Below are 1153433 nucleotides of genomic sequence, written 5' to 3' on the forward strand. Positions count from 1 at the left end.
GTATATCTGCATATCAATAGGCATTCAGAGGTGGAAAGAAGTATGGCTTTAGTTCATTTGCATCTTTCCTCTGGAGTGGAGAAGTTCATCTCCATATCAATGGGTGATTACCTGGGCAACAGAGAGCTTATCTGTACCTGAGAGGTGAGGGGGAGGGCCCACTGCGGTTGGTGCTAGAGCAGAGAAGAAATACGGACTGGGACTGCAGTTTGTGAGAAATAAATAGGTTTTAAACTTTATTTCTCCCTTTGACTGATTTTAGTTTTTAGAGGTATTTTGCCCCAGGATTTCCTTTCTCCGGACTTAGAACATGTAACTGTAAAAAATAGCATTTATTCACTATTTTCCAGCATATAACTTTAACACCAGCAACTCAAACCTATGTGTAGACATTTTCACTTATTAGAACAATGTCCTTGAAAAGTAGACCATAGGTATCCTTGTTTTCCTATCAACATAAGGACAAATTGGTCACTGTTCAGTTCATGAAATCAAACAAACTTACTGTTCATAAGTTAGGGCTGTTAATTCAACCTGACCAGTAGACTCAATTATCTTTATAACCCAGACCTTAATCTTTTTCCTACGAGGTATGTATTCTTTTAATTTATGGTGAGTATCTTTCTACTAATTGAAAATATTGTAATCATTTTTCCCTCACTCCAAGCTTATCGCCATAAACCAAAAAGTATATCAAGTAAAACATGCTTTTTATTTCTCAAAGATTGAATTTTTTCCCATTGAGTGGTAAGAAAACACTGTCAGATGAACTCTAATTAAACAAAAAGCATAATCCAAAAGTAAGTTATCATTTTTATACCAAATTGAACACACAACAATAAAAATTCTGTGAATTACCATGCATATTTGTGTATAAAGAAATTGGAGAGAATGGGCAGTTATTCTCATACAAGTTGAAGAAATTGGTATGATTGTCATCAATATGAAAGAGAAATTTGGCTTGACTACAGTAAATGAATAAGACACCCGGAAAACAAGGTAAAAAATAGGCTAGCATAAAAAAATAGAAATAAAATAACCACCCTTAAAACACAGTATTGTTGATGAATATAAAGTAAAATCCCAAACTCTCTTTTATACAAGGTAACATTTAAAAAAACAATATTCAGAAAAGTTAGAATAAAAAAAAGCAATGGACCAAAATATATCAGGTGGTTGCATGTAGTAACAACAGGGTTTTCAATCTAATACTTGACTAGGTTTTACTGAGGCACCCTAAAGCACCTTATTACACTAAAGTCTTCAGCTCATAATGAAGCTGTCAGTTGTTAATGCCATTAATCAACTAAATCAGAAACAACTTATATTAAAGAGAGACTATAGGAGCTATAATAAGAAACAGTAGGATGATATGGGTAACTGTTGAACCACTATGTTGTATACTTGAAACAAATGAAAGACATATATAACATTGTATATCAACTTTATTTCAACTAAAAAAAGAAATACATCAATAACAAATTATTTAACGTAAGTCTTATTCTACTGAGCAAAAGTAGTAAGAATAAGAAACACTATGCACATAAACAAGAAAGTAAATTGTATAACTAATAAACTCTTAACAGAGATAATAAACAACTTCTTTTTAAGTGAAACTTGGCTATATCTAAAGCCCCAAAGGACGTATCAATTAATTCTAAACAATAGAACAAGAAGAGTCACCTAGAAATTAACAAGATTGAAAGGCTCTATCTTCTAAAATACAAACTTATTTTTAAGACAGAGGCCAAAGGAGAAGTACAAATTGTAATGTCAGCATTTATTTAAAATAAAAGTATTTAAAATACAGCATCTCATCATTTTTAGATAAATAATTATCAGAGGACAATATATTGCATCAAAAACTGACAACACAAAACAAAGGCAACAAAAAATAATGAATAAAATACCCAACACTAGAAACACAAAACAATAACTAATATAAATGGAAGGAATTAGAAAGGAACAAAGCATAAACTAATAGAGTTAAGAAATATTAAGAAACCAGGAAAAATAATAAATACAAAAAGAACAGTTAAAACACTAGATAATAAAATGCAAGTTAGAGAAAGTAGAAATACACAAAATTAGATATCACAGAGAAAATAACCACCAAACATAATTGAAAAAATACTTGTGTGAGACTTCTTTGCACAACACAGTTAAAAATGCAGTAAAAAAGAATGCATGAAATTGGAAGCTTCGTAGGAAAATACAATTACCAAATCTAATGGCAGTTGAGGAAGAAAATCTAATCAGATCAACTAGAGGAGAAGAAATGAAGAAGGGCAAATATACCTCCATCAAACAAATGTGCCAATTCAAATGGGACTTGGATGATGTTTTACCAAATGTCTAAAGATTATGTATCTTATTTATGGACATTACCCATGGACATGTGTTTAAAGACAACATAACCTCAGTGTTACCTAAACTGTCTCAGAGCAAAGGAAAAGCTGGAAAATTAACCAAATTCATTAGTGAATCAAATATAGCACTGATTTCCAAATCAACAGTTACTCACAAGAAGTAAATTATGACACATACAAACACACACACATACACACACACACACACACGTGCAACAATGTATGTGTATACATATACAAAATCTTTAATAATAGCAAAAAGTCAAGAAATTTTAATTGAAACTTGGGTTTAAGACAAGATATGAATTATCCCCATTCTGTATTATTTATAATTCATCACATTACTATACGTAAAATAAGTATATGATCATGTACAAGAAAAAAGGAAAAGAATAAACATAATTCAATAACAATTCATGTTTAAAATATGCAATAAAATTTAGATGGCAGTCTCTTATATGATTATATATAAATCCCAAAGTCTTTATTGCTTTTATCAGGAAATATGAGACTGCATTATTTGACTGAAGTCAGGAAGAACATCCAAATATCTTTCATCCTCATTACTATTTAACATTGAGTTAGAGGTACTAGCTAATTCGATTAGACAAATGAAAGAAAAAGAAGCATAAGAATTGCCAAGGATTAAAACTCTATTTAATCATTTTAAGATGCTACATAACTGGGAAACCCAAAAGAGCCATTAGAAAAATTAAAGGATTTAGTAAAGTAAGATCAACTGGTTTGAAGACAGACAAGGAACAACACAAGTGGGTGTTGGTTTGAAGAGGAAGGCAATATTTGGTACTAATGGCCTGATATATTTTGGAAATTAGAAGAAATTTTAAAAAATAACAAAAATAGTTTCTATGCTTTTATTTTCATGATAGGCTTAATTTACTGGGCATATAACTATATTCTACTTAGGACCTATTTCAGATACTGGAGTGTAGCTTTATTACAGGTGGATTTTATCTTTAAATGTTGCATTTTGATCTATTTTATTTAGTGATGTGTATTAAAATATAATGCACTAAATGTTTTGCCCTCCTGTGCTACTTTATGGTGAAGGTATTTATTGGCACTATTGTGATTAACTTATATAGATGACATAGGACATGGAAAATTTTCTATTGTTCTGCTTAATTAAATTGCTGTTTGCTAGTATTACAGCAATTTATTTTTGGTTTCCATTTCTGTATTACTAAAATAATTGTGTGACATTCATTTGATTATTGCTGCTTAAAAATTAGCTTTATTTAAAATTTTAAAAAATTAATTGAAAAATATTTTATGTAAACTCAACCAATTTTAAGGCTGCATTAATTTTTTTTTTGGTCTTTGGAACAGTGAAAGCTTCTTTAGGTTAACTCTTGTTCTTTTGCCATGACGCAAGTAATCTTTCATTCCAACCTTGCTTTCTACTACATAAGATATGACAGGCTAATAATAATGACTCATATATCCTGCTATATATACAGAAATGTACATTTGACAAGATTTCTTTTAGTAGGAAAGCATATATAGAATCTAAACTAATGGCCTGAAGCTTGATTGTTATTGCACCTTGGGCTTTTCAGTTCACATGGGTATTTTTTTAAGGTAAAATATACTGTGACTTTGTATTTACCATTTATATTTAACAATACATATATTTACATGACCAATATAGTTACATATCTGCTTTATCTTGCAACTTATATCATATGCATCACACTAGCAACAGAAGTAAAGAATATTAGTTGATGTGGTAGAAATAAATCTTCATGATATCAGAGAAATATATATACCACTCTTCCCTGAAAAATCAAAAATGTATAATAAATACAAGTTGACCGAGCAATTAGTCATGTTCTTAAAAACTGGAAGGAAAATTCTCAGATAGATTATTATATTAGAAGAGAAGTAATGTATCTTGAGTGTTTTTAATATTTATTTTGACCATTGAACATATACTGGATTTTTTAATTGTTTTATTTAGACCATGCAAACTTAGCAAAATGAACTCAATGTATTTTAAGTAATAACACCAAATGGTTTTTAATGTGCTAAAACTTCATAAGTTCATACTAATATAAATAAAAAAATTGGTTATAATAAGAAAGATATGAAAAGAATTCTTTATTTTAAAAAATAATAAATAGAAAAAAAATCAAGTATTCTTCCTGGTTCTGCTTTATAGATTGCACCTAATGGTAATACACAGGTGAATAGTAGATTATATCTTTATAAAATAATAAAAATACAAACATTAGGGGTGGAGCCAACATGGCGGCACGACTAGGACAGTGGGACTCTCCTCCCAAAAACATATATATTTTTGAAAATACAACTAATCCTAAAAGACAGACCAGAAGACACAGGACAACAGCCAGACTACATCCACTTGTGTGAGACCCCAGCGCTTGGTGAAAGGGGTAAGATACAAGCCCCGGCCTGGCGGGACCCGAGCACACCTCCCCCCAGCTCCCGGCGGGAGGAAGAGGGAGCCCAGGACTGCTACACACCCAGCCCAAGCCGCCACCCACAACAGAGCGCAGACACAGTGCATGCATGGAGGGCTGGAAACTAGGGAAATAGGGCAGCAAGATCTCTGAGTGGGTTCTGAAGCTGATGCCCCTGTGACAAAGAAAAGCGAGTGCTTTTTGAAAGTCTTAAAGAGACAGGGACATAACAGCTGGACAGAAACAACAAAGGCCACAGTCCAGTGGCTGGAAATTACACGAAAAACTGGGCGCACTAACCCCCAGGGCAACAGCTCTGAGACCCCTCACGGAGGTAAACAGCCAAACAACCCCCCCATCCATTACCCCTCCGGGCACTGCAAAAGCAGAGAAGCAGCCTGAGGATGGCCACGCCCTCAGAAAGGGAGTTTTCTCCATATCGGCCGGGCAAGACACAAAGACCCAGTCTACATGCAATTACCCAACACAAGCCACTAGGGGTCACAGTTGTCCCAGTAAAGAAAGGCCAGTAGCAAGTAAAAAGTTTGGCACTCCCAGCTGACCGTCAATAGCACCTGTCAACATGAAAAGGCAAAAAAATATGATCCAGACAAGACTAACCCAGACAGCTCCGGCATATGCTACATCTTTCCCTGAGAAGGAACCTGGGGAGATAGATTTAACCAGTCTTCCTGAAAGAGAATTCAAAACAAAAGTCATAACCATGCTTATGGACTTGCAGAGAAATATGCAAGACATAAGGAAGGAGAATACAGAAATAAAACAAGCTCTGGAAGGACTTCAAAACAGAATGGACGAGATGCAAGAGACCATTAATGGACTAGAAAACAGAGACCAGGAACGCAGAGAAGCTGATGCAGAGAGAGATAAAAGGATCTCTAGGAATGAAAGAATTCTAAGAGAGCTGAGTGACCAATCAAAAAGGAACAATATTTGCATTATAGGGGTACCAGAAGAAGAAGAGAGAGAAAAAGGGATAGAAAGTGTCTTTGAAGAAATAATTGCCGAAAACTTCCCAAACTAGAGGAAGAAATGGCCTCTCAGACCACAGAGGTACACAGAACTCCCATGAAAAGGGATCCAAGAAGGGCAACACCAAGACACATAATAATTAAAATGGCAAAGATCAAAGACAAGGACAAACTATTAAAGGCAGCCAGAGAGAAAAAAAAGGTTACCTACAAAGGAAAGCCCATCAGGCTATTATCAGACTTCTCAACAGAAACCCTACAGGCCAGAAGAGAATGGCATGATATACTTAATGCAATGAAACAGAAGGGCCTTGAACCAAGACTACTGTACCCAGCACGAATATCATTTACATATGAAGGAGGGATTAAAAATTTCCCAGACAAGCAAAAGTTGAGGGAATTTGCCTCCCACAAACCACCTCTAGAGGGCATCCTGCAGGGACTGCTCTAGATGGGAGCACTCCTAAAAAGAGCACAGAACAGAACACCCAACATACGAAGAAGGGAGGAGGAGGAATAAGAAGGGAGAGAAATAAAGAATCATCAGACCGTATTTATAATAGCTCAACAAGCTAGTTAAGTTAGACAGTAAGATAGTAAAGAAGCTAACCCTGAACCTTTGGTAACCACAAACTTAAAGCCTGCAATGGCAATAAGTTCAAACCTCTCAATAGTCAGCCTAAATGTAAATGGACTGAATGCATCAATCAAAAGACACAGAGTAATAGAATGGATAAAAAAGCAAGATCCATCCATATGCTGCTTACAAGAGACTCACCTCAAACCCAAAGACATGCACAGACTTAAAGTCAAGGGATGGAAAAAGATATTTCATGCAAACAACAGAGAGAAGAAAGCAGGTGTTGGAATTAAGGTATCAGACAAAACAGACTTCAAAATAAAGAAAGTAACAAAAGACAAAGAAGGGCATTACATAATGATAAAGGGGTCAATCCAACAAGAGGATATAACCATTATAAATATATATGCACCAAATACAGGAGCACCAACATACCTGAAACAAATACTAACAGAACTAAAGGAGGAAATAGAATGCAATGCATTCATTCTAGGAGATTTCAACACAACACTCACTCCAAAGGACAGACCCACCAGACAGAAAATAAGTAAGTACACAGAGGCACTGAACAACACACTAGAACAGATGGACCTAATAGACATCTACAGAACTCTACATCCATAAGCAACAGGATACACAATCTTCTCAAGTGCACATGGAACATTCTCCAGAATAGACCACATACTAGGCCACAAAAAGAGCCTCAGTAAATTCCAAAAGATTGAAATCCTACCAACCAACTTTTCAGACCACAAAGGCATAAAACTAGAAATAAAGTGTACAAAGAAAGCAAAAAGGCTCACAAACACATGGAGGATTATCAACACGCTCCTAAATAATCAATGGATCAATGACCAAATCAAAATGGAGATCCAGCAATATATGGAAACAAACGACAACAACAACACTAAGCCCCAACTACTGTGGGACACAGCAAAAGCAGTCTTAAGAGGAAAGTATATAGCAATCCAGGCATATTTAAAAAAGGAAGAACAATCCCAAATAAATGGTCTAATGTCACAATTATCGAAATAGGAAAAAGAAGAACAAATGAGGCCTAAGGTCAGCAGAAGGAGGGACATAATAAAGATCAGAGAAGAAACAAATAAAATTGAGAAGAATAAACAATAGAAAAAATCAATGAAACCAAGAGCTGGTTCTTCGAGAATATAAACAAAATAGATAGGGCTCTAGCCTTATTAAAAGGAAAAGAGAGTCAACACAAATCAACAGTATCAGAAATGAGAAAGGAAAAATCATGATGGACCCAACAGAAATACAAAGAATTATTAGTGAGTACTATGAAAACCTATATGCTAACAAGCTTGGCAACCTAGGAGAAATGGACAACTTCCTCGAAAAATAAAACCTTCCAAGACTGATCCAGAAAGAAACAGAAAATCTAAACAGACCAATTACCAGCAATGAAATTGAAGTGGTAATCAAAAAACTGCCAAAGAACAAAACCCCCGAGCCAGATGGATTCACCTCAGAGTTTTATCAGACATACAGGGATGACATAATACCCATTCTCCTTAAAGTTTTCCAAAAAATAGAAGAGGAGGGGATACTCCCAAACTCATTCTATGAAGCTAACATCACCCTAATACCAAAACCAGGCAAAGACCCCAGCAAAAAAGAAAATTACAGACCAATATCCCTGATGAATGTAGATGCAAAAATACTCAACAAAATATTAGCAAACCAAATTCAGAAATACATCAAAAGGATCATACACCATGACCAAGTAGGATTTATCCCAGGGATGCAAGGATAGTACAACATTCGAAAGTCCATCAACATCATCCACCACATCAACAAAAAGAAATACAAAAACCACATGATCATCTCCATAGATGCTGAAAAAGCATTTGACAAAGTTCAACATCCATTCATGATAAAAACTCTCAGCAAAATGGGAATAGAGGGCAAGTACCTCAACATAATAAAGGCCATCTATGATAAACCCACAGCCAACATTATATTGAACAGAGAGAAGCTGAAAGCTTTTCCTCTGAGATCGTGAACTAGACAGGGATGCCCAGTCTCCCCACTGTTATTTAACATAGTACTGGAGGTCCTAGCCATGGCAATCAGACAAAACAAAGAAATACAAGGAATCTAGAATGGTAAAGAAGTTAAACTGTCACTATTTGCAGATGACATGATACTATACATAAAAAACTCTAAAGACTCCACCCCAAAACTACAAGAACTGATATCGGATTACAGCAAAGTTGCAGTATACAAAATCAACACACAGAAATCTGTGGCTTTCCTATACACTAACAATGAACCAACAGAAAGAGAAATCAGGAAAACAACTCCATTCACAATTGCAGCAAAAAAATAAAATACCTAGGAATAAACCTAACCAAAGATGTGAAAGACTTATACTCTGAAAACTACAAGTCACTCTTAAGAGAAATTAAAGGGGACAGTAACAGATGGAAACTCATCCCATGCTCATGGCTAGGAAGAATTAATATAGTCAAAATGGCCATCCTGCCCAAAGCAATATACAGATTTGATGCAATCCCTATGAAACTACCAGCAATATTCTTCAATGGACTGGAACAAATAATTCAAAAATACATATGGAAACACCAAAGACCCCGAATAGCCAAAGCAATCCTGAGAAAGAAGAATAAAGTAGGGGGGATCTCACTCCCCAACTTCCAGCTCTAGTATAAAGCCATAGTAATCAAGACAATTTGGTACTGGCACAAGAACAGAGCCACAGACCTGTGGAACAGACTAGAGAATCCAGACATTAACCCAGACATACATGGTCAATTAATATTTGATAAAGGAGCCATGGACATACAATGGTGAAATGACAGTCTGTTCAACAGATGGTGCTGGCAAAACTGGATAGCTTCATGTAGGAGAATGAAACTTGACCATTGCCTAACCCCATATACAAAAGTAAACTAAAATGGATCAAAGACCTGAATGTAAGTCATGAAACCATTAAACTCTTGGAAAAATAACATAGGCAAAAACCTCTTAGACATAAACATGAGTGACCTCTTCTTGAACATATCTCCCCGGGCAAGGAAAACAACAGCAAAAATGAGCAAGTGGGACTGTATTAAGCTGAAAAGCTTCTGTACAGCAAAAGACACCATCAATAGAACATAAAGGAACCCTACAGTATGGGAGAATATATTCGAAAATGACAGATCCGATAAAGGCTTGACATCCAGAATATACAAAGAGCTCACATGCCTCAACAAACAAAAGACAAATAACCCAATTAAAAAATGGGCAGTGGAACTGAACAGTTCTCCAAAAAAGAAATACAGATGGCCAACAGACACATGAAAAGATGCTCCACATCGCTAATTATCAGAGAAATGCGAACTAAAACTACCATGAGGTATCACCTCACACCAGTAAGGATGGCTGCCATCCAAAAGACAAACAACAACAAATGTTGGTGAGGCTGTGGAGAAAGGGGAACCCTCCTACACTGCTGGTGGGAATGTAAATTAGTTCAACCATTGTGGAAAGCAGTATGGAAGTACATCAAAATGCTCAAAACAGATTTACCATTTGACCCAGGAATTCCACTCCTAGGAATTTACGCTAAGAATGCAGCAATCAAGTTTAAGAAAGACAGATGCGCCCCTATGTTTATCGCAGCACTATTTACAATAGCCAAGAATTGGAAGCAACCTAAATGTCCATCGGTAGATGAGTGGATAAAGAAGATGTGGTACATATACACAATGGAATACTACTCAGCCATAAGAAAAGGGCAAATCCTACCATTTGCAGCCACATGGATGGAGCTGGAGGGTATTATGCTCAGTGAAATAAGCCAAGTGGAGAAAGAGAAATACCAAATGATTTCACTCATATGTGGAGTATAAGAACAAAGGAAATACTGAAGGAACAAAACAGCAGCAGAATCACAGAACTCAAGAATGGACTAACAGGTACCAAAGGGAAAGGGACTGGGGAGGATGGGTGGATAGGGAGGGATAAGGGGGGGGGGTGAAGAAGAAGGGTAGTATTAAGATTAGCATGCATAGGGGAGTGGGAGAAAGGGGAGGGCTGTACAACACAGAGAGGACAAGTAGTGATTCTACAACACTTTGCTATGCTTATGGACAGTGACTGTAAAGGGGTTTATAGAGGGGACCTGGTATAGGGGAGAGCCTTGTAAACATAATATTCATCATGTAAGTGTAGATTAATGATATCAAAAAAAAAAAGCAGTTCCTGTGTGGTGACCTCCAATGAGTTCTACACAATGGTAGAAAGGGCATATAAAAGTGTAGGCAAAGGGTTTGTTTGTGTTTATACAGAGGATCAAAGCCTAATTTGGCTACCCCAACAATGAACTAAGATACGATATGAAAAAGATCTTCCAACATCAGCACTCTCTGGAAGACTCATGCCAGAAGATGATCATCAAAAAACCCCAACAAAAATTCACGCCCTGCTACAGGTGTAGATGTACTCATCCCACTGGTTCCTGGACTTGCCATGGGAATGAAGAAGGAGATATCTAAGCTGGCCTGTGCATACAGTAAAACAACAAATTTGACTGGATCTATACTGTTGGAACTCAACCAAGAATTAGGAGAAGTGCAAATTGTAGCACTCAAAATCTTACAACTACAGACTATTTACTGTTAAAAGAACATATGGGATGTGCACAGTCCCCAGGAATGGGTTGTTTCAATTTGTCTGATTTCTCTCAGACTGTTCAAGTTCAGTTTGACAATATCCACCATATCATAGATAAGTTTTCACAAATGCCTAAGGTGCCCAACTGGTTTTCTTGGTTTCACTGGAGATGGCTGGTAATTATAGGTATGCTTTGGTTATGTAACTGTACTCCTATTATGTTAATGTGTGTGCACAATTTAATTAGTAGTTTAAAACTTATACATGCTGAAGTTACTCTACAAGAAGATATGTCAAAGAAATTATCAATCTTCCCATGTTTTTCTTTCGCCTGCTACTTCTATAGCTTTTCTTCTTCCTTCCTAATTACAACCCCTAAATAGAATTCGTGCCTCATATCGAATTCACCATGTATCACAATTCTTCCAAGTGGTAAAGATACCTCAAGACAAATGCTGGGCATAGAAGCCACAGGGCATAAATATGCAAAGAAGTGAAAAACTAACCTTTTCAAACAATATGGCTTCTCTCTCACTTACCAACTTTACATTTCCCTGTATGGCCCCAGAGGATGACTGGTTAGCCAGAGACAGGTAAGATTCCTCAAGGGAAGGAACAACCTAAGACAGGCACAGTCGCAGAGGGGCCATCAGGTGAGAAAATAGGGATCAACAGAGGTGAGGCTTAGAACCTCTCCTCCCCTGTTCTGAGAGAAATCTGCTGCATCCGTGGATGTTTTATTGCTCTTGTCTAGCTTGGATTAACACATAGTCTACAGACACACACCTGATCATCTACATTTGATCTCTTACAACACTAAACTATGTTTTCTACCTTTATCTTGCATCTACCTACCACTTCAGCATTTTATTAAAGATAATATTATTAAAGAGAGAAATGTGGTATCCACATATAAATCAAGTATAAAAATCAAACGAATATTCATATTTGAACTGTTTATAGTTCATATTGCATGATCAAAACCGAAAGTTTCTGTGATGACTGCCCTTGTACTGTTCACCATGTAACTTATTCACTATGTAAGAATTTGTTCTCCATGTAAGAACTTGTTCGTTATGCTTCAGAAGATTGGAGACTGATGAAAATTAGGCTTGGGGTGGATTGATTATACATTGAGCATTGAGTCCCCTATACAGAATTTTATTGTTGTTAACAACCATTTGATCAATAAATATGAGAGATGCCCTCACACACAAAAAAAAGTACACATTTCCAATTGTAAAATCAATAAGTAACCAGGATGCAAGGTATAGCATAGGGAATATAGTCAAAATATTGTAACAACTTGGTATGGTGACAGCTGGTACCTAGAATTATCATGTATATAAATGTTCAATCACTGTGTTGTACACCTGAAACTAATGTAATACTGTGTGTCAACTACCCTTTAATAAAAAATACTTATCTAAAAAAAAATACAAACATTATTCCAGGAAACTGGACTGTTAACATTTTGAGGCCTCTTATGAAATAAAGGAATAAGGAAATAAAAATCAGTGGTATTTAATATCACAAAAAGAGGGACAGCCAGACATTAGATTGACAAAATGGAATTTCACAAAACCACCTCTGAAGAATTCTTGCCAAAATGTCAACCCTCAATTTATCTAGACATGGGATTTAACTACTAATTTACTGGCAATTCAGGAAAAGAGAAGATGTGTAAAATAATACCAATGGGATGCAAAGTTCAAGAGCCAGACTGCAGGATGTTATTAAAAGAAAACAATTTTGTGCATAAATACATGTTAGGAAAAATATGTGGATAAGGAAACCAATAGAAAACAAAATGTATTTAAGAAACCATAAACACCAATTACCTTTATAGCTTTGTTTGTTTACCAATGACTAGATACAGGATGATAGAAAGTGCTCTATGTTAAACAGTTTTAGATATAATAAGGTTATTGTTGCAATAGTTGAAAAAAGCTTCATAAAAAATACTTCCTAAAATACAATGATAGAGTGTTAAGAATTTGTTTGAAAATTATATGGGGTGGGGAGTGAATAGGCAGAGGTATAGATGAAACAAGATTACCTATATCTGGACAATTGTTGAGGCTAGGTGATTGACATATGAGGAGACATTATGCCATTTTATTTTGATATGTTTGAGATTTACCATGATTAGTGTAAAAAAGAAAGAAAAATATCTAAAAAACAAATAATTGTATACTGCTAATAAGAATCCATTCAAAGAGAAATGTACTTATATTGCTTCTCTTTCCCTGAAGTTATAAATGTATTCCTATCTACTTTAAAGTTAAGAAACATATTAATTTAATAAACTCACGTGTTACATAATCTATTAAACACTGGATTGACTTAGCAGACTAAAAAGCCAACCAAAGTGTCTATTTAACTTGGTTCTAGGTGGCCAGCTACACAGTGTTTTTGGGAAAGGGGAGAAGGTGGCTGGTTGGAAGGGTTATCGGAACAAATTTAAGGATGCTCAGTCAGGTTTAACTATTTGGCTTATGACACAATCATCCTTTAAATCTCCTGTTTTAATTTTATTTTTTCATCTATTTTCATTTTAAACCACTTCTAAGTACAATATTTGTCTTTATAAAGATATTTTCCCTATCATAGTTCCCTCAAAGTGCAATTGCTTTGACTTACACTAATTTTATAAACAGAAAAGTCACACTGTCTGTAACCACTTTTAATTTTGAAGGTCTATGCTTATTATTGAACACTATTTTCTTTAGCTTGTCTGAAGATAGTATATGGTCAACTTTCAGGGCAAGAAATTTATAATAATCTATATAAAATAATGAACTGTATGAATGGGGTGTTAGAATTCATTTGTACTTTTTAGACCATATAGATGGCATCACTTTTTTTTAGAGGAAAAACTTATTAGCAGATCTCTACAGAAAAAGATAAGCCAAGTATTAAATATTCTGCCTTATAATTCTAGCATGCTATGACTTCAATCTAGTTAAGAATATTAAATTTAACTGTCTTTAAAACTACTGAAGTTATATATTCGATATATTATTTGGCCACCTAAATGAACATTTATCTTTTATAGAGTGGAATAAAAGTCATTTTAACTTATTTGCAAGACAAAATTAAAGCTAGATCTACATGCAATTGTACCTCACAGTCTGCCTTCCCAAGAAGACTCTCATTATGTGTTCTTACATACCATGGCTATTTTGTAGTTACACCCAGATTTTGACTTCTGATCTATTTGACCCCTCTTTCAAACTCTGAAACACTCTCTCTGACTGGGTGAAACAGCACTCTTGTATTACCAACTAGTTTTTTTTTTCTTCTTTCTGGTTCTATTCCTCTGCTAAAATCTAACTGTTGTCATGTCCACAGGTATTGCCCTAGGGTCCAATACATTAACTATGTTTTCCCTATTTAAGTCATCCAGAACTAATAACTTTAAAATACCTACAACATATGCTGATGAATCCAAAATTTGTCTCTATAACTATGCCATTTCTCCAGATTTCCAAGCCAGTCTGTAGAACTGACCATATCTGAAAATTTCATACAAATGCTTTTGGAATTTCTTCCCTTTATAGCTCCTAATAATAAACATTATGTATGTGCATGTGTGTAGGCTGGTGTTTGGAGAAAGTCTACCACATCACTCTATTCCATGTGGATAGGTGGGAACAGAACCCTATCAGTGCTCTTTGAGCAAGAATGTTCATTTAAAGTTTAGTCACTTTTATAGCTGAAAGTTTCATTTCAAATGAGTATTCAAAACCAAAGGAAGATATTGCACAGATAATGATACAAAAATAATAAATTTTGACTTTCACAAAAGTTCTACCTGTGGAAATTGAGAAGTTAGCTAGAACAAAATAATTGCAACTCAAACCAAAGCAAAGAAAGTTTTACAAAGCCACAGATTCTGAGGCCAGAAACAATACAAAAGCCTAAAAAAAGGGCATAATAGAAAGAAGATCAAAAGAAAAGACATTTATGAGTATGAATTAGTTTTGTCCTGACACCATTTTTTCAAGAATGCAAAACATCGTAAAAGGAGATCCTTGGCCAGTTATCCTTTTTAAGATATGGTAAGGTTAATTCATGTATCAGGACCTAAAACAGACTGGAGGTTGCCCCCGTAGCCTGGCCCATGTCACACATCTAAACCTGTCAGTCTGCACCTCTGGGGAACGCATGTTAGGGAAACCTAAAATACACCAATCATAATCAACTAACTCAGCTTTAGCTAGCTTTATAAGGAAGTCCCCAACCTCCTAGCCAATCATGTCCTATTTCCATATTGCTACTTCTATTGCTATATAAAACTTGTTCTTCCCCAAAATCCTTTGTGAAGAGTAACTCTTTTGAGGCACTAGACTGTTTCCCCTTGAATAAAGACATCAAATGTGTTACTAAATTGTTTTAGTTTGGTCACTTGACAAACTCATCATTAAAACAGTAGATGCATTTATTTCAGAGTTTTCATCCAATCAATAGGAATATAATTCTGAACCTGGACAGCAGAACCATCAGAAGAAGAAGAGGTAGAGTTCTGGAATTAGAATATCATGAACTGAAATCCTCTCAAAGTCTCTGGTAACACCAGAATGACTGCATAGCTGAAACACAGATAACTATAAGGGCACCTAAAAGCCTTCATAAGGCTTGATATTCTGATAAATTCAAAAAAACAAATTTTAAATAGTAAGTGGATAATAAGTCCAAGTTCAAATTTCTCAAAACATTTAACAGAAGTATGGTAAAGATGGTAAAGTCACAGATAAGTGGAATTCATTTTTTTCTCTATTTTCCAAAACACAGATATGGCAAATTCATAGTATGGCTTGCCTTAAAACTGCCCATTGTGGAAAAGTTTCAAAGACAAAAGAGAATTTAAATTATTAGGTTCTACCAAAATTCTAAATTTTTTTTTTCATCTAAAAGGGAAAAGCACCAATGAGGCTACACTGTCCATTTTAACCTGAGGGAGTATTTTCTTTTGGCCAATAAGAGGCACAAAAATAAAAAGCAAATGAAGGAAATTCAAATGCAAAATGCATGTGCATTTTTACTTCTTAAAGTTTTACTTTCTATTATCACTATTAAAAGACAGTGAGAAAATGTCATTGATCATTTTTTGTTACTATTGAGCCTATTGTATTGATATTCTGATAAATAACATCCACTGTGGCTAGCATTACTTATCACTGTGATTAACTAGCATTTGCTAAGATAATCAGAAACATGATTTTGTGCTTTTTAAAAAAATCAGTTTAGGACTAAAACTACTTTTGGATTTGCATTACTTAGTTCCAAGTATTTCAACACTTATTTTGTTCATATCCATAATCACTTATTATTAACTATTGTAAATAATCTTTGAATCTTTTGATTCCTGAACATTTTAATGATATATTATGCTCTTTCTGATTAATATAAGACCTATTTATGGTTTCACATAGCCAGGTTTTGCTATATCCTATTAACCAATAGCACTTTATTTTGGGAAATAAAATTAATTTACAATCATATATATTAAAGTAAAATATAAATAATGTAAGGTAGAACATTGCACATATCTTATATTCAAGATTACTTTAACATTGTCAAAAGAAGCTCTATATTTTATATTTCTAAAAAGTCAAATGAAGTAAAGAGGTGAAGTATTAAGGAAATAAAACATTATGAAGTGAATATGTGTGTGTATGTGTGTGCATGCATGCATTTGTGTGTGTAATATTTCTCTGAATCATTTGGGAGTAAATTCCAAACACTGAGTCTTTATCCCCAAATGTTTCCATATATATTTTCCAAAGCAAGAGGATTTTTTAAATATAACAACAGTACAATTTTGAAATCAGAAGACTTAATATTTATGTAAGAGCTGTCCTTAAGTTGTATAGGACCTAGAGAAAATTCATATTGTTTTATTTTTCCCATTCCTATATACATCATTTATTTTAAAATGTATTAGAAAATATATGGGTTCATATAGTAATTTAATAATGATTTAGAATAATAGGAAGAGAAAAATAATTTATTGTCCAAATAGTGCATGTGAAGATTCTTCATAGTTCAAAGTACTGTCTCCTCTTGGTCAGTTTTAGGAACCATCTCTTTTTTTGTCAAAAGTTCAATTTCTGGCTAATTTAATATCTCCTAACATGTAAAACATGATAGTATCAGTGTTGCTACTTAAAATTTCATGGCCCTTTAGGACAAGAATATGTTGAACGAATACAATCATCTTGCCTCTGCTACTTCATAACACCATTTACTTATTGCTGGCCGCACTGTCACTCATGATACTACATCATACAACATACCACCAATGAATACTGACTTCCAGTAACTTTTGCAAATGTTTTATAATGCTCCATTGATGATAACCACAAAGGCAAGTCTTAGTAAGAATATTCAGGCAAGTGGGAACAATCATTCATTTTATGGTCACAGTAAATCTGTATTCAGATTTTCATGTGCAAACACAGAACATGTTTCCATCCGTGGATTCTCTTGAAATCTTAGGCTATAATTTTTACACTTCTGGATTGTGATTTCTTTCAGTATTAATCATACACCTATCTTCTACATACAGCACTAACAAGGAGAATAGATGAGGGGCCCTTTCTTGGGCAGAATAAAAGAGAAGTCCCTTTAATGCAAGGAATGCATTTCCCTCATGCAGTGTGGATTGAGGCTGAACTGGGAGAGCAGAATAGCACCGTATCAGTCAGAATAAGACAACACATGGATTAGGAGGGAAGAAGGTAACAGAGATTTTTACCTAGGTTCACTTGTAGATATTTTATAATTCAATATATATGTACTTAAATCAGTGCCTAATTGAATTAATTTTAGTAAGGGGTGAAAAGTTGGGTTGAGGTTCATTTTTTTGCATGTTTTCAACTTTATCAGCCATTTACTATAAAGACTTTCCTTACTCTATTGAATTACCTTGGCATTTTTGTAAAAAATTAATTGACCACAAATATGTGGGCCTATTTCTGGAATATATTATTTTGCATTGACCTATTTGTTTACCTTGACCCTAACACCACATTCTCTTCATTATTGCAGCTTTATAATAAGATTGACAAAAGACAGTATAAGTCTTATGGATCTGTTCTTTTTTCTTTTAATGTGCTTTAGCCATATTATGTCTTTTGCATTTCAATATGATTTTAAAAATATGCTTGCCTGCTTCTATAACAGAGCCTGATTATATTTTAATGTGATTTTGTTGAGACTATAGATCAATTTTGGGGGAATATACATTTTAAAATGTTGAATCTTCAAATCAATATACACAGGGCATTCATTCACATCTTATTTAATTTCCTTCAGCAATGTTTAATAGTTTGTGCTGTTACACTGGAAATGATAGAGCTTGATTGCCAAAGGAGAACCACAACACCCATAATGAGATTGGTTACAAATCTATAGCTTTTTTGATGAAAAGAACAATATACTAGTAAAAGACTAAAATAAGCATATGCATGAAAGTTGAAATCTCTTTCAGAGGATAAGACCCAGCGAAGCAAATCTTGAATTCCAATTATCTTCCCTTTATAAATGCCATATCAGGATATACATTTCTCCTGGGTCAGAAACTACTGACATGTGTACAGAATACATAAGAATCAGAAAACCCAAATGCATCTTTAGTTGAGGATTTTCATACCCTGTTACATATATAGATGTACTTTTGCTACACAAGCAGCAAAAGTTGACTGGGGAGGTATCAATAAGAGAGCATATAGATTACCAATTTCCCTGTTATCAACAAATAACCTCACACAAACCACTTCATATCCCTATTTGTTGGCTGCAAAACAACACTATTCTTCAATCAATTTTATGACTTGATGGAAATCAGAACCTTGAAGATAATTTAGCAAACTAGTTCAGTCCAATTCTAGGTTTGCTGAATTAACCACCACACCACATGTGTATATACCTTGAATTTCTTTGGTCATATATATCCTAATTATTTCATAATATTGAATTATTTTAACATTCAAATGTTTATCACCAGTATATAGAAATGTAATTATTATATTGATTTTTTATCCTCAGCTATGTTAATCATACTTACCAGTTCAAATAGCTTTTCCTGTTGTTGTTAAATCATAAAGGGATTTCCATACCAATAATTATATCATGTAACTATAAAGACTTTGTTTTTATTGTCTAAATTCACTGGCAATATACCCAAGTATATTGTTGAATAGAAGTGGTAATAGTAGATATCCTTGCCCTGTTTGTGATCTTCAGCATAAAACATAAAGCATTCATTCATCCTTTCACTGCTGAGTATGATATTACTATGTACTCATCATAGATAGCCTTTGCCAGTTTATAGAAGGTTCTTTTTTATTTCAGATTTTCAAAGGTTTTGTTGACCATGGTTGATGCTGGAAATTTTTGTATCCCTTTGTATATTATTAAGCTGTTCTGGTATATAGTTCAGTTACTTGGATTATCTTGGGTTTTGCTTTTTGTGTTTGTTATGCATAACTATATTGTTTAATCTAGGTTTAATTTTTCCCAGTACTGAGACAGGAACCTTCTTTGTAATCTTACTGGTGCCAATGTATTATGAAGGTTTCTACCTTACCTTGGGTATTGGGAACAGGTTCTGTTTCTGTGTTAGCTCTGAGCACTGACTGTTTCCTCTAATCCTTTAAGTGATTCATTTCCTTCCCTGGGACGTTTTCTCAAATGCACATGCTGATCATCTCTTCGGAATGCTTAAGGGACCCTCTGCAGATGTTCTGCCTTTGTGCAACTCTGTCCTCTCCAATAGTCTGTCCTGCAAATTCTAGCCTCCATGGTTACCCCAGATTCTTAGCCTCTTTCTTCAATTCAAGGAGACTGACAATTATGTTTAAGTTTCCCTTCCCTTTACTTCAACCTGGGAACATTCTCCAGACAGTATACTTGGGTAACTAAGTTCCATTTGGTGTGTTTCTTGTATCTCAGAGATCACTATTATTCATAATCTGATGCACAATGTCTGAGAGATATTTGTCTGAACATATTTGTCCAGATAATAGTTGTTTTAGGTAGAAAGGTATATATAACTGCTGTTGCACCAACTAGACTGGAATTAGACCTTGGAGTCTTGCTGTGTGCATGTCCAGCTCAGTATTCAGTTAAGATACTGCACAAGGACTACCAGTCTCCCCATTTGGACAATACTTCTCTAGCACTTTTTTAATTGAATTATAACCACTGCACCACTCCTCAGCCCCCTCAGTTCAGCAAGAACGTTGCCATACTTGAGATCCACCTCTCTGCACTGTGATACTAAAGCACTTCCAGGCAAATACTAGGGCAACAGTTGGGTGAATACTTGTTGACCATGAGTCTCACCTTATGATTTTCTTTCCCTCAAGGATCAAAGACTTGAACCTATGTAATCCGTGTAAACAACTGTTTCATTATTTTTTTCCAGTTTTATGGTTGCTTTTAGCAGGAAGCTAAATTCAATATCACTTAATCTGACATAACCAGGAACATAGGTCTTATGTCCACACACTCATTCATCAAACACCTCTTTCTAGCTTCCCAAACACTACCATTTCCTTCTCCATTTCCTTGTATAAATAATGGGCCATATCAGTTCTTTTGATGGTTCCTCAACAGCTAACCACTTCTAAATAATCACATGAGTCAGGGCTTACCACCAGAATGTTTTCTATTCTCTCAACATGTGCAATCCTTGAATGTCTAAACTATTTTCATAAATTTGCATTCATATACCCATTGCCCAGACATCAAATTTTAAACCTATATATGAATTACTGCACTTGACTTTACCTGTTGAATATCTAATAAACATGCAAACTGACATTAGAAATCCAGTGTTTCCCAACTACCTCTGACATAAAATAAAAACAAAAAACAAAAAACTCACAAATGACCACTCCCACTATTATCATCCATTCTTGTTCAAGCCATCCAATACCCTCCACCTAGAGAATTACAACAGTCTTCTAATTGGTATTCTTGCTTCTGTCCTGTACAAACAGCAGCAAAAGTGGGTCTTTTATAAAGTATATATCAAACTATACCAATCCTCTACATGTGCCCTTCCACTGTCTCGTAATCTTAATTAAAAAGAAAAAAACAACCCAACAACATTATTTCTTTGGGCTATAAAATGCACCATAATTTAGATCATTTTCACCTGCACTAGGCATTACCTTTACTCACTCAGCTACAGCAATACTGGAATCTTTGCTCTTCCTGAAACAGAAGTGTCTTCCCTATTGAGGTCCTTTGCTTTTCTCTGTGCCATAAATGCTTCTTCTATAAATATCTTATGGGTCATGGCCTCAGTTCCTTGATGTCAGTGCTCAAATTTCATCTTGTCAACAAATACTTCCCCAAATGCACTATGTAAACATTTCCTTGGTACACACCACAGCTTATTTACCTTTCTTAATTTTCCCCATAGCACTTTATCTCACTTGTATATTAATGTTTATTTATTTGCTTTGTGAGATTCTCTTCTAATTAGAACAGTAGACTTATGAAGGCAGCAGTCCGGACACTCACAGCGCTGCTTTGCTCATGATGGACACTTCATAAATAATGTTGAATGAATGAATAGATGAATAAATGGAAAGTAGCTATTTCACCTTCAAATCCTTCCAGCCCACAGGAAAGGGTTAACATTAGCTATTAGATATATTATTAAATCTATTAGATTAGATAGCAGCTCTGTTAGATACATTGGAAAAATCAATTTCAAGGGAACAAAAATAAATAGACAAATATATCACAAAATTTTATAGAATTGCTGATAAAGATTGAATGTCACAACAATTACATAAGGATCCTGAAATGTCTATTAAAAATAGTCATCTGTTTATAAAATAACTTGGTAAGTGTCTCAGTCTCCTCTGGCTGCCACAAAAAATGCCATGAATCGGGTGGCCTGAAGAACAAACATTTCTTTCTCACAATTCTGGGATCTGGAAGTCCAAAATCAGGGTGCCAGCACGGTTATTAGCTTTGGTGATTGCTCTATTCTTGGTTTCTCCATATGGTAGAGGGAAAGCAAGCTCTTTCCAGTCTCATTTTATAAGGGCACTAATCCTATCATGAAGACACCATCTTCATAATCTAATTCAAAATCTGAGCAATTCATATAGACAACTGTGGGAGATGAAATTAGAGTGGCAGATTTGGGCTAGGACATGGAGTACCTGAAAAGCCATAGTAAGAAGTAAAATTTTAATATGATTGGAATGGGAGGTTATTGGAATGCTTTATAGAGAGAAATTATGTTATTTGATTTATGATTTAGAAATTATTCCCAGGCTGCTATCTAGAAGTGGGATTAATTCTAGAAACTGTAGCTCTTATAATACTGAGGCATTTGGTCAGTTACTTTTGATCTAAATTGGACATCCATTCATTTGTCAGGAATGTCTTCAATAAAGAAAATGTTAATGGTAGTGATCAACCAATTAGGAAAATATCATAGTAGTCTATAGACTAGGGGATAAGAAAGATGGATTTAGATAATATATTACATAAAGATATGAACAATGTAGCTGATTGGTTGTGGGAGCATGGAAGAAAATGAGAGGAGTCAAGAATGAGTTCTGTAACTGTTGGACCATTTGCTGAGGTGATGAACAGAGGAGTACATGATGGTAGGGCATAGATTTGTGGGGATTAAAATGTTTTACTAGGCTATGTTTTACGATGAAATTTTGATATGCTTAGTTTCAAACTTAACATACACACTACAAATCAAAATACAGATATAAATATAGTAGTCTATTGTATTGGGGGTAGGGCTACAAATTCAAGTCATCAGCATATATAAACCTTTTAAAGACATTGAGCTGGATGAAATCATGGAGGAAAGGGATGAAATATGTACACAAACATATGTGCATATGTGTATATATATATAGAGAGAGTGTGGGAGGAGAGAGAGAAGTACATATATATCTATTTATATGCATATACAATAATTTGGGGTATGCTCAAAAAGGACAGAGTGCAAAATGGTAAAAAGATTCACTGCTTCTTAATGTTTTCAGAACAAAAAGCCAACTACATATGAAAAGCAAAATTTTAAAAATCAAACTTCTAATTATTGATTAAGAATGGTCACTACCATTAACATTTTCTTTATTGAAGACATACCTGACAAATGAATAGATGTCCAATTTAGATCAAAAGTAATTGCCAAAATGCCTCAGTATTAGGAGAACTACAGTTTATGAGAGAGATTCTCACAAAGGATGAAATGATACGACCATTCCATATGAAAAGTCTAGTTATGCAGATTTACAGTTTAGTTTTTATTAAGCCAATTCTCAAAATGTCAAAAATAATAAACATAAATTTCTCAAGTATACTATGGTCAAGATAAAAATTAAGTGAGAATTATACATTCAAATAATTAAAGCAGAATGACAGTGATTGAAGAGACAGACACATTTGTGAACTGAAAAGAGTAAACAGAAGCATTTCCTATGGTGTAATGATATTCATTAAATTTTATTGCAATTAAAAGATGTACTTTTAAGATAGAGATGTTTATGGCAGGTCTACATAAAAATAAATATGTATGTTCAGTTATAAGGCATTATTAAATTATAAGTGAACAGCAATTTTCCATATGCAATAAAAACTGGACGGATTTGCTGAAATTGATTTTTCCAATGTATCTAACAGAGCTGCTATCTAATCTAATAGATTTAATAATATATCTAATAGCTAATGTTAACCCTTTCCTGTGGGCTGGAATAAAAACTGGATGTAGGTTTGCTAGAAAGGTTTCATGAGCTTGTCAGTCTTGCTTGCTGGAAAAATGACTCACATAATGGCCTTGTTAGGCCCATGCATTATGACTGGACTAAGAAAATATTCCTCTTTATTTCTTTAACACTGATGTTGTTTTCAAATAAGATCCATGTAAAATTATCTGTATCTGAAATGGTTTTTTTTCCTTTCAAATGTCACATTATTAAATTTCTTTTTTATTTCTCTATGGCACAAACTGTTTTTCCATTGTGTAAAAATGTCACAGAACAGCTGTGACCTTATGTTTGGAAATGACTGGCACAAAGAAGTGTCAAAGCAAGTGAAAATACCATTCTCTGATGAAATGAGCTGCTTCTATCACATTAATCATTTGTTTATAGTGACTAACACAGTTGTAGACTGCTGGATATAAGATAACAAATACAGTTACTATTATAATGTTCCTAATAACCAGTAAATTAGAAAATAAAGATGTAGTTAGGTCAACATATGTCACACAAATGAAAGAACACATGGGTACAACTATAGGCTAATTCTAAGAATCTATTTTTATCATGCTATGGATCTTTGAAATAGTTATACTTCTTAAATTTTACATTTGTCTCTATAAGAAATAGGAGTGAACTTTTAACATCCAGATATTATTGCCCTTACAGATAAATGCACTGAAACTTTCCTTTCACTGTAATAGGAAATAGAGCACTTACAGCACTATACTAGAGTAGGTATTTAGGACATACATTGAAACATATTTCCATGAGAATTTTTTTCTTTTTTACCTCACATTCTATTGAGAAATGAACCTACTTTCAAAAGCTATATATTCAAGGTTGCCAATTTTACTTTAAAGAGTCTGTAATCCAGAGTCCCTCAGTTTTACATCATTTATAATCCCCACTATTAACAAACCTAAGAAGAAAAGAAAATGTAAACAGTAAATAAATGGATGATTATTTGAATTCTACTTTAGATATACTGTATACCTGCTTCAGAAATGGAGGTCTTACTGTGACTATTTTTCACCAAATAAATAAACTATGTCAATAACTTTATTATATCCATAATTCTTATTACTTCTGAAGAATGACAAATAACCTTCCTGTTGATGAAAATATAATGACATTAGGAAAAAGTACACATAAAGAGCATTAAGTCACACTTAAGGAATGAAAATTTGTTGTCATTATTTTAAACATATGATTAGGTAAAATAAGCAATAATAAATTGCTCTAAGATTTATTTTATTTTCATTTCTATTGTGTACAATTCATACTTCCCATTTTCCTCTCATTGGAGAGTGCAAATCTTAAAACATTGAAAAATATAGTTGTGAAAAAATGTTTCATATGAAGGTGAAATTCAATTTCAAATATTATCAAGAAAGTTTAATTAGAATGAGATCAATCATGTGTTTAGTATTCATTAATACCAATCCAATGCACATGTATGCATACACACACACACACACACACACACACACACACACACACACACACACACACACAAAGACCAATACATAAAGACACAGTCTATAAACTCATGACTACACACTCTGCAGCTTTTGCTTATAGGAAAAAAGTATCTCTCTTTGTAAATCTGTTAATTTGTGAGTTGTATAAAAATCTGTATGCAGATCATTGATTTGTGAGATTTTTTTTCCTTCTAAGATAGCATGAGCTGGAACAACTGAACATACATATGAAAAAGCTGAACCTCAACTGAATTGCTATGCCATATATAAAACAAAGAAACCAGCAAAAAAACAAAAATACACTTCAATAGGAATAACAGATTTAAATCTCTGTGTATAATGTATATGACTCTTTGACTTTAATTTTATAAAAATTAGAGAAAAATTATTTCCTTTGGGCAAAGTTTTCCAAAAGTACAACTTACAGAAAAAGAAAAATATAACAAATTCGATTTCAGCAAATTAAAAACTTTTGCTCTTCAAAAGACACTGTAAGAATATAACAGTAAGTAAAAGTCTATTTTAAAGTATTTTCAAAATAGAAAGCTAATAAAAGACTTGCATTCAGAATATATGAAGAATTCTCAAAGATCACTAAATATACAAACAACTTAAAGAACAAATGTTTAACAAAGACTTCACTAATGGACCTAAACAAATAGCAAATTAAACACTTCTTAGAATGGCTAAGATCCCAATCTTGCCAATATCACATGTTGATGGGGAAGCAGAGAAAGTAGAACTCTTATACTTTTCTGCTGGGTAGGCAAGACTGTAGAGTCAACATGGAAAACATTTGACCAAGTGAATGCATACTAACTGTAAAACCCAGCAATTTCACTAATAGGTATTTATAGAGATATTAATATTTAATTCATTCAAACATCCCTCATTTTGAATAGCAATTTTATGCAAAACTTCCAAAACCTGGAAGCAGCCTAAAACTCTGTTAGCTGGTGAATTGGTAAACAATCAATCATACAGCCATACCATAAGATACTACTCAGAATTAAAAAAAAAGAACAACAAACTACTGATCCAGGTATCTGCATGAATTAATCTCAACTTTGTAATGGTAAGTGAAGAAAGACAGACCCAAAAGACTACATGTTATCTGAGTACATTTTAATCACTTTCTGTATTAGACAAAAGTTATACTGACAGAAATAAGATCAAGGGTTTCCAGGAAATCAAATGAGAGTATATGTTGTTTAAATATAGATATGAAAGAATTTGGGGCCTTAAAGTACAATATCTTGACTGCTTGCAGTTGCACAACTCTATGTGTTATTCAAATCCTACATAACTATATACTAAAAAGGATGTCATTTAGACCTAAGTGAAAGTATAATAAAAATGTTGCTGCTTTTCAGAGATTATATGACCTCTCTGAAAAGAAATAGGGACAGTGGTAGGATGAAATGTATCTTGGTTAAAAACTGTAACTTGGAAAACTTCCATCTCAAAAATGAAGTCCTTTTCTCTATGATTACTTTCTATCCCTTACAGTATTTTTCTTTTCATTCCTGTCTTAGACAAAAAAAGGGTTTTAATAAATAGTAGAGATAAAACACAAAATCTTACAGCAGTTTGCTATTGTTTACTTATCAGAACAATACATATCCTTGCTTGTCAAAGCTCATCAATGCAAATCATTATCCTTTCTAAAAATGCATTTGACTAAGCTGCCCAAAGAAGTAACAAATTCAGAAAATGATCTACTAAGTCATACATTTTTCTCCATATCTATGCAAACTACCATCCCTTTTGTCTTTATAATTAAATTATTTAAAATTAAGTAACATTCCCATGATTGATTTTAGAACACTGCGTTCTGAGAGTGTTCTTGGCCAAGCATCATCCAAACAATAGATGAAGAAAATAATTCAACATAATAAAAATTATTTAGGATCCAACATATATAAAGAAAAACATAAACAACCTATAGAGTTTAGAACAAAGCCCATGAACAGAAATTTAGCACAGAATCAAAAAATACTAATAGCAATTAAAGATAGGAAAATAAACTCCATCTTAGAAGCAACCAGGAAATACAAACTAAAGCAATTAAAAACTTTTACTTCAATAATGGCCACTGTGGAAATCAGATTCTTTTCATCCCCTGGGGCTGTTTGTCATTGCTTAAAAACAGAAAAAAACAAAAGAAAAACAAAAAACTATTATTTCAAATCTCAACCTTGAAAGATGAAATAAAATGGAACTGGGAGGCCGTTAAGGTAATGGACATTACACAAGTCTTCACCAGGTAGAATCACAAACTTTCAAACTGGGCCAAAACTGAAACACTCTAAGGATTCTACAGGAACATTAGAAACTTGCTATAGTAAAGAACGTTTTGCTTAGTGATAACTTAGCAATCAATTACTTGCAGCTAAGATTAGTTTCTTGCCACTCAATCAAAATTCTTTGTAAACAACATATACAAGCATTCTTTTTTCTCTTTAAAAATTCCTGACTTTTGTTCCCTAGCAGAACACAATTTGGGTTGCTACCCAAATCTGTGCTGCTTGACTTGCAATTCTGAGACCCCCCAAAAATGCTTCTGTTTTATAGTTCTACCTGTGTTCTAGGTTGATATTTCAAAATTAGGAAAAATCAGTATGACAGACTCAGATATTGGCAAGAAAAAATATAAAATTTCCATTGATTCTGAAAGGGTAAATTGATCTGTTTTCAGAGAAATTTGTCAGCATCTAATTAAACTGAAAATGTGCATAACCTATGACTCAGCAGTTCTATTCTTAGTTGAATACCCTGTTGCTTTAGCAGCACAAGTCCAACAGGATACTCAGACCTAATTGTTTATTGGAGTAATTTGTTATAGTAGAGACACTGGAAACAAAACATATGTCTATAACAAGAGAACGAGTAAATTAAACTATGATGTCTATTCACAAAAGTTGAAAAACTTGCATTTGAAACATATGAAAATGAAATTAGATCATAAAAAGTAGTTGAGTGGAAAAAAAGGGAGGATGCAGATTCTCTCTATATTTTCATAATCCATATGAAATTAACATATGTACAATCCACTGTATGGCATATGGATGTCTGACATGTATGTAAGTAAAAATATTAGAAATTAGATTTAAGAAATAAGATCAGGCATATGACAGTGATTACCTCTAGAAGTGGGCCATGAAAATGGGTTTATGATCTTTAATAAAGCAAAGGTGTAGGCCAAACATATTAATATTTGGTTTCCAAAAGTAAAAAAATAAAATATATTATTAATGGTTATTTTTGATTTTGAAATTTGTATCTTTTAATAATTTGTTATATTTATTTAAGTTACACATTTCTAGAATAGGAAAAGTAGATGTTTAATGGCAATTTGATTTTTCAGTTAGAATTTTCAAACTTGGTTTCTATATGTATAATATGAGACAAGTCAAGATAATACTTTTATGCTACTGTGCCATCTCAAGTAGAAATAATCAATTCTTTGGTATGTTTATTTAACAATACGTAGCTTGGAAGTAGATTTTCTGCTTGTGCAATATAGGCCTTTTTATATCTTCTCTATAAAATTTCACCAACCACAGAGACTGGAAAAGTGTTCATCATTAGGTCTTTGTGTAAATAAAGGCTTAAAAATCCTAGTTTCTAACAAAGAACATACATTTTTGTCATCCTGCTGAAATCTACAGAGACCCTATGACAGCAACAGTAGTTACAAGCTAAAGCAACACTGCATTTTGGATAGACTAAATGAAGAATACAGTCTGCCAGTCATTAATTCTGCTTACATGTGCAGTTTTTGAGACCTTAGGACTTTAGGTTGAACACTGTTTTTAGTCATATAAAAGTAAAAGTAACTTAACCTTGAAAAAAGCAGTGAAGACAGAATATGAAATCATTAAAAATTGATAGGCTACTTTGAAACATCCAACTGAGACAAAGTCCTAGGGAAGTAAAGACTGTTATGATGTCCTACTTCTAAAGAAAGTAAGATTCACAGCCAAGAATAAGATCAGCTGAATGTCTTTTTTTTTTGTCCTCTCCAAATGAAAATACTCTTTTAAGAACTAAAATATTGCCATATTTAATAAAATCTTGAATGGTATATCTGAATTCATGATTGATTAAATGTAGGCTTATAATTATGATTCTTTCATATTTCCATGTACATGTGTAAGCACACATCCCTTTATTTACTATGAGATGTTTTAGTTCACTGAATAAAAGACTTGGATTACTTTGGTGTTCCAGCAATAAGAGTCAATTGGATTGCACAATTTCACCAAATACAGGCAGAACTGTGAAAATCCACTCAAGTACATTAAAGTTTGAAAAGTAACCTTTGACTTGCAGCATTTTAATGCACTGAATGTGATGTAATCGTATGGTCTAAATCAACAAATCTACAGACTTTGATTGGAAACCTTTCCCCTCAGAACTCTGCCAAATATCTCAGAAAGATGACTCAACTGGGAAAAAGACACAACAGGCACATTAAAGTATTGACAGAGCTAATTTACCAAAACAGATAAGAGGTATATTCCCTTAACTGATCAGAATTTCCTGTTGGTTTTTCCCTTTGATATACGAAGGAGAATTCTGTTCTCTAAGCAAGAACATGACAATGACTAGATAGGGCAACAAGGTAGCCTACCTACCAAACTTTTGTTCTCAATTTAGCACTCAGTTTTTATTTTTTTTTCCTTATCTAATTCCCTCTGTAATATATAACTACAACCAGCATGTAACAATATGATTGCATGGACTGACAGAAAATTATGTATTTTTAGAAGGCTTAGCCTCTCTTCACCTCAGGTCATAAAATACTATGACTATCAATAAATGTTTTGAATATGAAGTGGCAGGTCTTACAATAAGCTTAACTATAGGATGTGAGCAAAATAAGTTAATACAGAAGGTCTCTTAGATTTTTTGTCTGGTAACTAAGTGAAAGACCATGCCACTAACGAGTTTGGGAAACCTGGGCAATCATGAGACTAGAAGGGCAAATTAAGAAGATTATATTTTAGAACTGTTTTAGTTAGATGACTTCTGAATATTAAAGCACAGATACCAAATAAGCCATTGGACAATGGAGCACATGCAATGGGTATACCACCCAAATGCCCAAGGATCCAATTGACAGACTTGTTGCTGCCATTCACTCTGCTGCCACACGGATTGTCTGAATTACTGCCGATACCTGTTCATACACTGGCCTTGGGCTACTGGCACCATTTCACATTAAACAGTTTATTCTAGGGCAATAGCAGTGAACAAAAGCTAATAGTCCTTTCCTCTAGGTGGGACAAATTTTATGGTTCAAATTAAACCATCACCTTAAGGCTAGACTTATCTGAAAGCCAGTCTTTGCTGGGCTTCTTTCATTTCCTATTCTAGCTCCTCAGGATCTTTTAGATTATCCATGACTACATTCCTTTCTTAAATTCCTTGCACGTAAATCCTCTTTTCAAGTTCTCTTTTAAGGAATCTGACCTATTACCCAAGTCAGTGGTAAAATTAGGGTTAGAAACACAAATGTAGAAAATATAGCATAAATGACATTTAAATATGTGGGCTTGTATATCATTATTAAGATACAGAAAGTAGAAGCTGTAACCCTCAGTCCTGGGAAACTTCAACATTCAGAGGTACATAAAAGTGGAAGAGTCAACAAAGGGGACTTAGACTGACTAGTAAAATAGAATACTAATCAAGTGAAGATGTGCGTAAAATTGTAGTATTTCCAGAAGCGTCACCTGGCTGTAGTACATCTCCATATCAAAATGTGTTTACAAGGGGTGGTGAGAAGTAGCCCATCTCCATATCAACAGGTGATTACAAAGGGGGTGGAGAGAGAGCAGGCACCTGGACAGCAGAGGTTTGGTGGGATTTTTTTGCAGCTGGGTCATGAGAGACATGGGTGAGCAGAATAGATGACTGCTTGTAAGGAATAAATGGTTTTCTCCCACTTTGACTGATTTTGGCTTCAAAGGCTATTTTCCTAGACTGGGAACATATTTCCCCACCAGAGTTACAGAAGGTAATGCACCCAGAAGCTGATGTGACCAGGAACACCAAATGCTGTGCAGTAATGAAATAAAATGAAAACACTTAATTGATCATTGAAAAAAAATACTTAGAAAGAAGCAAATGTATAATCAACTTGCAATTATTTACAATGCAATTTACATTTATAGTTTAATTACTAATAAAATATTAAATTTTAATTTATTTTAATAATTTACATATGTAATTGAAATAATAATTACAATCAAAACAGTGTACCTGAAATTCTATTGTTTACATGATTTCACTCATGTTCTTGGACTCTTGATGAAATGTGTATGATGACAGAAGTACAACTTTGGATTTTTCCAAAGATCCTGCATTGAGAACATATTCCACTTACAATAAATATATACAGAATCATATCAATTGCTCCTCACTATGCAAGGGCAGAAATGCATAAAGTAATCTATTGTACCAAGTAGCAAAACTATTATAATAAATAATCAGTATAGTCAAAGCATTACTTTGACTAATTTAATTTGTAAATGACAGGAAATGATTTGGTCTCTTCAGTAAGATACAAAAGTCTGTGCCTCTAAGACTGGAACAGAAAAGAAGGCTGAAAAAGGAAATCAGAGTGTTAGAATTTTAAAAAACTGCTGTGAAACTCTAGATATAACACCAAAATTAAACTACAGACTGAAAGTGATGAAGAACATAATTTTATTCATATATTGTAGACAATAAAAATCAATGATATAAAAAAATGAGAAATCCTACTATAATGTAGAGAAAGAGAATAAAGAAATTGGTAGAAAGTGCAAAGAGAAGAAAAGATGGATCACAGAAGAAAAGATGATCAATAAATAAAAGCTAAAATATTTATATGTAATAGTAACAATAACATTATATAATAAAATCACAGATGGTTTTCACTCATCATATGTTAGCAAAACTGTGATGAGAAGTGCCTGGAAGTACACCATTACTTAAAGCTTTCTGATGGTTTATTTGCCCCTCACACATTGGGAGCCAGCAATTTCACTGGTAGTAATCAATCCTAAGGACATGTAACATATTTCTAAATTTTATATATAAGAATATTTTAATTATTATTCACTGTAGCATATTAAAGACAATGTTAAATTTCAAAATGCAAGTTATTAAATACATTTTGGTATGTTCTTAACGTGAATATAGAGGAACATTACTCTTTATTTCCTTTTTAATATTGTCTGACTAGTTTTAATGTAATTAAAATACTACTATTTGATATAAGCAAATTGAGGTATTCGTATTCAGACTGATTTAAGTTGATATGCATATATATGCCTATTATGTAAAATTAGATAACTTCCATCTCCCTCTTATCCAAGCAGGTATGGTTTCAACTACTGTTAAAGAAGCAAAGTCTCCTAAGAAGAACATGAATCGTGATGTCACATTTGTTCTGAAGTATTAGCATGTCTTGTAGACTTATGGGTGACATATGTAACATAATTTATATGCAGAATAAAAAATATTGCCTAGGAGTAAATCCAACATTGGTTAGTTGCCAAAAATTATGAAGAGAATTATGAAGAATTGGACGGGAACAATGGTTCCAAAAAGAGAGTGTGACACTGATAGTCCAGGCACAGCTACCATAGAAGCTGGAAACCACTTGATGTGGAAAGAACTGTGCAAGCCTAAAACAGCTATGTCATAAGGGCTCACATAGTTAATGGTTTTAAAACAATTGCAGAAAACAAATAGAAAAGATCAGATCTTGTTAGCAGGTTAAAATGTACAATGGGATTTTAGGGCAATGCTGATAGCAGGAATTCAAGGAATTGTGAGCCGTCTTGGCTAAACAAACTACATTATTCCTGAAAGAGTTTTGAATACATTCAAATTATACCTCTGATGACTCTGAGTGACACTAAGGAAGTAAGGAAGCCTCATTAGGATGCTGAGAATATATAGGTTTAAACCAGGGTATTTGAAACTCTACTGTCCTATGATCTCATTCATGTTCTCAGACTTCTGATGAAATGTGTATGATGGTAGAATGAATACTCCAATTTTTTTTCAAGGATCTTGCAATTAAGAACACATTTCACTTTAATAAGTATGTAAAAGAATCCTATAAATTCCTCTTCATTTCAACCCAAAACAGAAATGTATACAGTAATCTATATTACAAAGAGAATTTTTGAAGTAACAAAATATAAATGGATTTCAAAATATACTTCACCTAATTACATAAATAGCAACTGCTGTTAATAATAAAGAAATTTTTCCTGTAATGATTCTGTCTGTATTGAATATCAGCTCCTAAATGAAAGAACAGGTAGGTAAGTAAATGTTTGGAAGCTTGGTAAATCTTTTCTGAATTACCAATTGAGGCAAATTTAATTAAACTCAAATAAGTTCTGTGCACCAATGTTAATTTGTGCACTCATATGACTATTAACACAGTTTTTCTTAAAATATAAATGACTTAAAAATGCATAGCAGTCCTCTAGCTTTCCAAATTTTTCTGGATAATACTGATTTACAAAATGATTAATGGGATTAGTTGAAAATCTCTGAAAATCACTATCAGTAATAGCTTGTAAATTTCATATTGTTTTGTTCTATCATACCTAGTATTCTTCCCATAGAAATAATTATTGGTTTAATATAATATATACTTGAAATTTCCTTGAGTATTGATGTGTAGACAAGTGAAATTAAGAAGCACTATTTGTATAAATCATCTAATCTATTTGTATTTTTTGAGAAAGTAAAGAATTAACATTTGATTATGAAATTGTATATGACTTTTGTTAAACATTGTTGTTCACTCAAGATCAAGAAAACACTATGATGTAGATGAAAATAAGAAATCTCACTGTACACACTTCTATTCAACATTGTTTAGAGGTTCTATCTGGGTCAATTAGGCTATTTATACTATATATATATATCTAGTATAAGTAGCCTAATATTTTGTGTGATATATATCACACAAAATATTTTGGAAGGGTTAAAGAAAACTATATTCAAGGATGATGTGGTTTTGCAAGGATGATGTGATCTTGCATACAGAAAATCTTAGGAATTCACTAAAACTTGGAACTAACAAACTTGTTCAGCAAGTTTACAGGACATTAAATCGATAAAAAACCAATTTTATTTCTATACACTAGCATTGAAATTAATAATTTACAACAAAACTAAAATAATAAAGTTGTTAGATAAAAGTTAACAAAAGAAGTACAAGATCAGTACACTGAAAACTAGAAAGCACTACTGGGAGAAAACAACGAAAAATAAGCGGAAAGACCCATTTTCACTGAATACAAGACAACATTGTTAAGATGGCAAATCCTAAGAAATTGATCGACAGATAACATAATACCTATGAAAAACTTCCCTGTATAATTTTTTTAATAAAAAATTGTATTTCTAAAATTAATATGAAATACAATGTAACCAAATTAGTCAAACATATCTTGGAGGAAAAAAAAGAACCGTTGTAGTATTCTCGTTTCCTTATTTCAAAAGTTACTGCATAGCTATAGCTACTTTGTTATATTCTTAGGCAGTTTCTCAAAATATCAAACAGAATTATCATATGATCCAGTAATTCTAATATTTGTTATATGCCCAGGTGGAATGAAAACAGGACTCCATAAGAACATGTGCATAAACAGTCAGAGCAGCATTATTCCTAATAGCCAAAAGGTGAAAATAATTCAAATGTCCATCATGAGATAAATAGGTAAATGAAATGTTCATTGAACAATTAAATAATGTTTGGTCATAAAAATAATGAAGTACTGATACACTTTACAACATGGGTAAACACTGAAAACCTTATGCTAAGTGGCAAAAAAAACAGACATAAGGCCACAGATTTTGTGATTAAATTCATATGAAATGTACAGATTGTCAGATTCATAAAGACAGAATGTAGATTAGTTGTTGGGTACTGGGATGGGAAAGAGTAATGAATGGAGAATGACTGATAACATCTACGCATTTCTTTTTAGTTGATGAAATGTCCTAAAATCATATAAAGGTATAATACCTGTACAATTTCATGAACACACTAAAAAATACTGAATTGTTCAATGGGTGAATTTCATATATGTGAATCATGTCAATGAAGTTGCTGTTTAAAAGATAATCTTAAGAATGATCAGGAAAATAAAATAAATATATTTAATACTTGTCTTATTCTGAAGACACTAATGGTAAAATTTATAGTTTTAGTTACAACTGTTCCCATGATACTCCACATTAAGAGATCCTGCCTTTGTTATTTTTCATAACATTAGCAATGATTCAAATTTTTTACTGATAATGAATAGTTTCAATTATTATTTTGACTACAGATGAAATTGGCTTTAATAATACTAATTATAAAATACACACTTTGGCATATGTCTTTTAATCACATTTTTCAACAGAATTTCCACAGGGTCTCATTTTCTCTAGGCTATGGAAATCTTTTAATAGTTTCTTAAATTACTGAATTCACTTTTGGAGAATTAGCAGGTTCTTTGTTCCTTTTCCTTTACTACCTGTATCAAGAGGACACAAGCTTGCTATTCTTTTCACTTTAAGATTATTTTAATTATTAGATACATTCATGACACTTTCAATTCCAGTCAGGCAATTAAAAAATATATAGGGATGAAATACAGGGTTGAATATATGAGGAGAAAGTAACCTCAAAGCTTTCTTTGTTTCTTTCTTCCTGCTATTTTTTTTTTCAATAAACAGATCTAAGCAAGCATTGAAAGGAGAAATTTGTAATTTCTTAAACACTTTCTCAAGTCCTGGAAAATTCTATAAACACAATGTCAGTAACTTTCAATTTCTTTAAACTTAATTCTGCACAAATTACAGTCATCTACATAATAAGTACTTGAGAATACAATATCTTTGAAGTCTGTCAAGTTGATCTCTAAAAAGCTTTGTTACTGATTTTAGACCCTGCCATTACTGCCCATCAACTAACCTTTTTATCTTTCTTTTACTTACCTTGTATTACAAAACTAACCCAAATTTAGGTGAAAGTGTGTAGTTCAAATGGTAAATAATTAAAAAGCAAGCTGCTAGCTCATCAGCAGCAGCATATTATTTTGTCAAGGTTTTAAGAACAAATCAATTGTTTCTCTAACAAAAAATAATAACATTGTAATCAGAGGTAAGATATTCTATTAAAAGAAAATTCCACAGAAAAGCAATGGTGCCCACTCTAACTGATAAAAGAGAGAATAGTTGACATGGCAGATTTCTTAACAGTGATGCCAACAAAAAGCTTTTAGAATAAGAAGTATGTGATATAACAGTTTGTAAGCTTATGAACTACAGTGTGATTTACCTTTCCATAATGTGATGGGATACATTTATGAGCCACCTCTACCATCCGCTGATGATTCATTGAGTTAGCACATTTTCAAGCTGCTGTATACAGAAACTTCAACCATAAAGTCATGTAAATGGTGACTCACATGTCATATTTTCAAAAACAACTTTTAAAATGTGACTTAAAATTGTAAATCACCAATTACAATGGATCTCATGTTTTTGTAACTGACATTAACAGGGGAAATCCCTTTTCTGAGTGTCTTTTCAGCTGTTTATCAGACATTTGTGACCCCTCACGTCCAAATGGGTGCAATCAAATAATTAATTGATCAATGTTATCATTTTAGTTCTCAGATAGTTTGCTCCTCTTAGGCTTCATTTCTATACTTTTGTTGGCCCAAAAATGTTTATCAGAGACCACTACGATTTTCTCTAGTAGTGAACAACAAAGCTCAACAGAAGTCCATTGATTAAAATAGTAACAATAATTACTAATCTTGACCTTTTTTAGAGTTGAGAAGATTTGAAGATTAAGATTTCAACCCTATGGGTCAAGCGTCTAAGTATGTAATCAGATAAAATTAATAAAAACTGAATCATTTCATACATAAAATTCTAGTTTTCACAATCCATTTGTAGTTAGAATTAATCCCCATTTCTATGTACCTAAAACTTAAGAACATGGCATGAAATAACAGCACAGATTCAAACATTTTTGTTCATTATGTAAGTCAAAATTTTAATTTTGTCAGAACTATCAATTCCCATTAGACAGCTACATGTAAGAAAAAAATATCAAAATGATTGTTTTAATTTCACTAATGCTAAATGGCTGTTTTTAATGATTTTTCCTGACTAATAATATTGATTGATTTTTTTAAAAAGACTGCAAAACAATAACCCCATATAAACATTAAAATTACTTCAAATTCATGCATTATAGATTTCATAAGTTAACATATACATAGAAGTGTTTTAGTCTTTAGACACAATTAAGTCAAGAGGATATAGCAAGCATCAACCGATTAAATTAAATGGTCTTTGTCTTTACACAACTTGTTAACATCATACATGTGGGAATGCATGTAACGGAATCAGGTCACTAGGGATTAAAGTGATGGAGATTATCTTGAACTAATGCTAGAACTAGGAAGAAAATTATGAATTCTGCCATGTATAAAAAGTAAAAAATGACTGTGCCAATTTTCAGACATTACTAATCTAATCAAAATTTCAGAATTTAAAAAGTGAGGCAAGTACATTTTTGTGAATAATGAACACTTCTTGTTAACCCCTTTGCGTTATAAAGGTCAGTTTGTTTTGCTCCTTTTAGAACAGCCGTTCTTGTCTGGTAATATAAACCTAGTATTATATAGATGATTTATTTGTGCTTGGAAATATCTGAATTCAAATTGGGAAAAGAGCATCAAAAATGTCAAATGCTCAGAGAAGAGCAACTATAAAAACTTCAATCCATCAAGTTGTGATACTGCATTCAGTTACATTAGGCATATTGTGCCAGTTACATTTCCTTGAAATTAATCACTTTCCAGCTGAAGTTGTAAACGTCTAATTAAGATGGCTCTCCTCATATTCATTAATATCTTGTATTTACAAGATATATGATAGTTGCTAGATATCCAAATATGTAATAAGACAGTCCCTGTTTCAAGAAACTTATAATCAAAAAATGGAAACATATAAGTAGATTAACAATTGTTCTCAAGGGTCAAATGCTATGAAAAATCTAGGTATGGGATTATGGAACATTGCATGTGTATTATTAATTCACAGTGCTCTGTGAATTTGAGACTGGGAATTGAGCATAAAGTTAACATCAATATTAAAAATTAATACTATTAATGAATTCTTCTAGGGCAATTATTATTCATATTTAAATGAAGAAATCATTATTTTGTACCACAGATCCTGGAATTTTGTGAAAGCTCTGAAAGTATTTCTGCTATAAGCCTATGAGCTTTATTTCTAGTATATTAAGAAAATTCCAGCTTTTGCCCAGTTTTTACAACAGCAAACACGGAACAGGATGTTTTCAGAGCTGTTTATATACAATGCATTAGTTCAGCACTGTACAAAAAGAAACCAGGAAGTACTAAATCCATGATTTGTAATATATACACTGAATGCTTGATTTTCTCTTTTCAAAGTTTATTTAAAATTATTATTATTATTATTTTTTATTTTGGTATCATTAATCTACAATTACATGAAGAACATTATGTTTACTAGGCTCGCCCCTTCACCAAGTCCCTCCCACATACCCCTTCACAGTCACTGTCCATCAGCGTAGTATGATGCTGCAAAATTACTACTTGTCTTCTCTGTGTTGCACAGCCCTCCCCGTGCCCCACCCCACACTATACATGCTAATCGTAATGCCCCCTTTCTTTTTCCCCACCCTAATCCCTCCCTTCCCACCCATCTCCCCAGTCCCTTTCCCTTTGGTAACTGTTAGTCCATTCTTGGGTTCTGTGACTCTGCTGCTGTTTTGTTCCTTCAGTTTTGCTTTGTTCTTATACTCCACATATGAGTGAAATCATTTGGTACTTGTCTTTCTCCACCTGGCTTATTTCACTGAGCACAATACTCTCTAGCTCCAACCATGTTGTTGCAAATGGTAGGATCTGTTTTTTTCTTATGGCTGAGTAATATTCCATTATGTATATGTACCACATCTTTTTTATCCATTCATCTACTGATGGACATTTAGGTTGCTTCCATATCTTGGCTATTGTAAATAGTGCTGCAATAAACATAGAGGTGCATCTGTCTTTTTCAAACTGGACTGCTGTATTCTTAGGGTAAATTACTAGAAGTGGAATTCCTGGGTCAAATGGTATTTCTATTTTGAGCATTTTGAGGAACCTCCATACTGCTTTCCACAATGGTAGAACTAATTTATATTCCCACCAGCAGTGTAGGAGGGTTCCCCTTTCTCCACAACCTTGCCAATATTTGTTGTTGTTTGTCTTTTCAATGATGGTGATACTGGTGTGAGGTGATATGTCATTGTGGTTTTAATTTGAATTTCTCTGATGACAAGCAATGTGGAGCATCTTTTCATGTGTCTGTTGGCCATCTGAATTTCTTCTTCAGAGAACTGTCTATTCAGCTCCTCTTCCCATTTTTTAATTGGATTATTTGCTTTTTGTTTCTTGAGGTGTGCGAGTTCTTTATATATTTTGTATGTCAACCCTTTATCAAGTCTGTCATTTATGAATATATTCTCCCATACCGTAGGATACCTTTTTGTTCTATTTATGGTGTCCTTTGCTGTACAGAAACTTTTTAGCTTGATATAGTTTCACTTGTTCATTTTTGCTTTTGTTTCCCTTGCCCAGGAAGATATGTTCATGACGAAGTCACTCATGTTTATGTCCATGAGATTTCTGCCTGTTTTATTTTAAGAGTTTTATGGTTTCATGACTTACATTCAGGTATTTGATCCATTTGCAGTTTACTTTTTTGTATGGGATTAGACAGTGGTTCAGGTTCATTCTCTTACATGTAGCTGTCCAGTTTTGCCAGTACCATCTGTTGAAGAGACTGTCATTTCCCCATTGTATGTCCATGGTTCCTTTATTGTATATTAATTAGCCATATATATGTTTGGGTTAATGTTTGGAGTCTCTGTTCTGTTCCCCTGGTCTGTGGCTCTGCTCTTGTGCCAGTACCAAATTGTCTTGATTACTGTGGCTTTGTAGTAGAGCTTGAAGTTGGGGAGTGAGATCCCCACCACTTTATTCTTCCTTCTCAGGATTGCTTTTGCTATTCAGGGTCTTTGGTAGTTCCATATGAATTTTTGAACTATTTGTTCCAGTTCATTAAAGAATGCTGTTGGTAATTTGATAGGGATTGCATCGAATCTGTATAGTCCTTTGGGTCATTTGGACGATATTAATTATTCCTAGCCAGGAGCATGGGATGAGTTTCCATTTGTTAGTGTCTTCCTTATTTTCTCTTAAGAGTGTCTTATAGTTTTCAGGGTATAGGTCTTTCACTTCCTTGCTTAGGTTTATTCCTAGGTATTTTATTCTTTTTGATGCTATTGTGAATGGAATTGTTTTCCTGATTTCTCTTTCTATTAGTTCACTGTTAGTGTATAGGAAAGCCACAGATTTCTGTGTGTTAATTTTGTATCCTGCAACTTTGCTGAATTCTGACATTAGTTCTAGTAGTTTTGGAGTGGAGTCTTTAGGGTTTTTATGTACAATATCATATCATCTGCAAATAGTGACAATTTGACTTCTTCTTTACCAATCTGTATTCCTTGTATTTCTTTGTTTTGTCCCATTGCCGTGGCTAGGACCTCAGTACTATGTTGAATTACAGTGTGGAGAGTGGGCATCACTGTCTTGTTCCCGATCTCAGATGAAAAGCTTTCAGCCTCTCACTGTTCAGCATGATGTTAGCTGTGGGTTTGTCATATATAGCCTTTATTATGTTGAGGTACTTGTGCTCTATACCCATTTTGCTGAGAGTTTTTATCACGAATGGATGTTGAATTTTGTCAGATGCTTTTTCAGCATCTATGGAGATGATCATGTGGTTTTTGTCCTTCTTTTTGTTGATGCGGTGGATGATGTTGATGGATTTTCAAATGTTGTAACATCCTTGCATCCCTGGGATGAATCCCACTTGGTCATGGTGTATGATCCTTTTGATGTATTTTTGAATTCGGTTTGCTAATATTTTGTTGAGTATTTTTGCATCTACATTCATCAGGGATATTGGTCTGCAATTTTCTTTTTTGCTGGGGTCTTTGCCTGGTTTTTGTATTAGGGTGATGTTGACTTCTTAGAATGAGTTTGGGAGTATCCCCTCCTCTTCTATTTTTTGGAAAACATTAAGGAGAATGGGTGTTATGTCTTCTATGTATGTCTGATAAAATTCTGAGGTAAATCCATCTGGTCCGGGAGTTTTGTTCTTGGGTAGTTTTTTGATTACCACTTCAATTTCATTGCTGGTAATTGGTCTGTTTAGATTTTCTGTTTCTTTCTGGGTCAGTTTTGCAAGGTTGTATTTTTGTAGGAAGTTGTCCATTTCTCCTAGGTTTTCCAGCTTGTTAGCATATAGGTTTTCATAGTATTCTCTAATAATTCTTTGTATTTCTGTGGGGTCTGTCATGATTTTTCTATTCTCATTTCTGGTTCTGTTGATGTGTGTTGACTCTCTTTTTCTCTTAATAAGTCTGACTAGAGGCTTATCTATTTTGTTTATTTTCTCGAAGAACCAGCTCTTGGTTTCATTGATTTTTTCTATTGTTTTATTCTTCTCAATTTTATTTGTTTCTTCTCTGATCTTTATTATGTCTCTCCTTCTGCTGATGTTAGGCCTCATTTGTTCTTCTTTTTCCAATTTCAATAAGTTTGACATTAGACTATTCATTTGGGATTGTTCTTCCTTCTTTAAATATGCCTTGATTGCTATATACTTTCCTCTTAACGCTGCTTTTGCTGCATCCCTCAGAAGTTGGGGCTTTGTGTTGTTCTTGTCATTTGTTTCCATATATTACTGGATCTCCATTTTAATTTGGTCATTGATCCATTGATTATTTAGCAGCATGTTGTTAAGCCTCCATGTGTTTGTGAGCCTTTTTGCTTTCTTTGTACAATTAATTTCTAGTTTTATACCTTTGTGGTCTGAAATGTTGTTTGGTAGGATTTCAATCCTTTGGAATTTACTGAGACTCTTTTTGTGGCCTAGTATGTGGTCTATTCTGGAGAATGTTCCATGTGCACTTGAGAAGATTGTGTATCCTGTTGCTTTTGGATGTAGAGTTCTATAGATGTCTATTAGGTCCATCTTTTCTAGTGTGTTTTTCAGTGCCTCTGTGTCCTTACTTATTTTCTGTCTGGTGGATCTGTCCTTTGGAGTGAGTGGTGTGTTAAAGTCTCCCAAAATGAATGCATTGCATTCTATTTCCTCCTTTAATTCTGTTAGTATTTGTTTCACATATATTGGTGCTCCTGTATTGGGTGCATATATGTTTATAATGGTTATATCTTCTTTTTGAACTGAGCCGTTTATCATTATTTAATGTCCTTCTTTATCTCATGCTACTTTTTTGTTTTGAAGTTTATTTTTTCTGATACTAGTATGGCAATACCTCCTTTTTTCTTCCTGTTGTTTGCATGAAATATCTTTTTCTATCCCTTGACTTGTAATTTGTACATGTCTTTGGGTTTGAGGTGGGTCTCTTGTAAGCAGCATATAGATGGGTCTCGCTTTTTTATCCATTCTATTACTCTGTGTCTTTTGATTAGTGCATTCAGTCCATTTACATTTAGGGTGATTAGTGAAAGATATGTACTTATTGCCATTTCAGGCTTTAGATTCATGGTTACCAAAGGTTCAAGGTTAGCTTCTTTACTACCTTACTGTCTAACTTAACTCGCTTATTGATAATTGTGCTAGATACAGTATCCTTGGTTCAAGGCCATTCTGTTTCATTGCATTAAATATATCATGCCATTCTCTTCTGGCCTGTAAGGTTTCTGTTGAGAAGTTTGATGATAGCCTGATGGGTTTTCCTTTATAGGTGACCTTTTTCTCTCTTTGGCTGCCTTTAATACTCTGTCCTTGTCCTTGATTTTTGCCATTTTAATTATTATGTGTCTTGGTGTTGTCCTCTTTGGGTCCTGTTTCTCATGAGTTCTGTGTGTCTTTGTCATCTGAGCAACTACTTCCTCCCGCAGTTTGGGGAAGATCTCAGCAATTTTTTTTCAAAGACACTTTCTTTACCTTTTTCTCTCTCTTCTTCTTCTGGTACCCCTATATTGCAGATATTTTTCCTTTCGGACTGGTCACACAGTTCTCTTAATATTCTTTCATTCCTGGAGATCCTTTTATCTCTCTCTGCATCAGCTTCTATGTGTTCCTGTTCTCTGGTTTCTATTTCATCAATGGCCTCTTGCATCTTATCCATTCTGCTTATAAATTCTTCCACAGATTGTTTCAGTTCTGTAATCTCCCTCCGGACGTCATCCTTCAGCTCTTGTATATTTCTCTACAGCTCTGTCGGCATGTTTATGATTTTTATTTTGAATTCTTTTTCAGGGAGACCGGTTAGGTCTGTCTCTGCAGATCCTCTCTCAGGGGTTGTCTGGACTATTTTGGACTGGACCAAATTTTTTTGCCTTTTCATGGTGATAGTGGTGGCTGTAGGCAGGTTGCAGTTGTGTCAGCTGGGAGAACAAAGTCTTTTTCTGCTTGCTGGATGCCTTGCCCTTTTCCACTGCCTGTGTCAGTTACCCGCACTCCTGGAGCAGCCAGCGGGTTAATCCCCTAAGCTGCTGTGGGATGGGTCTCTGTCAGAGCAGTGTGGAGCACTGCGGGGAATGGCACGCAGGCCAGGTGTGCTCCTCTATGATAGTGGCGCCCCTGCCGGGCAGCTGTGTACCAGCAGCGGCCTTTGGGTCTGGCCTGGGCAGCTGTGCATCAGGCTGGGATTCTGGTATGGCTGCTGGGAGTGTGGCTGCTCTCTCTGCCACTGCTGCGGGTGCACATGGGCCTCTCCTGTGCTCCTCTGGCACTGCTGCAGCTGGCATGAGTGGGCTGCTCCTGGGCTGCTTGGTTGCCGCTGCTGTGGGCTTGCACGGACCTCTCCTGGGCTCCTCTGGTGCTACTGCTGCCGGCACGCATGGGCCACTCCCGGGCTGCTTGGTCTCCGCTGCAGCAGGCTCCCAGGGTCTGCTCCCAGTCCCCTCTGGCACCGCCGGCACACATCAGCCGCTCTTGGCCCCCTCTAGCGCTGCTGCCCCCGGTGTGCACTGCCACTCTACCACTATTGGACCAGTGTATCAGGGTCCGTGCCAGTTGGAGGAACAACTGGCAGGCCGCTTAGTGCTGTGAGGGGCTTCAGAGCTGTGATGCCACCCAGGGGATTAGGGCGCCTAAAGTTCCCTGGGATTCCCAGCTGCTGGCTATGTGCGCCGGGACAACTTTATCCAGCTGTGGGGTCCCTGTTTCTTTAAGACTTGAAAAGAGCACTCACTTTTCTTTTGTCTCAGGGTCGCCAGTTGCAGGGACCTGCCCACAGGTTTTGCTTTTCCGTTTCTCTAATATCTAGAACCCCGTGCACCTTGTGTCTGTACTCCTTGTGAGGATTTCTAGAGCTGTTTGTTTAGCAGTCCTGGGCTTTCCCTCCCTCCCCATTCTGACTCCTTTCTTCCCGCCCGTTTCTGGGGTGGTGGAGCATTCGGGTCCCTCCTGGTCGCGGCTTGTATCTTACCCCCTTTGTGTGATGTTGAGTTCTCGCAGATGTAGATGTATCCTGGCTGTTGTACTGTATCCACTGGTGTCTCTTTTAGGAATAGTCGTATTTATTGTATTTTCATAAATATACATGTTTTCGGGAAGAGATTTCCACTGAACTACTCATGCCGCCATCTTCCTGTGATCCTCTCTCTTTTCAAAGTTTTGACTTCAATTTTTGGTTGATGGGCTGGAAGCTAGGATAGCATTAGACCTTGGGGCTCTGTGATATTGTAATTTTGCAGTGTGTGTTGATGAGAAAGTGTGGGACACATAAAGGACTAGCTCAGCTTTACTGATTTGTCAGTGGAATAAGTATGCACAGAAATCATAAGGAATTGTTTTCTAAGGATGATTCATAAATCTGAAAAATGACTTTTGTAACCACCTGCCATTTCATACCACATAATATGTGTATCCTAAGTAAGGTAAAAGAAATCTATGAACAGCACTGATAATTGAATCTCTTCTATTTCTGGATTACTCAATCTTCATGGAAAAAACTGCAAAATCTTAGCAAAAAATATAAATATTTTATCTTCAAATTATGTTATTCCCATATAAATTTATCTACTGTTACATTTCATAAGATGGTTTCCTAAATTTAAACTGAGTCTCAAAATAAGTCAACAGTATCAGAATGTGAAAGCAAACAATCATTTTTGAATTGTTTTAATAATTATTGGCCAAAGGTCAGGAAAACCATTTTTATTAGGCTTAAGTTAATTGGTGTCCTCTACTAACTTTTGAGAATAAATATGTATAATTACAAGGGAACAATTACAAGTGTTTAAAAACAAATAATCAGATATTATATGGACTGAGTTATCAACATTTTTTAGTGAGATTTCTCTCTTTTGTCTTAAATATCCAAGTATATTTGACCATTAAACAACATGGGAGGTTAGGAGCACATACCACTCTGCAGCAAAAGATTCACATACAACTTTTAAACTTAAGTATCAATAGCCTCAAACTTGACTATTAATGGCCTATTGTTGACTGGAAGCTTTACTGATAACATAATCAATTAATGCATACTTTGTATGTATGTGCATTATATACAGTATTTTATTATATAATTAGCTACAGAAACTTTTATTAAGAAATTCATGAGAAAATTCATTTATAGTACTTCAGAGTATTTATTCAAGAAAATACATAAGCTCACCTGCACAGTTCAAACCCATGTTATTCAAGGATCAATTATAGTATGTAATCTACCAATTTTAACAGAGGTCTGAGGAATGCCACTGTTTGCACAATAAAACATAATCTGACTACCCACTTTATCATAGAAAATGTCATTCAACAGTACATTTGCTGTTAAGAGTAAGAGTCAAGCCTCCTCTATTTTCTGGTTAAAATAATTTAATTCCAATAATGCAAGATAAGCTCCATAAAAAATAAAAAAAAACACATCATTATATACATAATGTCGGATAAGTGCAAAAATTCACAGCTATTCTTGATAAAAACTCTCAGTTAACTAGGAATAGATTAGACCTTTCTTAATGTTAGGATAAACATCTACAAAACCTACACCTGTCCTAGTACATAATGATGAAAGTGAATGCTTTCCTCCTCAGGGCAAGAATCAGTAATGGAGCAAGGATCTGCACTCCTATTCAGCATAGTACTAGAAATTCCTAGCCAGTGCAACAGGCCAAGAAAAAAGAAAACAGACCAAGGAAGCCAAATTTGAAAGGAACCAATGAAAAATTTACCTATTCATGGAGTACATAGTTACATATGTAAATAATCTGAAGGAAACTGAAAATTCCTTTATATTGTTAACTTAATGACATTATAGAATAAAAGTCAGCATGAGAATCATCAATCCTTCTTCTTTATAAGACCAATGTAAAATTGTGAACTAATTTTCCTTCAGAAATAACTATTAATAGTGGCTCCAAAAATTTGACATGTTAGTTATACCTCTAGATGCAAAGGATATGTATGCTGAAAACTATAAAATCCTGAAAAAAAAAGGTAACAGGAAAAATTACCATGTTAAAAAGATAACATGTTTAAGATGAGAACATATGAGAAAATCTCCATGATCCAGAGTTAGCAAAGAATTCTTAGACATCATCAACAAAGCACGATTCACAAAAGAAAAAAGTTGGTAAACTGAAATTTATCAAAGTTAAAACTTTTGTTCTGTGAAAGTATATAATAAGGATGAAATGTAAGACAGATATGAGAAAAATACTTGCAACTCTCATATGTGTCAAAGGGCATGTGTCACTAATATATAAATTGTTCAATAAACTCAACATAAAAAATGATATTAAATGGTCAAGAGATTTGAACAGATGATTAAAGAAGGTATAAAGATGGCAAATAAACACTTCAAAAGCATTCAATTTAATCAGCCATTAGATAAATTAAAACCACAATAAGATACCATTACATACCTATTAAAACAGGAAAAATAAAATAAAATAAAAAAATAAAAATAAAGTGTGAAATCCTGGAGTGAGTGCAATCTAACTTGATCTCTCTTAGTTTGCTGTTGGAAAAGTAAAGTGAACTACACACTCTGGAAAAAAGTTTAAATGTCTTTTTATAAAATTAAAATCCACTTATCAGATGACCTGGCCATTGTACTCCTGGGCATTTATCCTAGAGAAAGGAAACTAAGTTCACACAAGAAGTTGAATAGAGATGTTCCAAACAGTATTATATGAAATAGCACTAACTGGAAAAAAAAAACAAACTTAAATATATTTCCTTGGGTAAAAGGATAAACAAATTTTAGTATACAGATATACTGGAATACTAAACCCCAAATAACATTTTCACAAAAAAAAGTGCCCTAGATTTTGTTTCTAAAATTTTATTGTTCTTTAGTTTACATATAGGTCTGTTAACCATGTTGATACAATTTTAGTATGAAGTATCAAGTATGAGTCAAAATTTTTTTTCATGTAGTTATTCTGTTTTACAATATCATTTGTTAAAATGTCTGTCTTTTCTTCTTTGAGCTATTGATGGCACCCATCAATTAGCCATTTTCGTGTTTGTTGATATCAGTGCTTTTTTTCCATATTCTATGGATAACTTTGTTTTCACTAACATTGCACAGCTTTAATTATTGTAACTTTATAGAAAATCTTAAAATCAGGTACAATAACTCTTCCAATTTTGTTTTTTTTGAAAACCATTTTTGCTATTCTAGTTCCTTTGTCTTCATATAAATTTTATAATTTTTATTGCTCTTACATGATTAGAAATGCACTTGATATCAATACATTTACTTTGTATCCTGAAATCTTGCTGAACTCACATTATTTATAGGAATTTTTGTGTAGTTCCCATTGGATTTTTTGCATAGAAAATTCAGTTATCTTCGGTTAGAGAAATGTTTTTCCTTCCAATCTGCAAGTATATTTTTCTTTCCTTATTGCAATGGATATTAGCTCCAGTATAATGGTCAATGGGACTGGTGAGAGTAGACATCCTTGCCTTCCTTCTGATCTTTCAGAGAAACTGTTCAGTCTTCCAGTAGTTAGTATGATAATATCTGTAGATTTTTTGTAGATTTACATTACTAGGTTAAAGGAGTTACCTCTTATTCTTAATTTGTTAAGAGATGCTGGTGGAAGGCTTTTTTAAATCAATTGAGGTGATTAAGACAATTCTGCATTATATAATATGGTGAATTACATTGAATTTTATATATTTAGTCTACTTTTATATTTTATATAAGACCTATTTATCCATGATGTCAAGTGTATATACATATCATTTGTATGCTACTTTATTGTTAAGAATTTGTGTGACTATATTCAAGGAAGACATTGTTTTGTGGTTTTCTTGTAATTTTTTAATTTTGTTTAGGTACCAAGAAATGATGACTGCATAAAATGAATTGAAAAATGTTCCTTTCTTGTTTTCCAAAACTTTAAAAAAATGATACTATGTATTCCTTTGGTATATGGAGAATTTGACAGTGAGAATCCCTGAGCATGCCATTTTCCTTACTGGAAGATTTTGACAAAGAATTTAATTTATATTAATATTTTTTGGAATATCATGTTGTATATTTCATTATTTGTGACTTTCAAGGGCTTTATTTCACCTATGTTATCAAACTTATAGTCATATAGTTTTTTATAGTATTTACTTACTATCTTTCCAATGTCTATGTGGTATACAGGGACATTCTCCCTTACATTATACTGATATGAGTAATTTGTGTTTAGGTGTTCTTTTGTGGTCAGTTTTGCTAGAGGTTTCTATTCTGAATTATCCATTATTAATGAGCTTAATTTATCTATTTTGTTAAGATACAACTTAGATTGAGACCTGTTTTGTAATACACACATTTAAAGTGGTAAGTTTCTTTTTAAGCATTGTTTTAATTGTTCTACAAATTTCAGCATGTTGCATTTTCATTTAATTAAAAATATTTTCTTGTTTCCCTTGAGATTTCCTCTTTGACCCATGAGTTATTTAGAAGTGTTTTAATGTTTTTAGTTTCTAAATATTTGGGAATTGTACATATATATGTGTATGTATATATATACACACATATATGTACATACATGTATCTAATTTTATTTATTGTTGTACATATATATGTGTATGTATATATACACATACATACACATATATATGTACATACATGTATCTAATTTTATTTATTGTTGTACATATATATGTATATTACTGTTATTGAGTTTCACATGGTGAAATGTATATTACCATTTTCTAATATTCAAATAAAAGACTAATCTGGAACTATTCATGATAAGGAGACATTCTTTGGGAATCAGGTTTTAATAAGTAAAGAGATTCAAATGATTATTTTGATACTGATGAGAGTAATGGAGATGTTATAAATTCTCATGGTGAAGTAAAGGTAGACTGTTAAGTAATGGGCAATTCCAAGTCATTTTGTATGTTAGCGACATTAGCATCATCAAGTTTTTCTGAACACTTAACGGTGCTAGCAGTAATTTCAGAAGTGAATACTCAAAGCAGAAACTGTAAATACTTAACAATTTCAAAGGGTGATTTCAAAACTTGTTCTTCCTGGCAAGCAGAGAGGAATGAGAACATCTCCAATGTTAGAATGTATCATTTGGCAAAGTTATCAAGATATAATTACTAGTCCAATCAGAGGCCAACTTTACCAATGTCATTTGAGAAGAATATGTAACAGACATTTCAAGTGGAATTAACTACTAAGTGGACTGGCAAGAGCTCATGCATTAACAGTTAGATTTTAGGAAAAAGTAAAAGGAGTATAATCACACTTTATATTCAAAGCCTGCTAAGGTGATGACTGACACATACAGTTGCTCCATACTTCACTTGATTAAGTTCTGAAAGTTTATTCAGATCTAATCAGGTTAAACTTGACTTGGAGTGCATTTATATTTATAGCTATATCACATCGAGTCAATAGACCAAGAAACGTGATATTATCTATTCAGATATTGGCATTCTCATAATCCTTTGTGTGTTTATACTTTTTAAAAGTCTTATTTTCCCCTATCATCAATAGAAGTTCTGATGAGAAAATAACAGTATACATTTAAAAAATGGCCCCTTTCCATAGACATCATGGTTTAAACATGTTTAAAAAAAGTTAGCCTTATAATAATAAAACACACACTCAAAAAAATCCCATAAAAGATTGTGATTTTATTTCATATTTAAAAATATGAAGTAAAAAGTTTTATTTTTCCTATTTTTTTTCCTCTCTCTTAAAATCTGGGTTCCAACATAAAGAAAAAAAGTTATTCTCAAAAACCTGCTTGGAAAAAACCACACTCTATGTAACAGACACAAACACACTTCTCAACAATATTTCCTCATTTGAACTCACTTACTATAATTAAAACATACATTATGTGCCAAGCTCCTTCAGTTTCAACTAATGTACTGATTCATTCCACCACCAATTACCATTCAGTTCTTTTTTACATCTTCAGTTGAGGAAACATATCTTTGGACAAGACATAAAAGGTTCCTCCTCCTTTGGAGCTTAAATCCTACTATGACATTAAAGAAAATAAATAATAAATGAATAGTAAAGCTATTGTATTATCTGAAGGAAATGTTTCCTGGGCAGAGAGAACAACTGGTACAAAGGAGAAAGCATATACAACACCAATATGATGTCGAAACTGTTGAAAATTGGGCCTAGTGTGCCATGGACCCAGTGTGGACACAGAAAGGTGGTAGCAGGTTAATTTAACATAATTGGCAAGCCCAGGAAAAACAGAGACTTCTTGAGAAAGTGAGAAAGGTTTATGGTCAGAGAATCTGAGCAAATAGTGCAGTGAAGGACAAAACCATTTTGCTTTATATATTATTTAAAAAATAGCTTCTACATATAAATCCTAAGGGAAATTAAAAAAATCCAAGATCCTCTTTGAGTCAAGAGGCTTGCTTTTCTTCTATAGAGATTATAGGTCAACATCTGCCTCATTTTTTTTAAGAGATTATTGCATCTCAGTTACTAAAGGTGTTTAAATATGGAGTAAAATAATTAAACTCTTTGCTATGTAATTACCTATTAGTCAGAATCCTAAAACTTCTCTAATTTGGCTGTATGAGAAAAAAAATTGTTTACTGGCATAGGCCTAAAATACACTTAAGTATTTTTAGACGGTAATGATTACGCTTTAATCATTTTCAGAGTTTCATTTGACCTTCTTTGACAGAGATCTCAATAAGCTCTGCCTGATAACACCTGTGATATGTAATTTCAAAGCAAGTGCCTGCATTTTTTATGCCTCATTAGAGCCATTCTGAATGGTCAATTAGTGTATATCAATTATCATTGTACATTCTAGAAAAGAAGATTTATATGGAATTTATAAATTATAACTCAATTAGCCATTAAAGAAGAGATATAACACAGAAGGTGAATGTGAACCATGACAAATTGGATAAGCTCTCAAACACATTAAATAGCCTGAACAGTCGTGCTAGGGGGAAGACTTTTGCACTTTTTCATTTTGCCTTCTCATCATTTGTGCGAATTATGTTTCTCCATAAATGAAGCCCATAAATGCTGTAAAAAACAGAGTCATCAAATGCCAGTTTCCTGTATGATAGTCATAAATATAATAAAATGATAATAAAAGTTTATTAAAATGAACTGTTACCAAACATAAAATTCATTATATTTAATACATAGCACCATCTAGTGAAACTTGAGGGAAATATTCAATATACTGAATACAATGCTGAACTTTGTTAAATATTAGAGATTAGTTCTTACACGATAATTACATTTAAGTTTCTCCTAGAAGTTTCCCAAGGATTAAATATAATGTTATTTCACACATATTATATACCTCACACTTTGAAAATTTGTTTTAGATTAATTATATAATCAGTAACATGATCTCTGTCTAGTCAAGTGTACATGCGATCACAAGCAGGAATTTATTAAGTAAGTCATTATTTAAATAAGAAAATAAAGTAAGTCGACATCAATATATAAAAGCAAAGTGATATATGTAGTATGTGTGGTGTCCTAACACCATTCACATGTTATGGAGATGAGAGTGATCAAGGAATATACAAATGTTAATACAAAAGATTTTTATTCTAAGAATTTCCCTAATAAATTCTAATAATGCCATGTGGTAGTCTTTTGTGTAAAATAGGAGCCACTGGTTTGTGAAAGTTGTTATAATAAATTTAATGTTGTATTTCATAAAATATGCCTTGGCTTGTTTTAAAATAATAAATATTAAAATATCAATGATGTTAATACAGAGAGGTGTGTGAGCATCACCTGATTCCATGTGCTGATTTCTTGTCATTATAACATACAGTTCATTTATATGTAGAGTTTTTATTTCTGTATAAACACATATTTTACACAATTAATTTGAAAGTCACCAATGATGAAAATGTATCATCCTTTCTGGGTAAATTCTTTAATTTTAATTCATTTACAACTCCATTACATGTGAAGCAACATTTTTTCTGAAGAGCAGTTCTCAGAACTAGAAAAATTTTCAGAAAGGTATAGTCATGGTTTACATTTTTGTAAGTGAATACGTTTTTTTGAAATAATAACAATATTTCAAAGAGACCCTGTCAAAACAAAACAAAACATAAAAAACTGTATAGAAGCTGGATATTTTTAACCTGAAAAGATTAAGTCACTATAAAATAAAATTATGGACTTATTTTGCATTTCATAAATGGACTTTAAAGGCAGTACTAAAGAGATAATTTCAAATATTACTTTTGTAATAATTTCAGTTAAATCAATTTTATTCAAACACTATTAACTGATTCTCTTTCATAAAATATCAAATTAATGTGTAAAAACTGTGTGATTAAGAATGCATTGTTGATAATACACTGGCCGTCTGTCCAACTGTGCCAACATAATTGACCAAAATCCCTACTTGCTCTGCTCTGAAATCCATTTCCATGTTTGCTTCAAGTCCATGTTTTCTACAATCGCCTTTCAACCAGTGGTTAAATACAGTGTGGATACAAAGCCAGGCCATTCCTGGGAGATAAAGGACTCTTCTAACAGCCGTCTTTGACTCCAACTCCTCCAGTGTTGACTTTCCTTAGATTGTGCTGCCATCTAGATGGCCTCCACCAATCTTTCTTTCTCCTTCACTGGGGTCAGATTTACAGTGCAATTCAATGGTTCTTGATTCTTCCAACTCTTAGATTTTACTTTTTTCCTTATGGGAATTTTCCCTAAAAATATTGTTGTACATTTAATCACATTTATTCCCATTTGGCATCTATTCTTGGTGGATTCAGAAGTGTGGTTCCTAAGGGCTGGAGTTTTTTCCTCAGAGTGATAGATACATATTCCAGACATTGGTGTGCTTTTTGTTGCATTCAAAGCTTCAGCCAGCACTGCCACATGGTATCTTACAGAATGCTTAAACCGTATGCTTGGAAGCCCACACAATAGCACTTGAGTAGGGGCAAAGCAAGAATCCAATGTAACCACAAGTTATGGCTTCCAACAGGTCACTTCAGAATCCATGTGTCCAGTGATCAGCACTTAGGCTTAGTGAAATAAGTCAAAGATAAATATCATATGACATCACTTATATCTGGAATCTAAAAACAAAACAAATATACAAACAAAATAGAAATAGACTCATAAACACAGAGAACAGACTTGTGTCTGCCATAGGGAAGAGGATGGGAGGATGGGTAAAAAAGGTGAAGGTGATAAAGAGATACAGAATTCCAATTATAAAATAATTTAGTCAAGGGGATGAAAGGACAGCATAGGGGGGAAAACAGCAAGATTAAAATAAAAAATTTTATCCTATGAGGTAAAATATCAAAAAGAAGACAATTTTTGTTGTTGTAAAACATACAATAGGCCAAAAAGAAAAGAAAAACTGTTTTCCAAACTACAGCCCAGAGAATTACGGGGAAAAAACCCCAAAAGAAGTTCAAATTAGGAAGACTGCTCAGAAAAGACCAGTGGTCACAGAAACAAGTTATATTTTTGTTTTGATCCTTGTAAATAAGGGGAAATTATATTCTCAACATTAAGTTTCTAGACAGTTTTCTAAAACTGCACTCATTTCTTTGAAAAATATTTATGAGTGTTAAGTAGATTTCCAAAAAGTCTAGATACCAAAATTAGTGAAGATATAAAACTGTTATTTTTAGGGTGAAAATTACAGTTTGTACTATGGAATTCTCTTTGGTAAGGTACATTTTTGTGAACAATTTAAACATGTAAGGCAAGTTCCTACTCAATGCTCTTGACATATCTAAAACCATTAAAATGCATTTGATTTAAGCTACACAGGGGCACTGGTAAAGGTGGATCTCCGTAGTTGCATGGGACCTGGGCTGCATGAGGGAGGATGTGGTTACAGGTACACCCACAGTGCAAGTTAGGATGGTTTCTTTCTGCAGCATGGTGATAGGTCTTGATAGAGAGGAAAGAGCAAAATAATTATTCCTTGTGTTGTTTTTGTTAAACACTAAAGCTTAGTAATTGCAGTAATTTAAGAACTTAAAGAGAGGATCATGTACTTCTATTTGCTCTACGTAGAATCATGAAAAAGTCAGGTAAAGACGTCAGGAAGTAATCAACAAAGGAGTGAAGCAATGATGCAGAATAAGAAATGACTTAGCGACAAACAACTTTCATGAAAAACTGATGTCACATAGAGGGATTTCTTGGTACTGCCAGAGTGTGTCCCCTCTGGTGATGTTGGGGGTTTTACTCTTTCAGAAACAATGAAGTAGAAATAAGCAATCTCCCTGTACTAAAAATTGATGTGGATAAAACCATGTATCTAGACAGTCCCCATTCTCAAGCTAGCATATTGGCTCTTATTAGTTTGGCTTTTATGAATATAGCTGATTCTATTTTTATTAACCTTGGGCAAACATAAGGTTTAATAGAGGACACTATAAAAATACTGTCACAGTCAAGAGAAATCATGACTCTTGTATCTATTGCCTGCCACTTTCATCACTAGAGAGGGTGCCAAAAACCAACCACCAAAATTCCTTAATCTGTATGGTAATTTAGACACTCAGAGATTATTAGTATGCATTTTGTTATATTCTCATAGGCAAGATGTAGGAGAAAACTGTGTTTCCCATATTTAAACAACCCTTTCCATTAGCCTAGCACCACACCTTGGAATGTAGATCAAGATACACTTTCTTAGAAAAGCCAACTATGTGGTCTTTCATTGCAATATACACCACTAGTGTTTTAATTTTGATTATATTTCTTAGGAAAGAGATACAGAAAGATATCTTGAATATGTGTTTGGAGACATTCTATATAAATATAACTTTTAGCAAGGATGCTTATTCACTTATTTTTGACTCCAGTAAATTGGCACAGTCTGTGATATAAAACAAGACATACTATCCTTTACTGATAAAATAACACAATTGCCTTAAAGTTCTTTGTTTTCTGTAAAAAAAAAATAGGTAAGAGATTATTTTATTGACATAGGTAAGAGATTATTTTATTGACTTTTTAAAATTTATTTTCTATAGTATTAAAGCAACATTTAATGCTTAATTGGTTAAAATTAAAAGTAGGAAGATAAAATAGTTAAATACCAAGAGCTAAATGATGGGAGAATTGTTGCTTCTGGAGAAGTGGTCTCAGGAGTAGCAAGATTGGGAGCATAGAAATGCTTTATTCTTTTTCTCTCAAGAGTTTGTTAGTGATTTCTGATAACTTAAAATACATCAATAATATTATAAGCTGAATTAAAATTTATATTATATCTTTACCTTTAGTCGTTTATGGAGATTAGACGTAGAGTCAGAAACTAACACTGAATTCAGCCTACAATCCCAATTATATGGCACTTGTAATATAGTCTGTTGTATGGATCTAATTCATAGATTTTTTAGAGCACTTGTAGGTTTACAGAAAAGTTGAATGAGAAGTACAGTGAATTTCTATATATGCCCACTTCATCATAAAGTATTTCCCCTAATATTAATGTCTTCCCTTAGTATAGTGAAACATTAGTTTCAATTAATGAACCAATTTTTACACATATTTTTAAAACTTTTAATTATTTTTTTATTGAGGTATAACTGACATATAACATTATAGTAGTTGCAAGTGTACAACAAAATGATTCAATGTTTGTTACACTGTGAAATGATTACACAGTAGGTCTAATTAGTATCTGTCACCTTACATACGTACAAACATGTTTTTATTCTTGTGATGAGAACTTTTAAGATCTACTTTCTTGACAACTATCAAATATGGTTACTTTTACCTATAGTCACAATGTTGTACATAATATTTGCATAATTTATTTATGTCATAACTGTAAATTTGTACCTTTTGACTTCCCTTTACCCTTTTCTCCCACCCTCTGCCTCCTGCCACTGGCAACTACAAATATGTTCTCCATATTTATGATTTAGATTCCATGCAGAAGTTAGATTATACAGTATTTGTCTTTCTCTGACTTATTTCACTTAGCATAATGCCTCAAGGTCCATACATGTTGTCCCAAATGACAAGCTTTCATTTTTTTAATGGCCAAAAATGATATGTTAGTATTAAATAAAGTCCATGATTTACCTTATGGTTCTAATTATATATGTCAACCATTACAGTATCATACAAAATGTTTCATTTTCCTAAAATTCCCCTTTGCTCCACCTTTAATTTCTCTCTCACAAATGCCTGTAACAGCTGATCTCTTTACTGTCTCCATAATTTTGCCTTTTTCAGAATGTCATATAGTTAGAACCACTAAGTATGTAGCCTTGATGTGGCTTCTTAAACTAATATAAAATTAAATTTCTTCCTTGTCTTTTTATGGCTTGAGAGTTCATTTTTTTTAATCACTGAAGAATATCCCATTGTGTGGATATACCACTGTTTGTTTATCCATTCACTTATTGAAGGGCATCTTAGTTGTTTCCCATTTTTGGCAATAAAACTGCTATAAACATTTGTGTGCAGCTTTTTAGAGTATCTAAGTATTCAACTCATTTTGGTAAATATATGGGGACATGACTGCTGGATCTTATGGTAAGAGCATGCTTAGTTTTATAAGGAAATGCCACTGTCTTCCAAAGTAGCTGTACTATTTTGCACTTCACCTGCAATGAATAAGAGATCCTGCTGCTCCACATTTTCAACAGCATTTCCTGTTGGGTGTTTTAAGTACATACTCAACAAAAATATTAGGAACCTTAATTATATAACAGATTATTGAAAAGTGCAAATCATTTAGTTAGGGTGTAGCAAAAAGCACTTTGCTTCATATATATAAACCTTTCACCTGTCAGGTTTAAGAAACAATATTCTATAAAATGACTTCAGAAACTGACAGTTATGATATAAATACCTGTGAGTAGAATAATAGAATTTTTGTTGTTGTTATTAAATTTTTTCTTCTCTGATTTTAGGATTTAACATTGTTTATTTCTAATTGTGTTTGGAATTTCATCAAGAAATTAATATATGTTCATATACATACATACACATCCTTACAAATAGTTTTATTATTTATAACTTTAATGAGTTCACTAAACTTTTAATAATAACATGAGGATCTGACATGTAACTCACCATTAATGAACTACATTTGACTCACTGACAAATGGCTAAGAGATACAAGTATGCAATTAAAGAAAAAAGTAATTACATTCTTATTTTTTCGTTATTCCACTCACCTGCAGGGTGACTTAGGGCAAGTCATTTAGCCATGGACTCAAATGAGGAACATAATTGTAAAACATTATGGGGTGTGATGAAACAACACAATAGCAATCCGTTATGTGCTTTGAAAATAAACTTTATGTGTATTGTATGTTTGTATTTATTTTGTTCATGCTTTTTAAAAATACAACTCTCTATATATCCATCAATTAGTATACTTGATAATATAGAAATCTTTCATGTTTAATAGTTTGAAAATTAAGTTTCAAATGACAAATTTTTAAGACATGGAAATGATTTTTGAAAATACATTTCTAATAAACATAAACTGCTTTTCTAAGTTATTCTTTTTGGATAAAGATACTCATCAAACATTGCAAAATATAAATAGGAATCAGAAATCAAAAGACTCAAAGATACTTTTCTACTGAGGAAAGATAAATATTCCAGTCACAACCAAAAATAATTTCACATAGCATCAGTAAATGGGATAGATATATGGGGCACTGACTTAAAAATGTCATAATATAAATTTTTATTTTTCATATTATAAATGGCATAAATACAAACAGATACAAAAATGCCATTAGATTTTTAAATCTGCCTGAGTCTAAAGTGGTCCAGGATATCTGGATTGTATGAAAATATCTATTCTCACCTGGGTCATCCTGGACCCATTTTCACAACACTTTCAAATCAGAGAAAGTAGTGAAAGCTCTCTCAAGACACAATAAAGGCTAATTTCATCAACAACATTATCTGAGATGTGAATAATGGTGGAAATGCTCACAGCTATAGCATCCCTTTTTTTTTTTGGTAAGCCCTGCTCACTAATAGGGCTGTAATTTGAACTGCTCCAAAAATTACGTAATAAAAATCTATATATTATATGTGTTTTATGTATTTCACACACACACACCTTCTTTTTCATTCATATAGGTAGTTCTGAAATGACTGGTGATGTGAACAGAAGGAACCAGGGAAAAACAGAGTTGTCCATTTATCCTGATGAAAACCTACTTACTTATTTCTGAATTTCTACTGTTGTTAGATAGATAAGAATTGATACTCTAAAAGCTTTGCCAACTCATTCTAATCAGAAAGAAAAATGACTGCAAAAGCTAGATCTGTACTTTTTCACATAGGGTAGCAGTTGAAAATTCCAGTTGCTGCATTACTTTTGAAAACCTGGTTATTAATTATATTAGTTATTTTAGGTTTGCTTCATAGAGAAAAGAATAGAATACAAAAACATGGGATTCTTGGTTTACATTTTCATATGAAAGACAATGAATGTAAATACGTTGGATAGGCTTTACCATTAGGAAAAATTAGTGTATATATATATATATATCATGATATATATATATATCATTAGATATATACATGATACATATAACATGTGTGTATGTTAATGTTTTAGGTACACACAAAACATTTATATGTGTCCATGGGTGACTCCTGCCTGAATGAAATGGTTTGAAGGAACTAAGAATCAAACTCTGGTGGAAATATTTCTCAATTCCATCTGTCACATAAGCAAATGTTAGGCTCCTATTAGAAATTAGGATATATTGTTATCTTTATATTGAGCCACATATTTCAATCACTTTCTTTTAAAATACAACTATGTTTGAGTGAAGTAGCAAATTAAGATTATGATAATGAAAAATGGTCCCCTCAGTGCAGATTATTTATTAAAAGAAATGTAATTCTGTTTGGTAAATGTGAGTAATGGCATTGCTTAAGGGTCATTGGATAGCTCACAGGATCTCCAGGAAGGCTAGAGAGGCTAGTTTGGATGCTTGGGAACCAGAGTGATTGCATCAAAGCACAGGACTGATTATTGAAAATCCTGCTACCACTGCCATTACCACCATTCACTGACCTCATCATGCTCTTGACCCAGGATCCCCCCATATGAACTGCTGCCACTGCTAATTCTGTGAACTGGATACAGATCCCACTGATGGCATGACCCTATCATAAATCCAGAATAGCTGTTGCTATTATTTGGTTCTAATTTAGTGTCTGGGAGTTGTATGTGACTGACAGGGTTGAGTTTCCAATCACACACCCCATCTGCAGGAGAGACACTGAAAGCAGAAATCTGAAACTTTCAAGTTCTGCTTTTTGCAGAAGGAATTTCTTCATAGAAGGAAAGATTCCCCAAACATATATGTGGCATTACTTAATAATGAGCAAAAAGAAATAATAAAAAATATTCAACATAAACACCTTTGGCTGTCCAGTATAATTAGTTATTCCTTTATATTCACTCCTAAATATAAAAAAAATTAACTGTTTTCCAAACGTACTATAATTATGTCTTGTATAATCAAATATATTTGACTTCCCCATCAAAAAGCTTAACTAAAATTGTGAATTATGGCAGAGACTTATGACCATAATCATTTAGTCATGTGCTTTAAAATCTTATTTTTTCAAAATTATTTTTGATGTTACCAATAACATATATGCTTTATTTAATAATAGGGAAAAAGAAATGTACAGAAGAGGAAAATCACTTACATTGTATGCATATGCATATGGTAGAGCAAGAAAGAAAATATGGTTAGATACTATTCACTTTCCAACTGTCATTAGATCATAGCTGTTTTTTATTATTTCTCTACTTCACTAATCATATTATGTATCCCATAACTTCTGCCAGCAACTCACTGTTAAGAGTTGTTGCTCTCTTATGTGATCCATATCTTCATTCTTAAGGGATCTGACTCTGTTTTGATTCTGGCTGTGTTTTTCCTTAAGATAGAGCACTTGACATCTTAATATGCATTAGCCAAGTAACAGACTCAGAGTCCAGAACTCAAGTGAAATTCTTCAGTTGTAAAATGAAATTATTAAAGAAGTAGAGGGCTGATAAGGGAGAGAATAACTATTAATAATGAGTGTGGTAGTAAGCCAGCTATCATAAAGTATGAATCAGGCTTAACATGTGAGAAAGCTCTGGGAAAGAGTACAAATGCACATTTCCATTTTACTCTACTCCTCGGATGAGCATCATTGGTTGAGGGCTACTCCTAGGTACTATAATCCCTTGGTATGTACAACTTAATGCCAACACTGTGTAGGAGGCTAGCTTTTCCAAAATCCAAGGTAGAAGGACCTTCAGGGATGCGTATATTATCTGGCAGAAATCACCTGGCACAAATAAATGGTCCAAGAAGTATGGATTAGGTGGGTGTTGTCAATGTGTGCTACACTCTGGTGTTCTCCTGGGTTTAAATTAAATTATTTACCTTCTTTCTACTGGAACACACAATACAGATTGTATCGACTCCATAAACGGCATTGATGTTGTCACTCAATTACAACTGCAGTTACAGGAATTGGACATAGCTGCTGCTGCCCCACTGTAGTCTGATTCCTCACATTATTAGTTATTAACACAAGTCTATGGTAGGTGTGTTTGGTGAAACCTAGATCATGGGCCTCACTGTATATTAAAAAAAGGCTAGAATAGCAAGCATCAGTAATTTTCACATTTTTTCAACATGATGATAGACAAAATTCATTTATTTTCAAATAAGTATAAGTGAGAAAGAAGACACTACAATTGAAACTACAAAAATACAAAGAAAGTATCACAAGACTACTAAGAAAAATTATATGCCAACAAATTGGATAACCAAGAATAAATGGACAAATTTCTAGAAGCATACATTCTACCAAGACTGAATCTGGAAGAAAATCTTTCTGGACCAAAAAAGACTTAAGAAGATTACACCAGACCTTAAAAACTATTTTCTCAAATAATTAGACAGTTCACTCATCTTCAGCCTTCTTTTTTATTTTCCTCTCATTCAGCCACAAATCATTCTTCCTATGAAACTAGAGTTTCTAAAATACAAATCTAATCAGGACTTTCCCATATATTAACTCTTCAGAGATAACATAAGTCAAATACAGTCTAGAAACTCTTCAGTGTGCCACCCAGACTGTATGGGAGAATATAGAGCCCCCAAACAGTGCCATGGCCTCCAAATATTCTACTTCCCCATTCTTTCTTCTCTCCCTCCTTGATTTTACCATCTCCCTCAATATGTCATTTATCAGAGAAAATTTTTGTGATTATGAATTTTACATTATTATCCCAGAACATATCAAATTTCTCTAACACTATAAATCATAACATGAATATTTATTTTCTATTTATTGTCTTTGAAAAATTTGAACTCTATAGCTGAGACTAATTTCTTTTTTATTCATTACTTAATCTTAAATACCTAACAGAATTCTCTTGTTTTGTTAAATATATCCTAGGAGCAATGAAAAACCTTCAAATGGATTTTAAAAAGAAACGGTATGGTACAATTTGTGTTTTGGATTTTTCCTTCACAGTAATACATACTAACTGGGAAATCCTGAGGATCCTAGGTGTTTTATGAGACTGGTGAGGTTATCTAGGTGACATAGCGGCACAGACCAGGGAAGTGACAGGTGAATTGAAAGGACTGGACAGATCCCATAAATATTTAAGTGGTAAAACTGGTAAGACAGAACAAGAGTTGATGTATGGAGTAAGGTAAAGGGAGATGGCCAGGTTGAAAAATTGAGTTTATTTGATTGATAAAATCAGTTGCACAGTTATGTTACTAAGTTATGGAATAGAGGAGAAAAGCTAGTTTGGATAATGGGATATTTTTTCTTTTTTGGCTCTGTACTGCACAAAAGTAGGTATTCTATTGAGAGTTCTAGTGCTGCATTTTATTTTTTAAATTCTAAGTATTCAAAAAGAATTTAGGACTATACAAAATAAATTTCTCACCAATTAAAGAAGATTTTTAAAGCATGTTTTAGATTTATTAAACATAATATTTGCAAATATAACTTCAATACTGAAACGATTCTGAGTAAAGTTATAATTTGAAGGGTAGCATTTTGAATTTTACTTTTCCTATATTTAAATATAATTTATAATCATAAATGAAGTTTTGTCATTATTAATAAATATTTTTCATGTAGATTTTTGTTACAACCCTAAAAAATGATTCTAAAATGGTCTGTATTCTTGTGTCTTTACCCTTTAGTTTTACCTACTTCAAAGTATAAATTGAAATTCAAATAGTAACATTCTGCTGCCACCTGCTGGAAGATATGTAAAATTGCCTGTTTAAAGGAATAGTGATGAACGTACTGCATTCAATAAGAAAACTCACGTGATGTTCAGAATATTTTTCTATTAAGAGTATCACACTGTACAAAGCTATGTGCCACTATATGTCACCAAACCCTTTAGTTTTAGTTATTATTAAATCTGTTTATATTTTCTTATCCCTTGTCCTCTTCATAACCCAACTCTTTTGTAGAAGCATGTATTTTCAGAAAATTGAAATCTGATTTAACTAATAACAGAGAAAATGTTAAATATTTACATTCAGTAAAGCAAAAAACAATCTTTACTCACGCCTAAGAATATAAAAACAGAAGCAAAAAGGAGTGTATAAGAGGAGGAGGGGAAATTAAATTTTTCAACATGGAAAAATGGGTTTGTATACAGTGTATTGATTTAGGGCAGATTTCATTTAAATTCTGTTATAACTCAGGATTAGAAAAGATGAATTTTGAAATATCACTGAAGCATCTCAGATTGTATTTAAAATAGGAATAATTTGTATCAAAGAACTTTTGCAAAGTTTAAGGGTAATATCTGATGGTTTCCTACATGAGTCATATAATGCATCCAAAAATAGTGTCTATCAATAAGATTCTTTGGATAGTAAAAACATCCACCCAAGTTTTATAATATGATGTAAACATGTTATAATAAACATAAACACCACAATCAATTGTGGACTTTCTTGGTTGACATATATTTGAAGTCATATTAATTTTTAGTATTCCGACTAGAATGTTTCACTAATAAAAATCACTTAAAAGTCAGGTGTAATAGCTATATTAAGGCCTACTTTTAAGTAGGGCCTCCTTTTGCTTATACTCCAATAACAACAGTAAATACAAGCATGATGCTTATACAGAGCTGAGTGGATTAACTCTGATATTTTTTATTTTAATAATTATCCAACTTCTATTTCATTTGGCCATGCTAAAATGGTCATTTCTAATAGTTTTGATTACTGTCAGTATTTACAGTCTATTCTGGTATTTCACAAAGTTTGTCTTTGGATCCCTGGTAATTTAGGTTTATCATATTTACTCATGTTATATTAGTTTCTGTTGCTGGAACAAACTGCTACATATTTAGTTTGCTAATGCAAAACAAATTTATTATCTTATAATTTTTATAGGCCGTAAGTCCAATGCCAGTCTCAATGGGATAAAACCAAGGTGTTTGCAGTACTTCATCTCCTCAGCTTTCATCTACAGAGGCTTTATTTAGAGTGCAATCTATTTTCTTGCCTTTTCCAGCCTTTATAGCCTGGTTGATTCCTCACTTGGTGCCTATCTTCAAAGCTAATAACACTGCATCTCTCTGACCATTCTTTTGTAGTGCATTTTGCACTCTCTCTTCTGCTCCTAAAGACCCTTGTTATTGTGTAGGGCATGCCCAGATAATCTCCTAAATTAATCTCGACTGCAAAATCCTTTGTACTGTGTAACACAGAAATCACATAAAGTCTTAATGATTACCCCAAAATTAAGTTTTAATGAAAAATGTGATGAGAAATGTATTTTATTTCTTGGTCCAAGAACAAGCTGAAAATACACAAAACAGGAACTTCATTTTTAAACATCAGTTTACAGAAATGACAATTTAAGATTGAAACATTTTTGCATAATAACACAGTCCAAAGATGAAGTGAAACAGAGCTTGGAGGTGTACAGGAAGTGTATGACAGTCAATAAAGCTTACACATGAAGAAAAATATATCAAGCAGGTATGCCTCTTTACCTTGAAAATTATGCTATACTACTATAGTCTTTTAAAAGTCAGATTACATTGGAAATTTGTCTGTTTTTCTATAATATTTCAATGCTATTTTCAAGAATTATAAAACAGTGCATTATATGAAATATATAAAGACAAAAATTAAATCCAACCAGATTGTGATGTTATGTCAAACAGTACATATCAAACATTTGTTTGACCATGCAAAATATGGGTTAATAGATAGTTTTTACTCTGGGACAATAATAAAAAGAAATAGTTGATTTGCATAGACTTCAGGGTAATACGTCCATTTAGAACAGTGCTCTCTGTGTATTCAAGACTAACTACATCAGAATTACCTGACACTCCTGAGGAGGAGTTGAATTAGAATGTGTGGACCCCAAAGTTCCTAAAAATCAGCAGTTTGGGAAACACTATTCCTTGTCACCTATTGGAATATCTCATATGATATACATTACATATATCACATGGTATAGGAGGATGATGTTGGAGATAGAGTGTGAATTGTCATCAAAATTAGAATGGCCATTAAAAATTGTGAGAATCCTTTCTGTAGTGAGAAACTTCAAAATCAGCGGGTTTTTTCTATTTTTTTTTTTATCATTTACTTCTTTCATTTTCAGTAGAATGAAAAGTTTGAGTGTAACTGAATGAGTAAATACATTATATTCCTTTAGAAATATAGAAAAGATTAAAAATTTTAAAATTAAAGAAGTCTTCCTTAAATTATTTCAAGATAAAAGCTTTCATGTATGATAGTAAAAGTAGCTTATTTTTGCATAATGCATTGATTCTGAATTTCTCTGAAGGGTGAGGAAGACATATATTCAATCTATATGACTATTAAAATTCAGTTCATAGAAATTAGAGAACACATCTGTGGACCCTGCAGATATTAAAATAATTATAAAGAAATATAATGAACAGCTTTATAACAAGCAAGACAAATTAGATAAAAATCAACAAATTCCTAGAAAGACAAAACTTACCAAAAATTGAACCAGGAACAAGCAGAATTTGTAAATAGATCAAATAATTAAAAATCTTTCCACCAAAGGAGCTGCATTAATTCTATCAAACACTTAATGTAGAAAAGATATCCCAATTCTACAACAACTTCCCAAGTCATTTTATAGGGCCAGGATTACCATGACATGTATGTAAGACAAAGACATAAAAATAAATAGAAACCATAAACCAATACCCATCATGACCATGTACAAAAAATATCCTTAAAAATGTGAATGAACTGTATCCAGCAACATATAGAAACATATATATACATATACACATATACACCATGGACAGGTAAGTGGGTTTATCCAAGGAAAACAAAAAGTTAATATCCAGAAATGAATAAAAATAATGCACTAGTTTAGTAGAATAAAGGACAAAATAAACATCATCAAGCAAAGAGCCAAAAACTTACACATAATTATCTCAATAAATGCAGGAAAGAATTCAACAAAATGCAGATGATTCCTGTGAAAAGCTTTCAGGAATCTGCCAACATAATCAAACTTCCTCAAACTATTAATAGACAGCTATGAAACTATGAAATGGCTACACCTAACATCACAGTCATTGATGAGCGAGTTTGTTCCCCCACAATGGGGAATAAGAATGTCTCTTCTTAGCACCTATATTCAGTATAGCACTGAAGGGTTTAGCCAGTCAAGTAAAATAAGAAAAAGAAAATGCATGCAGGTTTTTTTTAAAAGGAATAAAATTGTCCTTTTTTGGTAAAAAACCCAAAAGGAATCCAGAAATACAAAACAAAGCAAACCGACAACAATAAATTCAGAACAGTTGGAAGTACAGCTTTTTATAATTCCGTCCTCTATCCTATCTTAGCATATTAATTATACTTGTTTTCTTTTTTCTTTTATTAGTGGTTGCCCTCAAGTCTGTAATAGAATTTATAGCTAATGTAAATTGCCTTTAAAATAGCACTATTTCAGTTTAATGTGTAGAACATGAACCTTTTAACCAAATATTCTCAATTTTTCCCATCTGTCCTTTATAACATTGCTGTCATTTACTTCATTTATCCACATTCTAGTCACCTGATACATTGTTGCTTTTATTTAGAACAAAATCTTACCTGTTAGATGAATTAGAAAGAAAATATTTTATTTTACCTGTAATTATTTCTTCTCAGTTGCTTTCTTTCTTCTTTACATATATCCATGTTTCTGATATGCTTTTCCTTTTATATAAAGACCTTTAAACAATTCCCTCAAGACATATCTACTGGCAAAAATTTTCTTGCATTTTTACTTGCTTTAGTATTTCTTCTTCAGTTTTGAAGGGCAACTTTGCTGGGTACAGAATTTTAGGTTGGTCTTTTTTGTATTTTTCTTTTAACATTTCAAATACCTCACTACACTTTTATCTTGTTTCAAGAGTTATTATTATTAGATCAGCCATTAGATCATAAGGTTGAGTTGATAGCAAAGTAGAATAATAAAGTTTTAGTTTTAATGAATATTGAAAATGTTTACCTAACAAATAGAAATCTCAGAATTATTTAAATATAGAAAGACTTAATGTTGAATTATCTATACCAATCAATTCTAGTTTTAAGGGGGAAGAACAAAATACTGATGTTTAAAATAAATGAAAATATTTTCTACTCAAAATTAAATAAAAGCACTATAAGCAATCAGGAAAAAATACTTGGATTTGATTTTTCCAAGTGACCTATCTTTAACCAGTCATAATTATGTTCAATCATTTTCTATTCAATCTATAAAATGAAGGCTTTGCTAACTAATAGGTAATCTGCACTCTATTAAAGATGTAAAGCAATGCCCATCACTTAGTTATTCTTCACTGAAGCAAACTTTTTTTTTTGGGATTCAGTGCTTATCATATACTTAAAATGAACATTTTAGGAAATTAATTTCTTGCATGAAAGACAAGAGGCATGTATATATCTGATATGGTTACAACATAAAACAAATATGCAACTTTTATTTCTAAAGTACTAACTGTCATATTCTGGAAATCCTTTGAAATTAATGAAAGTTAGATCCTAATTTTCAATGAAGTCTATATGGAAATAGTAAGTACAAAATAACAGACAGATTTAGTAGGTATGGCTGATGCAATTTGAATGCTAATAGGACATGTTTCAGTTAGCAAAAGACAGGAGTCCACAGCAAATTTAAACTAAGGCACTGAATAATGAAGGTTTTTGAAATGCTCTATTAGAAAAAAAATACTTTTAACTCAAATTTCTTTATATCTGGAATTAAAAAAAGTTGTATACTTACATAAATGAAGGTGATTTGATGGCACAGCATTCTTTTTCTTAACAAGTCCACTGTGTGAATAAGTAATGGTCTGTGAGGAGTTGTGTGTTCTCTTTTGGAGTATAGCCCAAAGCTTCAAGTTTTTCTTTGGTGATGTTTTAACTTTATGAAAATCAGAATAAGCTTAAACTCTCAGAGCCTTTGTTTTCTTCTCTGTAAAAATGAAGATGATATTTAGCCTTGCCTCAATGTAATTGCTTTGAAGATAAATGACATATACTATGAAACAATCAATCTATTTACATATTAAATGGATAGTGTTAAGTTTCAAAACTTGTAGCTAAATAAAATACTTGTAATACTTTCATAAACAATTTTATGACAGAAAATCCTAGAATTAGCTTACCTTGAAGAGGCTCTACAAATAAGATTAGGTCAAGTAGTATATTTATTTCAGTCAAGATTTTTTCAACAATTAAGTTTTACAAATAACAATTCTAAAGGATGACTTCTTCAGTAATGTAAAAGAACAAGAAAATTTAATGCAAAGTAAAACAGTAATTTCTTATTTTGTTCAGTACTTTACTCAATTCAGTAATGAAAAACAAAAAATAAAACTACCTATTTTATGTCAAAGTAGATATTTGAACACAGGTTTTCTTAGCTCTAAAATTCATATGTGCACAGTTTGGTTTGATTTTCAGTAGACTGTACAGTTCTTCACTTTTTTTTTAAATTTTGGCATTCTTGGTAAATCTTGGAAGTCCACTTCATTTTTCAAGGAATTTGAGTTCTAGTTCTGCATTCCCCTTTTCAGAATAAATAATTTTATGCCTGCTCAGATTTTCTTTTAAGGCTATTTTGAGAATATTTAAAATTACCAGCACCTTCCTTTCTCCTTTTCCCCCAGGCCCTGATGTGTAAGCTTCAAACTGCAATTTCTAACATATTTCCTTATTATTACATATTTTTTAATTGGAAGAAATATGAAATAAAATGGGTAACTTTAAACTTTTTGGGAACACTGAGGCATCTGAAGACAGACAACATCCCCTTTACAGGTGACTTGCTACTTGACTAATTAGTTTATATGTAACATGTTCCTACTTTATAACTTAAGACTTAATTATCTTTATGTATCAAATGCTTACTTAGTTTAGAGCTTTGACTTTATCCTTGGAAATTAGGTACAAGCGCCGTGGTCTAAAATAATTCAATTTATAGATAAGATGTTGCTAAACAGATAAATTATGAACCGTTAGGTACTCCTTTATCAAGGAGAGAAATACCAAAAAGTAATTACAGTCCTGGGAAAAGTTCAAACCACACACTTAATAAAACTTTTATTATTCATGCGATCTTCAGAGTTAATATTACTCTTCCAAACAGTTTATTGTAAGAGATCTAAGTGGATCTAAGGATGAGGTCAGCTTGTCAGTGTCTTTGAGTAGCCAGCACAACATTTAAAAAATAAGCCAACATCTAAAATATTGGAGATTAAACACAGGATTGGTGATTTACTTACTTAGAATAAGAGAAAAGGGAAGGACAAAGATGGTGACACAGAGAGCACCAACTTCCCCTCTTCCAAGAACTGACTGAATGTGCAGCTTCCGGTGAAGCAGTTCCCCGAGTTAAAACCAGAAATGGGGTGCGTGACGGCTACACATCAGACCAGTGGGAAAACACCCATGAGAGCAGTGGGCAAGCCTGAGACAGGCTCTCCCCATAAACACACCGCCGTCCAGCACAGTGCCGTAGAAGAGGGAGGGGGGCCCCAAACCCCAGCTTCTCCCAGAGGGGCGACGGGCTTGCACCGCCCATCCAGCACCCCAACTTCTAAGTTTCCCACTCGAGGAACGAGCCACCGAAACGCCACGCCATGAAAACCAACAGAGCCTGCAATGGCGAGTCCCAGAGCGCTCTGGAAACGAAGAGGCAATTAGTTTGTTTTTAGAACGTATTTTCTGGAGACCTTATTTCCACTTCTTGTTTGAAGCCTGCGGAAAAAGAGCTTAAGGCCCCTCAGAGGTTGTTCTCACCGTCGGCGGCCACAGCAGGACGGGCGTCCCCTCGGCCTTCGGACCTGTCTGCGAGCTCGGGGAGAAGAGCAGTGACCTCGGGAGCCAGGGCAGCCGGCTCACCCCGCAGCGCTCCTTGGTCCCGGCCTTCTGGGCCGTGGCTGCCTCTCGCTCTCGAGTCCTGTCAGGATCTGGCAGGAGGCCCAGACCGCGACCTGCCGCGCGCGGGCGCTCACGGGAGACAGGGCCGCGCGTGCGCGCGACTTCCGCGCCTGCCTTCACCACCGCAGGCGCGCCGAGTGAGCTCCCCTGGCCCTTGGGTTGACAATGTTCACGTCGCTCAGAGGAAAGCGTGTGAGACACGGGGACTGGGAGGCGGGCTACCCGAGACGCGTGTGTGAGAGGCTGGTGGTGTTCAGCCCTGCAATAAGTAACCACCAAAAGTCACGGCTGTGGAAGGCTGACTGGCTCTGGTCCGACGAAGGTTCTAGGAGCGAAGCGGCCAGCGACAGGAGTGGCTCTGGCGTCAGCAGCAAACGAGCACACCTCACTGGCCGGGACTCCCGGAAAATACGCGCTGACAGCAGCTGGGTTTTCAAGGGCAACAATGGCACGAGGTGACAGCAGGAGCATTTCTCAGGTTCCTTTCAAATTTATGATACAGATGCTATCACTTTTTGTAGACGAATTGTTCCATTTGAAGTCAAAGTTGGTGCCACTTAAGTGGGTTCCTGCTGCAAGGAATTTGACGGCAGCCTCTTCCTTCATTTGTAGGGTGTCAAGGGCTCCACGCATTGTGGAAGTTTCCCTTTAAGTTGAGACAGGAACCCAGAACAACTCCGTTTAGACCCTGTATCTATAGGTTACTGCTTTGTGGCTACCCTGAGGCTTACATAAAACTTACATGCCAAAGTTTGCACTTAACGAACTTTTCCAGAGCATCCATACAATCCAGGAGAAGGCAAAAGTCTATTTGGGGAACTTCTGCTTTTCATAACTATTAAAATATTCTCCTGTATTTTTATATTGAAGGGCACTCCCAAGCTCTTTATTATTATCACAATATGCATGCAATGTAGGCATAGTTATTATCCCTGCTGTAGAAAGGGATATTCATAGGTTAATGATCTGTCCCAGGTGATAGATTTGATTAACTAGCAGAACAAGAAACAAGACCCGTGTCCAAGTTACAATTTGATGTTTTGTACGATGAAACCCTTACAGACACCTTTCCAAAAGCATAGGGATTCAAAGTTTACACTATAAAAACCTACCCAAGAAGTCTGCATTTATGTGTGTGTATGTGTATATGTGTAGTTTTATGGTTTCTTGAGTCCCTAAACCTCCCAGTATGTGAACTTTTTAAAATACAAAGTCAGACCCTGAAATAATTTTCAATAAACCATAAATAGCCCTATATTTTATAAAACTAATCTATGCAATATGTTTCATGTTTTGAAATACTTTTTTATTCTAATAATAGTAACATTATTATACATCTTTTCATGATGTTATTGAAAAAAAAAGTAAAATAAAGCTGTTTGAAAATCAGCTTTCTTCCTGATGAGTAAACTTCCATATACTCAAAATAGATGAAGTGAACCCCAGAATGAATTAATATGAATATGTTTTGGCTCCTGTACCCCAAATATGGTTATATTCATTATCATTATAATATTGCCTCATGCTTGATTTAATCTTATCACATTATCTTTTGCTAGCCATGTTGAAATCTTCCTGTTATACGTTATCTATTGTGAATTTGACCAAGAAAATTGTCAAACTTCCATTGCATTTCCTTTTGTATTCCTTCCACACATATTCTGTATAGCTTGTTATCTATATAGCAAAAGCTATGATGCTAATATAATAAATAATAATTTTAATATATTTTACTTACATTGAAACTTTATTTTGACTCATATATCCCTGAAGTTCTATTTAATCTGACATTTTCTACTCGAAAATTTTTATGCATCCTTACTCTTGTTTTCAAAAGAAAATGGAAATGGAAGGGCTATAATATCTGAAAATAAATGTAAGTGTCACATTCCAAGCATGGCCACAGTAGTAATTCTTTTTATTCTAGGAAGAACAGTCTGTTGTACTATTTCCAACACAATTATTTTTACAATAAGGCATCTGAATGACTTTCAGAGAAATTGTGAATTGACCAAGAAGATGGTCAAACTTCCATTGCATTTCCTTATGCATTCCTTCCACACATATTCTCTTTTACTAAATATTGAAACTTTTCAACCATTTTTTAAACGTGGATGAATTTTTTATTTGACAGTATACCTTATGATTTATCTACAGTAAAGCAATAATCATAAATTTGGATCTCAACAAAGAAATAAAAGGAATATGTAACTGCTTCAAAAATTGCTCAGATGACTGAGAAGAGTAGCAAAGCAAAAGTTACTGCAAAGGGCAATTTCCTAGATAATGAAAGATATTTGATAAGCTCACTTCTTCATTTCTGAATGTTCAATAATTTTGAAATTTTTTTGTTTTGCATTTGCAGTTGTTTGGTTCTCCTGAGGACATGTTTATGCTATCATGGTATCCCTGAAATAATGCATCAGTAAGTATTCAAGGTTACTATAATATTTAAAAATATTTTTAAAAATAATGCACTGGCCAACACCACACCGTATATATTACTGGTACACCACACTAAATGAAAGAAGATCTATCAATAAGCTTAGCTTTGCTCTGTTAAATAATTGACAGGATGACATGAGAGTCTCTCAGCATCAACACTTCTTTCATCCAGGTTATAGCTTTAACTGTAATGCTATTTCTTGCCTTTCCACACATAGTAAGAGCAGGGTGTGTAAGACTAGAGAACTCCTTATAGTCCTGCTAAGACTTCCATTTTCCTTCACTTTCACTCCAATGTCCTGCTTAAGAGTCCAGCCCCATAAAGGGAACCATAATTAGCATAGCTACCTATACTTACATGAATACTTACATGACTATCGTGACCAACTCCCTAATCTAACATGAGAGCTAGAATCAATAGTCTATATTATCTCATTCCCCATAAGCAACTCACCCTCCTCCAAATTCCTTAAAATCTAGACTCTCAGAATGACAAGCACTTTGATCTGCATACCTTCACATTATAACTTGATTCCCCATTGCAGTTATCTATTTCCTTTTATAATTCTCTTGATTCAGTGAAGATTTTAGTGTGTTTCATTGTTTTTCACCTGTTATACATTTCATCACTCCTGATCATTGAACATAAATATATCATCTATTCTCCATAAATTCTTGACTTCCTCACCTCTAATGAGGTTTTCTTCCATTCCGTCATAGGCCTTCTAGTTGGCACAGATTTTTAGTTTACAACAACTGGTCACCTCCTAAATCTCAATTTTAATTACCTCACTAATGGAGTAACTACCACCTTCTATCTTTATAGTTGAATCACTCAAATACATAGATCCCAAAACTTTTATAGACCTTTCCATGACCTACAAGCTACTGATCCTTTCACTTTTTATCAATCCTTATATCCTCACTTATCTGCATACAGGTCTTAGAAACAGTTGTCTGCATTTATATTTATCCCCTTGCATATACCCTTAAGTCCACTCTTTCTCTTGACTGAACTCCTAAGATTTAGGGTGTGTGGATGGCAACCACACCTGACGTAAAAATTCTGCATGCACTGCAGCATGTGAATATAGCTTGGCATGCACACACACACACACAGACAGACACACTCATACACACATGCAAATTCTCATCTCTCATTAATATCACTCTCAAGGGGGCACTTCTATACTTCTTGTATCAATTCATATTTCATACTTTTCTATGCAACTAATTCCTCAAGCTTTCAAGTCCTCAGTTGACAATTTTGCTTCTTATACCTCTGATTGAATTCAGACCATTAGAGAGATTTCCTATGTCTACCCAGTGCCAAATTTATCAAACTTTTTTATTCTCTATTTTCCCCTGTTAAAATGGATGCAGTAGAAATATTTTCAATACATACATGGCTAAACTCGAGTTATGCACTGAATTATGGTGCAGTTATACAAAGAATACCTATTTCTAAGTTTCCCTTTTTTCTTGAATAGCAAATCCTATCAACATTTAGAAGCACTGTAGTTTATTTCAAAACAAATGAACAAACAACACCCTTAACCCATCATCTTCTTCTAGTTACCAATCTACCCTCTGCCATGCTTCAGTTTTACAGCAGTTCATAAAACGAGTGCTCTCATCACATTGCCCTCCTTTCTCTTCTGTTGAAATCTCTTTAATCCAGACCAAACTGCCATCCCCATCACACAGTAAAAAGAAACCCAGTTGATCTCCACTTCCCCAGTTTAATGACATATTTCATTCTATGATTCATTCAGTGTATTAGCCATATTTGACATAGATTTTTCTGTGATTACCACTTTCTCCTGGATATCATTATATATATATACACACACATGGAATACACACACACACACACACACATATATGTATATATATCATCCCTGTATGTCTCTCCCAAATCTGAACTCTACAATGACCCAAGAATATTGAGTCTCTTCTTTGTATATATTCCTTCCCTACTTATTTGTTTTAATAGAATTTATACATCTTAACAGAATTTATTTTTTAAAGCAGTTTTAGGTTCACAGCAAATTGAAGAGGAAGGTGTAGAGATTTCCTGTATACACACTGCCCTCACACATGCAGTTTCCTCCATTATCAGCATCCTCAACTAGATAGGTAAACTTGTTGCAATGCAGTTTCCTCCATTATCAGCATCCTCAACTAGATAGGCAAACTTGTTGCAATCGATGAACCTATGTTGACACATCATTATTACCCCAAGTCCATTCTTGGTTTTTCACATTCTATGGATATGGACATATATATATAATGATGTGTATCCATTATTAAAGAATTAAACAATGCTTCATTTCTATAAAAATCTTCTGTACTCCATCTATTTATTGCTTATTTCTATCCAATCCCTGACAATCACTGATCTTTTTTTTACTGTCCCCATAATTTTGTCATTTTCAGAATGTCACGTAGTTAGAATCATACATTTTGTAGCCTTTTCACATTGGCTTCTCCCACTTATTAATACATATTTAAAGTTCTTGGATAACATTTCATGACTTGGTAGCTCATTTGTTTTTACTTCTGAATAATATTTCAATGTCTGGATGTGTACAATTTATTTATCTACACACCTCCTGAAGGACATCTTGGTTACTTCCAAACTTTGGCAATTATGGATAAGTCTGCTATAAATATCCAAGTACAGGTTTTTGTGTGAACATGTTTTTAACTCTTTTGGGTAAATACCAAGAAGTTCAAAAGATGAATTTCATAGTAATAGTATATTGGGTTTTTTAAGAAACCACCAAACTCCAAACCATTTTGCATTCCCAGTAGCAATGAATGAGAGTTCCTGTTGCTTCACATCCTTGTCAGCATTTAGTTTGTCAATGTTCTGGATCTTGTTATTCTAAAAGGTAATGTAGTGGTATAATGATAGCTTTAATTTGTATTTCTCTGGCCATATGATGTGGAACAGCTTTTCATATAGTTATTTGCCATTTAGTGAGGCATCTATTAAGGTCTTCGGCCCATTTTTAATCACGTTATTTTCTTCTTGTTGAGTTTTATGAGTTCTTTGTTTATTTGGAATAATAGTCCTTTATCAGATAAGGCTCTTGCAAGTATTTTCCCCAAGACTGTCACTTGTCTTTTCATTCTCTTAATAGTCTTTTGCAAAGCAGAGGTTTAAATTTAAATCAAGTCTAGCTTACCAATTCTTTCTTTCATGGATCATTTAATATTGTATCTAAATCTTTGATATTGTATCTAAAAAGTCATCACCATACCCATAGTCATCTAGATTTTCTCTTATATTATATTCTGGGAGTTTTATAGTTTTGTGTTTTTCATTTATGTCTGTGATCCATTTGGAGTCAATTTTTATGAAGGGTGTAAAGTCTATGTCGTTTCGTTTTCTTTTTCCATGTGCAGATATCCAGTCATTCAAGTAACATTTGGTTGAAATGACTCTCTCTATTCCATTGTATTGCCTTTGTTCCTTTATCAAAGATCCATTGCTTATATTGATATGGGTCTATTTCTGGACTCTCTGTCTTCTTCTATTGATTTGTTTTTCTTTTCTCTCACCACTATCACATGGTCTTGATTGCCATAACTTTATAGTAATCTTGAAGTGATGCAGTATCATCCTTAACTTTGCTTTTCAGTATTGTGTTGGATACTTTGAGTATTTTATCTTTCCATATAAACTTTAGTTTTTTAATATCATCAAAATAATTACCTGCGATTTTGAATGGGATTGCATTGAGTCTATAGATCAAGTTGGGAAGAACTGATATTGACAATAATATGTCTTTCTATACATAAATATGAAATATCTATCTGTTTATATAGTTATTCTTTGATTTCTTTCATTTTTTAGATTTCCTCATATATTGTCAGTTCTGTCCATAGGTTTTTAGGTTTATACCTAAGTACTTAATTTTTTGGAGTGCTAATATACATGATACTGAATTTTTAATTTCAAGTTCCACCTGTTTACTGTTGGTATATAGGAAACTGATGGACTTTTTATGTTAACTTTGCATCCTGCAACTTTATTGTAATCAATTAGTTCCAGGAGACTTTTTTTAGATTTGTTTTTTTATTTTCCACATAGAGTATCATGTTATCTGAAAATAAATACTACTGTATTTCTTCTTTCCTAATTCTTCCTTCTTTTCTTACTGCATTAGTTATGATTTCTATTACAGTGTTGAAAAGCAGTGGTGAGAGGGGACATCCTTACTTTGTTCCTGATTTTGGTGGGAAAGCTTCAAGTTTCTCACCATTAAGTTTGATGTTAGCTGTAGGTTTTTTATAGATAGTATTTTCTAGTTGAGAAAAGAGTTTATTGAGTATTTTTATCAAGAATAGGCATTGGATTTTGTCAAGCTGTTTTCTGCCTTACTGAGTCACAATTAGGTTTCTAATCCATATCGAATAAGAGAATTTCCTTCCAACATCAACAAAAAATGAGATGATCATCATTCCATCTTCCATTGCCCCGGCTGTACCAAAAGACTTCTTTAGCTTCTGATGAGTAATTGCATGCTCATTTGCAATGAGTTTAGTAAGCACATGCATAATGTTACTTCTGAAATATTGGCTCTCTCAGAGAGACTTGGCCATTGCCACAGCTCTGAATCATTGTGCACCAATGTTCAGTCTTACTTAGCTAAAGGAAATTAGAGCCGTCTGGAAATTTCTAACTTCCTATGCAAGAGGATAAGGAGAAAATCCAAAAAGAGTTTTAACCCAGAAGGTTCTGGCCTGTTTTGCTGGAGTCCTTTTAATTAAATGCAACAGTGTTGAATGGGACCGCTCATTTTGGAAAAAAAAGATAGCTGATAGATCAGTTTTTCTCTAGGAACAGATCCTGAGGTGGAAATTCTTGTTCAAGTATTTTGGGAATGCTTTCAGGGGATGGCAAATTGAGGAAACAGTGAAAGATAGAAGAAGAAAACTGAGCAAGAATGTATTCTCAGCTGTAGAAACACAGACAAGACCTGGAGCACACATTGGAACATTTGTAAACCATGAAGCAAGAGACAGGTCTCCGGGGTCCTCATGCTAGTCAGGCATTAGGGGTGGTGTGGACAAGGTAGCTCACATTTGACCAATCTCAATTATTAAAAGAAGGACAAAACCTAAGTTGCTTTTGGTTTCCCCATGCTAGTCAGGCATTAGGGGAGGCCTGGATAAAATAACTCACATTTAGCCATCCTCAATTCTTAAAAGAAGTAGACCTAAGTTTCTATCAGACAGCATTAACAGAGTTGGAGCATGAAAAACAGGACTAGGGAAGGAGCTGTGAACTGGAAAGAACTGATTTGTAGAGCTGACACTCATACAGCCCATTTTGTTAGTTTCCCTAGAGAGATGCCACCCAGCTTTTTCATACTGGATAAAGGCCACAAAAACCATCTTTTGCTTAGCAGTCAGTACACTTCAGTAATAGTGAGCCCAGCCAAATTAAATCCAGCAGGTTTGGAGACCTCTATTTCAAGATATTGGTAAACTCTTGAGCATCCCTCAATGTTGATAAGATAGAGGTTGCACCTTAGGAAGACAATAAATTTAGTAAGTTTCATGTCACTCCCTTGACATGAAATTAGTATCTCTAATAATTGGTTCAAACCATTATTATTCAGATTCACTGTTTCCTCTTGCTCTCATTGTACTTTTTCATAAAACACTAAGCCTTTCATACTAGATAGTATATGAACTTATATTTGCCAATAATTTTTATCCTGGAAACTAAGGGATTATGTTATTTCTCTTTATATACTCACCCCTTAAAACAGTGAAGCATTTTCCCCAACCCTATTCATCATCCTACATTTTTTCCCCTTTGGTTAATTTCCACACACTCAACTCCTCTGCCATGATTACCACCGGTCACTTCTCATTGTCTATGAGTCTATTGCTGTTTTGTTCATTTTGTTTTGTGTTTCTAGATTTCACATTTAAATGAAATCAATTTGAATATCAGCAATCTATTTGGTATCTTTCCCTATCACCTCATTTCCTGGTACTAAGCATATAGCTTCCTGTGGTAGCACGTAAGACATTGTAATATAGCTTTTATATAGCTTTTGATACTGAATCAACACATATACTCTAAGTCTATCCTATGATCCCATTCCTAGACCTCAAGATGGCCTTTCATATATCTTAAATACCCTTTCATGCCTACTCTATTTCTAATTTTTCTACTTGGCTAACCTGATCTTTTATTCACGTACCTGTCAATTATCACTGTAACTTTGGGAGGAAATCTCAGGGAAAAATAACTTTGAAACTGAAATACTGTAGTCAAAGGGAGAAATATAATGGGAGGAACATTTATTTCTTCAAGCAGTTGTCCACTTCTGATCTCCTGGGTCTCTCGCCACCTGGCTACCAAAGAAAAGGGCCCCATGCAACCTCTCTGGTCCAGATAAGCCCTCTCCACCTCTTGGAGACACCTATTGATATGGAGATGAACAACTTCTCTCCACCCCTTGGTAGTAACTATTGATATGGAGATGTACTAAGGCCAAGCGAGAAATTCTGGAAATACTGTAATTTTACCCACAGTCACACCTCCAGCAATCTCACATTACAATCTAATTACAATCTACTCATTCTCCATCTTTCTCAATGGCCTTGTGCCAAAAAACTGGAGCATTGTAACCAGACTAATGCATACAATAACAACAGCAATAAAATCGTGATAATCTTCAAGATGGAGGACTCAGCTAAATTCAAAGTCCTAGGCAGATTAAGTCCAGAGCTTGCCCATTCCACTGGTGGTCAATAGCTGAATAGGTAGAGAGTTCAAAGGAATCATAACACCACAGCTGCAGCCAGGGGTTGGGTCCAGGCCACAGGGACTATAGAATAACCTTAAGGGCAATAAGATACATTTTTAATGACACAAGCATAGGCAAATCTTATCCTTCAGGTAGGATGCATGCAAGAGAGTGGTCCTGTGAGAGGAGGATGGCAGGAATGGGATCTCATCGTAGTCTAGTATACCAGACTTTCACTGCCCTCCCTATAGGTGTTACAGATGGGTCAATATATAGGGATACAGGAGGTACATGCACTGGCCATAAAGATAAAACAAAACTTCCCATAAGATGCTCTTACCTCCCAGATGTTTTGGGTACACAACCATGATCTTTGGGGGCCATGCTGCTGTTACTCCAAGAATACACATGAGATCAGCTTCCAGGCCTTTTCCCTGAAGTACCAGAAAGGCCAGCCATCACTGGTCCATGTGTCAAAATGTCCAGGGACATGTCTATTCAACAGTGTCTCCAGAGTTTAATGCATTTGGGGCTGGCAGCAGGATGTTGCTGCGCTGGCCATATCCTGGCTTCAATACCTCCTCTTTAGTTTGCACATACAGTTGTACAGGACAAGCAGCAATACATGTTCGCATATCTACAGGGCTCATGGTTCCTTTCTGGGGCTTCTCATTCAAACGACATAGCACTGTCTGTAAGCGAACTGACAAGCCCCGTAGACTACTTGTGTCCAACTTCAGGTCAGATTTCAACAAACTGTTGTACCTCTCTATCATGCCTGCCCCAGTAGGGTTATATGGTACATGAAATGTCCACTTTATTCCTAATTGCTGTACCCATTCTTGTAACACATGTTCAATAAAGTAGGTGTTTTTATTGCTCTCAATCACCAGTGGCCAGCCATAGGCTGCAAAGAGACACTCAGCCCCTTTTGGTGGTTTGCTGATCTGCACAATGTGCAGAAAAAGCAATCAACAGTCCAGTAGCAGTGTCCACACAAGTCATGGCATACAGATATCCTTCTGATATGGGCAGAGGCCTGATATAGTCTATCTGCCACCTGACAAGGTCTATCCCTTTACTATTGTCCCATGTTGCTGTGGGATTTTGTGTAAGTCTGTCTTAGAGCAAACAAGGCACTCCTTTCTGGCCCTGCCTTTTGAAAGGTCAATGGCAAGCCCTGCCAAGGGAGGCAGCCCACACTGTCTTCCCTGCATGCAACAAACACAATGTAACCATTGGGCTACATCAGAGGAAAGCTTTCCTTCTAGCCAATGCATCTGGACCAATGTGTTGGCTTTATCATTCCCTGGAGATGCCAAAGACAAATGGCCAGTCACATGATATATGGTAACAGTCTGAGTCTGACCAGAGGCCCGTAGGTCTTGCCACAGTTCTTGCCCCCAAAGGGGCCGGTGATCAACCATCCAGCTAGCATGGTACAATGTCAGCCACAGGGTCAAGCCCTAATAGATGGCCCACCTGTCAGTGCAGAAGATACAAGGGAGTGCTCCTGGGTGATCACAAGCCATACTGCCCACAACTCAGCCTATTGGCTGCTCTTACCCTCTATATCCTACATCCATATTGACTCAGTCTTAGGATGGAAAGCCACGGCCTTCCACTTCAGGGGCTTCCCATGACTGGGGCCAACTGCATACCAAGCATCTTCAGGTTTAGGGGGTTTTCCCTCCTGATAAGGGCTCTTGGCTACCAATGGCTCAAAAGCAAGTTCTCCTGCTTTCCACTGGTATACATCACTGGCCCTAATAAGCATTGGTGTTCTCCATTTAAGGGGCTAGTAGAGAGGGTGGTACACTGCTGTGATTGTGCACCCCATTTGGCCAGTGTAGGTGTCTGTGCCACAGAACTCCTTGGCCTTTGGGTTCAGTCTCGTACCCACCCAGCAATGAAATAGGTGCTTATTACCTTGTTTGGAGCTGTTCGGGTAATGGGCTCTGTAGCCAGCAAGGCATGGTACACAGAAGCCAGTTGCTTCTCTGTCAAGGTGTACCGGACCTCTGCTCTTTTCCATAGTTGTGACCAGAATCAAACACGTTGGTGTGTCCATTCAGCCCTCTGCCAAAGGCCCCATCCATAACTAGTTTGGTTGCACGAACATCTAGCTCACAGGGCCTTGATGAGTCCATTACACTCAAGGCCTATACAGCCTTGACTGCTCACTTAGCAGCAGTAAAAGCAGCTACATATGTTTCATCTCAGTCCCATCTGATGCCCTTTCATACCAACTGGTATAAGGCACTTTAGAATTTGTGCCAAGTGCAGAATAAACACTCTCCATTGGCCCAAAGGACCCCAAAACTCTGGTAAGAAGCCACAGTGGTAGGAGTAGGGAAAGTCTGTAACTTGTCTATGACTGCTTCTGGAATAACTTTAGTTTTACCCAACCAGACAATCCCCAAGAATTTTACAGACAAACTAGGTCCCTGAACCTTGGTGCTGTTCACAGCTCATCCATTCTCCTGTAGAACTGGAACTGCCTCTTCTAAATCTTCAAGAGAATAAGACATGAGCATGATATCATCAATGTAGTAATACAACTGCGCCATTTGTGGTTTCTTCCATGTGGCCTGGTCCTGGGCTGCAAGTCCATGACAAATGGTGGAATTATGGAGGTATCCCTGTGGAAGGACAGCGAATGCCCACTGTCAGCCTTCCCACATGAAGGAAAACTGTTCCTGACTTTCCTGTTCTATGACAATAGAGAAAAAGCATTAGCAAGTTTCACAACACAATGATATGTCCCTAGTTCATGACTGAGTGTGTCCATAAGGGATGCTGTAGAGGTGATGGCAGCATGCAAAGGGGCTGTGACTTTATTCAATTCCCTGTCATCCATGGTCATATGCCAGGAGTCATCTGGCTTTATAACTGGCCACACTGGGGAATTAAAAGGACTATGAGTGGGCTCTATGATTCCCACCTTCTCAAACTCCTGTAGAGTTTCCCCAATTTCCTTGTGCCCTCAGGCAATATATACTGCTTAGTATTTGTCACTCACTGAGGTACAGGCAGAGCTACAGGTGGTTCCTTAGGATGTCCCCTCAGTACTGCCTTTAATAAATGCACCCTCAGTCTGAACTCACCTGCAGTGGCCAGTAGCCAGAGGCCTTGCTGGGTATCTGCCCCCAAAATATATTCAGGGATAAGGGAAATATACACAGTATAGTCCTTTGGGGGTAAACTCTCTATCCCCAATGGGATTTGGGCTTCCTTCACTCTAATTGCCTTACCCCAATAGCCATCTGTCACAGCAGATGTCCCAGGAAAATGCTCAAGGTTACCAGAAATCAGGAAACACTCAGCTCCTGTGTCTACCAGCACCAGAACATGCTGTGTATTCACACAGGACCAATGAGTTGCTAAGTCTATGTGTGGCCTTCAGTCCCCACCATATCCCCCAAGTTGGGGGCCTTGACCCCACTCTCAGTCAAACCACAATGCCCAATTGTCCTCCTATAGGGATGAGGGCCCAGAGGGAACCTGAGTACCATCCCCCAGGAAATCTTGCAGGGACACAGGCTGGACATGGGGTATTGCCTTTGGCTTCCATGTCCTGGACCTCAGCAGCTGAAACTGCTGCTCTGGCTTTAATTGATGCCACAGTTCTAACAAGAACCTGTTTAATTGCCCATCAAGTTTTTCTTTCACTACCACTGCCTTTATCAAATCAACACTCATTTGGGTCTGCAAGACCTTCACAGGGCCCTTTGCACTCTCCTTTCAGTTGTAGCCCACACTTCCTTCTCTGCTCTTGCAGCTCACTCTTCCAAATATGGTCCCTGAGGGTCCATATTATAGATGATATTTTTCACACCCAGCTCCCATAACACCTGCTGGAGCTTTGCATCCATTTACCAGCTAGTAGGTAAGTATGGTAAATCACCCTGATTAGGCCAAACTGCTCTGATGGCTGCTGTCAGCCAATCCAGAAGTGCCTGATTCCCTGAGGTGTGATGGGCATTTTGCAACTGCTGCCAGAGGGAAGGTGAGTTGTCAGGGAAGACAGTCTACCCATTTCAGAACCCGACATAACAATGTTTTTCACCCCCATATCCCAGAGATGAAAAAGCCATGTAGGCAGAGGTTCTGATGGCTTCTGCTGATACTGGATGCTCATGTCCACCAAGTTTATCCTGAGTATAGGGTTGGAGCATGGAATGCTCCACAACCTGGAGGGAGTGGGGCTCCTCCTTCCCTGAGGAGCCCACGGTTGTTGCATTTTTATTTTCTTAATTACAACTGGGCGGGCCATTAATACACAAGGGGCTGGTGGCTCAGGCAGTAGCCCTGGCAACAGATCAACCCTCGGCCCCACTCCATCATCCTCTCTTAACATGTCCTTTGCTATCTTGGGTAGAGGAATGGTACCATGAAGTTACTGCTCTTTCCACCCCCTTTCCCACAGCCTCCTGCAACGTGGATTCTCTTGCTGCCTACTCTCCTGCTGCTAACATATCTTTCAGGGGCAAAACCTGTCTTCTAAATAACTGTCTCTCTTTCTCAAGGGCATCCCATAGGTCATTGACTAGCTCCTCCAAGCAATGCTGAAGTGTTTCTCCTGCTGAAGTCTCTCACTCTCCTCAATAACCCTATCTCTCTCTCTTTGATAACCTCTCTCTCTCTCCTCAATAACACTTTACACTATTTTTTTTGAGCTATGATAAATTTGTTGATTTTTTTATTGAGTTTTTTTTACTATGCATATATATTTTTTATTTTGTTATCATTAATCTACAATTACATGAAGAACATTATGTTTACTAGGCTCTCCCCTACCCCAGGTCCCCCCCACAAACCCCATTACAGTCACTGTCCATCAGCATAGTAAGATGTTCTAAAATCACTACTTGTCTTCTCTGTGTTGCAAAGCACTTCCCTTTTCCCCACCCACATTATACATGCTAATTATTATACCCCCTTTCTTCTTCCCTGCCCTTATCCCTCCCTATACTCCCATTCTCCCCAGTCTCTTCCCCTTTGGTAACTGTTAGTCCATTCTTGGGTTCTGTGATTCTGCTGCTGTTCTGTTCCTTCAGTTTTTCTTTTGTTCTTATACTCCACAGATGAGTGAAATCATTTGGTATTTGTCTTTCTCCACTTGGCTTATTTCAATGAGCATAATACCCTCTAGCTCCATCCATGTTGTTGCAAATGGTAGGAATTGTTTTCTTCTTACGGCTGAATAATATTCCATTGTGTATATGTACCATATCTTCTTTATCCATTCATCTACTGATGGACACTTAAGTTGCTTCCATTTCTTGGCTATTGTAAATAGGGCTGCGATAAACGTAGGGGTGCATCTGTCTTTTTCAAACTGGAGTGCTGCATCCTTAGGGTAAATTCCTAGAAGTGGAATTCCTGGGTCAAATGGTAAGTCTATTTTGAGCATTTTGAGGAACCTCCATATTGCTGTCCACAATGGTTGAACTAATTTACATTCCCACCAGCAGTGTAGAAGGGCTCCCCTTTCTCCGCAACCTTGCCAACATTTGTTGTTGTTTGTCTTTTGGATGGTAGCAATCCTTACTGGTGTGAGGTGATATCTCATTGTGGTTTTAATTTGCATTTCTCTGATAACTAGCGATGTGGAGCGTCTTTTCATGTGTCTATTGGCCATCTGAATTTCTTCTTTGGAAAACTGTTCAGTTCCTCTGCCCATTTTTTAATTGTATTATTTGCTTTTTGTTTGTTGAGATGCATGAGCTCTTTATATATTTTGGATGTCAACCCTTTATCAGATCTGTCATTTATGAAAATATTCTCCCATACTGTAGTGTACCTTTTTGTTCTATTGATGGTGTCCTTTGCTGTACAGAAGCTTTTCAGCTTGATATAGTCCCACTTTTTCGTTTTTGCTTTTGTTTTCCCTGCCTGGGGTGATATATTCATGAAGAAGTCACTAAAGTTCATGTCCAAGACATTTTTGCCTATGTTTTTTTTTAGAGTTTTATGGTTTCATGACTTACATTCAGGTCTTTGATCCATTTTGAATTTACTTTTGTGTATGAGGTTAGACAGTGTTCCAGTTTCATTCTCTTACATGTAGCTGTTCAATTTTACCAGCACCATCTGTTGAAGAGACTGTCATTTCCCCATTGTATGTCCATGGCTCCTTTATCAAATATTAATTGACCATATATGTTTGGGTTAATGTTTAGAGTCTCTATTCGGTTCCACTGGTCTCTGGCTCTGTTCTTGTGCCAGTAACAAATTGTCTTGATTACTATGGCTTTGTAGTAGAGCTTGAAGTTGGGGAGTGAGATCCCTGCCACTTTATTCTTCTATTTCAGGATTGCGTTGGCTATTCGGGGTCTTTGGTGTTTCCATATGAATTTTTGAACTATTTGTTCCAGTTCGTTGAAGAATGTTGTTGGTAAATTAATAGGGATTGCATCAAATCTGTATATTGCTTTGGGTAAGAAGGCCATTTGACGATATTAATTCTTCCTAGCCAAGAGCATGGATCGAGTTCCCATTTGTTAGTGTCCTCTTTAATTTGTCTTAAGAGTGTCTTATAGTTTTCCGCGTATAGGTCTTTCACTTCTTTGGTTAGGTTTATTCCTAGGTATTTTATTCTTTTTGATGCTATTGTGAATGGAATTGTTTTCCAGATTTCTCTTTCTATTGGCTCATTGTAAGTGTATAGGAAAGCCACAGATTTCTGTGTGTTAATTTTGTATCCTGCAATTTTGCTGTATTCCAATATCAGTTCTAGTAGTTTTGGAGTGGAGTCTTTAGGGTTTTTTATGTACAATATGTCATCTGCAAATAGTGACAGTTTAACTTCTTCTTTACCAATCTGAATTCCTTGTATTTCTTTGTTTTGTCTAATTGCCGTGACTAGGACCTCCAGTACTATGTTAAATAACAGTGGGGAGGAGATTAAAGATGGTGGAATGAGAGGAACAACAGAGGCCTCCTCCTAAAACTGGATACAATTAGAAAATTTAATTGGTGCAACTAATCCTGAGAGAGCAACAGGAAAGAGGACACCTCAGACTGCACACACCTGGAGAAAAGAGCAGACCTCACAAACGGGGTGGGGCTGTGGTTCTGCGGGACCCGAGCCCCTCCCCCACTCCAGCTCACTGGAGGGAGGGGAAGGCTTGGGACTGCTGAATACCTAGCTCTGGGAGCACAAACCTGCATTTCACGGTGCTTTCATGATGCTCGCATGACTATCAGATTGGAAAGTTAACAGAGGCAGAGTTCCTGGGGAGACTGGGATTCTGGCTGCTTGTGGAAAGCAGGGATCCATATCTGGCTGCTCTGGGACAAAAACTTATACCTGTGTAACCGGCCCAGTGGCTCAGGCAGTGGAGACAAGCACAGGAGCCAGGAGTCGGGGAACAGCTCTTTCCTACCCCCAGTCCCACTCTCCTGCGACCCCTGACATTGCTTCAGAGCTCAGCAGCTCCAGAATAGAGCTTCTGGACACTAGAGGGCACCATATACAAACATGAAATGCCAATGGAACCTTGTCCAGAGTAAAATTGTTAATACAACTCCCGAGAAAAATTTAAATGATATGGACCTCATTACTCTTCATGAAAGGGAGTTCAAAAGAAAAATAATCAACATGCTAATGGAGAGAAGATGTTGGAAAGACATCCAAGAACTCAGGAATGAATTCAGGTCAGAGATACAATCATTAAAGACCATGATGGAGGTTATTAAAAGCAGGTTGGATACAGTGGAGGAGACAATAAATGAAATAAAACTAGAGAAGAGGAATATAAAGAAGCTGAGGCACAGAGAGATAAAAGGATCTCTAAAAATGAAAGAATATTGAGAGAACTGTGTGACCAATTCAAGCAAATCAGTATTCGCATTATAGGGATACCAGAAATAACAGTGGGGAGAGTGGACATCCCTGTCTTGTTCCCAATTTCAGAGGAAAAACTTTCAGCTTGCTGTTCAGTATGATCTTGGCTGTGGGTTTGTCGTATATGGCCTTTATTATGTTGAGGTACTTGACCTCTATACCCATTTTGCTGACAATTTTTATCATGAATGGATAATTTTGTCGAATGTTTTTTCAGATCTATGGAGATGATCATGTGGTTTTTGTCTTTCTTTTTGTTGATGTGGTGGATAATGTTGATGGATTTTCGAATGTTGTACCATCCTTGCATCCCTGGGATGAATTCCACTTGGTTGTGCTGTATGATCCCTTTGATATATTTTTGAATTCACTTTGCTAATATTTTATTGAGTATTTTTGCATCTACGTTCATCAGGGATATTGGTCTGTAATTTTCTTTTTTGGTGGGGTCTTTGTCTGGTTTTGGTATCAAGGTGATGTTGGCTTCATAGAACGAGTTTGGGAGTATTCCTTCCTCTTCTATTTTTTGGAAAACTTTAAGGAGAATGGGTATTATATCTTCTCTGTATGTCTGATGAAATTCCGAGGTAAATCCATCTGGCCCAGGGATTTTTTTCTTGGGTAATTTTTTGATTACTGCTTCAATTTCTTTGCTGGTAATTGGTTTGTTTAGATTTTGTGTTTCTTCCTTGGTGAGTCTTGGAAGGTTGTATTTTTCTAGGAAGTTGTCCATTTATTCTAAGTTTTCCATCTTCTTAGCATATAGGTTTTCATTGTAGTCTCTAATAATTCTTTCTATTTCTGTTGGATCCGTGATGATGTTTCCTTTCTCATTTCTGATTCTGTTGATGTGTGTTGATTCTCTTTTTCTCTTAATAAGTCTGGCTAGAGGCTTATCTATTTTGTTTATTTTCTCAAAGAACCAGCTCTTGGTTTCATTGATTTTTTCTATTGTTTTATTCTTCTTAATTTTGTTTATTTCTTCTCTGATCTTTATTATGTCTCTCCTTCTGCTGACTTTAGGCCTCATCTGTTCTTCTTTATCCAATTTTGATAATTGTTAGACTATTCACTTGGGTTTGTTCTTCCTTCTTTAAATATGCCTGGATTGCTATATACTTTCCTCTTAAGACTGCTTTTACTGCATCCCACAGAAGTTGGGGCTTTGTGTTGTTGTTGTCGTTAATTTCTATATATTGCTGGATCTCCATTTTAATTTGGTCATTGATCCATTGACTATTTAGAAGCGTGTTGTTAGGCCTCCATGTGTTTGTGAGCCTTTTTGCTTTCTTGATACAATTTATTTCTAGTTTTATACTTTTGTGGTCTGAAAAGCGGGTTGGTAGGATTTCAATCTTTTGGAATTTACTGAGGCTCTTTTTGTGGCCTAGTATGTGGTCTATTCTGGAGAATATTGCATGTACACTTGAGAAGAATGTGTACCCTGTTGCTTTTGGGTGTAGAGTTCTATTGATGTCTATTAGGTCCATCTGTTCTAGTGTGTTGTTCAGTGCCTGTGTGTCCTTACTTATTTTCTGTCTGGTGGATCTGTCCTTTGGAGTGAATGATGTGTTGAAGGAAATACATTGCAGTCTATTTCCTCCTTTAGTTCTGTTAGTATTTGTTTCACATATGCTGGTGCTCCTGTATTTTGTGCATATATATTTATAATGGTTATGTCCTCTTGTTGGACTGAGCCCTTTATCATTATGTAATGTCCTTCTTTATCTCTTGTTACTTTGTTTTGAAGTCTATTTTGTCTGATATTAGTGCTGCAACACCTGCTTTTTTCTTCCTTTTTTTTGCATGAAATATCTTTTTCCATCCCTTGACTTTTAGTCTGTGCATGTCTTTGGTTTGAGGTGAGTTTCTTGTAAGCAGCATATAGATGGGTCTTGTTTTTTTATCCATTCAGTGACTCTATGTCTTTTGATTGGTGCATTCAGTCCATTTACATTTAGGGTGATTATTGATAGGTATGTACTTATTGCCATTTCAGGCTTTAGATTCGTGGTTACCAAAGGTTCCAGTTTACTTTCCTTACTATCTAAGAGTATAACTTAATTCACTTAGTATGCTGTTACAAATACAATCTAAAGGTTCTTTTCTATTTCTCCTCCTTTTTCTTCCTCCTTCAGTCTTTATATATTAGGTATCAAAATCTATACTTTTTGTCTATCCTTTGATTGACTTTGGGGATAGTCAATTTAATTTTGCGTCTACCTCGCAATCAGCTGCTCCACCCTCCTTACTGTGATTTTACTACCTCTGGTGACAGCTATCCAACCCTAGGAACACTTCTATCTATAGCAGTCCCTCAAAAATAGACTACAGAGATGGTTTGTGGGAGGTAAACTCTCTCAGCTTTTGCTTATCTGGAAATTGTTTAATCCCTCCTTCAAATTTAAATGATAATCTTGCTGGATAAAGTAATCTGGTTCCAGACCCTTCTGCTTCATGGCATTAAGTACATTATGCCACTCCCTTCTGGCCTGTAAGGTTTCTGCTGAGAAGTCTGATGTTAGTCTGATGGGCTTTCCTTTGTACATGATCTTATTTCTGACTCTGGCTGCTTTTAACAGTCTGTCCTTATCCTTGATCTTTCCCATTTTAATTACTATGTGTCTTGTTGTTGTCTTCCTTGGGTCCCTTGTGTAGGGGGATCTGTAGATCTCCATGGCCTGAGAGACTCTCCTTCCTCAGATTGGGGACGTTTTCAGCAACTACCTCCTCAAAGACACTTTCTATCCCTTTCTCTCTCTTCTTCTCCTGGTATCCCTATAATGCGAATATTGTCCTGCATGGATTGGTCACACAGCTCTCTCAATATTCTTTCATTTTTTGAGATCCTTTTTTCTCTCTGTGCCTCAGCTTCTTTGTATTCTTCTACTCTAGTTTCTATTTCATTTATTGTCTCCTCCACCGTATCCAACCTACTTTTAATACCCTCCATCGTGTTGTTTAACGATTGGATCTCTGACCTGAATTCATTCCTGAGTTCTTGGATGTCTTTCCGTACCTCCATTAGGATGTTGATGATTTTTATTTTGAACTCCTTTTCAGGAAGAGACATGAGGTCCATATCATTTAAATCTTTCTCGGGAGTTGTATTAAAAATTTTACTCTGGACAAAGTTCCTTTGACGTTTCATGTTTGTATATGGTGCCCTCTAGTGTCCAGCAGCTCTGTTCTGGAGCTGCTGAGCCCCTGAAGCAATGTCAGGGGTCACAGGGGAGTGGTACTTGGGGTAGGAAAGAGCTGTTTCCCAGCTGCTGTGCCTGTCTCCACTGCCTGAGCCAGTGGACCAGTTACACGGTATAAGTTTTTGTCCCAGAGTAGCCAGATAGGATCCCTGCTTTCCACAAGCAGCCGGAATCCCAGTCTCCCCAGCAACTCTGCCTGTTAACTTTCAATCCCAATAGTCTTACGAGTCTCCAGAAAGCACCATGAAATGTAGGTTTGTGCTCCCAGAGCAGATCTCCAGAACTAGTTATTCAGCAATCCCAAGCCTTCCACTCCCTCCCTGCTCCATTTGTTTTCCTCCCACTTGTCAACTGGGGTGGGGGAGGGGCTTGGGTCCCGTGGAGCCACAGGTCTGGTAGTTACCCCATTCGCTGTGGTCTGCTCTTTTGTCCAGGTGTGTGCATTCTGATGCCGTCCTCTTTCCTTTTGCTCTCTCAGGATTAGTTGCGCCAATTAAATTCTCTAATTGTATCCAGTTTTAGGAGGAAGTCTCTGTCTCTCCTCTCATGCCACCATCTTTAATCTCTCCTTTTTATCCACTTTACACTATTTTAAGGAAAAGATGTTCCACAATCCCAGCTGGTACATGGACACTCAGGACGTCTATGTAGTTGTCTATCTCGTGGAGGGCTAATTTCACAGCTTCCCATGTCTCCACTCTTCCCCAGTTTTGGGAGAGGCCCCACCCCTCTAGGATGTTCTTTACTCTAGACCGATTCCCCAGGCTTCTTTGTTAGTAAGAGGGGCAAGCTCCCCTAGGTAACACACCATGAAATTATGCATTTGAAACTTGCCTTTTGCTTCATTTTGAGAGTTCCTTTCATATTTTTATACACTAAACTATATGTATAAGCCTATACTTGCTTATTTCACCCCCAGATTTTAGGTGTTTTTTAGCCAGAGTAATTACAGATTAACTGCTTCATTATGTTGTTAGAAACAGAAGTCCCTCTTTTTCATAATAGTGTTTTGCATACCTTTATCATTATATATTTCTATTGTTTGTTAGTTATGTTATATACTTATATTGTCCTGACACATAGTCAAAGTCAGGGAAAAGCTTAGTAATGCAATTTTATTACATAAATTAATGAGTTGAACTAAAAGGTCAACTTAATGTCCAATAATATATTTTATGCTTTTGCTTTAACCAGACTATTTATACCTTAACAGTTTATGTAGAACATAATTCTTTACCACTATCACAAATATTTTTCTTAAATAAAAAGCTAAAGAATGTTTGTTCTATATCACCTGTTCTAGCTCAAATTTGTAGGTTTGCTAGGATAAAATAAAACAACTCCAAAATCACAGTAATGTAACATACCTAAGTGCTTAATTTTCATACTACTGTTGTCAAGGACCTCTGTTCATGAGAGTCAATCAAGATGTAGGGTGATGACTTTATTCTTTCAATATGTGCTTACAATTCCTCCACGGCTGGGGGAAGGGAGCTCAGAGCTCCTCTCTAGCTTCTGTGCAGACATGACATATATCACATCTTCTCACATTCTTTGGACTGAAAAAAAAAATAAATTCCATGTGCAAGCGTTTCTTAAAGACAGGGAAAAATACATTCCTATTCAAACAAACGTAGCTTAAATGACTATCACAGTCTTCCTTTCTGGACAGTAACTATTTTTTTAATCTACTTTCTACGTAAACTACATATCCATGAGGTTCCTATGTGAGACATAATCCCTATCTCTATTCAGTTATGAGATTGACTGAGAGTCCAGAAACTCTGGTTGATCCTTTTCATCAGGAAAGGGGAGCATTTGACGGGACCTTACGTCTGCTGTGTGGAAGAAGCTTACATATCTTTTTTTCTGGGGAAGAACCTTCATTTACATTTTTTTTTTTTGGGTCTTAGCAGCTTGATTGGGAACAATGTATTCATCCTATTTCCCCCCAATGGGTGCACCCAGGTAGTTTTAAATCTCAAAATGTCTTAGTTTCTTGATTAATGTGGACTTATCAATTTAACTCTCCTTAAAACTTAGTTGGCTTTTATGTTTGTTTGATTACAGATAGCACTCTGAGGCAATGATTTTGTGATTACACAATACACTTCTCATACTTGCATTCATTTTTGCTTCCCTTTCCCTGTACCTCCCTTTATGGTTTAACCTCAGGTCCCTTGAGCCCACAGTGCTAGAATGGGACAAATGATTGGCCTCTTTATAAACCCTGAAGTATTTGTACAATTGAAAGGAAGGATTTACGGTAGACCACACTCCTAGTCCTTTAATCTGATTCCTCTTAATCCTAATAGAGGTTTGAATAAAAGTGTGATATGCATGTAATTGATTTCATGATTAGGGTAAACATGAGTTTTAAATGTAATTGTGGCCCAAGGCTTTCTTCATTTTATTTTGTAGAAACTGAGTTTGAGAAGCCCTTGCTTCTTCAAGTTGCCAGGTTTTTATACTCTTTCCCTTTTCATCCCTTTTAGCAAAACTGAAAATTAATATCTGACTTTTTTTTTAGTCAATAGCAGATCACAAACACTACCAATATTTTGTTTTCCAACTTCTTATTCAGGTGATAAAAAGTCATTATCCCCATGATCGGTATTGTCCATTACCAGAAGTAACAGTTTTATTGGTCAGCCTATTGCCTGAATCACTGTTTTTCCACACTGTAATAGCAGTTTCTCCCATTTTTACTCACTGCAGGATTTAAAAATATGTTCTACATTGTAGTTATTTGTAAGAGCCTTCTGTTACTGCCTATTACTGTTTATATCAGGATTCAGTCACTTATGCTGAAGTAGCAAACTGCTTCCAAATTCCAGTGGTTTAGTAAAATCAGTTTATTATGTGTTCACACCACTTTTCCAAATGGGTTTTTCACTCAATATTACCCTTATTGGAGGACACAGACCCAGTCCCATTTCATCTTGACTATGTTTCCAAGATCATGACATTAGGAGAAAGGAACAGGATAAGTGGTGTTTGATTTTTTGATGCTTCTGTCCAGAAGTATCTCCCATCACTTAAACTACCCACTATTGGCCAAACACATCACAGGTTCATTCCTAAATTGGAGGAGCTAGAAAAACACAGTCTTATCATATGCTTTGATGAAGAGATTACCCAGAAATTTTTGTTGAGCAGTACTAAGTCTACCGCATTCTGTATAAATAACACAAAGTATGAGGATCTATAAAGAATGAAGGAAAGTCTAAAACTTATTCAGCCTCATTTTTTTATTATACATATTTTCTTTCATTGCAAATTATTTAATAGAGTTTTTTAAATTTAATTTTGCTTTTTGCATATTTAGTCAGAAGTTGAAGATACAGGAGTTATAAATTTACAGGGGTTTCATTTTTGTTCACAGACTATAAAGATCAACACATGTCTTTAAAATTTTTTAAATAATATGAAATTATATATATATATGATTTTAAAAAATAATATGTAATTTCTCTGTCTCTGAGAGATGTAAATTTTATCTTCGTTAATTGTATTTTTTATGTTAATACTATATGATTTAATCTGTAATATAATTATCAAGCCTCTCTTTTAGAATGATCAATATGTTCCCATTTTCATGTGCATAATTTTTACTTTGAAATACACCTTATTGATATACTTTTAAACTCAAGTTTTAAAAACATCTGTAAGGAAAGCTATTTGAATGAGGGATAAATAAGGATTATTTTTATTCTTTAAAAGTTTTTTCAAGTCAGCATTACCTCACAAATCCCTCCAGGTAAATTTTATATCCTCTATTTTTTTCTGGCACTGCTGAATGAATCAATTTAAAATTCTTATTTAAAGGCTCAAAATGCTGTTGAACATGCCAAGATTTATTTCCTAGGCAGGGATTCTGCTTGCACTTTTGTTTGTTGTGTTTTTTTTTCTTCCTTCTCTATTACTTTAAAGGTAGTGAGTGCCTGGTTTCCAGGCATTTGCATTGCCATAACACTGACTGGCAAGCTGGAGGGCCCTGGCCTGGAGCCAGCAAGGCTAAGCTGCCCTGGGCTTCCTTGTGCTTTCATTACTCCTTCAATGGACCTTTGGTATTAGCTGAAAAAGGTGCAATAAATCCGGCCATTTCCTCAGTTGAAATGCTATGATTGAATTAAAGAGCATTTTAATATTTTACGGGAATCTCAGAACATCTGTTAAAATCTAGTTGAATGTGATGTGGTCTAATGGACTGGAAAAGCATTTTGTGACTGTCCACTCTAGTAATTTTCTCAGCTGCCTTTCTTGTTAATGTTTCAGCAATTGCATTTTGTGTCACTGAGTGGTCAGAGCAATTTTCGCTCACAAGTCAAAGCTAGGCAGTTATCCTCTTTTCCTTTACCTTTTTTTTTTTTTGTAGTGAATTGTGGCAAATATCTTTATCTCAAAGCTCCTGAAGGTACTAAGATATTTGACTATAGTAAAATAAAAGTATGAATTCTAAGCAAAAAATGATTACCCTAGTACTTAATCTACTTAAGAATTTATATAACACATATATAATTGTTTTCTTCTCCAGAATTGAAATCTAGAGAAAACAAAACAAAATAAAAATGCCTTTGATGTTTTCTCTCTTTCTCTCATACACACATAACAGAAAAGAAACAGCTTTTCATTGTTTCATGATTTCAAAATGAAACGTAAGATAATTCTCTACAAGCGTGGTTTCACTGGTATCACTAATGTGAATTTGTTCATCTATTTATCAATATAATAATTGCTATTTATTCTTTGTTATCTTTCAGGAGTGATACTAGATCCTATGCCTAAAATGGTTCATAACCTCTTAAATAAGAGAAACTAGTAAACAGATAATGAAATCTGAAAAGTATAAACAGAGCACACAGGGAAGTTTGACTGGGTCAACAAATCAATTTACAGCAAATGATATTGTGTTGTGTCTCAGTCTCAATTCTTATTTCCAATGAAGAAGATATCCGTTCGAATTTTAATTCATCCAGTGCCTAACATTTTATATTGCAAATATTTTTCTTCCTAGTCTTCTTGTTAATTGATAATTTATATTTTATATACTATAGTTTATGGGACTAATATTTCTCTGTTTATCTGTAATTATCCTGCAAGGCTAGGTGTGGTATAGTGTTTTATGGCAGTAATAGCTTGACGTGGAAGTATCATTCACCAACTCTGGTTCTCTTCTAATTGTGTGCATAACTTCACTGTGAAGTTGGGGATAGTAAAGTTTTTTCTTTGACTAATGAAATATGGGATAAAGTCACATTTCACCTTCTCAGTGAAGTCTCTCACGTTTAAGGTTGCAAGTCTCTCCTAGTCAACAATCCTTTTGATACTGTTTTTTTTGTGCATAGTATTTATTACCATTTAGTAAACAATGTATAATATATGTAACTATTGTATGTTTTCCCATTCTCTCAAAGGTACACAATTGAATGTAGGATCAACAAAAGCAAAGTATTTCTTTAATTTTTCTACTGATATTTTTTCTCTTCTTTTGGGTCTAGAATAGTGCTTGGAACACTGAATATACTGTGTAAATTTGCAGTTATCACTGGGAGAAAGTATGTGATTAAGCAGGACTTTTTTCAAAATACTGGACATATGTATGTATATACATATGCATATACATATATATACATGTAATATATGAATAGATATACACATATTGTATATATTATTTATATATTACCCATTAATGCATATTAAATGTATTATATATATTATTACATAGTAAACATTAAAATATAAAATATTTATATGAAAGATACATATATGTGTGTATGTAAAATACCAGAGACATATATACACAAGCATACACACACTAGTTCTTGTATGGTTGAGTTTTCATGTTATTGCTCTTTGTTTATACTATATATATGTGTATATATGGTATAAGTCACTAAAAGCATTAAAGGAGTAAGTATATTGAGGGAAAGGTTTTAAGAAATTTGGATGAGAAAGGATTAATATTAAGCTAAGTAGAATAAGATTAATATTTCTGAGGCTCTGTAAATCTGATTATGACAACATATTGGTATGGCAGTGGGGTATGAAGTTAAAGTGGAATGACATCAAAATTGCTGTAGTGCATTAGTTTAACAATTTTTGAGACCAGGTTTAATAGACGACACAGTTTTTGATATGGATGACAATAGGTTAGTCAGTTGGAATAGCAGTGTCATTCAGTAGCCCAAACGAATTTGGAGAAGTAACCATGAGTGTGGCAGAGGCATCAGATCATTGTCACTACAAAGATGTTGAAATTCAGCAATGTATCTTAATAGCCTTGAAATCAACAATTTTTCAGCTTTGTGTCATTTCTCATACTTCTATTTTTTAAAGAAGTGTAACCACAGAAGCTCATCCTGCAGGGTCTGTCCATCTTGGTTCCTAAAACAGTGTAGACATGAATGAAAGTAGTACTGAAACCGTTTTCCTCTTCTCCTCCACCATCCAGGCCTAAAGAACTCACAGCTTCTAAGGCAATCCATGTAGTTTCTGATTCTTCTAAGGGAGAAAAAAAACACATTTACATTGATCTTAGATTTGTCTTCCTATAATCATGATCCACATGTCATACATTATTTTTCCTTTGTACTGACACAAATTCAGTCTAAACCTTTCAAATTTTGATTTGCTGTAAACAATGCCACATGACTGACCAATAGATTTGTATTAATTTTTCTGCTCATCAGAGGTATCATTTGGGCAACAGAACCATTCCATGACTGTTGTTTCTCTGGTTTATTTTTAAATATGTAATTCCTTACTATCTCATTTTATAGGATTGAAATCCTGATTTGATTACCCCTTTTCCAGGATCTTGTCTAATTTCTGTATTCATTCTTACACACTTTAGAGTAAATAATTTCTATGAGGAAGCAGAAGTTTTTGTTACTAAATAATGTTTCATTATATTTGAAAACAAGCATTATATTTACATGACTTTTTCCTTTTCTGTGCTAAATCTGAGTTCTTCAAATTTTCTACTTTTGGGCCGAAATTTTGGTCTTCACTACCTTTCACACTTTACTATTGACAGACAACTCTGCACATAAACTAAAGCTGAACTCAACTAAAGTTGAACCATGATCCCCTTCATTATTTAAATGAGTGAAAAGTGAAGATTGCCTGAATTTTTGAGAGTTGCAACACAATGATGGACTTTCTGTCAGCTAAAAGGCCTGTTTTTCACATGTTAGTGTTAAACCATGTAATACTATTATAAATTTTACTTGTTCTACTCACTGGAGTATAAACATCATTTTTTTCACTGTTCTATGCAATTTACATTCAGTCTATTATTCTAGATGCTCATGTTTCTTTAGGACATGACTCAAACATGTAACTTACTCTCCATTGCCCTTGCTCTATGAAATCCATGAAGCATGTCAGTTCCTCTTGTATAACTTCAATCTAACAAACCATAAAAATACTGAATGAAACATAAATTTATTTTAATGAATAAACAATCACAGAAACCAGATAGAATTCAAATGTATACTAAAAATAAGACAAAGATGTTTAGGGAAATAAAAAAAATGTAATTAAACCAAGTAAGCTTATATAACAGGTATTGGGCATTCTTTTCAAATGTCCATAAAATTGAGAATGTAAACATATTCCATAAGAATCAGTCTAGTTGACTTGAAGTAAAAATATCATGCTGAGTGAAACACATTTTTCCAGAAATGGTAACAAAAGAGAATTTAAAAATAAAGATAAAAATTCATTCCTGCATAATTAATCAAGAGAGAAGAAAATCTAAGAATTTTGTCTCTGAGAAAATTTAAGCATGTCTTGACAGTACATAACAGCTCCAAGGGCCACAGCTCTGAGTTTAGTGGAAGAAAATGAAATGTATGAGAAGTGTAGTAGTATGTCAGTCATCATTGATATAGGTTTTTAAACTGTGATTTAGTTCTTAGCATCAGGTGATAAAAGCAAAAGTTCTGACTGATTTCCTGGGTGACTTAGTGGAATAAGTGTAGTGTAGTGGAATAAGAGAAATAGTAAGTAGAAGCTGGGTAATAGTTCCAACTGTTGAATAAAAACCTGGAAATTGATTTTAAATAAATGTTTTGGATTTGTGAAATATAGGGAAACATAATTTAGGAGATATTGAGGTGTGTATTCTATCTATACTGGATGTCCTCTCTTGGAATTTTGGCACAGAGCATTCTAATTTTCTCTAGCTTAAAGTTTAAACAATGTGATTATATTTTTTCCCAAATAAATTTAACATTGCTGGATTTTCTGGACTGTTCTCAATTCACCATTTAAATAGATGTTTCTCTTGTAAGTTTATATGCCTGAATGAAAAGAGATAGTGACCAAGCTCCACAGATTAGGTGTTCAGTGCCAAATGGACTGTAAATTAAATTATCATAGCTAGAGTACCTCCATTCCTGACTGAGTCATGGAAATATGAGCAGTGGAATTGAAAGAGGGGCCATTTTATAATTCAAACATATTGTCATTTAGTTTCAGGGCCACCTCTTTAGACTAGGCTAGGCCTATAACTTCTCTACTTTCTCCTAGGTTATTCTTGACCTGTAATTCTGGGATGTGTTTTGCTCCATGACATAGTCCTGGGATCGGCAGGATATCCACATTTACAGAGGTCAGGAATATAAGAATAGGCATGGGTTTTCATCCATCCTCATGGGTTCCAATTTCTGCTTGTGGTTTCAGCTTCTTCTTGTTTTCCTTCAGCATAAATCCATTTTTCTTTCTCTCCTTACTAGCTTATGGACTTAAGGATCCAAAACCAGATACAGAAGCAATAACATCAGAGAAAAGACTGATTAAACAGTTTCCTAAGTTGCATACAATATGTTCCTTTATGGTTTATATGTAATTCATTTATTGATATGTATAGTTATAGGCACACATCTGTAATTCAACTGTATGCCAAGAATATCATGTTTAGTAATAGATTCCTTGGTATTTTGATGTATGCCAGTAATAAATAATGAATGTTATTAATTTGTAGACATTTTATAAGCAAATACTGGTTTATCAAATGAAGAATAGATGCATATTTCATAAAAGGAATGTAAAACAGAAGATTGGAGAGGGTATAAATAACATCGAATAGTGTTACTTGGTTATTGTTAAAAATAATTCAATATATATTTATTTGGCAAATATAAAAGTGATTTATTTGGAAATACATAAATTATATTTATTTCAGCAGTTAATGAACAATCCTAAATTTTACAAACTTCCAGTTCATTTAGCAATTTGGGCACATCTCAATAAATATTATTCTGCTAATTAAGCCTTTCCTCTTTTCTCTCTGTATCAAAATCATATAGAACATTAAAACTAAGATTGAGTATTACATATGTGTGTGTGAATGTATAAATATACCAAGTGAATATTATAATTTATAAGACTTAATAATCAGGATGATATGAATATACATATGGATATACAAATAATTAAAATCACAGTAGTAAATAAAAACATATGAAAAAATTTAAAGGTAGAGATGAAAGGGGTTATCATGTATCTAGCTAATTACATGGGCCCCAAGAGAAACCAAGTGAATCAGCTTAGTTCAGAGTCTGGCATGTAGACATTAATTCAATTCTTCATCATTATTCAATTCAATTCTTCATTACCATCACAATGATCATCATATTTTTTATGAATCATAGTTATTAGCTGTGCATAAAATTTCTAATAATGACTAGTATAAAAAAGATAACTAGTGTTGGCAAGGATGTGGAGGAAGGAAGCCGCATGTACATCTTGGTATGAATGTAAATTGGTGTAGCTGCTATGAAAACAGTATGGAAGTTCCTCAACAAATTAAAAATAGAAGTACCATGTATCAGTTATTCTACTTCTGGTAATTTACCCAAATGAAAAAAAATCACTAATGAAAAGATACGTGCAGCCCTATTTTTATTGCAGTATTATTTCCAGTATCCAAGAATAGAAGAAATCTAAGTGTCTGCCAATAGGTGAATGGATAAAAAAGATCTCGTGTAGTAGATAGATTGACAGATAGATAGATAGATAGATAGATAGATAGATAGATAGATAGATATACACAATGGAGTAATTTGCACCCATAAAAATAATGAATTCTTGTCATTTGTGACTTAGTATTATGCTAAGTGAGCTATGTCAGTCAGAAAAAGACAATACCATATGATTTCACCTACATATGTGATATAAAAAATTAAACAAATGAACAAACAACAAAATAAAATAGAAATAGACTCATAATCACAGAGAACAAACTGATGGCTGCCATATGGAGGAAGATGAAGTGAGGGGTGAAACAGGTAATAAGGATTAAGAGGTACAAACTCCCAATTATAAAATAATAAATCATGAGGATGGAAAGTACACCATAGGGAATATAGTCAATAGTATTGTAATGTCTTTGTATGGTGACAGTTGGTAACTACAATTACCATGATGAGCATTTCATAATATATATGAATGTCAAATCATTACATTGTACACCTGAAACCAATGTAATACTGTATATCAACTATACTTCAGTAAAAAAATTAATATGTAAAATTCTGAAAATTGTATCATTTCAGATGACTATATAACCTGCTCTTAAATGCCTATGCCTGTAAGCTAATCTATAATTACAAAATATTTTGTCATTCTTTAATAGACAGGTAGATAAGCATATTTTAGATTTGCTTTAGACTTATTTAGAATATGAAAATAGGCTTAGGTTTTTCTCCTCAGGTAAATTTCTTGAAAAATAAATGAAAAAAATAAAAGCTATTTTAAAAATGTGAAAAGTAAGCCGTTTAAAAAATCAAGCATAATGTAATGCCAAATTATCATAAGTACTAAAATGCTTTTCTAAAGTTGAATTTCCAGTTTTTATTACAGTCTTCATTAAACTGCATTGAGGGTTTTAATGGAACAGAAGGGAAAGGAATGTCTTGTTCAGAATTGCTAACTGCCATTCAACAATCTTTCTCTTCACTATGTCTTCTGCTGTGTTGCATTCATAGAACATTAAAATATCACAATATTTCTTGTCGACAGGCAAAATGACAGCTCTGAGGATAGCTGTGCAGCCACTGAGAAGCTAATTAGCATTATTACATTGTATATATGATGATTAACAATTAAACTTAACTTTCAGAATAGAAGCTTGTCTTCCCTAGAGGAGACTCTCTGCATAGATTATTGCTGAAAGAACTTAATGAAATTTTCTTTATATGCCAGTTACATAATTATGATCCTTTGCCACAGTCATTACTGTTTAAAGGTGATATGTGCATCTGTAATTCTGAATATGCATTTCCATGTAATTAGGTATGAAATAATAGTGCAAACAATCTAAATCTTACTTAATCAGTTTCCTTGGAACTTAATATTGCAGGTCTTACATATATTTTTTATTTCTGTGAGTTTGAATATATGGGATTTCAGGGAAATTGTATCCTTTTATTCTCTAATCAGCAACATTGGATTAACAGTGTAATGAGTTGTGATTCTATTTTACACCTAACTATTTGGTATACTTGTTCATAATTAGTAATTTAAACAACAAAAAACCCCAAATGTACAGAGTATAGAACATGTTAGGCAATCAATGCTATGTTCTGAGATTTGGAATTTATGAATATTTATTATTGTTAGTGAATTTCCCAAATGTAGGTTAAGGAATCTGGAGGACTCTCTGTGTGGAGTAAGCCCAATGTTTTGTTTGTGTGTGTGTGTGTGTGTGTGTGTGTGTGTGTGTGTATGTATGTTAATTTTTGGCATCTGAAATATGATTTTACAGACTGCATCTTTTTGATATATGCTGGTTATTTTTAAAATCTAAATTTTAAAAAGAAAAACATTATTATGTTAGTTAAACTTTAAAATGTGTATTAGTATAAATACAGAAGTATTTAGTATTTTTTATGAAATTACCATGTTTCATTTAGCCAGATTCCTGAATGGCCCTAATAGTTCTGGGCTCCTGATACTCATACACTGATATAGTAATCTCCTACACACTATAAGGTTGTCCTCATATAATAAAATGCTAAAGAAATTATGTGTTAATTCTTAAGACTACACCATAAAAGGCACTATAATTTCCAACCTGATCTCTTGGATCTCTTGTCTGGAGAAAGTCAGCCACCATACAATTAAAACTAACAAACAACAAAAGTATATATCTGAAAGGACAGGTATGAATAGAGAGGAACTGAGACTACTAACCAACAGTCAACACCAGTTTGCCATCTATGTGAGTAAATCCTCCAGTCTCCATTCAAGGCTTCAAATGACTGGTCCCAGATATCATCTAATAGCAAATTCACAAGATACTCCAAGGAAAAACTGCACATCTAAGCCCTTTCCAAGCTATTAATCCCCAAAACTTAAAGATGTAATAAATTGTTACTTTGTATAAGTAATTAAATTTGGTATGATTTGTAATGCAGTCATATTAATTACAATGAATAGTAGTAGTCAACTTCTTGAAAATATAAAGTCTGATTTGAATATTATGGTTATAAAGAAATGTTAGAGTAGTCAGTGCAGATATTTATTTTTTATATCATTTTCTTACTAAACTTTATTTATTTTTGAAATCATTGTAGATGGACATGCAGTTTCAAGAAATAATATAGAGATTCCATGAACACTACCCAGTTTCATCCAGTAGTTACATCTTAACAATCTATAAAATAATATTATAACCAGAATATGGATATTGATACAGTTAAAGCAAAAAACATTTCAAACACCACAAGGATCCTTATGTTATGTTAGAATAAACTCATTTAAAGAACTAAACAGGAATTTTAGAGTTTAAAAATTAATAACTAAAATTAAAATCTTAAATGGGCTCAACAACAGAATGGTGGGGACAGAGGAAAGAAGCAGTGTACTTGAAGATAGAACCATGAAAATAAAATCTGAACAGCATAGAAAAAACAAACTGAAAAAAAAAAATGAGCAGAGCCCTGGCACTTGCTGAACTATAACAGAAGATCTAATACCAGTGCTACTGGAATCTTGAAGAGAGGAGGAAGAGGGTAGTGCGTGAAAAGTACTGGAAGAAATAGCAATTGAATTCACCCTCTAACTTTGGCAAAAGTCATACATCTATAGATACAAATAGCTGAACAAACTCCTATATGGAAAAACACACCAATACACATCATAAATAAAACTCTGAAAACTAAAGGTGATCAAAAAAATCTTAAAAGCATAGAGAAGAATGGCACTTCAGCAATGGGGGAAATCAGTTTGGACAGCGGATTTCTCATAGATACTATGGAGGCCAAAAGGCAGTGCCACAATGTTTTTTCACTGCTGAAAAAAGGACGCTCAACAAAGAATTTTACACCCAGTGAAAATACCCTTCAGGAATAAAGGGAAACACCATTCATTCACAACAGAAGGGAAACTAAGATAATTTGTGAACAATGAACCTACCTCAGAAATAATGACCAAAAAAATGTTCTATGAATTTAAGGAAATGATAAAAGAAGGGAGTTTAGAGCAGCAGGAAAGAAGAAAGACCAATGTAAAGAGTGAAAATGTGATGAAGTACAAGCCATTTTCTTTTTCCTGTTGAGTTTTCTCAGTTATGTTTGATGATTGAAACCAAAATTATAACATTGTCTGATACGGATTTAAAAATACAGAGAGGATTTTTTTTAAGTTAATTATGTTAAAATTGTGCGAAGTTAAAGGACATGAAGTGAGATATAGTTTCTACACTTCTCTCAAACTGATCAAATGTGACTGTATATCAGTAGACTGTGTTAAGTCATGTATGTACAATGTAATACCTGGAGCAACCATGGAAAGCTATAAGTGATACATGCAAACTCCCTACAGGTATATTAAAATGGAATTAAAAATTGTTCAATTGACCCACATTAATGTTGAATAAAGAAATAAATGATAGAGAAAAAACACAATACAAAATAAACTGTCAAATTTAGCCATAGCCTATCAATAATTATATATTAATTATAATAATAACATAATTTTCACAAATTATGATTATATTAATATATTGTTAAAACACACTATTACAAAACAGAAATTGGTAAATTTAAAAACATGATCTAAATTATACTATCTATAAGAAATTCACTTCAGATGTAATGATAAGGTAGGTTGCAGATAAAAGGATGGAAAAACATATATCATGCAAACAATAAAAAATCAGTATTATGTGTTATACTTATCTGTAAGCTCAAAAGAATGTAATTCTAATTTCTGTCTCAGGGCCTGCATTGAAGCTACAGCAATATGCTCAGCAGGAATACTTATCAGAAATAAAAGTCAGTTAACATCAATGGATGGGAGGAAACATCCAACAAATGAGGTATGGATTATTGATCCCACTATCATCCCCAATTTTCACAATTTAGAGTTGCAGAACTCCTGGTACATGTAAAGATGTAAAGTGCGATTGAAATAGAAGCAACTTCAATAACAGTGCTTGAATTGGATTTTTTGTCACCTGCCTCCTTCTCACATCATCCTCAGTTGATTTCCTAGGATCATGATCCATACACTAGCACACCTGGACTATTTCTCTTCTTTCAAGAGAAACACAAACTACAAATAGTTACCTCTTCTTACAGGTATTTAGCTAACTCTACTGTTACTAGTTATAGTTACAGCCTATTTATCTTCTTATTTATTAAGCTGTTTGAAAGTTCTTAATATTATAATCATAAAACTAAAAGTTTTCTTGGTTATTGTTACAAATTTTTTCTTACAATAGTAAATATATACTTATGTGTCAATTAACTGGTAACATTTCAAAATATTAAATATAGAGGAATTTTATTCTCAGACTGAACTTAGTGCTGAATCTAAAGTAGAATTTGACCACTGTGACCTAAGTCAACTTTGATCTATTCTTGGTTTACAGAAATACTCTGGTGATGTTCTGACTTGTAATTTAACAATGTGTTCAGAAAGTGTGAATTTAAACTTAGTGTAAAGATTACATTTATTTTATGCAACTGTTATTTTCATCTTTTATAACAATATGTTAGTTGTTTTTTTTTTTGAGAGGGCATCTCTCATATTTATTGATCAAATGGTTGTTAACAACAATAAAATTCTGTATAGGGGGGTCAATGCTCAATGTACAATCATTAATCCATCTCAAGCCTAATTCTCGTCAGTCTCCAATCTTCTGAAGCATAACGAACAAGTTCTTACATGCTGAACGAATTCTTACATAGTGAATAAATTCTTACATGGTGAACAGTACAAGGGCATTCATCACAGAAACTTTCGGTTTTGATCACGCATTATGAACTATAAAAAATTAGGTCAAATATGAATATTCATTTGATTTTTATACTTGATTTATATGTGGATCCCACATTTCTCCCTTTATTATTATTATTATTTTTATTTTTAATAAAATGCTGAAGTGGTAGGTAGATGCAAGATAAAGGTAGAAAACATAGTTTAGTGCTGTAAGAGGGCAAATGTAGATGATCAGGTGATCAGGTGTGTGCCTATGGACTAAGTATTAATCCAAGCTAGCCAAGCGCAACAAAACATCCACGGATGCAGAAGATTTCTCTCAAAATGGGGGGGTGAGGTTCTGAGCCTCACCTCTGTTGATCCCCAATTTCTCACCTGATGGCCCCCCTGCGACTGTGCCTGTCTTAGGTTGTTCCTCCCTTGAGGAATCTTACCCGTCTCTGGCTAACCAGTCATCTTCCAGGGCCATACAGGGAAACGTAAAGTTGTTAAGTGAGAGAGAAGCGATATTGTTTGAAAAGGTTAGCTTTTTACTTCTTTGCAGATTTATGCCCTGTGGCTTCTATGCCCAGCACTTGTCTTGAGGTATCTTTACCACCTAGAGGAATTATGATACTCGGTAAATTCGATATGAGGCACGAATTCTATTTAAGGGTTGTAATTAGGAAGGAAGAAGAAAAGCTATAAAGGTAGCATATGGAAGAAAACATGGGAGGATTGATTATTTCTTTGACATAGCTTCTTGTAGAGTACATTAAGCATGTATAGGTTTTAAACTACCAACTAACTTGCGCTCACATATTAACATAATAGGAATACGGTGACATAAACAAAGCAAATCTATAATTACCATCCATCTCCAGTGAAGCCAAGAAAACCATTTAGGCACCCTAGGCATTTGTGAAAATTTGTCTATGATATGATGGATATTGTCCAACTGTACTTGAACAGTCTGAGAGAAATCAGACAAATTAAAGCAACCCATTTCTGGGATCTGTTCACATCCCATATGTTCTTTTAACCATAGATAGTCTATAGTCATAAGATTTTGGAGTGCTACAACTTGCACCCCTCCCAACTCCTGGTTGAGTTCCAAAAGTACAGATCTGGTCAAATTCGTTGTCTCACTGTATGCACATGCCAGCCTAGACATCTCCATCCTCATTCCTATGGCAAGTCCAGGAAACGGTGGGCTGGATGCAGCCACAACCGCAGCATCGTCTGGATCACTGTGGAGGCTTTTTGATGATCATCCCCTGGCACAAATCCTCCAGAGAATGCTGATGCCGGAAGCTCCTCCTCATATCGTATCTTAGTTCATTTTCTGGGTAGCCAAGCTAGGTCTTGATCTTCTGCATAGAAACAAACAGACCCTTTGCCCACACTTTGACATGCCCTCTATACCACTGTGCAGAACTCATTGGAGGTCAGCACACAGGAACTGCTATTTTTTTTTATTAAGAGAAAGGAATATTATCAGAAAAGAGTACCTCCATAGCTGATCATCTGATACCCTTTAAGTGATCAACATTAAGGATATTTAAAGCATGCGTTGATCTTTGATTTACCAATAGTTTTATCCTATCAAGGAGTAACCCCCCTTTTCTTTCTTTCTTTCTCTTTTTTTTTTAAATCTTTAATCTACATTTACATGAAGAATACTATGTTTACTATGCTCTCCCCTATATCAGGTCCCCCCTAAAAACCACATTATGGTTACTGTCCATCAGCTTAGCAAAATGTTGTAGAATCACTACTTGTCCTCTCTGTGTTGTACAGCCCACCCTCCCCCTTCTTGTTCCCTTCCTTATCCCTCCCTGCTCACCCATCCTCCCCAGTTCCTTTCCCTTTGGTACCTGTTAGTCCATTTTTGGGTTCTGTAATTCCGCTGCTATTTTGTTCCTTCAGTTTTTCCTTTGTTCTTATACTCCTCAGATGAGTGAAATAATTTGGTATTTCTCTTTCTCTGCTTGGCTTATTTCACTGAACACAATACTCTCCAGCTCCATCCATGTTGCTGCAAATGGTTGGATTTTTCCACTTCTTATGGCTGAGTAGTATTCCATTGTGTATATGTACCACATCTTCTTTATCCATTCATCTACCGATGGACATTTAGGTTGCTTCCAATTCTTGGCTATTGTAAATAGTGCTGCGATAAACATAGGGGTGCATCTGTCTTTCTCAAACTTGATTGCTGCATTCTTAGGGTAAATTCCTATGAGTGGAATTCCTGGGTCAAATGGTAGGTCTGTTTTGAGCATTTTGATGGACCTCCATACTGCTTTCCACAATGGTTGAACTAATTTACATTCCCACCAGCAGTGTAGGAGGGTTCCCCTTTCTCCACAGCCTTACCAACATTTGTTGTTGTTTGTCTTTTGGATGGCAGTTATCCTTACTGGTGTGAGGTGATACCTCATTGTAGTTTTAATTTGCATTTCTCTGATAATTAGCAATGTGAATCATCTTTTCATGTGTCTGTTGGCCATCTGTATTTCTTTTTTAGAGAACTATCTGTTCAGTTCCTCTGCACATTTTTAAATTGGGTTATTTGTTTTTTGTTTGTTGAGGCATGTGAGCTCTTTATATATTCTGGACGTCAAGCCTTTATCGGATCTGTCATTTTCAAATATATTCTCCCATACTGTAGGGTTCCTTTTTGTTCTATTGATGGTGTCTTTCGCTTTTCAGCTTAATGTAGTCCCACTTGCTCATTTTTGCTGTTGTTTTCCTTGCCCGGGGAGATATGTTCAAGAAGAGGTCACTCATGTTTATGTCTAAGAGGTTTTTGCCTATGTTTTTTTCCAAGAATTTAATGGTTTCATGACTTACATTCAGGTCTTTGATCCATTTTGAGTTTACCTTTGTATATGGGGTTAGACAATGGTCCAGTTTCATTCTCCTACATGTAGCTGTCCAGTTTTGCCAGCACCATCTATTGAAGAGACTGTCATTTTGCCATTATATTTCCATGGCTCCTTTATCAAATATTGACCATATATTTTTGGGTTAATTTCTGGAGTCTCTAATCTGTTCCACTGGTCTGTGGCTCTGTTCTTGTGCCAGTACCAAATTGTCTTGATTACTATGGCTTTGTAGTAGAGCTTGAAGTTGGGGAGTGAGATCTCCCCCCTACTTTATTCTTCTTTTTCAGGATTGCTTTGGCTATTCGGGGTCTTTGGTGTTTCCATATGAATTTTTGAATTATTTGTTCCAATTCATTGAAGAATGTTGCTGGTAATTTGAGAGGGATTGCATCAAATCTGTATATTGCTTTGGGCAGGATGGCCATTTTGACGATATTAATTCTTCCTAGGCATGAGCATGGGATGAATTTCCATTTATTAGTGTCCCCTTTAATTTCTCTTAAGAGTGACTTGTAGTTTTCAGAGTATAAGTCTTTCACTTTTTTGGTTAGGTTTATTCCTAGGTATTTTATTCTTTTTGATGCAATGGTGAATGGAATTGTTTTCCTGATTTCTCTTTCTATTGATTCATTGTTAGTGTATAGGAAAGCTACAGATTTCTGTGTGTTAATTTTGTATCCTGCAACTTTGCTGTATTCCGATATCAGTTCTAGTAGTTTTGGAGTGGAGTCTTGTTAGTTGTTTTTGAATAAACATATATATTAGCCACTTCAGACTGAAGAAAAAAATGTGTTAAATTTTTATGTTTAGATTATAGTACAAACCAAGCAATGTGGCATATGGTATACCACTTATCTTTGGTTTCATTTTACAAGGGAAATTTGAAAAACAATACTGGAATGATGAATAACAGAGTTAAAATTCCATTTTTGTCTTCTTGCTGATTTGAAATTACACCAGTGGAAAATACTGAAGCAATAACTTAGGCTAAGGAGTCTTATAGTTCCAATTTATCTCTCCTTTACATTCCTAAAGTTACAAGATAATGGATGTACTGGTTCAGGGTAAATACGCTTTTTATTGCTATTGCAGGATAGTAAGCATTTTTGTTTCAATGATTTTCTGACTTTATGTGAGAATGATGGAGTCCATGACTCATCAAATAGTGTAGATAAAAGGTTTTATTGATACATTAAGTACCTTAGCAAACCCAATGTTCAATTTTTTCACATGAGAAGAACAGGGTTTAGTGGTACCTGTAAAACACTGCTGATCTTCATCAAATGTGGTTTGATTCCATACAGAAGAGTAGCAGAAGTATTGTTGTCCTGACTGGACAGGTTTGTTTTAGTTCTTAGAAAAAAATATTTACATCTCTGAAAGGGACTAAATGTTGGTTTATTTTTAATGAAGAGTAATTTATTTTTAATGAATAAAGAATAAAAATATTCTAGAAAATAAGATCCAATTTATTTAATCTATTTTATATGTATTTCCACAACATGAATAACAGTTTCCTACAAAAGAAATTTAATAAGCTACTTGTAAGATCCCTCATTGCTTGTTTCATTTTTTAAGGAAAATAAAATATTTAGCCTTGTTTTCCAAATTCCCATGGTATCTCAGATAAATTTTGTTTCAACAACAGTACTGAATGATAAAAATATGAAAGTAAATGATATCACTTCCTTTTTTAAATCCTAATTCTAGGATTATAGATAGATGAGATAGGGATAGATTAATAGAGCGAGATATTAAAACAGTTATATATTATTAGAGATGCTAAATAGTGTCACTATACATTTAGTATACATGGTGTCATGTACATACATTTTTAGTCATCTCACATTGATGGACATTATTGTTAATACACATTATGTCTGTCCCTAAGTCAGTCAAAAAAATTATTAAGCCAGAGCATATATCCTAACATATAGGTGCTTTTAACTCTAAAAGCAATATGGGTATAATCTTTGCATGTATTAAGATATTAATATATTAGTATTCATTACTTTAAAATATAAAATAATTCCCATGCTAATAAAAATATGTTAATATGTGCTTATTATCCATATCTGCACCAGCATCAAATATCAAATATGTAATTAGATATCTGAATATCAAATCTACTATAATTTTGTTTAAAATATCTAGGATTTATAATCAGTATTTAAAAACTGCCAAATCAAGCAAAGCACAAGAATTTGACTTTGTATAACTGAATTCCCTTTATCTTATGATTTCTGTTAAAAGTCAAGATATCAGCTACTTCAGAAACATTAAATTATATCTGTATTATGAAATATGAAATATTTTTAAAAATGCTTAATAATGTATAATATCACATTTTTATGCCTTATTGACTCTTATGCTAACCAGAAACCCTCACTTTTGAGCTGATTAGCTGGCATTCTGATTAGAAATCTCACATATCAGAGGAATTTTCTAAATGTATTTCAGTAATCTTAAACATTGCTCAACACCTGAGACTTTATACTTAGTGAACATATAAGAGAGAGGTTTCCAATGATAAGGTTATTAGCTTGATACTCATTAACAAGAGATATTAGAAATGAGATTTCAATTGACATTGGTTTTATTTATGATTATGTCCTATATTGAGTGTATATCATGAGATACTACTTGTCCAGTGTGTACAAAGTAAATATTACCTTGAACTATTTTGATCATTTAAATTCATTAAGTCCCCATTTTTTCCAATTTTTAGTTATTCTTATAATACTGAAGTACATGCAATAAAATTCACAAATCATAGTGACAGCTTAAAGAATTTTGACATATTTATACACTCATGTATCCATCACATGTATCAAGATGTCAAACATTCTTACTAATTATTTTCACCTTCACCTATTTCACACATCCACTCTTCCTCCTTTCCCTATGGCAACTACCAGTGTCTTCTCTAAATCTATGAGTTTCTGTTTGTATTTTGTTTGTTCATTTGTTTTGTTTTGTTTTGGATTCTGCATATACATGGAATTATATGCTATTTGTCTTTCTCTGTCTGACTTATTTCACTTAGATAATACCCTCTAATCCATGTTGTTGCAAATGGCAAGAATTTATTCTTTTTGTGGCTGAGTAATAGTCTGTTGTATGTGTATGTACCACATCTTTTTTATCATTTTACTCAATTTTAAGAAAATTATATATTACCAAATAAATAATTTATGTTTTTTCAATCATTGTTGCCATTAAAATGGCCTGTTGGATTCCATTCTTGAATCAAGCCAGGAAAGATCAAAGTGCAGTCAAGGTATGTCTAACAGAAACAATTCAAAACTGAAAATCTTCTATTGGTAAAACATACCAAGTCAGGAGAAAAAGCAAAGAAGGAAAGGTAGGGTAACTTAGAGACCTATGACCACAAAAAGCAGCTAGTAGCTCTAGTTCTGAGGGGGGTAGGTTTGGGGAAGAGCAAAGTTTGTATTAAAAGAGTTCAGGAATATTCCTGTGAATACCACATGAGTTGTATTACTGTCAAGAAGAGGTGGCTTAGGCTTGGCTGGAATCTTAGACAAGGGAGTTTTATTAGAATCATGAAAATCACTGCTGAAAACAGAGAAGGCTTTGGTGCTAGTGCTGGAATACCATTTGAAGGCTGCACAGTGGAGCTGAGACATGGTTTTCTGGCACTGAGACCAAGAAAAAAGGGCGGCACAGTGTAGGCTCTAGAGCTGCCCATGAGGCAATGGCCTGTATCGGTCCACTGCTGTTGGGTGGATAATTCCAATGAACATAGAAATGGAAATTGACAGACCTCTCCTCCTTTGCCGTCTAATTTTCTTCTAGGTTTTCCCATCAGTAGAACCTTATAAGAGTCCAGTTTGCAATAAAATCTGGATATTATTTCCAGTGTACCAGCCCCCCTCAATACATAGAGCATACAATGCTAGGTGTGGGACAGAAGAAAAAAGTGAATGACCTCACATTTTAATAAAAGCTTGGATTCACAGGGTTTTGATAATATTCTTAAGCTGGGGGAAGCTTTGGGTGAAAAAAAAATGTAGAGAAGGATAAAATTCCTATAGAAAAAACAAGGGAAAATATGCATATGACCTCTTGAAAATTTTTTTAATGCAAAGGAATTTAAGTCACAAAGCCAATATGAACACTCCAAATAGATAAGACTATCAGTAGCCTTATCCCACTTAGGAAATTGAAAGGCGGGGATATCACAACAATTTTGTATATATATATATATGTATATATATATATATATATATACTTATAAAATATGTAGTGTTATTCTGAAGCTATATGTATAGATAATTAAAATTCACCAAAGCAATTTTAACTGTTGTTGAACAAATGTGTTCATGATCTATAATTCATTTACTTTATTTTGAAGTTATCACAGGTTATTAAGGATTATGATGAGCAATAGCAAAACTAAACCAGTTAGCCAACTTGTTAAAGGAAACTCTAAGAAATTAGAAATAGTATTTTTGCTTCATAATATCATGGGAAAAGCTCATCTTTGCAAAATATCAGGTAATCTCATAACTTGCTCTAAATGACATTATGGTGAATAATCTAATTTAATATACTTACTGAATAAATTAGCCTAAATAGGTTTGAGCTAATATTTATAACCTGACAGTACAAAACTTAACTTTTCCTTATTGTTATTTACAATTCTTTTTTTTAAAGATCCACTGGTTTAATTTACTATTTATCACAATGCTGTGATGAGTGCTTGGGTTTAAAAAATAAAGGTCATATACCCACATTCATGAAACTTCCAGCAGCTGGAGGTGATAAAATAAGCTAGAACAACCATTAGAAAGACCTGAAGAAAAATAAATAAGAATTACTAAAATATATCTGCATATAAGCAAGGGATACACTAAGTAAAAGATAAATCATAGCTAATGGGATATTTATGGAGGGACTAGAATTGAACATAAACTAGAAGGAAGAGAAGTAAAATTTTGTAATTTCTGGGTTGACAGCAGACTAAAAATATGCATCTACTTGAGCTGCTTCTCAAAACTCCACAAAACTAAATAAAGCAAAGGATTTTTTAAAAAACCAAAACCTCAAAGATGGCAAAATCAGGGAAGAAAACAGCCACAAATTTTAGAATCTGCAAAGTAAATAAATAAGCATTCAATCACTTAGACGAAAAAGATTTCAACTTCTGAGCTATGAGTGGGAAGTGATGAGCATTTTCAGTAAAAAAAATTCTCAAAATACATAGAACTAGAAATATTTATACTTCTGGAATTAGAGGTAAAGAGAAATTTAAAAGGGTTTGGAAAACTTAGAAAATCCCATTCTGTTCCACAATGCTGAACAACTGCTGCTGCTTCTCTCTTTGCAGGCATCTAGATCTTACTGTCTGGAAAGAAAAATCCAATAGTCTTCTATGAGGGCACCAGTTAGACTTGAGGCTTTGGGTATTGTAACAAGAACAGGGAGATTCACTTATTATAGCGGTACTAGTTAATAAGTTCAGAGAGACTTCCAGACTTCTTCTCCTCTTTGGCTCCCCAAATACCAACAGTTATAACCATATATGTAACTTTATCTGCCTGGCATGAAAATAGGATAGCTGCTCTGCTGAAACTGCTAAGTTCAAGAGGAAAGATCTAAAATATTGCTATCCGAGTTTCCCCCCTAAATGCCTCACCTATTTTATCCTAGAGTGAAGTTAAAATTCAGTAAATTCATGCTTTTAACCTACTTTTAGTAAAGAATCTCAACTCTGTGAGGAAAGCCTATAATATGAATGTTAAAAAATAAACAATAGGAGGAGATTAAGTTAGGGATAAAGAAAGATTGTTCAAGAAAAAAAAACTTTACAAAAAAAAACTATCATTAATGTCATCAGAGAGATAAGAGAATTTATATCCATGAATAGAATGTTAGAAAAAGTACATAGAAGAATATTATTTTTTAATGTTTAAATAAAAACATGTCAGTAGAAATGAAAAACTCAATAGAAAAATTGGAAAAATATGTAATTATTCCAGAAAGTAAAGTATAACACCTCATACATGGAATTGATTTTTTTAAGTATAACCAATATACATTAGGTACAAAGTCCACAATTTTCTAGACCTGTATTATAAAAAGGAGTTCCAGAGAAATAATAGAAGAAACAAAAATGAGGAAATAAATAACTGAAGAAATTTTCCCATCACTCAAGTATGTGAATTTTTTAATTGAACATACCCAATGATTGTCCAGAAGAGTGGATGAAAATACATCCATACAAGGCACATCACTGCTAAATTTTAGAACACTGAGAACAGGGAAGGATTTTAACAATGTCCTTGGAACTTGTGAAGTGGTAGGGATTTAGGATGACAGAATTCATAGATGAGAACAGAAACAAAACAGTGTTAAACATCAGAAACAATAAGACAATATGTTATGAATACAATTATGAAGGGACAATAAGACAGTTATGAAGGAACATCTTATAGGAGATGATGCTACAACAAAATGGCAAATACACCCACACACCAAAAGTGGGGAGGGTGAACAAATGGACCCCTCAGCTTCACAAAGGAACCAAGAATAATAGCTATATATAGAACATAGAGATTTATCATTTCAGATTAGTATAGTTATTAAGACACAGGAATGCTAAGGAATAATACCAGCAAATCTCACTACACTCTGTACTTGTTATCTAAGATGGAACACCTAGGAGGCCTTGGTCAGGTTTTCATGTCTTTGTTTCTCTCATCTGTATATTGATGAACTTCCTCTCTGGGCTCCTTTCCCTGGTGCTTAGAATCAGCTAAGACAGTAATTTCATTAAAATTAAAATGTTTTGCTTTGATCTGCTTCTCAGAGCTGGAGGCAAGCCATGGGGGAACTTAGAAATAGAACTACAGAGGTGGCAATTCCCATGAATCATATTTCAGCTAGATATTCAAGCCTGGTCCATACTTATAAGCTACTGATGCCCAGTATATAGAAATCTTCAGGCAACCAATTCATATGAAAACTTCTTTTCATATAATGATATTGTATACCTCAGAAAATTGTTTCATTTCTAAACAAAGTAAATGTTAATGTTAAAATGAAACAAACAACTCAGTGATAGTTTGAAAATATTAGTGTAATGTAATTATGTTTCTTTTCAATAAGTGAATGCTACTTTACATATGACTGATGCAAGCATAATTGGATACTTGTAATTTAATTTATTTGGCCATTTCCAGATACCATTTAAAAGATATTCATTTTATTCATTAATCATTGTAGTTGTTAAAGTTTTAATACACCCATGATATCTATCATTTATTATATATTATATAATATGCACAGATTGTACAGTATGTTAGAAAGTAGAATGTTTTCATCTTGAAATTGAACAGTATTAGGTCTTTTCAATTTACTGATTTAACACATTAGAACTCAAGTCTTTCAGTTATATTGATAGTAGTTTAGTCTGAACTGCAAATATTTTTAAATATGTATTGCATAATTATCTATAGAAAATTTATTTAATTATAATTATTGCATGGAGTAGAAAGAGTTGTCATATGTATTGAATATATAGCACATCATTTTCATTGTGGCCTCTCAGAAGGATCTGTGACCGTGACTGTTGATCGAATTTCATTGATAGTGATCATCAGTCAATTAGTTGATATTATTACATATTTGAGGTATTCATAATATGTATTTCTAAGTTCTACTTCTATGAACTCAATTTGTGTTCACTACTTTTAATATTATCATTTTTTTAAGATACCAGGGTTTAAACTTGTTGTTGACTACTTTTGATAACATATATCACTTTTTCACCTTGTTGGAATAGAATTCATTGAGTCTACTTCAAGTCAATTATACCGTTATCTTGTCTGAAATAATACCACATTCAGTAATTATGCCTGTGATCTCTTCTCTCTGATGTGTGGTTACATGTTGATATTTTTATATTTATAGTAGCTCTGATATATAATTCACCTATTTAAAGTGCACAATTTCAGTGAGTCACAAAGTTGCACAACTATTACCACAATGAACTTTAGAACATTATCATCATCCTCCCCCAGAAAACCACATACCCACAATAACAGTCACTTCTCATTTCCTGATGACCCTCCCACCACCTGGTTTTGGGCAAAGTAATCAACTTTTTGCATTTTTGCCTCCAATTTGCCCATTTTGGACATTTCATATAAATGGAATCATATGACTGCAGTAATTTGAATCTTCTTATTTTTTTTCTTCCTTCATCTGGCCAGCTAAATGTTTATCATATTTTTCTCCTTTTTTTTTCCATAGAAACAACTTTTGGTGTCTTTGATTTAATTTTCTATGTCTTCATATATGCTTTAATCTTTATTATTTTGTTCCTCTCCCTGCCTTGAGTTTATTTTGTTCTATTTCTGGTTTCTTATAGTGTAAGGCTGGTTATTGATTTGAGATCTGTCCCTGCAAGCTTTATTGAAGTGTAATTCACAAATAATACTGTACATACTTAAAGTACACAATGTGATGATACAATGAACATATATACATTGCTAAATGATTTGCATTAACAGGTTACTTAACACATCTCTGATCTCACATATTTTTCTTTTTGTGTGTATGTTTGTGAGAATGCTTGAGATTTACTTTCTTAGTGAATTTCAAGTGTATAACACAGTATTATTAACTACACTCACCATCTTTTTTTAATTTGGGCATTTCAAACTATACATTTTTCAGTGGACATTGATTTAGCTCTATCCTTTAAGTTTTAGTATGCTGTCCTTACATTTTCATTCATCTCCAGGTATTGTAGATTCCTTGTGCTTTCTTCTTTGAGCATTGGTGGGTTACTACTTTGTGTTAATTTCTACTTATTTATGAATTTCTCAAATTTCCTTCTGTAACTGAATTCTAGTTTCACTCCATTATTATGAGAGGATATTATTGAAGGATTTCAATCCTTTTACATATACTGAAGCTTATTTTATGGTTTAGCATATAGTCTATTCTGGATATTATTAAATGTATGCTGGAGAACTGACATTCTGCCATTGTTGGGTGGAATATCCTAGAGACATCTGTAAGGTCTCACTGGTTTTTAGTATTGTCCTGATCTTCTATTACCTTGTTGGTCTGTTGCCAATTTGTTCTACTTATGTAGTTAATGTGAGATGTTGAAGTCTCAGTTATTACTCTTGGATTGTCAATTTTCCTTTTCAGTTCTTTCATTTTTTTCCCCTACATTTGTTATCTTTCTTCTAAGGTGAATATATAAACAAAATTGTATCTTTCTTGTGAATTTACTCTTTTTTCATTATATCTACAGTATAGAATATGTATATGTATATACACATTATATCTTCAGTGAATTTTTTATTTTAAAATGTTTTGCCTAATATTAATGTAGCTATTCTAAACTATTCTAATCTAGCTTTATTATGGCTGCTGTTTGTATGGTATATATTTTCTATCATTTTACTTTCAAAATATTGTTTCTTTTAATTTAAAGTGTGTTTCCAGTAAGAAAGAGAGCATATAGTTGCTACTTAAAAAAAATTATTATAATCTCTTCCATTCATTCATTCAAATTTTTAATCAATTCACATTGAATGTTATTGATATAGTTGGATTTATATCTGTCAATATTCTTTTTTATTTTGTATGCTTCATGTATTTTGATCCTCTCTCCACTTCTGTTTCTTTCTTTTGCATTAAATGAGTATTATCTGGTTCAACATTTTAATTCTCTTAAGGATTTTCTGTATATTACTGAGTTGTTTTCCTAAATGGCTGTTTTTGGTCTTGCCATGTACCTCTTAACTTCACCATAATATATTCTAGAGGTATACTGACTTTTTTCCAGTAGATAGATAAATATTATTTATATTGCTTCATTCTGTCTTAATTCTTTTCCTTGATCACTTAAAAAATATTATAACTAAATATATTACAAATCCAAAAATGCATTGCTATGATTATTTTATACAATTTCAGTGTTTAACTAAAATGAAAGAAAAAAAATAGAAAATATATATGCTATAGAATTTGTTACTAACTTCTTATTTACCATGTCTACTTCTCCAATTTGTTCCTGTGAATATGAGTTATCATCTGGTATTATTTCCTTACTCCACCATCAGCTTTGCTCCCATCTGCCTCCTTCGTGCCTCCTCTGTTATGAAAGATGTTACATTTCTACATGTTATAGGACCAAAAAATCCAGTAATATTAATATTGTTTATGAAATTGCTTTTTAACTTAGTCAACAAAAGAACAAAGTAAAAATATGAGTTTGTATTATTCTTGCGATTATGGGTTTTTCTTTACCATTGCTCTGTTTGTGTATTCATATTACTATCTGGAATCACTTACTTTCATTTGGAAGAACTTACTTTCATATTTCTTAACAGGTGGGTCTGGTAGCAACAAATAATCTTTGTTTTTATTTATCTGTGACTGTTTTTATTTTACCTTCTTTTGTGCACGATATTTTGTTGGATATAAGATTCTTGGTTTACTCTGTGTGTATTTGTCTGTGTTTTCCCCCTTTTAGCACTTTGAATATATCATCCCACTGCCTTCAGGCATCAATTATCTCTGATGAGAAATCTGCTTTTTAATCTTTGTAGGGTTCTATTGAATGTGATGAGCTACTTTTGCTGCTTAAGGATTTTCTCTGCCCTTGATAATTTAATGTAATGTGTCTGAGTGGATTTCTTTGCATTGATCTGATTTTTACAACTCTGAACTTCTTGGAGATTAGATTGATGTTGTTAATCCAATTTGGGAAACCCTCAGCAGTTCTTCAAGTGTTTTAATTGCTCCTTTCTCTCTTTTCTACTTCTGGTGCTCACTTTATTCATATGTTGGTGTGATGAACAATGTCCTTCATTTCTATGAGCATCTGTTCATTTTTTGTCATTCTTTTATCTATTTGTTATTTAGATTGCATAATTACTACCTATCATTAAGTTCATGGACTCTTCAATCTACTTTTGACATCTTTCTGGTAGTGTATTTTTTTATTTTTTATTATACTATTAAATGCCACAACTTTAATTTTTTAAAATACTTACTCTTTATTGATACTCATTATTTGATACAGACACCATACTTGACTTCTTTACACATGATTTCCTTTAGTTTTTTGAATATATTTATAATCATTGCTTTCAAGTCATTGTCTTCTGAGTCCTACATACCAACCCTTTCACAGGTAGTTTCTTTGGACTGCTTTTTCCTGTGCATGGTCATTTTTCTTTTTCTTTGCAAGTCCCAAACTTTTGTTGATGTTAAAAACTGGAATAAGTTAGATAATATAATTGATCTGGATACTGATTTTCCCTCTCTATGGGGCTTATTATTGTTTGCTTATTTATTTGTAGCCTCTATTCTTGGGTTGTCTCTTTTTGCATTGAACCTCCTGTAACCCTGGATAAGGAGCTAAGACAGGGAGAAGCAGCCACATTTTCTTAATCACGTACAGCCTGAAAAGAGGTTTAGTCATGTTGATCTGGGAGTAAGGGGTGGGCCATAACCTAAGTGCCACTGACTCTTACTGTTCCTATCAAGATTTACCATATTTGTTTTGAATAAGTGTTTCTATATTTGCTACATGTACTTAGGACAATTTCAAAAGCCTTTAAAAGATACTTTTTTAAAAAAGTAATTTCCACCAGTTGCAGTTGATTTTCTTGAGAGAGGGTCTGTGGAGTGCTTCATGCTGCCATTCAGAAAGTAATCCTCAATAGCATATCTGTATCGCTTTTTGCTGAAAATATTTAGAAATGTTTATGAAATGAAGTTAGTTAAAACTAACAAATGTTACATTGTTAAGAGTTTTGTGCTATTAAAAATTGATTTTTGGTCATTTAAAATAAATGTCTGTAATGATGTCATTCACATTATATTTCATCTTGTAACAAACAAATGTTCTAATTCACTTAAGATTACCACACTGGCAGGAAACATTAAAATACACACTCCATATAGGACAGAGAATAAAAGAGAAAAAAAGAAAATCATTCTTACCAAGGCAATTAAATATACGTTATTAAAGATATGCTCTGTTACTGTCATCTTTACACAATTTATAGGCATTTTCTTTCATCGGTTACTGCACCCTGTCAATGCAGCTGCTTGAATTCACAGTCATTTTCATTAAATAAAATTGCTTTGAAGTAAAATCTCTAGCCATTGCAATGTAATTCCATACTAATGCAAAATGTGACACTGGTTAATTGTGGGGGAAAAAACCTGCCTTTTTCTGTAATTTATTTTGAATGTGAGTTATATAATCTTCAGGCAAACATACTTATGAGAGGAAAAAGGATGTAATTGGAATAATGTACAAATAGCTAAAATGCTCCTTGGATTCTATTGTGAAAGAGGAAAAAAATATTGTTTTGGTTTCCTCCTTAGCAGGTGATTTATTCTTTTGCTAGGTTAGAGCTCCCCTATGTGGCTATTTGGTTGAGACACACCAAAAGCTTAATATAAATATATCCCAACAATTAAACATAAACAGATATCTTCCAATAAAAATATATTGAGATAATCATCTACAAATAATTTTAATATTCAAAGAAATTATCATTTTTCTCTTTTTAATAATACTGCCAAAAGATTTTAGTAGAACATCAAAGGAAATAAAGTTAAATGTTTGGTATTGATGAATGTAAACAAATTTACACCTAATCATTGTGCACGAGTTCCTCAACCTCGACAGGCCACTTAAGTTTGAAATAATTTATTTCCAAATAATTATGAATAAAGTTTAATTACTTTGTCAAAGTAATATATATACTTTTAAGTTATGAGAACATGTAAAACACAATGTTGGTCTTAGTATACTGAAATTTAAGTGGGGAATACAATTTGTGTAAGCAAAATATCAGTTCACGTGAGGATATCAACTCATGACTCAGTAAGTTTTCATGAAAGCAGTGGAATGTGAGTTGATTTTACATGGCAGGGGTATTTTAGTCCAAGAGAGCATTTCAGTTTGATTAAATGGAAAAAGTAAGAAAAAGACAGAAAATTTTCAAGTTTTGTCCAAAATAACATTCTACAGTCTGTATGGGACATTGGGTCTAGGAAGAGAACCAGTTGCACCTTGTCAATATAGTCCATATTTTACACTTACTTTTCAAAATGTCTAACATTTAAATAAAACATATGAAAGTAAAAGACATTAGGCTCAGAAATTCAGAATTATTTTATTACAATCTTAACTTTTTCTACAGTTTTGATGTCATTGTAAATTCTTGCTCAATAGTTTAATTTTTCATTAAATAATATGCTATTCCTGTACTTTGTTAAGACTGTGGAATGCTTTTTACATGTGAAATAATTATGAGGAGCTTGCAAACAAGCTGGACAAAAGTCACATGGAGCTATTAACACTGTAATCATTTAAATATCAAAGCTGAGGAGACATTACCAAAATAAAAAGAGAAGCAGACACTAAGTGATTTAGAGAATTACCAGAAAATATAGGCCTGACTCTCAGTAAATATATGGCTGTGTGACCGAATGACTGAAGTAGTTGCAAGTGTTAAGATATGTTTTATCCTGAATGCCACTTAGCACAAATCCCTAACTAGGTTATGCTTTGTGGATAATTAATTGACCGAACTATTACTACTGAAATCTATATTGACTTTATTATCAATGAATATTTCAGGACCCATGAATTTACATTCCATGAAAGTCATGCTAAAAAACTGGTGGAGAGTGAATTTTAAAATATCCTGAGTTATGTAGAAATAGGCCTAGAAAGAATGGGTTAATAAAAGAAATAGGGTCTTGTGCCCATCAAAAAGATATTCAGATAATGCACTGATTTTGCATTTTGGAATGAGTCCAAAACTTTAATCTCATTTGGCCAACAATTTTAAATAAGGTATCAGGAAATTATTTAATATATGTAAGCATTGTACGTCAGTATGTGGATTACAGAACCATTGTTTTCTTAGCAAGTTTTGATTTATGAAAAACTTAGTAGTTTTCTGTTCTAAAACCTGCACAATACCCTAAAGGCTAACTATCACTCATTCAAAAGCATCCAAATTATTCATTGCAATGGTTTGTCTGATAGCTGTAGGGAAAACAGGATGGGCACAAAATATTTTTTAAAGAATCCCAAAATGACCAAAGCTTCACATTTTTTTTACTAGTGGAAATATGTAATTACTAAGTCAGTAGGTAGTAAATATACATTGAGCAGGTGATCAATCATAAGAATAAATAAAAGACTATAAAATGTTGCAGTCACTGAAGCTGCACTGTTTATTCTTTGGTTTCTGTGAATTCAAGAGCTTTTAAGACAACAAGGCATTATGCCCTATGAAGAAAGGCATCTTATGTGAAGGCATTCTGAGTAGCTTTCAACCAAGCTGAATACAACACAAGGAAATGCTGGTATACTATATATGACTGAAATTAAAAAAAAAGAGGGTATTAGACATTAAATGTAGTTAGCTGAAGTTTGCAGATTTACCAACCACCACAGGATTGACTCATGATAAACTCTCAATAAATATATACTTGTGTAGGAATACATTAATTAAACATTTTGAAACTTGGTGTTGAAAATATATAGATATTTATAGTGCTTTGACTGGGGGAGTGATACAACCAGTTTGAAAACATTAGTAAAATGAACACTGATTATTGAATATTTGCTGTGTATCAAACACCCACAAACATTCTAATTCTTAAACAGCAGTCGACAAAATTATATAATGACGTTTTGAAGTATGGTGAGTTTAACTTTCTTCATTTGTTTGCTTTTGTTTAGTGGAACAGTAAAATCCAAAACCAAAGTATTTTGTATAACACTGTAAACTAGAACATTTTAATAGTTACCAGTAGAAATTAAGAGCTAGACATTCTTAAGCCAAGCCTTATCCTTCTAAGGGACATATTTCTAACAAATTCATGCCACAGTTTTAATGCAGGAGAAGGTAGAGGGAAAAAAGAAAAGTGGAATATTTAGGATTTTTTAATGTGAGATACTACCAATTTTAATGGTCACTCTTCTGCTTTTGCGCATCACTCCTTCTTAGAGCAAGCAGTAAGGAAAGAAAAGTAATGACAAGTATAGTTTTTAAAGTTTAATTTTTTTTGCAGGTATTCAAAATAACTCCAATCTGGAGTTCCTGAAAAATTTCATTTCTATACCATATGAAGCCTCTACCATATATATAAACATAACTTGTATGAACTTATAGGTAAATTGTTTTACATCATATAAATTTCAATAAATGAATAATTGCATTTAATGATATCACTCCTTTGGAAAATGAAAGCTTGTCAAATTATTTGTATTTTTCAAACTTTGCAAAAGTTCAGGCACCAAAAACTGCATCCAAGGAAATACCTTTTTAACATAGAAGTGAGTTATTCATCACTATGTTGCTCATCTGATATTTCTGCTAATTTTCATCCAGTAAAACTACTTCATCAAACTTTGCCAACTCATAATTTTTCCATAAGTTATTCCTCTTTCAGTGTCACACAATACAGCAATTGGAAAGGATAGAAAGGAAAAGCTAATTTCTACTACTAGTTGACTTACCAAAAGTTAGTAGATTAAATAAACACATATGCTTAGTTTTAAAATATAAATAAACATACAAATAAAAATAAGCATGCTCTCTTCAATGTTATGTTCAACCTTGCTAACAATTCAGATTCTTCTGTATAATATCTTATTTCTACAAATAATATGCATTTTATCTATAGGGCAATTTACAATTCATTTTTTACCTTATTTATATCAATTAAAATGTTAATACCATTCCTCTTCCTGCATGCATGCAGATAATGGATTTTCGGGCAACACTACCCAAACAAGGGGCTGCCAGATGGTTCTGAACTCCAGCACAGAGCATAAGGAGTATGATCATTTAAGAATAGTGGATTTTTTTTTCCTTCTCATTAGATGACAGACTTCCTGAAGTCTGTCAAAAACAGCACTGACAGATAACCAATGGGTATATTAGCTACTACTGAGCTGAAAGGAGAGGCAAGGACTTGTACCATGGAGCTACTTTCTCAGCAGACCAGCTCAAGTTAACTCTTTAATGCATGTGATAGATTTACTCTTTATGACATCACTGTAGTGAAACATACCTGTCCCTATCTTCTCCCTAGACCATACACCAACCTGTTCAGGAGTGTAATTTAAATTGTATAAAAAGAGTTCAGCACAGAACTGTCCTGTGGGAATGGATGCAGGCTGGATATTAATTCCTAATTACTGTTTACCATATTTGCATGTGTTTTTCTCATTAGAGTTTCATTACCATAAAGTGAGAGTCTTGTTATCAGGATATTTGGATGTAGTAGAGTGTATGAAGAACAACTGTAACCAAGACATTTAAATTTTTGCTCTCAGAAACTATTGTTTGAAATACAAAACATTCTCAAACGTGCTTGTGTCCAGTCTTTTGGTTTCTCATCTTTCTTCAAAAGAAAGACTGAAATGAAACTTTTGAGTTTAAGTCAACTATATCAGTTTTCTACGACTTAAAATATTGCCCTCTTATCAATAATTTTTTTTTGGTATCCCCCAATGTTTTTCATGTCTTTTCCTAGCACTATATGTTCCATATAAATGTAGTCTACTAAAAATAGTTTCTATTTCGTATTCTATTTTGTTAGTTTCCTTCCAGAAAATAATACCAAGAAAAGAACAGTAACTCTTGTAACTAAAAGTAAACATTGCAAATAAGTTAAAATAACATTGTACTGATGCCTTATTTTTGTAAAATTAAATATCATTAAAGGTGTCTAACTGCAGTAGCCGGAGATGAATGTTTTTTATTACAATACATATCTAAATTATATATTTGTCTCACAGTACTAAATAGTAATATGTTACTACCACCATTTCTCAAAAATAAGTAATACCTGTCTCCCTTGTCTAAATGTTCTTGCCATTTTGGTATCTGGGAGCATACAATCATATATTCTTGCTGCCAAATTTTTCTCAGTGCACATTGTTGCATCTACATTATGTCACATAAAAGAAGATTTAAGGTTTTATACTATTGTATTAGAAGAGAAATCACCAGAGGTTTGGATATTTTAGTTTCCTTGGCTTCTAAAATTAATTATTCACACCGATCCAATAATAGGAAGTAACATGTGATGTAGTTTAGTTTTCCTGTGGCCGTTTCTGTATTTTCTTCATTAGTGGTCACTTCAGGTTACCATGAAATTAGACTTTACATCTAGAGCACATGTATACCAGAATATATATATGTTTATAATGAATGTTTTTATTTCATATTTTACAGATTTTCCAGAGTTAATACAAACATTGCTACACATATTCATTACTCTTATTTTCTTCTCTTCAAAGGAAATCAAATCAAACTACAGATCAATACTAATTACACAGAGAATAATTTGCATCTTGTTCCTCTATCATTTTTGAGAAATTGTGCTTTCTTTATTGTAACAATATTTTGAGACAGAATTTACATATTGTAAGGTACATCCCTTTAAAGTGTATAATCCGCTGGTTTTTAATAATCTCAGAGTTGTACAATCATCATCACTATTTTATTTCAGAAGACTTCTCTCAATCCGAAAAGGTACCCCATAGTTGGTAGCAGTCACTCTCCATTCTCCCCTCACCAAGACACATAGCTTCCTCACAACCACTATTTTACTCTCTGTTTCTATGGGTTTGTCTCTTCTACATATTTCATAAAAGCAGAATTATAGATATGTTACTTTTTGTGTCTGTCTTCTCTCAATTATCATAAATTTTCAAGTTTTGCCTATTCCTTTTTTATGGCTAAATACTATTCCATTGTGCAGATATACCATTTTTATGTATCTGTTTTCCTACTGATGAATATTTGGGTTGTTTCCATGTTCTGGTTATGATGGATAATGTCACTATGAACACCTTCCCTCACCCCTCCCCTTTGGTAACCCACTAATCTCTTCCTGGAGTCTGTGAGTCTGCTGCTCTTTTGGTCTTTCAGTTTTGCTTCATTGTTTTACTCCACAAATGTGGGAAATCATTTGGTATTTATATTTCTCTGCCTGGCTCATTTCACTGAGCATAATACCCTCTAGCTCCATCCATGTTGTTGCAAATGGTAGGATTTGTTTCTCTCTTATGGCTGAATAGTATTCCATTGCATATATGTACCACATCATATTTATCCACTCATCTACTGATGGACACTTAGGTTGCTTCCAGGTCTTGACTATTGTAAATAGTGCTGTGATAAACATAGGGATGCATATGTCTTTTTGAATCTGAGGTATTGCTTCCTTTGGGTAAATTCCTAGGAGTGAAATTCCCGGGCCAAATGATATTTCTATTTTTAGTTTTTTGATGAACTTCCATATTGTTTTCCACAATGGTTGAACTAATTTGCATTCCCCCCCCAGCAGTGTAGGATGGTTCCCCTTTCTCCACATCCTCACCAGCATTTGTTGTTCCTAGTCTTGTTGAAGTTGGCCATCCTAACTGGTATGATTTTATATCTCATTGTGGTTTTAATTTCATTTCTCTGATGATTAGAGATGTGAAGCATCTTTTCATGTGCCTGTTTTCCATGTGAATTTCTTCTTTGGAAAATTGTTCATATCCTCCACTCATTTTTTAATACAGTTATTTGCTTTTTGGGTGTTGAGGAGTGTGAGTTCTTTATATATTTTGGATGTTAACCCCTTTTTGGATATGTTGTTTACAAGTATATTCTCCCATACTGTAGTATGCCTTTTGTTCTGCTGATGATGTCCTTTGCTGTACAGAAGCTTTTTAGCTTGATGTAGTTCCATTTGTTTACTTTTGTTTTTGTTTCCCTTGCTCAAGGAGATGTGTTCAGAAAAAAGTTGCGCATGTTTATATTCAAGAGAGTTTTGCCTCTGTTTTCTTCTAAGAGTTTTATGGTTTCATGACTTACATTCAGGTCTTTGATTCATTTCAAGTTTTCTTTTGTGTATGGGGGTAAACGATAATCCGGTTTCATTCTCTTATATGTAGCTGTCCAGTTTTGACAGCACCAGTTGTTGAAGAAGCTGTCATTTCCCCATTGTATGTCCATGGCTCCTTTATTGTATATTAATTGACCATATATGCTTGGATTTATTCTAGGCTAGCTGTATATTTTTAGAGCATTGAGACCATACAAAATTATAAGTTGCAGATGCATCTTGGAAGTAAGAATAGTTTAAAGGTGAATTTCTTTATACACTGAGAGAGTTAGTCTTCCTTGTTATGGAGAACTAAACAAACATATACAAGTTTCTTTTTAATTTGCCCCACTACTAATTTCTATTATATATGCCAACAAATGGATATGTACCCTATTTTAAAAAGAAAAAATACAAATTTCAGTCCCATGTTATAATTATAGATGTAAAATCTATAAAGTGAATAGTTATAAACTATATCCAATTTAGTATTAAAAAGATAAATTACATCATACATTATGCTTATTATGAAAGGTGGGTTTGTTATGAGAAACCTAACCAATGAAATTCATCAAATTAACCAAATAAAGGAAAAAAGTCATATTGTTGTTTAAATAATTACAGGTAAACAAAACTTATTATAAGATTCATTCTTGATTTATGTAATTAGACTATTCCTTAATGTGATCATGTATATCTAAAAAATTTCAGTAATATAAATATTCATTGATGAAATATTTAAAGCTTTTATTTTACAATCCAGTGAAACACAAAATTTCTTGTTACTGCTATATTCAATATTTTACTGCAGGTCATAGTCAAGAGACTAAGCCAATTAAAAATGAATACAAAGTATACAGATTGAAAACCATGAAACCAAACTCTAATTCTCCACAAATGATTTAATTATAGCCAAAAATAGTAAATATAATAAAGTAAAATATTCAGATAAAAATCAATAAAACTGACCAGTTAAAGTCAATTAAACATTTTAATTTTTGTTATTTACATTTTTTATTTATCTGTACACAGTTTTTGCATGTGTTTTACCACAAAATGGTCAAATTAATAAAACAGTGTATTTTTACAAGATCTTAATGATTAAGAGTACTGATAAGCTTTTATGTAAAATGGTTATCATTAGTCATCATTAATTTTGATTATAAATCCTGATATGTAAACACTCCTTGTGAGAAAACCAATAAGTATGGAAAGAAAATAGCAGGGATATTGGAAAAAGATAAAGAATATTTTCACAATATTTTACTCAGATTGATGTTGCATAATCACAATGACGTACTCATTAAAAGTAGTCTGAATTCTGAAGATTCTTGTGCAAGCACTGTCAGTCATATTTGCAATTAAATTAGAAAGAGAACAAAACAACTTTGACAAATAATTTTTAAAATTTAAATAATCATTGGCTAAATTGAAAGAAACCAGACCCCAGAGACAACACAATGTGTAATTTTATTTATATGCAATGTTCTGGAAAAAGTAAATCTACAGAGACAAATTACTGGTTGCTTGGGGCAGTTGAGAGAATGGGGAATATTAGTAAATCACCATGAGATATTTTAGTGAGGTGATGAAAATGGGATATGCAAAGCAAAACAGTAAATTCACTTAAAATCATTGCATCATACCCTTTAAATTATTTAATTATATGGTATGTACACTTTACCTCAATATGGTGTAAAACTATTCTGGTATATCTATAACTAACCAAAATAATCACTGTTGTGCTAAGGATTATTTATTTTGTTTAAATTTAGTTAATTAAAACTTAAATTGAGCAAATTATCTTGAAAGCATGATCTTGAAATATTTATTTACCTTTTATTTTTAATCTTACTATTATTATTACTATTTATGAATATATCTATGAGTATGGCACAAGTAAATTCACACATTTTAGGTTTTGTATTTTATTCAGAAATATATAATGCCAAACTTGTGGATACAAAAGTATATTCCATGGTAGTTAAAAGAAATATAGTGTTTTCAAAATGAGAGAACTATCCGTGAGTAAGGTAGAAAACAACATTAATGTCATTGAAGCAAAATCATTTTGCAATGCTGCCACTCACAGAAACAAATCTGTAAATTTTAGGAGTGTTAAATTTTGTCTACAACACTGTACATAAACACACACACACCATTTTCAACAGTTTTTACAAGTGTTGAAAATTTTTCTAGCATATTGTCAGTCCTTTTAATGTAGGTTTTTAGATAGATGAGAAATGTGGTTTCAAATGTATTATTGTTAAATTAGTTAAAGCTGAGTAGAAAGAAAAGTTGGAATAATGTTATAAAATTTAAGGAGTAAATGGTTGTTTAAATTTTGTGATATATATTACAATGCTGGATGTTATAGTCTTATTTATGAGCTTTTTCACTAATTTTTAGTTAAATTACAAAGGAAATTATTTATTGAAGATTATATGAGCATTGTGCTTCTAAAACTAATTGGAACACTTTTAGATGTACATATTTTAGTACAACATTTGATGAGAAAGGAAAATATATGATATGGATTTATACATTGGTCTATGATTTTTCCTGTTTATTTGTTTCCCATTTTTGTAAGAACTTCCTGTCCCTCTGCCTTTAATGAAGAAATACTGGACTTCAGAGAATTTAATCCCTGCCTTGCTAAAACCATCTTTTTTATCCAATGGAAAGTAAATTGCTCTGAATTCCTCTACAGACTCCTTTACCTCAATGCTATAATCTCAATGCAAATTAAATGTTTCAGTCTTGTGGAATGTAAAATTTGTCTAGAAAAAAAGATGTGATAAACAGACCTCTTCAGAACCACATTTTGCAGAACATGAACACCGCAAATGGTGTAGATGTAACAATCAGAAACCTCATTTTTTAGTGAATTTTGCAAGGAATCACACACAGAAGTTTCAAAATACTGTTACCCACAAATGTCTTCCTTTGATTTGCTTTGATATTTCCTCTTCAGTGTACATTGCCACTATTTTCAAAACTATTCCATCACCTACTTTTTAAGAATGCAGTATCTATAGTTAAAATACATAAGAAAATAACTTATTAAAATTATTTGTATTAGGGACATTCCTAATGTTAAACAATGGTGACATTTAATGGAAGATTCTTCACACTGCTCCATGTAGTTCAATTACTTCATGTAGTAGCCAGAGCGATTTAATAAAGGCATAACTCAAAGCCAAACCAACATAAAAATCTCCCCTCTTAGAAGACTCGATGTTTTATTATAAAATTTCAATGTGAGTCAATAATAAGAACTTTATCTTCTAAAACAAAGTATACTTACAGTAAAAATATTAGTGTAAAAAATGGTAGTACAGATATACAAAATGTGTAAAACTTGTAGTAGATATGAGAACAAATATTGTAGACCACTATTATGTTTTACAAATTTACATATAAATATCTTCCATATTATTAGATAATAATATTTTTGAGCCATTGTACTGATGAATACTCATTTAAGTTTGGTATGTTTTACTTTTTGAGGAACTGACAAACTGTTTTCCACAGTGGCTGCATTTTAAAATCCTACCAGCAGTGGAATAGGGTTACAATTTTTCCACATTCTTGTCAGAGTTTGTTATTTTCTGTATTTTTGTTTATAGCCCTAGCAAGTACCCACAACTTCAAACAGCTGCAATATTAAAAAAGCTATCTTTAATTAATTATGATCAACATCCCCAGGGAAAAGACTACATACTGAATGAGCTTTGACTAAGATCAAACAAAGGCAGTCTTCCTAGTGATAGTTGGGTCTTAGTGCCAGTTGGGTCTTTCAGGGAACCACCAGACTGATCAGATGATGACATATCTCTGGAAATGCATAAACAGAGGTAGACCCTAGTTGTCCCATCTCCAGTGGTTGCCAAGATGCTGGTTTTTACTGTAGTTGTAGCTGTTGGATTAAGGCCACCACAGATACAAAGAAAGGTAGAAGTAACTAGGGTAAAACATCATAGAGCTATTTGTTCTTACAGAGATATAGTCATTTTTTTTTTGAAAAAAAAAATTTTTGGATTGCTGCAAATCTTTAGTGACTTTCCAGGGTTTGAAGAAGTTAATTCTGATCATTTTTGCCATTTTTCTTGTTATTTTTATGGAGGAGAAAAATTTCAATGATACTCTCTCATTTTTCTGACCTTAATGGGTCATAATCTTGTTTGGAGTCTGAACTTTGTTTTCTGTCCCCTATATTCCAGAAGAAACCTACAACTAAAGTTTGCCTGACTGCCAATGCTGCTGAGGTAAAAGTGATGTTTAACTTCCTTGCTTTACATTTTCACACATCTTTTGGGCTATTGTATCCATTCTGTCTTGTCATATCTTTAATACTTTGAAGAATGTTTACTTACATGTATATTTATGGTATAGTTATTTGAATGTAACTCATATTTAGCTCAAATGTATAGAGAGCAGTCTGACAGAAATGAAAGTCTGAATAATAGCTATATAATTTAAGATGCAAAAACCTGAGCATGATTATGTTTAAGAGGGAACACCTGTGAAGAGAGAGTGATTGAAAACACTTAAAATCAGTTCTAAATGATGAAGCATTTTGACAAGTATGATTGGAATAAAAGTGGAAAAATATCTTTGGAAAGGAACAGTTAGGCCTTATCATTCTTGATTAATAATTCACAAATGTTATTTGTGAAAATCTCTTAGTAAAAGACAGAGGAGAGGTTAGTATAATACCAATCTCAGATCTCTGGTGGAAGTCCTAAATAAGTTTTTCCTTTGCGTTGTGCCTAACAAAAATGAATTTGTGTGCCATAGTAACATATTCAATGAAGAGAATTTATTTCTCCCACTTACCGGAGATACATGTCTGAGTGTCTGACAGGACTATTATAGTAAGATTGTAAACTTGGTGACTGAATTCTGTTTCCCAGCTCTGCTGTCTTTATGTAAATAAGTTGACCAGGACTCTTTAGGAGTTTTCTTTTGATTTCAAGTAACCAAACACACTTTAAAGTACTTCAAGGCAAAAAAAATGGTGGTGGTAGGGAATGAAGGAAGTAAAAAAGAGTGAAGGAAAAGGGAAGAAAACTGTAAATGAAAGGAATAGAATATTCTGGCCTTAGACATAGGAAGAGCCAGATGTTCAAGTCATATTCTGATTGTATCTCTAATTATTTTCTATCGTTTGGATCTTTTTATGTCTCCATCAATCTCTCCCCATAGGTAGGAAATACATTCTGTGAGAGCTTCACAAGATGGCCTACACCACTCATAATATCAAAGAATTCCAGATGCTCACTCCAGTATCAGAATCAATTATTTAGACAACATATAGGGGCTTACATGGGTCACATTTCATCATTTAAATAAAAATTCAAAAAAAACATATTCAGGGTATACAGCAAACTTTCTCAAAACTATAAAGAATGGGACAGGATTCAGCAGGCAACTACCAGTTGCTTTGTTATCAGCTAACCATGGTTGCGCATAAATGAATGAACTTCAGTGCACTTACCATCTTCCCTTCATCTATGTAATCATCAGTGGTTATCATATAATGCCCCATTTCCAGATACAAATAACTATAAACATTAGTGTATTAACCATAGTATATTGGTTGTAAATAACCTAAATGATCATAACTGGTGTAAGTAAAGTATACATCAATGGAAAAATAATGCCTTGAAAATATCGGAACCAAGTTTATTTGAGTAAATAGCAATGAACTGTCAATCTTTTGGGAAATTTTCAAATCTAGTATATTTGTGGACTGGAAGCAGTTGGGAAAGTCTAAAGTTCAGTTCTTGCTTCTGAGACTTTTCAGAATAATCTTCCAAATGGACCAGATTATAGACATCTGACTAGGTATACATTCTGGGAACTTTTTCAGTCCAGAATTTCCAGAAGATCACATTTATCGAGACCCAAAATTGTTGCTTTGGCACACAGTCTCAGATTGTTCCATTTTAATCTGAAATAGCAAACTTCTCTCTGAAGTCTTAATTTTTTATATGTTGCCATACTTATCTTTCCTTTCTCTTTACACAGAGCACTCCCTATCCTTGATGCTGATCAAAAGTAGGGAGATGATGTCTTGATGAGAGGCATGTGCTAGATGAGACTACATGTGCTGGAAAGAAGGGATATACATGGTTGGAAAACAGAAATTTAGAAGGCCCATGGCTGCTCCTCTTCTCTTTCAGATGCTGAAGTTTAGAGGGAATATATATGCAATCATCACCAGTCCAAAAGAGATTCTTTGTACTTCAAAATATCTGAATTTTAATATCAGTAGCACTCACTATGCTAAAAAAAACTGGGTTATTGGCAAGCTTCTATGCCTGGCAGGACCTTTGATCACACAGCAGGCAAATTATAATCTGCCAGAAAACCAAGCACTGTCTTAAGTTTGTGTTTTTCTTCCCCTTTTCCTTCTTCCTCCCTCTCTCCCTCCCATTCCTCTATTACCTCTTCTTAATTCAAGAGCACGCTCTTGGGCCAATGGTTGTACTTTCAGATGATTATATAATATACTAGCTGTAAATACCCTAAATAAAAGTGCACCTAAAAATAAGGATCAGGATGGTCATTCACTTGAAAAATAGAGCAAGTATAAATTTGTTAAAAGGAGTTTTATTAATAATTAGGCTAGCACAATGGGTTCAGTATGTCCTGGGAAAACTCAAAATATTGGTCACTTTATCAACAAACATATCAAAAGATATTTGATACATATAATCATAACAAGGCAATTAACATTAGACATATAAGAATGATAGTTCAATTTTTAATGATTTCAACATATACAGTGAGTGCTTTTTTTCCTGAGTTAAAAATGTTTTTGGACAACTCTTTTGAAAGTCAAGTTGGCTGTACTGATTTGAATTAAAGATGGGAATTTTCAAACAGCAATCCTATCCTGAGGAAGTATCCTAGAAAAATAAGAGTGTGTTTGCATATGGCAAGGGTATGGACTGCAGTATCTTCTGAAATAACAACAAAAGAAACCTAGAAATTTTAGTGTCTATATAGGACAGTCATTACAGAATTGTTTAAAATTTACATATGATATATGTGGTGAACTGGGAAGATAAGACTTTTTATTTGAAGTGAAAAAGCCAAGTTAAACACCTGCATTCTCATCATGCAGGATTTGGCCATGTGACAATGAGTTGCTCAACACCTATTCCAACTTTCTCATGTTGTTTATTGTACTGGCTAGAGAGCAAAAACTGTTTTCTCAGACTCTCTTTCAGTCAGGCTTCTGGGGGTAACTGAGATTCTTTCAGTGAGTTACACTCTGGTCTGAACTTGATTCAGGTTTGAATTGTGGTGAGGTCAGGAAATGACACAGTTCAAGGCAACCATTTTGCTAGCACTCATTGTGGAAGACATTCTGCAGTCCCACTCAGGCTGTGGTGTGAGGATTAGGCTTCTCTGATCAGGGCATATGCTGTTAGGTTCTGGAAGCAGTAACTGTAAGAGCAGCTTCCTGAGATTGCAGTTTCCAGATCCCTGTACTCACTGAGACAAAATTAGTGATGATCATGTGTGCTGGTGTGGTTTTAGAAGTTACTTGCTTCTATAAGCTTAGTTTTAAGTTATTTGATTAAGACTTTTAAAAAAATATGTGTTTATTTTAACTAGTTACGATGAGGGTTTTTTTTTTCTGCAATTTTCTGCAACCGAAATAACGTACATGCCAAAATCTTAAAAATGGCTCTCTGGGATGAAATCCACAGCCTAACTGCTTCATGCTGATTGTTTTTCTTAAAAAATTTATATTCATACATATTTTTTGTTACTATATATACAGTACTTCACAATTTAACTTGTTTTACAATTACATTTTAGAAAAATTTAGAAAATGTTGACAAGTTTTCACTTGTCTAACAGGCACTTATCTACAATCATTAGTTTTTTATAAATGTGTATTTTCACCAAAATTATATAACTATATGTTTGAAAAAGAAAGGGTTAAAAAACTCAACAGGAGGAGGGAGCCAAGATGGCAGTGTGAGTAGATCAGTGGAAATCTCCTCCCCAAAACATATATATTTATGAAAATGAAGTAAATACAACTATACCTAAAAGAGACACCAGTGGATACCGTACAACAGCAAGGATACATCTATATCTGCGAGAACTCAGCATCACACGAAGGGGGTAATATACTAGCCATGGCCAGGCGGGACCCAAATGACCCCACACTCCAGAACCTGGTGGGAAGAAAGGAGTCAGAATGGGGAGGGAATGAAAGCCCAGGACTGCTAAACAACCAGCTCTATAAATCCACACCTGGAGCGCAGACACAAGGTGCATGGGGTGCTGCATATAAGAGAAATGGAAAAGCAAAACCTGTGGGCAAGTCCCCGCAACTGGCACCCCTGAGACAAAAGAAAAGCAAGTGCTTTTTGCAAGTCTTAAAGAGACAGGGACCCCACAGCTGGACCAAGTCATCCCGGCACACTTAGCCAGCAGCTGGGAATCCTGGGGAACTTTAGGCACCCTAACCACCTGGGTGACAGAGCAGGTCTGAAGCCCCTCATGGCACTAAGCAGCCTGCCATCATTCCCCCAACTGGTGCGGACCCTGACACACCAGCCCAGTAGTGGGAGAGTGGCAGTGCACGAAGGGGGCGGCAGCGCAAGAGGGGACCAGGAGCGGTTCATGCGAGCCCGCCACAGCGGCGACCAAGCAGCCCAGGAGTGGTCCACACGTGCCAGCAGCAGTGGCGCCAGAGGGGCCTGGGAGAGGTTCGCGAGAGCCCGCGGCAGCGGCGACTGAGTGGCCCATGTGCGCTGGCAGCTGCTGCACCAGAGAAGTACAGGAGAGGTCTGCACAAGGCCGCAGCAGTGATGACGGAGCGGCCCGGGAGCGGCCCTCGCATGCCAGCAGCAGTGGCACCAGAGGGGCATGGGAGAGGCCTGCGTGCACGTGCAGTGGTGGCAGAGGGAGCAGCCACACTCCTAGCAGCTTACCGGAATCCCAGCCCGACGCACAACCACCCAGGCAGACCCAAAGGCCATTGCTGGCACACAGCTGCCTGGCAGGGGCGCTGCTATCACGGAGGAGTGCACCTGGAGTGCCTGCCACTCCCTGCAGGGCTCTGCACTGCTCTGATGGAGACCCTGCCCACAGCAGTTTAGGGGATTAACCCAGTGGCTGCTCCAGGAGTGTGGGTAACCAACACAGGCAGAGGAAAAGGGCAAGGCATCCAGAAAGAAGAGAAGGACTTTCTTCTCCCAGCTGACACACCCACAACCTGCCTACAGTCACTACTATCACCATGAAAAGGCAGAAAAATTTAGTCCAGTCCAAAATAGTCCAGACAACCCCTGAGAGAGGATCTGCAGAGACAGACCTAACCAGTCTCCCTGAAAAGCAATTCAAAATAAAAATCATAAACATGCTGATGGAGCTGCAGAGAAATATACAAATGCTAAGGGATGACGTCCAGAGGGAGATTACAGAAATGAAACAATGTGTGTAAGGATTTATAAGCAGAATGGATAAGATGCAAGAGGCCATTGATGAAATAGAAACCAGAGAACAGGAACACATAGAAGCTGACACAGAGAGAGATAAAAGGATCCCCAGGAATGAAACAATATTAAGAGAACTGTGTGACCAATCAAAAAGGAACACTATCCACATTGTTTATAATGGTTATATCCTCTTGTTGAACTCAGCCCTTTATCATTATGCAATGTCCACCAGAAGAAGAAGAGAGAGAAAAAGGGATAGAAATTGTCCTTGAAGAAATAATTGCTGACAACTTCCCCAAACTGGGGGAGGAAATAGTTGCTCAGACTACGAAGGCACACAGAACTCCCAAAAGAAGGGACACAAAGAGAACAACACCAAAACACATAATAATTAAAATGGCAAAGCTAAAGGACAAGGACGGAGTATTAAAGGCAGCCAGAGAGAGATAAAAGGTCACCTACAAAGGAAAATCCATCAGGCTATCTCAACAGAAACCTTACAGGCCAGAAGAGAATGGCATGATATATTCAATGCAATGAAACAGAAGGGCCTTGAACCAAGGATACTGTATCCAGCATGATTATCATTTAAATATGAAGGAGTGATTAAACAATTCCCAGACAAGCAAAAGTTGAGGGAATTTGCCTCCCACAAACCACCTCGACAGTGGATTTTAGAGGGACTGCTCTAGATGGGAGCACTCCTAAAAAGAGCACAGAACAAAACACCCAACATATGAAGAATGGAGGTGGAGAATAAGAAGGGAGAGAAATAAAGAATCATAAGACTGTGTTTATAATAGCTCAATAAGCAAGTTAAGTTAGACAGTAAGATACTAAAGAAGCTAACCCGGAACCTTTGGTAACAAGGAACCTAAAGCCTGCAATGGCAATAAGTACATATCTTTCAATAGTCACCCTAAATGTAAATGGACTGAATGCACCAATCAAAAGACACAGAGTAATAGAATGGACAAAAAAGCAAGACCCATCTATATGCTGCTTACAAGAGACTCATCTCAAACCCAAAGACATGCACAGGCTAAAAGTCAAGGGATGGGAAAAGATACTTCATGCAAACAACAGGGAGAAAATAGCAGGTGTTGCAGTACAAGTATCAGACAAAACAGACTTCAAAACAAAGAAAGTAACAAGAAATAAAGAAGGACATTGCATAATGATAAAGGGCTGAGTTCAACAAGAGGATATAACCATTATAAACATATATGCACCCATACAGGAGCACCAACATATGTGAAAAAAAATACTAAGCAGAACTAAGGGAGGAATTCATTTTGGGGGAATTTAACATACCACCCACTCCAAAGGACAGATCCACCAGACAGAAAATAAGTAAGGACACAGAGGCACTGAACAATACACTAGAACAGATGGACCTAGCAGTCATCTGTAGAACTCTACATCCAAAAGCAACCGGATACACATTTTTCTCAAGTACACATGGAAAATTCTGCAGAATAATAGACAACATACTAGGCCACAAAAAGAGCCTCAGTAAATTCAAAAAGATTGAAATCCTACCAACCAGCTTTTCAGACCACCAAGTTATAAAACTAGAAATAAATTGTACAAGCAAAGCAAAAAGGCTCACAAACACATGGAGGCTTCACAACATGCTCCTAAACAATCAATAGATCAATGACCAAATTAAAATGGACATCCAGCAATATATGGAAACAAATGACAACAACAACAAAGCCCCAACTTCTGTGGGATGGAGCAAAAGCAGTCTTAAGAGGAGAGTATATAGCAATCCAGGCATACTTAAAGAAGGAAGAACAATCCTAAATGAATAGCCTAATGTCACAATTATTGAAGTGGAAAAAGAAGAATAAATGAGGCCTAAGGTCAGCAGAAGGAGGGACATAATAAAGATCAGAGAAGAAATAAATAAAATTGAGAAGAATAAAACAATAGAACAAATCTATGAAAGCAAGAGCTGGTTCTTCAAGAAAATAAACAAAATAGATAAGCCTCTAGCCAGACTTATTAAGAGAAAAAGAGAGTCAACACACAACAGAATCAGAAATGAGAAAGGAAAAATCACCATGGACCCCACAGAAATACAAAGAATTATTAGAGAATACTATGAAAACCTATATGCTAAGAAGCTGGAAAACCTATAAGAAATGGACAACTTCCTAGAAAAATACAACCTTCCAAGACTGACCCAGAAAGAAACAGAAAACCTCAAGTGACCAATTACCAGCAAAGAAATTGAAGCGGTAATCAAAAAACTACCCAAGAACAAAACCCCTGGGCCAGATGGATTTACCTCGGAATTTCATCATACATACAGAGAAGACATAATAACCATTCTCCTTAAAGTTTTCCAAAAAATAGAAGAGGAAGGAATACTCCCAAACTCATTCTATGAAGCCAACATCACCCTAATAACAAAACTAGGCAAAGGCCCCACCAAAAAAGAAAACTACAGACCAATATCCCTGATGAACGTAGATGCAAAAATACTCAACAAAATATTAGCAAACCGATTTCAAAAATACATCAAAAGGATCATACACCATGACCAAGTGGGATTCATCCCAGGGATGCAAGGATGGTACAACATTCAAAAATCCATCAACATCATCCACCACCAACAGTGTAGGAGGGTTGATCTTTATCAACAAAAAGAAAGACAAAAACCGCATGATCATCTCCATAGATGCTGAAAAAGCATTTGACAAAATTCAACATCCATTCATGATAAAAACTCTCAACAAAATGGGTATAGAGGGCAAGTACTTCAACATAATAAAGGCCATGTATGATTAATCCACAGATAACATCGTACTGAACAGCAAGAGGCTGAAAGTTTTTCCTTTGAGATGGGGAACAAGACAGGAATGCCCACTCTCCCCACTGTAATTCAACATAGTACTGGAGGTCCTAGCCACAGCAATTAGACAAAACAAATAAATACAAGGAATCCAAATTGGTAAAGAAGTCAAACTGTCACAATTTCCAGATGATATGATATTGTACATAAAAAACCCTAAAGACTCAACTACAAAACTACCAGAACTAATATCAGAATTCAGCAAAGTCGCAGGATACAAAATTAACACAGAAATCTGTGGCTTTCCTGTACATTAACAATGAACTAATAGAAAGAGAAATCAGGAAAACAATTCCATTCACAATTGCATCAAAAAGAATAAAATACCTAGGAATAATCCTAACCAAGGAACTGAAAGACCTATATGCTGAAAACTATAAGACACTCTTAAGAGAAATTAAAGAGGACACTAACAAATGGAAACTCATCCCATGCTCCTGGCTAGGAAGAATTAATATCGTCAAAATGGGCATCCTGCCCAAAGGAATATACAGATTCGATGCAATCCCTATCAAATTACCAACAGCATTCTTCAATGAACTGGAACAAAGAGTTCAAAAATTCATATGGAAATACCAAAGACCCCGAATAGCTAAAGCAATCCTGAAAAGGAAGAATAAAGTGGGGGTGATCTCACTCCCCCACTTCAAACTCTACTACAAAGCCACAGTAATCAAGACAATTTGGTACTTGCACAAGAACAGAGCCAGAGACCAGCGGAACCGAATAGAGACTCCAAACATTAACCCAAACATATATGGCCAATAAATGTACGATAAAGGAGCCATGGACATACAATGGGGAAATGACAGTCTCTTCAATAGATGGTGCTGGCAAAACTGGACAGCTACATGTAAGAGAATGAAACTGGATCACTGTCTAACCCCATACACAAAAGTAAATTCGAAATGGATCAAAGACCGAATGTAAGTCATGAAACAATAAAACTCTTAGAAAAAAACATAGGCAAAAATCTCATGGACATAATCATGAGTGACATCTTCATGAACATATCTCCCTGGGCAAGGGAAACAAAAGCAAAAATGAACAAATGAGACTATATCAAGCTGAAAAGCTTCTGTACAGAAAAAAAGGACACCATCAATAGAACAAAAAGTATCCTTACAGTATGGGAGAATATATTCATAAATGACAGATCCAATAAAGGGTTGACATCCAAAATTTATAAAGAGCTTACACACCTCAACAAACAAAAAAACAAAGAATCCAATTAAAAAATGGGCAGAGGGGCTGAATAGACAGTTCTCTAGAGAAAAAATTCAGATGGCCAACAGACACATGAAAAGATGCTCCACATCGCTTGTCATCATAGAAATGCAAATTAAAACCACAATGAGATATCACCTCACACCAGTAAGGATGACCACCATCCAAAAGACAAATAACAACAAATGTTGGCGAGGTTGTGGAGAAACGGGAACCCTCCTACACTGTTGGTGGGAATGTAAATTAGTTCAACCATTGTGGAAAGCAGTAAGGAGGTTCCTCAAAATGCTTAAAATAGAAATACCATTTGACCCAGGAATTCCACTTCTAGTAATTTACCCTAAGAATGCAGCAGCCCAGTTTGAGAAAGACACATGTACCCCTATGTTTATCACAGCACTATTTACAATAGCCATGAAATGGAAGCAACCTAAATGTCCATCAGTAGATGAATGGATAAAGAAGATGTGGTACATATACACAATGGAATATTATTCATCCATAAGAAGAAAACAAATCCTACCATTTGCAACAACATGGATGGAGCTAGAAGGTATTATGCTCAGTGAAATAAGCCAGGGGAAGAAAGACAAGTACCAAATGATTTCACTCATATGTGGAGTATAACAGCAAAGAAAAACTGAAGGAACAAAACAGCAGCAGAATCACAGAACCCACGTATGTACTAACAGTTACCAAAGGGAAAGGGACTGGGGAGGATGGGTAGGAAGGGAGGGATAAGGGCAGGAAAAGAAAGGGGGCATTATAATTAGCATGTATAATGTGGAGGGGGTACGGGGCAGGCTCTACAACACAGAGAAGACAAGTAGTGATTTTACATTATCTTAGTACGCTGATGGACAGTGACTGTGAAAGGAAATGTGGGGGGGGGCCTTGGTGAAGGGGGGAACCTAGTAAACATAATGTTCTTCATGTAATTGTAGATTAATGATACCAAAATTTTAAAAAAATTAAAATCATGCAAATCTAAAAAAAAAAACTCAACTAACAAAATAACGAAAATTAACTGAAAACTTCAGTCCTCTGTACTGCTCAATTCTAACCTCATTTCCTAGAATCAACTATTTCCAGCATTTTCTCGCATTTACCATTATATTTTACAAATATAATTTCTCTTTTAATTCATAATTCCAGATATAACAATTATTTTGTAATAAATGGAATAATAATAGTTTCCTTGCAAAGTGTATTCCCTTAACTCTTGAGCATTTTGCTCCCCAAATAAAAAACTGTGCATGTTATATCATTATTCAGGTTCTAGATTCATGTAATTATGTAAATACTCATCATTAATGAACTTATAGACTAAAAATTATATTTTTCTTGTTCATCCTTTTGTTTTTTTAAAAAAATTATTAATAGTTGAGTTATTTTTATGTTTCATGTATGCCAAACTTTTTTTCCAGAACAGTTTAATAGTCTACCAATTGTTCTCCATTTGGTTGTTACATGGATTGGGTACACCCAGGTTCACTTTATTCTTTCTAGGTACATTATTGAACTTCAATGGCCCTTCACCATTATCCTAGAAATGCCATTCAACTTTGTAAGTGTTGTAGCTCATGTGTCCTAGATCTCGTACCCTCAATATTTTTGCCTTGCTCTCAGATTGTGTTGTAAGTTATTAGAACACATGTTCTAATAATTTCTGTGAAAGAAAGAACAACAGATACATTTTGGAGATCTTACATATCAGAAAACATATTCTCAACTCTTGAGGAAGTTTCTTTAGATTTAAATACCAAATTGAGAAACATTATATGTAAGAATAAGGATTGATTTGCAATGTTCTATTCTCTCAAAAAAAACTGCAGGACCACTTCTATATATGATCTCTTAAGTCTTCCTCTTTATCACTGTGTTATCATGTAAGTTCTCCTAAAATGAGTTGTAATCAAATCATCCTGTTTACAGTATGGTTAATTACAGTTCCTCCTTTTATTACATCTGCTGCCTAAAATGTCTTGTTCTTCATGGTGATGTTATGACAGAAAGTAAGCACTTCTTACTGTAAGCACTTAGGTCTCAGTTTATTGGTCTGTTATATTTGTCTTTTCTAAATTTTCTAAATTTATTAAAAACTTCAATGCTGCTATCTCCCATCCTTTTCCATTTATATTAATAGTTATACACAATTTTGTCTTTTTTCCTAAGGAAGAAGTGTACTAAATGCTTCCGTTTAACCAGAAGTCATATATGAAAGTATCATCACAATGAAAGTAAGACTACCCCAGTCCCCTATTTTTGATGCTTGTATCATCTTTATTGTGTTTTCAGCTCCTTGCATTTCATGAGGGAGAAAATATTTGTTTTTTCTTGATGATAATTCCATACTTATAAACATATTGAACATACACAATCATCTTTGTTGCCATAGTCATCAGTGGCCACATCTTGAACATTTAATATGTGCCAATAGATTTGTAAAATGTTTTAACTGGAACTTATTTGAAGCTATGTAAAACATTTATATATTACAAAGTTAAAATCATAAAATAAGATTTATTAAAGAAGTTTAGATTCTGTCCCTGTCCCTCTTCAATGCTCAGTTCCTCCAGTTACAGGCACACATTTTGTTAGTTTTTGAAAACAAAAGCATTCATTCATAGTTTCCACATTTCTAACACAGTAGTCAGCATACTATGCATACAGTTATTAGTTGTGCTTTTTATACTTAAATTATATCATACATATGTAAAACATTAATGAAAACGTACAAATATACACATATATTTGTATGTATATATAGAGATACATAATATCATATATTCATATCTTAAGTTTTGCATTTATTTACTTAATCTTAATTGCAATCCAATCCAATCCAATCCAGTGAAATAAGAACAATTTTCATTCTTACCTCATATATAGGGGAACAAGCACAAAGTTTCAGAAACTTGTACAGACTCATAAAGGTAATAATAGTGGAACTGGGAGGACACATAGCTAATCTAAATACAAAGTCAATGTTTTTAAAAGATTTGCCAGAGGTTTAGTGAATAAAGTAATAAATTTAAAAAAAATGTTTTCCTGGATTATATCGGTCAATACCTATGTACATATTTATATAAACCTGGATAACTTTGAAATTTTCCAGCTTTAGGTCTTTAAAGTGTGATTCTGATTTTTTAAGAACTTCTTGGTGATAACACATTTCTGGATAAGTTCCTTTCAAACATATGGTTGAAATCAAAGCCACAAAGCAAACAAATTGAGTGTGCTATAAACCCAAGGAGATACATATCTATTTTATGTATCTATTTATGTATTCTATATGTATATAGAGAGTAGATATAAATGATATGTAGATATAGCTATGATATATATGTATATAGAAATATATGTATATGAAATCTATATCATAACTATATTAATATGTGTATATATATGTGTATATATGTACAATATGATATATCATATTTTATATAAGTATGGCAAAGCAAGAATCTTTTAATTGGAATTGTTAGACTGTTGATGCTGAGGCACCCTATAACAAAACTAATGGTTTAAGCTTATCCTTGTGCTAATGATCTGAATAATTTCTCATTCTACATTAGTTGCATTGAAACATTATTTCTGGTACACCTCTGTGTGGAACAATACAAATAATTCTGATCTGCTTATATCCTTTTGTGCTCCTGATTTTGTGTAAATTCTCATACATCTTCATTGCCTGTTTGTTTGCAAAACTTTGAACTAAGACAAGAATCTCATCAAATTTGTATTCAACACTTCTTTTTGTCATCTGGCCTATCTCAACTCCCCACTCTCAGTAAGCAATATAAAACAAATAAAATCTTTCCTGCTATAACCACAGTTCAGAATGAGGGTTTCTGTAACTCCAGGAGGAAAATAAAGTCCCAGCCTAGGGCAATTACCTTTGAAAACGAAGTCAGTAAAAGGGAGAAATAAAGTGGGATAAACTCATTTATTGCTTACAAGCAGTCTTCCACTTCTACTCATTCATGTCTCTCTTGCAACCCCTCTGCAAAAAGGGACCCCACCAAACCTCTCTGGTATAGATGTACCCTCACTCTTCCCACCATTTAATCATCTATTGATACAGAGATGGAGTGCTTCTCTCCACCCCTTGGAAACACCTATTGAAATGGAGATGCACTAAGGCCAGGTGAGAGATTCTGGAAATACTGCAATTTTACCCACAGTTTCTTTTTAGGAGTACTACTATTTCTGACTTATTTTACATGTCCTGAAACATGCATTACCTAAGTGCTGTAGCATTTGTCATTCTGCATTTCAAGATTTATGGGATGTGCTTGGCCTTTTCTGCTTTAGCTCACTGCTCTAGAACTAAATCACTATAGACCCTGACCCAAGCTTACAGTTGAGTAGACTTGACATTTCTTCCTGGAAGCAAACCTTCCCCTCAATCTATGTCAACTGCTTGGCTAGCTTCCTCTTATTCCCATTTATTCCTTGGCATGTTAATTCTTTTATTCAAAACTTATGAATTACTGCATTGCGTACAACAATATTTTCATAGAAATATTTGGAGAAAGAAATTGGTGTTATACTCACATAATAAATCAGAATCTTAAGTCAGGAATTAGGGTTTCAAAAGCATTTTTAGAAGGAACAGTTTTTAGCAGGTACCCAGAGAAAATTTAAAATCTGATCTCTTTCTGTCTCTAGACCTTGCTGTGTTTATTAATTAGTTTGTAAAACAGAAATGCATTTTAAGCTATTTAAAGAATAGTAGGAACCTCTAAATTAATAATAATAAATATGGCAAAGAAATATAAATCAGAATAATACAACAATGCAGCTGGATCCATGGAACTTTTTCTAGTCCTCTCTTTCTTCACTTGGGAAAAAACCTCCTAAATTATCTGCATATGTGTTTATCAGTTATGTTTGTAAGTGTTTGGTGTTTTTGAGATCTTGTTGCTCATAAACCAAATTTCAGATGTTATTCCACTAATAGATGTATATTTCAATGATATGATTTCCTATCTGACTGAAAGATAATTTCCAACCACCCTGTCCCCATTCATACATAAAACAATAGGTTTGTTATAACTTGACTATACATCTCTCATCTAAAATCATAGTCTTAGAGGTTTGCTTATCTACTCATCTACAGGAATTCAAATTCTTTCATTTTCAAATAAATTTGAAAGCCTTTCTTTGTGCAGTTTTACAATTTTGTTTTCTGATGTGTTTTATATTTTCTATCAACAAAATATAAAAATAATAAAGAAGTATTACTAGTAATATGATATATGAGCAAATCAATGACTAACATAACAAGAAAGGAGAAATGAAACAAGCATAGGAAATATCTGTGATAGTAAAATATATTTTGAACACCAATAAATAGGAAATAATGAAAGAAAATTTCTCAATTCATTTGTTTGACTATTAGCTCCAAACAATGAATTCTATCAAATAATTTATAATTTTATATTAGTAAGAGTTTTTCTCAGAGTTGTAGAGAAGAATCACACATGCTTATTCCAAATTTCTAAATAAGAACTTTTGAGTTCTGTGGACTCAGGCTGAAGGTATACCAAACAATGTTACATCTAAGAAGTATCCTGAACAGCAGACTGTTAGGAAGAGTAGCTTTGTTATTAGTCAGTAGGTTCAAATCTTAGTGTCATTGCATCTTTTTTTGTAAAAGGAGGATAACAATTATTATAAGAACCAGCTTGGATAATATACATTAATCTTCTATAAAAGGTATAAATGCAATGTCTCTCATTCTCACCTAAAAAAATAAAGGAAACCATAAATTCTGTGAAATATTATTCTGAATTTTTACCAATTTCATTGTTGACAATATGTGGATTTCTAGTACCAATGTACTTCGTTGAAGAAAGGTTATTTAAGACAGCAAATGCACACTTATTCTAAATGATTATATTCCAATGAATCAGAATATATAAGTCTAGTATAGTGGCTAAAATATTGAGGTCTTATTGGCAACAATCAGGATGAGTCTTTTATTTAAACGGCCTTGCATATTTAACCTTTTTCCATCAATATTATGCTAATCTGAGGAGGATAAAAGATGGTGGCATGAAAGGTGAGACAGAGGCTTCCTCCTAAAACTGCATATAATACAAAAATATAATTAATACAACTAATCCTGAAAGAGCAACATGAAAGAGGACTGCGCCACACTGCATATACCTGTAGAAAAGAGCAGACCTTATGGAACAGGGTAAAGTACCAAAGCTGGGCCCTGTGGGACCCAAGCCCTTCCCCCACCCCAGCTCACCAGCTGGAGGAAGAGAAATGGAGAAGGGAGGGAGTGGAGGCTTGGGACTGCTGAATACCTAATGCCAGAGATTTGCTCTGTGAGCACAAACCTACATTTCATGGTGCTTTCATGATGGTGTCATGATTAGGGGATTGGAAAGCTATGACAGGCAGAATTTATGGAGAGACTGAGATTCCAGCCACTTCTGGAAAGCAGGGATCCATATCCGGCTGCTCTGAAACAAAAGAAAGGCAGGTAGTCTGAGAGACTTCCTAACAAGGAAGCCCTTAGCAAGAGGGCTGCTAAAGGGGCAAGGATTGCACAGAGCTTAGTGCTCAGGAGAAAGGAAAGGTAGACAAAATTGTCCAGGTACACTCTGCCCAGCAGGTTGGGAGTTTTCACAATTTCCAGGTGCTCCAGCTCCCTGGCTGCCTACACAGCTCCAAGGAGCCCCTCCATGACAGGTAGCCTACTGTGCCTTTCTCCTGGCCAGCCCCACCTGGCTCACAAACTGGCAAACCCTGCCCTGGCATTAGGCCAGCCAGAGGGAAGATATGTCTACAGCAACTAAAAACACAAAGCATAGAGGCTTATACCTGTGTGCTTGGCCCCCTGGTTCAGGCAGTGAAAACAGGCATAGCAGACGGGAAGCAGGAAACAGATCTTTCCATCCCCCAGGCAGCAATACCACTCCCCTGAAACCCCGACATTCCTTCAGGGACTGAGCAGCTCCAGAGAGTAGAGCTTATGGATGCTAGAGGGCACCATATACAAATATGGAATGCAAAAGGAACCTGGTTCAGAGTGAAATTAATATAACTCCTGAGAAAGATGACATGGACCTCATGACTTTTCCTGAAAGAGTGTTCAAACTCAAAATCTTTAATATGCTAATGGAGGTAAGGAAAGATATTCAAGAACTCAGAAATGAATTCTGTTCAGAATCCAATCATTGAAGAGCACAATGGAAGGTTTTAAAAGCAGATTAGACATGGTGGAGGAGACAATAAATGAAATAGAAACTAGAGAGCAGGAATACAAAGAAGCTGAGGCACAGAGAGAAAAAAGGATCTCTAAGAATGAAAGAATATTGAGAGAACTGTTTGACCAATCCAAACAGAACAGTATTTGCATTATAGGGGTACCAGAGAAGAGAGAGAGAAAGGCATAGGAAGTGTCTTTAAGGAGGAAATTGCTGAAAACATCTCCAATCTGGGGAAGGAGATAGTCTTTCAGGCCATGGAGACCCACAGATCTCCCAACAGAAGGGTTCCAAGGAAGACAACACCAAGACATATAGTAATTAAAATGGCAAAGTTCAAGGATAAGGGCAGACTGTTAAAAGCAGCCAGTGAGAGAAATAAGATCACATACCAAGAAAGTCCATCTGGCTATCATCAGACTTCTCAGCAGAAACCTTACAGGCCAGAAGGGAGTGGCATGATGTATTTAATGAAATGAAGAAGAAGGGCTTGGAACCAAGATTACTTTATCTGGCAAGATTATCATTTAAATTTGAAGAGAGGATTAAACAATTTCCAGATATGCAAAAGCTGAGAGAATTTACCTCCCACAAACCATCTCTACAGTCTATTTTGGAGGCACTGCTATAGATGGAAGTGTTTCTAAGGTTTAATAGCTGTCACCAGAGGAAACAAAACCATAGTAAAGAGTGTAGAACAGCTAATTACTAAGCAAATGCAAAATTAAATTAACTATCCCCAAAGTCAATCAAGGGATAGACAAAGAATACAGAATATGATACCTAGTATATAAAGAATAGAGGAGGAAGAAAAAGGAGGAGAAAAAGAAAAGAACCTTTAGATTGTGTTTGTAACACCATATTAAGTGAGTTAAGTTAGACTCTTAGAGAGTAAGGAAATTAACCTTGAACCTGTGGTGACCACAAATCTAAAGCCTGCAGTGTCAATTAGTACATACCTATCAATAATCACCCTAAATGTAAATGGACTGAATGCACCAATCAAAAGACATGGAGTCACTGAATGGATTAAAAAAACAAGACCCATCTATATGCTGTCTACAAGAGATTCACTTTAAACCCAAAGATATACACTAAAAGTGAAGGGATGGAAAAAGATATTTCATGCAACTAACAGAGAGAAAAAGCAGGAATTGCAGTACTTGTATCAGACTAAATAGACTTCAAAATGAAGAAAGTCACTAGAGACAACGGAGGACATTACATAATGATAAAGGGGTCAATCCAACAAGAAGATGTAATCATTATAAATATCTATGCTCCCAACACAGGAGCACCTACATATGCAAAGCAAATACTAACTGAATTAAAAGGTGAAATGGAATGCAATGCATTCATTCTAGGAGACTTCAACACTCCACTCACTCTGAAGGAAAGATCAACCAGACAGAAGATAAGTAAGGAGACTGAGGCACTGAACAACACAATAGAACAGATGGACCTAACAGACATCTATGGAACGCTACACCCAAAAGCAGCAGAATACACATTCTTCTCAAGTGTATATGGAACATTTTCAAGAATAGATCATATACTAGGCCACAAAAAAGCACCTCAGTAGATTCAAAAGATTGAAATTGTAACAACCAGTTTCTCAGACCGAAAAGGTATGAAACTAGAAATAAATTATGCAAAGAAAATGAAATATCCCACAAACACATGGAGGCTTCACCACATGCTCCTAGATAACCAATGGATCAATGACCAAATAAAAACAGAGATCATGCAATATATGGAGACAAATGACAACAATAATTCAACCCAGCAAAATCTGTGGGACACAGCCAAGGCTGTGCTAAGCAGAAAGTATATTGCAATATACGCCTACCTCAGAAAAGAACAACAATCCCAAGTGAGCAGTCTAAACTCATAATTAATGAAACTAGAAAAAGAAGAATAAAAAAGGTCCAAAGTTAGTAGGAGGAGGCACATAATAAAGATTAGAGCAGAAATAAATAAAATTGAGAAGAATAAAAGAATGGAAAGAATCAATGAAAGCAAGAGCTCATTCTTCAAGAAAATAAACAAAATAGATAAACCCCTAGCCAAACTTATCAAGAAAAGAAAAGAGGCTACATACATAAACAGAACTAGAAATTAGAAAGGAAAAATCACAGTGGATAACAAGGAAATACAAAGAATTATTAGAGAATACTATGAAAAATTAAATGCTAACAACCTGGATAACCTAGAAGAAATGGACAACTTTCCAGAAAAATACAACCTTCCAAGGCTGACCAAGGAAGAAACAGAAAATCTGAACAGAACAACTACCAACAATGAAATGAATGGTAATCAAAAAACTACCTAAGAACAAAATGCCAGTACCAGATGGCTTCACCACTGAATTTTATCAAACATTTAGTAAAGACCTATACCCGTGCTCCTTAAAGTTTTCCAAAGAATTGAAGAAGAGGGAATACTTCCAAACTCATTCTATGAGGCCAGCATCCCTCTAATACCAAAACCAGGCAGACACCAAAAAAAAAGAAAATTACAGACCAATATCCCTGATGAACATAGATTCAAAAATACTCAACAAAATATTAGCAAACTGAATTCAAAAATACATCAAAAAGATCACCTATCATGACCAAGTAGGATTTATTCCAAGGATGCAAGGATGGTACAACATTCAAAAATCCATCAACATCATCCACCACATAAATGAAAAGAAGGATAAAAAACAGATGATCATCTCCATAGATGCTGAAAAAGCATTCAACAAAATTCACCATCCATTCATGATAAAAACTCTCAACAAAATGGGTATAGAGGGCAAGTACCTCAACATAATAAAGGCCATATATGATAAACCCACAGCCAACATTATACTTAACAGCGAGAAGCTGAAAGCTTTTCCTTTAAGATCCAGAACAAGACAAGGATGCCCACTCTCCCCACTTCTAGTACTAGCCACAGCAATCAGACAACACAAAGAAATAAAAGGCATGCAGATTGGCAAGGAAGAAGTTAAACTGACTGTGTTTGCAGATGACATGATATTGTACATAAAAAATCCTAAAGAATCCACTCCAAAACTGCTAGATCTAATATCTGAATACAACAAAGTTGCAGGATACAAAATTAATACACAGAAATCTGTGGTATTCCTATACACTAACAATGAACCAGCAGAGAGAGAAATCAGGAAAGCAATTCCATTCACAATTGCATCAAAAAGAATAAAATACCTAGGAATAAACCTAACTAAGGAAGTGAAAGACCTATACTCTGAAAACTACAAGACACTCATGAGAGAAATTAAAGAAGATACCAATAAGTGAAAACATATTCTGTGCTCATAGATAGGAAGAATTAATATTGTAAAAATGGCTGTTCTGCCTAAAGCAATCTATAGATTCAATGCAATTCCTATCAAAATACCAACAGCATTTTTCAATGAACTAGAGAAAATCATCCTAAAATTCATATGGAACCACAAAAGACCCCAAATAGCCAAAACAATCCTGAGAAGGAAGAATAAAGCAGGGGGAGTTATACTCCCCAACTTTCAGCTCTACAAAAAGCCACAATAATCAAGACAATTTGGTACTGGCACAAGAACAGTCCCATAGACCAATGGAATAGACTAGAGAGCCCTGATATAAACCCAACCATATGTGGTCAATGAATATATGATAAAGGAGCCATGGACATACAATGGGGAAATGACAGCCTCTTCAACAGCTAGTGCTGGCAAATCTGGACAGCTACATGCCAGAGAATGAAACTGAGTTATTGTTTAACCCCATACACAAAAGTAAACTCAAAATGGATTAAGACTTGAATATAAGTCATTAAACCATAAAACTCTTATAACGCAACATAGGCTAACATCTCCTGAATATAAGCATGAGCAACTTCTTCCTGAACACATCTCCTCGTGCAAACAAAAGCAAAAATGAACTCATGGGAATACATAAAAAAAAAAAAGTTTCTGTACAGCAAAAGACACCATCAACAGAACAAAAAGCCATCCTACAGCATGCAAGAATATATTTGTAAATGACATATCTGACAAGGGGTTAACATCCAAAATATATGAAGAACTTATATGCCTCACCACCCAAAAAGCAAATAACCCAATTAACTAAAATGGCAGAGGATATGAAGAGACAGTTCTCCAAAGAAGAAATTCAGGTGGCCCACAGTGAAAAGATGCTCCACACCACTATTCATCAGGAAGTGCAAACTGAAACCACAGTGAGATATCACCTCACACCAGTAAGAATGGCCAGCATCAAAAGAACTAAGAACAACAAATGCTGATGAGGTTGTGGAGAAACGGGAACCCTCATACACTGCTGGTGGGAATGTAAGCTTGTTCAACCATTGTGGAAAGCAATATGGACATTCCTCAAAAAACAAAAAATAGAAATACCGTTTGACCCAGGAATCCCACTCCTTGGAATTTACCCAAAGAATACAACTTCTCAGATTCAAAAAGACATATGCACTCCTATGTTTGTCACAGCACTTTTTACAATAGCCAAGAAATGGAAGCAACATAAGTGTCCATCAGTAGATAAATGGATAAAGAAGAGGTGGTACATATACACAATGGAATACTATTCAGCTATAAGAAAGAAACAAATCTTACCTTTTGCAACAACATGGATGGAGCTGGAGGACATTGCACTCAGTGAAATAAACCAGGCGGAGAAAGAAAAATGCCAAATGATTTCCCTCATTTGTGGAATATAACAATGAAGCAAGCAAAACTAAAGGAACAAAATGGTAGCAGACTCAGAGGGTAGCCAAAGGGTAAGGGTGTGGGAAGGTGGGTGTAGAGGAAGGGAGAAGGGGATTGAGGGGTAGTATGTTTAGTACACAGGGTATGGGGGATTACGGGAAGAATAGTGTAGCACAGAGAAGGCACATAGTCAATCTGTGGCATCTTGTGTACTGATGGACAGTGACTGCATTGAGGTATGGGTGGGGACTTGATAATATGCATAAATGTAGTAACACATTATGTTTTTATGTGAAGCCTTCATAAGAGTGTATATCAATCATACCTTAATAAAAAAGTAAAAAAAATTAAGTTGTACTAATCTGTGATTCAACTCAAATGCAGAATATAGTGGTATCCTCAATGTCCTATCAATGGAATCAAATTGAATTATTTTCAAGAAAATAATTAGAATTATATAACAATCTTTATGTATACAGATACAGTATATAAATGAATCAAAAGCCCCTTTTCAACATAATGGGTATTTAATTTAAATTCTAAGAGTGTCAGTTTAAAAAAATCTTTTGCAATTCAATACACTATTATTATTTTTTTAACTAAAGATCTTTACCTCAGAATCATTCCAATATATGTTGGCGAGAAACATTTTATTCTAGAGATTAAATACTTTGAGATGAACACATTGAATTAAAAATTTGTCTTCAAATAAAACTAAAAAATAAATAGAAGAGCTCCAAATTCTAATTAAATATTAAGTCTGAAATTTTATATTTTAAAATATTTATATAACATTCTATTTGTATGACTTCAACTATCATTTAAAAACCTATGTTGACATATATTATTTAGTGAATACAGTAGACTTTATAATGAAAATCATCACTTCAGTAATATCTAAAATGGAACAGCTGTAACAAAGACATTTTTCCAAAATTAGAAAAAATAATTTTCTCTTCATTTAATCAACTATTAAAAGCAGATGTTATTTTACATAGATGATTAACATAATTTCCTCTATATATTAAATATATTTGTATCAACAATTCTCAACCAAAGAAAATCTAATTTTTCAGGAATTCTGATATTTCTCTCTGATTTTGCTTATCGTACACCATTGGAAAGATGGAATAGTGATTGCTTATTAACAATTAAATGACATTAAAAAGTATAAATACTAAAGTTAACTGATTGGAATATCAAAATATTAAAAAATCCATGAAATATTTTATATTTGCTTTATAATGGGAAATATTTGTGTCATTCAAAAGTATCTGTTAAATAATGTAAAACAAAATGATAACATGTTGTATGTTAGAACTCTCACAAATTTCCATTTATCAGGAAGAATTCTTTTTAAAGCTATTTTTATTTTAACAATAATTGCAAGAAAATAGAATGTCTTTGGTGGTTAGAGTTCAGAAGCATAATCATCAGCTTTCTATAAAAAGACCATATTTAAATAAAGTTGTGAAAAGTGTGCAAAATCAAAATCTGAGGTTGGCAATCTAAATGTACTTCACTGAACTAAAGAAAAATTTTCTCTGAATAAATATCAAATGCACTTTTTAACTGAAGTTCTTTAAAATTGGATAAGCTGCAAACATATGCATAAAATTAAACACCCACACATTTCTCATTGCTGCAATACTACTTACTCAGAAAAGATAAGGGTTAGGCAGCAGGTTCCCAGTAGAATATTTAATAATTTAATAAGCCTGTCTCTTTATAGTGTTAGTGAATACTCTGGGGACAATGGTAGTCCAAAGAAAAATTGTATGTTGATGCAGAATATACAGAGCTAATCTTAACTCTAAGTGAGTGAATCACATTTCACTGCCTTTTGTTTATTTAAATTGGTTAATTTTTATGGAAAAATGTAGAACTCAGCAGTTCTTGCAGCATGATTTTTTTTCTTTAATGTAATGAAAAGAAGCCAAGTTTCACACTCTAGAGAAAACGCCTTCATCCATAGCACAACACATTAATTAGTATTTTGAAGTTTTAACTATGTTTTGCTGAAATGTATCATCTTGGGAACCAGTATACATTGATATTGTGGCTTGGCCTTAATATCACTGTCACTAAGTATCCACTTTTTTTCTACCTTAGAATTAACACTTTTGTTGTAAATGTCCCTTGCTCTCAACATATCATCTATCAACCAGTACGGATGGCTTGTTCAAAAAACACTGGTCCTGCAATGGTTTCACCTTTTCTCTGAATTGGCAATTATTCTCATCAGCATCCAAATATGCTAGTCTCTGCCAAATTTAGTAAAGACAAAACATCTTCCCTTGCCCTCAAGTCTTCCTATTACCCCAATTCTTTACCCCATACAAAAGTTTTCAAGAGATATTTGTTTTATGATTTAAAGATTTTCATGGTAAGACAGTACAATGACACTGATGACATTGGAATAGATGAAAGGCAAACTCTTTGTTACCTCTGTGTAGCTCTAAAGGACTCAAGGCTCTCTGTCACCCAGGGCTGCAGAGGTGTTTACACCCCCCAGACAGAGACAGGGAACCAGTAAACTGGAGCTTTACATACAGTTTATGAATGACAAGCAGGTGGGATTAGGTAGGTTTCATTGGGCTCCCTGTGGGCTGGCTAATTTGAATAGTTCTGTAATTGAAACGGATTTTGATAAATTTTAAAGTCTTTTGGCTTTGTTTTAGAATAAAAATATGGGTGCTATAAGTCTTCCTCTGAGAAATTTGAGGATAAAAGTAGTATTATATTGTACACATTGATTCTAGTGAAGGACTACTAAAAAATTAAATTATATTGAGGTGTTATTTCTGAAACAAAATTTTTCAGTAAATTCAATTATTTTAGAAATATTGTTAAACTATTTGAGTAGTCTTTTCAAAACTGAGTTAGTAACAAGTACCCTGTTCACTTGACAATTTAAATATTTTAAGTAAAGTATATCAGAGAGGGTTTACTGTTTGCATTTCTTTCTTGTTTGTTTATTGCAAGTATTGGATAAGCTATTTGAAAGCTGAATCTCCAAACTTAACATCAAATTATAGGATTTTGTAAAGGTCAGACTAGAAGTAGGAAATACTGCTGAATTCAGTGACACTATCATTTTGCTACTGTGATATGTGCAGCTGTCTGTGTACTCTAAACTAAATAGTAAATGTACATGCTGTTAACAACTATATGCTAGAGTTATAAAGCTTCCTTAATCGTTTGTCACCTGGTTATGCTATCTTTCCTGACCTATTTTACTGACATTTTTTTTTCTTTCTTTAACTTGTATAGAGATTAGGTTAAACAATTATGATACACACTCAGTTATGATACACACTCTTATCCGTTGTGTTTTGTTTTATTTTTTTTTGCATTCATACATTCCATTTATTCTCTTTTCTCATTCCCATCACCACACAGACAATCCACTATGCTTAATATCTATCCTTGAATATTAAGTATCTTTTATTTTGGGGGGATGCAATTTCAAAATGCATAAATGAATTAGCGGTATAAAATCTGTTTCTTTGTATGGTTTCCATTTAAATGGTGTGCATGCACTAGTTTATTCCTTCTGACTGCTGAATTTTATTCTATTGGGTGTATCCACTATTTATCTCTTTCCTTAGAAATAAAAATTTCAACAACTTCCAAATACCATTACCACAAGAATGCTGAAATGAGATTTTGGCACACTTTATTCTTACAGAAATATGTAAGAGTTTCTCTGGGCTATATATGCTGGCAAACGATTGTAAGATTTATTTTGACTGTGTATACAAGGCACCTATCATAAGTATGCCACCCAAATTTCTACTAGCAGTGCAGTGCTCTCTTCATTTCCACCAGAAATATTGTCCAATATTTTATCTTTGAAAATGTTGTGGACATAAAGTGGTACATTTTCATATTCATTTACTAATTAGTTTTTGTGTATCTTATATAGAGTTTGAGTTTTATCCTATGTGAATTGTTTCTAATGTTCTCTATTTTTCTATTGTTCCTGATTTATCTGTTAGTGACTTACAGAAGTTCTTTATTTTAGATTTTAGTATTTTATAGGTTTTTCAATTTGAATATGTTTTTCTAAGCTTTGTGTATGATATGCACATAATTAAACCCATCAGTTTTTGTGCCTTTTTTATGCTTTAGATACACTATTTTAAAAGTCCTCTCCTAAATCCAACATGCTTTATTTATATTTTCCTATTTTTATTTCAGGATTTATTTTGTCACATTTAAGCCCCGTGAATCTGAAGTCCATTTTTTTGATGCTGTAGAGATCTCATCTTATTTTTCTATTGAATGAATCAGCTTGTTGACATGGTAGATTAGTTTATCACTTACTCCTTGATTTTTCCCCATACTTACCCTAGAATAAATATAGATAGATAAATATTAGATGGATAGATAATAGAGATGCAGATATCTAAACTTTCTCTTCATTCCCATTGGTAGATTTGCCCTTTTAAAAAATATTATAATATATCTGAATTTCTTTTAAATTTTTCCCTTTGCTCTAATGATGTAGATACACATGGGTATACATATTAAAATTTTGGGGCATCATTTTGAAATTAATTAATATCCTCATAATATTGTTTTCACCGTTGAGCAATGTGCTTTTATATTCCCATTTATTCTTACCTTCATTTATGACTTTTAGAAAAGATTTAACATTAACTTGATGCTAATGTGCATTAAATATGTTACTGTGTAATTTATAGTTTTGTTGACATCTTAAACTTTCTTATGTATCCCTGGCTTTTTTTTTATTAACTATTGCTCTTGAGAACATATTCAATTTATTTCTATGAATCAATTTTCATATTCAGAAAGTTGTTCATATTATTATTTCTAAGTTTTTTAGATTAAAATTGAATGAAATATTTTATCATATTTTCTGTACATAAAGATAATCATGTTGCCTTCATTTCTATGGTACCATCTTTCCTTTTTTGTTGTTTTATAGTTCTGGTTAGAATACATAGTGTCATGTGAAGAATGAAAGATGGTAGGCATCACTGTCTTATTTCCATTTTAGAGAACGAAGGTATGATGTCTCCATCACTTAAAATGTTTGATGTAGCTCTGTTGTTAAAATGTTTTCATGTTAAAGATGTTTTCTTCTTTCTTTAGTCCACTAAGGGATTTTTGTTTCACATCCTCTATGATGTTTTGTAATTTTACTCTTGTGTTTTTTCCCAATTCAAAGTGTCAAGGACGATATTATTGTGATTTAATTACTAATGCATTGATTGTTACTGATTACTAATATGACAACATGATTCCTATTCCTTTAAATAATCTTCTAAACTTTTGTTTATTTGCCTTATATTTGTTTTTCTTTTTTTCCCTTTATTCTTCACATATAGTTTATTGTTGTTTTGTGACGTACATCTGTTCCTCATATTGTCTATCAATCTGTGGCTTTCTTTACACACATTTTATGGCATCTTTTGAGCAACATATGTTCTTAAACTTAATAGAGTTAAAATTTTATTTTCAATCTTTAAAATCTCTTCAACTTTATATGTTTTGTTAAAGTATCAACCACCTCTACCAGGGGCATGTAGATATTCTGAATTTTCTTCACTATTTTTTATTTTATGTCTTGTACATTTTGACTTTATCTAGAAATGATTTTGTGTATTGTGTGTGATGTTGAGATAAAATATTATTCGTGATCATGTGAAGAATTTTAGCAGTGCTATTTTTTTTTAACATTCTTACACTAACTTCAATCAAGTTATCCTCACCTACATACCTACAAGCTTATCTTTTACACAGCTACACTAGAAATCAAATTCCTGTCACTTTATGACAGGCCATGTCCTTGCAAAAAATGCTTGCTTAACAGAACCACTACCTATGGGCCTGGTTAGCCTCAGGCAATGAAACTGTTCTGGTGTGAATCAAATCAAGCAGGAAATAGAGGGTAATAGGCAGATACATTCTTTCTTTTTTTCTGTTTTCAATAAACTACTCCAGGAAGTTTTTCCATGGAGTTATTTTGTATGACCATATAGAAGTATCTGCTATACAAACATCTGTTTCTTTAGGGCTTGACATGAAGCAATAGCCTGGAAAATAATGCGTCATTGCACATTTCTTCCTATCTTTTCCTGTCTCTCATATCCCTATCATATTATTCTTACTTCGGTAAAATTGCAACTTTCACATAAAGTCTTGACATTTAGACCATGTGTGGGGTTTGTTTATTTAGGAATCAAGCCCTCAGGATAGAATTTCAGAATTGAATTCACACCTGACTTAAGACAATAATGAACCTTCTGATAATGGTGTTTGAGATGACAGTAGCTTCTGGAAATTGTCACATCACAATTACTGAAGATTATACCTATTATTAATTGAAATGAAATATAGGAAGAGGGGAAAGTATTGGGGAATTAAGGCAATGTGTAATCAGTACGGGACAATGAAAATATAGTTATTGTGAAGTGAGATTGATGCTTTTGATGGTTACCAGTTACCTTGCCAAAAGAATATAATAGATCCAGAGCAATTATTTCCAACCTGGTGTATGATTTTAAACCAGAGGACATCCATGGCAACTTTAAATTATACTTCCCTCTTATAGTCACATGACTAACATTGCTGAAATCTGCCCCTGGGTTCCATAAGAACTCCAGAGAGAATATTAAGTGTATAAAATTAAATAGACTTCTATTACCTAACAAGGGACTGATAAGCAATATGCAATGAGCATCTATAGGCCACCGCCATGACAAAAGGGCCATTCTGAATTCTATTAGTGACTATAACAGGAAAATTATATACTTACATGTGAAAAAAAGGCATTAACTTAATTTACCAAGTACAGAGTTTACTTAGTAAATGGCACATATCTTTTTGGAAAAGTTAGAATGATACTTATAATAGGTACTTATTGTATCATAGTGTAGTTCTTATTCGAGGATATTGTATGAACCCATACCAGGTACAATTGATTCAGACTAGAAATTGAATCAAGGGTAGATATTTTATATTGTGATTATTCAAATTAAGGTACTGTTTACCTGGCCGATGGGGTGTTTTCTTTTTAAATTATGCATTCCTAATTGTGCACACGTACTCAGTTAATATTTGTCATAGTAATCAATGATTAATGTTACTACCAACTAGTAGAATGCAGACCGTTCTATTCTGAGTACGGACAAGACCTAGTAATGTGAAGTTTACCTCTGGTGGTTCAGTACTGGTGCTAGAATTCTGCCCCACCCATGTCTTATCCACATTAGACCAAATAGTGCATTTCATAACCAGTAATTAACAACCACAGCTCCGGTCTTAAGAAAATAGACAAAGAATATATTTTAGAAGATGCTTGCTCTGCTCTCACTAAAGACTTTCTCAATGCCTTTTAAAATGATTGAACTTTTACCTCATCTAAGAGCATATCTAAATGGTAAATGAGCACAGCAGGAAATATAAACCCACACCAGCATTTCTATCTTCAGTAGACGTGAAATTTTGCCTCTTCAGTTTGGCAAAGGATTCCAGACATCTCAACTTCATTTTGTGTGGATCCCCATTGAGTTAGGTTATTGTCAACCCTTACTGAGCAATCTGTTACTATCACATTTGTGGGAGCACACGAAAGTCAAAATCTCTGGTAAGGGAACTCATACTTATAAATTCAACATACAAAATATTATGTTTCTCATTTCCTTGTCTAGCACCACAGGGATGAAATTTGATAAGGATTCCTCAATTTTCATTATAGGTATTAATTGAAAAATTTGAATTCTGCTGTCTTGTAAGCCTCCTCATCTCAAATAGGATTTTATAATTGTTCTTGTGGAGTATGATATGGTTTTGGATTTGTTGCAATGAATGGTGGTTAGGAAGAGACCACTTTAACCATTATTAGGTGACTTTCTCAGGCAAGATAATTATAAGCTCTGTAAGCTTCAGTAACCAGAACAGAAAGTGCTTTTGTCGGTGAGGAATTTTCTGTTTGTTTGCATTATCAAAGTTTTTCCCAATTTTCTGATCATCCTAATTTGATTAATTTCTAAAATTTCACAGAAGAGATCTGGGAAGCTTAGAGATTGACCCTGTTTTGTAATTCAGGAACTTGCAGATTCAGACCATGCATTTGACTTTCATTATTATCAGCACTCCAGCTGCAGGAAGTAAGAGTGCAGAGCATCATAAAACTCTCCATTTTTTATGACTGTGTCTTGAGCTAAGAACTTAAAAACTAAGTCCTATATTTTGTTCTTAAAATTTTTGGTGCAATCTAAAGTAGTCTTTAGTTTATCAAAGACTTGTCTTCCACAGGCACTATGATCCAGGTGAGTAAATGTGAGATTTGAATAATACATTCACTCCTGGATGCACTTGACTCCCAATGTTCTGTCCTGTAAAATTGTGAAAAAATGTGGCTACAGAGCAGAATATTCATTAGAGAAACATGGAAACTGCGTTTGAAAAAAAAATGAATTTGATATTTAATGTACTTTGGCAAATATATAAAGGTTATACTAAAGGGATATCCCAGAGCTGAAGTATGCAACACAGAATGCATTTGATATAATATTTTATGGTATATTACATTACATTTTCAAAGTGACTGTCATCTTTCAGTTCTAAAATTAAATTGATTACAAATTTAAAAAAAGACTCTGATTGTACTTTGTTTTTAATTTGAATTAAAAAACTGAGCAGTCATATAATTAGGTGAGAGCAAAATTTCCTTTTCAATGAGCTCAACATTTGAATTTTTATTAGTTTGTATGACTTTAATTTTAATATCTAGTTTGCTTTGTAAATATCTCTTTTACTCTCAAGCAAACATATTTTCTGCAGCCTTTAGAGAAAATAAGCAAGCAAAAATTAAAGACTGGGACTGTCTCTTTGCAGGATTCATTTTTTTTATTCCTGCGGTTTCAACATATTATAGATCTTTGATGAATATTAAATCACTGTGATGACCAAATCCTAAACTATTTCATTCTTTAAATCACCAAACTATGAAATTTTATCATTTACACATGATGTTAAAATAGCTGAAATAAAAGAGAAAACCTTTTTATATTTCCTTAGGTCATTTTGAAAAAGCAAAACAATTGGCCTACATGACAGCCTCCCATCTATCTGTATGTTTAATAAAGCCAAATGTGATGAAGACTAATGTACCATAGTGATGTTTGCAGAATTTCATTAACATATTTCCAAGACTATCATAATTCACTCACCTCTGTTGAGTTTATGAGCCATGGGTTTTGCTCCAGCACATAAAATCAGCTTGCCTCACACAATGCAGAGACTAGTAATATCGAAGACGACACTTCCTCACATTTTGAAACAAGGTGACTCATTTATGTCCCCTTCCCCAGTGTAGTAGGACAATAGAGTCATTTGAATTAACACTGAAATTAAAAACATACAAAGTCATAAAATAATAGTAACTTGTCTTTCATAATAAAGGTCTGGTATTTTTAAATCACATAATTCAGAGTGCTACAGCAAAGCAATGCAATTTATCAGCTTAATATCCATAAAAATCTCCTTGTTATGTAAATTACTACTATCTATTCTTATGTGTGTATGGAATGCATATTTTTTAAATCCTCAAACAACTTTAATAACATGCTAGCAATAAATACTCATTTATTATATCCAAAATGATAATTTTGAAGAATTTAAGGAAGATATTTGTCAAATACATAGCATTCACTTTGTTATTATTATATTGAGTCAAATAATAGAGCTGAAAGATATTTTAATAGGCTATGTATTTGACTCTAGTCCACCACCTCTGGTGAGTCCATTAGCTTTGTATTGATGCTGTTCTCGTAAGAAAATAAAATTACCAAGTGCGTTTTTGCTGTGAACCAATTAAGTAAAGAAATAAATAAGCTAAAAAGTAATGACTACAAGATTTGCCTTCTGTCTACGTCACTGTTCTCTTATAGTAACTCTCCCCGCCATCTCCTCCCAGCATGCCATTTGCTTCTCTCCTGACTCACTGGCCTTCCTCTTTCACTTCATTATGCCAAATTTATTCTCTCTCAGATCTAATATTCTTTCTTCCCATTTTGTTTGGAAAGCTCAAATGCAGTTTTTGCATGGCTGCCTCCTTGTGAATGTATAGCTCTCAGGTTTATTTTATTTGGATGTAGGTGAGAATAAAGGACTTTCTCATTCCCTCACAAACTGTAGAAATTGGCCAGTGTATTTTCATGGATTTTAGAATACTGGAACAATTTTCTTTTTTAATTATGAGGCAGCAGTTCAAGTTTTATTTTACTACTTAAAAACTGTGCAACATTGTCATATTGGGTGAGTCACTTAGAACCTTTTATTTCATCTGTATAAAATATAATGCTTTTACTTATACTACCAAACACAAATTCTTGTACAAGTATTAATATTAAATGTATGAATTTACAGTGATGTTCCACCTAGGATTTTTTTTCTCCCTTCAATATCCTTGATGGTCTCCAAAGTTTCTCACATTGCCAGAAGGCAGAGTATAATAGATGATGCCATTCATTCCTGTAGGCAAGCAGTCTATATTCTTCCAAAATACAAAAGCAAGTAGGTATTTTTCTAAAATGTTCATATTTTAAATTTTAACTATATATTAAATGATTTAAATTTATAGATAACTATCAAACCTATAATAGATTAAAATATAATAGATGCATACATAAATAACTATTTTTTCTGTATTTTAGCCATAATCAACATGAAAAATAATATAATGAGTGCATCAGTATGAATAATACAGAAAACTGTTACAAAACTAAGTAGGATTCAGGAAAATGAAAAAAGAAAATCTAAAAACCAACAGACTAGAAATTTTCATTAGACTTATATGTATGGGTCTCTTGAATTTTCTAGTGAAGAGGTAATATAGCCACTTCTTTACAAGGTGTGTTTTGTTCTTAAATGGTTACCTTAATTGTGAAATTACACAAATACTGTTCAATATAATCCATTTGTGTTTATTTTCAAATAACTTTTTTCCTCTTTTGCTTAAGATTTGGGTTATTGGAATTCTTTTTACATTTTTGAGCCTGTCACACAACTCCAATGATTATATACAAGGAAAAGAATAAATTAAAATACATGCAATCAACAGCATAATAACAAAAAAATAGTACAGAAAGAAAAAGAAATAAATAAAAAATGGAAGAATATGGCAACACAACCCACACATAAAATACCATTTCTTAAATATATTTAGAATTTTTAAAAATCAATAAGGAAAGGAATAAAGGTTGGTCTAAAGTGGACAAAAGAAATGAACAGGTAATTAACAGAAAAAAGAGACAAAGTGGAAATATGCTCAACATACCTCATACTTTAATGAAGTATAATTTAAAGTAATAATGGAATATGTGTTTCTACTTGCCAGTTTCCATAAAAGCAAGTGGTTTTAAAATACAAAACAGATGAATTTAATGTAAAAACTGGTAGTTTGATAAAGTGGGAGTTTGCATGTTGAGCAACCGTTTTAGAAAACAGTTTGATCATATCTGATAGTTTCAGTCAAGAAACATTTTTGAATCCCTTTTTGTTCCAGGTACTTTCCTAAGCAAAGAAATTACAATAGAAAAAAAATCATAAATTTTCTAGCCTCATATATATTATATTCCAAGGATGGGAGATTAGACAATGAAAAAATTAATGGATCAAATATGCATTGCATTAGATGGTGTTATGATAAGAATAAAGTAAGAGAAAGGCTAATAATTGTTGTGTGAAAGGGTTGTCCCACTAAAGGCGGTATTTGATTAAAGATTTGGAAGAAGTAAGTAAGTCATGTGGGATATCCAGAGGAAAAGAATTAGAATTTGAAGTCAGGGACTGGGTAAAAATCTTGAATGTGGAGCTTGTCTAAAATTTGTTTTAGAAAGTATAAGAATTCCAGTGTGTTCTAAAAGACAAATAAAAAGGAGAATGATAGGAAAGAAGTAGGAAGCAAACAGGAGAGGGAAGATAAATTATGCTTACATTTGTATATCACTGTAAAGGCTTTGACATTTTCCCTGAGGAAATCCACTGTAGGTATTCAAGATAATAAGTGTCCTGATCTGATTTGTTTTGATTTGAAGCTGCTATGGCTGGGTAAAAACTATAGGAATATAAGTACTAATGTGATGCAAGACTAGTTAGGAAGTGATTGCTATAATCCACATCAGAAAAAAATGGCTACTTTGATATCTTTTTTAATGTAGTGACAACAATACATATTGATGGAATTGTTTGGGGGTGTAAGAAAAAGAGAGGGTTGATGATGAAGAAGTTTTTGGCATCAGCAACCAGAATAATAGCATAATCATTTACTACAAATGAGGTATTTCAGTGTGTCAGTTGGATAGGTAATATAGAGTCTAATGGCAAAAGGTTGAGATTGAAAAGCCTATTAGAAATCAGGGAAGATGTTGATTGCATGATTAGCTACAGACCTGATGATGAGAGGAGAGGTTCAGACTGAGATATGAATATAGGTGCCATTAGGTTTTAGGTGGTATTTAAAGAGTGAGGTTGTATGAATGAATGGAGTTTTGATGAAGAGAGGAGTATCAGAACTAAGCCATAGGGCACTAAATTACTGTCAGAAGGAGCAGACTGAGAAAAGTAACAAGCGATATAGGAAAGACACCAGGGATGAATGATGACTTGGACGCAAAATGTGAAAAGATAGTATTTCAAATACTGTCTATTGTAATTTCAAACTTGATATTATATTCAATGATGATGTCATTGTGACCTTAAGAGTAGCTTTGGTGTTTTGGTGGAAAAGAAAATATGATTGGTGTAGAATGAATTCAAGAATTACATTTAAAACTCAGAGTATGGAGTTTTGTTGTAATGGGGAGATTAATAGTAATTTTTTTGAGGTGGAGTTGCATGTAATTTAGAAGAGATGATTGGGACATATAGAAAAATCTTCTGATTCTTTCTAATTTATTAGTGAAAAAGAAAAGAAGGCATTCTTTTGAGGAGGATAGAAAATGATATGCTAGTCATTGAAGAAGGGATTAAAAATAAAGATACAGTACCATGGATGAATCTGGAAAATATATGAATATATGCTAATACTAAACTATCCATGACATATTAGCCACATATATAAAGGGAGATCGGTTAACATGGTTATATATTTCACTTCAAACAAATTTAATTACATTACCAAATATGTGGAGTAAGGGAATTTTAAATTAGCTTTTGCCCCACCTTTTCCAAGTGAGTTTTTAAAACAATAGAGGAACAAAGGATTTGAGATGTAGGCAGAAAATAGAGTATAATGATAAAATTTAAACTGAGTTGAGAAAGCGTAGAGAGTATTACAGATTTTATATATTAGCAGAGTTAACAAATTACAGATCACAAACGGGATCAATGGTTGTTAGAATTGGTGGTTAAGTCTCGCGACCTATGATTCCAAACTGAGTCTTTATGAGAAAAGAAAATATCATGGAAACCAAAATGAAGAACTATCCCTGGTCTAATGTTATGATTTGGGGGGAAAAATAAGAAAGTCATACTTAGGAACTGTAGAAGAAGCAGTGACCTCAGGGCCAAATAAGATTTTGGGTCAAGCCCACCTTGAAGGAAATGATTCAGAAAACATTGATTTAGGAAATGATTCAGATTTAGGATATTTTCTGAGTTTCAATGATGAAGAGGTGGATAGAAAGATGACCACATTTGAGAAGTTATGGGAGATGGAATTAGAAGAGTGTCATGATATTCTAGGTCTTCCTTTTGACTCTTTGAAAGGGTGTTGTGGAGACTAGGAGAGAAACGGGTTTAATCAAAGCAGGATTCCTGACAATTGATTCAGAAATTCCACCTCTAGGAAACTACATTGTCAATAAATTGACACTGTTGGCCTTAAAATTAAAAATTTATAATTTTTCAAGTAAAAATGATGTTATTTGGGAATAACAGAATTGTGATTTGGGATAAGCAAGCTACAGCAAAACCATAGGCAAGTACAAAAGACAAAGGAGAGGAAAAGGTGGAGTTGGGAAAGACTGTTACAAACAAAAAGTCCATTGGAGCAAGCTGGGAGTTGCATGTATTGAGTCATCTCATTGGCTGAGTTGCAGTAGTGTCTCACGGGCTGGTCTGCTGTTGGGGCAGGTTAAACTTCCCTTCCTCTTCTTGGGTAGTAAAGCAGTAGCTAAAACAGTATCCCCTGTTTGGCCTCCTGATGCCGTGTTAGTAAGGTTACCCGTTATTCATTTCTGTAACGCATGTGGCAAATACATATTGGCCATAAATATCAAATATGCTTATTACAAGTACTCTTTATGTACCAAAAGATCAAAAGCAACTGAAATATTCATGAAAAGTCTCCTTATTCAATAAATTAGAATCCTGGAATTCTATATAAAAATGAATACACATTAAAATAATTATACACAAGCATATAAGGAATACTTTCATGCCTAATTGTAATTGAAATATGCAAGGTTTAAACATAGTTGTTATAAAACTTTACCTTAATTAAAAAAATAGCAATTTCCTCCATAAGGGAGCCTAGGGCTCGAAGAATGAAGGGGAATATTCTTTATATGCCTATTAGTATTATTTTAATATTCTACCACATAAATATAATAATTTATAAAGGAAAATTATCATGTAATTAAAAAACAAAATACCACAAAGATCTGTGAATAAAATTATAAATATTCAAGGAAGCTTTGAACCCTACCTGAAAATTTCAGTCAAGATTCTAGAGTCCATAATGGTAGGGATCAGGTAAGCATCAGGTGAGAAGCAATTGCAACTGAAAAAGGACTGCCCTTATACTATAGCATATATATATATATATAATGTCCTTTTGATGATATAGTATACAGGCATTTTATAGATATCATCGATTGTATGTTATATATATTAGTGTACACTCTCTGTAACATATAACCTCTATTAATAACATGACATGTTATATATGCAATATATGTTATGTATATATATTAACATACATGTGTAAATATATATGAAGTATATATATTGTGTATGTGTGTGTGTATATATGTATGTGTACATGCACAAGTAATAGGGGATGAGAATTGGGTATGAACATGGTGCAATATGTTTTATGAGTAAACGAAATTTTGTCTTTCAAAAATTTCCCTCAATATGTCCCTCATATCCAATGATATACATTTTCTTTAGCTTTTGAATGCATATTTTCTTAACTTTTTAATGTATATCTTATAATTTCTCAAAATATAATATTTACCTTGAAATATATATTTCTAATTAGTGGAACCAAGTTATTGAATTTTTAAAATATTAATATACATTCTTGTTACATATGACTGATCTGATTTTAATTGAATGATACAGTATCAGTCTTCTTTTTCATATTTTACATGTGATTTTCCTGAAAAATAGCTTCTGAATTAGATTTACTGGTATCATAACTTTTAAAAGACCTGTTAAAATGAGATAAACTTGAGTTTCAAGTGCTAGTTTGTAACTTATTGAACTTCTATAAATGAATAAACTGCCAAGCCTATCTATCTCTAATTTTTTTCTTTTTTGAAAAAGTGAAAATAGGAGCCTCCTTGTACCCAAATTGAGGGGTTCCATTCACATTGCATTCATAATTTCACCCTGATAGTAGTAATACTTATGTAATGCAGATTATGAGGATCTGAGGTATAATTTATATAATTTTTAGGAGGAATAAATAAGATAATAAATAAACAAAAGATTAGCTCATCATTTGACACATAACATGTAATAAGTATATAAAAGATGTTTACTTTTCAGTTTGGTCTGAAATGAATGCTGCTCTTTTTTTATTGAGGAAGTAAGTAGATAACATGTTAAGCACATATCTCTTTAAATACAACTGGAATGTTCTGTTTTGATAGAATGGTTTATATAAAAATGATTAGAATAAATTGATTACATTGTTCCATATGTAATTTTGAAATTAAATAAATGCTCTAAATTCATTGCATCATTAATATTCTCTAAGAATTTTTACTGGAACATTTGCTCCTCAATCAACAGAGGACAGGAAAACCTGTGACTTTTCAGTTTGAATTAGGGAAAAAATCAAATTAATTTCTCTAGCTATTAACCTTCCACATGAATTTACTGAGCTTTAGTGTATCCTTGATTGGTAGCCATTAAAATAGAATATAATTAGCAGCATCCTAATTATATCTAACTCATTTCAGGAAATAAAGTTCTTATTCTTTCTGTCCCATAGAGAGAAACTAACATTACATATTTTTTAATTTGGCAATTTAAAAAACTACAAAAATAATTGAAAAGAGTACTTCCTTGTGGATTAATTAGGTAGTAGACACAATTTATTGTCTTTTATATAATGTATTGTCACTCTCATGTAGTTAATGTTTATTTTATGATTTTAATTATGGAAAACAAAAACAATTCAAACTGTGTGTGTATATATATTTACACACATATATGTACATATAATGTTATATATATACACATATGCATAAATTACTCATGGAAAAATTATGATTTAGTTGATAAGTCATAATCACACAAAGTAACAACTTGTATTGGTTTGAGTTATTAAAAATCAAATAAATTATGCAAATAAATGTTCTAGTAGCTTTGAATAGTTAGAAGCACTTCTAACTAAAGCAATGAGGTGGTTTTCTCATTCTAATTCAGATTTGAGATAGAGTTTACAGACTTAATATATGGGCAATATATATTTAGAGCTTAGAGCAAATTCAGGCATAAGAGGGAGAATATATAAAAATTATTTGAAAAATGATTTTTGAGCTAAGGTTTTTACTTGTAGAACTAAATACTAACTGTATTCATATAGCCAACAAATACTTATTGTTGCGATAAAAGTTTTTCTATGCACCTAAAATACACTATTGTACAAATAAAGATCTGACCTTGAGGAACTGACATTCTTGAAGGAAATGTTAGACAATAATTAATAAACATAATAAATAGTAAATAAAATGGTGTGCTACAGTGAGAAAGGTGACACAAAAAAATAAGGCTACTTATTCTATTCTACTCTTTACATTATTCATAAAATATTAATTTTTTTCAGTAACTTTCAATGAGAAGTTCTTGAAGGAAATGAGGAGTTAGCCTTAGAGAAAATGAGGGAAAGCATATAGACCTGAAAAAGTAGGTAGTAAAACTTTCCTAAGTTGGATGCATACCTAGTGTATTTAGAGAGCAGAAAAGAGAATAGTAGTGTGGATGAAATAGGTGGAAAGACGAGTAGAGAGTGAAGTCAGAAAATGATGGTATCAGATCTTGGAGGAATTTGGATATCATTTTAAAGAATGAACAAGGATCTTAGAGATCAATTGATCCAATCTCCTATAATGAGCTGTTTAATAAACTGAGGCCCAGAGAGAATAAATGAAATGATGTGGGTCTGAAAGAGTTTTCTCTCTGTGCAGCTCACAACAATATAATTCATTTACTAATTCAACGTGCATCAGTGGAATATCTACACTGCACTGATAGATATAATAACAGGGTGAAGAAGAAAATGGTGAAACTACACACTTACGATACACATTTGTAAGTTCTTTAATAGTAATGCATACATCTTAGTGGAAAAATAGTGGGAGGATCCATTCCAGAAGCAGTAAGGGAGAGTCTGCTGTGGAGGGAGGAAGGCCGCCGATGAACATGGAACACTTGAGAAATCCTGAAGTGCAAGGAGACAAATGTACACAAGATGAAAACATAAGAATGGAAAAACTAATATTAATCAAGGCGCAGAAATGTGCATGAGTGGAGCACAGAGGGTAGAATATTATAACTGTAAAAGTACATATAATGTCCAGTATATGGACAGCAGATGGGAAGCAAATGGAAAAAGAGGGATAAAAAAATTCTGGAGAGTTGAGAAAGGATGAGATTGTAAATGATGTTGTGTCTGTTAAAATGGTATTGGCCTTATTTGCTGGTTAATGGAGAGCCATGAAATACAAGGAAAAAGGAAGAGTGTTTAATTATTTCAGACCTATTTTATGAATTTCATTATGATAACCAAGCAGATAATCCTATAGAGGGAAGCAAACCTGAAAGAAGACAAGGTATGACATTATCAAAATGGAAGAGTTAAAACTAACCTAATGGATGGAAAGGAGGCAGTCAGATCAAGAAACCTGGCAAGTAGTAGGAGTACAGTATGGTGGATTATTAGTAGTGTGGATGAAAAAAGAGGTCGGGAAGCACAGGCTAGAGTGATGGTGGCTTCATTAAAAGAAACAATGCAATAGTAGGAAATTGACTCTGCTTCCTGCAGGTTTTGGAACCCTACCACTCCCCATTTCTTATGACCAATATGTACTCCCATTAGGTTTTACCTCTAGTGATTCTATCTGAATTTAAATTCATTTCTTGTTTTCTGTCCTGGTTATTTATTCCTTTGTTTTGATTTCAAGCTTGGTTAAGTAACTATCTAAGACATCATTCTCACCTTTGAGCCAGCATCTCTATGTGTGTGTCTGTGTGTGTGGAGGTGGGAGCTCAGTTCAACACTGACCAGAAATGCCATCCAACAAAAATATGAAAACTGCCTTTACAAAATTTTACTAAACAGATTTCTTGCAGAACACTGCCATTGTTCCAAACTGCAGTAAGAACAGTGGGAAAAAACTGGAAATAAGGAAATCAGGGAAAGTGAATAGATTCATCAATCAGTCTAGTGTATCAATGATAGGATACTATTTTACTATTTTTTCAGCTAGATGAAAGATGGAAAGCATATGACCAACTGGAAGAGGAAAATACTGTATATTTTTTGAAGTATCATCAAATTTTAATTTAAAATGGCATCAAGCTAGTAGTACTTATAGCTTCTTCAAACTTATACTAAAATCCTTATGGAGACAAAGAAAAATAGTCACACCACTCATAATGTGTTGAAGAGTCTGATCAGTACCTAAGAGCACTCTACACTAAATGTAATTTTAATGAGGTTAGGATAGATTTACCAAGCTTTTCTTCAACAGATTTCATGACATCTTTTAATTTTGAAACTGACAGGCTGTTTTTTCTCCAAGCTAAATAAATTGTTTCCATTCTGTGCTACTTATATAGATGCTTTATATTTCTTTTAGCATTTGCTTAATTCTGCTCTACAATAGAGTGGGTTTGGTTATAATCTATCTCATTAACGAACACCTTGAACTTAAGGGAGCATATGTTACTCATTAGTATTTCCTGCAGTACTCATAAGACACTTGAGAATGTTCAATTACTGAATGAAAATTTGTTATCAGAATGGCATTATAATACAAAGCAATTAAATAATTTTTTTGCATGTAACCTTAGTGATTGGAAGCTACTTTATGTAATAGAATGAAATAACATAGGCATTATTTAAAACTATATTTTAAGTTAAAAACTAATATAAATTAGACTAAGTTAAACTAATTAACTTGGTGGTTCATTATTTTGACATTTATAAGCCAGTGTTTATAAATGCTTTTTTATGGCTATCTTACCTTATCACATACTATTTTCCTATAACTTTAAATAATAAATTATTTCTCTCTGAATTTACTGCACAAAAATGTAATACATTTTTCTAGAAAACTCCTTTTCAGGTATTTCATAATCTAGTTTACCATACAAGGCATATACATGATGACTCTCCTATCAAGTATGTTATCTAGTATTCAATTATGATAATAATGCTTCTGGTTAAAATAGAAAAACCACGTATACATAACTAAAAAAAATTCTCTTGCACTTTATTTCAAAATACTTAATTTACAGTTATCTTGAAATATCTAACAGAAACACATTAGTATTTTGTAGGATTTTTTATGAATTCTAATCTAAAGTTTAATATAAATGCCTATTTAGTGTATTGATAACAGGATCTATAAAATATTTGATTGACACACTCCACTTATATCTCAGGAATCCTATCTTAAAGGTAATATAAAAAAATTTGTATTTTTAATCAAGGGATTTATTAGCAAATGACAAACTTAAATAAATGTAAGGTATTTAAATTAGGACAAATGTTTAAAGAAGCACCAAATTATGAATGGTTTTCCTCTGACAGAGTATGTGATATTGATACCAATTTTAATACTTATATATGTATATATATATATATATATATAAACATTGTTTTAGATATATAATTGTTAAAGTTTCCAAAGTGACAATTTAAATTCAATTATTTTAGAATAAGGATAATGAATAGCAATAAATTCCTTAAAACTTTTAAAATTTAGTAAGTAATTTTATATTTATGACAGATATTAAGTAAATTATATGATTGTATTATAAGACAGGTGTTGGGATTTGCATTTTCAGATACTCTAATTGAGGGTGTGTGATTTTCTCGTGGTCCTACTATACTTAAGTGGTAGAGACAGTAGCTTAATCTGAGTTATTCAAATGTCAAAATGTCATGACTATTCAACTGACTTATGAAAGACAATGTGTATTTAGAAATTAATGTAATAATTTATATCACTATACTTAAATTTCTACATTGTTTCTTCACTTTAAGAAAACAATATCAAAATTATGCATTTAATAATTTTAATTCTATTATCCTTGGTAAGGAATGAAAAAATATATATGAATGTCTACTCTGGGTTGGGATTTTTTACATAACTTGTCTAACTTAAATTTCATAACAATTCTGAAATATAGATGTTGCTATTTTTTGTTCAAAGACTTGGAAATGATGACAAATAACGCAAGAGTATGAGAGTATTAATAGGCAGCATCAATATCCTAACTTAGGTCTGACTCAAGAACAAGGTGTTCTAGTATACACATAAATAATTTTAAAATTCTAGTGATATTCTTATTTCATAAATGCAAAATCAACAAATAAAATAGTCTACTAGATTCTAGACATGTTGCAGATTAAATAGTCTTTGGAAATGTATTATCTAGACATAATGAATTATGTAGAATAAAAGAAGCTTTCATTTATCAATATTTTCTATAAGCTTTTGAAATTATTCATAATCTTTGCACTGCATCATAAATCAAACATGCATTGTGTTTGTGAGTAGTATGCATATATTTAAATTTGGTTTAGTCATTTTAATAGTTTCTTCAATTGTTCAGTTATTTCTTGAGTTATTTCTTCAATCCATTCAATTAGCCACTAAGATTTCCTTTTTCTTAATGTTAGTTTTTATGTTTTTCATTATGTAAAATAACAATGCATGTAATTTATTCAGTATGTTATTAATAGAAAATTTTCTGTAACATAAAATGGTAACAACAGAAGACTTTATGTTAAGCAATATACTAAATAGTAATATTGAGATTTTTTTCCCCAATGGCTTCAGACACATACAGATAATTTATGACTAAGGCACAGCTAACAATCTATGAAAGACTGCAAACTTTTTTTTCCTAGATACTGGCTGCAGACAGCTAGACTCTAACACAAATCTTGACTGTCCAATTATAAACAGTTCAAAAGATTACAACACAGTATTTAATGTAGTCTTATGACTTTTTATTGGAACATTTTACTGACTTATTTCTTTTTCTGGGAACATTTAAATTTTACCAATAAAGTTAAACTGGATTAGACAACATGATAATGTGCTAAACTCCACAATGAAATGTAGTAGTTTTATTAAGCTCTTTATGTTATACTAAATTATTTAATTAATAGAAAATAAATATTAAATTATATGAATTCTTGCCAACTTTGGTGAATAACTATGTAGTTCAAAACTTGTGCATTTCATTGATTAACTCAAGCTATGACTGTCCACATTTGCCTCCATTCAATCTAAATATGAAATTATTTGTTAAATGCCACTAGATGAAGAGTGGTGGGAAACACTTATTTTACCATTTTAATATTTCTTCTAACATTCTTCTTTAAACTAGCTTTCATTCATGGATATAGATCATGTGCCTTCCTTCCTAAAAATGTTTGATTTGTAATTATTCCTCTTATTTGTAATATTCTTCAGTAGGATTAAAAATTTTCTATAAAAACTTAGATAATTAATTTATCTCTGCCTCAATGTCCTTCATGCACTTTTTAATAATATTCATCAGAAGGCAATTTGTCTTTTATTTTAATATTCTGACACTATGATCTTTGTCCATAGGAACTGTGTCTCATTTAAGGATATTTTATTTTTGTATGATAATAAGCATATGGTAGAAATTCAATTAATCAGAGCATTTTGCAGGACTTTCCAGTTATCAAATATTTCATCATCCTTTCAGACCATTTGTTAGGTACTTATGATGGGTTTCAAAACTAGCTTCCAAAAATAAGATTATCTGATAATATATTCAAGTCCTGGTATATCTCAAACATGCTTCACAGTGTTTTGGTTCCATTGGTTTATTTTTGGGGAAAAAATGTAGATAAAAGGTCAGCCTTGCTAGCTGAGATAATACATACACCATTCCATTTTTAATAATTACAACTGTCAAAGTATATAGTCTACATTCTGAAGCTATATTGATTTTTGGCATTTCAAACGACTAATTGAATTAAAATGAATTTATTTATCAATACTTATTAGTCATTAGATAAACTGAAAATGGTTCAAATATAGGAAGATGTTAAGGTACTGAGTATCAGAATAAGTTCAGATGTTTTTTCTTACCTCAAGCTTTTAAAATTTTACCTACTACATTGTATACATATATATATATGTATGTATATATGCAGGGCTTAAAATTCTATACTGGTATCATTATATATTTTTAAAATCAAGAATGTTATGCAAAACATGAAACTATGATTTTAATTTAGCAGATAACAAAGGAATATTACTTTATCATTGAATCTGTATTTTACTGTATATTATTATAGTTAGAAAATTATAATGAAGTTTTAAAAGGGAAAATATATTATGATCAGGGGTTTTCAAAATGTTATTTGATTTTCAATGAAAGTGTCCAAATTAGTATTTTTTCAAGTTAGCTTCTTATTCATATTTTATTTTGATTTTTTTAGTTAGTGGCTCAGTTTTAACCATTTACATTGTATGACAAATATCCTAAATTTTAAAGCAAAATCTTCTTAGTAATAATTAGTAACTAAACCAAACAATTTTAGTATCACTGTCACTTTTGATATTTTTAAAAAGTCATTACCAAAGAGGGTTTATTTTTTTCAGAAACAAAACAATGATAAAATGACACATTCCAATTTGATAACTGTATACTTCAAAGTGGTACTTCTCCTGTTTGATATGTTTACATTAATTGGAAGCAAATATTTGTCAGGAATTTATCATACAGTCCATGTTTTGTAGCTCAATTTTTATCAAGATCAGTGAGGTACTTTAATTGTTAATGCATTTCTGCTATGGTTCATACCTATCTTTCCATCTTTTCCAATGCTTCCAAAAAAATCGCAAATCTGTTACAAGTAATTTTACAACACAATTATATTATAAAATTGAAATAAAGAAATTATTCACGCAGCATATACCAAATATAATGTGATTTCATTTCATAAAGTCAATGAGAAAGTGAAAATCTAAATTATCTCAACATCTATTCCTAGTACCCACAACTAGTGAAAACTCACTTACTCTCTTTCAGCAAAATGTAAATTTGATCCTCATCATGGTTTCTGCCAGCTTGAATGCCACCCTATGATCTCATGACTTTATGCTTTTTAAAATCTCTGAAGCAGTTGAGCTTAGAAAAGACTCACAAGGAGAAACAAGTGGCCAACATCTCCAGTGGTGACAGTGATTAGTTTCCAATTTGTACATCCCTGTTCTCAGCTCCAGCTTTTGAGTTCCCTTCTCCAAATTTAGTTTCTCTTTTTGTTCCATGTTTCCAGTATCATTTGCATTGCATCTTTATATTTATTCTATTATATTAACATATAACCATCTAATGAATAGTAATTAAATAAATGACTACCAGTGATGCAGTGTTCTCAACTTGTGGGATACAATAAATAAGACAAATAAAATTCCTACCCCATGGAGTTTATATTCTTGCCACAGCCGAATTTAATTACTCATATGTTTCAATATGGTGCAAAGCTTACTAAAATATGTAGCTACAGGTTATTTTATTCTAAACATTTAATAAAATCTGTCAAAATGTAAGCTATAGTCTAGATACTGAAAACATGCTGATTAAAAACATATTTCTTCACATTTAAATAGTAAATAATACACTAGCCAGATGACAAGATGTATAAAATGATGTAATATTTATGAATTTGGAGATTCAAGATGTTATGCTTGAACACAAGCTCCGCTACTAACCTGTTCTTGAGACAATTAACTTTTATCAGTGATCATAATATTGAAAATAATAATGTGAATAATAATAGTAATAGTTATGTTTAACTCATAGGATTGCTGTGAAGAATGGCATAATGAAAGTTTTGTAAATCATCTTGCACAGAACACTCAGTAAATATATTTTTGTAGGAATAATATTGCTAATATGCATAATATGTTATTTTAAATTGTGTGGGAGCTTGTATAAGAAATTAACTTCTGTCTGCACAAGAAAGGTAAGTTAATAATTGAATTCAGTATCAAACATTTTCCTCTCTGAACCTCAGATTTCTGACATATAAAATGGCAATAAATTTTCATAATTAGTTAAAAGAATAATAAAATGAGCCAGGTAAATGTGGAATGTAAATTCCAAATCCAATATAAGTATGCATGTTATTATTATACTATATTAAATCTATTAGGAAACAATAAAGGTCATTTGCAGGTAAGTTACCTGAAAATCTAATATTTAATGCACCACTTGCATGCTCATAATTAAATTATATTAAAAATTTTATGAGATAGCTATGAAAAAGTAGGGAAATGGAAGTATTTGCATTAGGAGCTTGAAATAAGAGAAGAGAAGGAATTTCCATACAGGAAAATATTGTATCTAATAATCTGTGCTATATGCTCATAGCATCATTCCTTATGCTCCCCTGAACCTCAAACCCCACATATAAAAGGGAATTAATATTAACTCATCCGACTGAGTTGATGAATGAGGCTTACAATGAGATGAGGTGCTTTGAACACCAAGTAAAATTCCTGCCTCATAGCAGATACTCTGTAAATGTCATTCCTTCTCTCATTTATTCTTTACTAAATCTTATTTGAGGGTAGGGGATAAAGAATGGCTGGAATAAGAAACAGGCTTCAGAGAGCCACTTGAATTGCTTTCTCAGGACAACACTGTATTTTCAATATTGAAAATGCTTTTTCTCTACAAAGAATTATTTTTCACTACAAGAAAAACTCATAAATTTTGTTCATTTTATATAAAGAGTCAAAAAGAGAGAGATATTAACTTTATATGAGAAAAGATTATCAGTGAAATAACAATTCACCAGCCAGTATTAACCGCAAGGTAAAGCCCAGATTAAGATACCTCATTTGTCTGGTGACATTGAGTTAAGTTTGTTATTTTCTGACAAACAATTAAATTTCCCTGGAATTGAGGAAGCATTATAAATATTTTATTATATAATTGAGGTTTGTTATATTACAATGTAGTCAGAAGTTGTAAATATTTATTTTCTTTGAATTTCTCTACCTTACAAATGATGATCCATATAATGTACTAATACCTTTACTGATATGTCAGGATAATATTGGCACTTGGCAAATAATATATTAGCAGAAAACTTGTGTGTACTTCCAAGAGCTTGTAATTTAGGAATGCTTTTTAGTGAAGATTTATTGTGGTATATAAATTTCTTTAAAATATATTTAAGCTAATAGATGTTTCAGCAACTAGAAGACTAAAAGGCAGTTTACTAAAGGCTTAGATTATGTTGGATGGTCTTCAAAACAACCCTCTGAGGCATATGCTATTCCCCTGTCATAAATTAGAGTTAATGTAGAAATAAAAATGTGTATAATTGTTTAAAAGCTATTTGCTCAGTAAAAACATTGAAATAAGTAGTATTTAAAAGTTAGAAGGTCAGGAGAGTTGGAGAATGTGTTCCTCTAATAAAGCAGACTGTGGGAAATTTAAAAAATGAGAGTTAAAACTGTGAAATCCATTGGTATGAAAGAAAAATGAAGACTAAAAGTCAGATCAACTAAATGTATTAGGATGTTTTTATTTATAACTAATAGACATCCCAACTGAATTGCACATAAAAGAAAATTTTTAATTCTTAAAAATCTCATTTGGGACCTCTAGTCTTTCTACATTTCCCTTTGCCTCTCCCAGTAGAATCTCCTTTTAGCCACAGGCTTGCTATTTCATTACTAAAATGGCTACTTCATCTATAGTCCAACTTTGCATCCAAAGAAAGGAAATTATTTTCCACAGGCACATCCAGCCTCACACCCCTAGTATACGATTAGCCAGAAGGGCTAACCTGCCCATCTTCTTAAACAAACTGCTGACAAAGAGGAATCGTATTTTAATACTTACTTAGTTAAACTATCATTCATCTCCTGGGCCTATGAAGGACTCCATTGTTCCTGAACATGGCACCTTAACATACCTAAACTGCCTCTAAATTATTTTGGCAAGAAAGATAGAGGAAATGGCAACTGAATGGACAACTGTGTCTGTCACTTTAGGTGTGAATGATTTGAAGATGGTATATGAATCTGAGTTAAGAGTGTGTGAGCTCCATTCTGTTGTAAACTGGGTTCAGGAACCAACACGTCGCACTATTGGGGAGTGCTATCCATATTGCAATGTATGCAAATGATAGGACATTCTACAGCCTGGATGGCCATTCCCATAAGCTCTGATAGATGCAGTATCTTGTAATGACTTTACAAGAAATTACCATGGGTTCCAAAACATTTGATATTGTCTATTAAGCCCCCAGTGTCACAATATAATAACCATTTAATATTGCTTAGATATATGTTAAACACAATGTGCCACAAACTGAGATAATCCTTTAATATGTTTTCTAATTTGATTCTCACAAAAGCCTTATGAAATAAGTAATTTTATTGTTCCCACTTACAGGTGATTAAATTGAGTGCATCATAGTTTAAGTATCTTTCCTGGTATTAGTTAGTAAGTAATAGAGATAAGGCTGGAGCTTGTAAACTGATTATATCAAATAATTGCTATCAAATCATTACTGTTTAACACTATTATATCATGTTTCAGAAATACAAGTAGGGTAAAGAGGAGTGATCAATGTGCCAGAAAAATAAGAACTGGAACATAAAGATGAATATGGAGGCCATAAAAATGAGAAATAAATAGAAAACAGTAGAAAACAGTGCAGGGCTGAAAAATTCAAAGGATGCTCCTGTAAGCAACAGCAACACTGATAATGAATATGTTGTTTCTCTAAATTTTGAAATGTGAAATGAGTCCAGAAGTAGGCAATTAAGTGTTCTCAATCCAAATGTAGTCATATTCAATATGAACAAAATGTTTATGATTTCATTGCCTTTTGTGGTCTATGTGATTACAATAGAAGTAGTGATAACCAGAGTAGACACATTTACAATTTGTGAAAAATAATAAACACAGTATATTAGGAAATGTTAAAATAACATATCTATGTTTTCATATTCAAATGATTCTAAAATTTGAAATAGGCTGCAGATGCAAACAAACTTAAGGAATGGTGCCTTTAAGGAGCATTGCTTTTGAGGCACTGTGTTTCTTAACTTGGGATCTTTTTTATGTCATTTCCTAGCTACATTATGGTGGGGGAAGTTAACCACTTGACATTTCAAATTCCCCAGCTGTTAAATTTTGATTAATAACATCTATTAGTCTTGTTCATTTTGAAGTCGAAGGTAGACAATCTATGTCAATCAGGCCTGCTATTTAGCAGCTATCAGGCATATTTTCTCCCTCTTAATAGGAAGAAAGGCTATGAAAAAGATAATTAAATTTATATTTGTGTTTAGTTTCACTTGTCTTTTATCTTACTCCACATCTAACCTATACCCAAAAATGATCTCTGTGATCCCCATCCCCTAAGCAATTATTAATTCATTAACTTTAATTAGTTTCTTTCAACGGAATGTGGTTCTTTGATACAGATACATAACTTCTTCAAAAACATCACAGTCAACACATGCACATCACAGAGTTATACACGGGTGGGTAAGAAATCTAGAAGAATAAACTCTCAGGCTGCTAGTCTGTGTCAAGATGGCACATAATGGTACCACTACTTGCAAACAATAAGAAAACCTTATCAATAGATTATATTATCTCTTGTTTTATTTTGTGTGTCTTTATATAGCTGGCTACATTATTTTGTAAGAATTATTTTTAACCTCAAGTATATTTTAAAATTCAATATTAAATGATAAACATAAAATATATTCCAAATAAGTTTTCCCCATACCTTTCAATTTTATATAAGAGAAAAGTAAAAACTGAAAAATGTAACACTAAAATATGCACTCCAACATTTATATATTTTATGCAGCAAAAAGGTTAATGGAGCAAAATAAAAAAGTGCATTCCAATAGATCTACTATACAAGCTACTGCATGAATTTGCCACTGAAGAGTAAGAAAGTCATAATCTCAGAATAAGTGAAACTCATAATCTCAAATATCTGAAGAATTTATTATCTTGTCATTGGCTTTCTCATTTAGCTTAATAAAAATAAAAATTTTAACACATTGGCAACAGTTCCTGGGTATTATTGTTTCAAAAGAATAAGCAGTACTTTATACAACAAAAGACATCTTTAAAGCTGTTGTAAATGGAACACATACTCTTTATGGTGTTTACATGTAAAAGACAATATTGACTGACAGTGACAAAATCTGGTTCATTTTAAGAAGTTTATATATGTTATGTGTGTATATATATATATATATATATATACTCTAAATGAATACTGTATTTTGATTTAAATCAGTGATTTTTTTATATAAGGATCAACATATATATGTAACATGATATATATTTATTTATCTATTTAAACCTCAAAATGGAGCAAAATTTTGTTCAAATAAAAAAAATAACCTAGTTGACTTAAGTTCACTGTTAACTAGTTGTTTTAAGGTTATTGTTAAGTTTCCAAATAGATTTAGTAATTGCCTTAGTGTAAAATATTTGCTTGTATAATCTGGAAAAGGAGCATAATGAACATAGTCATCACTATAAAAATGACAGTGGCCTCGATTTTGGAAGCAATGATTCTTTTCCACTTTTTTTTAGATCAGCATTGTGTTTTAAGAGTGAAAAGAATATACACTTTAGAGTCCTATTCTAGGGTTTCATGACTTGCAATGCTGGACAAAGGCAGTGTATTGATTCTACTCTGCTTCTATTATATAACTGAAGGAATTGGCATGTTTATAATAAGGTTCAGATTCAAAAATGAATTTTAAATTAAAAAAGAAGGTGAATCAAGATTCTCAAGAGAAAAATAAAATAACCAACAGGATAGACAGAATAGATAGATAGATAGATAGATAGATAGATAGATAGATAGATAGATAGATAGGTAGATAGATAGATAGATAGATAGATTGATAGATAGATAGAAATCCACACACACACACATTTTTCATAAAGGCTGTTTCACATGATTTTGGAAAACAGCAAATTTAGTATATGTGTTGTGGAATGGAAGTCTTGAGGTTGAGGAAGCCAATGTTCTAGTTCAATTCTGAAGGCAGTCTGCTGAAGAATTCCTTCTTACTTGGAGAGGTCATTTATTTTTTCTGTTTAGACCTTCAACTGATTGGGTAAGGCTCACTCACATTGTGGAGAGAAATGGGCTTTACTTAAAGATTACCAGTTTAAACATAAATCTCACCAAAAACTTCACCGAATTGACACATGAGATTAACCATCAGAGAAGGTAAATATTTCAAGTGGAGGTCAATAAAATGATTGTGATTTATTTAGATGTGAAAATGAATTTAAAGTTTTTGCTATAATATAATTGCATAAAAACATATTCACTTAGTTAACTTTTTTTTCAAATAAACTTTATTGTATGGCTCATGATTCAGCTTTTGGTTACAACAACAATAAAAAATGTTCTACCTTTCTATTTACATCCCCACCAGAGGATGGAGTAATAAAGTCAAAGAGGGTGAAATTTAACTCACCAACAGCCATTTTTAATGTAACTATGGATTCAGAAAAGAAAATTAGAGTAACTGATAAAAAGATTTAGATTATGTTGGATTTCATATTGATCTTATTTAAATAATTTTCGGAATCATTTGCAACAGCTATTTAATCCTTGTGTGTTTAAGTGAACTCTTTTCTTGTTTCTGGGAAGAAGGATATTATGCTAGAGGATGCACAACACCTGCTTATGACCTTAAGGGATGTTCACAAATAGTTCAAAATTTAAAAAAGGGACTCCTGGTATCCATGGATATGGGAGAAATGCAGCTGTGGAAAGCCATCACAGGTTATTATTTTGTGATGGTTGAGTTGTCTGTGATTCCCCTTTCTGGAAAATTTAAATGATAAAAACAAACACCTGTTTAAATAATTCACAGTACCTCATTTATTCAAATGACTCTGGGGAAAAGCTGTGTTCATCCTTAAGAGCTAGCTTTCCAGATGATACACAATTGATATAATAATAAAACTGAACAAGAGTAATTCAAATATCATTTCCAGCTTGTATAACCTGCAACTGTCTATTGACATCACAATAAAAAAAATGGTTCTCCAAATGTTTATCATTTTATATAAAAAAAGAAAATCTTATTCTTCTAGGTGAAGGTCAGAACCATTGAAGTGTATTTTTTAAGAAACAGTGCTATTACTTACATTTATAGTACACTTTAAAGAATACAAACTCTCTCATATGATTCTATTTTATCTGAATCTTCAAAAAAGCATTAACAATTTATACATTTAAAAAATTGCTTTTAAAAAGGTGGTGAGCTGTCCACAGATTAGATTAATGTATTTCAATGGAATTTTACATCACATGATCCACTTAAGTTTGAATCTCAATTAAATTATTATTTCTCAATTCATATAATTTAGGGAGTTTTACAGCATCAGAATCAATTTATTTGTCTCATAACAAAAAAAGCAATAATATATATATTTAATTAGAAAAATTTTTATCTAATGGTATTCTCTCAAAAATGATGTTAATAAATCTATAGACATAATTGGGGCTGAAAAAAGTGGAAATTATAATTTTTATTTGCTCAAAACATAAATGTACAATCACTTAGGAAATTTTTAATGTAGAGTCAAAGACTTCATGCATAGGTTTCCCTTCATGCATGAGTTGGGGTCCTGGGTGGTAAATTTTACATAAACCACACTCATGGAGTTCAACTTTTGTTCAAAAATTTGAGTGTGAACATGGATCAATTTTAAAGCAATCTGGACCTACAATCTTGTTTGACCCTCACTTGGTATTGTACCAATCTTCTAGTCATTTCATTCACTCACATTACCAAGAAGCTTTAGCAATTTCCCTTTAGTGTGTTTCTAAAGTTTTGGTAGACAAAATTGTGTTTGTTTCATATGGATATTTAACTTGTTTATAAAATATTTGACTAGTTTACATGATTGTGAAAACAAGCCCAGCAGAAACAGAAAAATGCAGCCACCTAACCTTAAGTATTCTGTTCAGCTGGAAGGAAAGGCAGAGCAGAAGTGTCCGATTTCCTGGGGGAAACTTCTACTACAAGTTCACCTTCCTATAAAATCAACTAGCATGTTTTCAGAGGCAATCAAAGTGGCCCAAGTTTGGTAAGGGGCCTTTTTAATACATCTTGATTTTTCATGTTTTATCAATTTAGATATTTTGATACTATGGAATCTGAGTAAAACTACCAAGCTTGGTTTACTTGCTCTTCTTTGGTGTAATGCCTACTAGGCATATTTCTTTAATTCAAGACACTGTTGATCTTGTTATTAGGCAGTTAAGACTTTTTCTAATGTGGATAAAATGAAAGGGTCACTAATTATTTGACAGTGATGTCATCATAATTACCCTTCCAAATTCCAGCTCCATCAACTTATGTGACCCACCACTCAGGCAGATATCAATGAACATTCCTTTTGTTCTCACAGCATCTCATGCATATTATCATTTAACAGAGATATCTTTGTATAAATGTCTACTTCCCACATCAGTGATGAGTAATTCCTATGAGTCCCTTGTGATTTATAATATAGCAGGTATCCAGTCATTGGTAATGTATATCACTACATAGAACTGAAGCAATTGTAATCTTCACAATGTTGTTCTGTTAATGGTAACTTCTGTATTATTACCTTCGTGGTTCAGTTAACTTTTCCAATCAACTGTGGCACAAACTAGTGCCTAAAATATGTGGATATACTAAACTTTAATTAAGTCATATTAAATAATTAAGAATTTTAATGTGTAGAATATATTATGTGGTGGGACCAAAACATGGTTCTCTTAGGTTAAATTTTCTAGTAAAATATTTTAGTTCTAATCAATATAGAAATTTAACATATTTCTGGAGAGTTTTTTTTCAATTTCTGGTGTAATAATGATAATAAATAAACTTCAAGATAAATAAAACACTGGATGTTTAACATGAAAAAACAATCGTTTTAAATATTGTGGCAAAAGCAGTCTTCCAAAAATCTGAATGATTGATTCAAAAAAATTAGTAGATATGATATTGGTACCAAAAGCATAAAATTGGGTTAAGATTTAATAGTCTTAGGTGCAGATAGTTTTGACTCGCAGATTCAAAAGTGTCCAGGCTGCCGATTCTAGAGCAGTTGGCTTTCTATAATGGTTGATTTTGCAGCCCAGGTAACTTGGCAATATTTGGATATATTTTTGTTTGTCACAGTGGTTGTGGTGAAAACAATACTATTATCTGGTAGAGTAGCTGGTAAATATTGTACAGTGTCCAGGATAGCTAGCCACACTCCCTAAAAGGAATTATTTAGGCCAAAGAGAAAATAAAAACCAAGGTTGAGAAATCCTGCTATAGAAGTGATGACAATGAAGATAATGATATGGTTTATTGTCAATTTTCCCTGAAAGACTATGGCACGAGTTTTTATTAATTATAATTATGATGTTATATAATTAAACTATAACATGTTTCTAGATAGTGAAAATTATTTCTAAAACATGAACTAATTTATTTAGTTATTTTGAAAGAAAACATTTTACATTCACTTTTGTTCTAATACCACCTTCTGAGTATGAAGGACGTGGATGAAATTATAACCAGCTATGAACTACACATATTGAAGTCATATGAATACCACTTGAATTACAGATAACAACTTATATCCTTTGGTACTCAACATTTTGAATAAATTCTGTTAAAATACTTTTAAGAGCTTTTGCTCTTCTTCTTTCAGATTTCAGTCAGATGGCTGGACAGTTGAAGGCAACCAACTGTATTTTTTTATGCCCCATTACTTGACATGACTCAACATGCTTCAGCACACATCCACCATGACATTTCTTCTCTTTTTTAATGCTACTCATTTTAACCTTGCAAATGCTAATCTATTCCTGGTATGATACCTCATTACACACTCACTCACTCACACACACACACACACACACACAAACACACACACACACTGCTGTTTGTGTAGATCTAGATCTGTGTTTATATATCCTTCGTATACCATACTTCTACATATTAGAGTACTACTCATGAAATAAAAATTAATAGTTTTAAGCTATAATTTAATAATGCTCTAACGAAACTCATTTCATATTTCTTGAATTTTAATGTTTCTTATTAAATCAGTGTTATTTTTAATAAATGAAATTAAAAGAAACAAAAGTTTGATCACATTTAGTTCTTTAGAGGGTATAGAATTTAGATACATTGTTTTAAATTTTACACTAATACAGAACATTCAAAATTATGTAAATATATTTAAATATATATATTCAGCAGTAGACTGTATTATATATTATTTTAATTTCCTGCTGCATAAAATTATAGCCTAGCTTTGTGCTAATATTTTATTCCATTTAAGAAAAATAAATTTTCTCTGAAGTACATGAAATGTTATTAGAATGAGTCACTGAAAATTGAAAAAATGTTTTTAAGTACTTTAATGTGATAAATAATGGGGATGTTATAAATCTTTTCTCAATTATCGAAGTACTGATTATCACATATATTTTGGATAGATTAACATAGACATGGGTTGAAGTGGCTAGTGAACTGGCATTTGACTTCACAATTGCGGTAACTCTTGGTAACTGCAGTGATAAAATACAACTGAAAGTGTTAGGGGTTTGGAAAAGCAGTCAGGTAGTGAGTAACAATGGCTTCATAAGGAGGCAGATGCATCTCTTACAATAGTAAAAAGAAACCTATTTTCTTATATTATCAGGATAATTTTTTTCACTTTTTAAACTGCAGTTGACTCTTGAAGAAAATGAGTTTTAACTGCATGGGTCCACTTATACATGGAATTTTTTTCAATAAATACATAGGAAATTTTTTTGGAGATGTGCAACAATTTGAAAACAAAATTCCTTTCTCTAGCTTACTTTATTATAAGACTATAGTATATAATGTATATAACATAGAAAATATGTGCTAATTGACTATGTTGTCATTAAGGCTTCTGGTCAACAGTAGGCTATCTAAAGAGTTTTGGAGAGCACCAGAAATTATACTGGGATTTTCAACTGTGCAGGAGATTGGTGCCTCTAAATCCTGAGTTGTTCAAGAGTCAACTGTATTTAATCCTTTAGGTGTACTAGTGCAGTGGAATAATATTGTCTTTTATTTATTCTAAAATAAGACATTCTTAAAGACAAAAGAAAAAAAATTCCAAGTAGTTCAACAAATTATTTTCCTCTGTAATCTCTTTTCTTTCATTTAAGAAATGTAGATATTTCAGCTGTAAATTTCTTAAACATCTTGTTTATATTGATTTCCAGGCATAATGAGAGGGGATAAAGCATACTTAATTATTACATTAATCAAGTTCTGTTATCTAGAGACAATAAATCATTGTTCAGGTGACTGAAATATTTATGTTTTTAAAAAAATCTTTAATACATACTATGTATTATATAGAATGTGAAATGCTAGATTTTAATCTTTTAAAAAACACACAGACCTTGCTCTCAAAAAGCATAATTCTAACAGGAATCACAAACTTAAAACAAGTATTTATAACAAAATAGAAAGAACATTGATGGGGTTAGATTTTAGGGAAGACATTCCCAAGGAAGTTAAGTTAGCCAGAAGAAAATTTAAATAAGAAGAGTGTTCTCTTCAGAGAAAATTGTAGGTAAATGCATAGAGGCCAAAACATCATGATCTAGTAGAGTAATAATATTTCCATAATAGTTAAATATAGAAAGATGGAAACAGGGATGGGGGAATGGGGTTGTGATTAAATGAGACATCTAGATTCATCTAGATTCAATTTTAATATCATATTTACAGTAAAATGTACTAAAATAAAAACAAAAATGTTTATAATAATGCTCAAATTTATTGAATTTTAACCTTAGGTGGGTTTTTTTTTTATTTGTAACATGTAAGCCATTTAAATATAGGAAGCTCAAACAATGGTTTTGGAACAGGGGTTTGAAACCATAGGACTCATATTAACACGCTATTAATCACTATCCAATCATTTAAGTTCCCACAGAGTTCAATTCAGATAATATCCCAATTACTGAAATGGCTTTTTGCAATTATCCTTCTATATAAAAATTTATCCATGAACTTTCTCTTGTTTCTTTCCATACAATATTAAATAGTCTTGAGTGAGTGCCTGATGTGTTAGAGATACTGGTTTAAACCTGAGAATTCATAGATGCATGACAAAATTACAACCTTTCAACAATTTACAGAAAAGCTGAAACACAGATAGTAGATCAGGCAAGTGAAAGTGGAGAAATAAGAGGAGTAGTAAAAAATTAATAGAGGAGCACCAGTTACTCTTTGTTGTTTATTAGGAGATGCTTTTTGAACGAAGTCAGTCCTGAAATGATACTTAAAGAATAAATAGCATGAACCAGGAAAATAAGATAGTGAAGGGCATTGCAGATAAGGGGAAAGGCACATGCCAAAATTTAGAACTGTGAAAAAGCATGCTAAAATCAGGGAGGATATAGAGTATTGAATTATTTGCAGGAAATAATAGGAAAACAACAACGACAAAATTATTTCATAACTGAACTGCAAAAGATGGCAAAAAGAAAAAGACTAAGAATTCCCTCATTACTGGCAGATTAGACAAATAGTGGAATAGTGCATTAGAAGTCACGGTTCCTCAGAGAAACACAACCAATACAGTGTGCAAGTTTGTGTGTATGTGTAAGAAATTGGCTCACACAGTTGTGGAAGTCTGACAAGTTCAAACTGATGGATGAGACTGGCAGACTGGAGGCTCAGGAAAGAGGTGCAGTTAAAGTCTAATGGGAGTGTGCTGGCAAAACAGGAGGAGGCAATGTGGCAGATCAAGTGTGAAGGCAATCTGTGGACTGAGTCCCTCTCGCTCAGGGAAGTCGCTCAGGGAAGTCAGTCTTTTCTTCCACTCAGTTTCAGCTGATTAAATGAGACCTCCTCACATTATGGAAGGGAAACTTGCTTTACTCAAAAGTCCATAGAATAAATATAGATCTCATCCAAAAACATTCTCACAGAAACCCTCAGACTAATGCTTGTCCAAATATCTGGACACCATGAGCCAACTAAGTTGACACTTAAATTTAACCATCACAGAGGGAAATATTTTACATCACCAATATTTTTCTTCATTTGGAAGCAGTAAAAATCACAAAAATTTCAAGTCATTTTCTGACTGGTAGGAAAACCAATATAACAGATAAAAAATCTATTTTTGCAAAATTATTCTAAGTTGGTCTTCTTAAAAAAGCAGACAAAATTTATCCTTTATAAATAATTGTCTCCCTAGCAAAAGAATGTGGTAGTGATCTTAAATTTTTCATATTACAGAATGTTTTCTTTTTAACTACAAAAATTAATTATAAAAATATATTTAAAACTGATATTACCTGAAGGTGGGTAACTTGAAAGTTTGACAGACCATCCCCCTCTGTACTCCACTTGAATTTGTCTCTAAAGAACCAATCTACAATAAATAGTGGGCTTCTTACATACTCAGATTGATAATTATGTTCACATGTCCCACAGATACGATGTCCTAATCTACTGTACTTTATCTACAAGTCCTTAATTTGATTCCTTGATCATTGAAATTCATGATCACAGGTAGAGAAATCTTTCTCGGTCATTTTCTAAAAGGAATAACTGTCCTGTATAGTCCTACTGGATATTACATATCCTACATTTAGACCAAATCCCATTCATGGTGAAAGACAAATGTCTCCTTGTCTTGGAACTTTATCCTTAATTTATCTTTACTTCTTTAAAGAACTTGAAAGCTTACTACTGCAATAGTATTACAGAAATGTTTAAAGGCTTGGTGTAGTTTCAAACCATTAATCTATTCCTATCATCTCTATTAGATCAAGTTGCACTGGGGAAGCTATTCTATCTACCTCATTTTTCATTTTTTTAATGTCTTCTAAAAGTCTCTTGCTTTAATATGTCCTACATTAAAAAAATGGTTATATGCATTAAATTCGCTGATCCAATTTTTCTTAGACCTTGCTTTAGGAGAAAAGTTTTGGCAATTGGTAGTGCAGTTAAGGAAGGAAAATCTGGATAAAAACAACAGCAAATTTCTATTACTGTAAATATGAAATTAATTAGTTTATGGCAAGACAATTCTCAACTCAGGAAAGCAACAGGTCCTTTTTATTTGATGGCAATTCTTAAAACTCCAAAAAGTTATTGATATTAATATTAAGAAGACTAAACATATATTTACAGAAATATAATACTCAGTGCCTCTCTTGTCATTGTGTTCAAATAATACTATGTAACTATTTAGTGAATAAGTATTTAAATAATTCAATGAGTTATTAGAAGTTTGTCTCTCAGTTGGATCAAAACTGACTCTTCTCTACTCCCTCATGGTAGAACTAGAATCTATGAGCTACATTTCTCTATGACCAGCTAATTTTCCATTAGTTTAGTTTCTGTCAATAGCAGGTATTATGGGGAAACTGGCAAGCAGAGTATGGAAGAAGGAATGTGCTCCATTCTTTTAGAGCTTCTCCTGGCAGCATTGTCTCAGTTTGAACTCTCTCCTCCTGCAAACAACCACTGGTTCTGTTCTCCAGCTTGTTTTTAACCTTCTCATAATTAGACTCATGGCATCTTCTCTACAATGCTAACACGAGCTGGGCAGAATCTTCCTCAGCAGTGCAGGTCTTAGCTCTGTAGGCCTCTCCTTCAAACATCTGGGGTCTGACAATAATGTCAGTCCTCTTCTGTTTCCCCAACACTAAGGGTAGGGCTCCTTCCTGTCATTCACATTTCAGTCACTTTATTTCTCTCTTGTATATTTTTGTAGTCCCCCATTATCTATATAATCAAATCCTCCCAAGGAATCCCCCTATTAAGATAATTAGCATGGTTAGTGTGGTCCGATGTCACCCAGAATAATAGGGATCACTATAGAATTCTTTGAAATGTTTCTCTTCAACGTTAGAAGCAAATGGGAACCTGGGTGGCTTTACTCATGTAAAAATTTTACAACTTTGAATTTCCTAAGAAGCATAAACACACACACATATATGTATATTTTACATAATTGAATTATACAATATCTGGGGCTTCTTTTTTTTCCCATTTAATAATATATAACAAACCATTTCTCTAGTTTACTACCTCTTGAATGGACAATACAGTGCATCAGATTAGAAAACAAAAACATGTGTTCTAAAATCAGACAGAACAAAATGTCTTTCTATTCCCAGGGTGTAATTTCTATAGACTCTTTATTATTGATTTTCACTTTATATCCTAATTACATTTTTAGATTTCTGACTCACTGGAATGTGAGCAACCTGAAGATAATTTATCTTTGTATCCTTATACCTAATACAGCACAAAACATAATGCAGCTGCTCAAAACATGCTGAGAAACATTAAATTTAATAAAATCAAACAATTATAAATTGTAAAATGGTATAAGAAACACAAACTGTTATTATTTCAATGGCACCAGAAATTCACATGATAAGGAATTTAAATGCGTTTATATTATGAAGTGATTCACTTAAGAAATTTTATATGGAGACTAAATTGTCTTCTGTCTGACAAAAATGTCTTTCAGATTTGTAAGAAAATTATTTATAGTGGATGGGGATTGGTGGCATATTCTCCATTTCTCTAATCCCTAAAATGATCTGACTGGTAGGCCAAACAATTGTCATAGATATCAATTATGATTTAATTGTCTTAATGAACTACATAGCAATGATATTATATATGACTTTCACACTGAAAAGAAAGCCAAAAAACCTGTTCTCTTACTTGTAAGTACAAAACTTTCAGTGCATTTACATTGTTTTCTACCTGCTAACTTTTCCCAGAATGTAATATCTCTCAATAGATGTTAAACAGGAAGGAAGCTTCTTTAGTTTCTGTATATCTCAACAGATATTAAAATACGAAAAAATTTTGTGTTCTTTCAGTTAAATTCTTTGCTCCCCTCTCTACTACTGCTAATAACATTAACTGGACCATCAATTGGTAATATTTTCAATTTGTCATCACTCAAAAATGCAATGGTGGCACTAATACAATGAAACATATATGTCATATACACTACAGAATTATATGGGGTAGTACACACCAGAAAATTAAACTTACTGAACAAATTCCCTCCAGAATGGAAGAAACTTTTTTTTGCCAGAGGTCTCCATCTTCTTTTCTGTTGTATTCTGTTCTTGTCATAGCTGGAAAACAACTTCTCAATTTTACTGTCATTACTACAAAATTTCTATCTCATTATTAAGCTTCTGGTCCCACTAAGAAATGCTTTCTGGTCTTGTTACATAAAAATAGAAAGGGTATCAAGAAGAACTGCTTACTCCACAAGTAAAAAGAATCAGATGATAATTCAACTGCATTCCAATAATTTAGGAACATTCCACAGTTCTCTGTGGCTTTAAAATCAACCACCTGGATCCCAACAATATAAGGTTCAAAACTTTGAATGGGGAATTGAACATTTCCATATCTTTCCCACTACTGAAGTCCTCAGACTGATGCGCTTCGCAGCATGCATTCCACTGTGTTAGGCCCCACACTGAAAACGATATGTCTATACTAAGCTGTTAGTAAAATTACCATAACATTTATCAGTATCACACCAGGTTACTATGTCCCCTACTGGAAGAGATACTACATGTCAAGAGTTTCAGTCATAAGCAGATTGTCTTTCCTTGCTTCTGACTTGGCCAGAGTTCTGGTCTAGACAGCAGTAAACCCGAGTTTTGAGTTACTTAGTACTTAACTGTGATTCAAGTCCCATATTGAATATATAGTGATCACGTTCATCTTCCTATTTAGGATATAGTACATTAACAAATGTTAGGTATGAATTTCAATCCCAGAGTTTAAAAGATGAAATTAGTTCCAACAAAATATTCTTGAACATCTATTTTGCTCCTCAATGTAGGTTAAAAAATATATACTTAGGAAATGTTCTCTTCCTTTAATCATATTTTATATTATGTTGGATTGAGGTATATTGAATTCAATAGTTGATAGATATAGAAAATAGGATTGTCATGTCAAAGAAGCCAATAATCATAATAAATGAATTCAAGAAGTGTACGTTGTCTACACATTTTCATTAAATTTAATCAAAATAGCTTATTTTTGTTTTATTTTAAATTTAGAACTAATTTGCTGTGTATGTGCACCCCCACTATACCTCCCACAGGTTTATCATACATAAAAAAATTATTTTTACAACAGCCTTGGGACATGATCTGATGATACCCCTCTGTGTACTTTGGCAGGTTCTTCTTCTACAATTTTTACTATATTCATTGTTCTCCATGTAAGGCCTCAGAGACTTTTTAATGCCAGTTGCATTCTTGCTTAAATTGCATTACACTTAATTAATCCCTCCTTGTGAAAGTTTCTTCTCTTTAATCTCTTATTCCTCAATTCTTTTCATTTGTTCACTCTAATGGGTCATACCTGGAATCCTTCCCCAATCATACATTATGAAATTTCACTACTCACCTCAGTCAACTTCCTTCCTATTATCTTGCTTTATTCCCTTTATTATTCTACTATATGAAATTCCTTCCTTTCTTCTTTCTTCTGATTTTCTACCTACCTTGTTTTCTTGGTCTATAACTCCATCACTGTCTCTGTCTCTATCATTCACTTTCACTAAAAATTTTTTATGTTTATATTGTTTTACTTATTTATAGTCTCCTTTCTTCTTTCTGAGGAGGTATTTTCATAAAAACAGAAATTATACTGGGCATTTCAGTGGAGAATTCAATATAAGGAATTATTTTCACAGGTATCAGACAACTGAAAAAGTAAAAGGATGACACCAAAATGACATAGACATTGCAACTTCAGGCACCAGCTACTACGTCTATAGCTGACAGAAAAAAAAAAAATTGGAAGAGGCTGAGAATACAAAAGCCTAAGAACTCACAGGATGGGCCTTGCAAAAGATAGGCTCAGACTTCTGAGCTGCTGTTAATGCTTTAGGAACTTGGAGAAATGGCTCCCATTTAAATGGGGCTTAGACTGCTAGCATAGGATGCTCTCTGGCTGGTGCTAAAGAAACTGGAAAGCAAACCATATGCTACAACTGAGAGAAAGTAGTTAATAATCAACATGTCTCATCCCTTTGGTATATTCTATCCATACATACATAAACTTATTAAATGAATGTCTAATGATTACAATTTTATCCTTTTTCCAAACAATATACAATTAATTTATTAGCAAAGAGAGAAATTTTTATGTTCTCTCAAAAAGAGAGCACAAGTGCTAAGATTTTATTTAACTTTCTCAGAAAACCTCATATCATGCATCTCTGTTATATTTCAATTAGTCCACTAATGGTATTTATTGAAATCCTCTACATGAATATATTGCAATCTAAAGGCTACATGTAAAGTTAACCACTAACAGATAACTTACCCTTTATACAAAAATAAAGAAAAGTAGAAGATAGAAACAAAGAAATTTGGATACTAAATTCACTTGTGTGTGTGTGTGTGTGTGTGTGTGTGTGTGTGTGAAAAGTAGAGAAGGGAATATACATACCTGCTATAATCCCTTTTTTCTCTATAAATAAGTCCATAATTGATCTTTTAAATTTCCTTTTTCAACCAGTTCATTGGTCTAAGCAGGTTGGTTTTCTTTACCTTATGGGGGTAACTCCAAGCTTCATTTCTAAAATGTCTAACACTTCAGTGGCTCTGGCTTTTATTGACTGCTATTATTTTCTATTCATGTTTATTATTAGATGTGGAAACACTGACACCTCAGAGAAACCTATGTGTTCTAAGGTTCCTCTGCCCTATCCCCAGTGTGAATCAGCAACACATTTTTGTCATAGGTATAACAAATCACAACAGCCCATAATTATCCCATTATTTGTCTATTTGTTTAATGTGAGATCAAAATGGCCAAGTGATGACTTCAACCTCTGATTTGATGGGCCATTTTTATATGCCCCAATGGAGAGAGAAGAACCAATATCTTTGGTATTCAGGGAAATATTTCTAAATGAATTTCTAAGTGTAATTGTGTAGTAAGTAGAATTATAAAATTGTTTACCTCTTCCAATATGGCCATCCCTTAGTTATTTAGCAAACATTAATCTAGGTGCTTCTGTGATGGACCTTTGCTGATGGAATTAAGGTTACTAATCAGCCAACCTTAAAATGTTATTATGTTGGATTACCCAGGTTGGTTCAGTGTATTTACATGAGTCCTAATCAGAAAATGAAGACAGAGGATCATTCGGAGAGGTGCATCTAAAGAAGAAGTAGCAGAGGAGAAAGGAATAAAAAGGGGAGGTCAGAGAGATTTGACAAATGAGAATACAATGCACCATTTCTGCTTTTGAAATGGAGAATGGATACCATGAGATAGGGTATGTGAATGACTTGTAGCAGGTGAGAAGAGTCCCTGGCTGACAGCCAGCAAGGGAATGTGGACCTTAGTCATACAACTGCGTGGAACTGAATTCTAAAAACAAAAGTCTGCATGAGCTTGGAAGTGGATTTGTCTCCAGAGCCTCTGGAAAATATTTCAACTGATGACACTTTGATTTCAGTCTTGTTTGATGCTAAGCCAAGAAATCAGGCAAGCCCATTAGATTTCTGACTGACAGAATTCTGAGATAATAAATTTGTGCTGTTTTAAGTGAATGTTTGAGTTTGTGACAATTTGTTATGGCAGTCGTAGACTGCTAAAGCAATAGTAATTTGATCCTCACTCATTTCATGCCTTGATTCCAAGATGTTGCTATAACTGTAAATAGAAGCACTATATTCTCTGGCAATGGAAAAATAGAGCCCATATTTTGATACTTGTCTTACAGCATGGATCACATTCTGTAAGATTAACAATAAACTTTCATAGTATTATTTTTCAACTGGCAATGTAATTGAGCCTTCAGGAAGTCATTTTTTTCTATGAAGCCAGCTGCTTGATATGATAGGGTATGGGGAAAAACCTGTGAATTTATGGCATATGTCCATTTCTACATTTATTTACTGCAAAATAATTTCCTGTCTGGATGTAATAAGTCCATAGATGGTAGTACTAATGAGAACATTAGGCATAGGAAAGGTAAATCCATAAGTGAAGTGTCTTTCTATACCATTAAGATCAAATCACTATTCTTCCCATGATAAGGGATCCAATGAAATCATCTATATCAGGGCCTCAGCTTTGTTTTCTGATGATGGAATGTAGGCACTCAGTAATGGAGATAACAAAATGAATCTTAGCAAATGACATTGTTTAACCCATGGAGAGTCTCTTTCTCTTCTACTATGGCCAATTGGTAAATAAACCCACTAAGCTAGCATCAAGAGGAGATGAGGCTGGAGAAAGAGGCTGATTGATATACAAAGGAAAAGTCATATCGTCCAATTGATTATTTAAAGCCTCTTCTGAATTAGATGAATTTTGTCAGGTAAGCATTCAAGGGTAGACAAATGTCTCCATACTCTTCTCATTTCAATAGGTCTATTGATATATCCCTCTGCAAATGTCACCAATTTTCTAATTGTTTTCTTCTCTTTCCAAGCCTCTGATCATACAGTCAAACCATTAGCTACTGCTCATAAGTTAATGTAGATCTGTTTCTCTCTCTCTATTTCAGACCAAAGTAAATACAAAATGCATTATATATTAGTGTTCTGTCCACTAAGATGATTTCCATTCATCATTGTTTTTCAAAGATACACTTCTGATCTTGGTCTTTTACTGCGGTAGTTTCTTTATGGTTGGATGCATTATATGGACAAAAGGCCTAAAATATTTACTCTTGTCAATTTATCATAAACTCTTCAAGAAGTGATAAAGGAATAGTGACCAATGTTTACAGAGAAATTAAAGCAATCTGAGTCACATGATCATTCAGCTTCCTTGTACCTTATTTACCTGCTTGAACCTGATCTTGTATGCATTATTTACATAGAGTGATTGAGGACTTCTGTGCACATCCTACCTTATCCAAATTGTCAAACTGCATCATCCTTTGATGTCTTGTGATCATGTTCAGTTTCTATAAGGCCCAGTAGCAAGCCAGAAAGTATTTTTCATAAGGAAATGAAAAAATGTTATGTGCAGAAGGCAAGATGTTACCTCAAAACATTCCTAGGTGTCCTCAAAGTCCTATTCTGCCCTCATGGAGCATCCTGTTTTGCCACAGACATTTTACATACCAATGGAACTACTGTGCAGAAATTTCATATGACACCATAGATTTTATTGCAGCATGGACTTCCGGAAGAGCTTTCTCTTGCTCTTGACCTCACTCACTCAACATTGACAGGCTTAATTATTACACAAAATATGTATAACATATTATCTTTGCTATAGATGATGCAAAGTGCTACAGGAGGTATTATGTATACATACTCTAGACCAGTGATACCAAAAAAATTTAATAAAGGCAATATCCTTAAATTTTGTGGGGCTTGACTCCAACCTCTGGTTTACACTTTTCTTACTAAGAATCTTATGACTATTGCTAGCACATGCACATTATATCTAATGAGCAAGGTCACATCAATATAGGTGAACAGTAAATTGTTCTGTGGTTTGTCAGTACCCTCAAGATCTGTAAAGACAAGATTACAGCAAGAGCAGGAGAACTGATTTAGCCTTGAGGAAGGACCATGAAGGTGTACTGTTGTACCTACAAGGCAACAGCAGTCGGCCTCTGGTGGACTTTCTGCAATGAAAAAAATAATAAAGCACTTGCTTCATCAATAGTTGTATAGATTTCCTCTAGTAAAATAAATTATAAAAAATGACTGAAATTTACAACTTTTTCTAAGACCCATCTGCCTTTGCACAGGCCAAATAAGTGAGTTAAATTGTGATATTATAGGTATCACCAACTCAGAATTTTCAAGTATTAAATAGTGACATTAATCTTTTTAATTCCTATTGACATTGCCTTTTACTGTCAAGTATCTTTACCAATTTGTCCTTACTGCTCATTAGGTAAATTATATCCAAGTTTCTTCTTGCCATTAAGTGCTGCCACTTAAATTCATCATTCTGAGTTGCTATCTGATGTTTTTGCAGTCCTGAAGTGCATCTTAAGGACAGCATCTCCCTCCATCATACCCACCTTCAGAGGACAGCTACCAGAAAGATTTATAGTATGCTGTCAATCTCCTCACAAATGTACTCTCCAGTGCCTTAGTGAAGGGAGTACCATGGGGCTCACTCTTGAGTGGAGAATAAAGTGAGTGAATGGATAGATGTAACATATTAAATGCACCACAATATCTCTAACTCTCTGAAGCTTTGCATCTTTTTTTTCCTATATTATACTGGGAGAGTACTGACCCCCAACCTCATTGAATGTGATCCACTGATAAATCCCAGTCTCAGTCAAAAAATCAAGTAAACTCTTAGAGCCAATCCTTCTGTGCAAACTAGCATATTAAGTTCATACCTGCTAAACGCATTTATATAAATTTGGCTCACTAAAGAGTTTTATTCCATTCATCTTGTTCTATCACTGTTAGAATTCCAAAACATATCCCCTAGTATCTTATGATATAAACCAGACTAATCTTGGAATTAGTTTGCAGGATAGCCTATCTACTCTGAATCAGGTAATATACTTATCTCCCTGAGATGTGACTCTATTTATTATATTGAAAGATATAATGAGAAGTCAGGATGGGTTTGGATAGGAATAGGTAGCCCTTTGCAAGTTAGCTGCCCAGAATGAGATTAATAAAGGGTTTTCAAGGAAAACCTTGAAGCTTATATTATTAGATACTGGTGGGCATAAGTCTCTTTGGAGCAGACATACTTCTGCTTACCAAGAACGGCTCAGGGAGATGTGGGGGATTCAGTGTTCTTAGCTTCATCTCATTCTATCCATATGCCTATAATCTTAGGGTTCTGCTCTTTCAAAAACAAATGCTTCACCTAAGAAACTGGATAAATTTATGAATTTAACATATGCTGCAATTTTGAAAACTATGTGATTACATTTTTGGGTCTAATATTCCCTGAGCTATGCCCTACAGCTAAAAGAAATAAGAGATGGCTAGGTGATTTTTCAAGTCTGCCACAGAAGCTTTCTGATTCTCTGACTTTAATGTGAACTGAGAATGTAGAATTGTAAGCTTATAATTTTCTTTACACAAGCTCTTTGGTGCATTCACAATCAGACATTCCACCTCAGATCCTGTAGTCATTATTACATCATTACAAACATAACAGTTATATACAACAGCCTTTTGTCCCCTGTGCTTGCTTCAGTAATCATTACATCACAGTCAATAACAAGTAATAGCCTAATAGAATTTTTCATTAGGGAAATCTACTAATATTCCACTTTTCATTGTCATGGAACTCATTATTGCCTTCAAGAGAAAACGTAATGAAAAAATCCTATAATTACATGTTTATGGCTCTGTTTTCTTGAGATCATTTCTAATATTAAGTACAGCTATTTCTAATTATTGTCCAATCAGGGAAAGTGAAACTATACTAAATATTTCAATAGAAAAACTTAATACAGGATATTGCTTACTTTGTTTTGGGGTATCAGAAAAAGCAAAATGAAAACACTCAAGTGAAACAAAGATAATATTTGGATTATTTGATGTTAGACACTCAAAGAGTCCCTGTCAGCCTAAAATCAGACTGAACATGTTAAATCTTATCAAAGCCAGTGATTGCCTACGACACTGTGGACAATTTACTTACTCTATTTGTCAGTTCCCCATGTAAATTAAAGATATTAAGAGCAGCTACCTTATTGGGTTATTGTAAAGATTAAGAGTTATGTTTACAAAACATTTTAACCATTACCAAAGATAAATTAATCTTTGAAAATGAGTTAAAAATTTTTTTACACATTTATTCTCCCCTCTGAATAGTAAACTCTTTGAGAACATATTTTTTTATTTAGCTTTTTGTGCTGCAGTAAACAACAGCAACTCCATCAAAATTTTTTTTGTTTTTCTTACCTTTTGAGCCTTGAAATATCCTGTTTACTTACAAAGTTATATTTATTTTCTTCACCATTCTTTTTCTGAAATTCTTTTTCATTTCCATAATTTCTAGAAGTTAAAATAAAAACTCAACATCACCATTTTTGCTATGTATTGCTTTTCAAACTGGTCACATTAAGCCTTCTTAGTTATAATTGTGTTGCCATATTATGTCTACATTATACTTTTGTGACTAAGCTCTTGACTTGAATGCTGGCATTTCAATAATATATAAGGGAACAAAATAACATGTCATTAACTTTCAGGCAATGTTCATCAGAATTGTTCTGAAAACTTTGTACCCGGGGTTATTCACTGAAACTCTGACAATCAACCTGCCTAGTCCCATTCATATTTCATCTGTGTATTTTCTCTTACTGAGAAGAATGGTCCAAATAGGGAAGTAGAGCATTTCAAAGTATAATGAGCCAGATTAAATTCCAGAAGGCTGGGGACCAGTTCTTGGCTCTGCCATTAATTACCTGTGGGAAAAAATTAAAGTGATTGAATGTCTCTTGACCCTAATAGCTTCAGGTACTAAATGAGGAGGGTTGGCTAAATCAGTGGTTTTTATTTTTTGGAACACAGATAATTGTAGAATGGGTGTTGGTAATTTTTTAAGTTAGTAAGCATTATTGAATGACCATAGAAATATAAGAATGTTCAACACAAAGTATGCTTTTGTAATACCAGATTCCAGTTTGATTTTTATTGTTATTATTGTTCACAAGATTAGAAGAAACCCAAATATAAATGTAATAATTGCTACCCCAACTATTTCTATGGTCTATTTTATCCTGAAGATCAAAGATCTTTTTAATCTTTTTAATCCTGAAGATCAAAGATCTTTTTAATCTTTTTAATCATTCAATCATTCATTTATTTACCTATTCAGTGAATCATTAATGAGAATTTATTTGTTAATGTTAAGAATATAAAAGTACAGCATGACTCCCAAATTTAAAATGCTCTGGAAATAATAAGTTAAGATGTACAATAGTGCACAGAACAGGATGTCCCTACCTTTTCTGGGGATACGTGCTAGGATGCATATTAGAATACATGTTAGAATACAAATAGAATGCTTTATATTTCAGCCCTCTTTTAAGTCCTCTAAAGCCAAGATCACAGCTATTTACCCATAAGAATTTCTGAGACCGAAAAAAAAAAGAATAATTTGCTCCAGGTTATATTAAAGCAGCTGTTGAGTTTAAAGTTTCTGCCAGACAATTATGATATAAAAATTCACCAATTTCTTGAATATATTAATGTGCCCTGCAGAAAGGAAAACTTTCTCAGATACCTTCAACACTTCATTGTACCACATGAAGCATTAAATAATTGAAAAAAGGTTGTTTTGCTTTCCAAACTTTATTATATCTAAGTTGTTTCTTTAGTTTTCTCAGGAATCAATGTCAACCTTTCCAATGAGTTGCTTATATTTTTGGGGACGAAAAGATGGGTACTTTTGAAACTGATTGAGAAGACTCAATCACATAATTTTTTCAAAATTGCACAATTTTAAAGGTATTATCTCTGTATTATATTATAGATATGGGCCATGTCATATTTTAACTTTTGTTTACCAAATTAGAAGCAAATTTGTTGTAATAAAAATTACATTTGACTGGAAGAGCTTTTATTTTGAATCCCAGTTGTCCACTTTAAATCCCCAAATCCTCTGAGACAATAGAAATGTAACATTTATGTTTCGAGCCATTACTCACTCTCTGGTTAGGGAAATAAAACACTATCCAATTGCTTTCTTTCCTTTTAAACACATTTCAAAATCTTTCTTATTTCATTAATTGTAGTAAATGGAAATTTACCAAACAATGTGGTATAGATAAATCTTTTAGCAGCAAAAGAATGTCTCTAGGGGTTCCTGTAAAGTAAGAACAAAGTGCTTCATAGCCCTATTTGAAGCTGGTTAATAAGACACAAATGTAATAGGCTCTGGATTTAACTTCAGAAACAGTGCCAATATCTTCAAATGTAAACCTCAGATTATTGCCTCTGCAATTTGTTTAGGCAGCCAATCCGCCGCAATTTATTTCCAGCCTACAAATTGCTTTTGTTAGTGGGAAACAGCACACAATAAAGCCAGATTTCCTGATGCTTTATTGACTCATGATCAAGTACATGTTGAGAATTCTTTTGTCTTCTTTCAAAGATTCTCTCAAATATTCTAAATGTTTCCAAAATAATAAGCTCTTTCAGTACTGTGAGTTTTTAAAAACCATTGTAATTGTTTGGAGTTTTTGCTTTCCTAAAACATTTTACTATTTTTTGCAAATTGCTTATATTTTTATGAATTTGAGCACTACTATAAAAATAACTAATTCTTTAAATGTGGAAGATAACACTTTAATGTCAGTACATTGATGTTGCTAAATCTCATAAGTATATTATATTTTTGGTGGAAGTAAAATATTATAAATAATTTCTCAAAAGTATTACTTTAAACCATGCCTTTATAGTATGTTTTGTCAGTTGTATTTGCTTACTTTGTAAATATTATATAGTCTGATGAGCATATCTGGTATACATGTTAATCTACACTTCAAATATAATTAATTGCCCAAGCATTCCTGGATTCTATAACGTCTTCTCATTGAATACAATTTAATATATAAAAATCCACTTTAATTGTTTTTATTTATTAAATGAAAAATAAAATGAACATAATTTCTATAGAAGTATAGCACACATGTCTTTACATCAAACTTCAAATTATAGAAATGCCTAAAATCACTTATTTTTAAAATAATATTAGTTTAAAATGTTTTTTACAAACATATGAACCATTGTTTTTATGACTATTTTTTGTTTACCTGTGAAACTATTAAAATTAATGTTACTGGACCTAAATAAATTTTGTTAAACTGATGATTATACTTTATAAACAAGCATATCACATGCACAATTTTAAAAGAGATTTTCATATTACATGACTTTGTAGTAACACTATCTGTGAGGATAACATAATGAATGGAGTTCAACGTTTTTCTGCTACTTGTGGTGTCTGAATACTTCCAGCATCTAGCTTTATCAACAACCTAGAGGCAGTGGTATCCTGATAAGGCATCAGGCTTAGCTATAGGGATCAAAACTTCTAACTCCAGTAAAATTTTACATTGGGATACAAGAGTATACTGAGGTACCAATAACAAAATTAGATCTGAAATTTAGAAGCTAGGAAGAGACTAGAAACTAGGCTAGTGTATATGTCCTTCATATGAACATCTTGTCAAAACTATTTTTCATAAATGCTTCTATACTAGAAAATTTTAATGTTCCTATGTTACTTTTTTTTGGTCCTGTGTGTTCTGACTTTCACCTGAGGTATACCCTAAGGAATAAGTATATAATTGATCATAAATTTGAAATCCTTGTTGTTAAATAAATTGCACAAAAAAATCATCAGAATTCTGAAGAATAAACCTCAGCCCACACTTCCTAAAATATTCTAATAAAGAAAATGTAACCAAACAGTAATAAAGATGATTACACAATTTGAATTATTTTATTCAAGGACATATAGTAGAAGCTTAAAATGAAACAGATATCTTATTTTAATAAGTGCAAAGCTTGGATCCTACTAACCTTTGAAGTCAAAATTTTCTGGTTGTGAACTACAGACATTCAAATCAATATATATAGCTTATACTTATATGTAACCAGAAGATGCCAAAATCAATATAAATGCCTTAAATTTATATATAGCCTAAAATTGAAAATTTAGGTAGATTTTAAATTGATGCAGAGAATAAAGGATTGATCTAAATTTGCAGATGCATTCTGTATCTGTACCAAAGTATATCTTTCTCCTGAGAAATAGTCTGCAATTGAAAATACCCTCTTTTAATCATTTTTTTTTCACACGTGGATTTGTATTTTTCTAATGAATGTATGAAAAAAGTCCATTGAATGTTTGATATATGACTTATCAACTAATAAAGGAGCACTCTATTTTATATACATATATATTTTATCTAATATATACCACTATTCATTGCATACTAACTGAGCAGCTATTGTCCAACTAGTGCAATGTAGGTAGATAATGGTAAAGAAAACACAGATATAATGCCTATGCCATGGAACATATAATCTATCGTGAGACTAACTGTAAAAGTACTTGTATGTAGTAGACTGTAGAAACATATTATTAATCAAAAGAACTGGGTCTAAAAATATTCAAATAATCGAAACAGAAAATATAAAATTGAAACAATCTTATCTCCTTCATTCTTTTTCCTCAGCTTTTTGATTATAACCTCCTACCAGCAAGAACTATGAATGACAAAAGAAAATCAGAGAGATCACCTAGAAATAATATGAACAGTATTTTATCATTTGTTATAACTGTTAAACCAAATGTTATATACATTTTGTAAAAGACCACCCTAGATTTCAGCTCAGTGAAACTAAGATTTTTGTCTTTCAGAACTATAAGGTAAAGATGAAAGAAAATATAAAGAAGTTTGCATTATTTTAAACCACTGAGTTTATGGTAATATATTTCAGAGAAGCAATAGGTAACTAATTCATATAGTTAATCTGAATAAATCCTTATATATGGAATAAAAAAATAAAAAAATGTAATTTCTATCCAGAACAAAAATAAATAAAAAATCACTATCCTGAGCAATAACTGTATTATCTAAAAATATGCATTTATTTACTTAATACTAAACAACTATATATGAGTAATGTTTAATGATGTTGACATACTGTTTTAGAATCTCAGCCACACTAAATCTGGTTATGTGACCTGAGACCAGTCATTTACCAACTATGTGCCTGAGATTCCTTTTCTACACAATGAAAAGGCTTAGGAAAAGGGTTGGCCCATTACAAACTACAAATGCTACACATCTACTTGTTTATTAGAATTATTGCTGGTTATGACTGCATTTAGTACATACCTTGAATATAAAAGCTTTTTCATAAACTACAATCAATATGAACTGTGACAAATTTTCAGATCACTGTGCAATCTTTATACACAAAACTGTAAAGTTCTATGAATATAATGAATAGAATATAATATCTAGTTATTTTATGTCACTATATTAATAATTTCATTAAAATGAGACCTATATAATTACATTATATTAATAGTAGAAAATAACATAATTCCCCGAAATTAAAAACAAATATAGATATAGAAAAGTGCATAAGCATTCTAAATAAATTGGCTTTCTAGGATACATATTGCAATATGTCAAGCCTGAATTAACAACAAAATCTAAACCACTGTTTAATGGCCTCTGAAAACATACAATCCCTTTCATCTCACAGCTTAATAGAAATCAAATGTAGACATGGTGTTAGACTATAAACTAAAAATTCAGAAACCTAAAATAGAGTAATAAATTTCCTTTTAACATACTGCTACCATCAGAATAGTCAATAATAATTCTTTGTAGAAAATTGCTTTGCCTTTCCTCATCTATGGCTTAGAAAGTAATTTGATCTGAAATTATTGTATTCTAGCTGACACTAAGGACCTGCCTTAGTGAATCCTATTAAATTCTTATGTACTGCAGAATTGTACTTCAGAGAAATTTACAAACTGTATATGTGATTGGTGATTAAAATTATCTTCAAAGACAGAGTCCTACATTGGTAACAATTTTCTGCCTATTCAAAGAGGAAATGAACAATCAGGAAGGCAATAAGGTATTCTTATATGTTCTTACACAAAGGTGCTTAGTAAATTTCTTCTCAAGATAACCATGGTCATTCAACTAATATCTATCTACATAGAGAACCTGTTAATTACAGTTTTTATTAGAATCATAATCATTACTATCATTATTATTTTACTTTATCTCAACAACAGTAATTCTGTTCCACTTTTTGTCTCTTTTTTACCAAACCCACAAAGAAATCAAATGTATTTTGGATAGTGAAGTAATTTTATATGCAGTTTTATAGTGATCCAAGGAATTAAGTTTGGCACGATAAGATATTAGTATTACAATACATACTATACTATGACAATATAATATAAATATTTAAATATAGATTATAAAAATATTATAAATACATCAGATTTTAAACATTGTAGTGTAATATTTAAGAGTACGACATCTATATTGACTCTAAGTCGATTGTTCTTTAGCTATTTGATTGTCGTAAGATATATATACTTTAATAAGCTTAGCACAGATTCCAGGAAATGAGGGTCTATACATTTCTCCCTGTCTGTTTCTGTGTCCTTCTTTTTCTAAATATTATATATATATGTATATATATATACACTAATATATACAATATGTATACATACTCATACATATATATTTACAGACATGCATATTTAATAATCATATACAATGTATCACTCTAAACTGTATCTATAATATTGTATATACATACATTAGCTCAATACATAAATGAGCTTCCAACAACATATCTTATGCCTTGTCAGTGATGGAACTTTCCTTTGTTAGCAATTTTTCTGATCCCCATCAATAAAACCACCACTATCACAATAAATATGAAGCAAACATTAATAATAATAACAAAAGTAATAGCTACCCCCAAAATGAAGCAATAAGTCATTATAGTCCCTTCAGTTCTACAATAAATTTTGGATATGACCTGGTTCAGAGCTGAAAAGCCATGGCCCAGAAATGTTTGGAGCCCTACAATGTTACAGTCAGGAAAGTGGCATCATGACTGTTAGGGTAAGTGAAGAACCAGTCCAGTGGGATTTAAAGATAGAGAAGAATTGAAAGAAAAAGTAAAGATTTTGAACTAAAATGAAGTGAGGTTTCTCTCTGTAGGAGCAGGACATTATAAGGATGGAAAGAGTCCAAGTCAAAATGAATTGTATGGTGTTGGGATAAAAAAGGTGTTCTTGGTGTGAACTAACAGTTTTCAATACATACAATTAGATATAGAAAGAACATAGGTGTATGTGTGGTGTCTGTGCATGCATGGGTGTGTGGGTATTTGCATTCAAGTGTGAAAATAGTGATGCCCTAGTAACAATGAGTAAATCTAGTGCTCAGAACTTGTATTTCTAAGTATTTAGAAATATTTCTAAATATCTTTCTTTACCATAAGGAATAAAGATTTTTCTGGAAAATGTCAAAGGCACACATGGGAAAACAAAAAATAAGATAAGCCTGGAATATTTTGCTGAGTCAGAAAATAAGCAAATTCTCAAAGAATGAAAGAGACATGCCAAAAAAGGCAGGAACCTAATTTCAACAGGCTCCCACTGTAGAAATCTGAGGCAACCAAAGCAAACACACACATACAAAATATATTAATATATTGTTATCTTTTGATTGAATAAAAATTCACAAGTCCATACCACTATAAATAAATAAATAAATGAAAATATGGAGAAAATAATACTCTTCTTTACAGTTCAGTGTCAATAAATGCAGAACAAATTATGGAATTAGAAAATCACCATTTGATAACTGTTGCGGCAGTAACTAAAATAGACAAGTTTAATGGATGCAAAACGTAATGAGTGAAAATGTGAAAAATAAAATAATTTTTAAATAGTCAAAGAGCATCTCTTCACAAAATACTCATAATTTATAAACAAAAAAAGAGTGAAGAAACTTGTCAGGTATCACCATAAATTAGTAATCAAAGTTAACATGACCAATTATAGGGCAAATTTTTATAACATACCAAGACATGATGGAATGAGAATACACATCACATCTCTGATACTACTATTAAAAGAGCCAAACAATGTAATCATGAAACCCAAACTGAAACAACATTCTATAAAGTAACTTCCTGTATTACTAAAAAAAATCAATCAAGATCATGAAAGTAATGGAAACACTACTGTTGACAGAGAACAGAGGCAGAACTGAAATAAAACAAAAGCATTTATTTTGGATCTTAGAACTGTAATTCAGGAAGCACAAATTTGGATAGCAACCCAGATTGTGTCCCACTAGGGAGGAAAAGTCAGGGGATTTTAAAGACTAAAAGGGATGCTTGCATATGTTGTTCATGAGAAGCTTTGATTGGTGTTGGCGGCAGAAAACTAATGTTGGCTAAACATAATTGGTTGCTAAGGCCATCACTAAGCAAAAGTTTGTGTAGAGTCCTTGGAGAATTTGTGCTTTCCCAGTTCAAAAGTTCATGGTGAGAACATAACGCCCACCTCTTTATGGCCTCCTGGTTCCATTTTGACACCCCTTAACATAGCATCTCCATTTTATTTCATCTTTCCCTACACTTGGCAAGTGTTTCAGACTAAATGTGACTAGAGAGAGTTGACAAGTAAATGTAATGTGTGAGGTAACACTGGAGCCTTTGCTGGGAGGACATAATTGGAACAACCGGCGAAACTTCAAAAGGATCTTGGTTGTCACTAGCAGTGCGCTGACATTAAATCTTGGTTGTAATGTTTGTACGCTTTTAATATGGGGGAAGACCTTGTTGATAGGTAGTAGACACTAATTTATCAAGACTAGTATCTCATCATATCTGCAAACAACCTTCAACAAGAGAAAAATAATATATAGGTAGACGATAAAAACTAGTGAGAGGTAGAGGTAGAAACAGACATAAAGATACATTGATATGGACAAAGTAACAGTTGGGGGGTTATGGATTAAGTATATAAGGGACTCATTTACTACTTTTGTATACCCACAAACAAGTAACTCTTCTATTCTGATCACATTATAATGCAGCTAGTTTTGTTTTTTAACTCTCCTCCACAAATCATCAGCTCTACTTTTGCCACTCTAAATTCTGGGTGATGATATTTTGTTCAGACATTTAAAGGACACATGCTTTGGGGGCCAATTCTGTAGGCTGGAGATGTTCATACTCATCTTTCTTCAATATTTTGTGACAAAGAATCTTCTCAACTATCGTAAATCCTAATTTGAAAGCTGATCAAATACTTACTGATAACTGAGTATTTTATCAAAGTATGATTCATTCTGGCTTTTCACTTACCCTCAGTCATGCTAATATTTGTCATAAAATCAATGGCTTTTCAGTCACATACAGAAAAGTGTAAGGAGAATATTTTGCATGTGAATGTCTCAAAGTTACTTTAGAATTTAGCTGTATTTGTTTAGAATAAATCATATAGATATGCATACTCTTTATCATGAAATTAAAAACACTGCATATTTTATCAACATGATTAGAAAAAGAAGTCAATAAATAAACCCAGGCACATTCAGCAAACAAAAATCAATTGTTAGACTATAAATCAAAGTACAACAATTAATATCTTAACTCTCAGTCATTGGAAACAGGATATTTATTTATCCACCTCATCAATCTGAAATAATTTCTTACACAGAAAAACATAGAAAATAACAACTCTTACCTTATGTAAATCACCAGTTTAACAGGAGCAAAAATGAAATAGATCTTGAACAAATTTCTTTTTGAAGAATAGGGTATTTTTGTAGGATGGCAATATCGGATGTGATCTCTCAATAATGTAAAGTTTGTGCAGTCTATGTGTTTCTGTAATACTACTTACGTTTTTGCTGTTTTTAACTTTTTTCTATGTTTATATTTATATGTAGACTAGCTCCTATTTGAATAAACTATTCATATCTTAACCACAGTTTAAATTTTCTTTGAGTGTGTCTCCCAGTCTCTTTGGTATAGTAAGTAACAAATAAACTTTTAAATGCAGATATTATAAAACACAGCCTGGGTGAAAACACCTCTGTACTCTAATTAATAGTGGTCTTACACATCTAAAAGGAATGTGATTTTCTTTCTGTATTCAGATAAAACCAGGGAGATAGCCAAGATATGTTAAGAGTCATAGAATTTTAGAGTGGAAATTAAATTTATAGTGAAACCCAACTATATTAGATTAAGATACATATTTGCAAAGGTTAAATAACAAGTAAAATTTAAGGTCATGAAGTAAACTGATCCCAGATTTAGGACTAAAACCCAAATTTCTAAAAAAAACTTACTCTTAAATCAACTATACATCTTTCCCTCAGATTCAAATGAAATTTGATAAGAAGCTGCTCCCACTTCATCTGAAGTTTATACAACTAAGTAAATACTTCTAAACTCTTGCTGGATAATATTATAACAAGATATTTTAGAAAAAAGTAAGACTTCCCAATGTCAAAATGTGCCAAAATTACTTTTGAAAGTAAATTAAGGAATGCTGTTTATACGTAGTGAATGACTAAAGCACCAGAGTTTAAAGAAACCAAGACAAAGGATGGTTCTATATCTGCTTCCCTGGACAGAGAAACCACACATTTGTGACAGCATTTATAAAAAATATTTTGATTGACTCCCTGACATCTAATACATTCTACCTCATTGGTCTAAAACAATACTAATTATTTTAGGATTGTGCACCTACAGAAAATGTCAACCAATAAGAGACAAGTCAAGTCTGACAAGAACTTCTGAGAATACAGCCCTTATAGTTCTTAAAGGAAATCTATAAGAATGCAATCTCACAGTTTTGCTGAATAAGAATTAATTATCATCTGGCCCCAGATGCCAATGGTAGTCATCTTGTAGGTGAGTAAGAAGCCAGCCTAGGTGTGTGGTCAATACACACTGTGGTCGACCATGCAGAGGCTAAAAGAAGCTGGGTTTTCAATTACATTGTTGATTGCTGAGTTATTGAATCACCTCCCTGAAGTCTTTACTCCTTACAACTTTCATGAGAAAAATTTATAAATAATGAAAAAACACATGTTATTTATTTACAAAAACCTAGAATATAGATTTACCTATAAGACAAAAGTAATTAGGAGAAGTAATTGGACAGTCTTTACTAAAAATTACAGTTAGATTAAAATAGATGTGTTCTTACATTGATCTACCACTCCTTACAAATAAGCACTCACTTGTAAGATTTGAAACAGGAATGCTGAAATCTTTCCTTTAATAAAAGCTCAAATAGTGCCTATTTTTCTGGAGAAAAATATATTCCTGCAGTCCATATATGGAGAGAATGGATATGTTTTATCAGTCACATGTATAGATTTCATTAGAATTGGAAGACACCTTTGAGATGTATATGTGAGCTGTATGCATGACAGAACTGAGAACTAGACCATCATGCTCAAAATATGAGTGCAGGTAAATCTTTGAGGATTAGAGTTAGGTCTTGTTGGTGGTTTAGTTTACTATACTAAATCATATTGCCACTTTCATCAAAGTAGATAATACATACAAAAGGTAATATGGGCTGGGGAAGCCCATGGAATAAATATGTTCCAGTAATATATAGATTAAACATGGATTGAAAAAATTACTGCCAGAACCATGGATTAAATATGCACGCACACACACACACACACACACACACGCGCGCCTTAAAGGAAATCAAGTGAAATTAAATATATGTTAATAGAATTACAAGAGCTGCTGTTTTGCTGTTTCCAGGCTTGCTTCTCAGAAATTCCAGAACAATTTTGAATATAGTAAAAATCAATTCAGACAAATGAACAAAATGTGAAAGAAAGCTTAAGAAAGTGAATAGCTTATGCTTGCACAGAGGAAGCTATATAGAAGACACAGTTGTTATTAATATTATTGTTCTTATTATTAATTAAATATTTAGAGACTGTCCGGAAGCTATAAAATTCCATGTGGCTTTGACAAAAATATAAGAAACTTTAAATGTCTCAGGTGTCATATATTGAGTACAGAAGGGACCACTAACTCATTTTGTTTCCTCCAATTTGTGAACATGTATCTCAGAGCCAGTTATGTGGAGAACCTATAGGCAATTCTAGCAACACCATGATCTGTCTATCCCACAGAATAGAACATACCAAAATTCAGTAAATTACAAAGAATTAGGTTAATCCAATTTGGAAAAGATCTTAATGCTTTTTCCAACTGACCTTCCACCCTTCAAAAGGATTTAAATTTTACATTTATTGATGGTTGTGAAAATATTCTCCAGACACATAAAAACAAGGTTTCATAAAAGAATTTAAGAAACTCAAGACCCACTCACTGAGTTATTTTAGATGGCAAATAACAAGATTTTTAATGAAATCTACCTTTTGAGTACCTGCTAAGCAAAATTTCTGTCTTTATATAATGCCCTAAAATTCACTACCCACACACACACACACAAAAAAAAAAATCAATGAAATCTTTTATTCCAATTATTAAGAACGCACTAATAAAGATAACTAAGGTCGATATCAGTTTGTCTGGTCTCTAAAGTTAATGATTCATCATCATAAATATAATAAAGTCCATTGCACTGTAATAATACAATATTATGGCATTGATAGGAGCTAAGTTTCTTGTACTGATATGTACCTTTTGATATTATAAAAATTAATTACATTCTTATTTTGTTTCATCATTTTTTTAAATATTCATAACCCATCTGTGAATGTGTATGCTGTAAACAAAAGTAAAAAGGTTTGAAACTCTATTTCATTAGAGATAATCATGTGTAATGTGGTACCTATTATTTAAAAAAAATAATAGCTAATGAAAAAGGAAAGATATTATCAAGACAGTTACAAATAACTGGAACATTAATATAAATAATGAACAGGCATATACTACATGCATGTGCTTATACCAATTATATAAGTGAAGATGGTTCTATCTATTGTTTTGTTCCACATCATTTCCCAGGTGATTTCAATTTGTATACACTTTTTTAAAAAAACGACAAACTTCCCAAATGATTATATGTATTTCATCTAAAATTCTAATTTAAAAAAACATTAGACGTATGAAAAGAGAAGAAAACATAAACTTGACTAGATACATAAATGATAGATCAATAGAAGTATAATAAAATAGCACAATGTATTTATAATGTTACTTTCCTAATTATTATTAAAACACATTCTATGTTTCAGTTAAGTGCAGTGGTCTTACTGTTTGTGTCCTCTCCCAAATTCATATGTTTTAATATAAACCCCCAAAGTAATGGTATTAAGGGGTGGGGACTTTTGGAGGTCATTACACCATAAGGAAGGAACTTTTATGAATAAGATTAGTGCCCTTAATAATAAAAGAGACTCTCACTATCTGGCTTGCTCTGTCCATTACTTGAGGATACAACAAAAAGAAGGCTGTCTATGAACCAGGAAATAGACTCTCACTAGATACTGTATATGCCTGGTGCCTTGATCTTGGACTTCTTAGCCTCCAGAACTATGAGAAATAAAGTTCTGTTGTTTACAAACCTCCCAGTCTATGGTATTCTTTTGTAGTACCTGTTAGAATAAGACATCAAGTAAAGTTACTTATAGGACTCAAACTTTATTTTCCTCCCAAATGTGTATCTAATTATCCTAGTGATATTTAGTTCAATTGTCCATATTATCCCATTCACTTATGTCCCTAAACCTAACTGCTTTTACTTTTAAGTGTCTTCTATTTCTTTATTTTATTATAATAATCTATCAAACTCATAATTATTTGTGTTGCTTGATATCTGGTAAGACAGGGCTCTCCATTGTTCAATATTTTATGTTTTCCTAACTATACTGTTACACATTTTTCTTAACAGAATTAAGAATCATCTAGCCCAGTCCATTAAACTGTATAAAATTCAATCATAATTATTTTAATATTTGTATTAATTAGGGAAGAAAGGCATTTAAAAATATTTATAGTATGTAGGGGGCTTAAGGGATTTGGGGATGATCAAGGAAAACTGTTTCTAGCTCAGATGGTTAAAAAGGGCAGTAGTGCCTGAGGGCTTTACAATCACATGGTTCTAGTTTATCAATGGTCAGCAGATGCTGGATGTGGCATCATGAGGTATGCAATGAAAACAGACCTTAAAAAGGTTAAAAATATGCCCATTTGAGCTATTTTTAAAACAACCAGCTATGTAAAAATTTGAAATGGGCATCAGTGGGCTGTTGGACTGACAGGTGTTACCTAGCTATGAAGAAATAAATAAGGAGCTCATAAACAGAGGCCATCTTAGACTCATTGATATAAGATAGTCTCATTGACAAAAACGCAATTTATTCAGTCTTTCACAATATCCCCTATTACAATTTTACAGAATTTTTCTTGTAGGTGTTGTACTTTTTAAAATGACTTTGTTTGCTTTATCATTTAACTAGCCATCTTTTCTTCCTTACATCCATTTTTCAGTCCACATACTATCTTGAAGTGTTTCCCAAATTTATTTGCATTAGACAGCTTAACTTCTGAAGATTTTAGCATTGATGTCTTCAACTAGAGTTGACTGTTTTTTATGGTGCTTTTTGTCCTCTTTTAAAGTCAAATCGCCAGCAATGAAAGGCAAAATCTTAAGCGTAACATTCTATGAGTTAACTAATGAATACATTTGTGTAATACAAATTCTTCAAGATGTAAGACATTGCCATCACCTCTGAGGGTTATTTCAGCTCATTCTTAGTCAACCCATTTCCCCATGGCCTCTAAGGCAGTTCATTCATGAATGGAACCAGACATTTTTATAAGTATTCTTTTATCCTGTGAAATGAAATTTTGAGATTTATTTATGTTGTTGAATGTTTCAGGAGTTTGTTTTCATTGTTTGTTATTTCATTGTATGAACATAAATGTTTAGCCATTCTCTTACTGATAAACATCTGAGCTACTTCCAACATTTAATTATTGTGAATAAAGTGATTATGGAATTCTTATAGGAATCTTTTTGTGGACATTATTTTCTTTCATATGTGTCAACAGCTACAAGTGGAATTTCTGCATGGTAGAGTAGATGCATACTTTATAAGAAATTTTGAGAATTTTTCCAAAAATGGGTGTACTATTTTATATTCCCACTGTGAATGTATCATGTGCAATAATATATAGGCATTAAAGCTGCACTACATTCTCAACATTTGGTTTTATCAATCTCTTTGATTTTGGCCATAAATGAAAGTGAGATGTGGCATCTCATTGTTTTCGGTTTGCATTTCCTTGAAGAATAATGTCTTAAGCACTTTTTTAGAAAAATTGTTTTTCTTCTCTCTCCCCATATGTATTTTGCTATATATAGATCTTTCTTTGTGAAGTTTCTGTTCTAATCTTTTGCTCATTTTTATTAGATTGTTTGTCATTTTATTATTGAGTTGTAGAAGCTTATTGTACCTCCTGAATCCAAGTCCTCTTTCAGATTTATGTGTTGCAAATATTTTCTCCAGGAATGAGACTTTCTTATTTCTTTCCTTAATGTCTTTTGATAAACAGAATTTTTTAATGACTTGCAGTATACTTTTAAGGCTATTGTATCTGGACCTATCAAAGAAAACTTACCTTCTCTGAAACTACAGAAGTATTTCTTCTGAAAAGTTGTAATTTTCAAATTTTTGTTCATATATATGACCCATCTCCAATTAATTTTTTTGCGATATGTGAGGTAAAGCTCAAAGTCCTCATTTTTCCTTATGAACAATCAATTACTCCATCTCTGGTGATTTTAAGAATTTCCTTTACTTAGTGATGGTATTGACATCTTTTGGAAAATTAAATTATCATTATTTAAAAGTCGATCTGTTTGAAAGTTCTCTCCTCTGATTTATTTGTCAGAGCTTCGATATATGAATTTTGTGGGGGCACAATTCAGTACATAGCATGTCTCATGTTTTCTTGAGACCTTTTTAGCTTTTCAAACTACTATTTTCTCTCTCTGTTCTTCAGAAAGAATTATTTCTATTGGTCAATATTTAGTTCTAAATATCTCCATTTGTTTGCTAAGTCCATCCAATGTACTTTTTCTTTTAGATTTTGTAATTTTCAATTCTAGAATTGTAGTTTTATCCTATTCTTACAATTTTTCATTCTCTTCTGTAATACCCTGACTGGGCCATCTCAGGTCAGCCATTGCAGGGTGTCTTATTTCCTAGACAATCAATGTTATGTTTTCCTATGTCTTCATTTGCTGAGGAATTTGACTTCTATCCTGGATATTATGAGTGATGGGTATTATATTTTAGATATTTGTTAGAGTTTCTACTTTAGGTTCTGTATGTCCCTTCTATGAATTTTGATTTTGTTTTTTAAGTAAGCATTCAACTTGGCTAAAGTGAAATTTTTTCTTCCGCATGGGAACAGAAGAGCAAATCTCAGTTAATTTCCTTTAGCCTAATGTATGGTGTTGAGTATGCCCCAAGAATTCACAGTTCAGGGGTCAGTCAAAAACTCTGGCAAATGTTTAAACAGACTTGGGTATCTCCCTCTCTGGCCCTCTCAGTTTTGGAAATGTCCCTCATTTTCTTCTCCTTCGATTTATTTGCTCTGGTAGTGCTGTCTTTGGTTTCTTGAAATGTTTAAGCTTGTTTTTTTCTCATAGAACTTGAACTATCCCCGATGGAGAAGACTGGGGTTGAAGCTCAAGAAAATATCTGTGAAAGAGGGAATTCTACTTAGTGCCATCATTTTTTCCAACTTTGATTTTCATTTGCAAGTATCTAAGTGCTTTTGGCTATACTTTGTACCTTCAAGTACATTTTTGTTTACCAAAATTTATAGGTTTTATCTATGGGAAAGGTGGTCTGATGAGAGTTCAACCATGGCCAGAAGCATGACTGCTGGAGTGCATGCATATATATATATATATATTAACCATGGGGAAAATGTAGTATCTCTGAAATATTATTATCATTTAAAAGTATGTACCCAGTACTCCAATCATATTATATAATGTAAATATCTCTGTATTGTAATCTTACTCTAATTAAGGTGGTTTCAGAATACATATTTATTGCCTGGCTCTAGTCTATCAGGAAAAAAAACACAGTTTTAGTTTTTACATTGTTCTTTTGTTTGTGACATGCTCCTATGTTTCTTCATTTTGCTCGATGCTCTGGGCCAGTTGCTACACATTAGATAAAATGACTACCTCTCTCAGTATTGCAAGAGTGGCCTCCTGTAGGGGATGAACTTTATTATCCTCCCACTACCTCTAGGTTGCCTAAACCCTTTATCCATGCAGCCTATTTTATTTTTAATAGCTCCCAGTAGTTTAAGGGTATGCCAAGACCTGTCAGTGTTCCAAAAGGGAGGATGTCAGTGAGTGCATAGATCTGGCTGTTTGAAGCCAGATCCTCAGGCAATAGCTTTTAAAGTATGAAAACATAAACAAACTTGTGGGGCCACAATCCTGAGTGTATAAGCTCCTTTCTGGGAGTTATCAGCAAGCTGTAGCAAGGCAGAGGGGGAGCTAGAATGTGGTGGCCTGCCTCAGCCTCTGCTGCCTCTGCATAGAGCCCAGGGGCAGGAGAGTCTCTGAGAAGCTAAGCCCTTAAAGAACCCTGTCTCAGACCTTTACAGCTTTGTGGTCTCTTAGACTTGAGCCCCTCTAGTTTTCAAAGTTAGATGTTTTGGGGGCTTATCTTTCAGGTACAGGTCTTGTAAGCAGGCATTCCCAAGGTAGGGTTCAAACCCTTCACTCCTCGAGGAGAAGCTCTGGGTTTGGAGCTCCCCTCTTGATTGTGGGTTGCTGTTCAGGGGATGGGGTTTGTGGTAAGGTTGTGTCCTAGTCTCTCCTACATTTTCATGTGGGCCTTCTCCTTAGCAATACGTATAAATTGCTCAGGTGGTTTTTGTTTAGTTTAGTTATTTTTTCCAGGGGGCGTTGTTCCATATTTAGCTGCACATTCAGTGTGTCTTGGGGAGAAGTGGGGTGTAGAGTCCTTCTAGATCACCATCTTGAACAAGAACTCTCCCCAGAAAATATCTTTAGAATGCCATTTACTTACATTCTCTTTTTTTAAAATGTATTTTAAATATTTATTTGTGTTATTTATATAACTTGGAGACAAAAAATTAAATCAACAAAAACAATTGCAAAACTACAAAGAGTAATAGAAAAATCATTAAACATTTAGGAAGTTAGTTATTTTGATACAGAGTTGAAAGTTTAGGGCAATGTTGGAAAGTTGGACTGTGGAAAACAACCATTAGAGAGCTATTACAATAATAACAGAAGGAATTATCCGTAGACTGTATGGGCATTTGTAAAAGAGGTGAATAACAAAAATGACTGAAGTTTTATTCATGATTTGTGCACATATTAGAGCCAAAGTCTAGCATGGAAGACTAAATTGGAATAAAGCCAATCAGGACACCATGATAGTAAAATGCACTGTTTTTCTTGTTGGCTTACTGAGATGGGCTGATCCAACAGTCATACATGAAGGCATAACTGTTAGAGGAGATTGGGTCTGAATCTTAGATAAGTGATGATCATGTAGAGGTGACGTCTGAAGCCATTTGCTTGGTTAAGGTCAACGAGAGGAAAAATACTAAAAAGGAGAGAAACCCATTTCTATGCATTCATTTATCATCCTTAATATAGAGGTCAGCTATATTTATATATCTTTAAAAATATATGCATACCATATGTGCCATTCTGAATAAAGTATTTAAAACCTGGATCAACTATTGGCTCTCATTGTATTTCTGAACTTTAGCTTTCCCCCCTGTTAAAGTGTTTAACTAAATTTTGGCACTTTAAAATTGCCTGCTTTTTCTATATTGCAGTGAAGAGTGGAAAGTGTTTGGGAATGGGATAGAGAGGATGATAATCAAAAGAGAGAAAAAAAGAGCCTCAGGGACATCCAGCTTTCTTACTTGGATATTTAGCTACCCCAGGAACAGTTCTGAAACCACAGGGAGTCTCACTTGCGCGTATTTGTTCTTCATTTATCAAAGGTGCTGAAGTCTCTGCAGACTTATCAGCCTTTTTGACTTTGCTTTTCTGTATCCCGTCAGGGGTCGACAAAGGAAACTGCTGTTTTCCAGATGGAGTACACAATCTATTCCCAAGCTATGCTTCTCTCAAATGTTAAGGAGTGAATCAGTCACTTAATGTTTAATTGTAGTAGTATATGTATATTCATATGTCTATTGAAAATGAAATATTTTAACAGTGCCAAGTACTATCTGAAAGTGTCGTTCAGACATATGGTACAATATGTTTGTACCTATTGCAGACCATCTGCTGTCTAGGCTCAATTGCACATTTATTTTACTTTTAATTCACAAAGAAAATGGAAAATAGAACTTGCCCACATACCATAATTTGGCTGAGCTTTAAGCAGGTGCAAATTCAATAAGAAAACATATTTAGAACTATAAAAACCTCACTTACTATGTCCCCATGTGGGTATATATTCTCTTCAAACCAATACAAATGTTTCAGCTCTTTATGCTTAGATCTGTTGCACTGACTTTGTAATGCGGTCGGGTTTGATGAAACCGATTCAGAAACCAGAGAACAATATATCTTTTTGCTCTAAATAAGTGATGTATATAGTAATACTTGCAATATAATTTTATTGGTTGCCAGCCAGGTTTTATATTTAATAGGAAATGTAACAATTATGAAAACTTTATTCATTTTAAATAATTTTGCATATATTGTTCAGAGAATGAAAATACAGGGTAAGCAGTCCATTGGCACAATCATCTTTCTTATTAAAAAATGTCTTTGTCAAAAAGCAAACCACAGATATACAGCCAGAAAGGTAGAAAGGAAGGCAGGAATGAAGGGAAGGAGGGAGGGAGGGAGGAAGGAAGGAAGAAAGGAAGAAAGGAAATGATATAATATCCTCATATAGCTTCTTAGGCTAGATAGATAGATAGATAGATAGATAGATAGATAGATAGATAGATAGAGGTAGATATTCTAACAGGATATCCAGCTACCCCAGAGACAACTTGAAACCAGAGGGAGCCTCACTTGCGTGTACTTGTTCATGGCTTATTAAAGGTGCCAAATTCTCCACATACTTATCATGCTTTTGGCTTAGATTATATACATATATTCTCTTTACATCTTCACTCTCATACAAAAGTAATTTTCAATGGTAGTTCTTTCCAAAACTGATCAGGTGTTTTCCTCCATATTAACTCTAAGTAACTTTATGATAAATAATGGTTTTGGCTGAATTTTAATATAATATAAATTTTTCGATTGAATCATTATAATTCCAAGGCTGTTTTTTTCTTTAAAAAGTTTGACTATTTGAATTTCACTCTCTTTAATATAAAATATTCTTCATTATCTGAGTTCATTAGGTAGGAATTATTGGTGACTTTCAAACAGATGCTACATTTACATCATAGGTGAAAAAGGGGAACTCATTACTCTCAAGGCTTCCTGTGTCACTCATTCAAAATAATTGAACCATATTTTCTATGAAAGCCACATGAATGACACCTGATAATATAAATGATATATATCAAGGGTTATTTGATATATAAATAAAAAATACTTATGAAATTTTTCCTTAAAACATATTATCTGTGAGGCTGTATATATATCAGTAAAGGCACATAAATGTATACATACATAAATACATACAGATACTGTCCTATAAAGAAAATATATGTACATTATGGGAACCCAAAGGAATAAATTGTTTTTAAGTTCATTGGCTGGGCAGTACTGTTGTAATAGAAGAGTAAAAATCTAAAGACCTTGCTTAAGGAAGTTCATTGTTTTGATTGAGTGGTTGGAATATGACATGTTGAAATGGGGAATATTATGCTTGGGATAAGGGATCATGCAACTAAAAGGGCTAATGTTGTTTTATATGAAATATTTAAATTAATGTTTACATTACTTTAAAATTCTTAGCACTTCTGAAATTTAAAAGAAGGAAAACAAATAAAAATGAGTGGCATTGATTTAGAAATGATGCCAAATCAAGGACCCATTAATACATTTAATAAGGATGGTAAATAGATTTAATTTCAGTCATTTTATGTCAATTGATAGTGGTCTCCAAAAGTACTATCCTGAAAATAATTTGAGGTCTTCTTTTATGTTCAATGGAAACAAATATAATGATTGATTCATTTTTCCAAGTCTTTCAAGAACATTCCAAATCTTCCAAGAACATTTAATGCTCATTTTTCAATCCCACCTTTAGTTAATGGCTCCAACCTTTCCCCCCTAGTAGTACAAGATGTCTATTTGGAGTTAACAAGCTGAATCCGCTTTCCATTATAATTTATTTGCATTCATCCCTAAGCAAAATGGACTCAAAGGGATCACAGAATAAATTATATCAAATGAATTAAATATCCTGACTTTTCGAGAGTCACTTAGTATGTCACTAGATTACTCTGCCCTTCTCCAAAGTGGCCCAGGGGAAAAGAGATTTCAGCTTAATTCTGGGTATGAGGATGTAATGATGTAACTGGGATATTTTTAGGGGCAATGTGTCTGAAATGCATTTATTGGGAAAAATTGTCTGATCTTTTGTTATTGAATCTCTATCTTTGAATTAAATCATACAGAAGTCAGCTCTGTTTTCTGCCTTTTTCCTCTGTTATACTTACCCTATATGTTTGCTCACAATATTTCTGAAAAGTGGCACACAAAATCAGAATAGAATATTATTTGGGATGCTATTTATTTACCTTCTGTGCACCAGAATCTTAACTCTACAATCTTGACATGGACCCCTATGATAAACACATACATATGTATCTAACATGATTCTTCCAACTTCCATGTTTAGAATAACAAAAAAAAAAATCAAATTTAGAATAACTAAATTCTTACTATGGAATTAAAGTTACATATAATTAAATATATATTTGAAGTCAATATAGTTATACATATGCATTTAAAATAAATCATTAAACATTATATGAAAACATACATGTGTATCTGTGTGCATGCATATGTACATACTAAATACCTTACCACTATATATATAGGGTATAGGTTTGGTCAAAAAACCTAGCAGTGACTTATAAAAAATACTTTTGGGGATTAAAAGATGGTGGCGTGAGAGGAGAGACAGAGGCTTCCTCCTAAAACTGTATACAATTAGAAAATATAGTTCGTGCAACTAATCCTGAAAGAGCAACAAGAAAGAGGATGGTGCCAGACTGTATATACCTGGAGAAAAGAGCAGACCTCACAGAACAGGGTAATGTACCAGAGCTGTGGCTCCGCAGGATCTGACCCCTTCCCTCACCCCAACTCATGGGCAGGAGGAAGAGAAATGGAGCAGGGAGGGAGTGGAAGGCATGGGACTGCTGAATACCTAGCTCCGGAGATCTGCTGTGGGAGCATAAACCTACATTTCATGGTGCTTTCATGATATTCACATGATTACGGGGTTGGAAAGCTGATACAGGCAGAATTCCTGGAGAGACTGAGACTCCAGCCACTTGCTGAAAACAGGAATACATATCTTGCTGCTCTGGGACAAAAGCTTATACCTGTGTGCTCAGCCCACTGGTTCAGGCAGTGGAGTCTGGCATAGCAACTGGGAAGCAGGAAACAGCTCTTCCCTCCTGCCAGGCACCAATACTGCTCCCCTGCAACGCCTGATACTGCTTCAGGGGCTGAGCAGCTCCAGAGTAGAGCTTCTGGACACTAGAGGGAGCCAAATACAAATATGAAATGCCAAAGGAACCTGGTCCAGAGTAAAATTAATATAACTCTGGAGAAAGATTTAAATGACATGGGCCTTATGACTCTTCCTGAAAGGGAAGTCAAAATAAAAATTATCAACATGCTAATGGGGGTACAGAAAGATATCCAAGAACTCAGGAATTAATTCAGGTTGGAGACCCAGTCGTTGAAGAGCATAATGGAGGGTATTAAAAGCAGGTTGGATACAGTGGAGGAGATGATAAATGAAATAGAAACTAGAGAAGAGGAATACAAAGAAGCTGAGGCACAGAGAGAAAAAAGGATCTCTAAGAATGAAAGAATATTGAGAGAAATGTGTGACCAATCCAAATGGAACAATATTCACATTATAGGGATACCAGAAGAAGAAGAGAGAGAGAAAGAGATAGAAAGTGTTTTTGAAGAGGTAGTTGCTGAGAACTTCCCCCAACACAAGGGACCCAAGGAAGATAACACCAAGACATATAGTAATAAAATTGGCAAAGATCAAGGATAAGGACAGACTATTAAAAGCAGCCAGAGAGAGAAATAAGATCACATACAAAGGAAAGCCCATCAGGTTAACATCAGACTTCTCAGCAGAAAACTTACCAGAAGGGAGTGGCATGATGAATTTAATGCCATGAAGCAGAAGGGCCTGGAACCAAGATAACTGTCTGGCAAGATTATCATTTCAATTTGAAGGAGGGATTAAACAATTTCCAGATAAGCAAAAGCTGATATAATTTACCTCCCACAAACCATCTCTATAGTCTATTTTGGAGGAACTGCTATAGATGGAAGTGTTCCTAAGCTTTAATAGCTGTCACTAGAGCCTCAGTAAATTCAAAAAGATTGGAATTGTACCATCCAGTTTCTCATATCAAAAAGGTATGAAACTAGAAATAAATTTTGCAAATAAAATGAAAAATCCCCCAAACACATGGAGGCTTCACAACATGCTCCTAAATAACCAATGGATCAATGACCAAATAAAAACAGAGATCAAGCAATATATGGAGACAAATGACAACAATAATTCAACACCGCAAAATCTGTGGGACACAGCCAAGGCTGTGTGAAGAAGGAAGCATCTTGTAATACAGGCCTACATCAAGAAAGAAGAACAATCTCATATAAGCAGTCTGAACTCACAATTAATGAAACTAGAAAAAGAACAAAAAATGAGGCCCAAAGTCAGTAGAAGGAGGGACATAATAAAGATTAGAGCAGACATAAATAAAATTGAGAAGAATAAAACAATAGAAAAAATCAATGAAAGCAAGAGCTGGTTCTTTGAGAAAATAAACAAAATAGATAAACCTCTAGCCAGACTTATCAATAAAAAAAGAGTGTCAACACACATAAACAGAATTGGAAATGAGAAAGGAAAAATCAGTACAGACACCATAGAAATACAAAGAATTATTAGAGAATACTATGAAAAATTATATGCTAACGAACTGGATAACCTAGAAGAAATGGACAACTTTCCAGAAAAATACAACCTTCTAAGTCTGACCAAGGAAGAAACAGAGAATCTGAACAGACCAATTACCAGGAATGAAATTGGACTGGTAATCAAAAACCTACCTAAGAACAAAATACCTGGACCAGATGGTTTCACCACTGAATTTTATCAAACATTTAGTGAAGACCTAATCCCCATTACCCTTAAAGTTTTCCAAAAAATAGAAGAAGAGGGAATACTTCCAAACTCATTCTATGAGGCTAGCATCACTCTAATACCAAAACCAGGCAAAGACACCACAAAAAAAAGAAAATTACAGACCAATATCACTGATGAACATAGATGCAAAAATACTCAACAAAATATTAGCAAACCAAATTCAAAAATACATCAAATATCATCCATCATGATCAAGTAGGATTTATTCCAGGGATGCAAGGATAGTACAACATTTGAAAATCCATCAACATCATCCACCACATAAACAAAAAGAAGGACAAAAATCACATGATCATCTCTATAGATGCTGAAAAAACATTCAACAAAATTCAACACCCATTCATGATAAAAACTCTCAATAAGTACCTCAACATAATAAAGGCCATATATGACAAACTCACAGCCAACATTATACTTAACAGCTAGAAGCTGAAAGCTTTTCCTTTAAGATTGGGAACAAGACAAGGATGCCCACTCTCCCCACTTCTATTCAACATAGTATTGGAGGTCCTAGCCACAGCAATCAGACAACACAAAGAAATAAAAGGCATCCAGATTGGCAAGGAAGAAGTTAAACTGTCACTGTTTGCAGATGACATAATATTGTACATAAAAAACCCTAAAGAATCCACTCCAGAACTATCTAATATCTGAATTCAGCAAAGTTGCAGGACACAAAATTAACATACAGAAATCTGTGGCATTTCTATACACTAACATGAACTAGCAGAGAGAAAAATCAGGAAAACAATTCCATTCACAACTGAATCAAAAAAATAAAATACCTAGGAAAGACCTGTACTCTGAAAATTACAAGACACCCATGAGAAAAATTAAAGAAGATACCAATAAATGGAAACACATCCCATGCTTATGGATAGGAAAAATCAATATTGTCAAAATGGCTATCCTACCTAAAGTAATCTATGGATTCAATGCAATTCCTATCAAAATACCAACAGCATTCTTCAAAGAACTAGAGAAAATTGTCCTAAAATTCATATGGTAGCACAAAAGACATTGAATAGCTAAAGCAATCCTGAGAAGGAAGAATAAAGCAGGGGGAATTATGCTTTCCAACTTCAAGCTCTAGTACAAAGCCAGAGTAATCAAGACAATTTGGTACTGGCACAAGAACAGACCCATAGACCAATGGAACAGACTAGAGAGCCCTGATATAAACCCAACTATATATGGTCAATTAATATATGATAAAGGAGCCATGGACATACAATGGGGAAATGACAGCCTCTTCAATAGCTGGTGTTGGCAAAACTGGAAAGCTGCATGTAAAAGAATGAAACTGGATCATTGTTTAACCTCATACACAAAAGTAAACATGGATTAAAGATTTGAAGGTAAGTCATGAAACCATAAAACTCTTAGAAGGCAACATAGGCAAACATCTCCTGAATATAGGCATGAGCAACTTCTTCATGAACCCATCTCCTTGAGAAAGGGAAACAAAAGCAAAAATGAACTCACGGGACTACATCAAACTAAAAAGTTTTTGTACGGCTAAGGACATCATCAATAAAACAAAAAGGCGTCCTACAGTATGGGAGAATATATTTGTAAATGACATATCCAACAAGGGGTTAACATCCAAAATACATAAAGAACTTACATACCTCAACACCCAAAAAGCAAATAACCCGATTAACAAATGGGCAGAGGATATGAAGAGACAGTTCTCCAAAGAAGAAATTCAGATAACCAACAGACACATGAAAAGATGCTCCACATCACTAATCATCAGAGAAATACAAATTAAAACCACAATGAGATATCACCTCACACCAGTAAGGATGGCCAGCATGGAAAAGACTAAGAACAACAAATGCTGGCAAGGATGCAGAGTAAAGGGGAATCCTCCTACACTGCTGGTGGGAATGTAAACTAGTTCAACTATTGTGGAAAGCAATATGGAGGTTCCTCAAAAACCTAAAATTAGAAATACCATTTGACCCTGGAATCCCACTCCTTGGAATATACCCAAAGAATACAACTTCTCAGATTCAAAAAAAAAATATGCACCCCTATGTTTATTGCAGCACTTTTTACAATAGCCAAGATATGGAAGCAACCTAAGTGTCCATCAGTAGATGAATGGATAAAGAAGAAGTGGTACATATACACAATGAAATACTATTCAGCCATAAGAAAGAAACAAATCCTACCATTTGCAACAACATGGATGGAGCTGGAGGACATTATGCTCAGTGAAATAAGTCAGGCAGAGAAAGACAAGTGCCAAATGATTTCTCATTTGTGGAGTATAACAATGAAGGAAAACTGAAGGAATAAAATGGTAGCAGATTCACAGACTCCAATAATGAACTAGTGGTTACCAAAGGGGAGGGGTGTGAGAGGGCAGGTGGGGAGGAAGGGAGAAGGGGACTGAGGGACTGTGACTGCATTGGGGTATGGGTGGGGACTTGATATTATGGGAAAATGTAGTAACCACATTGTTTTTTCATGTGAAACCTTCATAAGAGTATGTCAATCATACCTTAATAAAAAAGTTTAAAAAAATAGCTTTGTGAATTTACACAAAATTGAATTTTTGTGATCCAGACTTCCCATTGTCTACTTGTACATATCTTATTGCTTTTGATGGATCCTAAAACTTTATGTCATCAAATTCAGTACTGATATTAAAAATTTTTTAGGATTCCTTGCAAAATTAGCTAAAGGTTGGACTTTCTCAATGACAAGCATCATGGATATAGCTTTAGAAACCATTGCTCATAAAGTAAAAGAAAGTAAATACTTCCCTCTGTCTTCAGTATATTCTCTAATCACTTGCTTATCCAGGACATGGTATTTCTCTTGTTACACAGAAACTTCCTGTTGCAATTGTTTTTTGCTGTAATCTATTTGGCATCTTCTGTGACACAATTTCTGGGCTAGAATATCTAGAATGCTTTTAATTTTCTACTCTGACCCCTATTCAAACCCTAGTTTATGCTGTTGATTTAAAGCTTTGATTTTAGATTAATTGAAAAAAAATGTTCTCTTACATTTCTGTGTGCCAAGAATGCTATGTGTGTATCATAAATTATAAAAAATATCTACAGTCGGTGTTCATAATTGTTTCCTGCTCTAGGAAGTTATATTCCCTTTCTTGAAATTTATCTACTCTCTTTCATTAGACTTGTGTTTTGTATAACATGCCAAGTACTGTCCTCAGATCAAGAAAGTTAGTGTTGTATCATCTGTGAATTCTTGAATTTTTGTAAAGATCTTATTTTACCATTTAACATGAACAATAACTGGAATCATTTACCTTTATCTTTAAACATTGTTCCACTGATTTCTCTTTTCCATGGTTACCAATGTGACATCTAAGTAGCAAAGATTTATTATCTTTCCATACCATGCTTTAAAAAAAACAACACATAAATAACCAGGGCGTACTTCTTTTTCTTTTCCACTTTAACCTGTATATTTAGGAATTGTAAAGGACATAGTACATGTATGTGTCTTTACTTTATTGTTGCTAGTTTTGCCAGAGTCTTTGTTAATTAATCCACCAGTTACCAGATTTAAGTCTTTCTGTAGAATATTACTCCAGTTATACCTACCTGTTTTGTGAAGTTTCTTTATTTGCATGGTACATCTCAGATCTACTGTGCAAGTGATTTTTGTTTTTCTAATGACTTCCATTTCTTTGATCTCATGCTCTGGGTTTTGTAGTTGTTATAACTGTTTACTTGTTTAATTCTTTTGACAACTATTTCTTTTTCTTGGTCTTCTGGGACACAATTCATTTTATAGCACAGAACATTCCCTTTAAATAGTCTATTTTTTAAAATTAAATCATGTTCCTTCAATTCTACAGAGTTGTTTGGTATTTGCATTGCATTCATTTGATGCTTACTATGAATTTCGGAAGCTTTTCCACTAGTTCTACTTCAGCAAAAGTTATTTGTTAACAATAGATTCCCCCATATTCAGGTTATATAAATTATAATTCTTTGCTAGTTTATGATTACCCATCAGTATGAGTATTAGTCACAATTTTAAGGTTTCTTTAGTAGTTAGTATAAACTAGTGACAATTGGTTAATAGAATTATTTTTTTCTTCCTCCAGATAAAGTCATTAGTAAACAAAATGTTAACATTGTTTGGGACAAAAAATTAATTATAAATATATGAACCTAGTCTCATTTTCACTTCTTAAATAATAAAATAGCAACTGTAACAACATTAATGACCAGATTATCTACTATAGTATGCCAGGGTCTGTTTTATATTTATGTCTACCATATCAACATTTTATCTATATAATAATACATAAAACTGGCATTATTATTGTACTTTTATAGGTGACAAAATAGGTACACAAAGGTTATGTCATTTGAATTGAGCTCCATGGGCAAGTATATGATGAAGCTGGGATTCAATTTAGTGTAATGCAACTCCCAATTTCATGCTCTATCTACATATTGTATTTTGCTATTTCTTACTGCTTCTGCTACCATTATATATATTTCACTTGTTTTAATAGATAACATTCCAAATATTATTTTGTTCTAGACCAATGAAAGGGGTTGTCATAAAATGTTCACTCTATGAAGTGTTCTTTTATGTATGTTCTTTTATATATGCATATATAGACATATATATGTCCTATAATAATTGTGTAACTTTGAAAAATCTAAATAAAATTTTCATATTTCATGTGCTGATGTGTTTTATGCATATCAGTAAGGGTTTGTTTGTGCATATACTGACATTAGACAAGCCTCTTTTTCAAATGTATACCATAGGATTTTTGCAAGACTAAAAACAGATATCCACTTCACACAATGTTTGGTCTGTGATAAATGTCAGTAACTATGAAGTAAAACATTTCCCAGCAAACTGTTCCTCTAATGGCACTAAAAATTATTTGGACTAACCCTTCCATTGAAAACAACTAAAGATGCTGAATAAAATATATTTATAAATCTTACTGCAAATATCAAAGATATGACAAAATAATATGAAGTATCAGGCAAAAGCATAAGAGAAGATAAGAATACACTCTTAAGCATTATGTAGATGTTGTCCAAACCCCTCTCTCAGTCATTATATAGCATATACAGAGGCTACTTAACAGGTGCCTTATGTAAATAGGGCAGATTGGACTCAGTGCCATCAGGCAGTCCTTCCTCTGGAAACAAGAACTAGGTTCAACTAAGCATATGGAATAATTGGGGATCTTAAGTTCAATAGTTAGCTGGTAGGCTCTATTGGAGATACTATTAAACTGCTGTGCAGCACAGATGGAATTAAATTCCAACAATAGTAAAAAATTTCTTTCCAGGAATCATACTTCTTTTGTGGAAACCAAACATTAACTTGCCACCCTTCCCAAAACACAATGATTTCCATCTTACATCCAAAAGTATTTTTCCTGGGAGTTACAGATTAGGCCATTCCTTTCTATCACCAATAGACAAGTAAGACTTAAGATAAAGGTGATCAGATTGTGGTTAGTACCTCCTGAATATATAGCAGACCTAGGACTCAATTAAATTCAAAATGCTTTCAACAGTTTGGGTAGCCATGCCAGAGCATTTTCATACTGGAGGAAATCTTCAAAAAAGGTTATGAAATCAAAGTTCATTAATATTTCTCCTTCCCCCAACAAACAAATTCTATTGTGTTGCCTACCCAAGTGTCAGATTTTTCTTCCTCCATTGTCTTAAAATCTGTGTGTCACATTCCAGTAGCTAAAACTTTATTTTTTCCCCAATATAACTGCTCACAGCTAGACCTTTCACACAAAAGGGTTAGGTGTAAGAAGGACAATGATTCTTCACAGAACTTAATTAAAAGTAAGTTGAAACTGTGTTTGGCCCCTTTTAATCATATTGACACACGGTGGGTATGTCAACCAGGCTGAACTGACATTGCTGGTAATAGGAAGATGTGTCATTTCCAGGAAAAAATGGGTGTGGTAGAATTCACACATCCATCTCCAGCTGAGTGGGGATGATGTATTTCTGAAAAGAGCTGTATTTAATGACAAACTACTCTAGTTTGAGAAAATGGAAAAGGTGAAGTACAAATCTATTTAACTTAACTTATGAGGAACCTATTCCAACACTTAATACCAGACACCTGCAGATAGATGGTGGGAAGCATAAAATTACCATCGAAGAACTTGACTATCAGCTCATTGTTGAGTGATTTTTCCAATAAAAAACATAGCCTTTCATAGTGCAAGTGCTCTATAAATCCAAAAAGAGAACAGACAGAAAATCTTAGAAGAATTTTTTAAGAACTATTTTAGCTGTACCAGCTATTTTTACTTCTCTATAGCAAAAGAAGGGGAAAGAAGAGTGAAATACTTAGTGTATTGAAAGAAAATCATTGCTAAATAATATTTCTACACTATGAACAATTATCTTTTAAGAAGAGAGATGTTTGTCACTGATTGTTAATAACAACTGTGACACAAAGATATAAATCTACTTACTACCACTGAACTGTACATTTAATGGTGAGGATGGTAAATTTTATGATATATGCATTCTACCACTAAACAAATGGGGAAAAAGTACTCCATAAATCTTTAAGAAAAACACAGTCAATCCAAAAGAAAAAAGGGCAGAAGACTGAATAGGGATTTCAGAAATAAAAAAATTCCAAATTGCCAGTAAATGTACTGAAACCACATTAATAATCGGAGAAACGTAAACCAAAGCTATAAGATTTCTTAGTGTGGGAACAATTTTAAAGGACTGACAAGTCCAAGAGGCATAAGAAGTGAAAATATTTTAGTACATAGGTACTATTGGTGGGAATATATATTGGAAAACAGTTTGTCTTTATATAGGAAAGGTGAATATATGCATTCCTTAAGCCTAAGCTATTCTACCCCTCAAAGTAAATTTAGCAGTATCAAGGGTATGAGCATGCCTGTACAAGAATGATTATAACAGGATTCTCAATAGTAGAGAAAATGAAGGTCAGAGGAATGATAGATGACTTTGATTAATTCTAAACTTAAAGATAATTAAAAGCAAGAAAGCAAGAATATGTTTTAATAAAAATGAATAAAAACAACGGTAGGAGTTTAAAAAAGTCTGTTAGGTGAAAGAACAAAGAAAAAAGATTGCCCAGATTATGAATTTTATATGTAGAATGTTCAATAAGAGACAGTATTTATACTTTTTTAAGGATGTATATACATAGCTAGGAAAGCCATAAGAACAAGTAGGAAAATAAATATCACAAAAATTGATATGGTGGTGACTTTGGGATGTAGCTAAATTTGTGGTTAGAAAAAAATGAGGAGATTTGGGGAGAGGACGATGAATTGATGGTGATATTTCTTTACTCAGTGGCATTTACACAGGTATTCACATTATGCTTACTTATGAAAATATATTTTGTTATTTTGTTATGTGTATAATACATTAAAAATGTTATAGAAGTTAATATCTTGTCTTTATTTTCCTTACTCTTCTAAGTACTGATGAAACCTACATAGGACCTTTACAAAGTGCTGAGACTCGAGTTTCTCAGTGGGAGTTTTTCATGTAGAAAAACACTCATAATTAGAAAGAAGAGGCATGACCTAAATTTTCAAGTAGTCATGAAGATGGTGACTTTGAAACATACGTCAGCAATATTTCAGAAACTGAGAAAAATACAGATGGTGAATACATATGTTTAAAAGTGGTACTATCAAAATTGTGCATATAAAGATAAAACGCATCCTAAATTCATAAAAATACCTTCAAGCAAGTGAAAATTTAGGTTTATATTTAAGAAGTAGTTAGAGAAAATATTTACAGTTTTTATTTTTCTGAATATGATCAATCTGTAATTTATAATTACAGATGCAGAATATAAAATGGAATACCTTAAAGCTGAACATAGGGACTTTTCTGTTTAAAGACCACTGTATTTTCCTACATTGTTGTAAAAATGAATTATAATGAGAATAATAGGTATTTGCAAATAAACAAAAAAAGAGTTAACTATTTAACATTACCATAGCATTTGTACAAACAACTGTATATACTTTTGATAAGCATACATACATACCCAGTTGTTCCCATTTTATAAATGATGAGATAAATTCAAATAAATTATCTAATCACTTATTGTGATCTCATAGCTAGTAAATATAATCCTAGAATAAAATCTAGGGCTGAGGTTGTATAATTTATGCATGCTTTAGAAGTAGTGCTTTGATTTAAGGCCCAAATATTTCCTAAAAGCTAGTATATTAACAAATAAGCCAGATAATTTTTTCCAAACATACTATATACTACCTTAAATCATATGTGATGTCCTGAAAATAAGTTAGCATACAGGGAATTTTAAATGGGAGAAGAGAGAAGATAGAACAGATCCAAGCAAAAGATACTGGCTATGTCAGCATTGCCTGATGCTGTTAAACTTGAATAAATGAAACAAGTGAGGGGAAGGGACCAATAACCTAAAGAAGCTATCTGCACATGGTAAATTTTTTGTGGAAAGAAGTAACAACAAAGGTGATAGAAATGGGTTTGATTTTTCCAACTTTACAATTGGGTGTGTTGCAAAGAATTTCACACATACACTCAAAATGACATCTGATTCGTTGACATGATGACAGTTCTTGTACAGCATGCCACTTCTACCTCTGGATAAAAAGGTTGGCAATACACTAAATTGAGTCTGTTGTTTGTTTTGTTTTGTCTTGATGTTTTCAAATTGTTAAAGCAGTTGCCATTTGGCAGAGAAAACCTTATGACCATCCTGAAAACACACAGCAGTAGTAAAAGTATATTCACGTTCTATTGAAGGAGGCAGTTGGTTAACTGCACTTGTAAATTTCCAAGTGTGATCTTGATTGAGGCTTTGGTTCTTGCTTAAGCCTATCTTTTTGCTTCTTTGCCTGGATTATAAAATTGACAGATGGGACATATGTCAAAAACATTTTAAGCAGTTATGATTGAAATTATCCTGGGTTTAATGATTTTAAGATTTTAGCCAATGTATCTTTGTTATAGATCAAACCAAATAGTTATGTTAATAAATTATATTACTTAACTAATTTTATCAGTAAGTTATTATACTCAATGGTTAATTAGGGAGTGAGACTATGTCATAAGCAGTTTAGACATGGACAAGCCTCTAGAGAAAGTGATTTACATAAAAAAATCAAACCACAACTGACATTGTCAGGGATTGTGCTTGATGGCCAAGTATATTGACAGTTGGAACAAAAACCATTTTGTAGATACTTACTATGCAAGCCTTTCTGCTGTACATGAATGTATTTTAACCAGAGGACTTCAGTGTATCTTTTTAGGGGACACAATTCAACCCATAAGAATCCACCCTGTGCCTTCTCAAAATTCATGTCTTTCCCATGTGAAAAATATATTCACCCCATCCTGACTTTTAACCCATTCCAGTGTCTACTCCAAGTCAAAAAAATCTCATCTAAATGTAATCAACTCAAACTCATCTACTTAAGTTATGGGTGAGACTCTGGGTATTGTCCATCTGGGATCAAAATTTCTTGTTATCTATGAACTTAGGAAATTAGAAAACAAGATATATAAGCACAATGTTGGGACACTTATAGAAATAGACATTTCTATTTCAAAAGGTAGAAATTACAGGAAAAGGAGGCTCAGGTCCCAAGCAAGTCTGTCCCTAAACCAGCAGGACAAATTCCATTCAATTTCAAGGCTTGAGAATAATCCTCTGTGGCCTCTGGGCTCTGGGCCCTTTCAACCCACTTGAGTGGCAGCCATTCCCTTTCTGTCCCAGGAGATACTGTCAGCCAGGCTTCTTCACACATGTTCCACCCTAAGAGATATTCTTCATTCATTTCACTCTGTCTCATTCCCTCTCAGTCCAGGTTAGCAGTGCTTCTACTAGCAGAATTCTCAAAAACTTTGTCAGTCTCCTGAGCATTTCATGGGAGTCCAAACCATTACACAGAAAGGTTCTGTACTTATCTTTCCCAGAGAGTCACATCTCCATCCCTGGATCTGCTGAAAGAGTTGGTTAGCTCCACAAGTCACATACACAGTCTCATTAGCAAATGATTGCCTAGCCACATACTTGGTCCATTTTCCAGCGCATGATGTCTGAATAGGATGAGAATTTTCCAAATTATCCAAATCATCATGCTTCCTTTTCATGTAACAGTCCATTCTTCAATTTATCTCTGTCCTCTATCAGCTTACTGTATGCAGCAGAACCCAGGTCACATGTTCCATACTTTGCTAGGAAATATCCTCAGCTAAATATTCATGGTCATTACTTACAACATCTATATTCCACAAAAAAATGTAGAACAAATTCAGCCAAATTCTCTGTCTTTTTATAACAAGAAGCACCTTTCCTTCAGTTTCCAATAACATGCTCTTCATTTCCATCTGAGATCTCATTAAAATTGACCCTTTATATTCATATTTCTGGTAGCATTCTGTTCATGACAATATATTTATTCTCTAAGAAATAGAAGCTTTCTGAGAAGCTGCCTTCCCTTCTTTCTAATTCATCCCCAGAATTTTCTCTGGTGGTTTTATTTCTACCAACAACCTCTTTAAGACAATCTAGCTTTTCCTATCAAGAGTGTGAAAACTCTTCCCAGCCTCTTTTGGAATTACCCAATGCCAAACCACTTTCACATTTTTTTAGGTGTTTTTTTCTAGTAGCACACTAATCCTGTTATGAAAATCTGTTTTAGTTTCTTATGGTATTTTAACACAATAGAAATTCATTGTCTCTTAGTTTAGGAGTCTAGAAGTCTGACATCAAAGTGGACAAGACCATGCTCCCTTAGAAACATCTACAAGAGGATCCTTCCTTGTCTCCTCCAGCTTCTGGTAGCTTTGGATGTTCCTTGGCTTGTGACAGCCTAACTTAGTCTGTCTTCACATGGACATTTTTTCTCTGTGTCTGTGTACAAACATCTCGTTGTTGGTATGGCACCTGTAATTGGATGAAAGGCCTATTCTACTACAGTGTGATCTATTGTTAGCTAAATTAATTACAGCTACAATGACCCCATTTCCAAATAAGTTCACATTCTAAGGTACCTGACATTAGGAGTTATATCTTTTTGGAGTATTCAAGTCAACCCATCATACTCTGTTTTCTCTGAAGAGTCTGGAATTTTGAAAACCATGATGGTTGTACCAAAAATGCCTTTGTAACCAGCTTTCATATAAACTCTGGACTCTGAATTTCAACTGAGCATTCCTGAGTGGAAATTTTGTAAACATGTCACTACATTTCAGTGCTGGAGAATGGAAGACTTTTTGTGTGACTCTCCTCTCTCATCCCCAGGAGAGAAACCTTTAGAAGTCTTCCTGGATTTATCTACACTCCATCTGTTGTGGCTTCTTCCTGATGACCATCCTCTGTATGCTTCTATGATAGTAAATCATAGTCATGACTATAACTAGCTCTGAATTCTGAATACACATACACCAAATCCTTGAAGGTGAGGATGGTCATGCAAACCTTGAAAGACACAGGGATTTGGCTCATGGTCCAAATACTATGTGTAAACTCTCAGCTCTGACCATAGGCAATTACAAGGATTTATTTACCAGACCTCATGGAAAAAACTGTCCACCCCACACTAGACTGGGTGCACAACCAGTACCAGTCTTCAGAGGGACAGTAAAGGATATAGTTTATTTGCCTCCCTCCACCAACACTGCCTCCACTGGCCATGGCCTTGCACGTGTTCGTATCTTCATCCCTAGCCCAGGCATTTCCATAGGCATCTCCTTGTCTGGGGCCTTACCTGAGATGCTTTTCAGGCACATACAGTTCCACTAATATTTCCTTATGGGAGAAGAGGGTGAGGTAATTGACTAAGAGGCTTTTCCTCGACTCTGGCACAGCTCTCTACTCCCAGCTCCTTCTCTCCTGCCCCAGCCCTGTAGGACCACAGAGGTGACAGAAGCCTCCTGTTCAGTTCTCCTCAGTGAGCTGTTTCCCCATCTACACTACACATCATTTCACTGACCCTGGCCCAGTTTAATTCTGTGGGGAAAAGATGGAACATTAGAGAACCACCCCTTTTCATGTCTGCACTATTGTACTATATTCAAATAATGGCTTGATTGTTACTTTCAGTTTGGCTCATTGTCCTAATGGACCACTTGACACCTACTAACTTAACAGCTACCATAAAGTAGAGTAGTCTCACTATCAGGCTCACCCTCTATCACTTCCCTATCGCAAAAATAGGATTTCACTTCAGTGTTCTGTGAAGAGATAGAAAACAATTATGAAAGGCAGTTTAAGGAAAAAACTTCAACAAATTCTGATATCTTTAACTACATGTATTTTTCTTCAGGTTTGCCATGAAACAGTTCATCTTGTTTGCTTCATCTACCATAACGTTTGTCTTTATTTTTGTTTATTAAAATTAAGCATGGTAAAATTTTTAAAAAATTGTTGAAAAGTTGTATATTAAAGTCTGCATTACTGAATATAGCTTTCTTAGTTTCCTCTAGGTAAAATTTACTATGCTCATTTTGTTTCTCATAGGTACACTCTCAAAGTATTGAGAGAAAGGTTTACACATAATTATTTTTGGCTTTGTTTATGTGTGATATATGTGTGTATGCATGTGTGTTTGTGAGTTTATATGCATGAGAACAGGGAGAAGCCATTGACAATAAAACACTAAAAACTATATACATATAGAAATTTTCAAATATTTATTTTAAATAACATATTAATATGTTGGAAGAGGTGAGAAAAGACTAGATTGAATATTTTAAGATGGAATGGAAAATGGTCAAATATTACATGAGATATATATTAAAAAACAAGTACAGATTCTAGAATTGAAAAGCATATTTAACAAAATTGAAAACCAAATAAATAGATTTAACACCAGATTAAAATGTGAAGAGATATTGGTACATTGAAGTCAGGTAAAAAGAAGGGAAAACTAAGATAAGAGAATACCGAAGCTCTATTTAAACAGGAGTGGCAGGGAACTATGATCTTCTTTGAAAAAATAGCTACTGAGAATTCACCAAAAAAAAAAAATCATGAAACACATCAGTTATATAGATTCAAACACTCCCAAAACCTGAGAAAAATAAAAATATGTATGTTTTTCACACATATCAAAACAAATCACAAAGAGAGATCTATAAAGCAGTTAGCAAGGTCAGAGAAGAGGAATATTTTACCTTCAAAGAAGCAATAGTCATATTTTACAATTATGAATAGCAGTTGACTGTTAAGCAAAACATTTGTGAGCTGAAGGTGATACTATCTTTATAGTAACAGAATGTCATTTTCAAATGAAGGGGTTATTTTGTCCAAGTACAGGCAACAAGTGGGTTCACTGTATGTAATGAATTTAAATATGTAATATAACTGATTAGAAACAACTCTGCTTTTTATTATCATCGTGCGCTGGCATTTCCAAATATTGTCACTGATAAACCATGCCTTCCTGACATGGCTGATTATTTGGATCCTCCCCACTGCTTCAGAGTGCTGCTAAAAATGTGTTGATTTAGAATTCTATTCTCTAAAAATCCTCTTCGAATGTAAGGTGAATACCTAGGCACTTTTGTCTATTGACGTTGTTTCTTACAAACTTGCTAAACTTACATATTAGTTCTGGTAGTTCTTTTTTTTTTTTAATATAGTAGAATTTCCCACAAAGAGAATTATCTTGTCTGCAAAGAAAATAGTTCTATTAGATCATATGTCTTTTTATTTTATTTCTTTGTCTTACTGTACTGGCTTAAAACTTCTAGTAAAATGTTGAAGAGGAATAGCAGATTGACATCCTTGCCAATTTTCTGATTTTAGATGAAAACCATCCAGTCCTTTAATGGTTAAATATAATGTTAGCTGTAGGTTTTCTATAGTTGCCTTTTATCAGTTTGGAAAAATTTCCTTCCAAGAATGCCTTTTGAAACAAAATAAAACCAAACCAAGCATCTGACAATATCAAGTGTTAGTAAGGAAGTAGTGCTCACACATTTCTTAAAGAACAATGAATTTGTATAATTCCTTGGGAGATTTCTTTGGAATCATCTAGTGATGTTGTAAACAATTTCCAAACCAAATTATATACATACATGCCTAAAGATACATACAACAATATCAGTAGCAACATTATTTTTAAAAATTGAATTACCAAAATTGAAATCTCAATTCAAATTATTGATATTTGAATTAAATTTGAATTATTCACAAATTGAAATATAAATCCAAAAGTATCAACTGGAAAATATTTATTCAGTGGAAAATTTACAGAAATTAAATGGCATAACTATAGCTACAGTCAACAACATGCATGTGTCTGACAAACTTAATGTTGAGCAAAGGAAGCAGAAAATGAAATACTCCATATAGTACAATTATTTTATATAAATTTCAAACTTAAGCAAAACCACTCTATGGACTAACCTGGTAGAGATCATAATAGTGCTCAATTTGGGGCATGCAGGCAGCTTTTGACATACTGGTTTGTTACATTTTCTCACTTGGAACATTATGTATACTTAAAATATAAAAAACTCACTGCATTTGTGTTATGTTTAATTTAAAAAAGAAAAAGAAAATTTGTGCAAATGGAAGTTATAATAAAATTTGGAGGTATAAACTAAGTTTTCACTCACATATTTATTTATTCTCCTCCATCTTCCTACAATTGAATTAGCCACCTTCATTGCTTTCAAGAAGATGCAGACATGGGAGAACCAAAATGACTTAGAGAGAGCGGAATGATTAGCTTTGTGTTCCAAATTATATTTTTACACTGAAGGAAGGGACAATAACCCCAAAATGAAAGGCTTTTCATTTTCAAGAGGCTGCTATTTTAAAGAGTCAATGACTAAGGTTTGAAAGACATCAAAATATATTTACCGTTAGAAGAGATAGGAACAGGACAGAGAAAAACTGTACCTCCTAGGCCCTGACTTCTTGTTAAAGATTTCCCATGGTATGTGCCTTTCTCACAGGGCTAAGCTCAATGAAACCCATAAAGAAATCCTCCAGTTGAGAATGGTATAGCAGCTTTAATGTAGAAATGGTGATAAGAATAGTTCTCAGCATAAGGCCTAAGAATACCTCCCCAACTAAGACTCTTAGGAGCCACTCAAGAAAGAGTTTTAGAGAATTTCAGTTTGTATTATTCCCTATCTCCATCTGAATATTTGTAAAGGATTGCTGATAAATAGCAAGCAGATCTGAAAGATCCTTGATGTCAAAATCATCTAAATTAGGTAGGTGATTAGATGGTCTGAACACTACTCAGTCACTTCCTTATAACAAGGAAAACTCAAAAACCCTATGATTAATAGAGTCCAGTAGTTTTTAAAAGGAACTAAGGCTAAATTCTTACCCTACCATCATCCATTCGTTTCAAAAAGATGATCTCACTGGTTCTCTCCAGTTTCCAAGTTTTCAAGTCACTCAAGTATTTTAACTAATATACAACCCAACCTGTGTTTTTGTTCTGAGTTTTAGGCAACTGCTCATTTTATGATCATACAATGATCCTGACTTTTTTTGTCTATTCAAATCTATGGTTGACATCCCTAAGTATAAAATTTTAGAAAAGTATCCCATGTTCAAGTCTATTCAAACCATCCAAGATAACTCCTGACAGTTTCACAATTTATCTCTTAAAAACTGAATAGAAAAGGAGAAAGGAGAGTACTTACACATCAAGATGTCTGCTGTCCATGTCAAACTATTAACTGATATATCTTCAGGTCCATGCTCCATGGCTTAATGATGTCTCTATAATGCAGAGAAAAGTAAGAATGATCATTATACTTTGGTACTTCATAAATAACACACATCTTGTGGTCACTTGACAGTTTTCTATATCGAAAGCTGGCCTTGGAAAATCACAGTATTTTGAGTTATTTAACATCTCTATATGATAAAGAAGATTTTACTTGCAAATTATGGGGTAGTTTTAGTTATACCAGCATCTGACAGATAATTAATCAGTATGAAGACATTAGTTGCAGGGAGCTGACTAAGGTAAATAAAGATAGGTTTGATGCACTTATGGATAGCTGGTTGAAATAAAGTATTCTGTATCAAGCTGCTATACATTATCCAGGAATAACACAATGTAAGTTAATAATGAGGGAAAGTAACTAACAGGAATTTTAAGAGTTTCAAGCATGAATGTAGATATATAAGCAAACTAACAAATAGGAAACATAGAAAGCAATTTCAACCTTTAAATGTCAGGTTAATGATCTGTACTGACATTAGGCAGAAAATGAATGGCTTTCTTTGCAAACCGGAAGCCAACAATGTATATGTATAGGAGAAATGTCATAGGGCACTTATGGCTTTTTAAATCCTCATTTTAATTCAGGTAATAAATATTATATATGCTCTAGGAGAATGGAAAAGTTCCTATTTAATCGTTAGTCTCCAGAAATACTTATAATTTTATTATTCTTATGAGTACCTTGAATATAGCTTATAGTGTGGGGTCATATTATTTAGATTATATTTTCAGCATTTTCTAAACAGTTTTTTAAATTAAAAAAGAATACTTAATTTCATTCAGAATGATTTTTTTAAAAAGTGGCTAACTGCATAACATAGATTGGGTAATATGTGTAGAAATATTTAACTTAAAATTATATTAAACAAAATTGTGGTTATAACCAAATTAAACAGAATTAATAGTGTTTAATCCATAGGGAAAAGTGGCTACAATAAAAAGAAAAATATTTTTTTCAAGAGGAGGATGATAATATTAAGTTTAGATATTAAATTAGATCAAAAGTATGAAGTAGGTTAACTATTAAAGAATTATAGCATACATAATAATAGAGTTGATTTACAAATAGACTTATAAAGTTCCATCTTCATTTCTGAGGGTGTTTGGATGTCCAGTTTTAACTACTGGCCAAGAAAAGGGCAGTGGGATCTATGAGGTGCTGTTTCAGTTCCAAATATCCCCTGGTGATCAGTTTCATTAGTAATGGTTTGCTAGTAGCCTAATGGGTTTAATAAGCCTTGCTATATTGCATGGCCAAGGGGCTTAGACATTTCTGAGAGCTTCTACATCTTCGCCATAGTCTTCCAGTGCTTGCTTGCACTCTGTTCCCCTTGCAACAAGTCACTTTGCCCTCAGATGGAAAGCTTATGTGGGTATATTCTATGAAGTTGAGTTAGCCTGCTCAAATATCTAAACTAAAAGTTTGCAGCACGTAAGAGCAAATAATAAACTAATTGAAAGGAAGATAAAATAACAAAATATCTCGGTCATTTAAAAAGAAGGCAATCTAAGTAGTCAGAAAAAGGGCAAGGGAGAGAATGCAAAATGGTATAGAAATCCCTCCAAATATTTGGGTAATCGCAGTTGAAAAACAACACAACTAAGTACACTTTGAATTCTTGTTTTTGCATTTATCTGTTTTTAAATATTACTCAAAAATTTTTTAAATGCTTAAATTTCATCTGGAGCAAATATTTTAGAATAAAATTATTTTGTCTTCAAACTAAATTTTATTCACAATGTATTTATCTTATTGCTAGTGCTAGACTGTTGTCCTGAAAGGGGACATTTGACAATGAGTTTTCTCAACCCACATCTTCACCATCTATGATTATAGGTGCTGAAAAAGATGAATTTGACATTTCAGTGAGTGTTCTGACTCATGGAAAAACAACTAGTCCAAATAAACTGGGACAACTGTAACTAAGAAAGGAAAATATGACAAAGACCATCTTTCTCTCAGTTTTATAATACGTTTAGTCATTTTACTCGTATCTTACACCACAGACATTTTTTAATAGTATTGTCACTTAAAATGTGGCATCAGTTTGAAACCTGTCACTCTTAGTTTAAAGAAACAAAAAACTTGAAACTTTTAAAGATAGATAGAATGGCTCTCTTAAAGCTGAAAGTCATTTGAAAAAGTTATGGACTGTTACAGGGTGAATTTTTGTATTTCATTGGTTGGATAAGTTTACATGTTGGCAGAGAGATTGAAAAAGCCTTGTACAGCTGGTGAATGCCTGCAGATGAAAAGTTAGTAAAGAAATCATGTCAATATACTTTTCTATGATAGGGTAAATCTTCAAATTAATGATTTAGCTGAAAATGTGAAGAGTGATTTAGCATTCTTCAGGATTAAACTGCTACTGACTTACAGATACACTAATATAAAGATGTGGCTGTATTTGCTGTTTGCTTGTATCTGTCCAGGAAAAAAGTAAACTGACTACTATAGAAGACAATTTATGAAAATACTTGGCGATGAGCTCAAGTAGTGCTGAAATATGCTAAGTGCTGAATAACTCCTTTGAATAGTTATATTTTTGTCTTGGAATGATTGTAGTGACATTTGTACTATTGGTGTAAAAACAATAGTGAGTAATAATTCTGGTTTCTAACAACAAATGAAAATCAACTCTGAACTATATATACCCTTAGTTACTTTTCTTCATCACTACATACTTACATTAATAAAAGAGAGAGAGCAGTTTCAAGTATTAGAGTTTTAGAAACTTGTATCTATTTCCAGGAGCTTCAAATCTTACCAATAATTTAAGGTTCTTTGATATGATAAATAGATATATAAATAATTACAATTTATTACCTTAAAATTATTATTATTTCTTTTTGCTCCATTTATTTATTTTTTTTTCATTAAGGTATCATTGATATACAATCTTATGGAGGTTTCACATGAGCAACATTGTGTTTACTACATTCCACCCTATTATCAAATTCCCATCACATACCACATTACAGACACTGTACATCAGCATAGTAAGATGCTATAGAGTCACTACTTGTCTTCTCTGTGCTATGCTGCCTCCCCTATGCCCCCCCATATAATGTGTGCTAATCATAATACTCCTTAATCCCCCTTTACCTCCATTCCCACCCACACTCTCTAACCCCTTTCCCTTTAGTAACCGCTAGTCCATTCTTGGGTTCTGTGAGTCTGCTGCTGCTTTGTTGCTTCAGTTTTTGCTTTGTTGTTATGCTCCACAAATGAGTGAAATCATTTGGTACTTGTCTCTCTCTGCCTGGCTTATTTCACTGAACATAATACCCTCTAGCTCCATCCATGTTATTTCAAATGATAGGATTTTTTTCCTTCCTATGGTTGAATAAAATTCTACTGTGTATATGTACCACATCTTCTTTATCCATTCATCTACTGATGGTCACCTAGGTGGCTTCCATGTATCGGTTGCTGTAAAAAAGTGCTGCAATAAACATAGCAGTGCAAGAATCAGGGATCTTGTTTTCTTTGGGTGAATTTCTAGGAGTGGAATTCCTAGGTCGAATGGTATTGCTATTTTGAGGAACCTCCATATTGCTTTCCACAATGGTTGAACTAATTTACATTCCCACCAACAGTGTAGGAGGGTGCCCTTTGTTCTGCATCCTCGCCTGCATTTGTTGTTGCTTTTCTTTTGGATGTTGTCTTCCCTAACTGGAGTGAGGTGATATCTTGCTGTGGTTTTTATTTGCATTTTCCCTAATGCTTAGTGTTGTGGAAAATCTTTTCATGTGCCTGTTGGCCATACGAATTTCTTATTTGGAGAGGTGTCTGTTCAGATCCTCTGGCCATTTTTTAATTGGGTTATTTGCTTTTTGACTGCTGAAGCATGTGAGCTCTTTATATATTTTGGATGCTAACCCCTTATCAGATATGTCTTTTATTAATACATTCTCCCATACTGTAGAATGCCTTTTTTGTTCTATTGATGGTATCCTCTGTTGTATAGAAGTTTTTTAGTTTAATATAGTCCCATTTGTTCATTTTTGCTTTTGTTTCCCTTGCCCGAGAAGATATGTTCAGGAAAAAGTTGCACATGTTTATATCCAAGAGATTTTTGCCTATGTTTTCTTTTAAGAGTTTTATGGTTTCATAACCTACACTCAGGTCTTTGATCCAATTCAAGTTTACTTTTGTATATGGAGTTAGACAGTAATACAGATTCATTCTCTTACATGTAGCTGTCTAGTTTTGCCAATACCAGTTATTGAAGAGGCTGTCATTTCCCCACTGTATATTCATGGCTCCTTTATTGTATATTAATTGGCCATTTATGTGTGGGTTTATATCTAGACTCTATTCTATTACATTGATCTGAGGGTCTGTTCTACAGATTGGGGAAGTTTTCAGCAATTATTTCCTCAATGAGATTTTCTATCACATTTTTTCTCTGTTCTTTTCTGGTACCCCTATAATGCAAATATTTTTCTGTATGGATTGGTTGCACAGTTGTCTTATTATTCTTTCATTTCTAGAGATCCTCTTTTTCTTTCTGCTCACTCTTTCAGGATTAGTTGTATTTTTGTGTTATATGTGGTTTTGAGAGGAGATTTTTGCCTCACTTCTCATGTTGCCATCTTTTGCCCCTTTCTAAAATTATTTTTAATTTGAGTAATAAAACATGTTACTATTAGGAAGATATGTATAATTCATTAAACATGTACTATCAAAGTGACCAATATATGATGACAGAAAATCATATAGGGGTAAAATATCCATTCAAAGTTAGACTAATGGACTTTAAGTTATTAAAACATGAAAGATTTGTTGATATGGTTTCAGAGTCTATGTTACAACTAATCTTTAAGAAATTGTCACTTGTTAAGTTGGCAGACAGTGTCAAAAATGGCCATAAGTATCTGAAAAAGGCTACAAAAATACTTCCCATTTTTCACAATACCATTTTTGTACAAGGCTAGGTTTTCTTTATGTTCTTAAAAAAAAAAACCTTACTACAACAGATTGAATGCAGAAATGAAAGTAAAAATCCAACTCTTTTCACGTGAAAAGCACCAGTAGTCTTCTCACTATTTTGGGTAAATTGTTATTTTCAATAAAATGTATTAATATGTAATGGCAGTATAATTTGAATTATTACTACTATAAACTAAATTGATAGGCAAGTGTTATGAAATATCTTAAATTTACAATAGAGTAAGTATTGATAAATATAGAACATATGAATAAAATTTTTGTTGATTCTTAATTTTTAAAATTGTAAAGATGTCCTGAAATTAAAAACTTTGGTAATTTCCACTTGTCCACCAAGATCAGTAAGCAAGAATGTTCAAAAATACCATTTTTACCTTTGTAACAGCATATAAATAACTAAAAACATTTTCAATAATGAATAAAGGAATTGTTCTGTATTGATTTGTAGTATTTACTTACAGCAAAATTTAAATTTAACAAATTGTGGTAATTGTAGATGAGTAGTAATGCAAATCTTCTAACATGAATTCATTATCAAAATTTTAGCCATATATGACTACAGGAAATAATCTTTCTTGCAAAGACCTACATTTTTTTTCATTATGTTGTTTCTAGGTTATTCTGTATCTCCTCATAAGAATGAAAATCTGTTCTTTAATTTCCAGTCTTTCTGTTTGAAATTAATAAACTTTAGAGTGCAAAGACACTGTGTTCTCAGTTATTGTTGTCAAGATTTGATGCTACTGTGCTTTTACAAACCTAGGTATTGAAGAATTTGATGCTTCCCCACTGAGATTTGGGCAAAGTGCTCTTCGCAACCACTTAATACCTGAGAATGGCTTTTCTTCCTTTTCATTGCACTGGAGGAGTAAAGTAACTATAACATTTTTAAGGACTTTGAAATATGCATGTATATATGTGTATATATATATATATATAATAAAATATGTTTAAATATATTTCAAAAATATGTTTTATATCTATATCTATATCTATATCTATATATACACAACACAAAAGTAATGTTCATTACAAAAAATAAATATAACTACAATTCACCCCTCATGGTGAAACCCAAATAATTTATAATGCACATAGTTTTAGTCACAGAGTGGAAGGTTTAGCATGAATTGCTTTGGAGCTTGAACCCCTGAGTTCAAACCCTGTATTTGCCAGTCTTTAATGTGAATTATAGAACAAGGTAATTTATTTTTCAGTAATTCAGTTTCCAGGGGAATCAAATAGTACTGACCTCATAAGACTGATGTGAGATTTAAATTAATTAATTAATACTTTATTAGTAATAGTGACCTCATAAGCTTGAAGATAAGTCTAAAATTAAATTAGTTAATCAATTCTGAGGATGAAATTAGCCTGAGAATATTATTAACACCCAAAAGGCATTCACATTATCATAGCAATATAAAATAGTGTGTTCTTAGCACTTCAGTCTTATGTATGGTATTTGTCAACTGCTGTTCTGTTTAGCATGTACATTTCCTTATATCACTAAGTATCACTCTTTCTAATAAATCTCTACTATCCCATTGTATTAAGAAAGCATAATTTAATCTGTCTGATATTTGGGGATACATATGTTTCTAGCTTTAGTCTTGGAAAGATCAAATTTAGCACTCTTGCACATATACTTTATGAAAAACTGTTTCATTTATTAGTATGCTTTTATAGTATCCAAATCACTAGAATTAGGGGTATACAGCTCATTCAAAAAACACTTAATCCATGTCTCTATTGAAGCTGGTATTCCTCTCAGCTCACTGTCAGATACCTCCAGGGTTTCTATCCAAATGGAGATGAATCCCATGGAGAATAATTGACGCTTTTGATACACACTCTCCAAAAACCCTATTGACAAAGCTTGTCCCACATTGCTTTTTCAACTATGTATGAAATACTATTCCTTACACTTCACCCAATAGTGGATACTCTAAACAAGCAAGCAACAAATTCACTAAGAAGCAAACAATAGCAACAGCATCTGGTGGCTGTCACAGGGTAAGTGGTGGAGGAAAGGTTAAATATAGGTGAGGAGGTTAAAGGAGTACAAAATTCCAGTTACATAAATTAGTCATAGGGAAGAAAGCACAGCATAGGAAAAAAAAATAATCACTGAAATTTAATAAGAGATAAATAATGACACTAATGTTTTGCTTTATTTCTATTGAGATTTTTTAAGCATTCATACTTCATAGCTCCTGAATCTACCTTTATCTATCTCTGTCCCATGCCCGCTTTTCATTTGCACTATATAGCAGAGAATGGTAGCTGCCAATGTAGTCACATGGAAAAAAAAATAAGAGCAACTGATTTTAATACTACCATTTATTTGTTAACCTTGGACACATTATTTTAAATCTCTGATTTTCAAATTCTTCTTCTGTAAAATAGTGATGACAATATCTATTTCACATGATAACTGTCAAGATAAAAAACAGAAAGTGCATTTTGAATCCTGAGAATTTTGCTTCAATAACTCCCTTCATGATTCTTTTAAGATTACTATAACCATTTTCTCCTTCATGCTGTTTTGAACAAAGTCTGACCCAAAGATGTAAATGAACTGTAATCAAGTCAGACTACATAATTTGTGTAGTTCTGTTGAAGAATTTTAAAAAATTGAAATATTGCAAGTAGATGCAATTTAAGTATGACAACATCTTGCATTTTTTTTCACAATTACTGTTTACAGAGACACATAATATTGACAATTTATGGTTTATGACTTCCATTTTACAGTAAGAAAAATGGTGAGGCTAAAATACAATTTCATGAACTTTCTCAACATTATATCATTTCAAAGATTTGGACTAGCCAACCAATGCTGTGATTGCAGTATTGAAGACACATGACATAGACAACAATACATAACCCAGAGAAAGGAGACAGGTTTCAAAGTGAGAGCCTCTTGTTTTGAATTTCAATCATCTGTGATATGTGAAAATACATTTAATCTTTTAGGTTCAGTTTTCTCATTAATGAAAGTCAGACAATAAACAGTTCTCCATGGATCTTCTGTAAAAAGTAATAAGAAAAAGCTATGGAAAATGCCATTCTTGTTCTTAGTAGATGGTAGAAATGCTCATTTACAAGTTTTTCTTTGATAAATTAATCCAAACACATTTATATTAACTATTTCCCCCAGCCCAGTCTAAACACACACACACACACACACACACACACACACACACACACACAAACACTACTCATTTGATATTCTTTTAAATATTAGATGAATAATTGAGGTCTTAGAATGCTGTCTTTCATATAAATAGTTCTCAGTTTTTTTAAGGAAAACTTTCAAGCTGTTATGTCAAATGGGCATGGTGTCTAATATTTAAATAATAAATACATGTGTTTTCTTCCTTTCTAATTTAATGGATACTTAACAACTGAGAGATCTATTTTAAATACTGGAGAGTGGTTGCTCGTTTAACCCAGGTTTGAAAATGAAACTTTATATGGTTTTAGAGTAGCTCACCATCATTAAATTATTCTTAAGGGCTTCCACATGAGATTAGAATTGGCACTTTCTTCCATATCTTATGATGAAAAACACGAGTGAAAGGATGGGTAAGGAATCACTTGATAATGATTTAAGTAACTTCTTTACAAGTAGCTACTCGATGTTGCTTTTAATTTATTTCTAACACCTACTAAATGTGTTAAAAGACTGTTATCACTAGTTTAGGTTTTATCTTAAATATGTGTTTATAAATTTTATATTGTGTAGACACTCTATTGTTGACAATTTAGAGGGAATTTTTTTTTGAATGACAATGAAGTAGTGACAGCTGATGTGGGCATTATATAGCAAGTGGACAGGTTTCTAAGATCAAGGAGTGGTTAAGGTCAATATCTCAATTACCCTTTCTGTTGTAAATGATTCTTTCTCTGTATAAAGAGAAGTGTCTTGGCAGGATAACATGATAGAAGATTGTTCACTTAGTGCCTCGGATCTATTTTTCTTGGATAAACAGAGTACACCACTTTCTTTCCTTTCTGCCAATCTTCCTTTCACAAGAACCAAATTACTTAAATGGAGAGCAGGTTGTTAAATGTCTGAACTTCAAGATCCTAAAAGTACTGGCAGTTTGCCATATTGAAGATCTGACAACGACTGACCTTGTTTTCACATAAACACTCCTTTCCATTTAAATATTAACAATATAGAGAATAGGAATGCCCTGTTGTTTCCTGCCACTGTTTATGTTCAATGGGATAAAATATTTCTTCAGAAATTCTGTTTTTCATTTCTTTTATGTCTGACTTCTACTGAAGTATTCACTGGAATAGTAACTTTCACAGTTCCAGCTACTATAAAAACAGAACTCTGGAGGATTAAAAATGGCGGCATGAAAGGTTAGACGGAAACATCCTCCTAAAACCACATATAATATGAAAATATAATTAATACAACTAATCCTGGTAGAGCAACAAGAAAGAAGACTGTGCCAGACTGCATAAACCTAGAGGAAAGAAAATACCTCACAGAACAGGATAACATCCCAAAGCCATGACCTGGCGGGACCCAAGCCCTTCCCCCACCCCAGCTCACTGGTAGGGGGAAGAGAGACAGAGCAGGGAGGGAGTGGAAGCCTGGGACTGCTGAACACCTAGCCCTGGAGATCTGCTCTGGGAGCACGAACCTACATTGCATAGTGCTCTGGTGATTAGTGGGGTTGGAAAGCTAAGAGAGGCAGAATACCTGAAGAGACTGAGATTCCAGCTGCTTGTGGAAAACAGGGATCCATATCTGGCTAATCTGGGCAGGTAGTCTGAGAGATTTCCTTAAAGGGAGAGTACTACTAAAGGGACAAGGATTGCACAGAGCTTACTGCTCAGGAGAAAGGACAGGTCAACAAAATTGTCCAGGTGCATCTTCCCAGTAGGTTGGGACCTTTCACAATCTTCAGGCACTCCATCCCCTGGCTGGCAATGCAGCTTCAAAGGCCTCCCACTATGATACGCATCCTACTGCACCTTCATCCTGGCCAGCCTGCACCTAGCTTACAAAACGGCAAACCATGCCCTGGTATTAGGCCTGCCAGAGGGAAGCCCAGCCTACAGCAGCTATAAACACAAAGCATAGAGGCTTACACCTGTGTGTTCGGCCCACTGGTTCTGGCAGTGGAGATAGGCATCACATTTGGGAAGCAGGAAACATCTCTTTCCTCTCCCCAGACACCAGCACCATACCCCTGCAACCTCTGACATTGCTCCAGGGGCTGAGCAGCTACAGAGAGTTGAGCTTCTGGGCACTATAGGGTATCAAATACAAATATGAAATGTAAAAGGAACCAGGCTCAAAGCAAAATCTCAACACCAGAAAAATAATTGAGTTAGACTGAATTAATAAATCTTTCTGAAAGAGATTTAAAAAAAATCATAAATGTGCTCTTCGAGGTACAGAAAAATATTCAAACACTCAGAAAGAAATTTAGAATGGAGATGCAATCATTGAAGAACACAATGGAGAATATTAAAAGAAGATTAGATATGGTGGAGATGATAAATGATATAGTAATTAGAGAAGGGGAATACAAAGAAGCTAAAGCACAGAGAGAAAAAGGATCTCTAGAAATGAAAGACTACTGAGAGAATAGTGTGACCAATCCAAACGGAACAATATTCATATTATAGGGGAACCAGAAGAAGAAGAGAGACAGATAGGGATAGAAAGTGTCTTTGAGGAAGTAATTGATGAATACTTCCCCAATCTGGGCAAGGATATAGTCTCTCAGGCCATGGAGGTGCACAGATCTCCCAACACAAGGGACCCAAGGAGGACAACACCAAGACATATAACAAATAAAATGGCAAGATCAAGGATAAGGACAGACTATTCAAAGCAAGCAGAAAGAGAATTAAGATCACATACAAAGGAAAACCCACCAGGCTATCATCAGATTTCTCAGCAGAAACCTTACAGGACAGAAGAGAGTGTCCTGATGTATTTAATACAATGAAGCAGAAGGGCCTAGAACCAAGAATACTCTACCCAGTAAGATTATCACTTAAATTTGAAGGAGGAATTAAACAATTTCCAGAAGAGCAAAAGCTGAGAGAATTTAGCTTCCACAACCTATCTCTATAGTGTATTTTGGAAGGACTGCTATAGAAGGAAGTGTTTCTAAGGTTAAATAGCTGTCACCAGAGATAATAAAAAGGAATAGACAAAGAGTACAGAATATGATACCTAATGTATAAAGAATGGAGGAGGAAGAAAAGGAGAGAGAAAAAAAAGAACTTTTAGATTGTGTTTGTAATAGCATAGTAAGTGAGTTAAAGTACACTCTTAGATAGTAAGAAAGTTACCCTTGAACCTTTGGTAACCATAAGTCTAAAGCCTGCAATGGCAATAATTACATATATATCGATAATCACCCTAAACATAAATGTTCTGAATGCACTATCAAAAGACAGAGAGTCACTGAGTGGATAAAAAACAAGATCCAGCTATATGCTGCCTACAAGGGACTCACTTTAAACCCATAGACATACACAGTCTAAAACTGAAGGGATGGAAAAAGATATTTTATGCAACTAATAGAGAGAAAAAAACACATGTTGCAGTACTTGTATCAGACAAAATAGACTTCAAAACAAAGAAAGTCACAAGAGACAAAGATGGACATTACATAATGATAAAGGGGTCAATCCAACAAGAGGATATAAACATTATGAATATCCATGTACCCAACACAGGAACACCTACATATGTGAAACAAATACTAACAGAATTAAAAGAGGAAATAGAATGCAATGCATTCATTCTAGGAGACTTCAACACTCTACTCACTGCAAAGGACAGATCAACCAGACAGAAAATAAGTAAGGACACAAACACACTGAACAATACATTAGAACAGATGGACCTAACAGACATCTACAGAACGCTACACCCAAAAGCAGCAGGATACACATTCTTCTCAAGTGCACATGCAAGATTTTCAAGAATAGATCACATACTAGGCCACAAAAAGAGCCTCAGTAAATTCAAAAAGAGTGAAACTGTACTAACCAGCTTCTCAGACCACAAAGGTATGAACCTAGAAATAAATTATGCAAGGAAAATGAAAAAGCACACAAACACATGGAGACTTAACAACATGATCCTAAATAACCAATGGATCAAGGACCAAATAAAAACAGATCAAGCAATATATGGAGACAAATGACAACAGTAATTCAACACCACAAAATCTGTGGGATGCAGTGAAGACTGTACTATGAGGGGAGTATATTGCAAAACAGGCCTACCTCAGGAAAGAAGAACAATCCCAAATGAACAGTCTGAATTCACAATTAATAAAACTAGAAAAAGAAGAACAAATGAAGCCCAAAGTCAGTAGAAGGAGGGACATAGTAAAGATTAGAGTGGAAATAAATAAAATCAAGAAGAATTAAATAGTAGAAAGAATTAGTGATAGCATGAGCTGGTTCTTTGAGAAAATAAACAAAATAGATAAACCCCCAGTCAGATTTATCAAGAATAAAAGAGTCTACAAACATAAACAGAATCAGAAATGAGAAAGGAAAAATCACTATGGATACCACAGAAATACAAAGAATTATTGGAGAATACTATGAAAAATTATATGCTAACAAACTGGGTAACCTAGAAAAAATGGACAATTTTCTAGAAAAACACAACCTTCCAAGGCTGACCAAGAAAGAAACAGAAAATCTGAACAGAGCAAGTACTAACAATGAAATTGAATTGGGAAAAACCTACCTATGAAAGAAAACCTGGACCATGTGGCTTCACTACTGAATTTTATCAAACATTTAGTGAAGACCTAACACCCATCCTCTTTAAAGTTTTACGAAAAGTAGAAGAGGAAGGAATACTTCCAAACTCATTCTATGAGGCCAGGATCACCCTAATAGCAAAACCAGGCAAAGACACCACAAAAAAAGAAAATTACAGACCAATATCCCTGGTCTGTGCACAAGATAAATGCAAAAATACCCAACAAAATATTAGCAAACCAAATTAAAAAATACATCAAAAAGATCATCCATGTGATCATGTAGGATTTATTTCAAGGAGGTAAAAATGGTACAATATTCAAAAATCCAACATCATCCACCACATCAACAAAGAGAAGGACAAAAACCACATGATCATTTCCATAGATGCTGAAAAAGCATTCGACAAAATTCAGCATCCATTCATGATAAAAACTCTCAACAAAATGGATATAGAGGGCAAGTACCTCAACAAAATAAAGGTCATATATGAAAAATCCACAGCCAACATCATACTTAACAGTGAGATGCTGAAAGCTTTTCCTTTATGATCAGGAACAAGACAAGGATGCCTCCTCTCCCCACTTTTATTCAGCATAGTTCTGGAGGTCCTCACCACGGCAACCAGATGACACAAAGAAATAAAAGGAATCCAGGTTCATAAAGAAGTTAAACTGTCACTGTTTGCAGATGACATGATATTGTACATAAAAAACCCTAAAGAATCCACTTCAAAACTTCTAGATCTAATATCTGAATTCAGCAAAGCTGCAGGATACAAAATTAATACACAGAAACCTGTTGTATTCCTATCCACTAATGATGAACTAGCAGAAAGAGAAATCAGAAAAACAGTTCCATTCACAATTACATCCAAAAGAATAAAATACCTAGGAATAAACCTCACCATGAAAGTGAAAGACCTATATCTGAAAACTACAAGACACTCCTGAGAGATATTAAAGAAGATAACAATAAATGGAAACACATCCCGTGCTCATGGATAGGAAGAAATATTGTCAAAATGGTCATCCTGTCTAAAGCAATCTACAGATTCAATGCAATCCCTATCAAAATACCAATAGCATTATTCAATGATGCAAATAGTTCTAAAATTCGTATGGAACCACAAAGACCCCAAATAGCCAAAGCAATCCTGAGAAGGAAGAATAAACCTGGTGGGATTACCTTCTCCAACTTCAAGCTCTAATACAAAGCCACAGTAATCAAGATAATTTTGTACTGGCTTAAGAACAGACCCATAGATGAATGGAACGGTCTAGAGAGCCTAGATATAAACCTAAGCATATATGGACAATTAATATATGATAAAGGAGCCATGGACATACAATGGGGAAATGACAGCCTCTTCAACAACTGGTATTGGCAAAACTGGACAGCTACATGCAAGAGAATGAAACTGGATTATCGTTTACCCCCATACACAAAAGTAAACTCGAAATGGATCAAAGACCTGAATGTAAGTCATGAAACCATAAAACTCATAGAAGACAACATAGGCAAATATCTCCTGAAATAAACATGAGCAACTTTTTTTCTGAATGCATCTCCTCAAACAAGGGAAACAAAAGCAAAAATTAACACATGGGAGTACATCAAACTAAAAAGCTTCTGTACAGCAAAGGACACCATCAACAGAACAAAAAGTCATCCTATAGTATGAGAGAATTTATTTGTAAATGACATGTCCAACAAAGGATTAACATCCCAAATATACAAAGAACTCACACGCCTCAGTACCCAAAAAGCAAATAACCCAATTAAAAAATGGGCAAAGGATATGAACAGACAATTCTCCAAAGAAGACATTCAATGGCCAACAGAAACATGAAAAGATGCTCCACATCACCAATTATCAGGGAAATGCAAATAAAAACCACAATGAGATATCACCTCACACTTGTTAGGATGGCCTGTATCGAAAGGTCTAAGATTTGTAAATACTCGTGAGGATTTGGAGAAATGGGGACCCTCCTACACTGCTGGTGGGAATGTAAGCTAGTTCAACCATTGTGGAAATCAATATAAAGGCTCCTCAAAAAACTAAAAATTGAAAAATCATTTGACCCAGGAATTCCTCTCCTAGGAATTTACCCAAAGAATAGAATTTCTCCGATTCAAAAAGACCTATGCACCACTGTGTTTCTTGAAGCATTTTTTACAAAAGCCAAGACATGGAAGCAACCTAAGTGTCCATCAGTAGATGAATGGATAAAGAAGAGGTGGTACATATACACAATGGAATACTATTCAGCCATAATAAAGAAACAAATCCTACCATTTGCAACAATGTGTATGGAGCTGGAGGATATTATTCTCAATGAAAGAAGCCAGGTGGAGAAAGACAAGTACCAAATGATTTCCCTCATTTGTGGAGTATAATAATGAATCAAAACTGAAGGAACGAAACAGCAACAGACTCACAGACTCCAAGAAGCGATTAGTGGTTTCCAAGGGTGAGGGGTGTGGGAAGGTGGTGGGGAGGGAAGGAGAAGGGGATTGAGGGGTATTACGATTGGCATACATGTTGTGGGGGGGATAATGGGGAAGACAGTGCAGCACAGAGAAGGCAAATAGTGACTCTGAGGCATCTTACTATACTGTTGTTCAATGACTGCAATGGGGTATGGGGGAGATACAATAACATGTGTGAATGTAGTAAAACCTTCATAAGAGTGTATATCAATAATACCTTAATAAAAAATTAAATTAAAAAAAAGGAACCGACTAACATTAAAATAAACCAGCCTGTCAAAATGCCAGTGTTCCTGTGCTTTTAGAAATGACCACATGAATTCCATAATTGTTATATGGCCAAGCTCTGATCAATGTTTGGGTCTACCTGGTTCTATGATTCTTTTTTAGGATTACTCATATTAAAGTGGAGAGCCACTTGCAATGTAAATCATGGAATAAATAAAGCTATGCCCCAGATGAATACAAAATAAAACAACTCTCAAGATTATATCCCTGCACTACATTTTATTTACTGCTTTACCTGGAGTGAAATGAGAGGACAGAATACAACAGGAAGCAGGGACCAGGAAAAGTGGTGGTAGGGAACACAAAGAAATAAAAAGACTGCACCATCTTCAACCGAGCTAATACTGTCTGGTCACTACATGCCCACTGAAAGAAAGCCACTGCAGCATATGCATATTTCCAACATTTATTAAATTTGTGACTTGGATTTTAAAAAGTTACAAACTCATCTTTCCCTCCATTTCTGGAATTCCAAAATAAAGATAAAATAAGTTAAACTTACAGAAAGTGTAGGTTCCTATCTAAAATATAGTAAACACTCAATAAATTTGCAAAATACTATCATGGATCAGCTTCATTCAGAATGTGCTGCCCTTGAAAGACTTTCAGGTCTAAGCCAAATCTTACGGTCATTTTTTATGGTAATTTTGTAGTGATTGTATCGTGCCCCAAATCTGACTGTAGCTAAAGGTATCAAAGTGCAATTTCCTTCTTGCCCCTCTTAAAGGTTATATAAAAATTCAGAAATGTATTTTTAAAGATTTTAAGTAAGCACTAGTAAAAATTTTATGTTTATGTATTAGGGAAAAATACCATTTCAAGTGACTATTACCCAAATCCTAATTTCCCAAAAGTTTTCACTGTTGCTAAAACACCATTATAAATTGTGAGAGACCAAAATGTCAGTTAAAACACAGGGCATATTTCAGGAGAAAAGAAAGAAATCCATAATATAAATACAGGAAGGGGAAAAGCATTATTTGTTTGAAGTATTCAAGGCCAGCTTAAAGCCTTCATAATCGTGTATGAAGTACCTAGTTGAAATGATTCAAAATAATGTATTTAGCTGTATCCCCACAGTTAAGAAATTACTCATTTAGCAATAGCTCTCTAGTGAAACAGAAAACATGCTAAATACATAGTTTAAAGACTTCAGCTAGTGCTTTGCAAATATCATGATGTTAAATTCATTCCAAATGATTAGAAAATGTTGAAATATTGAACATTTATCAGCCATCCTGCCTAAATTCTCCCATATGTACATGCACACAGACATATATATGTGTGTGTGTGTGTGTTTACATAGATACATATTATATATATATATATATATATATATATATATATATATATATATATATATATATATACATACATTCAATATTTTAATGCTTTTTAGCCCAGTCCACAGGTTATATACAATGTTTTGCTTGGGACAGAATGAAGGGAGATATTTTTCTTCTTCCTTTATGGTTTTGATTCCTCTCCTAGTTTACGGAGAATATATTTTGGGTTTCCGTTTTCCCTCAGGCACCCTCCAGTGCCTTCACTGAGAATCCTTGATAGACTGTTATAGTTGCATCAAACAAATTGAAGTTTATATTTAGGATCAGCTATTAACTAACTTTTTGCCACATTTTATACTTATGTATACACTTAAAAATCAGTATAATAAATAATGAGAAATGATGCAAAAAGTGTCTGGCATGTATTAAATACTCAAAAGAGTTTAGGTTTTCTCCCCTCTTTGACAACAGTATTCCCTCCTGCTCACCTTCCCTCCTTACTAAGAAAAGCTGTCTGAAATTGTAGTTGGATTATCAATAGAATTTTTTAAAATTCCTTTATTGATTATAAGTTCATCTGAATGTAAATTATTTTTGCTACACATCCTCTGTCTTCTTGCCATCTCTTTACCAAAGATCCATTTATTCATGAAGAAAAATACTTTAAAAATAATTTTTTACTGATCTCTTTAGTCTAGCAGAAGTGACAAATCAGATTTTGAATGGATACTATATTTTTCACAAATATACACAGAATATAATTTTGAGGGATCCTTAGCAATACATTTTTTAAATGAAAATCCTACTTTCTCAAGCTCAACGTGGAACACTCTGTACTGGGGTGCCTAAAACCAGCTTCCAAGCCTTACACAGAAATCAAAACCCTTGCTAGCCCTGATCAGAAAACCAAGCATTTAATTAAATCTAAAATCATGAAGTCAACAGAAAAGTACAAATTCCCCATTTGTTCATATGAAGTACAGGCTTATCCTAGAAGTCTTGTATCTCAGCTCCCTTTCCTCCAATGGAACCATTCCAGTCTTTGCTTTCATCTTTTTAAATACAAGATTTGGAAAAACTCGTCATCTTGGAAACCTGTGAAGTGAAATTGGAATTAATGAAACTATGTGTGAAAGAAGTTTGAATACCTTGTTATTGGTATTCAGTTTCTAATATATAGGCACACATTTCTGAATTTTTATAGTGATTTTTAATAATAATCCTATAACCCTCTGGAACTCAAATTTACATATAAATTCTTTTTTATCAGTCAGTGTATCAACTTAACCCACCCTTTATATAATTGCAAAGGTCTAGTGCATTCATTTTTAAACTCCAAAATCTTTTCTATTTTAAATATTTATTTCACCATCACCTAGAATTTATCCAAACATCCAAATAATCATATTGACTCTATTTGGATTAACCAATGTAAGCTTTATTTTAAGAGTAGTAATATACCCCATAATACACTGAAAAAAAGTGCTGTTAAAAATAAAAACTAATTGATAAATAAAATAGACTGATCAATAGATATTCATTAAAAATAAATGAAAGAAATTACTTTTAACATATAATTGCTTCTAAAATAATATAAATTTAAAGGTTCTAAAATAATGTCAATTTAAAGGTACAGGTCATCTTTATATGAAGTACTTGTTAGCACCTTGATTAACTGTATTAATATTAACTGAATCATTTCGCCTTACCCATTGTCCATAACATTTGGCAATCCTTGCTCTTCCTGCACTTTAATCCTGAATGCTTCAGATTGGCATGCCCTTTCCTTGGCTTTCTTTTCACTCAAGCTATGCTGCCCTTCCAGGTTTAGCTCATAATCCACAATATGCTCCTCTAAAACTCCAGCCTGTTTCTATTCAGCAATGTTTCAACATGTCATGAATCTTCTTTTTCTTCTCCCTTTTCTTCCTTTACCCTACTCCTCTATTTCCTCTTCCTTTTATTTGGATTTTTTCTTCCACCATTAGCTATTAACTTGCTGAAGAGAAATTATATCTTATAGTTTTTAAAATGTAATTGTAAATTTGGAAGATCACTCAGTAGTTAAAAAATATTGTAGATTCCATTAATTAATCGATTGTTTCATTAGTATATAAAGTGAAATTCATAAGTGGATGAACTTTACTGTACGATTCAGCAGTTTGCATTGGTAGTTTCCGTTTTAGGAACAGAGATAGAAAATAAAAACCTTTTTTTTCCTAGTCCTATACCTCTAAATTAGAAGCAGATATATTTTTCTCTAATAAAAATATTAAATAAATAAGCGTTACTCTCATCACATGTATTTAGGTTTCCAAAGTCATCTTGGCTTTTCATACAACATGTGGAGAAACTTTCTTGTGTTAGATGATTCAGCACCAGAAACAGCGTTAGCAAAGCCTCTAATATGCTGGGGATCAAAAATCAAACAACAAGCTTCTGGAACATGCAAGTGAGAGAAGGCATTATCCCTTAAAATGATCTTGGGATTTTAAAAATGTGCTTTTATTACATTCTTTCTAGGTTTTCTAGATAGATGGGACAAAGGGGGCTATAGTAAAAAGGAAACTAGACTTGGAAGACAAATTGACTCTAGTTTAAATCACTTTCACTCTATGACCTTGGCAATAAAAAGACAGGCTTGCATGATGTAATATTTAAGGTTCCCCTAGCTATAGTGTTCTAAGAATTAAACGTGATTCTAGCTTTTAAGCAACAGAAAATCATTAGATATCTTACATGTGTCACTAATTTATGTGTCTGTGTATATGCATATGTATAAGTTTAGATAGCAAGTGGATTGGTGTTTGCAGATTTTTTTCTTTATTCGCAGTTTACTTTAATTGCCAAAATAAACAAAAAGAGACTTAATGTATTCTATTGAATTTCAGATAGGATATTGATTTTTTTCCCAAACTTCTAAATAACACTTCTGTTCATTATAAATAATAGTCAATATTGCCAATATGTTTTACTCTGCATTTTGATATTTACTGTTTGTATCCATTTATAAACCATATCAACTGTCACATGTCAAGTGTGATATTAATACATCAATATATTGCAAATCAGTTTCTACCTTTGTTCTCTTACTTTCTTGTAGGAGATTACAAAAATACTTCAGGAAGTGGAATTCATTCAAAGAATGAAACAGTAGAGCAGTATTAATTGGTTAACAAATATAAGACACTGGCTTTTTAAACATTTTTAAGAGAATAGGGCAAAAATGGATCCTCATATTATTAGGAAATAATGTGTAAGAAAATTTCTGAGGTGGATTTAGATCAATAATTACAAATCTTCAGTCAAAATTAGGCAGCATTATGAGAAAACCAGAAATAATAGTCCATGCATTGTGTCCAACACTGAATATTATTCTATGCCAAATAAGTGCTATTAATCAACATAAGCTTAATACATTATTTCTCATGCAAATATCCAGATGTGGACCAAGGCCAAGTTCCGCTGCAGGTGTCCATAAGATTTGGAGGCATTTAGCACGAGTATACATTTTGTAAACAGTGTCAACAATAACTGGTTTACCAGTAGATGATGCCTTTGGTGGATTTTCTTCTGGGGCTTTATCTAATAAATCCCATTTAAAAAATATTAATTTAAATTGTCAGACATTTGTATATCAAGTGATTTATTGCTTATAAACTTTATATTCTTTCTGAAATTCTTCACATTGCAATATAGTAATTCTCTAAAATGAAAACATACAAAAAAAATTTCAAATAAAATCAGAATTCACTAAAACTAAACAAGAATCAAAAGAAGTACAATTCCCCCACTATGAAAAAAATCACTTGATAACCCACATTTTGTCTGCTTTCTGAGGTAACACTGTCCAATAACGGCTTAAACATTGATTACCACATATATTTCCATATAGATAAATAGATCTGTCAAGTCTTCTATATCATTTTCCCTATTCAAAGAGAAAAGAAAAGAAAATCCTGTGGAAAAGTTTAACAAAGTCATAAAGTAATTGCTCCACAAATGTGGAAATGGATAAACAGAATATGGCCATAAAACCATTATTATTAGTTATAACACTGCAGCAGACTCCCTTAAAATATTTTTTGAGCATCCGTGCTAGAGTAACCCTGATGTCAGAGGACAGTTCGCGGAGTATATAAGACTTGAAAGAATTTCCCTACTGTAAACTTCTGTAGACCTCATAAATGTATTTGGTTTTCTGTTAATCCTATGACTTTTCTTTTTATTGCTTCTTCATAATTATAAACTCAAATCATTGTGTGTGTCTGTGTGTACATATGTGTTCCCAAGTATAGATATTAAACTTTATTTCAGTTCTTAATATTTTACTTCCCTCCCAAACTCTATTGAGGATCTAACCTCAGCCCATTTAGACATTTTAACATTATTATTTCCATTTTGAAATAAATTCTGGCAGACAACATTCTAGTAGATGGTATGCAATAAATTCTAGTAGACAACAAGTCCCATTTATGCTACAGAATAAGACATCTAGAGATATCATTGATTTCATAGACAAAATATGAGTCACTAATTAAGAGGTGACTTTGAATGCTAAAAAGATAAATTATAAAACCTTAAGATATGCTTTTTTCAAACATTATTAAAAACAGACAATTAGAATAAAATCAGTTATTACAGTAAGAAAAATATATAATATGTTACTAGGAGGGTGCTAAGAAAATGGTGTGCTATGATCTCAGTATTTGTGGTCCCTCAAAATTCATATGCTGAAATCCTAACCCCCTAAGGTGATGGTATTATTCAATGGGGACTTTGGGGAGAGATAAGGTCATAAGGGTGGAGTCCTCATGAATGGGATTAGTACTCTTTAAAAAATGATCTCACAGATCTCCGTTGCCCTTTCCACTTTGAGAGGGCACAGTGAAAAGGTGCCAGCTATGAACTAGGAATAGGCCCTCACCCAGCCATGCTATCTTCTTGATCTTGGACTTCATAGCCTCTAGAACTTTCTGAAGTATATAAGCTACCCACTCTCTGCCATTTTCTTACAGCAGCCCAAATGGAACAAAACAAAGTGAAACATGCTTTCCAAGGTTTCTTTGTAGACTTTTAGAACACTGGGTTGTCTAAATATCAACATAATTACTATTTATATCTTTTAAAAGGATATAGAAAATCACAGCTACATCTGAATATTTTCTCTCTTTGGAACCCTTGACCTACTAATACATCTGGTTACCTCAAGTATATATTCTCAAAGATAACCTAATCATATCTCAAAATCATTATAATTAAAACTGGAAGTATTATTTTTCTATGACCATCCCCAGTTTTGAAAAAATAATACATTCCCCATCTTTCCAGATAAACTTGAAAAGATTTTAATCATTGATAAAGTGACTTTTATAAATAAGAAAAAGTTGATCACCAATACTTTCATTCCTACCCCTTTGAAAGTGTTCTGTTTCTATTCTCAATCTTGTAAACCACAATATAGAACACTATCACCTCTTCCTGATATTTAAGACTTGAACCAGTTCCTCTGAAGATTCTTTCATATCTGCAGAATTTACCTCCTAAAAACACAAAGATCACATTATTTTCTTCCTTAATACCATTGATATAACTATAGTCAAAACAGATTCAGTTCAAACTTCCTAGCATAATTCAAGACAGTCCAACTTTGACCATATCTTCAACCTGAGTATGTCAAGATGAACCAAATGTTTTTTGTTATTTCTGTGGTAGATAGAATATTCCCCTAAATATGCTCATGCTCTAATCCCTGCAACCTAAGAATATATTATGTTACATGGCCATCTATTATGTTGCATGTTACATGCAAATGTAATTAATTTTACAGACTTTAAAATATATTATTCTGGATTACCTGGATAGGTGCACTATAATTATGTGAGCTCTTAAAAGCCAAGCATATTTCTACCTGAAATTAAAGAGATACAGCATAAGAATAAATCAGAGGGATTGGAAACATAATAATGCCTCCTTATTGCCAGGGCCCACATGAAAAGCATAAGGAACCACTTCAGCCACTAAAAGCAAAAACTGGCCTCTAAGTAAAAACCAGTAAGGAAACAGGGACTTCAATCTGACAACTCCAAAAAAACTGAATTCAGTCAACAACTAGAATAAGCTTGGAAATGAATCCTTTTCAGCTTCTAGAAGGAACCTTAGACCAGTAGTTTTGGCTTTGTAAGACATGGAGCAAAGAAACCAACTGAACCCACCTAGATTTCTGACCTACAGATTAGCAAGATAAAAATTAAGAGTTGTGATAGACCACTAAGTTTATGGGAATTTGTTATAGCAGCAAAAAATGAATATAAAGTCTCCCTTGAAATAAACATTATCTCTTTAAAATAAGCATTTCATCTTATTCCTTCTTACACAGCATATTATATGTATATACTGCATTACTACAGTTTGCATATATATTTTCACTCTTAGGATATGTAAATACCTTGCTACAGATGTTCTTTGAGTTAGTATTCCAATCTCCCTACACTCACCAGTATGGGATATATGGCAGATTTGTCTTCCAGTCATAATCACAATATTATCTCCCGCTCCATGTGTGCTGCTACAATGTGATTTGCAACTCCACTCCTCCAGCTAGAGGTAGAGTTTAATTCTGTACCCATTTACACTGAGGGGACTTTGTGACTGCATCAACTACAAGAACCACAAAAGGATGAGTGATGCTGTGCCCTCTCTAGGTATATTCCATAATTGATTTGTTAGTTTCTACTTCCTGCCTCTTGGAAGCCAGACTCCATGAAAGAAATGTAATTACCATGGGACCACCAGGCTGTGAGAAACCCAGTCACATGCAAAGGCCCTAGAAGGTGAGACATCTTGTAAGACCATGGGATGAATGTGGAAAGAAATACAGGGAGAGAGAGACACTAACAATCACCAAGGCAACAGATGTGTGAATGGAGAAACATTCTTGGAAAGGCATCCTCCAGTCAAAGCTACTCTAGCTGAAACCAAAAGGATCGCAGATAAGCTACTCAATTTAGCCCTTTCAAATTCCTTTCTCTCAAATTGTGAACAAGTTAAAATGGCTGTTTGTTACCCTACCGCAGGAAACTGAAATAAGCTGATTTAAAACAAAACAAAACAACAAAACAAAAAATTCTGACCATTAAACACACACACACATACACACACACAAACCTACCAATTCTCTACCTCTGGTGTCAAGATACATTCTTGATCTTGTGAGTGTTAAGTTGAGGTTTCCAGCTCCTGGCCAAAAAGCCTGAGTGTGAATTTTCAGGTCTAATGACAAGCAATTTATAAAGTTGTTACTCGGCAGCCTCAGAGAGGAAAGCCGCCCTCCCCACACCAGACTTGATGCATAGTCAGCGCATGGCATTCTCTGAAGGGAGTTTCAGTCAAGGACTCAGACCTGCTGGCAAGCCATGCTCCTATGCATTTATCTGCATTCCTACCCTATTTACCTTCATTCAGAGGCCTCTTTATCTGGGGCCTTTTGGCCAAGGCTTTCCTCAGAGACCTTTATGGAGACCTTCTAACAGGGGAAAGGAAAGAGAAAATGAAGACTCCTCTTTTGTCCACTCTGACTCAGCGCCCAGTACATTTCCACTTCCAGCCATCTACTCTCTCCCACCTGGCCCCTGTTTTCATAAAACTGTAGGAGCTTTTTGTCTAATGCTCCCTAGGCAGGGATACCTTCATGACTGGACTGATCCAATTGTCCCTCATCTGGGTGGAAATGGAACAAGGGGAACTGATGCTTTCTCTGGTTTAACTTCTTGCTTACACTATCACAGTAAGAGTTTAAAGGGTTGACTGACACTTTCACTTTGCCTTATTGTTTAATTGTTTAATTGACAGCTGGCAGCCCAGCTCTTTTCTCTCCGGCTTAGCTGAGCCCTTGCCATACTTTAATAGTGAAGATAACTAATTGTATTTGTCAGGGTATGCAATGTTATGGTATTTTATGATAAAATACCAATTCCTAAATCTCAATAGCCTAAACAATAAAAGCTTACTTCTCACTCCGGTTGCACAACCTTCATGCAGTATCAGAGAAGACTGTTCAGCACAGTCCCTGAGGGACCTGCATGGACAGAACAGCTACTATATTATTTTTATGCTACTATGTGAAAGGCAAAAGAATATCCTGGAGGATCTTTCATTAACAATTAATACTGTGGCCTAGAAATGACACTCATCACTTCTGCTCATGCTCAGTCATATTTAGTTACAAGACCTGATTAAACTGTAATGGAGCCAACTGCAGTCATACCATGCTTCTGGAGTCTGAGAGTCAGAAATATTTGGCAGGCAATTCTCAAGACTACCTCTCCAATAATGACTTTCATGTTAGTGTCCATGAAAGGTGTAGAAGGTATATTACCTGCTTTGGGGCATTTCACAGATTATTCAAAGTGAGAGTTGATAGTTCCACTAAGTCATTTTCTTATTAAATGTGAAGTATGAAGTACATTCCCAAGTTTCAGTGCTCACATTAGCATTGTGTGATTAGCAAGGAGTCATGATAATGCTGTTGAAACAGAGAGCGTGCTCACAGTTTCTTGTTTGGGAAGAATTAACTAAAGCCATTTCCTTTCTTCTGTCCATGATTACACCATGAAAGCTTAAGAAACTTAGCTAGGGCATCTAATTGACTAAACATTCTTTGCAGCCCAGCAAAGGAAAACAGAATTAGGAAAGTAGAAAAGGATGTAACTAAGAGATCTTCAAGGGACTCCCCTAGGATTCTGCACTGTAGGATAGGCACCTAGATTTACAACTCTGTCAAGGTTATCACAATTGAGAGGCAGTGATTCTCCAAAATAGAAAGTAGAGTTAGGAATAAGAACTGAAAAACTGCAAATGTCAGCTGTTGCTAGGGAATAAAATTTGCTCAAGGCCAGTTTTACTGACAAGTACAAAGATTTCCCTAATTCATTTACTGAAAACAATACATTCTCAGACAAAATACATTTAGCATGCCCTTCCTTTTTCCTTTTCTCAAATAAAATGAACAAAGTAATACTCTACTGAAAATTCTCCATATACTTGAAGGCAGACTACCTTACTCATTTTGGAACATCCCCCATGACTTGCTCACTGGCTAAATGCCTGAGCCAAAGTCATTTCCAGTGATGACAACAGGATATTGGCAAAATTCCACAGAAATATCATCACATTTTGGTTGATACTAAATTAGAACAATGTTTTGCCTTGATAGGAGTTGAAGTAATTTTTCTGGTGTATAATAGATCTCCTATCAGTACCCTTCAAAAAGTGCCCTGGAAGCATCAAGTATATTGTGCTTTCTGAAACAACTTGGTCAGATAAAGGAAAGTTTTTTTTTAATAAAAGAGAAGCTTATCCTTTCATTTAGGATATAATGTGAATTCCATGATATATAATTTAAAAAACTTTCATTTGGTAGGAAAAATGTCTCCTTGCATTGGAGAAAATATATTAATTAGCATAATTGGAAAGCATTAAAATCAGTCAATTGTGGCAGAATATTAATTTAGGACACAGCTATTGGGCCAGGTGGGATTAAGGGGCCACAGAATCCCTGAGTCCCACAGAAGTCCTCTGAAACCTGCTGCTTTTTCACCACATAATAACGTGAGTGATTTTATGGGGAACATAGGAAGATCCTGTACATTAAAGGAGTATCAGTCCTAACTTTGCAGAATGGTTCATGTGTTTTTGTTTTTTCTGTGTCTTTGGTTTGTTCATTAATTTTAATTTATAGCAAGAGAATTATTTTGGTTTGTTAATAGACAAATAATGATTAAGCAACATGAAGTCAGACAGACCACAGTAAATCAGCTTAAATACTAATTTAATGTAACAAACTAGATCTGAACTGGATACATGGTTGAAAACTTCCCCTTTGTTATTTTTTCCAAATGCTTTAGTAGCTGCCAAAGTTCCATGAAAAGTAAATGATAAACTCATGATCTGAATGTAGCTTTTCTGGAATTTAATCTAGACTTCTAAATAAGTAAAACTAGACAAAATATGTCTACGACTTCTTTATAAAAACATTTATAGTATATATATATAGATATTTGACACTGTTACTTAACACTTGCAAAGAATAATCAAATTAAATAGAAAAATAAACTTTGAAACAAATGAACAGGATTCTTGATCGACTAATTCTTAGTTGCCCTCCTACTTAAATGAGCTTTATGGTATGGAAAGAAATGGAGGTATAAGTGTTACACCATCTGTTAAAATAACTGGCACATAGATCAATAAATTTGTCTTCCCCTCCCAGTCTTTTCCTGCCTTCTCTTCCTTGATCTTTCATTCTCATTTCCCTTTTCTTTCTTTCCTCTTTCTTTGTCAACCTTCTTTATATCTGTCAATCCTCTAAGAAAATTCACTTAATCAATCAAGAAAAGGAGCAAAAACTCAAAGCCAACAAATTTTATAAAAGGAGTTTAGTTTTTAAAATTGTTATTAGTAGTTTATATTGATATTTGAAACTGTGTTTTGAAACACTTATTCATCTGTTCTCTGATTTAATCCATCAACCAACATTTGTTGCAGACCATTTGTACACCAAAAAGCCCCTGAATATGGTCAGTGAGTGTTAATTAACTCAAATATTTTAATACACACAACCTGTGTGTCCTATTTGGTTGTTTAACCACATGAAAATAATTTGTTACTAAAGTTACACATTTTTCATGAGTTGTAAATCTTTTTGAATTTTGAAATGCCTTACAGTTTAAAGTCTTTTAAGTTATCATATCTAATAGATTCATATTGAATATTCTAAATCATGTTGCCCACGTTAACAAGGAAATCTTCATTGAAATGAACATAAAACTATCAGTATTTATCAAGTTCTATTGCTGATAGAATTCTTATGCATCACTAGATGGCACTCTAAATTTAGACTGATGTGTGTTTTTTCAACCAGAAGCTACCTGTGTTTTATAAAGAATTCATCATAGGAAATAAAGAAATATTCCACCTCCATCCCCATATACAAAGTTGAGATTCCCCACTTTTATCAGCAAAACTAAATAAATATTATTTACTTAATACCTAACAAAAATTTTTAAATGAATGCTAATAGGATGAAAAGATAGATAGTATGAAGGTTATTTTTAAAAGTTTCTCAAATATTTTTCAAGCATTCTGTTTAGATTTTTAATTTGAGGACTTAATTTATATACATCCCAAAATATAGGAAATTTTAAATCACTTTTTTTTGGTAAATCTTAAAGATTTACCCACCTTTTAAAATGCTGCCTTTCTTCTTAAAAATTACCTCTTTATTCACAAGTAGATACTCAAATAGGATGGATACAAGAGAATTTATTTACTTCTGTTAAAATATACTTTCCTGATCAAATATAATTGTATGTGATCAGTTCCAAATATAAGGTGATAACTGGTATGGTTCCTGTTTTCTCAGGTGCTAGAAATTCATCAAATTTTTCATTTCTCTAGAGAATTTTAGCTTCAAAAAAGATTAAGTGCTCTTCTGTTTTACTCTCACATAGAAGTGATGACATCCAATATAAAATAAGAATGAACCTTTGGAAATGTTATCATGATCATTTGAAAAGTAACCAGCCAGTAATCTTATGACCCAGCATAATTGAAACTGTCAACCATTCTCTGTCCAGGGACAGCAGCCCAGATGGTTAGCATAAGGGGCGGTGAGGTGGCTCAGCCTCACATTCAGACTGTCAATTAGACCACATTAGGGAACACTTCTAGCAGGGCAAATGCTGATGCTAGAGGAAAGCAGGCATTTAAAGATAGCCAACACTTACTTAGAAATATTCTACATTAGAAGCTAACATTTTCAATGGATGAAAGTCAATAGATTTATTTCATATTCTATGTTAAGGTCTTGACTCCAATTATTATGTAAAAATGAATGAACTCTGAGCGGTTTTGGCTTTGCTGATGACTACACATTTTTTTTTCTTTTCCTGACTACAAACTAACGATTGACTCTTTAATTCTCTGGGTCAGCTATGTGGGGAAATGATTGTTACATTCCTGTTTTCCATATCAGAGAATGAAATCTTTGAATAAAATCTCTATGGACAAATAAAAAAAGGTATAGTCATGTTGCATTGCAATACATTTTTTTTCCAGTGCATATTTTTTACAGTGTGGGATGGGGGGAAATTCATCATTGCTAGGATTGGTAAATAAGTAAAATTTAATATTCATATTCTGACTCAGTTATTGTTAATGTGACCTAAAAGTAGAAGGCAACATATTTTCTCAGGCATAAAGAATAAGGGACTAGGAATTATCCATCCTGTATTTGAATCCTGGCTTTATTCTTGCTAGCTTTGGGAACTTGGGCAAATGATTTAATCTCTTTAAGTCTAGGCTTCCTCATCCTGAAATAAGAAAAAATAATGTCCAAACAGTCCTACTGTCAATTGCCCATTAGGCAGAAGACCTAGAATTGAAATGTATAGAAGCTTATGACCAAGCACTCATTATATAGATGAATTCTAGCTTCTTCTGGAAATGTCTGGAAACATATGACCAAGCACTCATTACATAGATTAATTATAGCTTCTTCTGGAAATAGAGTAAAAACATGTTCTTGAATTTTTAAAGAATTCAGCAAGTAGTTCTATTTAGTACATAATGTTCTACTTATTCCAAAATATGTTGAGGTAACTATGTGTATCTTTGTATCTAAAATATACTTGGTTAATGTGCTTGGTGACTAGTTGGTTCACTTACCATTGCTTTGAGCAAGAAGAGGTTACCAACTTCAGGCCACATTGTTTTAAATCAAGAAATATAAAAACTAAAAAAGATGACTGACTTAATTCCAGTTTTTGGTGGTATCTCTTAAACTCTCCTTATCAAAATGTTGGTTCATACACCTGCAGCATCTGTACCTCCTGGGGATTTGTCAGAAATCTGATTTTAGGTCCCATGCCAGACTTACTACATTTTAGTAACCTCACCAGTTGATTCATAAATAAAAAGGTTTGAGAAACATTTCTGTTTACGTAATGTACATAGGTTCATAAAGTGAGCAAACTGACTTTCCAATATTTTACTGCTTTGTTTTCATTTCATCCTTTCAAAGAGCCTGTGGACAGCAATAAACTGTCAGTCAAAGGTGTTTATGCTAGAGTAACTTAAGCCAACTTTTCTTCACAAGTAAAAAGGTGAGGCTTATATAATACCATTGTTTTCTAATCTTAGTAATCAATTGGATAAAGTGAAGAAGTCCTTTCCATGCAGAGAAAAAAATTTTACCTACTGATTTCCTTGAAATGAAAAGTCATTGAGTATACTCTACTTGCATCTCTATGTATGTCTGTTCCTTCCTTAACCAGTGTGGTTTCTGAATCTACATTAGAACAGTCATCTTTTCTCTGCCCCTTGACAAACTTTCTTTTTTATCCGCCAGCATACAAATACATAAAATATGGTCAGGAAACCATAATGGACAAAGAGAATGATCTTCCAAAATGTTTCCTGTCTTTATAGATTAAAATTCATCATTGGTTTCACTCCTTGGGCAAATAATAATAATCATTATCACTGCAAATACTTATGTTTAATGTAAAATGACATCCAAGTTGACTTCTCAATTGGCAATATTTTAATACATAGCTCAAAAAAATCAAAATTTGAGGGTCATCTCAGTCTCTAATAGAAAAATTACATTGCTATGTTAAATTTAAATTTGTATTAGAATAAATACCATCTGCTGTTGATTACAATGGCATACCTTACAATATAATATATTTTAAGTAATTATTAAACATTATTAAATATTATTAAATATTAGGCATTCTGATAATCAGTTAGCACTGTGAAATAATTATGATTATTATGCCCATTTTATATATGGGAAAACAAAGAGTCAGAGAAGTTCAGTGACTTTCTCAAATCTTGATCTTCCTAGGTATTTCTGCCTGCAAAAGCCTTGCTAAAGTTACTGCAACTGCCTCACCTCAACCAGAAAATTCATACTATAAAAGAAAAAAATTATATCTTAGTATATTTCCCTCAGGGACTAAACACAGAGAGCATGAAACAATTGTCTATGGTGGTTCAAAAGGCTTTGTCTCCAAAATATTAATTTGGAATTTTTATAAACAAATAAGTATGAATGGGATTATTAATAAATGAAAAATATATAAATTTTGTAAAGGCCCTGTATTGATTTGTGTTTTTTTCCAAATATCTGTTTCCTTTTGTGATGCAAGTTTTCAAACAATAGTGTATTTGACTTGATCGTTTATAGTTCATGATGCGTGATCAAAACTGAAGTTTCTGTGATATGACTGTCCTTGCACTGCTCACCATGTAAGAACTTATTCACTATATAAGAACTTATTCACCATGTAAGAACTTGTTCGTTATGCTTCAGAAGATTGGAGACTGTTGAGAGTTAGGCTTGGGGTTGATTAATGATTGTGCATTGAGTCCCCTATACAGAATTTTATTGTTGTAAACAACCATTTGATCTATAAATATGAGAGGTGCCCTCTCAAAAAACAAAAAAACAAAAAAAACACAATAGTGTATCGCCCTGCAAGTAGTGAACTAATGTTTTTCTTCAGTCAGTTTTGTGCACTACAATGAAGAGAAGCAAGAATAAATAGATGGTTAATATAACATAATTACCAAATAGATCTCGACTGGTTTGAATCTAAAATTGTGCTAATGCTGCACATTTAACGCATCACAGTAGACTTGTCCTAAATGTTTTGTTCCACCAGCAGTTCTGGAAGGAGTTATGTTTTCCGATTTTTGTTATTTTCTGCAACTATGATCTGCAAAGAAAGGAAGCATTAATAAACAATTTCTCTCATGGATGTATAGATTGAGAATTACCCTTTTCAATATCATTGCTTTATTTAATTAAATATTTTGGTTTGAGATTTTATTACAAATGAATATATAAATGACTCATAAATTTTACACAGTAATAAGTAATATAAATGAGAACATAATCAATAGTTAAATATGGTGGTAAAAAATCCACAGGTGTTTATTAATTATCACCTATATTGCCCATAGAAAATTATACTTTTTATGTACAATAGAAAAGATGATTAAAAAATAAAAACTCAGTTGTTTTTAGTGCAGTAATCTATTACTGCCTTCAGAAATGCACTTGTTTGATAGTCAGGAAATGAGCTTCCATGTTAACATTAACTGCAATTGGAAATTCAGAATGGCATCATCTCTAGCCCACAAATATAAAAGATTGTACTTGGATACTAAAGCTTGCTACTGTATAAAATGTAATCTAGAATTTTTTAAACCATAAAGTGCTAATGATGTTAAGATATCTTCTTAAAAAGCTGATATAGAAGACTTTGATACTTGATTTTGCATTTTCAGAACAGCTTCATATCAAATTATTTTATCATTAAACACACTTTGAGATTTAACTTTATTATGGAAAATTAGAAGTATTACTTTACAGGCAAATAAACTATGGCTGGAAAGGTTAAGTAATATAAAAAATAGCATAATTTGTTCTTTGTCTCCCTTGTATGCTTCAGTGGCAAACCAAGTACACCTACACTAACCACACAAAAGTTATCTATCATGTGTTGTTCCTATAATAACATAAGCTGCATAAGGGTAAAATCCACATTGGTCCCCCACATTCTAGTGCTCTCCATGCTCATCTTCCATTTTATGTAACTCCATTCACTCCATGGCACTAACCATGGAAAAAATATATACAGATGTTTTCTCTAATTTGTGTCTACCCCCATTAATACGTGTACACTTCATTTGAATAAGGTATATTATGTATATTATTCATTGCTGTATTCTTTGTGCCTAGAGATGTACCTGGTACATAATATTCAGTAGAGAAGTACTTGTTGAAAGAAAGAAAGAGGGGGGGGGAGGGAGGGACAGAGGGAGAGAGGAAGGAAGGAAGGAAGGAAGGAAGGAAGGAAGGAAGGAAGGAAGGAGGGAAGGAAGGAGGGAAGGAAGGAAGGAGGGAAGGAAAAGAGAAAGAGAAAGAAAGGAAGGAAGGGAGGCATGGGAGGAGAGAGAGAGAGAGAGAAAATGAGAAAGAGGGAGCAAGGAAGCAATGGAGGAAGAAATAGTAAAATAGTATTTTATATATTATTTAAGTTTACAGCATGCAGCACAGATTCTGAAACAAAATAGGTGCTTAATTAATGTTTGATTTTTCTGCTGTTAACTAACTAAGCAATACTTGGTAACTAGTTGTTTGGTCTATTACTACTTTATTTTAATAATCAGTCAATTTAGAGATTGGTTAGATGATACACTCAGGTATATTTGATATAGTCATGTGCTTTTTGTATATAATGTAGCCATTTTGTCAAAATAATGTAAAGTAATTGCAAGAAAACAATTTGTAGTGGAATATGGATTAAACTAAATATGGCAAAATCCTTGAAAAACTAGAGACTGGATTGATTACATCACATGTAACAGTAAAATTGCAGTTATACTTTGACTGAGAATCTTTTTTAGTAATCCTGTTTAACTTTCAAGTATGTAGTAACTTCTAATTTAATTCACTAGAGTACAGAAGGCCTACAGAAAGAAAAATGCTAGGAGAGAACAAAGGAAGAACATGTACTTTGACCCAACAGTTAGTGACAAAGAACCATACAAAAATAAAAGGAAAACAGCAACATGAGGATACCCTTATTTAATTACAGTTGGTCTCTGTGGTCCCATTTAGCAAGAAGACAGCTGAAGCAGAATGTATTTTCAAAAAAATAGCTCTATTCCCCATTTCACATGTACTTCATGAATTTTACCACACTCTTACAGAGCAGAATCTATTTCTTCTCGTGAATCTGCGTGGACCTTTATAACCGCCTCCACTAAAAGAGAAAGACACTCTGATTTCCGAAACTAGGTCATAAAAGGTGATGCAGTGATTGTGTTTATTTAGTCTAGTGGTGAATAATAACTGTTACAAACTTGTCACATTGAATGGGGCACAGTTCTAATAAAAATAATGAGGATTTTAATTCGGGAAAAAGACATATGACATGGAGATCAGATTGCTTGATAAATGAGACAGTGGAAATAGTGGTATATTACCAAATCACACTGTTAAGTCAATATGCATATGTGAAGAATGTCAACTTGAATACAAGGATAAGAAAATATGAAATAAATACAAATTCCTGCTTTGAATGTCAGATGGTATAAAATATAAACATATCAGTAAGAATTTTATATACACATAAACAAATGTTTGAAAGAAACAAAAAATTAACAGTTAAAATATTTTGAGTGAATAGAACCAAAGGCTATGTCATATTTTCATATTTTTCTATTTATAACTTTAATTACATCTTATATATTGTGCATATGCTAATGAATAATATCATTAGAATGTTTCTCATTTTTATGCCTTTCTTTACAAATATTAAAATAGATATCCTTGAGAAACAATTTATGTTAAAAATACACTCGAACAACATCACATCTGATCTTCAGTGTTTTTATATTTTGTTTATGTGAGCTTGCTGCATGAAAGAAATACCTGTTTTTTAAAAATCAGGATTTCATTACTCAATATTTTAACTGTGAAAATTATATTGAGCATGGAAAGGGAATAGTAACCTTGATATTACCAAGGAGTTGAATAATGTCCCAGGATTAACGAAGGATTATAGAGTTCCTAAGAAACACATAACACAAATATAGATGCAAAACACTCTGCACTTATATTTTACATTTATCTCTATAAAGCAAAATTGGTTTCAGTGTTCAACATAGGCCACATTTTAAATCATATAATAATGCCTGCTCCTGAAAGCAAAGGGTGAGAGAAGTTCAAGTACTTGTTTTTCATGACACTATGTCATCTGTGGGATTATCTAGAGTCATGGTTTTTCATTATACTAGGAGGCTTAAAATCATGTTTCCTTCTATTTTGGTAAAGAAACTTGGTAAATTATGATTTGTGGAAACAACCAAGCTGAATTTCATCATAAATTTTCCTTTCCTGCTATGTCACTGAAAGTATTATTTATGAAATAAACGCCTCTGAACAACTCTAAACTTGAGTTTCCAAATCTTCAAAATGAATATATTTGACTGAGCTACTTGAAAGATTAAATGGAAAAAAAATTGTAATGTTCATGTAAGATGTGACTATCATAAATAATCAGTGTCTCTCTCTGGGGAAAATGGGCAAACAGGCTAATCATTGCCAATAGAAATTGAGCCTCTAGTACATTTCACTTACGCTTTTATTTGGTTTAGGGTTTGTATGAGCCTGTGGCAGTGTGTATTTTTTACTTGCAGTGATTCAGTTTGCAGGAGGAAGGGACTGACAGATATGAAATATGCTGATGAATTTACAATTTTGACTTACATATTCTAGTTAATATTTAGAAAACAAAATAATTTTTATTTTGCCTTAATGTCTGTAGTTTTTTATATTAAAACATACCTGCCATTTATTTAGTTTCTATCAGTGTAAGCATAGGGCTTCCTTCAAGGGAATTGTGACTTCCTGACATCCCACAATTTAAAACCCTAGAAGTTTCCATACAGGAAAGACAACCATTTTGGATAATCTTGTCCATCGTTATCAAAGACACAATTTATTCTGCACTTAACAGACTCTTTAACGGATTTGGGAATCATTCTTCATGCAGTGGTAAATCACTGAGGTTTCTTATCAAACGGATGACATATACAAGGTGACATTTTACAAATATGTAGATGAGCATATACTATATTTTTACATTTTGCCTCTAAAAATCATGTCCAAGGTGTTTAAGTTTCTTACCACAACAAATAATTTGAGATGGGATGAAGGATAATTAAACATTTTAGTTGAATATTTAAGGCAATAATAATTGAATTTTATTCACCAGTATTGAGCTGAGAGTTCACACAGGAATTTTAGTGAAAAAGAAATACAGAATCTTTGAGAAAAGAGGATTTTAGTTGAATATTTAAGGCAAGAAACTCTTTAAAAAATTTGTATGTGAAATAACAATGAATAGTTTTTATATAGTAAGACTTAGAACTATGAAGAAAAAAACACTAAAAGAAATAATTTCTAATGAATACTGATGCTGTGAAATACAGAGAAACAGAGAAAGGATAGAGGATGGAGAGAAGAACATAGAAAGTAGGAGACTTAGAGAACACTTAAGTTCATGTTACTATTTAGTCACTGATCTAGATTAGAATTTTCCTCATTCATGTTCTGCTGACCTTTATATTTCTTTCCTTTCTGCTACAGTTGTGTTTTCTCCCTGAAGACTTTTATTACAACTGATAGGTTGAATTTACTTTGAGATTAGGAAGATGCATAATCTCAAAGTTCTAGTCTTTATCAGTACATTTAAACCTAGATTATTGACTCTGGTATTTTAGGAAAATGCTAACTATTGTCAATTTTCATTATTCCCAGGAGTTATGTTTTATAAATTCTCCACAAAAACCTGAGTTAGTGAATACTGAATCATTGCTCCAAGAGAAGTACAGAACTAGTTTTCTGATAGATTTTAGTCATAACATATCCACAAAAAGCACAAAAATGGGAAAACTCTGGCACTAAATAGACCACAACAAGGACAGTTGTTTATAGTATGAGAGCTAAAACAAGAAGATAAGACATCATCTTGTTTGACATCAGCTGGGAATACCTGTGTCAAGCAGTTCAAATTTTTTTCTACTCTGGACACGTCCACAAATGACCAGAAAAATATTGATCTGGGAGATCACACTGAAATTTTAGTGAAAGGGGAATTCTCAGATATAGAATCTGTGAAAAAAGAGGATCCATTATACCTGTTTAACTTATCCTATAATGAGTGTTATTTTCTTTGAAATTGAATTTTTCTTTATTAAAATGCTTTCTTTTTTGTGCCCATTTACTTTTTATGTGTGTGTTCTCTGCAGTGACAGGGCAAAGAAAGAAAATGTTCAAATGCAATTTTAATAACAAGAGTTTGTTTCTCGTTTTTGTGTAGGCTAAGAAAGGTATTTTATCAGAAAGTACAGCATCAGTTCTGTCACCAGTAAGCATCTATCTCCCATTGAATCATGGAGCTCAGCATATGTTCTTATGGAGTCATTTCATGCTCTTTATTATATAGGTTGAACAACATCAATAATAATACAAAGCCAAGAAAACAATATACTTTTGGAAATTATGTGAACTTCAAGTAAAAACTTATCCCTGGCATTTACTAACTCTATTTTGGAAAACTAGCTTAAATGTTCAATACCTCTAATTTCTTAAGTAGACCTAATATATCGCAATGATGACCTCAGGATTTACTGAGAATATATATTTTAACTCATTCACAGTGCCTGCCATTGAGTGGATAGTAAATAAATCTTGTACTTTCTCCTGTGTAATAAAAATGTATTGATACCTATGAAAAGGCATGATTTAGAAAATATCATGCCACAGGAAATAAAGTATACTTTGCTAAAGGTTAAAAACTTAAGGATAATTGATTTATAACTCTTAATGGTAAATTTAAAAAAAAGAAAAATGCTGTGATTTCTTTCAAATGCAGTGATTTTATGAGTGAACTATCATAACCATGAGGGAAGTTCAGAATTATTGCTTGATCATATCTAAAATATATCAAGTGATATTTACAGTTTTTTAATCTCTAAAAGAAAATCAAGTTACAGGGTGATTGCTTTAAAAAATGTAAATGTTTTAACAAACTTCAACTGAACTTGGCAAAGCATTCTGAAAAAGCAATGTAAAGGGAAATGTGTCTCAGGAATCAGTTGGCAGGTGTGGCAAAACCTCTTACTGCAAGTGGGAAAATATGTCCTTGGGCAAACCATCTTGACACAGAAAATTTCAAAAGCATCAAATACAACATGAACATTGTGACATTTCATTTGAGTCATCTGACTCATCAAAGGGTGCTTTTTAGAATTAACAAAGGTTCACCATTCCTAAATCCATAAAATAGCAAGCCACAAAAGCAAAACAGAACAAAAAAACAATCAATAGAAACAAAAAGAAAGGAAAAACCCAAGGGAAAATAAGGTTTTTTTTCCTTCCCTTTTATCTAATGATAACTAAAGAACTATGAGATTGGGAAATATTCCCATTGGAGTCTCACTAAAAACTTTCTAAAAAGGAAAGATTTTTTCCTGATAATATTTGAAATGAGATACCTAAGATATCGTCTATTACAAAATAGACACCTAGTAATAGAGAATCATTCATAAATGGTTGATTAAAATTATGAATTTTATTTCCTAATCTTTCAAAGGAATGTAGAATTAGCATTTACAGTAATTCTAAACTACCGTATTTTACTCATCTGGAACAAACACCCAGAAAATTTAAGAGGTTTTGAAATATAAACTATATAATCTTAAGAATAATGTAAAAAGTAATAGAATTAAGCTACCTCAAAACACAATTTTATAGATAATAAATATCATATGTAATTCTGTGATATTGAAAAAATTATAATAGAAACATTAGTAGTTGTAGCTAGCCTTGGCAATAAGAATCTTTAAATTAGGAACAAAGGTTATTTTAACTGATCCTTGATTTCTATAAACTTCAATTCTCCATTTAAAAAAATCAAATGGAAATTGAATGTAAATGGCTTGATTAATTATTAATGAAAAAACTGTGCAATATTTTGGATCATTCAGATTAAAAAATGGTGAGAGGAGGAGGTATTTTGGAAAACTAACAATTACACAAGTCACACACACACACACACACACACACACACACACACATATATATATGAGATGACCGAAAAAAGTGATACGAATAAAGCAAAGCCAGTATAACAAAATCTGTGGGTGCTTGCTCTCACACCTTTCTCCCCTTCTCTTTCTCTTTAAAGCCAAAGCAGTAAATTTCAGGAGTAACCAAATGTAAATGGTTTATATTGGAAAAGACATTAAATAACCACAACAGCAAAAATTGCATTTTAATCTCATATTGAAGTGTTTCCCCTCCTCCTTTTCAGTGTAGCATGGAAAGATTACCTCCAATCCCTGGTTAGCCATTTTAAATCCAGCTATAATATGAAGTTTCATAAAAGTTTTTCCAGTTCCCTCTTTTGAAGTTTTACCTTTTCAAGAATGTTTGATGGACTCCACTGCATTTATGTCGGGTAGCTTGTGACCAGAGAAAAATAGAAACTACTGTTGAAATTGCTGAGTTAAGTAAAACATGTTTTTCACTGAGACTCAGAGGGCATTGGCACACATACTGGGTTGTCTATCTCAGCCTATCTTTGATATGCTTTACTGATCCTTTTACTTTTTGTTTGTTTATTTGCTATCTTCTCCTTGACTCACTCTGAACTATTTTCACCCAGATGATAGATAGTATTTTGGAGCTAAGCAAGGGCTTCAGTAAAAATGAAATGGTTTCTGTCCTCAGTGCTTTTTTCTGAGCTGTCCTAATAACTCACATTGCAAAGTTCCTCTATTTGGTGACTCTTCAGGACCTCAGAGCTAGTCAAGTGTGTCAGGCTAAGTGCTAGTGTGTTAAAACAAATGTTCTTTATTTCTCCCAGCCCCCTTCCAAACCATAGTTATTTGGTAAAGGAATTTCTCAATATGAGAAATAAACAAAAATCAGAACCTAAGGCTGGGCTGCTTCGTTTTTATCCTATGGAGCTATCTCTGTATCAGAAGATGTGACTGACTAAAGACTTCAGCCTTTACTATTGGAGCAGGGGTGTGTCACTGCTACCACAGGTATTTTTTTAAAAATCAGATAATTTAGTCACTACACTAGAGGAAGTTGTTTTCACTTGACTTTTAAGGTACCCTAGATTTGGCAATAATGCAAATGTTCTGAGGAGGAAAACGAAATTTATGGTACCTTATTCAATGCAAATTTTAAAACCAATGGGTTAAAATCCTACCTTTTTAAAAATATGAAAATGTATCTTACGTGCTTGATATGCTGGTGACTAAAGTTGATATAATTAAAAACCCAACTGCTAAGCATGGTAATGTGACTATTTAGGAACCCAGGGAATATTCAAGGTTTTAAAAGCATATCTTATTCTTTGGGTATTATAACTTAGGAGTTAAAGGATGTCCATGTTAAAATACGTAATAAGGGTTTTTCACACTTTATTGGAAAAATCTCGGGCTAATCAATTTTTAAGTCTGAATCTTATATGAGGTTAGCAACATTTTCCTCACATAACCTTGTGCTGATGATTCATTTTCATGAGCCTAAGTTTATCTTTCTATAAACTAGGACATATCCCAAGTATTCTGCCAACTATAGAGTCTTGTTTTAAAGACAAAATAAAAATGACTCATGTCAATGCACTTTGAAATGAGCTGTCCTATCATAAGGACATATAAAAATTCATAAAAATATGAAATTGGAGCTTTTCTTTTTTCCTTCCTTATTTCTTTCATTGGGCTGTCTGTCCTTAATGATGTCAGTGTAGCATAAGCCCACAGATAGCTAGGCTATTACATTATGAATGCATTTGGGCATTTATGTGATATGGAAGCAAAAGAACATAGTTTTTCATGAAGATGCTATTAAAAAGCAAGTTCTGTAATTGGTAACAACATCAGATCTCATTTAAAGTAAAAACTCTTTCATAGATACCGAAGGACCTTCATATTTAATGTGTAAATTGTTCCTAGTATATACAGAAAATAATTTGCCAAATTATATTTAACATGGTCAAAACATTTGGCACTGAATTAAAATTCTGAATTCTGCCTAGTCATTAACACATTAATGGGATTGACACCCCAAATTAAAGCCAATATACAAAAAGACATGCTATTTAAGGTAATATCATAACAAAAAAATGCTATAAAGTGGGCTTTGATTTCACTCTGTGTATGGGAGGGTCACTTGAGAATCTACAGTGAAAGCCCATGTTTGGTATTTGGTAAACACATGAAAAATAATGATATTCTAGAATTCTTATTTAACCTATCAGCTTCAGTTTTTTCATGTTATATCAGTAACAGTAATCCAGACAGGTGTTTTTTGTTTGTTTGTATGTTTTATTGATTTTTGTTGTTGTTTTATCTTGACTAAATAAAATATAAAATATTTATATAAATTTATCATCATGCTTGTAAAAAGAGGACAGGGTATTTGTTCATGTGTAAACAATATATGTTAATATGCCACTTTAGTTCCTTAAAATATAATTTTCAACTACTTTTTCTTTTGTATGATCACTGCTATTGTTTGAGCATGGAGCAGGAAATAAGCATTTTTTTTCTCTTTATAGAAATTGTTGGTAAAACAGAGTCAGTTAATCCATAGGTTTTATCTACTGCCTCCTAAAATGCCAATAATGAAAGAGAAAGGAGATAAAAATTAGTGTTTGGGGGGCCAAATTCACAAAGACAAAAAGACAGGAGAAAAAGCAACATAAACAAAATGTGGAAGCTGGTGATGAATGCACAGAGGTAACTGATTTATCAGACAAAAGAGCTGACACTTAAGCTGGCAAGAAAAAATGTCTAGGAAAAACCCATCTGTATGGCACTATCCCAGAAATCCAGAGGAATTTTGCCACTGGAAATCTTGAAAGTGTGGATATATCTGGAGCTAAAGTTTCTGGTGCATTGAGGCTTGAGGTTTATTCTCCGGAGAGTTTGAACAATAGGCCTTATGTTGGAGGTTGTAAGCACAGCTGATGGCAGTAACAAATGCCGAAAACGGAGATGTGTGTGAACTTGCACCTTAAAAGGTGAGAGGACCTAGCAGCTGTGTTGGTGTCCCCCTGATAGTTTACACATACCCATTGTCACCTATCGGAAGGAAAATGAAGGATTTTTCCTTAGAAAATTAAGGATAATTAATTATAGAAATTTTTTAGTCTGAGGTGCAGCCAGATCAGTCTATAAAATGTTCCAATCCATAGCTCTTCTTACCATCACAAAGATTCTGATGGATTTTTGAGTTTTTCACTCTCAACTATGGACAGAAAACCAAGAATCATTAGATGTGGAGGACATCTTACATGAAAGACTAACATAATGAAGGAACACTGTGGAAGCAGACAACGTATGAAGTAGAAAAAAATCGTAATAAAAAACAACTATATTAATATCCTCAAAAAGAACAATGATGTTCTACCTCTTCTGAAGTTTTACCTATTCTGAGGCTGTGTAAAGCAAAATATTCAGAGAGCACTTAAAAACAAATTTGAAAATAAAAAAAAAACATGATAGCTATAATGAAAAAAATCAAGGTAAGTATTGTAACAAAAATTTGAGAAAATATGCTGTATTAGAGAACAAAATTACAAAGAAATTGTGATAGGAGAGAAAAGAAAATTAGAGAACCAGATGTTATATTATGTGATTAATAAAAAATCCCAGAAACAGGAAGTAGAGGGAATTACATGGAAAATATTTTCAAAGGATTCTTTTACTTATCAGATTGAAGACATTTGTTCCTTATTTGAAATTGCCTACCATGAAGTAACAAGCAGTGGATGAACAGGAAATCCCACTCTGATACAAAATATTAGAATATTAGGGTTAAAGGCCTAAAATCACCCAAGTTTTAGGAGGCAGTCAAAAAAAGGAAGCACTTTCTTCATTTATTGAATTATCCTTTTTGGGTATTACTGTGCTTCAGGCATTGTTCTAAGTACTATGGAGAAATTATATTACAAAATAGAAAAATTCCACTTAAATATAGCCTTCATCTTAAAAGTGGAGACAAATAAACAAGTAAAATAGAGAATTTTTGACCTTGGTAAAAGCCAAGGACAACAGATTAAGCAGACCAAAGGGATGTAAAATGTGTACTTGGTGGGAGGGAGCTGACATTTGTGACAGGCTATCTGGAAAAGGTATCCCTGAGAGTAAGTTTCTGAGTAAAGAAATAAAGGAGTTATCTAGTAATAGAATATCTCAGATTAGAGCATTCCAAGGAGTCCTATAGGGAACAAAACTCTTGAAATTGTAGTACATGTAGCATATTCATGATAGAGGAAGATGTCAGTGTACCTGAAACAATGGAAGTAGAGGGAGAATTAAGACAGACCAAAGAACTTAAGGTCAGAAGAAAGGGTTATATTCAATACTGAATATCATAATGAAGACTCTGAGTGAAATGGAAAGCCAGAAGAGTGTTCAAGCATTTTTAGACATTAATCTTAGTACAATTACTATGGAATGGACAGAATCAAGGATCAGCTAAGAGACTACTCTAAAGACCCAGGTAAGAGAGAAAATGACTGCAACTGAGTAGTGGCAGTGTAAGGAAAAATGGGTGAATTCTGGCTATTTTGAAAGTAAAGCTCTCAGTATTTACTGATGGATTGAATGTAGAATATGAAAACAAGAAAGCTCTCATGGATAATGCCAAGATTTTTAGCTTGGACTACTGAAAGATTTGAATTGCCCTTTAATGGCATTGAGAAAATTGCTGGAGACACAGGTTTGTTGAGCCATCTGGATCTCCAAATTAAGAAATGTTACATGTGAAAAGTCTGATCTTCACCATGAAGAGAATATGTCAAGAAGGTCATCATAAATGTAGAAATGGGACACAGAAGAGAATTTCTGATTACAGATATATATTTAAGAGTGATTATCAGATTTGTGGTAGCTTAAAATGAGAGAAGCACATATGATTATATAAGGAGTCAGTATAGAGAGTATGGAGAGGAAGAAGATTCAATGACCAAGCCTGGGAGCACAGATACACTGGGCTGATGAACCAGCTAAAGAGACTGGCCAGCCAAAGGACGAACCAGAATGTGGAAGGAAAACCAGAAGAATGTCACAGAAGTCAACTGAAGAAAGTGATGTAGGAAGAAAGTGTGATCTGCTCTCCCCACTGTCACTGATAGCCAAGTAATCCTTTACTGAAGTAACATTGAATAAGTCCATTGCATTTTGACAGCAAGGAGTCATTGTTGATTTGATAAAGGAAGTTCATCCAATGATAAATTTGAAGTGCTAGAGGCAGAAAGCTAATTGGAGAGGGTTCAAGAAGGAACAGGCTGGGATAAATAAATTTTAAAAATATATAAAGAAGTTCACTGTAAAGAGTAGAAGAAAAATGAGACAGTAGCTGAAATGAGAGTGAGATCAGGACAATTTTTCTTTTCAATGGGAGAAATAATAGCATGCTTGAATGCTGATGAAAATGCTCCAGAAGAGAGAGAAAAAAATGATGATGATGAAAGAAGGATGGGAGAATTAATGGAGCAATATCTTTTTTTAAAATTTTTTTTTCATTTTTATTAAGAGAAAGGAATATTATCAGAAAAGAGTACCTCCATAGCCGATCATCTGACACCCTTTAAGTGATCAAAATTAAGGATATTTAAAGCATGCGTTAATCTTTGATTTACCATTAGTTTTATCCTATCAAGGAGTAATCCCCCTTTTCTTTCTTTCTTTTTTTTTTAATCTTTAATCTACACTTACATGAAGAATACTATGTTTACTATGCTCTCCCCTATACCAAGTCCCCCCTAAAAACCACATACAGTCACTGTCTATCAGCATAGCAAAATGTTGTAGAATCACTACTTGTCCTCTCTGTGTTGTACAGCCCTCCCTCCCCTTTCTCCCTCCCCCCCATGCATGCTAATCTTAATACCTCCCTTCTTCTTCTCCCCCTTATCCCTCCCTGCCCACCCATCCTCCCCAGTTCCTTTCCCTTTGGTACCTGTTAGTCCATTTTTGGATTCTGTAATGCCGCTGCTGTTTTGTTCCTTCAGTTTTTCCTTTGTTCTTATACTCCACAGATGAGTGAAATCATTTGGTATTTCTCTTTCTCCACTTGGCTTATTTCACTGAGCATAATACTCTCCAGCTCCATCCATGTTGCTGCAAATGGTTGGATTTTTCCACTTCTTATGGCTGAGTAGTATTCCATTGTGTATTTGTACCACATCTTCTTTATCCATTCATCTACCGATGGACATTTAGGTTGCTTCCAATTTTTGGCTATTGTAAATAGTGCTGCAATAAACATAGGGATGCATCTGTCTTTCTCAAACTTGATTGCTGCGTTCTTAGGGAAAATTCCTAGGAGTGGAATTCCTGGGTCAAATGGTAGGTCTGTTTTGAGCATTTTGATGAACCTCCATACTGCTTTCCACAATGGTTGGACTAATTTACATTCCCACCGGCAGTGTAGGAGGGTTCCCCTTTCTCCACAGCCTCGCCAACATTTGTTGTTGTTTGTCTTTTGGATGGCAGCCATCCTTACTGGTGTGAGGTGATACCTCATTATAGTTTTAATTTGCATTTCTCTGATAATTAGCGATGTGGAGCATCTTTTCATGTGTCTTGTTGGCCATCTGTATTTCTTTTTTAGAGAACTGTCTGTTCAGTTCCTCTGCCCATTTTTTAATTGGGTTATTTGTTTTTTGTTTGTTGAGGCGTGTGAGCTCTTTATATATTCTGGACGTCAAGCCTTTATCGGATCTGTCATTTTCAAATATATTCTCCCATACTGTAGGGTTCCTTTTTGTTCTATTGATGGTGTCTTTCGCTGTACAGAAGCTTTTCAGCTTAATGTAGTCCCACTTGTTCATTTTTGCTGTTGTTTTCCTTGCCCGGGGAGATATGTTCAAGAAGAGGTCACTCATGTTTATGTCTAAGAGGTTTTTGCCTTTATTTTTTTCCAAGAGTTTAATGGTTTCATGACTTACATTCAGGTCTTTGATCCATTTTGAGTTTACCTTTGTATATGGGGCTAGACAATGGTCCAGTTTCATTCTCCTACATGTAGCTGAATGGAGCACTATCTTTAAGAACTTGAGAATGAATGGGGTCTAAGGCTTATTAGGCAATTATGGAGAGTTTAGCTTTTGCTTGGAACAAGGACAATGAATGTTAAGCTACAAGAATAAATGAACAGTATGTGGTCTGATATTCAGGTCAATAGATAGATGTAGTATTAAAGAAGGCTTCTGAAGGTTTTCTTCTGATCGTTTCCATCTTCTAAATGATATATGAATCGAGATTATCATCATACAAGGTAGAAATAGGGCAATTTAAGGAGAGGAAATATAGTATAAAATACATACATTAAAGAGTCATAGCGAAAAAGGAAGACTTTTCCATACATTTGGGTACCAAAAAAGAATTGTTCTCTTTTGCCATTTTATCAGAGAGACATTGGATATAATCTCCACCGAAATAAGGGAATTAAATGAGATAGGGCACACTATATCAAACATTGGTGAGAGGTAAAGGAAATCATGCATCTTAGAATACTAGCTCTGTAGTAGGCCTAAATACCAACCAACTAGCTATGCTGGATGAATCATGGCCCAAGAGGAAAGTTTCATACATATTCACAAAGTGAAACTTTTGTTTACCTCAAGCATTAAAATCCTTCAGTTGGTGATAGAGGATCTATCTGGTAGAGGACTGGAGTTAAAAATAACTGATGAGCACAAAGAAACCAATCAATACATTTAAGGAAAAAAAGCATTTTTATCTAAAAGAGATAATTTGTTGAAGAAAATAAAAATAATTGTAGAGTGTGGATTAACTACTGATTTTATTTTTGTACTCCAAATACAGTAAACCCCAATCCTTGATCTGTTACTGATCAATCATCGATCTGTTGCAGTAAACCCTAATTCAGTGAGCACAAGAATATAAAATTATATCAGGTGCATGTGACTAGGTATGAGTCATGGATTTTTTTAAAAGTTAAATCACTCTTTCTTATTTAATTACTGAAAAAATATGTGATTTTTTAAAAAATCAAAGAGTAGTTTATAACATGTAACATGTAAATAAAATGTAAATTAAAAGCTAAATAAATGATACAGTTAAAAAATTGAAAGTACCTCTGAGAGCAGTATAAGAAGTTAAAGGGGCCCAGGGGATTTATTTTTAGAACTATTAATTTTTAAATATTCTAAATAGGCATAATTTGATTTTAAATTAAATAATTAAGTAATTATATAAGGTAATAAACAGTCATTGTAGAAGTTAGAAATCCGACTATATACGCAATCACAATTCTACCACTAAAAGCATTCACTGGTCACATTTGTTCTAAATAGTATAGGAAAGAAATAAAATTGTTTAAATGTTTAAATTTCTTCTAAATCTCATCTAGGTTTCACCAATTTGATATAAAATCCCTTTAATTTGAATGCTTTTATCTTTGCCCTTTTATAAATACATATATTATTCATTCTTTTGGGAAATTTATTCCTGTGCATGGAGCATCCTAGTTCTTAGGTATAGTGTATGGGATGATTATGACTATCTTATTCATATTTATATTCCTATTATTCCTAATCCAAAATTGGGATAATAAACATATGATGCATCTTATGAATATTTCTCTAAACAAGTTGTCTTCTTATTTTTCTTACTCTGAGCTTGTTGATATTATATTATGTACAGAGGCATGCATTTTTAAAATTCTGAGTTACAGAGAAAAACTAAACCCTATCCTAATCCATGAATTAAGTAAATTTCCTAATAATTTGATGATTTTATCAGCATGGTAGAAAAAATACAAGTAATATTTTGGTGTCATTATATGTGACACGGTCATGAATTGTTTTAATAGATTACCTAGTTCCATGTTTTTAGCACATTCTTGTTAATAAATTCTTTTTAAATTATGGAAAATAAAAAAGCACTCTTTAGCACTTCACAGAGAGAAAGCCATGATAGCAAGTAATGCTGTATTTCCTCAAAGGCTTACCTCATTGTGTGTGTTTGTGTATGATGATTATATAATTAAAACCCATAATGTATGTATTTTATCACAATTCATTCACTGAATACTCTTTTCTGTGAATTTTCTAGAACATTATGGTTGCTCAACAATCATGATTAATGACACAAACAATAATATCTTATGATGAAAATATATGTATAGGTGTATTTAGGGTGCATCATGTTATTTGATGTTTAAACAGTTTTAAATTTTTCCATTAAATTTAACATGTTATATATACCTTTAATTATGTCAACATATGTAAAATTTTCAATAGTTCTGAATAGAAACTGCCAAATTTATTTTTTACATATTATAGCAATTTCTTTTACTTTCTGAAATCTATGACAATGTTTTCTTATCTATCTTGACTATCCCTGAATATTTTAATTAAATTTTCCTCTATTCAGTTAATATTAATATTGAACATTTTCTTATGCTTAATTGATTTGTGATATTTGTTTGTTTTTCTCATAAAGGATTATTCTTTCCTCAATTTATATGAAACTTCATTATTAGAGAACATAAGGCTTAATTTAAAATATCTAGTGCACACATTTTCCCAATTTGTTGCTTAGAGACTTGAAGTTAAAATGGAATAGGATAAAATCTATCCAATAGAATCTACATATATGAACTGTCCATGAGCATCGTGACCAGCTTAAAGGCAGTAAAATCTTGTTAAAATATGTTAAAAGTAGTATCATAGCATGACTTTTGTTAAATGTCACTTCTATATGTCCAATAACTAGATAATTTCATTTGTACATACATATATATATATACATTTGTGATATATATGTACATATGTATAAAATACAAATATATGCATTCATATATTTACACAGTCTCATACGAAAACATGATTTTTGAAGTGGTTAAGCAATTCTATTTATCTTCATAAATTAGCAAAACTTTAGTAACAGTAAATGACATTACAATCTGAAAAACTCCCATGAAAGAATAATAAGATTATAAAACATGATTCAGTGCAGAAGATCCAACAAACCAGAACTAATTGTATATACAATATTGTAGCAACAAAAATTTAAGTTCAAAGGGATGAAATCATATAAATCAAAAATAAAGTTAAGCTCATCACTTTTTATACCTTGCAGTTATTTAAAAATTTCCTGCAAAAGACATAATTAAAAAGCTTTAATCAATGTATCTCAGAATACAAAAACACAAGGCAAGAGAGGTAAATTAGGATGTTTTTCTCAACTACTATAGACTTTCAAAAAACAAGGTTCTCAAAATATGGAAGCAACCTAAGTGTCCGTCAGTAGACGAATGGATGAAGAAGAGGTGGTACGTATACACAATGTAGTATTATTCAGCCATAAAAAGAAAACAAATCCTACCATTTGCAACATCATAGATGGAGCTAGAGGGTATTATGCTCAGTGAAATAAGCCAGGCGGAGAAAGACAAGTACCAAATGATTTCACTCATCTGTGGAGCATAAGAACAAAGCAAAAACTGAAGGAACAAAACAGCAGACTTCCAGAACCGAAAAATGGACCAACAGTTAGCAAAGGTAAAGGGACTGGTGAGGGTGGGTGGGAAGGGAGGGGGAAGAGGAATAAGGGGCATTATGATTAGCACACATAACATGGGGGTAGGGGGCACGGGGAAGGCAGTGTAGCACAAAGACAAGTAGTGACTCTATAGCATCTTACTACGCTGATGGACAGTGACTGTAATGGGGTATGTGGTGGGGACTTGATAATGGGGAAATCTAGTAACCACAGTGTTGTCCATGTTCTTTTATATTAATGATACCAACATAAAAATATTTTAAAAAAACAAGTAGTAAATAGTAAATTTTATTACATAGTAAAAACATTCCTTAAAAAAAGCAAGACTCAAATTATATTTTAAAATAATGTTACAAAGAACATAACATTACTATTAAAAATTACTAAATGCCTAAGAAAAATATGTCGGTCATTAATAATGCCCTTCTTTTTGGGGAAGGAAGCCCTAATAAATCAGACTAAAAATATTGGAAGAAAATCTAATGTATGGAATATAAATTTTACTTATATTTTCTCTGTTAAAATACAAAGAGATGTTGAATTCAAAACAAAATTAGACTGATAAGAAACTTTATTCAAATAGTATTTTAACAAGCAAAAGGGTCTCTTGCAGTAGGGAAACACTCAAAGTCTAAGCAAGAAATGTCTCAGGGAAGGGATGGGTGAGCTCAGATTTATTTTGCCATGACCTTGGGAAGGTCAGTGGGGGAGGGTGGTGCTAAAAACTCCTGGGGGGCTTCTGAGACACAAGAAACTATGTAAAATATTGCAATAGCAGGGAAGAGTGTGGATAGGCATATAAGACTATGAGGACTGGGCATGAGATGGAGTAAAATTATAGTGTAGAAAGTTTACATGAACTTCAACCCTCAGCTGTCTTAGTTAAGCCAATCTAAAATTCCAGCAAGCATAAAGGTGGACCAGCCTTGTCAGAGGAATTAAATAATTTGGTAAAATAAAAGTGATTACCAAAAGTTATCAATAAGTTTAGAAAGAACCAAAGAGTACTGTAAATGAACCATATAACAAAGTCTTAAAAGTAAAACTGCTGAAAGGGTATTAAGTAGAAAGTAAATCATTAGGGGAAAAAAGGAAAGGCCTTTGTTAGATGAAGTGAAGTTTTCAAAATATATTTAACTGGCATTCCAAAATGCAAAAATAAAGAGAATGGATGAGAGATAGGATTTAGAGAGATAGTACTAAGAATTTTCTTCAAATCATGAACAGGTCCAATCCTTAAATTTAGAAAGCACAACAAATAATAAGAAAAATCAATAAAAGGAGGACAACTCCTAGACACACTTATGTAAATTGGCTGAACACCTAAGGCAATTTGGAAATCATGTAAAATCTCAGAAAGAAAGAACAGATTGCTTAGAAGGAAATGCACCGGGACTAATAGGTGATTTCATATGAACAACTGAGGAAGCCAGAGGACACCTGATAAAAAATCTGTGGAGATAAAAAAAACTTTTAACATATAGTTTAATATACAAATAAATAAAATCAAGTGTAAAAGTAAGGTATTTTGAAATTAGTGAGAAACTGAGTTTGATACCCAGACCACTCATTAAAAGAAAGTGTAAAGACATGATTCACAAGAGGATAATTTCAAAAGAAGCTCTGAGATGTAATAAATTGCCAAAGAAAAAATTACACTAATAGTTATATCTAATTATTACTTATGACTTATGTAATGATTAGATACACAAAATGTGACAAACAGTATCTAAATAACAGGGTTAAGATAAATTAAATTAGCTCTAATATTCTGAACAAAAATAGCATTTAATAAAATACTAATTGCAAGACAAAATATATATCAAACTTACACATTTAAACACATGTATATTCAAATTTCTAAAGGAATCATTAAAAGGGTAGAAAAATTTAATTTCCAAATTAATTAAGGAAAAAAATTATTAAAAATAAAAATTTTTAATCCATGTAAAAAGATGACAGCAAAAGTAAAAGAAATAATGTCAAAACAGCTTTGACAACAAACTGAGCTAATAAGTATCTTAGAGTCTCATCTAAAACCAGTAATTCATGAAGCAAAAAAATGATAAGATATATACATTTTTAATTGAAATATATTTGACATTTAACACTGTGCAAATTCAAGGTGTACAACATGTTAATTTGATACATGTATATATTGTAATATGATTGGCACTATAACAATAATTAGAACCTCTATCATATTACATAATTATTTATTTTAAGTTGTTGGAATAATTAAATTATGTACTCTTTAGCAAGTTTGATGATTATTATACAATATTGTTTTCTATATACTGTGCATTAGATCTCTAGGACTTAGTTACTACTTCTTAAAAGCTTATCCTATCCTCCAGCCCCTAGCCTGTGAAGACATTTACATGTGGAAATTTAAAAAAGGTAAGGTTTGACCAGGGCAGCACTGAGCAGGGCTGGGAGCCTTCCCTTAATCCATCCCTCCTGCACGTGCATTTGCTCAACACCTACTGTGTGTGCAGATCTGGACCCTCACAAGCCTTGCAGATATTCACCATAACATTGCAGATAAATGTAACCCAGCCATCGACATCAGTGCAAGGAGAGCGTATGGTGGGAGATCTGACCATGTCAGGGTATCAGGGAAGTCTTCCCAGGGGAAATGCCAAGCTGGATATTTATGGAGCCCCAGTAATGAGGAACGGACACTGTTCCTGCATCAGCACCAGCCAAGGGATGATCACTTAAAATCCTTAAAGGAACTTACACAATTTGCCCCAACCCCTTCTTGTGAGAAAACTGAAATCACTGCTACAATGAAGAATGGGAATCAAACATGTCTAAATCCAGATTCAGCAGATGTGAAATAATTGATTAAAGAATGGGAGAAACAGGTCAGCCAAGAGAAATAGCAGATGAAATGGAAAAAATCTCAAAAAAGCAGGAAAGATCTGAAAGTTAAAAAAGCTCAACATCCTCACCAGAAGAAGACTGCGTAAATGACCACGTTACCAGTAAGTATTTTGTGTTTAAAAGGTTCTTTTTAATTATACTGAAATAATTCCAAAAAGGAATGACATCTTAATACATAAGCTTATTCATTTGATAGAAAAGTTAAAGCATTATTGTGAAATTGTAATTAAAGCTAGAAAGTTGCTTTTAAAATCCAAATGTTGAGAATTGGTAGAGGCTATGGTTTGTCTTTGCTCTTCCACCTCCAACCAACTGAATGTCATCATGCTTAAGACCAAGATCTCGGTAACCTCACAGCTGGACAAATGCCACCACAGTCACATGCCACACACAGCAGCTGCGCAGGAGGGCAGCCCGAGGCTTCTCAGGCAGGCGGCATGGCAGCATCCAGTGAGCGTTCCCAGGTACCTATCAGCAAGCCCCAGCCTGTCAGCATGCTGGTAAGTGAAGCAGCTTGGAATCGAGCTGGAGCTCACCAAGCTGCCACGGGTGTCAGCATCTGTGTTTGAATTAGCCGACAGCCTCGCATACAGTGTATCTGAGAGACCCATGCTGGTTGTTACCAGGGACTACCACTGGTGAACACTAGCCCTTGGCTTTCAGAACCTTCTCTCTGGCTTTTGAGGCCGTGTGACCCCATCTTATCTGCTCAGGCTGACCACTTTATTTCTTACTGTTCCCCGTTGCTTCAGTTAAGCCAGTTCCTCACCATCCCACTGAATTCAGGGCCTGCCTTCTCTGCTATCCAGATCATGCTCTTACTCACCTGGGTCTGCCACTTTCTCAGTCTTTCCCCAACATCCCACAGGAATGCCTTCTTCTCCCCACTTATCCTCACTCAATTCAGTCCAAGGCTCACTTTTCTCCTGCCTCTAAAAAAAAACTTTCAAAACACTTGGATCATCCTAAAACTCCTGTTTCACTTGTGTTCAGTACAACATGGGTGAGCATTTAATTATTTTCTAATTATTTTTTCATGTTTATTTTTTCTTCACCTAGATTATTAGCTCCTCGAGGGCAGAGGCTATAGTTTATTTTCGTCAATTTGCCTTCATTCCTAAAATACTGTGGAGCTAGGTTTTGAATAATTTCTTAATTGCAGTTGCAGATGAAAGGGCAACCAAACCATCTCCTCTGAGTCAGAGCTGGCTGTTTATTGGCAGCTCCGTATTGTCTAACCCCTGGTAGCTCTTACTCGGTACCTTCAGGCCTCAGTCCCTGCAGGGACCAGGGCTGATGCTACATCCTTGTCTTACTATGATTGACATTAACTTGGCCTTTCCAAAAAATAAGAAGGAAATGTTTAAAACACTGCGGATATTCTGAACTGCTATCATAAAGTATACAAGAAACCTAGCATCACAGAATCCAAAAGGAAAGGAGCTTTAGAGATCAACCAGTGCTAAGCTTCCCTGACTCAATACAAAACTTTCTTCAGTACTATTCCTGACAAGCCTCAGTTTTCTATGGTCTGACAGGAAAGCCACCAAGATCCTTTACAGACTCATTTTAGGTAAATAGGCAGCTCCTTGTCTGTTTGTAAAGTATTGTGATTATCCATTACCAAACCAGGCCTCATGAAGAAAGGGTATTAAGATTCCAAGAGATAGGCAGCAAATCATGGTAGTAGAGGTATGCTTGGTGCCTAGTGAGCCTCTGCAGGAAACCCCCTTAAAGAGGAGGTCCAGTGAATTGTGTAGGGGAGGATGTCCTTGGCCTGAGTTTAAGCTTACACATTCTTTCACAGATTTTGTCACTTCTTACGCTGTGGCCCAGTGGTGAGACCACCCAAACAGCATCTTATCCAGTCATGAAGCTCTTTTTCTCCTTCCATGTAACTCCCCTGAAAAATCTAAATGTTTCATCATTTTGGAGAGTCTGTGACCCAGTTACCAGGCATGTTACTGGTAAAGTGGACAGTGCATAACTAACAACCAAACACCACATGTTTTGACTCAGTAGTGATGACATATATATATTTATATACATATACAGGATAATCATTGATCACTGATATACACACATGTACTCTCTAAGCAAATGATTAAGTTCAAAGCAGTATTGGCATATATACTTTGTACTCCCAAAATTTCTTTGTTAAAAGACAGTAGTATCAGTAAATGGACTATTGCAGAATAAAAAAAAAAGCTAAGGTTTTAAAAGTAGAGAAAAAAGGATTTTGCCATTACTTTCTAAGTCCTAAAGGAACAAAAAAGTTGTTACTACTCTATCTGGAATTGTTTTTTCAGGTTTCTATGTATTATTATATGCTATTTTATTATAAAGTAGTTCTTTTTCCTGTGCCGTCATAATCACAAAGTAGCTTTATAGAATGCTGGTGATCTCTGAAATTGTGTTCAAGAGAACATTATCACTTCTCTGTTAAAACCAGTTCTCCCTTGAAAACAACCAAATGCTGCTCCTTTTTTTCCCCCTCAATTCCCTCCTTTTTTAATCTAAGACTAAGATTATTTTCTCAATTTTGTTTGGTCTGCCATGAAAAAAGACACATAGAAAGATCTGGACAAAAAGAAAACACAAAGAAAAATCATAGACTTGTAAATCAATGTATTTGTTTTAAATTCTTAAAATGAAATATGAAGATGTCAGCTGAATTCAAAACCAAAATTATATGCTGGCTACAGCAAAGCTAAACTATAGAGTTAAACAATAAAGGGCCAAAAAATAATTAAACCAAAAATACTGTTACAAACCAAAGGAAAACTGGTGTAGGTAATTTAATAATAAATAAAATAAGGCTTAAAATGTAAAAACTTTCAATTCAGCAGAAAGATATAGAAATGACAAACTGGTAGATTTCAATAACATTGTTTCAAAATATACAAAATAAAAAATGCAGAAACACAAATACATCAGTTGTTGATGTTACTCTTAACAGATGGATGAATTACAACTAAAAGCATGTTTCTGCCATAACAAAGATCGAAATAAAATAAGAGGAGTTTGCAGTGGCTGAAAAAATCTTTTGTAAAATTACATTGTAATAATTGGAGATGTGTATCACACATCTGCTTAACCAGAAGCCCTGAGAGAAGTGGTTAGAAAACTGAGACTTAGTGTTCTGTGTTGCTGTGGTGATGTCTTTTGACCACTTACATGATAAATGAATCCAAGAAAGAATCTGCCAGTTTTCAGTTAGAAACCAAAAAAGTCTTTTGTAATACAGTGTTCTGAGAAGATCATTTTGCCTGGAATAAATGATTTAGAGACTGATTTAAATGATTTAAAGAGATCGATTCTGAAAAAAAGTCATGTGTTTTCTGTCAACTCTTTGAACTATTTGACATAGTGAAATAAAGGATTGAACACCAAACTAGTTCAATATTCCTAAAGGAAGTACAATTTTTGAATCAGAAACACAAAGTCTGAAGCTACTGAATGATCCCTAAACTCTACCTAAATTTAAAAATCTCTTCAAGTGAAACTAATCTGTATAAAAAATTGGATGATTCTAAATGTTTGGATTTTTGACATACATATGCAATATAGATTTATGTCAGACTTAACTATGTGTCATTTAATATTTTTGAACTTTAACCTGGCAATAGTTTTGGTTTTGGACATCTATTTTTCCTCTGGGTAATGTCTTAATACATAGCATGGCTTTTTTTTTTTTAAGTCAGTACTTCTCTATGTCTCTTGGTTTCACTACACAATTTGTAATAGGTCGTTTTGGATGATTTAACCTCAAATAATAAGAGAAAGTTTCAATGTTGAGTAATGCATCATTTGGGACTGAATTTAATTAATTGGGTCTTTCATCTGACCCATTACAGAGATTTGTAGCTCTAAAATCTATACTGCCTCTTACTATATTTTTTTTCCCACTCTTGTTTATGGCCCCATCCATTTCTGCAACTAATATAAAGGAGTTAATTATCATGTTGGGATAGGGGATGGTAGGAATTGGTCCTCATTTCTGAAATGAGCTAATTTAGGAACACCTAGGCACAGATAATTCAGTCCATTCTTTTCTTCTTTCTCAAGGTAAATCAACAGAAAACATACAAGTGCATTTTCTGCCGATTCTGTGTATCCCTTGAATGTGTATCATGTTTGGACATTGGTATAATTAGGAACCTCAGATCCATGTGACACCTAAATCTAGCTGTCCTCCAATCTTACTAGTCATAAAAATAATCTCTAGTTTTATCTGCTGAATCTTCTGTTTTATTTCTCAATTCATAGCTGAATAGGGAAAAAGAGTGCTATTTACTGGCCTCTCAGAAATATATATATATCATTTGAGTTTTAGATAATCATATAAGTCCTCCAGCTTGAGATAAAATCTTTAGGCTAGTGATTGTGATATATATATATATATATATATATATATATATATCACATTTTTTTTGCCTTTCTCTCTCTTTCGAGGTCTACCTGTATTTCTGTAAGTACTTATGAGATACCTTCTACACAGATGTCTCATAAACAGCTAAATCTTAATACATTTAAGGTTAAATTCATTCTTTAATGCTTGTCCTACTATAGTCCCTATTTTTGTTCATTAACTTTAAAGCATCTAATCTAGAGGCTATATAAGACATTAAGTTCTAATGGAACTAGGGCTATTACAGGCATAGCCTGTCATAGAAATAAGAACATTTAGAATTTAAAAAGCATGGAAATTCACAAATTATGTAATAAAACTAACATAATATGTGATAATTAATGAAATTGAAGGTTTTTTTTTTTTAGTTGGTAAAAAGCATCCTCTCTCTTTCCCAACAATGAGCACCAAGGCACAGAGGAGGACAATATTAGAATTGAGATATACTCAAGTACCTAATTTTCAGAGATTTGTGATGTTGGTTAAGGGATAAAATTAAAGGAATAATTTAGGAGGATTAGTGGCAGCATAGTGTGGAGGATGAGGTAAAGGACACAGACATTTTATGTGGGGTGAAGAAATGAGGGAGACAAGAGGATAGTTCTCATAACATGAAATGTCCTAGGTTTGGTACAGACACACCCTTTCAATTCCTGTCAGTCCATTGGTCTGACTATGGCCTATCATGTGTATGGTCTAAATGTATCCAATCAAGTAAAAGGGGCACACTATTTAAAGTCTTAATTGCTATTTAAGAGGAATTTGAATGGACTTTGTCTTTTCATAATATAAAACTTTTAACTTACTCTCTCAAAGGAATAAGACTTCTGACAAGTATTCAGCCTAAAATGCTAAGTTGTCTATAGACAGAGAATCGTAGGTAGAGGTTTCTCTAATTTAAATGAGAACCTCTTACAGTGCAATAAGTTAGATCATATTCACCTTCATTTATCTCTTTTCTCCTCCCCCAATCTATCTTCCTAATTTCTACAGCATACTTTATTCTCTTGTAGTGGCTCTGTCATATCACATCAGACTCAGTATTACAGGTTAACATTGTCAGAACTTAATCTAGTCTAAACAAAGTTAATGCTTTTTTCATTACTATCTAAGGGACCATTTAGCTCTCTGATTCGGGCCAGAGCCCCAATAAGTTAATGACAATGCCTTCTACATCTGAAAAGGTGTCTTCCTTAAAGGAATACAGTAGTCCCTCCTTATCTGCAGTTTCATTTCCTGCGGTTTTGTTATTCTTGGTTAATCATGTTCCACAAAAAGAAAATACTTCCTGATGAATCATCAGCAGGTCAGTTGTAGCCTAGCTGTGTCACAGTGCCACCTCATCCACTGCACTTCATCTCATCAGGTAAACATTTTATCATCTCACATCATCACAAAAAGAATGAGTAGAGTATAGTAAGATATTTATAAATTACTTTTTAACATGGGCATGTATGTATAGGAAAACACATAATATATATAAAATTTGGTACTATCCATAGTTTCAGACATCCACTTGGAGTCTTGGAAGGCAAACCTGCAGGTAAGGGAGACTACTCTGTTCTTCCCTTGTTGAAAAGTTGGATGATGTAATTGGTGAGAGTCCCAGCTCTGCACCCAGAATGCTTGAGTTCAAACCTGACTCTTCAACTAACTAGATATGTGTCCCTGAGGGAGCTTTTAAAACACTTTTCTCCTTTAACATGGGAAGATAATTCCAGCATTTACTTCATAGTCACTGAAGATTGAAAAAGTTAATATATGCCTGACGATATGAAGAATGACATAGGTATTTGTTATTATTCTAAAGTAACATGTTAGTCCTAAATGTACCTTTCTTAAAAGAAAATTTGGAGTGGTATTTTTTTTTTTTTGCTGAGTAGATATTTATCAATAACCGAACTACAAATAATTATAGCAAAAATTTTAATTTCTCAAGAAAGTTGTGTTGACAGTCTACTTATCTCACATTGGTTTTTAATATGTTGTGGGCTAATTTCAGTTTTAAGGATGCCACTTTTTTATTGTATTTGTGTTTCTTGATTCTCAGTGATACTACTACCAGGTCAGGACTGACTCTACATTTGGTCACATCATTAGTGGACCACTTCAGAACATCCAGAAATAAAAGGATATTTTTGTTTAAGAAAGGGTAGAAACATAGGGCACCAATCAACAGATTCAAAGCTCCTTAGAGAAACAATACTAATTTTATAAAGCAGCTCATGGAAAATTTGCTCATACTTTTTTTCAAGTCCTGGTTATTAATGAGATTAAACCTATTAAACAAAATGTAATGTAGTAATAATACTGACTAGAAACTTTTCTTCCTTTCATTGAAAGAGCTGGTTGATTATACAATGGAATTTCATAGTTTTGCTGTTGGTTTTATCATTTTGAGCATTGAATTAGCCCGTAATAGTATATAAAGGAAAAATGAAAGACCCAAATGCCATCCACTGACATCTGGCTTAATAATTGTCACATGCAATTGGCATACTCTTGCCTAAGATAAATCTCTACCCCATTTTTAAATTCTAAATCACTTTGTCTTCACAAGCACAAGGAAGAATGATCTTCAAAATTATTTTAGAACAGAAATGCCAGACTAGGTAAATTACTAGTGTTATTCCAAATGACATAGTCTATATTCCCAAGTAATAAGGTAATAGGTGAAGTTCTATTCCTCTAAGTAAAGAAGATGAGAAATAGGTAAAAAGCCTAAAGGTTTTATTATTTTGGAACAATGAATTAAAATATTAATGGAGCACAGTTCACATAAAGATGATTTTTATGTGAAAATACAAATATTGTATTTTCTTCTTAATATATTTCGAAACATTTTTTATTGCAATTCAGCTGATGTTGGTAAATTAATTATGTAGATACATTTTAAAAAATTTCATTCAAACTTAATATATGTGATTCTATAATACAATAACTTTGAGCATATAAATATAATGAAAATTTCAAATCACTAAAAAACTGTACTTTTTTGTTTTTCATTGCCATACATAGCAATATCACTCTGTACTTTTATTAATGTATCTTGTAGAAAGATTGTACAGCTTTTACAAAAAATATAACCAATTAGGTTTGTAAAAAATATTTTATGGACTCAAAAAGTATAACCTTCTCACAGTAAAATAATTATAATCAAGTCTTCATTCACATATAAATATATAGAGAGAAAGAATCACATATGGCACAGGTTTATAAAAGTATCTTGCCATCTTATTACCCAGCGATATACCATGTTTAAATATGATATATGATTCTATATTTATTTGCAAAAGTTGCTCTAAATGAATGTGCACAAAAATTTAAACCATACTATATTTTTTCTCATTGGAGAGTATATCCTTAGTCGTTTTTCTTATTGGCATCTATAGACTTCTCTTATTTTTACTAGTCATGTAATTCCATTATGTCACTGCACCATAATATATTAAGTAGAGGATTACATATAATTAATATTATTTTCCTGATATATCAATGAAAAGATGACCAAAAGATAGTGAAACATGATACAAGGTAACTTTATAGATTAGTGACAAGTGTTCTGGATTATTGCTCAACCTGTAGTGTGTATTGTCCTCAAAGAAGGAAAAAAAGGAGAGTGAAACCATTATTTTATTTTCATTTGCTAAAATATAGCTGTCAGACATAAAGCTTTCCACAGTGGACACTTTGGTTTCAGGTAGTTTAGACTCTTTATAGTCAATAAACAAAAGTACATTTTGACAGAAAAAATATAGAGGAGAGGAGATGATGGATAAAATGGTAAGAAATAAGAAACTAAGTTTTGCTTACTTCAAGGATTGAACTTTAGAAGGCCTAAGGATGTAGAATACATTGCATTGATATTTTTGATAGTTTTCTCAAAATCGTCTACCACGCTTTCTTCTATGTTGTTCCCAGACAGCGATGATTTCTTCCTAATTAAGTTCTATTGTCAACATCTCCATCAATTCAGTTCCTCCATTTGTCCTTTGATTCCACAAAGGATATTTAAAGTCCCTTTTAGACTATCAGTAACATTTCAGAGTGCTCAATAACTTCCCATTGATTTCTCTTGTTTGTGTGAAAAACTGGAAAATAGTAACATTAAATAAAGAGTTGTAGTTTTCTAGCTAAATTCTTCATTGGAAATGCAGAGTTACATCTTTCACTTCTACATTTAATCAATAATTATACTGTTTTGGTGGATAGCCTATTGAAATTTTGAGTGGATTTATATACTGAAATTTCTGGCCATCCATTCTTCAATGGAAAGCATCCAACTTGTTCACAAGCCAGGTCCCTAGCAGCCACAGTGCTGATGCCAAACCTGCCTTTTGGCAATAGCTGGTGGAAGAAAGTATGGGCATCTGACCTGAGCTAGGTCAATAGGATTCTGTTTCCTATCAATTTGGAAATTTCCCTCTACCTCCAAAAACAACAATTACCTTATTATTAATCACAATTTTAGTTCACTGAAATTGGGGGAAAACAACTAAACAAAAGAAAAATGAGAGTGCAAGGTAGAACAAACCATTATCAAAGTCAACAAAACAGAGCACTGTCACACCCTACACACATGCACACACACACACACACACACACACACACACACACACACACAGACACAGAATTTATCTCTAGTTACTTGTTCATAGCTGGCCTTAAAAACCCCAGCCAGGGAGATCATGCAAACTGGAAATAAATTGTGGCAACCAGAATGGCAGTCCAAGGGAAGCAAATAGACGGCCTTGATACTTGATGTTATCATAGCACATTGTTTTCTTTCTAAAACAGGAAATATTGCATGCTTTTTTGACCTGTCTACAACATGAAATTTATGTCTCTGTATTTTCTTGATTCTAAATGGAAGCTACATCTGAGTATCTTTAACTGATTATATTGAAGTTATTTGGAGTGTCTATATTGTGCAGAATAAAAATCTCACACTTGTATAAAAATGAGAATACACTAGTGGAAACATGGAAGTCCATAACCTTAGTGTTATGGACTTAGAGAAGTGGTTTCATATTATGGCTTGTGAACATAATAGCTTGATTAGAATTTGAGCTGCCTCACTAAAATGGAGGAGATATTCTTCACATTTTATTAAAGATAGTCATATTTTGACAAAATCATTTATCAGCTGAGTTGCATATTTGGGGGAAAAAAGATATGTGCCCTGAGCATCAAATAATATAGTATCATGAAAACTTATTTTATGATTAGGTTCTATGTTTCTAGGAACTGCTTCATCCACATGGGGGGGGGGGGTCTCCTCAACAGAAGTATTTATATGTATAACCTTTATTCCCTGATCACTGAGTGACCAAGTGTTCTTGGGAACAATGTTTCATCTAATCATGAGATGATCAAATTTGAGAATTTGAAATGGGATTGTTGGAGCAAAAGTTGGGCTCATTAAATGCTAGAAACTCGAATATACATGTAGTACAGAAGGTAAGATTATTTCCCAAATGGGAAAGGAAAGGAAGAAAAATTAGTCCAAAGGAGATAATATCTTCAGCAAATTTTAATCAGAATTTGAGTGAAAATTGTCCATATTCTATATAAATACATACACACACACTTATACCAGAGTCCTAATCTTTATTTATATCACCTGTCTATATCTACACACTCTTGGTAGTTCTCTAATTTTTGGTCCTACTCTCTTTCACATTTCCTGCTGTATTTTTACTCATGGGTTCCACTATAAAATAAATGTCACAGTAAATGATATATTTTATTTTATTTTTTTCTAAAGCTACTTTATATTAGTTTCCAACTTATAATTGTGCAAGTTGCAATTAGTTTTCTATAGCTGCCTCAATTGTGGTTTAATTACAATATTAACTAATATGCATAATTCTTCAGCATAATATACACATCAATATATGCAAAGCACTTTACAAGTTATAATATTTAGTTTGTGTAATAACTGATTGAATGTTTGAGGCCATATAAATTTGAATCATAAGTTATCCATGCTTACTAGCATAGAAGTAATTATCAGAGCAAATTGAGAGAGTGATTAAGTTTGGCATAATAAAAGTCTAGTAAAAACATAACCATGATGGAAAATGATTTCAGAAAGCTAAAAAAGTAGAGGACAGGAAATGCTGTAGTTATGAGATCAACATCTTGTATCTGACTTTTTTTATGCCTCAGTTGGGTTTGTCTGATGTTGGGCAGTTCATTTAATTTCTCTATGGCTCAATTTTTTACCTGTAGCAGTTGGATAACTATAGAACCCACCTTACAGTTAAGTCCTCAATAACTGCAAATTCAGGAAAGGAAAATATGATTTTCAATAATATTTGTTATCACCATCATGCACCATAAGATGCTCCTGAGAACTTTCGCCAGAAGGTCATGGTGCACATCAATATGGATCAGGTGGTTTGTTTTTGCCAATTCAATAATCCCATAATCATTTACTGAGCAATTAATATGAGTCAAAACCAGACACTAGGATTTCATAAATGAATAATTTGTATCATTGACCCCAATCAGTTCTGTTGGTTAAGGATGAGAAATAATGAACCAACAACCATAAAAGGTACTATGTAAAAAGTTATGACCGTGTCCCTGAACCTTCTTCCACATTTGGAACATCTTTCTCTTCCATTTTCAAATGTTACTTCTGTCTTCCCCATGTTGAATATAACTATCGCATGTATATTCAAGTCCTTATACTATTTTTTCCTTTTCCCTCTGTCACTAATCCCTATATTCTTGAAACCAGAAATCATGTACTTTTTCCTTTCAGTCTCCAATGTGTGGCACAAAACAAGTTCTAACTATGATTAGCAATATAGTAGAAGTAAGTAATACAATAATAATGAATATAAAGACATTTTTTACAACTAAAAATTAGCATGAAATCAAATAGTTTCTATAAAAATTAGGAGAAAGAATTTACCAATTTATCAATAAATCAAGATAAAATTAGAAGAAATAAATATAAAATAGCAAAGCAATAATGTATTTAAAAAGAACAGCAGTATAGCTTATAGATTTTTCTGCTGATAAATTTTGTTGTTATTTGCAACATAATGTGGTATCTTTTCTACATTATTACAATCAATAACAAAAAATGAATTTATAACTTTCCTTTGATGAAATGACTCCACCAAATTTATCTTTGCTCCTTTAAAGTACCCTCATTAAAATCACCTCTGTCATTACTTTACTGGCTGCAGAGTCAGTTTCCTTCCTTAGGTCTCTGTGCTTCATCAGAGAAATGGATCCAGACTGCTTTTCTGTATTATGTCTGAAAAATGAATGACCTTTCTCCAACAGCTCTTAGCTGTTTCCGACATAACAAAAATAAACAAATATCCTTCTAACCATGGAATTCAAATTAGTAAACATTTGGGCTCCAAAGATATGTCATACACTGTGCTGTGTTCTGAGATTATCAAGATAAAATACTACAGTCTCTATCTGTGGGGGAAAAACAATCTAATGTCAGCTCTCCAAAAATAAAATTAATAAATCAAACATTATCTTTAAAAAAATCATCCTGTGAAAGAACGTGTATATGCAGCAGTTCCACTCCTACAGCCATCACTTTGCTTCTGCAATAAAAAAAAATCATCATGATTCTACATAATTCCATTTACATCCTCCTCCAAATATATTATTATGCACAGGCATCAATTTGTATACTTTAACATGAAATACAAATTTTTATTGTCCACATAATTATTGTTACATTAGGCGATTTAATAATTCTTCCCCACTGAATCCTATTTGGGACATAATGTCCCTGATGTATTTTATTGTCCTCATCCAAACATAAAACCAAATAATTTTATTCAGTAGTAATTCTTTGAAAAGTGTGTTCAGTGTCTAAACTGGAACTCTACAAATATCTCTCTTTAATGCAATGCGGACGTTCAAGATCGCATACTTTTTCCTATGGAACTATTGACTTATGTGTAAGTTCTAGATTGATGTAAAAGACTGAGAACATAGACAAATAGACTCTTGAAATAAAGAGCAATGCTAATCATTGGTGTGGTGTATGGTAGAGATAGGTGACTAGTGTGACATCTCAGTGTGCTTATGGAGTAGCTGAAGGGCAGCTGTTGTGTTTACATCCACATAAGGCCAGCTATGGACAATAGGATGTGAAGTTAAATGATGTGGGTATATACAGTGTACCTCTCTTACCCTCTTTCAACTTCTCTGGAGTTCTGGGGTCCCTTGTGTCAAAGATGGTGATATTGCAAGTTGGAAGAAGTCTGAATTCCTGAATTACTCCTTGGAGTAGAGCCATCAGTTCTCCAACCAAGAACATTTTAAATGAACTTTGTATGAGTGAGAAATAAACTTTGATTGTAGTAAGCCACTGAGATTGCTGACTCATTTATTACCAGCCCTGCATTAATTGCTCTGATACATGAAGTCAAGAAGACCTGATTTGAGTTGACTGTTAGGCAGGACTGGAGTAATCAGAATCTTATTCTGCTTTGTTCTTTGTTCCTTTTCTTACAATTTACACTGTTTCTACATTTTGTCCTCATTATCTATTTAAAAATCAGTGCTCACACAAGCTTGCTAGGGGTTGAATAGAGAATGGAATGGGTATAAGAGGATAAAAAAGAAAATAATAACAGGGCTTTCTCTTCTATTCACCTTTGCTCTTGTTTCCAACAATTACTATGCAAGGAAGGAGGAGGAAACTGGGGATGTAGCAATAAAATGTGTTTTCCCTTTTTCTCTTCCTCCCTCATATTTGGCTCCATAGTTGTCAACCAGAATTAAAGTTGCAGTTGTGAGTGGATTTTGAGAGAAATCAAGCCACATTAAGGATTTTCCTGTGGCAATTATTCTCAGGCAGTGAGAAAGCACAAATACATCGTATTGATACCTTAAGTGAAGACATGCAGATGCTAATCTCAGCTATTCTCACAGATACTGTTACAATGATTGCTTAGTTTAACACAGCTAAGACTTTCAAAAGTTTCTTTAAATAATTAAGACCCTGTACATTTAATAATTAAATTAATAAAATATTAATTTAATATTGCTGAATGTAAATAATTGCTTAACCTCTGGTGAAGAGGACTGAGATAATCAAAGCTGGTTTTCATGTCATATCACTATTATTGTTATGTGTAGATGTCTTTCTTATTTTATATTCTGTTCCCTTTTAGCACCATGTCCTCTACCTTTCCTTTCCTCAAGGAAGCCATTCTATTCTCCCTAATGTGTTCTTTGTCATTTGTATGAATTTCTTTGGGGACTTATGAGTTTCTATTGGTTAATATAATGGATATTTTTCAGACTCAAAAAAACCTAATTAAAATGATCCTGGAGTATTACTTTATGGTAGACTAAAATTGGTACACTATACTACTGAAAATATAAATCCTCAAGCAGTGATCCTAGAAAAGATTTGAATACTGGGCAAAAAAGGCTACCAAATTAAGATCAGATGATGACAGTGTCTCAAAATTTCAAACACACACATATACAAGTAATAAATGTATGAATTAGTTTAGCTGTCATAATAAGATATCACAAACTACATGACTTAAACTACTCAAAATTATTTTCTCACAGTCCTGAAGTCTGAAAAATTCAAGATCAGAGTCCAGCAGGGTTTATTTCCGGTTAGTGTTCTCTTGGCTTGTAGATGGCTGACTTCTGGCTGTGTGCTCACCTGGTGGAGTGACAGATTGTTTTGTCTTCCTCTTCCTAGAAGATCAACAATCATTTCAGGTGAGGGCCCTCCCTTGTGATCTCACTTAACCTTAGCTACCTCCTAAAAGCCCTATCTCCCAATAAAACACATAGAGGTTAGGGCTTAAATATATGAATTTGTGGGGACATAATTAATTCTTTAGCAATGTGTATCTCTCACACACACATAGAGACCCATGCAGTAAAGAGAAATTTCTCTTTGTAATATGTAATCAAAAGGTTTCATATGGTGTCTTTTCTTACGTCTGTAGAGAATATATTATCTAACATCATTCATTTTTTCATTCATTAGGCAAGTAATTCTTTGAAAGCCTAATATATATGAGACACTGTGTAAAATTCATCAAAGAAGAAATGAACATTTCTGTCTTCTTGTAGTCTACATGATCGACATGAATATAGACAAAAAATCATAATCAAAAGCTGATTATAGAAGTTAACATGTTAGAAGTTGAAATATTCTATGGAAAAAAATAGAGAAAATAGGGATAGGAAAAGATGAAAAGAGGAAGGTCTGTCTGTCTCATTTAAAAAAGATAACATTTGGGCAAATTTGAGGGAGACTATGCAATTAGATCATACAACTATGTGAGGTATGAAAATTCTAGGCAAGGCAGCTGTGAGGGCAAACTGACAAAGGAAAGAGTATTTAACACAGCAAAAAGACAGTGAGGCTAAAGCAGAAAAGTAAGAGAGAAGTGGAAAGTATGTTAGAAGCCAGATTGTACAAAATTGTGTAGGCGTTTAGTTGTAAATCCTTTGTCTTAAACTCTAAGTGAAAGTGGGAATCACTGGAGCCTTTGTAGAGAAGAGTATTGTAATCTGGTTCAAGTTTTAACAGAATAAATATCATTGCTGTGTTGAAAATTGAAGAGGGACCAGAACAAGTGGAACCAGAGACCAGCTAGGTGGCTATTAGTGTAATGCAGGCAAGAGGCAACTGTGTTTCTGATGAGGCTGGTAGCAGTGGAGATGGTAGTTAAGTGTTCAGATTCTGGATATATTTTGAAAGTAGTGTTCAGAAGCATTTATAGATGGTTTGTATGCAGGTGATTTTGCACCAAAGTACATAGTAGATTTAAATTTATTATACTATTATCACTATCTCCTGAGGCAAAAAGCAGCAGGACTTTTAGCAGCAGGTCACAGCCCTAGTTATATGACTAGCATTCTGAAAAATAAAAATGTTCCAATATAAGTAAGCTGTGGGTAGATTCAACTGTATCTAGTGTATTAGAAATCATTCATGCTTCAGTGAAAAATAGCTTTAGAATAGGTAAAATGACTATCAAGTAGATAGTTTATATATTCAGTACTATTTTTCTTAAGGTATGATAACATCTTGAATTTTTCAAATACATCCAGCTATGTATAGATAATTGTATTTTATGTTCTGTTGGTCTAAAGTGCCTTAATGAGATCTATCAAGGCCCATTGGTTATTTAAGCTCAAGAGTCCCTCTGAAGACATACTAGGAGAATCTTAATCCTGGTCAGAATCTATGTTTGACTGCCTTCTGGTTTGAGGATGGCACTGCTGCAGGAGTCTCTACTGACCAGTATCTAATCACTTCATATGCTAGTGATTCCTAATCCATTTCTATGCTCAGATTTAGAAGTCTCCTTCTGACTACATAGGTGACATTTACATTCACATCCAAAGGGAAGCCTATGTATGTCCCTGTTGGGGATGTGAATGACCTAAGAGTCATGAGGCCACTGAGAATTACAGATTTTTGTGTTTCAGATTCCCCTGGAAATTAGTTGAGAGTTCTAATATTTGTTTTCATTGAAGGTACAGTCTTGGAGGAGCTCAGGCTAGTACACTTGCCAGTATGTGGGTTTCTGTATTCTAGTTTTTAACTGTGCAACTGAAGTATAATGCTTGTTTCCTAAAATGAAATAAAATTGCCTCTAATATGTTCTTTACAGAAGTAAAAGTGTAGGGGTGATTTTGTGGGGGGATTTTTGATAAAAAAGTAAAACATAAAATATCAAAGCAATATTTCTGTGAGTAAATGCTTACAGATAGTCTTTCCTATAGTCTGGAGAGCTTTAGGGGTCTAGAAGCTCTTTACTATGGGAGAGATAAAAGCTTTGTCCTGCCATGCAGAAGCCATAGGTCCGAGTTGTTTATTTCTGAAAACTTGGTCCACAAGGGAAACATAGATTAGAAATCTATTTTAACAAGACAGCACTGAGCATGTGACTCTCAAAATCTTCTTCAATTTAGATTATTATATCCCAAGATTTTGCTTTAGCTGTTTTCTTACCTGACTACAAGCAGAGAAGCTTGATATAGATCATGAGCCTGATTCCTAATACCACCATTGTGGGGGCCAAGAATCTCAACATATGAATTTGGACATTCACCAAACATTCAAACCATAACAATCACTATCTTTTTCCACAATATGATTACTAGTGCTATTAGATATAAGGTAAATATCTGGATTGATTATGAACCAGTCTACTGAAGCATATTCTTGATTCTTTATCTCCCCAAAATCTGACATCATCATATATGAAGCTATGAGTATCTCAGACAGATTTACTTCAACTCAATTTTAGAAATCAGTGACATAATCTCCCTAATATAGTCTATGGATTTGCCCTTTAAATGAAATTAAAACATTTTGTTCAAGATCATATTTTTATTTTTTTGAAGTATAGTTGATGTACCATCTTATATTGGTATCAAGTATACAGCACAGTGGTTCAACAGTTATCCACATTATTAAATCCTCACCCCTTCTAGTGCAGTTACTATCTGTCAACATAGGACAGAATCACTGTCTATATTCTCCATAGTGTACCACCATCCCCATGATCAAGTTATATTATGATAGAGAATTTTTATGCCCCTTTATCTTCCTCACCGTACCCACCCACCCACTCCAACCTGTCCCCCATGGTAACCACCAGTCACTTCTCAGTGTCTAAGAGTCTTTTGCTTTGTTTTTAGATTTTGTATTGTTATTTTTAGATTTCACAAATAAGTGAACTCATATGGTATTTGTCTTTCTCCATCAGGTATTTTTCACTTAGCACAATGCCCTCTATGCCTATCTATGTTGTGACAAATGGCAGGATTTCTTTCTTTCTTTATGGTTGAATAATATTCTATTGTAATATGTAACACATCTTTATTCATTCATCTACTGTTGGACACTTTTGTTGCTTCCATAGCTTCACTATTGTAAATAATGTAGCAATAAACATAGGGGAATATACATCTTTTAAAACTGGAGATTCTGTTTCCCATGCCTGGAGAGAAGTATCCAGAAAAATATTGCTCTTGCTTATGTTCAAGAGATTTTTGCCTATGCTTTCTTCTGAGTTTTATGGCTTCATGTCTTAAATATACATCTTTAATCAATTTTGAGTTTACTTTTGTGTTTGGAGTTAGGCAATAATCAGTTTCATTTTCTTGCATGTAGCTGCCCAGTTTTCCCAACACCAGCTGTTGAAGAGGCTGTCTTTTTCTTATTGTACGTTTGTGGCTCCTTTATCATATATTATTTGACTATATATGTGTGGTTTATATCTGGGCTCTCTATTCTGTTCCATTGATCTATGTATCTGTTCTTGTGCCAGTATCATACTGTTTTGGTTACTGTAGTTATGTAGTATAAATGGAAGTCAGGGGGCATACTATCCCCATATGTTTTCTTTCACAGGATTGCTTTGGCTATTTGGGGTCTTATGTGGTCCCATACAAATTTTAGGATTATTTGCTCTAGTTGGTTGAAAAATGTAATTGGTATTTTGATAGAGATTGCACTAAATCTGTAAATTGCTTTGGGCAAGATGGTAATTTTGATAATATTAATTCTTCCTATCCATGAGCATGGGATGGATTTCTATTTATTTGTGTCCTTTTTAATTTCTCTCATGAGTGTCTTATAGTTTTCAGAGTACAGGTCTTTCACCTACTTGCTTAGATTTATTCTTAGTTATCTTATTCTTTTTGTTGCAATTATAAATGGAATTGTTTTCCTGATTTCTTTTTCTGCTAGTTCGTTGTTACTATATATGAATACATCTGATTTCTACATATTAACTTTGTATCCTACAACTTTGCTGAATCCAGTTACTAGTTCTAGTAGTTTTTTGCTGGAGTCTTTAGGGTGTCCTGTATAGAGTATCATGTAATCTGCAAATAGTGAGAGTTTTATTTCTTCCTTACCAATTAGGATGTCTTTTATCTCTTCATCTTGTCTGATTGCCATGGCTAGGATCTCCAGTACTATCTTAATTGAAAGTGGTGAGAGTAGACAACCTTGTCTTGTTCCTGATCTTAGAGGAAAAAGCTTTCTGGTTTTCAGCATTGAGTATGATGTTAGCTGTGGGTTTGTCATATATGGCCTTTATTATGTTGAAGTGCATTCCCTCAATACACACTTTGATGAGAGTTTTTATCATGAATGGATATTGAATATTTTTCAAATGTTTTTTAAGCCTTTATTGAGATGATCATATGGTTTTCATCCTTTTTGTTTTTGTTGTTAATTTGGTGTATCACATTGATTTATGTTAAAATATTGTACCATCCCTGCATCCCCTGAATAAATTCCACTTCATTATGACAAATGATTCTTTTGATGTGTTTATGAATTTGGTTTGCTAATATTTTGTTGAAGATTTCTGTATCTATATTCATCAGGGATATTGGTCTGTAATTTTCTTTTTTTTTTTGGAGTGTTTTTGCCAGGTTTTAGTATTAGAGTGATGTTGACCTCATAGAATCAGTTTTGGGTATTAAGCTCTTCTTTAAATGTTTGGTGGAATTCAGCTGTGAAGCCATCTGGTTACTTTTCTTCATAGGGAGTTTTTTGATTACCAATTCAATTTCATTGCTGGTAATTGGTCTCTTCAGATTTTCTGCTTGTTCAAGGATCATTCATGGAAGGCCATATATATACTTCTAGGAATTTCTCATTTCTTCTCACTTGCCCAATTTATTGGCATATAATTTTTCATAGACTTCTCTAATACTTCTTTGTCTTCTGTGGCATTAGTTGTAACTATTCCTTTTTAATTTCAGATTTTTTGTGTGTCTTTTTTTTTTTGTAAGTCTAGCTAGGGGTTTGTCTATTTTGTTTATCTTCTCAAAGAACCAGCTCTTGGTTTCACTGATTTTTTTCTGTTGTTTTAGTCTTCTCTATTTTATTTATTTTTGCTCTGATCTTTATTATGGCCCTCCTTCTATGAGCTTTGGATTTCATTACTTCTTCTCTTTCTAGTTTCTTTAGAGTTGTGAGTTTAAACTTTTTATTTGCTAATGTTCATTTCCTGAGGTAGGCCAGTATTCCTATGTCCTTCCTTCTTAGAACCACTTTTATGGCATCCCACAAATTATTGGACTGTTATGTTTTTTTGTCTTCATTTGTCTCCATGTATTTCTTGAGGTTCACTGTGATTTATTCATTGATCCATTAATTATTTAGAAGCATATTGTTTATCTTCCATGTGTTTTTAGGCTTTTTTGGTTTTCTTTAATATATTTCTACTTTCATACCATTGTGGTCTGAGAAGTTAGTTGCTTGATACAATTTCAATCTTTTTTAAATTTTTTGAATCACTTTTTATGGTCTATTGTGTAATCTATTTTGGAGAACATTTTATGTACACTTGAGAAAAATGTGCATCCTGCTCCTTTGGGGTAGAATGTTCTGTATGTATCTGTTAAGTCTATCTGAAGACCATATTGGTTTTGTTAGTAAGATGTTCAGGGAAAGGCTCTCCAATGTGTTAACATGCCTTTCAGAGAAAATCTAACTTTTTAAACATATGGTTTTATGTTTAAGTGTGCTAGTAAAACAAGCTCAATTGCTATAGAAAGAAATATAAAAGGAATCCCAACAGAGATTGTCAAACACTTGTTATGGGTAAAAGGATGGTTTGTCTGCTAATGGGATTTTAAATAAACCCAGTGATTTTTAATAAATGATATGAGATTCACTTTAATTCAATAACAGAATTTAGCTAGGCAAAATTAAGTAATCAGAGACAGTAGAAAGGTTACATTATGGTTCAAAATGAGATAAAATTTAAAATGTGGTTCTATGATAATCAGATTACCATTAGTATGTCCTTCAGTCCATTGGATTTGTTTATATTTTGATTGCTTGATACGGAGGTGATTTAAGTTTGGAAGAATGAAGAATAAATGAGTTAAGTAACAAAATAGGCTTTTGATCTAGACTTCAATATAAATTTAATTTATATTTTATCATAAGGAATGAAAATTATTTTAATGTGTAATTCACATTCCATTGCAAATTGGGAAAATATATCATGGCTCTAAAGATAATTTAGAAGGTTAAGGAACTTTAATCATAATGATTCAAAATATAAATATATATAAGAAGATGTAAGAGTAAAATAAATTATGTTCTAACTGAGGACTCTCAGTTAGGTGAAAGGTCTTTCTTTTAGATGCTAGATCAGAAAACTGAAGCCACTTTATCATTTTTAATTCCATTTCTTTATCTTTAATTGATCTTTGAATGCTGAACCAGCAGAAAATAATATAACTGATATAGCCCAAGAAAATTTTTGGTATTAGATGCAAATTATTTGGAATTTTTAGCTTGCTAATGTCTTTTGGGTTTAGAAGCACTCAGGATAGCTTCTACTTTTATTCTATACACATACCTATGCATTATCATTTCTTCTCTATTTGATATAAATAGCACTATTAAAAGAAGGAGAAACACTTTGATATTTTGACATCCTTATCATTTACCAGTGTTTGCTTTTAAGTTTATTCAGAACTATATTATATTTTAATTTGATTGGCCTATGTGTATGTGAAATCATTTTGCATATGGTTGTAGTAATATATTACATACAGTTATATAGATATACTTACATAGTATAACTGTTAGGTTATTATAGTCATTTGTGATGTGATCAACATTTCAAATAATCTAATAAAAACACTATTATATAATTTTATTAAGTGTTTTATGATTTACAAAGCACTCTAATGAAAATACCATTTCTTTATGTATTAAAAACAAAATCTTCTGTCCACCTGTGAGGGTCTTGGTTTTTAGCAGTTATAGAAATATTTATGGCAAGATATTAGAGTTGAAAACTTATGTGTTTAGAAATAACTATGGGAATCAAATGAGGTCAGATTGATATAAAGTAATGGACAAGAAACAAAAGCAAATTATTAATGCTAGAAAGCATGAGAACTTGGTAGGGAGAAGAGACACTAAAAAGGAGTTGTTAAGAAGAAAGGAGAAAACAACAACAAAAAAATAAAATCTTAAAGGTTGTAGAGACTGGCATTTAAGCATGGAGAGGAGATAACAAAGGGATATTTAAAGAATGATGTAAAAGGGACTGAGAAAATTATGTATCTACTTCTCCTAATTTATGAATGTTTATCCTTCCAGATTGTTTGAAATCTATCTCTCATTAAAGAATGTGTACTGAATAGAAAGGCTCGTGTTTAGTGAAAAATGAAACAGTTTCTTCTTCAAATACATAATTCCCTAAAAATCTCATGTTTTTCTTTTTTTTTTAGTATAAATTCAAGTTAATTGCATGCTGCTTCAATGTGGTTTTACATATTTACTCACAGTGGCTTACTTTTAGACTACATTTATTTTCCCACAAATGAGTCTTTCAACTCTTAAATAAATGCTCTTTCAATATTTGATATGGTTGTATATATGCAGTTGCTATCTTATCCTAAATTAAATGTTTATTTGAGATACTTCACTTAAAGTGTTTTCATTTTCTACTCATTTTAGTTGGAAAAGCAATCATGCAGTCTCATTCAAGCTATCTTTTCCTCTGGCGTTATTGTTCTTGTTAGTGGTGAAGTAACCTGAAAAAGGGGAAAAAAATCGAAATGAAAAAGACATGCCAACAAATTGTAGCTTCCAGTCTTCACAATGGATGTACTGCAAACACAAATAAAGGTTTAGCAGTAATCTCTGGCTGTGCCAATTCAGTTAGACAAAGACCTATTTGTTCATTCATAACAAACAAAAAAAACAAAATGAATTCCACTGGGCAGAAAATCCTTCACTTAATAGGCACATTGCTGGCATGTACATTTTCATTTTCATGCATTGGGACAAGGGGCCGATGTGATTTCATTATAAATAAAGAACTTGTGTTTTTTTGAGAGAAAATGTCTGGGTAGTGGAAAATACTTTTCCTGTTAAGATCACGGACAACAATATTACAGGGTCTGTAAAAACCTGTACATCTTTCATTTCCCTATCCACTGTTACTCTTCGCTATGTTATTTTATACTCCCACCATTTTTGATACATCACACCGCAGGCATAATTTCACCCCTTTCCTATGCTAAGGGTGAATCCTCTGGTTCTTCCTCTTTACTTCCTACTGGATGTTTAGCAATAGTGGAAGATCCATTTATGAAGTCATATTCATCAATCCTGAACCAGTGTATTTATTTCAGTTTGATGTAAGAAGAAAAGTGTGCATTTGAAATATAAGATATAGCCCCAGAATCTTCAAGAGTAAGGATGCCAAAATTTAGCAAATAAAAATACACTATGCCCAATGTAATTTGAATTTGAGATAAACAACAAATAAGGATTTAATTATAAATATTCTATACAATATTTGGGACATACTTACACTAAAAAGTATAATTGTAATTAATCTGAAATTCAAATTTAACTGACTATCCTAGTTTAGCAATTCCATTCAGGAGAGATAATGTGATCTTAGCCACAAACTTTGTATCCTAATTTTTCCTCTATCATTTTAGCAGGAAGAAAGACCTAAATTTGTACAATATCTCTTCATTATTATGGTTAATTACTAAAGGCTGAAATGAAACAAAAACGTACATGATTAAAATGAACCTGTTTAATCATCCTTTTAAATTAACAAAATGTTAACCCATTCCCTTTGTCTTCTAAATGAATTGGACTGAAACAGTATTTATTCTTTAATCATAACTTCTGTTTATATCAGTTTAAAATTCTAGGGTTCTATTTTGTATATTTCAAATTATAGAGTATTTCCCCAAGATACTATATAAATTGCCTAGTGTTTATTTTTTAATTTAATAAGAAAGTCGTATTGTTGATATGTCTGTATCTGAGAAACAGTGCTTCTTGAGCCTTTTCTCTAAGATACCTGCAGTAGCCTCTGGAATAGGACTGAAGGGGAAAATAAAAACAATGAAAAAGAGAAAAGAAGGTAAGCTTCCTTATGGGTTCTTTTTCACTGAAACTTTATTTTAATAAACAGATTTTTTTTTCCGTAGAATATTCAAAGACCATGGTCCTAATGAGATTTGCATCAATCTCAAATGTTTTGTTTTAAGAAAACCCCTTCCCTTTCTCCACATCTATTCTCCTTAGCAACTTAGTAACGAAATGTTACAGAGTAAAGGCAGGAGCCTCTGAGTCATAGTGGTTCCTAAAAACAACACACAGAATTGATGGGTTAAAGGTTGCACTTATATAAAAAGATATGGGAAGGTTAGCTTTGTTGTTGCTGGGCTTTCTTTTGCCTAAAATATCTTCCCATCAAATCTCCACTATCTGTCTTAGTACCTTTCAACTCCATTAATGGCCTATGTCTTTGAATTACAGTCTACATTGATGTGCTAGTTTATTATATGAATTATTTCTTCAACTAGGATAAACAAAGTCCATATTTCTGTTCTACTTTTTATCAATTACAAGTGTCCATCCCTGTTCCTTAATTTTAAATGCTGTCTGGAACCATGAATTGCTTGCTTTCATCTTATAGAATCTGGGACTCCATATGTAAGATACAGTATGGCACATTGGTGTAACGTGCCCCTTTAAGTGTTTCTTTTTCTCTCTACAGTATAACAACTCCAGGAGTAGTTTGGCTTCTACATCTCTGGAGGTGGCATCAGTATTCTGTTTTGTTATTGCAAATGACTAAAAACACCCTTTTATTATAAAACACCTCAGGTAAAAATCTTTGGAATTTACTGGCTACCTGCCTCCTAGAATTTTAAAAATCTTCCTAAGAACACTAAAAACATAAAGATGTTAATAACTTTGAACAGTGTAAATATATCAAACTCAATTGCTTAGACAATCACACTATAGAAATGTAGAGGATTTAATTAAGAGAAATATTCTTGGGAAAGCCTAGGTTGATGGTTATTAAGATACAGCCTTTTAGCTCCAATGAGGGAAGGTAAAACAATGTATTATTTTCCTGTATTGTCGGTGGCCAAAGCACAGTGCCTGGTTCACGTGTTTCAATTTTGTTGAATGAATGAATTTACCTTGAAATAGATTTTATCCAAAAATCATGGCACAGCATACCCTCTCTCAGGATGGGGACAATTGATCTATTCATTTTACAATGAGTAAACATACGGGACTTTCTGAAGGTTTTGGTGGATGATACAAGATTTAACTTCACATTAGTAAATTAATGTTTTCATGTCAGAAACACTTAAGATTAAGCATTTTAAATCATCCCCTCATTCATGAGATATCATTCATGAGATAAGAGATATCATGAATTTTCTTCCACAGTAACAACATTTAAGATGCAGTCTAGAAAATGGTGATTTATAGCATGATTCATTATGGTTATGTCATCACCTTCAAATAATTTATGTGACTATGTTTGTGGGGTGCAACATATATCATATGTCAGCATTAGTATAAATATGGACAACTCTTCACATATTTTCCTGGATGTGTGAGACCTATTCTTACTTACAGGGGTTTAAAGTTTAATATTTCAAAAATTGGAATACATCAACACTTTAAAAAAGGAAAATCTCACCGAAACATACAGATTACTTTTAATGTTGTAAGCAAGAGCATTTAAATAAAATTTCTTAAAAGAATCATTTTATGTAGAATGAGTTACATTAATCCTCACTAAAATGAAGTGTTTTCAGTTTTATTTACTTAAGCTAATGTAACCAAATGGTGCTCTTTTCGTGGTTTATTTAAGTGCTTTGTATCTACCATTTAAAAATACTGAACGTTCTGCAAATCTCATTCTGACAGCCTGAGACTGGCCAGATGTGCCAACACAAATTTTGGATAAAATATAGCAAGATGTGAATTCTAGACCTAATTAAGTAAACATCTAAAGTATCTTGTGTCTGATGACCCATCCTGAGGGAAATGCAAAAAGTTGTTTCTCCCAGGAGACAGGAAAATAGTTTATCAAAGTGCAATTTTAAAAATACTAATCATGGACTATGATACTATATGAATGGATAATTTGAGAGAATTCTATATACTTTTTGTCTGTGTTTTAAAAAATATTTTATAATATGTATTTGCTTTTTTAAAAAATACAATATAAGAACTGTTCTCATAATTACCCCACTGTAAAACATTTGGATTGGAGCTAGAGGAGTAGAGCTAAGGTTCTAGGCCTGTTTTTCACACTACTTGCAAGTGATCTACAAGAAGATATTTAGCATGTCCAGTCTTCAGTTTCTTTCTCAAGGAGTAAAATAATTATATATAAATTCTGTATAATGTTTAAAGTTTAAAAATCGAGTTTGACAACTCAACGATGTCTCTAGTATCTCTTTTAGTATCTCTTTCCTCTTTAACCAAATGACAGGACCTTAAGATTTTCAATCACCTCAAAGTATAATTCAGTGACTATTTTGAAGTTTGTATCCATTCATTAACATACATATTAAGAATTATTCTTTTGATATGAAAGACAATGTAATTAATTCAAATTTTTAGTCTGGTAAATCATCATGAACAAGGATCAGTCACAAGATTATATTTATAAGCCAATTTTATGTTAATGACAAGCAAAGAAATGTAGGCTTCATTTTTTTGTTGTTGTTGTGGTAAAAATAGAGTTAATAAGTTAACTCTTCCTTAGATTTCTCAGTGATCCAAAGAAGGAGGATAGAGCAAAGGGAATAAGGAAGGAAGAGGCAAATAAAGAATGACAAAAAGGTAGAGCTGGTGTGGTAGGTAGTGGTAGTGTCAGAGCCTGGACTATACTCACTGCAGTAAAATGCTTTGAAAGTGTTCTTATGTCAAGCCACTATAAACATCGTAGTGAGATTAAAATCCTGTTAGATTTATGTTAAATATTTCGATATAAAATAATTATGTAAATGCCCAGCATGGTTACCCATAGATAATCTAATTTTGATTTTTTTAAACATTGCAAATCTGATTGTAGTCCTTATTAATTGTATACATATTTAGCTATTATTTTTATTTTATTGGCATCAATGCTAGCATTAACTTTTTCATGTTTTCATTTTTCACAGATCATTAAATGCAACCAACTTGTTTTGGCTTCTATAAAGATTCTGGGAATATGGGAAGAAAAGTAATTCTGTAGTGAGTAGGTCTCTGGCAGTAACCTGTGCAAGCTCACAATATACTATGGGTTTAGGAGAAGAGTTTAAAAAGAAAAACAATTCATTATACAGTGGATTCAATTTTAATAACATGATAATTGAAACATGAACAATGTGTAGAAGCAAGTAGCATAAAAAATGATATTAACAATAGGGAAGCCATAAAAGCTGAAGTAGTTACATTTCTTTTGGGTCTTCAAAAGTAGGTGTTATCCAGATTGTATGTATTGATAAAGTAAAGGTAGTTTATAGAAATCTAGTCTGAGCATTGAATGGCGTCAGTGTTGTGAATTCACTAATGTAGGATGACTTGCTTAAATGCAGCCTGCACCATGGTCTATTGCTTTTAAACCTGATTTACATTTATTTTGTTGTTAAACATTGTTTTTCTTGTTCTTCCAAAAGATTTTAACTGACATTTTTCTGAAGTACTGTTTATATACATATATGCTTTTGGGTTTCTAGACAAATAATCTGGGTTAAATGCACCTTGGGAAATAGCTTCCTATTGCCAACAAGTGAGATGTCTTCAAGCAGCAGCAAGGGAGCCATTTTCCCAAAATTTATGTCTCAATGTGTATGGAGATTACTGTTTGTCAAACTTAATATACCCACAGATCCTTCTAAAATATATAATATATTAATATTATGTATAAAATTTACAGTTTAAAGATAAATTCAGGAAATAAAGTGCAATGGTCACTCATTTTCATATGCACATCATTATACATGCATTATACTAGGATAAGGAAACAGATGCTAAACCAGATTTCCTTCTCACACAAGCACGCAATAATATTGATTCATTCAGGAACAATGTGTTAAATATTCTATACATTGTACTAAGTTCTGGGTTTATTGTTGAAACATAATGGACAAAACCCTTTATCTTCCTCTTGCTTAAAATGTGGTCTGAGATATATACATAAAGAAGCTAAATTGAGTCAAGTTCATGAGTTAATAAATTTAATGAACTCCTGTATAGTTAGTTTAGATCTACAGTCAGTATCTTTTTTAAGCAGCTCAAAGAGATGGAATCTTATATAGCATGAAAAGGCCATTTTATGTGCCTGAAATTTTGTTTTCTTTCTTTCTCTAAGGAGAGTTCTTTCTCTAAAGCTCTTGTGATTTTTCTTCTTCATACGCAGCAATAATATACACACAGCAGTATTAATACAACTCCTTTGGGTTCTGAACCAGATTACAATGCATGTGTGTGGGGGTTAGGGAGGTCTTCCGACACACAACACCAAGCAATTCTCCAATGCTAGTGGGGTGTCTGAGAGCTCTGCTCAATTTTGATGCTATCTGCCCAGAGACAGCACCAGATTCCCCAGGTTGGGATTCTGTCCTATAATACTGTCCTCCACCCCCAAGTCCCAACTCCAGTTACAAGCCCCTGGCAGTTATCTGTGCTTCTGACTTACTGGCTACAGATTGGAGGTTCCCACGACCTCCCCCTTAGGTTCAATTACTTTGCTAGAGCAGCTCACAGAACTTAGGATAACACTTACATTTACCAGTTTAATAAAGGATACAAGTTAATATCCAGATGATAAGATGCATAGGTCAAGGTACCAAATAAAGGAGATCTTATCCTCGTGGAGCCTGGGGCCTGGCTCAGTGGCACTTGGAAGCTTTCTGTTCCCCAAGCATAGAGAAATTCTCTCATACTTATCGACACTTCTTTTCTAAGCAGGTTGCAAGAGAGATATATGCTCCCCTTTTGTGTTTCTGTGAGGACCCCGTTGCGTAGTCATGATTGACTAAATCATTGCCATTGGCTGATTCAACCTCCAGCCCCTGCCCTTGGGTGGGGTCCAAAAATGTTCCATTAATATGACAAGATATCCATTTCACCTTTAAAGCTCTGAAGTGTTCATAGAAATTGTGAATTAAGACCAAATATACCTGGAAAGTAAATATTTGACCATCTGAGTGACCAAATATATATTTCTCATAACTCATTGTATCGCAGCTCTGAAGAAGAGACAATAATTGTAAGTACAGGTAGGCATGGCTAGTATCCAACTCTCCAACCCATTGATAGAGAGAGACTGATAGTCTTATTTCAAAGGAAGTACCCTTTAATCCTTTTTCAGGATACTACATGCTAACTATATCATCAACTATCCACCTTTCCACCTTTTGGGCCCTTTACCCTTAGCGTGTTCCTGATTTCCTTTCTTAGAATTTAAAAAATTTTCAATTTTGATTAAGGTGACCATATTATAAAATGAAACCTGTATTGGTTTACCATCACACATACAGTGAAAACTTAAGAAGAACTGTGCCATTGACAATTTGAGCTTGCTGTCCCAAACTATATCATCCCAGTCCTATGCACATTCCATTTCATCAGAATTTACCCCCATTATTCCCAAAATAGGGAAATGGATAAAACAGGCTGATTACAGACTATTTACCAAGAAAGAAAAGGACAAATAGGGACATAACTAGTGCATGCACAGAATCTTCTTTTAAACAAGTAAATCAGAAATATCTTTCCTAATCTCCTGTGGCTCATGGCACACAGAGGAGAGAGGTCAGTAGGGAGCCAGGATTTCCCTCCACACAAAATAATTGGAATGGAATAAAGTTCCATCACAACTAGTAATACATATTGTGCCCACAGGCAACCTGGCTGATCTGATCTCTTACTATTCTTCCCTTCCAGCCACACTGAACTCCTCACGTTTTCTCCAATAGTCTAAGCCAACAGTCGGAAGTCTGTTTCAATTACTTAAAATGTCTTCTTTAGGAGTCCATTCCTTTTTTGATTCTCTTTCATCGGACTTGTTCTCTTTTCTGATAGTCCCATCCAGACCACACTTTCTAAAACAGAGCGTAACATCATGACCATGCTTCATTTTGTTCAGAACTCTTGACTAACATTTCATTCTGTATTTAGTTTCTGTTTCCATCATTTTCTTCAAATGGAACTTAATTTCTGTAAGGACTTTTTTCAATGTACTGCTCCCAGTGTCTAGTATAGTGCCTTATTAACTATAGATGTTGAATATTTGTTCAAAGAAGAAAGGAAGTATTAGACATCAGTATGTCTAAGAGAGGAAATCATAAAATGCTAGTTCTGTTCTCCTTGAAGCACACATAGGTTTAAAATAATTATGAATCATAACTTTTGCAAAGATAAGTTTAGTATTGAGATTTGGGCTTTTTTTATTGTTTCTAGAAATTAATTACTAGGGAGCCTTCTCTAGCTCACCTCGGTAGCAACCTTGGAGGCTGTCATAGACAGTTTTATTTGACTCCCCAAGTTCTGACCATGTATGGAGCTTCCAGCCTTGCCTCTCTCATGTTAGAGCTTCAAAATATAGATACATTCAGCTACAGTCTAGAATTGGCTCCACATTAACCAAGGATTCCACAATTGGAGTATTGTCATTTGGCTCCTACTGTTTGAGTGCTGTCTTTGTTAGTGCTTGGCACAAGGATGATAGGAGCTGGCAGCTTTTGCTTATTATTCTACTTGTCTATACAAATAATAATTTTCTCAAGTATAAAATTAGCACCTGTGTCTTTACCACTTTAACTGGTCAGGCCTTGGCCTTGCATTGCCTCTCGTGTATGAGCTTGACACTATCTAAAGATCACGCAAGGAGATAACTGAACCATCTGCACCAAGAATTCTCACCAGCAATCATTCAGAGGTTCTATGCTCTATGCCTAGTCTTTCTATGTCATGACTTTTTGTTCCATTCACATCTGGAAAGCCCATAAAACCTTCACACTACAACAGTGCTAAGCACATTGTGATCTGGATATATAGATCACCAGCAGAGAGGAGCAACAGTGCTTGTACTTAGCATGCTTTCAGTTTGAGAGCAGAGGGAGGTTGGCTAGGTTGGTGAAACGTGCATCTAGTTTTACTGGTACCTTCTACTTCTACATGTGTCTTGATTTTATTCTCATATCTGTGTATCCACTGTTATTCAGGTGGTGATCTAGTATAAAGGTTTATTAGCAAGTTGACACAAAAGAGGGAATAGGCAAAAGAAAACATTACTGATGGCAGATAAGCAAACTATCTCATAGATATGGTCATTAATCTGCCTTCTCTTAATCTGGGAACTGGAGAAGATAGAAAATTAAAAGAAATCCTAGGGTCAGTTGGGCCATCGGGAAGTGCAGGTCATAAGAAAGTGCATTCGTAAACCACTGAGTACATAACTTTTCCTCTATCTAAATCTGAAAATACGTGGCAGTGATGAATCAGTGATATGTAGCTGAATGAGTTACCAAGACGAGGTCAGCTGGCACAAGAATTAATTAATAGAGATTCATAGTATTCAAAAAATCTTTAGGAAATGTAAATAAAATTTCTTTACCTATCAACCTGAACAGACTTTAAAATACAAAGGTAACATCAGTATATGTTTCTTTTACTAAAGATAAAATGTTGATCAGAGAACTAGATCAAATATAAAATGTATGTCAGAAAAGTTGGTCAGAAGCAGAATTTGTTATATTTTCCTGCTTACAATCTTAAATCAAATGAGAAGAAAATACTGACATTTTCAAAAGTTTCAATTAAGATACATTGTTTTGAATATATTCTGTGCTTACAGGACATAACAAAATATTAAACAATTCCAATTAAAAACATGACATTTAGGTAGAATTCTACACAGAAAGTAAATGGAAGTATTAAATGATGGATAAAGGGAAAAACTCCAAATTTCTGTCAAATAACTTTTTCATAGGTATTAAGTGGATGATGGAGAGTATCAAAAATAAAATTATATTTAGATTCTGCCGGCTATTTATTTAAAAGCAGTTTAACTTGGAAATGCCAATGGTTTAATTTTAGAATGCCATTATTTAATAGCGTAAAAATGACTACTTATCAATACTTAAATTTCTGACAAAAATACCTGAAATGCAATCTTAAATTAACAAAGTGGCATACTATTTTTCAAAAACTTCTTTTAAGATTTTGGGGAAAAAAGTTGAAAATACCTACCCTATTACAGACTTAGATAGCTTCCTGTGAAGGTCTAAATAGAATCATCTCCAAAGTGTAGACTCCTGATTAGGGTTTTTAATATATTAACTAGATCCATCAGGAGTGGGATTTACTGGTTTGGGCACTATAGGTGTTAAACAACAAATACCCTCCCTGTTTTGTAGTGATATAGTGTTAGTTTGCACATGTACACACGCACACACACACACACACACACACACACACACACACACACACACACTCAAAAACCAATCTGTCAATATCAAAGTATTTTCAAAGCATAGTAAAGATTCTAAAACTGTCTTCCATGTAACAGACAAAGTGATCCTTGTGAAATAGAAATCTAACCTTATCAACTTGGTTATTAAAAAATTGGTACCTTTCCAGGGCTCTGAGAATAAGATGCAAACCCCGTACCACGATCTATAAGGCGCTTCATGTTTCCTCTTATAACCCTTCCCTCATCATTTCACATGACTCTCTTCTTTGATATGCTGTATAAAATTACTTACAATTCCTAAAGCACCAAACCCTTATCCATTTTAGACCTTTGAATTGATTGTTCCCATTTTTCCATACATGACTGCCTTTTCCTCATCCTTTGATTCTTATTTTTAATACACATATTTTTTCCTTTAACCTCTGTCTGTCTGGACTCCTCTAAGAAACCTTGCCCTCTCACACCTTATTAACCTCTTCTCAGTATCTACATTTTTAATCAGGGCATTTATAATAATTTTAATGACATTCACTTTTGTTGTTTTATATGCTTATTTGTCTCTCCATCATGAGTTCCACCTAACTGAGCTTTGTAAGGGGAAAGACTATATATACCCACTACGTAATATCATGCCTAGTACTTAGTAAATACTTGAATGCATCTGTTAAATAAACAAATTAGTGGTGTTTCACACTTTTCTGTGTCATCAAAAATTATTTTTCTCTTGGCAGTTGGATTGTAAAGTCAACTTCTGTGCTTAAGGAAAGGTTAATTCCTGAACATGTTTCATAATTTATGAAACTAATTCTCTGGTATATTTTTTGTAACAGATTCCTAAAAAATTAAATTCAAATAAAACCCAGTCAGATATAGATGAGTTGGCAATATGGATATATAACTTTAAAACCATATGACATATGTCTAATCATGTCTTGCTTTCTTAAAACTATCTTGCCTTAATTTAGCATCTATTTCTTTTGGATAGTAATGTGAATATATTTCCAAAATACACATTATATAGCAAAATCTGTCACATGTGATTTACCTGTATTATTTCATTAAATCATTATGACAATGTACTGAGGTGGGCATTACCATCTGTGTTTTATTAAGGAGAGCATTGAGGTAGAGAGAAGAGTAGTGACTTGCCAGAGAATAAAGACTTAGATACTTGAAGAGATGGTATTTAAAACCGTATCTGTATGCTAAAAGGCTACTACTGTAACCTTGGTAGGAATTTATTATTCATTTGGTTTTATTTTCAACTTCACAGAAAATTTATAAGTCACTTCAAGACACATGAACATACTAAAACAAAGAATTCTCAACATTACAGATTTTTTAAAACAACCTCAAAGTATAGATTTACTTTATTGTTGGAGACATAATCCTTTTAAGAAAAGTGTTTATTTATTTTTTGTTTTTAATAGAGTGAAAGTTTCTTTACTTTTTTAATGGCAGAAAAATATTTTAGCAAGTTACCACCAGGAAAAATGAGGACTAAAGAAGATACAGACCCGAAATGTAACAGAAAATAAGAGGACAAATTTAAAGTACATAGAAAATAAAATACCTCCTATTGTAAAAATCACCTAAGATATATGCTATCTGCAAAAAAAAAGCATCTATGCCATATGTCATCTTTCATTTTGTTTTGTGTTTGTTTGAAGTTAGAAATGTGAAACCCAATAGATTACAAATTACAATTTACATGGCTTACATGACAAGCACAATTTTTTTTTACTATTGAATCCTGACTTTAAAGCACTGTCTGATAACAAAATTATGAAAATGATTTCAAATCATCACTGTGACCTCATTTATAATATATTTGATATTGTATATGAGAGAAAAGTAAAAATATATTTAAACAATTATTGTTTTCTTCATAATTGTGTTTCTTTAGACTTCTCAATTTTACATGAAACCTATATAATCATGGGGAATGAAATATAATTGCATGACTTAGCTTTATTATAATAATAATCCTCTTTCTAACTTAACTGGTCCACAAGGTTACAGCTGGATTTGAAATTCATGCAAGCAAATTCCATCAGCAGAGGGCAGAATAGATAGCAATCTAAATGAGAAATATGAGAATTTAAAAGGTTAACTCTTTTTAGTTAAAGTTATGAAAATTTTAAACCTTGGATTTTTTAAGTGATCTGTATCCTAATATACAAACAAAAAGAGTGTTTCCAGTAAAGTAGAAAGCTCACCAAATATTCGTAATGGCAGTGCAGCCATCACAAACAGCGTATTTTATCATTTCATGGGGGCACAATTCTAGATAACCATTTCATACACTATCCATCTACAAGTTCAAGGACAGGTAAATTATTCTTCAGCTCTACAGACAAGACCTTATTGACCTCTGTAAGCACATACAGAACCAGCAGAAAATCTGTCTAAAATAGGTTATTTTATGGTTTTCCCTTTGTTCCATCTTTCTTAAACTTACCAACTTAAGAAATGATGTGAGTTTTAGACACACATATTCAAATATTCAATGCATGCTTAGTATCTGTTCTGCTCTGCAGAGACAAAACTAGTTATTTAACACATTTTCATTGTCCTTTATATCTACTTCCGATAATTTTACAGAGGTGTTTCAAGGTTTGCTTTCCATTGTTTCTCATTGGTTGGCAAATGAGACCAGGGTCTCTCTCTGGTGGAAAAAAAACATTGGATATCTCTTTATCATATGGAGGCTATGTTCACATCAATGGATCACATGTTTCTCCGGCTCTTATTCTACTTTTCTGCCTTCATTTAGAGCAAATTCCCACAGAAGAGTTTTCATACTTGCTCTCCTTCATCTCCTCCTTCTTTGAGTTTAGGTAATTTTTAGCATAAAGATTATCACTGAAAACTTGTCATGTCAGAGGGTGAAATCATTAGTTATATTTTCTTTTCCACATTTTCACATCAGTTGTGTAAGGCTACCACACCAATCGGTTTCTTCTCCTCCACTAGTGCAAGTGTCTAGGAAGTCCCAGATTAACTACCATTACCATTCCTCTGGTCATCACGTATCTACCAGCAAGGAGTAATGAGAAACTCCAGGACTAAGGGTTCTCTTGACAAGACTCACGTATCTCTCAAAATGACTACATTTATAATTTAACAAAATTTTCGGTTTTAAGAACACCAGGCTTTATCACATTTTATTCTTCATTCCATATTATGTCAATCATCACTTTAAGTTTAAGGCTCTCAGGTCACCATCATCTTCTGCACTCAAACCCTCCTTATGTCCCCATCTCCTTCTAAACGTTTACATCTTCACATCACACCTATTGGAGGTGATAATCAGTTGTATTCAAAATAGGTTCTAGATACTTTCACTGGAAGCATCTCTACCTACACATCTTTGGCTCAAGCATTTCACCACATTCTGACCAAAAGGCAATTTTGCAAAAAAAAAAAAAAAAAAATACACTAAAAAAACAAAAAAATGAAAAATTGGTTAACAATTTGGTTTGACATAGTTTTATTTCTCCATTGACATAGTGCTCTCATTTTTATTGTATGTAAATCTTATGCCTCCTAATAGTCTACAGTGGTACCAAGTTGTGAACCCACATTCACTATAGAACTTCAGAATATCTATCATTAGACACGTGACAATATGCCAAGAGCAAGCAATGGAGTGCAAGGATTTCACGGTGCCCTTGCAAGGTACAGTTACAAATATGCATTGGAGACTTTGGAAACTAATACCTCTCTTAATGAAGGAGGAAATTTCAGTTATAAAAGAAAAAGTGCAATGCTAAACAAGATGATAAATCAACAAGCAAAATATTGGAATACTTTGAGTGAAAGAATTCAAAGACGAGTACTTGGGCACAATCCACAGACTAAAATCAGTTATTTGTTCAGTATTGCCATGAATCCACACTATCCATTTTGAATGTATTCAAATATTTTATATTTCACAATTAAGTATTAATTTTGTTGCTCATTTTTTTGTTTCACTATGTCTTTTTTATTTTTGATGAGTTTATCTTTATGGCAAAATTGCCTTATGGCTAATTTGTTATGCAGTGAAAATGCTTGCAGCAAAAACACTTGAGGTAAAAATGCTTGAGGTGAAGATATGAACATGCATTTTCAGTTATATTCTGAACCTCTGTTCTAAATGTCTCCTTTGCCTTCTTGATTTAACTGAAAACTATCTCTCTTCTAAGTAGAACAATTCTTCTACTCTCAAAACTCTTAGAAACTTTCTTTCCACAGTTCTCATATGATTGGGCCAAGAAATGCTGAAAGTGTCCTTCTTGTTGCCTTCAAACAATATTTTATCTTTCTCCTTTAAACACTCTCAACATTGAGTCATATATGTCAGCAAATCATAGTACTCATTCTGCCTGATTTTTATAGTCACCTGTAGATTCCCCAGGTTAATTGCCTTTATTCAGTCAATATTTTAATTCCAAGCTCTCTGTTTACACTAAAACACTACTCTTATTTATGTATCTGGGAGATTTCTATATCCATTTACATGTTCTCTCTTCCAATACTTTTGACTGTCCATTTCTGACCTCCTATCTTTCAACAGTTTTGTCTTCCATCTAACATTAACTACTTAGTCCCATAATGGCAGTATTCACAGTTCACTTCCACTCTCCATTATTTCAATCTCAATCTTTCTACCCTGCTCCACAGTATACTTCTGTTACAAGTATCCTTAGATTTCTCCCCCTAACAAGAACTTAAAATTCATTTATCTTACAACCTTTCATTAATTTGATCTCTTCACTTCTACATTTTCATCTTTGTCTACCTTAAATTATTTTTTACAGTACTATAACCAGTTATTTATATATAGTTTCAAATCAAGTGCCTTTTATTTCTCCCTAGTCTCTTGGGAAAAACCCAACTGTGTTTGAATGCATGTCTCTACCTATCTGATTCTATGCCTGCATAGGCTTAAAAGACAAAAAAAAAGATTAATTGGTTTTACCTCAGATCCATTGCCACTAATCTCAAATGACCCCAAATGTTGCCCAGTAAGCATACTGGTATTTCAAAATCTATTTATTATCCTATTCTTCTAAGAGACTTACTTTCTCCTTTCCCCCAAGTTTATTAAATACCTCCTACATTTTTCATTGCTTATGGTGAGCACATTTTTTCTTTTGTGATCTTTTTATTAAGAAAAATCTTCACTAATCCATCAGCATCATTAATCATGTTCTCTTCCTTTCTTCCTGTAACTAAAGACCTCTGTTCCTTCTTAGGGCCTTCCTGTCTTACTGTGCACAGAACCCATCCTCTCTTGCCTATCTTGCTTCTCCGATAATTCAGTTTCTCAATCTCTCCTTTTCTCTTCTCTCTCTCCACTCCTTTTTTCTACATTCAACTGGACCATTTCCTTCAAATTTCAACTGAAGTGTTTGCTTTCATGTTAACACACACACACACACACACACACACACACACACACAAACACACACTTTGTTGACAATAACCTGATCATTGCCAAATCCAAAGGTCAATTCTTTGCTCTCATTTTTCCTGAGCACTAGATTGCTTTTTTCTTTTCAAAATTTTCTTCATTTGACTTATGTTTTTACTAAAAAAGGATGTGTTTTCTTTGACCCTGTTCTGTCCTATGATGTCAGTAAAATGTGTCAGAATAAGCTTTACTTAATTCAAAATATGCCTTTTGGAAGAAAATCTGTTCAAGGTTTAAAAAAGGACACTGGAAATTGAAGAGGGCTGAAGCCAGAAGAAGCATGGCATTCTGATCCAATATGCACAGAAATAGCAATATTTAAAAATAAAAGAAATTATGGAGGTGAGGAAAGAAGGAAGGGAGGGTGGAAGGAAGGGAAAGACATGAAGGAAGAAAGTAGAGAAAGAAAGAAAACTAGAGATGATAGCTAAATAGTAGGACATTTCCTGATATTCTAATTCATTGTATAATATAAATAGGAAATTTACTTTTATCGTGGTCCAGGGTGTTTTGTGATAGGGAAAATGGGCTTTCATCTCACTTATTCAAAGTTTGCAACCCACTTTTTGAAGTATCAGTACCAATTATATGACATCAAGTACATATCAAGGTACTCACAAATCCTGGTGGTGCACCCATAAATGACATAAGCACACAGCAAAGATGAGCTCAGCTAAAGCAAGAGATCTGGATCATGGCACATTAGACTCTCAGACCTAACAAAGTTAGATTTTGTATTGAGGTAACTGTTCATTAGCTTTCCTATAAAATCCAGGAAGTTTTGGCAATTGTATTAATATCAGCGTTCTCCACCCTCTATCAGGAGGAGGATGAGACATGGGTGAAGCTCAATTATAAACATGGAGAGAGGTTTTAAGACAAATAACACAGATAGGAATGTTTTTGTTAGGAGTATCTTTGTTATCCTTAGAAGCAGCCTTCACAATCCTCCCTAAATTTTGCATGTAGGCAGTTGTGAATAGGTAACTCACAGTTTAGTTTGTTTAATTGATTATACAACTTAGTGAATAGTTACAAATATTATCTGATAGCATCTAAAAAAGTGCAATGATCTTTAATGATTTCCATTTTGAATAAAGACTTATTTCAACTTGTTAGCTTATTAGGGTTGTACTTTGTTTAGATTTAACAATGGGCCAATGCATTTCAATTTCTAAGGAGATTCAAAAATGTTATAATGAAGTAGGCCTTTATTTTTAAATGTAAAGATGAAATTTTTCAAATGTCTATGGAATGCCATAATAATCATAATTATTCCCTTAATGCACTTTTATCGTTGTAACAATGTAAGAGCTACCAAACATATGCAAATATGATATTTTGTTTTATCTTCAGCAAGGATGGTGTATGAAGATCTAGGTGATCCAAAATATATTATAAAAAAATTACAGCAGTGCAGGAAGAGAAAAATTAGATTAATTATCTAAAGTAAGTAAACTCTGGTATGAACATACATTATTCGGCAACTGCTTTCTTATTCTTTTATCTTCTTTCTTTTCTAAAAACACTTTTAGTTTTTCTGAAAAAATTATGGCCTATCAGTTTAGGCCCTTCAAAGGGATACTCTTATTTCAGTTCTAATAAAAACAAATTTTTGTCATGTAGGGAATAACTTTTTTTGTACAATACAGGATTTGTCACTGTATTTTAGTTCAATTAACTAACAAAATTGAAGAAAAAAATGTTATTGTGGCCAGATTTCATAATCATTTGTCATTCAGACAAGGTCTTTCAAAAATAAGATAATCAAAAACAATGTAAAAATCTCCTTGAAAAGCTGATTTATATAAACAGAATTCTGATAGGTTTTATGTGCTTCCCATTTATGGAATATTGAAGATGCATGAAGTTTTAAATATACAGAAATACATTAGGAATATCAGTTGTCACTACCTTTTAGAATAAATAACAATATATAATAAATACTTCATTGGGAAGTGAAGGATAAAAATGTTATAAAAATTAAGAAATTGGTACACTCAAATATATTCCTTCATATTTTCTGCCTATCATAGAGAAACCTCTTAGATATTAATATTTAGAATAATATTGATGAAATCACTTATAAAACTTGTTAGAGATTTTGCTGATATAGTGAAATTTAACCATAAATACCTGTAATACGCTCATATAGAACATTCCTATAAAGCATTATGAAAATTGTGACATGCTATTTTTTAGATCTTGTTAACTCTGATTCATTATATGTGACATTTCTTATGCCATTTGCAAGGCAGTTAATTTATCCAGCAAATCTCATGATATTCTCTACACTCAAAAAGGTTAACTATTTGGTAATAAAATCTACTTTTGAAGAGGTAGAAATAATGTAGATGTATAATGTGACAAATATTAAACTGCAAATTAATTCACTCTAGAATGCTGAAATATCATTTCCCAGATCAAAACAACTACAATAAAACATTACCTATCAACTTGGCAAAGTACTTTCTATATAGCTATAACAAAGCTTTAGTGATGAAATCTAAGTTTTTCATTGTATATGCTTCTCTTATGCTTCTCTGAATAGTGTCTTTGTAGCAAATTTTGATATTTGTAATAATAATAAATACTGAGTGAGCAAGCTATATATTAAATATTTGTCTTTTCACCCTTATTAGAAATAAATCTAAATACACAAATTACCCATTTGTGGAAATATCAAGTGATCTTTTTAAAAAATTAAGTGTTATGCCCTCAGCAGATCCAGAATGTAGGGGAACACATGCTTTATAAATTTTTAGCATTTTTTCTTAAAATGAGCTTGTAGAAGATTCTAATGTAACTCATAATTGGAAAATAGTGAGTAGTATGTATAGGATTCTGGAGAAGTACAATAAATGTGAGAAACAGAAAAAAATATTTCCTGCTAATGATGAAAGTCAGCTATATGTCATTAATTTACATAATTGCTTGGCCACACACTTAGAATGTAACTATTCCTAAAGGAAAATCATTTCAAAAAATTGTTTTTGTCATTCTCTTTTTGAAATAATGATAATCTTATAAATAAAACCATAGTATTATTAGATTTTCTAGTATTTTAAGTGGTTCTGGTTTCTCTAGAAAATGAAAAATTTATACATTTCAGAAGTCTTTCTATTGTAAGCCAGAAGTGTTAAGTGGTGACTTTAAAAAATGTATATATGAATAAGAGAAACTCCATTAAGATGTTCTTCAGTAAGTGAATGGATAAATAAACAGAATAAATTATATGTTCAGACAATAGAATATTATTCAGCTCTAAAAACATATGAGCTATTAAACCATGAAAAAACATTCATAAACCTTAGATGCATATCACTAACTGAAAGAAACTAATCTGAAAAGGTTACTTTCTGTCTGATTTCAACAATGTAACATTATGGAAAAGGCAGGCAACAGTAAAAATATCAGTCGTTGCCAGGACTGGGAGAAGTGGTGGCCCAATAAATAGAGCACAGAGAATTTTTAGGGTAGAGAAAATGCTGTGTATAATACCATAATGGTGAATGAATTTGTCCAAACCAGCAGAATGTACAACATCAAGTATGAACCCTAATTTAAGCTATGGACTCTAGGTTATTATGGTGTGTTACTATCATCTACTGATTATAATAAATATACATCTCTGGCAGGGAATGTTGATAATGGTCTATGCATGTGTGGAGGCTAGAGGCAAATGAGATAGCTCTCTACCTACCCCTCAATTTTGCTGTGAACTTTTAACTTCTCTAAAAATATATACTTAATTTTTAAAATTCCCATAAACAATCACTGATGTAAATCACAGGATGAATGAGTTCTCTCAAATAAATAAAATAATACTCCCATTCAACCATTAAAATCACGATGAAGCATGTAAACTGTAGATCCATATAACTAATATCATCTTTACATTTTTATAAATCATGTGCTAATGTTCCCTGGAAACGTCTTTGGTGCACAGCATTTCTTAAATAATGGGAGACTTTTTATGACTTGGTTTATGGAGCAAAAAACTTTATGCAGCATGCATGAATAGTCCTGTTGGCAGCTCAAAAAAAGAAAGGGATTCCAAATGTTACTTGTAAAACAGAATTGATGACTTAATCATTACAACTCCAATAGGACTAATCTCAAAAGAAAAAGAAAATGTTAGGAAGAAAAAGACAGTGATTTCCAAGGGACCACTTGTAGTGAGAATATGCAATCATTAGGAAGGTATTTGAAAAGCAATAATGGAATGTGGAAACAGTGAACAGAAGAGGGACAGAATGAGGAAATAGAAGAAATGAGGAGGAGGAGGAAGGGAGAGGTGCAGGGGAGAAAGAAGGAAATTAGGGGACAGAGTATACAAGAGGCACAATGAAAATATTTCAAGAAGAATTTTATAGATTTGTCTATTCATTATTTGTGTTCCAAAAAACCCAATGCTTTCTACAATTAAGAAAAAAAAGATTTAGCATAGATTTGTCTTTTACACTATAATATTATCCTAGGGTAATCCCAACTTTATGAAATGTATTTTGAGGCTTTTTTTTTATATTTTAGGTTTAAGGTACAATACATTCCCAGGTGCATCTCAGATTAAATTGTTACCCTAATTTACAAAAGTCATCTTCTTTGTTTCTAACTACATTATTTTTATTAGACTTCTGGCTAAAATGCTATCATTGGTCAGACCTATACTCTAAAACCATAGTAAAACAGTAGATAAAATTGTGATTTGGGAGAGAATCTGATAGTCAAGACTAAGTGTACTACAATGACAATGAAATTTTGATATTTCCAGGCAAGTCTGCTAATTGATGAAATAAAATAAAAGCCACCATAAACTTGCAATATGGACATTTATTTTAGCCCAACTTCCATCAACATCTATTGTATTAAGAAGTTTGAAGTCTTTCCATACACATGAAATTGAAATTTTCCAGATTGCTGCTCTAGTCTAGCTTGGGCTTTGCTCCCCTGAGGAATGAGATTTTACTATAGGACTGAAATCTAACATGCCTTCGAAACACTGGTATTGGTCATTTTCTATTAAAAGCAGGGAAAAACTAATGAGATACCTGGACTGGAAGATGAAATATCTAAGTAGGGATGCCCAAACATTTTGGCCAGCAGACACTGATTTGTGGAAGACAAACTGATAGGATAGTTAGACTAGACATGCCATGCCAGACATTTTAATTCTCCTTAGATTCTGATAGTAGCCTGGAAGAGAGAAAGTAGTAGATTATATCTTAGCCTCCATTATTAACAATTACCAGGACATTCTGTGTGAGAGCTGTGGTGAACCAGCAAAACCATTGCCAGATATCAACTCACAAACTGAAAAATAAGACTGTTTCTCCATCTGCCTTCAAAGTCACCTCATCCTCATCTCTAGTAGGGTCCCCAGGTTCCCCAGGTTCCCCGGACCCAATTCCAACATAGTTGGGGTTCTCCACCATACAACACCAAATAATCCTTGGACACTAACTTAATGCTGTTACCATCCACCTGGAGACAGCATCAGATTCTACAGGATAAGGGTCAGTCCTACAGCACTGCCCATATTCCCATTTCAGACACTGTTGCAAGCCCCAGGCTAATTATGTATGCTTTTGACCAACTGGCTGCAGACTGGAGATTCCAATGACTTCCTCCTTAGGTTTGATTAATTTAATTGAATGGCTCACAGAACTCAGAGAAACATCTACTTAGGTTTAAAAATTTATTAAAGGAAATGATAAAGGATACAAATCAACAGCCACATGAAGAGATGCATAGGGTGAGTTCCCAAACAAAGGATCCTCTGTCCTTCTGGAGCTTTGGGCCTGACTTGGTGACACATGGAAGTATTCTGGCTCCCCAGGTGTGGAAGCTTTCCAAAAAAGGAAAGAGATAAAGACCAAAACACTGTCTGTCCTCTCGGGCTTTATGGAAACTTCATTACATAGTCATGATTAACTAAGTCACTAGACATTAGCTGATTCAATCTCCAACCCCACTTCCCTCCCTGGAAATCAGGAATGGGGCTGAAAATTCCAATTCTCTAATCACGTGGCCAGTCACCCTGGCCACCAGCCTCTGCCCTTGGGTGGGACCCAAAAGTCACCTTCATTAATAACAAGACACCCATTTCACTTTTATGTCTCTGAAGCATCTCCAGGAACTAGGTATGAAGACCAAATATATCTGAGAAATAGATATATGATCATCTGAATGACCAAACATGTACTTCTAACAAATCATTATTTTGCAAAGGGTCAGCAGATTTGTGTTTTTTTTGTAAAAGACCAGATAGTAAAACTTTCAATGGGTCATGTATCTTTGTTTCAGCTACTCAGTTTTACATTTGCAACATGAAAGCAGCCATAATCAATACATAAACAAATGAACATGTGTATGTTCCAATATTTTCTTTACAGCAAAAGACAACGGGCTTGATTTGGACAGTGGGCCATAGTTTGCTGACCTTGGCTATAGATGGAAAATATTTGTGCATCTGTATGGTATAGATATACCATGAAATGTGATTTGATTATTTTTTGTATAGCTACATTTCTCTCTTTTCTTGAACGTGTAACTGGGGACTATTTTTCTCTTTTCACAAGTGTTCTTTAAAGAAGGAGATTTGACAGAAAAAAATAGAAGGTAATGTGAAGCTGAAGGCAGAGATTAAAATTAGGTGCCTGTAAATTTAAGGAATGGCAGTCACCTGCAGAAGCTAGAAGCAGCATGAAGTGAATTGTCCCCTGGGAATTTGTGAAAGACAAACTGTGACAAGATAGTTAGAATAGACATGCCATACTAGACATTTTAATTCTCCTTGGACTCTGATGGGCTTGGCTTACCTAGGGGCTCTACTGGAAATCAGCCCTGACCACCTCTTAATCATACCTCTAGCCTCCAAAATGAGAAATAATAAATTCCTGTTTTTTAAAATAATTTTTAAACAACAACATACAGTTTATAAACAATATTGATTTCAGATAAACAACTTGGTGATTAACCAGTTATATACACTATTAAATGCTCTCCATGGTTACCATCTGTTATTATATGGAGGTATCACAATATTATAAGCTATATTCTCTATGCTGTACTTCCATCCTTGTGGATAACTTGTTTTGTAGTTTGAAATTAGTACTTCTATCCCCTTCAACTTTTTCACCCATTCCCCTGACCGTGGTAACCCACCATCTGTTCTCTGTGTTTATGAGTGTATTTCTGTTTTGTTCCTTTGTTTTGTTTTTCACATTCCACATATAAGTGAAACCATAAGGTAGCCACCTTTTTTTCTGACTGACTTATTTTACAGCATAATACCCTGTAGGTCCATCAATGTTGTTACAAGTGGCAATATTTCTTTCCTTTTTATGGCTGAATAATATCCCATTATATATATATATATCACACCTTCTTTATTCATCTATTGATGGATGCTTGACTTGCTTCCATATCTTGACTATTGTAAATGATGCTTCAATAAATAGGGGTGCATATCTTTTTTAATTAATGATTTCCTTTTCTTCAGATAGATTCCCAGAAGTGGAGTTACTAGATAATATGGTATTTCTTTCTTTTTTTTTTCTTGAGAGCCCTCCATACTGCTTTCCACAGTGCCTGAACCAATTTACAATCCCATCAGCAGTGTACGTGGGTCCCTTTTCCTTCATATCCTTGTTAAAACTTGTTACTTTTTGCCCTGTTGATATTAGCCATTCTGACTGATGTGAGGTGGTACATCACTGTAGTTTTGATTTGCATTTCCCTGATGATTGGTGATGTTGAACATCTTTTCATGTGTCTGTTGGCCATCTGTATGTCTTCTCTGGAAAAATGTCTGTTCAGGTCCTCGTGTCCATTTTTATTGGGCTCTTTGTTTTTATGGTGTTGAGTTGTATGAGTTGTTAATATTTTTGGATATTAGCCCTTCTCCCACATAGAAGGTTGCCTTTTCATTTTGTTGATAGTTTCCTTTTCTGTGCAGAAAGGTTTTTAGTTTGATGTACTCCCACATTTTTTTTTGCTTTTGTTTCCCTTACCTGGGGAGATATATCCAGAACAAAATTTATAATGTTGATGTTCAGAGTTTTCTGCCTATGTTTCCTTCAAGTACTTTTATTTCTATTTTAATTTAATTTAATTTAATTTTTTTACTTTTTTTATTTTGCTATCATTAATGTACAATTACATGACCAACATTATGGTTACTACGTTCCTCCTATTATCAAGTTCTTACCACATACCCCATTACAGTCACTGTTCCACCAGCATAGTAAAATGCCATAGAATCACTACTTGTCTTCTCTGTGTTATACTGCCTTCCCCATGTCCCCCCCACTACATACTATGTGCTAATCGTTATGCCCCTTTTCCCCTTTATCCCTCCCTTCCAACCCATCCTCCCCAATCCATTTTCTTTTGGTAACTCATAGTCCATTCTTGGGTTCTGTGAGTCTGCTGCTGTTTCATTCCTTCAGTTTTTCTTCTTATACTCCACAGATGAGTGAAATCATTTGGTACTTGTCTTTCTCCACCTGGCTTATTTCTGATGTTGTCCTTTGCTGTACAGAAGCTTTTTAGTTTGAAATAATCCCACTTGTTCATTTTGCTTTTGTTTCATTTGCTTTTTATTTCTTTGTGTTGTCTAATTGCCATGGCTAGGACCTCCACTACTATGTTGAATAGAAGTGGGGAAAGTGGGCATCCTTGTCTTGTTCCCTATCTTAAAGGAAAAGCTTTCAGCTTCTCGCTGTTAAGTATGATGTTGGCTGTGGGTTTGTCATATATGGCCTTTATTATGTTGAGGTACTTACCCTCTATACCCATATTGTTGAGAGTTTTTATCATGAATGGATGTTGAATTTTGTCAAATGCTTTTTCAACATCTATGGAGGTAATCATGTAGTTTTTGTCCTTTTTGTTGATGTGGTGAATGATGTTGATGGATTTTCAAATGTTGTACCATCCTTGCATCCCTGGGATGAATACCACTTGTTCATAATGGATGATCTTTTTTATGTATTTTTGAATTTGGTTTGGTAATATTTTGTTGAGTATTTTTGCATCTTTATTAATCTGGGATATTGGTATGTAATTTTCTTTTTTTTTTGGTGTCCTTGCCTGGTTTTAGTATTAGAGGGATGCTGGCCTCATAGAATGAGTTTGGGAGTATTCCTTTCTCTTCTACTTTTTGGAAAACTTTAAGGAGGATGGGTATTAGGTCTTCACTAAATGTTTGATAAAATTCAGCAGGGAAATGATCTGGTCCAGGTGTTTGGTTCTTAGGTAGTTTTTTGATTACCAATTCAATTTCCTTCCTGGTAATTGGTCTATTCAGATTTTCTGTTTCTTCCTGGTTCACCCTTGAAAGGTTGTATTTTTCTAGAAAGTTGTCCATTTCTTCTAAGTTATCCAGTTTTTGCCATCTAATTTTTCATAGTATTCTCTCATGATTCTTGTATTTCTGTGGTATCCATAGTGATTTTTTCTTTCTCATTTCTGATTCTGTTATGTGTGCAGACTCTCTTTTTTCCTTGATAAGTCTGGCTACAGGTTTATCTACTTTGTTTATTTTCTCAGAGAACCAGCTCTTGCTTTCATTGATTCTTTCTTTGTTTTATTCTTCTTGATGTTATTTATTTATTTATGCTTTAATCTTTATTATAGCCCTCCTTCTACTTACTTTGGGCTTCATTTGTCCTTCCTTTCCTAGTTTCGTTAATTGTGAGTTTAGACTGTTCATGTGGGATTGTTCTTTCCTGAGGTAGCCCTGTATTGCAATATACTTCCCACTTAGCACGGCCTTCACTGCATCTCAAATATTTTGTGGTGTTGTATTATTGTTGTCATTTGTCTCTGTTTGTTGCTTCATCTCTGTTTTTATTTGTTCATTGATCCATTGGTTATTTAGGAGCATCTTGTTAAGCCTCTATATGTTTGTAGCCTTTTTTGTTTTCTTTACGTAATTTATTTCTAGATTCATACCTTTGTGGTCTGAGAAGTTAAGTGGTACAATTTCAATCTTTTTGCATTCACTGCAGCTATTTTTGTTGCCTAGTATATGATCTATTCTTGAAAATGTTCCATCTGCACTTGAGAAGAATGTGTATTCTGTTGTTTTGGGTAGAGCGTTCTGTAGATGTCTGTTAGGTCCATCTTTCTAATGTGTTATTCAGTGTGTCTGTCTGCTAACTTATATTCCGTCTGCTTGATCTGTCCTTTGGAGTGAGTGGTGTGTTGAAGTCTCCTAAAATGAATGCATTGCATTCTATTTCCCCCTTTAATTCTGTTAGTATTTGTTTCACATATGTATGTGATCCTGTGTTGTATGCATAGATATTTATAATAGTTATATCCTCTTGTTGGACTGACCCCTTTATTGTTATGTAATGTTCTTCTTTGTCTCTTGTGACTTTTTTTGTTTTGAAGTCTAATTTGTGTGATACAAGTACTGCAACTGCTGCTTCTTTCTCCCTATTAGTTGCATGAAATATCTTTTTCCATCCCTTCACTTTCTGTCTGTGTATGTCTTTGGGTTTGAACTGAGTCTCTTGTAGGCAGCATATAAATGGGTCTTGTTTTTTTATCCTTTAGTGACTCTATGTATTTTGATTGGTGCATTCAGACCATTTACATTTAGGGAGATTATCAATAGGTTTGTACTTATTGTCATTGCAGGCTTTAGATTTGTGGTTATGAAATGTTCAATGGTAATTCCCTAACAGTCTAATTTAACTCACTTCATATGCTATTAGAAACACAACTAAAGGTTCTTTTTTTCCTCCATCTCTTCCTCCTCCATTCTTTATATGTTAGGTATCATATTCTGTACTCTTTGTCTATCCCTTGATTGACTTTGGGGGTAGTTGATTTGATTTTGCATTTGCTTAGTAATTAATTGTTCTACTTTGCTGTGGTTTTATTTCCCCTGGTGGCAGCTTTTTAGCCTTAGCAATACTTCCATGTATAGCTGTCCCTCCAAAATGCACTTTAGAGGTGGTTTGTGGGAGGTAAATTCTCTCTGCTTTTGCTTATCTGGAAATTGTTTAATTCCTCTTCCAAATTTAAATGATAACCTTGCTGGGTAGAGTTTTCTTGGTATGAGGCCCTTCTGCTTCATTGCATTAACTATATCATACACTCCCTTCTGGCCTGTAAGGTTTCTGTTGAGAAATCCGATGATAGCCTGATGGGTTTTCCTTTGTATGTGATATTTTTTCTCTCTCTAGCTGCTTTTAAAAGTCTGTCCTTATCCTTGGTCTTTGCTATTTTAATTATTATATGTCTTGATGTTCTCTTCCTTGGGTCCTTTGTGTTGGGATATCTGTGCACCTACATGTCTTGAGAGACTCTCCTTCTGCAGATTGGGGAAGTTGTCAGCAATTACCTCCTCAATAATAACTTCTATCCCTTTTTCTCTCTCCTCTTCTTCTGGTAACCCTATAATATGGATATTGTTCCGTTTGGATTGGTCACACATTTCTCTCAATATACTTTCATTCTTAGAGATCTGTTTTTCTCTCTGTGCCTCAGCTTCTTTGTATTCCTCTTCTCTAATTTCTATTCCATTTACCATCTCTTCTACTACATATAATCTTTTAAATCCCTCCATTTTATGTTTCATTTCAGATATGGAATTTCTCAATGATTGAATCTCCATTTTAAATTCATCCCTGAGTTCTTGGATATTTTTCTGAACCTCCATGAGCATGTTTATGATTTTTATTTTAAACTCCTTCTGGAAGATGGGTGAGTTCAGTTTCCTTTGGCCTTTTTTCTGGGGTTTGTGAGATTTTGGTCTGAACCAGGTCCCTTTGACATTTCATTATTCTATGTGGTGCCCTGTAGTGCCTAGAAGCTCTAGTCTCTGCTCAGCCCCTAGAGTTAAGTTGGGGGTCATAGGGGAGTGGGGCTGGTGCCTGGGGGAAGGAAAGAGCTATTTCCTGATTCGCATTCCTGGTTTCCTGAGCTGCCTGTCTCCAGTATCAGAGCCAGTGGACTGAGCACACAGGTGTAAGCCTCTGTGCTTGGCATTGTCTCTAGCTGCTATAGGCAGGGCCTCCCTCTGGCTGGACTGATGCCAGCACAGTGACTGCCAGTTTGCAAGCATGTGCCAGCAGGCTAGGAGGAAGTTGCAGCAGGCTGCATGTCACAGTAGTAGCCCTTGGATATGAGTAGTCAGCCAGGGGGGTGGAACATCTGAAGCTCCTCAAAGTTCATGATCTGTTGGGCAGAGCATGCCCAGACATCCTTGTCCACCTATCCCTTCTTCCGTGTAGCAAGCTCTGTGCAAACCCTGCCCCTTCTGCTAGGAAGCCTCTCACATCGCCTACCTTTCCTTTGTCTCAGAGCACTGGATGTGGATCCACATCCTCCACAAAGTCCAGAATCTCAGTCCCTCAAGCACTCCATCTGTCCCAGCTCCCCAAACCCACCAACCTTCAGAGCCCCACACAATGTAGGTTTGTACTCCAAAGCTGACCTCCAGGGCTGGGTGTTCAGCAGTCTTAGGCTCCCACCCACTCCCTGCTCCATTTATCTTCCTCCAGCTGGTAAACTGGCATGGGGAAGGGCTTGGGTCCCACTGGATCGAGGCTTTCATACGTTAGCCTGTTTTGTGAGGTCTGCTCTGTTCATGAGGTCTGTATGCAGTCTGGTGCAGCCTTGTTTCCTGTTGCTGTTTAAGGGCTACTTGTATTAACTAAATTTTCACACTATATGTGGTTTGGGGAAGAGTTCTGTGTCTCATTTCTCATGCCGCCATCTTGGATCCTCCTTCCCAATAAATTCCTGATTTTTAAGCCACCAAGTTTGTGGTAATTTCATATGGCAGCCCCAGAAAACTAATACAAGTTTGAATAGTAGATCTGGCACATGATTAACAGGAATTCTGAAAGAGAGAAAAAAATAAATGACCATAAAACTTCTTTTTGAGCACTTTCCACATTGATGAAAGACAAATTAAAAAGTACGAACCCTCATCAGGAGAAGCCAAAATTAATCCAGGTCTAAATTCATGATAGATAAACTGGAAACAACCAAAATAAAGTATCCTCACAATAATCACTTTAACTTAGCAACACACTTCTAGGTAAATTATAGGTCAGATAGAAAATCATAAGGGTATATAAAAAATGAACTAAATTATAAGGAAAATAAGACATATCAAAATTTGTGAAACACAGATTTCAAAGGTTCTTAGAGGGAAATTTATAGTTTAAAAATGCTTATATTAGAAAGAAAAAATAAAATCAATGGTAAAGCCTTCTAAAGAAGAAAGCTAGGAAAAGAACAGCAAAATAATCCAAAGTAAATAAAAGGAAGAAGATATAAAGGTTAAGACTGGAAAATCAGTGATTAAAAAGTAGAGAAAATTAAGCAACCCAGAATCTGTCTCTTTGTAAAGCTTAACAATATTGATAAACTCTGAGGGTAATCAAGAACATAGAGAAAGAACACACATGCCAATTGTTGGCATGAAAGAAAACACATCTTTTTACAGATTCTATAGACATAGAAAAAGAAGTTACAGATTTTTTAATAGCATTGTGCCAATAAATTAGTTTAGATGAAATGGATAAATTTATTGAAAATTATAATTAGCCAAAATTAGCATGTTGTGAACAAAAATCCAAAGAACTTTTTATCTATAAAATACATTGAATTTATTTCCACAGACCTCCCACAAGTAAATTCAAAGCATTAATGATTCAATTCATGAATTCCAATTTCAATCAATATGTTTAAAGATGACATGACACCAATCTTACTTTCACATCATAGAGAAAGAGGGAAGCATTCTTACATTTTTTTCTGAAGCCACCATAATCTTTATAAATCTTTATAAAACACATGACAAAAACTTCACAACAAATCATGGAATAGTTTACAAACACAAAACTTATCAAAATATCAAATGGACTCTAGCAATATGTAAAATCAATAGTACATGATGGCTAATATGGATATAGTCCAGTAATTTAAGGATGGCTTAAAGAAAAATAAAAGAAAATGGAATAAAATATCTACAGCTAACAATATCAGTAATAATTGGTAAATGTTGAAAGATTTACCTCTAGAATTAACAACACCAGGCTGTCTGCTCTACCCATTTCTGTTCAACACTGTACTAGATACCGTAACCAGGGATTTGAAAATGGGAAGGAAATAAATATATATACGTACATATATATATATGTAAATTTTGGAAAGAAATAAAACTATATTTCCAGATGACATGATTATTTACAGAGAATATTCTAAGTTATTTACAAAACAATTAGAACAGTGTGTGAATTTAGCAATGTTAAGAGATTCCATATAAAAGTTAGTTGCAATTTTTTTGTACATTTGGCAAACAAGTGGAAAATGAAATTTATAAGAAGAATTTCATCTATAATACAGTCTATTACAGAACCACCCAGCCCTTTTCTGGGATTGCAGTTTGGGCACCATCTCTTCCCAGTTTAAGGTATGGGTATTGGAACACACCATAGCAAAGAAGCATTTACAAGGAATACGTATATTTATTTCCAACTCAGATATATTCAAACCAGTCATTCCCTGGGAGAGGAGCATGACCCACCAGCAAATGGGTTCTCTGATAGGGTCAGATGGAAAGGAATGGAGTACTGTGAGGTCTGCAGTAAAAAAAATATATTGTAAGAGCTGTACTTATTCCCACTCAGTGAGTGTAGTTGGGGTATTTATTGTTTGTTAACATGGCAAATGTTTAACAGTTCAGCCAAAAGCCACTTTACTGACCATGACTTAAATCTATCTATCCACAACATCAGAAATGTAAATAGCAATACATTTAAAAGAACATATATAATACTGATACACTGAAATCTATAAAATTTTGCTAAGCAAAATTAAGAAGACCTAAATAAATGAGAAAATAAACCATGTTTATGGGCTGGAAACTAAGTTGTTAAGATGATAGTTCTCCAAAATGGTTCTACAGATTCAATGGAAATCTATCGTAATTCCAGTTTTTTTTAAAATAGATAAACAGATTATAGCACTTATACAAAAAGTACATGCCATAGATTAGCTAATGAAATCTTGAAAAAGAATAAATTTGGAGTACTGGTACCTGATTATAAAGTTACAGTAGTCAAGGCAGGGAGGTTCTTGTGTAGAGAAAATAAAATAGGTAATTAAAATAGAGTGGACAAGTAGATGCAGACTTGTATAATCATTTGATTTTTATTCTGTGAAAAGCAGATAGATATGTGTTTTAAACAAAAGGCATTAAAACAGTTTTATTTGTTCAGAGAATTACTTTGATTAGAAATATTTCTTGAACTTAATATTAGGTGATTTATTTGTATTTGCAAAGTAGTGTATAGATTTAAAATCTTCAAGTGTTGCATAACCATATTAAAACCATCTCATATTTCCTCAACTTGCCTGCTTGATATTAACTTGACTTTCTTGCTTCTTATTTTATGAATTTCAGTGGTTTTTATCTCATAGGCAAACTTTAAAAATCTTTTTTTTGTGGTTACAGCTTAAGTGCCTGAAACTTCTTTAAAGGGATAACTCTTTACAGCATTTGTACTTAAATTTATTTATAGTAGGAACATGTTTTAATCTCTGTACTTAGATTTACTTAAGTGTTTTTTAATCTCTATAAGCAAATATAAGTTTTTTTAAATTTCAGATGTATTATCATTGAAATTCTTTTTTTTTTCAAGAAATAAGCAATAATAAATCCAGTTGGTTGTTTAGAAGATATTTTGTACTTAACACAATAGAGGGAATCTCATTAAACTTTCAAAGAACCTAGGCAACAAGAGTTTATAGATGGGTTTTTCCTTCTTCATTATGTGATGTTACCTCTAGTACATTTCCAGCCATATAGTGAGCTGAGTGAGGGGTAACTTTAACATATATTATCACCTTGTGGTCACCATCTGAAGATTTTCCTCAATAAAGACCTGATTCATTTGTGTACTTTTATGAGATCTAATACTTTCTTTAGACCAAGGAGGAATTTGGTTTCTTAGAACTCGCATCAGGACTTTAAGAAGGTATAAAGTCATAGGCAAGCCAGAAATTATCTTTCTCATTCCATCTCTATTCCGATTCTTACAGTTTATGTTCATTTATACAATTGTTATAAAAACAATTGTAATTATTTGTAATTATCCCATATCAGTATTTGTTTGATTATATTTGATATTCTTATAATGCATAACTAATTTATATGTCCAATTAATATCCAAATGTTTGCATATGTCTTCCACAAATACAGAAGAAGCACCATATCTATAAATAGAAGATATTTTGCTTTTGGAAGTTATTTTTTTCTAGTTTACAACATAGGGGGGAAATAAACTAAGAAAATTGAATGCAGAGAATAAGATTAAAAGCACTGAGTATTCTCTAAATCATTGGGAAAATATTAGGTCATTTGTGTAGAAATATGAGATTCCTCAAGACAAACAGATATAAAACAGGTAATCAGATTTCATGATCTCTACTACTTCAGAAGAATGGTACCTTCTGCTATCTGATAGACAGCTAGAGACCATAAAATCTAACCTTCCAGTGTTATCATTTTTAACAAGGGCAAGGAGAAACAGTAGATCTATGCATCTAGATCTAAGAAATTACCATTAACTGAATTGGATAAACTTTAAGGAGAATCTCTTTGGGCACAAGGGATGTTGTATCAGGATTTTGACAGGTTTTAGTTGATATGTTTATTGAACATCCAGATATAGATTCTAGTCAGCTTTGATAAATAAGTCTAGAATACAAGGGAAAAGTTTAGTAAAAATATAAATTGTGGAATTGTTAATTTGTGGATACTGTTTAAAGCATTGAGATTAGATGAGAGAGATGATAGGACAGGTCCTAGGGCTGTGTTCTAAGATACTTTAATAAGAGGTTATGGATATGCAGAGAATCTAGAAAATGAAACTGGGAAGATGTTACTAGTTATGTAGGAAGAACAGAGTATGATGCACTGGAAGTAGGAAAAGCATGGTTTCAGGAAGGAAAGTGATCAGCTGTAACAAATACTTCTCATGGATGAAAATCTATGAGGAGTTAGAATTATCCTTTAGATGTAATTATTTCTAGGTGATCATTATCCTTGAGAAAAATCTCAATTTTTTTGTACAAATAGTTTGGTGGAATGGTTCCAAAGAGAAAAAGAACCATAGAAAAAGTAATTACGGACTTTTCTTTCAAAGATTTTATTGCAAAAAATGAAGAGAAATGGCTTAATTTCTAAAGGGGACTCTGTTATTGATATATTTTTATTTAATTTTTAAGGTAGATATGTTATAGTTTAATGATGCTGTAGATAATGAGACAAAATGCTAGAACAATGTCTGCAATTGTTATCACAATTCCTGTAGGATCATTCACAGATCTTAACAGTTTGGTTATAGTATTCTTTTGTAAGAGTGAAATTTTGAAAAATGTTGAAGATGAATAAAGCAGGCCTTATGAGAAATAAAAGTTACCAAAAATGATGCAAAATGGACAAGTGGTAGAGTTGAGAGAATAAAAACAATATTCCAGTGGGTTAGAAAATATAAGAAGATATTTCTCAGTGTATGTATGCATTCACGTATGTGCTTGTATGTGTATGTGTGAGAGGGAGTGACTAAAGGATATGACAGAGGTACTGATACTAATTTGAATTAAAAAGCTTGTCATCAATAAATGCACTCTGCACAATTGGATATGAAGTTGAATATAAGCAAAATTAAATCATTGCTTTGTACAGTAGATTTTTTTAAAAACCGTGGTAAGACTGAAATCATTTTGAGATTTTTTTTAAGTTTTGCAAAAATGCTGGGTGAACAATGTCATCAAGTTATTTTTAATTCCCGTTTCTCTGATCATTAGGGGATTTGTGTATTCTTTTCATGTCTTCTAATTTTTGAGTTCCTTACAGACATCTCTGACAGTTATAAGGATTGTAAATCCTTTTTTCTCCCCATAATGTGTGGTTTGTCTTTTCAGTTTGTTTAAATGCTTACGGAATTTATTTATTTAAATGTGTTCAGATTAATTAATTTTCTTTGTACTTTATGCCATTTGAGTCTTATTTGAGAAATTGCGTGCTGACAAGTCTTCCTGAAGATATTCCAATCCATTTTTTTAAAATAAATTGTCTAACATTTTAGATAATTTCTGCTTTTCTTATTTAAGTTTTTAATCTATTTTACAATCAGCTTTTCTGATACAAAAATTAGTCAAATGGTTGGTTTTCATCTAAGTACTATTTTTTCTTTATATCATAAATATTTCCCATTTTTGCATAAATTATATTAATTTAAAGTAATATTCACAGAATGAAGAAACATTTAAATAAAATATTTATTTGAAAGATGTTTTATTTTCTGTTGCTACTGATAATGAAAATTAACTACATGATTTATTTCTCTTAATAAGTCTAAAAGCACACATAATCTACAAATTCCATTACTTTAGGTAATTTCATAGGGTTATACTGCTTCTGTGTGCTATAAAATATGTATTTAACATGCAGTGAAATGCATAAACAAAGCTATCCAAGGGCTTGACTAGGATACGATCATTCTGTGTACTGAGTTCAAAAGACAGTAAATGATGTTTTGGAAATTTGGAAGAAATATTTCAAAGTAATTGAGACTGACATAATGACATTGCATTCATACATATAGGACAAATTTGAAGCCAGTTCACCTAACAGTTTCTCAAAAACATCATTTTGAATGATTATCTCTCATATATTTAAGTTCCAAATTATATCTTCAGAAATTAAATTAGTTATTTTCTTGCTCTATCCATTCATACTGTGATTTACAATGTAATTAATCATCATCATCATTTTACATTTAGAGACTTTTAATAGAGTAGCATTTGCATCACAGTCTCCTTTTGAAGAAAAAATTAATGCAATGTCCCTTCAAGATAAATGTAGCATAAAGCCAGTTTAGTAATCAAAATAGTAAATATGGCAAATAAGGATAACATAACTGCAGTTCAATTGATGTTTTTTAGCAGTGAGACTATAATTAAAAGCAATGAATCAACTTCAATATCTGCCAGGCAGAGATTTTTCCAATAAATGAGAAATTGTGGGTTATAAAACATAAAGAACAGGTATCCATTCTTGGGATTCAATACTGAAAATAATACCATCTTACACTGATATCACCCTATTATTACATATGAATTTCTCTGTACTATTGAATTTAGCCTGAAAACCAGAGACTTTGTCACAAAGTTTAGTAAGTCCTCAAATGGACTCCTATTTCTTTTTTTCCGCATCTTCAGTTCATTGAATAGCCATGTATATTTTGTTGAGTGTGTGTGTGTATATATATATATATATATATAATCACTGTTTGGAATATTACCAAAATACTTACATGCACATATGTCTAGGTGATATGTCCTTCTTACCTATATACTACGACACTGACATTTTTAGCTGCCTATGAGTTCAGCTCTAGCAAAAGACACGGATACAGGAGGAGACTGTTTTTGATTTGTGGCCCCTGCTGCAGTTTGCAGAACCCGGCACTGTGACTGCCTGTTAAGCCCCAGATCAACTCAAAGCCTGAGTTGAACAAAGCTTCCTCCTCTGTTTGCTGCACAGCAGGCTGATCTGTGTAATGTTCCTGTAGCTACGGCCTGTTGGGTTGTTGGAGTTCCGTTTGCAACAAGCTTTGAAAACTTTCTTTTGCTTGGTGATTTATGTGCTCACTTGACTTAAAGAGGTGATTGGTGTTTATGGTGTAGGCAGTACATTCTTATACACAGAATCAAAATTGCTGGTACACTTGAGTGAATTATTTTGATTGAACCAGTAAGTGCGTTAGGGTGCATATGCTAGATATATTGAGTTATATTTACATGCTGCCTATTACAATATGTCCCTTTTATCTTCCCTCATTGTCCACTTCTTCTGTAAATAAGTGAGGTCAGAAATAAGCATTCTTATCACATTAATCAGAATTGAAACAAATCCTGGTAGCTGAAGTCTTCAGTGTTGTTGGCACTGGTTGGACAGAAAATTCTCTTTCTATGCTGGGCAAATCATAGCTTCTGTTTACATGTGCACTCAATATGCCAATGGCAGGCACAGAATTCCAATTCAATCCATTTAATGATTTCAATCATTTTGATGCTTTAATAATCTAATAATAAACTTACTAACATAGGCACAAACATCATTAATTTTAGAAATAATATACACATTAATTTATTTTAGAAATATTGTATGAGTTTATTTAAACATTAGCAAATGCAGAAGTTTTATTAATTAAGTTTTATTTAAGTAGACATGATATATCATTCCCGAAAACCTTTATATTAAAAAATAAATGAAATATTCCTGGTGTGTAGACAGTGTTATTTGCATAATGGTGAAATTTAATCCTATAAATAATTGCAAAATTATGCTGTATTTAATTACCACAGCTTAAGTATCACTATACAAAGTTTACATGTGGAATACAAGATTTAATGAAGTGTACCAAGCTTATAAATATATCAAAACATTTATTCTTGGTGTATAAACATTTTCTTTTCTCAAAATAAATGTTCTACACTCATAGAGACCATTGAAATTTCAGTTGACACATGAAATGATGTGAAGAAAAACTAAGATAATTTGAAGTAATCAAATATGATCAAAATGTATATTAAGTGTCATGTTATCCACTCTCTTGTGCTAAGCACTATATGGAACCAGTATAGTAGATGCAGTCTGTACTGTAGTTCACCCTTTATAGTCAGATGATCATTGTATATAAGATAATGTGAGAATATAGACATGTAATCAATTTTAAATGAATGCTATTCTCTTTTGAATTCCCAGATACACCGTTTGTAGCCACTCATCTGAGTTGTTTTAATTAATTAGACTGATAGATAGTATTGAGAGTTGTGCAAATCTCAGCTTGGTATATTTGCATGTTTCTTTCTACTGTCAAGAAGGATTATTTTCACAATAACTGACTATTGGCATTGTTGTATGCCCATGAAACAGACTTTCAGTAACTAATGTACACTAAGGTGTAATTAGATATCTGCCTGATTAGCAGGGATCAAATAGTAAATCAAGCAATACACAAAGGTATGTGCTCTAAGGAAATAGTTTATGTGTAAAAAAAAAGGCAGCATTCTCAGAACTGATAGAAGAGAACAGCAATGCCCACTGTTTGATAATTCACTTTTTTCCTGCTGCTCTAACTTTGCATTAAATCTTGTCAACATTCAACATTTCCTGAATAGTTAAGATGTTCTAAAATTATCGTTTGGTCTTCTCTAGCTACAGAAGTAGACTATTGTGGTTAGAGAAAAGTAGAGGATTAGAACTGGACCAGGCCTTACATAATACCTGTGTAGATGTAGAAATGTATAAATGAGAATCTGAAATGGGAAACATTAAAGTATCTTCTCTGAAATCAGGCTGCTGGTTAGGCAGAAGGGAATTGAATTGCTTTTCACTTTGACTTACTATTGGCAAATGATACAGTGTGCTTATTTTCTCTCTGTTCTCCGTTCATTGTTGCTAAGAATTAGAAAATAAATTCTGGAAAGGTTACATACTGACTTTGCAAGTTTTAACATTGATTGATTCTTTTAAAGTGTGTCCTAACTAAAGTTTTCATGAATCTCCATGTAGTGGATGTTTTCATTTCATCAGGTTTTGTAAGGCCTATAAATTTTTGCGCAGTTTTTTATATGTTTGTACATTTTCCTGTGTCATATAGATAGATCTGATAAAATTGTCAAAAGGAAAAATGACCTAATAAGCTTGTTTCACAACTTTTTTAGTAAAACAAAGCACATAGATACATAACAAAAAATTAATATGTACATACAGGTAGACAGAATGATTAATATAAAAATAACCTGATTTTTAATAAATATACATGATAAAGTTATATATTTTCATTGTAATTGAAGATGTACTTTCAGTTAACTATTTAATTTCTATGATTATAAATTCCCTATTTAAAAAAAATGTTTTCATTAATCAGAGATTGCAGTACAAATTGCTTAGCTTATCATGCAAGTTCCCAATTGAATTGGCCCTTACCAATTGTTAATTTCCTGGGGCTACTGTAACAAATCAGCACAAACTTGATTCCCTAAAATAACAGAAATTTATTCTTTTCCAGTTCTGGAAGCCAGAAGTCTGCAATCAGTTCCACTTGGCTGAAATCAAGGTAACAGCAGGGTTGTGCCCTACCCTCCACCCCCACCCCCAGCCCAGGCTCTAAAGAATTCATTCCTTGCCTTTTTCAGTTTTTGACAGCTCTGACCAATCCTTGGCTTGTTGTTGCATCACTCTGATCCCTACTTAGTAGCCACATTGTCCTCTCCTCTTCTCTACGCGTGTCAAATTTCTCCCTGACTCCCTTTTATGAGGATATATATTATCGCACTTAGGGAATACCCAGATTATCCAGTAAAAATATATGCATTTCAAGATTCTTAACTTAATCACAGCTGTAAAGAATTTTTGGCTCATGTACAGATTTTAAGAAGTAGGGTATTTATATGTTTCGGGGAGGGAGTCCTATTAAACTTAATACTATTATACTGGTTCTCTTTTTCTAGAATTTACTTTCCCATCAAGAGTACCTTAGAGCTCACTGTAGGCTGGGAATCTATTAGTTCTTCCAATATACATCTTCTTTCTTCAGTGACATTATACTTGTTCTTCCTTCTGTCTTCAATGTTTTTCCTCATGGTTCTTGACTTGTTTAATTGTTTCATGTCATTCAATATAATTCAGGTTAAAACAAACAAAAAAAAACCAAAACAGCAGCAAGATACTCCTGGCTGTGGCTGTGTTAGGACTGAACTATAGCCCTTGTTCTTTGTGCATGTTCCTGTATTTAATAACCCTGTGTTTCAGGTATTTATTTGTTCTTTTTCTTTCTGAGAAACATTTCTTTCATTACTGTATCTGGCAGTTACCTTATTCCCTGGCACATAGTAGGAGAGCAATAGTATAATATTGATGGTACTATTTTGTGAACAGAGTTGACTTCATTAGTAGGAAAAGTAACTTTAAAATAGTGTGCTATTACTTGGAAAACAAGTGGAATTGCAATGAGAAGGCTGGGATTACTAAGGTATCTATAAAATAAGAATTGGATTTTCTGTTATTACAGTGGGTATTAATAGCAAACATTTTCAAATGTTAAATGAATACTATAAAGAGAGTTTAAATATGGTCTTTTTTTGGCTTATAGAATTTTCCAGTTTATAAAAGGTATTAACTCCTTATTAGAAACCTGACTATGTAAAATTAAATGTGTAATATGTCCTAAAGAGGAATGTGCCTTTCACACATTTTCTAAAGAGAAGTTGCTAAACATTGCTTCACATGTGAAAAGCAAGAACTCAAAATGTTATTCTACAGCACTTCATTTTAAAACAATATGCTGTAGGTCATATGTTTACTCAGTTCAGCTCACAATCAAGGAAACGTAATGCAAGCTAAGAAATAAGTTGGAAAGGAGTGATACAGAGCAGACTGAGATGTGGTTACTGTTCTCAAGGAAATCTTAATATAAAAAGGAAGATAACATAATAAATAAGAGTTCTTTAAATTATATAGAAGTTAAAATGCACAGTAGGGGAACACACTGGAAAGCAAAGATGTGTGTTTTCCACATCTTTTTGTAAAAAACAAAAACAACACTAAGGAGTCAGACCAGTCCAGAGATGTGCAAATAGTCAAGATTATACCGAGCAAAGATTCTCAAATTTGACTAATGTAAAAAACTGGCATCAATATAAAAAGAAATATTGAATAGCTCCTGTATTGATTTATTCCAGAATGTATTATTACTTAGTATCTCTAAACATGGGACATTGCTTTAAGCTACTTCATGGATAAATTTATTCTGAAACTATAAAACTAACACAAGTTTACTAATTGTATTTAATGAAAAGTGTAAAACTAATAGGAATAAAATTAACATTTAATATAGTGTTGTGCTGACATCTGGTTCTATGTTAAATTTAAGTATTTTAACTTTAAGTTTGCTAATACAGAAAATGCCTATTCTCAAAAAATAAGAATAAATTCAAAATTTATTTTTTGCTAGATCAGGATAAACAATGCTTCAATGCAATCAAATTTCTGCCCAGTGAATATTACTTAAATGCTAATATTACATAGATGACATCTGAGGATCATATTTAAGTTGTGCCAGTATTTAATTAACCCAAATGGTAATCAATGAAATTATTGCTGAAACTGGAAAGAATAAGATTATAACTTAGATTCATAGTTAATAACCACTGGAAATATCTGATTCATAGCATTTTGAAAATAATCAATTAATCACACTGTTCTTTTCTCAAATTTAAGCCAAAGAAGAAAAAAAAAAACAATTGCCAGAACTAAAAATACCCTCTTTAATACCAATAATGAAAAATCGGAGAACATGGTTAAATGGGAGGCCAAGATTGCTGGCTTACTAATATCACACATCTGCATAAGTATAGACACTGTGAGCTGCATGTGAAGACTGTAGAGCTGACAATTAAAATCATCCGGCTTTAATGTGCATCTTGGTCTATAGCACAGTCAAACAACAGACAGTCATCAAGAAAAGCCACTCAATAATAGTAATTTTTGAATCAATAGAATGCATCATATTAACAGAATAATAGGTAAAATTCCCATGGGAATCTCAGTTGATACAGAAAAGTATCCACTTGGCAAAGTCCAATAACTTTCCATGATAAAAAAAAACACTCAAAAATCTAGGAACAGAGTGGTATTTGTTTAATTTGAAAAACCATCTACCAAGAATCCTTAGGTAATATCAAACTTAATGGTGACATATTGAAAGCATTTCCCTTAGATCTGGAAACAAGGATGTCCATTCTTACCTCTATTCAACATTTTGCTGGAAGTTCTATTCTGGATAGTTAGGCAAAAAAGAAAATATTAAAGACATCCAGATTAGTAACAAAGTAGTAAAACTATATTTGCTGATGACATGATCTGGTATATAGAAAACCATAGAATATCCACAAAATAGCTGTTAGAACTTATAAAATGAGTTTAAGTAACATTGCAAGATAAATGATTGATATACAAAATGAAGTATATTTTTATATAATAACTGTGAACAATCTGAAGATAAAGTTAAGGCAATAATTCCACTTACAAACACACAAGAGAATAAAATACTTAAGAATAAATTTCACAGAAGAAGTTCAAGACTTATACAATGAAAACTACAAAGTATCTTTGAACAAAATGAAGAAAGAACTAAAAGAACTAAGGTCATGGATTGAAAGACTTAATATTGTTATGATGTCATACTGATCCAATTGATCTATAGATTCAGTGCATTCCCTATCATACTCTCAGGTGGCTTCCTTGCACAAATTGGTAAACTGACACTGAAGTTTCTATAGAAATGCAAAGAATCCAGAAGAGCCAAAACAATACTGAAAAGAAGAACCAAATTGGGGGACTCATATTGTCTGTTTCAAAACTGCTACAAAGCAACAATAAGGCAGTGCGATACTGGTATAAGGACTGTCATATACATTGATAGGATAGAATTGGTACTTCAGAAATAAACCCTTATGTTCATGGTAATAGATTTTTAGCAAGAGTGCCAAGACAATTTAAAGGAGAAAGGGTAGTTTTTTCAAAGGAATGGTGCCAAGAAAACTAGATAACCCCACTAAAGAATGAAGTCGGTTCAGTACATCATACCATATACAAAAAAATTTTTTTTTTAATTTAATGGATCACAGACCTAAACATAGAACTGAAACTATAAAACTTTTAGAAAAAAACATGCAATTATGTTACATTATGCATAATTCTTAAGCAAGACACCAAAAGCTCAAGTGACAGTTAAAATAGATAGATAGATCTTAAAGACACCTCATCAAGAAAGATATACAGATGGCAAAGAAGCATATGAAAGGGTTCTCCACACCAAATGTCATCAGGGAAATGCTAATTAAAACAATAATGAAATACAATTACACAACTATTAAAATAGCCAAAATTCAGAACACTGAAAACACCAAATGCTGGTGAGGATGTGGAGTAACAAGAACTCAATTTATTGCTGGTGGGAATGAAAAATGAAACAACCATTTTGGAAGACAGTTTGGTGGTTTGTTACAAAACTAAATATACTCTAAACATCCAGCATTGTGTTCCTTGATATTTGCCCAAAGGAATTCATAACTGATGTGCACACAAAAACCAGCATATGGATATTTATAATAGTTCTATTGTCAAAAGTTGAAAGCAAAAGCAACTAAGATGTTCTTTGTTAAGTGAATGAATACATAAACTGTGGTATATCCAGACAATGGAATAATATTTTTTGCCTAAAAAGGAATGATCTACTTAGCCATAAAGAGACATGCAGGAAACTTAAATGCATATTACTAAGTGGAAGAAGCCAAACTGAAAAACCTACTATATGATTCCAACTCTATGACATTCTGAAAAAGGCAAAACTATGGAGACAGTTAAAAGGTCAGTGGTTGTCAAGGTTTAGGAAGAAGGTAGAATGAATAGATGGGGCACAGATAAATTTTTAGGGCAATGAAAATACTCTTAGGATATTATAATGGTTAGTATGTGTCATTATGTGTTTATCCAAACCAATAGAATGTATACCACCAAGAGTGAACCCTAATGTAAACTATGGACTTTGAATGATTATGATGCGCCAGTCAGTGTAGGTTCATCAGCTGTAACAGTCGTACTACTTTGGTGGGATACATTGATAATAGGGGAGGCTATGTATGTGTGGGGGCAGAGGTGTATAGGAAATCTCTGTACCTCCCTCTCATTTATGCTATGAAACTAAAATATGTGTACAAAATAGGTCTCAAAAAACTTTAACCCTATATTTCATTAAGCATTTCGAATAAAATCTAGGTTAATTAAACTCTCAAGCAAAAAAGAAAAAAATCTTAATACAGAATAAATATGTTGAAGTCATACGCATTTTGAGGAGGAGGTTGACTAGAGTAGGCTCTCCAACACGGAGGGGACTGAGGTTTGGCGAGTAGTAGGAATCTGAGAAAACTTAGTTAACAGATTAGGAAAATATGTCTACATACATTTAAAAAGCTTCATATACAAAAGTCTATTAGCTTAGTTTGTCCACTGAAAAAAAGGCAGGTTCTAAGGCATGTTAATAAAGATTTTCTTTAGCATTGATAAAGGCTATCCCAATAAAATATGTAATAGTTAAATTCATAATTTTAAAGACCGTAATGTTCTTAGAGAAGAAACATATTCAGACATGCATAAAATATGACCAGTACAAATAAATTTGAGGTGAAGAAACCAGTTTTAAATAACAGAATGCATCCAGCAATATTTTTTGAAAAAGTAAACACAGTTCAATTTCATCCTGACCTATTTGGTAAATAAGATGAAAACAAGCAGAATTCCTACTGGAATTAATAGAGACAAAGGAATATTTGTAGTTGAAATGTATGTGTGCAAAAGCAATTAAGACCTCAAAATACTGCTTTCTTTCAAATTAAGTCCCATAAGAAAAGTTGTTTATAGCATTAATGTGCTAGGGAAGCATTTGTGTAGTGAAACATAAGCTTCATTACATTATCGTGAATTGTATATTTGTGGCTCTAATTATATATAGGTTTTGGCTGTATAAGCTAGAAAATTGAAACAGACATATTAAAGACATTTTAGTCAGATTTTACAAGAAAATGTTCATGCTATAGAGTCTGGAATATTTTCAGGATGATACATTTTACTATAAAAATGTAAAAAAAGAAAAGTTAATAAATTATAATAGAACTGATTATTATTCTTGTTACATAGAGTATTTCTTAATCTAAATTTTACTGATTTCATTAGCTGGTCCATTAAATGCAAATTTTCACTTGTAACAACTAAAATGAATTAGTGACTTGTTCGTCTTGTTATACTGTGAACTCATATAAAATTTCTGCAAAAATATCTGCCTGTTCGATAACTTAGGCATCAATATGTCTCCCCACAATCTCAGAATATGCTTTGAGCTTCTTTTGGGAAAATAAACATCTCATAACATTTTCTGTCAAGTGCACTAAGTCCTTATTTTAACAACACATTTAAACCCGATAAGCATTTGACTAATATACTTCAGTGTGAGATATATAAAAATTCTAATATGCTTCTACTGGGTTGTAACAGCAGCTGAAATGTTTCCTCTGAATCCTGAAAAGGTACAAATCTGTTTTCCCTTTAGAGTTTAAATACAACAGAGTTGAATTAGAGACGGAAAAGCCAAGCCATAAACTCACATTTGGCTTTCCTCAGACAGTACAAGTTTTTCTTATTTCCTCCTTTGTCAGACTATGTTGCTATCGCTTTAAAATTCTCCAAGCTATGGATCATCTATCTCCTCTTTGGAAAGACTATTCCACCATTTAATACAGTTCACTAACTATGTCAAAGTCCAACTTTACTGCCTGGGAATCAAAGTAGAGCGGAATTTCCTTCTAACAGAGGGGCCATTTGGCTCATTTTATTATTTTTATTACTGAACACCATAGAGAAGTAGCAAGTTGACTGTGCATTCAAAGACATGGGCCTGCCCTAAGGACTCACATCTCAGCAAATGATCCCTTTCCTGTGCCTGACTTGCCCAGCAAAGGACAGAGAATACAATCATCTTGATCAATGAACCTGAGTAAAAGCAGAGCAGGCAGGACACTAATCAAATAAGTGGATCTGCTGAGGCTAATCCTTCAATCCCAAACTTTGGTTCTTGAGGGCCCACAGGAGATAAGCAGAGAAAGGAAAGCTAGACAATATGCTGTGCCTGCAGGCTTCAAACAGGCCCTCTGCAGCTACATTTCCATTTAGTCACCTTGAGAATACAGTGTACTGTCAGACCTAGAAATGCATATTCTGCTTCAGATGCACTTCCACATATAATTTTGCCATTGTCTGCCGCCTTTCAGTTATAAAATACCACACCTATAATTACAGGCATCATCAGAGAAAGAGAAAAATAGGTAGAAAGCCTATTTGAAAAGAATTAGTCTTTATAAGGTTCCTCTCATAACAGCCTTCACAGATTGTTATGATTAAAAGCACTCAGCAAAGAATTGGGATCAAGATTTGAAATTTGACACTAAAAGCTATGTCACCTTGAGAAAATTATTTCACCTTCCAGCATTTCAAATGTATCTGGAAAACAATAATAGCTACATCAACAGATTGTTGTGAAGTGTATTTGGAATAATGCACTTAAATATGCCAGTCAGAGTACAATTAACATATGCTTTATTAAAATTTGCCCTTCATTTTAAAACAATTGCTAAAATGCCAATCCTAATCAAAAAGCCTTACAGACTGCTATATAGCGTTTTGGAAACCAAAAATGAAAACTAACTTACTTTATAAAAAATGAAATGAGAAATTTGCATTGATGAAGTCATTTCATGAATGACCAGAGTAGGCAAATTATATAATGAAAAGGGAGGAACATTATGTCAGATAGTATAAATATTTATTTTATGTTTCAAATTTAAAATATTAAATATAAAATCATCTCTTTGATATTCCTTTTCACCTCAAGTCTAAATCTCATTTGTCACATCCTTCTTTTCATTGGTATCAGGTTTTCAGCTTTAAATTACAAAGTTTCTTTAAAAAAATGTTTAGTAAAATCACAGGCATATTGAATACTTAAAATATTGTGTATAAATTTAAATTTGGAGAGTGCTTGTTTTTCATGGGTAATGTTTATGCCTGAAAAGGGAGCTAATGAGAACATGTAAGAAGGAATATTAGAAGAGCAAGATCAGGCCAGATGGGAGGAAAGTTTAAGAAACTGAGTCACAGTGAGATTTCCCATAACAAGAATATATGTCTGGGGTATTATGTAATTATGTCTGAGAACATTCTCTCTCACTTTCTTTCTCTCTCTCTCTGTCTGTCACACACACACACACACACACACACACACCCTTACCTTATATGAGATTCATCATTTGATGTATGATGTAGAGGAGAGTCAATATTGACCAGGGAACTCTGACCACCAAGGTCAAGAGGAGTATAAAAAACGTCAGTGATGAAAGTGTTTGACTCCAGCCTCTCTCTCCTTGCCTCCCTAATGCATTGAAGGAGTCATGCCTTAAAGGAGAAAGGAAAGATGTGTCTTAGAGGCACACTTCAACTCCAAACATTGGGCATGCCCTCATCTCAGGTGCAAATCTAAGTTGAGCATTAAAAAACTTAGTATTCAACATAAATGATATTTTCATGTAATTTTAAGATCTATATTAATGCAATAAATACAGTTAATACAAGAAAATTCCATGATGAAAATGTCAAAGGCAGATTCATTCAGGGTCTCAATTTCAGGCTTACGATGTCAGAATGGGACTTTGAATACATTTAGACTCTCCAAAGGTATTTGAGCACTCACAATTTTCTTTAAGTTACTTACAAGTATATTTAATATTAATATATACACATTAAAACACTCTGTCACATGAAATCATACTACAATAAAAAAGTTTTTTTTTATTTCACACACCCACCCCAACCCCTCCTTCATGACAGCCCCAGTCAATTCTCAGTGTCTATGAGTCTATTGCTATTTTGTTCATTTTGTTTTGTTTTGTTTTTAAATTCCAGACATAAGTGAAACATATGATATGTGTCTTTTTACACCTGGTTTATTTCACTTAGCATAAGACACTTTAGGTCTATTCATGTTGTCACAAATGGCAATTTTTTTTCTTTTAATAATATTCCATTGTATATATGTACCACATCTTCTTTATCCATCTAATGATGGATACTTTGGTTGCTTCCATATCTTTGCTACTGTAAATAATGTGGCAGTACACATAGTGGGGCACATATCTTTTCAAATCATGATTTTGTTTTCTTAAGGTATATTCCTATGGGTGGAGTTACTGGGTTGTGTGGTCTTCCTATTTTTTTGGATTTTGAGGAACTTCCATAATACTTTTAATAGTACCTCCATCAATTTACATTTCCACTAACAGTGTAGGAGGGTTCCCTTTTCCCCAACACTTGTTAGTTCTTGTCTTTTAGATAATGTCCATTCTAACCAGTGTGAGGTGGTATCTCATTCTGGCTTTGATTTGCATTTCCTGATGATTAGGAAGGTGGAGCATCTTTTCATGTGTGGCCATCTGTATGTCATCTTTGGAAAATGACTATTCAAATCCTCTGCCCATTTATTAATTGGGGTATTTGGAGTCTTTTTTTTGGTGTTGAGTCTTATGAGTAAATTATTTATGAATACATTCTCCCATACCATAGGTTGCCTTTTTGTTTTGTTGATGGTTTCCTTTCCTGTACAGAACCTTTTTAGTTTGGTGTAGCCCCACTTGTTTATTTTTTGTTTTCCCCCTTGCCTGGGGAGACATATCCAGAAAAAAATTTCTTATGCTTAAGTTCAAGAGATTTTTGCCTGTGTTTTCTTGTAAGAGTTTTATGGTTTCATGTCTTATATTTGGGTCTTTAATCCATCTTGTGTTTGCTTTTGTGTATGGTTTTAGGGGGTAATCCAGCTTCATTCTCTTGCATGTAGCTGTCCAGTTTTCACAGTGTTTACTTTAAATTCATATAATTAGATCATCCATTTGGCATTTGGGCAAAGGGAGAGGTAAACGGGACGGAACCTTCTGTCCTGCTTTCAGCAGCTTCATTTCTGTAGTTGACCCACAAGTTCTCCTTCAATCTCATAAATGAGATTTACTTCCTGCTCCCTTCTACATTGTCATTTGTCATTTTTATTATCAGTGTAATGGTGTTCGAGGGGCTATCACAAACACTTTTTAAAAATGTGTCCTATTTTTCTCATCTAATACTCAGACATAATTATATTTTATTTATTTAATAACACTTTGTTGAAAGACAGCTATTTCAACTGCATTTTCCTATATACTTTAACCCAGCTGATATCTGTAGAGATTTATTGGTTTAATTAATTTTAGCTTGGACATCATGAAATTCTTTAGAGGCACAAGAAAGCTTGATTTTTCTATGGAACTCTAATAACCATGGGAAAATAAATAGTAAGAGTTATGCATGTATGTGTGTATATACATACATGCATGACTAAATACTATGTAACTATATAATTATATATGGTTAATAGAATTGTAAAATATGGTTTATGTCAAAGTTTCTCTTTTTCATTCTAATCTATCTCATACTGAATATTTGAAATGTGCTAGCATGTTGCACAAAACGCAGTAGAAGCCAAGTTATTTCATGATCTCCCAACACATGACTGTGAAGGCTTTTGTCAGTAAGCCAACCTTCAATTAATCACAATGTCTGAGACTACTCTAACACCTAACATATTATTTCCAGGCCTGACAACTGTAAAGATAACCCTGGAGGGCAATTCCCTTTCTCTATTTCAATACTTCTGAAGTGCTGACAAAAAGTAAGTGATGGATGCAGAGACCTTTCAAGCTAATGTGCTTGCTTCCCTGATTTCTGTCATGACAAACTATTTTTTGATGACTATCAATTAACTTAGATGAGGAGATACTTAATTATTTAGAGATTAAAAGAATGAAAATATCTTCCATTCCTTAGGGGGAAAAAAAGTGTTTTTTTTTTCTTCAGTGCAGCAAGTTTTGTATACTACATTTCCCTGGTTTCTACTAAAAGATGTAAAAGATGATCTATGAACCTCTGGATATACTCCCAACTAAAAAAGTAAAACCACAATTTTAAGTCATACCTTTTTCTGAAAAGAAGTTTCCAATTAACATTTCTTTCAACTATAAAGATCCAGAATAGAGGTAGGCTGTTAAAGTGTCACTGTAGTCATGCCATTGTATTCAAGATTTGACCTGACCTATATCTATGAAAAAGCAAAAGAATAGGAACACAAGATTTAGTCTTCTTACTTTTATCTTTTTTTTTTTTTGAGGAAGGAAGTTGCAGTTGTATTAATTTTTAATGGTGACCTTCTTCAACTATATTTCCTCCAAGATATGTGAAATTTAATGATAGTGAATTATATTAAAAATCTCATCAACAGTGTTATATATTTAATTATATTTTATAGTCATTTGTCTTTATTCTTCCTAAGGCTGGTATTAATCAATTATGAATAACTGAAAACATGCATTAAGCACACTATCTGGTCATTTCTATCATTTACATTTGTATTACATTTCTACACAAAAATATAACTCTAAAATTATCAGAAAGTGTTTTCAGAGTTAGTAATTAAAATTAGTAAATGTACAAATGAAATCAACATTTTAAGAAATATTCGGCACCAATGTTAAATTAAGCAACATGTTTATACAAAGACTAATTACAATCAACCATTGTATAACCTAAATTTGACTTCTCTTATTATCTCAAAAGTTTTTAAAAGTAGCTAATAAAGTCAGAACATTTTTTGACTTATTAAATATAGGAAACCTGCTTTGATAACATTTATGACTGCTGTTATTGATAGAGTCGCACAGGAGTTCCACCTTTTTGAATAAGCCCACCCATCTCAGAGAGACCTAAGTTTCATCTTACTTAGGCTACAAGCATTCTCCGGAGGACACGTCAGCAAGCCACAAGCCAACCTTTCCCCTGACCTATGCCCTCAAAAGCCTGCCAAAAATCCTGCCCACAAAAAGCCTCTTGGCCTGTAAGAGATGACTTCTCTGCTCACCAGAACAGAGAGTTCCCTCTCAGGTTTAACAGTAAATCTGCTTGAACTGTGGAGTTCCTGTCCCTTCTTTCCCTTTTAATTATATTAAGCATAAAGAAACGTCCTTAAAATTTACACGATTTACATGTCAGATAACACGAAGTAAGAGCCAATTAAAAAGTTTAAAGATCCAGAGATTCATAACACAATACAAAAATATACAGATTTCAATCAATAATCTTGCCATATAAGAACAAGGAAGATCTCACACAATGAAAAAAAAAAAGAAAAAGGTAATCAACAGATGTCATTACTGAGTTAGCAGAGATGTTACAAATATATGATTCAGATTTTAAATCAGCCATGATAAATGCGTTTCAGTGAGCAATTACGAACACACTTGAAATTAATGCAAATATAGAAATCCCAAACAAAGAAATAAGAGATGTGGGGATGAAACAAATTGAAATTTTATAGCTAAAAACAAATAAAATAGCCAAACTAATTTTTAAAAAAATTTAAGAAGGGGACACTTCTATGGGCACAAGAGCAGAAAAGCAGAATAGAAGAGACAGAGGAAAGAATTGGTAAATTTTAAAATGGAATGATAGAAATTATACAGTCTGAATGACAAAGAAAAAATAGGGTGAATAATTAAATAAACAGAGACTCAGGGATCTGCGGGACTACAACAAAAAGATCTGTATTTGTGTGATGAAGCTCCATACTTTGACATTGTACTCAATTTTGCATATCTTTATATTCTGCAAGAGCATATTCAGTGAGGTTAGTCAAGATCTCAAAACTCATGTGAACTACTTTGAAACACCTTGTCCCTGAAACTGAAAGACTGGCATAGAAACAATGTTATTTTAGGTTTACGTCTTGCCAAAACACACATCTTGCTTCCTGGTCCAAGAACTTCCCCTGAGCCCTACAAATCTATCCTGGTAAGACTCATTTACTCAAGTCAATGAAACAAATCTTTATTAAGTATCTGCAAGGGGATAGGCCCTCTGTATTTTCACATCTGTTCTCCCTTTCTGGCATGGACTTCTTTGATCTGACCCACCTGGCAGATTCCCACTTTTCCAACAAATTTAGTCCAAATGCAGTCTTAACTATCTCAAAAAAGATATGTGGGTTCTTCAATTTACTTGTAATTTACTTGTGAATAAATCAATATGGTACTCAATGCGTCATGCACTGATTTCTGCCCTCTTAACTAAACTGTATGCTCTCAGAGGATAAGACTCTCATCCTTCCTACTCCAATTACATTAACATCTCTTCTATCACAAAATGTGTTCAGTAATTACTCATTCCATAAATAAATTAATTAATGTATTCAGCTATGCATCAGAGACTTTAGCTCCCAAAACCTTTAATATGTATTGCCTACTTGGTATAGTAATAAACTCAGGTGTTCATGGTGAATGAATGGTGTTACTTATTTTGTTCTGAAAAATTCAAATTTTAGTAGAGAGGACATACCATTAGAGTACAGCAGCAATTATAATAGAAGTCAATGAGCTATATGCAAATTCCATGTCATTTTAAGAGTAAACATTTTTTGTCTTAAAAATTTAGGAGCCACATATCCCATACTACCCTTATAAGGTATTTTACAGGTTTAGAAAAGTAAAGATTAAAACACCCTTATAATACTAGCCGTATAATTGTCCCTATCTTCTTTCAACCAATAAAACAAGTCATATTTTAACTATTTGACTAAATTACTTTGCTAGCACACATCACAGGGCCTAAAACCCAGTTAGATCTCAATAGATACTCTTGAAAAAAAGTGCTTGAAGAAATAATCTAAATTAGTATCTCCAAACTTTTACATTGTAATAATCTTTCCTGAATATATGTATATTCTAAATTTGCAATATACATTTCCTATTGCAAAAATATATCTAATGCCTTTATAATATCCAAAAAAACATGAAGATAATTAGGTAAAGATGAAATAGTTTATACAATAACTTATAAATATTTATTATTATTAACAATTGAACAATTTAGAAGTCTTATTCTTAGTTTTATATAAAAACTTAAGGTATCTTTTAGAAATATCCTACGTTTTAAGAGTAAGAAACAGTGCCTTAAACAAATAGTTTTATTTTTTCTTGTTTTGAGAATTATAAAAACAGGAAGTCCAAAGGGATTGAATCTTTTAAAGGATGGTTTCAAGGACCACTTTCCTTCTATTTTCTATTCTGTTGTTTCCAACACGTGACTTTCATCTTCATGTTCACACATGGCTGCAGCATCTTTCACATTATATCTGTTATCTAGGCAAAAGGAGAAATCGGATGAGGGGTACAAAAGCAAAAACCTAAAAGGCATGCCCTTAAATTATTTCCACCACAGCCATTGGTTGTATATCAAGGACTACAATTACTTCACAAGTCAACCCTTAGCTACAAGTTAGTCTGGAAAAATATTTTGGTTTATGTAGTAGAGAAAGGAAATAAGAAAGGAGTACTAAATGCCTTTTATCTAAATACTTGAGTTTTTGGTTTGACTCTCATAGCTGAACATGGTAGCACTAATAAGAAAAAGAACAAACTAAAATCAGAGAAATGCATAATTTGTAAGAATTTTTGAACTATGGAAAGAAATTTATCATCTTTCTTATTGTTCTGAAAACAAATTGGAAGTTATTGGTTTTTAAAAATTGTGATATGGGTTTAAAACCAACTGAAACTTTCACTTCAAAAACTAAAAATAAGTAAGAAAAATATTACCTGTGCAGGTAATATGAGTCTCTATAAGCAATATTTTCTGTAGAAAAGTCATATAATTATATATACAATTTCAAACCTTTATTAATGGTCTTTCCATAGTGTAGTACACCAAAAATGAGCAAGCCTTTGGTGACACTATCTTAAAACCCTCTACATTGCAAAACTCCCATTATTCCCTCAGGATACCAATTTGTTGGTAGTTGACATTTAAAGAGTGAATTAGAGTAAATCTATATGTTAAATGTTAAAAAAGTGAATTCTATTACTTTGAGTAAAGTTGCATGTAAGTAGATGGTAAGTAGTTTCTTTTCTTGTTGTATCGCAATATACATTCTTTGCACCTCCTTGCTATAAGCAGCTGACTTTGGAGACCATTGGTATAAAATCCTTGAATTTAAAACTTTATAAATACCCTTCAGAGAGGGCACTACGGTAAACTTTAATCCTATTCCATGATTATCAACACACCTCTGTGGGAGAATATCCAAGGAGATAACTTTCTTTTGAAACTTCATTGGAAGGTTATAACTATAGGTTTTCAGATTCACAATCTGATACCAGGGCCTAATCCTTTTCTTATCTTACTTCCCTTTCCCACTGTTCTATTTCAGTTTTATGTATATCAACATATAATTTTAAAAAATACTTAAATTTTCTCACTTGTAGAAATACTACTTTGAATAGTTTGATGTCGTACCAGCTTTATGTTACAACTTGTTTCAGCAGATTATACTTTTGGTGCAACTTCAATACCAAATGCATTCAATAACATTTACCTTTTCAAAGAAATGAGATAAGTTTCACATCCTTGGGATTTTAGATTTACACTGAGATGATTTCTAAATTTCTTTCTAAATAGTCTTTTATTTTTGTGGTGATTTTTTTCTAGCACATTAAATTACCTTTCTAGGCACTCACTAGACAAATCTATTTCCACATTAATAAAAAAAAATGAGTCAGCTAGTTACATATTTTTGCATAAACCTATATATTTATATCTATCCCCATATGGAATTTCTGGTTCAAAGATGAATCTAAAATTATAACATTACTCACTTTCTTATAATAAATAAACAATATAAATTGATAACCATTCATTTTAATTATTACTTTAATTACTGAAGATGCATTTCCTGCTTTTCAGTTTTGCTTAGACTGATAACCAAATAGTCATATACATATACTTCTTTTCAGAAGAATATAGCACCATTTTGAGAAAATAACTGTATTCCTTGAAAGGACTGTGTGTTTTCTTGTTTTCCTGAAATAATGCCTATCACAGTATAGCAGTCCCCTTGCTCCCATCATCCATGCTTTCACTTTCTGTGGTTTCATTTACCCTTAGGAAACTGCCTTCTGGAAATAGATGAACCTACTTCTGAAGAATCTTCAGAAGGTCAATAGTAGCCTAACTGTACATCACCAGGCCTACATCATTCACCTCACTACATTTGATCAGGTGAGCATTTTACCATCTCACATCACCACAAGAAGAAAGGTTAAGTACTGTGCAGTAAGAACTTTCAGTAGGGTGTATTATAATTGGTCAATTTTATTATTATTATTGTTAGTTTCTAACTGTGCCTAATATGTAAATTCAACTTTGTCATGGGTATTTATGTATAGAAAAAAACATAATATATATAGGGTTTGGTACTATCTGCAGTTTCAGGCATCCATTGGGGGCCTTAGAACCTCTGCAGATAAGAGAGCACTACTGCATGTAGTAATTACCTATAATTATCGAACTGAATTAAATTTAAATTATTTATTTGTTTTATTTATTTATTAAATTTATTTTAATTTAAATTTACTAATCTTCCAAAATAATTTTGTACTTCATTTTATAATTTTATTTCATATATATTATGTGTAATAATCATAAATCAAATAAAGCCCCATGTCTTTTCATGTAATAATACCAGTGTAGTCTTAAAAAAATGTTTAATTCATAAATAAAAATAATGAGAATAATTATACTAATACACCTTTCCTTTAAACGGTGTATTTCCATTTTCAAAAGTATGTTTTTTGAAAACAAGTTTAGATATCTTCAAACAAATTTTATGAACTTTTTGACTTTAGAAGTGTAATTTTGCAGACTTTGTAAATGACCCTCCATAGACACATTTATTATTCATAAATCTTGGGTTGAATTTAGTCTGTGTGGTCAATGAGACTGACCCTTGTGCAATTAAAGCAAATAGTTCATTTATTCATATTAGAATTTAGTTAGCAATAAATCATCCTTACAAGTTATTTATACATGCTCAAGGTTAGAGCAAATCACCCTTCTTTTACTCTGTGCCAAATACTTTCCCTCAGAGAAGCAGGAGAGGTAATTATGAATTTGACTTCATAATAGTATATTAATAAATTGTATAAATATATTATAATTATAATTATGTAGCTTATATAGAATTATAAATATATATAATTCAACTCTCTGAATCACATCATTCAGTATATATGTGCATCCACAGAAGCATGTATAGCAAGAAAAGCTGCCCATTGTTTTCTTTTTTTTTTCCCATTTTTTTTTTTAACAGGTGCTTCAGTCCTTTTCACCTTAAACAAAGTCAGTGTAGGAGGTTACTAGTTTGCATAGGATGCAAGCAAGACATTACCATACGGAATGTCTGCTCTGCCAAGGGATTGATCTTGTGGCCGTCCCAGTTTGTTTCCGTCCACCGTAAATGAATTAACTAAAAGAAAAACAAAAATAAAACTACTATGTCCCTTAATGATGAGATATTAAGGATGAAAAGGAGAATGAGCAAATTTAGCTCCCACAAACCTTATGTTGTGTCTCAGTGGCCTCTCACCAACAATCTGTATTCTTGACTATGAACTATTTTATGTAAAGTTTATTATTCCATTTCACAAGAAATCCTCTTTTAATAAACAAACATTCCAAAATTGCTTTTCCATTTACTTTCTTATTATTATCTTACATGGCTGCTATACATGAGCCACTAATAGATACCAGTTACATGCTTTACATACACTATCATTTAATTCAAATAACAAATCTAAGAAATACATACTCTTGCTATCCATCCACATTTTATAAATGATATTATGGACATTGATGGATGAAGAAACTTAAGCAAGGTCCCATAAATAGTATACTATTCTGAAAACACATGAACAAAATTTTCTAACCCCAGTGCCAAATTCTTAGTCACTAAAGCAAAATACTTGTTTGCATTTGCTATTCTCTTTAAGTAAGTTTTTTAAAAATCAGATATCTTCCCAAATTGTTGGCACTAATCATGAGATAAAGAAATAGCTACTTTCCACTGTTTACAACATTTATGCATAACCTAATTTCCAACTCCTAATTGAATTGCATTCTTGATAGTGATCTTGTATGGCAAATGTCTCTGTCTACCATATTGAAATGAAGATAATCTGGGTCAGAAACTTATGGTGTTTAGTTCAGTATCATGCAGCTGATAAGTGTCTGATCCAAAATTTCAGCTTCTGTTTTTTTTTCTTTTGCTATTTCCATGACCCCAGTATAGTTTTTGATAAGTCTTTGTGAAACATAAGAAATATGTCCTTCTACTGGTTTTATAACTTGGCTTATTATGACTACATATATATAAATTGACTTGGCCAAACAATAGCAAATGGAATGGTAATAGTTGTCGTACCAATACCATTCAACAGAGAGGAGTGGGATTACAAAGTGGCAGGGCACTGACTGACTGACTGACTGACTGACTGGCTGAGTGAGTGAGTGAGTGAGTGAGTGAATTCCTTTTCAAGACACCTGATTCCACAGCCCAGAGCAAAACAAGGCTTGAATAGCCCTACCTCCCTGGAGAAAGCTATCACAGAGGCATTCCACAAGTTCATTGTTAGGAATAGCAAGCTAGAAATAGGCGCTTTGTTGAAATCTCTATTTTTTTTTCATTCTACTCTAAATGATACAGGTTGTGTGATGGCAAAGAGAATACAAATAGGAAACTTCCTATACCAAAATCCAGGAAAATAGGGTCTTTACATGAAAAAGAAAAGGGAAATATTAAGTTTTACCATCAATCACAGCAATTATTTATTATAGTAAATAGGACAACATATATAACCTGATTCCTTCTACCAGCTTATCATAAATTTCGTGTCCTACTACATCTTTCTCAAGTACTCAGATACTCAGTGCCATGAATATTGCCTTTGCAAAGCAGTTTAATTTTCTACATGTTGTCCCTCTATTCCCATTTTCATGTATGTTTTTAACTGTCACATTTGTTCCTTCAGGAACATCTAACTAAAGGTTTTCATGCCTATAAATACTATCCTGACTGTACCAAGTAATGAAGTCCATTATTTGTTTCTACAGTATTCTGCTTATACTCATATGCCTAGTATGATTTTTCTCTATTGAAATGTAGGGGAGGGAAATATTTTCTTCTTCTCTTCCAGGTTTTTTGCCTAGTCTAATTAAATAGACACAAGATAGATTAATAGGAGAAAAACAAACAATTTCATATGTACAGGAGCCCTATGAAAATGGGAGACTCAAAAAAGTGACCAAAGAACAAAGCTTTTATACCTTTTAGATAAAGAAATAATAAATCTGTGAAGAATTGACAAGACAAACAGGCTTGGGCTTAGGGTAGTAAATTGGTGAAGAAATACATTTTGTTTATATAGCCTTCTCAGCCCTAAATTCTCTGTCTCTGGTGATAAGAATGCTTTCTATCTTCTTGGTGAAAGAAAAGCATTTTCACATGAAAATTTTATTGCCTGCTTTCAGGGGGACAAAGGAGGATCAGAGTGTCTTTGTCCTCTTGCACTGGCTGTTTCTCAGGTACCTTCAATTCAAATTAATCCGTGTGCCAAAGTGGCATGTTCTGATGTGACATAATCTAAACCCTACAAAAGTTTTCTCATTCCTTGTCCAGCTCCACAAAAATAAATAAATAATAAACAAGCAAACAAACAAACAAATAAATAAATCATGTGAAATTCTTGAGGGAAGACTCCTTTAGTTTTATTTAGTTACTCGGCATCAAACACAAGCTCTGGTAATGTATGAAGTTAATAAATGTTCAATTAAAATACTAAATTAACATATAACATTAGCTTCCAAATAAGAAGTTTTGGTATTTCCTGCTAGATGGGTGAAGAGGGTACACTGCTTAACATAGGTCTTTGGTGGAGGAAAACCCCAATAGTACCTTGCTTCTTTCTGTGACAAATATATATGACTATCTTAAAGTCACTTATACATCTATAAGATACTTGTATATAATTTTGATTCAGCATAATGAAATTGTACATATTTAATATGGCAATCAAATTTATTGGAATTTTTATTTTATTATAACAGTAAATACTCCTCCCTAGACTTTATATAGCATAATCATTGTCTCAGAGCTAAAAGAATTAGTCAAAATCCAGGATTTACTAAGCAAGTGTCATCTGGAAAACAAATGCTGTACGAATGTGGTTAGATGTCTGAAAAATCGTGATACATGCTCAAGAATTCTCTATTTGATTCTGTAGACAAATGAAAATAACCAAATAGGCCACTGACTTTCAAACTCCAGCATAGAAATCAACTGGGGATCTGGATAAAATGAAGATTTGGTTTCAGTAAGTCTGAGGGGAGGCCTGAGTATCTATCTGCCTTTCTAACAAGTTTCGCAGGTTATTCAAACAAACATTAGAGTTTGAGACACAGATTGAAAGGATATCTGCATTTATCTCTAGCAACTTAAAAAAAAATAATCTGAAATGTTGAATAGAAGCCCTCCTTCATAATCACCTTTGTATCTGTTTTCATATGAGAGACATGGAGAACTAAGGAGCCTCTTTGAAATTAACTGGAACAACAATAATGTTCAGACATGAAAAAAGGATTTCAAGCAGACACATGTGGAAGACACACTTCTGAACTCAAATTACAAGTGTAGATTCTGGGCTCTAGGAAACCATCCATCTGGCGTAAGAAAGTGTTGAGCTATTTAACTAGAAAAATATAATATGGTCTGAGGACAGAGGAGACCATTGGTTCTAAGTGAATCTATTAGTTGCAACTTGTGGTAACTTGAATATGCCCTTCCTAGACTCTCCTGGTGAGTGTGTATTCTGAGGTTAATAGCCAAATGCCCAAAAATAAGCAAATAACTGTAAAATTAAGCATCTTTGCTGTCATCTTCAATCAACTGAATAACTGTTCAGAGAGCTTCAGATAGTCAACTAAATTAGGAATGAGTTTGCAAGTGTTAACAGGACCAAAGGGAGAAGTAACTACCTGTTTGATGTAACAGAATTAACAGATTTTAAAAAATGTGATTGCTTCTGTACTTTTGATCCAAACAACTATTTTAACAGCTAAATGACATAATATTTAATGTACAATGTTAAGTAGCATTATTATCATTCTGGAAGTTTGTAACATATTCTGAATATTAAAAGAAGTTCGATATTTTGGGGATTTTGTTTTTAATATCTTAATCCTAATGTTAGCTCTTTGTGGATGATAGCTGTAACAATCAGATTTAAGTATGCTAAATGTTTCCATTTGAAATTTTAATGGGATAAGTAATTATTATAAAATGTTGATTTCTCACTGTCAGTGAAAATTACAGTGCAGCACACAGCAAGCTTTTAACTGAGTGAAAATAGTTTTATAGTGTCAGTTTATGGCATGCCATAAGTAAGTGTCTAGGCAACCAATTATATTTTTTATTGGGAACACATATGGTAAAACAACTGAAATATTCCTGTGAAATCCTTACATTAATTTTTTTTCATAAGGTTTGTGATATAATTAAATACAAGAACTGCCAGGTTCAAATTTATTGCTATAGTGAGTTACAAATGGGAACATTTTAACATTCAAATATGAATATAAAGTAATTATATTTATTCCACTATCTAAAACACAAAAGTCAGTAATTTTTTTTATCGAACATGTTTCATTATACTATCAAATATTTGTTGCAGAATACAATGGCACATTTAAGTCCCAGATGTTATATGAAAGGTGAAAATGTTCACAAGGTAAAATGCACAAATTATTAAACAAATCTGATAAGTCACATGAAAGTAGACTGAAAGAGGATTAGGGAGATATCTGACCTCCAATTCATGACACTTGAAATGGCAAGCAGAAAACAAATGGTCTTGGACCTAGGAGGTGACAGAGTTCTAAGAACCAAAGTGAGAGCATGGGATGCTGGTTGGTCTGGGCATTCCCTGAGCTTGGTCACTGTCAGTGTGTTACTGCTTTCATCCTCAGACATTCTTAGGCTCACCTGACCTGTCCTGGCTTTAGCTGGTGCTACACAGAATCCTCTAAGCAGCAGCTATGTCCTTCATCCAATTCCAAGCTACTGTCCAGTACAATGGTCACAATTAGACTGTGACCAGTGTATTCACTGTTTATGTCTGAAATTTAAGATACCTCAGTACATAGAGTGGTATGTGTGCGGAAGTGTGCATGTGCGTGTGTAGGTGTGAATTAAGATTAACGTACACCCTTGGGATGGTTAGATAACATTCATAGCATCCTATTAGAAATACATTACTAAATAAATATGAAGCAGAAGACTCACAAGTAATATGATAAACATTAAAATATTTTCTTTGGGGGAGAAATTGACGTTCACAATATATAGTTGTCTAGGAAGAATGTGTAGTATATTCACCAAAACACATACAACCCCTGACACTGTCTCTCTCTCTCTCTCTCTCTCTCTCTCTCTCTCTCTCTCTCTCTCTCTCTCTCTCTCTCTCTCTCGATCCCTTGATCTCTTTCTTAATCAAAGACTCATTCCTGATCCATGTAGAAGGCTGGCTTATCATCCCATCAATCATTTTATCTGCCTTAAAGTAAACTGAAAGTTTCAAGGTCCTTGTACAAGTGCCTAAAAGAGAACAAGCATCTATGCTATGGAATACATTACATATTTATTTTTGTGAATGCTTGATAACAAATGTTTGTGCATTTATGTATCCAGTCTGAGTCTTACTTTCATTCTAATATGTTTCTGGTAGCAAAATTGGAAAGGAGTTCTATACATCCCCCATCAGGTAGTCAGAAACCACCCAGTATTTACTATAAAATACAGTGGTTGACTGCAAATTTTTTCTTATGTCAATTAGCAGCAACCACATTAATATCCACTACCGTGCATATCAGTGAAGCATTTCAGTGGTAAATGAAGATTCATTTTTGTAGGTTTTAATATTGAAAGAGTAGTTACAGTTCAAAAAAATATATATTTAAGGCCAACAATATTAGGTAACAGTATTTGCAGAAATTCTGAGTCTTAAATTAGGAATTGCAAATATGAAAAGCACACAAATCTGAATTTTATTTTAGGAAAACAATACTTTGTTAAAAATATAATAAATTGTCTATTAATACATATATGTACCTAATTATTATTCATATTAAGAACTACTATAGTTATAATGCTTTTAAATGGATTTATAACTCAATGATCATGTAGAATATTTTCTTTATTTTTGTCTTGTTTTGTATCATCATAAATTCTGAATGTATGCTAATTCATTGTGACTTAACCTGTTTGTTGCATACTCAAAATCCATTCTCTTCTATATCCTTATTACTAAAATCTCCATTTTGTCAAAGGTAAAAAAGTATTCAGTGGGTAAACCACATTCCCCAGATCCCTTTGAAGATTAGTCCTGGCATTATACAGAGTTATTGCCAATGAATTTTTGGCTTGGGATTTCTGGGAAATTTTACTTTTTTTATACAAGCTTCACTTATTTCTTCTCACTGTTTTTTTTAAGGTATCATTGATATACACTCTTATGAAGGTTTCACATGAAAAACATTGTGGTTACTGCATTAACCCATATTATCAAGTCCCCCCCATGCTCCACTGAAGTCAGAGTCCATCAGTATAGTAAAGGCCACAGAGCCACAATTTGTCTTCTCTGTGATACATTGTCTTCCCCGTAAACCCTCCACACACCATGTGTACTAATCATAATACCCCTCAATCCCCTTCTCCCTCTCTTCCCACCCGCCCTCCCCAACCCCTCTTCTTTGGTAAACGCTAGTCCCTTCTTGGCCTCTGAGTCTGCTGCTGTTTTGTTCCTTCAGTTTTGCTTTGTTGTTATACTCCACAAGTAAGTGAAATCATTTGGTATTTGTCTTTCTTCAACTGGCTTATTTCACTGAGAATAATACCCTCCAGCTCCATCCATATTTGTTTTCTTCTCATGGCTGATTAGTATTCCTCTGTGTATATGTACCACATCTTCTTTATCCATTCATCTACACGTGGACACTTAGGTTGCTTCCATATCTTGGCTATTGTAAATAGTGCTGCAATAAACATAGGGGTGCATATGTCTTTTAGAGTCTGAGATCTTGCTTTCTTTGGGTAAATTCCTAGGAGTGAAATTCCTGGGTCAGATGGTGTTTCTATTTTATTTTTGAGGAACATCAATATTACTTTACACAATGGTTAAACTAATTTACATACCCACCAGCACTAAAGGAGGATTCCCCTTTCTCCACATCCTCGCCAGCATGCATTGTTTCTTGTCTTTTCGATGTTGACCATCCTAACCTTGTATGAGGTGATATCTCACTGTGGTTTTAATTTGCATTTCCATGATAATTAAGATGTGGAGCACTTTTTATGTGCCTGTTGGACATCTCTATTCCTTCTTTGGAGAATTGTCTTTTCATGTCCTCTGCCCATTTTTTAATAGGGTTATTTGATTTTTGGGTGTTGAAGCGTGTGAGGTCTTTACATATTTTGGGTACTAACACCTTGTGAGATATGTTATTTGCAAATATATTCTCCCATAATTGTAGGGACCTTTTTGTTCTACTGATGGTGTTCTTTGCTGTACAGAAATTTTTAGTGATGTAGTCCCATTTACTTACTTTTCTTTTCTTTCCCTTGCCTAAGGAGATACATTCAGGAAAAATGCTTATGTTTATATTCAAGAGATTTTTGCCTATGTTTTCTTCTAAAAGTTTTACAGTTTCATGCATTATATTCAGGTATTTGATCCATTTTGAGTTTACTTTTGTGTACGGAGTTAGACAATAATCCAGTTTCGATCTCTTACATGTAGCTCTCCAGTATTGCCAACACCAGTTTTTGAAGAGGCTGTCATTTTCCCATTGTATATACATGGCTCCTTTATCATATATTAATTGACCATATATGCTTGAATTCATATCTGGGCTCTCTGTTCTGTTTCATTGATCTATGGGTCTGTTCTTGTGCCAGGACCAAATTGTTTTGATTACTATGGTTTTTGTAGTACAGCTTTAAGTCCGGAAGCATAATGCTTCCAGCTTTATTCTTCCTTCTCAGAATTGCTTTGGCTATTCTTGGTCTTTTGTGGGTTCATATGAATTTTAGAACTATTTGCTCTAGTTCATTGAAGAATGCTGTTGGTATTTTGATAGGGATTGCATTGAATCTGTAGATTGCTTTAGGCAGGTTGGCCATTTTTACAATATTAATTATTCCTATCCATAAGCACAAGGTGCATTTCCACTTATTGGCATCTTCTTTAATTTCTCTCATGAGTGTCTTGTCGTTTTCAGGGTATAGGTCTTTCATTTCCATGATTAGGTTTATTGCTAGGTATTTTATTCTTCTTGATGCAATTGTGAATGGAATTGTTTTCCTGATTTCTCTTTCTGATAGTTCATCGTTAGTGTACAGGAATGTAACAGATTTCCATGTACTGATTTTTTATCCTGCAAATTAGTTGAATTCAGTTATTAGTTCCAGTCCTTTTGGGGTGGATTCTTAAGGGTATTTTATGTACAATATCATCTCATCTGCAAACAGTCACAGTTTAACTTCTTCCTTACCAATCTGGATGCCTTTTACTTCCTTGTGTTCTCTGATTGCCATGGCAAGAACCTCCAGAACTATGTTGAATGAAGTAGGCAGAGTGGGCATCCTTGTCTTGTTCCTGGTCCTAAAGAAAAAGCTTTCAGCTTCTCGCTGAAGTATGATGTTGTCTATGGGTTTGTCATATGTAGCCTTTATTATATTGACATATTTGCTCTCTAGAAACGTTTTGTTTAGAGTTTTTATCATAAATGGATGTTGAATTTAGTTGAATGCTTTTTCAGCATCTATGGAAATGATCATGTGTTTTTTGTCCTTTTTGTTGATGTGGTGGATGATGATACATTTTCAAATGATATCCTATCCTTGTATCCCTGGAATAAATCCTACTTGATCATGATGGATGATCTTTTAGATGTATTTTTGAATTCAGTTTGCTAATATTTTGTTGAGTATTTTTGCAACTGTGTTCATCAGGGATATTGGTCTGTAATATTCTTTTTTTTGTGGTGTCTTTGCCTTGTTTTGGTATTACAGTGATGCTGGTATCATAGAATAAGTTTGGAAGTATTCCCTCTTCTGCTTTTTGTAAAACTTTCAGGAGGATAGGTATTAGGTCTTATTAAATGTTTTATAAAACTCAGCAGTGAAATCATCTGGTCCAGGGATTTTGTTCTTAGGTAGATTTTTAAATTATCAATTCATTTTCATTGCTGGTAATTGTTTTTTTCTGATTTTCTGTTTCTTCCTCGGTCAGCCTTGGAAGATTGTATTTTTCTAGAAAGTTGTCCATCTCTTCTAGATGATCCAGTTTGTTAGCATATAAGTTTTCATAGTATTCTCTAATAATTCTTTGTATTTCAGTGGTGTTAGTAGTGATTTTTCATTTCTCATTTATGATTCTGTTTATGTGTGTAGATTTTCATTTTTCCTTGATAAATCTGGTTAGGGGTTTATCTATTTTCTTTATTTTCTCAAAGAACCACATCTTGCTTTCATTGATTCTTTCTATTGTTTTATTCTTCTTGAGTTTTTTTCTGCTCTAATCTTTATTATGTCCTTCCTTCTACTGACTTTGGTCCTCATATGTTTTTCTTTTTCTAGTTTCATTAACTGTGACTTTCGACTGTTCATATGGGATTGTTCTTCTTTCCCAAGGAAAGCCTGTATTACAACATACTTCCCTCTTAGCCCAGCCTTCGCTGTATCCCACACATTTTCCAATGTTGAGTTATTGTTGTCATTTGTTTCCATATATTGCTTGATCTCTGTTTTTATTTGGTCACAGATCGATTGCTTATTGAGCAGCATATTGTTAAGCCTACATATGTTTGTGGGCTTTTTTGTTTTCTTTGCATAATTTATTTCTAGATTCATACCTTTCTGGTCTGAGAAGCTGGTTTGTACAATTTCAATATTTTTGAATTTACTAAGGCTCTTTTTGTGGCCTAGTATATGATCTATTCTTGAAAATGTTCCATGTGCACTTGAGAGGAATGTGTATCCTGTTGCTTTAGGATGGAGTGTTCTGTGGATGTCCTTTATGTCCTTCTGTTGTAATACATTGTTTAGTACCTCTTGTCTCTTATTTTTTGTCTGGTTGATCTGTCCTTTGGAGTGAGTGGTGTGTTGATGTCTCCTTTAATTCTGTTATTATTTGTTTCACACATGTAGGTGATCCTGTATTGGGTGCATATATATTTATAATAGTTACATCCTCGTGTTGAACTGACCCCTTTATCATTATGTAATGGACTTCTTTGTCTCTTGTTACCTTTTTTGTTTTGAAGTCTATTTTTTCTAATACAAGTACTGTAATGCCTGCTTTTTTCTCCCTATTATTTGCATGAAATATCTATTTCTATCACTTCACTTTTAGTCTGTGTATGTCTTTGGGTTTAAAGTAAGTCTCTTGTAGGCATCATATAGATGGGTCTTGTTTTTTTATTCTTTCAGTAAATCTCTGTCTTTTGACTGGTGCTTTCAGACCATTTATAGCTAGGGTGATTATCGATAGGTATGTACTTTTTGCCATTTCAGGCTTTAGATATGTGGTTACCAAATGTTCAAGGGTAACTTCCTTACTATCTAACAGCCTAATTTAACTCACTCAGGATGCTATTAGAAACACAATCTAAAGTTTCTTTTTCTTTCCTTTCCTTTTTCTTCCTCCTCCATTCTTTATATATCAGGTATCATATTCTGTACTCTTTGTCTATCCTTTGACTGACTTTGGGGGTAGTTGGTTTGATTTTGTATTTGCTTAGTAATGTATTGTTCTGCTTTTTAAGTGTGGTTTTATTTCCTCTGGTGACAGCTATTTAGCCTTAAGAACACTTCCATCTATAGCAGTCCCTCCAAAATATATGTAGAGATGGTTTGTGGGAGGTAAATTCTGTCAGCTTTTGATTATCTGGAAATTGTTTAATCCCTCCTTCAAATTTAAATGATAATCTTACCGGGTAGAGTATTCTTGGTTTTAGGCCCTTCTGCTTCATTGCATTAAATATGCCATGCCACTTCCTTCTGGCCTGTAAGGTTTCTGTTGAGAAGTCTGATGATTGCCTGATTGGTTTTCCCTTCTATGTGATCTTTTTTCTCTGTCTCTCTGCTTTTACTATTCTATCCTTATCCTTGATTTTTGACATTTTAATTATTATATATCTTGGTGTTGTCTTCCTTGAGGTGATTGTTTTGGGAGATCTCTGTACCTCCCTGAGCTGAGAGACTATCTCCTTCCCCAAACTGAGGAAGTTCTCAGCAATTATCTCCTCAAAGACCCTTTCTGTCCCTTTTTCCCTCTCTTCTTCTTCTGGTACCCCTATAATGTGAATATTGTTTCATTGGGTTTGGTCACAGAGTTCTCTCAGTATTCTTTCACTCTTAGAGATCCTTTTTTCTCTCTGTGCCTCAGCTTCTTTGTATTCCTCTTCTCTAATTTCTATTTCATTTAGTATCTCCTCTACTTCATCTAATCTGATTTTGAATCTCTCCATTGTATGTTTCATTTCAGATACTGTTTTCTTCAACATTTGTATCTCATTCTTGAAGTCCTTCCTGAGTTCTTGAATATTTTTCTGTAGCTCCATGAGCATGATTATGATTTTTATTTTGAACTCTCTTTCAGGAAGTGTAATGAGTTCAGTTTCACTGGCCCTCTTTCTGGTGTTTGTGGGATTTTGTTTTGAACCAGGTTCCTTTGACATTTCATATATGTAGGTGGTGCCCTCTATTGCCCAGAAGTTCTACTCTCTTGAACTGCTCTACTCGTGGAGTGATAGCAGAGATCGCAGGTAAGCAGCACTGGTGCCTGTCGGTAGGAAGGAACTGTTTCCTGCTCCCTGGCTGCAGTGCCTGCCTCCACTGCCAGGGCCAGTGGGTCAAGCACACAAGGAAAACCCTCTATGATTTTCACTTGGCGGGGCTGCCCTCTGGCTGGCCTGGCACAATGGCAGGGCAGTCGATTTGGGAGCTGGTGCTGGCCAGGAGGAAGGTGCAGCAGGGTGTGTATCACAGTGGGGAGCTTTGGATCTGTGTAGCAATCACGGGGTTGGAGTGCCTGACGCTCCCGAAAGTTCCCAGCCTGCTAGGCAGAGTATGTCTGGTCAATTGTGTCCACCTTACCTTTCTCCTAAGGAGCAAGCTCTTTGAAATTGTTGCCCCTTTAGTAGCCCTCTAGCCGTTAGGAACTCTCTCAGACTGCCCGCCTTTCTTTTGTCCCAGAACAACCGGTTGTGGGTATGTGTTTTCCACAGGTGTTTGTAATCTCAAACTCTCCAAGTATCCCTCCTTCTTTGGCTTTCCTGCCCCACTAATCTCCAGATCACAATGTAATGTTGGTTTCTGCTTCCAGAGAAGATCTCCAGGGCTAGATGTTCAGCAGTTCTAGGCCTCCACCCACTTCCCTGGGCTATTTCTCTTCCTCCCTCCAGTGAGCTGGGGTAGGAGAAATGCTTGGGTCCCTCTGAATCACGGTTTTGGTACTTTACCCTTTTCCTTGAGGTCTGCTGTTTTCCCTAGATGTAGGCAGTCTGTCAGAGCTTTCTTTCCTGTTACTCTTTCAGGATTAGATGGATTTGCTATATTTTCATATTATATGTGGTTTTGGTAGGTTTCTGTCTGACCTCTTGCACTACCATCTTTAATCCTCTCTCATTGCTTATTTATCCCTGTATTTATTTTCACACGGATTGTAAACATGAACACACATGTAGACCATTATCTTGTAATCATAAAATGACTGTGAAAATAAGTCACTTACTAAAGATGGTGAATTGGAAAGGAGCTGAAGACATTGCTAATACCACAGAGTCCCTGCAGTAGCTCTGGGTGTTCTCCTTTGCATGATTCCTTATGTGTGGAGATGGCATTATTATTACATGCTGCTAAACACAGTCCCAAACTTTTCTACATTGTGATAGTTAATGCCTTTCACTCTACTTGTCAAAAACAATACCAATAATCAATAGTTATTCATTATAAAAAATACAATTTTGTGTATATTTGATTTTGTTTATAAGAAAAAAACAAGCAACCATTATCATGCAGACAGATTTCATAAGGAAGCAATTCAAGTTTTATCCCATAATAATCTGTTAACAACTTTTAGTAAACTCACCTTTCCTGGGTGAAGGTAGAGATCAATCAGATCTGATTAGTCTTGGTCTATATTTTGAATATCTATATGTATTTTGTATGACCAACCCAAATTTGAATAATATGGATGATGATGATGACAAAGAAAATCTTGTATATAGTGTTTGTGAACATCTTTTAACATGTTGTATGACTTTACTTTTGTAACAAGTTTCTTTGATAAAGTATTTATTACCACAATTTTAAAATTAAAGAAATTGAGACAAAGAGAAGTAAATGACTTGCTTAGTATGGCTATTATGCAGAGGAGTCATGGTTTACATATTCCTTGTTAATCTAAATTGATTCCAATTTTGAAGTTAGACTATACTTTTACTTGCCTTTGTTATTGTCCTGGGAAGATTTAGAAAAAGTAGGTCATGTGAGCTGAGTAATTGAGGTAAAAGTAGGTTAATATATGAAGATTGAAAATAGACTTGGTTGACTATTTTGTGTCAGTGGCTCTCACTTTCACCCCATTGCAGCAACTTATCCCCATGGATATTTTAATGAGTCTTGTCATCTCCTCAGACTGATACAATCCTGAAAATGTAAACTCAGATATTCCACCTTCTCAACTTTTATCTCATTTTCTTTGTGATAACAACTTGATCCTTATCCTCATTGAGATCTTAAATCTTTTCACCAAATTATTTTTCTGCCAAATTCTGTTCCCTCCTGCCATCAATTTCTTTCCAAAGCCAAAGACCCCGTGACATTTTATAAATGATTTTCAACTTCTTATCTCTTTCTGACATCTGAGACCTAAAAATTCATGATTAGTGCAACCATATTCCATTTTTTCTTCTGCACACTAACCCAGCAAATGAAACGCTGCATACAAAGTAAATTTAACATCCAACAAACAAATCCTTTGAACCTAGTTTCCATTTTATTGTTTTTGAGGAATTTCCCGAATTTAAATGGCAACTGGTTACATGTTGTTTGCTTCTGATTAATTTTGTCTTGGATTAACTCAGATTAAGCTATTTTTAAACATTTCTACCATTTTATAGTTCTGAACTCTTTCCTTTGCTATAGCTCTACCTCTTTAACTTTCTGATAATTACTTTTCATCATAAGAGAAATAGAGATCTAATAAACTTCCTTGCCACTCACACACCTCCATATGTGTGGACATTCTTTCCTATCCTTGCTTTGTTTTTACTTTACTCAGTGGAAGTGGCAATCCCTTCTTCAATATTCAAAACCAATTTCTTTTGATGGTCTCAGGAATCCTACTTTATCAATGATCTCCCATTCTTCCTGGACATTATATTTCAATATATATTTGCTTTTTTATTCAAGTATTTCTTTGCTCCAATTTCTCACTGGAAAACACTACCTCATTCTTACTCTGACTAGCTGCTCTTTTTTTGTTTATTTGTTTTAATGTTACCTATAGTCACATTGTGAAGTCACCACTTCCCATTCATACTTTAATGTAATGAAATACGATTTAGTTAGTGTCACCCCAATGGAACACTCTAACAAAGGCATCAATACTGTCATCTTCAAAATTCTGTAGACCAGTGGGAAAAATGGAGTCACTGTTGCCGGGACACTTACCTGACACACTGTGTACATGCTATGCTGTCTCATGCCTATACCAACTGCACAGGTGCAGTACTTTCTCAGACTTATAGAATAATTGGCCCACTGTGCAGGCACATGTTTACACACATGCCAGCAATGAGCGCCTATTGTCTATGCTGTTATAAAAGGATGACCACTAGGCACTTGTATAAAGATTTGCAGATGTGATTCCAACTTTCAATCTGTCATTGGGAGAATAAAGTTTGGTGTGAACCCTCTATCCACCCTCTATCCTATGCTCCAATGTTTTTTGGTCTTGCCAAATTCAGTGTGAACCTGCCAGGAGCTGAGCTCCTGTGCTACAACCAGTTTCCATTTGTTCTTTCAATAGAATAGCTAATGACAGAATATCACAAAGCTAATGGCTCCCTCTTCTTGACACTGTCTGCTTACCATGGTTGCTGTGATTGCCATCTTTTCTAGTGTCTTTCTTTCTTTGGTTACTGTGGAGGTGGTTAAAAAAAAATTCTGCTCTTCTGCAATCCTTAAGTCATTGTTTTGCTCTAACCACTCCAGCCACTAAACCTATTTCTGAAATCTCTTTGTTTTATATCTTCCTTTCCTTTTAATGAAATTTGTCCATACTAGTAGAAGGCCACATCAGTCTTACCTTGTCTTATAATAATATCCTAAATAATAATCTTAAGACTTTCATCCTTCTTATCCACTTTCCATAACACCATACACATGTGTCTACAACAGCAATATGCTCTTGCATATTTATTGTAAGGTAATCAGGTTGTGGTAAAAAAATTTAACCAGAAATAGTCCTCTCTGATTTGGCCCTGAGAAATATTTTCTAGCACCATTCACAGAAGTTTTCCCCTTGAAACTTTGGTTCCAGCTCTGCAGGATGACTTTTAATTTTCAAAATACTATATGCTCTTGCACGTCTATTCTATAGCATACAATGTTCTCTTTCTTGATTGCCCTTATTCTGCTATGCCAATCAGGTTAAGTCTCATTCTTTCTTCAATAGTCAGATCAAAATTTACTTTTTCCAAGAATTCTCATTCTAAAAGAGAGTTAAGCCCTCTTTCACAGTCCCATCAAGATTGATATCTATTTATATTAAGTCAATTAATGACACTACATTGTAAATTTCTAACAATAGTAATAAAAGTTAATATTTGGGTATCATTTATTTATTCATTTTTCCTAATTACAACCCTGAGAGAGAGGTTTGTTAACATAACATATTACAAATAAGGAAACTGAGACACAGAAACAGTTAAGCAACTTGTACAAGGTCTCATATCTATTACATAGGAAAGGCACAACATTGCATGTATGAATTTTATTCCATTTTCTTATTCTTCAATAAAAAAACACAGCACCTAGCTGAATGGATTACTCATAGCAGACACCTAATATGTCACTGAATGTTGACTGAGATAGAGGAAATACACAGATAGATGTAGAAACATGCAAATAATTCAGTTAAGTATTTACTGAAGTTGCTTCATCATGTCTGCTTAATTACTGTTCACAGGAGAGGCATCAAGATTTAAAGTTTAAAAGCTTATGTACAAACTTGCATATGGTAAATTCAACAGTGTTTTTTTACATGTATTAATGAATTTAGTTTACAGATAGATGTTTAATTTAGGTGTGTAGACAATAATGTCAAAAATGCTAAAGAAGAATTGAGAAGGAATTTATAGAGGAACAATGTAGTCATGAAATGTAATTCCATTATTTCCCTCCTGGACTTCTATCATTCCTTTAACCTCTCGGTGGCCCTATTTTGTGATCTTGGAACCCTTAATTACTGTAATGCTTTATGTAGACACTTCAAGTACATGGTAATAAATCATAGGAGGGTATAGCCAGAACACTTTGTTTATAAGTTTACTGTGGCCAGTTTCATTTTTATTGAGAAGATTCTTCTGTGTGTTCCGTATGCAGCAATGATTCTGAAAGAAACATGAGCAACCTTAGTTTCAGTTATCTTAATCAAAACCTGTACTCATTAAAGAATACTTCAACTGACTTTTTAGAAATATTTTAAATATAGTTTCTCTCTATATATATAATTTAAAAACATGTCAGCGGTTATAAATTATACTTATTTTATGAAAAGGTGCACTGCTTTCCTTCAAATTCCTCATCAAGCTTGCCTTATATATACCATGTTCATTGATGAATTTACTCATCTTTTCCATTTTCTGTAAGTGCCACCCTCTTACTATCTCATAATCTACCTTGTGAAGCTTCCCTGAAATAACTACCTTTTAAGTTTCTAATTATTTGAGTTTTATAATGCTTACAAATCTATAAATCTGTTCTGCATTATATAATACTTCATACACAAGCCTTTTTGTGAAAAGCTTACTAATTTAGTTAGCGTTTATTGTGCAATTATTAAAAATGAAGTACCCAGTGGGGACCTAAATTCATATGATGCACATGTAATAAAAGCTATGGTGGAGACAAGGAACATGGAGAATAATGAACTGGTAAGTTGTCTGTAGTCATAGACTGGGACCTAATCATCAGTGGAGGGTCCCTTTGAAACTTCTGCCAGGTAGAAATTCAAGCTGCTAAGGAAAAGTAAGTGCTGTGTGCCTTTCTGAATAGGCATATTTATTATGGCTTATGCCCTTTATACTCTTTTATGTTCAATATGTAATAACTCAGGGGTCAGAAAAGGGGATGAGAAGTAGATGACTTGATATTTTATTGTGTGTGTATGTATATACATATATATACAGAGAGAGAAAGAGATCATATATATTTATACATATATATGAAGTTATATGTAGTGTACTCTATAAACTATATATATATATATATATATATATACACCTTACTAAAGTGTATATATAATACATACACACACACACACACACACACATATATATATATATATATATATATATATATATATATAGAAAGAAAAACCACATTCATTGGATGCCAGTGTAAATCCAAGTAAAGGAAGGGGGAGAGGAAGTGCAAGGAGAAAGAGAGAAAGAAAAAGAAGGAGAAGAACCATATTCAGACACATGTAGGGACCATCACAACAGCCTGAACTTTGAATCTGATGCCATGACTGAATGGACCTTTTGAGTTGTATGTTTACTGGAGGAAACTCCATATTTTGAACAAAAAGACAGATTCTGTTAGATAGTATCATCAAAGATTAGCTTCTTCTCTATAGTAGGCTTGTTTTTGTGAGATGATTATAGTTCCCACTGGCCTCCAATGAAATGTGAGTGTGGATGACATGTGCCACTTCTGACCAAGAGCGTTAGGAGCCATCATGGGATTTTGTTATCTCTATCTTTTCATGAATCTGGACAATCAGAGAGAGGCTGCTTCTTTTGCTTGGGTTCAGCAATGAAGAAGACTAGAAAGGAAACCAAAGGTGTCCTGCAAGGGACATTGACCTGAGTGAGAAAATGCATTTTTGTTCTTGAAAGCTAGTTCAATTTTTGGGTTGGTTGTTAATGCAGGATAAGTTGGTGTAAACTAAAGAAATAAAGCACACATTGCCTGTGCCATCATGAAATGTATGGACTCTGTAATGAACCAGTGAGATTGGAGAATAAAAATAGGAATTGATATTTGGTACATCTTGTTGGAATATTGTAAAATGTCTGTACCTACACCATAATTTGCAGAATAGTCCAATATTTTACCTTAATCACAAAGTTCAAGTCATTTGGTTAAAAAAATTGTGTATACATATCTTAAAAATTATTTGGCAAAAATCTTAAATCTTAAGGGCAAGTATACTGAACTAGACTTGCTGGAGTTCTTTTTTTATTATTTTTACCATGGCCCCAAAAGCAATTTAGACTAATCCTTACATTATTTTCTAAGAGTAGCATTAGTTTATCCATCTACCCAAAAATATTTTGAAGTTGCTTGCAATAACATGAGTTGGTACATATGAGGTAATGGGAAGGGAAGACAAAGGGAAAATGATAAAAACAGAAGGAATAGGAATAAATTCCAAAGTTCGTTTACTTGAATCCAAGCTCTGACTATCACCATTTTTAAAATGTGGTCAGGAATATTATGCATTTCTAATGTCTCTCTAACTCTTATTTTCTTTTTTATTCCTGAGTAGATCTAAAGCATTTAAAACAAATTACTTCCAGGGACTTCATGTTCTTCCCAATCTAACTTATAATTACTTATAAGTTAATTTATAATTAATGGTCATGAATTTACTAATGTACTCAAAGTTACTAATGTATTAATTTTAAGCATTTTACTTTCCCAAGTTTTGAACACTTTTTATTACCACATAGAAAATGGCATCACTCACACCACAATAATGGACAGACAGTTCAGATTTGTTCCCCCACTGAGTCCCTCATTTCATTAACTAATCCCCCATTTAAAAATTTTCTTTACTTATTGGTTCCATTTTCTTCAAATGCAAGGAGAAATAATTTTGTATGTCAAAGTGCCCTTATTCTTTGTCCTTCCTTTTTTTCTTTCAAGGCCAGAAACTTATTTTCTTAATACATATTTTAAGATTATGAAACATGTATCCTCTTATACTTACACAGTAACAAAGTAAGTAAATAGTTAAGTAAGTAAATAAATCATGGTAAGTAAATTATGAGTCTACGAAAAATATCCATGGTTCAAGCAAATCTTGTTCACTTTTACTCCTAGTATAAGAAAAACTGCTCAAGACAGATCTTCCCATATTTTAAACATTAAACTTAAGTCTCTATTCCATCTGTTTTGGTCATGCCTGTTGTTTAGTATTGATTTATCCCTCTGCAGTTTCCTTTGGTCTCTTCCTCCTATTCTATAAGCATTTATCTAATAATGCAAAATGTTATGGTTTTCCCCTTTGAAATAACTCATTTCAAATCTAATGTTATTTAAATGATTTTAAAAAATATTTTTCTATACATACCCTTTGAAATATGTCCAAATTTAAAATCACCAACTGATATTACTTCCTCAGTCATCAAATTATTGTTGGCCAACTCTGCAGATTATTGAATTCATATCTGTAGATTTAAGACATTATCTATTAATAATTCCATATACATTGGCTTCACCTGGACAAGACGTACCCATTAATGTACTGAAATATCTCTAGTTTCCATTTTGGGGCAAGCATCCTTTCCCAAGCCACTAACAAGTAAAGAAAACTTATTCCCTAGAAGCACCCTACTTAGGAAGATAGTTTATCCTATTTTATCTTTCATGTAATGCTGTTTGCCTCTAAGAATCCCATTTCATAAAACATTTATTATTTAGTGCTTTTTGACATTTTTTATTTTGGCTTGCTGGACAAAACTTCTTGTTAAATCTGGATATTGCTAACCAATTCTAAAAGAGAAAATGTGAAAAGTACTAGCAGATTGATCCAATTTACTCTTTATCTGTTCATTGACAATATCAACTGTTTCACCGAGTTTAATCTCAGTCTGGTTTCCAGATACCTACAACCATTTTTTTTTAAGACCATTGCAATAGAAAATACAGAAATAAGTAAAGTAGTGATAGTATGGATAGAGATATGACTAGAATCTCAAAGACATGATACAATATTCAAATGGTTAGCTGTGGCCATCTTAAGTCAGTTCTTTCTTGACCCTTAAAACATTTGAAAATGACTTTAAGAAGAAAATCAAGCAGTTATCCAAGGGCCACCAACTTGGGTCTGCCCTAACACTTTAAAGGACATTAAGCCCATCATCTAGTGCCCACACCCTCTTAGGGCATTTAAAACTGAATTCATAATATGAAATACAAATAAATGCATTCTACATATTGATGGCCATAAATTCTGCACCTGCTTGATTGAAGTAAATCTTAGAAAAAAAGGTTTTAATATGTGTTTTCCTGAAAATCAAATGCCAACCTCATCCAGTATAGAACGTGTTTCCAAAGGAGGCATTTTGTCTTCTTGTGATCCCAACATTGAGCCCAGCTCCAAAAGATAATTTCTTTGCAGAAACTATTTGGGGCCCATGCCAATATTTAAGGTGTTAACTAGTGTGTAGCACAGAAATTATGCCTTTAATATTAAGAAGAAATGTTATAAGAAATAGTATGGTTGTCTGGCTTAGTGAGAAAACCAGAAATATGATGAGTACTTCAGGATGAAGGTACTCACTATAGGAATTAAATCTTACTCTAAAGTGGGGAGTGCTAAGGAAGTGGTTTTGAAAGGAGAAAACAGAAATTAAAATCAGAGCCACTAAAGTTTCTGCTTGTAGGACTGATGAGTGAAAACCAGGAAGTATGCAGAGATAATATAAAAGTTAAACGGCCATCTCCTTGAGGTGGGTCATGGCAAGAGAGCTAAAGAGGGAGTTCTGTGTAGCTAACATCTCTGTGGTCCCACAGCCAAGCATTTGGGGTGCCTAAAGGCCACTCCTGGTCAACAGGACCTGCAGTTGGGAGGACAAGCTGAACGCAGAGCGCAGAATGACCTAGGGTTCACCTCTGTGTCTGTCACCAGGGCTGAACATAATGATCTTCGTAGAATAATGGCCACTACTTCAACCTTCCAGGTTTCAGGCAGTCTTCTTTTAGCCATTTCTAATTTGGAAAAGGACCTAGTTTCCCTTTAACCAGACTGACATTAGCATGATCTAGGAAACACAGCAGCATTAAGTTTAAAAAAGAGTTTAGACCATGACGATCACAAATGTAAACATTTTCTAATGTTCTCTTTCTTAACTTGCTGAGAAGACTAATTTCCACCAGAGTAATTATGCCAACAAGATTGTATTCCTCTCAAACCTTGTCAGTTAATAAAATTGTAATGTACACTTCCATATTTAAATCAAAGAAATCAAATTCCAGGTTTCCAAAGAAGAATTTTAAGCATAAAGTTCATGTTTAACAGCCTTTGAATATAACCTTTAACCATGATGTGACAATGGCTATAAAATTAGTAAACTTCATATGTTCTCAGAAATTACATGTATTTTTTTCATTTGAATATAAAATAGTATGTTAAATTGCTGATTTAATCTGTAAATTAGCTCATCAGACTACTGTAGGTTCTCATCTGCACAGAGGCTATTTGCCTCACTTTCCTATGGCTGTATTGAAAAAACGTAACACTCTGACAGAGCAGATTCAAACTCAAGGCAAAGTTTGATTTTGTTCCTTACTGGTTTCACTTAAAATTCATCACCATAGACCTCAAATAGGGCCTTGGCACTTCCTAGAAATGTAATGTAACTCTATAGTATAATCATTTCCCACTCTTGAGACTGTTATATATCCTTAGCTCTTTCCTCAATATCCAACTGCTATACCTCTTCCCCCTCAGCTAAAGGCCTCATCTCAGATTACTTGAGAAAATAAAAGGATTTGAAGAGTAACTCTCTCAAATTTTTATCTCTAAATTATCTGAAATTATGATATTAGTATTCCCACTTTTAAGTAGGAATATTATTCCAGCTCCCCCTGAGTTCAGACATTCTACTTACATAAAACTCTCCTAGCTGACTATTTTATCTCTGCTTGTCACCTAACATTGAATATTACCTCAGTGGGGCAAATGACTCTCCATTCAGGTTTATTAATGTACTAATGTTCCTTGTTTTGAAATTAGCACCACTGTCTCCTTAGTTTTTCAAGCCAAAAACTCAGAAGTTATCCTTGAATCCTCTGTGTAAGCCATTCAACCCACAAATAAATTCTGACAGAGCTCCAAAATATATGCCAAGTTCATCTATTTCTTTCTTTAATCATTGCTACTGCTCTAAGTCCCAATCACCTCTCACCTCAACTTCTGCCATAATCTTCTAATTGATTTGCCTCAGTTAACCCTGCTTGGGTATTCCTCACAGCCCAAGCCCTGCTAATATACTTGATTATTCACTGGAATCAAGGAAATAAAGAATTTTCTGACATGTTCTTTTAAGAACCATGAGATCTAGTGTGAAATGATGTAACATTACTGTTTTTAAGTCACATCGCTCCAAGGTCCTTTCATAATCTCTAATAATGGTGCCCACAGAAGACCTCTTACCTTCAGATGTCTCCCTATGAGAGTTGGCAACAAAGTCTACGATAAAGTGTATCCACAAATTTAATTGGACACACATCAAACAATCTACTTTTCCACACTATTATGTGAGAAAGAAAGCTGTAAGATAAATATTTCATGATCTTTGGCTGAGAGAAACTCTCCCAACAGTGCTCTCACCAACCTCTGCTCTGATCACAGCGCAAGGGTAGGTTTTGTACTTGAATAAACATGTATCTAGCATACCAGTCTCCTCTTTTTGTAAGAATAACCCATACAGATGAGTGGCTCTCTAGAAGTACAAGAAAAAAAAAACTCGTCTTTTTCAGTGCTCCTATTAAGAAGTGATGCATTTAGTTTGTTTCTGACTTTTTTCCAAGTGGATACTGGGCAACTGGGTGCCCCAACTATTTACTAGACGCTTTATGAACTAAGTATGTGATATTGATTTGAAACACAATGCCCTGTCCTTTTATTAGCCCCAGTGATGAGACAACAAAAGTCCTCACAAACATCCTGATATATTTATTAATGCACTGATTGTATGTTGTTGCCTAAAAGGCTGGGACTGTATCTATTAATTTATTAAATCAATGAATGGATATATTAACTAAAAGGATGAGTACATGATGAACAAATTACACTACAAATTACACTAGTAAAATATGAGTTTATGAATGGTTGGAGTTCTGTCTCTTGGATAACCAATTTTTCCTCTTAATGATTTCACTACACATCTAGTAGACTTTAATTAGAAGATCTAGTTTGAATTACCGACTAGACATATTGACTCGAGAATGGAAAGCTTATGAGATGTATTTGAATCTGTTTATTATCCCGGGAGGAGATGTAAATTAATAAATGGGCCAACATAGAAATTTCAGGATTATACTGGCAGAAGCTAACATTTACTGAATGTCTACTCTGTGACAGGCAATGGTGACAAGTGATTTTCATGAACGACCTTATTTATTCTACATTCTACAGGCAAAAAACCTAAGATTAAAGAGATTATCATTCACAGAGTCATTGTTTCTAATTATGGAAATCAAAATAGAGACTACAGGAAGCCAGTATTTACAGAGCCTGTCCTCTTAACTAAAACTCTTCTGGCATCCTCTTAAAGAAATAGTGAAAAGAAGAGAAAGAATAGTTTAATAAATTTGATAAAAACAGTAAAATTTAATGCCATGGCATTTAAGGACTTCCACTTTCCATATTTTGAATAATTCTTTCCAGCTCCTTATTCCTACTTCAATAGTGGAGTGTTGCTCTGAAAATTATATAGTGATTTGGTTCCAATTGTGTTCATTTATTTTTGCCAAGTCTCATCATTGGAAATTAGACTTAGTCCTATAACATAATGAAAATTGTTGGTTATTAATATTCATACATTATGAATCAATATAATAAAAACTGACTCCTAAGCAATCACTTGATTATAAATCTCATAGCTAACCATCTTTTACTGTACACCTCTGAATTTCCTCAAACATTCAAATTCTAGAAAGTGCTTGTCTTCCTTTTACCTATTGATTGCAGCTGTTTCAGTATTTCTAATGGAGCAAGACTTATAGCAAGCTTCTTTCCAGTTCACAGGACCCAAGACAGCCAAATTGTGCCAATCAGTCTCTTTCTGGAAATGTCAGAGAATAGAACTAACAAACAAACCCAGTATTTCTCATGGTAGGTGAAACTTTTACATATAAAAGAAGAAACTGCCAATATCCAGGTTTGGCCTGGTGAAACAGAAAGGAAAAAGCTAGGTTCTGAATAGAAAAGGACATTAAGGATCATTCTAACAAAGAGAGGGAATGAGAGACTTTCCATGAAAGCTAGTAAATTAATACAGGGCCTCATGTTTTAAATCAACACCACATACTTAGTTCATATAGCTTCTCATGAACTACCAATGGTTGGGGCACCCAGTTTCCCAGTAGTTATTTGGAAAAAACGTATGTCAGAAACAACCTGTTGTTGAGTTATGTGAGATACCCCAGTATATTACAAGTTCTTTAAACTACGACTAGCCCAACTAACTGTCTGTTACTTATAATCAGCAGAATGCAACTATTGATGTTTCTTAGATATTCCCTGAGTTGGATTTCGAAAGTCCAACTATGTAGTTTCTTTTGTTCCTGAGCACAATTTGCGTCTCACGTCAGATGGAAATAAATTTTCCAGCCTTGTTGTTCTAAGTTTTAGTCAAAAAAAACAAACAAACCCAATAGCTATCATTTCTTATACTGGAGTCTATTGCACTATTTATCTTGGCCTGTTATATTGTAGTCACTTATGTGTGGTTATCTCCTGCAAGACACTAAGTCCCTTTCCTGGAGGGCAAAGCAATATTTTATCTTCCATTCTATCACAACTAGAATCTAGAATACTGCTTAACACATGGATGGGTACAAAATAAATTATTTTTTAAACTATGTTGCACATTTTGAATATATCACTTTTATTATAAATATATTAAGGGGTGAATGTGTTGGCAATACTCCATTTAATCCAATAAAGTTGTAATGTGTCCAATGAACAATATAATATTAGTTCCCAGAAAATGACCTATTTATCCTGATCAGGTCACTGCTAAATGGTTTAAGAAGCTGTATATTAATGTAACTGAATTTATAATTTTAAAAGTAAGCTTGAATGTTCCTTTAACTATAGGCTATATTCCAAATCTCATTGTAAGAAAGTGATTCAGGCATGTCATGCTTTGTAATAACTTTCTTCAATTATTGAATGACTCTGCTTTGCAGTTTATCATGTGATAAGGCAGTTCATAAACTCCCCAATTCCTGGAAATACTGAAGTATATATATTAATTCAAAATATTTCTATAATCTGAGAACGTTTAAAATATAAATCATGTTAAATCATTTTTCCCCAATTTGGAGCAGTAATTAAATTATATTCACAGCACAGATTAATATGTTTCTCTTTTTCTTGTTTAGCAGTTTATCAGCTCTTGAATTATGACAGCACAATTTTGGCAGCAAGATAAATGCTTGACAGAAATCTAGTATATCCAACACTTTGGGCCTTGGCAGAACTGAAAAGTTGGGGATGGGATAGATACGGGATTAAAGAAATAAGAAAAAAAAATCAAAATTGAGGAAAGGTCAAGTAAATAATAACAAAAAATAATAATTATTCAAAATCAATCAAAAAGTGATTTTAATATTTCAACTACTAGTGGGTAAGGAGTTTAAAGACACAATAAAAATATTACAGGATAATTAGCATTAAAACATGGGTAAAAAATCAGAAATGAAGCTCTTGCAACAGGTTGGTAGACCACCTGTGTACTATTGTTCCTCTTGCTCTCCAAATGTCACTTACGGGGGAACCAGGAGGGCCAGAAACAAAACGAAATAATGACGTAAGCCTCTTATAAAAAAGCAGCCAGGAAACAGGAGTCATCAGTGTACAGGATATTTTAGTACCTTATGGATCATGGAAATTGTCCCATGTATCTGTCTGTGTTGTGTATTTGCCTTCCTTCCCTTCCAAGGTCTTATTGAAAGGAAAAAATGGAAAATGCTACCATATCAAATTCAATTCAGTGGGAAACTGAAGCTCATCTTTTTGGTTCATCGCCTGGCTGTGCTGCTCAGCTATCTCTTTCCTCCCTCCCTCTCTCCACCCTGTCTTTGTTTTTTTTTTTTTTCCTTATGGCAGGTCCATACCAGCAAAGTCAAGAAGTGTGACTAGAGAGTACATTTAAATTTTTTTAAATTTATGGACACTTACGAAAACAAAAAAAAATAGTCCATAATTTTAAAAGAGAGCTTGAATTTTGATCATTTGTTTGGCCATTCATCTTTATCCTCTCACATTTTGTCTTCCTAGTTCTTTTTGCTTCTGTATTTTCTCATTAATTGCTGAGAAATTGGTATTGGTCTCTTTCCTTATTTCGCAAATGCTATTTGGAAGAGATTGATATTTCTGTCCTTTTGCAGCTTGGTGTACTTTGAAGGATTGTAACAATAGAGGACTATAGAGGTTAGGACTGCCACTGCAGATGGCCATTTGGAATAGATGAGAGTTGTCTTCAGAGTACTTAATACACTTTATTATTAACTTTTTAAAGTTAGCAAGCGAGACAGAGATGCATTACCCATGGGGAGAGTGGGTACAACAAACAAGAAGAAAAACAGCAAGAATAGCAGCAGTTATTTCTGGGATGTGGCAAGCAGTCAATTTTAATTTTCATGTTATGCTCATCAGCTAAACTTGAGCTGTATGTTGTACACAAAGGTCAAAAGCATGTAATATATTGATAATATAAAATATACAAACAATTGGCTGGATATTAATAACAGGGCCAGGCTGGTGAGGCATATGATCAAGGCAACAAAGTCTCCAGTAGAAGTGAAGACAATAAAACAGAATAGATGAGACTCCATCTATTCTGGCTTATGAGGACATTAGTAGTAGACATAGTTTTCCTTTGCTTAATGACTTATATGGCCATCACTGACAGAGAAGCAATACAAGAATGGGTAACTATAACTGGCAAGTAGAAACAAGATTTATGGGCTTATTTTATGGAACCAAAGGAAATAAACTTCTCTGACAGGTCTATGCAGAAAAATGCTCCTTTATACTTCCACAATAACTGTAAAGACATTTCTGCATTTTCAGTTTCATATGTTGTGTATTCATTTCTGAAGTCAGAAATACATGTGTTTGGCATGTCTTCACATTTGGCCTCCACCACTTACTGTCTCTGTGAACTTGGACATGCTGTATCATCTCTAGTGTCTAATGTCAGTTTCCTCATTGGGAAAATAAGAATAAGGACAACACATAGTTTGTACACTGGGTAAATTAAATGAGATATTTTGCATTTATCACTAAGGATGTGCACACATTTTCCAGAAGAGACAATCTCACTCTAAGGAAAGAAATTAAAACTTCATTTAAATATTAATTCAATCAGATATGTTATCAGGTACAATGAGTATGAAGAAAATATCAAACAGTGAACTATTTTTGTTATGCAAATTTCCATTCATGCTTAGTATTTTCTAAAAAGTATTACTTTAGGAAAATATTGCAGAAGCAGTGAACTCAATACATTCTCCACTGGATGACTTCACATACACTGTGTGACTTGCAGTACACAAAAAGTTATTTTGTGACAAGAAAAATGGAAATCAGAGTAGTGTTACCACACAGCTAATCATTAGACAGTTGTGAATTAAAGCCAAGTTGGTTTTAATCCTAAACTTATGTTTCCATAATACCTATGATAATAACCAGGATACTATACTATCTCTTGACAGGAAATGAAAAAAAGTAACCTCCTTGACCCTCACCTCCATATTTAGCTCATTATCCAACTCTAAAGGTTTATATTAAATCAATTTTTATTAAATCTGACCTATAGATGAACAGCACTAATTTTTTTTTTTAATTCTCTGGTCCTTTGGTATTTGTCAGCAGTCTGAAAGTTGGTCCCCTTGGTGTGCCTTACCACTTATCTTAGGTGATCCACTCTCTGGCCACTGTTTGGAATGAACATAGATGTGACAGTAACATTGCCATAAATATTACAACACTTTCTTAGAATGCATGCTTACAATATCTTACAATGTCTTACCAGTATATGTTTGTGATGTGTTTGGAAAAATATTTAAGAATATGTAAAATACATGCTAATGTAGATGTAAGAAGAGGTTAATGATGGAGAATTTTTCAGCAGATTCGTTTATTTTTGAAGTTTGCTAATAATTATTCCATAAATCTGATCTATACAAAAAAGTGATAAACTATGTTAAACTCATCATTGTTCTCACATATTTTAAAACTAAATATTTGGTAGTCAAATAAAACATTTGTTAACAGAAATGTTTTAGCATATTAAATTGAAAACTGTATAATGCATGTTTTCAAGTTAGTGGATGAGCAACCAAGTTTACTTAACAGAACTTGAGTGACTATATAGAATTAACTTATACTAAAGCTATATAAAAAAACTGAAGAATTTCAACCAGACCACATAAAAAAAGGGGGAAGTTTTGTGGTGTGGTGTGTCTGTGTTCACCCATAAGTGTGTTTCTTTTAGGTACCTAGGAGGGTATGGATAAAATTGGAATATTTCGAGACTCTCGCGCTGGGCCTTAGAGAATTTCCATATCAATAGGTGTTTCCAAGGAGTGGAGAGAAATAGTCCATCTCCACATCAATAGGTAATTACAAGGGTGAGCAAGGGCATATCTGGACCGAGAGGTTTGGTGGGTCCCTTTTTGTAGCCAGGTCATGAGGGACATGAGCAAGCAGAAGTGAACAACTGCTTGTAAGCAACAAATGGATTTCTCCCATTTTATTTCTCCCTTTGACTGATTTTGGCTTCAAAGGTTATTTGCCCCAGACTGGGAACGTATTTTGTCCCCAGAGTTGCACAGGGATTTCTATTAACTTGCTTCCACAGACAATAATGAGAGAAAGAAAGAAAGAAGGAAAGAGAGACAGAGACAGAGAGAGAGAGACAGAGACAGACAGAGAGAGAGAGAGAAAGAAAGAAAGAAAGAAAGAAAGAAAGAAAGAAAGAAAGAAAGAAAGAAAGAAAGAAAGAACATAATTATTTTGTGCCAAAAATGACTCTACTGTTGGAAGATTTGATAAGCCTTGTACTACTTCATTGTGCGGAGGTAAAATGAAATTGAGAAGATAGCAGATGGTAGCTTGATGAAGAATACTTTTATTAATTTATAAAATTATTTAATCCCTGCAGGGTACCATAATATTAAAATTAAATTAAATTAAATCTTATTAATTATGGTTTAAGTCCTAAGGCAAAGGGAGGTATGTGTGTGTATATATAATAGGCAGCAACATAATTTCCATGAATAGTATTACATAGTGAAGGAAAACAAGAATTAAGAAGAAAATTAATTTATGTTTAAATGTTATGCTGTGGGAAGCAACAGTCTCTCAAATATCCCATTAATGAAAGGTTATCTGACAGCATAAAATGAAAAATAACATGGCATATTAAAAATATCTATTTAACTGATGATATTAAATTATTAATTATATGATTCCGTAATTTGTTCTGAACCAAATATTATATTTTTCCCAAATATGTGTGGTATAAATAAACATGTAGGAAGGATTCAGACTTAACATGATAGTCAGTTTTAATACTTTCATTATGAAATTTTCACTTAAGCTATTTAGGTTTGTGTGTGTGTGTGTGTATGTACACATATTAATTATATAATAATGATAAAATGCAGGATAATGTAAAAATTACAGTTGCATTTGTGTAAATACTGTAACAATCATAAACCTATTCTGTATATTTCTCTATATATGTAAATATGCAACTGCATCAGGTTAAAAAAAAACAGGACATACATAATAACATGGTAAGATTATCAGGTTCACTTTTAAATATAATTTGAAACATAACATTTTCTTCCATAGATTTTTACATTCTCTTGAAAGGAAAATATAGCCTTAAATAGTTGTATTTTTCTTTCTCTTGCCACTAAGCTATTCACCAGCATAGGTAGTTCTAATAACCCAGGTTCTCATAGGTATAAGGTGCTGAAGTAATATCAACAGAATCAAGCCTTACTCAGAAATTTATTTTTCTACATTGGAAAGCTTCCTTTTCAGATCAATACTTTTATCTAATTAATATGTCATGCATATCTCTAATAAGTGACCTTTTACCTTCTCTTAGGTTTCAAATGTGATTATAAGATAAAATAGAATATGTTTCAATATAAGCATTTTGATAATAGGAAAGAAAAAATGCTCATATACTCTGCTAATCTCCCAAAGAATTTATCAATTAAAAAATTTAACATTAAAAATTTGCACAGGTTTATAGCTTAAATTGTCTGTTAATGTTCCAGTTTTGCTAGATAGGTTTAAACACATCTGAATATATTTTATACAATACAAATGAAAATTGGAAAATTGTTATAATCCTTTACAAAAATCACAAAAGAACCTAATTAAACTAATAAGAATACCAGAAGATATATAATACTTCATTAAAATTATTTTAGTCATCCTTATTTATATTTATTTCTTAAACTATATAGTATCCCATTTCCATGGCTATTATTTTAATTTACTCTCTGCCATTCCTCAATTACTTTACAAAGATAGCTAGAGAAAAAAATGTAGATACCACATCCTGAAACCACTACACTTCTAAACAATAATCAGAATTCATCTGGAGAGCTCTATTTAACCTCTGCTCACCACTCAGAGAATTAATTTCAAAGGAAATTAATTCTAGAAGCAGAGTCAAGAGAATGAGATTAATACATATGTCTATGTGTGTGTGTGTGTATATATATATATATACATATATATGTGTGTGTATATATATATATATACATATATATATATATATATATATATATATATAAAATGTTTGTACTTGACCACCAAACCAAATTTTAGCTTATTGACCACTTCCATTTGAAATAAAGCATGAAGTTATTTTATATAGTAGGTACAGCTGACAGTAGGTTATGCCTTTCTAGGTATATAGGCATATGCAAGAACACAGATAACTTTTTAGGATATTTGTAACAAAATTAATGGTAGATGGGAAAAAGGAAAAGGCCGACAAAGGACCAAGGAAGTCACCTGATCTGGGAGGTATCAATTAGTCCAAAATTCCCTTCCATTGTACATCATAGCTGTGACTACTTCAGAAGACCCCAGGTTTAAGGAGAAATAAGAAAACACAGTCTAATAAGAATCATGAAATATTCTGTTGAATTCATAATGTCAGATACTACAGGGGTAGGCAATGCTACATCTTAAGTATTCTTGGGAAAAAATGCTTCTACATAAACAAATACACACTTTGTAAAATCTTCTGCAACAGTGCTTCTCACACACTAATGTGGATACTAATCACCTGAGAGATCTTTATTAAAACACAAATTTAATTCAGAAATCTGAGTTGGAGTCTGCAATTCCACATTTCTAACAAGATACTATGATAATAACACTACATATCATGAATTGCATATTCCTTCCTTACCTTTCTGGTTCAGGTATTCCCTTACATTATAAAAATAAATATTTTTACTGTGCAAGTTAGAAGACAGATAGAAGTACTTTGAGATTTGTACTTCTATCATTTCATTCAAAATATTTTTTCCTCTCCTTGACACATAGCTTATTTAGTCTGTACAATCACAGAGATATGTACTCACTTCTGACTTCCAGAAAACATCAAAAGCATCTTAACAGAAAAATTAAAGGAGGATTATAGAGAAAATAATCCCAGAAAGGAAAAAAGAAAGTGGAAAGGGAAAGGGAGCAGACTGCCAATCTTCTTGCCTTTGTCACTTCAGTGCCGCTCTCTTTAAGTGTCATTTTCACTACCATTCAACCTGATTCCATTTGCTAATCAGGCTGGAACAACTTGGCATTTCACACATACAGTCTTATTTAATTTCACAATAACCCTGCAAGAGTTTTATTGAAAGGAAAAATACAGTTCAGAGAGGTTAAGTTACTTGAGCAGGCTGCAAATTGAAAGAGCTTCTACTTGAAGACGAATCTTTTGGCTTTAAAACATCTGTACTATGACCATGGCTCTGTACTGAAGGATAGTGACCAGTGCCTCCAAAACAAACTTTGCCTATTAGATAGCCTTGATCAGAGCACTTCCCTTTGGAACTTCAAAGATGATACATTCATCGCAGTCCTAAAATAATTCACCTGTTTCTGATACAAGGGGCCATACAAACACAATACAAACCCTAGTGGAAGTTTATTTGAGTGCAGTGAAAGGGACTGTCCCTCTGAAGGTCACATAATTTTCAAGATGGAAACAGTAATGGGTGAAAGTAACTAGACCATGATAGGAAGAAGCTGACCAGATTTCCCCCTTTTGCTTCACTTTGGATATGTTTCTCTGGAGAACCCAGTTTAATACAGATTGTTTCTACATTTAAAATTTCAGTAAAATGTTTGTGTAAAACTGTGCACATAGGAATTTCTGCTTACTTCATTTAACTTTCCTTACATCAGCAAATTCTTCAGGGTCTCCAGAAGTTGCAATACTTTTAAATCTCTCAATGGCTGTCTTGAAAATGATGACTTAAAGATACGATTTTAGGAATGCAGTTCATATATATATATATATATATATATACACATTAGCACATATGCTTCCACTAACAGTTACTTAGGTAACCCTCTTCCTTGCTCCTATTTAAGTTATCATGTCCTGTAGACTCAAGGTGACCAAGGTTAGGAACCAGAATGGTTCACAAATTCTTATACCCTGTGGTTGATGTCATGAAGACGGTGGGCATATGGAAATAGTTGCCACAGAATAGGTAGCCTAACTAAAAACTTGGAGTATGCACAAAATGTGATAAGACAAAAACCTTTTTTCCTATTCCATATTTTTAAAGCTATTCCTAGTTTAAATATCCTGCCATCACCTGATCTGCATTCATAAAATTTTACGGGACATTATCAGGAGACATGTTAAGGACAGATAAGCCAATAATGACTTCTTTGCTCAGTTCGAGCCTATTATCTTTTTTTTCTTTTATTTTTTGAATCAGACAGTTTTTCTTCTTTATTTTAATTATTGAAGTACTTTTATCAGCTGCAATTGCATTTGGTTGCAAACAACAGAAAACTCAATAGACCATGACTTAAACAGATAGAGGTTATTCACCTACACACACACAAAAGAAAACAGAGTTAGAAAGTCCAGGGATCTTTCCATCTTTCCTCTATGTGTTTTAAAGCAATAAATTTGTCGTAACTTGTTACAACAACAGGAGAAACCTAATACTGTATAGAATGAACAACTCTGTGTATGTAACTTTTTCCATATTTTAGATTATTTGTTTGAGATAGATTTTTCTATAAGCAGATTGAAATGTTCCTATGAGCCATGAAAAAAATCTGAACTTTATCCTAAAAACACTGGGGCGCCATAAAAGGATTTTAAGCAAGGGAGTGATAGTATCATATTTGTGTTTCAGCAATAAGATTGTGGTGGCAATTAGAAGATTGTAGAGAAAGGAGAAGAGGCAGAGAGATCTGTTGGAATGTTTTTCTTTTTTTTTTTTTTTTTGAGAGGGCATCTCTCATATTTATTGATCAAATGGTTGTTAACAACAATAAAATTCTGTATAGGGGAGTCAATGCTCAATGCACAACCATTAATCCACCCCCAGCCTAATTCTCGTCAGTCTCCAATCTTCTGAAGCATAACAAACAAGTTCTTACATGGTGAACAAATTCTTACATAGTGAATAAGTTCTTATATGGTGAACAGTACAAGGGCAGTCATCACAAAAACTTTCGGTTTTGATCAGTCATTATGAACTATAAACAATCAGGTCAAATATGAATATTCGTTTGATTTTTATACTTGATTTATATGTGAATCCTACACTTCTCCCTTTATTATTATTATTTTTTTTAATAAAACGCTGAAGTGGTAGATAGATGCAAGTTAAAGGTAGAAAACAGTTTAGTGTTGTAAGAGAGCAAATGTACATGATCAGGTGTGTGCCTGTAGACTATGTGTTAATCCAAGCTAGACAAGGGCAATAATACATCCACGGATGCAGAAGATTTCTCGCAAAACTGGGGGGGTGAGGTTCTAAGCCTCACCTCTGTTGATCCCCAATTTCTCACCTGATGGCCCCCCTGTGACTGTGCCTGTCTTAGGTTGTTCTTCCCTTGAGGAATCTTGCCCGTCTCTGGCTAACCAGTCATCTTCCAGGGCCATACAGGGAAATGTAAAGTTGGTAAGTGAGAGAGAAGCCATATTGTTTGAAAAGGTTAGCTTTGCAGATTTATGCCCTGTGGTTTCTATGCCCAGCATTTGTCTTGAGGTATCTTTACCACTTGGAGGAGTTATGATAGTCGGTGAATTCGATATGTGGCACGAATTCTATTTAAGTGTTGTAATTAGGAAGGAAGAATAAAAGCTATAGAGGTAGCAGATGGAAGAAAACATGGGAAGATTGATTATTTCTTTGACATATCTTCTTGTAGAGTAACTTCAGCATGTATAGGTTTTAAACTACTAATTAAATTGCACATACACATTAACATAATAGGAATACAGTTACATAACCAAAGCAGTTCTATAATTACCAGCCATCTCCAGTGAAGCCAAGAAAACCAGTTAGGTACCCTAGGCATTTGTGAAAATTTGTTCTATGATATAATGGATATTGTCCAACTGTACTTGAACAGTCTGAGAGAAATCAGACAAATTAAAACAACCCATTCCTGGGAGCTGTTCACATCCCATATGTTCTTTTAACAGTAGATAGTCTGTAGTTGTAAGATTTTGGAGCACTACAACTTGCACTTCTCATAATTCTTGGTTGAGTTCCAACAGTATAGATCCAGTCAAATTTGTTGTTTTACTGTATGCGTAGGCCAGCTTAGATATCTCCTTCATTCCAATGGCAAGTCCAGGGACCAGTGGGATGAATGCAGCTACAACTGCAGTATCGCCTGGATCTTTGTGGAGGTTTTTTGATGATCAACTTCTGGTATGAGTCTTCCAGAGAGTGCTGATGTTGGAAGTTCTTCTTCATATTGTATCTTAGTTCATTTTCTGAGTAGCCAAGCTAGGCTTTGATCCTCTGTATAAACACAAACAGACCCTTTGCCCACACTTTGATATGCCCTTTATACCATTGTGTAGAACTCATTGGAGGTCACCACACAGGAAATGATTTTTTTTTTTTTTTTAAGAGAAAGGAATATTATCAGACAAGTGTACCTCCATAGCTGATCATCTGACACCCTTTAAGTGATCAAAATTAAGGATATTTAAAGCACGCATTAATCATTGATTTACACTGAGTTTTATCCTATCAGGGAGTAATCCCCCTTCTCTTTCTTTCTTTTCTTTTGTTATCTTTAATCTACACTTAGATGAAGAATATTATGTTTACTAGGCTCTCCCCTATACCAGATCCCCCCTATAAACCACTTTACAGTCACTGTCCATCAGCATAGCAAAATGTTGTAGACTCACTACTTGTCTTCTCTGTCTTGTACAGCACTCCCCTTTCTCCAACCACCCCTATGCTTTCCCCCCCCCTTATTCCTCCCTAACCGCCCATCCTCCCAGTCTATTTCCCTTTGGTACCTGTTAGTCCATTCTTGGGTTCTGTGATTCCGCTGCTGTTTTGTTCCTTCAGTTTTTCCTTTGTTCTTATACTCCACAGATGAGTGAAATTATTTGGTATTTCTCTTTCTCCGCTTGGCTTATTTCACTGAGTATAACACCCTCCAGCACCATCCATGTTGCTGCAAATGGTAGGATTTGCCCTCTTCTTATGGCTGTGTAGTATTCCATTGTGTATATGTACCACATCTTCTTTATCCACTCATCTACCGATGGACATTTAGGTTGCTTCCAATTCTTGGCTATTTTAAATAGTGCTGCGATAAACATAGGGGTGCATCTGTCTTTCTCAAACTTGATTGCTGTGTTCTTAGGGTAAATTCCTAGGAGTGGAATTCCTGAGTCAAATGGTAAGTCTGTTTTGAGCATTTTGATGAACCTCCATACTGCTTTCCACAATGGTTGAACTAATTTACATTCCCACCAGCAGTGTAGGAGGGTTCCCCTTTCTCCACAGCCTCGCCAACATTTGTTGTTGTTTGTCTTTTGGATGGCAGCCATCCTTACTGGTGTGAGGTGATACCTCATTATAGTTTTAATTTGCATTTCTCTGATAATTAGTGATGTGGAGCATCTTTTCATGTGTCTGTTGGTCATCTGTATTTCTTTTTTGAAGAACTGTCTGTTCAGTTCCTCTGCCCATTTTTTAATTGGATTATTTGATTTTTGTTTGTTAAGGTGTGTGAGCTCTTTATATATTTTGGACGTCAATCCTTTATCGGATCTGTCATTTACAAACATATTCTCCCATACTGTAGGGTTACTTTTTGTTCAATTGATGATGTCTTTTGCTGTACAGAAGCTTTTCAGCTTAATATAGTCCCACTTGTTCATTTTTGCTGTTGTTTTCCTTGCCTGGGGAGATATGTTCAAGAAGAGGTCACTCATGTTTATGTCTAAGAGGTTTTTGCCTATGTTTTTTTCCACGAGTTTAATGGTTTCATGACTTACATTCAGGTCTTTGGTCCATTTTGAATTTACTTTTGTGTATGGGGTTAGACAATGGTCCAGTTTCATTCTCCTACATGTAGCTGTCCAGTTTTGCCAGCACCATCTGTTGAAGAGACTGTCATTTTGCCATTGCATGTCCATGGCTCCTTTATCAAATATTAATTGACCATATATGTTTGGGTTAATGTCTGGAGTCTCTAGTCTGTTCCACTGGTCTGTGGCTCTGTTCTTGTGCCAGTACCAAATTGTCTTGATTACTATGGCTTTATAGTAGAGCTTGAAGTTGGGGAGTGAGATCCCCCCTACTTTGTTCTTCTTTCTCAGGATTGCTTTGGCTATTCGGGGTCTTTGGTGTTTCCATATGAATTTTTGAACTATTTGTCCAGTTCATTGAAGAATGTTGCTGGTAATTTGATAGGGATTGCATCAAATCTGTATATTTCTTTGGGCAGGATGACCATTTGACAATATTGATTCTTCCTAGCTATGAGCATGGGATGAGTTTCCATTTGTTAGTGTCCCCTTTAATTTCTCTTAAGAGTGACTTGTAGTTTTCAGAGTATAGGTCATTCACTTCTTTGGTTAGATTTATTCCTAGGTATTTTATTCTTTTTGATGCAATTGTGAATGGAATTGTTTTCCTGATTTCTCTTTCTATTGGTTCATTGTTAGTGTACAGGAAAGCTACAGATTTCTGTGTGTTGATTTTGTATCCTGAAACTTTGCTGTATTCTGATATCAGTTCTAGTAGTTTTGGGGTAGAGTCTTTAGGGTTTTTTATGTACAATATCATGTCATCTGCAAATAGTGACAGTTTAACTTCTTCTTTACCAATCTGGATTCCTTGTATTTCTTTGTTTTGTCTAATTGCCATGGCTAGGACCTCCAGTATTATGTTAAATAGCAGTGGGGAGAGTGGGCATCCCTGTCTAGTTTCCGATCTTAGAGGAAAAGCTTTCAGCTTCTCGCTGTTCAGTATAATGTTGGCTGTGGGTTTATGATACATGGCCTTTATTATGTTGAGGAACTTGCCCTCTCTTCCCATTTTGGGGGAATCATGAATAGATGTTTTTATCATGAATGGATGTTGAATTTTGTCAAATGCTTTTTCAGCATCTATGGATATGATCATGTGGTTTTTGTCTTTCTTTTTGTTGATGTGGTGGATGATGTTGATGGACTTTCAAATATTGTACCGTCCTTGCATCCCTGGGATGAATCCCAGTTGGTCATGGTGTATGATCCTTTTGATATACTTTTGAATTTGGTTTGCTAATATTTTATTAAGTATTTTTTTGCATCTACATTCATCAGGGATATTGGTCTGTAATTTTCTTTTTTGGTGGGGTCTTTGCCTGGTTTTGGTATTAGGGTGATGTTGGCTTCATAGAATGAGTTTGGGAGTATTTCCTCCTCTTCTATTTTTTGAAAACTTTAAGGAGAATTGGTATTATGTCTTTACTGTGTGTCTGATAAAATTCCGAGGTAAGTCCGTGTGGCCCGGGTGCTTTGTTCTTGGGTAGTTTTTTGATTACCATTTCAATTTCTTTGCTGATAATTGGTTTTCTTAACTTGTATGTTTCTTCCTTGGTCCATCTTGGAAGGTTGTATTTTTCTAGGAAGTTGTCCATTTCTTCTAGGTTTTTCAGCTTGTTGGCATATAGGTTTTCATAGTAGTCTTTAGTAATTCTTTGTATTTCTGTGGAGTCTGTTGTGATTTTTCCATTCTCATTTCTGATTCTGTTGATTTGTGTTGATTCTCTTTTTCTCTTAATAAGTCTGGCTAGAGGCTTATCTATTTTTTTATTTTCTTGAAGAACCAGCTCTTGGTTTCATTGATTTTTGCTATTGTTTTTTGCTTCTCAATTTTGTTTATTTCTTCTCTGATCTTTATTATATCCATCCTTCTGCTGAGTTTAGGCCTCATTTGTTCTTCTTTTTCCAATTTTGATAATTGTGATGTTAGACCATTCATTTGGGATTGTTCTTCCTTCTTCAAGTGTGCCTGATTGCTATATACTTTCCTCTTAGGACTGCTTTCACTGCGTCCCACAGAAGTTGGGGCTTGTGTTGTTGTTGTCATTTATTTCTATATATTCCTTGATCTCTATTTTAATTTGTTCGTTGATCCATTGATTATTTATGAGCATGTTTTTAAGCCTCTGTGTGTTTGTGAACCTTTTTGTTTTCTTTGTAGAATTTATTTCTACTTTTATACCTTTGTGGTCTGAAAAATTGGTTGGTAAAGTTTCAATATTTTGGATTTTGCTGAGGCTTTTTGCGGGCTAGTATGTGGTCTGTTCTGGAGAATGTTTCATGTGCATTTGAGAAGTATGTGTATCCTGTTGCTTTTGGATGTAGAGTTCTATAGATGTCTATTAGGTCCATCTGCTCTATTGTGTTGTTCAGTGCTTCCATGTCCTTACTTATTTTCTGCCCGGTGGATCTATCTTTTGGGGTGAGTGGTGTGTTGAAGTCTCCTAAAATGAATGCATTGCAGTCTATTTTCCCCTTTAGTTCTGTTAGTATTTGTTTCACATATGCTGGTGCTCCTGTGTTGGGTGCATATTTATTTAGAATGTATATATATTCTTGTTTAACTGAGCCCTTTATCATTATGTAGTGTCCTTCTTTATCTCTTATTACTTTCTTTGTTTTGAAGTCTATTTTGTCTGATATTAGTACTGCAGTCCCTGCTTTCTTGTCGCTGTTGTTTGCCTGAAATATGTTTTTCCATCCCTTGACTTTTAGTCTGTGCATGTCTTTGGGTTTGAGGTGAGTTTCTTGTAAGCGGCATATAGATGGGTCTTGGTTTTTTTATCCATTCTATTACTCTGTGTCTTTTGATTGGTGCATTCAGTCCATTTACATTTAGGGTGACTATTGAAAGATATGTACTTATTGCCATTGCAGGCTTTAAATTCGTGGTTACCAAAGATTCAACCAAAGGTTAATTTAGCTCGCTTATTGAGCTGTTATATACACTGTCTGGAGATTCTTTTCTTCTCTCCCTTCTTATTCCTCCTCCTCCATTCTTAATATGTTGGGTGTTTTGTTCTGTGCTCTTTCTAGGAGTGCTCCCATCTAGAGTAGTCCCTGTAAGATGCCCTTTAGAGGTGGTTTGTGGGAAAAAAATTCCCTCAGGTTTTGCTTGTCTGGGAATTGTTTAATCCCACCATCATATTTAAATGATAGTTGTGCTTGATACAGTATCCTTGGTTCAAGGCCCTTCTGTTTCATTGCATTAAATATATCATGCCATTCTCTTCTGGCCTGTAGGGTTTCTGTCGAGAAGTCTGATGTTAGCCTGATGGGTTTTCCTTTATAAGTGACCTTTTTCTCTCTAGCTGCCTTTAAAACTCTTTCCTTGTCCTTGATTTTTGCCATTTTAATTACTATGTGTCTTGGTGTTGTCCTCCTTAGATCCTTTCTGTTGGGGGTTCTGTGTATTTCCGTGGTCTGTTCGATTATTTCCTCCCCCAATTTGGGGAAGTTCTCAGCAATTATTTCTTCCAAGATACTTTCTGTCCCTTTTCCTCTCTCTTCTTCTTCTGGTACCCCTATAATACGGATATTGTTCCTTTTGGATTGGTCACACAGTTCTCTTAATATTGTTTCTTTCCTGGAGATCCTTTTATCTCTCTCTATGTCAGCTTCTATGCGTTCCTGTTCTCTGGTTTCAATTCCATCAATGTCCTCTTGCATCTTATCCATTCTGCTTATAAATCCTTCCAGAGTTTGTTTCATTTCTGTGATCTCCTTTCTGGCATCTGTGATCTCCCTCTGGACTTCATCCCATTTCTCTTGCGTATTTCTGTGCATCTCTGTCAGCATGTTTATGATTTTTACTTTGAATTCTTTGTCAGGAAGACTGGTTAGGTCTGTCTCCTCTGGTGTCTCTGTGATCTTGATTTGCCTGTAATTTTGTCTTTTCATGTTGATAGGAATAGTTTGCAGAGCTGGGACTAGTGACGGTTGGAAGAACTTCCCTTCTTGTTGGTTTGTGGCCTTCCTTTCCTGAGAGAATAGCGACCTCTAGTGGCTTGTGCAGGGTAGCTGCACACAGACAGGGCTTCTGCTTCCTGCCCAGCTGCTATGGAGTTTATCTGCACTTTTGCTGTTGGCATGGGCTGGCTGGGACTGCTGATCCAAATTGGTGGAGTTGAGTTGGTGGGGGAGCGGCCAGGAGGCTATTTATCTCCATAAGGGGCCTCCGTGCTCCCTGGAGCCCAGGGGATTAGAGTGCCCAGAGATCTCTGGATACCCTACCTCTGGACTAAGTGTCCCACCCTGCCCCTTTAAAGCTTCCAAAAAGCACCCGCCAAAACAAAATGACCACAAAAAAAAAATGGCCCCTCGTTTTTCTTTATTGTCCGGCACCAGCCTCAGGCACCCGCTCACCGAACTTGCTGCCCTGTTTCCCTAGTATTGGGGTTCCTATCCCTTTAAGACTTCCAAAAAGTGCTCGCCAAACAAAACAAAAAAAAGAAAAAAAAAAAGGAAAAAATTTGGCTACTCGTGTTTCTTTTGTTCTCCGGCACTGGTCTCTGATACCTGCTCGCCAGTCTTGCTGCCCTGTTTCCCTAGTATTGGGGTCCCTGTCCCTTTAAGACTTCCAAAAAGCACTCACCACAACCAAACAACAACAACAACAACAACAACAAAAAAAAAATGTTTGTTTGCTTTTCTTTTGTCCTCCAGCGCCGGCCTCCGGTACCCGCTCACTGTTCTTGCTGCCCTGTTTCCCTAGTATCCAGGGCCCCACACATGCACTGTGTCTGCGCTCTGTTCCGGTTAGCTGGGGCTGGGTGTTCAGCAGTCCTGGGCTCCTTCTCCCTCCCGCTCAAACCTCTCTCCTCCCGCTGGGAGCTGGGGGGAGGGGCGCTCGGGACCCGCCATGCTGGGGTTTGTATCTTACCCCCTTTGTGAGGCACTGAGTTCTCACAGGTGTTGATGTGGTCTTTATGTTGTCCTGTGTCCTCTGGTCTTTATTCTAGGAAGAGTTGTCTTTGTTATATTTTCATAGATATATGTGATTTTGGGAGGAGATTTCCACTGCTCTACTCATGCTGCCATCCTGGCTCCCCTATTATCTTATTCTTAGAAAATTTTAACCTTTCAAGAGATGCAGTTCATCTCCTGAGCACTGAATGGTTGTCATATATCCAGGCTTTACTCTAACAAATTTTTAGTATTGCCTAGAGAAAAACAAACATGAAATCTAGGTAGTCTAAAATAAAAAAGAGCAGCCTTGATAAATAAATGATGAAATGAATAATTAATTGATGGAGGAGTTCATCCAAATCAGAGGAAATATTTTTAACTATTCACTATATATAACCTGGAAAAATAATTGTATTAATATGGCTTCCTCTTTTTTCCCCCCAAATTAGGCATCAATGTTAGGAGTCACCATGACATATATCCAGCATCCAACTGGCCCCTTAGTTTCTTATACATTCTCTGCTTCCCCAGTCATCCTTGTATGCCCTTTGCAAGAAATCCAATCTCTGTGCAGTGTCAGGGAGAAATGGGGCAGTAGGCAGACTCAATGGCAGGTGTGTGGGGTAGTTATCTCTTTGTTTCATCTTTGGACAGCTATCTCCATTAAGAGATATTAAGCGAAGTTAGTGGTATGGGTAAGGGTAAAATTAATTAAATATTCTCTGTACCATGAACTGTCTTTAGAGGACTAAAAATATGTAGACTATAGTCAGCAGTTAAAGAAATAATCACATAAGGGTGTAACTTAGGCTGTAAAACCAATCCATCTGAAGAATGCAGACTTGGAATTAACTGATGTTTAAAGATGGAAAAAAAGAAAAAGAAAGAAGAAAAGAGAAAAGTGAACCTGTCTCTAGCACACTTAGGGTCTACTTTGGAGATTATTTAAACCCTCGGTTTCTCCATCCTCCATTCTATACTTTAATAACTAACAATAGAATTGTCATAAAACATTGACCAAGTTAACTTCATATAGATAAATCTGTTTCTTAGTAGTTAAATGCTTTTCAAATCTGGTCAGACTTATAATTAAATATAAAAGTGACTAAGTTGACTAGTTTATTACCTAGACACCTTTGTGTAATGTTTTGACAACATTATGCTCTGTATACTTGCTATTTAGAGTGTTTATGGTATTTTTGAGCATTAGAATGTTGTCAAGTTTTTCTAATCTATATATTACCATTAATACATTATTCCTAAGAAATTTTTGAGTATTTGGAAAGTTTGCTTGGTTATAATGCCTTGTCAAGTTCTTGATGTTATTGAAAATAAAATTAAAAGAATTTAGAGACTTACATGCAGTTATATAGCTGATTATTTAAGAATATTCTATTAAATTTGAGATGATCAAAGAATACAAATTTCTTGTAGTGAAAACTGAGAGAAGAAAATTGAGGAAAGAGGCAATTTGTTGGGTAGTCTAGTATCATGTGTGAAAGGAATAGTTACTTGGAAAGAGTACTTCAATGATAGAAAATCAATTCACTATCTATAGGGGCGATAGTCTTATAACCCAATGCAAGAAAAGAACACAGGATAAAGTTACTTGGGGAAAAATGGTGACACGTTTCATACTTCAAATTCAACATATTACATAAAGAGTAATTGTAAATATGATGCAAAATGAAGATATTAGCATACTCAAAATTTGATAAACACATTCAGGTTTCAACATCTTAAAGTGAAAAAATACATAGCACATTTTAAACACAAATACTTATAACACAAAACAGCATATATATAAACACATTATTTAAAATTACTGTAGCCATATATTTGCTTTCTAATATAACTGAATTAATAAAATTAAAATATATTAACTGATAAATATTTAAAAATAATTATACGCTAAAACAAATTTAACTATCTTTCCTAAGGTATGCTTGGTAAAAATGAAGGCATTGATTTTGTCATCAGTGAGGATGATTTTGGTGCAGTTTCCAAAGTCTATATTTTTTTTTATTTCATTTTTCCATTAAAAGCTTTATTGTGATGTAATTTACACTTCATAGTATTTACACACTTAAGAGTACAATTCAATAATTTTAGAACCTTTTCATTATCCTAAAAAGAAACCTTATGCCCTGTGTCACTTCCCTTTCTCCTCTCAACCCATGTCAACCATTGATCTATTTCTTCCTCTAGAGATTTGGTGATTATGGGCATTTCATTTAATGTAATCATGTAATATAACTGACTACTTGCACTAAGCATGCAGTTGTAACTGGCTAGGCACCCTTAGCATGGCATTTTCAAGGCTTCTGCATGTCATTCCATATATCAGTACTTCATTCCTTTTTATTTTCAAATATTCCATTATGTGGATTAATCATATATTTTGTATTTTGTTTTTTCTATTGAACTATAGTTGATATACAATATTATATTTGTTTCAGGTATATAAAATAGTGATTCAACAATTATATGTGTTACAAAATGCTCACCAGGATAAGTGTAGCTACCAACAAACAGTCACATACAAATATATTACAGTATTATTGATTATATTTCCCATGAAATTGCTGAGTTACATGGTAACTATGTTTAACCATTGAAGTGTTTTCCAAAATGACTGCACACTTTATATTCTAGCAATGTATGAGGATTTCTCCATAGGCTCAACACTTTTTTATCTATTTTTTTATTATAGTCATCTTAGTAGACATAAAGTGATATTTTATAGAAGTTTTAATTTGCAATTCACTAATGGCTGCATATATTGAATATCTTTTCATGTGCTTCTTTGCCATTTTACATTGTCTTTGAAGAAGTGTCTGTTTAAATCCTTTGCTTATTTTTAATTTGTATATTTTTTTTCATTATTGAGTTATGTAATATATATGAATATTCTGGATAAAAATCCCTTACCAGATATATGACTTGCCTCATTACTTTTTGTTGAAAAATATTTAATTCAATATTATTCTTAAGATTTGTGAGGAGATAGTCATTAGGCAAACCAAATATTTTTATCTGACTCTATCTTCAAAACAGTGTTTCTCTTATTGATGCTTTGACATATTTTTGAAGAACTGTTTTTTTTGCAACTGAAGTATTTTTGATAGTAGACTGCATTATTTGTTTCAAATAAATCATTTCCATGCTTTCTCTTCTTATATTCCATTTCATAGGTGTCAGTTACAATGCGGAAGTTACCAGTAACAATATCAATATCATTATATTTATATTCCACTTGCTCAAAATGCCTTTGAAATAGGCCAAGAATTCTTGAAATAGAAGCTTAGGTTTATTTATTGTTTTCATTCCCCTCCTGAGAACTATAAATATGTAGAGGAAAGTTTTTACAAAAATTTGATATGGTATAAAGCTCTCTGGGTCTAGAAAAATACCATTCAATAAGCATTTTCAGCAAAAATTGCGTAATTGATTTCTTAGTATAATCATCAGAATATGTGATTTCTAATTCAGATTTCTATTTTAAAGTACTGAAATAAATGTATAATAAAGATGTATTGAAAGATTGCCCTTCCTGGATTTCATTGCTTCCTTTAACTTCCATCCTGTTCAACCAACTTGCATCCTTAAAACTGGTAAATGTTAAATCTGTTCCAACTGGGCAGGATGGGATTGGGGTGAGGAACATGAAAAAATGGAAAAGGCTGTAGATATTTTGGTAATGTTAGGGTGAGCTTCAAGGAGTGGGGTAGGGATAGGTTAGAAAAGGGGATTGGCAAAAGAGCTAAGAATGGTGATTCTCTGGGGTAAAATATTTTTTGAGATGCTCAAATCAAACAGACACCTTGATGTATCAAAACTTACAACCTACAAGTAAAAAAATCATCTACAGTAAATTTCAAAGAAAATTCATATGAAACTGTGAAAAAAAGATGAAAGTTCATGTTTCCTTACATTTTTAACATTATGCTTTTACATCAAATGGTTCTACAGAAAAGAAAGTATATTTTATGTAGGGTTCATTTATTAGAAAATTCAAGAGCCACTTATAATCCCTAACTAACTTTGCCCCAAAAGGGAAGATTAATTTTAACAACATATGTTAATCTTTGTTGATGTTTCCAAGTGACTTAGTGGATGATCAACTTTTGAAAATTTGATTAAAAAATCTATATACAAGTACATAGAAGGTATTTTCCTATATTTAGGGTATAAGATATATATATCAAATGTTTTTTTAGTATTTATTATTGCTGCTAATAGTGATTCTAAAAAGATTCCCTATCATTAGTTACAGTATACTTTCATTCACCTAATAAGAAAGACTAAATATATTAATATCTCCTTAAATTGTCTGTTATTTTAGTGATTGAAGACAATAATTTTCTTTAGTTTCTTGACTTTTCTATGTATCTTGATTTTTTTTATGAACATTAAGTTGGCTACAAAAGATGGAGTCTGCTGCCACATGTATTGAATTCAAATCTTGCCTCTGTTCTTTTAGCTGTGTGGCCATTTCTAATTCACTTAACTTCTCTGTTCTTCATTGTTCTCATCTGTGAAATGAGGCTAATAATAACACCTACCAATCGAGTTGTTAATAGCATTAAATAAATTAATACAAGTAATGGTGCCTAGAGCATAATGAACCCTTAATTCTTAACATTTATTGCTGTTTTTATTTTGTTATATTAATGCAGGAAATGGAAAATATAATAAATGGGACAGATAAAAGATATAATCAATAGTTTTTCTAATGACTTTTTTAACCAAGGCTAGATTGTTTTGTTCAGTATTGGAGATTTACTCGTCGTTAAACATAAATAATGAATACAAAACTGACAAGTTTGAATGGTAGCATTAATGTCTAATAAAATGTGAATAGGCTATGGTTTTAATCCAGAAATACAATGAACATTTTTATTTTTAATACCATTCTAATGAAAGCTAATCATTTGGTAATGGAAAGGAAGGAGGCATGGGATTTGGCAATAAATGGGAAGAAAGCATAAAGAAGTGATTCAAAGAGCGTGTGAAATCAAGTGGCTTGAACTAAGCATCCCATTTCTGTCACTTGCTAGTTGTATGCTCTTGGCCTCTGTTTTCCCACCTGTAAAATCTGAGTAAATGCAGAGTTAGCATTTCCTATGTTGTTGTTAAGAAAGAACAACATATTTTTGTTGTTCTCATATTAAGCACAAAAAAGGTCCTCGCCGTTACTACAACTACTGCTATGTTAATGATGAAAACTGCAAGATGGGCATCACCACAACAGACCATCAAAATATAATGGTTTTGATTTCTTAGTTGAAGTGTCTTTCAAATTCTAGAGATTAATCTGGTGAATATAAACTACTAAAGCAAGCATAATAGATAAAATTATTCATTTACTAAGTGTTCTTACCACAAAAACAAAACAAAACAAATGGGTAGGAGGAAATATTTGGAAGTGATGGGTATGTTTATTACATTGATTGTGATAATAGTTTTATGGGTATATGCATATCTCCAAACTCATCAAATTGTTTTCATTAAATATGTCCAGTTATTGTAATCAATCCTACCACAATAAAGCTGTTAAAAAAGCAAGATTTCTCTGATTTGATAATATTACATAAAGACTTATAAAATTTCTACTTTGCTTGAGTTTATGTCATCACATACCACCCATGTGTGAAGGAATAATTCTTTATTAGCACATGCTATTTTCTACTTCAGTAGGTTTAACTAAGGTAAAATTTTGAATTTGGAAAGGCAAAAGTTAAGCAGGCCTAATAGTACTATGGAATCCATTTCATGAATTTGAATTTTCCACCATATATTTGAAAATAAGTAAACTGAGAATGCTACCTGGTGAATAACTCAGTGAATTAATCAGAATAACATCAAAGGAACTACAATGAATTGACTATAAATTCTCCACATGTTGAAAGATAGTAGGTGGAGTTCTGTGAATTTAGGATTTATATTACTGTTGTGAGTTTGAGTTCATACGAAATAATCTGTAGTTGGTAGAAACTGACATTAACTTTGTTTTTCTAGAGATAATTTCTTCTTATTAAGAAAAGTAGGATTAACATTTTGCTGATCATTCCTTTGAGACAAGTGCTTTCAGAGTATGACATCTGCACAGAGGAAAATGTCACACATGCACTGCTTTTTTAGAAACTACTACATTTGTTGCTGTAAGTGTGACCATATAGGCCTGTTATTCAACATTAAGACCTAGAGAACAACACTGTCATAGTCTCCAACAAAGTATACCAGTACCTGTTACTTCTGTATTTTCTTTTGCCTATTTCCTTTAAAGAAACATCTGAATGAGAAGGAACAATTAAGCCCAGACTAATAGGAAGGAATAATCTCCTAAAATACAGCACTATTTGTCATAGCCATTCCTCTGAAGTCAGCGCTATTACCAAGCAGATGGAAAAATTGAAATACAAAGAGGTTAATTATGTAATGACACATTCAGTCACCCACTAAAGAGGAAAGGAGACCATGACCACCTAACACATTGGTTCTCATGCCAATAAATTAAAAGGGAACTACAGAGTGCTTTCTTTATTCGACATGTCTATTTCCGTTAAATAGCATCCATTTAGCATGATTCTTCCACTTTGCAAGACCCAAGGCATTTTTGAAAGCCTTGTCATTTAGAAAATAATTTCGTGTTTGATATTATTTAAAGATACAGGCTCCAAGAAACAGGACAAAATATTCCTTTACAAATTATTCTTCCTATTCTTGGGGTTACATATGAGGAAAAATTGTAAAATGGAATCAAAGTACCCCTTTTAAAGTCTGTCTCCAATGACCCCTTTATCTTCTAATCCACAGCTCTGGCAAAAGTCTGATTAGTGTGTATGGTTTATGCTTCAAGCTTAAAAGGACATTTTATCTACACACAAATGTGAAATGTAGTCCCAAGGGATAAGTAATTTTGTCAAAGAAAGCAAATTCACCAGTGTGACAAGGTGGATCCAGATCAGCTTACCCTGTTACACTGAGAAGAAGAGAAAAATGTTAGAACAAGGGAAAAAGCTTTTTATATTCACATTTTACATGTACTTAGAAAAAGCAGAAAGTACAAAAGAGAAATCATGTTAGAGTGAATTATTCATTGAAAATTGAAAGGGAGGTCTTATTCTACTTTGATAATAACATAAAAAATCCATATGCAAATTCTGATATTGTAGGAGTCCCTAAGATCCATCCATAGATTCAATAAATCACCTGCAATAATAAGACTCAAAAAAGCTATTGCAATCATGGTTATGGTGTATTATAATGAAAGAATATGAAATAAAATTAGCAAAGGGAAGAAGTAAATGGGGTGAAGTCCAATAGAAACCAGGGTCAAGCTTTTCAGTGTTTTCCAGTGGAATCACACCACATGGTCAATTTTCCTAATAACAGTGTGTGGCCAAATGTATGAAGTAGTGCAACCAAATGAGTTCCCCTGGCCTTGTTGTCCAGGGCTTTCTGAGGGATTTAATTATAAAATTGAATTAATTGCAATTTATGTTCAAGCCTTCCCCTGGAAGTTGCATGCCATCAATAGACTCCAGGGTTCCAATATAGTTAAATCAGATGTGTTGTCATCTAGGTGGAGAGAAATATTCTTGATGCCTCCATCTCTGCTCTCTTTCCCAGAATTGTCTATCCTATCTTTCTCACTCAAGACTTCACTTCTCACAGATTTGACTCTCCCTGTTACACTGTAGTTTTTGTTGTTATGATATCAGCTTTTTGAAATGGTGAGATATATTAAGAGTATTCTATTCTTCAGAGTTAATTTGCCCTGTTCATTTTTCATTACAACTCTATTTCTTTAATTATTCTCTTATTCATGATGCTAGAGAACCTGCTACAGTATTTGAAGTTATTAAAGAGAAACATACAAGAGTAATAAACTGTGACACACCAAAATGAAATTATCGAAAGCTAAAAGCCAACATTAAGCAAGGAGAGACTGAGAAACAAAGTTATAACCAGCTTTAGATACATCCAAAAAAAGAAGAGACCAAAATCAGAGTCAAGAACAATGTTTTTGCTCTTGCTATTGAAAATGCTATCATCTTCACACAAACAGTCAATTAACAGCACGGTGACAGCAGTTGAGGGGTATCTAAATCTAGAAATAGAAACTGGAGTTCTATGTGTTCAGTTTAATAAGCCCTTCAGAGTTTTAAAATAGTATTTCAAAGATAAAATAGTTGACAGAAAAATCAAATTATGCAAACAGGGCTCACTCTCTCAAACTGAATACTTTCATGTTATTTTATTCTACTTAGAACCTTTCAATGTGCCTTAATAATCATTTTTACAAATGAAGAAAAGAAATACATTACTTTAAAGAGAAAACTGATATTAGTTCATGATAGTTAACATATTTGACCACTATTTTCCTGAAGCATGTAAAATAGTAATTATATGTATATATGTACATTTGTATATATATATGTATATATATGTACACACATTTAATCTCATCCTTTACATAAGTTTTCTTAGTGGATCATCTGAACTATAGAAAACAGTTCTTAGAGACTGATAGATCTGTGTGAAAATCTTGCTTCTAACACATACTGTGTCTATGAGACACTTGATTACTTAAGTTCTGAACTTCTGTCTCCTCTCTGATGAATAGCAGAAAAGAATGTTATCTTTTCAAGGTTACTAACAACAGAATGAAAATTGATAATCCATGTAAAGTGGTCCCTAATGTACCCAGCTTATAGTGGTAGGTTCTCAAAATCCAGTGTTATAGTAGAACACATTCACTGGCTATGTACTTTGTACTAAACAGTGTTCTGAGTAATTCATAGAAATTAACTCAATCATCACAATAACCTGGAACTTCTGATATTCCTGCTTTTTTATTGTGCCTTAAGTAAAAATGAAGACCAACTCTTGCACAAAACCAAGGACATTCCTATATTTCTCATAAGGAACCATTTAATTAAATATTAGCCAGAAAGGCAGTTAACAGGTTCTGGAGTCAGTATTTCTCAGTTCAAATTCTGGCTCAGATACTCATAACATGAAGGAGCTTAAGCAATTTACTCAACCTCTTTTTGTGTCATAAATTATGTGTAACAGAGCAATGAGTTAATATAATCACAGTTCCTCAACATTACCTGATGCATTATAGGTACTCATTAAGTAGTATTGATTTCTATAATTATTAGCACCAGTAGAGGCTGGAACCTAAGTTCATATATCTGCATATTAATGTAAGGGTATCCAATTTGGTAGGGCAATATAAATATATTTGCAAATAGAAGTACAATGAGTTGTTATGGAAAAGGACATGTAAAGTACATGAGATCTATAGGTAAGAGAATGGGAAGTTCTATCAAAGGGTCCTGGGTTAAGGGTTAGGATATGAGGAAAATTTCAAAGGCAAGAAAAATTACCGGGCTTGACAGAATGTGAAGTGATTGGGCAACTTTATGTAGTTGGGAATAGCAAAACAAGATGGACATTTGGAAAGACAGGAAGCTCTACACCCAGGCAAGAGCTAGATTATGGGAATCCCTATAGGATATATTGAAGACTCTATTTGTACAGGCATTTATGTGTCACTGATGTGTTTTTAAGTAGAAGATTACATAATCAATATTTATGTTTTTAAAAACTTACATCTTCTGGAAATGTAGAAGAACATTTCCAGATAGATAAATGGAGGAAGACTAATAATAGAGATAAAGTAAGAGCTAAAGTAAGAGATAAAGAACTGAAATTTCTCAGTGACAGTGGTAATAGAAAAAATGGGAAATATTTTTTAAATGGTGTGGAAGTAGTATCAATAGTACTTGGTCTATAATTGATGGTTGTGTTACAGTGAAAAAGAGTTATCTAAGATGGACCCCAAGTTTCTGGTGTTGATAGATGAAATCAGGTTGTATCACACACCACCTAAGTTATTTAAACAAAGCAGTTTAAAGGATAAATATGTGCCTTGACATACAGGTGTGGATGTAGCTAGATGCAATTGGCTAGATGCCTATACCTCAGAGGAGTCGTCTTGCCTAGAAACACCGATTTGTGAGTCATCTGAAAATAGAAAAGCCAATCTCCTTGGGTATAGATGAGAAATTGGGGAAGATAATTTACAATATTGTATGGTGCTGGGATAATACTAAAATGCCACTGAAAGTTCATCCAGATGTAAATCTCCTGAAATGGGCCTTTAGCAATGTCTCGTTGCAAAGGCAGGGCTGTAATCATCTCCTTCCTTTTCCCTGTTGATAAACTGAGGTTCTGTTACAAAAGACAGAAACAAATATGAAACTAGGTTAACAACTGCAATATCTGCAAAATCTGTATCTTTCTTGTTCAGATATCTATATATATATCCCTTTTCTTATGAAGAGAACTCAATATCAATTGAACCAGGAGAATCATTTCCCCAAACCTCCTGAGAACACACTTGGCACACCTGGCTGTTATATAATTCTCTCCATCAGATACGGGTGTGGGATTTGGGACATCTAGAGATCAGAAACTAATAAACCTAAAGTTATCTATCTTCATATACCCAATGCATATAATTAGAAAAGTAAAATAATACTTAAGACAAAAGCTTTCATTTGGAAACAAAAGAATTGGGAATTCACAGCAGTCAAGGTCAGTGGCTCTAGCCATGATAAGATCCTGCTGGTTGGATCATAGAAGAGTGAGGTACTTAGCCGGTCTACCAGTCTCTGATTAAGCTCTCTGAGAAAAACTTCCTTGTCTTTTATTTCAGGCTTTGCTTTCCTGGAAGTCAGTCCTTGACCACTGTACCCTGTGGTAACATCTCAGGTAGTCTTTGGAAAGCATATGCTTCCTGGAGATAAAGCTTTGGACAGTCTACATATTGCTTTGTGAGTTGTACAAACTTCATAGAAGTTCCTTTGGCAATATAGTTAGTTACCTTCCTACCTCAAAAGCATAAAAGACTTCCTCTCTATTAGCTTCAATTAATTCCATGGGAAAATTACTACAAACAAAAACTTGAAGTTTTAATGCTCTTGTCTTTTAAATGCTGTCTGTGTACCTTGCTCACTTCCCTTCTTCAGATGAATGACAGCCATCATAAAACCTGGGAGGGAAGACAGCACACTTAATGTACTTTAGTCAGAGTCTAGATTCCATTATTTTCCAGCAAACATTTACAAAAAGCAAGTACAACCCCAAAAACAAAATAAAACTGGGACTACAGTCTTAACTTCTACTTAGCTACAATTCTGCAGCCACTTTTCAGCAGGGCATCAGTACTTTGGAATATAGCTGAAGTTGAGTTTTAAGCCTTAGATAGAATGGGTCAAATCATGTAACTTCTGGGCAACTTAACTGCAGTCTGGACTTTGATAGCTATGTACTTTTCCATCCCTGCTCAAGACAAAATACTTGTAGTCCTCTACTATTTTTGTTTGTTTGTTTGTTTGCTTGTTTTGGTATCCCTGTCTTTGGGACGTTTCTGAAAGCTATAGGAACAGTCTAAACATGCCAGTATTATTAATTTTTCCTTCTATTTCTCTGACAGCCTAAGCACATGGTCTGCCTTCCAACTTAAAGCAGGAAATGGTTTGACTAATTTGCCACCCCATATTGTGCAACAGGCATTTTCTAGCCATCAGTATCTGAGCCCTTGTTACCCACTTCCTGCTGACTTCTACAAAGCCAAAATATTTGTTATGTGTTTAAAAAATAATAATTTGCTTTTTAGGTTGCAACTTTAATGTAAATATAGATCATCTGGGGAGCCTGTTAAAATGCAGGTTCTGAATCAGAAGGTCCGGTGTGGGGCCTGAGACTTGGCATGTCTAACATACACCCAAGCCGATATCAGTACTACTGGTACAGAACCACACTTTGATTAGCAAGATCAGTGTGCCATGCTTCTTCTATCTACTAATTACGGTCTTTATCAGTATTCTCAATTCAAGATAGCCAAATTTACTCTAGCTAGTTTAAATAAAAGGGAACTCATGGTTGAAGCACCCTCCCAGGATGATCTGCGGGGCTGAAATCAACAGACAGTCCGAGGCTCCAAGAACAAATATCCAAACCACCAGTAGCAGTTGGCCATGGAAGGAGTTGCTGCCCTTGGCAAGATAAGCATAATATAAACACTGCTTCCAAACATTGTGCCTCTTCAAAATTCAAGAGGCTGCTACCCTAGCTTCTGGCTTCTAAACAAAATCACCTCTGCCAAAATCCATAACATGAAAATGGGTTTTCCACTCCCTGTGCTTCTCAGTGCATAAGTCATAATGAATCCAAGTTTCATGAAAGTGCCTTTGATTGGCAGAACAAAGAGCTCATCCTTCTTAAGGGCCAAAGCTGTGATTGCAAAGAAAATATAAAATATAGGTTTTACCTTTCTACTTTCTTCCCGTAGGAGACTGGCTTGGGTGTATGATAGACAGTCCACAATAGTCATGTATCACAGTCAAGTTTTCCAAGAGATAGATAATGTTCTATAATGGTTTAAATGGCTAAGAAAGAGACAAGAAAAATTAAAGTACACTGGCGTGCAAATATTTCATAAATAAATATAAATAGGTAGTTTTTTAAAAAGTCAGGATGAGACCTCTATATTTGCAAATTAAAAAGAAAAGAAAAAAACAATGAAGTGTCTTACTCAAAGTATTCAAGCCAAAAGTAGTAAGAAAACAATTTCTTATCAAAATATAGCAGATTAAAGTATTTTTTTCCTCCATGGAAGCATATTGACAGTTAAGGGTTTGTAACTACTATAATTCAGTTTATGTCTAATTCAGTCTCTAGGTTTATTATTTTTATAAGCTTGGGTTAAATAAATGATCTAGTTTCAAATCTTGTGAACTCTGAAAATATCAAACTGATTTATTTTATATACCAGATATTATCAACCAAAATTTGCATGGTTTTACTCAGAGAAGGGGAGCTATGAAAAGCCAATAGTTGTTTAATGACAGTTATTCACAGGCATGTGCCATCAGGTTTAGAGCCCAAAATGATTATAGAGGTAGAATAGCAGTATGTCCTGTAATTCACCACTTTAGAGTGTTTTCTACCCATTTTTCTTTTTTTCTGTTTTGCTTTGGTCTTTGATTTTACATATATACATTGCTTTGATAAAGGAAATTTCACTGAAACTGAAAGTAGTAAAACCCAACAAATCGTTAATTGCTCTGATTTGCTACTGATTAACATATTTGTTAATTTGCTAATAAACGTATTTATCAAATAATACAGTTGATGAAATTTGGACAGGAGTCTGAGATTTAAACTTTTTATAAGTTCTCTTTATGTCATAGTCCTATTTTATTTTTATAGAACCACCTGCATACTGTTTACTACCAAAGCTGAATGCTTCAACTGTTAGGTTTCTGCATACTTCACTGATTGAAATGAATACATTAGTAGTTGAATTTGCATATATACTGATTGCCCTGAATATTCTCTATATGTTGTTAAGTTAGAAAAATAATTGTCTAAGTATTTACTTCTTTACGATTTAAAGCCCATGACATAAAATCAACCTAGCCAGGAAGATTTGGTGAGATTCCTTGTTACTGTTCTTTTAATCTGTTACTAATATGAAGGATTGATCTGTTAAATCTTTGAAAGACATTATTGATTACTTTAAAATAAACTGTTGTTTTGATTATCTGGTGTCTTTCATTTTATGAGTGCCTGATTGCTTCAAGATATTAAAAATAAAGAAGAAAAAGATAAAACCTCATTAGCAATACATTTTTTGTTACTAATATTAATATAAGACAGAGGTTTTATTACTTTATACCTTGTACATGGTACAACTTAGTTGAGATTTTATTTAATGTAATTTCTGTGAATATATGACTTAGAGGAATAGAAATAATATTAATTTGGTCTTACTGTATGCCAAGTGACCAAACATATGTTCTCCTATTTTTCTCTTGGGAGCTGCCATGATTTCGGAGATAAGGAGGCAGACTTAGAGATGTTTAAATAAAGTCCTTGGAAGTTACAAAGCAAGTAAGTAGTAGAGCTTGGACTACAATCTGGATCTAAAATAAAATTCTTTAGTTTCTTTAGATTTTTTCATATTTTTTATGCCCTATACTAAAAGAGTCTTTTTAAAGAGCCAAATCTCTGTCATTTACTAAGTTTGTGTGGTCAAACAAATCACTTATCTCTGTGTCTAAATTGAGATAATATTTACCTTTCACACCTCACTTCATTTCTGTAAGTGACATGACAGAAGAAATGGGCTTTTGGAGAACTGTAAAGTGCTCAATTATTTTAAGGTATCTTGACTATATTTATTAGTCAATTGATTTATGTCATAATACAAAACATGTTTTTAGTAAGGAAATATCTCTTCAGCATAGAACTTATCATGCTCTCTACGAATCATTGTATAATTTAAGAACGGGGAAGCTATGCTTTGCCTGTAGCATGATATTCCCAACTGCCATAATCCTTGGCATTGTTGCCTTTTTATGTGCTGTTTCCTTTATTTGGAAGGTGCTTTCTCCCTTATGCCTCGTAAACTTCAATCATTCTTTCTGTTTATGTCCCCTTATCCCTGGAAGACTTTTCTGATCAATTCTCAACCTGCATTACATTCCTGTTCCTGAAGCACAGTGTGCACATAGCATCATGACATTTATAAAACTTTCACATGATTGTTATTCTCGTTGTCCATAACTCTTGTCAGTCTGAGCATCTCTGATCATAGAAAATGCCCTGGAATATTATCTGAGTGACTGAGAGTGTTATTGTCTCTGTAACACTGTAATATAGTTATAATTAGGTGGAGTTTAGTATTCTTGTTTACATTTAATGCCGTTTACTTTATTGCGGGAGAAAAACACATGAGATCTATACGCTAACGAATTTAATAAAATTTTAAGAGCTCAGAACAGTATTGTAAACTATAAGCACAATGCTGTATGTATAGCAGGTTTCTAGGACTTTTTCGTTATGCATAACTGAATTTCAGTACCCTATAAATTATTTCTGAGGAAAATAATTTATGAGTAAGAAAATTGAATATAATATTGGATAAGTCAGATTTATTTAAATTTTCTTTGGAAAAACACTTTGCTATAATATTGCCAATATCACAGCTAAGTATATATCACAAATCAATATTATATATACATAATATATGATGCATAACATGTACATATATATACATGCACACATACATCAGTGTGTATATGAATTTTCCATTTAATTTTGAGCACATATAAAGGCAACAATGCCAAAGATCATGGCAGTTGGAATATCATGCTACAGGCAAAGCATTGCTTTCCTGTTCTTAAATTATGTAATGATTCCTAGAGAGCATGAACTTTAATGTTAGGCAATAGGTTTAGGAGCTGAAAAAATCCAGAGTTAAACATTCAACTTTGGTCAAGATACATTATAAGTTAAGAAATAAAAATGTATTTTGGGTGTAAAAATATAGAAATTTTAAACATTACAAATATATATTTAAGTAAATTTCTGATAATTTTTAATAATTTTATTTTTATTCTACAAATTGATTTTATTTATATTGTTACACATTATATTTATAATTACAAAATAATTATATTTTACAGAATAGTTAATATAAGTCATGTCATGAATTCAGCACTTAAATTCCCTCTAAAGGGAATATATTTCTATTAATTGAACTTAAATGTTAAGCAATGGGTTTAGGAGATGAAAAAAATCTAGAGTCAAACATTCAACTTTGGTCAATAATGATTAAGGCATGATTAATAAATTGTGAAACATTTAGATCTCAATTATAAAAGCAGGCAACTAATCAGAAAAATCAAGTTTCCCAACCTGTAGTGTGGTTTAAAATTCAGCAATGGTAACTTCATAGTGCTCACTGAAATTGGTGGTTGAATCATCAAATATGCAATTAGTTGAGTATGAAAATCCCACAGTGTTATAATATGGAGATGAACCAGCAAAGCTTCCTGGTGATTGTTAAAATACTGGATTAGTTCCTCAATAACTATAGTTCTTGAATAACTCCCTAAATAAATATAGAAATAAAGCTTAATGAAATAGTGAATGAGGTAGTCTTGCTAAATTAGGGAAAATTGGTATAACTTAAAAGCAACTGGATAATAATTTTCTTCTGTGTATGTCCACTGATCTACAGGGCTTCCTAGTATTTACTGCATGTTATTCTTGTTCTCTCAAAGTTGTTTTTTTTTTTTGAACTTTTGGTCATTAAAGTCTCCCACTAGAAGTTTGCTCAAAACGTGAAAGTTCCTTCATCTGGAAGAATTAATCCATATGAATACAGTATTTGCAATCTTCATCTCAGTAGAGTGATAAACTATACCAAGCATAAAAAAAGTGTATAAACTTGTTAAGACCCTTTTATGTGAAGGATTAATCATTTGATTAGATTTTTAAAAATTCCTAGAAATTGAAACTCCTAAATATAGTAAGTTTAAGATGTGGAAGTTCAGAAGAATATTATGTTGTTTCTAAATTTCAGACAGGAAATGTGGAGGAAATACATTTCTGGATATCTGGAAATTCAAATCTATACAGCATGTATGATTTTTTTTCACTTCATAAATGTACATTTCCAAGTTCAAGTTTGGCACTTAAAGAAAAATTTCCCAATCTATTTTATCTTCAATTAGATTATTGAGCTATCAGGTGCCAGTGTTCTCTCAGCTAACATTGAATGTCCTGAAAATACATTTTGAAATCATCTTAATGTGACTAAGTTCTAGGTAAGCACAAATTGTTTTGTTTTGTTTTCTTTTCTTTTAAGAAATCTAATATTTTGAAATAGTTAAGCATTTAGTGTTATTGCCACACACTGTATTTTAAAAGTGCATGTGAAGATTGGAAATTTGGAGTCAGAAGGATTTTTAGGTCTCCTCACTAAACCTCTAGACTCAGGGAAACAAATTCAAATGCCTATGGGTCCCAGGCATGTCATAAAAAAAGTGAGATTTGAAGACACAATGGAAACTTGATGAGGTCTCTGAAAAATTATATTAGGTGTGCTCCAAAGGGACCAATGACCCTATTCCAGATGAATATTGCCATTCAGTCTCATATAACAAGCGTTTCAGTGCTGATATATATTTTAAAGAAACCAGAGAACTTTTCTCTAAATGGAACCCTATTGTAGGGGTCATCTTTTGCGGGCACAGTTACAGGGATCGGGCATTGATTACTTCACGAGGCAGTTTCCTTAATTAACAGTCACTGATATTAGAAGCTTTTCCTTACCAAGGACTAAGAATTCTAATGTAGAAAGGTCAAAAGATGGTTTAATTAATCATTTTATTTTAAATCATAAAACTGGTCATAAATGAGTAATAGGAGATGAAAATAGGATAACTAAAATGCACCAAACACCTGTTATGTGAGAAATCTCACAGTGGGCCCTCATATTTGTTATAATATGTAAACTTGTAACAATTCTTGTGGTGTAGATACACTCAGCTACATTTTGCAAGTGAATAAACAGCTTCAGGTCAGTTGCCTATTATTACACTGCTACTAAGTAGTTGACTAATGATCTGAACCATATCCCTTAATTCCGAGGCTAGCCTAATTCCACATTATGCTACCAATTGTTGCAGTAAAAAAAAAGTAATAAAACATATTTTTTGGTAAAGAATTCAGATTTAGAGGCCTTCATACTATTCCCCCTTTAGTACTCATATTGATTGTCATTTATGTTAGACACAGCTGATTTGATGTTGTAAGTTGTGGCAGACCTTTGGGTATTTCAATCATTATCTGACAGAGGGCTGTAGTACTGATCTTTGGTTAAACCTGAAGAAATACCGCTGCTATTTCCTGCTGGTCATAAAGGAACAATGTAGCCTTTTAAACCTAGTTTCTCCAAAATAGTTAAGTCTCAGCCTGTAATGCTGCCTGATGTCATTTTCATCACTGCAGCACATCCTAGCTGGAATGAGCACCATAGAGCCTCAACTGACAGCAGACATCCAGTGGGAACATGCCTACCAGTGCAGAGCCAAACATTTCCCTGCATCCGGGAATTGCTCGTTGCTATGACAGAAGATATTCAGGGTGAAATGTTATTTAACAAAATACTTAGGGTTGCAATCCCTCAGGTTAAATACAGTTAAAACCTCTGGGGTTAATATATATATTTTAGAAATGGTGCCTGTCATCCAAATTAAGCAGATAAAGGGGGGCCCAAAATAAATATAGTACAACTAGCATTGAGATGTATTTATCAAACTCAGATATATGACATACTTAGAACAAGAGTTAAGAATACAACTAATATGCCAGCAGTATTCAATGTGCTAAAAATTAATTTTAGCACATTTCAATAAATTTATGAAAAACTCATCTAAATTTGGCCACCCTACTTTATCACACCTCACTATTTATTCCCTTCCTTAGACATAACAGTTTGCAATGTTTTATCTATTTTAATACATGTAAAAGGCCTCTCTTTTTGTTTTAGAATCCAAGTGAGATGAAAGCAGTGGTCTTGTATGCTTTATTGATCATAAAGCTTGGCCCAGAATTTAATAAAAAAATGGATTAGTTAATCATGCAAAATGAAACCTAGAAGTTACAAGGGGATAAAAGAATATTACCTAAGCATTTTAATCAGAAAAGAGTTTAGACAGTTATCCACTAAGAGAAACAAAAAATAATATTTAGAATTCTCAAATAGTTGAAAGAAAATAAAAAGCACAAGAACTATTTAGGAAAGGAAAGAATGAGCAAACTTGCTATGAAATTGGTTTATTTAAACCCTAAGTGATTAGGAGTGAGTGGGAAAACAGAGAGAAAATATTCTCTCTGTATAGTCTCCACTGAGTGAGAGTAACTGGGAAATCAAGACAAGGCATGGTAGTGGTCCATCGTCACATTAGACCAATGGGCTGTATTTAAGATGCTTAATCTCTCATGTGTTATAGGTTTCAAATGAAGCTAGCATAAATCATATTTTATTGTGTAAGTGAGAGGAAATTTTAAAATTTATTTTTAAGATCAGCAAATACATGTATTCACATCCTAGGTTTTAACTTTTTTTTTTGCAAGACTTAAGTGTTATATCCACTGCCAATTGTTTTATTTTGACAACTGCATCCTTAAAATCTTAGGATGAGTTCTAATTAGATGATGGTTCAAGTCCAAGATCAATATATTATAATGAAAAAACTCTTTACTAATATAACATACTATTTCTTCTCCAATGTTCTCTAGCTTAGTTTTCCCCATCTTATTTATAAGGTGATCTTATGAAAAAAAAAGTTAAATAAAAATAAAAGCAGTTTCAATCATCAGATTCCCATCCTAGTTTATTTTTTCTCTTTCTTCTTACACAATGATCTGATTATTGTTTTTAGATCCAAGCCCTCCATATCTTCCAGCAATGTTTTTGTGCCTGAACTCATTTGTCTTCATCATCTCTCTCCCAAACTTCTCCATCTTATCATTATCTCTTCATTCATGTGTGGAAACAAAACGTCTTTCATCTAAGAGCTGTTTGACTGTAAAGCAGGGAACCAGCTAGAATTACAGCTATTGTTATCTCAGGTTCTTAAGGAGACTAGTACAAAGATCCTTTAAATAAATTTTTATTAATTATCTCCTTTGTAATGGCATGCCTAAAAGAAAAAAATTGAAAGCTATGAAGTATTCCATGTAGTAGCATCTAACTGATTGCTAAGGGGTGCACATGGTTTGTATATACAGAGAACGAATATTCTGTGACTATCATAGCTATGAAAATGCACCTCTCAGACTTCTACTTGCAGGGACTGTGACTGCAGTTATTGTACTCTGAAATGCCTGGCTACGTTTGCACCAGGGCAGAGCTTCTCATGAGCTACCTCCAGCCATGCCTTCACACACAGCAATGTTTCTAAATCAGGCCCATGCCTAAGAGATGAGTAATTCCTGGGAAGGGCAGCTGTGGCTCAAAGAATCCTCATAAGTTTTGCCAAACTCTTTTTCGTCCTTTTCTTTTTATGGAAGTATAGTTGATATACAATCTTATATTAATGTATACAACATAGTGGTTCACCAGTTACCCACATTATTAAATTCTCACTCCAACTAGTGAAGTTAATGTCAACATACAAAAATGTTACAGAATCATTGGCTATATTCTCTGCTGTACGTGCATATGCCAAACTTTTTTAGAAATACACTGCCATCTAGAATTTTCCCACATAATCATCCTTCACTCTCTTCTTCAGAGTCAGTGCCACACTGTACATTTGACACCTCTCCCAGCTGTCCCAAAGTCCTCCTCCATTTCACCTCGTAAGTTTCTTGTAATAAATCTCTGAAATGTGTAATACTACTTGCTCCTTAGAAGACCAGGGCTACCATGCTGGGCTCAACCCTTTTATATTGTCAACAGTAATATTAATGACTCTCTTAGACAGCAAGCAGATAAAACATAACAGTTGCGTATAATTTTTCTCACGCAAAAAATTCCTTATAGATTTCTGGTTAAATATGGTGGATACATAGATTTATCTCTGCTTTCTACTGAAATTCTTCTATGATCATGGCAATTGAATTAAAAACCCTTGAATGTTGACCCTTGTACAACATGGGTTTGAAGTGCATGAGTCCACTTATACACATAATTTTTTCAATAAATATATTGCAAGAATTTGAACAACTATTTTCTTTTCTCTAGATTTATTGTAACAACATGGTATATAATACATATAACATATAAAATATGTTTTAATTGACAGTTTATATTATCATTAAGCTTCCAGTCAACAGTCGTCTCTTAGAAGTTAAATGTTGGGGGAGCCAAAGTTATATGTGAATTTTCAACTGAACTGTGCAGGGGTTTCAGTGGCCCTGACCTCTGCATTGTTCAAGGTTCAGCTGTAATTATATACAACTATAGAGTAAAAGATGATGTAAAACAGTGGATGAGAGATGTCAGCAAAACTTTGCAAATTAGAAAGCAAATGAGAGAGAATTAAAGTAATAGAGTAACCTAAGCTTCAGAAGTAATAGCAATGAAAGGCAGTCTCTTTAATTTAGGCTTCCATCTATAGTAAGTAGTTGATAAGAGTGCCTACTTCTTTGTATTATTTGTAGGATGATCAAGCTAATGCATGTCAATCACTTAGAAGTTAGAACATTTAGCTCACAGTAAATATTCAGTAAATATTAAATGCTATTAGACTATTATCATTCAATACAATTCAAAAAAATATACAGTCCTTCCAGAGTAACTGGAACTTAAATAAAACATATAAGGCCTCATAAAATGATGGGAAAAGCTCCAGAAAATAGAGGGTACATAAATTATTAGGAGGCCAGGAACCCCATAAGTTGATGATTTAAAACTTGGTATTTTTGCTCATTTTATCTGTATCTATACCTATTTGAATTACACAATAAATACAGAATCATTAAAAAATAACTTCAAGAGAGTACAATATTTAATTTCATCTACAATTGAGTACTTCCAGTACCCCCCCAAAAAAATCTGAGTACTACCACTTCTTGTAAAGAAACTTGTAAACAGTAAGAAAGGCAATTTCTGGGCAGTTTGAGTGTGAGAGGTTGCTGCTCATAAAAGCATGCTATGAAGATGTTAAGTCCTCTTATCGGCACAGTGTTGTGTATTCTTGTCCAGGAAGTCTTTCCTCTTCTCTGCATCCCTTTACCCAAGTCTTCTTCCATAATTGCTATTCCTGATACCCTAAAATTACCTTCACTCCGTCATTGCCCCTGTTAATGATATCACCAGTGATTTTTAGAGAAGCTTCACATTTCATTTATTAGAATTGAAGGGTAAGAAAAGAAAAGAAAAGCAGTGCCTCATGGCTGATCAGTGAAGGCAAGGAGAGGTCATAGGCTCTTTTGGGAGGGCATGCTGATTGGTGTGGGTGTGGGTGGCAGGAGAGGGGCTGAGGCAGGGCTGCAGCATCAAGGCCCACTACCATGATTACCCTCCAGGTCAAAATTATTTCTGAAACACAAATCTGTTCATGGAAAACTCCTCTTCTTAAATGACATATTCTCATTAGGAGGCTAGAATTCATATTGAAGAAGATCCTGAGTTTTACTCACTAATTCACTAGTGTTAATAAATTAGAGACTAAATTAGGAATTAATAATTGACAGAGAGGCAAATCAACATGTGCTAGTAATATGCTTTCTATTCTTCAAGTGGAAAGCTGCTTAATCTGGTTCTAAACTAAGATTTAATTTTTAATATGTTCCCTATTTCAAAAAAGACAATCTAAGGTTAATAATGGAAAGTAATGTATCTGTTTATTCACATATCCACTTCAACTCTTATACAAAGTACTTCCAACTTCTCTTTACAGGGAAAATATGCCAAATGTCTCAACAATTTAAGTACCAGATTAGCACCTGCTTTAACAATTTAGGAAATACTAATTGACCTGCAAACAACCCAACATGAGCAGCAGGCATGGTGATATGTTTGCTTCAAAATCTAAGTTTTGTTGCCAACGTTTAACTAATGTAAATATAAGAAAAGCAAATTGAATAGTACTATTGCTGTGTACTAAAGCCATCTCTCATTGAGCCAAATTCTCCCTTGGAGCATGCCATTCCTTGGAAACTACATTAAGCATCCAGCAAGATGGATTAACACTTTAAGTCATTGGGGTATTATCAAGACTTTTTGCTGATGATACTGTGTCTTTGGTGCTGGGGAAAATCTGGCTCATCTTGTTACTAGAGAAAAAAATGTACTTTAAGTGAGCTGCCAGGATAATTAGAGCAGGTGAACGGTACAGAGAAATAATGCCCTGAAGAGATCAAAGAAAATGGTTAGATTCGTTTTCACTTTATTTCAGTGCTACTAAATGCTACTGGTATCTGTTTGCTTCTGTGTCTCTGTCAATCTAGGGTAGCAAATTAGGCATTTAGGGAGACATTAACTCTCCCAAGTCACTTGGAGACTATTTAGTGCATTGCTGAGCGGTGCTAATTGACAGAGTTGTAAATGAAAACATCACAAAAATGTGATATTTATCTATACTGATTCAAGAATGTTAGAAATTCACAGGAGAATGACTCATTGTCATCCTTTTTAGAAAGAAATACAATTCCAGAATTCTGTCAGTATTTAATTATAGAGAACAATGAGTCAGTAGCTTCTTATATTTGGTGAATTTAGACTTAAGTTTCTATATGATAACTGTTTTGTAGGCTAGAGAGTTTACTTTGTAAAACTTTAATAGCTCTCTAATCCAAAAAATAAATTTAAAAGGTATGTATTTGTTTTTCATGAGATTAAGCAACAATATAATTGATCAGTATTATTCCAATAATCTTTCTATGTAAAATGAACTAAGTGCTTCCTTGAGTCGAGTCTATCAACTCCTCCTTGAATATATTTTATGTACTTATGACCCTGTACACTTTTATGTGTTTTGCCCCTACCTGGAGTGTTCATTTCCTAATAAAGATTGAGCTTCATACTATTTCTTATGTCTGGCTCATCTGTGACCAGACCAAAAAAATCATTTGTATAATGAATCATAAGAAGAGCTTTGTTGGACATTGAAACTACTCTGTCTGATACAAAAATGATGGATAATTAATGCTTTACATGTGTCAAAACCCACAGAGCTTCACAGCAAAAAGAGTAAACCTTAATTTCTGTGAATTAAAACAAAACAAAACAAAACAAAACACCAATTTAGAAGACTGGAGAATCCTTCTCCAAGTGTGACAAAATAGTTTAACTGTATTATAATTGTGTGAATCAACCACACTGAAGCTGTCAAGGGAAAGATTCTGACATAAGGCATTGTGAGGAGGAACAGAAAAGAAGATGGTGGTATAGGAAGACAATGCAAAAACCTCCTCCCAAAATCATATAGAAAACAAAAATACAGCAAATACAACTAAGCCTGAACTCAATCTGAAGTCTACAGAACAGACCAGATACTTCAGGGTAAGAAGAGAAGACCCTATAGAAATGGGTAAAGTGACAAAAAGCCATGATCTGGTGGGATCCAAACCTTCTCCCCTCCCAAGGCCACAGGCAGGAGGAAGAGGAACAGAGTGGGGAGGTGGTAGAAGCCCAGAAGCATGAACAGCCTTCTAGATCTTCTCTGGGTATGTGAGCCCACAAGCCCACATTGCATGGTGACTTGGTGATTGGTGGGACTGAACAACAGAGGTGGACAGAACACTTGGGGATGCTGAGTTCCAAGCCACCTGTGGAGAACAGACATGCTCTACATACCCCTCCCCCCAAAAAAAGAAAGCTGAGTGGGCAGTTTGATAGACTTCCCAGTAGTGAGAGGGGTGCCAGAGGGAAAAGGATTGCACAGTGCTCTCTGTTTAGGAGAAAGGTCAGGTGGACCATACTTCCCTAGCCCACCCTCAGCCCAACAGTTTGGGAGCCCTCAGGAGTTTCAGATGCTCCATCTCCTTCACTGTCAACATAACTTAGAGATTCCTTGCAGTGATATGTAGCCTGCCAGCTGGCAGTGAAACCAAACTTTACTTCCAGATGGGCAGGGGGTGAGCTCTACTATGCTCAGCCCTATTTTGGGCCACCCAGGTAACTGAGCACAAGAACAAGCCCCAGGAGCTCTTTCCTTCCAGGAGGTGTCAGTCCTGTTTGCCACCATCCCCGCCATCACAGCAGGCTGGACAGAGGGTAGCTCAAACCCCACAGCCAGCACACATGTGCAGCCCAGCCCTGGGAGCTCTACCTACTGACAGGCCCTGACCCCACCTGCCTGCTCCCCCATCATTGAAGGAGGTTGGATGGTAATTCCAGAGATTATTCTCCCTGCTCCCATAATTACCTGCCAGCCCTCATAGCACACCTGAAGTCAAAACACCACAAACAAGGGAGACCCACTGCATGCACCCATGGCATGCCAAAAGCTGGGTCTCCTGCACAGAAAATTGACCTGAGCATGAGTTGGCACCTCCTGCACAAATCTATTATCCCATAAGAAATAATTTAAAAAATGAAGAGACAGAAGAATTTGGTTCAAACAAAAATCTAAGAAAAAATACCAGAAAGAGGGACTCAGTGAAACTGAAATCACAAATCTTCTTGATAAAGAGTACAAAATAAAAGTCATAAATATGCTCAGAGAGCTACAGAAAAATATCTAAGATCTCAGGAAGGACTTCAACAAAGAGATAGAAATATCGAAAAATACCATGTCTGAAATGAAACATACAATGTTGGGTTGTAAAAGTAGATTAGATGAGGTAGAGGAGCTGGTATATGAAATAAAAATTAGAGAATAGGAAAACAAAGAAACTGAGGCACAGAGAGGAAAAAAAGTTATCTAAGAATTAAAGAAAAATAAGAGACCTGTGTGATGAATCCAAATGGGAAAATATTTGCATTATAGGGGTACCAGAAGAAGAAGAGAAAATGGGATAGAAAGTCTCTTTAAGGAAATAATCACTGAAAACTTCCCCAATATTAGTAAGGAAATAGTCACTGAGGTCATGGAAGCACAGAGATCTCCCAATACAAAGAACCCTAGGAAGACAACCCAAGACATATAATAATTAAAATGGCAAGGAAAGAGTATTCAAAGCAGCCAGAGAGAGGAAAAAAGATCATTTATAAAGGAAACCACATCAGGCTATCAGAAGACTTCTCAGTAGAAACCTTACAGGCCAGAAGGGAGTGGCATGGTATATTTAATGCAATGAAACAGAAGGGCCTCCAACCAAGAACACTCTATTGAGCAATATTATTATTTAAATTTGAAGCAGTATTAAACTTCAATTTCAAGATAAGCAAAAGTTGAGGGAATTCACCACCACCAAACCATTTCTATAAGGTATATTAAAGAATATGCTCTAGATTGAAATGGTCCTAAGGCTAAATAGTTTTAACAAGAGAAAATATAACTACAGTAAAGGTAGTAGACCAATTAATTACTAAGCAAATACAAAATTAAATCAACTACTCACAAAGTTATTCAAGTGATAACAAAAAGTACAGAATATGACACCTAATATATAAAGAGTAGAAGAAGAAGAGTGGGAGAGAAAAAAATAAGAACCTATAGACTGTCTTTGAAATAGCATAATAAGTGATTTAAGATAGATTGTTAGATAGTAAGGAAGCTATCCTTGAGCAATTGGTAACCACAAATCTAAAGCCTACAATGGCAATAAGTACATACCTATTGATAATCACTCTAAAGGTAAATGGACTGAATGCACCAATCAAAAGAAATAGTTGCCAAATGGATAAAAAAATAACACCCATTTATATGTTGCCTACTAGAAACTCATTTCAAACCCAAAGTCATATACAGACTAAAAGTGAAGGGACAGAAAGAGATATTTCATGCAAATAAAATGGAGGAAAAAGCAGGAGTAGTTGTACTTATAGCATACAAAATAGATTTCAAAACAAAGAAAGTAACAAGAGACAAAGGACAGTACATAATGATAAAGGTGTCAGTCCAACAAGAAGATATAACCATTATAAATATCTATGTAGCCAATATAGGAGCACCTAAATATATGAAACAAATACTAACAGAATTAAAGGGGGAAATAGAATGTAACAAACTCAGGAGACTTGAACACACTATTCACCCCAAAAGACAGATAAACCAGACAGAAAATAAGTAAGGGGACAGAGGCACTGAACAATGCATTAGAACAAATGGGCCTAAAAGACATCTAAGAATGCTTCCCCGCATAGCAGCAGGATACACATTCTTCTCAATTGCAAGCATTTCCAGAATAGATCACATACTGGACCACAAAAAGGGCCTCAGTAAATTCCAATGATTGAAATTGTACCAACCAGCTTCTTAGAACACAAAGGTATTAAACTAGCAATAAATTCTGCAAAGAAAACAAAAAAGCTCACAAACAGAGGGAAGCTTAACATGCTCTTCAATAATCAATGAATAAAGGGCTAAATTAAAATAAAGATCAAGCAATATATGAAGACAAATGATAACAACTCAACAACCCAAAACCTGTGGGATACAGCGAAGGTGGTTCTATGAGGAAAGTATATAGCAATACAGGCTTACCTCAAGAAAAAAGAATAATCCCAAATAACAGTCTAAACTCACAATTAATGCAACTAGGAAAATAAGAACAAATGAGGCCCCAAGTCAGTAGAAGGAGGGACATAATAAAGATCAGAGCAGAAATAAATAAAATCATGAAGAATAAAACAATAGAAAGAATCAAAGACAGCAAGAGATGGTTCTTTGAGAAAATAAACAAAATAGATAAACCCCTAGCCAGAGTTATCAACAAAAAAGAGGTTGTACACACATAAACAAAATCAGAAATGAAAAAGGAAAAATCACAACAGACACCATAGAAACACAAAGAATTATTAGACAATACTATGAAAAATTATATGACAATGAATCAGACAACCTATAAAAATGACAACTTTCTAGAAAAATGCAGCCTTTCAACTCTGATCCAGGAATAAACAAAATCTGAACAGACCAACTACTAATAATGAAATTTAATTGCTAATAAATAAACTAAGAATAAAAGTCCTGGTACAGATGGCTTCATGGCTGTATTTTATAAAACATTTAAAGAAGACCTAATACCCATTCTCCTTAAAGTATCCTAAAAAATAGAAAAGGAGGGAATACTTCCAAAGTCATTTATGAGGCCAGCATCACTCTAATGTCAAAACCAGACAAAGACAACATACACACACAAAAATAACAGACCTATATGCCTGATGAACATAGATGCAAAAAACTTCTTCAGAATATTAGCAAACTGAATTCAAAAATATGTCAAAAGATCATCAATCTTGACCAAGTGAGATTTATTCCAGGGATGAAAGGATGGTGCAATATTTGAAAATTCATCAACATCATACATCACATCAGCAAAAAGAAGGACAAAAATCACATGATAATCTCCATAGATGCTGAGAAAGCATTTGACAAAATTCAACATCCATTCTTGATAAAAACTCTCAGCAAAATGTTTATAGAGAGCAAGTACATCAACATAATAAAGGCCATATATGACAAACCCACAGCCAATATCAAACTTAACAGCAAAAAAGTTGAAAGCTTTTCCTCTAAGATCAGGAACATGATAAGGATGCCCACTCTCACCACTTTTATTCAACATAGTATAGAAGTCTTAGCCATGTCAATTAGACAACACAAAGAAAGAAAAGGCATCCAGATTGGTAAGGAAGTTAAACTGTCACTGTTTGCAGATGACATGATATTTTACTGAGAAAATCATAAAGACTCCACCAAAAAATTCCTAGAACTAATAACTGAATTCAGCAAAGCTGCAGGATACAAAATTAATACACAGAAATTTATTGCATTTCTATGCTAAAAACAATTTAGCTGAGAAAGAAATCAGTAAAACAATTTCTTTTACAATTGCATCAAAAAGAATAAAATACCAAGAGATAAACCTAACCAAGGAGGTGAAAGACCTATACTCTGAAAACTACAAGACACTCAGAGAAATTAAAGAAGACACCAATAAATGGAAATACATCCTGTGCTCATGGATAAGAATTAATATTGTCAAAATAGCCATGCTGCCTAAAGCAATCTACAGATTCAATGCAATCCCTATCAAAACAACAATAGCATTCTTCAATGAACTTTAACAAATAGTTCTAAAATTCATATGTAACCACAAAAAAACCTTAATAGCTAAAGCAATCCTGAGAAGGAAGAATAAAGCTGTGTGATAATGCTCCCCAACTTCAAACTCTTCTACAAAGCCACAGTAATCAAATCAATTAGGTAATGACACAAGAACAGACCCATAGATCAATAGAACAGAATAGAGAGCCCAGATATAAACCCACACATATATGGCCAATTATTATATGATAAAGGAGAATGAATATACAATGGGGAATGACAGCCTCTTCAACAACTGGTGTTGACAAAACTGGACAGCCACATGTAAGAGAATGAAACTGGATTATTGTCTAACTCTACACACACAAGTATACTCAAAAGACCTGAATGTAAGCCTTGAAACCATAAAACTCATAGAAGACTCACAGCAGACTCACATACTCTGAGAAGGGACTAGTAGTCACCAAAGGGGAGGTGTTGGGGACAGTCGAGGGGAGGGAGAAGAGAATTAAGGGTCACTATAATCCACAATCACAGTATTGGTAGGTTGTGGGGAAGGCAGTATAGCATAGAGAAGGCAAGCAATGACTCTGTAGCATCTTACTCTGCTAATAGATGGTAACTGCAATAGTGGGGGTGAGGACTTGATAATATGGGTTAATGTTGAGACCACAATGTTCTTCATTTGAAACCTTCTATAAGATGGTATATCAATAATACTTTAACAAAAAGAAATATTAAAAAGATATATCTGATATAAGTAAATTTGGAAACAGTGTTTATAAGGTTAAAGGCCCAGTAAACTTTATAAAAGTTCCGTATACTAGTTGATAAAGTCACTTCCATTGACAGAATGGGTCAACAATTTCGATACCACTATACAAGTTTACTAGAATTGAACAGTTAAGTAAATGGATGGTTAAAAATGGAAATATCTACACATATGTGTATACATACAGGATTAGTATACACTGATATATTTCCTTGCTCTGTCAGCTAAAAAGTTCTAGAAATAATGACATCCTAGTTACAAAAGTCTTCTGCCCAGATTTTACTTTCTAATATCATTGGAGAAATGGCTGATTGCAGGATAGGAAAATGAAATACATAAGATGGGCCTAGAATATCTTATAGTACCAGAAAGTAAAGAAGCGCTCACAAACAAAGCAAAACAACAAAGATGGTAAGATGTCAGAGACATTGGAGCCAACTGAAAGACCCTCAATGGCAGCAGTAAATATTAATTTTTAGATAAAACAGTAAGTATTAATTTTTTAAAGTTAAAGGTGACTAGCTATTACAAGCAAACAGTATAGTTTGCTTCTATTAAACAGTTATCAAAAGATCTGAGATCATATCTTGCAAATTGCTTTTAGTCTATTGTTAATTATGTAATCAATAACACTATTATTGGACATTTTCTTGTTACCAAAAGTACAGAACAAGGATGACTACAGTGGACTGGAAATTAAAAATTAAATCATTAAGAATAAACTATAGATTAAAATAGTTCAAAGAATCCACTATTCCCAAATAAAAGATTACAAAATAATCTCCATTTTGCATGAAATTTAAAAAATATCAGAAACTTTTAATCTAATAAGTATGCCCTTTAGCAATCATCATTATTTTTTAATACACTTTTATTTCGATTAGGTCATATTCTGTCATATCACTTAGTCCAACCACTTTCAGTCAAATACAATTTTCGTTCTTTAAATGTTTTATCTAAAAACTTATAGTGGTAATTATATGCCTTACATTCTATTCTTTAGCTCTTTAAAGTCCTGTAAATTTGTTACAGAGAGATTTTCACTCTAGTTCCATATTTCTTGGTATGCTTCTCTCTGTTTTCATAACAACTATAAAGCTAGACACTGTAAATGAGCCGATTAGTCACTAAAATTAAGACAATACTATTGCAACAGTAATGATGGTGGAGAGAAGATGGGGAAATGAGTGGAGATAAGAGTGTTTTCAGGTAATTGTTTCATTTAAGTATATTCATATCTAATTCCATAAACAAGAATTGATAGTTATATAACATAAGAATGAGTTTCAATAAGTCAGAGAAACTAAAAAAAAAATGAGAACAGAATGCATGATTTCCAAAGCAACAGAATAGTGAACCCATCCAATGAAAGCCAGGAGAAAAAAAAACAAGAAGAAAAAATATTATATAAAGCAAGCATGCATAAGAGGGCATATCAAAATCATTACAAAATAATTGAAATGAGATATACCATCAAATCAAGAAAGGAGTCACAAATATGCACACACAAACACACACACATCCATTAAGCTGCCCAAAGGAAATTATAAAGCAAATATCTATACACAAAAATGGGGGAAAACTAAGGAGTTGAAAAGTTATTCAAGGAAACATAAACGAATGAAACTTGGGGGAGCAATTTTAACATCCAACAATAAAGAATAACACAGTGACATGAAAAAAAATAAAGGATGCTATATGCAACAAAAAAGGTTAACTATTGTGAATACACACATCCACATACCACAATGCCTCAGAATATATGACAACTGTCAGAGCTGTAACTAAACAGAAATAGAAATAAATAAATATTAGCTGAACTATATAGAATAGATAAATAGTAGGTGAAAATTCTAACAAATCCTCAGAAAATGAGATTGAGTAAAAAGATAAAAAAAACTGAAGAATTTAATAGCTGAAAAAATAAAATTCAAGCAGAAGTATATTCAAGGACTTTACAATCAAGAAAAAATATTTTTTTGAGTATACCTAGGACATTCTCAATAAAAATTAGTATATACTAAGCCACAAAGAATGCTTTAATATTCAAATGACTTAACCCATGAATTTGAATTTCTCTGAAGATAAAATAAAAACATTCAATCCATAAGAAAAGGATGGCTAGTTGTATTGATTTGTAGAAACATATATTTATACAAATTCACAGACCAAATATCATTCTGTGGCCTTTAATTTTAAAACTACATATCAAAACTATTTTAAATAAAATCAGTTATTGTTCTAACATATTATCTTTTACTATACTGTACTAATACAGTAACTATACCCTGCTTTATTGTTCATTTTATAACCAATAACTTCTTATTATGAATTAATAATAAATTAATAACTTTGCCATTTTTGTGCACTAAAAAAAACTGAAAAACATGCTTGTGTACAAAGCTTTCTAAACATACCTGATATTGTTTCTTGATTGATAAATCCTTGCTCGAATTACCATTACTGGGTAATTAAGTATGCACTGTTTTATATTCATAAGATTTCTGTAACAAAAAGCTTGTAACAACTTAAAATTCTTTCATCATTGCTTCTTATCAATGACAACCATGATCTTTTTATTGCTGAATACACAGACACTTTCCATTATTATCTCAATTTGAATTCTCAGAGCATTTCAATAGTTGGCTATCTAAACAGGATCTTCATTGCTTCAATGATGTTACATGATCCTGCTTTTTCTCAAATAAAGGCAGTTATTTCTTTATTTACACTCCCCAAACCCTGCCTGACTTTTAAATATTAAAATGCCTCAGTGCTCTGTTCTCAGCTTCCTCCCCATAGCCCTGTATATGGTAGATCTATATTCATAATTCTTAAATTTACTCCTCCTGCCAGACCTTTCCTGTGAATTCTAAACTCTTGGTCCAAGTTTGCTTGATGTATCTACTTTGATATCTCTGAGCTTTTTCACATTTAATATCTCCAAAATGAAGTTCTCATCTTTACCTCAAACTGGTTCTCACTATTTTTTCCTCAGTGAAGGGCAATAAAATCCAACCAAACATCAAAATCAGGAATAACAGTCATGCTTTACTCCACCCTCTGACCCTCACATTCAATTCAATGGCAAATCTTTCCCTTTCTGACTCCTTAATACACTCTAATTTATTCCACTTCTCTTATCTCTGCTGATACTACTCTTGCCCAAGCCACAATCAATTCTTGGACTTTTGCCATAGTCTCTTAACTACTTTCTCCAGTGACTTTCTATTACATTCTTTGCCAGAGAGTGATTTTCAGAAAATGTAATTTGCATCATGTAGGTTACCTTCTTAAAACCTTGTAATAGCTTTCCACTAGATTTTGAATATAATCCAAATTCTTTAACATGGCCTTATGATCCAGCTCCAGCTCTCCCCAAACTTCATTTCTGATGGCTTGCCCTTTCTCACTCTGCTCCAGCCCCAATACTACCCTCTGTCAGTTCCTAAACAGACCATGCCAATCTGTTTCTAGCACCAAGTGTCTTGCTCTGCCTATTTAATTCCTTTTGCTTAAAATATCATCTGGATTTTGTCTTATTTGTTTCTTACCTTTGGGGATAACCTAATTAGCCCTAGTGATGGCATATTTCCCAGTTACTCTCTGAATTCCCTGGTAATCCTTGCTTCTTTCCACTTAATTCCATATGCCATCGTTCCATCTACATTTATGTTTGCTTCTTTTGTTAGTTGTGTCCTTTAATACACACAGTATTTCACTTTTTCTTTTGCTACAACATAGATCATAAAAGTAGGGATTATCTCTACCTTGTTATGATTATAAATAAGTGCTTACTATTTACTATGGTGGATGGCAGGAAGTGCACAATTAAATTATTAGATACAATAACTATATGAGAAATATTTTGTGAACACACTAATGGACAATGAACGTTTTATAAAACTTGTCATAAATTACCATTGTAAAAATCCTAGTAAATAAGATGGGAGTAAAACATTATTTTGTTTTTATTCCAGTTGTGCTTGAAATTTTTCTATATTGTTCCTTTAATTTTCTTTTAGCTTTACTGAGATATAATTGACAAATATAAATGTAAGGTATTTAAAATGTACATCATATTGATATATTTATACATCATGAAAGAACACCCCTTCTACTTAATTAACACATTTGACACCTCACATGTTATCAGGTTTCTTTGTTTTTATTTTTTCAGATTTTTTTCATGAGAAAATTTAAATTCTACTCTATTAGCACATTTCAATTATACAATACAATGTTATCAGCTATAGTCACTATGTTATATGTTAAATCCTCAGAGCTTATTCATCTCACAGCTGAATGGTTGTATCGCTCTCTCCCTATTCACCCCAAACTCTGTCCCTGATGACTACTTTTCTTATCTTTGTTTTGTGAGTTTAACCATTCTTTTTTTTTTAGTCTCCACATATAAATGATGCTACACAGTATTTGTCTTTCTATGTCTCTATGTCTGGCTTATTTCACATAGCATAATGCCTTGAAGTTCCACCCATACCATTGCAAATGGCAGTTTTTCATTCTTTCTAGTCTTGGCTGCATAATGCTCCATTTTGTGTGTGTGTGTGTGTGTGTGTGTGTGTACACACACCACCTTTTATTTATCCATTCATCTGTCAACAGACACTTATGTTGTTTTCATGTCTTGGCCACAATAATGCTGTAATCAACAGGGGACTACAGATCTCTCTAGATACCCTGTTTTTATTTCCTTTGGATATATCAAAGAAATGGAATTACTGATCGTATAGAAATTATATTTCTAATTTCTGAGGAACTGCCATAATGTTTTCCATTGTGGTTACACCAACTCATATTCCCACCAACAGTGCATAAGGGTTCCCTTTGATCCACATTCTTGCCAATGCTTGTTATCTATCATCAGCTTGATGATAGTCATTCTAATCAGTCTGAGGTAATATCTCATGGTGGTTTTTCTCTGATGACATAATGTTGAGCACTTTTTCATTTAACTGTTGGCCATTTGTGTGTTTTCTTTGGAAAAAATGTCTACTTGTTTTCTTCTTTCCAAATGTGTATGAATGTTGATATGTTGGTATGTTGGCCTCTTCCCACGAATCATGAATGTTTTTTATAGCATTTAGAATGATGAATCCTATCCAAAAGTTTTTCAATGTAGTCTGCCCAGATCCAGCAGAGGAATCACTATCAATGACAGCTATAGCCTTACCAAATGTATTTCTTAAATCATAAGACTTGGAAGCCAAAGTCTATGAACGTTGTCTTCATTAAAGTCACCAGGTGTATTAGCCCTTGACAAAAGAGTCAGCCTATTCTTTGAAGATTTGAAGCTAGGCATTAACTTCTCCTCTCTAGCTATGAAAGTCTTAGATTGCATTTTTCCAATAGAAAGCTATTTTTTTTTACATTGAAAATCTGTTGTTTAGTTTAGTGACCTTCACTAATAATCTTAGCTTGATCTTCTGAATAACTTGCTTTAGCTTCTACATCAGCACTTGCTGTTTCACTTGCACGTTTATTTATGGAGATGGCTTCTTTTCCTTAAACCTCATGGACCAACCACTACAGGTTTCAAACTCTTCTGCAAGTTCTTCATCATTCTCAAGCTTTTGTAGTTACGAAGAGAGTTAGAGTCTCATTCTGGATAAGCTTTGATTTAAAGGAATGTTATGGCTACTTTTATCTTCTATCCAGACCAAAACTTTCTCCATATCAGCAATAAAGCTCTTTTGCTTTCTCATCATTTCTGTGTTCACTAGAAAAGCACTTTTAATTTCCTTCATGAACTTCTGTTCTCATACTCACTATTTGGCTAACTGGTTATTGCAAGGAGCCTTACTTTTGGCTTAACTCTTCTTTTGGTTTGTCTTCATCACTAAGCTTAGTCATATTTCGCTTTTGATTTGAAGTGAGAGATATGTTTCATTTGAACACAAAGAGGCCATGGAAGGGCTGTTAATTGGTCTAATTTCAATACTGTGTGTGTCAGGGAATAGGGAAGCTTGAGGACAAGGAGAAAGGTGGGGAAACAGCCTATCTGTGGAGCAGCCAGAGCACACACACTTAAGATTTTATCCATCATCATATTGGGTATGTTCATGGTACCTCAAAAAAATTACAATAATAACATCAAAGATCACTGATTACAGATCATCATAAAAAGTACAATAACTATGAAAAAGTTTGACTCACTGTGATAATCACCAAAATGTGACACAGAGACACAAAGTGAGCAAATACTGTTGATAAAGTGGCTCTGAAACACTTAATTGACACAGGGTTGCCACATAACTTCTATGTAAAAAGTCACTATCAAAAGAGAGGTAAGCCTATACTTGATAAGCCTTTACAGTTGTGTTTTCTCAAAGTTCTTCAACTTAAGAATGCTAACTGCCTTTTTGTTAAATTTTTGTTCAATGTTTATTTTCCATACCTTCTGCTTTCTATGTTTGAAATTCTTTTTATATGAATATCGATATCTACTTTTCCACACTTTTTTTCTTTTTGTCTTGTTTGTTCATGCATTTCTATAAATTCTGGGGAATCTTATATCTTCTCCTTTACTGATTTTAGATTTGAAACATCTATGTTATTGGTTCAATACTAATTTCTTGATTCAGCATTGATACTTTATATTTCTATGCACTCTCTCCTGAGTTCAGGTACTATATCATTAATGACTAATGTTATAAGAAATATTTTCATTTAAATTTTAATCTAAATATGTTACTAGTTGTTATAGTTGCTTATGTTTTCTAAAAAGGTGGTCTGACTCTTGACAGTTACTTTTTCAAAAATTAGTATTACATACATCTTTTGCTTTTCCTGTCTTTACTCATTCTCACAAAAGGAAGTTTATTTTTACTGTGTACCAAGATTTGATTTGATCTAACTCATTAAGGCTGTAGTTCTTTGTTTACAACTTCTAGGTCACATAGATGCTATTATACTTTGGTTGTTTAATATATTAAATTTTATTCATCATTTTTGTTGTGGTAGCTGAGAATGAATGAGGACAGCATCCTCAGTTTTTCCATGATGGAATTAGGTATGTTTGTTCCTAGTCTTTGGCCTGGTATGTGTAGCTGTGTCAGATGTAAGCTATGAACAAGTGCTACCACAGACAATTTCAGAAATGATGCTAAACTCTATACCCTTGCTGCCAATCCTTGCTACTCAGAGTTAGACCCAGACTATTAAGGTGTGTTGGGATGGATATCTTCTACTCAATTCCAAATCAAGTTGTTTTTAATTACAGGTAGTTGTTGGTTCCCTGGCTTTTCCCTTAATCTAGTAATACCTATATTGTATAAATATACTGATATCAGGAGAAATTCCTTAAAAGTTCTGCTTCGTAGATGCCTTATTTTTTCTGTCAATGCCATGCCACTTCCCTCTCCTGTTTCATTTGCATATTTATATTGAGCTCACACATGAAAAAAAGGATAAAATGGGCTAATCATTTCTCCTTATAACCCACCAGTCCTTATAAATTCTGCTTGGGAGTATTTTCCAAACCAAACTGAAATACTGTTGTTCCCAAGTCTCCTTCATCAACACAAGGAAATGATCCAGACTGGAGGACATAGTGGACAGAAGTGGATTCTGTAGTGGGAAAGGGCACATATAATGGACATGGCAGAGATATTTGGACAGACCCTTATTTCTGTTGAGCTATTGATAGATCCAGCTCAGACTTCAGGGAGGTTTTGTGATGATGTATCCCTTGAATTTATTTATAGAGGCCTTGGTGAACTGCCACACTGAATCTTAATGAAATGGATACTTAAATACAGTTGGCCACATAAAGGCAGTTTGGGGACAAAGTCACAGATTTCTTCTAAATGTCAAGGAATATATTCCCTATTAGAGATATTTTATAGTAATGCTGTGATACATTGTATTATATCAGGAGGTAAGGTGTCCTTCAAATATAAAAGACCTCCTTAAAATGAACCACATGCTATGTAATGTATTTTGATGCTATATTAGGAAAGCTTGTCTGATGCTGTCAAGAAATCTAATATTATTGAAACAGAATCTTTCCTGGAATTATGAACTTGGATATTAAGTGCTAAGAACACTTCATTTTAATGAGTGAAAGAATTATCTTGTCACCAAGAGGATAAATTCAAACCAATAACCACCATACACTGTAGGTCTGAGTGAAAATGATTATTTCTTTTAAGAAAAATTGAAATAGCCCCTTTTAAACTGTAACCTGCATTTGAATTTTTTCAAATCAAACATGGATTTTTAAACATCCTCCCTAAATAGTCTGCAATTTATTTTTATAAAGTTATAACACAGGTCATTACATTACCCATCATTTCTCTCAACATATTCATTCAGCAAACTGAATTAAACCTCTTCCTGACTATCCTAGAGAAAATATATGCTCTTTTGGAGCTTTTTAACTTCTTAAACAAATTAATTAGAGAATGCCTGAGGTTTAATTCCTTCAGAGATAATAATTCAGAGGAATAGAAACTCTATGTCTATGAGTCACAAGAGTCTGTGAAGTTATAGCTGTTTCCTGTTATGTGCCATCTTGTGGGATATATTTTCAGCAAGATATATAAAAATCTGGGTATAAATGTAACTGCTGAAGGAGATGAGACCAGTTATAAATGGGTGGTGCTTTAGTAATGTATGATAAGATTTAGCAAGAACTTTCTTCTTTGAGACAATTCTCCCAGATGTGTGCTGAAGTGCAAAGTGCACCAAGCAAAGGCAGAAAAAAAACATACTTGCCTATACTATACTAATAGGATTTCTGGTGTTTATATTAGTAGGCAGTGAAAAATATCTATTTTTGTTATGTTAAAACTGGGCTTTTGGTATTGGCCTATATCTTATTTATGTCTAAAATCTCAAGATGCAGTAGATATTTCAGAAGTGGAGTTGACCCATATATATGAGGATGTCTTGATATCGATTCCTGGTTTTCCATCTACCCATTATCAACTATTCAGTGCAGTGGAACCTAAGGAACATTCCTTTCAGATGGGGAGAATTTGATCAATGGACACATGAAGAGAGGTAAAATGAAAGTTGTGTATTTGGGTTATACAAATAACAGGCTTCAGATGAAGGCAAAAGCCATGGAGCAAAGAATAATTGCCTGCATTAGGCATAAGAATTAGAAATAAAAAGACACATAAGAGATTACTTTACATATACATTAATCAAAAGAATTCATATAAGAATCTGAATTGGGTAAAAGTAATGGATAAAGCAGAGGTTTCAGTTACTGAAAGGAAATAGGATAGAACTTAGAAACGTCCAAAATTTCACTGACCCAAATCTCTGGGTAGAAGATGCTAAAGATAGAAAACTTATTTTAAAAATATTTTTCAAAAAGATATTAGAGGTTTTTTCCATGCCTACAAAAGAGACAGCATGACACAATAGTGAGCATTATATGATTCATAAGTAGCCTAGTAGAACTGGACACCTTATTCTACCTCTGAGTGCTCATGTAGCCTTAAGCAAGGCTTACCCTGTTGTGCCTCAGTTTACTCATCTGTAGGATGAAGATAATTATGCTATCCAGCTCAGAGTGCTTGGAAGCAAATTATTTAATTTTAAATGGTTAAAACAATGCCTGATACCTAGACTTTATGCAAATAATAATTGGAAATATTAACTATTATATTCATTGTACGCAGTTTAAACTGTAATTTAATGTTAAAAGCTAATACTCAGGTAGTAACAAATGATACTATATTAAAGAAGTGAAGAAGAGAGAAAATACTAGTATATTTGTAAGACTTAGTTTAGATGTCTTTTTGAGCACCTTAGAAGAATGTGACATTTGAACAGAGATGTGAAAATAATAGAGAATGTCAAAGGAGAAAAAAATATTAGGTAGAAACAGCGAAGGCAGAATGTGCTTGGTAAACTTGAGGAACCGCATAAATGAAGAGAATGATGAAAGAATATATGGTCTGGGAACAAGCAGCATCATGTGCAGTCTCTCAGTTCAGGAGAAGGGGTGGAGTTTTATTCTTAGTGTGAGAAAATCACTGGAGGATTAGGGAATGATCATCACAGTATTTTAAGAAGGTATTGTGAACTGTTATGTGGAATATATACTGTGATGGGAGATGATAGAAACAGGAGGACTTGTTAGCCAGCTACTGAGTAATCCACACCCAAAAAAAAAAATCTATTAGAGTGGAAGACTTAAAATTATAAGCGGATCCTATTGGCAAAAATAGAAATATTCGACAGTAAAAAGATAATTTCATGTTGTGTTAATCAAAATTATTACATCTTAAAATAGGAGAATATTAGATAACTTTTATGCATGTATTCCCAGGACATCACAAGTTCAGTGTGGCTGGGATACTGTTTTGCAAGATGCTTTTGTAAAAAAGAGAATACTGAATAACCAAGACAATGACTTGGGATACATTTTCCCAAAATTTCAAGCCAGGCATTTTTGAGCAGGTTATCACTCTGGCTTATCCACTGCACATTAAAAATAGTGCTTGTAGAATAATAGTAGAAACTCTGGTGAAATGCAAGTGCATCCTGAATTCTAGTTAGTAGTAATATGCCTATGTTAATTTCTTAGTTTGGGCAAAGATACCATGGTTCGGTTAGAGGCAGAATGAACCCTCCCCAAGTATATTGACATTCTAATCCTTGGAAACTGTGAATATGTGCTGTTATATGGGAAAGGGGAAGTAAGGTAACAAGTGGTATTCACATTTTCAAATAAACTGACCTTAAATTAGGGAGGGAGTACCCTGGATTTACCATGTGGACCGCATGTAATCACAGTTTCCTTAAATGTGAGAAAGGAAGGCAGAAGTGTCAGTATCAGATTAATGAAATGTGAGACAGACATGCTGGCTTTTGCTGTCTTTGAAGATGGAAGGAAGCCACAAACCAGAAATGCAAGAGGCCACTAGAAGCTGGACAGGGCAAGAAAGTAGATTCTCCCCTATAGCTCCCAGATATGCTAGAAACACTGCTGACACCTGTAGAAAAAAATGAAAGTTCCTATGGCCAAGATCCACCTGACCCTGCTTCCCTAGCTCCCTGCAGACATGGGGAAATACATTGCTAATGACTTCATAAAGAGCTCCGCCCAGGGCTGCTCTCACCCAGGGCCGCAGGAGAGCAGGGGTCAGTGTGGTGGCAGCGCCTAGGACAGAGACTGAGGTGGCTGCCGCGGTGGAGAGGCCCAGAGAAAGAAACCAGCTGGCTGCATGCTGGCTTTTTCTGAGGTGGCAGAGACTAACATTTGACTTGCCACCATGAGAATAAAGCTGCGTGAGAATAAACACTTATATTTGATCTCATGGAATCAAGAGTGAGCTTGCCTGGAGCTGAAACCCACTGGAAAGACACACCTTGAGACCCATTTTGTACTTCTGGGCTGCAGAACTGTAAGTTGATAAATTTATGTTGACTTAAGCCAGTGATTGTGTGGTTATTTGTCACTAATAAGAAACAAATGATATAAACTGTTCATATTAGGAGAAACTGTATATGGAAATATTAGGAGATGAAGGGTATCTGGAAATTCTATGTAATATTCTTGTGACTTTTCTGTAAAGCTAGTATTTTTCCAAAACACAATGTTTGAAAAAATCTCACTCGCTCTCCTCCCCACATCTTCTTTTCTTAAGTGTGCTTTGCTTTTGACTTTATACTTTCCCTCAACAGGACCCTCTAGTAATTTCCTATGACTATGCCAATACAACATATCATAAGCCTTTTATATTCATATTCTGATATGTTTATCTTAAATTCCTAGTCAGCTTGCACACTCTTACCCTCTCTATTGCATTCTCTCCACTATTTCAAGCTATACATTCTAAAACTGACCTTATATTTCCCTAATCTCTACTTCCTATATTAACTCTTTCGAAAGTACCCTCATACACCCAATTAAAACAAGTCAGAAATCTATCAGTTTGGACACTTTCTCTCACATTTCCCAAGTATCACAATTCTAACAATTATCCCCAATACTATCATCTCAATTCTCTTTATCCATCTTTACACTTGACCCCATAACTAGCACTAGAGGCCCCCATGCCAGTTACTTTCTTTCAATATATCTGCCCATCTTTATGTTCTCTTTATCACTGATACTGTTGTCCTTTTGATACATACAACTGTTCATGATACTCCATAATGTTAACCCATAGTGATAGTCCAGTACATAGCAATATATTCCTTCAGAATTTCATCCTTGTTTTCCATGTCTTTATTTTCCTTTCTATATACCCAAACTCTAGGCACAGTGAACTCTGTTCTCCTAGAACTTGCCATATTTTTTATACTGCATTATTTTTAGAAACAATTTTTTACATCTTCCTAGCATTTTTCACCACCCCTGCATTGCAGCATTAGTAAAGTTATAGAGGTGTTTATGATGATGATAATGAAACAGAGCTGGTCTTCTCATGGTTTTTCACAGTTTCTTTCTCTATGACCTTACACAACAAGATCAGACCAGTAAGCCGCAGTTAAGTATTTTGGTGCGTGTTTCTTTTGCAGTACTTGCCACATTGCATTATGATGATTGTTTGTGTATAGCCTGCATTCATTTCTATATTCCTCAAAGTAAAGACCATGTCTTGTTTACCATTGTATGCACAAGGACCACAATTGAACTCTATTAGTTTTTTGTAGGGCACACTAGAAAGAGAAATTGGCTCAAAGGAGACAAGTTGTAGCTTGTTACAGACTGATTCTCTTTGTTGATCTGTACATGTGACAGTCGCATCGTAAACATATACTACTGTTTAGAATATGACCAAATGATTCTACAATTTACCACCTCATGGAAGATATGTCTTGTTTATAACAATTCCTGATACCCTCCAAGCCTTAAAGGTCTCTGAATTGATGACAAATGAAGGCTTCAACTTTTCCCTTTTTCTTTGCACTTATTCAAGGTACATGTGGTATTTATCATTTTATCAGGACACATCTGAACATATTAAAACTAATGGGAAGCTCATTCAGCTTAATAGGATGCACACTTACCTAACAGGATAAACATCAACCTAACAGAATCCATCTGTGATGTATCTAACTTGATTATATTTCTTGATGCCTTTCCTGGTGTGAATTCCAACTGCAGAGGCTAATGCTCTAATAGTGGTGCAGAGCAGTAATGTGAGTGAAATTAAAACAATGGAAATTGAAAGGAGGGAGCTGATTCAGTTGGTGTTGGTGGTATACTTGAGAGGAAAAACTGAGGACAAATAGTGTCAGTAAAGGAATTCATTTCAGACTTCTAGCTCGAATGCTTAATATTCCAATTATTGCCAAAGAACATGAGTCATTAATACCTCCAAGTGTTGTTTGGCTGTTTTGTACCCCACACAAAATCTTGTACAAATATGAAAAACCCTGTGAGATACTAAAAAAATACCGTAAGATTGCTCATTTCATTGTAAAGTAGATAAAGTGTAATGAGGCAACAAATGTACTACGTAGAATAATGCACGCCACAAGCAAAAAGTTAGATTTCATTTTGCTTTCCAGTTGGAATCTGTATAACTTGGAGAAAGCATCTTTGCTGAGACAATTTCTTTAAGGATATCTTTATGTATAAATACTTATTATTTCATGTGAGGATTAACTTGTGTTTTAACATCAAAATTATAAACTTACATATATGCATTAAAATATATTTCATTGTATATGTAAATCTCTAAATTGCAAATCTATATAAAATTCAACATTACTATTGAAGAGATTTTTAAAAGTACTGTATATCTTTTTCCTCTAATACAGATGTTTAAAGGCTGTTTATGTACTGTTTTACTTTTGACTTAAGCAATTAATCATTAATGTATAAACCTTAAAGATAGAAACTTTGTATTTTTCAACATTATTTAACTATTAAATTTATATTAAATAGTTTTGTATCCTATAAGAAGCAATGCATACGTAGAAGTCAAAAATAATGCATACATAGAAGTCAAAAAACACAGAAATTCTAGTCTCCTTAATGTTATATACAAATAATATTCCCTTTTAGTAAATGATCATTGATTTTAAATTCACAGACATCTTAAAATGTTATACTTTAGAACTATTTGTTTAATAAAAACAAGTATCATTCTTTAGGAACATAATCCAGCATATCTATTTAGTAGATGCATACCCAGCATATAGAAGTTATTAGCCTCAAATCTTTTGAACTTGAGATTGTGTTCATGGCTCATGCCCAAAGAAAATTGAGGGCAAACAAATAATTCTTGGTTTGTGGAATTTTATGTGTAAATTAAGCTAGATTCTTCAACAAAACATGCTTAGGAAGGAAAGGAAAGGAAGATCTTATAAAACAGAATGGAATTCAAAAATAGAAATAAGAATAAAAGAAGAATATTAATAGCATACATTGAATACAAGAAGCATGTTGGTCATATCTGTGCATTAGATTATCTGGCTTCATTTTTCCTATTTTAACAATGAGGGATTTGGATTAGAAGACCATTCGATTGTTTTCCTATTTCATTGTTCCTGATTTTATGCTTTTTTTTCTTTCTGCTTCTACACTCAATGTGTGTGGATTTTTTAAAATTAAAGCATCATTGATATACAATCTTATGAAGGTTTCACATGAACAACATTGTGGTTTCAGTATTCACCCATATACTCAAATCCACACCTCCCCCCCCATTGCTATGACTGTCTATCAGCATAGTAAGAAGCATGTCTTCTCCATGCTGTATTGCCTTCTCCGTGACCTACCTATATTGTGAATGCTAATTATAATGCCCCTTAATGTCCTTCTTCCTCACTCGCCAACCACCCTTCCCCAACCCTTTCCTTTGGTAACTGTTAGTCCCTTCTTGGAGTCTGTGAGTCTGCTACTGTTCTGTTCCTTTAGTTTTACTTTGCTGTTATACTCCACAAATGAGAGAAATCCTTTGGTACTTGTCTTTCTCTGCCTTGTTTATTTAACCCTCTAGCTCCTTCCTTTTTGTTGCAAATGGTAGGATTTGTTTTCATCTTATGGCTGAATAATATCCCATTGTATATAGGTACCACATCTTCTATATCCATTCAGCTATTGATGGACACTATGGGTGCTTCCATATCTTCGCTATTATAAATAGTGCTGACATAAACATATGGGTGCATATATCATTTTGAATCGGGGATCTTGTTTTCTTCAGGTAAATTCCTAGGAGTGGAGTTACTGGGTCAAGTGCTATTGCTATTTTTAGTTTTTTGAGGAATCTCCATATTGCTTTCCACAGTAGTTGAACTAATTTACATTCCCATCAACAGTGTAGGAGGGTTCCCCTTTATCCACATCCTTGCCAGCATTTGCTGTTTCTTATCTGTTGGATGTTGGTCATCCTAACTGGTGTGAGGTAATAACTCCTTGTGGTTTTAATTTGCATTTCCCTGATGATTAGTTATGTGGAGATTCTTTCCATATTCCTGTTGGACATTCAAATTTCTTCTTTGGAGAAGTCTGTTCAGAACCTCTGCCCAGTTTTTAATTGGGTTATTTGTTTTTTGGGTGTTGAAGCATGTGAGCTTTTTATATATTTTGGATGTTCAACCCTTATTGAATAAGTTATTTACAGATATATTCTATATTATAGGATGCCTTTTTGTTCTGCTGATGGTATCCTTTGCTGTACAGAAGCTTTTTAGTTTTATGTAGTCCCGTTTGTCATGTTTGCTTTTGTTTACATTGTCCAAAGAGATGTGTTCAGTAAAAAGTTGCTCATGTTTATATTCGAGAGATTTTTGCTTATGTTTTCTTCTAAGTGTCTTAAGGTTTCATGAATTATATTCAGTTCTTTGATCCATTTTGAGTTTACTTTCATGTTTGGAGTTACACAGTAATCCAATTTTATTCCCTTACAGGTGGCTGTCCAGTTTTGCCAACACCAGTTGTTGAAGAGGCTGTTGTTTCCCCATTGTATATCCATGGCACTTTAATTGTATATTAATTGGCCATATATGTTTGGATTTATATCTGATCTTTCTATTCTGTTCCATTGATCTATGGGTCTGTTCTTGTGCCTATACTAAATTGTTTTGATTATTGTGGCTTTGTTGTAGAGCTAGAAGTGGGGAGTATAATCCTCCCATCTTTACTCTTCCTTATCAGGATTGCTTTCAAGGTCTTTTGTGGTTACATATGAATTTTAGAACTATTTGTTTTAATTTATTGAAGTATTCTATTGGTATTTTGATAGGGATTTCATTGAATGTCTAGATTGCCTTAGGCAGGATGGCCATTTTGACAACATTAACTCTTCCTATCCATGAACATGGAATGTATTTCCATTTATTGGTGTCATCTTTGATTTCTCTCATAAGTGTCATAGATTTCAGGGAATAGGTGTCACCTCCCTGGTTAAGTTTATTTGTAGATATTTTATTCTTTTTTATGCAATTATAAATGGAGTTGTTTTCCTGATTTCTCTTTCTGCTAATTCATCATTAGTATATAGGAAAGCAACAGATTTCTGTGTTCTAATTTTGTATCTTGCAACTTTGTTGAATTCAGTTATTAATTCTAGTAGTTTTGGTGTAGATTCTTTAGGATTTTTTTATGTATGATATCATATAGTCTGCAAACAGTGACAGTTTAACTTCTTCCTTGTCTATCTGGATTCCTTTTATTTCCTTGTATTGTCTGATTGCCATGGCTAGAACTCCAGTAGTATGTTAAATGAAAGTAGTGAGAGTGGGCATCTTTGTCTTGTTCCTGATCTTAGAGAGAAAACTTTCACCTTTTTGCTGTAAAGTATGATATTGGCTGTGGGTTTGTCATATATGGCCTTTACTATGTTGACATACTTGCTCTCTAGAAATGTTTTGTTGAGAGTTTTTATCAAGAATGGATGTTGCATTTTGTCAAATGCTTTTTCAGCATATAAGGAGATGATCATGTGATTTTTGTCCTGCTTTTTGTTAGTGTGGTGTATGATGTTAGATTTTTTTAATGTTTTACCATCCTTGCCTCCCTGGAATAAATCCCACTTGGTCATGATGAATGATCCTTTTTCTGTGCTTTTGAATTTGGTTTGCTAATATATTTTGATGATTTTACATCCATGTTTGTCAGAAATATAGGTATGTAATTTCCTTTTTGTGGTGTCTTTGTCTGGTTAGATATTAGAGATGCTTGTCTCATAGAATTAGTTTAGTATTCCCTCCTCTTTCACCTTTTGGACAACTTTAAGGAGGATAGGCATAAGGTATTTTTAAATGTTTAATAAAATTTACCCGTGAAGCCATCTGGGACAGGAGTTATGTTCTTAGGCAGTTTTTTTCATTAATCAATTTAATTTTGTTCCTGGTAATTGGTCTATTAAGATTTTCTGTTTCTCTCTGAGTAATTTTTGAAAGGTTGTATTTTTCTAGAAAGTTGTCTGTTTCTTCTAGGTTATCCAACTCATTGATGTATAGTTATTCATAGTATTCTTTAATAATTCTTTGTATTACTGTGGTATCTACTGTGAGTTTTCTTTTTTCATTTCTGATTGTTTTTATGTGTATACACACTTTTTTTCTTAACAAGTCTGGCTAGGGGGGTATCTATTTTGTTTATGTTCTCAAAGAACCAGCTCCTGGTTTCATTGATTTTTTCTATTGTTTTATTCTTCACAATTTTATTTATTTATGCTCTGATATTTATTATGTCCCTTCTTCTGACTTTGGGCTTCATTTGTTCTTCTTTTTCTAGTTACATTAATTATGAGTTTTGACTTTTCCTTTGGGATTTTTCTTCTTTCATGAGGTAAGCCTGTATTACAATGTACTTTCCTCTTAGAACTGCTTTTGCTGCATCCCACAGGTTTTGGGATATTGAATTGTTGTTATCATTTGTCTCTGTATATTGTTTGATGTCTGTTTTTATTTGGTCATTGATCCATTGAGTAAGAGCATGTTTTTAATCCTCCATGTGTTAGTGGGCTTTTTCATTTTCTTTGCATAATTTATTTTTAGTTTCATACCTTTGTGGCCTGAGAAACAGGTTGGTGCAATTTCAACCATTTTTAATTTACTGAGGCTCTTTTTGTGGCCTAGTATGTAATCTATTCTGGAAAATATTCTATGTGTAGTTGAGAAGAATGTGTACCCTGTGGCTTTTAAGAGGAGTGTTCTGTAGGTGCATGTTAGGTCCATCTCTTCCAATATATTATACAGTGCTTCTAGTTCTTCAGTTATTTTCTGTCTGGTTGATCTGTCTTAAGGTGGGAGTAGTGTGTTTAATTCTCCTAAGATGTGCATTGCATTCTATTTCCCCCTTTAATTCTGTTAGTATTTGTTTCACATATTTAGGTGCTTCTATATTTGGTGCATAGATGTTTATAATGGTTATATTCTCTTCTTGGACTGACCCCTTTATCATTGTGTAATGTCCTTCTTTCTCTCTTGTTACTTCTTTGGTTTGAAATCTGTTTAGTCTGATATAAGTACTTCTACTCCTGCTTTTTTCTCACTATTATTTGCATGAAGTATCTTTTTCCATCCCTTCATTTTTATTCTGTGTTTGTCTTTGTGTTTGAAATGAGTCTCTTGTAGGCAGCATGTAGATGGGTTTTGTTTGTTATCTGTTCTGCAACTCTGTTTCTTTTGATTGGTGCATTCAGTCCATTTACCTTTAGGGTGATTATCAATAAAATGTACTTATTGCCATTGTAGCCTTTAGATTTGTGGTTACCAATTGTTTAATGATAGTTTTCTTACTGTCTAATGGTCTATTATAAGTTGCTTATTCTGCTTTTTCAAAGACTATCTAAAGGTTCACTTTTTCTCCCCTTCCTCTTCTTCCTCCACTCTTTATATGTTAGGTGTCATATTCTGTACTCTTTCTGTTTGCCTTTGCTAACTTTGTGAACATTGATTTAATTTTGTATTTCTTAGTAGTTAATTGGTCTATTTCCTTTACTGTGGTTTTATTTTCTCTGGTGGCAGCTATTTAGCCTTAGGAGCACCTCCCTTTAAAACAGTGCCTTTAAGGTAACACTGTAGAGATGGTTTGTAGCAGGTAAATTCCCTCAACTTTTGCTTATTTGGGAATTATTTAACCCTGCTTCAAATTTAAATGTTAATCTTGCCTGGTAGAGTATTCTTGGTTTTAGGCCCTTCTATTTCATTGCACTTAATATATCATACTAATTCCTTCTGCCCTGTAAAAATTCTGCTGAGAAGTCTGATGATAGCCTGATGGGGTTTCCTTTATAAGTGATCTTTTTTCTCTCTCTGGCTACTTTCAGCACTCTCTCCTTGTCCTTGATCTTTGCCATTTTAATTATTATATGTCTTAGCATTATATTCCTAGGCCTCTTCATGTTGGAAGATTTGTGCACTTCCATGAACTGAGAGACTATTTCCTTACCCATATTGGGGGAGATTTCAGCAATTATTTCCTCAATGAGACTTTCTATCCCTTCTTCTCTCTTCTTATTCTCATACCCCTATAATGGTAAAATTGGTCTGTTTGGATTGGTCACACAGTTCTCTTATTATTATTTCATTCCTAGAGATCCCTTTTTCTCTCTGTGCTTCAGCTTCTTTGTTTTCCTCTTCTGTATTTCATTTACTGTTTCTTCTACCTCATCCACTCTGCTTTTAAATCCCTCCATTGTGTTGCATCTCAGATACTGTATTTTCCAAATCTTTCTCTTTCTTGAAGTCCTCCCTGAGATCTTGAATATTTTTCTGTACCTACGTGAGCATGTTTATGACTTTTATTTTGAAATCTTTGTCAAGAAGATTGGTGATTTCTGTTTCACTAAGCCCTCTTTCTGGCCTTTTTTCTTGCATTTTTATTTGGACTAAATCTCTCTTCATTTTTTTTAGTGTTTCTTTTGGGAATTTCTCTCTCTATTTTTTTAAGTGTGTAGGTGGTGCCTTCTAGTTCCAGAAGCTCTTCTCTCTGCAGCAGCCGTGTACCCACAGCAGTGGCTGTAGTCACAGGTGATTGGAACTGGAGTCTTCCAAGAAGAAAGAACTCAGCTGGGAGGGTTTCCTGCCTTTCTGGCTGTAATACCTGCCTCCACTGTCAGGTCCAGTTCTCCATGCATGCAGGGATAAGCCTCTGTGCTATGCCCCTGTAGCTGCCATGCATGGGGCCAACTTACAGCTGGCCTGGTGTGATGGTGAGGGTAGCAGGTGAATGAGACTGTTGTATGCTCAGAAGAAGGAGTGGCACTCTGTATACTGCAGTGGGTGGGCCTTGGGGCTGCATTGCCAGCCATGGTGATGGAGCTACTGAAGCCCCTGAGAGTTCCCAGCCTGCTGGGCTCAGTGTGCTGGGATGATTTTGTCCACCTGCCCATTTTCCTGAGCAGCAAGCTCTGTGTAATCTTAGCCCATTTAGTGTGCCTCTTGTTGCTGAGTAGTCTTTCAAACTGCCCTCATTTCTTTTGTCCTGGGGGCTGTTTGCACTTAGCCATTCTCCACAACAGCTGGAATCTCAGCCTCTCAGAGTATTCTGCCTGTCTTTGCTTTAATCTCAGCCTCTCAGAGTATTCTGCCTGTCTTTGCTTTCCAACCTCACTAATCTCCAGAGCACCATGTAATGTGGGTTCATGTTCCTGGAGCAGATCTCCATAGCTGGGTATTCAGAAATCTTCTGCTTCTAATCCCTGCCTGCTCCATTTTTCTTCCCCCACCTGTGGGCTGTGGTGGGGTAAGGGCTGGAGTCCCACTGTATCATGGCTTTGCTACTTTACCCTTTTCTGTGAGTTATTGTCTTTTCTCCAGTGGTAGACAGTCTGTTCTGCAGTCTTCAGGTCGTTCTTTCAGGATTAGTTGTATTTGCTGTATTTTTTACTTTTATGTAATTTTGGGAGGGGTTTTCTGCCTTCTCACACCACAATCTTTTCTCTGAGTCCCCTAATTTTATGCTTATTTCCTTCCTAAAGTTATAACTTTGTTATTCCGTGTCTGTTTGACACCTTTAATGGCTGATATGTGAGCATGTGGGGAAATAGGAAATGAGACCTCATATATACTCAGATTCTACACAACAACAGCACTTGTCAACTGCTTATCTTCTATTTTTAGATCCTTGTGCCATCAAAACAGTGGGCTTGGGTCAGGTCATGAATTTCATCCTTGGTGGTGTAACATCTTTATTCAGAGTCAACCTTTCTGCATGAAATAATGGTCGTCTCTTGATTCCTTTATTTCTTCTCTTCCCTGTCCTCCTAGTGAATGGTTAGCCATGTCTATGAATAAAGGATGATTGACAAGGGTCAAAAATAATACTTTTCAAAACAGTTGCATTGGATAGCCATTCAGTGACATACTTCCTTATGCTCAGAGGATTTCAAGAGATGTTTTAAGGCAGAACTGATGAATGCCTCTTAAAATGTATTAAAACAGCATTTAAAATTATTTTAAAACCATAGAGGAGAATCTCAAATATGGACAGTAGTTAGGTTAAAATACTACTCATTCACTTTTTTAGTTATATTTATCTTTTTAATTAACATATAAACAGCTGCAACCTTTTTTATATATACAAATAATATAAAACCTCCAAAACCAAATCAATGACTTGGTTTCACAGTTTGACCATTAATATGTTTAGTGAGTATATGCTAATAGGATTCTAATAACTTTAATGCCCAAATTACATCTAAAATCATAGGAAGTTAGTGAATGATATACCCCATGCCTCAGATTATGAGGGAGTTGTCTTAGGAGATCTAAATTTCATTTTTTCTTTAAGACACTAACATAGCTAACAAAAGCTGGTTAAACAAGGTATACCAATTATTGTTTATACTTTTACAACTTAGGCAAAAGAGTACACATGTACTCATAATTTATCATATACATGTTTTAGGCGCTATTCTTAATGCTACATTAAGACTTCTAACTAATTAGGACAGTAAAAGAAGACATCCCTTTCTAGGATCCCTTCTTTAGATAGGCACGATGAAAACTGAACATATTGAATTAGATAGAAAAATCTATGTGGCAAGATATTCTACATGATTCCTATTTCAAAATTGCAATGCATTTTAATCTGCATAACATAAAATGGTATCTACTCTAAAAATATGACTAACCATAATGCACAAAATATAGCCCTTCAGAGGCTTGCTTCACGGCAAAGGAAATGTGTTTAAAAATGTGAGGCATAACTTCTTAGTTAAGCCTAGGGATGTAAACAAAACAAAGGAGAAATAAAAAGGAAAAAATAAGATAGATTATCTGAGGCAAGCTCCAAAAAGGGAATAAAATACCCTCTTAATTGCTAGCATGCTAAAATTCATATGAGTCTTAAGTTAAAGTAACAATCCCAAAACAAATATTTAAAAGTGTGTTGTTTTATGTCAGGATAGTTGGGTTATTTAACACAAAATGTTACCAAAACCTCCCTCATAGTCCCTCATGATGTCTCTCCCTGTGCTACCCTTTCTTACATTGTCTACCTGCCATCCTACCCTAACCTCTTCTGTTTGTGGAGATTCACAAATGTGACCCCTTTCCATAGGACCTCCTCACCCAAGATAATTCTTACATAATTAGCAGGTAGCACTTTAAAAAATTATATCCTCCTCAGTCTCCCTGTACCAGGATAAGTGCTGAGAAATAGTATATGCCCCTAATTATCCCAGACTTTTCTTATTGTAACTCTTTACTATTGTTTCATACTGTCTTCTCCAGAAAAATGATGTATTATTAAGCTGGCTACTGTTCATGAATAGAGTCAGCCAGTTGCTCAAACACTTAGAACATCTCTAGAGAGGTTATAGAGAAAAATAATGGCTGAAAGAGTCTATTGGATAAAGGTAAAGATTTTCTTTTCTAGTTTCTTCCATTTCCCATATGCAGATTCAAAGTGTGTCCATAGGGAGTTAACTCCCCCATTTTTCTAGATGGCATATTCCTGCTCTCTTGGCAGCCTTGAGTCTTGATATACTGGCAGGAGGCATTAACATGTGGCAAGTTTATATGCTGAGGGCTGGGAGACAGATATGCTCCAAAAACTGTAGGGAAATGTAGATGGGTAAGGTATGGATAAGCTAAAGAGCTAGAACTCTTATCTAATCTGCAATTTAATATCTCATAGAAGCAAGCCCTCTAAAATATATAATATATTGACTCTAGTTCTCATTTTTGAAATGAGTTAACAAGCATGAAGTGATTAAATTACTTATAAAAATCATTAAACTATTGATAAACTTGGAGCTAGAACTCAGTTCTTCTTATACCAATGGCTCCCATTTTTTTCCTAGTCTAAAGATGATGATGGTTTAAGTTTGGGACTATTCTTATTGAAAGAAAATTGTATGATAATTTGATTTCAATCATCTGTACTAGTAGATTATTTAAATAATTCATTTTATTAGGATGAATATAGGCATTTTATTTTGAAAAGCTCTCAAAGATGCTCCTTCCTTGTAAGATGTGTTCTGCCTTAAAACCAGTTATCTAGTTTGGTTAGAGAAACACAAAATCTTTTTATATATTGAGGCCACCACAGTTACAAATATAGATTATTTCTGAGACCAGCATAGAATAACTTCTGGACATGAAATAGCTATTGAACAATAGACTGCCTTTTTTTTTATTAAAGTATCATTGATATTCAATCTTTTGAACATTTCACATGAACAACATTGTGGTTACAACATTCACCCATGTTATCAAGTCCCCTGCCATACACCATTGCAGTAACTATCCATCAGCATAGTAAGATGTTATATAGTAATTACTAGTCTTCTCCATGCTATACTGCCTTCCCCATGACCCACCTACATTATCTGTGTTAGTCATAATGCCCCTTAATCCCCTTCTCCTACCCACACCACCCACATTCCCCAGAATCTTCCTTTTGGTAACCAATAGACCCTTCTTGGACTCTGTGAGTCTGCTGCTGTTTTGTTCCTTCAGTTTTGCTTTGCTGTTATACTTCAGAAATGAGTGAAATCACTTGGTACTTGTCTTTCTCCGCCTGGCTTATTTCACTGAACATAATACCCTCTAGCTCCAACCATTTTGTTGCAAATAGTAGGACTTGTTTTCTTCTTGTGGCTGAATAATATACCATTGTGTATATGTATCACATCTTCCTTATACATTCATCTACTGATGGACACTATGGGTGCTTCCATATCTTCGCTATTATAAATAGTACTGATATAAACATAGGGGTGCACATGTCTTTTTTAATCAGGGATTTTGTTTTTCTCAGGTAAATTCCCAGGAGTGGAAATAATGGGTCAATGTTATTTCTATTTTTATTTTTTGAGGTACATCCATATTGCTTTCCACAATGATAGAACTAATTTACATTCCCACCAACAGTGTAGGAGGGTTCCCCTTTCTCTGCATCCTCACCAGCATTTGTTGTTTCTTGCCTTTTGGATGTTGGTCTTTCTAACTGGTGTGAGTTGATATATCACTATGGTTTTATATGCATTTCCCTGATGATTAGAGATGGGAGCATTCTGTCATGTGTCTATTGGCCATCTAAATTTCTTTTCTTTGGGCTACTCTCTGTTCAGATCCTCTGCCCATTTTTTAATTGGGTTATTTGTTTTTTGGGTGTTGAAGCATGTGAGTTATATTAGTATGTTAACCCCTTATTGGATAAGTAATTTATAAATATATTTTCCTGTATTATAGGATGCCTTTTTGTTCTGCTGATGGTGTCCTTTGCTGTACAGAAGTTTTTAATTTGATGTAGTCCCATTTGTTCATGTTTGCTTTTGTTTCCATTACCCAAAGAGACGTGTTTGGGAAAAAAAGTTGCTCATGTTTATATTCAAGAGATTTTTGCCAATGTTTTCTTCTAAGTGTTTAATGATTTCATGAATTACATTCAGGTCTTTGATACATTTTGAGTTTACTTTCGTGTTTGGAGTCAGACAATCTAATTTTGCTAACACCTTGCTTTAGGCAGGATGGCCATTATGACAGTATTAACTCTTCCTAATGATGAGAATGGGATGTATTTCCATTTATTGATGTCTTTAATTTCTCTTATGAGTGTCTTGTAGATTTCATAATATAGGTCTTTCACCTCCTTGGTTACATTTATTTGTAGGTATTTTATTCTTTTTTATCTAATTGATGGAAATATTTTACTGATTACCCTTTCTGCAAGTTCATCATTAGTATATAAGAATGCAACAAATTTCTGTGTATTAATTTTGTATCCTACAACTTTGCTGAATTCAATTATTAGTTTTTATAGTTTTGGGTGGATTCCTTAGGTTTTTGTATGTACAGTATCATGTCATCTGCTAACAGTGACAGTTTAACTTCTTCCTTAACAATATGGATGCCTTTTATTTCCTTGTTTTGTCTGATTGTCATGGCGAGGACCTCCAGTAGTGTGTTGAATAAAAGTGGTGAGAATGGACATCCTGATCTTAGAGGAAAAGATTTTAGCTTTTCACTGTGAAGTATGATATTGGCTGTGGGTTTGCCATATATAGCTTTTATTATGTTGAGGTACATGCTCTTTACCCACTTTATTGAGCTGTTTTAATCATGATGTTGAATTTCTTCAAATGCTTTTCCAGCAGCAAATCCTTTTCCAGATCATGTGATTTTTTGTCCTTCTTTTTGTTGATGTGGTGTATGATGGATTTTCCAACATTGGACCATCATTGTATCTTGGTATTAATCTCACTTGATCATGATGGATTATCTTTTTGATGTATTTTTTAATTCAGTTTGCTAATATTTTGTTGAGATTTTTTTGCATGCATATTCATCAGGTTTACTGGTTTGTCTAAATTTCTTTATTTTTGAAGTTTGTTTGTCTGGTTTTGGTATTAAATTGATTCTGGCCTCATATGATGAGTTTGGAAGCATTCCCTCTTCTACTTTTTGGACAATTTTCAGGAGGATGTGTATAAGGTCTTCTTTAAATTTTTGATAACATTCAGTGGTGAAGCCATGTGGTCCAGGATTTTTGTAATTACAGGTTTTTTTATTACAAATTCAATTTCTTTGCTTGTAATTGGTCTGTTCAGATTTTCTGTTTCCTCCTGCATCAGAGTTGTAAGGTTGTATTTTTCTAGGAAGTTGTCCATTTCTTCTAGGTTATCCAATTTGTAAGCATATAATTTTTCATAGTATTCTCTAATAATTCTTTGTATTTCTCTGGTGTCCATAGTGACTTTTTTTCTTTCTCATTTCTGATTCTGTTTATGTGTGTATTCTCTCTTTTTTTTTCTTGGTAAATCTGGTAGGGGTTTATCTATTTTGTTTATTTTCTGAAAGAACTAGCTCCTGCTTTCACTGATTCTTTCAATTGTTTTATCCTCATTTTTTAAATTTCTGTTCTAATCATTATTATGTCCCTCCTTCTTCTGAATTTGGCCAGGTTTGTTCTTTTTCTAGTTTCATTAATTGTGCATTTAGACTGTTCATTTGGAATTGTTCTTCTTTCATGAGGTAAGCCTACATTGCAATATACTTTCCTCTTAGAATTGCCTTCACTACATCCCACAAGTTTTGAGCTGTTGAATTGTTATTTTCATTTGTCTCTGCATATTGTTTGATCACTGTTTTTATTTGGTCATTGATCCATTGATTATTTAGGGGCATGTTGTTAAGCCATCCATGTGTTTGTTGCTTTTTTGTTTTCTTTGCATAATTTATCTCTAGTTTCATACTTTTGTGGTCTGAAAAGCTGGTTGACACAAGTTCTATGTTTTTTAATTTACTGAGGCTCTTTTTGTTGCCTAGTATATGATCTATTCTGGATAATGTTCCATATGCACTTGAGAAGACTGTGTACCTTGATTCTTTTGGGTGGAGTGTTCTGTAGATGTTATTTAGGTTCATCTATCCTTATGTGCTGCTCAGTACCTCTGTCTCCTTACTTATTTTCTGGCTGGTTTATCTGTCCTTTGGAGTGAGTGGTGTGTGTAAGTCTCCTAAGATGAGTGATTGCATTCTTTTTCCCCCTTTAATTCTGTTAGTATTTGTTTCACATAATTAGGTGTTCCTATATTTGGTACATTAATATTTATAATGGTTATATTTTCTTGTTGGACTGACCCCTATATCGTTATGTAATGTCCTTCTTTGTCTGTTGTTACTTTGTTTTGAAATCTATTTTGTCTGAAACAAGTACTGCAACTCTTGCTTTGTTTCTCACTATTATTTTCACAAAATATATTTTTACATCCCTTTACTTTTAGTCTGTGTATGACTTTCTATTTGAAGTGAGTCAATTGTATGTAGCATATAATGGGTCTTGTTTTTTTATACATTCTGTAACTCTCTGTCTTTTGATTGGTGCATTCAGTCCATTTAACTTTAGGATGGATATCAATAGATATGTATATCTTTCCATTGCAGCCTTTAGATTCATGTTTACCAAATGCTTCAGGGCAGCCTTTTTACTATCTAACAGTCTATCTTAACTTGCTTATTATGCTATTTCAAACACAACCTATTTTTTTCCTCTCTACTTTTTCTTCTTTGCCCACTCTTTATATATTAGGTGTCATATTCTATACTCTTTTTGTATTCCTTGACTGGCTTTGTGGTAGTTCCTTTAATTTTTCATTTTCTTAGTAATTCATTTTTCTACTCCCTTTATTGTGATTTCATTTTCTCTGGTTTAAGCTATTTAGCCTTAGGAGCACTTCCTTCTAGAGCAGTCTTTTTAAAATACACTGTAGAGATTGTTTGTAGGAGGCAACTTCCCTCAACTTTTGTTTTCCTTGAAATTGTTTAATTCCTGCTTCAAATTTAAGTGACATTCTTGTGTGGTAGAGTGTTCTTGGTTGGAAGCCCTTCTGCTTTAGTTGAATTAAATATATCCTGCCACTCTCTTCTGGACTGTAAGGTTTCTGCTGATAAGTCTGATGATAGCCTGATTGGCTGTCCTTTAAACATGATATCTATGCTCTCTCTGACTGCTTTGAATACTATCTCCTTGTCCTTGATCTTTGCCATTTTAATTATTATATTTCTTGGTGTTGTTTTCCTAGGGTCCCTTGTGTGGGAGATTTGTGCACTTCTATGACCTGAGAAACTATTTCCTTCCCCAGATTGGAGAAGCTTTGAGCAATTATTTCCTCAAAGAACCTTTCTATCCCTTTTTCTCTCTTCTTCTTTTGGTACCCCTATAATGAGAATATTGAACTGTTTGGATTTGTTACAGAGTTTTCTTACTATTTTTTCATTACTAGAGACCCTTTTTACTCTTTCTGCCTCAGCTTCTTCATTTTCCTGTTCTCTAATTTCTATTTTATCTACCATCTCCTCTACCTCATCTAATCTGCTTTTAAATCCCTCCAATGTATGTTTCATTTCTGGTACTATATTTTTCAAAGTTTCTATCTCTTTCTTGAAGTTCTCCCTGAGATCTTTAATTATTTTCTCTAGGTCTATAAGCATTTTTATGAATTTTATTTTGAAATCCTAATCAAGGAGATGGGTGATTTCAGTTACACTTAGCCCTTTTTCTGGTGTTTGAGAGATCCTTGTTTGTACAAAATTATTTTTCCATTTCATATTTCTAATGATTGCTATGGAATAATGAGATTTTGTAGGTGGAATCCTCTAGTCTCCAGAACCTCTACCCTCTGAAACTACTCAGCATCTGGAGCAATGGTGGGATCTCAGGTGAGCCCACCAACCACCACCACCACCGGCACTTGCCAGGAGGAAAGTGTTCTTTTCTGCTTCTGGCTGCAGTGCCTGCCTCCACTCCAAGGTCCAGTGGGCTGAGAACATGTGGAGTAGCCTCTGCATTATGCCTGTCAGCTGTCATAGGCTGGGCCACCCTCCAGCTGGTCGGGCATGATTGTTGGGGCAGCATGTGTGCAGACCCATATCTTCCTGTAGGAAGAAGTGGCACAGCAGCAGGGGCCTCAGCAATGCATTTCAAGACAGGGGGATGAAGCATCTGAAGCTTCTGAGGCTGGGCTCAGTGTGCTAGGATGATTTTTTCCACCTGTCCTTTCTCTTGAGCAGCAAGCTCTGTGTAATCTTTGACCCTTTATTACCCCTCCCTCTATTGGGATGTCTTTCAAGGTGTGTGCCTTTCTTTTGTCCCAGAGAAGCTGGTTGTGAGTACCTGTTCTCCACAAGTGGTTGGAATTTCAGTCTCTTTGAGTATTTTGCCTGTTTTTGCTTTCAAACCCCTCTGATCTCCAGGGCACCATGTCATGTTCATTTGTGTTCCTAGAGCAGATCTCCAGGGCTGGTTGTTTAGTAGTCCTGTTATTCTACTCCCTTCCTGCTCCTTCCTGTGAGCTAGGGGAGGGGGAGGGCTTGGGTCCTGCTGGATCATGGGCATTGCTACTTGACCTCTTTCTGTGGGGTATTCTCTTTTCACCAGATGTAGGTAATCTGTTGCAGTCTTCTGGTTGCTCTTTCAGGATTAGTGGTATTTGCATGTTATGTGTGGTTTTGGATGGAGGTTTCTGCTTCACTTCTCATGCTCCATCTTTCTCCCCCATAACAACCATAATAGACTGCCTTTTAACTCCTGAGTAAATGCTTATGAAACCCTAAAATAATTTGCTCTTTCAAAAGATAGTAGTATGTTTTCCAATTAGCAATGTAACCCAATGATACAGGCTCTGATACAAAATAAATTATCCAATTTTATAGGGAATATTACTCTGATATTTCAAATTAAACAATAATGTAGTTATTATTACTAGCATGCTGTAATTAAAGCAAATATGTCACAGAAGGAAAATTCTTTCCCATTTTAAACAAACAATTTGAAAGATAATAATCATAGTTCTCCTTGACTGAGGTTGTCTTCTTAGAGTGCATAGAAACACAGAGGATTAAAATCATTTTTTATTGGAAGAGATGATAGCAGAGTTTGTGTTCTTCAAATACACTATTTAAGAATAGGCAGGGCTTCAGTCTCTGGTGTCTTCCTACTTCAGTTTTATAGACCCCAAAGCCCTGTTATAATATATCAGACTGCAATGTAACTAATTATGCTACTGGAGTTCATAACATGATAAATGTCTCTTATTTTCACCTTGCAAGCAGTATGTTTTCTGAAAGAAGTAGAAGAAAGTTAAGATTACCAGAGAGTTTTCTCCTCTCATATTAAAGCAGTAGGGATGAGGACATGGAAAGAATCGGAGCCAGCCCTAGGTTGCAAAGGTGACCTCAAAGCTCCCCATTAAAATGCTCACTTCTACTAATTTGAAATGGCTGAAGAGATAAGTAAGTTTTACTATTATGTTGGAGTTGGTCTTCTTTGGAAAGACTAGTGATCTCTGGGTCATCCTTACCTACCCATCCAATATCACTACTGCTTTTGCTCATATTTTGAAAACTTCATGAAGATCTGTTTTAATCCCATAAAAAATATGAGTCAATTTATAGTCAATATCCTGTTGTCCTTCCTGGAAATTTAGGTTTATATTTTGTGATGATGAAGATGTATTACCTACTAGTTATATAATGTAAGAAGTAGGCCATTTCATTTTCATCCCAGATGCTTTGTTGTCCTTCTGTAGATTCTTCATAAGTTTTATCTCCTGTATGTAAATGGAATACAGTCCTGCACCTCTTTGTTAGTAATACAGATAATAAGACATATTAGAATGGGAGAGAAAAGTAAATCAATTCAAGGGAAGAATTATGCTTATTATGTCTATGGTATTTAATATATTCTTTGAAAACTATAAAAATCTATAAAGGTAGAAACATAATTGCAATATTTAACTCCTAAGTATCCTCTATAATTAGTATTATTCTTTCTTACCATATTAAAACATGTAGGAGGAAGCCAGGAGCAAAAATGTAAATATGGTTACCTTAATTTATTTGAGGTCAATACTATCAGTAATAGTCTATGAATACATGTGGAGGGGATATTCTCTACAAACCTTCTTAGATTTGGAGTCTCCCTTTTGGAGGAAAGAATATCAAAATTTCAGGAAGCCATTGAATCCAGGGTTCATGTGGGATAAAATTCATGTTTTGGTTGCAGAACATGTGAAAAGGCATTGCAAATTCAAAATATATATAAATACCTATGCAGTATATTAAACATTAAAATATTTTATATGAAGAATATAAAATGTATGTCAAAATATATTTTTTAAATTATATTAATATATAATATGACATAAATGTAATATATACTTAATGTATACATGTATTTATATAAACTAAAACATATATATAAGAGACAAGATAGAAATGTAATAATATGCTATCCATAGTTTCATTAGGATGACTTTTTTTAACTTTTTTTTTATTATGGTAAAATATGTACGACATAAAATTTTTCCCTTTATGTTTGTCCTGTTTTCCTTAGCACAATGTCTTCAAGGTTTATCCATGTTGTATCGTGTATCAGAAATTTGTTCCTTTTTAAGGATGAATAATATTCCATTGTATGTATAGACTACATTTTGTTAATCCATTTATCTGATGATGGACATTTAGGTTGTTTCTACCTTTTGGCTACTATGAATAATGTTGCTATGAAAATGGGCATGCAACTCTGTGTATTCATCCTTGCTTCCAATTATTTTGGGTATACACACAGAAGTAGAATTATTAGATCATATAATAACTAAACTTTTAATTTTTTTATTAATTGTCATACCTGATAACAAAATTACCTATTTTCCTTCCTGAGGTAATTTTACTATAAATTATCTTCATAAATTTTTGACTATATAGTAGTATGCTTAGAATTTAACTACACATTAATTTGATAAAAGAAGGGAAAGGTGAGCCTTTTCATGGGTAATGTGTATGTATACCAGACAAAACTGGGCAAACTATCTATTACTTTCATAATGACACAGAGAAAATGAATAATACTTAGCTCTTCTAATATGAATATTGGTAAAATGTTTCTGGTGGCCCACCACTGGGCAAGACCAACCCTTCACCAAAAACTGGTTTGAAAATTGAGACTAATGATACCACACGTGCATCAGATTGGTAAGAAAAGGTTCATTACTCATATGAAGAGATTTCCTGGGTAAGACTGGCATCCAAGCCAGGTTGAAAAGGCCTGAGCAAGGAATGGGGGTTGGCCTAAGGACGTTATATTGAGGTTAGCAGGTAAAGATGGGCAAGATTTTAGCTCTTGGACCAGGGCTTGAAGAGTTTGTATTTCTACTGGTCTCAAGGGGAGATGGGGCTTTCTTATCTTGCTCAGATGTGGGGCTACAGGACAAGAGACAAAGGCAGGACCTAGAAGCTGTCAGTAGTCAATCATCAAAAATGGAGTCAGACTCTGTTAGAGTGGAATGTGTCATTGGAATTTAGAGCATCTATTTTCTCTTCCTAGTTCCAAATTTTATGGCTATATAATATTAAAAAGCCAAATAACCCACCTAATTTCCCTGATAGTTAAGAGGGTTTAAAAAAGATATTTGAAGGTAAAGATCTTAGAATCTTTCCAGTACAATAGTTAGCCCAGGTAGTCTATGCCCCAGAATCATGTGCTTAATCTTACATTTGCTGCCTCACAGCGTTGTCCTGCTCAGACACATTGGCCTCGATACAGTGCAGGCTCCATCCCTATGTGATCACAAGCAGCACGCAAGGCCTTTTTGTTTCTCAGCTTCTATCTCTGTAAAATGAAGTAGCAAGACCCTGCCTCATACAGTTATTGTAAAGATTGAATGAGTTAATATATATAAAACAATCAGTGTCTGGCATATAGTAATTAGTTAAAGTGTTAGATAGTTATAGAGAAGTTAAGAAGGAAAAGTATCCCTTTTTATGAAGATGTCTTCTTGGGAACAAAGTAAATATTTGTATTTGCAATTTCTCAGAAAAGCAGCTCTTCAATTTATCTCTATTTTCGTAAAATCTTATTTTATAATGAATTCAACTCAGAATAAAAATTAAGACCTTCATATGGCACCTTAAAGCATCTTTTATATTCCTTTTAGAAATAAATTATCAAAGGGATCCCATTGATTCTCTTCATTAAGTATCACTCATTATTCCAACCACTGTTGTTCTGAAGTTGACAGCAGGTTCTTCAAAGCTAGAAAGTCTCTGTCAAAGTAATAAATACAGGCAAACAGCTTCAATAGTCATTTCAACACATGAGAGTCCTGGACCCACTTTTTAAAATGTGAATAACAGATTTGCCTTGGAGTTACCTAAATTTGTATCATAACTGGATATATCACCCTAGTGTTATTGAGGCAAAGTTCTGGTACTTATTTCAAAACACTTATGCATTTCACATTATAACAGTCAACACAAGGTTTTCTCCAAGCTTTGAATTTTGCCTTTGGGAGATGGCTTGCCTTTGTGTTAGTAACTCCCTTTCTTACCATTGGTATTTATCTGTCACTAAAAAGAAGCTCTGCTTGAGTTTGAGAGTACAAAGGAGATAAGACAGAGCTCTGAGGACTCAAAGGGCACGTGTAAGTTTTAGTTATTAGATTTACAGTTATAGACTGATCATCTCATGAGCTCATGAAAATCCTCACTGAGAGATATTCTATGATACATGATATCTCTGTTTAGAATTCTTCAAAATTTATTAAAAGTCCTCATTCTCTCTCCTATAATAAGCCCACTAAAACAAAGTTGTAATCTCAGGAGATCATTTTCTCTCTCTCCTCAGAGTCATCATGTGTAAATTGGCTAAATCTGGTGAAGTGTTAGGAAACTCTTGAAGAAACCACTCCTCCCATCAGCATGCAGAGACAGAATTTCAACTTAAACTGGATCTGTTTAGGTTTGCACTTCCCTGCTGATTAATGATGTTGAGCTTCTTTCCCTGTGTCTGTTGGCCCTCTGTATGTCTTCAATGGACCTCACACCAGTAAGAATGGCTAATATCAAAAAAAGTAAAATAGCAAGTGTTAGCAAGGATATGGTGAAAAGGGAGCACTTGCATACTCTTGGTGCAAAGGTAAATTGCTGTCACTGTTGGAAAACAGTATGAAGTTTTCTCAGAAAACAGAAAATACAAATATTATATGACCCAGCAATTCTACTTCTGGGAATCTACCTGAAGAAAACAAAATCACTAATTTGAAAAGATATATGCACTCCTATGTTTATTGTCACATTGTTTATGATAACCAAGATATGGAAGTAACCTAATTGTCTACTGAGAGATGAATGGGTAAAGAAGATATGGTACATATATACAATAGAATATAACTCTTCCATAAGGAAAGAGTAAAATCTTTTCATTTGCAACAACATAGACGGACCTGGAGGCTATTATGCAAAGTGAAGTCAGTCAGAGAAACACAAATACCACATGATTTCACTTATATTTGAAATCTGAAAAATAAAACAAATGAACAAACAAAACAAAAATAGACTCATGAACACAGAACAGACTGTTAGTTACTTTAAAGGGTGGAGAGACTGGGATGTTGAAATAGATGAAAGGGAAAAAGAGGTCCAAACTTCAAATAATAAAATTAGTTACAGGGCTGGAAGTACAGCATAGGGAATATAGCCAATAATATTGTAATATCTTTGTATGGTGACAGATGGTAGCTACACTTATTATGAAGAACATTTAGTACTGTATATAATTGTCAAATCCCACTATGTTGTTCATCTGGTAATTTGTACGTCAACTGTATTTCTTTTCTTCTTTTTAAAGTGAACTTGTTTAGGCAGAGTGGAAAAGTTCTATTTTACAGGAAATTCAGGTATTTAGGAACCAGAGAAACAATGGAAATATTGACTGGACAACCATGTGTTCACTCAACAATGGCTCATTAATTTACTGAGAGTGTACATTTACCCAGGGTAGCCCTCTAATGCTATACATCTGCTTGTATAATATTATCCTAAGGAGAGATATGAGAGGTTAGAAAAGTACAGAACTGCTAATATTGTATTTGCTAAATGTAATATAGAAACATTCACTTGTGTATTCCCACATCAACTCTGAAGCATATTTTTATATTGAATTGAATACTTAAGGCATGGAAATAGTTGATACTCTCAAAGCTCCTAGAGCTTGAAAGTGACCAAAGGCTGGTGAGAAAAACACCAAATATAATAATGCTTACATATTCCGTGACAAGAGTACAGCCTACCGTTAGTGACGAAAACATATATTTACAACTTTCATGTTTACATTCAGAACTTCTGAATCCTTAGGTGAAAAGTTTCCCAAAGGGTCACCTGGAAAGCATTCCAGAAATCCTGATTGCAGAGACTATTGATAGACGGAGAGAGTCAGTGATCCCTGACACAGGGACTGGGGATTTTGTAAATTAACCACCGCAAGAGGTTATGATGATCATTCTGATCTGGAACCACAAGTCTGAAAAACTGCAATGTTCAAGTGAAATGTTTAAGCATAGTGATGTAGGGTTCCCAAAGTGCTTTCCCATGTGTTCATTATTCACTCCATTCTAAGACAGTTCAAAAATCTAATGTGAGATGATAAGGTTATATATCAAATTCAAGCAAACATGCTTATAGACTTCAACTTTATTTTTTGCATCTGTACTTGGAAAATGTCATGGGGCAAATTTATTCGATCATGGCTTTCCTGTTTACACCTATTTTTAAGAGCAAATGAAAAAGCTTTGAATAGTACCTGGAGTTCACACTGTCATATGCACACCCATGTGTATGAATGTGTGTACACACAGGTGTGCATTTGTGCACGTATGTGTGCATCTATAGAGATTTATCAAAAATTTATGGAAAAATTTTGGTTTAGGAACTCTAGGAATAAAATGAGATACAAGAAGTATAGATAACAAGACTGTTGACTGAAATATATCTTTGGAATGTGAATTAGGAATATCAACTTAAAATCTCCCCTGTAAGTACTATATACTTGGTAGAATTAATATATATTGCAGTGAAGAGAAAGAAGGAAAGTTACATTGTCAAGAGTACATAGGTGAGGTTTTAAGTAGCTCTTTAATTTATATGTTAAAAATAGCGAAGATTTTGTCTGGTAAAACAAGTGTTTTTAGAGATTCACAAATTGAAGGCATAAAAATAGGTAATTCAGATTACTTTTGAGGAGCTCATAGAAGTTTGGCTAACGCAATACTTACGCTAGGGAATAATCCAAGGGGGAAAAAATGGGAAGGAAATCTGAGTACTGACTCACAATAGAAATAGTTCCAATAGTTGTTTATAAAGGGGCTATGAACAGTTATTTTTAGTAACTATAAAGGAAGATTAGGGAAGGCAATATTTGAAAGAAAGTGAATGTGAGGCATTGTACTTAACCCTGGTGATTCAGGAGAAGTCAGGGGAAATATGAAGGCTTGAAATCTGGCTTATAACTAACATGTTTTTTGTCATCCCCCAAGAATGTTATTTTCATTTTCATCAATTGTAATTAAGTGTTTTTCTTGATAAGTCCTTAAAAGCTCTTCAAGAAGGATCAGTCACTCAGACTAGTACTGTATCACATTGATCACTGGTGCCCATTGATAGCATCAATTACTCAGACAAACTAGAGAATGAGAATCTCTACCCAGTATCACAGCTAAGGGTAACAGACAGGTTGGAAAGATCAAACTGTGTTCTGGGAAAATAAAAAATTAAGGCATAAGTGGCTATAATACTACTACCTACATTTGTTAAATGATAGCCAGATGCTTCCAATATTCAGTTTTGTACTTAGAGTCATATTTAATCCTAACAAACAAAGTACAAATTAAGATAATATTATTCTTCATTTTAGGAATGAGAAAAACTTAGGTGTATAAAGGTTAAGTAATTTGCCCGGTGTTGTGAATCTGTTCATGATACAATAACAAAATACGGTAGGCTAATTGACTTACAAACAGCAGAAATTTGTTTCTCCCAGCTCTGGAGGCTGGAAAGTGCAAGACTGAGACACTAGCAGATTCAGTTTCTTCAGAGGAAACTTCCTGGTTCATAAACAATGGTCTTCTTACGTGATGGACAACTCAAGGGAGCTCACTCAGGCCTCTTTCATAAGGCCACTAATCCCATTCATGAGGGCTCCATGCTCATGATCTAATCACCTCCAAGGCCCACCTCTTAATACTATCATATTGGGGGCTGGGTTTCAGCATGACTGTGGGGAACACAAATAATTAGTCTGTATCAGCAGGGTTTACAAATTTCCTAAAAGGCCAGGTTGGATATGAACAGAGGGTGTCTGACCACAAATCCATTCTCTTAATATTTAAGCCATAATCCACAAGAAAAAAATGAGGGGTCCAGTTGTTTGTCAGACATAGGTCACAGTTTTGGAAGTTGTTCTTTGAACTCTGCGGAATACATAAATGTAGTGTTTAAGTTATAGACAGAACTATCACCAAAACTCAATATGCTTCTTGGCATTGTGAAAATATGTACTATCTGCTTTCAAGCAGATAAAGAAAATAAACTGTGCTCTATTTCTCTATTTTTCATGTTATCAGTCTCAAATTATAAAAAATTACAGTATCTTAATCTTTGGAGACCTCTGGTAGAAATTGTTCATGATAGGACACAAAAATTTCCATTCATTTATATTTTTTTATATGAGAGAACTCAATATCATCCTTATAAATCTGCAGTCTTCATAGCAATGATTTCCCGAGAGAAGCATTCACAATATTATATTGACACCATTCACATTTGAGAATGTTTATACCACACAAATCTTATCTATGCAGTAAGGTATTTAAATGATTGGTTTAAACACACATAAATGTAAAAGGCTTTTATGAATTCTAATTTCTAAGGAAGGATATTTAAGAATAAATATTTGAATTAGCATTAAAACTCTGGAAGTATAATGTAATATGGTTACTTATATAAGGCAGGAGAGTAGCATGACTGATATATGGGAATATTTCTCTGTGTAGATTTTTTATATAATTTTTACCTTTGAACTATAAATATATTACCTATTTAATGAATAATTAAAATAAATAATGCTACCTATCTTAGTTCCATGCATGATCTGAGGGGAGGGGTGTAAGAATTTGCATATACTTGCAGGAGTGTATACACATATATTCCTTAACTTGCCTGTCTTGCAAGGGGTAAGGGTAGGTATGTGGTAGTTAGTTAATGCTGTTTTGTTTTGTATTTTAGAGAACATGTCTGGCTGTTCTCTTTTTGGGTTCACTGTAGGATTACACTTCCACACATCCTTTAAGTCAAATATAATCCTGTGACTTTGGCAATGATATGTAAGAGGTCATAAGCTATTTGGGCAGACACCATGAACATCTGGTGCATGATTTGCCATCTTCTCTATCCATGGTCATGATGACTCATGACATTACACATGGTAGCAAATCTATCACCTTGTTTTCCTGTGAGAGGAAAATGTAGAGAGAACTGATGCTTACCTTAGATTGGCTGATTTCATGAAAAAAAGTTTTTACTATTTTCAAGCAACTAAATTGTTCAGGTAGATTTTATGCAACATTACCAACCTGACTGAATGAATAGTTACTTGTTATAATATTTTGATTTTCTTTTTTCCTAGATTAAATAATTCCAGTACCTTCAACATTTACCTATTTGACATGCTATCTAAACTGATAATGACTTCTGGTTTAGTGAAAATAAAACATTTAAACCTCCAAACATCCCCGGTTGATTATAAACCAGCACATTTGAAACTCTTTTTCAGACTGCTACTGATTATTTATAGCCCATGTTCAAGTTTGGTTCATTCCATTTATGAACATATTTGCATGGAGGTCAGAGGTGATTCACAAAATGAGACTGCCAAGAAAGGTAACTTTTTCCTGGAATGAGTATGCATGAATTCAAACATATGTTATTGTTTTACAGATTTGGGGGATTTTTCATTTCATTAGTAAATGCACTAATCCTGAAGCAAATAAAAACAACTATTTGAAACTTTGGATACTTTATATAATGGAATTTTATTTTGTATTCTGCAGCTTGAGTCATTACTCTGAATATAAGACATTAAATACTAAGAGGATCATAAAGTAGCCAAGTGGTGGGGTCACCAATGAAACAGATTAGACTCCCTATCAAATACTCATAATAATCAATAACATTCAAGTAGCTCATTGACTTTTCTTAATTAAAATTTTTAGAATTGAAAATTGATCCCTAGGTGTGTTTCTGAGCTTTGCCACTTTCCTGTGAGAAATTCATATTTGAGAAGGAAGCTGTTGAGGGGAAGCCTAAATTTCACTGGAGAGAATGAACAGAATTACTTTCCACTCTAGATTTTAACATGACATGAATAAAATTTAAACAGATTTCTTTTCAGAAGAGTTGGAATATTTTCTCCTTAACATGAAAAGGAAATATGCAATTAAGAATTCTGGCTAGCTTTTACTAGAAATGTGCAGATGTGACCAGATCTTTATGAGATTCTCAAACATAAAATTCTATGAATATAGAATCATGTATTGAACATATATTCTGAAATCAGTTGTCATGAAATTCAGAGTGAAAACATGGCACCCTGGCCAACAGATTCAAACAGAAATTTTGCTATTTCTGATTTTTAAGGTAGACAGACTGTGGAGAGTGAGTGTGTTTCCTATGAGTATAGTACAGAGGCAAGTGATGATGGCTTGTGTTTTGGTAGGAAAGCAAAGGAATCTCAAATATTTCTAAAAGGCTGCCTTTCAGGTGTTTTGCAGAGGAGAATAAGCTAGTGACATCAGAATACCTTCACCCAAATATGGCAACATTAGATTAGTAATTCTGTCTTCAAACATTTATCCTAACTTTGTATGAAGGAGGTAAATCAAACTAAAGTATAGAATTTCAGTCTAACATGCAACTCAATGAATGTGACTTGTATCTAGTTTGCCCCCTTCTCCTTGCTCCCTCAGCACTCATAGGAAACCACCTGGGGAGCAAATTATGTAAGAAATGATTCTTTCATATCTTCTGACTCTAGATGTAAGTACATGGGCATCACACACTTGTGTCTACTACCAATCACCAAGACAATATGACAGGAGAGCAGAGCACGAGGAGAGGAAAGGAGGCAAACACTTTAATACAAACTTTTATTTAATAGAGATTATGCATTTTAAAAGGTCATTTTTCCTCTACATCCACATGTAAATTCAAATAATATGTATTACTATGCTGGCATAATTCCACTATGGAACATCTGCGTGACAGGACAAAATCTCCTTTACCAGATGTTTAAAGTGTTTTGATATTAATTTTTAGTCTATTTTCTTGAAAGTATTAAGAAAAATAAACAGATAAGTATATTAAAATATGCAAAAATAACAGGAAATTTAGGAAATATTTGGGAATTCATACTTTTCATAAATAGTAATAAGGATAATTGACCAAATAAATGATCCTGTGTTGGCATCTATACTTAATTAACATTCTTTTAAACTTTTAAAGTTGTTTAATAAGGATTTAAAGGAATCTGGCTATAATATTAGTTCTAATGTACTTAAGTTGTTCTCTGTTTATTCCTTAAATTGGGGATTTTTAGAATTGTGGCAGGAATATTTGGTGACCAAAGTGTGTGGTCAGAAGATTAGCACATTTTGTCTTTTATCTGTTTTTGAATAGTTCCTCACAAATAAAACAGCAAACCACAAGGGAATAAGATTGTTTGTGGAACATCTGTCCTGGGTCGATAAATTGCAGAAATGTTTGCTAAACATGTGCCATCTGTGAAGGCGTCTGCCCAGTAGAATCAGCAATGTTGCATTTAATAAACACCCAGTAGCTTTAGGAGTTTATCCTTGCAGGTATGATATTTTAAAAGGGGTCCTAAATTGCTATAGTTTTAAGATTCTGATTAACCTCACTTGCTGCACTATGGATGACTATCTGACTTATAATAAGAAGAAAGATTTAGTCATTTGCCTAGTTGGAAAAAGATCTATTTATGTGCAAACAGATGGTAAGACAATGTTAGTAAACATTGTATGACATGTTTATTAGTTTAATAAATAATGATAAGATATGCCAAGCAAATTCTTGTTCTAACAGTGCCACACAAAAGGAAAGCAACAATTAAAATGTGCATAAGATGAAAAATATTTGCTTATTTATAATAAACCCCCACCAAAAATGCTGAATAACTTTCTAATTACTGATTTTTATTTTCAGCAACATAGTTTTAATCAATTTTAAAATACTGGATACAAAACATAAAATATAAAATAGTTTGTTTTTAAATTTAGCACATAATTTAATCTCAGTGCATTTCTTCTTAATAGTTTGTAAATGGATAAAATGAATTCATACATAACTTCTTTGGAGAGAGAGTAGAAATGTAGGCATTTGTTTTTATAACATCTTTAACCAAACAACTCAATATACTATTACCAAGGTAAATAAAGTATATCTCTGAAGTACTTCTAAAATGTTCTTTTTTGAAATAATTTTAAACATATAGAATATTTGCAAAATTAATACCAAGAGTTCATATGTACTCTTCACCCATTTTCTCCCCACTCTGAACAGTTTATAATATCATGGTATAATTATCAACTTCAGGAAATACATTAATATAATAATATTAAATAAATCATAAAGCTTATTGAAATTTTACCAGCTGTTCCCCTCCTGACCTCTTTCTGTTCCAGAACAATGAGATTGATTGCATGTTGCTGTTATTTCCCATTACTTCTCTGTAGTCTCCTGTAATCTGAACGGTTTCTCATTCCTCGTCTTTCATGATTGTCCTTGATACTTTTGATGTGCACTGGATAGCTGTTTTGTAGGATATCTCTCAAAATGGGTTTGTCTTATTTTTCTTTCCCATAATTAGATAAATGTTATGCATTTTGGCAAGAATATCATGGATTGGTGTCATACTCATACATATTGGTCAATATGTTTTATTACTTGCAGTGTTAACCCCTATAATTTAATTAAGCTGATATGTCATGTTTCTTTAATATAAAGTTACTCTTTTTGTTTTGTAATTGATAAATAGGATAAATATTGAGATTATGTTAATATCCTCTTCTCAAATTTTGTCCACTAATTTTATTTTTTAATTTTTCTTATAATTTTAAAATAAAAACTGTATGTATTTAAGGCATGTATCATGATATACAAATACATACTTAAAAAGTTATTAATCTAACATGTCTTCTCCATAAACGGTTACCACTTTTTGGTAGAGGACAAGAACACCTGAATGCTATTCTCTCAGAAAATTTCCAGTATTCAATATAGTATTAGGAATTACAGTCATCATGTTGTGCATTAGATCTCTAGAGATATTCATCCCCACCAATTTTAGTGTCCCTTGATTGACTGTGCCTGGAAAAATTATTACTGTGGTCTTTACCTAATGATGATTTTGGGTTTCATTTCTTTCTACATATGTTAATGTAATTTTCCTTTAAAAATAGCTATCACTTCTCTTTCATATACAGTTGACCCTTCAACAACACCCACTCCCATGTAGTCAAAAATCAGAATGTAACGTTAGACTACCCCAAATTTAACTACTAGTAGTCTACTATTGACTGGAAGTAAGCCTTCATAAACAGTTGATAAACGTATTTTGTGTTATTTGTATTGTGCTTACAATAAAGTAAGCTAAAGAAAAGAAACTTTTCTCAAGTTGTCTCAAATCTCCCCAAAATGTCCAATATATTTATTGAAAAATGTCTACATACAATTGGAGCTATACAAGTTCAAATCCTGTTCAAGGATCAACTATATTTGATTAAAATATTCATACCCATGTGTGTTTATAAATGTTTTGTATGTTTTATAATCTAGTACTATTTTTAACAAAATATGACTTAAATTGTACAGCTTAGGCCATTGAGTACTTCTTTAGTTTGGCTCTTGTTTCTTTTTACCTGCTCCCATATTTTTTCTTTTCACTCATTTGCTGGAATCATTACATATTTCATTCATCTTGTATTTTAAAGTACTTTCAATTTCTAAAAATAGGGAAAAGAGAAACAAGCTATTCAATATTAATGGTGATCAATATAGAAATATCATCTAACAAGTAGAAGTTTAACCTTCTTGATGTATAAATGGTAACCAGATATGGTTAACATCCATGAGGTTAAGTAATAAAAGAAACAAGAAGAGTTCAGTATAGCAGTAAAAGAATACTTACATGGAGAAAGTGAAATAGAGAAATATTAAGCTAAGCTAGTAATGACTTGAGGCTACATTCTCCCACTTAGATCAAATGTTTATTAATTCAGTTCCATAAATATACCTGGGTCGCCTACTATATTTAAAGCACTGTACTGGATGCAGTAAGAGCTCTTTTTCACCAAAAAGCTTACAGTCATTTCCAACATAAAAGCTATATGTATATGTATTCAATGGCCATGAAACATCCATTATATCAGGTGTTATGATAACTGCTGAAGCTCCAAAGGTAAATAAACATATGTAAACTCATAACTTGAATAATACATGGTATTACTATGACAGAACTGCATGATATTGTTTATTCTTCTCTTGAAGAGAATCTTCAAATGCATGTAACAAAAACAGAAATAATGTTTTTAAAAGATAGTCTACGATTAGTGCTATAAGAGACTTACAAAGTCATATAAGAATTCAGAGAATGTAGAGCTCTCCTCCAATTGGGAGGGAGGGATCAGAGAAGGCAACTCATGTAGATAAATTATGAATAAAGTGTAAATCGTGAATAATGTAATGACTCCTGTCAGATAGTAAGGAAATAGTGGGAAGCAGTGCTTAGTTCACAAAATTTGCAGGCAGTTCATCTTCATACCAAGGCTAAAATATCAGACTGAGACTGTAGAATAGAAGATTTTTAAAATCAAGCTATGACATTTTCATTTAACTTGGTAGCCAACAGGAAAATATCAAATGTGTTTTAGCACTAACATGACTGAAGTTTGCTTTAAAGATAATCAGGCATCGATGTGAGAGATGAATTGTTTAAATGTTGTTGAAGATGCTGGGAAAATGTCAGAATGCAGTGAAAGGTAAAGACCTTTCCTGTTTCCATTTATTTAAGAGTCATTTCTTGATCATTCACTGAATGCAAAAAGTGAATGTAATGAATGCCACATCATCTGCATCCTCAGGAAATTTAATATGAGAAACAAAAAGTAAACACATGGTTCTGGTGATAGAAGTATGCTGAGAAAGCTGCACTCTACCCTGAAAAGGGAGCATGGGTGTCTGACCCAGGTTGGAAGGAAGCTGAGAGCAGGTCATACTGCACTGAGATTTTCAAAATTAATAGTAGTTTGGAGCTGAGGTGGACCCTCTGGGGAGAGTAGGTTCTCTACAGAAAGAAAAGACAAGAAAGTAAGTGAGATTATAACATATATGTGGAAATTGCATTTTGATGTCTATGGCTGGAATTTAGGAGACAAAAGGTAAGGAATGAGTTTTAAACTCAGCAGAATCATGGAGAATATTAAGAATCATATGCTTTTTTCCTGTGGACCTTGTAAAAAAGTCTTTAGGGGAACCCGTTGGTGTCCACTAAGAAACAGGTGGGCAGGCATGAGGTAGTATCCTTGAGCCCCTTCAACCACACTGTGTTTATTTTTTTGTTTGCATATCTAAATGTGTTTATATTTTTGTTGCATAAAATTTTGTTTGCAGAACTGATTTTTGCTGCAGATAATAGTTTCTAAACTAATGTACAACAAAACTGCAAAAATACTGTGCAGTAAGTAAGCATAAAGATAAGAGTAAGTAAAATAATTGATCAGTCTATTGACATTTGAACATATGAACAGGAACTAAAAAAAAGCAGGAGGAAAATTGCTCCATATGATCTCCTAAACTAGTATTCAAGGAAATAACAAAAAAGCAAAAACCTACCTTTTTTTTCTATCAAATTAGTAAACATTAAAAAGTAATAAGCAATACTGGTTTGCATATAAGGCATTCTGAAAAGATGACCAACATTGGTTACTAGATCATTAAAAATAGTAAACTTTGACATAATAATTCTACATTGAAATGCCACTTTTTATAAAAATACTAGAAATGTGAACAAGTTTTACACTGCATATGCTGGTTGCAGTGTGTTTATATTATAGAAAAGTTCATCTGCAATTTGAGCAACAGTGCTCTAATTAAAATATGATTGTACATACAGAGAAATACTACATAATCGTTAGTCATTAAACTTTTAATGAAATGTTTAGAAAATGTTCCCAATATTTACATCTCTGCACTTAGGTTACACTATCAAAAGATCTTCCATAGAACCTTCTACCCTGGGTAGCCCACCACCATTTCCCCTTACAATGGTTTTATTTTCTCATCAATCTGTTATAGTACATTTATTTACTTAGTATTAATTGCCTTCCTCTCCACACTGGAATACGAGCTACATGAGAGCAGGAAATTTGTTTTATCAGTGTTATATTCTTGGTGTCAAGAAAAATCCCTGGCACACCTAAGAGTTAAATAAATATTTGCAGAGTGAATAATTCATGCATAATTATATAGTCAAATATCAATTGTGAAAAAATATATAAAGACACTCAAGAAATAAAATGCCACAACTAATTTTGTCAGAATTTTGACATTTTTAGCATTTTTGTTGCCTTTAACATATTTTAGATATATCAAGATTTTCTATAAGAAGAAATGCCTTTGGTTAGAGAAAAAGTAGCAAAAGCTATGACTAAAAACTAAATTATTCTGCTATCAGTGTAAAGAAGTGTACTTGGGAGTCCTTTTGAAGCTTCTGTAGTTAATACAATTGAAAAATCTTAAAATCATGCACTAAGAAATAACAGAGATAAAAAGGAGCAGAGCATATTTTTTTCTGTTAAAATATACATGATGACACCCCCATTTAGTGGTGAGGGTTAGGGCACTGATGTTTCCTTGACTTTCCAGAACTCCCCACACACTTTCTGGATGCTTTCTGCTCTTTTGGCACAGAATAGAAGGACAGCCAGACCGTAGCCTCACCTGAGCACACTCCATGGGGGCTGGAATCACATACCACTGCGTTTTGTTCCTCTATTTCTCCTTCTCCAAACAAACGTATTCTTTTTTCACATTATCGACTTGCATAATCCAAGACTTTTTTTTAACACTCTGGGTCTGCTTTGGCTCCTGGACTCTTAGAAATCTCTTGAGCAAGAAAATAAGATCCTCCATGCTCCTACACTGGATCCAGAAATTCCATACAGGACCCTGGGGCACAATTCTAAATAAAAGACTGTAGTATTGATACTGTTTTTTTTCTTGCTTCACTGTTTTTTCAAACTGTATCCTCATGGAGCTACAGGAAGAGCAGTGTTTTAAATGTCTATGTGTCCTGACCAAATCTATAGTAATAACAATTTGTAAATTTATGATCACTCCTTCTGTAAACTTACTTTAATAAGAAAACTTGATCATTTAGAAACTGACCTTCTAAATATTATAACCATATTTTTTATCAGTTTATTAAATGTCATTATATCAGGTTATTTCTGGTGCATTACTTTTAATTTATTGGTAGAAAAGAGAAAGGAAAAATTATGGATAAAGTGTGTTCATAGATACAAAAGATACAAGTTTATTTCAATGAAACTTTATTTAGTACATAGTCAAAAGGCAAGAATAGCTTGAGTGAAGGTGTGTTAAGTTTGACCACATTTGGAGAAAGAGATTGAAAGCCATAGAAAAATACTGCATTTACAAGCACATGATAGCTATGTCTTACATTGCCTAAAACCAGCCCTGATTATAATATATTTCTCTTCACTGTAATACATAAACTATTTTAATTAGGTAATTTGCTTAATGAAATGTACCTAATTTAACTTGAAATTTTAATGAATAAATGATTTTACATATTATCCATTATCAAAAGTTCTATTTGAGAAGTATGTGCTGAATCAGCATGAAACTGGGTTAAAATTGCTATGGCTAGAAAACACTATATTTTGTAGCACATGATCACAATGAATTCTTGTTATAGAAATCTATGGAGAGGCACATTCTTTTCCCACATAATGTAACCTTCAATTTCTTGAAGATGTAAAATATATCTTAAGATGATTAAGATGGAAATCGTTTGTGTGAAAGTTCTACCACCTGAAGCTATTGATTATCACTTGAAACACATCTCTATTTGGTGTCTTATTAGACTCATATCTGACAGCTCTTTATCCACAGGTGAAATGTTAGTGTGAGATGTTAGGAGCCTCATATATATTATCTGAGATATTCTTAAGACAAAGAAGAAAGAGATTACTGTCAGCACAGACATCATTTTTAGCGAACAAAATATTTAAGACATGAGGCAAATATAGCAGGAATACAGAAATTCCTGAGGAGCACCAGGGTAGGGAGGATCTTTTCTTCCAAAGATTTCAATAACTTCCACTGCAAACTAATAGATTTCATTACTTCAAATATATTCCTTTCAAATGTATATGGTATGGCTCATGGTTTACTGCCAGCTATACTTTCATTGTGTCATAGCTGCTTATTATAATGACATTCTGCAAGGATACCACTAACACTAGTACTTTGTCTTCCATAACAGCACTCAGGGGCATATTTTTAACAGAATTAATCAGGGACTCAAACCCGTAACTTTGGAATGTGATGCTGAAAATTGATACCACTGAGTTCTAACCAGATGTTTCAATAATCTGGAAAAAATTTAAAGAAGCCATCCACATTTATGAATTGATTATTTATGCTGGATCCTAAATTAACATAGCTATATAAGATAGGTAAACTTAGGAAGATAACTGATTTTTTCACATTCTAAAATGAATTGAAACAAAAAAAATTAACATAGAGATAAATCAAGCAATTTTCTAGAGCAATTAGGGAAAAACAGCATGTACATGAGGCTATGAACAAAAAGACTTGAAGATAGAGAAGTCATCTTTTAAAATATCCTGGTATGAATAAATGTTGACAATGACTGCAATTCATATATGAAATTACTGAGTGTTTGCTTTTGCTGCATGGGAATTAAAAAAAGAAACAGTTCAATATGAATGAGGTAGCAAGATGTGTGCAAAATTTTAATTTCCAGAGCATCTAAAGCATTCTTGATTTTTGTACAAATTGGAAATGTTAAAATAGCCATCTAATGTCATGAGTAAATTTTGAATGTAATATTTAGCTTCAGGTTAAACTCAGGCTGCATGTTTGGAGATAAATCATAAATTTATTCATTCAAAATATACTCACTCTGCACCTGCAAACTACCAGGCACTTGACAAGGCACTTGAATATGTCAGAGAACACAACAAGGATGGTAGCTGATGTTATCTGTTGATGTTGAGCTTCAGTAGCTTCAATTTAAGTGGAGATAGACAATAGACTATTAAAATAGCACTTATCATCCTCCAATATTTTATATCTATCTATAAAAAGCGCCAGGTAAGAATCAGGTACATAATGCATTAAGAGACAAGGGGTATGGGGAGGGAGATATAGAATGTTGCCTTATAAAACAGGGTGGTCAGGGATGGACTCAGTGAGAAAGAGCTATTTGAGTAAAGACTGAGGTGGGGTTGCCAGTCACGTGTATGCCTGGGAAAGAGTGACCCATGCAGAGGCGATGGATGGAGCAAAGTCTACAAGACACATACTGGCATGTTTCCAGAGTATGAAGAAAGCCTGTGTTTCCATTTCTGAGAAGGATGGGGTGAATGGTAAGACAGTAGAGACCTTGTTATGTGAAGTCTTGTAGGCAGTATAACTCTAAATGGGGAGCCACTTTAGGATTTTATGCAAAGGTGTGATATGTCATGACTCATTTCAAAAAGCTGGTAAAGAATACAATGTAGGGACAATGATGAAAGCAGGGAAGCTTGCTGAGATATCTCATAAAAGATCCTGGCATGAATAAACTTTGACTATGACTGCAGTGAATATGTGAGATAACAGCTTGTTTGCCTTCCCTGAAGGGAATGAAAAAGGGGTATTCCTGTGATCCATACATATACCTTTATGGTAGTAATGAAGCGCTAAAATAATCAGCTCTTCTTTACAGAGTAATTTGAAGGTTGAACAAACCGCGTTTTCTGAGACTGAAGATGCAGTGTGACACCAAGAGCTGAGTCACGTATGATCCAATTTCAGCCTAAGCACTGCCATTGCCTAAAATGAGACAGATTAAAAGTGGAGGAGATTTGGCAAGAAAAGTATGAGTTCAAGTTGGACACACAGAATTTGAGATGTCCAATGGGGATGTGAATGGAGAATAATGAGTATGTAGCTCCAATTTAAATCTGGGTTTGGGGAGAAAGACATTTAATACAACTTTTAAGTGTTGTGAACACATGGGCTAATTTCAGTATTTAATTCCAAGAGGTGAGTGAGGTCACTAAAGGAAACAGTATAAATAGAGAAGAAAAAGTCCAACTCCACTAAGGGATGTTTCTACATCATAATTGTCATTTCACATATTTCAGGGTTTGAAGCTTTAAAGAAATCCATGTAAGCAAGGATGGAGGAATGCTGCCTGATTATCCTGAAAAATGTCTAATATTGAATAAACAGTGTCACCATTCTACAGAGAAACCATTCTATAAAAGTTATTTCATTAGAGTTCTACCTTTTAGTTCCATGATTCAAGTACAATGTTAATGAGAATAACTGAGAAGATACCAAGAGTAAAGTAAGATCATAATGTAGGAGTATAATATAGACTGTCAGTGTTGAATTGGAATGTTGCCTTACATCTAAGTTAAAAGGATGTTGTAGAAAGTGAGGACTCCTCAGAACTGTGACTCCAATTTATCCAAAATGAACTTTAATCTTTGTATTACAACAAAATAACTGTAATGATAGTGCTAAAATTTAATATATGGAAGTCATTTATCATTTTAATACTCAGGTCTCAAAAATAGAAATACAAGCATGTTAATGAAATCAAATGTGAACATTAAATGAAACATTATGAAGTAATCTCCATACTTTATCAAATAGGTTTTAAATTTAAACAAAAATTATATAAAACAAAGAGTCAACAGTGTTTTTCTGAATGAAGAAAGCAGGGAAGTAGCTATACAGAACTTATTCTGTTCTTAACTTACAAAGTTGACTATGTATACCAAGTAAATATTTAGTGCTGCAGATGGCACAGGTACCAATTGAAGAACTCTATTTCTCCAAGTGTCTACTTTCTTAGAAATTTGTCTCAATGCTTTCTATACTATTTATGTAACATCCAAGTGAATTATCACCATTGCACAATAGGACAAAATTTACCATTTTAATCAAAATAAGTCTAGAATTTAAAAAAGAATAGAGCTTGGAAATATTCTGATCCTTATAAACTTCTTTGTTAGCTAAGGGAAAAACTGTACTTATTTTTTTATTATTATTACATTTGACTTGTTGAAGAATTTAAATCTTCTTTGTAACCCCAAATTATTAGATAGATCAACAGTATCTCACTCAACTTCCCAAACTATTAATGTAGAAATAACTTGAGCTTATTTCTTTGAAAAACATGATTTTTCTCCTCATAAGAATGTTGTCTTATCCTGCTAGCAATTATAAAGATATATTTGCTATAAGGCATAAGAATTATTATTGTGATACATGTGGTGGGAAACCAGGTGCAGAATAAACATCATCCATGGCTGTCAAGTAACATAAAATAGAAGTACAATTAGCTATTACAAGAGAGCTTTTAGGGAAACTTTCCAACTAAAAACCCAGTGCCTGAATAACTTAATTAACTTCCCGTGGGATCAAATCCATCACTGTTAAGCACCTGTCACATATAAGCATTGCCCATAGTGAAGCTCAATAAATGTTTTGTATTAATGCTGAAATTATTTATGCCTCTGTATTATGATATCTAGGCAATAAAATATATTTACTATATTAAAAAGGAACTTTGTAATTGAACTAGAAAACTACTGTGATATTAAAAGAAAATTAATATTGAAAGTGAACAATGGGGGGTATATGTATTGAATGGTTTATTAGGGTTTAGAAACATAAAGACATATCTCTGCAATACTGTTGTAATCTCCATGTATCACATGAGGTGGAAATTTCTGTCATATTGTATAAATGCCCACACAATTATTTTATGACTGTACTTGACGCTAAGCCTGAGAAAGCATAAAGAGCAGTTGTGAGAGTTATTCATAAAAAACATTACTCTCTTATTCACCCACTGAGAACCGGACTTCTGTGGTATCCTTAAATTACATGTCCTGGTAGGTGTCATTACCCTGTTTTTCAAGATGAAGTGCATCAATTTAGTGGTCCAAAAACTAGAGACAAATAGTATTATAATAATACAAGTCCAGACTCTTTGACTCTAAGCTTCATACGCTTAAACACTGCATTCTAGTGGGGATTAAAAAATTGAAAACAGTGGTTTTGTATTCTAAGAGTGTATACAAGTCTGCTCTAGCAGCTGGTAGCTTAAATTACTGAGATGGTGCATAACTAGGGTGTGCTTTGAGAACTGTGAAATCCAAATGTAGGAATTATGAGATAGTCACTATGGCATTGATTCTCCACAGAACTCATTATTTAAAACAAAGTAATGTGAATGTGATACATGAGGAATATTGGCAAAGTTGTGCTTTTGAGTGAGAGAAAACTGCCATTTCTACTGTTATCTGGAGAGTGAGCATTCTGTGTCCTTACACAGAAGTTTGGGGCTTTCTGGACAAATGTATATGTTCATTTGTTATATATGTCCAGCATCTCATTTTCTATGTTTATGTTTTTATTACATGATTCTCATTTTATGAACAATAAAAACTTAAGCTATATTTACAACTCTTTTTTAGCACCTAAAATATACCTGTTTTATGTCTGTTTCAATGACTATTCAGGCAGCTTTATCCCAACTTTAGTAAAAAGACCAAAGGTTTAAGAGGTCACTTAAATTGCTTAGGGATATGTTGGTGCTCAATAGTGAAGTCAAAATCAAATCCTTATTTATATGGCTCAAAAGCCAATGCTTTATTTTATTCAACAGAAGTTAGTGAATTTCACTTCCCAAAACTAACATGAATATCTGAGAAAGACCTCAAGCTGCATTGGAGTTGAAGTTATTCGGGCTTTTGGGCATTATTCCTAACTGAAATTTGATCACAGAATTCTCTGGTAGCTTTTTAAATGACAGAGTTACCAGGTGACATTATATTATTTATATGTGTACAACATCATGATTCAATATTAGTATACATTTTGAAATTATCACAGAATAAGTCTGGTTAATGTCCATCATCATATATAGCTATAAAATTTTCTTGTGATGAGAAGTTTTAAGATCTATTCTCTTAGTAATTTTCAAATATGTAGTACACTATCAACTATAATCACTAAGCTGTATATTATATCCCTGTATGAGTTATTTATTTTATAACTGAATGTTTGTACCTTTTGATTTCCATCTCTGAATTTTTGAGCTTGATTATTCCATTTTTGTTAAATCTCACATATATATGTGAGATCATACAAAATTTTCTTTCTCTGAATTTTTTTACTTAGCATGAAGCCCTCAGGATCCATCCATGCTGTCACAAATGGCAAGGTTTCCTTCTGTTAATGGCTGAACAAGATTCCATTATGTGTATGTATGTATGTATATATATATATATATATATATATATATATATACACACACATACATTTTCTTTACCCATCCATCCACATATGAACACATGAGTTATTTCCATATCTAAGCTATCATAACTAATGGTACAATAAACATGAGGGTGCATATACCTTTTGAGTGTGTAATTTCTAATTCATATCCCTACCAACCAACAGTGCTTAAGGGTTACCTTTTCTCTGCATCCTCACAAACATTTGCTGTTTCTTGTTTTTTTGATAATATCCATTCTAATAGATAAGAGATAGCATCTCAAAGTGGTTTTTTTTTTTTTTGCATTTCCCTGATGGTTAGTAATGTTGAACATCTTTTCATTTACCTGTTGGCCATCTGTTTCTTTGGAAAAATGTATAATCAAACCCTCTGCCCACATTTTAATAGAATTGTTTTTGTTGTTGAGTTGTATGTGTTCTTTATATATTTTATATGTTAACTTTTTTCAGATAATATAATTTGAAATATTTCCTCCCATTCAATAAGTTGTCTTTTCATTTTGTTAGTTTCCTATGCTATGCAAAAGCTTTTACTTTAATTTTGTCCCACTTGTTTATTTTTGCCTTTGATGTTAGACTCAAAATATTATTACCAAAATCCATTTTAGTTATTGTTATGTATGGTGTAAGATAGCAATAGAATTTTTTCTTTTCTATGTCACTGTTCAGTTTCTCAACACTATTGAAGAGACTTTCCTTTCTTGGTGCATATTCTTAGAACTTTGGACATAAATTAATTGAGTTTATATATAGGTATTTATTTCTGTGTTTTCTACTCTGTTCAATTTATCTATGTATCTATTTTTTAAGCCCATACCATACTGTTTTGATGACTATAGCTTTGTAATATAGTTAAAAATCCAAGTGTATAATGACTTCAGTTGTGTTTTTTTTTCTCAAAATTGCTTTGGCTATTCAGTCTTTTGTGATTTCATGCAAATTATAGGATGGTTCTATTTCTGTAAAAAATGTCTTTGGCATTTTGATAGAGATGGTAATAAGTCTGTAGGTTGTTTTGGGCAGTGTGTACATTTTGAGAGTATTAGTTCTTCTAATCCATGAACAAGGAATATCTTTCCATTTATTTGTATCTTTTATTTATTTCATTGTCTTGTAGTTTTCAATACAAACATCCTTTGCTTTATTGTGCTTCACTTTTTGCACTTCACAGATACTGTGTATTTTACAAATTGAAGCTTTGTCATAACACTGCAACAAGCAAGTCTGTTGTCGCCATTTTTCCAAAAGCATTCGCTCACTTCATTTCCCTGTGTCACATTTTTTTAATTCACAAAGTATTTCAAACTTTTTCATTATTATTATATTTGTTATAATAATATATGATCAGTGATTACAACCTGTTGAAAACTCAAATGATTAGCACTTTAAATCAATATACTATTTTTTAATTAAGTATGTACATTGGTCTTTGCACATTTAATGGACTACAATATAGTATAAATATAATTTTATATGCATTGGGAAACCAAAATTTCATTTGACTCACTTTATTGTGATATGTGCTTTATTATAGGGAACTCACAATATCACAATAAGGGTATTAATTCATGCCTATTAAAACATTTTGAAAATACTAAAAATAATAAAAGTGGAAATATTTGATATATGCAGCACAACAAACACTAAGCAACAAAATTTTGAATTTTGCTTTTACAATTTCTGTTATTCATGGTTTGTAACTTTCCAGCAGATTATGGTAATTTCTGTAAGATTTTCAAAAATATATCAAAGGCAAGATGAGCTATACTCATTGTTTACATATAATAGATGACATTGCTTTCTTGATATGAAAACTTTAATGACATAGAAATAGTTTGTCAAAATTAGATTCAAATAAACTTTAGCATACTACACAGTCTGTTAGGTTTCCTTGCCCTATCATCTTTCCTAGTTCTTTAAAAATATTTGACTGTAAAAATGCTAAACAAATAAATATATGAGAGATAGATCTTCCAAAGCAGATTTCTGTCATATCAACTCCATCTATCAATGACATCAATGGCATGCCTTTTTTTTTGTCTAGGAAATAAAATCTATCATATATAAATTGAAGAACTTGTTTAATACAAGATACTGAGTTATAGTTTAGTCTACAAATGTAACCTAGTGAAAAATTTGGTAGTTGTTTAATTCAGTGTTAAAGAAATCAAGATATTACTGATTGGGAAGAATAACACATTAATTAATTCATAAGAGATTTTTTTTCATAAAAATTTTTAAAGAAGCTGAATTGGAACAATTTAAAACTGATGCTACATATGTTTGACTTAGGTCCAAGTGAAGCCTAATGTCTAGGCGTGAACTAGTTTTTCTTTTGTTTAAGCAGTGGAGAAAACTTCTAATCTCATGTAAAAATGTAATCTTCTCAACCACTACCTTTTCTGCTTTATTGTTTTTGCTTATGTATTATAAGCTATAATAATGGTGCTCTCCTATTTCTTTTCTCTTTGACTTTTGTTTAAAAGCTTATTCTATTACTACATTCTTTATCTTGTATATCCTTCATCTACATTGATTTCACTCTAGAATATGGACCTAATTTCTGGGTTCTTGATTTGAGATTGATTGTTTCACTTAGTAAGGATTTTTTGTGAGTAACCATGATATACAATGGAAAAAGAAAAAAGAATGTATAAGTATTTTAATTTTTTGCCTTTACAGATTGCATTTGCTTCAATTAATTATGGTTTATGATGTGCTTAATTTTAAATAATCAATGATTCAGATTAACTGAAGAAAACAGCCTTAACAATCTCCTTAGCATGACTAAACTTTAGATACATATCTTCCTGTCTCTAGGCCCATGACCATCATTTTCTTAGAGCATTTAGTGTAGAAACTTGCAATTGTAATTTTTTTCTTTGAACCATAAATTCTTTATAGAGTACACAGCCTCTGGCCAGTTTTACAATCTAGGAATGTCTTCCTCAAACCTGGGACACATCTTTTGAATTATAATCATGAAAGGAGATAGGGTCACAATCTCCCAGTCTGCAGGGGGCAAGAGTTTAACTTCAATAAGTGCCACTTAGCAAACACAGATATGGCCTCATCACATTGACTAACCTCCCCACTTACATCCTTTAGTACTTTTCCACTAGCTCAACCCAGGACTTAAAAAAAACGAAAACAAACAAAACAAAAACTCGGGCCATTTATTTCAGTGCAGTTGTGTTCAAACTTTTTCACGTATTAACTTGCTTATTTAATGTAAACTTTCTTTTATAGTTCTGGTGCAGAAACACAGATAAGATTGGATTCAACACTGGATGCCCTGAGCATCTTACCCATGACCCTTGCCATACAGCATTAATTCCTTTTCTTCATCATGACTGACTGACTGATCAGGGAACTACTGAAGAGTCTGACCTCTGATCCAGTGCTCTAGACATCCAACCATTGAAGCACGGTAGGAGCTGACTTTAATTCTAATAGTGTTCTTATTGATAATGAGATGTCATTTGGCTGAATTTTGGTTCTTTGGTATTTTGAATACTTCTTCTTTGAAATCACTGGAGACAAAAAAGGCCAGTTGTAAACAGACTGGATTTCCCTTGGGCTTTGGGGAAACCCTGACATACGCTTGATATTTCATTGTTTCCACACCCAAAATTTTGTCCACAGTCTTGATATTATATATTATGCTAAAAGAGTCTTAGAAGTTCCTCCACACATATTGATGGGAATTTTTAGCCATCATATTGAGAAGGTCATCTCAACTTCATCCATCTGCTAGAATCACAATTCTAATGAAAGCATAAAGTAAGGGCAAAGACATGAGCCAAATCATTTGTGTAAAATAGTGAGTTGGGGATTATTGTGTTTGTCTGACTGATAGCTAAAATTTTAGGTGGAAGCTGTGAAATCTCTTTTTATGAGGTCTAGATGTTTATGTGTTATGTATATATGCATATGCAAATAACTTATCTATTATATGTCTACTTGTAAAATCTATAAGCAGCTCTATTGTAACGGGCTTGAAGATAAATTGTGTTTATATGAATATTCCTGAACTTGTCATAAAATTTAAAAAATAAAACACAGAGCTTCTGATTTTTACAATATGAAAAATCTAGTCTTATAAAAAATTAACCCAACTATTTTGAAACTCGGTTTCACATAAATTAGGTAAATCTTTGGCAATAATAATTTGATATCACTTAATAAAAATAGCTATGTCTCCTGAGTTATCAGTGTTAAGTATAGTAAAAAATACTTCTTTTTCTACTTGGTTTTACTAGGCAAATAGGATATCTACTGGATGTTTAACATTATAAAATTTGTAAATCTGATTTTAGTCAAATTGGTAATTATTCTGACCAATTTTATTTCAACCATAATTACTTTTTATATCTTTGCTTAAAAATAGTTTTCAAAATCTTTTTGGAACATATAACATTATACTTATGCTAAATTAAGTTATATCCATTAAATATCTAGATCATTTCTAAGTGATAATCTAATGAAACATTATTAGGCATAAGTTTTATATGCATTTATTTATGACAGAGAGGTTTATCATATTGGGTCTGTTAATAAATAATATTGTTGCAATGTTGAAAATTGCACTGTAAGAAAGAGTATACCTATAAATTGTGAGTTGGTATATTCATAAACTTTACTAGTCTGCTATTGATGTTGTAAGACTGTTTACTTTATCTACTGCCTTACTTTCCCTGTAAAATATAAGCTATGAGTGGTTGAATATTATAATCAATATATCTAAATGAAACTACTAGAAATAATTAGGGCTAAGAAAAACAACTTTGTATACAAAGTATATCCAGAGTATGTAGGATTTTAAGAAAACTATGCAAGGTGTTGTAGGATATGTTTCTGTTAAGGAAAAAAATAGTAATTTTATCCTAAAGTAAAGTGAATGACTATTCCTGAGTAAGAAGAAAGAAAATATAGCACAAAACATGATGGATAAAGATAATTGTAGACTTGCTGAAATTGAATATTATTCTGTGTATTCAAAGCTAGTTAAGATTGGTTGTGTTAATTTCTTTCTATTTTTTGATAAACTTTAGTATCATAGTGTATTGATGAAAAACTAAAGTTTTTCCCTCTGTTAAAATGACAACTTTTTCTGGATTATTAGTTTGCTCTCAATAAGAGATTATAAATGGTTTTTCCTTCCTAATTAATTTTCCTAGAAGGTAAAGGTACAATTTTCTGTCTCTTATCAGAAAAACTTCCTGTCTTTTATGTTGACTTTATTATGTATTTGATTACTTAGATGAACAAAGTTTTATGTTTAACAAAGTTAACACGCTGTTGTGGTTTAAAAATATTTTACCACTTTTATTTATTTTTAAAATCCTTTGACATTTTGGTTAAATTGGTAGCCAACTACTGTTTTTTTAATGACCCATGATCCTTTTTAGCCAACAGTCTACATCTTTTGACATTTTTGAAAACTTCTGATATTTTTCCATCTGAAAATAAAATGCTAAATGAAATTTTCTTGATCTCAACATGACTTTAGATTGTTCTAGAGGGTCATTGGAAAATAAAAAAAAAAATTTTAACCTGGTAAAAGAAAGTTATTAAAATAGTTAACTTTATTAGATATGTTGAATTAAAAGTATTGTTAAATAAGAGATGCTTAGCCTTCCCTAGGTTGTCTGTATGAGTAAAATATTATTAATACAAATATTTCAGGAATCTCAAAGTTTCTAGAAATTTGTCAATGTCCATGCTGTTCATAATATATCCTGGTTCTGCTATGCTGGTATTAACAAGAGTACGCCATTATTAGTCATAACTTCAAAACTGTTCAGTGTAAAACCTTGGAAACCCCTATCCTCAAACCCTCTGAGAGGTAGAAGCCTAACTTTGATAAGTGCCAGTTAGCAAACACAAATGGCCTAATCACACGGACCAATCCACTCCTTCATGTACTCCATGATTTTCCACTAGCTTACTCTAATACTTAAAAATCCTCCTGCCTGTGGTTTCAGTAGTTGAGTTCATTTTCTCTCCCCTAGTTTAGTAGTATTGAATACATCCTTCCCTGCCTATTTCACTTTGTCTGGTACAATTGGTCTTTGACATAATCTAACAAAAATACAGTATAGTTAATACACATTGCTTTTCCTGCCTCTTAGCTGTTTACAAATATTTATCTAATTTAGTTCTCACAGTCACCTTCAAGAGATATTTTACCTACTTCCATGGTAGTTGAAGAAACTGAAGTTTAGGCTCATTAAATAAATCATCCTCAGTTATTCAGCTAAGCTTTAGGACCCCTTTCATGTCCCACCCCTTCTGAGGTCCTGTACCTACTTTTGGATTTATGGTTCTATGTCCTTTTTCTTAAAAGATGAACTTCTAGATTGTGTGAGGCATCACGGAAGCTGTATCTGCACCCACACAGCTGACAAGCATTATAATCTAACCTGAGAATAGCTGATTTCAATGTCTGTGTACTTCTTTCATTACAATTATTTTCCATATTTGTTTTTGGAACCCTGAGTGTACAGTAGAACTAGCACTGAGGCAGCTCTGCAGAACTATAGACAGTGGAAGAAACTGAGTCTGGGACTTCCACTCCCATCACATCAGACCAGCCTTGCTTCTCTCTCTCCATCTATTTCTCTATGGTATGAATTATATTATGTTGAAGAAATGATTCTGTGACCCACATAGTTTGAAAATAGTAGCCAAATGACCCTCTTCACTGAATACATGTTGAGGTAGGGTAACAACAGTGGAAAGTTAATTATACAAAATTTGTTCAATATATTTTGAATTGAAAAGACCTAAGAAATTATCTAGCCCAACTTTTTTTTACTTTTTAACGATGGGAAAGATGAATCACTGAAAGGAAAGTAATTTACGTAACGTCAAAAACTGGGCTCAGTATAGAATAGCAATTATTAAATTCATCTTGCATATGTCACTAGCTTATTTTAAAGATACTTTAAGAAATTGTCCAATGCAGCATCATTACACTGACCATAGCGATGTTCTGGAAAAAAGTAATTCATTCTTTTTTATGACTAGGCACAGAAGATATTTAACTTCAGTCAGAATCAAAATAATCAGTACTGAGTAGCTTTTGCTTTTGTTTGCTTTTTCCAATATAAATGTGTGATTGAGTTTCCTTCTTTGGTCAGTATGGAGAACTATCACTAACAGACTGGATGCTGTTCTCTGAATGTTTGTGTCCACCCCCAAATTCATATTTTTAAACCCTAACTCTTAATGTGATGGTATTTGGAGAATGAGGACTTTGGGTGGCTATTAGGATAAGATCAGGTCCTAAGGGTGCAACCCTCATAATAGAGTTAATGATCTTACAAAGAAGAAGAGAAGTGAGAGTTCACTCTCTCCTTGATCTCACACCAAGGAAAAGCCATGTGAGCATACAGAGGAAAGGCAGTTATCTACAAGCAAGGAAATGAGCCCTTACCAAGAACTGAACCTACTGACACATTGACCTTGGTCTCTCCAATTTCTAAAACTGTAAAAAATGTCTGTTATTTAAGTCATCCAGTCTATAATATTTTTTTATAGCAACCTCAGCTAAGACACTTACATATAAAGGTTACATGTAGAGGATATATGTCCATGTAAAGGACACAGAATTTCAGTGTCTTCTATACCAAATTTACTTCTGCTTATTGTTATTGTTTGGTGGTATTTTTCAACTTCTTTCTTCACTTTGTTTTTAACCTGACGTACATTTTGGTAAACTGTCACAGTTCATTTGAACTAAAGATAGTCATTAAGATATGGACCATCTTCCATGGAGATCTGTGTAATTGTATCCTTATCTCACTTGAATACAAGTATTTTCCTAATTTCTTACACGGTGTCTTGTATGTTATGAACATCCAATAAATATTGATTGAATGCATAAAAAATGAAGGCTAGGTATATAAAACACATCTGAATGCCAAAGTTCTAACATCTAAGACAGAGACCAGAACTAGGTCTCCTGATTCTCAGATTAATGAAAGAAAAAAGGAAAATGTCATTTATTCAGTTACTACTATGTTTTGGACTCTGTGCAGTATATTTTGTATATACTATCAAATTTAATCATCCTATGTGATCAGGCTATAAACAATTTAAAGATGAGAAAATCATCACAGGGGCCAAGATCAAGTTTACAATGCCTAGCAAGTTGAAATCTGAATTTAGATCTGTAAATCCTATTCTCTTTTTAGTATCATAGATGGTAATATGTTTCAGAGTAAAGTTACAGAGAAACTGCTACAATAGCCTCGAGCAGAGAGATGCCTTACGTGCAAGGAATTATGATGCAGCATTAAAATTATATTACATATTGAAATTTTGATAGAATTTGAACTGCAAGTAGAGGAGAGAGAGACAAGTAAATACAATTTGGGTATATTAACATCCTCTAAGAAATTTTCATGACTATGAATATGTGGCCATAAAAGTAAATTGAGGATTTTTTCTATATCACTTAGGTTAAACACTTAATTGGATTTTGTGAATTTTCTTCACAATTATAGGGATTGACTGACAGTCCATATTATATAAAATCGTAATTCAGAAGAAAGGATCTAGAGTATGCATGCTTGGTTTGAAACTTGGACACACTATTTCCTTGAGTAAGTTGCTTTCTCTCTATGTACCTCATTTTTCTCCTCTAAAAATGAAGCTGCTGCTACTTCTTGTATAACATGATTTCTGTAATAAGTCTTATAATCCTTGAGAATCCCATAGGACAATGCTTCCATGTATAAACTAGCATTTCTTCTGTTTGCTATCAATTACTTTGAAAAATGTCTTTTCCAGTGTTTTGTAAACAAGTATTTTGTATTTATAAAGGTATTTCCAAAGATCACTGGATGTAAACAATAAGTGGTTTCCTGTAAATTTTTCTAGCCTTGAAATTTGTGGTATCTTATTGGTTTGAAATTGATTTCTCTGTTCATATCAGAGAAATTGAGCCACCAGTCAGGTAGACATGAGTATAAGGCCTTTTAAATTCTAACGTGCTATCCATTATTGATGAAATAAAGTACTCTTTCTAGTAGGCTCTATTTCAATTCAATCTCCTTTTTGGTCTTTGCTTGATAATACAATAAAAGATTGAGAGGCCATGAAAATAATAATTTCCAATACTCCAGGGAGGTTTTATAACTCAAAGACTTAAGCATTATGAAAGACTTTGAGATCAAAATCAGGAACTAGTTTATACTAATGACTGTGCTTTGAACTGCTTATGCAGTAAGATATGCTAAAAAAACAAAAAACAAAAAACTAAGACTAATTTTCAAAGTCAGCACAGTGCTGATTATTTTTAAAAGAATAGCAAGTTCACTCAACTACCTGGAAAAGTACACATAAAAAATATTTTAGTCATCAATTCCTTTACAGAAAATCAACAACACTTTGGTAGACCCAGATATTGCCCAAAGTTTGTATATATATATTCCTCATACTCTAACTGTCCTTTAAATAATTTTTTAATTCAAATCGGATTCCCCAAATGCTTACTTAGTATGTAGAGTAAGCCAGACATTGTGCTAGGTGCCAGGTTACAAATCATAAGAAATTATCCGGACCTTCCAATGAACTAAAATTTCACAAAAGAGAAGAAAGAAAATTAATGAATAAGGTATTCTGTGGCAAACAAGAGGCTATAGGAGTACAAAGAAAACACCTATCAAACTGGAAACAAAGCAGATATTTTAGATGAAGGTAAATCTTGGTTAGGTTTAGAGTTTGGTAGTTGTGTTAACGTACATAAATGAAAAGTTGTGCTAAACAGGAACATTAGTTATGTCCATCTATCTGCCCATCTGACTGTTGTGTCTCACGCAACATGTCTTTAACCAGAATTTCATTTTTCATAATATTTATGATGATTATCTAACATTCTTTTTCTATACCAAGAATGAATTAAATATCCTCTCAGAGGCCATTTCCTGTGTACCAAAGCTCTAACAGTCCTAACACATTCTCTTGGTAAGATTTTTTTTTTTTCAAATAGCAGATAAAGCATGACAGATAATACAGCCTGTGTGCAAAGACAAATAGTTGTGATATATATAACTATTGTTTAGGAAACTTCAAGTAATTTGGTTTCAATGGGTCAATAAGAGTGAGTGGTCAGTTTAGAAAAGTAGGAATTTACAGTTCATGTAGCACCTTATTTGGAAATAGAGGAGTATGAAATTTTCACTTTAATTTGTGAAGAGCTGTTGAATAATTTTAAGAGGGATGCAATTATTTTTATGTATATATTTGTAGTTAATAATGAAAATATTCAAATAGTCAAGAGCAAAGGAAGCAGAACAAGTTCACTGATCTATCTACAATCCAGATACAATAAATATCATAGCAATTAAAAATTAACAATATTTCTTTGTTGGCAACTGATACTCAAATTATAATTAATTATCCCCAGTAATCTCAGTAATGTTGTTAGATGGTTGGTTTGTTTATAAATCAGGACCCATATAAAGTAGCCACATTATATTTGGTCATTATACAAGTATCTTGATTTAGAAAACTGCCCCCTTGATTGATTTTATTTGCTACTATTGATTGTTGCAAATACAAGATCACCTGTCTTTTAGAATATCTATATTTTATATTTTTCTTTCATTTTTGGTGTCATTAGATGGTTCCTCTAGCTCCTATGTATCATTTTAATAGAAGTCAACTCCAGAGGCTTGGCAAGTTCAAGATCCAACTTTTCAAATAACTTGGGATTATTTTAGAGAAAATGTATGGCTAAACTTATTTATATAAAATATAAATTCATCCCTTGAATAATAGTAACTGAACAAAGAAAAAACAGAGTTTATAAACCACTCTGTGGAAAAATAAGGTTTGTTCTATTCTCTTTCTGTTTTATGTTTGTTTTCATTCCTTGTTCTTGGGTAAACCAATTGGCTATAAACCATGAGGAATAACAGTTTATCCTGAAGCAGATTATGCAGTTATCAGGAAAAACAATTTAAATAATCTCTGAGTGTTTCTTAAATTTGTAATTTCAGCTCTGAGTGGTGCATATTCTGTTCATCTCTGAGTAATGGCTATTGGTATCCATCTGTTAGCATCTCTACTAGTTAAACAATGATAGCAACACTTGCCTTATTCTAATTCCTGTCTTTTCTTTGGGTCAAAACCGTTTCCAAGAGGAGACAAATTGACTATGATGACCCTGTCAATTTTTGACATTCCACCTGCTGGATGACAGCTCATAATTATCACAGGAAATTAATATTTAAGCAGCTATATACCAAATAGTGGAGGAAGGCAAGAATTATTTATATGACCAAAAACAAATTAAGTAACATTTGGAAACTTCCTCTTAACCAGTGTCTGTTTTCGTTTTAAATTGAACCTAAACCCACTTAAAATAATTAATCCTAGACATTAGTTTGACCAAATGTTTAAACCAACACACCTTATTCTCCTAGCTGAATGTGTGGTTGATCCACTTTTCCTGAAGAGTTTACATAGTTTTTTATTGTCAAACTCTTTGTTGGAAATGTGAAGCTTGATCTATTTCATTTGGTAATTGAGCAATAATCAGAAATTAGAGATCACATGTTTCAATCTAGACCAGAAGGCCTTATATAAATTAGTAAATCCAGTTGATAAACCACTACATTTGGTTTAATAATACATTAATAGGGAATTTGAATTCTTTAAACACAAGATGGCCATGTAAAGTATATGCCGTGTTTTGATGAGGTAAGTGTGGTAGGGCCGTCTGATCACATGTAAAAATACAGTCTCAGAGACTATAGTGAAGTGTTGTAAGACAAAAATTTGTTCAAATTACTATCTTGGATTTGCTAGTCTTATTGTAGAAGACAAACTGACATCCTAGGTATAGTTAAACTAAAGGTTTTATAGGAAAAGCATGCTCACACGGTATCTGTTAGCCCTGTGTCCCACTCTCTAATGGCCCCCTGAGTTCCTCTGGGGTTCTGGAAAAATCAGTCCTGACAGTTAATTATATGGGCCTTGGGTTTATGTTGTGACTATCAGGGTTCTGGCGTAAAGTCAACGGTTGGAAAGTATGACAGCTATTGCAACTATTTGACAGTGGTGAACCAGCAATATCAAAAAATTTAAATGAGTTGAGAGAAAGGAAAAAATAATTTTAGTGGTAATTTTTACAGCCTACTGTCTAGAAATGACACAAGGGAAACGATATAGCAAGGGTAAGGGAAGGAAAGGAGACAAAAGTACATTTACTTATAAAAATCACCTAATATCTTGGAAAGAAGTTGTCTAGAACTTAATGTCACATACTTGTTCTGTAAATTCTTGTAGGAGCTGTCTGCTTCTGCGAATGTGTTGCTTTTTGAGGGAATTTAATGAATTTCAGGATTGAATCTTTTGTGTGAATGGATGTCCAATTTGTAAAGTCATTAGCACATTTACAAAGGGTATCACAAATCAATCCTTGGGTGTATATTCTGGAGTTATACTTTGGACAGACAGTTAAAAATAGTTTAAATTATCCTTTTGAATGTAGTTCTGGGGCTTACCTTCATTGTGCTTTTCTTCAATGAAATTTCATCTCTGAGTTGTATATCATGTAAAGTTATATCTGGTGAATGTGTTGGAGAGGTTTCTGTGGTATGCCTATATGTGCATATGAGAAACTTAGTTTTAAGACCAAAACAGTGACTTTAGTTTGAAACCACTACTCATTGAATGTTCTCAAAATCCTAGGGCCCTTAAGAATCATACTAAATTCACTCTGCTTGTGCTTTCTACATGGAACAACAAAACCTGGATGAGAGCATCTGTGTTTACAACATGATTTATTGAATATTTTCAACCCACTATTGAGTCCTACTGCTCTTAAAAAACTCCTTTCAAAATATTATTGCTCATTGACAATGTACCTGGTCCCCAAGAGATTTGATAGGACGTACAATGAGGTTAATATTTGTTTTCATGCCTAACAACAAACCATCCATTCAGTAGCTCATGGATCAAAGAATAATTTTGACTTTCAAGTCTTTTTATTTAAGAAATATGTTTCATAAGGCTATAGCTGCCATACATAGTGATTCCTATGATGGATATTGGCAGAGTACACTGAAAACCTTCTGAAAAAGATTCATCATTCTAGATGCCATTAAAAATATTTGTGATTCTGGGAAAATATCAACACTGACAGGAGTTTGGAGGAAGTTGATTTGAACCATCATAGCTGACTTTGAGGGGTTCAAGACTTTAGTGGAGATGTGACTGAATTCCTACAATCTCATTATAGAACATAAATGGATAAGGAATTGTTTATTTTGGATGAGCAAAGGAAGTGGTTTTTGGGATGGAATCTATTCCTGGTGAAGATGTTGTGAAGATTGCTGAGATGACAAAGGATTAAAATATTACATACAGTTATTCAATAAAGCAGTAGCAGGGTTTCAGAGGATTCATTCCAATGTTTAAAGAAGTTCTATGGATAAAACGCTATCAAACAGCCTCACATGCTACAGAAATCATTTGTGAAAGAGTCAATTGATGAGACAAACTTCATTGTTGTTTATTTTAAGGGATAAGGTCCAGTTCCAATTCTGGAACTGAACTTGCAGTATCTCTAAGGTATGCCTGTACTCTGACGTTTTTGCCTGGAGCAACTGAATGAATTTTGTCATATTCTGAAACAGTAAGATAAAGTTGCAGCATATATCCAGTAAAGAATTTTTGATGGTATATTTTAAGTTTGCAAAGCCTATGAACATCACAAATATATTCTTTGTGTTGGCAAGGAAGCAGTCACAACAAAAATGTACATCTGAGTGTTATCATCCTTTACGAAGTGACCTGAAGAGAGCAAGGAAATAGGGAAGTTTGTCCTGATGCAGAGAGTAGGGTAAAAATCTTGGCCTTTTCCAGCATACATTTCAGGGTGTGTGTGTTATATTTTCACTGCATGATCACAGTAATACCTGTATCATAGGGGTTTTTTTGTATAGATTGAATGAGGTAACAATGTATGTCAAGACTATGTTGCAACCAGGAGTTCAGATTTAAGGGTTTGACAAACACTAATTTTAGTTAGGCTATTAATGATTTAGTATGTTTCATTATCTCCAAAGTACTTTCCAGCATCTTCTCCCTACAAAACCACCACCAAAAAAGAAAGATAAAGGAAAGAAAACAATTAAAAAATAATTTTATAGCCATTAATACTTCCTGAAATTTCATCTCTACACTGTAATCAAACCATGATAGCTAACTAAAGAGTGTTTCCAGGGCAACACTGAGGACATGGAAAAGAGATTTGGTGCTTGTGTTAGAAGAAAGCAGGAATAAAGATACAGACACTAGAACACATCGCTGGAAGGCCATTTAATCTTCAAGGACTTAGTTACAATCAATACATATAACCATATGTTAAAACATTTCTAAAGTATTTTTCACAAAAATTGTATAATACGTGGGAGAATACTGCCCAACATTAGACACATCAGTGCAATTACGATGAACTCTTAGGCATCTAGTGAAAATAATTCTTTATATTGAAGACAGGAAGGGGGATAGCAAATATTTGTTAAACTTCATATCTAATTAAAATGCTCAGTTTATTAATTAGGTACAAAATTATTTGTAAATATAGGCATTCAAGTAGTAATTATATTTCTAACATATTTTCATAATTAGAATTAATGTACATGAATTGGATATTATTTTAGAAGTTATTCACAATTCAAGTATTACATTTTGAAAAATATTTAAAAATATTCATCTATAATTCTTACCCTGCCCCCTTTCTCTGTTCTTACTTTCTCACCATCCAAGAATATTATGACACTATCTACTCATACAACCAGCTGCTGCATTGTGTAGTGAAATATTTGAAGGATAGCTGCCTGCCAGATGGGGATCACAGGTAACTGTGCCAAACAATGTATTAAAAAAAGCAAACTTCTACTTTCATATTCCAGTGGCGTCTATTAATATTTTTGTGAATTCACAGTTGGAGAAAAACATCAGTGCATGATTTTTGGGAACTGGGTTACTCTGAAGAAAAGTAAAAATACCAAGAAAGGGAATGTTACATAGCAGAGCAGATTGTAACATTGCAAATAAAGGACACAAAAGGGCAGAAGTTTGAAAAAAATTTCAATAGAGAAATTATGGACAGTGTTCTCCCAACGCAGGTTACTAAAGTACCAAAAAGTCCACATATAATAGTGAATATACATTGTTTGTGAAACTTTGAGTGTTATGAAGAATTTAACTACTAATATTTTGGCTTGATCTCTCATTTTCTAGAATCAGAGGAACTTGTAAATATTTGCCTTTAACTTTTGACATGTTTCTTGAGTTAAATGAAACTATAGCATGCGGGAATCTATATCCTGGAAATAATTTTGACAGTCGCTGATATGAAAGTGACAAAAACTACTGGGTACAGTAGCCAGGTTGAAAATTGTGTGCATGTTGTGACCTTGTTGGCAAAATGTGGATGATCTAGGTTGGGGAGTCTAGACTCAGCAGCAGAAAAAAATTATAAGATCTAAGAAGTGCCCAAAGGAAATGGGGTACTAGCAGATGGATGACTTTTAGACCAGAATATTTTAGGACATGGTAAACTTTTGAAAGGGGAACAGACAATGACTTTTTTTTTAAATGTGGGTTCTCAATAATGGATTCAGAGTCAGTCTTCTTTGTTTTTGGAGAATTTTGGTGGAGAGGGTTTAAGATACTTGAATTTGTATCAGAGGAGGACCTGATGTATGGTTTGTTCTTCAGTATTAACATTCTTTATCTCCATCTCAGAGGAGTTTGTCCTATTTGGGAAAAAGTTATAATGAAAATCACATTGCATACAAATTTAATGACCATGATATAATATCTTCATAATATCAGTAATTAATGCCAGTCTCCACCATTATATGTAGTTATATTCTCAGAACAACCAACAAATCTGAATTAGGTTGTAGAAGGATTAAAAACTTACAATAATCATTGTAGCAGATTTGGATATAATGTGGGTGATAGGATTACTAAACTATTGAATAAAGCCTGTGGATTTCATTGTATTAAATTCTGAGTATCACTCTTAAAGAGGTATAATTGTATTAAGTTGTTAGTATCACAGAATTTATTATTATGTTAAGTGCTGAGTATACTATAGAACTAAAACATATACAGTGAAGTAACCAGAAAAGCAGGGACTCTAGCATCTTGCCTCTCGAGTTGTGATCTGTGTACCAGAAGCATCAGCATCACATAGGAATTTCTACCTGTACAGACTCTTGGCCTCACACACAGTCTCTAGAGCCACCACCAGTATAACTCAATTCCTATTTTCCGAAGGTAAACATTCTAATCAATGGCTACAAATTACAGAAGATGCTGAGCCTTAAGATACAAAGTTTCTAACTTCACTGTTTGGAAAGGTGCCTCTTGGAAGTAAAGTGCCAAGAGACCTCTCAAAATAGACATGGGAAGAAATAGAGGCCATATGAAAATATTGTGGTTCTGGGTGTGTGAATCAAGACTAAATTTTCCAGCACCATACGAGTGAACAACTTGGAGTAGGGAACCACCCAGCTGGGTCCTGCCTGAAATCTCGATCCGGAGAATTATGAACAAACAAAATGATTCTTGTTTTAAGCCACTACATTTTGGAGTCATTTTATGTAATAGTAGATAATAAAACACATATAACACATTTCCTTACAAAAAAAAAGAAAGAATAAAATGACCACTTTCATTTCATGAAGGGATGTGTGAGAATATTCCTATTATTTTCCTCAAATAAAAAGCATGTTTCTGTGATAAAATAGATTGTTAGTGAATGACTATCTGATCTTGCATAATGCAATCACCCTCTTTAACCTATGAAACATTTTGAGCAATGTCAGACTTTTGGAGCTCACCAACATGCATATTTCTTTCCTCCCTCCCAATTCCTTATGTGCCTTATAGATATCTGTTGGTCTAATAAGCTCACACTTTTAAGAATCACCAAGTGCACATCTACTATGGAGACTTCTCAGATGTCTATTCAACTTGTTCTACTCAAAGTTAGGTGACTTCTCCCCTGTGCTTATGTATAGCATATACCTGTCTCTCTCATACCATGTTTTAAAGTATTGCACATGTCTCCAGTTATGCTATAAATTTGTGAGAGCAGATTATCTTATATCTAGATATAAGATATCCTTATCCTTATCTAGAACAGTTAAAAGACCTTGAATGGAATTAGTGCTCAAATAAGACTGGTAGATAATAGACAGACACACCAAGAAATAATGGCTTGTTGAATGAAATGAATGCCTCCTCCTTTTCAAAACATGCAATTTATAATTGATTTTTTTCTTGTTCTAGTTCTTAAACAGAATATTCTGAATAGAAGAAGACATTTTTATTTGTTTAGAGAAATATTGTTTAATATTTGACCACTGACTGGCAAATATATAATTGAATGATTAAGAGCTTGGATATTCAGATGAATAGCTTTTTGTACCAGAAAATTTCCAACTCAGAGTTTCCACTGGATAAAGAGAGCCACGGGTGTTTAAAGTAAATATTCTAATGTAGTGCTGCTTTGTCCCATTTGTCATCTGAAGAAATAAGACATTAAGCTTTTCCTAGTTATCTTTAGCCTATTATGATCATAATTTATAATACTTAAAAACAGACCAATTTATGTAGATGAGTGGCTACCTAGAATTAATAATATATATATAATAGTTTAGTTTTCATGTTTAATCTTTAAAATGTATAAAAATTGTATGTATTTCTGTTTACTATATAAATCCATTATTGAATGTTCTAAGGGCTTATTATTTATGAATATCAGTTTTGTATTTGATTATCATCTTTATCTGGCATTCAGAAATTACCTTCTCACATTTACATTGGCCAAAATAATAGAAAATTCAGGTATCAATTTCATGTTACCATTTTGAAATAAAGATAAATCTTTAACATTTCCTATGTATACAGAGAGAAAAATAAAATTGTGTATTGCAAGTACAATAGATACTTCTCTGTTCATAATATATAATTATAGCAGAATAGCTCACTTCCAGTTAACTTTGTCCTGGGAGAATCCATAAGTGTCACCTTACATAATAGCTTTTCATAACCACAATAACAGGTTCTTGTTCACAGCAGGTCTAATAGATTTTTGGCAGCTATTTAAGTACAGAAACAAAAGTTTGTAGTTTTTAAATCATAATCATAATATTAAAATTATTGAATACTACCCTAAAATTTATTAAATAATGTAATAATTCATAAATAAATTACATATTAACATAATATAAAAATACTAATTAGAAAATTGCAAGGAAACCCAGCATTTATAAATATATTTGGAAAATTACTTGAAATAATTAAATTTTATAATGCATATAATTAATAGCTATATAAAATTTAAGTACAAAGCTCCAAACATTTGGTGCCTTATTTAGAATTTGGAAAATATATTATTGCACTTTTAAAAATTGCTTGATTAAATATAAAATTTGTTTATCTAATATAGGAATGGAAACAACTAACATTCAGTAAAGTATCTTAGGCACAGTTATGACATATTTATGAATGCATTAGCTCAATTATTTGTAAGAATCCAAACTGATAATTCAAACTGAGAGTAGCTTGATACTGATATAATTGTATTGTACTTAAATGTAATAAAAATAATTGTATTAGGCTACTAACAAAAGCTATTAACTAGTTCTTCTTCTTTGAAAAACCAGAAGAGAAAATGTATTTCTAAAATATTATAACATAATGACTGTAATAATTAAATATTCCATCCACCTAAGCAATTTAATTCTTCCCTTTTGGCTTTTGGTCCAAAAGCTTAAAGCAGAATTGAGAGGTACATAAATTTCTCATATACCCCTTTTTTTAGTGAAAACAATCATAGTTACATTACATGCAGTATGCCTAACTTTGTCAATTATTCATTTCTCAAATTTGCATACTCATAACCACAAAATTAAACAGTTCATGTTTGTGTACAATATTCCATTTCTATGGGGTTTTAGAACAAATACAAAATGCATAATATATATCTAAATGGCCAAAGACTAAATGAACATTAGCATCTCTATCGTACTAAAAGCATGTATTGTGGGTTTAGTCCACTTCGTTAAAATATTCCTATTTTACAGCTCTGATGAATGCTATGACTAAAATTACACAGGATAATGAAGTTTTTCAATTTGGGGTTTTTAATATTACTTGAAGAGCAGAATAAATTAGAAGAAGTAAACTTAGGGAGATAAGATAGGAAAATATTTTAATAAGTTACATGTAAGGTTGTTTACCCACACATACATTCAATAAAATGTACTAAGTATTTTCTATGTACTGAAATATGAATACCAGTAGGAATATAAAGGTGAGGAATTACTTAAGGGATAATCATATAAGGACATTCAACAGGACATCAAAACTGCTTAAGACCATAAAGAGTTATCACATGGTTCCATATCTTACATTTCAGTCTTTATTTCCAGTTAGTATTTGTGTAATGGGGTAAGAAAAGATCCAGTTTTATTTGTTTGCATGTGGATATCCAGTTTTCCCAACACCATTTATTAAAGAGACTGTCTCTTCTCCATTTTGTTACTCTTAGTGCCTTTGTCAAGGATTAGTTGGGTATATGTGTGTGCATGTATTTCTGAGCTCTCTATTTTGTCTATTGGTGTAGGTGTCTGTTTTTATGTTAGTATATATGTAATTTAAATGATACTTTAGACAAATACATACCATTGTGTTCTATATACTAGTGATCATTGGTAGTAGAGAGTAAAATATATTACTTGATGTGACTAACTACGCTAACAAATAACCAAATATGTAGAACATCTCGAGTAAAATGGAAGTCTATTTCTTGTTCATCTAAAAGCATTCAGTAGGTGAACATATTGGTGGGGCTTAATCTTACATGCAGTCGTTCAGAGGTCTAGGTTGCTCAGGCTCCGAAGTTTTAAAGAGAGGCTTCCAAGATTACATGGAGGAGTGCTTTATTTGAATCTGGAGATACTCAGTAAATGAGGAGAATGTGGATCATACTTTAAAGCTAGCAGTATTAGTGTCTTTCTGGACAGCAGACATCAATGTACACTCTTCACTCTCCTGAATCATCTTTCAGGGTGCAGCGCCTATAGTCAGCACCAACTCTCTGCTTTTTATTGACTGACTCTGAATCACAATATTGTATAAAACTTAACTATGTTCTTAATTATTTCCCTCAATGTTCTGCCTTTTGAGATAAATGGATATACTTTTATATATTTTATGTATATATTTAATCAAACACACTGGCAGAAATATGAAACAAAGTAAAATGTGCTTTTTGCCATATCTAAAATTATAATAAGTATTACACAAGCATTTTATCAATTATTTTCTCTTACTCTATGAAGAAAAATGTATAAGGATTGAGACGAAAAAATTTCAATTAATAATTATAATTATTTAAACTCCTGTTGATAACATTATAACTCTTTAGCTCCCCATTTCTATTCCAAATCGTAACAATCCTAGATAAAATTTAAAATAAAAAATGCTGAAGTGGACTCTCCCAAATGAGATCTTTGAGAATCAAAACCAAAACTGAAATAGAGAGCAGAGAGCAGGATTGAAACTATGGCCTCTTGTACTCTTGATCTGGAAGAAGCTAGGAATTACCAGAAGTTCTGTCTCACAGGGTAACCATGGGAAAAGAAAAAAAACTCCAGCAAACTTGAAAATGACCGGAGTCAGGCTTGTAGATGGAAACCAGAGGTCAAGTGTGTAGTTCATATTCTCTCCCCAGCTTCAAAAGGAGGGCTTCATAAAGGTGATACTGACCTTTGCCCAGAACTAAAGCTTTTATGAAACTGTAGTCCAGGCGAGTAGGAAGAGAAATTCAGAAACCCTTGACCAGAGAATGAGCCAAGCCAGCCACCTGCTGTTTTAAAGATATAGATTTTCTGCATCCACAAAATAAGCACACAGCATCAGCCCAAACCAAGATGAAAGACCTACTTTTTGGACAGGAGGCCGCAAGGGAAGAAATAACTGGAAAAAAAAAAACAAAAAAAAAAACCTGCTGGATGGGCCAAAGGTATATATAGAGAGAGTAACAGAAAAATGATCAAAATAGAATTTCACACAAAGCAATCCAACAGTGGACCCTCTTTAAAAATATCTAACAGTAAGGAAGATAGACATAAAAAAGCAAAACAGAATATATATGTGCTTCCCTATGAATTTAAAATATAAAATTAGTCTGAAATAGACCTTAAAGTATTTTTGTTTTGTTCAGTGATAGAGGGACAACAAGATAGAAATTCCTCCAAAAAAGGTAGAAACACAAAAATTATCAGTTGACTATTAACAAGAATAATTACAGTGTCACAAATGTGAATAAAATGCTGAAAATTAAGAAACAAAACAAAAAAGAAGGAAAATGTTAAACAAGAGCTCAATTAAAATCTGTGAATGCTAGGTTAAGAGTTTGTTTTAAATATTTAATAGAAATTTCTTAAAAAGAAACTTGGTAACTTAGGTCCTGAACCTGAGATATATTTCAAGTGAAGACAAGAAAAATAAATTCTAATGAATTATAAAAGAAATTATAAAAGAAATTATTCAAACATAAAGAGAATATATTAAAACTACTGCAAGCAAAATACAGATTATACACAAATGATCACAGTTTCCTGATGGTACTTTATTTAATGAAAAATAAATGCCAAAATACAATGAAATAAACATAAAGGTAATGGAAAAAATAATTGCAGTCTACCATCCTAAATTAAGATAAATAATTATTAGGGGAAAAATGAAAAGTCTTTGGGACACAGATATTTACTTAAAGAGAACTAAAAAGTGCACTTTCACTTGAGAAAAATCCATACAAAGGAAAGCATGAGATATAAAAAAAGAAAAAAAATACTAAGCTCAAATATTGACAGTAAATGTTGGTGAATTTAACCTATGACTGTAGAAGAAAAAAATTGAAAAAAATTTAAATATGGTTAAATGTACACTAGAAAAAGTGAAACTAAAATTTAGAAAACTAACAAAACAGAAAGAGAGACTAGGATGAGAACTGTTGTTTAGTGAATAGAAATGCTAAGTACGTGGTCTTAGCCTGAGGGACTGAAATCAATACACTGAAGAAAGTCAGACCTCATTAAACTTAGTATAATTCAGTATTGTTATTAAATACTTATAGACAAGAGATAAAGTAATTAAACCTATACATATGCGGTTTCAAAATCCATAGAGAAAACTGTGATAGCACGTAGAAAACTTCAACAACACAATGAAGTTTCCAAAGAAGAAAATTAAGTTAAAGGATGCTAAATATGCATGTATTTTCAAAATATTAGTATTATGCCCATATATGTTCAGAATGATTAAAAAATAATTTTGTAGAATTATTTAATCTATTTACATCTTTGAGAAATAACTAAAACAAAATGTACATCAATATTGAAAAAACAGAATAATATCAAATGCCAAGCAAAAGTAGAATTTTGCAAATAAAATTATAAAAAGTATAAAATGCTGAGATCATAAAATAGATAAAACCATTTCACAAGATTAAAAACTCATGAATTTTATATACTCAAAATGAAAGCCAAAATATATATAATGAAAAACTCAAAGAAGTGTAAAGCCATAATCATAATAGACATTTTATATGCTTCCACAGTATGTAAATTTTTCAAGGATTTTTTAAAATTATAACTTCAATCAAATAGACATATATAGAAAAGCTATTCAACATATGTGTAGGCAGATAGAAAAGGGAAGGAATACATACCAAAGAATCACTAAAATATAGGCAAATTGCTTTCAACCTTATTGAAGACAAAATATGGCCACAAGTTAATTGCTATTCTCACACTCGAAGGTGAAATCTCATCCAAATTCTTTGAAAATGTCTTCATTTTAATGACTTGGTTGACAACAGAATATTGTCGAGTGATGCTAGATGGCTAGTAGCTTTGTCTTTAAGAGCACTAACAGTTTTTATGGTTTCTCTTTTGGGGCCTTGAATGACCATATAAGATGTCCAATTACCCCAAGGCCACCATGCTCTGATGAAGCCCATGACACATAGTGGACCAGAATAGGTGCTCCATTGGAATTCCAACTTCATAATTATCTACTGAGATAGCAGAATGTGAATGTTATAAATCAGCTCAGACTTCCCGTTCAATCCATCCATCAGCCAAATAACAACAAATGGTATCTGACACCACTGGGAGTAGCAAAATTCCTCAGTAGAATATTCCCTAAATTCTTGATCTACAAAAATTTTGAAATATAGCAAAATACGTGTTGCTTAATCTTGTGGGCTGTTTTGTTATGGAGCACTATATAACTGGAACAAGCAGTGTTTTACAAAAAAATTGGACTATATCTTTTTTGAGGTTTTTTTTTTACAGATTCAAGAATCAATATTGGAATATTGATTAATGTAGTCCACCATATTAGGAGATTGAAGAAAGACAAGATTTCTTTAATCTCAATAGCTGGAAAAAAAAAGGAATTAACAAAATGTACTGTTAATATATGATAGCATTGAATAGATTGATCAGGTCAACTTATAGGTAGAATGAATCCATATTTAATACAATGTTTTATCAAAATATTTAACAAACTTTTGTAGAAATAATATTGACTGTCAATGTCAGTATTCTTCAGAGTTTATGGTTTTCTCAAGTTTAGGTGTCTAGGGACTCCTTATAGTGATCCCTTAAATCTCATGAAATGAAAAATAAATGAATTAATAAATGCAGTGCAAATTCTGCTGCTAAAGGGACTAAATTTGTTAAATGTTCTAATCATCCTAAGATAAACAGATGGCTTCTATTCAAGCAAAGCAAAGCAGTAATTATACACATCTGTACAATACCAATAAAATCTAATATATCCAGAAGCTATTGGCTGCCATTTCAGACAGTCTCTGAGACTAACATTTGTATAATCGTTTAGTCATTTTTCCATAAAAGCTATAATGACACTCAAATTTTATCATGTAAAACACAAGGGATGTGTCTTTGATTCATTCCTTCTTTACAAAAAAAAACTATTGACTGTTTGCCAGTAGAACATCAGGCTTGTTAATATTAGTATCTTTTTGCCATTTTTCTTCCTTTGTGTGACATTAGATATTTGCCTCTGTTTGTAAAGAAAGAAAGCTCATGTTTACTCAGTTATTTGAAGAAACTTGCATATTGCTATCATCAGGGTTATGATACATATTACACTTCCAAAAATATGCTGAAAATATTGATCACCAACAAGGCTGAATACATTGTTTGAATTCTAAGCATTTCTCCTGAATTTTCATATGCAGGCGAAAATGCCATCACCTAGGTAGGGTGTTGCAGTTCCACATGAAGGAACAGCAGCTTAGCCATCTGGAGAGATACTTTAAAGATTTTATTGTCCAATTGGTTTCTCTAGTTCTGTATGGCAGACTGTAGACACCCACATTTTCTGTCTAGAAGTGTAAATGAATGCTTTTATTTCTGGCAACTCATGTAAAATGCTGTACTGATATCCTGACTGAAATGCTTCTGGCAACCAAAATAATTTCATTAATCCAGTTAAAATGACATGCATACAATTTGGATTATACCTTGCAAAATCAATTCTTATTACTAATCTTGATTAGACCAATATGTTTTTTCTATATACAAAATGGTGAAGAGTTTAGCCTATTTTTAGGATCAAATCAAAATATACATTTCTGAATGTTTATAGATACTGTGCGGCTTATTAAGGATATTTCTAATTTAGTAATTCTAAAGGAAAGGGTGACAACTGTAAGGAGTACTGCAAGAAATTTAACACTTAATTTGGTTATTTCTATCTTCCAAATTCCTTTGCTCACTTCAATTAAATCTGTATTGATCACTGTGTGTTAACTGGCATATTTTCAACTAAATTTACATTCTCTAAATAGGAAAGCTAAAGGTTTACCTATGTCGACAACATTAAGTTCATGAAAAATGGCCTTTATTATTGAGAAAAGTAATACCCACTTAGGCCAATGTAACTCAACAAGTATTCATTACTATCTAACTTACACAGCACTTTGAAAGTCACTTGTAGGAACATTGGTAGGAATTAAGAAAATAATCTATTTCATCTCAATCAACATAATTTATTAAAAAGTCTTAGATATATAAGCAAATATCAGCTGAAAGATAATACAAAGAAAGCTCATAAAGGTAGATCATAAAATAAGGATAACAAGAATTCAGAAACAAAGGGATCAGAGTTTGTTGAATGGATCAACATCAAGTTCATGGAGAAAACTGCCCTTACCCAGATCATGACATGAATCAGATTTAGTTTACAGGTTATATGAATAAGTGATATGATTGTCCTTATTGGCTAATAATATATAACATATAGTGTTAAATGTGACATTTTATGAGTGGTAAACAGTTAAAATGCTCAAATAAGATTAGGAATGATTGTAAAATGAGAGCCATTGAGACTCTTGACACATTAAGGAAAGGAAAATTTGGATGAAACATAATTGCTAAAGTATGTAGGTTTCTGACAAAATATGACACCCAAAGGATGAAACATTAATCTCATACAGAAGTTGCAAATGTATGTATGTGTGCATGTGTGTATGTGTGTATATGAACATATATAAAATTGCATTTTTTAATATGAGGTAATTGTTAGCATAAATCTATTGTTTGGTGTTTATAATAATAAAGTTAGATTCGTGGACTCAGTGTTTAGAATGCCAGATGTATAAAGATCATGTGAAGTATATGGTGAAGCAGCATAATGAAGTAATTGCATCTCACTTGTCCTTTATTCATACACATTCCTTTGAAGACAGTGAATAATCACAAATTAATCAAAGATAAACTAAAATGGAAAAGTCTGTTTTAATATTAAAAATTACATTAAAAATTATTTAACAATTGAGAACACTGAGGCACATCTGTTCAGGACAGATTATGAATAAAACCTTTCATCCAATCCACATGTGACAAATGTAAGTAAAGCTGATACACATAGACATGGAACTAATTTCTTAACATTTGCATTAGAATTTGCTTATTCTAGAAAACAAGAGCATTTACAGGTTATTTTCCAGTTAAAAATACTAACCATGACCATCTAATTCCTACATAAAATAACAAAAGATCAAAATCAGAAAGGATTATAAACAGGTACAAATGATTTCTAGTTTAAAATCTTTAAGAACATCCTTCATATGTTTAGTACATATTTTCACCTTTACCGTCAATTTGACTCATTAGGTTGTCCTGTGAAGAAAGGTTATCATATAGAGATGACTACACAAAGAATTAATCCCTATCCAGGCAGTCCCCTGTACAGCATGCTGTTAGGTTGTAATCCAATAGTCAAAAAAACCTACAAATTTATAATGTAGCACATTTAATTTTGGAAAAGTTCTAATTGTGAGAAAAATACTCCTTTAGAGTGATGGCATACTTGATTCCTTATTGTTATTTCTAAGTGCTCCATGTTACAGCATATATACTGCTCCCTGTTACAGCATACAAGTTTATAAAAAGAATGCATAATAGTACTATGGGTACTGTTTTTAGGAAAGAGAATTCTTCTTTCATGAAATATACAAGTGTTAAATAATGTGTCTTAGATTTGCTTCAAAATATTTAAGAAAGGAGGACTAGGTGAGGGTAGAGGAAGTACAACTGGCAATAAGATCATTGTTGCAGCTGTGTAATGAATACAGGGTGATTCACTGTATGGTTCTTTTATATATTTATGTTTTTTATAATAAAAACCAAATAGGATGTATCATCACTTCCCATTCCAGCTCCTTAGGCTAAAATACATTTCTTAGGCTAAAATACCAAAGGAAATGCCAAATTTTCTACATATGAAATGATATTTGGAATGTATAAATATTATTAAATGAATACTATGAGATGTTATTTTTTTCCAGTTTCATCAAACCTAGTCATTCACTCTAGGAAAAAAGCTCATTTTAAACACTGACTTCCAAATAAATAAATAAATAAAGGAACTCCTCTGCAGACAAAAGTGAAATGAAAATCACTGTGATAAGTGTGAGCAAATCCTGAGATGCCTGGAGACATTCTCTGATTGTAAAACTGAAAGTCATGGTGAAAGAAAAGAAATTAAGCCCTATCAGAGGGGAAACAAGAGCTAAGACTTCCACATGGAACCAGAGATGGTAAAGCTACATTACCTATAAAACCATAAACTCGGTCAAAAGGGAAAAACAATAAACCTGTACAAAGCCAATATATGAAATTGTTTTTTAAATTTTAAGTAAATGACTTTTACCCTGTGATTGATAAATGTAAGTATCTTTTCAAACATAGAATTGCCCTATGAATTTGAATTATACTACATGCTTGGTCCAAGATATTCTGATATGAGATATAAAATTAAAGTGATCCCTGATTGTTGGAACCTAAGAACAAATACAAATGCCACCCAGAATAATTCACCTTAAAGCCAGGCTCCTCAACATTCCAAAAGAAAAAAATTAGATCTTAGTAGGCTTCAGATATGGAAATTATTGAATATTTCACTGGAAAATACTTATATTTAAAGTGTAAAAAAAAAGACATACTCTTGGAGAGGGATTAAAGATGGCAGCATGAGAGGAGAGACAAAGGCTTCCTCCTAAAACTGTATACAATTAGAAAATTTAATTGGCACAACTAATCCCGAGAGAGCAACAGGAAAGAGGATGGCATTAGACTGCACACACCTGGAGAAAAGAGCAGACCTCAGCGAACGGGGTAACGTACCAGAGCTGTGGCTCCATGGGACCTGAGTCCCTCCCCCACCCCAGCTCACCAGCAGGAGGAAGAGAAGCAGAGCAGAGAGGGAATGGAAGGCTTGGGACTGCTGAATACCTAGCTCCAGAGATCTGCGCTGGGAGCACAAACCTACATTTCATGGTACTTTCATGAGACTCACATGACTACTGGGTTGGAAAGTTAATACAGGCAGAGTTCCTGGGGAGATTGGGATTCCGGCTGCTTGTGGAAAGCAGGGATCCATATCTGGATGCTCTGGGAAAAAAACTTATACCTGTGTGACAGGCCCACTGGCTCAGGCAGTGGAGATAGGCACAGCAGCCAGGAGGCAGGGAACAGCTCTTTCCTACCCCCAGGCACCAGTACCGCTACCCTGCAACCCCTGACATTGCTTCAGGGGCTGAGCAGCACCAGAATAGAGCTTCTGCACACTAGAGAGCGCCATATACAAACATGAAACGCCAAAGGAACCTTGACCAGAGTGAAATTGTTAATACAACTCCCGAGAAAGATTTAAATGATATGGACCTCATGACTCTTCCTGAAAGGGAGTTCAAAATAAAAATCATCAACATCCTAATGGAGGTACAGAAAGACATCCAAGAACTCAGGAATGAATTCAGGTCAGAGATCCAATCGTTAAAGAACACGAAGGAGGGTATTAAAAGCAGGTTGGATACGGTGGAGGAGATAATAAATGAAATAGAAACTAGGGAAGAGGAATACAAAGAAGCTAAGGCACAGAGAGAAAAAAGGATGTCTAAAAATGAAAGAAAGAAAGAAAGAAAGAAAGAAAGAAAATAAATAAATAAATAAATAAATAAATAAATAAATAAATAAATAATTAAACATAAAAATGAAAGAATATTGAGAGAACTGTGTGACCAATCCAAGCCGAATAATATTCGCATTATAGGGATACCAGAAGAAGAAGAGAGAGAGAAAGAGACAGAAAGTGTCTTTGAGGAGGCAGATGCTGAAAACTTCTCGAATCTGGGGAAGAATATAGTCTGTCAGGCCATGGAGATCCATAGATCCCCCAACACAAGGGACCCAAGGAAGACAACAGCAAGACACATAGTAATTACAATGGGAAAGATCAAGTATAAGAACAGACTGTTAAAAGGAGCCAGAGGCAGAAATAAGATCACATACAAAGGAAAGCCCATCAGACTAACATCAGACTTCTCAGCAGAAACCTCACAGGCCAGAAGGCAGTGGCATGATGTAATAAATGCCATGAAGCAGAAGGGCCTGGAACCAAGATTACTTTATCCAGCAAGATTATCATTTAAATTTGAAGGAGGGATTAAACAATTTCCAGATAGGCAAAAGCTGAGAGATTACCTCCCACAAACCATCTCTGCAGTCTATTTTGGAGGAACTGCTATAGATGGAAGTGTTCTAGGGTTGGATAGCTGTCACCAGAGGTAGTAAAATCATGGTAGGGAGGGTGGAGCAGCTGATTGCGAGGCAAATGAAAAATTAAATTGACTATCCCCAAAGTCAATCAAGGGATAGACAAAAAGTACAGAATTTGATACCTAATATATAAAGAATGAAGGAGGAAGAAAAAGGAGGAGAAATAGAAAAGATTCTTTAGATTGTGTTTGTAACAGCATACTAAGTAAGTTAAGTTATACTCTTAGATAGTAAGGAAAGTAACCTGGAACCTTTGGTAACCATGAATCTAAAGCCTGAAATGGCAATAAGTACATACCTATCGATAATCACCCTAAATGTAAATGGACTGAATGCACCAATCCAAAGACATAGAGAACTGAATGGATAAAAAAAACAAGACTTATCTATACGCTGCTTACAAGAGACTCACCTCAAACCCAAAGACATGCACAGACTAAAAGTCAAGGGATGGAAAAAGAGATATCATGTAAAGAATAGGGAGAAAAAAGCAGGCGTTGCAGTACTAGTATCAGACAAAATAGACTTCAAAACAAAGAAAGTAACAAGAGATAAAAAAGGACATTACATAATGATAAAGGCCTCAGTCCAACAAGAGGATATAACCATTCTAAATATATATGCGCCCAAAACATGAGCACCAGCGTATGTGAAACAAATAATAACAGAACTAAAGGAGGAAATAGACTGAAATGCATTCATTTTAGGAGACTTCAACACACCATTCATTCCAAAGGATAGATCCACCAGACAGGAAATAAGTAAGGACACAGAGGCACTGAACAACACACTAGAACAGATGGACCTAATAGACATCTATAGAACTCTACACCCAAAATCAACAGGATACACATTCTTCTCACATGCACATGGAACATTCTCCAGAATAGACCCCATACTAGGCCACAAAAAGAGCCTCAGTAAATTAAAAAAGATTGAAATCTTTCCAACCAACATTTCAGACCACAAAGGTATAAAACTAAATTTTACCAAGAAAGCAAAAAGGCTCACAGACACATGGAGGCTTAACAACAAGCTTCTAAATAGTCAATGGATCAAAGACCAAATTAAAATGGAGATCTAGCAATATATGGAAATAAAAGACAACAACGACACAAAGCCCCAACTTCTGTGGGATGCAGTGAAAGCAGTCTCAAGAGGAAAGTATATAGCAATCCAGGCATATTTAAGGAAGGAAGAACAAACCCAAATGAATAGTCTAATGTCACAATTATCAAAATTGGAAAAAGAAGAACAAATGAGGCCTAAAGTTAGAAGAAGGAGGGACATAATAAAGATCAAGAAGAAATAAACAAAATTGAGAAGAATAAAACAATAGAAAAAAAACAATGAAACCAAGAGCTGGTTCTTTGAGAAAATAAACAAAATACATAAGCCTCTAGCCAGACTTATTAAGAGAAAAAGAGAATCAACACAAATCAACAGAATCAGAAATGAGAAAGGAAACATCACGACGGACCCAACAGAAACACAAAGAATTACTAGAGACTACTATGAAAACCTATATGCTAAGAAGCTGGAAAACCTAGAAGAAATGGACAACTTCCTAGAAAAATACAACCTTCCAAGACTGACCAAGGAATAAACACAAAATCTAAGCAAACCAATTACCAGCAAAGAAATTGAAACGGAAATCAATAAACTACCCAAGAAAAAAACACCCGGGCCAGATGGATTTACATCGGAATTTTATCAGACATACAGAGAAGAAAGATGTAATACCCATTCTCCTTAAAGTTTTCCAAAAAATAGAAGAGGAGGGAATACTCTCAAACTCATTCTATGAAGCCAACATCACCCTTATACCAAAACCAGACAAAGACCCCTATCCCAGACCAATATCCCTGATGAACGTAGATGCAAAAATACTTAATAAAATATTAGCAAACCGAATTCAAAAATAAATCAAAAGGATCATACACCATGACTAAATGGGATTCATCCCAAGGCTGCAAGGATGGTACAACATTTGAAAATCCATCAACATCATGCACCACATCAACAAAAAGAAAGACAAAAACCACATGATCATCTCCATAGATGCTGAAAAAGCATTCGACAAAATTCAACATCCACTCATGATAAAAACTCTCAGCAAAATGGGTATAGAGGGCAAGTACCTCAACATAATACAGGCCATATACGATGAACCCACAGCCAACATCATACTGAACAGCGAAAAGCTGAAAGCTTTTCCTCTAAGATCGGGAACTAGACAGGGATGCCCACTCTCCCCACTGCTATTTAACATAGTACTGGAGGTCCTAGCCATGGCAATGAGACAAAACAAAGAAACACAGGGAATCCAGATTGGTAAAGAAGAAGTTAAACTGTCACTATTTGCAGATGACATCACATTGTAAATAAAAAGCCCTAAAGACTCCACTCCAAAACTACTAGAACTGATATCGGAATAAGCAAAATTGCAGGATACAAAGTTAACACACAGAAATCTGTGGCTTTCCTATACACTAACAATGAGCCAATAGAAAGAGAAATCAGGAAAACAATTCCATTCATAATTGCATTAAAAAGAATAAAATACCTAGGAATAAACCTAACCAAAGAAGTGAAAGATCTATACCCTGAAAACTATAAGACACTCTTGAGAGAAATTAAAGAGGACACTAACAAATGGAAACTCATCCCATGCTCTTGGCTAGGAAGAATTCATATTGTCAAAATGGCCTTCCTGCCCAAAGCAATATACAGATTTGATGCAATCCCTATTAAATTACCAACAACATTCTTCAACGAACTGGAACAAATAGATAAAAAATTCATATGGAAACCCCAAAGACCCCGAATAGGCAAAGCAATCCTGAGAAAGAAGAATAAAGTGGGGGGGATCTCACTCCCCAAATTCAAGCTCTACTACAAAGCCATAGTAATCAAGACAATTTGGTACTGGCACAAGAACAGAGCCACAGACCAGTGGAACAGATTTGACACTCCAGGCATTAACCCAAACATATGTGGTCAATTAATATTCGATAAAGGAGCCACGGACATACAATGGGGAAATGACAGTCTCTTCAACAGATGGTGCTGGCAAAACTGGACAGCTACATGTAAGAGAATGAAACTGGATCACTGTCTAACCCCATACACAAAAGGAAATTCAAAATGGATCAAAGACCTGAATGTAAGTCATGAAACCATAAAACTCTTAGAAAAAAACAGGCAAAAATCTCTTGGACATAAACATGAGTGATTTCTTCATGAAAATATCTCCCCAGGCAAGGAAAACAAAAGCAAAAATGAACAAGTGGAACTATATCAAGCTGAAAAGCTTCTGTACAGCAAAGGACACCATCAATAGAACAAAAAGGTACCCTACAGTATGGGAGAATATATTCGTAAATGACAGATCCAATAAAGGCTTGACATCCAAAATATAAAAAGAGCTCATGCACCTCAACAAACAAAAAGCAAATAATCCAATTAAAAATGGGCAGAGGAGCTGAACAGACAGTTCTCCAAAGCAATTCAGATGGCCAACAGACACATGAAAAGATGCTCCACATCCCTAATTATCAGAGAAATGCAAATTAAAACCACAATGAGATATCACCTCACACCAGTAAGGATGGCTACCATCCAAAAGACAAACAACAACAAATGTTGGCGAGGTTGTGGAGAAAGGTGAACCCTCCTACACTGCTGGTGGGAATGTAAATTAGTTCAACCATTGTGGAAAGCAGTATGGAGGTTCATCAAAATGCTCAAAACAGACCTACCATTTGACCCAGGAATTCCACTTCTAGGAATTTACCATAAAGATGCAGCACTCCTGTTTGAAAAAGACAGATGCACCCTTTGTTTATCATAGCACTATTTACAATAGACAAGAAATGGAGGCAACCTAAGTGTCCATCAGTAGATGAATGGATAAAGAAGATGTGGTACATATACACAATGGAATATTATTCAGCCATAAGAAGAAAACAAATCCTACCATTTGCAACAACATGGATGGAGCTAGAGGGTATTATGCTCAGTGGAATAAGCCTAGTGGAGAAAGACAAATACCAAATGATTTCACTCATCTGTGGAGTATAAGAACAGAAGAATAACTGAAGGAACAAAACAGCAGCAGAATCACAGAACCCAAGAATGGACTAATAGTTACCAAAGGGAAAGAGACTGGGGAGAATGGTAGGGTAGGGAGGGATAAGAGTGGGGAAGAAGAAAGGGTGTATTATGATTAGCATATATAATGTGGGGTGTGGGGGAAAGCGGAGGGCTTTGCAACACAGAGAAGACAAGTAGTGATTCTTCAACATCTTACAATGCTGATGGACAGTAACTGTAATGGGGTTTGTGGGGGGTACTTGGGGTAAGGGAGAGCCTAGTAAACATAATGTTTTTCATGTAATTGTAGATTAATGATAACAAAATAAAAAAGAATGTAAAATCCAGAACTAAAACTAAGACTCTCAAATTGATCAAACAAAATTTAGAAAAGTACTACAGAGCTTGTACAATTTGCATGTATGAGAGATTGATTTAAAAAAATTGATAGATGAAGTTAATACGACCTAAGAGGAACTAGAGAGAAAATTAGTAAACAGAATAGACCAGTTTGAAGAATTTAACCAAGTATTCAACAAATAACAGTGAAAGAAAAATTTTGTGTATTTTCATGCTACCTGTGTGAATGCAGAATGCATGCATACCTACACATGTACAAACTTTAATAATTTATTGTGGCGTGTGTCTTGACTGAAGGTTTCAGCCCTGAGCAAGTTCACTATGGATTCAGGGAGAACAAGAAATGACAATGGAACATTCTTGGGGTAAAGGGGTTTTATACTGGCTTTACTCTCCTGACAATCACTTCTGCATCCAGCAGTCTGCAGTTCCATAATCTACCTCCATCTGCATCCACCTAGAGCACTGGGCAGAGCTCTTTATATCATGACTCAGTCAATAATAGCTTATTGTCTATGGGCGTGGAAACATTAGCCTAGCAATAAGCCAAGTGCATCATCAAGTAATTTAATGTCAGGTAAGGATCGTGGCCATAGGAACATCAATTCTCCCCACATATGTCAAGTATGCCTTGGAAAACCAGAAATGAAGCATAGTCAAAGGAACTGGAGCATCTTGGAGAAATGGCTGAGTCTGGGATAAGGAATCTTATACTGGTAAGGAAAATATACTATGATAACTTGAAGTTTCTTGTAAGACCAGACATTAAAGAAGTGTTCAAAAAGATAAGGATGAAACATGTCAAATGGACACAGGAACCAGCCTGGAAAAGCTCTCAATGGCTAAAGCTTAAACAACTTTCTTAAAAAAGTAAATGACATAGTATTGAAATTATAACTCATAGTGGAAAATAAATATACATGTCTATAATGATAAATAATTCAGTTAATAAATGGGGGAGAAATAAATCTTTCTTCTGTAATAATTCCAAATAATACATCTTTGTATTCTCTCATACATAAGTTGATTTAATTCCCACTCTTTCCTCCTCCTTGAGGATGGACTAGATTAATAACTTACTTCCAAATGGAACAGTACAGTAAGGAAAAAGAAAAGTAACTTTGCAGTGGAGGAATCTCACAAACAGTACTTTAGTTCAGTGACTAAGGTTAACACTTATGACATGTGTCATCATGCACACCTGATATGATGCAATGAGAAAGGCAACTCACCTCTTCATTCAGTCAACTCATGAGAAAAACAGATCAATATTGAAAAACATTCTACAGATACTTAACTGGTACTCCTTATGACTGTTAAAGTCACAAAATACAAGGAAAGTGAGAAACTTTCACAGACAGAAGGAGACTGGGGAAATGCTCTGGATTGGGTCTTGAATCAGAACAAGAGCATTAATGGAAAAATTGTTGAAATCCAAATAATGTAGGATATAGTAATGTATCAGTGCCAGTTTCCTAGTTTCACAAATACACCATAGTAAGGTGAGATACTAACAATGGATTGATTGGATAAGAGTAAACTGTTTTTACTACCTTTGCAACGTTTCTGTAAACATCAATTCATTGAACAATAACTGTTTTTAAAAACTGAACCCTTATAACACATGCAAAAAAATGGCAAAGGGTAATGTATAGTATGCATGAATAACTATATCTTATCACTAAGAAAAATCTTGGAACAGACAAAAACTGAGCAATAATACACAGAAGACAAAATGTCAAAGGTTTCTAAAACAAATTATAAGATGTTCAACCCCATTAGAACTGCAAATTCGAACTGCTATGAGGCATATTATTACACAATGATGACAGAAAATACTATATCAAATGCGAGTGAGAATGTCAAACAGTACACAAGGTAGAACACCTAATGTAAATACACATTAGGAAATGATGAGCAACATGTAGTAAAATCAAAGATGTGTATGATCTATAAGCTAGCCATTCTGCTTCTGATTTGTATACCAGAGAAACTCAACTTACACAGAATACCTGTACACAAGTGTTGATAACATCATTCTGTCTAGCGTTATAGGAAAAAAAAGTTGGGAGGATCTACCTTTATGTCTATTGACAGAAAGTAATAAATGATATTCACATATTCGTATGTGTTTATATAATGGGATACTGAACAGAAGGAAGACTGAAATAGCACACACATATTAAGGTTTATGAACTTTATAGACCTAATTTTTCTTAGAAAAAATTAAGTTGCAGAAGACATCTGTCATGAGTTCAACCTCTCTAAAGTACAAACAAAATAGTATTGCAGTATCCTTATAAATGCATATGCATGGAGCAAAGTTATCGAAGGTGAATCAGAATAATACACATAAAATTCGGGATAGAAGAAACTTCTATAAAGGGAGTTAAAAAGGACATCCACACAATTGTCAAATGTTAATTCAGCTAGGTGATGGTCCTATAGGTGTATATTGCTTTATTTCTTTTACATTTTGCATGTATTTAATGTTTTGTAACACTGTATTTTAATTATATGCTAAATTTCTTTTACCATTTAATAAAACTGTGCCTTTCTTAACAAAGTTTCATTTAATGTCTCTCTTAAGATATTTTACTAGAACTACAAGAGAGGTTATAACAGCGTAAGTCTATTATATTCCTTTATTTGTATACATTGATTCTCTTAATGTTATTTAAAATGCAGTAGTTTTTTTCTTTCATGTTCTATGTTACTGTCTTATTTCTTTATCACCAAAAGTAGTTTAAACCTTTTCATGTGTTGATGTGGATTACTACCTGTGACTATAGTTGATTTTGAATATATGCTAGAATTTAAAACTTAGAACAAATGCTGACGTTGAATAGCAAATGGCCATGCTATGCTGAGTGGTGTGTCTCCTGGGAATGGCCAGGTGTTGTCTCTCAAGAGGCTTCTCATTATGCTACTCATATATTTATTAATTTACTGTGGTACAGGATCTGACTGTCATGTTTGCAGGGTCAGAAAACTGATTGTATAATTACACCCAGAATGGATCCATTTCTCACTTGTGAAATAATTTAATCAAGCTCTTAAACTTGAACAATAAAAGCAGAACAATTTATGTATTCAGAATGAAAATATACCTCTTAAAAAGAAGAGAATCTTTGACTTGGTATTAGCAGTTTTTTCTCTCCCTGTAGGCAGGCACATAATGGAAACAATAGCATAATCAGAAGATTGTTTTGAGAGCACTTTAGGAGGACACACAGGTGAATCTCCTATTCAGTGGTATCAGAATAACATAACTTAATGTTTACTCAAAATATTAATAACAAAGACCTTGCTAATAAAATGGGAATATTTGAGGCCCGTTGGTTAAAATTATTTCTCCTCTTACTAGGGCTAGAATACCAACAGCCAATGTTTGCCTCTGTGACTGTTTTTTTATACTCCCATGATGAATACTCATATATTTAATTGACATATTCTATTTTTTAAATTATTGAAGTATAATTAACATACAGTATTAGTTTCAGATGTACAACATATTGATTCAATATTTATATACATGGCAAAATAATCACCACAGTAATTTGAGTTATCATCTGTCACCATACAAAGGTACATTTTTTTTATACAATGGAATACTACTCAACCATAAGAAAGAGTGAAGTCTTGCCATTTGTTACAACATGGATGGACCTTAAGAGTATTATGCTAAATGAAATAAGTCAGAAAAAGACAATACTGTTATTTCACTTATATGTTAAGTCCCAAAAAATAAAACAAATGGATAAACCAAACAAAATCAAACTCATGGATATAGAGAATAGACTGGTATTTGCCAGAAGGGAGGAGGATTAGGGGATAGGTGAACTGGGTGAAGGGGATCAAGAGGTACACACTTCCACTTACAAATAAATACCACCTGGATTCAATTACAAAATAATTAAGTCAATAATTGTATTGCATATTTGAAAGTTGCCAAGAGAGAAAATCTTGAAAGTTGTCATCACAATGGGAAAAAAAGACATACTCTTTTGTAAAATAACCCATTCAGTCAAATTGCAACTAAATCTTTGAAGCCTAGGACCTTGCCTGCCTTAGAAATGACTTTATATAAATCTGCTTTGATACATCATGTTGATTTTCAGATGCAACTCTAACAGGACATCTGATATCCTTTGTTTATTATTTGCATCTGATGTCTGTCATCCAACATAATAGCTATTACTTCCAGTTTTGTGTTGTCTGCAATTTTAATTATTCAACTCATTGATAAAAATGTAGAATAGCAGGGCAAAAATCTCTGTTGCATGCTAATAGAATCTATTTTCTCTCTTGACGGATTTTTCAATGATTATAGCTCTTTCTGAAAAATGATCAACCATTGACAACACCCAAATGCCCTGTCTTCCAACAAAATGTCATCATCTTGTCCCCAAGGATAATTATATGAGACCATGTGAAATGCTTTTCTGAAATCCAGATGTGTTGCGTCCAATAATTTACCCCAACTAATAGTAAACTTCCATAAAGGAATAGTTTTGCCGAAGTGATCTAGTCTTTGCATCCACTACTTTCAATTATTCTTTTAAAAGTATAACATCACCTATTTGTTTGAAACTTTATAGTACATCTTCTTTTATGATTGTTCACATTCTAAAACCCCTATTGTTATAAGTGATACCTCTGTCCATGCAAGCAGTAGATGGGGATTATTGAGCCTCTACAGTCCCTCTTTCTTTCTGATTTTCACTCTACCACTAAATCTGGGGTTCATCCATTCCATCGACTTTTGCTGATTATATTTCTACACATTATCATCCACTCTGTTTTCAGTAAAATCTGTAAAATAAATGTTATGAACTGAATTGTGACCTTCCTCAAAAAAAAATCATGGGATAAAGCTCTAATCCCCAAAGTAACTGTATTTAGAGACAGGTCTTTAAGGAGGTAATTTAGGTTCAATGAGGTCGTATGGATGGGGCCCTAATTCTATAGGACTCGTGTCATAAGAAAATGAGACACCAGGAGAACATGCATGTGCACACACACACACACACACACACACACACACACACACACAATGACATCCAACTAAGTATCTCCAGAGAAACCCACACAGATAACACCCGATCTTCCAATGCCCAGAACTTCGAGAAAATCAGTCTTAGTTGTGTAAACCATCCAGTTGTCATATTTTGTTAGGATAGGCCTAACTAATAATTAATAATCTTATATTTACACTGCCTTGTATGTAGCTATCAACTGTAGTAATTATATCTCATTGGTAAATTCCTCATGTGCCACTAATAGAGTTTTGACTTTCCAAAAAATACTTGTAAATGTTAATGTCATAATTTTGTATTTATCCCAAGTAGTGTATCTTGCTTTCCATTTTCAATCAAGATCAATTAAATGTATTATCATCAGTTTGCCCTTTGAGTGCATATACTGATTTTTAGATAGGTGTCTTGTTTCTTCTTCATTAAGACAAGTTTTTGTGCTGGTATACAATCATTTTAAATTAATAAACTATAAATTATGAATTATTTCATAATTATTCAAGTAGAGATAATTTCCCTCTCTATTGAATGGTGATACTGTTTTGTTCTTTTAATCATGGCATCCATAGCTATAACCATTATAATATATTAAAGTGTTCTTACTTTCCCTCCTAGATTATAAATTCCTTGAGCACAGAGATTTGGCTTTACTCATTTTTCTTCTTCCTGTATTAGTCATATTGACTTAGAACTCATAGAATAACCAAATCTAAATAAAGTGTTAAATACAATAAATTTTGTTTTATTGTCTTCTTGACTCAGTCACCTATCAATCAACTTGTATTCATGGGTTGCAAACTTGAGAGCCAAAATGTGAGATGTGGGCATAAAGTGTGTAGACACTTGAAGATATAGGAACAAGGAAGCAAAACACCAAAAGGCATCAGATCAGAGTAAGCTGGATCCATTTTCAATGTCCATGTCACAGCAGCATAAAGATCCCCCTGCCTTGTGTACAGAAACAGGGTTTACTCCTTTTGATTGAGTAAATCCGAGAATTATTGGATAATTTATGGTAAAATAGTAAAATCACTGTAACAGAAAAATCAATTAAAAAAACAAAAATTCTAGGTATAGTTGTAGAAGTAATGGAATTTCCATTTATCAACAAACTATAATGAAATATTTCCAAGCAAAGATGGTTGATTTAATACAGATATGCCAATGTTGAGGTAGCATATCTAGATATTTCAGCTCTTGTAGATGAAATACGTGATGGCTGTGATGATTGGATCCCAATTATCCAAATGGGAAATAGCCAGTAAAAAAAATGAAACAGTAAATCTAGGCAATTTTACAAGTATAATTTACTCCTTGCTATTATATAAGTGATATACACATTGGATGTATTTCAGGGTTTGGAAACTAACTCAATGTATGGTGTATATGTATTCACTAGCTTCATTTGAATACAACTCAGGTCAGTATATCTGTTAATGGGCAATGTATCATTCTCAAAACTAACATAAAAATTGCACTCAATTTCATAAACCTTTCTTATAATTACATTCGATTCAGAATTTGCTTCCTTACTAAATTGTAACTGGTTATTTAATATGCCAGATAAAAGTGCCTGATGTGTGTCCAATAGTTTCAGGATGCTCATGTGCTGTGCAGAGTTAAAAGAGGAAAGAAAAATTCTTCATTGAGATATTTGACATTACACAAAGCTGGTTTGAAAAGTTGGAAAGTTATAAGCACTACTATTAACTCAAAACTTTAAGTCAAATAATTCTGCAGTTTTTTTATCAAACTAGTTTAAATGGGGCTAAAACAAAAGAGAATTAGGCATAGAGAAGACCACTGAATGTGGGGTGTGTATGCTTAGAAATGGGAGGAACACTAAAAGTTTAAATACCAAGTATTTATTTGTATTTGATGATTTAACACTTGACAAGTCAACATCTCTGGTTTTAGTTTCCTATTTAAATACTGAAATTTTCACTAGATGGTATCTAAATGCCCTTTTAGCTTTTAGATTCAGCATTAAATCTTTGATGCTTTTTTTTTGAATTACAAAAGCAGTCTATTTTCATTCTTTATCACAATGTGCTATTTTTGCCATTTAAATAAACCCAGCTCTAACCCTAACAAGATTTATTATTTTCATGAAAGATGTATTGACAATTCATTAATTTATCATCTTTAAAACTAAAATGTTCTCAATTCATTTTGTGTGTTATTCATTAAATATGCTTAATTTAAATCATCCCACAAGAGGAGATCTGTAACATGCAAAAAAATATGTTCTGTTTCACCTCTTACAATTTAAAGAACACAGTATATTTGGAAAGAGCACAAGCAGAATCCTTGCTTCTGTCCTAATAAAGTATTCAGACAGTTTCTTTTGTTTTATTGCATACTGAGTGATTTGGCCTGTGTTGAAAAGCAGTTCAGAAAATCGCAGATGAAGATAATGTCTGTTGAAGATAACTGATGCTGGCTTCCATGGAAATGCTAATTTGGTAGCAGTCACTGTCAATCAGTTACCTTGAGTTATTATTCCAGCACTTCTAGATGAAATATGTGATGGCTGATGAAAGTCTCCACTATAGTAATTCAGCTGTTTTCAAAGAAGAAAGGGTTGTTAACACAGGTAAACAGTTTCTAAGCCAGAAAAATAATCATAAATAGCTTAAAGCAATTCAAACAAGGAAGAATCCAGAAAATTCTTCTGGATCTCATTTTTAGAAATAGATATGCAAAAGTTAAAGTCAGCCCCCTCATACAGTAATTGTAGATTCATATGCCATATGGAATTGTATAGAAAGATCTCATGTATCTTTCATTTTCACCCCCAGTGACGAGCAATTGATGAAATTAAGTACAATATAGCATCCAGGATATTTAAATTGGTATAGCCCACTGATCTTGTTCAGATTTCCCCAGTTTTGTTTAGTAGCTTTTACATTTTTCTCTTTGTCACTGCTTTTGTCACTATGCCGTACAGTTTTCTTCATGTCTCTTGCAGTTGTGGTTTATTCAGCTTCATGGACCTATGGATTTCTAGTTCTTTAGAACTTTGAAAAATCTTGTCATAATTTCTTCAAATACACATTTTTTTCTTTGTCTTTTCTTTCCATGAGTTCCAATTACATATTTGTCTTTTATGAGTTCCAATTACATATTTGTTGGTTTATGTTGTCCCATGGCTCACTAATTCTTTGTTCATCTTATTTTGCTTGTCTGCTTAATTTTGAGTATTTTCCATAGCTATGTGCTCAAGATCAATCATCTCTCCTTTTGTGATGTCTATTCTGCTTTAATCTCATCCAGTGTTTTTTTTTCACCTTAAACCTTATAGTTTTGATCTCTAGAAGTACAGATAAGGCTTTTTTATATCTTTCATGTCTCTTAACTTAAGAAAACACATAAGTTAACCACTTTAATATTCTTGTCTCCTAATTCTAACATCTATGTCAGTTTAGGTTCAGTTTGAATTGATTAAATTCTGTTTATCATATTATGGATTGCAGCTTTGTTATTTGCTCTTCAAATGCCTGGTAACTTCTAACTGGATGCTATAAATTGTTATATTTACCATTTTGGGAGCTGGATATTTTTGTATTCTTAGAAATTTTCCTGAAAATTCCTGTGTGACACAGGTTCCATCAAAATAGTTTGATCCTCTCAAGACCTGCTTTAAGATTTTTAGGTAGGACCACAGCAGTGCTTGGTCTGGCATTAATATTTCCCACCATTAGGCAGTATCTTTCTCTATATTCTTCCCAGTGAATCTTGAGTCATGAGGTTTTTCATTCTGTGGGGAATTGGCACTATTACTTTTAATTTTCCAGATTGGTTCTTCTCCCAGCCCAGATCCTTACCTACATGCCTGATGAATTCTCAGGTAGTCCTCCAGCTTCTCACTACATGTATCTCTCACCTCTGCAGAACTCTGCCCTCAGTTTTTCTCCCAGGGCTTTAAGCTTTGTTGCTTTACCTCATAGAGCCATGGGGCCCTAACTTTTCTTTTCCTGCACTACTAACTGGAAATTCTCTCAAGGTTGAAAGTTAGATAAAACAGTGCTCATCTCATTTGTTTCCTCTCTCATTATTTTCCAAGTCTAATGTTGTCTTCGGTATCTTGAACTTGAAGCAAAACAGAACAAATGTTTGGGGTACAAATCCTTAAAGTAATCATCAGGGTTTCAATTCTGAGTGACATGATTCAGGTCTTCTAGATATTGAAAGTCCTCTGATGAGGGCACAAATAAAATATGAGTTTTTTTATAAAAGGACAAAGAAACCCTGCTTTAATTCTTATCCTGTAGAAATTCTTAGTTCTAGAAAAATGTGTGAATCTTTTCAAACTGCTTCACATTTACGTCTCTATCCCTAGTGTCTGAAAACCTGTGATTATAAGAACTGGCAAACAACTGCTTTCTGCCTACATTAACTAAGATTATTAGAAAAACAGACATTAGTATGGTATATGTTTATACTAGATTATAGACAAGGATTGAATAGACTCAGCCTATACCTATTATTTTGTTTCTAAACTTGTTTCTGGAATTTGAAATAGTTTAGATTTAACAAAAGGAACATATAAATGATGAAACATTTATGAACATTCATCATGATATTCCAAAAATATTTTATTCAAAATAATTATACGTTTACCTCAACTGTAATTATTTTATAAATTTTAAAGTTATATATGCTTCTATTTTTAACTTGTGAGTACTTTAATAGTTGCCTAAAAAATCAGAAATGATAATGTTGGGAATAATAATGGATAATATCATTAGGTAGACTATATTTTATGTTTAGAATTTTACTCTTCCGAATATCTAGTGTAACTTTTATATCCAAGCCACCCCAGAATTTATCAGCACAAAAAAGCAATTTATTATGCTCATGTACTCTGTGCATGAGGAATCCATCACAGGGGAGATGGCTTGTGTCTTGCTGTGTCTGGAACCTCAGCTGCAAAGACTCAGAGGCTGGGGTAACTAAATGGATGGGGGCCCGAATCACCAGGAGGTTTCTTCACACATGTGACTGCAGGCTGGTCTGCAATGATTGAAACACTGACTTTAAAAGGGACTGTCAGCAGAATGCCTACATGTGCCTTCTGCATGTGGCTTGGCTTCTTCACAGTTTTCATTGTAGCTGGTATTCTCAGCTCAGCTCTCAAGCAGGAGTAGTCAAGACACAAGATCAAAGCTTCATTCCTTTTATGACCTATTTCTGAAAGTCATTTCCACCATACACCTCTGGATACAAGGTTGCCCAGTTTCAAGGAAATGGAGGACAGACCCTGCAACCTGAGGGCAGTTAGATCTAAGAATTATTCAGCTATTTTTCTAATCACACGCTATTGATAATCTGAAGATGGCCATGGTGTTTTAAGACTCCATCGTATATTTAGTCCAACTTCAAGTCTTCTTTAACCACAACTCCTTCACTGTTTTTAGTTTCTTATCTATTTGCTTTTTCCCTTCTAAGGAGCTATAATTTGAAAGGGTAGAGCAGAAGTATTGCCCAATGTGATCCCTATTAAATCAAATGAGACTCCTTATAATAATATGTTATATAAAAGGAGATCCCATCAGAAAGTTGCAAGCAAGAGGTTAATCATAGAAAATATAAAGTATAAGCATCCAAAACCCAGATAGGAACTTTTTGGAATTGGTTGTACTAATCTCTTGATTAATTTCATAACTATCAATGTCAGGTTGTTTTAATTTGATACATCTTTCATGGCTCATTAATATTGGCCCACACAGTCAGTATTTAAGAATATTTGAAAAGTGATACTTTAAATAGAGCTCTTAAAGGGGTTAAAATACAGCACTTAATGGAGTTGAGGATTAAATAAACAGCTGCAATTTCTGGTATTTTTTGATATTCCATGGACAGTCCTTTTCATTAGACCAATAAACAGGACTATCAAAGATAAAACAAACAGTGCAGATGTTTGCAGCCAGGACTTCTGTTTTCATTTAACTTGCTGATAGCAATGTAATGCTTCTGGCTTACAGAAACACATCTGAAAATGTAGGAAATAAACTTAAAAAAAAACAGAATTGATACTGACAGATGCCCCATGTACATGAAATTATGTTTATGTATTTTTATGTGTGCCAGAGAGTAATCACAAATATGTATCATCATTTCATTATTTTTATAAAAAATGCTTATGATACCTGGTTAAGTATGACTTTGGAAGGTTGGGAGACTTGATAGCATAATTTATCATGTTACTGAATACTTGAAATAATCATGCACTATACTATTTTTTCTCAAAAGAGTATGTCAACTATTCCCATTGCTTACTATGGAAAATAGCCAATGAACAGAATAGTAGACAAACAAGCAGTGTAAATAGAACTTATCTATATAAATTGGACAGACATTGGCAAGTGCTTTATCAGTTCAAAGATTTTACTCACAGAAACAGTCATAAAAATGTGCTGTTAAGAAGGTGTTTTTGGTTGTCTAGGGAAAAAACTAGTAATGCCCAAGTTAATTCAAGTATCCAATCTGCAGTGTTAATATTATTAGAATTTTAGAATGTTTAACCTGAAAAGTCTGGTAAAATCATGTATTTATGAAATGATGAGAGAAAAATGGAGAAAATTAAAATTAGTTACTTTAAATCAAAAGTTAAATCATTCATAGAGCAAGAGCCAAAGAAGAGGCTCTCTTTCCTGGCAGCTTCATAACCACCTAGGGAAGCTCTCTGACGACGGATGCCAGGCTCTACCTTCCGAAAATCTATTTCAGAAATCTCTCTCTTCACTCCCACCACTTTCTCAGGATTTAGAAGGTACTGTAAAGGTTTAGCAGCATGCTGTGGAAGTTCTGTCATTCCAAAAGCATTTATTCAGCAGCTACCTTGTGCTGAGGGTTGGAATTTGGAGTAAGTACAAATAATGGGTGTTAAGCTTACTGTCCTTGAGGAACTCAGTCCACTGAAGAAAACAGAGAAATAGACAGATGTTTGCAATTTAATACAGTAAGTGCTATGACTGTGTACAGGGAGAGTACTTAAACCAAATTGAGGAAGCGAAGGGACCGCATGTTCTTAAAAGAGACACTGACCTGATTCTTGAAGTATTTTGGAAAGATAAGAGCATTTAATAAAGCTGAAGGGGGAAACAATCCTAAGAAAATGAACAGGTCTCAGTAACTTAAAGACTTTTTGCACCCTTCCATGAACAGCGACTTTTATTCTAAAGAAGAGTCGGAGCAATGTAAGGTATCTATGCAGCATGACCTTAGTGAGATCATTTTGTGATTTGGGAATGTTGATCAGAGTACAGCAAGGAGATACCATCAGAAAGCTGCAAGTAAGAGTTTAATCAAAGGAAGTATAAAGTAAAAGTAACTATATTTCCAGATTTTTTAAATCTGTCCATTAGTCATGTTAATCATATCTAATTTCTGGATTCCTGACAAATGAAAACCAAATGCAAAGTGCAATTCTGGATCAACCTATATAGCATCAGTTTGCTTTCATTAATAAATAGGAAATTCTGCCAAGATTTTAAATTCTTATCTCTTGTTTCCTTAAGCCTGATCTTTGGTGCCTTTCAAATCCTGATTTACTATAACCAATTTCAGACTAAGATATTGGAACTTGGTAAGCAGAAATATGTCTGGGGCTTCCGCTGAGCTGCTTACATGTAGATATAGTACATATTTCTCAGCACAAGAATCCATAAAGCAAGGTTTTGTATACTAGTTTTCAGGGCTGACTTTTTTAATATAGATATCCTACCTTCTGATTTGTTTGGCAGCTAAAATTAAGACATTCCCTTTCATAGTGCAGATGAGTTACTTTTCCTCACAGCAAAAGAGAGAACTCAAACATTCTTTCAAATATTTCTCTCTCTTTAAAATCTTTCAAGATTTTAAAGACAGAATCTTTAAATTTTAAAGGACAGAATCTTTCAAGGCACCACAAGACCTTGAAAATAAATTTTTTTCCCAGAAATCTCTTAATTATTCTTCTAAGATTTTTACCTTAACAACAAGCCTGGAGTCAACCAATGGCATGATATTTTCTTTGGGATCAGACAGCAACAGAATATAAGGCCAGTCTGGCTTCTTGAAGTTTTTCTATTGAAACCAATTCTACTTCTTTGTGTGTCCTTTGAAACCAGTTACACTGAAATAAATGTAGTTACTTCAGCATTTCTAAAACTGTATCAATATAACCAGAATTCTCTCAGGTACCATCTCATAAAGAATACAAAGAGCCACTGGGCATGCTGTGATTACCCCATAAGTATCCCAAATTTTGAAAACTTTGAAAATATTAGCCAATCCCACATAATTACAACGATGATACCTATAAAATTGTGCTCTCAGGTGCCATACCTAATACATGTCAAGACAGTTAAGGGTCTGAAATTTGACCTTACTGGCAAGCCTGCAAATTAGCCTGCCACAGTTTCAGGAATTCAGGCACAAGACACAACTCCTGAGTTAGAGGTATGCATTCAAAACAATGGAAGCAGACAGAGTATAAGTATTTTTTTGCTTCAGTTCTGAAAAACCAATTGCCACAGGGTAATTGAAAGAAGGCCAGATGCTACTTGTATATACAGTGGGTTGAGTTATAGAAGAACCCTGCATTTAGGCTACTCTGTCTTTTACAATGGACTGTAAGCATGTCTGCCCTTGCTCCTGAGGGACACACTATCCCTTTCAAGGTTCTAAGATAATATCCTTATTGTTTAGGATGGAGACTTCATTTATTAATATTTTTTTGCTGTACAGACATCCTTGTAAGAATGTAATAAAGGACAGTCACATGTACAGAAATATGAGAAACCCATGGAGAATTGTCTCACAAAAAATAGATAAATACATAGTATAAAAAGTAGATAAATACATAGAGATACATAAACAGAGAGATGGATATGTTTTAGAGACAGAATAGTACATTCTTTCTCCAAGGGTAGCATTAAATTATTCTTGTTGTAAACAGATTTACAATGTTCACCCCCAATCTTCAATTCTAACTGAGATTTTCATCTTCTACATAGTGCAAACAATATTTTAACGCACTTAATTTTCATTTTCCCTTTGATTTTTGTGCATACATGGCATTCTAATGATGGAAGTATTTGTGGAATTTTAACCAGAAAGGCCAGTTAAAATATCTTTGCTTAACTTTTAAAAAAAGTTCCACTTAACTTGCCTTCATATTCTTTTATCACAAGTAAGAAATGCCAAGAATATGTTGTTTTCTATTGTAATTTCCTGATGTGGCATTTTGTGGGTTTATAGATCTTGTTTTCTAAGGAAAGTATCATGATTATTCATGCTCTTATTTTCATGAAGAATCCTTCTGAGCAGAGTCCAAAACAGAAAGCTATTTTTTATAATTCTGAACTCTTTGTTCTAGTATCCCTCCAAGAATGAATATATTCATGCAATGGGTTTCTCAACATCTTGCCTTCTTTAGCTTTTGACAGACAGGCTTTAAGAAACTTGTGCTCTTTCAATAAAAGTGTAGTTTTATTATATAGCCTCACATATTTTCCCAAAGAAATGTGTAATATATATCTTATATATCTTTTATACAATATACTTTAATTAATCCCTTCTCCCTTAATGAATACCTTATTGACATGTTAAAATCATGATCTCAGTTTGATTGATCTCTTCTATACCACTTATAAGAAAAATTGATCACCTCTATGCTACTTATAAGAAAAAAACTATACAATTTATTTGCCTATATTTTGACTCCAGACATTTGTTTTCTGAACATGCATTACTGTATTATTTTTATTTAGTTGATTATTTAAATTGGGCATGAACCTCTATGTTGTTTTGACAACAGACAAATAAGTGTAGATACACAGTTTGAAAAACATTGAATTTCTCATGCATAATAATGTAACCACAGCATGTTAAAGCACAGAGAATTGAGTCTGTTGAACTACAATTTTGAATATAAAAAATATTCTGGAAAAATTTTATCTCTGCACCAGTATTTATAACCCCATCTAAAATTATGTTTATGTGCTATAAAAATATGAATTTTAGATTATATATTGTAAATAAAGTTTAGTATTTGCCAGATCTCCAACATCTCACTGAACATTTCAAAGAGCCTTAGTACCAGAACAGAGTAACTCAGCATAAATGGATGGCCTTTCAGATACAACTAACTGCTCCTACCCCCAGGTATGAAACTGAAGGGAGTCTCTTGGTAAAGATAGCTGTAGCTACTATAAAGAAAAGTATATTGGGGTAAAAAAATGGCCTATATGAGCTAAGACATCAAGGGGAAAACAATTGAATAATCAGTGAAGCTATTGAGGAGAAATTAACCACCCAGTTTCCCATGTTGCCTGAATTCAATAAATTCAGGAGAAATTTCTAAATATACTAAACAACAACTTTGCAAAAAAATTAATTGGTATGCATGCTACAGTATTGGCCTTAACCTTGCAGTAGGTATACAAACTCTTCCTGGATTTAACAAACTATTTGGAGGATAACTACCTCCAGTAATTCTCAGACACTCATTATAACCAGGGGATAGTCTTTCCTCCTCTTTTATACTTCATACTCTAATTTAATAGGTATCAGTTTACAGTATAAGTTGAATTGCCATATTAAATGCCATACTGATGACCTCTTATTTGAAATTCCTGAGGACTCCTGTGTTCAGAATGTGGTTGTATCTTATTTGTACCTTAACTTACAGGTACCCAACATCTAAAGCCTATATTGAATATTTCAAGAAATTGCTGGATGAGTTATAAGCAAAAGATTCCTATTACAGATAGGATTATTAGGACTGAACCCTTGAAAGTTTAGACTGATCCAACAAAACCTCTCCTAAAATTTGCACATTATGTTTTAAAACCAGAAATGAAATAAAGAACTATGCCCCTGAAGATGAAAAGCTAAGAAAAAAAGGATTAAAGCTAATTAGTCAAAGCCTTGCAGAACAGGGACTTATTATATATTTTACCAACCCTTCTAGTATTCTTTTCAGCCCTTCCCACAGCCATCTTCAGACTTATTAACAATTCCCTTATTAAAACTAAGAAAAAAATCTTCATTGTGGATGAGTTAGATGTTAAGAATAAAACAGAAGAATATAAAGTAGGATATGCTAATAACCCCTTATCATAGAAAAATCCCCCCAAGATCGCAGAATTTATCAAGCTTATTCCAGAGTATGTTGGTTACCTAGAGGTAAAAATAAGATATGCATTAATAATGCATATTCTTTTGGGGTCATCCATTATTTTGGAAAGTTTTAGATCACTTTTATGATCTTAAGAGAAACACAACTAAGAATGACCAAGAGGTTAAAGACACTTTGATTTTTCTATGCATTCTATGGTAGTGGCCATTATAAGTATAGAAATATATACAAAAACAGCATAGACATGGAAACTAAAGGAAAATCCCTGGCTGATCATTTGCCCAGACATTCTACCATAGTAAGATTCTCATTATCTATAAAAAGGACAAATCTTTGGAGAGGTTTAAAGAGACAATTTTAGAATGCCCATGATTGTCTCATGATAAGAAAAGGGACAGTAGGAGAATCTGAATACCAAGCATGAAAATAACCTTTGGTACCCTGAGATTGGAGATGATCCCTAGATCAAGTGGAGACTTGCAAAAATTTTGCATGAAATTACCACCATAGCAAGGAAAAACTAGCCACCATATTTAACAAACACTGTTAGGGATAATTTATCAAAGAATTCTTGAGTTGTCCCTGGTATAAAAGCTACCACCATAATTTTATAAATAATCAAGTTGTGACATTCAAGAGCCCAAACCTCAGGACTCCTTTGAACATCTCCAAGTAGATTTCATATAACTATCCTCTAATGTAGATTTTGAATACATGTTGGCCATTGTTTATTCTCAGGTAGCCTCTCCTTGCCACAGAGTCAAGTCTCAAATGGTAGCAAAAAAAAAATTACTAAAGCTTGTATTCACAAACTGTATTCACAAATTTTGAATTCCCGAATTCAGGAATCTCTCTCTCTATCTAGATCTATCTCTTTACTGACAGGAGCAACCACCTGATTAAAATTGTTAACAGATATTGTTGCAAAGCCCTATCACTCTTCAAGAACTTTACCATTCATATAACCCCCATTCTTCATGGAAAGAATAAAGAACAAATGTAATTTTGAAAATTAATCATCTTCTCAGAGACTCTCAAACTTCTCTGGCCTTAGATATTTTCATTGGTTTTGATGAAACTCTTATTGGAATGCTTTAACTTTCCCATAATGAGATCATACCACTTTTATCATCTATTCTCCACTCCACATTCTTGCAAGGAAACATGGCCAAATATTTCAGGAGACTTGTCAATGCCCCCTTTCTTATCAACAGGTACAGACAGCCTTTCCTCAAGATGCTTCCAAACTGTCCTTGCATGGCCAGACACCTAGAGCAATGTTGTTTAAGAAGAGGCAGTAGAGAATGACAGCACTCAGATATTCACACAAAGAATCTTTTCAAATACTACTAGCTATTTTAGTAATGTAATTCCAAGGAATGATACTTATATTTATATATCTCAACTAAGGAGGATAAAACTATTCTCAAATCACTGGAAAATGGTCCCTACTAGCAATCTTACGATGAGAACTCTTAGGCAGTTTGTGGAATCAATTTCTATTATATACAGTCTCTGCCAAAGACTTTTGAATGAAGTGGCTGGCCATATGAGATGCAGACAACTTTTACCCAAGATACATGGAACAACAACAAAAAAATGCACTCTTTAACCTGTCTTAATACTGCTTTTTGACTCCTTAAGCACTCCTTGGTATGGGTCTAATATCTAATACCTGGACACAATTTACCCTAAAACCTGGCTAAAGCATAAAATAAAATGGACTATTGAATTTGTAAACATTTTCCTTTGGGGCCCACCAGGCTTACCTTGTGATGACGTAGTTGGTTTCCTAGGTAACTGACTCAACCATTAGGTGACTTTTAAATGGCATACACCCCAACAGGCTAAATAGCCTTGGAAGATGATTAGAGAACAGATGACATGCATTTGGAGACTGTGTCCCTTTTACTGATCATATGAACAAGAACTACTTCTCTTTTGCTTAAGGTTTATCTATTTATCTTGATACTAAAAATTTGAATTCCTGGGGATATGTCATTACTGATGAGAAGTGCCCTATTATGACACTGCACCTCAATTTAAGAACTAAAACCCTAACTCTTCTGGACAATTCTAGAGTAGTTTCTTCTCTCCTAAAAACTCTTCACTGTGCTTTACAAGGTGCTCATGATGTGGAGAAATTCTATGCATATTGGTCAGAGAAGAGAACACAATTACCTTTCCCATGAAATTGAAGAGCCTGTGATTTAGAATGGAGTCTCTTTACATAGTATATTGACCTCTTGACTAAGAACATGCTTGTGTCCATGCATCTAGAATATATGGTACTGATGAAAAGATCTGAGAAAAAAATAATTTAATCAGGTAATCTTTCTAATATAACTATATCTACTTCTGGGGATATATTAGATTGGAATGGCATCTATTCTCTTGGTTTAATTTGGGCATTCTGGGCTCCTAGCTTAGAGGAAGACTGATTCTGATGATAATTTTATTTGTGTCTGTATTGTACTATTTAGATGTGTTGCCACTGTCACAAATGCTTCTGTGTAGCTGCTGTATCATCAACTGTCCTAACAAATGGTCATCAGCAAAAAGACAGGAAAACATGACAAGGAGGTGAAACAACCATCCCCCAAAACCTAATAAATGCCCGAGGCATCTCAAAGAGTGGGAAAGAGTGGGACTAATAATGTCAGCATATATTAACGGTTTACCCTTCACTTCAGGCTTCTTAGAATGAATGCTGGAGATGGAGGGTTGCTCTTGTCTCCAAACATTAACCTTCTTGCCTCCCCTAATGGGACTTAACTATTTGGTTGTCTTCACTAACATGACTTCACAAGTATATTCTGTGATATGACTTTACTAATCTCTGGAGGATAGAATAACTGCTAATTTCAAGATCTTTCTGGAAACCTTATGGAAGAACATGGCACTTTCCATCTTTTCAATATATCACCTCAAATAACTGTTTACTCCCTAATCTATTTCAAAACCCTCACCTCAAAATCATTGTCTTGCTGAGTCCTCTAATCCTAGACTATTATATCAAGATGCATATTCCCTTTTCAGTTAAAATACCTTCGTCAGCTCTTATGCAGAATTTCTTGTCGTGACATTCAAAGACTCTCAAGCTTTGAATGCCTCATGCTCATCTTCCCAGTCTCATATCTCATCACACAAGTATCCCCACATTTCAGATTCCTTTCAGGAAGAACCAATACTGGTTTCCAATTATGCTTTCAACAGTTTGCCACCTTTCTTTGGCAAGAAATTTCTTTTTTCTGTTTGTTCATATTATTTCTCTTATGGTACTTTCTCTGAAGCCTTAGGATTGCAATCATATACACATACTAATATATTTATTCATTTACATTTTAAGATTGTGTTTGTACATCTGTGTTTCCTACTATTTTTGTATTTATGGATTACTTGTAAATACAAAAATGTTGGCAGCTTTACTTGACAGAATTAAGACTGAAAACACTGCCCACAAGTCAGTAGTAATATAACAAAATCTCTACAATATAACAACCTCTCAGAGTGTCTATAAAAGAATACACAGTTACTGCACTATTTAATGTTTTCCTTTCAACACCATGTTGCTTTTAGAGAAAAATGTTTACTGCCCTGAGTAAACTCTCTTACGTTCTCATGAGGCCAAGTTCCTGCATGTTCCAGAAAACAGTTTCTTTGACATTCATTTAATTTTATGCTTCATCTCTTACCTCTGACACAAAGCAAGTTGTACCTTACTCTGCTCACAGTGTAGCATTCAGCCTGACAAATGTTGTCATAAAAATAGGTGTATAGCATGTAAAATCAAAATACATGTTATATATTGATAAAAGTTTGGCACATAGCTGTAAAAGGTTTAGGAGACACCATTATGCTGTATCACAGTTCCTCATATTGGTCAAAAACCACTGTTGAAGAAAAAGTTTCTTGAATACTGGTACAAGACTTTTTTTTATATTCCTGGGAATTAATGCAATATTCGGAATATCATTAAATTAAGTTGAATCAAATACAGTATGCCTCACCTATCTGTTATTGTCTTGCTTCATCTGCAATAAATTTATCAATCAACAGTTACTTGTTTCTCAGCAGTAATTTTTTTTTTAAAAAGAATCTTGTGAACATTTGGCTGCGATGGGTCACAAGGGGCTTCTGAAGAACTCCTTTGGACACATTTAGATGTGTTCTCAAGTTTTAATTCACTGAGATTCAACTGGGGATACAAAAGAGAGCCCAGGGAAATGCAACTAATTTTTTTTTGAAAAATAACTAAAAACACCTAGGTCTTGGTATTGTCTGAATTTGCTCTTAGTGTTTAAAAAAATTGAAAATCTCAGATAACTCTCTCGAGTTTAGAAGAATCTCATCCATTTCTGCACAAACTCCCAACTACAGAACTTATAATATGCTAACTTCTCCATCAACTTCACAACAAATATTTACTGTCTACTTTATACAAGTCCTTCTGTACAAAATTTAGCTGGATTTTAAATTTTATTTAATTTTAAGTAACTTAAGTTTACATGCTCTCATGAGGCTTGTGACTATACGGGACAGGGCAAATCTAGATAATAATCCCTATTACCCAGAATTTACTTGTATTCTTTTCAATTTAGAACTGCTATGATTCAGGCAGTGGTGATCTTCATTTTAAAATCATACAAATTACATGCTCATGATTTTTAGTAATTTTTTAAAAATTAAATATTTTCACAAATTTAAATTCTTTGATTAATTTTAGAATAAACATAATTAAAAATAAGCATATTAGTGTGCTAATAACCAGACTTGTCTTTAGAGAAATCTCTTCCAATTATACTCACCATATAAACTTGAGTTAATATGGTTTCTTTAAAAGGAAATTTTCCTGAGTAATAAGTAGAAAAATCTATTTTAACAGAGCTTGAATCAAGTTTTATATTAACTTTGTAAAATTTGTTAAAAAAATCAAAAGAAAATCAATAAGTAGCTCTATTAAAATAAATTACTCTTATAAGTACTAAAAAACTATTATTCTAGTCATAGAAATAATGTTATCAAGGGTGCATACTATTGATATCATTTATTACTTCTGCTATTTACCATCATAAGCTGAGGCAGTTTGTTTTCAGGTGTTTCTACCATTCTTTATTATTTCTTTTTGCCTTCTTTTTCTCTTTTCTCATTTTATGACCCTCTTTCTATTCCCTGTTGTATTTAATTTCTTTCTTGCTGCTTCTGATCTCCTTGTTTCTGTTCTGTTTTTCTTAATTTGATATTCTTATTCTTATCATTTTTCTTCTTGTTATTCTTCCAGTTACTTTTTCTTATTGTTTTTTTTTTTCTTGTCATTCTTTTACTCATTCTTTCTCTTCTTTTTACTTTTGGATAAATGTTCCTGTGATTTTGATTTTACCCTGCCCTCCCCAAAAACAGTTTCTTCTTCAAAACTCTTTTTAGTATTCTATTCAGAGTCAGATTTCTGATTCAAAATCTTTCCAAAATTAAATATTGCAATATATTAATAAATTAGCAAGCTATTTAATTGTATTTTTTAAACCTTTGTCTTCAAAATATAGAACAGAGCCTTATCCATGAAAAACAAATAATTATTGATTATTAAATGGCCTCTCTATGATATAAAAAGTCCTCTGATTTAAGATAGGCTTGATGATAGAATATAATATGTATTAATTCCATTACCTTAACCCTCTAATTACAGGATTTCCCTGGAGTTTATTTCAACTTTACAGAAAAAAATGGAAACAGATCAGCATATCACATAGCCCTGAGATTTTTGGTCACACTAAAAGTGAAGGACAAAAAAAGTGGGTACAAAAAAAAGTATATCCCTAAAGCATTCCAATTACAATTTTGGAAAATTTTAAATTCTTATCTAATATTACTTCAGGTTCAGAAATGTCTCTGAGAGTGTCCATTGAACTAATTTAATGTTGAATATATTAGTTCTTGCTTTAAGTGCACATAGTTAATTTGTGGTAAGATTCTGTCATTTCAAAAACATGTATAGAACACCTATGTATTTCATGAATTTAACTAAAAATAAAAATCTATTCTAAAGTATATTTCTTAGGCAAGAAAATAAGTGGTGAGGTAATATCATGTAGAGTTTGTGCATATGTGTGTATGTTTTAATATCCCCAATTTCATCTACTTAGTCTCACTTTATTTTTGACTCTTTTTCACTTTTAAAAAGAATTCTAGCAGGAATATAGAATATGGACCAATCTAGGTTAAGCGGCATGCCAACAGGAACTAAAGAATATCTGTATAATTTAATTTACTTCTGAACAATCAGTCTCTTCTAACTATCCATGAAGACTACACAGATTTCCTAAACGAATGGAACTAATACCATCACTATAGAAGCCTGTTTAGAACCTCATTCATTAGCATAAGCTCAATTATCCCATGTAGTCAAAAATCACCCAGACTCTAATTTGTATATATAGCATGGGTATCTGACCCAATTCTCTACCTCTTACTATCATTAAAACACTTCCAATGTTCTCACTGGCACATGTTTCATCATATTTAACATTTTGTATCTTCCTGACTTCCAGTGTTTGTCCATCATCATCGTGCTCTAGAAGAAACTTCACGTTTTCCTGAGTATTCTTCTTTCCCTTGTCCCTGAGCTTATGGAGATCTCTCTCTCATTGCCTTTCTAAAAAGTTTAAATCCACACAATATTCCATAGGGGCTACTGAAACACACTTATCTTCCTTGTTTCTCACTGTCATTTCTAGAATGTTTCCCTTATTGCTTCCTTTAAATAGCACATGCCATCAGATTTGCACACACAATTTTGTAATTGTAAACAAAACTTCCATTAAGCTGTTGTTTTAGTTACAAAACTTCCATGAAGTTGTAACTCATTGAACATTTTATCATCAGGGTCACAGTCTTTGTAATTTCAGTAGTGCCTCATTACTCAGAGTTCTTTCAATTGGCTACCCAACTGCTTTTTGTCACTACCAAGATACTAAATTTATCCATCTTACCTAGTTAATAACATTATCAGTAACTGAACAATGTCCACAATCTTCATTCTAATCATACCTGAGTTCCACCTCCTCTTTCCAAGATGTTGCTAAATCTATTACCACCTTTTCAAAGTATCTTCAGTTTCATAGAGGTTACAAAACTTTGACTATATCATCTATCTTTTTGCTGCCTGTCACCTTCAACTTATGTCCTCATTTATCTCATTTCCTCCTATTCACTACATAAATTCTATACTCTATCACTATATCAGTCAGGGTTCAACCAGCAAAATAGAATCACTAAGATGCACGCATATGTATCTATGCATATATGTGTGTGTGTATTTATATATGCACACATACATACACATATAAATAATACATATAATGAAGGAAAAAACAGTAAAACTGTGGATCCAGCAAACTTACAAACTTGCTAAATTTTTTAAAATATTTAATAAATGCTCCTACTTGCAAATGTTAATAAAAATATAGTCTTTTAACAACCAAACAATGACTTTTTTAGGCTTCAGCTGCCTATCATGACATACATAACCAATTTGTGTCCAACATGATCATCTGAATTTGAATTTAACTTTGTATTTAAGACTATAACTGACAAAGCTTTATAAAAGAACCCCTTGAATCATCACAATTATTCATTATTTTCTACAATAGATAATTGATTCCATTTTTAGTATGTTACCACTGATGGGGTAATTTTCCTAACAGATATTGGTGTGGGGTAATGAGTAGTTATATCCTAGTAAAACAAAAAAGTGTTTCAAATAGCTAGCGTCTCTCATCTTTGAAATTTCTAGGAAAATCACAATTTAGTGTTCAAAATGAAAAATGTGGGTCTATCATAATATTTCACATAGTCTGATTAAAGTCTAATTTTTCTTATTAAACTATCCCCTTCTGGTGACAACACTCTGTAAAAATTTGGAAGTTTAAAGATTTTTTCTTATTACCTAAAATGGGGAAGGGCTTCCTTCTCCATATCAGTCAGATTTCAGATTAAGAGTCAAAGTTCACAATTAAAATTTGTTGACTACAGAAAGTTTTCCATATGTCAAAATCTTCTTCCCTCCAATATACTGAACAACCTTGGTCAAGGATATCACCGTTTTCATAAGCATATGATATGCTTATCTTAGTGGACCCAGCCTAGTGGAGAGAAATGAAATGATTATTTTCATTTGTGTTTTAGTATTAATTATTAAAAAAATTAAAAGATAACATTTATTAATAGCTAGTTGTTCCGAGAAGATTTAGCACTTTTAATCTTATTGAATCATTAAATTTTTAATAGAACCCTGCAAGGAGGTATTAATTATCTTAAAAATGAATTAATCTAAATTACCAAAGGTTAAATCATTCTAAATCACAGAGCTGGTATTCAAAATAAGCATTTCCAAATATAAATGTGAATTTATATTTTAATTGTAGAAATATTTATATTTGCACAATATAAATAAATTAACTATTTCAATAAAATGAATATTATAAATAGATCCTTTAAAATTGAGCACAAACTAAAATATTTGTAACATATACTGTTTGGTCTTCTCAGAAATGTTCTAATAGATGACATTCAGATGTCAGTGTAGAAAATCTTAAGGAGTGTAATTATCATTTTATTCAAAGTTAAACCTAACAGTTGACTAAGTATATTAAAAACATACATTGAGCCCATACAAACAAGGGAATTCCTATAGCTGATTTGTAATTTGAGTGCTTCTCAGAGTGCACTGAGTTGATAAAATATCTAGGAGGTAAACCAGATGACTTGGATTAAAGTTACTTAAATATTAAATATTTTAATACATAGAGAGTTAGATTATTCCTAGTGTAGTAATAACTCCGTTTTTGAAATTTATAAGTATATTGAAGAGTGTTAAAATGTTAAGTCTAAATACACAAATAAATGGTAAGGGTGAATATAACTTTAAAAGTGCTGTCACCAAGAAAAACATCTATATAGAACTTGTGTTGTCTAATAATACATTGTCATCAGTGACCTTATATCATAGGGAAAGCTAGATCAAGTATTGTATGTTAAGGCTGCAAAAAGATGGTGGAGCAGGAAAGCAAGTAGCAAACCTCCTCCCACATACACACCTACGAAGAAACTACAGCAAATACAGCTAACCCTGAAAATGATGTGAAGATTGCAGAACAGACCATCTAAAATTGATGAAGAGAAAACCACATTGAGAAAAGTAAAGTGGCAGAGCTGTGATAATCAGGATCCAAGTCCTTCACCATTTGTAGCCTACAGGCAGGAGGGGAAAAATGGAGCAGGGAGGGTATAGGTGCTCAGGATCTACCACACCTGGCCCTGGAGATCTGCTTCAGGAATACAAGTGCACATTGCATTGGGCTTTGGTAATTAGCAGGGCTGGACACCAGGGACAGTTGGAGCACTCTAGGAGGCCAAGATTCCTATCACTTGTGAAGGACAGGTCCCCACAAAGAGGTGGCAGTTTGAAATATGTACCAGCCACAGGAAGTGCCAGAGGGGCAGGGGTTGGAGGGAGCTCTCTCTAGAGAGAAAGGGCAGGTGGACTACACTTCCACAGCCCTTCCTCAGCCCAACTGGTCAGGTGCTTACAAGAGCAGGTTCAAATATTCCATCTCCCTCACTGGTGCTCACTGCTTCCCTGCACACCTGCCCCATATGTCTTGTTCAGGGCAGCAGTGGTCTGACTTTGCTGCCTGGCAGGCAAAAGGAGGATACTTTTCTGGCGTTCCAGGCCCTAGTACAGTCCAGTTGGTGGGGTACTTGCCAGACCCTGCTCTAAACTCTCCAGCCCCATCACTGGTGGCTCACCCCCTTGATTGCACTCCCCTGCGCATCTGCCCCATTGCCCCATGACCTACATGGTCCAGCAGCAGCCACCCCATTGCTGACTGGCAAGCAGATGGTAGCCCTGCCTACAGTGAATTCCTGCAGAAATGCCTCATATGGCACAGAGGCATGCAAATGGCACAGAGGCAAGCTGTCAGCCTCTGCTGACAGATCAAACACTGGTGACTGACAAGCAGGAAGGCAACCCTGCCCATACTCCACTGACAGCAACTGCTGCTCCACTTCAAAGGAAAACCAGGTCCTGTGAACAAAGATCTTGAACTTCTGGCCACCACAGGACATGTACTTTATAAAGCCACTACTTTCTAGACCAGGAGGCATAGCTGATCTAATACAAAGGAAGAAACACAGAAACACAGAGAAATGAAGAGGCAGAGAAATATGTTCCAAATAAAAGAACAAGATAAGATGCTAGTTAAAGGACTAAATGAAGATAAGCAATATTCTTGATAAATATTTCAAAGTAACAGTTATAAAGATGCTTACTTACCTGGGGAAAAGAATTGATGATTTAAGTAAGAACTTCAACAAAGAGATGGGAAATTTGAAAAAGAGCCAATTAGAGCTGAATAATACAGTAACTAAAATGAAAAATACAATGGACGGAATGAATAGTAGACTGTGGGAAGAAGAGGAAAGAATCAGTGTGATAGAATATAGAGAAAAGAAAAGTAACCACCCTGAGGAACACAGAGAAAAAATAATTTCTGAAAATGAGAAGATGCCAGTACAGCTATGTGATAACTCCAAATGAAACAATATTCACATAATAGGAGTACAGGAAGGAGAAGAGACAGACAAAGGAGTAGGAAGTCTCTTTGCAGAAGTAATTGTTGAAAACTTTCCCAAAGTGGGGAAGGAAATACACACCAAGTTCCTGGAAGCACAGAGAGTCCCTAATAAAAGGAATCCTGTGAAGGAAACACCACAACATATAGTAATTAAAATGACAAAGATTAAAGATAAAGAGAGAATCTTAAAAGTAGAAAGAGAGAGGCAGACAGTTACCCATAGGGACACTTCATAAGGCTATCAGCATATTTCTCAGCAGAAACTTTACAAGCCAGAAGGGAGTGGCATGAAATATTTAATGTATTAAAAAGGAAGAACCTACAACCAAGAATCCTCTATCTAGCAAGGTATCTATAATTCAGAACTAAAAAAGAGATTAAAAGTTTCCCAGATAAATGAGTCTTAAAATAATTCACACCAGTAAACTTGTATTATAGGATATGTTAAAGGGACTTCTATAGATGGAGATGTTCTTAATCCTAAATTTTTTAATCAGTGAAAGTAAACCTACAGTAAAGGTAGTAAATCAAATACTCACTAAGCAACTATGAAGTTAAAAAAAAAGTAAAATCAACTATACAGAAAGTAAGTCAAAGGATACACAAAAGATACAGATTATGATTTCTTATATAGAAAATGTAAAGGAGGAAGAATTAAATTAAAAAGTAGTGCTTTTAGATTGTATTTGAAATAGAACAATCATCAACTTAATATGACTGCTGTGTATTTGGGAAACTACCTACCTATGAACCATATAGTAACTATAAACCTAAAGCCTATAATAGATACACAAAAATTTTAAAAAGAAATCCAAGCATAACACTAAAGAAAGTCATCACATAACAGAGAAGATTATAAAAAAAAGGAGGAAGGGAACAGAGAATTACAAAAATAACCAGAGAACAATTAATAAAATGGCAATAAGTAGCTGCAAGTCAATGATTACCTTAAATGTAAATAGAGTAAATGCCCAAAACAAAAGACATAGAGTGGCAGAATGGATAAAGAAACAAGACCCATCTACATGTTGCCTGCAAGAGACTTGTCTCAGACCTATAAACATACGTAGGCTGAAAGTGAAGGGATGGAAAAAGATATTTCATGCAAATAAAAGGGAGAAAAAAGCAAAAGTAGTAGAACTTTGACAAAATAGGCTTCCAAAAGAAATGACACAAAGGGCATTTTACAATGATAAAGAGATCATTCCAACAAGAGGATATAACATTTGCAAATACCTATGCACCCAATATAGGAGCACCTAAGTATATAAGACAAATGAACATAAAGAGGAACTAGACAGCAATAAAATCATATTAGGGAACCTTAACACTCACATCTGTGTACAGACCATCCAAACAGAAAATAAATAAGGACACAGAGACATTGTATGACACATTATCCCGAATGACCTCACCAGATATATACACTGTTCCACCCAAAAACAGTAGGCTACACAATTTTTTTCAACTGCAAATGAAATGTTCCCCAGAATGATCTCATATTAGGACAAAAAGATTCTCAATAAATTCAAAAAGATTGAAATTTTTATCAAGCATTTTTTCAAATCACAATGGTATGAAACTAGAAATCAATTACATGAAGAGAACAAAATGAAAAAAAAAACACATGGGAGCTAAACAACATGCTTCTAAATAATAAATGGAGCAACAAACAAATCAAAGAGGAAATCAAACAAAACTTGGAGAAAAATGGAAACAGAACATAACAGTTCAAGATATGTGGGATGCTGCAAAAGTGGTTCTAAAAGAGTGCATAGCAATACAGGCCTGCCTCAAGAAACAAGAACAATCTCAAATAAACAATCTCAACTCACAACTAAAGAAACTAGAAGAACAAATGAACCCCCCCCCCCAGAGTTAGCAGAACAAGGAACATACTGATCAGAGCAGAAATTTGAAAAATATAGAATAATAAAACAATAGAAAAAAAAATCAATGAAGCCAAGAGCTGGTTCTTTTAGAGTTAAACAAAATAGAGAAACTTCTAGCCAGACTAAGAAAGAAAGAGAGTAGGAACAAATAAAATCAAACATGAAAAAAGGAGAAGTTAATTTAAAACTGACACCACAGAAATTCAAAAATTATTAGAGGACTCTATAATTATATGCCATAAATTGGACAACTTAGAAGAAATAGAAAAATTCCTAGAAACATACAACCTTCCAAGACTGATCCAGGATGAAACAGAAAATCTGCACAGGCCAATTACCAGGAATGAACTTGAATTGATAATCAAAAAATTCCCACCAAACAAAAGTCTAGGACAAGATAGCTTCACAGTTGAAATCAACCTAGACAGCACCAGATTCCCCAGGTAAAGGGGTCCATCCTACAAGACTGCCCTCCACCCCCCACTCCAGATGACATTTGCAAGCCCCACACAGTTGCCAACAACCTTCCCCTTAGGGTCAATTAATTTGATAGAGTGGCTAACAGAACTCAGGGAAGCACATTTATACAAGTTAACAGCTAGAGGAAGAGATACATATGGCAAGGACCCAAATAAAGAAGTTTCTATCCTCATGGAGCTTGAGGCTTGGCTTGTTGGCATGTGGAGGCATCCTGGTTCCCCAAGCACAGCTTTCTCTCCAACAGAGAAGTAGGATCCAAGCGAACTGATTAGTTCTTCCCAGGGATTTTTGTGAGGGTTTAATTGCATAGTCATGACTGACTAAATTACTGGACATTGGCTGATTCAACTCCAGCACCTGCCCTTGGGTGGTGCTCAAAAGTCTCATTAGCATGACAAAACACCCATTTCATGTTAAGACTCTGCAGTGTTTTCAGGAACTGTGTATGAAGACCAAATATACCTGGGGAACATATATTTGGTCATCTAAATGACCAAATATATGTTTCTTATAACTCATTATATCTTAGTGTGTGTGTGTGTGTGTGTGTGTGTGTGTGTGTGTGTGTGTGTGTATAAAATCTGTGTGGGACCACAGTAGACTCCAAACAACCAAAGCAATTTTGAAAAGAGTTGAAGAAACTGGAGGTGTCACTCTTCATGATCTAAAACTATACTACAAAGCTCCAGTAATTAAAACAGTGTGGCACTGGTATAAAAACAGACACATAGGCTAATGGAATAGAGTGAAGAACCCTGATATAAAACCCCACATATTTGATCAACTAATATTTGTCAAGGGAGCCAAGCCAAGACTTTGTCAAGGGAGCCAAGGGCAGAAAGGATAGTTTCTTTAACCACTTGGTAAAACTGGTTAACCACACATGCAAAAAAATATTAGACTCATATAACTCACAAAATTAAATTCAAAATAGATTAAATACTTAAACAAATGGCCTGCCACCTCAGAACTCCTAGATGAAAATATAAGGAAGAAGTTCCTTGGTAAGTCTTGGCAATGCTTTTTTGGTTATGACAACAAAATCAACAAGTGGGACTACATCAATATATATATAATGTATTTATACAAACATATAGTTAACCTCACTATTCACACATTCCATATTAGCAAATTCACTTATGTGTTAAATTTTTATTTTTAGTCACAGAATTAGTAATTATGGTGCTCTAGGAGTCATTTGTGGAATTGTGCAGCATAGAAAAAAATTTGACTTGCCTGAAGCATTGTATAACAACTATGAGCAGCAAAAATAGATGTGCCTTATTAGAAGAATAATTATGAGTGTTACATTCCCTAAAATCAACAAATTCTGGAATACTCTCATGTGCCTCAGGGATTTTGCAAGCCCTTTCTTTCCCCAAAGTGGTAATCTCTGCCTTTCTTGGCTGTCGTGATAATCAACATGCATTACTTTACAGATTTTACTACCTGCATATGCATCTCTAAAATTTATCGTTTAGTTGTACTATTTTATAAGCATAATAGAAGTGGAAGCAAACTGGATTCTTTTGTGTATGTCTTATTTCACTCAATAATATGTGAGATTCATTCATGTTTTGTAGTAGAATCATGTGCACTGCAGTATGAACTCATTGGTATGAATTTATCAAAATATGTTAATTGATTCACTCTTGGTGAACTTAATTTTAATTCTTAATTGTTTGTGATGTCTTCAAAAAAATTCTGTTCAAACTCTATATGAATATACAGGGAATGCATAAAATATGAATAATGTATATCTAATATATATGTACATGTGTGGATATATGCATGTGTATAGATATGTGCATATATATATATATATACATATAACAAACAGATTTGCAGGATCTTAGGGAATACTAAAACTCCTTTTTGCACTGAGATATAGTTTATACACTATAAAATTCACCACTTATAGTGTAACATTTGTTAGTTTTTAATACACTTATAAGGTGTGTGACTATCACCGCAGTCTATTTTAAAATGTTTTTTTCACCCAAAAGCAACTCCATATGCTTTAATTATCATACCACAATACCCTTATCTCACTCCTAGAAATGGGAAACCTCTAAATCTACTCTCTGTCTCTATAGAATTGCCTGTTCTGGGAATTTCATGCTAAGGAGCCAATCAGCATGTAAACTTCTGTTTCTTCTTTCACTGAGCGTATTTTCAGGATTCATCTGTACATTTACCAGTACCTCATTCTTTTTATGGCTGAATAATACCCCTTTATGTGCACATATTGTGTTTCATTTATTTATTTTTGAGTTGACCATTGTGATTCCACTCTTTATTATAAATCATATTGCTCTGAACATTTGTGTACAAGGTTTTGCATGAACATGTTTTCAATTCTCTTGGGTTACAGTGCACTTTGGATACTGCTACATGATTTTTTCAGAGTGATGGTAACAATTTCCTCTTGAACTAGATTAGACTTTCTATCATACACATTCTCACCAACACTTTATATCGTGAGTGTTTAGAAGTATCTCTTGGATTCATTTTACATTTCACTGATCACTAAGGAAATCTAGCACTTTTCATGTGTTTATTGGCCATTTATATTTCCACTTTTATGAAGTACATATTCAGTTATTTTGTCAATTTTTCTACTGCGTATTTTTTTTTTACTTTTATAATATTTATACATATTTGGAAACTAATCCTCCACCCACATGTGTTAAAATAATCTGCTGTGGTTTTCCTTTTCACCCTCTTTCTTTTGAGTATTAAATCATTCATTTCAGTTATTTATTTAGCAAATTAGTTCTTATGATTTGTGTTGTGTGCCTTTTTAAATACAAGTGTTCAGAACAATTATTTTTTTCTAAATTATATCTTTACAATTTGTTCCCTTTTCTAATTTAGCTCTATTTTTTACATGGAATTTATTTTTGTGTAGGATAAAAAGTAGTGATCCATTTTGTTCTAAGTGTATTTTTTAATGATTCCAACACAGTTAGTTGAAATTTCCATCCTCCACTGAGGAGGTTCAATGCTACTTCTAATATAAATCTAGCGCCTGTATAAGCCTGGCTGTTTCAGTTTTGTTCTCCACCCTAATCTATGTGTTTATACCTGTGGCAACATCACGCTTTCATGGTGCATCTTGATACCTTACGCAGAAAGTTACCTCATTTCACAATTATTTTTCAAGCAATGCTTAACTATTTTTTTGACCCTTTATAGTTACATAAAATGGTTGTATTCATGGGTCAAATCCCTCAGTAAACCTCTTCGAATTTTGATTAGGATTACATTTAAATTACACATAACTTTGGAGAGAATATAAATTGTCAGTATGGAGCTCCCCAGTTCATGGAAACCTTATGTTTCTATGTTATGATTCATCTTTAATCACAAAATATGTTTTTACATTCTTTCACTGGGATCTTTTAAAGTTTTATGAAACATATCCCAAATTACAGCTCAACCTTTTTGCTCCTAAAAATAATGTATTTTCCAAATTAAAATTTGAAATGTTTATATTGCTCAATTTTAAAATATTTCTGGCATATATGGATATAACTTTTACACACACACACACACACACACACACACACACACACACACATAAACATGTGTGTGTGTGTGTGTGTATGTATCCAAAAATAAAATAGCTCTCTGAATTTAAATTTAGACTCTTTGCTATTCTATCATATACTATATAATCATTTGCTAATAATTAAATTTTCATTTTTGTTTCTTATTTTCCTAACTTAGTACTGTTATTTATTTTATTATTCTTTGCCTTATGGAATGGGTAAGATTCTTTTTTGCAAAGATTATTAAAAATTATAATGATGAGCAAAGCACAACTATAGGGCCTTAAAGATGTAGGCTTACAATGGGCATATTAGTATTTCTGTCTTTTTCTGTTGGTTAGAACAAGTCACATGACCAAGTATGAGGTCAAGGTCAATAAAGTCTACCTCCTTAGCAGGAAGGACTCAAATCTCACTGGTAAAAGTTATGGATTAAGTGAGGAATAAAGAATTGAGGCCACTGATACAATCTACAATTTTTAAAATATTATTTTCCATGTTTCACTGTACAGCATGATATTTACTAGACTTGGTTTTATTAGATATATTGTATATATTATTAATAAACTATTATCATAGGTTAGTTCCTGAAAAGCAATTCCAGAGACAGAATTTGGCATTCAGGATATTCTCTGTTATCAATGCATGTGAAAACAGTTAGAGGAAACAGGATTAAGCAGAGGTAGATGCCAAACTGCATTGTGCCCCAACAAACCTTGGGTGACTAAGAGGGGTCCAATGAAGAGGCATACACTACCAATGTTTTCTCACATAGGGCTTGATGTCCAAGATAATTCATACCCCAGCTGTAATCAGTCACTCAACGTGGGCTGTCCTAGGAAAGCTGTCCCCTTGAGTGAGGCAGCTCTCTGTATTGGGTCAAACTTCAAAGGAGCTGAGAGTTGGAGGCAATTTTCTGACAGTATTCTAGCTACTGGGCCAGTATGTGCTTTCTTGAAGTAAGGTGAATAAACCATTTCCTGTTCCATGATACATATAGTACTTTTAGAAAACTTGCTTCATTTTTGCAGATGACTAGGACTCTAAAACATAATATATTTAATCTATTTTTATTAAATTGTTGGAAAGTCATAATTTTTCTCCCTTAATTTGTTAATAAAGTGAATTGAATATTTTCTAAAATACAATGAACCTTGAATTCTTGGTACTGAACCAATTGTTTTTTACCCACTTGTGTATTTGAGGTACATTCTGGATTATTTCTTCTTACCTATCTTCCATTTTAACCAATGGTTCTCAGTCATGTATTCACTGTAGATAAGCCTAGCAAATGAGTTTTTAACTTCGGTTTTGTAATTTTTATATATAGGAGATTATTTTTTTCCCTGCAAGATTTTTTAAAACGGCTTTTCATTTATCTTTTCATCTAAGTATTTTTCCTGATTGAACCACTCATTGCTTTGACTCCCTTACAGCCTTTTGTGTAGATGTAGCCCTTTGTGTCCTAACTTTATGGTGTAGAGAACACCTTACTATAATTCTTACTTGTGCAGGCCTGTACCTTGACTTCTATCTCCTCACTTCCAGTCCCGTGCAATAATTCTGTCAAATATCAATTTGAGGGTCATCAACTGGACAATGCTTTTGGAACAAAAGCAGTTTTACTTGTCTGCTCTACCTTTGAGGCTAGTGCTTTTAATTTCATTTTGAACTGATGTTTATGATTTTATTAGCTCTTTGATGACTTCTTTAATGCAAATTTCTAATCAGAATTTTCAAGTTTTTAATGGGAGATCTCCCTGAGACAGGGAAACCAATGAATTAACATTAGAGGTGAGCTGTTTAGTAGACCACATTTGCATAAGGTACTTACAGGTGCAAACTGCAAACTTTTTATTAGACTTTAAAGTGAGGATTTGTTATCTCTTTATGCCACATATGAGAAAACTCTTGGAAAGGATTATTCTATATATCTTAAGGATTGTTGTTTTTCAAAAGTAGAGTTTCAAGTTTATGAGATGGATTTAACATATCACGCAGCAGTGTTTTTTTAGCATGAGAATAATAAAAATAGAGTGAAATAAATTAGAAAATATCAGAATATATTTCACATAATGACAACTGTATATGATACTTTTGTTTCACCTAGATACAGTTGTATGTACTTGGACTTAAGGTAAATACAGTTTCATACTCAGGCTCAAAAAAGTTTAAAAGTCACTTCAATAAATTAAAGAAACAGAATGAATGATTTAAAAAAATACATTCTACATATCTTGAAGGAAAAAGACTGTTATATTTCCTTTAAGACTATGGAGAGTAAACTAGTCAGCATTTATGATATAACAAACCTGAGATAATTTTTTTTATTATTTAGGACAGTTATAATGAATGCACTATACCATGGTATTGTTAATCTCAGGTAAGCAAGGTTTAGATTTTTAATATTTAATCACCTTTGTCTATTTTTTCCTGATTTTTCTACCACTATTCTGAATTACTCGGTATACAAAAAGATTAGGAAAAAAAATCGGCATTTATTTTATCAAAAGAAACCAAAGTAAAACAGAAAATAGTTTAATTTTTGAGAGAAATATAAAACAGGCTCAACATAATATTTTAGTACTCCTTGGGAATTTCATTTAAGCATCATTTCCTCTGTTACTGTAATTAAATGAAAAAGCGAATTTCACAAATAACCTTATATACCATATTTGATGTTTTATTTTGAAAATTGCTTAATTTTGATACAAAGTAGTTGTAAGAGAGTCACAGTGTATTTTTACAGTTATAGATATGATATGCTATGTGTATTTCACACCAGTGATCTAAAAAGCACTAGCATAGCAATTTTTTGTTTATTCAATATAAGTATTATCTTATTTATTGTTCTGCATCCATCCAATTCTCTGAGCTACATTATATTTCTGTAGCATATATAAGCACAGTTTATAATTTGTCATCAGAACTACATTTTGCAATTAGTTTGCTATACAGAGCTGACCTCATCAGTATTACCTGAAAAATGCCATCTCACACTGATAACATTCTCTTAGTCAAAGATAGGAATCTGTCATATTTCCATTAAATTTATATTCCCAGAGGTTTGTAACTGTTTCTAAAAATGCCAGTGGTATAAGCTTATCATGCAAGGTGTTAGCAAGGTAGTTTATTTTAAAAGGAAGGCTCCTTGTAAACTGTTAAGATGTCCTTCAAGTTTAAAAAGGCAGCCAGGCAGTATGAATATCTGCACCAGAAAACATCTGTATTAATACCATATTTGTGTTCCTACCAATCCTGCTGATGTCAAAACCAGAGAAGGGACATGATATAGCTGCTGTGGACTAAAAATGTCAGTTCAGTCAGTTATTGTGTTCTCAGCTGTCCATGTATGTATTCAGTGAGCAAACTTTTTAATTTTAAGGATATCCCCAAATTAAGGTATCAGGGTAATGGTGCAAAATCTGAGATGGTACTTCCCTTTTAAGAAAGAATGGAATGGCTTCCAATAAGAGGAAGGTAAAGTATTTACCAGGGGCTGGGAAAATGGGAAGCTATTAGAAAGGGCACAGCCACTCTAAGATGAATCTGGTGATCTAATATACAGCATGGTGACTATAATTAATAATATTGTATTGTATACTTGAAATTTGCTAAGAAGGTAGATCTTAGACATTCTCACTATTTTTGTATGTTTGTGTGTGTGTATGTGTGTGTATATACATGAATGGCATGCTTTTAATCTTTTAGTCCTAGATTTAACACTGGCTGTCAACTGGTAGAAATTAAATTAATATGTATATTAATTATTCAAACTATAAAGTAAGAATAATGATAATGCCTGGCTAAAACTATATGCACTGAGTTCTGAAAAATAAGGCATGTAAGATTTACAAACCAGAAAATGCAATGCTGTCATTATGACTCAGGGTACTTCAAGCCTAAACAGATTTCTATTGCCTAAGTGAGAGAAAGGTCAGGCACTGATATTGTTGGAGTACAGTGGTATCTATTATGAGAAGTCTAAGGCATTCCTTGTATTCTGGTCTTGATAACTGAAAGAGAGACTTTGCTTATCAGTGAACATTTCAAAATCACTAATGTCCACACTAATCAGTCTTTCAGCCATAGAAATCATTTGGGGGCATCTGGACAAAATAGCGTAATGTGACAAAATTTATCCTCCTGGCCAATATAACCAAAGTACTAAATACACAAAACAATGGTTTTCAAAGATAATGATATCAGTCCTTGAAAAAGAGTAATTCCAAGGGGAATGTAAATAAAGTGAGCTTTACCATTGGCCCAGTTTACTAACCAGGCTGTGTTGCCAAAAAGAGGAACAAAGGCAGAGACCAGTAGTCTCCCTAAATTTAGATGAAATTGAAACCTTGGGGAAACAAGGCAGCCACAAGGAAGATTATGGGAAATATGAAACCAATATAGAGAGAACTCAAGAGATCTGAGAGGATCCCTATTAAGTATGGGGAAGAATAAATATTTACCTATGCATTTGTACAATTAAACTACATAGGAGAACTACCCAAAATATTACTAGGAACAATACTCAAAGCTCACATGAGGCCAAGAAAAGTACTTACTCCCACTAGACAGACTATAATATTTTAAAGTTCCCATAGCGCTCAGTAGATACTCTTAAGTATCTTGCCTCTGTACTGGGGAATAAACTGGCTTCAGAATAAAAACTGCTCATATCTATCAAATTTTTAAAAAGCAAAACCCAAAAAGATCAAGTAACTTGAATCACACAATACTCCTCAAGAATATCTATGAGATAATAAAAATATATAACTTTCCATCAAAATTACCAGACACAAAGAGGCAAGAAAATATAACTCATAATGAACAAAAAAGAAAGTCAATCAAAATTGACCCAGAACTTTCACAAATGTTAGAATTAGCAGGTTAAGGTAATAAAACCATTACTAAAACTTAACTATATTCCATGTATTCAAAAACTCAAGAAGAGTCATAGAGGACATAAAATGAATTCACTACTAGAGATACAAATACCAACATCTAAATATAATTACCATGAGTAGAATAAGTTGTGGATCAATTACTGCTGAAGAAAATATTAGTGAATGTGAAAACATAAAGGAAACTTTCCTTTTATAAAGGAAAAATGAAGAAAATATGTAAAAATAAGTAAAATTGAAAAGAGCACACACACAATAAAAATCCTTGAAAGAGAGGGGCTTACGAGAAAAAAATATCTGAAGAAATAAAGGCAACTTTTTCCAAATTTGATGGAAATTATAAACTCACAGTTCCAAGAAGTTCAATGAACTCTAAACAAAAGAACACTCAGACAGTGTTGGTGGAACTTGAAACTGGTAAAAATCTATCCAGAGAAGAGCCTGGAAATATGTATTACAATGGTAAATGCATTCTTTTTTGATCTGACAATTTGACTTCTATGAATATATCCTACAGAAATGACTCCAGAATATAAAAATATATCTACATTATTGTTTACTACAGCATTGTTTAGAACTGTCAAAAGCTGGGTAGCATTGTCAAAAGTAACAACCTAAAAATCTATCAATCTGGAATAAGTACATCAAAATACAGTTGATCCATGAACAACGCAGGTTTCAATTGCCCAGGTCCACTTACACACAGATATTTTTCAATAAATATATTTGAAAAATTTTTTAAAAAAGAAATTTTGAAATAAACTGCAGCAAGGTACATCATAGTCAAATTGTACAAAACCAGTGGTAAAAAGAAATCATAAAAAGTCCAAAGAAAGACACATTATATAGAAAGGAACAAAGGTCAGAAAGAAATATTTCTTCCCAGGAATAACACAAATAAGAGACAGTAGAGCTGTTTCTGAAAGGAGAAAATTATCAACCAAGAATTCTACAGACATCTATAGTATATTTTAATAATGAAAGCAAACAAGGACATTTTCAGAAATATGAAAGTTGAAAGAATCAATCTCTGTCAGCCCTGCTCAGCAAGAAATGATAAAGGACTGCTCAGTCAAAAGGAAAAGTATACCAGATGTAAACATGGATCTTTCCTTCCAAAGAAGAAGGAAAATGTATCAAGGGAAATGGTAATGATGTATAATTGCAAGTATATACATAAAATTTAAATCTGTTTAAAAGTTGAATTACTGTTTAAACAAAGCTAATGTATTCTGGGGTTTACATATGTATGAGTAACATGTATATAAGCAATAGCATAAAAATGGGAAAGTAGGGCAATATAATTGCATTGTTGGAATGTTCTTATGCTGTGTTTCTGATAAAATCATTTGCACATGGGATATGACAATTTAAAGACATGTACTATAAAACACAAAGTAAAACCAGGTCCAGATGGCTTCACATCTGAATTCTACAAACATGAAAGAAAAGTGACCCATATAAGCAGTCTAAACTCACAATTAATGAAACTAGAAAAAGAAGAACAGATGAGGCCTAAAATCAGTAGAAGGAGGGACATAATAGAGATTAGAGCAAAAATAAATAAAATCAAGAAGAGTAAAACAACAGGAAAAATCAGTGAAAGCAAGAGTTGGTTCTTGAATAGCCAAATCAATTCTGAAGAAGGAAGAATGAAGCTGGGGGCATTATGCTCCCCAACTTCAAGCTCTACTACAAAGCCACAGTAATCAAGACAGTTTGGTCCTGGCACAAGAACAGACCCATAGACCAATGGAACAGACTAGAGAGCCCTAATATAAACCCAACCATTTATGGTCAATTAATATACAATAAAGCAGCCACGGATATGCAATGGGGAAATGACAGCCTCTTCAACAGCTGGTGTTGGCAAAACTGGACAGCTACATGCAAGAGAATGAAACTGAATTATTGTTGAGCCCCATACACAAAAGTAAACACAAAATGGATCAAAGATTTAAATGTAAGTCATGTAACCATAAAACTCTTGGAAGACAACATAGGCAAACATTTTCTGAATATAAGCATGAGCAACTTCTTCCTGAACGTATCTCCTCGAGCAAGGGAAACAAAAGAAAAAATCAACTCATAGGACTACATCAAACTAAAAAGTTTCTGCACAGCAAAGGACACCATCAACAGAATAAAAGGCATCCTACAGTATGGTAGAATATATTTGTAAATGACATATCCAACAAGGGTTCACATCCAAAATATATAGAGAACTTACATGCCTCAACACCCCAAAAGCAAATAACCCGATTAACAAATGGGCAGAGGATATGAAGAGACAGTTCTCCAAAGAAGAAATTCAGAAGGCCAACAGACACATAAAAAGATGTTCCACATCACTAATCATCAGGAAAATGCAAATTAAAACCACAATGAGATATCACCTCACACCAGTAAGGATGGCCAGCATTGAAAAATCTAAGAACAACAAATGCTGGTGAGGATGTGGAGAAAGGGGAACCCTCCTACACTGATGGTGGGAATGTAAGCCAGTTCAACCACTGTGGAAAGCAATATGAAGGTTCCTCAAAAAACTAAAAATAGAAATACCATTTGACCTGGGAATCCCACTCCTTGTAATTTACCCAAAGAATACAGCTTCTCAGATTCAAAAAGACATATGTACCCCTATGTTTATTGCAGCACTTTTTACAATAGCCAAGATATGTAAGGAACCTAAGTGTCCATCAGTAGGTAAATGGATAAAGATGTGGTACATATACACAATGGAATGCTATTCAGCCATAAGAAAGAAACAAATCCTGCCATTTGCAACAACATGGATGGATCTGGAGGACATTATACTCAGTGAAATAATCCAGGCAGAGAAAGACAAATGCCAAATGATTTTCCTCATGTGTGGAGTATAACAATGAAGCAAAACTGAAGGAACAAAATAGCAGCAGACTCAGAGACTCGAAGAATGGACTAGTGGTTGCCAAAGGGGAGGGGTGTGGGAGGGCCGGTGGTGAGAGAGGGAGAAGGGGATTGAGGGGTATTATGTTTAGTACACATGGTGTGGAGCATCACGGGGAGAACAGTGTAGCATGGAGAAAGTATATAGTGGCATCTTGCTGCACTGATGGACAGTGACTGCATTGGGGTATGGGTAGGGACTTGATAATATTTGTAAATGTAGTAACCACATTTTTTTTTCATGTGAAACCTTCATAAGAGTGTATATCAATCATACCTTAATAAAAAATTTTAAAAAAAAGAAAAGTGAATACATATCCTTCTTAAAATATTCCAAAAAGTAGAAGAGGAGGAAATATTTCCAAACTCATTCCAGGAGGCCAGCATCATTCTAATACTAAAACCAAAGACACCACACAAAAAAAATAAAGTTACAGACTAATATCCTTGATAAACATAGATGCAAAAATCCTCAGCAAACTATTAGCAGACCAAATCCAATAATACATCAAAAAAATTGTCTATCATGACCAAGTGGGATTTAGTCCAGGGAGGAAAGGATGTATAATATTCAGAAATTAATCAATATCATAAAGCACATTAACAAAAAGGAGTATAAAAACCACACGATCATCTCAGTAGATGATAATATAACAAAATTCAACATCCATTCATGATAAAAACTCTCAACCAAATGGGTATAGAGGGTATGTACTCAACATAATAAAGGCCAAAGTCCATACATGACAAACCCACAGCCAACATCATACTTAATAGCAAACAGCTGAAAGCTTTTCCTCTAAGATTGGGAACAAGACAAGGATGCCCATTTTCACCACTTTTATTCAACATAGTACTGGAGGTCCTAGGCACAGCAATCAGACAACACAAAGAGATAAAAAGCATCCAAATTGGTAAGGAAGAAATTAAACTGTCATATTTCACTATTTCCAGATGACATGATATTATATGTAGAAAACCCTAAAGACTCTACCAAAAAACTGTTAGAACTAATAATTGAATTCAGCAAAGTTTCAGGGTGTAAAATTAATACCCAGTAATCTGTTACATTCCTTTATACTAACAACAAACAAGAATAAAAAGAAAAATGAGGAAAACAACTCCATTTACAATTGCATCAAAAAGAATAAAATACCTAGGAATAAACCTAACTAAGGAAGTGAAAGACATGTACTCTAAAAACTAAAAAACACGCATGAGAGAAATTAAAGAAGACACCAATAAATGGAAATCTATCCCATGCTCATAGATAAGAAGAATTAATATTGTCAAAATGGCCATCCTGCACAAAACAATTTACAGATTCAGTGCAATCCCTATCAAAATTCCAACAGCATTTTTCAGTGAACTGGAATAAACAGTTCTAAAATTAATATGGAACCACAAAAGACCCTGAATAGCCAAAGCAATCCTGAAAAAAAGAATAAAGCTGGGTGACTACACTCCCTGACTTCAAGCTCTACTACAAAGCTGTAGTAACCCAAACAATTTGGTACTGGCACAAGAACTGACCTATAGATCAATGGAACAGAATAGAGACCCTAAATGTAAATCCATACATATATGGTCCATTAATATACTATAAAGAAGCCATGAATATAGAATGAAAAAAAGATAGCCTCTTCAACAACTGGTTTTAGGCAAACTAGACAATTCCATGTAAGAGTATGAAACGGGATTATTGTCTAACTCCATACACAAAAGTAAATTCTAAATGGATTAGAGACCTAAAAGTAAGTCATAAAACCATAACATAAAACTCTTCTAAGAAAACATAGCTGCTATGTTTATCTCAGCACTATTTACAATAGCCAAGAAATGGAAGTAACCTAAGTGTCCATCAGTAAATGAATGGATAAAGAAGGTGTGGTACATATACACAGTGGAATATTATTCAGCCATAAGAAGAAAACAAATCCTACCCTTTGCAACAACATGGATGGAGCTAGAGGGTATTATGCTCAGTGAAATAAGTCAAGCAGAGAAAGACAAGTATTAAATGATTTCACTCATCTGTGGAGTATAAGAACAAAGAAAAAACTGAAGGAACAAAACAGCAGCCGACTCACAGAACCCAAGAATGGACTAACAGTAACCAAAGGGAAAGGGACTGGGGAGGATGTGTGGGAAGGGAGGTATAAGGGGGAAAAAGGGGCATTATGATTAGCACACATAATGTAGCAGGGGGCACATGGGAAAGGCAGTATATACAGAGAAGACAAGTAATGATTCTATAGCATCTTACTACTCTTATGGACAGTGACTATAATGGGGTATGTTGGGGGGACTTGATAATAGGGGGAATCTAGTAACCATAATGTTCAAGTAATTGTACATTAACAATATCAAAAAAAGAACCTAAATCACCCCAAAACTCTAGATATCAAAGCACTACAGAAATGGAATATTAAGCAAACATAGTATCAAAATGATTAACATGAAAAAATTGTATTATAGAGGGTTAATAGAAAAAAAGGATATGAAATGGCATGTACACTATGACTACAATTTTGTAAAAATGTATGTCCTGAAGAAAAATTACTAGGAGGAAGTGCACTAAAATCATATCAATGTTAAAAGAAAAAGAAAACATAGGCAGAAATCTCTTGAACATAAGTAGGAATAATTTTTTCCTGGACGTATCTCCTTGCACAAAAGAAACTAAATAAAAAATGAACAAATGGGACTATATCAAACCAAAAAGCTCTGTACAGCAAAGGATACTATCAGCAGAATAAATAGGCATCCTACTGTATGGGAGAATATATTCATAAATGACTCATTTGATATGGGATTATCATCCAAAATATATAAAGAATTCACATGCCTCAACACCCCAAAAAGCAAATAACCAACTAAAAAATGGGTGTTGAAGTGCCTAAACAGACATTTCTCCAAAGAGAAAAACAAATGACCAACAGGCACGAGAAAAGATGTTTCACATCACTAATCATCAGGGAAATGCAAATAAAAACCACAATGTGATATCACCTCACACCAGTTAGAATGGCAAACGTCCAAAAGACAAAAAATAACAAATTTTAGTGAGGATGAGAAGAAACAGGAACCCTCCTACACTGTTGGTGGTAATATAGATTGGTGCCACCACTGTGGAAAGCAGTATGGAGGTTCCTCAAAAAACTTAAAATAGAAATCCCATTTGATCCAGTAATTCCACTTCTAGGAATTTACCCAAAGAAAACAAAATCCCTGCTGTGAAAAGATATATGCACCCCTATGTTTATCATTGCACTATTTGTCATAGCAAAGTTATGGAAGCAACCTGTGTGAGTCAATAGGTGAATGGATAATGAAGAGGTATGTATACACAATGGAATATTATTCAGCCATAAAAAGAAACAAATCCTGCTATGTGCAACAACATGGTTGGATCCATAGGGTATTATGCTCATTGAAATAAGCCAGGCAGAGAAAGACAAATGCATATGATTTACCTCATTTGTAGATTATAAAAACAAAGCCAAACAGAAGGAACAAAACATCAGTAGACTCAGAGACACTGAGAAATGACTAGTGGTTCCCAAGGGTAAGGATTGAGGCAGATGGAGGTGGAGGATGAAAGTGATAAAGGGGCACAATAATTCACAATCACAATATAATTTGGTGACAGGGAGAGTGGTTCAGCATGGATAATATAGTCAATGATTATGTGACATCTTTCTACATCGATGGATAGTAATTATGCTAGCTGGGGTGAGGATTAGTTAATGTAGATAACTGTTGAACCATAGTTTTGTATTGAAAACCAATGTAAGATTATATATAAATGATACTTCAATTTAGAAAAATTAAAAAATAAAATATAAAAGTACCATTGACATAAAAAAGCTTTAATCAACCAACAATTTAAAAAAAATAGAATCTGAAAATAATAATCCAAAAGACAAGATAAAAAGGAACAAAGAATATTTAGCACAATAGAAAAAAGACAGCAAGATGATAGACTTCATCTAACCACACCAGTAATGACATTAAATGTAATTGATCAAAAACCTCCTTAAAAGGGAGAGATTGCCATACTGGGTGAAAAAGCAAGAAGAAAATCTATGTTGTCTTCACATACACACCTAGAATACAAAGAAATATAATATATAGGTTAAAAGTAAAAGCAAGGAAAAATTATAATACAATGTAATCAAAAGAAAAATACTTTAATGTGAGATACAATAGATTTCAGAGCAATTAATATTATCAGGGACAAAGGAAATCATTTCATAATGAAAAAGTATGTAAAGGTAATTAAAATCCTAAATGTCTGTGTACCTATTAATAGTCTTCAAAATATATGAAGCAAACACTAATAGAGCTGTAAGAAAAAGTAGGTAATTCCACAAGCCAGAGATTTATATGCTGTTCCTAACATTGTTAGCACAAATAAACAGGAAATCAGTAAAGACACAGATTATCTGAATAACACTATTAATAAAATTGATATAATTGACATTCAACACTCCTTGAAAGAGCAGAAGTATAACCTCCCATTTATTGATACATGAAACATGTATCAATATAATAAATATAGCCTGGGTCATAGAATGAATCTCAATAACTTTAAAAATATCTTATTTAAATATCCTATAAAATATTCTACAAAGATATTCTGTGATCACATGGGACTAAATTAAAAATCAGCAACAGACATATCTTTGAGCTACCTCCTTAAATATTTGAGAAAGATAGTAATACAGTCCCAAATAAGTCAAGGTTCCATTTAGAAAATATTTTGAACTGAGTGAAATAACACAATATATCAAACTTTTTTAGCTGTTGTTTAAGCATGCTTTAGGAGAAATTTGTAGCTCAAAATGCATGATATAGATTCATATAAACATGCAAGTTCTCATAAACATATGAGATCTCATATCAGTATCATCTATGCATTAGAAGACTAGAAAACAAAGTGCAAATGTAACCTAAACAGTAGAATGGAAATAATAAAATTTGGAGAGAAAAATCAATAAAATGGAACTTGGAAAAAGAAATACAAGCCAAAATACATACCTTTGAGAAGATCAGTAACTTCAATAAACTTTCAGCTTAATTACCAAAAAAAAATAGGAAGACACATATTACCAATATCAGAAATGAAAGGTATGACATTCCTGTATATTCAACAATCTGAAGTGGATAATAAGTAATTATTACTAAAGCCATGTTGAATTCTTACAAACTTTAAGAAAAAGATTATGCTAATTCCATACATCATCTTCAGAAATTTGCAAAAGAGCAAATATTTCTCAGTTCATTTCATAAGATCTGTATTACCCTCATGACAAAATCATAGAAATAACAGAATGAGATAACAAATTGTTATTATCTCACATAATAAAGAAAATAAAATATTTCATTAAACTGAATCCAACAGTAGAAAGAAAATATAACCAAGTAGAATTAATCTCAGGAATGAAAAGTTGCTTAGATAATCAAAATCAGTCGATGTAATTTACCATATTAACAGACTAAACATAAAAATCGTGTAATAATTTCAAGAGATAGAAAAAGCACTTTGGAAAATCTAACATTTATACCTGCTATACAGTATCAACAATGTAGACATAGAATACTGCCAACCTGATAAAGCGTATCTATGAAAACCCTACAGCTAACGGTTACTTAGTGGTGAAAGAATTTCCCTCTGGTATCAGGAGGAAAACAAGGGTTTACTCTCTCCACTGCCGATCTTGTAGTGAAGATTGAACCCACTACAATAAAAAGAATACTGATCAGAAAGGAAGAAATAAAAATTGTTATTCATAAACCATATGAACATCAATTTAGAAATCCACTGGGCTCTAAAAACAAAGAAAAAACAAAATCCTACAAGTATTAAGTCAATTTAGCAAGTTAGTGGTATCAATATACAAAAATCAATGTTTTCTACATAGCACTAAGGAACAACCAAAACTGAAATTTAAAACAGTACAATTTACAACAACAAACATGAAATAAAATACTTAGAGATAAATATGATGAAGGATATGCTAAACTTGATAGTCCAAAGTAGAAAACATTGCAGAGATCAATTAAGGACAGTCTAAATAAATATAACTCTCTTCATAAGTCTGAAGACTCCATATTGTTAAGATACCAATTCTACCCAAACTGGACTATGGCGACAGCAAATCCCAATCAAAACCATAGCGGACTTCCCAAGAAGCATATTGAAAGATCAACATCACTGATCATAAAAGAAATGCAAATCAAAACTACAATGAGATCTTACATCAAACCCATTAGGATAACCACTCTTAAAGGAACAGAAAATAACAAGTGTTGGCGCTAATGTGAAGAAATTAGAACCCATATGCATTGTTAGTGAGAATGTAAAATGGTACAGCCATTATGAAAAAGTATAGAGACTCCTCAAAAAATTCAAAAAAGGTTCCCATGTGATCCTGCAATCCCACTGCTAGATATCTTTGCAAAAAACTCAAAACAGGATCTGTAATTTAGAGGGGAGAACATGTTCCCAGCCCAGGGCACATAAACCTTTGAACCTGCAATCAGTCAAAGGGAGAAATAAAGTGGGAGGAACCCATTTACTGCTTACAAGCAGTTGTCTACTCCTGCTCTCCCGTGTCTCTCATGACCGGACTGCTAAGGCCCCACCAAACATTTCCGGTCCAGGTGCCCGCTTGCTCTCCACCCACCTTGTAATCGCCTATTGATATGGAGATGGTTACTCTACACCTCTTGGAAATATCTATTACTATGGAGATGCACTAAGGCCAGATGAGAGATTCTAGAAATATTGCAGTTTTACCCACAAGGATCTCAAAGAGGTTATTTGAGGAACCCATGTTCATTGCAGCATTATTTACAATAGCCCAGAGGTTCAAGCAATTCAAATGTCCATCCACAGATGAATGGAGAAAGAAAACGTGGTACATACATATCATGGACTATTTTCATCCTTTAAGGGAATTCTGTCATATGCTACAACATGGAAGAACCTTGAGGACATTATGGTAAATGAAATAAACTGGTCACAAAAGGACAAATGTTGTATAATGCCACTCATGAAGTTTCTAAAGCACTCAATATAAAAACAGAAGAAAGGTGCTTGTCATAGTTTGTGGAAGAGAGCAGGATGGAGTTTCAGTTCTGCAATATGAAAATGTTTTAGATACCAGTTGCACAACAATGTGAATATATTTTATACTAGTGAACTGTAGACTTAAAAATGGTTTGAATAGCAGATTTTATGTTTTTTTTAAACACACACATACACACACACACACACACACACACACACACACACACACACACACACACACACACACACACACACACACACACCCCTAGCAAGCTTTCCTGTAAAACTTGGCAATATTATTATAAAAATTGATATGGAAATGCAAAAGACTTAGGATAATGAAATCAACCTGAAAAATGAACAAAGTTGGAGAACTAGAAAGCTGCCTGATTTAAAAGTAAAATTTACCTGATTTCAATACTTATCATAAAGCTACAGCAAAGCTATCATAATCAACAGGTTATACTATAAGAGATGAATGTATCTACATAACAAAGCCTTAAAAAAAGATATACATGTATGTGGAAAACTGATTTTTTACAAAGGTACATCAATGGAGATAAGATAAAGTTTTATTTTTCACAAATGATGCTGGAATAATGGAAAGTACATGTGCAAAAAAATTTTTTAATGAACTTTGAAACATGTCACACTTTATACAAAAATTAATTTAAAATGAAAAGTAGACCTAAATGGAAAACCAAAACTGTATTTACAGAAAAATATAAAATATAATCTTTGTGATCTTGGATTCATTAATATTAAAAATGTCAGCTTATCAAAAGTCATTGTTAGAAGAATGAGAAGACATTCCTCAGAGTGGAAAAAAGATTTACAAAATATAGAATATGCTAAAGGACTTGCATAGTTAATATACAAAGAACGGTCAAACTCAACAATAAGAAAATAATTCAATAAAAATGGTTAAAAATATTTGAATAGATGCATCACCAGAAGAAATACAGATGGCAAGTAAGCACTTGAAAAGATGTTTAATGTTATTAGCCGTAAGGGAAATGAAAATGAAAGCCACACGGAAATACCACTACTTATTAGAATAGCTAATAAAAAATGATAGACTATGCCAAGTGTGTGGAGAGGAGGAAGAACTGGAGCTCTCACTCAAGTGGAAATATAAAATGATAGAATCACTTTGAAAAATGGCTTATTATATACATATACCTACCTGTGAACCAAACATTCCACTTTTAGGTATTTATCCATGAGGAAAGGGTTGTATATCTATACAAAGACCTGCAAGTGAATGTTCATAGTTGATCTGTTTGTTACAGCTCCAAACTGAAAATAGTCCAAAAGTCCATCAACAGGTAAATCATAATATATACAAACAATGGGATTCTACTCAGCCACAATAGAAATGAACTATTGAAACATGTCACTGCACTGATGGATGTCAAAATAATTTTGCTGAGTAATAGAAATCAGACAAGAAAAGAATGCATATTGATTCCATTTACATAAAATTCTAGAAAATGCAGATCAAACTCTAGTGACAGAGAAACATCTGTTGTTGCCTGAGATAAAGAGTGCATATTGAATAGCCAGGAGGGAGAGATTGCATAGGACCATGATGAAACATTTTGGGGTGATAAGTAAGTTTATTGTCTCCACTGTACTGATTTTTTTTGAAGGGTAGTTGACACACAGTATTACATTAGTTTCAGGTGTACAACACAGTGATTTAACATTTATATACATGATAATTCTAGGTACCAGCTATCACCATACCAAGTTGTTACAATATTTTGACTATATTCCTTATGCTATACATTACATCCTGGTTACTTATTTATTTTACAGTTGGAAGTGTGTACTTTTTTTTTTTGTGAGGGCATCTCTCATATTTATTGATCAAATGGTTGTTAACCACAACAAAATTCTGTATAGGGGGGTCAATGCTCAATGCACAATCATTAATCCACCCCAAGCCTAATTGTCGTCAGTCTCCAATCTTCTGAAGCATTACGAACAAGTTCTTACATGGAGAACAAATTCTTACATAGTGAATAAGTTACATGGTGAACATTACAAGGGCAGTCGTCACAGAGGCTTTTGGTTTTGATCATGCATTATGAACTATAAACAGTCAGTTCAAATATGAATATTCATTTGATTTTTATACTTGATTTATATGTGGATACCACATTTCTCTATTATTATTATTTTTAATAAAATGCTGAAGTAGTAGGTAGATACAAGATAAAGGTAGAAAACATAGTTTAGTGTTGTAAGAGAGCAAATGTAGATGATCAGGTGTGTGCCTGTACTGATTTTTTTGATAGGGAAAAATTTACAAGGACCGCCATCTAGTCCAGGTGGCTCCCTTCTGCTTCTCTAGTCAGCAAAGACAGCAGAAATTCCTGATTTCCCCTCCCCTTCACTCCCTGCTCTGCCAGGAACTCACTCCCTAAACTCAGTCCCTAACCTCACTCCCTAAACTTACTCCCCCTTGCTTGCTTGTTTGCTGTACACGTAGAGATGTTGCAGATACAGAAGCAGAAAGATATTTATTGCTCCCCTTGCCTTTGTTCGGGGCTCAGACCTTGGGAGATTACTCCTCTCTGAGCCCATTAGTGTGAAATTAAAACCTCAGCACTCCAAGACCTCAGAATGCCACTTGGTTATTCCGTCAGCGATCCAGTCCAGAAATTTCAGGTTTTTCCCTAACAGTTTCATGGGAGTATATATATGTATATATGTCAAGATATATCATATTTTATGCTTTAATTATATGTTTTTATTTTTTGTCAATTATACCTCAAATAAGTAAAGAAAATAACTCAACTCCTCTCTCCCCAAAAATGATGTTAGTCACTCAGGGAGTAAAATAAAATTCATGTAGGGTAAAAACTTATATAAGCAGTTAATCTGTCTGGCATTTTGGACTAGTTTTATTATTATTGTTTGATAGTTTTTAGTGGTAATTTGTCTTTTTATACCTTCAATGATGGAGTATAAATTGAGGCATCCATGTGTTTCATTTTTGTTGGGTTGCTATAATCAAATTTAAATCTGTCATTTATTGCTAAATCACAGTAGTCTATTATAAAGTTTTGTGCTGTATATGAATTATGTATGTTTATTAGCTTTCAAAGACTCAACGAATATTGAGTGTGTGTCTTTGTGAACAGGTAACGTTACTTCAAGAACCCAAGGTAAAGGTAGGAATAGAGGGAGAAAGGGAAGAAGAAAGCAGTAAAGAAGGAAGTATTAGCAAAAATAGTTGGGAAATCCAAATACTAAAAGATTCTTTTAATTAAATGGTAACTTACACAAGACCTAGTTTTTGGTATTTAAGAAAGGCCTGGTTTGCTTTTGTTTAAATTGTGGTAAAATACATATAACATAAAATTTATCATTTTAATGATAAAATTTCATTGGAATAACATTTAATATAAATGTGGCATTCCCCATTTTATTTATCCATTGGGTTGTTTCTTGCCTTTTGTGAATAGTGCTGCTATGAATATTAGTGTATAAATACCTGTTCGAGTTCTTGATTTCTGTTCTTTTGGGTCTGTACCCAGAAGTAGAATTGATGAATCATATAGTAATTCTATGTTTAATTTTTGGAGGAAACACCGTAACAATTTCCACAGAAGGTGTACCATTTACTTTCCTACCAGCAGTGCATAAGTGTTCTAACTTGTGTACATCCTTATTAACACTTTTTGTCTGACTTATTTTTTTCATGATAGCCATCCTAAAGGCTGAAAAGTGATATTTCATTGTGTTTTTTGTTTGTTTCCCTAATTATTAGTGGTGGGCTTCTTTTCATTTGTTTGCTTGTTGACCATTTTGTATAGCTTCTTTGACGAAATATCTATTCAAATCCTTTTCCCATTTTTAAGTTGGGTTTTTGTCATTGAATTTTAGGAATCATTTTTACATTCTGGATAACAATCACTTTTCAGATGTGTGATTTGGAAATATTTTCTCCCCTTCTGTACAGATTTGCTTCTTCATGGTTGGATCACTCAGCCTTACTATAAGCCTGCAAAATGCCTATCATTTTTTCTCCCTAAACTTTGTCCTCTCCCCTGCAATCTTTCTGGCCTTTATGCTTCTCTTCTTCATGATGAACATTGTTTTGAGTAAATAAAGGAGCAACATAGTTCACGCTTCCCTGTAAATTTTACAGGGGTTCATAGTTGCCTATTAGAACAATCTTCTTCATTTTTTCCGAAATGTTTGTCATCACTGTATTATTCTTTGAAAATACATAAAATTCATGAGCACTTTTTATTGCATGGTCTATTTCATTAAAATTATTTTACAGCATTTTTAGTATAAAATACTCTATTGCTTTCAATTATTTCCTTAAGCTATACTTCCTCGAAAATTTTCTCATCACGTATTTGTTGAGCCATTTCTATGTACCCAGAATCTTCCTGGGTATGAGCAATTGAACAGAGCACAAAATGTAAACTGTATTCTCAAGCAGCTATTGGCCTTAAAGCAATTAGAGTGCAATAAAACATATGGAATAAAGCAACCAATATTTTTAAATGTCTGCTGTTGAACACAACATGATGTACAAGGAAGGTGAAATTTAAGGAAAAATCTATGGTTGCAAAATTGACATCATTACTTGATATACATATATATGTATATATATACACATATATATTATATACATAATTGAATATATATGTATGCATGTGTGTGTGTGTATATATGTTACATATATGCATGTTAGCACCTTGATATGGAACACCTTTCTGAACTTTCTTGTGTTCATTTGTAAAATAGAGTTAATATTTTGCTAATGAGTTTTGGGTATTATTACAAAGAGAAATTTCAATTCACCTCATCTAGCACATCTAATGCATAAATGATCCTAAGATCATTCCTTTCTCCCTGATCATATTGAATGATTGTATTTCGTTTCTTAAGTATTGACTTAATTGTATTTTTTTTATTTATTTTATTTTATTTTATTTTGTTATCATTAATCTATAATTACATGAAGAACATTATGTTTACTAGGCTCTCCTCTACCCCAAGTACCCTCCACAAACCCCATTATAGTCACTGTCCATCAGCATTGTAAGACGAAGAATCACTACTTGTCTTCTCTGTGTTGCAAAGCCCTCCCCTTTCCCCCAACCCCCACATTATACATGCTAATCATAATACCCCCTTTCTTCTTCCCCGCCCTTATCCCTCTCTACCCTCCCATTCTCCCCAGTCTCTTTCCCTTTGGTAACTGTTAGTCCATTCTTGGGTTCTGTGATTCTGCTGCTGTTTTTTTCCTTCAGTTTTTCTTTTGTTCTTATAGTCCACAAATGAGTGAAATCATTTGGTACTTGTCTTTCTCCACCTGGCTCATTTTATTGAGCATAATACCCTCTAGATCCATCCATGTTGTTCCAAATGGTAGGATCTGTTTTTTTCTTATAGCTGAGTAATATTCCATTGTGTATATGTACCACATCTTCTTTATCCATTCATCTACTGATGGACATTTAGGTTGCTTCCATATCTTGGCTATTGTAAACAGTGCAGCGATAAACATAGGGGTGCATCTGTCTTTTTCAAACAGGAGTGCTGCATCTTTATGGTAAATTCCTAGAAGTGGAATTCCTGGGTCAAATGGTATTTCTATTTTGAGAATTTGGAGAAATCTCCATACTGCTTTCCACAATGGTTGAACTAATTTACATTCCCACCAGCAGTGTAGGAGGGTTCACCTTTCTCCACAACCTCGCCAACATTTGTTGTTGTTTGTCTTTTGGATAGCAGCCATCCTTATTGGTGTGAGGTGATATCTCATTGTGGTTTTATTTGCATTTCTCTGATAACTAGCAATGTGGAGCATCTTTTCATGTGTCTATTGGCCATCTGAATTTCTTCTTTGGAGAACTGTCTGTTCAGCTCTTCTGCCCATTTTTTAATTGGATTATTTGCTTTTTGTTTGTTGAGGTACGTGAGCTCTTTATATATTTTGGATGTCAAGCCTTTATAGGATCTGTCATTTATGAATATATTCTCCCATACTGTAGGGTACCTTTTTGTTCTATTGATGGTGTCCTTTGCTGTTCAGAAGCTTTTCAGCTTGATATAGTCCCACTTGTTCATTTTTGCTTTTGTTTTCCTTGCCTGGGGAGATATATTCAAGAAGAAGTCACTCATGTTTATGTCCAAGAGATATTTGCCTATGTATTTTTTTTAAGAGTTTTATGGTTTCATGACTTACATTCAGGTCTTTGATCCATTTTGAATTTACTTTTGTGTATGGGGTTAGTGATCCAGTTTCATTATCTTACATGTACCTGTCCAGTTTTGCCAGCACCATCTGTTGAAGAGACTGTCATTTCCCCATTGTATGTCCATGGCTCCTCTATCGAATATTAATTGACCGTATATGTTTGGGTTAATGCCTGGAGTCTCTAATCTGTTCCACTGGTCTGTGGCTCTGTTCTTGTGCCAGTACCAAATTGTCTTGATTACTATGGCTTTGTAGTAGAGCTTGAAGTTGGGGGGTGAGATTCCCGCCCTTCTTCTTTTTCAGGATTGCTTTGACTATTCGGGATCTTTGGTGTTTCCATATGAATTTTTGAACTATTTGTTCCAGTTCGTTGAAGAATGTTGTTGGTAATTTGATAGGGATTGCATCAAATCTGTATATTGCCTTGGCAGGATGGCCATTTTGACAATATTAATTCTTCCTAGCTAAGAGCATGGGATGAGTTTCCATTTGTTAGTGTCCTCTTTAACTTCTCTTAAGAGTGTCTTATAGTTTTCAGGGTATAGGTCTTTCACTTCTTTGGTTAGGTTTATTCCTAGGTATTTTATTCTTTATGATGCAATTGTGAATCGAATTGCTTTCCTGATTTCTCTTTCTATTGGCTCAATGTTAGTGTATAGGAAAGCCACAGATTTCTGTGTGTTAATTTTGTATCCTGCAACTTTACTGTATTCTGGTATCAGTTCTAGTAGTTTTGGAGTGGAGTGTTTAGGGTTTTTTATGTACAATATCATGTCATCTGCAAAGACTGACAGTTTAACTTCTTTACCAATCTGGATTCCTTGTAATTCTTTGTTTTGTCTAATTGCTGTGGCTAGGACCTCCCTTACTATGTTAAATAACAGTGGGGAGAGTGGGCATCCCTGTCTTGTTCCCGATCTCAGAGGAAAAGCTTTCAGCTTCTCGCTGCTCAGTATGATGTTGGCTGTGGGTTTATCGTATATGGCCTTTATTATGTTCAGGTACTTGCCCTCTTTACCCATTTTGCTGAGAGTTTTTATCATGAGTGGATGTTGAATTTTGTCGAATGCTTTTTCAACATCTATGGAGATGATCATGTGGTTTTTGTCTTTCTTTTTGTTTATGTGGTGCATGATGTTGATGGATTTTTTAATGTTGTACCATCCTTGCATCCCTGGGATGAATCCTACTTGGTTGTGGTATATGATCCTTTTGATATATTCTTGAATTCATTTTGCTAATATTTTATTGAGTATTTTTGCATCTACATTCATCAGGGATATTGGTTTGTAGTTTTCTTTTTTGGTGGGGTCTTTGCCTGCTTTTGGTATTAGGGTGATGTTGGCTTCATAGAATGAGTTTGGGAGTATTTCCTCCTCTTCTATTTTTTGGAAAACATTAAGGAGAATGGCTATTATGTCTTCTCTGTATGTCTGTTAAAATTCCGAGGTAAATCCATCTGGCCTGGGGGTTTTGTTCTTTGGTAGTTTTTTGAGGACCGCTTTAATTTCTTTGCTGGTAATTGGTTTGTTTAGATTTTGTGTTTCTTCCTTGGTCAGTCTTGGAAGGTTGTATTTTTCTAGGAAGTTGTCCATTTCTTCTAGGTTTCCCAGCTTCTTAGCATATAGGTTTTCATAGTAGTCTCTAATAATTCTTTGTATTTCTGTTTGGTCTGTCGTGATGTTTTATTTCTCATTTCTGATTCTGTTGATGTGTGTTGATTCTCTTTTTCTCTCAATAAGTCTGGCTAGAGGCTATTTTGTTTATTTTCTCAAAGAACCAGCTCTTGGTTTCATTGACTTTTTCTATTGTTTTAGTCTCCTTAATTTTGTTTATTTCTTCTCTGATCTTTTTTATGTCCTTCTTTCTGCTGACTTGAGGCCTTATTTGTTCTTCTTTACTAATTTTGATAATTGTGACATTAGACTATTCATTTGGGTTTGTTCTTCCTTTTTTAAATGTACCTGGATGGCTATATACTTTAGTCTTAAGACTGCTTTCACTGCATCCCACAGAAATTGGGGCCTTGTGTTGTTATTGTCATTTATTTCCATATATTGCTGGATCTCCATTTTAATTTAATCGTTGATCCATTGACTATTTAGAAGTGTGTTGTTAAGCCTCCATGTGTTTGTGAGCCTTTTTGCTTTCTTGGTACAATTTATTTCTAGTTTTATACCTTTGTGGTCTGAAAAGTTGGTTGGTAGGATTTAAATCTTTTTGAATTTACTGAGGCTCTTTTTGTGGCCTAGTATGGGGTCTATTCTGGAGAATATTGCATGTGCACTTGAAAAGAATGTGTATCCTGTTGCTTTTGGGTGTAGAGTTCTATAGATGTCTATTAGGTCCATCTGTTCTAGTGTGTTGTTCAGTGCCTCTGTGTCCTTACTTATTTTCTGTCTGGTGGATCTGTCCTTTGGAGTGAATGGTGTGTTGAAGTCTCCTAAAATGAATGCATCACAGTCTATTTCCTCCTTTAGTTCTGATAGTATTTGTTTCACGTATTCTGGTGCACCTTTGTTGGGTGCATATATATTTATAATGCATATATCCTCTTGTTGGACTGAGCCCTTTATCATTGAATAATGTCCTTCTTTATCTCTTGTTACTTTCTTTGTTTTGAAGTCTGTTTTGTCTGATACTAGTACTGCAACGCCTGCTTTTTTCTCCCTATTGTTTGCATGAAATATCTTTTTCAATCCTTTGACTTTTAGTCTGTGCATGTCCTTGGGTTTGAGATGAGTCTCTTGTAAGCAGCATATAGATGGGTCTTGTTCTTTATCCATGAGTCTATGTCTTTTGATTGGTGCAGTCAATCCATTCACATTTAGGGTGATTATCGATAGGTATGTACTTATTGCCATTTCAGGCTTTAGATTCGTGGTTACCAAAGGTTCCAGGTTACTTTCTTTATTATCTAAGAGTCTAACTTAACTCACTTAGTATGCTGTTACAAACACAATCTAAAGGTTCTTTTCTATTTCTCCTCCTTTTTCTTCCTCCTTCATTCTTTATATATTAGGTATCAGATTCTATACTTTTTCTCTATCCCTTGATTGGCTTTGGTGATAGTCAATTTAATTTTGCATTTGCCTCACAATCAGCTGCTCCACCCTCCCTACCATAATTTTCCTACCTCTTGTGACAGCTATCCACCCCTAGGAACACTTCCATCTATAGCAGTTCCTCCAAAATAGACTGCAGAGATGGTTATTGGGAGGTAAACTCTCTCAGCTTTTGCTTATCAGGAAATTGTTTAATCCCTCCTTCAAATTTAAATGATAATCTTGCTGGATAAAGTAATCTTGGTTCCAGGCCCTTCTGCTTCATGGCATTTATTACATCATGCCACTCCCTTCTGGCCAGTAGGGTTTCTGCTGAGAAGTCTGATGTTAGTCTGATGGGCTTTCCTTTGTATGTCATCTTATTTCTGCCTCTGGCTCCTTTTAACAGTCTGTCCTTTTCCTTGATCTTTCCCATTTTAATTACTATGTGTCTTGCTGTTGTCTTCCTTGGGTCCCTTGTGTTGGGGGATCTGTGGATCTCCATGGCCTGACAGACTATGTCCTTCCCCAAATTGGGGAAGTTTTCAGCAACTACCTTCTCAAAGACACTTTCTATCCCTTTCTCTCTCTCTTCTTCTTCTGGTGTCCCTATATTGCGAATGTTGTTCCACTTGGATTGGTCACACATTTCTCTCAATATTCTTTCATTTTTAGAGATCCTTTTTTCTCTCTGTGCCTCAGCTTCTTTGTATTCCTCTTCCCTATTTTCTATTTCATTTATTGTCTCCTCCACCGTATCCAACCTGCTTTTAATACCCTCCATCGTGTTCTTTAACAATTGGATCTCTCACCTGAATTCATTCCTGAATTCTTGGATGTCTTTCTGTACCTCCATTAGGATGTTGATGATTTTTATTTTGAACTCCTCTTCAGGAAGAGTCACGAGGTCCATATCATTTAAATCTTTCTCGGGAGTTGTATTAACAGTTTTACTCTGGACAAGGTTCCTTTGGTGGTTCATGTTTGTATATGGTGCTCTCTAGTGTGCAGAAGCTCTATTCTGGAGCTGCTCAGCCCCTGAAGCAATGTCAGGGGTCGCAGGGTAGCAGTACTGGTGCCTGGGAGTAGGAAAGAGCTGTTCCCTGCCTCCTGGCTGCTGTGCCTTTCTCCACTGCCTGAGCCAGTGGGCCAGTCACACAGGTATAAGTTTTTTTCCCAGAGCAGCCAGATATGGATCCCTGCTTTCCACAAGCAACCGGAATCCCAATCTCCCCAGTAACTCTGCCTGTATTAACTTTCCAACCCAGTAGTCATGCGAGTCTCATGCAAGCACCATGAAATGTAGGTTTGAGCTCCCAGAGCAGATCTCAGGAGCTAGGTATTCAGCAGTCCCAAGCCTTCCACTCCCTCCCTGATCCGTTTCTCTTCCTCCCGCAGGTGAGCCTGGGTGGGCAGGGGCTCGGGTCCCATGGAGTCACAGCTCTGGTATGTTACCCCATTCACTGAGGTCTGCTCTTTTCTCCAGGTGTGTGCAGTCTGATGCCGTCCTCTTTCCTGTTGCTCTCTCAGGATTAGTTTTGCCAATTAAATTTTCTAATTGTATCCAGTTTTAGGAAGAAGCTCTATCTCTCCTCTCATGCTGCCATCTTTAATCCACGACTTAATTATATTTTATTACAACTTTCCTCACCTAAGCCAGAATCCCTCACTGATGAAACCAAGTATTTTTTTTGTTTTATCACATAATTTTGCAATTTTAATTTATTTTTTAATCTACTGTTTATTTACCTTTTATTCTTTTTCTCTAATCTGATATTTTAGGGTATTGTATAGAAATTTCAGTATATTATAAAAGTTGTAGTTTTTCCTTCCTTATGATAGGCAGAACAACATATTTCCAGTTTTACATGAATACCTTCTTTTTCTTTGATCAAATTCTTCAATAAGTTTAGGTAATATGACCTTCTGGTTAAATGTGCTTTTATCATTGGAAACTAGATATAAAATGTCAGATGTATTAATGATTATTTAAAATGCAAGAAAATAAATGAAGGTTCTTTTACCTATAATCTGAATGTTCTTATTTATCATTACTTGTGATGTAAATTTATTTAAATTTTGATGAGTCATATAACCCCACTGAGAAATTTTTTTAGCCAGAAATATGATAATGATATTGATCCATATTGGGATGTCAGGCTTAAAATCTCTTTCATAGTTTTGTCTAAATTAATGCATTATGGGAATATGTCTAACTTGACTAAAGATGTTTTTTCTGCTTGGGTTACATTAGCAATGGTTCTTCTAGACATGGCCTTAGAGTAAAGGCATGGAATCAGTCCAGTAGTTTGACAAATTCTATTTATTCTCACCAGTAAGAGAAATGAATTTTCAGAAGTAGAAACAGAATATGACTTTTACTCCAAATGTTCCATTGATCAAAAAAAAATGTTTGGAAGGAGAAGTATATTTTATGACTTCATAGCAGTGTTTGTTTGTTTATTGTTGTTGCTTTTTCTGGATCAATGCAAGAATTGAATGAACAGTTCCTTGAAAAGTTCAAAAGCTCTTCACACAGTATTGCCATTATATTGAATAATTTAGTATTTCTAGCTATTTTCAGACTACTTACTCTATGTTTACATATAATATATTCTAGGATTAAGGGAATTATACTATAATTGTACTTGTAATAATACAATGTCCGGCCATCTTTCCTGTCTAGTTAGTTATTACAACTCAAAATAATCTTTGAAATCTGTAAGCTCCTTGTTATTCCATAGTTATTTATATTTAACAATTCATTTGACCAAGAAATAAAATACTATTAGTAGGAAAAAAAACAATACTGTTAAAATTATATTTAGTTGGCTTTAGGGAGGAAAAATTTTTTCTACCCTTCAAAGTTCTTTTGGCTGATATTGACATAAGACAGATTAACAGTAGAAAAGACAGAGTTTAATTACATGTTCATGGAGGCCCAATAATAGGAGTGATACCCAAAGAAATGATTAAGGCAGGCAGCTTTTATGCATTTTAAACCAAGAAACATAAATTTGAGGAACTGACAGGACAAAGGAAACATGTTTGGGAGCTTCAGTTAGTAAGGAATTCTAAACAGAATTCATAGTAAATTAGTAAAAGTAACAAGCTTTGTTCATATAAATTCCCTTGGCCTTGAACTCCCTATCTCTGATAATGAGGATGTCTTTCTACCCCCTGGGTAGAGGAAGGGGAATCTTTCACATGGGAGATTTATTTCCTGCTCTCTGGAAGCAAAGAAAGGTCAGAGTGTTCTTGCACTTACTCTTTTTGAGTAACTTTAATTCAAAATGATCACAGTGCCTTTGTGGCATATCTTGGGCCCCAACAATGGCAGTGCTATGGATTAGATCAGGAAAAGTCAGACTGGGAAGTTCAAGCATATGATCTGAGTCAGGGAGCAATTCCATAGACAGTCAATTCCCCCTCTTCCTGGGTAGGATTCCTGACAGATCTGAAATAATACCATTGCCTGTTGTTCTAGAAATTCTGGACTTCTTTAATGTTCAGATATCAGTCTTCTTCTCTCACTTCACTTGTCAACATAGAATCTAATCCTTTGCCAGTTTCACCTCATGTTTGTCATTAAGTTCATGATGAATGATTGCATGCAACATGAATTGACCTGAGATTTGCATTCACCTTAGCCAGCTATCTTGTATCAGCCAGCTACTGAACACTTGCACAGACTGCTTCATGCTTTTCCTCCACTAACTTAGCAGGCTGCTGATATTTTACAGTTAATTTAGAAATGGATATATCATTTACTTCCCCCACAACATGTGCAAAATTGGTCAGATTTAATGAGACTTCACAAAAGGCAAATGTATAACATAAATGAATTACAATACCACACACATCCAGTCACACAAATTTAGACTCTTTTGGTGAAGTTCTACTCCCTACTTGTTCTATGTCTTTCTGGTATCTGGTCCCTAGAGGGTTTTTCCTTGTGCTACTGAATAGTGGGGTTTTTCATTTTCTCTCTTCTCCATCAGGTCAAGTCTTCCAATTCAAGCCTCACAATCTCTCAGTCTACTCAGGCTGCCATAACAAAATACTGAAGATTGGGTGGCTGGAACAACAGCAATTTATTTTCTCACAGTTCTGGAGGCTAGAAGTCCAAAATCAAGGTGTCAGTATGGTTAGATTCTGGTGAGAGCTGATATTCCGGCTTGTAGACTGCCGCCTGCTCACTTGTCCTCACGTGTGGGGAGAGAAAGAGGGCAACTCTCTGGTGTGTCTCTCACGAGAGTACCAATACCATCATAAGGACTCCACCTTTATGACCTAATCTAACCTGATTGTCTCCCAAAGACCCCCATCTCCAAACACCATTTCATTGGCAGTTAGGACTGCAACATTAATTCTGGGGGGACACAATTTAGTCCATAGCACCATTCATGGGTCTTTCCTTTCAGGACAGAAATTGAAATGTCTATTCTCCTCAGGGAAAAAGCTTTGTCCCTTAGCCACTCTTTTAATTTGACCACCTTCTGCCCATACTTTCTGCCATTTCCACCAGGATAATCTGTTAGAATATATTTATCCTTCTCGGTCTTATTTGCAAAATCTGAGCCATTCATTATGGACTGAGTTTCACACTAGTGTGTTCCCCTCTAAATTCTCATCTGGCCTGAGATGACCCCCTTTTCATTCTTTGCCACTGTACGGGGGCCACTTCAACTTTTCTCTGGATAACTTTTGATAAAGGATAAATTGCAAAGGTAGAAACCAACCTGAGATGAAGAAACCCTCTTATTGTTCAGTACAATTTAAGTCTTTACTGTCTTGAAACTGTGCTTTTCATGATAGGATCTTCAATTTATCTTTGAATAACAAAGAGACCCATTTTGTTGCCCTTGTCTAGCTTGGATTAATACTTAGTCTATAGGCACAGACCTGATCATCTACATTTGCCCTCTTACAGCACTAAATTATGTTTTCTACCTTTATCTTGCATCTAACTACCACTTCAGCATTTTATTAAAAATAATAATAATAATAATAATAATAATAATAATAATAATAATAAAGTGTTTTCTTTTTGTAAAAGTAGAGTGATAATTTGCCAAAATGTAAATATAGGTGAATAATGAAAAATAGAAAGTACAGAGCTTAAGGCTCAGTTCCCACTCTTTTCTAGCTTTTATGCTTTCTAATGAGAGAACTACTTAATTATTAGAGACCTAAAAATCCAAAGGACAGACTTTTTCTTTCATTATTGCATGTGAATTAATATTTTTATGGTAATAAATGGTGTAAGAACATATGTTGTCTACTATTTAGTATAAGTAGTTAGCAGGTTAAAGTTCTTTTTTCCCTCATGATTATTTCTTTTCTACTGTAAGCCCCCTGTTAAGCATGTGGTTTTTTTCCTTTCTGAGGTTCATTGAAAAAGTGAAGGATTAATAAGAAATATAAAAAGGCTTCTGTTCTCCATCATGGATATTATATTAACAAACAATACTGTAGAAATAGTTACTATCAATTAAATTTACTTAGTGGGTGATGGGAAGATAGGGGTTAGGAGAAGGGAAAACATAATCTCATAAGTAAAACAGCACTTGTAAATCAGTAAAAGGCATATTGGATATTCCAATAAATGACAGATGAATAAAGAGAAAGCTAGAATTTTATGAATAATATAAACTTAAGCTATATAATTTTGTACGTAACTAACCCTAGATAAAATTTTATTTTTCAGTTAGGAGGAAATAAATCATGTCATTGGTAACAGGCAAGTACAAATCATATTTTTTTAAAAAAAATTGCATTCTATAAATGTTCTTAATAAGACCAAGGGTTTCTGCACAATGCTATTATTCTCATTTCAAATTATCAGTAACCACATTTACTTAGTGACTGCTGTGTTGGGTGGTGTAGACACAGAACAAGTTCTATTAGACAGAACTGATATAGAAAGCCATAGAAACAGATGCATGAAAAGCTATTAGAACAGGAAGAAAATAAAATTGAAGCCTAACTGGGTTATTATTGTGACAGTAATAATTGTATAAATGCTGAAACAATTGAGAAATCACCAAGATGTATTAAGTAGAGTACATGAAAATATAAAACCTGCACAGACTGAAAATAACTGAAAAAATAAAAATAAACTTGGAAAAAAGATAATGATGTTAATTTTATACATTGCACAAATATTTATAAAAATACCTTAAAAAGTATAAATGATCTAATATTTATAGTAATAATATAAACATTATATGAGAATACAAAGAATAAACAAACTAATTTGTAAAGCTAACAAAGCCAGTATTTATGGAAAAAGTACATTTTTATTATTGTAATTGAAGGAGTTCCCAACATCATCCATCGCACCAATGGGGAAGCAATCAAGCATTATATTTTTAAAGACATAAATCTACTTCTAGCAATTCACCTTTAGGGTTTAATTTCAAATGTTAGAAAATGGTCTATGTTCAAAGATGTTTATTACAAAATATTTTATTACAAGTGATTAGAATTATCCTGTCCATGCAACAACTGGGAACTTGGAGGTAAATTGTTTCATAAATTTATGAAGGATGTAAAGCAACATAGTAAGTGGAAGGAAGCCAATACAAAAGTACTTCTCTGCTGTGTTTACTCCAGTAAAAAAGTATAGATCTATGTAAATATCAATAGTTAGATAACAGTGGTAGAAAAAAAGGGCTTTCAGGAGTTATTGGGATTTTATAAAATAGGTGATAATGATGATTGTCACTTTTTATTCTTCCAACAATATTTATTGAAGGCTTAGTTTCCTGCCTACTTTGCATGGTGCTGATCACCTCAGACTCATTAATAGGAAACTGCATGGTGGGCCTAGTGCTACATTTTTCATATTATTAATTTAATTAATCCTTTGGATATGCAGCGAAGGAGCTATTATCATTCTTCATTTTATAAAGTAGAAAACTGTAACTTAGAAAATATCTGCACCATGTCCGATGCTACTCAAGTGGTAAACAGCAGAGCTCAAGGTCTACCCTAGGTCTCTGCTGCTGGCATAGTGATTGTGCAGCTTAGGAAGAGAACAGCTAGACATTCAATGAAGAATTCTTCATTTACAAGGACTTTGTCCCCAGCACATGCTTAAGGCTCATAAATATACCTTAAAATGCACTAATAAATGTTCTTTATCCCTTATGTATTCTACTTTGTGTTCTCTAAAAACACTTGTTAAATGCAACCACCAGTTAATGAAAAGTTTCCTAATTTATCAGGTCTAAAAATTGAAGCATCATCAGGTCTCTCATCTCTTCACCAAACACAGTATGCAGTTCATGGAACATTTTGAAATTCGTAAATATTTCCCAGAAAAAATGATGTAAAAATTCACAGCATATGAGAATACCACTTGTAGGTTCTCAAAGGCACATTACATACTCTCTCAGGAAATGAACTCCCCAACACAGGAATGAACCTGATAAAGGTCAAATTACAGTTTATGCATCTGCCTGAGAAATGATTGACTTTTTCTTACCACACTAGCTCCTTTTTATTATTCACAAGGGTATGTAGTTGCATAATCTTTAATGGTGAAACAATTTTCAACTAGGTCATACATACACTGCTTGGATGTGAGAATAAAATAGTGACTGCATTAGTTTTATATTGCTGCTGTAACAGATCACCAGCAATTTAGCAGCTTAGAACAACACAAATTTATTATCTCATAGTGTCTCCAGGTCAGAAGTTCAAGTATCACAGAGCTGAAATCAAGGAGATAGTAAGGCTGTGTTTCTTAACTGGAGTCTATTCAGGTTGTTGGCAGAATTCAGTTCCTTGAAAGTCTGAGACTGAGGTTTCCATTTTCTTTCTGACTACTGGCTAGGGGTCATTTTCAGTGTCTAGAAGCCACCTACATTTTCTAATAACTTGCAACCTTCCATGCTATCAGTAGTGAGTTGAATCCTTCTCAAGCTTCAGATCTATCTCACCTCTGTCACCCTTTCCTTTGATTCCCTCCTCCTCAGACTCTCTACTCTGCTACATTTTTCAACTCTAAGGGTTTATGGGGTCATCTCAGGCATTATCCTTGATAATCCTCCTATCTTTAAATCAGCTATCAGCAACCTTGATTCCATCTCCACAGTACCTTCACAGCAGTACCTTGATTTGGGTTAATTCAGTGACCAAGGAATGGGAATTTTGAAACAACACCTTTAGAATTCCATAACAGTTACCTAAAATAACTCATCTTGGTTACTTTTTCTGTTACTAAATCAAAGTTATATTTTTGGTCATAATTAAATTACATAATTAATATTGAACTATATTATCAGACATTTTAATACTGACTACCTAAAAATAACTCTAGAAACATTCAAATCACTATGTGGTTAGTCAATATTCTATAATTGAAAATGTTTGATCACTTTCATTTGGAGTTGTAGTTACATTCATATCTTCTCTTATTCTTCAGTTACATGACTTTCCTTTTCTCATTGATCTTTAAATCTGCAACAAGAGGCATCTCAAATTAAAAATTTTATTAGAAGGACCTTGACTATCTTAATTAAAAGGAAATTACAAAATTACCTGAGCATTTCATTCAACAATGTCATTCTGTTTTTCTCATCATAGATAGGTAATTTACTTTACATATATTTAATATAAGCAAAATAGCTACTTAAATCTTCTTCAGTGCCTAAGTGCGCTCTTAACTGCTAGTGTTGATTTTGTAGAACTGGTAGGACTAAGTGTAGTTTTGCTTAAAATACCCATCTGCCCTGCTTCCTATCCCTGGCATAGATTGAAATGCTGGCCTTTACTATGAATTTTTTTCAATGTAAGGCAGAAATCACTAGAAACTAAAGGCTCTACCTATTCTGTATGGAGAGATCAGCCAGTATGTTAAATTTTTGTTTTATTTAGTTCCACTAACATCCTAACCGTACCCCCACCAACCTTGGAAAAATACAAGCAAGAATGGTGCTCTCTAATCACCATATTTTAACTCAACCCTGGGTCTTTTTTAAAAAAGAATGATTAGAAGACAAAATATACTTCCCTTCCTCTAAGACTATTATTAGTTGCACTAGTATACTCTAGTGTGGTATCATGTTCACTCAGTAATGAATACTAACAAAACTGAGCTAAATTCATCAGCCTTATTAATCCACTAAAATCCTCTAAGACAGGCAGGGACACAGTTCTGAACACTTCACTTACATTTTTACGGAAATATATTCTCAAGCCATAGATCTAATTTAAAGGTTAAAATGAACACCTCCTTTTAGATCAAGACAACTGAGAAGTATGTGACTTTTTGACATAATCAGTTTGTAAGCTGAAAACTTCGCCCTTGCCATCAAATTACTTTTTCAGCTTCATCTCTTGCTTCTATCTTCTATTCAACAAATGTGCTTTAGGTACAAAACTCTGTGCTAGGCGATAGAGATAAAGAGAAGGAAAATACTGCCTCTGTTTGTGAAGTATACAGCTTGGCGGAGGAGGTCGGAGGGCGATATTGCAGGGCTGTAAGGGCTGTGGCAGACATATATGCCCTGCCCCCCGGGAGCACAGGAAAGAGGCAGAAGTGTCCCGGCCTCACCCATCAGATTGCCTTTCCTTAGACACACTGTGCACATTCCTGCCTCTGTGCCTTTCATCACTTAGCTATCTAATTCTGTAATGTATTTTTCATTGTTTTATAACTCCAAGAAACTTTCCATTTTTTAAGGCAATTTTAAAGATTAAATTGTTCCACCTTCTACACCAACATTTGCACAAACATACCTCCCCAAATTGGACTAAAATTCCAGTTCTTCTGTATCTACAGTGTATGATTTTTAACTCTACAAAACATAGTTCACAATTAAAAAATGAGAATATCATGCCTACCTCACTGGGTATTTATGATAATTAAATATAACTATATAGGTGAAAGAAAACACCATATAAACTATAATGGACTACAGATCTTCTCCAGCTTCAGATGGGGCTATATACCAACAAATCCATCATCAACTGAAAATGTCACTAAATTGAAAATGCATTTAAAGCACCTAATCTAGCAGACATCATAGATTAGCCTAGTCTACATTAAATCTACTCAGAACCCTTACATTAGCCTACAGTTGGGCAAGATCCTCTAACACAAAGTCTGTTATAAAGTACTGAAAATTTCATGCAATTTATTGAATACTATACTGAAAGTGAAAAACAGAATTGTTCTTCTATGGGTACAGAATGGCTGGCTGTGTATTGGTTGTTTCCCCGGGTGGCCACGTGTCTGACTGGGAGCTGTGGCTCATGGCCACTCTCAGCATCATGAGTGAAGAATACATCACATCTTGCTTGCCCAGTAAATTTTCCAAATCCGAAATTTGCAGTATGGTTTCTATTGAATGTGTGTCACTTTTGCACCATTGTAAACTTGAAAGATCATAAACTGAAACATTGTAATTTGACGATCATCTATGCTTAAACCTATTTAACCTTGTCTTTTTCTTTGAATATTTTAGTGCACTTTTTACAAGTCTCTCTTCCCTTCTTGATTTAAGTAAATAGAGGACTGCAACTGTGTCAGGCATTGTTCTTTTATGATCTAACATCTGTAGGACTTTGCTTTTAGAGTTCCCTTCTACCTCCTCATTACCTGTAGTACATTGTCTCTATAGACACCCCAAAATTGATTACATATGTTTCTATTTCTTATCTTAGAAAACAAAAACCTTGTTTCACTTATTTTAACTATAACCATTTTCTCTATCTTTACCATGATATCTTCTGAAAAATTGGTCTAAATTTAATTGATTTCTTTATTACTAATTCTGCTTGTGGTTCCCTAAATATATTTCATGGTCACAAATCCCCTTGTCTGATTTTACATATGCTATCAGTGAACTTCATATATAGAACAGCTAATTTCATACCCTTATTTTTCTTTAAAACAATGACATTTGACCCAGCTACGCACTTCTGAAAAATGTGTACTACCTGGCTTTCATAAAGGCGTAGTTTTCATTCTCCTCAAACATAATGAACTCAACAAGTAACTTAAGGATTTACTTTGGAAATTATAATTTATCTGCTACTTCTACAAAATTTTCTCTGTCCTTATTCCTGACATATACCTTGAGTCATTTCTTTGCCATTTTTTCATGTTTTGTGTTACTTGCTCCTTTGAAATAACACCTTGCTTTCAAACACAAACTGTATATAAAACATTATTATTTCTAACAAATTAGTTTATGAATAAATAAAATGGGAGGGAGGGCTCTGCCTTAGAGTAGAATGCTAACTAGCAAGTGTAGAAGGAATCAAATAACTAGAAAAATGGAGGGATATTAAAGCCACTGGGTAAAAGCCTGAAGAGGACCAGGATATTCATATCACTTCAAGATATCTCACCTCATATTACTTATAAATCACAAAGAATAAAGTGTTAACTTCACAGTGGAGAAAACTGGCTGGCATAATCCTAAATGGTTTATCAAAATTAGTATCACCAGTAATGGGATGCACTGGCATCAAGTGTCTTCTAATGTAACTCAGAAACAGTACATCACCCATGATGTGATTTTACTGATTAAAATGCAAAAGCTGATTCAAATCAGATGGAAAAACTGATAAACCCAAACAGGAGAATTCTACAAAACAACTGTCCTATTCTTTTCAAAACATCAATTCATAACAATTCTACAGTAAGTGAAACTGAAAACACATACAACAACAAAGTGTAGTGCCTGTTTGAATCAATATTAAAACTGCTACAAAGTTCATTATTAGGAAAATAACAGTGAATCAATACTAAATGTCCTGGATTCTTCTTTCTACTGCTTATGTACTGGCTCTGGAAGAAAATGTCTTTCTGCATAGGCAAGGTGTAATGATATCTACTACTTACTCTCAAATGTTCCTAATAATGTAAATATGTATAGTATATGCTCATAGAAAGAAGGAAATGTTACAAGATATTAATCCATGGTGAATCTAGGTGAAGGCTATACAGGTGTTTGTTGTATAATTCTTGCAACTTTTCTTTAAGCTTGAGTTGTTTTCTAAAATATGTAGTAGATATGAGGGAAAGATTAGTGAAAATAGTGGATAAAAATTCTGCCCTAATGGAGCTTACATGCAGAGACAAAAAAATGAATGTGAAATATATAAGAGCATAATTACAGATTATTATAAATTCTACAAAGGAAATAAATTATGCAATGTAGTAGAAATGGTCTTTAGGAAGTGGGATCAGGAATTCTCTCCTCAAAGATTGAATGTGAATTGAGATAGATTGAGTATAACCCAGACAAGGGAAGAGCTTGCAGAAGAGCATCCTAAGAAACCACAGGTGTGTTTCATATTAGACTCCTTCCTTTCTCTTTTCACTGCCACTGTATTTCTACCTGGCATCTAATTGGAGTCATACAGTCTGTAGCTTTTTCTGACTGGCTTAATTCACATAAAAATATGAATTTAAAATTCACATATGGTTTTCATGGCTTGAAGCCTCATTTCTCTTTAGTGCTCAATAATATTCCAATACCTGGATGTATCACAGATTGTTCATTCATTGATCTCTTGAAGGAAATTTTGGTTTACAGTGTTTGGCAATTATGAATAAGGCTGTTATAAACACATGCAGATAGACTAAATAAATACCTAAGAACATGATTTCTGAACTGTATGCTAACATTATGTTTAGCTCTTAGCTCTATATGAATCTGCCAAACTGTTTTCCATACTGGCTGTACCATTTACAATCAAGAATGAGTTTTGTTTGCTTTTCAAAACCAACATTGGATATTGTTATTTTTTTTAAATTTTGTGCCATGCTAATAGATGTGCAGTAATATCTCATCATTTCAGCTAGTTTTTAAATAGATTTCTTGGAACCCAGCCACACCATTAATTTACATATTGTCTATGGCTGCTTTCATGCTATAATGGCAGTTTAGCAGCTATAACAGAGTTGCATATATTCCAGAAAGATGAAAACATTTCTATTCCTTTATTGAATAAGTTTGTGGACCTTTTCTTAAATTATTAAAAAAGATAATGCATTGACTAATTAATTATATGAATTTCTAAAATTATTCATTTTGATTTTTAATTATACATTCTAATGATTTTAGATACAATTAATTAAAATTATACAATTAATTTTTTAGATAAAATTCCAAACAGTTATAATGAATTACTGGAAACTTTTATAGATGACAGTCTGCAGATAAATTGTTCTTTTTGTCTTGATAAGTTTTAGCATATTTGGAAATATAGAAAATTAAGTGTTATGGCAGGGATATAGCATGAAGGACCTATAAGAAAAATAGAAAATTGAGGAGCTAATGTGTTTTAATTATATTGATGGCTAGAAATTTAATGTAATAATTCCATTTATTTTTAAAAATAAATTTGTGGGATAGTATTATCTTAAATTAAATATGAAAAAAATTTAGAATCATAAATTTTCTGAATGCATAAAACTAATAAATGGATAATTCAAGATTTGAAACTATTTCTAAATGATAAAATTATCTCTGTATTTTCAGTACTTCTCAGTTCAAAATATATGGAAAAAGAAAATCTGTCATCTGAGTTCTTACTGAATAATTAGTTGAGTCTGCTCCTAACAGGTGCTTATGATGATAACAGACTATCAAGGGGATGATAACAGACTATCAAGGGGACTGATTCTCTTATCAAAATTTTGGGTGTGTTTGGGAAATGTTAATTATGTAGACTATACCAAAACTGCAGCATGAAATGGTTTATATTGTGATCTTATAGGAAACCATACACATATATTGATATAGCTAATATATTTAGAAAAACAGATTGCCCAAGTAGCTGACATATAGTGAATCAACATACAGTAACCATGAACTGAATAGATTATTTTAAAAACAAATGCTAATTTTATGCTCCTGCATATAAGTTATATGTCCATGGACCTCTAGAGCATACAAATATAAGTACCAGTTTCAGCACCTGAAAACTTTAGAATTTATCTTGGGAAAAAAACTTTAGAAAGACTGGATTTAAAAATCTCATTGAAAATAGCTTTTTTTTTTTCATATAGTAACTGTGTCCATAAATGGTTAAGATTTAGAGTACCACAAATATTTAATTGCTTCTATTGTCACACTTACAGTTTAACATTCACATTAAAGTTGGGTGGAATAAATCAGAAATATGGGCAGCAGCAATCTCTCTTGACAGAAGATTGGCTTAACTAAGCCTACCACCAACATACCATCTGTTCTGCATCTCTTCTTAGATCAAGACACAATAGACTTAAGCATATGGACTGTAGGTTGTGAGCAAGAAAGGATATTGAACATGTTAGTTTTCTTTTTTGGATTTCTGTTTTGTTTTGCTTTTGATTGTTATGATTTGTTTTGTTTTTCAACAATGTATGTTTTTATTCCTCTGGGGTAATTTAACCATCATCCTGATTGAAGGATAAATGGAACCACATGTCTTTTAAAGGATATTTTGTTTCCTAATTTGAGATTGGGCAACAAAAAATAGCAGTAGCTAAAAATTTCAAGAACATTTTTCCTGCCCCAACTCTTCAGAGTTGAATTTAATATATTGATAACCACTGCTTTTGGAAGTTGTCCTCATTGTTTTGTACCTTTTCCCTTATCCCCTTACCTACTGAGAGTTCATAGGTCCAAAGGCACAGATGATCTCTTAAAGGGCCATACTATGTTATCTTGCCTGTAGTAACATAGCAGTAATAATGAAGATCCTTCTAACATTAATCCTGTGTTCACTATGCGTCACATGTTGTTCTAACTTCCTTATAGCTATTGAGTAATTCTAAAAATATATTAGTCATTATTTTTATGAGTGCCATTTTATAAAGGATGAATGGGAAAAACAATAGATAATAGCTATTTGAGCATAACTGAGAGATACGCTAAAGTACTGAGACAAATCACATGAATCTCCTGTCAAATATGATCGAAGATCAAAACAGAACTTTAGGCCAATATAAATAATGAAATTTTGAACCTCAATACCAAGAAATATATGTCATTAAGTCTTATTGTCCTTAGTAAAACTGTGTTCCAACTTCAAATCAGGAATGCCATTATGCTTAACTTGATATTTAAATATTAAACTTTCCTTTCTGTCTCTTATTGAGCTAGACATTTATATCCAAATGAAGCAACTTACTTTATAGATCTGTATTAAAACAAAGATAAGATGAGATTCATCGCTGTACTGTTGTAGTCTGTCCAGTAAGAAAAAAACCAGCATTTTGATTACTGAATTGTTCCCTTCTCATCATTTTTTACCACAATCAGACACAAATGGTTGCTTCTAAAGTATTCTTGTCAGTGTTGCCTATCATTTCTGATGTAAATCTAGTCATGAAACTTCCTTGTTACTAGTTCACACATCTGCTAACCTGAACAGCTTTCACAAAGTTGGTTCCGCCTATCAGTCAACTAGGACAAGAGAAAACAAATTTCTGGAGACCAAGGACAGAAGAAGAGAGAGAATGAAAAAGTGAAAAAGACATGCAACATCAAATTCAAAAGATGTGGAAAGCTTTCTTATTCGAGCATCAGTCCCTGTCTGTCAGGTTTGAGCTTGTGCTTCTTCCCAAACACCTAACGTAGGAGGACAGCTCATAAGAACGGAAAAGGGAATTGTGTGAAAGCATAAGAATTTGTATCCAAAAAAAAAAAAAAATCCAATAAAAAACCCCTCAAACCTCTGACTGGACGTTCAGTTCATCTCTCACATTTTAGTTTTGCTTTTAAGAAATAGTTGTTTAAAATCTGTGCCTTGGTTTTTGCCTCTAAAAAATGAGTGACAACTATTTGTGCCAAAGTAAATTTGCCACGTAGATTGAGTGAATTAATGCAAGCAGAATACTAAAACATTTTCTTCAAATTAGTAAGTACTCAATAAATACTAATTATTAGCAACATTACTGTTTTTTGAAATTTAGTCCAATAATATTTTTGGAAGAAATGATGAGTCATAAGAAGTGATAACTCAATAATTAAGTGGGGTGTGTGAGTATAAGTAATCTGCTACCTAAATTTAAATTCTTAATCTTATGTCATTTAGGAAATTTACTCAGTTTGATTTAGACTTAGAATTAACATGAAGGATTCCACTTAGACTAGAATTTACATGAATTGCAATTAAACTTGCAATTTAAGTTTTTATTAAACTTAAAAATTATTGATACTGTCACCACTTTAGTAGAGTGAAAGATTTAACATAAAAAACAAAATTTTTAAACAATTATCTATGCTTTAATAACTACAAAGGTTTTGCTCTTAAAAGGATTTAACTAGGATGCTTCTCCAATGGTAAGACTTAGAATAACTAAAGGACGTATCAGTTATCCAAAATACCTCTTCTTTGGGCTGCTGTCATTTCTTGTTTTGTATATCCTATCTTTTTTGGTTTATACAGTAGAATTCTGCATGAACATAATTACAAAGAGATCATAAATCAATGGTAACAAGTATGAACACGTTAGTGAATATTATTTAAGGGAAAGGGTGAGACAGTGTCTTTACAAAGCCCTATAGGAAGAGAACTTGGATATTTTTTAAAGCTTTTTTCTGATTATAATAATACATGAAATGTTAATATAGTTTAAAAATCTGAATTCAAAGACAAAGAGGAAAATATCCTGGATCATTAAATAAGAGAAAGGGTTAATATTTTTAATATGCAACTTAACTTTAAACCTGATTAATATTCAGCTTCAAAGAAATATATTTATGTCAATAATGATATGATATTACCAATAATTAGCTAAAGTATAAAAAAAGAATGCTAAATTCTGTGAGACTGAGGTGAAACAAGCAAGCTCATGGCCTGCTGATGAAAAAGAAAATTAAATAGACTTTCAGACTCATTTGGCAAATTTCATTAAAAATCTTAGCAATAGTCATAATTTTGAGTCAGATATTCTTTGATTATTGATAAGTCTTTAATTGTGATTATGAATCATGATTTATGCAAAGCAATATCTATTGCAATCAAATATATAGTACAAAAATTTTGAAGACAGAAATGTTTTAAAGGCAGCTAATTCTTTTCAACATGTATTATTTTTTTCTTGTTGAATATTAGGGAACTCAAAAGAATAAAGGAGAAAAATACAAACTGGTAAAGCTTTGTTCTTCAGAGCTAAATATTTGGGTCCATTCCATTCCATAGTTGAGTTCATTCCAGTCTTTCAAAACTCTTTTTTACAACTTTATTGAGATATAATTGATACACAAAAAAACTGTTCATATTTAATGTATACAACTTGGATGAGTTTAGACTTCATAAACGTTTCTCCAAAGAAGACATGCATATGACCAATAGGTACATGTAAAGATGTTCGACATCACTAATCATGAGGGGAAAAAAAATCAAAATCCACAATGAGATATAACTTCATACTTGTCAGCATGATGATTATCAAAAAAAATAAAATAAGAAGTGATAGTGAGGATGTGGAGAAACTTAGACCCTTATACAGTGGTTGGGATGTAAAATGGTGCAGCCCCTACAAGTAACCAGTATGGAGGTTACCAAAACTATTAAAAATATTGCTACCATAGGATCAGCAGTCCCACTTTTGAGTCTGAAATAATTGAAATCAGGATCTTGAAAAGATATCTGCACTCTCACATTTAGTGCAGCATTACTCACAATAGCCAAGATGGGGAAAACAACCCAAATATCTATCCACAGATGAACAAGTAAAGAAAATGTAGTGTATATATATATAACAGATGTTCTTCAGTATTTAAAAAGAAGGAAATCTTAACATTTGTCACATGAATGAACCTAAAGGACATTGTGTTAAGTGAAATAAATCAGTCAATGAAGAACAAATATTGTATGATTCCACTTACATGAAGAACCAAAAACAGTCAAATTTACAGAAACAGAAAACAAAATGATGTTTACCAGGGGTTGGGGGAAGGGAAATGGGAAGTTGTTTTTAAATGGGTGTACTTGCAATTATACAAGATGGATAAGTTCTAGAGATAGTTTTATAACATAGTGCCTATATCTATTGACTCGGTGATATGCACTAAAATTTGTTAAAAGAGTATATTGTGTTTTATTTTCTATAACCTATTACATTTGGGGAGGGAGTATGCTCTGTTGTTTCAAACTTGAGGGCCAGATGGGTTTAAGTTTAGCCACTTAAAGTTCTGTTATTCACCTTAGGGAATTTAATCCCTGAAAGGCTAATAAAAATGAAAATTCTAATAGCACCCATATCACTGGACTCTTTGAGGATTAAAATATTTCAAAGAAAGTGCTTAGATCACATGTGATTTATGATCATTTGTCAGTGATTGTTGAAACAGCTTTAACATTAAAAACCATTTTTCCTTTTTGCTTTTTCAAAGGGAAGGAATATTATCTAATCAAAATATGGCTTCCTCCTGCCTGAAGGAGAATTAGGATTGATTTATTAAGAACCTAAAAAAGAAAGAGAATATTAATATCCAAGTTTTGACATCTAAGTAGGACACTGCATCAAGATAATAAAGGAAAAGCTTTGGCAAGAGAAAATATTATTTCAATGACTTTATTTCCTCTTTTATGACATCGAAAAACAGACCTTAAGAGCTGTTCATAGAATTTTATATAAAGAAAGATACAATCAGACATGAAGACAAAAAGATTAATTCCTACCCCTTCCAGTCTGGATGTTTGAAAATTAGGATGTTGAAGGCATATGTCTCTGACTCTGCTTCCAATGTTAAATTCTGGAAAGAGAGTCCACTCCCACATGTATGTGGCTAGCCAAATTTGTGATAAATACATAGGGTAAAACCACAATGTGATCTGTTATTACTACTCAGCTCCAAGGTTAAAGAGATGAACCACTGCCCAGCAATGTTGGGTGCTGCACAGTCCAAACAACCGTCCCTCCGTCCCTTTCATTCCCATAGATCATGCAAGACATGCCACCTCTCCTTTGGCTTCTATATCCAGATATCATCTTAAAGAGGACAACTAGAGATGATGAAATCTTAAAGATAGAGCATTTTATTTAGTGACTGTCCAACTGGGGAGTTTAGAAAGTATAGCACCCTGATCTGTTACCCAGACAGTAGGTTTTACAGGAAGAGGATGAGAAAGAATTTAGGGTAATGAGAAAGCACCACAGAGTAAGCTATGATTAATTTGCAGTCCTGCCACAGGACTGTTATTTTTCTTGTTAGTGTGTGTGTGTGTGAAATTTATTTTCCTGTTCATTTGACTCTATGTGCTATTTTCCCCTATTCATTAAAGACTTACTGCTAGGTAGCCCTAAGGTATGGATAAAATATAAACAGTATTTCTAATATTCTATTACGGAACTTTTAGATCCTTTTCCTTGTACCTTTCTGTTAGAAATAATATTTCAGTAAATATCTTTATACTTTATTTATGGATTATTAGCTCAGTAGAAAGACTAAAAATCATTTGTTTAAGAGGGTATCAGTTTTTTCAAAACTTTTTTTTTTTTTTTGCTGAAGTGGTAGGTAGATGCAAGATAAAGGTAGAAAACATAATTTAGTGCTGTAAGAGGGCTAATGTAGATGATCAGGTGTGTGCCTATAGACTAAGTATTAATCCAAGCTAGACAAGGGCAACAAAACATCCACGGATGCAAAAGATTTCTCTCAAAACGGGGGGGGGGGGGGGTGAGGTTCTAAGCCTCACATCTGTTGATCCCCAATTTCTCACCTGATGGCCCCCTGAAACTGTGCCTGTCTTAGGTTGTTCCTCCCTTGAGGAATCTTACCCGTCTCTGGCTAACCAGTCCTCTATGGGGCCATACAGGGAAATGTAAAGTTGGTAAGTGAGAGAGAAGCAATATTGTTTGAAAAGGTTAGCTTTTTACTTCTTTGAAGATTTATGCCCTGTGGTTTCTATGCCCAGCATTTGTCTTGAGGTATCTTTACCACTTGGAAGAATTATGATACTCAGTAATTTCGATATGAGGCACGAATTCTACTTAAGGGTTGTAATCAGGAAGGAAGAAGAAAAGCTATAGAAGTAGCAGACAGAAGAAAACATGGGAAGATTGATTATTTCTTTGGTATATCTTCTTGTAGTGTAACATAAGCATGTATAGGTTTTAAACTACTAATTAAATTGCATGCACACATTAACATAATAGGAATACAGCTACATAACCAAAGCAGACCTACAATTACCAGCCATATCCAGTGAAACCAAGAAAACCAGTTAGGCATGATAGGCATTTGTGAAAACTTATCAATGATATGATGGATATTGTCTAACTGAATTTGAATAGTTTGAGAAAAATCAGACATACTAAAACAACACATTCCTGGGAACTGTTCACATCCCACATGTTCTTCTAACAGTAGATAGTCTATAGTCTCAAGATTTTGGAGCGCTGCAACTTGCACTTCTCCTGATTCTTGGTTGAGTTCCGACAGTACAGATCCAGTCAAATTTGTTGTTTTACTGTATGCACAGGCCAGCTTAGATATCTCCTTCTTCATTCCAATGGCAAGTCCAGGAACTGGTTGGATGAATGCAGCTACAACTACAACTGCCACAGTGCCAGCATCTTTGTTGAAGTTTTTTGATGATCATCTTCTGGAATGACTCTTCCAGAGAATGTTGATGTTGGAAGTTCTTCTTCATATCGTATCTTAATTCGTTTTCTGGGTAGCCAAATTAGGCTTTCATCCTCTGTGTAAACACAAACAAACCCTTTGCCTGCCCTTTGATATACCCTTTATACAATTGTGAAGAACTTATTGGAGATCACCACACAGGAACTGCTTTTTTTTTTCTTTAAGAGAAAGGAATATTATCAAAAAAATGTACTTCCATAGCTGATCATCTGACACCCTTTAAATGAGCAAAATTAAGGATAATTAACGGATGCATTAATCGGTGGTTTGCAGTTAGTTTTATTGTATCAGGGAGTAATCCCCTTTTCTTTCTTATTTTTTGTTATCATTAATCTACAATTACATGAAGAATAATATGTTTACTAGGCTCTCCCCTATACTCTCAAGTATAGGGGGGGATAAAGGCTTGACGTCCAAAATATACAGAGAGTTCACCCACCTCAACAAACAAAAAAGCTTTATAGGTTTGCGGGGGGGACCCTATACCAGGTCCCCCCCGCAAACCACTTTACAGTCAATGTCCATCAGCATAGAAAAATGTTGTAGAATCACTACTTGTCTTCTCTGTACTATACAGCCCTCCCCTTTCTCCCACCCCCCCCATTATGCATGCTAATCATAATACCCCCTTCCGTCCCCCGCCATTATCCCTCCCTACCCACCTATACTCCCCAGTCCCTTTCCCTTTGGTACTTATTAGTCCATTCTTGGGTTCTGTGATTCTGCTGCTGTTTTGTTCCTTCAGTTTTTCTTCTGTTCTTACACTCTACAGATGAGTGAAATCATTTCGTATTTCTTTCTCCACTTGGCTTATTTCACTGAGCATAATACCCTCTAGCTCCATCCATGTTGTTGCAAATGGTAGGATTTGTTTTCTTCTTATGGCTGAATAATATTCCATTGTGTATATGTACCACATCTTCTTTATCCACTCATCTACTGACAGACACTTAGGTTGCTTCCAATTCTTGGCTATTGTAAATAGTGTTGCGATAAACATAGGGGTGCATCTTTCTTTTTCAAACTTGAGTGCTGCATTCCTAAGGTAAATTCCTATGAGTGGAATTTCTGGGTCAAATGGAAAGTCTATTTTGAGCATTTGGAGGAACTTCCATACTGCTTTCCACAATGGTTGAACTAATTTACATTCCCACCAGCAGTGTAGGAGGGTTCACCTTTCTCCACAGCCTCGCCAACATTTGTTGTTGTTTGTCTTTTGGATGGTAGCCATCCTTACTGGTGTGAGGTGATATCTCATTGTGGTTTAAATTTGCATTTCTCTGATAATTAGTGATGTGGAGCATCTTTTCATGTGTCTGTTGGCCATCTGTATTTCTTTTTTGGAGAACTCTGTTCAGTTCCTCTGCCCATTTTTTAATTGGATGATTTGTTTTTTGTTTGTTGAGGTGGGTGAACTCTCTGTATATTTTGGACGTCAAGCCTTTATTGGATGTGTCCTCTAAAAATATATTCTCCCATACTGTAGGGTATGTTTTTGTTCTACTGATGGTGTCTTTTGCTGTAGATAAGCTTTTCAGCTTAATATAGTCCCACTTGTTCATTTTTGCTATTGTTTTCCTTGCCCGGGGAGATATGTCCAAGAAGAGGTCACTCATGTTTATGTCTAAGAGATTTTTGCCTATGTTTTTTTCTAAGAGTTTTATGGTTTCATGACTTACATTCAGGTCTTTGATCCATTTTGAATTTACTTTTGTGTATGGGGTTAGACAATGGTCCAGTTTCATTCTCCTACATGTAGCTGTCCAGTTTTGCCAGCACCATGTGTTGAAGATACTGTCATTTCCCCATTGTATGTCCATGGCTCCTTTATCAAATATTAATTGACCATATATGTTTGGGTTAATGTCGGGGGTCTAATCTGTTCCACTGGTCTGTGGCTCTGTTCTTGTGCCAGTACCAAATTGTCTTGATTACTATGGCTTTGTAGTAGAGCTTGAAGTTGGGGAGTGAGATGTGAGATCCCCCCTACTTTATTCTTCTTTCTCAGGATTGCTTTGGCTATTCGGGGTCTTTGGTGTTTCTATATGAATTTTTGAACTATTCCAGTTCGTTAAAGAATGTTGCCTGTAATTTAATAGGGATTGCATCAAACCTGTATATTGCTTTGGGCAGGATGGCCATTTTGACGATATTGATTCTTCCTAGCTACGAGCATGGGATGAGTTTCCATTTGTTAGTGTCCCCTTTAATTTCTCTTAAGAGTGTCTTGTAGTTTTTAGTTTTCAGGGTATAGGTCTTTCACTTCTTTGGTTAGGTTTATTCCTAGGTATTTTATTCTTTTTGATGCAATTGTGAATGGAGTTGTTTTCCTGATTTCTCTTTCTATTGGTTCTTTGTTAGTGTATAGGAAAACCACAGATTTCTGTGTGTTAATTTTGTATCCTGCAACTTTGCTGTATTCCGATATCATTTCTAGTAGTTTTGGAGTGGAGTCTTTAGGGTTTTTTATGTACAATGTCATGTCATCTGCAAATAGTGAAAGTTTAACTTCTTTACCAATCTGGATTCCTTGTATTTCTTTGTTTTGTCTAATTGCCATGGCTAGGACCTCCCTTACTATGTTAGATAAAGTGAGGAGAGTGGGCATCCCTGTCTTGTTCCCGATCTCAGAGGAAAAGCTTTCAGCTTCTTGCTGTTCAGTATGATATTGGCTGTGGGTTTATCATATGTGGCCTTCATTATGTTGAGGTACTTGCCATCTATACCCATTTTGCTGAGAGTTTTTATCGTGAATGGATGTTGAATTTTGTCAAATGCTTTTTCAGCATCTATGGAGATGATCCTGTGGTTTTTGTCTTTCTTTTTGTTGATGTGGTGGATGATGTTGATGAATTTTCAAATGTTGTACCATCCTTGCATCCCTTGGATGAATCCCACTTTGTCATGTTGTATGATCCTTTTGATATATTTTTGAATTTGGTTTGCTAATATTTTATTGAGTATTTTTGCATCTACATTCATCAGGGATATTGGTTTGTAGTTTTCTTTTTTGGTGGGGTCTTTGCCTGTTTTTGGTATTAGGGTGATGTTGGCTTCATAGAATGAATTTGGGAGTATTCCCTCCTCTTCTATTTTTTGGAAAACTTTAAGGAGAATGGGTATTATGTCTTCTCTGTGTTTCTGATAAAATTCTGAGGTAAATCCGTCCGGCCCCGGGGTTTTGTTCTTGGGTAGTTTTTTGATTACTGTTTCAATTTCTTTGCTTGTAATTGGTTTGTTTAACTTTTGTGTTTCTTCCTTGGTCAGTCTTGGGAGGTTGTATTTTTCTAGGAAGTTGTCCATTTCTTCTAGGTTTTCCAGCTTGTTGGCATATAGGTTTTCATAGTAGTCTTTAATAATTCTTTGTATTTCTGTGGAGTCTGTCGTGATTTTTCCATTCTCATTTCTGATTCTGTTGATTTGTGTTGATTCTCTTTTTCTCTTAATAAGTTTGGCTAGAGGCTTATCTATTTTGTTTATTTTCTCAAAGAACCAACTTTTGGTTTCATTGATTTTTGCTATTGTTTTATTCTTCTCAATTTTGTTTATTTCGTCTCTGATCTTTATTATGTCCCTCCTTCTGCTGACTTTCGGCCTTATTTGTTCTTCTTTTTCCAGTTTTGATAATTGTGATGTTAGACTATTCATTTGGGATTGTTCTTCCTTCTTCAAGTGTGCCTGGATTGCTATATACTTTCCTCTTAAGTCTGCTTTTGCTGCATCCCACAGAAGTTGGGGCTTTGTGTTGTTTTTGTCATTTGTTTCCATATCTTGGAATAGATCATTCCTTGATCTCTATTTTAATTTGTTCATTGATCCATTGATTATTTAGGAGCATGTTGTTAAGCCTCCATGTGTTTGTGAGCCTTTTTGTTTTCTTTGTAGAATTTATTTCTAGTTTTATACCTTTGTGGTCTGAAAAGTTGGCTGGTAGAATTTCAATCTTTTGGAATATACTGAGGCTCTTTTGTGAGCTAGCATGTGGTCTATTCTGGAGAATGTTCCATGTGCACTTCAGGAGAATGTATATCCTGTTGCTTTTGGACGTAGAGTTCTATAGATGTCTATTAGGTCCATCTGTTCTAGTGTGTTGTTCAGTGCCTCCGTGTCCTTTCTTATTTTCTGCCCAGTGGATCTATCCTTTGGGATGAGTGGCATGTTGAAGTCTCCTAGAATGAATGCATTGCAGTCTGTTTCCCCGTTTAGTTCTGTTAGTATTTGTTTCACATATGTTGGTGCTCCTGTGTTGGGTGCATATATATTTAGAATGGTTATATCCTCTTGTTGGACTGAGCCCTTTATCATTATGTAGTGTCCTTCTTTGTCTCTTGTTACTTTCTTTGTTTTGACATGTATTTTGTCTGATATTAGTTCTGCAACCCCTGCTTTCTTCTCTCTGTTGTTTTCCTGAAGTACGTTTTTCCATCCCTTGACTTTTAGTCTGTGCTTGTCTTTGGGTTTGAGGTGAGTTTTTTGTAAGCAGCATATAGATGGGTCTTGCTTTTATATCCATTCTATTACTCTGTGTCTTTTGATTGGTGCATTAAGTCCATTTACATTTAGGGTAACTATTGAAAGATATGTACTTATTGCCGTTGCAGGCTTTAAATTATTGGTTACCAAAGGTTCATGTTTAGCCTCTTTAGTATCTTACTGTCTAACTTAGGTCGCATATTGAGCTTTTATATACACTGTTTGGAGATTCTTTTCTTCTCTCCCTTCTTATTCCTCCTCCCCCATTCTTTATAGGTTGGTTGTTTTATTCTGTGCTCTTTCATGTTTCCTTTAACTGCTTTTAGTGGGTAGTTGATTTTATTTTTTTGCGTTTAGTTAGTATTTGGTTGGTCTGCGTTCTTCGCTGTGATTTTATTTTCTCTGGTGACATCTGTTTAGTTTTAGGAGTGCTCCTGTCTAGAACAGTTCCTCTAAAATACCCTGTAGAGGTGGTTTGTGGGAGGCAAATTCCCTCAAATTTTGCTTGTCTGGGAATTGTTTAATCCCTCCATCATATTTAAATGATAGTCGTGCTGGATACAGTATCCTTGGTTCAAGGCCCTTCTGTTTCATTGCATTAAATATATCATGCCACTCTCTTCTGGCCTGTAAGGTTTCTGTTGAGAAGTCTGATGATAGCCTGATGGGTTTTCCTTTATAGGTGACCTTTTTCTCTCTAGCTGCCTTTAAAACTCTTTCCTTGTCCTTGATCCTTGCCATTTCAATTATTTTGTGTCTTGGTGTTGTCCTCCTTGAATCCTTTCTGTTGGGGGTTCTGTGTATTTCCGTGGTCTGTTCGATTATTTCCTCCCCCAGTTTGGGGAAGTTTTCAGCAATTATTTCTTCAAAGATACTTTCTATCCTTTTTCTCTCTCTTCTTCTTCTGGTACCCCTATAATATGGATATTGTTTCTTTTGGATTGGTCACACAGTTCTCTTAGTATTGTTTCATTCCTGGAGATCCTTTTATCTCTCTCTGTGTCAGCTTCTATGCATTCCTGTTCTCTGGTTTCTATTCCATCAATGGCCTCTCGTATCTTATCCATTCTGCTCATAAATCCTTTCAGAGTTTGTTTCACTTCTGTAATCTCCTTCTGGGCATCTGTAATCTCCCTCCAGACTTCATCCCTTAGTTCTTGTATATTTCTCTGCATCTCCATCAGCATGTTTATGATTTTTATTTTGAATTCTTTTGCAGGAAGACTGTTTAGGTCTGTCTCCTTCTCTGGTTTGACTCCGTGATCTTTTCTGCCTGTAATTTTGCCTTTTCTTGGTGATAGAGATAGTTTGCAGAGCTGGCACGAGTGACGGCTGGAAGAACTTTCCTTCTTGTTGGTTTGTGACCTTCCTCTCCTGGGAGAACAGCGACCTCTAGTGGCTTGCGCTGGGCAGCTGCATGCAAACAGGGCTTCTGATTCCTGCCCGGCTGCTATGGAGTTTATCTCCGCTTTTGCTGTGGGTCTGGCCTGCCTCAGACGGCTGCTCTGATATGGTGGAGCCATGTTCGAGGGGGAGTGGCTGGGAGGCTATTTATCTCTGTGAGGGGCCTCCGTGCTCCCTGCTTCCCAGAGGAGTAGAGTGCCCAGAGATCCCCAGATTCCCTGCTGCTGGACTAAGTGTCCCAGGACGTTTCCATCTGGTTTTGGGGTCCCTGTTCCTTTAAGACTTCCAAAAAGCACTAGCAAAAAAAAAAAAGAAGCCACTCACTTTTCTTTATTCCTGGGCACCAGCCTCTGGTACCCGCTCATTGGTCTTGCTGGCCTGTTTCCCTAGTATCCAGGACCCCACGCATGCACTGTGTCTGCGCTCTGGTCCGGATGGCTGGGGCTGGGTGTTTAGCAGTCCTGGGATCCCTCTCCCTCCCTGCACCGACTCCTCTCCTCCTGCTGGGAGCTGGGGTGAGGGGCGCTTGGTTCCCGCCAGGCTGGGGCTTGTATCTTACCCCCTTCGCATGGCGCTGGGTTCTCGCAGGTGTGGATGTGGTCTGGATGTTCTGTGTCCTCTGGTCTCTATTCTGGGAAGAGTTGTCTTTGTTATGTTTTCATAAATATATGTGGTTTTGGGAGGAGATTTCCACTGCTCTACTCACACCGCCATCTTGGCTCCACCCCAAAACTTTGACACACATTTGCAAGTCATTTTTCCAGAGTTATCCCAATTTATATTCTACTTACATTGTTGCTGGAAACAATTAAGTTTGATCTAAGGAATGTGATCAGATATATGTAGAGCTTTTAACACAGCCCTATTGGACAAACTTATGAAAAGTTTTATATATTAAGGTCTCCTGAGCAATTAAAATGTTATAAATATTTGGAACTAGAGAAATGAAAAGGGGATAGGTAAGTTCCAGAAATGACCCACTTAATTTCACAAGCTTTTCTATGACTTGGACACAAATAAAAGACTAAATCTGTCTGTTGCTGTGTATTCCAAACATCCTTCTTCATTCTTTTGCACATAGATCTTGCTGTAAAGAAATCCCAGTATTAAATTCTACCTTGTCATGCATTTTCAGATCAAAACTCTGAATTCAAAAGAAAGCACCCAAAATATAAATGAATATAAATTTTTCACTATTTAAAAAGCACAACTCTACCTGAATTTCACATCCTCCAGTATCTGGTCACATTATATTATTTTCCAATCTCATTTTTTGGAACTGCTTACCTCATACTTTACTTCACCCCCACAGTGATCTTGACCTCAGTCATTCTCATTAATTCATTACTCAGACCAGTGATTCCCTTGGACTATTAAATGTAAATGAGTACTTGAGTCTCATATTTTTCCATGAAGTATTGAGTTAGTACTGCTCAAATAATTTCTTTCAAAGTAATTCTCACCACTCAAACAAAAATTTAAAATTATTATTCTTAAATACTAATGAGAATGCAAATTATCAAATACTGGGGCCATACTTGTTGGTCCTATATATTTAAGTATCTATTTATCCACCCATCTATCCACATATATGGCTTTGACATTTTTCAGAAAGATGATAGAACAATAACAAGTCACTAAAAAAATGATTTATTTGTGATACATTGCATTTCCATTGCTATTTAAAAAGTGAAAATTTGTACATGCTGAAGACTTAATGTGTGGTAGCATGATTAAATTTAATTTTACATTAGATTATGTGTAAAGTTATATTTTCTTTCAGTGATATATATATATATATTATAAAAGTTCAACAGCCTTTTAAAGTAAGTATTAATGCCTTTGTATTATTTGATGCACTACTTGTTTTTGTTCAGTAACTATTGGCTTGACAAACTACAAAGAGAGGTGTTTTACTTTGGGCATTGTGTTTTCTAACAGAAATAATATATAGATGCTTTATTTCTGAATCAGTGATGAGCAACAGGTTGTGAGATAGTAGCATTTAGCTTTGGTATATAATTTGAATTATTGAATCTGAAACTGGACCAACACTGTATGCTTGAAATATTCATTCTTTTCCATAATTGCTATTACTTTGGAGCAAATTATAATTGTTTGCATTGTTTGGTTGAAGTATAATTGAACATAAAAATGCAAGGAACAAAAAGTACAAATCAAGGCAAAATTAGCTTAAAATATTCCTATAAATAGGTGTAATCTAACATTCCTCTAGTGTAGCCATTTTCCGTCATAATTTAATATACTGGATTCTTCCTATTGGACTCTTGGTGCTATTATACCTTTCTGTTGTATGAAAAGATTTCTGATTCCATGGAACACAATTTCTCATAAACACATTCTCTGAACCAAACAAGGTGAAGGGAGGCAATTCCATAAAGAAGCTGCTATAAATGGTAACCTCAGAGTACTCACGAAGTTTTGAATAGCCTAGTGGCTCATAAGGAGGAAGAACAATTAGTAAAAATGGATGCTAGAAACGTGTGTTCAGGATTATGATATCTACAAGATAATAAATTTCTTATGCTGTGAAATCCTCAGTCTTCATCTTATCATCCACATAATATTCTTCCAAATGTGTCTCTTTTTATATTTCATAGCTAATTTGCCAAATCTCAGGAAGAAGAGGGACGGAGATAGGGTGAAAATATTCTATCATGCATGATAAATTAAGATCTTCATCAATAAATATTTCTTTAAGAGCTCTAAGCAAGGCATTATTCTAGTAGTTACTGTATTTAAAATACATGTGAGAATGGTTCTCTTCTCTAAATAATTGACTAGATTATAAATGATACATAATTTTAAGTCAGCTGGAGTGTCTAACAGAGAAGGAAGAGAATCAACAATTACAGGGATAGGAAATGGTTGTATATGAAAGGACATTTGACGTAGTCTTTAAAGGAAGGGAAGGGAATTGAAAGATAGGTGACATTAAGATAGGTGGATTGGTGTAAAAGTTAAGATGATACAACAGAAGCAATGGTGTAGGGAAAGAAAGCTGCAGATTATACACAAGTAATACTTGGTTACTGAATGGGATGTTGTATGACTGTAAATTTGTCTAAGGACACATAAGTCTAAGACGTGATATAGTTAGAGGCAGGACATGTTTGCTAATTGAATCCTATTGTTACTCCAATGTTTTTATAATATTTTTTAATGTTATATAAGTTTCAGGTACACACCATATAAATTGACTGTTTATACACTGTAAACGTTTATCACAAAAGTTCTAGTTATCATCCATAACCATACAATGAACCCCCTTCACCTATTTTGCCCACCTCCTTCCTCTCCCTTCTCCTCTGGTAACCAACATCTGTTCTGTATATCTACGAGTTTGTTTGTCCTACTTGTTTTTTTGAGATTCCACATATGAGTAAAATGATCTATCTGTCTATCTGTCTGACTTACCACACTCAGCATAATACTTTCAAGGCCCTTCTGTATTGTCTCAAGTGACATTTCATTCTTTTTCATTTCAAAAGATTTCATTATTTTTTATGGCTTAATATTCCATCGTATGTATGTATGCATATGTATTATATATACACACACCACATCTTATTTATTCATTCATCCATTGATACACATGTAGGTTGTTTCTGATTTTTAGTCCACCCTCTAAGTTTGATATTGAATTATCTTGACCCTTTAAAGCAAAGTGTGCCTTTCAGTCTTCACAAGGTATGGATGCTAGTATACTTTAAATCTGAGCATAGACTAATTTAGTGAAGCTTGAGTACTAATTTCACTCATGAATAAATATACACATCTTCAAATTTATTTTTAGTCTTTAAATATGCCTGACAACTAAGATTTTATTTTTTAACTTTTATATTGGATTACAAAACACTGAGACTCAAAATTCATCAAAATTTCGAATTGACTAATAAAATCAAAATCAAGGAGAGAGTGAACAAGCAGTGAAACAAAATAAGGGAAGAGAGAAATCAGAAATTTTGAGTGTTTTGTATGGTTAAAGGGCCTGCAGAAGTGGCACGTGGTAACAGGATTTTGACTTTATACAACAAATGTTGGCCCCTTAAAGTTGTAATGTGAGTGCCAAGTGATTGGAATTGAACTGATGTAATAAATGTTTTACCAAATGCACTGGAAGCTCATCTCCCAGCATTAAACATTTGGGGATATTAATTATGTTTCACTGAGTTCTGAGAAAAGAAGTTTTACTCAGAAATCTGCTATCCAAACTCTCTGAGCCCCATATTCTTATTTGCAAGTTAAGATAAGGGTATTTACCACATGCCATATGGTACAATAAATGAGCACTGTCCGGGCACATAATAAGTTCTCAGTAAATGGTTGCGATTGTTAGAAATCAAACCTTTACAGTAAGTCTTGCTTATTTGATGTTTAACTGATTTTTCAAACAAGAAATAGAGGGAATCGAGCATTCCTTAAGCACTAATCTGGAGTAACTGATTCAGACACAAGAGTCACCCTATGCCTTGGAGAAGACTCACTGACCTACTTCTGATGACTTTCATTTCTTGGTCCTATAGAATGTGTTCAGATGAATAAATAGTTTGCCTTTTTTTTTACTCTGAAGCTCAATGATAAATGTATGTCCCCCTTTGGGCTCCACACTTCCTAGGCACTGATGATACATATTTACTTGGAATTCACCAAACGAGGGAGGAACTTTCACAGATCCAAGTCTTTGTTCTCTCTTTTAGTTGAGGCTAAACTCTGCACACACACCCAGCTCCCATCCTACCTGTTCTCTATGTAACAAACTCCTGCTAGCCTCAAAACAAATGCCACTTTCTTCAAACCCTATTTACTGTACATACAAATCTTAGTTACTTTTCAGATGACCCAAACCCCTATAATGATAGTAATGTATAAGAATGAGAGGTAAAAGAGAAATAAAACAGTTTTCTTTGGTGACAAGAGAAGCAACTTGAAAGTTTACAGGCACATGTGTCTAGAATAGTGGTTCTTGACCAGAGGCAGTTCTCTACCCCGCAGGACACGTGGCAATGTCTGAGGCATTTTGCTTATCACCTTTGCAGGGGCAGAAGGCACTCCTGGCATCCAGTGGGGAAAGGCCAGTGATGGCGCTAAACACCCTGCAGTGTACAGAACAACCCTCACACCGAGGACTTACCCTGTAAAAGTGTCAGTAACAGTGACGTTGAGAAACCCTAGTAAGAGCAGATTACCAGCACCTCATGTCCCTTCCTCACTGAAGAACTGAGTATGAAAGCATGCTGTTGGGACCGCAGTGGCTCTGTGTGGGCACAGGCGGGCAAAGGGGTGCGCCAGAGCCCCTGTTTTCACAGGGACAGTGTAGTCGCCACAGCCGAGCAAAGGCTCTGCTGGCAAACATGGTCTCTTCTCCTTTCCTGAGGCCGTAGAAGGGTTAGGGCGGCTTCCAGGGACTTGGACAAATCATAGGAAAAGAATACTCAGGACCGTAATATTTTGGGCTATGATTCTAAAAGTTAATTATTTTAATGTTATTTTTTTGTTGACAATGAAGCTGGGCACAATATAAAAGTAACTGATTCTGAATAGCTACCATTTGTCAGGAATTTTACATATGCTATTTGATCTTCAAAAGAACTCTGTGAGATAAGCACTATAGTTTGCATTTTACAATACTCTGTTTATCCTCATACTTATTTTATTCTTTCTTTGTCTCTGAATAAACTGGTCTTTAGCTATTCCTAAGAAAAATGTTATTCATATTTAAATCCTAATGCTTCACACAATGGTTTGCTAATAATAATAAAATGATGGTAGTGATGATAACTCTGTGCCTTTCCATGCATGAAGGGGCTTGAATTTTCTTCACAGTATTATTTCTTGTTCTAAGTACTTCACCTGTATTAATTGAATTTAGTTTTCCTATACACTCTAGGAGAGAGATTTTAAAATTAGAATCGTAATTTAAAAACACAAGAAATAAGTCCCAACTTTCCAAGTTTCCAATATGGTAGCGCTAAGTAAGCAGTGAGCAGTCTGAGTCCAGAGCTTTTGGTTGGAATCACTGTGCAATACTGAAGATGCTCCCGTGATTATTTATCATTATTGATTAAATGAGTCAACTAATCTCCTGCTTGGAGAACCGTCAAGAAAAGATGCATGGAACATGCAGTGATGCAGTCACACCTGACACGGGCTGGCTGCCCAGAAAGATCTCTCCTCTAAGCCTTACTTAATCCTTTAACCCCAATCCAGAGTTCATATCTGGTTAAGGCAGGCTAATTTGTAAACATCAAGCAAGGGGCTGTATTTCTCTGAGATAGTCACAGATTAATCAAGCTTAATGTAATTAACCAGAATAACAATGCAATTAGATATAGTAAAAAAATGAAATAAAACAGGGACTCCAGTGCACAATTTCTTCGTGTAGATACTGAGTAGAAAGAGCCAAACTTCATATTTGAAGATTTCTTTGTAAGCATAAAATTAAATCAGGAGTTCTAATAATAGGAATTCAATATTTAATGTTATCATATTAAATTAGCCTTAGAGATAGATCATCACAATAGGTTATGATCAAATGTCATGGCAGGCAATCTACTCTGTGTGGAAGGTAATTTGTAAGGTAATTCCATTCTGATACAGTAATATTAAAGTTAAATTTATAATGAAATCCTCTCTTATTCTATATATTTTCAAGTTGCTACCATAGTGTTATTTTGGGGAGGGTTTGGTAAGGAAGAGACCTTACTGTAGCTCTTATTAGTGATATATGCTTATGTTTAGTTTTTGTTAAGTGTTAATTATATATTTTAATTGTTATCTCTTCCATAAATAATACTGTACTTAAATGCCATGATTACTTACAATTTAAGTATTTAACCCATAGATCTAGGCAGAACATTTCTATAGAATAGGGCAAGCCTAGTGCCAGGATTTACTTATTAGGAGGTTATTAATCTATATAAATGATTAATAGATGGTATTTTAGTTAATTTCCACAACACTTTCTCATTTGTACACAGCAGTCCCATTTCAACATTCAAAATTATGCTTGCATACATTTCTAGGTAAATTCTTTTACCATTTGTCCATTTCAGAAATTATGCTTCATTTTGTAAGTTTAATTACCAATAGGATGATAGTAATGATCATTAAATTTCAGATATTGTTTTATAACAATTTAATCTTCATATTAATTGGTTCCTTATTACTCTATGACTACCTGTTGTTGCCCCCATTCCACAGATGAGAGAAAACCTAATGTCTAATCTGAGTTTGATGACGTTCTCAAGATCTGTGAACTAAGAGAAATTGTCTAGACTTGAGTTTGTTTTGTGACTATAGATAATCGACTTTCCAGTTCTGTGTTCCTTTCTTCTAAATATACAGCAAATATCACTGTGTAGTAAGTCATATTGTCCTATAAAATATTTTTCTAGACTCTGCTTCCTCAGCTTCCACAGTACATTTTATCTATTTTCTGCAGCAAAAATTGAGTCTATCTTCTATTTTTGTAGTTTGAAACATAATAGATCAAATACTTCATTGATGTTGAAATCAATATCATCATGTTAAAGAAACTGAAACCACATTATAGATCACAGAAAAAGAAAACATCCAAAGACCTTATTTTGTAAGAATACACATATATACATTGCTACTAAATTCACATGTTGAAGCCTAATCCCCGGTGCTATAGCATTTCATGATGGGGAATTTGGAAAATGGTTCCAAAGGTCTAGAGCCCTAATGAATGGGATTAGTGCCCTTTCAGAGGAGACCTCAAAGAGCATTTCTACCCTGTGAGAACACAGAGAGAAGATTGCAGTCTTTGAGCCATAAAGCAGGCTCTCAGGAGACACCAAATCTGCCAGCACCTTAACCTTGAACTTTTCCCCCTCCAGAGCCATGAGAAATGAACTTCTGTTATTTATAAGCCACTTGGTCTACGGCATTGTGCTACAGCAGCCAGAACAGCCTAAGGCTGTTCATATAAATATATAAATGTGTGTTTTAAATACCAGGTTTTTTGAAAAATGTTTTAATGGATAAATGGGTCAGAATGTTGACATTTCGCTTATATAAAAATGTTTTTGAAATTATTTTATGTTCAATAAATATTAATCTATGACCTTCAGTATACTAAATACTGAATAGGAGAATGTTCTGATGCAAACTGCATAGCCAACTAAACAGATGTAGATCACTCCTTCCATCAAGAAAATGTAAGAGATCTGCATATAATATAACAAAATAAAAAGTTTCTATATAGGTAGCCAGGTTCATAAATGAAAAGGAAATCCACAGGTTCCAGAAACGACTTTGGAACAGAAAGCCACAACTATAGCCAAAACTTTAGATGTTATCCAAGTAATCGAGAGGTCTGAGAACTGGCTCCCAGTCCCTCAGGTTTAAAAAATAATTTTTTTTAAAGTTTGTGAGCCTGCTTAAGAGTGAAAGATCTCACACCCAGCTGACTTTGAGTAGAAAGCTGGAATCCTTGAGAGACTGCCTCAAAGCAAGGTATAGGAGGCCTAAAAAATAGTTTATCCTAGAGCTCTTAGTGTGAGGAGAAGGGCCTTAGTGATAAATAGCTAAATTCAAACTCAAACTATGCATGTGCCACATGCATTTTTATTTTCTTTCCTTTTTATACATTCCATATTGGTTATCAATCATAAGTAAAAATTTCACCCTGTCTTAAAACCAGCTTCTCAAAAAGCAGACTCTGAGATTAAGTAATGTGTGGAGAAAGTATACTAGGAGTGCTTTCGGGAATATATGTAATGGAGAGAGAAAATTTGAACTGTTGTGCTATAAAATAAAGCTGGACAGGATGCCTAGGTCCAAGATGGCCCTTCAGAGTTGCGCTCAGTAAGGGAGCTAAGCCTTTGTGCCCCCATAGTGACTGAGGAGGGCATGACCTTGGAACAGGCACATACTTATGGAGGAGGAAATTTGGGGTGAAGAACTAAGTTTGTGAGCTGTCAGGTGATTCTCTTAGCAACTGGAGGAACACTTGCCTCAATCCTGAAAGTGATGTGGGACATTTATATAGCACCCCACAGCATTCACCTCAGTCCATTCTTATGCTGCTCTGATCTCCAGGCTTTTTATAAAAGGTTAATCCCACCTGGAAATTTGCAGAGCATTGCTTGTTTTTTTGCTGGAGATGCTTTCAAGGGAAAGGTTAGTGGAACAAACTATGGCTGGGACAGCCTCTTATACCTTAGCTGGTCTTTGGGCCACACTGACATTTGTCACCTCCCTCCTTGCTGTGCCTCTAGATTACTCTCCCTTTTAAGTAGCTCTTCTGGATACCTTGCTGGCCAATGTGTTAGGTAGACCCAAACATTTATCCTTAAATCCCTACTATGTGATTCTGATTCTAGGACTACTGTACTTGTCCACTTAACATCAACAATTTGCAGGGAAATACCAAGAGATTCCAAATGAATTCTTCCCTGCAACGATTTCTAGTTTTATCTCCTCCTGCTTATTTATCATGGTCAATTACTCATACCAGAATGTGACTTCATTTCTTGCATGATTGTCACATGGCAAAAGGGGACAAAGTAAACAGGCAGAATGCAAGGTTTACAGTTTAATGGTTCTCTTACTATGTTTCCTGGTAGAAGAATTTTCCTTCTTGGAACCAAACCTCTAGATGAGCACATCCTAATTTGGGGCATAGCAAGCGTGAATTCCCAAGTAGGTCACTAGAAATAACAGTAAACAAATTCACTCCAAATTGAAACTTAAGCTCAGACTTGGAGTGCTGTGTTTTCAAGAGGTAAAATACATAAAATGATTATGAATCTTGACTGTATTACTACCTCCTGGAGAATAGCACTCCAGCCTCCCAGGTGTCATTTCCAAACAGACACTGCAGTATTTTCTTCAATAGTTCTATTTCTCTATTGGATTCTGAGTAGTGTGCTAAATTCTGCTGCCAGTGGTTCCTATGATAAGGTATCCACGTGCTGACCTAGATTTGCGCTGAGGGAGAGGCAGTGGTACAACAGTGGTGACAACACAGGGATCTGGGGCACCTGCTTGCCCATGATTTTGTCTTCTCAAACTAGTTGTACCTGTAACTAGAATATTACTTTTTATGATGTACTAGTTCCAGGGCTGTCTAATCTAATGACTTGGACTCTGAGAAATCTCAGCTGAAGATGAGCGACTCTAGCAATGTAGTCATATAATATCTGATGAACTGCTCTGCCTCTGCCAGAACATAGTAACAGGCTGGCAGGTATTTTTAAAATAGTATATAATCCTCTGTTATAGATTATATGAATTTCTTACAATATTCTACAATCATATATTGTTATTCTTTGGAGATTGCCCTAAATGCCAGCAAAGGGTAGAGGGTAGGCACCCTTTGATGCCATAGATGCATCAAGTACTATAGCATTTCTTGTGTCATATAGCCTAAGCAGTAGGGCTGCTTATACCATGACGTGGACCTATTGCAGAGCCCCTTCCAGCTCTGAGATATATCAAAATATTAACTTTTCACATGACTTGATGCAGGGGGCATAACAATATTCCAAACAGGGGGTATCCTGACTCCAGAAGATAAAGATGCCTGCTTGTAATTATGCTTCTTTTTTAGTAGTGGGTGGCATGAGAGACTTAAAACATGAGAAATCTTGTTATTTCACAGATGACTGGACCTTAAAATTCTCATCAATAAGGCAGGACTTTGAATCCTCAGAGTATTTATCTCACACCTTCTAGAGTGCTTGTGCATTACATGTCTACTCATGTGCCCATCCCTCCTTACTCCTCTATTCTGATCATAATACTGACATTGTGAATCAGCGGGGATTTCTGTAGAATGTTTAGGTGGTCCAGGTCCCATGAAATCATATTATGACTGACAGAGAAAAAGAGATTTAATATGGCTCTAGGACTAATTTGTGAACACAAATTATTCGGCTCTCCTTCATGATAGAAATAGAAAACACCTTCACCTGGAAATTGCTGCACATGTGTTGCTGAGGACTTGTTATTTGCTCTGATGTAGATTTCATATCTGCTTTGAAATAGATATCATATCTGGCACAGCAGCTACAGTGGGACAACTATACAATTCTGTAGAGTTTTCAGGAAGGCACTATAATCCTCCAGAATCCATCTGATTTTTATGAGTGCCACATGGATCCTTTTGTAAATGGTGAATAAAATGGGGATATAATGAGGTTCACTATCCTTTCATTTTTTAGATATTTAAAGGTGTCATTAATTTCTGCTTAGGGTGAGATTTGCTTGAAATATGCATTTACTCTTTTAGCTGGGCAAATTCAGATACTTCTGCTTGATTTCTGCTCTATGATAGTTGTCACCTACTAACACATGTGAGAGTTCTGTCAGTAACTGTGTATATCCATTCCAGTTACACATACTGGTGAAATAACCATCAGCTGGGCCCATGGACTCAGTAGACACATAGATATTTATAACAAGGTTAGATTCAATGTATCACTCTTCTTATATGCCTCAACTCTAAGAGGAGTTCCATAATGACACTTTGTGCCCACAGGCATCAATGTCAACCTGGTCTCTTGTTTCCCAGCAGCTCTTGAAATATCTGTTTATTCTTAGTTCTCTAGGATGTTTTCATGCAAGTGATGAAGACCATGGGTCTTTATGGCCATAGGTGTCATTGGATGAATCATAACTGTATGCGCTTACTGTGGTGTTAGAATTTCCTTCTTCTTGAAAATTTGGCCTTTCCATCACTGTTCCACACTAGCACTATTCCATCAGTGCTATACAGGTATGAAAATGGCTCAAGTCCAGAATCTTAGAAAGGACAATTATTATTTTTTATTGCACCAGCTGCCCTCCACCTTCAGATCATCCACAGTTTATTATTTTGATTATATTGATTGAGAAATAGCATTTCTGGCTATCTCAATGACATTTTGATTTTAGTAACCATATTCATATCTCTCTACACATCTGTTGCCACTGGCTGCCACTCTGACCTTGCTGTGTCTGTTGATTATGCATCACCACCTGGCCTCTAAATTGTTGGGATCTTATCACCCCCTCTGACTATGAGATAGTCAGTATCTGTAGCAATATCATCTCTTTTAAGCCATAGAACATAGAAGACAATCTTAAAATTGCTGGTGCCCTTTTCAACACAATATTCATGACTTTCATGAACAGTGTTCTCTAGCTCCTCCTGGGGAACATAATTTGCTAGTGGCTTTTCTGACTTGCAGAGTATAACCTAGATTGTCACTGAGTTGTTTTCTCCCTACCTCTACCATTCTCGGTGGTAGCTTTTGTATTTTTACTTCTTGCTAGGAAAGACATTGCATTTTCCAAGCTTCTAAGAGTCAACCAGCCATGGATTAGCCCTTTCCCTTAGGGGCTTGCAGGGTGTGAAATCCAATATTAAGAAAGAATAATTCCATATCAGTGAGCTCTCTCTTATGCAAATTTATATTCTCTCTGCCCATATTCCAGCTCTCAAGTCTTGTTCCATATATACTCTCCCAGCTCATCCTAGTACACAGGAGCTAGGTCAGCTTATAATGCCTTTCCTCACTTAATAGGTCCAATGCTTCCCCTCGATTTGTTACATTGTGATTTGGCCTTAGTTATTGGTCTGGTAGCCAACACTGAAGGTGCCCACAAATCCAGAAAAGAGTTCTACCTTTATTGCAAAACAGAGAAGCCTGTGCATTGTCTTTAAGCTAAAAGGGGAGTGATAACCTTATTAGGGACAAATGGAATACTTTTGCTGGCCCAGAAGATTTAGAAAATCTGAGTTTTCATTCTTGAACATGTTAATCTTTATGTCCCTACCCCAAGTTTCCAAAACCACTTCTTTCTCAACCAGGTCCTTAATCTGACAAAACCAACACTGAAGGATTTAGTATTTAGCATTACATGGAGCCTAATAAAGCCTAATTTCTGGCTTGCCTGACTTCCAGATGCAAAGATGAACATCTTATATGTTGCACTGAGGCTGTGAGATTTTTATACTTTAGTTTATTATTGAGTGATTATCCTCCCTCTTCAATGTCTTTCTCTATTGAATTGATGGTACTCAGTGAGAGTCATATGATTTTACAAAATTTAAATTTAAATTTACTTCTCTCCAAACTCAAATATGTGAGATATTGCACCCACCAGAATATTGCATTCCACCAATAGCTCATACCAGTTCATAATTTTGTGAAAGTTTTTACAACTACACTGATACAACGTGCAGAGACTCCCAATATTCAACCTGTCACTATGACAATGGAAACCTCATTGTCACCTGACTAGCCATAATCCAGTTCTAAAATCCCATTTTAAAGTCTACTTCCTTAAACCACTTCCCAACATCTTAGGTCAGATTCCCAGCGGGGGAGGGGGTAACTCAAACTGGGATGCGTGTGCAAGTTGGGGAGTGCTCTCAGAAACAGTGCCTATGTGGTAGCAGGGGAGGCAAGACTGGAAGGTGTGAGAAATGAACTGTGGTGCTACTGGGAACAGAGTCAGAGAGAGGACTTCACAGTGGATCAAAATTGAAAGCAAGTCATCCAGTTCTTTGTTTCAATGCAAAAGCCAGTCATTGGAAGTGTGGTGTCCACAGTGAGGGGTTATAAACTTGGATGCTGCAACCAGAGACAAAAGATAAACAACAACAGTGACAATTAGACTGACAGCTGGTCTCCTATCAACAGTAGAGCTTATAGAAAATGGGTCCTAGTCATGAAGCTGCGGAGGTGGTTTATGAACTGAAAATTATACACCTAGCTAAATAGTATGCGATCATGATTAGAAAAAATAAAAATATCTTCAGAAACAAATAGAAAAGTGTTTACTACTTATAGAGCATTGTAGAGAGAATTAAGCATGAACTTCAGAAAAAAGAAAATGAAGTCGTAAGTATGAATAGCAATGTTGAGCAAAAAATAATGGTAAACATCTGGTTACTCAAATAAATACTGACTATATAATAATGACAAATTTGAGAACTTTTTTTTAGGTGGAACTTAAATAATGGACAATATGAAGTTAAAGAATTCTAAGGTATTTGTTTTTTAAGGCAAAGGATAAAATACTAATTTTGTTTATTCATGCTGAACCAAATAATCCATGTTTAAAAATTTAAGAATGAGTAAATAGAGAATATAAGTGTTCAAACCAGTAGAAAAGCCAAATACATACACACACATATGATCATGGAAGAAAAGTAAAACTGAGACAAAACAAAAGCATGTTAGAAATTACAAAGTGATATAGTCAAGATTATTTCAAAGTAATCAGGAATACAGCAATAATAGGAAAAACACAAAAATTTGCTTTCCGGAATGAATTTCAGGTTAGATTTTTTTTTATCAGTGAAACAAAATGCAGAAATGCAAATAAAATATGATTCAGAAATATGTGGGTTAGAATGCAGAAAAGTTTTTCTGGACTAATTGAAAAAATAAACTGAACTGTTGCAGGAATGTCATCTAGCTATTAGTAGAAAATATTGTTAGGGAAAAAATGTGTCATTATCTCATGGTAAATTTTAAGCAATTTATTAGATAGATGTAAAACTGAACTTTATATACCTAATGTATGTCTATGAAATATGATTCAGTTGAGTCTATTATTTCTATCCTGGTATGTTCACTGAGTATGGGAGGATATAATCTAGCCAAAAGCTCAGGCCCTTTTTTTCAACTGGAATACAGTTGATCTGCTATAGTATATTTTTTTCATATGCATAGCATAGTGATTTGATAATTATATGCATTAATAAATGCTCACAATGGTAAGTGTAGCTATCCCATTACCATACCAAGATATTACAGTATTATTGGTTATATTCTCAATGTTGTACTTGCATTTCTATGATTACTTTATTTTATCATTTGAAGTTTATCTCCTTCATGGATTTCATCCGTCCTCCTACCCCATCCCCTATGATAACCAACAGTCTGTTGTCTATACTTACAGGTCTCTTTCTTTTTTTGTTTGTTTGGTTTTTGTTTTTTGAATTCCACATATAAGTGAATTCGTATGGTATTTGTCTTTGTCTGGCTTATTTCACTTAGCATGATACCCTCTAGGTACATCCATGTTGTTGCAAATGGCAAGATTTTCTTCTTTTTTATGACTGAGTAATAGTGTACCATGTATATGTACCACATCTTCTTTATCCATTCATCTACTGATGTACACTTGGGTTGCTTCCATATCTTGGCTATTGTAAATAATTCTGGAATAAACACAGTTGTACCTATGTGTTTTTGAATTAGTGATTTTATTTTCTTCAGGTATATTCCCAGAACTGGAATTGCTTAGATACATGGTATTTCTATTTTTAACTTTCTGAGAAACCTCCATAGTGTCTGGACCAATTTAGATTCTCACTAACATTGTAAGAAGGTTCATTTTTCTTGGTATTCTCTGATACATATTATTTCTTACCTTCTTGATATTAGCAATTCTGACTGACTGGTGTGAGGTGATAGGTCATCATTAAATGTCCCAATATGAGATCATCAGCAGAGGGTGTTCAGGTACAGGGAATAGGATACTTTGAGGAGTATTCTCTCAGGAAGTATGTGGAAATGTATATTTCTTTAGCTCCTGGCCACCACAATGGCTACTGGGATTGCCCTCTAAAAACTATTGGTTAGATATTATGTGTTCAGGGAAAGGACTGAGAATGAAACAGTGGAGACTAAAATCATGCAGAGATTACAATGGAAAAAATTTAATACTTCAATATATTTCCTTTTAGAAATAATTAATTTTGTTTTTCATAAGAATTAAGGAAAGATAAATCAATTTTTAAATACTTATCCAATTTATAATTGTATGTGTTTTTCAGAAAATAAAGTAGTTCTTATAATGTGTTGAAGAAAAGTAAATATTACAGAAAATTTGACAATTTAATATTTTCTCCTAGCATTATATGTTATCCCATTTTTATTTTTAGACTGATATAACAGAATGCTATTATTTTACTTACATCATCTTTAGTCTTTTTCAAACAACTCTGTGTGTGTGTGTTCATGTGTTTATAACCACATTTCAGCTTGTTGTCTTGCCAACATACATGTAAGTACACTTACAGACAGGCTCTATGATCCCAGACTGGCCTTGAGATGACTACAGAACTGGTACATCACTTGATAGAAATCTCATGAGAGACCCTGAGGTAGACTTCAGCTAAATCACACCCACGTTCTTGATCCTCAGGAACTCTGAGAGATGATGTTTATTGTTTTAAGCTATGCTATTAAATTGTGGGTTTGTTATGCTGTAAGAGATAACAAATATATCCATCAAGAAACATTTCAATGAATGGGAGCTTGCACAAATTCATAACTTTTAAAAATTAAACTACTTTATCACTCAGATACTAAAATAATATAAAAACAGCATTTTTAATGCACCCTACTGAGTGTGTTCTATAAATGTTTAGTATTTATTTGCAAATATATGTAGAATGGTAAGCAGTTTGTTTTCACCTCTAAAATATCTATAGATTAATTAGAAAAGCAGCTAGAATCCAGTCAGCAGTAAAAGAGAAAGGTGCATTCATAAAAGAGAGCCTGTATGTTTAAAAACTGTATACAGCCACAAATTTTAAAAATGCATTTTTAATAATATATTTAAATATATATGTATAATTTTTAATAATTTACCATCCTAAAAGTGGTTCACACTTTAAGAACATCAGATATAGACCCCTTCTGTCCAGCAGTTATAAACTATTATTCTCTGATTCACTAGTCCAAATTATGGTTGTGAAGAAAAGAGAGTAAAGTTGGAACTCTATCGATAGTCCATGTAAGAAAAATGGAAACATGGAAGAGTTTAGCTCCCACTATAACAAGTCTTAGATGTAATTAAATTTAAAATAGAGGCTGAATGACTTCTCTCCTCCCCATCAAGCTGAGAGGTTCAAGCCCAGAGAGATCCCCCTTCCCACAGTAGCATATAGGGCTCTGCCATCCAAAGGATAATTTTAGTAACTGGTATCATAAGAAGTAACTCTTTAGTAACCTACTTTTCTAACTCCATGGAAGAATAAATTATGTTTTATAAATAACTATTGTTAAACAGGCAGGATAAAGACCAAGAAATCGATTTGTTTCTTCTTTGTATCATTATAGGTGTGGGAGTAATGGGTCGGTTCCTTTGGGATGGGGCTGTTTTCTTACCTTAGAAGGGAAATCAGTGCATGCAGTGCACGAATGTATGTGTGCCTGTGGTAATAACTATTTCTAATTTCATTGGCTTTCCCACTTTTGTTCTAAGTATAGATGTGTTTTCTCTATCAAAGCCAAGAATTCGGGAAAATGGTAGTTAGCCTCTAGTTTTAACATGGCATCCAAATTCTAGGTATAGCTGCTGAGATAATAAATGAGCAAGGAAACTATTACTGACTCCTTTGCCCCCATGAATTTTCTTCTACTCTTATACATACTGAATTGAAGCTCATATAATAATTTTAGCTTATTTTAGGTTATTTTCTGAAGAAAGGAAGACAAATAAGAAAATATAAAATAAGCCTTGGTATTATTGTCAGAATTGGGTTTTCTAAGGGCAGAGATATAGGAACTAATTTAAAAGGTTCGCATTTTGATTCATTAATAAAACTAAAGGGGAAAAGAAAATAAAGAGCATGGTTAGAAATGATGTGCAAGCAAAGCACAGAGCAGCATTTTGGGGCAAAAAGCCATGAAGAAAGTGACATTATTTGGTAGATAGACAAATATAGAACTATATAGCTTTAAACTATGCAAAATTAAGAAATGAGAGAGAATATTTTAAAATATAATTCATTGATTTAAGCTAAGGAATTTATTATGAATTACTCTTGAGAGTTTGCTATGTATTTTAGAATGCAGGATGATCAAGCCAGGTAATTGGGGAGCTCACCAGGAATAGAAATTGGCTGCATATATTAAACATCACATCTCTGTATTTTTAGGAAGCTCTCCAGAAAATCTCGTCAGTTTTACAGTGCATGGAATCTTAAGCCCTGTTTGTGTCAGACTGCCTTGCCTGGAATTATTGGCAGTAAATAGCCATGGGTTTTCAGGCAGCTTGTCAACCAAGTATCATATGTTTGTTCTTCTGAAAAGGAAAACTTATTTACCAATGGAGAAATGAAATCTATGGCAGAACCTCATTTTGGAGTAAAATAGATCACTGTGGGGCAAGATGTGAATTTCTTGTTTGCCCTCTGAGGTGTCAGTTTCCTTAATTGGTTGGACTAAATTTTTCTTCTTTTTAATTGTATATTGCTTCTTGTTTCTAGTCTTCTATACTCTAAATTAAACTGGAAAATTTACTTTCTTCATGTAGAGTGAGATGGAGTAGGTGTTTGGGAATATGCCAGGATTCAAGGAAAAGGGGTGTGAATGTGAACTCCGGGTGTTTTCCATTTTAGTCTCACTCTCTTGCTGACAGCATCAGAGAGGTGAGGTGAGCAAAAAGCATGTATAGAAGCAAGAAACCAAGCACCTGAGTACTGAAATGGATAAACAACATCAGTTTTTAACTAAATACGTTAGAAAAGCAGAGTCATTCATTAGTCATTCATAGCAAGGCATTAAATGATGTGGAACCATTTGAACTATGAAAAGCTGAAGGTTCAGAAAAGCATAGTTGAAAATGATATTGAAGATGCTTGAAGAAATGTAACAAAAGGGAATTACACACTTAAAAAATATAAGATAAGCCTCTATGGTGAAACTGTTATTGATATTTTCTTTTGTAATTCTACATTGTTATAGGAACACTATGTAAAACACTATGTAAAAGATATACGAACACTACGTCTTGCTTTTAAGGAAATTCAGTAATTAAAAAATTAATGACTTGATGTGGGATAGATGTCTTCATGGACCTTATACTGGATGTCAGGTTATTCTCATACATTCCTCCCTAAAACTCTTAGTGACTTCAAGATACTGGATGATTCTTCCAGAACTCTAGTTTGTTGAAGTCTCCATCTTCACTTTACCCAACTTCTGGCCCTCACTGACACTGTCATATCTGTGTCACTCTAAAAAATCCAACCTTCCAGTGTCTCTAGTGTATGCAGCTCTTTCTCTGATCACGACTTCCTTTAATTCCCGTGAGCTTCCTCTACCAGGATGCCATTAACTGCTCTGTCAGCTCTTACTGTCACTCAACTCATTGACAGCCTTTCTTCTGTCCTTATCCAGTTTAAATCCCACAATCAGTCATTATAAAACCACCTTATACCCCAGCACTCCTGTCTCTCTCATTCTTCATCACACTCATTTGACAAAAGCACAACCCTGTTTAAATCCAACCCTCTGTGTACCTCATCCTTGCACCACGATGTGGCTCTGGGAAAATATATAATCACAGTAACTCCATGTTAAATTCCTGATAATATACCTCAAACTAGTTTTAATGTTGTCTTGTAGTCATTCTGTAGTCCCCTAATCCAATCACTAGGATGCTCTCCTAATGACTCATTGGCATCTGTTTCTCTCTTTAGCACTTCTTACCCCATCCTCAACCATATTGTAACTGTTCTGCATGCATTATATGTAATCAAAAGAGAACCTCCACAGGCTCCAACAACTTCTAACCACAGATATACTCCCATGCTCTGTTTGCCACTTGCTATAGATTAGCTGTTTACCTTCCTATCAAAAATTAATACTTATGCTTGTAATCTTGATCACACCTACCCAAGGACATTGCTCTAGTGGTTCCTCTCCATCTCACTGAGATCATCACTTTTTCCTTTTTCTACTAAATAATTTATTTCATTATACAAAATAATGTTATTTCTCCAATTAAAAACAAACTTATGCTTCCCTACTTTCCTAGATAGCTACTGCCACATTTATTTGTTTCCTTTTACAGTAAAATAATTTGAAGGATGTGTTTATATTTACAGATTCTATTTTTCTTTTTGAATCTTTGCTATTCAGTCTTCTATCATTCCTTGACTGGAACTGTGTTTTCACTCCCATCAGTGAATTCTGTGCTGGTAAATCCAACATTCATTGCATAACAGTGACACTTGACCTTGATAACTCTCTTTCCCTTTGACAACTGTCTTCCTTAGGCTTGCAGGGCATTCATTGTGTTGTCATCATTGTTATTTGGTCTTCATCTTACTCCATCTTAGCTAGTGACAAAAAAATTAATTTTTTAATCTAATTCTAAATTAGGTTAATTTACACATACAACAATTATAAATTGGATAATTTATTTCATTTTACTACAGAGGTGAGTTTCTTCACAGAGAAATTTGGTATTTCACCTCATTCTTATTGCTATTGCTTAGTTTCATGATGATTCCTCTTCTATCCAACTTCATAATTCACCAGACTCACTTTGGGAACCTAATTTCTTATGTATCTTACTCCCTTGGTAATATCATCCAATTATATAACTTTAAATTCTGTCTATTTTAAAGGATATGACTAAATCTATGTGTTAATTACCAAGACCTCCACTTCCATGCTTACATATACAGGAAACAACCTGACATTTCCACTTCTAAAACTTACGTATATTTAAAATTGAATTCCTAATCATGAGGAGTGGATATTCAAACTGCCCATTAAAGTTGAATCAAATTGGCTACAAAATTAGATCAATAAACCGATCACTATCTCAATTTTAATAGTCTTATTTAAAAAGGAAATTAATTTTGGTGCTCCCTTACCTTTAACATAAGAAAGGACACCAAATCTCTCATTTCTACACCCAATGAGTACCCAGGAGATTTATGTTATTTCATCATTTCTGTCTAATTCCAGTCAAGATGCAAAAGGATAAGCATCAGTTAGGGCTCCTAGATTGTTACTGAAATTCTTGGTTGATTGCCACTAATGAAGGACGTTGAGGTCAACTGAACTGAAATTTAAGTACTAAAAGCAGCCTTTTATTCAGTAAAGATATATCAAAATATTACAGAGGCTGCATGAAAGAATCACATTTGCACGAAACAGGATTTGCATGTTGCTGTTAATTCTATTTTGCTATCTCTTAGAGGCCTTTTGAGGGAAGTTATAGGTCAGAGAGCAAAAACATTGTGCTGGCAGTGATCAGGATAAAGACAGCTGACAAGCTACGTGCTTGTCTGAATGACATTTTTCATGCATGGAGATCCTTACTTCCCTGCTACCTCTACACACTTTTCGAGTTTGATCAGTTTCTAAGTACTTAGTCATTGTTATTGTGTCCGAGGCTGAACTGGACATTCTGGTTTAACTCCTTAGTTTATGTGATTTTTCTTCCTCTTTGGCAGTGCCTGCTCTTGTAAATTTCAGTTATTTATTTCCTGTCTCAAGCTATGTTTTTAGATTTAGGTCCAGCTACATATCTAAGTAAGGGTACCAACCCTCCATTACCCTGCTCAGGATGTCTAGAAGATTGAGTTCATCTTAGTTTCTCTTTCACCAGCCCCAAGCTGTAAGAGGGTAGTAAAGCCAGTGAATCTTTGAAGGTCATTTACAAACAATTATCAGTTGTTTCACCCCGTTCTCTTCTTCATACAGCATCAATATTGCCATCCAACATTCAAGCATAGGCTGTCTGGAAGATCTGATGTAATGATTTATAACAGCAGGGGTTTTTCATGTTCATAGTAACCCTGGAGTAGAAAAGGAATTTCCATAAAACAATAGATAACTGCTTTATTTTGTTTTACTACAGAGAAGAGTTTCTTCACAAAGAAGATAATATGCCAACCAAATGTTATAAAATCTATAACTTAATTAAAATAGGTCAGCCAACTGTTTCCATGATAAGTTGATAGTAAGATTGTAGGGACATATTAAACTTTATCCATTTCAAATAATTCTGGTTATCTGTCAATAAAAGATACTAAGAATTGCTCATGTGAAAATTGGCTTAGTTTAGTTTACAGCAATTAATCAAAGAATATAGAGTTGAGCAAAAATGACTTTTAAACAGGAGGTAAAGATTTCAGACCTAAGAACTACATGTAAAAAGGAAATTTATTATTCAGATAAATAATCATAGAGTCCACTTAGAAAAATTTGCTTCATCCAGTGATAGATTTGATGAGTGGAGTATTTTATTCAGTACAATTCCATGGGATTTAATCAACCTAATTTAGAATTTGATGAAGAAAATTTATTTTTTTTGTCAGTAGCTAAGATTAGAAAATTCAGGTTCTTTCACTAAAGGACAAGAATCTTGAATAAAAGTTATAGATGTATGTAATTAGACATGTTAAGCTTAGCATGCCATAATGACAGGAAAATGGAATATTTGAATTCCTGATGCAAAATGCTCATTTGTTTTCCTTAATTATAGGAGTCATTTGAAAGATAAGTCATTTATTCTTCAGACAAGATCAGAAAGTTGTCCCCTGTTTAAGATATTTTTGCTATGTTTTCAAAAACAGAGCAATCTAAAAATCTGTATTTTTGTAGGGGGAAAGAATCCTAGAAAAGGAGAAGTGGTAGAAGATTATCTTCAGAAATGGTTAAAAAGAAGGGTTTCTGAAGAGAAGTGCAAGTGTACTAAGAGTAATTCCCTTTTTGCTTTTCTAAGTGTACTAAACATTGCCACAAATACAGTTCTGATCTTTTTTCTTATAAGCCTCTTGAATTGACAGAGCAAAATCCAAGGATTTCATGATTTGGTATCAAAGCAGTAATTTTTCTGATGGGTTAGTCTCAGTATTTCCTTGAAAAGAGGGAAAATGAGCTGAGCCACAAAAGTACAAATATAATCAACAGATAAACAAAATCAGAAGAATAATTAGGAGACTACTTTCTGGCTTCTAAACCACCATGAGAAATATCTGACTTTTATTTAATAGTCATTAGAAATGAGTTAAGAAAGAAAAAAGTAATAATACACTGACAAGTTTTTGCCTCTTACAATACATTTTACAGATGCAGTTATAACATAAAATATATAGTCACTCCCCCAGTCTTATAATAGTTTATGCCAAAATCCTTTATTATTAAGAGAATTCCCATCATACTCTATAGTCATCTATTTAATGCATTTGCTTCCATTTTCCTCAATTTGATTTGCCTTATTTTTTAAGGTTTCAACTACATATTTTGCCTATTCAGTCATTTTTTCTTCTATTCTAGAAAGCCTTGTACAAATTAAATCTTAGGAGAAATTAATATACACTTAAAATAGCCTTGATTATGCTTTTGTCCAATATATATGCAGTTGGTGAGTTCAGTCTTGATTGCTTACAGCATCAGCTCTAGGAAAAAATTAAGTCTATTCTTTAACTCCACATTACTAATTTCTTTTATCAAATTAAAACTTGGCCTATTTTGTTCCAAATATATGACTTAGTTTTTCCTTATACAGATTCTTTCTATAATTATTTCAAGATGTTTTTCTATCGGTATTGAGCCTCATCACTGTGTTAATGTTTTAAGTTGAAGATAGCTGTGTGGTCATCAAAGTAAGGTTCTTATCATCTCTTAGAACTTCAGCTTTCTCATCTGAAATATAAGGACGCTCATGAATAGTCACACACTATGCACTTTGATAACAGTTTTCTATCTATGAAAGAATTGTAGACTTGCTTGAATTCTTATTAGGCCAAGGACACAGTGTTTTCATCAGATTTTCCATTCACATTGTTAGCACATAACGTGTTGGCAGTGAGACTCTGCTTTGGAATAGGGAAAAGAAAAATAGCCTGAAAGCCAAATAGTCTGTCCATTGATATATGTCTTTGCCTTTCACGTTTACTTATTTCCATGCATAATGCAAAAACTGCTTTTTTTTAATCACAAATATCACAAATATTTTGTGGGCTTTAAGAAATACTTAACCTACAGTTGAATATGGTTAATATAATAATAGCAACTACATAGCATTTACTAAATACCAGATACTATACTAAGTGTTGTAAATACAAGGAAGGCACAATTGTTTTACCCATTTTTATACCAAAGTACTAAGAGGTTACGTGACCTTCCCACAGCCACCTAATCTAGAAGTAACATGGGTGGGATTCACTTCCAGACTCCCCAGCTCTGGACATCACCATTTAAATAATGAATAAATTGTGAGTTCTGAAGAAGTAAAACACAACCTGAAAGTAAAAGAGTGAAAAATCTGCTTGGAACAAGACAGTACAAATCAGCCCTACAATTAATCAGGCCGTCATAAAAGATACTAATAAAAAGACAGCTACAAAGGTAACTTCTCTCCTTGCAGCTGTATAGTGTCAAAATAACTCCCCTTCTCTGAGGGACTATTACAGCCCTGTTCTGCTTTTGTCCCCTTGTGAAATAAGATCAGGCTCAGTTGTAAGCCTCATTGCCTCATAACAGCAATGAATCTTGACATCAAATCTACCTCTCTTACTTCCACCTTAGAAATTGCAGTCAGTCCAGAGCTGATCCTTACTATCCTTACCCCCTCTTAGAATCAATCATGGCAAACCTGAGACTTACCAGAAGCCCTTCCTACCCCTGCCCTCCTTACATGGACACCTCATCGACCTGTGGTGTGCAGTCTACCTTGATACAAGTCAATAAACCTATTTTGCTAGGCTACTGGTTTGTCCCCAGTGGTCTTTATCAGATGGGCTTTAACAGTTCAGAATTCTGTAACCTCATGGCTAATGCAGAGCCATCTCACAAATATAATGGATTTTGTTTGTTTTGTTTTCCAAAATTTGCTTCATCTCCCTGAGGTTTCATACACCCTGGATCCTGTAGTTTCTTCATCCATGTCTTAAAATATACTTAGTATTGGCATTTTTTATATAGCCATTGTAGTCCTTCTAGTACCCATGTTCCTCTATTGGTAAATATGAGCAAGTTATTTAATTTCATTAAGGTGCAGATCCTGAGTTATAAAAGAAGAAATAATAGTCCATTTATCACATGATGTTATAAGAATTAAGCAAAATAATACATCTAAGGTAACTCTCAGAGACTGCATTATGATAAGCAGTGAATAAATGTTAGTCATTATTATTACTGTTTATGTACACCATTTTTACCTTTAAATTACACTATTCCAAAACTGATTTGAAATGAAGAGTTATATAGATATAGAAATAGGCAGATTGATATATAAATAGACAAGAAGATGGATAATATAAAGAGAAAAGAAAATTAGGACAATTATTAAGACAGTAGGATATATAGGAAAAATGTGCACACAAAAATGCATTTTAAAAGATTATGGTCAATTGATTTTAAAAAGGTTTATATAATCAGTGTCTTTTTGCTTATTTTTGCCTTTCTTCTATCTTTTGCAATTTGTTCAGAGTAATTCCAAATTCCAGGATTTAGGGAAAAATGATACATATTTTGAAGCATTTTATTTTATGTTCTCATTCATTTATTTGCTCATCAAATTTACATTGGATCTAAATATAAGCTGAAGCTATATGAAAAGAATTTTTTCCCTACATTGACAAATATTGCATTCTCTTTAGGAAATTTTGAAAATTTTCTGTTTCAAAATAAGTCATTTGATAAATCTGTACTTTCATTCCTATGAAATAAATATTCCTCTGTCTTTCCAAGGACTGAAAAGGGAACCTGGCTGTGAAGATGGGTCTTTTGTTTCCCCAGTACTTCAATTAGGGCATCTCCATTTCCATTTATATCACCTACTGAGGGCCAAATCTTAAAATTAATTAAAAATTCATAACTCATTAAAAATGGCTCTACTGAATAAACAGAAAAGTTTTTAAACATTGAATAGTGTATAAAAGACTATACCATCATAAAATTTTACAAAGAAAAATATAAATTTGGGGGTAATTTTTAAAAATACAGATCATTTACAGTTCCATTAATAGGAATGGAGTAACACAACTTGAGATTGGTATTTTCAATAACTATTTCAAAGTTAATAATTACCTAGAAATGTAGGATATATACTGAGGAATAGGTATGGGAAGCATCAATGTTTTCCAAAATTACTTCTATTTATTTTTACATTGGATTTAGTAAAAAGAGAGGAAAAGAAGGAAGGGAAACAGGAGTTGCTAATCTTTTGGATTTAGTCACTATGCAAAATATAATGCTGTGAAAAAGCCACACTAATCTTTTTTTGGCAAGGGATTTAGCAATGTAAGCATGGAGCCAAGCGAACTAAAGGAGCACTTTATTTATAACTGTCCATCCTGAAACTACATGTGAAAAATAAGCTCAATTTGAACAAGGCTGGACACTAATTAAATCTGGGATTTGCCCCAATCTTTGCCTTAAAGCTTCTTGTAATTTGCTTGTCGTGTAGTCAAAATAAAAATCTACACATGATTTGGCACGACTGGGTGAAGCTATTAATCCTGATAATGTCTGAGTCAAGTTGTGACTTACAGAAAGAAATACAATAGATGAGATACCATCTGATGCATGATACCCTACCACCCAACACCCCCATAATGACTCTTATTCTGATATTTTGAAATTGAGCTTGGAGAAGTAGATTCAAATTTTCTTCAATGTAAATCTGGATAAGAATGCTCATATCATTCTTTGTGGACAGATTCTGGGCTTACACATGTGTTCTTACAGTACTTTATTAATTGAAAAGGTGTCAAACGTGAGTCAAAATTTTCTTTGAGAACAACTCTAAATGAAATGAAATTGAAGTATTATGTGCTTAGGAGGGCACCATAATACTTGTCAACATATCTGATTCTGCGGCTCTGGAGATAAAAAATAACACCAGACTTCATCAAAATCATTGCTTGCAACATCTGTATATAAAATCTGAGTTAATACCTCCAGAATATGTGTTGTTTACTACTCTTAATGCCATCAGCTCCATTAGAGCCAAGATATCCAATTATTTTCTGTATCAAGGATGTTGCTTTTCATAAAATGGGAACAAGATATGTGATTTTTATCTATGTATAGAAATTCCTTGAATTTCCAGAGCAAAAATCTTAAAGAACTTGATTTGAACTTCAAGTGAAGTTTTTATCTTTTATTTTAAAAGTGAAACAAATACCCCCCTTAAAACAATTTGACCAGAAGGAGTTCTTTTATGGCAAGGTTTAATTAGAAGATTGTTCACTTAGAGCAATCTAATGGATTTCAAATTGCAGTGTGCTGTAGAGTCACCTGGAGGTTTTGTTAAAACACAAATTTTTGGGTTCCATCCTCAGCGTTTCTGTTTCAATAAGTCTGGGACCCAAGAATTAGCACTTTGATACCCACTTACTTAGGTAATGTTTTGATTTCATGAATAATTTATACTTATTTAAGACTGCATTCAAGATTATGGATGGTGCTGATAAGCTATGAGCTTTTTTTATTGATGCTTCTCTGGAAGAGGAGATTAAATGAACTTTCCAATGTTATGGATAGACACTGGGGTGTCTTGAGGGTGATAATCTTATCAATTACTTTAGCAGGCAGAAAATTGCAGGCCCATGAAAGTGACAGCCTTAACCGTAACACTCTGGAAATATTCCCAGTAACATCTATCACCATTTTTTCTCATCTAACTGGATTCCACATATTCAACTCTTCTTGCCTTAATTCCATAATGTCAAGTTTGTCTTATTCGTTTCCTGTATCTCTAATAACACCTTTGGGGCCCTTTGTGATGACCCTCTTCCCAAAAGTTGCCATTACTTGTTCTATCCCTAAAGTCACATGCTTCTAACCAACTTATAAACTTCGTTATAAATTTGGTTTAGGTAATGGATCCCTTTGGCAACCTGAGAAAATGGTATATGAACACCCTCCTCCTTAAAAGTGCACATGAACACATGTGCTTAAAATTAACTTTATATTTGTCTACCAGATATGTAATTTTCTTCTTTTTTGTTTTTAATGAATAAACCACCATATTAAAAAAGCCAGGACGAAAAATCACCTTTGGATCCATAAAGGTAACATCCTAACTAGGGCTGGGCATTATATAGAAATCTCTGGATAGTCATTCTGCCCCTAATATGTGAAAAGATATAGGCTGTTGACTTTCCAAGGAAAAAGGTAAGTTAACTTATGTTTTTAGGCACTAGTAGAGATGCTACTTGATTTCTGGGAAGGTAAGAAAGGAGTTCTGTTTCCTGAGATGGAAATTGCTAGAATCAGGTTTTCCCAGCATATTCAACCCTTTATTCTACCTTGAGAAGAACATGTGGACTAAACTCAGTGGGGATTAAGAGCTGCAAACATAAGATGCCAAGCATGGGGCGCATGTAACACTGAGAAAGTAGATTCATCATTCTCAGGGAGACACTTCAGTCTTTGCTGAAATCTAGTGACAGTGAGGCACCTCAGCAGTGATAAGACCTCTAGCTATGTGGAAACTGTCTTTAGTGATGACTTTGTGGCTCATGAGGAATACTGGCAGAAAGGATGCAGTGAACAGTTATTTCTTCTGTATGTATCTGGCATGTAGGAGCTGGATACCATAAACATCTGAGGATTTTGTGAAAAAATTCTGAGGTGGGAAGAAAGAGGTAAGACATAAGGACAGATTTTGGATTTATTGCCATTGAAGAACTCAAGGAGATTGAAATGAGTATTGAAAAAATGAAATGGATATGAATATTCATATTTCAAGATTTTAAGTATCTATTAGCTATGAATAGATTATTAAAATCTTTCTATAAGTGTGTGTGTTCTGTATTTAGACTATTAATTTCAGTATCTTGGTTATGATATAGTATTACAGTTTTATCTGTAAGGTGAATTGGTTATTTGTACATGAGATCTCACTAATTTGTTTCTTACAACTGCATGTAAACTATAATTATTTTAAATAAGTTTATTAGAAAGAAATAGACAATACTGTAAGTGCTACAGAGGTTTTTTAAATGCTTAATCTTATTTTCTATTTTTTATCTCATTGAATAGTCCTGCCGATGGATCCACACTGATCCACAGACCCCACCTGAAGTAGCGCTAACCAGTATTTCTGGGTTTCTTTTCTACATTTCAATTCAAATTCCTTCCTCACAGCTCCCTGTAACTATTGTTCTGAAAACAAACTGGTCTTTCACACTGCTCTGACTTCTCAGCCTCATTACCTACCTCCTTACCTCAAACCATCCTCAATATCTGATGATGTTTTTTCTCTTTAGCTCAACTGTTTCTCCTGCTTATATTCTTCTTCCCTAAATCATATCTTCTTTCCCCAATCCACCTATCTTTTACATGCCAGGATGACTCTCTTCATTAATAAAGTTTCTCCAAATTCCACTACTTAGAATTTGTTATTTCTCATTGCAGTTTTCTGTGTTTCTTTTTACCAGCTATAACAAGTTATTTAAAAATAACTATTCATCCATTTTCATGTCTCCTCACTCTAGTAAAAAGATATGGAAAAACAGTACACCCAGTAGTCACACAGTAATTGTTGAAATACATTAAACCAAATGGGAAGAACTGTCATCATCTAGTTGATGCCTGACAAGGTCTCTATCTGATTAAACATGTTCCTTAAAGTCAGCATGAAAGCAGTAGCTGGTGACTTCAAATTGGGGACCTTTTGAAGGCACTGCATTTCAAATGGTTTCTTCCTTGACAATTCAGATGAGAGTTAACTGAAGAGAGGGAAACGCTAAGGATCACAGTGAGGTTCTAGCTCTAAAAACTTAAGAATTTGGGCCTGAGACCACTCTAGTGCCTTAGTGATAATTGACCATCTTTACCATCAGAATTCTGGTTGACAATATCACTGAGGAAAAACATGTCTCATTCGTGTAGAGGAACTGTAGAAAATAGTAAGTTTACAAGGAAAGCAATTACAGGTATATGATGGAGATATATGGGTTTTGGTCTAGACCATTCATACTCTTAATTAGCAAGTATTGCAGTAAAACAAGTGAAATAAGTTTTTTGGTTTCCAGGGACATGGTAAAGTTAAGTGCACACTATAGTGTCATCTACTAGGTATACAATACCATTTTGTCTTAAAAATGTATATACCTTAATTAAAAATATTTTATTGCTGAAAAATACTAACCATCATCTGAGCTTACAGCAAGTCATCTTTTTGCTGGTGGAAGAAGGTCTTGCCTCCATGTTGATGGCTGCCTGCTGATCAGGGTGGTAAGGGTAAAGGTAAGGGGTGGTTGTGGCAATTTCTTAACATAGAATAGTGAAGTTTTTCACATCAATTGAATTTTCCCTCCACAAACAATTTGTCTGTAGCATGGAATGCTGTTTAATAGCTTTTTACCCACAGTAGAACTTCCAAAATTGAAGGCAATCTTCTCAAACCCTGACATTGATCATCAACTAAGTTAATGTAATATTCTAAACTTTGTTCTCATTTCAACAGTCTTCACAGGATGTTCACCAGGAATAGATTTAATCTCAATAAACCACTTTCTTTGTTCATTCATAAAAAGCAGCTCTTCATCCCTTCAAGTTTTATCATGAGATTGCCGCAATTCACTCAAGTTCCACTTCTAATTCTCATTTTCTTGCTATTTCCACCACATTTATAGTTACTTCCTCCACTGAAGTCTTAAACCCCTCAAAGTCATCCATGAGGGTGGAAGTCAGCTTCATCCAAACTCTAGTGAATGTTGGTATTTGACCTCTTCCCATGAATTACAGATTTTTTTAATGGCATTTATCTGGAATGGTGAATCCTGTCCAGGTTTTCAATATACTTTGCCCAGATCCATCAGAGGAATCACTACTGTCTGCGGCAGCTCTGGCCTTATGAAATGCATTTCTTAAATTGTAATACTTGAAAGTTGAAATTACTCCTTGATCCATGGGCTGAAGAATGGATGTTGTGCCTGTAGGCATAAAAACAACATTCATCTTGTTGTGCATATGCATCAGAGCTTTCTGGTTACCAGGCACATTGTAAATGAGCAGCAGTATTTGAGAGAAAGCTTCTATTCTGAGCAGTAAGTCTCAACAGTGGGCTTAAAATATTCAGTAATGTAAACTGATGTACAGTCATCTAGCTTTGTTGTTCCATGTATATAGTCGAGGCAGAGTAGATTAAGCATAATTCTTAAGGCCTGTAGCATTTTTGGAATGGTAAATGAGCATTGGCTTCTACTTAAAGTCACCATCTCCATTTCCCCTGACAAGGAAGTCCACCTGTTCTTTGAAGTTTTGGAGCCAAGCACTGATTTCTTCTCAGTTACAAATCTGTTGTTTAGTGTAGTCAGCTTAAGCAGTGATCTTAGCTAGATCCCTGGATAACTTCGCTGCAGTTTGTGCATCAGTACTTACTGCTTCATCTTGTGCTTTTTTGTTATGGAGATGGCTTCTTTCCTTCAACCTCAAGAACTGGCCTCTGCCAGCTTCCAATTTTCCTGCTGCTTCTTCCCCACCTCTTCGAGCCTTCACAGAATTGAAGAGAAAGAGAGTTAGGGCTCTGGATTTAGGTTTTGACTTAAGAGATTATTGTGGTTGGACTGGTCTTCTATTCACACCACTTAAACATTCTCCATATCAGCAACAGGCTCTTTCACTTTCTAATCATTCATGTGTTCACTGGAATAGCACTTTTCATTTCCTTCAAGAACTTTCCCTTTGCAGTTGCAACTTGTCCACCTATTTGGCATAAGGCCTGTCCTAACTTTCACCATGCCTTCCTCACTAAACTTAATCATTTCTAGGTTTGGATTTAAGTCAGAGACATGCCACCCTCCTTTCACTTGAACACTCACAGGCCCTTGTAGGGTTATTAACTGGCTTAATTTCCATATCACTGTGTCTCAGGGAAAAGGGAGACCCACAGAGAGGGAGAGAGGGCAGTAGCCAGTCAGTGGAGCAGTCAGAACACACACAAGATTTATCTATAAAGTTTCTTCTGTTGTATTGGCATGGTTTGTGGTGTCCCAAATCAATTACAATAGTGACATCAAAGTTCACTAATCATGGGTTATGATAACAAATATAATAATAATGAAAAAGTTTGAAATATTGTGAGAATAACCAAAATGTGACACAAAAACATAAAGTGAACAAATGCTGTTGGAAAAAATAGCACTGACAGTGTTAGGAATGAACTCTCAGTTCAGTGACAGGAAAGTCAGAGTGAAATCAAAGTCAAGAAAGCAGACAAGCAACTTTATTACTACACCTAGTAACAGGGCATCCTGGACCTAATGTCAGAAGGTCCTGAATATTCATGGAGAAATTTCCTTTTTTTTTTAGTATCATTAATCTACAATTACATGAGGAACATTATGTTTACTAGACTCCCCCCATCACCAAGTTCTCCCCACATTCCCCATTGCAGTCACTGTCCATCAGCTTAGTAAGATGTTTTAGAATCACTACTTGTCTTCTCTGTGTTGTATAGCCATCCCCATGCCCCCCAACACACTATACATGCTAATCATAATGTCCCCTTTCTTCCCCCCCCCCTTATCCCTCCCTTCCCACACGTCCTCCCCAGTCTTTTTCTCTTTGGTAACTGTTAGTCCATTCTTGGGTTCTGTGAGTCTTCTGGTGTTTTGCTCCTTCAGTTTTTTTATTTTTTTGTTCTTATACTCCACAGATGAGTGAAATCATTTGATACTTGTCTTTCTCCACCTGACTTATTACACTGAGCATAATACCCTCTAGCTCCATCCATGTTGTTACAAATGGTAAGATTTGTTTTCTTCTTATGGCTGAGTAATATTCCATTGCATATATGTACCACATCTTCTTTATCCATTCATCTACTGATGGACACTTAGGTTGCTTCCATTTCTTGGCTATTGTGAATAGTGCTGTGATAAACATAGGGGTGCATTTGCCTTTTTCAAACTGGGCTGCTGCATTCTTAGGGTAAATTCCTAGAAGTGGAATTCCTGGGTCAAATAGTATTTCTATTCTGACTTTGATAAGGAACCTCCATACGGCTTTCCACAATGGTTGAACTATACATTCTCACCAGCAGTGTAGGAGGGTTCCTCTTTCTCCACATCCTTGCCAACATTTGTTGTTGTTTGTCTTTTGGATGGTGGTGATCCTTACTGCTGTGAGGTGTTATCTCATTGTGGTATTAATTTGCAATTCTCTGATGACTAGCGATGTGGAGCATCTTTTCATGTGTCTGTTGGCCATCTGAATTTCTTCTTTGGAGAACTGTCTGTACAGCTCCTCTATTTTTTAATTGGATTATTTACTTTTTGTTTGTTGATGTGTGTGAGCTCTTTATATATTTTGGATGTCAACCCTTTATCAGATCTGTCACTTATGAATATATTTTCCCATACTGTAGGATGCCTTTTTGTTCTATTGGTGATGTCCTTTGCTGTACAGAAGCTTCTAAATTTGATGTAGTCACACTTGTTCATTTTTGCTTTTGTTTCCCTTGCCCAGGGAGATATGTTCATGAAGAAGACGCTCATGTTTATGTCCAAGAGATTTTTGCCTATGTTTTTTCCTAAGAGTTTTATGGTTTCATGACTTACATTCAGGTCTTAGATCCACTTCTAATTTACTTTTGTGTATGGGGCTAGACAGTGATCCAGTTTAATTCTATTACATGTAGCTGTCCAGTTTTGCCAACACCAGCTATTGAAAAGGCTGTCATTTCCCCATTGTATGTCCATGGCTCCTTTATCATATATTAATTGACCATTTATGTTTGGGTTAATATCTGGACCCTCTCTTCTGTTTTACTGGTCTGTGGGTCTCTTCTTGTGCCAGTACCAAATTGTCTTGATTACTGTGGCTTTGTAATAGAGCTTAAAGTTGGGAAACTAGATCCCCACTGCTTTATTCTTCCTTCTCAGTATTGCTTTGGCTACTAAGGGTCTTGTGTGTTTAAATATGAATTTTAGAACTATTTGTTCCAGTTCATTGAAGAATACTGTTGGTAATTTGGTAGGGATTGCATTGAATCTGTGGATTGCTTTAGGCAGGATGGTCATTTTGACAATATTAATTCTTCCTAGCCAAGAAAGAGCATGGGATGAGTTTCCATTTGCTAGTGTCCTCTTTAATTTCTCTTAAGAGTGTCTTATAGTTTTCAGGGTATATAGGTCTTTCACTTCCTTGGTTAGGTTTATTCCTAGATATTTTATTCTTTTTGATGCAATTGTGAATAGAATTGTTTTCTTGATTTCTCTTTATGCTAGTTCTCATTAGTGCATAGGAAAGCAACAGATTTCTGTGAATTAATGTTGTATCCTGCAATTTTGCTGAATCCAGTTATTAGTTCTAGTAGTTTTAGAGTGGAGTCTAGGGTTTTTTATGTACAATATCATGTCATCTGAAAATAGTGACAGTTTGAATTCTTCTTTACCAATCTGAATACCTTGTATTTCTTTGTTTTGTCTGATTGCTGTGGCTAGGACTTCCAGTACTATGTTGAATAATAGTGGGAAGAGTGGGCATCCCTGTTTTGTTCCCGATCTCAGTGGGAAAACTTTTGGCCTCTCGCTGTTAAGTCTGATACTGGCAGTGGGTTTGTCATATATTGCCTTTATTATGTTAAGGTACTTGCCCTCTATGCCCATTTGTTGAGAGTTTTTATCATGAATGGATGTATTTTGTCAAATGCTTTTTCAGTGTCTATGGAGATGATTATGTGGTTTTTGTCCTTCTTTTTGTTGATATGGTGGATGATGTTGATGGATTTTCAAATGTTGTACCATCCTTGCTTCCCTTGGATGAATTCAACTTGTTCATGGTGTATGATCCTCTTGATGTATTTTTGAATTTGATTTGCTAATATTTCATTGAGTATTTTTGCATCTTTCTTCATCAGGGATATTGGTCTGTAATTTTTTTTTTTGGTGGAGTCTTTGGCTGCTTTTGGTGTTCGAGTGATGATGGCTTCATAGAATGAGTTTAGATGTATTCCCTCCTCTTCTATTTTTTGGAAAACTTTAAGAAGAATGGGTATTATGTCTTCTCTACATGTCTGATAAAATTCAGCAGTAAGTCCATCTGGCCCTGGGGTTTTGTTCTTGGGTAGGTTTTTGATTACCGACTCAATTTTGTTGCTGGTAATTGGTCTGTTTAGATTTTCTGTTTCTTCCTCAGTCAGTCATGGAAGGTTGTATTTTTCTAGGAAGTTGTCCATTTATTCTAGGTTTTCCAGCTTGTTAGCAGATAGATTTTTGTAGTATTCTCTAATAATTTTTTGTATTTCTGTGGTGTCCATAGTGATTTTTCCTTTCTCATTTCTCATTCTGTTGATGTGTGAAATTCTCTTTTTCTCTTAATAAGTCTGGCTAGGGGCTTATCTATTTTGTTTATTTTCTCAATGAACCAGCACTTGGTTTCATTGATTTTTTCTATTGTTTTGTTCTTCTCAATTTTATTTATTTCTTCTCTGATGTTTATTATGTACCTACTTCTGCTGACTTTGGGTCTCATTTGTTCTTCTTTTTCCAGTTTCAATAATTGTGACTTTAGACTATTCATTTGGGATTGTTCTTCCTTCTTTAAATAGGCCTGGATTGCTATGTACTTTCTTCTTATAACTGCCTTCACTGCATCCCACAGAAGTTGGGGCTTTGTGCTGTTGTTGTCATTTGTCTCCATATATTGCTTCAGCTCTGTTTTAATTTGGTCACTGATCCATTGATTATTTAGGAGCATGTTTTTAAGCCTTCATGTGTTTGTGAGCTATTTTGTTTTCTTTGTAGCTTTTATTTCTAGTTTTATGCCTTTGTGGTCTGAGAAGTTGGTTGGTAGAATTTCAATCTTTTGGAATTTACTGAGGCTCTTTTTTGTGGCCTAGTATGTGGTCTATTCTGGAAAATGTTCCATGTGCACTTGAGAATCATGTGTATCCTGCTGCTTTTGGGTGTAGAGTTCTATAGATGTCTGTTAGGTCCATCTGTTCTAGTGTGTTGTTCAGTGCCTCTGTGTCCTTACTTATTTTCTGTCTGGTGGATCTGTCCTTTGGAGTGAGTGATATGTTGAAGTCTCCTAAAATGAATGCATTGCATTCTATTTCCTCCTTTAATTCTGTTAGTGCCTGTATCACATATGTTGGTGCTCCTGTATTGGGTGCACATATGTTTATAATGGTTATATCCTCTTGTTTGACTGACCTTTTTATCATTATGTAATGTCCTTCTTTATCTCTTGTTACTTTCTTTGTTTTGAAGTCTATTTTGTCTGGCACAAATACTGCAGCACCTGCTTTTTTCTCCCTATTGTTTGCTTGAAATATCTTTTTCCATCCCTTTACTTTTAGTCTGTGTATGTCTTTGGGTTTGAGGTGAGTCTCTTGTAAGCAGCATGTAGATGGGTCTTGCTTTTTTATCCATCTGTTACTCTGTGTCTTTTGATTGATGCATTCAGTCCATTTATATTTAGGGTGATTATTGAAAGATATGTGCTTATTGCCATTGCAGGCTTTAGATTCTTGGTTACCAAAGGTTCAAGGGTAGCTTCTTTACTATCTAACTGTCTAACTTAACTCTCTTTTAAGCTTTATAAACAGTCTGATGATTCTTTATTTCTCTCCCTTCTTATTTCTCCTCCTCCATTCTTTATATGTTAGGTGTTTTATTCTGTAATCTTTTGTGTTTCCTTTGACTACTTTTGTGAGTAGTTGATTTTATTTTTTGCCTTTAGTTAGTATTTGGTTGGTCTGCTTTCTTTGGTGTGATTTTATTTTCTCTGGTGACATCTATTTAGCCTTAGGAGTGCTTCCATCTAGAGCAGTCACTTTAAAATACCCTGTAGAGGTGGTTTGTGGGCAGCAAATTCTCTCAATTTTTGCTTCTCTATGAATTGTTTGATCCCTCCTTTAGATTTAAATGATAGTTGTGCTGGATACAGTATTCTTCGTTCAAGGTCCTTCTGTTTCATTGCACCAAATTTATCATGCCATTCTCTTCTGGCCTGTAAAGTTTCTGTTGAGATGATAGCCTGATTGGTTTTCCTTTGTAGATGACCTTTTTTTTCTCTCTGGCTGCCTTTAATACTTTGTCCTTGTCTTTGATCTTTGCCATTATAATTATTATATATCTTGGTGTTGTCCTCCTTGGGTCCCTTGTGTTGGGAGTTCCATGGGCTTCCATAGTCTGAGAGACTATTTCCTCCTCCAGTTTGGGGAAGTTTTAAGCAATTATTTCTTCAAAGATTCTTTCCATCCCTTTTTCTCTCTCTTCTTCTTATGGTACCCCTATAATGCAAATATTGTTCCATTTGGATTGGTCACACAGTTCTCATGATATTCTTTCATTCCTGGAGATCCTTTTATCTCTCACTGCCTCAGCTTCTCTGTGTTCCTGTTCTCTGATTTCTATTCCATTAACAGCCTCTTGCACCTCATCCAGTCTGCTCTTAAGTCCTTCCAGAGATTGTTTCATTTCTGTATTCTCCCTCCCAACTTTATCCTTTAGCTCTTGCATATTTCTCTGCAGGTCCATCAGCATGGTTATGACTTTTATTTTGAAATCTTTTTCAGGAAGGTTGGTTAAATCTATCTCCCTAGGCCCTGTCTTGGGTGTTGTCTGGGTAATTCTGGGCTGGACCAAATTCTTCTGCCTTTTCATGGCAATAGCGGTAGTTGTAGGCTGGTAGCGCATGTGTCAGCTGGGAGAACAAAGTCCTTTCCTGCTTGCTGGTCACCTTGCCCTTCTCCACGGCCGGGGTCAGTTACCCTCACACCTGGCACAGCCTCTCGATTAATCCCCTATGCTGCCGTGATCAGGGTCACTGTCAGGGTACCCCAGAGCCCCGCAGGGAGTGGCAGGTGCATCGGGTGTGCTCTCCTGTGAGAAGAGTGCCCCTTTGTGACTTGCCCTGGTTTCCTCTGCCTGCGCCAGGCAGCTGCGCATCAGCAGTAGCCTGAGTCTAGCTTGGCAGCTGCACTCTGGGAGGAGATTCTGGGCAGTTGCTATGGGTACCACCACTCTCCAGCCACTCCAGCATTGAGTGTGTGTTTGCAGCCGCTCCCAGGTCTCTCTGCTGCTGTGCACACATGTGCGGCCATTCCCCGGCTATTTTGCTGCTGCGTGCACTCGCAGCTGCCCCCGGGCCACTCCGCCACTGTGTGCGGGTATGCACAGGGGGCAGCTGCTTCCTGCTGCTCGGTTGCTGTGCATGCATGAGGGGCTGCTCTCCAACTCCCTGTTGAAACTTGCCAGAGGGGGAATGACTGGCAGACTGTTTATCTCCATGTGGGGCTTCAGGGCCATGTTGCCTCCCAGGGCGGTGGGGCTCCCAGAGTTTCCTGGGATTCCCAGCTGCTGGGCTGAGTGTGCTTGGAAGCTTCCATCCATCTGTGAGGCCCCTGTCCCTTTAAGATTTTCAAAAGGCATTCACTTTTCTTTTGTCCCAGGGGAGCCGGCTGCAGATTTTACTTTTCCATTTCTCTAATATCCAGCACACTGTAATGTGTGTCTGCACTCCCAGTGCAGATTACTAGAGCTGGTTATTTAGCAGTTCTGGGCTTCCACTCCCTACCCACTCTGACTCCTTTCCTCCTGACGGTGAGCTGGGGTGGGGGGAGTGCATGGGTCCCATCTGGCCTCAGCATGTATCTTACCCCCTTCATGAGATGCTGAGTTCTCTCAGACGTAGATGCAGCCTGGCTGTTGTACTGTATCCTCTGGTCTCTCTTTTAGGAATAGTTGTATTTGTTGTATTTTCAAAAATATATATGGTTTTAGGAGGAGATTTCTGCTGCCCTACTCATGCTGCCTTCTTGGCTCCTCCCTTGAAAGTTCCTTTTAATGGGGTTTGCAAGAAGTTTTTAGGAGGGGTATTGTTATTCAAACAAGTGTTGATTGACAGGCTGGCAGTGATGTAATCTAATTACTAGTGCACATGCTCTTTCCCAGAATTCTATCTGATTGCTCACCAAGGGGGGCAAAACCACAGTGCAGATTTATTTTACTGACTTTGTAATGAGGAAAGGTTACTTTAGGGCACCCCTGGAGCTTGCCTAGTTGGACTCTAGCTTGTAGAATATCTCTGTGGTTTTACTTCTCCTGATAGGTATTTTCTCATTGGTGGAAGCTATTAGTAGTTTTAGCTTCTCTGTGGTCAAACTCAATCTCTCCTTCTGCTTATACCTGGCTTCCTACTTAACAGACTTGCTCAATGCATGGTTGCCACAAACTTTCAATTTGTAAACAATGCAGTATCTACAAAGTGCAATAAAATGAGGGATGCCTCTACAATGAAAAAACAACTGTTTATTAGGCAGCATGATTCTTATTCCCATTATGTGTATATGCATATAATTAGTATAACTGTAGTGATATAATCAAAAGTAGTATCACAATCATTAATTTACCAAATGTCTTTTCATTGATTTTATGATTAAGTTAGACAGTTTTTGTGTTTCCATAACATCTATGGAATCATTTTATTTATATTTACTATTTACAAAATATTTAGTACAAACTGTAATCAGAAGGGTTAGAGCTTCATTTGTGGAAAAATTGCCCTGATTTGACTCCATTTCCTGTATTACATTTACCTGAGTTCAGATTTCCATTTTTTGTTATTACTGTGCACTGCTAGACTAAAGGCTGTGTAAGTTGTTCTTCATTTTCTATGATAAATTTAGCTCCCCACGAAGATATATTAGACTGGGCAGTGCAGTCTGATTATCTGTCAAATATAAATGAGTCACCCCATTACCTTCAAATACTAGTTCTGTGTCTACAATGAATTAAAACACTTGAGTCCTAGATGCAAAAGTGATAATAAAATCTCCTTTCAGTCAGCACATATTTATTGAATGCTTGCTGTGTGCCAAGCAATCTTATATTTGGAGAGCAGTTTTCAGATAAATTTTACATTATTTTTTCAACTGATTCTCAGAGGATCTCTCTATAGGAGCAGAAATATTGGTCTCAACTCACAGATGAGGAAACATTGCTTCAGAGCTGGAAATTTCACGGACAACACATGGTTTTAAATGGTCTAGTTGTGAATAAAACTTGTAACTGCTGACTCATCTTCATTTATTTCTTTTACAGGGTATGCTTTGTTTCCCATAATGAGAGGCTCTGTGCAGAATAACGAAGGTCTGGTATCTTTTGGGTGAATTTCTTTATCATCAAACTGCTTATAATTATGGAAAAATTAATTTTTCCATTCCAAAAGTATTAGTCCTGTAGGAGCCCAGGAGAGTCATTTATCACAGATCTTTAAAATGAAATAAATAGAACTTGCAAATATTTCTGCAGAAAATAGACCACTTGAACCTCTGACGAAAAGATTTTTAATGATAGAAATAGTCATGCTTTCACTAATCAGTAATGTTTCTCAGTATTAGCTCAAAAAATAACATCTACCAAAATAAGCAAATTCTAGCATATCTGGTAAATGAATACACATCACTTATAATTAACCCTTCAGGTGACCCCTGTATGTTACTTTATAGTTATGATATCAAACTTAGAAAAGGTTTCAAAATGACCATGTAATTGCTACAAAGCCCACATGTGGGCCGCCACAGCACTGTCCTTTAATAAATGTTGTAAAGGCAGATATACTCCACTGGAATTTAAGCAACAATAAGAATTTTTGTCTGTTTTGTCCATTGCTGTTTCTCCAGCCCTTGAATAGTACCTGGCACAGAGTATACTGTCAAAACATATTTGTTAAATGCATGAAACATTTTGAAAAGAAGTCAGTTGTCCTCTTGTCCTTACCTGATTGCATATGCATATGTGATATTAGAGAAAGCTGTCTCAGAATGGTAATTTGTTTAAGTTTAATAAGTGGCTGAGTGAAGCTAAAATCTCATAATGATGATCCCATGACACCCAGTTAATTCGCATTGTGCTCAACCACGTTAGCACCTGCTGTTCAACAGCCGGCTTTAAATAAAACAATGGACACCCATCAGTGGCACCGATAAGATTGAAAGCATACACTTAGTTAATCACAGAGCAGGACTTTGCAGATATGCTGAATAAAAGACAGCATATATAGAAGTTTCTAGCCTAGTGCTACATATAGAGGACACACAATAAACATTAAGTGAATATCAATTGATTTTATATCTCTGTGACCAAGAACTTAGGAGTTTATAATGTAATACAGTCTTCAGTAATTCACATGTAAATAATATTAAAACTCTTAATGATTTCATATGTGTATTTAATACTGTTTAAGGGAGCTATTTATAATAGTTGTTAAATGCTCATAGAATTTGGAGATAGGGAAACCTAGGCTTAAAGCTTGTATTTGTTGATTGCCAAATTTCCGAAGTTCTACCTTTCCAAGCTTAAATTTCCTTATCTTCAAAGTGAGGATAGTAATAGTTACAACTTTGTAGGGTAGTAATGTGAAGTAACCAAGATTTCTGCACTGCGAGGCCACAGGGTGTGTTAGGACAATGAAAAGAAGGGAGGTGGAAACTTGCAGTGACAGCTCAGGTGATTCTATTTTTGTAAATCAGACACCACTGAGGCTTTTAGCTCCTGGAAGTGGATATATGTATTGGCTTGCATCCAAGTTCCACAATCCATTGAAATCTAAATTCTTCTTCAATATTTTTAAGGATTCTGAAAGATCACACTTTCGTGGTGACCTCTGCATCTAAAATGCTGTTCTCATGTCTTTTTTTTTTTAGACAAAATGTTTTTATTGACTGAGGTGAGAAAATTAGGATCTTCCTACAATTCTACCTACTTCCAAAAACACACACTCACACAAGGTACTAATTTTAAAAGTTTTACTGAAGATCTTGGAATCAAAGGAAAGGGATCATGTTAAAACAACAAAACAAAGTTAAATTGTATGTATTACCTAATCTTGTTTTTTTAATTTTTTTTTTACTATCAAACAAATGTGTGCATTTGGCCTTTTGCACCACAAGGTCACCCAGTCTCCCAAGATCATATTTGTCCATTTTTCTCCTTTCTGTACTCTCTCCTACTCACCCATCTCTAAATATTTTCTCATTAGTCAAGCAAAACAGATTTATTATTTATTCATTTCAGCAAAGATTCCTGTAATGGTTAGGATTTCAGTGTCATGCATTTTACTCCAAGGAACTTAAGAGTGCTCCCCACCCTATACCCTGCCAATAAAAGGTAATTCTTTTCCAGAGAGGAATATTGTATAAATGTTACAATAATATGTTTCTTACTCCATTACACTCAATACTAACTGCCATTGTCTCTGGTCACAAGAAGGACAAGATGGCTCTTATTTGCTTGCTTATTACTTCTATGCACTGTATTTATTTCAGTTACCACTATTAGTTGGATATATGAAATACTGACTCTAAATCTTGTACTAGACCACTCTTCCAGACCAGAGTTGATTTCTGCTAGTCATAATTTTCTCCTCCAAATGGCAGTCAGAATTAAATTAAAAATATGGGGATGCTCTGTGTATGCCTTTTGTAGGTTTCTGTACTATCATCATAATTCTATGCATATTTCCAATGATCTAGTTCTTCCAAAGGTGCTCTCCACCTCCACTAAGTGCACCTTCTCTTTTAAGCATTCCTGGCCTCCCCACCAACTGCCATGTTCTTTCCCTTGAGCATCATTTTCCATCTTGTTGGTAAATATTTTCATTCTTTGAACACATTAACACTCCTGTTTCCCTCTCCCTCATAACTTGTGTTTTCCTAGGAGCAGCTTCCATGTAAACACTACCTTTATCATTCTGACATTTCCTTGGTTACTCTAAAGATTATAGATGTATGTGTAAGTTAAGTTATACAGAAGCTTGTTTAAAATCACTAATGAAAACATTCCTCATTTTGACCATGTCCTACTATTCTCCCTACTTCAGTTCTTCTAATCTAACTATTCATGAACTCATTGGGACTTTCAGTAGGTTTACACTCAATCCTTTAAATATCCATTATTATTCCTCTATCTTTAGTTCCCTTCACTGAACATAGTTTTTGTAATTTTATTTTTTAAATCACTCTCTTAAGTATCAGTACGGTTAAACACTAACAATACATTAGGATACGTTACTGATGTAACTGTTGTATTAGTTAAGGTAGAACAATTCCTGTTTTGTAACAAGACCAGATCTCACGGGCTTTTCATGATTAAAATTTTTTCTCATGTCTGCCCACTGCAGTCAGCTATGGGCGGGAGAATGGGGCCTTTCCTTTATGTAGCCATCTGGGGACTCATCAAACTTCTTCCACTTGAGTTGCTGAGAATAAGTGTGGAGAAGGCATACTTTTATTGACTTCTTTGGACCCAAAATAATGTATCACATCTTCATACATTTACTTTGTGAGGACTTGTTACTCGGCCCTAACTTGATACAGAGACTCTGGAAAATGCAGCTTATCTGTGTGTCCAGAAAAGAAATAATGTTTACTCAGCAACACCAGACTATGCCACACTAGTAATACCTCTACCCTGGAAACTGAGTACAAATAATAAAAAACATAAAACAAGTAACCATACAAATGACTGATTGACATAGTCCTATGTATCGTCTACCATGCTCAGCAATGTTGCTCAGTAATTTTGAAGTTAGTTCATCTTCTTTTTCATGCTATTTATCTTTCATATGTTCTTCATTCTCTCAGTCTCTGGTCCCCTTTTTGCTTCTTCTCTTGCTTTAGTTATCTTAGTGGAAAAAGAACAAACAAACACCAAGTAGAGATTTTATGTATCTCTTGCCACCATATCTAAAACCATTCCTGTATCTGAATCTATCTTTCTCACTTTCAGTTTTGTTGTATTAAAATCTCCTACCATCCCCTCATTCCTCTTCACCCTCCACACTGTAAAAAAGCATCTTGAGAGGGTTATCTGTATTGTTGCCCTTATGTCTTGATACCTGAGTTACTTTTTAATCTACTCACATCTGCTTTCTTCCCATATATTCAATGGAAGTTGCAGTAGCAACTTTTCATTTCACTTGTTATTTTACACTTTAACAATTTTCAGTACCCTTGAAAATCCAATCCTATTTTAAACCGTCTTTCCTTGACTTCTCTCACATTATATCCTTTCCATTACTCTTTACTTTCAATTACATTTTCAGGTCATCTTTCTTTGTTGGGACTTTAAAAGTGGGCATACTTTGTTTTGTTGCACTTCACAAATATTTCATTTTTTTTATTTATAAATTCAAGATTTAAGACTAGTGGAGGAAGAAACTCTATATGTGGTGGAAATAGCAAGAGAACAAGAATTAGAAGTAGATCCTGAAGGTGTGAGTGAATTGCTGCAATCCCAAGATAAAACTTTAGTGGATAGGAGTTGCTCCTTATGGATAAACAAAGAAAGTGATTCCTTGAGATGGAATCTACTCCTGGTGAAGATCCAGTGAAGATTGTTGAAATGACAAGAAAAGATTTAGAATATTACATTAACTTAGTTGATAAAGCAGTGGTAGGATTTGAGAAGATTGCCTCCAATTTTGGAAGGAGTTCTGTTGATAAAATGCTATCAAATAGCATCACATGTTACAGAGAAATTGCTATGAAGGGAACAACAATTGATGTGGCAAACTTCATCATTGTCCTATTTTAAGAAATCACCACAGGCATCCCAACCTCCATCAGCCACCACCCTGATCAGCCAGCAGCCATCCACCAGCAATAAGATCATGACTTCTGGAAAGCTTGATGATGGTTAGCATTTTTTATCAATAAAGTATTTTTGAATTAAGGTATGTGCATTGTCTTTTTGTTGACAAAATTCTATGGCATACTTATTAGACTGCAGCATAGTGTAAGTTTAACTTTTATTTGTACTGTGGGACCAAAAACAATGATTTGATTTGCTTTATTGTGATACTCACTCTATGGTCATGGTCTGGAACCCAGCCTGCAGCATCTCTGAAGTATGTCTGCATTGCAACTTGAGATTAACCTTTAGTTCTTATTCAACCTTCTCCTTGCTGGCAACTCAAACTGAATAGGTCAAAAATGAATTCGTAGTTCCCTCTTTTTCTTTTAAATCTGTCCTTTCTTCATAGACTCCCATCTTGGTATCTCCTCAGTAGCTCAAATCAGAAATCTGTGAATTATGAGGATTCCCTCTTGTCCATCTGCCACCAAACCAAATCAGGTATGACGTCTTCTTCACTGCAAAGTGATCTTTCCATTGTTTGCATTCTAATAGTAGCCACCATCATTTTCTCAACAATACTCCAAAAGCATATAATCCTTTCTTGAATCTAATATTTATTGCATGTTTTTACTCCAAAAGCATTCAGAATGGTCTCCTTCAGTTAGTAATCAGACCAGATCTTACCCCTTCTCTTTTAAATTTCTTGGCTTTTAAATTAAGGACCATTCCTATTTACTTTGGTTTACGAGACCTTTAATTGCTTGGCTTTACCTTTTTCTCCCAATTCATGTTTGGCCATGCTCTCTTTCCACCCCATTGCTTCAGTCAAAATTGTCCTTATTTTGTACCTCAAGTAGGTCCAGCTCTTTCTAGCCAAAGGCATTTTGGAACATTTAGTTCCACTCACTACAGCTTTTACCTGGAAAATTGATTCTAATTTTCAGTTCTCAGTTAAATACTCACTTTTCCAAGGAAAAGTGTGGCACACTTTAGTTTCTATGTTATTAATTAGAAAAAGACACCCAGAATTAGCTTTACACATTTGCGTCTAATCATATTTTGAAAATACATGCATATCATTTGATTCAGAGCTACTAATGGAGGTGGTTATCTAGTATGAGTTCATGCTACTGTGTCCCCTCTGTTGAAGGGAACTAATTGTGAACAGTAAAATCAGAAACTGCTCTATTTGTGTTCCTGTTTCTCATTTGTTACTCCTTTTGTTTTTTGCCCAATGACTTTATATTTTTCTCACTACTCCAAATTAAACAAAAAAGCATTTCTTATCAAAGATTTTATATTTGTTAATTAGTAGGTTACCTTGGTATCAAAAATGCATTACACTGTAACACTTCATAATTATTTTATAAAATTTATTTTTCCTTTTTAAGATAGTTTCTATAAGATGGACATTGAAGGAAATGAAATAACACTGCATTTAAAAATCTGATTTTCTCATATAAAAGAATTTCTCTGGAGAGAACAATGGGAAAGTTCAGAAGCATTTTCTACAGCTTATGTGATAGCAATTATTTCTTAACTTCAAGCCCTCTTAGAGCATTTGCAATCAATGAGAGATAAAAATCTATTGAGTGCTCAGTCCTTTCCACGTGTGACTTCATTTCAACTTAAAAGAACCTTAGAGATAGGTACCTTTATTACTATCTAATAAAGAAACTAATTGTTAAAGAGCATATTTACCTCACATAACATCACACAGCTAGTCAGTGGGGTTGAAATATGAAGCTAGAGTGTGTGGCATCAGGCCTCTTACCTATAATCAGTAAGCTCTGTGATGTTTTACTATATAACATACTCAGATAGCATGATCTAGGCATTCTGAAAAGGAGAAATTCTGCCTGAATTTATCTATGCATTTAGTTTAATCTTAATTATAAAAATCTGAGGAGGTCCAGACCCCAGGGTTCTAAGCATAGTAATATTTAGAAATGTTTTTTTTTTTACTGGGAATTATATAGGAATTCCATAAATTTATCCTCAATAAAGAAAGCATACAAAATTTATTATTATTATAGGGGACAGTCTAAAATTCATCACACTGCCTGGAATATCAGGATTTAGCACTCCCCCATTAAGAGCCCCTCTAGGTCTTGCCAAGGACTCACATCTATCTACACTGCCTACTCAAACATTTTTGTTGTTGTTTTGTTTCCTGGCCTATATAATTCCCTCCAAATAGTTATTAAAAATTGTTTATCTCTTCAACTTAAAAACTTTCCAGAGACTCAGTTCTGGGGGCCGGGAAGTCAACTGGTAGATGTGATGTGTGATGAGGGCTTGCTTCCTGGCTCTGAGACGCCATCTTCTTGTTGGTTCCTGCATGATGGAAGAAACAAGGGAGCTCTCTGCAGTCTCTTTCATAAAAGTACTATTCCAATTAATGGGGGCTCCACCTTCGTGGACCCAAAGGTCCACTTCCAAATACCATCACATTGGGGATTAGGCTTCAACATATGAATTTTGGGGGAATGCAAGCATTCAGTCTATAACACTTTTAATAGTCTTTGCATAGGCCCTCCTTCACCCATACTAGTCTTCATGTGTGACAGGCATAGAGGTGAGCCCAGAAGAAGCCAATAAAACACTTCTCATCTAAGCCTACCCCACTTAGGGAGCTACAGAATTTTGAATAAACAAGTGGTAGTATTTTAAGTCACTAAGTTTTTGTGTTTGGCAATATAATAAAAGCTAACTGATGCAAGTATTCTCCCAGATAAACTCACCACAGAGTTTTCTGTTTAATCACTACAGACCCTGTAGCACCTAAGTATGCCACCACATTCTCAAGTTAGTAATATTCATGCTACAGACATTGCGGCTGGACTAAGAATAATAGATACAAAGGAATAAAGAAAAACACATTAAAACTGAGTGCTCATTAACTGTCAACCAAGTACTGTATTATGGGCCTCTATCCATATTATGAAATGTGTGGAGAACTCCAAGCATCAGTTATCTTTGTATGTGAAAAGAATGCATCTTTCTCCTTGGTTCTTCAATTAAGGGAGTTACCACAGGTGCTCATAATAATTGACCCACACAGTACATATAGATATAGATATATATAGAGTCATAAGCAGAGAAGGAAAAGATAGAAAGAGGTAAATTTAGTCAGAAGCTCACCATCATAATTATCAGGAAAATTGTGGAGTTTCCATTCCTCATTGCTGAAATATCCCTGGATTTGTAACTATTGTACCAAAGTGTATATATAACAGTTAAGTATTTCTTTGGGTTTTAAATACAGAGACTATGTGGTAATTGAAACAACCTTTTGTATTCAAAAGAAAATACAATCTCTTTTGAAGAATTCTATGACTTGCATTAAATTAAAACCTGATTATTTGATGGATTATGTACAGCATGATGGATAGAAATTCTTCTCTCCCACCTCATACACACTAGGAAATAAAGTCTTACAATGAACTAAAATTTCATAAATCCATTTATATTCAAATTGTTCCCTTAAAGTCATTCATACCATAGGAACTTTCTCTTTCATTCATCACCCTATTGTGGGAGTTTGAAAAACTATTTAAAAGACGATACTTTAAGCAGAAGGAATAGCAGCTAAAACAGCAAAGTTATTAGTGGTGCTCCTAAAAAAAAACAGAATATGAATCTTTTTAAATCTTAATAACCTTAGGAAACTGAAAACATGGTCAGAATTTTTGATATTTTCTTAGAATTCCCTCTGTTTTCTTAAGCATGATAAGTGTTTCCCATTATAAAATAACTGATATCTATTTTATTAGAGTCTATTAAAAGAATAAATCCTGTAATATTAAGCTATCTAATTGGTGAATTAGAACCTGAGGCTACATATTGGATATAAATGGAAACTATGGGATTAGTTGGTAATTAATGTAAAAAATTGGTTTGTCCACATGTTTTAGTAGAGAATCAGAGTAACTTGCTTCCAAATTGATGAAATTATGTTAATGTACCAGGAAGTCTGAGTTTTCTATTACCATAAGTCAAAGATTATCCCTTGAAAATGTATCCAAAATATAATGGTAAACATCTTTTAGCAAGTAGGTAAGATACTTTAAATTGCATAGCCTCTACACATATGAATACAAAATATTATGGCATATTTGAAGTTAATATTGGAGGAAAGCATACAAAATTCATTATTATTATAGGGGACAGTCTAAAATTCATCACACTGTCTGGAATATCAGGATTTAGCACTCCCCCATTAAGAGCCCCTCTAGGTCTTGCCAAGGACTCACATCTATCTACACTGCCTACTCAAACATTTTTGTTGTTGTTTTGTTTCCTGGCCTATATCATTCCCTCCAAATAGTTATTAAAAATTGTTTATCTTTTCAACTTAAAAATGTGAATTCATACATTCACATTTCTTGTATTGCCCTGATTAGTTTCTTCCTTCTTAACATAGTTTAAAAAATTTCTTCAGGATTCAAACTTTTTCCACAGAAGTCATATTGTATAAATAAAATTATCTGTTTCCTTATGTCACCTACCCTCCAGAAAGTTGAAAATTTGTTAAAGAAAAATTTTCAATCAGATGAACTATCACTTGCAATATTCCCCTATTTCTATAATGAAATTTATTTTTCAAGTGTTAACGTTAACTGAAGAGATGGGACTACATTCTGAAGTGCTACGGGTTGAGTTCACTCTCCTCAGTTCTTGTGCTGCTGCAACAAAGAATTGAAAGGCAGAGACGCAGTAGCAAAAGCAGAACAAAAATTTTATTTGAATATATTCCAAGGGAGGAGGAGGCCAGAGTCAAAGCAGACAAAGGCAGGCTGCTCACTCTGAGGCTTCTTTTATGGGGTTTTTGGCAGGATGGAGAAGTCCTTGATTGACAATCTTTGGCCTTGGAGGCCGGGTCTAATTGGTGAAATGGAAACATGGGCTGCACTCTGATGGTTTCTATGCCTGTCTTCTGATATTTTCTTTATCTGGGGAATGACTTTGCTTGGAAGCTTCTCATCTGGGAAGTTGTTTTTTTCATCTGGGAAGTGTCTAGACATTCCAAGTCACTCCTGGCCTTTGAAACTTCAACTAATTAACCCTGTGAGTCTTTTCTGGCTCTCTGGTTTTATCTGGTTAACTCTTTGAGTTTATTTTAGTGGGCTTTACTCGCTTTACTCTCCCTCCACCCACTCAAATCTGTCTTCCTGCCTGTAAAAGTATCTTTTTTCTGATGTAAGACTACTGAAAGCTGAAGTATTGGGAGGGGGTGTTGGGGGGGGTAGCTTTATTATTTACTTAGAATTACCAAAACTGCATAGCCTTCATATGACTTTGTAAAAGTTTCTACATAGTAAACTTATACAGCTAATTATTTCAGAATTTATACATGTCAACTTTTAAGCAGTTACCTTAAAGGAATTTAGGTAGAATTAATGTATATTACAGTTATAAAAGGAAAGGAAGTGATTTTTTCCCATCTATCCTGTAGGAACTAAAAGAACATAGAATTAGGAATCATAAGAGTAGATGATTTTAAGTTTGAAAGATATGTTTAAGTATAATTTTTTATTATCAAGAGAGTAAATGTAACCTATTACTTTACTCATGTACAGATAAGAACAGGTGTGTTGATTGAATGGAATGACAAATATTCTCTTGACCAGACTGGTAGTACTTGATCTGTAGTTAAAATTTGAAAGCTAAATAAAATATGGACTCTTAACTCCTCAAACATCCGTTTTGGTATAATGGATAATGAAGAGAAAGTTATCTATCATTATACAGAATCAACTGAAAATATGGGGAGCTAATAGTTATGCATGCATGGAACAGAGTAATAGCTATGAAAATACAAAAAATGAGTTAAATCTTAAAGATGTAGGGGCAAGTAAAAAACATGGCTTAGTAGCTGAATAGAAGAGTATAAGTACCCTAAAATAGCAATTGAATACAAAACAAACAATCTTAAGCAGCCACTAAGTGGTGAGTATAGGGGATGCTAATGGAAATAGAAAAATTCAGAAGGATCTTTATTGGGATGAGAAGGATAATACATTTATTTTCAAGCAGAGAAATTATATGGTAATAAAAAATAGAGGGGTGTTGTGCCAGAGATTTACATGTAGGAGTCATCCATTAACTAAAGTCACCAGAGATTCTTGAAAAAGCCAAATGTAGATGACAGACACTGACAAAGGGAAGAAAGGAAGACAGATGGAGAAATGGGCAAATGGTATCACAGAGATCAAGAAAGGCGATTCAGGAAAGATAATGACAGGAAAGGCAAATTTCAAAGATGAAAGAAAATAGGGATTATCTTGTGGCAGAAGATTATAGGCAAAGATAAAGTATCGTTTTTAGGAAGGAAACAAATTCTAGAGACTTTAAGGAAATAGTCAATGAGAAATTGGGAACTGGATCTGATGGTAAAATTACTTAAGAAGCTTAGACTTAAAATATTAGAAATAACACAGTGTTTTGATGATTCTTCTATTCCTCTGTCTCATTTTCCAAAATAAGAAAAATAAGTGGCCTGTCTTCTGTTATAGAATGGAAAAAAAAAAAACTTTTGGAAAGTGGGGGAAATTTTTAAGAGGAAATATTGAAGAGTACTGCAGAGAAAGAAGAATGCAGAAAAGAGGAGGACGAGGAGAAAGAAAATCTGGGAGATGTCAAGTAAGGGAAGAGATTATGATTAAGGGAACTTTCACCTCTTCTCAAGATGGGTAGTCAACCCACAGCAAGGACGGGAAGCTGCTTGGGCTTAAAAGAAAAACCAATCAGACAGGATAGAGAATAAGGCTAGCAATCACTTGCAGGGATGGTTGTGACACAGCCCGGCGTGGTCTAGAGGAGAATCATCACTAGTAATTCAGAAGCAGCAGTGAATTAAGGTTAGTGGACCTCAGACATCCTATAGCATTACTTTTTAACATTCGTATGCCTCAAAGGCATGTAGTACCAAGTACTTATATTTCTATTTCTTTTGTTTCACGGAGAAAAAGGAAAAAACACACACAAAAGAAAACGTCCCTTTATGAAGGCATACCTGACACCTCACATCTAAAGTCTGAAGCAGGGGAGAAGAGAAAAATACGTTAGTTAGACTCCATACATTTCCAGAATAACTTTAACACCTCTCCTGAGTCTCTCCATTCTCTGAATTCCCTTCCTTCCCAAGTGCTTCTGGCTACAGTACTTCCTCGTTGTTTTCTTAAATAAACTTTACTGCTGGTAATGAGAGGGAAGAGAAGCAGTTTAAAGAGCCTGGTTCTCATTGCACTCACTGCTTTCACAGGGTGCCAACGTTGATGAGCACGTTGCTCCACTGAGTAAACCAGACCTTTTGTATAACTGTACAGCATAACTAAGGAATCTAGAAGGTACACAAGGAGAAAAAAACTAAGAGACAGTGAACATGTATTTTTTATTCTTATCTTTACTATTAAGACTTTCCAAGAAAGTGTTTCATGTACATGCCATAATGAATGTTTGTGTTATTCTTATGAAACAAGCTGATAAAGGAGGACATACATGAATAAACAAACAGGATTAACATGTTGAATTTGTCCAGAATTGAGGTTCATACGATGGCAGAGAGAGGAAGTCTATTGTCTGAATAGAGAGGATAAAGGCATCAGGGAGTGAATGGAACAGAATGCATGCATCCTGACTAGGAGGAATGCCAGAAATAAGAAATCCATGGATAGAGTGACAGGAGCATAGTGAGAATTACTAGAATGGGGAATTGGGAGGAAATGAAATTCATGACAGAAAAACTGTACAGAAAGCTTCAGACCATAAAGGAAAATCTTATTTGGTGGGTGACCCAATGGAGGAGAAAAAATTACGTAGAAAAAATGCAAGGTGTGAGTCTAAATGAAAGAAGCAAAAATGAAAGAAATGTTGCATAAACACATATGTCCTAGTAAATAAGTATAAACAATTGTGTTAAAATGCCTTTGTAGATATTAACATACAAGTATATACAAGAATGTTCTCCCCTGGATTATTAAAAACTACAGACTCTTAAAGACTGCATGCAACTATTAGCTGCTACAGATTTTGTCCTTCTGTATCTGTAAATATTTTTTCCAGTAATAATTTGCTACAGTTGGAACTTTGCTTAACAAATGATAGGAGGTATGCAAATTTTTACCTCATTAACTATGATATCTATTTAGCATGCATCTGTAAGAATATAAACAGCATTATTTAGTAATACAACTAAATCAATGCTTATTCAATAAATATTTTCATTAGTGCTTCCTATTAATTAATTTGTTCTGCTTTGACAATACTTATTTTCTTAACTCAATATCTAAATTTTCAAACTAATTTTATGAAATCATTTATTACAAATATAAATTGAGCCATAGTTGTACATAGTTGATTTGTAATATATCATATATAGTTTTAATAATGTGACAGGTATTGTCACTTACCTGCCTAACACTGAGTCTTATTTTTCTTCTTCAGAAAAATTAATTTCTCAGGCTTCTAGGCTTTTATATAGTATATAGGATGTAGTCTGGTAAACAAATTATGAACATATTTCTTTGGAGGAAAACTTCATAAAAAGTTATTCATGAAAGATCTATAATGAATGTATAGCATTACATTGATATAGTAATGCATTCTATCAATATATAACTGTAATGATTGCAAAGTGGTAGATGTATCATGTTCCAACTAGTATGAATGTTTGCCCTTTGCATTTCTTTTTCTTGCCTGAAACACAGACTTGATTGTATGAGTTAGAGTAGCAACTGTAGAGATGGGGAAGCAAGCCACAAACTAAAAAAAACTGAGAAAGAGCCAGAGTATAAAGGGCCTGACCTGTGAATACTCACACCAGCCGTGGCTGCTCATCCCCAAACTGTAAATTTCCTAAGAAAATAAAACTTTCACTTCTTAAGAAACTGTATACACAGCCAAAGGAAATCACAATTGACATTTAATGTTCTTGTTCAGATTATATTGTTTTTGTTCAATTATATTTGTGAAGACTTATTAATCTGAATATCGAGAGGTGATATTATTAAAAATAATGTTTGCCAATCAGTCAATCACATTAACAGATTAATGGGAGCCAGTAAAACTGAAGTAACACTCTGGCCAGTATTGTCAAAAGAAAATTTATGCTTTTCTAATAGTTTTCAGAAGTTTCTGTACCTAAACTGCCTGAAGGTACTCTATTCTATTGCAGGGTCACTGGGCAAGATAAATAGGAAGGTGAATTTAAAAAACAGGGAGCAGTCTTATATATCGACTGTTAAAACTGTATCACATGGAAAGGATACTGAATTTCTCTTTTCAAACACCTCAGCACAGAATAAGCTCTAAAAATCATTAGCACAAGCAGGGGGGCTCTCAGATCCTTGTTGCTGCTTGCAAGGGCTTCTTCACTCCCTGAAGCCACAGATAGGTATTCACATTTGAGTCAGAATTTTAGGTGACAAGCTCATCCACTGAGAAGATTCCTCAGTGATTCTACAACATAAATTAAATGACCACTTCTCACCATGGAGGGTCTTAGGAATACTGAATTACATATATCTTAAGAAGCATAATCTACTTGGAGAAATTTTGTTGGGTTCTTTCTGTAACTATCTTGGTTTGCTTAGAGTTTAAGGTGAAATCCATGACTTTGACAATTATATAAATTCCACCATGCTCAGCTGATGCAGAACACGGCTTAAAACCATTTTCCAAAGGCTTTAGGTACTTTAAAGTGAACAGAGCCTTTACTTCACAGCATGCCTTCCTTATTCAAGAATAAAATAGAACTTGCAGAGCAGCAATAAAAATGATACCAAATAAAAGCCTGTGCTTTGTTGAGTGGGGTAAGAGCCCAGAGCAATATTTTAATTCGAGCAGAAAAGCAAAAGTTTCACATTATTGGTCTGACACATCACTTCATGCTCAAAGAGACACATCTCTCCTGTGATGAATATATGCATAGCAAAGATGCATCTCTCTCATGTCTCAGCCTCTAAGGGGATTTTTTTTTAACGATAGTGAAACTTTGAACATATGTAGGTTCTCTACTAAAAGAGAGACAAGGACATATAGGTTTGGATAAGATAAATTCTGTAGATATCAAAATGATATTTATTTTAGTTACCAGTAAATAAACTCATGGGGGCTCAGGTATTAGGGTGTCTTCATAGGTTTAAACTTACAGGCTTCTGCTGTTTCTGCCATATTACCTGGAGAGAAGGGACATTTGCTTATTTGCAAAGTATTTCTTGAGCATTGACAAGTAATTTCCTATCAGACTGGTATACTTTCATACTGGAAACTTAGGGAAGGTTTTACTTACAGCCAGACTTCATTTGTAAATAATTATCTAAAACATAAGGAAAAAATATGAGGGAGAAAGATAAAATTTGGAATTAACCATTTGGTTTATGGAGCATTGCAATTTAAATATCAGAATAACTTTCTGAAAGAAAAGTATCAAAAAGTCTAAAACTAGTATATCTCAGTAAAAGCTTCTGTTATCTATGCTTTTGGGGCCATATCTATGGAATCATTGCCAAGACCAATGTCATGAAGATTTTCCCTGTTTTCTTCTAGAAATTTTTTAGTTTTAAGTCTTACCTTTACTTCTTTAAGTACTGTCAGGCTGGCTGTGTGATCACACAAATCTGACTGCACATCCAGGTGGATGACTTTTGATGGGAAAGCACTCGAGTGACCCAGGAATAAACCCAGAGATGCTATATGAAACATGAGGGTTTTGGGGACTTACATACAAGGAGTCCAGGAACAGCCAGCTGGACCAGGTTGCACACTGCTGTAGAGGACAGGGAGGGAACTGCTTATACAGGGTTAGGAGACAGAGACTATATGTGTGCCATAGGTTCTGGAGGAAGAGGTGAAGAGTACTATGTGCTTTGCAAGAAGGGGCCATTGTTGTGTGACCAAGATCCCAAGGAGCACCGTCTGGTCAGAGGCGTCTACCCCCCAACCACCTGTTCCCATACATAAGGCAGGCCTGGATTTGAACAGACCCAGGCCATCAACATACCATAAAGCTAGCAAACTACCCAAAGGAGAGGGACATGTGGACACATGGTTATTCTGGGACAAAAAGTGATGAGTAGGCAGTGCTTGTCCCCATAGTGGCTATTATTAGAAAACAAAACAAAGTGTTGGTGAGGATGTGGTTCATTTTTAAGTTATTGTTCCAAACCTGAAACACTCTCAGAACAGTAAATGTGTGATTAATATCTCAAACATGTTCAGATAGCTGTGTCTACATCCATGAATCTAGTATTTATTGGGATTGGGGCTGGGTTTTGTAGTTTTTCTTTTAATTCCTGAATTTATGTTCTATTTCAAATTATGAAAGCTGAGCAATTCAGATAGCATGGAGCTATCAGGGATGGCCATAGCTAAGATTCAGCAAACTAGAGGATTTTCTCTCAGTGTTTGATTACTCACATATACTATCTAACTTTCTGTCTTAAAAAACCTAGAGTCAAAATGTGATCGTGACATGAGTTTTAATAGCCCTTCTACATCCATTCAAATGATACTTAATTCTAGCCTTATTATCTAGCTTTGTTTCTATAAACTTTAAAGCTGTCTACTTTAAAACCAGTAGAATTTAACAGTATTAAGTATGAATTTTGATACATACTGACTGGTGTACATAGAAATGCAGTCATGCAAACATCACCAAAATTATGAAATAGGACATTTCCTGTACCAGAAGTGTTTACTTCTGTCCCTTTGCCGTCAGTCCCATCTGTACATTCCCCCAACTTCCATTCTTTCCTTAGTTTTCCTTTTCTGGAATAAAAATTAAATTGTACAATATGTGATTTTCTGTACTTGTCCTTTTTCAATTAGCATCATGCTTTTTAGATACATCTTGTATTGGTGCATCTGTAGTCAACTTTTTATCCCAGAGTTGTGTTCCCTTGAATGGATAAACCCAAATTTGGTTTTTGTGCGCAAACTGATGCTCACTTGGGTTCTTTCTAGCTCATAAGACAAACAAAGCCATTGGGACTATTTGAACAGAAGTCTTTGCGTGGACATATGTTTTCATTTTCCTATGGTATATAGCTAGGAGTGGAATTCCTAGGTCATATGGTAGGTGTATGCTTGATTTTATTAAAAAACGAAAAACTGTTATCTGTTTTCCAAAGTGCTGTAACATTTTTATTTCCAACTATTAATATATAAGTTGCAGTTTCTCTACATTCTCTCCAACACTTGTTATTTTCTGTTTTTCATTATAGTCATTTCAGTGGTCTGTAGTGGTATCTCATAATTTTATTTTGCATATCCCGAAGTACTGATGTTGGACTTCATTACATTTGATTATTTACTATCCATTTATCTTCTTTGGTAGAGCACACATACAAATCTTTTTATAAATATCTTTTATTGAATTGTTTTTCTTCTTATTGAATTTTAAGCATTATATTTATATTCTAGGTATGTTCTTTATCATATATCTTTTATACATATTTTCACCTAGACTATGGCTTTCTTTTTAATTTTCTTAGCACTGTCTTTTGAAGAACACTTTGATCATGTTCATTTTATCCATATTTCTATAACCATAAAATAAGTTTTGCTTTCTATATTCTATTTAAGAATCTTTGCCAAACTCAAAATTGTCCTAAGGTTTCTTTTAAATATTTTATAGTTTAAACTCTTACACTTAGGCCTATGAAAAATTTCAAGGTAATTTTTATATATGGCTGAGGCAGGGTTATGATCAATGTTTTTGTACCTCTCAATCTGTGGTAAGAGAATAACTGTTTTATTTGGATCTTTGATTTTGGTTTTACATAAACTTTTAATCCATCATGAACAAACTTATAAAAAAATTAATTACTAGGAAAATGAAATTAAGTATCAGAAATATACAAAATACAGTTCCAATTATTTTTACTGTTAGGTTCAATACATACAAAATTACTTTGTCAAACTGAGACAAAGTTTCTTAAATGGTTGTTCTCAGTTTCTGTGTGTATCACATCATGAAATGTTAACAATCAGTCCAAGCATATCTATCTGTAAAACATATTTTGAGTAGCGGTAGTTTACAGGATATTTCCACTTGGTATTATTTAAATATACCCATTCCATAGAGCTATTGTATGAATTTTACTATCAGTAAATTTTTTGCTGACAGGTAGAGATAGAGACACCTCTCTTCAGAGTCTTCCTTATCTGATAGCAAGTGAATAAAAGATAAGAAAAACTATTTCAAACCAGTGTAATTAACAAAGAAAAAGATAATGTTGATTATCGCAAATTCAAAAGTCCCATGAAAGGAACAAACAGAAGATGTTAGCATGGTTTCTAATCCTGTTACTAATCCCAACTCCCATGAATTTGGACACAAGTGATCTGAGGGGCATAAGATCTGGGAAAAGGCAAAGAAAATCCCTAGGTAGTAAAGTTCTAAGAATACTGCAATGGAAACTCAACAAAAGAAAATTGGGCAATCAGAAGCATACCATTTTCCAGAGCAATCACTGTTAAAAAAAGGAAGTTACAACCTACATAAAGTTGGTATACCCCTGGCTGAGTGGAGAAGGTTCTGACACGGGACATTCAAGATGGTCTAGACAAAGAAAGAATCCAGGTTCTCTATCAAGTAAAGCATGAAGCCTTAGCTCTACCACCCCTCTTCCTATGATTCAGATTGCAAATATGTTGACCAAAAGCAAGATCCAAACCTCAAATTACAGCTCAGAAGAGAGGAAATTTAGGATATAGATAAGATGAAAGTTTCCCTTGACAAAATTACCTATAAAAAATGGCTTAACGAACAGAGCAGAAATAAAAGAAGGGGGCAGGAAAGAAGGAACGGGAGAGAGAGGAGACTCATAGGAGGAAAATCAGTTGAAAATAAGGAAATTATAATATTCTGAAGAGAGATAAAACAATAGGGAAGAAAACTTAAGCCATAATACAAAGAAACTTTTTTTTACAAATAATTTAATTTCATTTGCTTTATAAATAATTAACACAAATTTATTGGACTCGTACTCTAACATGAAATAAAATTAATTACATAGCAAATCTGAAAAGTCAGGATAACAGACATGAAGCAAACTATAAATTATTGGTTTAGTAATTTAAACCACAAGAAACAAAACTGACAGCTGAAGATCAAACTTTTGACATGAAGTGTGCTGTGTAATAATCATAATAATGAGAAAAAATATATAGCAAGACTCAACATATTAAAGAGATGATACAGATTTTTAAAAGCCAATATATATTAATAATTTTTGCCCATGATAAAAATAGAACATGCAAACTATTCAGAGATATGAGGAAAATTTTGCATTGATGTGGAGAAAGAACTAAATACATTTTAAGGATGCATCATATAAGATGAAAGTATTATCAAACAATTCATTCAATGAATATCCTCATTAAATTTGGGAATTTCAAAAATGCAGAATCCATCAGTCACCCTGGCAGGAAAACAACAATACCTATATGGGGGAAGGGAGTAAAAAATAATCATTTAAGACTTTTCCACAAAATCTGTGCCATAAAATATTGGTGTGATTTTGTAAAATGATTTGGGGAAATTTTGACACTCTTAAAATTATGCTCATTGAGGGCAATCAATAGTTGTATTTGCTAAATATTTTTATAAATATTCTACAAAAATTCTCCCCTCTTCATGCCAAATAGTAGAAATGCACTTACTCCCTTGGGCTTGACTGGGACCATGTGACTAATTCTGCCCAATCAGTTAAGAGTAGAAGTACCTGCATCACTCCCACATGAGTGCTCCAGGCTGACGCTTCGAGGAGCAGTATCTAACCGAACTCTGCATAGTGAGGGACAAGTGCTTTCCAATAGTCATTAGCCATATGTGGCTATTGAACACCGAAGTATTCCAGTGTGATTCAGGCACTTAATTCTAAATGTATTTAATTTTAACTTGCTTAAAATGAATAGTCACACCTGGCTAGTGGTTGCCATTTTGGATTGAAGTTCCAGAACCTTCTTTTCCTTGTGCTGTGTGATCAGCTTCAGTTTTTGTCAGCCTTGAGCTCAAAATTGAGTACAGTGAAAAGTACCCGTAGCTGTTACAGCATGAGAGATAATAAAGTCTTGTTTTAAGTAACGTTTTTGGTTTTATTACAATAAAACCTATGCTGATTTATATGCCTAGGTAAGATTATTTCATTTTAAGGTAACAGACAACCATTCACACAAATGAAAGAAATCACTTTATATTAATAATATACTCTTCTTAAAAAAAAAACCTGCCTGAAAGCTCAATCTCACCAATCATGAGCTAATTAAAAGTAAAGAACTGAAGAATATATAAAATTTATGACAGTCCTGTTGACAAAGCACTAATCAACTAATATACATGGTAAATACTACATATGCATATTATGTGTCTGTGTGTGCATGTATGTTTTTTCAATATAAACCCTTATTAAATTATGGAATTTCAATATGTATTAATATAGATATTGAACTATAAGAATGAATGGTTGGCAAAATATAAAGGATGTAAGCAACAAAAATGAGGATATGAGAAGAAAGAATAGAAAAGAAATATAAAACTGGTATTCATTAAAAATTCTGGGCACAGCTATTGGCCTTTAACCATATATAATTAAAATGTGGAGTTAAAAGGAATATAATAGGAATCAGTCCTTTAAAAAAGTTGCTATATTTTTATCTTATAGTTCTTTGCCAATTTTCACTTTATTGTTGCTGACACATCAAATCTTTTATTCTCCAGATTTAAACATTTGCCACCATCTTTCCCTCATTTCTATTGCTGGCCGTTCATTTCCAATGTAAGCAGTGCTGTTGTTTTGTCAGAAAATTTCTAATGTTTTGTCTTTAATTTCCATCTGTCTCATAGGCCTTTTTCACCTATGCTCTCCACAGTTGTCTGACATAGAAAGTGGTTCTATAATGTGTCATATAGAGTAATGTTAAATGATAAATATGAACAGCCTGCTACTGCTTTCAGTACTTATCACACTTTTATTTTTAACAATCTGACAATAGGTTTCAAGTCTCCTTAATGTTATCACTCTTCTTCCGCTCTAACATAGATCACGCTCCTCCTCTGCAGGAACTTACAGTTCACCTTTTCTAATCTCATCCTTCTCTATCATCCTTCAGTGAGCCTCCATTCCACTGATTTTATGAGATAATCACTTTTATCCTCTTTTAATCTAAGAGAAGACAGGAGATAAGAGTCGCAGTGCATATCACAGAGCTAGTGTATGGCAAATCAGTCTTTGAATCCAGGCAAGACAACCACACAGCCTCCCAGTAAGCAAATTACTAACAAATAAATTAGAGATAATTTTGCTTATAGGGCTCTCTCCCTTAAGGCAGGAAATCAGGACACATGCCCCAAAAGACAAATACAAACAAGAAACAGCACACTTCTAATACAGACAACAGTAAGGAACACTTTTCACTCCCAAAATCTAGAAGTGCTAGACAAAATCTGACACAGAAAAGGTGTACTCAGCCAACTGTATAAAAAAATAGTAGAAATTTGTTACTAGAAGCTAAAAAGAAAACTGCAAGAAAAAGGACAAAGTCCCCAAGCAAAGAGCACATTGACTGTTCATGTTGGGAGAGAGGATAATAGAAATAGAAATAAATTGCTAAGTGATTGGGTTTGTTTTTTTTTTTAGGTTTCTTTTTATTTAAATTCTAATGTGATTTAAATTCATAGAAAGGTTGAAAAAAAGGACTTGCCAATTGTCAACATTTTTGGCTATTTATTTTTATTTATTTATACACATAAGTGAATGTATTAAGAGATATACTTTTTTCTGAAATGTTTGAGAATTACAGTTTTAATGCCCTTCTATCTATAAATATTTCAGTACACATTTCTTAAAATTAGGATATTCTCTTTCATGACTAAAATACAAATATAAAAGTCAAGAAATTTAACATTGATAACAATATTCCACAACACAAATTCAAACTTTGCCAGTTATCCCAGTAATGTCCTTACTAGCAATTTCCTCCCTAGAACAGGAACCAGTTCAGGATCATGTATTGTATATAATTGTCATGTCTTTCTAGATTTTTTTAATCTGGGATGGTTCTTTAACCATTTTTGTTCTTTCACTATCTTGACCTTTTTAAGAGTTCTAGCAGGTTATTTTGCAGTCTGTCCCTCAATTTAGGTTTGTCTGACATTTTCTTATTATTGTATATGGATTATACTTTTTTGTTATTTTTGGTAAGAAACCTTACAGATGTAAACTGATCTCAGTGTACTGTTAACGGGAAGTTTACTTCATTATTGGTGATACTCAATTGGATCAATTAAGTTTGTGAAGGCCATGTTCTTCCACTATAAAGTTATTATTTCCCTTTCCAACTCATCAGTTTTGACACTAGAACTGAAAACCCCTGTTTATATTTGAGACTCTGCAAGCACTGAATATTTAAGGCAAGCAAGAAAATCTGAACATCAGCCAGGGAAGATGGTCAAAAGATTTTCTCTGCCCAGGCCTTGTAATAACTAAGAAGAATTAAAAATAGGCATGCTTGAACTAGCTACAGATTTTGGGTTTGACCTTATATAATCTGCATGGTGTAGAAATACCCAATACGGGTAAAATTACAATACTTCCAGAATCTCTCGCCTGGCCTTAGGCATCTCCATATCAATAGATAATTACAAGGGCGAGTGAGGGCATATCTGGACTGGAGAGGTTGGATGAGGCCCCTTTTGAAGTCGGGTTGTGAGAGACACAGGGCAAGCAGAAGTGGACAACTGCTTGTAAGCAATAAACAGGTTTCTCCCACTTTATTTCTCCTTTTGACTGATTTTGGTTTCAGAAGTATTTTGGCTCAAGCCGGGAACATATTTTTCCACAAAGTTACAGCCAAACTTCAAAAGTAACATATAATTCTTACTAGTTTGATGAAATACTTTATTATGTGAAAATAGCAACTGGACACCAGCCTTCCATAACTATGCTGTTTAGTATTCCTAAAAGAAAACAATAAAAAATTTCAAAAACATAACAGTAAACAAATATAATGGAATCAGAAAATAGAACCAAAGCAGGAGTATTAATAAAACTCATGAATCTCTTATAGTAAATATGTTCAAAATAACAAAAGAAATTAAAGAAAGAATGGGAACAATGAGCAAAGCATTTTACACTCTGAAAAAATATAGGCAATATTTAAAAAGAGCTTCAAAAAATGAAAAACAGAGCCATTTGAAATAAATAGGTAAAACACATTATACATCCAGAAGTGATTGGAAGATGATTCAGAGGACATTAACCTTAATGAGCACAGGTTGAATAATGAGATTAAAATGTGAAGGAGCAAAATATCAGACCAATAGGGGAACTGTGAGGGTGTTAAATATTCAGGTTAAACTAGAAATGTACTTAATAAAGCAAATGTGGACTTAGGTAAGGAGAGACTTTAATGATTGCAATGGGGGAAAGAGACTAACCCTATAGGGGAAAGGAGAGGCCTTGCAATAGAGAGATGCTGCCAACATCAAAGTCAAAAGCTTCTCTTTTATTTGACAGGGAATAAACAAGTCTAGAAAGAACCAGATAGAAGGGAGTTGGGGCATGATCAGTTATCAGGGAAGGTTTTATGGTCAGCTGACTTTCACAAAGGGCTATTGAGAGGAATTTATATGCTGGATCAGGCTGAGCATTGTTCAACATTCAAGGGCCTGGAGCACAGGGAAGAAGCTTAATCAAAGTTTGGTCCAGTCAGGTATTTTTGACCAAATTGGCCAATGGAAAAACAGTTCAACTAATAATTTAAAATGTAAAGAATGGAATTTGGAGGCTATGTGTTTGATTTTGTCATAGGTAAACAATGGAAGCATCTTTTGAGTCGTATCTAAATCATACTGCGAACATAATGCATCGGGGCATTTCTTTAATCATCATTGTTGTGCAGGATCACAGTGTTGCCAGGCAGCTGCGTCTGGGGAGGTCTCTCCCTGAGCACTAGTTGAAGCACTAGGAGAAACCTCGGCATGGATGAGGGAGGGTTCTTGGACAGGAAAGAATTCTCCAACAGGTCTGACAAGTAGAGGCAAGGAAGGAATTAATTAAAGTAAGAGTAGCAGGAAATGGAAGCTGCTCTTTACATGGTTGAGAACAGGAAAAGATCCCAGATGAACCCCCAAAAGATGATACCCGGGTTCTTGTTTACAGAGTCGAAGAATGAAATTCACAAATGCCCAAGGGAGGCAAGCAAGAAAGAGGCCTTTTACTGAGAGAGAGAAGTAAAGATACAGATCTCCCAGGCATATACCGGGAGGGGCAAAGCTACCATTTATGGGCTCAGGTCTAGGACTTTTATGCCTTTTGCATCCACTAGGGAGAACAGCTGTTTGTTTTCTATAGGTTCGCATCAGAATGCCAGCTATATTTTAACCAATCATACTACAGGTCATTTCTATTTTTAACTAGTATGTAGAAATGGTTCTTTATCACAGGAGGCTCTGCAGGAACCTTCTTATACATTGTTGCATTATTTCAGCTGCAAGTCCCCTGCTTTTCACATTCCAGGTCTTTAGTAAGCATCCCGTTTGTCCTTCCAGGACCCTCATCTTGCTCTAACTGGACAGGGGCTGCCCCCTGTTCCTTCCCTGTCTCAACAGGACTCCAATAAAGTTCAACATGCCAACTTTTAAGCCAATATAAGGAAGAAAAAAAGGAAATGGAGAAATACAGAGCAGCTTATTTTTAAGGACAGAGTTAGAAATACAAACAAATCTTTATGCAACATTTCCCATTCAGTAAACTTTTATCAAGTGGAAGTTATGTACAGGTAACATTGACAGTCCATGAGTAAAATAGATAATGCTCATAACTTCAAATAGCACTGCATCGAATGTGGGATTTTTCAAGGCCTATAACATAACTCCTACAACTTAGATATTAGTTGAAAGTTTCTGCAGCCCCAAGGGGAAAATAGAGTCTTCTTAACTGTGGGACAGATATACTTCCTAAGTGAGGTATATTTGTGTTGGCTCAATTGAGTAACACATTGCTCTTTTTCAATTGCTTTCAACATATGTAATCGCACTTGAAAATCACAAAATATCATGAATTAATCATAGCATGTATGGTTTTCCTCATTTTTACAATTGGAGAAATATGGCCAATAAAAATGAAATTAACTCTCTATACTCCAAATTTGGTGGACTCAGTACAGTAATTTTTTCCATCTTCAGTATTATATTTTAAGGGAAGTTGAAGTTCAAATGCGTGAAAAAGTAGATCTCTGAGATGGAAAGGAGAGTTAAAAAGAAGGAAAAGAAATAAAACAAGGAAAGGTGGAGATATGCCCCACTGTGCTTAGGGTTTAGGAAGAAAACTAATGAAGAAATCTGGGAGGACAAATGGGAATACCACTGATTTGGGCCTTACGTGGAACACTAGAATTTACCCCTATGCAATGTCTGAAGATTCCTAGCAACACTTACACAATGTCTTCCTTTTATCAAAAATCTATGCCAAGATCAATATATCTTTAGAAATCTTGATTTTCACCCTGGTTGGCACCCTTCTATTTCTCTTTGGGCACCTCATTAATTTAACTTTCTTTTCATAATCTCTATTTTCAATTTTTCCTGTTTTCATGCCCTTCTTTTTCATTTCTTTCCAGCTTTATTGAGACAGAATTGACAAATAAAGGCTATATATTTAAAGTTCAATATGATGGCTTGAAATACCTGTACTTGTGAAATAATTAGCACAAACTAATTAACACATCCATTACTTGCACATAGTTGCCATTGTGTGTGTATGTGTGTGCTTGGGTTGTGGTAAGAGCTACTTTCTTAGCAAATGTCAAGTATACAATGCAGTGTAAGTAAGTTTAGTCACCATGCTGTTCATTAGCTCCCCAGAACTTAACTCATTTTATAACTGGAAGTTTGTACCCTTTAACCAACATCTTCCCTTTTCCCCCACCCTCCAAAAAAGAACTCAAGTGTTTTTATGTCTGTGTGTATATATACATGCACATATCATATATTTCTATACAAACATTTATACCTACAATGATTATATTCAGGGATAATGTTATCAGCAATGAAGGACCTACAGTTGATACTGAGACACTTTACATACAGATTATCATGCAGTTTTAATGGTTTATCAAAATAATCAAATATATGTATATGTAAATGCAACATTACTGGTATAAAACAAAACATTGCAAATTTTATGGGGAATGAAACTTTTGCTTTTTTGTTTTAGGATGCCTAAGTTTCATCTAATGAGATTATTTTCAGTGAGTTGTAAAATAAATTATTCAAGCTTGTGTTGAGAACATCTCATCATTTATATGATTGCACCTTAAGGAAACAAATTTGATTAATAATATTCAAGGCTGGTCAGTGTAATTAGATTAAACAGTATTACCTTTGAAAAGTTAATCTTCTTGATTATTTATTTGCGTTTATCGGAAAATTCTCTATTCAAGAACATTAGACAAGATTTTTCATGTATTGATAAAGATAGACTTGCAATAAATGAAATGTTCACTTATAAATATTACATTTTTTTCTGGCTAAACATCAAATTCACTGTGTCCTCACTATATCTACTGTCACATGGTAAAAAGAAGAAAAAAAATTTTTCAATATAAATCTGTATGTTACATACAAAAAATTAAAACAATATGTATGAGAAGTTTAGTCTTCAAAGTGGAAGGACTTGAAGAAGCTATCATTGAAATATCCTGAAAAAGAACTGACATTTTAATTTGCCAATGGCTTGTGGCAGACACACTGGCTGGCAGAGATAGAATATCAATAATAAGGAAAGCACATAGAAGGGGAGATCCTAAGTGATCCAAGAAAAGAAGTTGCTGAAGGTGCCAAATACTGAATATGGTGGGTTGAAAATCTTGGCAGTTATTTTTCTACAGAAGCCCCAGACTTCTGCTATATAAGTGGGAAAATGAAACGCAAATGTGCAAATAACAGTGTTTCCTCATTTTGCACAACACTATAATAATTTTAAAAACCTATAACCTAACCTTCAACCTGAGCAGTGTATCATGTCATATATTTGTACTAATTAATATGAAATATGAGTTAACAAATATTGACTAAGTAATGACTATGTTCAATGCTTACTGCTGAGCAGGTACCAAAAGACAGAATGTGAACAAATGCTGCTGTCCAAAACTTCCCAGTCTATTGAAACAGAGAAGCAAATGCATTAAATGGTTAACAGCACAGCAATTACTAAAATGGCCTATGTAGCAGAGACCTTTGTTGCTTTGTCCAGATACCCCATGATTGCTTGTAAAGTCTGTGTGTTTGTCTTCCACCTTTTAAGACTCTATTTCTATTGTCTGGCCTCTAGTATGTTTGGAAAATCACCATTGAGCTACTGAAGCTATATGACTCAGAGAAGCCTAGAGCCAGAAGTGATGAGAGTTACATCTTACCTTCACTTTACCCCACCCTCCTGCCCTCAGAGTGCCTGGGTGTTACTAAACACTGAATGACTGCTACAGTATTATGGACATCCATCTCACTTTCCTGGAGGTGGGATAAACTCTGCTGTATATTTTATATACCAAAACACCCCAGGAAATTTAAGTGAAGCTGGGTTTCTATCTCAAATAACACTGTTGCTTGATTTCCATTTGCACACAAATTCTTGTCTCAGAATCTAGGCTAAGAAAATAATTGTAAGATATATTGTATAATAGTTAATTATTAATTGAAAATAAGTAAAAAATGTATATATTTTGATGTCTCTGAAGAGGGAGAGATCATTGTCAGCTAGAATAGGCTAGTTTTCATAATAATGAGAAGCTATGACTTGTTATAAAGAATAGAGTTTGAACAGGTAGAGGAAACGGAAACGAGTTATTATGGCACAGGGTACAATTTTAAAAATTCTTCAAGGCATAGCATTCAAGTTATTTTAGAGTAAACAGAACAATTATGCTAGGGTAAAAGTCTTGATGATAAGCTGTGATTTACCTACAAATAGATGATCGAGGTTATTAAACCAGAAAAATAATTTTAGTTAAAGAGAATAATGCTATGTAACTTCAAAGGTGTTCTCTAGAATTGGAGAAAACATTTAACATTCAAGAATAAAGGAGTGTTATAAATATAGTGGTGTTTTAAGATTCATCTTGTGGTGGTGTGTTATATAATAGGAAGGAGAAAGAGATGAGACAGAACAATTTGGAACCCAATACAAATGTGCAAACATGAAGTAACCAGCGAACCTAAACCCAGAAGCTGGGATGGAAGGAGGGCATCAATAAGAATGGAAGTGAGAGGTGATTAGAATGGCCAACACTCGAAAATGTTATTTAGAATCACTTACACTTTTCTGTGACTACTTGATGGGAGATGGGGAAGTTTGACCAGGTTTTAAAAATAGCAGAAGAGTAAAAATGAACTCAGTGAAAAACCTTGATTTTTAGAGACTAAGCAATTATTATAGCATCATCATGAGAAATAGGCATGCATAAAGTTCTAGTGGAAAGAATGAGAATTTAGGGTCCATGCATGTTATTGTTAACTCTGTATCCAAACTCTCCAGATAATGTTAAGTAAATCATAAACTTCTCTGGACTTTAAAAAAAACATCCTTAGATAACACTGATGGCCAATTAGTTGACAAGTTATCTTCTGATTTTCATGATATCAGAGAACATATTAATGATTTTGATTTAAATTTTTTTCTGTACAGAAGTTGTTAGGGCCTACATATAAAAATATCCAATGGTAGTTGCAAAAAAAATGTGGAATTGATCCTGAGAAGAAAGATGAGGGCAGGAGTTCCCTTACAGGACATTTGATAAAACCTGGGGACCTCTGCTGGCATCTAGTGAGTAGAAGCCAGGGTGCTGCTAATTACATTATGAAGTACGAAGCAGCCCCAACAATGGAGAATTATCTAGTCCAAAATGTCAGCAGTGCTTAGGTTGAGGAACATGAGGGCTGGGTGGCGTCATCGTGGATTAGATGCGCTGAAGTTGGATATTGACGGAAAAAACAGTTTGAGTTGACTCTGAGGAGTAATGGCTTCAAATCTGACTCATATTCTCTCGTAAGTTACAGATCTTCTAAATATCTACTTGATCTTACTTTTAATATTGTGATCCCTGTTCATGACACACCAAACCATAATCTTCGTGCATTTCACCCCTGTCGGTTCAGTACTTGGCTCAGTGTCTAACCAGTGTTGGACAAGTAAAACATAGTTGTGAAATAAGTGAAAAAAAGAACATGTAATTTTTATTATGCTTAATATTGTATTTATTTCTTACCTTTCTTCCAATGTGGTATACATATTTTCAGGAGTGCATATTAATTATCTATACATTCTAAAATTAGATACTGACATACTATTAAAATGAATGAGTGGTGCATGGCCCATAATTGGATGCCTAATATATATTTATGAAATTTTCTGTGAAACGGGTAGACTAAGAGGCTTAAGGAATTATATTTTCATACAAGATAAAGACATTTAAAGATTTTGAAAACAGAAATAGTGGATCTAATGTTAACTGGTCATTAGGTATCCTAATCCCAGTTCTGTTCATATGACACCAAATTATCATCTTTATTTGTATACTATGGACTTTTATAGGACACATTGATGGCAAAGTTAAAAAAAATGAACTCAAGCAGTTATCTATTTGATGTTACCACCAAAAAATTTCATAAGCATCCCAATCTTAGCAAATTTAAAACAGACCCTTATTCTCCTCCAACACATCCTTCCTGAATTTCTCATTCATCTTGGGCTGTGGCATCATCCTGCTCTCAGGAGTTTAAACTCAGACCTAACTATTGTTTTGCCCTTTCCCTCAACCTAAAATCCAAAGAATCACTTGGTGATAAAATCTCCAAATATAGAAGAAATCTGTTTGCCTCTCTCCGTCGCTGCTGTTAATCCCTAAATCCAGACACCTTTGCCTACACTGTGTGTTACCTCAGTGGCCTCCTGACTGGACTCAGATTTCACATTTGTTCTCAACTTCCTACGCTCCATATAGCAGCCTAAACAATTTAGAAGAATCACAAGTTAATTTATGGCTCTTCTGGTTAAAAAGCTACAGCGCAATCTTATATGTTAACATTATCACAGATATTGTAAATGTCTTTATGTCTGAGGAAGCTCTCCTTCTTATTGTGGCAAGTATCAATTTTCCAAAATCGGGTTTCACTTGTAAGTGTTCTATTATTGACCACAAATACTGTCAATTAACTTAAATTGACAGTTTCAATTAGTTCATTTCTGAGGAGTCATAGCTTTCCTGCCAATCATTCTTTGGAGTAAAGCTTGTGTTCCATGATGAAAGAGGAAGTTTAATTCAAAAATCAAAAAAATCTCTCAAATTATTTTCCTTGAGAGAGCCATCATACCTTGGTTTTATAGCAGAAGGGTTTTAAATATACTTCCATGTAACACTCAGTGTTTAAAAAGTTGAATACCCAATGGTTGCAATTTAAGAAAATTAGTAATTTTTACTATTTCATGAAGGACATTCTTAAGTGGATCTGACATTTTTGTCTTACCGCAAGTGCCTGACACTGAGGAGTACGAATTCTATTAACACAGTTTGATTTACTGCCTTGATTTTTACAAAGTCACCAACAGATTTACCCACTATGCTTTTTTATCATCAGTGCAAATGTCAAAACAGTTTAAGGGGGAAATAATGTCTTAGCATTGTTTTAAAAATCTCTTTGACTTTGCAGATTTCCCTTAAATATCCTGGGTACTCCTAGGATCTGAGAAACACTGTCCTAACCATTCCTGTAGTGCATATACCTCTGTATTAGCACACTATTAGCTGTCCTCATTGCTTATCTTTTTCTCTTTTATTCACTGCAAACTTTCACTGTGTTCCTTGAACACATTAATGAATATGACACATGTTGTTTCAACTTTCTAGTACTCTACTGACCTTTATATTGTTTCCCACTTGTAATTTTCACACCAAATGTTACATCGTCAGAGAGATCTCCTTTGATGGCCACACTATATTCCTCTTCAGGTGCATTATTCTCTTTTTGTCCCAACATTTGGAATAGGATTTGGCGCATAGTGATTATATAATTATCACTTATTGAATAAGGCATCAAATTTGTATGAGCCATTTATTTCACTAGTTGCTCTATTTTTATAAATCCATAGTATCATTTTTATGCAATTTAACTATGAGTGATAATTATTTTTACACCAAAAACAGTATCCCTTTCATCCCCCATCACTTCTCCTAGGATTGATTTCAATCTTTTTTAAATATCATCTTTATACTAAAAATATTATACTTTGTAGCTGGCTAGAATAAATATAATTTCTTATAACTGGCTAGAAGAAATACTTATTTTTTGTATTGGCACTTGTGTTTACTTGTTCAATACATAAAAAAAAGAGATGCTGTAAATTACTAACACTTGCCACAAAATTCTGATGTTGATGGTGATGAATTTTGGGCTGGGAAAAAGTAGACATTAGACCCTCTTGTACAAAATATTGTAGTAAAGTACACATTTTCCTTACCTGTTAAGATCATTCATTTCTTCCAGCATGAAGGAGAAACAAGTTGTAGTGGCTGGTATAAGGTATTTTTCACTTCAATTTCATTATTCAGTAGATTTTTTCCTTCCATTTCAGTTACTTTAAGTTAGTTAATTAAAAGGTAATAAATAAATCAAATAACAATAAAAAAGAACTGAGAAAAGAAGTGCCAGCAGCATTAAAGAATTGCCAAAGATTTTCACAAACTGCTAGAGGAAAAAGGAGACCATAGCCTGATGCAAATTACATCCTACACACTAATTTGCATTTATTTTAACAGCATATAGGTCCTAGACTCTATTGGATCTTAATAAGAGAGGTGATATCTCAGCACTTACAACTGCTTGATGATAATTGTCCTGTTCCAAAGAGACTAGAAGTAAAGCCATTGTTATTTTTCCTGGATAAGGAAAGACAAAGTAAATCAACCACTGCAGTCTTACCTCAGTCATGTGTGGCTTGTTAAAGAAATAATGCTGCTAGTACTCTATAATTCCCATTTCTGCTGCAAAAGGGCACAATGATTTTTCGCTCTACAAAAATAGTCACTGCTAGTCTTGTCATACAAAACCATTTAACACAGTTGATTTGGTATTATGTCACTAAGACTTCAAATAGAGTAACTATTCTCATGCCAGCATCAGACTGTCTTGTGAATAGTTTTTCTAGCTTTTATTGTTTTGTGCTCATGAAAGAAGGATGGGAAAAGGAAGAAATAGGTATACACACATGTGCACGCACACGCGCGCGCGCACACACACACACACACACATACAACACATACCCCAAATACTTCTAAATAATTCAGGTAGCTAAAAATCTTGTATTTTCCAGCAAACAAGCAATGTTAACACTTATGCACTCTGTTTTCTCTGCTTCACCTCATCAGATAAAACAAAACCGGACACTAGGAGTTACATTATATGTGTACTGCATGGGGAATGACCTCTGCAGTTTCCAGGGACAACAGCAAAAATTGTGTGCTGGATTTCTTTTGTGTGATTTAAAATGATCTTCAATATTTCTAAGCTGATTTAGGGAAACTGAAAATATTTCTTAGGAGGTTTAAAAGGAAGGAGGACATTGTTTTGGGTCATTTCATAATAATCCAATATTAGCTTTGTTTTATGGAACTTTTCAATTTGCATTTTCAAATTCCACCTAATTATTGCAAATACTGTCGTTATGTAACTACAAAGAGAACAAGTAATGTTTCCCTTATGATGTTAAAGAAATTAGAAGGAACTAAGTGCTTACAAAGTGGAGAGCTTTTTTTCTTTACAATTTGAGGGTTAGAAGACATTTCTATATCGTTTTGAAAATCATTGCGATTTTTTTCACATTGAAGTCTAAAACTGATGCCTGTTTTAAAAGAAATAAAAGTAGCTAACATAAATTGATTGCCTACAAGGCACTAGGAAATTTTACAATGGTGATGTATTTTGTGAAATAGGCATATTTCCTTCATTTCACAGTTGAAGAATTAAGCTTAAATGGGTAAAATGTTTGCCTGCTACTGGCATGAAAGGGCTGGGCCTGCTGTGACCTCAAAGTCCCAGATCAATGAAAGCCCTACCCAGCCTGTCTCTCTTTGGAATTCAGTTATTGGATTCTAATTAGTGACTTCATACATGCTTTCTCTCTTCATTATGAAAACATTCCTGAACTAAGAATGAAAGGACAATAAAGATAATTATAAATGACCAAAAAAAAGTCATAAGGAAATAAGGAATCTAACATAATGAGTAAGAGTTTTAGCAATAAGGAGTAAGAAAAACAAAACAAAACATTGATTTCTGGTATAGTATGTATTATGCTTCAAAAACCACAATTCTGCTATTACAGGAGAGAGATGGAGAAGACAGACACACAGAGAGAGAAGACTATTAAACCAGCAGACTTGAAATGTTATATTCTGGGATCCACATGGCAATCAATAATTATCTACTCTGAGCCCTTAACCCACTTGAATCTGGTCTGTTGTCAAAACCATGTTGCCATAGTCAAACATTTGATCTCTATGAAGTGTTATGTCTTTTAAAATGCGATACTTTCCATATACAATACATTTGATTCTTAGGGAAACTATGTAAATATTGTGTCAACAGTTGCAGGAGAAATAAGATGAAGTTGGAAACCAGTCAAGATAGAACACTCTACATCACATTCCTGGTGAGATATTAGAGGACATTAACAACCTCACAGATCTTTATGAGCTGAAATTTACTATGGTCTGCAGTAAGTTATAATACTGTTTCCTCCAGTGTACACACACACACATTCACACGCTATTATGAATGTGTAATAGAGAGTAAAAGAGAGAGATTATACAATGTAGTACTGGAGTATTATATACGAATATATAGTATACATAAACTATGATATATTTTTTATATATAGGATGCAGAGTTGTTCAATTTTAGATTCCTGGATTACAGGTGAAACTTCCTAAGAAGACTATTGGAGAATGTTTGCTTATTGAATTTTATAGGCATCACTAATTATGTAACCAATCATCTAACTTCCCAGTTTTAGGCTTTTTCTACTTGACAAGGTATATTTTTCTGTAGCAACTTTGCCTTAGCTGTTAGAATGCTATATCCCCTTTTTATCTGCCCTAGTTTTAATAAACAATTTATATTCTTACTTTATGTTAAAAATCCCTTTGCAAATGAGGAAGATAAAAATAGCATAACATAACTTTAGATTTTTTTTCAAATGGTAATCTGAATAACATATACTGAGTGCCACTTGTAATATATTAATGATCCCAAATAGTTTTATGGGCCAGATTTGCCGTTGCAGCATTACTAATCAGATTCTAATTAGTATTTCTATATATCCATATATATCAGAGATTCTGTGTTTAATCTGGGTGCAGACCTCAAATCAACATCAGACAACAAGCATATAGTGCCGTGGCTGGTTTATAGGGGATAGCTGAGGATGAAGAGGACAAACGTTGTACAAGTCCTGTATACTTGTACATGAGCCCACTCTGCTTAAAGACAGCATCATTTATCACTGCTCTAATAAACAGATAATACAGAAACTTCTGCTGCAGTACTGAAAAAAACATTTTTAAGTATAAAGACAGTGATTTATGTAGAAAAATACATTCAATGAGAATCTGAAACTTAAAAGGATTGGTACAGTAAAAATAAATATGCTACATTTATTGAGCTATACATAAAACAAAAACTCTTGAATTTTACCTAAATAATCAAACTCCTGTGAAAATATCTAAAAGATGTAAAAACTGTCAAGTATGCTGCCCTTCAATGATCTTTCAGAACTGTTCCAAATAAAACTAAGAAACTGATACAAATAGCTGTAAACTGAATCATTGGATTTCAGAAAAATGAGGACAAGGGTTTCTTCAGGATGTATATTAAGTATATTGTGTTTCAAATAAAATACTGGCATTTTTCAATAAAGTTTCACATCTACTGGGAATGATTTTTATTTAAATTATATTTAACTATGATAATAAGTGTAATACTAATATAGTATCTAGGAATCTCCTGCATATTTAATATAAATCAAATGAATATTATCTGAATGGTCTACTTATTCACACTAAGCAAAAATATATGTCATTGAGTATAACAATAGAAAAGCATAAATACAATAAATCTGGAATATTGGACCATTTGTTAATTTAGTAGAGATTTATTTAGCATCTACTATATTCAAGGATGCTAAATTTTGTTGTTACTTAATGAAACTTCTTCCCTTTAAGCTCCAATATGATAGCCAAAATTGAAAGAGACGTAAGAGTAAAATGAAATATATTATTTAAATAAATTTTGTCTGTCTCCTGATTTCAAAGGTATTCACACTAATGTTGTCAGTACTTACAAAGTAAAATTTTCACCTAATTGGGTAAGCAAAAATATAAATGTTTAAAGAAGATTTTATTTTGATACTTAAATCATTATTTTTCAAACACTTCTGCATTAACCCCTGAACTTAGAAAACAAATAATAAATTAGTTCACTGACTGAGGTGGATATCCACTTAGTAGGCAAAATACACACCCACACATACACATAGCAACAAAAAAAACCCCACATACCAGGAACATAAATTAGAAAAGATGAATAAAATTCCCTTTAACAATAAAAACAAAAATAAAATCCCTAAATATAATCCATAACAATAGATATATGAAGTTTATATATATTAAGGAAATTAAAGCAAATAGTTCTGTGGGAAACAAAATAACTCTTGCACATACTAAACACAGAACATGTTCCTCTTGCCACAGAACTGCAACAAACTGGAAAGCTACACCAGATAAAAATCACTCAAGCAAAACAAAGACATTTATTCAAATTGCATGTAGAATGATGATAAAGTATCCATTTTTCCTGGGCAGTGTGTTATGCATTAGGAATTACCTATTCTTTGTTTTTAGGAATTGTCATTTGCAAATGAAATATATTTTTAAAGAGATCCTTGAAGTTCTCCTTTATTTCTCATCAGTAAACACCTTGAAATTACAAAATTTTTATTCTTAGTGAGAATGTTTTAATATAAATCATTCATCATTTATGATATCAGAACTTGCACAAAAATTTGCATTTAAAAACTCTGTAGAAATATCTTTTGAGAAAAATAATTCTATCAGGCTTAGAAGGATGAACCTATAATATTTTTGACTATTCTTACTGCAAATGCAAACTTTTATTGTGTCCAGTAAACAGTCTGCATTTGACTTCTTTTTTGATGTAATATTAAATTTATTATTTTATTTAAATATAAATGTACATGTAGATATATAGAAATATAGTTGTCCTCAATATTTTCCCAAACTACTTCTACTCTATCCCTAATGGTGTAATAAGAATTATTGGTGTCGTTTCCCTTTATTTGGGAGGTACATGGTCCTGGTGGTGAAGCTGTGGGAAAAGAAAACCTGAGGCAAAGAATGATGTGAATCAGTGCGGTGAGCTGTATTACTGTGCTGCCTACTGCTTCCAAGAGCCCTGGAGCACCCTGTCGTGTTCTCAGGGGTTCTGGCATTATAGGACATCACTGCTAAAGCTGAAAGTTGAAACGACATCTTGAAGAAGTCTACCAAAAAGAGTAAGGGACTGTGACTGACCAGCTCTCTCCCATCTCCTATTTTTTGTTGGTTAAGATTAATTCCACTAGCACCTCACTCGCACTGCTGTGCTCTTCGTCTGGCCCAGACTGGCTACAGGGGGAGGCAGATCATCGCAGGGCTCCAGTGTGGTGCTCCATCTAAATGTGAGGGGAAGAGCATCCAGCAGTGGGGCCGCCAGCCTCCATACAGGAAGCAGGAGGTGATCTCAGCACATGTGAGAAGCTATACCAGGTTTATTTATGTCTAATACAAACTTTTCTCATGTAGTATATAAAATCTTTATACTGGCAACACTTTTTTGATCAGTATTTTTCCCACGATAATGTCTTGAAATTTTCCAAGAACATTATCAGTGGCTAAAAGCAAAGTAGAATAATTGTCCCTCTAGTATCCCTCTTTACATTTTTATCAAAATAATGACTATTTCAATCATATTAAATATAAATCTGTAGCATTTTATGTTTGCACTAAATTACATAAATTCTGATTGAAAAGCACTTAATAATATAAAAGTGAACAAAAAACAGATTTTAAACTTAATAAGAAATTTTGCTTTCAGATACAATTTTATAACCATGTTGGTCTCACTATTCTCTTTCTGTTACTGTTTCTCTGTCTCTTGTGCATGTGTGTTTGTGTGTGTGCTGACTTTGAATTTAACAGATATTTCAAAAAATTCTCATGGTTCCATCTATCATCTCTTACAAGTATCTAAGATACTAAAGCACACCTACCACTAAATTGAAAAAAATAGTCTGTCTCTGGTGATTTTTCCATACTTCAGTGTAATAGAACACTGGCTTGGGAATCGGAATAGTCAATGCTTGTCTACTCTCTCCTCCTTAATTAAATGTCTCATTTGAATAGGTCTCTTAACTTCTCTTGGAAAAATGGCTGAAGATAATATAAGTAATTTCTAGTTGTACTTCAAGCCTCCAAGATTGTATTCATCTATTTGTTTGTTTGTTTATTGCTGTTGATGGAAACCACAGGACCTATTTGCAGCTTAGGTCTGAGATTAGAAATTAGGTGAAATTCAGAAGAGGTCAGACATGAACTCCTCAGATGCCAAGTTTACTTTACTAATTGATCCTAATAAGAATCAATTTCACTTTAGATATTGGTGAAAATTATAAAACCAAGAAAAATATAATAATTATTGTCTAATTACCATGTGTGCATAACTTTACTAAGGAACTACATTTCTCTTATAGAATATGTTTTATACAAACAAGTGTTAGTAATGTGTAGAGTCTAGTGCATATTAGTCTTTACCTCAGACTATATGGTGGGAGAACAATCAAGTATGAGTAGATTTATCTCACATGCTCTAGTTCTGAGAAGTTCTAGTCCAGGGACATCCAAACTTTTGGTCATGGGTCCCTACCAACAAAAAATAATAATAAACTCCACATTTATATATGTAGTTAAACATTTATTTATATGCAGCTTATTAATTTCATGTATATTTTAAATCACAAAAACTATACATATTTATATGAATAATTAAAATACAAATTATATTTATTTCCCACATTTCATTAAATCATTTTAAACAATACCTGGAATTTATATGCTCCAATTTAGAGATCATGGCTCTAAAGTGCTGATAACCCCTGTGTATTTATGCATGTGTCCATCAAACAATAAATATATTTTCTGAGCACCAATGGGCAAGGCACAATGATGAACACCAATTATCCATATTGTCTTATACTCTAAAGAGTATATTCTCATATCCTCTGTTATATAATGTGAGCAAGAAAGAATGCACCTGACACTCAGGTCATCTACCTGGACACAGCTTGGTACTTCCTTGCCCAATTTTGAAAGCAAATACAACAGCCACAGCCTCAGACGGCCATGGTGGCCACAGGCCCAGGTGTCACAGGGAAGGGCATCTTGGTCACCCCACCAGACTTACATATGATATAAGGACAATATTAAAATCAACATTTTAACAGATGATGAAACAAAAGTTAAGTAATTTGTCTCAAATCGCATTGGAGTAAATGGGAGTCACAGGAGATAACACCCCAAACAGTTGTGTTATAGAATATTTTTTCTTAACCACTATCTAGTCCCCAGAGGGGAACGTGGCATCAGCCTATGATACATGGTATGTGTAACTGACCTGTTATTCATTCCCAAACTCATTTCCCAAATTGAATTCTGCATTTAGGTTAATAACAATGTAAGGCAGCTCTACCAAAGCACAAACAAATCAACAAAAAATGAAACAAAAAAATAACCAAAAAAGTAAATCCAACTGCCTAAAATGTTCTAAAAACTAAACAATGACTAATGGTACAGGTCTTTCTGAATATGCAGTTATGGCCTTTTCACTAGCTAACCTGTTTGACAACCAATTGAACTGTCATGGCCCAGGATCTGTTAGCAATCTAATTTTCACTTTGGAAAATAAACAGATTCCACCAAAGACAATAGGAAATGAATCATAATGATCTTGCCTGTGGCAGAATTTCTCTGGGATTAGTATGCACATATTTTAGAAAAATATCACTAGATGAAATAGGCTTTCTGAACAATAGAAATTTATTTCTCTGTAGGAACAAATTGTATCAATGAGGATTGTATTTCTACAATAAGAATAGGGTACATAAAGACTAGAACAGTAGTTTATCTGAACATTATTTATACCAGTTTTCCAGAATGCCTGGAGGCCCAGTTTTAGTATGTATTGAACTTGAGAAGATAATCTAATGGACGTTGTGTAGAGAGCTTTACTGAAAGGGCAGATGGTCAGAATTCTCAGAACGCGTAGACCCCGGCATGCAGGGCATACTTTTGCAAGCAATAAAGACTCCTTGCCAGCAAAACCAGATGTTCCAGCATCTGTGTGTGCTTCTCATGAATGAAAAAGATGAGAAAATGACAATGCTGAACTCCCAGATTCTATGGCTCTGCATTCAACAATGCTAGAATTATGACTTTAGGCATCTTATTTTTGTCTTGTTTTTTAATACCTGTGACCAGAGCTCAAAGAAGATCAGAGAATATTTAGGAAGTTCTTTAAAATCCCTTGTCACCCAATATATGACTTTTCCACAGTATAAGAGATGGTCTAACACCAAGGATGGATTATTAGACCCTATCTATAGATCACAGTCATACTCAGTCTAGTGCAGTACAGTTCTAATGGTCTGGTTCACCAGGCCTGGGGCACCTCAGAGACTCTATAGCAAACCTCTTGATAAGCCTTTTGTCCTCAGAAGCATAGTAGAATATTAAGGAAAACCTGAAATTCATCTATCTGTAACCTGCCTCCCAGGTTGTGCTTGCCAAATGTCCAGGCCATCTCAAAATAAGCAAAGCTATTTGGTATAATAGAATTTCCCACTGGAGGTCAGTGCTCAGTCATGAGTAACTCTTGGCAGTCCTAGAATTCACACCATTGGCATCTGGCAAGTCTTTCATAGAAAATGACATGGACTTTGGAATGGGTTTCAAAGGCAGTTACCTGGGGCCTAGAATTTCTAGTTGGAACAAAACAGTGACCAGAAATCAAGAAGATTGCAAGCAGTCCTTTGAAGGAATCAGGTCATAATTTAAGATGAGACTAGCAAAAAAATGACTTTATGCAGAAACCTAGAGCAAATTAATAGAACTTCTAAATTACTTTCCCACTTAAGCCCACTAAGATCATCTACTGGTACAATCTTGGAAGAAATAGAATGTAGAGATTAGGAAATAAAACAAAACTGGCAAGATCTGGCAAATTCCTAACCCATTTTGATTTTCTCCTCAGTACTTGTTCAGTGAGTCCCTCAAATGCATTGTCTTTATGTCCTTACATCCCATGTACCCAGTTGTACAGATTCTAAGTAAGTGCTTGAGGTGAACTGTGAAAATAATCTGACTAATCAAAATTCATGGTGTCAGAAAAGTGGCTTTCCACTGTCATTATTCTGCATAGTGGCTTTGATCCTGGGCTGCAAGGTAGATGAGGATGATAGAGCAAGCTACAGAAGAGCTGCAGTGATGCAGAAGGACTAAGAAACCCAGGTCCTTGAGAAAAGGGCTTCTAGCCCCACTTCATTCCAACTGTGACACAACTTATCACTGCAGTAGTTATTGTGTTTACTTCTATTTGTATTGTGTTGGCAATGCATGTTTTGATATTGATACTGCAGTTTATTTGCTCTTTCACTAAACATGCTTTGAGCCCGAGTTTTCCACTAGTAGAGAGAGAGAGATGACAGTTATGTAAGATACAATTAGTGTCCATATCTTTTATTTCCTCTGCACTTTTTTATCTTTGTTTTATCTTCTCTGCATTGGGCTAAAATGTCTTTGACTTGGTGTGACATACACTCTTTTGCATCCTTCAAAATGCTACAATGGTGCTTCTGTGGTCTTTTAATTGTGTGGATAAATAAATGCATGGCTAGATACTTAAGTGATTAGAAGAAATATGATAGGTAGGTAGGTAGGTAGCTAGATAGATAGGCAGACAGATGATAGATATAGGTAGATAGATAATAGATAGATAGATAGATAGATAGATAGATAGATAGATAGATAGATAGATAGATACTGCAAAGAAAAATAATAATGTGTGTCATAGGAAAAAAATTTAAACAGGATGATTAATACACAGCTTAAGAACCATATGTTAAAGAACTCAGCCAAGACAGCAGCTGCATTCAGTATTCTCAAGAGTGTTTTGCAGTTACAAGGATTACACTAATACTCTATTAAATCTGTGTTTCATTTCTCTTAAGCCACCTGGAATGATTTTTAAAATTAGGTCTATGGATTAGTGGCTCATGGACACTATATTGTCATGTAATTATTCTACTCACATCACAATAATGTGTGGGTGTATAGCAGTCTAGATTTTCATTTTATTTATGTATTTTTACTAAAATTCTACTTATTGTGACTTAAAAAATATCTGTGGCTCCACAAATGCTCACTTATCTAATTGTCAATTTATGTTATGTTACCACATTTTTCAAAACTATCCATGCAGAGTAGCTTCCTGATTCTTGTTAGTACTCCAGGATGATTGAGCTATTAACGTCAACTATGGATGATCTGTTTTCTACACAAAACTGGATATTTCCATTTGGAAGGAAGAACATAGTAAATCATTACCTTTTTCAGTGAAAGATTTTTAAAACTGACATTTGTGTTATTTAATAAATTTTCAATTACATATGAAGAGAGACTACTAATAAGTTTTGATGCCTTGCTACTATAGTTGCTTTTGTACATCAATAAACATTAGTAGATGGAATGTATTTTGAAATTAAAGTGTCATTAAAGATGAAAGTAAATGTCTCTGCTAGGGACTTGATATAATGGTATTTTATTTCTCAAGACAAGTCAAAACGTACTGTGAGAGGCACAGTGACAGGTCAATGTTGGTTTACAATGCTGCCAAGGAAATTGTTGTTGAAAAAAAGACAACTTCAATGTCAGTACAGATGCCATTGCTTTTCTTTTCTTAACCATTCTAAGTCTCAGTTTCCTCCCCTGCAAACAGGGATAGTAAAGCAATTTACCTTGTAGGGTTACTGGGAGAACTGAGTGAAGTAACACACTTAAAACCCTGAGCAGAGAACCTGACACATGTAAATTTTCAAACTAATACCTGCTGTTATTATAAGCACAATAATAAAACTAGCATGCTATTTTCCTAAACATGGTATAAACCTACTGTAGGATATGATTTACTTGACATGTGACTTTCTAGAGTACAGAATAATCTCTCTTAATATTAATGCACTAATATCTTAGTTATTGCTCTTGAACTCTAAAAGAGATATGCTTTTCACTATGGCTATTGTAATTTTTCAGTCAAAGGCCTTGAATTGTCCAGTAGGCCCCCATATTAGTATACTTAGAGTCACTGAGGACATGCATTGATAGTATATAAAGAATGCCTCCATGGCAAAGTATATGTGGAAAAAAAGTATATATATGCACACATATATACATATATATATACACACACACAATAAAATATGTATATATACACACACACACACACACACACATATATACATATATACAGACACATATTCTTATACTTACCACGGATGTGTCTATTCTTACACTGACTATGTGGACTGTAAGGAACATTATATATTTTATTTAATTATAGCTTTATATGTTTTCTTTATGAATAGTCAATATGAGAATAATAACTGGGTTTATCTCCACCTCCCTTTTACAAAATGAAACTGTTGAAACAGAAATTTTCAATTATATATATATATATATTCAATGTTGTGCATTTGAATATTGGATAATATCTAGATATCTGATTAATTTTGTTCCATATATTTTTACATTCTATGCACCATTTATTTGTTTTCTGGAGAACTCCATTATAAAATGAAGGAAAACCAAATATGTCACTATTAACTCAATAATGAGAGATGTAGCATATAGAACATTTCTTGTCATTAAATGATTTGTACAATAATAATTATTCTGCTTGTTTAGTAGCTATTTCTATAATTGGCAAACAGAATTATAAATATACATTTGCTTCACACATGAACGAAACATGAGGAATTACCCACCCTTCCCTTTTAAACACAGATCGTTATAAAAAGTAAAATAAGCTTTATTGGTTCAAACACTATACTGTAATATTTGACAGTTTATAAAGATGATACACAGCTCTCCTGGGTCCTTTAGACTTTTTAAACTAGGCTAATTTAAGGCATTTGTCACAATGATCCACATTTATTTATATTACACTCAAAAAAACTTCTACTATCGGACACAGAAAATACTGTTCTTAATCTTGAGGTGATATTAATAATATTCCAATCTATCTCTATATTCTTGCAAGATTTTACTGATCCTTATAGCTTCTCCATAAGGTGGCTAGTTTATTGACTTAAACAAATAAACTGTGGATCACAGAGATGAAATTACCTTTCCAATGTCACATAGGAGCATAGAGACATTCAAAAGGAGCTTATTTGTGACCACAGTCTCAGAACTCTGTCCATTAAAGCAAACAATAACAGTTTATTGGTAATAAACTGACTGGATTGTGAAGGACTGTACTGAGAGCCAAAATTAATGTATAGTAACCCATATGTAATTTATTTACTACATCTTGCGCTCATTTACAGAAAAGGCATTTTCTTAAGAATATGACAAATGTGCTAGTAGTAAGAAATCCTGCCATTTCAACCAAATCTCCTTTAAGTAATCAAGAAGTAATCCTAAGAAGTAATCTTTGGTTAGAACATTTAGATTAAGAGAAATAACATTTAAACATAAAGATTCTAAAAGGTTTCATCAAAGAAGACTGAAGAAAACAGTTTCAGTTGAGTCCTTTTGTACTAGGAACAAGCTCTTGAGAGAAACTTCTAGTTTTTGAAATCCCCTTACCTGTTGCCCATGGGTATACAAAGAAGTTTGTTTAAAAAAAATATGAGGTGGGGGGGCAGAGCCAGGATGGTGGCATGAGTAGAGCAGCAGAACTCTCCTCCCAAAACCATATAGAATTATGAAAATATAACAAAGACAACTCTTCCTAAAATAGAGACCAGAGGACACAGGACAACATCCAGACCACATCCACACCTGCGAGAACCCAGCACCTCCCGAAGGGGGAGAGGAAGGCCACAAACCAACAAGAAGGAAAGTTCTTCCAGCTGTCACTCGTACCAGCTCTGCAAACTATCTCTATCACCATGAAAAGGCAAAAGTACAGGCAGACAAAGATCACAGAGACAACACCTGAGAAGGAGACAGACCTAACCTGTCCTCCTGAAAAAGAATTCAAAATAAAAATCATGAACATGCCAACAGAGATGAAGAGAAAAATGCAAGAGCAATGGGATGAGATGCAGAGAAAAATGAAAGAGCAATGGGATGAAGTCCAGAGGGAGATCACAGATGTCAGGAAGGAGATCACAGAAGTGAAACAATCCCTGGAAGGATTTATAAGCAGAATGGATAAGATACAAGAGGCCATTGAAGGAATAGAAACAAGAGAACAGGAACGTATAGAAGCTGACATAGAGAGAGATAAAAGGATTTCCAAGAAAGAAACAACACTAAGAGAACTATGTGACCAATCCAAAAGTAATAATATTTGTATTATAGGGGTACCAGAAGAAGAAGAAAGAGGAAAAGGGATAGAAAGTCTCTTTGAAGAAATAATTACTGAAAACTTCCCCAAACTGGAGGAGGAAATAATCGAACAGACCACGGAAACACACAGAACCCCCAACAGAAAGAATCCAAGGAGGACAATACCAAGACACATAATAATTAAAATGGCAAGGATCAAGGACAAGGAAAGAGTTTTAAAGGCAGCTAGAGAGAAAAAGGTCACCTTTAAAGGAAAACCCATCAGGCTAACATCAGACTTCTGACAGAAACCCTACAGGCCAGAAGAGAATGGCATGATATATTTAATGCAATGAAACAGAAGGGCCTTGAACCAAGGATACTGTATCCAGCACAACTATCATTTAAATATGATGGCGGGATTAAACAATTCCCAGACATGCAAAAGCTGAGAGAATTTGCTTCCCACAAACCACCCCTACAGGGCATCTTACAGGGACTGCTCTAGATGGGAGCACTCCTAAAAAGAGAACAGAACAAAACATACAACATATGAAGAATGGAGGAGGAGGAATAAGACAGGAGAGAAGAAAAGAATCTCCAGACAGTGTATATAAGAGCTCAGTAAGTGAGCTAAGTTAGGCAGTAAGATACTAAAGAAGCTAACCTTGAACCTTTGGTAACCACGAATCTAAAGCCTGCAATGGCAATAAGTACATATCTCTCAATAGTCACCCTAAATGTAAATGGACTTAATGCACCAATAAAAAGACACAGAGTAATAGAATGGATAAAAAAGCAAGACCCATCTATATGCTGCTTACAAGAAACTTGCCTCAAACCCAAAGACAAGCACAGACTAAAAGTCAAAGGATGGAAAAACATATTTCAGGCAAACAACAGTGAGAAGAAAGCAGGGGTTGCAGTACTGATATCAGACAAAATAGACTTCAAAACAAAGAAAGTAACAAGAGATAAAGAAGGACACTACATAATGATAAAGGGCTCAGTCCAACAAGAGGATATAACCATTCTAAATATATATGCACCCAACACAGGAGCACCAGCATTTGTGAAACAAATACTAACAGAACTAAAGAGGGAAATAGACTGCAATGCATTTATCTTAGGAGACTTCAACACACCACTCACCCCAAAGGATAGATCCACCGGGCAGAAAATAAGTAAGGACACACAGGCATTGAACAACACACTAGAACAGATGGACCTAATAGACATCTATAGAACTCTACATCCAAAAGCAACAGGATATACATTCTTCTCAAGTGCACATGGAACATTCTCCAGAATAGACCACATACTAGCTCACAAAAAGAGCCTCAGTAAATTCCAAAATATTGAAATTCTACCAACCAATTTTTCAGAGCACAAAGGTATAACACTAGAAATAAATTCTACAAAGAAAACAAAAAGGCTCACAAACACATGGAGGCTTAACAACCTGCTTCTAAATAATCAATGGATCAATGACCAAATTAAAATAAAGATCATGGAATATATAGAAACAAATGACAACAACAACACAAAGCCCCAACTTCTGTGGGATGCAGCGAAAGCAGTCTTAAGAGAAAAGTATATAGCGATCCAGGCACACCTGAAGAAGGAAGAACAATCCCAAATGAATAGTCTAACATCACAACTATCGAAACTGGAAAAAGAAGAACAAATGAGGCCTAAAGTCAGCAGAAGGAGGGACATAATAAAGATCAGAGAAGAAATAAACAAAATTGAGAAGAATAAAACAACAGCAAAAGTCAATGAAACCAAGAGCTGGTTCTTTGAGAAAATAAACAAAATAGATAAGCCTGTAGCCAAACTTATTAAGAGAAAAAGAGAATCAACACAAATCAACAGAATCAGAAATGAGAACGGAAAAATCATGACAGACTCCACAGAAATACAAAGAATTATTAAAGACTACTATGAAAACCTATATGCCAACAAGCTGGAAAACCTAGAAGAAATGGACAACTTCCTAGAAAAATACAACCTCCCAAGACCGACCAAGGAAGAAACACAAAAGTTAAACAAACCAATTACGAGCAAAGAAATTGAAATGGTAATCAAAAAACTACCCAAGAACAAAACCCCGGGGCTGGACGGATTTACCTCGGAATTTTATCAGACACACAGAAAAGACACAATACCCATTCTCCTTAAAGTGTTCCAAAAAATAGAAGAGGAGGGAATACTCCCAAACTCATTCTATGAAGCCAACATCACCCTAATACCAAAACCAGGCAAACACCCCACCAAAAAAGAAAATTACAGACCAATATCCCTGATGAATGTAGATGCAAAAATACTCAATATAATATTAGCAAACAGAATTCAACAGTATATCAAAAGGATCATACACCATGACCAAGTGGGATTCATCCCAGGGATGCAAGGATGGTACAACATTCGAAAATCCATCAACATCATCCACCACATCAACAAAAAGAAAGACAAAAACCACATGATCATCTCCATATATGCTGAAAAAGCATTTGACAAAATTCAACATCCATTCATGATAAAAACTCTCAGCAAAATGGGAATAGAGGGCAAGTAACTCAACATAATAAAGGCCATATATGATAAACCCACAGCCAACATTATACTGAACAGCGAGAAGCTGAAAGCATTTCCTCTGAGATCGGGAACCAGACAGGGATGCCCACTCTCCCCACTGTTATTTAACATAGGACTGGAGGTCCTGGCTATGGCAATCAGACAAAACAAAGAAATACAAGGAATCCAGATTGGTAAAGAAGAAGTTAAACTGTCACTATTTGCAGATGATATGATACTGTACATAAGAAACCCTAAAGACTCCACTCCGAAACTACTAGAACTGATATCGGAATACAGCAAAGTTGCAGGGTACAAAATTAACACACAGAAATCTGTAGCTTTCGTATACACTAACAATGAACCAATAGAAAGAGAAATCAGGAAAATAATTCCATTTGCAATTGCATCAAAAAGAATAAAATACCTAGGAATAAACCTAACCAAAGAAGTGTAAGACCTATACTCTGAAAAGTACAAGTCACTCTTAAGAGAAATTAAAGGGGACACTAACAAATGGAAACTCATCCCATGCTCATGGCTAGGAAGAATTAATACCGTCAAAATGGCCATCCTGCCTAAAGCAATATACAGATTTGATGCAATCCCTATCAAATTACCAGTAACATTCTTCAATGAATTGGAACAAATAATTTAAAAATTCATATGGAAACACCAAAGACCCCAAATAGCCAAAGCAATCCTTAGAAAGTAGAATAAAGTAGGGGGGCTCTCACTCCCCAACTTCAAGCTCTACTACAAAGTCATAGTAATCAAGACAATTGGTACTGGCACAAGAACAGAGCCACAGACCAGTGAAACAGATGAGACTCCAGAAATTAACCCAAACATATATGGTCAATTAATATTTGATAAAGGAGCCATGGACATATAATTGCAAAATGACAGTCTCTTCAACAGATGTACTGGCAAAACTGGACAGCTACATATAGGAGAATGAAACTGGACCTTTGTCTAACCCCATATCCAAAGGTAAACTCAAAATGGATCAAAGACCTGAATGTAAGTCATGAAACCATTAAACTCTTGGATAAAAACATAGGCAAAAACCTCTTAGACATAAACATGAGTGACATCTTCTTGAACATATCTCCCCGGGCAAGGAAAACAACAGCAAAAATGAGCAAGTGGGACTACATTAAGCTGAAAAGCTTCTGTACAGCAAAAGACACCATCAATAGAACAAAAAGGAACCCTGCCATATGGGAGAATATATTTGAAAATGACAGATCCGATAAAGGCTTGACATCCAGAATATATAAAGAGCTCATATGCCTCAACAAACAAAAAACAAATAACCCAATTAAAAAATGGGCAGAGGAACTGAACAGACAGTTCTCTAAAACAGAAATACAGATGGCCAACAGACACATGAAAAGATGCTCCACATCACTAATTATCAGAGAAATGCAAATTAAAACTACAATGAGGTATCACCTCACACCAGTAAGGATAGCTGCCACCCAAAAGACAAACAACAACAAATGTTGGCGAGGCTGTGGAGAAAGGGGAACCCTCCTACACTGCTGGTGGGAATGTAAATTAGTTCAACCATTGTGGAAAGCAGTATGGAGGTGCATCAAAATGCTCAAAACAGACCTACCATTTGACCCAGGAATTCCACTCCTAGGAATTTACCCTAAGAATGCAGCAATCAATTTGAGAAAGACAGATGCACCCCTATGTTTATCACAGCACTATTTACAATAGCCAAGAATTGGAAGCAACCTAAATGTCCATCGGTAGATGAATAGATAAAGAAGATGTGGTACATATACACAATGGAATACTACTTAGCCATAAGAAGAGGAAAAATGCTACCATTTGCAGCAACATGGATGGAGCTGGAGAGTATTATGCTCAGTGATATAAGCCAAGCGGAGAAAGAGAAATACCAAATGATTTCACTCATCTGAGGAGTATAAGAACAAAGGAAAAACTGAAGGAACAAAACAGCAGCGGAATTACAGAACCCAAAAATGGACTAACAGGTACCAAAGGGAAAGGAACTGGGGAGGATGGGTGGGCAGGGGGGTAATAAAAGGGGGGTATTAAGACTAGCATGCATGGGGGGGAGGGAGAAAGGGGAAGGAGGGCTGTACAACACAGAGAGGACAAGTAGTGATTCTACATTTTGTTTGCTGATGGACAGTGACCATAAGGTGGTTTTTAGGGGGGACCTGATATAGGGGAGAGCATAGTAAACATAGTATTCTTCATGTAAGTGTAGATTAAAGATTTTAAAAAAAAGAAGAAAGAAAAGGGAGATTACTCCTTGATAGGATAAAACAATTGGTAAATCAAAGATTAATGCATGCTTTAATTATCCTTAATGTTGATCACTTAAAAGGGTGTCAGATGATCAGCTATGGAGGTACTCTTTTCTGATAATATTCCTTTCTCTTAATAAAAATAAAAAAAATTAAAAAAAAAAAGCAGTTCCTGTGTGCAGACCTCCAATGAGTTCCACACAGTGGTATAGAGGACATGTCAAAGTGTGGGCAAAGGGTCTGTTTGTTTCTATGCAGAAGATCAAGGCCTAGCTTGGCTACCCAGAAAATTAACTAAGGTATGATATGAGGAGGAGCTTCCAGCGTCAGCACTCTCTGGAGGACTTGTGCCAGGGGATGATCATCAAAAAGCCTCCACAGGGATCCGGGCTATGCTGTGGTTGTGGCTGTGTCCACCCCACCATTTCCTGGACTTGCCATTGGAATGAGGAGGGAGATGTCTAGGCTGGCATGTGCATACAGTGAGACAACGAATTTGACCGAATCTGTACTGTTGGAACTCAATCAGGAGTTGGGAGGGGTACAAGTTGTAGCACTCCAAAATCTTACGACTATAGACTATCTATGGTTAAAAGAACATATGGGATGTGAACAGATCCCAGAAATGGGTTGCTTTAATTTGTCTGATTTCTCTCAGACTGTTCAAGTACAGTTGGACAATATCCATCATATCATAGACTAATTTTCACAAATGCCTAGGGTGCCTAAATGGTTTTCTTAGCTTCACTGGAGATGGATGGTAATTATAGATTTGCTTTGTTTATGTCACTGTATTCCTATTATGTTAATATGTGTGCGCAAGTTAGTTAGTAGTTTAAAACCTATACATACTTAAGTTACTCTACAAGAAGATATGTCAAAGAAATAATCAATCCTCCCATGTTTTCTTCTGCCTGCTACCTCTATAGCTTTTCTTCTTCCTTCCTAATTACAACCCTTAAATAGAATTCGTGCCTCATATCGAATTTACCAAGTAACATAATTCCTCCAGGTGGTAAGGATACCTCGAGACAAGTGCTGGGCATAGAAGCCACAGGGCATAAATCTGCAAAGAAGTAAAAAGCTAACCTTTTCAAACAATATGGCTTCTCTCTCACTTACCAACTTTACATTTCCCTGTATGGCCCCGGAAGATGACTGGTTAGCCAGAGACGGGTAAGATTCCTCAAGGGAGGAACAACCTAAGACAGGCACAGTCACAGGGGGGCCATCAGGTGAGAGACTGGGGAACAACAGTGGTGAAGCTTAGAACCTCACCCTCCCCTGTATTGAGAGAAATCTTCTGCTTACGTGGATGTTTTATTGCCCTCGTCTAGCTCGGATTAGCACATAGTCTACAGGCACATACATGATCATCTACAATTGCTCTCTTACAACACTAAACTATGTTTTCTACCTTTATCTTGCATCTACCTACCACTTCAGCAATTTATTAAAAATAAAAATAATAATAATAATAAAGGGAGAAATGTGGGATCCACATATAAATCAAGTATAAAAATCAAACAAATATTCATATTTGACCTGATTGTTTATAGTTCATAATGTGTGATCAGAACCGAAAGTTTCTGTGATGACTGCCCTTGTACTGTTCACCATGTAAGAACTTATTCACTATGTAAGAATTCGTTCACCATGTAAGAACTTGTTCATTATGCCTCAGAAGATTGGAAACTGATGAGAGCTAGGCTTGAGATGGATTAATGATTGTGCATTGAGCATTGACCCCCCCTATGCAGAATTTTGTTGTTGTTAACAACCATTTGATCAATAAATATGAGAGATGCCCTCTCAAAAAAAAAAAAAAAGTAATGAAAGTTCTTCTTGACACACTGAAAAAAAAAAATGAGGTGGATAAAAATATTTCCCTTTTCTTTGGATATAAATTCAAGAGTGTTATCAATTTCCAGACAAAACAAGGGAAGCTACCATTGCTTGCCCACAAGTCTGATCTTTGGGCCTATTCATGAAATCATGCCTGCAAGAGCATAGGAATGTAGTGAGAGCTAGTTCACAGCACCTTTACTCTAAAAGCAGAGTGATTACTCAGAAGGAAGCACAGAAGACCTTCTTAGAAGCTCATATTTGGAACGAAGCATGATAGGAAAGCCCTGGGACCTATGTTCAAAATTCACATAAACTGTGTTTATAAACAGATGTTTTGGATATCTGAGTACAATCACAACTGTATCAAATGAGGACTCTTCCTGTGGCTATTCAACTTTCTTTTTGATGGGGAAGTCTGAAGCTCCAGGGAGAGGCCAGCCACACCCTCATCCAGTACCTGAACAGTCACGGAAGCCAAAGCAAAAGCAGATTAAGAAAGCTCCTCTCCATCACAAGGCTTACTCAGAAAGCCAGTGACGTTATGCTGCCTACACTTCTTTTTCCTAGTGTGTAGGAGTAGTAAACTGTTGTGTCATTAAACACTTTTTTTTCAAAAGTTTTACAAGCAATATGCAAGAAAGAGAAAAATCTCCATGATTCTCCAAATTGAATGTGAAAGCTTGAAGTAAACTAATTTATAAAAATTTAAAACAAATATTAGTCTAGATTATCTCTTATTTTAAAATGATAAATATAAGTCTATAAAAATATTATGTAATGAAGAAGAAAGAAAACAGCATGAAGAGATGTTTTCATTGTGAATGAAAAGGAAAACAAGTCAATAGTTAAAGCTACAGAAATGTTAAAGAACAAAATGAACATAAACAAAAAACTTTTGAAAAGCAAACTTGAACATGTTCTTGCCTTCCAAGGAATGCCCATCAGGAACACATATAAAGCCACACAAATTTGGAGTATTTACTGGTTGGAGCAAGGGAGATTAGGACATGAAGAACCATGGGGTAAGAAAGTTTTAGGAGGGACTTGTAATTAGATTTAGCTTGTGTAGGTAATGTGGGGTGGGTTCAAGGAAGCAGGGATTTGTTTTTGTTTTGGGGGAAACACGTCAGAAATTGGACATCGTTATTTTTATTTTTATTTAGTTTTTTCTTCTAATCTAGAAGGCAGGGAAAATGGAGCATGCTAAAAATGTAACTGGTAAAGAAGCAGCAGTCACATTTCCTGTCAGCGAAGGGGGAATTGCTGTTTTGTGCACAATGTTCTTGTTTTTGGAAGTTACACAGCTATGATTACTGTGTGTGCATCTTATGTACCTAATCCTGGGACAGAATGACCTTGCAGAGAAATAAACACAGTCTAGTAGTGAGTGCCACGCCAGCTCCCAGGGGAAAGCTACTCGGGCTGCTTTTATCTTTCTTAAGAACTAATCCAAAATGTGAAACTACAGAGGAATAGTAAAAAAATAAAAGTAAAAGCATCTAGAAGAAATTATGACTATATTATGACTATTAAGGGCTCAGAACAGAAATTTATCTTCTAGTAAAGACAACTGGAGTAAAAACAATTATCAAAGTTATATTAAGGTAAAAATATGGTCCTGAAAGAATAATGAAAGTAGCATAAAGAAAAAGGTTACAATTACACAAATTATTTGAAATATACAACATGCAGTTTTATTGAAGTAGGTAGTCAAATTTAAAAAGAAGTCCTCCTTAGAGGTTCAAAAGAAACATGCAAATGACTTTCATTATATGCTCTGCAAAATAACAATCAGAAAAAAATAATGGCTATTAAGAACATAGTCAATATATGGTTCAAAAAGCCAAAAATATTGGTAGAATATTTGAAATGCCTTAATAATTAAACCAGTTTATATATTGTTGTATATATAATTAAACCAGTTTATATATTGTGCCAGCATAGCCAGATAATGGAATAAATCAGAAAAACTAACTGCAAAACTGAGAATACACATATAGAATACTACAGGATATAGGGAGCATTTTAATGGTAACAGAAGAAATGTACAATGTTGATCATGAAAAATTAGTTAAATATTTACAGCAAATTAAAATTCAGGAGAATTAAAAAGTTGAAATAAAATGAAAAATTTGTAAGTGTTGGTTGAATGTATGTTTGATGATGAGCCACAGAAGCTATTTTTTTTTTGAGAGGGCATCTCTCATATTTATTGATCAAATGGTTGTTAACCACAATAAAATTCTGTATAGGGGGGTCAATGCTCAATGCACAGTCATTAATCCATCTCAAGCCTTATTCTCGTCAGTCTCCAATCTTCTGAAGCATAACGAACAAGTTCTTAGATGGTGAACAGTACAAGGGCATTCATCACAGAAACTTTCGGTTCTGATCACACATTATGAACTATAAACAATCAGGTCAAATATGAATATTCGTTTGATTTTTATACTTGATTTATATGTGGATCCCACATTTCTCCCTTTATTATTATTTTTATTTTTATTTTTAATAAAATGCTGAAGTGGTAGGTAGATGCAAGATAAAGGTAGAAAACACAGTTTAGTGCTGTAAGAGAGCAATTGTAGATGATCATGTGTGTGCCTGTAGACTATGTGCTAATCCGAGCATCAGAAGCTATTTTTAAACATGGAGTGACAGGAACTAGAAAAACATAAACGGCTTGATTGAAATATTTGTGTAAAACGTTTTATACATCCACATTTCAAACAAACAGCAGAGTCAAGGAAATGTTTTAAAACAATGTATCACTTGATAAAAGCATTCACAAAATATACTAGTAAAAACACACCAATAATATCCATGGTTACTTAATGTAAGTGATTTTTTTCAATTGTCTGTATTATAAAATTCTAAAAAAACAAAAGGAAGTAGTACTCTCAAACAGAAATACAAATGTTATCTAAACACATGAAAAAAATTAACTTCATTATATATAAAGAAATACAAATTAAATCATTACCAAGAGATTATTCAGGATTGATCTGACTGCAGTGAAATAGGCACTCACAAATAAGAATAATTGTACATGCGAATAAACATTTAGATAGACCAAACAAGTGTTAAATCATTAAACCTAGTCATACTTCTTCATTCTACCTTTCTACTTCTCAAAATCTAAAGAAATAATCAGATACGTGCACAGACATATATGTTAAAAGAAATCAAAATAACTTTTTACAATAGCCAAACAATGTGAATTGACAATATTTCCAGTAATAGGTGATTGTGGAAATAAATTGCCACACATCAGCATGATACAGTAATTTAAAATTGTGCTATACAAAATTATAATTAAATCAGAGACAAAACTATTGTAGTTATTTTTTTAGAAATGATAAGGTTCCAAAGATGCAATCTTAATGTACAGAAACAACCCATGCAAAATACGTTTGAGGGACAAATATATTTACCAAGTCATGGAGAAATATTTAATGTTATAGAATAATATGTTCCTAATAGTTTTCACTACAGCTGAATTCTAGATTATTTTAATGACTTAGAAGTTAATTACTTGGGCCTCCTGAATTTTTAAACATTTGATTTATAACATATATTTTTGTTATTAGAATAGATAAAATAATTTTTAAAATAAGACTGTGTCTTAGTCTGTTAAGGATGTTATAACAAAATGCCACAGACTGGGTGGCTTATAAGCCACACACACAGTTCTGGAGACTAGATGTATGAGATCAGGGTTCCTCAGGGGTCAGTTCTGTGTCTGGCAAGGACCCACTTCTTGGTGCATAAGCAGTGGTCTTTTCACTGTAACCTCAAGTATTAGAGGAGTAAGGAAGCTTTCTCAGGCTTCTTATAAGGACATTAATCTCATGAAGACTGTCCCCTCATGACTTAATCAATTCCCAAAGGCCCCACTTCCTAATTCTATCACATTGGGGAGTTGGGATTTCAACATATGAATTTTGAGGGGACATCCAAAATATAGCAAGCTGCTACTCACTGTTGGAGTCAGGTTGAGGAAGAGAATTTTGGATGGTCTCTTAGAACTAAACATAATAAAAGAATGTTTTTTCCCCTATATTTTATGCATAATAATAGCTAATGTAATATATAACATTTCAGCAGTAAATATTGCCTGCAATAGTGTTTGTATTACCCCCCTGTTACCCATTTTTCATTTGAGAAGGAATGTACATATTCTCTATAAATTATTTTGTGGACTTTGCAAATTAGTTACTACCAAAAAACAAAAAAAAACCTAAAAAGGCTATCGTGGTAACTGTATGATAACAAATCCCCATTGCTTCCTAAATTATCTTCAAATACTGGTCAGAAACAGTGTTAGCCTCTAGGTAGCCTTTAAGGTTCTCATCACAGATGATACCTCTACACTTTTCAATAACGTGCATCTAATTGTGCAGCTTAGGGAGTGTTTTTGTGTTTTACTGGTTGTTGTTGATTTGCTTTGTTTTAGTTTTGTCACTTAGACATGCTGTTTCTTTACTTTCTACGCTAGTTCCTTACTCATCTGCATCTCTCTGGGCTAAAGAAAACATCTTACTTTATTATAGGTTGTGGAATCAGGCTATTCCCCTCCCTCTGTGCTCCCTTTGGTGCTCTTTCAACAAAGGGGACTGGCGGCTTTTGTTTTGCTTAGCTGGACAGTTATTCCTCATTTTACTGCTCTACTACACATTTCTAAAGAGACCACTTGGTATCTACTAGACAATTAAGTGTATCTTTCTCTGATGTAATCTTTCCCTTCCCTGCCTCTTTTGTGTCTTAGCTTCTGCTGAGTGCTTTATTAACTTCCTGCTGTAAATCTTCTGAAGGCAGAATGGAGATAATCTAAAATCCTCTTATATGGCCATGCAATGGGAAAGGAGGGAGTACAGAATTGTCTGTCTACAGTAGCTCTATAGATTTTTCACTTGTTCTTTTTCTCCACAGCAGTCTACTAATTTTCTGTCTTTCTCAGAGGCACTTTGGAACTTTAAAAAACAAAAACAAAACTATGCAAAACAAAAAAATTTAAAATTGGTATAAAATGCTATGTAGGATTTAAAAATACAGCTGAATAAATATCTATCCTACGTTTTTCCAAGCCAGGTTCCACACATTTCTATTTGGTGTATTTTCTACCTTAGTCACTCATTATCAAAACAATATTAATATGTGCAAATCCATAATAGAATATATGACAGAAATACCAGATTAAAAATCCAGAGATTTAATCTCTTACCCTTTTTGTTTTTATTGTTATGAATTGTTTTGAAGATTTGGGGCATATATCCTAGTGCTGTTTGTTTTGTTTGCTCATATATAAAATGGGCATCATCAATGATACCCACCATTAAAGAAAAATATGCCATCTTTGATTCATTTATGCTTTCTCCTACTGTTGCTTTGTTTCTATGTTCTAGTCCCTCATTAGTTGTTGAAGAGAAGAAGGCGACTTCTCAAAAATGATGATTTTGTAAAGGAGAAATAAGATAAAATTTAAAAGTGGTAAGCATAGTTATAGAGATCTTAACAAAGTAATTTTTAAGCTGCTTCTTAAAAGATTTTTAGGAGTTTTCCAGGTGGAATAGATAGGACAGTGCAGATAAAGGAGAAACAATGCACAAAGATAAAAGTAATGAAGGGCATGGTGCTTTAAGAGTATAGTAAGTTCAGTATGGTAAGATTAGGGATGGATTGCAAGAGAATCTAAAGATAAAACCATAAAGGTGAATGTGGATCATTTTGTGATGGAGCTGTTATACTAAGCTGAAGAATGTTACTTTATACTGTAGACAATCTGTATCATGGGAATGAGATTATCAGAAGTTTTTCTTTTTTCTGGAAGCAATATGCAAAGCGCACTAAAATCTTTAGCATGGAGTCCAACAGAAAGTTATTACAATACCTCAAGCAAAAGATTATAAGGCTTGAATTGAGGCATTAAAGCAGCAAATCATATAACTACTGTTATTAAATGTGTTGTGATTTTTTTGATCAATTCACAAAAGGAGAAAATAAGATAAAAAGAAGGATATATTGCAATTTGCTGTTTTAAGAGACAAGCTGATATATGCTAATGAAAATCAAGAACAAATAGAGTAGCTGGCATGATCTATTGCTTTGCAGCTTGGGTGGACCATGTTGCACTAGAGGAGTCTAGTGAGACTTCCATCTGTAAGTGCCTCAAGCTAGAGGAGAAGTAAGACAGAGACTGAGGTGTCAGTGTCATTGTGAAACTGAGGAAGAAAATTTTGAGCGAATGATTGATGTGCAATAAAAGAATGCCAAAGACAGACTCTCAAGTAACATTAGCAATTAAAGAAAGGCTATGTAGAAAAGAAGAAACAAGAAAAAATATATAGAAACATTAACAGAGAGGAAGGTAAATAATCATGAAATTATTTTTATGATTGGAACCAAGAGTCAACAGTGTCTCAAAACTATTCTTGCCATACATAAACAAACAATTGTATTAAGTATATAATTGACCTTAAATTCAACAAACAGAATTGGATTCATGTATTAAGCATAGTTCTCATGACTGGGGATATGCCCAATGGAAAAAAAAAGAACAGTATTTTTTATCTCATGGAAATTAAATGCTAGCAAAAAAATCAGATAATAAATAAATAAATATGTATTATATCTAGTAAACTGCTCAGAAAAATAAATCTCTTTATGAAAACAGAATGGTGCTGGGTGAGTGTGCTAGTTTTGCTTGGGTGGACAGGAAAGTTTTCTGCAGTAAGATAATGCTTAAGCAGGGACCGGTAGAAATGCGATGGCAACCGTGAGTTTATGATGGTTATAAATAGAAAAGATTTGACCTGCAGAATACTTTGAAAGGATCCTTCTTACTACTCTGTGGTTACTGGACTATCCATGGATAGCTAGGGAGGGAATGTGAAGATCATTGAAAATGGTATTTTAGTAAAATAATAGGGAGAGATAATGGGAGATTGGTGCAGGTCAGGTTTCTCAACCTAACTACTGATGCCATTTTGGCTGGGGTAATTTATTGTGTTCTGTAGGGTGTTTAGCAGCGTCCCTGACCTCTACCCACTGGCTTCCAGTAACAACCCCATAGTTTAGACAACCAAAAATGTCTCCAGAAAATCCTTATGGTGCAAATTCAGTTCCAGTTGAGAACAATTTGTCTCCATAAATGCAGAGGCAGGGATTTAATTCATAAATAGATATACTTCAAAGATAAACCTCAATAGATTTTCTTTTGAACTGGGTATGGATTGAGAGAGAGCTGATGCCAAGGTTTCTGACTTGAACAGGTGGAAGTTCGGACTGACATCCCTGAGATCGAGAAGATTAAAGGTGCAGTGAGAATCAGTACATCAGTTTTGGTTTTATAAAATTTGAAAAGCAGTTGAATATAAAACTGAAGTTCATTGGAGAGCTCAGGTTGGGTATATAAATTGTATTGCCATATGTGTATAGATAGTGTTTAAAACTGAGAGAATGAATTACCTCACCTAGGAAATGAGTAAAGAAGAGATCCAGAGATTGAGCTCTGGGCCCTTAAAAGCTGAGAAGCTGAGAGTGGGGAAGATGAGGAAGACTTGCAAGGTCTGTGTGTGTGTGTGTGTGTGTGTGTGTGTGTGTGTGTGTGTGTGTGTGTGTGTGTGTGTGTGTGTTCATGTGTATGCATTTCCTTCTCATCCCTCTTTCATGAGTACAAGAAAATAAAGGTAGAAAAATGTACACAATGCAGGTGCTGGAAGGAGAAGATTGCTATTTTGTAGAAACTTTTAGTGACACGATACCAAATCAATTATGTCTACAGAACATTTTCTTCTTATATAGTAGCTTCTTTGGGAAAAGAAGCCCTCCCTCTTCGCCAAGCCATATAATTCGGTGCTGGTGGTCCAATGTAATTCCCAACTCTGACTGTAATGAAGAGGCTCTGACCCAGAGTTTTCTGGCCTCAGAAGTTTCTGGCAGCCATAATAACAGACTTGTGATAAAATTTGGTGCATTAAAAATAAAATAAAATTTTAAAAAAGGAAGAAGTAAAACCAGGGAATTAGGAAGGAAAATTCCTAACATATTCTTTGGTAATCGGCCAACAACTTACCCAATCTTAAGGCAGGGCAAGCTGTCCTAACTGATATCTCCCCACTTCTTGAGGGTAAAAAAAAAAAGAAAACCAATATGCATAGAAGAGGAAAGAGACACAAGGCAAAGATTTTAATAGCATCTGATACTCTGATTATGGCATCAGATTTTAGTGGCATCCCTGATGCCAATATACCTTTTGCTTTCACATATTTTGCTCTGTAATTAATATTTATCCCAAGGTTACCTAACCTAATTCAAGTTTAAATTCTCTTCACTTGCAACCCAGATGGTTGTACCTAAAATAATGGAAAAATGAATAAAGGATGCCAAATGTCAATCAACTATATATTTAGTCTTATATAAACAATGAAAAAAATATAAACTTCTGTGGAATCATTATGGCATGATGTTTACATATGAATAAAAATTTGCTCATTTTATTTCTGACTCCAGGTTGAGGATATCCCAGAGAACTCCTAAATCATCAAAGGCAAATTTCTTTAAAATCCCTAAGAGTAGTCCCCAAATGTTAAAGTTAAAAATGCTTGAAAGGGGGGTAACTAGAATTATGGTATTAGTTTCATAAATTCATATGTGAACACATTTCATATTATAATGGATGTTTAAAATGTATTTACATTAAAAAGGGATCCTAAGCATTTGAAAATTTGGGGAAACTTTGTATAAGATAAAGTTCACAGTGATTTGCCTACATTCAAAAATGAGTACTAGGCCACATTGCAACTTTCAGCTTTACAGTGTCTGTTTGTAATAAATTGATTTTAGGGATAAGAGTAAGATTTCCAGAAAGAAATAAACATGCTAGTATTTTCACCCTTCGTAGAAAGGAATCCCTAATTTGAATGCAACGGATTTTGCATTTATATTGCTGTTATGCTTCTCAGCCTGACCTCTTTCCATTATTGGAAACCAGTGTATAGAGCATCAAAACTGTTCTCTGAGTATGATTTTCATATTGAGCTCTTTGTTGATGTTAATTAAATACTAATTCATAATTATTATGGTTCAAAATATTACAATGTTAGCATTCTTTATAAATGCCAGCATTTCATGTGACACTCATCATCTTACATTCTTCTATTGAAATTGCAGCATAATGTAGGAGACTGGTTAATTCTACCACATACTTAAACTTCCAGGGCCATGGTCTCTTATCTGAAAAACATGGATAAATAATACCAGACTTACACCTAAGATTCTATAAGGATTAAATGACTTCCTATTTGTAAAGAGCTAAACTCAGTTCAGCTGGGAAAATGTTAAGTCTTTAAAAATAGCTTAAGACATGGTAGGTATTCAATCAATATTTGTTAATATATAAAGGACTGATTTTACCTCAGAAATATAGTTACATCTTATATAGTTGGTAATTATTAGGTAATATGTGCTATTTTCTATGTCTAGCCTTTTTGTCTAGTGCTGTTCGATAAAAAATCTTAGACATAATACATGTTGAAAGTCAGTTCACCCACTTGGTTCAGTTCCTTCATCTCTGAAATATACCTACAGAGATGTTATGGTGATATAGTCACTGTGAAATTTAGATTGAGAATGTTAAAAGGTAAACCACATAAATGTGATTTTTTAAATTAAACTTCTTAGTTTTTAGATAATTGCAAATTCACATGCAATTGTAAGAAATAATAGAGATCTCATGTACTCTTACCATTTTCCCACATAGATAACATCTTGCAAATTGATAGTATAATATTAAAACCAGGATGCTGACACTAATCTTAGATTTTTCCATAGTTGCAGGTACTAGTGTGTGTGTCTGTGTATGTGTGTGTTTAGTTCTATGCAATTTTATCACTTGTGTAGATTAGATAAATGGGAAGTTTTACAGACTTCTTTGGTTATTAATATGCCTCTTTCTATGTGCCATTCCTCTTATTTGCTTTTCTTCAGCAGTCATGTTTATTAGTTCAGGAAGCACTTTGTCCTAAATCATTTGGTCATTGATACTTTTAAGAGCAGTTCTGAATGACTTTGCAGTGAGAACTTTACGGTCAAGATAGAGAGTACTCAACATGTACAGATAAACAAATGGGCAAGAAACTGAAAATAATCCATAGGCTCAAAGTGGTCAAAGAAGAAATTATTAAAAATAGTAAACTTTATTGCTATGTGAGAAACCATGAGATTACAAAGAATTTTTTAAAAGGAGAGTAAAGCAACACTATTAGAAAAATCCAGTAAACTGATATATTTTGAATGCCATATATTTGTCTGTTAATGTATAATAATGAAATAGTTCAGTTAATTCTAATATCTACCTAGTATCTATCATATAAATCCATCATAAGTAATGAGGATATGTAAAATCTAATATTATTCTCAAGATGCTTACAATGTAAAAGGAAAAAAGAAATACATGTGTATACACGAGTCAGAATGAATTATCTAGGCAATGTGTAGACAAGGAATCTAGAGGCAGCAGAGAGCAATAAAGGTAAATGATATTCCACAACAGAGATAGGGAATTAATTATACTTTGGTTTTGGTGGATTGCTGGAGAAAAAGTAAAAGGCAGGATAAAAACAATGAGCCCAAGGTATGGATGAGAGGAAAAAACTGACTTGTAGGAAGTTGGGTTGACTAAGTGAGGATTTATATTAGGGATTATGAGGAGATGATATTCAACTAATAAAGCCTGGGGCCATATTATAGTCAGCCTGAGAATAAGTGTGGTATGTGGATATGGAATCCCAGACCCCAGGTCCACACATCACACTGGGTGAGACAGCAGGCACACACTTGATTCCTTCCATTCTATGAAACACTGTGAGGTTGACACTCCTCAGACATAAATGAGCATGGCTTTAATTTATGAAACATTTTATCAAATATTAACCAAAGAGTTTCTTATTTTTTACAGTTATATTTTAGCCAATATCCCAAACAGTTGCTGATGGGTGTAGCAGATAAAACTGCTTGTGCAGATACTGCTAAATTGCTGTGTAATCAGGGTCTGATTGGATCTGATTATGAAAACTCTAATGAATACAAATGCTAGCTAGACTGTTAAAACTCCTTATGTCATTATGTATTCACTATAAAATGTTCTTTGTAAGGCATTGAAGAACATCTATTCTGAGTCTCACATGCATCAAGTTTCAGTTTAAAAATATTAAAATAAATGATATTAATGGACTTTTAAAGTTATCTTCAAAGACAATTAACTAGTATCAAGTGTCTTCTTACAAAATAGCTTACGCAACTTATTTAATACATGTACAGGTCAAATAATATCCCACAAACAAAAGATGGGAGTATTATGCTGATGAATTTCCTTCTCATTTGAAAAGAAAGACTTCAGCTAGAATCATCTTTCTAGTCTATAAACTATAGATTTATGACACACAATACATGGTAATAAATCAAATGAAATGTATGTGTTTATGGTCATTAGGGTTGAATCCTGGGGCTTAACTTCATATTGCTCTGAAAAAGAAGAAGCTAGGCTCTTTTTAAAAAGTACAAGAAGAGGTAATTCATAATAAACTTTTACTGTTTCTGACTTTATATTTACCAATTTAATAATATCCTGCCTTCTCTAAAAAACTTACCCATCCTATTACTCTAGGTTTCTTATTGACTGTGATCTTGAGGAATTTCCTTCAAATTTATACCCTCATTCTTTACTAAATTCCTCTTTAGTGTATAGTCATCACTGTCTTCAGACATGCATACATATCTCAGAGTAAATGGAAGTTCCATGGCCAGGATCCTCACCTATCCTAATCTACCCTCTGCATACATGCAATGATGTAATACTTAGCTTACTATGTAGGTGCTGTAGGTGCTTGCTTGCTTTCCTGTTGGCGGTAAGCCATTATTGCCTGTGTTGCTATAAAAAGAGTTCGGCCTGGTGCTAAGAGAAAGGGAGGAGAGGAGAACAGAGACTGGAGAGCAAGAGAGCAGAGGCTGGGGGCACAGATAGAGCCTGAAGTGGGGGCAGCACCTGGGGCAAAGGCTGGAGCAGGAGGCAGAAAAAGATGTGCTTACTACTTGTAGACTGCCAGCTGCAGACGTGATTATAACAGTTGACCTGCTGCCATAAGAAGAAAGCTCGGTATGAGTCCCTTTTTACCCACAATGTTCCGTTATCATTATTCCGTATCACTGAATATAGAGTGAACTTGCCGGAGCTGAAATGCTTAGAAGAGACAATCTGCCATATCTTGATTCTACGACAGTATCTATCCAGATAATCTGTGCCCAAATACTTAACTCCATGCTCCTCTAAACCACTACTCTAACTGTAACTTTTTTCCTAAAATGGATATAATATACTTAGAGTATATGCACATAGAATATTCATAGTAAAAAGGATAATGCATACTTAAAGCACTTGGCTTAGTCATTGGCAAGTAGGAAAAAGCTCACTGTGCTTTGGTTTCCATCCTTTTGCTTATTTTCCTTTCATGTTCAGATTTTACAAATACATGTTCAGATCTATTGCATCAATCGTTTCCATCATCAGTTTGAAATCCGTTTTACCATTCCATGCTCTACAAAAATATCTTTCTCAAAAAATCACATGCCCTGCATATAGTCCCAACACATTGTTCTAATTCTTCTCCCCCTGAGCTTTCAAATGCCATTCACTGAGGACTCATTGGCTAGTTAAACACAGTTTGGTAAAGTGTTGCGAGGCTTATAAAGAAGTTGAAAATAACTGTACAGTTTTGCCGAATTAATTCATTTCTGTAACATACCTTTATATGTCCATAAAATGGGTTAGGTCAGTATTATTCAGATCTAAAATTCTCTTAGTAGAAGTAGAAAACTGTGGAGGACAAGATTATTTTCAGTTTCAATTCAAAAACTGTCATTGAAGTGTCAGATAACTTAAGACAAATAGATCACGCCCCAGGAAATTTGACCAAGAAAGTAAAGAGTGATAGCTGTAAACTACTGATAGAGTGAGGAAATAAATTTGTTGTTCAGCATTGTTTCTTTTCCTACAAGAATCTTCCATGAGGATATTTTGAAGCTCACTTGGTCACTCATAAAATCATAGATCAACTATACTTCCTCCTACCTTTCACCCAGTCTCATATTGCTCCTTTGAATTTGTGTCATCATTACTCTTCTATAGTCAACAATGAAATTCTTATTTATTAACTCTAAACATAATCATAAATACCAGCTAACTCAATTTATCTTTATTTTCACTCAAAATTTTGTATATAAAAATTTTTGTAGAGATGCAATTTATTGATTAACTCAATGAATTAGTAACACCTGAATGAGTGGTTCTAGTTTTAACATACGTATAAAGTTTCTGGTGATTTTGTTAAAAATGCCAAACCAATGCTCTTTTGATGTGAAACTCTTCAAATCTTTTTTCTTTTTTTGTAATCAACACCTTAGGATCACCTTCTGCACTGTATGAGATTCTCACTGTATCATAAAGATAAACCAAATATATTGCCTTAAACATGGAGGCAATGTTGGTAGTAATACATGAAAACAACTATCACTAAAAGATAAAAGGGAGGGGTCAGGGAGTAGAGGATTAAAGAGCAAGGGGGATACATGGCTGAAATTTAGGCAGGACAAAAGTGAGAGAAATTTAAGTGTGACTTGGACAGCACATAGGGAGCCACAACAGGAGTACAGGGGTGGTTCACATGGCTGGAATAACTCTTAACATCTTACAGTTCTTTACTATTGTTTGTCCCCTTGCTTCACCAATATCCAATCCCCAGTGAAAAGGACATTGATCATTTTCCCTACTGTGATAAATTGCAATTGCAATTTCATGTCCTTACTTCACCCATCCTCCACAGAATCTTATGAGATATTTTTGTTATTCACATTTTACAGGTGAGGAAATTGAAGCTGAGAGTGGTTAAGCAGCCAGGATTCAAATTGTCATCTCAAATTTTCAAAGACAATGCTAATTGCATTATTTTTGCTTATAAACATATAATCATATTAACAAATAAACATGCACATATATATTTACTTATAGATCTTCTTCACTTCCCTAATTGTCAACTAGTAGTCCAATTCCTCATATCTTTATCTTGTTTTCTACAATTCTCCACTCCTACTGACAGAATTTTATATCTGGATAATACTGAGACAGCCCATTTTACACATGCACACAGGTAAATTCAGAAGTGAAGTGATTCCAAAAAATTGCATAATTATTGTCAAGAATCACAGCCAAAAGTAGGTTTCATACCCCCCAGCTTTAGTTCTTTTTTCCATTTTACTCTATTTTTATCTCTCTCAGATATTGCAGTCATTAATGTTCCCCATAATTGTTTTTATCATGTACTCTATGACTAAATTCCTACACAGAGGCCTATTTTGTTGTTGTAAAAAGAACAAACGCTAATGCAAATCATCAGCCTTCTCTCTCTTCACAACCTGTTCTGTACAGTATATTCCAAAAGCCATCATTTCAACCATTCATTTTAATGGAAATAACAGTTGAATCCATCAGATGAAAAGGATCGTGTACCCAAATTCAAACATGTACATGTACCTGTCCCCAGACTTTGCTCTTTCCAACTCTTTCAACAATGGAAGGGATCCTCTTCTATCTCCCCACACTCTGCCATTTGCTCAATTATCCCCCCTCTTTCCTGTCACCTGCCACCTCCATTTTTTTGGAAGCATTTTAAACAGCTTCAGATCTCATTCTACTAAAAAAGATACAAAGGGGTAAAGAACATGCAAGCTAGATAGTGAGCAAGCACTAGAGTTTCTCCAGCTACTACTATGTATTTTAAATACCTCTTCATCCAGTTATCTCAGAGGAGATGCCGCACCAACTGTCTTCATTTCCTCACCTTTCACTAACTCCTTAGTCTGCCCTAATATGGACTGAAACATCATAAAAAACAGGAGACACATTTAGCCATTTTCTCCTTTCTTAAACATTTTTTCCTTGACTTCTACATCACAACACTCTTCTAGCTTTACTTTTTGCTTCTTTGAGCACTTACTCTCCATTTCCAGCTTCTCTTCTTGTACTAAATCATTTAATGCTAGAATTTCCTGGAGCTTTGTATGCTTCCTGTTTAGCCACTCCTGTGACTTTAGTCATTATCTACATGTCAATACCTTCTATTTTTTTAAGAGTTCCAAACTGATATCCAACTTCCTGAATGCCCTATAAGTAACACAAATGAAACTGTTTCAAAATTTATCTGTTTTTTCCTCCAAATACTTCAATTTCCTCTGTCCTCTTTCTCAAAAAACAGTATTATCTTTCTTCTAGCTTCTCTACGTCTGAACCTGGGTGATTGTCCTTCCTACTTACTCATCCCCTGATTCACTCAATCCCATCTTTTATCCATTCTAGATAATTTCAGACTCATCATTTGCTCTCAATCTCAATAAAGTTCTTAACATTGTGACATCTTTAAATAAAATTCACCAAAGCTGCTGAATTACTTATCCAATTACTACCTACTCTCTCTCCTCATCTCAGGACACCTTTCCTCTCATTTTCTTGAACTGCTTGTCTTATCACTCAAGAAGTCATTATCTCCATTTTCTAGCTTTTCTTGTGTGCTGTCTAGTCATATCTCTGGTTATAACCAATCCCCTTCCCATATCAACCCTACCCCTGCATCTTCAATTCACCCCAATCACCTCACAACAGAATGTCCAATTAAATTTGAATATCAAATAAACAATGAATATTTTTTAATAAAATATGTCCCTATTATTGCATGAAACATAGTTATACTGAGCAATTTTTCATTGCTTATCTGAAGTCCAAATTTAAGTTTAACTCTATCTGCTTTTTCCCCTCTATATTGGCTAAACCTACATCACAGCACACCTCATTTACTTTCTACTATAGCAGGTACTCCATGAAGACAGGGACTATGTGTGGTTTAGTTAATGCTTCTGTTCCAGTGCCAACCAAATGTGTGTACAAATAGTAAGCATTTAATATTCATTGGCTGAATTCTTGATTTATGTGATGTTGGTTAATCACATATATCAAAAGTTAATACTAATTTGCTTACATATATTTGCCACTTACTAGTATGAGATTTTACTACTTATCTTAGGCCTTTTTTCTCAAATGTGTTCATTCAAACCTGTGAACTTTACTCCCACTGCTGCCTCTTGGAAAGCCCCACAGTTCCTCATGTTACAAATTCCTGTTTTTAACATTGTCAGGGTAACTGTCGGCCTCTGTGGATTTATGTACTGTAGGTCCAAATTGCTTGGGGAGAGAAAGTGAACTGATAATAGGAAACACTGACCATCAGTTGGTCATTGTAATGGACACCAAACAATGTGAATGGTCATAGTAGAGCTTGATATTCCACATGTTGATCACACAGATGTCTTTATAATTGAAAACTAAAAATGTTGTTGAAAAAAAAATAATTTCATAATTAAAATAATCTATTGTAATGAGAATTTTGATATTTTTACCTTAAAGAAACCCTAGCTTGAAATAGAGATTTTTATAAAGAATACACTTTCTTATGAGGCATCTTTCCTGTGCTAATTAATAGAGATTCCAAATTATTAGAATATTTTGTTTAGCTCAGCCTTAAAATTATTTCTTGCATGGTTCATTCCTTCCTTTTTAGATAAATATAAGTTTTAAATAATAACCTTGGTATTATTCTTTCTTATTTTTTTCCACTTATAAATCCCATAATTCTAAAGCATTAATCATTAATAACTCAGATACTTTAATGAAAATTTAATGTGCCATGCGAAGTTCACTCTACTCCTCATTTACCAGTACCTTTATTAGCATAACCATTCAGGCCCTGTATTGTCATCATTATTTGGGCTTTGTTAGTAGTAATTACAGACAGATACCTCAGGAAGCCATTCTTAAGTCTATCATTTTTAAGGTATCAGTAGAGTTTATACAAAGCAAAGAACAGCACCTCATTTGAGATGGACTGAATAATATATGTGAGGCCAAAAATAATGCTTGCGATACATAAAATTAAAATCTCTTGACCCAAGAGGAGGGCCAGAGAGGGAATAACATCATCCAGGAGCCCAGAGGGAATACAGAAAGCATTTATTTAATTTGGATTATTTTGTCCTGGGTCTGTCATCCATTATATAATAATTTTTGCAAATTATATACCAAGGATACCTTCAGTATTATAACTAAACACTATATCACTCTGTATTTAATACCTTTTCCTAGACCTTTGTTTGATTGTCCTATTTATATTCCAAATAATCAAGAAGCCAATCCTAAATTACTTACACTATTTTATACAGAAGTAGTTTTTTTTAACTTAATTCATATTGATGTTTTCAAAATAATTTGGGGGCACAATTCTTTTGCTTTCAATATGGTGTCATATACTGTTCACCTATAATTTACTATTTCATGTCTCTCCTCTTACAACTGTTTTTGAAGCATTTGATATCTTCACTACAATGCACATTTTTTCTGTATCCCCACTTTTGTCTATAAATAAACTGTAGCTATGCATAATAAACACATAATTCTTAATTTCTGCCACCTTCAAATATCAAAGCGTATGAAAGGTAGAATAAATTGGCACTCTGGCATTTGTGATGACAGGTTGACTGCCAGAGTGTTCCACTGTGGGCAGAACCTTGAAGGACAGTTTTGATCTGTGGCCAATGTCAAGAACTTACATTCATGAGATTGAGGACAGCACGAAATTATTGAATTCTACATGTGTAATCTACCAGATACCATTTATAAGTTAATCTTCTCTGATTGAATATTTACATTTTTATTCAATAATTTTGTTACCTTTCCTAGAGATGGTGTTTAGTAGCATATAATAGTGTAAGTAGCATATAATCACAAATATTAGATTTATAAAATTCGAGATATATTAATATACTTGAATTTTGAAACCTTCAAGATAAAGTTCTAGTTGAATGATATCATCCATAAACACTAGAGTAATGTTTCCTTAAAACACTGCCCATTTCTTTTTCTCCCACTTATTTTATATTTCTCCCAAAATATGTCTTCATTATAAAATTATGTAGTATATAACTATTTAACTTAATAAAATCTAATCAGTTTGGCAATGTTTTAGTTCCCATAAGATCCATACTGAATTTGACTCTGTTACCTATTTGTGGCCAGAATATTGGAGAAGGTGCTTTGTCTTCTACTAAGATCTTCTCTTAAGATTACATTAAGATTGAAAAATCTGGGGTGTTTTTTTTCTTATTTAATCAGTTGCACCAACTATTTTCAATTCTCTTACCTAATTAAAGTAGCAATGATTATACTTTAAAAGTCCGGTGTAACTCTTTATATGGGTATATTCCTTAGAAATAAATCTGTATGTGAGTTATTTATTGCATGCAGTCTAGGAAATCAATGAATACAAGATGAAGTGATAAAATTGTTATTCAAATAATCTCTGAATTTTATGGTTCAAAAGGACTTGGAGACCATCTAGTTCAATTACCAGATATTGTTCTACCAAATATTTGTTTCACCAAATATTTATTTCAGAACATTTTTTATAGATAAGAAGACTGGGCTCTGAGAGAAAATGTGATTTGTTGTGCAAGGTCAATGAATAAGTCGATCTCAAAGTCAGCAGAGTCAGCATATAAACTAATATATACTCAACAATTGCTGCATATCAAGACCTGTTCAAAGGAGCTAATATCCATCCTATCCTTTCATCTTCCTAACAAACCTATGAGGTAATTAAGACTATCCTCATTTTACAAATGTAGAGACCGACACTGTGGAGATGAAGAGCTTGAATCAAGCTCATGCAAATGGTATACAGTTGGTATTCAGCTCTCTCTGAATGCAAAGCTGTGGTCTTATACACCATGACACAATTCATAGGTGATATACCTTAAAGGAATTTGGGAAACAAATGAAAGAAAATAGTAAAAACTACAGGTATGTGCTTTACTCTTAATTCATATATCTAGTAGCTAATTCCCACTATAGGAGCCAGTGAATGTCATGTCATCCTGCACCTCTACCCTTCCTAATGTAACTGCTGCTGTTAATAATACTAACACTGATATGGCTATTGAAACAACATTATAATAGTTTTAAAATGTTGAGTGCAGTATTTTCCAGACAGCCCTCTAAGTTCTTTCACTTAAAACTTAAAAGCATCATATGGTTGTTATCCCCTTTATAAAGAAGAGTCATAAGCACATAGAGGATTGCTGAGGACATATTGGATAAATGTTATGGACACATGGAAAATACAGGCAGAAATAGAGCCTGTAGTGGAAACCACCACATTCTAACACCAGAATTATCCTCAGGCATGTATGCAGAGAAACAGGCTTACTTCCTTGCATTAAATTGTACTTCTGTTGTTCGTTAATTCTATGGATTTAGTCAAATTGTGCTTGAAATTTTATAGATTTCATTATCTCTTCAGTAAATTAGAGATAATTCTGATTTCATAGATTATGTTTAAGATTAAATTAAATTGAATATTAAGCATATAAATCAAACTTTATGTTGCATATTTAAAAAAATTCATGTCACATGAATCATTGTTTAAATTTATATGACTATGGAGGTGGCAAGTTTAGTAGAATATATGTGTATGTTTGTTGTGTGTATGAAAACTAGCTTATATGTGTGAGAAATTGATACTTCCAGATAAACTTTGAAATAGTATTCTGTTATATTCTTCATTCATACTTTAGAGAAGTATATAATTTCTGAGTAAAGAAATAAAATAAGAGTAACTATGTAAAAATAATAAATTATCATTGGCTTAAAAAAAGTCAGGAAAAAATATAGATGCTAGAGACTACAGGGCATGCCACCCAAACTGCTGCTTCTAAAATGAGTTATGTAAGTTCAGAGTACAGTTCAAAGACTAGATTAGAAACACAAATGAATGAACAGTTTTCCTATCACAAAACCATCCTCTTTGGAATGGTAAAATTATTCATGAGAAAATTTTAAATCCCTTTAGATACACTCCCAAAAACTTTGTATCATTTCAAGAAGGTTATTATAAAAAAAGGCAACCAACCGCTACTTCCTATCCTTCTTTGTTTATTAAATATTTTTACCTGAAGTGCCTTGCATAGAATAACCAGATATATAACAATTTATAAGTCAATTCATGTAACTAGCAGGAAACCAAGATGATTAATGTGTACCTCTTAATAAATTCAAAGTGTTGTGTCTACATGCAAAATATTCTTTCTCAATTCAATGTATAATATATGCCACAATACCTTGCCAGAAACAAAGATTGAATCCTAATGAAGTACAGAATTTATCAGAGTAATATAAGGTAGCATAGCTTTTCATAACAAGGAACGTCAAGGAAAATGAACTTTAACTATGAGATATTGTTTCTTTTTTTTACAATCAAACATATGTCACAAAAGCTTGTGGAACAACAGGATATCTTCTTTGTAAGTGTTATTTTTCAGAAATGAAGTATAATTTTCTTCAGAGAGTTTATGTTGCCTTATTTTCTTATATTCTGTATAATTTCAATAAAATATTTTAAAAGTCTCTAAATCTGGATAAAGGAAGAAATAAAAACAAACTTAATGACAACCATTCAGTATAGACAATAAGTTTCAATTTGGGTTTATGTATATCTGAATTCCTTCATGGAACTAAAGTGAAAATGAGTAATTATAGTTTTATAAATAAATAGTTACTGTAGTCCAAATCAATAATATATTAATATATCAGTTACATAGAGAGGGGGGATTAAAGATGGCAGTGTGAGAGCTGAGACAGAGGCTTTCTCCTAAAACCACATATAATACAAAAATATAATTAATACAACTAACCCTAAGAGAGCAACAGGAAAGAGGACTGCATCAGACTGCATACACCTGAAGAAAAGAGCAGAAATCATGGAACAGGGTAATGTACCAAAGCTGTGGCCCCTCAGGAACCAAGCCTTTCCCCCACCCTAGCTCACCAGCGGGAGGAAGAGAAATGGAGCAGGGGAGGGAGTGGAGGGCTGGGACTGCTGAATACCTAACTACGGAGATCTGCTCTGGGAGCACAAGCCTACATTTCATGGTGCTTTCATGATACTCTCATGATTACAGAGTTGGAAAGCTAAGACAGGCAGAATTCCAGGAGAGACTGAGATTCCAGCCACTTGTGGAAAGCAGGGATCCAGATCTGGCTGCTCTGGGACAAAAGCTTATACCTGTGTGTTGGGCCCACTGGTTCAGACAGTGGAGACAGGCATAGCAGCCGGAAAGCAGGAAACAGCTCTTTCCTCCCCGCAGGCACCAATACCACTCCCCTGCAAACCCCAGCATTGTTTCAGGGGCTGAGCAGCTCCAGAGAGTAGAGCTTCTGGATACTAGAGGGTCTCATATACAAATATAAAATGCCAAAGGAACCTGTTCCAGAGCAAAATTATTAATACAATTCCCAAGAAAGATTTAAATGACATGGACCTCATTAGTCTTTCTGAAAGGGAGTTCAAAATAAAAATCGTTAACATGCTAATGGAGGTACGGAAAGATATTCAAGAACTCAGGAATGAATTCTGGTCAGAGATCTGATCATTGAAGAGCACAATGGAGGGTATTAAAAGCAGATTGGATATGGTGGAGGAGATCATAAATGAAATAGAAACTAGAGAAGAGGAATATAAAGAAGCTGAGGCACAGAGAGAAAAAAGGATCTCTAAGAATGAAAGAATATTGAGAGAACTGTGTGACCAATCCAAGCAGAACAATATTCACATTATAGGGATATCAGAAGAAGAAGAGAGAGAGAAAGGGATACAGAAAGTATCTTTGAGGAGGTAATTGCTGAAAACTTCTCCAATCTGGGAAAGGACATAGTCTCTCAGGCCATGGAGATCCACAGATCTCCCAATACAAGGGACCCAAGGAAGACAACACCAAGACATATAGTAATTAAATTGGCAAAGATCAAGGATAAGTACAGACTATTAAAAGCAGCCAGAGAGAGAAATAAGATCACATACAAAGGAAAGCCCATGAGGCTAACATCATATTTCTCAGCAGAAATCTTACAGGCCAGAAGCAGGTGGCATGATGTATTTAATGCAATGAAGCAGAAGGGCCTTGAACCAAGATTACTTTATCTGGCAATATTATCATTTAAATTAGAAGTAGGGATTAAACAATTTCCAGATAAACAAAAGCTGAGAGAATTTACCTCCTACAAACCATCTCTACAGTCTATTTTGGAGGGACTGCTATAGATGGAAGTGTTCCAAGGTTGAATAGCTGTCACCAGAGGTAATTAAATCACAGTAAAGAAAGTAGAACAGCTAATTACTAAGCAAATGAAAAATTAAATTAACTGTCCCCAAAGTCAATCAAGGGATAGACAAAGAATACAGAATATGATACCTAATATATAAAGAATGGAGGAGGAAGAAAAAGGAGGAGGAAAAGAAAAGAACCCTTAGATTACATTTGTAACAGCATATTAAGTGAGTTAAGTTAGACTCTTAGACAGTAAGGAAGTTAAGCTTGAACCTTTGGTAACCATGAATCTAAAGTCTGTGATGGCAATAAGTACATACCTATCAATAATTATCCTAAATGTAAATGGACTGAATGCACCAATCAAAAGACATAGAGTCACTGAATGGATAAAAAACCAGGACCCATCTATATGCTGCCTACAAGAGACTCACTTTAAACCTAAAGACATACAGAGACTAAAGTGAAGGGATGGAAAAGATATTTCATGTAACTAATAGAGAGAAAAAAGCGGCATTTGCAGTACTTCTATCAGACAAAATGGGCTTCAAAACACAGAAAGTCACAAGAGACAAAGAAGGACATTATATAATGATAAACAGGTCAATCCAACAAGAAGATATAACCATTATAAATATATATGGTCCCAACACAGGAGCACCTACATATGTGAAACAAATACTAACTGAATTAAAAGGGGAAATAGAATGCAATGCATTCATTCTAGGATACTTCAACACTCCACTCACTCTGAAGGACAGATCAGCCAGACAGAAAATAACTAAGGACACAGAGGCACTGAACAACACATTAGAACAGATGGACTTAACAGACAACTACAGAACTCTACACCCAAAAGCAGCAGAATACATATTCTTCTCAAGTGCACATGGAATATTTTCAAGAATAGATCATATACTAGGCCATGAAAAGAGTCTCAGTAAATTCAAAATGATTGAAATTGAACCAACCAATTTTCAGAACACAAAGATATGAAACTAGAAAGTAATTATGCAAAGAAAATGAAAAATTCCTCAAACACATGGAGGCTTCACAACATGCTCCTAAATAACAAATGGATCAATGACCAAATAAAAACAGAGATCAAGCAATATATGGAGACAAATGACAACAATAATTCAACACCACAAAATCTGTGGGATGCAGCCAAGGCTGTGCTAAGACAAAAGTATATTCCAATACAGGCCTACCTCAGGGAAGAAGAAGAATCCCATATAAGCAGTCTAAATTCACAATTAATGAAACTAGAAACAGAGGAACAAATGAGTCCCAAAGTTAGTAGAAGCAGGGACAAAATAAAGATTAGAGCAGAAATAAATAAAATCATGAAGAATAAAACAATAGGAAGAATGAATGAAAGCAAGAGTTGGTTCTTCAAGAAAATAAACAAAATAGATAAAACCCTAGCCAGACTTATCAAGAAAAAAAGAGTCTCCACATAGAAACAGAATCAGAAATGAGAAAGGAAAAATCACTATGGACACCACAGAAATACAAAGAATTATTAGAGAATACTATGAAAAATTATATGCTAACAAAGTGGGTAACCTAGAACAAATGGACAACTTTCTAGAAAAATGCAACCTTCCAAGTCTGACCAAGGAAGAAACAGAAAATCTGACCAGACCAATTACCAGTAATGAAATTGAACTTTTAATCAAAAACCTACCTAAGAACAAAACCCCTGGACAAAATGGCTTCACCACTGAATTTTATCAAACATTTAGTGAAGACATAATACCCATCTTCCTTAAAGTTTTCCAAAGAATAGAAGAAGAGGGAATACTTCCAAACCCATTCTATGAGGCCAGCATCACTCTAATACCAAGACAAAAAACAAAGAAAATTACAGATCAATATCCCTGATGAACATAGATGAAAAATACTCAACAAAATATTAGCAACCCAAATTCAAAAATACATCAAAAAGATCATCCATCATGATCAAGTAGTATTTATTCCAGGGATGCAAGGATGGTACAACATTTGAAAAATCCATCAACATCATCCAACACATCAACAAAAAGGACAAAAACCACAAAAATCACATGATCATCTCCATAGTTGCTGAAAAAGCATTTGACAAAATTCAACATCCATTAATGATAAAAACTCTCAATAAGATGGGTATAGAGGGCAAGTACCTCAACATAATAAAGGCCATATATAACAAACCCAAAGCCAACATCATACTTAACAGTGAGAAGCTGGAAGCTTTTCCTTCAAGATCAGGAACAAGACAAGGATGCCCACTTTCCCCACTTCTATTCAACATAGTACTGGAGATACTAGCCATGGCAATTAGACAACACAAAGAAGTAAAAGGCATCCAGATTGGCAAGGAAGATGTTAAACTGTCCCTGTTTGTAGATGACATGATATTGTACATAAAAAACAATAAAAAATCAACTCCAAAACTACTAGATCTAATATCTGAATTCAGCAAAGTTGCAGGATATAAAATTAATAGACAGAAATCTGTGGCATTCCTATACACTAACAATGAACTAACAGAGAGTGAAATCAGGAAAACACTTCCATTCACACTTGCATCAAAAAGAATAAAATACCTAGGAATAAACCTAACCAAAGAAGTGAAAGACCTATACCCTGAAAATTATAAGACCCTCTTAAGAGAAATTAAAGAGGACACTAACAAATGGAAGCTCATCCCATGCTCTTGGCTAGGAAGAATTAATATCATCAAAATGGCCATCCTGCCCAAAGCAATATACAGGTTTCTTGCAATCCCTATCAAATTACCAACAACATTCTTCAATGAACTAGAACAAATAGTTCAAAAATTCATATGGAAACACAAAAGACCCCAAATAGCCAAAGCAATCCTGAGAAGGAAGAATAAAGTGGGGGGGGATCTTGCTCCCCAACTTCAAGCTCTACTACAAAGCCACAGTAATCAAGAAATTTTGGTACTGGCACAAGAGCAGACCCATAGACCAATGGAACAGACTAGAGAGCCCTGATATAAACCCAATCATATATGGTCAATTAATATACGATAAAAGGGCCATGGATATACAGTGGGGAAATGATAGCCTTTCAGCAGCTGGTGTTGGCAAAACTGGACAGCTACATGCAGAAAATGAAACTGGATTATTGTTTAACCCCATAAACAAAAGTAAACTCAAAATGGATCAAAGACTTGAATGTAGGTAATGAAACCATAGACCTCTTAGAAAACAACATAGGCAAACATCTCCTGAATATAAGCAGGAGCAAATTCTTCCTGTATGCATCTCCTCAAGAAAGGGAAACAAAAGTAAAAATGAACTCATGGGACTACATCAAACAAAAAGTTTCTGTACAGCAAAGGACACCATCAACAGAACAAAGAGGCATCCTACACTATGGGAGAACATATTCGTAAATGACACATTTGACAATGGGTTAACATCCAAAATATATAAAGAACTTACACACCTCAACATCCAAAAAGCAAATAACACTATTAAAAAATGGGCAGAGGATGTAAAGAGACGGTTCTCCAAAGAAATTCAAATGGCCACAAGATACATGAAAAGATGCTCATCACTTATCATCAGGAAAACGCAAATTAAAACCACAATGAGATATCACCTCACACCAGTAAGGATGGCCAGCATCGAAAAGACTAAGAACAACAAATGCTGGCGAGGATGTGGAGATAAAGGAACCCTACTACACTGCTGCTGGGAATGTAAAGTAGTTCAACCATTGTGGAAAGCAGTATGGAGGTTCCTCAAAAAACTAAAAATAGAAATACCATTTGATCCAGGAATCCCACTCCTTGGAATTTACCCAAAGAATACAACTTCTCAGATTCAAAAAGACATATGCACCCCTATGTCTTTTTACAGCACTTTTTACGATAGCCAAGATGTGGAAGCAACCTAAGTGTTCATCAGTAGATGAATGGATAAAGAAGATTTACATATTCACAATGGAATGCTATTCGGCCATAAGAAAGAAACACATCCTACCATCTGCAACAAAATGGATGGAGCTGGAGGACATTATGCTCAGTGAAATAAGTCAGGCAGAGGAAGACAAATGCCAAATGATTTCCCTCATTTGTGGAGTATAACAATGAAGCAAAACTGAAGGAACAAAATAGCAGTAGACTCAGAGACTCCAAGAATGAATTAGTGGTTACCAAAGAGAAGGGGTGTGGGAGTGCGGGTGGGGAGAGAGGGAGAAGGGGATTGAGGGGTACTATGTTTAGTACACATGGTGTAGGGGGTTACGGGAAAAGCAGTGTAGCACAGAGAAGGCACATAGTGGATCTGTGGCATCTTGTGCACTGATTGACAGTTACTGCATTGGGGTATGCGTGGGGACTTGATAATATGAGTAAATGTAGTAACCACATTGTTTTTCATGTGAAACCTTCATAAGAGTGTATATCAATCATACCTTAATAAAAAATTTAAAAATAAAATTATGTATAGAGTTTTTATTAAATGCAAAACATAGTGTTTTTTTCTGCCACCCAGTATGATTATTTTTCCATAGCATAAAGCATACACAAAAGACTAATTTATCATAGCCAAGTTTGAGGAGAAAACTAAAGAATTGAGTACTTGTGGAAAAAAATAGATTCAGAGAGACTGCTACTTCTCCAGATTCTTCTGAAAACATGTCATAATTCTTTAGTCTTTTTTATTCTGAGGATGTAAACTAAGATTATAGTCCTATTAGCAAATAGAAACATAGCCTTGATACAAACTTGGATAAGTAGATTCTGTTTGAGTAAATTTAATTTTGTGTAATGGAAATCAAATCAGTTGTTACCTCATGCAGTGGATGGGGGGTACTGACTGGGAAGATGCAGGAGAAAGTGTTTTGGGGGGTTATAGAACTATTCTATATGTTGACTGGAATGTAAACTATACAGGTACATATGTCAAAACTCATCAAATCTGAACTCAGAAAATGGATACATTTTATTGTATGTAAATTGTACATCCAAAAGTGGTAATTAGAAAAACTCCACAAGTATTTGAGTGCATATTACAATGCCAGAGTGGCATATAATTTCTTAACTCTAAATTAGATACAGTTTGGGAAAATGGCTTAGTAGAAGCAATTGCGCTCTGTAGTTTGGAGTATTTCAAAACGTGCATATCTTTTTCACAGGACCATTACTTTAGTGAAAAGCTGAATCTATCTCAGGCTGCTTTAATTTAGTTCTTCAGTGCTCGTATAGCAGAATACTGCTAAGTTTTGAAGAGAGCATAAAGGAAATGAAATCCACAGTACCTGCCTTCAAAGAGTTGACATTTTAGTGGGTGATTAAAACGATTTAACAACCTTTAAAAAGCAGCAAATAAATGATAGCAAATTAACATTACACAGCCACCACCGAGTTTTGAAGTGAAGTAAACGAAAAAAGCAATCAGACTGAGTCAGGGTTAATCAGGAGTGGTGCCAGAGTGATTTGTGTTGTCAGTCTGGTAGTAAAGGAGTCAAGAGACAGATTGGGGGAGAAAAGGAGGGAGGCTGTTTTGGATAGATGGGCACATTGACAAGCAGCTTCTGGCATAGTAAGGAAAAAGCTTTCTTTGCAGTATCCAGTGACTCCATCAAGGGCATTTACCTCAGAATCACCTTTAGACCTACAAGGAGTCCATCCACTCAGGTTGTAGGACAAATGGAGGTTTGGGTGGCCCCCAGGGGATTCTGTGTCCTCTTGCTACTCTGAAGCACAATGTTTACATTATTTATTTCTTGTTACAGCTGAGTAAAATGATATTACAAAGATAATTAGTTTTAAAAATCTATGGAAAATAAAATGACAATTACAAATTCCAAAACATACTTAAAACTGTTTTCTGACCATAAGATGACATTGATCTAATGACAGGACAATTTCTTGATATCATATTTTGAATAACTACCATGCCTTGTTTGTTTCCTTATCCAATCTGAAAAACCCCAACCTGAATTATTTTCATGAAGAGAATAGAATTATTTTCAGGTTTGCTTGGCAATTCAGATCAGTTCATTAGGACTTATCGCCCTACCAAATATTAACAGTCCAGTTCTCCCATTGGTTATAATTTCCAGTTACATCCTCAATACCAACAGCAGCTCTCTTCCAAATGTTGTCTTTCTCCCCATGCTGTCTTCTAGCTAAATCTTTCTGGGTGAGTGAAATAGAGAGCTACTCATGCTTTCCAGAGAAACAGTTGTTTATTGTAGTGATATTTAAGAGTATGAAAGTGTGTTTTAAGTATTTAGCACACATGATATGTGTATTTGTGTATACGTGTGTATTACATACACATTGATAACATTCCATTGGCAATATGCAACTAGGAAATGGTTCTGCTTCTCAGTTAAATGTTATGCTAGAGGGAACTCAAATGGATTGTGTCAGATCTGGAGAATCAACAGTGAGCAAGATAGACATGGTACTTGAATTTATACAATGCCTTAGTCTAAGAGGGAAGATAGACATTGAGGAAAGCATTATCCAGAGAAGGGCATATGCTATAAAAGAGTATGGTAGCAAGTCCTAAAGAGGTTGAAAAAGGCTTTCTATGAGATACTAACTTTAAACTGTGAGCCAAGAATTAATGAGAGTTAGCTAGTCTAAAGTAATAGGAGATTATTTTAAGGGCACTACAATGATACAACAACTAACTCCTGAAAACAGTTATTTGTTTTTTTGATTATTTTTTTTTGGTGGTCTGGTTTCATAAAGGCCATAGAAAATCTCTACGCATCCAAAATAAAAGTTAACACCCAAAATCCAGCTCCACTTATAAAACTTAATACAATTTTTAAGAAGAATTCTTGAATTTGAAGTTAAATAAGGTACACTCAGTTATTCATTCATTCAATAAATAGTTATTAAGCACCTACTATGTGTTCATCATGTTTCCAAGTGCAAAGAAAGCATAAACAACTAAGTGACTCAACATCCCAGTTTGTCTGGGGCTGATCCGCGCATACACTGAAAGTCCCACATCCTGAGAAAACCCTGGTCTCACACGAACTAGAGCATTTGTTCACCCTAAAAGAGGCACACAACTCCCTTGCCCTCGTAGGACTTAAATTTTAGCTGAATAGACCAAACATAGATGTATACTTCCATATGTGTGAGGTACTAATAAATGCAACACAGAAAAGGATAACAAGGCAGTGAAAAAGAGAAAAACATGGCCTGGGATCTTTTACATTTTATTCAGAGAAGGTCTCTGTAAGGAAGTGATATTTAAGCAGAAACTCAAATAAAATGAGGGATCCCACCATGAAACTCTCTTTGGATTTTCATGAAGAGAATAGAAAGGGCCAAGTTTTTGAAGAACTGGAAGGCCTAGTAGGTTCAAGAGAGTTCATTGAGGCTAGAGGTCAATGGTGGCCAGTCCAGGAGAAGCCTTGGTGGACACTGACTATATTCTCAGAGTCATAGGAAACCACTGAAGGATCTTAACAGGGACTCAGTCATGAGCTAATAATATTCTACTTTTAAACCCTTAAATTTTTTCAAAAATACTGCTTGGAAGTCAAATGTTTTTTTACATTGGCTCTTCATAATTTTCTTAAATATTATTTTTGTGTGTGTGGTATTTTAACTGAAAATCATCCCTTCACAACTTCTAGTTCAAGTTTTCAATCTTTTCTTTTTAGCATAATATAATGTTCCTTATTTTTTGCTATTCTGTTAATTATTCCAAATATTTTGGAAAATAATACTTATTCTAAAAACAAATATATATAAGAAAGCCATGTGTGTGTTTATATTCACTAAAGTTATCAAAAATCAGTATTAAGCAATAAGTAGATATTACCTCGAGGAAGTGACTAAGAACAGAAAGAATAATGATTATAACAATGTATTGTTTTATTGAAGTATCAATATACAATCTTATATTGCTTTCACATGTACAGCACAGTGGTTCAACAGTTACCCATATTATTAAATCCTCACCCCCTCTAGTGTGGTTACTATCTATTAATATAGAAAGATGTTACAGAATCATTAATATATTGTCCATGCTGTACTACCATCCCTGTGATCAACTTATATTGGGATTGTGAATTATTGTGCCCCTTTATCTTGTCTAATCAAAATATAATTTTATATTCTACATCTTAATATCATAACATATTTGTATTTCTGTTTTGATATAGAACCTTTTCAATGTGTCATCATCATCCTTGTCCCCTGTAGCTCCCTGGGGAAGGTGATTCCCCACCCAAGGAAAGTTCCCTATAGATCTGGTGAAACTGAAGGAGGGCAAGGGGAAGGGCAGGTTGGGAGGAAGGGTTTTCATTGCTCACAGTTCACTAGGGTTTGGTAGCCAGGCCCTGCTCTGTCCGTCCCCTGAGGCTGTGCTGGCTCTAGCATCGCATGCCCACCCCTTCCAGGAGGAACACCATGAGGTCCCTGGTGACTGGCAGGCACCATACCACTTGCACACCAGAAAGGGAGAGGAGGAGAGAATGGCTGTTTTCTCTCCACCCCTTGCCCCAGCTGGGGCTCTTCTGTGACCTAGTGATATGCAAATAGGGTGACAAATTCTGGCTGGAAACTTGCAGTTACCCCACAGTCCCATTCTCCTTTCTCACATCATAATGGATATCCAAAACAGTATCAACAAAATGGAAAACCAGAAGCAAAACAAATAAAAAAACCTATAGCTAGCCAGGTCAAAAATCACCTAATGAAAGTAATGTTTCCAAAACTGTCCAAATACTCAGTTTTTATATAATTATAAATGCAATGTGACATTCTACATTTTTACTTAATTTTATAACATGCATTTTTCAAGCATATGATTTTTAAAATATGTTATTTATGTGAGCAATTTGAAAATAATAGTTTTGTTAGTTGAATTTTTCCTTCAATATTGTCCTTATTTTAAGAATTGTTTTTTTAATAATATATTTTACATTCAAACAATTAAAAAAATAGAACAATGGTTATACTCTGTTGGTAAGATATAATGTGAATAAATAAATGAATACCAATTATACATTTAATATAACCTATAATTATAATTGCCATATATTTTTCATCTTTATCAGTAGTGTCTGAGCCAATATCACCAATGTCTGGCTGGAGATGTGTCACCCAAAATATTAACTAAATGAATGTAGAAGCTTACTTACCTGAATTTTTAAAAAACAAAATGCCATTTGAATTATCCCCTGAAAACTGCATGAGTTGCCTTATATCTCTGACATTCTCATCCAGGAATTCAACTTTATGGAGTATTGTTTTAAAAGTATTGTAACATTTATTATTTTGAGGATTTAAGGTTCTATCTTGATATTATTCATGTAAATATAAACAAAAATGTCAATAACTATGATTGTATTGATGATGACCTGCAAATTCTTTGTCTGAGAATCTTAAAAAGAATTTATCACAAAATATCATTAATTTCTGAGACAGAAAAGAATAATTTACTAAAATATGTCTTCCTGGGACATTTTCCATATGTAAAAAGAATGTTTTAATTTGCAATGCAAGAAGATATCTTTGGTTGGATTATAATTTGTACTCAATAGTTCTATTGTGAGTTTTGGTAATAAATATGACAGTTTCTAAAGGATTTGAAGGTTATATGAATATGTTCAATAAAGAAAAGTTTAAGAAAGTACTTTATCATTGCTATTTTAAAACTAGAACTGAAGGCTGAAGGTAAAACTGATTATAGCCTGAAAATATATAGAAGTTAATAGCTTCATACTTTGGAAAAAGCAAAGTATAAAAAAGAGTGGACTTAGATTACAGAATGATTGCCTCAGGTTTCCCATTAATTCTGAATTGTGAAATATTTGTCTTTGTTGAGTCCCCAACATTGAAAAATTTTACTAAGAAAAAATAAATCTAAAGATATATATTTTTCTCTCCAATGAATTAAGTGTAAACAAAAAGTGAATAGAATTGATTACAAGGTCCTTTTCTACTTCAGTATTCAATGTTCCCTACTCAGATTAAAATATCATGGTTATAAATGTGCATCTTTACTACACATTTAGTTTACCAAAGATTTCAAGAGATTCTTTCAGTACTTTTCATCACAAACAGCAAATCAAATTCCTGTGTGAACTCATAGCATAGCATGTTAAAAGATATTTATATTTATTTGTAATGCTGCATTCTTTAATTATAAGGAATATCCAAAAGCCACTTTTGGTTAACAGTATTTTTCTCTATACATACATATACATACATAAACATACACACACACACACACATATTTAAGTTTCATATGGTCTTTATTATGGATGCACATTTTCTATATTTACTTATGCAAAAATGACCTAGGAGTCAATAGCAAGAAATAAATATATTTGTATATCATAAGAAAGCCACATATTATATAGAAACTTTTATTTCTCCTTTGTATGCTATAAAATTTTACTTTATAAATGCAGCATCCCAAAATGATTTGCATATTCTAAAAATCTTTCTAATATCAGTTCATGATTTCATTGAACATTTCAATGTGACTTCCTTAAAAATAATTTTTTTCAGTGCAGCATTATAATTGCTAAGATGAATGGAGGGTTTAACAGTTTTTTTCTTAATTCCATTATACTGATGGTTTGAGGATTTTGCATGATTATTAGGCACACAATGATATTTTTCATTTTTTTTCTTATTCTACTGTCATCAAATTCCTCATCTGGACTAATTAGACTCACATTATTCTTGCATTTGAGAATAATTATGAGATAAAGGAGTAGAGAATTCTACATTTGAGGCAGGATGTTCTGCAACATTTGGAATTTTTCAAAAATTTCTTAGTTAATATAAAGATACTGAACATTCCATCCTGATAATTTTACACACACAAACGGAAAGAAACAGTATAGGGAAAATGGAAGTTCCATGGCCAGGATGCTCTCCTGACCTAATCTACTCACCCATAGTGTACATGCAGTGATGTAATACTTAGCCTACTGAGCAGGTGCATGCTTGCGTAAAAGAGTTCTGCCTGGTGCTAAAAGCAGAGGAGAGCAGAAGCTGGAGGAGAGCCGAGCATGGAGCACAGACAGAGCCTGGGTGGAGGCAGCACCTGAGGCAGATGCTGGAGCAGAGGCAGAGATGGAGGTAGACAGGATTCTAGTGCTCGACCTGCCACCATGAGAATAAAGCTTGGTATAAACCCTTTTGCCCCTAATGTTCCTTTTTTTTTTTCAGTCTCACTGAATCCAGAGTAAAGTTGCCAGGGGCTGAAACCCCCCTCAGCCCTGAGCTACAAACAGAGAGAGGCAGAGACAGAGAAATGATGAAAGAGAAAAGTAAACCTGTTTCCATTTGTAAACGGTATGATATTATATGTAGAAAGCCCTAAAGACTCCAAAAATTTGCAATTACTAAATGAATTCAGGGAAGTTGCAGGATATAATGTCAATACACAAAAATCTGTTACATTTCTGTATACTAATAATGAACTATCAGAAAGAAATTAAGACAAAAATTGCATTTATCATTATATTTAAAGAATGAAATACTGAGAAATGAATGGAAAGAGGTCAAAGAACTATATATTGAAAACTACAAGCCATTAATGAAAGACACTGAAGAAGACACAAAAATTGGAAAGATATTCTGTGTTCATGGACTGGATGAACTTACATTGTTAAAATGTCCGTACTATCCAAATTGATCCACAGATTTGATGCAGTTTGTATCAGAATTACAATGATTTATGTCAATTAATTTACAATCTAGGTACCAGGAACATACACTGGGGAAAGGATTGTCACCTCAATAAATGATATTGGGAAAACTGGACAAAAGAATGAAACTGGACCCGTGCACAAAAATTAACTCAAAATTGTTTAAAGACTTTAATGAAAGACCTGAAACAATAATATTTCTGGAAGGAAATACAGGTTGTAATTACCTTGACATAGGTCTTACCAATGACTTATTGGATTTGACACCAAAAGCAAAAATAAACAAGTAAGACTATATCAAAAGCTCTGTGCAGCAATGGAAGTCATTTGAAAAAATCGCAAGGCAATTCATGGGATGGAAGAAAATATTTGAAAATCATATATCCAACAAGGGGTCAATATCCAAAATATATAAAAAATAAATAAACTCAAGAGAAAGAAAAAAATCAATCCAGTTACAAAGATTGGCATAGGGACATTTTTCCAAAGATCTTCAAATGGCCAATAGGTACAAAAAAGGTGCTTAACATTACTAATCATCAGAGAAATGAAAATCAAAACCACAATGAGATATCACCTCAACCTGTTACAATGGCTGTCATCAAAAAGACAAAAGATAATCAGTGTTGGCGAGGACATGGAGTAAAGGGAGCCCTTTTACACTAGTGGGAGAAATGTAAATTGGTGAACCCACTGTAGAAAACAGGAGTTTCCTCAAAAAGTCAAAAATAGAACTACCATGTAATCTAGCAACCTCTATTCTAGGTTCATATCCAAAGGAAATAAAAACAGGATTTCAAAGAGATCTCTGCACTCCCAAGTTCTTTGCAACATTATTCACAATAGCCAAATATGGAAACAACCAAAGTGTCAGTCAATGGAAAAATGAATAAGAAAAATATGGTATATATACATACAATAAGGTATTATTCTAGAAGGCCATCTTGCTGTGTGCCACAACACGGATGGAACCTAAGTCATTATGTGGAGTCAGATAGACCAAATAGACAGAGAAAGACAAGTATTGCATGATATTACTTGAAAGTGGAATCTAAAAGAGCCAAACATACAAATAGTAGAATGGTAGTACCAGGGGCTGGAGGGTTGGTGAAAAACTGAGATTGTCAACGAGTACAAAACAGTTAAAAGATATGTAAGTTCTGAAGATTTAATGTACAGCATAGTGATTATAACTTTAAATAATACCAATACTTGAAAGTTGCTAAGAGCATTTATGTTCTCACCACAAAAGGAAATGGTAATTACGTGACCAGATGTAGGTATCATTCAACTCAATGGTGACAATAATTTTTCGATATTTAATTACATCAGACCAACAAGTTGTACACTTCAAGTTACATAGTGTTATTTGTCAATTATATCTCAAGAAAATGGGAAAAAACTTAACTGATCATGTCAAATATTTAATGAGATCATGCATGAGAATATGCTTCATATATAAAGTGACATAGACATTTAAAAGTCTTAATATTACAAGGGCTCTCAAGTTCCCATGATATTCTAGAGCTCTCTTTAAAAACAACCTTTCAGACTGTTTTTAATGGAAACAAAATATCCATTAATAGACATTCATGTATAACCTGCTGATGTGGTTATTAAGAATGCTAATGTTGTGTAGTTTTAAAAAAGGAATGAATGATAAATTGGTTGCCGAAGAGACCAATAGTTGAAAAGCTGTATTTGTGGATATGAGTGAAAACATAAACCCAATTTTTTTCTGTTTCATTGACTATGTGAAGAAGGATGCTAGGTATAGATTCTTAGAAGCTTAAAGGTTAATATATCCTTTGCTGAGGGGCCATGTGCCCTATGAAAACATTATAGCCAAAATGAAGCAGGTTTTAAGTCTTATAATAAGAATTTGATATAGGCAATATACAAAACATATATGCATGCAACCTGCATATATGCAAAACATATATGCATGAAGAAAATTAATTTTCAGAGTATAATTTCTGTTCAGTAATAGAAGGGAAAAATCTGTTTAGAATGAGGAATTATAAGGATAAACTTAGCTCATTAGACTCAAATAAAAGGTATTATAAAATCTGACCCCAATTCACCTTTCAAGCTTACCTCCAACCTCTGAATCCTATATAAATTGTGAGAGAAGGTTCTGTTTCTATAACAATAAAGTTCTTTTTGTGAGCTATTCTGTTCAGAAAAAGAAGTGCTTTTTTAGGTCAACATTGCTGTATCAAACTCAAATCTCAGGACGGCTTTCTCTTCTAAAATATAGAAATTATAGAAAGCATTATAGAGGAGGGGACATTGAAGTACCTCTATTAAATTTATTAAAAGAAATGATGTAAACTTTCCTATAAATACAGGGAAGTAAACAATATATGCTAAAAAGCATTTTTGGTGTAAAAACTTATCAGAGTATTTTTTATTCTCACTGAAGTTCTTTGAGAAATTCTTTCATTTCATTACTGACAAATTATTTTTTTGTTGATAGATGAAATCATAGAACTCGGACGTCTAGCAAACTGCATATATACTTTTAATTTGGTGGAAATTGCTTAATGTGACACAGAAGGAGTTCTAATTGAACATTATTTTCTATGAGATCTAGATACAAATTCGGAGCCTCTTTCTGAGTAAAAAATATTCTGACATTTTATGCTTAGTGTCTTAGGTAGGAACTCATGAAAGGCAAAGATAGAAAAAAAGCACAGACTGAGGTTAGCACTGGAAAAGAAGAATTAACACGCAAACCTTGTAGTTAGCTGCTAAGTATCAAACTTGAAGGTCAAAAAAAGCATTCCTTTTCAAACGATGGAAACCTTCTGGCCTTCAGGGCCAGATATATAATATACATGAATAATTTAGTTTGGGAATATTTGGAGCATTTTAGAATAACAGCATTGTGGAGCTCTCCATCACCCCTTCTATTGATACACGTTATTAATGAAACTGGAGAAATAATATTGGATTTCTCAGCTGCAGAGGACACTAGGTTTTGCTGAATATAATTTAACTTTGGTTCAGAATTACACTAGGAATGTGCAATGTAGAAAAACATCCACTTATGTAAGTTTGACAAGGTAGAATTATGATGGAAGCTCTTTGGCCATATGTATACACAGGTGGTTGGATTTTCCCCAGGGACAATGGCTACAAGGCATATAACAAGGATGAGTAGCAGATCTCACCTTCTGTTGGAAGTCAGTCATAGTTGACTCAAGAACTGAGTAGTGCTGTGGGCTTAGAACTTCCAGTTATTAGTTCCTGATGAATATAAGTGTGTGTGTTATTCATTTAGAACTGTTCCTGGCATAGAGACACCATATATTAAATGTTTATGAAATGAATACTTAAAAAAATGTTTGAATGAATAGACTTGACAAAGCAGAAATACTTCCAACTAGTATTTGCTTCTTTTTCTGAGACTCTATGAGCAAATGTTCTATAGATAGTATTAAAAAAGAGAAAGAAGGCTATAAGTAAAAAAAAAAAAGGCAACTAAAATGATTGTGTTTTATGTGCATGATGAGACTTTTGAAGAGCATACTATAGGGTTTAGGGATGTATAATAGTTGATTTGAGAACCATATTGTTAAATTATAACATTGAAATTCCCGGTAACTTTCAGGAATATCTTTGTATTTTTCAATGTCTAAGGTAGCTTCCAAATATAATATTCATTGCACTGGTGGTTACCATGGGAGAGGGGTTGGCTGGATAGGTGAAACAGGTCAAGGGAATTAAAGGGCACAAAGTCTCAGTCAAAAGATAAATTAGTCACGGGGATGAAAGTACAGCATAAAGAATATAGTCATTAATTCTGTGACATCTTTCTATGTTGACAGATAGTAACTACACTAGTTGGAGTCAGCATTGAATAATATAGAGAACTGTTGAATCACTATGTTGTATACTCCAAACTAACATAATATTGCATATCAACTATACTTTAATTAAAAATATAATAGTCATTGAACAAATTGTACTATAATATTAAATATCTTAGTAGACCAGATTGGTTCAAGGTCTATAAATTAAATCTAAGTCTTGAGCTCTCACTTTAAAATACAAATTAAAAAATAAAAAGAATCACTGTTTAGATTATTTTTGAGGTAATTATTTGGTCATTGTACAGAATTTACTTGCCATATCATCAGTCTACTTGATTAAAAATATATTTAACTTACCACTTATTTTTGGTATCTTAAAGAATCTAAAATATTGAAGTTCAAGGTATTCAATGTATTTGAACAGATTAAAAATGATACAGAATTTTTAAACACAATTCAAGCAACTTCTTAACCATAACTATTTAGTCCATTAGCTATTTCAGAGAGAAACAAACAAACAAATAAATAAAAAATAAACACATTCTGGCTTTAGATCACTTGGGCAGCAGATTAGAAGGGAAAAAATACTTTGTATTTTGTGACTCTTAATCTTGATGCTTCCTGGGGAAGACATCTTTCAAATAAAAGTTTAGAAAAACTGCATCTGTCTTAGTAAAAGTATATAACTACTTATCTTGAACAGTATATAAATACTTTTAAAGTAATGATGTGTTAATAGTTATGCCATACTCTATACATAATTCTAAAGAACTCTGCATGCATTTCATTCAATGTGAATATTATCCATATGTATATATGGATATATCTATAAATATATATAGATTAGATAGATAGATAGATAGATAGATAGATAGATAGATAGATAGATAGATAGATAGATAGATAGACAGATAGATATAGATACAGATATATACAAACATACATACATGTAGCATGAAGAAGGGAGAGTGATCAGCTGTATCAGATGTTTTTTAGACATGGGCAAGACAGCTAAAATAAACCTTCTAATGGATTTGGAGAAGTAGAGATTTTGACTTTGAAAATAGTCTGATGAGGAGAGTTTGACTAAACTGGAGTAAAATAAAGAATGAAATTAGAGATGGACTGTGGTACAATGTGGAGTAAGTCCTGGGGGCTTATATTAGGAAAATAGTGTGGTTGCTATTTTCTTTTCAAAGTGTTTATTTAGAGATCTTCTGTGTAGATATTTTGACTTCTCTCCTAGGAGGGCTGTTTTTCTCAGAATGCTAGTGAAAACTTAAAACCTTTTAGCATTTTTAGAAATAGTTTGCTGTCCTATAAAAATATATAAAAATATTTTTCCTTTGTTGCAAATGTATGATCTATTTCATCAAGGTTATTAATATTTATTTCTTTCAGATTTCATACATCTACCTAATTATATAGCACTAGATAGCTTCAAACTTTTACAGAGGCAAGTCCAGTGAGGTAGGTTTTCAAATCAACAGATGTCTGTAACTTAAAAATAAATGAGTTCATCGAGTTAATCTCTGTGGAACCTGCTTGGCATCAAGCTTTGTCAGCATTCTGTGAACTACTGGATTCATGATAACTAGCTAATGTAATGGATTGGTTAATGGGATTCTTAGTCACCCTTATCTGATTTATGGATATATGGCTTTATTATTTGGAATTACAATTAAGCATCGGACATAATTACCCTTTGACCTACAAAATAAACATAAAATGTAATCTGTTCATATTATTTTCTCAGTGACACTGTTCATCTTTGGTAGGCATGTTGTCATCATTCATCTTATGAAATGCATTTCAATTGGCACCAAATCATAAGGTGTGGAAAGAAAATGAAGACATTTTAGCATACATATTAATGCACTTAGCAACAAAGAAAAAGAATGCAAATCATCTATATAATGCCACATTTGCCAGGAGGCACCTGTCCTAGTAACTTAAACCCATTAGGAATACCCTGAACATAGTACTTTCATTGCATGCTTCTGTGCCTTATGGCAGTTACAAGGCATGGCAAAGATATATATCATACACTCAAAAATGTTTGAAAAATCAAAAACAAAACAAAAACAGAACACTTTTCTACAGCATTCACAGTTAATGTTGAACATTAGATACTGAATGGAAATACATGACCTAAGAGAGATGCAGGCCAACTTTCTATAATATTATCTATATGATATTGATATGTCTTCACTTAACACATCCTAATGGATTAAATATGTATCACTAGGACTGTAAGGTTAGGATAGTGTTTATCTGGGTTATATGATAAAAATTATCATGTAATGATTATACACAAAGGAGCTTTGATTCTAAAAGCTAGCAAACTATTAGGCACAGGCCTAAATTTTTATTTCTATTTTTGGTGTTGCTATTTGGAGGAAACACTTAATAGATCAATCAAGTAATTAATGTTGTTTCTGTTATTTACGGAGACCACATTGCTGCACATCTTTTCCAATCTCACAGAGCTTGTTTATCTGCTCTACCCCTTGAGGCCCTCAGTTCCTTCTTTTGAATCTCATATCTTCCTCAGGTCCCTTTGCCTTTAAAAAAAATGGTCTGGCATCTCATTAAGGCATTCCTGACTCTTAGATACTTAGTTACAGAAAACAGACACCCTGGCCTTATACAAGCCCCAAACATCCAATGTGATAAGCCTAGCTCCACATAACCTTCCCACTAAATAGATATGAGAGAAAGTATACAAAAAATAAAAGAGATAATGGTACTTTAAGTAGGAAAAGGGAAAACAAGAAGAGTCAAATAATAGAAAAGTAGTACCCTTTGAGAAGGTAACATCTATAACGGGGGTGGGGGGGAAAACCTGTCAAGCTGTTGGGGGTTGAGTTTTTCATGCTCCTTTCTTGTCCGTGCTGCAACAAAGAATTAAAGGGTAGAGACACAGTAGTGAAGCAGAGTTAAGGTTTTATTTGAATGTACTCCAAGAGAAGAGCAGGCTAGAGTCAAGATAGACAAAGGCAGCTTTCCTTGAATAAAGCAGAGATGAAGGGAAAGCTCATTAAACTGCTGCTCAGCATAGGGCACATCCCCTGCCAACTCCTAAAGTCAGTGTCACCTGGCATCCCGTGGCTGCTTATGCACAGTGGATCTGCACAGTGTGGGAACTAAGTCCCTACCAGCCCAGGATTAGGGGGAGCTGCAGAACACTGGATGGAGTGAGATCATGTTATGAGAACTTTCCAAAGGCAAAGAGGAGATTTTCAGGCATGATAATATAGCTGCAGTTCCATCCAGGTCACTCAGACAACAGGAACTTGCAAGCCAAAATCAGAGTTCTCAGCAGCCCCTCCCTACTTATTTGAACTAGGACAGAGAGAGTGACACACTCAAAAAAGGTGAGTGCAGGCAACCTCAGAGAGGAGGCATGCTTAAGGGCTTAGGATCCTGTCTTTTAAGGCTTTCAAGAATGGGATAAAGGTAAAGGGCTGGAGGTGGTGGTAGTGTAGGCTTGACATGTGGTCTCATGATGTCTGTCTTCAATGAAGGACACTATGTCTTCATCCACAGTCAGCCATCCAGGTAATTCTGTAAGATAAACTTAACACAAGGAATTTATTGATTCAGTTCCTCTCCAAGGTAGTGGCTACGCTCAAGCACTGAGAACATATCAGTTAAGACTTCTTGCCTTGTCTTAAGATAGGTTGCTGGCTGATTACCAAAGAATATGTTAGGAATCTAACTTCCTAACTCTCTGGTTTTTAAAATGGAATCTTAGCCTTAAGATGGAGTCTCTCCTGTTCTTACTATACTGTTTATTTCTCAGCATTTTTCACCATATGCAGGAAAAGTTAATCATGATGCTTGTCCCATGTCTCAGCTCTGTCTCACCTGCTTTAACTAGAGCAAGTCTCAAGATCAGCCCAGATTCAGGGCATGTGGAATGAACTCACACTGCAAAAGGGCATTAACTCTGTGAGTACCTTCTGGCTGGCTGGCTTTATTTGATTAACTCCCTGAGTTCTTGGTGGGCCCCACCTTCTTTTCATCCTACTCATCTTTCTTTCTCCCTAACAAAGCCATAACTAGACAATTGTTCAAAGTTTATAATTCAGTCTGGTCAGATTACTATGAACACGGAAATAATACTATGCTTGGACACAATCCTACTCCAGTTTAATAATACCCTCTGGCTCTTTGGACACTTACGTAAGTTTTATATGTGTGGACCACATCAGTGTGGGAATAAAACTGAGTTTTTATTACCTGTAGTAAGTTTTTAGTTAGTAGTCATCCATTTTCTACACAAGAAAGTCCAAATAAACTCAAAATATGCTTCCTTATTTCTGTGAACTCGCAAGGGAATTTTTCTCATTTGCTCACATAAAAATCATCTCAGCTACACTACCTTCCATTAATTCTACTAATATTACATTTAACTTCTCTTTAGTGATGCTTCTTTGGTACTACCTCTTGTCTAGTGTATTAGGCTTGTTTGGCTGCATAGGGTTGTGGATCCTGTTACCAGCAATGCTCCTTCCTCATCCTAAACACTGGCATGGAGTAAGAGCTGTCCTACGAATGTCTTCACTAAGCCAATGCTGAACTATGTTTCAGGATCCTTTGTTGTTTTATTCTATTCATACAGAAAAGTATCTGTAATTTCAGAAAATGTTCTCTCATCAACTTTTTGTTACTTTCCATTAGGTAAGTTCCAAGCCATACACTTTGTATCCCAGTGTTTTTTGGGGCAAACTTATTAAACACATTTAGGGAACTTACCCTAATAATGGCAGACATGGCCTTGTAGTCTATCTCTGGAACTCCTCATACTTCCAAGATTAGTATTTAAACCTACAAGAAGGAACATTAGAGAAGTTTTAATTACCTTTGAGACTGGATCTTAGTCTCCAATGTCCAATGTGTGACACAAAAAAGAGTTCAATAAAAGACCAATAAAAGACAAAAATAAAATCAGATTTCAGTGTGACATTCACAGATTGTAAACATTTTAGTAATTTTTTTCAATAAATTGAAAAGAAGATATTTCTATAATATGAAGATATGATAACCAAAAAATAAATAAATATACTGAGTATACCTGAATTTAACAAGAGAATACCAATAGAAATCATATAAGAAATTATAGTTTGAATTTACTAAAGGCAGATGGAGCAATTCCTTTAAACTTTATACAACTTAGAAACAATTTCTGAGATAGGCTATAAAAAGTTCATAAAGGAAGAGGGGAAATCATAATGATGTTTGTCTTTTTGAAAACAGCTTTAAAAAAAAAACACCACAAACATTAATTTAATTATACTATGGTTTCCCTTTGTGCAGAGGATCTCAAAGTTTAGCAAATGTCAGAATGATTTTCAGAGTTAAACCTGAATTAAACCTGAACTTGTTAAACCACAAATTCCTGGGTCCCTCTCACAGAATTCCTGACATATAAGGGCTGGAGTGGGACTCGAGAACTTGTATGTCTAACAAGTTTCCTGTTGCAGGCGTTGTGCCTAGTCCAGGAAAAATGCTTTTCCCTACCCCAGCATAATGTCATGGCAAGCATCCACAGGAAAGTTTTCTAAGGGTGAGCATCTTGAAAAATCTTGCTTCGACACAGAGTTTGGAATATCCTAGAAATCATCCTGAAAATATACAGTGACAGGTTTATATCTGATATAACTTAGTGAATGCTTCCCCTTGAAGTACTATGTGGAAGTCTATAAAAAGTAATAATTAACTTTGTAGAAGAAAGACTTTAGGAATGAACTTGTCAAAGAAAGCGAAGGTCCATCTGAAAGGTACAGTGATCGATGTTACTATTACCTCAAGGAAACCAGCACATTTGTCCTTGTTCTGGTAGATTGGGGATAAGGAGACAATAAAGATCTAAAGTCTGTATCTCACTCTTTTATGTGGAAAAAGTATATTATTAGTGAGGTGTTCACACTGATAAATTTATATAAATTAATATAGAGAAAAAATATAGCTTTATATAGACCAAAATGTAAAATATTTTATATTTTTCTCAGTTTAAAAGCAATAGTAACACCATCATAGTAAATAAAGTGAATGTGAGATGAAGAGCACTTACCTATATAAATTTAATTGCATTTTTCTCTTGATATAACTAATAAATCCCCTTTAAGGTTGAAACCACCTTATTTCCTCAGGATTTTTTTTTCTAGAATAAAAAACCATGAAAATAATGTGAATAACACTTTACCATACTTCACAATCATATGGGTAATAGAAAGAAGTCCATAACATTTTAAAGAATTATAGAACATGTGTTAATATACAAATTATTATGACCCTGTATTTATTTGAATGACTTACAATTTAAGTTAGATTTTAAATACATGTATTATTTAAATTTTCATGACTAACCACTTTTCTTTACTTCTCACATTGTCAACCCAAATGATTGAAGATAACCAAAAATTGTAGAGGAAGACTAAAGGAAATGCCAAATTCAAGTCTAACAAAACTAATCATACTTTTATGTGACATTAATATGAGTGATGCAAATAATCTTGCATAAAGTTCCCCAAGAACAAGATATTTACTGTTTGAATTTTTATGTTTGACAATAGTTCTTCATTATAGCTTCCAGCTCTTTAAAAAAAATAGCACAAGTCCTGGCCTTAAGTAGCTCTTCAAATATCTTTCCATTTTGCTCTTGCCTATATTGCAAACCTGAGTAAAAGAATTTGCTGTAGTTTTTCCCACTTCCTTATGTTTTTCATTCCTTCATTCATAAAAATCAGGTTTTCATCTCCACTCCTCCTTTGAAACTGTTCTTACCAACTTCGTAACAATGTCACTAAGCCAAATGCACTGGCAAATTTTAAGCCTCAATTTAATGGACTTTAAGCTATATTTGGCACTGTTAATTCCTTTCTTCCTCTACTATTTACTTTGCTTGGTATGAGGGACACCATTAAACTTCTGTCTCCCAGTGTGTTCTCCTTGCTGGTCCCTTTTCTTCCCAACCTATTAATTTAGGACCTCTAGAGCTTGATTCTGATGTTTATTCTGTAGACCAACCATTTCTTAACTCAAAACTCATTTATAAAACTGTCTACTTCTCTTCATAACTTATTTATGTATCAGGATCACAAATGTATTTTGTCCATTTAGAACTTCAGAGTTCTCCCTCCAAACTCTAGAGGTACGCTCCCTAAGGAAACGATCTTGTTAAATGTCATATATGAAGGACTGACAATGGAACCTGGAATATGGTATCCACTAAACAAATCAAAACAAATAAACAAAAACAGGGACACAACAATTTAAATACAGGATGGATGTGGTCTGAAGTAGTATGAGATCTCCATGGATGGCCTCCAATGAAGTGGAGCCAAGATTCAGAAGAAGAAAATGATTGATATAATTGATACAATCTCAGAGAGTTTTGCTGAAGATATATACTTGACTAAGAGTTTCGGGAATTCCTTATGTATAAATGTACAGAATATTTGAAAAAATAAGTGAAGAATTTATGTATTTAGTTATATATGTGTGTGTATATCATACATATTTCTCTATATATGTAAATTCTGTCATGTAGTTTCAGCCATTTCTTAAAGTTTATAAAATCTTTGTCATAGAAATCTTTCTGATTTTGTTAACAATAACTTTGGACAGTATGAATTCATTTGTGGGCATCATTTGGGTACCCACTTTGGGAACACCAGATAAGCAGCATCTCTTTCAAAGGCAGATTTTACAAAGATTTATTTCTAAGTGTCTTTTTATACAGGTAATACAACAGTGAACAAATCAAGGACATGACAGTCAACCCTCACAAGATAAGTATCTCTTTATGTAAGTCTCATCTTTCAGACAAGGTAGTAATAGGAAAAAAGGGAAACCACACATACACATACCTACCCATGCACAAAATATCATGAAACTGTGTCTAAAAAATAAGCAAGATGCAGTTTAATGTACACTTGATACTGAATCTCTTCCAATTTTGATTTATAAGATATTTAGATAGGATTGTTTTACTGTGAATAGTCAAAAGAGTGTTTCAATTTTCTGAGCTATTCATAAGATGTATGAATGAATGCAGAAGAAAATTTTTTAAAAAGAAAGGTAAGAGAATCTGCTTCTATCTTTACATATTTCTTTTATAAACAATAAAGCCTTACTCCATTTAAAAACTATTGCAGCATTTTATGCTACTCCCCCTTATTAAGTTTATATAAAAAAATGATATCAAGTCCTGGGTTTATAGATAAGAAACGACAGCCATTCCTAACTTCAGGAGGAAGCAGCTGCATCCACTCCCTGTAGAATATTCTCAGCACCCTGGAATCCATGCTGGCAGCTGTGCATTGTGTTACTCTGGCTATTGCATTTTTTATGTTATTCCAGTAGTTTAGGATACTAATTTCAGGGTACAGAATGTTTAGCTCTTGCAGGTTTGAGGATGTTACCCTTCAAGCTGATAGAAATGTGTTCTCAAGTTTGGATGGGTCTTTATGCATCACTATCTCTGCTAAATAATTTCTTGCCATCTATTTTGCAACCACTGTGTGCCTTTGATAGAGGAAGTGAGGCAACAGGGTTACTGCACTGATACACTGCACATCTTTGTCATTTTCTTGGCAGTTTTCCATTAGAAAATATCAAGCATATTTTGGGTCTATTCTCCCAAACCATTTCAGTTTTGTAATTTTTGTCATCCTCAGCAAGTTAATCCCACATATGCCTTTGTCTGTCATGTGAACCATTCAGAAATTTTGAATTATGTTGCCTCTATAAATGGGAATCTTAGAAGAAGAATTAAATACTAAGGATGATCAGTCAGAGAAAGTGGCAACTCGTCTGGTTCAATGATTAAAGTCTGGACCTGAAAATAAGAATTACTAGCTTCTATTTGTGGCTTTGCTATCAATTTGCTGTATGACTTTTAGTAATACTTTTCACCAGGAATTAGTTTTCAGATATGAGCTAAAGCAAAAATTATAGACCTTCAAAACCTAAGGAAAGAAATCATTTTGGTTCATAGAAATATTATCCAGTTATTAGTAAGAACTTTTAGAGAGTTTGGACAAATATCAACAAAGTAAATGTTATGTGTCATCTCACCTAATAACAAAATATTAGTTGAAGAAGTTTTAGTGCATTGAATTCTCTCATAAAGACACTTCAAATGAACATTCTGATACTTTCAGTTTAGACATTATTTTGTACAATAAGAATCTTTAAGGAACTTTCCTAATTCATTCAGAAAATCAAATATCTGAAAAGCAAAAGAAGTCCTGGGGGAAAAATACTGATAATTTCAGTATTAGATTGATTTTTTTCCACTAATTCTCTACTTTTATGTTCATATCTGAATCACAACACAGCTTTGTCCTTCCTCTGCCAGCATTTCACTGTCAATGATATCCCAGCAAGGGGTACCTGTCTCCACATAACAGAATTCTTCCTAGGTATGTTGTTCGTAATTGTTGTTTGCTTTGTTGGTTTTTAAGTCATTTTTAAAAGTTTAAATATTTTACAGGCATTTCCTTCCAAATTACAAAAGCTATATGCTTAATGAGTCAAAGTAGGCTGTGCAATGTGAACAAAAGAGAAAGTCTGAATCTACTTCTCCATTATTCAATCCTACATGTATCTTACTACATTTTCTCTATGTATAAGTATAAGAAACAGGTATGCATATAAATACAAACTTTTTTATAAAAATGTGATTATAAAATATATATTTTGATCATTTTACTTTTTCTTCTCAATAATAAGATTGGACTTTGTTAGGGTATATTATTCTGGGGTAAAGCCTGATTAAACACAATAAGTACACTAACAATTTTCTTATTATTTTACTAGAATATGCTCAAATATTTCCTTTTGTCATTCATATTATTATTAATGGCTTGTAATGACAAATATCCTGAACTAACCATTTTTATGTATTTGTTGATAGTTTTATTTCTGAAGAATAGGTTCACAGGCAAAGGTAATTCACCATTTTAAAGTGTGATTCAGTGAGCTTTAGAATATTCACAAGGCTGTGTAGTCACCACCACTATGTAATTCCAGAATATTTTTATCATCCCAAAAAGACATCCCGTGTCCATGAGCATCATCCCCCATTCCTCCTCCTGTGGGTGCTGTAAACCACTAATCTATCTTCCATTTCTGTACAGCTAGACTTGCTTTTATTAGATGCCTTATAAAAATGGAATCATACAGTATGTGCCTCTTGTGTCCGACTTCTTTCCCTTGGCATAAGGTTTCAAGGTTCACTCGTAGTGTAGTGTGTTAGCCCTTCATTCTTTTTCATGACTGAACAATATCCACTGCGTGGATGTACCTCTTCTGGTTATCTGTTCATCACTCGGTGTGCATTTTAAACTGTTTACACATTAAGCTATTATGCACAGTGCTCCTGTGAACATTAATGTACAAGACTGTGCGTGAACATGTTTTAAATTCCCTTGGATATATATAAAGGAGTGGAATTACCATATTGCTTTCCCAATTGTAAAAATTCACACTCCTATCAAAAAAGTATGTGAAATTACTTGTTTTTATTGTATGACATCATCATCAGAAAGAAACAGTTTAACATTTCTCCAAATTTTTTCCTTAAGACATAAAATTAATGATGATAGAGATCAACTAATATTTGTTAAAACAGAGAATAATTTGGATACTTTCCATATATTATCAATTTTATGTTCTCAAACTCTGGGAGGTTTTATCAGACATGGTTTTTGTAAGGTGAATATTCATTATTTTCAGATGAGAAAATGAAGACCCAGAAATAATTCTTGCAATATCATTCAGCAAATGAAAAATGAGAACAGTTCCAAGAATAGGTACAATTAACCCATGTGTTCCACATTTCTGTATTTATTTTACATACTCTTGGGTAACTTATCCAAAGCAACACAGCTTGCAAAGTGGTAGAGATAGCATTCAAATCTAGTACTTTCTAATTCCAAAGTCTCTTGTGCCTATACACTTTCCCCTCTTCCTGCATAGAAACAGTGATCTTACCACCTATGTTCCCCCGTGTTAATTTCTGCTGAACTACTCTTGTTAGTACTCACAAACCAGCACTCTCTACTATGCTGTTCATTTGCCAGTTCCTACTGCCGCGCTTCTTTCATTCAGTGCTGTTGGATAATCCCGCTGAAACATTTTAATGAACAGACTTGCAGTCGTCTGTCTTTCTCAGTGTTTTCTATTTTTCATCAGCCCTTTATCTTATCTTCATCATATTTATCTGATCAGACATGCTTTGCTCTTGGATAATAGCTATAAATGGAAAGTTGTGAAATAATGCAGCTTCAATAGCATTTTAATTTCGACAGCATTTAAATTTTACACTAAATATAATTATCTTAGTTATTATATGCTCTTCAATGTAAGCTAGAATATGACCTTTTCTCCAGAAGTGGTTGAAAATATTTATTAACTTATATAGTTTTGTTTCAATTGTCAAAAAAAAAAAAATCCCTCAGAAACCACAGATACTCTCCTGAATTTTACTGAGGTGTTTGTTTTTAATTAAAAAAAGAAAACTATGAAGAATTATATCATGACATTCCTGATTCTAAACAGGGTTTTATCTCCATCTACTTCCTTATATCGAGTGCTTCCTATGAGATGAGCAGTAATCGGCCTGTTCTCTGGATCCAGCATCTATTGGGCAATACTCCAATACTGGGCAAAATTACTGAGTCTGAAAGCAGCAACCAGCCTTCACTTCGACTCTGGCTGTGTGCGTCTTGGTCTTCTGTGCTCCGGCTTGGTAGATGAACCTTAGGCAGGACTGGCCTCCTGAGGGCCTACTCAGTACTCCTTGCACTCTGCTCTTACTTTTCAATTCGCAATTGAGACTGATGGAGATGTAATACTAGTACCTATCTGTCTGCATTTCAAGGAAAAAAGATCTGGGTGTCTCATCGGTCTGAAATCCCTGTCTCACTCTCAAATTCATTTTAGCAGGGAATTCTGAATGAAATGAGCACTGCGTAAAACTTTATCTCTCTAACAGACGACCTGGTGTGAATCTACTTTGAACACGAATCCACTCTTGTGGCCCAGGTCAGGCTGCTGCAAGATGCGCTGTAAAGACATATTGATGACTTTGAATTAAAGCAATTGGAGAAGCAGCCCAGGAGAGATCCTCTGACCCTCCTCCGTTCCCCACCCCCAAATCAAAAATCTATCTCCCATGTGAAAAGCATCGTCCCTGCACCGAAGGGTAAAAGATATCCTCATCACTAAAGAGACAGATTTAGAGCCCAGAAGGCCAGGAAAACAAATTTTGCTCCTTTTTTATTAATATATTATCCCAACCCAAATGCTGTTTAGAATATATTACTAATTTAAGCTCCCCAACATAAGGCTTCTTTGTCAGTGCCTCACAGATTTACTGTCGCTTTGTCTAAAATGCATAAAACTGTCTGCACTGGTCATTTTCTGGGTCTCAATTTCATTATTTGGCCTCCATGAGCACATAATTATACTTTGGTGGGGGTTTTTTTTCCTCCTGTTAATCTGTCTCATGACATTTTGAGTCTTAAACCAGCTAAGTGTATAGTTGGAGGGTAGAAGAAATTCTTTCCTCCTCAACAATGCAGATTAGGAAAGAAATGAAGCATGAAACACAAAAGATATTGGAATTTTTAATTACCTGTTTCTGCATTCTTTCATTATGCTAAATAATCACATACATATTAAGCTAGATAAACACAATGTAGTTTTGTTCAGCATTATTTTATATGAGCAATATTAGAAAGTTTAACAATACAAAATCTGTCCTAAAATTTAACTTTACTATTTAAAAATGATTATCTTAGTAATATAGAAGTTTGGACAAAAATCTGACAGAAATCTGTGCCAGCAGCTTTAACTGACACTGGGAATGTTTCACGAGTAAAATATGAAGTAGTTCATTGCAGAAGTTCACCATTTCACAGTTTAATAATGAAACTAATGAACTGCATAATATTAGGTATGTTCAAGTAGTCAACTGCTATTTACTGTTTCCTATGTTAAGGAATGACTTCAAGAAGGAAGGCTTGAGAAAGTTTTAAGCTGCTTAGTTTATCATTTACCTCCTCCTCAGCAACTTGATTCGCAATCAACGGTTATGTAAATTTTTTATCGAATTAGACTTCCAGAACAAAATTTTCAATAACATAAGCAACCATTACCGCAGTAAAACTGGCAAAATGTCAGAGAGAGGGGCAAGGTACAGTAATTAGTAAAATAATGGGGATCTCAAACTAATTCACATTGAGAAAGCTTTTATTTTTCCTAAGGTTATAATTTCCTAGGGGATAAGCAGGAAAGAAAATTCCTATGGACCATTTGACTCTATTTAGGATAGAGAGAGTGCTGTATGGCATTCACACACCTAATTTAAAAGTTTCTGATAACTTACAATTTGTGTTTTATTACATAATGATGATCATTTTAGCTATAGTTTATGTTGAAATGAAATTTAATACCATTTCTAGATCATTTGCTTTGGGTATTGTAATTATATGAAGTCTTTAATCTTTTTATTAAATAAATCTCCTTTTATAGGTTCAAAGATGCTGATTTTATTTTATTTCATTGTAACATGGCCCTAGTGAGGTGATGACATGCTGTTATTGATGTTATGATTTTCTTATTGTGCTAAATCTCTAGCACGCTACACTTACTACCTCGAACTAAGGCCAGCAGAACCTGGAATGTGTGCATCTGATATAAAATACCGATTTTTAAGTTCTGTAAATAAGATGAGTTGCCTTGTGTGTAAGTATTATAATGTTTACTATAAAGCATGCATACAAAACACTGAGTACATTGTGCTATTTAAGAAAGCCTTTTTCCCATATAATTTTTTTCATATTTGAGGGGTAATTACCTTGATCAAATGAATTTGCTCCACAAAATGTTAAATTCCTTCTCCTAAATTTGTCCTTTTTTATTTTTTCCTTCTAGTTTAAGGACTCATAGTTAAGAAGAAAATGTATAGAAAGAAACAAAACTTTGTTTAATCTTTGGTTATTGCTACTCCTCTTTCCAATATATATTATATGGGTCTTAAAAATAACCATTTCTTAATTTTTTCCTTTGGGAAATTTGAAACATTGTGTATTCCTCCCTTAATGATTTGTCCTTTCTAGTCTCCTGCCTACCCAGTGACAGTATGTTACCAACATTATCTGAAATACTATTCTGCAATTTGCACTGCTTTACTTTATAAGTATCACAAACTTTTAAACTCTAAAAGCAAACCATTCTCTAAATTGCCTTCAGCTGGGAAGATATTAAGTAAACCTTTACCACCAAAGTTATAGTGAATAAGTTGTTATCTTGAATTTCCAAATAGGCATTTATAATGTGATTTATTTAACACACCGTTGTTACTTACAATGTCAGGATTTCTATAATCTGCTGAAGATTTGTAGAAAAGAAAGATATTTTGGCTGGGAAACCTCCCGTCAACTTGCACACTATAATTATGCACAATAGTATTATTAACAATAATTTATTTTAATTAGGGACTTAGTATAGTCCTCATTCTTTATAAGCATTTACATATGTTATCTCAATCTTCACAGCAATTCTAGGAAACAGATTTTATTATTAGTCCTAATTTACCAATGAGAAAATAGAAGTCTGGACAGCCATTCTGGTAGGATCCCAGACATAAGGAAGCTATAGTTTCTGCGACCGTCTGGACCAAATACCTGTAATTCTGTCATTTACCATTCATCTTTAAACCCCATTGTTGTGTCATGATTGTCTACTTGAGAAAATATGAATTTGTCCTAATCACCTTATATGGCTAAAAAGTTTTTATTTAAACAATATTCAGTATGTCCAGGTCATATTGCCACCATCTTTAGAGTTGATTCTTTTTAGTCTTGCTATATATTAACAAACACCAGGTAATATCTCCCAAAATGCTGGAGATATTGTTAACATAAAGCATATTGATCTAATAGTATGAAATTAAAAATATGTTTCAAAAAGCACACATAAGCGGTGCTCTCAAAACTTTGGCCTTTTGCTTTCTTAACTACTTTCTCAAATCATGTGTCATGAGATTAAAAAATCCTTCACATGCTTTACCGTCACAGAATTTTTACAGTCTGGCTTTGCTCTCAAAATAGCAATCCAATTGATCTCTTGCCATGACCCCAATCATTCTGATCACTTTATTCAAAATTCCTTCTCAGGTTACCTTTGGGTCATTGGTGAGTTTGAATATTTAACAGTTAATTTATACAAACTGTTCTTAAAGAGAGAATAATGATATGATATAATTTCATGGAGTAATAGGCATTTGTTTTCTGTTATTCAAAAAAATGATATTTTTCTGAAAGTTCCTTGATAATACAGATAATAGTTTAATAATGTACAGTTTATGCATCATAAACTTACTTTTACACTGATGTTATTCCCATACACAGATAAAACATTAAGGATTTTGCCATTGATAGATGTAGATACATAAACAACAAATACCTCAGACTATCTTAATATAAGCCTTAATGAAAGTTGGTAGGGCAGAACAAATCAACATGTGAAAAGGGTAAAGAAAATTGTATCTGGTACAGATGGTATCATCCCCACATTAAGTATCAGCTCCTACACAAAGACATTTACTTTTCCATCTTGATCATCCATTCATTAATTAATTTAAAAATATTGATTGTGTTCCCAGGATGTACTACTATGCTGTATGCTGTGTTAACAATAGACCCTCTGTTTACTTGCCTAACTGGCAATATGAATATTGCCAGTATCTATAAAATAAATGAAATAGGCTGAGATGTTTATTACTAAACACATTTACCAAATTTACAGTATTTATTTCCATTTTATAATAATACATATTAATTTACCAGCCTAAACAAGTAATATTCATATATTATATATATTATACAACGTTAACTAGCTTGGGGAAAACTGAGTTTCTAACATTGTCCTGATATCACTGTATGTTTTCTTGTCCCAACACTTATTTTATATACACCTTTGGATATTTAAGTCAAGCAAATGGTAGCTGTACCCTCAGTTATACAGAAAATATCCAAATACTATGTGGTAGAATTTGGTAATCTTTGGTTGAATAAATACTGTGGGCCCAAACTGTACAAATTGCCATGAGATTATGAGACATGAACCCTAGAAGCAGAGATACATTGAGGACAGAGACATGCTAACAATTGTAAAATAATAATTGGGATATATAATCAAGTGTGAAAGCAAGAGAGGTTGGGAATGGAGTCAAGAATGTTAAACCTCCTGAAATGCGTGATAAAATCCCGCATAATGAAGAAATACCCCAAGTAAAATGTAAAAAGTGCTTCCATTTAGAACTCCTGGTGTTAGAGGATTCAGTGTTTAGTTGGTGAATCATTGTTGACACTAAGTAATCGATTTTTGTTGTGTTTTGCTTTTATAATAGTTTCCTCTTATTCAGTCTGAAACAAAATGATCAAAACCATTCGGAACATAACTCTAATAATCATCCACCTCCTTTAAGTGGTATAAAACAAACTGCATCATTTCCAAAGTCCTTCCAAACAAAACTGTTTCCAAGGGATATGGTCAGGTCTTATGAAAAAGAGATTCAGAGACACTGTAAGTTTCTGATTTTCTGTATTTCACAAAAATAAACAGTTCATATATATATACATATATACAACACTCACATATATGTACACACACAGAGAAATATATATCAACAGCTTTAATATACTACTGTTCTTTGCAATTATCAAAATAGGAATTATAGAAATAATTATACAACATTTCTCAATATTGTAGAAATGCTGTTCTTCAAAAGGTATTTTAAGAAATGGGGCTTTTGAAGATACTTCTACCCAAATATATGAAAATCACATCTTCAACCCATTGGTTAGAAAATCAGGCTTGATATGATTTCCCTTTTAATTTTTGCTCTATGACCTTTGCCAGCAAAGAGTGTATTTAATTATCCATATACAGTTAAACACTTAAGGGATTAATTAATTAGTTGGCATTTGTAACACTCCTAAAGATGAAAATCACTGTTTAAGAATTATCATTATTAATATGAACATATGCAAGAGATGAAAGCATCGTTTATGCATGCATATGGCATACCCATCAACTCTAAAGCTTATTTAGATACATAATTGCTCTTTAAGCCAACATGAGCACCAATTTCCAAATATTAATCCAACACATCTTCAGAAAAATTATGCCAAAAATTGTATTCGGTAATTCCCAAATATACAGAAGGGGAGGTGTTTTGTAAAAGCATATTTAAATGACTAGAGTAAATTATACCACTACTTTTAAAAGATATCTGTGCTTGATTGTCTTCCAATACTGGTGAAAAGTAAAACTACAAAATTAACTATCAAAAAAACTATGTTTTGAAAATAAGTAGTAATAGAACTTGAGTCATTCTTTCCTACATCTAATAGTACACAATATACACTATATTGCAAACATCACTTAATTTAAACCTTGTATGTTAAAATTGGGTATTTACTATCATTGTTATAACACCTCTATCTCTCCTTATTTTTTAAGTTAAAAGATGTTCATTAATGGAAGGAAAAATCTATATGAAAGCATATTTTCATTTCTTTAGCATGTTGATTTAATAAAATAAGGATATTTTTGTACTATATTGATGTAAAGCCAAATTCATTGATGGCAATAAAATCCACATAAGCTTTTGACTAATGCTTTCATTTTAACCTGAGATAACACGTTGAAACTTACAACTTGGTAAGTGATGTACCCACGCAATATCATAGCAAGTAGTAAACAAATAATATGGAGTTTACGAGTCACTTACATCAACTTCTTTAATGACCGAAACCTGTTATCTTAGCTCTGCAGGCTATCAATTCAAATATATAATACAAAGATGTGTTTTTGTTTAGAGTATTTTGATGCTTGGTAAAGCTTTATACTTGCATTTTTTTTTCATTAAAACAATGTGTAGGTTTCCATAGTTATAAGGAAATGGCATATCAATTTACAGACCCTGTTTTCATGAGCTTGTAATATGACCATGAATGCTGTTCAGAATAAAGCTTTAAGTACTTATTTTCAGGATAGTACTTAATTGTGTTCCTAAGTTCAGTGAATAAATGTTATGTTAATATGAAAGTCAAGGTTTAAGTGTGCAAAGAATACTGCAAAGGAAACCTAAGTGGACAGTAAAAATGGAAACCATTCCCTGAACACATTCAGGATCTCTGTACAACTGGTTTTCTTCTCTTAAAACAATTCTATCAAGATTTATATATTTTTAACTCCAGAAGACTTAAGGTTTGTAGTTTGAGGATGATGAATAAATCCCATTGTAACAAACTAAAACATCCAATTTCTCTTTCTTGGTGATTGTTAAAATTAATGCAAATGTAGTTTGTTCAAGTATAACATGATTTACCTTCTAATCACTCATTTTTGTCTTAACTTGCAACAGCAAAGATGATCTTATCTTTCTCTCAACACTACTATATCCACTTGATATTTTCTTGGAAAACAAGCAGTCATTAAATGAAAAAGCTTTGTGCATTAAGCTAAGTATATGCTAAAAATATCAGGAGTTTAAAAATTTACATTTTCTCTGTTGTTACAAATCACTCTACTTCTAAGTACCTTTCCAAAATTGTGCCTAAGCAACCCTCTTGAAGATTTTAAAATCATTTATTATATGCTGGGAAAGAACTCTTCACATAATTGAAGGCAGGTTTAAAATCAGCCTTCAGTTTTCTTCTCTTACCCCAAGTGTTGTGTGCTGAAATCAAGGCTTTAGAAGTGAAACAGTTTTATCAATGACAAGGATCAGAGATAAGGGAGTAGATGGCTGAAGTGGATTGGAAGTTAGAGTCACTGAAAATGTGAAAGACAGAAATATTTAAATCAAGAATGATAACAAGAATATTACAGAATAAAAAAATCAATAAGCTGGCTGTTAAAATATTAAATTTTAGTGAAAGGCCAAAGAGGAGCATCTGGACAGTAACATGTGCATCAATGTTGCTGAATTTTTTAGAGAAAGACAAAACAGTGATATACAAGGAGTAATAAAAAGTTAAAGGCCTAGGCCACCTCTTTTCAGAGCACATAGAACTGGAGAGAGAAAACATCCAGGCTTCAGTTTTTGCACAGAACTTAGACAAGTTCTGAAAAGAAGATGAGCATTTAATGGATTTTGGTGACGACAGAGTTTTGCTTCATACAAACATCAAAGAGTTTGTGTTGACACTGCTAAGAAGTAATGGACCCTGGACTTAGGAGAGATACTGAGCAGTATGTAGATGAAACTAAATACCAGTAGATTACCTGAGAAACTGGGAATTACCCTGGATACCAGGTAAACAAGGAAATGGGGCATAATTGGAATAATTGGGATAGTTTCTCAGGAAGAACTAATCAGGCTCCTCCTTGGAACTGCTCTTTCCAGCAGCCTGTACTGTTAAGGTCCGAAGTGTTGAGGAGACGGTGGTAGGAAGTATTTTGAGGCCCTTCAATCCTGACGTAGGTCATGTTGTACGCAAGGGAGAATATTTTAAGGAGACTCATCTGGTTAATCTCACAATTTGGAATTTTAATTGATGTGCTTCATGTGATTCAGTATGTTTGCTAATTCTCACTAAATGTTATGAAAACCAGAAGTATTATTTCAATGAAAAAAATGTCCTTCGGTTCTGGGAATCACTTTGTACCATCCCTCCGACCACTAACTCCCATTCCCCCCTTCTAGTTTTCTCTTGCAGGAACTTTGGGTATTAAACCTAGATTGATTGTATAAATTTCTTATATCTATCTTGTAACTTTTTCTCTTCTTTATCATCCCATTCTACTCACTGGAGAAATCCTTAACTTTATCTTCAAATGAATGTTCTACAATGGTTATAATATTTTTATTTCCAAATATATTTCTTATTTATGGAATGTCCCTTTTTTAAAACATATTTTATGGATTTAATAAACATTCTGATATTTCTAAGGTTATTAACCATATTGATTTGTTATCTTCTGGTCTCTACTGCCTATTTTCTCGGAATCCCTTTTTTAAGTTTCTTGGTTTCAGTTTCTCTCATTCATGTAAAATTCTTTCCTCAAAGCTTTATGATCAAAGCTGTCAATTCATAATTAAGAATGAGGCATTAAAAACAGCTTGAGAATCTCTGTTTCAAGTGAAAAATAGGGTAAGAACTCATGCATTTTATAATAATAATAACCCCAAATATCATAATAGCTATTTTCTCTGAGCCTATGTGTCAACTTCAGAGAATATCCTAATCTGAGTGAAGGGAGGAAGGGCATGTCTCTGTGCTCTTGGACTTCCTGTGCACATCTTGAGGATCTTACTGTTCAGTATTGTAAGTTTCTCTAAATACCCTGTTTTCAGTATGAAAAATTTGGGAACAGCGAAGTTCTCATACTAAAAAAGAGTATAAGGTGATGCCTTAGAAAAATTTACTCTAATTTGAGAGCAAAGGAATACATTCAGAATTGTGTTACAACTAGACATATTGTGATCATTTTGCAGTATAAATAAATAGCAAATGATTGTGTTGTACACCTGGTGCTGATGTAATGTTATTTTTCAATTTACATCAATAAGACAGAAAAGAAAAAGAAAGCATTATGCCAAACAGAATGAGACAAAACAAAAATTCTAACTCCCCACGGATTGTAATTTTACTGTCTATTCTGCCTCATATTTCAGGAGTTCCTTCTTAGCAATCATTTAAAATTTCATAGCCATATTATTAACAGCCATCTAAATTTGATTAGAAGTTTTACTGGATGCATCTCTCATCACTGCTTCTTGAATCCAAGGTCTTCCCCTTGAATTCATTTTTTGTTTTGCTGGAGCACTACCTCAAATACGTTTTTTCCAATAACTGCCTATGTAGCATATTGATCTTAGTTTGTAGCCATATTTTGATATAGAACTCTACCATCAAATCCTTTTATTAAATTGTAGACATGGCTCCATACTCCATCAGCATCCAGTTTTACAAAGAAGAATGCATTTGCAAGGCTCCTTTTCTTTCTTTCTCTTAGATTTTTCTTTGCAGTTTGGAATTCAAAAAAAGAAGGAATTGTATTAATATTATGACTAAGAATCAAAATGAATGGAGGCAAAAACAATAATAGCAAACCCTTAATGCATGATTCTGAAACTTTTGCCAGGCATTGCTTTAAAACTTTTCCATTGCATTAACTCAAGTTATCTAGATAATAGCATAATGAAGTAAGTTCTGTTTTCATAAACATTTACAAATGAAGAAGCTGAGAGAATTTGTTCATTGCCCAAGAATACGTGCCAGAGAGTGGGGAAGCCAGACATCAACATTCAGTTCCAGAGTCTGTGTTCTTAAGCATACATGATACTAGTTCAGTGATAAGCACTTTAGAAATTCATTGTAAATGGGTGTAAAGATCTGTAGTGACTGGGATGCTAAGGCCAGATTTAATGTGGAGGTGATTCTTTATCTGAAAACATAAATAGGAATTGATTAATGAAATAGTACATGAGTCAATAAAGATAAAGTCACTGATGCAGTAGATGGTGTTTACACTTCAGTGTATTAAATCACCTAGACTTATTGTTAAGAAAATAAAGATTCCTAAGCTCTATCTTTTGAAGTTTTTGTTTTGTTTTGTTTTAAAAGACCTTAGGTATGTCAGGGAATTCTCTTTTTTAATGAGCTCTCTAGATTTTGTTGATGCCCATAGTCCATGGAAAATGCTATGAAACATAATGCACCAGTATTCTGAACTCACATTGAATTCCTATACCAAGAAAATGAGGTAGAAGGGATCAAACCAAACAGAACACAACTTATATCACTGGCAAATCATAGAAAATAGTGCCAAATACAAAACAAATTAGTTCCTGTTTCATAGATTTTTTCCCATTTATTTATTTATTTAGGTATCATTAATCTACAATTACATGAAGAACATTATGTTTAGTAGGCTCCCCCTTCACCAATTCCCCCCCCCCACATACCCCTTCACAGTCACTGTCCATCAGCATAGTAAGATGCTGTAAAATCACTACTTGTCTTCTCTGTGTTGCACAGCCCTCCCCGTGCCCACCCACACTATACATGTAAGTTCAAAATGTAAATTTATGCAATAATGTTTATGCCATAAACTTAGTGTGTAACATTGTCTTACCAAATCCATTTGTTCTCATTTCTAACCCATGCTTTACCTATTTATTCCAACTCTAAAAGAAGATAAAAGAAAAAACTCAGTCCATACTATAATGTAGTTATCTATGGTGATAGCTTTATTCCTGGAGCGTATTTTCTATCTAATGCTAGACATATTCTAGCATTTTAATCGAGGCTGTTTAATATTTTTTAAAAGCATAGTATGTGGTTTCTGAATAATGCTGATTCTTTTCTATTATGAAAAAAGTATTTATCCTCCCCTTGTATTTTCAAATATTTCTTAGCAATATCCTAAATCATTCAGTGAGATCACATGGCCAATGGCATTCTGAACCAATCATTTCTAATTCATAACATAATTGTTTTAAGAGTTTGGTTTCATAGGTTTACTTTTCATCAAAGATTATGATAAGTCAGGTCAAAAAAGGGTCTAGTATTGCTTTCAAAATTTAAGATCATATTTTGATTAACAATGATAATAATTGCAGGCTGGGAAAAAACAGTTCACCTTTATTGAACTCATTAAGTCCTGCCCTGATTCCCTCTGCAGGATTAGTTTCTATCTCCTGTGTGGGAACTTGGAATTGTGTCTGTCATGTTAGTTATCATATTGCACTAAGATATATTTCTTAGTGTCAGTCCCACTTTAGAGTACATGTTCCCCTGGGGCATGGAATGTATCTTATTCTACTCATTTGTTCATTCATCCATTCAATCAGTCACTCAGTCACTCATCCATTAAGTTAAAATGTGTTTGATAATATTCACAAGAAACAACATATAAAATATATAATAGAGTAGAAACAAAATGAGGGCAAATTATAAAAGACATGCTCTAAAAATGTAAATTATAGTTATTTGAAGAGTTAATCATTTATTTGCACTTATGAGTAGCACTTTGCATGCTACCCAGTAAAATCACAATAAATCTTTGGACTCAAAAAATATTTTAATTAATTAATTAGATGTTCTACTATATCTCCATAGTAAATGATTCTTTTAAAAAATACCTTTCAAGAATTTCCTCCAAATCAATTGTATCTGTGACATAAAGTATAAAATATTACCTAAAACATATTCCATATTTTATTTGTGGTTTTAAATATTAAAGAAAATGAGAGATGGTCATTACCAAACCTGGCTTTGTATAAAAATAAGCCGGGGAATGTTTTAAAAATACCCCAACTTTAATCCCTGTAACGATTCTCAGGTTATTGAACATGAAGCATAAGAAGCACTAACAGATCAGATGAATAAACAATCTTTTACATTACAAAACTTGTTTCAGTTATTTTCCTTAAAGCATGATATGTTTAGTTGTTAAATATTTCAAATTGTGCTTAAAATAGATTAAATATAATATAGAGATCAAGATGTTGGTTTTTGTAAACAGGCTAATACTAATTTTTGTTCTTAGACGTTTACATTCTCAAAGACCAACAAGCATATAGTGTAGATAAACAAATCTGTGCAAGGAATGGCAATTGGAAAATAACATTCAGTAGCATTTTTACATTTTTTTCATTTTTTAAGCTGTACCAAGTTACTTTCAGGAATGAGTTTCAAGGACATTTATGTTGCAAATATTCTAGGACTGCCAAGTTACACACCATTAATTTCTTTGGTCTTCTCTATCTTCTTATGGTAGAAGATCAACCCCCAAAATATTAGTTGTCAGGATAGCGCACCTCACAGTTGTGTTATATTCTATATTTTATATTATGCAATTTGAAATATAATTTGCATTTAGGAAAAACCTAGACTATTAGGTTTGCTGGAGTCTGGGACTTCAAATGGAAAGGAAAGTAATTCACAGGCAGAGGAAAAGAGGAAATGTTTGATGAATGTTTGCTGGGTGGCACAGAAACAATGGAACCTGGAGAGGAATTTTAAGGAACAGACTTTGCTAAATTCCTCCCTTCCACTCTAGTCCATACTATAATGCAGTTATCTATGGTGATAGCTTTATTCCTGGAGCATATTTTCTATCTAATTCTTTTAGGCAGTTAGATAGGGAAGGTCAACTTTCTTCCAGTATCTTTTGGACTTGACTGTTTTCAGCTCAAAATAATCTGCATGCAAAAGTAGCACATCTTGGGTGACTCATTCTGAACCCCTACACTTATAAATGACTATTTGTTCTGAAATCTCTATATCCAAGTTAGTTTAAATTACATTTTGAATTGGAAATGTAAGGAATAAATATTTTTACACTCTTCCTTATCCAAGAAATGAAATTATATGGTATCTGAAAAAAGAAAACCATGTTACTGTGAATTACAATTGAGATGATTGTCATTTGAACTTTTAGTTCATTTTTCCATTAATTTTCCCTAGACATATAATACAGTGATCACAAATTCAATTTCCACAAGACAGTATACCATTTATTTTATTTTAAAGTTTATCTCATTAAAATTTCCTTGAATTCTGAGCAAGCTTGTTTTTTTCTTGATGGAAATTGGAAAGGACATTTTGTAAGGTAACATTATCCATTCTCAAAGATAGAGGATTCTGAACTATCTTTTATTAATATTTTTTTAAGTAAACTCAGTGGAGCCACTGTACTACCAGTCTCCAATGTCATCTGCCATGTTACTGATCACCATGCCCCTCTTTAAAGAAGTGTTAAGAGAAGAAGGAATATTTGGTCCATGGTCAGTTACTGTTTTGACTATCTTCCCATTGAAAAGGAAATTCCTGGGGAAATGATTGACCAACCACAGAGACAAAGCAGAAACACCAACCAGAAACAGTGAAAGAACACACATTTTCCTTTTATTACAGATATAAGTGCCTTTGTTTTGAATCCTATGTGAAATACCTGAACTTTAGTTTTTACCTGTTACAAATAAAGAGAAACATGTTTTAAAAAATTCTAACAAACATTTAAAGAAGAGCTTCTGCCTATCCTTCTTAAAGTAGTTCCAAAAATTAGAAGAAGAGGGAATACTTCTAAACTCATTCCAGGAGACCAGCATTACTCTAATACTAAAACCAGACAAAGACACTACAAAAAAACAGAAAATTGCCAACCAATAGGCCTGAAGAATATAGATGCAAATATCCTCAACAAAAGATTAGGAAACCAAATTCAAAAATACATGAAAAGGATCATCCATCACAACCAAGTGGGATTTACTCCAAGGATGCAAAGATGGTACAATATTCAGAAATCAATATTAAATACCATGTTAACAAAAGGAAGGATATAAACCATATTATCGTCTCAATAGATACTGAACAAGCATTTGCCAAAATTCAACACCCATTCATAATAAAAACTCTCAACAAAGTGGATATAAATTTGGTACTTGGTATAATAAAATTCATATATGACAAATTCACAGTTAATATAGTCAATGGTGAAAAGTTGAAAGACTATCCTAAAAGATCAAGAGAAGGACAAGGATGCCCACTTTTCACCATTTTTTTTCAACATAGTTCTGGAAGTTCTAGCCACAGCAAACAGACAATACTAAGAGATAAAAGGCATCCAAATTGGTAAGGAAGAGGTAAAATTGTCATTATTTACAGATGACATAATGTAATATATAGAAAATGCTAAAGATTCCTCCAAAAAACTATTAGAACTAATAACTGGATTCAGCAAAGTTGCAGGATACAAAGTCAATATACAGAAATGTGTGGCATTCCTATATACTAACAACAAACTAGCAGAAAAAATTATCAGGAAAACAATTCCATTTACAATTTCATTAAAAGAAATACCTAGGAATAAACCTAATCAAGGAGGTGAAAGACTTTTACTCTAACAACTATTACTCTCTTGAGAGAAATTAAGACACAAATAAATGGAAATCTATCCCATGCTCTTGGGTAGGAAAAATTAATATTGTCAAAATGTCCATCCTGCCTAAAGTTATTTACAGATTCAATGCAATCCATATTAAAATGCCAATGACATTTTTCAGTGAACTAGGGCAAATAATCCTAAAACTTACATGATACTTCAAAAGATGCCAAATAGCCAAAGCAATCTTAACAAAGAACAAAGCTTGGGGTATCATGGTTCCTGACTTTAAGCTATACTACAAAGCTACAGTGATTAAAACAGTGTGGTAGTAGCACAAGAACAAACCCATAGATCAATGGAACAAAACAGAGAGCCCAGAAATAAAACCAAACACATACATAATTAATATATGATGAAGGATGTTGTCCTGAACATCAGCATAAGTAATTTCTTTCTGGATATGTTTCCCCAGGCAAGGTAAACTAAAGCAAATATAAACAAGGGGGACTACATCACACTAAAAGGCTCTGTACAGCAAAGGACACTAATAACAAAACAAACAGGCAGTGTCCTCTATAGAAGAATACATTTTAATATGGTATATTTGATAAGGGATTAATATCCAAAATAAATAAAGAACTCAACACCAAAACCCCAAATAACCCAATTAAAAAATAGGCCAAGGGCCTGAATAGATATTTTTCTAGAGATATGCAGATGGCCAACAGGCACATGAAAAGATGTTTCACATCACTAATCATGACAGAAATGCAAATCAAAACTACAATGAGATAACACCTCATACCAGTCAGAATGGCTGCTATACAAAAGACATGATACAGCAAGTGCTGGTGAGGATGTGGAGAAAAGGGAATGTAAATTGGTGCAGCCACTATGGAAAACAGAATGGAGGTTCCTCAAAAAACTAAAAATAGAAATACAGTATGATCTAGTAATTCCACTTCTAGGAATTTACCCAAAGAAAACAAAATCTCTGACTCAAATAGATTTATGCCCCATATGTTTTATTGCTGCATTGTTTACAATAGCCAAGAAATGCAAGCAACCAGTGTCCATCAATAGATGAGTGGATACTGAAGATGTGGTACATACATGCAACATGGATGGACCTGGAGGGTATTATGCTAAGAGAAATAAGCCAGGCAGAAAAAGATAAATACCATATGATTTCACTTACATGTGGAATCTAAGAAAACAAAACAATGAAAGAACAAAACAGAAATAGACTCACAACTCTGAGAAGGGACTAGTGGTTACTGTGGGGAGGGTTGGGGATGATGGGTGAGATAGGTGAAGGGAATAAATAGGTACAAAATCTCACTCATAATATAAATTAGTCACAGGGATGAAAGTATGGCTTAGAGAATACAGTCAATAATTCTATAACAATAACTATACTACACCAATGATATAATTTGATATACTTTTATATTATAGACTGATGAGCATTTAATAATATTGCTATGTGTTCCTTCTTATAGAACAATAACAGTATTATACCAGCAGTAATAGTAGTATAACTCCATTTGAGTTCCTGGACCTGATTCCAATGTGTTTAAGTGTGTGGGAGGGAGTCTTCCCACACATAACACCAAGCAATTCTCAAACACCAGCAGGGTGTCTGAGAACTCAACTCAATTCTGAAGCTGTGTTTCCAAAGACAGCACCAGATTCCCCAGGTTAAGGGCTGCATCCTGCAAGACTGCCCTCCACCCACAACTCTAGATGTGGTCTGTGGGTAAAACTGCAATATTTCCAGAATCTCTCGCCTCACTTTAGTGCTTCTCCATATCAATAGGTGTCTTCGAGGCTGGAGAGGAGAAGTCCATCTTCATATCAATAGATAATCACAATGCCGAGCAGGGCGTATCTGGACCTGGAGACATTGGGTGGGATCTCTTTTTCTGTAGCCGAGTAGCAGGAGACACCGGAAAGCAGAAGTGGACTGCTTGTAAGAAATAAATGGGTTTCTCCTACTTTATTTCTCCCTTTGACTTATTTCAGTTTGTAACTCTGGGGAAAAATACCGGGGCAAAGTATCTCTAAAACCGAAATGATTCAAAAGGAGAAATAAAATTAAGAAACCCCTTTATTTCTTAGAAGCAGTTGTCCCCATCTCTCTCTTGACCTGGCTGCAACAGAAGAGAGCTTCCCACAGCCTCACCGGTCCATATAAACCCTTGCAGGCCCTTGTAATTACCTATTGATATCTACATGGACTAGATCTCTCCACCCCCTTGGAAACACCTACTGACATGCAGATGCACTAGAGCTAGGCAAGAGATAAAGGGATTCTGGAAATATTGCAATTTTACCCACAGGTTTCAAAGGTATTTACCCCAGGATTTCACACACACACACACACACACACACACACACACAGTTACAGCCATTCACAAGCCCTAGGCTGTTACCTGTGCTTCTGACCTACTAGCTACAGATTCGGGATTCCAATGACCTCCCCGATAGGTTCAATACATTTGCTACAGTGGCTCATGGAACACAAAGGAAAACACTTTTGCCAGTTTAATAAAGGGTCCTGTAAAGGATAACATCTTAACAGGCAGATAAAGAGATAAATAGGGAAAGGTCCCAAATAAAGGAGCTTCTATCCTCCTGGAGCTTGGGGCCTGGCATGGTGGTACATGGAGCTATTCTGGTTCCCCCAGCAGAGAAGCTCACCCCAACTGAGAAGCAGGATCCAAGAGAGGGAAAAGCTCTTTTCAGGGGTTTCTGTGAGGGGGTTCAAAAAGTCTCTCCTTAATATGATAAAACATCCATTTCACCTTTAATACTCTGCAGTGTTTTCAGGATCTGTGGATGAAAACCAAATACCTGGAAAATTTAATTTGATATACCTTTATATTATAGACTGGTGTATTTGTTTGGATATAAATTTTTATAATTAAAATTAGGTTATTGGGCCCTAATAAAAAACTGTATCCATTAGAGTCCTGATTTTGGTTCCTTATAAAAGGAGAGATTTAATAAACTTCAGTAAGATCTTAGGCATATTTTACATTTAGATATTAGTGAGAAGAATGAGAAAAATATGTACAGAAGTCCACCTGGTTATAAAATGTGAAGATATTACTTATTTATAAATGATTATGAATACTGGCTGCATAAAAAATGAATACCCTAATACAAAGAGCAGTAGCTGAAAATAGCAGTTGATAATAGATACTCTTAAGTATTAGATTTGTCAGAAGTTGTATCTACTTTAAAGATACCATTTTTCCTCTGTGTCTTTCATTAAAACAAAAACATGTAAAAGTTTGTACACATAAATTTACCTTGGGGTACTAGAAAACTAAAAAAAAAAATTGTCATTTTGTTTTATATTAGAAGATATTAAATTTCCTGCAATAATTTATGTAAAAAAAATCAGTGGAATACTTTTTAATGCCTGTTAGAATTACCTCACCCCCTATGAGTAAAATAGAAAATGCCTTTATAATTGAATGGAACGAAGGCTTCTATAATATGACTTTTATCAGGAACAACCTAAAGCTATGCATCAATTTGCAGTAAATTAATTCAGTATGGGTGAGAAATCATGTAAAAACCTATGTATTTGCTTCATGGCCCATTACCTACCAGAGTGACAATAAGTCTTTATTAATGTACAACAGTATGAAATAATTGAAATTTAAAACCTGCATTTTATTTCAGTTTTAATGAAATATGGTATTTACAAATATAAATTAATATTGTCTGTTTACTTCTCCTTTTTATTTGATAAAGTGGGTTTCTACCTTCATTTTAAAATACACAGCCTCTCTTCAGTCTTCTAGCTCAGGATAACTACCTAGCCCGGAAAATCAATGTTGAATGTTGTCTGTAGGCAACACACTAAGGAGGTGGGCGATGCATTTACTAGCACCCACACTGTGCTGGGGTCCGTGTTGGCATCAGTTTTCAGGGTGACTTAGGTGGTAGGCATAATTATTGAAATTTTCGATGAGAAAGTAAACTCAGACTGTTAAATAATTCACTCAAGATGACATGTCTTGTAAATGCTTTTATGTGTGTGTGTGTGTGTGTGTGTGTGTGTGTGTGTGTGTGTGTGTGTGTGTGATCCTGAAAGTTCTTATAGACTGGGAAAAAAGGAATAATAAAGTATTTTGCTATAGTTTATGTCTATTATTCATTTAATGGAAACACTGTTTCTTCTGGATGATGCTTTAGTGCTGTTCTCTCTTAAGACGGCCTCTCCCCTTACCTTCATTAAACTCTGCCTTTTGGTTGAGTGTACTTTATGCAGACTACATACGTGCACTGACGGTTGAATGCACTTCATAAGGACTTCCTTATGAGTCCTTGTGTCATTCTCTAACCACTTCAGCGGAGTAATACATGGTTCTCCTGCAAAACTATAAGCACCTCAAGTGCAGGCACAGTCAAAATAATGGATACCTCCTGTAGCAAAGACTATAGTTTTTAAGACACCTACTAAAAAAAATAAAATTGAATTATGCCACTAGATAGAGAATAAGGCCAAAATGTCTATACTCAGCTTTCCTGTCATTGCAATGAGCCTGAAGATGTCGTGATTCTCACAGCACCATGCTACTGGCAACATTGTCTTTGACTCTTTTTTTAATTTATTTTTTTAATTTTGGTATTATCTTTGATTCTTTATGAACTTTCTCAGTTCAAGAAACCATTTAATACTGTAAAAATTAGGTTCATGTAGCTCTGAGGTAGCAACTTCATCCTTGATAATATAGGCATATAGATGAGAAAACAAGAACATTACTTTGCCAGGAAAAAAAATTAAATAATATTAGGTGGGATGTATTTTTATTTGCTAGTTACTTTTATTTTTATTTTTTAAACATCAGTCTATCCTGAAATTTGCAAGTCAGTCAGAGTCTTTTCAAGGGAAGGATTTAGTGGAACATATAATCAGAAAAGCACTGATCAGAAATGTATTTTTAAATAATCTTTTATTTCAGAGTACCAAGTAATTTAAATATAATCCACTGAAATCCATGAGAAAAATTAACAAAAATATAATCTGGAAAGCATAAAAAAGGAAAGATCTATGGGGGAAAGAAATATCTAATTACTGATTAGTATTGCTTTTAAATTCTTACCTATTCTCTTTCTCCCATTGTTTGAATGCATCTTCTGATATCTTACTGGAAGTTATGTTGTCATCAGGAAATCTTTCAGCATTATGTAAAGAATAGCCAAGAGAGTAATTGTCTTGAAAAATCTCAGTGATTAATTATCAGGACTAACTAGCTTTGTCAATGCCAGCCACCCTTGTTATGCTGGGTTCAGCTCCGTGTGATTGCTTTTCTGAAGGACACCACCAGCTGAAGTTGATGCACAGTCAGCTCTGGCCTCACCAGTTTCTCCCTTTTTCTTTATTTCTCAATCATTCTAAAATAAAAGTCACAATAGAAAAAAAAATAAGAAGAATAGAAAGAAAATAATTGATGCCCTGCAGTTCAGGTTCAATAATTTGGGGTCTTTGCACCAATAAAGAAATAATTATCTAGGTGAGCATGACTTGTGGAGGGCGAAGCCTTGGTAGAGGTGAGGAGATTGAGGCAAAAGCCATGCACATCATGGGAGGCTGGAGCTGAAGTTAGTGAAATAGCTAAAATATTACTTAAAAAGGGATAATAAAATTTAAAACTGTTTGAATCATTGCAATATAAACCCGTTGCATTTTTCTGAAAGTCTCTAGCAAGCTTTACTACATACCAAAGAACTTGTTGGAATGTGTGTGTACATGTGTTAAGTGTGCACACGAATGTGTTGCATGTTCATAAGTAAAGGAATAGGTTCTATTTTTAAATCCTTATTTAATGGAAAAGAGGCCAGATGTGGGGCATGTTCTATAATCTAATTAATCCAGGATAGACAGACCTCAGAGCCACAGTGATCATTCCTTACTCTCAATCCTAAAAATTTACAAAATTCTTGAGATGGGTTAGTATCAAACTTCTCACAAGCTCATAAGCAAAGTTTAGGCAAACTTTTCTACATCTAGGCAGGCTACATTTGGGTTTAATTAGAATTGGCTTCAAATTTATTTTCTAAAATCTACTCCTGAGAAAAGTTTTATAGTCTCTCCCCTAAAAATCTTTAGAACTTTTGGGGGTTTTGTTGGATTTATGTATTCAGTGATTAAAATTCTTAAATATAATAGTCATTCTTCCTTTCTTTTGTAAATCAAAAGGAAATATTTTTCCTTTTGTATAACTAAAAAATTAATGACACAAAACAAAATAGTAATTTCTCCCCCTGAAATGATCATCAAAGTGGGAGTTTCCTCAGAATATTTTTAAAACAATAGGATTCTTCAGTGCATATATAAACCCCTTGCATTTCTGAAAGTCTCTCCCATATATGCATTTTCCCTGCAAAAAAATCCCCCAAACAACTTGTCAACCATAGAAAACTGAGTTTCTTCTTACTGTGGTAGGACCAGCACTACCGTGATAGACTCAAAGTAGGGTGTCAGAGAAAGATAAAATTTGGGATAATTTTGTGGTTTTGAAGTCTGTTTTGAGTTTTTCAAAGTGGAGGCTTGATTAGGACTGGGAAAGGACCATAAAGTAGTCATGTATGCTTGGTGAACACAGCAAGGCAAGGATGACAGGGTGTGTTTTAGAGTCTGGAGGAGAAAATGGTCATTTGGTACTTTCCATTCGAGTTGAACAGTTGTGGTCATTTAAGAGAAACTTTTCTCAGGAAATTACTGGAATGAACAGTAAAGTTATTTGTGACTCTTGTTGGGTGAGAATTTTTAAGAAGCAAAATTATGTTGACCATAATAAAAGAAAAGTGATGTTAGGAAAGACATCAAATAATAGTCATGTTAACATAAGAGAGCAGGCTGTGCAGGGCAGATGGTTTTGATTTTTGGTGTGATTGTAAGGAGCAAATGCTGAGATAACCTGAAATCTAATATTAAAAATGTGGACGAGTTCAGAAAATCCTAGAACAGAAGAATTAGAATCCACAGGCCATCCTTGGCTGTATTGCCTGTGACAGAATATTGAGTTTCTGCATGGTTGCATAATCCAGTTGAGTAATCTTACGTTCTTACTCACAAAAAGGTGTAGCCTCAAAATTAGGTAAGATATTGACTAATATGGTATATGTGTATTTAGAAATGATTGTTAAATCCAACATTATCTTCTTCAAGTCCCTAACTTGGTAATTTTTCCCATTTCTAAAGCCATATTTAGATTGTTTCTTGTCATTATACTACAAGTAAAAAAAAAATCCTTCTTTTAGGGAAGTATCATGCACAAAGAAAATTAAACTGTGCTTCTATCTCTAATTTCACATACATGAGACTCATTAACTATACAGAATATGTAATGATATTGGAAGTAGCCTACCTCATGTGAAATTGTAAGTGAAAAGTGCAGTATTAGCTTAGTCTTAGGCCTGGCTTCAAACACTAATTACTGAATTCCTGGGAATGGCATCAAGTAGCTTTGAATATAACCATCAGTTGACAGCAACTTTAGCAGATTTTATTTTTCAAAATCATACTAAAAGAATTTCAGTGGGATTCTGCATTATGAGAGATTTTTTTAACATGCTAGTAAATTTGGCTGCTTGCAGATTCTGGGTTATACACCTTAATTCTTACCTAACAGAGATAAGGGCTGACAGAATAGTTTAAAGTACAGAGTTTAGAATTAAGCAGAGCAGGATTGAATTCCAGTTTCATTGGCATGCTTAAATTTTTGTAAAAATTGGATTCTCTTTCCTATAAATAAGGATATTAATAACTACCTCATAGGCTTGCTGGGGCAATCAAAGGAAACGATTGACACAGAACATTCAGTCATACTTTTGCATGGTTTCACACTTTTTAAATGGCTTTAATTATTTTTCGTCCTGCTTGAAGATGGATCTATACTAGATTCAACTTTTCCCCTAAGGAAACAGCATTTCCCTGAAAGCTCTCATATAGCTGGTAAAATGTACTTTTCAAGGCATTCCCTCAACACTGGATTTATAACTTTTCTCTTTGTAAGTAACCTCTCTGGGCTGTAGTTTGCTTTCTGTACAATCTGGATAGTAGCAACCCTCATATGGTTATTGTGGGGATTAGAGGAAATAATGCAAAATGTATTGTAGTACCTGACAAATATAAAGTACATAAAGCCATTAATATTTTATTATTAAAACAGCAACCTATGAAAGGCATCTTCTTTCACCATTTGTGTTCCTTCCACCTCCATCCTCCCACTCCCCACACCCACTACCATCACTCCCACCTCCCCAACAAAGGGTCATGGTTTGTCACATGTACTGTTGCATATTTTGTTTCAGATTTGAAGGCTAATGTGAATGTACACATTTTTTTCAGTTCTTAAAAACTGGTTGTTTTAAGCAAAAAAGGCCTTTTTCCTGCTAGTGTTAAGATTTTCTACCATACATAAAACTGGCTGAGTCACTTGTCTATTGGGGGTAAAGAGTACATAAAACCTGATTATCCTAATTCTTCTTGATAAATTATTTATAAATCAACTATTCATTGACATCAAACTATTTGCAAGTTAAATGGAATTGACCTTTAATTTTCCCACTTAAGATATATGTTGAGTTCAGTGCCTGCATAAGATTTCTAATAATTTCTTGGGATGGTGGGGGTACTCTTATTGTCTTGGTTGATACATCTGTAAGTTTGTATTGCCCTGAATTCACTCAGGGTTTGCTTCACCTAGTGATTTAGTGATCTTGTGAATGAAATGTACTCAGTCCTGAAGCTCTGCAACTTTCCCCAGTTACCTATATGTCCATAAGCATTCTACTTACTAAAACGTGGATCATATTCCTGGATTACACTGATGAGGTCTGAGGAAGCCTGGGAGATAAGGTGGGGAGAGGTTAGAAGTAGAACTGGTTCGTAGCAGAATCGCTTAGCAAATAACATGGATTTCAATAATTTATAAATCTGTTTCTAAAAGTCTTTTCTGCTACTCCCCAATGCACAAAGTGAATGTTCCAGCAGCTACCATTTTAATGTTTTTCTTTGCCTCCCAGGGACTGTAATTCTTCTCACTCTAGAGCTCAGAAATTTAGCTCTCTGTTAATCCACCTCCCAATTTCTGCTGCAGGCCCATTTTCATGTGAACTAAAGCCATTAAGGTGCTCAGTTTAACAAAATAAACATCTATTCCTTTAAAAAGATACAGCTAACTCTGAAGGTTCTTCTGCTTTTAAATATAAATTTCCTTTACTTTTTATTTCATTGAATATTCCAGTATCATTATTCTTATAAAGTAGTGTTTCCTGATTTTGAATCTGGTAGGTAGCCTATATTTTAATAATAATGTGTAGAATATGTTGTAGGGATGTATATTATCACAGAAAGCTTTATTTTGATTGAAAGTGTTTCTCTTAAATGAGAATACATTAATAAATTGGCTTCTCAAAGAGTGAACACAAAGTAATCCCTCACTGATCTTTTCCTTTAATTTCTGAGGGTTTGAAGGTTAGTACAGCATGATGAATGGTGATTAGACTGAGCCTGATAAAAATGATGAAGAAAATATAAAAAATTTCAGTCTTGACAACAGGCATTAAAATAGGACACAGACCATTTATGCTGAGCAGAGTTAAAGCCAAGATCCTCTTCTAAGTCTGTTTAATGCTACATATGAAATAAAGAAAGAAAATCAAATGCCATCACATTTTATTTATAAGGTAAAAAAAAAATGGTGAACACTCAGAATTTTGGTTCTTTAATTTCTTCCCAGTAGGAAATATTTATGCTAGTGTATTTTCCGTTTTCATACTTTGATATGAGAAATTTAAATGTATATTTGGATATAACAATGATTTAATTACTGAAAGTATGAGGACCTTTCACTCAAGAAAGTTTTATATTCCTGGGTCTTATTATCACCTTCAATAATAACAACTAAAATAAGGCAAATAAATATAGGGGATATAATAATAATTGCTAAAATACAGCAGTTGTATAATATAATGTTATATTTTTATAAATATTAACTCCATTTTTCATGGTATATGTGAAATTATTCTTCATGTTTTATGAATGAATATGCTAAACAAATGTTAAGTAAATTACTCAGGCTCTTTGACTCCTATATCCCTGTTTATCAGCATTTATAACAATCTCTCCCCATCCTCAAAACATCTGAATTTGGCTATTCAGATGAGAGGCTATCCAAGAGAAAGATGATGGTGGTTTAAATTTAAGTGACAGCAGTGGAAACAGAAAAAGAGGATATTTTCTAAAGATGGGATTGAAAAAGTTTTGTTAATGGATAAGTACAATATGAGAGAAAGAGAAAGGTAAATAAGATCTCAAAGTTGTCGTACAATCTGAAATTTTGGAATTCCAATTAACTGGCATGAAGAAGACTAAAAAGGGAGCAATTCTTAAGGAGATCATTTAAAATTTGGTTTTGAACATATGCTTCTAACATATTTATTTCACATTTAGGTGGCAATGTCTGACAGGCAGCTGAACATAAATACCTATACTTCAATTTCTCAAGACATGTAGAAATTCAAATTTAGGGTGTTTCAATTTATATATTATATTAAAAACAGGAGACTATAAGATCTAAAGGGAAATAGTGTATCTAGAGAAAAGGAAGGACTTCTGTTTCTGATAAGAAAGGACTAGTTAATATGGATAAATTCTGTTGCTGAGGGCAACTACAAAATCTAGGCAAAGTATTAAAACATCTGCTTGAAGTTTCTAAAAAAGTAACAGTATAGTGAAATATTGCCAGACAAATACATCAGGGATGGGTAGGGACCTAGAAAGATAAGCTTTTCAGCAATTCAAGAAGAGGTGCTTAGAAGGCAAAAAAAAAAAAAAAAAGAAAAGTGAGGAGAATTTTTGGAAACCTTTGAGGACTAGAGGGACAATGTCCAAGATCTGCCATGGAGAAGCAGCTGTAATTCCTCACATTTTGCATTAAGACCCAAAAAAACATATACCTAGGAGTTAGGGTAAATGAAAAATCGATTTACCTTCAAAGGCTGAAACCAAATTTTCAAGATTATTAATCCCAAAAGTGGGTGAGGTTCCAGATGACTGGTACCTCTCTTTTATTTCCATAAATCAAAATAAAATGTCTTTAGAAGAAGATAACTTTATCTTAGACTTCAAATTCCATTTCCGTTATCAATTGTCATTTACAACTCCTGGCACTGAATAAATTAAGTGAAGAAGTTAAAACACATAAAGGAAAAACAAGAGAAAAATAGATAATAAAAATAAACTAAAGTAATCCTGAACATGTTATCAGACAAAGATTTTAGAATAAGGTTGGATAGTATATGTACAGAGATGTAAGAAAATGCTCAAAATTTTGGCAGGGGAATGAGAGTTACAAGAAGTAATGAGCTGATAATTTTAGAGAGGAAAAATAAAATAGCCCAAACTAAGAAGTTAACAGAGAAGTTTTGCAGATGATTGACAAGAAAGCCATATTTATTTATGTGCTTTATTGAAGACTTAAGGAAGAAAAATAGAAATTTTATAAGTAGTGAGAAAAAGAAATGACTCAAAGGTACTGCTTTCTTTCAAAGCAGTAACATGTATACTTACAGCTGTTTTCTCAACTCAAGTGAAAGCCAAAAAGTCAATGGGCATGATATCGTTATAATGAAAAGACACTAACTCGACCCAGAGTTTCTCTCCAGCAAGAATATCCTTCAAGATAGAGGGGGAAATCTAAATATTTTCAGACAGCCAAATTTGAAGAAATGTATCACTAACATTCATGTTAAAAGGTTATATTTAGGATGGTTTTCAGGCACAAGGAAAATTGTCTTAAAAGAAAATAGGAGATACAGGGAAAAAGGAGCAATGAAAATAGTAAACATAAAAGTAAATATAAATGAATAGTGGTTGCATAAAATAATTTTAGTAATATTATGTTTAATATATATCTAACATATTTATAGATCTCTACATACAAATATACATTGCATTATAAAACTAGTGTGTAATTAAAGAGGTGAAAAGTATCCCGAGTTTTGCACGGTATAGGAAGAAGTAAAATCTTCATTGCTTATTGTAACCTATTAGTCCTTGAAAGAATACTGAAACACTGTATAACCTCTAGGTTAACAGAAGGGAGTCATTTTTTAAAAAATATTAATTTTAAGTAACACAATAACAAAGAGAATAAAGAGCTTGCCAGACAAGAAAAATAGGAAATAATACTGTAAGGGTGAATTTAATATCCAATATATTATTATTGATTCAATGTAAATTAACTAAATGGTGTAATTAATGGACAGTGTTTCAGATTGGATGAAAAAGCCAACTATAATCTCTTTATAAATGGGAGATTTAAGAAAGATCTAGAAGGAAAATAATAAAAAAGATAGAGCACACCAAAATTAGAAGAAATGTCTATGTCCAAGTTCTAGTTGAAATCATTGACTTTTGCCACTATTCTTGTCTCATTGTCTCTCAGCATGCAAATCTGTCAGTGCATAAAAGTCTTCAGTTTAATCTTGCTCACCATTAGGATGGGTTAGGACACGTTATGAGGAGATGTGAGCTTCCCCTGGATTTGAAGATCAGGTGGAACAGACATGTTACTTTCTCCCACCTCCTCCCTCAGAAGACTGAGCATTCCGTTCAAGCTTTAATGCCATCCATTATCAGAGAATTTCATAGCCTAGTAATTGCAACAATCCTGGCTGCAATTTTTAAGCTTTAATATTTCATTGTCTTCTTAGTTTCTGGCTCTCTGGAAATAATCTTCAGAAAGAGCTTACTGTGAGAAGAAATAAGGGACAGAGAAAGGAAAGTAAGGTATGTGGCATTTGGTGGGAAAAACAAAAGGAATAAGAGACAGGATGATTAGGAATTGAGTACAAGAAAATACGAGAGTAAAATCATTCAGTTGTAAAAAAATATTAAGTGTAACTCTAGGCAGGGGGAAATTCTAGGGCAAAATACCTTTGAAACCAATGTCAGTCAAAGGGAGAAATAAAGTGGGAGAAACCACTTATTTCTTACAAACAGTTGTCCCATCTTTATCTTGACCTGGCCGCAGCAGAAGAGAGCTCCACCCAACCACTCTAGTCCAGATAAACCCTCGCACACCCTTGTGATTATCTATTGATATGTAGATGACTGCTTCTCTCCACCCCTTGGAAACATCTATTGATATGCAGATGTCTCAAAGACAGGCCAGAGATTCTGGAAATATTGCAATTTTGCCCATAGCCTACCCACCCAGAAATTTCACCTTACAATCTACTGTTCCCCATCTTCTGCAATGACCCCTGGGTGAGAAAACTGCAGCATTGTAACCAGACTAATAACATACAATACCAACAGCAATTATATCATGATAATCCTCAAGCCGGAGGATTCAGGTAGGTTCAAAGTCCTATGAAGAATGAGTCCATAGCTCACCTATTTCACAGGCAGTCAGAAGCTGAATAGATAGGGAGTTCAGAGCAATCATCATGTGGCAGCTGCAGCCAGAGGTGCATCAGGCCATACGGACTGTAGAAGAAAATAATCTTAAGGGTGATGAGATACATGTTTAATGACACCAGCATAGGCAGAACTTGTCCATCAGGTAGGATGTATGCAAGAGAGTGGTCTTATGATAGGACAGTGGCAGGGATGGGATCTCATCATGGTCTAGTATACCAGACTTTCACCCCTCCCCCATGGGAGTTACAGATGGGTCAATATATAGGGTAATGGGAAGTACACACACTGGCCAGATGAAACAAAACTTCCCAGAAAGATACTCTTACCTACCATATGTTTTGGGTATACTACAGTGATCTTTGGGGGCCACTTTGTTATTACTCCAGGAACACACAGGAGGCCAGCTTCCAGGCCTTTTCCACAAGGTGCCAGAAGGGCCAGCCATCACTGGTCCATGTATTGAAATGTCCAAGTCAACATCCACTCAACATTTTCTCTAGGGTTTAATGCAGTTGGGGCTGGCAGCAGGATGTTGCTCTGCTGGCCTTATCCTGGCTTCAATTCCTCCTCTTTGGTTTGCACATGCAGTTGAATAGGACAGGCATATCTACAGAGCTCAAAGCTTTTCAGTGCTTCTCATTCAAATGCCATAGCACTGTTCATAAACGAACTGACCAGCGTTGTAGACTATTGGCATCTGACTTCAGGTCAGATTTCAACAAACCATTGTACTTCCACTTTATTCCTAATTGCTGCCCCATTCTTATAACCCATGTCCAGTAAAGTGGGCGCCTTGATCATTCTCAACCACCTATAGCCAGCCATAGGCTGCAGAGATGCTCTAGGCCTCTCTTGCTGGTTTGCTGATCTTCAGGAAGAGCAAATGACAGACCAGTAGCCAGTCCACACAAGTCATGGCATACCAATATCCTTCTGATATGGGCAGAGGCCCAAATAGTCTACCTGCCAACTGATAAGGGGAATCGGCCCCTTTACTATTGTCCCATGTTGCTGCGGGTCATGGTGTAAGTCCATTTTAGAGCACACAGGCACCCATTCCAGGCTCAGCTGACTTCTTCAAAGGTCAACATCAAGCCCCACCAACAGGTTACAGCCCACATTGTCTTTTGCCCCACGTGCAGCAAATGATGGTGTAACCATTGGGCTACATCAGAGGCAGGCTTTCCTTCTAGCCAAGCACCTGGGCCAGTGTGTCTGCTTCATCATTATTCCCTGGGGATGCCAAAGGCAAATGGCCAGTCACATGATATACAGTAACTGTCTTTGTCTGACCAGAAGCCCATAGGTCTTGCCACAACTCTTGCCTCCAAAGGGGCCCAGTGACCAACCATCCATTTTGCATGGTACCATATCAGTAGCCACAGGGTCAAGCCCCGAGAGACACCCCAGCTGTCAGTGCAGACAACTGTAGGGGAGGGCTCCTGGGTGATCATGAGCCATACTGATTGGAGTGCTCCACAACCTGTGGAGGGGGCAGCTCCTCCCACTAAGGAGCCTGTGGTTGTTGCATTTTAATTTTCTTAATTACAACTGGGGGGGCCTTTAATACAGGAGAGGCTGGTGCCTCAGACAGTGGCCTCGGCAACAGATCAGCCATCGGTCCCACCCACTCATCCTCTCCTGACACTTCCTCTACCATCTCTGGGGGCTGAAGGCACTGCTCTTTCCTCCCCCTCCCCCATGGCCTCCTGCAGTGCTCCTGCTGCCTCCTTCCCCGCTGCTGCTAAGGATTCTTCCAGGTCGATGACCTGTCTTCTCAATAACAGTCTCTCTTTCTTTAGGGGATCCCATAAGTCATCACCCAGTTCTTCCAAGCCATGATGAGGTGTGTCTCTCTCCTGCTGAAGTCTCTCTCTCTCCACAGTAACTCTTTCCACTATCTTGAGAAAAGATACCCACAATCCCAGCTGCCACACAGCCACTCAGGGCCTCTAAGCAGTCTTCTATTTCATGGAGGGCTAATTCCACAGCTTCCAGTGTCTCCACCCTTCCCCAATCCTGGGGAAGGCTCCACCCTTCTAGGAGGCCAATTCCCCACTAGGGGCTCCCCAACTGGAAGCCCCACAGATGGGAGGCTCCCTTGTGAAGCTACACCCTCTACCACTGCAGCCACTGGGTCTTCTGAACCATTCACTGGGGGGGTTCTGGGCATCTCCCCACCATCTCCCTGCCACAGAGGCAGCCCACCCAAGGGTTGCACCCATGTAGACAGATTTTAGGTTCAGTGGTCCTGCCAGCTACCACCAGATATAACTCCAGGGGGGAAATCTGGGGCTAAATACCTTTGAAATTGAAATTAGTCAAAGGAAGAAATAAAATGGGAGAAACCTGTTTATTTCTTACAAGTAGTTGTCCACTTCTGCTCTTCCATGTCTTTCATGACCTGGTTGCAGAAGAGGAGAGCCCACTCAACCTCTCTAGTCCAGATATGCCCTGGGTCATCCTTGTAATTACCTACTAATATGGAGACTACTTATCGCCACCCCTTGGGAACACCTATGGATATGGTGATGAACTAAAGGCAGGCCAGAAATTCTGGAAAGATTGAAATTTTACCCACAATATATTTCAAAATAAAATTAAAGTGGGATGTGCATGGGATTAATGTTTCATGAGGGAATTATTTTCTGGCTTTTCCTGGTATATTTATGTTTTTGTTTTTTCAAATACCGAATTCTGAAAGAAAAAAAAATTGAAAACTTAAAATAGGAAAATAATTATAATTGGGGGGGGGGGATGACAAAGGCATTTTGATTCCAAAGAATCCACTAACTTCAAGGGGACAGAAAGCTTAGGCAATGTTAATAGGCAATGCTAAAGGCCAAGGTTGACATTTCCAGGACCGAGTACTGCAGAAGGCAGAGAAGAAGTCGTCCTAAATTGGCTGCAACTGTGGCCAGGATTTTTTTGGCTGAATCTGCATTTTCTTGAAAATAAGCATTACAAAGATATTATATATTATATACCTAATGCAGATCCTATGAATACTGTCTCATAAAATAACAACTTTTAGTACCCAAGTAAGTCCTTAAATTGTCAAATCTGACCTATATTTCTATAAGTACTATTAACCTTGCTGGGAATTGTGAAGGTTACATAATTAAATACTATCCAATAATGTTTGCTGGCATTTCTCACTGTAAGAGTATCCACTATAAGCTATAGTCCTTTGTTAACCTTATAAACAATATTTTGTGCACAACTTTATGGATATTCATAATTAAAAGTATGAAATCTGTTTGAAGCATTTAAGAATAACTTTTGATTTCAGGAATTCTAGCTTCTTGTGTGTGAATCCTAAAGAATCATATCTGTCAGGATTTTGCAAACGTGAAATGTGGTGACAATAACTGAAACATCCCTGTGGGAAAGGAAATCAAAGGAAGGCTGAAAACAGGCTGATCTGTATTGTGCAGATTTTGACCAGAGAAAAACAAAGAGTTACAAATATATATTATCAAACATGAATATAAGGGATTTAAGGTGCCCTGTAAGCATGAAAGTGGTTTCTGAGAAAAGATGAAGTAGGAATATAAGAATCCAGAGTGTGAAAGGAAACACAAACATCAACTGCACATATTTTCAGTTGACCAGACAAGCCAATTGTTCATTTTTATAGCAAAATAAAAAGGTACAAACACAAACTTTATTAAACCCTTACTCTTATTTTCAACATAAGGGCAATGATGAATAATTAGAACAATAAATCACTGGTGTTGAAGAATGCCAGGATATATGTGTTTGGCCCCAAATAGAATGAACTGCTCTAGGGATAATAAATATCCTTACTTGTCAACAATAACTATTGGAGTATACACCCTTTCCCTGATGGTTAGGAAAAAAAAAAGTTATTTAAAAAAAATTAACTCCATTTCTCATGAGCATTTTATGATATATGTGAAATTATTCTTCATTTTTTATGAATAAGTAAGCTAAACAAATGTTAAGTAAATTAGTCAGGATTTTTGACTCCTGTATGCATGTTTATCAGTATTTATGACAATTTCCCCCATCTTCAAAACATCTGAATTCGGCTATTCATAAGAGGGCTATCCAGGAAAAAGATGATGGTGGTTTAAATTTAAGTGGTAGCAGTCCTTTTGAGCATTACTAATACTTTGAAGGTTATAATTTATCTGGTCTAAATGATCTTAATGGACCAGGTCTTTAGGGGAATTTTTTTTCTTGTACAAGAGCAGATTTGTAATTCTCCTAAAACTTGGAGAGAATTCTGAGACTTGCATCAAGAACCAACTCTCTCGAGATGGTTAGAGTGGCCATTCTGTACAATAATTTCTTAATTATTAAACTTCACATTTTTTTATGTTTCAACAAGTATTAATTGTGCATCCATGATACTGAAGTCAATATATAAAACAATTAAAATATTTCCAACCTCTAAGAAATTTGATTCAGGTCATAGAAATTTCAATAATGTTTCACTCATCATCATCATTAACATTTTCATCACCTCTTGTTATCTACCATCTGATATCCACTCTTTATTGAGCACCACATATGTGTTAAGTACTCAGCTAAATATATTGTATATATTTCAACTAAAACCTCTGCAGCAGCTAATGTGACACACATTAGAGCTCAAATAATGAGCTTGGCATAATCAGGCAACTTTCTCACAGTTAAATAGCTAGAGATTGATGAATCAAAGGCTAAGCCCAGGGCTAACTTATTTAAATGTTTGAACTCTTAAAAGCTATAGTAAAACCACAATATACCTAGGCAGTCTAAGAGCTGCTTTGGAAACACTTAATTGGTGTGCTATATTCTGACTGAAAATGGAAGATCCTAGAAAGGCAGTACAAGACTCTAATGTTGAACTTCTGCCCTGAAGAAATTATATCAGATAGGCATTCACCCAGTGGGCAAGTTTGGGTAATACATTCAAAACAAAAGACTCTACATGATCAAAAAATCAAGCCTCATTATTTCTTATGGTAAATTACCAATATGAGACTATATATGAACCTACTGGCCTAGGAACATTTTATAGGTCATTGATAAGAAATATGTGTACTATATCATATGATATTTATTGGCCACATTGAATCTTGCACATTGCATTCGCCTCAGTGGTGATTAATAAATATTAGATTGTTTGATTTTATAATATAACAGTGCTTATCATTCCCACTCAACCTTTTGCATGTATTGAATTTTTAGAAAGAATTATTATTATAGATGAACACATTTTGGTTAATAGCCCTGTTAAGGTAAATAAAGTTATTTTATCATAGAAGCCAGACATATAAGAACAAGCCAAGTAAATTCTGAGTATCTGTCAATGTAACCGTACTAATGGCAATTCTCATCTTCTTTGATCTATGTTAGCACCAACTCCTTCAACATTGATGGACAATAACATGGAGTAATGATGACAAGACAGTTAATAAATTACCAACTCTTGTTTCACTGTATTTTTTTCTATTAACATTCTTTGATCTTAGATAGGAAGATTTCTAAACTGCCATTGCTACTACAGATTAACCGATATATTTAATGTAAATTCAATGAACATCTCAATGCAATTTTTTTCTGTATTAGAAATTGATTCTGAATTTTATGAAGAGATGTCTAGTAAGTAATAAAATGTGATTTGTAAAAGAAAAGCAGTGAGGAGAAACAAGGTTGCCTTGCCACATGTACAAATACAGCATAGGCACCAATAATTTTAGAAACATGCTACTGTCAGCCATAAATAAATGAAATGGAATAAATTTTCCAAAATTAGAAATATGTTGCAACTTAGAATATTTTTAATGATTTGAACTACTATTTATTTATTATCTACTACGTTTCTGTCATTTTCAAGAATACCAAGCAGGGAGAAAAACAAGCCAATAAATTATATGGTAGAATTGGGATTTCAGATTAGTGGGGGAGGGTTGGTTGATTATTATCAGCTAAATATTTGTAAAAAAAATAAACTAGAGCATTATAGTACACACATTCAATCCAGTTGTGTTATTATGTAACCTAAAAGAAATGTATAAACTATTATAGAAGAAAGTGGAGGAGAGCTTTTAACAGTATTTTGTAGTAACCAGATCTACTTAAATATATCACTAAACTTGTAAAAGGAAATAACTTCTATATAAATGGGCAATTTTAATTTTAAAGAAAACACAAACTCAGAAAATATTGGCAAGAGTTATTGTGGACAAATCATTGAAGTCATGAAACATAGATGTATTAGTTATCTACAGTTGTATAATAAATCACTCCAGTCAGATGGTTGTTTGTGATGAGAGTCATCAAGGATGTCCTCCATTCATACGTCTAGTACCTAGACTGTAAACCCTAGAAGGGCAGGAAATAGAGCACTTGACGATCAATGGGCATCACTCACTATCTATCTCCAGCTAAATTATCTTTCGGACTTAGTAACATCATAGTAGCACTACTTCTTATGTGCAGGCTTAGGGTTCCAAAGGTCATGTGCTGAGAGAGCAACCCAGGCAGTTTTCTCATTTTTATGACCTAGCCTTGAAAATCACATTTTTCATACTATATTTTGTTGGTCAGAGAAGACAGAAGCCTCAGATTCAAGAGTAGGAAATAAGGGACCCATGCTTACAGGGAGGAGTGTGACTTACCTCAGGAGAAGAATATCTGGAAAATACAGTATATATGTGGCATATATGCCACAGTATTCCATGCCTGTTAAAAATATGTTAGTTAATATTTAAAAGTGTGGAAAGAGGAGCCATGAAAGTAGGTAGAAAAAATATAGGTTACAAAATAGAATGTATAGTAAATAGATTTTACTCATAAACATTTTTGAAACTGAATACTTAATAAATTAACATAAAATGTCATTTTTTAAATTTATATTTGCATTCTGGGGGAGTATCTATAAAAAAAAGCAATGATCAAAATAATGATTGAAGTTTTATTCAGGAATAATATATGGAATGCAAAGGGGGAAAGTTGATAATATGAACAATAAAAATGCCCTTTTCTGTATATATTTAGTGTTTTCTCTCAGTAAAAAATAACACTGAATCATAAAAGTTTTAGTAAGTATACAGTTCTGAAATTCACAGCTAAATCTATTTAGTTTTATTCAGTGTTCTTTTGTTGTATTGGACTCTAAAATTTCATTTCAGTTAGAAATCAAAGTTTTTGTGATGTGCTCTATTTGCAATCATTGAGAAGTTTTACGTAAAGACATGCAGTGTCTTCTCTCTGGCCCAGATAGCATGGGAATCTATAAGGAAAACATAACTTCTAAAGCTATACTTCTGTATTTGAGTATATGGCATTTCAGTTCTTGGTAAGTAGCATGTTCACTGACAATAAACTTTCTTGCATTTTCTCAGAAAACAAAAACAAATGCACTATATATCATACAATGAGTGGAAAAGCTTCTAGACAGTGACTGATTCTATCCTCGTCCTTTTAATTGTATGTCCTCGAGCAAATTAAAACACCACTTTGGCCCTTTAGCTCATCTAAAAAATAAATATTTCACTTATTTGTGAAGTCGTTTTGGTTCTAAAATAAATTCCATTTTTCCCTTTCTTCTTTATATAAACTGGATATTTTTAATGTCATGTGATATTGTTTTCAGCTTCTTATTTAGTATTTCTGATGTACTCTCTAATATCAATCACATCTTCACAAGGTCTTTAACCTTGTGAATGAAAAACTAATTCACTTATGAAAATGAAAAATTTAAATTTAAATTATGAAACATACGCAAAATATTCTTTCTTCAAGAACATTGTAAGAGTTTATAGAAATTTATCATAAAAGCATTTGGTGTATAGTAAAATCTAGAAATGGAAAGACGGGACCCCTCAGGCAGGTGGATGCATGGTCAGATCTCCTTGCTCTCAATTAATACCCCAGGTAAAGGGAGTTAGGGTTCAGTAGGTGGAAGGGAATAAAAGGAACAAGAGACTCAGACTACTCAGACTAAGGCTTCCACAGACCCCGTACCATCCCTTATCCTGGCTGGAGGTTGAAACTCCAGGGGGAGAATCCCAGGGCAAAATACCTTTGAAACTGAAATCAGTCAAAGGAAGAAGTAAAGTTTAAACCCATTTATTTCTTAAAAGTCGTCATCCCATCTCTCTCGACCCAGCTGCAGCAGAAGAGAGAGCTCCACCCCACCTCTCAGAGCTGGATAAGCCCTCTTGGTCCTTGTAATTACCTATTGATATGGAGATGGCCTACTTCACTCCACCCCTTGAAACACCTATTGAGATGGAGATGAACTAAAGCCAGGGGAGAGATTCTGGAAATATTTCAATTTTACCCACAAAGATATTAAAAGAAAAATGAGGAGCAAAATATAGTCATGAGGCAGAGGAAGAGACTGAAGGCACCTCAGGAGAGAACCTTTCCATTCCTGTTGGTCTGGAAGGAGTTCAGAAATTCCTTGAATCCTAGACTATCAAGTGACAAATTCAAATGGATACATTTAATCACAAAGGGCTGTGTAATTAGGGGTGAATGTGTTCCATTGCTATAGTCTGTGGCTATAAAAAGGTATCATGGACTGAGTGGCTTTTACACAACAGAAATTTATTTCTCATAGTGTTGGGGCTGGGAAGTCCAAGATCAGGGTGCTAACAGGGTTAGTTTTTGGTGAGAAGCCTCATTTGGGTTGGGACTGCTGATGTTTGGCTGCATCCTCTCCAGATGGAAAGCAGACAGGAGAGACCTCTGAGGTCCCTTTTATAAGGACACTAATCCCATTCATGAAATCTCCACTCCAAATGTCTAATCATCTCCCAAAGGCCTCACCTTTTAGTATCATTACATTGGGGGTTAGGATTTCAACATATGAATTTTAGGGGGACACAAACATTCAGTCTATTGCATGCATAAAAGAAACAATGACCATCAATTTCTTCTTTCTACATGTGGGAACAGAGGCTCTCAGACATGAAAATGATGTTGGGGTTCTTGTTCATAGAGTCGGAGAATGAACTTCACAAACACTGAAGGTAGGAAAGCAAGGGAGAGGCTTTTAGTTAGAGAGAAGGTGAGAGGACAGAGCTGTTGGTGCACTCCAGGAGGGGACAAGAGAGTCCATAGCTGGGCTTTGCCTAGTGGTTTATATTTTATTTTTAAACTGAGTTGCCTGTTTTTTTTACTGGTCCCACCTGGATGCTGTCTTTTGTTTTAACTAATCTCATTGAAGAATGCCTATATTCCTAGTTTGGTATTTTTACCCTAAAGGATTAGTGTGACTCTGACTTAGCTTAATGTTTAACACAGAGTTTTGGTAGGAGTTTCTTTGCACATTGTTACACTGTCCTGACTATAATTATCCTGCTTTGCTTTTTCTGGAGGCCCTCACCCTACTCTGTCTAAAATCATGGTCCCTGTCTCAAAAACACATCAAAATGCAATTAATTTATGGAAAGCATCCAAAATCTGAAAGAAGTAGATCTGTGAAAGACTTGGAAGCATCTCTGTGGATACTCATGAACTCAGATTCTTCATTTGAGGCACTAATTCTCTCAGTGCCCAGAGTTCTCTAGAGAAAGAAGAAACTTAGAGAAGTGCTGACACATCCAAGATACTTACTAGAGTCATCTCCAAGAGATTTTTGAAAAAGTGCAAAATCAAACAAAAAAAAAACAACAAAAAAACTATTAATTCAAGTCTTATCAATTTCTATTACTCAGAAAAGGTCTAAGTGGAAATTTCCAATAATGAATATAAGGAATGATTTCAGAATAAATCATATTGACTTACAGAAACAAACTTTTCAGACAGCTTGGCAGGATGTATTTCCATGCAATTTGCATGATATCAAATAATTAAACTGAATTTGGAAGTAGTTAAAAGCTAAAACTACAAGCTAAAAAGTATTTTTGCCATGAGTCAAAATGTAATGAAACAACTACTATTGATTATGCATTTAGAAATTGAAAGGGAGAAGAATATGCCACCCCCAAATACACCTCTTTGTCATAAGGATTATTTTAAACTGGTTATTTTAGAAATAGAGACTCTGAAAACACAGTAGAAATTACCCTTTTGTAAGGGAAATTTACATTTGTAAAGGAAATCTCCATTTGTAAGGGGTTCTCCCTCTGTATCCAGGAAGAAAATGATGACTAACTCACAAGAGAGTCTTATCCAAGGAGAAGACACTAACTTAAATCTGCGGTACAAAATTTACCCTTCTTTGCTATGCTTTTCCTGGTAATGTCCTCATAACTGGCCTCTTCCTACCCTTTTTTCTTTGGTCTTTAGCTAAAGTTGATTTGTAAGCCAAAATTCTAAGCCACCTTGAAGAGATACTCATTCTTCCCTGAGTATCTCCCATATGTACATAGGGTATACATATTAATAAACTTCAAGTTTTCTTTTGTTACTCAGTCCTTTATTGCAGAAGCCTCAGACTAGTGCTCAGAAGGGTGCAGGTAAAAATTATTTTTCCTCTGTTAATACCATATGTGGATTAAATGTATCCTCATTCTAACTTCTTATAGATTACCTTCTTAATTCAATGTTTTCCCATTCATTATTTTCCTCAAATTCCTCTTAAAAAATCCATTAAATGTATCTAATCACCAGATCCTATTAGTTCTCATCCTCTTCTTAAGAATTCTTCAATCCATCTTCCCCTGCCTTCTATGCCACTGCACTGCTACCCTCTCTGATATTTCTTTTTTTGAGTTTTCATTATTCTGGTTTTAATATGGGCAGTTTTCATTACAGCTGGTATTAAATGATTAAATGAATAAAACTTTGTGCTGAGAAGGAAGGAATAAGTTCAACAAGAAATGTTATGACATCTTAATTGCATTTCTGTTTTCAACTTACATGCCATTTGGAAAAGTATTTGTTCTCTTGTCTAAAAAAAAAAAAATTCCATTACCAAAGCACAGAAAATAATGTGAAGTAAAATCCAGTTTATGTGTAGCACAGAAAAATCAGACAAGGGGAACAGAATATACAACAAAATATTTCAAAGGACATTAAAAGAAACAGAAATATTAAGTAACTAGCAGCTGACATTTCATAGATGATATTGGAGATAATGAAAACATCTTAGGGGTACTATTAATAGGAAAAAGTCACTTATTTAATATTTATAATGTAAGCATGCAAAGTCTAAGAATTTTATATTTTTCCCATAAAGGTCTATATCAGAACAAATTTACCAAAAAGTGTCAGTAGAATTTTGTCAAGGAGACTCTATCTAAAAGGTCTCACTAATATATTTATGAATAAAATATTGATTATTAATATAAGAATCTCCCTTTATGTATAATTAGAGGATTATTATTTGTGTATGTATTTATGGTATCCAAAATTAGGTTGACTATATATATATGTTTGTTTTTGTCATTCTAAAAGGTGGAGTCTGTCATTCTAATAAAAAGTCTTTCTTGCATAAAGCCTAAGGTAAAGAACCTTTTTAAGGTGATGATATCTGGCAATATCAAGTGGTAATTTCCAAATAAGTCAGCTGCCTTTCTGAATCATGGTCACAAGAAGCTTATTTGATTTAGTTTCTTTTACATTGTACATTGCCATTCAACATCCATTTATCCTTAGATGCCTCTATATATTTATCTTTTGAAAGATCTCTCCAATCCCAGAGCTTCATGTTCACTATGCAAATGGTCTCCAAATGTGTAGCTGAAATCTCCCTAATGAGCTTTAGATTCACCTGATTACTTGATCACCATCATCACCTGGATTTTCCTACTGGTACTTCAAACTCAATAAATACAGAACATCATTTCCCAGAAGATTTTTCCTTTAACATTTTAAATTTCTCTTGGTAGAAAACCATTCTTACTTAAGTATAATCATCAAGACCTAGCACAGAAGACATATTTTCCCTATAGATTCCTTTGTTACCTATAGTAAAGAAAAACAAAACAACCTCTTCCTTGTCTGATGAAAATGTATATACCAGCAGCCTGTGATATTTTTACTTTTTCTTTAATGCATTAGAGGTATTTGTGTATTTGTGCTGTGACTGAAATTAGGGACTTGTTTTATCGTTGTGGTATGCCACTCAGGAACTTCACCTTTGCTATCTTTGCTGAATGTATTTTGAATGAGTAGTAAGTGAATGAACTGCATGTTGCATGGAAGAAAAAATATTGCTAATATTCATAAAAATCAATTGTGCATTTTGCATTCATACATATTTTAAGCCCTTTTTTGCCTACATATAATTTTAGTTTTTTTACATTTTTTAGGAAAAGAGATTTGACCCATGTTAAATGTCTAGGAATTAGTATTGAGTGAGGAAACACTTGTTTACCCAAGAAATGTCTCCACGATTTTAGAAATTCTGATCATATTTCATTGCTTTCATCTATTCACATCTCAGTGCCAATTTTTAAAATATACTTTATACATACTTAGGTCGCTTTTCTACTTGTAATCATTTATTGTGTTCTTCCTTAGATTTTTTGTAATACTTATATAATATATATAAAATAATTTGATATAGTAGTTCCTACTAAACTTAGCAGTATCAGTTCACTGTCACTGTGCTTTTCTATATGGCAAAATTTATCATTTTGCTTCTAACGATTTTCACAGAATAGTCAAGATTATCTTGGTTTATTAGAACATTGTTTCAATTTAAGTTTATATCTTCAGGAAATAATATATAGTACCTTTAAACTCCCATCATTTATCAGATACATATATACATATACATGTACATATTGAAATATATATATATCATACATAGATGTGTGCATGTATAAAATGGAGATGAAAACACTAGCATGATAGGGCAGTTGAGAAGTGTAAATAAATAAAAATAAAGCATTTAGAACAATGACTGGCATGTAATCACATACTAAATCTCAGCTTTATTATATATGTATCTCCAAAGGTATTTAAGTTGAAAGATAATCACTATTGAACATTATATCCATGAAAAATCATTCTCCTAACTGATAAATTTGAAACTCTCAGAAGTTTAAACTGTATGGAGATTTAGTTATGAACTAATTTAACCATTTGGAATGTGTTAGATTTAAACAGTAGAATAAGAAATATTTAGTGACTTGCCCAAGATGTCATGTTATTTTTATTTGCAAAATTGGTATTAGAATATGGATCTTAGGAGTTGGTGCAATTTCTACACTCACAATGTTACTTGGAGTTTTAATTTGTTGTTGCTTTATTTTGTGGGATTACGTCAAAGAACTTCTTGAAAATAAGTGTTAATTTTTGGTTCCCTTTGTTATGGTTGAGTTTGTTTTCCTGGGTTCTTGTCCCACCTCAACAAAGAATTGAAAGGAAGAGACCCAATAGTGAAGCAGAGTGAAAGTTTTATTTGAATATATTCCAAGGGAGGAGTTGCCCAGAGTCAAGGTAGACCAAGGAATGGAACTTTTAGGCAGGAGGTCTTTATATTGTATTCCAGCTAGGAGGTGCCTCTTTGACTGACAATGTGGGTTAATTGATTTACAATTATATCCAACTATATAGCCATCCCTCTCAGTGAGCATGTCCTTTCCCATGATGAGGTGTGACTTGAGCAGTTCTTAGCTCTGTTCAACTATGCCCAGGTTGGGGGCTGGTTGGGGAGGAAGTTATTTCCCTGCAAAGCTTTTGTTGTCTTCAAATGGGACCCTGGACCTGGGCGGAGTTTGGGTAGCTTTTTTTTTTTTGAAACTTATCTGGGAGGCTTTTTCGTTGGACCATATCTTCCCCTTTTCCGGCAGCTGTTGTCTATCTACCTAATATTCCCAACACCTTTGTTATATAATTATCATAAAATGATTTGAAAACTATGATTAGAATAAGTTCTTATACATCTCACATGGCTGTCCCACACTGCCAGGATCACATATTTTCTATTTAATCCCTTTGTTATACATACTTGTGATTGGAAGAACTGTCAAAAGCAAAGTTTTCGGGATTAGTGGTCCATCAAAAATTGTGGTTTATCTTCCATTGTGTAGAATTCTGACTAGGAGGTGGGTGCCTGTAAATCCAGGGAAAGGAAATCCCTGGGCAACCTCTAAAAACTAAATCAGTCAAAGGGAAAAATAAAGTTTAAAACCCATTTATTGCTTGCAAACTGCCTTCCAGTGCGGTCTCTTTCACCTGCTCTGGAAGGAAGGAACCAAGCAAGCAAGCCCCCTCCCCTTCACCTCTCAAGTTCAGACATGCCCTCCATTGCCCAGGTAATTACCCATTGACATGGAGATGAACTTGAGGATATGCACCCCTGAGGATATGCAAATGAACTAAAGCCAGGAGAGATAATCTGGAAATGTCACAATTTTACCAACTGTGCCTAAGCAGGAACTGTATTTCCCAGCAGTAACACTCCTCCTGGCCTCCAGCTGTGACTAGTTTCACCAATATTATCTGAGTAGCAACAATGATAACAATGATGGTACTTCTGCTGTTATAATGTGTGTTTATATTCGTTCTCTGATCTTTCTCCAGTTATAAGACTCCTAAATCTTATGGAATAGCAATTCCTAAACTGAAAATTTGTAACCCTAAATCAGTCATTGAACTAAGCTGCTTTGCAACCAGGAACACAATTATGGACTGTTAAAGGAGCGAAAAATAAATGCTTGTTGTGTTACATAACTTAAAATTTGAAGTTCTTTGGTTTCAGCAATGCAACCCAACACAACCCAAAAGATTGGTCAATATTTGAAATTAATAAAATTACCTTCTTTTAAAATTTCCCTAGATTATAAAACTCCAAGTTCAGAAAGTGTGGAGAAGGTGAAGGTTCCTATGGCCAAGATTCTCACCTGACCCTGGTCGGCTTGCTCAGTACATGTGTGGGCAATATGTTGTTATGCACTCTATATAAAAAGCTCTGCCCAGTGCTCTTGGGCTGCACAGCTACTGAAAGGAAAGGAGCGACACACAGCAGCAATTCACCAGAGAAATCCGCTTTATTAGGGAAAGTTGCTGGGTTATATAGGAAGGGGCATGGGGTGATTGTGGTGTTACTTCTACAGGGCTGGTGGCTATTGGCTAGGTGCTGGGATTGGGAGGGGGCGAGAGGTGTTTGGGCTTCAGGTGGCACCGGCGGGAACCGAGGACCCTGAAGAGAAGCCGGAAGTTCGCCATCTTACTGGTGGGGGCCCTTCATTCCCCCCTTTCTCCTCTATGGGGTTGTGGACATTGCTTTCTCTCTGACTGCTTCCTGCTGAACGAGGGCAGAGAAGGGAGTGAGGGCTTGAGGATTGGGAGGAAAGGGTTGATAGGACTCCCCACAGTAAGGACGAGTAGATGTGGACTTCTTCAGGTTGGAAATCAATGAAGGTTCCCTGTAACCATAATTCGAGGACCTGTTGATTCTAATGGTGCCAAGAGGATATGGGTGTCAGGAGCCAGGCGTCTGCGGCCATTGTTTCCAGGAACAGTTTCCAGAGGAGAGAGGGGTCCATCTCAGCATGTGGTGAGGAGGTCACGTGAGGGTGAGGGATCTTCTGTGGCCAGAAGCTGGTAGTTCCTGAGTAAAAGCTGGTTGAAAGCTTGATTAGAGATTTTTCCGACTTGGGATTTGATGAACTTTATTATACAGGGTAAGAAGAGACAGGTGAGAAGAATGACTATTATGGGGCCTGCAATGGGACTGACCGAGGTAAGGAGGGGGTTTGTTAGTATTGAAGAGAATGGGTTGGAAATGGAAGCAGAGTGGAGACTGGAGGCAAGGTCGGTGAGTTTGGTGATGTCAGTTTCTACAATGCCAGATTTGTTGATGTAATAGCAGCACTCTTCCTGGAGGAAGACGCAGGTGCAGCCCTTCTTGGCTGTAAGCAGATCTAAGGCCCTCCGGTTTTGAGGGGTGACCTTAGCTAGTGAAGTGACCTGTCTTTGGAGAGAGGCTAGGGAATCGGCAGTGGATGTCAGGGCTCCCTCAAGTTTGGCGTTGAGATCTCTAACTGCCCATAGAGAGTGACTCAAGGCTCCTCCCGAAAACCCTGCCCCAATGGCTGAGGTGGTCAAAGAAATACCAACCATGACGGGAAGGAAAGCAGCCCTTTTTGTGCACGAGGACAAGGGAGGTTGGAGCTCAAGGAATTCTGCCATGCTGTAAAGTGTAAGCTGTGGGATTAGGGTGACGAGAATGCAGGGTGTGCTGGAGTTGGGAGGCAGTGAAGTGCGCTGGAGCGGGGTGGAGTCGGGCCTACACAGTGGTGGATGGTGAGATTATCTGCGTATTCTGGTTCCCATAGGGGTATGTCTGCCAGGGGGCAGAGGGGTTGTCTTTCTGCATGGAAGGAGTAGTTAGAAATATTAAGGGGCACGGCGGCCAGCAGTGGGCGCTGTAGTGATGCACACAAGAAACAATTGGCAGTGTTAAGGGTGTGGTTGAGAAAGATGGTGGTGTCCTGAATGAGCTGTAATGAAGAGTAGGAGAAATGGGAAAAGGGGCGGGGATAAGAAGATGAAGAGGCGCTGTCAAGAGTTTGGATAATGACTTTTTCGGAATGTCTGATATCTGATGCAACTTGAGAGATCTGGGAATGAGAGGGAACATACTTTTGAGAGATATGAAGGGTACTGTGGGGGTTCGAGGACCCCCCCATAGTAAACTGAGGCTGTGACTCCGGCAGCCCATCGAGAGTCCCAGGGATCTGGGATTGATAAGGAGAATGAGCCATTGGGATATTTCATGAAACGGTTGGAGGAGTAATACTGTGGGTACTGGAAGTTACCCATGTAGTGAATGGCGCAAGACCAGTAGGGACATCTCCCGTAGGTGTCTGGCCATCACCTGCAATAGGCTTATCTTTGGTCATAGAGGAAGCAGAGGTAGGGAGAATAAAGGTAGCTGCTAGTGAACACTTCGGTGGAGGGAGGAAAGTGGAGGTATAAAGGCTCAGAGCAGCTTTTCAGAGGGAAGTCTGGTGTGGCAATGAGGGCAGTAACTTTTGTTTGATGCTGTGTGTAAGTCTGTCTGACTCTGAATCGCCATACAAAGGAGGCTGGGGTGGTGGGGAAGACAATAGGAATGAGGAAAAAAAGCGAGAGAGCTGTAAAGGAGGAAAAAGTCATGATTCGGGTATGGATGGCAAAGGGGGTGAACAGGATTTTGGAGGAAAGAGGACAGTAAGGTCAGGAGTCTGGAGGGAGGGAGAGTCTGTAAACTTTTGTAGGTTAAGAGATCTTTTAGGTGATGTGGGGACAGAATGGTAAGGGGTGCCCTGAATGTCAGTTTATGAGCTTCTTTCTGCAAGAGCTGCCCAGCGGTTAATGCCCGTAGGCAGCTCATCCCCGAACTGTGGGGTCTAATTGCTTGGAGAGATAAGCTACTGGGGCAAAGGATGGGCCATAATATTGGCCTAGGACTCCTAGAGCTTGACTGGACCTCTCATGAATGTATGAGAAGGGCTTCGACAAATCAGGAAGATGGAGAGTTGGGGCTTCCACAAGGGCTTGAAGGAGCTTAATGAAGGAGTGTCAGGGTGAGGAGGATAATGGTTCTTCATGGGGGCTCTTGCTGAGGTCGTATAGGGGTCTTGCCAACAGGGAGAAGTTAGGGATCCATGCTCTAAAATACCCAGCCAGGCCTAGAAAGGAAAGGATTTCTGTCTTGGTTTTGGGAATGGGCAGGTCAGAGAGGAGCCGTTTTCTGTCTAAGGTAATGGACTTTCTTTGTTGAGATAGAAGGAATCCGAGGTAAGTGACAGAAGGAGAAGAGATTTGAGCTTTGACAGGGGATACTTGGTAACCTCTGGAAGCTAGAAGGTTAAGTAGAGAGGCAGTGTCAAGTTGAGACTGTTCCCACGAGGGACTGCAGAGTAGAAGATTGTCTATGTATTGTAATAAGGTGGACTTGGAGTGATCATGATGAAACTGTTTGAGGTCCTGAGCTAGGACCTGTCCAAAAATATGGGGACTATCTCGGAAGCCTTGTGGCAAAACTGTCCAAGTGAGTTGTTCCAAATATCTTGTGTATGGGTCTGTCCAGGTGAAGGTGAAAAAATCTTGGGAGGAGGGGTCCAGAGGGATAGAAAAAATGCGTCCTTGAGATCTAGGACTGAGAAGTGGGATGCTGAGGCAGGGATCTGTGATTAAAGGGTGTATGGATTTGGAACTAAGGGATGGATAGGGACAACGGCCATGTTGATGAGGCGAAGGTTTTTGACAAGGCGGAAAGATCTGTTGGGTTTTTTTTAACAGCTAATATGGGGGTATTAAATGGGGAGTGAGTGGGTCTGAGGTAATTTTTGTTTAAGAGATCTTGAATGATGGGTTGGAGGCCTATGAGGGCTGAGGTGGTTAGGGGGTATTGGGCCTGACAGATATACTGAGAGGGGTCACGTAATTTGATAGAGGCAGGAGGACATAGAGCCATGGAGGGGCTTATAATGTCCCAAACTTTGGGATTTACAGGGTGTATGAGGGCGGAACCAGAGCTTTCATTGGGTAGAGGGAGGTCGTCAGCTATGAGGGCCATCAGAAAGGGAGTACTGGGGGCTGTGGGAGTGTATATAGTTATGGAAGTGTGGAGGAGAGAAAGGATGTCCCGTCCTAGTAAAGGGATGGGACACTGGGGCATAACCAGGAAGGAGAGGGAGAAAGGTATGGGATTGTCTTGGATTGTACATAAAAGGTGGGGGGTGGTTTAATGGAAAAATCTGTTTACTTCCTACCCTGACTACAGGAGTAATGGCAGGTGTGGTAGGGCCCCAGTATCCTCTCAAGACTGAGAAGGTGGCTCTTGTATCTAGGAGGAAGGAGATGGGGTGACCGTCTACTGTTAAAGTAACCCTGGGCTCCTGTTTGGTGATGGAAATGGTCGGGTGAGAAGCCCCCAGGCCTGGTCAATCTTCCTCTGCCAGCCCCACTACAGCAGGCTTAGGATGGGGGTTGTTCATCCAGCCTCCCCTTCGGGTGGTTGGGCAATCAGACCCCCAGTGGCCCTTTTTGTGGCATCTGGGGCATGGGGTGGTAGGACATCTGGGGGAGGGGCACGCCTGTGACGAATGTCGTTCTTGTCCGCACTTGAAACAAGCTCCTGGGGGGCGCTTGTTTGTACAAGGGCGCCCAGGTTGTGGTTTTATTAGCTGGGCCAACATTTGGAAATTGGCCTGATCAGCCTTTTGTTTATGGTGTTCTTTCTCCTCCTCCCAGTTATGGAAGACTTTAAAGGCCACTGTTAGGATCTCAGTCTGTGGGGTAACAGGGCCCTGTTCTAACTTTTTGAGTTTAGCTTTAATGTCGGGGTAGCTTTGAGCTAGGAAGTATGTCATAAGGACATGTCTTCCGTCAGGCGTTTCTGGGTCAAGGCTGGTGTACTGTAATAAGGCTTGAGTGAGTCTGTCTAAGCTACGTCCTGGAGGGGGGGGCGATAATTCTGGGAAGCCCTCAGGACCGAGTCTGAGGGGGACTGAAGGGTTCTGGCTCAGTCTGTGGGGGAGTGACTCGGCCTAGCCACGCCTAGTTGAGCAGGTCCTGAAGTGCAGAAGGGGGGCAAAGAAAATAAAGAAAGATAGAATCGGACCCATGTGTCACCAGCCAGCAGCCCAGCTGCTTACCTCTGCCGCTCTAGTTGGGCTTGAACTCATGACTCTGAGGTTAAGAGTCCCATGCTCTACCAACTGAGCTACAGCAGGGCTCCAGTTAATTGCTTACATAATGCGTAAACAGAATGTTCTTTGTTCTCCATTCCTGCCACATCGGTAAGTGGGGGAAGGGCATAGCTAGAAGCAGGGGCGGTGTTTCTACACATCTTCAAGGTCTCCCTATTTTCAGAGTGAGGAGTCTTGGCTCATCTTCGAGGACAAGATATGTTTTTGTGGACAGATAACTTCGAAGGACTGCACCGGTTGTTCTCTAGCTTGTGCTTTCCCATGCTGCGTTCAGACATGGGGGAAGGTGCTTTCCCATTCTGCCTACAAACATGTAAGAAGACAAAGGCGGTCCCTAACAGGGGAGAAACAGGTGATGAGGGCAAAGACGGAGGAGGCCCCAGGGACCTAGTTAAAGGGGGGCTGAAAGGCTCAGGCTTAATCTGCAGGGGACGAAGGCGGAGGAGGTGAGATGGGGGAGGAGATGGTGGGGGAGGAAGGGAGAAGGGCTGTTGTAGGAGAAGAAGGGGAAGGGAGTGAACGGGAGGCTTCTGCGGGGGCGGCGGCTTGCAGGCTAGGAGAACTTGGGAGGGGGCGGGGGGAGGAGGAGGCAGAAAGCTTCGATATAGGGAATCTCCTTCCATTTTTTCAGGCACTGGCAGTAGTTAAAGAGATTGTGAGTGATGTTAGAATCAAGAGTTCCTCCTGCAGGCCATTGGTTGTTATTGTCTAGGAGTATGTCGACCAATCTTGGGAGCAATATTTACGGAGAAGTTTTGGTTTTATATCAGGCATCAGGGAGAGGGTAGCCAGATGCTTAAGCAGGCATTCAAGAGGTGAACTTTCAGGGAGGGATGAGGAGGCTCCTGTGGCTAAAGGACAGAGAAGGAGACAAACAGGGGAAGACGAACGGAGATCCTCGGACTGGAAGCAGACTGCAAGGAGACAAAGGGCGTCCCCAATGATCCTTGGTGTTCTGCGGAAACTCGTATACGAGTCGGAATTTCTTAGGAAGTGTGGGTCGTCACCCAGACTTCCCTAAGAAGGCAGAGTGCCGGAGTCACGAGGTACCTAGTACTAGGAGTTTTCGGCAGACAGAACAGATTTTGGCAGACGGAACAGAAGGAGGAGGGGGGGAAAAGGGAGCGTTCTCATCCGCAAAGGAGTCACCTCATTTATGGCTGTTGGAGGGGGGGCCTGAGGGTCCGCCGCAGCCGTGAAGGCCTGAGGCGGGGATTTATGGCTGTTGGAGGAGGGGCCTGAGGGTCCGCCGCAGCCGTGAAGGCCTGAGGCAGGGAGAGTTCCCTCCTGGTCCCCAAGCGTCAGGGCCTTGCCGGATGATCACGGTCAATGGCATTGCGATAGCTCGGGGAAGAGTGGCCCACTCTGGGGGAAAAACTTACCTAAAGGCCAGAGAGGAGTGGTGAGTGTGATGAGCCAGTGCCAGAGAAAGAGGACGAGGGCAAGCTGCTGCTGGTGTTGGGGGGAAGATGGGGCCCAGTTGGGGTGTCCCGTCTCCCGGGTTTTGGCACCAATGAAAGGAAAGAAGCGACACACAGCAGCAATTCACTGGAGAAATCTACTTTATTAGGGAAAGTTGCTGGGTTATATAGGAAGGGGCATGGGGTGATTGTGGTGTTACTTCTACGGGGCTGGTGGCTATTGGCTAGGTGCTGGGATTGGGAGGGGGGCGAGAGGTGATTGGGCTTCAGGTGGCGCCGGCGGGAATGGAGGACCCCAAAGAGAAGCCGGAAGTTTGCCATCTTACTGGTGGGGGCCCTTCAGCTACAGTGTGGCAAGGCTGCAGGAGAGCAGAGACTGGAGTGGTGGCAGCATGGAGGACAGAGACTGAGACGGCTGTAGGGGCAGAGAGGCCCAGATGCAGAAACCAGCTTGCTGCATGCAGACTTGCTCTTAGTGGATGGGATTCTAGTGATTGACCTGCCACCATGGGGATAAAGTTGTATTTAAACCTTTGCACCTCAAGAAAATACCACTGTCATTTTTGGTCTCATTGAATCCATAGTGAACTTGCCAGAGCTGAAACCTGACAAGACAGAAAGGCACCTCATAAAATTAGTCTGATTTAATGTAATTAATATATCTACCTTATCTATATGTAGCAAATGTAGTATATACAGATTTAAAAACTCTCTAATAACGTTTGAAGCACCAGGATTCACTTTTATTTCCACATCTATCACTCTAACCCATTCTCTTTAGAAAGGCTCTAAATATTATCAAGTGGTTTGAGAAGTGTGGTATGAAGGGTAGCGAATGTACTTAAATGAGAAGTAACAAAACTGTTTTCCTCAACTGAATATATAACTGGAAAAATGAAAACAGGTAATTTATGTGTATTGTTTCTTGGAGGTAATGTAGATAAATTTTTTTGTCAATAATATACATTGCTCTTTTATATTTGTTTAAACATTTTCTGAGACTTCAAGTTTGATTCTGATCTTTTTTTTTCTCTTTTGTTTTCACATCCTGCAGCTGTAGCTTCCCTGTGACACAGTTAAGCCACATCCTGCCCACCTTTAAAATGTATCTTCTGTGACTTACTGGGAATAGACTCCCAATCGTTTTTTAATTGCCGTGCATGGGAAATGTTTTCAACAGCACAGCTGGCTCCAGGATATATCTCTGGTGTTGGAGCAACTATTTTCTAATTGCTTCCTTACCTTTCTGATTAAATTGTAAAGAACCCAGCTGCGGGCAAACTCTTCAAATGGATAACCAGCCCTACTATGTCAGCATCTAGTTGCTCTGATATGATAATCATGCAAACAAGAAGGGTTCTTTTTGAATAACACCAGTAGTATTAAGACAAAAGGGCATCAGTAAGAAGGAAATGTGGGTTTATCTATTCCAGTATTTTAATCTCATGGGAAAACTCAGAAACACTGAGATCTTGCCAATTATTCAATACATCCCTAAATTCTTCTATACTTACGATTATTCTTGGTTACATATCTCTAACCTTCTTAGTGGAAAAACTCTATTATTCCAATGTCCACTTTCTTTAAAAAATACTGTGCTGGCCTCTGATTTTACTCTATCCTAATAGTGAAAATTCATTGGATGTTTTGTCTGTATGTTAGTGCATAATGTCAGAGAAAGTGGTATATAACCAAGTCATCTCAAAAGTAATTATTTTTCTCACTCGATAGAAATAATTTCCAAATTCTAACTAAAAACATATTGTATCCATTATAGTAAGAACTCCTTTAGATTCAGTACTTTAAGCTTTCTCACTAAAAAAGACATAGAAAGTAAATATCTACCTAGTTTTGATGTTTCCGTTTTGGTCTGGTGAAGCAGATTTTGAATGGAACTCTTAAGCGATTTCCAAAATGATAAATTATGCACAAGTAGCACCTCAGACTTAGATGATGCAAATTTTTAAAAATAAATTTGGTATTATTGTTTTCACTCAAGTGATTTTTACGATTTTTGTTATGACACAGAAGATGGTACTGTGTAAACTGACCTAGAAGGTGTATAGGAGACATGGTTCCTGTAACTCGGGGAAGGGGAGGTGGGGGAATGTTCCAGCCAGGGCAAATTAATTACCTTTGAGGCCGAAATCAGTCAAAGGGAGAAATAAAGTGGGAGACATCCATTAACTGCTTACACACAGTTGTATACTCCTGCTCACCTGTGTCTCTCATGACAACCCGGCTGCAAAAGGACCCCACCAAACCTCTCCGGTCCAGCCTCTCTGGCTCACTCTCTATTCCCCTTGTAATCACTTACTGATATGGAGATGGACTACTTCTCTTCACCCCTTGGAAACACCTATTGATACGGTCATGGACTAACACCAGGTGAGAGATTCTGGAAATATTGCAACTTTACCCACAGTTCCAATGCTGCAACTGAATAAAGGCAGATTTTTGGGGGGAATTTGATGAATTCCTTATTGTAAAATAACAGATTTAAGCTTGATGATCAGTATTTTGTGCTTACTAGTTGAGAATTTAATAATAACAAAGGCACATTTTATGCTCTCTTTGTCTTTTGACTTTTCAAATTTTAGTTCTGTTAAGAACAGAGATATTTTATTATATGCATGGCTTTAAACAGACTTTTGCTTCCTATCTTCCTCAAGTCTATGAGTTCTACTGTTGGATTCCCCTGAGGAAGGCGCCACCCCAAATCACTCACCAAAGACGTTTCTTGATGCAACAAGCAAGAGGAATTTATTCAGAAGCCAACTAGCTGGGGTCCACGTCAGCCCGTCGCAGCGGGTCTCAACGAGGACCCAGAGCACACAAAGCCAGAAGGTTTTATAGCATTTTCAAAAGGGGTAAAATTTTCCATAATTACAATACAGGGTTTTTTCTATAGGCTCATAAATCTTTTGCTGGCGCCACATCCTGGGGTCTGGTTAGATGAGATCACCTTCGGAATGTCTAGGGTGGTTCTAGCAAGATAAGCTAGGCATGTATGATTAACTGATTTACGGTTGGCTAACTAAAGGTCACTACAATTGACACAGGCTAACTAACTTGTTTTTCAAGATTCTAATGATTTTCCTTCTTCTGGGTTAGGGGGTGGTATTTAGGCCTTAAGATGGCTGTACTTATGCTAACTTTTGATTCTTCAGATCCTACATTTCCCCACTTCTCTTTTTGGGCCATTCCAATCATGGAATGTTTGTATCTTCTTGTGAGGTGAGTGAGTGGTATTGTTGCTTCAACATTAGTACATGAACAGCACTCACTCTTTCTCTAACAAAAGTTATCAACCGGTTTAATATGCAGGGTCTCAAAGTTAGGAGCAACACAAGGATGAGTAGGGGCCTAGCCAGAGTGGATATCAGGGTTGTAAACCACGGGGACCTAGTGAACTAAGATTCAAACAGTCCTTGGCCTGCTTCTCGCTCTCTCTTCCTCTGATCTAGCCTTTCTCTAAGTTTTGACATTGAATCTCTTACTATCCCGGAATGATCTGCATAAAAGCAGCATTCTTCTCAACTTAACAAAACTCTAAGGCTTTAAGTTACTACAAAGATTCTCAGGCTGCAGGTAGGCATACACACTGCAACACACAATTTAAAAGGTGTTCACTTGCCACACTTATCCAGTTCACCTACCTGCAACAACTATGCTAGCCTACTCACAAGACCCCCACTGAACACTAGACAAAGCCAAGCTTCTAAGCATTCTATTCTTAAAAGATTTAGCAGATAACATGACTCAAATGACTCTAGGTAAACTCAGGCAGCCGACAACTACCAGGACATGCCCGCCTCAGGCAAACTCAAATTAGCATTAATGCTTAACACTTTTTTACCAGGTTTTCTGGAAGTTTTAGAACACTCAATTTTCACAAGCGCTTGTCTTTAAATCAATTTCATTAATACCATCCGGAGGTAGAAAGATATATTCATTTACACACTTAGGGGGTTGTCTGAGTCTGTCCCCTTGTCAGTATAACAATTATTAGGCACATGAAAGACACAAAAAACAGAGACACACACAGATTAGACACACAGCGGCCGCTTTTTGTTTTTTCTCAGATTTTCAAACAGAAACCGAAAGGAATCAGAGGGTTGATATTCCTGGCACCTGAAAATCAACCCTATCTCATCAGATTCACCTTGCCGGAAAAACAGACGGGAGGCTACCAGGCGTCCCTGGCCTCCCAACCTCCCCGAGGCGTCCCCCAGGGTTGCAGCCTGCGGTGCTCCTAGTACGTCTACCGACCGCAGTCTCGACCCCTTTACGGGATCGGGACAGCTGCCAGACAGTGGGTACCCCCTTTCAGAATTCTGACCGGTCTCACTGAAAAACAGAAAACAGAACACAGACAAACCAAGGCGCCACTAATCTTACCTCTTCCTCCAAGAGCGACTTCGGGAGTGAAGCGGGGTGAGCGCATGATCCCGGACGAGCCCCCAAATGTTGGATTCCCCTGAGGAAGGCGCCGCCCCAAATCACTCACCAAAGACGTTTCTTGATGCAACAAGCAAGAGGAATTTATTCAGAAGCCAACTAGCTGGGGTCCACGTCAGCCCGTCGCAGCGGGTCTCAACGAGGACCCAGAGCACACAAAGCCAGAAGGTTTTATAGCATTTTCAAAAGGGGTAAAATTTTCCATAATTACAATACAGGGTTTTTTCTATAGGCTCATAAATCTTTTGCTGGCGCCACATCCTGGGGTCTGGTTAGATGAGATCACCTTCGGAATGTCTAGGGTGGTTCTAGCAAGATAAGCTAGGCATGTATGATTAACTGATTTACGGTTGGCTAACTAAAGGTCACTACAATTGACACAGGCTAACTAACTTGTTTTTCAAGATTCTAATGATTTTCCTTCTTCTGGGTTAGGGGGTGGTATTTAGGCCTTAAGATGGCTGTACTTATGCTAACTTTTGATTCTTCAGATCCTACACTACTAATATACTTTTATAGAAAAATAAAAAACCATTTAAACAATAATCCCACAATGATTTAAGGGGTAGAAATCAAAGTTTAGATGGATATTTCAGCATAGGATAGCTTAAATTGACACCCACACACATATGAATCTATCTACACAGGTTAAAAAGTATGCTTTGTGATTCTGATTCAGTTCTTCAATGCCTTGATGGAAATATTCTGATTGATTTATACTTTTAAGCATTCTTGAATCATCAAGTAGGAGTGATATTAACTTTTAGGACAATAATCACAAGTATATATCCCTTAATGAGAAATAAGTTTATGAGTGATAGGTTAGAGTAAGACTATTTCCCAAATTTAGTAAATGCTGGTTTCATAACTGAAAGTTCAATTATCAACAAAAATAGCAATATTTTAAATATTAAGGATATGAGAAAAAATTTGCAAATTGTTCTGAAAAAATTATAGTCCAGGTCATATATGACTTGAGGTAGTCATTTCACACTAATGTACATAAACACAAGTGTATGAGTTATGACACTTAAATTTTATTTTAACGTATTGTTCTCTTTTAAATGTTCTTACCTTTTGTATATTCATGGCAATGAACTTGTCTAATTATGCTCTTAGATAAAAGCATATTGGCTCATTAATCATATTTTCTACTTAAATGTAGCAATTAGCACAATTTTGAACTCAAAAGTGATTTTTAAAAATAGAAGCAAATTAAGAACATCAAATAAATTAATATTTTGAAGAAACATAATTATGCTTACATAATTAATTTTTAAAGTATTACCACTTGAAAACTGTACTCTCAGAAAACTATTTTCAATTGCCATCTTATGCACATATTTTAAATTTATAGTTTAACTTTTTCCAACATAAGCTATTGTTTGAAGACATATTTTGTGTCTCCATAATATATCATAAGTTATTATGACATGTAGTTATAAAATTATATACCAAAAGAAATCAGGAGAGCTTTTTAAGTAGGAAATACTTAGTTTTAAATTGAATTGATAAATTTATCATTATAAACAGCACTAAAATAAATGCTGATAATAATGTGTCACCTTTTTAAGATTAATTATCATGCCACAACCTGACTTCTATTACAGAGGAATATAGTATCTTTGGAAAACCATATATAATGTTAGGTAAATTCAACTCTTCTGGTTTTTTAAATGTTTTTAACATAGCAACAACAAGCATTTAAATAAATAGAACTACCTCTAACTGATTATATCACTAGTGAATAAATTATAAATGTTTTGTAAGATGAAAAAATAAATATACCATATGAAACCTTTCACCTGGCTAAGGAAAACAAAAACACAAAATACAAGATTGTACTTCTGTGTGTCAAGTATTATATTAAGAGTTTGCAAGGGAGGAAAAATAAATGTCCTTCTACCCTTAGAGGTTTTTGGCTGAGACACCTCTGGTAATAAGAGATTAACAGGAGAAAAACAAATTTAATTACACACTAAAGGAGCCCCATGAAGAAACAAGAGGCTCTCCAGCAGTCAGACAACTGAAGCTTATATGCCATCCTGAGCTAAGGAGAAGGTGTAGGAAGGAGTCTAGGACTTTAAAGAGGAAGAAGACAAGTCACAGGAAGATGGAAAAAGCAAATGTTTTGTAAACAAATGCTTGCCTTGCCACTTGGAGATGTCTTTCTTATGTAAGAAAAAAATAGTTACTTGTGATAATAGCTCTCTTCCTGGTATAGCTCCTTATCTAAATACTTTTAGACAGAGGGAGGTGAAAAGTTTTTATTAAGTCTGTTAGGCCTTAGTTGTCTTCAACAGGAAATAATCACATGCCGAATTGATATATTCTGGGTGGTCTGTCCTGAACACCAATTAAGTCCATTATAATTAGCTGCAATGAGCTGGGTGTCTTTAGTTCCCGCAGTGGTGTCATATAATAATGTGCAACATATTTCATGCATTTAACACCTGCTAAAATCTGTTTCTTTTTCTTCAGTCCTTCTCTTATTAACACTTTTCCTTTCAAGGATGGATTGTGGGTGCTCACTTTAAAAATGTGCTTTGGAACAGGAGTTTGTAAGGACACTATAGCTTGCTGGCCATTTAGTGTGACAGCCAGCTGTGGCATAACTAAAAGACTCTGAGATACAAACTACCAATTGAGTGTGTCAGTAGAAATAAGTGAGAATTTACGGTAAATGTATGTGATACGTGTGTAGAAAATAGAGAAAGAACAGAAGTCTCAGAGAGCTGAAAAAGTAATACAAATACTTTTACCATGTTGATTTTTCATGTATTATATGATCTGAACCTATTTACATTTTGTTGGAGAATATTTTTATAATTTTGCAATGATTCCTTTTACCAATAATAGACTAAAAAAATAACATCAAGGAATGTTAAATGTAAAGCAAGTGATAAAAAATTCATCAAATAAGTTCCCTATTGACTTATTTAGGTTTGTTCTCCTTACTTGTCCTTCCTTCACTGTGAAAGTTGTGTTTCAGTCATCTAGAATTGAATGCACTGGTCTTTATTAATATTAGGTGATATTTATTAAATTTCCCCATGATGCAAAGGAATGTTAAGAATGATGCAAAGTCACATAGATTGTACATGACAAAAATGAGAATTACATAATGAGCTCTTCTTTTGAGCTTAATACTCTTAACTGTTCCTACATTACTTCTGTAAACAAGGTAGTGGAGGAGGTATTACTGTGGATAGACATAAGTCTGGGGAGAAAGAAATCCTGGGGCAAAATACCTCTAAAACTGAAATTAGTCAAAGGGAGAAATAATTTTTAAAACCCGTTTATTGCTTAAAAACTGCATTCCAGGTCCGTCTCTCTGTCTTTCTCCATCAGAAGCAAAACCAGCCCTCCCTTGATTTTTCAGGTTAAGATAAACCCTCAGTTGCACAGGTAATTACCCACTGATATGAAGATAAACAGACCTCCACCCCTGAGGACCACCTATTGATATGCAGATGCACTAAGGCCATACTTCTCTCTACCTCTGAGGATGCACTAAAGCAAGGCAAGATATTCTGGAAATATTACAATTTTACCCACAGTAGAGAAACTAAAACTAGAGAAAGAGAGGCTGGGCAGAATGTTACTACCAGATCTAGTTAGCTAACTTGACTAGGTCCAAGTGTCTTGAAGTGAGTATTCCAAGTCTCTTTCCCATTGCTGCTCTCACTACAAATTTGTTCAATTACTAATATGCTTTGTTTCACAACTTTGCCTTGAAATCTCATACAAGTCCCTTAAGACCCAGTTCCAAAGCCATCTTATCAAGAACACTTTCCCTGGCAGAATTCACCCAATCCTTAACATAGCAATGTAATGTACTCTTTAACTAGATGAGGCAATGGAAAATGTTACTTGAAAGGGATTAAATCCACAATAAAGAACAATGAATCTCAAATCATAGGACCAGTGGTAAAACTATTTACCAGTGGTAAAAATATTTCCAGAATATCTTGCCTGGCTTTAGTGCATCTGCATATCAATAGGTAATACAAGGGAATGCAGAGGTTTATCTGGACAGGAGGGGTTGGGCGAAGCTTCTCTTCTGCTGCAGCCTGGTCAAAAGAGAGACAGGAGGACTGCTTGTAAGAAATAAATGGGTTTCTTAACTTTATTTCTCCCTTTGACTGATTTCAGTTTTAGAGTTATTTTGACTGGGGATTTTTCCCCTGGAGTTACAGCCTCCCATTTGGAATTTTTTAAAAGGAAAAAATCATGATAATGTGAACATTGTATAATGGTTAGTACCACGGTCTTAGACTGGGAGGTAAAATGACTGGGTCAGAACCCCAATTCAGCAACTCTGTATCTATGAAAAAATTACTTAACTTCAACAGGCTTCATATGCTTTAACATTTTTCTCTGAAAAAAAAAAGATAGAAAAAAGATAACCAAAAACCTACCTCAAAGAGTTATAAGAAATAAATAGGTTAATATACTGTGAGAACTAAATTCTGTGCCTGGCTTATATTGAGTATTATACAATGATGATGAATATGAGAACAATGAGTAAATGACCCTTAAGTCTTGTGATGAAAATCTTGAAAATTGGAAGGTGACCTTTGTAATATGATCAATATATGTTATCCACCTGCAACAAATGCTGGTTAGACCAAAAGCAGGAGCCAGGACAGAACCATCCCAGTGTAGAATGTCAGGGACATGGTTCCACTGAGAAACACAGAAGTGGTTCAGCAGAGTGAAAAAAAATAAGACCAAAATATGGGTAGTACCAGAATAGAGTCCATATTTTCCCCAACTACTTAGAAAGAAAATGTATGTTAATATTAGAAACTTAGATTTTATACAAAGTTGTTTTGCTCTACTGTAGATGTTAAAATAATTATGGTATACCCTTTACCTCTCTCCACAATTTGCTTCAAAATAATCCAGTAGATAGTGTGAGGAGAGCTTGTGGTGGGTGTAGATATAACATAGCTTCCCGAGATAGGATAATTCTAGAACCTGTATGGCAGCAATACTTGCCATTTGTGAAATAACTTTTAGCACTGGATTTTACCAGTGGGTTATGAACATTTCCAGATTGGGTCTGAGACCAGGTGACATTTTTTGATGCCCTCTCTGGCAGCAACAGCTGGAGTTGTTACAGTTAGCTCTCTTGCTAGCACGAATGGTATGGTTAAAATGGTATTTATATAATGACATCAGCCCTGAATTTCACAGACTTTATTGTGTATCAAAATCACCTATATCATTTACTGAAATACAGATTTCTGGCCTCCTGTGCCTCAAGAGTTTAAGATTAAGCAGCTCTGGAGAGAGGATCCTAGAAGATGGATTTCTAATGAGGTGCTAGTAGATGCGACCACACTTTGAGAACCTTTAACCTAGCTTATATATTTACAATGTTTTCTCCCATGTTATAAATCACTCAGTAACACAAAATCGGAATTATATTACTGTTGTTAGAAGGGCATTGAATAGTACCAGGCATATTGTGTAAGATAAATAATTAAACATAAATGTGCATAATATCTGTAGATCCCTCTTTGCTCATATTCAAATGATGGCAGCAGTTTAGATTACCTCTGAGATTCTTGCCTTTACATTGAAATGAGAGTATGAAAACAATGGTTACCATTTTAACTTGCACTCAATAAAACTTCAGTTGAGATAGTAACATCTTATCATTTATTAAAAAATAATGAAAGCACAAATGGATCTGTTGTATCAGATACTATTTTGGGGACAGGGGCATGGCTCTGTAGCAGTCTTCAAGGACCCTGTTTTCAATGATTAGGACGATTAATATTTTAAGAGTAGAAGAGAGAATTAGAATAGAGTGATACCCAGGCAGGGAGGTCATTTTTATGTCTATTACAAAACATAGATGTAAGATCATACACATCATGCTGCAGGTTGTAAAGGCAAAAATGGAAAAGAAGGAGTACATATAAACAATATTATAGAGAAAGATAGCAAGAACTCAGTGTCTCTTTAATGTTAGGGAATAGAAAGCTGTATCATTCCTCTTGTGTTTCTACCATAAAAGGATAGTTCTTGGAAAGGATAAAAAATTACATCAATACAATATAAATAAAATATTTAAGTTGGTTGAACATATTATTGCAGTTTTGAAAATTGAAAAATTCTTATTATAATCTCAAGAGTTGTGACTTAAAATGATAAGGTGCTTATCATATAAGTAAAGAGTATATTTCTCAATATTCATTCCTCAAAGAATAACTGTCTTAAAAATGTCATTTATGTTCAGGCTATGTTTTTATGATTCAACTTTTTGTTTTGTTTTGTTTCCTTAAGGGCTAACCACTGCTTTATCCAGCAGAGAGACAAAAGCCCACCCACTAAGTCCCCTCCAACATTCACTGATGAGATCTTGGGGCTGTTTTCATTAGCCATGCAAATTTGAGAAATCCAAACTGTGTCCTGGTGTTTAATCTCACAACCCAATTTGTTTCTGAGGCTGGTGTGCTTAGCAGCTGTGCAGCAACCCTTGCCTGTCCCAAAGACAAAAGATAACAAATACAGAAAGTAAAAGAATAGGCAAATACTCCAATATCTTAGACAGATCACTGCCTTGAAGGAGGTAATTAATGACCCTGAACAGTCACAGCCAACCTATTTTCAGTTATAATTGAGAAGAAAATGTAGGTGTCACATATTTTCTGGAGCTGGACCATATGTCACTCACAAACATGCTTTGAAAAGTTGGTAATGACAAAATGTATGTGAGTAAGTAATTTCCCCATCCCTTTCAACAATAGCTTTTCCTGACAGTTTATTTTTAAAACATATGTATGTTTCTGGTGGGTTTAAGAAAATATGAGTTTGGGTTAGAAAAAAATCCTGCCACTGTTAAAACAAAAAAAGAAAGAAGTGTATATTTGTATAATGGGCTCAAAATGTCCCTCAGTGCCTTTTAACACAGGTCTTTGAGACTGTGGGGTGTAAACAACACCCAATAACCTCAGAAAATAAATATCTCTGAGTTTTAAACCTGGAAGTGAGTTGGAACTGACACTGCTATTACAAGGAAATAAAGGACTTCTAACTGGATCCTGCATTTAGCACAGTCTTTGAGTGTATGTGTGTGTGTGTGTCTTACGTATATGAACATTTTCATAGTCAGACCCTTCACAATTTGGCCTTGATCTACTCTCTTTCCCAAACAATTTTACTTTTTAAACAGTAAGTCTTCTCAGTATTTCCTAAAAACATATACTCCTTGGTGTTCCTATGTCATTAGTTATCATGGTTCTTTGACTGCCCTCCCCATTCCTTATCTTCTCAAATACTGCTTGTAATTCAAAAACCTCCAATTTCAGAAGCTCTCCAAGCCTGTCTTCACCTTAACAGACAATATTAATGCCTACCTTTTGGCTGTTTGTATGGTAGCAATAATGTTGAACTTATATTACACTAATATTTTTTTATTGTAGTATAGCTGATATACAGTTACCCACATTATGTCCTCCCCTCACTAGTACAGTTACTATCTGTCAACATAGGAAGATGTAACAGAATCATTAGCTATATTCTCCATGCTGTGATACTATCCCCATGACCAATTTATATTATGAGTGAGAAATTTTGTGCCCCTTTATCCCTTCACTCTCCCAACCCACATAGCACAACCCTTCCCCACCAGAAACCACCAGTCACTTCTCAGTGTCTACGAGTCTACTGCTACTTTGTTCATTTTGTGTTGTTTTGTTTTTAGATTCCACAAATAAGTGAAATCATATGGTATTTGTCTTTCTCCACCTGGCTTACTTCACTTAGCATAATACTCTCTAGTCCATCTATGTTGTTGAAAATGTCAGGTTTTCTTTCTTTTTTATGACTGAATAATACTCCATTGTGTGTGTACCACATCTTCTTTATCCTTCGTCTATTGATGGACATTTAGGTTGCTTCCATAACTTGGCTAATCTAAGTAATGCCGCAATAAACATAGAGCTGCATGTATCTTTTCAAATAAGGATTTACTAGGAGTGGATTACTGGGTTGTGTGGTGTTTCTATTTGAAATTTTTTGAGGAACCTCCATACTGCTTTCCACAATGGCTGCACCAATTTACACTTCTACCAACGGTTTCCTTTTCTCTACATCCATGCCAGTTTATTTCTTGTCTTATGAATAATTGCCATTCTAACTGGTGTGAGGTGATATCTTGTTGTGGCTTTGATTTGCATTTCCCTGATGATTAGTGATTTGGAGCATCTTTTCATGTTCCTGTTGGCCATCTCTATTTATTCTTTGGAAAAATGTCTCTTCAGGTCCTCCACCCATTTTTTAATTGGATTATTTGCTTTTCTGGTATTGAGGCTTAGGAGTTCTTAATATATTTTGGATGTTAACCTCTTATTGGAAAAATCATTTATGAATATATTCTCCCATACTGTAGGATGCATTTTTGTGTGGCTGATAAGGTCATTTGCCATACAGAAGCTTTTTAGTTTGATGTAGTCCCACTTGTTCATTTTTTTTGTTTCTGTTGCCTGAGGAGATGTGTCCAGGAAAAAAATTGCTCATGCTTATGTTCAAGAGATTTTGCCTATGTTTTCTTCTAAGAGCATTATGGTTTCATATCTTATATTTAGGTTTTTGATCTATTTTGAGTTTACTTTTATGTATGGAGTTAGACAGTAATCCAGTTTCATTCTCCTCCATGTATCTGTTCAGTTTTCCCAACACCAGTTATTGAAGAGTCTGTCTTCTCCTTTGTATATTCGTGGCTCATCTATCATATATTAGCTGACCATATATGCATGGGTTTATATCTGGGCTCTCTATTTTGTTCCATTGAACTATGGGTCTGTTCCTGTGTCAATACTATTTTATTTTGATTACTGTAGTTTTGTAGTAGAGCTTGAAGTCAGGGAGCATAATTGCTCCAGATTTGTTCTTTTTTCTCAGGATTGCTTTGGCTATTCCAGGTTTTTTCTAGTTCCATATAAATTTGAGAACTATTTGTTCTAGTTCATTGAAAAATGCCCTTTGTTATTTTGATAGGGATTACATTGAATCTATAAATTGCTTTGGGCAGGATTGCCATTTTGACAATATTAGTTCTTCCTATCCATGAGCACAGGATAGATGTCCATTTATTGGTGTCTCCTTTAATTTCTCTCATGAGTGTCTTATAGTTTTCAGAGTACAGATCTTTCAACTCCTTGGTTAGGTTTATTCCTATGTATTTTATTCTTTTTAATTTCTTAATTTCTCTTTCTGCTAGTTTGTTGTTAGTATATAGGATTACAACAGATTTCTGTGTATTAATTTTGTATCCTACATCTTTGCTGAATTCAGTTATTAGTTCTAATAGTTTTTTGGTAGAGTCTTTTCTATGCATAGTATCATGTCATCTGCAAACAAAAGTTTAACTTCTTCCTTACCAATTTGAATGCCTTTTATCTCTGTGTCTTGTCTGATTGTTGTGGGTAGGACCTCCAGTACTACATTGAATACAAGTGATGAGAGTAGACATCATTGTCTTACTCCTGATTAGAGGAAAAGCTTTCAGCTTTGCACCACTGACTATGTTAGCTGTGGGTCTGTCATATATGGCCCTTATGATCTTGAGGCATGTACCCTCTAAACCCATTTTGTTGAGAGTTTTTATCATGAATGGATGTTGAATTTTGTCAAATGTTTTTTCAGTATCTATTGAGATGATCATGTGTTTTTTGTTCTTTTTTTAATATGCTATGTTTATTTATATAACAATATATTCCCTTCTGAACTAGAATTCCATAAAGTTGCCCCTATGTAAAACTCAATCATATATTACAAGTATTCAGCAGAACTGAGTAATCCAAAGAATTTTATTTTATTGAGTCTCTGCCTCACCACTTCTCTTGCCATCAAGAATGAGTTAACATATTCATTTGTCTATTTCACTTTTAAACCACAAATTTTGTAGTTGCTTTAAGTAATTTTTAAATGCATTTTTGGACCTGTGATTCAGATGCAAATCTTTTTTGAGGCTCACAATGGAAGTAAATTGCTTTTATTGCATGTTGACACTACTCCACCACTTATCCCCTCTGTAACTTTTTGCAAATGGCCACTGTTGTCACAATTTCATAAATAGTACTTGGAATAGGTTGCCTTTGAAAGATAAAGTTTGCCTTCAGTGTACTAATTCATTATGTACTTTGGAGCAAGGTTCTGATTACAATTGTCTCCTACGTGAAGGCACTTCAGTAGTAACTGAAAATTTAATCATGTAGTTTAAGTAAGGTAATGTTTTAGATAAGAGTAAATAGAACTTGAAAAGAGGATAAAAACACCATTTTAATTGAAAAATAAGGTGTCTATGTAGTTAGGAGGAAATGAAAGAAGTACACATGAGTTGATGTAGCATACTTACACTTTAAAATGGGAATAAAAGAAAAGGCTTAACAAGGCTTTCACATGGAGTTTCCTTTACACTTTAAGTATTATCTGTTATGAAATGCTATCAAGACAGGCTGCTAGGGTAGAAATCAACCTCATGCATGTCACTTCTTCCTGGAAAGCGATTGTATGTGAAGGCCTAAGAGAAAACATTGTAAAAGGAGCCCCAACTTGCTTATTCCTCTTGAGGAATTATTTGTTTCTTGAATCTATCCTTTCATTCACAACCAATAAATACTCAAGTAAGCCTAGTTTATTTTAGAATAAGATTATTTTTTCTTAGCCATAAAAGGAGGATTATGAGTTCATGAACATTGGCACAACTATAAATATTAAGTTCAGGAATTCAACCTGATGAGTCCCTCAAGTGAATGGACACACATCTAGATCTGTGCATCTCTGATGCCTCCCCTCAGAAGAGAAAGAGAATCATATTTAAGCTCTTCTAGCAAAGGTCATTTAAAATATATATGGATTTCTCCTATTATCTAGATGATATTTGTATGTGTTATATTGTGTATCTGTTTAATTTCTACTTATATCAACTTACATTCTTTCTGTAGCTCATCAATATAGTCTTCCCAAAATATAAACTACATTTTCTAGCTAGTATATTTCTATTAAAGTTTTAAAAATAGAAGTCCATTGCTTTTTGTGTAATTAACCCCCCCATAACTGATCCACCACTATGTCTGAAAAACTAGAAAATGGGTAGTTGATCCTACTTTAAAGGTTCCATGATATTCTATATATAGTGCCTCTGGAGAACACTTCTGGGATAATTCCTCAGGTGCTCTGGAAAAGTGACCTCTAATTCTGGAAATAATTGATTTGATGAATGTCATCTGGAGTCTCATTAAGCACCTGGAGATATTCATTAGCCAGATTTTCTCTCCTTTGAGAAAACTCAGTTTCCTATCAGGGGTGATAATGGTTCATAACACTCATTTATTTGGATAAAACTGACATCTGAAGCAAAAGACAGGGGTTCAATACAGACTCCTCCACTTGCTGGCTTTGGGAATTTGGGCAATTTTCTAAACATCTCTGTGCATCAGCTGATAATAGGATTACTTATTTTTTTTAATAAAGTATAGTTGATATATAATTTTATATTACTATGAAGTATACAACACAGTGATTCAACACTTACCCATATTACTAAATCCTCACTCCTGCTAATGCAGTTACTATCTGTCAAAAAAAATGTTGCAGAATCATTGACTCTATTCTCCATGCTGTACTACCATTTCTGTGACCAACTTATGTTATGATTGAGATTTTTGTGCACATTTGTCCCCCTCACTCCTCCCACCAACTTACTGCAAACTCTCCCCCATGGTAACCACTAGTCACTTTTCAGTGTTTATGAGTCTACTTCTACTTTGTTTATTTTGTTTTGTTTGTTTTTGGATTCCACAAATATGTGAAATCATATGGTATTTGTCTTTCTCTGCCTGGCTTATTTCACTTAGCATAATATCCTCTAGGTCCATCCATGTTGTTGCAAATGGCAGGATTTCTTTTTCTTTTTAATTGCTAAATAATATTCTGCTGTGTATATGTACAACCTCTTATTTATCCATTCATCTATTAATGGAGATTTAGGTTGCTTCCATAACCTGGAAATAATGTGGCAGTAAACATAGGGCTGTGTATATCCTTTTGAATGAGGTATTTTGTTGTCTTCAGGTATATTCCTAGAAGTGGAATTACTGGGTTGTATGGTATTTGTACTTGTAATTTTTTTGAGGAAACTCCGTACTGCTTTCCACAGTGGCTGAACCAGTTTACATTCCCACTAATGGTGTAGGAGAGTTCCCTCTTTTCTTCACATCCTCACCAACACTTGTGATTTCTTGTCTTTTGAATAGTGGCCATTCTGACTGGTATGAGTTGATATCTCATTGTAGTTTTAAATAGGTTACTTACTTTTTAAAAAATTATTTCTTTTAAAAAATATTTGCTGATCATCCTAATGTGATTATATAATCCTTGGCTTTCTGTCCTTTTCTCTAGATGTGCTAGAAAAACGTATTTGACTCTAATCTGGAGATCTTTATATTCCAGTCTTATAGATTCAATTCAGTAATTCAGTCAAAATTGAGTAGCTAGAGTTTACTGGTTGTACTTTTCTACTGGCTTGAAAATCATAGTTTTAAGACATTATTCTCAAAATGTACTCTATTTACAAAATGGATAGCCTACCTTCTTAGGTCTTCTGTTCACAGTGTGGAAGTATTCCTAGATTCCCACAGCGAGCACTACCTTGTGAATTTTGAAAGTGCTCTCTGGTGCCAGAAGTGCAGCCTTGGCCAGAAGAAAGTCTTGGTGTCCAGCAGTTTTCAGTCTTTCATGGTGATGTGCTTGGTCTCCCACCAGTATGCATTTGAACATCATTTTACCACCGTGGTGCCAGACTACAAATGAACTGATCAGTCTCTTCCACAGTCTAATCTAATTTTGTTGTCCACGTTTCTCAAAACTGTGAGATGACAATAGAATTTTCCACCATTTTTGTTTATGAAAGCCCAGGGGCCCTGCCTTCTGCTCCCCTTTGCTCTCTCACAGATGTAGGACTTTTTAATCTGCAGAGAAATCACATGGATTGGCCTTACTATTTCCCTAGCATATTCTTCCCATGGCCTCCTAGGTTGTGCTCTTCCATTTGCCATAAATAATGATGGTAAAGACCAAATCATTAACCACAGAGAGGACTCCTTGAAGATATAGCAGAACATCCCCCATTTCCATTGCCACCTTGTCTCTAATATATTAATAATGGTATGTCCTCAACTAGGAATTTCAATTCAGGATACATGAAAGTTGAAATTTCAATTTCCAATAGCTTCCCTTGCATAGTCTTCCCATAATGTATGAGACACTTCAATTCTGAGGGCTCCACATGTAAGTTTGCATGTTAACACTCCTACCTTCCCAGAACTGGCCCCACTGCACTAAGGTTTACACCAGAGTGCCCACCCACATCTTGTAAGCTCTCTCTGCCTGACACTCCACCTTTCTTTCAGGAAAGGTCAACTCTTTCAACAGGTAGAGATTTCATTCTTTGTCTGTGACCTATGTCTTACAACTATTAATAGTTCCCTGGCTTTATTGGTAAATATCTATGCCAATAAGTGAAAATGTCAGGCAGGGAAAAACAAATACTGAATGATCTCACTGAAATGTGGAATCCAAAACAGTTAAACTCATAGAAACAGAGTGGGTTGGTGGTTGCCTAAAGCTGGGATGGGAAATGGAGAGATGCTGGTCAAAGGGTACAAACTTTCTAAGGTGAGTAAGTTCTGCGAAACTGATGTATAGCATGGAAACTATACATAATAATATTGTCTTGCATACCTAAAATTTGCTAAGAGAGTAGATCTTGGATGTTCTCATGACACACACACACACATACATGCACATACAACCATAACTATGTGAGATGATAGAGATGTGTTAACCTTAATGTAGCAGTCGTTTCACAATATATATGCCATATGTATAGATATATATGTATATGTATACCAGGTCCTCACAGAGTACACCTTAATTTTACACACTGTTAATTCATCAGTTACATTCTAATAAAACCAGAGAAACAATAAAAATAAAGGCACATGCAAAAACAATATTGCTGGCAGTTGTTGCTTTAAGATTTAGATTCAAGACAGTCCCTAGCCCATTGATGAAAATTGAAAATGGTTCCCTGTTTCTAGTAGATTTCTACCAATGAGAATTTTGGCCTGAATCATGCACATTTTAAAAAAATACATTTAAAAAATAGAAGATACATTTTAGAACATTGAAGCAACCTTATTGGAAATACCCCCAAACTGCAAATAGCCCAGGTGTCCATCAGTATAAGAATAAACTAATTGTGATGTATCACATACAATCGAATGCTATTTGACAATAAAAGGAACTTTCTGAAACATGCGAAAAAGTTATCTGTCTCTCAGAAAACATAATATTGAGGAAAAAAAAGCCAGACACTAAGTGTTTCTATTTATAGAAAATTCTAGAACAGGCAAAGCTATTATTCTTAGATCAGAATAGTGGTTGCCTGGGACAGAAGGTTGTGACTGACTAAAAGGGGCAGAGGGAGATATCTGGGAATACAATGAACGCAATATCTTCATCTGGGTGTACTAATAGGAATGTATATATGTGTTAAAATTCATAAAACTGTATCCTTGTATTTGTGCATTTTACTGGATATAAAGTATTCTTCAATAAAGTACTAATTATTTTATTCATATGTAATAAGGTAGAATTCAAAATTAAACACAAATTAGTGCTATTAACAGGGCTTTGGCCCTATTCTTTAGGAACAATTGATCCCATTTTTGCCGAGATATTACATTCAGGGCTGGGAATAAACATTTGGAAATAAGTCGTTTACCCACTGTCTCTATTTCCCTTCCTTTTTGTAGCTCATTATCACGGTCAGTCTGTGTCAGTGTTAGCCAAAAATTATCAGGACAAAAGTTTTCTGACATTTTGATGATCTTCATATGCATGGCTGATGCAGTTTCGTGTTGATTGATGTTTTCAAAGATGAAACAAAAACTGGAAAACAGTCCTTTTTCTAAATTTCAATAGTTTTTGGTATGGTTGTACAGATGCAACTTTATGTACTAAATCATAAATATCAACTAGTATGATTTAAAAAATCTTGGGGAGAAATCTATTGTAACCCTCAATGATAGAAAAGGCAGATGACCAATTTGGGAAACAATGATGAATGCCATCCACATTTTGAAAAGAAGCCCTTTATACACTTGAGGTTAGTTGTATTATGTTATATTATCTCTTAGTCTGCCTGTAGTTGATCTATTGGTTGAAATAATATATAACACTTATTCATACTATTAATATGCTTTATTGAGATTCAACACTGTGGGATGCTTACATGTAATCACTAGAGACTACACTTTGTTTTCTTATTTTATAAATACACTTGTCACATTTTTTAAAATTAACATCCTCTGTAAAAATACTAAAGCTGCTATTGTGTGTGTGTGTGTGTGAGCATACCCTCAGTAAGGGATGTATAAGACACTTCTAAATAGATATTCAAATTAGAAGCATTTCAAAGCAATGGTGGTTTAGCATATACTTTGACAGAATATTAAGTGCAATATTCATGAAAGAGAGCAGTCCTATGCAGTTTCACAAAGGTGAAGAGAAGTGTCTGAAATGACTTTAGTAAAGACAGTTGCAATTACCAAAATAGAGAAAAATAATCACTTTAATTTGCATACGAGTGTAGTTAAAGAGAAGTGAGAAGTCCAACATACATCAATAGAAATGAAAGTAGGGTGTGGACAACTATAACTCACACAGGAAAGCTGTTATTAATCATTTCTGTCTTCCATTTAAAATATTTCAGTGACTCTTCTTTGCTTCAAGTTATTGCTTCTGACGGTCCCTTCAAATTTCTCACTAATCTAATTCCAAAGAACCCTTTCCTCTAGTCATTCCAGGCTGTTACAGTTCTCTAAAAGTTCTAGATTATTTTTCTTGCCAGTCAAAATTCATCTTCTGCCTTGTGGAACCTATATCTTCTTGTAATCTTCCTGTAGCAATAATGGTACATCTATTAACAAATGTAAAACATAATTCTAACTAAATATTTATATACTATTTCATTCAGAAGAATATGAATAGTGAATTTCAAGAAATGTATTCCATTGTATCTTCAGCCTTAGCATATACTATAATGTCTGGACACAGTAAATTTTAGTAACATGTTAATTTAAAAACAGTCACTTAAAAGGTTCTATTTTATGTCTAGCAGAAGGGAGGCTAGGACCTCACTAAAATAAGGAAATACGCAGAGATATTTATAAATGCCTTATTCTTGAAAGTAAAAAAAGAAAACCTGCACTCACCACACATAGCAAACATTCTATTTGTGCCTTAAATCTGAACATTATTTTTCAATATTTGATCATTCAAAAAATCAAATGAAAGTAAATCTTTATAAAGAAAAACTTCAGATGTCTGCCTCATCCAGCTGTACTCACAAACAAGTTTCTCGAAAACTTTTTATTATTTATTTCATTTTCACATTTCCAAATAATAAATGTATATACTGCCTTTTCTCGATCAGTGTTAGACTTTAACATTAATTTATGATTATGGAATATATCTCATCATTGTGCTTTCTTCCAGTATTGTGTCATGTCACTGTTTTTTATTAAATCAACATTCTGTCATCTCCTTAGGACTACAAATACTGTTTATTTCTCAGTCTTTCATTTTTTTCTCATTTTACTTTCTTTATATTTGTTTTTAATATCTTATTCTTCCTTGACTTAATATTTACTTTATTTCAATTGCTTAATGCTGTGTGTAAAATGCATAAATGAGTAATCATTCCCAGTATTTGCTTCAGGCAGATAGATTCCCTATTTTCAGTTTAATACTAAAACTCCTAAATAGGTATCTCTGCTACATCTTCCAAACTTGGTTAATAGAAGCATTATTCAACATGGTCCTTGCAGCTTGACATTAATTATTATTGCTTGTGTCAGATAGAAGGCTATTTATTAAAAGTAACAGAAACTCATCAAAAATTGGTGTGAGCACTACTGAAATTTGCCGATCATCAGAAGAGGAAATTGCGAAGCTGTGCCACGGCAGGGTTTGTTGCCATAGTGGTGAAGTAGTTCATCTTGTTAACAGAAATAGTTGTCACTCACTAACGTCTCTGTCAAGTTTTATTAATACATCCCAACCTTCTAGACTACTAGATATGAGTTCACAAGGGACTGGGCTGTGAGATATATTCTAGTGACAAATAACCATGCTGTGCTCAAAATCGTCTCCTCCTTCCAAGTCAAAGCTTTTCTAGTTTTGATTGTGTTATTCTAGGTTTCTATTATGATAAGAACTCTCCAAATTTCACCTTGAACACTCTTTTGATCCATTTCTTGGTTTCTAAACTTTTTAAAATTATATAAATCCCAGGGTAATTTAAAAAAATAAGAAAAACCTGTGGTTGTGTCTGGTACGCCTATCCTTTCCCTAAACTGTGAACATCTTTGAGAAGCACTCATTTCTTTCCTCAGGGATGAAAAATATTACAAATTCAATAAATATTTATTAAAAATGAGATGAAACAAAACTTGCTTTGAAACAATTGGCTAACCATTTTCATATGTTTGATACCTCCAGTTTATCCTTTGCATACCTGTTGGACTTTCTGTGTTACACCAATCATGCAATATCACTGCTTAAACAAAATCTTCTGTAACTACCACTGGCTTAATAAATCTAGTAATATCACCTCAAGATCCTAATACCTTTTCCCAAACATCATTTCTACTTGTTAGAAAGTCAAGAACTTCCTGTTTGTCATTATGTTACAATGATATATTGCTTTGTGTGATATTAGGTCTTGTTTGTTTGTTTGTTTTTTCAGGCTGAATTGTAAATTTCTTGAGGTCAGGCACTGCATTTTATATCTTTGTCTTCCCTATAGAATCCAGTGCAGTACCTTGAATGTATCATATACATAATATTTGTTGAATAAGTACATTTTGTATAATAGACAAACAATATCTAGTAAGCAGATAAACTTCTGGGAAACAATTGACTTTTAGAATCTTAAAGGTCATGTTTCCCTGCACTGGTAACTTTTTGTCGTTTATCAGTGCTTACTAACACCCTATAGTTAATGTGATTTTTTTTTTAAAAAAAGAGGACTGTAATGAACTTCACCTGGAAGTTAATGCGAATGTTCAAGGCATCAAACTATATTGAACGTAAAGCCATTTTCTTAGCTAATTTTAGTTTAGTGTGAGAGAGGTACACACTGGTAACACCTTGACACTGGAACTACCCATAACAGACAGCCTTTTATTTGGGGGTGGGGTGCAATCACACAGGTGCAGTGTCAACTACATGTTATCAACTTTCAGAATCATACACTAAAACTGCAAAGGCATATGCAAACATCTTAAATTTACTCTTAGGCTGTATTAATTTGTTTGGTATGTCTTTATTTTATGAGGTATATGAACCTTTGCTTTAATCAGTAGGACCTTTTCTATGTCTTTCTAATTTAAAACCTGAAATGATTCACACATGCAAGCTTAGAAATGCACCCTCTTTTCCCTGTCTTCTCCCTTTTTCCTTCCCTTTCCCCTTCTCCTTCTCTATTCCTTCTCATTCCCAGTACTTCAGGAATATAGCCCTGGTTAAAATGTATGTAAAATTTATCCAAATAAAATTAAAGTCATTCACCAAAAATATGGACAGCCGCCATAAGATTCAGAGATTCTTGGCATGGCAATTAGTGACTCAAAACCGTGGGAAGGAGACAGTGTTCAGCATAAAGCACGCCTTTGACTATTACAGTCTATTCATAAGGATACATGCGTAACTGTTTTCCTGAATATAAAGTCTTCCTAAAAGGAATGTGAGCACCCAGTTGAACCAAACTTCCCAGGTGAAAAGTTAAAAGGCCATTAGTGTTTTATTATAGGTGTGGGATTTGTCTGCATGATCATTTTAGTCCTATATCCAGATAAAAAATTTATTCTACTTTCTTTTATCTAGTTTTAAATCATTCAAATAGACTCTGAATGACAGGTCTATTGAGAAACAAAATGTTTGCCTTGATAATATGGTACATTCTTTTAGAACTCAGCAAATTATTGCCTTCTCTTACAATCACCTAAGAAATACACTGTACATCCAAGGTTATAAAATTGTCTGCTCCTTGAAGTCTGTCTGTATCATTGCCCTGACATCTGGGAATTCAGGAAATGATGAAAGGGGCTACTTTGACATTGGCTTTGGAACAGTGGTAATAATCCCTTCACTTTGGCTTCAGAGCACTGTGCAGTTGAAGGCAATAAGGACAGTCACATTTTATTGGCAATAGTGTCAAAGATCCCGAGTATTTCCATATAGGTATTATACGTGTATATATATATATATATATATATACATATACATATAGATTAAATATAGAACTTACAATGCCAAAAAGCCTATATCTTCTAAATACATAGTTTATGATGTTCATAATAATCAGTGGCTGTATTTACATTTATATCTGTTCTTATATTTTGTAATAATATTAACAATGCCTTGTAATGAATAGAATGGATGGTGTGATTGAAAGATATCATTTGATAGAGGACACTTCTAAATTATGTGACTGGAAAAAGTGAGCTTGACTCTTTTTGTGGGCTTAAATATTAATAATATTTTTATTGCATAGGATGCTAAATTTTATATATATATCTGCTAGTCGATGACAACTGTCTGGAATAAACTTTAATAAAGTTTATACATTTCCAAAGTCACCATACATGCTAAATGTTGCAGAAAAATCTCACCAGAGATGATTGAAAAGCCTCAACTTGGAAAAACTATATTAGTAAAATTGAAGGCATTTTACTTCAAAATGAAGATTCCCCTTATAATAATAAAAACTCCTTGTAGTTTAGCAAAAAATTTTCTTAGCTTATACTGGCCTAATTTAAGAGGTACAAAGTCTTTGGCTAAAGGAAATAAAAAATGTTTATCATCACCATCATCATAAATCAGATGTATCTAGTATTTACTTTGTGCCTAGTACTGTTTTATATGTTTACATGTTTTACGTTAATTGTTCATATTCAATTTCACAGCATTCCTATTGCTGCCATAATTCAGTTAAAACATTAAGGCTTAGGGAGGTTAACCAGCCCAATTTCACAGAGCTAGTAATAGGACAGGCTGAAATTCAGCCTACAGTCTATTGGGTTCTTTCATAAATCTTGAGATTTTTTACTACAACTCCAAACTTATATGTTTACCCTAATATCAATCATGGAGCCATCCACAGGGTAGTTACTGAGGAAATTCTGTTTAATATTACTAAAGAAAAAGATGAAAATGAAAATTAGTTTGCTTAATGTAAAAAAAAAAAGGATAATATGGAACTGAGGTAGATGGGTGTTTTATGGATCTTTTTTAAACCAGAAAGTCTCACAATATTCCAAACCTGGTATTAATTTGATAACAAATTTCTTCTAAAAATGCAAATAAGTCCTTCCTCTCAAGAGTTAATCTGAGGTTAAGTTTCTTAGATATTCACACTTATGCCTAATACCTAGATTGCTTAGCACTTAGGATAAATTGGGATTTTTATGGAATGAGACAGTGAGTTTTTGGTGGGGGAAGGGTAAGAAATATTAATTGCACATATTGGATTAAGTAGGATGCCATGGTAAGGGACTTTAATCAAATTAATGTAATAGTCATATGCTCACCTTCCTCAATTCTACAAATGTTTAAATATTCCCATATTGATACACTATATCATAAAGTTCCTTCAATTTAAATAATCACTAATTCATTTCTTGTTTTACTGTATGTGTAATATAGTATTTACATAATTTTATAGGTAAAAATAGTAAGATAATTCTATTTCAAATGATAACACAAAAACAAAAAATATTGAAAAAATATTGACAATATTTTAAATTCTTCAATTCATGGAATTGCAAAGGTTCTTATATCATCTAGTCTAAAGCCCTATTTTTCATAAAAGGAACATAGAATGAATTACACAATTAACTAATTAAAGTATATTTAGTTAGCACTTTTCAGTTTGGAAGCAAGGTTTCATAATTTTTAGAGCTAAACCTTTCTCTCTTTTCTTCTATTCACAAATTTCTTGCAGAGTATATTTAGTTAAGAGTTACTCTTTAACTGATTAGAATATGGACTATAATTTTTACGCTAATATTTCCACCATTGAAGTTACTAAGAATACCAGTCGGTTCTCTGCAGCAATTTCCAATGAGCACATTTGTCGTTATCTTTCTTAATCTGTCAGCCAGTTTGGGCATATTGTTTATGTCAGCTTGAAGAACTACTGCCCTTTGTGTTCCGCAGCAATCGCTGCTTTCCTATTCCTCATTAATTGTCATAGGCTCCTAGGCTCTTACCACCTCCTCTTCTTTCATCTGTGTAGGTGGTCCTCTGGAACATTAGGCCATTTCTATTAAACATTGTACTAAAGAGTCTAGTGAGTTTTGTTTCTACTCTAACTCTTCCTGAGCTCATATTGGTCCAAGGCTTATTACTACCAATACATGAATAATTTTCTAATGTTTTTCTTCAAACTGTATTTGTCCTCAGAGTTCCAGAAAACTCTATCCAACCACTTATCTAAGTCTGTGTCATTCAGAGAGAGAGAGAGAGAGAGAGGTGGGAAGGAGAGACAGGAAGGGAAAAGAAGGAGGGAAATTCATACACCATAAAATTCACTCTTTTAAAGTATAAGTTTAGGATGGTTTAGTATATTCACAGAATTGTGCAACTATCACCACTATCTAATTTTTGTATTTTCATCACCCCAAAAGAAAACTAATACATAATTACAGTAACTCCCTTGTACTTCCCTTACCTCTGGCTCCTGGAAATCATAACTTTGCTTTCTGTGGCTATAGATTTGCCTATTCTGGATATTACAGATAAAAAGAATTACACAATATTTTTGTATGTGACTTCTTACAAATAGCACTGTTTTCAGGAACCAGAGCAGTATTCCTTTGCATACATCAGAACATTATTTCCTTTTATGGCTGAATAATATTGCTTGCATGGATATAGTATATTCTGTTTATCTGTTCATCAGTTGATGAACATTGAGGTGCTTTCTGTGTTTATCTATTTTGAATAATGCTACTATAAACATTCTTGCACAAACATTGGTTTATTTTCAATTTCCTTAGGCATATAACTATGGATGGAATTGCTGAGTCATATGCTAACACTATGTTTAGTGATTTTTTTAGCTTTTTGAGGAACAGTTAATTTATAAAGCAGCCTCACCATTATGTATTCCCAGCAGCAATATATGAGTATTACAATTTCTCCACAACTTCATTAACAGTTGTTATTGTCTGTCTGATTTTATTCACCTTAGAAGATGTGATGGGGTCACTCATTGAGGTTTTAGTAGGCATTTTCTAATGATTGATGATGTCAGCTTTTTTTCATGTGCTTGTTGTCCATTTGTATATCTTCTTCAGAGAAATATATACTTAAAATATTTGCCCATTTTTAAATTGGGTTATTTGTCTTTATTTTGTTGAGTTGTTTGATTTCTTTATATATTCTTGATACTATACTATTATCAGATATATAATTGCAAATATTTTCTCCTATTCGCTGGGTTATTTTTTCATTTTCTTGATGGTGTCCTCTGAAGTCAAAAGTTTTAACTTTGATAAAGTCCAATTTAATTTTTCCCTTTTTCACTTGTGCTTTTGGAGTCATATTTAAGAAACCATCATCTAGTCCAAGGTCACAAAGAATTACTTAAATGTTTTATTCTAACGTTTTATAGTTTTAATTATTACATTTATGTCTATGATCCATTTGGTGTTAGTATTTGTGTATGGCATAAATTTGGTATCCAACTGGACATGTGGACTCAGTTATCCCACCACTATTTGTAAAATAAACTATTTTCCCCATTGAATATATCTGTTATCCTTATGGCAAATCAATAGGCATAAATGTAAGAGTTTCGCATAAACCTCAATGAGTGACCCCATCACATCCTCTAAGGTGAATATAATAAGACAGACAATAACAAGTGTTAATGAAGTTGTGGAGAAATTGTAATACTCATATATTGCTGCTGGGAATACATAATGGTGAGGCTGCTTTATAAATTAACTGTTCCTCAAAAAGCCAAAAAATCACTAAACATAGTGTTAGCATATCTTCTAGATTCTCAGTTCTATGTCATTGGCCTGTGTATTTGCCTTTGTTACCATACAGTCTTGAATATGGTAGGTTTTGTTAAGTTTTGAAGTCCAGAAGTATGATTGAGTCCTCCAACATTGTTCTTCGATAACTCAAAAGATTGTTTGAGTTACTCCTGGTCCCTTGCATTTCCAAATAATTTTAGAATTAGTTTGTCCTTTTATAACATATACATGTATTAAATCATCACATTATACAACCTAAATATATAAAATTTTTATTTGTCAATCATATCTCAATAAAGGTAAAAAAAAAAAGTACTGTAGAATAAGTTTGTTGATTTCTATAATAAACACAGCTGGTAACTTGGTAATTTGGTAATTTTGCTTTTTTTTTTGGAATTACAGCTAAATCTGTGGATCATTGCCATCATAACAATGTATTTTCCAATTCATGAACTTGGGATATCTTTCCATTTTTTTAAGCCCCCTTTATTTCAAAGTTTGTAGTTTTTATTGTACCAGTCTTCTGCTTCTTTCGTTAAATTTATTCCTAAATGTTTTATTTTTTCAGTACTATTAGAAATATAATTGTTTTCTGAATTCATTTTATGTTTGTTTATTGCTAGTTCACAGAAATAAAGTTGATTTTGTATATTGTTCTATATCCTTCAGCCTTACTCAACTCATTCATTACCTCCAATTTATTTTTTTCAGGTGGGGATGTAAATTTATTAGAATGTAGATCATGTCATCTACAAATAGTAATTATTTTATTTCTTCCCTTCCAATATATATACCTTTTATTTATTTGTCTTGCTTAATTGCACTCACTAGACTCTTTAGTACAATGTTTAATAAAATGGCCTAAGCAGATATCATGTTCCTAATCTTAGGGTGAAATTGTTCAATTTTTCCCATGTAGGTACACTCTTAACTATGAGTTTTTCTTAGATGCCCTTTACCAGGTTGAAGATCTCTTCTATTTCTAGTTGGTTAAATATTTTTATCATGGAGGAACTTTCTATAGTGCTGAATTTTTTCTGTATTTATTGAAATGATATTGTAGCTTATATCTTATATTCTATTAATATGATGTAGTACATTGGTTTATTTTTGTAATTTGAACAAGTTTTATATTCCTGAGATGGTTGCACCTTGGTCATGATATTTTTTCCTCTTTATAATTTGGTGAATTTTCTTTGCTAGTATATTATTGAACATCTTTGTGTAAAGTATATTGGTCCATAATTTTATTTTCTTGCAATTCTTTGATCTAATCTTGGCATCAGGTTAATATTATCTGCAGAGAATGAGTTAGGAAATCCCTTTTTCTTTTTTGGGGAAGAGCTTAGGAAAAAATGATGTTAATTTTCTGTAAAATATTTGCTAGATTCACAATGAAGCCATCTAGTTCTGCATTATTCTTAGTGGGAAGTTTTCTGAATACTAACTCATCTCTTTTTTCTTATAAATTATTCATATTTCCTATTACCTCTTAAGTCATTTTTAGTAATTTGACTTTTTTAAGGATTTTGTCCATTTCATCTAGATTATCTAATTTATTGTCATGAAAATACTCATTGTATTCCTTTATGATCAATTTTATTTTTGTAAGTCAAGTAGTTATGTCTTTTCTTTCCTGATTTTAGTAACTTGAGTTTTTTACCTCCAATTAATCTAGCTGTTGATTTTTCAATTTTAAGAATTAACTTTGGTTTTATGTATTTTCTCTATTGTTTTATTATACTCTATTTCATCTACTTCTGCTCAAATCTTTGTTATTTCTTTCCTTTTGCTTTCTTTGAGTTTAGCTTGCTCTTTTTTGAGTTTCATAGGTTGACTATTTGCTGTTATTGAGGCTTATTTAGTTAGTTTTCTGAATTATGTAAAGACTATATATATTTTTTGATATAAGGCAACTAACTCTGCAATTTCTAGCTCAGTGATTGGCTAATGATTAGACAGAAATATATTCAAATTCCCAGAACCAGTAAGTCTCCCAGTGTTTGCCAAGGGACACTGTGTGCACATTGTGGCATGCCATAAATACTCAGCCAGGCAGTTTACAGCTCTGCCTTAATCTACACTTCCTGCTTGTATTGTACAAAGTCTCAAGGTTTGGTAAAATTGGTATCTCAGAGTCTTTTCAGATTTTTCCTGAACATCTGCCTAACTGTACCCATGGATATAGTCTGGATTCCCAGGGAGTCTTTTGAGACCTCTATGACATTCCCTAGATGTTCCTTTTAAGCTTTTGGTTTGTTCTGCCTGTTACCCACCACTTCAGACAGTGGTGATATTAACCAATTATCTTTAACGATTTTCTCCTCCAGAGGAAAGGAATGCTCACAGGGGAAAACTCTGAGTCAAGTCAAATTTATACAGCCTAACAAGTTGTAAATTCTTGAAACTAACAGACATGTTAAATAATGACAAATCTTTGGGAATGGGGTTAAAGGAGTTCCAGCAGCATTCTGTCCTCTCCAATGTCTGCCAGGCTTCTACTTTTCATCATGATTGCAAGCTATTGTTTTAAAAGACCACTTTGGAGCTGGAGATAGAGGGATGGGAATAAGACAAGTAAAAATGTCAAAAGTTCACTCTTCTTACCAAGTTTCACCTGTGTTTCTTGGAAAAAATAATACTCCCCAGATTTTTGCAAGACGTAGATTAATTTACAGATTTATGAAAACTGAATTCTCACAATTTTTCCAGTGTTTTTGTTCCTTTTATGGAGAATATATTTTTTAGAAGTAGCTATACTATCATTTTCACTATCACTTTTTAACTATTACTATAAGTTAATGTTGCTTTTTTAAGAAACTTGTTTCTACTCATTGGGTCTAAATTAAGTCCTCAAAACATATTCTTTCAGAATGCATTGTAATTATTGTGCTCATAATACTTGTAATTAATTGTGAGGTTATGGCCTAATATCTGTACCCTCTATGGTTATAAATCAGATAAAGACATTGCTTTTCTTCCTCACTGATGTGTTCCAAGCATAGTGTTATTTATATAATAAAGGACTGTATGAATATATTTTAATAAGTGAATGGGTGAATAAATGAATTTGAGAGTCATTTACAAGTATATTAATATGCTCTATTTGAATGATTATGACATATCAGGAGTTAAAACTTGGAATCAAACAGAAATTCACAAAACCAGCATAAGTTATATATAATAGCAAAAACTAGACTGTATGACAGCCACTAACTACCCCATAATTATAGTGGAAATACAGTAATAAAGCTTTTGGTTTGTTCTGCCTGTTGTGGTGGGTAATAAAGGCTTTTCTCACACATACCAAATGTCCATAAAGTCCACCTGTTGTTCTGTCCATCTCATCTTCATGTTAGAACTCAGGCTGACAAAGGAACTCTATCTCCAGCATTAGTACTTTGCATTGAAGAGGGAAAAACATTTCTAACCACATCTGACTCTTAAATTTACTCTTAGAAATGTGACATGTCATTTCTGCTCACATTTATTTGACAAAGGTAACTCCCATAGGCAATCCTAATTCAAGTGGACAGGCATGTATAATCTCCCAGTGGGAGGTGTGTAAAAGTCTCATGGGTAAGCTGGCTCTCAAAAGGATAGGAAAAAATAATCTGAAGAGAGGAAGAACAAGTATGTGTGAAAAATAACACAACCTATCACAATAATATAGGTATCCAGTCTAATATTAATTCTACTAAAGTACACTAGACTTGATCTTGCTATTGTTGCAAGTAAAAAAAAAGAATTAAACTTCACTGGAATTTTTTTTATGATGGTAACATTAAAAGTTGGTCTACATAATGCAAGTTCCATTACTAGTAACACTTGATAACTGAGCTTTAATATACATATATACACAGTGACTCTACCACATATAAATGCAAGAGAGATTACTGTAGAGATTTGTGCACAGTTCATTAAATGGCTGTTCAAAACCTGTTTGAAACTTTGCAAGGCATGTTTAAGATATGTAGAAATGACACCTAGTGTATAAACGTAAAATAAAACTTTACTTTGACTCCTGGCATATCTGGAATGGGGAACACATCGATCACCCAAGGCCTGAAATATAAAATGTTTAGTGCTGAGAAAGTCTGCTTAAAAACATCGCCTGATAGGCATGTAATGATCTTTTTAAAAAATATTTTCCAAAATTAACAGCTCAGAGACTTAATTGACAAAGCTTAAAAAAATCTATACCATATTCCATAGAATATTTTGTATAAGCATTGTCTAAATCTCATTTTTCATGTTCTTGAAAAAAGGAAATACATCAATCAAAAATTTCTTTTGGGCCTTGCATTGTGTTAGGTGATTTGAAGGATACAATTGAAATGTATAAATGAACTATTACAAATAAATAAATTCTAAAAATCACAGTGCCCAATTTGGTTGAAGAAAACTGTTTCAATTAAAATCTCAAAATCTTTTTACTCCAAGTCTTAAAATGAGGATAAAAAAAGAGGTTAAGCTTAAAAATGTAATAGTAAAATAATAACAGAAGATATATATGTACATATATTATTGTATATGTGTACATATAATACATATATGTAATACATATTGAATATATATATATTTTATTTTTTGACCAAACCTCTTTGTTTTCCATATATATATATATATGCCGACATTAACAATACACAGGACTAGGAAAGACTTTAGTATATGTATAGTTTCTGAAAATTCTGGAAGCTTCTATTTCATCCTTGGAAGAATTCTAGTGAGTAAAAGGAGTAAGCATTTAGCTTCCAACTTGGAACAGGAAGCTAATAGAAGAAAATAACTTGCAGATGAATAAAATAGTACAAAATTGAATGGTAGATATACTGAAAGCAGTGCTTACAGTGCATTCACACACACACTGTACAAGAAGAAAAACTGAAAAGTAATGAGCTAAAAATCAAATTGAGGAAGTTCTAAAACAAACAAAAGAATAAGGACATGAAAAGAAGAAAGAGAATATCAAATGCAAAAAAAGGGTAATTCACAAATTCTGCTACATTAAAAATCAAAAACATCTGTTTATAAAAAATGTATTTGCCACATAGGTAATAAGTAAAATATTAGTGTCCAGGACATATAGAGAATACCAATAATTCATTAAATAGCACAAGATAAAAGAAAAATCTCAGAAAACTAGGCAAAATTAACATACAGAAATTTCACAGGGGAGAGAAAAATAATCCACATAAATACAAAATGTGTTCTCTTTCCATAATAGTGATGAAAAAAACTTAAACTACAATTCATCCTAATACCAAAACCAGACAAAGACTTTGCAATAAAAGGAAACTATAAACCATATTTCTTATGAGCATATATGCAGAAATCCTCATCAAAATATTAGTAAATCAAATCCAGCAATGTACAAAAAATTACATATCATGATCAAAAATTTATTGTAGGTATGCAAGGATGGTTCAACATATGAAAATTAATTCAAATGATCCATCATATTAACAGCTTAAAAAAATTTCACATTATCATATAGTAGATCCAAAAATCTATCTGATCAAACCTAATACCCATTCATGATAAAAAAAATCTCATTTAAGTAGGAATAGAGAATATCTTTCTCAACTTGATAAAGAATATTTAAGAAAATCAAAGCTTTTCTACTAGGTTCAGGAATAAAGCAAGGATATTCCCCCTTACTTCTCCTTTTCAACTAGTTCCAGTTAATGCAATAAGAAAAGAAAAGGAATAAAAGGTTTAAAGATTGAGAAGAAAGAAATAAAACAATCTTTCGTCATGAATGACACGATCATCTATGTAGAAAACCTGAAACAATCAACAAAAATTTCCTGGACTAAAAACTGATTGTAACAAGATACAAGGTTAATATACAAATCTTGATTGCTTTCTTGTATACCAGCAGTGACCAAGTGGAATTTGCAATTAAGCAGTAATATTTACATTGACATGCAATAAATGAAATATTTAGGTATATATCTAATAAAATATATCTTTTTATTTCTCTCAGAGCTTTTTGGATTAATTGAATGTATTTTGCTCTCTCGTAATCAAATTGTCTTCATGATCTATATGAAGAAAACTTCAAAATTCAGATGACAGAATCAAAGAAGAACTAAATAAATGGAGAGTTATTCCATGTTCATGAATAGGAAGACTCAATACTATCAACATAGCAGTTCTACATTGTATACATTGTATATTGGATGAACTAATTCTGAAGTTATTTTAAGAGGCAAAAGAACCAGAATAGACAGTATTGAAGGAAAAGAACAAAACTGGAGGACTGACAGACACTACACAATGTCAAGACCTACATAAAGTTACAATTATCAATGCAAGTTTATATTGGTTAAAAGAGATGAAAACAGATCATTTATATTGTATGATGAATACACAAATAGATAGCCCATAATATAGCCACATGAATATAGTCAACTGATCTTCGACAAAGAAGCAAAGCAATAGAGAAGAGCAAATACAATCTTTCGAACAAATGGTGCTAGAACATCTGGACATCCACATGCTTAAAAATTAACTTAGACACAGACCTTACATCATTTATAAAAACTACCTCAGAACCAACCTCAGACTTAAATGTAAAATGCAGAAATGTTAACTCTTAATAATTGACTAAGGAGAAAACCTAGATGGCCTTGGGTATGGCAAAAACTTTTTAGATACAACATCAAAGACATGATCTATGAAAGGAATAATTGATAAGCTAGACTTCATTAAAATGAATAACTACTCTGTCAAAGTCAGGAGAATAAGAAAACCAGCTACACACTAGGAGAAAATATTAGCAAAAGACACAATAAAGGACTATTATCCAAAACATATAAAGATATTTTAAAATCTAATAATGAGAAAACAAATAATATTAAAAATGAGATAAATGCCTTCATAGACACTTCACAAAGAAGATATGCAGATGGCAAATAAGCATATGAAACCATGCTCCACTTTGTGTCATCAGGAAATAAAAATTGAAATAATGAGATAGCACTACATACCTATTATAATGGCCAAAATCCAGAACACTGACAACACCAAATGTTAGCAATGATGTAGAGGCATAGGAACTCTTATTAATTGCTGGTAGGGGTGGAAATTGGTGTAGAGGCTTTGGAAGACAGTTTGGCAGTTTTTTAAAAAACTAAACATCAACTTAACATGTTATCCAGCAAATGTGCTCCTTAATATTTACCCAAAGGAATTGAAAATCTCTGTCCTCAAAAATCCTGCACACACATGTTTTTAGCAGATTTATTCATAATTGTCAAAATGTGAAAACAATCAAGATGTAATCCAGTAAGTGAATGTCCTTCAGCACTGAAAAGAAATGAGCTATCAAGGCAGGAAAAGAGTAACCTTGCATGGAGTAACCTTAACTGCATATTTTTTAGTGACAGAAGCCAATCTGCAAGTGCTACTTACTGCATGATTCCAACTATATGACATTCTGAAAAAGGCAAACCATAAAGACAGTAGAATGCTCAGTGGTTGCCAGGGCTTGGGGAGTAATAAACAAGCACAGTACAGAGGGATTTTAGGGCAGTGAAAGTACTCTGCATGATTTATAGTGATGGATATGTGTTATTATACATTTTTCCAAGCTCATAAGATGTACAACACCAATAGTGAGCCTCAAGGTAAACTATGTAGTTTGGATAGTTATGATATATCAACATAGGTTCATCAGTTGTAATAAATGCACCACTCTGGTAGGGAATGTTGGTAATAGGAGAGGCTCCACATTTGTGGGGACAGAAGTATGTAGGGAATCTGCATATTTCTCTCAATTTTGCAGTGAATGTATAACTACTCTAAACAATAAAGGCTTTTTAAAAGCAATTGACTAAGTCAACATTCATATTTAATTTAAAAAGTTGAATAAAGAATATACATACATATATCTCTAACAGATCATATATGTGCATATATATATCCAATTATTTGACTGAAATGATTAACTAATCATCACACTACACATAAGTATAGTCATACTTTAAAAAAGCTCAGGAAGGCTTCTAAAGTCATAAACTACACAAGCCAATCTTGTACAGCATAAGCAATATTATTTTATGTATTTTAGCAGTGTTTGCCAATGTGATTAGACACAATTAAATATCAGTAATAATAGGCTGGAAAGAAAAAAATGAAGACAATTTGATTACAAGACAGCAAAATACATTCAATTAATCCAAAAAACTCTGAGAGAAATAAAAAGATTCACTACAGTGGTGTTATAAAATTAATATACAAAAAGAAAAAATTTTCTCCTTTTTGTAAATAAAACTAGCAACAAGCATATGACAGAAAATGTTTTGGTACTAACCAAAATACATATGAAATAGTAAGAATTATGTAGCACCTATATCTGTACCTATATCTGTCTATATTTAAAAGAAAAGAGGGAGAAAGATCAGGAGAGAACAGTAACAATATCTACTGAAAGGCAAAAAAAGATTAAGATAAATAGAAAAACATTAAGTGTTTCTGCATAAGAAAACTCAAGTTGTTAAGATATAAAATTCCCTTACTCGATAAATTTAATTGAAATCCAATTAAAGTAGCAGCAGGACAGAGTAGGGAGTTTAGCTACTAAAATGATACTCAAATTTATCTGATAAAAAATATGGTACACTACTTAGAAAAATCATTTTTAAAGTATAATGAAGTAAAATGGTTTTAACAGATAATAAAAAATGGAAGTTAGAATAATTAACACAATTTATCACTGTCATCAAAGCATATAGATCAAAGGTATAGACAGGAGTTCAGAAATAACACCAAAATAAGCATGAAATTTAGTCTACAATAAAGGGGACTTTTCAAGTCAGTGAAGAAATGAAAGTGAATTGCATTTGGATTACTGTGTGTGTGTGTGTGTGTGTGTGTGTGTGTGTGTGTGTGTGTGTGTGTGTGTGTAATTGGAAGCTGTATTTACTCTTTATTACAAAAACAATTTCCTCAGAGATTGAGTTAGTGGCAAAATTGAGAATGCAAGAGTTATTAGAGTACACTGTTTATTAGAGCACTTTTTATTAGAAAGCTTTTCCTGGGAGAGTCCTTTCCTTTTATCTAAATCCTGATTAAAGCTTGGATTTATTTTAAACAATTCTTAAAACTTAAAAGGACAAACAGCAGTCAAAGAAATTTTCAACACTTTTATTTTTAATCAGAAGAATATTACATATATTAGATACGATTCTGTTGTTTTTCAGTCTTGCGAAAGTGAGACCTCTCCTTTTGTATGAAGTATCATCACACTCGCCGGCTCCTCTACCTGCAACTTGAGGAGTTTGCTCCCTTGTTAATGATCTGATTATGAGACAGTGGCATTCATTTGTACAACTTTTCCTTTACATATGATTCATAAGGGTAGCTTTAATAGATTAAGCTGCTATACTATTTCTGAGGAGAGAAAATGTAATTTTGCAGACTATTACATGCTTTTTGTTACATCATGCACAAATACCACTTAGGATTTGAATACCCGGTCTTAGAATACCACGCTGTAGGAAAAAAGTTAGAATTTATTAACATCAGTTTGCTTTGGATTTCTTTGTTTGTCTTGTTTTCTTTAAGTAAGGAAGCATTATATTCCAGGAAACAAATCTGAGCTTCAGGACAAATCCTGCAGGTTCCCTTGGCTCATCCGGTTTGAGAAATTTCTCTAAGCAGGATATACATTGTACCTCAAAAGTCATAAACTAACTAACTATATATATATTTGATCATGTAAAAGTTTTAAATACAACATAAAAGTAATTCATCAAAATACAACAAGCTCAAAATATATGAAAGTGAGGAGTCTCACTTTTAAATCTAATATGGACTGATATAAATCGGTAAATATAACACAAAAAACTCATCTGGTAAACAAACAAAAGATAAAATTAGGTAAAGATAAAAGATGAAGAAATAGTTAAAAATAGCAGGAGATTTTGTACATCCAATTTTAAGAATGGAAATTCTCTTAGTTTGGGTGCTGTAACAAATTATCATAGACTGGGTGTCTTAAACAACAAATATTTATTTCATACAGTTCTGGAGCCTGAAAGCCTCGGATCCATGTGCCAATATTGGAAAGGGCCCTATTGCTGATTTACAGATGGACAGCCATTATCCCGCCATGTCCTCACATGGTTGAAAGAGAGTAGCTAGCTCTCTGGCCTCTACCTGTAAGGGCACTAACCCCATTTATAAAAGATCCATCCTCACACAGTAATTTGCAATCACAATAAAAGTTGATCAAGGGGACGGTAGTACAGGATGGAGAATATAGTCAATAATTCTGTAACATCTTCCTATGTTGATAGATGGTAACCACACTAGAGGGGGTGAGGATTTAATAATATGGGGAACTATTGAACCACTGTGTTGTACATTTGAAATCAATATAAGATTGTATATCAACAATACTTCAAAAAAAATAAATCCATCCTCACAACCTAATCACCTCCCAAAGGTCCCACCTCCAAATACTATCACGTTGGGATTATGGTTTCAATATATGAATTTTTATGGAGTAACTCTACTTAAAAGTGACTTATTAGCATTTTAATATTTCAAAAGAGGCAAATAGTCACCAATAGTTTTCTGGAAACCAGAAAAGGAAAAATGAGAGTTTCTGGTTTGGGTTTGGGTTTGTTTTTAGATTATTTTCCTCTAGAACAAGAAGGGATGGCCCATCTCTGCTCCATGCATTTTGGAAGCTCAGCTAAGGTGACCTGGATGACTAAAGATGTCTGGACCAGCTCAGTTTGACCATACATCTTGAGACTTGGTTTTTTTACATGATGCAGAATTGAACTGAAATGTCCAATATGGCTTTTTCACTCACATATCGGGTGCCAGAACTGGTATGAGTAGAACAGATAATGAACAGCTAGCATTGCTCTCCGTGTGGCCTCTCCACGTAGCTAGATTGAGCTTCCATACAGCTTGATGGTCTCAGGGAAGTTGTACATACCACACTGTGGTTGGATTCCCACAGAACAAGCACTCAAAAAGGCTCAGGAGACAGTCACAAAGCTTCTTATCATCTAGCCCCAGAAGTCCCAGAAGTCCCGGAAGGGGACTGGTCCCTTTGGATTGGTCAAACAAATTAGTAAGGAAAACCAGTTTGGATTTAAAGGAAGGAAAATTAAGATCCATCTCTTTCTGAGGGGCTTAGCATAAAATCTGAAGCCATTTTTCATCTAGCATTCTGGGTTTAAGAAAAAGAATGAAAATATCTTACCTTGACAATTTTTACATTCACATATGACCAAAGAAACAAATTGGCATGAATACTCAAGACCCCATACAAAATTAACCTTCATAGCTTAAAAGTACATCTGATTCTGTTAGAGGTCAGATACATTAAAAATATATAATAGGATAAGCCTCTGGACACACACTCAGTCTCACCCACTTCTAGATTAGGGATTTTTTCCAGGAAGAAAGCTAAGAGTGGTGGGGGAGTCAGGTGCTTAGAGTAGGACCCCAATATTTCCACTCCTGGTTTCTTTTGTCTGAGCTCAAACTTGAAGGTCACATAAATTTAGCTCAAGCTACTCTTTCTTCTCTTGTATCATGGAAGGGATTTGGAAATTCCATATGGCCTGGAGGGTGATGCAGAAAATAACAATCGTTAGCATGGTGAGAGCTGAATGAGCAGAAGCCATGGCCCAATGGACAACAAAGCAAATCTTATAATCGTCTTAGAACCACAGAGAGGTGTGATGAGGCCGACCAGCTAGAGAACACCATAGATTTTTTAAAAATGAGAGTCATCAAAAATTGTGAATGCATGTTATATTTGTCACAGACTTCAGCAACAGATGCAAGGCACGTCCTCCAAAATAGAACTATTTGAACATTAAAACTTTCCCTAAATAAACATCCCCATCAAAGACCAAAAGGATCTCCAAATACATCACTTAAATCCAGTGATGATGAACCTTATAAATTAAGTCCACACTCCCTCTCCAGGCAAAGAGATGTTATCTAGAAAGGATAATTGGAGGGAGGCATACAATTTAAGAGAGCTAGAATTTTTCCTAAATGGATTGAAAATTAATTTAAAAATACTAAATTATTATAACAAATAGGATTAAAATTCAGTCCTCTCTTCACTGCCTGGAGGAAAGTGGTACAAAAGCTGTTTATATCAATCAATATAGGTTTTATTAAATATAATAAATAAAGGAAGGTTTTCTACCTATAGACATTTCTGAATATCTTATATTCCACTATGCAAACATTTTTATTCTTCACATTCTGTTTGGTTGTTGATTTTTTGCTATTTCCATAGCTCAGCTAGTTGCAAAGTCAAGGCACTTAAATTTCATGGTTTTTACTGAATCCCTTAAAACAGTGGTTTTCAGAATGTGGCTTCTGACTCAGAAAATGCAAAATATTAGTCTGCCCTCTCTCCACTGCTGAATTAGAATCATGTCAGGTAGAACTCAGAGACCTGTGTTTAACATGTCTGCCAGATGATCCCTGGCAGTTGATTACCTTAGGAAAAGTTCCATTTGATTTCTATACATTATCTTAAAGTTTGCACAGTGAAGATCTCCTCCATTCACTGCTGTGTGTACCCGCTTTGCTAAAGTATGAAAGTTAAGTTTTAACACACACATCTACTACTCCTTAACTGATCTAATGAACATCTTTCAAATTAGACTGTGCTTCACGTATTTCCTAGAAAGTGACAGCTGACTAATTTCTATTTTCTCAGATTTCTCTTTCAGTGGCTTTTTTGCTCCTTGGAATATAATCCTGTTTAAATTTCTTTACTATTTCCTTTACTTCTTAGTAGATGGTCTGCTTTATGCATTGTTTTCTTCCTATTCCCATTCTCTCCTCAACACCCTAAACTCCTAAAACTGACCAACAAGCCACTAATTTTTAAAAAATTTTCCAGTGCCTTACTTAAAATGATAACCCAATATAGCAGTATATTTTTTGCCCAGATTTGATCAGCCTCTGTGGTATTTGATATTTCCTCATATTCTGAAAGGAGTACTTTTCTTAGACCTTTACCTTGCATTTTGGACTGCTCTTGCTGTGTCTTAGATGAGTTCTTTTTCTAGCTCAGTAGTTTTCCTTCAGGCTATCTTCTTGGCCAGCTCCTCTTCTTTTCATATTGACACCATTGAGTGGCCTCAGACAACCTATAGTTTTATTATTTATGCAGTGATGATTCCAAAGTCTATATTTCAAAAACTGATTTCACCTCTGAGATTCTGATTCAAACATCAAAAACCTACTGGATATATTTTTTATGAAATATCCATAGATTTTCACAGTCAGTGAGTCTAAAAATATCCATTAGCTATTGCTGACTTTAAAAGTTTCAGATAGGGACTCTCTTGTCCCCTCCTGGCATGACCCGGGAACTCTGTCCCTTCACTGGATCTCTAAATAAAAGCCTGCACCTCGCTCTCCTAAAAAAAAAAAAAAAAAAAAAAAAGTTTCAGATACTTATTGTTGAAATATACATTTTAAAAATAACATAAAACTGAAAGCATGAGTCACTCATATTACCGACACCCAGAAATAACCAATTACTATGTGTACACTCACACACACACACACACACACACACACACACACACACTCACACATATACATACTGGTATTCTTTGCTTTGAAAGGAAAATGTTATACTTTTCTTACCAGAAATGGGCTCATTTGGAACCCTAGGGTATTTTTTGTTACCTGCATGCAAAATGCTGTAACTACTTAATGGATAAGGTTCAAACCAAGTAAATGAAGACCATTTTTTATTGCACAAAAATCTACTTGTTTGACTGCTATATGCACTTGGTTGCATTTAAATAACAAAGGGGACTGTGTAGCAAGATAGAGAACTTTCAGGTTCAAAGCCAGTATAATGTTATCCTTGAGTTACAGGGTATGATTTTCCATGTATATATTTTCCTTCCAGGAACTAATATACTCACTCTAGAAAAATAGGGGAGAGTTGCACTGTGAGATTTAATGAAAATTCAGTTTGAAATGGACATATGGCTGGAAACTATTATCTCACTTCCATGTATCTTAGATCAAGACCTTTGAAAACTGTTTATTTGAAAGTCCAAATGTCAGCATAAAGTGGTCTGGAATTAATGTTCTGAGGGTTATGTGTGAATGAGTATGTGTTCATATTTTCAAAATAATAAATAAAACTACAAAAATATTTTTAACTATGAAGTAGGCATTTTTATTGTTTTTAACTTTTTGACTTAGTAAAAAATTTAGTTCCAAATATAAATCATCTCAATGTAATAGATGATTTCTTAAAGTGAAAAGTCAAATGTAACTGAGTAACTTGAGATATGAACGTAAATACCAAAAGAATCAGTTAAATGAAGTGTGGGTCATTGAAGAACGGGAGGCATTCTAGAGACCATCATTTGTTTCAAAACCTTGTAGAAGTAGGTGCTTCTTCAAAATATGTGCATGAATAACTTCCACTTAAAAATTAAAGTCACCCTCTAAATAGATGAAATTTTTAAATAGAGAGAATTGTATCACATGATTTCTATGTTTCCTACTTCAGTACAAAAATTGTTTTCTGCATGCTTCTGAAGGAGCAGGCAAGATGAGAGCAGAATTATAAATAAATCTGGCCATTGTCCTAAAACTGTTCTGTGTTCAGATAAGATGATGCACCTTGTAAGGCAATATAGTGAAAGAGAGAATGTAAAAAGTGACAAGAGAGCAAGAGCTCTTCTCTTTGGTCACAACTGTGTACTGCCCAAAGAGGAAGCCACCTCTGAGTGAAGTCTGGTTGTATAACTCTCCTGGGTGCCACAATTATATAGAGTAAATCATTAGCACATCCCCCAGCTTCGGTGTAGCCCAGGATGGACCCCATGATGTTGCCCACTTCTGCTTTGCTATGCCCCAAGACATCCATTATGACCTGAGCTCTTACCTCACGTATCTCTGCTGCTTCTAATCTGATTCAGTTCCTCATCCCCACCTCTTAAACTATGGTCCTTTTTGGAATTTAATATCAATGACAAGTAAACTTCTTGGCATACTGAAACTCTTTCCAGAATGTTTGCTTTATCTCTTTGCCCTTAAAGGAACTTGAGTGTGCCTGAATTCTCCATTTCTTTTCTGGCCATCCCAATCTACTGGTGCTTATTTTCTTTCATTCTACTCCAATTTCGCAGGAAAAAACTAACTGCCACCTTTTACCATACTATAGCTATCAAATAATTAAGTACCCTTCTATCTTCCAAAGCTAAAAAATATTTCCATTTCTTTAAGACTTACACCCCTCTGATGAATGACTTATTCACCTTCCTTGTTTACATGATGTACCAACCTCTTCCTGAACCTCCATTCATTCAGTGAAAACTTAGCCGTTGACTCAAAGTTTTACTTTCCCACAGTTACTGTTTTAATTCTTGGCAACACCAATATCCACATGGATAGTTATTTCAGACAATACTTAATCAGTTTCTTTACTTTCTTTTCTCTCAAAATTTTACCCAAATTTTCTTCACCTATCCTTTCTTATAAAGACACACTGGACAATTATAACCATCAAAATCTTGATCTCATCTTCAAAATTTTAAATACATGAACTTTAGCCTTCAAAAAAATCTTTTTTCATTTTAGTTTGCTTTTTCAAATGCTCTCAGTTCAACTCTTCTATCACTTCTGCTGCATTATATTCTCCTGTCTATTAATCTTGCCATTTTCTCACAATCCATCAATTATCCATTTCCTCATGTCACCTTCTTAATTGATCAGCTTAAAGTCTATGGTGCATCAATATAATGACTCCTCAATTAGTGTCCTTCACAACATTCCTCCAACCCCGGTCTCCATATGGGTCTCCCAAAATTCCAACTTGAAGGAAACCATATATATTATTCCAAAATATTCCACTTTAACAGATTGATTATTTTGAGTTAAAGCCACTTAAGAATCATCAGATGCAAGGACACTCTGACACTCCTTTTTCTTCCTGAAAGCAGATGGTAAAGTCCTATGTGAAAGGCACCATCCTGTACCAGGCAGAAGGAAGAGATTTTTATCACCAGAGATGGAAATATGCATTCAAGAAATCTGTGCAAAAAACTTTGTTAAAATAACCCTTATCCTCTTAAGTTACTTCTTCACCATTTATTACCCTAGCCCAAACTCCTGTGTCTTATCAATTCTTCAAAAATTTGTTGTTCTTTGTCAAATGTGTAATAGCTTCTTCCTCTGGACATTTCTTCAGATCTTCATTGTCTTGTGAAGGAACCCGTGTACATGGAAAAATTGAGTCAAATGTGTGCGCTCCTCCCCTATTAACCTGTGTAGTGTCAGCTTCATTCTTGGGTCCAGCTGGAGATCCTAAGAGGGGAGAGGAGAATTTTTTTCTTTCACCCAAAACTCAAAAAAATGACTTCCCTAGGCCTATGACCAAACAGCTGAATCACACATTCAAGCTAACACTAATTTTACTTCAAATTGAACATTAACACCATTCCATCATTCTGCTATTCCAGTAGAATACGCACCTCCTCATTCCTGGGAAGATTATATCTCATTTTCTTCTTTCTCCAAATGCATTTATCCTTATCCTATCCCCCTTATGCAATCTCAGCGATGAGCTTGCTTCACTCGTGGCTGAGGAAAGATAAATCATTAGATGCTCAATTTTTTTTTTTTATGTTTCACCTACAAAAAACAATCTAGGCACGATCACCTATGACCTCCATGGTTGCCATATCCAGTATTCTCCTTTCTACCTAAATATTACAGATTACAGAAGTGCAGTATTCAATACTGTTTACCTGTCACTCTTGAAAACATTTTCTTCCTGAATATTATAACACAAAAGTCCCCTTGTTGTTCTTCTCTAAGTTTTTCCTTCTCTTTTTACAAACTCTTATGTTTAAATTCCCTAGGGTCCTGCCCCATTCCGTGCATGCTTCTCAATTTCCTTATAGCACATTGTTTGTAAACATCCTTGTGTGATGTTTACCTGTTTAATGGCTGTCCCATGTCGGACACTAGTGTTGCAGGTACTTCTCTAAAGATGGTTCTAATCTTTCATATAATCCAGTCACTTTGTCTCGATTTACATTACATAGGACATTACATACAAAAAGTATATTTGTTAAATAAATGAATAAACAGAACTACTGTGATCTTATTACAATAGTAATATCTGTATTTACATGGAAAAAAGCGTAGAGAAGAGGTTAGTGATTTGCTATCTCTGGGTTTTCAGAATTTTTAGAAACAGCAAGTTTTCAGCTCTGGCATTGAAAGTAATCATATCCTGCTATACACTCTTGTTCCTGTCTGAAAGCTGTTCCTGGCAGCTTTATCTTCTCTTCCTGAGCTATTGGGTCTAAGCAAAGATAAAGAGGTCTTTGCCTGCCTGTAGCTGGGAGTGGGCTGCTCTGCTCCAGGGCAGGACCTGCTTTCACTTTGGGGCCTACAGGGCATCTAACATCATTCTTTTGATCAGGCTACTTTCTACCTTATTAGTGACGCTCTGTGATTCATGGTTCAGGTTAATTTCCTCTAACAGACCTGCATAAATTGTCAATATTATCCTCTATCTCAACTACATGTTCCTTCAGGGAATTGATCAGTGTATCTTCTCCCACTTGAATACTATATTTAAATCTACTACATATCTGGATTGGTATATGACTGAAAATAATACATTATCTAGAGAATGTCTGGTTATAGATGTTACCAGAAATAGTTAAATAATAAATTTTATATTTCAACAATTGAAATGCTGGCTTGATTACGTACTATATTTAAACAAAATGGTGACAGCTTTCTGTTGATATATATAGGAGCTTCCTTTTCTGTTTCTTTTAAATAGTGACCCTACACCATTAAGAGTCAGATGTGGATAAATAAGAATAAATTTAATTTCTAAATTTTATATTCTGGAGGTTTAAGGTTTTAGGTATCGTATGCTAAATTGATATCAAAATAGAGGTCCCTTCTGTTTGGTGAGGTATGCAGAGTCTAGCATAAAAACTCTCTAAGAAATGAAGAAAATATAAGGATGGATCAACTCAAATGAGATGATTCACTGCTATGAATAAATTCCTAGCTTCATAGCTCAGACCAGTTTTGCCCACAGGTAGAACCACTTCAAATGTGTTTTGTTTTTCTCTGTTGCTGATATATATTTGAACTGATGTGTGCTAATAATTTAATCAAGGAATTGCTTCTTAGGTCTTATTTTATAACAATAAACAAGATTGAGTTCATGTGAAAAACAGAAACCAATGTAAGATATTTTAAGGGAATATTTTAATATGAAGGATGACATGCTTATGAAACTGTTAGAAGGGCTTGAAGAAATGATAAAAGAATTAGTTTCTCAAATGGACGCTCTTGACAGATTCTACTTTCCAGGAGAGCTACCACCTCTGTCCAATTAAAGCACAAATAGGAAGTTGCCATTGGCTTTAATCTGTTCCAAAGCATATATTCTATCTACCTTTTGGGTAGCTGGGATCAGAAAGCCATGACTATCACACGCACAAATGTATGTTGACACACACATGCTGGTGACAGACACTAGACACTGATTTTGGCCCAGTGTGGTCACTTAACACCAAAAGCCTAGATACTGTGCATTGGAAAACTGCTTCTGACAAAACCAACTCTGTATCCTTGCTCTGCAGGAGAAAATAGCTAAAAGAGCAACAGGATACCTATGTTCCATTTCTGCTTTCCAAGGCCCAGTGACAATGTTGTTTTTAACTGCAGCATTCTGAATAGGAAATGTGAGCAGATGTTGTGTGGCACTGACCAAATCCACCTTAAATATCTGTGAAAAAAAAAAAACTAAAATACTAAAAGAAACCCATTTAAATAGTTGATCACAAATATCCTACCTCACATATATTATAATTCTGAAATAATAAATACACCATTCAAAACACAGAATTATTTTTCTATATAGGATATAGAATATAGGAGTTCTCTATTCTCTAAACTCCTCCTATACTGAAATATTTTAATATCCTAAATACCCTAGGCTTTTGCTTGCCTCTTACCTTGCACATTAAGCTTCTAAAACCAGTGCCATTATTATCTCTCTACAACCTATTTATTGATTTATCTGGAGCTTTATTTTACGTTCAAATCCACTTGCCTTCTTGCATTTATTCCCTCCTATGTGCTCCCAAAGCTGTCAGAGTAAATCTCTGTCATAAGATGATCATCTTAACTTGCCTATACATTCCAATAGGTCATAAAGTTTTTAAGGACAGTCTTCTTCTTCTGTACCCAATGTGCATAGCAGGTGCTCAGTAAAAGTTATTTGAATCTGTTTAAATGCCATTTGCAAGCTTTTTGGTACCCTTTAAATACAAGTTAGTTCAACAAGCTTTCATTGTATACAAAATGCTATATTGCTAAGTACATGGACACAAATAAGTAGATATTTGTACTCCATTTTAATTTAAAGTGTGTAACCCATTCAATTATGTTTTGCTTTTTCTTCATGGACTTAGAAACTTGAAAGATGACACTTTTGTCCTCTTTCAACCAGAAATCTTAAATCAACCATTATATTGAGTCCTAGGGTTTTGTTTTGTTTTGATATTAAAAAGTGAATGACTCGGGACAAAAAGAAAAGTCGTTTCTACTCAAAACTGTCACCACTATCACACTAGCTCTGCTCACTACTAACAACTAATTTTGAGCAGCAAATAGTATGGGAGGGAGTTTGGGGGTGAACTTTGAGGCCTTGCAATAGTAGGCAGTTGGGAACAAAAGAAATGTGTCTTATTAGAATTAATGACATTGCATTTCCCTTGTCAGAATTCTACCCCAACTCCATAGCCACCCTAACACTTATTTTAAGAAATAGCAACAAAATTAATTTTACCTTGTATGTAATAAAATTCCAATAATGTTTTTTTCTTTTCTCTCTCATTATGAGATATCCTTAAAAAATCATAGGACTTTTTGAAAAATTTAAGAAGCGGATGGCAGGATTTATAGCCTAATTTTCAAAGCTAAAATATAGTATTTAGGAATTGCTTACCTTTATTTTTGCTTGATTTTTGAAAAACATTCAAATTCTAATAGCTGCTGAAGAAAATTTTGGAAGATGAGTTAATATAGTATTGGCATCTGCAGAAAGAGATCATCAGAATAATTATATTTACTTTACAGCTTTGTTCATCACCAACTGAAGAGCAAGTGTTGGTACAGGGAATTAAACACCCAGATGGGGTGACAAATCTCTTTATAGTGGAGAATAGAGCAAAAAATACACACCTATTTTATGAGCTGCTTACATCTAAACACAGAGCACTGGGAAAGAGAATAAACTGAATTATTTTTCTGCGACTAATAACTAAGTAATTAAAACAACAAGATTTCTTGTTCTAGTACTGGGAATGAGAAGCTGGCATGGAGTGAGTGGGTACAGGACAAGCAAAAGGAAAAAGTGAAAATGGAATGCATATGGATTAAGAGGGTCAGAGTAGTTTATTTTTTAAATTAAATCACAATAATTCTTTTCCAGTTTAAATAAATACTAATAAGAACTTCTTTATAAATTAAAAAATTACCATTAAGTGGTTTAAATCATACAAAGATTGTAAAAATTCCAGAAGTAGATTCCTAGGCCAGCCTCTAGGGATTTGCTCAATGAGTGTATTTACAAAATATGAAAGGTCATCTGGATCTTCTTTGAAAAATCTAAGCATAAAATACTTAAAAAGTAATGGAGAGGATCCCAAGATAATTATAAAGTGCCATCCATGTTGGCATTTGCTTTGTAAATAAAACATTTATTTGATTAAGACAAGGAATGTGTTTCACAGCAAATTAATGCCTTTGCATTCAGATAAAATAGTCTTTAGTATCTCACTTTTCTTGTATTTTTTTCTTCTTTTCCTCATTCTCCCTTCCCTACCTCTTTTTTCCCACTTTATATCATTAATCTGTGAAAGTAAACTGCGGTTAAAATACTACTGCTACGAATTGCTACCTCCTAATCTGCATATTCAGAAATTGGTCTATGTTTTTAATTCCCTCCTTTCCATTGCTAAGTCACAGTATTGTGTAGTATCTGACTCTTACATGGCTTTCTATCAAACCTATTGATTGAATAAATGAGTTTGGGTACATCAAGAAACAAAAAAATATGCTTGGGGAGACTGAGCATACTTTAGATCAGCTTTTGGATACTTCAAATGTGGCTTACTTGACAGTCTTACCATCTGACAATTTTTAAAGTTTTATTATTTTTTTGGAGATAATGTTCATTTATTTGCTGTCTATATCTATGCATTTTATATAACTTCACCACAAAAACAGTTAAAATAATTAGTCAATAACACACTCAAAGACAAACATTTGTCAGTCACTGTGTCACACTCTTATATATGAGTTATTGTTTATTTACTACAGCAGACTGAACTAGAATATCCTTGAATTATAGCTGTTCTAACTATAAAAATTCTAATTATTTTTGATAATTGGTCAACCTAAACCTAAGCAGTGAAAGGGAGTTTGATAAAAAATTGAAAAATAAAAGAAATGAGAGCTTTCCAGAACATTCCTCTAACACAGAAGCTGGATTGGATATGTATTCCCAATCTAAAATCTTAAATAGTTTTGTGTCAGTTGTGTATACTATTTTATTTTACAAAAATCTCTTATGTCAATTAGTTACCTAATTTACACTGTACAAATGAACTCTCTTAACATTCCACTAAGTATTTGAAACTTAATGAGATATCTACCTCCTATTGTATATTTGTTTAGTAATTCATATCTTTGAGATTCTGATGATATTGAACCTGCATCCCATTATAAATTACTAGACGTTTTTCAATAACAATGAATTGTGGCAACCCATAAAATTCTCTACATGGCCTTGTTTATTTTGAAGGTATTTCTACAGGACAAAATGAAATGGAGTGAAGACAAGCCAAATGTTAAAGAGAATACCATTCAGATTTATGAATTGCATTCTTTGACTGGTGCAACTGAAATGACTGTAACAAATACAATAACTTAGGAAAGGTGTCTTAGTTTTTAGGGTTTCCTACTAAATGGTTTCTTTAATCATTAAATACTGACTTAGCTAGCCTAGGAGGGAAATTAATGAAATCTAGCTGGAAATCTATTGTACTTGACCAAAATGGCCTTAATTTTCCCTTAGCTTGTCTAAAGTATAAACAGGCCTATACCTGATTCATGGCCTTCAGCCTCCCTTTTCCTATAGCATTTATTTTACAAAATTTGGAATTGTCAATCCTTGTCCTGTCCCCCTGAGATGTAAATCTTTTTCAAAGCCTCTTGTCAGTTTTATAGCCCCAGACTGCATTTCTCAAGGACCTGGGAGCCACCCTTTTGCAGTGTAAACTTCAAGGAAAGTAGCACCCCTGTTTCTCAGTTTCTGTGGGAGAACAGCAGCCTAAGTTTGGGGAACATCTTAATCCATATTATAAAACTACTTCCTGTCACAGACATAGAAGAAAGTTTACTTTTCTTTTGCATAAAGCCAGTTAGCAAAAACAGATGGCCTATGTCCCACCAGTCCTCAAATCTTGAAATCTCTCCCACCTCTTGTTTCAGTGGGGTTTCGTTCAGACTTGGTTCTGGCCTTTCTCTCCTGGCTTGAATAAAGTTTTCCTTGCCTATTTAACTTTAGCCAGTGCAGTTTTTCTTTGACATACTCTAAGACAAAACCATGAACATCAGAAAATGAGGAGACACAACTCTTTTAAAGTTACAAAATACAGCATTAAAATTCAGTATAATAACGCATTTTAGCTTTATCATGATGAAGATTAAGCACATCGTGGGTGTATGTATTTGTCTTCCTATTTACTGAAAATTGCATTAATATGAAATTTCAAGGTGCAGAAAGAAACTCTTATGGGTTGAGCTTGTTCTCCTTGGTCCTTGCCCTGCTGAAACGAAGAATTGAACGGCAGAGGCACAACAGTGAAGCAGAGTGGAAGTTTTATTTGCATTCACTCCAAGGGAGGAGCTGGTCAGAGTCAAGTTAGACAAGGGCCTCAATCCATTAGGCAGGAAGCCTTTATACTGCAGTCTGGCTAGGAGGCACCTCTTTGACTGACAAGATGGGGTTATTTGATTGACTTGTCTGTGTGTATAAACACCACTCTAAGTGCAGATGTCCTTTCCCATGATGAGGTGTGATTTCAGCAGTTCTTAGTTTTGTTTGGTTATGCCTGCTTTGGCACCTGGTTGGCACTGGTTTGGCCTGGTCCTGATAAGCAACTGTAGGGAAAATGGAAATTTTATGGCCAGGATTCTCACCTCCCCTGTTATTACTAATATCACCCATTCTGCACACACGAGCCTGCTTGCACACCCATTGGACAGTAAGATGTTTACCTGCCAATAGAGCCACTCAGAGTGAACTGTCAGTTATGGAAGTATCAGCCCAGGGGAGGGGTAGAGAGGAGCCGAGTGCCAGGATATAATTGGGTGCTGTGGCTGCCAGTCATCAGAGAGACCAGCCCACAGAGTTCCCCCAGAAGGAGAAGCAGAGAGCTGAGGGAGCCGAGAGAGGAGCAGGAAACTGAAGTAGCAGAGCCCCATGCTGGGAAGCAGGGAAGAGAAGTTGGTAGAGGGAGGCTGCAGGAGGGAGCAGGTACAGAGCCATGAGCGGAGGCAGCCTGGGAGCCAGCAGAGCCTGCAGTGGGGGTAAGAGACAGAAACGGGTTTGCCACTCGTATACAGCTGGGTGACCACCCTGAGAATGAAGTTTGATAAGAGCCACTTATTATCCCTACCCCTCAGTTGTTATTCAGTTTCACTGAATTCGTAGTGAACTTGCCCAGATCGGGGAGCCCTTCCTCCCAGAGCCAACAGCAGGGAAGTTATCTCCCTGCAAAGCCTTTGTTGTCTTCACTGGGACTCCCTACCTGGGCAGAGATTGGAACCTTATCATCCCCTTCCCTGGCTGTTCATGTCTATCTTTCTAGCTAACAAAACTAACAATATAGAGAATATAGTGATTCAGTCAGAGGAATGATATTAGTCAACAGTTTACAGAGAATGCATCAAACTTATGAAGAATGTCGATGGAAGAGGAATCCAAAGCTGAGATGCCCGCCCGGACTGTACAGTGAGCATCTCTAGAGTATATGGCAGTTGGTGTGCCCAGTAGAACTTAGGCAGGCTCTGGGCTCCTATCAGAAATGCCTGCAGAGACTGAGCTAAGAAATAGGGATGGGCTGTGAGAACTTGCAGGAATATGAAAGCACAGGCAATGGAATTATTCTCCTCTCCCATCCTTCCCTCATTCCAAGGCACAGCAGATGATTAAAGTAAAGACTTCAAAAAAAATGGGCTATTTTTTCTCTAAACTGAAAAACAAAAACAGCGAACTCACCCAGCAAACATTGTCAATGCAAGAGGCTTAGTTCCACACTGATGTTCCTGGGAAAACTCTTCCTATTCAGATATTTGGAGAGTCCACAGATCTCAAGGTAAAAACTACCTTGTCTCACCTGGCTCCCGCTCAGAATCCTACTCGAAGGAGGAACCTAGATGGCAAGGAGTTCTTTCCATACAGTAACAAAGAGAAAAATGCAAAAATTCACTAACCCTTTATTTAGAGTATGAATAGACAAAGGTCACCAGATATGCAAAAAGAACTAACAGCATAAAAATTAAAATAACAAAAGAAATTATCTCCTTTAAAAAATACATAGGAAACTCATGGTTCAAATATAAAACAAAGCCATTGATAGAATGTCAAAGAGGATTTGACATCTTGCTTATTTCTTTTTTTACCTCTGCTGACTCTCATAGTTTTGTTTACTTGCTGACATTATTATTTTTTTAATGGCTCATATTCTATATACGTTACTTATTATGAAGTTCTGTATGTAGAGTGGTTAAAAATTCCTAAAAGCCTGAGCATGAAATCACATTTGCCTCCTCCAGGACCTTTAGTGTGCGGGCATAAACAAACACCATGCAAATGAGAACAAGCAGTCTATTACCAAGTCATAGGCCTCTGGGCCTCTGTCACTCGCACTTTAACAGAGACTCAAAGGCAGGCAGGAGAGCAGGAAGGCTTTATAGGGAAAACAGGAAAAACTTTAGGCATGCTCTGTTTGGCTACTGTTTGCATGGGGAAGCTGGAAGCTTGCTAGCAAGATGCAGGCATCCGATAGGATTGATTTGTGGAACACTGCATTTTTCTAGTTGGTCCTCAGTTATTAAGGGAGGAGCAAAAATTAGGAAAGCTGGTAATTATTAACCAAATCCTGAGAGTTTGGGGATGTTGGCTACAGAGACTGTGGTTTGGCTTCCAGGGCTGTTTGCTAGAGAAGGCGTAGGTGGAGTTTTGATTTTATATTTTATATACTCTTCTTACTTCTCTTTCTCCTCCTTTTTCTCCTTTTCCACCTCTTTTTTCCTTCTTCCTTTCTCCTCCACCTTCATTACTTTTGGTGTCTAGGGATTTTCTTTTTTTTTCTTACTTTTAAACTTTATTTTCTAAATCCCAGCTATAGAGTTAATTTTCTTGTTATATATCCAAACTGCCTCTTTGAGTTTTAGTTAGGTAGAGGGACTTTGCAAATTACCTAATCCTGCCACTTTAACCAAAAATATCTATTACACTTATGAAAATAAAAATTAAAAGATGAGGACACTTAGAAAAAAGTAATTAAAAAAGGCAGATTCTGACACTGACATTAAATTTTGAAAAATGGGAAATTTAGCACATTAAGTAGTATGTCTCTGAAGAGCAGTATTAATCTACACTCTCTAAGTGTCAATTACAGAAGTACAATTTATAGGCCTAGTACTCGGGGAAAATATAGTAAAGGCTTTCTCCTGGTGACACTGCATACTCAGTTTTCTGCAAATATTCATTGTTATAGGGATCATTTTGCTCTAAAGTGATCAATTTTAGATGTTGTCTTCTATGTAATTATGGCCCTCTCTTTCCAACCAACACCTCACACTACCCTCTTTAAAAAAAATCAATGTTTTAATTATGCTTGCCCACAGAAAAATACACTTTTTTATTCAGTATTGCTCTACTCTTTCTTTTTCAGAACTTAACTTGTAAGGCAAAAGGGAGCTGTCTCTACAAGACCAAACTTTCCTTTTTAATAAATAATCCTTTCTCAGTTGCCTTCCAATCTCTGAGTCAATAAAGTTGAATCCCAAGCTATCAGAATGAGGAAACAGTCATGGTGCAAAGGAAGTGTGGGGAAAATATGTACCTACCACAAACACATATTATTACTAAGTTTCCAATGAAAAATCCAAATGATGCATTTTCATATATAAATCTAATGTCAATCCTTGATACATTCATCAACTGGTTCCACTCAGAGTCAAAGTTAAAGTCCCTACAGGGACACAAATTCACTCAGATAACTCTCCCTGTTCATGCTCATTCAGTCAGTCAGCTATCCTGGTCTATCAGTGCACACTCCCATTTCAGAGCACTGCCCCTGTTCCTGCTGCCTGGAGTGTTGCTCGGCCGGGCATACTCCTGGCAAGCCCTCTTACTTCCTTCAGAACTTTCCATAAATGTCACCTTCTCTACCAGGCTGCCTGGCCTCCTCTTCTAAATTTCCAAACACCTCCCTAATACTTCCTCTCTTCATTTCATAGGCCATTTTGTTTCCCTTGCACTCTTCTGATGCATTTTGCATATTTGTCTGTTTGTTGACAAACCCAGTCACTAGAATAGGAAGTGCCAAATCGAGGGATTTTTCTCTGATATATTCACTGATGAGTCCTTGGTACTAGAGGAGGTTGGGCCTTATGATAGATGTTCAGTAAATATTTTCAAGAGGAGTAAATGTATAAATAGATCCTTTCAATATTTCAAAATTTATACCTGTCATGTGAAATTATTACAGGTGGCATAGTCAGTGAATTGGTTCAGATTTTTTAAAAAATGACATAAGCACAAATTAGAATAGCTTAAATCTGAGAAGTTAGACTGAAATATTCCAAGGATGTCATCAGGATTGTTTTGCTGCTTGTGCTTTCTTCTCTGCTCTTGGCTCTTCTTAACCCCATTCTCACAGGCTCTCTGGTGACGAATGGTCCTTGGCAGCTGCCTGGAATAGTGACAAACAGAGTGGAAGACCATGGTTGTTTTGGTTGTTCATCTGTCTATTGCCAAACCACTCAGAATGGGCATGAGTTGCAATTCTTTAATTCTTTAGTCCTCAATGTCTTACCTACATGACAGAAGAGGTCTTCCCGTCTTCCCAGTTTGGACCAATTGGTTTCTCAATCTAATTGCAAACATTCATAAAGAAGGATTGATCCATTTGTACTAAGTTGCAACATCTTCTGAATTTTATGTAATGTGCATTCAGACACCTTTTGTTCAGGAAGTAGAACCTTAAAACAAATCCAGAGGAGGTCACTGGGGAAATAAATCAGTCTCCTGCCAACCCAGAAAAACTATCCACAAAGGTAGGAAAAAAGAAAATTTTATTTTTGACTAATCATTAAACCAGAATATGATGTGCATCACAAGCAGCTCACTAAGAGATAGGAAAAAAATTGAAAGAAGTCTGACCCTTTTATACAGCCATGCTGACATAACTGATACATACATGTTCTAAAATAATAACTCGTTCTCAAGTAAGAGGATTGACAGCATCATTTGTCATAAATCTTCATCCTAGATTCACTTGGAAATTGGAGTGGCCATCTGTGTTTGTTAATTGTTTTTATCCAAAGAAAAAGTAAGCTTTCATATTTTTATGACAGAAGATAGTTTTATAGCTTGGAAGGAGAGGTCTGCCTAATTTAGGTTCCTAGCTTCCCACAGAATCTGGGAGATAGGGGCTCTATCTTCCTTGATGACTTCGTTTGAAAGAAATAGTGCCTGGGTTCCCTGAAAAGACATTTCTGAATCCTGGCAAGAGTCTTTTTCAGCTCTTAAATATATTTACATATATTTCAAAGAGAGAATTCATTTAAAATGATATATTTTCCAATGTAAGTAGTCCAAGGAAAGGGGGAGATAGCTTCCTTTATTTTCAACAGAAAGAACTAAACCTATTATTTTCTTTATTTATGCTACCTATAATGGTCTCACATGAAAAGTATAAATTTTGAAATATTGAAAGGATCTATTTATACATTTACTCCTTTTGAAAATATTTACTGAACACCTATCATAAGGCCCAACCTCATATTTCATATTTCATATTTCATATTTCATGTTTCAAGAAACCACTGTATCTCTCTATCATGCTTGCCCTGGTAGGGTTTTATGGTACATGAAACTTCCACTTTATTTCTAATTGCTGCACTCATTCTTATAAAGCATGTCCAGTAAAGTGGGTGCCTTGATCACTCTCAATCACCTGCAGTGGGCCATAGGCTGCAAAGAGACACTCTAGGCCCTCTTGGTGGTTTGCTGATCTGCATGACGTGCAGGAAAAGCAACCAATAGTCCAGTAGCCATGACCACACAAGTCATGGCATACTGATATCCTTCTGATATGGGCAGAGGTCCAATATAGTCTGTCCACTGCCCCTTTACTATTGTTCCGTGTTGCTGCAGGACTTGGTGTAAGTCCCTCTTAGAGCACACAAGGCACTTCTTCCCGGCTCTGATGATTTCTTCAAAGGTCAATGGCAAGCCCCACTAATGGGCTACAGCCCACATTGTCTTTTGCCCCATATGACAAACACTTGTGTAAACACTGGCCTACATCAAAGGCAGGCTTTCTTTCTAGCCAATGCACCTGGGCCAATGTTTCTGCTTCATCATTTCCTGGGGATGCTGAAGGCAAATGGCCAGTCACATGATATACAGTAAGTCTAGTCTAACCAGAGGCTCATAGATCTTACCATAGCTCTTGTCCCCAAAAGGGCTGGTGACCAACCATCCAGTTGGCATGGCACCATGTCAGTAGCTACAGAGTAAAACCCAAATAGATGGCCCAGCTGTCAGTGCAAACAACTAGAAGGGAGGTCTCCTAGATGATCACGAGCATAATGCGCATAATTCAGCCCATTTGACTGCTCTTCCCCTCTCCATCCTCCATCGATATTGTCTCAGTCTTAGGATGGAAACCCACAGCCCTCCACTTCTGGGAAGCCCATGAGTGGAGCCTCCTGTATACCAAGCATCTTCAAGTATAGGGGCTTGTCCCTCCTGATAAGGACTCTCAGCTACCAATGGCTCAGAAGCAAGTTGGCATGGTACCATGTTAGTAGCCACAGGGTCAAGCCCTGATAGACAGCCCACTTGTCAGTGCAGACAACTATAGGAGAGGGCTCCTGGGTGATCACAAGCCATACTTCCCACAACTCAGCTTACTGACTGCTCTTCCCTCTCCATCCTCCATCGATATTGTTTCAGTCTTAGGATGGAAACCCACAGCCCTCCACTTCAGGGGCTGCCCACGACTGGAGCCTTTTGTATACCAAGTGTCTTCAGTTATAGGGGGCTTTTACCTCCTGATAAGGACTCTTGGCTACCAGTGGCTCAAAAGTAAATTCTTCCTGCTTTCCATTGGCATATATCACTGGCCCTGATAAGCATTGGAGTTCTCCACTTAAGGGGCTAGTGGAAAGGGCACTACGCTGCTATAAGTATGCACCCCATATGGCCAGTGTAGGTGTCTGTGCCATGCCACTCCGTGGCCTTTGGGTGAAGTTTTGCACCCACCCCGTGATGGAATAGATGGTTATTACCTTGGTCAGAGCTGTTCCAGTGATGGGTTCCATAGCCAGTAAGGCATAGTATACAGCAGCCAGTTGCTTCTCTTATCAAGGTGTACTGGACCTCTGCTCCTTTCTATAGTTGTGACCTGAAATCAATAGGTTGGCATATCCATTCAAACCACTGCCAGGGCCCCATAAATAACCATCTCCTTTACATGAACATCTAGCTCACAGCCTTGATGAGTCAATTACACTCAAAGCCTGTATGTTTTTGAATGCTTGTTTACCAGCAGTAAAAACAGCTGCACATGTTTCATCCCAGCCACACCTGATGCCCTTTTGTACCAACTGGCATAAGGACTTAAGAATTTGTGCAAAGTGTGGGATAAACACTCTCCAATAGCCCCAAAGACCCAAAAACTCTTGTAAGACTAACATAGTGGTAGATGTATGGACCTTGTCTATGACTGCTTCTGGGATAACTTTAGTTTCACCTGACCAGACAAACCCCCAGAACTTCATGACAAACCAGGTCCCAGAACCTTGCTGCTGTTCACAGCCCATCCTTTCTCCTGTAGATGTTGCAGCAGTCTAGGAACTACCCCTTCTAAATCTGCTAGAGAATCAGACGTGAGCATGATATCATCAATGTAGTGATACAGCCACACCATTTGGCCATGTTCTGGGCTACAAGTCTGTGACAAATGGGGGAACTGTGGAGGTATCACTGCAGAAGGGTAGTGAATGTCTACTGCTGGCCTTCCCATGTGAAAGCAAACTGTTCCTGACTTTCCTGTGCTATGTCAATAGAGAAGAAAGAATTAGCAAGGTCTACGGCATAATGTTATGTCGCTAGTTCACTGAGTGTGTCCATAAGAGATGCAATAGAGGGGACAGCAGCATGCAAAGGGGGTGTTACTTTATTCAATTCCCTGTAGTCTACAGTCATACGCCAGGAGCTGTCTGGCTTTCTCACTGGCCACACTGAGGAATAAAAAGGACTATGAGTGGGTTTTATGATGCCCACTTTCTCCAGCTCCTGTAGAGTTTCTCCAATTCCCTTGTGCCCCCTAGGAAATTTAGACTGCTTAGTATTTGTCACCCACTGAGGTATAAGCAGAGCTACAGGTGGGTGCTTAGCATGTCCCCTCAGAACTGCCTTTACCACAAGTACCTTCAGTCTGAACTCACCTGCTGTGGTCTGTAACCACAGGCACTGCAGGATATCTACCCCCAAAACATATTCAGGGATGGAAAAAATATACACAGTATACTCCTTTGGTGGTAAATGTCCTATCCCCAATGGGATTTGTGCTTTCTTCACTCTAATTGCCTTACCCTCATAACCATCTATCACAGCAAGGTCCTAGGAAAACTCTCAGGGTTTCCATAAATCAGATAACATTCAGCTCTTGGGTCTACCAGTGCCAGGACACTTTGTACATTCACAGGGAACCAATGAATTGCTAATTCTACATGTGGCCTCTGGTACCCATGTCTCCCAATGTGGGGACTTTGACCCCCACCTAAGTCAAACTGCAATGCTCAATCATCCTCCTGTGGGGGTGAGGGCCCTGTTAGAGCCTGAGTGCGGTCCCCCTGGAAGTCTTGCAGGGACACAGGCCAGACGTGGGGCTTTGCCACCAGCTTCCATGTCCTGGAACTCAGTTTCTAGAACTTCTGCTCTGGCTTTAATTGGTGCCACAGTTCTAACATGATCCTATTGGGTTGCCTATCAGGTTTTTCTTTCACTACCCCTGCCTTTAGCAAATCAACCCACATCTAGGTCCTCAAGACCTTCGTGGTGTACTTTGCACCTCTCCTTTCAGTTGTAGCTCATATTTCCTTTCATGCTCTTATTGTCCCCCAGAGCTTCTAAAGTATGAGTAGCCTCACTTACGGGTTGCCCTATATGGGGAGCAAGAATAGTCACTAGGGATCCAAAGAGAGATGGGGGAGCTGTATACAGCACAAGATTTCTCATTCCTACTGTGAATAACTCCTCATCGGGGGCCTGGGCTTCCATATTATAGATGATATTTTCCTTGTCCAGTTCCCATAACACCTGCTGGAGGTCTGCATATATTTTCCAGCAAGCAGGCAAGTATGGTCAATCACCTTGATTAGACCAAACTGCCCTGGTGGCTGCTGGCAGCCAATCCAGAAGCACCCAGTTCCCTGAGGTGTTGCAAGCACATTGTAGCTACTGCCAGAGGGAAGACCCTTCCTTCTGGGTCATCAGGGAAGCCAGTCTGCCCATTCCAAACCTGACATACAATGTTTTCTGCCCCCATATCCCAGAGGTGCAAAAGCCACGTAGACAGAGGTTCCAGGTAACAGTCCTGTCCTTGGCTCCACCCCTTCCTACTCCCCCAGCATCTCCTGTACCATATCCGGGGCTGAAGGCACCGCTCTCTCCTCCCCCTCCCCATGGCCTCCTGCAGTGCAGATCCTCCTGCTGCCTCCTCCCTTGCTGCTTCCAGGAGCGTGACCACCTTCTCAGTAACTGTTTCTCTTTCTTATGGGCATCCCATAGGTCATTGCCCAGCTCTTCCAGGCAATGCTGAAGTGTGTCTCTCTCTTGCTGAAGTGTGTCTCTCTTGTGGAAGTATGTCTTTCTCCTTGATAATCCTTTTCACTATCTCAAGGAGAAGGCATCCCACAATCCAGGCTGCTACACGGCCACTCAGGCCCTCTAAGCAGTCTCTATCTCATGGAGGGCTAATTCCATAGCTTCCAGTGTCTCCACCATTCCCCAGTTCTGGGGAAGGCCCCATCCATATAGGAGGTGCTTTACCCTAGACCAATTTCCCACTAGGGGCTCCCCAAGAGGAAGTCTCATGGATAGGGAGGAGATGATGATAGGGCATAGCTTTGTGTTGAAATTACAGAAATTACTATCATAGCTTTTTCTCTGAACTCCTGAAAAAAAATGCAAACACTGTAGTTCTCCTACTAGGCCCTCAGGCAACTATATTAGCAACTGCTTGTAGCACACCAACTATAAGTAGACAGAATAAGATAATTAAGACTTGGAAGCAGAAGGAAGAGTCAGGGGGAACTGATTATAGAAAGAAATGAAATAGCAAATTACATATTAATTTTCTGAAGATTGTCTCAGATTAATTAATTAATTAAAGTAATTGTTTTAGAAAAAGAACCATTTTATCAACATGTTTTAAATAGAGAAGCAAAGATGCTCTTGTATGTGTCTATATATGAAAAAGGCTGATTGCCGATAACCTTTTCTGGGTTCATTATCAAAATCATTACCATTGTTTTACACCCGAAGCTGATGCTAAATACTGAAACTCAATAGCCAGTCTTGATTAGAAACATCAGAAGGGATTCATCATCAGAAGAGAATTGAGGGAGCACTGACCATCAGAGCGAAAGCCCTCGAATGAGCTAAGTTGAGTTGAAAACCTACCTCAAAGTTGAAAGTAAGTTGAAAGTGCTGTGTGACTATTACTTGTCACATTTGTTCTCCTCAGTTCTGGATGCCACTGAAACAAACAATTCAAAGGCAGGAGACATAACAGTGAAACAGAGCAAAAGTTTATTTGAATACACTCCTAGGGAGGAGTGGGCCAGAGTCAAGGTAGACAAGGGTCTCCATCTGTTAGGCAGGAGGCCTTTTTATAACATTCTGACCAGGAGGCACCTCTCTAATTGACAAGGTGAGGTCGTTTGATTGACAGGTCTATTTATATAGGCGTCCCTCTCAGTATGCATGTCCTTTCTCAGAAGGCACACAGAAAAGCCCATGGGGGGAGCAAAACCATAATTTTATTTTAATGATATTATGCTGAGTTATGGTTTGGGCTGTTCATAGTTTTGTTTGATTGCCCCTGTGTTGTAATCTGGTTTGGACCAGTTTGGCCTGGTCTGATAGGCAGGGAAAGTGTTCTTCTGGCAAAGCCTGTGTTGTCTACACATGTGACTCCTCTACCTGGGCAGGGTTTGGGCATTTTTTTCTTTTTTCCTTGACCTTTATCTACCCCTTCCTTGGCTGTTCATGTCTTTCTACCTAATATAACCATGGACAAGTCAGTTACCTCTCATATGACTTAATCTTTGTGTCTCTGAAGTAATGGACTTATATAAAGAATAATTGAGATAATTTATGTGTGTGCAATTCCCACATACCACATAGTAGTTGTTTAATAAATATTCATCATATACTCAGATATGTCCTAGTCATTCATTACTTACAGTTTCTGAATTTTAGAAAAAGCAAACTGATAATGAATCCTTTTCCTTTAACAAAAATGGTTGGATTTTGCTGACAAGTTTAAGCACACAGAAACCTTCTATAAAAGTTATCACCCCTTAACAATGTGGGAGTTTGTAAAATGATTACAAACAAATACTTATAGCAATATATTTTTTATTTAAACAGATTAACTCTGATTTTTAATTTCAACAAAAGTTAATATAAGGAGAAATGCAGGTGAGAAAAATGATTATAAACTAACTTCTGTATATTTTTTTAGATTAGAAGATAATTATTTCTGCTTGATTGAAAAGTACTATTAAAAGGGGAAAATGTCCACTAATTCAGGAAATCAAATGATCTTCATAAATTTTTAATAAATTTTTTCAGTTCCTCATTTGAAATTTAATTTCCAATCAATAATGCAATTATCAAATTGTTATGCTCAAAATACTTGTGTTAAATTAGTGAATGGTTCTCCGTGACACCCTGTTGTAGAGTGATTTGTCTTACATGTATGGCAGATTTTCTTGACAATTTCCTGCCATTGTCATTTGCACTTCTCAGTTGTCATCATACCATGAGACACTTAACACTGCTACTTAAAATATTCCTGCAGGAAGAATCACTCTTTAATATTCAGATCTATAATTTAAGGTTCATTAGGTTTATAGTATACCATTTTATCATATCTCCTGCAGAAATGTCTGTTTTAAATTACAAGTGTTTTGACGATTTAAGGGAAAGATAGTTTAATCTTTTGGAGAAAAAATTTAGACAGACATCTTTTATCAGGACAGAGTCCGTATAAATGTTGTATTGTACAATTCATCATGATATTGGGACATGTTTGGAAAATACATAGAGCTAAGTGCAACATTTTGTTTATATTTCAAACCACATTTAACATAAAAAAAGTGTAAAATGGCAGAATGAATATTTTTTCATGTGTTTAAGTTTACTTAAAAGTAACTTTTGATAATTTAATTTTACAAAGTACAAAGTAGCCCCCCTAGCTTTTTAAACATTACATAAGAGAGAATGCAATGAGGTAAGGCCAATACTAAGAAACCTTGACATTTGTGATTACTAGTCTCGGCATCTGCAAATATTAACTCTGTTCCTAAGGGAAGATAAATGTTACTGCACAGTGTGTCCTACTGATGAATTCACAGAATGACTTTGGCAGTTAGGTGTGCTATTTCTGATTTTGATGGTTTATGCCAAAATGCATTAATTTTTGGGAAGGTGCCATTCAAAATTAAACTGTTACCTGCCTATCTGAAAAACCTATAAAAAAAAGTAGAAAGTCTATATGTTAAAACATTAAAGATGCTTGATGTTGATCTTTGGAAAGACGAAATAGGTACTTAAATTTATATTTTCATTATTTGGAAAGATTTTCTACAATGTTGCCAGGATTTTTCATGATATTGAAACATATGATTTCAAAGTTTTCATGAAATATATACCCAGATTATACAGGAAAAAAAACAAAGAAGCAATATTTAACAAAATTATTTATATTTAAAAATAGATGTAGCTTTTTGACCCTGTGTATGGTTAAAGACTATTTGGAATTATCCTGTTCTTCTTAGGTCATATTTGGCATTGCTTTTGAATTGTGAAATGAAAGGTTCTGCATCACTTGAGCAGGAACAGTCACTTTAGGAGGAAAAAAAAACAAAACAACAGATTGAAGGGGCAGGGGTATTGGAGGTTTGTGTTTTGGCAGAAAATCTTGATGTTAATAGACCTGGGCTACATAGTTATAAATACAGCATTCAGTAAGAAAAACTTAGTGTTAGCTCGAAGTATTAGATGTATTGACATGGACAATTGTATGGAAAAGTCAGATTACTTTTTAAAGATGATTTAAAGTAGCTAAGTAAATTTGTTTAAATTGGGGCAAATTGCTAAACATAATAAGAAAATGAACATTATCCTTATTTCAAAGGTATATATCTTCTCACTGGTAATTTTGTGTCATATCAGGGGCAGACAATTTAAAGTATGATGTTTGTTGATTCTTTTAACCTTTGTGACCTTGAAAAATAGGTTAACCTTGCTGCCTTTAGTTTCTTCACAAGTCAAGTGAGAATTACATGAGATTATATGAAACTGTTGCCTAAAAAAATATGTACTAATGAGTTAAAACCGTTATTTTTATTGGAGAATGGGCTAGTATACTTATTCAACTATTTTGGCTAACTGGGAAATATCATATATACCATGCACAAGATTCATTTTTATATAGTATAGATTTGAATGATAAGCTACAATAAATTAAAAGAGAAGCACAATTAAAAATTTAATGTTTTAATTCAAAATAACCACTCACTATAAATTATGAGTTTACTCTAAAGATTTAGCTATTTCATTTTTTATCTTTATGCTTTATTTGGTATTTAATAGTATTTGCCCATGTTTAATAAATTATTAAAGTTTTCTGTGACATAATCCCTCTTTGAAAACATGTTAAGTTGATCAATATGTATCTGGAAATTTCTATGCATTTTATTCCACAATCTTGTTAATATACAGATGCACAGATACATTCTCTAATTAGTTCCTGTATTTATTAGAATTTCTACTGGAATATAAGCTGCTTGTACACAGGCACTGAGTCTATATTTTATTTTTTTGTATGTCTTCAATGACATGACATAATTTTGAAACATAAATGTTTAATTAATAATTGAAGCCCACTATTCTGTACATATATTTTCAAATTGTGATCAAATCAGGATTACTGTGAAAAGAAATCTTGCCTTTCTATGCCATTTTTTTGTTGCTATCAGACTAACTTTCCTATCTACCATTGGAAAATATGAAATTGCCAGGGGTGTTTCTGGGAGGTAAGACACAGAGAATCAAGCAACTGGGGATCTGGAGCTTGTCCCACATTTTTGTTAAATACTGTAGATGAGATGCCAGGAGGAAGGATTGATGGGATCTTTACTTCTGACCTCTGGAAGGACATTCTTAAAGAATATGAGAGTTAATTCTGAGCCAAGAAGGAGTGCAGCAGAAGAGCCAAATGCAAATATCTTTCAGGTGGGTAGTATTTTTTTTCTGAAAGAATCTGAAGATATTTATAATTTCCATTTATAGGGAGCAATGAATCATTACTGATAGTCCTGGGTTCACCAACAGAGGTCTTCTACGAGGGGTCCTTTGGATATAGTATAGAAAAACTGGGGCAGCAGATCACTAAATCATCTGACTCATATGTGAAGACTGAAGTTGCTACAAAGGTAAAGCTTCTGAGAATGGAAACTGTCTTCAACAGATAAAATATAATTATAGAGAGATCTCTTTACAGGAAGAACAGGGAGATTTCAGTCTGTCATACTATTTAACATGTAAGCCACTTTAAAGAGAAAAATTATGATATACTTTCCACATGAAACCCAGGATAAAGGACAAGAGAATTGCTATTTCTCATTGAAAAAGAAGAATAAAATATCATGACAGAGAACCCAAGCAAAGTGAATGATCTAGAAACTGGAGGTGAAAGCTAGAGGCAGCTATAGAGCCCAATAATCAAATTTAAAATTTGCTATTATTCCCTCAAAAACATCTTAATTATGTTCCTTTTGAGTGAAATTATGCTGCATGTGTCTTAAAAAGACATAGAAAACACCTTAATTACTGAATTGGCTGATATGCCTATCTGTACTCTCTGCTTTACAGATGCTTTAGAATAAAGATTTCATTTAATTTCTATAGGTTTAATATAGAAAAAATACATGCTGTTTGATACATCTTCAATTTTAACTCAACTTCTCATAGCTCAGGGCTAGCTCAGTGGGTCTTTTCAGGAATTCTGCTGCATTTTCAATGACCATAACATTAGCTAATATTAGAATTATACATATTTTCATTTTTATGCAGATGAAAAATAAGATATTTCCTCTCAAATGATAGCATTTGATTGGCCTTTATCATCTTTTTTTTTTTTTTAAGATCTATCCACCCTTTGGGTTTACTGTATGTTTGGCCTTTGACATCTCCTCTTCTTTAGCTTTTCAAAAAAGGAAAGGTGGGAGATTTTCTGTAATATTAATAGAGTCTGTCTAGGCATGGCTATAATATTCATATTTTCTTCTCCTGTTCCATATCTAATCAGTGGGGGGGATATTATGGACTATAAGCATGAACTCAAGTTCAGTCATCATTGTTTCTTTTGCTCGAGCTTAAATCGCTTATCTTGAAAAGTGCTTTTTTCAGTGATTTTTCTCCCTTTCCCTTCTCTGTGTATATATATCAAGCAGTCATGAAAAACCAATTTATTATATTATCCTTCTTGTTTTCCTCAGCTTTTCATTTAATAATCATTATTATCCTAAATGATTAGGAGCCCAGTAGATAAAATTTCAAGTAAAACTTCTGGTGAAAAAAAAAGTCATACACATGGCCTACTCAAGGCATTTCTCTAAAACAAGTGTTTATTGAAATAGTTGACTAGGAAAATATCACTGAGTCTCTTTGAGGATTATTTTGTTGTCAATTTTCTGGAAAACTTGAACTAACCCAAGTTTGATTCAAATCATAACAAATCCAAAATATATGGATATCACATGCCATAATAGATCATGTTAAACTGGTGATTTCTGGACAGCAAATGACTTGTAAATCATTTAAATAAATTTCTTAATTTGTCAGTATATATAGTCCACCTACAGCCCCTAATAAAAGTACAACAGCTCATCTAGATTTATATTGCTAGGAGAATTAGGTAGAATTTTTCTAAGCTTAATCAGTGTAAATGTAATCAGTCAGTAGTTGGAAACCAGACTGTCTGATTATCATTTTTTCAATTTATCCACATTTATCTACTTCTAAAAGAGGATTGAAAAATTTCATTTAATTTAGTAAGGTCAGCGTGCCCCTCCTTTTCTAATTCCACTCTAAAAATAGGCCAGAAATTTTATAATTGAGTTGATGCATGCATTCTCTATTTTATTTAAGCAATAATTTGAGGATCTACCTTGTCTTAGAAACTACTCTAAGTATTGAGACCCATTGCAAATAACATGCTTTTGAATTGTTCCATCTTTGCCAAAAAGAATTCAGTCTAGTACAGTGCTTTTCAGACTTGATATTGATGTTATCTGGAAGCCTTAAACACTACTGATGCTTGTTCCACTTCCAGTGCCCAGGGTTCTGTGTAATTGGAATGGATATGGTTTAAGCTGCAAGCTTTGTAAAATCTCCAGATGCTTTTAATGTGCTGGTAAGACTGATAATCACTGATAATTAAAGATATGTATACAATACAGGGCTCCAAGGGAAGTAATTACAATTGAAGAACTTGATAGTTTCTCCTTAAAAATTTGAAAAGGACGTCACCAGAGAGGTTGAACTGAATCTCCACGGAGAAGAGCAGTCACTAGACAGCTTGCAGAGGAAAATTGAAAGGATATTCCATGAGAGGGGATGATAAGGGCATTAAAGAGCATGCTGTACCGAGTGTGCGTGAACAGACTATGTGTGAACAGAGGGAAAACATGAAGCTGGAAAATTAGGTTGAAGCACGATAAAGGAATTATATCAGAGTGTCCTGTAAGTAAAAGGCTTGCCATATTTATATATTTTCTTTTTAAAAAGGCGAGTATTGATGTCAGGGTTCTTGTTTGTGGAGACAAAGAATGAACTTAGCAAACACCCAAGGTAGGGGAGCCAGGGAGAGGCTTTTATTTAGAAATAAAGTGCAAGAAAGAGCTCCTGGTTCAAGCCAGGAGGGGACAAGAGAGTCTGGGGTGGTGCGTTGTCTAGGAGATTTATAGGCAGTTGAGGATTTGGGGGAATTGAGGGCTTAGGGTTTGGACTTGTACCACCTGCCGTGCCCTCAAGGTGGGCTGGGTTGTTGTCTGTTTGCTAGGGCTGTTTACAGTGAAGTCATGGATTACGCTGAGATACTCTTGCGGAACACTCAAACATTCCAGGCCAAGTTGCTCCTGGCCTTTTGACCTTTAGCTGATCTCACTGAAGATGTCTATATTCCTAGTCTAGTATCTTTACACTAGAGAATTAGCGTGACCTTGACTTTGCATAATGCTGAACACAGAGTTTCAATAGGGACTTTACATTGTTACATTGCTTTGACTGAAAATATCTTGCCTTGCTTTTTCCAGAGGCCCTCACCCTACTCTGTCTAAGCCCATGGTCCCTGTCTCAGTATGACAGCAGGTAGAATGGGACAAGAACAATTTGCTCCTCTGGAGGGAGTTGCTAATTGACTGAATATGGTCAACAACAGAGATGTTTCAGAAAATATATCATTCATTGGTATAATAACAAACCATTCATTAAAACAGTGTTTGCTGTGTAATATGTGAGTGCCTTGGGATAAACCAGTGAATAAAACATATTTATTTACCAATAAGGAACTTACTGTGTAATGGGACAGTTAGACTCCATCAGTGGTGTTTGAAGAATTCTGTGTGAGTTCCTAATAGGTAGGTGACTTTTTTAAGCTTTCTAAAAAGGTTCAGAGCTACCAGTTGAAATAAAGGGCAGTGGAAGGATAATAGACAATATTTGTTCAGCACTTGTTTATGTTCTTAACCTCTTCCCAACATGTTATGTTGACCATTTTGTTTGTTCTCAAATCCATTTCCTGTCCTTTTTTGCTCTGCTCTGTCTTACAGAAGGATGCCTCCTGAAAATTACCCAGGCTCTCTTGAGAACTGGTTTTTGATTCAAGGCAAAAGGTGCTCTGCAGGGAGATGAAAGGACAAAAAGTGGAGCAAAACCAGTGCCTTGTTCCTCTTCTCTCTCTGATCTGGCAAGGTCTCTGTCTAGGGCAGGGCCAGCACCAAGATTACAATTTCCAGCCTGAAAGCTCCTCCCTCCGTGTTCCCAACAACAGATGGGTGGTATCTCCTGAGGGACCACACCCACCCTTTATCCTGTAGTTTGGGAACAGATATTTTGTCTGTAAATCTGTGGGTTATCTTACCATCTTGTTTATCCCTTCAGCTCTTATAACACCTTTGTAATCAATGCCCCATCTTAAATTCCTCTTTAGTTCTACTTGGGTTAGTTTTATTTTCTTTCTAAAACTTCAACTGGCACTTACTTGTTAAGTGATTTGATTCTCATAAGTTTGAGAAACAGGACTGTTCTAGCCACACTAAAAGATGAGGTAAGTGAGTTACAGAGTAGTTAGTAACTGCCTAACTAGGAACAGGGCTAATAACAGAACAGTTTGTCTGCTTCCAAATTCTGTGCTCTTCACCACTACTCTAATGGCTTCTAAACTTTTTCTGGCTGAGATATCACACACCAGAACCACTGCACTCACCCCACAGAAATAATTTAGAAATAAAAATTTCACTAAAGAATATATTTTCTTACATGTAAGTCATTGCACATAATACTAGATGCTGTAACAGCTAGATTCTATAACACAAGACAGGTTTAATTTTCACTTCATTGTGATCCAAGTAGTCAATTGGGGATCTAGTAGCTAAACATCTTGTAGGACCACCATGTCCTTTATTAGATACTTCCTGTCGATCCATGATTGAAGAAAACCTACAGTGTGAGGATATACACATTTTCTTAAGCTTTGGCTTGCAGAAACAAGCATTTCTGTTCACGTTCCAATGGCCAGAAGTAGTCACAATCCTACCCAAATGCAAAGGGGTTTGGGGTTTGTAGTCTATTTTTGGTGCCCAGGGTGAAAAATGAAAGAGAGTTTGGGGACTTCTATATTGTCTCTGACAGAGTGGGCCCTGTTGATGACTTGTGTGGATTAAAAAGTGCCGTCGTAAGTCCTTCTCACCCCTTACATTAAGAAGTGGAGTTTATTTTCCCCAGTCTTTGTATCTAAACTGGCCTGGACCTTTACTTTGACCAACAGAATGTGGGGGAAAGTGATTCTTTGCTGTATAGTGTTTAAGAGGCTATAAGGGTGTCCAGCTTCTTCTGCAGGGGGAAGCCACACAGAGACCCTGTGGAAAATGAGACACCATGAGCAGGCAGAGAGCATGTGGAGCCCCACCTACAGTCAACACCAAGGCCCCAGACATGAGAAGCCATGTAAATGCAACTGAGTTAAATCCATTTCATAGCATGTAAAGCAGAAGAACTCCATGCTCAACTCACAGAGTGATAATAAGTAATAAATTGTTGTGTTCAAGCCACAAGGTTTAGTGATAGTCTGCTATACAGCATAGAAAACTGAAATCTCACCAAATATGGATTTCACTTTTTTGTACACACATAGAACATACTCACCGCCTCTCTAAGAGAAGAAAAAAACCCATCCAATCAGTGCCTCCTGTTGAAAGTTCATTATCTCCAGATAACACAGAATACTCTCCATCTTGTCTGTATATGAGTACTTGTGGGTCAGCATTGTTCTCCAAGGTCCTGGATTTGCATGAGTTTAATGGTTATATGTGCTATGCTATTTTCTATTCTGTTCTATCATAGTGTATTAAATTTTACTTTATTAAAACTGTAGGTCACATGACCCCCTAAATTGATTTCATGATCCACTAATATTAGATCATAAAGCACAGCTTGAAAAACACTGCATACCACTGCACTGCCTCTCATAAAACTGATTAGCTAAGTTTTGTGTGTGTCTGGGAAGGATAAGTGAAGAGAAAGGTTAAAGAGTGATTATAAGTAGGGAATGACATGAACAGGTTTTCATTTCAGAAAAACCAGTCTGTTGGCACTTTGGAGAATTGAGTGGAAACAAGCAAGACTGATAGAAGTGTTCTCAGGAAAGAGGCAACAGAGATATTTAGTGTTTTTCATGAGAGAGAGAGAGAAGGGCATAGATACGGGTAATGCCATAATTTTTGAGAAATGTGTACATTAACCAGGGAGAGAAAGACAAGCATATGTCCAAAGGCAGTGAAATGAATGGATAAGATATGCAGCATGTCCTATTTGGCTCTGTTTTCATGGCTCTATTTCTTGTAGTTTTCTGAAGCACCTATACAGGCAATGGAGGCCTATGAGGGAATGACAATGACAAATATGAAATGAAAATTAGCAAAACTGATAAGCTGTCAAGTATATTTTGAGGTTGTAAGTGAAGCACTGAACAAGTGTGTGTATAAAGTCTGTGTATGACTATTCTGGTGCTTTTTATTAAGAAAAATAACTTATTGAAACCTTCAGGGTACATTCTTTTTTTTTTCTGGACTACCCTTTTAGGAAATAAATGCAAATGAAGCAAATTTCTTGGGCGCAGGGTAATCAGGGTAGACTTAGTACAGTCTCCTTTACTTCCACCAAATATTCTGCTATTCGATGAGAATTCATCTTAATGGTGACTTAAGGGCAAAGAACACATGGTCACCAAAGAACTGTGAATTATGTCATTCACACTATATTTTTTAAAGAAGGTAGGACACACAATTATAGATGATAGATAGATAGATAGATAGATAGATAGATAGATAATAGACAGAAACAGAAAAGAAGGAAGGAAGGAAGGAAGGAAGGAAGGAAGGAAGGAAAGAAGGAAGGAAGGGAAGGAGGGAGGGAGGGAGGGAGGGAGGGAAGGAAAAAGAGGAAGGAAGGAAGGAAGGAAGGAAGGGAAGGAAGGGAGGGAGGGAGGGAGGAAGAAGGGAAGGAAGGAGGGGAGGAAGAAGGAGGGGAGGAAGAGGAAGAGGAAGGAAGGGAAGGGAAGAAGGAAGGAAGGAAGGAAGGAAGGAAGGAAGGGAGGGAGGGAGGGAGGGAGGAAGGAAGAAGGAAGGAAGGAAGAAGGAAGGAAGGAAGGAAGGAGGGAGGGAGGGAGGAAGATATAAAGATTTTTAGCAAGATTTTTTTCCTTAAACCTTCTTTAATCAAATAACCCTGCCTCTGGAATTTCACAGTCAAGATTTTATGGTATCATCATGAGAAGAAAGGATTTTATGAAGAGAAATGGCCTGAACAATAATATTTTTTTGTAGAATGCATCATTTAAGGTAATATTAAAAATATATATTGTGATTTATCCCTTGAAACGCTCTGTATGCCATGCTGAGTTACACCGGGTCTTTCTGCATAAGACAGTCACCATTATCACACCCCCCTCGTTATTGCTATCACGGTGATTTATGTACTGGAAAGTGCCAGGCTTAGCTTGCTATTTTTGCTTTTTAAAAAAGAGGTATGCTATGAATCATTTAAAATACTTGGAAATGTATTTTGCAATAAATGGTTGTCTTAATTTTTTCCCCCTATAAAGAGAGGAGGTGATAGAAATTTAAACTTTGTACAGGGTTTTCAGAGATATTGGGGTACATGATATTTCAAGGGAGTTGGTAGGAACGAGGAGCGGACCACGTGTTCTTCTGGCAATCTCCTCGACGAGTGTGGAGATTTATCTTTGTTATGATTCCTCAGACTGACTTCTTTGTTTTGACCCTTTTCCCTCATCATGTTCTTCTACATTATCCTATGTAATAGGTTTATTTTTTAAATAATTTAACTTTTTCTATAAAAAAGCAAATATATTGCATATTTAAATTACTTACTTACTATTAATAATTTAATATCATTATTTTGTACATTTCATGACAGATGGTATCTGGGATACGTGCTGGTCTTGAATTCAATCTGATACTATGATCAAAGGTCCAGTTAACAATTTCTTCTACATTTTTGACCAAACCCTTTATAAGGATCTCAAAATAGAAATCTGTTGTGATTTATAATAAAATTCAGCTAAAAGACTTATTTCTTAATTTGGATATTATCTGGAAGACAGAAATTGTGAAGTCCTATCATCCTTATTATGTATCAGAAAATTGGTTGGAGGAGTTTGAGCAATTGAACACTGAGCACAGAACCCAAAAGGTCCACATCTTTTATTAGAAGAGCTGGATGTAAAACATAGAACCATGAAAACTTAGAGACTCTAGAAATTTTAGCATTAATTTGGGTTTGAATGAGGAAGGACTCAAAATGATGAAAGATATAAAAAGGTATTCCAAGTCTAAGTAAAAATGTTGCTGCCATTGGACTTGGGATAATACATAAAATATATATTGAGAAGAGTCATAGCAGTTAACATTATTGAGCACTGAGTATATTTCCAATAGCATTGTAAGTACTTTTGATACATTAAATTACTTAACCTTCACAAATACTGAGATAAAGGCAATTAGAATGCCTATTTTACAAATACATAGATGGAGGATCTGAGAATTTATGCAACAATCCCCAGATATGACAGAAGGAAAGTAGCAGGACAAGGATATAAATCCAGATATTCTGGCTTCCCTAAGTGACCTCTTCATGGTCCATGTTTAATTGATATGCACCAGGTGTATAATAAATCCCACGATTCTGCAAATGACAGAAGGTGTAGCCTGATGTTGTCTTGAATGATTTATAATCTAACTTGAAAAACGAAAGATTCATAAATATAGAAACAATTATGTATGTGAGCATGTGTGTGAGAGGGAGAGACAGAGAGAGAAGAGAAAGACAGAGACAGAGAGAGAGACAGAGAGAGAGAGACAGAGAGTGGGGGGGAGAGAGAGAGACAGAGAGACAGAGAGACAGAGGAAGAGAAAGCCCTGCAAGAGGAAAACATAACTATTAGATTCCTCAATACACATGGGCTGTAAGAAATTCCAAGGAAAGAATAGAGCAGAAGTGGTCTTTAAGTTAGGTTGCGTGGAAACCAAGATGCATAGCATTTTCCCTGTATACAGAGGGAATCAATTTTCAAAGCCTCAGTTCCAAATATATTCTTTTCTAAAAGTCACCTGCCTGAAGTTAAGCTTCATGTGGAGTCCTTTTTCCTGCCTCCCCTTAAAATTCAGTCTCTGAAATTACATGCTGTAAAACTTCCCAAACGCCAAAGAAAAGGGCAATTTGAACTATTGGTGGTTGCATTAAGAAAGTAAATGACACTAATAACTAGATAATAAATTCTTTGGAAAATCAAGCTGTTTCCAGTATTTTGATTCAAAAACATTAAAGGAGGACCTCATGGTGAAAGCTAATTAAATTTTTTTAAATGTTCACTTTATGATCTTTGGCATTAAAATGGAAGCTTTAAGAATTTAGTGATACTGATAAAACATTTCCCCTTCCTATATAATTCTTTATATGAATTAAAAGCATTTTCAAGTTTTATTTCTCAAATAAAAATGAGGAGTAAAATTACCTTTTAATAATTACATAAAAATACATTCTAGCTTGGATTAACACAGTCTACAGGCACACACCTGATCATCTAAATTTGCTCTCTTACAGCACTAAACTATGTTTTCTACCTTTTTCTTGCATCTACCTACCACTTCAGCATTTTATTAAAAATAATAATAATAATAATAAGGGAGAAATGTGGGATTCACATATAAATCAAGTACAAAAATCAAACGAATAATCATATTTGACCTGATTGTTTATAGTTCATAATGCGTGATCAAAACCTAAAGTTTCTGTGATGAATGCCCTTGTACTGTTCACCATGTAAGAACTTATTCACTATGTAAGAACTCGTTCACCATGTAAGAACTTGTTCATTATGCTTCAGAAGATTGGAGACTGATGAGAATTAGGCTTGGGGTGGATTAATGATTGTACATTGAGCATTGAGTCCCCTATACAGAATTTTATTGTTGTTAACAACCATTTGATCAATAAATATGAGAGATGCCCTCTCAAAAAAAAAATACGTTCTGTATATTCTAATATATGTCATATGGATATATAAAATAATTGAAAAAAGCCTCATCCATTTCACCTAAGTAGGCATTTCTAATAAAATCTTGTTTATTAATCTAATAATCATTCACCAATATCTATAATGTATGTATAAGTGGTGTTGGCCATTTGTGTACAAATCAAAATGTAACAAAAAACTTGTTATATATATATGAATATTTATGGATGAAATTAAATGATACCTGGGATTTAAATATAATGCAGGATAAGTGAAGAGTTGTGTTGTAAACATGAAATACTATGGGCCATGATTTGATGGTTGCTGAAGTTGTTTTATGGATCCTTGGGGAATCACTATGCTACTGTTTCTTATTTTGTGTATGTTCAAAATATACCATGAAAAATACCAAAAAGAAACATACTAAAATCTAAACATACATGCACATTTCAAAATACCAGAATAGAATCCACTATGTATGTATTTTCTGAGCACTGAGACAACAATCTAAATTCTGTTTCTTATTACATTATATTACATAAACATGTAATATAATTTTTTTCAATTTTCATAGTTTTATTTTGAAAAAAATTATTGCTTCAGAAAAAATGTTAAACATTAATGACAATATAAAGAGGATACTTTGGTTTTTATGTCATTGACAAAACCCTTAGATTTAACATTTGTTTTTCTTTTCTTTGAGAGAAACTATTTGTCGCTAATAGCTAATATATTGGGGAAAAAAAAGTTTTTCAAACTTTATTAATAGTGGAATGTTTTCCTGAAACAAAATTTTATATGGAAGTCCCAAATATATTGGAGAAATAAGTGACATTAATATGACTGAAATTATCATGGCCGACTAACATCTGCTGTCACAGCCAATTCCTTGACACCCAGGGCAACTTCTAATGAGTTCAGTAGAATCAATTTATACTCTTTAATGTCTATATTATGCCTTCTAGGCTAAGTGAAAAGAGATTTTTATCTCTACATTTTGGGGGTAATATGTTGAATTTTATGATTGGAAATTTATTTTTATAAATCTTTTATGTTGTATATAAAGGTAAATATACCAAGTAGTTAAGATAAGCTGTGAAGGCAATTTGATTCCTAATCATAATCATTATCAGTGCATCTCTTCATTTATTCAAGCCTTCACTTATGGTATGAAGTATAGTCTTCATACAGTCTGAAAATTTTCTTTAACATATTCCCACTTTTTAAATCCTTTTATGATAATCATTATTGTATTACTTACTTTTAGGATACTGCAAAGTGTTTTGCATGCATTATATTATTTAACTGCCAAAGTATCTCCATGTACTCCTGTTATTTCCAGTGTACTAATGATGTACCTGAGGCATTTAGAAGCAAATTAATTTGCCCAAAGATAACCTGTTATCAAGTGACATCTAATTTTGAGCCTATGTTAATCTGACTTCAAATATATGCTCTTAATGGTTATACTGTATCTAACTTCCTAAATTAACAGTTCTTTAATTGAAAAAGCAGTACATCAAAGTTATTTAAAGGAATCAAGGAGATTATATACTTATAACAAGTTATTAATTCAAATTAATAACAATCTAGAAATTATCTCCATCTGTTTCTGTTGGCTGTGGTATGTTCAGTTTTTAGTAGATTAGATAGTGCCAATTCTTTAGTGTTGTATACTTTACCTTCCCACCCACAATGTAATAGGGTTCCTGTTTATCCATATCCTCATCAACTCTTGATATATTCCATTTTCACTTTTAGCCTTTTGGTAGTTGTACAGTGGTGTGCCTGTGTGGTTGTCATTTGCATTTGCCTGATAAGTAATGACATTAAGTACCTTTCCTTTTGCTTTTCACTTATTGAGCATTTGAATACTATCCTTTTTGTGAAAGCCCTGTTCATGTTTTTGCCCATCTTTGCAAAATTGGGTTGTTTGCCTTTTTCTTTTTGGTCTTTAGAAACTCTTTATATTCTGGATACAAGATTCTTGTCAGGTATATATATGAATATGTGTGAGCAGAATCCACACATTCTCCTCATTTCCTTCAAATTTTAATGTGAAATGAGTAAGAAAAAACGTATTAAATTAATTTTTATTGTGTTCATTTTGTTTTAATAGTAATAAACCTGAAACTGATTAATAGACTTTGAACAGCTAGTATTTTCGGACAGATACGCCATGTCAATTATCTACAACTTTGCTGGTGTCTGTTCCCCAGATCACTATACTTATATCCTCTTCAGTTATTTATTCATTTGCATTTTTTAACATATTGTCATCCTCAGGAGATATGCATCCGTATACTTCATTTGTTTTATTTTGGTATCTAGGACATAACAGCTACTGTGTAAATATTGATCCACTTAATTAATTAAGTTCCCTGGAATTTGTGATATATAAGGAACATACATCCTTAGCTTCCTGCTATGAAGACTTTTGTTCCTCTTTATATATTTTATACTTCATCTGACTGGACATTTGGGAAGGAGTAACATAGATATTATTGGGGTACTATTTTGCCTACAAAGTCTTCTGATCCTTTCATATTTTGCCTACAAAGTCTTCTGATCCTTGTGTCTTTCATATTAATTTTCTGCATATACTTTATATTCAAAAATGTTGAATCATTTCCAATCCCTATTGCCAACCAGAAATCTCAGGTTATTAGTACTGCATATATATTCTCATAATCTTATCCCTGCTTTTATCTCTTAATAAAGAAGTACTTAGGAGTGTCCCTCCCATCCTGTGCACTTCTGCACCTTCTGATCTTGGACTATCCACTTCCTTAAGGTGGAATGCCTTACCTTTACCTTACTCAGTTGGCAAACCACCAATCATAATTTAGCTTCACAAGAATCTCTTCTGTTTTACAACACTTTGTGATCTTTCCATAAAAAGAAGCCAAACCTTCCATTATGTTTTCAGAGAGTTTTATATGTGCCTTTATTATGAAACATATTGTGATCAACAAATTATCAGTCATTTAATTGATGACATATAATAATACCTAAAATATCTTTATTTCATATCTTCTAAGTACTTGAAATGAGGCATTTTGATCATTTAAAACATGAGAAAGATTACATTTCATACAAAGAAATTTATCATTATGACTATAATTCTTTACTAGTGTTTTTTGCAGGGATAGTACAATGGAATGTACTATGGAATGTGTTAATTATGGATACATGCATAAATTACTTTTATAAAACTATTCTTAAAAGTATATTATTTTACATATTTTTTAAAAATATTTACATTAGTATGGCTAATTACACTCTGCATTTACCAATGTGATATCTTTAACACTGGAATTTTCTATGAGATACTGGCAGAAGTATGATTTTATAACCAATATATAATGTTTTCATTCTCTTCCTAATTTCATAGTTTCATTCTCTTCCTAATCTCAAATATATACATATATATAGTCTAAATTATATATAGTCTAAATTAGCCAGATTAAGTGAAAAGATTAAAAGAAATCAGATAATGAAAAAAGTGTTTTTCTCTGACTTAACATTTTTGTATTATGTTTTAGTTTACTGAGAAACTGCCAACAGTTATTTTACTTTAATCTGTACTTTAATCTAGCAAGCCCTGATTTCCCTTACCCAATTAAGATCACAACTTTTATCTCTTCCACTTACTTATTGAACATGTTCCCGTGTGACTCCTTAAAATATTAAGAACCATCTGTGATTATAAATTAGGAACAACATCTTCTATCCAATTCTATTAGTTCCATAGTTTATATCAAAGGCTATTTCTTCATGAAACCAAGAAAAAAAGAAACAGTTTCATGAACAAAATAACAGTATTATAAATTAGAGTCCTAAAAACAGAATTGTTTTCTTCAGGCTTAATGGTCTTTTAAAGCAATGAAGGTTCCCTAAGGAATGCCTGTGTTTATGAACCCCTGAAAGTATTTTTGAAGGGGAAATGCCTCTTTCAGTGTGGTAAAAAGGCTATCACATCAACCTCAGGCAGCTCTCAACCAGCTGTAAATAATTTCTTCACTGACTGTCATTCCATCTGGTTGAAGGACAGTTGGCAATTCTGCGAGATATGTGTGGTTGCCCACATTATTGATGTGTTTTCTGTGACTCTGTGATGTCCCATACCTCTTATTCATGGATTCCTCCTTGCGGATGCATATGGCAACTCACTTAAATATATATTTATTTGAACAAATGAAGTTTCTCTAAATATTAATAATTTGTTTAAGTAACAAACCCAAAACTTGGGTGCTTACATAGTTTATCTTTGGTTAAGGTGAAATTTAAATTTAATTTTTGAATTGTTAATGCACATTACATAATCATATTTGAATCTGTTATTTTACTTGTTTGAATATTTGTATTGAAATGGTGTTTGAAATAATTTATTGTTTATAATTTTGCATCATGAGAAAATGTGGATAATGTTCACTTTGAATTTTTAATCTGACATGCCTTGGGTTACTATAAATCTAGTAATAATAAAACCATAATAATAATAATAAACAATAATAATAAATTAACTTTTAAATACAACTTTGAAAGTTATTTAAATAAGATTTGCCACAATCCTCACCCATCCCTACCAATTTTAAGAGTCTGATTTGCTTGTTTCATTCCTTACCTGACTTCTGTTGACTTACGCTCATCATCAGAACCCTAAGAAACAACCTTAACAATGAAGGTAATATAAATAAGTCCAGTTTTATAAATGAATATGGGTCACTTTCACAAGTTAAGAAAATTGTTCAAGATCATATGCTTTGTAAGTAAAGACCCAAGATGAATATTTAGAACTCATCTTTCTAACCACTTTTCGTTATTGCCCTAATTTAGATGATAAAATTTTAGATGACTGAATAAAATTTTGCTGGGTTTAAAGTATAAACATGAAAATGTGTTTTACCACTGTAGATTATAGTTTCCACTAAAAGTACAAGAAAAGTTGTTTTGAATGAAAACAAAATGAGAAAAGTATGGTCTTTTAAAATTTCAGTATATTTTATTCATGAAAAGTATGTTTTTGTGTTAGGAGACAAGCCATAAGAAAGCATTTAAATTTAGATTTCCTTATTCAGAACATCCTTTTGATATGCAATAATTTCCTTCATAGTGCAATGGATGTTAATAATTACATACATAACAATCTGCCCAGATGTTTACATTAGATACAATACAATAAAAAGTAACAAAAATGTGATAATAACACACTCATACAAAAATGACTTAAAATAAACTATGCTAGTTATTTTATGAATGAAAAATATTTCTTTATGAAGTTCAGAAAGGAAGGATTGTTTTTATCTCCCTACCAGTTTCTCGGAGGATGTAAATATTGCAGTCTAAACGATTACATTTTAGATGTAGAGATATTCTGAAAAGAGCAAAGATGAAAGTACTAAAGGTATGCTAACATATATATGCATCCATTTATGTATGTGAATTTATATACCACGTTCTTTTCCTTCAAAGCTGTTGCTAACATATAGTAAAACATAATAAAACCAAGAATGAATAATGAGAGAAAGAAGCTATGTTAGAGAAGTTGAAAGGACAAAAACTAGGGAATATACAAATAAACAACTCTACTTTTACAAATGCATATTTGGCTTGCAGAGCACTTACATTACAACTTCATCATTTTACAAAAAATGGTACAATTTCTCTTTTCATACATTCAGCCAGTATTTATTGATGTGAACCATGTGCCAGGTTCTATGCTTGATGTTGAAGAGACAAAACTGAATAAAATATGGCACTCTCCCTCAGAGAGCCCACAATAAAAGGAAGCCCACAATGAGAGGCAGGTGTGAACAACTTATTGTAAATAAAATATGGTGAGCAGAGGTATAAACCGAGTTATGAAAAACTGAGCAAGGATATTCACAGAGAGATTTAGCAAGGAATAAGCATTTGAGCTGAATTCTGATTTTGTGTGGGAGTTTATCATGTGGGTCAGAGAGGAGAGCAATTTCCGGGGAGGGCAAACAGCGCCGACTGGGAAAATTTGAAAGAACAGTTGAGGACTGATGCGATTTCATAAACAGAGTACACTGGCTAGGAGAAATAGGGAAGGAAGGACAGAAAGATAAAATAGGGCCAGGGACAGAAACAGAAAGGAAAGTGAATGGAGCCTGAGCTTTACCTTGAGGGCCAACAGAGATTTTAAAAATGAGAGTAACATTACCCTATTTACTTAATTAGGATGATACTTTGGGAGGCAGCAGTGCAATTACTGCTTTTCTGCCTTTATCCAAAAATTGCTTCTTAGCTCATGCTTTACATCCTTTGACAGACATAGCTGGCTCATTGCACCATTTCTGGAAGTGGCAGTGGGAAGATACAAAGGAATTTGTGAGTGTAATTGGTATGGATAATAATATGGATAGAGAACCTGTTAACCCTGTCTCTTTTCCAACCTCTGCTAACTTCTGCATTACACTTCCACAATTACTGAGGCAGGCTACAGATGCTCAACCCCTGTCTCCCTCTCCACCATTAAATGATTCCAGCATCTGGGATAACTTCAATATCCTCATGAATGACTGAGATAGTAACATAGCCTGACAACATTTCATCTAAAGCCTTTGAAGACCCAAGCCACACATTTCTCAGGGCCCATCGCTATGACCGTAATAGACACTGACCACCCAGGAATTGAAATTCCAGAAGCCTTCTCACCAAACAATACTTTATTGTGTTTATTTATTTAGTTTTAAACATTAAAAACATTTTTTATGGAGATAAAATTTACATAACATAAAAGTCACCATTTAAACTACTTTAAAGTGCACAATTCAGTGAGTTTTAGTATATTTATAGTGTGTGCAACCATCCCTACCATATAATTCTAGAATATTTATATCATCCCCAAAATAAATCCTGTACCCATTAAGTAGTCACTCCCTATTCTCCTTTCCCACCGTCCTCTAGCAACCATTATTCTATTTTTTGTCTTTATGCATTTGCCTATGCTGGGTATTTTGTATAAATGGAATTATACAATATATAGCACAGATTTTTAATGGAAAGATTTATTTATGGTGTCAAAATAAGGCTATGTTGTATCTAAAATATCAAAGTTATATACAGGATGGAAAAAACATAGTTTTAGTATAATCAGGAACTCTGACTTGCCTTACTATTTCATAACAGAGATTTAAGGACTACCCATATTAGGTTTGCCTGCCCTCTTGTGCAGGCACACACCTTAATTTCCTTCTCCCCCGCCTCCCTCCCTCCCTCCCTCCCTCCCTTCCTTCCTTCCTTCCTTCCTTCCTTCCTTCCTTCCTTCCTTCCTTCCTTCCTTCCTTCCTTCCTTCCTTCCTTCCTTCCTTCCTTCCTTCCTTCCTTCCTTCCTTCCTTCGTTCCTTCCTTCCTTCTTTCAATTTATTTTTAATTAAGGTATCATTGATATACAATCTTATGAAGGTTTCAAATGAACCACATTGTGGTTTCAACATTCACCCATTTTATTCAGTCCTCACACACACACCCCTTGCAGTCACTGTCTATCAGTGTAGTAAGATGTTATGATTATTTGTCCTCTCCATACTGTAATGCCTTCCCAGGGAGCTACATATATTGTGATTGCTAATTATAGTGCCCCATAATCCCCTTCCCCCTCCCTCCCCACCCAACCTCCCCAACCACTTCCCTTTGGTAACCACTGAGTCTGCTACTGTTTTGTTCCTTTAGTTTTGCTTTGTTGTTATACTCTATAAATGAGTGAAATCATTTGGTGCTTGTCTTTCTCCACCTGGCTTATTTCACTGAGCATAATACCCTATAGCTCTATCCATGTTGCAAATTGTGAGTTTGTTTTATTTTTATGGCTGAAAAATATTCCATTGTATATATGTGCCACATCTTCTTTATCCATTCATCTACTCATGGACACTTAAGTTGCTACTCTATCTTGGCTATTGTAAATAGTGCTGTGATGAACATAGGGGTGCATATGTCTTTTTGAATCAGGGATCTTGTTTTCTTTGGGTAAATTCCTGGGAGTGGAATTACTGGATCAAATGATATTTCTATTTTAGTTTTTTCAGGAACCTCCATATTGCTTTCCACAATGGTTGAACTAATTTACATTCCCACCAACAGTGTGGGAGGGTTTCCCTTCCTCTGCATCCTTGCCAGCGTTTGTGGTTTCTTATCTTTTGGATGTTGGCCATCCACACTGTGTGAGGTGATATCTCATTGTGGTTTTAATTTGCATTTCCCTGATGATTAGCTATGTAGAGAGTCTTTTCATGTGCCTGTTGGCCATTTGAATTCCATCTTTGGAGAACAGCCTATTAAGATCTATTGCCTTTTTTTAATTGGATTATTTGTTTTTTAGGTTTTGATGCATGTCAGTGCCTTATATATTTTGGATGTTAACCCCTTATTGGATAAGTTATTTAAAAATATATTCTCCCATATTGTAGGATGCCTTTTTATTCTGCTAATGGTGTCCTTCCATGCATGGAAAATTTTTAAGTTGATGTAGTCCCATTTGTTCATTTTGATTTTATTGCCATTGCCCAAGGAGATGGATTCAGGAAAAAGTTGCTCATGTTTATATTCCAAAGATTTTTGCCTGTTTTCTTCTATGAGTTTGATGGTCTCAAGACTTACATTCAGGTCTTTGATACATTTTGAATTTATTTTTGTGTATGGAGTTAGACAATAATCCCATTTCATTCTCTTACATGTAGCTCTACAGTTTTGCCAACACCAGTTGTTGAAGAGGCTGTCATTTCCCTTTTGTATATCCATGATTCCCTTTATTGTGTATAACTTGACCATATATGTGTGGGTTTATATCTGGGCTTTCTATTCTATTCCATTGATCTATTGGTCTATTCTTCTGCCACAACCAAATTGTTTTGATTACTGTGGCTTTGTAGTAGAGCTTGAAATTGGGGAGTGTAATCTTACCCCCTGCCCCACGTTATTCTTCCTTCTCAGGATTGCTTTAGCTATCCAGGGTCTTTTGTGGTTCCATATGCATTTTACAACTATTAATTGTAGTTTCTTGAAGAATGCTGTTGGCATTTTGATAGGGATATCATTGAACCTGTGGATTGCTTTTAGGCAGGATGGCCATTTTGACAATATTAATTCTCCCTATCCATGAGTGTAGAATATATTTCCATTTATTGGTGTCTTATTTAATTTCTCTCATGAGTATCTTATAGTTATCAGGGTATAGGTATTTCATCTCCTTGTTTAGGTTTATTCCTATGTATTTTATTTTTTTTGATGCATTTGTAAATGGTGTTGTTTTCCTGATTTCTCTTTCTCCTAGTTCATTCTTAGTATATAGGAATGCAACAGCTTTCTGTGTATTAATTTTGTATCCTGCAACTTTGCTAAATTCAGTTATTAGATCAAGTAGTTTTGAGGTGGATTCTTTAGGGTTCTTTTATGTCCAATATCATGTCTTCTGAAAACAGGGACAGTTTACCTTCTTACCAATCTAGATGCCTTTTATTTCTTTGTGGGGTCTGATTGCCATGGCTAGGACCTCCAGTACTATGTTGAATCAAAGTTGTGAGAGTGGGTGTCCTTGTCTTCTTCCTGATCTTAAAGGAAAACCTTTCAACTTTTTGCTGATAAGTATGATGTTGGCTGTGGGTTTGTCATACATGACCTTTATTATGTTGAGGTACTTGCCCTCTATACCCATTTTTTTGAGAGTTTTTATCGTGAATGGATGTTGAATTTTGTCAAATGCTTATTCAGCATCTATTGAGATGATAGTATGGTTTTGTCCTTTTTGTTGATGTGGTGTATGATGTTGGTAGATTATCAAATATTGTACCACCCTTGCATCCCTGGAATAAATCCCACTTGGTTATGAATGATCTTCTTGATGTATTTTTTAATTTTACTTGATAATATTTTGTTGAGTATTTTTGCATCTAGGTTCATCAGGGATATTGGTCTATAATTTTCCTTTTTTGTGGTGTCTTTGCCTGGTTTTTGTACAAGAGTGATCTGGCCTCATAGGATGAGTTTGGAAGTATTCCCTCCTCTTCTACTTTTTGGAAAACTTTAAGGAAAATGGGTATTAGTTCTTTTCTAAGTGTTTGATAAAATTCAGCAGTGAAACCTTCTGGTTCAGGAGTCTTGTTCTTGGGTAGTTTTTTGATTACCAATTTAATTTCATTGCTGTTAGTAGGTCTTTTAAGATTTTCTGTTTCTTCCTGGGTCAGTCTTGGAAGATTATATTTTTCTAGAAAGTTGTCCTTTTCTTCTAGGTAGTCTAATATGTTAGGATAAAATTTTTCATAATATTCTCTAATAATTCTCTGTATTTCCATGGTGTCCATAGTGATTTTTCCTTTCTCATTTCTGTTTCTGTTTATGTGTGTAGACTCTATTTTTTTCTTGATAAGTCTGGCTAGGGGTTTATCTATTTTGTTTATATTCTCAAAGAACCAGCTCCTGTTTTCATTGATTCTTTCTATTGCTTTATTCTCAGTTTTTTAATTTCTGCTCTGATCTTTATTATGTCCCTCCTTCTACTAACTTTGGACCTCATTTGTTTTTCTTTATCTAGGTTCATTAATTGTGAGTTTAGATGCTTCATTTAGGATTGTTCTTCTTTCTTGAGGTAAGCCTGTATTGCAATATATTTCTCTCTTAGAATAGCCTTCGCTGAGTCCCACAGATTTTTGGGAGTTGAGTTGTTGTTATCATTTGTCTCCATATATTGCTTGATCTCTGTTATTTGGTCATTGATCCATTGATTATTTAGGATGATGTTATTAAGCCTCCATGTATCTGAGGGCTTTTTTGTTTTCTCTGCATAATTTATTTCTATTTTCATACTTTAGTGGTGTGAGAAGCTGGTTAATACAATTTCAGTCCTTTTGAATTTACTGACATTCTTTTTGTGGCCTAGTATGTCAGCTATTCTGGAAAACATTCCATGTACACTTGAGAAGAATGTATATCCTGCTGATTTTGTGTGGAGTGTTCCGTAGATGTCTGTTAGGTCCATCTGTTCTAATGTATTGTTCAGTGCCTCTGTCTGCTTACTAATTTTCTGTCTGGTTGATCTGTCATTTGGAGTGAGTGGTATGTTGAACTCTCCTAAAATTAATGCATTGCCTTCTATTTCCCCCTTAATTCTTTTAGTATATGTTTCACATATTTAGATGCTCCTATATTGCATGCATAGATATTTATAATGGTTATATCCTCTTGTTGGACTGATCCCTTCATCATTATGTAATTTCCTTCTTTGTGTCTTCTTACTTTCTTTGTTTTTAAATACAAGTATTGTAATTCCTAGTTTTTTCTCCCTATGATTTCCATGAAATATCTTTTTCTGTCCCTTCAGTTTTAGTGGGTATCTGTCTTTGGGTTTGAAGTGATTGTCTTGTAGGCAGCATATACATGGGTCTTGTTTTTTTAATCATTCTGTAACTCTGTCTTTTGATTAGTGCATTCAGACCATTTACCTTTAAGGTAGTTATTGATAGATATGTACTTATTGCCATTGTAGGTTTTATATCTGTGGTTACCAAAGGTTCAAGGACAGCTTCTTTACTATCTAATAGTCTGTCTTAACTTGCTTATTATGCTGCTTCAAACACAATCTTAAGTTTCTTTTTTTTCTCCTTCTTCTACTTTGTCCTCTACTCTTAATATATTAGGTATCATATCATGTGTTCTTTGTGTATCTCTTGACTAACTTTGTGAGTAGTTGATTTAATTTTTCATTTGCTTAGTAATTAATTGGTCTACTTACTTTACTGTGTTTTTATTTTCTCTGGTGATAGCTATTTAGCCTTAGGAGCACCTCCTTCTAGAGCAGTCCCTTTAAAATACATTATAGGGACAGTTTATTGGTGGTAAATTCCCTTAACTTTTGCTTATCTGGAAATTATTTAATTCCTGCCTCAAATTTAAATGATAATCTTGCCAGGTAGAGTATTCTTGTTTGGAGGCCCTTCTCTTTCATTATATTAAAAATATAATGACATTCCCTTCTGGCCTGTATGGTTTCTGCTGAGAAGTCAGCTGATAGCCTGATGGGCTTTCCTTTATAAGTGATCTTTTTTTTTTCTCTGGCTGCTTTTAGTACTCCCTCCTTGTTCTTGATCTTTCTCATTTTAATTATTGTATGTCTTAGTGTTGTGTTCCTAGGGTTCCCTTATACGGAGAGCTCTGCACGTCCATGACCTGAGAGACTATTTCCTTTCCAGATTGGGGAAGTTTTCAGCAATTATTTCCTCAAATTGACTTTCTATCCCTTTTCCTCTCTCTTCTTCTTCTGATACATGTATAATGCAAATATTGTTCTATTATGATTTATTGCAGAGTTCTTTTATTATTCTTTCATTCCTAGAGATCCTTTTTTCTCTCTGTGCCTCAGCTTCTTTGTTTTTCTGTCTCTAATTTCTATTTCATTTACCATCTCCTCTACCTCAACTAACCTACTTCTAAATTCCTCCATTGTGTGTTTCCCTTCAGACACTGTATTTTTAAAAGTTTCTCTCTCTTTCTTGAAGTCCTTCCCGAGATCTTAAATTTTTTCTGTAGCTCCATGAACATGTTTATGATTTTTGTTTTGAAATATTTATCAAGAAGATTAGAGATTTCAGTTATAGCTCAGCCTTCTTTCTGGTTGTTTTTCCTGTAGTTTTGTTTAGATAAAATTATTTTTCATTTCATTTTTTTAGTGATTTCTATGGAACAATAACTTTGTGTAGGTGGCATCCTCTAGTGCCAAGAAGCTCTATTCTCTGGACTTGCTGAATACCTGTAGCAATGGCAAGGGTTGCAGTTGAGCAGAACTGGTGCCTGCCAGGAGGAAAGTAATCTTTCCTGCCCTCCTGGCTGTAGTACCTGCCTCTACTGCCAGGTCCAGTGGGTTGAGCATGGAAGGAGGAGCCTTTGTGCTATGCCCCTGTAGCTGCCATAGCTGGTGCCACCCTTTGGATGACTTGGTCCAATGACTGCAGCAGCAGGTGTGTGGGGCCAGTGTCTGCCAGGAGTAAGGAGAAGCAGGCTGCATGCAACAGCTGGGGTGCCTCAGGACTGCATTGCCAGCCATGGGTATGGAGTGTCTGAAGCTTCTGAGAGTTCCCAACCTGCTGGGCTGAGTATGCTGCAACAATTTTGTCCACCTGCCCTTTCTCCTTAATAACAAGCTCTGTGTAATATTTGTCCCTTTAGCACCTCTCTCTCTGCTGGGAAGTCTTTCAAAGTGCCTACCTTTCTTTTGTCCCAAGGGGGCCATTTGTATGTACCAATTCAGCACAAATGACTGGAATCTCAATTTCTCCCAGTATTCCACCCATCTTTGCTCTCCAAACCCATGAATCTCCAGAGCACCATGTAATGTGAGTTTGAGCTCATGCAGCACATGTCCAGGACTGGGTTTTCAGCAGTCCTGTGCTTCTACTCCCTCCCCAATCCATTTATCTTCCTTCCACCTGTGGGCTGGGGTGTGGGGAGGTCTTTGGTCTCCCCAGATTCAGGCTTTGCTACTTTACCCTTTTCTGTGAGGCTTTCTCTTTTTCCCAGATGTAGGCAGTCTGTTCTGCAGTCTTAGGGTCAGTCTTTCAGTATTAGTTTTGTTAGCTGTATTTCCATATTTTATGTGGTTTGGGGAGAAGGTTTCTGCTTCACTTTTCAATGTTGCAATCTTTTTCTGACTCCCCAACTGTATTTATGTATTTTTATTGAAGTATAGTTGATATACAATCTGATATTGGTTTCAAATGTCCAACACATTAGTTCAGTATTTCCCCATGTTATTAAATCTTTCCCCCCAGTACAGCCACTATCTGTCAACATAGGAAAATGTTACAAAATCACTGAATATATTCTCCATGCTTTATCACAATTGCCTACATTATGATTGAGAATTTTTGTGCTCCTTTATCCCCCTAAATCTCCCCACTCACCAATCCCAACCCCTCCTACATTGTAAATACCAGCCACTTCTCAGTGTCTATGAGACTGCTGCTGTTTTGTTCATACTCTTTTGCTTTGTATTCATATTCCACAAATAGGTGAAATCATATGATATTTGTCTTTCTCCACTTGGCTTATTTCACTGAGCATAAATACCCTCTAGATCCATCCATTTTTTTGCAAATGACAGGATTTCTTTTTTATGGCTGCATTATATTCCAGTGTATCTGTACCACCTCTTCTTTATCGACTCATCTATTGATGAACACTTAGGTGGCTTCCCTATCTTAACTATTGTAAATAATGCAGCAATATACATAGGGAGTGCATATGTGTTTTTGAATCAGGAATGTATTTTCTTTGGAAAAATTCCTGGCAGTGGAATTAATAGGTCAAGTAGTATTTCTATTTTTAGTTTTTTGAGGAACCTCCATACTGCTTTCCAGGTGGCTGCACCCACTGACATTCCCACCAAGTGTGGGAGGGTTCCTATTTCTTCACATATTTGCCAACACTTATTTCTGTATTTCTGAGAGTGGTCATTCTGACTGGTGTGCATTGATGTCTCATTGTGGTTTTGATTTGCATTTTCCTAATGATTAGCGATGTGGAGCATCTTTTCATGTGCCTGTTGGCCATCGGTGTTTCTTCTTGGAGAAATGTCTGTTCAGGTCATCCACCCATTTTTTAATCAGATTATTTGTTTTTTGGTTTTGAGGCATGTCAGCTCTTTATATATTTTGGGTGTTAACCTATTGTCAAATAAGTAGTTTGTGAAGCTATTCTCCCATACTGTAGGTTTCCTTTTTGTTCTGCTGATGGTGTCCTTTGCTTTAAAGAAGATTTTTAGTTTGATGTAATCCCATTTGTTCTTTTTTTATTTTGTTTCCCTTGCCCAAGCAGATGTATCCAGGAAAAAATGTTCAAGAGGTTTGCCTATGTTTTCCTTTAAGAGTTTTATGGTTGCATTACTTACATTCAGGTCTTTGGTTCATTTTGAGTTTACTTCTGTGTATGGAGTTAGACAATAATCCAGTTTCATTCTCTTGCGCATAGCTGTCCAGTTTTCCAAACACCACTTATTAAAGAGGCTATCTTTTCCACATTGTATATTCATTGTTCCTTCATAACCATATATGCATGGGTTTATATATGAGCTCTCTATTCTGTTCCATTTATCTATGGGTCTGTTCTTGTGCCAGGACCATATTGTTTTAATTACCATTGGTTTGTAGTAGAGCTTCAAGGAGCATAATACACCCAGCTTTGTTCTTCTTTCTCAGGATTGCTTTGGCTATTTGTGGTCTTTTATGGTTCCATAAGAATTTTAGAGATACTTGTTCTAGTTCGTTCAAAAATGCTGTTGGAATTTTGTAGGGATTGAATTGAATTTTTAAACTGCTTTGGACTGGATGGTCATTTTGACAACATTAATTCTTCTTCCCCATGAGCACAGGATAGAATTTCCCTTAGTTGTGTCTTCTTTAATTTCTCTCATGAGTGTCTCACAATTTTCAGAGTATAGGTCTTTTGCTTCCTTGGTTAGGTTTTTTCTCAGTTATTTTATTCCTTTTGATGTAATTGTAAGTGGTATTGTTTTCCTGATTTCTCTTTGTGCTATTTCATTGTTAGTATGTAAGAATGCAACAGATTTTTGTGTATTAGCTTTGTATCCTGCAACTTTGCTGAATCTAATTATTAATTATAGTAGATTTTTGGTGGAGTCTTTGGGATTTTCTATGTATTATTTCACGTCATCTGCAAATAGTGATGGTTTACTTATTCCTTACCAATCTGGATGTCTTTTATCTCTTTTTTGTTGTCTGATTGCCATGGCTAGGACCTTTAGGACTATGCTGAATAAAAGTGGTGATAGTGGACATCCTTGTCTTGTTCCTCATCTTAGAGGAAAAGTTTTCAGCTTTTCACCATTATGATGTTAGCTGTGAGTTTGGCCTTTATTATGTTTAGGTATGTACCCTCCATATCCATTTTGTTGAGTTTTTATTATGAATGTATGTTGAATTTTTGTCAAATACTTTCTAAGCATCTATTGAGATGATCATATGTTATTTTTCCTTCTTTTTGTTAATGTGGTCTATGATGTTGATTGATTTTCAAATATTGTAACATTCTTGCATCCCTGGACTAAATCCCATTTGGTTGTGATGATGATCTTTTTGATGTATTTTTTTATTTAAATTGCTAATATTTTGTTGAGGATTTTTACATGTATGTTCATCAGGAATATTAGTCTATAATTTTCTTTTTTTGTGCTGTCTGCCTGGTTTTGGTATTAGAGTGATGCAAGCCTCATAGAATGAGTATGGAAGTATTCCTTCTCCTAATTTTTGGAATACTTTAAAAAGAATGGGTAGTAGCTCTTTAAATGATTGGTGGAATTCAATTGTGAAGCTATCAGGCTCTTGATTACCAATTCAATTTCATTGCTGGTAATTGGTCTGTTCAGATTTTTATGTATGTCTTTGTAGGCAGCTTATAAATCGGTTTTGTTTTTTTTTATCTATTCTGCTATTCTACATCTTTTGATTGGTACATTCAATCCATTTACATATAAGGTGACTATTAATAGATATGTACTTTTTACTATTTAATTGTTTTCTGGTTCTTTTATAGCTGCTCTGTGTTCCTTTCTTACTCTCTTATACTCTTCTCTTTTATTTGATATTTTCTTTAGTGTCATGGTTGGATTACTTTTTTTATTTTTTCTTTATTTATTATAGGTTTTAGGTTTGGGTTTACCAAAGTTTCAGGGATATCTTCATGACTATGTAAGAGTCCATATTAAGTTACCAATTGCTCTGTTTCAAACAATCTAAAAGTACTTTTCTTCTTCTTCTTCTTCCACACTTAATGTATTAAATGTCATAATGTGCACCTTTTGTTCCCTTGACTGATTTTGTGTATACTTGGTTTTGCTACTTTTGTTTTTGTTTTAATTTCATACTTGCTTGGTAATTAATTGGTCTACTCCCCTTAATGTGGGTTTATTTTCACTGATGAAGATAATTAGCTTTAGGAATATGTGCATCTACAATAGACTCTCTAACATATCCTTTAATTCTGGTTTAATTGTTTTAAATTATTTGAGCCCTCATTTATCTGGAAATTGTTTAATCCCTGCTTCAAATTTAAATGATAATCTTGCTGGGTAAAGGATTCTTGGTTGAAGGTCTTTTTGTGCAATAAATATTTCATGCCACTCCCTTCTGGACTGTAATGTTTCTGCTGAGAAGTCCTCTGGTAGCCTGATGTGGTTTCTATTATAAGTAATCTGTTTTCTCTCTCTGGCTTCTTTCAGTACTCTCTCCTTATCCTTATTCTTTGTCTTTTTAATTATTATTTCTTGATGTTGTCTCCCTGGAGTTTCTTTCATTAGGGGTTCCTGTGCTTGTATGACATGAGTGTTTATTTCTTTCCTCAGATTGGGGAAGTTTTCAATAATTATTTCCTCAAGGATACTTTCTATCCCTTTGTCTCTTTTCTTATGGTACTCATATATGCAAATATTGATTCATTTGGATTGGTCATGCTTAACAATCCTTTTTCTCCCTGTTCCTCAGATTTCTGTATTCCTTTTCTCTAACTTCCATCTCATTGTCTCCTCTATTTGCAGCAATCTATTATTCATTCCCTACATTGTATGTTTCATTTCAGTTACTGTAGTCTTCAGCTCTTGTATCTCTTTGTTGAAGTCCTCTCTGAGATCTTTAGTGCCTTTCTGCACATCAGTGACCATATTCATGACTTTTACTTTGAAATCGTTATCAAGAAGATTGGTGATCTCTTTTTCATTTAGCCATCTATCTGGTGTCTTTTCTGTGTTTCTTCCTTTGTATTAGATGGATCTGCTATGCTTCCTTGTCTTGAGAGTAATGATTTTATGAAGGTGTCCTGTGGTGCCCAGAAGCTCAAGACTCTTTCCTTTCCAGTGCCTGGTTCTAATTTTTTATGGAGCCCCAGTTGCTGTTGGTGGGCAATGGGCATGGCTGCCTTCCTGTCTGCTGGTAAATGTATATCTCAGTCTGCTGATGTTTAACTCAGTTTGGTTCAGCTGGCCTTTTGTGATCAGAGCAGAGGCTTCTGCTGGGTTGTTGTAGGCAGGGCCACCCTCTGCCTGCCCTCCAGAGATGGCTCAGCTACAGGGTTAATGGGGTGGGCAGGGCCACTGAGAAGCTCTGGGGCAGGGCGGCCTGCAGCACTGGGCTTCAACACCTGCTGGGAGGAAGGAGCTCTTGGGCTGCCTCCTGCAGGCACCTCTCCAGTTGGGCTGAAACAGGGCCATGAAAGCTGGGATTGCCTCTCTCTGCCTGCCAGGCAGCAAAATTTGATGCTGCAGCTCAGCTGAGTGGGTTGGCTTGCCAGCAGCATGCAGGGAAGTACGTGGGACTGAGTTGCCAACAAGAGGGATGGAGCTTCTGGGGCTCCTGAGATTTCCTGATCTTTTGGGATGAGGAAGGGCTGGTGTGATACCATCCACCTGCTCTATCTCCTGAGAATAGAACCCCTTCCAATTGTTTACCCCCAGCACCCTTCTCACTGCGGGCAAGTCTTTCGAACTGCGACCTCTGCTTGGGTCTTAGTGCACCAGCAGAGCATGCCTGTTCTCCACAAGTGGCAGGAGTCTTATCCTCCCATAGTGCTCCATCTATCCCTGGTATCCAGCTTGCTAAACACCAAAACCCAATACAATGTCACTTGTGCTCTCAGATCAGATCTCCAAGGCCATGTGTATAGTGCTTCTGGGCTCCTACACACTCTCCCAGCTCCATTCCTCTTTGTACTGCCTGTAGGATGGTGTGTGGGGAGGGCTTGGGTCCCATTCAATCTCCACTTTGCCACCTCACCTTTTTCTATGTACACCTTTTCTCCCTCAAGTCTATGGGTTCTGTTCTGACGTGTTCAGGTCATTTTCAGGTTTAGCTGTATTTCCTGTAGTTGTGCCTTGGTGTGTTTGTGAGAGGAGGTTTCTACCTTGCCTTCTTACTCTGCCATCTTTTTGCCCCCTTCTCAACCAACCCTTTATATGACATATGATTCTCCTCCTTCAATAATTATCTCACCATCCCACTGATAATTGTCTCTCTGATATCTTTCAAGGACATTGTCCTCAGGAGGATTATTCTCAGTGTGGAATAGTTATATAAATGGCAATTAAAATTTTATAAGAAAATTCCCATAATGGGAAATGGTATAAAACTCAGTGAAGGCGTTGCTGAAAAAAGTAAAACCTTCAGGGAAGGTTCTATTAAAAAGATTTTGGATTTAAGTTTTAGGGATGAACAGATATTTACCTGGTTCACAATTAGAGGCAGAGGATTCCGTGAGAAAAAATAGTATGTGTAAAGCAGAACAGTGTTAGAGTGCATGACCTGAACAAGGAATCATAGGTATTCCACATTGCTAATCTATATAGTTCAAAAACATCTGCAGCTGGGTACGTGCTTACTATATCAAGTACCAGAGTGTGAAGTGCATTCAGTGCTATGCAAAGAAGTTAAGATGTTATTCCTGTAGACTGTCTGATCCATAGAATAATTCTGAGTAGGAAATGGCTCTATCATTTTTGCAGATGCAAAATGCAACACTCTTCTGGCTCCTAATTTGCTTCTTAGGCTACCCCATCTTAGTCTCTTCAATGTCATTAAATGGTAACACTCCTTTACATTTGCACCATACACTGATGTCTGAAATCTGTACCTCCAGTCTTAAACTTCACCCAGAATTCTAAACATATTTATTCCATTAACCTGCAGAATGTCTCCATTAAAATTCTCTGTTGACATCTTCCTGTGTGTCTCTGAAACTTCTAGCAGTTTCTTCACTTCTGTGTTCTTCCACCTTTATTGGTGACAAACTATCTACTAGGTTACACTCAAGTCAAAGTCCTAGGGATTTAACTTTCACTGATCACACATACTTAATAATTTAACTAAATTCTACATTTTATCTTTAAAGATCTTAGTGCAAACCTTCTTTGTATAACTTCAATACAACTACTTTATTTTAAGATTTCCCTCTATATTTCTTGACCACTTTAAGTACTTCTCATTACCAGTAGGCAGTTGATAAATATTATAAGATGAGTAATAAGCAAAGGATATGAGTAGAAATTTAAGTATTATTATCAGCCATTATACAGTCAAATTTTTTCCTGGTGTGCACTAATTATAAGTAAATGCCTAAAGTAAATAAGTAGTTGATTGAATTTAGGATGGATGGTAGGAGTACTTAAGTAGAAACAGAAATCCTATTTGTGATATTCTAGGTTCAGTAGTTTATGATTTTAAATTGTAATTCGAGTTGAAGTATCCACTGACTAAGTATACATTGTCTTACTATGCAAATGATCATGTATAGTTATGTGTATATAACTATAAATTGCATTTAAAATATTTTCTATAATGTTACATAAGTAGGTAAAAAACTCATGTGGCTGAAATGTGATTAAATTATTGTGAAAAACTGAAATAAAAATCTCTACCAATTCATAGTAAAGAAATACACAGAATATTCAAAGTAAATCCTACCAGTGTGACAAAATGCTAAAGGAAAGTAATAATGCAAGAATAGATCATTAGATTGATTTCCTAAAGTCAATTATATTAGATGTAAACTGGAAAAATCTTGTAGGTGCCTCTGAAATGATCTAGGAACAGAACACCTTTTCTAGCAACAATACTGGATATGTTTTATAGAATAATGTCCTTAAGAAAATTACAAACAATCTTTTATTTTAATTCATAATAAGGAAAAAAATCTAAATTACACAAGTCTCTCAACATTAAAAGTAGTAGACTAAATAAAACCACAAATGATATTTTAAATACCAACAAAAATGTGCGTTTATTGTCTTATGGCCAAATAATAAAAATATTGCAGTGACCATATGCATATGGAAGTATATATAGATAGATAGATATGTGTCTGTGTGTGTGTATATACATATACATATATATATATAATATATATACAATTTCCATATCATTTAATCCTTACAACTCTGTGAGGTATTACCTGCATATTAATAGAGGAAAAAGGAATTCAAACAAATTAAGTGACTTCCATAAAATCAAGGAGGTAGTAAATGAAGGATCCCAGATTCAAACTAATGTCTGATTTCCAAGATTAAATTCTTTCCAAGAATTTTTCACAAAAAGTGGACAACACTGATTTATTAGTTTGCTGTTATAGTTGTCATTGCAGATAATTTTTCATATTATTTATTATATTTTACAAATTAACAAAGTAGGTGTTACAGAAAGAAAATAAAATCAAGGATTGGCAAACTTGTTTTATAAACAGATAGTGAATATTTTCGGCATCGTACTCTAGTTGACCATCCAACAACATGGAGGTTAGGGGCGCCAAACCCTTTCCCTTCCCATGCAGTTGAAAATCCACATATAACTGTTGACTCTCCCAAAACTTAACTAGAAGCCTACTTTTCACAGGAAGCCTTACCAATAACATAAACAGTTGATTAACACATATTTTGCATGTTATAAATATCACTACCGTATTCTTACAACAAAGTGAGCAATAGGAAAGAAAATCTTTTTTCAAATTGTCACAAATCTCCAAAAATCTTTTCCACTATGATTATTGAAAAATAAGTGGACCTGTGCAGTGCAAACCCATGTTGCTCATAGGTCAGCTGTACTCAATTCTGTTGTAGCATGAAAGCAGCCACAGAAAACATGTCAACAAATGAGTGTGGTTGTTTCCAATAAAACTTCATTTATGGATACAGACATTTGATTTTCAAATGAGTTTCATGTGTCATGAACTATGTTTCTCCTTTCACCTTTTTCAATCTTTTGGAAATATAAAAACCATCCTCAGCTTGCAAGCCATACAAAAACAGGCGACAAGTGGGATTGAGGACTTGGTCTGCCAATGCCTGAAAAAAAGCACAATGTAGTTATACAACCTGATATCAAAAATACAGAACTGAAACACTATAATTGTCAAAACTTATTTTGATTTTCATCTGTTAAAATTAAAAAGACTAAAATTTTCTTTATAATTTATCTGTCATCCCATCTAGCAAAACAATGAACAGAAATTATTAGAAAATGATGACTTCTAAAATCTGAACGTTCTATGCTCTCTACATTTCTTTGATGATGTGGTTTCCCTTTCTCCTCCCATGACCTCCACCCATCCACCTGCCAGTCATAACTCATGACGTTTTCACATCTGTATCTTCTCTTATTGTCATACCCACAAGAAACAGTGTGATCTTTAAAATCATGTTGAAGTTAATGTCTTATGGACACATTTAGCATTTTAATATTTTCTACTTCTTTCATGTCATATTAATTTACTTCACAGTTCAGCACTGTGGTAGTAGAACAACATATATTACTTTCCCCAATAACTCTCATAATGTGTTGAGCTTGTGTGTACTTTAAAACAGTCCTTTTAAAAAATTTTGTCAACATAAGCAAAACAGAATCTCAGATTCTAGAACAACTAGACAGGTTTCTCAGGAGTTAAACTGGTCCAGTCTCCTTTAGTCACATAAAGCTGTTATTGCCAATTTCTCTAAATGATGAAACTAAAGCCCAAAGTGATGTGACTTGCACATGACAGCATGGCTGGAAGCACAATGAGGATGACATCTTGTTCTGACAGTAGCACATCAATTAACGGATTGATCAGAAAATGTGTTAAACTTGTTTTGTTAGTTTAACTAGAGGTAAGTAATGACACAATCCCAAAATCTCAGTGCATAATATAAATGTATTTCTCATTCACAAAATAGTCTAATGCAGCCAGATGTCTTCTTGGAGAATTCTCCACTAAGTAATGACTCAAAAATCCTGGCATTTTCCCTGTTGTAGCTCCACCATTTTCTAGGATCCACTTGAAAACCTTCCACTGAATCTAGCAGGTCAAGGAAATGAAGAAAATGTGAATTCTCATGCAGGATATGTTATGGTCAAGCATGGAAATGAAATTATCACTTCTGTTGACATTCCTTTAGCCCTAACTTAATAAATACATGGCTGATGAGAAATATGATATACCAAGGAAGAGAAAACAGGATGTAGGGAATCTTGATAGTGTCTGCACTCAGGTTAAAAGGCTTCCCTAATTAAAAGCATATTTGATGTCAGTTGTAGGTCTTCTGTAAAAATGTAAAACTTTTAATGTACTTAAATCTCTTAAAAAGCAACAAGAAATGCATATACCCCTATATTAAAATAAGATAAAGTCATTTATTTTTACTTTGAAAAGAATAAATAATTAATTAGCTATCTATAATAAAGACATTTTTGCAAGAATCTATAGTATATTATTATATTTAAATCTAGCATATAGCATGTTTAAGTCCAAATTAGTAAATGATAGATCTTTACTTCAGTAGCTTTCAGCTCTGACAAAGTGTGAGATTCCAAGTTTTATCATCTTTAATGACTGTAATTAATGTATTTAATGTAATTAATGTAATTAATTCCTTGAAAATAAGATCTGAAGCTTTTTTTTTTTGTAGGAAAGCTTCAGAAAGGAAGTCTTTGAAAGAGAACTTATATCTTTGACACTTCTCACCAAATGAGTTATGCCTTTATTTTTTATTGTTTCCTTTTCTCATTAACACACACACACACAAATAAAACAGTTATTAGTATTCTCAAGAGGTACAAAATCTTTGATTGATTCCATTGTAAGATTTTTTAATTTAAAAACAATCATTTTTAATTTTATGTGTGGTATTCTTAATAAACTACATTTAAACATAGTTATGTGTACTTTTACATTTGCTTAAATATATAGCTACTGGTTTTATGAATTTGCATACCCATGGATTTAGCTGTAGTGTTGAATGTTCCAGCAATGTAATGAAAGACCTGTCTAGGGTTTCTGTGGATACTGAGTGTTCATTTCACTTTTGAGATCTTATTTTTTTATGTGACAAGCTTTTAATCCTATAAGCTGCTCTGCACAGCTTTTGGAAAGGACAAATCAAATTCCTTTGAGAATGGCTTATAAGACCAGAGAGAACCCTATCTAATATGACCCCAATTCTTCAGTGGTTTCCTGCTGCATAAGAGAGCTGATCACCTTTCTTCTGTTACTTACAGGCCAAGACTCATTGAAACCTTCCAGAATGGTAGAATTTGGACATCTGACTGTGAGATAAATCTTTGCTGATCTTTCTTATATCAAAGTATATTCACTTAAATAAATCCCTAATAATATTTTAAAGGTCTCTTAGGGTACTGTAGAAATGTATTGTACAATTCTTAATAAAATGCTTATCCCCATGGCTCTTAAATTAGATTATAAAAGGGCATTATTTGGTAGAAAAATTTGATAAAATTTGGAACATATATTCAATATTGTAGGTGAAATTTTTAATTTCCCTCTAGTTATCTTTTCTTGTCAAAAATTTATCTGATATGCCACAGAAAATATTTTTATTTTGTCTGACTTCTTTCAAGATTTCTATTTGTCTTTGGTCTCCTGCAGTCTGGATAGGGTAGGCTTAGGTGTAGTTTTTGGTATTTATACTATTCAGTATTTTCTGAGTTTTCTAGGTCTGTACCATGGTGTCTGTTATTCTGGAAAATTCTCAGCCATTGTTACTTCAAACATTTATTTTACTCCATCCTATTTTCTCGTTCTATCTGATATTCCAATTATGGATACATTGTGCTGATATTTTGAAATCACCTCACAATCCTTGGATATTCCATTCAATTTTGTTTTGTTTTGTTTTGTTTTGTGTTTTCATTATTTTCTCTTTGTATTTCAGTTTTTTAAGTTTCTATTGACATATCTTCAAGATCACTGATTCTGAAATGGCTTTGTCTAGTCTATTGATGAGCCATCAAAGACTTACTCATTTTTGTTAGTTTTTTATTTCTACAATTTCCTTTTGATTTTTTTTGTACTTTCCATCTCTGCTTGTATTTCCATCTGTTCTTGCATGTTGTCTGTTTTGCCATTAAAGCCTTAATACAGTTATTAAAAATTCCTTGCCTGGTAATTCCAAAATCTTTGTCATATCTGAGTTGGGTTCTAATGTTTAATTTGTCTCTTCAGAATGTTTAATATGCCTTATAATTTTTTATGTACCTCAGACATGATGTATCAGGTAATAGAAACTGAGGTAGAAGATCCTTAGAGGTTTTATGTTAATCTGAATAAAAGTTAAGCTGTTTGTAATGTTTGCTATAACCATAGATGTCAAATGCCTCAAATTCCCCTAGTGTCCTATTGGAGACAATAGCTTCTGTGCCTTGCAGATTATTCAGCTATAATCTACTGTTCTTAGACTGCAGTCCTGTTGATGTGGTTGTAAGGTGTGTGTGAAGGGGGAAGAAGATGCATTCTATAATATTATAATTAATTCTCAATATTTTAATGGACCTGTGTCCCTAGGCTATGATCTTCATAGTGTTTCTTAGTCTTTTTTTTTTTCCATTAAGTATGACAGGAAAACTAGATGGGGCTGGAGTAGGCTGAATGCCCTTCCTCCTAGGTAGAATGAGGTTCTGTTAAAATTATTTTCCTCTGCAGAAGGATCTGAGCATATTTCAGAATGGTTACTTTCCCTTCCTCCTGCCAGATTCAGGACTGGACTTTTCTTGACTCTTCTCCTGGGAACCTAGTGGATTTTCCAAAGGTAATATGTACAAAAGAATTGGGCAACCAGGAGTTTCTGACTCTCATGTTAGTTCACACTCAACCTCCACCAATTTGTCAAAATGATCCTTTAAGGACTCTAATAGCATCAACTCCAGCAGTCTCTGCTTATTTCAGGGTGGTGGTTAGCCCTACAATGTCATTTCTCTGATGAGTCCAAGAAAAGTAATTGATTTTCAGTTTGCTCAGATGTTTCCTCAGTGTGAAGATGAAAGTGATAATTTCAAAGCTCTTTTTGGTAATGAAAAAGAAAGTCTCATATTCTGCACTTGAATAATAAATAATAAACATATTTCTTAGTAGAATAAATAACTCTTCATGCACAAACTTCATATGTATAACTTTACTTCTGTACTTTATGGAGATAAAATTCATTTACAATTGATCACTACATGTTCTAATATTATAGGAGTGAATTTCATTGATAAGAAATTGTTAGAACTGCACTGGCAGTAGCTTCTTTAAACTAGATTCAAAGAGATGCTTAAAGCTTGTCATTTGAAATATGGCTGCCCTAAAAAAAAGAGCATCTACAAATATGACGAGTTTGAGTAGCTTTGGGGTGGGTTTGTGAACATTGAGTTATTTAAGGAGAAATTGATAGGAAATGAAGTAGAAGTAGACTCATGCGGTTTATATTCACTGGGAGAGTCCCTCAATGGAATTATCTATAAAATATCTTAATTGTTACTATTATACGCCAAATACTCTGTTGGTAGATAGGAAGCACCAAGCAGTTCATGCGCTCCCTAAAATAGAATCTTAGTATGGATGATATTCATCTGCAAAAATCTAAGGAGACAAAAATACTTCTGTTTCTCATTTTTAAATGTTAAGCTGGATAATTCATAAAGAAAATTTGTGTACTATAAGATCTTTCGTTGGTTAATTTAGAAGACAGAACCCTCTTTGGGAATCTTTGCTATTAGACCTTTTAGATCCAGTTATATCTTTCATATTTTAATCTATCTAATTTTCTCCCTGAAAAATATATTGTTGTTAACTAAAATTAAGATGGAAAATGGAGGAAGAAAAATCAAGGACAGTGTTCAATATAATGTAGGAACTGGAAGCCAAATAGTTAAATGTATGTGACTATTTATTATATACTGGTATTTATTTTAAGATTCTTAGTGAAATTATTTTAATATCATACTTTTCATAAGCCCACTACAATATTGTAAATATTTTCTTTAGTTTTAACAATTATGCAATCAGAGTAAACAGAATTTTTTTTTTTTTTTTTTTTTTTGAGAGGGCATCTCTCATATTTATTGATCAAATGGTTGTTAACAACAATAAAATTCAGTATAGGGGGGTCAATGCTCAATGTACAATCATTAATCCATCTCAAGCCTAATTCTCGTCAGTCTCCAATCTTCTGAAGCATAACGAACAAGTTCTTACATGGTGAACGAATTCTTACAGAGTGAATAAATTCTTACATGGTGAACAGTACAAGGGCATTCATCACAGAAACTTTCGGTTTTGATCATGCAATATGACCTATAAACCATCAGGTCAAATATGAATATTCATTTGATTTTTGTACTTGATTTATATGTTGATCCCACATTTCTCCTATTATTATTATTATTTTTATTTTTAATAAAATGCTGAAGTGGTAGGTAGATGCAAGATAAAGGTAGAAAACATAGTTTAGTGCTGTAAGAAGGCAAATATAGATGATCAGATGATCAGGTGTGTGCCTATGGACTAAGTATTAATCCAGGCTAGACAAGGGCAGCAAGACATCCACGGATGCAGAAGATTTCTCTCAAAGCAGGGGGTGTGAGGTTCTGAGCCTCACCTCTAAACAGAATATTTTTAAAGAGTGTTTTCAATTTCTAAGGAGGTTATTTCATTTTTAAAATCTCATATTGTAATGTCCTGGCGTTGTGATAAAGAAGCAGTTTTTATTCACAAAAATTAAGTCAAAATGTAATTAAGAGTAAAATGTAAGAAATAAAACCATAAAACTCCTAGGAAAAAACATAGAGGAAAAGCTCCTTGACATTATTCTTGGCAATGATTTTATGGATATGACACCATCAGCACAAGCAAAAAAAAAGCAAAAATAGACAAGTGGAGCTACATCAGACTAAAGAGCTCTGCAGAGCAAAAGAAGCAATCATAAAAATAAAAATGAAAAGCCCACCCACAGACTGGAGAAAATATTTGCAAACCAGAAATCTGTTAAGGGAACAATATTCAAAATATATAAGGAACTCATACAACTCAATATCAGGAAAACAATAAAAAACCTTAATTATCCAATTGAAAAATGGGCAAAGACCTGAAGAGGCAAAATTTTTCCAAAAGAGTATATTCAAATGGGCAACAGATACATGCAAAAGTGTTCAAGATCACTAATAGTCAGAGATATGCAAATCCTAACCACAAAGAAGCATCATGTCAGGCCTGTTAGAGTGGCTATTATCAAAAATAAAAGATAAGTGCTGAGGTGGATATAAAGAAAAGGGAACCCTTTTGTACTATAGGTGGGACAGCCTATGGAAACTAGTTTGGAAACTATGGAAAATAGTTTGGAGGGCTCTCAAAAGATTAAAAATAAAACTCCCATATGATCCAGCAAGTCCACTTCTGGGTATATGTCTGAAGGAAAGGATATTACTATATCAGAGAGAAATCTGCACCCCTGTGTTCATTGAAGCATGGTTTACAATAGCTAAGACATGAAAGAAAGGTGACCTTCAATGGACGAATGGATAAAGAAAAAGTTGTATATGTGTGTGTGTTGATACTCAATGTACCTATCTGAGGTGATGGATGTGTTAACTACATTTTGGTAACCACTTTGCAATTTGCATATAAAATCACTTCATTGTATAGCTTAAACTTTCACCCCATTGTATTTCAATTATATCTTAGTAAACCTGGAAAAGTCTTTTTAAAGAGGTGGGTTTGTTAGGTTTTATACAGCCAAAAGGAAAATAAAAAGGGTTACATATCAGAGACACATTCTAGATGAAAACTGGAGAGTAGATGAGCATATGTGTTTTATGATCTATACAATAATTAGAATGATATATAAGCAAGAAATAATTTATTAATGAAGAATCTCATAGGTCTGACTATCTGCAAAAGCCTTCCCAAGAGAAAAGCATTGTAAGTCAGATTTGAAGATAATAATGAGCTTAATTGGTAGACCTAGAAATACAGAAAGAGTGAGATCAAAATTTAAGTTGAGAGGAATTACTTGAGAATTGGCCCAATTAGAATTAAATAATTACATGTTGGAAAAGGCTATCAAGCAAACTAGAGTATGATATAGTGTTAGTGACTAGAGAGAGGTAATTTCATTAGGGTGGGCTGAAGGAACAAGATGAATATTTACATATTAGAGAAGCATGCTAGTTAAAGAACGAAAAAGAAGATTTAATTAGACAAAGTAAATGGTTTACCAAAGAAATATTGACCACTTAATTCTAACTATTTGCCTAGTACCTTATTAAAAATATAACATATGTCATACAATTTCCAAAATCTAATTGGCTTTTAATTATTCAACATCATTGGAACAGAATGCAGAACTCAAAAACAGTCACAAATTTACAACAAAATAGTTTTTAAAAGTTGATACTGGAGTACAGTGGAGAAAGGATATACTTTCAATCAATGAGGCTTTGTCACCTGTCTTCCATTTTTTTAAAAGTATGAGTTTTGATCTTTCACAAAAAACAATCTCAGACGGATTGTAGATTTACATATGAAAAAGAAAATAATAAAGTTCCCAGAAGGTGGTAAATAGGAATATATTTATGATTTTGGAGAACACATATTATTTAAAAGTGCTACAAAATCAATAATCAAAGGAAAATGACAAGTTTTTATTACATTAATGATAACATGTTTTCATCAAAAGTTACCAGTAAGAAAGTGAAAAGGCAACCCACATTGTGGAAGAAGATATTTGCAACACATAAATCTGACAAATATTCCACAGTATATAAAGAGCTCTTCTAAATAAATATGTGAAGAACTCTTCTAAATAAAGGTCACCAAAGATAAGAGAAAAATGGGTAAAAAGTTTAAGCAAGATGTTTAGAAGAAAAGATGTCTAAATGGGGAATAAGCATTAGAAAATATGCTCAACTTCATTATTAATTAGGAAAATAAAAAACCAAAAATTCATACCTAAAATTCATGCCATTATATACTCAATAGAATACATAGGAAAGATAAAAATGTCAGGTACTTGTAGGAATATGAGGAAATTCAAACTGTCATATGCTGTCTGTAGGGAGTAAATAAATATAAGCACTTTAGCAAACTATTTAGCAGATTCTACTAAAACTGAATATACTAATCCCTTGACCCAGCATTTCTATGCCTTATATATAGTATAGACCAAATAGAAATGTGTCATAAAGGTCACCAAATATGGGTATGACTTTTACAGAACTATTAAAAATAGCTGACTATTGGAAGAAAACAAATACCCCTCAATACTGGAATGGTTAATTATGCACTAGCATATTCATTCAAAGAATGAATGAACAATACAGCAATGAGCGCAAAGTATAATTACAAGCAACAACATGGATGAGTCTCAAAAATATGTTGAGCAAACTAATATAATCCCCAAAGAGCAATGTTGTATAATTCCATTTTTGAAAAGTAAAAGAGAGAAAGAGCAAAGTGTGTCTGGTGACAGAGGTTAGGTTAGAGGATAACTTGGTAGACTGTAGTCTTGGAGGGGATAGGGACTTCTGATTGCTCTCAGTGTTCTATTTATCTGGCTCCTGTTTACATGGATGCGTTGGCAATAGCAAATTCATCAAACTCCATAGTAATGATTTATGCACTTTTCTCTATCCATGTTTTACTTGAATAAAGATTTTAGCTACAAAAATTCTTATTGGGCAAGGCCACTGACATCAATCCTCAGGATTGCTGATATAAATTCTTGTTTTAAAGTTTCAAAATCCATGATTTCTTTTTTTTTTTAATATAAGTTGATTGAAGACAAATCTTGCTTGGTATTTTATCTAAAATAAATGAGTTTGAGATCATATCTGTCCAAAATAATGATATGAAAAATGACACAGAGGATAGTATATTTGAAAGGTAGTGAGTAGACTGATGTGATTAACTCATGAGTTTTAGAAAGAAATGATGCAAGTGATGAAGTGGTAAAAAAGGAAAGATAATTTGGTTTCAAGTGATGAAAGTGGAAAGGTAATTTAGATTCAAGTAATTGAGATCTTTGAATGCTATTCTAAAGAATTTGAACTGCATTTTGTAGATAATGAGGTGCCACAGATTTTTGGTAAGGAAAATGACAGAAATTTACCTTTTTTTTTTAATGAAGAGAAAGATGACAGTGTGAAGAATAGATTTAAAAGATTAGAATCCAGAGACCTGAAGATTAGCTGAATAGATAATGCAACAGATCAAGCAGATGATGAAAACCTGACCCAGGATACTAAGAGGAAATTTTATAAGAGAAAGGCAGAGAATTTTGCAAAATGTAGTGGTAAAAAGAACTGACAGAATTTAGCAGGTGATTAGGTGTGGGAAATAGGAAAGAAATGCATGAAGTAAAAGTAACTTTAATATGGCTAACCTGTGAAAGGATCAAGTAAAGAATTTCATTAACAGGAATAATAAGTACGAAAGAAGCATCTTTAGAGAGAAACTAACGAGTTCTTAGACTATTGGAGTTTGATATAATGGAGTTTGGTCTAATGCCAGTATGAATTAGCCCTGAAGATGTGGGCGTTAGAAGGCAGGTTGGAATGAAGATGCATATCGGGTAGTTTTGGCACAAAGCTCATCTTTGGAACCATAGAAAAGATTTCTCAGAATCTTTTTGTCAGAGTGAATCTTTATCACCATTGTCTCTCATTGTGTTGGTATATAACTTTGTTTTCAACGACTTTATGTGTAGATTTCTGAATTCTCTGTGTTGTGAGCAACATTTTGTATTCGTATGTATATTATCCCAAAGGACCCAATAGAGTATTGGGTCCAGAGTGCTCCTTTACTACTAATTTTTTGGCAATTTGACCTTTTGAGTATCTGATAGTCTAATGCTTCAATATTCATTATGAATTTTATAACTTTCAAATACTAATGCTATAAAATGTATCACTCAACTCAAAATATATATAACAGAACAAACTATGTGATATTATTTTTATAATGACAAATATGTTTCCACAAAACCTTTGAAAAACTTAATTATATCCTATAGTCAAATGAAATTTGGTTATTACCATCAATGTCAGGGATACAGAGTTAATTTATGCCTTCATTCTTTCCCACACGGATTATTGCCTGAGCCTGCAACTATGTGTCCCTTTCTTCAGTCTGACTCTACATTTCCTTTTTCACTGTGTAGCCAATAATCTCCCTGTCTGTAATTTGTACTCCTGCTTCAGGGTGGCTTTTAAGAATTTCCTCCAGACATTCTTCTTGTGATTATCTCACATCAGTGCAGTCTGTAGAGTCCAACTATTAAGATTTACTGTGTCAGTTGTGGAATAAGAAACATGACCTTAATGCAGGGAAAGTGGCTATATTAGTTAGAGTTCTCTAGGGAAATAGAACCAATAGGAGATGTACATATATGAAGAGACTGCTTATGAGGAACTGGATCACATAATAATGGAGAGTAAGAAATCCCACGACTGCCTTGCAAGCTGGATACCCAGGAAAACCGGTGGTATCATTCATTCTGAATGCAAAGGCTTGAGCACAGAGAGCAATGAGGATAGGATATCGATGTCTCAGCTCAAGCAATCAGGCAGAAAGGACCAAATTCTTCCTTCCTCTGCCTTTTTTTCTAGTCAGGCCCTCAAGAAATTGCATGATACCCACCCACACAGTGAGGGTAAACTGCTTTACCGTCTGCCTACCCATATGCTAATTTCACCCAGAAAAACCCTTACAGACACACTCAGAGGTAACGTTCCGCTCAGTGTCTGGGAACCTTGTGACCTAGTCAAGTTGACATGTAAAAATTAACCATTGCAGTGGCTGTATCCCAGCAGCTCATTATCAGGGATTTTTCTAATTCTTTGGAAATCCTCTTTTCTCATGGATGTCAGATAATGTACTAATCTGTGTGGCTTTTTTCCAGAGTACAAACCTATCCTTTAAAATTAAACATTTAATGTAAATTCAGTTTTACCATTTTAATTAAAATCTTTCCAAAATAGCTTATACATATTCTTCCCTTTTAAAATAATATGTACTACATATAATTTAACTTTCATATAATGACTCAGGATCTTTATTACCAATATTAACTGGCTCCCACTTCAAAATTGTCTGCAAGGACCTCTTTATATCACCTTACAAAACCACGGTGGCCCACACAAATATCAGGTATCATCTGGTGTGTTTTCAATGCATGCTGATTTCTTAATTTTTCCCCATGTCCACTGCAGCCTGTTGTCACAGAAAGGAGAATGATCCTTTTAACATTTAAGTCAGATCATGTCACTTCTCAGCTCAACACACTCCAATAGATTCTCTTGATTCTTTAAATAACTTACAAAGCCTTATATGGCTTGGTTCCTCATTACCGCTCATATGTCATTTCCTACTACTCTCTTTGAAGGTGAGAGTCACGTTCTCACCTTAGGGCGTTTGCCCTGGCTGTATCTACTTACAATTTCTTCTATCCTGAACAATATTTTAATATATCCCCTAACCTTTGATGCATTCACACATACACACAACCACATACACAGAATATCATAGTTTGCTGCTTTTGATGTGCTACAAACTCAAAGAACAACTAAAAAATCTTATTGAAATGATATCAAAACTAATATGCATAGTCTCTGAATGACAGCCTGAAGGACTTCTCTTTGAGGAAATTGTATATTTTTTGCACATGATTGAGTGGCATAAGTTCATTGCTCTCATATTTTAAATGTTCTAAATATCTGACATTACTGGAAAAGTCATTTAAACATAAGAGGGTATTATTTTCTATGGCATGTAAGTGGCTCTGATGGAAACTGTCAATATAATGGATAGGAAGGAAAAAAGCCTTGTGTGTTGGTGATTTAATTATCTAGTTAAATTGTTTGCATTTTTGTTTTAAAATAAAAAAGCTTCTTGACTACTGAAGAATGCATTTGAACTGCAATCCAAAGCATTTAGCATATTACTAATAATTTAAAAAATGAAATTGAAAAAATAGCAAAGGAAACACATGGGACATATTTTACCTTTGCCCAAAGTTTTCTGAACTGATCCTATTTAGAAAGATGACAACTGAATTTTAAGACATATACAGATATTTCAGACATAAAGAGCTATGAAAAGATGTTATTTCCATAATGAACACTTTCACTTCATTTCCATATTTCAGTGTTAAATCTCAAAATTAAATTAATTTATCTTCTGTTCATTGGAACTCTAATGAAGTATTAACAATGCCAAATCAGGACCAAGATAATTTGTGCATGGTTTAGTGTAAGCAAGATTTTATTATTCTAACTTGTAATAATAATGGTTATCCATTATATTTACCTAACTCCAAAATTCAAAAGAAATTCCCTAAACGTAAGTGATACATGTATTTAGAAAGTCATTCAATAGCTGTAGAAATAAAGACATATGGTAACTGAACATACTATTGATTGAAAGTAGATTGACAATGCTGTGTTCTTTGCTGGAGTGATTGACTTAATTATCCTCATTTCCTGCATAGGGACATGACAGAGAGTGAATTGAGTCAAGCGAACATTGCACTATATTGCATTCTAAGATATAGAAACAATTTTAGAGTGCACGACTAATGAGGAGTAATTTTCATATATAATACTGATACTGAATGACCCAGTAACAAACTCCATGAGTAAAAATTAAGCCTCTGCAACAGCCATATGATATCAATCCATTGAGCTATTATATAGGAACTTCATTTATTACACAGAAAGACCATTTACTTTTGAGAGTAATTTATGGTAAGATCAAATGAAATTCATCTTCAGCTCATCTGAAGAGACTGAACTGAAAGTCAGAGCAAATTCATTTTGTCAGTGGATACGTGTACTGGGGTCGAGTTCATCCCCGGAGATAGGCTCCCCTATGTAGAGATTATAGTATGGGTCAAGTCCAAAATACAGCAGTTAAATGTTATTCCTTACTGTTATTTTCATACCAAAGCATGAGTATTAAGAAAGAAATGGAGCTAAAATTGGTTTCTATAGAGAAGATGATGGGATTTCTAAAATAAAAATCACTATACAACCACTGTTTTCCTATCAATCAGTGTGACATGGAAACAATGAAAACCCTATGGAATCCTCTGGGTAGACTTTTAAGAATATGACTTTATGGGATGAAGGAAATGTGAGATTCTAATAAGGACAGGTGACATTAGACACTTTTCACTAAATATTTATGCTCAGTGCTGGTTAGGTGGGGATTTCTTCTATTATGAATATTAAGATAAAATCAAAACCCGAACCATGATTGATTCCTGTATCATTGTCATCATAGTTAACATTTATTTTGCATATGTGTAAGGTCCTGTTTTATATACTTAACAAAACATATTAACTGCATGACTCTTTAAAATACCCTATAAAATGAATATTATTGTTATTCTCATTTATAATAAAGATCTTGAGGCATACAAAGATTAAGTAATACATCCAATATTACATAGCTAGTAAATGGGGGAGCTGAGTTTTCAACATAGGCAACCTTTAAATCTTGGAAAAGAGTATAGAACAAGATTTAGTGTATCTCATAAATGAGTAAAAGTCAATAGGAAACCTTATATTTATAATATTTCATTTATAATTTATTAATATGGACAGTGTTCAATTTAGTTATTTTTTTAAATATACATTATATGCAAACAAAGGTTTGCAACATACAAGCACCATTTGTATTCTATCCTGTGTCTTCCCTGTTTTGTTTTACTAATCATTTCAAATTTAACTTCAACCATGATGACTATTTCTATGTTGCCACTCTTTTTTTAAATTTAATTCTATCTATGATCATGATAGAACATTATAGTAATTTCTAATTTTCTACCCAAAAGTATTTTGCCAGGACAAAAAAAGTTTATATATGGGGCTTTTAATTCATTACTTCACTCTAGATTTACTTAAATTTGACTGTGACTCATTACGTATGTGTGGTGTTCAGCTGAGGCTTAAAACACTCCTTCCAACAAATATTTTCTGTATCACTTTTTTTTCATTTTTTAAAAAGACTTTATGTTTAGAGCATTTTTAGGTTCAAAGAAAAACTGAAAGGCACAGAGATATCCCATATACCCCCTAACCCCACACTTGCATGGCCTCACCCATTATCAACATGTCAGATGATACATTTATTAACAATTAATGAATCAACATTAGTACATCATAATCACCCAAAGCCATAGTTTATCTTAGGATTTGATCTTGGTTTTGTACACTCTATTGGTGGACAAGTACATTTTGGCATATATCCCTTATTACAGTATCAAACAAAATATTTTCACTGCCCTAAAAATCCTCTGTGCTCCACTTATTCATCCATCCCTACCACCACTCATCTTTTACTGTCTAGACTTTTTAGTGTCTAGTTTTATATCTTTTCCAGAGTGTCATGTAATTGGAAATGTACAGTACATAGCCCTTGCAGATTGGTCTTTTTCACTTAGTAATATGTAGTTAAGGATCCTCCATGCCCTGTCAGGCTCAGTAAACCATTTCTTTTTAAGCACTGAAAAACTTTCTGTTGTCTTGATATACCAGAGTTTATTTATCTCTTCACCCACTGAAGGACATTTTTGTTACTTCCAAATTTTGACAATTATGAATAAAGCTGCTTTACACATCTGCATACGGGTTTTTATGTGGACATATGTTTTCAATTTCTTTAGGTAAGTACCAAGGAGAATGATTGCTCGATTCTATGTTCAAGAGTATGTTTGGTTTTGTGAAACCAAACTGTTTTCCAAAGTAGCTCTACCATTTTGCATTCCCACCAGCAGTAACTGAGAGTTCCTCTTGCTCCACGTCCTTGTCAGCGTTTGGTGTTGACAGTGTTCCAGATTTGGGCTATTCTAATATGAAGTGTATCTAATATGTATCCTAATATGTAGTGTGCAGTGGTATCTCATTAAAATGTACATTTCTCTGATAATATATAATGTAGGGCATCTCTTCACGTGCTTATTAGCCATCTGTAAATTTTTGGTGAGGTGTCTGTTATGGTCTCTGGCCCATTTTTTAAACTGGGTTGTATGTTTTCTTATTGTTAAGGTTTTAAGATTCTTTGTGTATTTTGAATAACATTCTTTTATCACATGCATCTTTTTTTTCTTTTTTTATTGATGTGACATTGATATACAATCTTACATTGGTTTCAAATACACAAAAAATAAACAGTGGGTCAACAGTTACCCATATTATTAAATCCTCACCCCTGTTAGTTCAATTACCATCTTATCTCATGTGTCTTGCAAATATTTCCTCTCATTTTGTAGCTTGTCTTCACATTCTCTTGACATTGTTTCACAGGGCAGAAGTTTTTAATTTAATGAAGTCCAGCTTAGCAATTCTTTGATTGTTTGTGCCTTTGATGTTGTAGCTAGAATGTTATCACCATACCAAAGGCCATCTAGGTCTTCTCCTATGTCATCTTCTAGGAGTCTTACAATTTTTCATTTTATATTTAGGTCTGTGGTCCATTTTCAGTTAGTTTTTGTGAAAGATGGTAGGTCTGTGTCTAGATTCATTTTTTTGCATGTGGATGCATAGTTGTTCCAGCATCACTGGTTGAAAAGACTCTCTTTGCTCCATTGTATTGCTTTCACTCTTTTGTCAAAGAACAGTTGATTATATTTATGTGTGCCTATTTTTGGGGTCTGTATGCTGTTCCACTGATCTATTATTCTAATTTTTTTCACTAATACCACTCTGTCTAGATTACTATATCTTTATAAGACTTGACATTGGGTAGTGTCAGTCTTTCTCCTTAATTTTCTCCATCAGTATTGTCTTGGCTATTCTGTGTCTTTCCTTACAAATCTTTAAGTCAGTTTGTCAGTATCCATATAGAATATGTCTCCAATTATTTAGTTCTTGTTTAATTCCTTTCATCAAAGTTTTGTGATTTTCCTCATATATTTTGGGAAACATTATGTTTCCTCATAGATGTTATATATTTTTTGTTAGATATATACCAAATTATTTCATTTTGAGGAAGTGCTAATAGTAATGATGTTATGTTTTTATTTCAAATTCTACTTGGTCATTGATGGTATATGGGAAAGCAATGAACATTTGTGTATTAATGTTGTATCCTGCGATTTGGCTGTAGTCACTTTTTAGTTCTAGGAGGTTTCTTTTGTTGATTCTTTAGGTATCTACATAGATAATCATGCCATCTGTGAACAAAGACACTTTTGTATCTCCAGCCCAGTTTGTATATCTTTCATTTCCATTTCTTTTCTTTGTTGGGTTAACAAGAACTTCCAGTATGATGTTGGAAAGGAGTGGTGAGAGGGGACACACTCTCCCTTGCTTCTGATCTTATTGGGGAAGCTTTGAATTTCTCATCATTAAGTATGATGTTAGTCACAGAGTTTTTGCAGATCTTCTTTAGCAAGGTGAACAAATTCCCCTTGATTACTGGTTTGCTAAGAAATTTTATTATGAATGTATGTTAGATTTGGTCAAATGTTTTCTTCACTTACTGATATTATCATGTGATTTTCCTTCTTTTGCCTATTGATATGATTGAAGTATTACATTAGTTGATTTTCATATGTTGAACCAGCCTGCATATCTATGATAATTCCCACTTGTTTGTATTATATAATTCTTTTTATACATTCGTGTATTCCATTTGCTAGATTTTATTGAGGATTTTTATGTCTGTGATCATGAGAAATATTAGCCTGTAAATTTCTTGTAACATTTTTGCCTAGTTTTGGTATATGGGTAATGCTGGCATCATGGAATAAATTAGGAAGTATTTGTTCTGCATCTATCTTCTGAAAAAAATTATTGAGAATTGGTATAATTTTTCCTTAAATGTTTCGTAACCCACCAGTAAACCTACCTGGATCAGATGGTTTCTGGTTTGGATGGTTATTAATTATTAAATCAGTTTCTTCAATAGATACAGACCTATTCAGATTATCTGTCTCTTCTCATGTGGGTCGTAGCAATTTCTGTCTTTTAACAAATTTGTCCATTTTACCTAGATTATCAAGTGTGTGAGCAGAGTTTCTTGTAATATTCTTCTTTTGTCCTTTTAGTGTCCATCGATCTGCACTAATGTTCTTTCTTTCACATCTGATATTTGTAACTTGTGTCCTTTCTCTCTTTTTATTAGATAAAAGTTATGGATTTCATTGATTATTTGAAAGAATCATCTGTAGGTTTTATTTATTTTCTCTATTTCTTATTTTTGAATTCACTTATTTCTGCTGTAAACATTTTTATTCCTTGTGCTTACTTTGAATTTAATTGTCTGTTGTGCTTTTTCAAGTTTCCTAATGGAAACTTAGATTATGAGTTTAGATCTTTTTCTTTTTAACATATGTATTCAATGTTATAAATGTCCCTCTAAGCACTGCTTTCTCTGCATCCCATAAATTTTGGCAAGTTGTGTTTTCATTTCCACTTAGTTTCAAATGTTTTTAAATTTCTTTTGGGATACCTTTTTTCATTCATGTGTTTTTTAGATGTATAATATTTAGTCTATGTGTATGCTGGGCTTTTTGAATTATCTTTTTGTTATTGATTTCCAGTTTAAATCCATTATGGTCTAAAAGCAAAACATGATTTCTATTTAAAATGTATATACATATCTATATAAATAATTACACTTATAGTTTAGATTTAAATTTTTATAATAATCATTTAGTCACCATATGTATTTTGAAATGATTGTTTTGCTTTTCATTTTTCCTTCTGTATATTGAAATAACTTTTGTAGACAGTCAGAAAACACTCTGGTTGGCATGCTACAATTTTCAGTATCTTAGTAAAACTTTGGTGTCTATAAACAGCATAAACTGATCATGAAAATAGGATTCATCTGTTCTATCATCTTTGGCATTTGAAATTTAATTTAGTACAAAGAAATTAATTAAAACTATAGTGCTCAATTTATAAAATAAATTCCAAATTAAAGGAGCTATAAAGATACATTAGAAATAAACTTTTTTCCTGAGGAAACTATTGTAACCATTTAGAGTTTTGCTGTTCTGGTGTCATTAATATTTGTGGCATTAAAAACATTAATTTTTTTTACATAGCACAAAAATTTGTCTTGTAATCATCAGTGTATTTATTCTTTATAGTTAGGTGTGTGTATATATGTATTTATAAGATATATAAATAATACATTTATAAGATATATATATCATATACCATATGATATCCATATATATGAGATAATCATAAGGTATATTATTGTAAGATATATGTACATATCATATATGATATCATATATCTCATAAATGTACCCCAATAATATAGAATACATTTTTTAGGGATCAAACCATATTGTACTATAAATATTGCCTTGATATTAGCCAATTAGGCGTGGGATAATGAAGTAAAGAGTGATAGTTTGCCAGCAGTGTTTTGTAGCTCAAAAAACACAAAAAAGCATTCTAAATAACATACAGAGAAAAAATATGTTTAGTAGTAATATATGGGTAATAAGAAAATTATGAAAAATAAAAATGTTTTATTTCACTGTCTGAATTCTTGTTATACAAAGATCTATCTATAAATTGTTGTAACATTTATCAAAATTCTTCCATACACTGAGCAATGCTATTATCATCTGACATAACAAATATTTTGGTAATCTCTGCCAACTCCATTTTTCATATATCTGCTGACTTGTTTCCCATAAATAATACCATGACAGTATGTTGGTGGATGTTGTCATTGTAGTTGTGTTCTGAAAGTAAAAAAAGGGATAGGGAGCTCTCAAGTAAATATCACTATTATTCAACTTATGTGATCATGGATACCTGGTATATATTTCATAATTTGACAATAGTAACAACAGGATTCTGTGCAAGGTATTATAGCATTACTCGGGTGATGCAATAGTATTTTGCTGTAGATAAGTCCTTTAATTTAATACAAAGTGTGAACAGAGTATATACATGTATATATACACATATCACATGCATGTATGCATGAAGAAATAATATCATTTACTCAATACAAGTATTTTTTTGTGAATTCTGCATATGGTTTACATCCTTAGTACTATAAGTCTCTGTAGATATTGATTTGAAGTTGTTTTACATAAAATTAAAAATAAATATTGATGTCTGAAAAATATCCCTTTATAATTGTACGAGTTGGATTTGCACCAATTTAATTTGCTCAGACTAAAACTTTAAAAAGAATATCAAAAAATAATTATATTTCTAATAATTTAAGAATCACATTTGATATTTTCATTCTCTGTGCTCAAACAGTAATATTTTGCAAATAACTATAAATGGTACATTGTTGCAAAAACACTTCTTAGACATCAAATGTGATAGTACTGTGAAAGTTTTATATTCCAAATATTGATAATATTATTAAATGCTATTAACTGTTTCAGTAAGTGGGCTGGCTATTTTGCATCTTTGAGATCATTTGGTAAATAAATGTTGATTTTCAGTGTACAATGATTCTAATTTTTACCTGAAAGAGCTAGTTTCAAATATAAGCATATACACTGCTTCTGTGATAATAGGTCAGTATCTATACCATGAGTTGCTAAAAACAGAGAGATACAGAAATCTGTGTAAAAAATTCCAGCATGCCTTCCAGATTCTAACATAGTCAATTTTCTCAAAAAATCAGTAACATAATCAACTCAATCACAAACCAAACTTAAATTCTGCAAAAGATGGCACTGAGATCTATCAAGGTCTGAGTTGTATGTTTGATTTATGTAGCTTAGATTAAACCTAAATGCAAAACAAAAATAAAAAAAGAGGTAGCTACAGCTTTTTGTGCAGCAGCACAATGACAACACTTCACAAGAGAGCTTTTGCTGTGCAAGGGGGGTGCAGAGCATTAATAACTTCACAACACTTCCAATAATAAAATGACATTTTTATAAGTAAATTGGATTGAAAATTAAAACTTTAAACAGTTTATTATTTCATTATAAAACTGGAAGGAAATACAGAAAAAACAAGATCTATCTGATGTGACAATATGACTTGCCTGGTCAATGAGGGAAGCATAGAGAAATTTGCAATGGTTTTACATATTACTACCACCTAAAAATTCCTATTCATCAATGTATAGGATATACTTTCAAACTAATAGAGGAAAAAACTAATTTGTTCTTTCCTGGATCATACCAGTTATGTAATGTCATATTCAAGTAGCTCTTGTGTTTTAATTCCATATTATATTATATGCTTTTTGTATACAAAAAGGTAGAAAGTTCACAACTGCCATTAGGAAACTTACTTATGGGTGATCTTGATGTGATAAATCTTTTTAACACTTAAAAATAAATTCTCTTGTGCAACCTTTCTTTGACATGCATCCAATAACCTAATAATGGCAATGCATTTTAATTTGTTACTACAGAAAGCAGAAAGTATTACTGTGTTGGAGTATCACTTGATTTTGACTTAAAAGGGATAAATTTTTACTAACAGAACTAAAGGAGGTAATAGACTGTAATGAATTCAGTTTAGGAGACTTCAACATGCCACTCACCCCAGAGGATAGATCCACTGGGCAGAAAATAAGTAAGGACACTGAACAATATAGTAGAACAGATGGACCTAATAGACATCTGTAGAGCTCTACATCCAAAATCAACAGGATATACATTCTTCTCAAGTGCACATGGAACATTCTCCAGAATAGGCCACATACAAGCCCACAGAAAGAACTTCAGTAAATTCCAAAATATTGAAATTCTACCAGCCAACTTTTCAGACCACAAAGGTGTAAAACTAGAAATAAATTCTACAAAGAAAACAAAAAGGCTCACAAACACATGGAGGCTTAACAACATGCTCCTAAATAATCAGTGGATCAATCAACAAATTAAAATAGAGATCAAGGAATATATGGAAACAAATGACAACAACAACACAAAGCCCTAACTTCTGTGGGACACAGCGAAAGCAGTCTTAAGAGGGAAGTATATAGTGATCCAGGCACACTTGAAGAAGGACGAACAACCCAAATGAATAGTCTAACATCACAAATATCGAAACTGGAAAAAGAAGAACAAATGAGGCCTAAAGTTAGCAGAAGGAGGGACATAATAAAGATCAGAGAAGAAATAAACAAAATTGAGAAGAATAAAACAATAGCAAAAATCAATGAAACCAAGAGCTGGTTCTTTGAGAAAATAAACAAAATAGATAAGCCTCTAGCCAAACTTATTAAGAGAAAAAGAGAAACAACACAAATCAACAGAATCAGAAATGAGAATGGAAAAATCATGACAGACTCCACAGAAATACAAAGAATTATTAAAGACTACTATGAAAACCTAAATGCCAACAAGCTGGAAAACCTAGAAGAAATGGACAACTTCCTAGAAAAATACAACCTCCCAAGACTGACCAAGGAAGAAACACAAAAGTTAAATAATCCAGTTACGAGCAAAGAAATTGAAATGGTAATCAAAAAACTACTCAAGAACAAAACCCCGGGCTGGACGGAATTACCTCGGAATTTTATCAGACACACAGAGAAGACATAATACCCATTCTCCTTAAAGTTTTCCAAAAAATAGAAGATGAGGGAATACTCCCAAACTCATTCTATGAAGCCAACATCACCCTAATATCAAAACCAGGCAAAGACCCCACCAAAAAAGAAAATTACAGACCAATATCCTTGATGAAAATAGATGCAAAAATACTCAATAAAATATTAGCAAATCGAAATAAAAAATATATCAAAAGGATCATACACCATGACCAAGTGGGATTCATCCCAGGGATGCAAGGATGGTACAGCATTTGAAAATCCATCAACATCATCCACCACATCAACAAAAAGAAAGACAAAAACCACATGATCATCTCCATAGATACTGAAAAAGCATTTCACAAAATTCAACATCCATTCATGATAAAAACTCTCAGCAAAATGCATATAGAGGGCAAGTACCTCAACATAATAAAGGCCATATATGATAAACCCACAGCCAACATTATACTGAACAGCGAGAAGGTGAAAGCTTTTCCTCTGACATAGGAAACTAGACAGGAATGCCCACTCTCCCCAATGTTATTTAACATAGTACTGGAGGTCCTAGCCATGGCAATCAGACAAAACAAAGAAATACAAGGAATCCAGATTGGTAAAGAAGAAGTTAAACTGCCACTATTTGCAGATGACATGATATTGTACATAAAAAACCCTAAAGACTCCTCTCCAAAACTACTAGAACTGATATTGGAATACAGCAATGTTGCAGGATACAAAATTAACACACAGAAATCTGTAGCTTTCCTATGCACTAACAATGATCCAATAGAAAGAGAAATCAGGAAAACAACTCCATTCACAATTGAATCAAAAAGAATAAAATACCTAGGAATAAACCTAACAAAAGAAGTGAAAGACCTATACCCTGAAAACTACAAGTCACTCTTAAGAGAAATTAAAGGGGACACTAACAAATGGAAACTCATCCCATGCTTGTGGCTAGGAAGAATTAATATCGTCAAAATGGCCATCCTGCCCAAAGCAATATACAGATTTGATGCAATCCCTATCAAATTACCAACAACATTCTTCAACGAACTGGAACAAATAGTTCAAAAATTCATATGGAAACATCAAAGATCCCGAATAGCCAAAGCAATCCTGAGAAAGAAGAATAAAGTGGCGGGGATCTTACTCCCCAACTTCAAGCTCTACTACAAAGCCATAGTAATCAAGACAATTTGGTACTGGCACAAGAACAGAGCCACAGACCAGCGGAACAGATTAGAGGCTCCAGACATTAACCCAAACATATATGGTCAATTAATATTTGATAAAGGAGCCATGGACATACAATGGCGAAACGACAGTCTCTTTAACAGATGGTGCTGGAAAAACTGGACAGCTACATGTAGGAGAATGAAACTGGACCATTGTCTAACCCCATACAAAAAGTAAATTCAAAGTGGATCAAAGACCTGAATGTAAATCATGAAACCATAAAACTCTTAGAAAAAACATAGGCAAAAACCTCTTAGACATAAACATGAGTGACCTCTTCTTGAACATATCTCCCTGGGCAAGGAAAACAACAGCAAAAATGAACAAGTGGGACTATATTAAGCTGAAAAGCTTCTGTTCAGCAAAAGACACCATCAATAGAACAAAAAAGTACCCTACAATATGGGAGAATATATTTGAAAATGACACATCCGATAAAGGCTTGACGTCCAGAATATATAAAGAACTCACCCACCTCAACAAACAAAAAACAAATAATCCAATTAAAAAATGGGCAGAGGAACTGAACATACAGTTCTCCAAAAAATAAATACAGATGGCCAACAGACAAATGAAAAGATGCTCCACATCGCTAATTATCAGAGAAATGCAAATTAAAACCACAATGAGTTATCACCTCACACCAGTAAGGATGGTTGCCATCCAAAAGACAAACAACAACAAATGTTGGCGAGGTTGTGGAGAAAGGGGAACCCTCCTGCCCTGCTGGTGGGAATGTAAATTAGTTCAACCATTGTGGAAAACAGTATGGAGGTTCCTCAAAATGCTCAAAATAGGCTTACCATTTGACCCAGGAATTCCACTGCTAGGAATTTACCCTAAGAATGCAGCACTCAAGTTTGAAAAAGACAGATGCACCCCTATGTTTATCATAGCACTATTTACAATAGCCACGAATTGGAAGCAACCTAAGTGTCCATCAGTTGATCAATGAATAAAGATGTGGTACATATACACAATGGAATATTATTCAGCCATAAGAAGAAAACAAATCCTACCATTTGCAACAACATGGATGAAGCTAGATTGTATTATGCTCAGTGAAATAATCCAAGCAGAGAAAGAGAAATACCAAATGATTTCACTCATCTGTGAAGTATAAGAACAAAGGAAAAACTGAAGTAACAAAACAGCAGCAGAATCACAGAACCCAAGAATGGACTAACAGGTACCAAAGGGAAAGGGACTGGGGAGGATGGGTGGGTAGGGAGGGATAAGGTGGGGAAAGAAGAAAGGGGGTATTATTATTAGCAAGCATAATGGGGGGGTGGGAAAAGGGGAGGGCTGTACAACACAGAGAAGACAAGTAGTGACTATATAACATTTTGCTATGTTGATGGACAGTGAATGTAAGGGGGTTTGTGGGGGGGACCTGGTATAGGGGAGAGCCTAGTAAACATAATATTCTTCATGTAATTGTAGATTAATGATAAAAAAAAAGAAAGAAAGAAAAGGAGTATTACTCCCTGATAGGATAAAACTAACTGCATATCACTGATTAATGCATGCTTTAAATATCCCTAATTTTGATCATTTAAAGGGTCTCAGATGATCAGCTATGGAAGTACATTTTTCTGAAAATATTCCTTTCTCTTAAAAAAAAAAAGAAAGGAAAAAAGGCAGTTTCTGTGTGGTGATCTCCAATAGGTTCTTCACAATGGTATAAAGGGCATATCAAAGTGTGGGCAGGGGTTTTATTTGTATTTATACAGAGGATCAAAACCTAATTTGGCTACCCAGAAAATGAATTAAGATATGATATGAAGAAGAACTTCCAACATCAACATTCTCTGGAAGAGTCATTCCAGAAGATGATCATCAAAAAACTTCAACAAAGATCCTGGCACTATTGCAGTTGTAGCTGTATTCATCCCACCGGTTCCTGGACTTGCCATTGGAATGAAGAAGGAGATATCTAAGCTGGCCTGTGCATACAGTAAAACAAGAAATTTGACTGGATCTATACTGTTGGAACTCAACCAAGAATTAGGAGAAGCGCAAGTTGCAGCACTCCGAAATCTTGTGACTATAGACTATCTACTGTTAAAAGAATATATGGGATGTGAATAGTTCCCAGGAATGTGTTGTTTTAATTTGTCTGATTTTTCATAAAATATTCAAATTCAGTTAGACAATATCCATCATATCATTGATAAGTTTTCACAAATGCCTAGGGTGCCTAACTGGTTTTCTTGGTTTCACTGGATATGGCAGGTAATTGTAGGTCTGCTTTGGTTATGTAGTTGTATTCCTATTATGTTAATGGGTGCATGCAATTTAATTAGTAATTTAAAACCTATACACGCTTATATTACACTACCAGAAGATAAGTCAAAGAAATAATCAATCTTCCCATGTTTTCTTCTGTCTGCTACTTCTATAGGTTCTTTTCTTCCTTCACAATTACAATCCCTAAGAAGAATTCGTGCCTCATATCGAAATTACCCAGTATCATAATTCTTCTAAGTGGTAAAGATGCCTCAGGACAAATTCTGAGCATAGAGGCCACAGGGCATGGATCTGTGGAGGTGTAGAAAGCTGACCTTTTCGAACAATGTTGCTTCTCTCTCACTTGCCAACTTTGCATTTCCCTGTGTGGCCCCGGAAGATGATTGGTTATTCCTCGGAGGTGGGGGGAGCAGCCTAAGACAGGCACAGTTGCAGGGGGGCCATCAGGTGAGAAATTGGGGATCAACGGAGGTGAGGCTTAGAACCTCACCCTCTCTGTTTTGGGAGAGGTCTTCTGCATCCGTGGATGTTTTTTTGCCCTTATCTATCTTGGATTAATGCTTGGTCTACAGGCACACACCTGGTCATCTACATTTGCCCTCTTACAGCACTAGACTATGTTTTCTACCTTTATCTTGCATCTATCTACCACTTCAGCATTTTATTAATAATAATAATAATAATAATAATTATAAGGGAGAAATGTCAGATTCACATATAAATCAAGAATAAAAATCAAACGAATAATCATAATTGACCTGATTGTTTGTGGTTCATGATGTGTCATCAAAATTGAAAGTTTCTGTGATGACTGCCCTTGCACTGCTCACCATGTAAGAACTTATTCACTATGTAAGAACTTGTTCACCATGTAAGAACTTGTTCGTTATGCTTCAGAAGCTTGGAGACTGTTGAGAATTAGGCTTGGGGTTGATTAACGATTGTGCATTGAGTCCCCTATACAGAATTTTATTGTTGTTAACAACCATATGATCAATAAATATGAGAGATGCCCTCTCAAAAAAAAAAAATTTTTTTTTGTTCTTCTTTTATTGATTTTTGTGGTCATTATAGATGATGTCAGCACAATTATTCAATTAATCAAAAATCATGTCGCTAAATCAGTTCATGGTACAAATAAATATATAGGGCCAAAACTTTCAACAAGTGTTTTTTATCTAGTAATTTATTATAATACATATGGGCTTGAGCAAAAATAAATAAGTAAATAAATGTAGGGATTGAATATTATTTTAGAAGGTAAACATTTACAGTTTTAACTTGATAAGTATAAATTAGTGCAGTCATAAAGATAGTATTATTTTATATAGTCATTCATTGATTCAACAAATATTTATTGGGTAAAAGTTGATTCCACTCCTGTGCTTAACACTGGGCTGGGTTTGTGGGAAGCCTTCATTATGAACAGTAGGATCTCTTCTCTCACAGAGCTTACTTTCCACAAGGTGCTCTTGGTGACTCAATCTGTCTCTTGGCCATTTCCAAATAATCTCATTTTTACTTTTCTCTTGGGAGCGAGGTGGGTGAGGGCAAAACTCTTATCATTACTCTGAGGTGAGGCTGTCATGACTGTGCAATAATTCAATGCCTTATGTCAGTTTGATTTGTCTCACAATATTAGGATGTGAATTGTATGGTATTACTATCTACAGATCTAAATTGCAGATTTCTAGTTATTGTCATACGTCAAATTTTGGCTTCTGCAAAACTTTATTTATATAATGTTACATTTAATATGTACTTAAAATAAATAATTTTCTTACACTTAAGGGATGTTAAGACTCCAAAGTGATCAGCATCAGTTAAATACATCAGTTAAATGTATGATACATCAGTGTCGTACATTAAAGAATGTAGCCTGCACTGTAAGAGTGTGGATTCTACAACTAGATAATTAGGTTTAAATCAGGTGTCCATCAATTACAGCTCTGTGTATTAGACCAATGTCTTCGATAGTAGTTACCTCACATATGTAAAGAAGTGCTAAGAGTGCCATGTATCCATTAAGCTACAAAAAGTTTTACTTAGATACACACATAAGAAACACAGAATTCAAAACTTTGGAATTGATCAAAGCTTGGACAACAGTGAAATGTTTAAACAAAAAGAATTCTGAAAGAAATTACTTGCCTTTGAAGCAAGGGAGGACTAATTTTTCAAAATGATATTCTTGCTTAGTGTAGACATGTATTGAAAAATTAAAAGGCAGAAACAATTGCAGAGGGGTATAACATTGATGTAATAATAAAGTTGCATTTTTATGATTATAATGATGTAATTTAATAGGGAGGTAAAGGACATTTGGGAAACTATTCTGATGTGAATATTACTACAGCTCTTTATAGAGTTCTATTTCTCCATCATCTGGATGTAAAGTATCTATTTACTGATACAAGCTAATGAGGACTTTGGTAAAGTGCTTATGTGTGGTTTAAAAACCTAATGGAAATTTATTCTATCAAGTAATAATACACAGTTCTTTTTAAATACTATGCAACTTTTTATTTATATGCCAAACACAAATCTGCCCATGAGTTTTGTTATTTAGTGTTGAAATTTCTATATCAAATGTAAAATAAAGTTATATCTTAATATTTCTGAAAAGAACCAATAGTGTATAATTTTAATTATTTAACTCATGGAACTTACGACATAGTAACATCTTGAGACTGTAATTTGGAATTTTTGTTCAAAACAGTATATACCAGGGATGTCATATGCTATGTGGAGCAAAATTAATCCTGTAGGAAGGCAGGACCACAGAACACTGCATGAGTCAGAGAGAGATGAAAAACCAAGAAACCTTACAGTCTAGTATTGAGCTCTAAGACTTTGAGAAGCATTAAAAATATGGAGGTTTTTGAGTCATTTCAGGATTAAAAGAAAATACACACAGACACACACAGATACATATGTATGTGCATACTCATATGTTACAAGAAAGTCCCCATTCTTCATGATAGGTGACAATCTTCCATTCATTCAGGGATTCAACTTTAGGTAACCAAAGCTTTCCAATGAGAAAGGGAGTCATCACAATTGTATTTGGCAACATCAAAAATAGCTTGTTTAAAGTGTCACTAAGTTATTTATAATTATGTGTTTACTGTGTGTTCTGTGCTAGACATTCTGCTAAGTACTGAGGACACAGTCAGTCTTCAGTGAAAAGATGTGATCCATGCCCTCATAAAAAGTTAAAACACTGTAGAAGGGAAAGGTATTACAATAGTCACATAAAGTGACTATCTAATAGTCACAAAAAGTGAAAGTGATTTCAAAGAAAAATGAGGGGCAAATGAGAAATTAAAAGAATTAGACATAATATTGAGGCAGGAAGAATGAGTAGTGGTCAGAGAAGTTCTCTTGAAGGAATTAATACTTCAGTTAGAACAACATTTTCCAGGCAAGGGAGCAGCATTTGCAATATCTCTAATTCTGGAGAGGACTTAATTCTTTGAACAACTGAGATCAATGTGACTGTTTCAGAGTGATCGCAGGCGTGATAAGATTACAGAGGTAAATGGGTCATCATCAGGCACTTTGAGTAGGAAATCATAAGAATTTTACATTTTAGCCAAAATGTAATGAGAGGCTGTTAGAGGGCTCTAAGTAAGTTAGTATTATGTTTTGACAAGCATATTAAAAGATCACCTCAACTGCTGGTTGAAAAGTAGATTACTGCTTTTAATACTTCCCAATGATTTACCAAGGCCAAAAGTGAAAGTAGCAAATATTTTTCAATGACTACCTAAAGTGATGCACACATTCTGCATGTCTAGCTTCCCTACATCCAAAACCCCATTAAAGTGAAATGTTACAATCCTAAAATTATAAACTCACAATATTCAAGAGGTATAAAGTAGAATAATCAGACAAGCAACTCCAATAAACTGAACGCTGAGAGCAAATAAAGTGATAAATAGCGGAACAGGGCAGCAATAGCTGGAGCTTATAGCGCAAATGAAAGGACTGAGAGCAACACATCAATAGGGTCACCCTAGGGAAAGCAGAAACTTGAGAACCCTCCATGAAGGGTGAGATTGATGTATGGTTCCAAACAAGAGGATTCTTCATGTGTTCTCTGTATATGAGCCATAAAATTCCATCATCTTTTCTCTTGTATCTAAAGGTCTGAAAGCTAGACACTCAGGCAAAGAATTAAGATTCTTCTCTGAAGAAATAGAACGCCAAGTATAAATTCTTGATTTTATTCTATTCACCTTGTGACAAAGCCTACCACTGACAAAATCTTATGAGTACATAAAGTTTCAAACCAGCTTTATATTGCCTCGTTTTTAAATATGGGAGGGCAGTTTAGAATTAGTGGAGACTGAGAGTTTATAAATGAATCTAGAACAGAGTTGCTCAATCATGGCACTATTGTCATTTTGGATATGATGCATAATAGAAACCAATAGCACTTCCCTCCTAGTTGTGATAACCAAAAATGTCTTCACACACTGCCAATGTCCCTAAGGCGACTAAGTCATCTCTGGTTCAGAGCAAAAAAAGGAGGACTTTGAGAAAGTGGGTAGAAAATAATGTATATTTTGAAGGCATACAGGACAATGAAGTGCTCTGTAGATTTCTGTGACTGCCTCAACCTTTTCTCCCTGGCTTTTATTAGGGACATACTTCTGCCACCAAATAGGTTTATTTTTCACCTAACTAGGAGATGGTTTACCTTGTATTTAAATAATTATCATTTTATATAAACTACAGATCTACTATTATTGTATTGATGCTTAAATAAATGTATGTCCTGTCTTTTATTATTTAATTGTATGACTACATTACTGTACTCGGCTGCACAAAATAGCTTATTCTTTTAATCCTTATAATCACAAGTTACTGCAAAACACAAATTTTCCTTATCAATGTGTTTTTAGTACTAGCAATTATTGCTAGCTTTTAGTTGGATTCATTTGCTACTAAAGCTGCTCTAATTTTAAAGTTGCATGAAGGAATGAATGAACAAATGACTAAATGAGAAATATTAGATATCATATGTACACTCACAGAAGTCTATGAATATTTTAAGGCAAATATTCAAATTCTTCTCCGTGAAGTTAAGAACTGCATGTGCTGTGGTGTCCTGGTGAGGGCAGCAAAACATTCAGCTTGATTTTAAGAGGAGCTACTGCTCTATGCAAACTACAAGTTAGTATAAATCCAAAGAAAGTGTTTAGATAAAACAACTAAAACAACTATACTTTTCATCAAAACAGTCACTGTATCATCACTGTTTTCTAAATCATAGTAGCTGTATTCTTGTATTTATTCATCCATTCATTCATTCTTTCCCAATGCATATATGTCAATGGAAGACCTCTAGGAATCTTGGGAATCACCCAGTAAGACTTCACATGATGTAAATGTATCTGTAACTGAGAACTAAGAGGAATGCACACTTTTAGTAGTTATGACTAAATTGCAATTGTTCATATTCAGCATACAATTTTTTCCAATGTATTTTCTATTTTTGTGATTTGCTTAAAGTATCAGACACCTTACGATGTATTTTTGTGTTATATTCAAATGGGTATATTCAGCACGTTCTGGCAACTAATTTGACATAAGGGTCAGAAGAAAGTCTATAAAATGATTTAATTTTTTAAAAATGTCGATGTACTAAAGCTAAACAAATATTTTTGATGAACTATAAATATGTTAGTCACTGAATCAGTAACATTTATTGAGCAGATACTGCATTGTTTTAACAAGTATTTTCTTAAAAACTGTCATACATTGCATAAAGGACAAACTATATAAGTATTATTCAGTAATTTTGGAAATTATTTTATCAGCTTGAAGATTGTTTAGGAATTTATTGTATACATGAGTGGATTTTTCTTTTTAGTTATATACTTGAGTATATACAAATGGGTACAGATATACTCATTTGGTGGCAGAAGATATCTCCAATGAAAGCCAGGGAAAAAAGGTGAGGTTGGAAAGCGGATTAGGAGGTTAGAAACCATAATAGTGAAGAAAGGGGAGGTGGTATGGGAAGAAGGTGTGGAGAAACCTATGTTCAAATATGCTTTATTAGAGTCTCTACTCTGGAAAAAAGTAGAAATGGCTTTAAAAATTTGAAATGGAATCTTAAAATTTTCAGTCTTTTGGTGAGAAACTCGATGCTCCAGTTACATCAATGATAAAATCATTTTGTGAGAAAGATCCCTCTAACTGAAACTATTGCATTGTACATCAATTAGCTGAGAGCACTTTTTTTGAGCATTATTTTCTGTTTTAAAAAGGGATTTCCATATATGTTTCACTGATACTATAATTTTGAACTTAAATAATACATACTTTCAGATGCTGAAGCTCAGGAATTACATATTGTTCTATATTCTGTGCTACTAAAGGAAAAATGAGGGAGCAATGCTGTCTATCATTTCTTATTTGACACATAGAATTACAAACTGGATGTTATTTTAATTTTTATCATGAGAAATCGAAGAATAAATATATACTGTGAACCTACTATGAGTGAGTATAAAACAGTTTTGTTTAAAAGTGTATTAGCCTAGGTGAGCAAATCAGACATGGATGTGTTATAAAGAAAAATAAATGTGATATGAAATAATTAATATATAAGAAAATGCATAATTTGTAGCCAAATAAGTAGTAAAGTTATCAAGTGAAAGAGTTCAGCAGTTTTAGTTGTAATCGTCATCCATTTGTTTATTTGAAAGTTTGCCTTCAGTATCTATTCTGTTTATTTCTGTTTCCAATAGGGAACATCTGGGAGGACATTAGCAGTCAGAAGGTTGTTTGGTGTGAAATCAGAACTAAAGCCCTAAGTGGATACAGTTTTGAGGGCTCAGTCTTCCCTTTAACAATTTGGATGGCCTTTGCCAATATACTCCTTTGTTATTCTTATTTTGCCCTGTTTCTAATGCATTTCTTTTGTTTTTTAAGTTTCTTGCTGTGGTATCAGTTTTCTTTATCTATTGAGCTTGTCTTAAGGATAAAGTGTCATGTTTGGTAATATGTACCTATATGAAAATATAACTTCCAGGGAATAATTAGTAGATACCTTGTTTTTGCCATTCATACCACTGTACCAACTATATTACTACTTGGAGAACTGAAATATATGTGTTCATATACTACAGATGTATGCATGCATGCATATATACATATACACATAAATTTAGTTTATAATTTATAATGAAGACAGTACCAACCTATGATATGAGCTAGACTATCATGAGATATGAATGGAAATCTGCCATATGAAGTCTAATAAATTTACAATTATATTTATTGGGGAGTAAGCATTAAAAAAAAAGAACCATCATTCTGTAAGCTTATCTAAGGTCTCATGTTTGGCTTTTACACTCTTCTAAAATGTTTTTTACCCAGATTTATTAAGGCATAATTAGTATACAAAAAACACGCATAATTAATTTATACAATTTGAAGAGTTTAGACATATGTCCCACCCATGTTATGATCACCACAATCAGACAAACAGAAAATAAACATATCCATCAATTCCAAAAACTTCCTTGTGTCTCTTTGGGTTTTTTTTCTGTTTGTTTGTTTATGTTTTATGTTAAGATCACATAACATGAGATCTACTCTCAACAAATTTTTACTTACACAATACCTTATAGTTAACTATAATTTCTGTTTTCATCATGATCTCATCAATTGTTCATGATAAAAGACACCATTTTGGAGAATCTAATAAAGCTTCTAGGTGTACATTTAGGTTTTGCTCAGCAACTTCATGTAGTTATCATTTTAAAATATCATGAACAGTAAAAGCAGTTAAAATAATGGTCACCTAGATGACTGTGACACAGTGATTTATAGTTTATAACACTCCTTTGTGTCCATCACCTCTCTTAATTCTCAGACATAGTCATGAAAATAGCAGGGCAGATACTATTGCATAGCTGATAATTAAAAATTGTGCAACTTTTATTTTTGAGCTGCAAAATGTAGTTATTTTAAATTAATATTTGAGAATCAGTTTACTTTGGAATCTAAATGTTCTTCCACCTCTTGATGGTTTTTGGCATATTTTCTATAACTTCTTAGAACTTTTAATTGTTTTGCTATTATTAATGTACAATTACATGAGCAAAATTATGGTTACTAGATTCCCCATATTATCAATTCCCCTCCACATACCCCATTATAGTCACTGTTCAGCAGCGTAGTGAGATGCTATAGAATCACTGCTTGTCCTCTCTGTGTTATACTGCCTTCCCCAAATCTTGATAATGTTTTATACTTAGGTACAGCTCAATATAGTTGGCTAATATTGAAAAACACTCCTCACTTTTATTCATATCTGTTTATATCACAATTTACTAACACATGCAAATATTTTGGAATCTGTAAGAAAAGAAATAATGATGGTCAGTACTTCACTACTATTAGAAAACCTCCCTCTATCTTTTTCTTCTTGCTCCCTCTCATTTATTAATACATATGTATACTTGAGCATATACGATATAAAAATAACAGTAATCCACATCAAAACATTGCTTCATGTAAGAAGACAAATATTGCCTCTAAAGCATTACTTTTGAAGGCATTGGAATGTGTTTCTCAATTAGCTCTTGAAAATATTCAAATTTATTGTCACTCACTATACAGTTATGAGCATTTCTTAAGCTTCTTAACCTTTTACAAGAAGCAGACCAACAGGTACTATAATATTACTTAGAAGTAGCTTATGAAGCGTATGGAGTCCATTTATCTTTACAGACAATTAAGGATTTAAACATGGATTATTAAACCATGCATTCAGGGAGTCTGTATATAGATTGTTCAGTCTTGGCACCCTATCAAATTATTTGAGTACAGTGGTGCTATTTCACCAAAAGATATTATAGGAACAGCCTTAAAAACTCATGCCTTTGCTCTAAGGAGTTATGTCATCCATAATACTGACATTTTTCAATGTCTTCTATTGAAAACCTGCATTAAAAATATCCACTTAAATTGAAACTTCTGGGAAAAAAATGGTTTCCTTAAGGAGACCATTGTTTCCTCCCCATAATATAAAGTAACTCTCAATGCAGTATTTACATGCAGAATTTCACCACACACCAAAGGATATGAAAAAAAAAAGCCCTCCACCCAGTGTTCCTGCTTATAAATTGAAGTAGACTGTTGGAAAGTAAGATATGTTTGATTAAAAGGAGAGGGCATGAGATGTGGTGATTAATAACATATAAGCACATATTATTTTTATTATGTTATCCTTACTTGCAGAGTGTGGAAAGAGAAAGTACCAGCAGTTTTGTGAGTTTGACATCCCATGAGTAATTTTACAAATGTGGACTAAATTCACCTTACCTAAAAGCATGTCCACATAAACTAGCAAGAGCATAATTACCTATCATGCTCAAAAACAAATGTGTAACCAAATTAAAATGGCTCTGAGGAATTTGTGATCTGCAGGTTGGGTCCTGATGGCCTTTTCCAATTTGTTTTCCACCTAAAAATATCTTTAGACCTATATATAGTTGTTTTATTGTATGTATTTCCTATAAACCACCACAAATCTTTTGTGGAACCAGACATGCTATTAATTAATTGCTTAATTCTGTGCAGCTGCACTGTGCCAGGCCCTCTGCCAGATGCTGGTAATACAAAGATAAACAAGACACAATCCCTTTTTTCAAGGAGTTGAAAATCCAGCCAAAGTAGCTCCCATTTTCATGGCATTTTGGAATATAGCAAGCTCTTCCACATTATCATATTTGATATACACACATGGGAAATTTAAAAAGTGCATTAGGAGTATGTTTACTCTTTCTGGGCACTGAACTGCAACAATTATTTTGTTGAATAGTAGTTCCCCTGGGAAGATGTAGCTAATGTGTGAAAACTCAAATCTGAGTATATATGTTATCCTAGGAGAATAACTAGAATTTTGGTGAAGCTGCCTTTGATTCTGAACCTTGTCATTGGATTTTGATTTGCATGAAGTGAAATGTTTCCACTGTTGTCGAAATCTGAGAATCTGGAATTTATATTGTAGATAATATCACTTGTGTACTATGTCTGCAAAGCTTCAGAAAAAGGCAATGGTATGGCCATTAATTGAACAGAATGCCAAGAATCCAGAGCCGAAAGTCCCAGTGAAAGTTGATACCATATTAAGAAATGCCTCTAATTCATTTATATTACTGAGTCTTTAAATATTTAAATATTTTAAATATGTAATGCAAGAAGATCTGATGATATTTACTAAATAATAGTTATGCATATATGCATAATATAATTATTTGTTTTTATTTTCTTATGCAAAATAGAAGCTATGACTGTTTATATATCCTCCTGCTATCCATGGTTTTTTGTTTTATTTAGTTGGAATTTGAAAATAGATTTTAAAACAAAGCCATTTACTTTTTCATTGTTTTGCTCCCTCCTCTTCATCCAATTGGTGAGGTGGACAATGTAGATTGACAGCAGGGGTAGCCCAGTGTGAAAAACCATTTGCCTGAGAAATGTGTGCTGCTCCTAGTCATAATAAGTCTAAAATAAAATTTAAAAAATGCTCTTCTTTACATAGATTGGGAGAGCAATTTCAACATGTCTTTTGACTGATATGCTTGCAGATGTTTAAGTACTGTGATCTGTACTATAATTTACAGAAACAAGATTTTGCATCTGTTGACTTCCCTCAGAAACATCCCATTGAGATATGACATTTGATTGTGATTTTTCTAGGCCATCTCAGAGACAAAGTGTTATGTGCTGTCTCCTAATGCTTTTGATATTTTTATGTGCAGGTAGTGACTATTTCAGCAAGTCTTCCCTCAGCAATACCGTGAATTGTAGGTAAGTTACTAAACTAATTGTAAAATCTGTGGCAATAGACTATACATATTCCATGGAAATGATAATAACCACAAGGGAGAATATTGGTTTGAAGTAGCAGAATGTTATATATTACAATGGCTTCTGAACCTCCGAAGGGCCATGAAACATACATGACATACAGACTATGTGTTATCAAAATTTCATGGGTGGAGGATTAGGGAATGAAAAGTCTAAAAAGGCTCTTGGGGTGTGGAAGTGATAATGAAAACAATTTGAAGTTGAGAAACAATGGTATAAATCCAGTTATTTAGGGTCTGAAGGCTTAAACTTGATTTCTCTAGAATTCACTGACCAAACAAAAGGGTAAAATGCAAATAAAATAATAATAATTCTGATACAAGTAATCATCTTCTAGAAAGTTTCCTACTGTTGTTCTTTCAATATAATAGAGCTGACTACAATTACAGTTATGAGAATTTCAAATATGTTAGTATTACTACTTATTTTTAGGTTACTCTAGCAGAAAAAGATAAAAGATTAAAAGTATGAGCAAATGGTGTGTTTTTAATGTTTTGTGTTTTAATTAATGTATTTATTTCCAATTTCAGAAGGGGTTAGAATACTTGAGAATTCCTAATGAAATATTTTCAAATTCAAATCAGTAAAATGTTTTGGAAAAGTATATTAAAATAATATGTCTTCTCAAACATAATACTAAAGGTCAGAAACATTGAATTGTAAGAAAATGTGGGTAGTTCCTTTAATTATTGCTTCCTCTTAACTTTTACATTAAAGTGACAATATTTATAATTTGTGATAACTGTATTCCTCAATGACAATTATTTTTAAACAGGTTGTATGCTAATAAATAGAAAACAAATTAGTGAAATTCACAAACATTACAAATAAACTAAAAACTAAACTAAATACAACTAGATTCAAGCCTTGTAAGGTTAATTACAATGACATATAAAAATCAATGCCTGTGTATAGAGACATTTTAGGAAGGTACTGCAAAATAAACTCTTAGAAAATTACTGTAAAGGGATAAATTTGCCCCTTCAATTAAAACCTGTTATACAAAACTTGATTTTAGATATGAACTTAAGCTTGAAGTAATTGGGAACTGAGTATAGGTGTTGTACTTTTAATATAAACATGCACCATGCTATATTTTCAAAGAAATAAATGGCTATAATGGAGGTGCTTCTCCAAGAAGAAACAAGAATGTAGTAGTTAGCCTAGCTGAAAGGACATATGTAAAGTGAGAAATGATAACAAGATTCTCTCAAGGAAATGCAAACCATGTAACCTAACATGTCAGCATCAGTTTCCTTACAAGGATGTTTCTGGATATAGAACAATTGAATGTGTGACTGAACACATCAAAGTTAAAACTGATCTCCTGGCCATAAAGACTTATTTCCCAATGCCACCTTCAAAGTGACACTCTGGGTTTTTAAACATAATTACAAAATTTGAATTTGTGTTCTGCTGTATGTATTCACTATAAAATTCTGAAACTCTGAACCATGATTGTCTCAGAGGTAGCCTTAAATGACCTACTTTATGTACAATTATCTTTGATCAAACTGGCATTAGAAAAAGGCTGATGGGAATTTTCATCTGAAAAATGATGCATTAGTTACCACTTGGTTCTTTCTGTGTTCCATGCAAAATTGAATAACACCATTGTGAGGTCAACATCCAAGATAAGCCCTATGATGAGGAAGATGTTCAATCGCTCATTGACTTGAGCATCATAATTCAGTCACCTTACATTTTGAGGAGGGGGAAAGAAGAATAAATTCTCAGACCACATGTGCAGACTCAAATAATAGGAGACATACACTGCTTGACAAAAGTCACTGAATATTGTTCTGAGTGTTTGCACTTCATCAGGACTTCACAGGCCCTTCAGTCCCTTAGAACTTTTTGTAAAAAATGTTGCCTAACCAAATATTCACGTAACTATGTTGATTTTAATTTTCTTTTGTTCCTTGGTTTCTAGAATTTTTCCTTAAAATACTAATTAGTTTTCTAATATTCTACTTGTTGAAGCATACATATACTTACTTCAGTAACAACAATAACTACCAGGAGAGTTTTAATTCCTATCTGCCCAAATTATACCTACTTTAGGACAGAATCTGTTCATTGGACAGTGCCAAGCATAAATGATTCATACCCATATATGTTATAAGAACAGGCATAATCAAAATCTGTGAATTAAAAAAAAATCCTCAGTTTAAACTTATCTAGAATACAGTCTAGTGCGCTATTTATTCATTTTAATTCAAATATTTCCAAGGGGAGAAATGGCTTCTTTGTTAGGCAGATCATATATTGTATAATATATTGTATCCATTATTGTATGAATAAGAACACTTTTGAAAGTGAAATTACATGCTATTCCTATTAACTACTGGAAAGGCCAGCATAAACAATGACTTTCCTGACAAAACGGGGATGTATAGTTGGTCACCTTACTCATATTTCATACCATTCATATTTCCTGATTTATTCAAGCCTAAAAGACATTAAGAAAAATGACAGTAGGTAGCTCTCTGAGTTTCGGAAAAGACCAGAGAACCAGGTGGGTACATGGATGGAACAGAAGTTGTCTCATAATTGGAATTGGTTGAAATTATGCCACAGAACTCATTTGCTGAGGACCGTGGTGCCAGTGCTCTGACCAGGAGCAAAACAGCTCCGCCCTCAGGCCTGGACTCTGAGTAGGAGTTAAACTTGCCTTCACTTCGCACTGTGCTGGACGCTCCTCATCGCTGCTATTGTTCCCAGAGCCAGAAGTGATTCTTCCAGTTCTCTTCCCTTATGTCACTAAGTCTGATTTCAAAATCCAGACATGCGAGTCTAATTAGCCAGATTAAGTCATCCAATCTGCCTCATACATACATGAGATCTAGGGAAATAGATGTCTAATGTTTTTATCATTTATGATAGTATACGTAGTTTATCAAAACAGGACTTCAAAGTTGGGAAATGGACCAGCATTAGGAACGATTCCCTTAAAAGCACAATGTATGGCAAAGTGTGATTTCCTGAGTTTGATGCTAAAGCCCCTGATATTTTTCACTGCTCCAGGCAGCTGCTCATGTGAAATAACACTTTTTCACAGCTTACTGGTTACCATTAGTATAAGAATTGCCAATTCCAACTAATTAGAAAATAACATGTTTTCTAGTTTAATAAATATTATTTAATCTTTTTACTTTGAGCAATTAAAAAATTCCCTATGGGCTTTCCACTTCTCGTGATATTGAAATCAAAGTTAGGTTCTAGTACATAGTACTTGTTCAGAAATCTAAAAGATGGTGTTGACCTTTTTCATCAGCCAATTAAACACTAGCCATCTGCGCAATGTGATTTAATGGCCATCACAAAAAATCCCACAAATCTCTGCAACATGCATCTGTCTACCTGACCTGCAATAGGGTATGTGTTCTTCCTTTATTGATTTATTCCTCTGCATCAAGATATTACATATTCAAGAATTAAGAGTGAACATGCAAATGGTGACATTGTCCATCTTACGTTTTTGCATTCTGGTGGTGTGCATTATATATAATGCCTGTAGTGTATGAGTATTTGTGCATGGCTTGTGTGCACATGTGTGTGTGTGTAAAGATGTATAAGTAAATGATTTTAACATCTTCTTTTCTTGAAAATTGATGAAACAGAATATGGATATAATACATTTTTAAATGGTGCATCATCTTGACATTATCTGAACACTTGCAAGATAGTCAAATTTTGGTCTCAAATAAGTCCAGAGGAAGGTGTAATAAATATATGATAAAGCTAATAACGTAACTTGTGGGATTGGGAGAAAGATAAAGAAATAAGAGACTATTATAAAAGAGAAAAGAGGAAGAAAGACAATTTAGCCTTGTTAAAATTTTGCCACAGCCCTGAAAAAACTAAATGAATAACTTAAATAGTTAACCTCACTGAATCTTTAGACTTTTATGATTTTTAATCTTTTATACTCATTGTAGTTAATTGCACAATCCACTCCCTCTTGCAAAAGCAGCAATGCATCCCCATCATTAGCATCTTCACACATTTATTGGTTGTCGACCAGGTGCATGGTACCATACTAACTCTTACGGGATACACAAAATGTAGGTTAGGAACTCATTTTCTAGAGAAAAAAAGAATTTCATAAATATATGCATGATAATATAGAAGAAAAAATATATCAAGTGCACATAATGCATAGAAAAAATGAAACCTAAAAGTTAACCTAAATAATTCATAGATTATATCACTTTCCCAAGTCCCTAGTTTGTGAATTAATCCTGTCTCTGAGTTTTCTAACTCTCATGATCTGTCCCTCAATTTATCACTAATTCACATGCTGCCTTATTTAACTGGTGGAATTATCTGTCCAGTACGCTGTTGGTGACAGATATAAAAAGATGAAAATATCTGATCTCTACCTTCAAGAATGTTACATTCTAGTGAGGAATCAATGCTTCAAACAAATATATATATTTTTTAAGGAAGACGACACTACTTAGTAGTTATTCTACTGAATAAGGTGAAAGGGAGTGAGATACACAGGTGGCTTGGCATGGAAAGGACTCACAGAAGTAATGTTTAACTAAAATGTGTCTTAAAAGTTGAACTTTTCAGGCAATTTACATACTTAATGAATTATAGAAATTAAAAATTATTTGCTCAAGTAAATGGATCAGCATTAACTTCACATTAAAATTAACGAACTGAGTGGAAAATATTTTAAATGATAACAAATAGCGTTGGCAGGGGGTTAAGGAAATGGCAAATCTCATTTGCTGCTGGGAGAATATAAATTGGCACAAGTTTTGACTAGGCGATTTGTCAATTTGTATCAAAAGTCTTAATATTTTTCCCACACTTTGACCTGGCAGTTCTACCTCTAGGAATCTGTAATAAGAAGATAAATAATGTTTACAGTGATTTATGTACAATGCTGCTCTTTGCAGCATTATTTATGAGAGCAAAATTTTTAGTAAGAACTAAATATTTTTAGTAAGAGCAGTGTAGAATTAGTTCAGTGAATTATTTTATATCATACAGAGGAATTCAGTTTCTAATATAATATAGTAGTGGATGTTTAATAACTGAAAACTTTCACAAATAAATGTTAAGTACAAAAAGTATATTACAAAATACATGTGTGTATGTTACACTAGTAATTTCTGAGGGTTAGGATTATATGGACTCATTTTATTTTGCTGTTCTTTTCAGTATTTTCCAAAATCTCTACATGTAGCATATATCTTAATCTTAAAAATGTAATACATACTTGGTAGGAAACAAAAATAGACTTCTTTTTCTATAAGTGATGTATCTTCAATGTCTTGAATACATATTAAAATGAGTAAGTTCTGTTAAAAATAAGACAATGGGCCAAATTTATGCCAAGCCCCATGTCACCAAACCAAGACCTAATTATAGCTTCAGCTCTCTCAGAAATGGAATCTTAAGTCAGTCAGTCAGGAACTAACTGATCAGCACTAGTGAGGTCATCTGCCACATAGACCCCTGCCAGTCCCCACAGGACAAGTGACCTGGCCACTTTTTCCCTAGTGTAACTTCCTAATTCCTGCTCCTTTCTACCTATGAAAGTTTTCCATTTTGTACAGGTCCTTGGAGCTACTTTTTATCTGCTGGATGAGGTGCTTCCCAAATCATGAATCACTGAATAAAGCCAATAAGATCTTTAAAATGTACTCAATTGAATTTTTTTTCTAACACTTCTTAACAGCACATATAGAAGCACCCATTAATATAATAAACAATGGTACAAATATATGCCTTCATTTTATTGTAGTATAGTAGGGTGCTAAGAGTATAGTATGAGAATGTTAGCATATTTTTATATATACAAATATATGTTTGATCAGTATTCTCTTCAATAAGTACTAAATAGTGATTCATGTGAGTTTTATATAAACAAGTGAGAGTTTATGAGAAAATCAGTTCCATTACAAAATGGACAAACCAATGACTCAAAGCAATATAAATTTAAAGTGATATAAACATGAGAAAATGATACTTCAGAACACAAAGTAAAAATATAGTAATATTTTGATGTGCTCTACTTAGTTTGCTGTTTATTTGATGATAAATATAAGTGGATACATTTTGAAAAGCAATTTACTATAAAATATTTTATTGTTTTGCTTCAGAAGGCATGCAATGTGATAATTATGTTGACATTCCATTCCTAGAATTGTATTTATAAACTACAAAAATAAAATAGAATAAATAGGTAGAAATCTTATATTTAAGCATATTAGTTTTTAGGTGTAATTGATTTATGTCTTCATCTATTAGTTTACAATTTTTACCACAGAAAGATAGGTTCCAACAACCCCTTTATCTTGTGAAATATAGGAAAGGATAGTAGTAGATTAAACTCAGAAATAGCAAATCCTATTCTACCGTAGTTATTATATTTATTCTTGGCTTTAAGCCCTAGTGAATATGTAAATGCAGAATGTCTACATCCCAAATCCAAATGTGGAAACTCTAAAAGGGTAAAAGACACTGGGCCCTTTCTGAAGTTATTTTTAAGGAATTTTAGATTCAGAAAACAGGAGCTTGAAGGGAACCAAAAAATCCACAAACTCCAATGACTAGATTTACCAGTCTGGAAACTGCTACATGGAAGCTTACTAAGATAAAAGTGTTGCATATTTAGAACAAATAGGACCTTAGTTCAGCTTATGAGTGTGTAGATTTGTTACCTTTGGCAAAGTTGAGTGATACTACTCGATGTTGGTAAATTATTCAATATTACTCAGATTCAGTTTCTTCATTTCTAAAAATAGGAGAGTAATATCAAATTCACTTTATACAAATCAGTTATCAGTAGTTTCCTCTGGTATAAAAAAGTAGCATGGATGAGAGAACACTAGAAATGAACTTCCTATATATAATTTTGTATTTCTTAATTTAAAAAGTGCTTTTATAGTTAAAAGTATAAAAGCTTTTAGATTTTAAAATAATTTGAGGAATAAACTAAAGAATGACAATAAATTAATGTTTGTTATATATTCTAATCTTTCACTTTAAATATGTAGTGTGCATATGTAAACACCTGGAAATTTGATACCATTTGGGGAAAAATAGATAATTGATTGAGAACAACTCCTTTTTTAATCCTTACGATTTTGTAATATATACATCTAACTTATCCTTTGAGAGATGAAGCTTTTGGGGAAAAATAAGAAAATATGGACATTTAATGATACAATTGAAAACCTTCTGGCTACAGCCCAGAAATGAAACTATAGCCTTGAGCAAATATTATCAATTGTATCATCATCTGGAGTGTCCTTTATCTCTGGCTCCTGAGATCATCAGTCATGAGAGGCAAGGCAATTGAAGTAGTTCACTTGAGCTCAAATAGATACAGTAGAATCCTTTTAAGAAGAGTTCATGTCTAAAAAATGTTCCCCAAAGGCATTAGACATGTTTAGATCACATATACATCCCCATATTTTTTTTATTTCTCACAAATAAATTCACTGTTATACTTGAAAAGTTAACATTTGGACAAAAAAAATGCTTTATTTACCTGAAATATATTTACTCTGAAAATGATTGTTTTAAGAAGAATTTTGTTAGTTGATTAATGAGAGTGAATTTTCAATAGGAATGTATGTTTCTGTCTCTATTCTTTGCTTGTAATTGTGTAGTGGATATCTTCATTTAGGTAACATGACTTTAATATTTTCTCCTAAGGTTTGGATGCACATCTGGGCACTACCACACCCCTTTTTTTGGAATGCAGAGATAAGAAACTATTTGAGGAGGGCAGATGGGGGTTGGGGGAATGTAATAAATCTAAATATGAAAATCCTGACTGTAAATTTTCTAACATGATTGGTGCTTTGAGAGAAAGAAGCAATCAAGGGAGAGATACTAAGTTTAATGGGTGGGGAGGCGGGTGAAATCTGAATATCAATTGCCTGTTACCTCAATTCTGTTTATTTAAAATCATCTTAAATATGTTTTTTGGGTCTCTTCACATAAAGTATTCATTCAGCAAGTCAAATAAACAAGTAACCAATTAAGTTTCAGTGTGATTTTAGATGATTACCATCAATATTTTTCTTCCTGAACAGCCAGCATTCTTCTGTCTGTACTTCAGAGTCTTGCCTATCCCTGTCAATCACAGACACATTGCATGGGGCTGCCCTCCTTTCTCAGCTTGGTTTCCAGGACCAAGAAGTTTCACACCTGAGTCCTGTTACAAAGAAATAAAAATATCCTTCCATCAGTTTAACTCCTCCTACACATCTGCAGTTCTCAACTGCATAACATTTTTTGCAGTGAAATAGTTTCAAACTGATTAAGATCTTTCTCTCTTTGTACATATGTAAATTAAATAAAAATGGAATGGTTTTAGTGTAATAGGTTGTATGAAAAAGGCCTCCCAATCTCTCTCTCTCTCTCTCTCACACACACACACACGCACACACACACACACACACACCTCAAGCAGATCCTTTATCTTCACCCCCCCCTGAATCTTACTAGAAGAGCACAATACAACATTTGATTATAAAAAAACATTAAATATGGATATGAAAACTGCTCCTCTCAAGAACTGGCTTCTGACTCAGAAAAAAAAAAACCCTCTGCTACACTCTCCTGAATTTCCCAACCCGAGTCCTTCCCAGAATCTTGAACTCTCCAGCTTTTTCCAAAAACACACATCCTTTAATATTTGTTCTTTTATGCAGATTGTTAGCAGGCTTGTAACAGCTCTCCAACTTGTGTTAAGACCTGACGTAACATATCACTTTTGCTGAGAATGAAGAAAGGACCAAACAATGATACTAATACTAATTGCTGTAAATTTCAAACTCTAAAGTGATGTGCACAATTTTTAGAATGTATTGATGGAAAAGGTATTGACTCTGGTAGGAAAAATCAGCAGAACAGCTGACTTTACCAAGACACAGCATTCTCAACCTTCCCTCCCCTCTCAGATATTTGTAGAACTTGGTTTTTTATAAGCTCCATCTAAGTTCGAGGAACCCTGCAATTCTTTCCCTGGGAAAAGCCAGAACACTGTGCCCCAGCAGCATCAGTGACCCAGCGAAGAGGCACTGCTGGCTACCTACAGATAAGGGTTGCCCAGAGCCTTAGAGACCGGAGATTTCTATCTCCCTTTCTCAAAATGCAACTGGTTATTTACTTGGTATGCATTTTAAATTCGGCTGAACGAATGCAGAAACTTTGTCAGTGTGTGTGTGAGTGAGTGAGTGAGTGTGTAATGTGCGCGCGCCAGTCTGCCAGTGGGTTTTTAAGAGCACTCACGAATCATATTGGGATTTTCCCCTGCCCCCCTCCCTCCTTTTCCGGTTCTCACTGAAAGCTGTCAGGTCTAGAATCGAAGACGCAAGCGTGCATTGCATTTTCACCCCAGACTTAACTAACATTCAGGAAATACCATCAGAGAAACCTAACTCTCAACGACCAAATTGAAATGCTATACCAAGTTTTAAAAAGAAAATGTACCTAAATTGCATACCTTGTAACAAAAAAATCATATCCAATTATGATAATATATTTTAAAAACGGCATGAATAAATATTCCAAATAACCACTCTCAACATGCCAAATAAAAAGGGGGTGGGATCTCAGAGACATCAAAAACATAAAACACTGTACAGCAAAGACGGAAGAAATGCAGTTAAAGCACCGATGAAAATGGCGTGCAGTATAATTACCTCAAATTGCTGTTCGCTTGACACCCTGACACTAATTTTATTCAAGCCACTGGGAAATAAATGTTTTAAAAGCACTCATTTCCAAACGCTGGAGCCAGTGGGGACTGTGGGGTCGTTAAGGAAAGGAAAGGGTAAAGTTTCCAGCACGCAAAAAGAATTAAATAATCCATTTATAATAAGCATCTATGAGGATCGACAGCCTTTAATGCCCACATTTTTAACGCTTGCCCTGTACGTGGATCGACTTTTTTTTTTCCGTTCAGCATTCCCTCACCAGATGGATTTTTGCTACTGCAGATCAGCAGAGGGTGTCAGATCTTTCAGAGTGCACCAGGCTGGAACGAGCAGAGCTTCTTAGCAACTCAGTTCTTCACCCCCCACCCCCCCATTCTCGCGCGCTCTCCCTCCCTCAGACAGCTCGCCCCCCGCCCTCCGCCCCCTCCATGTAATTCCGAAAGAGCAGGAGAAAGCGGAGAACTAGAAAGGAAGAGCTAGTAATCGAGAGCCCGAGCCCAGAAGGGGAGGAAAGGAAAAGGATGGACAGCTACAAAACGCCGCGATTGCGGAAATTTTCCAGCGCCATTGGCTCGGCAGCGTGAGTCCTTCGGTCGGGCGTGATTTCAGCACCGGGGTTCTGGACAGCACCTCGGGGAGGGTGGGGGGACTTCTGAGCAACCCGCAGCAGCCACAGCAAGAACTCCAACAGCCTCAACAACGCAAGCCGCCGAAAACCTGCTTTGAATCAGAGAGGCAAGGTCAGTCCGACGCACAGCCATGCACAGGCAGTGCGCCTGTACTACGCTGCAAACCCTCTGCTTGTTTCTCTAACATGCACTTGCTTCTAATTACTAGCATTGTTCCCTTCCTGATTAGCGAGGACCACTAGGTGAGATTCTGTAAGGGTGTGTTTTTAATTTATGTGTGTATACTTAACTTATTTTGGGTAATTTTTAAAGGGTTGAGGGGGAGTGGGGTTATTTTTTCTACTTTTTTTTTTTTTTTTTTTTGCTTGCCTTGCACTACGTGCCTGGATAGTTTGTGAATATTATTATTGACTGGCGCCTGGGTTATTGCAGTGCGGGGGGGTTAGGGAGGGAGGAATCCACCCCCACCCCCCCAAACCCTTTTCTTCTCCTTCCCTGGGTTCGGACATTGGAGCACTAAATGAACTTGAATTGTGTCTGTGGCGAGCAGGATGGTCGCTGTTACTTTGTGATGAGATCGGGGATGAATTGCTCGCTTTAAAAATGCTGCTTTGGATTCTGTTGCTGGAGACGTCTCTTTGTTTTGCCGCTGGAAACGTTACAGGGGACGTTTGCAAAGAGAAGATCTGTTCCTGCAATGAGATAGAAGGGGACCTACACGTAGACTGTGAAAAAAAGGGCTTTACAAGTCTGCAGCGTTTCACCGCCCCGACTTCCCAGTTTTACCATCTATTTCTGCATGGCAATTCCCTTACTCGACTTTTCCCTAATGAGTTCGCTAACTTTTACAATGCGGTTAGTTTGCACATGGAAAACAATGGCTTGCATGAAATCGTTCCAGGGGCTTTTCTGGGGCTGCAGTTGGTGAAAAGGCTGCACATCAATAACAACAAGATCAAGTCTTTCCGAAAGCAGACTTTTCTGGGGCTGGACGATCTGGAATACCTCCAGGCCGATTTTAATTTATTACGGGATATAGACCCGGGGGCCTTCCAGGACTTGAACAAGCTGGAGGTACTCATTTTAAATGACAATCTCATCAGCACCCTACCTGCCAACGTGTTCCAGTATGTGCCCATCACCCACCTCGACCTCCGGGGAAACAGGCTGAAAACGCTGCCCTATGAGGAGGTCTTGGAGCAAATTCCTGGCATTGCTGAGATCCTGCTAGAGGATAACCCTTGGGACTGTACCTGTGATCTCCTCTCCCTTAAAGAATGGCTTGAAAACATTCCCAAAAATGCCCTGATCGGCCGAGTGGTCTGCGAAGCCCCCACCAGACTGCAAGGGAAAGACCTCAATGAAACCACCGAGCAGGACCTGTGTCCTTTGAAAAACAGAGTGGATTCTAGTCTGCCGGCGCCCCCTGCCCAAGAAGAGTCCTTTGCTCCTGGCCCCCTGCCAACTCCTTTCAAGACAAATGGGCAAGAAGATCATGCCACCCCAGGGTCTGCTCCAAATGGAGGTACAAAGATCCCAGGCAACTGGCAGATCAAAATCAGACCCACTGCAGCGATAGCGACTGGCAGTGCCAGAAACAAACCCCCAGCCAACGGCTTGCCCTGCCCTGGGGGCTGCAGCTGCGACCATATTCCAGGGTCGGGTTTAAAGATGAACTGCAACAATCGGAACGTGAGCAGCTTGGCTGATTTGAAGCCCAAGCTCGCCAACGTGCAGGAGCTTTTCCTGAGAGATAACAAGATCCATAGCATCCGAAAATCGCACTTTGTGGATTACAGGAATCTCATTCTGTTGGATCTGGGCAACAATAATATCGCCACAGTAGAGAACAACACTTTTAAGAACCTTTTGGATCTCAGGTGGCTGTATATGGATAGCAACTACCTGGACACGCTGTCCCGGGAGAAATTCGCCGGGCTGCAAAACCTCGAGTACCTGAACGTGGAGTACAATGCGATCCAGCTCATTCTTCCTGGCACTTTCAATGCCATGCCCAAACTGAGGATCCTCATCCTCAACAACAACCTGCTGAGGTCCCTACCGGTGGACGTGTTCGCCGGGGTCTCACTCTCTAAACTCAGCCTGCACAACAATTACTTCATGTACCTCCCCGTGGCAGGGGTGCTGGACCAGTTAACCTCCATCATCCAGATAGACCTGCACGGAAACCCTTGGGAGTGCTCTTGCACCATTGTGCCTTTCAAGCAATGGGCAGAACGCCTGGGTTCCGAAGTGCTGATGAGCGACCTCAAGTGTGAGACGCCGGTGAACTTCTTTAGGAAAGATTTCATGCTCCTTTCCAATGACGAGATCTGCCCCCAGCTGTACGCGAGGATTTCGCCCACGTTAACTTCGCACAGTAAAAACAGCACTGGGTTGGCGGAGACCGGGACGCACTCCAACTCCTATCTAGATACCAGCAGGGTGTCCATCTCCGTGCTGGTCCCGGGACTGCTGCTGGTGTTTGTCACCTCCGCCTTCACTGTGGTGGGCATGCTCGTGTTTATCCTGAGGAATCGAAAGCGGTCTAAGAGAAGGGACGCCAACTCTTCGGCGTCCGAAATTAATTCCTTACAGACAGTCTGTGACTCTTCCTACTGGCACAATGGGCCTTACAACGCCGATGGGGCCCACAGAGTGTATGACTGTGGCTCGCACTCTCTCTCAGACTAAGACCCCAGCCGGGTCAGAGCCGAGGAGCGGGAAGGCCATGTCCCCACGATGCCTCCCATCCTCCACCCGCGCCGGTGTCCTAGGGTCAGAGGAGCCCAGAACCAAGTCCAGCGCCCCAAGTCTTGACGGACATAAGTAAATAAATAACTATGAACCCGCTCAACCGAGAGGGTCTGACCCCTTAGCTCTCTGCTGGAAACAAAGAGCAGACTGTGGCGAGCTGGGGGAGCGCTGCCAAATCGCTCTTTGCAGCGGGCGCCTTTGACAAAGCCCAGCAGGGGCCCTGCTCGGAGACCTGACAGCGCCGCTGCCCCCGGTTCAGGGCCGGTGGGGATGGCTGCAGCGGTCCTATACTTATACACACATACCACATCTATGTAGAGAGATAGATATCTATTTTTCCCCTGTGGATTAGCCCCGTGAGGAGGGGGGCGTGACGGCTCCCTGTTGGCTGCGCAGGGATGGGCAGTTGCACGAAGGCATGAATGTATTGTAAATAAATAACTTTGACTTCTGACAAAAAAACAAAAAGCGCTGCATGGCTCGCATGGAATCCACGCGCTCCAGGGACTCTGCCCTCCCCGGCGACTGGAGACGACGTCACGTTCACAGCACCCACCCTCTTACCTGATAAGTCCCATCGTATCAAACTTTCTATAAACAAAATACAGTATAATCAGAAAGTGCCATTTCGCCATTATTTGTGATCGGTAGGCAGTTCAGAGCGTACGTTTACTGTGATAAAAATGTAAAGGTTTTATTTAAGACATTTGCATGGCTAATCATCAGTCCATTTTATGAGTTAAAAATGTATTTTGTTGAGCAAAGTTTTTATGGGTTGTTTTGGGTTTCTTTGTTTTGATGGTGATGTTTTGTTTTTGTTTGGAGGGGGAATATTTTTCTATACATATCCAATAATGCCTTCCATCTGAATGTAAAATAAGTACCCATAATTTCTATTACAGTATCAGTGTAATTATTTAAAAAAAAAAGGTTTTGAGGCAGTTAAGCATGACCAATTAATGTCATTCTAGTGCTTAGGCTGCAATTCTATGGTAGCAATTCTGTGCTGGTGTAAATCTTACTTATAAAGTAGGAAAAACGAACCGAGGAAGCACGTGAAACTTACTAATTCTATTCGAGGATTTTATAATGGCATATTTTTTCAGTATTAAAGTGAAAATGTTTTCAACTCTGGGTCCTTACATTTTTCCAGCTTCATATTTGCAAATGGTAACTTGGATTTGCGGTGGAAGGGACGGGGGAGGGGGACGACTGGGGGTGGATCCCTTCTAGAGTTACATTAAGGCTCTATCTCGAATTGGCTTAGCTTTTTATCCTTTACGCAGCTCTGCTCCCCCTGCATCCCCTCCAGGACTTTCCCAGCTTTCCCCTGTGGGTGAAGTTCGCCCAACACACCGTCCCCCACCCTCCTTTCCCCACTTCTTATGCGGCAGTGAATCCCTTTATTAATACTGGAAATCCCTCGCTGCTGCTAACACACTGCAGATATATTAAGGACGTTAAGTAGAGATTTGATTTAAGTGACTCTGCCTAGATCGGTCTCATTAAACAGAGTGGAGATTTCATTGGTCAGCACTCTTGGATGAAAGACAGCCCTAATGACTGGCATTTGAGACGTTGTTAGCTTTTTGTATTCAACATCTGCTGAAAACGGTAAAACTAATTAGCGTCCACCCACCCTCCCCGCCCCAGCAACTGCACACTGGAATTTGTTAAAGCACTCATCTTTATAGAAATCAGTCATTATCCTAAAGAAGTGTTTCTCTCCCATCATTCGGATTTCTGGTTGTGTCCCAGTAATTAACAAGAAAAGCATTGAACTGTTTGAATTTTATGAGCCAATGTAACTCTGGCCTCAATCATATTCCTCTGGGATTTCTAAGCAGTCTATTTTATCAGCAGTTAGGGGACAAAAAGCAAACAAAACTAAACATATTGATTGGGTCTGCATTCCACCACACATTCACCCTTGGGAAGTATGTTAAAATACTTCAGACCACAGATTAAAAAAAAAGAATTATAGGATTGTAAATCAGCTAATGAAATCCCCCAGAGCAGCTGTAAGATTTGCCTTCTAGAACTCATAGTCTAAAGAGAAATAATTTCCCAGAGCAGTAATGTTCTGGAATATGTACTATTTATTTTAATGCTTTTTAAATAAAATCTTTATTATAAATTATGACTATCCCTAAGCCATTCATCATTTTCTCTCTTGATTCTTTTGCTGTTGGACTTTTTCCGCATTTCACAGTGATAATATTATTGCATACTATCCTCTGGCAAATATTACAGATTGTCATTTATTTATTTATTTATTTATTTTTCATATGAAGGCCTTAATTCTTTTTGTGGAAAGTACAACTGGGTTCCTGATAAGCAGTCAACAGATTTGTTTGTGATGGAAAAGTTGGGGGAGGGAAAGAGTCATATATTATACAATATTATGACCTTAAGAAGGGAAAGAAAGAATGGCAGACATTCCATGCCTCTGCAGGAAAGTAATACTTAACCAAAGACATCTAGAGAAGCATGATGGTAATTGTTAAAACTAACACATAGTTAGTCTAAGTCAGGAAACTAAAACTTCTCTTAAAAGGTGTGCACTGGGGCAAAACCTTTTCTTCATATTAATCAACAAGAAATTACAATGTAAAAGCCAAGGATAAAGGGGTAAAATTATTTTTTAAATTTCAGCTTCCACGGATTTTGAGTGGTCATTGTTTGCCAGGTATGTGCTAAGTGGTTTACAAAATACCTTAATTTAACCCTCACAACCACAGAATAATTTAATATGATATTGCACTTTCCATTATACTGATGAGAAAATTGAGGTTTAAGGAAAGTAAGCAGTAACTCGGGTCATACCTGGTACATAGTGGAGGGGGATTTAAACCCGATTTCCCACATACTCCTAAACCTCATTCTTCGAGTAGAATGGTCATATGTATAACAGGATAACCTCTTAAAGAAGGTTATCCTTAAAAAAAACAAACATATATATATGTACACACACATACACATACACGCACACACATACACACACACACACACACATATATGGTTGTAAATACTATATAACAAATTAAGGACCCAGATTGTATCTTCTAAATTGAGTATGTATTGGTGGCCTTCATATTTCCAGTATGTTTTGCAACAAGAGGAAATTGTCCTACATTTAGTGGAGATAATTATGTTTTCCAAGAGTGTGTAAGACAACATAGAAGAAAAAAAAGATGAATTGCCATATGTATTTATAAATTATAGAAATTCAAATCATAAAGTCAAAATTATCTATACATTGATGGTAGAAATATTAGGATCATCAAGTATTTTGTAATAATACATGTTAAAAATCCATGTAGAACAGATATGCAATGATTTCATGTAAAAGGACTTTCATTATTTAGGTTAACAATGTTTATTCATTTTAACAAAGTGTCATAATTACATATATAAACCAATATACATGCTATAAAATAGTTTGAACTAATGTACATTAATGTATGTATATAAACTAAGTTTTAGTTTAAACTAATAAGTATCACACATATTAGTTTAGTTTGTATAATATAAACAATGCATATATGTTAGTTTGCAGGATACATAATACATGTGGTCTTACCATGTGGAGGGGTATTTAAAACCAATTTCCCTTTAGAAATGCTTAACTTCTTGTTTTTGTTTTGCCTTTACATAAAATGTTCGTATAACTGTAGTTACTATGTGCATTAGTTGAGATATCTCATTTCCAGTTGAATCACCCTTTAATCCATCAAAGTGAAAGAGATTTTAATTGTGCCAGTTGGAAAAGGAGGAAGGAAGGAGATATCTTGTGCATTTTCATTGCTTTAGAGTAAGTAGTACCTTCTGTGGCTTGCTGCTCTAAGAATATCCTAGAATTTAAGTTGTTGCCATAGAAATTTATTGTTTAACAATTTTTACATGTTTACCCAGGAGGAAGCTGGAATAGCTTATCTAACATTAACATAGCAGGATTCTTTTTCTTAACAGACGTAATTAGAATTGTCAGGCATTTTAATAACTGTTAACATTATATTGGCGATTCCAAGAGAATTTGTTAATTTACCAACCTTTTTCCAGGTTGCTAATAAAATTGGTATGTACAGAGAAATGGATGAATTTGCAAGGGTGAACACAGAAGTGTGTGTTTTTAGTTTTGGTGGAATATTAAATAGAGTGGTTTCCAATTAAGCTCTTTTGCTAGCTAATCTTCAAGTACTCTGTTTTGCTAGCTTATTTGAACAAAAATGGAAATATAAAATGTGCTAAAGGTTTAGTTTTAGTATGTATAATCCAAATGCAACGTATTATTTGATTTTTAAAAGGACTCTATGCTATCAACAGATAGTAAATAATGCATACTTAATATTTCTAACTTATATGAGTAGTTTCAATGTGTCCCTGAGCCATAAAAAAAGAAGGCTAAATTAAACTTTCCATATAATCCCCTGACATTTTCTTTCATCATGTGAAGTTGCCAAAAATATCATTATGAAATTCATATACAAGAAATGTAGGACTTTCTTCTTACTACTGAAACCTAATGAAATGCCACTAAGTGATTCCATGAAAGTACATGTTACAACAGAGCAATCCTGAAACCTGAACCAATATTGAACTGTTGTGACCTATCAAAATTAGACTGAGTTCCTCCCAAACTGAGTAACTAAGATACTAACAGATTGTTTAAGAACTACAATTTTGTAATGAAATGGACCATGGAAGAAATCATAGAATATTGAAGCCCAGTATAGCCCTTTGGCTGCAACTACTGGCAATATCAGTGTATTGGCTTAGACCTCAATTATCTAATTAATTATTATTCTCCTTCAATTTACTTGCTAAATATATACTGTATTACATACTTGAAGTATAGTTACATTTTGTACTTGAACTTTGCACAAAGCTTATAGGAAGAAAATTATCTAATACTTTAAAGAATTTTGAATGAGTTAGAGCCTAAATATTCAATTGGAAAAATTAATTGGGCATTTGCTACATGAAAAATACTGTAGAAGCTCCCTTGGGAAAAGAAAATAAGGCAGTTCTAACTTCAATGAGTTTATAACCTATAAAGATTATATATATATATGTATATATACACACAAATAAATATCAGTGTAATTGTAGAAGAAGAGTACATTACTAGCAATTATTAATGGATGGCTCTAGAAAATTTTGTTTTCTTTCTTTCAGGTAATTTTGGGCTTTGCTCATTTGGAAAAGTACAGTCTTCGCATCAGTTTTATTAGCTGTTATGCAAATATTTGGAAATCTTAAAAAACATTTTAAAGAGAATGAGGTACTTTATTACTTGGCTAGTTTTATTTTATTTTCTGTAAAATGGGTATAATATCTGCAATTCTGTAACTTCACCAAGAGGTTTCTGACTAATCATTCTAAAAAGAAACAATCAAATCAGTTTTTATCTTACCAAGCTGATGACAATTTTTCAATTTTAGTTATCTGAGAAATCAAACATGAGTTCAGAAACTGGAATATAAATTTTATGCTATCATAAGAACTGTAGAATAGTTGTCTCTGGGTACTTTGATTTGTGTTGTTTATATGTATAAAACAGATTATAGTAGCTTTAATGTAATATTAAGCATACTTTTATAATTTTACTGTAAAGATACTAATCCCCTAGCCATTTTTTTGTTTAGTAAAACCTGATATTCAATTGCTTAGTAGTTTGGTCCAGATACACAAGTCCAAAGATTTAGCAAGCAGAAAGCACTAAGCAAAGCCATGCATTTCCTCACTTCTATGCCTTATTTCTTCTACCTCTAACTCCATTTCTTTTCTTGGAAGAAGAATACAGGAAGGAAATATGTTCAGCTACAGTATATCCATAGAAAAAGTCAATACATAGTGAAAAATGAGAATTTTCTCAAATATAGATGATAAATGGCCAATTCATGGTGCTGTCAGAGAAGCAGTCTCTGACTCCCAGGAAAGGGGGATGTGTGGAAAAGGACCACTATTCTCATAAACAATAATGGCTCTTACCAGGTTATGCAATATTTGTTGTGTACTTTCCTTTTTTTAAGCACTATCTTTTTAACATTTCTAAATTGCATATGATATGAGAAAATGATGCTTATTATTGATAGTAATATGATTTGAATAATATTATGTGTGCATACACAGAACTGTTTTATCATTCTATAAAATAATAGGATTGCAAAATAATGAATGAATTTTGAACAATGTCATTGCCTGTACACTAAAGCGAACCCACATGTTTTAGTTCATGTATTCATATTTTGATAATTATTTTATATAGTTATAAGTAATTCTACATGACTAAGTTACTATCTCTAGATTAATTTGTTGTACTTATATGAAATGGTATCCTATAATAATTATTTTCTAATTTCTGTTCAGTTACATACTTTTTGCAGCAAATCTGATTCAGTTGTGAGTTCAGTTAACTTTACTTAATTGGATATATTTAATACCAGTTTGTGTTTTGGTAGCTTATACAGTACATGGTTAAGGATGACTTTGTCATTACTGAGTTGGAACTTAATGTTAATGAACTTTTCAAGGTTCCTGAATAATGGACCTAAACTGGTTTAACTCAGTATCAGATAAATCTAAAGGGAATGAAATTAGTAACACAAAAAGTTTGATGTTGTTAATCCCTCTGGTTGCTGAATGACTAAATGTTTTCTGGCATCTCAAATGCATGCTGTAGTAAGAGATGGTGATGATGATGATGGTGATGCTGATTTTAGTTAGAAAATATTATTTTTTATCTTTCAGCAAAATGTTGATTTTTTAACATTAGCATTTTCATTAGAATGGTCAGCCCTCCAACAACCAGATTTAGGTTACAGATGGTAGTTGGCATAATTAGACATTAAGACATTACAAGCAGAGTATTCCAGGAGGGAATTACATCTTATGCTGTGATATTATGAGGAAGAAGACTTGAAGCCAAGAAACTAACAGCTGGAAATAGCAATAATCCCCAAGAAACGAATTACATAGAATGTCATGTTACTATTATAACTTAAAAATTATAGCATCAAATTAAGAAAAGAGTCAGACCAGAATACTTTTGAACATTATTTCCATAATCATGACGTCACTTATAGCCAGTGCAAAACTGTGCCACAAGCTTTTTATAATGTAGAACTTTTTTTCTAGCATTTTTAGAAAGAGCTAATATTGTGCCTATGAAATTTCCATCCCTGCAGCCCAATTTACACACTTGATGAGTGATCAAATGCATAGACTGGAAACAGAATTACTTCCTATTATAAATGCAGTTTTTTCTTTAGTTTATAATATATTAAACTAGCATAACATATTTCAAGAAGAGAAATTTCTGTCATACCCATATTTATGTTGGTTATTAAATCATGATTGAGAGATATCTTGCCTACAACCTTCATAATAGCATTCTTCAAAACTAATACAATTGTCAGTGGTGTTGCGTACCATGTAGCTCAAGGCATTTCAAGGTGGCAACATAGCGTCAATGTAAGGGAGATATAACTTAATCAGCCAAATTTAGAAAACAAAAACAAAATAAAAGGAAAACAATGGGTTGTTTTCCAACTGGGGAACTTTAATTGACTCAACGTATATTTATTGATGACCTACTATGTGCCAGGCACTTGTGCAGAGTTTCTAAAACTAAAGAGAATGGACTAGATTATTGCTCATCAGAATTTACATTCTACAGAGGATTACAAAGGATAAAAGGAAATTAATGGTTCAGATAAACTTGAATTATGAGAGGTATGAATCAAATAAAATGGGGAACGGGCTGATGATCGCTTTTTTTAGGGTAATCATGGAAGTCTTCTCTGAGATGATGTATGAACTGATTGAAAATAATAAGGTACAATCATTTGAAGATTTGGAGCAAGAGAGATGCTGGCAAATAAATCATTAAGGACAAAACATCCTGATTTTAAAATGTTCATGGGATGTTTGGGCTCTAGAAAAAAGGCTAGAATGGCTGATACCTAACCACAGGCAGGGCTGAAGTTGGAGACAGAAACCAGATAGTGCCTATAAACCATAGCAAGGAATTTAGATTTTATTTCAAGCATAACAGAAATTTTTAAGCAGGCAAGTGTTATGATCCAAGTAGTATATTTAAATGGCCATTTTGACTTGAATGAATTATAGGGGTCAAAACTGGAAGGCAAGAGGCTGATGTTGTAGAGATGGAGAAAGACATGATGATATCTTATACAATAGTGTAGTCGTGGAGATGGAGAAGTAGAAAGCTGGGGGAGGGGCATATTTCTGGAGTCTAACAGAGCTCTGTGTTGGAGCTGATGTGGGAGTGAAGGAAAGGAAGAATGGGGTGTGAGTATGTGTGCAGGTGTGTGTGTTTTTTTTTATCAACCAACTAGATGATGGTGTTCTATTGAGAAGAAAAGGCTGGAGGATGCAGGTGTCAGATTTTAGAGTTGGATTTTGAACATGGAAACTTTGGGATGACTGTTTACATATTCTGGGTAGGCTGTTAGACATGGAAATACGGAGATCAAGGAAAGTTAGGGAGGAAAATATATAGTTGGAATTCATTAATAGTCTTTTATTGATGACTCCATGTTATAGATTTAAAAGCTAACCCTATGGTTACATTTAACTGGAATACTCTACCTTCAGGACCAATTATTGAAAATTGACTGATATAGAAAAGACATGAAACATGTGTATATTTCTAATATCTGTTCAACTTCCCTCAAACAATATATAAAATCTAGCAAAGTAATCATTTATGAAAATAAATTGAAAATAGAAAAAAGTAATGTGGAAAACACTAAAACAGCTTGTGACATAAGAGTACATTTTAAACTTTAAATTGAAATGCTTAAGCTCTTCTCTGTAATAAGCATATTTCTGAAAGAGAAGGAAGCAATCTTATCCATTAACAGTAACAAAAGACTTAACTTTATTTTTTCTCCCAAGAGAAAAGATTTCTGGCAAAGGAAGATTACCTTTAGTAATCAATAATAAGATAAAAATTAACCTAAAGCCATCCTTATTTGGTTGTTAGCCTAAGGTCAGATTCCATTTTGGAAGCTTTTATTTTACCTTTGTAGGCAAATCTGTGGTCTGGTTATCTCTCCAAAGCCTTTTCCACATTTGGTATTTAGTCCAGTCTTTGAGTAGACAGCACAATTAAAAACATTTCATGTTTTCTTCCTTCATCTATATGTACTACTCAGCTCACCATCAGTAATTGTGGCTAATCCCTAACAACCTAAGTGTAATTGAACTTAATCTTCTAAGTACAGTCATTACTTTTCATTTTATTTTAGTCCTGCTTCAATTCAAATATTTGAGACATTGTACAAGGATAATTTCTTCTCTTTTATAAGGTTCTGAGTGGCTTCAGTTCTTTCTATATAGGTGTGATACCATGTTGTAAACACTCCGCTTATTTTTAAAAGGAAAGTTAAAATCTAATTGAGGGTTCTGCTTAGTTTCTTACAGCACAGCCCTCTGGTGCTGCAGAGTTGAGTCCTTGAGATCTTTAAGGGATCCACAATGAACCTAGTCAGAAGCTCGATTCTGGATTAGGTTCTCTTCTAACTTGCTCTGTGATTCCAGGCAAGGCTCTTACTCATGATGAGTCCCAATTTTCGTACCTAAAATGAGAATGTTGGATTGGAATCAAGCGGTCAGAAAAGTTTTTCTGTAAAGGTCCAGATAATAAGTATTTTAGGCACTGTTGACTAAGATGCAAAATCTAGGACATTGTGTAGATATAAGCACAGATATATATTTAGTTAAATGCGTGTAAAATAAGAGAGCAAACAAATTTTGACAAAATATAAAACTTTATTCATTGACACTGATATTTGAATTTTATATAATTTTTATGTGTCACAAAATATTATTCTTTCGATTTTTTTAACTATTTAAAAATGTAAAAACCATTCTTAGCTCGCAGGTGGCATAGAGATGGGCAGCAGGACTCATCTGGCCTTTTGGGAGGTAGTTTGCCAACCCTCAGACTAGATCAACTCTAAACTCCTCAAATCAAGCTCAAATAGTATCTTTACTACATACTCATTAAAATATATCGAACTATTTTACTTTCTGCAAATTATGTAGAATTTTCAACATTATTTTGGGTATTTGTCAGGTTTTTGCCTTTTTTTTTCATTCAGTGTGTAGATATTTTAAATGATACCAGGGAATTCTATAAGAATGTAATTATAAACATATATGAAGTAGGCCAGTGATAAAATAATGATTGTAGAGGACAAACAATAAACTAGTTATGTTTGATCAAGAATTATTGGAGTAGTTGAGACTCATCTCTAGAATCAGACTGTATCAATTCTAATCCTTGCTCTGACTAGCTGTGTGAACTTGACCAAGTTATTAATCTATAGCTCCTCAGTTTTCTGACTTGTAAAATACAAATGACAATGATAGTTTATATCTTAGCAATGTCATAAATATTGGGTTAATACTGTTAAAATGTTTAAAAATGGTTTTGATATGTTATGAACTTTCAGAAAGCTTTAGCTATTAATGATGGCTCTCAGTTGCATAAATAATTTTACATAATCCTCAAAACAGTTATATCTAGTAGATCATTTTTGAAAATCACTATTTTACAAATAGAGAATTTGATAATTAGAAAGCAGCTTGTCTGGGAGTACACGGCTCAGTTGCAAAGCTAAAATACAAAGCCAGATTGGAGGGACTTTAAAACAAATGCATTTTAACTGTACCACTGGGTATTTGATAAGAGATTATCAGTATTTATCTACTCCAATATTCGGTGTCATTTTTCTAACATCCAAGTTGTTATTTCTCCTGAGATTTCAGGTATATAATCATATATTGTTACATTTTCCCCATTCCATAAGGTCCTGGAGATATTAAAATAAATGGTGGCCTCCAAAAATGATTTCTCAATTACACAATTTGGAGGAATACTGCATTAAATAACTTGAGGAAAAGTACTTACTGTAGACTTCATTGATTTCAAGAAATACTCTGAATCTCTGTAAGAAATAAATTACATGTAATATTTTCCACACTTACTGACCTCAGAAGCCACTACCCTCCTGTGAACCACACCAGAACAGTTATTTAGAAACTTTCAGGGCAGAGAAGATAATTTGCCCAATGTACCTAATTTAGGAGGGGACAAAAAAAAAAACAAAAGAAGCTCAGATCTGAGAAAACTGAATTCATAGTGGTCTAATTAATATGCTTAGAGCCAATTACTTCAGAAAGAAAACTAACAATTTAGAGAAATAATAATAATAAAATGAAAAGAGAAGCCATTGCATTATGGCTGTTAGGCAATTCTAAATCCAACTGCATGTCATTTGCAATGAAGAGCTTGGCCTTTCTTCATTTGTGTCATCTATTGAGTGAATAGAAAGGATAGGCAGGATAGATCACTAGATATCACTTAGTGGTTCCAAATAGCTGGCGTTTCAGGAATGTAGAACTCTTCATTCAAGAAATTTTCTTTACTAATCTGGTTCTAGAAAATTCTTCCACTTAGCCCAGTTTCATGGGAATAAGATTAATTGATCACAATAGAGTTTATTCTAAAACAGTGTGCATTTCAAAGTCACCCAGTTCTGCTTGACTTTATGAGTTGTCTTTTCCATATATGTACTTTGTAAGATTAACAAATAAAATGTAGCTAATAGAAAACTGTTAATCTGTACTGATTAGTATACAGTTTCTTCAATCTGTAATTGGGTCACTTTTTTACCCAAGTCATCCAGTTTATAAGAAAGTTTATGTCCCCTAATTTGGTGCGTTAAAATACTGACTGATTTTTCCATCTGAATTTACCTGTCAGGACCATACTTAATGAAACAAAAGGTCAGTTTTTTTCTAATTTGCTACTGTTTTGGTAAATCAGTAAGCAAATGCTACTTGTTGAAGAACTCACTTCCCACATTCTTTTAAAATAATTTATACCTATGTTCATGGTGATAGATATTACTGAACATTAGAAAATCTGCACCCAGTTAACATTGTATGTTCTTTCTGAGCAGTGCTCACGTCTTACATATCTTTTATTCTTCTTCCTTATTCAGAGAATAATAGATGATAAATGTTAGTTGATGGAATGAATATTTATACAAATACATATCTATGTGCTTTAGGTATGGTTACAGAATAGCAAGGCAAATCATTATTTTCACCATATTTTCAGAACCCATACTCTTCCCAAATCAAGTATTTTCCAAATCACATAGTATGATATTTGTAAATAAATATTTCTATTCCTACATCTACCAAAAAGATACAGGTGGTTAGTTTTCAGAAAGTGTAAAGAGCTTTATATTTTTGATTAGCTAATCAAAATATATTTGATATGCAAAGCTAGAAATAGATTTATATAAAATTAGATTTACATAGAACAAATAAGTCATAGTGCTATAATTCAGCAAAAGAAATGTGGCTGTAAAGATGTTTTAAAGAATCTACTGGAATCTTTCAGGAAAAAAGTTCTCCAGCCTTGAACACACATATACCCTACAGTCTAAGAAAAAGGGCAGTAGTATACCATGACCTCTTGTACAGAGCAATTGAATGGGACCTATTCCTGAATATAGCTCTATACTGGAAAACAGAAATACAGTCTTCTTTTTTTCTAATTTACGAGTCTGATAGAATTACAAGAAGGAAAATTGTGCATATGCATTGTGTGTTGAATGAATAAAGCATAGCTTTATTGTAGATTTGCTAAAGCTATTTGTCAGTTTTAGGATTGATACAAATGTTTTACCCATGTGAAATTTGCCAAATGCATATCACAAAATGCTGAATAAGGGTCAAAAACATCTGTGAATAAGACTTGAGTTTTCTAGATGATTTTCAAATTTAATCTTTCATTAAAAGTATTTACTACAAATTGTTAGTTTCTACTAAACTCAGTCAGATCTTGTCTTAAATTACTGTAGGCTACAGAGAATTAGTTACTGATTTTTTTCTTGGTGATATCTTTTATTTTTTATAAACTTTTTTTATTGTGAAAACAATAGTCTTATTTATAGGCAAATATCTTTAAGAAATTTGTTTTAAAAAATCTTTCACTTAGGAAATTTTAAGGACATTTACTGTTTTTGTAAATCTACTAGTTTAGTATCTTTGAAATGCATTTCCTAATTTGGGTCGATGAAACAAACAACTGTCACTCTAAATATTGGAGCAGAAACAACCGTATTATAAGTTTACTAATACTATACTGAAATTTTAAATTCCTATGGATTCTACAAGGAATCCTGCATTATTATATTTTATTAGTGGCTTCAAACATTTTGGTAGATTAATATCAGCAGCAAAATTAAGATTGGGTGTATTCTTCATGATCACTGGACAGAAGTTTATCCTTTTTGACAGAAAAAATAAGCTGATTCACAATACTCTTAAAAATTCAAGTATATATATAATAATATAAAAGAACTCAGATTTCAAGGAGAAATGTATGCACTTACTTGCTTATTACTTCACTGGACAAGGTGGAGAAACTCCACAGTGTACTGTAGGGATCAAAGGATTTGATAGGAACCAAATAAGAGACCTCTACTGCTGTTGTGTTGTAAACACAGATTGCATCTTTCCACTCCAGTGATGCAATATGGCTGATACCATTTTGAGAAAATTAAATGTAACATTGACCTTTGCTGTGCAGCATGAGTCCTGCTGCAGAGATAATTTCTCCCTTTCCATATGTACGTTCCAGGGTCAGGACAAAAATGACAGAACAGTTATTTTGGCCTTCTGGTCTAGAAGGCTTGAGACTCTTGTCTTACCAGTTACAAAGAGAAGAAGTGAATTTCCGTTATTTAGATGCAAGAAGACATTTTATAAATTGGGCTGTTCAAATCTATGGGACTATAGACGACTATGAATCACATTTTTCATCAGCCTAATATTATGGCATAAGTACTTAACCATTTCTGTTTTTCTTTATTAATGAAAGTGCAACTCGTTTGCAAAGGTTATTTGTTCTTGTGATTTAGTTTAGCCAGTAAAATGTATGTTTGAGCTGCACTTCCTTTATATTAAGGGTGATTTTGTTTTATATTATATTTTTGAGTTATGAAGTTGCTTGAAGAGTATTTCTTATGCATTCTCATGTTTATCTATTATTTATAAACCTGGGGCCTAGAATATTTTTTTATGATATAATTCATATTCTATCATATTAAGAATAATTTTATAATTAATTGCAATTCTTCTTTTAAGCCAACCCTAAAATCTTACTCTTTAATTCTGTGTGTACAGGTAAACATTCTAATGTATCTGTCCTCTAGGTTATATTGAAAACCAACCCATAGAATGGAAAAATCCCTATTTAAGGGAGACAGTGCCATGTTGAAGATGCTTATTATGGTACTCTAAAATTCTGACCAGGGTTAAAATATATCACCCTGAGACATAGTCAGGAAACCTGCACAGTTAATGGGAACCCTCAGTTTGACTAATTGTTGGCATTAAGAAGGAAATTTCAAGGTCTATTAAGAAGGAAAATGAAAACCCAAATGCATATGTGGTTTAGAGTGTATAGTGGAGTCTGTCAAGGACATGGACAAAAAGTGATGAACAACAGTAATGGAAAAAGTTACAAAGAGGCCTTATGAAAGTCAAGTGTTAAAAGAGGGACAGGTAATAGCCAGGGATGATCCAGAGAGCAGTTTGATCTATGGTTGAAGAATGATTATTCCTCAGAATGGCAATGTATACAACTGTAGGTATGTACCTCTTAACTCAAGTTGATTATTTAGGAAAAAATTTTAATGTTAGGTAGATTTTTAAAAATTAGTTGCTTGAAGAAAAACTGAACATCTTCCACCTGAATAGAAAAAAACGGTGATATATATCAATATATTTAAAATTTTTATTTCTTTAAAAGCATTTCTGTAGTAAATAACTTATGTACTCATTTAGATTTAACTTTAAAAATAATCTGTAATACTCCCAAACCTTTGGGCTACAAACGCAGACAATTTTGTAGGTGATTTTGGTGAATTAGACCAGTGAGGAGACTGTCGAAGGTGACGAGGCCCCTGAAACCAAGTTAATGTTAAAATAGCCATTTACTTTATTAATTTAAATCTCTGTCAAGTCAGGGCCTATCTTATTACTAAGATGCAAAGCATAATAGTTTTACTCTCTGTATCTCAAAACAAAGTGAAATATACCCATTATTTTGAAAATAGTGTGTGTATGGTCAGTCCAAAGAATTATTGAATCGCCAATATGCACAGGGTAGTATATTGACACTTAGAGATATCTATAGACAATTCATCCAATTTTGAGCAAATCTATACTACTTTTGAGTAAATAAGCACAATTTTACTACTGGTCTAGATAGAGCTTTGTGTCCAGAGTTAGAAAACACAGAAAAAGCACTAAACACTCACAATTTTGTTTGGTATAAATGATGCTAACCAACTTCTGTACTGATAGTTTCTCAGACTGAGCCAAGGTGCAGAGATGTTTTCTTTATATGTCTTAGCTGTGCTTTATTAAACTGACCTTGTGACACACAAGAATTCCTAATTCTCCCAGGTGCCAGAAGATACTTGTGTTAACAAGCATTTATTGAGCAAAAGGCGATGTGCTAGGCATTGGGTACAATATGATAAATAAGACAGCCTTGACTCTCTAGGGGCTCACATTCTGAAACCATTTCCTGCAGAAATCTGGTATGTTGGATTATCTGTCTGAAAAAACCATCAGCGGTGCTTGTTTTAAGTGCAGATTCCTGAACAGAATCCTGCGCAGAAACTTGCTGATTCACAATCTCTGAAGTTCTAGTATCTCATATTTAAAAAATGACAACTTACATATTTCCTAAGCATTTTTACTTAGAGTATTGTTAAATAATAGATTCTTTGGCAGAAATTTATTTTTAAAATAGTGGTGTAATAGTTATACTCAGAGAAATTGCAAGTGTGTAGGAGGGACTTGTAACACAACCCAGTGGGGCTGGAAGGCCTCTTGCAAGAAGGAATATCTCAGGCTGTCTGGAGAAGGCCTCCGGTAGCACATGAGCTGTTTGGAATGGGGAGCATTCTAGGGCCTTTCTAGGCAACAGCTAATTCATAAACCAAGGAGGAGAGGTAAGAAAGAGACTGGTATAGACAGGGAAATGCAAGTAGTTTGTTTAGGGGGAGAATAAAAGACACAAAAAGGAGTATCAAGAAGATGATTGGACACCAAATCATCACAAAACTTGAACACTGTGTTAAGGACACCAGATTGTATCGTTGTTTCAGTGTTTTGATATTCAAATGCAAATAAAATTAATTATTAATGAAACAAATCCAGAGAGGGAGACAACGCAATAACACTAGAGCTATTCTGCTCTGGCCAGCCGTTGCCATGGGGAAGCTTGGCATAGAGTTACCAGATTGTCCAGTCTTTCAAAAATAGCCAAAAATCTGCTGTATTCGTTAGAATTAGGTTCAGCTGCAAATAACAGGATATCCTAAAATAAAGGTTTCAGCAAGAAGGAAATTATTTATTGTTCACAGATTAGTCTAAGAACTGCGATCCTAGGGTAGAATGTCAATTCTGTCTTACCAAAACTGTAAGAAGCCAGAGTCTGTCTAGTTCATTCTTCCATCCTTAGTCGCTAACTGTTGTTGTTCTGGCTCAGTGTGTCCAGGCATCAGAGGAAAGGCCCAAGGTGGTGGAGATGGAGAGTGTTCTCATTTAGATGGGCTTACTGGAAACTGCCGTAAGACTCTGTGTTTACATGCCTGGAAACTATGAAGTGGATTTTTTATTTTGAGTGGCCGTTGCTCACCAAATACCTTATTATGGAGAAAATGAAGAATGGATATTGGGGAGACTAGAAGAATTTTGTACTACATTCAATTACACATGAAATATTAAGTACCAATCTTTCACCTTGTATGACCGATTCTAATTGTCATACACAGCCTCTTCGCGACCAAGCTTGTTATGGGAATCTTTAGTTGATGGTAATCTTTGGATATTATTAAAGAGAAAAGTATGCTGCCCAACATGTAGAGGAGAGAAGTATTTATAAGCTATTTATGTGGTCACATTGTCTGGATCTAGTGACTAGATGGCTGAATAAATAGGATAGAGAGAATTAAGAAGCTATTTCCAGGGTTCCAGTTTGATTTACTTAACAAATTAAGATGCCATCAAAAAATATCAAAGGATTGTTGCTTTGTGGGGGAAGGTGAGAGTACGTTTTTGCACAGCTAACTGATAACTCAGCATTGGCATACTGCATGAATTTTGATATCAAGGCTAAAGGTAGGGGAGAGTTTTGAGTTACAGATTTAGTACTGACAGCATATAACAAATGAAAACCATCATCTTAGAAGAAATTATCAAGACAGCATGGAAGCAGGTGTAGATTGAAAAGAGCAGTGATAATAAGACAGAAGTGGGTAAAATAGGTATTTAGGACCTGATCCAAGTGGTGTAAGACAAGACTTAGTTTGGAAGTAAATGGGTGAGAACTGAAGGAAGTTTGAATGTTACATAGCTCAACAGATGTGCTGTAGGCAAATGTCCACTGCATTTGTTAATTAACATTATGCCAAACTCAGTGAAATGAGGTTTCTTGGGAAGGAAAGACAAATGCCAGTGTGTCTATGAGTGAATAGTAGGTATGGAAGTGGATATGTGATTACTGTAAATATAAATGTCAGGTAAGAAGGTACTGGGCACAGCTAGGCAGTTGGGAGAATTAAGAAAATGATGGTCTCTAAGAATTTGAAGAGCAGATTTGGCAGAAATGAGCTTTTAAAAGAACTGAAGAAAGGGATTTTTTAGTCAATATGGAGAATGCTATGAATTAGATTTCTGAGTTGGAATACTCTTTGGTGATAGAAGTAGTTGGTCGAAGTAAGATAGAGGTGAAAGTCTTGGGTATTATATTTTCCAGGTATTTTGATCAAGGGAATATCATCTGTTTTGAGCGGGATAAATATGAGCATATTTATTGAATTAGGAGAAGAAACAATTTGGAGGAACGCTTTGAACGATCTAAGTTAAATGTGTTAACTGACCAGGGTCTAAGCAAGAAGGGATTTAAGGTGCAGGGGCATGGATTACTCTTTAAGGGATAAGAGGTTATGAGTGATGTAGCTGTATGTAAGCTTTAGTTTTGGGGACAGGAATTTATGGCCACTACTCTTCATCAATACAATGTTTGTAATTACCTATCTTCTGTGAATAAAGATAGAAAGTGCAGGTGGAAAGAAATCACAAATTAAGAGGGTCCAGCTGAGTTAGGAAACAATGGTTTTCTACTGATGCTAATTAGCAGAGAGATCTATGTGTGTGTATGTCTTTGTGTATGTGTGTGCATGTGTGTTTAAAGCCATACTTAGGTAACTGGATGAAAAATCACACATGATACTGACCCAATTATGAGCTTGCTGGACCTGTTTGGTGGAAGCGTTATGATGCAAATTCTTTAGATGATCTCAATAGAGAATTACTCAATGGATAAATAACTTGGTCAAAACTAGAGAAGAAAGAGAGGAAGAATAGTTGTAATAGACAGGAACAAGTTGGGAGAATTAAGAAAATGGTGGCCTCTAAGAATTTGAAGAGCAGATTTGGCAGAAATGAGCTTTTAAAAGAACTGAAGAAAGAGATTTTTTAGTCAATATGGAGGATGCTATGAATTAGATTTTTGAGTTGGAATACTCTTTGGTGATAGAAGTAGTTGGTCGAAGTAAAATAGAGGCGAAAGAATTGGGTATTATATTTTCCAGGTATTCAAAGGCTGTTAACTGTTGGCTGGTTATGTATCATTACTTTATAGAAATATATTATCCATAGTATAAAAATTAGGTTAAGATTTTGACATGTAAACCTAGGAGTTGAGATGAATCGTATGTTCTGCCAGTTGGATTTCTAACTATTAAACGTCATCTAATTTTTCTCAATTTTAAATACTATAGTGGTGAAATGGAAATAACAAAACTAATTTACCTTCTATAGTGAGTAGTCAAAAAAAATTTTTTTTCAAAAAGCAGCTTTGTCATTTTATAGAAAATATTATAAACAGAAAGATAAAGAGCTTAAGTCCATTCTCCCCTGCCAGTTGTAGCTTACTGACCAAACTGCTTCTGCAGCCACTTCTCTTCTATAGCTCAGTACACAGGAGAATTGATAATCACTTGACACACATTAGGAATAGTTATACATTTTCACACTGATTTCACTTAGAGGTCCTAGTGATCTTTCTGAAGTTATGCTCTGAAATCTGAAAAGAATTGGAGAGAGATTACATACAGGGTATCACCCTCAACCATAGTCCCTCAACCACACCTGGGAAATCCCCTGAACAAATGGAGGAATCACAGGAGTGCTTTAGGATTTTTAAGGAAGAAGTTGTTTCTACACTAAAAGATGATAAGTAAATTGACTGTATTTCTCAAAATAGTTCTTGAGAGACTTAGTATATTGCTTGCATATTTAAATAAACACTGTATTCATTTCAAGATGAAGACAGCCTAATTTTTTATACTTCCAAGAGAGATGATTATAAAAGCAGAATTCAGGGATTTCCCCTAAAGCATGTGAATGGCATTAAGTTCTTATCCTAAAGGAGTAATAAAAAGTTTCTGCATATCAACCAGCAATAGGGATTTATTTCTATCATGAGTTAGTTTCAATGAAGGAGTGGAAAACTAATTGATGTCAGAAATTTTAGGTCATGAGGTGAGTTAAAAACAAAACCAAACAAAAAAAATACCACCATGGTCTGAAGATATTTTGGAGGCAATCATATATAGAAAACATGGTCATGATTTTAAAGGCAAATGTTTTATATAGAATATGCATCTAAATATATAAAGACTAGGAGCAATTGTATATTATAAATACAGTTTGCTTTCTTAAGAGAATATTTCCAACTCTGAAAAATATAACAAGATAAATTTGTTTCCATTTTCCTCCTCATCAACCATTATATTCCTGCAATAACTTGAATTTTTCTTTGAGTTGTTCAGCATTTTGTGGTACGGGTTATATTTCCTGTGGATCACAATCTATACCAAGTGGAAATTTGCCTAATAAATCATTTTGTTTTGCAGGGATTCAATTATAGAATTTGAATACACTTTAGAGATCAGTCCAAACCAACTTCCCCATCTTTAGATTTTAAATAAAGAAATTGTTTTTAAACTATCCATAAAGTTTGATTCTTTCTTAGTTGCTAGTTTGAAATTCTATTTCTTGGAGGAGTAGGTGAGAAATAAGGGGTGGGAAAATAAATGAGAGAGAATGTTCACTTCACTCTCTGTTTTTCCATATCGTTATTTACAGTTAAGGCAATTCATAAGTTTAACTAAATATAATTTGTATTCATTTCATTTCTGGCTAATAAGGTTGTGAGATATAATTTTGATTCTTGGTAGAACAGAGAGGAGACTTAAGTCATTTAATACATATTGAAAACAGAGGTGTTGCCTAGGCACAAGTATTATTCATGTTGGCTGATGGAAAAAAAGTGTGGGTTACAGGAACTAAGGTTTGAATTCTCAGGAGAAGAGGGTTGCAGTGGCAGATAGCTATAGTTTATCCTGCTGTTGACTCCAGTACTTACAGTCATTATTCTCATCTGTTTTATATTCTGCTAGACCCTGAAGTCAGTAGTGATGGTTTACAATGGGAGAATCTGTGTGCTCCTTAGGTGGCATGTGGAAAGGTCAGGTGTAGAGAAAATCCGATCTTACTGAAGTGGCAGAAACATACTTCTGAAATATTACAATTCCGATTTAATTTCCCATAGTAATAATAGCTTAATTGACACATTTCAAGTGGGCCAGTTATTCTGAGGTGTTGTATTTTTGTCTTTGACAGAACAATAATAATAAAATACGTAGAGCTATATACATATTTACCAGTGACCATAGAATTACTAGTACAGACTGGATATAAGTTATATTAAGTTATAAGTTATATTAGCTTTTGTGGAGTTTTGTGAGTACAACTGAAAAATCTTTATTCCCCCTCTCCTAATACCTAAGTTATTTAAACTTTATTGATTGTTTGCAAAAATGTACCCTGTGTGAAAAACAATAATAATTTGCAAAGTATTTTTTGAAATAGTATTTGTATGCAATTTACCATTTTTTAAACATGCACTCATTTATTCAAAAGAAACTGCCTGGGAACTAGAGATAATACCATGGCCCTTATACACAGTAAATAAACTTACCCTCATTTTCTCTACTATTTATGACATAACTTATATCATCAAATAAACTTTATAAATTGATTCCTGCAACAAAAATTGCATATAACTGTATAAGTTGTAAATATATTTTTCTAAAGTTAACATATTAAATTTCTTATCTGTTATTGGGTTGGAGTTTTTTTGTTGTTATTGGAGGAAGTGGTAGAGATGGTGGTATTGTGCCTTTTTAAAAGTGATATTAATTAGAATGATTTTTGGGGTTCCTTTATCAAATATTACTGAAAGCCTAAGATATGATTAGCAGAGAACATGTATGTGTTTAAGTTATACATGGAATTATCTCCATGTAAATATAAATCATCAGCATAGTCTCTGTATTAAAGCTATGGAGCAGAAAAAGATAAATGATGTTTTTGATAGTAGATAAAAGAGAGATCCATGAGTCACTATGTACCTGGGGAAGCCCAGATAAAGCAGCAGTTTCCAGACCTCCTTCAGAATTGCTCTGGGTTCAACACATTACCTTTTTCTCTATTTGATGGGAGATAACAAATTCCAAGGTCTTTTGATATTTTCCAGGAAATATAACTTTTAAAATAACAAATATTTATGTTTTCAATGATAAGTATATTATATGTGAAAAATGGCAGATGTGTGAATATCTTGAGGTAATGTGTATTGGGTCACCAATTTTATTCTAAAGACAGCCAGATAGATTTCCCAGAATACTTTCCCAAATAAGCCCAAAGTTAAATATTTCTTCCAAGTTGGCAATCTAAAGTGTGGATAGGAAAGTATAGTTCTATTCCTTAAGGACTTTATTCCTGATATACAGTATTAACAAAGTTTCCTTCTCTAAACACCAGTGTTTGTCTCTTCTATTTCTCCATACTCCTTCATGGAAAATCTAATCACCAGGACTTGGCCTTCCTCGTGGAGGTTCCTGTTATTTTATAGCATCCCAGATTATTTCCTAGTGTTCCAGGATTAATTTGTATTTGTCCTTTGCAAGTTAGCTCATAAGTTTCTCACTGCCCCTATAATAACAAAGTATAATCAAATTAAGTTTCAGTGGTGCTATGGATTTTAAGGATACTGACATTTTTTATGCCACACACATCATGTGATGGCAAAATGTTTTGGCTAGTAAATGTGAATATAATACAATTTATTTTTGCTATTGAAATACACATTTCTGTTTTCCCTTAATCTGTCAAAAAGAAAATTCAGACACTTCAGTTTAATTTATTTGCTAATGAAATTAAGTTAACACATGTTTTCATATGAGTCAAGTAGTCATAAATTTAGACTGAACTTAAAAACTAAAATGACATATGTAGTAACAGTTTGTCATAGTCACAGAGACTGGATGCCTAGATAAGGTTACCACAGAGAAGATATAACAGGCTTTAGATTTCGTAAAATAACCTGACCTACTTTCATTATTCCTAGAATAAATCAGGTACAGGAGCAACAGAAGAATCCTGTTACCCAGACAATTTCCCACTAGTGTTGGAAAACGTTAGGCCATTCCCTGTCCGGGGAAAACAAATACTTGGCTGATTCTGTATTTTATGAAAGTTTCCCCCTTTATCACAGACATAAATAAACGTTTTTAAAGGCAAAATACAATGTCTGTCACTTTCTAAACAGATTAAGGCATGAACAGTCCAAATGATTGTATGCTGAAGGGAATTTTGAGATTATTAAAGAAAAACTGGAAACCAAAATTTTGTTCTAAATATCAACATGCCTTACAATCTACTATCCTAAACATACATACATATACACATTATAGTATGTGGTCTGTTCTCACAGATATTTTCCAGTCTTCATAGTCTGACCTAAAATAAAGTAAAAAAACAAATACTATCTCCCAACAACCTCTTAGAAATGATAGCTATGATGGCAATTGAAGCCAATTTCAAAAACATAGCCTTCCCATCATATGGATTTCTGTAACAATAGGACATTTTCCGACACAATGTATTATGTATAGAATATTGTTAATGCTATTTTAAAAGCATTTTTTCTGGCTTTTACTTGATTTTTAAGAAATAAGGATATATATATATATATAACAAGAAATAAGAATATGTATGTGTATATATATATATATAATGCAGAAACCTTACTGTTCTAGATGATGTATTATTAGGTGTTGACTGCTACATAATATAACGTGTTTGTTTTAAATTCTTAAAATATTTAAACACCTCTTCCTGTGACCTAGTTACCTAATGTTTTGAAACAAAAAGACATTTTTTATTAGTGTGTATTAATGTTTCAGAGGATATACTCAAAAAATTTTAAGTGTAACTTGGATGAGGTCAAATTATTTTCTGTGTAATTTAGGAAGAAACTCATTTATATAAAATAAATTTAGATTTTATGTTTTGTGAACTGATCAGTACTTTATAACTTTATAGCTCTAAGTATTTAATTCTAATTACTCCACAGTAAAAGTAAAACATTATGTAGAGAAACGAAGATATTTTTACATGTTTCAAATACAATGACAAACAAGGAGTCATGTATGTATTTCTTCATATTTTAATGAGGTAGTAGCATTTATTTCAGTACCATTGTTAAAATACATATATATTGTATAAAATAAAAAGTACACCTAAAAATTCAATTGTATAAAATTTAGAGCCTTTACTGTAGATTAATAGAGATATTTAAATGACTATCCAATTAGGTAAATAAAGTCTTGAATATGCATTAGATAGAGCTTGAGCTTGGAGAGACTTAAGGTCATCCTCAGTAAATCTATCTTCTTATTGACTTAAATTTTCCCATTATTTTCACTTAATTATCACTGTTTTATTCTTTCTTTCCAAATTATCACTAAGTTTTAGAAAATATAAAAAGCACCTTCTCTTAGAAAACAGTTGGTTATCTTGCCATGATGGATAAAGAATGGAGTATATTTATTGGACAGGTGGGTACAGATGGCCTAGGCATTTCTAATATAAGAGTTAGTTGATCTTTAAAGACTGTTTTGAGTCAAATAATACAATTTGGTGAAGGTACTGATGGCAGACCATAGAAATGTCATTATTACAGTAATAGTGGCAGGATTATAAAGAACCCCTGGGAATCAGAAAATAAACTTCCCTGGTGGTAGATAATATCTGTTGTCACAATACTTTTTTTAACTGGAATTAAAACAAACTAGGTAAAAGGAAGTATTGGAAGGCATCATATGCTTTGGCTGGGTGTTAAAATGTGATCATCCTATTTGTTTTTTAAGTACAGTGAATGATAAAGTCAAGATTTGTGAACCAGTTTTCTTAACTAATGGAGTAAATGAAGAAAAGACAGAAGCTGTTACAGAGGTTTAAGCTAAAATTGACTTAATTTTCCTATACAGGGATATAGCAAAATGTTACTATGTCCAGATAAGAAGGTTAAATTCATAAGCCTCCCTAGAAGTGATAGTTATCTATTTGACCAATGTAATTCAGTATGTATATATATATATATATATATATATGTATATATATATATATATACATATATATTTTACTTTTTCATACCAATAGCTAAAATATGCCTGTTTTTATTGTTTGAACAAAGGGATTCTCAATTTAATATGTACCTGACTTCAGGGTCACTGATTAATTAAATGAAAAGTTTTCTTTTCAGATTAGCAACATATGCCAATATTCCCAGTTTGTCCTGGACTGAGGAATTTCTCAGCATATAGGATTTTCAGTGCTGAAACTGGGAGAGGATGGGACAAAATTGGGATGAATTTCTCTCCAGAGCACATACTTATGCTTTAAAAACTACTGATAATAGAACTGACTTTGGAAGGCAAATGGTTTCTGTATTTGCTTGACATTGTAGAGGATGCAAATCTCTAAGAAGTACACTATCTTTTTGGTTACTTTACTAAATGTTAATGGCCTCTTTTTCTTTAATCTCTGAGGTGATCTCTCTACCCAAACCCTTCTGAATCTCTCCCTCTCTCTCTGTCAATCTCCCTCTCATTTTTAAGTTAAGAAGCTTATAATAAAATAACCATTTTAAATCTCATATCTGTTCTAAAGGGGTCTAGCAATATTGTGGCCATGTTTTCCAAATCAAAAGCCAAAACACATGGTTTAGCTCTTATTAGTGCAATATAGAATAATATTTGACATCAGAAATGTCCTAAGTAAGTATACATATATCACTGTACAACAAAAAAAATGTGCAAGCTTAGGATTTGCATTTATCAAACAGAAATCCAAGCAAAATGAGCTAATGTCATCAAGAATATGTGTAGTACATTGTTTTAGGCCAATAAATGTTTACTAGATATTTTGTGCACCATCCAAAATAAATGTGATATGGCAAAATTATTTAAAATATTTCCCGAGTTCACTTTATTCATTCAGTTAATGGATTTTTATCCTGCTTCCCATAACAAGTTGACTAGTTTAATCTATATAGTAATTTGACATATATTCTCTTATGAACAGATTTTTGGTGCTCAATTTGATTAAGTAAGAAATAGTAGTAAATATACAGGTTCATAAGTTTAATGAGGCTTTAGCTTTCTCTATAAAAGAGTGATATAAAGGAATAATTTGTAAGTAATACACTTTTGTATCTTTAGACTATATTTTCCTTTGCCACTTCTTGGAACTGAATAATTCTAACTTAATTGTCCTGTTTAAATCACATTTACTACGGTTATTTCCTTTGATTCATTTCAAGAATAACCATATTATTCTCCAAGAGAATATCTAATGGACTCTTTTGGCTTATATCTTTCCTTTAGGCCCCACATGGAGTGATCATCTGAGAAAATACTATTATTCCTCTCCAAATTCTTCATTATAGCACTTCTTCCCAGTCTTAGGGTGGGCCTGAAAAGGAGAGATGGAAGGGAGTTACGCCAAATTGTAAAGTTTCATTCTTATTTAGTCATCTTTACACTACCTCACTAAGTGATGAATATTCAATTTACAACTAAGATATAAAGATTTTTCCTTACTCTGTTTAATTTTTACAGTGGTAGAGTAACTGGAAACTAATAAATTAGATATAATAAGTCTTAAAGTCTCCCACTGCAGTATTCTAGAACTCAGTGTTTAAGAGATAGATATTTCACTCCAAGCCTCACTTCTTACTATTGTAATGATAACTGGATAATAGAAGTAGTGGGATAAAGCTCCATATTTTTTTGTTTCTCCACTAAAACTTGTTTTGAAAATGTATTACTTCTTTTAAGTGTGCTGTATATGGCTGTGATTTTAATTGATTAGGTACAATCTAAAAAAACAAACTACTGTAATCTTATGTCATGTCCATTTGCACGATTGGTTTTCTTGCTTGTGCATTTCCTATCCAGAAATTATTGTCTACAGTTTTTCACTGCTTCTCCTTATAATCAAATTACTACTTTATCAAAATATGAGAGACTGTAACACTGAGGACTGATCACATAGATATCTAGACTATGATCTATTTTTTGACTAATATGTATTTCTTGATCAATATTTTTAAAAATAACTTTCTAAGTTAAACATGTAATAGTCTAACTAGTTCATGACGTTTTTAATATAATTATTTTGCTCAAGAGAAAACTGCTTTTACTCAGAATATCCTCTATTATTGCTTTTCTTATGCATATTTGACCTGATTATTGCTAAATTTAAGAACTTAAATATAACATGTATGGAATATTTAAAGATGAGGAGATAATTGTTTTGTAATTTCCCAATATTCTTTTAAAAACAGTATAACCTCTTCTGTTTCTCCCTTGCCCCACATCTATACTACTACATTACTTCATTTCTCTCCTCCCCTTGAAAACAGGGCATCTTGTGGGTTTTCCTACTTGCTGTCTTTGATACATTTTCCCTTATTTTCTCTTTGAACTCCTCAGTTAGGCTTTTGTCTTTAGCACCTCTCTGCAACTACTTTTTTCCAGGTTACCGATCACCGTCACACTGTAGACTTTTCTTGCCATTTTTAGTCCTATCTTACTTGGATTACCAAGTGCATTTGAAACAGATCATTATTTTTCTCTTCTTCAGTTTTTTTCACTTACCTCCTAAAACTCCACTTCTAGTTTACTTCTTTCCTCAGTAAGCTAAAATTATATTTTTTCTGGTATTATATATAATAGATCAGACATGAGGAAATGAAGGGAAGGATAACAACTAGGTTATGCTAATATTTCACAATAATATTCATGCTAATTTTAAGAGGTCAAAAGAAAACATGAACATATGGGAGATATATTGTGGGTAAAGAATGTTCTGAATTTGGAAAATCATTACATATATTAATGCGGAAGAAGAAAAAGTCAGAAATGATTCCAAGGCCTGAACATCAACAAAGACAGTTTAGAAATATTAGCTGACTATGGGGTGAATGGTGAGGCACCATAATGAATATAAATTAAATATAATTTTAAAATATAATGAATACACAGGGGACTGTTGATATACACATAGGCTGTTCTTTCATGCAGGCAGATAAAGAAGGTTAGAAAGCACACACAGGTCTTTGGCGTAAACTGGAAGATAAGGAAGGAGATTTAAAAGAATGAATAAGAATTGTTGAGAATAAACATATTTGAAGAGTTATCAAGAAAGACAGGCAGATGGCAAAAGGGTAATTAGTAATTCTGCAGGGACAAATTTAAGAATTGAGGGATTTTTCCAAAAAGGATTTCTTCAGAGGTAGGAAGGACGAGAGGAAGGAAAAGGAAAGGTAAAGCTATAAACATTATGCATAGGAAGGGACCCAAATAGAAAGATGAACATTGTTTTGGGATCTTTGAATACCTTGATGATAGAATATTGTCTGCAGGAAATAGAGGGCCAGGAAAGACTGGGAACTTGAAGAAAACAGGTAAGGTTATGGATTCCTAGTGAAGCAGAGTGACTGACAAGGGTATTGAGAGTTCAGGACAGGTCCTGTGAAGCCCAAATAAGTTATTTAACACATATTTATAGTGGCATCAATCAGCTGAGCTTGACTGGAGCCCAAACAAAGATGTATGGTTGGAAGGCTTTTAGGAATAGAGGATTGCAAGCAGTGAATTAAATGTCTGTCAGGGCAGTGAAGTTATCGAGTAAGCAAGCCTAGGTATTTGAAACAGTGGGCAAGAATTTTATACCTACAAGAGATCATCATGGGATATATTGAAATCACAACTTTTCCTCAACATACAAATAGCCATGGAATTGTCCCTTCCATTTACTTCTCAGACACCTATGAAAGGCAAACACTTCACCTCAGATGGAGGGAGGTATCTTCTTCATTCAAAGGAAGCAAGGGGAACTGGTATTAAGAGTTCTTATAACTGATGCAGAGTAATTTAGTAGTAGATGGATGTACCGAATGACAGCATACCCATCGAACAAAATGGCACTGTAAAAACTTGCATGAAAGAAACAAAGGAGAGAATTTAAAATAAATAAAAAGGAAGGATATCACCATTGGAAATGACCAATTTTATCATACACTAATTATTAATTAATTTTGACTTTTAGACTTCCCTTTGATGGATTCTAAAGGAAATTGAATAGTTTATATTATTGTTTATTCCCTATTAAAAATGGAATCTTCTATTTGTATGTTTATATTTTCCCTTTCTCAATTAGTACTCTCATCACTATTTTAATGTTGGTTCTATTTCCTGTATTAAAAAGCCTCATTATATGTAAATTTGGAAACATGAAAATAAAAAAGAATAAAAATTTCATTACATATAAATTTGGAAAACACGTGACAGTAAAAAAGAATTTGAAATTACCTAAATATTTATCTAAAATTACTTTCTATAGTTTCTAAAAGTCTTGGTATAGGTAATTTGCATTTAAAAAACCTGATTGTAATCATCCTGAAAGGAAAAAGAAGGGATGGGAACTCAATAATCCAAGCAAGTTGCTAAACTTGAGAGGGACCCCTCTGTTCTGGGCAACAGAATGAGGAAGTCATCTCTTACGGCCAGGGCCAGTTTTTTTTTTTTTTTTTTTTTTTTTTTTTTGAGAGGGCATCTCTCATATTTATTGATCAAATGGTTGTTAACAACAATAAAATTCAGTATAGGGGGGTCAATGCTCAATGTACAATCATTAATCCATCTCAAGCCTAATTCTCGTCAGTCTCCAATCTTCTGAAGCATAACGAACAAGTTCTTACATGGTGAACGAATTCTTACAGAGTGAATAAATTCTTACATGGTGAACAGTACAAGGGCAGTCATCACAGAAACTTTCGGTTTTGATCATGCAATATGACCTATAAACCATCAGGTCAAATATGAATATTCATTTGATTTTTGTACTTGATTTATATGTTGATCCCACATTTCTCCTATTATTATTATTATTTTTATTTTTAATAAAATGCTGAAGTGGTAGGTAGATGCAAGATAAAGGTAGAAAACATAGTTTAGTGCTGTAAGAAGGCAAATGTAGATGATCAGATGATCAGGTGTGTGCCTATGGACTAAGTATTAATCCAGGCTAGACGAGGGCAGCAAGACATCCACGGATGCAGAAGATTTCTCTCAAAGCAGGGGGGGTGAGGTTCTGAGCCTCACCTCTGTTGATCCCCAAATTCTCACCTGATGGCCCCCCTGCGACTGTGCCTGTCTTAGGTTGTTCCTCCCTTGAGGAATCTTACCCGTCTCTGGCTAACCAGTCATCTTCCGGGGCCATACAGGGAAATGTAAAGTTGGTAAGTGAGAGAGAAGCCATATTGTTTGCAAAGGTTAGCTTTTTACTTCTTTGCAGATTTATGCACTGTGGCTTCTATGCCCAGCACTTGTCTCGAGGTATCTTTACCACCTGGAGGAATTATGATACTCGGTAAATTCGATATGAGGCACGAATTCTATTTAAAGTTTGTAATTAGGAAGGAAGAAGAAAAGCTATAGATGTAGCATATGAAGGAAACTTGGGAGGATTGATTATTTCTTTGACATATCTTCTTGTATAGTACCTTAAGTATGTATAGGTTTTAAACTACTAACTAATTTGCACACACATATTGACATAATAGGAATACGGTGACATAAACAAAGCAAATCTATAATTACCAGCCATCTCCAGTGAAGCCAAGAAAACCATTTAGGCACCCTAGGCATTTGTGAAAATTTATCTATGATATGATGGATATTTTCCAACTGTACTTGAACCATCAGACAAATTAAAGCAGCCCATTTCTGGGATCTGTTCACATCCCATATGTTCTTTTAACCATAGATAGTCTATAGTCATGAGATTTTGGGGTGCTACAACTTGCACCCCTCCCAACTCCTGGTTGAGTTCCAACAGTACAGATCCGGTCAAATTCGTTGTCTCACTGTATGCACATGCCAGCCTAGACATCTCCCTCCTCCTTCTTATGGCAAGTCCAGGAGATGGTGGGCTGGATGCAGCCACAACCGCAGCATCGTCCGGATCCCTGTGGAGGCTTTTTGATGATCATCCCCCGGCACGAGTCCTCCAGAGAGTGCTGATGCCGGAAGCTCCTCCTCATATCGTATCTTAGTTCATTTTCTGGGTATCCAAGCTAGGCCTTGATCTTCTGCGTAGAAACAAACAGACCCTTTGCCCACACTTTGACATGCCCTCTATACCACTGTGCAGAACTCATTGGAGGTCAGCACACAGTAACTGCTTTTTTTTTTTTTTTTTAATTAAGAGAAAGGAATATTATCAGAAAAGAGTACCTCCATAGCTGATCATCTGACACCCTTTAAGTGATCAACATTAAGGATATTTAAAGCATGCGTTGATCTTTGATTTACCAATAGTTTTATCCTGTTAAGGAGTAATCCCCCTTTTCTTTCTTTCTTTCTTTTTTTTTTTTTTAAATTTTTAATCTACACTTACCTGAAGAATACTATGTTTACTATGCTCTCCCCTATATCAGGTCCCCCCTAACAACCACATTACGGTTACTGTCCATCAGCTTAGCAAAATGTTGTAGAGTCACTACTTGTCCTCTCTGTGTTGTGCAGCCCACCCTCCCCTTTCTCCCTCCCCCCCATGCATGCTAATCTTAATACCCCCCTTCTTCTTCCCCCCCCTTATCCCTCCCTGCCCACCCATCCTCCCCAGTTCCTTTCCCTTTGGTACCTGTTAGTCCATTTTTGGGTTCTGTAATTCTGCTGCTGTTTTGTTCCTTCAGTTTTTCCTTTGTTCCTATACTCCTCAGATGAGTGAAATCATTTGGTATTTCTCTTTCTCCGCTTGGCTTATTTCACTGAGCATAATACTCTCCAGCTCCATCCATGTTGCTGCAAATGGTTGGATTTTTCCACTTCTTATGGCTGAGTAGTATTCCATTGTGTATATGTACCACATCTTCTTTATCCATTCATCTACAGATGGACATTTAGGTTGCTTCCAATTCTTGGCTATTGTAAATAGTGCTGCGATAAACATAGGAGTGCATCTGTCTTTCTCAAACTTGATTGCTGCGTTCTTAGGGTAAATTCCTAGGAGTGGAATTCCTGGGTCAAATGGTAGGTCTGTTTTGAGCATTTTGATGCACCTCCATACTGCTTTCCACAATGGTTGAACTAATTTACATTCCCACCAGCAGTGTAGGAGGGTTCCCCTTTCTCCACAGCCTCGCCAACATTTGTTGTTGTTTGTCTTTTGGATGGCAGCTATCCTTACTGGTGTGAGGTGATACCTCATTGTAGTTTTAATTTGCATTTCTCTGATAATTAGCGATGTGGAGCATCTTTTCATGTGTCTCTTGGCCATCTGTATTTCTTTTTTGGAGAACTGTCTGTTCAGTTCCTCTGCCCATTTTTTAATTGGGTTATTTGTTTTTTGTTTGTTGAGGCGTGTGAGCTCTTTATATATTCTGGACGTCAAGCCTTTATCAGATCTGTCATTTTCAAATATATTCTCCCATACTGTAGGGTTCCTTTTTGTTCTATTGATGGTGTCTTTCGCTGTACAGAAGCTTTTCAGCTTAATGTAGTCCCACTTGCTCATTTTTGCTGTTGTTTTCCTTGCCCGGGGAGATATGTTCAAGAAGAGATCACTCATGTTTATGTCTAAGAGGTTTTTGCCTATGTTTTTTTCCAAGAGTTTAATGGTTTCGTGACTTACATTCAGGTCTTTGATCCATTTTGAGTTTACCTTTGTATATGGGGTTAGACAATGGTCCAGTTTCATTCTCCTACATGTAGCTGTCCAGTTTTGCCAGCACCATCTGTTGAAGAGACTGTCATTTTGCCATTGTATGTCCATGGCTCCTTTATCAAATATTAATTGACCATATATGTTTGGGTTAATTTCTGGGGTCTCTAATCTGTTCCACTGGTCTGTGGCTCTGTTCTTGTGCCAGTACCAAATTGTCTTGATTACTATGGCTTTGTAGTAGAGCTTGAAGTTGGGGAGTGAGATCCCCCCTACTTTATTCTTCTTTTTCAGGATTGCTTTGGCTATTCGGGGTCTTTGGTGTTTCCATATGAATTTTTGAATTATTTGTTCCAATTCATTGAAGAATGTTGCTGGTAATTTGAGAGGGATTGCATCAAATTTGTATATTGCTTTCGGCAGGATGGCCATTTTGACGATATTAATTCTTCCTAGCCATGAGCATGGGATGAGTTTCCATTTATTAGTGTCCCCTTTAATTTCTCTTAAGAGTGACTTGTAGTTTTCAGAGTATAAGTCTTTCACTTCCTTGGTTAGGTTTATTCCTAGGTATTTTATTCTTTTTGATGCAATGGTGAATGGAATTGTTTTCCTGATTTCTCTTTCTATTGATTCGTTGTTAGTGTATAGGAAAGCTACAGATTTCTGTGTGTTGATTTTGTATCCTGCAACTTTGCTGTATTCCGATATCAGTTCTAGTAGTTTTGGAGTGGAGTCTTTAGGGTTTTTTATGTACAGTATCATATCATCTGCAAATAGTGACAGTTTAACCTCTTCTTTACCAATCTGGATTCCTTGTATTTCTTTGTTTTGTCTGATTGCCGTGGCTAGGACCTCCAGTACTATGTTAAATAACAGTGGGGAGAGTGGGCATCCCTGTCTGGTTCCCGATCTCAGTGGAAATGCTTTCAGCTTCTCGCTGTTCAGTATAATGCTGGCTGTGGGTTTATCATATATGGCCTTTATTATGTTGAGGTACTTGCCCTCTATTCCCATTTTGCTGAGAGTTTTTATCATGAATGGATGTTGAATTTTGTCAAATGCTTTTTCAGCATCTATGGAGATGATCATGTGGTTTTTGTCTTTCTTTTTGTTGATGTGGTGGATGATGTTGATGGATTTTCGAATGTTGTACCATCCTTGCATCCCTGGGATGAACCCCACTTGGTCATGGTGTATGATCCTTTTGATATACTGTTGAATTCTGTTTGCTAATATTTTATTGAGTATTTTTGCATCTACGTTCATCAGGGATATTGGTCTGTAATTTTCTTTTTTGGTGGGGTCTTTTCCTGGTTTTGGTATTAGGGTGATGTTGGCTTCATAGAATGAGTTTGGGAGTATTCCCTCTTCTTCTATTTTGTGGAACACTTTAAGGAGAATGGGTATTATGTCTTCTCTGTGTGTCTGATAAAATTCCGAGGTAAATCCGTCCGCAGGGCCAGTTTTTTTTGGCAGGCTTTTTGAAGGGAGGGATCAGGGAAAAGGTGGGCTGTGGCTTTCTGACGTGTCCTCCAGAGAATGCTTGTGGCCTAGGTAAGATGAAACCTAGGTCTGTCTGGATGGTGGGTGGGCTTATTCAAAAAGGCATTACTCCTGTTCACACTCTGTCACTTCCTATATATAAGTGACAAATACATTTTTTTTTTGCCTATTTTCAGATTGGTTTCATTTCTAATTATACAATAATTATATTATTTGTTAATAATTATACAATTTTCAGAATTGCAATTAATTATTACTATATTACAAACAATCTAGAGAATATGCTGACATCCCTTTCCACTTCTATTGCTAGCTTTGTGACTGCCTTAATTTTCATAAAAGATAAAAAGGGAAGCAGGAGAGAAATCTTAGCAGCAGGCTACTTCAGTTGCTTCATTCTCCAGTCAATTTTCTGGACACCCTAGGATAACAAACATCTATTCTCTCATCATCCCTAATCCCTTCCAGGAAATAATGCAAATATGTGGAATGGAAGAAATATGAACATGCAAATGCATGTTTCAGTTGATCACAACCCTCGTTATTAACTTAGGCATTATCACTTTTCTTGCACTTCTGGATACTTGTGATACATGTTATTAGGTATTTTTTCTTGGTGAGTATCTTCTTGTAACTCAGACTTAGTTTTTTTCTATAAGTACATTGACCTAGATTATAGGATACTTTGACCTAGAATTCATTGACCAGAACTATATAAAATTTGAAATGGATATGGCCTGTTCAGAATGAGACAAACCAGAATTCAGGGCTTCTTGGGGGAAAAACAAATAAGCAAAAAACAAAATCATACTTCTTTTAAATGATACACATTAAAACATTTCTTCTTTAAAGTTCACATTTTCTTCTGAGTTCATAAGACATTAAAGCAGCTCATGGGCTGTTAAAAGTAGTGTGGGCCCTCGGTACTTTGCCTAATGGTTCCATTTCCTCTGCTTTAGAACATGTTACAAACCAATTCAGCTTCTTGTCTTCCTCTTTGGAATCATTCAGTACTCTATGGAAGCAGTTAGTATCGAGTGCATTTGTCTGATCTACTAGGGTGATTCTGTTTTTGTTTGTTTTGTCTTTTTAAATTTTATTTTCTCAAAGTGGAATGATGTGGACATGACATTGGATGTAGAAATCACCTGCTGATGCAAAATAGATGTCAAGATGTATATGTAAACTTAAACTTGCTAATGATTATTCTCTTTTGCCTCCTTTGCAAAAGACAGCATTTGTTAACTGTGTTGTCAAAGGATTTTACAGGTACGGAAATCATTGTTTAAGGCCACAAAATATGCTTCATGGGCAACATAAGTCATAGTTACACCTGGTATGCTTTTTACAATATAAGCTCTTACCATCAAATCAGCATTTCTTAGAGTAGTGCCCAAGAAATTTATTTCACCCATATCTCCAGGTCATTCTTTCATTCTTAATGGATTTTAAATGTGAGACACAGAAGTGTTGTAAAATCTCTTGAAAGTCTGAGATTTTAGGATTTTTGAGTCAATACTTGTAAAAACAATGAAATGTATACAAAGGCAATACGTTAGGAGTAAAGTGGTCCAGATTATGTTCTTGGAGACTTGTTTTAGGGAGGTAACTTCCTTTGTCCTTCCTTTATATTTGCTATTGAAGTCAGGAGCATTGCTTGTTGGGCACACACGTAGCCTAATCAGCTTCTGTCAGAGATGTTTCCTAGGTGTTTTCAAGTATGTACGGGGATGCTATGTATTAGATGCCCGTGGAGTTGGTGACCTACATGCTGCCTTGATCTAGGACCTAGGGGATCCATTTCAAGCTAAATGGTACACTGAATGGCACCTACCTTCTTGGAAGAGTTAAGCAATCATACTTCTCTTAAGTTCATTCCCAGGAGCAACATTGAGGGGAGACTAGAATAGAGTTACTTCACGTGTGCAAATTGATTTATTTAAAAAAATGCTTTTTCCTATATGAGAACAGACATTGAAAAGGCCTCACTGATAGATCTTTTTACTGTTTACAAAAAGGATAACATTTTTTTCTGTTTCTAAAGATAGATGATTTTGTTTATTAGCATGATACATACCTGTGGAAAATTTGGAAGCACAAACAGATAAAAGATGACAGAAGACTCTACAATCTTACCACTTAAATATATCCATTGTTAACACTTTAGTTTTCTTTTTCAAGATATTTAATGCACATGTGTATGGGTGTGTATATATATTCATATAATTCAGACACATTATATTTACAATTCTGTCCCTTTAAAAATAATATGAAATTATTTGAAAATATTTTTATCAATTATGTAGTACTCTATTTCAGGGGATAGTATAATTAAATATTAGTAAGAATTCATGCTGTTTTTAACTCTGCTTCATTGTGGATACATATTTAACTGCCTATCTCATTATTTCCTTAGGAAGATAATTGAACTATACTTGTTGCAAATAGGGTATTTTTTTCCAACTACTCATACATTTTGTAAAACCACTTTTCATAAGTAATCTACCATTTTTATTGCGAAACTACTATGTGCAAGTCCTGAAATAAAACACTCGTAAATTCTATTGACATTCTGAGATATTTGATTCAATGACTGAAAAAAATTTTATGGTAGAGATGTCTATGGCAACTACTACATTGGTACATTGAAGAGTAAGAGAAAGAGTGGTATTTCAAAGTGCCTGCTATATTGTTAATATCATGTTAGGGATTTAGAGAGCCTTATAGTAAAGAAAATGATTAGATTACTAAATATTAAGAAGCAATTGGTAAGAATAAATGCTGACTGTGAGAGAACTTCACAGAAATAGGAAAGACTTAAAAGTACAAACAAGAGAAAATTAAATAGATTTTAAAAGAAAGGAGATTTATAAATCTTAAGCTAGGAGAAAGATTTGAATTCGTCAACTATTGCTGAGTTGATACACTCATAGTCTTTTTGTGCAGCATAATCAGGACTCAGGGACACCTACGACTTACATATAGTATAATCATGAAAAAATTCAAAGATAAAACAGAAAAGAATTTGAGACTCCATCCCAACCTCAACCACAAAAGAAAAAAAATCATTTTAATAAGTTACTTATGCATTCCAAAATAGATGAAGAAGAAAGAGAAAATTTTAAGAAGGGAAGGGATCCATAAAAAGTGGTCAGTACTGGGAAACTAACCATGACCACGTTCTGAGATTCAGTTTTCTGAGAGGGTAAAGGAAACAGATGTGCTCTAGCAGTGCCCAGAAGGAGGTAATTTTGTGACCCTGCTTTGTATTAAGTACCAGTCCTTATTCTATCAGGAGAATGACTCATTAATTGTGCCACCATAGTCCTAGGAATTTAGGTTCCTGAACCTAATTAGTTTAGTAACCTGGACAATTTCAGCACAGGCTTCTAGGATCCTTTCTGGTTGAGACCATGAGGGAGAAAAATGTTTTCCTCTAAACTTCTAAATACTTCAGGCTGGTCTATTACATTGACATAAGACAGATTAACACCAGAAAAACAAATTGAATTATGTATGTACAGGAGTACCATAAAAATATAAGATCCAAGGATAAGTCATTTAGTTTGAGGCTTATATGCCATCCTGCACTAAGAAATGGGACAGAAGCCTGGGGTTTCAAAGGGAAGGAGGATAATTCACAGGACAATAAGAGCTGGTGTTTGGTAATCAGATGTTTGCCCTACCATACAGATTGATCTTTCAGATAAAAAGTTATTTTTGGTAATAGTTCTTTTTCTGGGCCAGACCCCCCTATCTAAGTTCTTTTAGGTCGTTAACAGAGAGGTAGAAGTTTGTCTTGAGTCTGATAGATATTGATTGCCTCCAGCTCATAATAATCCACATGCCAAAGTGACATATTTTGGGGTTATGTATTTTGCTCCCCCTCAGCCCCACCTTTAAAACATCCCCAAGAAGTTTCAGTCCACAAGTTGAGTTGGTAGATTGCTTCATTTCACTGAACCAGTCTCTTAGTTTTGTCTAATTTTAGGAGGTCATGATGCAGGTGGGCTCCCAAAGTTAGGCCTATGGTGCTGGCAATCAGGTATTTAATAAGAGGCATTTCTATGAAAATAGGAGAAATAAATAGTTAATGATGGAGGCAAATTATAATCTTAGTTTCTAAATTCTTTGCAGTCAGTCAAGAAGGTTTCTAGATGTCTGGCTTGAAGCATCTTTAGACAGATTGAGAGCAGGCAGTGGCAATCTGATAGATTTCCCAGGTTGTAGTTTTAATGTCTCTGGTTATCTCTCTGAGTGGTCCATACAGCCACAGGCATGAAGATTGTCAAGACATAAGTGGTTGTATTGATTTCGTTAAAGTTTTCAAGTCATCCATCTTTTGCTTGCACAACTTTGGAAAAAGAGCAGCATTAGTTCTCAAACATTTCAAGTCAGAAGGTTAGAAGAAAATTGTAAATGTTAATTTAGAGAGTTGTAGCCAAATATTGGAGAAAACTAGAAGAATTCAGGGTCTAGCCCAGTTTACAAGTAGAACCTCAAAGACAATTAACAGCCCTGGAATTTGATATCCAGAAAGGTGTATTACTGAATTTTTCTCTCCTCAATTACCCTCTGTTTGATAAAAAACAATTATAGTAAGATAAATTTTCTTGCAAATAAAGTCTAGTTTCAATGCACTTGGCCTGATTATTTACATAAGTGCACAAGAATAGTGTTGTCTATACAGACTAATCTGCTTCGCTGGAACTTTTCATAAGAGATCTCAGATTAGACTTTTAAAAGCCTCTCAAGTCTAGGCTGTCAAGCCAAGGACTTTACATCAGACTGTACCTGCAATGCCTATAGATTTGGGTGAATTCCTCTCTTCATGAGATCCCCAAAATATCCTGAATTTCTGTGCTTTTCAGAAAGTGACCTTCCTAATTCATCTAGTAAGACTGATAGAAACCCTGTATGCAAAGTACCAGGCCATTATTTCCAAAGGGCTTTGTTGGCTCCATAAGTCAAACTTAGTTCCTAAGTTTTGTCTCGTCATATCTATGTCTATGCTTGCCTCTCCAAAAATTCCAGTTAAAAACTTGTATAACCAATGTTTGCAGCTGGGTCCCTTATAAGTATAAATTCTCATTGAATTTATGAAATAAATATCTTGCCATGAAAAGATACTTAAGAGTTGCCAAATTCTCAGAGATAGAAAAATACCATGCATAGACATACATAAACATACAGCCACACACATACAGAGATCTCATAGCTCAGTTTGGGCAAGACTGCCTTTTTAGCAGTTTTCATTTTAAAAGGCCTCTTGCCCATTGCCTTTCATTCTTCAGTTTAGGAATTGTGGATGGTCTAGAAAAGAATCAACATTTCATTTCAAAAGCAAAGGGAGGGAATGCAAGTTCCTTGAAGAAGGACTTTGGTTTCTTAAGGACAATATTCACAGCCTTTTGAGATAAATAAAGGAGGTTTGAGGATTGGCGAAAAGGAATAGGTGAACTATGAATTGCGTCTAGAGTTGCACTTCTTGTTTTTCAAATATTTGTAAGATAGAGGCTGCTGTTCTCAATTCCTCAAAGAATTGGAGTGTAACTCAAATGACATCATAAATTGATCCACCCATTAATTCTTTAAAAGGGCTTTTGGAAGGTTTTTCCTTCCTTCTGGGTGCACAGTTAATATTTTTGTGCAGGGGAGGAAGCCAAAAAAAATCCTATTAGACTCTGAATATCAGCTTCCAATCTGGTCGATATCTGACTGCAGAATTATTAAAAAGAACTCTTTTAAAAATCTTGTTAGTTTTTAGCTGGAACAGCAAACATTTTTAGAATTTAATGCATTATTTATTCCTTTGTAAAGTTCTATATAAAGCATCTAACAAAGACCTTCTTTCTGATTGTGCAATTCAACCTTGGATCAATTTGCTTTAAGGGGAAAGCCTCCCTATCAGTCTCTCAACATCAGCCTTCAGAAGATCATTTGTAGGAGGGCTAAGGAGAAATTCTGGTCATCTGTTTTCTTTGTGAAGGTTTTTCCCCCCAGGGGGCCATCTGGCTTGTCTGATAACTACAGTATAATCATGGGAGGGAATAACATCCTAAAGCAGCCAATCACAGTGTCTGATGGGAGTTGTCAAAGGCCACTATTCTTTCTAATTCCTCTCTTAATTTAGTAGGATATTCTAAAGGTAGAGGTAAAAGGGGTTTATAATTATAAAAACCTGCTGCTGTCAGAGGACATGAATTCTTTGAGTGGAGATGTAGGATATATTTGCAAAGGACATTTCATAAGAAGGCCTGAAGCTGGTAAAACCTGATTATAGAGACCAGGAAAATGAGCCTTGGGTCTTGAGTTTATAGTCTGTCCCAGGTGATTCATTAAACTTATTTTCTGGCTTTTAATACTTACCTGAGTAACCTCTATATCCTGGACATAGAGATTAGGCTGGAATAATCTCTGTAAATCTTGTAGGGAAAAGGAAGCTTAAACAGGTAGCTGGCTGATTTTCTGGGGAAGGTGGAGGAGTTTTGGGAGGCAAGGGAATTTGCTAAGGATATGGGACTGGAAATTTAAAAAGCGAGATTTACATAGGATGTGTAGTTTAATTTTTGTTCTGAGCCAAATTTCTGTTTTTCATCTTATTAAAGGAGTCCCAAAAGCTAGCCATCATACTTGTGTTGCCAGGTAGCTGCATCTGGGAAGGTCTCTCCCTGTGCACCAGGTGAAACCTCAACCTGGACAGGAGAGGGTTCTTGACTGAACAAGAAAGAATTCTCAAGCAGGTCAGAAGAGTGTAGGTAAGGGAGGAGTTTATTAGAGTGAGAGTAGAAATGAATGTCAGTGGTACTTGCAGGCAGCTGAGAGCAGGAAAATGCAGAAGTGCAGAGGACAAGATTGCTAGACATTTTCTTGGTATAGGGCAGATTCCCTTGCCGTCTCCTAAAGGTGTCTCATGTCTATTTGGATCTGCACTGCATGCGGGCTAGCCCCTACTACCCCAGGATTTGGGGGAGCCATGGAGCATGGGATGGAGTAGGATTATGTTCTGAGAACTTCCCAAAGAAGGGAGATTTTTCAGGCAGCTGCAATTCTCTCCGGGTCAACCAGGTGACAGGAAATTGCAGGCCCAAATCTGAGCTTTTAGCAGCTCCTCCCTGCTTATCAGGAGTAAAGCAGAGACTAAGTGAAGACTTAGAATGAAATAGCAAAGAAACAAAGATGCTAACCACTGGAAAAGCGCAGAGAGACAAAATGCAATTAAAGTGAGCCTGAGAAAGCTTAAAGTTATGCACTTAAACAGAAAAAGTGCAGGTGTCCTTAGAGAAGAGGTGCTCTAAAAGACTGGTGTTTCTGTCTTTTAAGCATTTTTCAAAGGGCAAGTGGGCATAGACTTGCAAAGTGGTCTCAAAAATGCTTGTCTCTGGTGAGAGACATTAAGTCTCTTCTATTATCAGTCCTCCAGGTTAATTCTGCAAAATTAACTTAACACAATAAATTGGTCAGTTCCTCTCCAGGATAGAAGCTCCTCTCTGAGAACGTATCAATCAAGACCGCCCACCCTGCCTCCAAAGTGACTGTTACTGTGTTTGCTAAGGAATATGTTAGGAATCTTTCTCCCTAACTTCCTGGTTTTTAAGATGGAATCTTAGCTTTAAGTTCATACTATACTGTTTATATATCAGCATTTTTCATCATAGGCAGGAAAAGTTAACTATGATGCTTGTCTCCTGTCTCTGCTCTATATCATTGGTATCCACTTTTTAATTTGGTCTTTCCATAGGTACTAATACAACAATTGTTAAAGATGATAACCCACTAAAAAGATTTTTTTTTCAAATATATATAGTATGTCCAATTCAAAGTATCCATCATCTGCCCGATGATGAGTATCTTATTTTAATCAATAATGACTCAAACCATAACTTTTTTTTTTCGCTTATCCATGGACACAAAATCTGTCCCCAAAGCAATGTGTAAAAGATGCAGCCTTCATAAGATCCAGGTAGTTCATCCCCAGATTAGCCAAGAAAGAAAAGACTTCATTGTTACAAGTAATAAGGATGGTGTATTGTAAATGGTATCTCTGGTTTCCCACAAAAAAGTAAGATGCCTCTAGTCACAGACTTGCTAATATGCAACACTAGGCAGATGCTACTAGAATGGGACTTTTCCAGCACTAAAAAGACAATGAGGGTAGAGACAATAAGGTTTCTTATGGACCCATTGTGGCAAACATCCTGAAACTTGGCACAGCTGGACAAAGAGAACATTGTCCATGATCTCTTATCTGTTCATATCCACGGCCTATTCAGCTTTCCACCAGATGTACACTAGTGCATGCATGCTCTGGTTGGTGGAGAGCAGAGAGAATATTGTCATGGATCATAAAGCCAAGCTCCTGTAAAACAAGATGAAAGAAAAAATATTAACAATTTTAGCAAGTCTGAGTCTCAGAGCCAAACTAATGCCTAAGAGGGAGGTGCCTCTGGGTTGGGTATTGTGCAGTGTTTTACAGAGAACCTCACTGCACTGAAATTTTCTGAGCTTGGTGAGTGACCTGGTGTCAGTCTAACCCATATCCGAACCATGGGAGTCTATGGGTTAGGCGGCAAGAGCTCTTAAGTGCTCAACCCATGCCCACCAGTTTTGTAGGTTTAACAAAGATGTTCCTTAGTGACAGACTTTACCTCATGTATGCATTAAACCACAGCAAAGTTTGTCTAAACAGATGCTGGTCTGGTGAGAACCATGAACTCACCAGTCTATGAGGCTGGCTTGAACAGCAGGCTTATAGGGACACTTATGCCTATATTCTACCCTATGATTTTCCTCCTTATGACAAATAGTGCAACAAGCAGAGACATTGAAAAATAGTGATGATCTCTGGGAGGAAAAAGATCAATAAAAATAAAGAATGCTCATATAAAATCTTTACCAGAGTTGTTATACCCAAAGAACCATTCTACAGATGATTTTCTTCTAATCTAAATTTAGAAAAGCAAAAAGGACTTTCCCTACTCTTGATTCCACTGGATCTTATAGGTAGAGATTCAAGAGACTAATATGGTAAGAATTCTTAACTTCTGCTGGTGCCTGTCGTAGGTGTCAGGATCTTTCAGCTGCAGTATCCCTGGGGAGACCAATGTCCAGCCAGTGAAGTTTGTCCCTTCTGGGTCAGCAACTGAGGGGAAGCAAAAAGTTTCCCTCTAACGTTTTAGATTCTTTTGACTGGTCTATTAATTAAATTGACATAAATGAAATTAACAGAAGAAAATTTTAATTATGCATGTACAAGAGCATCATAAAAAATATAAGACCCCAGGACATATTGATCAATAGAGGCTTGTATGCCATCCTGAACTGAGGAGTTGGATAAGGGCCTGGGGCTTCAATAGGGAGGAAGTAATTCACAATATAATAAGAAGAGAAGCTGTCTGATAATTATATGTTTGCCCTGCCATACAGCAGACCTATCTAGTAAAATTCTATCTCTGGTATTTTTTTCTGGAACAGGTCCCTCTCTAGTTTCTTTCTGGTAGTTAAGGAAGAGGTTAAAGTTTATCTTGATTGCTTTCAGCTCAAAATCATCCAGATGCAAAAGTGGCTTATTTTGGGGCCCCATATTTTGCTCTCCCTCAGGGTCAACTTAAAAATGGGCATTTGGATCATCACAAAATGGGCTGGACTGTCCAGCATGATTTTTTATGCAGAACCAATGCCTCAGACAGCACATGTCCTACATCCAGTTCTTAGCTTAGTCAATATAAACATTGCCTTTTCATAGGAAAGGAAACATAAAACCATCATTTTATTTCTAAGAAATGAAATATGAGCTTTTCAGACCCTAGTTCTCTGAAAAGATAATGGTTTAGCATTTCATTATATAGAAATGTAAGCCATATAGTCAGGATTGTAAAAGAGTAGTAGAAAATTCACATTTATTTTAAGATTCAGCTATGTAGACATTTGATCTCATAATTGTGTTCTCAATCAGGTGCAGAATCAGATTCATGTTTTTCAGAGAAGTGTTAGCATACAACAAATTGTATGGTTATGAAACATAGTCTCAAGATAGATATTCAATCAGCCTTCTTGAACAGTTTATCTTCAGTTCCTCCAAGCAATTTGACACTCACTGACGAAGTGGAGCCCTGAACAAAAAAGCCTGCAATCCAACTGTTCCATCTGCATAGAAATGATACTTATTGCAATGGCTCTGCCCTGGGCAGGCCCTGGCTTGGGGATGGTTAGTGACATAAGGGCATCAAAGCTGCTGAAGCATTCAAAGACTGCAAAGTAAACAAAGTAAGTGCTTTAAGGAGAAACTGAAGCAGAATGTTAAGCGATTCAGCAGAGTTTTACGATGCCTGACAATTCCTAGGGCAGACTCAGGAATCTGACATAGAATGGAGATAGGGTGTTTTTTTTTGTATAATTGGAAAAGATATAGCAATGTATCCTACTATAGTAGTTGCTGCTGGAATTCAGAGAAGCCTCTTTGTATGTGTGTTGCTTATGATTTTTAAAAATTTCATTAATTGATATCAAATAGAGCTCCAATTTAAAGAAATAATAACCAATAACAGTCTACTGCACACTCATTAAATACAGGCATCAGATACAGTCCCTGCTCAGATGCATCAGATAGGGCAAACTAACAAATTAGAAACAAGTACTTCAAATTAGAGAGAGAACAAATTGACTATGTTCCAATGTTACTTTCTAGACAATAAAATCCACTAGTCTGTAGAATCGTCACCTAAAGGAAGTGAGTAAGGTACATTACTAAAATCTGTTAGTACAAAAAATTTGTTGAACAAAACATAGAACACTTTGGAGGAAATAAGCAAGGGTGTGGACAGAAAAGTTCCCACCTTCTAAGTCAATCCTGTATCATATTAATTTGACTCTCCATGGTGCTGTCTTTGTATGTTCTTTTTCTGTCTCCAGTTGAGTCATAAATACATGGAAGTACATTTTATCTTCCGTTAAACATTATTATATTTTGCCTGTTTTTTGAGATAGGACATATGATGTAATAGGCTGGAGACCAATATAAATATTTTATTTCTTCTTTTTTTATCAGTCATTTTCTGAGGCTAACATATGCTCATCATACTAATACATTTGATTTTTGTAATAGTCTCATTCCTTTTAAATCAGTCATCATCAATATGACTCATTAGCAAAATAAGACTACTAAGGGAATTTTTCTTACGTATTAGAAGCAAGGAATTGTCCTCTCCGTATGCACCTGCTTACAATTCTGATAGCTTTAAAGTGGGTTTATATAGTTGCCTCAAGTATGCTACTGAGACCAAATAGTTCAAAGTTTTGATTCTTATAGAGTTGCACATTAGGGTAATCTGACATGCAGTTTGAGAAATTACAAGGGAATTGAGATATTTAAAGAATTTTTGGATGTAATACGACTTGGCAATGGTCCACATCGACATATAAGAAACTAGGGGGAAAATTCGACTAAGTTGGTAATCCTTTAAATGAATTGTTCCTAGGATGCAATTCTCAAGTTGATGGAAATTTATCCAGTAATTTAATGGAGGCTAACTTACTTTTAAAGCCACTGATTAAAAAAGAAAAGTATGTTGGAGAAATTTAAGAATTTAAGGCCTCTGTAATTTGTAATCTCAAGTCTTCAAATAAATTTATTATAATCTGTATCCAAACTATTTTCAATAATATTTCTATAAATGCTTTATGTATTATTTTATACAATGGGCATTCACACATATGATTCCATGCAATTTTCTTAAACTTAGGAGCTATTATCTTTGTTTTATAGACATGGAAGCTGATATTAAATTCCTCAATCAGTAAAGCAATGGTAGAACTAGGGTTAGAGCCCACACTTGCCTTGTCTTGATGTCCTGCCCTTAGTATTGTTAAGTACACATTTTGATTTGATTAGATCAGCCTTGCTTAGCGCACATGTGTAGAAAATCAAAAGACTCTCTTGTACATTTTGACCTTATACCTATTTTTGAAATATGTACAACTTGGTCATATTCCTACTGTTTCATTCCAAACTTCCATGTTAATCTCATACACATCTTAGTTTTTAGTAACAGTGGAATAGCTTGAGCTGTTTTCTGCTGGAAATACGTTTACCGCATTATAATCTCAGCAGATTACCTATATTTTAACCCTGCTTTAAAATCTTCATACTTCAAATAGTCCTTTTATCAGATGGAAAGTTTATTTAGTAAAAGGTAGGGGGGCCTACATACAAATGAGATGACGTGTCCTGAGATATTCCTAGACAGACTTTTTTAAAGGACACAAATACAAATCTCATCATTTTTTGAAGTTAAAATTAAGACTGTGGTTTGAAAATCCTGGCATACAATGAAACACAATCCCTGAAATTGGTAAAACTGCTGGAAATCCAATATATCATGCATAGAATAAGCTGTCATTTCATGAGAGTAGCTTTTGTTGACCATGCAAATAAGATAATGAATTAAAGTCAGCTGTCCTAGATTCTAATTCTAACTCCATTACATATTTGAACAAATAACTTCTAGAGCACTCTCCTTACCACCTAAAAATATGCCCCAATGAATAGTGTCCTTGCAAGGATTAAGTGAAATGAGGTATGCAGAAGGCTTTGTAAAAGCTTTACAAACATTTTAGGTTACAGTGAAAATGTACTAAGAGCTATTTGAGATTCTTTCAATTCCTCAATTTTAGGTCAAGTGCCAGCATTATTAGCAATGGTCAAAATATCTTCTTTGAAAGAAATATCCACATGCATTTTGTAATTTAAAAATTTCTATACTGTCATATGTGCTTATTTGTGGCATTACTTTTAAACATTTTAACTATTTTTCCTAAAATTGTTTACTCCATATTTCTATAGCATAAACTATTAAGTTTTTAAAATTCAAACCGATCCATTAGTTAAATTATAAACCTACTCGTTTAATCTACTTGCCTTCTTCCTCATAGATTTCAACTAAGTAGTAGCAATGATTATTCTCATGATTTGGACAAGGAAACTTAGAGGTTAAATGTAGTGTCTATTGCTCTGGGTCAACAATAACTATTAGAAATGTGACCTATTTAAATTTTTGTACTTGTTCATATAGTTAGATAGATAGATAGATAGATAGATAGATAGATAGATAGAGTAATTGTATTATATTTTTAACAAGAATTTTATTTTAGGAAAAATAGTGAGATTTATAGGAACTAAAACCAAACAGCATGAAAAACTTGCAGTCCAAGGAAATTAGAGAATACAGGGTACTCATATTGTGCTATTAGTAGGTCTCAGTTGAACAGAGTTTAAAAATTAGAAAAAATGTGGATTTTACGTATCATCTTTGAACACAGAATGATATGCAATATACAATATATGCAAGACTGATATTAAACCAAACACTTACCTGTTTTATAGAAAATGCATTGCAGGCTTTTTTCAAAGTCTATTTACTTCTGTAATACTGCCAAGGTCAATATGATCTTAGTTTGGCCGACGTATTCCAATCATCACATTAGGAAAAACTACAAAGGTGCATGCTTTTTCCCAAATTTCAAGAATTTACCAGAATTTATATGCTGTACTTCTGCTGTTCCACTCAGAAAGCTCAAGTTTGTTAAAGGAAAATAAAATTGCATTCATTTTTTTTCATGTAGAATATTTGCTTTACGGGGGCAGTAAAAGGGATAAGAAAGTAAATTCCACTAAATTTTGCTATCATGCCAAATTAGCAAAATTTTTTATTTACTTTTAGCATACTAAGTATCTACTCTTGTCATATATAACCTGCTGTTAAGATAATTTAGTTAATAATATTTAACAAATAATATGTGCTAATGAACAGATAACACTTTATTTGATGAAGATGATTTAGAACTCCAGCACTTCCTCCAAAGAGTTGGTGGTGGAATTTAGTAAAATTTAAACGGCATTGTAATTAATTTTGATTCTCTTGGAGGATAAGAAGTCAAGAGTTAAATATTCAAAATGTGTATTTACAGATGACTTTCCTTTAAAAATTTTATGACATTTTTTCCTTTTAAACTTTTACCCATAATTTATAAAAAAAAAATTGAAGTTCATAAAATGCAAGTTGATGTAACACTCAGTTATGTACCCATTTTTTTACCTATTTGTCTCCTTCCTAAAACTTCTGGAGATTGGTATTGGATATAGTTATTCCTTAGTATATGTAAAAAAGATTCCATAAGATCTGTCCGGAACTAATCTGTAACTATTTCTTGTTCTTTCTCTTCTTCTTCCTCATCCACTTTCTTCTTTCATTATTAGTTTTGGGACTGAGCTGACTCCATACTCAGGTCAGAGACACTGTCTCAGGAAATTGTAGTCTCCTCAATTCATTCAGTCATTCATTAATAATTCTTTTGAGCCATATTGTTTGTGAGACATTATTCTAGGGACTGCAGATACTTGAGTAAAGACAATATTGAAACTCTCTGCCTTCATGGCATTAACTTTCAAGCCAATAAAAAAATAAATAAAAATACAATAATAAATTTGGTGTGATATAACATGATTTCAGAGTGTTATATAGAGATAATACATCTGAGTAAGAGGGTAGACTATGATACAGTGAGATATGAGTCTATTTAACAATGGTGCTATGCTCATAGAAGGTCTTTTGGTGAAAATGGCGTTTGGGCAGAAACCTGAAAGGTGAAGAAAAAGAACAAGTGTGGATGATTGTGTGTAAAGAGTTTGAAGCAACATCCTAAATTGTGAAAGTGGAAAAGTATGCAGCAATGTGGCTGATCAGTAAGGGAGAGTGTGCAAGCAGATCACGTCAGAAACAGGCAGGAACATGCAGGCTGTGGTGAGCAGTTGTACATGATGAGTTAAAAGTAAGAGATCTTCAAGGCCTAGCTTGGCTACCCAGAAAATGAACTAAGATACGATATGAGGAGGAGCTTCCGGCATCAGCACTCTCTGGAGGACTCGTGCCGGGGGATGATCATCAAAAAGCCTCCACAGGGATCCGGGCGATGCTGTGGTTGTGGCTGCATCCACCCCGCCGTTTCCTGGACTTGCCATAGGAATGAGGAGGGAGATGTCTAGGCTGGCATGTGCATACAGTGAGACAACGAATTTGACCGGATCTGTACTGTTGGAACTCAACCAGGAGTTGGGAGGGGTGCAAGTTGTAGCACTCCAAAATCTTACGACTATAGACTATCTACAGTTAAAAGAACATATGGGATGTGAACAGATCCCAGAAATGGGTTGCTTTAATTTGTCTGATTTCTCTCAGACTGTTCAAATACAGTTGGACAATATCCATCATATCATAGACAAATTTTCACAAATGCCTAGGGTGCCTAAATGGTTTTCTTGGCTTCACTGGAGATGGATGGTAATTATAGATTTGCTTTGTTTATGTCACCGTATTCCTATTATGTTAATATGTGTGCGCAAGTTAGTTAGTAGTTTAAAACCTATACATGCTTAAGGTACTCTACAAGAAGATATGTCAAAGAAATAATCAATCCTCCCATGTTTTCTTCCATATGCTACCTCTATAGCTTTTCTTCTTCCTTCCTAATTACAACCCTTAAATAGAATTCGTGCCTCATATCGAATTTACCGAGTATCATAATTCCTCCAGGTGGTAAAGATACCTCGAGACAAGTGCTGGGCATAGAAGCCACAGGGCATAAATCTGCAAAGAAGTAAAAAGCTAACCTTTGCAAACAATATGGCTTCTCTCTCACTTACCAACTTTACATTTCCCTGTATGGCCCCGGAAGATGACTGGTTAGCCAGAGACGGGTAAGATTCCTCAAGGGAGGAACAACCTAAGACAGGCACAGTCGCAGGGGGGGCCATCAGGTGAGAAATCGGGGAACAACAGTGGTGAAGCTTAGAACCTCACACCCCCCCCCCTGTTTTGACAGAAAGCTTCTGCATCCGTGGATGTTTTATTGCCCTTGTCTAGCTCGGATTAGCACATGGTCTACAGGCACACACCTGATCATCTACAATTGCTCTCTTACAACACTAAACTATGTTTTCTAACTTTATCTTGCATCTACCTACCACTTCAGCATTTTGTTAAAATTAAAAATAATAATAATAATGAAGGGAGAAATGTGGGATCCACATATAAATCAAGTATAAAAATCAAACGAATATTCATATTTGACCTGATTGTTTATAGTTCATAATGCGTGATCAAAACCGAAAGTTTCTGTGATGAATGCCCTTGTACTGTTCACCATGTAAGAACTTATTCACTATGTAAGAATTCGTTCACCATGTAAGAACTTGTTCGTTATGCTTCAGAAGATCGGAGACTGACGAGAATTAGGCTTGAGATGGATTAATGATTGTGCATTGAGCATTGACCCCCCTATACAGAATTTTATTGTTGTTAACACCATTTGATCAATAAATATGAGTGATGCCCTCTCAAAAAAAAAAGTAAGAGATCTTTTCCATCTAAAATGAAATTGATATGTACTAAATACTTCATGAGTGCATTAAGGGATGTCGTGTGAAGATGGACAACTGTTGTCTTGTGCATTCACTTTGATTAGTACAAGAGGGATGTAGCAGAAAGATATGACCTTTTCTTTCAGTCTTGTACTTGTCTAGTAAATGTTTAATTCAGTATTTCATGATCAAGAGCCCTGAGTTAGTAAATAAAAACTATTAGCTGGTGTCCACAGGTGGAACATCCAGGGAGCTAATACCCTCTAGCTTCACCTCGATTGTTATTCTGTATTTGTCTCTGGTCCTCTCCCTCCCTCATTCTTCATAATGATGATTTCGTTTACGTTCTCCTTGGACTTCTACTGTACCTCAAGTTCCCTTTATCTCTGCACAGGACCATCTTTCAAAGAACTGAGAAAAATACAGATGATCAGAGTTCCTTCAACCTGACTTTCCTCTTTGCCTTTAGAACTAATACAATATTTATGTTATTCCTTCTGGGCTTAGAGCAAGAGATTTCCTTCTTCTAACCTTCTTTCCAGAACAATCTCTTCACCTGTATTTTGAATCCCATCCCACACTGCCTTATATGAGAGTTGATTTCTTAACTATTTCTCTCATATCCTTTCCTCCTTCCCTGCTTTCCTTCCTCTCTTTCCTTCTCCCATGTGTCCTTCCACCCCTCGTCCTTCCCACTTTTCCTCTTTCCCTTTCGCTTTAGCTGCTGGTTTGAAGAGGTCAGTCTTGTTTAACTCTTTTCCTAAGCTTATTTAAATCTTAAGATTTGTGCTGTATAAACAAATACCAGCATACATCATTTTATTGCACTTTGCTTTATTGGGCTTCGCAGATACTGTATGTTTTTACAAATTGAAGGTTTGTGTCAACACCACATGACGCAAGTCATATTTGCCCACTTCCTGTCTCTGTGCCACATTTTGGTGATTCTTACACTATTTCAAGCTCTTTCATCATATTTATATTTGTTATGGTGATCTGTGATCAGGGTTATGACTCCCTGACAGCTCAGATGGTAGTTAGCATTTTTTAGCAATAAAGTATTTTTTTAATTAAGGTATGCACATGGTTTTTTTAGACATGAATTTATTGCACACTTAATAGACTACAGTCTAGCATAAACAACTTACATATGCACTGGGAAACCAAAAAATTCTTTTAACTTGCCTTATTGCAATATTTGCTTTATTGTAGTGGACTAAAGCCAAATCCACAAATTCTCTGAGGCATATCTGTAGTGAAAATATTTCTGATTTTTTGCCCTTCCCTCTAAGCCTATTTTCTCTTTTCTTTTACTGTACATACCTTTTGGTATGATACACTATTATATTCTGTCTTTATTTCCATAAATTTGATTCATCTTTCATTATAATATAAGGGTTCTGTTTTCACCCTATTTCTCAAACACATTGACTAAATTTATCACTTTTCCACATTCTTATAAAAACTTTGACTATATTTTGTTAAATCCAGTGGCCTATTTTGATTTTATGCTTTTGGGTTCTTATAGTATTTGATATTGTTGACCGTGTCTATCAGAAAATATTTTTCAATGGCTTTATTGAGGTGTAACTGATGTACAAAGAACTGCACATATTTAGTGTGTACAATTTGATGAGTTTGGACATGTATAAACACCGTGACACCATCACCACGATCAAGGTAATAGACATACCAGACACCTCCTCAACTTTCCTCGGTCTCTTTTCTGTTAGTTATTTTTGACATAAGAATACTAAACATAAGCTCTACCCTCTTAACAAGTGTTGAGGTGTACAATATTATATCATTAACAGTAGGCACAGTATTGTACTGTGGATCTATAGAACTTGTTCATAAAAAATACTTGAAACCTTATATCCATTTGCACACAGCTTAAACAGTTATGTTCTTCTGGGTCTACTATTCTTCTGCTTCTCTATTTACATGTGCTGTATGGCCATCACAATGCATGGCTCAAACTGAATAATTTTATCTCTCCTTCCCATCCTTCTGCAGTTCATAATGATGACAAGATTCATGCAGCCCCACGTCTAGGAACCTCAGTATCTTCAATGTTCTTATGCCTTCAATACCCACACCCAATCAGGGACTAAATCCCCCAATCAGTGCTTTTCAAAGTATCTGTGGGGGAAAAAAACATGTTTTAATGTCTCTGTACCACTCCATTTTTTCCTTTGCTGCCCCAATTCAAGTCTATTTTAATAGTTACTTAACTGATAGTAATGCTTCTTTACGATTCCTTATGTTGGCCTTCATTCATCCCGAAGCTCTTTAAAAAATCCTTCCACCCTTAAACACAACACAACTTCAGCCACCTCCGGCATGCCATGCCAAGCCTTTACACAACTCTCCAAATTCACTTCAGGTTGCAGCTAGAACTACACAGAACTCAGTGAGTCACAGACACAGCACTTTGCTGTTCACGTGGCCTGGAATGTCTTTTGACACCTTAACCATATTGCAAAATCCTAGTTGTCCCCAAGGCCTGGATCATTTATCATTTTACTAATCACCTTTTCTGCGAAATCTTTTGTGAACATTCCAAGCCTACTTGGCTTTTGAGTGTAAAGAAGAAGAAGAAAAGGAAGCTTTTGAGTGACTCAATTTGTATTTAACCATTTTTGGTCAAGAAACATATTTCCACTTTTAAAGTTCTCTGAGATTTAATTTCTTTTCCTCAAGCATGGAAATAATAATATCACTATTACTGAGATTATTGCTGATCAAAGGAAAGATGTACAGATTAAAAAGTAATCTGTGTACTTCCTGGTACATAGAAACTAGATAATAGAAAATGATTTCTGCCCTCTTTTATAATGCTTTATAACATTTTTTTTACATTTTTATATTATAATGGCATTATTATATATTTACCACTCTCTTAATACTATGTTCTGTTATCTTTTAATTTCTGGCTGTAGTGCCAGGATGGAAGCAAAGTAGATGCTCCGTAATGTTTGATGAAAGCAAGAATGAATAGATTCCAAAGGTTAAGTGGAAAGGAGTCATTTGCCTCTCATGGACACCTGATATTTCCTTTTGCTTTAAATTAGGATCTAATTCCTAATGGTCTTCAATATTTATTATATGCATCTTTGTCCTGAGGTTTTAATGAAAAACACTCTTAAAAAAAACCTAGTAACTGTTTAATATAAAACTTACCTCCATCATACAGATAAAGAAAGCTACTTTAAGTGAAAGATATTTGAGGTGTGGATCTCTGCATGGCAAATAATATCATCAGTCAGCCACTAGCTTTACTCCAAATCCTAAGAAGAAATCTCCAGTGTTCCCAAAGCCTGTCAACAAGGTGACCAGACCCGACAAGGTGACCGCATTACCATTGAAGGAGAGCATACAAATCAGGAAAAGATCTCCATGTTGTATACAGTCATTTAGTTCTGATTTTTATGGACAATTCTTCATAACATTCATCACGTACAAATTTCCAATTAGAGAAATATACATGTGTGTGTGCAAGTGTGTGAGTTTATTCTCTGTAGAAAAAATAGGACATCCCATTTTTGTTCATTTTATTTTACTTTTGCAGAAATGTTTTGCTCTAGGAATTTTTGATTTGTGGCAGCAGATATTGAAGCACATGGAGGTAAATGGAAATAAGAAAGAGAGAATCAATGAGACGTGGCAGATTCATGTTTTGCATTTATATTACTTATAAAGAAATGTAAACTATTATAATGTATTTTAATAGGGAGGATCTTGAATTAATGTTCTGTTGTCTAAGGGAAAAAAAATTAAAAGGTTATTTTCTCCAAAACACAGAGAGAATGTGTAATGTTAAATTACCAATTTAAAATTGAATTTTCATAAGCAAGAAGAGGATATAAAAAAAATGAACCTTTAAATATGTTGATATGATTTTGAGTCTGCTTAAAAGGTCAAGACAAGACATAACTAATTGAAGAAAAAGTTTATCTATGTGCTTTAGACAGCTTTTAAACCAAAAATGAACTTTTGCATTTCAGTTCCGATCTGTATTCTAATACACATGATAGAACATTTCATATACTTATCTTGATATTGTCTATTACATGACAACTGAAACAAGAAATGAAATTATATCCAGCTAAGGAGATGGTCAGTATTAAAATGGAGCATTTACCTTTTCAACTAAATTTGATCACAAAACTATTGTACTGTCCATCAGAATTTTTCAAAGAAAAATTTCCTTTATTTAAATAGACAAAATTTTTAGCTACAGACAAAAATGTTTAGTTACGTTTATTTTTAGCTTTTGTCTGAATTCCATTTCTAAAGTTCAGACATGAAGGATACATGAAATCAAGAAAATAATCAATTTGATTGTGGATATTAGCAAAAGTTGTATACTAGACTGGGTTTCTAAGTTCCATGAAGGACCTACTGGCTGACTAAACAGATCATGTTGATTATACAGGTGGTTACCATTTGTTTTTCATTCTATTGTGTCAAAGCTGTGTAGCAATGTGTATGTGTATGTGTGTGTGTGTGTGTGTGTGCAAAAGAGAGAGAGAAGACAAAATACCATATTCCCCTCAATATCCATCTATCCAATTAAAAAGATGAGTCAGTTACAAGGTAAGAATGCTATTTACTTTTCTCATTTGAAAATGAATCTAAAAATCACGAGAGTATGTGGTAGGAATTTTAAGGCGACTATTTCTGGGATGAGAAGGGAAGTGAAAGAGGCTATTACAGGAGTCAAAGAAAAGTGCTGATATGTTCATATGTTCTGTTTTGCTTTCATTCCAAGAATGTAGCAAACAATGGATAGCAAAATGTACTTAGATTAACGAGGAAAATACTCTGTCAATTTAAAATTTTCAAGTTATATTACCAAAATGGATCCTTTCTCATTACTATTTCAGTTATCTGAGCAAAACAGATTCCAGTTCTGAAGATCATGCACATTGAGGTTCACAAATTCTTCTGTCTTTCACACCTAGTTGGCTTATTGCCAGTAAAAAAATCCAGTTATTACTGACATTTATTTTAAGATGTTCCCTTGTCTGCTTGTACTCTTCTGCAGTCCAATGACGCAAACTTGAGGAAGACGGAATGATCAAATTACCTTGCTCGTTTTTGTCTGCCTGGAGTTTGATCTTCCTAATATAACCTTTCAAATTAAGATGATCATTTTTAGAACTGGGAAAGGAGAGAATAAAGACAGTCATTCCCCAGGCATAACTATCATAGCATGTGCTGCATTATTTTGAAATTTGCTAATTATCTTGCCTCCCTCACTAAACTGTGAGCTCCTTTAGAGACTGAATTTTGTTCATCTTTTATTCCCAGAGCATTTAATAGTATCTCACACATGAGACGGTATTTAATAGATCTTTGTTGAAAAGCACTCAACTAAGTAAAAGATCATGAAAACAAAGGTACAATATGCCTGTACAAGAAAAATGTTGATCTTAATGTTGATATTTTTTCTTTTAATTTCTAAAATCTTTCAGGTTATACAAACTCCAATTAAATATTAAAATGTAAAGTAAACTTAAGTATTATAGTATAATCATAACCATAATGTCCTCAATTATAATTGTAGTTATTTCATTCTATTGTAATATATTTTTTAATAGTCTCCTTCAGCTGGGAAACTGATTTCTTATAGTATAAAAGTCTAAATGATGCCACCTAGATGTATCACTGAATATATGAATACATATATATGTATGTGTATAGTATGTGTTAAAATGTGTTGGAGACATGTATATATATTTATGTATAGATATAGATTATAGATATATATCTACATATAGACTAAAGATTATAAGTATATACTCAAACACATCAACACACACACAGATGTACACAAATGGTCAAGATCCAAATGTTAATTTAATATCTTTATTGTGGAGATATTAGAATACTGCTATATTTTGGGACTGAAATGTTAGCATTAACCAAGCTGACTGGTGTGATTTCTTATAGGTTTGTCCTATTAAAAAAAAGTAATGGCTCCCCCCTACAAAATTGTATTTCAGTTTTAGTCAGAGTAGCTAAGACTCCATAATTGCGAAGAACAGAAAATACAATTACGTGCATAAGTGTGCATGAATGTGTGTGCATGTGTGTTGATGAGACGTTAAGAGTTCAAAAACATGTGAGGGATCTAAAACCTCACATGCCCCTTGGGTACAACCATTTTCTTTTAACATGACCAGTGCTTTTCTGAAGTAAGTGGGTAAGGTGAAAAAAACTTTATCTTCTCTATCAACAAAACCAATGATGTGTATGTGTGTGTGTGTGTGTGTGTGTGTGTGTGTGTACATATGCACTAGAAGGGGGACTGAATGTTGGATAGTATTTGTATTTTTTAAAAATCATATTTTACCATTGTGTTTTATGGAAATATGATATTTAAATAAATGAGGTTTTTAAGACTTCGATTTTAGTAATTAAATGTTTTTCTGAATGTAATTTCTGAATTTTCATTTTCTCTTGAACATGAAATACCATATATCCAGAAAATGTTAGCTGATCATTTAACAAAACTAAAACATACCTCTAAATCATCTAATGTAAGAAAATTTACTTTTATTTCCTCTATTCTGGGTCCCTATTATTTACGTTGCTCAGAAAAAAAGTATTGCTTCATTTCCTGTGGAATAATTGCTAAAAAGCTTTAGCAGTTATTTTATAACGTTGCATGTTATGTTTTTGGTATATAATAGGATTTTTTAAGGGTAATTTACTATTTGCCTCTATTGCTGCAACAAATAGTCACAAAACATTTTGCAGCATTCTGGCACCTGCACAAAACTGTGACTTATGAATATGCTAATGAGACTGCATTCAGAAATGGCACAAATTCAGGACTCACAATTACAGTTCTGGCAGCCCTCAGTGCTATGGTACCAAGCCTGACAAGGAATATTTAGGTTAGTTAATACAAGGTATAGCTTTATACACTTGGAATATAGAATACTTTTAACATTACAACTGTTCAGAAATCAAGATATTTTACTTATTGCAATGATTTTCTCACTAATGTTGAAAAACTTGAAATAGATTTGAAAGTTATTTTGTACTAATTAACACTGCTAAGTACTCGAAAGGTTATTTTCTCTACAAAGCTTGTTTTATAAATAATGCCTGCAATGATTTTAATCCTTGTTACAAAGAACATTGGATTCCAGAAGCCGTTTCCTCTAATATTTTCAGAAAAGATTCCTATTGTTTTACCTACCGTGTGTTACTATCACTTTCTGAAGCTGCAAGTAGCTCAGCTTACAAAGCAATAATCCTCTCCAATAACATGTCAAGGCCCTCGATTTTCCATTTCTGCTCAACGAATGTCTTCTTGTAAATCTCTTAAGAAATTGTTCAGTGTTGGAAGCTTCTTCCAACTGTAAAAGCATATAAATATTCAAAAGTTTGCCACAGTGTGTTACATCTCTTTAATGGCCAAATTAAGATGGTTTAGCAGAAACAAACCTGGCACAATATATAAAAGGCTTGCCTGGAGCCAAGTCAAGTCAAACCCAGAGCTTTCTATTCCACCACGTGTGGAGTTCTATCTACTACAGCACGCTTAGTAGTGTTCTGGGTATTTGGTTTGTTTGTTTTGCCTTGTTACTAAAAAATTTGCAGATGTTTCTTCTTAATCTTAATATTTCTCTATGCAACTCTGAAAAATCACTTTCTACTCCAGGCACAAAAGCAAATGTACTACCATGACAGATGTCTCAGATGAATATCTTTCTTTCACTCTAACACAGTCATTATTCCTGAGATTGGTAATTCTTCATTTTTCTTTTTACTCACTGAGTGTCTTTGATTCAGTATAGACCAAAAATAAAGAACTCATATATTGTGGATAACATGAGCATCTCTTCATTCTCTTTCTGTGACAACTTGGGGACGTAATTAGAAAGTTAAAGGCACATTTTTGGATATAAGTAAAGCCACAAACTTAAAGAAACATGTATTTCTCACTTATTATCATGATGGTACTTCTTATGGCAAGAAGTCTTTTTTTTACTGATAACTTATCTTATTTGTTATATTCAACAAATAATGTAATACATTTTCACACCCTTACTATGATGATAGCATAGAAATTAACCAAGTTTTCCTGTCACCTAAAAGGCCTGTCAATAGGACATTTATTACCTGGGAAACATTCTAAGATCCTAGGTCTTTCCTTGAACCTTATAGTCTATAAAGAATTTGCTATCAGCTATACATATTGGGTGACTTATCTGTATTGGTAATTCTCTCAGAAAATTTCCCAGTTTTTAAAGATAACTCACAGACATGCCCTCAGGAGTAGCAGTTCTGGAATTCCATGTGGTAATATATTCCAAAACTTCATTAAGTTCAGTAGGCTATTACTGATACTTTGCAGAATGCTAGAGATTAGGCCTGACATGTAAGGCTGTGTCCTTTGAGAACTTTTAAAACGAAAGGGTAAAGTGGTAATAGGACTTTGGAAGTGAAGGATACATCAAGTGAGTATATAACCCAGTCTGAGGGTTCACCAAAAGGCTTCTCATGAACATATCTGAACTAAGACTGAGAGGCTAAATGAAAGTAAGGTGATAGAAAAAATGTAGGAAAGGCATTCTAGGCATGTGTAAATGTGCCTCCTCTACACCAAACCAGTGAGTTATGTTATAATTGAATTCGGAGTCAGAGAGCAGCAAGAGAGTTGAGATTAGCTGGTATTAAAAGTACAAGAACGTGGAGAGTTTGTAGTCAATCTGTGAAGCTTGTCTTTATCCGTGGGGGTCTGGAAGACATTATGCATTTAAGCAGAGCACCGTTGTGTTTTCATTTCCGCTTAAAATAAAGAACTTGACTGGTGATACAGAGAAGAGATTTAAAGAGCAAAGCCTGTAGTCATTAAGAACAGTTAAGAAATTGTCATGGTGACATAGAAAAGATAATATGAGTCTCTGAATTAGGACAGTAGTGAGTGAGAGGGAAAGACTGGTTTTTCAAAAGTGAAACTTTTACCATCTAAAAAACAAAGGACTAATGTGTGTTATGTATATCAGTAGACTGTGTATATATTTATTTCTCAATATATCCATTCCAATGATTTTTGAATGTTATTAAAGTGATACACGATCTAAATGCCCACTTACAGGATGAATTACTATGTAGCTTTTCTAAAAAAAGAATTAGGAAATATATATTCATATATATGTCTAAAAATATTTTCATTTTTTATTATATGAGATATGAAATTTACCAGGTATTATAAATATTATTTGGGTTTCTAATGTAATTATACTTAGATATTTATAAATACATAGACAATAATGACATAATATAAACTTAAAAAGATTTAGCCTTGAGAGATGGGATTATAGGTGTATTTCTCTTTTTACATTACTTGTTTGTATTTTATAAGTTTTTTCAAGTGGCTTGTTATAATACCATCTTTTAGAAAATGTAGTCTGTGTAGAACTAATAAATATTTAAGAACTGTTTTATAAGCTTGTAATTAATTGGCTTAGGAAATGATGGAAAAGGAAATGTCAAGATTGAATCTTTTTATCTCTTTTAAAACCAAGTTACTAAAACGGCTTTTGGTGCCACAAATTAAGAGGGATTGTAAGGGAAGAATATTTCTGTTTAATTTCTGGAGATGGAGGAGATAGTTATTTGTTTTCACATTTAGTATTTGATGTGTTTTTAGCATTCATGGGGATGATTTCTGACCTTTGGAAAAAATTTGGAACTGGAGATACAGATTAGGGTTCAATAGCCTGTATAACATAGAAATCAAACACTATAGTTTAAAAATAAATGATAACATAAACAGTTATGCCGAGTCAGGAGTAGACGAGTTCACTCAGGGAGAACAAATGCTCACAAGAGGAACAAGACCCTGAAAGAAAGTTTTCTGGTATAAATAATAGAAGTTTGACCCAAAGTGGGCATAGAAACCATCTAAAGCAATATTTCTCTTGTTTTCCGACAAAGAAATCTAAAATCCAGGGGGCGTGACTCTCCTAGTCATCTGGTTAATCAGAGGCAGAACCAGGACCGGCAACTAGAGCAATTCTACAGATTCTCAGTTCACTTGTTTGTTTTTACACTTGGAGAGGAGCCTAATATCAAATTTTATAACATTTTATCATTTTCTGTAGTCTTACATATAAATGATCTCTTTTGAACTTCACAGCAATTGTTACGTATGAGAGGCAGATGATTAGTCCAACTTTATAGCTAGTTCAAGGTTCAATAACTTTTACAAAGTTGAGTGTTTGGTAAGGGCCAGAGCCAGAATTTGAAGTAAGGCTTTCCACAGTAATTTTGGCACTCTTTCAGGATTACCAATCATGTCTAAAAACAATCTTCAATGTTCTTATATGTCTCTTGGGTCATGTCTCTCATCCCAGTATTTGAAAGTAGCGAAGACTGGAATTTTCATTCTAGATATGTCCTTGATTGAGTTCATTCTGTCCATTGTCCCTTTTGTTCCACTTGAAATATATAATTCATTCTAGTCATAACAGAGCCAGATATGAAAACAATTTTAATTAAGTTCATAAAGTAATACATGAAAAATTTTCATTTGTAGTTGGTGATGATGTTTATTTTCCACAAGAATTCTGTAATTGAAGCCATGATAAAAGTGTCCTTATAAATGTACATTGAATTCTTTAATCTGTCCTCTTATTTTTATTCCCAGCCCCTTTTTTTATATTTGCCCTTGTGAAATTGGGCAAATATTTTACCTGTACTTTAAAGCCTGAAAATTTTACTGCTTATTAAGAGGTTGGTTTTAGTCATTAATAGGTTAATGCTGTTAACCTAGTAAGTGTACAACATATGATGCCACACTTCTTCATAATTTTCAAGGGATTTGTTTCTTAAAAAGTCAATTACTTGGCTCTTTACTTCTCTTCTTCATTAAACTTCCCAACTGCTGTGCGGTGGTACAACAGCGTCTTTGTCAGCTGCTTAGAGGAGCTGTTTGTCAATTGTTTCGCTTCAAGGACTGCCTCCTTTGTTGATGTTCCTCCACAGATTCAAAAAGTAGTTCAACAAAGAGGAAAACTAAAAAAGAAAATGTGATTTTCATTCATGGGATATTTTTTGAGGGAAAAAGTTTCCAGGTTGCATAATTTAAAAACTCATTTTACTTGAGAAGTGAAGGTTAATCTTTTATGAGTTTACATTGGCAACAGAAAAAGAAAAGACACTTAAAAATAGAAACATTATAAGAATTGAAACGAGTAGCCAGCCTTGGATTGTTGAAATGCAGCATTAGGCATAAGGCAAAATGTGCCATAAGATTTGCTATTACAAAGACAAAAGGGACAGAGAATCTCTATTGTGATCTCTGATGATATCAGCTGAGAAATGGATTGCTATATAATAGAATTTTAAGACTTGAAGGGATTTTTGATATCATCTTAAGCATTTATTCCTTTCATAGGTAAGAAAGTTGTAGCCCAGAGAAATGAGAGATTGCCAGATTCTAGAACAACTGCCAATAGAAAACAGAGAGTATATAACGTGCTACTATGTCATGCAGCTTGGCACTACCTGGGGACATGCCTTTCTTTTCCATAGATTGTTATTGGTTGAAGAATGGACTGTTTACCTCATGCAAAGGTAAATGGAGTGAATTGTGAGAAAAACACTGATTGATTTTATAGATTTCTAAATTTTTTTCCCCTGTGTATATATGATTGAAATAGGCAAACTTAATTTCCATAAATCTATTCTCTTCAGTCTTTTGTGTCCTCAGATCCCTGATGAAGTGTTATTTTACGACATAATTTTGACTACGTGATTTATTTCATGTCCACATTACTCCCTCCATATCATACTTTTCCCTTTTCCTTATCTGCACCTCTGAATGAATAAATTAACAGAAGAATGATACAAAATAGGTTTTTAGAGATCCCTCTAAATTGGAATGAGCATATTATGTTATAGGACAAAATTTGGCTGTTGTCTGTATTTGTAATAAAGTTTTATTGGAACACAACCATGCTTTTTCATTTACATTTTGTCTGTGGCTGTTCTGGCTACAGTGGCAGAGTTAAGTAATTGCAACAGACACTTAGTTGCACATAAGGTTTAACATATCTACTATCTGGCCATTTACAGAAAAAGTTTTCTATTCTAAGTGAACACACAAGGACTATATTTCTATGAAATAGCACAACATTCGTGAAATCTGATGTTACAGAATAGCGCCAGGTGCATAGACTTGTTCAGCTACTAAGAAAGTAAAAGTTTCAAAATCGGAGAAAGAGGTTGTTCTTTGGGAGGACCAGAGTGTTTTCCGTGGGATTAAAAAATGTATTAAAAGTGCTTCTTTTTGTAATTTCACCTTTTATAATTCAATGTGATTTCTGAATTGGTTCTTTAGATGATACAGAAGAGTTAGAATGGCTTACATGTTGAGAGATGCTGGGAAAAACAGTCTCAGAAAAAGGAGCAACATTTCCTAACAAAATAAAACAGTTTATTGAAAACACAATTAACCTTGAATCTCTATATTCTTTGAGTATATGGCAAACAGTTTGGGCCTTGTGAACACATTCCTTTTTAGAGTCAGTGCTGAACATTTTTTTGCATCCCTCAGGGGACTGCTGTAATCACGGGTAATAAGCATAGGCTTTCTTCCTTACATTTCCTTGCTGGTGTCAACATTCCCTGGGAGAAGAGCCCACCGCATGGGGAATAGTAACAAATATCATATAGAAACTTTAAGCTCCTTGATGTCTATACATGAAATGTCAGTGATAATCAACATATATTTAGTCTCAAACAGAGTTTTTTGTGATAAATTTCAGAGAATCAAGCACACTAAATGACTGTCACATGCACTAAATATTTGTTTGATGTTTGTCTAATCATACTTAATTCATAACATCATAGAATATTCACATAGAAAGATCTTGTGCTCTTTTTTTAACCATGGTTTATGAATGATGAAACATAGAGCCAGCTTGGAAGTGATATATTGAATCCTGAAATTTTAAGGAAACACCAACAGAAGATTTAGTTAGCATTCTTATACATGCAAAGCATACACAACATACAAATATTGGGCAGTGGTTGTCAAATTGGATTTCCTGGAGCCTCAGGAATTTAGGTATGTTTATATGTAGTTATGCAGGAGTAATAACTCAGTTTCATCTTCTGCTTTGACAAGAACACACTGTTGTGCAAATGGGTTTGATAGATTCTGCATAAAATTTCATTTGCAAATTCAAAGACTTTACAACCAAAACTGCTATAGGTTGTTGAACAAGATCATTCAACAAAGAAAATAGTAACAATGTCTGAGTTTACTGTTAGGTGACTCCCTTATTTTACAGCCTGAACAGATTTTTGCAGAAATGGTTATATTGAACCGTATGAGAGATGAATGTTTAGCCAATCTCAGTGACCCAGTCTACTAATTAGCAAAGTAATGAGTGAGACAGTATATTCATACTCCCAGAGTAAATGTAAAAATAATAACACTGAAAGCTTTATTGAAAGAATGAAAATAGAACTGAAGATCTCTGAGAGATTTTATGAGTTATAAATCAGGTCATATAATCCAACCTTTTCATTTTATAGATAAAAATAATAAAATCTAAAAATGCTCACAATTACTGGCAGATATAGGGCTAGACCACAGGTTTGTGACCACCTTCAAAAGGTTTATAGTAGAGAGCAAATTAGATTAGGTCTCAAAAAGTCTAGTTTGATATTTAATAGCTCTCCAACTCAAAAAATATTTTGATACTGTTTTTTAACAAAATGAAACACAAAGTATTTTAAATTCTATTAATATTTAATTTCACTAGAGATTAGTGGAACCGCCTTCCTTAGCTGGTTTTAAATCCTAAATCAAGCATTCACTTGTTTAATAACCTTTTGAGACATGACTTTCTATATGTATAAATATGCAATGTTGAGTTTATGAGAATACTCAGCTGAAACATTAAAATAATGACAGTTTTTATGATTTTGAGCTAGGGAAATCCATGGTATTTATGTATATATATAAGTAAGAATGATGGGTTCAAGAGAAGGACACTTGTCATTTTAATAAAGATTTCTAAAAGCTTTCTACAGAATATTTATTATATTCATGTTCTATCAGCAGTTTAACAGTAACCTTGTTTGGGAGGCTTTAATATTGATAATAACACTGAGAACATTAAAATAAAATTGTCTATATTGGTTGTTTGACATGCTAGAAAGTGAAGAGGTATCAAGGGGAAAAGGTTTTTTTTTTTCCCCCTTGATAAAAGGTGAACTTCCTGAAAGCAGGCACTGTATACCTTATGAAGACACTAGTATAATGCCAGAAACATGACAGATGCCCAGTGATAGTTATTATCATGAACTGAAGTAAATATAAAACTGAAGACTATGGTTAAGCTTCAGGAGACATAGCTGTACACTCCTAATTTCATATAAAAACAATGAATTTGAAACCTGATTATGACATCATGTCTATGTTGAGAGGTTAGCAAAATGCCAGTTACAGATATTCATTGACAACTTAATTACAGCCACCAGCATAATCTGACAGTGGCTCTTGACAGCACATAGTAAAAGAGAATAGCTGGTTAACTCTAGTCCCAGCAGTACCTGAAAAATTCACAGAAATTGTCAGAGCAGACCGTAAGTCATTACTAGAGCGCTCTCCTCGAAACTAAACAGACTGCACAGATAGGACCAGGAGGAAGAAAATATTGTCAGTTCTCTCACTTAACAGATGCTCAAAAGGACAGCTCCTTAACTTTATCAACTCCTTAAAACAGGTGACCTTTGAGGTAATTATATTTTGGTAAAACAGCAAGTTACGGTTTACCTGCTTTTATTTTCCTCCGATTGAGCATGGAAGCTTAAGTATTAGTTCTGGTTTCTTGGTCTAATATTCCTTTCTTAGTTGCATCCTATGGATTTGAGTTCTCCAGGCATTTTCAGAAGAAGAAAAAAGATTTTCAGTTTGCTACATTTAACTGTGTATGAAGACTCTCTTCTATTGCAGAGGTGTTTTACCTAAGGGAAAACCACTGCAAGAAAATAACATGACCCCAACATAAATACTTGAGTTTGTAAAAACATCTGAGACAACAAAAAAGACAATAGAGTTGCAAAATATGATTACATTTAAGAATTGTTTCAATAGCTATTTCAATTTAGGAATTATATCAGTAATATCCATTTTAATAGAGCATTAACTTTTTGTTGACTTCACTTAATTTGATATTGTCAAAATATAGACTTTAATTTAGGTTTTTAAATCAGGTTCCAAACTAAAAAAATAAAAAATATAAAATGAAATACAGAAAAAGGTTAAACATGTATACATGTCAACATAGTCCACTTTAAAACTATATTGTTCAGTGTAGTACACTTAAAAATTAATCAGTTTTTTTATTGAAGTATCATTGATATACAATCTTATGTTGGTTTCAAATGTACAACATAGTGTTTCAACAGTTATCAATATTATTAAATCCTCAACCTCCTCTACTGCTGTTACTATCTATCAACATAGTTGTTACAGAATCATTGTCTGTATTCTCATTGTTCTTAGCAGGATCCTTTGGAAGTAAAAGTAAAAGCCATTATGAAATTTCAGTGAAGATAACTGAATGGGTATTATTAGTCCTGTTTGCTGAAAGTAAAAAAAAAAAATGGACTTAGAAGTGATTTATCCATGTCTAGGAAATGATAGATGGATGGTAGCAAATGGTGGATGGCTTAGCAGATAACGCAGAACCTTTACTACCTGCCGAACACTGGCATTGTTTTGCCACTTAATCTCCTTAAGAGTCTTATGGGGTAGGTCCTACTATTCTTATCAACGTTGTAGTGATAAAAAAAAAACTAGGCACAGAAATGCTAAGCAACTTCCTCTGAGGTCCTACATAAGGAAATGATGGAGCCGGGACTTAAATTCAAATAGGCCTCAGAGTTTGTATAAGCTTCTGTGAACTTTTTCTGAGATATTGTTTATTATTGGGAAATCTAGAGCACCTTCCCCATTAAAAAGTCCCTGCTGCTTAGTTTTAAAGTTCCTGTCTTGTTTAGGAAGAAGTTACGTGTGGAATCACAGTATCTCACTGTGATTACTTCTGATTTCAGTAGAATGATTTTAATGGCAGTTGTGCATTGTTCAGGTTTACAAAGTAATAACCCAGATAGATATTTTACAATATTATGTGGAAGTTTGACTTGAACAAAGTAAAGTAAGCAAGATCAGGTTAAATAAATGTCCAGTAATGTCTATATTTTATCTATATTTTAGATAAAGTGGAATTTATGACCTACACTATTCTAATAATAGTCTTCATTATTTATTAGAAGACTGTCGGGATAAATGTTGTTAAGCTTATAATTCCTTGACTTAATATTAAATTAAGACTTTCTATTATTAATATAATAGTCTGACCCTTATATTAGGAATACACATAGAATGTGCATTGTATTTCATTTTAAATGATGTTCTTGAACAATATCTACAGGATTTCTCATAACCTAAAATAATTCAGCAAGCAATAGGTTTTAATGTTTTAAATTAAATGTGCTTGAATACTATATATAAATATGATTCATGTTTGTTAAATGTATGCATATCCGTTTATATAGTTACAGCATTTGAGGTTATTTGAAAAAATCCAGTTGTGCAGCAAATGATTTTTCATTATTTAGCAAATGCATAATTTAGGGATAATTATTTATAATAATTTGTCAGTTAAAATAAAAGGTCCCAAAGGAAAAGCCATCACAAGTCTAGGGGTGACTAACTAAAATTAACCTAAGTCCTTTTGTAATTTTGTATGATATGCATGAGACTTTGTATTTTCATGTAAAAAAAAATGAAGAGAAGCAAAACATACTTACTGTGTTATATGTAGCCAAAATATTTGCCCCTATTTTAATTTTGTAAATGGATTTTTGAAAACTGGCAAAGGAGTCAACAGCTAGCTTTGAGACTTCTGTTGAATTTTTCAGTGAATGATAGATAACAGCTAAAGTTAGTGAGTGACTTATTCTAGACACTGTTCTAAGGCAGAGGTCTTGACAGAGTGGTTTTGAAACAATCAATTTCACGTCATTGACTTACATCCAAGGCACAAGCTAAATATTATGCATCTAGAGACTTTGTATGTCTCGAAGTAGTAGACCTTTTATTGTACATTTAACATTTTAGAAGTGCATTGGTACACATGAAAGCTGGGCTTTAATTGATTTGGTTTCAGAAGATTTGGTTGCTAGATATGCCTAGTATTACCTGTGGGTCTTAGGCAAGCCACAGTAACCCCTGGGACCATTAGGGGGGTTAATAATTTCCTTATTATTGTTTCTGTTATACCATAGACATGATAATATTTTTGTGAAGATTAAATAAGGTAACATCCTAAAAAAATGCCTAAAACAATGCCAGCAGAATAGTAAAAGTTCAGGAAATAAACTCTTGAATTTAGAAAAGAAGAATCTGAAACACTAATACTGAATGACTTTTAGCTGTTTCATAAGTTTATCTAAGATGCGTATGTATATATATATATGTATTTATATTTTATATTTTATATATTTATATATTTATAAATTTCTATATTTATATATTTTCTAAAAATAATTTGTTGAGAGGCTAACTTTCTAATTCCTTCCTTAGTGGAAAGGAGTATTTAAAATTAGAGTGATGAAGAACCAACATTTTTGTAATATTTTTTCTTCAATTCCATTTTTTTCCTTTTTTTCCCAATATATGGACATTACTTTACCAGAGGAGAGTTAACTCCATGATGTAATCTAAAAGGCCTTTTAAGCTTCTGTTTGGCTTGGGAGACAGTGAAAAATAGGGGTAAATAGGCAAAAAATAATAGAGAGCAGCAGGGAGGGAGGGCAGTCAATAAGATTAAACAAGATTTAATTACTCTGCAAAATGAATTGTACAGCTCATCATTGAAAACTGTCTATTTTATTTAAAAAACATGAGGTGCTAAGGCGCTTAGATGTATCACAAACTTAGAATGTTAGGTGAATTTAGTTGAATTCATCCACATAGTGATTTATCTTAGTAACATAGGAAATTGTGGTACTTAAAAGTTTTAGGTGGTTTTTGAAAGGAGACAATAATTACATTAGATTTTAGCTGAAATGACCTACAGGTATCTCATGGAAAAGATTCTAGGAGGTGGGAAAGTGATGGACTACCAATAGATTTCAAAAGCAATGAGAATATATGCATTAATAAGAGAAGTCAAAATCTAATATTAGTGTGTCTTTCTTTCATTAATTGTTTCACATGGCCCACTATAAAATGTATCCTGTGTAACAAGCCTTCACTATACATTAAACAAATACCTGTTGCTTTTTTTACCTTGGCTTCTTGGACTCTGAAGTAAGTGGACTTTTAGATAGCAGTTGTATTTAAATCATGGTTGTACTCTTTTGAAAAAATTAATGAACTGAAATATCTATTCCTCTGAAATTTTTTTCTGTTTGGTGGTATAATTACCATGGTTTTAACAGAAACCCAGCTTATACTAAAAAGCTACAACAGTGGTATGTCAGTGGAGATTATTTAGCCTTGAGCAGAAAAGAATGAGAAGTGTTTAAATATGCAAGCACCTAAAACAATTTGCTGTGGGCATGTTTCTCAATGGTAATTAAAATTGTAACTGGGCACTAAAAAAGTGACAGTGCACTTGAAACATGCAATAAGTCTTTATACTTGGGCAGCTAAAGGATCTATTTATTCATCACTACATCCTTAACTGTAGAAATCATTGTAAAGATATAATATTTAACAGACTTTGTAAAGGGAGATGACGATATGGCTTTTCTTCTGAAACATAATTCCTAACTTATCAATGTGCTTTCCTGGATTTCTCTTCTTCAGAAAAAATATTCCAAATATGATCTCTTCATTGTGACTGTGAATATATGTAATATATATGTAAATATATATGCAAAAATAGCTTTATATATATAAAATATATTTTTTAAAAATATTTGGATATTATTAATACTTTACTGTTTATTAGTGCTTTTAAAGCTGTTCTAGAAGTATATAGTTGTTACAAGAAAGAAATATCAGTTACCACTTAGCTCTTGATTTTCTGAAGTTTTTTATTAGTTTTAAGTGTTACGTGCTAGATAATAATTTATTGCATGATTAGTCTTATTCCTCTTACATTTATATATGAAAACATTAAAGAATTGTGCATAGTTTTTATCCTTAGAAAATGGCTTGTTTTTCTAATAGCAATATATGTCAAGATGCTGAAATGACAGATTCTTTATCTTCTTGGACCTCAAATATGATGTAGCTCATTACATTAGCACCAAGGAAGCAGGCCATAAATTACCACAGTGTGCTCAGGCATGTCGGCAGGCTTGGCATTGCCTTCCTCAGAGAGTATCCATCATTCCAGAAATGTCCTAGGTACTAAAGGGACAGACTGAAAAGAAATTAATTCCCCAAATAGAGGCATGTAATTTCTTATTGTTAATTTCAGATACAAGGTATTGTATCATTTGAAGTTTTGTCTTATTGATGAATTTAGTAATCATCAGCATACATCAGGAAGAATTTCATGATTTTAAAACAACAGGAAGTTTACATATGTTTACTCAGTTTATAGAGACTGAAAGTGGGATAAGAGTGGAGCAATTAATAGAAAACAATCTGAAACATTAAAAAATGTTACTTTTTTACTTCATATATTTTAAGAAATAATCAGCTTTAATAAAAGAAACATGAATAATTGTTTATAAACAACCATTTTCAGGACATATATATGTTATTCTTAAAAGATATACTTGGAGTGATAAACAGACAAGAAATTTCATTGTAATACTTAGACTGTGTAACACAGGAATACAAACAGTGTTTATGTTACAGAGGGGAAAGAACATGTTGAAAGGTACAAATTACAATGTCTTTTTCTGGCCTGAGAATGTTAAATTCTCTGAGGGAATAAGTTGGAAAGAGGAACTGATTATTTAAATGTAATGCCCATTCAGAATACTAATTAAGTATGGAAAAAAGATTTCATCACACATTTAATGATTTCAGTCAGCATCAATGCAATCTTATTGTTCAGGACTTAGTAAGGACAAAGCATCAAGGAATTTCCCATCTTGTAATTTTTTTCTTGGAAAATGGAAATGGAAAAATAGAAAGGAAGTTATCTTATATTTTAATATTCAGTTGATTGATATTCATACCTTAACATCTAAAATGCTATTGTTTTGGTAGACCTCAGGTACTTATTTTTTATCTGGTTCAAGTTTTTTTATTTTATTTTTTACAGTTGAAACATTGATCATGTAATTTAGTCTACAGTTAAGACAGAAACAGCAAATAACATCAAACTACTTCAGTTTAGGATAGCTATGTTAAATAACGGTAAACAATGCATTGGTTTTGGGGAAAATGTGACAAACAAATGTGAAGGTAAACAGGAAGGTGAACTGATTTCTGTGGACCTGAAACTGTGGTAGAATAATGCCCTCTGCTAAATATGCAGTGACCTCATCTTCCAAATATTGACTATTACCTTACACAGCACAAAGAACTTAATGGATGTAAGAGCGGGGACCTTAAAATAGTGAGTGTCCCTAGTTATTCAGGTGGGCCCCATCTAATCACAACAGTCCTTAAAATCAGAGAAATGTCTCCAACTGGTCGAAGATAAAGATGACAGAGACAGCAAACAGGAAGTTGGAGAGATTCAATGTCTGGGGTGGGAGGAGAGGCACAGAAGTATTGGAAACATTGGGAAAGCATGACAATAAAAGCAGGCAACCTCCAGGTACAAAAAGATGGCCTCCCAGCTGATGACTTGCACAGGCATGGACCTCAGTGCCAGGGACTGAACGCCTCCACAGCCAGAGGGGTTTTGGAAGCCCATTCATTCCTGAGCCTTGTGAAAGGGACGCAGCTTTGGGCGACACCAGGTTTGGCCCTCTGAGTCCCTCAGCAGAAGACCATCAGAGCCCATCTGGATTTCTGACCTACATAGGTTACTTAATGTGCTTCTTTTTAAGCTGATAAATTGTGGTGATTTGTTAGAGCAACAGAAAAGTAATGCAGCAGTATAGAAGTCTCTATCAGAGAACTGTTTCCATTTAAAGAATCAATGTTAACTGGTTGAAAGTTTGAAAGGTACTCAAGATTGTGCATAACTTCTAGTAGTGTCAACATGAAGAATGTAAATCATACTCATACATATATTATTAAAGCAGTTTTAAATACAGGCATGCATACACTATGTTGCAATATCCTTCCAAATGTGAAATGCTCACAACTGCTTGTCAGTAGAAAACAGTGAAGGTGCCTGGGATCCAGTTTGTTGTGATAACCCATTTAACAAGTCTGATTCAGAAAACCTGGTAAGAAGAGTCAGAGCTTAGGAAGCCTCCCCTCCAGGACAAGCTCATACCCGAACCTGTACCTTTAGTGCTGTTACCAGTGAACCTGCTCAGTTGAACCGATGTGGGCAAGTTGGGGTTCCTATGGCCGGGATCCTCACTGAACTTTAACCACCTGATGATGTAACTGGCTGTTGCTAGGCTACCGCTTCTGCCCCTTTAGGCAATAAGCTATTATTGTGCTGTATAGAGAGCTCAGCCTAGTGCTCTGGGCGGAAGCAGAGACGCTAGTGTGAGAACAAGCCGGGTAATAAACCCTTTCACCCCAAAGAATGTTTTGCTGTCAATTTCTTTGGTCGCATTGAATCCATAGCGAACTTGCCCTGGGCTGAAACCCATTGGCAAGACAACTGACTTCGGTAAAAATTTTACTTCCTTAAACTTATAGGGAAGCCATGCAGTGGATATTTGACCCCAGTTATGATTATGAAAGAGTCCTGTTATGCAGGTGAACATTTTGACTTGGCACAACTCAAACTCATTTGGGGCAATATAAAACACAATTCATTGTTGGTATTACTGATCTTATTTCATATAAACCACCTGGCCATTCACCCTCATTGCTTCTATGCCCAGATAATTTTCATCTGACCAACTAATAGATAAAACCTATTTTTAAAATTCTCATAGCATTTCCATGTAAATTCTAAGTGAGTGGGTTGGTAGAAATATGATAGGATGACAGATTTTGATAGTATGATCATATGAAATATAATATACAAGCTAAACCTGGAAATGTAGAAGGTGGCCAAATATCAAATATCAACATGTTTCAATTTAGGGTTAGTTATGTTGCCATCATGGACAAGAACAGAGACTTTCCTGCCAATCCTCCTCCTCCAAATAGTCAACTATTAGGTAAGTCTTTATGGAATACCTAATGCACAGTACAAAGTAACTTATAGTACTCTGCCAAAGATTTAAAAGAAATACCTTGTTACATTGCATTTGAGGTTTTCTTTCTTTTTAAAAATGTATTAAATAAGCAATTTTGCAGATAAGGAAAAATGCTTCAAAGTCCTCTTTATTCACTTAAATGCCCAAGTGAGAATCAGTAAACTACCATTTTTGGATATACAATAGCAGAAATCTTTCTTCATCTGCCTCTTTGCTTATCAACAACTGTTTTGCTATTTCATGTTGCAGAATATTGCTAAGAGCACAGAATCTTGCCATTGCAATTTCAAAATGATTTTCATTTCATGTTACCTATCTAGCTGCCTAGATTTCAAGGTCATCTTAGTTCTCCCTGTAGGCACTGATGAAAAGGTAAATTGAAAAACTGCCTATAAGAATCTAAATTCCTTCTGTGGCAATGCCAGTAAAAAACTTTTATAATATTTTGAACTTGCAATTTAAAACAGTTAGGCATCTTGACCTGGAAACAATGAGAGATTAAGACATAGTTGACCAAACAAAATAGCAACAGATTAAAAAACAAATAAATAAATATTGAGAATAACAGGTAATCCTTATTAACTGAAATACTGAAATAAGATTGCAAATTTTAGACAATGTGATATTTGCAGATGATCGTGATTAGTTATAATGCATAGAAAGGTTAAAATACCTATTGCATTGCATGTTCATGACTTGCAAAAAGGTGATGAACCTCCTATTTTAACATCCAAAATGATACTTCTGTCTTGAATAAATTCTTGCTCATTGGGTTTGTAAACTGAAATATCAATAATAATAATAATAATGAAGTAGTAGTAACATCTTTTCTAAAACAGGTCATTTGTGAAAAAAATAATACTCAAAATAGAGTTTTGGTTGTGGTTCCAGTATAGAGAACAGAAAGCATGTTAGAAGTATTTTAAATGCAAAAACTTACCACGAAAATTAACATACATCAGACTGCTCTGACTTAATATGAATGTAGAATTTGCAACTAATATAGTGATGTATTTACTGACAGCAAGGTTCTCAATTGCCAGTGGAAAAAATCCATTAAATACAGTATGTAATGAAAGGAACAAAACTAATTTGGAACTATTTGGAGGAAATCAGTCAACTGTTAGATGCTAAGTCATTTAAACATTAGTGATTACATGCTTTGCACTTATGAATATCATTGTATTTTAAATCCAGCAGTTAATAAGACAAGAAATACAGATGTTCTGAGTGATTAAAATTTAATTCAGATACCTTAGTAATGAGAATACTTACATTATATTTAAAAATATTACATTTCAATGGTTTTTTAAAGCTCATCCTGTATTTTTTTACAAGATTCTGTTTATGCAGTAGTGATGCCATGACAAAATCTAAATACCTTAAAAATACTTCCCGTTGAAAGTCATAAGCAATGCAACAGATAGAAATAGAAATTTCCTATTTCTATTTTTATACAATAGAACATTTGTCTATTAATATTATATATGCTATTATGGCTCATACATACATAAACTCTGTGAGGGGAAATTTTAGCTCTGAAGCTGTCTAGGCTGTAGTGCCAGGTTACTTGATCAAACATGATTCTAGGTGCTGCTGAGAAGGAATATGTAGTTAACAGCTACACAATCAGTTACTAGTAAGGACAGGAGATTACTCTCAATAACATGGATAGGTCATTCAGGCATTTGAAAGACCTTACCAGCAAATTCTGAGGTGTTCCTGAGAAGTAAATCTACCTCAAGACTGAAACACCAACTCCTGTCAGCTTCCAGCCTAGTGCCTTGCCCGACAGGTTTCAGACCTGCTGCCCCCAGGGTCATGTGAGACAATTCCTTAAAATCTCTTAATATATGGATAGACAGATAGATTGATTGTATTGGTTTTGTTTTACTGGAGAAACTTGATCAATACAGTATCACACATAACATAAAATTGAAAAATTATAGGCATTCAATAGCTCTAAAGGCTATTTTGACATCTAGAAATATAATTTGTAAAAATTCTTCCTAGGTTTATATTTCTACATTTGTTCTATTGCTTTATGATCACCAAACTTTGATATAACAATTGTATTTTAAGTCAGGGTTTTCTTATAAGCACTAGTTTCCATGAAAATAAACAGGAAGAGCATTAGAAGTAGAGGTGAAGTTTTCAACACCTTTTTTGTCTAGGACCCACATTTCCTTGGGATTTTCTGGTGACTTTTGTCTGTGTTTTCTGCATCTCTAAGTGGAACCAGCCTACAAAAATATCTGGACCTATATTCTGTGGTTATTTTGATTTAAAATGTTTCAATATAAATAGTGATAACCATGTGTTCCAGAGCAACGCAACAAAAATTGATCATATAGTATCTGATGATTAAACATCTTCACTTTACTGTTATTTGAAATGAGATGCAAAGATGCTTTTTACTTATTTAGTACTGTAGTTTTAAATAGCCAAATTCTCTATTTTTCTTTTTTCCAGCCCTCTGCCTTTTTCTAAAATCAGGTATCAGCAGAAGAGGAGACCAGCACATTATTGTCAGAGATTTGAAATTAATTAAGTAGTTAACGTCAAGGAATTAAGTCAGCTGATACATGAGACTGTATTAATAAAACCTTCCTTTTGATGCTTCATGATTTGTGTAAGACTATATGCCACATAATTAGGAACCCACATGATTAGCAGTTATGTTAAGATTGTCATTTTCAAGAAAATCCCAGCATTTCCAAGTAGTTTTGGAAAAAAAGAAGGAATTGAGTTAAAATATGCGTAGCATGTACAAATTGACATTGAACTGTATACAGTATACTTTGTTCCTTTCTATAAATACATGAACTTATTTTTAAGTCACATTATAGTAGAACTAAGGCTCCAGGAATTAATTTAGTGAAGGATAATTCAGTTAGCTTAGAAATCCAAATGAGCAGGCAGTACATCAGGCTTAAGACCATAAAATAAGTTGGTCAGAAGTTGATAGAAATTTTAGTAGTATATGTATAATAGACTTTAGAAGTATGGATTGTGAAAGTGTGAATGCAGTAATATTTTGAATAATTTAAGCATAAGTAAGAAATCCAGTAAGAGGGTATTTTTTTCTTTCTCGAAGTAAAAGTTAATAACAGATAAAACCTATATATTTAAAAATTTTTGAATATATGTTTTGAAATTTTCCTTAGGATCACCTTTCACATACTAGCAGACATTTTGTACATATTTACCCTCTATTGTTCTGCAGAATAAGAAATGACTCTCACAAGTACATCATATTAGTAAGGAAAAATAAATTTTATTTCTTTGCTAATAAGTCAAGTCAGATTTGAAAATTTAAAAGAATAAAAACTGTTTTCCTCATAAACCCTGAGTTAAAAAGGAAATTAGATTATCCTAATGTTATTTCCTAACAGTTTGATATTAATACATGTTTGCTCATTATGATCTTAATATACATATAGGAATGAAATAGTAAACAGTGAATACTGGGTGCCTGTATACTACTGAGTGAAAAGCAGAAAGTAAAATATTTAATTTTGAAATAAAATTTTGTGTGATTTCACTCTAACCACCTAGCCACTCAAATATATATACTTAAGAACTTTTAAAATAATTCAGATTAATGACTTTGAAAGTATAAGCACAGCCCATCTTCCTTTGTGAGAGTGTCTGTCTCCAGAAGATGTGAAAAAATATGAACTTTATAAAAATATATAAATAAAAGTTTAGGCTCCACTGGAAGTGCTTAGATTTAGAATTTATGGGAAAACTGCTGCATTTACACACAATTTATTTGAGAACAGATATTCATAATGGTTATTGAAATAATCCCATATTTCTAATTTCATGGTTAAATGTTACATGGACCCCTCATTTGTATTAGTGCATGAAACACGTAGATGAGGGCCTATAACTATGATTACCTCCACTGTGGCCAGATTATTTCATTTGTTTCCAATTTGTGTCCATTCGAACAGTTTTATATACTGCAGGTAGGTACTGTTTTAGTTACTATGGGTAGTAGTAACTGAGAGGTAATGGGAGCTGTAGCACAGCCAAGGAAAGAAAACACTGGTTGGGTTTTGGGTTCAGGCCAGCAATCACCACCCTTTTTCTTTGCACTCACAGTGCATAGGTGGGAATGCTGAAGTTGTCAGCATAGTTTGGGATCTGAAGCAGTATATAAATAAAGCTAAAATGCTGCCAGCCTCATTCCTCTGCCTGGAACACAGCCACAATCAGACTGTAATAATATAGTCGATAGATGGGTTGTTTCAGAAGTCACAAGACCACTCACTCATCTGCATTCAAAGCCACCAAAAGCCCAACTCAGATTCCTAAAGAAGGGCAGGTTTATGGGTTTGATAACAGAAAGTTGAGTGAGTTCTTCTCTAATGGCCTTTTTTAGTTTCCTGCGGAGAAAGAAGTGGCAAAGATTGAAGGGTAGAGATCTCCAATTTAAAGGTAAAGAGACTGGAGAAGTTAATTATAGGGCAGGACTGGGATCCTAAGTGTGATCAGAAACATTGATTTACCAGTCTCTATTGCTGGTGTCCTTTCCTTATGCCAGTTTGCACCAGTTATCAATAATGATTCTATCAATCTAGAGTGGTGGTTTCACTGGATGAATGACATGAAGAGCAAAAAGCAAAGGATCTGAGAATATTGGTGGCAGAGTGATTTAAGTGCTAATCCACACATAGAAAAAGAAGGGTGAACGATTAAGGGAAACAGAAAATAGAAGAGAGATAAAAAAAACAAAGTCAAAATGAGATAAAATAACAGGCTAGAGATACATAGAATCTAAATAATGGAAGAATATGATGAAATAGTATATAAAGCCGATTGATTATTTTAGCGATAAAAGAGTTCCAGAAAATGTTGAGCTCCATTGAGGTCATTCGGAATATTTGAGATCAACCCTAGGGAAGATTTCCTTTAGTTAGGCTCAGACCTGCCGATTATTCTCACTTCCTCTTTCCTTCCACTATCTGCGTCTTCGTGTAGTGCTCCCAGCTCCCCTCTGCACTGACTCCCTCCACCAGTCATAACTCTCCAAATAGTGTATTACTGTTACCACTGGATTTTTGCTCAGAGGTTGACTAAATCACTTGAAAAGCAAATCTGGTATAGATAAAACTGCACTACCTTCCTGTGTTAACCATTCCATCCTCCTGTCAAGGCCTCTAAGGAATTCTAGTTTTCAGAATAAGAGAGCTCGGAGTTGGCAAGTAAACAGCACGGCTGTTGCCTAATTGATAGTTGCACTTTTCCAGCTGTGTAGAGAGTGAACTGAAGAATTCTTCTGACACACTGCCTTAAGCAGTCACTATCAATCTGTCAGAATTTGTACTTCAGAAGCAAGCTATTTGACACTTCTAGCCTTTCCTTAGGAAACTCCAGAGGATTCCGTATAATTGTCTTTGGCTCTAGTACCACAGGCAAGTGTTCAAGGGCAAGTTATATGTAAAGGGACAGGGAGGACTCGGTTCAATGACATTCACACCGGGCTTCCTAAAACTCAATCGCTCCGAGACAGATCTCCCCAGAGATGCCTAAAACTAGAGGTGAACCCACGGATTCTTCTTTTCCACAAACGCTTTTGTTGGACTTTCATCATTTTGGCTTTGACATTGTTAATGGTGCATTCATTCTGCTCTTTATCATGTTTGTGCCTCATGCCCCCTCTATTTGATGTAAAAAAAAAAGATATATTTATGGTACCTTGGTAGGTTGTCACAAGAAATATGAAAGCATTCTAGAAATTCATATAAAAATTCCAAACAACATGCTTTCTTATAGTCTCAAAATAAATACACTGTTATTCTTGACACTGTTATTCTTGAATATTCCTCACAACATGTAAAATTGAGGAATTTCTAATGTACAAAGGAGAAAAGGAGTTCCATATTTGGACTCGCAAAATATCCACACTTCTCAAAGACATTTTAAATTGAATATAGTTTATATTGATTTTTATTAATATTAGAAGTACATTTTCAAATAAATGGGTTTTGTTTTGTGACAATTATATTCCATCAGCTTCCCATATGCATATGGGAATATATATTACGTATGAGTCTATCTGGGCTCTCTATCCCACAGCACTGAAAGATTTGGGTGTGCTTACACTCATCCAACATTGCTTTAGATGTTCTAATTATTTACATTAAGATTTATATTTATATTCAGTATTCCAATTCTTCATAAATAATTTAGACGAGGAGATGATGATGTCTTCCTCTTGGTTTTACATTTTGCACATCATATTCTTTATTTCACATTAAATATTCCTACATTTTTTAGGATTGGTTTGTCAAGGGGCAATAATATTTAAGTATTCCCTAGTAGTCCAATGCTACTTTACTCACAATGTTGGCCCTTTTGTGGACTACAACACCCCTCTCTGTTTGCTTTATTATAATGAAAAAAACAAAACAAAATGAAAACACCTCCCCACCTTCAAGCTACACCACAAAATGTGAAATTTTGGTTTAACATGTGTCGTTCCTTTTATGTAGCATATTGTCACTCCAGTATGACCACGGTGACTGCTCTATAGTCCCTTTGTATATTCTCTACACATATCCATTAAAACAATATCAGGTGACAAAAATTAGCACACCCATTTTTAGGGAACTGTATGTGTTCTCCTGATTCTGCATGGGTGCCTTTGGCATCGGTGACTCAGCTAATGTGACAGCTCGTGAAACTCCAAATGTGCAATTTCCTTGAAGCAGTAATACTATTTTACCTGGGAAATTTTCCGTATGAAAATAAGACATACAAGAAATTAAGTGATTTTTATTTCACGGGCAAAACCACCAAATTTTCTTAAATGACTGTGTCAGATTTATTCAGAATATGCCAAGCTATTTTGCCAGAAACATTACTTCTATTAAAATGCAGGCTGTGTATAATTACTTGTTTGACCATTCACTTGACGTCATATTTGACATCATAAATTCTGTGATCTTGAAATTATTTAAGTTCATGAAGCTTCCCTCAGTTAAAAAGAGTGAAAATAATACCTTTAGGAAAATAATACTTTAGATTTGTGGTTTGCATTATGGGAAACTGGAGAAGCTACATTGTAAGCTGTTATTATGTAAACTGTGAAAAGTTATTATGACATACGCATGCCACATTACTGCTCTCAGTTTCCCAGAAGACTGTCAGATTTTATTCCCTCATTTGTTTTCATTGCTATGTCGTACAAGCAATTGCATGGGTAGCAGAAGTCAGCAACAGATTTCAACAGTTTATTTCCAGTGAGATTTCTAATGAGTTTTTTCTCCCAAGACCTATTTAAAAGGCAAAGTAACAAGCACTTGAATCTGTTGCTTTTAATCAAATGCGTAACAAAAGCTGAAAAACTTAATGTAACATTCTGTTTTTAGTTTTTTATCAGGTAATGAAATAGACGCTGGGGAATAGATTATGGTTTATATAGGAAAAAAGTATAAAAGAAGAAATTAAGCATTTAAAATGGCATATTCTCATACAAATTATATTTAAAATATTTTTATTTATAAATTTTGATTGGGATGAAACAAAAATATAATTCCACTGTCACTCAGCCATCTGTTGTTGGGCAGCTGCATCTGGGGAGGTCTCTCCCTGAGCATTAGGTGAAACCTCAACCTGGACGTGGAGGGTTCTTGACTCTGATGGAGAAAGAATTCTTGAACAGATTGGACCAGTGAAGGTAAGGAAGGAATTCATAAAAGCGAGAGTACTAATGAATGGCTGCAGCCATGCAAACAGAGAGAGCAAGGAAGAGCAGAGGGAGGAAATGGAAGTTCATTTAACTCCTGCTTGGCATAGGGCAGATCCTTTGCCAACTCTGAAGCTGGGATCACCTGGCATCCATTGTCCACTTGAATCTGCACTGCATGGGAACTAAGCCTGCACCACCCTAGGAATTGGGGGAGCCGCAGAGCACTGGATGGAGTGAGATTATGTTCTAAGAATTTCTCAAAGCAAAGAAAGGAGCTTTTTGGGCAAGCTACTGAGGAGCATGATCAGACAGTGGTAGTCTCATCTGAAACACCCACGCAACAGGAACTTGGAAGCCCAAATCAACAATCTCTGTAGCCCTTCGTTGCTTGAATGAAACAGAACAGAGAGAGAGAGAGAGAGAGAGAGAGAGAGAAAACTAGTGCTTAAGTCTACAAAACTGAATGAAATAGAAAAGTAACAAAGACACCACAGGAAGGGCAGAGACTAAATAGAATAAGTTGAGAAATAAGACGGCTTTATTTAAGGAAGTATACACTCAGAGAAATGGAGTGTGGACAGCCTAGGAGAGGAGGTACACTTAAAAGCTTAGGATTTGTAGATTTCAAGAATGGGGCAAAGTGCTGGGGGTGGGGGTGGGAGGTTTTGTGGGAGCCTAAGCTTGACATGTGGCCTCTTGATGTTGATCTCCAGTAAGAGACATGTCACCATATGTAGTCTGTCTTCTAGATATTCTGTAAGATAAACTTCACACAAGGGATTTATTTATACTGTTGTTCTGCCAGATAGTGGTTACCCTCAAGTAGTGGAAACATACCATTTAGGATTGCTTGCCCTGCCTTAAGAAAGGGTTGACTGTTGGTTAATTACCAAAACTATGTTAAGAATCTTATCTCCTAAATCCCTGGTTTTTTAAATGGAATCTCATTCTTAAGATGGAGTCCCTACTGTTCTTACTATACTATTTATATCTTGGCATTTATCACCAAAGGTAAGAAAAATTAATCATGATGCTTGTCCTATGTCTCGGCTCTACCTCATATCCACTGTGACTTAAGTTTCTAAGGGAAAATCCACATGAATTTTTCTACTTCCAGATCTGCATATTTGTCAACTGAAGAATTCTCTTCCATTCTTTCTTTATTTCTACCCTCTACCCTCCATCTACCATCCCACAAAGGGCATATCATGTAAGGTTCACTGAGGGTTTTGCTTAAATACAAAGTAGATGAGATTCCATCCAACAAAAACTTGGGCAAACATACAGTTTGCTTTCCCTCTGCCCAAATTGCCAACAAAAAACTGTATATCTGATCAAGTTGGGAGCCTTATTATCATGTTCTTAAGGGATTTCATTTCTTCCACAATAAACTTTGCCTTATAGCTTTGAAACTCAGACCATTTCATTCTATTTCTGATAACCTAGCATATGACATATTATAATAAAGATATCTACCAAAGAATAAATAATTTCATTTTGTTTATCAGGGAGCTTTTCCCAATAAGAATGCCCTAACATCATTTTCTTAAAATTTGTTTTTATTTGTTTTTAAATATGAAATTATTTGCCTTATTTATATCTATTATTTCATTAATTGTATTACTAAAGACACATAATGCTATAATGCTTATAACAAAATGATGTTCACTTGGCTTCCCCTTTCCATGCTGGAGTCAATCACTGCAACTCTGTTGTTTCATATTTCATTCATTTTCATTCTTCTCACCAAAAAGCTGTACTTTGTGTTTTCAGGATTCCTCAATTTTAAATATAACCTATTGACTCTTAAATAGAAAATTAGCATTTAGTCAACTTAATATATGACCCCCCTCAACATCATCCCCAGATACACTTCTTATCCCATCCTCTCGGTACATTATATGAATTTTTAGTGGGTAACTATTTAGTGTTTAATTTTTATATCTATGTAAGTTTTGTTAGTGTGATATGGTTGTATTTCCTCTTATAACATTCAATTGAGCTTTATAAACTAAATTTTTGGTTTCCTTTTCTTTCCTATTTGAATTTATCCATAAAAACACAAATGAAAAATAATATCTCAACCCAAAGAATGAAATGAAATATCCGGCTCTTTAGATCTGGAGATGGAGGTATTTGTTTCTCTTGAATCCTTCTTCCTTTTGGACTGCTCAGAATTCATTCTAGTCTTATTATTTAGCTCTCATCCTTAAGACTTTGTTTTTTTTTTCAGAATCTTGGAAATTTCCTTTAGTTTTTTTCCTTGATGGATTTTTCCAACTCTGGTTTTATATCTTCTTTCTTGCTTTCCTCCCTTGTTTTGTCAGATAACATTCCCCAGTAGTTCTTGAAAATGATCTGTGGGAGGATTTTTTGAGCTTGCTTGTTTGAAGAAGGCTCTATTTTATCTTCAAAGTTGATTAAAATTTGTGTTAGGAATAGATTGCCATCAGAACTTTGAAGACAGTACTATATTGCCTTCTCTTCAATGTTGTTATTTTAAAACTTACTGTCATTCCAGATCCTTTGTATGTGAAGTATAACCTTCTTATTCATCTTATTCATACCCATAAATATGAGACATTCAGAAAATTTAAAACCCACATGGTTACAAATGAATTATTTAAACAATTCAAATAAAATGTTAAAATTAGTTTTAGTTTGACCAAACAATATGATGAATTAGTCCATTCTTCAATTTTCTTCTTATTCAGAGTATACCATGCTAATTAGCATTTGAAAATGAGCAATTTTCTCTTCAGTTTTCATATTTCTTTCCAAATCTGTGTTTGAGAGGCTGGTGGAGTAAAATGAAACTTGGAGAACTTGGCTTTACATCAGTCTATTTTCATCATTGTATCAAGATATTATCAGAGGTTTCTGAGCTGAATCTAAAGGCCAGTCCTTTCTGTTAGATTTTGAGCAGAATTAAAGTAGATGTTATGAATACCTATTTCCATTTGCATCTCCAGAAGTTAGCATTGGCCCTGGCATATAGGAAATACTCTGTGTTAAGTGAATTATGTGTATGTATGTACTAAGTGCAAATCTGAGTAAATAACTCACCAAAAATAACCGTATGGTTTTACAAAAGTCACCATGGCTGAAAAATATTTCTAACACCAATATTCTTTCTGACCAAATTAGTAATTCTAAGGATAAAGATTCAGTGCAACTTGTTTTTTATTTCCAGCTTTCTTTCCATTAATATTGTTATGATCACACTCTGTAAAGCCATTTTTAGCTTCGAAGTTGATATTAATTTTCTTCTGTTCTGCCAAACAATGATTTATTTTTTTTTGGTAACCATGAAGCTTATCCTAGGGCAGCTTGGGGATTTGAGAACTTGTGAGTTAAATAAAAATTTGCTATTTCTGCCAACTAAAATAATAATAAAATAAATAGTCTAATGAAAGATTTTTGGAGGACTATTTTGGGGCTATAACTTTAAGTAATAATTATCAGATTGAATCACTCTGACTAATGCAGTTGGAATTCAGATACCAAATTTGTATGAATCTTAGGGATAAAATCTTAATGGATTTTGAAGTTGTATTTATAATACTATGAAAGAATTTCTCAAATTTAAGGAAGACAATTATTAGATTGTAATTATTGAGAGATTTTGAAGATGGAAGCATACTGAAAAAAAAAGCCAGCTTGAGGATCAGAAATCGTAGATGTTTTAAAAGGTTATTTCAGGCGCATTCTATTTTTCAAGTTTATTTGAACATACATAGATTGGAATCAGACAGCACCAAACCAAAGATGGTTGGGAGAGCTCTACTGACAGGAGTCAGGGGGAGGTTTTTATACAGAAGATGCAGAAGTAAAGAAAGTACATTATTTGATTGGCTAAAGCTTAAAAGTTGCCCTATTTGGGAAAGTCTAATTGAGTCTTCGTTAGTGGATGTTACATTTTATTTTTCTCAGATTCAAGTGCATTGACTCTGGCTTGGGTTTTACCTATATAGGCTACCAAAGCATTGGAGCTGCCTCAGTCTAACGGCTTCCTTGTTTAATTACTTTGACAGGTTAATTTTCTAATATGGCTGATTTTAATGTTATGATTTGCAATGACTGAAGTCACAGGAAGCACATGGCAACATTTTTGTATTTTTATTTTCCAAGGTCAACTAATGGGGCATCTGCTTTTGTGTATTTAAAACAGTTTTTTCCAAAATGCTCTATTTTCCTATGTTTTAATCTTGGGGTAGTTGTTCTTATTGACTTCAGTTCATTAAGTATGCCAAGCACCAAGGGTGGAATGATGACCAACACCAATAGATTTTCACCCAGAAATAGCATATAACCCATTGGAGGAGAAAGATGACTTGAGAATGATCATTAACAACAATTACAAAGACTTCATCAGGCTTGAGGATTCTGGTGAAATAAGAGCTGTCTTGAGAGCACCCTGTATTACCTCAAATTAGCAAAGCTTTTCAGAAATACAACAGGATTTAGTTTAGAGCAGAAAAGTAATTGGAATGCTTGTCAAATTTTTTAAAGAAAAGCTCATTCAATAGTTTTGTGTAAGATGACACACACCAACATAATGAAAATTCATAGAACTATACATTTGGTGATCTTCCTCCACATATGAATATCAAAATCATAAGACAATGTTACAGCTAAAAGTTGTAGCTTTGAAGGATAATTTATTCACTCATAAAAGATTTTTGTTCAAATCATATAAAATCATCTTTACTACATTATCTTTGATTACCTTAGTTACAAAAAAAAACAGTTTTGTTTTGAACTGAATACCTGATATTTAATGAAAGGCACATGACATGGAAATTAACATACATGTGTAATAGTTAATAAATATTAATCACAGTATAAATTATGTCAAACTAATAGTGAATCAAACGCTTACAGCATGTCTGTCTGTAATCATAAATTTGCAACTCTGTGCTTTCTCATCATTTTATGCACTTTGTATGAAAATTTGTCCATTTGTAGACAAAGTATTTATGTAGTATGCAGTAAAATTAACTTCATTAAAACATAAGAAAAAGCTGGTTAATGTCTATTAAAATCATAAATCATTGGGTCTGCTTATTTTATTTGAGGCCAGTGCTCAAGTGATACTTGGATGAACCACATTTGATATTATTGAAAAGGATGTCTCTATCCTTTTCTGTTTGTCTCAGTACACAATTAATTTTGACTCAGTTTTATTCCCTAATAGTATTTACCACAGGATCAAGAAAAAATAAGCAATGACTTCACTCTGACATTACTATCCTTCTTTCAAGATCTGATAACACTCCAGGTGACTTTAACATTGCTAACTTGCTCTGCATGTCAGGATCAGGTAAATTGCCTGGATAGAGAAAAAGCATGAGTCAATAGGATGTTAATTGGAGTGCACATTTGTTTCCAGTGAGTCCAGTTTATGTTTCTTGGACAGAAACTTAAAGACCTGAACAAAAGACTAAAGGAAGGTCTAAGAGAACGTGGGTATAAGCAAGAAGGTGGAATATGTGAGGCAGAAATAACTGAGCTTTAAAGCTGGGGGGAATTAGATGTTGAGTTTAATAATATATATATGTAAATTATATATGTATATATGTATGCAAATTGTATATACACATTATATGTATACACGCACACACACACACACAAAACAAGGGTGGAGGAAAAATAAGGAAGATTGCAACCCAATTGCCATCTTATCTGCAAGTTTAACCAAAGCATAGTGAGATCTTGATTATTACTCAAAGCAAAGAGAGAAGATAATACAGGAAAGAAAGGGATCTGGAAAGGAAGGAAAGATCTTGGGGTGTAAGGTGTGCAGTTTGTGGGAGTGATGGATAGTGGCTTTGGTGGGTGGTATGTGAATGTCATGTGGGCACAGGACATAATTGAGTTTAAAATATTCTATAGTGGCAGACATGTTAGTCATTTTTGCTCTTTAAAGTGAGAACTAGGTTTAAATACCACCAGAAGAATGTCAAGTTTTAGGTAGCTGGGAAGATTCCTAGTTCCTTTTTTGCACAGATGATTACATATATATATATATATATTCCTGATGAGTTTTCTAACTCTGGGTATTGACTTCAGATTAAACATTGCATCTAGCCTAATTTGGAGGATTTTGTAGCACTGCATAATTTTGTTTGAAATAGGAAACTAATGCAATATAAAAACCATACTAAATTCTGCAAAGCTACTGTCATTTGTTAGTGTAAAGTAGACAGATATAGCTAAATGGCATTTGTGTGAACCTTTGTAATACAGTACTTAAGAGCACAAAGTATGGGCCTTTGATTTCTGGCATATATAGAAGGCATATTCAGCAATGGTAATATGTGAATGGAATTTTAAAAGAACATAGTTTAAAAGAACATAGTTAAAGCCCAAATTGTAACCCAATGATTAAAAAAAAACTATCATTTTTATATGTATCTGCAGTCTTAGCAGCCTTAAAGAAGACAAATTCTTATTATAGATTATAGATAGAAAATGCCACTGGATTTCTGAATTCCTCTTTCCACTTCACAAAATTAATAGGAATGGACTTAAGCCATAGATTTCTATTATCTACTAATGATCTTATTATTATTATAATCACAAAATACTTTGACACTAGTTAGCTTTATATAATCTGACATAAATAATTTCTTGTGAGGCAAAGCCATTGAGTTTGGAGTAAACATAACCATGAAAAGCCTTCTTTTCCTTATTAAAAAACTGGGGTGAGCTACAACTTCGACATTTCACTTAAAAATGTCATTACTACCTAAATGTCAGTAAACAGATTTCAGTTTTAAAGTGATACAATAGGGAGATAAATATTGTACAGCATCATTTATTAGTTTAATTCTAACCAAAAAGAAATCAGCTCAATGTTATTAAAACAAAATTTTCCTATGATAATCTCCTGACACTGTATCATGTCCTAAAATTCGAACTTTGAATTACAACATATGTTATCACTCCTCAAAGCATTGCAGCAACATGGGGAAGCAGTGTCATAGAGGAAAGAATGTGAGTGCTGGAGTGAGAAAGACTTTTATAAACTAAATTAACAATAAAGTACAGTGACTGTGTATATGAACATATGTTTGATGTATCATAATTTACACATTTATTGTATATAATATATATGAGATACATATATCTCAACATAGTGCTATAAAAATTACCATAGTAACTGCTACATAGCACACTCTCTTTATATATTGAAAAGCTAATAATATATTGGTGAAAATTAAAAATGACTCTTAAAATATATTATGGCACTTTTAACCAAAATTGGAGCAATAACAAGAGCATATTTTAAGGAACAAACCATAACTTGAGACATAGTGAATCTGAAATACCTGTACTATAGGATATTCACTGATTATATTCAATAGACAGCTATAAGTATGGATCATAAATGTAACATAAATATCAAAATATCATGAGTTTGTGAAGAATCAGCAATAAATGATGCATTTAAACCATCAACATGCATGATATATACTCTAGAGTCTGGATAAGGAGGTAAGAAAACATAATCTTGATATCACTAATATATGAAGAATCAGTAAAGGAAGAGAAGTGTGTAAAGGAGACTGAGAAAGACTTCTCAACACGGATTGAACATTGGAAAGTGCTCAGTACAAAGGAGAGAAACATTGAGGGCCTAGCCTTTCAGATGCTGCTGAATTCTCAAGTGAAATCAATCATAGTGGGTATAGCTTTAGGGAAGAGAGGGGAGTGTAAACAAAAATTCTGTGAGTCTGCATATAAATTAAAGTTGAAGAATGGATACAGCATGTTGAAAATGTCTTGAAAAACTTATCAGTGAAGAAAACAAGATATGTTTGTGTTTGATAAAGAGAGTTTCAAGGTGGAGGGTGGCTTTCTGAAACTAAAATGAGAAGAATATAATCTAAGGTGACAGAGAGTCCCAATGAGGGAAAATGATCGTAGGATGAAACAAAAAGTATATACATGATTGATGGATTAGAGTTCCTGGAAAATAGGAGTAGGTGGCACCCAGATTACACAACTTTCCTGCAGTATAAAAAATATGAGAAATGATAAATGTATGTGTGTGTATATTGTACACAGACACACAATATACACACACATACACACACACATAAATTGGAAAATAAGATGCCAAGACAAGTATACCCTAATTCCTGTTTTTTTTTTTTTTTTACTTCTAAGTCAAAAGTGGGGTCTTTGGCTATTTGGAAAGAGATTTAGAAGTGTTTTAGGAGGCTTAATTAGAATGGTAACTGTTTAGTATATTAGAACAGAAGGAGGGGGGAGAAGAGAACAGAAAACATGACCTTGAAGAACAATGACATTGGAAAGAGAGAAAGAGATGACAGAGGCTGAAAAAGAAGCCAAGACAGTGACCAGAGGAAGGAAATCAGGGGAATAGAGTTTTCCTGAAGATGAATGGTTAGTAGGATTCAATGTCTTTCAGTTACTTATATGGGCATATCTAACATTTGTTTTAGAAAAATAAAGCCTGCTATTTCAGGGTAATTAGATTTTTCAGAGAAGAAATATTTAAAAGGTTTTGTCATAGATGGAACCTGGTGACAATTAAGTCAGTTAAGTTCAAGAAGTTTGTGCAGGGAAGAAAATAGATGGGGTTATGTAGCTTATGTGAGATCCTGGGATGATACGTTAACGAGAAGGAAAAGTCAAGTATGTCCTAATAGTCAATGAAAGGATCCAGGGAAAAGGTTGTGGCTGAATATAAGATACAGTGGAGAAATATACCTGAAGGAGAAAAGGGTATGATTATCATTCCTATAAAACATAGCCCCTTTTAATAAATAGGAAATAAGGTAACTTAATGGTGGCAGAAAGTTGAGCATTTCTGTTTGCTCTGTGAATTTGAAGGAAAGATTTTCTGTTGAAAATAAGGACAATGGGAGATAATGCTTGAAACAATTTCTCTGGAGAATGGGAATAGGCAATAACTTGGAAGGATGGTTCAGCATTACAGAGAGCCCTGGTGATGTTAGAAAACAAAGATATATACTGGCACTGATCTGTAAAGTTGGGTTATTTTTCTCTGGTGATAAATGTGAGGCCAATCATTTGTCCTCTTCAGGTTTAGGGTTTCCTGAGGGTGGAGAGAGATTGATTAAAGGGCAATGCACAGAGCTACCAGAGCTTAAGGACAGGTCAGTGGTTGAAATAATGGAAATGGGGTATAATCTGAATATAAAGAAAGGGAGATGACAATAGGAAAACACAAAAATCATGAGTGCTAATAATTGATGAAGTTGAAGCCCCACGTAGATATTGTAGTCAGTGTGATTAATGACAAATGTAGAAAAGGTGTGTAAGGATTTTTTGGTTTTCTCTGTAAAATAATATGAATTTTAACAGCATGAATAGGCCTCAAAGAACTGCATAAAAACATAAAACTAATAGGGTGATTGTGGCAGGGAGCAAGGAACATCTGGGGTGTGGGAGGAAGAGGTTCCTTAACTTCAGAGGAACACACAAGAGACAAGGACCCTCACGGGAAAACAGAATAGTGGCCTCGTGGGGAATCATCGTAAGTTTTTGGTAAGTGTTGGCCAGTGAATATTGTGTTAGAGAAACAGAACTAATGAGAAGTATGGGATAGAAATTAGCAAGAGATGGTACATAACAAGGATTTACATCCTGAGTACACCAAAGGACATTAGGCATGACATGGTAGTTTTAGTGGTGTCACTGGCATAATTTTTAGTCATGTGATTTTTAAAAATCTCATTTAACTAAAGATATAGCCATGAGTGCCTATTCTTCCTTTTGTTTAAAAATTATTTTATTGAGGTATAATTTGAATGCCATAAAATTCACCCAAGTGTTAAGTGTACTATTCAATGATACTTAGTAAACATACAAAGTTGTGCAATCAGCGCCACAAATCCAGATTTAGTTTTCACCCCCAAAGACTTCCCATCTGCAATCAATTCCTGTTCTTGTTCCTAGCACCAGGCAGCCACTGATTCACTTTCTGTCCTTAAAGATTTACCTTTTCTGGAATTTCCTTAGAAAGAGAATCTGGCCTCTTTTGTGTCTGGCCTTTTTCACTATGTGTAATATTTTTGCTTTTGCACCTCTTTATTCACACCACTTTGCATCACCTCCAACAATGTATGAAGGTCCCAGTTTTTCCACATCTGTACAAATACTTGATATCATAACTCTTATTGATAATCGTCATTCTGGTGGTATAAAGTGATATTTAATTTTTGTTTTAAATTGCATTTTCTTAAAGATATATTTACTAGTCATTCACCTACCTTCTCTGTTGAAATGTTTATTCTTTCATTAATCTTTTGTTTCTTTTAAAAAAGAACTGGTTTGTGTTCTTAAAATTGAGTTGTAAGAAGCTTTACATATTCTGATTAAATCGTTTTAGTCATACATATGATTTGCAGGTATTTTCTCTGTAGCTGTTTTAAAATTCACAATGCTTTTTTGAGCAGCAAAAGTTTTTAATTTTGATGAAGTTCAGTTTATCACTTTTTCTTTTAAGGATTGTGATTTTGTTTTCAGATCTAGCAACTCTCTTTGCCCAATGCAAGGTCAAACAGATTTTCTGTATTGTTCTAAAAATATAGATTTAGTGCTTGCATTTAAGCATCTGACCTATTTTGAGTTTTTATTGTTGTTATGATGTGAGGTAAATATCCTTGCAAATGGATACCTAATTTTCTCAGCACAATTAGTTGAAAAAACTGTCATCTGCCCAATATATTGTCTTGGCACCTTTGTTGAAATACAATTGGCCATAAATACAGTGGTTTCTCTTTAAACTTGCAGTTCATTTTAATTGATTTCTGAATCTACCTTTATGGCCAAACTCCCTTATATTATTTAATGTAGATTTATCGTAAAACTGCTTATATTTCAAAGATAGTTTACTAATATACTAGGTCACTTGAATTTCCATGCACATCTTAGGATTTGCTTGTCAATTGTGCAAAAGAAAAAATGCTGGGATTTCTATAAAGGCTTGCGTTGAAATAGCTGATAATTCTGGGGAGAAGATCAATTCAGTACTTCAAGTTAGGACACTGAAATCTCTCTTCATTCATTTGATCTTCTCTCATTTCTCGCCACAGTGTTTTGCAGTTTTTAATATACAGATCTTGGTTTCATTCTTTAAGTTGTTCTGTAGTATTTTATTCTTTTTGATGCCAGTGTAAATGGAGTTATTGATTTTATTTTTGGATTGTTTGTTACCAGTATATAAATTTATTTATTGATCTTGTACTGTTACTTTATTAAATGTAGTTACAAATTTTAGTAGACTCTCTGTAGGTGCCTTAGAATTTTCTACATACTGGATTATGTTGTCTGAAAATAAAGGCAGGTTTCCTTCTTTTCCAGTCTGGTATATGCCTTTTATTTATTTTTATTCTTTAAATTCTATGAGTAGGATCTCCAGTAAGACATTTGTGCAGGAGTACCAAGGCAAACCTTCTTTCCTTGTTCCTGATCCCTAGAGGAAAATTATTTAGTCTTCATCATCAAGTACAATATTACACAGATGTTTCTCATAAAGGTTTTCATTTGATGCATTTGTTCCTCTTGTAGTTATAATTTTTTACCATTAATAGGTATTTTTTTCTCTAACCATGATATAATGTTTTTTTTATCCTTTATTAATATGGTGTACTACTTAAACTGAGTTTTAGAGGTTTAACAAACCTTGTGTTATGGAAAAAATTCCAATTTGTTGTCCTGACAATATAGTACCTTTTTATATATTGTGGGATTTAATTTGCTGATGTTTTGTCAGTAATCTTTGCAGAGATGTTCATGTAGTTTCCATAGTTTTTTCATGCTGTCTTTGCCTGGTTTTGAGATCTGGATGAGAGTCTTCAGAGGAAGTTTTAAAGTGTTCCCACTTTCTTCTCTCCTAAGAGTTTAAGATTGGTATTATTACTTCAACTATTTGATAAAACTCACCAGTAAACCATAAGTAAATCATAACTCACCTGGAACTTTCTTCATGAGAGGTTTTTTAAAAATTATTAATTCTATTTCTTTACCAGTAATATGTCTATTCAGATTTTTTTGTTTCTTCCTCAGTTTTGATAATTGTCTTCTTTGTATTAAGTTATATCACTTAAGTTTTCAGACTTACTGGCATAAAATCATTCTTATTAATTTCCCTACAATAATTTTAGTTTCTGTAGGGCTATGAGTAATTATTTTTTAAATGTCTAATTAAAAAAAAATTATCTTTTACCTTGCCTATTTTAAAGAGTGGTTTGTCATTCTTTTTTCAAAATCATTTCTTAGTTACATTGATTTTCTTCATTGCTTTCCTGAATTCTCCTTAGATATTTACCATTTCTGCTCTGCTTGAATTCACCTTCTTTATTTCCTTTTTTTGCTGTTTTTGCTATGTTGAAGTTTATATTATTGAATAAAGATCTTTCTTTGTTCCAAAGTTCAACATATCTAAAAACTGCTTAATAGGAGCCAATACATTTTGATACATTTTGATTTTGTTTTCAATCAGTTCAAAGTATTTTCTAATTTCCCCTGCTATTGTTCTTTTAATTGTGTGCATATCTAAAATAGTGCAGCTTAATCTCCAGATATTTGAAGATTTCTCTGTTCCTTTTATTTCTAATTTAATCCTATCATGTTTGGAGTACATACTTTCAATTATTTTAATCCTTTGGAATTTGAATCTTGTTTTATAAGAGTATATGCCACATATTGGAGAATATTTTATGTGCACTGAGAAGAATATATATTTTCCTTTTCTATATGCATTCTATAAATGACATGTATTCTGTAAAAATGACAGGTCAAGCTGGTTAATAGTGTTGTTACATGCTGATTTATTTTATGTAGTTGTTTTTGTAATTATGGAGAATATGGTATTGAAATAGCCAACCATATTTACTGACTTGACTATATATCCTTTCTATTATCAGTTTTTGCTTCATGTAGTCTGAGACATACTCAGATGCGTGTATGTTTATAATTGTTTATTATGAATGTATGGGCCCTTTTATCATAAAATATTCTCTTTGTCTCTACTGATATTTCTTAAATTCTATCATGTTTCATGTCAGTAGAGCTGGTCTCATTCTTTTATAGTCACTATTTTGCATGTGCATGTTTATCCATCCTTTGACTTTCGAACGAATAGGTGTCTTTGACCTAAATACATTTCTTAGAGACAGTATGCAATAAATCTTGCTTTTTCATCTTGCAATTTGATTGGATAATTATCCAAAACTCACTTCCTTTTTCAATATGTTTGAATTTCTATCTATAATTTATTTTTGTATTTCTTATGTCAGTTTTTTTCTTCCTTTATTTTGTTAAATATATAGCATCTATTTCATTCCCCTAGTGAGTTTTGAGTTTTTTAAATTAAGGTATCATTGATATAATATGTTATGAAGGTTTCACATGAGCAACATTGTGGTTACTACATTCCCCCCCTATTATCAAGTTCCCACCTTATACCCCATTACAGTAATTGTCCATCAGTGTAGCAAGATGCTATAGAGTCTTCTCTGCTACATTGCCTTCCCCATGCCCCCCACTACATTATGTGTGCTAATCTTAATACCCCTTAATCCCCCTTCTCCCTCCCTTCCCACCCATCTTCCCCAGTCCCTTTCCCTTTGGTAACCGCTAGTCCATTCTTGGGTTCTGTGAGTCTGCTGCTGTTTTGTTCCTTCAGTTTTCCTTTGTTCTTATACTCCACAGATGAGTGAGATCATTTGGTACTTGTCTTTCTTTGCCTGGCTTATTTCACTGAGCATAATACCTTCTAGCTTCATCCATATTGTTGTAAATGGTTGGATTTGTCTTCTTCTTATGGCTGAATAATATTCTTTTGTATATATACCACCTCTTTTTTATCCATTCATTTACTGATGGACAATTAAGTTGCTACCATGTCTTGGCTATTGTAAATAGTGTTGCGATAAACATAGGGGTGCATATGTCTTTTTGAATCTATGATCTTGTTTTCTTTGGGTAAATTCCTAGGAGTGGAATTCCTGGGTCAAATGGTATTTCTACTTTTAGTATTTTGAGGAACCTCCATATTACTTTTCACAATAGTTGAATTAACTTACATTCCCTCCAACAGTGTAGGAGGGTTCCCCTTTCTCTGCACCCTCACCAGCATTTGTTGTTCCTAGTCTTTTGGATGCTGGCCATCCTAACTGGTGTGAGGTGATAGCTCATTGTGATTTTAATTTGCATTTCCATGATGATCAGTGATGTGGAGCATCTTTTCATGTGCCTGTTGGCCATCTGAATTTCTTCAATGAGAAGTGCCTGTTCAGATCCTCTGCCCAATTTTTAATTGGGTTGTTTGCTTTTTGGGTGTTGAGGCATGTGAGTTCTTTATGTATTTTGGATGTTAACCCCTTATCAGGTATGTCATTTATGAATATATTCTCCCACACTGTAGTATGTCTTTTTGTTCTGCTGTTGGTATCCTTTGTTGTACAGAAGCTTTTTAGTTTGATGTAGTCCCATTTGTTGATTTTTGCTTTTGTTTCCCTTGCCTGAGGAGATGTGTTCAGGAAAATTTGTTCATATATATATTCAAGAGATTTTTGCCTATGTTTTCCTCTAAAAGTTTTATGGTTTCATGACTTACATTCAGGTCTTTTATCCATTTCAAGTTCACTTTTGGGTATGGGGTTAGACAGTAATCCCATTTCATTCTCTTACATGTAGCTGTCCAGTTTTGCCAACAACAGTTGTTGAAGAGGCTGTCGTTTCCCCATTGTATGCCCATGGCTCCTTTATTGTATATTAATTGGTCATAAATGTGTGGGTTTATATTTGTATTCTCTATTCTATTCCACTGACCTATGGGACCCCTGGTGAGTTTTAAACAATATATGTTTGTGTTTGTCTTAGTGATTGTCCTAAGGATTAAAAAATATATATATTTTGTAACAATCTACTTAACATTCATTTCAACAACTGTAAAAAAAGTTGGGATTTTACCTTTAAATAACAAAGAGCCTGCAACAGTCTCATGGGTACTCATAGAAGACATGTGACTCCTGGGGAAGAAGCAGACTTAATATTCAACAGCAAATCAAAAGCCAAAGGATCCACATTTTCATACTCCGGTTCCCTGAGGCTTAATTCCCACAGGAAGAACTGCAAAGGGTCAAGTGGCACTTGCACACACAGTGCGTTTCATTAAAGGAAGGAAACCCTGAGGTTCGCTCACTCAGATTTTGTATAAAGAACAGTAAGCTTGCCAGTGCCTTGCTCCAGTGGGAAGACACTATCTCTATCTTCAAGGCTCTTCACTATAAAATATTCTTGAAAAGATAGTTCACCACAGAGACAGAAATGTTTTGCTGACAAGATATTTGACATGAGAGAGATCCACGTTGAATTGTCTCCTAACAATATGGGCTTAATTTCAGTTAAATATAGAAACCTTGCTCTTCTCTTTCATACTCTAATTTTTATACATATTACACCTATATATTTGGTAATCTGAAAATACAGTGTTATAGTTATTGCTTTATAGAACCAGGAATCTTTTAAAGAAATTAATAAAGGAAAAGAGTTAGATATTTTAAAAGTAATTTACATTTACCCACATATTTATCATTTTCAGTGTTCTTGAATTCTTCCTGTGTATTTGTGTGATCATCTGGTGTAATTTCCTTTTAGCATGACAATTTCCTTCACTATGTCTTGAATGAGAGGTGGGATAGATGATTTCTGCATCATGAACATGCCGTCCTATATCCTTTTAGCCTTCAGTGGCTTTGATGAGAGCTCAGACTCTAGTCATTTTTAAAATTTTTTATATTGAGGAACATATAATGAAATGAACAAATGTACAGTCTGCTGGATTTTGATATATGTATATATTCATGTAACCATTGCTTATATCAAGATATCAAACATTCTCACTAATTATTTTTTAATCTTATTGTTATTGCTCTGTATATGGTGAATTATTTTTCTGTTGCTCCCTTCAAGATTTTTCCTTTGTTTTTGGCTTTTAGCAACTTGTGTATTCTATATTTGGGTGTGGATATCTTTATTTTTGAGCTATGTTGGTGTTATATTGAAAATCAAACCTGGGGAATTACGTCTTTATCCTTCATTTTTTCCCCTGCTCTGTTCTCTCCTCTGCTTTGGGTCCTATCAATTCATCTCTGTTGCTATTTCTGGTTTTTCCTACAGGTCTCTGAGGTTCTGTTTTTTTTTTCATCTTTTTTTCTGTTCTTCAGATTATGCACTTTCCTTCAATTTATATTCATATTCACTGACTTGTTTTTCTGCCATCTCACACCTGCTATGTAACCTATCTTGGAACTATTTTAGATTTTTACTTTTCACAGTGAAATTTCTAATTAGTATATGTGGGATTTCTATTGCTTATAGATATTACCTTTTGGATGAAACATTTTCACATTTTTATATAAGTCTTAAACATTGTTTCTTTTTATTCTTTGAACATCGATATAGCAGCTGTTTTGAACTCATTGTCTATAAAAATCCAGTATCTGGTCCATTTCTGACAGTTTCTATTAACAAATAGTTTTTCTGAGGAAGGTTCACACCCTTATTTCTTTACATGTCCCAAATTTTGTAGCAAACTACCTTCTATACAATATATTGTAGCATTTCTGGATTCTGATATTTTTTTAAGCTGGGAAGTGTTGCCAGTGCCAATTTTCACGGTTCTGCTTTGCTTTATATGTAATTTTTCTGGATTTATTCTATGGACTCACTCTCCTTTGTCATGCATGGTCATTGATTCCTCTGTTCAGTTGTTTTTATTCATATTTTACTTTTACAGCCTCAATTCTTTATGGTCATACCTGTGTCGCATTGCTTAAGTAGACAGCCAACAACTGGTGAGAAAAGGTACTCAAATCTAAATCCAGTAAGACTTCCACTCTCTTATTCTCTAATCCGGTACAAAGATATATTGTATTTCCAAAATTCAGGCAGTTTCCAAGTCTTTCCACCAGGCCACCTGTGTGCAGTTTCCCGTTCAGCCACAGCCATGGAGATCTTGAGTCCTTTGGAGTCTCTTCTCCATGGACACATAGCTGCCTATTAAGCTGGGAACATGGAAGAGCCCGTCTAACTCTATAATGGCTCTTATTTCCAATATCACTTTGTCACAAGTTTGGATCGAGCAGTGGAAGTCCACTCGCTACATTAGGCTAACAGAGCTGCAGGCTTTCTGTATTTGTTCCCAATTATGTTTATGACTTTTATTAGTAACAACATTGTGGTTGGAAGTTCCCACTCTCTGAAACAAATTAAGTCAGCCTTCTCTTCCAGGGAAGCTCCCACTTTTCCCAGTCAGCACTGCCCTGCTGACTGAGAGGGCAGAAGGCGGGCATGGTGCAGCCCACCAGTAATGGCACCAGTCCCCATTGTTGTTACCTGAAATTCGTTGATAGTTCATTAAAAAAAAGTGCATGTTTTGTATTTGTTTGCCTTTAACCAATTCCTAGGATCTTAAGTGGGTATTTGGTATGACTGTTCAGATTATAAACTTGCTTTTTGGGAAGATACTTTTTTGGCCTTTTTATTTTTTAATAACTGGAATTTCTCCCTATTCCTTTGGATGCAATTTTTTTTCAACCTTACTCACTTTTGTAATTTTTCACAAACCTTACTTCTTTAAAGAATCATCCTACCCCATTCCTCCCTTTGTGGAGATCTTAGACTCCTTTAGCACAGTATCCATGGAGCTGTTATCACTGCCCTCAACAGATCCCAGATTGGATGGTTCCCTCCATTACTTCTGCTGCTATGTTCCCCCATCTGATGGGGAGAGTTCCTATGAAGTTTTTCTTGTTGTAAATTTCCATTTTAATCCTATACTACTGAGTTGCTGCAGGAATTTTAGGAATTGTAGTTTTGGGCTTAGACACATGGTGTCCCTGTAATGACCAGGAGAAGGCTTTAACTTGAAGTTGCAGCACTTGTCTTCTTTAAAATCATTTCTCCAAACATCAAGAGAGTTGTACCATCTATAACACCCCACTCCAAAAGACCAAATCTTAAAAAAAAAAAGAAGTAGAAATTATAATCTAAATATCATATCTCCTTTGTTCTGACTATAGCTCCACACACCCTCCTGCCCTCTCTCTTCACAGTTCAGAGAAGTATATGGCCTGGGAGCAGAGATTCAACTTCCTATATCTTTCTGCTTTACAATTAATTATATGGTAGATTTTTCCCTTTCTTTTAAAAGCCCTGTATTTACCAGTTCTTCTGTTTGCAATCTCTTTTCCAGGAAATGCTGTTCTCATATCTCAAGGCCAGATTTGAGAGACTCATCAGATACAAGGGAGAAAGACACTTTAGTTAGTATATATCTTCCTGCAACATTTGAAATAGGCTTTTCAAAAGAAAGTAATTCCCTACATTCTCTGATGAATAAGAGACAATCAGGCCTGGACTGATCATATTTCAAAGCAAGTCCTCAGCTAGATGTGCATACTGGCAATGTAAATAAATATCACCATGTCCTGGAAAAAAAGCAGCCTCTGATATTATGGAAATGCTTGACTTATAAGACATGTATGCGGCTAGAGAGACTTGAGCCTAGTGGTCTCAATGCTTGCTTCACATTAGAACCAGCTAGGGAGGTCTTAGAACATAACAATGCTTATGCCCCACGTAGAAATCATTATTTAATTGCTCTAGGGTATAAGCACCACTTATTCTATAATGTAGCCACGGCTTGCTTGAGCCTTTCTGAGAGGTGTTAGCAAAAGTCTTTATTTGTCTTTATGGATTTACTGCACACATTCTCAGGGAGGCACTGCATGAGCTAAAATGAAGGTCTCAGGGAGCAGAAAAAATGCCTAGACTGCAGGCAGTGTCTAAGCACTGGTGGTTAGAAATCTCATCTTTCTACTTCTTGTTGCTAGTTAATATCATTTATTAAGGTCTACATAATTGTATATTTGATTACTCTTTACTAAAGAACATCACATAAGGATAATCCTCAGGTTAAACACCCCTGGACTCTGATAATGATGGTCTGGAATATCACAGCAGAGAATCTTGAATATAGGGAACTGCTTGAGTTTACGTATTGAAATTTCTTACAATGTAGCCACTTTTTCTTACAGGATATATCCAGTATTTCCATCTCTAAATTTCTACAAATATTTCTGTCTGAAGAACAAGCTTGGTGAGGTTAGGGTAGTATGTTATTTTGCTAGGCGTGCCATAATGCAATACCACAGAATGGGGGCTTGAACAACAGACACATATTTTTCTTACAGTTCTGGAGGCTGAAAGTCCAAGATCAAGGAGCTGGCAGGGTTGTTTTCTCCTAAGGCCTCTTTCCCTGGCTTGCAGAGGTCACTTTCTTGATGTGTGTCACCTGGTCTTCCTTTTGTGCGCATCCTGTGTGTATGTCATAACCTCTTCTTTAAGGATGCTCATCAGATTGTATTAGAAACAACCTTCAAGTTCTCATTTAAGCTTAATGACATCTTTAAAATACCTTATTTCCAAATTTTACATTCCGAGATACTGGGGATTGGGACTTCAACATCAATTTTGGAGGGACAAATTCATCTCCTACAGGTACTGAAGCTGCTGAAAGAACACAGGAGATACAGCTAAAATGAGGACTGTTCGTTCTTGTGATGATTATTTAATTTTATTCTTGTTTTCTTTACCTACAATATGGTAAAAAGCTACCAGCAATAGAGTTAAAATTAGAAAATACATATTAAGATTCTGCTGCACATTATTAGGTTACAGTTCTCCATGGGTTCCATGTATCTCTGTGTGGTCTCTTGACTTCTGAGTGAAAGACATGTTTGAATAGCAACTGGAACTGGAAGTTAGAGATAGTGTATCCCTCTGGAGATATTTGGAGTCATCCTTCCCCTCACTTTAAACATGCTTACATTATGAGGCAATAATCTTGAGATGGCATCCTATTCTCCCATGAAGGAAATTTTCTTACATTGCATGATAATGAGTGATCTCTTTCTAGAAGGGAGGATGGATGGGAGGGTCACAAACAACTCTGATGAAGGTCAGAACCTAAATTCAGAGGATTCCTCCCCTGTGGTGACAACTTCTGATGGGTCTCCCTGTGCAGATTGGGGCATAGTGAACCATTATATGGTATTGCTCTAGTTGTTCTTTTTGCTGTAAATCATAAACTGTCTTTATTTCTGACTCAGGGGTCTTGTGTTCTTACTCTACCAGGATAACTGGCTGCTTGTACATAAGGTAAAATTTCAGACCCTTCACAAGATCTGACTAAACACAGATAAGCATTAAATAAGTGTCAGTTCTTAATGATGATTTTTATAAGGAATGTAGACTACCTTAAGCTGAAAAGTATACAACCAACAGGAAAACTTAGAATTTCTGTTAGAATTTTCTCTCCACAGTGAAATTTAATTCCTACATATTTGCTATATGTAGGAATTAAAACTTCATTGAATTCACTTATTCCCTTCCTGATTTCAGGTGGAACTAAATTAGGAGCAAATACTCTGCTTGAAATTTCATGATTATATTAATAATTAGAATATTTTTATTAAGCTATGATAAAGTGAGTGAGTTAAAAATAACCAACAATGATAATCATCTTTTTATATACAGTTGAAAAAAGTGAATTTTGTTGCATTTCTTGAACACATCCAATTTCTCTAACAATTTTTCCACTCGTTCGTATGTCCAATTAACGAGTTTGTTTGTCTTAAAAGAAAGTGACTGGACTATAGAAAACAGGTTTTCTTTTCTTCCCCCCCCTCATTATTAAAATGTGTCTCTTCTTTAAAAACATAACCTCAGTAGAATCTGTGACAAAAACATCATGCAATATAGATAGATTCACACTATAAAATAACAACTATCCAGTAACTCTCAAGGACAGTAAAGCAGGCAATAGAGGAAGAAAGTGTTGATCAAAATATGTGGAGGATGACAAGTGCACTTCAATTTTGAATTATAACACATCTATGGCTAATGCTACAATTTCTAGTAATAATCATCTATAGTCCCTTTCCATGCTTTTATTCTGTTCTATCATTTTATTCCACTAATCAACATTAAACCCTCTCCCATATTTTTCAAACTGTGATTTAAAAAATTATCCAGGTTTTGATTTGATCAAATTTTTGGCTTCATCCTAGCCATGAAGATGTCTACAGTTTCATGACCCACCCAGGCGATTCTTATGCACGTGAATTTTGAGTCCTAGTTTCTTGGTCTTTACGTGTCTATGAATTTTCTTCATCCTTTTAAAATTCAGGCCAAATATTTTCACTCTGTTCTTAATCGACTTCCATTAGATCCTGCTGGACTGTACAACAGCCCTCATATTGACTCTGCAAGCACATCATATATATCACCTTGCCTAATTATTACACCAGTCCTATGGACAGGTGCATTCCCATTTCACATTTTGGGAAATGAGATGAGTAGTTAAATAACTTGAATCACTTAAAGCTTAAAACTGGTATACCTTAGGTTTTAGAATACCAGAAATAGGCCAGTAACCCAGAAAGCCAGTTATTAATTCTACCTTGAACCAGACATTTCTGTCTACAAAGTCTATTACGCCAGTTAGCAACAGACTTCCTCCGTAATGTCTATTTAAGGTCATTTGCTTCTTCCTATTCCACAGTCAGCTTTGCTGTGGAAATGTATTCCATGTTGCTATTATGCAGATGACTTCCGCCATTGAATTTCCTTTTTGATTGTACCTGAATTTCAACACGTCCTCATCAAATCACTGATTTTAAGCCATTCTAAAATCTTCTGTCTCTCCTACCAAAACTTTCTGGGACATTGAATTCGATTTTCATGATTTTCTTCTCAACATGGCTCAGACTGAATTTTTATCATGTTCTTTTAATATTGTAACAGAATGCTTGATTGCACTTTTACTGCTGCCTGGAATTGGCTGGTGAGATCCAAAATTGGGGATTGAGAAGCATTGAGCAACAAGCAATTGGAGGCCAGACACCCACCTCAGCACTTAATAATAAGAGAAGCTGAATTGGCTCTGCTACCCCGAATCTAGTTCGGTTTCTGAGCCCTCCATTTGAAGCCAAGTAAGATGCTTCCAAGAAAATTACTCATAGAGATTTAGGGTTACCCTCTTTCTCCCACTGAAAGTTCTGCTCCTCCACCACACTATCAGCTACATGCACTTATTTAAACCAGGTTGGGGGATGGAATTGAAGTGACAGTCCTAAGCAGGACCAAATTGCAGGGGGTAATAGTAAGCATAACCATCGCTTGATGTGGAAAGGATATTTGAAGTTCCATTGTATTCAGAGTACATGAAAATCCAATTTTAGGCATGTTGCCAGTATGCCAATCAGGAAGGCTGGCTTATTGCCAAGTGAACGAATGACTGGGATGGTTCCTGGAGAAGGGCTGGAGAAGACAAGCCAGAGGACTCCCCCTCTTTGGGTTGTCCCGTCTGCAGATTTACACTGGATGCAGTGAGAGAGGCAGCCTTCAGACTGTGGTTACACAAGACATCAATGATTACCTAGGTTAAGGAAGAGGGGAAAATGAGCCCCCAAAAGATGCTTGCTCCTTTCTACTTCCCTTGTTCTTATCCTGAGCCAGTAAGGAAGAGAGGGATCCAAAGGAAAGAAAAAACAGCAGTGAGAAAGCAGCCTGTACCACCTACCCCATGAGGTCTACTAGGGACAGAGTCAAGTTTGACATAGGTGGAAAAGTATAGAAGACAAACCCTGAATTAGAAATGAGATTGTATTAAACTTGATTAAACTTGCCTGACTTTTTCAAATTTGACAAGAACCGTAAAGTTATACCATCTGCCCATGATTGGATGAAGGGATATTAAGTCATTTGAATGTTTGTATCTCACTTGGTTCATATTCTTTAACAAACAAATGAAAACTAAAATGAAATCATAGTCTTGAAAATAATGGAAATTTAATTTGGCTTTGAAGTTTTACTCATTATGTATACCAGTATTTCCTTATTAGACTAGGAGTTTTCAAAATGTAGTTTCACACCAGCATTGGCGTCATGTGGAACTTGTTAGAAATGCAAAATCTCAGGCCCATCCCAGACCCACTGAATCAAAAACGTGGAGGTGGGGCCCAGTGATCTGTCTTTTAACAAGCCTTCCAGATGATTTTAGTACACATTACTATTGATTCATTTTCTATTTTGACTCCCTTGAGGAAAAGAATTACAGAGATTTAGCTTTAATATTTTAATGAAAATGTTGTGGTTTTGTATACCAACCATTATATCATTTCCCTAATAGTTGACTGAACTTAAAAAAATATTTTAAATCTTTCATTAAAATATTATATCCCTATATGTTACATACAGTGTTATTTAATAATTTAGATAGTTCATAACTTTTATATTATTCCAGATGAAATTTCTCATTTTGTATATTTATATTGATGTTACTACTTACTGATTATTTGAGATATTAATAAGATGTTCAACTGAGGAGCTATTCTGTTAAAATTCCTTTAAACTATTGTAATCTTCCTTTAAAAATGTAAGCATTTCTGTAATTTTAATTATGTTTAATTCAAAATGACAAAGTAAAAAGATTAACACATTCTCAAAAAGTATATCTGGCTCAGTAATTCCTTAACAGTTTATAATTGACCCATATTTAGCTTAAAGAAGATTTCTATCACTTTTGAAATTTGATCATAACCAGCTTAACATTAGCTTCTTGAAAATGTTTTATGTCTGATTTAATCTCTAGCCTTCATTGGTATCTGTTTTTTTTTAAATTTTTTCAAAAGGCACACACACACACAACTACGAATGCACACACACACACATTTCTAATTAAAACACAGCCTAGTTCTGCTTTAGGAGCTAAATTAAGAGTGCATATGGATTTGCTTGGGATCTGTTTTTGAGTAAAAAAGACTAACTTTATTTTTTTAATTTCTTATGAAAAATTCTTTTGAAATTTTACCATTTCATGAAATGTACAACCTTGCCATGTTATATTTTGAAAAGATATTATAGAGAAAAGAGACTAATGATAAACATGCATTATATTAATATGAAGAAAAACACATTTCTACCAAAAAATAAAATGATCAGTGCAGAAGATGTATTTTAATTTCATGCTAGTATCTACAATATATCCACATGCTCTTAAGCATAATGGAATTTAACTCTGCTAGAATGTATTAAAAAGAAAAATAACATCACTGTGTTTTTGGATGCTTGAAGCATGTCAGGAATGTTCATAACTGCTAAAAATACAGTATAGTATACCAACAAAGGGATGCTAAGAACACGTGAGGTCTAAAATTTGTGGATTTGTGCCAGCTGAGCACAGCAACAAGTAGTTCATTTTAGCAGCCGGCACAAACACTTCTTTCATAGAGGAACACTCTGTCACTATCCCCAGCCCCTCCTGTCTCCCTGAAAAATCTCATACATGACATTTGCATTGACTTCATCAGCTTCAAACTGCACCTTCATGAATACTAGCACGTATTTTGTATTCTTTGCATCAATAGCCTGGACAGGAGGCTAATTAGTGTACCATCAATGCCTTAAACACAATGTTACCATAAAAAGCAATTCTCTCTGACAAAAACCTCAACCTCAAAACTGTCAGTTTAGTCAGAAAAGGTATTTTTTTTTCCTAACATAAACTGAATCCAAATAGCTACCTATGTTAAAAAGTTCTAAGTTTTATACTAAAATGTGAAATGTTATTTTAAAAACAGTTCCTCCTCCAACTAATATCACTGTTATATAGACTTTAAATTCTGTTATAAATGAAATGAAGTCATTTACTGGAAGAGTGACAGTGGTTGGGAATGAAACTTGAAGCCTTTATTTTCAGTATCCAATCTCATAGGTGGCCGTGCTTTGGCAAATTTCACTGGGTTTAGACCTGACAATTTTTAGAAACTGATAGGCCTCCAATAAGAAAATATTTCTCAAGAATAATAGTGAATAACCATGTATAACACTCCCCACCAGAATAAGAAATTGAAAATTTTTATGCAAATATTCAATATTGATGCTTCTTTACAAAGAGATAGGATTGAAATAACTTTGAAATAATTGTAGATTATATACATACAAATATATAATGTATATATTTATAACTTTATATATACTTATACAGACATATATACTAACACAGTTTTTTTCTTCTTCAATTGAAAGTGCAAAATTGAAAAATATTACTTTCTGGATTTTTTTCCATAAAGGTAAATTACAACATCTATCACAGAAGTTAAGTCCATCTCTCACCTTGAAAAAATAGATACATGCAACATTTGGTAGGAATTGGTTAAGGGAAGAGAAGACAAAACTTCCATGTGTTTAAAATCCTCAATTTATAATTGCATAATAGTTACGAGCGAGAGAAATCTCTTTTGTTTCCCTTTTATAAGAAAGGTAAACAAGCAATTATTGCATCCATGTGTGAGTCAGAGTGTGTTTTAACAAGGTCAACATTTCTGTAAAACTTTCAAAGCACATTTATAATTGAACAACAATATTAACAATAGTTTTTAAAGAGTTACTTTGTGCCTGTGATAAAGAAGTTTTACCTGTAATAACTTTAAAAAAATTGTATATATAGCAAAATGATCACCACAGTAAGCCTAGTTAACATCTATTACCACACATGGCTACACTTACTTATTTCCTTATGATTAAAACATTAAAGATCATTCTCTCAACAGCTTTCAAGTATGAAATACAATATAATTATAGTCACCATGCTGTATATTACATCCCCATGATTTATTTATTTTATAACTGGCAATTAGTACTTATTGACCCCTTTGACCCATTTCACCTACCACCCTTCTCTGTATCTATGAGTTTATTTGAGTCTACTTATAAAAGAAATCATACAGTATTTGCCTGATTCATTTCACTTAACATAATGCCCTCAACATCTCTCCATGTTGTTGCAAAAAGCAAGATTTCCCTCTTTGTTATTGCTGAGTAATATCCCTGTGTGTGTGTACGTGTGTGTGTGCCATATTTTCTTTTATTCCCCAGTTTCCCATACTTTTAAATCCTCACCCCCTCTAGTGCAGTTACTATAATCTCAACATAGAAAGACGTTACAGAATCTTTGACTATATTCCCCACGCTGTACTACTATTCCCATGATCAGTTTATATTATGACTGAGAATTTTTGTGTCCTGTTATCCACCTTACACCCATTCTTCATTCATCCATTGGTGGACATTTAGGTTATTCCCATGTCTAGGCTATTGTAAGTGTTGCAGTGAACATAAGAGTACATGTATCTATTCAAGTTAGTGTTTCATTTCTATTGGATAACTATCCTTCAGGGAATTACTGGACCATATGTTTCTATTTTCAGTTTTTTGAGGAAACTTCATACTGTTTTCCATAGTGACTGTACCAATTTATATCCCACCAACAGTATAGAATGTAATGTCTCTTATATTATACAGGAACTACAAATTAAATACATGATCGCAATGCTTTTAGAATGGATCCTCACAATCAAAAAAAATCTTCACGTTTTTTTCTTTGTTTTGCTTTTTTTGTTTTTCCTTCTCAGAAACCAGTAACACTGAGGCTTTTAAAAGAGATTATCCACTATGGTCTTTATACTAAGGGTTTGAAAATATAGCATGTCTTTTTCAACAACAGAGTAACAAGCAGTCTATCACCAATAGTTTTCTTATTGCTACCAAAAACTAGATTAAAAATTCTAAAACATTATGGAATATCATTCAACTGAAAATTTTCTGAAGTGATAGCATGAAAGGAGCATGAGTAAATTAACAAGTATATTAATTTAGAAATCTTTAGTTCATATCTCATTTTAGCTATACTGCTAAACAAATCAGAGTATCTGCAAAGATTTTAATTATTTAGTTAAATATGGTCTTAAACTAAACTCTTCTGCCTGTGTTGAAAATAGACTGCAGATGATTACATTTCCATAGACTTCACAACATAAGCTTCTTCTGGTTTGAAATAAGAATGTTAAGGTTGCCAAGTATAAAGTTTATAACTGCTGTTATTTTGGATTATATAGAGTTATGAAAATCCAAATGTTTTACAAAGTTAAAAAGTCTTTTTTTGCTCACTTATAACTCAAAAATCACTGAAGTTATCCTGCCAAAACATGCCAAGAAACCCAGCTTCTTGCCATATGCCTGCATAATCCTATCAAATCGCTGCTTTCACGTGTACATTCTCACGCACATACAAACAAGGGATGCCAATGATTAGAAATATATGTATTTTACAGAGCCTGGAATTGAGACCATGACCTTATTTGAAAGCAGCATGTGGCATATTTCTAGGGTTATTTTTAACTCAGCATCAACAGCATCATGTATATGTATTTTACTTAGTACTTCCTTCATTGTCCACTGTAATTTTAATGTATCCTGATACTCAAGAGTGATTGACATAATCTAATAAATACATAACTTATTTTTAAATTTAATTTGCTATTTATAATTCTCATTGGTTAATAATATAAAATAATTTTAACAGTGAATGACATACATGAAGAACCAAGTATTCATTAGCTATAATATAATAATATATTTAATATTTATTGAAATAACTACTATTAAAACACATGTACAGACTTTTAAATTAATGTCTTAAATTCTGAAAATAACTCAACTTTATTAGTAGATTTTATTCATTGAATCTTCTTCCTTTGTGAAATGTAGCAGTTCAAACAGTCTCTTCTGAGGCCATTATTGTCCCCAGCTCCACATTTCTCTTTACACCCCCTGCGTATCTTCCTGTAATCTCAGCCTCTAGTCTGGCTTTTCAGACAGTGGACACAAGGATTGTATTCTCCCTTGAGACCTGGACTAAGAAAGGAATTTCAAATTTAGATGTTCTGAATATCTAGTTTATGTCAAAGACTAATTAAAAACTGCTCCGGTATGTCTCTGGGTTGAAAAGAGGAGTGAGTGGGAAAAGGCAGGAGGTGAGCTTCTGTCCCTGTCTTAAATACCTCCACATTTGGTTCTAGGGTAACTTTCAAATGCCTTGGGGTATAGGCAGTTCTGGCCAAGCTGATCTCAGTAAACCCCTCTATCCTAAACAGTTTACCAATATTCTAACCCAAATGATCATTTCAGGATGTGTATCCTTTCAGATTATAATTTGCATCTTGCGCCTTCATCTTCCAATTCATTTATCTCTGCTATTTATAGTCATACGATCTCGTAGTTAGTTAGACGTTTATGTCTTTGTCATCTGGAAGATAGTGAGCTACATTAGCATTCCTTATATTCTCCGTCCTAGCAACAGGACTCAGTGTTTATTTAATATATAAATAAATGGGAATATTTTTCTTATAAATACTGGAAATGGTACAAATCTACCTAATGGGACTGACACTGCCATTTACTCCCACTATAAGGAGTTTAAAACACTTCAGTGGGTCTTAGTCTTGAATGCATGTATGTTTTGAAAGAAATGATGTTGGAAGTATCCATCCAAACACTTATATAAAAAATATCTGGGGACTACAGGGGCCTGGGTATTGATAAGTTTTAAAATCTTCCAGGTGATTCTAATGGGTAGCCATGGTTGAGAGCCTTAGGCACAGATGACTTTGTATTAATATCATATGTATTTACTAATTAGGCCAAGACATCAATGAGCTGGACGTTGATAAAGTTAGCCTATAATGTAGGTAATATGGATCTATTTCCTGGGCACTCTTCCACTACACAATAATGTTACACATTTTTCATAATGTTCAGACCTACATTTTAAAATCTATTTCTCATTACTAGATTTGGACATGGTTTTGTGATTTTGTCATTTTAATCCCTTATTCAAAAAATTATTTGCAGATATTTAAACTATTTGAAAAAGTCACTGTGTTTCTCCTGTGACACAGTCTATGCCTATTTATGGATTCTTCTAGTTTTAGTTTCTTCACTTGGATTCATTAAAAATCAACTTTCCTATAATTTCCTTTGGTCCTACACACATGAAATAAATTCTGTAATTTTTTTCCATCTGTAAGCCCTTCAAGTATTTGAAGGTGGTTATGATATGTACTTTTCCAATGGGAATATTCCTACATTCCTTTTATAATATTTTCTTTGTCTTTTGTATTACTCTACAATAACTCTAATGAAGTATAGTACTGTATGGTGATTTAATATTGTAGATGCATAGTAAGTTAGCAAACATTAATATAAGATCATATATATTTGAGATGAACATTTCACGATGATAAAACCAAAGTTATTCCTGTCTCTTTATCCATCTTATAGTAGAGCTTTAAGTCTAAACATGGACATTACTTTTATCGTGGCTACATTTTAGGTTGTTCATTTTATTTCACATTTTTCATCAGCTTTTGAAGATCTAGTTGTGCTAATGTAAAAATAAAAGAAAAAAGAAATTTCTTGAGAAAGCTGGAGGCAGAGATATTTTCCAGTCATTTGGACACTAACTATGATTTCTGCATCTAGGAAGGTATGGTTTTGTTGATGCAGAGTTTGGTTCAGGACCTCTACACATTTCCTTAAGAGCAACACATTGATTGAAATTTAAGATCCTCAAAAATGTCAGCTAAAGTTCCATGCATGAAGAGTCATAATTATGATACAAATTGACATTTTGGTGGCTAACAAAATCCTACATTGTTCGGAGAGTGTGCTGTAGACAACTATCTGGCTACGTCTCTTTAGGACTGGAAAATTCATTTCCATTATGATTTTATTTCCTTAGATAACAAAATTAGAAATGCAATCTCTGTAGAATGTGTTTATCCCTGTGTGTGTATATGCACATGTGTAATTGTATGTGTTTCATTTTACTTTGTTTTTGAGATGGACCTTCTTACTCAACTTGTTTGAAATGAAACACTCATTGGATATTAATTTTTTCTCTGGCTTTGGTTGATCTGTGTCATCAAGAGCAAATATAACTCTATCAAATACATTGATAAAAATGAATTATTTTATCATTAAAGATGAAAAGCAAAAAGGACCAAAGATAGGACTCTGTCACATACCCCTTAAGACAGCTCTCAACACCTCCTGCCCTGAGTCTGAAACAATCTATTACTCAACATTTTAGGAATATACATTTTCACATAGCTATATAACAAAGTATTATAATTCACACAAATTTCTCCATTTTGCCATAAACTATAATGATAAACTTTGTTAAATGCCTTGATAGGCTGAAAATATGTAATGTCTTAATACTCTGTTGGTATAGAATATGTATATAGGTTAGTAAATTAAAAATATAGTAAGATATGTTCATATAAATGTGATTATTTGGTCAGAAATTAAACTTTCTAAACTCCTATACCTGTAAGCATTTTTCACTGATTTAAGTAAGGGTCTTAATGAACTAGGAAGCAATGATACCTGGAAATGCTCACAATTACTAAATGGCTATTTCTGCTAATCCCAGTGTAGTTCTCTAGTGGATCAGGAGGTACCAAGAGGAACACATTTGGTCAGGTAACATAAAAGTACAAGGACTGCCACATGCAAGACTGAACAGTGCCAAGTAAGAGTAGAACGACACCTTCTAACCTTCCATATCAGCCATTAAAGAGGAGTCATGATCTCTGAAGAGGAAATTGCCCTAGTGCTCCAAAGACGCAGAAGGTGTGATGACTTTGTTAAATTAACATTTGTTAAGTGGAACACAGAGTGCCAAGGTCCAACAGCAGACCACAAGAGAAACTGAAATAGAGAAGTTTATTACTAACACGTCCTTGGGAAAGTACATGACAGGCCTTGATGGGCAATAAAGAAGGGTCAAAACAAAATACAGACACAAAGAGAGGAAGGACCTGGAGCACATGATTTTAAGTGTTTGTACGTAGAGGTTCCCAGCCTAGGGCTGGATTGGTCAATTGATCAAAAGAGTTGCTGGAAAAGTTGTTATCAGGAACTAAGATGTGCTTGTGATTCTGTGGGCTGCTCTCTGGGACATGTGCTTAGATGAGGGAGCTCATGTCAGTTTCAGGTCCCTGCAGGCTGCTTGGCCATACAAAATGGATCCTGAGACAACAATACCATGGACTAGCTTAGCTACATTCTCAACAGAATGTTATCTGCAAAATGAAAGCAGAACTGTACTCCCTTCCATCACTACATAGAAAGTTCCACCCTAACAATCATACGTTAGTTCCTGTCTTGAACTTGAATCAGCTGTAGCTGGGGTTGGCAAACTAAGGCCCACTGTATGTTTTTGTAAATTCACAAGGTAAGAATAGTTTTAATATTTCAAAAGACTGAAAAAAAAATTTCATACCATGTGAAAACTATGTGAAATTCAAATGTATCCCTAAATAAAATGTGTTGGAACACAACTGCACTTAATCATCTATTTCCCTTGGCTGCTTTTATGTTATAATGGAAGAGTTCAGAATACACGGAGATTGTTTGGCCTGCAAAGAATGATTTACTTTTGGCATTTTACAGAAAAAGATTACCAAACCCTAAGCTACATTAGCACTTTTGTTTGTGCGTGTGGGTGGGTGAAGTAATAAATGGGAAGAGGCACGATGCTATACTATAATCTAAAAACCAGCAAGCATTGTTCTGCATCTGCTCTGCATTTATGATACAGCCAGGCCTAATATTTGGTGCCCATGTTCCTCAAATATAAAATATACATGAAGAGACAACCTTGAAATATTAAGAAAATAAAGCTAGGCAAAACAGAAAATTACATTCTACTAATATGGGTGTTCTAAGAATTATAAAATGGAAAACCCAATTCCCTTTGCAATTGTTTGGAAGTTCTACAAAGGAGAAAGATTTTAAGCCAAAACTGGACATAATTAGTCTAAATGTAAATTATCTCTTGCATAAAGTATTTCAGGAAGGGGATAAAAGAAGAAAAAAGGAAATGCTATCTGTGATATAATAACTGATATATTCTATCAAAAAGAGAAATAACTTATAAATGATATCTATTCCAATGTTACTTTAAATATGATATCCCCTGTGATCCTTCTCTGACCAGCTCCCCAGATTTCATGTCTCCATAAACCCCATTCCTAGAGCCAAGGACAGGTGCCTCAAATCTGATTCCATAGTCTTTTTTGTGAGCCTGTCTTTAAAATATAGACTTGCCCTATTAACTTTCACTGTGTTTTTTTTCCTGCTGTTTAAAAAGAAGGATATCACTTTCTACCATGTGAGGACACAGTGAGAAAGTGCCAGCCAAGAGCCAGGAGGAGGGCCTACGCCATGTAGTGCAACCATGTTGGTGCCCTGGCCTTGGACTTCCAGCCTCCAGAATGGTCAGAAAGAAATTTCTCTAGCTTATAAGTGAAACGTTTTTTTTTAATCACCAAAAGTTCCACTCTCTTCATACAACAGAGGTTTTTTTAACTCATGTTTTATGTTCTCCACAGTGGCTCTGCTCTGTGTCTTATTCTAGAATGCAGGCTAAAGCAGCAGCCTGTATCTGGAATATACTGCTTTCGTGACAGAGGGTAGAATAAGCAGTGTCAAAACTACGTAATGGTTCTTAAAACTTCTGGTTGAATGTGATATGTCACTTCTTCCTACATCCTGTTGTCCAGAGAAAGTCCTATGGCCAACCCTGATGTCAGTGGAAGAGGGTGGGTATATTCATCCCATAGGGAGGCATACTGAAGAGATGTCGCAGAAATGGGGGCAGTGAATCTTTGGAAAAAATAATACAATCGCCAACAGAGTTCCTCATGGTCAAGAGCCTTGCCTTACTCATCACTGTATTTCCAGAACCAACAATAAAGCATCATATAGTAAAATCCTATTACTTCTTTGTTTAATGAATAGAAGAATTGGTAGATGGATGAATGAACAATTGAATTACTAACTTTGTGGTGCTAAATACATACAACATTGAATACCAAGCTAAGGCATTTAATATTTTAACTGTTAAAAAAAATAAGACATCATTAAAAGCTTTGAATCAGAAATATTTAAATAATTGATAGCAGGAAACTCCTAGTGAGACTATGGAGCAAAATGCAGCCAGAAGACCACCTACCTAGGAGTCTCCCAGAGAGGGTATTAAACATGCAAATAAGTGAGCTAGATCTTCTGAATCAGATTCTACAGAAGGGTCTAGAGGTTTGTCTTTTGGATGGACATCTTTCATGATTCTAAGGTAGTCTAAAGGTTGAGAACTTTTCTCTGGTACACATAAGAAGAACAAAGAACTATTACCTAAACTCTGAGTTTAGAGAATTTGTGGAGAGGCAATTTCTGGAGAAAAGGATGAAAAAGAGTCATTATCAAGAAAAAGTTTTGAATGTGACAGGATTATGTATTCTGCCTTTAGATGGGCTTCCTACACCTAGCCTTCTATTGATGGTTCTCTTTCTCATAAAAATAACAATACTTTTCTTAGGTGAAGTGACCAATTAGCCACAGAACAACATCCTTCTGACATGTCTTTGCAAACTCTAACCTAATTGTCACCTGCAGTAAGGGCACGGAAATATAGGGATGTGGAAAAAAGAAATATAATGGGATAGAAGGTGTAAGAGCTACACCAGAAATTGGAGAATTAAAAAAGTTACAGGCAATTGCCAAGGCATACTGAGTTCTCAAACTTATTTTCACATGTGCAATAAAGTGTTATTTTACTTTTTCACAGAAGTAAAAGCATTTGGGATACATTAAGCAATCAAAAATGTTACCTATTTTAGATATATTATAGTTTAGATTACTTATGTAACTCAATTACTTTCCCATATATGCTCACCTTCTTTTAGATTTTTTCTCTTCTGCTTCTATATGTATGCACATTTATTAAATATATCATGCACTAATTACTTTATGTCCTTATAAAATTTTGATAATCCTTTGCTTTTTAGTGTCTTTGTTCTTTTTAGCTTTTAAAAACTAGAGCCATTTCTAATGCTATCTATAGGACCTCTCCCTCTATGATTTTTATTGATGTTACTCCTATTATTTAATATTGCAGATATTAAATGCTTTCCCACCTTTTTTAGAAACAATCTCATAACATACTGATTAAGATGACACTGGTATTAGACTACTTGTGTTTGAATTCTATTTCTCAAAATTAACTACATCAAAACCAAACTTACTCATTATAAAATAGGGAAAAAATACTAATTTTATGAAACTATGAGGACTGAATAAAAGAATATGTTTAAAGGCACAACACATGGTAGAGCAATTAATATGAACTATTACTAGATAGTGGTGTGACTATTTAATATAAATTATATGGCAAATAGCTATTTGCATATTTTGCAAATCGAGTATTTTTCACTAATAGCAATACCTATTATAATTTTTCTACATTAGTGAATCTTACAGTGTTAAGATTTTTGACACATTGATTTAATGCTATAATAATGTTCTACCAAAAGCATGTGTGGAAGAAATAAACCTGCTGCATCCTTGATTCCTCACAAGGTTTATTTTTATTTTTTTTATTGAAGTATCATTGATATCCAATCTTATATTGGTTTCAAGTATACGACACAGTGGTTCAACAGTTACCCATGTTATCATCCCCACTAGTGCAGTTACTCTCTGTCAACAGAGAAACTTATTACAGAATCATTGATTATATTCTCCATGCTGTATTATTATCTCCATGACCAATTTAAGATTGAGAACTTTTGTACCCTTTTATCCTCCACACCCTTCCCAACCACCCACCTGAACCCCTCCCCTATGTTAACCATCAGTCACTTATCATTTTCTATAAGTCTCCTATTTTAGTCATTTTGTTTTGTTTTTATATTCCACAAAGAAGTGAAATCATACAGTATTTTTCTTTCTCTACTTGGCTTATTTCAGTTACCATAATAGTCTCTAGGTCCATCCATATTGTTGAAAATGGCAGGATTTACTTTTTTATGGCTGAATAATATTTCATTGTGTATATGTGCCACCTCTTCTTTATCCACTCGTCTAGTGACGGACTTTTCTTGCTTCCATGTTATAGCTATTGTAAATAATGTGGCAATAAACATAGGGGTGCATATATCTTTTAGAATCAGGGTTTTTGTTTTCCTTGGGTAAATTCCTAGAAGTGTATGGTATTTCTATTTGTAGTTTTTGAGGACCTTCCATACTGTTTTCCACAGTGGCTACACCAAATTCCATTCCCACCAACAGTGTAAAAGGGTTCACTTTTCCCCACATCATCACCAACACTTACTATTTCTTGTATTTTGGATAATGTCCATTTTAAATGATGTGAGGGGATATCTCATTGTGGTTTTGATTTGCATTTCCCTGATGATTAACAAAGTGTCATCTTTTCAATGGCCTATTGGCCATATGCATTTCTTCTTTGGGAAAATGCCTGTTTAGGTCCTCTGCCCATTTTTTATTCAGGTTATTATTATTTTTTATTGTAGAGAAGTATGAGTTCTTTATATATCTTTGGATATTAACCCCCTTAAGGATAAATTGCTTATGAACATATTCTCCCATATTGTACATTGATTTTTTTGTTCTCTTGATGGTGTCCTTTGCTGTACAGAGTGTTTTAGTTTGATATAGTCCCACTTGTTCATTTTTTATTTTGTTTACCTTGCCTGAGGAGATGTGTCCAGGAAAAAGTTGGTCATATTTATGTTCAAGAGATTTTTGCCTATGTTTTCTTCTATCAGTTTATGGTTTCATGAATTACATTCAGGTTTTTGATCCATTTAGAGTTTACTTTGCATATGGAGTTAGAGAGTAATCCAGTTTCATTCTCTAACATGTGGTTGTCCAGTTTTGTGAACACCAGTTGTTGAAGAGGCTGTCCCTTCCCCATTGTATATTCATGGCTCCTTTATCATATATCAATTGACCACATATGTGTGGGTTTATATATGGGCTCTCTATTCTGTTCCACTGACCTATGGGTCTATTCTTATGTCAGTACTATCCTGCTTTGATTGCTGTAGCTTTGTAGTATAGCTTGAAGTCAGGGAGCATAATCCCCCCAGCTTTGTTCTTCTTAGGATTGCTTTGGCTCTTCAGGGTCTGTTTTGGTTCCATAATTATTATTCACTCTAATTCATTGAAATTCATTGAATGATTATTCACTCTAATTCATTGAAAAATGTCATTGGTATTTTTATAGGGATTGTATCAAATCTGTAATTGCTTTAGGTAGGCTGGCCATTTTGACAACATTCTTCCTATCCATGAACATAGGATAGATTTCTATTTATTTTTGTCTTAATTCCTCTCTTGAGTGTCTTATAGTTTTCAGAATGCATGTCTTTCATCTCCTTGATTAGGTTTATTCCTAGGTATTTTATTCTTTTTGATACATTTGTAAATGTAATTTTTTTCCTGATCTCTCTTTTTGCTAGTTTGGTATTAGTATATAAGAATGCTAAAGATTTCTATGTATTAATTTTGTATCCTGCAACTTGGTTGAATCCAGTTAATTAGTTCTAATAGTTTTTCAGAGGAGTCTTTATGGTTTTCTATGTATAATATCATGTCATCTGCAAATAGTGGCGGTTTAACTTCTTCCTTACTAATTTGGATACCTTTAACTCTGTGTCTTGTCTGATTACTGTGGCTAGGACCTCCAGTACTTTGTTGAATATAAGCAATGAGAGTAGGCATCCTTGTCTTGTCCCTGATCTTAGAGGAAAAGCTTTCAGCTTTTCACCAGTAAGTATGATGTTAGCTGTGGATTTTTCATATATGACCTTTATTATGTTGAGGTGTGTACACTTTCTACACATTTTGTTGTGAGTTTTTATCATGAAAAAATGTTGGTTTTTGTCAAATGCCATTTTGGCATCTATTAAGATGATCATGTGCTTTTTATCTTTCTTTTTGTTAATATGGTATGTTGCATCGATTAATTTATGAAGATTGTACCACCCTTGCATCCCTGGAATAAATCCCATTTGGTTGTGGTGGATGATACTTTCATCTTTGTTTATCAGCAATATTGGTCTATAATTCTTTTTATGTAGTGTTTTTGTCTGGCTTTGGTATTAAAGTGATGCAGGCCTTATAGAATTAGTTTGGTAGGATTCTCCTACTTTTTCAAATACTTTATTAAGTATGCATATTAGCTCTTTAAATGTTTGGTAGAATTCAGCTGTGAAGCCATCTGGTTCTGTAATTTTGTTTCTTGGAAGTTTTTAAATTAGCAATTCAATTTCATTACTGGAATTAGTCTGGTCAGACTTTCTGTTTCTTTCTGGGTCAATCTTGGAAGGTTTACTTTTCTAAGAATTTGTCCATTTCTTCTAAGTTATCCAATTTATTGGTATATAGATTTTCATAAAATTCTCTAATATTTTTTTTGTATTTCTGTGGGATCCATTGTGACTATGCCTTTTTCATTTCAGATTTTATTTATTTGTATACTCTGTTTTTCCTGATAAGTCTGGCTAGGGGTTTGTGTATTGTGTTTATCTTCTCAATAAACTTGGAGTCATTGATTTTTTTCTATTTTATTCTTTTCTATTTTATTTATTTCTGCTCTGATCTTTATTATGTCCTTCCTTCTATTCACTTTGGGTTTCATTTATACTTCTTTTTCTAGTTTCTTTAATTTTGAATTTAGTCTAGTGGTGATTGTTCTTGTTTGCTGTGGTTGCTGAGGCAGGCCTATACTTCCCTCTTAGAATCACTTTTGTGGCTTCCCACAAATCTTAGACTGTTTTATTTTTATTTTCATTTCTCTCAATGTAGTGCTTGATTTCTGTTTTTTTTGTTCATTGATCCATTGTTTATTTAGAAGCATGTTGTTTAGCCTCTATGTGTTTATACATTTTTTGTTTTGTTTTCTTCATGTAATTTATATCTTCATACCATTGTCATCTGAGAAGTTGCTTGATACAGTATCAACCTTCTTGAATTGATGAGGATCTTTTTGTGTCCTAGTATGTGATCTCCTCTGGAGAATGTTCTGTGTGCACTTAAGAAAAATGTATATCCTTCTTCTTTTTGGTGGAATGTTTTGTAGATATCTGTTAAGTCTATCTAATCTAATGTGTTGCTCAGTGCCTCTATTTCCTTGTTTATTTTATTTCTGGTTTATCTGTCTTTTGATTTGAGTGCTATGTTAAGTTCCCCAATATGATGAGTTGCAGTCTATTTCCCTTGTTAATTTTGTTAGTATTTGTTTTACCTATTTAGTTACTCCTATGTTAAGTGTATAGATGTTTATAACTGTTATATATGCTTGTTGGGCTGATCCCTTTATCATTATGCAGTTTTTCTTGGTCTCTTCTTACATTTTTTTTAAGTCTATGTTGTCTGATGTGAGTACTGCTAATCGTGCTTTTGTTTCCATCCCTTCACTTTCTGACTGTGTATGTCTTTAGGTCTGAAATGAGTCTCCTCTAGATAGGCGTTGTTTTCTTTATCCATTCTGCCACACTATGTCTTTTGATTGATGCATTCAAGGTAGTTTTTGATAGGTATGCACATATTGCCATTTTCTTAACTGTTTTCTGGTTGTTTTTGCAGTTCCTCTCTGTTCCCTTCTTCCTCTCTTATACTGTTCTCTTGTTATTTGATGGGTTTCTTTGGTGTTGTAAGTTGATTTCTCTTTTATTAATTTTTAGTGTATCAATTATAGGCTTTAGGTTTGTGGTTACCAGAAGGTTTAAGGATATTTTACTAACTATATAACAGTCTATGTTAAATTGATGATCACTCTACTTCAATCAAAAAGTACTTTCTTTTTCTTTTTTCTCCTCCACTGTATGTATCGGATGTCATAATCTGCATTTTTATGTATCCCTTGACTGCTTTTGTGTATATTTGGTTGTATAGCTTTTTGTTCTGTCTTAATATCTTACTTACTTGATAAGTAATTGGTATACTACCTTTACTGTGGGTTTATTTTCACTGTTGGAAACTATTTAAGCTTAAATACATTTCCATCCACAGAAGTCCTGTAAGGACTTTAACATATCCTTTAAGACCAATTTAATGGTGATGAGTTCCTTCAGTCTTAATTTATTTGGGAAATGTTTAATTTCTCCTTCAAATTTGAATGATAACTTTACCAAGTAGAGGATTCTTGGTTGAAGTTCCTTATATCTCAATGCATTAATTGTTTCATGCCACTCCTTTCTGGCCTTTAATTGTTCTGCTAAGAACTATGCTGATAGCCTGATATAAAGTTTCCCTTAAAAGTAATTTTTTTCTTTCTGGCTGCTTTCAAAACCCTCTCCCTATCCTTATTGTTTATCATTTTAATTATTATATGTCTTGATGTTGTTTTCCTGTGGTTCCTTTTTGCTAGAGGTTCTCTGTGCTTCCAGGAACTGTGTGTCTATTTCTTTCCCCAGATTGAAAAAGTTTTCAGCAAATATTCAAAGAGATTTTCTATGCCATTTTGTCTCTGTTCTCCTTCTGGTACTCCTATTATGCAAATACTGTTTCATTTGGAGCTGTGCATTCTTTCATTCCCAGAGATACATTTTTCTCTCTGTTCCTCAGCTTGGTTATTTTCCTTTTCTCTAATTTCCATTTCATTGTCTCCTCTACTTGCAGCAATCTGTTGTTCATTCCCTACATTGTATATTTCATCTTAGTTACTGTATTCTTCAACTCTAAGTGGTTCTTTTCCAACTCTTCCTTATCTTTTCTGAAGTCCTCCCTAAGATCTTGAATACTTTCTGCAGATCAGTGAGCATATTTATGACTGTTCCTTTGAAATCTTTATGAAGAAGACAGATGATCTCTGTTTCTTTTAGGTCTCTTTCTAGTGTCTTATCCTGTTCTTTTGTTTGGAACATATTCTTCTGCCTTCTTTTTTAAGCCAGGGTTTATATGTTTCTTCCTTTGTATTAAATGGATATGTTATGCTTCCTGGTTTAGTGCATAATGGCTTTATGAAGAAAGCATCCTGTGGTGCCCAGAAGCTCAAGACTCTTTACTCTCCAGTGCCTGGTTCCCCTTTGCAGTGGAGCCTGAGTTGTTGTTGATAAGCTGTGGGCAGGGCTGCCTTTCTATCTGTTGCCATCAATGGTCTGTCTCAGTCAGCCATGTATGGTAATTCCCCTCAGCCAGTCTTCTGTGAGCAGAACAGCTGTGCTTCTGCTGGGATCATTGTGGGTGGGGCTGTCCTCTACCTGCCTATGCAGTTGGCAGTGCTGCTGAGCTAAAGCAAGAGTCAGGGCAGTCACAATGCTCTGGAACAGGCACCCTGCATCTGGGGGCTTGGTACACAGGTGAGCAATAGAAGGGCATGTGGTCGGATGGTCATGGGGTGGCACTGTGTGTTGTGTTGGTTGGCTTGTGGTCTTGTGGCAACTGAGGGACACATAGTATTGGGGGGATAGGCCACCTGCGAGGGGATAGAAGTGTTTGGAGCTGGCTCTGACAGTTACCTCCCCAGTTGGGCTGTGATAGAGCTGAGATAGCTGGTAATGCCTCCCTCTGCCTGTCAGGCAGCGAAGTCTGACTCTGCTGGGCTGAGCTGGCTATGTGGGGGGGCAGGCAGGTGGGCAGTGAAGTGAGCCACCAGCAAGGGGGATGGAGCATTTGCGGTTCCCATGAGTGCCTGACCTGTTGGGCTAAGGGAGGGCTGAGGGAGGGCTGGTAAAGTGTCATCTACCTGCCCTTTCTCCTGCAGAGAGAGCTCCATCCAGCCCTTGCCCCTCTTGCATCATTCTCACTGCTGTTAAATATTTCAAACTGCCTCCTCTGTTTTGGGTCTCAGTGAGGCCCACGGAGTGTGCCTGTTCTCCACAAGAGCTAGGAGTCTCAGACTCCCAGTGCTCAAACTCGGCCTGGTGTCCAGCCCCACCAATCATCAAAGCCTGATGCAATGTGGACTCCCATTCCCAGAACAGATCTCAGGGTCAGGTGTGCAAAGTTCCTGAACACTTATCCCCTCACAGTTCTGTTCCTATTCCTCCTTCTAGTGGGCTGTGATTAGAGAAGGCCTGGGGTCCTTGACTGATTGTGGCTATGCCACTTGACCCTTCTCTGTGCAGTTTTCTCTTCTTCACCAGGTACAGGTTCTCTGTTCTGTGGTCTCCAGGTCATTTTCAGGGTTAGTTGTATTTGCTGTAGTTGCTTCCTTGATGAGTGTGTGTGTGCGGGAGGAGGTTTATGCCTTGCTTTCCTACTCCACCACCTTTCTTTTTGTATAACACAGGAACAACAATTTATATGGGGTGTTACAATGACTCCTAAAAGCATAGTGGTAAAAACCAAGATTAATAAAAGCTTAACCATAGAGGGAAAATAAATACTCAAAAAGAGAAACATAGGAACTATTAAAATATAATCATATAGAATAAAACATGTAGAGACATATTCACTTATAGCTTTCAAAATGTCCCCAATGTCTAAAATCAATTTCCTTATAACATTTAGTCATTAATAAAAGGTACTTTATTTTAGATTTTAAATTCTAAAACACCAGGAGTATATTTTTGTATAGGAAAAATTACAGAAGAAATGTAAAACATTTTAATTAAGTAGAAAATGTAGGGCTCCGATAACTACATGAGATTCTTTATACAAATAAATAAATAAATAATAGTATAAATATAAATATAAACATAAATATAAATATAAATATATAAAATGTCCATGGCCCTTTCAAAGCATATTGATTTTCCTAGCATAATTTTTAATTGTGTCTGCTCTCATACTTACAACTCTTGTGGTTTTTACAATAAAGTTCATGGTCATCCTATCTGTTGGTAATATATTCATTATAATATTACTGTAAATTATGCATTTTGTTAATATCCAATATCTAACACATTTTCTGACACACACTGATGTGGCAGTGATTATTAGTTGTCCTCAGTATCTATCTCCCACTCTCTCAAAATTGTATAAGCCAATTCAGAATGCACATGACTTTAAGAAGTCTGGTGTGATGCTGGATAAGTTCAGGTCTAATGGGATATGGGCAAAAACGTCAGCTGGAAGCTTCAGGGAATCTCCCTTAAAAGGGAGCTGTCAGACATACTTTGGCATTCTTTTCATCCCTTTCTCCTTGTCACTTCTTGGCATGAGTATGCTCCAATTTTGAACATGAGTTTGGAGGGCCACCTTCTGAACATGAAAGTCCTTGGTTCCCTGAAAAGATTTTAGAATAGAATAGCCATCTCTGGACCACTTACCTCTGCAGAGTGTTATGCAATAGAGAAAAAACATAGAAGACACTTATTTGCAGCCAAATGTAGTCTTTGCTGAGACTAGACATTTATCAAATATCTAGTAAGGGTGACTAAATTATTAAATCAAGATCAAGCTGATATTCAATCAAATCTTTGGACAGTGTTTTATTTAAAATGTTTTCAGGTGCAAGGTGTGGAAAATTCAAATTGCTTGAATAATATTAATATATATTTAACCATATAACAGAAGGCTACAGCTAACATAGGATTCAGGTCTGATGATTTAATGGCACAGTAATATCAAAATGTATGCCATAATATCAAAATGTATGCATATTCTTTCCATAGGACCAGTAAGTCACCCTTTGGCAGTCATGGTAGATTTAGAATGATTTCTGGAAGCATTAGCAGTTTTATTCAGTAGGAAAGGGATGACTGTTCCCTAGAATTTAAAAGTGTAAAACTTCTCTGGAAAGTCAGGGATAAACTCTTACTGGCTTCTGCTGTAATCATTTCTTTCACTGTGAGAATACTTTGTGCTCACTGATATAGGCTGGGGTCCTTGGAGCAGTAAATGGTAAGGAGGATGAGATAGTCATTAGAGTCTTAGACTATACATAACCCATCCAACATCTATATTAAAGCAGGGAATAGGAGCAGTGTAGGTGAGTAGTTGGAGAAGGAATGTCTGTGGAGTTCAATGAAAATATCTTCTATTGTTTACTGCTGTAGCCACCTGACATATACTTCTTACTTTCAAAAATGCTTACTCTAATCTCCCTAGGAGACAAATGAGTCTCATGTCCAAGATCTTAATGTAATATACATTCCTCTTCTTCAGATACAGAGATCTTTCTTTATGGCCTTCTATGTACATTTAGCTTACTCATCCTCAATATATGTGTATACTATAGAGAACTTTTAAAAGCTGTAATCTTATTTTTAAAACTTTGAATAGAGAAGACTGTGTACTTCATTCATTCATATATCACACCATGTTGGAAAGGAAAATTCTTTGAGCCATTTGCAGAGTTCTCTTTAGAAAGAGTTCCCGTGTGTTCATTGTTCCCCATGGGGTCATCTGATCTTGAAAAAATCTTAGTATGGCATCCAGTGCTACACCAAGTTTTAAGCCTTAAATTTTAAATTATACTAAAAACTATTGTCTGCTGATGAACTAAAAATAAATATTAGGTAAAAATGGCAAAGTATTATTTCACTGTATTCTTTCAGCATTATTAAGTATTAGTACCATAGTACTAATGAAGAAAGCTGGAAGAAATTTAAGATAATTATCTAGAACAGTTATCTGTAAGACATTATGGTATTTATGCAAATCATTTATTATCCCTACAAGTTAGAAAATGATCTCATTTTATGCAAATTACAGAGAGATAATGTTTAATGAGAGTGAATATAGAAAAAAGTAAAAGTTTGGGGCAGCTTGCCTGTATATTTTTTCTTAAATATCATGTGTAATCATTTATGCATTGTCTACATTATTAGAAATTGAAGTTCAGCAGCTCATCACCATCTATTTAACTTGCTATAGAAAATGGTACTTAGGAAAATGAAAGTAGATTTTTCTTAAAAGAATTTTAAAAAAAAATAAATTTAACTTCAAGGCTACTTTTCTCTAAATATTCCTAGGGTGACAATGATTGCTAATATGGAGATTTCAAATAATTTGAACTACAAAGTTATGCCAGGCAGGTCAGTCGTATTTTGGTCTTTTCTTTCTTACTTTTGAGTTATGGCAGGATTAATCATGTTGATTGATATGTGGTAAAGAGACTACTGGGAAAACTGCTGCTGAGCAGTTTGTTGCTGATGAAAATGGTGTAATTTAAGACTTTTAAATAAAGACCAGATAACTTTAGTCCTGGAAAATGCATGGATTTCAGTGGGAATAGGAAAAGTTTTCTGTTTGTACTGATGTCAGTTAATGACATCAGTAGGTTAATAGTTAACCTAACTAGCAAATGCAATTAGCATTTGTTGTCAAAAGAGAAAATAAGTCTTAGAAAAGTTTTCTTCAAAACTTTTGTCTAGAAAAGTTTTCCTATAGTTTGTTACATTATAAATCAATCTGGGGAAATTACATAAGTGGGTATCAATGGTTGCCAGGAGAATTGTACATTTTCCTTACTTTGATATATAAACCTTCACTCTTCTGAATTTTCCTGGTTAAATATAATATGGTAGGAGCAGATAATAAAAAGGCACATTTTTCAATCTCACATTTCCTAATACTTTTAAATTAATTATTTCTATTTATTATAGAAAACAATATAACAAAAATTGTCTCTAAAATGCAAGAGGTTTGGAGCAAGGGCGGGTAAAGGATGCTCTGCTAGAACCATAGAGAGGTCACTATCCTGGCAGAGGACACCCTCTGAACTTCACAGGGAACATGTAGCAAATTCCATGAAGGGAGGAGCATCTTTCTGTTTTGTCCATGTCTAAATCACCAGCACTGTGCCTGGAACAAAATAGATGCTCAATGCATATATTGGGTACAGATAAATAAAAATGTCACAAGCCTTGCCTTCTGCAAACAAGGCTATCTATAGTAGACAAATGTCAAATGGGTTCTTGGGATTAATTTAATCTAAGTCCTATTTAATGCTAAGACTGTATTCAATGGTACCATGAAAAATGAAAAAAAATACAAGGAGTTTTGTTTGTTATGTAGAGAAACTGTTTCTCCCATTAGAAAACCTTATGTGTTTAAAACATGTATTGAATTCATATTACATAATAATCTTTTATTTGCATATAAATGAATAAATAAGGATGTATGTGTCTTCTGTGCTAAAATATCTATCAATAGAGAGATACTTCTTGTAAGGTAAACTCCTTCACTTACAAAATCAGCACACCTTTGTCAAAAATTAACAGCGTAAAACCACACATTGAAATTTAGTACTTCCTGATTAAAAGTTTCTGACTTCTCCATGATGTTTTGTTTCTGAAATATGTAATCAGATATAGTTCTTGCATACATCAAATGAGCGGCACCACACTCAACAGTGGAAATGAACCAAACAAACAAAAAGCATTATTGCAGGAATTTGGAAAATTTTTGCACCCAAGTATTGCTCAAACTGGGAAAGGAAAAGGAAAAAAAGCTCCATTTGAGGGGAAATTTACCACTTTAAATGATTGTCTTAGGATTTCAGAAATTCTGTAAAAAAATCTTTTTTTTTCTTCTGTAATTCCAAAAGCTGAGAATTACCTTTAATTCTGGAGGACTTTAGTGGGAAAACAGATATCCACTAGTTTTAGACACAAAACCCTAAAAGGAAGACTACAGAAAGAACATTATAAGGAGCAAATGAGCCTGATTTGAAGGAGAATTCCCTGATGCCCTCTACCATCCTGCCACCGCACATGTTCTTGCTGACATTTAGAGGCATGCACAAGATGTTTCCTCCACTGACATTTCCAACATAGTGGTTACTTAGAAACTGCTCTTTGACAAATGACCTTTTTGAAGAGGGTGATAGTTGTTCAGTAGCAACTATACTTAATCTCTGTACTTGTATATAATAACTGCAAGCAGAGATAAGCAGCAGTAAATAGTGGTCCTTAGGAGTCCTATCAGAAGAAAGTGCTGTGTTATGAGGAAAATCAAAATGCTTTACTACATGACAACCTGACAATTCTATTTTAATATTTGTCAGTAAAACCATGGAATTCACAATGTAGATGACACTACCAGCAAGATGCCAAAAGGTTTGTCTACTCTGAATGCTATTTGAAATAGTACAGGAATGATGAGTCACTCTAGTTATAAAAAATAAAAAAAAAGAAGAAAAAGAACTTTAGTCAGAAAGCACAAAAATGGTAGAATTCATTAGAGATGGATGTCAGGAGAATATTAAAACCCTAGTAAGAAATACATCTCAGAATAACTTAGTATTCCCAGAATCTATACTACCTGAAAGACAGCAGAATATATACCAATGAATAAGTCTGGATGAAAGTTATAATCAAGGTACTCATTTTGGAATTATTTGGCTGTGATTTTTATGTGTGATTGCTATAATATGCATTCTGTGAAAGACATTAAGAAATGCCTATATATATATCCAAAAAATATATGTAAATGTATATATACTTACCTATAAATTATGTTAAGTACAAGTATATATGTATGTGTCTGATATATAAACCTTTACTCTTCTGAATTTTCACACACATTTTCATATATTGGAATGAAGAATGATAAACATTATTAATAACAGGATCTCTTGAGTTCCAGATAAACTTCATAAAACATTCAGAACTACATGAAGATACTTACCTTATAATTTTGTCACTTATCATTCAGTTTAAATATGATTATTAAATTATTTTGCTGTAGTAAAAATTCATTTCAGATTTGTTTTCCTAAAAATAATATTATACAAAGGTTTAACTTTTATATGCTGTTATTTTCAACTAAAAATCATATTTATTGAATGGTGCTTATAATGATAAAGTAATAATATAGGAGCTAGAATCTTCAAATTAACAGCAAATACATTATGAAAAATTTGGGTAAAGTGCTAAAGTTTTAGAAAAATCATGTAATTCCTAGTCAAACATATAGTTATCATATATTTAGAAATATGATCAAATAATGTCTTTCTTTATAGAAATATACATGCAAACATAATCAACAAATGGTCTTGTAGATACTCCACAATATGCAAGACTCAAATACCATAAAGTTCTTACTGTTCAGTAAATATCAGGCTGAGCACACCATCTAGAGTCAGTCATTTCACCTCTTCAAACAACTTTTCTCTCTTAAATTTATACTTTGTTTCAAGTATAAATGTGAGTGGATAAATTAATCATGTGCAATAAAATAAAAAGAGGACAATAGGCCTCAAGGGAGAGATGAATGCAAATGAACTGAAGAATTTAATATTCAACTTCAGTGCAATATTATGATTTTCACTTGAGCAGATGAGAAATAGCAGGGGTGTGCAACTCTGAAAATCATCAGTATAGTCGACTCTTCCCTGTTCCCCAACTAAAATCCATCAACACCCTGAATACCATAATGTAATTCCACAGTCCAAATGCTAAATGTTGCAAACTCATCTGTGCTCTATGTTCTGCATACCAAACGTAACCATTTAATTATTTAATACCAATAAAAATTCATGTGTGTGTGTGAACTTGGGTCTTGCAAACACCTGCTTCTCTCATACATAATATAGACACAACCTCAAATGAGAGGGAAAGTATATAGGATTCTTCATGGATTTTCCAGTCTACTTCATCTGCTATTTTGGTGGTGTTGCAACTGTGTTCAAACATTAGATTATAAAATATATGTAATGATTTTTACACTTCTTTATTGCATAAAGCAAGTAGGTCACAGAATAATTGAGATGAAAGTTATATTTTATCATTTTGACAGTTTCCAGAGAGATAATAGTGAAATAGAAACTACTTTCCCTTATGTCTAACATGCCAGAAATATTCTATATTAGCTCAGTATATTGGTTTTGTAACTTGCTAGTGATGTCTGAGAGCCATCTGGAACATATAAGATCTTCAATACTGAGTTTTGAGTATTGCATGTAATTCAGTGAGAACCAGTAGTATCAAATGTGCCATTGATTCTTTCCTTGACTACTACTGCAGCATATTAATTTGGTGGGTAGTAAATTTTTTTTATGTTGAGTATTTTCTGAAATATAGACCCTAGAGCCTAGATATCTGTTCCCAGTTCTCCTAGAACACACTGGGAACATCACCACAATCTAGGGCTTCTTCATCTTCTAAATAATATATATAACTTTTGAGAAAAAAATATTAGACTTAATTAGGCATGTAAATAAGTTCATTTTCTACTGATAAAAGTCAGTCACAAGGATCTTGAGATTTTGGACAACAGAAATTTCATTAATAGACTTGTGGGCAAAGTAACTTAGCATGCTATATTTCCTGGAAGGGTATCTCTTAAGTTCCTGGTAGAAAGTTCTTGTTTCTGCATCTTCTCTTGAATTGAAAAACTTTGCATAATTAATTTTCTTTATTTATGATATTGTGAAATGTAGGAGGATGGGCTAACGCACCAGATAGGCCTCGGTCTAAAATTCCTTTCCAGTAAGCCTCAGGTGATTGAGCTTAGATGGGCAGTTCAAACCCTAGAGGTATTAGTTACTTCTCTGTGGCTTGCAATGATAATGGTTACTTCTGATTTAGAGAAGATAATGAGCACATATTGCCCCATATAGTGCACATACCAGACACTCCAGGAATATTATATCACTCCCCCTTTTAGTAAGACTTCTTTAACTTCTTAAAATGTTTTTCAAGTCACTAAATTACACACAATGATGTCTGCAAAATAGCCCTATGTTTGGTATTCTATTCTTGAATCTGGTGATCCTTTGTTATTAATTAATGATTAATGACAATAATTAATATTATTAATGTTTTGGGACATATTGTTTGAAATTTAATAATTTTCTCAAATAGTATTGAACAACTAACAACAATAGAAACTTAGTTCAAAATATACTGTATAGAAAAGCAACATGCATTGAGCATTGTTACATGATATATACTTTGTATATGTTATCTTAAAAGCAGGTATTGTTTTCCTTATTTTTCATATAGTCACTGAGAGATAAGAAGTGTAAATAACTCTCCCAAGTGGAATTTTAGGCTCAGGTTTCTTTGGCTCCAAATTCCATCTACCATGCAATGCAGCATTTCTGTATTTGTACAGGTCGAGGGTAATGAATTAGAATGTCCCCTATTAATCCCTTTAATATCTTGCTTTTGTGATTCTGATCAAAAGACATTTCTAAATACAATAGAAATAGTTCCAAAATGATGATAGTAACTATCAAGAAATGTATTTTCAATTCTACTAAATTAGGATGCATGGACTACTTTCACAAGAAGAAAAAGTTTGCAAATTGAAAACAGTTGTAGATCAATATTAGAAAGAGTAGAAAGAGATCCTATCTTTTATGGGCTGAGAAGACAGAAAATAATAGAAACAAGGAAAAAAGACCAAACATGTTCCTTTAATTAAGTTTGAAGTTACTATTACAGATAATTTCATAATATGTAGAAAGAGAGACACATGCACAACTCTTCTTTGCATATTACGTGCAACACATTATTGCATTATTGCCATTGTTTCCAGAAACCTTAGTGAGGATTTTCCCATACTGATATCTACATTCCCCACTTTTCCCAGGCCTGATTTTCTTCCTCTTCAAGCTTTCATAGTTGTTTTCATTTATCCCACAAAACCTGTCAACTTTTTTCTATTCTCTTATCCCTGTTCAGTGTTTTTTTATTCAATGTGTATTCTGTTTATTCAAAATACATTTTAACATTCCTTTTCTCCTTCTCTCTTCCTATTTGCCTCTCTTTTCACTTTTTTAACCTTGTCAGTTTAAATATCCTTGTCAAGCACCTCAGCCCAAATCTCACCTCCCTCCTAAGCTACTTCTTTGGGAACCTGAGTCATATCCACTCTCCCCCTTGTATCTTCCACCTTTTTTCCTCACTAGTCTTCACCTTATATGATTCCCTATTAGTCTAACATAAGCGTTTGTTTTTAACTGTATGATTTTCCCTTCCATCCAATGTAAATTTCCCTTTATAACAAAATTTCCTGAAATATTTGTATTTGTCTTTAGTCCTCAACTTTCTATTTCTCCTCAATTTGTTCTCACTGAGCAACAGAACTGAGCAACATGCATTGAGCATTGTTACATGATATATACTTTGTATATGTTATCTTAAAAGCAGGTATTGTTTTCCTTATTTTTCATATAGTCACTGAGAGATAAGAAGTGTAAATAACTTGCCCAAGTGGAATTTTAGGCTGAGGTCATGGATGTCCCCCACATCAGTTAAACAGATAATTATGAGAATTATTTGATTTCTCAGAGGTAAATGATCCAGTCACAGTCCCTCCTTAACATACACCTCAATAGCAAGATACTGCCCTCTTCTGGCTTTCCAGCTGTCTTTAGGGCTCTTTCTCCTCTGCTAATTCTCCCCCTTAAATGACGGATGTCCTCATGGCTCTGACAGGTTGACTTCTCTCTTTTCCTAAATTCATCCTACAGTTACTTCTGTTTTCATCTATTTCTAAATGAAAATAACTACCCTGAAACTTCCTTTCTCAGATATCCCACTTTAGAATGGAGTACTTATTCTTTCATCACAAGCATCTCAAATTCAGTATGTACCTAATGGGATTACTCTGCATTTCACACAAAACCTGCTTTTTCACTAGTTTCCTGTTGCAGCTAACATAACCATCTATCCACCACATTTTTCAAGCCCATACCAGGATTCCTCCTTAATAATTCATTCTCCTTAACACTCTAGTAACTAGTCAAAATCTTTAATTCTTTAATTCTAGGCAATCATCAAGACCTTCCCACTTCACGATTTAGTGTCTTTCTTGAACTTGTCCACTGAGCTCCATCCCTAAGATCTCTGTCATATACAGCGCTGTCACCTCCTTGTTAGCATATTGTCTCACTCCCACCTGTTTTTTTTTTATCTCTTCTGAAAATAAGGCATGTTCCCTATGCTTTTGAACATGCTCTTTGAATGAAATCTTTTCTTGATAACTCCACTCCATTTGATTTTCTGACAGACTCACTTTTAGGTCTCAGTTCCAATGTAACATGCTCTGGGGGAACTTATGTCTTTCTCTTTTTAGGTTAAACCATAGTCTTTTTTTATTTTGACATCTATAACATTTATTACACTTGAAGTTTTTTGTTAATTGCTTCTCTTTCCCAAGGAGAGCAATATCTTTATTATTAACATGGAGTTCCTAGGATCTAGCATGATGACCTGGCATAATAGATATCCAGGTTAATTGAATTTCTTTTTCTTTCATGAAAATTCTATATACTTTGATGAGGACACTGGAGCTAAGCTGAAAAGAGAATCAAACATATGCAAGGTAATATGTGAACAGAGGGATGAATAATGTATGGTCAGTGCAGTTAATTTATAATCTGGCTCACGTATTTCTGTATCTATATAGTTTAAACAAATTGGATTTGTTTTTGTGGGGATCAAGTGGTGGTAATTAAGGGAGCAGTCTATTTCACCTACTATTGGATACAGACCTAAATGTAAATAGTCATGAACCTTGGATTACCTATTTTATTTTTGTTAAAGGACAATTCAAATTTAGATAGTTTGCACAGAAAGAAATGTTATAAGGTTGTCACATACAAATTTTTAGATAAATATTTATGACAAATGGCAAGGTAATGAGTATCTCCTGAAAACAAAAGAAAAAGATCCCCATTTATTATAGGCTTTCTATTGAAGTAGTACCTATAATAAGACAGGAGAATTTTCTATTAGATCCTCTCTGGATTTGCTTGATTATAATCTGCTTTTAAGCAATCTGCATTCTTTTCAGAATCTTTTTAGAGATCTTAGATTTGATTGTTTTAATTATAACTCTGAATTCCATGTAAAAGCTGTTTCCTTTTCTGTAATGGTGGGAAATCTAATGGCACACACGAATACATGCTAAAATTCATGAATGATTATGTCTGTCAAGCAAAAATCACTTTCCCTCCATTTTTTCTTAAAATGCACATATTAGAACACAAAATTCAAAGTCATAATTTCTGGTCCCACTTATTCTTAGCCACGGTATTTTAAGCAAGTCGTTTCACCATAAGCCTCAGTCTGTTTTCTAGTCCATAAAAAGTGCATATATTTTTAGATAAGTTTCTTGATAAATTTGAGGATAAAATTCAATAGTAACTTTAGAGAAGCTTAAGTAATATGAAAAGCATTATATGAATTTAAAATAGCCATTTTTTGTTTTCTAGTCTAGTCATAGCAGTGTTGTAGACCTTTATTAGTAGAGGATCCTGTAAGGACTGGTTACTAATTTTTTATATGTAGATATAATTCATCTAGGCAGAATTACTATGATGAACTTAACATCCCATTCAGTTACTCATTTTATTTACTGTTATGGTAAGTTTAAGTCCAATATTCATATCAACTACACCGAGTCACCCCTTTATGTTCTAGCCATTCTTTATTCTCAGACTTTCCTATGGAGCAACTCCCCTCCAGAGCTTGCTGACACACGGATTACTGAGTACCACCTCCAGAGTTTCTGATGGAGCAGGTGGACCTTTTGTTTTGCATTTCCTATAAGTCCCAGGTGACCTCCATGAAGCATGCTGAAAACCACTGTTCTAGCAGGGTTTTCAGATTTTAACATCCAAAGAAACTGCCTGGCTTTATCCCCAGACACAGCCATTTCATTGCCCTGAGGCATTCCTCAGAAACAAGAACCAAGTTTCACTGTGATAGAAGTAGTGTCTCTCAATGCCTTGTCAAAACCATACCCAGATGAATCAGAATTGAAAGGCAAAAGGACTGGGATCACATATTTTCACCCAGGGCCTCTGTGTTCAGTTATCTCACCAAATAATCAATCCAGACACTTTCAGCATTCAATAGGAAACATCTGCTTGTGTAACTAATAAGTACTATGTATCTGGATCATCCCAACCTAGCTAGGAGCCGTTACAAATAGAAGGCTATAAATTGGAGTACAGCAGTCAAAGAGGCATAGATTCTTCTCCTTTCCTGAACTTATTCAAGCATGGGGTTTTCATTATGAAAATTTTTCCCATATTGTGAGTGTTCTGATGTAGGAACAATAGTTAGTACACCAAGATTCCAGACCAAGGCCATCCACCTGGTGATTGCATGACTCTGTTATCATAAAGAAGATATGGGGAACAGAATCAGGACTGATTTCATATCTAAGAAGGAATCAAGAGATATCCACCTCAAGGATACTGTTAGCTAATTAAACATAAAAAGTAACTTTCCCAAGCTCCATTCCCTTATGACAGAGATGTGTTACCTTCCAAAAAAGTAGTAACTATAAGTAGCTTGGAAGCAGTTTCATTAAATAGTACACGGCACCCTTTAATCCCTACCTTTTTCTAGCTTGAGACTTTGGAATGTCTTTACCTTTCCTACATATTCTTACCCTGAAAGTAAAACTTTATGTACCTTCCTATGGAACAATGAATACATTATTCTAATGTGGGCTTTTATAGACCATCAGCATATGGGTTACTTGGTATTTCATGAATGTTTCTCAAAAAAAGTACATATTATTCATTTAAAATGTTCATTTATAACAGGCTATCATTTCCGGACACACAACACTAGTAAAAAGTATGATGAAAGAAAAATTACAATTTTTAAGCTCATTTTAGCTTGTGATACCATGTTACTACAAACCCTTTGTGAAAAATCACTGCGATGGCGTTCTTTTGATGCATATCGTGTACTCCTTAATTGTTCATCAAATTTCTCTATTATAAATATACCACAGTAAAAACAGGTATTAGGTTTTTTACCCACAATAAAATCCAGTCCCAGAATCATGGAGTAAATAGAAATGGGCATTTTATGATATGGCTTTTAGGTTATAAGTCATATTAATTTTACAAAATTTAAAGGCTAAAAAAGCATAAAGTAGAAAAGAAAAATTAGCCATCTTAACATAATATGAAGACAGTGCCTTTTAACAATTTATTATTTTTCATTTTATTGCATAATGTTTTTAAATTTGCTTAGTATCCCCTTTATTAAAAGGTGAATGAAAAATTTCTTACAACCCTTCACGTATTTTAATAAGATGTGCTTTTAGTATGTCCAATATGCCATCTGGTAAAATCCATAAATTGACCGTTTTCATTACACAAGACAATTATTTTTGTTTCTTTTATAAAGAAGTTCAAAAAGTCATTGGACTGCTTTCTTTTAGGATTATTTAAAAGTCACATTACTCTGTTTCCAACATTTTTATTATTTTTTTCATATTTTATTTTACGTTAAGGGACATACAATAAAATACAAATCTCAGTGTACAAGTTAATGAATTTTGACAAATGTATACACACATGTAAACATCAACCAGATCAAGATACCAAATATTTTCACTATTTTTTCTCTCTCACCTATTTCACCAAACACCCCATTCCCCATCCAGTGACAACCACCAGTCTCTACTCTGTGTCTGAGTCTATCTTAGTTGTGCCTGTTCATTTATTTTGTTTCTTAGGATCCACATATAAGTGAAATCATATGGTATTCCTTCTCTGTCTTATTTCCCTTAGCATAATAATCTCTAGGTCCATCCATGTCATAAATGGCAAGATTTCATTCTTTTTTTCCTGACTGATTAATATTCCATTGTAAATATGTACCATTTCTTTTTTGCCTATTTAGCTATTGATGGACATTTAGGTTGTTTCCATATTTTGGCTATTGTAAATAATGCTGTGATAAAACATAAGAATGCATATATATTTTTGGATTAGTGATTTTACTTTCTTTGAACAAATTACTATAGGAAGAATTGTTGGGTCCTAATAATATTTCTATTGTTGGTTTTTAATGAATTTACATAGTGCTTTCCACAGTGGCTGTACTGGTTTACATTCCCACCAACAGTGTATAGGACTTCCACATTCCCCACATCCCTGCCAACACTTTTTATTTCTTGTCTTGTTGATATCAGCCATTCTGACTGGTACAAGGTGTTAGCTCACTGTGGGTTGGATTTGCATTTCCCTGATGATTAGTGATGGGGAGTATCTTTTCATGTATCTGTTGACCATCTGTATGTCTTTGGAAAAATGTCCATTCAGGCCCTCTGCACATTTTGTTTTTTGGTGTTGAATTATACAAGTTCTTTATATATTTTAGATATTTGCCCCTTATAGAGCAAATCTTGACTAGTTTCTTTGAGTTAAATTGGGAGAAAAATACATAGTTTACAATAAGGTCTCTAGGTTTAGCTCAATGGAATTTATTAAAATTTTAATTCCTTTTTTTTTCTCTGTCCTTTCTCTTAGCCTTTTTACCTCTCTTTCTCATGGTGAAATAAGAATACATTCATTTGACTAAAATTTAGTCAGCCAATGTAGACATAAACTAAATATGATTTACATCCAATAAATCCAACATCACAATAAGTAAATGTTTTGCCCTCCATTTTGTCCATAAAGATACAATCCTAGAGTAAGTCAATGTCTCCATTATTAGATCAAATCACAGCAATCAATTTTAAAAAGAAATGACATTTTGAAAGAAATGGCATTTACCATTTCACTTTCACAGTTATATATATATATATTTGTATGTATATATATATTTTTGTATGTACAAATATATATATTTGTATGTACAACTTAAAGACATATTTTCTTAAATTTTTTTCCTGTATTATATTATCCAGTTGTTGATTTGTGTGTGTGTGTGTGTTTTTTTTTTTTGGTATCATTAATCTACGATTACATGAAGAACACTCTGTTTACTAGGCTTTGAGACTACTTTGGCTTTGCTTCTTTCCTGACTATAAAGATTGTACTACAGTCATGCAAAATCTGATATAGGTAACTTTAACTTAATATCAAAACCCCATTAGTATTCTTTACTCTGGAATGGCTTTGTGTAACAAATACATTGAAAGTAGTGATGTAGCAGAACTTTTTAATGGCATTATACACAGAAAAAGAAATTTTCTTGGTATTTTAATGGATAATTAAAGAAACCATACCATGGCAGAACGTACCATTAATGTCCTAAGAATAGTCATGAAAGAATATGTTAAAACACACACACAAAACTTGATGTCAATATCTGTACTTTACACAGATTGTGAGGAAGGTGTAATATATTTAATTTATAGGGTATCTTTTTATAGAATGTTCGATACTTTATTTTACACAAATAATATTAAGGCAGAATATGTATACATATCTAGAATGTACATGTCATCAAAATATGCTTCTATATATTTGCAAAGAAATACATTTGCTTCTAGAAAAGATGGAATTTTTTCCTTCAGTTTTGATGAGTACATTCTACATAACATTACCATCATTCTCATTAATGAATGGCTTATTATATAATATTGTCCCTGTCACAAAAATTTTGATAACAGTATGGCCTATAGCTACCTCACCTGAAGTAAATGGCTTTAATGATAACCTGCTGTGTAACTATGTTCCACCCATGGTGTTTCATGGTGGTTTGCGTCATTGTTATGGTAACTTCCTTTACATTCCACCAACTTTGTAGGTAATAGATGATTTGAACATAATTATTTATTCTTAACAAATGGGTAATTTAAATATGTGACAATTAATATAGTGATTACAAAATAGCTCCAAAATAATGTTATATAACCATTTCACAGAGAATGTTTTACAAATAGTTGTAGCATTTAGATAGTCATGAGGATTTTTTTGCTATTTTAATGTCTTACATTTCTTATTTTTTATTTTGTGTATGTGTTATAATCAGTTGTATGTTGTGGAATATATTCAGACTGATGTGTTCTAATTTCATTAAATGTTAACGAAAAAGATGTTAAATGTTAACATTAAATTGTGTGAGTTGGGGAAAGTTTAACTGATTTATAATTCAGGTTTTTTGTTTTTTTTGTTTAATTTTGTTTTTTTTTGATGAGCTGTAGGTAAGATGAAAGGATTATATTATATTGTGAAAAGCAGAATTTGGTTTCTAATAGATACTTGCTCAGTAAATGGTACTAAAACCATTTCTATATTTTCAAGGTGAAAATAGTGATATTCTGTTATTCTCCTTTGATCTTTCACTCTTTAGTTTCACTATTATTTTTAATTTTTAATTGAAGTATAGTTGACATACCACATTATATTAATTTCATGTGTACAACATAGTGATTTAACAATTTAATAGATATTAAAAAATTCTCACTATCTTAAGTGTAGTTACCATTTATAACCATACAAAATGATTACAATATTACTGACTACATTTCCTATGCTGCACTTTTCATCCTTGTGACTTATTTATTCTGTAATTGGAAGTCTATACCTCTCTACTCCTTCCACCTATTTCACCCATCCTCCCACTGCCATGCTCTCTGGTAAAAACCAGTTTGTTCTCTGTACTTAAGATTCTGTTTCTGTTTGTTCATTTGTTTTTTAGATTCCACATATCAGTGAAATCATATGGCATTTGTCTTTTTTCTTTATGACTTATTCTATGTAGAATAATACCCTCTGAGTGCATGTCTGTTGTTACAAATGACAGTATTTCATTCTTTTTTATAACTCATATTCCACTGTATAGTTGACGCTTGAACAACATGGGTTTGAACTGTGCAGGTCCACTTACATTCCCAACAAAAGCACGTAAGAGTTCTGTTTGTTAAATTTTCTTGCAATATTTAGTTCTTGTCTTTTTGATACTAGTCATTATGACTAGTGCAATATCTCACTGTGGTTTTGAATTGAATTTCTCTGAGGATTAATTATGTTGAGCATCTTTTCATGTGCCTGTTGGCCATCTGTAAGTCTTCTTTGGAAAAAAAATCGCCATTCAGGTCCTCTGTCCATTTGTCTTAACCAGATTAATTTTTTACTGTTGAGTTGTGTGAGTATTTTAATGTATTTTGGATATTAGCCCCTTATCAGATATATTGTTGGCAAATATCTTCTCCCATTCAGTAGGTTGCTTTTCACTTTGTTGATGGGTTCCTTCATAGCACAAAAGCATTTTAGTCTGATGTAGTCCCAATTGTTTGCCTTTGCTTTTATTTCCTCTGAGAAGACAGATTGAGAAAAGCATTACTAAGTCTGGTGTGCAAAAATTACTGCTTATGTTTTCTTTTAGGAATTTGATGGTTTCAGGTCTCACAGTTAGGTCTTTAATCTATTTGGAGTTTATTTTTGTTTGTTTTCTATAAATAAAGTAGTCCAGTTTCATTCTTTGCATGCAACTGTTGAGTTTTACCAACACTATTTAGTGAAGAAACTGTCATCTTTATTGTATATTAATTGACCATGTAAGTGTGGGTTTATTTCTTGGCTGTCTATTCTGTTCCATTGGTATATGTCTATTTTTGTGCCAGTACAATCCATTTTGATTACTGTAGCTTTGTAATACAGTTAGAAATCTAGACTGTGGTGCTACCAACTTTGCTCTTTCTCAAAATTGCCTTGGCTATTTGGGGGCTTTTGTGGTTCCTATATGTATTTAGGATCATTTGTTTTAATTCTGTAAAAAATATTTTTGGTATTTTGATAGGGATTACATTAAACCTATAGATTGCTTTGGGTAGTATGGACACTTTAACAATATTCTTCTAATCCATGAGCATGGAAAAGCTTTCCATTTGCATCTTCAGTTTCTCTCAACATCTTATAGTTTTTAGAATATACATCTTTCACCTCCTTGGTAAAATTTATTCCTAGGTATTTTATTCTTTTTGATGCAATTGTAAATGGGATTGTTTTCTTGATTCTCTTCTACTTTGTTATTCCTACATAGAAACACAATAGTCTTCTGTATACTGATTTTGTATCTGGCAACTTTTTTTAATTCATTTATTCTAGTAGTTTTTTTGTCTTTCTTTAGGGTTTTCTATATATACTATTTTGTCATCTGCAAATAGTGACAACTTAATTTCTTCTTTACCAGTTTAGATGCCTTCTATTTCTTTTTCTCAGCTGACTGCTGTGGCTAACACTTCCAGTACTATGTTGAATAAAAGTGGTGAGAGTGGGCATCCTTGTTGTGTTCCTGATAATAGATGAAAAGCTTCCATTTTTTGCCATTGAGTATGTTGTTAGCTGTGAGTTTGTCATACATGACCTTTGTTATGTTGAGATTTTTCCCTTTATAGTCACCTTTTTCAGAGTTTTTTCTCATGAATAAATGTTGGCTTTTGTCAAATGCTTTTTCTGCATTTATCAAGGTAATCATATGATTTTCATTTTTCCTTTTGTTAATGTAGTATATAACATTAATTGACTTGTGCATCCCTGGAACAAATTCCATTTGGTCATGGTGAATGATCCTTCTAATCTATTTTTGAATTTGGTTTGGTAATATTCTGTTAGGAGTTTTTTTTTACATCTCTGTTCATCAGTGATATTAGTGTGTAATTTTCTTCTATTGTAGTGTCTTTGTCTGGTTTCTGGAATTAGGGTAATGCTGACCTGATAGAAAGTATTTAGGAAAAGTCCTTCCTTTTCTATTTTTTTTGGAACAGTTTGACAAGGATGAGTATTAACTCTTCTTTAACTGTTTGTTATAATTCACCTCTGAAGCTATCTGGCCTGGACTTTTGTTTGTTGAGAGTTTTTTGATTACCAATTCAATTTTGTTATTAGTAATTAGTCTGTTCAGATTTTGTTCCTAATTCAGTCTTGTAAGATTGTATGTTTATAGGTATTTATCCATTTTTTTATGCTTTAAAAATGTTTATTCTTTATTTAGATACAATGTTAATTTACATATGTCTCCATAATTATCTGTAAAAAAGTGCATATAAATACAAAGTAACAATGAGAAACATGACAGAAACAAATAGCCACCTCATTTCTGCTTTTTGTTAAACTATATGACAAATTAAAGATTAGGTCCTTTTGAAATGTGGAGACTCTTTCAGGGTCAGGAATTTGTTTTGTCCCTTAATATAAAGAAATGTTGAATGTCCATATAGTAAAACACCAGTCAGTCCTGAGAATAGTAAATGGATTAGTTATTCATCATAGGGAATTGTTTAAAATGATGAGTATTGGCTAGGGCCAAAGGATTTCCCAAAAATGTTGTCCCTTAAAGCAGAAATAACACTCAAATTGCTTCCTAGGTACTTGACATTGATATTCCTACCACAGAATATTTAAACAATTTAGGCATAATTAAGAAGACTGGGTTAGCAGGTATCATTTACCCATCATAGCCTAAAGCTCCTTTTTTCTTCAGCAGACTAAAGAGTGTTAACATACCTCTCCCTATGGTCTTGGTGGGAGTTGCGGAATTCTATAATTCTGGAAATAGGGTCTCTTCCTGAATGATAGGGGATTTGCAGAGTCACAAATGTAGGAAGATGAGTTGAAGCACTAGAGCGAAGCAGAGTAGGAGGAAGTGACCAGTGGTCGGGCTTACCGCTGAAAACAGACATTAAGACATAAGAATATCACTTGAAGGACTGAACATTGTATTTGTACCAATTATACAAATTTCAGGGTATCCACATTCAAAGAAAGAGCTGCAAAACAGGGAAAGAGAGAGTGACTGTGTCTTTCCTGGATATGAGGACTTGGACAATACGTATGTTGTCATCTGCACTTTTCATGGTGTTTCTTTTAGACCGAGCAAAGCTGTGGAGATGGATGGTTTGTATCGGCAACCAAGAAGACTCAGGTCCCAGGGAAGGGCTTTATTAGTCCAAATTCACTGACAGCTTACAAGCATATATGATAACTGCATTTAAAAGCAGTCTAAGAAGGAATGTATTATATGGGAAACTATCCTAGTACTTTTAGTCTACTTTGCAGAATATCTAGAAAGTAATCAAGCCACAGTCCTGTCTTAAAAATGGAATTTAAAAGAAAGTTTACCTTCATTATGGGTAACAAAGCAAAAAGTTATATACTCATAAACTTTGCAATGAGTAAATTTTACAATGAGAAACTGCCTTGATGTACTTTCTTAGATATCCTTTCATTACTTAATCCACAAAATTAATTAGGATATATAGGAAATGTCACATTTTAAAGAGTTCTTTAAAACACACTTTTTGGTAACTATTTTTACACATATTTATATTTAAAATAAAACATATAAACATTCCTTCATATACACATGAGCTAGTTCAAAAGGTGGGAATATCCTTTCTATATTACACATTTTTAAAGGAAATATTTACAAGATAAGGACAATAATTTCCCCAAGAGCACAGGTTTCCAATATCCCTCCTATTCAGCAGATATTCCTCTCATTTTTTCAGCTAATTCTTTCCTCACTTCAATATGTTTTTCTAAATTTTGCACTTCATGTGGAAGATTGAGGTCCCAAACAGACAAGCAAAACTCTCTCTCTTTTTGGTGTTGTGGACCTTCAGTACTTTTCCGGTTATACCCCAAAACCAGCATGACATTTTTAAGGCTACCTAACTGTGCTGTCATCATGACTCTAACAGAATCACATAAATTGTGAATTATACAAATAATCCGACGGGTTCACAGATCCAGCAGTAAGATATGGCCTCCTCCAGTTCCTATCCAGAGAGTGGTGTTCTTCTGGAGGCAGAGAGTTTTCACTCTCCCAGAATAAGACATTTTGTGTTTTGATTCTTTGTTTCCTTTTACTCTTTCCTCCTTTATAAAGTGCACACAGTCTATTAGTTCGCAGAGCTTTTCAATTTTCTTATCCCGCACTTCCACAAACAGGCTATTCTTCGCGACGTAGAGAGCTGTGTCTACCACCACGGCTATGATGTTGGAATCACTGAAAGCTGCATAAGATAACTGGTTTGGGTTTGTCCTGGTCTCAATCAGTTTCTGAATGGTGAAATCATCAGTAAATGAGAAAAGTTTTGTACCGCATCCTCCCCACATAATGTTTTTTTCATTTGAATTCATGGATGCACTCAGACACATGAGTGGAGTGCTGACATCACCTACATTCAGGATCCTCAGAGGAGCAGCCCCTTTACACTTAACAGCTTTATCTTGAAAAATTGCTAAATTACCATCAGTAGTGCCCACCAAAAGAAAATGCCTTTGCTTGCTATTGCAATAATTGTAAATAGCCTTCTTCGCCTATTTAACTCCATCCATTGGAATTTTCTGACAAAATCCAAATAATTCCATCTCCAAAACTGCAAGTGGAGTTTATATTTCAGCTGCCAAAAAGCTGAGCTTCACATTTTTATGATACTTATTTACTGTTCAAAGCCGGAAACGGATATGAGGGATAATCTTCATGGGTCCTGGGAATCATCCTGCCCCCGCTTAGAGCAACCAGCCTGCTACTCACGCCTGAAATTCCTCCCTTTAAATAAACTCCTCTAGGATAAGATCCCTGCTCATGAGCAGGGGTAAGTCATGTTTACCCATTAACAACTTATGAATTCCCTTACGGGTTTTTTTTTTTCCAATTAGGTAGTTAGTGAGCTGATACACTGTAGACTGGCACATAACAGGCTATTTATCCATTTTTTTAGGAAGAATTTGTTGGTCCATAATTTTTCCTAGTAGTGTCATAATCCTTTGTATTTCTGTGGTGTTGGTTGTAACTTCACTTTCATTTCTGATTTGAGCCCTCTCTTTTCTCTCGATGAGTCAAAGTAAAGGTTTACCAATTTTGTTTATCTTTTAAAAGAGCCAGCTCTTAGTTTCATTGCTCTTTTCTGCTGTTTTTTTTTTATTTTTTAGTCTTTATTTTATCTCTGATCTTCAATATTTCCTTTCTTCTACTAACTTCAGCGTTTTGTTTATTGCTCTTTGTCCTTTAGGTGTAAGTTTATATTAGATGTTTCTTGTTTTTCAAGGAAGGTTTGTATAAGTACATACTTCCCTCTTAGGATTGCTTTTGCTGTGTCACAAAGATTTTGAGTTGTTTATATTTTCATTTGTCTCCAGTTTTTTTATTTCTTCTTTGATTTTTCATTGGCCCATTGTTTGGTTAGTTGCATATTGTTTAGCCTCTGCATGTTAGTGTTGTTCAATTTTCACTTTATAATTTCTTCTTGTATTGAAGTATAGTTGAAATACAATCTCATATTAGTTTCAAGTATACAACACAGTGGTTCAACAGTTACCCACATCATTAAATCCTCATTCCAACTAGTTCACTTACTATCTGTCAGCATAGAAAGACATTACAGACTTACTGGCTATATTCTCCTTGCTGTACTGTCATCCCCATGACCAACTTACATTATGACTGAGAATTTTTGTACCTCTTTATCCCCTCCCTCAACCCTTCCCCTACCCAAACCCTCCCCCATAGTAACCACCAGTCACTTCTTGGTGTCTGTGAATCTATGGCTATTTTTTAATTTAGTTAGAATTCCTAGTTTCATACTGTTGTCATAAAAGATGCTTAATATGATTTCAATCTTCTTAAATTTACTGAGAATTATTTTGTGGCCTAACGTGATCTATCCTGTAGAACATTCTATGTGCACTTGAGAAGGATGCATATTCTGATTTTTTGGGATGCAATGTTCTGTATATATCTGTTCAGTGCACCCGATGCAATGCGTCATTCAAAGCCAATGGTTTTCTTATTGATTTTTCTGTCTGGATGATCTACCCATTCATATAAGTGGGTTATTAAAGTTCCCTACAATTTCTGTTTACTGTCAATTTCTCCCATTATCTCTGTTAATATATGCTTCATGTATTTAGGTGACCTTATGTTTGGTGCATAGATATTTATAATTGTTAGATCATAGGCAAGTTGGATCAATCCCTTTATCATTATGTAATTCTCTCCTTTGTCTCTTGTTAAAGTCATTGTTTTAGAGTCTATTTTGTCTGATTTTAGTACTGCTACCCCAGCTTTTTTCTTTGCTTTCATTTGCATGGACTATCTTTTTATATAGTGTTATGCTTGTAATCCTTTCTTTTTATTATTATTTTTTGTATATCTATTACAAGTTTTTGGTTTGTGGTTACCATGAGGTTCATATATAACATCCTAACATAGCAAGTCTATATTAAGTTGGTGGTCATATAAGTTTGAACACGTTAAAAACACTACATCTTTACTCACAGCTTCCGTATTTTATATACATATGTCATTTTATGTCTTATTTTGTGAATCCCTTCATTTTTACATGTAATTTACTATATTTGTCTCTTCACACTAGCTTTTAAGCAACCGATCTGCTGCCTTTGCTACATGTTTGTTTTTAACAGTGAAATTTTTCCTTTTATAATTTTCTTCTAGTTATGGCCTTTTTTTTCCACTTAAAGAAGTCACTTAACATTTCTTGTAAGGCCTCTTTAGTGGTGATGAATTCTTTTACCTTTTGTTTAAGAAACTCTTTCATTCAATTCTGAATGATAACCTCATGGGGTAGAATATTCTTACTTGTTTTTTTTTTCTTTCAGCACTTTGAATAGATCATGCCACTCCTCTCCAGCTCACTGGAAAATTAGATCATAGCCTTTATGAGGTTTCCTTTGTATGTAATGTGGTACTTTATCTTGCTGCCTCTAAGATTCTCTCTACTTTTTACATGTTAATTATTATGTGTCTTGGTGTGGACTTCCTTGGATTCATCTTGTTTGGGGCTGTGATTCCTGGACCTGAATGTCTGTTTCCTTCCCAACTGAGGGGAGATTGCAGCTATTGTTTCTTCAAATAAATTTTCTGCCCCTCTTTCTTGTCTCCTTCTGGGACTCCTGTAATGTTAATGTTACTGCACTTGTTGTTGTCCCAGAGGTCCCTTAACCTATCTTCATTTTAACATTCACGTTTCTTCCTGCTGTTCAACTTGGGTGCCTTCCATTACCCAGTCTTCCAGATCACTGATCTGTCTTCTTCATCCTCTTATCTGGGGTTGATTCCTTCTTGCGGACTTTTCATTGCAATTATTGCATTCTTGAACTCTGACTGGGTTCCTTTTTATCTTTTCTATCTCCTTTCTTGTCCCCATTGAGTTCATTCACTCTTCTCTAGAGTCTAGTGAGCATTTTCATAACTATTACTTTGAGCTTTTTTTCAGGTAGGTTGCTTATCTTCATTTAATTTTTTCTGATGTTTTGCCTTCTTCTTTCATTTAGAGAATATTTCTCTGTCTACTTTTTATTTGACTTTTTGTGTCTATTTCTATGAATTAGGCAAAACACCTACATCTCTTAGTCTTGAACTTGTGGCCTCGTGTGGAAACATTCCCCATGTAGACTGAATGTGTCTGGCTGCCTAGAGATGAAGTGGGCATGGGCCAGGGGATCCTGAGGTGTTCTGTGCAGTGGGAACCTTGGCAAGACAGCTGGAGCTGTAATGGTCAGAGGCTGGGGGTGTCTCTGTGTTTGCCATTCAGGTGCTGCCTTGATGGGACAACTAGAGCTTGGGTGAGAGTGGTGGTGGGGGCAGCCGGAACTGGTGTGGTATAGGGACCTGGGCTTTGTTGAAGTGACAGGCCAGCCTGAATACTAAGACCAGGCTCCTGTCTGCATTTGTCAAGTTAGAGGGGGTATGTAAATAATGGTGTTTGCCAACACTTCCAACTCTGGAGAGAGTTCTAGCAATTCCACCACTGTTTGGTGAGTGTGCTAGAGTTAGGAAATAGGTTTTAATTCACTTATATTCTAGCTGCTCTTCAAACCATGTTTGTTTGTTTGTTTGTTTTCTGTGTTGCAGCATGGGTGAATCTGCACATGGGCACCTCACTGATATACCTCCCTACTGCAGCTGACAGCATTAGGAGTAGGGTTCCTGTTGTTATCATGTTTCCCTCTCTCCTGCTGTTCTCTCTGTGGCCTCTCTATACTAGTTTTGTGCAGAAGCTATTCAATCAGCCTCAGTTTTTCTTCAAGAGAATTGCTCTATATGTAGGTGTAGAGTTGGTATATGTGGGAGGGGATGAGTTCAGGGTCTTCTTATGTCACCAACTTGGACACTGACTTCATTATTAATGTTAAATTGTTAACTGCATGATACTGAATCACATTTCCACTTTAAGCTGTTAAAGAGATAGTTCAGCAAATAATAAGTAACTGAAAATCAAAATGTAAAACATTTGTTCATATGCAATTCAACTTGTATTTAATGCAGGTGCAGAAGATGAGATGCCTTTGTTTGAACTGAAACGTTCTTTACTACTGAGAAATATATGATGTAGGAATTTGTATAAGCATTATGCATTTTTGGTCAGACTCCCTACATTGACAAAATTTTTCTGTGCCTTCAGTTGCATATGAATGTGTACAGGGGGAAAAATTAAGTTTTCAGTAAGCCATATACACAATTGCTTTTCAGTAAGCATTATATTTAACTACAGTACATTTGAGTTGCTAGAATATTAGCAAATAAACTTAATGGTTTTATTTTGCAAAAAGCTATTTTAATGTTTAATTTCATTAAAACAAAGTTTCTTATACTACATATCTCCAAAAGAGAGAGAGAGGGCGAAAAAAGCTAAATTCTTTCCCTCACAGATTTTTCTACTTCACAATTAGCATTGAAATATATCTCTATACTAGAAAGTAAAATTAGAATAAAGGGAAATACTAACCTATGATCCTGATCCAGTTTGCTTTTTCTTTTCTTTATTTTAATCTCTTGCTGTTTTGTGTGTGTGTCTTATGAAGGCAAACTCCTTAGTACCTCAGGGCTACAAGCTTAGGGATTCCTGGATTTCCAATCTCTTGCTCACTATAAAAAGAAATATATTTGAAAACTGTCGGACTTGTGCCTTGCCTATTATTTGAAATATTTTACATTGTACTTTAAGGGTATTTCATGTGTCTGAAAATAATTAACCTCAGAATATATGCTCTTATTAAATTTAGACTACCTAGTATTTGGTCAAATCAGTATTTTCTTTCATCCAGACTTTTTAGCTTCTAACATCTCCAACGTGTATCTAAGGCCAATTAAAAGAAAAAAAGTCATTTGCATTTCATAACATACAGTCTTTTGAGGTGTCCAATTCATTTGGTTTCACTAAGGTTATACAATCACCACCACTGCATAAATCTAAAAAAAATTTCATCAACCCCAAAAGAAACTTATACTCATCAGTAACCTCCAAATTCTTGGCTACCACTAAATCTATTTCTTCTCTATATTAACTTGCCTATTCTGGGAATTTCATATAAGTGGAATCATAGAACATATGACCTTTTATCTGGCTTCTTTCATTTAGTCCCATGTTTTTAAGGCCCAGTCTAAACTCATTATATAGAGTAAGATTCTTAATCTTCCAACACAGTTCTTGCTGGTTTGAGTGATTTTTCAAATCATTTCCACTTTTGGAAAATTTGGCTTACTGCAACTCTGCAATTTTCAAAGGTGGAAAGACAAATGTAAGCCATCTTCCTTCTAAATGAAGTAAGTTGCAGTTCTTATCCTTCACTTCATCCCTTTCTCTGATTCACTAGCTCTTTTGTGTGATATGTGAAGAAAAGGTGATGTCTGGCCCAAGTCTGTCACAGTTGCCTGCCAGCAGACATTATGGGGTGCATAAAAAACTGCGTACGATCCTTTTATCATGCCTAGAAGGTTGGCAGGACAGGTAAAACCTTTTTCTGTCAGGTAATTCACTGTTCTCACCTTAGAATACAAGTTTAAAAGGCCCAGGAGAAATGGAAAATGATCTTAATGTGGATCTAACACATTTAAGCAGAAGAAAAATGAGCTGCCTTTACCTCCTTCAGAAATTTAACAGATGAATCAATTTCTAAATTTTATATAAATGGTAGAATGCATCAAAGATAAATCAAAGAGCCAGATAAGAGCAAAGGAAGTGCTTGAAAATCTCTACAAGTAGCCATATTTTAGCATGCACAGTTGATTTTCAAGGCCCTAAGTAATGTAGAATGTGTTTAAATCATACAAATTAATACTAATGACAGGCAAGAAAGGATAGCCAGAAAAAAACACATGTTCAAATATAATTGTATAGTTGTATTGATAACGAGTTCATATTCATTCTTTAAAAAAGGAATATTATGGCTGAGAATAGAAAACTATAAAGACCTTGCCATACAAAATTATCAAAGGCTCGGATTAGAGTTTAACAGTGTAGAAATCGTGCTATTCACTTTGATTCTTTATTAGGATTAAATAGAAAGACAACAGAGAAAGATTTCACTTTGACAATTAATTTGAAGGGGGGCGGCACTGATTCTAAATTTAATCATAGTCATATGAAAATGATATTACAGTTGCTGAATAATTAGCTGAGATTCAAAAATAGAAGGAAAGGCTGGGAGGAGTCAATAGACAGCCCACTTAGAATAAAAATCTTGAAATATAGATGAAAACTGACTTAAGTACACATAAAACCAGTCTTCTAGACTAAGTCAAACATGTCTGCATTAAAACCCTGACCTAGCTGGATAACTTGTACTTAACTAATGATATTTTCTGGATCTCAAGTTCTTGATATTCTTCATCTGTAAAGAGAAATTCTGAACATCGAATGGGAAACTGTAAGAAATTATACTTTAAGGCCCTGGTGCATTACTAGGAACATAATTGTTTTTTTGGCAAATAGTAGCTATTATTATAATACCATTCTTCCAAGTAGAATTCCTTATGTTAATTCTTTCCACCTGAAGCCTTTTTAATGCAGTAAATTTAGTAATCTATGAATTCAATCTTTTTTTTTTAATACTGCAGGTTTTAAAGCTAAGCACAATAGAGAACAGATTAGCTAAAATCAGAAAACTACAAATGTACTGGATTTTTACCCCATCAATAGTAACTTTTAGGGTATGTTTCAAAAATTCACACCTTCAAAGGGCTTAATGGTTAATGAAAGATAGTAGCAATTTTTTTAAAGAAAACTAACATAGTACAAGGCAAACTTTGATTAGAATTAGTATTCACCATTTTGCTACTCCTTTCCAGGTATTGTCATTAGTAATTTTCAAAGCTCACATAAGCATGTCGCTGATATTTTATTCACAGCTTCCAGGCTTAGTATCCTTATGTCATAAAGCCTATAAGACATACAGAGAAGAGGTCAACAACCTATCTTAAGTCATAAAAATAAGTAAATAAATAATAAAGCCATAAAAATTCAGTTTTTATACATAATTTTAAGCATTTCATACCCTGAAATGACTATTATATTAGGAATTGCTAAATAGTCCAATGAATCCATAAAGTTTTCATCCATGAGTTTATAAATTAGTTTTAAGCAGCATTTTCATCCTGTTTTTTTTCTTATCCTTGCAGGTTGTGGCTGTTTGATACTACCTGTTTGTGTCAGAGATCATTTGGAGGCAGAGAAATTTTAGCAAATATTAAGCTGATTGGTTGAACTTTTAACATAGGGAAACTGAAAAGTTTAAGTACAATTGAAGTTGGGATTTTCTGTGACTTACCTTTATTCTCATATATTATTAGCATTTCCTGTTATGTTTGGATATTCTACTTGTTCGCATCTAATGTATAATCAATAATATCCTCATTTTGAATTATAGGTACCCACAATAAATATTAGATACAACTATGTATTTTCTCTTAGGGAGTAATAGCCTGAAAAAAATAAGGACTGAATAATACTCCAGTGAAAAAGTTAACATTGCATACCAAATCATAGGATCTAATATCACTCCTGAAAATTAATATATCTGATCATGGGCAAATGTCATAATCATACTTATGAGCTTTAACAGCGATGGTGATGTTTTGTGCATTGTTACATATACATATCCTCTCTTTAAATCACTATTTGTGTTTAGATCTCTGATATATTAAAATTTATACAGGTTTCATTGTCTAAATACAAACAGATATAAAATCAATTACTAAAGAGATGGTTGATACATCTTTAAAGAAGCACATGTTTTTGTAGACTTCTTAAACTGATTTTGATTTTTATAAATTAGTATTTTATCTTGAATTGTCATATTGTCTCAATCACTAAGTCTGGAAAGTTACTTCTTTTTCCTTAAAGAAAGCACTAAATTATTTCATAATATTTCCTTATTCTCTTATTTCCACCTGACTCCATTACCCATTCAAGATTTTATAACCCCATAACTGATAGTGATCTGATGGTTCATTCAAAATTCAACCTCTTATTTGTGCTCTCCATACTATGGCTAGTTGTTATCCTAATACACAGTTTAGATTAAATCACTGTTTTTTTCACAACTGTTTAGTGGGTATTAAAAACCAAACTCCTTAAATTTATATGCAAGGCCTTTTGGAGTATGTCACTGAACCTTTCTTTCTTTCTTACATTTATTCTCAAACCTTATACTTCAGCCAGATACCAATTTGCCATTCTCTGAAAAGATGGGCATATGGAACTTTCTAAAATGTGCCTGTACTAAAACCCTTTTCTTCTCTACCTTTTCAAAACATATTATCTCCTAAGGTTGAACTCAAATCTCTTTATCAAGATTTCTTCTACTTCTTTGCCTACATGAGTATTTCCATGTTCTTACAATCAACTTGAATTATTTAGACACTTAGCACGATGGTAATTTAGCCTTTTTCTACTACATTAGATACTAGCCTGTATATTTTGATTGTAGGCACCTTCAATAAAAGGATTGTGTTTCCTTCTTTCTCCTAAATTTCCATTCATAATCAGAAATATATCTTTATCCTTACATAATTTTCAAGTCAAGCAAATTCAGTATATATATTATAATTCCATTTACTTTTTTTTGGTATTTTATGCATATAGACATTTAATGACAGCTCTCAAATACATTATAATATTTTGGAGTCTTTGTAGTAGAATAGATTTCTAAAGTTTGCACTATTAGGACAATATTTGCTGATTCTGATTCTCAGAATGCTGCTGAATACTAACACTGATTACACTGTAAATCTTGGCCAGGAACATTATAAATTAGAACCATGAAGAGTTGAAAGAATATAAAACAATTTTGGTAAGGAATGTTTTCCTTAAATTCTTAAGTTTTGGAAGAAATAAAAACATTCATATGTATCTTCAAAAATAGCACTTAAACACATAGACATTGTTTCTCTATTTAGAAGTTTCTATGTTAAAATATATTTGCTTAAATATATTTATAAAACATAGGATGCTTACTTAGACTAGCTGATTCCAAAGCTGGATGGATAGTAGTTTATAGAAGAATCTTTTATAGTCTAGGTTAATGGCTTCCAAAGCCAGGACTGTGTCAGATTTAGAAAGACTTAAAGAACTATGGCTTCCTGGACCTGCCATAACATATTCAATTAAAATGTCAATGACTCAACATTATGAATTTTTAAGATATCTTCCAAGTGATTTATGATCAGCAAGGCATGAAAATCTAGGTAAAGATGGCTGCCAAGTACAGTACAAAGAGCACTAGATAAAAAAAACCTGTTTTATTTCTCCTCTGCTTTTAAAAATTTCGGCAAGTTGTATAAGATTTAATGAATTGCTCTGTGGGTTCCACTTCTCATCTTCTTCATTTCCTTGCTTGAGTAACTCCTGCTACCAATGGTGAGTTGCAGCAAGTGCTACCAAAAATGTTAGGAAATCACTCCGAAAACAACCATCAGCTTTAAATCACTGCAAACCGTAATTCACAGCTGCCTCTTGAATGAGTGCCTCAAAACTAATAGCTTTGCAAGCTCTTCCTCATGCTGTTGTACCTTAAGTGATTGTATCTGTGCCATCATTTGCCAACAAGGCTCACTGTGCCTCCGTAGGTAGGCTACAGGACCAGTGTTGCCTTTTCAGCTAAATGTCAAACATAACTTTAGTGACATTTTCTTCCTGGCACTCAGACATCAGTCTCAGCAGGCTGAGTCAGAAGGTGATCTAAATGACATATTTTCTTCCCTACTCAAACTCTCCTTTTCCCGACCCTGTGGATTTTTAGCAGCTTCTCCTAAGTACTATGATTGCCTTTCCATGAGAGTGAGTTATTTGCTAGGTTGACTTGATATCATCTCTAATTAGATCCCCAAATCAACTTTTCAACTAGTCTTGAAAGAATATCTAACAATGACACAATGTTATGGTGATCACAATATAGGGTAAGTTATCAACTGTTTATATATATATATATGGCTCATAACTTACCCTATATTGAATTATAGATACATATCATTAACTAATTATTTGAATATTTCTGTTTCATTTATTCCCCACCAAAAAAAGCAGGAAGAAGTTACAAATTAGTGAAATTTTCTAGATATGAATTATTGAAATTTTATAAAGAAATTAAGACACAGAAATTAGTTTGCCCAAGATAAAAAAGCTAATATATGACAAAGTTGAGATAAGAATTCAGGTATTTTGGCCCAGACCTGATACTGTTTGTGGTAGCAATATTCATATTGTTTGTCTCTCTTTTTGCCTTTTTTTTTCTTCATATTAAATTGGGATAGTCACATATATGCAACTGTTTCATTTAAATATGAATAAATAAGGCTAAACCCACTGAGGAAGATGCATTATTATTTGAATTGCTTAAATATATTAGCCAAAGGCTTTCTTTTCACTTTGGAAGGTTTCTTAGCAAAGATCATATTGAGTAGAAATCTGTTTAGTTAATCTGTTAATCTATCAATTAGTCATATATGTTTAATGTATCTATTCAGTGCTTGGTACTATATTTACTGAGTTGTTTGTTAGATTAAGGAAATAGAATAGAAAATAGACTTTACTGGTGATCTGGAAGAGCTTTTTATCTAACTGGATGGGCACAGTTTACATAGCTTATAGAGGACAGCAAAGTACTAAATTGTGATTTATATATATCAACTACATTAATGCATTTAAATGCACTGTACATTAGTACTAAAGACATGGGAAGTTAATTTTAAAACAGCAGTATCAATAAGGGATGTGACTTGAAATCAATATACAAGGATGGTTGGGACTTTAAAATTCAGAGAAATGGGGATGGAATTTTCTAGGATATAATAGAAAAACAGGAAATGTTTTAAATCTGGGAAAGGTATATGTGGAAGTAGACAAATGAAATGGATCTGGTGCTAATTTCCAGGCAATTTACAGTAACATGGAATGATTCACATCCGTGCAAATGTTTATTCATTTAGAAATATTGGTGTATGATAATATTTGTGGAGGATCTTGAGCAGAGCATATTTTCTGTAGCTACCGAGAGGTTTGAATTCACTTCCTTTTCTAATGGTAATGTAAAAATATTTTAAGATAGAAATTATATGTTAACTTCTTAATCATAATAGAGTCTGCAAATGGACAAAGGAAGCTGGATGGAAGGGAAAAGTATAAACAAATTCAACCCATGTCTACATAATTGCAAAGAAAAAGCTCAGGAGAAAAGTGATATATATATATAGATATAAATGTATTATTTTCCATTCTCTGTACATAAAATATTTGAAATATTTTTGAATAACACAGGTACTTATACTCTAGTTCTTACAAAAATTTTCTCCTAGTTAATTCCAATTATTATTTTAAACTATCTTACAGTGGTGTTGGGGTGGTTGAATTTTTTTGACTTGTTTCTTGTACCCACCCCAACAACAAACTGAAGGGCAGAGACACAGTAGTGAAGGGGAGCAAAAGTTTTATTTGAATACACTCTAAGCGAGGAGGAATGAGCTAGAGTCAAGGTAGATAAGGCAGGTTTACATGAATAAAGTGGAGAGGAAGGAAAAACAGGGGGAGGTAAGGGAAGCTTATTGAACTGCTTCACAGCATAGGGCAGATCCCTTGCCAACTCCTAAAGCCAGTGTCGCTTGGTGTCCAGTGTTCACTTGGATCTGCATGGCATGGGAACTAAGTCTCTACCACCCTAGGATTTGGGGGAGCTGCAGAGCACTGGATGGAGTGAGATTATGTTCTGAGAACTTCCTAAAGGCAAAGAAAAGAGATTTACAAGCAGGCTACTAAGGAGAATGATTTTATAGCTGCAGTTCTCTATGGGTCACCCAAGTGGTGGGAACTTGCAGGCCCAAATCAGAGCTTTCAGAAACTGCTCCCTACTTATCTGGAGTAGGACAGAGAGAGTGACACAGTTTAAGAAAGGTGAGTGTAGGCAACCTCAGAGGAGAGGTGCACCCAACAGCTGGGATTCTGTTGTTTTAAGAATGGGATAAAGGTATGGGGGAGGTGGGGTATGTAGGCTTGTCAGGTGGTCTCATGATGTCTATCTCAGGTGAGGGACAATATGTCATTGTTTATAGCCAGTCCTCTAGGTAATTCTGTAGGACAAATTTTTTGTTCCCTCTAAGATAGTGGTCACTCCCAAGTACTGAGAACACATCAGTTAAGACTGCTTGCCTTGCCTTAAATAAGTCATTGGATGACTACCAAAGAATATGTTAGGAATCTAATCCCCCAACTCTCTTCTCTTAGCTTCAAGATAAGTCCTTCTTGTTCTCACTGTGCTATTCACATCTCATCATTTTTAGGAAGATTAATCATAATGCTTGTCTCATGTCTCTGCCCTATTTCACCTGCATTAGCTAGGGCAAGACTGAAGGGCAGCCCAGATTCAGGGCATGTGGAATGAACTTACATTGCAAAAGGTATTAACTGAGTCCTTTCTGGCTTTCTGGTTTAGTCTGGCTAACTCCTAGAGTTCCATTTAGTGGGCTTTATGGGCCTTATTCTCTCTCTACCAGCTCATATCTATTTCTCTGTCTAACAGCGGGAGACCAGGGTCCTACATAATTTCAGCTTCAATTAAAAAACATAAATTTCTAGCTTCAATTTTCTAATAGCAGTAAGTGAAATTTTCACTCAACATCTAAATAAGTGACAGAGAGTAAAGTCTCACTTTTGGAACAAAACTACTCTGTTCCACACACAGTGTGGAGGGAAAAAAATCACATCGGTATAATGAAGATGTAATAGAATAATTAATGATTTTACTACTTAAGAGTTGATAATCTTGAGTGATAAGTATGACCTTTGGATAACCATCAAGCTTAATATTTTAAAGAAGTAACTGTAGTGTTCTATCATTTACATAAATATCTAACCTTATATCAAATATTATCAAGATTGATTAATATATTTATCATTTTGACCTCAGATGGCCTAATTACAACATAATTGCAAAAGATTTCTATGAAGATCTATAAGGACATTTCAAGTTGAGAGAAGAAGAAAGCACACATAATTGTAGTGTTCATTCATGCACAAAGCAATTAGAATAGATTGATTTGAACATGAAGGAAATTTAGAGAAAAAGTAACAAAAAGCAAAAAAAGTTCCTCATCTAAAAGAGAAGTCTTGTGTACATAAATTATAATAAATTGTTCCACAGAATGCATCACACATAAAGCCTAGATCTAGAGAACAAAAGCACATTATGAAAGACAGTACAGATACATTCATTTCATGCATTTCATTCAAATAACTCCCACAGAAAATTATTTATTGCACATACTTTGTTACCATTGAACTTGGTTCTGGATAGAAAAACAGATAAAATTATTCTTGAGGAGCTAACAACATGATGTAGAAAACGGTTAATGAGCATGATGAAATGACGTACAAGTGCAATAATAGAAGAACACATAGGTTTGATGAAAATAATAAAAAGAGATACCTTACTCTAATTTGGCACTGGTTGTGGTCATTGGGTGGGAAGGAGGTGGTAGATGGTAGGTGGAAAGGCACCCTGGAGAAGTGATTACTAACCTGAGAACAAAATAATTATAGGTGATAGCTATGTGCTATAGGAAGGACATTGTAGACAAAAGCGGTAACATGAACATAGACATGAAGACAAGTAGTGTATATTCAGGGAAATATAATCATGTTGGTATATCTACAACACCAATTTGAATTAGAAAGTAGGGACAGATGTTGGAAAAATAAGAGGCTCTATCTAAAAGGATAATTTATGTCAAAGGAAATGTAAACTTTATTCAAGATAGTTATGTTTATTCCAACTGGCCTGACATCAGTTGAGTGTACTGTAATTCAATCCTGACACTGACCATCTGGATAAGCACAGACCCCCACAAATTAAAGGCAGAGTCTCCCACAAACCTGCTCTCACTTCAGATGCCAGCTGCAAGTCTTGGGGACATCCTCAGGCTACAAACTTGGAGGTTCCTATGGCCAATCCCCTCATGTTTGGCAATTGGCTAGAATGACTCACAGAATGCAGAGAAGCGCTATACTTATAATTTTATTATACAGGACACACACAGAGTATATCCCAGGAGGGAATCAGAACTGCTGTGCCCTCTTCTCATGGACTCTGGGAGTATCACCCTCCTGGCACATCTGTGTGTTCACCAATTAGGAAGCTCCACTGGGCTTAGGTGTACAGATAATCATTAGGATTTCATTAAATAGGTGTGATTGATCAAATCACTGGCCATGTATTTGAAAATCTCCAGCCCCCTTGGAGAATTTGGGCTAGCTCAAAGCCCCAACCCACTAGTCACCTGGTTGCTCTTTCTGGTGACCTGGCCACACACATCCTGAAGCTATATCATGACCTCATGAAAAAGACTCAATATTTATCAAATCTTGACTAATATTTCAACTCTACTTCTTTCCTCACATTATTCTGAAGCAAATCCTATACATCATCCCATTTCAATTGTAAATATTTTGAAAGGTTTTCAGTTTTAATTTGGCTTTACTCTTTGTCACAAACCTCCTTAAAGACAAAAGCATGAAAAATGTTATGATTGAAATAAAACTATAGAATAAGCAACATCTTAACTCAAGTATATATGAAAATTTAAACACACTCTACTTCCAAGTTAAGATAAAGTGAAAAGGAGCTATTATCTGTATATCAGAATCAAAAAGCTTAGGCATTATCACCAAATGTTAGTCCAATTTACAGTCATCCATGAGAAAATTGCATATATTTTTGTACCTTGTACTTTCATAAATACACATAAAATCTTTAATATGTAATTTACAAGGTATTTTGCCAGCTCAGCATACAGTATGCATGTAGATTATATCAAAGTATTAGACAGAGGCCTGTGCAAATCCTGCAAAAATAGTACTTCAGGTACCTGCTAATTAAAAAAAAAACAAAAAAAACAGAAGGAAAATAGTTTGCTGTTTAGAAGTGATGCAGTTCAAATTACTACAAAACATAAAGAGCTACGCAAATATATACTTTTCCAACAACACATACAAGTTATTAAATGGATTTGATATAAAGGAATCATTTTAGGAACAGTTTAGAAATAATGAGTAAAAATTATGAAAATAGAACTGCCAATTGATTATGAAAGCAAATTATATCTATTTTTGTTACTTAAACTGTTTGTAAATTTCAATCTATAAATTAGTGTGTATTTGGTCTCTAATAAGCATTTTAACATTTTTAAGTCTATTTTTTCTTATATCATTAATACAAACTAAAACATTCTGTTAAATGGGGAAATGTTTATTATTCTAAAATAAGCTATTTTGCTAAGACTATTATATGTAATATATGTTATATATGTATAATATATATAGATATATAATTTTTAAATGACCAAATACTGAGTATTCTTAGAGAAATTCTTTAAATTACCTTTAAACCAAGGAGTTTTCCTAGAAAAGATTGAGAAACTCTGCTCAATTTGTAGCTATTTCTATCAGCAATTAGAGATGGGTCACTAAGGAATTATTTATGTAATTGTGGGAGTGGTTAAACAGTTCATCTACAAGTTGCTTCTGATTCTAGTGGTGGGTCTGAAATGAAGCAGGCATGCCATACATAAGGAAGTATGTAGCGTAAGGGAGCTCAAGGAAAAACTGGAGCTTTGTGATGTTGAATTAGAAACCATACTAGTCTTTCAACATCTGAAAACGTCTAGCTTCAAGGACATGGATGATCTGCAGAAGAGGCTGGTGCTGTTTGTCAAGGGCATAAACACAAACCTGGCCCAGGAGTCAGAGGAGCTGGAGGAGGATATCCAGCAGATGGCAGAAGAGGTGGAAACCCTGGTACTGCATCACGCCAGGAAGGTGAGTCAGCAGATGTGAGATACTATGCATGAACTGTAATTGCGTCTGATTCTACATTGACCCCCTGAGCCTCAATCTAGCTACTGTTCGCTTCCACCTTTTTAAATCTTATACATAATTTTCTCTTACGGCCAACCTTAGATGAGAACATAGAGGGAAAGAAATTCGGGAAACACTGTTCCAGCTCAGCCAAGTTTGACAGAATAGAGAGAGCAATCAAGTTTCATTTTTTTGCATCTTGGAATCTTTATACACCTTTCTTAACCATAGATAACATCTAAAACCATGCTTTCTCCAAACATAAGTCAACTGTCCCTTGTATAACTGAAAACACACTAACCATCTTCCTAAACAAATAGACAAAGTGCTTATATTTGTCTTTGTTTGATACTCATTCCTCTTGGAGATGAGTCATATTTTATCTTTAATGTTCTGTAACCTAAATATTGATATATTAAGGTTAGCTATTATTAGCTACTATTTAGTTTGCTAAGAGAATGGGAGAAGGGAAAGAAAATGCTTAAACTGTACACAAACACATCAAGAGAATGAAGCACTCATAACTTGTAGACCTCATTTCAGCAATTTAGTCATGAGGTAATGACTGGTTTTTCATTAGCAATGAAATACCATTGTGTTTCCTTTACCCTCAGCAATTTCCTCTGCTAGTTGTGGTTTCTTGCCTTATTGGGTGAGCAAAAATTTTATTCCTAAAGTAGCTGGGTTATCATGCATCCTGATTGGTTGAATTGATTTCCCATGGATGTCTATTACAGGACACTGGAGTACCCATAAGAGCCGAACGTTCTCCTCTTTTACACTGTATATTCTTAAGAAGCATCACAATTTCTTTTTTACCCTCAGAATCCACCCCGCCAGTACAGACTCCTTTCCTGCCTATTTATTTACTGGGATGAGTAGCTCAAAAGGGTCACATGGCAGACTCAATTTGCAGTTATTTGAAATCATTGTTGTATCCCTTGGTGAAAGCTGGGTTTTTTTAAATGATATGGAATTTTTGATATAAAAATGCATGTTCTCATGCACAAAAGTAACATTGGTTTTAAGTTCTTTTTCCTTTTGTTATACTTGCCTGGTTTGAGTATAACGCTCATTCAGTGTTATAGAATGAATTGCAAAAAGTCATCAACGCATCCCTCCAACCCACTTTGGCAGTTTTAATAAAATCTGTAAATTATCTATTGTTTGGTGGTTTAACAGAATTCTTTCCAGAACGCATTTGACTTTAGTCCCTTCAGTTTATCATTTTGTTTAATTTTATCTCTTCAGATTTTCTGCTACATTTTGAGAAGGAAATTTCCCTCTAAGTAATTAACCTACCGGCTAATTAATGCTGTCCTTAATGCGATGCTTTAGATTTTCTTAAATTTGAGGGATCCACTCTGTGTTTACTCTGGGACAAGTCTTTTTAGATGCTAATTCCTTCAGTCTTTATCTTTTAAATGTCCATCACTACATTTCACCATTAATGTAATCATATATGCTTTAATTTATAAATATCAAGATTTATTCTTGTTATAAAAATAAATTATCTACCAAATATATGCAGAAATCAATCATCACTGTTTTAAGTGTTGCATTCTAAGTTCAGTGTTTTAATTTTAATTTCATTTTTTTGAAATACAAAATGTATAAAAATGTTTAGAGAATAATATGTGTTTCTCAAACAACAAAAACAAAATAGTATACAGCTATACCTTGAGCAGTGTGGGAATTAGGGACATTGACCCCATATGGTCAAAAATCTGTTTCACTTTTGACTTCTCAAAAACTTAATACTCTACTGTTGACCTGAAACCTTATCAATAGCAAACAATTAACACATACTGTATATGTTATATACATTATATACTGTATTCTTATAATACAGCTAGAGAAAAAATGTTTTTTTTAATTATTGCAAATCTCCAAAATTTTTCAATATATTTATCAAAAAAAATCCGCACAGTGGAACCACACAGTTTAAACCCATGCTGTTTAAGGGTAAACTGTATTTGCTTTTTTCTAAAATATTAATAAAGAAACATCACTGAAAGTTATCACTCCAGTATTATTTGCTTCCCACTCACTATGGTCTGAATGTATGTGTACCCCCAAAATTTATGTTGCTATCCTATGCTCAAGGTGATTGTATTAGAAGGTGGGACCTTTGGGAAAGAGCCTCATGAATGAGATTAATGCTCTTATAAAAGAAGCCTTTTGCCCCTTCTACCATGTGAGGGTGCAAAGAGAAGTCTGGGCCCTTAAAGAGGGCCTTCACCCAGCCATCCTGGCACCCTGTCTCAGATTTCCAGCCTTCAGAACTGTGATAAACAAATGTGTTGTTTGTTAGTTGCACAGAATGTTTCATTTTATTATAGAAGCCTGAACAGACTAAAACATCACTTACAGAATCAAACATGAAATCACTGAATATATTTAAAATTGGCATGTTTAGATCTTTTATCATTCATTCTATTCATTTAATAAATATTTCTCTAGTACTTAATAGCTGACAATGATCTGGCTTTGAGAATCCAGGAGTATATGACTCAGTGTTTGCCGTCTTGGCACTTACATGTATATTACTGATCTGCTCACATGTCAGATGATCTTGTACTCCACTTTACTTAAGGCACTGTATTAAAAGTTTATTCTCTAGGTCTTTTAATGATTAGTGACAGCCACCTCCTCCTCTAATCTCAATTTGAAATGTCACAATCTGAGTAACACCTTCCATTTTCCAGCTCACTATTATTCCAATTACAACGATCCTTCTCACCCACCACAATCTACAATCAATCAATATTTTCATCTTCTATCTCATAATACCCTTATATCTTCTCCCACTCCCCCACCCCACCACTATAACCTAGTTAAATTCTGTGATTAGTCATTGCAATCACTCCCTTTCAGCTCGTACTTTTTCATACTTGATTGTCCAGACTACAACCTTGATCCAGACCTGTAACTCTAATATGCTGAATATGGCTAAAGGAAAACTAATCTTGCTGAATCTTCTAGGTTAAACTTATGATCAACAACTTCAGTTGATGACTCACTGCTATTCCACAATGACATATTTCTCTAATTCATCCATTCATCCAGTCTGACAGATGACTATTTTTACATTTTTTTCTGACTTCAAGCTTTCAACATTTCCTGCCTGTATTTACACTCAACTAATCCCCCCTGCTTTCTATCTCACTGACAGAATAGAAGACTGCAGAAGAGAATGCTCATAAACTCCCATAATTTTATCTACCTTCTAATTGCATGCATGTACTATACCTTGTTCTCTCATAGTACCATTAATGTACTGCCAGACTCCCGAGACTCCCTTCCAGATTCAACACTTACACATTCGATTCCATGTCCTCAGTGCTGTTTCAGGTCACTGCTCCAGCACCTCTCCCCTTTCTTCTTGTATCATTTTTTCCTTGCTATTGAATCTACACCACAGTGTAACACCACATTCTTCTTATTCTCACATGGAACAAAATTTAAGACATCCCTGAATCTCATTACTCCGCTCATTTGTCCCTACTTCTCTCCCCTCCATTGCAGCAAAACATAGCTCTCTATTTTCCCTTCCTCCTTTTCTCCTTTAACCCACTCCAGTCAGGCTTTTGCCACCATCAAGCCCAGAGTTCAGTGTGTGAATATTATACTTTTTGCAATATTTTGTAAGAGATTTGTCTCAAAAGTATTACTATGTGATGGTGGGTTTCAAATGTACCCATATAAAATATATTGAAATAAACTACCTTTAAATGCTTTAGAACAGAATGCTATCTGCGTGTGAAACAAGGTTAATGTAAACAGTCAACTTTTCAACACATTTACTGTAATATGGAAAATTATCTATCTATAGGAAGAGGTCTTTTAATGAGCAAGACAAAGTATTGTTTTGGTTTTAGGCCTCTACATTGGTGGTTTAAAATAATATGATAGATAATAGGAACACAAAGCTGTAAAGTAGCCAAGCTAGGCCTGGAACCCAGGTTTACTAACACCTTATATAAATTCTTTCAACAACATGCCTCTCCCCCTTCTAATCCCCAGACAGTGGTAGTGGGAAATGAACTAGTACTTATCTTATCCTGGAGAATATAGAGAAAAACAGCCCAAATCTAGCGATTTAACTACTACTTTTCTAACAGTATTTGACAGATATTTTCAAAGCCATTATTTGAAAACTTTGTTGGGATTTTGAGTCAATGTTTTAGGAGTATGTAATAATTGGCTTCCTTTTCTGATTATCAATTTCCATGTAATAAGCCTAACATTTGGAAGTCAAATCATCAGTCTTTGTTACGTGTTCAAAATTGATATCTACTTGGTATGTTTATTTGCTGATTGTTACAAATGCCATGAATACTGGGCAAATCAGAAGGTAACTGAATAGATGGACCATTTAAGTCAAATTACAGTAACAAAAAACTAACTGTACGGTGATGCAGTTTACCTTCCTTATTGATATTCCTGGAAACAATTTTTTTAGTAGATGTTTAAACACAGCAATAAGAAGAGAATCATATTATCAAATAATAACTTAAAGTATTAGAAATTGTAGCTATTTCCAGGATTAAATAATTTCATACTCTGGTAGTAGTGAGTAAAAAAACAAAAGCACATATCAAAATATTAAATTTGCCTTCAAAACGTCTGATTCAGGTCTTGATTATCTGTCACCATGAATATTGTTGAGGCATTCTAAATGATTCTGTTATTGCTATACTCCAAAAATACACATCTAAATATATTTATGCATAGAACCTATCTTTTCATTCTCTAAGGAATAAACCCAAATGCTTGTATTCTACACAAACCCTCCCTGTTCAAATCTCATAACTTCACTCTACTTAACAAACTAGATTACTCTCTCTTCCTTAATATTTTTCACACATTCTTATCCTCATACCTTTGACATTATAGACCCCACTCTTTGAAAACCTCTTCTCTCCATTTATATATACTGAAGTTCAAGTCAAATATTAAGACCCAGTTCGAAAACCATGAAGGAAATACTCCCAACTACTCAATCAAAAGTAGGGTCAGGCTCCTGTATTTACACTTCTCAATTACAGCATTTTACATATATTGGTATTTTATTTATTTCTATAAAAACACATTCACATTCCTAATAATTATCCAGTCTCAAATCTCACCCTCTTTTGTTAGTTATTAGTGCTAACTTTTAAGTTAGTACATGGCTGCACAGAATCACTTACCATCTCTTTTTTAGCTACAATGTGATTGGGTAATAAAGTCCTTGTCAGTGTGTGACAAGAATAAGAATAAGTCTTTCCCTTAAAAAATTAGACTTTGATTCTCCTTTTAATTTTTTCTCCTTCCCATGGTCTGGGACTTATATGTGGTGCTGGTTAACCAAGTTTGTGCAGATAATGGTGGTACTTGAGGAGAAGAGAAGCAAGAAGAAGCAAGATACAAGAGTCTTGAGCCCTGGATGATCTAGCGGAGCAAATCTGCCCACTTACACTGGACCACCACCTATCTCATTATTATGACTGAAAGACACATATATGATTCAACAGCAACCTAGGCTATCTGTATCCTAACTAATATGTGAATATGGTAGTTTCTAAACCTGATTTGTAGAAATTGTGTATTGGCTGTCTTTTTCTCTTTCCTAGCACAAGGCCTTGCAGACACCAGCTGTTCAAAATATCTTTGTGAAAGTGTACTGCACTGTAAAATAATTCTATTTGTAAAAATATATATGTAAGCTTGACTGATTTTAAGTAATTAAATATTTCAGTAGATGACTAAAAACATTAAGATACTCACTGTTTAAAATAAGTCAGTACATTTCAGAATTAGGGTATATATGTGGAGAGGAAATGTTGGCTAAGAGGATAAAAAGAGCAGAGAAGAAAGACTTCATGAAGTATCTGTGCATCATTTATACTAATGTTATGTGCATAAAAAAACCTCTTAAAAATGATCCACAAAGCAAATGGTATTTCAATGGTAAATATCACAAAGACCAAAGGAACTTTAAATCTAATTCAGAATTATTCAATAAAGGTCAGTGAGAAGTAGATGGGGAAAAAAAGAACATCAGATGATAGAAATTTTCAATAACGTCCTCATCAGAAAGGTCAATCAAAGTTATTTCCCTACTGTTTTCAAGAAAGATAAAGCTTTTCAATTAAGAATTGTTGGATGATATTAAAAAGAGACTACTTTGCCTCTAGTATTTTTTTTAACCGAAAAAATCCAAGTCATTTTATATTAATTCGTCACTGCATGCAAGAACCAGGACTTAAAGAAATAACAAAAGCTAAAATTTTGCTAAAAGCTCTCGGACTTAGGTAATATCTCATTCCTCACATGGAACCTATCTCAGAGATAGACAGAATGACAATAGTATATAATATAGTAAAATTACATTTAGAAGGAAATAGAACTGATTTCCCCATATTTATGTAGAACATAGCAGGAAGCTTTAAATGTGGCAGGAAACTAACAGAAAAGAAAACTTAGTAAATATCAGTATCTTTAAGGTGAGTACAGAAATCACCCCTTGGCACAGTGGTGTCATTTGCACATCAGAAGCTCATTAATAAAAACGGAATTTGCTAAACAGTGAAAACTAATAATGTTCTGTCAGTTCATCTAAGTCATCCAGTGAGACCTTCTAAATATCACATAAATATATATGGGAAAAGAGCACTAGTTAATGATTATAAGGAATCCATGAAATTCAATTTAAATATGAGATTTTGTCATTAAAAATGTTAAGGCTCAGTGACTGTAATGGGGTATGTAGTGGGGACTTGATAATGGGGGGAATCTGGTAACCACAGTGTTGCTCATGTGATTATTTATCAATCACACCTTAATAAAAAAATGTTAAAGCTATCTTGTTAAACATATGAGAAGTGGGCATTCTTATATACTGTTGAAATGAATATAAGCTTTTATAATCTTACAGAAAATAGTTCACTGTATTTATAAAAACCTTGGAAATGTTCTTATAGTAAGGACAGTGAGGAAAATGTGTTCTATGGGACTAGTCAGAGAAGATACATTTACAAAGATGTTTATAAAATATTAATAAAGAAAACATTGTATAATAGATAGCCTAAATAGGGAAATTTTTAAATAAGGGTGACCTTTACCTATGTGAATTATATTTGATTTTTTTTATGGTATTTCTTGATGTTGAAAACATTTATTAAATAGGAAAAGTAACTTTCTTTGAGCAGGGGTAGTGGTAATGATCTTACATTTCCAAGGGAAAAAAAGAATAAATGAAGGTTCTTACTCCTTACTTTGAGAATGTCAATGTTGCTGGAATATCTACCATTGATTTCTGAGCCCAGAGAGAAGACGCTTAGCAAGTAAGGATAAAAAGGTTCTCTTGAGTTAAAAAATCATCATAATGGAATGGATTAGTAGTTGGGCCTTGATTATCACATAAAATATCTTGTTCTTGAAAAAGCAAGTCTTGAGCCAGAATTATTCTCAAACATGACACTTAATGATGTGGACATATGTTTGGGAAAAGCGTTTATGTGTAATAATGTATGCTCAAATGCTATGTTATTGGGAACAAAGAATTGTGCTGGTACCAAACATCATAGTTTAGAATAACACTGGAATAAGGGAAATCCTTTTTGGTCAAGAAACTTGTTGAAACTCCAAGAATAATCTATGTCCATTGTCATATAACACATGACGGAGATCCTACAGAAGTTATCTGCAATCATGTTGTATGGTAGTAAAAAGCAATGGAAGCAGAGAATGTAGCCTGATTTCTGGATGATCATACTTAAGTTTTATCAGCTGGACTTAACACAGTCACTGACTCCTTGGAACCAGTAAGTACTACGCTTTGTGTTTTACATTTTTTAAAACTTGTCCATGGAGTGGGCAGCATACAAGAGGTGTGTTTTCATAACAGGCAAAACAAGATAGTAGAAATATGATACTGTGACTTTATATTCCAGACAGGCTATATAAAAATGTGCCTGAATACTTGCATGAAATGATGTGATAATATTTGTATAATAATACTTTATGTTGACTCTCTGGAGAGTGTGTATAGTAGGATAAAGCCCCAACCAGGATAACCATGTTAGGTATATCTATAATAGTTATCTAGTATAGAACAGAAAGGCTTGACCTTTAGCAAATGAAAAAGAGATGAAATTAAGGAAATTTGGTAGTAGATTATTCACTAAACATAAGTGAAAGATGGTTAAAAATACCAATCAGCTTCTTATGACTGGAATGTAGAAGGATAAGTTGCCAAAACACAGAATTATTTAAGCAAAAACATAATTGATTCAGTTTTGGAGTTTGTTTAATTCAATTTACCTGAAGCATATGTAGGTATAGAGGTTAAAAAGAGCAAACTAATGATTATATATACAAATCTCAACCTCAAGTGCTGTCCTCAAGGTCTGATATTAATAGGCTTGGAAATCAACATATAAAGGTCATTGATGCTGCAAGAATGAGCAAATTTGTGAAATGAGTAGTTGGTCTAGAGAATTCTGTAAAACACAAATATGTAGAATGTGGGAAGAGATAAATGTGCTAAAATAGTAAAAATAAATGAGAAAACAAATAAAAGGAATAGTATTTCAATAATACAAAAAAGTAATGTTCATTAGATTTGGGAATTGGGAACTCCTTGGTGACTTTCCTAATAGCAGCACTTTTAGCTAAGTGCTGAGAAACAGAAGCCAGACTGCTGTGGTGGGTTGAATGAGAGGTGCAGAAGTGGACAAAGAGTCAATGCTATTTCTTTGAGAATTTTGGAAAAGAAATGGAAAACAGCAACTTTGAAGTAGCTGAAATAAAGAAAGGTCTATCCTAGCATATCAAAGTCATTTTTATCTTCTGCCTAAAGATCTCCCTTTAAAACATATTTAATAGCCTCGATGTTGGTAAAAGTTGAAACCTGGTAGGATTAGCCTTTGTGTTTGAAAATTCAAGGCCTTTGATAAAATTCTTTTAATCCTTTTAATTTAAGACTCTTACACCACTTTTAACTGATTATTATTTATGGCCATAAGTGTAGTTATATTACATATATTCAATAAAATCAGAAATAGAGTACCTTAAAGATTTTAGAGAATGTATGGGAATCAACTGGATTCCTCAATATTCTTATAATTCTTTTAATATCTAGTTTGTCCACACTCGGGAATGTGGACATATTTGACTCCAGGGCAACACTAACATTGACTATCAGAAACAGGCACTACTGGGGAGACATGGGAAGCGATCAGTTTTGATTAGACAGCAACCATAAACAACCAATTTGGCCAGCAGTGTATTAAAAAAGGAATGCACCTGGAGTCGGGGGGGGGGCGGATTTTATCCTCTGTCAGGAAATTATAAATAATGGACAAAATGGACTAAAAGTGGGTATGCATTTTATCATCACCGTATACCAACAACACAATCAATATCTGTCACACAAATACTCCTTTCCTCCTTGTTGGCGTTTTTCAAATCCCACATTTAGCAACTGTCCGAGTACATATCAACTAAATAATTAGCCCTGTTAACCAACAAATGTCAAATATTTTTAAGTATCTGCTATGTTTCTGGCATCTCTCTAGCCTCATACAGACACACACAGACACACACAGACTAAGACAACATTAATTATGGCATTGGCCCATTTCTGTTCTCCTGAAAATTAGGAGGAAGGGAAAATCATGATTCTTGTACTCTGTGACTAGTTATTAAACACCCCAGAAACTTTACATATTTCGACTATGCAAACTTTACTTCACCTAAATGAATTGTATTATATTCAGGCCTGTTTTATACACTGATTAAACTGAAATTCAGAAGGTTAAGTGATCTGCTGAAGGACATACACTGATAACTAGTAGAATTAAGGCTTGGCTCCAAGATGTATTATTATTCTCACACAACAGTTTTTTCCAAATTTGCAAAATCTTTTGCCACCTTGACTGTAGGTATAATGCAAAATGGCATTTTCCCCTTTTAGAACAAATATGGAGAGAAATAGAATATCACATATATAAGATTAAACAGAATATGTTGTATGGAACAACTTTACATGAACACATTTGAGGTTCCAGTGAGCACTCTTAGTTGGTATTGGAAACTGTTCAGAAGTGAAAGAATTGAGGCTATAACACACAGCCTTCTTCTGCTTAGCCAGCTCTGCCTCAATCCAATCTTAGCATCTTTTCACAGCATCCTACTGCTGCTTTACCTAAAAGAGGGAGAAAATTACCTAAGAGAGGAAGAAATCATGATGGAAAAGGTATGCATGGTAGTAATGTCAAGAAGAAATACCAAATGTATTGAATTTGCAATGCAATTCATTCTTAATAATTGTGCATTTCAAAAATGACAACCTGAAATGATATCCTAAAAGCTATAGTGCCTGCGAAAGTCTTTACAATGTACATCATTAGAGTACAATATTTTAAACCAATTATTTCATTAATGGCATTGCTATTATATGTAGGACAGATTTTCTTTGGTGAGTGAATAGAGATGCAGAGCAGTTTTGGTAATAATAGAGGCAGGGTATGAATAAGAGCTTTATGTACCAGTAGTTTTGAAAATGTTAGCAAACTAAAAGGCAAATTAGGAACTAAAGTTGATGTCAGATCATAATGTGACTTATAAAGAGAAGGAGTCTAGAAGCTTTCATTATCACATTACCTGTCAAGACCAAATGGGAAGCTAAGACTTGGTTTATTTTTATATAAACTGTAAAACATTAAATAACATTCTGACCTTTCAAGTTTTACTGTAAGGAGATTTTAGGGAGTTTACTTGTAAGGTGTAATTTACATGGTCTTTTCTATTCATACTTGATAGTTATATGCAAAGTAAGTTTAAATGTACAGAGAACACAAAGTTCACAAGCAATGTTTAAATTTTACTTTAAAGTGTAAGTCCTTAATATAGAACACTTCCCCCTCATATTAATGTTCTTTCTAAGCAGAGATTTTTTTTGAAATACATCTCCATTTTGGCATGTAAGGAAAAGGTGGTAGATATTAACTTTTTTTTTTTTGACAAGTTGAGCAGCTGTTATTTTAGGTATTATTCTGATCAAGCCAAAGACTGTGCCCAGAAAAGAAATACAGGTTGTTATAAAAATAAAATTAGTAAAGTTTGGGAAATGCTCTTTTTATGAAAAGCTGATAAGTGGTTTATTATATAAAAGGTGAAATGGTATTAAAGAATCATTTAAAAATAACTACTTTACTGAAGAATAGGAGAGAATCATTGCAAGTACAGAATTGAATTTCTAACCTTGATAATAGATGTATTATTGTCCTTTCTTCACAAAAAATCCAAACTTAAGGAAGGGATAAGGGCGGGAAAAAAGAAAGGGGGCATTACGATTAGCATGTATAGTGCATGGGGGGCACTGGGAGGGCTGTGCAACACAGAGAAGACAAGTAGTGATTTTACAGCATCTTACTATGCTGATGGACAGTGACTGTGAAGGGGTATGGGGGGGGCTCGGTGAAGGGGGAAGCCTAGTAAACATAATGTTCTTCATTTAATTGTAGATTAATGATACAAAAAAAAGAGAACCTCTTTCTTTATAGAAGAATTCAGAATAAATATCTTTAAATGGTATTTTCTTCTATTACATTTTGAATACAATGATATCACAAAAGGGAAAGAACAGATAATCTCTCTATATATAGCTGAAAATATATATGCTCACTCACATATGCACAGAGACACATTCACACCCACACACATAAACATACCGCACCTACCACACTACACAGAACACAGATAAGGAATTGCTCTAATAGGGACTTCATGAGTACAGGTGATAATATCTTACTGTATTTTTATAGGTTTTCTACAAAATTATATAACAAATTAGTTGTTTGGCAAATGGCATTTACAAATTAGTCAGAAAACTTCCCATTTAGAGCCAAGAAAAAATATATTTATAGTGGAATTGAACATTCAGGAATTAGAATTTCAGCTCCTTTTACATCCTTTGTGACAATAGGCAAACAATTTAATAATAGGCAAATAATTTAACAATTCTGGAAAAAAATATTTGAAGGATTCTAATAAGAATGACAAATAATTTATGTAAAGTTCACAGCATAAATTCTAATATATGCTAAGTGCTTCAAATGATAAATTATTTTCCTTATTCTTATTCTCTTAGAAGAGTTATATCTGATAAATTACACTTTTGGCTTTTAATACATTATTTTCAATATGAGCAGCATTATTTCAGCAAATACCCAGCTTTAAAAAAAACCTTTCTTCTAATCTTTTGTAAGATTATTCTATCAACTTGTTAAAATATGGTCCACTGTGAGTATTTTAGGATCTAACTAACTCTTTGAGATGAAATGTAGAGAATATTAATGGAAGCTTTCTTTTTTTCTTTAAGAAATAGCTTTCTTTTCAAAACTAAGTTAAAATCTGAGAAAATCACAAAATAAAGTTAGAATAAGCCAAAATCATGCTTCTCCCCCACCCCCCAATTTCCTTTCCTATTGATGAACATTTTGACAAAACATGTACACATCATTTTATCTTTAAGATTCTGTTAAGGGTCATTATTCTTGGTCTACTACTTTATAACTAAAATCAATTGTAACAACCTTTGTAGTTTCAAGTAAAAAAACTTGAATTTATAAAGCTTTCTCATGACTGAGTTTTTAATATGCTCAAGAGTTTCATATATTCTCAAATATTCTGATGTATGTGTGTGTGTGTATATATATAGTAAGGTTATATGTATTGAAGACAAAATATATAGTAATATGTGTATAAAAATATATATAGTATATATGTGAACATATATATTTATATATGCTATATATAGCATATTTAGCAAGATTATATCGATTGAAGATAAAATAAGAGTCCAAAAGATATAATAGTACAAAATAATTTTATTAAGAAAATGTGTAAAGAAATGAAAATATTACATAAAACATTTTTTAAAGCACCTAAATGTATAACGCTACTATTTAATAGATGACATATGTGTTTATACTCAGAGCAGTTGATTAAGAGCCAAGAGACTGCCACAAATACCTCTTCATTCTCTAATTACAGAAATTACTTGTAATCAACATTCTGAAAAATACTTACATCTACTTCTTCAAGCAACCCCCAAATCCTCTGCCAGAGAAGCTATATAATATCAGCCACAGAATGAATTTTTATACGTCCTCTAGCCATTTCTTTGGATTAGCTCAAGAACCATTCTCAGATGACCCTTCTGAAGTTCCAGATCATGACATTAAAAAACAGTGATAGTTCGCCTGAGGGTTGTAGCTGCAGTTTCCTTCCTTCTGTTAATGCTAAAGCAATGAAAACTGCTCAAGGGAAGGGATGCATAACTTCCATTTTCCAACTGCCTAAAATTATTTTTTCCAAGAAGTAATCCTTATGGATCACCAAGAGTCAAAAATATTTTATTAAGAAGACCCCAAAAGCAGGTGGAATATACAAGAAATATCATTCTCCTCAAAATATAGAATTAATATGCTGCCTCTAAAGTGATACTTTTAGATATAAAGATCTAAAAATAGAAACAGGGAGAGAAAAAAACACACTGGGGCTCAAGTGACAGAGTTAAATATACATTTTATTAACCCCTGAATATAAGGACTGCTTGATTCAATTATATCTCTTCTGCCTTCCAACAAATGAATATGTTTACCAATATCCCAAGCCATCATTCCATCCATAAATTTTTTAAAAAGAACAGTAAAGTAATATGAAAATGCAGAGAGTTTCTATACTAATTTTAAAGAATATGAGTCAGTTAATATTATTTGCATATAGTTGCATTCAGCAGACAGAGCCAGAATCTTACTTGCTCTGCTGGAAATACATACAATTTCAACCCAAAATGAAAATGTATACTTGTCAGAATTAGGACAAAGTATTTTGCATTTTCATAACCATGTTAAAATAAATACATATATGTTTGCAAACACTACTTCTATATTTTACATCGTGAGTGAGATTGATAATATGGTAGCGATTGCACAATATTCATAATAGTTTTATTCATTCAGTTAAGGAATAAAAACTATGATATAAAAGAATACATTTTCATTTACCAAACTTTTAATATGCAATTTTGTCATAAAACACTAAATAAAATTTGTTTTGTCAAATATCTGACAATAATAGGATTTTAAATACAGGCATACCTCCCCTTTTTTGTACTTAACTTTGGTGCACTTTGCAAATACAGAGTTTTTCACAAACTGAATATTTGTGTCAAGCATGTGTCAAGCAAATCTATCAGCACCATTTTTCCAATAACATTTGCTCACTTTCTTTCACATTTTGGTAATTCTCACTATATTTCAAAGTTTTTCATTATTTTTATATTTGTTATGATGGTGTTTGATGTTACTATTGTAATTATTTCGGGGCACCATACCATGCCCACATGAGATGACATACTTAATGGAAACTTGTTGTGTGTGTTCTGACTGCTCCACTGACTGGCCATTTTCCCATTTCTCTCTCTCTTTGGGGCTCCCTATTCCCTGAGATACAACAATATTGAAATTAGCACAATTAATAACCCTACAATGGCCTATAAGTGTTCAAGTAAAAGGAGGAGTCCCATGTCTCTCACTTTAAATGAGAGTAAAAATGATTAAGCTTAGTAGGGAAGGCATTTCAAAAGCTGAGACAGACCTAAAGCTAGGCTCCTTACACCAAACAGTTAAGCCAGTTTGTGAATGCAAAGGGAAAGCTCTTGGAGGAAATTGTAAGTGTTATTCCAGTGAACACATGGATGGTAAGAAAGCCAAACAGCCAATATGGAGAGTGTTTTAGTGTCCTGGACAGAAGATCAAACCAGTCTCTTATTTCCCTTTAGCCACAGCCTAATCCAGAGAAATGCCCTGTCTTCAGTTCTATGAATGTAAGGTTGATTCATGAGGTTACAAGAAAAAAGCCATCTCCATAATGTAAGAGTAAAAGGTGAAGCCAGGAGTGCTGATACAGAAGCTTCAGCAAGTTATCAGGAACATCTAGTTCAGATAATTAAGATGGCTACATTAAACAACAGATTTTCAATGTAGATGAAACATTGGAAGAAGATGAAATCTAGGACTTTCATAGTCAGAGAGGAGACATCAATGCCTGGCTTCAAAGCCTCAAAGGACAGGCTGACTCCCTTATTAAGAACTAATGCAGTTGGTGACTTTAAATTGAAGCCAGTGCTTATTGATAGTTCTGGAAATCCTAAGGCTCTTACATATTACGCTAAATCTACTCTGTGCTTTATACAAGGACCCACAAAGCCTGGATGATAGCACACCTGTTTACGGCATGATTTACTGAATATTTTAAGCCCACTGTAGAGACCTACTGCTCAGAAAATTCTATTCAAAATATTAGTGCTCATTAACGATGCAGTTGGTCACTCAAGAGCTTTGATGGAGAGGCACAAAATGAGATTAATGTTTGTTTTCACACCTGCTAATACAAATTCATTCTTCAGCCCATTGGATCAGTTATTCTGACTTTCAAGTTTTAATATTTAAGAAATAGATTTTGTAAGGCTTAGCTACCATAGATAGTGATTCCTCTGATGGATCTGGGCAAAGGACACTGAAAACCTTCTAGAAAGGATTCACCATTATAGATAAAAGCCATTAAGAAAATCTATGATTCATGAGAAGAGGTAAAAATACCCACATTCACAGGGGTTGGAAGAAGTTGACTTCATCCTTCTCAGATTACTTTGAGGAGTTCAAGACTTCAGTGGAGGAAGTAACTGCAGATGCGGTGGAAATTGAAAAAGAGAACTAGAATTACATGTGGGGCCTGAAGATGTGACTAAATTGCTGTCATCTACTGATAAAATTTGAATGGATGAGGAGTGGCTTCTTATGGATGAGCAAAGAAAGTAGTTTCTTGAGGTGGAATCTACTCCTGAGAAGAGTGTTGAAATGATGGCACGAAGTATTTAAAATATATAACATCAGCTGATAAAGCTGCAGCAGGGTTTGGGAGAATTGACTCCAATTTTGAAAGAAGTTCTACTGTAGATAAAATACTATCAAAAAGTATCACTTACTACAGAGAGGGCATTTGTAGAATGAAGAGTCAATAGATGCAGCAAACTTCACTGTTCTTATTTTAAGACATTGCCACATCCACCCAAACCTTCAGCAACCACCACTCTGATCAACCAGCAGCCATCAACATTGAGACAAGAGCCTCCATTGCAAAAAGATTATGACTTGCAGAAAGTTCAGATGTTGGCATTTTATTAGCAATGCAGCATTTTAAAGTTAAGGTGAACATAGTTTTTTAGAGATAATGCTGTTGCACATTTAATATACTACCTTAGAGTGTACACATGACTTTAATATGCACTGGGAAACCAAAAAATTCATTTGACTTCTTTACTGCAACATTCACTTTATTGAGGTGAACTAAACCCCCAATATCTCCAAGGTATGCCTGTATAGAAGGAAGTAATCATTTAAAAATTTCTGATTTAGTATTTCAATCGTAGAGCACATATTCATTCATTTCTGTTGAACATTTTTGTAAGTTCAGGTCCAATGCTTCATACTAAAGAATTCAAAATTGGAAGAGGTTCCTAACTTTAAGAAATGTACCAGCTAATAGGAAATGAAGCAAATAAAAAGATTTTAATACATTATGATAAATCTTATAACAAAGGTATGCAGAACACATACTGAGAAACCACAAAGGTAGTCACTCAGTCATGAAGAGCTTGTAAAAAGAATGTTATCAGCATCATATCTCAGAGCTGTTTGATCAAGTAGACACATTTTTACCTTACTTTAAAAGGACATATATAAATGATATAGTGTCATATAAACATGTTAGGTTCTAGGAAGATATGTTAAAACAGGGTGTATGTTAGGTGTTGGCACAACTCAAACTTTTACACTAGCATTAACAGTTAACACATTTTTTTCCTCTCTGCACTGCATTGGGTAGCTGCAGGCTGCTACAGAAACTCACACAAAAAGCAGATACCCTGTTAAACACGAAAATTCATGGTCACCAATCTCAAGCTAACCTTCAGTAATCCCTCAGTTTCTATCCTAGTCTGTTTGGGCTGCCATCACAGAAAACAACATAAACTAGATGGCTTGTGAACAACAAACATTTGTTTCTCACAGTTCTAGAGGGTGGAAAGTCCAAGATCATGGTGCTGGCAGGTTCAGTGGCTGGGGAGAGCCAAATTTCTCACAGAGAGCAGTCTTTTAATTGTGTTCCCCTATGGAAATAGGGGGAGCTCTCTGGGGTCCCTTTCATGAGGGCACTAATCCCATTAAGGCCTAGTCACTTCCTTAAGGCCCCACCTCCAAGCATCATCACACTGGGCATTTAGGTTTCAACATATGAATTTGGGAGGACATAAATATTTAGTCAGTCCATAGTAGTATTTGATTGAATTTTTCTAATCAGCTTTGTTGAATAATTTATGCAACATTTATAGATTTTATCCATTCTGAGCACTTGACATCAGATCATACTTTACTAAAAAAGACAAAATACTTAAAACCAAACATTTTTCCAGCTACTTGAATATGTTATCCAAACCTACCATTTTAATTTCATATGTACTTCAGGCAAGATTGTGTCCCTCTTCCTATCAAGGCAATCTTTCTTTTGGGCTCTAAGTCCAATCCTCTCCCCCAAACTTTCTATTTCCAGTTTCTCAGATCTATTATCTCCTGTTCATATGTCATTATCTGTTCCTTTGAATTTTATTCTTCTTGTCTTCATTTATATATAATCTAGTGACTTCTGTTTTAGAATTTAAAATTCCTCCTAGAATTGAGACCTCACCATTCAACAACCATTCTCATTTGTCTTCTTCATGCCATATGTGATCTGTCCTGACTACAATCCCCATTTCCACACCCATCTTTCATTACCTCCCCATCCACTGCTGTCTAGCAGCTATCCCACTACACCATGAGATAACTCCAGGTTGGTCTAGCAGGACTTTCTAACCAATGAAATCATTTTATTCTTTACAATATTTGCTGTATCATACTGTATAAGACTACTAAGAACTTAGCAGAGTAAACATTTGTTAGTCTTCTTTATTTCTAATAAAGTATATGTGAAGAAACGCTGAAAACAAAATCATTAAATGTTTTCAATTATTTGTTGGTTTTGTCTTCAAAACCCAAGTTAGCAGAAAATAACTAAATTCTCCTTAGCCTAAATAAAGCATATGAATTTTAAAAAGGAGATGAGTAAGGTCTGAGGGTCTAATATATGACATGGTGGCTACAGTTGATAATACTTACTGTATAATTGAGATTTGCTAAGAGTAGAACTTAAATGTTTTCACCAAAAAAAAAAAAGGTTAAATATTTTGGGTAATGGATGTGTTAATTTACTCAGTGAGGGAACCCCTTTCACTGTGTGTTTACATATATCAAATCATCATGTCCACTTAAAATGCTTATAATTTCATTTGTCAATTATAACTGAACAAAGCTTGGAAATAAAAAGTAGGAGGGTTAGGAACTTAATTGAGAAAACTCTGAACAGTTTGTATATATAGATGAGTTTTTTTCTAAGGAGGATTGCTACCTTTTTAAGTCATACGTCTGAGTAAGAATTATCTTAAGAGAAATAGCAGGCTATACATTCTTTACAGTCAGAAGTGTAAGCTAGGAAGGGAGTTTTGCTGGATCTTACTCAGATTCCTTACCTTTGGGAAGGAATAGGGGAGGAGCCCAACCCCTATTTGAAGCCTGAAGGAAAGGGCAGAGGAAAGTACATATGAGGTATTGTGTTTTGAGGGAGGGAGGAAGACTGTAGAACAAAAAGCCCAGAGGAAGGAAGTGTGCGTGAGAATGGACACGCAGCCTGGACAGTCAGTTTTGCTGTGGAGAAAGCCACCCTGTCAGCACTCACCACCTTAAAACTGAAGCGGGCTGGATTTTCTCCTGTGCTGTCACGTCAACATCCAAGTTAAGTGGAACTTTAAGTACTCTCTTTGTTTCAACTATATTTGGAGATTTCTGTGGGTCTTTCAAGCAAAACTTTGCATCCTGGTATACTGTTTCCATGAAGGTTAATGGGGACAGAATGACAAAGGGAATGAAAGTCTGATGCATCCTTCTTTATTCTCTCTCCCTACCTCTGCAGAAGTAAGGTCCATAGATCCCCAGAAGGAGACTTTTATGAGGAGTCTCGGTGGCAGGAGGAGGCGGTGAAGACACCCACTGTTCTGGAAAAATCAGTCTCTACAAACACAGGGCAGAAAGTGAACTTGATAGCATTCTGTTAATTAGTTCGGGGACATCCTTTGGGAAGGAAGTAGGTGGAGTACCTGGGTTACACATAACTGATAACTTCCTTCATAAATGCCTTTAAAGAAAGTTATTTCTGTATTTCTGTCAGTTCTCCTCAGTCTCTTCCTTGATTTGTATTTATTAAAGGAAACTTTAAATGTTGAAGTTTCTCAGTCTTGGTCAGAATTCCTTTGCTTTCACATTAGTCATACACCAAATCTTGTGAATTCTATCTCAAAAACATTTCTTCAGTACAAAACTCTGTCTTCATGCTTAGCCTAAGCCCTGTTTTCTTGCTTTGTCTCCTGCAATAGCTTCCTGTTTGATATGCACATATTCACCTTTGCTTGCTTCCAGATGATGTTCCACAGAGCATCCAGGTATCTGGTTAACATGTGAGTTTTATCTCGTGTTTTCTTGCATAAAACATTTGTGGCCTATCCTTGCTTTTAGGTTAAATATAACACTCTATACATGGTATAGAAAATCATGCCTAATGTCTGGCCTCATCTAAGAACACAACATTCTCCTGTACCCCTAGGCCCTCACCTCAATCACAGCTTTGGAATTTCTTGTACTTCTTAAGCTAGTGGGGTCCTCATTTATTCATGTTTTTTTTTTATCTCTCTTCCACTCAAGAAGTTTTCTTTAGCCTTAACAATTGCTTCTTTCATGTTGATAATTTCTATTTGTCTTTGATAAATCATCTTAAATATCAGGTATTTGTTGATGTCTTCTGAACCCAAATTCAAAGCATGTTCCTTTGGGGTCTGTGTGTTCATGTGTGTGTATACATGTGGGCATGTACATGCACTCCCTGTATCCTGGGTTTTCACTGTGCTTATCTACTACAAGTAAGTTTAGGTATATAATTATTTTTAGATCTATCTCACCCTACTTCACCAAAGCTGTATTTTGGAAAAGGACTTAATTAATTTAGTTCTGTGTCTTCAAGAACCTGCATCTCTTTCTCTTTCTCTTCTTCCAACCATTTTTCCTCCTCCCTAACAATATTCTTTGGATCTGAAGAAATACATGTTATACAATGAGGGTTGCAGTAGATAATGAATAAGAGAATTTGACAATAAGTATAATAAAAAAACACTAACAACTGAGGAGCGAGCCAAAAGAGGAAAGGATGTGAATAAAGTGAAAGTGAAGTACAAGCAGAGAAGAGAGTCATCTAGTAATGAGTGTCTCAAAAGAGCGTTGATTATCTTTTCAGAAATTAAAATTTTGAAAGAAAAACCCCACATGGGTTTAAAGCTTCCTTTTCATTTTCCTTTATTGCATAAAAGATACTTTTTGAACTATAACCCATTATTCTACTACTCAGACACAACAGTTGCTTCAAGCTTTTCATGACTCCTTGTATTCGTGTCCACTTTTTATATGTTCTTTAAAATAATTATAACTGAGGTAGAGGTCTACTTTGTCTCCTGACTTTTTTACTCAATTTACCATAAACATTTTTCTACATAGTATTTATAATAATCATTTTAGTAAGGGCATAATATTCCACTGAATTAATTATTTTCCAATTTATTATTTCCTGATTCCTAACCATTTTTCTTCCAAATTTTCCCTATTAAAAACACGTCTACAGTAATAGCTAGCTTAATGGGTACATATTTTTCAAAGTCTTTAATATTTCTTTAGGTTCATCTTCCAAGAGAGATATTAATGAATCTGAAGTATGAACATTATCATGCATCTAAAAATAAACTTCCAAATACTTCACATGAATATTTTAAAAGCCACTGTTTAAAGTTAGAAATAAACACGGAAGATAAATGGCACAAAAGCACATCAGAATTGATGAAACATATATAAGTAGAGAAAATATGAATAAAAGTAAAACACAGTATGTGGAATATACCTAGGCTCCATGAAGGAATAAGTAACCTTCCTTCCTTCATCCTCCCCTTCCTGCCCTACCCCCACCTCTTATATTCACTCCTTCTTTCTTTTGTCATCGGCTATTATTGTTGACTGAAAAGGCACCCTAGTCTATTTGAAATTAGCTTTCCAAAAGGCAAAATTGCTGTTAGAGAAGATAACTTTTGAAATGATTCTTGTACATCAGATTGTCTATTGTGAGACAGACTGAATTATGCATTGAGTTGCCACAGATTGAATATTACTATTTCAAGAACTTTTCTTTCCCCAGTACTTTTTAAAATAGGAGCTGATAGGTTGAAAGAATTTAAGGTTACCTCTTAATTCACTCCTTTCTTCCTGCTAGTCTCCTTTCTTTCTCTGACCTCATGTTCTTTTTTACCCCCAGTCATCTACCTAGAGATAGCCACTTAAAAATAATATACTCTAATTGTTTTGTTGATATTTAATTGTAAGAAAGAGCTTCGTCAATACAGCAATTCAGTGTGCATTTCAGAAGAACACATTAACTTTCAGCAGAAATCTTTCTGCCAAAGACTTTTTTTTGCTAGTGCTTTAATTTTTTCTTTAAGCCTAATTTTCTCTCTCTGTTATGTATGAGTTTCTGAAAACATTGGAAATCTCTGTTCATTTTGCCTTAAGCGAGGCTGCAATTTTTTTTTAAAGGAAGTACAATTGCTAAGAAAAATTAATGATAATTCACCAGCAGTTTTGCTCCAGCAAAAGACAAAAGGAGTACTTGCAGAGTAAAAGCTTTAGAAATAATGGGTGAATGGTCATGATACATGTTGGAATGCCCAGAATCAGAAAAACATGATATAGATTTGAAAGGATATATAGTCCCTACTTAAATATATATTGTTTAAAATAACAATTTTCTGGAGTATTCCCCTATGATTTTCCTGAGACTGCAGTTAGATTTTAACTGATCAGTTGGTAAACTAAAACTTCTGAGATTATGAGAATGAATAGAAAGTTAAATCAAAAATACGATTTTTTAACTTTGAGCATTATCCTTACTCTACTAAATTAAACAATGATGTGGTCAATTTGGGAACCATGAAAGAAACAAATGGATAGGTACATGCAAATATAGTGAAAAGATCAGGCCTCTTGTGCAGAATTTTCTATACAATATAAACCATCGTAAATATTTATTGCAGACTCATCACAGAGGTCATCATAAAAACCTACAGACCATTGAGTAGGTTCATCTTTTCAACCTCCCTCCAGTCTAGCCCCACCCTCATCCCCATCCAGTCCACTCACTCAGATGCTCACATGGCTCCCTGCTCCTTTCTATGCCATGAGTCCCATTGCAGCCTCTGTGAAGTGAAATGGAACTCTGTCCCTGTTATGGTCAGAGTTTGACCAGAGAAACAGACCAGTAGGAAGTACATCTTAAGAAATTTATTGCTAGGGATTTTCTTATATGCTTGTGGGGGCTGGCAAGATAAGTCCCCACATCCAAAAGGCCCATCATAGGAAGGGCAGGATGGAAATCTCAGGCACAAGCCAAAGCTGCTGGCCACAGGTGCACTTCCTTCAAGAGAACCTCAGTTCTGCTCTTAAGCCTTTCAACAGACTGAACCAGGCTCACCAGGATTAATTAAGATAATCTTCCTTACTTAAAGTCAACTGACTGTGGAATTTATTACACCTACAAAATGCTTTCACTACAATGCCTGGATTAACATTTTATTGAATAACTGAGGGCAATAGCCTAGTGAGTAAAAACAAAGTCATTGTCCACCCCTTATCAACTTGGCATACATACATAGCTCTTTAAACCAAATCTAATTCTTAAATAAATATAATAATCAAGTCATATATCTATAAAACATGATACAGTGATACAATTCAGATTTATGATCCTGCATAAATCTGAAAACAGCTTAATCCTTTCACTAGAGGGTGCAAAGTCTAGAGGTAATGATGCTCTTTCTTCTCCTCTTATATGCTTTAAATACTGTGCTTCAAAAGTTGACTATTATTAACAACTCTTACCTTAGATGATAAGGGAATAAACGATGGAAGAATATGAATACCTAGTATATATATATATACATATATAAAAATACTAATAATAAAGAAATATACATACTATCACAATCTCATTTCTGTAACTAGTCACATTAGTTATAGTTTTTATAACTACTTTCTTCCCCACCAATTCCATATGCCCTTTGCCCTCAAGAAGCACCTAAGTCGGTCATAGTTTTTTGCCTGGTAGTTGCCCAAAATTTTATCCCTAAAAGGTCTGGACTATTCGCACTGCTGTCTGAATTATAATTCCCCATTGAGTTGAATCACAGTTCATGCTAGTACCGAAGGACGCCTAGAGAGTATTTTGTGTCCTCACTTTGCCACTCCCTTTGTTAACTAACGACCCAATTTCCCCTTAGAACTCAGGATCAACCAACCCCAAGAGTCATCTTTGCCTGTTAATTCAGAGGCATTCAGAGCCCAATATGGGCAGGTGGCAGTCTTCCGGTTCAGTAGAATTATTGTCGCATAGCCTTGTGGACATGTTCTTCCCTTTGGAACTAAGGCCTCTAGACAAGCAAAACCAAAGGTCATGAGGATGGGACAGGAAAGTTGTGCTAGTAGATTAGCTGGTGTAATAATGGAAGAGATCAGTCCCGTTTTCACTCCTTCATTCCTGGATCAATGAAGGCTAGGTGTAGAAGAAACTGAGGCACAGAGTGGATAACAATTTATATCATATAAAGCTTCCTGGAGGACACTGCCTAGGTCCCTTTAGGTATTGCCATCTACCTGGCACTATAACTGGGTTTTCAGAAGGCTATTTTACCATTTATTTCAGGATGATACAAACATGGTAGGACCAGTGAATTTATGAGCATGGGCATATTGTACATTCTATTTGCTGTCAAACGAATTCCTTAATCAGAAGCAATGGTGCATAGCATATTGTGAGAGTACATAGGCTTTCTGTAAGTCCATGGGTGGCAGTTTTGACGGAAGTATTGAGAGCAGGAGAGGCAAATCCATCCAGAATAATCATCTATGGTAGTAGGAATAAAGTTCTGCTTTTCCTATAATGGGAGCTGTTCAATGTAATCAGTTTACCACCAGACAGCTGTCTGATCAAGTTGGGGATTCAGTTTTATTTCAGGAGACCTAGTTTTAGTCTCTGCTTCTAGCAGAGTAGACAGTCAGCAGCAGCTGTGGTCAGGTTGGACTTAGATGAGTGTAAATCTATGTACAATCTATCTCTCTGCCACTGTCAATCTATCCATGAACCCAGTAAGCAAGGACCAGCGTGGCTAGGAGAAAAAGTCCACTTGAATTCAAAGAATGGGTCCTCCTACTACTGCATTGTTTAAATCATCTTCTTCTGAGGTCAGTATTTCATGGGCATTCAGATGGAAGGCAAGTATCCTCACATTCTTTGCCCATTCATAGTAGCATATCCATATGCCTCTTCCCCTAACCTCTTTGTCATCAGTTTTCCCAATCATCACTTCCCCTCCAAATTCTGACTGTTCAGCCAGAGTTGCTATAGACTTGCGCCTCTGGTCATTTCTCTATCCAGTGCATCAGGTATCAGGTTCTGCCATCAGGAGGGATTTCCTTTCACTACTGTCTTCCAGTGACATCCCAGAATGGGGCTGTAGTGCTACAGCTGTCTACTTTTAGGTGGTACCTGGATACCATGTAGAACCATCCTTAAGATAACCATTTCTCTTCTTCACTCAAACTGTTCACAGAGAACTCTCCATGAGATCACGGGTATGGGCTTCAAAAGTAAAAGTATTGTGGTACCAGTGGGGACTAAGGGTATTGGGGCCACTTCCTCATACAACTTACTTGTGGCTTCAGGACCATCTCAATCCTGATCTCATATATGCCATGTCCTGTCCATTGCATGATGGAGTACTGCTTGGCATGTCCCAATTTATGGCTTGAAGGGTCAAAAAACACCCAATTCGGGATTCTTACATCATTGCAAAAAAATCATGATACCTGCCACCAGGATCACTTTGTTCATGAGCCCATTAGGCATTGAGAAGAGTGGCTATGGAAAAAGGCTAACTGAACAGGTAATCCTATATATCTGATTAGTTAAATATTCTGTTGAAGTCACCATTTGTGAGCATTCATAGGGCATTCAGGTTGTCTGTACATTGGTGAACCAGAAGCATTCAGTATGTCTACTAAGCCCTAATAGTGAACCAAAAGCTGGGTCTCAAATTGAGAGTAGTTACCTGCAGAATATGGCAGGGATTTGCTGTAAGAATCAAAGGGCCATGTGGGATTACCCTAGAGAGGCCTACAAAGGCATCAGACTTCCAGTATTATTGGATTCACTGGATCACACGACCCAAGCATTATAGGAACTTGCATGGCAGTCCAGACCTGCTGCAGAACCTTCTCTTATTCTGGGCCTACTGAAAATGAACAGCTTTTTTTGGTCACTTGATAAGTAGGTCACCATAGCACAAACAAAATATGAATATGCTGTTTCCAGATTCCATGGAGCCCCATTATGTATTACATGCCTTTTGTTGCAAGATGTAGCTACTTATCATTCACCTTGGAAGGGATATTTTAATATGTGCAGCACCAATGAACCTCTAGAAATATAACTAAGATGGCAGATCCATGAATTTTTATTGGACTGATTTCTCACTGTCTGACACACAGATGTCTCACTAATGTATCAAATATAGTTACTAATTCCTGCTACTAAGGCAGTCAACGTACCCAAGGCAATCAAGGTACCCATGGAGCAATATGATTCAGAGCTGGAGAGTTGGTATCCCTCTTCGGTAAAACAGTGAAGATAACAGTATTGCCTACCTTGCCAGTTGAAAGCAGTACTTCTCATGGTCCATACTAATAGGTATTCAGAAAAAAAGCTTTCATCAGATCAATAGCTGTATATCGATTTTAGGAGATATGCTGATTTGCTTGAGCAGTGAAATCACATGGAGAATAGCAGCTGCAACTAGAATCTACCACCTGGTTAAGCTTATTAATATCTGTCGCTCTCCAAGATTTGTTTTCTGCACAGGCCAAACAGGCAAGCAGAATGTGGATGGGAGGAATCACACCATATCCTATGAGACCCTAATGATTGCCAATCCCTGCCATCCCTCCAGGAACACGATATTTGCTTTGAATTTATTAGGTAGGCACAGTAGAGGTGGCTTCCAGTTGGTCTTACTCCTAACCCTTCCTTTTTAGACATCACTCCACAGTTTGGATAGCCAATGTAGAAATTCTGCCAGTGTTGAGTATATCTATTGCAGTTATGCGTTCTATAACTGGGAAATAACCACAGAATACGCTTAATAAACAACTGGACCAACGACAAGATGGATCTGACCTACAATTCCATTGATCATCTTATTCCCATAAACTCCTACTCTTAATGGTGGACAGAGATATTTTGTGTTTTAGGAATTAACTTCGGTTCAACGATTGTGTCCAGGAATCTCCAAGAAGTATTATTTCACTTTCCTCAGTGCTGTCATCCTGGTTCCTGGCCATAAATCCTTTGCAGAAGGCTGGAAGAAAGATTAACAGCACACATTGTTGACAGTATAGCAGGACCTTCCTCTGGAGGAGTTCTAGGTCTATGAGCTGGCTCAAGTCTGTGAGTTGAGGGGATGTGGCTCAGTCTTTCAGTGATTCAAATTAGACTTCTGTGCATTTGACCATGAACTTCTGCTTATATAGATCAAATAAGAAGTGAGCAGCCTTCCCTTCTATTTCTTTTCTGAGGTCACCATATTCAGCTATCCATGTCTACACCTCTCTGTAAATCAGATTATTCTGTTTTGACTCCACTATCTATTAAGTTAAACATATCCACCTTGTCTTTGCTGATCAAATGCCACCATCCGGCCTATGCTATTCTGAGATTACATCGTCCCCATTGCATTTAGAAAATCCAGTTAGATGGCAGCAGTTCCAACTCTAATTTATGATCTACAGAGAAGAATAACCAAAGGGATATTCCAAAGATTTTGAAGTTTTCCTCACCAACTTTTTTCTCAGTTTTAGTGAAAGTCATGTCCTCTGGACCATCCAGGGTGGGTAAGTAGTTCTTACATGATAAATCCACTCTAACATGCCAACCTCCCTAAGGGTTTGGATACTTTCCTCAGGTGTATGACAAGGCAGTTCTGTGTAAAATAACTTCCTTTCATCCCTATAACTAGCAAGTGTTAGAGCCATTCCTAATCCCTCAAGCTAAAACACTGAATCCAGAATCTTTGCTTAGTGAGACCATATCAAATCACTCCAACCTGATACAACTTTATGTGCCTTCTGCCATGATCTTATATCCTTAAAGGCATTCCCACACATATTTTCTAGATTTGTCAGTATAAATTGGAAAAATCATATAATATTTTGGTGTGTAGCACACAGCTTCATTGGTTACAGTTTACATCTCACCCTTTGGGGCTGCTGGGACTTGAACTTCATTTTGGTCTAGAAGCAAATAGGGAATATAAGGGTAAGTCTTGAGAAGAATCATCAGTGGCTTGTAAATCAACTACCTCAGACACATTTAAGCTTACTTAAAATCAAGGGATTCTGAACTTTAATCATGTGTACAAAATATCTTCACAGCAACACCTAGTTTAGTGTTTGATTGAATAACAGAATTAGAGTCTACCTAAGTTGACTCATCACAGTCCCTTGCCTCTCCATGTATCCACCCAAGGCAGGCATCTCACCCAATTTCAGCCACTCACGGCTCTTCTCTGAAGATTTTGGAAATGTAACCAGGAGACTCTGTTTCTTTCTAATTGTTGAAGATAAACATACAAAGTCTGGTGCTAAAATGTGAAATTCTTTGGGAATAGCAAAGCATAAAATGACAAAATGAAGAGTGAGACAGGATATGTAAATGCAAAGAGAGATGCATGGAACTGAAAGTGCTGGCTTTGCTAGAGTATTTCCCAGTGGTTCCTGAGGTCTGAGCATATTCATATCCTTGCATTCTTTGACAAACTCCAGTACCCCTGCAATACACTTCTTTTTTTTTTTTTGTCAATTGGGTTTCTGTCATTTACAATAAAAATATTTTAATTTGATAAGATTTTTCACAAACTATTTTGGGAAAAAGTACTACAGAAAAATGCAATGTAATGATGAAATAAAAAGCAAAGCAAGACATTTTGGAAAAGAAAAAGAAAAAATATGACAATGCAGTGTGATTCAAAGCCAAGCATCTGAAGTCATACATAACTGCTTCAAACCATTCCAGCAGTGTGACCTTCCATTCTGTAATCAAAAATTTTTATTGTGTGCCTCCCATGCATCAAAGATGATTCTTGACACGGTGATTAGGAGTACATGATCCTTACTCACAGGAAACTTAAAAGCTGATGAGTATGCCATATTTACTATCCCCAGGGTCCTGTGTAAAGGCTGAGGATTGATGTTGGAATGTCCTAGCCAAAATTACAACTAGTAAAAGGTTATGCCAGTTTCATGAACATAGTTAAGGACACAGAATAAGGTATTGCCTTTGGACATCTCTTGTCACATAAGTTAGTACTAAACTAAATGTTAACAAATAAATGGCCTCATTTCAAATATTAGAGATTTAGTTGAAAATATTGCTAATATCATTTTCAGTTTAGACAATATGACTGCAGATTCAGGATAAAAGACTGCATGATTATGTCAGGGATGAGTAGTTGCCAAAAGCATTTCATTCTCCTTTTCCATCTTAATGAAAGATACCTAACTTTATACAGGGTGGCATTTAAGAGATATTTCAAGTTGCTCTTGCAGGTTGGTATGACCCTATATTAAATTCTGGCCATTGAGATACATGTAAACTTGTTGAGTGGCTCAGTTAAGAAATTCCTTCAATAGAATGTGGGACAGGCATCCTGAAAGGGGCCTTCTTTTGCCCATCTCCCCCTCCTCTCCTCTCCGGAAACTCTGTGTTATAGATGCAGCTGCAACAGTCATTTTGAAAGCTCGCAGGTGGAAATGACTCAAGGATGACAGAGCAGAAAGACAGAAAAAAGCTTCATCTGAGCTGATTGCATGAGGCTACCAAGCTGTCAACTGCTTACCTTTTTTTTGTGTTTGTGTGAAAGAATAAACCATGTTGTGTTTCATCTTTGCAGGGTGGTATCTATTACAGTAGCAAAATGCCATTTATAATGGATACAGTAATTTCTGGGAAATAACAAATTAAAGTTAGTGTAAATAGACAAAGATGTCGGAAGTCAGAAAGGAGAAAGGACAAATTTTGGTTATAACCAGCTATTGGGATGCCTGCCCTTCTCTGTGCTTTCCTCTTTGCAAGTCTAGCTCCACCATGAAAAAGGAACTTGCATTAAAAATGGGGGCATGAGGAAAGAAGCATATATTTTAATATACTACATTATATTAAGATATGTTTTATATTAACATATATGTTTTTTAGGGACAAATATGAAGTGCTGTCTAAAAAAGTGTTTAAAACTAACAAGACTGGAGAACACCTGTCAATCAGAGATAAGGAGCTACTTGCATCTAAAGGTTAAAGCATTTAAACCCCAAGATCTGAAAATACCCTGCTAGTACTGGTATACTTCCCTGGCGTTTATCTCATCATTTAAAATCTCCACAGCACGCAATATATTTGGTTTATTCTTCTTGCTCTGTAGGACACTTCAAGAGAATGAAAAGACTAGAGAGAGAGGCATCAGGGAGGCAAGCCCTCTCAGGTGACATACAAAGAGAAGAGCCTTGGGACACAGGTGTAGAAATTAAAATATATATACATAAATAAGATCAATCTACTATATACTGCAAAAATAAAGACAGAATTGGCTTCACCTTAGGAAGATAATACAAACTTCTGAGAACTATTTTCTAACACTGAAATGTGAACATTCAGTCCTCACCTCCCCATTCTCTGCTGTTTCAGCTCCTTCCTTTTGCCTCAGTGTCTCCCACTGCTCACCCCCACATACACACACATCCGGGTGGGTTAGGCCAAATTTGAAAATCCTCCACTTTCCTGGCATTCAATATCCGTTTGCAAAAATTGATACCTTGAACAGTGATGAATCCATAAAGCTTAATCAGCTAAAATAACTTATGTACGTAAAATTTCAAGCAGAGAAACCACCTCTCTGATTTTAAAAATCAAAATTAAAGACTGAAAGTATAATTACATGCATAAAAGGACACATACTACATATACCAAACACTTAACTGGAATTTTAAAGCTGTAATTGCCTTTTTATATTCTTTTCCACATGCCTTGCCTTTTTTGACTATTTACACTTTGGCAATGCTGGTGTGCCTCTGGGCTGACTTTTCCTCTCTTTTTTATATTGTTTCACTGGTCCTCTTACTCCACGAACTGTTCCCTTAGGACCCAACAGTAAGACGTCTTTCCTTTTTCTGAAGGCTGATCACAGAGCCTGATACCACTAACCCCTTAATTATTCCCTAATGGTTAAAAAGGCAAATCAGAATGTCTGGGTTCATTTCCTAGTCCCAGGATCTTACTCAAATTACATAAAGTCTAAGATTTGGTTTCTTTTTTGAACAATTGAAATGATACTGTCCTCTTATATTTGTAGCAAGGACTAGAAGAGAAAATACGTGAACACACAGCACATGCCTGGCACAGAGCAAACATCCCGTAGATGCTAGTTCATATTTAAGTCATGTTAATAGTCATGTGATCAATATCTTAAACCAAATCAGACTGCAAACTCCCTAAAGACAGGGAACATGTCTTCTTTCAATATACATCACCTTTAATACTTAACATATTGCCTTACATATAGGAGCATTCAGTATGTAATTGTGGAATATTATTTTAAATATCGAACATCTACAGTGTACCATATCGTTCTAAGAGCATGAAAAATGGTGCTTTGTATTAGAGGAACTGGTTTAAGACCTTTAAGTTATAAAAAAATAATTCTTTATCTTTGAATTCAAGATTTATCATGCCTGTTTCAATGATGCTTCCCTACAAATTACTGCTTGAAATCTTCTGTGTTATCACAAAATGGATGACCTAGACTATAAAAATTTCTAATAGGTTCTGGACTAAACCAGGCCTGTCTTTATTGAGACCAAATACCTGAAATCTCAGCACCTCTTAGACACTGGTGTATGCTGGAGTTCTTACGGGCTGAACTGTAAGGTAATATTGTCGAAACTTTGTTCACATAGCATGCAGTGATATAACAGCAGTACAGAAGCATTCTTGGGAGCAATCAAGGGGCTGCTTACGTAGGACCAATAGAATTAACTTAGTCACATGGACAGGGGTTATGTGTCGATTCATGACACAGCAACCGGAAATAACCCTTTAAACAACATAGCAAGTTCGATCACTGTCTGCTCAAAATCTTCCAATGGCTTTCCATCACAGTTTCAGTGAAATCCAAAGTTTTACTATGGCTCTTTGCTATTTCTTCCATCTCATTCCTAGTAGTCCTCTCTCTTTTCTCTCAAATATAAACCCATTCTGGGAAAGGTCATTATTTTGTTGATTGCTCCATATCCAATTCCTGAAACAATGTCTGGCAAAATATACATAGAAGTCCTTGAATAATGAATGAATGAATGACCAAATAAACTATCTGAATAATTTTCTGTAAAGTGAGGAAGATTCCTTAGAGCAGCCTAGATACATGGTATCAGTTGACATTAATCAGCTTCATAGTTACAGGAATACTGTGCACATTGAATTTAATAGCAGTGGACTTGAAAAAGAGGTGCATTCAACAAGGTGTTATGTACAATGAATCATTCTAAAGTTTTACACACCTCGTATGGTACAAACATGCTGCCTTCCACTTAAGACTGAATCCAGGAGAAACAGTTTTCTGGATCTGACTCATTTGCCAATGTATCAGAAAGCATAGTCTGGCAGACGAGTGCTTTGAATGTATTATGGCTAGTTTCTGGCAGGCTCTATAGACTAACTGGTAGTATCTGAGGCTGCAAGGCTAATGAGTATGCATTTCCTTCTATCCCAGAGAAGAGGATTCTATTTCTCATTGCACAAAGAAGTGTAACACATAAGATGATTTGTGTTTTCATGTATCTCTTCACAGTGACCAAATAAACGCAATGATTTGTAGTCCAGGTTCTGGATTAGAAGTGCTTGGATTTAAACAAGAATGGTACCACATACTTGCTGTGTGATCTTGCATGAACCAATCTGTAAAATAGGAATAGTATGTAACTCATTTGTTTTGCCATTGTTTTGTTAATTTTTAAGGAAATTTTTTAATCCTAATCACTGTGCACAGCAACAGTCCAGGCACATGAAAATTTAAACAGATGTTACCTACTAAATACTTCCTTATATCCTCTCGAATATTCCTTGGAAGAGCCTAGACCATTTTTTTCATCTATGGCTTTTATTAGTCTATATAATTTTACACAGTTTTTTTCCTGTTGTCTCTTCTTTTAAACTATTATAGCAATTATCTTTTTTTAAAAAAAAGAAAGAGGTAGCTGTTCTTTATTTTTTGCTTTATCAAAAGAATTCGTAAGTTCATTTTCAAATCTAGAGTTATGGAAGAAAAAAAGCACTGGTATGAAAATTATTTTATGGTTAAACTATCATCACTAAATTAACTTAATGCCTAACACAAAAAGGCACTGACACACATTTTCTACTTATAACACTAGGAAACAGAATATAAAAATCACTTTTGACTTTCCAGGTCTTTGATGTGTCAGTGTTTGCCTTTCATACATGTTGGAAAGCAAAATTTATAGTAGATTCTCAACTTTTTTCCTATATCACAATCTGACATTTTATGATCTTCTTCACTTACAGTAGCTGAAGCATTGAGTTGTGACAGAATCTGGTTTATTTCAGCAGCTATCATTGACCTATCCTTTGGGGGCAGCTGCTACAGTAAATTCAGGAGATTGACAGTAATGAAAAAACTAGCATACTTGGAAATTAGACTTCCATTAATTAACTAACATTTATTAACTGGCATGGGCAATAAGGCAGTTATGTTTCTTTGAGCAAGAAAGAAATATAGAAAGAAAATGCAGTCAACAGAAAAATTCTTGTTCTCCCTTATTAAATCATTATATTGGGGAAATACATCCTATCACAGGAAAAGGGATTTTAAAAATTTAGAAAGATGTAAAAATATTCTAAAGAATTAAATTTTCAACATATATAGTTTTCCCTTATTAAATAAATTAGGAATATAAAATATATAATAAGATATTAAATAGTGTATAGATTAAGTATCATATATTAGGCATGTTTTCTCTATATATAATTATGTTGCATGTGCTATATAACTATTTTATATATGTAATTGCACATATCTTATGATTATGTTATCATATATAATATATAATAATACTACAGTCATATGTAGAAATACTAAAAAGCTAAACATCCTGAAAGAAATGCTGAAACATTTGAAGAGACAATGACTACAGTTTGAGATATATTTTCCAAAAGACCATCATATACAGAGTGAAATATTTTAGAACAATTAATCAATATAAAAACATATAACAAATGTTTTTTGTAAAGAAATCTTGACATAAAGTCATGGGGAAACAATCACAATTAACCATCTGATTAAATGTCATTATAAGAAAATTTTTTTATGCATCACTCCCTAACTTGGCACTCCTGTCACACACATAGATGTGTTCCCTTTTGATGTCACATGATAAAGGTTTGTTGACTATTTACTTTGCTCTATAGTATATAAAAACATTCTACCCTTGCTAACTTAAAGTAAAATTTGATCGCTCATGATTTCTCACCACAATGCAAGTCATTATGACCATCGTCTTAAGACTACTTTAATTGCACATGTGGTGGTGGTAATGTGATTATGAAGTCCTGTGTAGTGTGGTCATGTATTGCTTTATTCTATTTACTTCTCTCTTCTCAGGCTACAGCATGATATCCTTGTTAGGTAAAGAAGCCACCTCATAATTGCAATGAGAAATTAAAGGTCTTATTAGATTCTTTGAATGATTAAAGTAAGAAACCTTCAGCTTGAAATATTCTTGCTGAACTTGTCATTTCTTCTATAGAGGTTAGAAAATAAATTCTTTAGATTTTATTCTAGATAGAGTAAGAGGAATTATTGGGAACATTTAAAGTTAATTCTGGTATAAAGAAGGATGTAAGGAAAGAAATTCAGTTTGAGAATTCAAAATGAGGGGGCAACCAGTACCGTATTTCCAGTCAAGTTTGACAGGCAGCAGGTTCCACAGATAATGAAGACAGAGAATGGTGCATAAATAACCAGGACTGAGCCACCCTCCAGTGACCCTGAGTCCCAGCTTGCTAAAATGTTTTCCCATATGGTTGAGAGGTGGATGGATGGGCACAAGAGTCAGTATAGCTGGGCCTTCTGGCTGGAAAAGAAGAAGCCTTTAGGAGTATGTTGGACTGTGCAACAGCACAGTCAGCATAGGCTAGTATAAACAATGACAAAGCCTGGGAGAAATAGAAAGTTTCCCCCAAGTTGGATGCCAGAGAGGGCAATACCTAAATGGAATTCTGTAAGAACTAGAGAGCAACATCTGGATGCTAGCAGTTAACTTTGAAGGTCAAGAGAATATGGGTAGAGGCACCCTATAAAGTGAGCATTTCTAGTCAGCACTTTGAGCTTACTTCCACTAGGAAAATGAAGACCTGATCTTTGACACCTGCTTCCAAATTATCCCTTCTGAGTAGCAAGGAAGTGAAGTATTTCACTTCTGCCAACTCCCATTGTCACTGGACTGTCACTGATACAGAGAGCTGTTCCTAGGTGTCTTCAAGTTCTCAGCATTCCCAGTGTGGCCATAGTGGTGGCGAAGTTGTTTCAAAGTAGCAAAGCAGTCTCTGGCAGTACAAAAAATTCCCTCAGCAAGAAGACAGGTAATGGCAGTTGGGATCTAGACCAGTATATACTGAGGGGAAGACTGAAGAGACAAGAAGAGGGCCTTGACATCACCTGCTACACTGCACAGACCCACCAGGGCCCCACGTTGAAGTCAGCCCATCCTGTCATTGGTTCTTCCAGACTGGTAGCTACTCACATTTCATCATTAAAAAAGCAGGGAGGGAAGAATGGAGAATTGATATAGGTGGCCATCACAATTTTATATCTAGTTGAAATCTTGTGTCTCCTGGTAGATGTGTCTTCCTTGGGAGCCAGGGATTCTAGCTCAGCAAACCTTAATACTGCCAGTGGGAATTACACACTGGCCATTTAGGTCACTAGGAGTTGTGCTGATACGAGGACACAGCTACATCCATCATTTGAGCTCTGGAGATGTGTTACACCTATATGGGACACAGCACCATAAAATGGTAAACATCAAGTACATCAGCCCAAACTGCTGATGCCTTCTCCAAGCTGATACACCCTATGATGCTAACAGCTTCTAGGATATAACCATGCTAATTTTCTAATTGCTGTACTTCCTTGTCAATGAAAGGTGTTTTTTTGTGAAAGGCAATGTCATGTGGGACCAGATGATGATAAATCAGGGATTCTCTGAATCTTGGATATTGGTGCCACACTGAGGATTGCAATGAAGAAAGGCAAAACCAAACACAGAAAATGTGTTAATCCAAGTCAAAATGAATGTCAAACGCCAGCCAGGAATGGGTTGAACACAAGTAACTTGTCAACAGCATTTAAAAACATCAATCAAGGGCAAAAGCTAAGAAGCCTTGCTGAGACAAAGCTCTTCTCACTGGGGTATGTAATTTTCCCATCCTTGATCATAATGGATCCATTTTTCAGATCCTGGGATAACTGAGAGCAGTGGCTGCCTGAGCTCTCCTGGGTGGCTTTCGGGTCTCCTCCATAAGAGATCCTCCTCGATGTGAGATGACACATCTCTGTGTTCACTCCCATAGGACCACCCACAAGATTCCTAGCCAATGCTACAAAGTCTCTCAGCTTCCAGTAGTCTTCCTGGTCTCTGAACAATGAGCCAAATGGTCACATGTTAGGAATTTTCTCCAGCTATTCTTCCTCTACAAGTTGATGCCTGGATGTATTGCTCAGAGCTCTGTCTACTGGGAAGTTTTCTCTTCAACATGGTCTTGCAAGGCCACCTCTAAGTGATGCTTTGAGCAGCAGTGTGTCATTTTATTCTTGTATCTTAGGACTGAACAAAGCCATCCATGAAACAGACTTTTTCCCCCCTGTTTTTTAATCATCTGCTCATGCATAAAACACGGCAAGGCCACAGGATGATTTAAAAGGTGAGTGCAACACGACTAAAAACATGGATATATACACTACCTTTTGATAAACTAACTTGTGTCCACCAGACCTTCTCAAGACCAAATATATATGTATGCTCTTTTGTATTTGTATAGTGAGTTTATGTTTTGCTAACCAAGTCTTTGACTGAACAGGTCATGATGGGCAGCTTCAGAGTCTCCTATTGTCCCATGCTTAGGCATTCAGTATTGCTAGGGTCCAGTAGCATGTCAGGATCTGCTTTTCACATGGGGATCATTTTCTGCTTCTGCTTTTGGCATGCAATGCCTTCAGAAACATGGCAAGTTTGTGGTGACTATGATTCAGTTCTTTAGAGGAATCTAGGCCTGCAAGGAGCACAATAAAGCATATGTATCTACCATGGACACCTCTGGCAGACGAATATCTCCTGGGCCATAAGTCTAATTGATATGGATGCAAATATCATAGTTTGAATTTTATGCAGAACTCTTACTTTGCATCCCACTCAGAACAGACAACTTTTCAAGGTACTAATAAATGGTTCAGAGCCATCTTCCTAAGTGTGGTATGTACAGCCCTGAAACTTCAGGTAAGTCTACAAGTGTTATACCTCTTTATGTAGCAGATGCAAGGTGCAGCAACTTATTCTTTTTTGGAAAATGCGATATGATGGAGACTTAACACTGTGTCCTGCAAATCTATGAGGATAGAACTTATCTCTGACATCTACCAGGTTATAATATTCCTTCTGATCTTTCAATTTGACCTGGGTGGAGGGAGGTCGTATTAGGGCTTGCATTTGGATTTTCCATTTTGTTCTTATTCCACAGGTCTTGAGATAAATGTGAAGATTCTTGCAACTCAAAATATGTCCACCCCAATTACATACTAACATACAACAGAAATGAACATAGGATAGGTTGATGGCCAATTGGTCTCTACGAGATGGACTAGGATAAGGTTGCCCTTTATTTCCTAGGCTTCATATATTTCCACGGTAATAAAAGGAGTTGATAGTGCTTTAAAAAGAGTGGAAGATGGTTCATTGTAAATTTTTAGTGCAGGGACTCTGACATTCCCAACTTGATTTAAGTCTTTAATATGTGGTCATGAGAATACCTTACATTATACAAATATCTGTCAGCATTTCATAGCTGATGGCATGTAAATCAACATGGGAGAGGGAATTCACAGTGAGACTCTTGACTAAAATTCTAAGCATAGAGCCCAAAATCACTGCATTATCCTCTACACACACACATACCCACACACCACCAGGTGATTGATTGGGACTATTTATAATAATAACAATTACATTGTAGGCATTGAAATAGTGTATTTTATCTTTTGTTGTTGTATTGTGACTGGAACTCAGCAACGTAAGATAAATGCACAGAAAAAAGACTGGAAGGAAGCCTTAAAAAAGTGTTAACTGTAACAAAAGCAAGAATGACTGCAGCTGTAATGACAATAGTAGCTATTTGCATTTTTGAAATAGTATACTTAGTAGTTGTATAATACGTAATTATATGTAGGTCAATATATAGCAAAAGTCTATTCTACATAATTGTTATTATATTAGATGTTTTTAATATAGCCAGCCTAATATGTTCACTTATAAATGAGAAACCTATATAAAATATTACAAACCTTTATGTGGGATTATTCTCTATGATTTTACAGAGGTCAGAATATGTGTTCCTTATAGATAACAGCTACAGGGCTATCATACTACTACAGTATTATACATACTACTACAGTATTATACATACTACTTTCTCTTACAGGATATGAAGAAAGGACTGGAACAAATTTAATACAATTTGAAAGGAAAATATCTTCCATTAACATTGAAAAATTGGTGCTTATCTACAAAACTAGACCTTATCAAGAAAGATTATAGTCAGAAAATTAACATACGCACACACACAAATGGAAAGTACCTTCATTGATCTGAGTGCGTCATCCACTCTTTCTATATAAGAAAGCAAAAACTGAAGGAACTCACCCAGTTAAGCCATAAGAGCAATACCAACACAAAACAACTGAGGGGCTAAAGAACTAATTTAGAGATTTACCAGTATTACTAAGTTATGAGCTTCTGGCATCTATAAGCTACTTCACTTTGGAAAATTAATTTTTGGCTTGCCTCCTCCTGTAAAACTCCTGACTGAATGGTTGTTTCACTGATGTCTGGCGTGGCCAACAGTATGTCAAAACTTGAAGAAAGACAAGGATAAAAGCTATCAACATCACAGCAGTCAATGATCTTTCTTTTTTAAAAATAAATTACATATGTTAAATTAGGGATATTAAGTTAGGGATGTTAGGTGTAAACTTTGGTTTTTAAGAGAAGAAAGAGAACTTTTATTTTTCCCAGGAAAACCAGCCCTCAGTTTGAGTGATAAGCCCTCCAAATACTATTTAAAGAAAAAGCACACAGAAATGTTTAAAGTTTACTTTAGGCTTAGATTTCAAGTCTATACCACTTAAAAAATTTTCTGGACCAGATTATATATCAATTCTTTAATTATAGATTTTTCTTATGTAGTAAAGTCTGTTATTCTTTCAACTACATTCGAAGATGAGTTCCATAAAGAACATTACCTGAGTTTCATTTGAAAAAGCTCAAGATTTATATATCTGCATAATAAAAGGAAATAAATGACAAATTGCAAAAATAATGAATACTATGATTTTGAAAGAAATAAAGGAACATGCTGGAGTGCCTGTCTAAATCCTGGGTGGGAATCACATCTACCTGGTAGATATTTAGAAGTCTGCATAGTTCAGATAGGTATTATGAAATCTTTGTTGGGTTGACAAAGAAAAATAAACAACGTCTCCATAGGAGTAGAGCATTAAAATATAAAGAGTCAAGATGTGTATAGGAGTACAGCATTTGGCTGAGATTTTTGTCTGTGAAAGCCATTTTAGAATGCTCATATAAGAGTGGTATTCATGGATGCGGGCCACTCAGATGAAAGATGTCCAGCTGCAGAAACGCAATCAACAGACTGCTTCCAGGTTTTGGCTCTTTCAGGTCTAGGTGGACTGCAGAGAGCTGCTGTCAGGCATTGCCTTTGAATGCAGGGGCAACGGCCCGGGAAAGCAGCTTAACAATGATAAAAGCAAGTTGGGGTATAAAGGCCCAGCCATTTCTGGCCTGCATGAGACAACTCATCAGGCCATACTCACTTCAGGCCCCCTCAGTGGCTGGCTAAGGCTTTGTCAGAGTTACACCACTGCCACATTTTCCCCTGCTCAATCCTTTCACCTTCTTTTCTTCATAGGTGTCACTCCTTAATAAATATTTTACATCCCAAATCCATTTCAGTATCTGCTTCAAGAAATTGCAAGCTTTAACACAAATATATATGCATGTCTAATTCCAAAGTTTTCCCTAGACTCACACTGGGCTGTGGTTGAATTGTCTTTCTGGGTGCCATCCCTTCTCTGACAGTCCATGGAAAGAAACAGTTTTGAGAAAATAGGATAGAACAGTACATAGTATCACAAACACTGAAAAGTTAAAAGAAGCCATCTTGTTGAAAGATGTGATTTTGTACACAATAGTCACATTCTAGTTATGCTTCATCCGGTTTCTTATTCTAAATTTCCACATCTATTCTCAGTCAGCTATCTGCCTCAAGAACATCTATGGGTATTTGGGGATAAAACTGTCATTTTTCTGGATATATTTCTTCATTTTCTCCTGGGCCACAAAAGATCGGAGCTCCTCATAAAACTTCACCACTTAAGTGATTCTCCCTGTGGTAAGTCCCTGTCCCTTCCTCACTCCTTTCTGGCATCTTTCCAATGGCCTGTGTCTTGCCAATGGGTTTCAGCCCCGAAAAAGTTCACTATGGATTCAATGTGACCAAAGAAATTGACAGCAAAACATTCTTTGGGGTGAAAGGGTTTATTACCCTGCTTGTTCTTCTGGTGGTCGGTTGAGCACCAGTGTCTCTGCCTCTGCCCAGAGCACTGAGCCGAGCTCTCTATATAATGCAATAATGGCTTATTGCCTAAAGGTGTGGAAGCAGTAGCTTAGCAACAGGCCCATTACATCATCAGGTGGTTTAAGTTCAGTGAGGATCCTGGCCATAGGAACCCCAGCTTCCCCACACCTGATGGTTCACACTCAGGAAGAGTTAAAAAATTCACTGGGAATAAATTCCCCAGAGGTGAGTTTTGTAACTTTCTTTCTTGGGTGTAGAGAAGAGCAATCCCAAAGGGCTTATTTCAGTAAAGTTTCTTCCATTTGGCAGTTTCTTAGATTTTTCTTAGGTGGGCTCTTTTCACCTGGATGTCAGAGATTTTCGTTTGCTAGGGACTCGTTGGGGTAAGGCTAGTACCACCTCTGCACAGAACGTCTGCATTTTCTGTCTAAAGGAGCTAGAGGACTCCACCCACATTCATAAAGGCTCGCTCCCTATGATGAACCCAGAGCCCCTGGTGCTAAGGCTCCTACACATGGCTGGCCATCACCAATCACAGCCCCCTGACCATCCAACAGGTCTGGCCATTGGGACCAATGTTTCAAATTTCTTAGAATTTGTGCCTAAGAGTTACCATTATACGTATATCATCTGCTAGATGCTTTACTAAACATTCTGCCTATGGTTCCATTTTTAAATGAGTTAATATGATAAATACATACAAATAATGAAAATTCAAGATAAGACCACCTCTCAGTGCCCCAGTTTGCTGGCCCAGTGGTTTCTAGTCATTGCCCATTTTTGCCAATGTATGCCCATATTTTAAGAGCATTTTCAAGTTTTAACTTACAGAGGTTTTATTATCTGTCTCCAGTCTTCCAGATGAAGAAACCAAATTTTTAAATGGTTAAGTATCCCTCCCAAGGTCATACAGGTAGTACGTGAAAGGATCTTTGAGCCAGGTCTTTTTGACTCCAAAAAAATTGCTCATAGCCACTTTGTTTTGTCTGCCTAAAGGTATTTCAATGAATGCAATCTCCAGATTCATTGATACAATAGTAAGGGTCAATGTTAGCTCATATGATCCTTTGTTCATATGGTAGAAAGATGTCCTTTCCTTAAGATACTTCCATATATCAGAACATTGGTAGAAAATACTTATTTTTTGCATGAATACACTTTCCCATCCTCTGTCAAAAACTGTCCAAATAAATATCCAAATCAATGCAGTCTATGTCATGAATGGCTTCCTCCAGTGTTACACAGTGTACAACTGGCACAACTGTATACAGCAGACCTGATCGTGCACAAAAGCTTTCAACTTTAAGCCATAGCATTCAGTCAATAAATCTGACAGCTTACCAAAGGGCAGTGAACATACTCTGGCAAAATAGAGGGGTTAATTTCCTACACAGTTACTATTCCTTATAAAGGAGAAGAGTTTAAGGTCATTCTTAACACCAAAATGCATTGTAGAACATGAAGCCAGCAGCATAGAAAATTCAGAGATACAAAGGAATCATTTTCTACTAATGCACTACCAGAAGCAGGGATTTTATAGCACATATTGGAGGGAAATTTATCTTCCTAAGAGACTAATTCCTGAAGGTGTAAAACATAAAGCAAAATTTAACCAATTGTAGATGTAGAAATCTAGAAATTTGGTAAAATAATAAGACTACTCCAGTAAGGAAGGGACATCTCAGATCTCATTATTGTTGTATAAGAACTCAGGATCAACAAAGCCAACACAAAGCAAAAAGAGAAATTTGAATGGACAAAAACAATAAAGTAAATGGTATCCCTGAGATAAATGCTTCTCGTGAGTGTTGGAAGAGTATAATTGAATGACAGTGTCAAATTCTACAAAAACTTCAGTTTTAATGCACAGATAATCTGTCAAATAAATACTATACACTTTTCAGACACCCTATTAAAGGTCTATGCACTTAGAACCAATATTATTCCTTTGTTTCACAAAATACGGAGTTAAATAAATCTGAGTTATTATTACAGGAGAGAAATATAAGCTGGATGGACTCCACCTTACTACTACTGAACCAAAAGTGGGCAGTTCAGGTAAGATGAGTATTTTATCCCATGATTAATTCTCCTTTGTAACAAATCATTCTCTACTTTGAATGGGCTACATGTACATAATTCAAAAACACCAATCAGTTTTCCGGTTCTGAATTAGGAGGACTCATCTCAGAGCAGAGGGTGGTGAGCAACTGATGAGTGTCCAGCAACTTCCAAATAACATGCCTGTGAAGACATGTGGAGAGGAAAATGCACGCAACATCACAAGAGTAGGACTATAACACCGGAATGGAAAGCACCATCAATGGCCTGCGTTATCCATCTCTAAGTATATTAGAAGCCCTTCCTCAGAACCTACGATCTCTATTCAGGTTAACAATGGTGAATAGAGTATTAGACTCTCTGACTATCATTCCCTAAGTATAAGTTGTTTTTAAAGTATTTTTCTCTGACGGTGAAAGTTTGTTACAGAAAATACAAAAAATGTACACAATCAATATGGAAGCTAAACTTTGCATTTTCTACCACCAGGAAACACAATGCATATCTCATTTAGTCTAAGAGTTTGTAGCATGTTTTAATTGAATTTGATACTACTAGAATTACAAGTCATGTCAAAAAGACTAATGTGCTATTATCATGAAAACCTCCCATCACTTTATTTTATAGCATGTTCTATTTACTGCCCCCATCCTAGTGCTTTACACATTAAAATTATAAATACCCTACAGAATGTGCTATTGGAGTCACTCTCACATCCTAGATCCTCACTGACCAGATACTAGATGCTCTCTGGGTGTCTAATTCTTTGAATTTGTATAGAAATGTAAGTTTGGAGTATATATAGGTCCATGAATGTATTCAAGTATAAGTGCTTGTGTATGTTTGTACCTATAGTTCAAGGGAGAGAGGTGAATGGGATCTGATACCCACATTCTAGAAAACTTATTCAAGGAAAACAGACACACTTACACTGACACTTCTCATGGGAATGTAAATTGTTGCAAAAATTCTGGAGGATAGTTTGATTATAAGCAGAAAAAATATTTGGAAAGAACTACTTCGAAAAGTGATACAGGCATATTTTAAAATTAAAGTTAAACAGAATAATTGCAATAAAAAGTAAGCTTTTCATAGACAACTGGTTTCCATAACACCCTTTCCAGAAACAACTTAGCCAATTTTTACAATCCAGAAAAATTCCATGCACTGTGGTATACTACATATGCCCTTACACAAATGTGTCCATAACATAGCGCTCTTCAGCACCTTAATTGTTTTCAGTCAAAAATGCATCTTGATGATTGTCCCATGGTAAAGCATTTTGCACCCAATTCCACCACATAGTGGGAGAGGTTTTCCACACACCAACAAACGATTCTTGGACACCAGCTGAGGGTCCTACCATTAAACTCAGTTCTGACACTAGGTACCCAGAGAGAATATCAGATCCCATAGATCAAGGGCTCAGTTTCACAAGACTAACACCCAAAACACCTCCTCCACCTTCAGAGACTAGTTACAAAGCAAGGTTATCACCTGTGCTTCTAGCCAATTGCAAATTTTGATTATCACCCAAGCTTCTAATCATCCAGTTAGAGAGGCTCCAAAACCCCCTCCTTAGGTTCAGTTAATTTGCTAGAGTGGCTCACAGAGCTCAAGGAAATATTTTACCCCCTGGATTACCAGTTTATTATAAAAGGATATTACTCAGAAACTGCTAGATGGAAAAGATGTAACAGGGCAAGGTGTGGGGGAAGGGCACTGAGCTTGCATGCTCTCTTATCCAATCTCCGCATGTTCACCAATCTGGAAGCTTTCCAGAAACTACCCTTTTGGGTTTCTAAGGAAGCCTTACTACTTAGGTTTAATTAGCTAAATCATTGGCCTCTGTTGATTGAGTCAACTTCCAATCTCTCTCCTCCTCAATGCTCTTAACGCTCAGGTAATTCCAAAGCTTTTGGGAGTTGTGAGCAAGGAAGCACAGACAAACATCAGATACATATGAAAAATATATTTTGGTCATCTGAGTAAGCAAATTCGTATTTCTCATAAATCACAGTATCATATATGGCAATATAGATCCACTTCATCATGAAAATTGCTATCTGGCATTCCATTGTGTGGATGGACCATATTAAGTTAAATAACAGTAAATCCGAGTCTACTATTCTTCTTAGACAAATGGCTCTAAAATGGACACATGTTCTTGTACGTTTCTTTGCTTCAGATATGGTTTTACCCATAGGATATGTTTATATAAATAGCATTATCAAATGAAGTGGCATGTGAATTTTAACCTTTACACATAACATCAAATTGCTAAGTGTCACTACAAACCACTATTCTCACAAACTGCATATGAAAGCACCCTTATTAACCATACATGAGATTAAACTTTTCTTTAGCCTTGTCAATCCCATTGGTGGAAAAGCTGTTTAAATTATTTCAGTATATATATATATTTATTATTAATTGGCTATAACTTAGGAAACTGTATTAGATTTCTATTGCTACTGAAACTAACACAAATTTAGTGGCATAAAACAACATGCACTTGTGATCTCACATTTTTGTAGGTCAGAAGTCCCTCTGTTTAGTACTCATAAAGGTGAACTCAAAAGAATGGCAAGAAAGGGTACCTTAGTGGAGGTCCTAGGGAAGAATCCATCCCCAAGCTCATTACAGTTGTTGGCCAGTGTCAGTTCGTGTAGTTGGTGCTGGAAGAACTGCAGTCCCCATTTCCTAGCTGGCATCGGCAGCAAGTGGGTCCTTGTTCTTGAGGCTGTGCAAATTTCTCCTCATGGTTGTCTACATTGCTCTCTCCAACAACAGTGGGTCAAACCTCGTCTGCCCTTTGAATCTCTCTGATGCCCCCGAGAAATCTCTTTGCTTTTAAAGGGTCATGTGATTATATTGGGCCCAGCTGAATCTTTTAGAATACCTTTTCTAGCCTAAGGCCCATGACTTTAGTGAGTCTGCTAACTCTCTTTTCCTGTGTAACATAACATACATATTATACGATTAGGGCATAGACATCTTTATGTGTGCATTCTGCCTACCAATATATATATATATATATATATATATTCTCTCTCTCTTTTTTTTTTTTTTTGGTAAATTCTTTAAACCTAAAACAGGGAAAAATTTATGTTCACCTATTATGATAGTCAGATATTTCTCCTATGATATTCTGGATGACAGGAAAATGTGGTATTCTTTTAATTTTCTCATGGGAAATAATTATAACCATGAATTATTCACCAAGAATTAATCTTTCAAGTGTAAAATCAACATAAATATATTCACAGATGTGTACAGATCCTGAAAAAAAACTCACTACCTTAAATACAGAAATATCAAAACGTATTCCAATGACTAACCCATGAGAAAAAATTATGAATTTAAGACAGGGGCAATTGTAGTAAGTAGGTGTAGCTCTGGGCCGGAAGGCATTCCCAGCTCTGGGCAAACTGACTCTGGATTCCGTGATACTGATTAATGACAGTGGAACGTTTTGGGAGGTAAAATGGTTTATACCAAGCTTTATTCTCATGATGACAGGTCAAGCACTAGAATCACATCTGTCTCTGGCAAATTGCATGTAGCGCGCCGGTCTCAGCCTTCACCTCCTGCAGCGGGGGAAAGCGCTGAGCAGTGGTCTTTGTATAGCAACACAATAACAGCGTGATGCCCACACGTGTGCAAGCCTGTGCCTATGAGCCCTGCACGTGTGCAGTGGGCAAGCGGGTCAGGTGAGGATCTTGGCCGTGGTAACCTCCATGTTCCCTACAGTAGGTAATATATAATTTCCTCCTGTTTTTAGGTATATAATCTCAGTGTTAATGAGTGTTTCATTATTTTCCTAATAAAAGAATAATTCAATAATAAACCATTATGAATTAACTAAACCAAAACAACTAACTGTTATTAATAGTAATAAATTAATAATTTAAGGGAATAATATCAGTGTTAATAAGATGTATTCAGAGATAATATCCTAGCAGCATAAAGCATTAGGAAGTTGTTTTAACATATAATACCAGACATTGTAATAGGCAGCAGAGTCCCCTTAAAGATGTCTATGTCCCAATTACCAGAAAGGGAATTAAGGCTGCAGATGGAACTTAGGTTGCCCATCAGCTGACCCTAAAAAAGGGAAGAGCATCCTGGACTGTTCCCAAGTGGCCTCAATGTATTCACACATGTGCCTAAAGTGGAATAATAGGGGAGCAGAGACGCTGACCAGAGTGATGTGACATGAGGCTTACTCCACTGCTGCTGAAATTACAGATGAATTACAGCCATGAGGCAAGGGATGCAGGCAGCCTTTAGAATATGGAAAAGAAAAGGGAAACAAACTTCTCCTGGGACCTCCAGAAAGAAGTACAGCTTGCCAACACCTCCATTTTATCCCAGTGACACCAGTGTGGGACTCTCAGAACTCTAAGAGAATAGAGTTGTTTTAAACCATATATTTTTGTGCAATTTGTTACAGTAGCAATATAAAACTAATATAGGCATCGATTAAAGTACATTTAATTTAAGAAGATTTTATTGATGTGGAAAGTATGTTTAGCTAAAATTGCACAATTGAAGTTCATGAAATTATATACGCTTAAGAAAAAAATGATACTGTTCAAACTGACTTTAGTATCATAAACTCTTGCTATCTGATATTAATATTTCATAGCAGTTAAGAGCATGGCAGTTAAACTTTTATTTGAATCCTACTTCTGTTATTTATTAGCTCTGTAAGACCATTGGAAAACCGTATAAACATGCTGATCCTTGGCTTAACCATGTATAAAATGCAGACAATTATTTCTACTCCATATGATTTTTGTGGGTTTTCAGTAAGATGATGTATATAGCCTGGTACATGGCAAGATAAACACACTTGGCAAATGTTAGTATTGAACCACTATTACCTCTTATATCATTCATTTCTTAAGGTTGAGCAGTTATACTAAACATTCTCCCAATTTCAGTGTTAAATTAATTTTTAGGATATATTAAATGAAATTTTGGTAACTCAAATGCATGTCTAACTGACATCATGTCAGCCAGATGACCACAGACTGTAAAACATTTCAGGCAGTGTAAGGTAGGTATTATGTAGATATCACCATCTAGCAGGGTTCTTGTTCCCTAGAATCCACTTATGTAACTATAATCAATTCATTACTATATTTTTTTTAATTTGTCAACTTCTACCCTCAATTTTGTAACACTATTATTCCATTATTCTTCCAATGTCTTTAATGGCAAAGGCAATAGAATTTTAGTGGCAAAGCAATATAGTTGTGTGTTGGGGATGGGGGTATGAAGCAGCCTGGGAAGAAAACCTGGGAACTAGGAGCTGCCCCTACCTGTTGTAGTGTCAAACAACCAACAAGGCGGAGCAAAGGAGTTGGACAGAAAATTGCACATCATCTAGTTTAACTTTTTTGTTTTATGTATAAAGATTCCAGTAATATAACTTGGTGAAAGTACGATGCTTCAGACACAGAATAAATCCTAAATGTTCATTCTGGTAACACACATTTGCTGTTTCAATGTTTACTTTTTTATAACAAAACTCCTTCCTTATGTTTGTCCTCCCACTTTTGAGCTTTTCATTGACAGCAAAAACTGCTGTTTCTCTTTTGAGTAGAGCTGTTCACTGTAATTCAGCCTGTAGGGAAGAATCCTCACCCATGGGGCAGCAAGAGGTACAGTGTTGCTGTCAACAGAAAGGGCACTGGGCAGCAGGTGAAAAGACCCAGCAATATACAAAAATCCTTCACAGCAGAGTTCACCCAGGTGTTTCTTTCACATTCTAACCCACTCCCTCCCACACCTCCTTAGGAACAGGTGTGACTCTGGAACATGAGAATCAGTAGGGGTAAGTGAGAGGTTATACAGAGCTGAAAAGCAGCAGAAAATCTGAAAAATAAGCAAATTTAATAAATAGCAACTGTTTTTAATATGGTTTCTAATCTTTAAACTGGAAATTCTCTCTTTATTTCTGAAAGAAAGAAATGACTAATCTTGATCCAGAAATTAGTGACATACATAAGCATAGTTATGAAAGACAGTAATACTAAAGTCACAGATATTATAACTGTGTTATTTTAAAATTTATACATGTTATTTCATAAAATCTTAAAGTCATAGCAGTCTGTCACATAGATGGGTCTCATTTATTCTAGTTATTCTGTTTCCAGTGTGGGGAGTTTTCTCATTAGGAATTGTCATTAGAAGTTAATAAGCTGTTCTTGACAGTGAATAATGAGCAAATAGTCAGATTCAGCATATGCTGACATTTCTGTTCTTTATTTGATCACTGTTGACCTCATTAGGTGCACTTATAAAACAAGGCTGAACATCTAAAAAAAAGGGTGGAGACTTGAAAGTAAACCACTGTACAACTTGTCCTTATCCCAGACTTGAGAATGTTGATTTTGATGTATTCACTTTCCCTAAGAAGTTCAGAAAGAAAAAAAGGTAACTGGTGAACAGAAATGTTAATACAAGAACAAGCTAATTTTAATTATCCTTACCAAAGCATTGACAGTTTATTAACTTCAAACAGGTCATATGCAGTGCAGATAGAACAAAATATAGCACAGTGGCATATTACAAGTGCTCTAAATATAAGCAAGGGATGAGAGCTCATTCTTTTAAAGGAGAGTTTATTGTACATCTCTGAAACCTTTGCTCATTAGCTAGTTTCTAAGTGCACTCAAGTGCTTTCAATAGTATTTTTTTTTTCATTTTTTCTTTTAAAATCATTTTCATTTAAAATCAGATAACTGGAGTTTTTATTTGGAAAAAGAATCTGTCATTTTAAAGAGAGGCTTTCTCTGACATACACAAATTAATGACTTTCATATGTCATGGCCAGCTGATCTTTTTGGTGTTTTGAACACCATTAAAGTAAATGAATATCAAGGTATTTGCAATGAGTTTATTTTCTAAAAAGGTACCCTACTACCTGCATTTACCTGGGGGTAATCTATAAAGGTTAGACTTTAAAAGTCCCTCATCTCCTCAGTTGTGTAGCTTCACAGTATCTGCTAATTCTGCTAACTTAACAGCACCCACCTTAGGAGAGAATAAATGAGAAAAGGAGAATGTTATTTGAACAGTAAGGCAGAGACTAGGGTGATACATCTACAAGTCAAGCAGTGACAAATATTTTCAGCAAACCCCCAGAAATTAAGAGAGAGGCATGGAACAGATTCTCCTCTACCTCCTCAGAAATTATCAACCATGACAGTACCTTATTTTTGGACTTAGAGACTCTGGAACTGTGAGATTAAAAATTTATGTTGTTTAAGTCATTCTGTTGTGGAATATTTTATGGCAGCTCTAGCAAACTAATACATGGTATCTTTACTTCATGACTCCCTTATATTAGCATTTATGTCTACAAAGGTAGCATATTTACACACATACATGAAGAGAATGGAGACAAACCTGGGACTATCTTGCACTTAGTGATACAATTAGGTGTACACATTGTGTCTTTTTGAGTAGAAATAACCAAAAGAAAGAAAGCCACAGAAGCACATTAAAAGACAATATTCTTCCCTAATTAAAGACTTACATCAATATCCCTATAGTAGAGCACATATTGGCAGGGAGGGAGGACAAAGAATTCAAGCCAAGTTACATATTCATTATTTAAGCATAATTTGGGAAAATGTGTACAATTGAACATGAGTTATATCAGGTCAATGGAAAGCGGCAGCCATTCGCTGAGTTTTTAAGAAAGTAATGAAAGCTGTGAGAAGAATTCAGATAGTGTTACAGTAAGTCTATTACCTACATTCTCCATCAAATATCAAGGTGTTTTTATATATAACTTCCATTCTTCCAGATAAAAATACATGACCCTCTTCTCTAGTACATATAAATTATTTTGAGTTCCAGGTCACTTGGAGGTGGGGAAGTCAATTAATTTAGGTCTAGCAGTGAAGCAGCAGTGGGTTAAAAAAGGAGAAGAAAAAAATAGCAGTTCAGGATTATATGAAAATGCTGAAAACAGATAAAGGTTTTTCCTGGATGAAATCTAAGAGAAATGGACAGTCCAATCCAAACCCTGTAACATGAGAGTAGCAATCATGACTAGCTGGCAATATTTACTCATTTGTTTAACAAATATCTGTTGAGTACTTACTATGTGTCTGGCATTAAACCAGACAGAACTGTAAGGATCCAGAATAAAAACTGTTATTAACTTCATTTTAGGAAAAGCAGAAAACAAGGTAGCAGTCAAATGCATTTGATGGTTTCAGGTTTCAGGTTTTTCTAAGCACTTTAAAGGAATTCAAGGGGTTCTAGCTTCTTTAGCTGGAGTCTTAAGGAAGGTCCCTCTGAAGAGATTTTAAGGTGAAGTGCAAAGAAAGGGAAGGTGATCCAAAGACAAGGGCCCAGCATTCCTGACTGAGAAAAGAAACAATAACAAAACATTATGCTAAACAGAGGGTAGCAGCCAAGATGGCAGCATGAGTAGGACAGTGAGAATCTCCTCCCAAAAACAAATATATTTTTGAAAATACAACAAATACAACTAATCCTAAAAGAGAGACAAGAAGACACAGCACAACAGCCAGACTACCACACCTGCAAGAACCCAGCACCTGGTGAAAAGGGTAAAATACAAGCCACAGCCCAGCGGGAACCGAGGCCCCTCACCCCACCTCCCGGTGGGAGGAGAGGAGTCAGAATGGGGAGGGAGAGGGAGCCCAGGACTGCTGAACACCCAGCCCTAGCCATCTGCACCAGAGCGAAGACACAGAGCATGTGCGGAGTGCTGGAAACCAGGGAAACAGGACAGCAAGACCTTTGAGTGGGTCCCGAAGCCAGCGCCCCTGGGACAAAGAAAAGCGAGTGCTTTTTGAAAGTCTTAAAGGAACAGGGACACCACAGCTTGACAGAAGCTTCCCAGGTCACAGACCAGCAGCTGGAAATTCCAGGGAACCCCGGGCACACTAACCCCCTGGGAACAGCTCTGAGACCCCTCACGGAGGTAAACAGCCAAACAGCCCCTGGTCCATTACCTCTCTGGGTACCCGCCATAGCAGAGCAGCAGCCTGAGGCTGGCCACCCCACAGCAAGAGAGCTTCCTCCATACCAGCTGGGCAGGATACAGAGACCCAGTCTACATGCAATTGCCCAACACAAGCCACTAGGGGTCGCAGTTGTCCCAGTAAAGAAAGGACAGGAGCTAGTGGAAAGCCTTGGCCCTCCCAGGTGACAGAAAGTCAATAGCTCACCATTGCACCTATCAACATGAAAAGGAAAAAAAATTTGATCCAGACAAGACTAACCCAGAAGCTTTGACATCTGCTACATCTTCCCCTGAGAAGGAACCTGGGGAGATAGAGTTAACCAGTCTTCCTGAAAAAGAATTCAAAACAAAAGTCATAACCATGCTGATGGACTTGCAGAGAAATATGCAAGAACTAGGGAGGGAGAATACAGAAATGAAACAAGCTCTGGAAGGACTTCAAAACAGAATGGATGAGATGCAAGAGACCATAAATGGACTAGAAAACAGAGAACAGGAATGCAGAGAGAGATAAAAGGATCTCCAGGAATGAAAGAATTCTAAGAGAGCTGAATGACCAATCGAACGGGAACAATATCTGCATTATAGGGGTACCAGAAGAAGAAGAGAGAGAAAAAGGGATAGAAAGTGTCTTTGAAGAAATAATTGCTGAAAACTTCCCCAAACTAGGGGAGGAAATGGCCTCTCAGACCACAGAGGTACACAGAACTCCCATGACAAGGGATCCAAGGAGGGCAACACCAAGACACATAATAATTAAAATGGCAAAGATCAAAGACAAGGACAAAGTATTAAAGGCAGCCAGAGAGAAAGAAAAGGTCACCTAGAAAGGAAAACCCATCAGGCTATCATCAGACTTCTCAACAGAAACCTTACAGGCCAGAAGAGAATGGCATGATATACCTAATGCAATGAAACAGAAGATTACTGTATCCAGCACGAATATCATTTAAACATGAAGGAGGGATTAAACAATTCCCAGACAAGCAAAAGTTGAGGGAATTTGCCTCCCACAAACCACCTCTACAGGGCATCTTACAGGGACTGCTCAAGATGGGAACACTCCTAAAAAGAGCACAGAAGAAAACACCCAACATATGAAGAAGGGAGAAGAAGGAATAAGAAGGGAGAGAAATAAAGAATCATCAGACCGTGTTTATAATAGTGCAATAAGCGAGTTAAGTTAGACAGTAAGATAGTAAAGAAGCTAACCTTGAACCTTTGGTAACCACAAACTTAAAGCCTGCAATGGCAATAAGTACATACCTTTCAATAATCACCCTAAATGTAAATGGACTGAATGCACCAATCAAAAGACACATAGTAATAGAATGGATAAAAAAGCAAGACCCATCCATATGCTGCTTACAAGAGACTCACCTCAAACCCAAAGACATGCACAGACTTAAAGTCAAGGGATGGAAAAAGATATTTCATGCAAAAAACAGAGAGAAAAAAGCAGGTGTTGCAATACTGGTATCAGACAAAATAGAGTTCAAAATAAAGTAACAAAAGATAAAGAAGGGCATTGCATAATGATAAAGGGCTCAGTCCAACAAGAGGATATAACCATTTATAAATATATATGCACCCGATACAGGAGCACCAACATATGTGAAACAAATACTAACAGAATTAAAGAAGGAAATAAAATGCAATGCATTCATTCAGGGAGATATCAACACTTCACTCACTCCAAAGGACAGATCCACCAGACAGAAAATAAGTAAGGACACAGCGGCACTGAACAACACACTAGAACAGATGGACCTATA

General features: G+C 34.3%; 1 protein-coding gene, 2 long non-coding RNA genes and 1 pseudogene across 4 annotated transcripts; 2 read left to right on the forward strand and 2 right to left on the reverse strand.

Annotated features, from left to right (window-relative positions):
- Positions 1–52078: 52078 nt before the first annotated feature.
- Positions 52079–70363, reverse strand: LOC140843500 (uncharacterized). The gene is made up of 3 exons (XR_012121328.1): positions 70212–70363; positions 68191–68382; positions 52079–53963 (listed from the first exon to the last, which is right to left on the reverse strand). It is a non-coding gene; the product is annotated as an uncharacterized lncRNA (long non-coding RNA).
- Positions 70364–450254: 379891 nt separating this feature from the next.
- Positions 450255–937236, forward strand: LOC140843501 (uncharacterized). Of its 2 annotated transcripts, XR_012121330.1 has the most exons (6): positions 450255–450665; positions 494908–495088; positions 895764–895813; positions 929312–929360; positions 932698–932798; positions 937104–937236. It is a non-coding gene; the product is annotated as an uncharacterized lncRNA (long non-coding RNA). The 2 variants fall into 2 exon arrangements; XR_012121329.1 differs by lacking the exon at positions 932698–932798 and having other exon boundaries at positions 937104–937190.
- Positions 937237–939493: 2257 nt separating this feature from the next.
- Positions 939494–944555, forward strand: SLITRK1 (SLIT and NTRK like family member 1). The gene is made up of 2 exons (XM_017666579.3): positions 939494–939855; positions 940295–944555. Exon 2 carries the CDS (start codon positions 940348–940350, stop codon positions 942436–942438), a length of 2091 nt encoding a protein of 696 aa, XP_017522068.2. The 5' UTR covers positions 939494–939855; positions 940295–940347; the 3' UTR covers positions 942439–944555.
- A 138827-nt stretch (positions 944556–1083382) lies between these two features.
- Positions 1083383–1084325, reverse strand: LOC118973633 (leucine-rich repeat serine/threonine-protein kinase 2 pseudogene; annotated as a pseudogene).
- Between the last annotated feature and the right edge of the window lie 69108 nt (positions 1084326–1153433).

The sequence above is a fragment of the Manis javanica genome, chromosome 9 (genome assembly GCF_040802235.1).
Source record: "Manis javanica isolate MJ-LG chromosome 9, MJ_LKY, whole genome shotgun sequence".
Classification (NCBI taxonomy): Eukaryota; Metazoa; Chordata; class Mammalia; order Pholidota; family Manidae; genus Manis; species Manis javanica.

Coding starts and splice junctions, on each gene's coding strand:
- SLITRK1 (XM_017666579.3), top strand. CDS start 940,348: ATGCTGCTTTGGATTCTGTTGCTGGAGACGTCTCTTTGTTTTGCCGCT.